At 47.1% G+C, this 1,061,022-nt stretch overlaps 2 protein-coding genes across 4 annotated transcripts in view; one reads left to right on the top strand and one right to left on the bottom strand.

The window, feature by feature from the left end:
- SUFU (SUFU negative regulator of hedgehog signaling) overlaps nt 1-244,782 on the bottom strand; it is a 988,972-nt gene extending 744,190 nt beyond the window's left edge. Inside the window, exons 1-4 of one of the 3 annotated variants that reach the window (XM_069611674.1) lie at nt 244,358-244,782; nt 174,081-174,215; nt 55,928-56,064; nt 23,209-23,351 (exon numbers count right to left, since the gene is read on the bottom strand). In XM_069611674.1, the coding sequence (XP_069467775.1) occupies nt 23,209-23,351; nt 55,928-56,064; nt 174,081-174,215; nt 244,358-244,512 (570 nt within the window). In that variant the 5' untranslated portion in view covers nt 244,513-244,782. Of the gene's footprint in view, nt 1-23,208; nt 23,352-46,086; nt 46,250-55,927; nt 56,065-174,080; nt 174,216-244,357 lie in introns of those variants that run through there. The other 2 variants (XM_069611675.1, XM_069611676.1) reach the window with 2 other exon arrangements.
- An 85,941-nt stretch (nt 244,783-330,723) lies between these two features.
- ACTR1A (actin related protein 1A) lies at nt 330,724-900,491 on the top strand. Its single transcript, XM_069611673.1, has 11 exons — nt 330,724-330,872; nt 382,098-382,162; nt 455,888-455,963; nt 457,474-457,599; nt 487,246-487,370; nt 541,069-541,285; nt 634,211-634,303; nt 697,355-697,529; nt 712,428-712,489; nt 821,869-821,909; nt 897,707-900,491. The coding sequence occupies exons 1-11, from the start codon at nt 330,825-330,827 to the stop codon at nt 897,807-897,809; spliced, it is 1,131 nt and encodes a 376-aa protein (XP_069467774.1). The 5' UTR covers nt 330,724-330,824; the 3' UTR covers nt 897,810-900,491.
- The last annotated feature ends 160,531 nt before the right edge of the window (nt 900,492-1,061,022 follow it).

The following is a 1,061,022-nucleotide window of genomic DNA, read 5'->3' as shown; positions in this document are numbered from 1 at the left end:
AGGGGAGACAAGAATTACACGTTCTGTGCTAGTCTTTCCACGGGTATCTGACCATACACTTAGGGCAGAACCTAAATGAAGTCCTTTCCATGGCGAAAGGACTAAACAAAGATGACCAGACCTAGAGGTCAAAGAGGGGGAAAGAGGAAAGACATAACGAAAGATATGGCCACCCCGACCCCACTCTCCCTACTGTGTAGGCCGGCCAGAGGGTCCCGCCACGTGGATGCCTCAGCCGTCGGATCTTAGTTGCCGAAATCCACCGCCGTAGAAACTTCCCGCAGTCTTCGAAGTTCTTAATCGCTGAAAGTGACTTATAAGGGATAAACCGACAAAGTCGGTATAAAGAAACAATGTCTCTTATGTAAGAGCTCTGCTATAGGGTGACCAGTTATCTGGGCGGAAAAAACAATCGGAGGGACCTCGGCGCGTGAGGGATTTTGGGTATACTACACGTCACGATAGGGATAGTCTTACAGACATGCCTATGCCGACGTCCCCTTTCGGTTCCCGAAAGACAAGATGCAATACTCCGCGGTTACCACTGGATGTCGGACCATATGCACAGCATGTCAACCTAAGCAGATTAACAAGCATCAGAAGTTTTTTCATCCACTACTCTGAGTGTTGGGGAAGAAACAAGTTAGTTCAATTGATTGGTTGATGTAGAATTTAGATATGTACTTAAGTAAAAAATAGTGGATGTGTTCATGATACTACCTAATGTTTGTGAATGGAAATAAACGGCTCTGTAAACGATAGTTCGGTTACTCTTCTAATGGATAGTACAGCGATTAGGAAAGCCACCTTATAAGTAAGGTCTCTTAGGAAAGCCTTAGTCATAGGTTCAAAAGCGCGCCAATATGTTTAAGAACTGTATTAAGGTCCCATCCTGGCGGTGGAGGAGCTAGCTCTGCCAGATGAACCTTGGTAGAGTTGTAGACAAACCCTGAACCCAATAAATAGGTATATTATAATATCCGTGGGCATGATGGGGTCAATCTGCTCTGATTTACACCAAATGACAAATCAATTCCATTTGTTGGAGTAGCAATGCTGTGTGTTTGGTTTTCTTGCCTCCTTTAGTACTTCCACAAATCTATTTGTGAGTCTTAAGTGCCCAAACTATCATTTTATTAAGACGCACGACTTCTGCAACTCTTATTTATTATTCGTTAAGAGGTATGCGTGTAAACAGGCCACTAGATGCTCCATCTCCCTGCTATCCTTAGTCTCTCCAACTGCTCACCTTCAAACACCAACACCTAACTACCCCACATTCTTTTGTAGATCATTCAAACCTAGAATGTTACAGGTTAAACTATGAATAAGATGCATTGCCGTAAACTCAAAATGTAAATAAGCAATGCCCAATATAACATTTCCCCCTTTGCACTTCTCAAATGAAACAATGAAACAACTGTTTTGACTTAATAAGGACTACCCCTTACTCCCCCTCACCCCCCTCTTGGCCACACTGCCCTTATTCCATACCTTACCATCTTCCAACACAACAGCAACACCCACCACTCTGCTGATTTGTTGCAGTCTCCCAAATCTATTATCACCTTTTGGCACAAACCCCGTTTTTCTTACTTTCGCTCTCTCTCAGAAATTCCACAACTCACCCTTTTTTACTGATCATATCCCCTCTTTCTTTTTTTCCTTTTGTTTGTATGCCCAACGTCTGTTCATCCCACTCTACAAAACATGCCCTTTCCAACCATGGTGGACAAAGAGTGTGCAGTTACAGACTTCAAACTGAACAAAACCTGTAGTAGCGTGCAGAGTCAACCTGTATGCACAAACTCGCTGCTCAACCATCTCCTCCCAACCACACCCTGGTTCCAGCGACATCCTAGCACCATGCATAAGTGTGCTGTTGAATCATTCAACCACCCCACTGGTCTCCGGAATGGTACAAGCATGTCTTGTGATGTGCTACTCCAATAACCTCCATCGTTTCCATTAATCATTAATCGGGAGGTAAGCTGTACCGTATAGTCAGTCAAGACTTTACACTGTTACCTCCTCCCTCTGAAACACTTTGTCCAAAAAGTGTATCATAGCTTGTGTGTCAGCATCTAACAAAACCTCCATCGAAGTTCATTTAGAATTAAGAACCATGATGAAAATTACATATTTTTTCATAACCCCTCTTACCAATAATTGGCCCCAAAACATCAAGAGCAATGAACTTCAAGGGCATGCTAGGTACCTCCAACGGACTAAGTGGTTGCGTATAATTCGAAGGTCTTGTCGGCCTCTCGACACCAATTGAAACTTAACAGATTCTCTACTTCCAGGTCTAAATCCGGCTACCGATATTCAACCCTAAACCCCCTTTGTTTTTATTCATTCCCAGAGTACCTTGATGCCCTGCTTCAGTAGGTTTGTACAGCAGTCCCAGTGTAAGCACTATCCGGCCTACTTTGCACAGCAAATGTCCTTATATACTCAACTCATCTCTTACTCTGTGAAACACTACCAATCCTCTCTCGACTCTTCACCCATTCTGGCCCATACTAACATACTCCATGATGCAGCTCAACTCCATACCTTCCCTAGCAACCTCCTCCCATTCCTGTTCATAAACAGTGCTGCTTCAAAACAGAAAAATATCTTGCTCATCAACCTCCCCTTCCTCTAGCACTCACATATGGCATGGTTGCCTGGCCATGGATAATACATCTTCAAATGTATTGTCCCTTCTATGTACATGCTCCAAGACAAAGTCATGTCCGTGCATCGCCGTGACCCACCTCACTATCCTGCGAGACACCCCATCGAGTTCTTTTCTCATGAAGACACTAACCAATCGCTTGTGGTCACTTCAGTGAATGCCCTATCCCACATGAAAGCTTTACATTTATTGGCTACCCAGACCACAGTAAGGGCCGCTCTCTCTTTGATGGAATATCGCAGCTCTGCTCCTCTCAGAACTTGTGATGAAAACGCAATCACACTATCTACTTCGCTTTGTCTCTGCATGAGGACCGCCCGAAACCAGTGTCACTAGCATCTGTCATATCATAACAAACATCTTGCATCAAAGTTGGCTAGGGCACTGGTAATCGCACTTCAAATATCCTCAAATTCCCTCTGGCAGTCTCCACACCAAACAAATGTGACACCCTTTTTGCAAAGGTCCCTAATACTTTTGCACCCACCTGCAAAATGTCTTACAAATCTAGAGTAGTACCCAACTAGCCCTAAGAAGGACATGAACTGCTTGCTCTTTGAAGGCTCTAAATCCACTATTGATCTTACCAGTTCACCCCTACGCTCCAGACCCTTGTCGCTTACTTTGTGGCCAAGATAATCCATAGCTAATTCTGAACGTGCACTTTTACCTCTGATGCATAAGCCCCCACGTCAATATTCTTAGTACTTTGGCTAGCCCCTGATCATTTTCAGCCATCAAACACCAGCATCTAAAAACCCCACCTTCTGTTGTAGAACTAGAATGTAAGAACAGGATAAACTATGTACAATATGCACTGCAGTAAACTCAAATGTAAATAAGCATTGTCCAATAGAACACATATCAGGAGTCAAGTTACTAAATTCAACGTCAGCGGGAATGGGTGCGTCAGTTGTCAGTGTTGTGTTAACAAGTTGTGTTTGTTCTATAACTTGATCGGTGGTTGAGTTGCCATCTTTTGGATGTGTGGTTATGTTCGTCATGCCCACATTGGTTCTATAATTATCAGAGTGAGCTGTTTGTGTAATTGTTTGTAAACCATTTTCCGTAGGAGTGGAGTCGGGGAAAAGCATAAGCAAATGTCCCCGACAAGTTTATCCATATTGTGTTCCCTAGTGACCCCTTCTCTGGATACCTGGATGTGAAGGTGGAGTATTTTGTGTTCTTTGCTGTTGCGAAAAAGCCCACTGTGGGGTGTGTCCGCCCCCCCACATCTCTTCAAAATGTGTTTGGGTTGAATTCCCACTCATGATTTTGTTGCAACACTCTGCTTAGACTGTCCGCTAGGCAATTGATCTCCCAGGAAACATTCTGTGCTTTAATATAAATGCCTCTTTTGATGCACTGCCTCCATATGTTCTGTGCCAGAAGGGATAGAACAAGTGTGGATTCTCAACTGCTTCTTTATGTAGGATATTGCAGTGGTGTTGTCAGTATAGGCTAGCACACTGGTGTTGGCTAACCTTGTCTGAAAAGATAGCAATGCCATCCTGATTGCTAGGAGTTCCATTCTGTTCCAGTACTTTTATGTGGCTCTCCTCTTTCTGTGACCACACTTCCTGAGCGATAAGCACTTGGCAATGTACTCCCCATCCCAGCAGGGATGTGTCTGTAGTCAGTGTTATCTGTATTGGTGGGTATCTGAATGGTCTTCCATTTAAGAGATACTCTTGATGTCACTTCTCCAAAAGGGGGAGCTCTTTCCTGTGAGGCTACGGAGGTGCAGCCGCTACCCAATTATCCCCTTAGGGGTGGTTTAATGCGGGAGGACCTAATAGGGAGGGACTCCCTCTCTGGGGATAAGGACGACCACCTTGGGTGCAACCTGTTGTATGACAACACATCCCACATGCCTTAGCGCCCCCCCTCCATTTCAAACCACTTTATTGAAAGTAAACAGATGTATTTCTGTAGTACATAGGGTACAACTAAGATATGATATGATAGTTTATTTATATAGCGCCTATACACAATGTGTTTCAAAGCGCTTCAAGGAGGGAGGGGACATAGGAAAAATAGTTACATTCAGCAAAAGTCCTTGAAACAATAAAGAATGTGAAAAACTATCATAATAGGCCTGTCGACATTTCTGATAGTGCAAGTGCGTAGAACGAGTAAGGCAAGAGGTAATGGAAAGGAAGGAAAACAGAGCAAGCAGTAACATTACTAAGTCTGACGACAATTTACGCAGTGCAGGTGGTAACAAGAGGCGGGGTGGGAGGGGGGGCAAGTGGAAGGAGGGGGGGGAAGGAGAACAAGACACGCTACTTGAGCAAAAAGTCAGTGACAAATTGAAAAGTAGGGGAGGGGGGAGGGGGAGAACAACAGGGGGGGGGGACAGACAAGCTGCTATCGAGAGTCACGGGACAGATGATAGGAGTAAGTGCTAGGAGGCGGAGTCTAAGAAGGGGGAGAAAAAGGAGGGGGGAGTAGGAGGGAAGTTGAAGAGGATGGAAATGAGGAGGGGTGGAGCGCAGAGCAAGGGGGGCAAGCAGGGTGAGGGTACACAGATACTCACGGGGGGCAGGGGGGCACACAGATACTCACGGGTGGCGGGGGGCATACAAATACTCACGGGTGGCGGGGGGCACATACTCACGGGGGCAGGGGGGGCACATACTCACGGGGGGCAGGAGGGGCACACAGATACTCACGGGGGGCAGGGGGGCACAGACACTACGGGGGGCAGGGGGGCACAGACACTACGGGGGGCAGGGGGGGCACACAGATACTCACGGGGGGCAGGGGGGGCACACAGATACTCACGGGGGGCAGGGGGGCACACAGATACTCACGGGGGGCAGGGGGGCACACAGATACTCACGGGGGGCAGGGGGGCGCACAGATACTCACGGGGGGCAGGGGGGCACAGATACTCACGGGGGCAGGGGGGCACACATACTCACGGGGGGCAGGGGGGGAGTAGACAGATACTCACGGGGGGCAGGGGGGGAGTAGGCAGATACTCACGGGGGGCAGGGGGGCACAGATACTCACAGGGGGCAGGGGGGCACACAGATACTCACGGGGGCAGGGGGGCACACAGATACTCACGGGGGGCAGGGGGGAGTAGGCAGATACTCACGGGGGGCGGGGGGGCACACAGACACTACAGGGGGCAGGGGGGCACACATACTCACGGGGGGCAGGGGGGCACACATACTTACGGGGGGCAGGGGGGCACACAGACACTACGGGGGGCAGGGGGGAGTAGGCAGATACTCACGGGGGGCAGGGGGGCACACAGATACTCACGGGGGGCAGGGGGGGCACACAGACACTACGGGGGGCAGGGGGGAGTAGACATACTCACAGGGGGCAGGGGGCACACAGATACTCACGGGGGGGCAGGGGGGCACACAGATACTCACCGGGGCAGGGGGGGCACACAGATACTCACCGGGGCAGGGGGGGCACACAGATACTCACGGGGGTAGGGGGGCACACAGATACTCACGGGGGGCGGGGGGGCACACAGATACTCACGGGGGGCAGGGGGGAGTAGGCAGATACTCACGGGGGGCAGGGGGGGCACACAGATACTCACGGGGGGGAGGGGGGCACACAGATACTCACGGAGGGCAGGGGGGCACACAGATACTCACGGAGGGCAGGGGGGGCACACAGATACTCACGGAGGGCAGGGGGGGGCACACAGTCACTCAAGGAGGTGCCGGCTTGTGAGGAGGGCCGGCCAAGCCTGCCGGCCTCCTCATTGGCCCAGATGTAGTGGGCCAGGGCCAATCCCAGGCCACCAGCAGCAGTATGGAAGGCACTCCGGTGCCCAACAAAGAAAGAAAGAGCCATCTTGGAATGGCCGTGCCTCGAGGACCCAGTGAGGCAAAAACACACAACAACACACAAAGCATGCCAGCAATCTGCAATTTCAAGCCAAGAAAGTACATGTGGCTGATGGCAAAGTCACGTAGTCCAAATTAGCAGAGTGCTATAAGTATGCTGTGGTGCCATCATGCGCCGATGCAATAAGCCCCCCTGGGCTTACCTGCAGATGGAAAATACTAGGATAAAGAAGAGCACAGAAAACCTGAGGATTACTGTCTGTACTAGTACTGAGACAAGGTGGCTCAGGAATACCAAACAGCCATTGACAACATGTGTTGACGTTACGCTGGAGCAGAGCAAGCCCTATAAAGAGAAATAACAGTTACTCACCGTAGTGACTATCTTACTCCTAGTCCATAGTCCCCTTTCCTTTGAGACAGGACTTTCTGAAGCATCACAAATATTGTCCTTTTATTTTTATGCGGGGCCACCGCGCATGGCTGTAGCCCCACTTTCCTCAGTCCCGCCCAGCACATCGGGTCCTTCAATCCTTTTCTATCGCCAAAGTTGAAGGACAATTAAGCAATGAAAGTAAACTTTAGAGGGGAAGATGGGCGGGCTAATGGAGGAAAGGGGACTATGGACTAGGATTAAGATGGTCACTATTGTGAGTAACTCTTATACTCCTACGTCCCCTTTTCTCCATACTTTTGGAAATTCCAAAGCACGGATTCATGAAACGGTTGGATGGATAGTTAAGCACTGTTTGCCCAAACTGGGCATCAGCCCGGGAACTGACATCAAGGAAATAGTGCTTACAGAAAGCCGAAGGTGAAGCCCATGTAGCTGCTTTGGCAATGGTTCCCCAGAAAGCATATCTTTTGAAAAACAACAGCTGCTGCTTTCCGTCGTACCAAATCTGTGCGGATACCCTTTAGAGCTTGAAGGCCTACACAAAGCAATCAAACAGGAAATGGAAGCCTTGGAGACAGGAGTTCCTTTAGGATTACCAAAGGTCACGAAAAGTTGAGAAGAGCCTCTAAAGCAGAAGTCTTCAAACTGTGGGGCTCGCCAGAGCCCAACATGAAATGTAAAAAAAATCAAAAAAATGATTTTTATTTTTTTTTATTTTTTAGATTGGACGAAAAGGGAAGGGGCAGCTCACATGGTCAGACTGGGCCATACAACGGTCTTAGGCACCAATGAAAAAATGGCCAGCAGTTGCAAATGGATATTCAGTGTTTAGTCACAGACTGTTTGAATAGTACCCAAGGGGTTGTTTTTTGTTCAAATGTAAACAAATGGTGATATTTAAAGAATATTTATTCAGCAACAATGGTCAAAAAAGTGGCCCATTTTTACTGGCCTACACTAGCATTTTTGGTACGATCATCGCCCTATTGCCCTATAGGCCAGTCCAAGCCTGCCGGCTCATCCATAATGGGCGAGGGAGCGTCCACCCACTGGCCATCTCACCCATTATGGAGGAGCCGCGGAGCCAGCCCAGTGAAACACTGAGCACTCCCTCAGCTGCTTTTTCCAGCTGAGGGAGTGCTCCTGGGCTGGCTGAACTGTCAAAGGGAAACTGTTTGCCTTTGACAGTTCATTTCCCCAGCCGCACATGTTCACAGCCATGCAACGCTGGGGGTGTTTTGCTTCGCCGGCCTTGCATAGCTCATTGGACATGCTAGCTGGGGCACTGCATGTATGTATGTATGTATGTATGTATGTATGTATGTATGTATGTATGTATGTGCGAGGGAGTGCTCCTGCGCCTCCTCGCACATACGAGCTGAGCAACCTGGAGCGGGGCATTTTAGCAACCACGCGAGGAACGTTTATGGCGATTTATTTTTTATTTAAATGTGTATGGATGTGTGTATGCTTGCATTATGGGACTGTGGTGGTAGCAGGATGGGTGGCAGCACTGGGATAGTGGTGGTGGTAGTAGGGTGGAGAGAGCCCATGGTCTGTACTGGGAGTAGAGTGCGGTGACGGCACGCAAAAGTTCATAGCGATTTCTACATACTGTCCATCTGGCACTTTTTGGGGATGGGGGGGCAGCCTGCCCAAACTTTGCTCAGGGGGGCCCAAGCCAGAAAAGTTTGAAGACCACTGCTCTAAAGTCATTTGTTCTTTAAAGGTAAATCTTTAGTGCCCTCCTGACATCCAAATTATGGAGGACTCTTTCTGCATCCGATGCCGGCTCTGGAAAGAAAGCCAGCAAGGAAATCGACTAGTTAATGTGGAAATCGGACATAATCTTTGGAAGGAAAGATGGATGTGTGCAGAGCACCACCTTATCCTTATGAAAAGTCAAGAAAGGCTGCTCAATAGAAAGGGCTTGTAATTCAATTATTCTCCTGGCCAATGTGACAGCTATTAGGAAGGCCACATTCCAGGTGAGGAACTCGAGTTTCGTTGTAGCCATTGGCTGAAAAGGTTTGAGACAGAGCAGCGAGGACAACATTGAGATTCCATTTAGGGTGAGGTGGCTTGACCAGAGGGAAGACATGAAGAAGCCCAGCAAAATGCCTCTTTATGACTGGATTTGTCAGAGTGAAAGAGCAACCCTCTGTGCCAAGGTAAGCCACAATGGCAGATAAATGGGTTCTGCACGACAAAATGTGGATGCCTGTGGCCGCTAGATGGGATATGAAGGACAGGACACAGTCAATAGAAGCTGGACGAGGGTCAAGCTGTTTGGCAAGGCACCAGTGACCAAATCAAAGGCATTTGCTTTTGTGAGGAGCTCATGTTCAAGGATTGAAATATATGCATATGGTCTTCGAAGAGACTAAACTGCGCTAGAGATCTGACCTCGGGAAACATGCTGCTAAGCTGGAGGATTGTGAGGAGGGATGTCGCACACATTGACTGTTCTGGTGCAGAATATTGGGAATCTTGCAGAACATTGGGAATTTGTGGCAACCTGATCGTATTGTGTATTGACAGATGCTGATGTTCCGAGAACCAGAACCTGGCCATCAAAGAGCTATGACTAGCAGAGTGCAATTGCTTGCACTCTTGAGTTACACAAGCATCCGATCAATTAAGGGCCGGAGGGAAGGCGTACTCCTGCATGTTGTCCCACAAAATCTCGAGAGCATCCCCCAGGGAAGATGGACCGAATCCCTGCCTGGAAGCATGTCGCAGAAGCTTCTGGTTGGCTGATGTTGCAAACAGATCCACTGTCTGAGTGCCCCACTGCAAAAAAAAGGAGAGAAGAACTTTCTCGTTCATCTCCCACTGGTGGTTCGGCACAGACCGACGACTGAAAGAATCAACTGCAATATTGTGCTGCCCGGGAATGTGCACTGCCTGCAGCCAGATATTGTTCTGCAACGCCCATTCCCAAATCTGAATGGCCAGGTACAAAAGTGGCAGAACCCTGGTACCTCCCTGTTTGTTCACATAGAACATAGCCACCGAATTGTCTTTGTATACTCTCACTACCTTGCCGAAGATGGAAGCGAGAAAAGCTTTCAACGCCAGAAAGATTGCCAAGAGCTCGAGGTAATTTATAGGAGATCTCCTGTCCTGGGATGTCCATGAATCTAAAACCTCCAGATGATTCAACATAACCCCCACAGCCTAGAAGGGAGGAGTGTTATTGTGACTTGAGGTGAGGGCTCCTGAAAGGAGGCTCTCACCGAGAGATTGGAGGATCCGACCACCACTGGAGATGTGGGACCATAATGGATCGGAAGCCTGGGACCAGCTACTCCTCAGCAATAGTTGGGTGCATCTCATCTTTAGCCTAGCCAGAGGAAGCCTCTCAAACCACCAGACTGACCTGTGGGATGAATCGAGAAACAGACGGCAAGTGACTGACAAATCTGTAATCCTGTCCTCTTAGAAAATTTGTGGCTTTGATGGTATCCCAGCAAAAACCTAAGAAATTCAGGTCCTGAGAAACCATCATCGATGACTTCTGCCAGTTCACCGACAGGACGAGTCGGAACAGTAGTTGGAGGAGCTGAAGATTTTCTCTGCAGTCTGCGGACAGTGACTCCGAAGTAACCTGTCTAAATATGAATAGATGTTGATTCCCTGGAGTCTGAGGAACGCTGCCATCATTTTCACAAAGACACGCAGTGCTGAGCTGAGATCAAAGGGAAGGACTCTGGACTGAAAATGTTCAGTTCCTATTGAGAAACGAAGAAATTTGCAGTGTTAAAGCCATATCGGCATATGCATGTAAGCATCTTGGTGATCTATCACGCTAAGCCAATCGCCCTTCAGAAGAGCAGATCGGATATGGTTGGGCGCGATCATCTTGAATTTCTCTTGAGGAAGGTAAAGGTTGAACTTGGACAGATCTAGGAGAGTGCGCAGGACAGCCTGTTTGGCCACTGTGAACAGATGGGAATAAAAGCCAAAGCCGGTTGGAATGGAGGTACACGCTCCCCCGCTCTGAGGTCCAGGGGCTTCTGCACCTCGGCTCGGAGAGAGGGAGACCCTGTCTGTTGAAAAGGAGGATGAGAAGCGGGTAGCCGAAAACCTGCACGGGCGACGGACAAAACCCACTGGGTCTGTAATGGTCCTCCGCAGTGGTGGAAGAAGAGGAAGCAGACTTAGACTAAGCATAGCCGCTGCCACTACTGTAGACGAAGGAAGTGGACAGGAAACCAAGGGGGACGTCTTCATATGACTGGGGTTTGTAACAAGCATACATTTTCATGTAATGCCCCGTTTTCTCCCAAATTTGTTGGGCTTCTGCGATCACATACTTTTTGTAGAAAAATACCTGAGCGCACTTTGATTTTAGCGTGAGGGCCCCCCGAGAGAGCTCCCTCCTGTGAAGCCAGAGGTTCGGGAGTTGTCTAACAGCGCCACTAAATCCAGCAGTCTGTCATGGAACGCCCTGATAGAAAGGGGCAGGTCCTCATTGTCTTCATCCATGTGCCCCTTGTCTCTTTTGTCAGAAACTGAAAAATGTTTCAAAGCGCGAGATGGATCAAGCACTTTTTGCTCTGATGGCTGTACAACAGGAATTGATGGCACAGAGATGGAGAAGACACCGGACACAGGGAAGGCAGTAGAGGAGGCAGGTTGGTTGGGCGCAGGGGAGGCAATTCCAGCGCATTCTGAAGCAGTGGAGGAGCTGGTTGAGGCTCACAAGGCTTAGGGTACGAATACTTGAAGAGTTTCTTAAAATATGCCTTCATGGGGGCTCAGTGCATGAGGGTCTGAAATTTGCAAAAGAAAGCTCCCTCTGAGGAAGCCCCAAGATAAGTTGTGTGGGCAGAGGCTGATTCGACAGACTGCAGCCCCACAAGTTCATTGAAGTAGGCTGCCAAGATGGCCCTCCCCTTGCTGGATCAACATACTACAGAGGAGCCAATGTTGGAGGAAGCAAAATGGTTGGCAGAAGCGGAAATCTTGAGCCCCAGTCAATTGAAGGCCAAAAAGGATTTCTATTATTCAGGTCGGGCAACGAAAACCGAGGCCCAGCGACCATTCCCAGTCCTTCCGAGGAGCTCATTGAGATGGCCGATTGGAAGGGCCCGACAAAACGGGCGCCTCAGGAAGTGAAGGTTGAGCCGACATTTTGTTGCACTCTGAAGAAACCTGCGTCACCGACCTGGTCTTGGCAGGATAGCTCAGGGGCAACGTGCTCGCCTTGGAATCAAGACGACACGGAGCAACACAGGTTCGATCCCTGGGTCCGTGCTTCAAAACCTCTGGGTATTAAGTGTGTAATAAATAACCTATCATATCATACACCATATATGAAGCCATTGCTATCACAGGATTTATAGGAGCCTCCAAATCGATCTTCGCCCTTTATGTGAGGGAACCTCGCTAGAGCTGCTACTGAAAGACCTTGGACTTTTGCCCGCCGTCTTTGCTCCCTCAGCAGGACTGGCATGGAGTTAAGCCCCTGTGAAGGGTACCTCAGGCTGACGCCCAGTGTCAAGACCCTCAGGGTGGGGGGCCCTCAGTCCTGCTGGTCGTCTCTTTAGCCCCTTTCCGGGGAACCTCGGGAAAAATCACAGTACGTTTAGCCCCTGACTGGGGAACCTCAAGAGTAACCACAGTACACTTAGCCCCTTGAAGGGGAATCTCGGAGACTACTTGGTATCCAGATTAGATCCCTTTTGGGATACCGCAGTGCAAACCCTGATAAGGCTAGAGCCGTTGAAGTCCCTCCCAGCACCAGACGGCCCATGGAAGCAATTGCCTGGCTGGGGTGCCCTAAAGGGAAAAGAACTTACCAGACAATTCCTCTTCTTGTCGATGAACTACTGAAGGTGGGGCGGAGATAACCGCGGAAACACGTCCTCCCACCTGACGAGCCCGAATAGATAGTGAGTCGCAGTAAAGACAGTAATCCCACTGATGTTCCGGCCCTAACCACTGCTGACAAAGCTGAGGATTTGCCCTCGCGACATGATGCTCGCGAAGGAGAACAGGAAACGAAAACCTATCGCTCCGGCATAGACAGATGAAGATGACCGCAGAACCAGAGCAGGCAGTTTGAAGGACAAAAATGGGGAAAAGAAAAATCCCAATGGTGCAAGCGTTTCCGACCGTGCAGAGAAGAGGACTGAAGGGCAGGGCTCAGGAAGGCAGGGCTCAGGAAGGCAGGGCTCCAGTCGCACACTGTGGCCCAAGTAAAAATTGAAAAAGGACACTTTTTGATGCTTCAAAAAAAGTGCTCCGGTCCCGTCTCGAAGGACAAGCTGGACGCAGGTGAGGCAGTGGCAGGACCTCCAGGAGCAGTCGGGACGGCGCGGCCCCTGAATGGTGCAGAGACTGCAAGAAACCACACCACACGGAGCCCCCGCAGAAGCAGTGACGAAGGAGACTGCTGCAGGAAGCGGGAAGGAGACCGCCCGCAGGCCCTGGAAAGACCGGCACCATGCAAGCAAGTCCCAGAAGGTAACGGGAAGAACGGGTGGATCATTAGGGACAAGGGGTGTGGGGGAATGTCTCTGCTTTATGCCGGGGCAAGCATGAGGCTTATTGGAGGGCCAGCAAGGTTTGGGGACCCAAAACAAGGTCAAGAGTGTCTACAAGGAAATAATCCTCATCCCAGTGGCAGAGAGAAGTCCACTGACCACTAGAGAAGGGTCTGGGACCCCAACAAGAGTCAAGCATCCGAGGAAATCCTACCTGTACCAGTTTTCAGGGATAAACCCACTGACCACCAGAGAGGGATTTGGGTCCTCGATATAAGCAGGACTTGGGACTTTGCTGATAAAGTGAAAGAGTGTCAAGATAAAATCAAAGTTGGAGAAGAACTCTCAAACACCAAAAGAAGGGAGTCATTCTCCTGGTGAGAAAACCGGATCCACTGAAGAGATGCCGGGGAAGGGAGTCATTCACCCTGGCATTAGTTTACTGGAGGACATTTTGGGAAACACCACCCATATGCCAGGAGAAGGCAGTCATTCTCCTGGGGAAAGAACTTATGTTAGACTTCTACAAGCCAGGGAAAGGGAATCATTCCCCTTTGAACCTTTGTGCAAGAGAACATTTTGGAAACATCATTCGTATACCAGGAGAAGGGAGTCATTCTCCTGGAAAAGACACTTTGTTAGATTATATTAGTCTTTAGTTGTAGTGTAAGGGATAGAATTCGGCCGTGACACAGGACGGTGGATTTTCATTTGGACGGACATTCTGACAGATCCTTTAGTATTAGTTTGATGCCGGGAAACCCCTCTTCGGGATAGGGAGGATTCTTTTTTACCATCAATAAAATTCTATAACCACAAGCATGCCACCCATGTGTCAGCTTCCTTCTCCACAGACTGGACTATGTACACGCAGATGGCATATGTGCCAATGCTCAAGTGATAAAGAGAAAGCCTATGGGATTGCTCCATCCTCTCCCTGTTCCAGAACAACCATGGCAAGTATATTCCATGGACATCATAACTGATTTAACCAATGAGAAAGGGAACACTGCTATTTTAACAGTCATTGACTCCTTCACCAAAATGGCTAATTTCACTGCAGTGAAAAGGGTACCTTCCGGTACTGTATTGATATTTTATTTGTATTGCGCTCTTACACAAGTGTTACAGAGCGTGACGAGGCAAAGGAGGGGAACAAGGGAACAAAAACAACGCTCTTACTAGGCCCAGTGACATTGAGAATGTGCATTGCACGGGAGAGGGAAGGGGGAAAGTGCAAAGGAGATGGGGAGAGGTGGAAAGTGCTGAGCAAAGGAACACACAAATAAACAAATAATAAAAAGCAGCGAACAGTAGTAGTGCAGGCAGCAAGTGGCAAGTGCTAGGTTTAAGGCAACAAAGACGGCCTGTCTGATAAGTGCAGAAAAGAAAGGGGGAGTGGGGGACTGTAGGGTCACACATACAGACCCCAGTGCAAGGGATTGCCAGGAAGCAGTGCAGGTGGGTGGCAGGCTGAGCAAGTACTTGTGCCCGAAAGTCAGTTGGTAACCAGGTGCACGATGCAGAGACAGAACAGATCAGCAGGGGAGAGGATTAGCGAAGGCATAAGCAAAGAGGAAGGTCTTGAGGTGCTTCCGGAACCGGAGATGGTTCTCCACAGGTTTCCGAGTGGCGGGGAGGCTGTTCCATAGGGAGGCCCTAGCCGAAAACAGATCTACTCCCAGCTTGTTTCTTTGAAAAACGACTGATCCTGGGGGAGTTAGAGGTGGAGGAGCAAAGAGCTCGGGAGGGAAGGTATTTAGGGAGGGACAGCTGAAGGCATTTTGGACCCAGGCCCCAGAAAGCCTTATGGACAGTGCAAAGGGTCTTCTTGAATTTAATCCTTGCAGCAACAGGGAGCCAGTGGAGAGATACCATCCCAGGGCTTAAGGCCAAGGACAAGTCTTGCAGTCCTGGTCTGGAGAAGTTGCAAAGGTTGGAGAGTAGAAGCAGGTAGATTTAGAAAGAGGCTGTTGCACAATCCAGCCTAGAGAGAACCAGGGCTCGAGAGACAGTGAGCTTCTGGGGGAAGGAGAGGAAAGGCAGAATACCTCTGAGGAGGTGCAGTAGGAAGTTTGACTTTTTCGAGATATCAGAAATGTGGGCAGAGAAGGAAAGCATGGAGTCAAAGATGACCTTGAGGTTCTTAGTCTCGCAGGTGGGGGTAGGAGGAGGGCCAAGGGACGCCAGCCAGAAAGTGACAGCAAAGGAGGGCGGAGGTGTGCCGATGAGGAGGATCTCCGTCTTGCTGGTGTTCAGGCAGAGATCGTTGGCGGCACACCAATCCTCAATGCCAGATAGGCAATCAGAGATGAGAGAAGGAAAAGAGGTGGCCGAAGGGAAGCCTGAAAATGAGTTGTGTCATCTGCATAGCATTGAAAATTGGAGCAGAAAATGGTAATGCAGTGGGCGAGAGTTGCCAGGTATTGGTTGAAAAGCCAGGGTGAGCGATTAGACCCCTGGGGAACATTGCAGGTAGAAAGGGAGATAGGGAGATAGAAGAAAGTAAGGAGCGAAGTTGGACCTGGGAGGGTCGATCAGAGGGGAAAGGTCAGCCAGGCCAGAGCCTGATCCGTGATACCCAGGTTGTCACAGACGGTTGAGCAGGATGGTATTGTTGACCATGTGGATGGCAGAAGAGAGATCAAGGTAAACAACCAAGAGTAGCATGGGATAAACTAGTAGCACCGGTACACCAGGGTGGGCTAGAGGTACCCGACTTGGAAACCTATTATACCGTCATGCAAGCAGGGTATGCCCTCCATTGGTTTGGAGGTCAAAAAGAGGAGGCAAGTGGAGATAGAAAGAGCACTTGCAGCCCCCTTCCTACTATGATCCTGCATTCTCACTGCTCCCGGCAGGAGACTCGGGAGCTAGAAATATGGTGGAACTCGCATGCTCCGTCTGGGCACATATAGAGTGCAAGTCAAAGTCAGAGGTTATCTACTCCACGGAGCTGCCAATTGCATTTACTACTGGTATCCCACTTACCTCAGAGGGACTTTCACCTGCTGAGGAGACTGGCTATACATACATTTTGGGACTTGTTCGACGAGGGGAGATTCCTTTAACTAGAAGAACTAAAAACAAAGGGGAGTCTCAGCCCCCTGCATGTGTTTTCATACTTCAGGTTGAACACAATCCTCCAGAAGATGTTCCAGACCTTACCTGAGCAGCTAATACTGGCACCAATACTTAATAGGATCCTTACTGGGGGACAACATGGGAAGGTGGTGTCAGTTATGTACGCCTTATGTCAGGAGTCCAAACCGGTGGACAAGACTCCCAAGAGGAGGTGGGAGTACTCACTGGGTTGTGCAATCTCAGATAGGGAGTAGAAATACTGCTGCATTGGGACTAAACATATTGCTGTAAATGCCAGATACAAACTAATACACTGGAAATACCTGCACCCAGCCCAGACCCATAGTTTCTTCCCAGGGGCAACTTCTGATTGCATTAGCTGTAATGATCCACTAGCAGTCTTCCTTCACCTGGCATGGACATATCCTGCAGTAAACACCTTCTGGAGGGCAGTACATAAAACTGTAGGGGAAGTTATGGGCGAGGAACTTGATATGAACCCTATGATCGATCGTGCTCCTGGGATACACCCAACCCATTCCCAAGGGCAGGAGACGGCTAGCTGGGCTACTCCTGCCGTTGGCAAAAAGAAGGGTGGCAATGCACTGGAAGGGCTTGAGACCTCCCAAAGTAGAAGACTGGCTAGACAATGTGGCAAGGAGTAATGATATGGAAACAGGGTACAGGGGCTTGACGAGTTACCGATCAGCACCAACCAACATGTGGGACCTATACATACATTACCTGCTGAACCAAAGAGGTGAGCAAGCTCAGGAGCCATAGAAAGCAACTATCCCCATAATTAATGCTATGCAGAAAACTGGCATATGATGTGAGATGACCCACCCAAACTCATATTCCCACCAGACTCAGTACACTGACACCAGCCAACTAATTAATAGGATGGTGCATCGGTCACTCGTCCCAACTGGATTGTACAAGGAGGGGGAGAGACGAACAGATGAGATGTTCCCGCTGGACTTGAGACTCCATCTTGACATAACGCAAAGTGCATGTTTTGATGGTAATGCCCCTCTCCTCCCCAACCCCCCTTCCCTCCCCTCCCAACCCAGCTTCCTCTTATGTAACTGTTCTACACGTGTAAGAATGCCAAGTTTCTTTCTGATGGGCTGACCTGGCTGTGTTTGCAAAATGCCAATAAAAAGAGTTTTAAAAAAAGAAGAGAGATTGAGTAGGATGAGGACAGAGGGGATGTTAAGGTTGCAGAGCAGATCTTCAGGGATGTTCAGGAGAGCAGTTTCCGTACTTCTGGCAGCTCTAAAGCTGTTCTGTGCAGCTTACTGTATGCAGGGGAGGAGAGGTAGCCCCGATGTTTGGCGGTGCCATTCCCATTCCTGCGGTGCAGAGCAAACAAGCTCTCAAATTAGAGGAGTCCTTCAGAACGTGATCATGCAGCAAGGTCCTTTTCTCTAATGTGGAGGGCGTTGCTGTCTCGATGTCCATGAGTTCCCTATAAAAGGTAAAGAAAGCCAACACTTCGTTGTTTGTGCAACGCCTTCGAACCTGGTATCCGAGAACCTTCATTGCTTCCAAGTCATCTCAGTCCATAGGTATTTAGCAGGATGTGTAAGATCTTCATTTATCTCCATCGCCCCAGTCATTATGGAGTAGCTATTCTTGAATTACACTAAACAGTAAGAACGTTCTGCTCTGTCCAATTTTTACCTGCCCATTGTTAAAGCCAAAATCTTGTTCTTGTTCCCTCTACAGCTCTCTAGATACATTCATTCATAAACCAGGGATTGTGTCCAGAGGTAGCACTCCTGAATTTTGGGAAAGGGCCCCTTAAAGGTTTGGAGGGTATTGTCTTTAGGCTCCTGAGAGATCTGCATCCTGTTCCGGCTAAGGAGCCGACATAACTTAATTCAACACTCAATTATTGGCACAACCCCCTCCCTCAGTAACTGGTCACTACCCTTAATCGCCTTCTGTCTCAAGACTCGAATGGTCACCTTCTGGCCCAGTTGTCTGTTGGGTGGTTAGGGCTCGGGCTGCACACTGGCAAATACATTTTGTCATTACCCATTTGTTCCTAGTTCAGCTGATTCAGGTTGTTGAAGCCATCTTTAGGGGGGCCCTGGACGACATGAAGTGCCCTGCAAGGCTCATGTGGGTTGGCAGTGATAAAAGGAAGCAGATGATTGCTGGTGGGTTCAGAGGGAGGCTATTGAAAGTTCTACAAACTTATATAGATCAATTAGTTACAGGCGAGGAATAGACTGAAAAGGAATGCTTTACTTCAATTCCCAGAGGTGATCAAATGCCGACAGGAGGGCTGGAGTGATTTGTATCGCAGAGTACTCTCCCACAACATCAAAAGTGGTTGCAGGGTTTTATTGACGATTTGGTGGAACCTATGGCTGACCCTCGCTCTCCACTCTAGCGCCAAAGCTCCACCCTAATACAGGCGTCCCTGACAGTGTCAGTAGATACAGAAGCTTGAACACCAATGTATAGTTCTATCTTTTGCTAGGGGTGAGGACCTAAAGGCCCAATGCCTTATCTCAGTGTCATGTGTGGGAACCCGTTCCGTCCCATTCAGGGTAAAAACAGTACTTGAGATACCATGACGCACTAGGACTCCCCTCATATGTATTTGATGCGCTATACACTTGGAGAGCAATCTATACTGCAATGTAGTGTGTTAAACAGGAAGCGCTCTGTACACTAGCAGCCCTTTGTATTTGCTTTACATTTGCAAAGCAGCCTCTTACTGAGGTGTGCGTTTATGTTACTTTTCATTTATGAACTTAAATAATCATTTGTTATAGAAAAACACTTAGATGCTTCACTGCTTAGTCAAATATACATGCAAGTAAACACCTTTAGTTCTGCATAGTCTATATATGCACCAGCAAGCCATGCAAGCAACTTTGCTTTTATTCCCGATATAAAGCAACATACAGTAGTCTGATGAAGTCAGAGACACTGAAAAAGGCCTTGACTTTGTACCTAGAAGCAATGCTTTTGGAAGCATCTTGCTGTGCAATATTAAGACAACGTAGCTAGACACTCAGAGCACCATGCTAAGACTGATAAGATAAGGTGCTTTGAGCGCCTTGCGAACAACTCATATGACAGACTAAGGATTGTTATTGCAGCGCCACCCTGAAGTGGAGTGTCTTTGCGAAATGTTTACCTATATCAATCATATATACATACATACATGTAGGGTAGGGTTTAGTAACAGGTAACACTGGTTTGCTTTAGAAGCTGGGGAAGTGTACTGAGTGACATGTAAGTTTAATATTTAGGTGGTTCCCATAAGGGCCTTATATAAACACCATGAAAAGCCCATCTGGGTGGCTGGCAGATTAGATGGGAGAAATAAATGGGATGATGAGCTGCTGTCTGACAGACCTTTAAGATAATTCACAGGGGATGTGGGGCTTCATTTGGAAGTCTGCATCTTATAGGATTACTTTGGGAATAGCTTGAATTAATAGGATGCTATAATGCTGGGTTTTTTCAGATGATGATTAATGTATTGGATCATGTGTTTTCAATGGATAATGTGTTTTCAATGTTGCATTTCATTTTAATGATGCCACAATACATTCTTATGGTTTAGTTAGCAATTTGAGTTGAACAAGTTTCTTTGAATGTATTAGATGTAGAAGCATGGATAGGGTATTGGGCTTTTCTGAAAGACATTCGTGACTTATGCCCCATGTGGGGATTGACAATGTTTTTGGAAGAGAACATAAGTGTTAATTGATTTGAATACAGAAATATGACTTGCACCCAGTAAGAGGGTTGATTTATTGTAACATTTTAGTGAGAGAAAATGGAGGGCTTTTATACTTGTGAAATAAATGTAATCTTTTATATGTGGTTTTTGACTCTGGTACATGGAGACACTAATGTGAAAGTGTTGTACTAAAGAAATATGCCTCTTTCAATTATGCCATTCTGTGTTGCTCTCATGTCCATCTCTTCATAAATATGTGTTGCAGACCCAGTGAGTACATTATAAGAGTTGTATTAGGATGCGCTTGTGTATATGGTTTTGGGAGGTAGACACGCTTTGAGTCCCCACAACATTAAACAAACCCAATCAATTTAAACAGTTAAGCAAAGCAAAACTTGGCATTGTCATCAGAAGAGAAGACATTTTTTCTGGGCTCTGAGCCAGTGCCCAATAGCTACCCTGTCATGTGAAATGGAGCTAGATCCTACTATCAACTAAGTTGGGAGCGGGGGTGGGAGGGCTTCCTCCTTCCCATTAGGGTCAGTGCTCTTGGTCTAGACTCTGTGGTTCCTTAGAACCAGTAACACCACTAAACTCACTCAGGAACTACCTATCTTTCCCTACACTAGCCAGCTGTTACTATGCTAATGGAAACTGGGACGATACCTTGCAAACAGCAGGTTTGATTCAGGCCCCATCTAACATGCTCACCTCTACCTTTTCTACTCCTTTTCACGCCGTCTCACTCCTCCCATCAATATTCTGTCCCTTTGATGTTCTCACTCCTCCCAAGTCTTGCCTACACCCTTTGATGTTACTCACCTTTCCGCTTCCCTACAACTCCCTCCAGCTCACAACCCCTCCCCTCCACCAGACTACTCATTCCTCCACTACTCTACATCCAACCTACAAACACCTTCCCAGTCACCCATTAACATCCCCTTCACAGCAACTTTCTATGCTAACCTTTCTACACAAACACGCCCTCATACCGCAGTACCACTATCACTCTAGCCAATACCAAACACCTGCTCCACAAATTGGCTGCAAAGTCCACTGCGCCTTTATCCCTCCTGCTGGTCTCGTGGTCGTCCTCCATCACCACCTCGGACCTCACCCGAATAACGCACACTTCCTGCTTGTATCCTACTTTCTTTGCCAGGATCCTTTCCCTGGCAAACCCAGCACCGTCTTCACAACCAGAGGCTTGTGAATAAAGTAGAAAGTCATAAGTAGTTGGGCCCTGCCCACTTTTCACATGCAGGCTTGCAGCGTAATAGATATGGTGACCTGGGAAGACAAGTGTTACTGCTCATGTTCCAGGACCCTGTGCCAAGTCGTCTCGGTAAGACTCCTTTGGGGGACATCGGTATGGCTCCAGTTTTGGCCGCGGGGGTCTAGCTGCCCACACGGTTGTTGTGTGGACTTGCTGGTGTCTACGCTGTGCACAGCAGAGACTTTTCGGTGCAGCTTGCTCCCTCTCAGCAGAGGAGCAGCACAGTCTCTGCTGTGTGTTTGCATCAGCGTCTCCACTTTACTTCTCATTGACTGCTCTCTCTGCAGTCGATCAATGCAGCGGTCTGCTGACAGTTTGGGTCCCTCTTCATGGTTTTTCTTCCCTTCTGCTTTGAACACTGGAGCTCTGAAAGCAGCAGAAAGACACTGGCAAGTATCTGGCCTGGGAAGAAGGCCGGAAACAGCAGTGCTTTGCATAGAAACATACTGACACTGCGGATTGGAATTGGTGTCATCAACTGCCACCTTCCTCCAGATCCATAATGCACAAGACCAGACATCATGGCAAAATATTGTCCAAAGAAGCATTTTCTTGCATTTTCATAAATAATGTACAAAGGTTAAAAAATGAATGTCTAAATTGCTTGTGCATCTACTGGTGGCAGCCAGAGTCTCAAAAGCCTGGAATTGGAAAACGAATATAGCACTGGATATTTGAGAATGGTGGTCGAGAATATGGTTTGAGGCAGCATGGGAAAAATGGGGCCTCCCTCCAGTGCGAGATGCCAAGGTATTTGGAGATTTTTGTATTCAATTTGTCCAACTAAATGATTATCCAGGGGTACACCATAACCTCAGGATCTTTGGGCCTTCACAGTGCTGTAACTAAGACGGGGAGGTGAAGCTGGAAAATCAAAATCACGATATTCATACAGATATAGGAAATGATGAGCACTGAACAGAATTAGGTTTTTGTTAGATGGGTGCCTTGGACTTTCTTTTGAGGGTTAAGTTGCAATTTATGTTGTCATTCAATTTACTCAGATTACTGTGCATCAATACTGTATTTCAGATCTATTTCTATTACGAACAAAACAATGTTGGTTCATGTTGCCAAGAAAAATAGATCACAACCAAAAAAATTGAATTGACAAAACAAAAAAGAATGTCTACATATATGAAACATGTTTACATTTCTTCAATCTTTCATAATAGTTCTCTTTCTCCCTACCTACAATGCCAACCTTCCATTTATTACCCCACCCCTGCTTCGCAACCTCAGGATTCTCCGACAGCGACCTTAAACTCTTCCCTCGCTAACTCTCAGCCCCTCGTCTCTTCACAACCCATTTGTCCGGTGTCTCCTTCCACTTTCGCTCCTTTGCTCTACTTGCCCCACTTCACTGGAACGCTCACCCCCAGCCAAATATATTGTCTCAGTGGAACTATACAAAATGCAACTCAAACTTCAACTGCTAGCGATGAAAGGAGCAGCCCCAAAACTGTCCCCATCATATCCAAAGCTTGACATGCATCTCCTGCATTTTACCCATAGGGCCACTCTGTAATTTCTCAGGATGTTCAGGTTAAATAATATTGTTATGTTCTTCACCCGCATGCATATGTTCCCTCTGTTACCTCATCCCCACTTGATATAGGTCACTCAAGCAATGCTCTTCCATAAAGTCCCCAAGAACTGCCTCCACTCTGTTATTGCCTACTTCGTAAGTCTTTCCTATTCAAAATCACACCGAGTTCTTCAATAAATAAAGATAGTGTACCTGAAGAAATGAAACCACTCCAAAGGGTGTGCGCACTGGCTGCATTTGAGGGTCTTCAGTCAGTAGCATGTGCTGTATTCTTGACTCACTGTTATCCAATGGGCTGTGCCACGACACATGATCACCACTGCAGAAGGTATTTTCTTTAGAAAGGGAACAAAACAATTTCCAGTGATTAACATTTAATTTTAAGGCAGAATCTTTCAAATGTAGATCCATTCAGCAAATTAATACACAACAGCAAATCAATGTCTAAACATCAACTTTTTCAGACAACACATTTTAAATTAATTCTACACAGTAAAATCACTTGTTTTATCACTGTGACCTTTTCACAAGACAGAATTTTGTTGTAGAAATGTGCTCTATCAATTATCCATAGGCTTAATTGAATCGAAGTAGTGTTCATTCAGAGGTCACTGCACCTACTTTTGGATGGCAAAACACAGCAAATGTACCATCCCAAACTAAATAGAGCAGGGGTTAAATGAGAGGGGTGAGAAACACATATCTGTCCCTATCCTAACGAGAATGTTCTTACCTAGCAAACTAAAACTAAAGAAAATTGACTGAGTGTCCAAATGTATCTGGCGCCCACACCAATTACATATAACCAAACTGTACTAGGTAAATCGGTCTGATTTCAGTTCAACAAAACAGTGCTAAAGTTTAAACTTAGGATTTCCCCTAAGCACTCCTTGTAACCAGGGGTTGTTCCCTTCCCCTAGATCAATGCAGGAATTCCTTTGCAAATAGTTCGATTCAACAAAGTTCTATTCAGTTCAACACAAAATGTCTTTTCCATTCAATATGTTCTTGCTTTTGGAAAAGTAAATGTCTCTTTCACAAAATACTTGTTCCAAGATCATAACTACTGTTTCCTCCACAATGTTTTCTTCCCAGAATGTAAAGCAGATATAAGGATACCACAATATCTTTGTCAAGGCAGCACAGCAAATATCTTTTGTTATACAAACGTTTGTCAGAATGACAGAGTTAAAAGTTTCTTTCCACTCCACCTTTTTGTCACAACACTTCTTCAAAACCGTCTCTTGGTATGCTCGCCTGCAGGAAGAAACACCTCTACAACTACAATTGGTCTTTTTTGTTAGTGGCAATATCTGTTACAAGTTTCTCCACACCAGTAGCCCCTGTGAGGAGAGTTGAACAATTGCAGCCTGTCCTTATAGTCTCTTGGCAATGTGGGTTACAGTTTATACCCAAATTGTTCTCATAAAAGGAGAATTGCGCCCTTGTTGCCTCACTCTACCTGTTCGGTATTCAAAGGTGTTACTACAAAATGTCCTGCTCGGAGTGCCACAAGGTTACCTTTTTCCTTGAGCTCAACTCATCGTTCTCCATCAGCATCACCACGTCACTCCTTGCTGTTTCAGCGGACCTTCTGCGGTCTGACCATACAGTGAAAGCTCCTGTGTATTTTCAGCTGTCTGCATGGCTCTTCTTCGGAGCGCCACAGGTTCAGTTGGTCTCTGCGCCCGCCCACACACCTGTACCACTCCCATCGGGAGCACGTCTCCCACACGGCTGGGCTTCTACCCCCCCACTGCCGTCCACGACTCTGCTTCCTGATGCGCGCACCTCTGCAAAACCGCACACCACCTGTTCCCGCACCAGCTTCTGCTGGGGCGGTTCCTTCTGCGGCAACCACTTTTCACCCGTCAGCGACCTTGCCCAACTTAATCGGCCTCACTCCACATTGCTTCTGCCTCTGCTACTCCTTCCTACAGCTGGGGCTCATTTTGGCATTTAAATGTTCCGCTTAGGTGTCTTGCTTTAGAACAACTAGACAGCAAATTCTTTTCAATAGCACCCCTGATCCTTACTAACTCTTGGTCCTTCTTCCGCGTCCCAGTGCCACAGGCATTATATACATTTAGTTTTGATTGCTTAGTGAACTGAGAGTTTTCAGAGTTAGGCGTTATAAAAATGGTTTGTGACTTAACATTGGGGTTTGGACGTCTACAATGTACTCGCAAAGTACAGACCTTATTCTGTATGGATTATTTTTAAGAGAATGTTAATTTGGTTGTTTCATGGGAGGGTCTTGTCCAGGAACAGCATCCCATTAAGTATTTGGAAATCATAGGCTCCTCTTCCTCATAAGAGGACAAATACTGCATTCTTCCCAAAGGAGTCACCACAATGAGTTAAACCACAAAAAGCACTCCACGCATACCACCAACATTCCTTCGCACACAGATAATACTGGCCAACACCGACTACAACTCAACAGTCGCATCTTTAGAGAATCCACCTGCCCTCCAAAACGCCAACACAATGTCCAACCACCGTCTACCCCATCTACTCTACCTGGAATAAAAGCTGCCTTAATAAACGCCCGTTCTATGGTAGCCCATGCCACTGAAATAGCGGACACAATCCAAAACGAGAACCTAGACCTCCTGGCCATCACAGAATCGTGGCTCCACCCCGCAGCAGGACCAGCCATCATGCTTGCCATCCCAGATAATTACACTCTTATATGCATGGATCGCGCCACGTCTAGAGGCGGTGGCCTTGCTATAATTGTCAAAAATAATCTAGCATTAAGACTCTGCTCACCCCTTAATACCAACTCCTGTGAATCCCTGACAGCCAAACTTACCATTGCCAACAATCAAACCATCACCTTCCACCTGATTTACCGACCACCAGGCCCCCAAGGCACCTTTGAGGAAGACCTCACAAACCTACTATCTGACAACTTAAAAAACTCTACTCAATGTCTCATCCTAGGTGACTTCAACCTCGGATTCAATGACTCACGTGACCCCAATGCCCTACAAATCAACAGCACCCTTGAGGAACTAGGCTTTAATCAAAAGATTACTGAACCTACACATATCAAAGGAAGGCTCTTTTGATTGGATTGCCGAACATAACTGCCCAACTACTATCACCTCCATAAAGCTGCAGTTATGGTCCAACCATTATATGGTATCCTTCACACTAGAAGCCTCCACACCCAAAATCAATAGCATCCTAGCGCCCACCGCCCCTACCAGAAACAAAAAAAAATATTACCCTTGAAAATCTCATCCTCCTCATCCTCCCCACCTTAAATTCCATCTCAGATCAGTCTGATCCTGCCACCATGGTAGAAAAGTACAATGAAGTGATGCTAGCCTCTCTAGACACTATCGCACCACTGAAAATTAGGAAGAGCAAACCCTGCCAACACCTAAATACCTGGTTCACACCCCTACTGAAAGACATTAAACAAAAGAAACGCCCGAGTGAAAAAACTTGGAGATCAGATCCCTCAGACACCAACAAAATCAACTTGAAGAAACTAGCTACTCTCTACAAAAAAGAAATCATCCTTGCGAAACAAACATCCTACAATACCCGTATCACTCAAGCTAAATCTAACACCAAAGAACTGTTCGCCATCCTAAAGGAAGTAGAATCCCCCATCCAAACCCCTGATTCCTGCCTCAAGGATAAGAACTGGTGCATAGGCATACAAAATGCCCTTGCCAACAAGATAACAATGCTTCAGACAAAGATCAGTAACAAAAAAGCTACCATAACTGGCCCAAATACTGTCAACACAGGCACCCCATCCAAGGTAATGACCAATTCACCACCAACTCTGAAATGCACCCCTTCTCCACCCACACTGGACATCCCTCCCTTCTACTTTTCGTAAAGTCTCCATTGAAGAAGTCGAGAAAGTCATCCTCACTCTCAAACCTTCCAACTGCCAGGGCGACCCATGTCCAGCCCAAATCATAAAAGATGCCGCCCGTGAACTCTCACCCTTCATCACTAAACTTATAAACAGCCCTTTCACATCAGACACTATACCAAACAACCTGAAACAGTCCTGGGACCTCCCCTCTCCTAAAAAACAAACCCTGGATCCCTCCATCCCTATCAATTACCTCCCCATAACCACTGTGCCGTTCCTACTGAAAATCATAGATAAAGTAGCCTATCTACAAATTCAGCACCACCTGGAACTAAGCCACCTCCTAGGAGTTCGACAGTCAGGCTTCAGACCACAGTATGGTACCGAGACTGCACTCCTAGACCTTAAGGCACAAATAGATACACTAAGAGATAAAGGCACGACTTCACTCCTACTACTCCTTGACCTCTCTGCCGCATTCGACCTGGTAGACCATGCAATACTCTGCAAACACTTGGTCACGGCAGCCTGCTTCTCCCATGAAGCAGTCGCATGGATCCAGTCCTTCCTAAACAGGACAATGCGAGTCTTCTCACCCCTAGCAGCTGCAGACCCCGCACCTTCATGCGGCGTACCCCAAGGATCATGTGAATCGCCCACCCTTTACAATATTTTCACAAAGCCCCTTTTCGATGATCTAGACGGTCTAGGTATAACCTACACGAACTATGCAGATGATACACAGATCCTCATCCCGTTGACGGGAGATTATGAAAAGGATTTGGCCTTTGTGAACAGAATCTACCTCATCATCCAGGCATGGATGGCCTCCCATGGACTATGCCTGAATGATGACAAAACCGAACTCCTCATTCTAGGCACCTCCTCTAACATCAATAAATTAGGCCCCAACTATAACTCCTTCATAATTGACAATAACAACATTGCGGCTAAAGTAGTTAAAACACTTGGTTTCTATTTAGACTCCACGCTCACCTTTGGCAAACAAGTGAGTGCCATGGCCTCAGCCACCTCCTACACCTGCAAGTTAAATCAGAGCAGCCAAGCCCTTCCTCTCACCCAATAATTGTGTCACCCTAGCAAGGGCACTAATCCTGTCGAAGCTAGACTAATGCAACGCCCTCTACATAGGCAGCAACAAACACATCATCGCCAAAATACAGACACTCCACAATAATGCCCTGAGAGCCGCCCTAAACTTCCCTAAAAGCGCCCACATATCAGACCTTAGGAGATCCACCAACTGGCTCTCCACAAAAGACAAAATCCTCATTAAAACAGCATCCCTTACACACAAATGCCTCAACTACGCAGATCCGCAATATTTTACAGACAGATTTACCAAACAAGCAGCCTCTCGCCCCTTGAGGAAAGCCAACTCCAACCTCCTGTTAGTACCCAGGTTCAAACTCACTAAATCTGGTGGGAGCAACTTCGCTGTTAAAGCATCACAATATTGGAACGCTCAGCCCCCTGATCTAAGGGAAGATCTCCCCTACCGGCAATTCAGATCCAATCTGACTCAATGGCTAAAAGAACATGACACAACCTCCCCCCACTGACACCTGGGACTTTATGTTTATCTTCTATATCTGCTTTGCTTTCTGCTCATCTTGTATATTTGTATATTTGCTTGTACACAGGTCTACAGCCTTGCAACCACAGCTGTACCTCCATGTTTAATATGTAACCTGTAACCTAAGTTGAACAACCCTCTTTTTGCTTTCGCGCCCGAATACACCCGGGTCTGGTGCGCTATACAAATAAATAAACAACCCGCTTTGCCTTGGCAGCCATCTCATCCCATTTGATCCTCCCTCATAATAGCACCACCCAAGTTGGATTCAGGTAGTGGCTGCCTTCCCGTGGCCACATGGGAGGAGATTTTAGGCTGGGGTCCATGGATGACTCTGCAGGATTCACCACACTACTAAGTGGTCAACATAGCATAAACCCCTGTGACACAGGCAAGTATTAATCTAATCGATGTGGAGCACTTGTGCCAAGAAATGCTTTTCACTGTAAAATGTGTGAAGCCCTCAGTAAAGTGTGGCAGGCCAAGGAGCAATATGTGACAGTTCATGTGTGTATCAGTTTGATACATGCTTATAGGTTCTTAAGGAAAGCAGACAAAAAACAGGTTGTTCTAAGTTTTAATGAAAAACAGTGCAATGTTTTTAACAGCAGAAAGTGAGGTTTCCTACAGGTACAGGTTTCCCCTCCTCATAGTGGTAGAAAAACAGAAACAGGATGTCAGCTCCCCTTAGGGTGACCCTTCACCAACAGACCAGCACCAAAAGCTTCAGAGTAGAAACAGCAATAATATTTGCATTTGTATTTTATTGAATTTATATAGCCCTTTAATCCAAAATGCTTTACATGAGACCAGGTAAAATACAACAAGCATAAAATGACAATTGAATCAATTGTATAACGCCGGTCAAGTGGCACAGCGAGTAGAGCGCTCACTTTGACATCAGTGCAGAGTCTGCTATCGCAGGTTCGAATCCCATCGTGGCCAAACTCAGCCTTTCATCCTTCCGAGGTCGATAAATGAGTACCACACACCGTGGGTAATAATAAGCAGCGCTCAGATACCTGAGGGTTCGTAGCGCTATATAAATGCCAAATTATTATTATTATCATTATTATTATATTCAATGTACAACTTGAAGGTATATCTATATACCTTCAAATTTGCGCCCTGATGACCCCGGACCTGGCGGTGCGCGTTATAAATAAAATACAAATACAAAATACAACTCGAAAACAGTATAAATAACAATTTACAATATTGACGAGGTGAGGGAGTAGGGAGGGGCAGAGGTGTGCAAGGGAATGGTAGATGTTAGTGGACGTACGAGCGGGAGTAAGAGGGAATGCAGGAATGTGTGAGGAAGAAGAGGGAAAAGTAAGACTAGATGAGCGCAGGGGGTAGGGAGGCAGGAGGTAGCTAGGATGGAGAAGGTAAGGAAGAGCATGAGTAAGAGGTGAGAAGAGAGGCAGAGAGAAGGAGAGGAAACAAAGGGTTTTAGGGAGGTGAGTGAAAAATATAAGATTTTAGAGAAGAGCAAAAGGAAGGGTAGGATGGAGAAGAGCGGATGTGAAGGGGGAGGCGGTTCCAGTGGAAGGGAGCAAGGAGTTGGAAAGAGCAGGGGGGGCGCAGGGTGGTTGAGGAGGAGAGTAGGAAAGGATTAGCAGAGCGGAGAGAACGAGAAGGGGTATAAAAAAGTAAGAAGGGAGGAGAGGTAGGGGGGGCAAGACCATAGAGGGATTTGAAGACAAGTCAGAGGAACTTGAATTTGAGCTGGGAGTGAAAAGAGCCAACCTAGAGAGGTGAGAGATGATGTAACGCTCACCTGGTTCCCACAGGGGCGCTGGTCTAGTCTGGATTGCTGTGGCCTCTTCTAGCGTGATGCGCAGGACCCGGAACACCGATTGGACAGGACCTCCAAATCGTGCTTGCCTGGCCCGTAGGAATATCCTTCTGCAGATGAGAAAGGGGATTAACAGTCTGCAGAATAGTGTGCTAGCTCCCCCCTTTCCCCCTTGTTCCTCACTAACTTCCTCCAAACCCCGGTTTAAGCTCACCTTATGGTTTGGAAGGATGAACACTCCATCCTGCTTCTGGTGCAGGGGCGCGCGTTCGTCCAGTTACTTCACTGGTTTTCAGAATGGCGCTGGTAAAATCCACTTGACTTTCCTGAGCGATGCGCCGTAAGTATGAAAGTTCAAAGTTCAAGCCCCCTTTATGTTGTCTTTCTAACCTGTGATCTGTCCTTTATTTCAGGTGCAGAATGAAGGCGATGCGTCGAGGGGTTAAACTGCCGAGGTGAGTAGTGATGAGGGCGATCCCTCTAAATGTCCTTATCATTCCCCAGAAATGTCTCTTGTCCTTTGCCCATAGGGGGCAGGGGTACGGTACCTGCCAACGGGGCGGCGCCGACCCGAAATGTGGAAGAAAAGCTGGTAAGTATTATGGCTGTTAATCAGACTTTCCTTCTGTGTTCCTTCTGCTCACCCTTTTGTTTCTTGCTCTCTCCCCTAGGTGCAGAGATGTGGCGTCCGATGCTGACAGCCGCGATGGAGCCGGGAGATGTCTCGAGGACAGGTGAGTGAAGCGTGGCGCTGCAGCGAGCAACGGGATGCTTTTAAATGGAAGTCTTTCTTTAGGGATGCTGGCGAGAAGATTCCGGATGCAGGTAAGAAGTTTGAAATAGTCCTTGGTTTTCACCTTCTTCTCTTCCTTCCTTGCAGGTCTTCCAGGTTCGAGGCGGGCATGGCTGGAGTCCAGGAGCAGGAGCAGGACACGGTGAGCGTTAAGCTGCAGGAAGCAGAACAACGCGAAGCATGAGCTGCTGTCTGGGCGTGGCTTAAATAGCATCCAAAGTCGTCCGAGGTATGTATCCTTCCCCAACTAGGTATGTATCCTTCCCTGGCCACGCCCGAGTGAAAAAAATAGTCCCTATGAAAAAAATAGTCCCTTTCAGGTCTCAGGGAGGCCTGAAGCGTGCAGCATGGTCTGCATCAGGTAAGTGCACAAAACACCTCCCTTTATGAGCCTGGCGCCTATGGCACCAGGACTGATGTCCAACATGAGCCTGGCGCCAAAGGCGCCAGGACGGAGTCCAAAGAGCCCCTATAAGGGGCCGCTGGGCTTTTACCCGAGGGCATGATGCCTGCTTCCGGGGGTGCTGGGCCTGGCCTGGTGCTCCGGGGGTAGGCATCATGACAGATGAGGAGATGGAATCAAGAGGTGAGAGAAGGCATAGGGAGCGGATGGCACAGTGGTAGACAGATTTGAGAGGGGAGAGATGAGAGGAGGAGTCCAAAGAGAAGGGAGGAACAGTAGAAGAATCTGGAGAAGATGAGGGAGGTAATTAAAAGTTTAGTGGCATGAAAGGTATGGAGGGATCGAATTTTACGAAGGTTGTAGAGGTGAAAGCGACGGCAATATTGATGATGTATAAACCAAGTTGTTCCTTATACTGAGCACTGAACAATTTAAGTGTGTATGCAATTGTAGGAGTGTGGATGAAGGTAGATTGAGAGAAGTTGAGTGCATTAGAGGCACATAGATTCTGTGTATGTTGCATAGATAACATATTTTACAAATATAGACTATCGATAAATGTAATTTAATAATGTTGAATAAGATTGATTTTTTACCAATTAGTTAGAAGTGTATTCACAAGTGGGTTTGTGGTTTTTGAAAGGTCCTTCTGATAGAATTATTACCTGATGATTCTGATCAGTCCCAAGGAAGAGTTAAAGTTGCGTGCAGCATTTGGAATCATCTGGACACTCACTCCTATGCAGGGCAATACAGCTGTGTTTCTCCAGATCACCTGCGCCTTGGTGAGAGTGACACATAGGGATCCCTCCCTTAAATCCTTGTTGGGTAATGCGGAGATCCATTTTCCTCCTAGTTGCAGGAACCCCAAGGGCTCCCAGATTTTGTAATTTTGTAATTTCCAAACAATACTACCTGGAGGACCATTCCCCTGGTTGCAGGCAGCGTATTGCAAGACATCTTGGGTAATGTAATTCAGAGGGAAAACATCCCACATAAGGACCGCTGATGAGGAAGTACCATGTCTCTGGGGAAGCAGCAGGCTCTCGCAGTCTGGTCTTGACAACCCTTGGGGAGGGACAGTGTGTAGCACTTGGACCAACCAGGTTCCTAACGCTACTCTAAACAAACAAGTTAAAATGTGAAGTTCATAGAACTCCCCACAAATTCTATGATCTTCCTTAGTAGCTGCCATTACATATCAAAAGTACCTTCATAATATCACACGGTACACAGGAGCAGACAGACATTTTGCTACAGACAGAAATATTCTAACATCATTACTTTTATTAACACTTGAAGCACAACCTGAGAGGGGGAATTCCACAAATGCAAGCTTGTGTAAAGTGCTATATGACGAGAAGAGCAATGCATATGTTTGTTTATTGTGTTTATATAGCACTTTACACCAAAGCGCTTTACATTATAACAACAAGAATACAATAACAGTAGAAGCAATTACAAAATATGAGTCAAACCAGTAATACAGCAACTAGAACAATTTGCCAGTGAAGATAAATGAGGGAGGAAGGGGTGGAGAGGGGAAGGAAGTGGGGAACAGGAAGTGGGATAAGCTGAAGGCGAGAGAGAAGAGGGGACTTTAGAGTAAACGAAGCAGGGAGAGTGAGTTAAGATGAGGAGGATAAAAAAGGGGGAAGAGGGGACGGTAGAAGAGGATCAGAGTATCAGGGAGGGGAGTGGAGAAGGAGATTTTAAGGAGACAAAAGGTGTAATAGGTGGGGATGGAACGGATGGAGAGAGGAAGGGAGTTCCAGTGGAGGGAGCAAGGAGCTGAAAGGAGCGAAAACGAGGAGGCGGCACATGGGGACGGGGGAACCAGGAGAAGGAAGAGGTCTGCAGATCGCAGGGAACGGGAGGGAGTGTAAAATGAGATGAGAGAGGAGAGATATGGGGGAGCAAGATCATGAAGAGATTTAAAGACAAGACAGAGGAAGTGGAATTTGAGTTGGGAATGAAAGGAAAGCCAGCCAAGATGTGAGTGCGAGGAGGAGATGGAGTCGTGAGGAGAGAGAAGACAGAGGGTATGAATGGCAGAGTGGTAGAGGAATTTAAGGGGGGCAAGATGAGAAGCAGGGAGTCCGAAGAGGAGAGAACAGTAGAAAAGACGAGAGAAGAAAAGGGAGGAGATTAAAAGTTTAGTGGCGTCGAAGGTGAGAGAGGAGCATACTTTGCGAATATTGAAAAGGTGGTAGCGACATGCACGGGAGGTGAGAGAAATATGGTGGGTGAAGGAGAGGGAGGAGTCAAAGTAAATGCCTAGATTACGAGCATGGGCAGAGAGAGGAAGATTAGCAAGCGGAAAGTGAATAGAAGGAGGGGGAGAAGGAGGAGGAATAGTGTTGGAGGGAAAGAATAAGACTTCAGTCTTATCTGTATTGAGAGAGAAAGTGGGATGACATGCAGTTTTTGAAGACAAGAAGAGAGTTTAAGATGGAGGTCAGGAGTGAAGGAAGAAAATGAGAGGAGAAGCATATACAAGAGACATCCCTCTTTATTTTAAAGGATTAACCTGTAAGTAAAATTGCTTTAAGTTATTAGATTGTCTAAATACTGAATTCGCTTTAGAACAATTAAAAGGTATCTAAACAGTTGAATTCACATTAGTTTCCGCATATAATTCTATAATGTATTCTGGATGGAATAACTTGGCAAAAGCACAACTCGACACCCAACTACTACTTGGGTTGCCACAGGTAGATGGAAATTGATTCATTAGAGTAACAAGGTTGATCCTCACACTGCTGTTCTGGTTGACCTATGGTGAGCAACAATACTTACAAAGTCACCTAAGTTGACACAAGAGTGCTAGCACTGACTGGAGCTCAATACCCCTTAACCCCTGTGGTGGGACTCAAGGAGGGTAAAAACTGGCAGCATGTACATGGACTGCACAAAAATGCAAATATATGCCATGAATGCACACTGGGTGTGACAGAAGAGGGATCACATGAGTATCATTCTTTGTGCCAATATGTGGGATTGGTGGTATTGGCATAATCCATATACGCTTGGAAGCAATTGACAAGTGTGAATACACTTCTCAGGTACAGTTATTTTGGGACAATTCGTACATCTTGCATTTAATTGCAGGGTTGGGCGGGAGAAAGAAACTACTCTTAAAAGTTTTTGATCAATGCTCTTTTGGATGATAATATATGTCGACTTCAATGGCATTAGAGGTTTCTTTGCACTGGAAAATTTGTATTACTTTAGTAATCTCACAAGTTTACATTTTAAAGGTGTACAACTTAAATGTTAATGTTATGATAATGTTCAAGGATATTTATACCGCGCACTATCACCATCAGAGTGGTCGTCTGGTGGCTCTGAAAGTTAAAAGGGTGGGGTTGTTAGTGAGGCAAAGCGGAACAAAAGTATAGTGAGGAAGAAAGCGATGCACTGTTGGCAGCTTCATTTCGGTAAGGCACAGTTCGCTGAGCATGGATGCAGTCATGGATCAGTAGATTTCCATGTGCTGTTGTGCGAGACCATGTGTGACTTGTTTTCTTGTTACTGTGTAGGGAAGTGGGTGCGGATTACAGCGCAAGGAAGTTGTTTTTGTTTGTTTAGTGTTTGAGAGGTGTATGCAGAGCGGGCAGTTGAGGTTTGGTAGCTGGGTTAGTGAAGCGTTTTCTCATCTTGTTGCTTAGGGTGTGCAGTATTCACCTAGTCCCTCGCCGTGTTCTGCGCGAGTGGGCTCGTCTTTATGAGCCGCTGGGTGGTGCGAGGGTAGGAAAGAGGTGTGGACCCCTTCCCTCTAGGGGTGAGGTGTATGGTATTGGGTCGTTTGTGGGTTGCCAGGAGACCCAGCGATCTAGGGCTGGTACCCTCCCTCCGATTTGTAGGGGGAAGTGAAACCCACCTTCCCCGTAGTGGGTTAAGAGATGTATATTATTAGGATCGTACATTGGTCTCCATGGGATTGCCCATCGTCTCCGTGGGTTACTATGGCCGATTCCCTCCCTCCGGGTTATAGGTGGTCCCTGTATCACTGGCTTCCTTCATGGCTTAGTGCTCCCTCGCCTGCAGTTAGGGCGTCTGTTCTTAGTGTAGTATTGTTTTGAATGTAATTTGCCGTTTGTTTGGGATCCAGTGTAGCATTTTTAGCGCTCGGGTGACGTGGTCTCTTTGCGATTGTTTGAGGAGAGGTCAAGCTGCTGCGTTTTGGAAACATTGAAGGTTCTTCAGTAGATGTTCCAGCATTCCAAGGTAAAGGCTGTTGGCATAGTCTATCCAGGACATGAGTGCGACGATGGTTAATGTCAAATATCTTTTTTAGAGCGCAACTAGCCGGTAGGCCTCATTGCGCAGCATGTAAGAAGAAACAGGAAGTCTAGAAAACCAAAAGGATACAGGTAGTAGTAAGAAGCTTAGTCAGTGTTTTAGGAGTGAACGAGAGGAATGGTAGGATTCCTTTTGTCATCCGTAGGAGAAAGAAGCATTTCTTGATAATTGCATTTAGTGAAGGGTCTAGTGTCAGCGTATTGTCCATAAGGACCTTAAGGTTTTTGACTATTTTGGATGGTGTGGACATGGTTCGTAGATATCTGGCCCAGGGGATGTGCTTGTTATTTTCCTGGTTTTTGGAGACAATCATTTGTCTTGCCTAGATTGAATTTGAGATGGTTGTGTTCATTCGTTCAGTGTTCTTTAAGGTAATCTTTAAGGTAATATTCCAGTGTTGTGTTCTCTTCTTGTGTCTTTGATTTTGTAGATCTGTGCGTCATCTGCATAGTTGTAGCAGGTGAGCCTGTGTCTTTTGATGAGCTTGATTGGTGTTCTCAGGTAGATATTGAAGAACAGTAGTGATAGGGACGATCATTGTGGTACTCCACAGTCGATGACTCGTGGAGTGGATTTAAAGGGTTTTATCCAGACTGTTTCCGTTCTGTCAGTTAGGAATGATTTAATCCAGAGCAGGGCTAGGTCAGCTATTCCCATTAATCCTAGCTTTTTTAATGAGGAATTCATGGCTGACTGTGTCGAACGTTGCTGAGAGGTTGAGTAGTATGAGAGCAGAGATTGTGTCGGAGTCTGCGTTGTTGACGTCCCATATAAAGTGCCGTCTCTGTTCCTCTTGTGAGTCTAAAGCAGACTTGAGCTTGGTCCGGGTGCTGGCATTTTTCCACATGATCCTGTGCTAGTTTATAGACTTAGGTTTCTAGCAGTTTTGCTGGTTAGGGAATGTTTTGAGATTGGCCTGTAGTTAGAGGTCTTCTACGTTGCCAGTCATGTCCTTGAGGAGAGGTTTAATGTATGCCGATTTGAAGGATTGTGGTACTTCTCCTGTTGCGAGTGACAAGTTAGAGATTTCTGAAGTATTCCAATGGTGTGCCCTGTGTGAAGATTGATTTGTATATATCTGGGGGGCATGGATCCATGGGGGGGGGCCTGCTTTGTTGCTATGTTTTACCAGCTTGATGAAAGACTCTACTGATATTTCAGAGAGGATTTTGAATTTATTCTGCGATTCCACTGTTGGTGGCATGGGTTGTGCGATTTGGTTGGCTTGTCCGCTTTGTATGATCTGGTAGATGTCGCAGATTTTATTCTTGAAGTGGTCTGCAAGGTTGTTGCATTGTTTCTGTGAGGGTACTGGTGCATTATGGCAGCCCGCTGGGTTCCTCATTTCGGTTAGAACGTTGAATAGTTCATTTTGGGTGTTGGTGGCTTTGGTTATTCGTTTGTCATAGTATTTATGTTTTGATTTTTGAATTTCCTTTTTGTAGGACCCTATTTGTAGTTGGTAGTGCAATTTTTTTTACCTGGTCTTATTCTTTCCTCCATTTTTGTTCGAGTTTCTTGTAGTTGCTTTTCATTGTGCTGAGGAGGGGGTAAACCATTGCTCTTTTTTTTGAGGGGGTGAACAGCTTTTCGGGGGTGATGCGGTCTATTGTTTCGTCGATCCATCTATGCAGTAGTTCTGTTTTTCTGTTGAGGTCGGTTTCGTAATGGCCGTTGGACGGTGCTTTTGTGATTTCAAGGTTTTTCCTGTTAAGTTGCTCGCTTTTATGATTTTTCAGCTTCTTTTGATGATGGTAGGCTTTTTTTGGGGAAGTTGGGTTGCTTTAGTTGGTAGAGTGATCACGAAAGGAATGATGAGGTGGTCGCTCAGTGCAGTGGTGATAAGGTTTTTGTTGGTGAAAATTGCATAAAGCGTGTGTCCTGCTGTGTGTGTTGCTCCTTTAACCAGCTGACATAGTTTCATTGTGGTGAGTTACTCGGTTAGGGATTTTTGCAAGTTTGCATTTTCCTAGTCAAACCAGATGTTGAAGTCCCCAAGTATCATCAGGTGTTCGTGTTTGATGGCCAAGTTGGTGATTGCTTCTACAAAGCTGTCAACTAATACTGCGTCGTATGTCGGTGGCCTGTAAACAAGCATGAATTTGAGGTATGTTTTAGGATTGTGGTGAGTTACTCTGTTAGGGATTTTTGCAAGTTTGCATTTTCCTAGTCAAACCAGATGTTGAAGTCCCCAAGTATCATCAGGTGTTCGTGTTTGATGGCCAAGTTGGTGATTGCTTCTACAAAGCTGTCAACGAGTACTGCGTCGTATGTCGGTGGTCTGTAAACAAGCATGAATTTGAGGCTTGTTTTAGGATCAGGTGAAGTATTAGGGATTCACAGTTTGATGTTTAAAGGTTTGTCTGTTCTTATTTTCAGATGTTCTTTGTATGCTACTGCTAATCCCCCTCCTCTCTTTCCTGTTTATTTGTGAGCCCTTGAAGTTGTCGGTTAGGCAGCTGTGAAGTGTGATTTTGTAGTTGTCGTCTAACCATGTTTCAGTGATGAATAAGATGTTCGTACCGCTGTCGCATAACAGGTCGTAGATCTCTGTGGCATGCTTGGACATTGATCTTGCATTGATTAGGTTGCAATGCATTTTTTGGACATGGTTTTGCTTTTTTGTTAGTGTAAGGTTTGTCTTATGATGGTTGTGTTGGTCTGCTCAATGTTGTTCTCCTGGTGTGATGGTTGTTCGACAGCGTCTTTTCGTCGTTGAGTAGATCTGCTAGGTTAGGTGTTGGGTTCCCGATTTCTTCCATTTCCGCTTCTATATTCTGTTGTATTTGTATTTAATTTGTATATGGAGAAGCAAATAAAAACAGAAACAAATAAAAGACCTACTCAAACAGATTAACGAACCACAATACAACATGAACCAAACTAGAACTTCTAAAGCATGAAAGCATTCATGTTGCATGTCAAAAATATCCTTCAGTTTTTTTTAATGTATTTTTTATTTTTATTTTATTTGTTTTGGTTACACAGTAACCTTTAAAAAGAAACCCATAATCATAACGTTAAAAGAAAATACATAAACCATTACTTACACATGGTTCAGAAACATGGCACATAACATAAAAACATTAATAAAGATATTGAGTATGTGTATTATAAACATAAAACCCTTCATAAAAACATTTAATTCATAATTCCACTACTTTTGGTCCAGAATACAAATCAATCATGACCAGATAAGGTTCTTGCAAAATATCCTCATTAAAGTCCACAGTTTGTCTTTAAGAATCGAAGGACAGCAAGTTGTAGTCTAATTCGCTTCCCATATAACATGTCTAGCCATAAGGCTTTGAGATCAGCACATTCAGTATTTGGTTCAAATTCTGAAAAACATTTAATACGCTCTGACCTTAGGCAGTCACACTCAGTCAAGATGTGCTCCAATGTTTCATCCTGGGCAACAATCTTACAGAATCTACAATGATGGACTGTGGTGGAATCACCGAACCTAATGATTAATATCATTCCTGTCTCCAGCACATTAAACCGAAATCTCAGGAAATCCAGCCTCCACTATCAGGAAATTTAATTAAGTAGGGTTCAGTAGTTCCCAGTTTCTTATTTTTGGATACCAAATGACAGTTTATTTTGCAGAACTTCACTAACAGTGGCATTCCAGTCACTGTGCTGCAATAAACTCTTGACCTACATAGGGTTCGCAATCAAAAGCTCTCGAGACACTCCTATTTTTCCAAGTAGTTCCAGCACTTCCCTTTCCAAGTCCAACAGAGCACTGGATTTGGCATTTCCTTTGACTAACCCCCTGCCATTAATTCCATATAGGTTTGTCTCGTTACCCACCAGCAATTTGCTGTATACAGCAGCTCGTCGCCATTCGATTATAGACGATATGGAAAATAGCCCCAATTCATATCGTATAGCGGCCGCAGGTACATATTTTGTAAGACACTAGACGATAGATCTTAAAAGTCTGGCCTCATATTTAACTATTTCTTTCCTGCACCATAGTGGGGCAAATTCAAGCCCATAGCTAAACTGTGCCACGGTTTTGTGTCTATACATGTGAAGACAAGGTAATAGGGAAAACTTCCCATATTTGTTATCTATTTTACGCAACTGGGAGATCAGGACTGATCTTATACAAATAATCTCGGAAATGTGCCCTTTTTTTGTCTTAAAAAATGGGATAGCCCAGATATCTAAAAGCGTGACATACTGTTAGTTTCACATGGTCAAGAAACCATAAAAACCTAATGGGGCTTTTTCGATGGCTTAGACGCAATATGACAGTTTTATTGTGATCAATTACTAATGAGTTGGCCTGAGAATTGTTCTTGGAGGACAACAGGTGGGAGTGTGATCATATAGAATAACGTTTTCTGTGTATGCTGTCCAATCGACCTTAACTTCCTCCACCTTTGGTGCTGCAAAAAAAAAAACCTTCCAAGTGGGGGCCCACATCAAACAAATACAAATTGAAAACCGTTGGCGCAAAAATACAGCCCTGTCTGAGGCCATTACTGGCCTTGATTTCTTCTGACAGGGATCCATCCATGTTCAACCGCACCTTTATTATTGTTTCCAAGTGGAGGTGGTAAAGTATAGATAACAGCGGCACAGGCATGCCCATTACATACAATTTTCCCCATATTATGGTTTGATTCACTAAATCAAATGCAGACGTTAAGTCAATCAATGCCAAATAAATCAGTACTTCCCAGGGTCCGAGTCTGTTGCTGCATGATATTTATCAAAAGTCCGCCTGCGTCAGTGCCCACGTGCTTTCTAAATACAAATTGGAAGGGTGAAAGGATCCTATTGGCTCCTATCCAGTCCTGTATATGTTGCAGAATAAGGGATGCAAAAATGTTAGAATCAGCATCCAGCAAAGCAATTGGTCTGTAACTGGAGGGTGAAGACCTGTCACCCTTTTTATAGATGGGCACTACATGAAACAGATGCCAGCTCTTCGGGAATAACTTTGTAAATACAATATCTTTAAATAGGAAAAACAGGATCCTTGCCCACAAATTTGGATTACCCTTAAATACTGCATTAGCGAGCAAATTCGGACCCGGTGCCCGCGATGCCGAGCAGCGAGCGATCATTCTCTGAATATCTGTCAGGACAAAAGAAATGGTCCATTTACCATGATCTAATGTCCTTTCCGAACCTTCCATCTACTGTCTGGAGAACTATATAGAGTGCCGAAGTGCCCTTCCAAAACCTCAGAGGAGATGCATACTGTTTGTGCTCTTAATTGGACATCCTCTCTTTTGTTTATTATTGACCAAAAATTCAGTGTTAGCCTGGGAAAGAGCCTGCAGCATATTTTCAGCGTCCTTCTGATGCAGAGAGTCTCACAAGATTCAGGCTCTAGTTTTCCATTTATTTTTTACCCTCTTTAAGCCACCACCACATAGATGAATGCCAGGCATTTTTAATAAACGAATTTCATGATTCCTCTCTTTCTTGAGTTTATGCATAGATGGGTTAAGAACATGCACATGAGACTGGTGAACTGCTGTGTGTCTCTTTATACCCAACGGTCCTAAAATAACACCTTTTACGTACCTCTCAAAGTCCTCATGCGTGTAAATTATCTGTTTTTTCTCAAAGCAGTTCCTTTCAAAAAGGTCTAATTAACTTTCACGATATTATTGCAATGCCAGTTAATTCTATTACATGCTACATTCAACTCAAGCGATTGCTCAAAAGTCCTCCTACAGGAGGCTTGGGGCACTACGAGGGAAACTATAAGCAATCTATGATCACTATCAGTTGTAGTTATTTAAAAAAAGTCTGTAATTATATTGAATAGAGCCCCATTTGCAAAAACATAGTCAATAGTGGAGCATTCAGTCCCATTTGACCAAGTATTGCATTCCATATCAACCCTCAGGAGCTCATTAGCACAATAAAGGCCCCAATCGGAGAAAAAACGATACCACAATGCTCCCTGCACTTTTTTCTGAGATGAGCTGTTCTACCGGGTTATTGCGTTGTACTTCAAGTTCACCAAATTTACCTGGACCCACATTGGCGTTAAAGTCCCCTGTAATAATGATATTGAGCATTTTACATAACACTTGAAATTCCTGTATAATGCAGTCAATCTTCTCTATAAATACGCTCAACTCTAAATCAGGGCACCAATACACAATGATCAATAAATTACCCAGAGGATCGGGATATAAAAAATGTAAGAGCATAGCAATACATCCCCTATGAGCTGTGAAGAGTTTAATACATTTCAACGATAAACGTGTTTCTTACTGCAATAAGCAGGCCTCCTGAAGGCCTGCCTTTGAATTTTTTTCCAGCAAGCACTTGATGCACAAAAAATCCATCTAATGCCAGCGGGGCCAGAGCCCAGGTTTCCTGCAGGCAAAAGATGCTTACATCGTGTAAAGGTAAAGCACTGGAAGAGGTCTGATGGGGTGCACGATTACCCCTAGAGTTCCACGATATTAGGGTATGTAGGGTGACGATCTATGGCTTTGCTTTTAAAGTTTGAATTGTTTCCAGTGAGTCTCAGTGTCTGAGCGAGCCACATAAGATCTGTCTCTTGTTTGAATCTGTGGATTATCCAGCTCATTCTTCCTTTGCTGTGGAGCCGAGTAAAACTCCTTAGAGCTCCTCCCCTGAGCCTCCACCCCCAATCTAAGGAAGCTGTCATTATGAAGTCCAAGATCAAATCCAAAGCGATGCAAAGCATCAATTTCAGAAAGCACAAGTTCCATGATGGTTTGCGAATAAAATACTAGCCTAACATAATCTAGCCTGAAGGGATGGATAAAATCAACCAATGTAATATCTCCGGAGGAGATCAAAGCTAATCTTGGCACCTCACTGAATAATGACAGAATTCTCTTGCGATTTAGTGTCTCCGGACCCCCTTGAGGAAAAATTGAGCAGGACGCTAGGGAAGTCCAGAAAGTGAGGTGGTCTCCAATCCACTCTATTATGAGGTTCACTTACTCGCGGCCGGACTTCATGAGTGTGCGAGACGTTACTGCCATCAGCAGCTCGCTCTTCACGGGGGCCCTCTTCCCACTCCCTGTATTGGGAGTAATTTAAGCCCCTTTCTAGGGACCATCTCCCATTTTGTTGATCAGCTCTATTGGCTCGTGATTCTCCACAAGATTTATGCATTAAAGAACTGGATTGATGCGACATTGAGTCGGGATCTTTGGGTTGGCGCACAGTTTCCAAGTTATTGGCCGACTGAGCGTCAATCAGTCCCCCATGCCTTAATGGAATACTTGGTTTAGAATCAAGGGTAGTCGACTGGGTTACCGGTCCTGTCGCAAATGTGGAATCAATCAGATGTCTTTCTATCTCATCGGTGTTACTTGGCAGCATGATCTTGTTATGTACCCAATTTAAATGACCCGAGAACTGTGAACCATGCTTTCTTGAGTCATCTAGAAAGTCGGTGAGGGCCTGTTGGATTAGTATTTTAATATCCTCAGTTGAAGGAAATGTTTTGGCAACTTTTTTGTGATCCCCCCCCCTCCTATATGTGTATTGTGGGTTTGTTCCCCCATGGATATGTTGCTAGAACAATTTATGTGGGCATGCGTAGAGGAGATCATTTGATTTTTTTTTACGTGGCCTACCTATTATCTTCTACTAGATTAGTAGTAGTGGGTACCTTAGGTATGATTGTAAAGAACTGCTTAATGCCCGAATTGTTAGGTGAGCCCTCCGTTTTAGGATTTTCCACATTCACAGTCAACTTTTTTTTTTTTTTTAGAGATTTTTTTTGTTGGATTTTGTGTATCTCTGGAGGACTCTATGCCCTGCTGGGGCGTTTCCTCCATAGAAGCATTTTCTTTTTTTTTGTTAATCCTTTTTTTATTTTTTTGTTTTTCCTGATTAGTACTCTTATGGCTCATTGCCTCCGCCAAGGTATTAGAGGCTTCTCCATACTCTCTTCCATATTCAGTAGTGCGATCAGCAGAAGGCTGATCGCATATGTCATTTGTTCCTTCCTTCTTTTCGGTTTGAGGCACTAACTCCTTTAATTCTAGCACCTTTTTGCTTTCTTCATCCAACTGCGATAAATCAATACCACCACCTTCAGCTGATAATCCGCAAATATCTCTTATATTTGTATTGGTGTAAAGGACATTAAGAGAGGGTAAGTTCTTACTTTTTTTGCATGGATGTTTATTTATTACGCCTGAGCTAACAGCCCTGCGTTTGAGAGCCCTTGCCCTCATCTTCTTTTCTCTACGAGAAATATGCGGTATAAAAGGCAGCAGCAGATTCCAAAGAAGAGTCCTTATCCATCAGTCCACCCTTCTCTAAATGCAATCCTGCATCTTCCTCAATTACCCTCAAAGCTTGTTGGACTGTCTATGGTGGATATGTTCAACGGAATATCCATAGCTGACTCACTTACTTCCTGATTTAAGGCACCCAAATTAACAGCTAAGGGTGCCAAGACCATCCGTGACTCCATGCATTGGATGTGTTCAATATTCTTGGTAACCATAGTCTTTAATTCATCCATATTACTGAATAGGGCTGATAACATGTCCTTATTACCATTCATCAAGACCTCAGCATAGGATTTGGACCCGACCTGATTCTCCTGTTCAGTTTGCAAGATCTGGTCATGAGCGATCAATCTAGCTGGCACCGTACTGTTCCCCATCGGTATGCAGCATCTCTCTACTGCAAAAACAAAACCTTCCAATTTGCTTATCTTTTCTGAACTATCCAGAATCAAGAATCTCCGTTCTTGAATGTCCACGTGTGTTCTCTCGTGACCCCCTGTCCAGGAGATTCAATATTCTGGTCAACACAGGAAATGATGCATATGAGGAAACAATGTACTCTGTGTTTAAACCCTCAAACATGGGGCCCATGTAAGGGGCTTCATGTTCAGGGGAGGAAGGGTTAATCGGGGAGGCAAGACTGGAAAATGTTTGGGGGGTGATGGAGGGGCTACCCTGTCCTGCCCCTTCTCTACTGTCCCACCCTGCATCCCTTGGCCTATGCGTCTCATCCACATGAGACCCTAAGCGAGTTTCTTCTGTTGGGGGCATAGCGCTGACCGGGGAGAAAGCTTCATGAAGATGGACGTTGACAATGCCACCCCCTCTGGCCCTGGCTGGGGTGGATGGTCCCCTTGACAGACGCACCCTTCTATCCAACTCTGCTAAAACTACCGGCACCCTTCTATCCAACTCTGCTAAAACTACCGAAGCAAATAGGGAGATATCCCCCCCCCCAAATTTAGATTTTTCAACCTCTTCTACGTTCCCAGCCAACTGGCTACCCAGACTGTCGTAAATGCTTAATAGGTGCTTTTGGTGAGGGGCATTCACGCAGGCTAGTTTATTCGATGTATTGCGATTAGTCTCATCTTGCGGAGAGGTTGGTGTGGTGCCCACACTCTTATGAGTGCCATTTACCAGTAAAGGTTGCTCAACATGATCACTCAACATAATTAATGTTGTTACAGGAGGACTAAAAGACTAAGTGCACCCACTTTGGAGGGCAGCAGTATTATTAGCAAGAAAGGAATTGGCCAGTGAATAGGTCTTTTTCTCAACCGCACTGACCGTACTAATTTGCTGCTACGCAGCGAACCAACCATATTTTATGTACACGCTGCCTACACAAATCTCTCCGCATACTGGCTACAACAGCCTCATCTACAAAGAAGAGAATCATATAATTCACCTATTCTGAAAAAAAGAACACTATAAATGCACATTTAGAGCTCACAAATCACAGAATGTAAAAACACAAATCCCATAAATCACTTATTCCGTGAAACAAAACACTGTAGAAGCACCTTTAAAGCTCACCCATTGCGTAATGCAAAAAATATCCTATACTTCACTTGTTCTGTGAAGTAAAACACTATAGATACACCTTTACAGCTCGCACATTGCGCAATTATATATCTCTACATAGGCACTTCAATGTAACCAAATGTAACATTGGGTCATAATCTTATACTGGGGAGATGGAAACCATATAATCCACTTGTTAAGTGAAACATACCACTTCAAATGCACCTTTAAGTCTCGCACATAGCGCAATGACACGAGTGTATACGCAAGTCAATCATTGCGTATACACTTTGACCTAGAATATTAACATACAACAGCCCCAACAGTTCTGGCTGCACGGCGCGCACGCACCGGAATGATAAGGAAACACGGATGGCAACAAGGCTGCAGGGGAGGCGGGACTGTGGGCAGGCCAGAAAACAAAGCTGCAGTGAAAAAAAAACAAGGTGGAGTCAGCGTCAAAAGCGGCGATATATGTGCATGTGCACAGCACAAAGCCACAAGATAGTTTGTAAGTAAGCAAGACTAACTGGTCCAAGTCTGTGTTGCTGCTCCAACAATATGAATCAAGCTTCCTCCTGTCGACTCATGTCTCAGCACGACCGGCACAGCTTCACACAGTTCAGGTATAGCGAGGGCAGCCACAACACTTCTGGCTGCACTTCCGGATGCGTGCATGCAATGCGCGTGCACCGGAATGGTAAGGAAGCACGGATGGCAACGAGGCTGCAGGGGAGGCGGGACGGTGGGCGGGCCAGAAAACAAAGTGGTCCAAGTCCGTGTTGCTGCTCCAGCAATATGAATCAAGCTTCCTCTTGTCGACTTGCGTCTGAGCACGTCCGGCACAGCTTCACACAGTTCAGAAATAGGGAGGGCAGCCCAACAGTCACAACACTTTTGGCTGCACTTCCGGATGCGCGCTAACATCCTTCCGTTATGTTACGTTACCTGTAGTACTCAAAAGAACAGTGGGCAATATGCAAGCAGGATGAGCTAACTAGGATTCCACATTTAAAAAATAGATTAAAAAAAAAAATGTTTTATTGTATTTGGTTTACACACAATAAACCAACGTCACATTACTACATTAAAATACAGAATCATAAAAACAAAAGTACTTAAAATGACAGAAAAAAATTCAAAGAACAAACAAGACAAATAGCATATTTTGCATTCAAAAAATTAGATCCATTTTCCTTGCCCCTTTGTCCCTTCTCGACTGTTATTTGGAAACTTCCCCATCATAGAACTTATCACATAAATTCTGGATGTCCTTTCACCCATTATTTGAGAAACATCTTATTTTAAGTCATCATTAGTATTTTTACATGTTACTACCAAACCGCACACTTCTGTTAAGAAATTAACCACAGCCAATTTTAGTGCATTTAGTTTACCATGTAACATGTTCTACCAAAGAGTCTCAATGAGAATCTTAGAAGGATCGTGGACAAATCTGCCAAAGGCCGCTAAACGCTGTGGGGCTATTACTTCACACTCCAGCAATAGATGTTTTAATGACTCAGGAGTTTTACGACAATGGCAAAAATGACAAGGAATTTGCTGTTTTCCTGATCGAATTTCCAATATTTCGCCCGTCAGGAGATCATTGAATCAAAATCGTAAATATACTGCTCTCCTTGCAGGGTCTGGGAATTTAATCAGATATGATTCCGGCGTACCCAGTTTCTTCCCCTCATAAAATAGCTGGTTGTAGATCTTAGATGCACCAACAGTTTCCATAGATTACATCCAATCCATAGATTGCAACCTTTTTTTCACACTCAAGGGGTTGGAAATCAAAGTTTTGTGCGAGTGGTTAACAAATTCAAGAGAAATCACACATTTCATCTGTAATCTCAACAACCACCTCGATTCAGTAGTACCATTTCTTAATCTATTTCCCAGCTGGGCATAGAGGGAGTGTTGCTTAGAAATAAGGTTTCAATAGAGTGACATTCTTTTCCAACAAACTCTAGTATTCAGAGAAAGGAGACCCAATTCAAAACGTATTGCAGACATAGGAACACCCTTCGGTAAATAGAAGAGCAGTTTGCCATATTTTTGACTCCAACTTCTCTACCAGTCGGAATGTTTCAAAAGGTAGAATTTCAAAACCATCTGAGTTTCGGCACTACTTTAAGGTTATAAAACCCGATTAGTGGAATTACAGAGTATTTGCAATATTTAATAGATACCTTTTTCATTTGGAAAATGAATTTATCCACCTTATCCAAATAGAAATTCCAATACATATGGATTGTGGCACCCCTAAACACTGGAAAGCCCAAGTAGCAAAGAGATCTTACTTTTACTAAAGTACAGGCATTGATTATCCACTTAAAATTGGTAGTTTTCTTCCTATTAGTGAGTGAAATTACCACTGATTTCTTTTCATTTATAACCAAGGCATTTTCCTCTACATATACGGTTAGCGCCACCAATTTTCACTGCAAAACAATCGGAGTGCTATCGACCAAAAGAAGGTCATCAGCATATGCACTCCAGCATATTTTTTATTCCCTCTATTTTAGGTGAAATCAAGGAGGATGTTGTCAGAGGGACATTCACATCTCAAATATAGAGATTGAACAATGTAGGTGCAAACAAACCCCCTCGTCTTCGACCATTGCCTGTTTGAATTACAGGAAAGATCACCTGACATGTTCAATCTAGTCTGAATGGCTGATTCCTCATGTAGATTAATAAGGATGGTCAATAGTCCTGATGGTAACCCCATTAAAGCCAGCTTAGTCCATAGTCTCACCCTACCCACCTTATCAAAGGCAAGGGTGAGATCGATCGACTCAAGATAAATGGGAGTAGCCGTTTTCCTACAGGCCTTTTCCAGAAGTAGACACAGGTTTAATCCACCTATTTCCGTACCCATACCCTTTCGGAAGCCGAACTGTTGGATAGGAAGAATCTTATCAGTTTCGACCCAATCCACAATTCTCTGGAGTACCAGTCCTGCAAATATCTTCAAGCCTGCATCCATGATAGAAATTGGGCTATAATTGTGTGGACAAGTTCTATCCCCTTTTTGTAAATTGGGATGACATATGATATCCTCCAAGAATACAGGATAGAGCGGGTCAATAGGATATCAGAAAATAGAATATAGAGCACTTTTGCCCAATGTTCAGGGTTTCTCTTTCGTGTGTTGTTAGTCAGCCCATTTGGGCCCGCGGCCCTTGAGTTATTAGCCCCCTTAATCTGATTTTCAATGTCTACCATGGTAAACTCACATTTCCAATGCCCCTTTTTAGATGCCACCAATTCATTTGTCATCTCAAATTTCCCCTCATATAGGGAAGAGAAATAGTTTATCCAAACATCCTCCTGTACACTGACTGATTGTATCATCACCTGGGGGTTCTCCATCGCATTTATAAGCGACCAAAACTCTCGACCAGAAGAGTCTCTTAGGGCTTCCAGCATGGTAGTGTCTTTTTCCAGCAAAGCCATCCTATGGTTCTTCAACCAATTTTGTTTTACTTGTTTAATTAGATGGATTTGTCTCCTTTTATGTGCCTGATCTAGATAAGATTTCATTATTGCTCGAATATTACGATTTGTTCGATTTTTTTTTTTTAACCTTTCCATTGGGTCATGGTGTTGGTGTTTCGCGATCCCATATTTACTTTGTTTCACTGACCTATCTATCATATCTTTAACATACTCCGTAAAATGCAATACAGAAAAAAAGTGCAATCTAATAGACAGAGGCATGCTATGGTGTTCATGTACAAAGGCGGCATTAAATTGGTTTATATTTCCTTCATGCCAAATAATTTGATTGCCACCACAAGAGACAGTCAAGTTCATCTGGATGGCACCTTGATTAGAAGTAGCTATATTCCATACCAGTTTGACCTCAAGGAATCTGTGATCACTCATATTAGATTCATTCACCAAGAATTCCACACATGAAGCGGAAAGAGAATTTGACATAAAAATATGATCAATATAGGATTTATAAATCCTGTTCGACCATGTAAACTCATTTACAGAGGAGTTAAAGAGAACATTAATGTGGGTAAGACCCCAATAATCAAATAGCTTTCGCCAAATCTGCCCATTGGTTGTTTTACGTGCAACTGCAAAGGGAATCCCCTCAATGTTCCCAGAGTTCTTCATGAAACCCATCTTTTTTTCCATCCCTTCTCCGTATTTAATTTCTGAATTGAGATCCCCTGCGATTATTATTTCTAGTACTCTGTATTTGAGCAACATGGACGATATGCAATTGTTTAATAACAGAATAACATTGCCCAACCGTTTTAGGGGATTCCAATAAATATTCAGCACAAGAATGAGACGCGAATGATGGATATTCATGTATTCCAATACAGCACCCAAAACCCTACTCGATAATGTAAGGGATTCCAGAATTCGTGTGCCAACTGCTACTTTAACAGCAATAAAAAGGCCTCATGCTGGTCTACCACAGAGCCCCATCTTGACATACAAATGTCTACATTCAAAACCATCTAGTTGTAGGGGAACAGTAAGCCATGACTCCTGTATACATATCGGATCGAAAGATTTAAATTTGGTGCATAATGCCTTAGAGGCCAGCAAATTCGAATGTCCCCTAGAGTTCCATGATAAAAGTCGCCATTGATGTCTTTGTCTTTGGGCGACTAAAGTTTTTGATGCATATTTTGAATTTGTGAGATAGACTCTCTTAGAGATAGAGCAAGCCATCTCCATTCCTGGTCCTCTCCCCCTTTAGTTAATATATTAACTTCCTTAGGTTGGTGTACTTCCTCCCTGGCTAAGTTGGAATTAGCCTTCTGATGCATCAGGTCCCTTCCATATTCCCACCCATTGCTAAAGATGAGAATGTCATTCCCCCATCCTATTGAATTGCTCAGTCTCCTGTAAAATCAGGTTAAAGATATTTTGAGAGTTCGGGACAATTCACACATGATCAAGGAGCGTGGGGTGGGGGTCTATTAAGGGAAGATGGACCTCCAATATCGCACACGTTATATAGTAGAATACTCCGATATTCGGGAATGGAGATTTTCCGCCACATTGTGTTCCTTAAGTCACTGTCCTTAATATGAAGAGGCTTAGCTGGTTCATATGGTATCAATTTCCCCTCTTCCAGAGGTTCCTTCATTTGGGTAGATACATGTGTATGGGTAGGCTGTGTGGACAACATTCCTGCATCCCTTTCAGGTGTATCCCTATGTCCCAACTGACCCACATGCATATGCTGTCCTTGACTCCCTCCTCCCATCATCTTCACATTACTAGACCCCTCATTCTGCTCCCACATAGAGTTTCCATTTATTTCTCGGTCGCTATCCACAGACCCCTGGTTTCTAAGCAGGGCTAGATCTGGCAATAAATCCAGTATAATTTTTTTAATGGTGTTTGGGAGATCCAGTTTATTTTTAGATCAGTTTCGTCAGAGGACTGGTATGGTCCATTTAACGATGTTGGTTCCACAGCCACCACATCATCATTATCAGTCTCTCCCGATTTGGTTTGAGTTTTCCCCTCTATTCTGACTGAATCTGAGTTTAGATATCCCTGTGGAGAGAGGAGCAAGATTTACATCATGGGGTTTAGAGGAGAAGCCTAATCTATTTGATTCAGCAGATGTCGTCGGGATTTCCACCACCCGACTTGAGACTTCCTGTGGCATTATTTGTCTAGAGGTCGATTTCTCATATACATTATAGAAGTTTGACAATTGGAGTAGTTTTACTTCTTTGTTCTACCCCACCCTCCCCATCGTCTGTGTGGTCAGTGTGCCATTTTCAGTCCCTACAGCTACATTGCCGCCAACAGATATCGTACGACCATCCTGCTATATATATTTGAGTTTTTTATTTTGTCATTTTCCAAAATTGATCCTGATTTAGGAATGGTAGCATTGATATTATGAAGCTGCAAAGCCATCCTGCTTTCTTCATTAAGTCGTATTAGATCCGATGGGGCCACTCATTTGATGGAACCTTAGATTCTTTTATCTTCATTTCCATTTTGTCAGGCTTCAATCCTTTCTTTAGCATTCTCTTTTTTGCTTTTAGAGCCAAGCGTTTGACGCCTAGAAAGGAAATAGCCCTCCCCTCCCGAACTTCAGCCATCCTCCTGACTTTTAGTTATATTTTCTAGCCCCACTAGACCGGTACCACTTTCTATAATGTCAATGAAAGCGGATGGGCTATCTGGGGTCTCATGGGTATGGGTTTCCTTTTCTTTGGTCAGCATCACCGTCCACAGAGTTATTGGGGTGGTGTTCCCAGCCAAAGTTGATATAACATGTTCCAATTTGATAATTTTCAAGGAGAGCTCATTAACTGCCTCGATAATCCGAGTACTATTTCCATTTTTATCCTTACTCATATTCATCCCATTTTTTGAAGAAAATACAGTCGCAAAGCTAGGTCCCTCATTTCCAGCTACCATAGTTTGAGATCCTTGAGATTTAGTTATCAAGTAAAGTGGCGCTGGAACCTTATTCACCTGGGAATCCGTACCCTCTAGCTTACCCATTAAAAAGCCTTCCACTCTACTAAGTTTTAATTGAGAGTCCAATACAATCCTTTTTAGGTCTCTCACTTCCCAGTGGGTAAGCCCGTGCCCCTCATCCAGGAGATTCAATATCCTTGAAATCAATGGAAGCGAATCCTCAAACTGATCATTATTTTCAGCAATGGGGGAACTCGTAAGGGAGACCCCAAGACTTTGAGGGTGGATAGAATGCAGAGGTGGGGCAATAATGGCCAGTTTCTCGGACGTCATCCGCCCTCTTGTTCACCTAGAACACTCATCACCTTCCAAGGTTCTTTTTGAATCAATAAAGATAGAAGCCGATGGTAGGGGGAATTTCGCGTTAACTGAAAACACTCTGTGCAGTGTAGGAATCCCCTTTCGTGGCAGAGTGTTAAAAAGATGTACATTGTCTATTCCATTCCGTGCAGTATTTACAGGCGTCGACGGACTGCGGGATAGTCTAGTACGCTTACCCAGTTCCATCTTCACTGTTTGGGACATCATGGAAACATCTAAATGTATGTCATTTATCTCGGTGTTTGCTTCCTCATTGAGCTGTTGGTTTTGTGGCTCTCTTATACTCAAGAAACTAAACTGGATTGGAGTCTGGGATTCAAAAGAAAAGCCAGCGCGCACAAGCAAAAATTCTTCATCCCCAAAAACGGACCCTCATTGTTGTGTGCATTTGTGAGTGCATATACGAAAGCTCCACCTCCTGTTTAATTTCTGTTTTTTTATTTTTGTGTTCCTCAGTTTTCAAATCCCAAGTCCCATCTTCCTCAGCCACAATACTTTTAGTGACAGCCTTTACCTTTTGTCCGTCAGCCCCTTCCCCACTCTGATGTGGTTCATGAAATTCCTTAATGGTTTCACCTCACTCCCTCTGCTTGGGTTAGGAGGATTAGGGTCCATAATCAGAGCATCACCTGGAGTCTCCGCTAAACTGGTAGATGCGAGACATACTTTCCCATTCCTCAACACGGTTGCCATTCTTCTCAGACACTGGGGGTCCCCTGATCTGTATTTCTTTTCGTTATGCCAACCCTACTCCCCCAACCTAGAAGTATTCTGTGGGGCAGACAGGAAATAAAGAACAAAAATCAAAATCCTAAACTGGTTGGCTATATTTCAATCGGTGGATAGATTATCCAAAACATACAGATAGGGGGACAGTATTTTGTCAAAGAACTCACTTCCTCCACCCCCACTCACCCACTCACCCACTCACCATCACAGCCACAGCCCAACTGCTTACTTTGAGCTTACTTCGCGCGCAGTGCGTGAAATCCCCTGCTTTAGTAACCACCCCTCTGCGTACACTCTGCTCGTCTCGTTCCCACCATCTCTGTCTCCACACACCGTTTCTCCCTGCTCTCTTTCTATCTCTGCTCTCCTGTCTCCACCTGCCAACTCCCTCATGGTCTTCCCAACACTACTCACTCCAACCACTATACCCGCCTACTCCCTGCTACCCCTTACATGTCTCACCTCCCTCTCGCATGCACACACATGCCCAATCTGTCTCACATTTACTCTTAATTCCCATGTCTCTCTATCCTTCCTCCAGTTAATCCTTCACTCACAAACAAATCAAATTGTACCACACTCTCAGACCCAAAGCCTTACGTTCACTCTTTCATAGCACTCCAACAGTATCATTGCAATCCTTCACTTGCTACACCCTCCTTGCTGGCCTCTTGGTATACTTCTTCTGCTCCCGACCTTAACTAAAAACCTTTCACCCTTCTCTGCACCCGCTTCATTTTTATAGTCCCCCTCCAACCTTTTGTGGAGTACCTATTGGCTCCCACTGGCCCTTCACATCAGCTGTTCTCCTTGGCCAATCACTAGCTGATCTAAGCAGCCCTGGGGGCTGGGACATCCCCTGGAAGCTCTTATTAAGGCTTATGGCTTGCACCTTGTTCTGTCTCCATTCTTGTATAGGCAGCCATGTGGCTCAGGATGCTCATTTTTCCTGAAACTCTCTCCAAGCTTTGGGGAGTTTTTCTTTCAACTAAGCATAGGAAGATTTCTGGGACTCCTATTCCCCCTGCAGTCTCTTTTCATTCTAAATCCTTTAGAGGTTATCCCCCCCCCATTCCCCTGGGGTCCCTCTGAGGTTGGTGGGTTGGGTGTTGGACGCTCATTCCTTTTGCTAAGGGAAAATTACAGTACATTACAATCCTCGTCAGGACTCCATTCCCATGTTGCGCCAAGGTGCACTGTGGGAGTTGCTGTTCTGGACTCCCACTACTTGTTCTGGTGCCGTTGGCTCCAGGATTGCTCTCATGGTTCGCACGTGTCAGGCGTTCACATGAATAATATTTGTTTTTAAAAGAGACCAGGCCAGTATAGGCAATGCAGCAGGGACTGTAGTTCCAAAATCCCTTCACGTTTTCAAGCACTCTGGGAAACCAGGGACTGGGGTCCCTCAACGCCCCCAAACCACCCTAGGGTATGACTGGATCTGGCTGTACCTAGAAAGGCCGCCTACCCCAGGATGTGAGGGGCCCCATGTGGACTCCTGACAGGATCATGTATACACTACATGGAGAAACTGAACAAAACTCTTAACAGAGGCTATCCATTCTACTGTGCAAGAGAACATGTAGCATCCTTGCCTGAGAGCCCCAGCGGGTGCACTCCACTCCCCCTCCTGCCGGGTCAGATTGTGGCCTAGATCTTAAATTATAGGAACCATGATTTATAATTGTACATGTGGCTAGGGAATGTGGGGGTGTTGCACCTTGCCAGCAGCAGGGATGGATTTTGACCCCTTTGGCAGTGCAGAGGAAAACAGCAAGAGAACTTCAAGCAGTAAAGACATAGACGTAACAAGTTTGATATGCAATGTTGCATACAAGCCTAGGATCAAGCATGAGGATAAGCATTCTTCTTACTGCTTCACGGACCCGAGAACAACCCTGGAGCTTTTGGAAAGGAGGCTCTCCAGCAGCCCAGGAGCCCCAGAAGAATACGGAAGGGCACTGTCTCACGCACTAGTGAATAAAGATTTGAAGAATGTTTGATGAGCTGGCAAACTGTCGCCATGCTGTGCATGTTGGTCCTGGGGGACCCTGTGTGTAAGTGTAGGAGCCTTTTAAGGTTTGGGTGGAATTTCACAGAGCGGTTTGCTCTAGGGGTCTCATGGATGGATGGGTCCTGCTCTACTGATTTGACATTTAACACCCCAGCCCCTTAGGAATGTGTTTAAATCTGGTCTTTCTAATGGGAAGAATCTAGGTGTCCCCGATTCTCTTGTGGCTCGGGTTATCTCAGGCACACACAATTGCACAGTTAATCCCTGGCAGGAAAAACATTCGACAAAGCTTCTTGCTTCAGTATTTGACGAGGATTCAGATTGGCCAACACTAAATACTATGCAGCCATAAACGTTACACCATTGTTATTGCACTTCATTGGCCAATATCCTCGTGCTTTATTCATTTCAGCTATTAGACTATTTCACTTGCTGCATTACATGTGCCCTCTAGTAGAACACCCCAGCTTAAGTTAAGATGAGGCCAGGCTCAACGGATGTAATCACGTGTATTTATCATTTGCACTTTGTGTATTTTGTATTACCTTTGCACGTTCTACGATGTTGAAATTCACTACCTACGCTTCCTTTCTGTAACCTGAAGCACAGTAACTAATCTTTCTAGATACCTCAGGGTTTTGTGCAATATACAAATAAACAAACAAAGAGGCTCATTGGTAAAAAAGATAGAGACAGAAACCAAACACCCATTTCATGAGCTGTGGAATGCAAACGTGTCCACATGAAACAGATTCAGGATCTCTTATTGGCCAGAACACTATGTTCATACATAAGGTAGAACACGTAAACGTTACCTGACTGGAAGACATATCTGGCCAGGCCTTGCATAAGTTCAGCAGGCCATGTGGGTGGTGCAGACTCTCCCGCTTCCCTCTTTAGTCTAAACGTCAGCTCAAACCCAAAGCCACTCAGGCCATCTGCTCCTGTAAACCTGCAGAAGGAAAGAGAAAGTAAACAATTTTAACCTAGAAATGCACAATTCACATTTTAACAGAACAGTCAATGACAAATAAACAACCTTCCTGGCAGCAAACCTATTTAAACTGTTACCAACTAAGTTCAATTACTTGAGAAAACTACATGGAAAAAAACGTGAACAAGCATTGGCAAAGCTAGCAGATCTGGTTTTATTTAATGCCACTTGCAGCCTCATACATCCAGCTACTGCCATCATAATCACAGACAGCCCCACAAGTAAAAGTGATGCCATCATATGCTAGGTGTAGCCAAATTTAACTAACTGCAGCAAGCGTATTCCCAGATCCAGCCTTGGCCGAGGTATAGACCGCATCTACCCAGTTACAATCATTGCGAAACAGTCGTGCATGTTAGGTAGACCATCACCTACATTCATAGGGAACTGTTGTAGTGGGCTTCAATGCATGCACAACAAGAGTGATGTTGGTGCGATGTCATGAATGCTCCACTGAATAGAACGAGTGAATGCTGTTGAGGAGTGTTCCAGGAAAGTCAGGAAAGATCTGGCTGTCTGGAGTAATTTTAACTGTTCTTCCCACAATTCTACTTGTACGAAAGGAACAGGTCACTTACCTACACATTTCTCTTTTGTGCAGACCCAACACATTTCTCTTGTGTACCCATTCAAGGAAGGTACTTTTGGAATACAGCAGTACCCCAAAAACGTCAGAATGAATGCTCATTCAATCAGTTCAACACCACAGCAGGTCTATATTTTCCAGAATACACACACAGCCCTCTTTTTCCTCTGCACCTTCCCCTCGTGGCACTCGCTCCTCCCAAAGCTATTCAGCACCCCCCACAACCCCACCTACTCTTCTCTACGTCTTCCTCTTAGCTTGCAACCTTGCTGTAATCCGTAATCCCCTGCCTCACATTTTCCTAGGACTTCATGCTTTTGCCTGTTTATGTTGATTTCAATTTTAATACACTTGCATAATCTGCTTGTTGCTTCCCTTCCTGACCAATAAGACTCCAATTTTTCCCCAGATTGCCTCATCTTGGTTAATACTCACACGTCCTATTTGGGTCTTGCTGCCTATGGCTCTAGTCTGTACCCTCCAATAGATCTGCACCTTTGCCATTCGTCTTGGTTTTCCAACTTCCTCCTCGCTCTCGTGTCTCATCACTTGCCTCTCTTCACTGGCTTCAGTTTCCTGTCCAACTTCAATTTCATGATCTGCTTTATACATGTGTCTTTGGCTTTGCCCCTTCCCAACCTTTAACTTCATTTCACTTCTCAATCTCGATCGCAAATACCTATAGGCACTGCTCACCCCTGGTGGGCCAATCCAGCGTTTATCCCCTGCTTTCTCCCAACCTCAACTACCTCCCCATTCGGACTCTACACTTGTTACTTTGCATTCGCTACTTAAATCTTTTCTACTCTCCTTTCAGCATCCATTATAGTTACCTCTCATTCACAGGATTGTTTTTTTTTAAATCGTATTTCTCATTTACCATTTCTTATACTCATGTACATCACTGAAGGAAATAATGAGTATCAAGTAAAACAAGCACCTGTGCACATTCTGGGAGTTTTGTGCAGCTCAGAATGCACTAGGAACCGCTCAGGCTCAGCAGAAATCCTTACACAGTGGGATTCTGTCGTAGTAGAGTTGTGCTCTTAGAATTATCGGTCTCGTCTTCCTCTCTTAATAAAGAAAACATAAAACTACTTGTCCCAGAATGCACAGAGGCACACTTAAATGGCTCCAGAAGTCCATGCACACTATTATCCAGCCAGCGTCCTTCAATAATATGCCTCAACAAGATGTACTCTGCCTCATTCAGTTGAGGAATACCCACTCTAAAAAAGGACAAATCGTCAAAGAAAGCCCATTTCCCCACTCAGTGTTGTGGCCACAGGATTACAAGTCTTTCAACACTCACCAACACACAGTACAGGTGCCTCCAGGGGACTACATACCCCAGAATGCACTCAACATCTCAAAGAACTTAATACTGCACAAAACTGCAGGCCCAAAAGTACAGTCTACTCATCACAAGGACTGCATGTCCCAGTTCACATATGGTCTCTTCAGGACAGACCACAGAACTACACACCGCAAATCACCTCTTGCCTTTTCCCACAAACCGTGCTTTACGACCGGGGATGCAAGCAAACAAATTTCCAGGCGTGCGCATATACAATCTTCTGCATACACAGAAGCTGCAGACACATCGATACACTGCCAAAGGAAGGTGCACGCTGCCCATACACAAAAACACACTTACAGGCTGAACGACACGATATTCCCACACATGCGCCATCATGCATTTTACACACACAGCCAAGTACACAATTGAAGGTACGCATGCATATGTAACGTTGTGCTCACACTTGGAGTTTGTACTAATCACCATATGCGTTAAATGAATGTACTTTTTGCTAAAAGAAGAGGCCTTCTCTTTTATACGGCGGCGTGTAAGACCTGCTGACCCGGCAAGAACTTGTTTTTAACAGAAGAATTGTGTTTGGTCACTGTATGTCGAAGCATGCTGAGCCTGCTAAAACTATCTGCAGAATACGGGTGGGGGGAAGGAATGAGTAAGCATGGCCTCGAGCACAGAGATACGGGCACAAAGGGGCACTAAAGAATGTGAAGATCGGGATAACAGGAAACCACGATAGATCACGATAACAAATGTGCAATGGTTGTTCGTCAAACTCCAACTGGATACTTCAGATAAACTCCAACTGGAGATCCGCCCTGGGGTGGACGTGTGCTATGTGCAAGGCAATGTAAACAGAAAAGTATAAAAGAGCACGATGTGTAGAGGACGGCGCGGCACTTCGACGACTTGCTTTGCGAGACGTTTGAACTTGCGGCCCAATGTTTACTTGGCTCTTTTCTGTCTGAGTTATTGCAGGGTCCCTCATTGTACTGGTTATGGTGACGGCGAGAAATCGCACCCACAATTTTGGTGTCAGAAGTGGGATGCGAAGGAGTGACAGTCCGTCACTGGGTGAGGAACGCCGCGGCGGAACCGGAGAAGGAATTGATCACGGGGCCCCAACAACTTAATCCGCACCTTTGATTGCAACCAACGCGTCATCCTTGTTTTTCCGGCTCCGTCGGCGGTGGAACAGCAGCCTGTCGCCCTTCGGGTCCGGAACACTCTGGCGGGACCCTTAAGGTAAGTGGTATGGATGGATGCATGATGGAATAAGGAAATAACGATTTAGGGTTTATGAAGAGGACGGTGGTATGTCCGTCTATGTAATAATAATGATGAAACGGTGATGTATTGATATTGGTATGGCGATATATCTCAGGAGGATGTACTGTTAATGTTAGCCTATTAATGCACATTTGGGAAAGGTGAGTGTTTTTAGGCAATTGCGGTATACCAACAAATGGATCAAGCGGCTTCCAGCAAAGTGGTATAGGCAAGAGACACTATGCCCCTCTTGAAGGAACCCCTGCATTTGATATGTTGATTAAACATGGATTGAATTCAACATTGTTCTTAAGGGAGTGGTCTGAATATACAAAAGATTCGATTGAGCATAAATGGCCAGACACCGGGTCCTTTGATGTGGACCGCATATCCAAAGTAGAAATAGAATTAGTAAAAAGACGGGTCAGACCCGCACAGTTTGAGGCTATACGACTATGGAGGGTAGAAGCAATGCGCAGGCGCAATGCTCAGAACAAACAAAAGGCAAAGGGGCAGAAGAGAACAGTAAATCAAAAATTTCGTGACCTAGAGATAAAAGAGAAGGATGAGAAACTAGACCAGTTGGATAGACGTATGATGATTAAGAATAGCGGGGGTATGTATCCTGCCTTGCAGGCGCCTCGGTATGAAGATGTGATAGGACTAGAAGCAGAACAAACAACGACTGAATTGTTATTTCCAGGGGCTACGGCTCCTCCGAGAGAAGGTGAGGGGGAGAGGGCGGAATTCCCAATGAAGTATGGAGACCCAGATAGGTTGATAGACCATAGGAGAACGACTACTGTAGAAAAGAATAGAGATGGAGACTTGCAAATCCTTATGACCGGGCTGCATGGCACACCCCTCAATGACAGCCTACGGGACCAATTGGGGCGTTTGACACCTTTGGAATTTAGGACAGTGGCCACTAAACTATATACCTTTCATGAGGGTAACTGTAAATTGAGAAGACAGAGTACTGTGGATCTGCCCTCAGCATATCAGGACGCTGTCGCGTTACTACCAGTGACTGCGTCCAGTGTTCAGTTATGGGAATGTATGTCCGACATAATAGCGGAAGTCATAAGGGGCGGTGTTGAATGGGAGAAGGAAAAGAGGGCAAGGGAAAGAGAGGTGAGGGAAAGAGAGGCTAAACTCAAAGATGCAGACCAGGCGGGCCAAAACGTAGCTAATCGTATGATAGCATCCATACATTTGCAGTCCATGTCCACCCTGGTGAGTCTGATGGAGGGCCTTGGCTGGCCTATACAAGTAAACGTAATTAAATATCTTCTTATTAGGGTGGATGAAATAGAAGAGGAAAAGGAGCCTAGATATGTGTCCCAGTGGAATAGGATTAAGACGGAATTGGATAAGAAACTGCTACCTAATATAAGAGTGGATGATTCTGGGGCGGAAGAATGGAGAATGGCTAAGGTGGAGAAACTGTTAAAAGATTATAAAAAAATAAAAGAGAAAAACCTTAGTCACCAGTCCTCTGCTTCATCACCAGTGCAGGCCCTTGTAAGTGAACAAACAAACACGGAAAGGTTACTATCAATGCCAATGAGAGAGTGTCAACCCACCATAGATGCAGTTACTGGTAACATGATGCGCACCTATGTGTATGTCCCCTTATCTCGAATAGAATTGATGCATATCACCAAGTCCATCCCCGACCCCCGTATAGACCCGGCAGGATTCTACAAAGAAGTAGGAAAGCTATTCAGACCCGGGTTATTTACTGTAGAGGATGTAGATAACATATTGTTAGCTATTGTCCCAGAGGAAATATGGACCCCCTTTCGTGCCAAAGACAATGATACAATAAAATGGAAAGATGTAATGGAGGCGAGTAAAAATAGGAAACTGCATGAGGAATATCCCGAACCCCTAAGGGGGCATGGCATGGCAGTCCTGAGGGCTCTAGAAAAGGTATTACCCCCATTTGATGTGAATGTGGAGAAACTGTCTGCTGTGATACAGGGCGCAAGTGAGGAAGTAGCACAGTACTTCCTGCGTTACGAAGCAGCATTTAAAGCACACAGTGGGCTAGAGATAGGGTCTGAGACGGGCCAACGGTACTTTGCCACAAACTTTATAGAAGGGCTCCACGGGCCAATCCAGGAGAACATTAGGAAGGCAGAAAGTACGTGGAGGACTAGAAACCCCCGGGATCTCCTCGAAATGGCCAGGTATTATAAAAGAGGGGAAAGAGTAAAGGGACAACAAAAGGCACGACAAGAGAAGGATCTAAAAACCAAAGTGTTGATGCAACAGTTGCATCAAGGGCCCCAAGGCAGGTATAACTACAATAATAATGGCCCGTCACAGGGCTATAGTAGCAACATGATAGGGGGCCAAGGGACAGGTAGAGGTACAGTGCAAGGAGGTGCGCTATATGGGAGGAGGGATGGGCTACCCCAAGATGTATGTGCCTTCTGCAAGAGACCCGGACACTGGAAATCCCAGTGTCCCCAGAGTGGTGGGAGAGGAAGGGGCGTACGGCCCCCTTCACAGACATTTGCCCCAGGAAATAGGACTGGTGGGTACGGCAACCAAGACAATAGAATGTTTAAATCCCCTCAACCCAATGCCTTTGACGGACAAGCAAGAGGGGATGTTCCCTGGCCGGCCCCGCCTCCCCCCCAATCTACTGTATCAGCCACGACAAACAACACAAGTACAAGGTGTATGCCAGGGCGAAGGATGTGGGGAAGGGGTATACTATAATGACGACTTCCAGGATAACACAAGTGATATGTCCTGAGGAGGCCGAAATGAGACAGCAGGAGTGGTACAAGTACCTATAGATCAGAGGGGGCCTAATGCCTCCATTAGGATCGGCCCACACCGAAACTTGAGATGTCTGGTAGACACGGGAGCTGGAAAAAGTTCTGTGAATATCAGAGCCGTCCCCGCTGTCCCATTATCGGATAAAAGCAAGGTATCAGTTGGATTTGGGGGAAATCCAATAAAGACTCCTGTAAGTGAAATAGTAGAAGCGGAACTTCATGGTGTAAAATGGGAGAATGGGTGGCTATTGACCAATCACTGCCCAGAAAACTTGTTAGGTATTGATGCATTAAAGACACTAGGGGCCACAATATATTGCTCCCCTCAGGGGGTGAGAATGACTATAAGCAAACCTATGGGTATGATAGGAGTAACGCAAACCCTGCCCCCTGAACTCCAAGACATCCCAAATGAACTATGGGCCACTCATGGGAATGATGTAGGGGTGTTGGATATTTCCCCAGTAGTAATCAAACTAAAGCCCGGTGCCAGGTTGCCCAGGATAAAACAATATCGCATATCACACGAGGGAGAGCAGGCACTATATCAAATAGTACAGGATATGATACGGTTAGGGGTGGTAGAGCCAACAAATGATAGTCCTTGTAACTCTCCGATCCTTCCAGTACACAAGAAAGGTGATGAAGCCGTACCCTATCGTTTCATTATTGATTTGAGGGAGATAAACAAAATAGTAGAACCCAGATATCCAGTTGTCCCTAATATTGCAAGTGTACTCACTTTAATTCCCAAAACAGCTAAATGGTTTACGGTAATGGATTTGAAAAATGCCTTCTTCAGCATTCCTATTGCCGAAGAAAGCAGGTACCTGTTTAGTTTCACTCTTCGAGATAGACAGTACCAATTTACTAGAGCCCCGCAGGGATATACAGAAAGTCCCGCCATATTCAGCCAAGCACTAAAAACACAGATGGATAACCTAGCCCTACCCGCTAACACTGCTCTGATACAATATGTTGATGATTTGCTATCATGTGCAGCCACCGAAGAGGAATGCAATTATGTGACCAGATTGGTGCTAATGCACTTAGCAGAGAATAAGCACAAGGTAGCCCTAGCCAAAATGCAGTATGTAAAACAAAAGGTCCATTATTTAGGCTTTGAGTTGTCCGAAGAGGGGCGAACTCTGTCTACTGATCGCATTGGTGACTATGGAAGGGACGAAGGAGCGCGTAAAGGAAATCCAAGCAGATGCAACCATTGAAGAAAGACTATCTTGGCACAAGGATGATCAATACGAGGAGACGGTAGATGGGCCATGGGCACATACCAATACGAATACTTGGGTACTACCTGATGCATACTTACCTGTGATAGTGAGTGTGGCTCATGGTCCAACTCACGTTAACGCAAGGACTATGGAAGAAGTTTTGAGTGCTGTGTGGTACAACAAAAGATTGGGAATGTATTGTCGTCAATGGGCAAAACAATGTGAAATATGTGTTCTATACAATGTGGGGAAAGGTGTACCAGCCCCGGCGGGCCACAGTAAGTTACCCACCTGCCCTTTTGAGGTGGTGTATATGGTCTTTATACAGCTGGAGCCTGTAAATAAACATTCGTACTGTTTGGCGATGATATGGGTTCTCGGGATGGGTGGAAGCATATCCCCTGCGGGACAATAGTGCCACCTCCACAGCACAATGCATATTGAAACACTGGGTGCCCTTGTATACGGTCCCCAGATATCTATGGTCTGACAATGGGACTCATTTTACTGGTGAAGTAGTACGCAAAGTTTGCAAGGCCCTTGGTATTGATCAACGCTTCCATGTAGTTTTTCATCCTCAATCAGCTGGGATTATAGAGGGCACAAATAAGGTACTGAAGAACAAACTGGCAAAGGCTTGTGCTGAAACGGGACTGAAATGGCCGGATGCATTGGCTATTGCATTATTGAGTATGCGTACTATGCCTAAGCATACACATGGTTTATCTCCTTTCGAAATTGTTATGGGGCGTCCACCAAGTATGGGGACCCCATACCACCTAAGAGATTGTCTGAGCAAGCATGGCCTGCATTACAACAGTACTGTATTGGGTTAACTAATAGACTGATTTCTATTAATGCACAGGTGAACGCAGTAGCTCCATCTCCTCTGATAGGAGAAGGTCACGACGTGCAGCCCGGTGACTGGGTTGTTATAAAAGCCTTCGATCGCACCAGCGGACTGCAGCCCAGATGGAAGGGCCCGTTTCAAGTGCTCCTCGCGACACAATCTGCGGTAAAAGTTGATGGCAAACCGCACTGGTACCACGTGAATCACGTCAATAAGACGCTTCCACTACTGATTCCTCCAGAAAAGGGAACCAACCAACCCCAGGTTGCAACAGTACTGCCAGACGCCATTAGTAGGTGTGCCCATCGTCTCCGATCCCGTGACGTGTATGTGCCAAGCAACGTGTAAGGACACTGTTTTGAACTTTGATCATTAGGGAGATGAACATTTGGACTCTTGTTGGTTTTAGCAGGATTGTGCCTTACTGAAGACAACGGGCTTGTGGCCTGAAGGGCCTCTGGCGTTCCCCTCATGGGACAGGCACTACGAGGCGTGGGACAGATCGGATGAAGGTTTTCAGTGAGACCTACCACTATTAGAGTAATAAGGACACTGGTGCTTTAAATGGGGAATACAGCTATAACGCTAGGTTGCATCTGATACGCATACGTACCTATAATTGAGCCACATACTGAATTATGTCTGCACCCGTATATGCTGGTTTAATCCCTGAGCAGATAAATGTATGCTCCCCAAACACAGAAGGTAAGAGAAAAACACCACTTTGCACCACAAGAAACAAAATCTTATTTTTTGTATGCTCGATAGTAGTATTAATAGCGTTCGCCATATTATTCTGGTATTTGGAACATCCATCTAGATATGAATTAAAGAACTTGTTACCCGTGTCAAACGGAACAGGGAGAATAGATCGGGTCAAGAGCAGGAATCGAGATGCCTATGACCAACACGACCCGGAAGACTATGCTAAAAATGAATATGTGAAGATAATAAACACAACATATCGGGTAGTGAATAAAACTGATTGCTGGATCTGCACCCACATGCCCCGACATAGCAGTGAAGGCATCCCAGTGTACGCGTCGCCAGTTACTGAGGATGCCGGGTGTACATTAATTTACATGAGAATAGTGTCAGCACAGCAATACATGATACCGAATACCGCTTGTTATGTTAGAGGAGAGAACAAAACCCTTCTAATGGAAAAGATACGCTATAAAATCAAAACTGAGGGAATCGGGCTTGCACCTGCTATGGTACAGATAGGGGGAGGAGGTTCTCTTACTATCATCACACAAGAGTTTAGGCCAAAGAATATATGTTTTAAGAGAAGCGCAAGAGGTAATCAAAGAATGATCTCGGGGTGCAGTCAAATGGTGAATCTAAATAACTACACAAAGGGATTGTTACGGATAGAAGGACATGCCTACGTCTAACAAGAGGGCTTATTTGTGGTTAGCGAAAGATTTTGTTGGGGTATGTTACATAGCCAGAATAATGCCGGCTGTGATGGTATATGCCCCGTCTACTCTGCATAAAGAAATACACAGCAGAAATAAACGAGCAGTAAACCCAAAACTTCCTACGTATCAACCTACAGGATGGGAAACGTTTATAGATCTGATGGGGGCCCTGGTTCCTCCAGCGGGCATCTCTATGAACAGTCAAGAAATCCAAAAGCTAAGCAGGGCCCTTGAGTTCGTAATCGAAGAATCCGCAGACCTAATGGAAAACATCACTTATGAAATGAAAGCAATTCGGCTAGTGGCTCTCCAGAATAGGTATGTCTTAGACATACTCACTGCAGAAAGGGGCGGGGTCTGTTTCATGGTGGGGTCCCAATGTTGTGTTTACATACCAGAAGAAAGTACAGGAATCTTAGATGGAATAAACAAACTACATAAAATAGCGGATAGTATCCACCAGGAGGAAGGGTCAGGAGATAGCTGGTGGATGAAGCTCCTAAAAGAAATCGGGTGGCAGCTCCTTACGCCCATACTGGTTCTAGCGGCAATAGTTGTAGGAATTTGTCTCTGCATTCAATGCTTCCCGGTATGTGTGTCGTGCTGTGTTTCCATGTGTTCTTCCAGCATAACGCGCCTAAATCCAATGGATAAAAGCCATGTACAACAGGAATTTTTTGACATGGGAGGCCTGGAGAAGATTATGGTACATACATTATGTAATGATGTTGCTTTCCTGCCATCTGCTTATGCTAGGACTGCTTAGATTGATGGTCAAGTGTGAGCAAAGGATGGATTGAAGGTACGCATGCATATGTAACGTTGTGCTCACACTTGGAGTTTGTACTAATCACCATATGCGTTAAATGAATGTACTTTTTGCTAAAAGAAGAGGCCTTCTCTTTTATACGGCGGCGTGTAAGACCTGCTGACCCGCAAGAACTTGTTTTTAACAGAAGAATTGTGTTTGGTCACTGTATGTCGAAGCATGCTGAGCCTACTAAAACTATCTGCAGAATACGGGTGGGGGGAAGGAATGAGTAAGCATGGCCTCGAGCACAGAGATACGGGCACAAAGGGGCACGAAAGAATGTGAAGACCGGGATAACAGGAAACCACGATAGACCACGATAACAAATGTGCAATGGTTGTTCGTCAAACTCCAACTGGATACTTCAGATAAACTCCAACTGGAGATCCGCCCTGGGGTGGACGTGTGCTATGTGCAAGGCAATGTAAATAGAAAAGTATAAAAGAGCACGATGTGTAGAGGAAGGCGCGGCACTTCGACGACTTGCTTTGCGAGACGTTTGAACTTGCGGCCCATTCGCAAATGCTTGTGCATTAATAAAGTAATGTTTACTTGGCTCTTTTCTGTCTGAGTTATTGCAGGGTCCCTCATTGTACTGGTTATGGTGACGGCGAGAAATCGCACCCACACAATGTTATGTGCACGGAGGCACTTGCACAGTCAAACAAATACTCACGTACCCACCAGTATTCAGATATGGAAAGTTGGACCATTTCCGGTCTGAGTCACCCACTCAATGCTGCCCTCTTGCCCTTTTTCTCTGTATCCTCCTGTGTAGTTCTGCTATTCCAAATAGGAAGTGCTGGAACTGCAGGATTTAAAAGATCCATTTTTCTAAAACTGGACTGGCTAAGCTATTCATCAGCCAAGGGGAAACCTGAGAGCTAGGAACAGGGTACACTTAAAAGAGCATCATGTTAGCACACAATCTCCCTTATGTTCCTTTAAAAGGCGCCAAGACTCACACCAAAAACCCACTGTTCTATTTAAGCAACTTTTCTTCACCATTGTTAATCTGTTAAATACTCCTGCCACCACTCTTTTGTGGATTTTGCATGAATGTATGAGTAGATGAATGGGTGTCTGATTTCTGAATCCACCGAGTGAAGTGCTTCCTGGAGGTAGTCTAGGAGTAAAACGGTTCGCTTTTACAAGGAGGGAGCCAATAGCTTGTGGGGTGCCGGTGCAGCTGACGCAAATCATCCATGATCAATAAATGCAATTAGTAGCCGAGGGCATTGACTTTCGGCAACGGGTGGCCCTAGGACAAACCTACAGTATATTTTGAGAATGGTGAACACTTCCAAGGCAACTATTGGCTGATGTTCTTTTTCAGTTAACTTATTTGCTACAAGAGGATACGTACTGCTGCTGAGATTTCAGGGAGATGCTTCAGAATGTAGTCCTGAAGAGGATTAGGGGGAGTTCACAAAAAGATGCACTTTTGAGGCTACACAAAGACTCCTGGAGGATTCTGGTCTGCCTTCCTCCATGGGGTTGCACGCAAAGGAGAACTTAAGGGAAAAGCACAGTGTCTCCTTAGCAGCTGGCAGGTTCGAACCTGGGAAGACACAGTAGACATGTACAAGCCAAGGCTGAAAAGGTGTGAGGAGAGTTAAGAAAAATAAAGGCTGCCTCGATTTCAATCAAGAGGTGCTAGAAAATTACACTGCTTCTTCAAGTGGGATGTTAAATGTTAAAGGTATTTGTACCGTGCAACGTCACCAACGGAAGTGGTCCCCAGGCGCTCTGGCGGATCTGTAAATAAGGTGGGGTGGGTTAGTAAGGTGAAGAGGGAGTAGGATAGTGAGAGAAGTGGTGTTCTGTTAGCAGGGTATTGGTGCGGGTATTGGATCGGTGACAGGCCGCATGTGCTGCTAGGCCGGTTTATGTGTTGTTGCAGTGTTGTGAAGTGCGTGCGGCTTGTTGTGCGAGAGATGGTTGTGTACGTTTTTGAGTGAGATAAGTATGCAGAGTTTGAGCTTATATTGGTTAGTGGGTTACCTGACCTTTGGCAGGTTGGCATTTGCAGTTCTGTCCCAGTGTGGCACCAGCTGACCCCCACAACTCTTTCCGGATGCGGCGCGGGCCAATGTTCAGAACTCAAGCTGGGTGTGGGCAAGCCAATATTCACAGTCCCATCCAGATGCGGCGCAAGCTAGCGTCTAGAAATCTATGTGGGCATGCTAGCATTCGCAAACCTATCTGGATGCTACGCAGGCTGGTGTTCACAACTCCAAGTGTGGCACACGCCAACATTCAAGTTTCATCTAGGCGTGGGCTTGCTATCCTTCAATCAATCTCATCTAGATGTGACGCAGGCCAATGTCCACAATTCTAGGTGTGGTTTGTGCTAGTCTTCAGGTTTCGCATAGGTGCGGGCAGGCTAACGTTAGAAGTCCTATCTAGATGTGGCACAGGCTAATATTCACAAATCCATCTAGGTGTGGGCATGGTGGCATTCAGGTTTCACCTAGGTGCAGGCATGCCAACATTCATGGTCCAATCTAGATGTGATGCAGGCTAATGTTCTCAAATCTATCTAAATGTAGACATGCTAATATTCATATTTCTAAGGGCAGGCATGCTAGCATTCAAAGTCTCATCTAGATGCGCCTCAGGCCAATGTCCACAATTCCATCCAGGTGTGGCCATGCATATATTCTCAATTCTATCTAAATGCGTCTGCCGGTCTGGATATGGTGCATCCGGTACGTGTGAGTGGGTGAGTCACTTGAGGGTTTTCTTCTGGGTCTAAGTATGTGGTCAGTCTCTGGAGTCTTCCTTTTGTGGCTATTTTTCATGATATCTTATGCTCTGTCGGGTGGTTAGTTCTTTGGTTTGAGTGTTTGTCCATATTGAGAGTGGCCAGAATTTGAGTTATTTTCATCGTTGTTTTAATGTCTGCGCATTCTGGTGCGTCTCCGTTGTGGTTACCCTGTGAAGAGCCATGATTTGAGGCGTTTCCTGAATGCTAGCTGGTTTGTTGTGTTCTGTATATTCTTAGGTACGTCATTTCGGGTTTTAGGTGCCTGGTGGGAGAAAGAGGATCCTCAGAGTTTTTTTCTGTTGTAGGGTTTTGGTTCCAGGCGTATGTCGGTGCTTGATCTTAGTGTTTTTGTCGGTTGATGTAGGCGTAGTTTGTCACTTAGAATTCTGCGCCTTGTTTGTGTATTGCTCTGTGCGCGATGAACATGGACTTGAACTTTATTCGCTGTTTTAGTGGTAGCCATTGTAGTATTTTTAGCGCGGGTGTAATGTGGTCTCTTCGGGGTAGCTTGAGGAGGAGTCTGGCAGCTGCATTTTGTATGCGTTGCAGTTTTTTTTAGAAGTCGTTCGGGCATGCTCAGGTATAGGCTGTTGGCATAGTCTACTCTGGACATGATCCGAGCGATTATGTAAGTGTTTTGTTGGCGAACGACAGGATCCTTTTTGCTGCTCGCAGGAGGAATAAACATTTCTTGATTACAGAGTTTACTTGTGGCTCTAGAGTGAGATTGTTATCCATCAAGACCCCTAGGTTTTTTATAGTTGATGGTTCTGGTGTGGTGCCGAGCTCTCTTGGCCAGGGGATGTAGTTCCTGTCTCCTCCCTTTTTTGATACGATCATTATCTCCGTTTTGCCTGGGTTGATTTTGAGATGGTTGAGGTTCATCCAGTTGAATATGTCACAAAGCCAATTCTCTAGTGTGGTGTTTTCTTCTTGGGTATCTTGTATGTTGAAGATTATTTGAGTATCGTTGGCGTAGTTGTAGCATGTTAGGCCGTGTTTTTTGATGATTAGTAGGTACATGTAGATGTTGAATAGCAGCGGGGAGAAGGATGAACCTTGTGGTACTCCGCATGTGGAGTCTCTGGGTTTGGATTTAAAATGTTTCATCCATACTGTTTCTGTTCTGTTTTTTAGGAAGGATTTGATCCATAGTAGGGCAGTGTCTGTTATCCCTAGTCCTTCTAATCTCTTTATGAGGATGGTGTGGTTGACAGTGTCGAAGACAGATCAAGGAGAATCAGGGCGGTACTGTTGTCAGAGTCTGCGTTTGTTTTTAGGTCGTCCCATATTGAGAGGAGAGCCGATTCTGTTCCTCTCATAGGTCTGAAGCCAACTTGTGCCCGATCTAGTAGGCAATGCTCTTCTATGAATTCTTGGGTTATTTGGTAGACGTACGTTTCTAGCAGTTTGGCTATGTACGGTATGTTGGAGATGGGTCTATAGTTAGATAAGGCCTCTACGTTTCCTGTTGTGTCTTTGAGTAGCGGCTTGATGTAGGCTGATTTGAAGGCCTGTGGTACTTTACCTGTTGAGATTGAGTGGTTGAGGAGGTTCCTGTGGTATTTCATGGGAGTTTCTTGTTTGAGAATTGTTTTGTATATGTCCGGGGCGCAGGGGTCTTCAGGAGAGCCTGATTTGTTGCTTGGGTTTACCAGTTTGACGAAAGCCTCAACTGATATTTCTGGGAAGTGCCGTAGCTTGTTTGCATGTTCCTCGTCGGTGTCGGTGGGGTTTGCGCTGTGATCGCTTGGTCTGTTTTGAATGGTGTGTTGGATGGAGGTTATTTTGTTTTTGAAGTGGTCTCCGAGGTCCTCGCAGAGTTTCATTGATGGAATTGGCGTGTTGTTGCAGCCCGGTGGATTTTTTATTTCCTTTATGATTTTGAATAGTTCTTTCTGAGCGTTTGGTGCTCTGAAGATTCGGTTGTCGTAATGTTTCCTCTTCGCTTTTTGCATTTCCTTTTTATATGCACGGATCTGTTGTAGGAATTTCAATTTGTTTGTAGAGTAGTTTTCGTTTTTTTCTTTTCATGGCGTTGAGTAGTGGGGTGAAGCACTTTGCTGTGGTTTTCTTACGTGATGGGGTGAAGGGCTTTTCTTTGGTGATGTCGTCTAGGGTTGTTGCGATCCAGGTATGAAGTAGGGCAACTTTTTTGTCTAGATCTGCTTCTTCCATGGTTGATGCTTGTGGTTTGCTGAGTTCTAAGAGTTCGGTTGGAGTTTTTTTATGGTTCTCCAATTTCTTTCCATCGTGATGGGTCGTTCTTCTTGTTGCTTTTTTGTTGGAGCGGCCGTTGTGATTATGAATGGAATGATGAGGTGGTCGCTCCAAACTATTTGAATTGGGGGTGCCGTGGTGATGAGATCCTTGTTGGCGAATATTGCGTCAAGTGTGTGCCCTGCTGAGTGGGTTGCTCCTTTGACTTTTTGGTGTAGGTTCATGGCTGCTAGTTGGGCAGCGAGGGATTTTTGTGTGGTTGTGGTTTCTTCGTTGAACCAGATGTTGAAATCTCAGAGGATGATCAGATGATTGTACTTGATGGCTAGGGTGGTGATTGCTTCCGTGAAAGCATCTAAGAGTCGAATCGTAGGTTGGTGGTCTGTATATCAGTATGAATTTCAGGTTAGTTTTGGGGTTTACTGAAAGTCGTAGTATTAAGGATTCGCATTTCTCGATGTTTAGAGGATCTTCCATTTTGATGGCCAGTTGTTCCTTGTGGATGATCGCTAGCCCCCCCCCCCCCTCTTTTGGATTTTCTGTTTGTTTGGATGCATTTGAAGTCTTCAGGCAGGCAGGCAGTCGTTGAGGGTGATCTTGTAGTTGTCGTCTAGCCATGTTTCGGTTATAAATAGGATGTCTATGGCTCCTTCTGGGAAGAGGTTGTATAATACAGTTGAGTGTTTGGACATTGAGCTTGCATTTATTAGGCTACAGTGGATTCTCTGGGTGAGATTTTGTTTTGAGGTTGTTTGTTGTTCAGGTTTGTAGTTGTCTGTTCGTGGTGTTTCCGCGTTGATATTGGTAGGATTGAAAGGGGCCTCTAGGGGTCCCTTACGTCTATGGAAACAAGGCGAGTCACCACACACGATAGATATGCCAGACAAGTGGTTATATTCCCAAAGCTAGGGTTTATTGCAAAGCAAAAGTCAAAGTTGGCCAACTCGGTCTCACGCCCCGCGACGTGTATCTCTAGACCTCGAGGGACGCAAGAGAGTGAATTACGTACATCAGTTACATATATACAAAATGCATATCAAACAATCAGCTATGACATGTTTAACACCCCCCTTTATTGGGTTTCTTTGAACTTGGTGTGATGATGGACATTTTCGACAACTATGACACCCTCAAACATCTATTCTAGTAACAATTTGCAATTTGTGAGTGCGGAGGCATCTTTCAGTTGTTGAACAGAACACAGCGCTTCTGTTCTTGGAAGCGAGCTACATACAGGGGGGGGGGGAAGAGTTGCATTCCAGACCTTGCCATCTATGAGGTGCTATTCGTGTCCTGGGTGCCGACACGCTCCAACGGGGCTCAGCAAAGGGGGGCCGTAAGAAGATCATAATTCAAGCCTTTAGCTGCTTCAATTCTAACATATTCTACCATATAACGAGACTGGCTGGCAGCTGCGAAATGATTAAATGCCCTGCAGCTCTGCTTCAAGGCTACATTTGGGAGGGAGCCGGGCATTCTTCCTGGCGCTGCCTACGTTGTGTTTCAACAAACTTGTTATCCTCGTGGCCCTGTGGCCTTGTCCTTTTACGTGCAGACGACAATGTTTTACAGTCGAGCAGTGTAAGCAGAAAATGTACTGCGAAGCAATAAGAACAGAAAGCAATGAGCAATGGTGAGAAAACAAAATGGCGATTCTCGTTACATCAAAATGGCCGTTAATTGGCAAACTCGGAAACCTATATTCTGTCATATCGTGCATGAGACGGTTGGCCCACGGCCATCAAAATACATTTGCGGTCACACAGTAGAGGTATCCATTTTTCTAGACTGACAGGATGAAGAACGGCGACGGCTGCTTCTTCATTGAAGCGGTCCAGTAGGTTAGTAACAGGGCTGATTATACTTGGTGTTTCTGCTGTGATGCTGTTCGGATGGAGATCTTCATTGAGTCCGATTGTTGGGTGGGAGGTGGCACTGCTGTTTGTCGGTGCTTCGCCGTATTGTGCGGGATGTAGTGGAAATCGATGTTGTCTCTCTGTTCTTGTGATGTAAGGTGTGATGGGGTCGGAGCCCTCCCACTCTTGTTGAGTGCGCCCATCGTTTTTCCGCGCGTTTCAGGAAATTCTTTGCATGTTTCAAGGTTTCCATTTTGGGGTGTTGGTGTACCGTGGTTGTTGCGAGGTAAGGTGTGAGGTATAAGGATTTTTCTCTTGTAGATTTTGTTCCGGTTATGGCTGTGTTGGGCGTGTTTCCTTCCAGTGAAGCTGCTTCTTGTGGGTTCTGTTGGCGTTGTGTGTTCGCGTCTCCTGTTGCACGGTCTCGTTCTCTTTCTCAGCGTCCTTTTCTGGGTCGGGCCATTTTCCAGTTTAAATGCAATCGTAGTAAAGTAGTTGGTCCTCTATGCTATGTTGTGCAGTTGCGGTGCCCTCAGTTTTTCCTTCTCTGGATACCCTGGGGTGTTCTCTGGCTCAGTGTTGCTTTTCTGTCGGTGGGTAGGGTGTGTTTCCTAAGGGTGCACTGTCGGGGGGGGGGGGGGTTAGGGTGTTAACGGTCTGCTGGAATGGGACTTAGAGTTAGATTGTGGTGGGTTTCCGGGATTGATAGAGTACTGAGCTAAGCGCAGTTAGATTAATTGAGAGACTTGTATAGTGGGAGGGAGTCCTATTAGTGCAATTTAAACGTCACACAATGCAGTTTGGAGACGGAACCCCTGCTAGATTTGAGAGACCTGTATAGTGGGAGAGAGGCCTATTAATGCAATCTAGACATCATAAAATGCAGTTTGGGGACAGAACCCCAGCTAAATTTGAGAGACCTGTATAGTGGGAGAGAGGCCCATCAATGCAAACTTGGGGACAGGGCCCCAGCTAGATTTGAGAGACCTGTATAGTGGGAGTGGGATACATTATTCAACTGTAGGAAGAAACATTGCATCGACAAAGCAGGTGAATAAGTGACACCTTCTGTAATGAACAGCACCTAACAAGGCATGGAGACTTGTTCAAGGGACAAGCGTCAAAGAAAAAAAAAAGATCACTATGTTTCATGATTGCCGCCTCCTACTCACTACCGCAATAAGGGTGCACCTGCGGAATGTAGGTAATCAGCTGTGTGCCTAAGAGAGAGCACTCGACAAATGGGAAAAGAACCACAAAGTAGAACCATCCCAAATACCTTTGAATAGATCACACCCCAAGTCTGGATTTTTGCCAATGCCAATGAAAAGCAGAGAAAGCAAAAACACGCCAGTTTAAAATGTTACTCCCTCTAAAAGTGCAAAAGAGACTCGAACATGTAAGCAATATGATTCAGCTAACTGGAGGACACAGCTGGTGTGTCGCACTTACATGGATTGTTGGCATTGGGAAATGTGGCACACTCAGATGGATTATTGGGGTGAGGAAAGTGGTCGCACTTAGATGGACCTTTAGGAGTAGGAAATGTACTGAACTCTTATGGATTGTTGGCGTTGGGAATAGCTTTGCACTTAAATAGATCGTTGGGGCGAGGTATTTAGATGGAATTAGGGGGTAGGAAAAGTATTGGAGTTAAATGGATCTTGGGGTAGGAAATGTCACACTTAGATGGATTTGTAGGTGTAAGAAATTATATTATACTTGGAAGACTGGACATGTAGGTCAACACGTGTGTTGCACATGGTATAAGTTATCACATGCACAACACATGAATATCTGACAAACTAGCAGATATATTGCAATTAAACGTTATTTGTAGGTCACCACATTTACTGCTCTTAGAAGAACTATGAAGATCAGCTTGTGCTTACTCTTGGAGGCATTTGTGTGGGCCAACACATGCATTGCATTAAGCAGAAATGTGGGCATGTCAAGTACCTGTCTGTACCCGAAGAACTTTGAAGGCTAGCAATTTTGGGAAGCACATAAAATGTAACCGTGGTTTAGAAGCTGTAGTTCACTCGAATAAATTATGTAGTTTGACATATGCAGTTACTACATGGCCTCTGATAGCGCTTATAGAACTTGGAAGATATTACTAAAACTATAAATGAGGTGAGCAGAGTTGAGCAGTCTTTGGCAGTGGCAACAAGTCTCTCTACAGTGTCTTTGATCCTGGAGGTGGAGTTTTACTGCTAAAATCCTACTCCGAACGCAGAGATGAGCAGTCTTTGGCAGTCGTTGGCGGGAGCTGGCAGGGTCAGGCACTAGAAGCTGTGTGCCAATAGCCGTTGCTATTGACTCAACAAGCAAGATCATTCCCATGGATTCCTTGAACAATGCCGTCTCGGCGATGGAGCCAGCCCCGAGGGGTTATGCTTATGTGGGCAAGAACTGAGTAGTGGATGTTGCACGAGCTGTGCAGTGGCTGAGAACAAAGTTATCGCCAATAGCTGTGAGCGCGGGGTGCAATAAAACAGATAGGCCCTTTCAAGGAGGGTTAATTGCTAAGCCCCCATTTAACATTACAGTAAAATTGACGGCATCAACGGCCGCATACATTGACTGACTTGAAGGGCGGCAGCATTGGGAGCGGGAACCTGGTGGTGACATAAAAGAAGGTGCCCACCCCTCAACAAAATCTCACGATGGACCTGGTTAGGGCTAGCCTAGTGAAGGGGGTCGTTCCACGTGGTCCAGTTGCAACTAATTGAGAGTTTAAATGTGAATAACAAAACCCCCAGATGGTGCTACTGGGCAAAATGTCCGCTTTGCATGGACACCACAGGAAATTCTAGAATCCACAGCTGCAAGCGCGTTAGAAAAAGGGTGCTACTAAAAAGTGATGCATAGACATCGCTGCAGGTCTGGAAAAAAATGGAATGGTGCCATAGAATCCCCAGGTGTGGTGTGAAAAGAGATCTTGAACTTACCACTGGGGACAGGAAATTCCTCTAAAGGAAAACAAACTTGGTAGCCTATGACCTTGGGTTTGGACGAGGTCTTTAAAAAAAAAAAATCATCACATTTTTCTATGGCAAGACGCCCGCTGAAGCAAAGCTGGGGCCAACTCTCAAACCAAGGCAGACATTCGAACCAAGGGTAGAGGACGAGGACTTACTGGAAAGCATGTCTCGGGAGGAAAGCTCAGGGGCAACACGCTCGCCTTGGAAGCAGGACAACACAGGTTCGATCCCCGGGTCCATGCTTAGAATCCTCTGGGTATTAAGCACGTATAAATAACCAATTACAAGTCCATAGAAAGTGGTTCACCGGGTGTGTGCTCTCCTTCAACGCTCCCTATCGAGAACGCACAAAAGGAGAGAGGCTGGTAGAATTCTCTCCGACAGCAATGGAGATTGTGGTGGTGATACATTGGATCTCATTCAAATGATTAACCAAGACTTGGAGATTATCTCCAAACCTCAAACGTCCAATAGCAAAGTTAACCTGGTGAACAACGAAAGGGGGCAGGGTGCATGAAGAACCCCTGGTTTACACCACATGGCTGGAAGCCTGCAACCCACCACAGTAAGCCTTAAGCATGCGTTTAATGAAGATCATTGGATCCTCAAAATACAAATGACATTGGCATTTGTTGGACTTAAAACTGGACAGCGAAAAGAAATAACAAAAGGGCACAAATCTCTTCGGGAAGCTTCGGGCCACCATTGTTGGATGATTCGTCAGATTTAAATAAATGTACTAGATGCCCTCAAACTAACATGATACCTCCTGCTCAACCTACAGAAGCGCAGAGTCATACTCCAAACCGGCTGAGATAGATAACAATATCATGGCAGCATTAGTTGTTACAATGGCTCCTTTTACAAATCTCTAGGAGAGCCTAAATGACCAGCTGAAAGATCATACACTGCTCATAGCAATGGTGCACTCAAAGATGCTTTTTGTAGAGGGCTTCGTAACAGCAGTATAAGACAATCTGGATAAGAATTCTGCGCAAACTACGAACATTCTACGTAGCATCATCCAGGAGAAAAAAAGGAAATCCAAAAGGACCAATGTAATAATAGATGACCACAAGGCGGCGGATCTATCCCAGCATTTGAAGATATCAAGGGAGACCACATATATACAAAGCAGCCAGTCTGCAGCGACTACACAAAAAGACTACGCAGAAGCAGGTGCCGCTTTCCACACTGGCTACACAAACTAACTCACTTGACAGACGAAATAGCTGTGAAGTCCTCGAAGGTACAGGTGGAGGGTGACAAGATATTGGCTGATAGGAGATCAACAGCTATAGAGATACATGATAAAACTCCTTGCCAAAAATTGAGTGTGTGAACAACACTACCTTGGAGGGGTTGGACGTTCAGGAGTTTCTAGAGGATAATGAATTGGCTGAATGGATTCAGCAGGAATAAGGTGCGACTGCCCACCCTCAACCTATAAGAGAGTACACAATCTTTGCAAAAACGAAAACTGGGTTACGCCCCAGCCAGTTAAACTAGCAGATATGGCCAAAATAGCAACAAAAACAAACAGCAGGATAAAACATTTAAAAATCAAAAGATGGTGAATAAGCCTCTGTTTTTAAGCCGTGGATGCAGGTCCCTAGCTGTTGCCATGGCAATTTGCCTGGACGCCGCAGATACAGAGGCTGTGCTTGCCACTACAAGCCATCTGAGTTGGGCAAGAAAAAAGAAAAATGTACATGAGGAAAGCCAAGTCGCTGAACAGTGTTAGGGGGGTAAAGATACCTTTTTGTAGGAGCGGTCATTGTTTGTATAATGCCGAGTCTGTTTTTATTTGTTTTTATTGTAGAGTAATGATTGTTATTGTGAAATTTTAGTGGAAGCCATTCTGAGCAAAGTGATTGAGATGTTGTAACTGATGTGGTTTTATGTTTTTGTGAACTGCTTTTATGACTATTTTGTCGAAAATAAAGCAATAAAGTGAATAAGATGTGATCCAAGGACTCCTGACAATTTATATGGAATTTGACCTTACCGGAGCACACAAATGAGACCGTCAAACAGAAAAGTAACACTAACAAAAGGATGTTCTAAAAGAGCAGCACCAGACACGATCGATTATGATGAAGTACAAACCTTGAATCCTCAATTAAGGTCTCCTGCAACAATTTAATGAACATCTCAACATATCCCATCACTGACGAGGAAATCTCAGTGGAACAGTTTACATAATATTTTGGGCAGCAAAGCTGCCGTGAGCTGTTCTCGCAGATGGGAACATTTGGGAAGTAATATGGCTACTCAGGGAGACCATGCAGATGAGTCCAAGGAAGTCTCTAGGAGCGTTTTGTTTCAAGTCACTCTCCCAATCCCTGGAGTTCAAGAATAAAATGGTCAGTTCTCACCTCTGACCCCATCTACTTGAACCTTAGAGGAAATATAGCATGCCTTGAGATTAAAACATGGGCCAGTGAATTGCAGAAGAACCAGGTTTCCTCGCGATCATTCCAAGCCTGAAAGTAAGGGGGAACGAGCCATACCCAGGGATGTTCTGGGGCACTCGAATAGGTCTGTAGGTGCACGTTTAAATGATGGGAAGATTTTTGAAGCTCACCCAACCAGGTCGTCATTTCAGGCCTCCTGTTTGAAGTGTCACAGATCAGAAGATACCCGTCAGTCCCAGACCACCTCCCCCCACCCCATTCAAAACCTTGGATGAAAAGCAGAACTTGAAAATGCGATATAACATCAGAAGGGACGACAAGTGTGGGGATGAAAATCATCCCAAAAGGAATAATAATCAAACTAGATTTAAAGGAAATCCAGTGTAATCCAAATAGTCTGCTGCTGGAACGAATTTTGAGCATTGAGGACAGCCTCTTAACGAATCGTGAAAATGTGCTTTTAATATCCTCAATTGACTTGTTGACGATTTAATTTTTGGAAGAGGAATGGCTCGACAAGGTGGCCATTAACTTGGTATCTAATCTAGTGAAACGCTCCCTCACTGCTGAAGTGGCAAACCATCTAATACCGCTCGGCTTTGCCTTGACGCAACTGCCTAGTGCATCAAAACCTCCCATTAATGATCATCGGATGAGGTTGAGAAAACAGCATGAGGTACGGAAGATGGAAGCAAGGAATAGGTTGCCTCAAACCCTCGTTTTAGTATAGCTGGTAACCATGTGACTAAACGAAGAGTGGCAATCCGGCAGGAGTTATCACGCAACAAAAAGCGCGATAGCGGGAACTGCTCAGCAGAAGCTCTGCTTGTGAGAAAAAAAAAAAGAAAAAAAAAGAAAAAAAAAAAAGGAGCGTGACTGGTCCAGTCGGATAAGTTAAAGACTTTACCCTAGGAAGTTGGAATACTAGACGGTTTAGTTACTTGTTTGGGAAAGGTGACTTGGATTTTGATGTATTTGGCATTGTATGCCTTCAAGAGACCTGGTTGAGAAAAGCCCCAGTATTAGATGGTCATACTATCCATTTAAACCAGGCATTGAAAGGGCCTAAGGGGAGAGCGTTGTCTGCTCTACAGACAGCTGTTAAAAATGAAAGAGGATTTACTTCCATGGCAACGATTAACCCCAATGCCCATATACAAATAATAATATAATACGGGTGAATGGATCACGACCTAGTAGCCAAAGGTGGGTGGTTTTATTTAATCTGTATTGAAATAATAATGTTGAGGGAGAGTCACATTTCCAGTCAATAGTCATGGGCTTACTAGACAGGTCTTTTGAAGTATGGTCTAATCTGGTGATAATACTGTCTGGCGATTTAAATATTCATTGTTTTGATCAAAACTATGCCTCGATTGATGATATCCATGCGTCATCAACAAGATCTGAAAAGAGGGCATGCTTGGCGAGAAGTGCTGAGCCTTAAGAATATACACCTGTTGAATGGGCAGACCAAGTGAGATATAGCACTGAAAGCAACATGGAAAAGGGGTAGTGAAAGGAACGTTTTGGATTACATTTTTGTCTTGGGTAATATGTTTACGTGAAGCCTGACTTTGCAGGTTTGCCAGACAAACTATAGTGACAATGGTTTGGGGGTGTATGATCGTGGCAAACTGTTAGAAAAAAAAAAAACTGCCTGCATGCGATCACTTCTCAGATGATCAAACGCGCTCACACCAACCCACCCTGCACCCCCATCTACCTTCTCCCTTCCCTACTTAACTCTTTGCTCGTCACCTGGTCCACTTCAGCCCTGCGCGTCAGATCTGTTCCTCTAACGCAGGTCGGATCTGACATTTCAGGGTAATTATTTCCTTTTTTTTCTGTCCCACCCCCCTAGGATGGGCACTTTTTTGTGTGAATTCTTTCATTACATAAGGGTGAAGAAGGTCCAGCAGTCATGGAAGTCATCTGTGGTGGTGACTATCTTAAAGAAGGGCGTTTTTTAGGATTCGACCTATCGCTCTTGAAGTGGCTGGGAAGATCTTTGCAGCTCTGGTGCTGAAGGCCCTTTCAGGGTGGGTTATACCTCTGGAAATGACAATCCTTTGCAGTCGGATTTCGTAAAGGAGGTGAGCACCTCACTGAACGTGTGACTTATAAATGTACCTAGCCTTCATAGATCTGGCCCAAGCATTTGATACAATGATCATGGGAGTGCCCGGGTGGTATTTTAGAAGCAATGCAGGAGTTATATTCTCTAAAGGTTAGACTAGACTATAGGGACACTTTCCGATTCAATCCCAACTCGGAAAGGCCTTTAACAAGGGTGTTCACTTGCACCAGCCCTTTTTTAATGTATTTATTTCCGATTTATACAAAACATTAAAGGCTGCGAGAAGTTTCCCTCCTAATGTTGATGGTAACCCCTTAGATAGACTTGTATGCAGATGACTTGGTCCTAATTGACCAAACCCCTATCAGGTTGCCAAGGCAGTTAAATGTGTTGCAGAACTAGATTGCAGAACAGGCTAAAGATAAACGCTGCTAAATCCAGAATTGTAATCTTGCAGACGCCCAGGGATAAGAAAACTTGCAAGTACTCATGGTACTTGAGCAATGAGCGCTTGATAACTCCTTTGTATACTTGGGGATTTACCTGAAATATGACATTTAAGACCCTAGGGAACTATCCTTACATTAGCCCTACATTAAACGCGCTGCCAGACACATTAGACCCATCCACCCTAGTTAATGAATTTAACTCGGTCGCGGCCAACGCCCTGGATACTATTGCTGCGTTAAAGATGAGAAAAAGCAAACCCAGAGCACACCTAAATGCCTGGTTTACACCACACCTAAAATCCTTGAGAAAGGAAAAACGAAAGTGTGAAGCCACTTGGCAACTATTACCCTCAGAGGAGAATAAAGTAATCTTGATCAACACCTCAATAAAATACAAAACCGAATTACGGCGAGCCAAAAAGAAAACTGACAACAGAATAATGAAAGCTAAATCAGGCACCAAGGAGCTCTTCACAATACCAAAGGAATTGGAGAACCCCATCCTGGTACCGGACAACTGTGTCAAAAACAAATCTTGGTGCTCTGACATTTAGAAAGCACCAAATTACAAAACTGCCACCCTCCAAGTTAAAATTGACAAGAGAAAACTAAACATACCACCCACCGCCGGCCAGAGTAAAAAATAATCACATACCAATACCAAACCAGAACAGCTCACTGTTCTTTTCACAGAGAAGAAGTTTCCCCAAATATCAGTTTTTGTCCTGCCCAAGGCCAGTCCAGCACCGAAATGCTAGGCAATTCTCCTCTGAACAAGAGTACTAGAGCAACCCCATACACGTTTTTCAGCCTAGTTGGGCATTATCAGTGAGGTGAAGCTGTGTCTCTCTAAGAGCAGTGAGCAAGGGGTCCACGTCTGGAGTCCCCTGGTAACTTAGGGTGAGACCCAAAGTTACTTGGTATGCATTTATCTCTAAACATATAAATGCCTCATTCACTTCAGGTACCATACCGAGTAATCTTAAGGAATCCTGGGTCCCTCCTCTCCTTAAAAAGCAAATTGGTAGACTCAGCCATGCCCACAAATAATAAGCCAATCACCACGGTGCCATTTCTACTAAAGATATTAGATAGAGTGGCCTATTTACAGATACAGAATTATCTGGAGCAGCACCAACTCCTAGGCATCCGGCATCAGGTTTCAGACCACAGCACGGCACTGAAACAGCACTCATTGATCTTAAGGCCCAGGTCGACGAGCTGAGGGATCAGGGAAAAGCTGCCTTACTTCTCCTCTTGGATCTTTCAGCAGCGTTTGACCTGGTGGACCACAAAGTACTCTGTAACCATTTAAAATCAGCAGCACACTTCTCACCCCAAGCCATAGCATGGATCAATTCATTTCTAAGTGAAAGAACTATGAGGGTCTTCTCCACCACAGCAGCTGCTGACCCCGCTCCCATCACATGTGGTGTACCCCAGGGATCGTGCGTTTCCCCTACCATGTATAACATCTTTACCAAGCCCCTGTTCGATGATCTGGACCTTCTAGGTGTCACCTACACTAACTATGCAGATGACACCCAGATTCTCCTCCCACTTTCGGGGGATTATGAACAGGATTTACCTTGGTGAATAGGATATACCTCATCATCCAGGCATGGATGGCACTTCATGATCTATGCCTGAATGATGACAAAACGGAGCTCATCATCCTGGGGACGATGCATAACATCAAGAAACTTAGCCAGGACTACACAGCCTGTGTTATAGATGGACATACAATCAAAGTTGCCAAGGAGGTAAAAACACTAGGTTTTTACCTCGATTCTAGTCTTACACTGGCAGAACAAGTGACCACCATGGCATCTGCCACAGCCTACACTTGTAAGATGATTAGATCAGCAGAACCATACCTATCCACAAACAGCTGCACCAATACTGCAAGGCTCTCTACTTGGGAGCTAATAAATACATCACTAAGAAAATCCAAATACTGCAAAACAATGCCCAACGAGCAGCCCTAGTAATGTCCAATAGAGAACACATATCAACGATTAGAAGACTAACTAGCTTTCTACTATTGACAAAATCAAACTTAAAACTGCTTCCCTAACATGTAAATGCCTCAATAACTTAGCCCCTAACTACCTGACAGAGATTCACAAGAAGAGCCTCAACCAGACCTACCAGAGCAGCCTACACAAACTGTATTAGTTCCCCCCCCCTTCAAAATGACCACAATCGGAAGGAACAGCTTCCCTGTTAAAGCAGCTCAACTGTGGAATTCACTCCCGCCTACCTTAAGTCTGATCAATCTTACCCACACTTTCATTTAAACTTCATCAAGTGGCATAAAGAAAACGACCTATAGCTCCAGCATGACCGCCTACTTCTAGTACTTGACCTGTAATCTAGATTGGACCCTCTTCAGCTGTGGATCTATACCCGCAACTGAATATGTATTATATGTTGTATTGTATTGTTGTACTGACCTGCAGTCCTGTGACTACGTAACCTTGTAACATGTATGCAAGCTTAAAGTATTCTTGTCTTCGCACACTGATAACTTCAGGTCTGGTGCACGCTACACATAAAGAAACAACAAGAAAAGAAAAATGAATAATTTGGCAGCCCAAGGTCGAGTGATACTAAAGAGATACTGGAGATTTTCTCTTATCCCTGTTGTCTCTTTTTACCGTATAAAGGGGATTCCAATACAGACTTACGGTGCGAGGTCTGTTATGCACTACCAGCTAGAGTATGGGCAGTGCTTGAGGGTTTATTCTGGCAAAGGGTGCTGCGTGTACCAAAGTGTGCCGATCCAGGTTATAAGAATGGAACTGGGCCTCATCTCAATGTATGCAATGGTTGTTTGGAAAAGCTCATCATTGTACCGAAAACATTTTTAACATCTGACCCAGTGCATGGTTTTAATATGATAAAGGGTGAGCCAATACTAATAGAAGGGAATAAAATCTGCTGTGCGATATTAAAATATGTTAATTTAACTAATTTATTTTTTAGATGTGTTTTTGGAAAATGTATATGATAATGTTAAAAGGCTTTTTGTAAGCCAATTGCCAATACATACATAAATACTATAAACGTAGCCTGTCTGTGGCACCTGGAGAATCCTTTTCCTAGATTCTATGGTAGCCTGCCTGTCATGCCTAGAAGATGTACTAGGACTGCCAGTCCATCTGACTTTGCTTAAAAGACTTGAGGTTAGTCCCCCCCATAGTGTCTAGTAGAGTAAACAAGGGTTGTTTTTTTAACCCCCAGACAATTTGATGACACAGCAACATCAAAAGGTGGGCTTCATCTGAGCTCTAGGTACATATAAACGCACCACTTTCGTGGACATCTGCCGCAGGCATGGTTCTCCATCCGTACACATTAGAATGCAGCGCTACCTATGACACATTCGGTCTAGCTGGACACAAGCCTCTTACACTCGCACACACTCATGACCTCCGGCAGCACCCACCCACATGCCTGACCTCTTGGGTTGTTTACTGGAGCCTAGCCAGCCCATCTAACCTCTGATCATGGCCAAATGCGCACACGCACCCTAAGCCTTTGAGAATGTTCCGATACCTAGAGTTCGGTCCCAGAGGGCATTCCCACCAAAAGCGCACTGAAACTATAGTAATGTTAAAAGGCACATTACTACAATTACAAGAAAAAAGCTGGCAAGGAAATTGCTGTTTTCAGATGCCATACAAAGAACAAAAATATCCACGTGATCCTCTAAACTAACGTTACATGCTTTCAAATGCAACACAACTAAACAATGGATTGTATCCTGCCATGTTGTATTTCATTCAAATAATGTGAAATATTGATGAATATAAAAATAATGCAATTACAAGAAGCAACAGTTCTTCTGATTAAGATAACACTGTATTCAATTCAGTTCGAAATTGACAGCAGATGAACTCAGATTAAACTCGGAGCAAAATCCCTCCCACAAGAGACATGCTGTAACAAATCTTTGAAAACCAAATATAAAATGCACTCGGAAATGGGCCTCTTATGCAGGATGAGCGCTGGCGATCCAGTCACTCCAGTTGTGAGGTCTCCTGGGCCTAATGAGTTTCCAGCTGAACTCTGGAAGATATTTAAAGATATGGTCTCCAAAACTCTGCTCTCAATGTTTGTAGCATCTAAGGAAAGGGGCAAACTGTCCCACGACCTGTGTAGGGCTCATATTAGCTTTCTTCCTCAGGCAGATAAAACGCTTGATTGCACCTCGTTCTGACCAATCGCTTATTAACAGCAAAGCCAAAATGCTGGCCAGAACGTTGGCTCTGAGACTCATGGTAGTCCGCCCTGGGCTGATCCACCCGGATCAGTGTTTTTTTTTTTACCTGACCGGGCGACCCGTATGAACATCCATAGACTCCACTTGGCGTTAGACAAGGTGGATGTCATACGCAGTCCTCTCGCTGTGGTGGCAATGGACTTAGAAAATGTTTTTAATACCATTTATTGGGGTTATTTATGAGCAGTAACGAGAGGTGTGGGTGTGGTCCAATCTTCTTGCAGCGGATAGGGCGGTTATATATGCACCTGACAGCCAAAATCCGGGTTAACGGAGTGACCTCGAAATACTTCCCCTCTGGAGCGAGGTACACGCCAGGGCTGTCCCCCTCTCTGTTGCTCTATTTTGGCCACCGAGCCACTGGTGATATGGCAGAGAGTAGATCCACTATTGCCAGGATTCGTGTGGCCCTCAAGGCAAGGAGGGTAGAGTCTCATTGTATGTAGATCTACTACTGTATATCAGGGATCCATGTAGATCTACCACTAGGGTTATTACTATATCCTGTTCTGGAAGGTCCGGAGGCGTTCCGCCTCCTGTCCCCCCCTGCACAACTGCACCTCGTCTGTTGCAAGCGATTCTTTTAAGTACCTGGGTATTCAGGTTAGCCGAGACCCTGGGGCATTCCTGTCCAGAAATTTGTGACCAATCAAGAGGATTTCAGGCGGATGTTCACTTTTGGGCAGCTCTACCCCTCTCGCTGCTTGGAAGGGCTGCTCTTTTTAAGAGGATGGCCCTTCCGAAGGATTTGGAAGTACTTCCAAATCCTCCAGTCAAGATACTGATCAAGGAATTTTATATAATCGAACAGTCCATGAGGACGGTGTTCTGGGGTGGGTCCCAGCTTAGACTAGTGTTGGGAACACTGTGCGGCTCGGTCTGGGAGCATGGGGTTGCTCTTCCCGAGGTCAGGAAATATGACTGGGCGGTACAGCTAGCCGCCGCTATTGAATTGCTTCTCTCCTACCCACACATGAGCCTCGAACAATGCGTGAGGCGGAAGATTCTCTTTTTACTCAATATAGTGGTGGGAATGGGCGGGGATTGACTGTTGCATCGCAACAGGTTATTCATGCACACAAGATGACAAAGGCAATGGGACGGGACGGGGTGGTGACCATGGAAGCCACCCTATGGGACAAACAGAACTTGCCAGAAGTCTGGAAACTAACTTTTAGGGAGTGTTGGTGGGTTAAAGGTATCCAGCTGGTAAGAGATGTGATTCCTGGAGGTAGACTGAAAACTATTAAGGGAATTGCAGAGTGGCTACTGGCTGATAGCGCCAGACGGATAAAGAGACACCCATTTTAGACATGCAATGTTCACACAAACCCAGGAGGTTTAAGACTACCCAATCCAGATCAAACTAAGCTAATAACAAAAATAATTCTCAGGTGGCATAGCGTCATTGTATCAAGTAGTTATTAACTTCACGATGAGAAGGGTTTTGGGTTACAAAAAGGGTGAGGAATGGCAGGAGGCACCAATGGCCTACCACCCCAACCCCGGATTTATTATACTTGAGACCTGTTCAAATGTGGCTGTACCTAGATTCTGCGAGGTCGTTGTGTGGTGGGCACCTTTTTCACATACTCTGGCAACGGCCGATGATTAGGAGATTCTGGCTTGGGGTACAGAGGCGACCGTCAAGGATACTTTTGCAAACCATACCAGATGATCCAAAACTGCCCCATCTAGCTATATGGGGAGAATCAACCTTTACAAGATTCGAAAAGAATTGCTTGTGTCAACTGCATTGATTGTTACAAAACGAAATATGTCATAGGGTTGGGGGTAGGAGGGACTATGGACCCGCCAAAATATTCTGAACAGTTACTAGACATGGACCACTGTATGTCCATGGAGGAACAAGTGTATAGGGCCTAGGGGGTGCCTGGAAAAAGTCTTTACAATTTGGGACAAGTGGGAGGTGGCGGATTAAGGTTGGGTGGGTACGTCTTGACTGCATGGAACATTTCTCATGTCTTGTGGATTTGTTTTGGTTCTTTACTCTATCGATGTGCTGCTATTTCATGTCTAGATGCTAGAGTTAAGCCTTGATTTTTGTGTTACATGTTATAAAAATTCAATAGAAACTTTAAACAAAAAAGAAATGGGCATCTTGCAACGGGGCTAAACATCATTTGAGCTGAACAGATGCACAAGTGTATGTCCACCTTCAAAAGCAAATGTGTCCATTACAAATGGCCCTATTCAGCTCTCTGTAGTAACCTACCCAGCTAGATGATGGGCTATGTGTAACGGGAACAAAGGGTTCTGTTATTTTACTCATATCCATCACTGTAAAACCATCCATGAGTACCTGTACAACTGTCCTGGAGCAATGAGACAGCCCCTCCTTCAATGCATTTCTCAAAATGAGTTAAATAAGTATACATGGTAGCATGAAACCAAAATGCAAAAGCTAATATTCATAACTTTTGAATGATGAGATATAGGAACAAGAAACAAACTGTCTGAAAGATTAAAGATGCCCCTTCGATTTGATACGTCTAGGATTATTTAAAATAAGTTAAATATTCTCAGAATGATAACCAAATATGCCACAAAGACGTGCCGCAAGTGCCTGCATGCCTCTTAGAGCACAGGTTTTGATGATTGTGGTCTCATTGATTTAGCATATTGCTGTCGAAAATAAGAAACTAATTTGCTGTCCAAAAGATGCAGTGGTTTTGCTGCCACCAACTTTTCTAACCACAAATATGAAAATTAAAATCATCCGATGAAGATCGGGGATGGTTATTCAATAGGAGTGTCTGACTGTCAGGTAAACCAAGGAAAGGGTTGGGCCAATCACAATGTTAGATTATTAGGACATAGCCTGAGAAATCTGTAGACTTTAAAAACCGTGAGCACAGAAGAGGGAGTTCAGACACTGTTAAGAGCTGTAGGGAGGAGGAATAGCGGTCCCCATTAGATGAAGGCTGAATATCGATACCATGTAGAGAATTGGGCCTTGTTCATGAAGGACTAGAACCATCTCAACTGGAGGGAGTCCTACCTATAAGGAAAGGACTAAGAAGGTCATACTGACCGAGACTCCCTGGGAATACGTAAGGGTTCATGTGGGCTCCATGCAATGAACGATTAATTCAATGTGAGCATGACATCTCCACAAATAGAATTAGAGAAGTACCCTGGAATGAGTTCCCTGTTTTGGACCTGCAGTGCAAGGGAAGCACTAGGGGTGTCCTTTCCAAATAGAAGAATCATAATATTCTGTGTGAAATGCAATAGTGCTTCCATTATGTTGAAAGCTTAGTGAGACTTGCTTGTGTATAGAAGGAAAAACGGCAGCTCTACACAGAAAAAGTATAGCATTCATGGAAAGAATAGGATATTGTGGTTTGCCAAGGTGAATTACATCTGGATTTCATTGTATTGAAGGTTGAGGAAGATTATAATTACAAAAGGTTTATTCGCTGTTGTAAGCACTGTCAAATAGGGAACTTTTCTTTACGTAACTTTATAACATAAAAAGTGATATTTTAAAAGTACCCTAAGTGCCATCACCAATCTAGTCAACATTACTGTACTATGGCCGGATGAAGATCAGTTTCCTAATATATGTTCTGTGAAGGGCATAGTTAGGAGAAAGTATTTCTATTCCCAGACAAATAGCGTGAATGTAAATCCCTGGCACCTACGTATACTGAAACTGCACAGGGGGACTGGACTCTCTGTCTAGTGATAGTGTAGAGGGGGGGTTTATATTTGTTCAATACAATACAATCTAAAATATTCTTCCAGGTTGGGTTGGGAGATTGAACCTGTGTACTTTTTAAATTGAAAACATTACTTTACTAACCCAAAATCCTGCAGACTTAAGCAAATATTGTGCAAACTACACACACATGCAAGTAGCCTACAGCGCCACATTGGGACTGTATGCAAGAGGGCATTATATTGGTGTGCCCATACAACGTAGTGTTAATATATTAATCAAACTATATCTTACAAAGGGAAACATTTTAAAGAGGCTACATCCTTTAGAATTTGGATGTATTGGTTTGTACCAAGGTTTTAACATATGGTTTTGGCCACTTTAGAAGATGCACTTTCATAGTTGAGGGAGGTGGTAACATGCGATGATCTGGTGGAAGACAGTCTGCCCTAAGCATGGTAAAGCTTTGAGACAAGAAGATTAGCCGGTTAGGTGTCTGAAATATATCATACCTTGGGGGTTGAGAGCCTTCGTGTCCTTGCAAGTTAAATTTGCTGCCTATTTGCACAGAGGAGTGGTGTATGGTAAAAAATAAATGAACAAAAAATACAACAAGAAAAAAAGAAGGTAGTTTGTGTTTTAATTGTCCCAAAACAATATCAAAATACTATGAGTGTTACTATGACCACCACCACCATGTGAAATACTGATCATTGTATTTTATATGGTATGTTCTTCATTTAACAAACTTGCCCACAATTGGTCTAAGAGTTTATCCAGTTCCCCAGATCTCATAACTTTAGTTATTTGGTTTGGTGAAAGGGAAGCGCTGCGATTATAGAATATTTGACAGACCAGCAGCATCCCGGGGGAAGAGTGACCATAGCCGCCCTCAGGGAGCATGTGTCCATGAGTGGTGCTCATTTGACTTCCTATAACTTTACCGTTGTGGCAGGATATGTTAATCTCCAAATAGAACCCCTAGAAAGAGCTTTGGGACGACCAGCACCAAGCGTGGGATATCCCGCAACTGAAATCCAATCTTCCCTTTGAACACCTCCTCAGGCCATAGATTCGGCCTCCATGATTTGCAACTCAGACCTAAGAGCATGCAATGGAAGGTTTGCAATGCAATGGACCAATCAGCAAAGATGACTTTCAGGGGGACATACCTGGAGATCTCTCGACTACTACATCCTCTTTTCAGGACCCAATTGGGACCGACTGATTGACTTTGTAATGGATGACGGAACTGAAAGTGACAATTTCCGATTATGAGATTCGCTGGAGACAGCAGGTAGTCAAGTAGCCCTTGCAAGCAGACAAATTCACAGTAGGTGGAGGTTTGTGGCCAGGCCAGGAGGGCGATAAAAGGATCCAACTCCCTAAGACTGAAACCTAATCTATATACACTGCAGTCCTCGATAATCTACAAGTGATCTGCAATACAGCCACCAGTAAACCACACATTCTAAGTAAATATGAGAAATTAGTCACAAAGTTAGTCCCATTTGTCGCAGTCCCTCTTAATAAAATCAAAAAATCTGTTATACTCAGGCTAGGTTGGTATGACCAAACCGATCATAGTGCCAAAACTAAATTATTGAATGTTTAAAGTCTGTGCTGGGGATTGATAGGTCACAAACCCGGATTCTCTGTGTGAATTATAAGCGCTTGCTTGGCATCAAGGAAAAAAAAAAAAAGGAGCATGCTCAGGAGAAATGGTCCGCCCTTTTGACTGCTCTTCAAGCAAGAGATTGTGTATCTTTTTTGAAACTGGTGTCAGATAGAGACCCGAGTGGTGACCAGGGACTGCACTGTTGTGTTGGTGCAGACTAAAGGTGGTTGCATTTTTCTAATTTATACAAGGACCCTACCCCATGTTCTGCGCGGTCAGGCCAGCATTCCCCCCCCCCCCCCCGACAATAAACCATTGTGTCAGTTGCGGATGTAGTGATAGCCCTGAATTCCTTGAAGAGCGGAAAGTCTGCAGGCTCTGATCTAATTCCAATAGGCTTGTTCAAGGAGGAGGTAGTGATTTGGGCATCAGTCTTATCCAAAGTATTTAACGCCATACTAGATAAAAGGGTATACCCCCATCATGGGAAAAAGCTGTGATCCTTCGAGTTTGTAAGAATGGTGGTAGAGATTTCCTGGGAAATGAATGTCCAATCTCGGTCCTGGGCGGTATAATTTCCCCATTTGCCAAAATTATTCTAAAATATCTTCAAGACTGGGCAAATCGGGGATATATATTCCATGACTTACAGGAAGGCGTTAGAGAGGATCGAGGCACAATCAACCAATGTTTTATGTTTTTACTATTGATCCAGAAATATACGGCTCTTAAAAATATGCACTTATATATGTTTCCTTTTTAGATCCAAGGATAGTGTTCGACTCATTTTCAGAACAACCCTGTGGCAAATCCTTACTGCATGTAAAGCCCCCCCTCCCAAAACCCCCTAAATTTAATTCATATAATTCACCAGCTATTCTGAAAATGGGTCTAGCGTTCGATTTGGGTTGGGAGGCGAGCTAACACGCTCTTTTACTGTATAGAGGGTTCCAACAAGGATGTTTTGGCCCCCCTTCATTTCTTGACTTTAAAGATTGAATAAGAAGGGTTGCTTAGAGATTGCCAAGACTGTCCCAAAATGGGCCAAGAGAAGTACCCAGCTTTGTTTTAGGCAGACAACGCCGTCCTCGTATCTACCACCATGCAGGCAAAGAACAATAGAAAGTGATTTGTTTAGAAAGTGTGAGGAGGGCATTGAGCCAAATATTGACAAATCCAATACAATGGTGTTTAAACCCCCCCCCCCAACTCAAAACCTCATCAAATGAAACTGGAAGCAAGTGGTCAGGTTTTAGAGCAGGTTAAGTACTACGACTATTTAGGGTTGAGATTCCAAGAATCTGGTGGTTGGTCCAAACAAATTAACAATTCCTCCATCGTCTTGGAAAAGGTCAGAGGTGCTATACTATCTTTCCATGTGACACATGGTAGTGGGGCTATTTCCCCAGCACTAGACCTCTTTCTCAAACAGGCTCTTCCAGCTGCCACCTATATCTCAGAGCTTTAGGGCCACTGATATTTCTAAAATCAGTACTCCTGAGCACATGCTTTAAAAAAGCTTCTAATGTTACCTCCCAGTGCCCCCTTAGCTTTGGTCTATTTAGAACTTAACATATTCCCGGCCGTTTCCTCAATTCGTGCAAGACCAGCTCTCTTCTGGGCCAGGTTATGGAATCAACGTGGCTTGGAATTCTATCAGGCGGCTTTGCTGCATTTCCTCGCTCTGGGGTGAGGAAAAAGTGTAAAAATTGATCTCTAATGTTAAGACTGATCTCCAGGATCTGGATGCCACTGCTCTATGGCTACCCCAAATGGCCTCCACAACCTCTTCTACAATGATTCTGAAGCGTACTTTAAAGTCCAGGAGCAGCAAAACTCTTGGGATCGATGCCACTGGTCTGAAGACAGAAAAAGTGGGTATCACTTAATCCACATAACAGGCTGACAGGTGAATATCTGTCTCTATGGAGCCACGCAGCCACTGACTTCGACCAGTCAGTTATCAAGTCAATACTAGAATACAAAGTAACGCAAATAGATCAATAGAGGGTAGAGCGCACAGACTGATGATATTCACCAGAAACAAATATGGTCTAAAGACGGGCCTACACTATCTCAAATACAGGATGTCCCCAGGCTTCAAATCTTACCTTGACATTATGTTTCCACCATTTGAAAAATGTTTATATCTAAGATATGGATTGGGCATTTTACCTGTTGCCGCTTTTACCAAAAACCGGTGGGTATCCAACACAAGTATATGCCGCCTTTGTGGGGCTGCAAAGGTGTCAATTATACACTGGTCAAACTGGGACCTAGATATTCTACCTCCAACATTGATAATAACCCTATCACGGTTGCTAGTGAGGTGAAAACACTGGGTTATTACCTGGATTCCACCCTCTCCTTCAAGAAGCAGGTTAACGGGATGGCATCCGCCACTGCATACACTTGCAAATTGATTAGAGCAGGCAAACCCTTCCTGTCCAACAACAACTGCTTGACCCTGGCCAGAGCACTTGTTCAGGTCCAAATTGGATTATTGTAATTCTCTCTACATCGGAGCAAATATAGAGATCATCAAAAAAATCCAATCCCTCCAGAACAATGCTCTTAGAGCCACCATTGGTATTGCCAGGAGAGAACATATCTCCGAAACCAGAAGACTAAATAATTGGCTGACAACACATGATAAAATACAACTTAAAGCCGCCTCACTCACTTATAAATGCATGAACAATGCTGCTCCCCGTTATCTGACAGAGATTTACCAGCAAAGTTCCCACAAGACTCACCAGACTATCTAGCACTAATTGCCTACTAGTACCTAGATTTAAACTCTCTAGAGTAGGGGGCCGCAGCTTCATGGTCAAGGCGGCCCAACTATGGAACTCGCTACCCCCTCCTATGTGAGAGGAGCAATTTTACCTAAAATTCTGTCAGAATCTCATAAAATGGTTTAAAGACTGACAAGACAGACATTTTACTAGTAAAGCCATGATCTTCCAATCAGTCTAACCTACCTCTGGGTGACCCTGGACTACCCTCACACTCTTGTACATATTTGTGTCTGCATTATCTGTGTCCCTAGGATATTGACAGATGACATCCTCAATAATGCCACATATAAGATCTGATGTATATAGATTCTTTCATTGTATAATTAACTGTATTTGTTAATGTGATTATGCTCTGTGTAACTAAGCTGTAAGTTCTCTTCTGCAATGCGCCCCGATACCTACAGGTCTGGTGCGCAATACAAGTAAAACAAACACTTCTTGTTGATTTGGAATGTACTCACCAACCTGAGAAAAAAGTATCTAAAAAGCCGATCCCGAGAGTCAGGGAGTCGCCAGATAGCAATGGCTGAAAGATTGCTGAGCCAATGCGCCAACCTGCCTGTAATGTTTGCAACTGCACGTTTTATACAAAGGGCCTGGTAACTAAGGAGGAGCCTGCGACTGACTGCAGGTAGCGATGTTGTTAGTTGATGTTGCCGAGGCTGAGAGATTCTCTCCTCGTCCCACACTGCTTCCTATCACTTTTTGAGCAATGCTCCCCCCTTGAGATCTACTATAAACCCATTTATTACATAACGCACTCGCGGTTTTTATGAATTCTATTTCTTTCAAAATTGTTTTGATTTTAGCTTGATTGTTTTTAAAAGGTCCGATGTGCCCCTGAAACGGAAAAAAGGGGATCAAAAGCGCAATTGCGACTGTACTATATACGTTGGGGTGATGTTTTATTTTATTATATTATATGCTGTTGTATTCCCCTGTACTTTCATGGCTCTTTTGCCGAAATAAAGTTTTTACTGACTGACAATTGGTCTAATCAACATAAAATCACATCAAATCGAGTTTATTCGAAACACAATTCCATTAAACCTTCCGATACATAAAAACATCACATTATACAATCATTTGACAAAAAGATACCATAAAAGAAACGAGGCAATAAAAGTCTGCCCCATTTTACATAGACCAACAATCTAAAAATCTAACCAGCATGCTCAATGTGCATTTTTAAGAAAACGTATATCAAGGCCTTTAGTGGGCTATAGTTTTTTTTGCAATTTGGCTCCCATATTCAAAGAAATGTAAGATATCTTAGAAGTGACCATGTTAAGGAGAACTGGCTGCGAGTAAAAATAGCAGGGCTGGTCTGAATTTTTTGAAGGCTATAGCCCTAAAAACGGGATCTAAGAAGTGTTGGGGGGGGCATGGAATATGTTGGGGGGAAAAAAGGATTAAATGGAGCAAGTTTTCGATGTTAAAGATACAGATTGGGCAGATCAAATTATTTACGGGCACATACACCCACACCCACACACACCCACCCCCACCTACACACCCCCCCCCCTAGTTCAGATTGTTCTCTATCCAGCTGGTAGCTTAGTTGAATTGCTGAAATACCAGAGTCTGCCATGGTTTTGGTCATGGGTGCATTTCAGAATAAAACATCACAGTTAGCTACCAGCAGAGAATTTCTAATAAAAGCAAACCAAGTTACCTTCAAAGCATTTTGTTACTGCCCAACAGGGATTAGATGATTTCTCTAGTCAATACAGTTGTCTCATTCGGCCAAACGCATTGCCACAACTTTACAAGTTCCAGCTTCAACGCGTCTTTTATTGGAGACACATTCAATTAATTATGAAATCACATAAATTGGTGCCGGTAGTAGGAGGCCCAGGATTTGTTTAAAGTAAAAATTCTCCAAAACTGATGAGGGGGAAATTATTCCAAACCCCATATGCCAGCCTCATATAAAGCTATGGCTATTGGTTTAATTTTGTAGATCCTTAATATCATAGGGATCGGTTGTGCTTTGTATGCGTTATGACATTTTTTTATCGCCCGTGTCATCTTGGATAACTGTTTTGTTAAGTGTGCTTCCACATTTCCATTTTTTGTGTATGTGATTCCTACGTTAACATAGGATTCTGTTAAAATCAACATTACTATACGCTTAAAAATGCCTCTACTATATTTTGAATGTGGTTTTAATGAAGTTCATTGCAGACAATTTGAAAAACAGGCATCTTCAAATAACTAAGATGTGCAGGTATTTCCCAATTTTATATTTTCGCTAAGCCCCACTTGGGTAAAAAATATTGATGGCTAGACTGCTTTTATTTTCTTTTAAAACTAGTACCACCCTTCCCTTTTAAAAGATCCTTGCACTTCCATGTACATCCTCTGTGGTCCTGGGGGGGGGGGGGAGGGGCGCCTAGGGGAGGAGATGGCCGGGCAGTTAAGACTTGCCACTGTGCATCATGGAATCAACACAAAAAAAAAAGTGTATGGTGACTGCATTCGAGGATGCACACAGCACGGTTCGGAATCTAGTAAGATTGAATTAGCAGTGGCTAAAATCAGCTTTTGGGTGTTGAGCATCCCCCAGTAGGCAGGAGCTACAACTGGGGAAGGAGAGGCGAGTTCACAATGCACTGTAAATCTAACTCCCAAAGGAGTGGCACACTTTAGCTTGTTTCCAGGATTAAGTATAATCCATTATTTTTAAATGTGTCCTACTTCTTCTTTATTAACATTCTCAAGTACTCAAAAGTTAAAGTGACATATGCTTGTTGCAGGGTACCAGTTCGCCTTTGGAGCCAAAATGTAGCCCCTGGTAGCTGCTGGATTGAAGCTAAGGGCAGAAGCTAAACAGCTACCAGCAGCAACTTCGAACCCTAGCACTGGAATGGTGGCTTTGGGTTAGCCGTCAACAAGCTAACAAACATGTTTCGGGAATATTTTTTCTCCTACATTGTAACCGGCAGGTTACACGATTGGCACGGATTTGCTTAACGAAAAAAAAGCAGCTAATCATCTAGTTTTCGTTTTCTTTAGTCGAGCGCCGTCTTCCCGTATGGCACGGATTTCTAGGATTAAATTCAACTAATGAGGCAATAGAAATGTCCATAGATTGCAGCAATTTGTTCAGGTGATAAATGCAGTATTTTCCCCCAGACACTTGTAAATCCAGATACTGTTCGACTCAAACAACCGTGGTTGCATTTCCTTTACAACACAGATTCGTGCGTCTCCTCCAGATGCAAGTTCTCTGAACACACGCATACATTTGAACACAAAGCACGACTCTGTAGGTGGCCCGACCCTTCCCCTGCATCATGAATGGCGTTAACGACCTCAAACAAATGTCATTTTGAAACTGAATTCAATCACGATAAAGCTTTCCACGTGGCGAGCCTGCTTCGAGGGTGGTCTGCCCACAAAGCCGCTTCTGCTTATTTTTTTAAATAAAGAATTCCAGCCAGTGTTTGCTAGAGTTAGAACCAGACTCCTCCTCACAACGAAGGCCGACAATTCGGCTTTTCACAAAGCGCGGCATCACCCAAAACCCCTCCAGCAAGCACTGAGAAGAACGACCTGCTTCGACCATCTTCCAGGGCAAAACCTGCGCACGTTTAACAAGTGGAAAGAACGAACTCGCTGCCATCGTTTGTCAAAAGTTGGGTTTTTAAAAAGTGAACAAGTTTCCTTTTAAAATATGCTAATGTGATTATATTTTTTGATAGTAAAGTACCTACCTTTTAAGTATATTTCAAGTCACGAGTTCTGAGACAGTATACAGGCGGGCCGCGAGATGCCTAAAACTGCTGTCCAAGTGGCATTTTCGTTTTTAATAATTCATGACATCATTGCACTGGATATATTCCCTTTGTTTACCGTAGAATGGGTTCAACGTAGAACAATCTGTACTTAATAGCAAAACATACAGGTTGAATTAGCAATCTTAACAAGTTTAAAAATATCAATGTTAAAAGGGATGGTCTAGTAAAAAATGTTATTTAAAAAATAGATAGGCCACATAAAAAAAAAAATACTAGCATCCTCAGTTTTAAAACTTCCTATGTAAAATTTTGAGCTATTCAAGCTCAAAATTCGAAAAAGCAAGCACAGGGGCACAGCCATTTTGTGAAATGGAGGCCCTCCTGTGCTGGCTTTTGCGGCACTAATGAAGGAAAAGCCAGCCAGCTGTAGTAAAAGTCTACCGCTGGGTGGCTTTCCCTTCATTAGTGCCGGGACTCAGAGGACGCGGACCGGAGACCAGAGCAGGAAAGCTGCAGCTGAATCTCGGTAAGTGCTATTTATTTTTTTTACAAAAAATAAGCACTAGCTGCGTTTTTTTTTCTAAGTTTTTCGGGCTGGAGGAGCCCGGAAAACTTAGAAATAAAACCGCAGCTTTAAAAACGTTGTATTTATGTTTGCGGTCGCTTTTGAAGCGACCGCAAACATAAATACAACACAACCGCGTGTGTTTCTGCCTGCTGTGGCTATCACTTTGGGTCTCCGGTGCTCCCCGGAGACCCAAAGTGATAGCCACAGCAGGCAGAAACACAAGCGGTTATGTTTACATGTTTCTACCTGCAGCTGATTTCCCATTTGGGGCTCTCGGGAAAGCAGATTCAGGTAGACACAACACGGTTGTTTTCCGCAATGCCGCGTTGTGTCTGCCTGAATCTGCTTTTCTATTTGGGGCTCTCGGGCTCCCCGTGGGGAGCCCGAGAGCCCCAAATGGTAAAGCAGATTCAGGCAGACAACGGGGTTGTTTTCCGCAATGCCGCGTTGTGTCTGCCTGAATCTGCTTTACCATTTGGGGCTCTCTGGCTCCCCGTGGGGAGCCCGAGAGCCCCAAATGGTAAAGCAGATTCAGGCAGACAACGCGGTTGTGTTGGAAAACGCTGCGGTTTTTCTTATCAAGTTTCTCAGGCTCCTCCGAGCCGGAGGAGCCTGAGAAACTTGGAAAGAAAAACCGCAGCATTTTCCAACACAATAACGTTGTATTTATGTTTGCGGTCGCTTCAAAAGCGACTGCAAACATAAATACAACGTTTTTAAAGCTGCGGTTTTATTTCTAAGTTTTCCGGGCTAAAACCGCAGCTAGTGCTTATTTTTTGTAAAAAAAATAAATAGCACTTACCGAGATTCAGCTGCAGCTTTCCTGCTCTGGTCTCCGGTCCGCGTCCTCTGAGTCCCGGCACTAATGAAGGGAAAGCCACCCAGCGGTAGACTTTTACTACAGCTGGCTGGCTTTTCCTTCATTAGTGCCGCAAAAGCAAAAGCCAGCACAGGAGGGCCTCCATTTCACAAAATGGCTGCGCCCCTGTGCTTGCTTTTTCGAATTTTGAGCTTGAATAGCTCAAAATTTTACATAGGAAGTTTTAAAACGGAGGATGCTAGTATTTTTTTTTATGTGGCCTATCTATTTTTTAAATAAACATTTTTACTAGACCATCCCTTTAAGGCTTGTTGTGTAGTTCAATTTGGTGAAATACAGATTGATCCACACTCCATTATACTGAATTAAACTGAGGGTGCACTAAAAACACACTAGCATAAATATTTGCTTATCGGAGGAAAGAGTCCAGAAAAAGAACCTGAAGAGCTAGACCTGGGGTTCTGGCGGATGTCTGTGGTCAGAGTGTCTAAAGTACTGATTTCTTAACTGTTGAAATGTTTGATGAATGACATGTTTTGGCCGGAGTGAGTGTAGTCAGAGCGTCAGTTGAAGACAAGATTGTTGATGAATGGATGTACCAGTGGGTCTTCTACCCTATACTGATGTACATGAACACTCTACGGTTAATAAAGGATAGTCCACTATTTACCTGGAAGTCTCCAGTGCGATTCCTGGCTGATGGCCTTTCATTAATCCTAACAACGGCAACGAGAATGTAGGAAGACTTGCTGTGAGGGGAGGGGGGGGGATGGGGCAGCAGTAGGGGGAAGAAAATAAGGCATGACCCATCACACACCCCGGGAGCATCCCACTGCCAGCAACCATCTACACTAACTGTTGCCATTTGGAAGTTGTGACTGACTGTAGCGAGCACCTGGTTTGGAGCAAATAGGGAGGCCCTACTTCCTGGAGGAGCTGGCCTGCCTCTGTTGAAGATTTTGGCACTGGTAGGAGGCAGAGCGGTTTTGGCTGCCTCAGGACGATGTCGCTGGTTTGAAGAGGTAGGCATCCCGTGTTGCCCCACCGGCCAGCACCTAGTCCTGAACAAGCGCAAGAGAAAGTCTGAGCTTTGAGGCTTGCCCCGCACTAGCACAGGGTAAGCAACAAAAAGCAGTGTCTGCGAAGCTCAGAGGCGATCGGCCAGGTACTGGAAATCCTCTCCCTGCAGCCCCTATTGCACAATGACATCGGTACTGGGGAAGGAGGCACGCGCTTCAAATAAGAAAAGCAATGGCTGTGCATACTCACACAGTGATGCAATACTGAAGAAGCCATGCTACCTATGGGCACAGCTGGAGGATTTAAGCAAGTATGACATGCACCTAGATGGACAAAAAGGAGAAGTCCCAATGTGTCATATCTGCTCTGCTGAAGGGAGTAAGCCTACAAAATAATGCAAGTTAGATATCAGCCTGGAGATCAGGCATAGAAAAGTTGAGTAAGCACCAAAGTGCACACCAACATAAGCATTGCAGCAAGGACGTGCTTCTACCCAATAGTCCTTGATGCCTTTTGTGACATCTACACCCCCAGCATGTAGGCCCAAGGTACTTCACAAGGATTTTAGAGCAGTGCAATCAGTCATTCTGCCCGAGAACTGTGACCAATGGGATCGGAGGGCCCACTGAAGAGACCTCATTCTCAGATGGGCCTCTGGCACCAGAAAAATGCAGGATGCCATGAGACCGAGCAACCTCAGAAAAATTGAAGGCCGGTAGACGTTGGGCATTCTGAAACTTCATGACCATCTATTAAATGTAATGAACCCTCACCTTGGTGGTGAGGCTTCCCTGAGGAAGAGTCCTGGGCCGCTCCAATGAATTGAAGCTTTTGAGAAGGCATGTGGGACTTCTTGAAATTGAGGGGGAAGCCAAGTTTGTGGAGAGTGGCAGGTGATGCTGAAATGTTCCAGGACCTGTTCAGGAGAACGTGCCCTGGTTAGCCAATCGTCCAGGTAGGGGTAGAGGATATTCCCCCCTCCCACGCCCCTGGAGACTTACTACCACCATCAACTTGGTGAAAACCCCTCTGGCGGAGAGGAGCCCAAATGGCAGAACCTGAAACTGAAAATGGGTACTGCCAACAGCGAACCTGCAGTACTTCCTGTGCTTGCGATGGCTAGGTACATGAAAGTAAGCATCCTGAAGGTACAATGATACCATCCAATCCTTACGCGTCTGTCACAGCAACATTAATCCATTTCTCACAATATATCTCTAATTCTCTGTAGTTATTCCCAAGAACAGATTCCACAGGGTCTCATACCATCTCTCTGCACTATTCTGTAGTTTTCCAACTGAGGTGCACTCCACATAACTATCCACTAGGGGATCAGCCTTAATGTTGCCTCAAAAGAAATCCCAGATGGGATAATTCCATGGGGAGGAATTCTGGACAATGGAAACATTCTCAATTACCCCTAAACAGTCCAGGTTGGCAAGACCCAATGGTATTGAAACCTTTTCATACCAAGTCCACCAAACCCCCTTTGAGTACAAATGTTTCTGGGCACCCCACCTAAGGGTTAGCCCCCCCCCCCAATCCCACAGGGAGCCCAAAGGATGTTTCAGTGGGGTCCCAGGCTCTTTAAAAAAAAGTATTAAGGTGACTGTTTTTAATAGAAAATATAAGCAGTAGAAACTATGCTTACATTTTACAATAGTAACAGTCATCTTAATTTTTTAAAGAGTCTGCCCCCTCCCCCCGCCCCAGACCTCCTTTGGGCTCCAAAGGGGGACCAGCCCCCCTCCCAGTTGGAAGACCACTGCGCGCACGACCCCCATAGTTCAATCCCATACAGGACAACAGGCTTCGCTTGTGGTCGGTAGATTTCTAGGGTGGGGAACATAGCTTTTCCATCCAAAACATCTACCAAAATCGAGATTTGCCTCCTCCTGCACCCATCTACTCGGCACCAAGCCTCTTTGTAATTTGAATTTTCCACAAAATCCTATGGTTTAGGCTAAAACCAAAAACACTTCCTCTGCTATCTGGAAATTAAATACTGGCTTCCTATGACAATTACATGCCATGGTCTTTGTTTTCTTAAGGTTGATAGTTTGTTCCTTGCTCTTAAATATTCTTTTAATTAATGTTCTAGCCTAAAGAACTCCAGGCCTACATTAATGACCAACCACAAAATATTCACAAGGACAAGTACCTTCAAGATGTTTGCAAGCTCCACCACATGAATATTATGATCTGAGGAAACTAAATCCACATTGTGCGACTACTCCTCCACGTGCCGCATAAAAAACACAGAACTGAAGATTGGGCGCAGGGGGGGTTGGCAACAGAATCATATCCTTCATTAAGTGTAGGACCACTTTGTCACATGCACAGATGATGATGATGTAAATACACGAACTGTGTAAGCAGTACCATCAGACCCTTACATGAAAGAATAACCTGAACATTTGAGAATAACACAATCATGATGAGTGGTATCAACTTTCTGGAACACTAGATGGAACATTAACATGAAAACACATTCTGTATAAAGCTTTTCGGCATCTTGCACATACTGAAAACATTAAGATGTGGACATAAAAAATTATTGCTTCCAGACAACAGGAAGCACAAACTGGTATTGAAAATGTAGAAGAGTGCGCATGCGCGAGCCGCACATGAGGAACTAGGCGCGTCGGCTCCCGGTGGCCGCGATAAATATCCTGTAAATACTCTGCTCCGAGAATTCGCCCGACCTCCCGAAGCAACACAGCAGTGGCGGACCCATCCAGGCACTACCAGCTGCAGCCTCGAGCATAATCGGAGCGGGGGGCGCGAGAGACGCCCCTGTGCCCGCCGACGCAAGACTCGCCGCCATTGCTGGGCGGTTGACGGCGGCTCCTCCGCCCCTCCCTCCATGGGCTGCGGCGGCCATTGAGGCCCCTGGGGAGCGAGTGAGCCCGGGACGCCTGTTTGCGGCATCGCTCCGGCTCCTCCAGACTGCCGTCCGGGGCCCCTCCCCCCTGCTGAGCTCCCTACTCGAGGCGGCTGACGAGTACCCGAACCGCAGACACTGCCGCTGCTCGGCGTTGAAGCTGCAGCAACCCTGGGCACCTACAAGGCGCGGGGCATCTGGACATTGACAGCGGGGGACATCTACGCTGTGCTACCTGACCCGGAGGCGGACTGCGTCCTTTCCGCCCCCCCCTCACCCCCCATCTGCGGGACTGCAACACCTGGGGTTGAGTCGTGACACGAAAACTGGCAACGCGGTGTTGCGCTCCCCCACCAGCATCAATGGGGTAAGGGCAAACCCCCCCCCCCCCAGCCTGCGAACGACGGGATACCGACCCGCATTAAGGAGGCGCCACACCCCCGCCTAAAAATGAACCCAGAGGTCCATCTGTGGGGGGCACGGAGCTGAGAGGACTGGGGATGCTCTCCTCCCCCATCACCACTAGCACCCAGAACTGGTGACAACGCCTGCAGCACCCTCCACAAACGATCTGGGGCCCAGAGAACTGGCAACAAGTTGGCAACTGTGGGCTGCGGCCCTGGGAGGGACGGAGGCCCCTGATGTAAGGACCACAACTTCACAAGCATAAGGAGCTGGGCGGATACTCCACTGGAGGGAGATTACCCCGTGTGTGACCACGCATTGGGGTAAACCCCAAAATTTACCGGACCAACCCTGACCAGGGACCCTTGGAACTGCCAACGACTAGGGAACTATGCCACAATTAACAGCCTCCAGGGGCAGCACAAGGTGGCGCGCACAGCAGGAGGCCGCGGCTGCCGCCCTCCACACGCAACTCATAAAAAGAACATAACTCAGACCCTGGGTGGGCGTACATGCGGATGCCATCTCTGTGGGCCCACGACCCTCCAATAAACACAACGGGCCAACCATAGCAGGGGTCTGCTCCCAGCGGCCAAAGCATTCCCGACGACACTCCTGAACGGGGACACAATAGTGAAAGACCGTCGCCCGACTAACCCACCCCAATTCAGACTTCACAACAACCCCTTGGGGGGCACCAATACGACCCATCCGGACTTGCCGCCTCACACAAATATCCGACTCCGCCATGGGCAAGGACAAGGCTAAGAGGCAAACCCTACAAAGCAAAATGGACCTCTACACCGTGGAGGCCCCCCCCCCGCCTGGAAATGCAAACCCCAGCGGAAGCGGATATCGGGGAAGCAGCTCAGGACCCCCAACTCTCCCTGAGCGACTTAATGAAGGCAATTGGGGACTCGAGAACATCGCTGGAACTCAAAATCGGCGGAGTCGGCACGGAAGTATCTCTCCTACGTCAGGATCTTCGCAATTTATCGTCCAGGGTCGGAGAAGCGGAGCAAAGAGTGTCGGACACAGAAGATAACGTCCGCCAGTTGGAACAACAACTCGCTATAATTGCCCAGAAGGTTAACCAACTTGAATACCGAGCCGGAGACAGTGAGGGCAGGGCACGACGCAATAACCTCAGGATTCTTGGGATCCCGGAGAAAGAGGAAGGACCCAGTGTCGAACTCTTCCTAGAAGACTGGCTGACCCACATCTTTGCCCCCAAGAAACTGTCGAAATTCTTCTCTATCGAAAGAGCGCATAGGGTACCCACTGGGCGACCTACACCAGGAGCCCCGCCCAGAACTATAATTGCACGCCTTCTGAACTACCGAGACGCCATCCTCCAGATGCAATCACATACAACGGCTATAAAGTAGGGTTCTATCCGGACTACACTAAAGAGGTCCAGCGGGCCCGTCAGTCGTTTGACTCGGTTAAGAAAAAACTTCACTCTCTGTCAATCAAGTTCGCCCTCTTCTTCTCGGCGTTGCTCAAGGTCCACTACGAGGGAAAGACGCACCTATTTCGCAACCCCAAAGAAGCTTGGGATTGGCTCGAAACACAGATCCTTAATGGGCCGGCGGCCCGACGCTCGCCCTCCGGGCCGTCCGCTCGCAAACCCGGGCCCTGGCCGTCTCCTACTCCGATGGGCCCCGAAACAGAAACACCAAGGCGCCCCTCCAGGAATACCACTGAGAACGGATGAGGCCTGGGCATCACAATACTGAAGTCACCAAGAGACACCATGGAAACTACACCACTGCGGCCACCACCACCTTGACACCGCAGTTTCAAGCACAGTCAAGGCGACTCCACTGGAGCTACCACCCTAGGTCGGGTCAGTCCGACGAAGTTTAAGTTCACCAAGTTATAAGTTCGATGTTTGGGCGACAGGTGCTCCCAGTTGGAGGGGAAGTGCAGGGTGGGGCGAGTTTTGGGGATTCGAAGAAGCGAAATCACGAGAAAAGAAAGCTGGAAACCGACGAAGGCAGGCAAGTCAGACAAACACTATTTTGGGCCAGGATCAGAGACAAGTATCGGCCAGTCTTCAGGCACTCCGGTGCGAGGCGGCCGCCGGGGGTCCCCCCACCCCGAGAAGGATACGACATACGCCCCCGGGGGAGAAATGAAACGGCCACTAATCCTCTCAAATACCCCAACAAATAAAGTCACGCTGACAGGATGAACTCCAACAAAGTGTCGATACTGTCCTGGAACGTCAATGGCCTCGGCTCCAGCATAAAGCGCAGACTGGTGCTCCAGTATCTAAACCGACACTCGCCAGACATTGCCCTTTTAAATGAAACGCATCTGACTGGCACAAACACCATCTTTTTCAAAAGATCCAACTACTCGAAGGTCTACCATGCCGGATTCACGAAAGGGGCTAGGGGCACAATGATACTCGTTCACAAGAGAGTTCCTCTCCAGGTCAGGAAGATCAGGGCGGACCCCCGGGGCCGCTATGTGTTGATGTTGGCGGACATCTGGGGCGAGAGATGGGGCCTGGCAGCGCTCTATGCCCCCCCACACGCTGACGAAGGAACTGCTCGCCGAATTACAGAACTTGCTTCTGGAGGAGGAGGCGGATGTGTGGGTGCTCGGAGGGGACTTTAACGAAGTAATGGACATCACAATCGACAGAACCTATAGGAGAGCTGGAACACGTCCCACCTTCACGCCGCTCACCACGTTCGCGGAAACCTCAGGAATGGTGGACACCTGGCGCACACTTCATGACGACGAGGCAGGGTTCTCCTTCTATTCAGGGGTCCACAAATCATTCTCCAGGATCGACTACGCCTCCATCCCCCGCAACATAACCCACAGGCTCCTCGACGCTGTATTCCTCGCAAGAGGGATTTCGGACCACTCCCCGCTTCTTTTAACCCTCAAGAACTCCTCCTGCCGCCCGGATCGTAATTGGCGCCTAAATACATACCATCTACGTCTTCCTGAAATTGCGGAGGGGCTAGAGAAGACGACAGCGGAATATTTCGAACTCAATGAGGGCTCGGTAGATTGCCCGATTTCGATCTGGGAGGCATACAAAACAGTCCTACGAGGGGAGGTTATTTCCACAGTCTCCGCCTACCAACAACACCAAGTCCAGAAGGTCAAGGAAGCAGAAGCACGCGTCCTGGAGTGTGAGCGACAAACCCTTATACAAAACACCCAAGAATCAAAGGAGGCGATGCTCACGGCGCAAGACGCCCTCAGTAATCTGTCCCTAGACAATGCACGAACTGCTCACCAGTTAGTCCGAAGCCAAATATATGAAAGGGGCGACAAAGCTAACAAGACACTGGCCTGGTTGGAGAGATGCGTGCAGAGCAGGGGACACGTTAGGGCAATTAGATCTCCGGATGGGACATTATTGACGGAAGATTCAGATATCGTCGAGGCATTCGCCACCTATTACAAAAATCTCTATACCCCACCCACGGGGAATCCATCAGTTGAACCCTCCCGATACCTCGACCACATCGAGATTCCGACACTCCCGCAGCACCAGTCAGACCTCCTGAATGCTGACATTACTGACACCGAGGTGCAAGATGCACTGGCACAACTCCAACCCGGGAAAACTCCGGGCCCCAATGGGTTCCCAACAGAAACGTGGAAGTGCCTTGGTAGCACGCTTCCCACTCACATGCACCGCATGTTTCTACGCAGCAGGGAACTAGGAGCACTTCCCCCAGACCTCAGGAAGGCATGCATAGTGGTCATACATAAACCTGGGAAACCCCCGGAGGAATGTGCCTCCTTCCGCCCGATATCCTTGATTAATGGCGAAGCGAAGGTCCTCGCCAAAACACTCGCCAACAGACTACTGCAAGTGATTGAGACCCTAGTCCACCCGGACCAATGTGGTTTTATGCCCAATAAGTCAACTCGGATGAACTTGCGGAGGGTCCAATTGGAGCTATCCAGGGCGAAGGAAATACCGGCCCCACTCGCCCTCCTGGCGGTGGACTTCGAAAAGGCGTTTGACTCTGTGGGGTGGGATGCCTTGTGGGAGATCATGGCCAGGATGAACTTGGGGCAGACATTTATATCCTGGGTAAGACTGTTATATGCATCCCCGGAGGCCACGGTGAGGGTGAACGGCATATCCTCCAAACCATTCCCCCTGGGTCGGGGCACGAGACAGGGATGCCCGCTGTCTCCACTCCTCTTCCTCCTGGCCATCGAGCCACTAGCGATTGAACTTAGAGCTAACACCAATTGGAAAGGTTTCGTCTGGCCAGGAGGGGGAGAAGACCGCCTTTCGCTCTATGCGGACGACCTGCTCATATACCTCAGTAACCCGAGTATCTCGTGCCCGGTGGTCTCCCTCATACTCAGGGAATATCAGTACTTTGCAGGCCTAAAGGTTAATGAGACCAAAACCATTTTCTTCCCGATTCAGGGTGGCGAGTCCGCGATCCCGGTGACCTGCCCATATCACGTCTCTATCAGGGAATTCAAATACCTGGGTATACGGCTCGACCCGACGCTCGATGGGTTCCCCCGACTTAATATACAACCAGTAATAAAGCGGTTCAATAGAGACATCCCCCACTGGCAATCTCTCCCCCTGTCGCTAATGGGCCGGGCCGCACTGTTCAAAGTGATGACCCTCCCCAGACTGTTGTATGTCCTCCAGAACGCCCCATTCCCCATCCCCCGAGAAACCTTCACACTCATCGACAAGAATCTGCGCACACTGCTATGGGGAGGGAAACAATCCAGGATTGCCCTTGACACGCTCCAGAGATTGGTGTGGGAGGGAGGCATCGGGTTACCTTGCATACGCACCTATTACTTGGCCACACAGATGGGAGTAGTGAATGACTGGATGCACGCAGACCCCACACAGCCACACATCCGTATAGAGCTGGAGACTATGTCCCCACTAACACCGCTCCAAGGCCTCTACGCCACCCGCGACCAACTCCCGGTGCTGCCCAAAATGACCCACCACATCCGGCGAGCTTGGCGGGCCGCACACAAACTAATCGGCTGGGAAGACCAGCCAACACTGTCGCAACCCATATGGCACAATGCGCTCCTCCCGGAACTGGTAAAAATGGGCTCCTTCGATCACTGGCTGACCATAGGAATACACACATTAGCACAAGTAATACAAGAGGGCCGCCTCCTGAGCTTTGAGACCATACGCGAACAATTCGACCTGGCACCCATGGACCGGTTTCGGCACGCGCAACTGTCCCACGCAATCCGCGCCCAATTCCCCGACACGACGGTCATACCCCCTTGCTCTCCCATCGAGACCAATATTCTATTGCAGTACATCTCTTCTAGGGTCACTTCCACTCTCTATCAGGCCCTTAGCTCATTCGGGGCTCCACAACTCGACGGGCTAAAGGCAAAGTGGGAAAGGGATCTGGGCCCCCTGGAACCTGAAGATTGGGTAGAGGCGTTAATTTCCCCCAGAGAAATTGGGATAGAATCCAAGCTTAGACTAATACAGTTGAGGATCTTACATCGTTCATATCACTCACGCACTGCAATGGCCAGATGGGGTGGAATAGAGGACGAGACATGTGTCCGATGCAAAACCGAACCCGCCACCTTCTACCATATGATATGGGACTGTCAGGCGATACAGGCCTTCTGGGTGGAATGTGTTAAAACAATCTCAGCAGCTCTGGTGACACCAATTCCCAGGGACCCCAAGATGGTACTATTGGGCATCGGGGGGGGGAAGTAGACCTGTCCAAATATGAGAAAATGTTCTTGGCAACTGCGTTGGGGGCGGGCAAAAGACTTATAGCGGCCAATTGGGGATCGGCCGAACCACTGAGCCTGAACCAATGGTGTAATGAGCTGGACAGATGCGCAACCTTAGAGCGCCGAATCTATAGTGCAAGGGGCTGGCCCCGCAAATTCGAAAAAAATATGGGGTAAACGGCTAGATGCTCAATAAGCTCTGCGGGTGGGGGTGCACCGATAGTGCTGCTTGCCTTGTTTGCCTGCCTGGTCCTATTGTTGTCTTTTGGTCCTCGGCCCCACGGGCCCTGTTGATATGGACGATTGCCTTCAACATGTATACTGCTGATTCATGTCTTATTCTCATACGTCTCTTATGTTCTGTTGTTTAAATTCAATAAACAGAGTTATTAAAAAAAAATAAAAAAAAGAAAATGCACTCAATCTAGACCACGCCATGTCCAATTTTCTACAAAAACATTTATACCCTGTAAAAAAATAGAGCAATATACTTAAAATAAAAAAACCAAGTGTCATACAGTGGCATATATTATCCCGTCCTTTGAGGCCTACACTAATACAAATATTTGCACTATTTCCACTTTACTTGGACCCACATCATTCACTACCACTCCACACATGTATTTCACAACACATCTTTAAAGCCACAGACTGTAAATTAAGGAAAATACCAATGAAGCACATATTAATATCAGCTCAACAAGTGGGTAATTCTACCCTGGATGCGGACTGTTTTCATCACTGACAGAAACTCATATCCATTGAACTCGCACATATTTGCCCATATTTCATATTGGCTTCCGCCTCCGCCCATTCAACTTTTAGGAAGTTCAACCCCACTGGTAGCATATCACACTTTTCTAATTTCCTGCAAGCTACACCCATTATTCTAACAGTGTTCATTTCACTTAGACAGTCCATTGCCCACAGAGTGACGGACGGGTAAATTTGAATTGCGTTTAACTGCAAAGCTATCCATCACTCTGCCTCTCCCTATTCTCCCACTAACCTAACCTCTCACACAGTCCTCTTTCAGACATCCCAGAGCGCCTGGAGACCATACAAATGGCAACGGTGCATGGTACAAGCCCCAGTAACAAAATACTACAATGAATGAACGTGAAGGTGGGTTATACATATCTGGCAAATTTGAGGTATGGCTATCCCATCGCTACAAAGGCATCCCATGGATCGAAATCAAGATTGGATAAGCAGGATCTAAAAGCAACTACGGATTAACGAGGAGCTGGTACATAGCGTTCCACAAATTAACTTACACAGAGGATGCAAACATATCCCTTAGTCCATTATTTAGGCGTACTTCTACTTTAAATGTCATATAGATGCATCCTAATGTTCATTTATAGGTTTTCCCAAACGTACAGTTAAATTCACACAGGTGCGTTTGTTCAGCATCAGTTGGGCTGTATAGCCAAACAGTTGCTGGTAGCTATGAAGCCAGCAAGGATCTTCTAGGCTAAAAGCAGGAGCAAAATAGTCCTCAGCTCCCCTCAATTTCGAACCCTGAATGCCATTGACAGTTGTGAACTATACAAAGCATTAATAGTAATCACATCACATACTATGTCCTACACCATGCAAACCTTAATGTGTGCCTTTGCACCTCCTAAAATGTTACATTTATTTTCCTTAGGGAAAGTCACCTTTCTATAGGACCCAAAGAGTCACTCATGTATGAAACTGGTTTCAAAACATTAGCTTGGTCTAGTTTGAGATTGTACTCTTACGTCCCGTCCCCTCATACTGTATACGGGCGTCCCTTCCAACGGACAGGCGACAGAACCTTTTTCACCACAAAAAAACTTCTTCCCCTTTAAATTTAGAGGCGCAAGTGGGTGCGGCCCAGGGAGCATGCACTGCCCTGACTTTGCCCTCCGGCGCCACACCCCAGTCTACTTTTCCGCATCGACGGGAACGGGCCGAATTCACCAGCGGTCCTGGGTTTGGCTTCGGCCATGTAATTCCATGTGCGGATACTTTTACTCTTGGTCTTCTTTTTTTGTCTTTTTGTCATTCAGGTACACGGTCCTCATGTGTCACGCTCCACCCCGGCCCATGTCGACCTCGACAGGGTTCAGCAGGTGTTCAGCCTGCAACTGGCTCTTCTCAACTGCACACCCCCCCCACACCCTCTGCCTATGTTGCCTTGGCCCAGACCACGGTTGACAAGCTTGATCAGCGTGTGGCTCGCTGTCCTCGAAAGCGCTGAAGAACAGACTAGCCAGGTGGAGGGAGCTCTTCCAGAAGTCGCCTCCAGAGGACCTCAAGAACTTCGTGAAACATCAAAACAAATCCAAGGTAGGGCCGATATTCTCCATCGCACCCCCGCAATGGAGACTCCTTCCTTGGGACTCTCCCGCATGGGAGGGACCGGTCAGGTCCTTCTACCAACACATGCACCAAGGCTGCTGCAGCTACCGGCCTCCAGGCCGAGGGATCCTCGGATCCTCCCAGTGACAGTGTTGAGGGACCGGAAGGTTCTTTTACCGGGTGTTAACCCGAGGGCTCCACCCTTGTACCGGCACCATGGCTGAGGGCTATGCCCTAATACTGGCAATATGTCCGAGGGGGGCGCCTAAACGCAGCTCTACCGACCCCCGGGTCGAGGGTGCCACACCTACCAGGCCTAGGCCCGAGGAGCAGGGTAGGCCTCATGATCCACACGCAAGAGCCTTGGATGAGGCCGGGCCCAGCAGGCTGAGCAACTCGTCGCAGGCACGTGGCAGGCAGCTCGACAAAATGGCCGTCGCGCCAGACAGAGGCACCCGTCCGATCCCATTCCCCACCCATCCGGACACGCCATCCTCAGCCAGGGCCTTCCACGAACTTCTTGCTGAGCTGGGGGAGTATCTGGGCCTCCGCCAACCAGAGGTCAAGCAGCCGGCAGAGTCGGCTCTGGCAGAAGTCCTCACACAACGCCCTGCTGACAAATCGAGGATTCCTCTGCAGACCGATGTAGTCTCCCTGGCCAAGAAGGGCTGGCTCAAACCCCACTCAGCCCAGCCGGTCAATCGACGCCTAGTACAGGCAGATCCTGATCCTGATCCTCCTCCTGATCCTCCTCCTCCTGATCCTCCTCCTCCTGATCCTCCTCCTCCTGATCCTCCTCCTCCTCCTGATCCTCCTCCTCCTCCTGATCCTCCTCCTCCTCCTCAAAAAGAAAAATAGCTCACAAACGGCCAAGTCTTTATCCATCCTTACAGAGACCATGCCCAAATCGTACACCCAATCTCAGCAGCACTCCGATAGGGTTCGTACGTGCGAGGGTTCCAAGGCTTCCAAGAGCGTAGATCCAGGCAGCAGGACTGCACGCAGTCTCAGAGCCGGCACAAGCAACAAAGGGGGGGGAGGGGAGTAAGGGCTTTTTCCAGTCCCCCTCCTCCGCAACAGCCTCAGAGGGAAAGAAGGCATGACACGCCCCTTCGGGTCCACATGTCTCCGGTGAGGGGCAGGCTTGCTCTCCAGGCACATTCCTGGCGCCAGAATTTCACAGACCCCTGGATCCTCTCCGTAGTATCCACAGGGTACCTCCACTCCACTCCACTCCACTCCACTCCACTCCACTCCACTCCACTCCACTCCACTCCACTCCACTCCACTCCACTCCACTCCACTCCACTCCACTCCACTCCATTGGGACAGCAACTCTTTTGGCAGAGATCCGGTCGCTTGGAGAGAGCCAGGCAGTGGAGGAAGTACCAGCCTCCCAGCAAGGCTTTGGCTTTTACTCCAGGAAATTCGCCATTCAGAAAAAGAACCAGGCGGGCCAGAGAGCTGTGCTGGACCTTTCCACCCTCAACCTCTCCTTACCCCTGCAAAAATTCAAGATGGTTACGCCAGCTTTTATAGCAGAGACATTGGTAAAGAGAGAGTGGATGTGCTCCCTGGACCTGAAGGACACGTACCTGCACGTCCCGATTTGGCAGCCCCATCGTTCTTTCCTTCGTTTCAGGCTCATGGGCCACCATTTTCATTACAAGGTCCTTCCGTTTGGCCTCAACTCAGCCCCCAGGGTCTTCACAAGGCTTATGAATGCGGTGGAAGCCCTCCTCTGAGCACAGGGCCTCCACCATCTACCCATACCTCGACGACTGGCTCGTCAGGGCTACATCTCCGGAAGCAACTACTTCTCTTCCCATGTCCTTATGAACACTGCACAATCTGGGCTTTTCGCTCAATCTCAAGAAGTCACAGCTGCAACCCACACAGACTGACATTTTTGGGCCTCATCTGGGACACGTGCTCCCAGAAGGTATTTCCTTCGGAGGAAAAAATCTCAGCTAACAAGAGGGCCATCACCCACTTCCTCAAAAGAGAAGTGACCTTGGCATGGTGGTACCAACATCTCCTGGGTCTAATGGCAGCGGTCCTATTAGCCTTCCCACACACGAGACTAAGGATGAGGAGGATTCAGCTGCACTTTGCTGCCTCATGGAATCCGGAGTGGGGCTCTCAATCTGAGATGATCAACTTTCCTCCATGTCTCCACCTGGACTTAACTTGGTGGTCCAGAGAATGCAACCTACGGATGGGCAAGCCCTTCCGACCACCCACTCCGCAGGCCACCGTCACCACAGATTCCTCGCTCGAGGGCTGGGGAGCCACCCTGGACGACCTCTGTCCACGGCACCTGGACTGTACAGGAGCAGGAATACCACATCAATTGGCTAGAGCTGAACGCCATCTGGCTGGCACTCCGGGCATTCATGCCACTTCTCAGGGGCAAGGTTGTCCTCATCCAGACGGACAACTCGACCAGCATGTACTATGTCAACAAGCAGGGAGCACCAGATCCCCCTCCTCAGTGCAGACTGGCGATCAGCATGTGGGAGTGGGCCCGGGAAAAGAGGACAATTAAGAGTAGCAGTTAAACAACCTCATTATTCAGGAGATCTTCAACAGGTGGGGTCACCCCCAGGTTGATGTCTTTGCCACCTGGCACAACAATTAGTGTCCCCAGTTCGCATCCTGGCAAGGTCAGGGCCCCGGCTCTCTGGGTGATGCATTTCACCTCCAGTGGACCGGCATGAAAGCCTACGCCTTTCCACCCACACCCCTGATTCACAAAGTAATTCGCAAAATCAAGGAGTCTCGCCAACTCCTCATCATTCTAATAGCTCCATGGTGGCCGGCCAGGCCATGGCTTTCGGAGCTGCTCAGTCTCTCTAAAGTGCCTCAGATTCACCTCCCGACGGGCAAAGCACATCTTCTGGCACAGCAGGGGGGGGGGCAGAGTCATCCACCCTGCGCCAGGGAAACTAGCCCTCAGAGCATGGTACCTGAGCAGGTACCTCAGCCTCTCTCAGGCCAATCTGGAGATCATACAGGGAGCCAGGAGCAAGGCTATCAGGGCCCAGTACAAAAGCAAATGGACCAGATTCTGCCACTCCAAGGGAATCAACCACCTGCCGTGCACCTTGGACGACGTGCTCTCCTTCTCGGCACACCTCGCCCACTCGGGTGTGCAGGATGAGACCTGCCGCACATACCTCACAGCAATTGGGGCTTACAGGAACTCGGAGGAAGGCATCTTCTGCTCCTCCAATCCTGTCGCCAAGAAACATCTGACGGGACTCGCAAGGCTCTACCCCGCCCGTCAAAAGACTGCACCCGGTGTGGGACCTTAACAGTCTTGAGCGACCTGCGCACAAACCGTTCGAGCCAATGGCGTCCGTGGACATCAGGCTGGTCACCATCAAGACGGCCTTACTAGTCGGCCTCAGCTCGTAGAGTCAGCGAATCCAGGTGCCGTCACCTCGGATCAGGCTCTAGATCTGATGCAGCTTTCGGACAGGTGGTTCTCAGGAACCAATTTGGTTGAGGAGGGTCTCCTCTCCACCCTGGGGCTACAATCAGTTGTAATCGCCCATACAGTATGGAGGAAAGGGGACGGGACGTAAGTAATTATAAGTTACTCACCGTAGTGACTAACATACTCTTAGTGCATAATCCCCTATCCTCCATACGTCCCACCAAACCCCCTCCCCCCCCCCAATACTGGTATCATTAGGCAATGTTAAATCTATTGTCGACGCGTCAACGGGGACCGAGGTGTGGCGCCGGAGGGCCGAGTCAGTTCAGCGCATGCTCCCTGGGCCGCACCCTGTGCGCCTCTTAATTTAAAGGGGAAGAAGGTTTTTTCTGATGAAAAAGGTTCCGTCTCCCGTCCCTTGGAAGGGACGCCCATACAGTATGGAGGAAAGGGGACTATGGACTAAGAGTACGTTAGTCACTACGGTGAGTAACTTATAATTTTCAGAGCATTGCTGGCTGCTTTTATTGTACTTTCATTATAGTAGCTGCATCAGAATTCAACTCTAGGTCTGCCCTTTGCTCATGAGAGGGAAGGATGGCGACAGTGGCATTCAAATCAGATGTGCAGTACATCAGCATCTAATGTGACAGGGTCAGAGGATTGTTGAGGGTGGATATAGGAACCCTGCCCAACCTGGAGTAGGCGGCCTACCAAGGCGTATTCCAGAGCTGATCCGACCCGAGAGGCAGGGTGAGGGAGTTGGGGATAAGGGGGTGGCATTCTACAAGACTACTAGATTTGGGTGATTTTCATTGTGCTAATGTTGATAAATATTCAAAGCCTTGGAGATATCTCTGACCTCTTGACCAGTGACATGTGTGCCTCTTTCAAGGTCTAACCGCAGACAGACCGAAAGGAACAAGTTACTTACCTGTAACTGTTGTTCTCCAGCATGGGTCTGGCATGGATTCACACGCTCATGAATATTCCCCGTCGTCAGGCCGGGAATCCTCGGTATAGAAAAAAATCATTATCAGTTTCGTTTCTGATCTGTCTTTCTTAGTAGTAACCAATCACTGGTCTCTGGGTCATACTGCCCTAGCCAATGACTGCCCTCTCCCTAAGCCCCGCCTCCGGCAGCCATCCTCAGATTTGGTAGCACGTAAAGTGGCTGTATGACCAAGTGAAGAGCCACAGAGGGGTAGGCGGGAGGGTTCGTATGTGAATCCATGCCAGACCCATGCTGGAGAACAACAGTTACAGGTAAGTAACTTGTTCCTTCTCCAGCATGGGGTCTGGCATGGATTCACATGCTCATGAATATAAGAATACATAGCAGTATACACATGCACAACCATGGGAGGTGGCAACAGGCTCAACATTAAGCAATACAACAACTCAACATTAAGCAACTCTTACCTTCTCACCAGGCTCACCTTAGGCGAACAGGTTGTGCAGCTCTGCTTGGCCGACCCTGGACTCCCGATTGACGCAGTAGAATCTTGTGAAGGTGTGCGTCGACCTCCACGTTGCAGCCCTGCAGATGTCCAGCAGGGGCACACCAGACACGAATGCCGTGGTAGCAGCGATCGTTCGGGTCGAATGGGCTCTCGGACGGCCGGGCAGCTGTCGGTTTGCCAACCAGTGACAGTGCATGATGCAGCCGGAGAGCCATCTGGAAATGGAAGCCTTCGAGAGAGCCTTCCCTTGATTCACAGTCCCAAATTTCACAAACAGCTGTGACGTCTTCCGAAAACTCTTTGTGCGGTCCACATAGAACTTCAGCGCTCTAGCTACATCCAGGAAGTGCAAAGTCCTCTCGGCCAGCGACGAAGGCGACGGGAAGAAAACTGGCAACACCAAGGGCTTGTTGAGGTGGAAGTCCAACGGCACCTTGGGCATAAAGGATGGGTGTGTCCTCAGCACCACCCTCGTGTCATGAAAAGTAAAGTATGGAGGCTTGTAAGATAGGGCCTGGATCTCTCCCACTCGTCGTGCGGAGGTGATGGCCACGAGGAAAGCTGTCTTCCATCTTCAAAGGCGCCGAATGGGGCCCCAGTGAGCTTGGTCAGCACCACATTAAGCTCCCACGCTGGGGCAGGAGCCTTCACTGGCGGGAATGATCGGAATAGTCCCTTCATGAATTCTTTCACCAGGCGATGAGACCACAAGGACGCCCGTCCTGTCGTCCTGGTATATCGGGAGATTGCAGCCAGATGTATTTTGATGGAGGCGTAAGCCAGTCCAGCTTTGGCCAGCGACAGTAGGTACGGCAGTACTTGAGGGGCCGTAATTTGCAGAGGGTTAATCTTCTGTGCACAGCACAAGACAGAGAACCTCTTCCATTTATGTCCCTAGCACTTGAGAGTTGAGGACGCCCTGGCCTTTGCAAGAACCTCTCTGCACTCGGCCGGGATGTCGTACCCTCCAAACTCTAGTGCTGCAGGAGCCAGGCCTGCAAGTTCAACGACTGCGGGTTGAGATGAAGAATGGCGCCTCCTTCTCTGGAGAGAAGGTCTGTGTCTGTCGGCAGCTTGACTGGTGGGGACGTTGACAAGTCCAGAAGGTCCGGGAACCAGATCTGTCTCGGCCACGCCTGTGCGACAAGGATCATCCTGCATCGGGACCTCTTGAGCTGGTTGATGAGCCGGAGCAGCAACGGCAGCGGAGGGAACGCATAAAGAAATAGGCTGTCCCAGGGGAACGAGACAGCATCGCCCATGCTCCTCGGCTGGGGGAGCCTGCTGGCGAACCTCCGGCACTTGGAATTCGTCGCCGTCGCGATGAGATCGATTTGGGATTCGCCCCATCGTCGGAAGAGTCGATCCACTTGATCCTGGCGTAGTTCCTACTCGTGGCACGAGCGCAGCTCTCTGCTGAGTGAGTCGGCGATCGTGTTTTTTATTCCTGCCAGATGAAGAGGCACCAGAAACATCCCTTGGGCGATGGCCCAATGCCACAGATCCTGGGCTTCCTTGGATAGGGCCGGGGACCTGGTTCCGCCCTGCTTCCGGATGTAGAACATCGTGGTGGTGTGGTCAGTGAAGATCCTCACCACCTTGCCCTTGAGGGATGGAAGAAAGGACCCGAGGGCCCAGAACACCGCACGGAGCTCCAAGATGTTGATGTGGAGAGACTTCTCCTCCGGGAGCCAAAGGCCTTTTGCGTGAATATCTCCGACCTTCCAGGGAGGTGTCCGTCGTCACCGTCACCTGGTGAGCTGGGGTCTGAAAGTCCGTGCCCGCCGACAGATGGGAGCGGGTACCCCAACACTGGATCGCCTGACGGAACGTCTCGGAGAGGGATCCTGTCCTCGAAGCTGTCCGTCGACTGGATCCAGCGGGCGTCGAGGAACTCCTGTAAGGGTCGCATACCGAAACCTGCAAAGGCGCACCAGATAAATGCAGGAGGACATCATCCCGAGGAGGGATTTGATAGATCTTACCCTGGCCATGTCCGTGGCCAGCAGACGCTGCACCTTGCCCAGAATGGTCCTGGTCCTTTCCACCGACGGTGAGGCCAGCCACGCCACTGTGTCGAGAAACAGGGCGACCAGCGACGGAACCAGGTGGGATTTTGGAAAGTTGATGGAGAATCCCAGGTCCGTGAGCAGCTGGACGGTCTTCGCAGTGTGTTCCACGGCGAGCTCCCTTATCCTTGCCCCAAGTAGGGGTAGACGTGGATCCCCTGTAGGCGCAGCCGTGCCGCCACCGGTGCGAGGCACTTGGTGAACACCCTGGGTACTGACTTCAATCCGAACGGGAGGGCCTTGAACTGGTAGTGCCGCCCTTGGACCAAGAACCTGAGGAACTTTCGGTGTCCCTTTAGGATGGGGATATGGAAGTAGGCATCCTCCAAATCCAACGACGACAGGAAATCGCCCTCCTCCAGCTGTCCCAGCACATGCTGGAGGGTGACCATACAGAACTTCGGTGCCTTGATGTACTTGTTCAGTCGTCGTAGGTCCAGGATGGGGCGCCATCCTCCTGTCTTCTTTTTTACGAGGAAGTACCTTGAGTAAACTCGAGCCCCGAAGCCTCTTTGGGACAAGCTCGATGGCACCCTTCTTGAGCATCGCCCTTACTTCCAACAGTAGTTGAGGGACGTGATTTTCCTTCCTGGCCACGGGTGGAACGCGAGGGCACTTCTTCTGAAACTCGAGGGCGTGCCCTTGGGCCAGGGCGTCCAGCACCCAACGGTCGGTGGAGATGGACTCCCACGCGCTGACGAACCTCGCCAGCCGGCCTCCCACCGGGGTGCTTCGGCGGGGCCCGACCCCACGGTCGGTTCAATCTTATTTGGAGGCCGCCTTGCCTCCTTGACCTCCCTGCCGACGACGACGGGCACCACCTGACTTGCTGCGTCCCCTGTAGGCTTCCTGGGACGAAGATCTTGCCGCTTGACGGTACGTGGAGGAGCCACTGCCGGATCCCTTGGAGGCACCCTGTCTGCCTCCGGAGCTCCGAAAGGACGGCCGTCGTCGTTGGAGCACTCCCAGTGCCCGGGCAGTCTCTGTGTCTGTCTTGATGGCCTGAAGGGACTCCTCAACCACCTTCCCAAACAGGTTGTTCCCGTCGAAGGGCACGTCCAAAACCTTGGTTTGTACGTCCTGGCGGAAATCCATGGCCTTGAGCCATCCTCGTCGTCTCAAGCAAACGCTGTTGCCCAACTGACGGAAACTGGTGTCGGCGATGTCCGTTGCCACCGTGATGGCGTGGTCCGAAGCAATCTCCCCCTCCTGTAGGATTTCAAGGGCCTCAGCCCTTTTGGCGTCCGGAAGGAAGTCTAACAGAGGGGCGATTTTGAACTACAACTCCCTGTCGTAGCGGGCTACGATAGCCAGGGCGTTGGCCGCCGTGATGGTCGTCGCTGCGGATGAGATGATCCGTCGTCCCATCGTGTCCAACTTCCTGCCCTCGCCGTCCGGTGGGGAAGTTTATGTCGAGGACGATGCCCCCCCAGCTTTCTTCTTTGCCGCTGCCGAGACGACCGAATCCGGGATAGGTTGTGCCCGAAGGCACAAGGGGGCAGCGTCGGGGACCCGGTACTTTTTCTCGTACCGGTCCCTCTTTGCCGGCGCCGTGACAGGGTTCTTGAGGAGGGCGAGCCCCTCATCCCAGATGTCATCAAGAAGCGGTACGGCGAGGACCGTCTTCCTTTTAGCCTCGCGCCGTTGGTAAAGGAACCCTTCTTTCTTTTCTTCTGGGCAGAGCTGGAAAAGCTCGGATGCCCTGGAAATCATGGCATGAAAGGATCCAATCTCGTCGGGCGGGGACGCCCGAGCAGGGGGTGACGGGGAACACGTCCCGTTGTCGCCTCCGTCGTCATCATCATCTGTACCTGTCGTAGCCGTGTCCGTGCCTGTATCATCCCCGTGGGTAGTAGACCGGGGGGAAGGCAGAGCAGGCTGCAGAGGTGGGAGAGGTGGCGTAGGATGCGTCCTCTTATGCGGTGGACTCTCCGAAGGTCCTGGCTCCGGTTCCCCCGTCGGGTCCGTCTCAGGTACCTCCATCGAGGGAAGGGGCAACCTTGTCCTTATCTCTGAGCATAAGGACTGAATCGCTGACAAAATGGCCGCAGAGGTGTCCTGCGGCGCCGGAAAAGACGGGCGCGAGGGCTCTTGAGGAGCCTGGTCGGCGACACAGTCGCTCTCGTCGTCGCCCTCGTCGGGATCCCTCCCGATGGGCTGGGCCTCTTCCACGACTTCGATGAGCTCTTCTTCAGAGGTCGTGTCCGTATCCACGATGGCCACCAGCCCCTCTCCCACCTTTTCCAACGAGGACTTCGTGGGGGTCTTCTCAATGGGCCTGAAAGACGACTCCCTCCGCGGTGGCAGGGAAACTCTGGGTCCTGAGGGCGCCTCCACTGGTGTAGCCTCCACAGGCTGAGCCAGGGCCGCGGCAACATCCTGCATCGAGGTCTTAGCAGGGTGAATTAAGGCCATCGCCACCTTCTGGACGCCTGGGGCCTTCACCTTGGGGGGAGGGTCCGAGCCTCGCTCCCCCTCTGCCGGAATCTTCGAGATCGACAGGGGCCTCTCCAGAAGCTTCGCCGGGTTCTCAGACTTCCTCTTACCCAAGCCAGAGCGTTGGCTCGTGGTTGATGGCACCGGGAGGATGCGCCCTGCCTGGCAGCCAAGGAGCCCGACCGTTCGGCGCTCCCGGTGCCCGCGGACTCGCGGTGCTTAGCCTTTTGTTGGGCCCCCGTCGCCGGGGCGCCCCCAAAGGACTTAGAAGACCGCTCGGACTTTTTTCTTCTTCTCGCCTGACGGGCTCTTCCCTTCCAGCCAGTTGGCGAGACGGAGGTGGCGATCCTTCATGGTCCGCTCTGACATGTTCCCACAAAACGCACAGTCCTTCTCCGTGTGCGTCTTGTCCTCATGGAGACAGACATAACGAATGCTCGTCCTCCTTGAAAACATTCTGAAGCTGGCATCCAGGGCAGGTCCTGAACAGCTTCCCGGGCGCCAAGCTTCCTTTCTCCTGGGCCATGTCCAGGGTAGGCCTCGGAACTTCTGGAATCCTCCAAAAGCGTAACTCGACGAAATCTTCACCCTTGAGTGGCATAGAAAACTCAGAAACGGATCCCCGTTGATCGGATGTAGAAACGGTGGAGCTTGAGGCTCTATTTAACCGAAAAATGAGAAAAATCTCCTGAAAAAGTGCGAAAACGCAGCAAAAGCTCGAGAGCTACAGCACGAGGACTCCCAACACTTGTGCGGTAAAAATCTGAGGATGGCTGCCAGAGGCGGGGCTTAGGGAGAGGGCAGTCATTGGCTGGGGGCAGTATGACCCAGAGACCAGTGATTGGTTACTACTAAGAAAGACAGATCAGAAACGAAACGGATACTGATTTTTTTCTTTACCGAGGATTCCCAGCCTGACGACGGGGAATATTCATGAGCATGTGAATGCATGCCAGACCCCATGCTGGAGAATGAGGACTACAATATTTCTGTGCCAGTGACCGATTCACCCTTTCGTCATGGTTAAGCTTTTACCTAGCCAGAAAAGATGTCAACAACAACTAAACAAAATGGAAAGAAAAAACATTTATTGGATATTTGTAAGGCAATTATACAGCAAGATAGTGTTTCAACGCGCCAAAAGGGAACAAGGGAGCAAATAAACAATGAAAATTACAATGAATAAATAGAAAAGGGCGGACAGCGGTCCTACTAGTCCTTCTAACAGTTGGAGTGTGTAACTGCAGTGAAAAGAAGTGGGAAGGGGGGGGGATAAGTGCTACTAGGGTCCCCTAGCAACAGAAAGTGGGGAGGCAAACAGTTAAGTGCATGTGTGGACAAATCCCAGGCGACGATGAGAGAGGTCTACAGGGCAGGGCAGTGGCGAAGGGGGGCGGGTCCGAAATGCTGGGGACGATTGGGCAGAAGGTCAGGACTCTTTTGGACTCTTGAGGGACAAGGCTGCCAATCTCAGCAACACAGGAGATGGTTGACATGGGAGGGGGAGGGGGAGAGGGAAGGAGGAGGAGAGAAAGGTCTCGAGTTTGCAGAACTTAAGGTGGTCCGGTTCAAGACAGAGAGGGAGAGAGACTGTTCCATAGGAGGGAGCCAGCTGAGGAGAGAGATGTGCCTCCAGCTCTCTGCTTGGAGAAGCATTTGATCAGCAGAGAGTTGGAGCCAGAAGATCGAAGGGATCTGGAAGGAGAGTATTTATTTATTGGTCATTTGTTAGGCGCTTATACAATTAGCAACAACTGTTTCAAAGCGCCCACAGGGCAATAGGGTGAGGAAAGGGGAAGGCAGACAATGAATAACAAGATAAATTGACTTAATAGTACCAACAAATAATGGAAATAACAGGGAAGTGAGACAAACCTACTATGCCTTGTGAGGGTTCAGAATGTGCAAGTGCAGAGGGGTGGGGGGTTAAGGGATAGGTGCTGTGGTGCTCATGGATAAGTGTTTGGGGTAAAGTGCTAATAAGAGAAGAAAGTAAGCGCAACCTCCCGAGGGGAGAGTGAGCCTAAGTAACTGCAGTAAATAGACAGTATTTAGTAGGAGTTGCAGGTAGCGTGTTCCCAGGGCCCATACAGCCTTGTGGATGATACAAAGGGTCTTGAATTTGATCCTTGCAGCAACTGGGAGCCAGTGGAGAGATTAGAGCTGGAGAGGTACCGTCCCACAGCTCGAGGCCAAGGGTAAGTCTTGCAGCCCTATTCTGGATTAGCGCGGATCGCAGAAAGAAGCTGGAGGAAAAATCCCTCAGACTCCTCCCTTATAATATACAAGGAGACAGCCAAGAGCTACCAAAGAACCATTCTTAAAGCCAAAAAAGATCAATTAGAAGAATGGATCATGGGAGCAAAATCCAGCTCCATAGAGTTCATAATTTTGAATGAGCTCAAGGTCACAGTTCCGGACTCTCCTGTGACTATTGATTCTTGGTGTCAGAAAATTCACAATGGGTTCATTAAGAAAATCAACCAACGCCAGGCACCTATCTCAGTCGACCCACACAATACACTAGACTGAGGATGCAAGCCAAAAACTGTCAACACTGAGGAAGATGTTACTGTCGGCTTGTTTGCCTTTTGCTAAGTAACAGTTAGTGAATTCTCAGAAATAGTGGCCAAAATGAAACCCATGCCCTGTAAGGGAGACATCTTCCCAGCCTCCTATTGCAAAGAATATTTCTCCTCCATCGGCCCCCTCTGTCATAACATCCATCAATTGATCCTTCTAGAAAGGATCGGTCCCGGACTGCATTAAAGAGGCATGATCTGCCCCCTGTTAAAAAAGGAGAATCTGGATGCCACCAGGGGGCGCAGGCAAGATGGCTGCCTGACTGCACTGCTCCGCCCCCAGCCTTGGTAAACATATGGAGTTATTGTGTCCAGCAAACCCCTGCACTCGTGTGAAGTGGTGAATTCTGCATCGGAACACACAGCTGACCAGGAGGGCTGAGAGGAGAGTCTCACTGCGGCCCAAAAGACCCGATACCAGCTTGGTGCGTGTCGGCACCGCCTCCGCCACCTGCGCTTTCGCACTGGAAGTGCTGCGGAGGCGGCGGGTGAGACCGCCCAGAATCGGATTTCCCTACCCAGTCGATAATGGGCAGTCATCGCCCCTGTGGAGTGACAGGCCGGCGGCACGCTGTGACAGGGGTCCTCCCTCTCCCCCCCCCCCCAGTGCCGGGACCAGACAAGGCAGACGCAGTAGCGCATCTTGCTTGAAGCTCACCTCAGTGTGGAGAGGCAACCGCGGCAGCCCTTTGGACGGGCTGCCGGGTAATGGACAGCAGGTGAGGAGGCAGGAGAGGCCCCAAATACAAAGAGGGGAGGAGGAAGCAGACCCCAGACATCCGCAACACGCAGCGGAGTGCAGCCCCAGCAGACCTCAGCTGCCTAGCCCACCTCAGTGGGGAAAGAGGCTGCCAGAGACCTCAGAAGAGGCCACCCTGATACGACACCCCCCCTGCATGCACACATTGGAAGGGGGTTGGGAGGGAGGGTGACTCCTGGGATCGGCAACTCGTGGGAACACCGGGGAAAGCAGGCTCAGAACACAGAGGCTGCCAGGTGGTACTGCCACAATTGACAGGCCAAAAAGTGATATGAGACACAGGCCATAGGTAACAGATACTGGATAGATGTAGACGGCCTCGCAGAGGAGGAGGATAAAGGTGCTTTGTAGTGGGCACCCAGGTTTGAGGCCTGGGTGCACCCCCCACCTCCGGGAGCAAGAATAATGAAGGGACTGGAGGAGATCTTCAAGGGGCCCCAAGGGGGTACCCACTGAGACACATGTGCCACCCGTGAGGAGGCCCACCATCCGGCAAGCCACTTGGATAAACGCAGCAATCACCCCGGGGGCCAAGGACCCGGCTGGGGGAGATGCCCCCACTGTGGGAAATCAAGGCACAGGCCCTCTTGCGCCATGAGATACCGAAGGCGGGACCACCGCCTCCTATCCACCCTGCATACGTCAGCACACTGCCCTGGAGAGCAAGAGCCAGCACTGAGGGGGGCATATGACGACTGGTGATATCACACTTCTGCTACTGGGAGAACAAGCAAGGAAGGGGTGCAGACGCCCTATGAGTTGTAAGGGGACCCTTGCGAAATTTCAGTATCACAAGGCCACCACAATGGAGGCTGAAAGTGCACCTTCAGCACCTGCAGAGTTAGGCTCCATAAAGTCAGACATACAGAACATCCTGGAGTAGATGAGGTGGATGAGGACAGACACGGTGGCTAAACTGGCCAACCTGTCTGCTAAGGTCTCCATGCTGGAAGACAGAATGGAAGGGGTTGAGGCCAACGAAACGTCGACAGGGCTCCTGGAAACGCAGATGGATGCTCGCTTTATGGAAATGGAACGACGCGAGGAGGAGCTGCGCCTCAAGGTGGATGACATTGAAAATCAGGAGAGAAGGAACAACCTCAGGATCCTTGGACTGTTGGAGGCGGAGGGTGAAACCCCAGAGTGTCTGGGACACAAGGTGCAGGACATAATAAGGACGATCCTGGGTGCGGAGGAAGGCGAAAAGGTCAGGATAGACAGAGTGCACCAGGCGGTCGGAGGCAGAAGCGGCCCGCGGTCGGTCCTAGCACGCATGCACTACTATGGACACAAGGTGCGAGTCCTCGAGAAAACAAAACATCTCAGGGGAAATAGACTATGGTGACTCGAAAGTGGCTGTTTTCCAGGACCTCTCCGCCCACATGTTGAGGAGAAAGAAGTGTGGGGCCCTTACTAAGTGGCTTCAGGAGAAGGGGGTTAAAGATCGTTGGGGCTACCCATTCTCGCTGGCGTTTGAGTATGAGGGGGAGAGGCATCACCTGGTGGCAGAGGAAGACATCTAGAGGATCGCAGAAGACCTGGTCGGTAGCCAGGGAGGTCCGTCAAATGATCCCTGGCCAATTACAGGCCTATTACAAACGTGCCATACTATACTGGCTGAAGGTCATAGATAAGGTTGCATGTACTCAGTATGACACTTTTGTAGAACAGAGGGGGATCCTGGCCAAGGGCCAATCGGGTTTCAGGACAATACATGGGACTGAAACAGCACTGGTGGATCTTCAGTCGTGCTTAGCCAATATCATAGACAAGGGTGGTCTGGCTATGCTGTTACTGCTAGACCAGTCTGCCGCTTTCGACTTGGTGAACCATGAAATAATGGCAGATAGGCTAGTCAAGGTGGGCAAATGCTCACGATTAGCTGTGAACTGGTTTAAATCCTTCCTGGGACAAAGGAAGGCAGGTGTCGCTAAGGAGAATTTTCAATCGCAGCAGGTCCAACTCGGCTGTGTCGTCCCTCAGGGCTCATAGGACTAATCGGTTCATAGACATAATTTCGAATACAAAATATTCGAAAGTCAAAAAAAAATGTCGAAAAAAAAAATGTCGAATTTTACCTATTTTTTTTCACAGAAACTAGAGCCAAAAAAATATTTTAAAAAACTGACATTTTTTTTCGACATTTTTGATTCGACTTTTTTTACTTTCGAAATTATGTTTTCGAAATTATGACTGGACACCGGACTAATCCCTATCCTGAAGAAACCTTCTGCTAGCCCTCTCCTTGCATCCAACTTCAGACCAATCTCCCTTCTCCCCTTTATCGCAAAGCTCCTTGAGAGCATAGCCTACTCTCAACTTTCTGCATTCGTCTCATCCCACTCCCTTCTCCCCACCTCTCAATCTGGTTTCCGCCCCAAACACTCCACTGAGACTGCCCTCACCTACGTTCTCAACTCTCTCCTCACTGCCCGCTATGCTAAGCAATCGTCAATTCCCATCCTTCTTGATCTTTCAGCAGCTTTTGACACCGTGGATCACCCCTTACTTCTCAGCACTGTCTTCTCTCGGCTTCAAAGGTTCTGTTCTCTCCTCTATCTCCCCAACCGATCCTTCACTGTCTCCTGGGGCGGCTGTACCTCCTCCAGCCTCCCCCTGAACTATGGCGTCCCTCAGGGATCTGTGCTAGGACCCTTTCTTTTCTCCCTATACATCTCCTCTTTCGGCATTTCCCACCACTTCTACGCTAATGACACCCAACTCTTTCTTTCCTTCTCCTCCTTCACCACACTCTTTCCTCCTGCCTCACAGCCATACAAGACTCTGACTCTCTCTGACTCTCTCTCTCTCTACGACCTGCACCACCACCCCCTACCTTTCTTCCCTCCTCTCTTCACCCTCCCACTCTCTCCACTCAGCAGACCTCTACCTCCTCTCTGTACCCCCAACCCTATGTGCCTCCTCGCACTTCCGCTCTTTCCAACTCATGGCGCACCCCTCCCCCCCACCCAACCAACATTGGAACTCCCTCCCCCTCCACATCTGCTCCCCCCCACCGACACATCCTTCCGCTCCTCCCTAAAAGCCCTTCTTCACACCACCACCCACCCCCCACCCCCAACCAACATTGGAACTCCCTCCCCCTCCACATCTGCTCCCCCCCATCGACACATCCTTCCGCTCCTCCCTAAAAGCCCTTCTTCACACCACCACCCACCCCCCCCCCCACCTGACTCCCCTTCCCTACCCCTCTCCCCTTCTAACTCTAAACCCTCCCTCTGGACCACATTTCGTGACTGGCACCACTTGTACTTTAAGGCCACCAGACCACTCCCCCCTCCCCCTTCCTCCCACTCCCTGACTACAATACAAACTCTGGAACCCCCTTCACCTTCCCCCCACTCTCCCCCTCCTCCTTGTAAATTGTTCTACGTGTTGTTCTAATGACTTGACTCAATGTTGTAAAATGCTTCTCTTACTATTGTACCTGTTATGATGTAAAGCGCCTTGGCTTAAAGCGCTATATAAATTCAATAAACATGTCTGTCGCCACTCCTGTATAACATTTACTCTAAACCACTGTTTAGACCTCCAGGACAGTTTAGGAGTGAAGGTTGCAAATTATTATTTTTTTTTTTTTTTATATTGGTTAATCATAGGTAAACCTTTAACAAACGCCAAATAAGAGTCTGAGAAACAAGAGTCCAAAGTTCCTCAACTAAAGTATTATTTGAGTTCCAATCGGTTTAGTTATCCCTCCAATGGAAGCCTTCACCGCAACAGATACACCCAGTAGTCTTAGGGCTCCTGTCTCTCCTCCATTTCCGTTTCTTCCTGGTCCAGATTTAGGGATTCGGCAAACTTTAGTGCGTCAATAGTTCGACCCACCTTTTCCGCTGTTAGAAGGCGTTCCCAGTATTCTTCTTCTGTTTCCGTCGTGATGTTGCTTATATAGTTGCCCAAACGCGATAATCGCTTTGGTACCAGAACCGGGCACGTTAGCATCACGTGTCGCACTGATTCAAGTTGGTCCTTCATTTTGCAGAACCTGCAGAGCGCTGATGCTTTTTCAGTGAGCCGTCTTCTCAGCTTAACCTCTCGGGAATGCCAAATATTTAATCTACATCGTAATAGCAGATCTCTGTAATGTTTAAATGGAAATTTCTGAAGGTATGGTGGGAGAATATTTAATGCTTTACGTTCCCAGACGATGTTGTGAGCCCAGTTTCCTGCCAATTTAGTGACCTGGGTTTCCTCCCAGTCTTTTTCCCGCAGGATTCTTTTGGCCTTGTCAGGGTTACACTTCAGATTTTCCAGTGAGATACCTAGATGTTCCAAGGTATCCTCACATCTCTTCTTCCAGTCTTGAAAAATTATATCTTCATTGGGCAGACCAGGTCTTGCTAAAACATTAAATGGCTGCGCCGGTTTGTCCAAAATACACTTCCGAAACAATGAAAGATTTCCACACCGTAATTGAAACCATAGATTGAAGTCTAAGTCCCGATCTTATCAGAACTAAGGGCAGTGAATTCGGAAGATGTAAAATCCTTCGCCAGAAGTAGGCCTCGCACAGATTCCAGCTTTCCCATCTCAAAGACAAAAGTGCCTCTGCTCCATATGTTAATACAGCCACCACCTTTTGCTTATAAAATGTGATGATTGGCTGCAATGAAAATTTTCCATATCTGTAGTGCAGTAGGATTCCTTGATTCGTTAACGCTGTAAGTTTCTCTCGAATAAGGGTGTATTGTGCTTGTTCATTGCAATTTTTATTTATCCTAATACCCAGGTAGATGGAAGTATCCACTTCTTCGAGTTTCTCTTGATCCAGCATCCATATCTGTTGTTTCCCTGCAGGTTTTTTCCCACGACTCGATTTCATGCACAGTATCATTGATTTCTTTACATTGATTAGCATGTCGTTTTCTTTCAGGTATTTGTTGAAAGCTTCAATTCTACGTTGCAAACCAATAGGGGTCTGATCTGCAAATACTGCATCATCTGCGTATAACATCCACGGGACTTCCATACCGTTCACTTTTGGAGGGAACGCACGGATCATTTCTTGGGATGCCTTCATATCCGCCATGTAGAGAACAAATAGAAAGGGAGCCAGAGCACATCCTTGTTTAATTCCCCGAGTGGTATAGATTTTTCTAGATAACCCTCCATTAGCAGTAATTTGGACCTGGATTGAGGTATTGGTATACAGCGCTTGGATTGCTGCCAACAGGGCGTTCGGGCATCCCCAGCTTCTCAGTTTCGACCATAGTCGCTCTCTGTTGATACTATCAAATGCCTGTTGAAGATCAATAAAAGCCAGATAAGTTGTTGCATTGTCTTTCAAAGCCTTAGCTTTCAAAAGGTTTAACAAGAACAGGTTTAGAGATGTCCCCACCCCGCTTATAAAAGCGGTTTGTCTTTCATCTAGGATGTTGATTCTTATGGCCCATTTTTTTAAGTTCATTAGTAGAATGGCCGCAAAGAGTTTCCCAATAGAGTCTAACAAGGCTATTGGCCTATAATTTTTGGGGTTAGATCGATCCCCCTTTTTGAAGATGGGAACTATATACGCCTCCGTCCATGTTGTTGGAATTTGCCTTTTTTTTGCTATTTTTTTGAAAAGGACATAGATCAAATCAGTCCAATCTCCGCAGTTCTCTTTTAGCTTTTTGTTGGAAATGCCATCCGGACCAGTTGCCCTGGAACTGCTGAGCTTTTTAATAAGCATCCGTATATCTTCTCTGTCGAATTCAAAATCCCATGCTGAAGTCGTATTTCTTTTTTCTAGGGGTATACCCATGGTTTTCCCCTTAAACAATGCATTATAGTGCCGATACCAGTCCTCCTCTGAGACTTGATTTACACCAATTGCCGACTGATTCAGATCTCTATTATTAATTAAGTCCCAGGTACTTCTTGAGTTGTTGGTAGATAGTGCCGCCAACATTTTTTCAGCGTCTCTTTGAGTTCTTAAGAAGCGGGTCGAGCACAGCCAGTTTTTATAGGTTTGCCGGCATTTCCTCAGGAGAATCTCTTTCACCGGGGAATTTTCCTTTTTAATACGTTTAAGTTCCGCTCTATATTGCTTCCTTTTAGTGACCACAGAATCATCGTACGCGTGCTTTCTTTCAATTTTATTCACTTTTGCTGGTTCATACTTAACTACAAAAGCTTCCAGGAGCCATTTATATTCTACTGTCTCATCGCCTTTGTTACCCGCTTCTTTAAAGTCTTTCACCAGCTTCGGGATTACTTGATTTTTAAGTCTCAGTCGGTTTCTTCCCCAGGATACTTCTGTTGCCTTCCATTTTTTCATCGATGATGTTAATGTGATATTCCATGCTAGTTCAGTTCTCAAGAGGCTGTGATCGCTATTTGCTTGTTTGATTATTGTAAATGTTTTGATCCAGGGTAGGGTGTTGTTTCCGACAAAGCAGTAATCTAAACAGGCTCCTGTTTTACCGCTATGCCATGTATTCGCACCCAATAGATCACCTTGGGTCTGACTATTTAACATCCTCATGTCACGAGTACACATTTTCTTCGTCCAGAGACTTTCTTTACCTCGTAGATTTTCTATATCTCTTATTTTTCCCTTCTTGTCAAGGAGTTTGATATTCAGATCCCCATTTAATAAAATTAGCCGTTCTTTGTCTTCAATCATAGATTTATCTATTGCATTCATGATGGTTTTTAGATAATTTTTCTGGTTCGGCATATTTTCACTCCAATAGGTATTGATTAGAGTCATCGTCTTTTTTTTGTTGATTATTTGTCATCTTCTCAGATTTCTCCTTAATGTCTTCTTTAAGGTTGATTGTTAATATCTGCACGTAGGGATTTGGGGCCGCATGTTCCAAAACTTGTAGTGGCGAGTCCAATTTCTTTAATACCATGAGGCCTGCAGCATAAGGTCTACCTCTAGGGCCTTTCTTAGCCGGGTTAAAGTAGACTTCATAGCCTTCACACATAGGTGCTTCACGCAGCCACGACTCCTGGATCGAAATTAGGTCGTAGTCAGCCAGGAAGTCACTTTCCTTAGAGAATAAGTGTTGAAAGCCTCGGGTATTCCATGAGGCACAGGAGACCGATCTTTGCTGGGCCTCCTCACTCTATTGCTTCTTCTTAGTGGTGCTCGTATTCTTTGGTTCAGGCCGCTCATTCGCTTTCAGGCCTTTTTTGTTCAATGTAGATTTACCCTTCCTTGGGTTATCCGAGTTGTCCACCGTAAATCTCAGATTTTTCAATTTCTCATTTGAGAACTTCAGCGAGGTGGCATTTGCTTTCTGAGATTTAACGTCACTCTTTATTTCCACCTCCTTCACTTTGTCACTTAGTTTTCTGGGCCTTTTCCCCAACTCCTCCATATCTCGTCCTTTATTATTATGGTCCTTCACCATATATTTTTTATTATTGCCGTCCTCCATCCACACTTCCCTGGGTCTCCCTTTGCCCCTTGTTTCTTTTGGATTCTTCAGTTGACTACTCCAGTCTACGTCCTCCAGTCGATAGCCCTTTTGTTTAAGGCAGTCTTCAGCCTTTAGGAATTTTTGTTTTACTTCCTTTGAGACGAGATGTAATATTACTTGATCCATCCTTCCTTCTTTTGGGAATTCCACAATTCTTATATCGTCAGCTGAAATCGCTCTGAGCGCTGGAGTTTGTTTGCATTGAGACATCACGTAGCATCTATTCAAGAGGACCTTCCTCGGCCCCGTCGATGTAGTTCCCAGTTTCACAAAGTGGTCTTTGGAGGAGGTTATTTGCTTATCAGTTAACGACTTTCTACTATTCTTACTGCCCATACGATCTTTTTCTCTACTGTGACTTCTTTGTTTTAGACTAGGCTTCCTTGGTTCAAAGTGGACGGTTTTTCCCTTATGAGCCAACTCCCTCCTTTTTTCTTCTAGTGTTTTAAACCTCGAATATTCTATTTCCATGTCATAATCATTCCGAGGAGAGATCGTACTTTTTCCTGTTCCTTTCCTAGGTTTACTAGATCGATCCTTTTTCTCTGTCTGCTTGTCCTTCAGATGGCAATTCAGCTCGTCCCTATCCCAGTTGTCAATTGTTTTCCATTCTGACGGCGTGATGTTTCCCCACCCATCTTCATCGCTGTTATTTGAGAAAAGTTCGATTAAGTCACTCAAAACGGCTGATTGTTCCAAGTCCTCCATTTTTTCATCTGCTGATGGCACAGATGTTTTAGATGCAGTTTCACCCTCGGCTTCTATGCAATCCAAGACACCCATCACAAGTTCTCTTCTTGGCTTCTTGGTACACTGTGGGTTTTCCCTTCTCGGTGGTGTTCTTAAATTCCTCAGGAATGCTCTTGATCCATTCACCTTTCGTTTAAGTGTTTCGTTTTTAGTTTTTTTCCCCTTTTCTTTAAAATTGTTTGCAGGCAAGGTTTCTGGTTGATGTTCCTTGGATTTATTACCCGTACCTGCAAAGATAGCAAAGCTCAATTGCTCTTTTATGGGGGAATTGTCTTGTTTTTGGCCCTCCTTACTGCTCGGGGAGATAAGAATTACATCTCCACATAGCTGTTCTGGTTCGATGGGCTTAGTGACTTTTCCTTGTTTCAATTTCATTGGCCTCGGTTAGGCTGTTCTACAACTTGCAGGTCCAATTTACTTTGTTTGTGCTGGGATCTCATCCATTTACAGTCTTCTAATACTGCTTCCATAAGGAGTGATTTATCACTAGCGTCCCTTCTGGCCAAGTCACCCAGACGATTTTGCCAAGTCTGAGTTTGTTCTGCTTCTTTATCTACTCTTGAATTGAAATTCTGTAGAGAGAGACCCGTTTGCCGATTTGCTTCCTTAATTTGCAGAATCGTCATGGTTACCTCTTGGACTGAATCTTTAATGACTTCATATAGTTTGAGAAAAGGGGCCAGCGAAATATTCAATGAGGTCATCACCACTTTTTGAATATGTTCACTGTCCTTAGCTCGATCGATTGAACAGGCCTCACTGATTAGTTGTATTATTTGATCTTTTTGAAGGAGAGCTGGCGGTGTCATTACCTCATCTATTATCGAGGTCTGTGTCATTTTAGATGCCCTATTGTGATCGTTGACCATTGATTGTCCGTTAGGGTCTTGATATCGCTTATCTGAAAAGGAGTTGGTTTTCTCGAAGTTGGTCATTTGCAGCGGTTTGATGACTGATTGGGAGTTCAAAGTAGTCTCCGCGTCATCCGTCATGCAGGGTCTCCCTTTGGTTTGATCCCTGTCCAGGGCGGCCATCCTCTCATTTATTAGGGAAAAGCTTCTCCTTTATTCCCTTTCAATTTTCCCCGTCAGTATCATATCATACTTGATTTTATTTGCCAGGCTTAAGTTAGTCAATTTTATTGGTGATTGCATCAAATTGCTGCTAGTCCCCGGAGTACCTGGGAGGGTCATCCCTTCCGTTTCCGTTGGACCTCGCTTATCTAGACAATTCTTTGGAGGGTAGTTCTCATTACAAGCGGGCTTTTCAATCGTTAACTTTTCTAAGTGCCCGTATGTACAACCCCTCTCGATGACTTCTTTTGGTTTTGAGTCTTGTTGTGCTACCTGGTTTCCATCTTGTGTTTTCTGAATACTTTTGACCTTAGCTAAGGGAACACAGTTCTCTTCTCTATAAGGTTGAAAAATGTCAAAAGTTTCTAAATTTGACCCCCTTGGGTTCAATTGTGATGTTTTCCCCTCCTTGACAGTTATAGAATCGACCTGGGCTTTTTCCCATTGTGCCAGTTCATGGTCTTCCCAGGAGCCTCCAGAGTCCTCAAACACTTGAGGATCCTTGCTCATGTAATTGGGTGTTTCCCTCTCCACCTCCAGATTATTTGCTGGTTCTCTTGGTAATTTAGGGGAGGCACTTATACATGGCTTTTCCACTACCTCTTGTGAGCCTTCCATACTTGCCTCAAGTTCGATGCCTGTTTGATTAAATCTTTGTATCGGGTCATCACCTAGTTCACCCGAAAAGGGTGTCTCTTCGCTAGGAGGTCCCGGTACCGCCTCTCTCACCTCTAGGTTGCTTTCAGGAACCGGTCCTTCGATTATTTCCTCAAATCCCATATTGTCCAGGTTATCCAAGGTCTCCCCTGGTCGATCTTCCAGTGGGAGATGGGGCTCAGCTGGATTAATAGTATAATCATTAGGGGGAGTACCCCTCTCACAATGGTGGTTTCCTTCTGGCTTCCCACTAAGGTGCGAACATCCCTTTACATAATCTAATGACCTTTTGAGTGTTATAGGTTGTGCTTGACTTCCGATTGTCTGGGGTGTAAGCCCACCAATTGAAGGAACCGTACAGGCCATTGGTTGAGTCGGGGTATTTGGTACTAATAAGAGAATGTCTGAATTTGATCTTATAGGGGGGCTAATACTCCCCATGTCTGTAATATCGCCCACAGAACCGCTTTTTCACTTTTTACAGAAAGGTAGACGAGTCTGTTTCAGCATTTGCGATTTTTGGGGATATTCATTGCTCTCAGTCACCCCTGGGAGTGACGTCAGTCTTTGCCTTACCTGCAGCCTTGTTCTCAGCCCCGCCTCGGCTTATTTGAAGCTGCAAGGAATGATTTCATCCCAGCGACGATTTTAAGTAGGGATCAGGTGAAGAGATATACGCAATCACCACGCCACCAAACAGCCACACAACAGCCGACGCCCTTTACTCCTATCGGGCTCAGCGCCGCTCGGCAGCGCTGTCTCTGCTTTTGTGGCAGAGGATGTCACGTGAGCGGTCACGTGAGCCACAAAGCTCCGCCTCCTCCAGGAAGCGAGGAGTTGTCTGTGACTGCTTGTGGGTGCGCGAGTGATGACAACTCCCAGCGCTTACTCCAGGCACAGGCGCAGCGTCCTGAAGATCCCAATGCTCAGGTGATGCGCAGTTAAAGGTCCGTTTTCAAAATGAGAAATGCAAATTATATGCGGACGACACCCAGATCTTGGCGCTAACGGGATCCTATGATGAAGACTTACTAATAGTAAGGGAGGTCTTTGCTGCCATCAAACAATGGATGGCAGAAAACTCACTTGCACTGAATGATAAGACTGGATGCCCAATATAAAGCCTTTTTGATTGGAGGCACCAGGATACCGGTTTCCGACCAAGTGAAAACCCTGGGGGTTACCTTTGACCCCAATTTGAACTTTAAAAACATGTGCCATGATCCAGCTCCTCTGGCAAATACACCCATATTTGTCGGAGGGAAACCGGGCACTAATCGCAGCAGCCACTATCAACACAAGGCTAGACTACTGCAACGGGCTGTTGGTCAGAACCTCACAAGCTAATGTAAATAGGCTCCAGACAATCCAGAACGGAGCAGTTAGAGCCATATGCGGCATGAAACATTGAGACCACATTACACCTGCACGCAGGGAGCTGCACTGGCTCCCTGTTTGCGAGAGAATTCACGTTAAAGCATTACATTTGGTCTACAAATGCCTAACTGGTAACGCCCGCACTTACCACAGCTCACGAATCAGGACTGCCTTTTCGACGTACACTGCGATCCAATAAAGAGGCTTTACTGATGCAGCAACATTTCCTAATGGAAAGGTTTGGAGGCTCCAGTTTCAACTCGTGGGCTCCAATGGTTTGGAATGCCCTACCACAGGCACTTAATCAGCCCCCATCAGTCGCACAGTTTAAGAAAGCACTGATGACCTACCTCTTTGATGGGGAGGAAATTGAAGCAACTATAAGGAAGAGGCTGTTAAAGTAATCTAGCCTGGAGAGAACCAGAGCTCTAGAGACATTGAGCTTCTGGGGCAAGGTGAGGAAAGGGAGAATGCCTCCAAAGAGGCGAATTTGAAAGTGGGCCTTTTTGGCAAGGTGCAGGATGTGAGGAGTAAAGGCGAGAGAGGAGTCCAAGATGACCAAAAGGTTTCTGGCCTCAGTGGAAGGAGAGGAAGGTGAGCCCATTGAGGAGGGGAAACAGGGAGCAGGTGTTCCAGTAGGCAGTATCTTGCACATACTGGCATTAAAACAGATCATTGGAGGTGCACCAAGACTGAATAGCAGACAGGCAGTCAGGGATGGTAGAGAAGAGGAAGAGGGGAGCTTGAAGTAGAGTTGTGCGTCATCTGCGCAACACTGGAAATGAGGAGAGAAGGCAGGGATCAGGTGAGCAAAAGGTGCAAGGTAGATGTTGAAAAGCCCAAGCAAGAGGATAGAGCCCGGGGGAACACCACATGTAGAGAGAGAGGAGGCGAAGGAGTCCAGGAGCATCTAAGAAGGGCAGTCAGTGAGGAAGGAGGTAAACCAATCCAGTGCCTGGTTTGAGATACCAAGAGTATCTTGGTGCCGCTTTATGATAGGATGGTGGAAGAAGGGTCACGAAGATGGAGAACAGCAGGGGAGTTAGAGTCAAGATTTGCGAGCAGTTCACGGGTGTTGAGGAGAGCAGTTTCGGTGCCTCTGGATGCTCAGAATCCAGATTGATGGTCATGTAAACAACCAATGAGCTCAGTGTGTTGTGTCAGTTGGAGGGGGGTGGGGGGGAAGAGACCAACTTCTCCAGGAGTTCCCCAAGGAAGGGTGTAGTATAGATGGGGCGGTAGTTGGAGACAAGGGGTCGGCTGAAGGCTTTTTTTAGGAGGGGGTTCACAACAAGGGAGTGATTGAGAGAAGGTAAAGAGTCGGATGCTAAGGAGTGGTTGCAGAAGTCAGCAAGATCCGAGCGGTGGAAGCGATGTTGTCCTTAATGGTTCGGGAAGAACAGGGAGACACCAGTTTGGAAGAAAGACGCTCATAGAGCGGTCTACTCTAGAGATCTCATCCATTGTGATAGGTGAGGAGGAGAGAGTGGGTGGGTGGGGTGAAGGAGAGGCCAAGTGAGGCAGGAGGACGACATTAAAGTATTCATAGTCCCCCTATCTCCATCCTTGTAGGCGTCCCCCAACATGGGGACACTAACAAACTTTAGCAGCGAAAAAATTAGCATCCCTTCAAATTTAGTATAGCGTGCAGGGGCACAGTCTCAGACGTAGTACCGCCCTACCCTCCGGCACTTCACCTCAGTCCGAGAGAAGGCAGGTTGGACGTATGGAGGAAAGGGGACGGAGTACTCTAGTCACTACAGTGAGGAACTTTAATTGCTCATACGTCCCACCCCCTTTCCTCCATCCTTGTGGGAAATTCCACCGAACAAGAACATAGGGTGGAGCTGTGACAACCTGCCTCCGGCTGAAGCAAAAAGGTTCTTCAGAACCACCTGACCAAACTCTGCATCGCGCCTGGAGCTGGTGTCCGGCGAATAGTGCTTACAGAAGGCCGGAGTGGCCCAAGTAGCCACCTTGCTGATGACATCCCAAGAAGCAGGGCTCTGAAATGTGACGGCCGTGGCCTTAGCTCTGATCGCATTGGCATGAATACCCTCAGGAACAAGTTTGCCCGTGGCAGTGTACACCTCCGAAATAGCCTGAACCATCCAACGGGCGATGGATGCCCTAGAAGCCTGAGAGCTGGGGGAGGAGCCCCACAAAAGTCAAACAATGCCTCAGACTTCCTGAAGGATTTCGTCTGAGAGAGATAAGGTCAAAGGAAAGTAGGACCCTCTCTGCCTCAGACTGTGGGTTTGGGAAGAACACCAGCAGGCAGATCTGAAAACAGATGGAATGGAGAGACCACCTTCGGCAAGAGGTTTGGGCGAGTGCGCAAGATGACCTTTTTGTGAAAAGGGTTGAGGACTTGCACGAAGACAACACCTGCAGCTCACTAACCCTGCACACAGAAGTAAGAGCCACCAATAAAATCGCCTTTAACATCACCAAGTGGATGTCCACAGAGGCCATCAGCTCGAAAGGCTTGTGTTGTAAAGCTGCTAGAACCACATTGAGATCCCAGACCGGATGCCGCCTATGCACTGGAGGAAAAAGCCTAGACAACCCCTTAAGGTGGGCCTTAATCACCAGGTTGGCAGCCGAAAACACATGTGGGGAATTCTTGTAAGCCCCGATGGACACCAAAAACATGCAGCAAGTATCCACCTGAACTACAGAACGAGCCAAGTGTACTGAAAAGGCCAGTATGTCATCCAGAGGACAGGTGACAGGGTTTAGAACCTTTTCGTAAGCCCAATGGCAGGACCTAGTCCATTTGCTCTTATACTGGGAACAAGTAGAGGGCGTCCTGGCCTGATGAATGATGTCCCAGTTGTCATCTGAAAATTAAGCATGCTGAAGTCTCAGGTGATCAGGAACCAGGCCGTCAGGAGCAGTTTGGCCAAGTCCAGATGTTCCACTGCCCCGCCCTGCTGGGGATCGGAAGATGGACGGGAGCACAACTGCAGCAGATCCAAAAAACCAGGGTCTCAAAGGCCAGTGCGTGGGGGTCTAGGGAGGGGGACAAACCAGGTTGAGGCTGCAGCCAACGGAAGCCCGAAATTTGCAGAGAGTCCGTTGGAGCAGAGGGGTGGGCAGGAACGTATAACACTTGCAGCCAATACAACAGATCTGGAAGGCATCTCCCAGTGACCCCTGACCTGCCCATGAGGCAAACTGGGGGCACTTTGCATTCAGGGGGGATGAAAACGAGTCCAGGTCTGCGAACCACACCATGCTGGAACAGTGAAAACAAGGAGTCGTTTTGCAACTCCCACTCGTAGGTGTTGAATCCCACGCGACTCAGCTGATCCGCTTCTGCATTGCTGTCACCTGGCAGGTGGACTGCCGAAATCTAAATCCCCCCCCCTCCGTCAGGGCCCATTCATGAATCGAAACTGCCCCCACGCAGAGGAGGGGAGGCGGGCTAGTAGGGAGGGGGTGGAGGTGGGCGCTGCCCTGCTTGTTCGGGTAAAACATGGTAGAATTGTCCATCCTGACCAGAACCGACTTGTCCCTGATGAGGGGCAAAAAATGCCTTCAGGCCACTTACCTGAGCTCGAGCAGATTGATATGTAGGAGTGCTTCCGTCCTGGACCATGCGCCGTGAATCGCATGGCCCTCCAGAGTAACCCCCCCCAGCCTGAAAGAGAGGATTCTGTCGTCACCAACAGGGTATGCTCCGGTCAGGTGAAGGGAGCTCCCACTGAAACATTTGTCGATCAGGCACCACGAAGATCAGGCAGAAGAGTGGCAGTATAGGGAACCTGTCCGACTGAGACCCAGTCTCTTCCTGCCAATTGGCCGCCAGGTGGAGCTGGAGGCTCTTCATCTTGAGGCAGGCGTGCTGTACAGTGAACACGCTGAAGGCCATCAGGCCCAGAATGTGCTGTAACCACCATGCAGAGGTGGTCGTGCTGGCCAGAAAGTGCCCCACCACCTTGCTGAGGGACAGAAGCTACTCGGGCAACACCCTCTAAACGGTAGCGCTCCAATGTACCCCAAGACCAGTTCCTGAGATGGGCACAACTGTGACTGCCTACGGTTGATGGAAAACACCAGCAGACTAAGGATATCTGCCAGTTTCTGGCACGAGTGCACCCCCCCCCCCTTCTGGTGATTCCACCCTCACCAGCCAGTGGTCCAAGTAAGGGTATAGATGATGGCCCTCCAAGTGGAGAAGGCCTGCCTCTGTGTTCATCAATTTCATGAAGACACGAAGGGCTGAGTTCAGGCCGAAGGACAGCACCTTGTACTGAAAGTGGTATGACAATCGTGAACCGGAGACACTTCAGATGCAGTGAATATATGGGTACATGCAGTTACGCATCCTTGAGGTCCAGGGAACACATGAAGTCAGACACACACAGACACAGATACAGACACAGACACCTATGTGCATGGAGTAATCATCTTGAAACGTTCCAGCGGTAAAGACAGATTTAGAAATTACAGGTCCAGGACTACCCTCCGACCAGCCTGGTTGTTTTTGGGTATCGCAAAAATACTGGAATAGTAACCGAAGCCCCCCATCTACAAGAGGAACCGGTTCTATCGCCTGCATCTCTAAGAGCGAAAGGACCTCCTGTAAAAGGGCCGGGGAGCCGATCTGACAGAGGAGGAGAGGATGGAAGAGGCATAGGAAGAGGAAGTCTGAAGCCTGTGGAGACTACATAGAGGATCCACAGGATTTTGAAGGTATGCTTCCTGGTATCCAGGAACAGAGCCAAAAGGCCCCCCACAGGTGAGCTGTGTTCCCCAACCATGACATCATGGCTTCTTAGCAGCAGAGGGAGAGGAGGGGGAGCGGAACAACCTGTGCAACGTCCTCTGTTGCTCCCCCCTGTTGCTGCTGGGCAATGTCAGGCATCTGTGTGCCACGGTCTCAGAAACCCCCATGAAGCCGGCGAAAAGTGCAGGGTTGGAACTCGCACTCCACAGGCAGATCCAGGCTTCCATCTTGTAAATCAGACAGAAACTTTGTGGCAGGGATCCACACACTGTCGTCCTTATCTTAACCCCAAGGCATAGCCCTCTGCTTGCTGTGTCAACGTGGGAGCCCAAAGACTCCTTGAGGTCCTGCGCAATGGCCCGGTCATTTGCTAGGCTAGCCTTGAAGAAGGCTCGCTTGGCTGAAGGGATGTTGGGTAGAAATTCCCTGAGTTCCCGCCACAACTTTGGGTTAGCCGCAGCTGTAAGGAAGGCATGGTATCAAACAGTGAAGACAGACACAAGTGATCACAGTTCAAGGGTGTTCATTGATCTTCAATGGGTTGGTTGAACGCCTATCTAAGCCTATATCCAAGGATGGGAGCAAGCTACGACCATCAAATAATAATAACAGTCCTAGTGGAGTCTGTCCAAATAAAAGGGCCCAAACTAATAAACGTATTGCCAATCCCTACTTCTAAATACAAAATGGTGTGGGACAATAATGTATGCATAAAGAAAAGTGTTCAAGAAATAATAGGTCAGGATAGTTGAGCAGTTGGCATCCCTTCCCCATGTTTCCAGCACAGGGTAAGGCAGCACGTTCGAGCTTCGCACACACTCTGGCTTCTCTGCCACAAGAACACAGTTAAAAGCATAGATATCAGGGCCTTCTGCCAAAGCCTCCATCTCAATAACAGTAACTTATTGTAGAGGGCCCGACGTAACAACCACCAAAGTTCCTTCCTCATCACACAATGTTCACAATTAGTTTCCCTCTATTGGGCTCGGACCATGGATCTCCCTCGTTCGGGTTCGGACCTGCTTTATATCACAAATAAAAGACTTTCGAATGTGCAATGGGTTTTGCTTAAACCGTTGCAGAACCACTTAGATTCACTTCATTTCTTATTCTTACCAATCTTCTACTTTCGTTTCTACCACTTCTTGACTGGATACCTTACAGAGACCTTCGATTGAGCACCCTCATGGTGCCGGACCACTCGGTCACTGGTATTGCATCTTTCTCCTTCAATGTTCTAACATCCATCAGCAGTTAGGCTTTCCTCGCGTCTTCATCACACGTGTTACCAATCTTCGCTCTTGTGCTCTTTATACAATGTTGAAGCTTGCAACCTTGACTTCAAAACAGACTGGTCTTACATTGGTCTCACCGGCTGTGTTGATCTCTCTGGCGCTGCTTTGATCTTGGAGACAAGGACCATACCATGGTGGTTGCTTTGCCTCCCCGACTCGGTCAGCCATGCAGGAGGGCCCTGCTATCTCTGACACAAAATACAGGATTCTTCAGTCCAGTTTCCTGGCCTGGTTTCCTGGCCTTATGCTTTTTAATCTGAAGGGTTTTGGAAAGTCACTGTTTCTCATCGGAAAAGGTCAAGGGTATCCTCCCTCCTTGTTCACCCTTCTTGGTTTGCAGTCTTTCTTCCCTCATTCAGCTGCCATTGGGAAAATACTGTTCCTTTGTGTGCTTTGCCGAGCTCAGCGTGTGCTCTCGTGCTCCGCCTTTTATCCGTGTGTGGAAGCGTAATGGTCAGGTGTGAGTGGTTACCAGTAATTGCCTGACCATAGTAGTGGGACATATCAGGTACAATGCTCGGGTGCGAGTCTGTTTTCTCCCAGAGCGGGCTGTCTGTGTGAAAGTGTTTGTGAAGGGAAAGGGGGTGGAGGAGTAGAGTTCCTAAATATCCTACCAGATAGGATGGGGTAAAGGTGTTACAGGGAATGGGGATACTTCATCTCGCCATCAGGTGTCCCACTCCCCGAAGACCCCTCACCCAGGTGATCCTCCCGCACGGGTCCACCCCCAGGGTCTGGATCAAAAGGCGATGGGCGTGCCATGGCCACCTCAGAGAGACCACCGGGGACTAGCGGGTGAGTCAGCTTCTGTTTTCTCATACAGCCAAGAGGACATCCATGTAGGCCTGCCGCAGATGCAATCCTGAGATGGAGTAACCGTGCTTTCCTCCTTGGAGAGGCAACTGGAGGTGGCTCCCATGGAGCAAGATGACAAAGACAATGGTTTAGAATACAAAGATGCTGCAGGCACCACAGCTGCAGGTTGGATGCAAGGAGGATTGGCTCACCGTCTGTCAGCCTAAACCTGCTGTCCAACTTCTTGTTCATCTGGGTGGTGGCCCTAGGCTTCTCCCAGACCTTATGATATCCTTCTGGAGGGGGATGCCAGACCGGATCATGGTCCATTTCCCCCCCCAAGACCTCTGCTAGAACACCTGGCTCCTCGGGAAGAGGGACCCCCCCCCGCCCTCCCAAGAACTCCGCCAGGCCGTGAAAGCGGTCATGAAAGGCTTTAACGGATGCCGAGGGTTCAACGTCCTGGGCGTCATCAATAATCGCTGCCATCGCGCACCCACCCTTTTTTTTAACAGACCGAGGGGATTCTGGTCCCTGGGACACAGGGGCCAGCGAGTCCCCACCCAGGTCCGGAGCCGCAGATAGGTCCAATGGCTGTTGAGGGCGAGGCATTGGTGGTACAGGAGGTGGGGGGGATAAGAACAACCTGAGGGGCCAGAACCAGTGGAGGGACTGGCACCAGGATCACAGGAGGAACAGGAGTAGCACACAGTGGAGGGGGCTAGGGAGGCGCCACCTACAGGATGACCTCCTTCACGAGCCCCTTCATCTGAGGTGAACGCATGAGGAGAAGGAAGCGCTTGAAGGAGCAGTCCTCACAAGCCGCCGGATTCCTAGGAGCCCGGCCCAATGAGGTGCTAAACCTCCTCTCCTGGTCAAAGCGATGAGGCACCTGGCGCATGTGCCTGAATGGCTGTGATGGGTAGATGTAGCCCTGCAGGGACCAGAAACCTGCACCGTAGGATCCGATGCTGCTTCCAGAGTAAAGGGGGCTGGGATCATCCTACAAAGCCCTATCGATGAGTGAAGGCACTGACGGGCCCCAAGCCAAATCCAAGCTGGCCGCCTGCCTGGCAGGCTCTGCCACGTGCCGCTCTGCCATTTTGAATCCTTGCGCCATGCCCTGGGTGGGAGGACACGGAGGCTCTGAGTAAAACGAGACCTCAGGCACGAGAGGATACAGCTTGGGTCTTGCAAACGAAGCAGCGGCGTCAACCTCAGAGATCCCTCTGGTAGGCACTGAGCCATTAGTCAGATGGTCGGTCGTAACGCCCTGATTCATGACCTCAGAGCGAGTTCCGTTAGGCTGGGAGCCCTCAGCACCCGTGCCGGTAGCCTTGCTGGATCTAGCAGAGGACACTCTTGGAGGTGGCACTCGATACCTTACCCCCTGGGGTAGAATAAGAGGACAAGCCGGATCGTTCTTCCAAGGAAAGCCTGCTAGTGCCCCTGAGCACCTCAGCTTGGAGCCGGTAGCCTGGAAGGCCTCAGTTCTGTCCACGGATCGCCCGGAAGAGTCCCTGGGCTCCGTGCTCGGGAGCCAGTAGCCTTAGAGGCTTTGTGCGTGCCAGAACCCGAATCTGAATCTGAGGAACTCCGATACATGGGATCTGGGGAAGGAGTAGCCGCGCTGTGGAGCCATGCTGAACAGAGGCCTACCTTGTCTTGGCGAGATGTCCTGGTGACAAAGTCCTTGAGGAGGGGCAGAGAAGTGTGGAAGATCGCCCTCCATTGAGACAAACGATTCTTCAATGCCCTGTGACCTAGAGTGCGGCAGGCCGAACAGGAGTCCCAGCGGTGGTTGGGCCCCAAGCACTCAAGACAGAGCATGGGGGCCGGAGGCCAGGAACGAACAGTCACACGAGTCGCATCACCTAAAGCTGGTATCCAATTTGTATAGTAGCACACCTTTTAGATGTTCATTTTAGAACATATGTAAATGTAGTAATGCCAAACTTGGGTGCAGAGGAGGTAACACAACCCTGACAGAGTTGGAAAGAAACATGAACAAACAAGATGGTGTCCGAAGAATATTGGAGACTCCCGTCCCCTGCACACCTTATTGCTGAAAATCAGCCAATATAGTGTTAAGCAAATGTTAAGTCATTGATGCGTAAATACATAAAAATTTAATGAATGACACTGTTCAGAAAGAAATTCTTTATACAAATCTTTTAGAGTTGAAAGTAGAAAGCACAACGCGTTTCGGGATTCAAAATTCCCTTCATCAGGTGCAGTTTAAAGAGTCTAAACAATAATATGAGAAATTTCATGTCAGAACATCATTGTTCAAAGTCGGTGCGTCACAATTACAATTCATCATATGATGATACATTTGAATCCAAGAGTGCTATTGGCAACCATATGTGGAATTTAAATTGTGCTACATGGGATAGCTCAAAAATAGCTCTTATAGTCACTATCGGTGGATTTAATCATATTAATGAACAGATCATCCAAAGTGAGTGAAAGTTCCAGAGCGTGAATCGTAAGAAACATGCAGTAACAATGTGAATCCTGTATAGACATCATTCCTGTGATAGCCAATAGTAAAGATCCTGATGACAAAATGGTTCATAGAAATCATGTAAAGGGGTACCTGTAGCATAGGCTGTGCACAGCACAGTAATGGAAAAGAAGGTGAATACTGACTTACGGAACACTGCTGGGAGACCATAGAAAAAAAAGATTGTGTAAAGGGCTCAGTATGCAAGTTGGATAGGTAATGCAAAATTAGTTGTGACAGGACTCTAAAAGAAAACGAGGAGTTACCTAGTCAGAATGTATATATCCAAAAATCCAACTACATGTGTACATAGAGGACGAGTGCCATAGAATGCCTTGTCACATCTGGATCAACGCAGTAACCGACGCTCAGTAAAACATCTTTCTCGTGCCATATGGTTGACAAGCTGTCAAATGAAAACCAATACGTGTAAATTTAAATAAACGTGTATCTTGAAGAGAGTAGTATACAGCGTTAACCAATGAGGAATCAGAAGTTAAGCCAGGCACCAACAAACATCTATGTGCATTCTGAAGAGAGTGTCGTAGACACGAACGTAACTAGTTTTAAAAGTAACCATGTTAACAAATAGTAAAACTAGAAGGTTGGCTGTGAGAGGCGATAGGACAAAGAAATAGGACAGAGGTGCACTAGGTGTTGAAGGAATAATCACAGGAACAAGATAGAACTGAGTAAATAAAAACAATAATCAAAGGAACTGGTACAAATGTTCAATTAATATATACATTTCAGCAATAAACTATTGCATCTTGCCTACAGTGATGCATATAGAGTAGAAGCAAATATAGTTGCGAGTAGGTGCTCGTAAGCGTTCAACATAGTAATATTAGGTGTCACATGACTCCAATTCTTGTGGCAGGTGAGAGATCACTATGCGGTTAATATTAATATTCAATACCTGAACATGTCTTCGATATTCAATTCTTCGATGACGATACATATTATGTATACATAATCAGAAGACATGGTAACGTGCATCCGATTGCTCAATTATCAAGTTAAAAATTATAAACATAATATGGTCTGACATCAATTTGTGATTTAGACATCAAAAGATCCTGGGTAATGATCCTGGGAAATAAATTAAATCGAACAGTACAAATCCAAAATAGATAACTTCAGATATTAGTAAAACAGGCTGAACATAAATACTTAAATTAAACAAAGTAAAACAGCACAGATAAGGGGGCGCTGTTGAGTACCCAAACAAGATGGCTGCCTGAGCATGAAGCTCCGACCCCAGCTATTTATCCTGGAAATGATATCCACCGCTGCATTTATTTACTCAGATTAACATGGACTACAAGGTGCAGGAAACTGCGGTGCATCCCTCCACCGAAAGCAGAGAGAAATTGCTATCTTTCAAGCAAGATATCTCTATCAGTGGATTTGCCAGAGGTTATGCCAGTGGAACGCATGTGCGGCCTGCTGAGGAAGAGCCTGTGGCTGCCCAAGGCGCTGTACTTCTGTAGAGGCGACCAGTGGGTCGCACCGCAAAATAACAATCCTCTTGGTGTTTGCTGCGGGGCGGGAACGAATGTGAAGGACCCCCCGCCACGCCCACTGCGAGTGCACAGACCTGGAGCGATCGATGGGCTGGAGGAGCGGCTGCCTGCACGGTGAGGGGACTCGTGTGTGATCTGGGCTGCGGTCCCCAGACTGATTGCCTTACCGGTCCGGGCACACAGGTGTCTGCGGTCGGGTGACGGAGGGAGCGGTGAAGTCGCTCTGACCGCTGGCCTCCCTAGGAGTGTGCTCCGAGCCCCAAAGGTCCAGGCAGCGGAACCAGGCATGGCTCGGGGAGGTTCGTCACAGACTGTGCGCCACGGCAACCAGCGTCGCTGCAGAGCAGATACCACCGGCCATCAAGCCCGAATCCGATAAAACTCCAAACAGAGACAAGGTAGGCCGTTCAGTCTTACCAACTCTCCAGGCGTAGCACACGCGTCCTCCGACCAGAGGCACTGCAGCGCAAACCACTAGCTTGCAGCATACCCTCTCGTTACACCAGGCTGGTGAAGCACTGTCCCGGCTCCTCTTCTCCCCTGTTCCTGGGCTCTCCTCCAGTGGTGGGGGGCAGGGGGAGCAGATGGTAGGGGGAGGAAGGTCAACAGCCTCAGTTCGGTCATGCCTCACACCGTGCCGGCGCCCCGGGGTGTGCTACTCCCGTTCCATTCCCCGCCGTCCCCCACTTCACACCAGTGATGCAGCCAGGCCTTTCATCTTGCGGGCCGCCCGCCTGTTGCGGCGCTTGGGTCTCCTCCGATACGCAACCCTGGCGCTTCTCTCTCACTCCAAAGGGCTGGTGGCTCCTCTGCACCCGCACATGCAGTTCCGGAGCTACATGCTCCGCTTCAAATCCACTATATCTCAGGGCAGGGGCCGGCACTCTATCTTCAGGCCGACATCATACCAGCACCCCCTGGTGGCCTCATGACTAGACATTTTAAAGAATTCAAACACAACCTAGCCCAGATCAGGTTCATGATATTGGAAGTGGTACAGACACCTCATAGAGGAGGCAATAAATCCAGGAGGCTTGCCCAGAGAGAAATGCACTGGATCCATCTTTTGGATACAGTGCACCCAAGATGTATGAACGAAGAGTTTAATCTCCACTGTTTTGTATGATTAATAGATTGTCGACCTAGAATAATTCATGGAGTAAGATATAGAATTTTAGTTTACCAAATGTTAGTAATGGGCCAGGTACCTGAGGCTATACCTTTTTTCATCTGTGCTGTTTTACTTTGTTTAATTTCATTCAACTACAAGGTGATTGTCTTTCGGTTATCTTTATTCAAAACGTAGGTCAAGATACGCATTTATGTTCAGCTTGTTTTACTAATATCTGAAGTTATCCATTTTGGATTTGTACTGTTCGATTTAATTTCCTAGGATCTTTTGATGTTTAGATCATAAATTGATGTCAGTCCATATTATCATGTTTAACTTGATAATTGAGCAATGGGATGCACGTTAGCATGTCTTCTGATTATTTATACATAATATGTATCTTTATCCAAGGACTGAATATATAATACATGTTCAGGTATTGAATATTATTATTAACCGCATAGCAATATCTCCCACCTTCAAGAATTGGAATCATGTGACACCTAATATTACAATGTTGAACTCTTACGAGCAGCTACTCGCAACTATATTTGCTACTACTCTACATGCATCACTGTAGGCTAGATGCGATAGTTTATTGGTGAAATGTATATATTAATTGAACCTTTGTACCAATTCCTTTGCTTGCTTTTTTAATTTATTTTTTATTTACTTGTGGGTTCCATCTTGTTCCCATGATTATTCCTTCAACACCGGGTGCACCTCAGTCCTATTTCTTTGTCCCATCACCTCTCACAGACAGTCTTCTAGTTTTACTATTTGTTACCATGGTTACTTTAAAACTACAGTTACGGATGCATCCCCGATTGCGGTGGACATCACTCTTCAGTATTCACATAGGTATTTATTGGTGCCTTGCTTAACTTCCGATTTCTCATTGATTAACGCTGTATACTACTGACTTCAAGATATAGGTTTTTTTCAATTTACATGTCTTGGTTTTCATTTGACAGCTCATCAACCATACGGCACAAGAAAGATGTTTTACTGAGAGTTGGTTACCGCGTTGATCCAGATGTGACAAGGCACACTATGAGCACTCGCCCTCTATGTACACATGTACTTTGATTTTAGGATATTTACATTCTGACTAGGTAACTCCTTGTTTTCTATTCGAGTCCTCTTCACAACTAATTTCACATTGCCTATCTAATTTGCATACAGAGTCCTTAATACAATCTATTTTCTATGGTCTCCCGGCAGTGTTCCATAAGTGTCGGTATTCACCTTCTTTCCCATTGCTGTGCACAGTCTATGCTACAGGTACCTCTTTAAAAGATTTCTATGGATCATTTTGTCATCAGAATTTTTACTATTGGCTATCACAGGTGTGATGTCTACACAGGATTAACATCATTACTGCATGCTTGCATGCACACTTACCTGCTTCTTATGATCCACACTCTGGAACTTTCACTCACTTTGGATGATCTGTTCAATAATATCATTAAATCCACTTATACGGACTATAGGACCTATTTTTGAGCAAGCCCATGTAGCACGATTTAAATTCCACATACGGTTGCCAATAGCACTCTTGTTCAAGGATTCAAATTAATGATCATATGATGAATTGTTGCAATTGCGATACACCAACTTTAAACAATAATCTGACATTGAGCTCATCATATTTATTATTCTTTAGACTCTTTTAAACTGCATCTGATGAAGGGAATTTTGAATCCCGAAACGCGTTGCACTTTCTACTTTCAACCATAAAAGAAGATTTGGATAAAGAATTATTTTCTGAAAGAAGTAATTCATTAACTTGTTATATATCTACGCATCAATGACTTAACATTTGCTTAACACTATATCGGCTAATTTTGCGCAATCAGTTGTGCAGGGGACGGGAGAGTCCGATATTCTTCGGACACCATCTTGTTTGTTCACATCTCATGAAGCCTCCTGCTGTCAACATGCACCGGGGTAGATGACACCTGAAGGGAAGACAGACAAGAATTGAAACAACAACTGGGAGCAAGCAGAAAGCTAAGAAAGTCTCTGCGGTGGCGGTCCGACACCGTCCGTGCGGAAAAAGGGACTGTGGTGTGGCATCAGAGTATGGGGTCTCAGCGGGGCGAGATGTAGGAGTATGGAGGAAGGGGAAGAAGAGAGAGAGGTCAGAATGTCCTGAGTTTTACAGGTGAAATAGGTGGCCAGCGCAGAACAGAGGGCCTGAGAGGGAAGAAACAAGGTGGAGACTGCAGATGGATTGGCTAGTTCCTTGCAAATTTTGAAGAGTTCAGCCGTGTTGTTAGAGGCTCCAGAGATACGGGCCTGGATGTGGGCCCTCTTCTTGGAGCAGATAGACAAACGGTATTGCCTTTGGAGTAGGCGACAGGCCAGTGTGTCAGAGGATGAGCCTTAGGTCTGCCACTTCCCTTCAGCAATTCTGCACAGTGGCTAAATCGGAGTCATACCAGCTGTTACACTTGAAGGCAGGTTTCAGGCGGATACTCATGACAGGGGCAAGGATGTCAAGAGAGTTAGTGATAGCAAGATGAAGACTGGCAAGGACAGTCAGTAGGAGGGTCAAGAGGAGGGATGAAGGTGGAGGCAAACGGAGCAAATGACACAAATTGTTCAGATGACCGCGAAGGAGGCTGGAAGTGGTGGTGTAGGCTCGGTCTGGGGGCCGAGAGGTCCCAGATAAAAAAAAGAGGAGAAAGAGTGGTTAGACCAGGAGAGCAGAGAAGTGAGAGGGTTGGAGAACGGTAGATCAGCGGGGATGAAGCCATCAAAAGTGTGTCTGGCAGAGTGGGTAGATCCAGAGGGGAGAATAGTGAGGGAGAGAGGTGCAGAGATCATAGAAGAGTGAATTGGCAGGAACAGTGGAATCGAGGTGGATGGAAAAGTCTCCAAGGAAGAGAAGTTTAGAGGTAGAGGTCAGAAGAGAGGAGGTAAAGTCAGCCCATTCCAAAAGAAAGACAGACAGGGCCAGGGGGGCAGTAGATTGCGGCATTGGTGAGGGAGTCAGAGAGATACCAAGCTTGCAGACAAAACTTTCAAAGGAGGAGTAGGGGTGACTGGGTACGAAAAGAGGTAGGGACCCATTCAGGGAAGATCAGGGCTACTCCACCACCAGGTCAGTTGGGCCGAGGCTTGGAGACGATCTTTTAGTCGTCAGTGACTGAGCTAGCATTGAACCACGTCTCGCGAGAGCGAGGGTGTCTAGATCAAAGTCTACAAGAAGGAAGATGTCAGAAGAATGTTTGACAGCAGATTAAGCATTCAGAGCGGCTAAGTGAAACTGGTCACCACCTTTGAAGGTTTTCCGAGGAGGGATACAGGGAGGTGGTACACCCGTCGGAGGTGGTGAAGAATCTGCAGAGAGGAAGGAGGAGGAGTAGCAGAAGAAGAAGGTAGGAAGTTGATAAGGGCCACCAGGCGCCGGTCAAAGAGAAAAAGAATGGGTTGGGGACCCTGGGCCGCGACAGTGCCATTGTGATGGACATTAATGATGCACCTAGAAGATGAGAAGTGCGCCAAGAGTACTTCCCATCTAGTGCCAACATTAATGGGTAAAGCAGAAAAAGAGGTGAGGTAAAGATCAGATGGGAGGTCCATAGGTCTGGAGACGGGACATAAAAGCGGATATTGCTGATAGTCTGTCTGGAAGTAGCACCAACGTAGGTGTCAGCACTAGGCAGACCAGGATTAGAGGCCAAGAGATCTTTTAAAAACTTTTTTCTTCCAGACTTTGAGAGAGAGGCGGGATAGGAGATATAGAAATAGTTAGAATAGACTGGGGAGATTGAGTGAGTCATTGAGATGGAGGAAACGAGGGACAGTTAGAGAGGGCGCACAATGCACAGGCAAATTCACCAGGCAGCCTAGCAGCCAAGGGAGGCAAGAGGATGTACAGATATAAAGCACACCTACATTCGAATTTACCAGAAAGCACTAAACTGACGTACAAAATGGAAGATGCAGAGATGTAAAGGACACCTAAGAATGAAATTTTTTTTTCTTTCAAGCAAGGCATTGAGAAACATTAGAAAGTGCTGGGAGCTGAGAAGTGCGGTTTAAAATAGACAATGGAGCTAAAGTTACATTGGAAGCAGATAACATTTGTGTCTATTTAGTTGAATATGAATTAGAAAAATGCTGCACTTTTCAATTTGAAAGTAATGCTAAAACGTGGATGTACTGCTACAGTAACCGGGTGGCCATGGCTTGTCCTACTAACAATGCGGAAACAAGGTGGTAACCCAGCCATCACCAGATCTAATGGTGCACTGTAAGAACAAATTGGGCATGGTTTGTCACCATTCATTTGAGTTGAAATTGCAAGCAAAGCCCCTTCTGTCCATCACAATAGAGGATAAGGGGATTGTGATATTTATGTAGAAAAAAGGCCAGAGTCTTTCACAGTTCTTGCTTGATTTTAATAAATGCCTCACCCGCCTCGGTAGACCATAGGAGGGGGTTCAGGAGTCAAATCGATAGCAATGTTCTCTAAAGGTTTCATAATTGAAGCATAACCCATTATCCACTGCAGCAATAACCAGCCATTCAAAAAAAAATACTCCAATTTGTTTTCACGTGGTCTGTAGTTTGCGTGCTTGCAAAATCACATCAATTAGGGTATTAAACAAATGCCTCTTCCCCAGCTGAGATGATATGACTAAGATTATGCGCTGGTTATTATTAGACAACTGAAGTTTTTCTTTTCAGGCTTTACATCCTTTCAGAGCAAGACCTGTTAATATATCAAACTAATCTGGTTTGCAGAGGTCCAATGAAGGGGAGGCCAAGAAAATGTCATTCAAATACGGAATAAAAATGCACTACCCCTTTGAAAACCAGTGAATCGATATTTAAAATCTAAGAAAAGGATTCTGACTTTCCACATGCCCCTGTGGGAGACCAGCAAATTGGTACTGCAAGTTTTTAGAAATAACAGTAAATAATTATTGATTGGCATGATGTACAGATATAGAAGAGATTACAGAATGTGCTGAGGGTGGAGGGTGTTGCAGGATAAATTGGTTGCGGTGTGGGGCACAAAAAAGCGGGCAGGAATGCTACATTGATAGAATGGGTGTCCTGTACCAATTGATAGGTTCCGTTCCCACATTTCTTGACAGATGAAATAAAGGGTTGCAAGGAGTATGGGGAGGCACCATAATTTCTAGTTGGAGCAAGGGGTTAATAACAGGTTTTATTCCGCGTTAGGCTTCTTTTGAAATGGGATATTGGTAAATACCTTGAAGGGTTTTGGGCAGAGTTCAAAGTAACACATGTCGGGTCCACATTAAATATTCTTCCAGCTTCGTTTTTATTCGTGGGCCATAACTGCAGATGAACTTGCTCCAAAATATTCTGTTGCAACAAATGGATGTCCTCCTGCAGCTGCTCTCACAAATTAGGAGACCCTTGTAACAGTCCAAAATTCCAATTCCCTATGCAAAGCAACATCCAAATAAATGGTATCAAGGGAAAAATAAATAAAGCATTTATTAGATCCAATCCTAATAGAGTCAGTGGTATAAAAGGGCTCAATAGAAGGCCATGATGTCCAGTAATAGGACATAAAATACTAGTTATAGGTCCAATAACTGGAAGGGGTAAAGGACGAGCTCCAGAGAGATTGTCGAAATTTAGAATCTCTCAAGAGCTGAATGCAACATTCCAGTATCAACTATAAGATACACTCTTCACACCAACAGCACAATGGTGGTACGACATTACTGGCCCCTGTCTCTCCTATTGTGTATTCAACTAAGCAGGCAGACGAGGGGGTGGAAATGACTGCAACAAAAAACAAAACAAAATGAGAAACTGCATCGGCCACGCCACCTGCTGAGCAGGCCTATTCGGGCACTCAAACTTCCAGTGCCCATATTCCTTGCAACAAATACACTTATCAATGTACAGATTTAACATCTGTCTATCTTGGACTCCTACTGGTCCGGTGTTAACAGGGATTCTAATCCTCTACCCCTCCATCTTCCATGGGAGTTAAATACTGCAGCATGTCCAGCTATTCCTTATAAGTTTGGAGCTGCTGGATTTGAAAAGCCATCAGTTTAGCCGTGGTAGTCTCGGTTACTCTGCCTTCTCATGAAAATGCTGCGCAGCCATCTCCACCGCAGCCAAACATTCTTATCTTCACAATCAATAAGTACGCCTTTAATTCCCTCTTCAAATTTGGGCTATTACCTCATTACAAATTCTGAGACCAAGGCTTGCTGCACGGTTGCTGCTGTATTGGTAATCCCAGAGGATTTACCAAAACACTGTTGAAGCCTTTCAAGATGATCTGCCGGGTTGTCACTCTGTTTCTGCTTGCATAAACTTATCTTCGTCCGAGTTGTCTTTTTAGAGCAGATCTCTAATGAGGAAGAGTACTGGGTTCAGTAAACTTTATCTCTGAGGTTCATGTGATTGCCAATGAATTCTGTCGAAATAAAGAAAACTTGTTTGGACGATTAGTGGCAGGTAAAATCTGGTTAAGATCAGCATGAGAAGGAGTTTAAAAGTCTATGACGGCTTCTGAATTTCTTGCAGATTTTCTGAGTTTCACCTGATTTACGATACATCTGAATTTCTTGAAATTAAAACAGGATTCTCATGTATTGCAGGAAATCCTTGTACAATCTTAAACAAAATCGGTGGAGTTCCAATGGCACATGTAGTTACTACCTTATTACCTGACCCGAGAACCTGCCTTAACGGGTGCCCTGCAGCGTCAGTTTATGAAGATTCATTAGGAAACCCTTCAAAAGTCAAATATGTGTTCGACGTAGGTGAGCGGGGAAAAAGATTGGAAATTGAGTATCCATCGTGCAATGCAACAATAGCTGAAAGCGATCACAAATATCATGGAAGGGTAAATGGAATATATGCTCAATGAGGAATGAGTCTGAGCTCCGATATTGGACATGCCCACCTGGGCGTGATAGAGCAGTTTCAGCTGCTTGAGGTGGAGCGGGTGCCTCATTAGGTATAGATTTCAATACAGCATGATTAAACAAATCAATAATATCTCCTGGGGATTGTTTTGGTGGCGCTACCCCTTGAAGTGCTGCATCCAGTCTACTATAAAGGAAAGAGCAAGGGGTATAACCGTAGGGTAGGTGCACTCAAGCCCTTAAATCTATTGTTGCGGCCGGCTGTGTAGTCATCACAGAGTGGTAGAACCCAACCCTCACCCACCCCAAATAAGGATTTAGAAGTTGGTGTGATGCAATTCGCTCTCAGACAAATAGTCTGATGGTATTGAAATACTGTTAATTAATAATTATCCATGAAATTCATAAAAAGTCCATTAAGGTTTTGATGCATGCTTTTAATCTTATGTTCAGCCGACATGCGTTTCAACCGTAGATCATTCTCAAGGTTAATAGCAATGCTTCAAAACCCAAAATGTGGCCTTGTGATAGGAATAATGGGTTAGTTGAAATGGGTCATGTCGCTGTGTCCGTGTCTCGGATAAATAGCCAGAAAGCAAGTAAAAGTCTCTGGGTTGAATCCCTGGCACCACAAGTCTGGTAGGGTGGGATTCTTGGTTTATGAATGTCAAGGATAATTATTAGCTAATAGTATTTCAATACCATCAGACATTTTGGCGGAGCGCGAATTGCATCACATCTACTTCTAATTACAGTCCACTATAGCCTTTTCTGTTTTTAGGGACTGCCAAATTAGCTTGCTCTGCTTTCAACTCCTTCAGTTGCTCTTGGAGCTTGCCTTTGCACTTTTCAGAGCTCAGGTCTTAGATTCAGGGCATCTTTTGGTAGCCTCCATGTACCAATCAAAGAAAGCATTCCACTCTACAACTTGCGAACCTTGATCCCATGGACTCCAGAGCTCCTCTTAGATATGAATAAAGTACCTTCTTCGGAGAATGGCTGTGTGATATCACAGTGTTATAAACAGTATTATTTATACAGAAACTTGGAAGTCGAATAATTTGTGTCCATAATATTTGCTGAATTCCCCCTCGGGGGTTGGGGGGGTTAGGGGCACTTACTTCAACTGGCCAGTGTCCATTCTCACATGGGTAGGACAAGGTTTGATTCATGAGCAAGTCTGTACTGCCATTTACAATGCGCCAAGCTATAGCATCTACAGACTGCAAGACCAGACATGACGACGAATTGCCGCTCAGTTACAATGCCCAGACACTACTGCATTGTCTCACAGAAGGCTTCCATAACTCCCAAAGTCTGAAGGATAATACCAGGGTTTTTTTAATTATTGTGGTCAGGGCGCAGGCAGGGTACTCCAATGGCCTTCCCCCTCTCAAACTTCAATGGGCTCTGTGACAAATTGCATGTATTAGCAAGGCTAGGGAGGTGAGCCCGCTCCTCTACCCATCTGTAGGGGTAGAGGCAAGCAGGAACTCACTTGGAGATCCACTTTTGCACTGCGTTAACCCCACTCTCTTGTTTACTTGCCTAGTTACCTCAACAACACCATAAAGATAAAAACAACCAGCAGAGCACTCAGATCAAACAATAAGGCACTGCTAGCAATCCCACGCTATAAAAGCGCTAAAGCAGGAGGAAATAGCTCCAGAGTCCTTGCCTCCTCCCCCCCCCAAATGGAATTCCTTACCACTGGAAATCAAAAGTTAGGAATCCATTACCAGATTCAAAAATATCCCTGAAAACTTGGCTGTTCAACAAATTCTGACTGGGGAAGTCCCCCCTAGCATGCTCCCAATTTCGAACCACCCTTATCCACGTATTGTACCTTACTGAAATCCTACCTATGTGTAATGATTACTAATGAATGCTTCCTTACTCTTGATTTACCTACTGCCTGCAACATTGTCAAGATATTTTAAGTTGTCTGCAACCTCGCCGTGATGCCTTAGGGTCTAGGCGTGTAACAAATGATATAAATAAATAAGTACTGGACAGGGAAGCATGGGATGACCTGATGCGGGCTGCCAAATCCAATGATACCAAGAGGTTTTGGGACTTCATTTCCCTGGGTCCTAAACACAAAAGACTGGGCGATGGGTTTGAAGCCAATGTAGCTGATGCAGACTGGATCAAGCACTTTGCCACCCTCTATAATCTTCCCGAGGTGTTAACGGGTGTGGAAGACACGGACACTGGTGAGATACCAGAGTCTCTGGAACTAAGGAAATGCAGAGAGGAAGGGCACCCAGTGCTATTCAGCACTGAAGAAGTAGCAGATGCAATTGGCCACCAGAAACTCGGTCGCTCACCTGTTCAGAGAAGATGTAGGACTGTGGGTGCCAACACTAACAGCCCGTTTTAATGCCATGTGTACAAAAGGTGCAATTCCCAGAATCATGGGGAAAGGCAATAATCCACCCCATTTTTATAAAGGGCCCAAGAAACACTCCGGCCTCGTACAAACCGAATTCACTCCTTGATTCCCTTTTTAAGATCTTTAGAAGAGCACCGATGGGTGAAATTGAGCCTTGGGTCAACACAAGTGGCACTCTGGATGAGATGCAACTGAGCTTTCACACTGGATTAGAGACAAGCGAGCAAATCCTAAACCTCTACTTGATTCTAGCTAACTCACTTTATTTAAAATGTGAGCCCATATATCTTGCCTTTAGGGACCGAAGCACATCCTTTGATAAGGTTAACAGGAAAAATCTCTGGGCTGTGCTTGGGTCACAGGGCTGCCCGGTGGGGATAATGGATTTGTTGATTGTTCTGCATAAAAACACCTAGGCCTGCATGAGAAGCAGGTCCTTTGGTCATTGCACCTCTTATTTTCAAGTCCAAATGGGTGTACGAAAAGGATGCGCGACGGCTCCCATCTTGTTTTCTCTATACATTAATGGGCTAAGGGAGGCATTGATGCAAGTCACCATGGATGTACTGAAAATTAATGGGAGGTTATACCCGGTCCTGGCATACGCTGATGACACGGTCCTGATCACACATACAACCAAGAGCTCTGCAGGGCCATGTCCCTGTGTATACGGATTTCATGACAAAACAGGATCTGAAGGTTAATACTGCCAAGTCGGCCGTCATGTCGTGTCATGTCATCTGACTAGGAAGAACCCAGAACTGGCACCAATTTGCACTAATGGTGTGATAATCCCAAGTGTTATGTCTTTTGACTATCTGGGGATATGCCTTACGCCGACATTGAAACCTGTGGCTCAAATCGAGAAGCAGGGGGCCAGGTTTAGTCAATGCCTCGGGGAGAGAGGGGTCAGGAGATTTATGTCAGTGTCCAGCTCGAAGCCATTAACCCGATAAAGACGATGTATACAAACAAAGCAAAGGCTGTGCAAAGGCTGTCCCAAAATATGGAGCTATGACAATACACAAAGCATCCAAGTCTCAGAGAACCTCTTTCTTAAAGCCATTCTCAGCCTCCCTCAATCAGCCGCTAATTACGGTGTCCACACTGAGCTAGGGATACTGTTTTTGAGTGATAAAATGGAGCCAATCATGCACTTGGTCAGATTATGGGCAAATCCGAAAGCTGGGGTAACACTCATTGATCAAAAATCTGATAGCCAGGAGGTGGTTTTAAGAAAGTCCCATGGCTATCACAGATAAGGAAGTGGTTGGTAAAACTGAAAGCTGAACATCATTTGGCCAACACCATGTTAATTACCAAAGTTGAGGCGACCCAGCTCAAGCGCCTAGTCTTATATATCTCAAGGGCTGAACGAGAACACATAGAAATAGAGACTGGCACCAACAGAAATCTGGCAATCATTTCAATTGATGACGTACAAAATGATTTACTGTGGGCAAACAATTCAGCTGAGAGAAACCTTTTAACTCTAGCACAATTTAATTGCCTTCCCATAAGATCCACGTTGTCCCAATGGTCAAGGGGCAAGGAGGCCAATGCTTTCCCCTTTGGTTGAGAGGCAGTGGGGGATATCCTGCATTTCTGACTGGCCTTGTTGTATCTTTTGTGGGCAGAGAACCAGTTAATGAGTTGGTCCTTCCTGTCTTTTTTGAGACAAGTATTAGCCACAAGGTCATTTGTGCAATCTTCTATTTGTACTTGACTGGTGCCCGGTACCTGTCTAGCCTACATTAACAGAGGGCAGGTATATAGGATCATATTAAGGAAACAGGCTGGTGATGCAAAGATTTTAGCATATTTATGCAGTTGCTTTTATTTTATTTTTTCTATCATTCACTTTTGTATTAATATTAGATGTGTTTGTAACTCTGCTATAGTGGCATGTACAAATAGAGCTTGTAACGTAATGTGATATTTACGAGATTTGTGTTGTTGCTAAGTTTTGTATTTATGTTTTTAACATTTTATGGCAATATTGCTGAAATAAAGTGATTTGATTGGTAAATGTGTGTCAAACAACTTTTTTTTTAAAATAAGTGGTGGACTGGTACAGTGATATAATTATGTGATACGTCATTTGTGAGGCTAACTGTTTAGGGGTTTGTTGTGTTTATAGGAGTTTGTGATGGGGGGGGAAGCCCCTTAACTGATATCCATCTGGTCTCTCTTTAGTATTAATGAATTGTGCTTCCACCAGCCAGTCATACAAGCACAGATATTAGTCTATGCAATGGAAGCAGAGAAATCCGGATAGTACTGCCATATTGTAACGCTTACCTTATGACTCTGCGGGATCACCACTTCTTGGATATGACCTTCTTCTTACGGTGCGTGGACTCCACTTCCTAATGCGTGACTAAGCTCCTTCCTGCACTAGGAATCTTAATATGGTATTTGGTTAGCTCTCCGTCCTGCGTCTGTGCATGGGCGCTAGTTCTGTAGACTGGTGATGGAGTGGACAAAACATCACTGAGCAGATAGCGCTAAAGGAACTCAGGAAGGAGTTAATGTTTTTTCTGTAGCGCTAAAAGGGGAAATAATTAATCTAATAGTCTTGCAAAGGTTTGAAGAAAAGGAAAGGTCCAAATTACAGGGAACAATTGGCATAAAATTAAAGGGTTAAATGGATCCTTGTTCCCAAATAAAGGCGGCACTCCAGAGTGTATGCAACCCACGATGTGTAACTTGCAACGTAACTTAAACACAATGGAATGGAGAGAGCGTTTCTAATCATGCATGCCAACTAGGAGGTAGACACATGTATATCATGTACTTTTCTTTTTCTTTAAAACATGTGCGCAAGATGTAGTGGGCGATGCGAATGAACACAGCAACTCACTCACTAAACTGCGTGCTTAAAGGTAACACAACCAACTATACTTTGGTAAAATTTCACCGAACAACGTATGACTGAGGTGAGAAACAGTGCTTGCTTGCTCCAACACACGCTCCTCAAGAACCAAAATGAATTACAAAATATTTCCCTCAGGTTTCACTTCACAGAAAATTTGCTAAGTGATAGTGGAGAAGGAAACAAGAACCAGGACCAATTCGCTCGCACAACACACGGAACAGAAACATCAGCACCTAATGAGGTTTCATATTTTTTCTATAGCTGAGGAAAACGGAGCTGCTTAACAAAACAGAGTGCAAAGAATATACTTGCGGTGACTGAAGGTGTGCTGGATAACGTCAGTTCTAGGTTCTGAGGAAAATATTGCTGACAAGAGGGAAATGAGGGAAATGGCTCGGGCGGAAAATAAACAAGAGGGAATAAACTACAAATGAACAGGACTAGAAACTACGAATTAATTTAGGCAAGGGAATCTGTAGAATGTCTGTGGCAGAAGCTCCGAACCGCGGTAAGTGTCTCTAATATTCTCGACGCAAAGCGAGGAAAGAAAAGGGGGAGGGGCTTAAGTACGGGAGAGAGTACAGCCACTAGACTGCACATTAGTTACAGGGAATACATTGGGCGGCCATGTTGAAATACAATAATGTGGACACCCAAATAGCCAAAAGGTGCTATTTACTATTAACTTATGAATTCACCTTGTTGCATCTGCATATGTTAGAAAACCTCTTTGGGGGAAACCCAGGGATCCCGACACATTTGGGGAGTGAGAGGGAGTGTTGCTGGAGTCTGGGGTGTGGCGGGTGAGGTGCGATTGAACAAGCAGAGTTAACTTTTTGGGACCGGCTGTATCCGGCCGGTAATATCCTCCCCTTCCAGCACTACTTGAATCCAGGATATTTTGTGGACACTGCGAGGTTGGTGTATTACAAATCCTCCCACCCGCTACTAACGGAAGTAATTTGGCAAAGTGGTCTGCCCGGGGTTCGAGGAGCAAGTAGCCAACAGTAATCTGATCCAGTGCACGCAGGTGCGTGGTGGAGTCTGTGCCTATATCAAGGTACACTTCTTAATTGCCGTCAAATGCAAGTCAGTGCCTCCTCCAAGTGCAGATTTGCAGATACGCTGGAAGCAGGAAGCAGGATGAAGGATGAAGGATGAAGGAATCAAGTACTGCAAATCGGATCACTGAGGTGCGTGCTGGAGCGACTGACATCGCAGGAGTGTTAATTGCTGGTTACTTCAGAGCTTGCTGTCGAGGGCCTGTAGTTGCGGCCCCTCTTTGCATTCATTGCTCCCTCTTCCTTGATCTCCGTGAGTGCCAGCTAGTATCCATCCTTTCTTTGTAATACTTGGTATACTGTGCACATGAAAGGCAACCAACAGGCAAGATATGGCCTACGTAGTGCCGCCCTACACGGCCATTAAGACATGCACCTAGCACCACTCGTTACTTGCCTTGCACCAATGTATTTCCAAGACCTAAAAAAAGATGAGGATAAAAAGGACCTTATGGACATCTCCAACATGAAAATTACTGGCTATTTGGAACACAAGGAACTTGTCACTGTGGAATCCGGTAATACGACAGATACTTCCATCATGGAAGAAAATCTCTGTAAAAGTGGCAACAATGAACACACGAAAAGCACCCCTTTTTATTTTCCCACGATTTGCAATAACGGTTCACTCCTTAATATGTGCTTAAGCTTGCAACCCAACTCTTTGGCTCCAAACAGTACCAGTTTTAACAACATTATTGGTTCTAATCTCTCAGCAAGCCCCGACTTGGAGAAGCTAGTTTCTCCACCGGAGCAATCGTTCTTAGAAAGTGAAAGCGAAGAGGACGTTCAATCACTAAGCAATGCCTCTCATTGGGGTCAGAACAGTAAAACTACGTGCTCAGTGTCTACTCTCAACACGATAACATCTAAACTTGATGCACTGTTCCTTTTATGTACTAAAATAGCAGAGGAGCAATGTGAGCTGAGACGCATAATCGCCCTAGTTGTTGACATCATTCTTTGGTTTCGGACAAAATGACCACACCTACAAAAAGTCCTAAAACGCATACCACCAAAAGTTTGAACACCAAAAGTACGAACCTTTTGTGGTATGCATTTTAGGTAGGTAAAAATATACAGTATAGTGAGCAGGGTTCACACAAAAAATAAATAAATACATAAATAAAAAGCAGGAAGGACCCTGCGGCGCCAGATCCCAATCACGGAAGTGAAAGTGAACCAGCGTCGCAAGGACACAGCGCGTCAGAAAGAAAGGTAAGTAGCTGGCTGGGGGTGTAGGGGTGTGTTTGTATGGTGTTTTTAAAAAAAATGGATGCCCGCATGGGAAATGTACGAACATTTTTGTATTGCATACATTTCCCATGCAGACCTTTTGCATGCAGTGATTTCCGTCTCAGGAAAATGGCGTAGCTCCCATTCTTTAAGGTTCTGATTCACGTATCAATTCTAAATCTAATCTGGTGCCTCGGTTACTTCTTCTACACGCACCCAATTCCTCAAGTGATCCTTTGTGTACCTTGATAACGTGACATCCCCGAGTAGGGTCTCCGATATCAATACCTTGGTACATATTCCCGCTACACAGGTGGCAGTGCCACAAGAAGTGCTCCAAGTTACTGCTGGCACTGAGGCGCATGTTTTAGAAGCAATAAGCATTGAGCAATCTCTTCTGAATAGTCCCGCCTCGGGGCAAAAAAATATGTTGTTCTATCCAATTAGGCGGCTAAACAGCGATTTATAAAAATCTTCATCCAGCAGAATTCCTCAAAACCAAAATCTCCAAAAAGGCAAGATTCCGGCAACCGGACATTATCTTATTTCTAGTGTTTTAAGAGATGGTACCACTAGACAGGCCCTGTTAAAGGGGTCTGTTAGACAAATGGATCCTTTCTTTCAGCCAGTCACCATCTAAATCGTGCACGATTCCTGTTCAGTCCATTTTAACACAGAATGCAAATACTCCAGTGCGAGCATTAGTCAGTGGGTCTCCCTCATTTCAACCTGCAAGTGCTCCTATGGCAGACTCCAATCACATGTCTCAGTCTACTGTGGATTGCAACAGGAGGCACATGACTAATCACACGTTTCTCCAGGTCCCTACTCATGTTCTTAGCCACACCTCTGTATCCAATATTCAATTTGTACATGGGAGGCCATGGGGGCAAACGGGAGAAGTGTGGTCTGTTTCAGTGCAGGGCACGGATATCCTTAATGCTCCCAGCCATATCAGCCAGCCATCGTTACCTTATGGGGGGGATTAATTGACCATCAACTTATAAACGGACAACTTGGCCAACTCAGGTTGAAGCATTGTCTAAGTCTTCTGTTTGTAACTTGGATTACGGGATGGACTGCACTCCTATTGGTTCTAAACACATTAAAATTGTGAGATTGACCCCCACTGCAGCAAGTCCATTCCTAAATCGGTCTTGGCTAATAAGTATTATTACATCTTATTCCGAACCTGCGTATTATTTCTTCTGAAGATATCGAAAGACTTGAGTTGCCTATGATGCATAGCTATTCTAATTTGGCACTGGTCTCATTTGTATCCTCCTTAGCAGCAGAGCGAATCTGTAATCACACTTAATCCTTGTTTGAGTTGGGCTTTGAAGTATCTGTTTTTCATCCCTCTTATGACGTTAGGCAAGGTTGCAAGATTGAGGGGCGTCCTGGACCCTCTGTATTTTCTGGCCAAGCAATTAAGCGTTGTGCACTTGAAGCAAATAAGCATAAGCATGCACAGAACATGGTGCAAATAAGAGACTTGCACTTGGCTAAAAGGAGTACGAACATTTGGGCTGACCCCATGTCTTCAGATCGGCCCCATTTCATGTGCTTTCTTGGAACACAAAGTCACTTTTCTTATTAACCCAGTGGGCCGGGATGAGCTAATTTAAGTCACATCTTTTTTAACTACAGGAAACTTGGCTAATGTCTTCTTTTGACTTGGATGGCTATTCTGCGATTTCCTAGCTTTTTCCATCCCCGAAAGCAGGCCGCTCCAAAGGGGTCCTTGGTATTGGCGCCAAGTGGGACCATTCATTTACTGCCTTCACTGAAGTGAAAGAGCATGGCAACTTTCTTGCTGCTTTCCTGCCCCAGTTTCCTTTATGCTCAGGTGAGGGTAGGGCGGTGGGAGGGGGTGGTGGAACGCTGGTGGCAACTTTGTATTTTCCGCCTGGGGGACACTTCATCTGATCACACAAGGGTAATTCTAGGTGCTGTTAACACAAATTGCTCCACTGACCTACCAGATTCTACGCTGGGCGACATTGTTACTCCTATGATTAAAAGGGGCAGGGAATGGTTTGATTCAAACTGCTGAATTTGAGCTTTCCCCTTTAGCCATTAAATCCTCTGAATCTAGATTATGTAGTCGAATGAGGTTTATAGCAGCTGCATTGACTTAATTTTCGTCAACCAAATAATTCTTGATTTGCTCCCAGAGCCCCAGACTTGTTGGGTTGAAATGAGTGATCATGGTATGTTAAAAATGAGATGCAATGTGGTCTCTGGCCCAGCACACGAAACTCTGATCTACAACCCTGTGGTAAATCTACAGGGGAATAGGCTACGGTGGTCATGTGTTAATCTAAATAGCCTTAACGTCTCCTTGTTACACTGTGGTAAACCTTGTGTGGAAATTATGCAGACCTGCACTGGGACCTGAATATTTTGATGGACACCTTTTGGCATTATGATCATAGACATTTGGTAAGCGGTAAGTATGTAGGCAGAGCAGGGGCCCCTTTTGGTATCGGTATTGCGAAAAAGAAGAGCACTTAATGCACAGTTGCGCCGGATAAAGAGAAGTCAGTCCTTAACGGACATTGAAATAAAGTTAAGCGTGAGCAGAGGTAAAGCTCAATATAAACATTGGCTATGTGAATATCACTTTCACAAACTTCCATTTAGCGGAAGAGTAATTAATGTACTGAGGAGAACACAACTCGAAAACATTCTGGCACCTGTTGCATTCATATAGTGCCGGTCTGGCAGCCATAAAAGTTTGTGTTGTCTGGAAGTGGAGTGGGGAGCTTGCATTCTGGAACAGTGCTGGGACAAAAAGGAGAATCGCGCCAGGTGTGCGAAGAGATCCTGACTGGTTCCACTGTGTGAAGTTGTGTTAAAGAGACAAATTTGGTGGACATAAGTAAAGCAAAGCATTGCGATCCGTTGGTCCAGAAAGACTATGTAATGTGATATTTAAAAAAGATCACCTGTTTAGGCTGCTTAATTAAAAGAGCTATTTTTACATATCTGTGAGACCGGTCATTCCCAGTACATGGCGCAAATCCATACTGATACCAGTATTTAAGCAAGGTGCTAGCTCTCAGCCTGCCAGTAATAGGCTGTTAGCTATGCTTGATTGCAGTGCAAAAATGTTTGCCAATATATTAATAGCTATGCTATGCTATCAGCCTGGACCACCACTGCCAATCATCTACTTCCCAATAACGAGACAGGTTTTAAGAAGGGTTTTCGCACCACTCATTCCATCTGGGTTCGCTTGACATTAATATCAAATATGCATCACAGCCCTGAATAGGCTCTGAATATTTGCTTTGTGGACTACAGTGCAGCATTCAACAATATTATTCATTCTAAATCATGGGAAAAGTTGGAAATGTGGGGAATAGACCCCTCCTTGCTCTATTTCATCAAATTACTAGAGAGTGACACTAAGGTCAGAGTTAGGATGTCGCAGGAAGGCATACTAACGGAGTCCCTGGGTACTAATATTGGGTTGAAGCAGGGATGTGTTCTTGCGCCCCTGCTCTTTAATTGATTCATGGCTGACTTCAATCGGGCATTGAGGTCAGCGCGGAATCATCCGCAGCACTTAGGCAGATAACATCCTCACTACCAATTATATGCGGACGATAGTTATTTTGGACAGGACTGCAGTGGGTCTTCAGCACAATCACTATGAGAAAACCAATGGTTTGCACATAAATAACACTAAGACCAAAATGATGACCATTGGTAAGAAGGCTTATGGCGGTTCCTCTTTCAAATTGGTGCTTGGGCAACATTCGATTAGAATAAATAAATATGTATAAGTACTTTGGTATCTACAGCAAGGCCTCTCCATCCTTTACATACTTGGCGGATAGCATACCCAGACAAGCATAGAAAAAATGGCAGGCAATCAGAAAAGTAATCAACAATTGTGGTGGCCACTCGATTCAGGCCAAGATCATTGCCTATTGTAAAGGAAGGCATGGTATCAAAGTAAGACAGATACAAGGGACCAGAGATCAAGGGTGTTTATTGAACTTTAACAAGAGTGTGATAAGCGCCTTTCCAACCCTAAATCTACAGATGGGAGCAAGCTACGACCATCAAATAATAATGCAGTCCTAGTGGAGCGGAGTCAAAATAAAAAGGGCCTATACTAAAAAGAAAAAAACTAAAAAAAAAAATACTATTGCCAATCCTTGCGCCTCTAAATACATTTAGTGTGGGTTAGTGTTCATGAAAAAGAAAGAAGTGTTCACAAAATGGTGGTTCACTCTAGCATAGCAAACTCTCTGGCTTCTTCGGCACGAGGACACAGATCCATTACCAACATCTGGGCCTTCTGTGCCCAAGTCTCTTAAGTTATCAAAGTCTCTTGATTCAGAGGGCCTGATGTACCAAAACAAACGAAGTTTCTTTATAAGTACTCAAGGCTGGTGATTCACTCTTCACCTTGGATCCCCCTTTTCCAGGCTCAGATCTTCTTCTCCAATGTTCATAGAATATCTTTTCTCGGGCGATTCATGGTTCACACCGGATCCCCCTCAGCCGCGCTCAGATCCTTCCTCTTACACAATTAGTCTCCCTCAGCCATGCCAATTGCAGTTCGTATTAGCTATTAAAGTCTTTCGAATGTGCACAGGGTTTAGCTTGACCCATTGCAGGGCCACTTCGATTTCACAATTTACACTCTCAGTTGGATACCTATCAGAGACCTAAGGAGCATCCACATGGTGCCAGACCACTCTGTATATGGCATCTATCTTGGCTTCAAAAGTTCAGTCACTCCCTGGATGATCAATTATATTCACATCGCTCATCACAAACACCTCACACAGAATTCTTCATACAATGTTGCCGCTTGCAACGTTGGTTCTAACACAGATCGGTCTGTTATCTGTCTTCCCGACTCACCGGCTGTGCCGACTTCATGGCGCTGCTTTGTTGTAGGAGCCAAGGACATTACCACAGCGGCAATCGCTCCTCCCTGCCTTGGCCATCCATGTGGGAAGAGTCCCACGTACCTTCGACACACAATGCACATTTCTTCAACTTCAATTCCAAGTCTTATGTTCCTTATTCTTGAGGGCTTGTGAAAGTAGCGGTTTGCCTCCAAAAAGACCAAGGGCAATTCCCTTCTTGCAACCCTTTCTGATCTTGCCGTCTTTCTCCTCGTATTGAGCTGCCATCTCAGAACTGCTGCTTCCTCCTGTGTTTGCCTTGCTAGAGTGCGTTTTCGAGCTCCGCCTTTTATCCGTGTGGGGAAGTGTGATGACAGTCAGGTGTGTGTAATTATCAGTAATTGCCTGACCCTTGTGTTGGGACATGTCAGGTATACCGCTCAGGTGTTAATCTGTTTTCTCTCACAGCAATTCCGGTGGGGGAAAAGATGTCAGGGAAAGGGATACTGCGTCTCACCATCCGGCGTCCCAATACACTCCCTGAATACTCCTCACCCAGGTGATCCTCCCGCAAGGGTCCACCCCCACAGACTGGATCCAAAAGCGATGGCCGTGTCCTGGCAACCTGGATGAAAGATCCCTGGGGACTAGCGGATGAGACACCTTCTGGTTTCTCACACTATAAAGACTCCATTATTCCGGGAATTGTATATGCCTACCCCCCGCCCCCACCCCGAGTAAGAAATGTCATGGTTGCCCAAATTCGAACCTAAAATTCTCTGTTCTTTATTGGGCCTTCCGGGGTCAGTCAGAAATGGGCTTACAATCGTTGCTTTCTTTGTAGAAAACATTGGTTTGCAAGTTATGGGTCAATCCAACGACTCATTAATACACTCTTCCGTGGGCCATGTTAATCGCTATTCTCATAGCTCTATGTACAAGGGTATTGAAAACCTGGTCACTTCGCATTGTCGGGCTATTCATTTATTTTGTTTATCGGACCAAGAGATGCCGTTGTTTTTAAGTGAACAGGGCCCCAGAATCCGTGACCATTACCGCATCTAGTCTCTAGCGCATTTAGCTGAATTAAGCAAATATAGTGCTCATTCTCATCAGGGGACGTTTTGTGAAAATCTGCGCAAGTAGTTAGTGAAATTGTGCACACCAGCTTTGACTCACTTTATTCTGTACTTGCGCTTTGACATTCTTCCAGTACTTGTAAATACTGGAGCGTGGAAGGGCATCTCCAGGAATGAGCGGATCTGTCGCTCATGTAAGATGCAAGTGGCAACCATGCGCCACATATTAACGCAATGCATAGCTCTTAAAGAGTTCTATGGAAAAGGGCACGCCAAATTTAAGTTGTACGGATCAGATCAGTTCTGGAGTATGCTATACAGCGCAGAATCACTTGTTGTGCCATCTGCTGCTTATATATGGATTAGAGCCGAGGTATTGCTAGAAGCATCTCCTAAGTAAAAAAACCTCCTAAAAAGTTTGTGTAGTTTTCTTTTTAATGAGTGGTGACTGTTAATATAGCGTGTGAATAAGTGAACTCTGAGTGTATTTGATATTTAAATGTCATGAGGCAATTATGATGCATGATCTATTTGTTTTTATTGTGTATGCACTATATGTTATGAATGCACTTTCTTCTTTTAGTGTAAAAAGGTTGACTAGAATGCAACTATAAGCACTTAATAAATATGAATACATTTAAAAAAGCCACTGCCATCTTTTTTTTGTGAAACCTTGAGATGAAGAGTTCAGGCTGAATGGGAGTACTGTGAACTGGAAATGAGGGTCTCAAACAGAAACGCATAGATATCTTGTGTGGGCAAGCAGACTTCACTGCAACCATAAACCTTTGCCTTTTTTCTGTTATCCATCTTCGGATCCCACACAAATCGTACACCATCTCTTACAAAACCCCGAAACACTTACTTACCACCGTTACCGCCTGATGATATACACCAAACAGGTCTTCTGGAATACTCGCAACAAAACAAGATGCTCTACCAGCCTGTATCTTCACGGTTTGTGTCCTGTTATGCATGCCTGACGTAGTTCCTCGCGAGATGAGACGCTTTACCAGCCTGCCTTATCCACTGATGTTGTCCTTCCACACATGCCTGTTGTAGCTCCTCATAAGATGAGAAGCTTTTCCAGCCCTGTATTTTTCATCTAACCACTTCTTTGTAACTAGCGCCTAGATGCCGCAGGGGTTTGTGCGCTGAAATGTCTAAATAAATAAAGCCAGATGGGGATGTACAGGTGAACATCCTTCAGATCTGCCGTACAGATGTAGACTCCTGATGTAAAGCCGACCAAGTACAGGAGCGACCATCTTGAACCTTTCTACGAGTAAGTGGCGATGGAAACCAGACAAATAAGAGTATGGTGTGCAGGCTCGCCAAGTTGACTTTGGGCACCATGAAAAGGGAGAGTAGCAACACCGACCTCTCTCAAAGAGGAGGGCAAACACAATCACCGAAATCTGGAGGAGCTTCTCTACCTCCTCTCTTAGGCAAATGGAGCTAAACTGCACTAAACGAGTGTGAGGGGGGGGGTGGGAACTATAAGAGGTGGTTGGTGGACTCCTCTGCATGGCATTAATAAAAACCCAAGTGTCTAAGGTGACGGTCCTCCAAGCTTCTAAGTAGAGAGACAGATGTCATTCACAGGCATGCTGTGGGACCAGGCATGACCATCACTTGGAAGGCGTGTCAGTTGGAATGTGGGACCAGAGGATGAGTAAAAAAAACAAACAAAAAAACAATAAAAAAAATAAAATAAAAGAACAGGATTGTTAATTCTTTGCTGCTTATTTCTTTAGTGCCAATGGGACCCATCCGCCTGTTTTGTCTTCTGGTCCTGAAAGCCTCAAACTTGTGAATGAGCGGGAGCTGGACTCAGACCTTTCCCTTTCCCTTTCCCTTCCCCTCTGCTTTGAAATGGGCTTTATTAGGACGGAAATCGATTTTACAATCGTGGTATTAGCTTTTTTTTTGTTTAGTTACTCGTTCATGGAGCTGTGGAAAAGCTCTATTACATTGAATGGGAGGGCGAGTACTTTACCTGAACCTCCTAGGTAGTTTTGTGGCATACAACCACACTGGTTTGCATATGTTGGCCCCAATGGTGATGCCTCTTGCAGAAGTCTCCACATGGTGGGACGCTGCCCTTAAAAAATCTTGCGTAATCACCCAGGTATCAGCCAGTCAACCTCTGAACTGTACCAGGTGGTCCAAATGGATGAACCTTTCAAACTCAGTGAGCATTCGCCACAACTTAAGTTGCTGCTGCAAATCGGGTCCGAGCATGGGCTTGCCTAAGATGAATTGACGAACACCATTTTGCCCACAGTTTCCAGTGCTTTGTCCACAGCTGAGGACCTGCAAGTTTAAAGATGAAGAGGACGATGGTCTAGAGTACAGAATAACTGCAGCTATGAGTGAAGAGGATGGTTTCAGGCATGTATTCAGAGAAAACGGCAAGAAGGAGATAATGCACCTGAATCGGTTTGTTTGCTTGAGTTATTGAATGGGGTTTTACCCGGTGCTTTCTTGCTTCTCCCAACACATCCTTCTGGAGGCCCATCTCAAATCTCGGACGCCCTAATGGAGAAGGCAATAGCCAATACATCTGCCTCGGTCAGTGGTGTTTCTAGAAGCAGGATTTTGAGTAAACCTGGGCGGTCCATTAGCCTGTCGTGGAAGGTTTGAACCGAGGCAGGCATTTCCTCATCTCCTCCCTCCTGTGTAGAGTCCTGCTTATTTGCTGCAGGTGGATCATTAGAGTTGATCCATGGTTCTTGGGGATACTGCAGTTTTGGATCAATTCAACTGTAGAAGGCTCTTTTGGTAACAAGGGGGTTTCTTCTGGGCACCTGAGGAGCCATGTGTGATACTGAAGGGCCCACCAGTGCACATTCAGAAGGTAGTTTAGGAGGTTTTTGCAGCTGCTGTAACATTTCCCCAAAAAGGTCTTTGAAATTGTTCTTCATAGGTCAGAGTGCATAAGCAACTGGAACCTAGTTAAGAAGGATGCTCCAATGCCATATTCTCAGGTGTAGGGCAGCAAAAGGGTGCCAGTCAAGAAAACTACACTTTAACAACGTTCAAGTAGCCGTCGGAATAATTTCTTAAATATTCTACACCATTTAGTGCTGAATGACATGAAAGGTGTAGTATGTAACCTACATCGACAAGTACGATATTTGCAAAGTTTTAGTGATCCTCTCCTTTTCGGGTGAAATAGAGCACTTAGTGCATTTTACTTACTGGTTTTCTATTGGGGAACTGGGAAGCAAATGTATTTAAGGTGCAATGGTTGGACGAGCTTCTGCTGAGTGGTAGTGGAGAAGTGTAGAATTTAATAAAACCAATAAAGGACCATGGTAATGTGAAAGGTAAATGGCTTTGCAAAAAACGAAATAAGCTGCTGTACACACACAAGTTGGTTCTTTTGCCTGCAACAACTACTGGCCTTGGGATGGGGGTGGAGGGATCAAAGCAGAACTATACCCTTGAGGCAGTGGGGGTTCATCTTGCGAATTATCTATGTAAGCACTATACCCATCATAAGAGTTAGACCGATTAAAGAAAAAGAATGGTCCGTAAAAAAGTGTATACAAAAGATAAGACCTGATGGGAGTGGGGGAGAAGGTCATTACGCTACAAACTGGTGCTCCCTGCCACCAATTCAGCCAGGATTAGAGGGTCCGTCTACTCGATCATAGCGCTGACACTGTGGAAATAACTCACTATCTCCCCGCATCCGACGAAGCCAACCTCACATGGCCTTCCAGAAAGCAATCAAAACCTGGCTTTTCCGTTAAATCATACAAGGGACTGCTTTGGACCACTCGATCTACCAATGGCCAGAAAGGGATGGAACCACTTTGCGACAGGGAGGTCAGTCGGGACTCGGGAGCAGGCTCTAATGCCATATCAACGCTAGAAGAATGCTGACCATGCCTCCCCCAACCTCTATTATCTCATTGCCCACAACTCCAAACCCAAAGCATAACAACCAGATGCTCTTACGCTACAACTGGGCTCGCTCAGTGTCATCATCCATGCATACAACCAACAACATTTATGTTCTTCACGTTGACGGAGCTTCATCATTCCTCCAAGTATGCACTGAGCATCCGACCAGGAGATGTCAACCTCTGTCTATCTTACTATCTGTAAATCAATGCGCAGAAATACAAACCTAGAGCGCTATTGCACTTATGTGCTAAACAATACGATCAGGCCTGCTCTTGCTAACTTATGTCAACCTCCCTCATCTGGGAATTAATTAATGCACAGAACGTCAATTCCGGAACCTCACTTGTGTTCAAACATTACGACTGGGCCAGATCACATCATCCTCCGGCATACAAGGTGGTCTCTGATCAAGTCAGATTACTATGATCTGCCTCAGAACTGATGCAAAGAACTTTCCACCGGGGCGCAATATCAACTACGCTTGGTTAGACCTGCTCCAGTCTCTTGCAAATATGCACTACGCCCTCCAATCATGGAGCTCTTGAGCACTTGCAGCTCCTGGAAGGGACAATGATGCGATACAATTCCGCAATTCAAAACTATGACAGAAATACTCACCCACCCGCTGCAAACTATTACCTGGGACCCCCACCAGCACTTATAACCAAGCTTCGGATACAGACTAACGTTCTCCACCTCATGGGAAGACGCTCTGTAGCAGGCGAGGAATCTGACAGAGGATTTTTCTCAGAGAACCAATGTTTCTTCTAGAATAGACACGGTCAGCTCAGCGAACACTGGAAGGAATTCAGAAACCGGAATGCAGACTGCCAGATCAACGGCGTTACTGCACACATTCTACTGACCTGACACAGACACTGCACCTACCATCAGAATGCAGCCACACACTGCAATAGCTGCACACATACCAAGTGCACCCAAGCACTGTATACTATCATACTCTCTCCACTTGACTTGGACCACTTTCCTCGAGGGCGTTCAACCCACAGCGCTTTGAGATAATACCAATGGTATTTAAGGCGCAATACAAATATACAATAACCTAACAAACCACTGTCAACATGTGCCTGGTACAACTTTGCAATTGTGATCGAGAAAGAAATTCAAAGCAATAAAACATGTGGATTACTCCAATTGTCAGTCATCCGTCACACAACTTTGACAACATTTCACTTCAAGTACTGGACAAACCGCCACACTCTAAACAATTAAGTGCAGAAAGGGGTTGCAAGTCACTCAGAAAGTGAACGGAATTGGGTTCAGCTCCCGGACTTTATTGCCAAATTACTAGACTACTGAAACCAGATAGTAAAACGTTGCAAAGACACACACATCCAAGCATGAACTAATGTACCAGGCATGCAATATTTCAATCTTTACAAACCTAATTAACGGTACAATAGGCCCTCCAATACTTTTTGTATAAAAATAGTGGGCAAAAGGCTGTGTTGTGAACAAAGAAAATGTTACAATTATAGAGTGTCCCGACAGAGAAGGCTATAGTCAGCATAACCTATATATAGTAAACAGCAAAGTTATGATGGTTTAAAAAGGCTTGAAAAAACCTTTCACCTGAAATGAGAAAGTGGAATAATCCATTTGACACATGCCAAGTGACACATGCCACAGCGTCTGAGAAATGTGTCTTGAGTTGATAAAGGCTTGTATAAAGTAGCACTGCCCTAAGAAAATTGTGTAGAGCAAAAGGCTTGCATTTGGGCTAATTTGCATACTCAGAATGCCTTGCTTCCAGCAATGGTTACTAGGTGGTGCTGTGGCATGTGTGACTTGTCTCAAATATCCTATTCTACCCATAGAACACACACACACACACACACACACACACCCTCGATGGCCTATAGTTAAAGGTGGACTTTAGGAACCAATGACTTTTGAGAACATTCTATTGCTACCAACTTCACTTGCTGAACAGATCTGGCTGAAATTTTAATAAAATTATCTGCCATGGCACCCTCCAAACCGGAAAATACGGGTCAAATTCGCCAACAGTTATTAAGCGTAAGTGGGGAGAAAAAATCACTTTAAATCAAACCGATTCATTTTCCCCATAGAGAAAAAAAATGTGCTTCCTTTTAACAGGTGTCCAGTTAAAACCCCTGATGGGCTTTACAAACAACAAAGAACAAGGTGACCACAACGCATTGCAGATATTCCTTTTTAGGTTTGGTATAACTACATACAGTATTTGCAACATTTGAGAGCGCAATGGGTGCCCCCAACACGAAAACTCGTTTGCATCTCTTGTGTGATGTCATGCGTGTGACGACTTGCTAATCAACGAGGCAGCTCGGAGTTAAGGTGGTTTAGCATCAAACAATCATTCACAAGGCCTTCGAAATTCCTAATTATATAGTTGAACAGGCACCTTAGCGTCACTTAAACTAATTTCTTTTCACTGAATTTCAAGGGTTTTGTGGTGTTGACCCAATTCACCTTAAAAGTTTCTCAATTAAAGTTTATTCACTGAATACATCTACATTCACGCACATTTATATAGTCGTTCGATCGCATACCACAGAATGATTTACAGGGCATGACAAACGTTTGCGACTCTGATGGAACAGTTTTTCCACTCATAAAGATAGATATTCAATGATGGCCAAGTTCGACGACTGAAATACTTACTCATGTACTCTGTTGTCACCGTACAGATCACTAAGCCCAAAGCTCACATAATGCCAGTGTTCAGGAACGGTTGTGGCTGGATTTCCAAGACTCCTGTACATGCTAACGTAGTCCAGGGGATCCGGTCCTCCCAGCCTGAAAGACAGACAATATATTACTAAGGTGAATGGCTTTTCCTCACTACCCTTGCATCACTGAAACAAAACGTACAGTCATAACAAAAAAGATGGGTACAATACAGGAAATATATATAATGGTGAGAAGTATCAGTTTTGGGCTACTAAAAAGAAAATGGTATTCTTCATATCTTGAATTGGTACTTGCATCACAGATACAAGTCACATTTTAAAAGAAGTTCTATTTGTAAATTCCCTCAAGGTGGTCAAGAATCAGAAATATCAAAATGCAGCTTCACTCTCGCTAGAACACCTCAAGAGCTGCAAAGTAAGGTGCCAGTGCCACATCAGGGGCGAGAGCCAGTGGCGTCACTAGAAATCAGTATAAGGGGGGCAATCCAGGGGGGGCACAAATACAACAAGGGGTTAGGGGGCAGGGTGGTGACCCATCAAAAATGGGTAGGTCAACCAGACGTCCTGGTTTTGCCTGGACTGTCGTAGAATTGGGCCCTCCCCCTTACTTGTCCGAGAGGTTTTTTTTACTTCAAAAACCCGGTTCCGTTTTTTAGGGAAAAGGAAGGTGACAGTCCTGGGTTTTGGGTAAAGTGAGGGCGACAACTTCACGAATAACAATTATAAACTAAATTAACATAACACTATCAGAATTCTGACATTGCTGGATGGGCTCGAAACCCCCAAACTTTCACCAGCCACACACATTTATCGACTCTGCCAACGAGACCGGTTTAGAAACAAATGAACAACAAGGCCTGTAAAATCATTTAGAGCACATGCTCCTTTTTGATTAACATGTCGACATTCATGCATAAACAGCACAATTTACATTATATATTATATATTCTAAATTATGTATCTAGAGGGGCAGTGCTGGAAACCGTGTGGTGTTTGGGGTGGGGGGGCTGTCATGGGTGAGCAAGGGGAGGGAGTCCGTGCGAGTCCTTTTATAGTTTTGGCCATCTCGGTTTTCGTCTTGAAAATCTGGTCACCCTAAATAAGGGTCAACAGGACAATACCTATATTTTACAAAGCTGGTACAAAAATGCAACATTAAGCATGTTCAGAGCAGCTTTGAGAAAGTTTTGCGTTAAATTAATAAACATCCTAAAATGTTAACTTATTTTCAACAGATGCAAAGTTGCCCTATGCACTCAGCAAGGGACTGCATTCTTTTAACTCAAGCAGACAACACTCCAAGCACAGCTTAAAATAATGCTTCCAGCTCAGCTTTAAATATTAGCTGATCAAAAAGAGGCAGTTTCACAGAAGAGATATCACCCATACCTCTGTTTAAAATGATAGGTCACCTGTCAGACTGTCCATGACCATCACATACAGACGCTAAATACATGGTGAAAGGAGGCAACTGCTCCACATTGGATCCTTAGCAATGGTCGCAGAAGTCTCAATATACCCACATAAAATGTAGCTTCAGTTTCTGACTGCACATCCCAGTAACAGCTGGTGAATTTATTTAATTGGCGCGGTGTAAATATGCCAGAGCATAGCGAGGGAACTTGAAACAATCAAGGGGTTTGTGGCGAGTTCTTCCTCACGGATTATGTTTAAAATAAAGGCTTAAAATGGTGCATTTTACAGCAAATTTATTTTGAAGAATTGGGTAAAAAAACAAATGATTTGCAATTGGTTTTGTAGGTTAACTCCTGAAAAAAATGCAATCGAGGCAAGTCACTATCCGTGCACAGGAGCATTTCCAAAACACATTTTCAGGATGCCTTTGCCCACAATATATGACCGTATAAATACATGTTCATGCTGGCGATGCCCATACATTTCCTTGCCAGCTGCACCAATATATGCCATTACTCCCATATAAGTATATACTCCTATACTCACGTTTGCTTTGCGCATAAAGCCAGTATTGATACTATTCGACAACAAGCCTACACCTGTCCAGCTAAGATATGGCAGTACCCCTACATAAGAACAAACTGCAGTTGGTGTTACCATTAAAAACGCAAATGCCACAGTATGAAAACATGTTCAAACTGGCTGCCGCAAATGGCAATCTAGTCAGGTAATAACACTTGGCATCTATGATCAAGCAAGCATGTTAAGTAAAAAATGCCATGCCTGCCCCGCTGGGCCCACCCCAGCGCCTCACATGCACACAATGCTTCAGCCCATATTGCGTCCTGGCCCCTGTGAGAAGAGTGTCCCCCCTCTTGCTCTCTCTCTTCAGCTTTGCTCCGTTCTGCATTTTCTCTGCTTTCCCCCTTTTTTCCAGGCCTCTGCCTCCATTTTCGCTCCTTTCTGCTGTGTTTGTCTTTTTTAGCCAAACCCGAAAAATGCTTGTTTCACGTTACTTCTGTTCACTACCTAGGATTCATCCTTAGCCCAGAAGGAATTTGTATGGACCCTTCAAAAGGTAAAGGCCATACTGGCTTTGCCCGCTCCCGCATCTGTGAAACAAGTTCAATCCTTCCTGGGGCTCGCCAACTTCTACCGGAAGTTTATTTCTACCTTTTCCGAGATTGTTCAGCCAATCTTTGCTCTATTGAAGAAAGACACCCCCTTTATCTGGTCTTCGCCGCAAGATAAAGCATTCCAACGATTGAAGACAGAGTTCACGCAAGCCCCCATCCTGACCCAGCCCGACATAAATCGCCCATTCCTAGTGGAAACGGATGCCTCCAATTACGCCATAGGGGCGGTCTTGAAACAGGAACTTGAGGATGGACTGGAACACCCCATTGTTTACCTTTCACAAACCCTGACCCCCAGCGAGACACACTATTCCGTCCTGGAGAAGGAACTGTTGGCCATCCGCCAAGCCTTCACTGAATGGCGACACCTACTTCTGGGTGCTAGATATCCCGTTCAGGTCCGCACAGACCATCGGAATCTTCAAATCCTACAGTCGTTGGAGTGCAGGAACAGACTTCTTTGCCCAGTACCAGTTTCAAATCACTCATGTTCCCGGATCACAAAACATGATTGCTGACGCCTTATCTCGACGTCCTGACTACGCAGCCACTGAGGACAAGGCCTATCCCAAGATGTTTCCCCACACCATCTTTGTAGCTCAAGCAATCAACCTCCTGGAAGAAATCCGAGTGCAAACCCAGTCCTCTGACCTCTGGAAGGATATTTCAAGGAAGAATCCATGGAATCCAAGAGTCAAGGAAGAATATCTATTCAAGGACAATGCACTGGTCATTCCTACGCAGAAATTACAACACAGGATAATAAACCTCTGCCATGATACCCTTCACTCCGGTCATCGTGGTATAACTAACACCCTCCGTCTTATACAAAGACAGTTTTGGTGGTCTCGAATGAAGACCGACGTACAACAGTACGTCAAGGCTTGTACTGTCTGCAGTCAAAACAAAGAGACTGGCGGGTCTTCTACTGCAACCGTCGCTGCCAACAAGACCATGGGAGTTTATTGCTACAGACTTCATTGTGGAATTACCACCTTCCCGAGGGTACACAACCATCATGGTAACCATAGACTTGTTCACTCATATGGCTCATTTTACACCTTTGTATAAACTACCATCCTCCTCAGAACTTGCTGGAATCTTCCTGGAACATATTTTCCGCCTTCATGGACTTCCTTCCAAGATCATATTGGACCGAGGACCTCAATACGTCTCACAATTCTGGAAACATCGGTGTCGTATTCTAGGGATCCAACACGCTCTCTCATCAGGTTATCACCCACAAACCAACGGAGCCACGGAACGTGTAAATCAAACTCTGGTGCAATATCTTCATTGTTTTGTCACCAAGGTTCAGGATGACTGGTCTCTCCTCATATCCCTGGCCAAGTTTGCCTACAACAATTCCGATCACTCCGCACTCAAGGTCAGCCCTATCTATTGCAGTCAAGGTTTTCACCCGTCCGCTTTACCTTCTGTTCTTCCACATCCCACTCCAGTACCTACTCTCGACTCATGGATACAGACTCATCAACATACACAAGAAAGCCAAGGAACAATTGAAAGAGGCTCAAACACGCACTAAACTCTATGCGGATTCCAAGAGAAGATCAGCGCCTTCTTATTCTGTTGGTGATCAAGTCTGGTTGTCCTCGAAACTATTAACCGACATCTACGGCCAAACAAATTGGCCCCTCGGTACTATGGACCATTTAACATAAAGGAAGTCATCAATCCGGTCTCATTCCGACTCAAGCTACCCGATTCCTGGAAGAAAATACATCCAGTCTTTCACACTTCCCTATTGAAACCTTACATCCAATCCTCCCGAAAGTCCTGCAGACCCAGTGCTGTTGTTGTGGACGATCAGCTGGAATATGAAGTGTCCAGAATATGCGATTCCAGGTATAAACGGGGTCGACTTCAATACCTGGTTGAATGGAAAGGATATCCTCCAAGCGAGAGAACCTGGGAACCAGTTTCTAACTTAAATACCCCTCGACTGCTTAGAAGATTCCATCTCATACACCCGAGCAAACCTGGTGGAACAGGTCTTCGGAGGAGGCATGCTGTCATGACCCATAGAACTTGCCCCTTCTAGACTTCCTGGTCCTTATCGCTCCGGGGCTTGTATTCTTTGTTACTCCCAACATGGCCGCAACAAGCGACCTGCCTCGCACCAGCTTTCACGTCGCACACGGCACGTTCTATAAATTGGCCACGCCCCTTCAGCCCCACGCGTCTCAATGCTATGATTAGGTAGTGACTTGACGTGTGTGTGTGTGTGTGCGCGCTGTTTGGCGAATCCACTAGTCCTAGATCCTGGTTCCTTCTTCCTTCCTTCACCCCTTCCCTCTAATCTGCTCCTGGAATCCCCATTCTTAGTGACCGCTACCTTTTTTCCTGGACATCCTGGAACAGCGGCCTTCCCGGAACTCTGAACGCGCTCTGCAGCCGGACGAGACTCGAGCGAGCCTATACAAGACCCGATCCGTCCACAAGAGGAATCCTCCCGCGGAACAGAGCAAGAAGCGATCCCAGGTGAGACGGGGGGAGATTTACGACAATTAGTTCTTTAGGTCTCTTATTATGTTGAGGCGCAGTCAAGGCTTTTATGTATCTACATTCCCCGTTGACTGATTTGAATTTTTCAGGACCGTTTGATTTTTTTGTTTTCTTCATTTGTTTAGATCTTTCTTTTTTGTGCCCCATCTTGCGTTGGTAGAATATATCATATATTGTCCGGTGTACAGCTATGATCAATTTTGATCACACTGGGGTCATTTACAATGTACGGTGTAGATCATTCCCCCGGCTCCACAATTTCCTCTTCTACATGTAGTGATTGTGCTGTAGGTATTGAATCAACAATCATTGGTGTATCTGTCAGAGTTTGTATGTTCATCTGACTGTCAAACGAGCCTTGCCGTTTGTCAGACCTGACCCATCTGTAACCCTGGAAATTTGAGGATCGTTTTACATTGGCAAGTATTTTTTAGAGTCATTATTTCTCTAATTAGGTCTCATGTTTGACATACTTTGATGTAATTAATTTCTGAAAATATTTGGTCACAATTATCATGGAATCAACTCATTGAGTCTGTATTTTATACAACTTTCTTTTCCATGTGCCCGTAAATATTTGTGAGGGTGGAAATGCCTGTGTTCATGGCCGCGAGTAATCTCATATGCTGGGATATTATTGGGCTTAAACCCAAATGAGGGTCTGGGCGAAGGTCTGACATACGACTCCTATTCATTTGAGTTTCCGGTACTAAGATGTAATTATCTTGAGCCTCAACACTTACCATAGATGTGGGGAAAAAACACCTCAACAGACGTGGGTGTCTTTATTTACGATGTCTTACCACTCGAGGGCAAGACTCCCACATAGTCTCTTTTCTGTTTTGGGTTATCACGTTAAGTGTGTATTTCGTTAGAGGTTTGATTTATAATTAGCACTGCCAGCAACAAAATAGGATTGCCTTGTGCAGGGACAATACTCACATTCTGTTCTTTGTCACAGAGCTTTTTCATATACAGGTAAATTATTACCAACAGCATTTGTTTCAGAAACCTCTGGCTGTGGATCCAGTACCGTTTCTTGTTTAGTGGGGACAACAAATTGACAAGCCAGTACCAGTCACAGCCTGAGAGCAGAGTCTAGGGACATTCAGACTTTCATTTGCATGGATATCGGGTTGAATTGCATTACATTTCACTGGCATCACGCACTGCTTGTCACACATAGCAGAACACAGGCTTCACGACTTGGGGTTACACAGAATATAGCTCTTGCACAGATCACCAGTGGATACGAACAGCTGTCGCGAACCCCCAACCACAACCTCAACCTCCCTCACCAATGCTGAGATTACAGGCGCGCGCCACCACGCCCAGCAAACACTAGACAATTTTGCATGTTGAAAGTAAAAAAATGTCCTCATCAGATACGTACATGGGCGGCTTAGATTTCAAGCCCACAAGAGTCTCACCTTCCGTCTCTTTTAAGCCGATTGGAATAGATTTGGAGGCGCCCAACAGCGCTGATGCAAGATTTCCGGGTGGAGGCCACATTTGCCGTAGGTCAGCTCTGACCGATTTAGAATGAAATGGGCGCTTTGGCTTGATCATTTTCTTTGGTGCCTGCAAGCGTGAGGATGTGGACTTCACGTGCCCACAAAGGTTGGAAGGCAGGGACTCGTATTTCGCCCTACTTAAAAGTACCATAGGCATGTGTGTTCGCAAGGTATACATAACGAAGCAACAGCACGAGTTCCACAAGTAGTGCTCCGCTTTCATGCGTTCTAATTTATTTTGGTTTCTGACAGCAGAAGCACAATTGCCATAGTAAAACGCTTTAGCGTCTGAGTTACTGTCAACTGCAAGGGCTGCTAGGCTGCACAGGTCAACAGCTGAACAGCTGAACCGCCGAACAGTCACCAAGTGCGTGGCTTCTGGGTTATATGGAATTCTGGGTTATATGGAATTCTGGGTGGGGCTTTGCCCAAAATGTCTCCAAGTGATGAAATTAAGAAAACGTTTGCTGAATAGTAGTGTAGATCCTGCAGCCGAATAGTCACCACTCGCAGGAACCACCCTCACAGAAAGCGTCAGGTAGTGTTAGTTTGGACGGAATACATATTTACTTTGGACTTCCTGACAACTGAGGAGCACCTTTAGTTTCTTTAGCTAGATAGGGTATTCCCTTTATCAATAGGGAGAAATAGGCATGATTCTCAATTTCTATAAAGTACAAAATGTCCTAAATGTGTCCAACTTTTTCCGACCCACCACAGCTCCCTTACATTTAATTGGTTGTCGGTGGCATGTCAGACTGCAATGGGGGGACCGGATGGAGCTCAGTGAAGGGAGTGAAAGGGGGGGGGAGGGAAAGAGCAGTTTAAAAAAACAAAAAAAAAACATGTTTCACTATATCAATCTTGAAGTCTCTCGTACCACAATCTGCCCTGGACACCCTGTTGAACCTTATTTTGGGACTACATTTGTCACAATTTCTTGATCAAAATCTAAACAAGAAATATGAATGAAAAGAAGGAACAACTGCTTGCAACATCTTAAAGTTCCATATATGTGTTTTTATTAGAAAGGAATTTGATTGTGCACCATCATGCATACAACGACTGACTACAGGCTCAGATACAATGCAATTTATCACAAGGGATGCAAGCAGAGGACGGAGTTCTCCATCAAAGATTACCATCTGCCTATAGCAAGACTTCAATACCAGAGGAAGACTGAGAAATCTACAAAAAAAAGATGACGTTGTCAGGATCTAGACTACTCCGGTAGAAGCCTAGCACAACCTTAAGGCAGGGCCAAATGTATACTGCCTCTGGCATCTCTAGCAGGACTCAGGCGATGGGGGTGGGGGAGGGGTGAGAGGGACATGGTAAGGACATCGACCTCAGCATGGCATGTATAAACTGCAGCCAAATGATTGCCCAAGTCACATACCAAATCAATGCAAAGACCAGGGCCTTCTCGGGTCTGTGGGACCTCAAGGGCCTAGATCCGGTGATGCACTTATGGCCAGCCTTTGAGAAGGCATTTCCACATGGCAACTGTAGGGCATGCAAAAGATGCCGAAGTTGGCACTACTTAAATTGCTAAGAAAAATAATATCAACACTTGCGGTAAAAGCAGATATTGCAAATATCATGCCAGCCCTTCAAGCCGAGATAGACAAACAAACTCAGCCAGCAGTTTGAACAACCTAGAATAAAGGACGGATATAGTGTGACACACAAGGTGTAACTGGACATGCTGCCTCTAACTGGAGCACAATCTAAACTCCCCAAGAAAACGGAGGGGGGGGGGGGTGGGAACACGAAAAAGATGGGCTGGGGAGAGTGGCGTCACATTATGCAGATACTAAAAAGAGCATGTGCAGGCAAATGAAATGAATACCAGAACACAATAACCGAACATGCCCACACCACAGAGGAGTTGGATTTCAGTCTTGACATATGAAAAAACCTGCCATATTTGTGGTGCCTAACCATCCAAGACCATTGTTATGGGCACAGAATAAAACATATTTGATAATATGGTGCACTTGGCACATTTTGAAATACTAAAACTACTCTTGCGTATTTAAATAAAAAAAAAACAACCGTTAAGACGGAGGTCTTCTACGAACACATGGACGAAAAGAACACAAACATTCAGTCACTTTAATATTTATGAATCCTCTAAGATTACATATGTAACTGGTGAACAAGCCTCTGGTTTATTCAAATAGAACGTAACACAACTTGCGTGATAATGTGGTAAGAATTCGTCGCAAACAGTTGCTACCAACATTTAGGTTAATTTAGAAAAAAAAACGGTGTTCTTCTCACCCACCAACAGCTGAAGGGAGCAATTTCCCGGAACAACGTGGGTGGCCCACATTAAAAGACCTGTCAATATTTGAACACCATGTGTGGCTGCCGAGAGCCATACATTGTAACATAATTTGCACAGAAAAGTAAAAGGCTAGCTTGAGGGACAAGTTGCAATGAGAGCAGATAATGCTCCAAAGGCATTCATAGCATTCTATGGAAAGGAGGCCTGCAGGGCTGATGTTGCACAAAATGTCAAAAAGAGCGCGACTCCTTGACAAGAGCAGATTACTGACTTTTTACTTACCAGTATACAGAAAACGTAGTTCCAAGAAATGTATTCTGCGTCTGGTAAAAGAAAATGTAAAACACCTCGCAGCTACAAGACTGGGAACGAACTGAGGAACATATTCTGCAGAATGTAATATTTCAAGTTTTCGACAATTTACAAATTGATGCAAACCACCATACAAAACACTGTAGCAGTATATTTAACACTACGTGTCTGCAGCCCCCACAAGATAGTAAGTGTGCCATTTTGAGACTATAATTCTACAAACGGGCAATTCCTGTTTAGCCCTATTAGGACCTGAATCCGTGCTCGACTCATCAACACATTTCGAAATACACCAAGGTGCACATAAAACTCATGGAGTGCAGGGGAAAATTACTCCTACAACAACCAAATTCTCCATGTATCTAAACATACAAAAAAACGATTTGTAACGTTACACCAATGAGGCACGGGAATATGAAAAATACAGAGTTACAAAGAGCAAGGGATCTGTGGCTAATTAGCATCTAAATTATTCAAAAGAAACAAACTATGCATAATGACCGAAAAGACAAAATCACAGCATCTGACTCCACCTCTCTATAGACACTTACAAGCATTCAATTTGACTCATTCACGTAAGCAGCAACATGTGCATCAACACCCCACTCGCCACTTCCTATATCCACCCTCACACGGAAACACCCAGTCCACACCCATCTCCCGCACACAACGCACAGATCATCATCCACCTCCTATTCAGCATCACACACTTAAATAAAAGCACATGCAAAGTCATGCACTTCCACGCTAATTCCGCAATACTGCAAGCAGCAAACATTGCTGGCTTCATCACCACTCACAACCTAGATGCACTCTATAACAGAGACACGGTTCACCTCGGCCTCCACACCCATCCTGGGTGTCGTACTGCCCACAGGATACATCATCCAACCCAAGAGACGACTAGTAGAGCACTAACTATTATCCACAAGATACTATGAACATTGTTGAAGCCAGCCACATTTTATTTTTGCACGAGTTGCGGACGTCCATGAACCACAATCAGAGCAATGCTGCATCTATGATATAAGAAGGCTCGGCAACCATAGCCATGATGTGGGAGGTGGCGCAGTGAAGTCCTGTCGGGCTCTCTCCAGGTAATAATACAGGGCGCCTGGCTAGGTCCTGATATGCCCAGGAGGGTGAATGTATATTCAAACAAAAAAATCAGGATGGGAGACCCACACTTTTGAGATTCAGAATAATTTTAGTTTAATCTCTGAATTCTGGTGATGATACATGTACCATATCAATTGTTATCATAATAACAGACAGACAGTTGTACATTTGATAGGTATGTGTACCACTAGGTACCACCCTCAAGAGTGTGGAGGGTGCAAGCCTTCTGATGGTGCAAGATCTCTTGGATACACAGTTTAAGGGTTTACAACACAAGAGTGAATGCAGCCCAGGACCTCAGTTGGCCATGGGTATTGTCATAGGGGAAAAAAAAAGAAAAGGAAAAAAAAAACACAACAGGTGTGTACAAGTATGCAAGGGGTGGAGTTGTGTCATAGATCGACACTGTCGTGTTTCGGCCACAGGGTACGAAGACTGGATGTAGGTGACTGGGATGGCCTTCTTCAGGATGGAGGTGAAGGGATGAAACACTGTCCATGGGGTATCTGTGGGATTCAATAACAGATAGTTTAGGAGGAGTGGGATCTCCAGAGTTAATTGGTGATTTGCGCAACTCATTAGTGACCAATTAGTGTCAGGACAAGTGCAAAGAGTAAGCACCAGAGAACAGAAGCTTACCGTGAACCAACAAGCGGTGCGGCGGTAAGGGCTTTTGAGAGTCTTCGACCATGCGGGAAGTCAGGTGAAGGCGGTGGCCCAGTGGCCACTGTTGCTGATGGAATTAGTCCAAAGAACCGTATCTGGAACCAGGGTCTACAGATGGCGGTAGCGTCAATCAATGGCGCCAGCAACTGGAAGGAAAAGGCAAGAGCTACTAGTGGTCTTGGTCTTGTAACAGAAAAGGTTAACCGGTCAGGGGTGGTACATAACTGATCAGGGGTGAAGGAGCCAGAAGGCCGATTCAACAGAACCAGAACGTGTGTGATGTCTGGTTCGAGTGGAGGCTAAAATAGTCTATATGCGCCCAAGTTGGCTACAAGGCAGGAGCCTCCGTGAGGTGCAATGCGTAGGAGACGCATGGAGGGAGGCATACATCGTGGTCTATGGTGCCTGTGTGGTTGAGTTGTGTGGTCAAAGTGATCCAGACAAAATGACTAACTGAGGGAGTGCCAGGTGAAGGTGCCTGTAGGTCCCAGCAATTGTCATGGTCACTGTGCAGCCGAAATGAGAGAGCAGTGAAATGCCAAAAAGTGACAGGCATGAGGTTGAAGGCTGAGTGAAATAGTGTGAGGGACGTGGAGTGTCCCGGAATAGACTATGGGCCAGCGAGTAGTTGAGAAACAATTCGCAATTCTTAAAAAACGTACTTGGTTACCGGAGCTGTAGCGTCGCAGCGTGTGCGAATGAAAAAGAAACTAAAAAAACTGCAAGTCACAGGAAGTACCCGTCCCCAGATCGGGCTGTCCAATCAGCTGTCAGCACGTGGGCCAATGGGAGTGACGTGTGTTGGAGAGGGACAAGCCCCGTCAATCAACGTTGGCTCCGGGCACAGGATGCTGGGAAATAGTCCGGGGGTGTAGTCAAACTGGATGGACGTGGTGTAAATGCACCAGAATGCATGGTGTACTGCGCAATGTAATGACAGTTCATAGCAAGTCCAATAGTGACGTGACTGACTATGTTGATGCCGCGAGTGGCGGCTGTGCAGAGGTGTGTGCAGTGATTCAATGCTGAACACGAGCAAGGTTATGAAAATACAATACAGGTGCAAGTCCATAGTGACTAACATGGGTGATGGCTGGAGTGACAAATGCAAGTACGTAAATGCGGATGAGCGTGGCATACGTTTTAAAAGCCAATCGATGTTCAAAAACAGCATGTGCATATTCCTAGTTACTAATTAAAGAATTAGAGAATCACTCAGGGTTGAAAGGAGACTGTGGTGGCAGTTATGTCCAGAAATGTTTCCATTCAACGGTAATGTTGAGACCGTTTTTTTACTGTATTCAGTCTATGGACCCACTTTTGTTCAAGTCGGCTGAGGGCCAAATTGATGTCACCCCCTGGTTTCTGTGGGTTAGTGTTTCATCCCTTCACCTCCATCCTGAAGAAGGCCATCCCAGTCACCTACGTCCAGTCTTTGTACCCTGTGGCCGAAACACTACAGTGTCGATCTATGACACAATTCCACCCCTTGCATACTTGTACACACCTGTTTGGGTTTTTTTCCCCCTACGACAATACCCATGGACCAACTGAGGTCCTGGGCTGCATTCACGCTTGTGTTGTAAACCCTTGTTAACTGTGTATCCAAGAGATCTTGCACCATCAGAAGGCTTGTACCCTCCACACTCTGGAGGGTGGTACCTAGTGGTACACCTACATATCAAATGTACAACTGTCCATCTGTCTGTTATTATACTAACAATTGATATATTAGATGAATAATCACCAACATTCAGAGATTAAACTAAAATTGTCCTGAATCTCAAAAGTGTGGGTCTCCCATCCAGGCTCTGTCCAGGACATATGTACACCCACCTCTCCAGCTCAGTGACATAACTGAAGGGGGCCCATGCAGCCCGAGAAGCAGAAGGAGTGTAACACTAGCACTAGCTCCCTGAGAGAGCTTTATTACATACAATGTAAGAGACCAGCTAGAGACAATGCTCATGTCTCACGGGTAGAGAGGAATTGTGTAGGGCTCAAATAGTGCTGTAAAGCCATGCCCCCAAAACCCAGAGGATATACCATTAGTAAGTCCATTGTCAATATAACTGGCTAAATGTATCACACTGACTTTTCTTTGTCTCCCTGTGTCAAGTCATGGGGATCCTCCCGTGCTTCCTCCTCACCTGTCTCTTCCACTTTGCTGTCCTGGGCTTCTGATTCTTTCGATATGGTTTCTGAGGTTCCCTAACCTTCTTCCCCTTTTTCTGATGAAGGTAAGGGTGTGCTCCCTCAGAAGGCAACTTGGCCTGAAGATTTACCCAAGTTTAGGGGAACTCCGAGGAGCAAGCGCCAAAATACAGGGAAAAGGCCTCCTCGGCATAAAAAACCCTGGATATCAAGCAGTATAGAGTCTTCCTTAGTAGATCTTGCTTGGAGAGGCTTGGTCTGCTGTTGTCGTCGGTCTGAATTTGCAGAACAAAGTCTATGAGGAGCAGACGAGACGCTCCCTTCTTGAAAAAATGGTGTACTCCACTGAAGGCAAACGGGCAGCTGATACCTGCTACAGTTATAACCTCCTAACCAGAGGTTCCTGGACACCAATGCAGGGGTAACATAAGGCGCTCTTCTGTATGAGCAAGATCGCTTCCAAGAAATGCACAACTGAATGGGGTGGACGGACAGAATACACCTGGTGTGAGCAGATAGAAATAACAGACGTGCAGAGAAAATGCTAAATAACCTACGTAGCAAGAAAGAAGAAAAGCAGAAGGATTATAACTTAGCGAGAACACCCTAAGATAAAAAGGGTGAAAACCGTGCCGGACGCAGTGAAAAGCTAATAGAGGAGGTTCCCTAACAAAGATAAACCGAAGAACTCAGGATAGTCAGAAACCGTACTGAAATGGATACGGGCTAAAGGACAGATCAAGCGAAAAGGCAATAGTACTGGAGAGAAAGGAAACAGAACGCCGCAAGGATGCGGGTAAAGTAACAGGAAACCGCGCAGTGCGTACCAAAGGGTATAGAGAGAAAAGGACCATAGAACGGAGACAGCAGAGGTAGCGAAAGGGCTTCGGCAGAGAAACGGAGCAGGGAGGGCTGGAACTGTAAGGCAAAAAAAATGAACGCTGGAACTCCAAGAAAAACAGATGCTGAAAGCGTCTTCCCCAGAGAAACTGATACAACGCAGGGATCCGAAGGTCCGGCCCACCATTATATAGGCAGCAGCCATGTTGGTAGGAGTCTAAACCGTTAACTAAGATGGACTGAGAACAGAACTGCAGGTACCTCCATTGCTGCCAACACTTCCAAGGGCAGTGCATGACACACTGTGCAAGGCCCTCTAACCTCCGCCCTCCCGCTTCACTGCCCCCTCCCAGGTGTCTGTGCTCAGGGTACAAATTCTTTGGGACGGAACAATGCCAGTTTGTCCATTTCTGCACAGTTGTACGGAAATAAACCTGGTTGCCAGCATTGCTGCCCAGTTTCCTATTTGATTATTTAGTTATACTACATGCATTCACCATGAGCTCATCACGCATACAACCATGGCACTCCTCATTTGCCCCACCTCACTCACCCAGACTGCTTATTTCCACCTGATCTACCGACCACCCCATGCCAACGCCTTTCTTGATGAACTCACAGACCTCACCATAAATAAATACTTCACCAAAACAAAGGAAGTCTTTGTCAAAGACCTCAACCTGCCCAGGGTGTAAGACAATAACAAACACCACTATATCTACCCAAACTGCTACACACATGGGAATCAAGCAACTAGTCGCTGAAGCAACACACCGACCTTCCTTGTATGCTCGAGAAGCCAGTGGGGAGAAATCAGCGCAGACAAGCGACACGAGATCAGTGGCGCAAATGATGGAAGTAAGCCAAACTGACTTGATTGCACCTTAGGGCGTGATTCCCTGCATGCCCCCCTCGACCCCTAGGTAGGGCTGTTTGGAGTGGGCACTGAATCACAAGTCTTGAGTTATGAGGAGGCGCCTCAGTGGTCCAGCCTAGCGCTTTTGACAGTTCCGAGGTCTGCACCCCTGGTAATACCTGACAAAAATACAGACAGAAAATATTGTGTAGTTCGTTTTGACTCAGACCTTATTATAAAGCATTGCTCAAAAATATGAAGCGGACACTTGAAGGTAGCAAGTCAATATATTTATTATCACTTCAGTTCTCTACCAGCTTTGATCATCATTATGCCTTCTATAATGACAGCAATAATACTGTAGCATACCATCATGTATATGGTATGGAAAGCGTTATTGCATAAGCCAAAAACATAATTGGCGTCTAACAAAGATTAAGTACAATTCATAATTTTTAAAAACACCCGCTTAAGCAATCATAGGGTTCATGTTATGTAGTCTAAGCTATGCTATGGTATGATCAGGAGTGAAGTGACATAATAAAGCACGCCGTCAGTTTAACATATGCAACAAAGTTCAACCAACACACTCAAACTCACAATTTCCAGGTATTGCTGTTCTGCATGCAAAGTGACCACGGGGACCTGCTGCTCTGACCTGCTATCGAAGGCTCTTCCCAGCACCCCACAATCTTGTTTACTCTCTGCTCACTGCCGCAGAGTTCTCTTGTGGCCCTAGTCTGTTGTGCTTTTTATATTAAAAGCGTGACTTAATCTGCATTACCAATGTGCATCATTTCCTCGGTCTGGAGAGAAGTCTAGAGTCTGAACCTGCTTTTGTGCTTTGGTTTGCATTGCACACATGATTTACCTATGTGAAAACTCAATCGGCAGGTTCCATCTTCGCCTCTTGGATATTTCCCTTACAGTGAATGCGCTTCCTGTAGGGACAAGAGCAAAGTATGTAATTCGCTCGATGACCCCTTTGAAATCTCATTCTAGTGAATGCCTTTCTTCAAAGGGAAACAGCTACACTTGTCTTCAGCCACTCTAACCGTGTATTTCTATTTTGGTATTACGTTTCCTGCCTTTGGCTTCTTATCTGATCTGCCTGGTGCGAAACCTACCCGTTGAAGACAGGAAGCTGCTATACTGTGGTTAGAAAGAGGAATTGATCATGTCGAGTTCATTGCAAGGAATAAGCTATGCGTTTGCTCTTTGCTGAGCCCACAAGCGTTTTTCATCAACGGCAATGTATCATCTACAGCAAATGCCTACCTTTGTCTGTGGACACTAGCCCTCGCCTTGTGTGCAACCGTGTACTTTGTATTCACCGCACAATAGTGGTAATTTGCTGTTGCCATTACTGATCTGTGGCTTAACTGTTTTAGCTTGTTCGTAACATTCATAAATCATGACAAAACCATATTGATACCCAGCCCCAACATCCCAAAATAATCAGAGATAGCCAAGCACCCCTACGCCAACAGACTGGAAGAAGACTGAACCTCCACTCTGCCCCAACATAGCAAGCTGTTATAGATGCATGAAACCTGGCCCACTTGTGCCCTGAGAAACAGGAGCAGATGGAAATTGTACTTCTCCATATGTGCCTAAGCTCCCTACTCCCCGCAATACCCCACACAACCCCCCACCCATTTAGAGGGAGAATATCAAGCTGGGTGGATATGGGAAAAGAGGAAATGGCTGAACCAGAATTACCACACACATCTGTTCAAGAACACCAGACACATGGCATGTACAATGTGACAGAAACCAGAAAGCTTACTTCGATTTTTTATCTACATGGATTAAATTGCAGGCCATGAGAAACATACAATTATTTCTCTGAAGCCTTTCAGGTTCTGCTTTGTGCATATTTATTTTCCTTGCATTGTAGGATCATATAATTAATAAGATGGGAAACTTGAGTTACAACTGAGAATTCTCTTTTGTAACAAATTATGTTTTTTTCTTTAAGTGAAAGCAAACCAGTATTATTCAGAGTTCCCGTGCTGTGTTCATTTATCAGCAAGATGCATCTATATGGTGTGTTCATACACACTGTAGGAGGTTTTCCACAAATGTAATCCATAATTTGAAACTTAACCTCTTTGCTGAACTGTTGTTTCTAATGAGTCCTACTCATTTTGTTATGTTTTGGTTGCCTTTTGCATACCTTTTACACTCTTGCAAAGGCAAATAATTTGCACTGTTATAATTTTATTTACACCCTAATAATAAAAGAAACTGTAAACTGAGGAGTATGCAAGGTCTAGTTTACATCATCCATTGAACCTTAACTTGCAGTCAATGGGGTAAATTACTACAAATGGTCAGTGGCAGCATAGTCCTTGCTCAAGGGTGAGTGATTGGTGTAATAACAATCACACGAGTCAGACTGTCAAATCCTCAAGACTAAAATTAAAACATCCAAAAACTGACCTGTAAAAACGGTTACTTTTGTGATTGAAATATAAACTCATCAAAACCTGTCCCTGTAGTGATAATCCAGATAGGTATTTAACTTCTTTATTTAGTGCTTCATGCATGGTTTGTCCAACTTCTAGGCACTGTGATTATTATACCTCAGCCGGCAGTCAGTGTACCAACCTATGTAGGATGTTAGCTGGTAAGATAGCTCAGTCGGTTGAGCGCTCACTGCTGCAATGTGTGTGATATGCAGGTCGTAGGTTTGAATGCCAAAAAGGCTAACTCAACCTTTGATCCTGCTGAGCTCAATACAGGAATTCCACGTACAACGCTTTAGCAAAAGCGCAATGTGAATAACGAATCATTAACTCTATCCATCCAGAATTTGACCATGCGATTAGAAATAGAATTTAGCATGGAGTCCTTAACTCTGCACTGTTGTAGCATAACCTTGGCATACCATTAGGTAGTACTAGTTCAAGGAAACAAGGACTTTCATTAAGCATCAAAAGACAAATCTGCCATTGAACCTCAAAACACACAATACAATTCATGTTTACTTTACTGTGTAATTGGTTAGGTTTGTGTGTCTTAAAAAATAAAATGTATACAGAAGAGATCAAATGGCCAGACCTTACAGAAATAATTAAAGGCTTATTGTGTGACTTATCGATCTCTGTATTATATAAGCATCCCCTTCTGCAACATGTTTCAGGAAGTGAACCAGCCGTAGAGTGGCTGGGAATTGGTATAGATATAGTTAGTTTTTATAAGGCGGAATCCCTTCTAATCATGGTTTACTGAATTCCTACTGCTACTGAAAAGCTTTTCTGATTTGAGTAAGCATGCCCATTTTGACTGGTCGCTATCAATGTTATATTAGTTTGATCTTTGAGGATCTTGCATTGCTGAGGCAATTAACTGTTCCTGTTCTATGTGGGTGATTCTACCACTGCTGTATCGGTGAGGAGCATGCTGGGCATGTTCTTTGTGACCGAAATTTGGACTGCTGAGTCCTATGATGTTCCAGTTATATGCAAGTGTAGCTTGCACTACTGTGGTTAGGCCATTAATTTACCACTTCAGTGTGGGGGTGCTTGCACAGCTGCATCCCATGTAGTTCTTTCTCGATGCAAGTGGAACTTATGCTGTTGTGACCCACAATGGACCTCCTCCAAGTGTGGTAATCTTGTATTGTTGAGACTCCCAATCCCTGTTCTGTGTGAGGAAAGCATGATCCACTAAGATCCATGGTATACCTTTTCCGTATTAGTAGTGGAGTGTGAACTACTGAAGGCTAGGATATACCCGTTTTATACAAGAGGAGGTTCTACTGCTGAGACACATTCCAGATCTGTTCTCTGTGCGGTTATCTTCCAACCTTCCTTTAGACGTTGCACTGATTTCCATTTGTTGTACACGATTAAAGCTTGCATTGGGGGAAGCCTTCACGGTTTCTACTGACGCTGACTTGCTCTGTGTGAGCCAGCAAGAGAAGGATGAGCCAGAGCTACCAAAGCGGCTTTTGCCGACGCCACGACCGCACACCACCTTCGGCTCGCACTGTATGTTGAGCGACACAGACCACCCAGAACATAAACCCCACAAAATAGAGACTAAACATACCATATGGGTGGCCAGGACAGACCCGCCACCCCTCCTCCCCCACCCTAATGCAAACTTGGACATTGTACGACACAAACCGTCATTGTTATTCTGTGGCGGATCTGGATAGACAAAAGGGAGCAGAGTCTAATACTTTGCTGGCTGTACCACCTCCCAGGCGGGGAAGACAGGGCAATACTGACATGAGACAGTGGATAGGGAAGGGGTTAAAAGAAATCCTAGGAAGCTAGAAGTTGTGGGGTGAGGTTAGAGGAGGAGGCAGGCCAAGAGTGGGAGCAGGAGGAAGGCAGGAGCAGCAGAGTGTAGAGGCAACTGCTGGAGAAGGTCAGGTACTGGTTAATGAGTGCAAGTTGTACTTCAGTGTGAGTGGTGACAGGTAGAGTAAAGAGACTGAAGTGAATGTAATTGAGTGAAAGGAGTGGGAGCAGCAATTGGGTGGTGGGCGTTGCTTAGTGACAGAGAGAGCAGAAGGAAGAAGTGAACATCAAAGGGTGAAGCCTAGAAGGAGGAGCAAGAGACATCTGATGGATAGAGGATAAGAGGGAAGAGAACAAATGAGGGTGGGGATGGAGTGTAGTGAGTTAGGGAGAGGAAAACAAGAGCATGGTAAGAGGAGACCGATTCAAACTGGGTGTCTGAAAGGCACAATTCCCTGCCTCGGTAGAACACTAACCCCAGGCTAGAGTAGCGACAGTTAGCAAGTCCCTTGGGCAGTCTAGAGAGATAAGGCAATTTGCCTTTATGTCATCATTGCAGCTAACTTAGCTTTTAGCATAGCAAGGGAGAAACAATCAGCATCTACTAACCTGGGGTTAAGGGCACCAGAGTTAGGGAGGAGGTGCCCTCTAGACAGAGGCAAGAGGACCTGGAAGCCTAGGGACTCGTGAATTTAATAAAAACATGTTAACTGCCATCTAAGAAATTTGACAAACCTAAGAGAATCGAAGATAAATTGCGACATGAAAAATATCAAGCTACGATCTACGAACCAGGCAAAAAAAAAAAAAAATCACTCACCAAGTTCAGTGAATGCTAGCTCTCAACATGCATAGAGCTTACCACTAGCCATTGTCAAGTGTGTTGTGCATGTTTTGAGCCCTGAGAATTCCAAGAGTCTCTCAGGAATACACCAGAAATATCCTGTACTTCCTCTCCCTTGAACTGCAGAAGCAAATTCTACCCACACACAATCTTAAAATACACCGCAACTCAACAACTCTCCTTACCTACCCCCTGCTATATGCTTCCTGTTTGCACTTTCTCCAACTTATACCTCAAACCACCCTCTCATCTTCCCACCAGAAACGAAGGCAGTCATGGGCAAAATACATAGTATCCACCCTGATGAGCCTCAACGCAGGAAGAGCACGAGGGTGGAAACAGGCCCAGAAAAAATATCAAATTCATTATATTTCAGGATCTGTGGTTCCAATACCCCAAAAGCATAACACAAGGCCTATTTGAACATGTCTTGCGCCCAAAGAAATACTAAGTTCTGATGGTGAATTCTTGAAGACAGAACAAGGGAGGGGATTCAGGGGGGCAAAGATGTCAGAAATGCTATTGAAAAGTGTATGTAGCAAGTATGGAAGCAGTACATACAAGAAGTTTCCCTACTAGTTCCACTGATGAAAAAGGCCATTGGTAAAGCACCACTCTCTCCACCGCTGCCTTCTGCAAAACATTCTGTACAACTGACCTAATCACTGACTAAGCTGCTCAACTCCTTCCTGCAAACAGACATAGCCGCTATTTCAATGACTGATGCAGACATTTCCCTAATCCGACATGGATCCTGTACAATGTGCACGAAACCACCCAGATACTAGCAACTAGCATGGATAATACCATGCAGCAACTTGAGCATCCCTATCAATCTGGCTTTAATCAGGGTAAACAGACCTGATAATCTACAAGGGGTTATTGTCCCCATTGAAAACACTCGACAGAAAAAGAAAACAACCAGGTGATCTGGATATCCCTCAGCTCCAAAAACGACTTGTAACTATGTCAGCGGGTCATTCATGACCAAGGACGGAGATACATTGGGCTTCTACCATCAAAAATAGCATAAATCATAACATTCTTAGAAAGACTAAAAGGGTGCGTAGTACTGCCCTAAATTTAAAGTTAGTAAACTTGAAAAATAGAAGTGAGAGAAATTGATTATAGTAGTGCAAGTAAATAAAAGCAAGGAATTAAAAAGTGCATATGCAACTATAACATGAAATAGACGATACAAGAAAACATCTAGCACTGAATGGAAATATAAAACTAGCATGTACGTGAAATAAAAAACAAAATCCATAAACAGCCTTGCAATAAAATAAAAATAGAAATCTCTAAGTAACTATACCAGTCCCAGGGGGGCGTGGCTTGAGCCCATGGAGTGAGGTTGCCTTGAGACCGAGCTCCCGTCACGATCCGCGTAATAATCCGGCTTGGTGACATTCAGGCGAACGCTGCAACGACCCGAAAGCAGGGTACAGTAGGAGAAACATCCGTCCACTGCTGAGTGAGATTTGGGGCGAAATCGGAGCGCCGATCCAGACGAACGTCCGACGACAAGGAAGGTCCGCGAAATCCAACATGGCGGACGGAGCCGCGGCCTCGGAGTAAAGAGAGGGAGGCGCCCGTGCATCGGGAGAAATTGATCCTTCAGCGACCCCAGCGGTAGCCTCGGAGGGGAACACAGGAATCACCTGGTGTGCGACGTGCGCAGCTGCCAGGAGTGAGAAGGACGCAGGGGCCCCGAGAGGCGAGAAGCGCAACCGAGAGCAGGCGCAACACCGGGAGAGATCGAGCCAGCGGAGGAGCGGACGGAACCCACAGAAGCGAGAGGAAAACGAGGAAGGCTGGGGCACCCGCGGACTGCTGGACCTGATGTGCACGAGGCCAGGCACGCCCGGTGAGAGCGGCGGCGGCCCTGGTCCTCAGAGGTGAGCGGCACAAGCGGAGAAACCTTCAGCGCCAATAGCGCACCCCCGCAACGGAGCGGACGCGGATCGCCTCCCCAGACCTCCCACACTGGGACGGGGAGCTGGCCTGCGCCTGGAGGGCCCGGGGCCAACTACAACGGCCGAACCACCTTCACAGGGGTACACAGGCTCGAACAGGAAGCCACCGAAGTACCTGGAACACTGCAATGCAATACGGGGCGAGCGCCTGGGCCCCTGACTGACCCACGGGGTGCCCACATATAGCGTGAGGTTACGGGCAGAGAGGACAATCACGCGAACCGGTAAGGAGAGAAGCGGGAGTCGAGACACAATAACCGGAGGGACGCAGCACCGACAGCCCACACGTGGGGCGAGCACACACAGACAGAATGCCAAACAAGAAAATGGAGGGGAAAGCTAAGCAAAGCACCATGGACACTTTCACTAAGACGTCCGAGCACAAAAAGCAGGCGGATGCGGCGAAGGCCGTAGTTGATACCCCCCACCTGGCGGAAAATGCAAACGAGGGCACAATCCTGGAAGCAATAGCAGCCATGACAGCATCTCTGGAGAATAAAATGGACACAGCAATAGGGGCCCTGAAGACATCACTTGAAAACAAATTAGACACGGTGATGGTGGACGTGGGCCTCCTTCGCCAGGACACACGGAACCTGACAGAGAGGGTAGCAGAGATCGAACAACAAGTGCAACAAAACACGGCAGGGGTCACCACAAACGCAAATGTCAGAAGTATTGCAAAGAGTCAAGATCCTGGAGCGCAGAGCGGAGGATGCGGAGGGGAGGGCGAGGAGAAACAACGTCCGCATTATTGGACTTCCGGAGGGCGAGGAACGCAACGACCCCACGGAGTACATAGAGAACATGCTGCTCCAAGAGATAGGGGCAGGAGCACTGTCTCAGGGCTTTGTGGTGGAGAGGGCACACAGAGCACTAACAAAAAGGCCTCAGCCCGGGGCCCCCCCCCCCGAGAGCGATAATTGCCAGGATCATGAACTTTAAGGATAGGGACAAAATACTGGCATTTTCAAGGGGGGGAGGGACGATTACCAGACACTCCTACAAGATTACTATATATCCGGATTATACAGCCATGGTCCAAAAGCAGAGAGCACAGTTCGGCCCAACAAAGGAACGCCTCAGGTGTGCAGGGATAAGATACACGCTATTGTTCCCCGCCAAACTCAAGGTAATACACCAGGACAAAACATGCTTCTTTGATTCCACCGATGAAGCCCACAGATGGATGGACGCACGGGGCATCCCCCAGCTGAGACAAAGAAGCGCCAACAATAACGGAAACAGACCCTGACAAGGGGGGAGAAAAGGAAAAGGCAGCCAAGCACAAGATACTAAACATTCGACCAACAACTAAGCCGGAAGACATGAACGAGGGAGCGACCAACCCCACTCCAGTCACAGTAGGCTGAGAGAGGAGACGCCCCAGTAGAGAGAACAATCTACAAGTTTAGATGCCAGTTTTAAGGCATCACGCTGCTGCAAGTCGGCCCCAACCAAAGGAGCACGATGAGAGAAGCGGCGGAGCCCGAGCAGGGGGAGGGTGGCTGGGCGTTAGTTTACCAGTTACTGTTTGGGTTAAAGACGTTATGAGGTGTGAATGGACGGCATACAGCGCAGGCAACAAGAAACAGACCGCAAGAGACCATGGGAAATCACAAGCACAAGGTGACAGGTGCAACAGGAAGCGCAAAACAAGGGACAATAAACACAGTCGCATCAAGAAGGAGGGCCCTGAAAAAAGGACCGCAAGGGACTTCCATACGGTGGCGGAGGAGGGCAGAGCGCTAAGACACGGCGGTGGGACGATGAGGCCAGTTCGTAAGAAAAGGACATGGGGCAGGACGGCATGACAATAGCAACCTGGAATGTGAGAGGTCTTAATGCGTATGTCAAGAGACTCAGGATCTACGCATGGCTAAACCGGATGAAGGTTAAGATAGCAATGCTGCAGGAAACACACCTTACCAAGGAAAAACAGATCAAGATGAACAAGAAGTGGGGAGGGCAGATATACAGTGCCACGTATTCGAACTACGCGCGAGGAGTACTAACATGGATTGCCCCGGGGGTCCCATTCCAGATGCTCAAGCAAGAGACAGATCCGGAGGGGAGGCTGGTACTGGTGCATGGCATGCTGGAACACAGAAGTGTGCCTGGTTAACACCTACGCACCAAATTGCGACGCAACAGAATTCTTCAAGAGGCTGGCACCCAGGCTGGCCCAGTACAGGGAGGCGACGTTTATCTGGGCCGGAGATTTTAATTGCACCATGAACCCGCTCCTGGACAGGTCGGATGACAAGCACAGGAAGCCGGCACCCCCAGCCAAAGAACTACATAAGACCCTCGAGGGACTGCAGCTGGTCGACATCTGGAGACAGGTACATGGAGAGGGGAGAGGGTACACACATTATAGCGCACCACATGGAACATTCACACGAATAGATTATATATTCACGGGTAAGGAATCACTACAAGAGTTCACAGAAATTACCATTAAAGCACGTACACTCTCCGATCATGCCCCCATAATGGCGACATGGGCACATACCCATAGGTCAGCCCCGATACCAACCTGGCGGCTCCGAGCAGAGGCCCTGAGAGAGGGCGAACTGGAGGAACACCTCCAAGAATCGATAGAGGACTACTTTGAGCAAAACGAAGGTAGTGTCGAAAGTAGCGCCACGTTATGGGACGCGTTCAAGGTGGTGATAAGAGGGGCGGCAATAGGCAGGATGGGGGGGCTGACGGGAGCGGCCATGAAGGAGCTCAGTGAACTCGAGAGGGAGATAGAAATACGGGAGCGACGGGCAGAGATAGAGGGGGGTGAGCCCCGAGAGCTGGTGAAGCTAAGAGCAGACTGTATGGTGCTCTGGGAAAAGCTAGGGAGACTGAATTATGGGAGGTATCTACAACGACTACATGCGGAAGGGGATAAACCCAGTAGACTCCTAGCGTGGCTCACCAGACAGGAAACCAAAACAGACCCCATTACAGTGTTAGTGGACCACAAGGGAAAAGAGACCAGAAATCAAGAGCATATTAATACCTCATTTGCCCAATTCTATGAACAACTATATGCCCCAAACCCAGAGATAGACCCAGAAGATATTGCTGACGCACTGGCAGAAATAAGACTGCCTAAACTATCAGAAGAACAAGCCCAGCTGCTGGACACACCTCTCACGGTAGAAGAAATAGAGGGCGTGATTGCGGAGCTCCCCAATGGCAGGACCCAGTGCCCGGATGGACTCCCAGCCGAGTTCTATAAGGCATTTAAGAGCACCATCTCCCAGAAGCTAGCTGACACATATCAAGGTGCATATGAGAGCGGACAACTGCCGACTAGCATGTCCCAATCAATAATCGTCCCGATCCTAAAACCAGGGAAATCACCCAGGGAATGCGCCTCCTACAGGCCGATTTCCCTTATCAACCAGGACGCCAAAATACTGACAGCAGTATTAGCCAACCGCCTGAAACAGGTAGTGGCCACTCTGATTCATCCGGACCAAACAGCCTATGTCCCGGGGCGAAACACGTCATGGAACCTCCGTAGACTGCACCACGTGATTGATGAGACAAACCGGAAACAGGGCAAGAGCGCAATAGTGTCCCTGGACGCTGTCAAAGCTTTTGATTCGGTCCGCTGGGAGTGGCTGATCAGTGTGCTCGCTCACTATGGCATAGGAGAGGGGTTCCTCCGGTGGATCAAGCTGCTATACAATGATCCTAGAGCAAGGGTGAAAACAGGGCGATTTGTGTCAAAGGAGTGGAGGTTACACAGGGGAACCAAGCAGGGATGCCCACTATCGCCAATGTTATATATCCTGGCCCTGGAGCCGTTTGCGGCCTTTCTCAGATCAGAATATAGGGACACCGGGATAGACATAGACGGGGTCCTCCACCAAGTTTCGCTATACGCGGACGACATGCTGCTATTTGTGGAGAACCCAGCCGCTAACCTACCATGTCTCCTAGAGGCGATCGGGGCATACACCAGGTTATCGGGCATAGCAATAAATAAAGAGAAATCCCTGGTTTTCCCATTGGCAGGGCTAAAACAGGTCCCCCCGGGTGGCCTCCCGGACCTGGGCCTGGCGTGGGCTCCAAACTCCTTCAAATATCTGGGAATAGAGATGCATCATGATACAGCCGATACCCACAGAACCAACACATTGGTGGCGCTGGAAAAGATACAGAAGTCGATGGCCTTCTGGGGAACACTACCACTGGGGATGATGGGGAGAGCGGCCCTCCTGAAAATGGTTGTGCTGCCGCGCCTACTATATTATTTCACGAACATCCCATACACAATTCCCAAAACCTTCTTCAACAAATTAAACACAATAACACGAACCTTCCTGTGGGGGGGAGGAAGAAACAAGATCGCAATGGGGGCACTCCAGAAGGACTATGAGGAAGGTGGCATCAGAATACCGGACTTTGAGAAATATTATTTGGCAGGACAGCTACAGTTCGCAGTCAGGTGGCTGGGGGAAGACGAAACAATTGACACAATTACCTTTCAGCCAGCACTGAAAAGATACTACTTGAGAGAAATACCGTGGCTCGATAAACCTCTGCTCAAGACCCTCCCGAACATGCTTACCATCGCAGTGGGACTATGGAAGAGGGCATGGAGACTCCAGGGGGAGAAAGACCCGTATTCGACGCAGATCCCACTGGCGGGCCTCTTGGGGGCGAATTCAAACATGCTGGTGGCATATCGAGCGCACTGGGAAGCCAAAGGCGTGGCACAAATTGGAGACCTGACAAGAGGGGAAAGGTGGGCAGACTTTCAAGAAATGATGGAGGAATACGAGATACATGAAGGCCAATTCATCCTCTACAACGGCATGATACGAAACATCAAAAAAAGATGGCCAGAGCGGACAAACCAGGAGGAGGAGGATATGACAAAGCTAGACGCATGGTACGATATATAAGAAGGAACCCATACAACTTCCAGGCTATATGAACAACTGTTAAAAACAGAAAACTCACAGGAACCACACACGAGGAGGGGCTGGGAAGAGGAACTTCAGAGGCCCTTCAGTGATCAAGAATGGGCCAGGGTGCTACGATACCCAAAAAAAGTGTCAAGGAACGCACGGTTCAGGCAGGCACAGTTATACGTAACGCACCGAGCATACCTCACGCCCAAGAGAATGAACAAGATGGGGAGGGAACATCTAAACAGGTGCCCCCGCTGCCTGGCGGAGGGAGCTGACATGACACACATGTTCTGGACCTGCCCGGTGATACAAGCCTTCTGGGATAAGATCAGAACCAAAATAGCGCAAAGTGGACTTCAAATACAAGCGGAGCACCCTGAAAAATACTTGCTGGGACTCTTCCCGAGAGGAAGCAGACATGAGTCGCACCTAGCGAAAATGAAAGACCTAATACTTATACTGGCAAAAAGGAGAATAGCAATGACATGGAAGTCAAGGGAGGGCCCGAACATAGAAGCATGGTGGTCAGACCTTCAAAAGTGGGCACTGGCAGAGACCGCGGTGTGGATTAGAGCAGTGAAAAGAGGAGAGGGGGAGACAGCGCAAAAACTGGCCGCGTGGAACACCCTGATGCAGGACCTATTCGACAATAGGGAAGAAGGAGACAGCGACGATCCCATAGGGTCCAACGACCAGTGAGGAAAACAAGGAAGCCCGGTACAAGGCCCCATGATGAGACAATTCAGGCAAAAACTCTGGGATGACCCAACAAAGTGGCTGCACAAGAATGATGGAGCCGCCAGAAGACCCTGGTGCTGCGGAAGTACAATGAAATCCAAGAAATGTGCTAATGCGCCAGTTATGCCGCGTAATAACTGTCTGTATGTTTGTTTTTGTTGTTTGTTATGGTAAAAAACCAATAATGAAATTTAAAAAAAAAAAAAAACTATACCAGTCCCAGCAGAGTATGTTCTGAAAGAGAAAGTTAACATGGCCAACACTATACTGAATTGTGTGAAAAATTAAAAAAGTAAACATGTGAGGCTGCTACTGCTATCCAAGTACTGAAACATTGCCTAAACTGTACAACTTTGTTCCAATCATGCAACTATTAGAAACGCAAAGACCACCTGAAACCCAAGCATCTCTCTCTAAATTAAAGCAAACACTAGCAATTGACCTGCAGAGAAAAATCATGCATGTCCACATATGAGGCATGTCTATAAAACGAACAGACAATTAAAACTATTATATACTTGCCTGGTCAACTTTTAGATTGACTGTTGGGCATACATTTTTATTTTACTGGATGGCCGGTCCCCTATGCCCCTTTTAAGGGTGTAGAAGGAGGAAACCGACACAGGTGGCATGCTGGTAGGCATAGGCTTTTATTTAGTAACAAAGAGGAAACCCATCTCTCCCCAACTCCAAGAGGGGTTTTCCTGCCTCAACCAAGGATGCGGTCAGAATGTCCAAGTAAATGAAGAGTCCACTCTTGTGTGTCAAAATGCCTATATCTATCCCCCACACTACTAAAGAGGTAAAAGGGGTCTTCTTGGTCCAGAGGAATTACTCCCTTCCCCTGGACAATGGACTACAGTTCTAATTGCCGGCGGGAACTTCGCCTGCGAGAAGGACTCCCTTCTCCACGTTTCAGTTCCTTTCCAGGATGCAAAACAAAAGGCCCAGCTTGTGGTGTTGTAAGTTCTTAGTGTAAAACAAAAAGGTAAAAGATCAAACTCAAACATCATTCCATATTGCCCATAGTTAACTCCACTATTGGGTACCTGGAGAATTCCTCCTTTCTCCAGGTAGCTTGGCCTCTTTGCGTTCACAGTGCCCAGGGAATGACTCCTTTCCCTGGACCTTCCTTGGCTTTGCTTCACTATACACATTCAAGGGGCCTGGCTTCCTTCCCCGGACCTCTCTGGGCTTGCGATACACAACACCAGGGGGTATTGCATCATTCCCCTGGCCTCTGTCAGGCTCTTTGTCAATGTTCACAGAGGTTTGGGGATTACTCCCTTCCCTAGGCCCTCTCAAGCTTTCTGTGACAGTTCACAAGGCAAAGAGGCACGATTCCCTTCCTCTGGCCTCTCTCAAAGACTCTACTTGCTGTGAGCCTCTCCAGTGACTCGGGTAGGAAGGACCTTGTATACCTTGCTGCCAGGTACTGCCCTTAAGTTTCTCAAGTCAGTTCAACACACTAGGGGAAATGGCTCCCTTCCCGTGGCTTTTCTCCGTGACTCACATAGGTGCGAGGGTCCCAGACCTTTTCTCTTCTCCTGCGCAGGCAAGTCTGGATCACTTGCCTGCCAGGTACTACACTGAAGAAGATGGCTTAATGTGCTCTTCTCTTATGGGTGCGGTTGTAACGCTCACCTGATTCCCACGGAGGCGCAGGTCTGGCTTCGAGTGCTGATGCTTCTTCAATGGTGAAGCGCAGGACTCTGAAGATGGACAGGAAGGGCCCTCTACTCTGGCTTCTCCGGCTCGCAGGAATATTCCCCTGTGCGTGAAAAGGGAGTATCACCTACTGAGTTATGCTCAAGCCCCCCACTCTCTTCCAACCCTCCACGATACCCTTCCACGATTCCCTGTGAAGTCTCACCTTAGGGTCAGGATGGATGAGCTCTCCATCCTGCTTCTGATGCAGGGGCGCGTTGAAACCCAGTTACTTCACTGGATTGAGGATTGATGGGAGTTCAGGTAAGCTTGACTATTCAGGTAAGGCTCTGTAAAAGTTCTGTTGCAAGTTCAAAAGTCCAAGCTTAATAATAATGTTCATTGTCTTTTTGCACCAAGCGCTAATGCTTAGGTCTTTTTTCCCCTTAGGGGCCGGGGTTCGGAATGCCGGAGATATGGCACCGACCCGAAGTGAAACGTGCGGTTCCAGTTCCAGTAAATGGCAGGTTAGTTCTGGATGAGCGCTCGGGAACTGACTTTGCATACGCTCAATGTCTTTGTCTTTTTCCCCCATAGGGGCCGGGGTCCGGAAAATGCCTGGAAGCGGCAAGACCCGAAATGAAATGGGAAAGACCCAACAGGTAAGTCTTATTCCCTTCCTTCTCTCACCTCTTATTCTTGTCTTTTTCTCTAGGCTCTGGGAAGTGGCTGTGTATCCGGATGATAGCTGCTGAAGATGGAGGAACCCAGGCAAGGTGAGTGAAATGCAGCGCTGCAGCGATCGTAACGAAATGCTTTTAAAAATAATGTTTTCCCTTTCAGGATCGTCGGTGAGGTCCCCGTGGTGCAGATTTAGCTGGTAAGGTCTCTTGTCTCCCTTTGCAGGTGACCCAGGATGCTGACAGGCGTGGCTGAAGTCCAGATGCAAGAGCTGACACAGTGAGCGTCCAGCTGCGAGGAGCAGAACAACGCGAAGCGTGAGTTGCTGATCAGGTGTGGTTTAAATAGCTTTGGAAGAAGTCCCAAGTGTGTATTCTTCCTCCGATCAGCTATGTATCCTTCCCCGACCACACCCGGGTGGAAAGTAGTCCCACAGGTAAAGTAGTTCCATTCAGGCCTCAAGAGGGCCTGGATGTGGCAGCATGGACTGCATCAGGTAAGTGCACATTAAAACACTTGAACACATGTCTAGCTTTATGAGCCTGGCGCCTAAGGCGCCAGGACAGAGGTCCAACATGAGCCTGGCGCCTAAGGCACCAGGACTGCGTCCAAAGGGCCCCAGCTTGGGCCCGCTGGCACTCCCCTGGGGGAAATGATGCCTGCCTCTGGGGTCGCTGGGTCGGACCTGGCTCCTTGGAGGTAGGCATCATGACAGCGGTCCCCAGATCAGAGCTTCATTACTTCTACTTGCATTATGTTCAGGGGTTTCCTCTTTACCCCTGTTGCACAGATAAAATGTTCTCTTTGCCCCCTTCTATGGCCCGACCATCCATCTCGGTAAGCCAGGTACCTGGTGCTTCAGCGGCTAAACAGTGTGTCCTGCCATGCAGCGAACCCTCTTCCGGGCTTCTCTTGCTCCCTCGTCCCTCGGCGGCAGCAGCTTTGCAGCATATCACGATGTGTAGACTGCTCGTCCTCTCTTCGAGCCTGTTAGCCTGTTTCTTCCACAGGTTTGCCCGATTCTGTTGCGGACCAACTGTGGACGCTTCTGACTCCCGGGCAGCGTCATGTGAAGATTCTGGCAGCTTTCTTTCTTCTTGCCAACTCTGGGTCTCACGGTTCCTCCAGGGAGGGCTCAGCTCTCTCTTCCGGAGTCTTGCTTCCATTTCTACTGTGGTTTCTCCAATGAGCATTCTCATACCACTAGAAGGCTCAAAGCTCTTGTCGAAAGTGCTCTTCATGGCTCTGCACCTCCTCCCAGTATCTATCTCCGTAATCTCCCTGAGATCTATTAGGTTCTTCTTTACCCCAGTACTTTGTCCCTGCTGAATATGACAAAAGGTGCATGGGCTAACAAGGAAGGGGTATATTAGGGGCCGTATCTTGGGGTGCGGAATACTGCATTCTCCCCAGATGATATTCACATAGGGGGTGGGGGGACCTATCAGGTAGCGGCCTGACCTCCCAGGGCTCATGGGAAGGGGCTCCCCCTAGGGGAGAAGGGACGACACCCAAAGATTCATCATCACCCAATCCCCATCTTCCCTTTCCCCTACCCCAATACATTATACATACATGTCTAGGTTAGTCGAAGACCAAACGTTGACGAGTTGAGGGTGGTTGATGAAACCACAAATTACCAATGAAAACATACCATGAACACATGCTAGCCTGTACTATAATGTAAAGAACATGTATAAAAGCACACCTACACCAGCAGGGGCATCATGGCGCTGAGAGTTTCAGAATTGAAAAGAGACAACAGTTATGCTGTGAAAAGATAGGTCTTCAAGACACGGCGGGACGAAAGGTGATACCTCAAGCGCCTGCAAGCAAAAAGGGGCGGAGTTCCACAGAGCCATAGCCGCCACGGAGAAGGAGAGACCACCCACACGAGCCAGCCTCAACCAGGGAACAACTCTCAAGGATGCAACTGAACGAGGATTCCGGTTAGGAGAGTAGGGCTGGAATTTCGCCTGTAAATAACCAGGGCCATGCCGATAAAATGCTTGGTGGACCACACAAAAAGCCCTAAATTAAACCCGCTTTGCCACCGGGAGCCAATGCAATTTAACCAGGATCGGCGTGATAGAACTAAACAGAGGAGCACCTACAGCCAGTCGTGCTGCCAAGTTCTGCAACACCTGCAGCCACAGAATAAGGTACGCTGGCTGAGCAAGGTAGAGAGCATTGCAGTAGTCAAGAGAGCCCTCTGTGAGAGGATAAAACCATAGTCTGCAAATGAGTAGGAAGGTAGGGGAGCACCTTCCGAAGAACACGAAGTTTAAAATGCATAGACTGACAAGACAGCACTAACCTGGGACTGCATAGAAAGGGATTCAGAGAGCTTAACTTCCAGGTTCTTCACCACTACAGAGGGTGTGGGCAAGAGACCGAGTTTGGGGTCCAAAAAGACCAATCCACAGTAACCAGGAAGGGGCCTACTACTAAAACGTCTGTCTTCTGACCGTTAAGGGAGCGCCAATTTTGACCCATCCAGAGGTGAATAGCCACCAGACAGGAACAACAGTTTTCAGCCGAGGCAGAATGGGAGAGGTCTAGCCTCACCAGAATCTGCCAGTCATCTGCATAGGAGAAACACCGAAAACCAAAAGAGTGAATCAACTTAGCAAGTAGCGGACTAAAAAGATTGAAAAGAAGAGGTGAAAGAGCAGAACCCTGAGGGACCCCGCACAGGAGTTTAGCCATTGTAAAACGGGGCAAGAGAAAGGGACAGAGCGATCAGTTAAAGACGCAAGCCAGTCCAGGACTGAACCAGACACCCCCGCCTCCGACACACGTTCCAAGAGGATGCCGTGGTCGACCGCGTCAAAGGCATCGGATAAGTCCAGCAGGACCAGGGCGGTGGTGCCGCAGCTGGAACGAAACCCAGATTGGAAGGGGTCCAGACAGCCAGACTCCTCAAGAAAGGAACAGAGGAGAGGGGTGACTTGAGTTTCCTGTACTGTTGACTGCAAAAAGAATTGTTAAAATATACTGCAGTACAACACAAATTCACTCTTCTTCTGCATTTGCACTTTAAACATGGAGGGTGTATGGAAATGTGTCCAGTGAGGCAAGTTCCCAGACCTCTCCATTTCCACATGAGCACATAGTGGGCCACTAGGGACTGGGGTGGTCCAACCGCTAGACAATGTGCCTCCTCTGAGGGTTGGGAAAGCTGGATCCCTTTGACCCGCTACTGCCCCTTAGACAGTATTCCTTCTTCAGTAGTTCATTAGTGGAGAAAAGAACCACAAAACTAAAAGATTCAGGGTATGTTGCATCGGATACACACAATGCTGTTAAGAGCCACAGATTCAGCGACTACTGAAAGTACCGAAATCTGTGAACCCAGAGGATGCAGAGTTCAACATATTCAGTAACAAATTACCAGAGAGTAGACAAAAGGCAAGAGGCTCATGCTTGCTGCACCAAAGTTGTCACTGCATGACACCAGCCTCCAGACGTAGAGCGATAAGACAATTGTCACAGCAGCGTGCAACAGAGGAGGGGTTCCAAGATGGGCCCACCCACCAAGTGCATGCTTCGCTCCTCAGTCCATCACACTGGGATCAGTTGACTATATCGATGAATTGATACCTCACTAATAATGCATTAATGGGGAGCGTTAAGAACCCGTTAGGGAACAGGCAATTAGAAGCGAGAGTTTGAAATGGGGTGAGGCATAACCTCTTTAGGCATGGAACTAGTGGCCAAGCCTCAGCCAAAAGAGAATATAAAAATAAGCCAGAACAGTTGTCTAAGTGGGCAGGAGTGTGCTCTTCTAGTTTTACTATACTTTTTCAAAACCGTTCTGGGATGGTTTCATTTTAAAATAAGTGTAGGAAGAAGTTGAAACGTACTGTTCAGTGTACTGCACTGAAAGTTCCCTTAAGCACATGTGTTGAGGGTTTGTATTGGGCATGGCGATGGGGTTTGTGGCCAGCAGGGCAGGCCAGTAGGGAAACATAGTTCCACTACTTCTTTTTGTACTCTTTGACCACTGGGCCAGAAACACCAGAGGGCGAAAATCCTGGGTACAGTGAGGTGCCCGGTCACACACTCTGGCTGAAAAGGGAGGAAACTGGGAGAGATGCTTGAAAGAAGCAGCACTTGGAAGAAGGCCACTAACCTGTGAGACAGACTCACTCTGCCTCACGTCCACGCCTGGAGACCTTTATAGGGGTAAAGCACTCCATTAAGCCATCTGTCTGGGGTGATAAAGGTCTGGATGGTACCCATTTGATTAAAACATTCAGGAGATGGACATAAAGAGGACGCTTTGGTCCCTGAGTGTTTTAACCTGGACCGCTCCCCCTCACCCCGAGTAAGGCAAGGTACTAAATCTAAATATATTTTTAAATGTGTTGCCTGGTGTTCGTTTTTATTGGGAAGGCCTGCGGATAGCAGCATAATCCAATAGTACAAAGATTTAGTGTCTCCAGGCTTATGATGGGATTTGCAGACATACCACTTTCATTCCAACTAGAGAAGGGAATGTCAATAATCATAACTGTTGTAGACTATTTCATTAGTCCTAGATGTCCTGACATAGACCACTCCAGTCAGTATTTCGGAAGTTACTGGTGGATCCCTGATCAACAGAAACAACCAATGACATGATCCTGGATCTTAATCATCCTCTGGTGCCATGACAAAAATAGTAGACTAGACCAATAACAGCTTTCCAGAAAGATGGGGGTAGAAACAGGCATCTATTCTGCTTATCTCCCTTCACAGTATAAATAGCCCTTTTACTTTACAAAATATCTGCAGATATGGTAACATGAAAATCAGCTTGCAGAAAGAGCTCATTCTTACAGGCTAAAGTAAATTCTGGTTCCCCTGCAAATCCAATCCACCTCCCCCCTCACGCCCTCACACCGTTGAAGCCCCAGGTGGAACTGGCCTGAAGAGAGTATGTCTGATTGTGCTTGAATCCCCGCGAGGCAGAACTCTGTCCAGCACTGCTTCTGGGGGGATAGGTTGGGAGGGGGGTGTTTACCACTGAAGCACACACAAAGACCCAAACCTGGATGCATTGCTTCTAGTTCAGACCGTTTCAGGTGGGAGGAGGGGAGGGTATGTACAATCTCATTAATCAATTGAGTTATAAGGTTCCCCCACATGGACTACAAGTCTCAGAGCTATGGTTAAACAAAATGATATTCACTGCCCTACAATACTCCTTGTCAATCACTCCACCACCACGTCAATACCATATTTCTCTGCTAGGCCAGATTTGGAAGTGATCCTTCCATAGGTCCCCACAAGTAGCTAAACGTTAACATCTATGCAAACTAAAGCTTGACTCTTGGCCGAATGTCCACACTATACCAATCACTCCCTGCAGAGTAAGGCGTGTCCTTCATAGGTACTTGGACCATTCAGAATGTTTAGACCACCCATACTCTAGGGACTGAGGTTGTGGCTAGGCTGCTGCAACACCCTTTCCAGGTCCCACTTCTGACACAATCTGTCATTTGGCTGAGTGGGATCCACAAAGAAACCAAACACAATCACAGATTAAAACAGATTTAATTTAACATACAAAAGGTTCTCTGTATTAATAAACTCAGTGTCAGTCAATTTGGCCCAAACAAATGTGCCAAGGCCAAAACGTATACATCCATGTTACCATGTCTCACCAATTTTTTTAATTTGCACTTGCTTCCTCGGAGAATGTTGAACTATTATACATTACATATTTATTTCAAGACTCATTTGTTTGATAAACTGAAAATTTCTGGAGTCAACTTCGTAGCCGGGACTCTACGTCTCAAAGTCCGTACATTCAAACGGTCAGTGACATTGAACCATTCTTTTTCTGGTCGTGTGGTTAAATGTTGGAATGCGCTTACTCTGGAAATAGGTCTGATCCAAGATCAATTGCTTAAACTTCCACAATTGCCAACTGATAACGCCGAAAAGAAAAAAACTAAAACAAAAATAAAAAGCTTGAATTTGGAGTAGTGCTGGACAAAAGATAAATTATTCACCTACTAATTATATTATACAGTTGCAGCGGAGGAAAAAACATGGAACATGATTTACAATAAAGTTTCCGTGTCATAAAAAGCATTATTTTTGATGCGTTTTAGGTTGAATTTACTTCCCACTCGTAAGATTCTTAGCATTAGATCTACCAAAAATTAAATTAGGATACTTTAAGATTTTTAATATGAGTTCTTGAAATCAAATATCCAGAATGTGAAGATTTTCATTAATTTATGTATTATGGTGTGTACAAGGCTATGAATTTGGTTATATTTAATATATTGTTATAAATTGTATAAAAATGTATTCAATCGTTTTGTCAAATATTTCAATTTAAACTAAAGAAAAAAAACGTAAGTATTGGAAAGCTTTAAAAACATGGGTTATGGAATAGTGCAATTGTTTTTGGTTTTATCCGGTTCTTTGCAGTGGAGTCATTTTTGTTGTCATGATGCCTACCCCCGGGCATCCAGACCAAGTCCAGCAACCCCGGAAGCAGGCATCATGTTACCCAGAGAAAGCCCAGCAACCCTTGTTTATGGCGCCAGGCTCATATGAGGAGGGGGGGGGGGGGGGGAAACAGTCCTGGCGCCATAGGCACCAGGCTCATATGTTAAAACTTACCTGATGCAGACCATGCTGCAGGAGATCAAGCCCATGTGAGGCTTGGAAGGGACTACTTTACCTAGGGACTATTTTGTTACTCGGGTGTGGTTGTGGAGGAATACTTACCTGGGAACACTTTGGAAGCTATTTAAACCACGCCCAAAGGGCAGCACACGCTTTGCGTTATTCTGCATCCTGCAGCGTAACGCTCACCGTGCCTGCAGTCAGCATCCAGCCTCGTGCCACGCCCGCCTCGAGTCCAGAGCGCCTACAAAGAAGGGAAAGAAGAAGAAATCTTAGAACAAGAACATTATTGGGTTTCTTACCTGATTCCGGATTCATCGCACCTTTGAACGAGAAAGAGACTATTTTAAACACGGCGCAGCAGCAGCAGCGCCGCGTCATACTCCCCGTTCCTTGCAGCATCTCTACGATCCGGCGCCGTCTCCATCATTAAGTTGCCGCATTCCAGCACCGAAGGGTGACAAGAAAACAACAAGGTGAGCCGAGGGGAAACAAATAAGGGCAATCTCTTGCCACCATATACTTACCTGATTTTACCGCCGGAGGTATTATTCACCAGCAAGCCGAGTTAAACTTTGGCATCCTTTAACTGACAGTGTGGGATAGCAGAGACTCTTACCTGAACGCTTTCAGCTGCCACAGAACTATCTTCTTTTGGGTCTAAGCTGCAAGATAAACAAAGGAATTGGACAAGAGTGATTATTCAGACATTTTTGAACTCTTTAGAACTATATACTTATGGCCCTTTGCCAGGAGTTTTGGAGCCAAGATTTGTCTATAACTCTTCCAATATCCTCAAACAAGTGAAGTAACTGGCCCATCAACGCGCCCATGCTTTCCTCGCAGGATGGAGAGCTCATCATTCAAAACTATAAGGTGAGCTTTGTGAACGGGAATATCAGAGGTGATAAATGTGGACGCAGTTCGGGGCTATTACTCAACTCCACGGGTGGCTATTTCCCTTTCTCCACCTTTAGGAGACTACGTCTACAGGTCAAGCAGACGAAGCTAGGTGGGCCAGTCCAGTCAGTCATCTCTGCACTACGCATCACGTTGGTGGAGACCGTGGCTGTCCAGTTCCGCCCGACAATCAGGTGAGCCTAACATTTGTATTGTTGCCTTTAAAAATATTTTATATACGATGACTCATTTGTAATGTTTACCATGAGCTTAGTGAGTATACTTTGTATTTGTATGCGTGTCAATATTGTAAAGCGCTCAGTCGCATTATATTGCCATGTTCGCTCTATATAAAACGCATAAATAAACCCAAGGATACAGTGTTAAAATTTCACAAGTATCAAGCGAAAGAAGAACGCATTTGAGCCAAGTGACACGCCACAGAGTAGCCATCACTGGAAGTTAACGTACAGTTCAGAGCCATTGTTGGTATGCAAATTAGCCCAAATGCAAGCCTTTTGCTCCAGGAAATAAGGGCAGTGCTATTTTATACATGGCTAAATCAGCCCACGACAGACAGTTCTCAAAGTTACAGAAAACTGCATACCTAGTTTCACCCTTATTTGGGATAATAAGTACAGTATAGTCTGGCACCTTTGCGGTGGGAGCATATAGGCATGTTTAGCCAACACTAGCAACAATATGGTGGGTTAAAAAACGAATGAAGAAAAAGATTAAATTCTGATGAATGCAAGGAAATAAGAACCCCTCTGCTACAATGATAGAGCTATACTGAGGATGAAAGGCCTCTCTTAAAAGCAACATCGCCAGGAGTGAAGTTCATAATTGTTGAACTCAAGATACAAACGATCAGATATTCTTTTCACCATACAATTCCGCTACAATGAGAAGGACAGACGCCTGCTCAAGGCAATGGCTGGGGAACATGCCCAACACTCTTACCCACCCTTCCCGTGACATCACACACTCCGAGGAAAGGGGCCAACTCTGGAATAAGAGAAATTAACTCAGAGGGCAAATAGATTACCATAGGTGGGCCCAGTGCTCTTCCTAAATATCTTCCTTCTCAAGCTCTTTGCTCTTCCACCTCCAACTCCCTCACGGTCAGTCGCTTCTCCAAGCAATGAGTTGGTGCTAGATCTCTTTCTTCGGCTGTGGCCTGCCTCTGGAACAGCCTCCCTTAAACATGAGGAGAACCATCTCCAGTTCCGGAAGCACCTCAAACCCTTTCTCTTTGCCTCTGCTTTTTCTCCTACACTCCCCTGCTGACCACTTGGCTGTAACCGGAACTGCACTGGTTACCTGGACACCCTCTGATCTCGGGCCCAGGTCCCTCTCTGCCAGTGTCACACACCTGCACTGCCTGCCTGGTAACCCCGCACTTGGGCACTGTTTCTGTATCCCTACACCGTCCCCCTACCAGCCGTTACTTTACTTATTGTTACTATCTATTCCCATGTACTGCACTGTCCCAGCCCCCTTCCCACACACTTGCGTGCTCTGAATGACACATGGCCTAGTAGGATCGTTGTCTGTCCTCCCTTTGTTCCCCCTCCCTTGCCTCAACACGCCTTGAAACACTTGTGTATAGGCGCGTTATAAATGCCATATCATAAGATTTGGGAGTATTTTACTTACTTTTTTACTCCCAAAAAAAAAAAAAAAAAGGAAGTCCCATTCTCAATGGGAGCCTTTTATAAGCTAGTGAAAATATGTTTTAATTGGAAAACGGAAATATGTTTCTAATAATTATTTATTATAACCACGTTATTCATGCATGTTCAAAAATACACGTTTACCTCCTCTTTACTGTGAATCCTGAAAGCTGGGTTTAGCCAGAGTCTCAACAGAAACCACAAGCCGGAGGTCCAGAAGCAGAATGTGATGAATCCTGATTCCCCAGTGATTAGCTCCTCCCACCTGGCCAGGGGTTGGCAGCCGCTGGATGGTATTCTGAGGGTGGATCATGTGCAGGATAATGATTGTTAGGAGAGACGCAGTATTCTCCCTGTTAGGGAGAATTCTCTCTTTAGGCTGAATTTCCTAACCTAGTGAGTCCCCCAGCAGCTTTGCTGGATTTCTGGAGTTTTTTTTTTTTTTTCCTCCTGCCAAGAGTGAGACTCTTTTCCTCCCACTCTTGGACATGATTAATGGTATTCCTTTGACTGGTAATGTGTTTTATGGGCTATGGGGTCCTTTACTCCATAGGGTCTCATGTGTTTTTCCTATGTGTGTTACACAGCACCCTCCGTGCAGTAACACAGGGGTGTCATAGTGACACCCCACCATAGACTTCATACCCTGGGACGGACTACTGTCTCCCAGGGCATGTAAAGTCACCCCTGGCTTTACTAGTCCCAAATTATTAACAGAAACCAGTACAAACCATCATATTATGGACATACTGGTCGGGACAATTCGATTGCCCCGGGGTCTGTTAGTCGAGGGGGCACGTCTCCGTCCCCCCTGATAGAGTTTTGTCTGGTGGCAGTGGAAACTACTTTTTATATTCAACCGCAAATATTTTCCTATGGGATTTTCCCATTGTTCGAGGCTACCAACGTTTATTATTTAATTCTCATAGCCTCGAACATACCGCCGGTTTATTTAATTAATATTAATTCTCCGGTTGGTATTTTTTGCCAAGACTTGATTCTAAAATGGCGTTTGTGTTCTCTTCTGTGACTCCAACCCAAGTCGAGCCCTTTGTTCCACTTTTTTGGTGGGCTTCTTCACAGAAGCCTCCAAAAGTGGTGCCACTCTGTCTGGGTACCACAAGAGGTGTGGGAGGGGGTTTAGGCACCCTGGACCGAGTTACCTTGGTAACTCAGGTCACACTCTTGTGTGATTGGGCCAAGTGGTAGCATGTTTGAGTGACAGCTAGGCTGAGTGAATGGAGGTATGCTGCATAAAAGCAGGGCTTTGGGGACTGGAACTTCAGAAGTCGCCACAAGACCTGAGAATCCGACGAGGGAGAAGCTGAGCCGACCTACCACGACGACACCACCGGTGGAGCCCTGCAGAACCGACTCACCACTTCCCGACGACAGAGAAGATGTCCCCGGCTGGAGAGGCTCCTTCCCCTGACTGGTGGGCACAACCATTCTTTCTTCGCACCCCAGCCCGGTTCGTGGTCGAACTGCCCATGCCAAGCACCGCCGCAGCCGGATAGCCACTCACCACTGAACCGCGAATCACCGGACCGCTCCTTGTACCTGAGAAACTCCGCGGCTGGTTTCTTCCCTGGCAGTGCAACGGACTCCTGTCTTCCTCCACAACGAGATCCTCTCTTCCCCTGACGAAGCACCGACTTGCACCCACTGCCAGGAACAACTGCCCCCGCTGGAGCGTTCTCACCACTTTAAGGTAACGTGTCCGCCAGGCCTCCCTTTCTAAAGATTGCTACAAGGTAATAATAACCCCTTAACCTTCTGGACTGGGCTGGCCGCCTTGACCCTCTAACTGGTCCCTTTCTGTGGCCAACTCCTTTTTGAACCCTTACAAGACTTTTGTGCACTGCAACCGTGTGACCTTGAACACATTTCGTTTGGATCCTCTGAAAGTGGATCCGGCCTCTTGAACGCTAACTTCACGGTTTTACCTTGCCTTCTTCTCTTGTTGTGTTTTTGAGAAAGTGTTGGGCTCTGTTTCAATTTGTTCTCTGCTTTTCTCTCCCTTTTTAAAACGAACTATTAGAGTGCCATCTACGTTAAGCACTCACTGCTGTCTGAAAATAAGTGGGGCTTTACTTAAGACTTGTCTAATATTCTTTTAAGGGAGTGTATTTCTTTTAGTGACCGTGTTTTTGAATTGCTTACTATTAGTGCCTGTGTGTTTTTCTAGATGTGGTTTTAAATAAATAATTATATCTCTTTTACACCAAGCCCTGGTCAGTGTTTACTTGTTCTATTGTGTGCTCTTGACCTATTGTGAATACTCTGTATACTGCCTAACTCTTCTTGAGGGAAGTCTGACTGCTCAGCCACAGCTACCAAGTGAATCTGTGTGGTACAGACTGCTACCAAGTGGATTTACTGCCAAACACCTGTAGTCTTAAATCTTTTGCAGTGGTCCCAGAGGGAACTGCACAGGTTTCTGCCCAACACTCCCCCCTTATGCGGAAAACCCTATGACACCTAAACTTCCAATGGCATGTCACTCTAGGCAGAATACCATTCGTACTTCATATGCACATAACACACAACTAACATCCCCCGTCTGTCTCGGATGGTTTTGTTCTGACGAGAAATCCTAAACAAAATATTAACTGCCAGAAAGCCTAAAGTAGCAAGACGAGGAAGGAGTTCATATGGATTCAAGTTAACACCAAGCTAAACATGCCGACTAGTTGTTGCAATTAATTCCGAGTGCGCTGGACATTAAAAATGCTGTCCGCAGTGCGAGAAAGGTTGAAGGAAGCAGAACTGAGGGAAAAGGCAGCAGCACAGGAACAGACTGTGCTGGAGAAAGCAGGCGCTTCCAGACTACCACAAGCATTACCTACCTGAGCGGCGCGATGCTAAAGGACATATACAAAAAGGTGAGAAAACTGATTACCCCTCTATATGCCAACAGCAATTAGAAAGGTGATGTTTGTAAAACAGAAAACCGTTTCTATTACTGATTCAGACTGCAACACAAATGCATGATTGGACCCAACAAAAATTTCAATTAAAAAAAGGACTGATTTATTCATTACCAATGATACATAAAAGAGAAGAAAGGTCAAACAAAGACATTTGGATTTCATTTTTGTCAAGGTTGACACAGATAAAAACCTTTTCTCAAATAATGTGCAAACATGCATATGATACATTATACAAAGTACATAGTTCACAATAAGGAGTACACAAAAACAGTACATTAAATTGTATCAGGAGACCCCAGTCTTATTATTGTGGGTGTCTCAGATTGTCGACATGTTTTGGCCTTATTGACCATTAGACACTATACCTAGCGTCTTTTATAGTAAAGAGTTAAGGGCCATCTTCAGGACAACATTTCTTCAAAGTAATAGGTAATTCCTCTCTACCCCAAGTGGATATTCATGAGATGTTTTATTAGTGGTGCAAATGCACTCCAATTGTCATTCCCAGCAAATACCGTTACAGTTTGCTAAATTGGTTAGTTAGCATTTTGTAATATGCATTTCGTGACTTGAATCAAGTCTCCTATGCACAGACGTTATTTCACTAGCTTCAACCTGAGTCAGGTTACTTTTTCAATCTCATTATTAGCCAAAAAAGTGGTTCACAACAGAGTCACATCTCGTTGGACAGAGACTTCCTCCCTTTAGTATCGCCCGAGAGCGGGGGGGAGAAAACATTGTGTTGTAATGGCAGGCAAACAGCTGCTTATTTCTGGTGGCCAATCTGCATTGGAGGTGGCAAAACAGGGTAAAACCACCAAAGGGCCAAACTGTTGTAGCGGACGTCAGGTTGGTCTCCGCGGGAGGAGTACATGTTCGAGTCCTTTGTTATCAGTGACTGGAAGGCCAAAGGGCGATGCTAAAGGAGACAGCGGGCACTGTGGAAGAACCGCTGGGGAGCCAGCAGCAGAGCCATCAGGAACGCGGTTGTGCCGAGAACCAGCAGTCTTTCCTGCCAGCTCTGCGTTCATCCACCGGTGAGTTGGGAGGTCTGCAGAGGTTAAAATGCCATCCCAGAGTGAAAGCTTCACCGCAGCAACGTGCCATGGGTCAGGAAACTCTACCAGAGACCGGCGAGTCTGCCCAGACATATTGAGGATCCCGGCCGTACCAACAGGTATGTGAGCAATTAAGAACTTGTTCTGGATACCAACCAAGTATAATACAAAGACAGAATTTGCACAAGTTCACATGTATGATAGGTCAGCATGAAAAAAGTTGGAGCAAGTATTACCAAAAGCAAATGAATACTACTGAAGTTAAAAGACAGAACTTGAAGTCTCCATATAGGAGATATCAATGTGGGGGAAAGTTGGAACAAGTAGTGCCTCGGGTCAATGAAATATAGGCACAATGAAGGAATGCAACTGTGCTATACTAAAAGACAATAAACTCAAACAAGACAACCTAATGAAAGAAGCACATCAGGCAGCAAGTATTGGGGAGTGAGGTAAGGGGAAGATACCTTGCAGAGAAGCATACCAGGGGATCTGCAAGAGCCCAGAAGGGGATTCCTGGCAAGGGAGTATACCAAGCAATGCATCGAAATACACAGAGAATAAAACATTGTGGGAAGGATAGTATACCAGGGGATATGATGAACCTACTAAAGGCTTCCTTTTAGGGGAGTACACCAGGAGGTAATTCCGAAGAAGTTGGTATTTGAAAGACACTATTGCCATCCTTAAGAAGTGGTTGTTTGAAAGAGACACTTTTGCCATCCTACCTGAAGATATCCAGGGGAGGGGAACCACCCTCTGGCTCTAAGGATGTCTCCTTGGAAAATACTATTTTGTTGGAGTGATCCACTTATTTAATTCTGAACACTTGTTGCCAAACCTAAGTTAAGACATTTCCTTAACACCCTTAGTTGTTCATTTCTAATTTAAAGGTCAGATTAGTATGTTTTGGACACAAGGACAGTTTTCATAATTTTGAAGACGAGGCACAGACCGATTCTTAGTTTTAGTTTCCTAGGTAGGGAAACTCTAAGATATGGACACGAGGGCCTTTATCCAACCCTTTTATTTTGATATAGATGTCTAATGTTGAAAACATAACTTGTGTCCGCCTCTCATTTCGGACCTCTCACAAGGCCCAGTTTAAACTGAGAAGCCCGGTATTGGAGAAATGGCCTCGGAGACCCCCATAAAGTAAGTCAATGTCTAGCAGTAAACCTTACAACAAAACAATTACAAAAACCCAGTGTTGAATAGAGGATCCACTGAGAAAGCCAACCACAAAGTCCAGGCTTGAGGACTTGTTTAAATCACCTTAAGAATCATGATGCTAGAAGAAACCTGTCTAACAAGACGAAGGGCCAGAAAGACTCGTAAGGAGGCCTGGGAAATCAAAGTACCAATTGAACTCCAGGACATGCAAATAAAACCAGGAGTGCCTGGAAGGGCGAAAGCAGAGAAGACTAGAAAGAAGGTAGACTAAGTAACCACTAAGAAAATATTAGCTAAACAGAACCATTTCTCTGCTAGATTAGTGGAAGGATGGATGTGTGAATATAAGGGTAATTTGTACCATTTACTTTGGCTAAACGTAAATATGAGATTCATAAGACGCAAACCTAGCTGGGAAGCAACTCCACCTTGTACAAAGGAAAAGCAACCAGCAGTTACAACAAGTAGGATGCAGGGGTTGCAGAGGGGACTGAAACAAAAGAGGGGAACTTTCATTATTAGAGAAGGGCACAATCATAAGGACTCCTAAAGGTTAGCTTTTGTTTGCCTTTATCCACCAATTTTTAATCTTCGAATCTTCAGAGTAGGGCGTTTCAGAAAGAAAAAGGAGTAAACTAGATGGAAGCTATCGGTGGGTGCAAATGCAATCCATAATTTGATCATGTGACTGGCCCTCACATCTTTTGCAACCTAATATTTGTTGTAGTGATACCCTAGGAACTGTTAGGCGTTCATCACAACCCGTCCTATCATAACTGTATAAAGAACCATACTAACCATCAGATCTTGAGACAGGTCTCACTGCTCAACGTGCCAGAGACAAGCTAGAGGGCTCCATCCAGGGTACCCTCAGGACTGGCAATATTCAATCCAGGTTCAAGCAGGGCAGAACAGAGGAAAGTGGCATAACCTTTGCTAGACAAGAGCCTCCCATTCGACATGGAGAGATATCCAAGAAGGAGGGTAGGCAGGAATGCCTGAATGGGTCCCTAGGAAAGGTTAAGGTAACAGTTCCCTCAATCAATGCCCCCCTGTGATGCTTGAGCTAAAACATGGCGCTGGTGTGCAATGCATTCTGGGGGCACTCAGAGCCATAATGGATATTTATTCCATGCCTCAGTGAAAGCTGAACTTATTTTACTGAAAAACATGTTTTCAACATTATTCATTGCTGAGACTGGTATGCATGCCTCAGCCAAGGACACAGCGCTGGGAGAGCTAGGATCCACAGGTGCCGGCTGGTATCCGATAAGGTTTGTTATGCCCCGTGACAAGATTGAAGATGAGTTATGGAACTGTTTTCCGTGGTGCTTTAGGAGAGGGAAGCGCTTTGCTCCTTGGGGTTACCGTCGGTCGACCCGGCCGGCAACCAACGTTCACTTATCAACACGCAAGCGCCAATGCCAGAAGGTTCGAGAAATTGCCAACCCTTTTGAGGAGGGCATATAATGCAGAGCTCTGGAAAGGTCAGGCGGGAAAAGCACAAAGACCTCAGTCGGAGGGGGGACGCCTTGTTCCGACATGGCTGTTTTGCTCTCGGCCTGGCTGTTACCGGGGTCTTCCAGCCGCTTCTGGCGAGATGAGGAATTCAGTTACGCCCATGGTGATGTATTCTTGTTAGCTTATTATCTTTTTCTGTGATTTATTCTGTTACAACTTATTGCTTTATGTATGCTTAACTATGAATAAATAGCCGTATAAATGCTACTTAATTTCTAACTGTGCGTGTGGGTGTGAATCATTGCTTCTGCCTACCTGTGTTCAAAGTATCCGCTCTGCTATGCAATGTACTGGTGATAAATAACTTTCCGTGCACTCTTGGCAAGCAAGACACCCCCCCAGATCCCACACCCTCAACTACGATCAGGAGGCTCGACTCAACCAACTGAAAAAGTATAAACAAAGGGTGATAATCTGCGTCTGGGATTTTAATCAATTAAGGATCCCTGACAACCATTCATCCTACCTCTCTATCTATTCAGGGCCAGCTGCAGGTTCTAAAAGTCCATTAAAAAAGAAACTAGAGGAGGTGGGTCTACTAGGCAGTTAATACACATATTTTTTTCCAGAACAACGGTCTTCACATTGCCCTACTCCAGGATATACCGCACTTGCTCCTCACCTACCCGAACTAAGACCACCTCAGGAATAGGCCTCTGGCATTCTAGCTCTGTAATGCCATGTGCAACTAAGTAGAACACCAATGGCAGGAGGAAGGCGGGAGAAAAGGGCGATAAGAGGATTACATACAGTTAGACTGCGCTAACCGGAAAGAGATCGTGGCTCTCCTAGACAAATACCTTTTTCTAAATGACACGCAGGGGTAAAAAAAAAATTTAAAAACAATAAAAACATTTTTACAAAATATATATTTTATTGCAAGTTATTAAACAGCCATAAAAAGTCACTCTCCCTCAATTCTCCACATACACAGAGCACACCATTATTAACTTGCCAAGTCAATTATCACTAGCCACTAGCTAGTGGCGAGTGCAAATTGAGGCCTGTGGCGAGTGCCCATTTAAACACCCTGAGGCAAGGAAAAGGTGGCAGTATGAAACAGGCTGAGACGGCAACACAGAGCAGGCGGCTTGGAGTGCTTGAGGAGACCCAGCAAAGGGTAGACTTTGTATGACAAGTCAAAGGCACAGACTTGTCGGCCCTACAGATGAGGTGCATACCAGCCCCTTTCACTCCCTAATCCAGGCAAAAAACCTTCAAAAAGAAAAGAATGTACATCAAAAATACTTGCAACAGAAAAATAGGAAATACTGCTTCCAAATGCTCAACCAAAAGAGCAGTGCCACGTCAAGAACCTCCAATATTACTGCCGGACCGGACCTGAAGTGAAAACATTTAATGTGTAAAGAGGTTTGGATTATAAACAGACGGGTTCCTGTAATATCATTTTACTCCCAATTTATGGGTAGTAAAATGCACCCACTTCAACATTTTAATCAGCAGCATAGGGGGTTGCAATCAATTTAGAAAAAAGAAGCCGGGAAAAAAGAAGCCGGGGAGAGGAAACAATGTAATGCTTTATGCGCAAAGAGACTGTAAGAAGACACACAGAGTCAAGCGGTGGTTTTAGTAGCGCAGGAAAAGGGTAGGGACTATTCCTGCAAGACAAATACCAACAGAACAAAGCCTTTATCAAAACCATACAGAAGGAGACCGGCCATGGGGTCAGTGCAGAGCTCGAGAAACATACTGAATTTCAAATTGCTCTACCGGCAATATACCTCACCTTACCCAGCTCCAGAATTTCCAGAGACTTACCTACAAGGTTTCAAATGTACTCTACTCAGTATCACTGTAGCAACATTTCTGGATAGACCAATTGAATCTTAAGGAGGTACTGAAGGCAATTGGTAGACTAAGTCCAACAAAAGTCTGAAGCCAGATTGTACACAACCTAGCACTTTAAAATCTATGCACCCTAGTGTCTTCCAGCACCGACAAAACACTTCATTGCATTCAGACGACAGGGACTCCTCCTTACCAAGCCCATGAAATCTCACGTCACCATGGAACCCAATGTAGGAAAAGAAAATCCCACTTCTTGTGCTTCACATAGACCAATAGTGCTAATAAGCCTGTATACAAAAATTATATAGCAGATTAGAAACCGTTCTTCCGGAATTAACTAATGCAGAACAATCAGAATTTATCCTGAAGAAAAACATGTTATGGCAAATCAGACAGATTCTGCATTGAACAGAAAGAAAACACCCACTATAAAGCTGAAGGAGAGTTCATATACTGGGAACACCACATCATACATAGCATTTATTTGCTGACGATGATGATACCTCCTTTGACTCATGACCTCTCTTGCAATAATGATCAAGGAAGTGGATGCCTGCCCCTGGGATTAAGCTTTAAAGTCAACAGCAAGAAATCAGAGTATTAATGTACTGCTCAGGTCAAAAAACTTTTAAATTGCATTTGGTTAACAAAAAAATAAACCTTTTACAAAATAGAAGTAGGATACATTCAATACAATACACTTAATATAAAATGTCTGTTTTACAAATAGACATATAATTTCATAAACAGGAGAAAAGAAATGTACCCTTATAACAATTCAGGTTTTTCCAGGAATCTAAGTACCGCTAACACAATTGAAACTTTTACATTTTGTTTGATTTTACAATAACAAACATCCTAATATAGAATATAATTGACACTTGTTTGTCTAGCATTACGAGCTGAAAAGAAAGAAAAAAGAGTGAAGGCTAACCCTCTCTTTTACGCTTTTAGGAGGTGCAAACAGACCTACAGAATGCTAGGAATTATTGTGAACTAGCCATTTGATCACACAAACACAGTAATAATAATAATAATACAGATAAAACAAAATGTATTCATATTTAAGAAGTAAACTAAAAAGCAAAAAAGGCTAAACTATTAATCATGTACTAAGCGTACAACATACAATTCTGTACATGTTGAGGTTAGTAGCACACTGGTGATGGTTTCTGTATTGTCAAACATTAAAAAGTACATTTCTACTGTTGACACAAAAGTAGTGTTTCTGGTTTGGAAAATAAATTTGCATCAGGTTCTCCAAGTGGTACAGAATATACAATGCTCCAAACTGTCTTCAAGACACTATTGGATGATGTTGACAAGAGACTTGTAGAAGTAGGTGTGCTTATTCATCTGAAAAGATTGAGAATAAAATGTTTAAAAAAGGCTGTCGATCCAATCAACCTAGTATCTAAAGTTGAAGGAAGGGTGGAAGGTGGACATCCATCTATAATCATGTGTGGCGTCTTGAGAAAAGGTTTGTATTAGAATGCAGTCTCATGTACAGGCGGAATATCTTGAAAACTCGGTTGGTTGCTGTAGAGCAAGGAGAGAGGTTATTGTTAGGCCTTCTTTAAAGGTTAGTCATCTGGTTAGGTCAGAGTCTATTCTGATTAGCTTGATGTAGATTTACCTGGGTTCCATGAAGGTAGTGCGCGTCAGTAATTTCGAGATGACATCGCTCACACATGGGGAGGAGCCAGAGGAGACGTTTGAGATCACTAGTCCTTCAATGGTTTTTTTTCTTACCAGGGAGTATATATCCTGCCGGTAAAATGGAAAGCAAGGGAATGAAAACTACTAGATGGTGTCTGCATACGATTAGTGGCAGACAGTGTTGTGCAGTCTAATATAGTTTAACATACGAATGATTGCAAACAGTGGTCGCCTCCTAGAAAGGGGTTGTGAACTACCTCTATTATGTACCAGAACATGTCTGTGTTACAATGTTTTTTGGACTTGAAATGAGCTACCATGGCTTTATCGTCTAACTCGTTTTTGATACATGATGTGAGCTCGCATATACGTTGGTATATTTCCAGTTTGCATTTGCCTACATAGATCAGTCCACACGGGCATTTGATGCCGAATACCAACCTATTGTCGCTCTTTCCACTCCAATCGCCTAACCATCATCACCACTAGGTGCACCTAGACCACCTAGTATACCACTAGATTCCACTGCACTGTATACAATCATTTGAATGTAGACACTGTTCAGCAGCGGATATTCCTTTGTTGTCTGCCTTACCCGCAGGATATATTCCTTGATAAGAAAAATCCTTGAGGCATTAGTTAATTCAAGCATCTCCTCTTCCCCCCCACCTTTTGTTGGTGACGTCATCTCGAAATTATTGACGCGCACCAGCTTCATGAGTGTGCGCATGCAAAAGGCTATTGTGTGCATCCATCTGAAAGGATGTGAAAGGCTGAGTGTGCACATGTGTATTTCTGATGTGCATGCATGTGAAAGGCTACAATTTGTGTGCTTGAAAAGCTATGCTGCATATGAGAGGCTAGATGTGCACATGTAAGACTTGAGGTCTGTGTGCATGTGAAAGTCTGCATTGCTCATGCAAAGCTACGGTGCATTGGTATGTGTTGCTGCGGGCATTGTACATGTTACCATTTGGACACCATCATAATTCAATGGCCGCACCAATAGCTAGATTATGGTTAACCCATCTATCACCAGGTTCTGTAGTATGAACCAAGCGTGCAAACCATAGGCTAGTCTTTTTTAATTAAAGAAATGGTTCGCCCAAAAAATTATATTGCAAAAAAAGATGGGCAATAATAAAAAAAAAATAGATAGGGACTTAAAAAAAAAAAAAGTGCCAATGTAAAATCTTGAGCAATTGAAGCTGCAGTTTTATTTCTAAGTTTCCCGGGCTCCTCCAGCCCGGAAAACCTAGAAAAAAAACCAGCAGCTAGTGCTTATTTTTTAAAAAATAAATAGCACTTACCGAGATGCAGCTGCAGTTTTTCTGCCTGTAGTCTCCGGTCTGCGTCCTCCGAGTCCCGGCACCAATGAAGGAAAAAACCTCCCAGTGGTAGCTTTTGTTTACTATAGCTGGCTGGCTTTTCAGTGCCGCAAAAGCAAAAGCGAGCACAGGCGGGCATCCATTTTACAAAATGGATGCCCCCATGTGCTTGCTTTTGTAAATTTTGAGCTTCAATTGCTCAAAATGTTACATAGGGACTTCGTGGCCATCTTTTTTTACAATCAAAATTTTTGGGCAAACCATTCCTCTAATGTACATGCCATGTGATGAGAACTTGATATGCATGCTGGCATTAAACTCATGACAAACGCAAACTTTGCTTTCCATTGAAAGTTGACAGGTTCATAATTTGCGTGGCTGTGCAATACATGAAGCCCCCCCTAATTTGCATATGTATTAACATCGCTGGAAGCAATACCATAGAAAAGGAGCTCATATATAGCCTTGGATACTCGATGGTAAATTATATTACAAAACGTTTTTGTAAGACAAGAGACAAATAACTTTGCTGTGCAGGTGTGTCATTATTATATACGAAGCAGTATCTTGAGTAAGCTTTTTGTGCAGCATACACATGTCAACTGAATGGCTTGTGGGTGCTTCTGTGAGATCAAATGATTTGCCAATGTTGTGAAGCCAGGTTTTGAGACCAGTCTGCAATGTAAGGCCATGAACCAAATATCTGCCCAGCTTTAGTTGGTAAAATAGTACTTTGGTTTTAAAGAAGGACAAGAGAATGAGGAACCTTTGGGGTGGGTATTCCTCTGGTTGGACCTCAGCGCCCTTGAATCTTTTTTCATGTGAATTATTATGGTCGCATGGAATAGTAACAACGGAGTACTAGGTTCCTGTACTCGGTTAAGATGAAAGACAAAGATTTGGCAGTTACTTAAGCACATCGTTTATAACGTAAGATAAATTCAAAGCTAGAATGGGATTAGTGCACGAACAGGACACGCGTGTACTTATCACTTTTATCTATTTTCTCAAATAGCTTGGGATTTACCCCGTGACTTGAAATACAAGACGGATATTAAAACGAGAACAAGTAACAATGGGTAAGCTCTTAAACCCTAATACCATATGAATCTTTTATTATTAAAATGGTCAAGTAAATGCAAACTTAGTAAAATAAGAAAAGGGTGATTGATGAATGTCTACAATGTTCACAATACATACCTAAGTAACTAAGTTTTTTTCTTTTATCATTTTCTTTCTTTTTGATGTTTTTTTTCCTCTCATTCCTAAACACTCCTACCCTTTTACCCTCCCTCAATGGCCACTTTCTTTAAATGGATTTTTCTTGTTTGTGTAATGACTGTTTGAAAATTACAAATATATTTTTGACTTTGTGAACTTGCTAAAACAATAAGCACTGATGAGAAAGATGGAGAAACACGTGTTATCACAGAGGGCAATGTTGTAATAATAAAAACTTCTAAAAACTACATTGGGAAACAGAGAAAGGAGTCATGTGATTTTTTCACTCTCAGAAAGACGTGGGCGCATGGGCTCAATGCTTAAATAACTGCCAAATCTTTGGTTTTAAAGAACACTCTGTTTTGGAGAGATGTTTTGAAGCTTACAAAAAATCATCATCCAAGCTGAAAAATATATAAATCCATCTTGAGAACAAAAAACGGTTGCAGCTTTATTTACTAATGCTTAAATGGAAAACTACAAGAACGCAAAGTAATGTTAAGCAAAAAAAAAAAAATCCTAGGAGTTTGGGAAGTGTATGCTTAAGACTTAGACACGGTATTGTAAGATAAGGTCACCTTTATGTAGCCATTGTTTGACAGAATCATGCTTGCTCCTGCATATCATGTTAAGGGAAAGTGAACACTTGTCAGAAACAATGGTTCATCAATGAACCACCACTAATAAGGAGCTTTCCATTGAACGGCTCTGCTGATAGATGTGTTTATTTTATTTATTTTTACATTTGTATAGCGCACCAAGCCCAAGAGCATCAAGGCACTGTTGCATGACCAGTTACTCATAAATTTACAGACATTGGGATAAGCACAGTGTAATAGTTATTCAGTAAAGGTTACTGTAGTTTCGAAGTTCAGTAGTGTTTTTAGAGTTCTTCGGACAGTCCAGTATGAGAGTTCAGCATGTAGGATGGGTGGAAGGAGGTCCCAGTGTTTGACAGCTGTGGCTGGGAAACTAGAGCCTCCAGCTTTGGTCCTCTTGAATTTAGGTGGAGTGAGGAGGTTGGCGTAGGCAGCACTGGGAATGGTTTACTATTGTTGACTATTTGCGAGGCACTAGTGGGAAGCCCTGTTGAATTTGCAAGGGTAGCGGTGTCCGGTCACATGTTCAGCATTCCTAATTATAGCACCAGTGGCAAAACAAGCCAGCAAGGTCCCTAGGCACTCTGCTGTCGTACAGGGGAAACATGTCTTGCATTGGCCCCGACTGAAAACAAGGATATAGAAATGTGCTAATCATATATGTTGAATTGCTAATCAAACTATTTTTAATTTAGCAGTCTCGACTAATCAATTTTGCAAAATGTATGCTTTGCACTCCCTGGTAAGAAAAAAAACCATTGAAGGACTAGTGATCTCAAACGTCTCCTCTGGATCCTCCCCATGTGTGAGCGGCGTAATCTCGAAATTACTGACACGCACTACTTTCATGGAACCCAGGGAAATTGCCATCAAGCTAATCAGAATAGACTCTGACCTACCCAGATGAATAACCTTTAAAGTAGGCCTAACAATAGGTTGTATACTAATTGTGAAAAGCTCAATTGACCTCGGGAAAATTGACCTAATTTAGGTCAATTAGGACATCTATGCGGGGGGAAACCCTCTGCAACCCCCACCCAATCCAAAACCCCCTGCAACCCCCCACCACATCCCCTTATATTATGTAGAATCCAAAAACAACCCAAAACATATATAAAATAACTAAAATAGTATAAAGGTCATTTGTGCAGAAGGTCAATTAGGACCACTATAATTAGGTCAACTGTGCAAAAGGTCAATTGTAGAAGGTCAATTTGGGTAATACCTAATAATAGCCTCTCTCCTTGCTCTACAGCAGCCACCAGAGTTTAAGAAATTCCGCCTGTACATAAGACAGCATTCTAATACAAACCCTTTCTCAAGATGCCACCCATGATTATAGGTAGGTGCTTCCCTACAGCCTTTCCTTCAACCTTAGACACTGGGATGTTTTGATCGCAAAGCCTTTTTTAAACAACATTTTATTCTCAGTCTTTTCAGATGAATAAGCACACCTACTTCTACAAGTCTCTTGCCAACAGCATCCAATAGTGTCCTGAAGAAGTACTGCTAATATTTTGACAGTACAGAAACCATCACCAGTATGCTACTAACCTCACCGTGTACAGAATTGTATGTTGTACACTTGGTACATGATTAATAGTTTAGCCTTTTTGCTTCTTAGTGTGAATACATTTTGTTTTATCAGTATTATTCCTACCGTGTTTGTGTGATCAAATGGCTAACTCACAATAATTCCTAGCCTTCTGTAGGTATGTTTGCACGTCCTGTGCATCAAAGAGAGGGGTAGCCTTGACTCCCCGTTCTTCCTTTTCATTATTTACTTACTCTCTGGAGTCAGGCCCCCCCCTTAACAAAAAAAAGTAGGTTTATGCCATATTTTCTTTGCAGCATTATGAGCTACCAAAGAAACAAAAGCCAGGTTATTCACAAAATGTTTCAAGAGGCAATAATACACTGCATAATCAGATGCTTAAGATTTTCAATTTCAGTATAATTGTTGCAGAAACGGCAAAAGGATAGCGGCTTTGGTGATTGATTACAGACACAAAGTATTGTTTTAGTTTGAAGTAAATTAAATCTAACTCGCGTGAAATTATTTTGATACTTTGCATTAGGGCACTTATTTAAGTTAAAAGCTGGAACTCAAGTACTTTTATGTTCCATCCCCAGATAAATAAAGGGGGTGTAATTCTGAATTGCAGCGCATGGTACTATCCAAACTTGCGCCTCACCGCCAACTTCACCTTGCTAGGGTTTTTTAATAATATATATATTCATTCGATTGATCTAAAGCCAATCTCAACTCCATACATTTTGTAGTATAGACACTAACCAAATTGCCTGAATTTGCTGCAGAAATTGTCATGCAATTAGTAAAAAGATAATAAACTGGGAGGAGGGGTCTATATTTTGACTATAAAAAAGCAAATGCTTCTATACAACGCAACCTTTCAAGGATTGAAGGGCTAATTCGTGAATCATTACAGGTAGAGGAACACAATTAGGCAAAAACAATGCTTTCCTCCCTACAGGTCTCCAGATAAGTGTCATACCAGGCCTCTTTACGCATAAAAATCTTGTAAATACAACAGCGTTATTTTCCTGTGTACATTTACGCACAGGTTTAGAGCAGAGGGCAGTGAAAAGGTCAGGTTACCCGACAGAAACCAGAACACTTCTTTTGATTTTGATCTACCCAGACTTAATTGCAAGCAATGGAGAAAAGCCTCTCAAACAGCATTTTTTCTCTGAAACCTTTAAAAAAAATAAACAGCACACTGTGATAAATGGTATGGTTTCTTTCCGTTCAGCTTCTGCTATGTTGTGCTGTAGGTGCTCATGGAGCGAACAGAAACACTGTGCATATTTAATGTTACTAGAATTTTAGGGTTGTAAAATTAATAAGATGGAAAACGGGGTTACAATTGATTAATCTTTTGTAACAAATTATGTTTTCTCCCCCCACGCCCGCCCCCAACAACCCCGTGAAAGCAAACCAGTATTGCACAATTTTATTTTTCTAAGTTCCTGTATAATTATCAAGATGCATGTAGGAGAAAGTGTTCCATAAATTAATACATTGTTTGAAACCAGACCCCTTTGCTGAACAACGGCTTTGTTTCTCTCTTTTTTTTCAGATCTCTTTATTAGCATGTCGTTAAAGTAAATCACAGAATGATCAAATACAGAAAGAAATAGTTAACCAGAGAACACAAATCAAAATCTTACAATGAAATCAATAATCAAACAGCATAGTCAAATAATTCCCCCGACATACTACGAAACTTTGTAAACAATAAAAGAGCAAAATACAATTAAAGTCATCCAACATAGAACACACACACACAAACACCAACAACACAGACACCAAACAAAACCCCCCCCCAAAAAAAATAAACCTCCCCCTTTTATGTCTTCCCTTTTTTTCCCCTTTCTTACCCCATTTTTATTCTTCCTTACCCCCTACCTCTATCCCCTCTACCCACAACACACACAAATCCACAGCCAGCATAGTCAATCATACAAGGCATTGAATGGACCCCAAAAGAGACTATATACCTCTTCTTTGTCTTTCGCTCTAAAGGAGAGCTTTTCAAAATTCGATAAAGTGCGCAAATCAACTAACCAATCCTCCACTGTAGGCTTCTTCCTGGTTTTCCAAACCCGAAGGATCAGTCTCATGGCCACCAATAAAGCCTTATTTATCCAACCACCATATTTCAAAGAACGCCTACACCTACCTCAACGTAAAAATAAGATCATGTTCCCACCTGATCTCAGTAAAACTACATCTAAAATCAAATCAATCCTATCAATCACATCAACCCAGAAATCCCGAACTATAGAGCAATCCCAGAGAAGGTGTATAAGGGTACCAACTTCCTTTTCACATCCCCCCCAACATAGTTTATCAGTTTGCAGCCCTAGTTTAAACATTTTAACTGGTGTCCAGTACACCTTACCCACCACTTTCTGTCTAATCAGACAGAAGTTCAAATCCGTACCCACAATGGCACTTACCCTAAGGATATCCTTCCATTCCCTGTCTGTAAAATATATATTTAGATCATCCAACCACACCAATCAAAACGTATCCCACGCCGCAACGTGTTTATTGTCAAAATGGATAAAATTCATATATGTATGCACTGAATACTCCTGACCTGTAAGCAATTGACACAGTGCAGATTTGGTTCCTAATGAAACACCAATCATTCTTTGCCCAAGACAAAATCAGGGAGCTCAGGTCGTCCTATTTTCGTCTTTCTCGTTCATGCAACCCATATTTCTTCTGTATGTCTTCAAATGTCAAAAGATGATCACCATCTAACATATCACCCACTGTTAAAACTCCCTTCAGAACTCAAGTCTGCCAAATCAAACATCTATCGTTCAATTGTAAAAACTCATTATGCCAAAGAGAAGCATCCTCGCTAAAACCATATGACTGGCCATTCTCTCCAAACCACCCCCGCAAGGTTTGCCTGGTTGCCACTATAGACTTCAACTTCAATCTATTAACCGACATATTGCCCATAGTATAAAGGCTATTCAAACAATAAGGATTGCAAATCCCTCTCTCCATGCGTAGCCGGATAGCACCTGCGAAGTCAGTCGTATAATAATAAGTACCCTTCTTAAGTAGAAGCACCTTACAGTATTTATACAAGTCAGGATATCAAAAACCCCCTTCATCCACACTTTGCATCAACATAAATCTAGGGATCCGCTGTCTTTTACCCAGCCCCCACAAGAAACAGTGAAACAGTTTCTGAATCTGCAAATTTGTTTTTGGAAAATTAAGAATGGAATTGACGGAAATATATATATACATATATATATATAACACTTTCGATAACAAAATCATCTTTATTGCATTAGCCCATCGTCTTATTGGATACACAATTTTATCTACGGGTTTATCAATATTATATTGCATAATTTTCCTCAAATCACCAATGATATATATATATATATACACACCAAGATACTGAACACAAACAGCAGACCATTTGCAATTCCAAACCTTCAAAATATCCTTACTACATTCATTAGACAATGGGAATATCTCAGTCTTGTCCCAGTTTATTTTAGGACCCGAAATTTCACCCACTTCCTCAACCATCTGTTTCAGAACCAAACCACACTGTTCAGGATTAGACAGCAGGACCAACATATCATCAGCATAAGACAAAACCTTATCTTCCACACCCCCAACACATGAACCTCTGATTTCTCCACATGTCTAATATAAGCCGCCAACGGTTCAAGTGCTAAATCGAACCAAAAAGGTGAGAGGGCATCCTTGCCTCATGCCCTTAGACAAAGAAAAAGACTCTGATATTAAACCATTTATAGTCACCCTAACTTCATAATGAATACACCTAATCATTTTCATAAAGGTCGGTCCAAATCCCATTTTTAATAAAGTGTAATCCAAAAACCTCCAATTAACTCTATCAAATGCTTTCTCTGCGTCATAAAACCCAATCAACCCTTTGGATTTTTTATTGAGATGCATTCCAATGACATCTAACACAGTCCTGATATTATCATATCCATACCTACCCGGGATAAAAGCCACCTGAGACTCATCCACCAGATCACCCATATTAACCATAAGCCCATTCGCCCAAATTTTAGTCAATATCTTAAAATCCACATTTAACAGTGAAATGGGTCTATAATTACTGCACTTCCTGTGATCTCGATCAGGCTTAGGAATGACAGTAATCATTGCATCCGTCATTGAATCACCTATCGACCCTGACTCCAAAAATGCATTAAAAAAGACAAATAAAATAGGCAATATTTGCTCAACACATTTTTTATAAAATTCCGAAACAATCCCATCCGGCCCCGGCAATATCGCAGCAGTAACCTCAGACACATCTATGACAGACTCCAGAACCAATTTTTTGTCATCCCGAAGTCTCAAGAGGTGTACCTTATCAAAAAAAAACTGCAAGTCAGTTTCAGTAGGACGTAAATGCTCCTCATACAACCCTTCATAAAATAGTCTAAACTCCCTACAAATATCTTCACTTCAATGACAAAATACACTTGTCCAGCATCAGACCATTAGGTTTATTTGCCAGAAACCTACCATTTTTTGTCGCCAAATTCCCAAAAGCGTTGTTTCGTATAAAATAAACTCTTCCCTGCTTGTGAATGCAAAAGCATTTTCAATTCTTCTTCCAATTTATGTTTCATGCAATCCATCCCCGTTTGCGCACAATTCCTTTGCAGATCCACAATCTCCTTCTCTAACTTTTCAATTTTTCCCTTTGTTTCTCTTTTTAGCATGAGAAGTGCTACAAACCAATTAGCCACGTAAAACCGCTTTAAAGCAGTCCCAGACAATTTTAATGTCAGCCGATCCATTATTTTCTTCAAAGTATTTCTGAATAAATGTATCTAATCCCATAGTAACTAGAGGGTCATTAAGTGAATTGGCTTGCATTCTCCATCTCATTCTTTTATGAATATCATGTAAATCAATCTTCAGATCAATAAGCGCATGATCAGAATACACCTATCCTCAATACTAGAACTAAACGTCTGATCAACTATCTTATCACTAATCAAAAAAAAATTAAAAAGAAATCAATCCGAGAGTAAGAATTATGGACCGGCGAATAAAACGAATATTCCCTATCTCTTAGATGATGAACCCTCCAAATATCTACCAGATTATACTTAAAAGCAAACTGTTTTAATTCCGCACCCAAGTTCCCATTATTATATCTACAAATCAGATCTTCTGTCCAGTTCACTATCCATCACCAAGTTAAAATCACCACCTAAAATAATTGCCTCACCCTCCATCTCCCGCAAAAGATCATCCAACTTCCTGAAAAACCCATATCCGGGGCACATGGAGCATACACTGTGCCCACAGTAAGTTTCTTCCCGTTATGTAATATATCAATTAGAAGAATATGACCTTCATGATCCTTTACGGTTTTCTCAATTTTAACAGACCGTCCCTTCCTAAACAAAATACTACCTCCCCCCCCCTGGATTTAGTATCACAATAGTTCGATACCACCTGAGGGTAATTACGATTAGACAAATAATCACCAATCTGTTCACTCAAATGAGTCTCCTGAAGAAACACAATATTCCCTTTACTGCTTCATATCTGTGCCAAAACTTTCCTTCTTTTAAACATACATCCAATACCCCTGACATTCCACGAAACAACGATTAAAGGAGCAATAACTCACCACTAGAATTATCTGCATTTCACACAATCCCAATTCCACCCATTGACACAGACTCGTCTCATTAATTCCAAACGTGGATGAAAAATGACAATCTCCTACCTAAGAACAAGAAAAGTTAAAAAGGAAAAAGAAAACCTTGTGACAAAAAAAAAAAAAAAAAAAAAAAAAAACACACCCCAGAACACACAAAAGACAACAAACGACACACAACACACATATCTACTAGTACCAGAAGGCCAACCACCATCAGGCTTATAATAAGTAAAATTATATACACACTAATATCTATTCAGAACTATACTTACCAGGCCAACATCGACAACCTATGTATAAATTTCCTATCCTACTGTAAATCCTAACAAACCAAGAGTACTCCAATAGAGTTATAACTAAAGCCGCAGAACCCATGCCCATAATGTATAAGACCAAACATCCAACAACGTCTTGAACCCTGATCAACAAATCCTACAATTCCACCAACCCAAAAATCCCCCATTAAGTCAGACCAATAAATGTAAAAAAACAGAAATCCCGTTATTATCCATCAGTACCACACCTACCCTACAGAAAACACACCCACAGACTACGCATCCAACTGCACCCAAGTACTATAGAACTGGCTAACATCATCAAAATCACATCCAACCGTCCAACCCATACCTTCCCAACCCTCCACCACCAACCAATTGTAATCCATCAATAAACAGCCATTGCCCCATCCAATTTCTACTACAATTTCAAAACCATACCCCCGGGTCACATAGTATTCACTAACACCAAGACAACTAGATCAAGGCATATTACAAAAAGCAAGCATCCCACAAAAGCTTCCATCAAGCCACCACAAATACCAAGTAACACCATACATCCAAATCATTTGTTCGATGATTTGGACCATCTTGTTATCACCTACACCAACTATGCAGATGATACTCAGATCCTCCTTCCGCTTTCAGGACATTATGAAAAGGATTGCGCCTTGCTAAATAGGGTGTACATCATCATCCAGGCATGGATGGCCACGCATGGACTATGCCTGAATGATGATAAAACAGAGCTTATCATCTTAGGTACTACATTCAGCATAAAGAAACTTTACCCGGCCTATAATTCCTTCACGATTGACGGGAACAATATCAAAGTCGGACAGGAGGTCAAAACATTGGGATTCTATCTAGACTCTACTTTTTCCCTTAAAAGACAAGTGAGCTCTCTTGCATCCTCCATGGCGTACACGTGCAAATTAATCCGCGCAGCTAGACCCTTCCTGTCGAACTCTAGTTGCCTGACACTTGCCAGAGCCCTCATATTGTCTCGACTCGACTATTACAATGCCATGTACTTGGGGTTCACCAAGGCCACTACTAGCAAATTGCAAACCCTCCAGAACAACGCTCTCAGAGCAGCTCTGGGCATTTCCAGAAGAGAGCACGTTACAGGATTCAGCCAACAGAACAACTTGCTCCCCACCAGAGACAAAATTCTCTTAAAAACGGTATCATTCACCCACAAGTCCCTCAACAGCGCTGCCCCTATCTACTTGACCAACAGATTCCACAGACAACCCTCCTCAAGACCTATTAGAACTATATACAAAGACTGTTCATCTGTTCCCCACTACAAAAGGGCAACTATAGGGGGCAACAGTTTCCCGGTAAAAGCGGCCAAACTCTGGAACTCATTGCCTCCTAACCTCAGAGCAGACCTACCCTATCACAATTTCCGATCCAAGGTGGTCTCTTGGCTGAAACTAGGGTCCCACTAAGACAATAAAATGCCCTGCGTTACCTGCACACTTTGTAACCATGCGTGCCTCTTGCCTTTTTGTACATTATGGTCCTATAATATGACTGCTGATTTGTATATAACTCTTTGCACCTTATTTTGATATTATATATATTTTCTGTGTATTGTAACCAAGCTTTGAAATTTCTTGCAAATGCTGCGCCCTGATACCCCCGGGTACTTTCGCGCATTATAAATAATAAAACAAACAAGACAGCATAACAAGAAGTCAACAACCAATGCAAGGATGGCAAACAAATAAAACAAACAGTGCATCTTACTGCTAATAAACATATAGCATGACAAAAGTGGACCAGCCCAGAGCCGACCCTACATGCCAAACTGACCAAAAAGGGAAAAAAAAAAAACTGTTCAAATTTAATAATGGCCAAAAGAAACAGCTTTGTTTCTAATGGGTTATATTAATTTTCAGGTTTTGTCACATTATGGTTGCCCGTTAGATACTTTTTACACTCTTGCGGAGGCAGATCATTTTTACACTTAAAATTTAATTAACACTCCATTTATAAAAACAGTGTGTAAAAGTGACGAGTATGCGCGGGCTCGTTTACATCCATTCAACTTAACAGTCAATGGGGTACATACTATGAAATGGTCAATGGCAGCAGAGTCTTTGCTTAAGGGTGAGTGAATGTCATTACACCAATCACAGGTGTTACAGCGTCTCAAATCTTTAAGACTACAATACAAACATCCAAAACCTGACTCTCCAGGAAGGCAAGCGCTGTTCAAAACCAAACAAATGAAAGCTACATTTGTAATTGAATTAGAAATTCAGCAAAACCTGTCACTCTGATAATCCAGATAGGTATTTAACTTGTGTAGCGCGTCATGCATGGTTCGTCCAACATCTAGGCACTGTGATTATTTTACCTTCGTCCATACTCAGTTTACTGACCTTTGAAAGCTGTTAGCCAATAAAATAGCTCAGCCGGTCTAGCGCTCGTTGCTGCGATCTGTGCGTGATCTCTAGTAGGTCACTGGTTCGAATCCCGGCAAACCCAACTCAGCCTTTCCAGGTCGATAAAGGAGTACCAACTTCGGTTTGGGGATCATTGTGATAAATATGTACCATCTACAGCGCTTTGCCAAAAGCACTATATGAATATCAAGGCAAAGCTATATTGTAAATATCAATTTGACCATGAGATTAGGTATCGCATTTTGCATGGAGTCCTTGTCTCTCTGCATTGTTGTATCATAACATTGCAATACCAATAGTTCCAGGAAATAAGGAATTTCAATAAACATCAAGACACCATTTTGATAACGAACCACAAAACACGCAATACAATTCACGTTTGCTTTACCATGTAATTGGCTAGGTTTTTGTGTTTAACATTTACATTTATTTAATTAATTTATATATTTATAACGCGCCGAAGTCGCAAGTATCAAGGGAATATATACAGGGGAGATCAAATGGTTAGACCTTAGATAAATAATGAAAGGTGTATTCTGTCACAATGCAGAAAGCTGCTGGATGGTAATGATTTCCATTCAGTGTTTGCACACATCCGCTGGATGTCACATTAGTTTTCTCCTTTGCAACAGAGTAAAAATGATGTTTACTCTTGAAATCACATTTACTTTCAAAGTTTAAAAATAGGGAGTAAAATACTCTCACCTCAAAATCTCTATCTGGAGCAATGCCTCACTATAAGCGCCTCTAAATAATAAAAATTTTCTAAGATCCATTGTGGCATGAGTAAAATTAAATACTATGTGTGAAAAGTCGAACCTAATCATAGGAATTGCGGAAAATTAACACTTCTCCTATTCATGGTTTTCATTTGTGCTGCTAGCATTGTAGCTAACCTTTTTAGATAGTCCATTATATATGCTTTATTAGGACGTGCCGTTAACGGGAAGCCCAAATAAAGAGAGTTTCTATCATTTCAAGTTTTACATCATCAATCTTCCATGTAAATTTAGGATTCCTCTTCAATTTTGCAAAACATAAGATTTTGTTGGATTTATTTTTAAGTGGTTTTTACTCACGCACGTATGGAAAGCATTAAGCGCTGAAGGCCGACTTGAATGCAATCTAATAAAATAAAATCAGCAGCATAGGACAACCACTTGAATTTAAGGGGACAAAGGGAAATAAAAGCCACTCTCTCCAGACATTCCTCCATGTCTGAAACATACAAGTTAAAAAGGCACAGGACCAGAAAACACCCTGGTCTTGGACCTGTATGCGTGGGGGATGATTTTTTGAAAGTTGTTCTAGTTGGTTCTGTCCGACTTCTACATAGGTCCCGGTGTGAAGGTCGACAATGATGCTGAGAAGGCCCGCAGGAATACCCAGTTGTGATAATTTCAACCCAAGTAAATGCCTGTCTACAAGATCAAAAGCAACAGACAGATATAATGACGCCACATAGGTAGGAGTAGAATATTTGCCCCATGCCCTTTCTTGTAAATAATTATGAACCGGTTAATATATTTTTGGGGAAATAGGTTTATTGTATATAGTTGTAGCCTAATGTTCAAGTTCCTTAAAAATGTGTGTCGCAAAGATATTGCTGTCAGTGCCTAAGAGTGATCAGTCTATGTTGTTTAGGGTCAGTTTTGTTCCCTTTTTGAAAAAAAATGGGACAATGTATGAGGTTTTCCATCAAAAAGTCCTCCGTTGATTCACAATATGTTTAAACAGTGTATAAAGAATAGGGATCCAGGTCTTTTGGACTTGTTTGAATAGCCTGTTAGACAATGAATGAGGGCCCCAAGCTCTTGAGCCACTGGCTTTATTAATAACTATCTTATATACCCGGGATTTAATTTTCTCATAGGTACTTTGAAGTCGGGTCTTACGCTGTTCGGTTGTCTCACTGGCTCGAGGTAATTTTGATTTCGGATGAACTTGTCCAATGTGTTTGTTTTTTGGGAGGCATTTTTAATCCACCATACTTGATTAATAAAGCACTACAACTATGATGACTAGACTGAATACTACTAAAAATATATCAGACCGACTCATTAAGCACTACTCCAGTATACTCCACATTGAATCTCAAGCACTATTTAGATTTTTAACAGAGACTCCAATGACACTTTAGCACTATTCGTCAGAGAGTAACAGAAATGCCAGTTGCACCTCTTTACAACAATTTGAAAACTTCTGGAATGCTACCTGCTTTCACCTTAGCCTCTCAGGTTCATTCACCTCCCATACACCTGCACCTTTTGCCTCTCATATGCGTTCGCCTCCCATACGCCAATGCTCCGCCAAGCCACAAATAAACAATTTCATATTTAGAGAGAATACATCTTCAAGGTCAAAATTCACTATAAAATGTGAGGCATAATCAAACCGTAACTCAGCTCCATTCTGTTTTTTAACCCCATAAAGATCAACAACAAAAAATCCATGCAAACAAGTTCCATAATTGGGTTAATTTGTTTTGATGATGGTCCAAATATTGGATTCTGATTTACCCAAAACTATGGCTAACATGATTTCCCTGTCACGATGTAACGATGCTGTCAAGACCAGTTCTTATAATTTTGTCTCTATTAATTGCCATTTTGTATGTAATGGATCTGGTGGTTTGTCAAAAACCTGGAAATATTTTCTCGTAATTAAATGTGATCACATTCATACTGAGATTATTTTCTACAAATAGGTTAAATGAGTCAGGAGTGAAAGCATCTAATTTCCACTCTAATGTCGTACTAGAGTATGAAATGCTAATTCTTTCATTAAATCTTATAAAAATGTTTAATTCCATTTTAGACTATTCTTCCCACAATTTATTTCTAAATCAGAGGAGCCCTCATTCATGCAATTTTTCACATAAAGATTAAATATTGTCACAATTGTGCACAGCCCATAATGCTAAAATGTTAAAATGTTGACGTTGATTGTAAAATTCCCAAAAGAGACCAGCATAACCTAGGCCGAAGGATAAATCTTGTCTATGCCATGTAGATTGCATGAATATATCACCAGCTATATTAACGTTAACCTATGCATACCACGTGTGTCTAAATTGTCTGACCAATCCCATAGTGTTCCTTGTTTGTTTGTGCTATGGGCTCATTAAAAAGGTTTGTCCATCTCCCGGACGTATTGCCCAAAGGGCAGGAGAAGTTAAGATCTCTGGCCAAGATAATATTAGCCGAGTTTCCCCTAGAACACCATTCTTCAAGATATACAGATATTTTATCTAAAAGGATGGGGCGCTTGCTGTGATCTTGATACCAGTAAATCCTGAGAATAGGAGATGTTCCCAACACTCCCAGGGTTGTTAAACACTCATTAGTAGATGTCCCATGGCATCACACATGGAGTGTTTGAACATCTGGCTAAGGTTTGTATATAAAAAGAAAAAAAAAAAAGAAGATGTAAGTCTAAAGTAAAACGAAGTCTTGGACATACACAAGGATTTGGGACACAGGGCAGGTGGCGGGGGGAATTAAGTGCCTACGCTCAACTGAAATAACAATAACACTCCAAGGCATGGATGAGGCAAATGCTTATTATCAATTATAAAAACTTTCCTTCCAAGCAGGAAGTTGCAATACCAAGCTGCACTAGTTACACTTGTTTGATTAAAAACACATCCCAATGAAAATAGTTATAACAGGCTACAACATTAGCACAATTTCCAGTATAACAAGCAATACATCGCTAATGCAAATCTGGATATAGCATTACAGTAATTACATATGAGCGCAATTTACATTATGGGGATTAGCAGGCATTACATGAAGTAGTATTGTTTGTCATAGGACCATTCGTCGACCGATGCCCAGGCTGTCGAAAGGGAGCTCCAAGGCATTCCACATAAAAGTTTAAATCATAGGATGTAGTATTGAACACCGAATGCTAGCAACGGATGATTGCATTCATTCCTCAACTTCAATTGGATGCATACAGTTTTGATGAAAGAGAACCCCAACTAACAAATGATTCCAACGATAACCCAGTGAAAAAGAAAATATCATTTAATTGATAGTTCGCTTCTCCAAGACATAGGTGTTTTAAAAACGAGACATGGTGGTAGGGGGAGGGGCATATGAGAACTGTAAGAGTACCAAAGAAGGATCAGGAGAGGCAGTTTAATCCCGGCCAGGTGGGCACAACCGAACAAAGCATTAAAAGATCCAAGGTGCCATGTATAATTAGTTTCTTTTTTTTTAATTGAAAACGTTCAATTGTACATTGACATACCATCGCCTCATTGCATTCCAGTGGCTCTATTACCCATATTTGACTGTACCCAACAGTCACACACAACAAATTATACACACACACACAGAAGCCTGAACTGTTTAGTGGTGAACAAATATAAATTAAATAGTTCAACTAAATTTTTTCTTTTTACTCCATCTACCGTAATCTATTCCAAATTGGTCGTAACAGAGGCTAAAAGACACGCACCCGCTGAAGTTTCCCCCATATGCCTACTCCAGGCAACTCCTCATCCCTAAATGCTCCAGACCGAGGAACCGTTAACATCTTAAGCTCCAAAATCATCATCTTCAATTTCACACATTGCATCCAACAGAGGCACTCCTTCAACCTTACATCAGACTTACGGCAACCCCTGCAATGCAAACTAGCAAGTATTCCTAACTTTAAGACCATGGTCATAATGCAGGAAATCTCAGCACATTCCTAGGCTTTACTACCTGGCATGCTCCATATTCTCTCTCACATTGCATGCCCCATTTCAAAGTTCAACAAAATTGGTGGGGTCTAGCTAGACCAGGTAGTTTGAGAAAGCACGCGGACGCCAGGCGGAGGCTGGGACCTTCATTATAAGGAACCCGACAAGACTCATGGGAACCGGATTTGGAACTTATCCTAATTGGGAAGAACCCATCTGGGATTAAGGAGTCGTCGACGTACTCAGAAATCCATTGTTTTTTTTTTTTTACATATGCTTTCTGCAGAGGACTTTCAACCCAAACAAAGGAGTCAGCGGACTCTGAAATCCAGTGATATATATATACACAATCTTTACGTAGAGGACTCCCAACCCAGATCTAGGGATCTGATTGATCATGAAGTGATTAGGTTACTTTACGATTTCTGCCTTGAAAAAGACCACGCTGGTTGAAACACGTGTTGGCAAAATGTAGTAACCAGGAATGTGTTTAATAAAATAGGTTAAAAATACAGAACTATTTCATTGTATAGTGTGGTAATAGTATTGCACTTACTAGTTTGGAACAAGCACATTACACCATGGAACGTTTGGTTTAAATATGTCCCATTTCAAGCCTCACTTCAAGCACCTTTGCCCCCACCCTCAACATATCCCGACGATTCCCTCCTATCTGACATGCAAAAGGGGGTGGGGATCAATTAACCACATGCTCGCTGGCGATTTTTCTTTTTGTTTTATTCATAATTTTCAATCCATCAAATACAAACAGTATACAAGTGTTGACAAAATATAACACGTAAATAACAAAGAAAGGGTAACGTAAATGATCCAATGAGAGATCTTGCAACCAGCAATTTTTACTAGAACGCAACAACACTACACCAAATATCATCCCAGGTCTCCCCATGGTTCCTTTATGCAAAGGATGACACTCATTTTCAGGCTGCCCTCTGCCACCTCCTCTCCCTCTCTCATCTCCGATTGCCTAACTGCAATTCAAGATTGGTGTGCCGCCAATGATCTTTGTCTGAATGCCAGCAAGATGGAGATCCTCCTCATCAGCACACCTTCACCATCCTTTCCCGTCACTCTCTTGCCGGCCTCCCTTGGCCCTCCTCCTACCCCCACCTGCGAGGCTAAGAACCTCTGGGTCATCTTTGACGCCACCATTTCCTTCTCCGCCCACATCTCTGAGGTCTCTAAAAAGTCATATTTCCAACAGCACCTCCTCAGAGGTACTCTGCCTTTCCTCTCCTTCCCCCAGAAGCTCATGGTATCTCAAGCTCTGGTTCTCTCTAGCTTGGACTATTGTAACAGCCTCTTTCTAAATCTACCTGCCTCTACTCTCCGCCCTCTGCAACTAATCCAGAACAGGACTGCGAGACTTGTCCTTGGCTTCAAGCCCTGTGATCGTATCTCTCCAGCTCTGAAATCTCTTCACTGGCTCCCAGTGGATGCAAGGATTAAATTCAAAACCCTCTGCATTGTCCACAAGGCTTTCTGGGGCCTGGGTCCAAAATACCTTCAGCTATCCCTCCGCAAATACCTCCCCTCTCGAGCTCTTCACTCCTCTACCTCCAACTCACTCAGGGTCAGTCGTTTTTCTTAGAAACAAGCTGGGGGTAGATCTCTCTTCGGCTCGGGCCTCCCTCTGGAACAGCCTCCCTGCCACTCTAAAACTTGAGGAGAACCATCTCCGGTTCCGGAAGCACCTCAAGACCTTCCTCTTTTCTTCTGCCTTCGCTCCCCCTCTCCCCTGCTGATCTGTTCTCTATTGGCACCGTGCACCTGGCCACCCTCTGTATTTTGGGCCCAGGTACCTGCTCATCCTGTCACCCTCCCGCACGGCCTCCAGGCCACCCCTTGCACTGGGGTCTGTATCTGTACCCATACAGCCCCCCCTTTTTCTTCCTGCACTTATCGGACCTAGCCTGTCTGCTGCCTTAAACCTAGCACTTGCAAATTGCTGGCTGCATTACCACCGTTTTGTTGCCTTTATTATTTATTGTTATTTATCTGTTTCTCCTCTGCTTCGCACTTTCCACCTCTCCCCCCTTCCATGCACTTTTACCCTCTCCCATGCACTTGTGCGTTCTCAATGTCACTGGGCCTAGTAAGATCGCTGTTTTGTTCTCCCCTGTTCCCCTCTCTTGCCTTGTCGCGCTCTGAAACATTTGTATACGAGCGCGATAGAAATAAAATATCAAAGCATCCTTCATATGCCACCAGTACAAGGTATCCCTACTGTCCTCAATGCGCAATATATCATTTGTCACCATCGCACCATATTTTGAAACCTTCACCAGAATGTGTGAGAGGGTAATTTAGGTATCTTTTCAAGCATGTTAGTGCTCATGAAATACACGTCAATAAGTTTACAGAGCAGCAAAGACGGAAAAAGCTACACATGTGTATTGGCAGATCCTAAGAAGAAAAAAAAACAGATACGAAGTTGTACCAAACACTCCAAGGCGGAGAGTCAAAACTTGACAACCCAGGCATGTCTTGTGCTCTAGGTCTTCCCCACATTGGCAACTCTCCTTGCACGAGCCACCACTTGCACGTTGTGTATATGACTATTGAAACACTTGTGTTTAGGCGAGTTATAAATGCCATATCATATCATATTCCTCCCCCAAACCACATTGTGAATGTTACTGTTGCAGTGTGTCCTTTCACAAGATGATCAGAAGGCAGATGCAGAAAATTAAAGCTTCTTTGTCAGTTATATGATCAGGAATATCACAGGACACACACCTACGTAAGGGAGATCCACAGGCATACCCCCTCACACCAGCAGCCTCTCTCCAACTGCCATTCCAAGATTAATCATCGGGTCACCTCAAACACAGCATTACACACCTAGAACATTCATGACAACACCAACCAAGCATGCAAGCAAGACAGAGCAAGAAGAAATCGCAACGGTAATCCTTCACGATAAGAACCATCCGATCGTCATGCAACACCTCTCACTGACTCTTTTTCGCCGTTTGCAGGGTGACTCCAACCACCTCATCTGCCCAAATTGTGCATCCCGGCCCTTTGCCCATCTCTGTGCGGGGTGTCACTTCTCGCCATCGCCCTCTGTCTACAAGGTCCCTACTGCCTATGGTCCCCTGTCCATGCAGGATGCACGGACCACCCACATGCAAAGTTCTGTAAATCATACCCCTCCTTTGTACAGATTATCTTTTTACTACAGACCCATTCTCTCCTGCTCACCAGTATTTGACGATGGCGGTAACCTGCAGAGGGTTGGGCTGCTCGGGGTAGAGGCGGCGGCACTCCCCGTAAATGGCTTGCAGGCCTGGTGGAACCAGAGGGTTGAAGGGCAACCCAGGGGTCCCGGCAGCAGGGCTGGGCCGCACCTCTGCCATGCCTGTGCCCTGGCGGCCGTGCCTCTCAGTCACTGTCTGTAAAACCACTTCTGGAACTTCAAAGGCAGCTCCGCTACAAAAAAACTTCACCAGCTACCAGGACTACTGTGACCGCTTGTTGCTCCAAAGCAGGGAGAACAGGACGACTGCCCTGATTGGTTGGAGAGATTGCCAATCATATGCGTCGTTAGGCGGACTTTTTCACAGCTTCCCAATTCTGTGCCAGGCAACACAAGAACTGCGCCTTCAACTGAGCGACGCAGGTAGCTAGCTGCGGCCAGGTCGTGGAAACGATAAGAGGACAACATTATAGTAAACACTGAAAATGCACTAAAGCAACACCAGTGTATAAGTGGTAGAACTGAGTAAATAAAGCGGCCATCTTAGAATACTATTATTACCGCTTCGTGGGCATTCTATCTATTACATGAAAAGCAGCATAAGGATTTTTACAACTTTTGCTGTCGCTAGTATTAGTGTACAAATATAAAACATACTAGTTTTTTAAAACTAACATTTCAAATATACTCACATGAATAGCTTAAGAAAGTACAGGTTTGTCTAGTGTTACTGAACAATTTAACTGAAATCAATGACAATATTATCATATTAATTTGAATAAGGCATTTACATGCAATGAGAGAGTTTTCTAAATCTTCCACCTATTTCTTGGTGACAGTCTCAGTAATTCTCTGCAACATATTTGCATGTGGGCATTTTGGAAATGATTGGATCACCTACAGGTAATTTTCATTACTCCTAGTCCTACTCTTCTTGTCCCAGTACTTACCTTTGAGAGGCTTTGTCTGATGAAACTTCTTCTAAGCCCTTTTTCTTGTTTGCGCTCTCCCACCCCTCTTCTGTATAGCCTCCGCTTTACTCATGAGGCTCCAGGCATACATGCCAACATTCAGATGCACCTGGGAGGGAGATTTCCACAGGGCAATCGGAGACGCATATTTCCCCATAGGAATAGGAATGTATTGGAGCTAAAGTTATTTTAGGCGGGAGACCGTGAAAAATAGCAATATTTTTCACCTCAAAACCAGGAGTCTCCCGCCTAAATCGGGAGGGTTGGCATGTATGCAGGAGTGCAGTTCCTTTTTATTTAGTTTTGTCAGGGGACTGTTCCATATGTTCAGAGAACAAGGAAGAGTAGGACTAGGAGTAATCAAGATTACCAGTAAGGAATCCAATCATTACATCGAAACACGAAAGTAGCGAACTAAGCATAATGACTGAGAATGAGACAGCCTTTTCGCGCTGAAACCTAAATCACCGAAAGGAATCAAACTTTTCTAAACCATGAAGGAGACAAAAGAAAAATATGCATCTCTCCTAACAACAAGGATACTGACCCGCCCAAATACTAAAAACCTCTCCATTCCTCACACACCTCTCACACTCTAACCAAACACAACCACACCTCTTAAACTTGCAGCAACCCGCACGCACTTCACCACATCTGCAGCAACAACCACACCACACAGACCCCCAAACAACAGCACACAACGGACTCAGAACCGAATAACACACCAATATGCTCGGCAAACAGCGTTAACCGAACCAAAGCTGCCAACAGTACTTCATAGCTCCCATGCTCTTCTCCAAACTTTGTCCCACTAACACGCCTAGCCTAACCTACCCACTTTGTTTCAGATCTGCCAGAGCGCCAGACGGCCACTCTGGTGGTGATAGTGCGTGGCACAAATATCCTTTAACATTAACCTCCACTTCTCTCTTCCTTCCAGTACTACCAGTATTTATTTTAAAAAATTGTTTTATTTTAACATTAGTTTTACAAAACAACTTTTCATTATATCACTTCACAATTCCTTTTGTTACAATTAAAATATAAATCAATCCTTCTCACCCCCAACAATAACTTAAAGAACCTCTACTTCGACTGTGTGTCTTTCAGGATTGCGTCCATGTAATTAATTACTGCACATGTCAATTTAAAGTTATTACCCGCAAGCAGCAGGAAACACCAGTCATCCATATTTTCATTTCGGGGGGCAAACTTCCACAACTACGTTGCGGTGAAAGCTCACGACATTGCACCACAAGATGTTTTAACGATTCCACAATACTATCACGGAATCTACAAAGGTTGTTTGATGTCCCTTCATCACGCTTCAACAATAACATCTCTTTAGTTTTGAATAAGTTTAAAGGTAAATGCAACACAAACAAGTTCCAGTTTCACTGCGCCAAGTATAGCAAAATAAAAATCGGGAGTCCAAGTGATTTGTATGAAAGAACAGCCTTTAAAGTCCAAGGTTTAGTACAAGCAACAGCCTAACACGTTTTTCGAGCCTTCCACGGCTCTTCATCCGAGGCTATTATTAAACATAGGATACAATAACAAAAATGGAGTGTGCAACATTCAATAATATAGTGACACCATACAGTAACATAAGCAGGACAACTAAAGGCATAGCATCCAGGGGAAAAGCAGGGGATGAATGAGCCAAAATTAAATGTATACAATTTGCAATAGGGTTAATGCAAGGCAAAAACGAAAATCGAAAGCATATTTGACAAAAGAAAAAATTATAAACGTAATAAATTTAAAGCCATACCAAAAGTGGTGTAAGTCCAGTAGGAGGTGGATGTTGGAATATTCAAAATAGAGAGAAAAACAAATTTGTGCTAGGGTTACAATTTATTCGATGGAATGACTGCAGCAGCGTAATCAAAAACAATAATACCAACAAAAAAAAATAATCTAGTGTAAATTTACACTTTATAAACCAGACACCAATTAATCTGAGGCAGTATTACCTTGATAGGGATAGAGCCTGAAATTTAAGCTGAAGGGACAATGCCCAAAAAGTACTCTGCGGAGGAGAAAGAAACAAACAATCTATGGAGAAATGGCCAAATTGTTGCAAATTGAGGAAAAAAAAGGGTAATAAAAGTACCTGAAGGCTTTGTAATTGAGGTTAAAACTGCAAAATAAAGGAAAGTAAAGGAAAGAAAAGAAACAAACTGTATCAATGGATTGAAACAAATTTAAGTTAATATTTACCAGGTAGTGAAAAGCAACTGGTTAGTGCAACAAAAAGAGCACACGCAATCAAAAAGAGGTACCCATTAGTAGCACTAAACTGAGCGGGCTTAGAGAGGTTAAATCTTCCAGCTAGAATGAGCAATAAAACTGGATTACAATTCCAAAGTGAACAGGGGGCCATGTGAAACCATCTTACCTGGTCGGCTGTTTAGACAGACTGAAAAATCAAAGCGCTAGTCGCGAAGCTAGAAAGAGGACTAGATAAATGCATCAGGTCAGAAAAACATGGCAGAAGGAAGGAACCAACAGAGCCGCCATGTTTGAACTGCCTAAAAATACAAGGCAATTCAATGGGTTTGAGTTTGAGTTTGAGTTTCGTAAATGGCCCTATTATACCCACTGTCTATTTCCTTCCCAAAAGCCATAAAGAATTCTCAGATATTCCGGAAGGGAGGCCAATAGTCAGTGGGGGTGGTGGTGTGCTAGAACCTATTTCTATTTACATTAACAAATTCTTGTTACCAGCCGTTCTTAAGACCCCTACGTATATCAGAGATACAATGCACACATTACAAATTCTGGACAATTTGAATCTTCAATCTAATTGTTGGCTAGTCACCTTAGACGTGAAGGCACTTTATACTTCCATAGATCATACTAAAGCATTACAAAGTGTTGATTTTCTATTTCGTGAATTCTCTGCATCCTTTTTTGATCATATTGAAATGGTGAAAGAGCTTCTAACATTTACTTTGAAGAATAATGTTTTTGTATTTAACAATGAGTACTTCATGCAACTCATTGGGGTGGCTATGGGTGCAAGCTTTGCACCAGCACTTTCCAATGCTTTCATGCATTTCTTTGAACAAACAATTGTATTTGCTTGCCCTGTTTTTCTTCCATTCATTCACTTGTGAAAACGTTACATAGATGATGTTATTCTAATTTGGACTGGTACACAAGATTTACTTTCTGAATTCGTTGTCTTCTTGAACAATAATAACTGGGGCTTACAATTTACTTCCACTGCGAGCCAAACACATATTGATTTTTTGGATCTATCAATTGATTTAACCCCTAATGGTTTAGTCACTAAACCCTATCGCAAATCTACTTCTGTCAATTCAACATTGCATGCAGAAAGTTGTCATAAAAATCATATAAAGGCTAACATTCCGAAAGGTGAGTTCATCCGTGCTAAGAGGAATTGCTCTAATCCCAAGGATTTTGACAATGAAAGTATCACCATTAAATCACGCTTCCTTGAGAGAGGCTACCATCATAGATGTCTCGATAAAGCATTAGCTTCAGTACGGCAGCTAAAGAGAGCAAACCTGCTTGTTCCTAAAACTCATGACAAGTCTCCCGTCACTCAGAAAATTAGGTTAATCACAAGGTTCAATTCAGACAGTCACAAGATCCATAATGTGCTGAGAAAACACTGGCACCTGTTACACCTTGATTCTGACTTCGTCAACTGGTTAGATCCGACTGCTAGTATAACATTTATCAAGGCAAATCGCTCAAAAATAAACTTTGTCCTTCATTTATGAGTATGCCCTCTCCTAAATTGACTTGGCTACATTCAGCTCAGGCCACTGGGTTTCATAAATGTGGCTTTTGCAATATGTGTAAATTTACTTTGGAAACATCACAGGTCTCCTTTGGAACTAGAGGAGATCACACAATTGATTATTTTATCAACTGTAATTCTAAATTTGTTGTGTATTGTATAATCTGTACCTGTGGTCTGAAATATATTGGGAGCGCTATTTGCCCCTTGAAGATTCGCATCCGCGAGCACTTGGCTACAATTGGTAGTCAAGAGTCCAAATATCCTTTAGCCAACCACTGGCAAAAAACTCATCAACTAGACTGTAAGGATGAAATACGTTTCGTTGGCCTATGCAAAGTGTTGTTACCTTCGAGAGGGGGCAATCTAACCTTGAAATTACGACAATTGGAAGCAAGACTAATCTGTAAATACCGTACTGTCTTTAATGGATTAAATTCAGGCCATTAATTTGCTACTTTCCTGTAACAGCAGGCTGTCCCTATTTTTGTCTCTGCCAATTTGATGCCACTGCTCTCACTGTATTATGGAATTTATATTTCTTATGTGCCTAACCTCTTATTTTTTGGCACACATTTTTATTAACCTCTTTACCCATGGGGCCATTATTTTAATCATTGTAAATTGGTCTCCTTGTGCAACCTGTACATGTTCTTGCAGCAGCGCACTCACAGACAGTATCCTGTCCCTCTCAATTCATGATTGTTACTCACCACTCCGAAGTAGGCCCAAGACGTGGATGAGTGACCTTGGAGATGATGGTTGTACAAGAATCAATATTCAGCCTTCTATCCCAGCTCCCCTGAGTACAAGACTCAGGCTTCCTCAAAGATGGGCTCTTTTCTACAATGTACCTCTCTGCTGTTTCGAATGGGACAGACAGAGATGTCAATTGAATAAAGAGCTGGGAGAACACACAGCGCCAATACCAATGCTGCAAAACAATGCAAAGATATTATGCAGTGTTGAGAATAAACCAAGCAATCAGAACAGCAGTATAATACAGAAAATACCTAGGTAAGTATTGGAGTGGAGCTTCCCCGGGGTGAATCTACAAAAATATGAATAACCACAGTGAGTGGAAAGAATTCTAAAGAGACTTCCTAAAGTATTGAACCAATGACAACCAACCTGAAGTATGGGTATTTTGAGGATGGATAATAGTCCATGAAACAGGAGACAACGATAGGAGAAAACAACAAACAGGAATGTTAGTATAGGGAAATAAACCCGAGCGGCACGAGGGTCGCACTATTGCCGGGTTGGTGCAGAATCAGCAAAGCGTTTATATGCACTTGAAGACAAGTTCACAAGACAGGGTAGATCACTCACTGTCCAAAAATCCAGCAAAAGGAACATATCCAATCAAGACAGAAGGGAATTTAATTCAATAGCAGAGATGGAGTTGCCAACTACAAATAGGTACCTGAGCACACACGCATCCAGATAAGGCGTGGAAGAGTTCCGGGTGGTTGATAGCAAATCACCTGCCAGGAGGGCAAAGTCGTTCTGCGTCTGGTAACAGATAGCTGGGATGAGGTACCGCAAGAGGCAGCAGGAAGCAGGAAGAATAATCCAATAACGTTCCGTGTCAAAAGCCAGGCGAGCATGACAGGATTAAAGGAGGAGGCAAGCCAAAACAAGGCAAGTCCGGGTCAGAAACGTAGCGGTCAGTAGAAAGCCAATCCAGAAGCCAGGCAAGGGTCAGGACCAGGTAAGCAGATTAGGAATTCGTGCAGAGGAAACACGAAGGAGTAAATGGACGTAACCGCTGTAGCTTGTAACGCTAATTAGCAGCAATGAGCTCCTAGAAAGACGGTGGTTTTAAAGCCATATGGGGGCGTGTCTTGCCGTACGTCTTCCACATACAGGACGTGTCAGCTGACACGGACTCCGTCGTAGTTTGTACAGGCGCCATGGCAACCTGTATCTGCTCCACAGAGGAGCTTGTAAAGGAGTCGTATTCAGCAAGGAAGCCCGCAGTGAAGCCCGAAGTGTAATATTGATGTTCCCTCCGTTCAGTTATCCAAAATTCTCCAATTCACTTAATGGTACTCTCTTGATTTTTTACGCGATTTTTTACGCGCGCGCAATTAATTTAGTAATTACCCTTTGTTAAAAAATATATATATATATATTTTCCTTTTCATTCTTTAGTGACTTTCTATTTCGCAATTTTCTCTCGTGTGTGCACTGAGCAATATGTAGGCAATTTCATTTAATATCCCTTACTTACCCATTGAATTGCCTTGTATTTTTAGGCAGTTCAAACATGGCGGCTGTGTTGGTTCCTTCCTTCTGCCATGTTTTTCTGACCTTTTATCTAGTCCTCTTTCTAGCTTTGCGACCAGTGCATTGATTTTTCAGTCTGTCTAAACAGCCGACCAGGTAAGATGGTTTCACATGGCCCCCTGTTCACTTTGGAATTGTAATCCAGTGTTATTGCTCATTCTAGCTGGAAGATTTAACCTCTTTAAGCCCGCTCAGTTTAGTGCTACTAATGGGTACCACTTTTTGATTGCGTGCGCTCTTTTTGTTGCATTAACCAGTTGCTTTTCACTACCTGGTAAATATTAACTTAAATTCGTTTCAATCCATTGATACAGTTCGTTTTTTTTTCTTTCCTTTCCTTTCCTTTATTTTGCAGTTTTAACCGCAATTGGGAAGCCTTCAGGTACTTTTATTACCCTTTTTTTTCCCCCCTCAATTTGCAACAATTTGGCCATTTCTCCATAGATTGTTTGTTTGTTTGTTTCTCCTCTGCAGAGTACTTTTTGGGCATTGTCCCTTCAGCTTAAATTTCAGGCTCTATCCCTATCAAGGTAATACTGCCTCAGGTTAATTGGTGTCTGGTTTATAAGGTGTACATTTACACTAGATTATTTTTTTTTTTGTATTATTGTTTTTGATTGCGCTGCTGCAGTCATTCCATCGAATAAATTGTAACCCTAGCACAAATTTGTTTTTCTCTCTATTTTGAATATTCCAACATCCACCTCCTAATGGATTTACACCACTTTTGGTATGGCTTTAAATTTATTATGTTTATAATTTTTTCTTTTGTACAAATATGCTTTCGATTTTCGTTTTTTCCTTGCATTAACCCTATTGCAAATTGTATACATTACATTTTGGCTCATTCATCCCGCTTTTCCCCTGGATGCTATGCCTTTATTTGTCCTGCTTATGTTACTGTATGGTGTAACTATATTATTGAATGTTGCACATTCCATTTTTGTTATTGTATCCTACGTTTAATAATAGCCTCAGATAAAGAGCTGTGGAAGGCTCGAAACACGTGTTAGGCTGTTGCTTGTACTAAACCTTGGACTTTAATGGCTGTTTTTTCATACAAATCACTTGGACTCCCGATTTTTATTTTGCTATACTTGGCGCAGTGAAACTGGGACTTGTTTGTGTTGCGTTTGTACTTACCTCAGTGGAATCATACTGGCAGTATGTAAAGACTGGTAGGTGGTAGGGGGTGTCTGTACTTCCGCTCTCTATATGGTAGAGGAGAGGCACAGAGGACCCCAGCCAAGATTCTCTATTATTGGTACGTGGTCGAGCAATCAAGGCCTAGCTTCTCAGGAGGTGATGCAGGCTGGTTCTTAAGTACAGTGTAGTCCCCGAACCCCCACAAAGCAATGTCCACACACTGTATTACTGAAAACACAGTCTTTATATAATTAATATTCAAAGGAATGTACACGATCACAATAACGCACTTTGTACTCAGAAGTCAATAATGATAAATATATACAATTCTAAAGTGGTACCACCAATGTTATCGAATCTCATTAAAGTGCATCAACTGTACGGTTAAAATGTCACACAGATCAATAACGAGGAAACCAGCAATAGAGATAGGAAGGAACGCAAGATGGTTGAAACAGTAGGCAGAATACTGGCCCCGTAACCTAGACACAGTTCTGTGTGGAGATCCCCCCACCTGGGCAACCTGTAAATAAAGATATATCGTACAAGCCTTGTCCATATGTTCAATAGTCTCACTTCTTCCTATTAAGGTTTTACCCCCGCAATGTACCTGGTGGAGTAGAGTTCTCCGACGATGCTTCGACCAATCCTTCTTGAGTGACTCCCTTTAAGGCAGGAGCCACAGATCGTCGAGAGGTGTCAGGGAACTCGGCGTTCGGTGTCGGGGAATCGACGGCCCTTCTTGAGTGTCCTCCCTTTAAGGCAGGAGTCACGGGTCGTCGAACGTCCGACGGTGAACAGGTTGAACTACGGCTGTGAAGTGGCAGCTTCGTTCCTAGCGGTGCTCGTCGACGACAGAGCGCTGGCGTCCTGCAAGGAAGAGGCGTGCGGGGCACCTCGGTAGCAATAGTTCTGAACCGCAAAGAGATGATAAAGAACTGTGGCCCAGCAAGGGCATCGAGTCTTCGGTGTCTCTGTGGTCTTTAGATGGCGGGAAACCCACCGGTGGATGCTCCTCGGCGAGTCGACGGTAGGGCCTTCTCCAGGGGGAGACAAGCGGATGACGATGCAGACAAGAGCGTCCGATGATCAATTGAAGTTCTTAGGCAAACGGGAGCATGGCGGCTCCGGTCGGCGACGGCAGTCATCGACAGTGGCAGCGGACAACAGTCAGAGTGCTTCTCCTTGGAGTTCCACAGCAGTCCCCGTATCGGGTGGGCAGCCTGTCGAAGGTCTGTCTACCAGGGAGCGTTGGCAGAGATCAGCTGTGCACGATGGTCCCTCGTAGCTCGGGAAGAGGGTGCATTACCAGGTCCTCTCTGGGTCAGTCCTTGGAGGCATAGCAGCTTTCAGATTGTGAAGAAGAGACACAGCACTTCTTCTCGTCCAGCAGGGCTTCAAGGTCAAGCGTCAGTTACTCCAGTTACTCGTCGTAGTGGACTTCAGCTTCTGAACACGATTCCTAGCAGTGAGCGGTCCCCAGATATACTGTTGATCTCCCATTCATTCCGCTGGGTCACACTCAAGCATCCAATCACGACTACGGGCATTCATGCAGGCAGGCTGCCAATCAGACACACAAGGTATTCAGGCTATTCACTTCTCTCACAACAAGTTATGTGTATTGTACCGAGCCATTCAACACTCCAAGCTGCATTCATACCGGTTTCGGGCAGGGTTGTCTCAGTTATTGTGTCAACCACCAGATACCAGACACCCACAACACAGAATGCATATTTGTCACACACTCTATTCACCCAGGTCCCACCCACAGGAGGTACCCACAACATACATCACCGGGAAGGCTCCAGCTAGTCTGGCTGGGCCTTCACAACAACACCATATATGGCATTTCCACCCAACAGCCAGTCAGGGGGAAGGGACAGAGTCAGGGCTTCCCAGGACTTTGGGAAAACAAGGTAATGGGTAATAGAAAGCAAGAGGCCACCGGGGCCATCTTGTTTTCCATCAGGAATCAACTGATTCCAATGGCAGGGCCGGGGTATCCCAAAATGGAGGATACTCCGAGCACCTGTCAAATTCAGCATGGAGCTGCCACCAGCCCATACCCTGCTCTGCGGGCCACCCACAGGTGCCCAAAAACATACACTCGGGGCACAGGGTTGTACCCCCACCCATGGGTGCCATAAGGGTATCCCACGGGTCCGTTCACCAAACTAAAAGAAAGAGAGCTGCACCGCCAGGAGTCCCACATGAACTCCTACGCGAAAAACACGACAGAACACACGATAACAAGCAGTAAAGGACAAGGATACGGAGGCCCTGTCCCTCCGATGCATTTCCAGCATCACAGTTGCCCCCCCCAGACTGAGGTGGAGGGTGCCTAATCTCCCACGGGATAGACACCCTCATCCAGACGGTCAACATACCTTCTGGAAAGGCCATCTGCATTATCGTGACTCTTCCCTGGTCTGTGCTCTATGGTGAAGTCTAGCCCTTGCAGGCTAATGGACCACCTGAGCAGTTTCGGGTTTTCACCCTTCATCTGCATAAGCCACTTCAGGGGCTTATGATCTGTTTGGACCTTGAAGGTAGGGCCTAAAATGCCTAAGGCTCCAAACTATACCAAATCATTCCTTTTCAACAGTAGCCCACCTACATTCTCTACCCTTGAGTTGGCGACTGATGAATATGATAGGATGTTCTCTCCCTTTGTCATCTAACTGGGACAGGACAGCTCCAATTCCGGTGTCACAAGCATCCGTCTGGACGATAAAGGGTCGGCTGTAGTCAGGGGCACACAACACGGGTGCCCGACACAGACTTTCTTTCAAGCCATCAAAGGCCCTCTGACAGTCTTCAGTCCAATTGACCTTCCTAGGTTGTTTGGGTGACGTCAGAGCTGTCAGTGGTGCAGCTATGGTTCCATAGTCCGCCATGAAATTGCGATAATACCCGGTGAGGCCCAAAAAGGCTCTCACTTGGGTTTGAGTAGTGGGAGTCTCCCAGTCCTGTACATCCTGTACCTTACTGGGGAGAGGTTGGATTTGACCCCCTCCTACCTCATGACCAAGATACGTGACTTTCCCCTGAGCTGTCTGGTACTTGGTGGCCTTGATAGTGAGGTTAGCCCTTTTTAAGGCCTGCAACACTCTACCCAGATCTGTCAAGTGCTCTTCCCAAGTGGAACTTTAGACGGCAATGTCGTCTAAATAAGCCACACAAAAGGCTTCCAGCCCACTGAGAGCATGATTGACCAATCTCTGGAAGGTGGCAGGGGCATTCTTCAACCCAAAAGGCATGACCCGAAACTGGTAGAGTCCCTCTGGTGTTGAGAACGCCGTCTCTTCCTTGGCATGGTCCGTCAGAGCTATTTGCCAATAGCCTGAGGTGAGGTCAAAGGTGCTCACAAATTTGGCAGCACCTATGGTGTCCACGAGCTCATCAGCCCTGGGCAATGGGTGCGCGTCAGTTTTGGTGACGGCATTGACTCCTCGGTAGTCCACACAGAACCTCCAATCCTTGGTACCTGCCTGGGAACTTGCCTTGGGGACAAGGACCAGGGACTGGTTGAGGGTTCAATAACACCCAGATCCAACATCTTGGCGACCTCAGCCTGGATGTGGTTCTTAACCGTATCTGACATTCAGTAGCTCCTGCTGTTGACAGGCACGCTGTCACCAGTGTCAATCTCGTGCTTACACCACGGTGTTAGGCCTGGTGTCAGCGAAAACAGAGAGGCATACTGCTGGAGCAAAGTCCTGCAGGCCCTCTGTTACTCGGTTGTCAAATCTGGAGAGAGCTGCACTCCCTCCACTGAGCCATCCTGAGGGTTGCTATGCAGCAAGTCTGGAAGGGGCTCACTCTCAGCCCCTTCTTGCTCTGAAGCTAGCAAGAGACATGAGACTTCTGCTCGCCTGTGGAAAGGCTTGAGCCTATTAACATGGAATATCTGAGGGGCTACCCCTGGGATTCCCATGTCAACCAGGTAATTGACCTCGCCCATCTTGGAGATTATCCTGAAGGGTCCAGTCCACTTATCTGCCAATGCCCGAGGCTTGGTAGGCTCCATCACGAGGACCTCCTGTCCCGGAGTCCAATCCACTTGCGATGCTTTAAGGTCATGCCAGTATTTGTTCAATTCCTGGCTGGCCTTGAGATTCGCCGTTGCTTGACCCATCATCTGTGTCATCCTCTGTCTGAGGCCTAACACATAGTCCCCCACTTGCTTGGCGGGACCGGGAGGGGTGGCTTCCAAACCTTCTGTGATCAAGGCGAGGGGCCCCCTAACGGGATGTCCAAAGAGTAACTCAAAGGGGCTGAAGCCAACACCCTTTTGAGGTACCTCTCTGTAAGCAAACAGCAGGCATGGCAGGAGGAGATCCCATTTCCTCCTTAGGGGCTCTTCCAAAGCACCTAGCATGCCCTTGAGAGTTTTATTAAATCTCTCAACCAGACCATTGGTCTGGGGGTGGTAAGAAGTGGAGAACTTGTAGGTTACCCCGCACTCTTTCCACATGGTTTTCATGTAACTATACATGAAGTTGGATCCTCGGTCAGAGACAACCTCCTTGGGGAATCCAACATGGGTGAAAATGCCCAGGAGGGCCCGGGCAACCACCTTGGCAGTAATAGTCCGAAGGGGTATAGCCTCAGGGTACTTGGTGGCATGATCTACCAAAACTAGGATGAACCGATGTCCACCTGACGTGGGAGGGTCAAGGGGACCAACGATGTAGATGCGTACCCTCTCAAACGGTGTGCCAACCACTGGCAATGGCTGCAGTGGGGCGATGACACTGCCTCCAGTTTTGCCAGACAACTCCTGCAGTGGGACTCCACTTCTACTCCCATCCGAGGCCAGTAGAGATGGGCAGAGAGCCTCTGCTTAGTCTTCTTGGTACCAAGATGACCAGCCAAGGGCACCTCATGCGCCAACTGAAGTAGGAAGGGCCTGTAAACCTGGGGGACCACCAACCTCTTGAGGGCACCAGGGTCAGGCTTCGTGGGCTCACTAACAAGGAGCTCACCCTCCCAATAAATCCGGAAAGTCCTAGGCACTTCTCCGTGTGCCTGGGACAGGGCCTGTTTCCCCAGACCCTCGAGAGAGGGACACTCTCTCTGTCCTTTACAGAAGTCTGCCCGGGAGGGTCCCCCTTCAGCTAACAAGCATTGAAGATCGGGATGATCCTCCGGGTTGAGAACCTCTCCCACAGGAGAGTCTTCTGGCTCTTCTCCCACAGGAGTTGAGACGGGGTTTATCACTGGACCCAGCCCGTCCGGAGCATGGATCCCAATGGGTGCTGTAGGAACAGCAGGAAGAGAAGGAGCTCCCTCCACAGAGGTGGCCTTCTTGCTCTTCCTTCGTCGTGCCTTAGGCCGGGCCTTCAGCTCGGGTACCTGACTCAAAGCCAGACCCGGTGTCACCTGTGACCTAAAGACCCCAGCAGCAGTCATGAGAAGACCATCCGCGATCAATCCCAACTCGACTAGATCGTTACCTAACAGAATGTTAGCAGGGACGTTGTCCTGAGCCAGGACAGGAAGCTTTGCTGTCTTGTCTCCAATTACGAGTATGACTCAGGCTACAGGCGATAATTTGGGAGGCCCACCAGCTACCCTGGTGGTTCTCAGAGGAGCATCTACATAGTCCTCTGGCTTGAGCAGGGTCTTGTCCACCACTGTCATGCTTGCCCCAGTGTCTCTCAAACCAGTAGAAGGCTGGCCATACAGGAGGACACTTCTCAAAAATCTATGGGTGTTCTGTGGGATAGTCGCCAGTACTTCCGCGTACTGGTCCCAGGCCCCAAGGGACACTAAGGAAATCTCTACGGGAGCACCAAAAGTGATTCCTGTAGCGGAGGGGAGGACAGTGGCCTCCACCTCAGACATGGGGTAAGGGTAGGTCAGGCAGACAGCCTGTACTCCGAGTGCCTTACCTTTACACTTGGAGTCACCCCTTTTGTGATCCAGAGCACCACAGTCCCAACAAGTGCCAGGAGTGCGGGGTACGGTACTGGAACCACCGGGAGCCTGCTTTGCAGCAGGTGGACCACTACTCTTATTCCCACCCACAGATGACTTATCCCCACTAGATTTTTGGGTCTTAGGAGAGGAGGATTTAGGTTTATTCGACTGTGACTGCTTTTGGGACTCCTCAGCTTTCTGAGAGGCCCCCTTTTCTTTGTCCTTGTCCTTCCCACTGGAGTCCTTAGGGGACACCCGGTGGGAGACCACTTGTCAGCCAACATAGCCAGCTTAAAGGGATCCAAAATGTTCTGGTCAGCAACATACTGATGCAGCTCTGGTGAACAGGCTTCAGAAAAATGCTCAAAAAACAACAGGTGGGACAATTCAACAAAAGTTTTCACCTTGTAACCATCAATCCACCCCATCATATTCATGTGCGCAGCACTCACCCAGTCAACCCAAGACACATTCTCTCTTTTCTTAAAATCCCTGAACCTTTTAAGGTATTGGGTAGGCGTCTTGCCAAACTTGGCAATCAAAGCAGATTTCATACACTCATACTGACCCCTTTCTTCCACACTTAGCTTCAGAATACAGTCATATCCAGTTTGAGGCACTCTGCTTAGCAAACACTTAGCCCAATCTCTTTTGTCAACATCATGAATTGCACAAGCCATTTCAAACACTTCAATCCATTGGAGGATATCAGAACCCTCCTAAAACACACCAACCAAATCCTTTATAAATTTAGTTGCTGGGGACCTTACACTCTCACTGGGTTTCGCTGAAGTCTCCACTCGAGCTTTCTCTAGCTGGATTCTCTGACATTCAGTGTCCTTGTCTTTGAGTTCAAGATCCCTATTCTTGAGTTCAAGATCCCTATTCTTGAGCTCCACTTGTTGAGCCAACTCCTCCTTCTTAAACTCAGCATCTATTTCCAACTTGCGATATTCAAAGGCCAAGTTCATCCTTAATAACTCAAGCTCCAAGGAATTGCTGGGGTTTGGAACAGAGGCAGCAGGAATGGCAGCATTCCCAGAAACAGATTGAGTAGAAACCCCAGGGGTGGAGTCCTCATTGGTTGCATTCCCCCCCCTCATCAAGAGTTTCACCATCGGTCTGGTAGTCCATCAGGGCAGCTATCAGCTCAGCCCTAGACTTATCCACAAAGTCTAACTCCCTGGCTTCACAAGCACTCTGGAGAGCCTTTAAGCTCATCCAAGTCAATTTACCATTCGCAAAAGACTCCATTGCTTGTAATGCAGTTATTTTGTACACACCCAAACCTTAATCTAATAAAGTGCAGATATTTTGTAAGTGGCACGGTTATACACTGATTCTTAAAACCATAAACATCCCACCGCTGCCACCAGTGTAAAGACTGGTAGGGGGTGTCTGTACTTCCGCTCTCTATATGGTAGAGGAGAGGCACAGAGGACCCCAGCCAAGATTCTCTAGTATTGGTACGTGGTCGAGCAATCAAGGCATAGCTTCTCAGGAGGTGATGCAGGCTGGTTCTTAAGTACAGTGTAGTCCCCCAACCCCCACAAAGGTATGTCCACACACTGTATTACTGAAAACACAGTCTTTATATAATTAATATTCAAAGGAATGTACACGATCACAATAACGCACTTTGTACTCGGAAGTCAATAATGATAAATATATACAATTCTAAAGTAGTACCACCAATGTTATCGAATCTCATTAAAGTGCATCAACTGTACGGTTAAAATGTCTCACAGATCAATAACGAGGAAACCAGCAATAGAGATAGGAAGGAACGCAAGATGGTAGAAACAATAGGCAGAATACTGGCCCCGTAACCTAGACACAGTTCTGTGTGGAGATCCCCCCACCTGAGCAACCTGTAAATAAAGATATATCGCACAAACCCAGTCCATATGTTAAATAGTCTCACTTCTTCCTATTAAGGTTTTACCCCCCCAATGTACCTTGTGGAGTAAAGTTCTCCGACGATGCGTCGACCGATCCTTCTTGAGTGACTCCCTTTAAGGCAGGAGCCACGGATCGTCGAGAGGTGTCAGGGAACTCGGCGTTCGGTGTCGGGGAATCGACGGCCCTTCTTGAGTGCCCTCCCTTTAAGGCAGGAGTCACGGGTCGTCGAACGTCCGACGGTGAACAGGTTGAACTACAGCCGTGAAGTGGCAGCCTCGTTCCTAGCGGTGCTCGTCGACGACAGAGCGCTGGCGTCCTGCAAGGAAGAGGCGTGCGGGGCACCTCGGTGGCGATAGTTCTGGACCGCAAAGAGATGATGAAGAACTGTGGCCCAGCAAGGACGTCGAGTCATCGGCGTCTCTGTGGTCTTTAGGTGGCGGGAAACCCACCGGTGGATGCTCCTCGGCGCGTCGATGGTCGGGCCTACTCCAGCGGAGACAAGCGGATGACGATGCAGGCAAGAGCGTCCGATGATCAATTGAAGTTCTTAGGCAAACGGGAGCACGGCGGCTCCGGTCGGCGACGGCGGTCGTCGACAGTGTCGGACAACAGTCTGAGTTCTTCTGCTTGGAGTTCCACAGCAGTCCCCGTATCGGGTCGGCAGCCTGTTGAAGGTCTGTCTACCAGGGAGCGTTGGCAAAGATCAGCTGTGCACGATGGTCCCTCGTAGCTCGGGAAGAGGGCGCCTTACAAGGTCCTCTCTGGGTCAGTCCTTGGAGGCACAGCAGCTTTCAGATTGTGAAGAAGAGCCACAGCACTTCTTCTCGTCCAGCAGGGCTTCAAGGTCAAGCGTCAGTTACTCCAGTTACTCGTCGTAGTGGACGTCAGCTTCTGAACACGATTCCTAGCAGTGAGAGGTCCCCAGATATACTGTTGATCTCCTATTCATTCCGCTGGGTCACACTCAAGCATCCAATCACGACTACGGGCATTCATGCAGGCAGGCAGCCAATCAGACACACGAGGTATTCAGGCCATTCACTTCTCTCCAGACACTCACAACAAGTTATGTGTATTGGGACAAGGACCGAGCCATTCAACACTCCAAGCTGCATTCATACCGGTTTTGGGCAGGGTTGTCTCAGTCATTGTGTCAACCACCAGATACTAGACACCCACAACACAGAATGCATATTTGTCACACACTCTATTCACCCAGGTCCCACCCACAGGAGGTACCCACAACATACATCACCGGGAAGGCTCCAGCTAGTCTGGCCTTCACAACAGCACCATATATGGCATTTCCACCCAACAGCCAGTCAGGGGGAAGGGACAGAGTCAGGGCTTCCCAGGACTTTGGGAAAACAAGGTAATGGGTAATAGAAAGCAAGAGGCCACCGGGGCCATCTTGTTTTCCATCAGGAATCAACTGATTCCAATGGCAGGGCCGGGGTATCCCAAAATGGAGGATACTCTGCGCACCTGTCAAATTCAGCATAGAGCTGCCACCAGCCAATACCCTGCTCTGCGGGCCACCCACAGGTGCCCAAAAACATACACTAGGGGCACAGGCTTGTACGCCCACCCATGGGTGCCATAAGGGTATCCCACGGGTCCGTTCACCAAACTAAAAGAAAGAGAACTGCACCGCCAGGAGTCCCACATGAACTCCTGCGCGGAAAAGACGACAGAACACACGATAAAAAGCAGTAAAGGACAAGGATACAGAGGCCCGGTCCCTCCGATGCATTTCCAGCATCACACAGTATATCCACACTACCCATATACCTGCAGCCTTGCTGCTCTTTGTCCAATTTATACATGCAAGCGCTGTGGATCGTGACTTTTTCTGCCAATAAGTTTAAACGTAATCTTAGGAATTGGTCTCTGTGATAGCGAGATGGAAATGTAGTCAAGTAACTTGGCGTTTGGTCGATGCCTTGTACTGCTGGTCCGTTGTCAAGAGCCAACGCCAATTTATGTCTTTTTTCTGTATTTAGTATCCAATTCTACCGCCTTAATATCTTCTTGGCTGCTTGCAGATTTAACAGGACGTTTTCCATTGATACATCTGCTTCATTTAGAATTCCTTTAATCTTTGTCTTCCACATTGTTAGAAGACTGGTGTTCGCTTGCATATTTGTTTGGCATAGGATCTCATATGGTCTTGACACAGGAGTTAGACTCATTTTTCGCAAAGCCGCCACAGATTTCCATAAAACAGTCCCATATAGTGAATCAATACATAATTTGTATAGAATTGCGGTCTTTGAAACATTTGATGGCAATTTAAGAATCTTTTGCCAAAAGCGGCCTTCTAATTTGGTCCACAAATTTTAGCTGATATTCCAGCCAGCTTCACTTCCAAAGGTTATAGTCGGGACTATTTCCGGTAAATAAAATGATAGCATTGGTTTGAAAGTGAATTTGCCATTGCCACTGTGTATTTTGGCTCCCTGTAGTGCAAACAATGACATCCAAGCCAGCAAATCTTGTAACCAACACCATTCTCTGATCAACTTGATACTCCCTGATAATGTATCGTCTTAGTGGATTGAAGATTCTCGCCTGCTACTGACCATTTGACATTTCTATCGAGTTTTTTAGCTTTTGGTCCAAATGTCCCAATTTTAGATTTCTTGACATTTATTTGTAGCTCGTTTAGCTGGAAGTAGCTTTGAAGAGAAGACAGGAGCCATTGTAGCCCTATTTGGGTTAAGTCCATTAGCACAATGTCATCACCATAGATCATCCAGCTGATTTGGTGACCATTTATCTTAGGTGGAAAGGACTTTACCTCCTTCATTGCCTTTGGTAAGTCTGCAATGAAGAGTTTAAAAAGTAAAGATGCTAATGGATAACCTTGCTTCACCCCTTTTTTTGTTTGGATTTTATCAGTTACTTTGCCCTGGGCATTAAATCGAACTCTAATTGAAGTGTTAGTATATAGCGACATCAACGGCTGAAGTAGTTCAATCGGACGTGACCATCTTTGAGGTTTTTCCCATAAAAGTTGCCGGTTTTTGCTGTTGAACGCGTGCTTTAAATCAATAAAGGTGAGGAATAATTTGTTGCCTCCCCTCAATGATTCCAGCTTGAGTATATTCAGCAGGAGTAGATTCAGCTTTGTGCCAACTCCTTTTGTAAAGCCGGTTTGACGTTCATCAATAATCTTTGCATTTGAAGCCCGCCCTAGTGTCAGTTTTTCCTGAAGGAATGTTGCGAATATTTTTCCAATCGTGTCAAGGAGGGCTATCGGATGATAGTTTGTTGGGTCATCACAATTTCCTTTCTTGAACACTGGAACAATCACTGCTGTTCTCCATTTGCTTTGTGGACAGGCATGTGGAAGGATGTGGCAGGCAAACCAGCGTGGAAGCAACTTTAGGGGCTGGTTGATTGTGAGTGAGTAGTTTCACAATGATTGTAATCCATTTTTGGCCCGCTTTATGCACTCTTTTGGAGCAGTGTGAGTGGTTTTTTAAAATGATTAGAATTTCTTTTCTTCTAATTTTCTTAGTTATTTATTTATTTATTTACTTGATTATTTATGTATTTGTATTTATATTTTTGGTGAGCACTGTGTGCTAATCTGGTGTCTGCCTAGTGTTTGTTTTGGCTTCTGAGCCCGTTTTTTTCTGTGCTGGGCTGCATCCAAAGGGTGCAGTCTGTGGGGTATAGTCCTTTGTTTGTGTCTGGCATTTTCCCAGTCCCACCCTCCCCCCTCCAACCCACCCTCCTCCACTGATTGGTACATTCACCTGGCCATAACTGACATTACCAGGGCAGCCCTCTGTGGCTAAGGACCCCAAGGCAAAGGGCAGCTCTTGCATTGGCAGCTCCAAGACGTGTCAACAGGTGTCCGCAGCGGAAGCCAATGAAGCTAACAGTCAACAGACCCAACAAAATCTGTGAGTGTGGCATGGGTGGGGTGTAGAGCAATTACTCTACTCTAGAAAACCCCTGCCACTCTACCTTACCTTTCCATAACGTAGACTGCCATAGACGTAGACCATGCATACAGAGAGATTTGTGACCACCAGCATAAATCTATTCATGGCTGGACTGTAAACGTTGCATTGCATTACACACTAACTTACTTGCCAATGTTAGCTAGTCCCACACTCAGAGAGAACTGTGAAGATTGACATGCGTCGCATCTAGATTGAAATGTGAATGTTAGCATGCGCCACACTTAGATGGATACGTGATCCCTAGCCTGCCTTACATCTAGATAGGATATTAAAGATTAGCAAGTGCCACACTCGGATGGAAAAGTGAATGATAGCAAGCATCACACCTAGACATAATTGCAAGGACAGCAATGCCAATTAACCGATCCACTAACAATTTCACCTCTCTGCAAACACCTCTCAAACTCTGACCAAACACTCCGCACAAACTTCACTACACTGCAACAACAAAACAAACCACACATAGACTCGCACAACAACACAAGACGACTACCGACCGTAAAACACCCCAAGCCCAGTCAACGGACCCACCGGGCTGAGGCTGCCAACAGCACATCACTGCTCTCTTGCACTTTTCCAGCTTATTCCCACTAACGCACCCCTTCCCTTTTCAGAGCCACCACAGTGCCAGGGGACCACTCCAGTGGTGATAGTGCGCGGCGCAAATGTCCTTTGACATTAACATAACCTTACCCCAGAACTGCGAATGATAGCATGTCCCACACTTAGTCAGAATTGTAAATGGAAGCATGTCCCATAAAATTCAATTTAGAAGGCATTCCCAACATCACTGAATGTAGCGTGACTGTGCCAAAGTTTGAACTTAGAAAGTATGCCTAATAGCTTAACTGTGGTATAATTGAATTTAGAAAATGTGCCTAATAGCGTCACTGTGCTAAAGTTGAATCTAGAAAATGTGCCTAAAAGCGTCTCTGTAGTATAGTCACTGTGGTAAAGTTGAATCTAGAAAATGTGCCTAATAGCGTCACTGTGCTAAAGTCGAATCTAGAAAATGTGCCTAATAGCGTAACTAAGGTATAGTTGAATTTAGGAAATGTGCCTAATAGCGTCACTGTGCTACAGTTGTATCTCAAAAGTGTGCCTAATAGCGTAACTGTGCTAAAGTTGAATCTAGAAAGTTTGCCTAATAGCATAACTGTGGTATAGTTGAATCTAGAAAGTCGAATAGCGTCACTGTGCTAAAGTTGAATCTAAAAACGTGCCTAATAGCGTCACTGTGCTAAAGTTGAATCTAGAAAATGTGCCTAAAAGCGTCTCTGTAGTATAGTCACTGTGGTAAAGTTGAATCTAGAAAATGTGCCTAATAGCGTCACTGTGCTAAAGTCGAATCTAGAAAATGTGCCTAATAGCGTAACTAAGGTATAGTTGAATTTAGGAAATGTGCCTAATAGCGTCACTGTGCTACAGTTGTATCTCAAAAGTGTGCCTAATAGCGTAACTGTGCTAAAGTTGAATCTAGAAAGTTTGCCTAATAGCATAACTGTGGTATAGTTGAATCTAGAAAGTCGAATAGCGTCACTGTGCTAAAGTTGAATCTAAAAACGTGCCTAATAGCGTCACTGTGCTAACGTTGAATCTAGAAAGTGTGCCTAATAGCATAACTGTGGCATAGTTGAATCAGGGCTCAAGTCGAGGGTACACGTGGGGGGACGAGTCCACCCACTTTATTCAGAGGGTGGACTCAGTCCCCCCAGCTGAAATGAGAAACATTGAATGACCTCTTTCAATTTATGAATTAAATATGACCTCGGAGATCAAACTGCAGTTGTCAGGTTTGTAGACACTTCACCATTGCACTATATAACCTGATGAAAAATAACAAACAGCTAAAGGTAAAAATGTCCCATTTCGGTACTGCGAGTCCCAAGGAAAATATTTGTATTGGTTTTTGGAGTTTAAAGCATGCACACCTTTTAACGTTTTCAAAAACACTATTAGAGGAAACTATCCTCTCTTGGTTTTGTGTGTGTGTTGATTTTATGAAAACGCAAATTCCATTCATCCTGTGCAATTTGGGTGGTTATGCAAAGCCAATTTAATGAAATGTGCAGATTTCACCTTGATATGCTAATTTCTGGCGACGTTGCATCCCATTGCGTTTGTTGATGAGTTCTCCCCACTTTAATTTTTAGGACTTGACCCCTGAGTTGAATCTAGAAAGTCTAATAGCGTCACTGTGCTAAAGATGAATCTAAAGATTTGCCTAATAGCGTCACTGTGCTAAAGTTGAATCTAGAAAGTGTGCCTAACAGCGCAACTGAGGTATGGATGAATTTAGAAAATGTGCCTAATAGCGTCACTGTGCTTAAGTTGAATCTAGAAAGTGTGCCTAATAGCGTAACTGAGGTATAGTTGAATTTAGAAAATGTGCCTAATAGCATCACTGTGCTAAAGCTGAATCTAGAAAGTGTGCCTAATAGCGTAACTGTGGCATGGTTGAATCTAGAAAATCTGTCTAGTAGCCTCACTGTGCTAAAGTTTAATCTAAAAAATGTGCCTAATAGTGTCACTGTGCTAAAGTTGAATCTAGAAAGTGTGCCTAATAGCATTAACTGTGGTATAGTTATAGCAAATATTGAGAACAGCATGAGATTCTGGGTTAAGCTCCCTTTGGCCATGGTGGGGAGAGCGGCTCTGTTGAAAATGGTTGTATTACCGAGGCTGATATACTTTTTTGGAAACATACCATACATGATACCCAAGAGATTCTTCGTCAAACTCCAGAGCATATGCAGAGGCTTCATCTGGCACAACACTAGAAATAGAATAGCCCTGTGGAAACTACAGAATACATATGACAAAGGAGGCATACAACTTCCCAATTTTGAGATCTATCACTGGGCCAGCCAGCTACAATATGTAGCCAGGTAGCTATCGGAAGACTCAACAGCGGAGTCCAGACTGCTGAGGTCAGAATGTACTCCATTTATCCTGAAAGAATGGATATAGCTGCCTAAATCAGAGCTAAAAGTGTGTCCGAGAATGCTGGAATTGGGATGGCAAATGTGGCGAATGGCTTGCCAGGCCATGGAGAACCCGACCCCGTGCTCCCCGCAGGTACCACTAGTAGCACTGACCAAAGGAGATGTGCAATGGAGGAAAACTATACGCAAGCACTGGGAATCAGTGGGGATTGCAACAATAGGAGACATATGCCAAGATGGGAAGATACTGGAATTTAATACATTGGTAGAGGAAACAGGCCTACATCTAGGGCAATATATCACATATACCAGACGGGTGCGACGGGTGAAAGAAACATGGTCTGAAATAGTGTTGGAAGACCAACCAGATAGAGCCATTGAAACAATCTATGACATAGTAGAGGGAGGGCACGAGGTTTCCCGAATCTATGAACTGTTGATGACCAGGGTGGGGAAGGAAGTGACCCAGCTAAAACGGGATTGGGAAGAGGAAGTGGGAGAAAGCATGAATGATGGGCTGTGAGGGAGGGCTCAGCGGTACCATAAAAAGGTGTCCAGGAATGCAAGGTTGCAGCAAATCCAGCTATATTTAACTCATAGAGCCTACATGACCCCCAGAGGATTGCCCGATTTTAAAACGCAGAAATACAAACATGTCCCAAATGTGGGGAGGTAAATTGGTGGATGACCCATATGTTCTGGGCATGCCCGTAAATTGGTAAATTCAGGAAAGAAGTGGGCCATCGCCTGACATAGAAAGGGATCACTCTAGAGGTGGAATCGGTGTGGGCATTTATGATGGGGGGGATCCCTAGGCCACGCAAGCTGAAGCACGTGCGTAAACTTAAAGACCTGGCTTATATCCTAGCCAAGCGCAGAATTGCTATGGGCTGGAAAGCACGTAACAAACCAAAAGTAGAGGTGTGATGGAATCACCTCAAGAAGTGGGCCGAAACTGAAACGGCAGTATGGACTGAAGCCACCAACAGAGTGGGGGAGGAAGAGGCAGATACATTGACGGCCTGGCGACATTGTTTGGGTCCACCCAAGTATGCCTAAGCGGGGATGATACCTCCTGAAGCACGGAGGAAGGAACACCCCTAGAGGATATAACGGCGGAAGGAGGAATGGAATGAAGTAGGCTCAAGTTAAGGGGGGAGGGCAAAGGGTAAGAAGTAGCTATGGTTTGACATGATACGAAACACTCAAAATGTATAATATGTACCGCTAAGTTTGTGTTTATGTGTTGATTGGTTGTTGTAAAAGTTAATAAAAATTGTTTAAAAAAAAATAAATGTGGTATAGTTGAATCTAGAAAGTCTAATGGTGTCACTGTGCTAAAGTTGAATCTTAAAATGTGCCTAATAGCGTCACTGTGCTAAAGTTGAATCTAGAAAGTGTGCCTAATCGCATAACTGTGGTATAGTTGAATCTATAAAGTCTAATAGCATCACTGTGCTAAAGTTGAATCTAAAAATGTGCCTAATAGCGTCACTGTGCTAAAGTTGAATCTAGAAAGTGTGCCTAATAGCGTAACTTAGGTATAGTTGAATTTAGAAAATGTGCCTAATAGCGTCACTGTGCTAAAGTTGAATCTAGAAAGTGTTCCTGTGAGGATACGCCTCGGCTAGAGCCGCGGCGAGAGCCAACAACACCCGATCCCAAGAACCCTGAGGTCCTTAGTGACGGGACCTCCCGGCTAGTCCCGACCATTAACTTGGTTACGGAAGCAGGAAGGGGAGCCGCTGCCAACAGTCGCGGTGACACCGCACATTGCTTACCTGGTTCCCGAGCCGGCCCGGATGGGGGTGTGCCGTGCTCGCCAGAGCTCCTGGATGCAGGGAGGAAGCGACCGACCCATCACCGCCGTGCTCCTCGTGACGACCCCGGGGCTACCTGTAGTGGGAGGAAAACTCCCAGTATCCGGCCATGCCCATACTTGGCGCGGCCACGGACAAGTGACCGACGCAAGTGTCATGCATTACAACAAAGAAGGGAATGGCAGCACGCCGGGACGGCGTCCTTTAAGGGAGGCGGGATAAGGCCTCAAGAGCCAATAGAAAGGGGGCTGGGCTGGACACTCAATGATTGGTGGGGGTCTGAACCCATCTGTTATGATAAAATCGCGCCAAGCCGTTCTAATGGGTTGTTGTTCTCTTTTCAAAGGATACGGAGAAGAGAGAGGAGGGAGAATCGGAGTGGTGGGCCTATCCGGATACTAAGAGATAAAACCAAGTTGGGACTAAGGCCAACATACTCTGGGAAGCCAAGACACCGGTGAAGCAAACTGGAAGGACTTGTTTCTTTTATTTCCCTTAAAGAAAACACTGCCTTACTAAAGAAAATAAATATTCTTTCAGCATTCGCCTGTCTCCCGAGTGTAATTCCTCACAGTGCCTAATGGCGTAACTGTGGTATAGTTGAATCTAGAAAATCTTTCTAATAGCCTCACTGTGCTAAAGTTGAATCTAAAAAATGTGCCTAATAGCGTAACTGTGGTATATTTGAATTTAGAAAATGTGCCTAATAGCGTCTCTGTAGTATAGTCACTGTGGTAAAGTTGAATCTAGAAAGTGTGCCTAATAGCGTCACTGTGCTAAAGTTGAATCTAGAATATGTGCCTAATAGCGTAACTGTGGTATTGATGAACTTGGAAATTGTGCCTAAAGGAGGGCGCTAGAGGACCAACCAAGATGGCGGCTCCCCTGTAAGCTCTCGGCTACCTCCCACATGAATCCTGTTTAATCGCGGCAATCCTGAGGCGAAATCACCACATACGCAAGAATTATACTATTCCAGCGCGGCACTTCATCCCTGACGAAAATCCGGAGCAAATCGGACTCGCCTTCCGCGAGATATCTGCAGCGTGGTACAGGCCGTATAATCGCGAACCGCGTGGGTCCCTGGAACACCGGGCCGCCCAGCATCAAACCTCCGGGGATTAGTAGGAGGAGCCGCGGACCCACCCATGAGACCTGCCGAGCCCAGCAGGGAGGAGGCACCGGTGGGCAGCACTGCTGGAGTTGGCCAGCTGCGTGCGACACTCCATGGCCCCCGCCCGCACCAAGCCGCACACAGCCCGCCTTCCTGAGCATGCGGAGGAGACGCACAGGATGGCGGTGGCGTTTCCCCGACCCTGCGCAGCAGCTACAAGGCCCACACGCAGCAGTAAAATGGTGTTGGAGCGGACACCGGCAGGTGAGAGGCAGGAGGCGCGCGAAAGCACACAGAGGCTCCCCGAAGCATTCCCACGGTTTCAGCTAAGTGACGGGCCATAAAGACACTTCATGCAACCCGTTAAAGGCCTCTCCTACTGCGGCACGCGGCGGCGAAAATCTGCTTGATTAACACCAGAAACCAGCGACACCCCCGCAGGGTAAAGAACTTGGTTTAGAGACGAACAGCTACTAAATACCCGAGTCCCCCATGTGAGTTTATCCCGGTACAACTACACTGCTGCCCATCATCCGTGCACGCTTTGCCTGCGCCCCAAAAGGCACACGCAGCAACCAGATATAGCCACAAGTGCTGGCACAGCTAATTCATCCTGTCCCACGTACAAGGCATAAAACGCAAAAACTGGGCTCTCCGACCCTGCCTCCGACAGCACAGGACAAACAGCCAAACAGCTCCCACACATCCGCCAAGGCCAAGATGGGGAATATGGAGAAGTCCCAGAGAAAACTCAACTTTGATGCGGGCCCCGCACCCAAAACGGCCAGAGCGGATAACCGCCCAGAATCCCCAACTAATCCATCACAGGAATAACACCCGCAACAACCAGACATTAGGGAGATCCTATTGGAACTAAAAGCAGGGATAGGCGGCTTGGACTGCAAGATCGACTCGATCTCGTCCAAGGTGGAGCTGCTGCCACACCACCTTGATAAACACAGCGACAATTTAGACTCTGTCGAACAAAGGGTCTCTGATCTGGACGACGGCGCATCAGCACTCACCACCCGAGTCTCCATGCTTGAAGGCCAAATGAAAACTGTTCTGGCTAAAAATGAGGACTTGGAAGGTCGCTCCAGAAGAAATAATATAAGGATAGTCGGAGTCAGAGAGCAACAGCTACCAAATAAAATGGAGGAGCACATCGAGAAACTATGCACCAAGCTATTTGGGCCCACTGTTCTGTCGCAATTATTCGTGGTGGAAAGAGCCCACATGATCCCTGCAACCAGACCCATCCCGGGGACACCCCCCTGCCCGATCATCGCCAAGCTCTTAAGCTATAAGGACAGGGATGCGATTTTAAGAATGGCAAGAGAGAAGGGCAAACTCCACTACGACGGGGACGACATCCAGTTTTATCCGTACTTCTCTCCATCAGTCCAAGCCCAAAGGAGGTTGTTCATCCATGTTAAACACAGGCTGCGCGACAACGAAATCATGTATTCGATGCTCTACCCTGCGAGGCTACGCATTCAACTTGAGGGAAATACTAATTTCTTCAACTCCCCGAGGAAGCCACACTGTTCCTCGACAGGCAGGGATATAAACCCGCAAACCAGAAGGCTGGATCTGCAAGCAGAGAAAGGGCAGGGAGAATCCCACCTTGATGAACATCCGCGACACTGATCCAAAGCAATATGGAAACAAGCCATCAGGTCAATCTTCGCAACCGTGAGGTGGGGGCCTAAGTCTTGGAAAGCCACCTGCGCCCCATGCACCACACGTTTTGTGTTCTAGTTTGGGGGTTCCAAACGGACAAGTTGGGGGTTGTCCGTGTAAGGAAAGTTGTTATAATGTTGTTGTTGGGGGGGCGTGGCATGGAGCCGATGGCGTACAGAGGCTGAATAGCCGAGCTCCGGCCGAGACGCCGTTTCTCGATCCTTTTTGCCGGCATAAGAAGTGCCTACGATCACGAAAAGCTGGTGCAGAGGTGGGAGAAGCTGACCCCGACACAATCTGCTTGACCAACCGGCGAAATTGCCCTCGAATCATACTCCCTCCCCCTCTTCCATACGCATCCAAGATGGCGCCCCGCGCCACTTAGCGGAAACTCTGAGAAGGAAGCTGCCATCAAACTGAATCTGGGGATTAAGGTGGCCAGATCGAGCAGAGACAACACGACGGAGCACGATCGCATGCAGGACATCGGAAGGGAGAGCGCTCACCCTGCTTCTCATCGCTGGGTGAGGCCCGCCACAGTGGCACCTGTACACCACTCCCATGGTACACTACGTGGGCTCAGTCGTCGCTGAGGACGGCCCGCTGAGGGCGCATACGACCACTGGAGGTTCCTCCCCAGTGTCGCCCCGGGGCACAGAACAGCGAGAACCAGCAGCAAGAGCGCGACTACGGCGCCCCGTGATCTCCCTGCCCCGGCTAGTCGGACGCTCAGAGGTAAGGGCAGCGACAGCGACATCACAGATATAGCGGCAGCACCCTTAACCTGTCATGATGCCTACCTCCAAGGAGCCAGGCCCGACCCAGCAACCCCAGAGGCAGGCATCATTTCCCCCAGGGAAGTGCCAGCGGGCCCAAGCTGGGGCCCTTTGGACACAGTCCTGGCGCCTTAGGCGCCAGGCTCATGTTGGACCCCTGTCCTGGCGCCTTAGGCGCCAGGCTCATAAAGCTAGACATGTGTTCAAGTGTTTTAATGTGCACTTACCTGATGCAGACCATGCTGCTACATCCAGGCCCTCTTGAGGCCTGAATGGAACTACTTTACCTGTGGGACTACTTTCCCTGGGTGTGGTCGGGGAAGGATACATACCTGATCGGTGGAAGGATACATACCTGGAACTTCTTCCAAAGCTATTTAAACCACACCCGATCAGCAACTCACGCTTCGCGTTGTTCTGCTCCTCGCAGCTGGACGCTCACCGTGTCAGCTCCTGCTTCTGGACTTCAGCCACGCCTGTCAGCATCCTGGGTCACCTGCTAAGAGAAAATTGGAGAGAAAGAAGACCTTACCTGCTAAAGCAGCATCACAGAGACATCACACCGACAATCCTGAAAGGGAAGACATCATTTTAAAAGCATTTCGCTTCGATCGCTGCAGCGCTGCATTTCACTCACCTTTCCTGGGCACCTCCATCTTCAGCAGCGATCATCCAGATCCGCAGCCACTTCCCAGAGCCTAGAGAGAAAAAGACAAGAACACAAGGTGAGAGAAGGAAGGGAATAGGAAAAGCTCAGTTTCCTTCTAAGACTTACCTGTTGGGTAATTCCCATTTCATTTCGGGTCCTGCCGCTTCCTGGCATTCTGGACCCCGGCCCCTATGGGGAAAAAAGACAAAGACATTGAATGAGCGAATGCAAAGACATTACCCGAACGCTCATCCAGAACTTACCTGTCATTTACTGGAACTGCACGTTTCACTTCAGGTCGGCGCCATATCTCCGGCATTCCGAACCCCGGCCCCTAAGGGGAAAAAGACATAAGCGTTAGCGCTTGCTGCAATAAGACAATGAACATTATTATTAAGCTTGAACTTTTGAACTTGCTACAGAACTCTTACAGCGCCTTACCTGAATAGTCAAGCTTACTTGAACTCCCATCAAACCTCAATCCAGTGAAGTAACTGGGTTTCAACCCGCCCCTGCATCAGAAGCAGGATGGAGAGCTCATCCTTCCTGACCCTAAGGTGAGACTTCACAGGGAATCGAGGAAGGGTATCGTGGAGGGTTGGAAGGGGGTGGGAGGCTTGAGCATTATTCCGTCAGTAGGTAATACTCCCTTTTCACGCACAGGGGAATATTCCTGCGAGCCAGTGAGTCCATCTTCAGAGTCCTGCGCTTCACCATTGAAGAAGCATCAGCACTCGAAGCCAGACCTGCGCCTCTGTGGGAATCAGTTGAGCGTGACAGAACGCGAAGCCTACCCACAATTTCCCACCTGGGCGCTATGGAGACTTCCGAGACAGATCAGCTGGCCCAGATTTTGGGGGAATTACGGGCAGAAGTGCACTCAGCCCGCCAGGAGACTAACGCTCTCAAAAGAGAACTGATCCTATCCAAGGAAAGAACAGATGACCTGGCCAAAAGGTTATTGCAGGCCCAGGCAGGGCACACTCCTTTACCTAATTCCGGAGGTACTTCCACATCAATGGGTTTGAATAACCCGGTACAAATCAATCTACCTGAACACATGCCTTTGGCCCCGCCAGAACGTTTTGCGGGGGATCCCAAGAAATATGCCGTCTTTACGAACCAATGTCGTTTACACTTTCTATGCAGACCCGGGGCCTTCCCTAACGATCAGACCAAGGTAGCCTTTATACTATCTTACCTCAGTGGCAGTGCTGCCGATTGGTCTATTCCATTGGTAAATCAGGATGATCCCATTCTCCAGAATTTTCAGGGTTTCCAGGCCAGCATGGAAAGATTGTTTGCACGACACTCTCAAGGACAGGCCCTTGATAACGAACTGCTATCCTTACGACAAGGTAATCAGGATCTCCTGTCCTACGTTGCCACCTTTAATAGACTGGTTGTGGAAACTGGATGGCCAGAAAACAAAAGGATCACATTGTTTCATCGAGGCCTGTGCGGAGAGCTTAAGGATGTTCTAGCTCAGATAGTAGATCCACCCCAGGTCTGCGCAGACTACATAGACTTGGTGGTTCAACTTGATCACAGACTTCAAAACAGAAAAGCAGATCGGTTCAAGTACGAAACCCGAGTACCGATCAAAACCCACGCTAACTCCAAGAGTACCGACGTATCCGAACCTTTGCAAATCGGCGGTGTTAAAGGACCATTAACGCAGAAGGAACGAGAGAGAAGGCGGCAAAAGCAACTTTGCCTGTATTGCGGGACTTCCGGTCACTTTCTTTGAAATTGTCCGGTGGAGCCACTGATAACGATTTATTGACACCTGATTCGGGAAACGACCTAGCCCGACAAGTGTAGGGGTCCGCTTGCCGAGCTTGAAAACAAACTCTTTGACCTCGCATATTGTCATGCCAATGGTGCTCGTGGACCCAAAACAGCCTCAGCTGTTGCATGCTATAAAAGCATACATCGCTAGTGGAGCTATTGGAAATTACATAGACCGTGAATTGGCTTCCAGGATTAAGCTCCCTCTCCGCCCGAAAGTAACCCAAGATGTCATTACTACAGTAGATGGAACCGAAATAGCCTCAGGGCCTATAACGCATTCCACTGTTGAAATGACACTGGTGGGTCAGGATGGACATCGGGAAGCAATCGTGTTTGATGTGATCAAGGCCCCACAATTTCAAGTAATTCTTGGAATTCCTTGGTTAGAAACACATAATCCCAGAATTGACTGGTGAGCAAAGAAGATAAGTTTTCCTGATTGTGAACCAACTTGTTACCCAAGAAATCCAGTTATGGGTCTAGCCTCAGCAACTTCCACCCCTGTACAGCTACCGTCAGAATACCAAGAATTCCAAGACGTTTTTCAGAAGGAACAGGCTAACACGTTACCTCCCCATCGGTCTTATAATTGCCAAATCGATCTGGTACCCAATGCTCAACTACCTTGTAGTAGGATTTATGCTCTTACGGAACCTGAGAACCTACATTTGCGTCAGTATTTAGATCAGTACCTAGCCAATGGTTTTATTCGCCCGTCCAAGTCTCCTGTCTCCTCAGCTCTGTTCTTCGTGCCGAAAAAAGAGGGCGACCTTAGAACATGTATAGACTATCGCGCCCTAAATCTGTTACGGACTTGGTCTTGATGGTCGTGTAGATTAGTAAGCCTCCGTCCCCAAGTACCACACAGACAACGAGACATTCAGTGTCTGTGCAGTCTTTGAGGCCACAGGTTTTTTGTGAGCCGTCAGGTCTGGAACCGGGAACAGCCAGAAGGACCCCTGGAGCACTGCAAGGCAATAAGTGACTATCAAAACAATGTGCGTGTTGTACAATCAATACCCAGCAAGGAAAAGAGCACCGCTTACCTAGTGTATAGAAAATGACACCCTGATGGATAGTGGGGCCCTGGACGGGGCTTGGTGTGCGAGACTCTGTGGATGGGCGCACACCGAGGTTTGAGGCAATCCAGGTTATGCAGCCAGGCGAACGCCTTGCAGAGGCCGGTGGCCAAGAATACCAAAACACAACGAAATCCGTGAGGCAATCCAAATCCAAGTCCGAGGTCGTAAAAAATGCAAAGCCAAGGTTCAAAAGGTACCAGAGGAGTAGACAAATCAATCCAGTAGACAAATCCGAGGTCGTGACAGAGTTCAAGCCAAAGTTCACAAATGCCAAGGGTTAGACAAAAGCAATCCAGTAGACAAAATCCGAGGTCGTACACAGATCGTAGGAGCAAGGTTCAAAACAAGGAACAAGAGCCGTACAGTACTGAAAGAGTTCAGCTGTGAAGCAACGCTTCCGTGTTCCTGGCCGCTTTTGAATCCTTGAGAGAAATCACGTGATGCGTGTCACGTGATGCGGAAGCGTTGTCGCCACGTGACTCCTGGCGGTGCTCGCCCCCTCACGTGATGCGTGATCGTGTTGGCCCTCTCACGTGATGCGAGGATCGTTGCAAACGATGTGGATTGTTACGGGCTGCCAGTGGGAGTCTCCATTGTGCTTTCCAGCGCTGGGATGGCCGGTAAACCCCTGGTCCAAACAGTGTCCTGTTATGGCGGGTAAGATGACGCAGTCTCCGACTGCCAGAGTGCATAAACGGGATCCCCTGATGGATTTTGGCAGAGACCGGGCGTGCGGAGGGAGCAGGGAGAGGGTGTGCGGGAGAAAGCGTGACAGAGCCCCCCCTCAAAGGCCCACGACCCCGTGGGCTAGATGGGTAGTCCCTATGAAAACGGGCAACCAGGGTCGGGGCGTGCACATCTCGGGAAGGGACCCAGGAGCGGTCCTCAGGGCCATAACCCACCCAATCCACAAGATACTGAAGACGACCCCTGAGGAAACGAGAACCCAAAATGGCACTGACCTCGTACTCGTCAGGAGAGGACACAGAAACAGGAGCAGGAGGGGCACTAAGTCGGGTAGGAGCAAGACAGGGTTTGAGGAGGGAGGTGTGGAAAACAGGGTGAATCCGCCAGGTAGGCGGAACTGAAAGGCGCAAGGCCACAGGATTCAGGACCTTAGCAATTTTGTAGGGACCAACAAAGCGGGGCAGCAGCTTGCGACAGCCAGGTATATGCAAATGGCGGGTCGAGAGCCAAACCCGGTCACCCACACAATATTTAGGAGCCGCCAGCCGCCTCCTATCTGCCTTGGTTTTCATCACCGCCTGGGCCTCGCGCAGGTGGGTAAGTGTATGGGCATGGATCGCGACCAGGTCACGAGCGCAGGCGTCAGCAGCAGGAGTGGCGGAGGGGAAATCAGGAAGAGGAAGGGCACGAGGATGTTGGCCGTACAAGGAATAGAAAGGGGAGAAACCAGTAGACGAGTGCCAGGAATTGTTATAGGCAAACTCAGCTAGGTGGAGCAGGTTAAACCAGGAATCCTGGTACTGGAGGGTAAGACAGCGCAGATACTGTTCCAGGGCCTGGTTCACTCTCTCGGTCTGCCCATCACTTTCTGGATGATAGGCAGAGGAGAAGCGGGAATCGATACCCAAAAGGCCAGTGAGAGCACGCCAGAAACAAGACGTGAACTGGGACCCTCGGTCCGAAACAATGACCTGCGGGAGACCAAACAGACAGAAAACGGACTGAAAGAACAAACGGGCCAATGTGGGTGCTGAGGGTATTCCCGTACAAGGTATGAAGCGGGCCATTTTTGTGTAGGAGTCAACGATAACCCAGATCGTGTCGTAGCCTCGTCTGCGGGGTAGGTCAGTGATAAGGTCCATAGAGACCGTGTGCCAGGGCCTGGGCGGGACTGGTAGTGGTTGGAGCAGCCCCAGAGGCCGTCCCCTAGACGACTTGCACTGAGCGCATATTGAACAAGTGTTGACGTAGTTCTCTATGTCTCTCCTCATTGAAGGCCACCAGCACCACCGCTGTAGGAGTTCTAGAGTGCGTTTTTGCCCCGGGTGCCCGTTGACTGCAGCATCATGAGACCAAGCGAGTGCCTGATTGCGTGCATCGCTAGTTGGGAGAAATATTTTCCCTTGAATAAAAGGCAACCCCTCCTGTAGTTGAACATCCCACTCATTTAAGGCATGTGGGTGTTGGGAAACCCAGTATCTGATGGTGGTAAGCATAGGAGGGGATGGTGACCATACACAGATGACGTGGCCCTTTTCTAACAATGTGTCGGGAAATAGAGGTAACGATTCCCCCCCAGGAGACCGGGAAAGTGCATCCGCCTTGCCGTGGGAGAGACCCGGCCTATGTTTCACCACAAAATCAAATGCTGCAAAAAAGAGATGCCAGCGGACATGCCTGCTGTTTGTACACTTCAGCGTTGCTAGATCTTGCAGGTTCTTATGATCAGAATATACCACCGTCTGGTGTTTTGCCCCGATGAGGTGGTGTCGCCATGTCTGGAGGGCGTCCTTGATGGCTAACAGTTCCTTTTCGGTAACTGTATAGTGGGATTCGGCTGGAGTGAATTTCCGGGAATGATAGGCTACCGGATGGAGACGGCCTGTAGTTGGACAAGACTGGGAAAGAACTGCCCCTAATGCGAAAGAGGAGGCGTCTGCTTCTAGGATGAACGGGAGTTCTGGGTCTGGGTGTTGTAAGACCGGAGCCGAGGCAAACCTAGATTTAAGTGCCTCAAATGCCTTTTGGTGTTCGGGAGTCCAATTAAACGGAACAAGAGGGCTGGTCAAGGCTGTGAGGGGAGAAACAATGGCCGAGAAACCGGCGATAAAGCGTCGGTAAAAATTGGCGAAGCCAAGGAAAGACTGGAGCTGTTTAACATTGACCGGGGCAGGCCATTCCATGATGGCTCGAACTTTCGACGAATTCATGGAGAGACCCCCGGGGGTGATGTGAAAGCCCAGGAAATCCACCTCCTTCGAGTGAAACAAGCACTTCTCTGGTTTAGCAAATAAAGCATTGTTCTTGAGACGGGATAGGACTTCTCTGACATGCATGACATGTTCTTCCAAGGAGGACGAAAATATCAGTATGTCATCCAGATAGACAACAACATAGACATCAAGAATGTCAGAGAAGACTTCGTTGACGAAACGCTGGAAGGTGGCAGGGGCGTTACACAGCCCGAAAGGCATTACTGTATACTCATATAACCCTTGTCGGGAGCAGAACGCCGTCTTCCATTCGTCTCCATGGCGCATTCGGATCAAGTTGTTTGCCCCCCTTAGATCCAGCTTAGTGAAGATGGACGCACGTGTCAATCTATCAAGCAAGGTGGAGATAAGCGGGATGGGATACCTGTTCTTTATAGTGATGGCATTCAACCGTCTATAGTCTATGCATGGTCGTTGGTCACCCTCCTTTTTGGGCACAAAAAAGATAGGGCTGGCGGCTGGGGAACAAGAGGGACGAATGTGGCCTAACCGTAGGGCTTGTTGTATATAGTCCTTCAAAACGGTTTCTTCGGAATGGGATAATGAGTAAATCCTACCCTTTGGTATTGGCGCATCGGGAATCAAGTCAATGGGGCAGTCATAAGGCCTATGCGGAGGGAGACCCTCTGCCGTGGCTTTATCAAAAACCTGCAGATAATCGTGGTAGTCAGCAGGAATACCAGCTGTAACAGCCCCCACGGTATGTGTAGGTGTGGGTGGATCAACATCCTCAATTCGAGAAGAGGCCATGGCGCCAAGAATAGCGGCGGGAGAGGTGAGTCTCTCGGGTTCTGTTAAGCAGAAATGCTGACATACATCTGATTCAAACGTTACCTGCCCAGTGCCCCAATTGATCAAGGGGTTGTGTTGTCTTAACCAGGGTATGCCCAGTATGATACCAAACTGGGGCGTGGTGATAAGGTCGAAAGACATGGTTTCTTTATGGGTGTCCTGAATCACCACTTCTAGAGGGGCAGTCTGCTGTTTGATTGGACCAGACGAAAGGGAGGTGCCGTCAACCGATTGTACAGGCTCAGGATGTTTTTTCTGAACTAGGGGCAGATTGAGATGCTGGGCTAAAGTGATGTCAAGAAAACAGCCAGTGGCCCCTGAGTCAATCACGATGCGTACGGCATGCATGACCTCCCTAGAGGGTTTCAGCAGTGCCTGTACTACTATGGGTCTAATAGGGCCAAATACGGGTCCAGTGGGGGTCAATGAAGGGCTCGCCGGTACCCCCGATCTCAAGGACGAGCCTTCGGAAAACCCAGAGTTTTGTTTTTTGGCCGACGGGGACATTCTCTTACATAATGCCCACTAGTCCCACAGTAAAAACAGGCATTACTGGTTCTCCTGCGTTCCCGCTCAACTGAGGTTATAGGACTACGGATGCCACCAATTTGCATAGGTTCACCACCAGTGGCAGTTGAAGCGGGAGAGAGCTGGCCAGAAATAAACGTCTCTGCTTTACGCTCGGTTCTGCGAGCGTCCACCTGGAGAGTGAGATCAACAAGATCAGAGAAAACAGAAGGAAGGGATGGAACCACCGCAAGGGCGTCTTTCATGGGGTTGCATAACCCTCGATAATAGACAATCGCCTTTTTCTGCTCTGGCCAGGACGTTTCGGCTGCAAGCTGGTTGAAACGAGTGATGTACTCAATCAGAGAAAGCTTGCCCTGTGATAGTTCAAGGAGTTCCAGGTCTCGTGATTGGGCCTTATATCGGGTATCGAACACCTTCGCCATCTCGGACACTAGTAGTTCGAAATCATACAAAGCTGGATGGTCGTTCTCTAGTAACGGATTCGCCCAAGTAGCGGCTACACCGGATAAGTGGGACAGAAGAAAAGCGGCCTTGGTAACAGAGTCGGGGAAGGCCTGGGGTCTGCACAAAAAATGTAGTTTGCATTGGTTGATGAATGTGCGGTATTTGCGGGGATCGCCTTGGTAGCGTTCTGGAGCCGCCAGGGGAAGAGGGGTTGGGAGTAGAACAGGCATGGGAGTAGGAGGCAGAGTAGGGGCAGGCTGGAGTGGAGGGTCGGGATCCCCGAACTCAGCGTCAACAGGCAAAGGTTGGCGTGCGCTTTGTAAGGCGTCGAAGTGATGGTGAATGGCAGTGGTTGCGGCGGCCATGTCGGTCCTAAGGGCCGCGACAGCCTGCATTAGAGCGGTCACAGGGTCCCCGGCGGAGGCATCCATAATCAGCACGACCAAGCAGGCTTCACAGTCTGTTACGGAGTTGGTCTTGATGGTCGTGTAGATTAGTAAGCCTCCGTCCCCAAGTACCACACAGACAACGAGATATTCAGTGTCTGTGCAGTCTTTGAGGCCACAGGTTTTTTGTGAGCCGTCAGGTCTGGAACCGGGAACAGCCAGAAGGACCCCTGGAGCACTGCAAGGCAATAAGTGACTATCAAAACAATGTGCGTGTTGTACAATCAATACCCAGCAAGGAAAAGAGCACCGCTTACCTAGTGTATAGAAAATGACACCCTGATGGATAGTGGGGCCCTGGACGGGGCTTGGTGTGCGAGACTCTGTGGATGGGCGCACACCGAGGTTTGAGGCAATCCAGGTTATGCAGCCAGGCGAACGCCTTGCAGAGGCCGGTGGCCAAGAATACCAAAACACAACGAAATCCGTGAGGCAATCCAAATCCAAGTCTGAGGTCGTAAAAAATGCAAAGCCAAGGTTCAAAAGGTGCCAGAGGAGTAGACAAATCAATCCAGTAGACAAATCCGAGGTCGTGACAGAGTTCAAGCCAAAGTTCACAAATGCCAAGGGTTAGACAAAAGCAATCCAGTAGACAAAATCCGAGGTTGTACACAGATCGTAGGAGCAAGGTTCAAAACAAGGAACAAGAGCCGTACAGTACTGAAAGAGTTCAGCTGTGAAGCAACGCTTCCGTGTTCCTGGCCGCTTTTGAATCCTTGAGAGAAATCACGTGATGCGTGTCACGTGATGCGGAAGCGTTGTCGCCACGTGACTCCTGGCGGTGCTCGCCCCCTCACGTGATGCGTGATCGTGTTGGCCCTCTCACGTGACGCGAGGATCGTTGCAAACGATGTGGATTGTTACGGGCTGCCAGTGGGAGTCTCCATTGTGCTTTCCAGCGCTGGGATGGCCGGTAAACCCCTGGTCCAAACAGTGTCCTGTTATGGCGGGTAAGATGACGCAGTCTCCGACTGCCAGAGTGCATAAACGGGATCCCCTGATGGATTTTGGCAGAGACCGGGCGTGCGGAGGGAGCAGGGAGAGGGTGTGCGGGAGAAAGCGTGACAGAGCCCCCCCTCAAAGGCCCACGACCCCGTGGGCTAGATGGGTAGTCCCTATGAAAACGGGCAACCAGGGTCGGGGCGTGCACATCTCGGGAAGGGACCCAGGAGCGGTCCTCAGGGCCATAACCCACCCAATCCACAAGATACTGAAGACGACCCCTGAGGAAACGAGAACCCAAAATGGCACTGACCTCGTACTCGTCAGGAGAGGACACAGAAACAGGAGCAGGAGGGGCACTAAGTCGGGTAGGAGCAAGACAGGGTTTGAGGAGGGAGGTGTGGAAAACAGGGTGAATCCGCCAGGTAGGCGGAACTGAAAGGCGCAAGGCCACAGGATTCAGGACCTTAGCAATTTTGTAGGGACCAACAAAGCGGGGCAGCAGCTTGCGACAGCCAGGTATATGCAAATGGCGGGTCGAGAGCCAAACCCGGTCACCCACACAATATTTAGGAGCCGCCAGCCGCCTCCTATCTGCCTTGGTTTTCATCACCGCCTGGGCCTCGCGCAGGTGGGTAAGTGTTTGGGCATGGATCGCGACCAGGTCACGAGCGCAGGCGTCAGCAGCAGGAGTGGTGGAGGGGAAATCAGGAAGAGGAAGGGCACGAGGATGTTGGCCGTACAAGGAATAGAAAGGGGAGAAACCAGTAGACGAGTGCCAGGAATTGTTATAGGCAAACTCAGCTAGGTGGAGCAGGTTAAACCAGGAATCCTGGTACTGGAGGGTAAGACAGCGCAGATACTGTTCCAGGGCCTGGTTCACTCTCTCGGTCTGCCCATCACTTTCTGGATGATAGGCAGAGGAGAAGCGGGAATCGATACCCAAAAGGCCAGTGAGAGCACGCCAGAAACAAGACGTGAACTGGGACCCTCGGTCCGAAACAATGACCTGCGGGAGACCAAACAGACAGAAAACGGACTGAAAGAACAAACGGGCCAATGTGGGTGCTGAGGGTATTCCCGTACAAGGTATGAAGCGGGCCATTTTTGTGTAGGAGTCAACGATAACCCAGATCGTGTCGTAGCCTCGTCTGCGGGGTAGGTCAGTGATAAGGTCCATAGAGACCGTGTGCCAGGGCCTGGGCAGGACTGGTAGTGGTTGGAGCAGCCCCAGAGGCCGTCCCCTAGACGACTTGCACTGAGCGCATATTGAACAAGTGTTGACGTAGTTCTCTATGTCTCTCCTCATTGAAGGCCACCAGCACCACCGCTGTAGGAGTTCTAGAGTGCGTTTTTGCCCCGGGTGCCCGTTGACTGCAGCATCATGAGACCAAGCGAGTGCCTGATTGCGTGCATCGCTGGTTGGGAGAAATAGTTTCCCTTGAATAAAAGGCAACCCCTCCTGTAGTTGAACATCCCACTCATTTAAGGCATGTGGGTGTTGGGAAACCCAGTGTCTGATGGTGGTAAGCATAGGAGGGGATGGCGACCATACACAGATGACGTGGCCCTTTTCTAACAATGTGTCGGGAAATAGAGGTAACGATTCCCCCCCAGGAGACCGGGAAAGTGCATCCGCCTTGCCGTGGGAGAGACCCGGCCTATGTTTCACCACAAAATCAAATGCTGCAAAAAAGAGATGCCAGCGGACATGCCTGCTGTTTGTACACTTCAGCGTTGCTAGATCTTGCAGGTTCTTATGATCAGAATATACCACCGTCTGGTGTTTTGCCCCGATGAGGTGGTGTCGCCATGTCTGGAGGGCGTCCTTGATGGCTAACAGTTCCTTTTCGGTAACTGTATAGTGGGATTCGGCTGGAGTGAATTTCCGGGAATGATAGGCTACCGGATGGAGACGGCCTGTAGTTGGACAAGACTGGGAAAGAACTGCCCCTAATGCGAAAGAGGAGGCGTCTGCTTCTAGGATGAACGGGAGTTCTGGGTCTGGGTGTTGTAAGACCGGAGCCGAGGCAAACCTAGATTTAAGTGCCTCAAATGCCTTTTGGTGTTCGGGAGTCCAATTAAACGGAACAAGAGGGCTGGTCAAGGCTGTGAGGGGAGAAACAATGGCCGAGAAACCGGCGATAAAGCGTCGGTAAAAATTGGCGAAGCCAAGGAAAGACTGGAGCTGTTTAACATTGACCGGGGCAGGCCATTCCATGATGGCTCGAACTTTCGACGAATTCATGGAGAGACCCCCGGGGGTGATGTGAAAGCCCAGGAAATCCACCTCCTTCGAGTGAAACAAGCACTTCTCTGGTTTAGCAAATAAAGCATTGTTCTTGAGACGGGATAGGACTTCTCTGACATGCATGACATGTTCTTCCAAGGAGGACGAAAATATCAGTATGTCATCCAGATAGACAACAACATAGACATCAAGAATGTCAGAGAAGACTTCGTTGACGAAACGCTGGAAGGTGGCAGGGGCGTTACACAGCCCGAAAGGCATTACTGTATACTCATATAACCCTTGTCGGGAGCAGAACGCCGTCTTCCATTCGTCTCCATGGCGCATTCGGATCAAGTTGTATGCCCCCCTTAGATCCAGCTTAGTGAAGATGGACGCACGTGTCAATCTATCAAGCAAGGTGGAGATAAGCGGGATGGGATACCTGTTCTTTATAGTGATGGCATTCAACCGTCTATAGTCTATGCATGGTCGTTGGTCACCCTCCTTTTTGGGCACAAAAAAGATAGGGCTGGCGGCTGGGGAACAAGAGGGACGAATGTGGCCTAACCGTAGGGCTTGTTGTATATAGTCCTTCAAAACGGTTTCTTCGGAATGGGATAATGAGTAAATCCTACCCTTTGGTATTGGCGCATCGGGAATCAAGTCAATGGGGCAGTCATAAGGCCTATGCGGAGGGAGACCCTCTGCCGTGGCTTTATCAAAAACCTGCAGATAATCGTGGTAGTCAGCAGGAATACCAGCTGTAACAGCCCCCACGGTATGTGTAGGTGTGGGTGGATCAACATCCTCAATTCGAGAAGAGGCCATGGCGCCAAGAATAGCGGCGGGAGAGGTGAGTCTCTCGGGTTCTGTTAAGCAGAAATGCTGACATACATCTGATTCAAACGTTACCTGCCCAGTGCCCCAATTGATCAAGGGGTTGTGTTGTCTTAACCAGGGTATGCCCAGTATGATACCAAACTGGGGCGTGGTGATAAGGTCGAAAGACATGGTTTCTTTATGGGTGTCCTGAATCACCACTTCTAGAGGGGCAGTCTGCTGTTTGATTGGACCAGACGAAAGGGAGGTGCCGTCAACCGATTGTACAGGCTCAGGATGTTTTTTCTGAACTAGGGGCAGATTGAGATGCTGGGCTAAAGTGATGTCAAGAAAACAGCCAGTGGCCCCTGAGTCAATCACGATGCGTACGGCATGCATGACCTCCCTAGAGGGTTTCAGCAGTGCCTGTACTACTATGGGTCTAATAGGGCCAAATACGGGTCCAGTGGGGGTCAATGAAGGGCTCGCCGGTACCCCCGATCTCAAGGACGAGCCTTCGGAAAACCCAGAGTTTTGTTTTTTGGCCGACGGGGACATTCTCTTACATAATGCCCACTAGTCCCACAGTAAAAACAGGCATTACTGGTTCTCCTGCGTTCCCGCTCAACTGAGGTTATAGGACTACGGATGCCACCAATTTGCATAGGTTCACCACCAGTGGCAGTTGAAGCGGGAGAGAGCTGGCCAGAAATAAACGTCTCTGCTTTACGCTCGGTTCTGCGAGCGTCCACCTGGAGAGTGAGATCAACAAGATCAGAGAAAACAGAAGGAAGGGATGGAACCACCGCAAGGGCGTCTTTCATGGGGTTGCATAACCCTCGATAATAGACAATCGCCTTTTTCTGCTCTGGCCAGGACGTTTCGGCTGCAAGCTGGTTGAAACGAGTGATGTACTCAATCAGAGAAAGCTTGCCCTGTGATAGTTCAAGGAGTTCCAGGTCTCGTGATTGGGCCTTATATCGGGTATCGAACACCTTCGCCATCTCGGACACTAGTAGTTCGAAATCATACAAAGCTGGATGGTCGTTCTCTAGTAACGGATTCGCCCAAGTAGCGGCTACACCGGATAAGTGGGACAGAAGAAAAGCGGCCTTGGTAACGGAGTCGGGGAAGGCCTGGGGTCTGCACAAAAAATGTAGTTTGCATTGGTTGATGAATGTGCGGTATTTGCGGGGATCGCCTTGGTAGCGTTCTGGAGCCGCCAGGGGAAGAGGGGTTGGGAGTAGAACAGGCATGGGAGTAGGAGGCAGAGTAGGGGCAGGCTGGAGTGGAGGGTCGGGATCCCCGAACTCAGCGTCAACAGGCAAAGGTTGGCGTGCGCTTTGTAAGGCGTCGAAGCGATGGTGAATGGCAGTGGTTGCGGCGGCCATGTCGGTCCTAAGGGCCGCGACAGCCTGCATTAGAGCGGTCACAGGGTCCCCGGCGGAGGCATCCATAATCAGCACGACCAAGCAGGCTTCACAGTCTGTTACAGACTTGGTCTTGATGGTCGTGTAGATTAGTAAGCCTCCGTCCCCAAGTACCACACAGACAACGAGATATTCAGTGTCTGTGCAGTCTTTGAGGCCACAGGTTTTTTGTGAGCCGTCAGGTCTGGAACCGGGAACAGCCAGAAGGACCCCTGGAGCACTGCAAGGCAATAAGTGACTATCAAAACAATGTGCGTGTTGTACAATCAATACCCAGCAAGGAAAAGAGCACCGCTTACCTAGTGTATAGAAAATGACACCCTGATGGATAGTGGGGCCCTGGACGGGGCTTGGTGTGCGAGACTCTGTGGATGGGCGCACACCGAGGTTTGAGGCAATCCAGGTTATGCAGCCAGGCGAACGTCTTGCAGAGGCCGGTGGCCAAGAATACCAAAACACTACGAAATCCGTGAGGCAATCCAAATCCAAGTCCGAGGTCGTAAAAAATGCAAAGCCAAGGTTCAAAAGGTGCCAGAGGAGTAGACAAATCAATCCAGTAGACAAATCCGAGGTCGTGACAGAGTTCAAGCCAAAGTTCACAAATGCCAAGGGTTAGACAAAAGCAATCCAGTAGACAAAATCCGAGGTCGTACACAGATCGTAGGAGCAAGGTTCAAAACAAGGAACAAGAGCCGTACAGTACTGAAAGAGTTCAGCTGTGAAGCAACGCTTCCGTGTTCCTGGCCGCTTTTGAATCCTTGAGAGAAATCACGTGATGCGTGTCACGTGATGCGGAAGCGTTGTCGCCACGTGACTCCTGGCGGTGCTCGCCCCCTCACGTGATGCGTGATCGTGTTGGCCCTCTCACGTGATGCGAGGATCGTTGCAAACGATGTGGATTGTTACGGGCTGCCAGTGGGAGTCTCCATTGTGCTTTCCAGCGCTGGGATGGCCGGTAAACCCCTGGTCCAAACAGTGTCCTGTTATGGCGGGTAAGATGACGCAGTCTCCGACTGCCAGAGTGCATAAACGGGATCCCCTGATGGATTTTGGCAGAGACCGGGCGTGCGGAGGGAGCAGGGAGAAGGTGTGCGGGAGAAAGCGTGACAAAATCAAATAACGATTAAGAATCGTTACCCTCTGCCCCTGTTCCCTGAGCTTATCGACCAGGTGAAAGACGCTTGTGTGTACACCAAGTTAGATCTCCGAGGAGATTATCACCTGGTGCATATAAAAGAAGGCGACGAATGGAAGACTGCATTCCGCACCAAATTTGGGCTCTTTGAATATCAGGTGATGCCCTTCGGTTTGTGCAATGCACCTGCCGCCTTTCAGTACTTTATGAATGATGTTCTTCGGGAACTTATCGACGTCTGTGTCATTGTTTATATTGACGACATCCTGGTGTACTCTTCTTCAGAATCCGATCACAGAAAACATGTTAGGGCAGTTCTTGAGAAATTGCGCCAGCACAGACTATTTGCAAAGCTCGAAAAATGCGTTTTTCATACCACAGAAGTGGAGTTTCTCGGATTCATCCTGACACCTCAAGGAGTCCGAATGGACTCGTGAAAGGTGGACGCCATCCTCAAATGGCCATCTCCTAGATCGGTGAAGGGAGTTCAGAGCATGCTCGGCTTCGCCAATTTCTATCGAAGATTCATCCCGGAATTTTCCCGAACAGTCCAACCCATCACAGCTCTCCTAAAGAAAAACAAACGGACCACAGAAATTTACAGTATTTAAAGACAGCCAAAGCTCAATCTTCACGACAACTCCGATGGGCTCTATTCTTTGCAGAATTTGATTTTCTAATTACCTATCGCCCTGGCTGCAAGAATGGTAAAGCGGACGCCTTATCCCGGATTGGCATGGAAGAACCCAATTCGAGTTTAGAACCTGTGCCAATCATACCTGAACAAAGAATCTTAGGCCTAACTTCATTGCAAACTATTGAGGACATCCAAACGCAAGTAAAACAACTTCTAGACTCTTCAGCCTTACTGGAATGGAGTCAAAAGGGTCCTCATTACACCGTTAAGGATGACTTACCCTACTTCCAGGACCGGTTGTTTCTGCCTAGTAAAGAATTGCAAGAACTTGTTATTGCCCATCATCATGAATCATTAATGGAAGGACACCCTGGTATCGCTAAAACGGAGGAAAAAATCAAACGCCACTTCTGGTGGCCTTCTTGGAGAAAAGACATAAAGTGTTTTGTATTGTCTTGTGGAATTTGCGCCCAAAACAAGGGTCAAAAGAAAAGGCCAGCCGGCCTACTTCAACCCTTGGACATTCCACCGGCACCATGGCACACCTTGTCCATGGACTTTATAACTGACCTGCCTCCTTGTGCTGGTTACAACACTATCCTTGTAATTGTGGATCTATTCCCCAAAATGGCCCACTTTATCCCTTTAAAAGGTTTGCCTTCAGCTTCCACCTTGGCCAAGGAATTTCTGGAGAATATAGTTCGCATACATGGTTTCCCTTCCATACTAGTCTCGGATCGTGGAAGTCAATTTATCTCCCATTTTTGGAAGAAGTGGTGCCAACTAACACAAATAGATGTGCGGCTATCCACCAGCCACCACCCCCAGACCGACGGACAAACCGAGAGAACCAATCAGACTCTCGAGCAATATCTTCGGTGCATGTTACACCAATCCGAGTTAAATTGGAAAGACATCCTTTGGATCGCAGAATATGCATACAACAATTCAGTGCATTCTGGAACCGGACAAACTCCTTTTTATACTTTGTATGGTTACCATCCTCGGACCTCTGATCTAGATCCACCTCTGACCCTGGAAATGCACGCAGTAAATCATCTGCATTCCACAATAACCCGAGCCTTCAAAGAAGCTGCAATTCATTTACAGCAAGCCAAGAAAAAGTATAAAGAAAACGCTGATTTGCACCGAAGTAAAACTCCTCCTTACCAAGTAGGAGATCAGGTATGGCTAGCAACGAAACATTTACCCCTCAAGGGCCCGCGAACCTTCAATCCCAGATTCATAGGGCCTTATCCCATCAAGGCTATAATCAATCCCGTGGCCTTTAAACTGGATTTACCGTCTAACATGCGTATTCATCCAGTTTTTCATGCATCACTTTTGAAGCCAGTACAACCAGGGACCCGACTGTCCAAGCCTCCAGACCCAGTTCAAATTGAAGGGGAATTAGAATTCGAAGTTAAAGACATTTTAGACTCCAAGGTGTTAAAGTCCAAACTCTTCTATCTTGTTGACTGGAAGGGATATGGACCTCAGGAGAGATCGTGGGACCCTAGTAACCATGTTCACGCACCTCGATTAATACAAATGTTCCACCGGAGGTATCCGAACAAGCCAAAACCCCCGGAGGGAACAACCTTGGGAGGGGCCTTGAGGGGGGGTACTGTCATGATGCCTACCTCCAAGGAGCCAGGCCCGACCCAGCAACCCCAGAGGCAGGCATCATTTCCCCCAGGGAAGTGCCAGCGGGCCCAAGCTGGAGCCCTTTGGACACAATCCTGGCGCCTTAGGCGCCAGGCTCATGTTGGACCCCTGTCCTGGCGCCTTAGGCGCCAGGCTCATAAAGCTAGACATGTGTTCAAGTGTTTTAATGTGCACTTACCTGATGCAGACCATGCTGCTACATCCAGGCCCTCTTGAGGCCTGAATGGAACTACTTTACCTGTGGGACTACTTTCCCTGGGTGTGGTCGGGGAAGGATACATACCTGATCGGTGGAAGGATACATACCTGGAACTTCCTCCAAAGCTATTTAAACCACACCCGATCAGCAACTCACGCTTCGCGTTGTTATGCTCCTCGCAGCTGGACGCTCACCGTGTCAGCTCCTGCTTCTGGACTTCAGCCACGCCTGTCAGCATCCTGGGTCACCTGCTAAGAGAGAATTGGAGAGAAAGAAGACCTTACCTGCTAAAGCAGCATCACAGAGACATCACACCAACAATCCTGAAAGGGAAGACATCATTTTAAAAGCATTTCGCTTCGATCGCTGCAGCGCTGCATTTCACTCACCTTTCCTGGACACCTCCATCTTCAGCAGCGATCATCCAGATCCGCAGCCACTTCCCAGAGTCTAGAGAGAAAAAGACAAGAACACAAGGTGAGAGAAGGAAGGGAATAGGAAAAGCTCAGTTTCCTTCTAAGACTTACCTGTTGGGTAATTCCCATTTCATTTCGGGTCCTGCCGCTTCCTGGCATTCTGGACCCCGGCCCCTATGGGGAAAAAAGACAAAGACATTGAATGAGCGAATGCAAAGACATTACCCGAACGCTCATCCAGAACTTACCTGTCATTTACTGGAACTGCACGTTTCACTTCAGGTCGGCGCCATATCTCCGGCATTCCGAACCCCGGCCCCTAAGTGGAAAAAGACATAAGCGTTAGCGCTTGCTGCAATAAGACAATGAACATTATTATTAAGCTTGAACTTTTGAACTTGCTACAGAACTCTTACAGCGCCTTACCTGAATAGTCAAGCTTATTTGAACTCCCATCAAACCTCAATCCAGTGAAGTAACTGGGTTTCAACGCGCCCCTGCATCAGAAGCAGGATGGAGAGCTCATCCTTCCTGACCCTAAGGTGAGACTTCACAGGGAATCGAGGAAGGGTATCGTGGAGCGTTGGAAGGGAGTGGGAGGCTTGAGCATTATTCCGTCAGTAGGTAATACTCCCTTTTCACGCACAGGGGAATATTCCTGCGAGCCAGTGAGTCCATCTTCAGAGTCCTGCGCTTCACCATTGAAGAAGCATCAGCACTCGAAGCCAGACCTGCGCCTCTGTGGGAATCAGGTGAGTGTGACATAACCCCCCACAAATTCGGATTCATTGACTTTTGACACCTTAGGAACATCACTCATTACTCTATACACAGCGAAACGGCTGATACCCCCACCAGTAACTCATCTAAAGTGTCCCAGGGGCAGCATCACTTAGACTCCAACATGGCCGCCAGGAACAAAGCGAAAACAGCCACCATGGACTCATTTGTATCCGCCAAGTCAAAAACCCTTACACAGGCTCGCTCTTGTACCCCAGAGATTACCCACACGAGAGAGGGGGAAACCACAGATAACCACTCCCAAATATTGGAGACTATTGCTTCATTGAGGACACACATAGACTCTAAGATCGACAAATTTAAAATGGACATTCAACTCATGCGTCAGGACGCCCGCAAATTAACCGAGAGGGTGACAATCACCGAGACTTCAATAGAAGAAACGGCTGGGGCCACAGCATCCTTGAAGTCCAAGGTTGCAGACCTAGAGAAGAAAGTGGCTATCCTGGAGGAGAGGTCCGAGGAGGCCGAAGGTCGGGCTAGACGGGGCAAAATTAGGATCCTAGGAGTACCAAAAGGAAACGAAGGCCCAAACACTACAGCCTATGTAGAATCCTTGCTACAACAGGAGATTGGGGCCGGGAAACTGTCGCAGTGATTCGCGGTCGAAAGGGCCCACAGGTCCCTCCAGAAGGGGCCCCCACCTGGCTAATTTCCACGACCAATAATTGCTAAAATTCTAAACTTTCAAGATAGGGAAATTATCTTACGGCACTCCAGGGAAGAAGGCCCCATCGAACGTGGCGACTCTAAAATAACCATTTACCCTGATTACACTCAGAAAGTGCAGCGGGAGAGGAACTCTTTTGTCCTAGTAAAAGCAAGACTTTGACAACTAAACCTGAAATACAGGCTGCTCTACCCATCGCGCTTGAAAGTCATCTTCAACGGGCGTGCCATATTCCTAGAAAACCCAACGGCCGCCAACATGTGGCTGGAAGATAACAACCTTGCAGATGGTAAAGATGCTTCCCAGATGGAAGATTGAGGCTCTCAGACCGTCGGCATATGACACACGCTGCCATAAATGGCCAAAACAAGCACAAGCAACCGGACCTCAGAAGGTAATCCAACTAACAGTTAGCTACATAGAAACGTCCCTCATTCGGCCTCTCCGCCAGACACCAGCCCTATACCCCGCAGACAATCCGGGTCAGGCCAGCCACCTGCCCGACCCAGCTCGCGCCCGATACCCGGATGGATCTAGACGGCTCGAGAGCGCCCGAGCACCACAACGAAGATGTAGTCGCTGGGCGCACCAGTTCGAGTTTTGTTAACAGTTTTGTTAGTTATACAGTCTTCATACCACTCCGCTGAAGAAGCACGGGAGGGGTGCATGCTACAACTCGGGGGGCGAAGATTACTCCCGTCAACAGTCTCATAACCTCAGATTGGCATTAATACAGGCTTCGGAGGAGGAGCTGCCAGCCGGGCTCGAAATATTGATCCGATGGCGTCACAACTCAAAGTGATGACGTGGAATGTGAGAGGGATGAGCTCATACCTGAGCCAAAACCGAATACAGTCCTATCTCCGCAGGAAAAAGGTTTTGATTGCGATGTTGCAAGAGACGCATCTTACGGAAGACACCATGTCCAAATTAACAGATCGATGGGCTGGGATCGGGAGAGGATCCCCCTACTCTAAATACTCAAGGGGGGTGTTCACATGGGTGAACCCGAACGTGCCCTTCCAATTGCAAGGATTTGTGTCGGATAAAGAAGGAAGGTATGTAATAATGTGGGGCACTATCGAGCAGACTCCAATTTGCTTAGTCAATTCGTACTTCCCGCAACATGGAATACCATCACACCTTAGAGCAATATGCTCACGGATGGCACACCACCGAAATAGGACCTTTATATGGGGGGGGGGACTTCAACTCTGTCATTGATGGCCAGGTCAGCACCCCCCCCTCCAAGTAACCCCGCAGCATGCGCTCTGACAGAAACACTGCAACAACTCGACTTGGTGGATATTTGGAGGGAACACCATCCTGTTGAAAAGATCTATTCCTACTATTCAGCCCCGCACAAGATCCACACGAGAATCCATTATCTGTTCATCGACAGAGAACAAATACCATTGGCAGAAACCACGGCATATTTAGGAAGATCAATCTCAGACCACTCCCCACTGATCATGCAATGGCAATTAACGGGGCCTAGACCACCAATCCCCATGTGGAGGATGCCTACTGCGGCCCTCGCCGACCCTGAGTTCAGAGAGGACCGCGCTGAAAAACTAGTATAATACATTGTCATTAATAAAGGCTCAGTATCTACCTGGAGCACATTGTGGGAAGCCATGAAGGTGGTGGCTAGAGGAGAAATAATATCAAAAGCTGGAGGCACTCGCAGGCAATTGAGGACTGAACTCGAAGCACAAGAAGAAGAGATCTCCCGTCTAGAATCCACCTCAAGCATTACTCCAGAGGTCGAAATGAAGTTGAAGGAAGCCTGCGAGAAATGCCAATCTTCCTGGGACAGATTAGAGAAGTTTGACTTCGCAACACACACTACCAGGTCTCACAAGGAGTCCGACAAACCCGGCAGACTGCTGGCCTGGCTGTGTAAGCGTGAACGCCCCAGGCACCTCCCAACGGAGATACTGGACGAAAACGGGATACGTCACAAGACACAACTAGGAATTAATGAAGCGTTTGCCAAATTCTACTCCAGATTGTACTCCCATGACACACAAATAGACAGAGATGAAATTAAAGAAACACTGGATGAGATAGGCCTCCCCAAAATATCCAGCGAACAGAGAGAGGCACTGGAGATGGAAATCACAGCAGAAGACGTGACAGGAGCAATCAGATCGCTGGCCACCTGTAAGGCTCCCGGAAGTGACGGCCTCCCGCCTGAATTTTACAAAACATACGAATCCACCCTCACCCCAATCCTCCACGAGGTCTACCTACAGGCCTACGAATATGGGGTCTTAGCTAGCACTATGAAAGAGACAATAATTATTCCCATGCCCAAACCAAACAAACCACCCACTGACTGTGACTCTTATCGCCCTCTGGCCATGTTAAATTATGACAGCAAGATTCTCACCACTATACTGGCCAGCAGACTCGCTAGGGTGGTAGGGTCCCTAATCCACGAAGACCAGAATGGTGTTGTTCCAGGACGTAACACCACAGCCAACCTGAGAAGGCTTCAACACATTATGGCCGAAGCTTATGAGAATGAAGACCTAGCAGTACTATCATTCGATGCCATCAAGGCCTTTGATTCTATCTTCTGGGAGTGGATCGTCGAGGTGCTGAGAGGGTTCGGGTTTGGCGAGGGCTTTGTCAGATGGATCACAGTACTCTATAATTCTCCTGTGGCAAGAGCAAAAACCGGCAGAACAGTGTCTGAATCCTGGAAAATACAAAAGGGCACCAGACAAGGGTGCCCACTGTCGCCCATGCTATACATATTGGGCCTGGAGCCGATTGCCATATATTTTAGGAAACAGTTCTTTGACGCTGGCATCAAAGCGGGCAACGAACATAACATAATATCCCTATACGGGGACGATGTCCTTTTGTACTTGAAAGATCCCCAGGTCAACGCACCAATCACATTGGATGTACTGGACAACTATGCAAAATACTCTGGGATCAAATTCAGTAGACTGAAATCCTCTGCCTTTCCCTTGGCTAGGCTGAGAGGCCTAGAAGAAACTGACCTCGCGGACATTGGGATAAAGTGGCAACTCAACACGTTTCGGTACCTAGGAATTAATGTGAGCCACACCCCGATGCTCACACACAAGCACAACACGGAAGTAGCAATAACCAGCCTTCGCAGATCCATGAAATTTTGGTCTAGACTCCCACTTGCAATGGTAGGCAGAGCAGCAATCGTTCAGATGATAGTCCTCCCCCGATTTCTGTATTTCTTCGTCAACATATGCCACTACGTCAGACCGCCCTTCTTTAAGAAATTAGAGGCACTTATCAAGGACTTCCTATGGGGACCCACCAGGCATAAATTGACTTTGGCTACCCTATCCCTCCCATACAAGGAAGGGGGAATACAACTCAAAGACCTTCAGTTGTATTATCTTGCGGCACAGCTTAGCCACGTGACGAAGTGGCTCTCGGACGATCCATCAGCCGAGCTGGGACTATTGCGACAATCTCCCTCCAGAATATTCCCCAGGGAAACTCTTTGGAACCTTCTACGACAATCCCCAGATGCCCCCCTGATCGTCGAACTTGGTAGGCAGATTTTGACCAGAACCTGCTACATCAGGCAGGTGAAACACCCTTACTCTCCAGACAAACACATTCTGGTTGACGTGTGCAGAACAGAATTGGATCTCTCCACAGCTAGGAGGTGGGAGGGCTCCGGAATTTACACATGGGGGGATATGTTTGAGGAGGGCGAATTCAAGGATTTTGAGTCACTGCAGGCTAATGAAGGGCTATCAAGCGGCCACTTTCTCTGGTATCATCGGCTCAAACAAACCGCCAAGAAGATCTGGTGCAGCTGGCCGGAGGAACCCACCCCAGACCCACTGTTACAAGAGATGCACGACCTTATGGATGGCTGGAAACCGGTCTCTCGACTCTATAAGAGGCTCATCGACAAACTCAACCCCAAAAGTGCGACACTGAAGTCGAAATGAGAAATGGACCTTGAAGCTACGCTTACAGACAAGGAATGGGAAAGAACGTTACTATACCCCAAGAAGGTGTTGAGAAACTCCAGATTCGGTCAGATACAACTAAACGTCCTATATCGGACATATATGACCCCACAAAGGATGGCCTCCTTCAACAAACAAGCCTCCCCGGCTTGCCCATGGTGTGGGAACGACAAAGCTGATCTGATCCACATGTTCTGGACTTGCACCAGGACAATGGCGCTGTGGTCCAAAGTTAAACAGACCTGCACTGATGCCGGGATAAGCAGATATGAATGGACACCCGGGGGATGCTTATTAGGGGTCTACCCCAGACCAAGCAAATACAAACATGTTGTTAAGTTGATGGACATTGCATGTATCCTTGCAAAAAGAACTATGGCCATGGCATGGAAGATACCAGGGGGCCCTAGACATGAACGCTGGTTGAAAGAACTAGAGAGATGGACTGCAGCCGAAACCAGAGCCTGGCAAGATGGAATCATCTCTAGTGGAGACATTGCGAGTGGCACTCTAGACTCTTGGAAGGCCCTCCTGAGAGATATACACTTCAGTGCAGACCATAAACCCCCTTGATAAACCCCACTACTTTGCCATAACTGATCCCTCGCACTCGCCTAGACATGGTGATCTTCTTGACCGAGATCCCTCCCACTTCCCGTGATATCGGAACCCTATTTGCAGCCATGCCCATCTAAGTAAGAGGAACTGTTTCGCATGAAGACTGTTGTTGTTTATGTTTATTGTTTTAGTTAATTTTCTTGTATTTGTATGCATCCAATACAAATGCCAATAAAATATGTTTAAAAAAATAAATAATGTTGTTGTTGGTCAAAGTGCGCGCCATACACGACCCAACCGGCCAAAGTACCGGGACATCACTGAGGAGGAGTCTACCGCGACTCCCTCAAACGGGTTCCATATAAAACATCATCATGCCAATTCAAAGTAGCAACCTGGAACATTAGAGGAGGCAATATCCCAGCCAAGACACGTAAGATCCTGCAATTGCTCAGACGGCACAAGATAGAGGTGGCAATGATTCAAGAGACCCACCTTCTGCCTCAAAATGAACACCTCTGGGCCCGCAATGGGGGATGCCACCCCTACTTCTCTTCTTACTCATCCTACGCCAGGGGAGTCGCAATCCTCATTCACTCGTCGCTGTGTTTTCATTTGATCAAAACGGAAAGGGACAATGATGGAAGCGCACTCCTGGTCCAGGGGATTGTGGAGGGAGGGGAGGTGGTATTCGTCAATTCCTACGCCCCCAACAAGGATGGCGCAAACAACTTCGACTGGGTGCTTTCCCGCCTGGCACAAGTACGCAACGCAACCATAATCTGGGGTGGCGACCTGAATACACACCTCGACCCACAGAAAGACAAGTCACAGCCAACAACAGCGAACCCATCCAAGGCCAGCCTACAAGTGCAAGAGATCAGAGACTACACATATCACTCAAGCATCCATACAAGTTCTCGTATCGATTACCTGCTAGTCTCCGCATACAGCAATTGCCAATGGGGCAGCTGCCAAATACTCCCCAAAACATTCTCGGATCATGCCACTGTAATACTCGAATGCTGCCTGCCGGCTACTAGACCACGGCCTCCCCAATGGCGCTTTAAACCCAGATCACGGGCGGACTAAATTTTGCTACAGAACTACGCGAAATTAGCACCTTCCTTGAAATTAACCAGGGCACTGTCAACTCCGCAGGGGTGCTGTGGGAGTCACTCAAATGCTATGTAAGGGGCGTCTGTCTGGCCAAAGAAAACGGAATTCTGATAAGTATCCGACGAGAACTAGGCGCCAGCGAACCTCACCTGAAAGGCCTGGAAAATCAGCAAGCCATCAATAATTCAGACCACATCCAGGCAATGTTGAAAGAAGAACTTCTCAACTTCACAAACCTAGCGGAAAGCGAGTTAAAATTTCTGGGCCACAATCACAGAATTAGACAGTATGGCGAAGGCCAGAAACCTGGAGCCCTCCTTGCACGTCTCATAGCTGCAGATAGGAAGCCAACAAGGGTGGATAGTATACGATCACTGCAGGGAAACATACTACACAAAGAAGAAGACATAGTCGAAGTGTTCAGAGCATTCTACCAAGAGCTATACAGTGCCAGGCACCCAACAAACAACAAGGCGATTCAGAACTATCTCAATGACACAGAACTGTACTGGGTGGAGAGGGAACTCCGCGAGCCACTGAACGACCCCATTACACTAGATGAGATCCAAGAAGCAATAAAAAGGCTACCGCCATCCAAAGCCCCAGGACCCGACGGGTTAACCGGCGAGTTCTATACATTTTTCGCCCCAGCCACCATTCTCCTAAATGTCTTCGAAGAAGCGATCGAATCCGGCATCCTCCCACAAACACTAAGGGAAGCCAACGTAATTCTCCTGCACAAAAAAGACAAGCCTCCCGAAGAATGTAACTCCTACCGCCCAATATCACTAATCAATCTCGATAATAAAATCCTGGCAAAGATTCTCGCAAACAGACTACTCCCACTAATGCCCGCTTTGGTGCTTGCAGATCAGGCGAGATTCGTGCCTGGCCGCAACACAACATTTGGGATATGTAGAATGTTCGGGGTTCTTGAAGCACTGGACCCCGATCAGCAGGCAGTAGCGGTGCTGCTGGATGCTGAAAAGACGTTCGATTCTGTCGAGTGGCCCTTCTTGTTTGCTATGCTGCAGCAGCTCGGACTTGGGAAACAGTATATCAAGCTGGTCTCACTTCTCTATAATCAGCCCCATCAGCAATCACCCTCGGGTCGACTCGGTCGGCATATATAAATCTCCAACGCGGCACCAGGCAGGGATGCCCATTATCCGTCATGATATTCGCCCTCGTGATGGAGCCCCTAGCGGCTGGCCTCAGAGAACGTAAAATTTAAAGAGGGCTCAAAATAGGACCTCACCGTTTGATAATATCCGTCTATGCCAACGACATAGTCCTGTACATGCAAAACCCCAGCGAAAAACCTCAGCCCGATCATGCGTGAAATAATAAAGTTTGGGTCGGTACCAGGGTTGAAAATTAATCAAACCAAATCAATCGTATTCCCCTTAAACACTAAGACCAGAATATTTAAAGATGATTTCAACTTTCATTGGGAAAAAGCTCACCTTCGATACCTGGGAATCCTGATGTCCCTGAACCACCACGACATATTCAAAGACAACTACGAACGCACACTAAGGGAAAAGGTGAACAGGTGGAAAAACTCTCCCTTTCACCCTCTGGGGAAGAAATGAAAGAACATGTGACCTGATGTGAATCACGTGATACTATCGGCGTACAAACTGAAAACGTTGCTTCCCGGGGAGTGAACTAAACAGTCTCCATTGCGTGTAGAACGGTCTAGCCATTCTATATGCATAACTTGACTCCTGGAGGCATAGAGCCTTGGGAAGAGCCTTAACAGGAGTGGCAGGCGTGACAGTGCCATCCCCCAAAGGGACCGCCACACCCCTCCTGGTGGGGAAGCGATGCAACAAAACAGGAGCATGAATATTGGCTAAAGGTTCCCAGGACCTGTCCTCTGGACCGTATCCCTTACCATCAATTAGGTACTAAGGCCTACCAGAGCGCATTCTCATGTCCAAAATGGCCTTCACTTCATACTCATCAGAGCCTCTCACCGAAACGGCCAAAGGCCGGACAGGTAACCTAGTATTGGATAAGCATGGTTTGATGAGTGAGACATAAAAGACTGGATGCACACGCCAGTGAGTTGGCAGATCCAGTCGGATCACTGCAGGGTTTAACACATCGGTTACCTCATAAGGACCTATAAACCTTGGCAACAGCTTCTTCTTCCCGGGTATCTTCAGATTCTTTGTTGACAACCAGACTTTCATACCAGTCCAATAGAGCAGAGCCGGCGTCCATCTGGATAGAATTTTGACTGCTCTTCTGCTCTTGTTAGATGCCTGATCTTACTGGCTGCCGCAGGATTATCCATGGAAAGCTCCGGGTCTAGAGGGATAGAACAGGGATGCTGACCATGCAAGGCATAAAAGGGTGAAGTACCAATCAACAAGTGTAATGTGTTGTTATAGGCAAACTCACCCGATGGTAATATTGAAAGCCAAGTGGACTGAAACTGTAGACACAAACACCGTAGATATTGCTCCATGGTACTGTTAATCCTCTCTGTCTGTCCATCTGTCTGAGGATGGTACGAACTCGACATTCTGTCATCAATGAGTAACGCCAAGCTCAACGCCTTCCAAAAGCGTGAAGCAAATTGCGAGCCCCTGTCTGTGATAATGATGGAAGGCAGGCCAAAAAAACGGGAAACATTCTGCATAAATAAATCCGCTAAGGCAGGAGCAGTGGGCACCCCCATACATGGAACAAAAAGGACAAACTTAGTGAAGTAGTCTACCACCATCCACATGGTGTCAAAACCTTGAATCTGGGATAATTCCACTACAAAATCCATAGATATCATATGCCATGGTTTATGCGGCACCTGCAGAGGACGTAACAAACCCATTGGCTTGCCCTGGCTGTTCTTGCATTGTGTACAAATAGAGCAGGAAGAATCGTAATCAGTCACATCCTGTGACATGTAGGGCCACCAACACCATTGTTTGAGTAACTCCAGAGTTTTTTTCTGTCCTGGATGAGCTGCTACCATTGAATCATGTCCCCACTGAAGAGCTTTACTTCAGGTGTTTTCTGTTGGTAGGTACAGAACTCCTTGTATGAAAGGTAGACCGTTCTGTATGTCCAGTTCTTGTATCTCCTGTGGGTTCTGCAACACCCACTCCTGAATATCTTGTTTTAGTGACGGTTGAACTACATATCACATGGTCAGCCAGAACAGAACACTGATCCGGACGGGGCTCAATAGCGTCACTATTGATGCGAGACAGAGCATCAGCTTTGGCATGATACCTAGAAGGACGGTAGGTGATGTGGAAGTCAAATTGCGCAAAAAATAATGCCATCGGGCTTGGCGTATTGTAAGGCACTTCATGGTTTTGAATGCCTGTAAATTGCAGTGATCAGAATAAACCATCACCGGGTGCTTTGCTCCGAGATGATGATGCCTCCATGCTATAAACGCGTCCTTGACTGCAAGTAGTTCCTTTTGAGTAATGGTGTAATTTCGTTCATAAGGGGCTAATTTGCGAGAGAAAAAAGCAATGGGGTGCTCTTCCTTAGTGTCCAAGCATACCTGGGAGAGTATGGCTCTGATTGCGACACTGGAGGTGTCGGCTTCCACTATGAAAGGAATATCAGGATCTGGGTGTTGTAACGAACGCGGGAGCCGTGGTAAAAGCCTCTTTCAAAGCATCAAAGGAACCCTGCGGCTCGTTATTCCAACGAAACACTACTTTGGAGCTGGTCAAGGCCGTAAGAGGAGTCATCGTTCTAGAAAAAGACCAGATGAATCGACAGTGAAATTTGCAAACCCTAGGAAGGATTGCAGTGTTTTGATGTTATTAGGGATTGGCCAGTCTAATATGGCTTTGACCTTAGAACGACTCATCCTAACACTGTTACTGGTTATATCGTACCCCAGAAATTCCACCTCCTGCATGTGAAACACGCATTTTTCGGCCTTAACAAAGAGGTGGTTCTCCCGCAGTCTTTGTAGAACCATGGACACATGACCAACATGTTGTTGATACGAAGATGAATATATCAGTATGTCGTCCAAGTAGATGATGACAAACTGATCTAAGAAGTCACTGAAAATATTGTTCATAAAGAACTGAAAAGTGTCAGGGGCGTTACATAGGCCAAAAGGCATAACGAGATATTCAAAAAGGCCATACCGTGTCTTGAAAGCAGTCTTCCGCTCGTCGCCATCCCGGATGCAGATGACATTATACGCCCCGCGTAGATCCAACTTCGTGAAGATCGCCGAAGTACCCAGTTGATCCAACAGTACATTGATCAGCGGCAAAGGATACTTATTCTTTATGGTTACTGCGTTGAGTGCCCTATAATCTATACAGGGCCTCAGGTCCCCTTCCTTTTTAGGAACAAAAAACAATAGGGATGCAGCAGGTGACTGTGAAGGACGTATGAAGCCCATTTTTAGTGCTTTGTCAATATAGTCTTTCAGGACTACGTCTTCCTGTCATGTTAATGAGTATACACGACCTGTTGGTATCTTGGCACCGGGTAGTAATTCTATGGGACAATCATATTGCCTGTGGGGAGGCAATTGTTCTGCCATACCTTTGTCAAAGACGTCTTTGTATTCTGAGTATTTGTTAGGAAAGATTTCTTAATTATAGGTAATTTTCCTTCAATGTGGCAACCCCTAAACTTTTTGCTGTTGTTTTTCACCATGATCTAGACTTTGCCAGAGAAGCGCAGCCTTCTGCCGCACTCCTCTGTGCTTTCACTCCATTCTTACGGGGAAACTGACATGCCCTTAAAACAGTCAGTACCGGGAAACGTTGTTTTCCGTAGTTCTTTTATCATTTTGCAGCTTTCGCGCAACATGACACAAGAGGGCACTGTAAGCTAAGTTACTGCTCTCTTGGGTCTCTAGTCACTCTACAGGCCCTACTCTCTTTGGATTGTTAACAAACGGCGCAAGTGAATCACGGACGGGACTGGTGGCAGCGATTGTTTCTTTGTGTTTTGAGCTCCTTTTGGCTGTTTAAGTGTGTTTCTCGTGCTTAGCCCAAAATGGTGGCCTGGCTCCCAAAATGGCCAGACCACGAGGCTATTTGTCCTGCCTGCTGACCGTCTTGCCCCTTTCACCTTCCCCAGGTCGAGCCGACCCGGGGCCTTCCTTATTTGGGCATGTACTTTCCCGCGAAACACAGATGCTTTCGCTGGCTTCTACAGGCCTTGTGTGTGCCTCCAGGATGTGGGCTGGGATGTCTGGTCCCAATACACATCCTGGGGCCAGAGACTCTAGTGTGTCGTGAATGCCAGGGACCACCGTGGTCCGTGATAGGTCCACGTATGGTGCGAGTGTTTTGTGAGCAGATCTCCCATTGGGTCCTCTCCGTTTTGGCGCAAAGGGAACTCTGGATAAGTGGAGGCTGGAAACACCACTACCATGTCGATCTCCTGAGTTCTCACGAACGACGGATACAGGAGCCAAGTATCCTGCAACTAAGAGGCTGAACCGAGGAATCGATGGTGACCCGCTGAAGGACTGCTCCTCTGCACTACTGTCGCTCTCTGAAACCATTCTGCCTCTGATCGAACGAGAAGGCCTGTACTGGTACTTCAACCCTTTGGAATAGTGGGAACAACTATTCTCGGCATCTTCATCATCTCCTGCACGTAAGCCTTCGGAAGCGTCTCTGGGCCATTGTAAAGACTGGTAGGGAGTGTCTGTACTTCTGCTCCCTATATGGTAGAGGAGAGGCACAGAAGACCCCAGCCAAGATTCTCTATAAGGTAGCAATGGACGAGCAATCAAGGCCTAGCTTCTCAGTAGGTGATGCGGGCTGGTTCTTAAGTACAGTGTAGTCCCCGAACCCCGACAAAGGAATGTCCACACACTGTATTACTGAAAACACAGTCTTTATATAATTAATATTCAAAGGTATGTACACGATAACCATAAGGAACTTTGTACTCGGAAGTCAACAATGATAAATATATACAATTCTAAAGTGGTACCACTAATGTTATCGAATCTCATTAAAGTGCATCAACTATACGGTTAAAATGTCACACAGATTAATAACGAGGAAACCAGCAATAGAGATAGGCAGGAACGTAAGATGGTTGAAACAATAGGCAGAATGCTGGCCCCGTTACCTAGACACAGTTCTGTGTGGAGATCCCCCCACCTGGGCAACCTGTAAAATAAGATATATCGCACAAGCCCAGTCCATATGTTCAATAGTCTCACTTCTTCCTATTAAGGTTTTACCCCCCCAATGGAGTAGAGTTCTCCGACGATGCGTCGACCGATCCTTCTTGAGTGCCTCCCTTTCAGGCGGGAGCCACGGATCGTCGAGAGGTGTCGGAGAACTTGGCGTTCGGTGTCGGGGAATCGACGGCCCTTCTTCAGTGCCCTCCCTTTAAGGCAGGAGTCACGGGTCGTTGAACGTCCGACGGTGAACAGGGTGAACTATGGCAGGGAAGTGGTAGCTCCGTTCATAGCGGTGCTCGTCGACAGAGCGTTGGCGTCCTACAAGGAAGAGGCGTGCGGGGCACCTTAGTGACGATAGTTCTGGACCGCAAAGAGATGATGAAGAACTGTGGCCCAGCAAGGGCGTCGAGTCGTTGGCGTCTCTGTGGTCCTTAGGTGGCAGGAAACCCACCGGTGGATGCTCCTCGGCGCGTCAAAGGTCGGGCCTTCTCCAGCGGGAGACAAGCGGATGACGATGCAGGTGAGAGCGTCCGATGATCAATGGAAGTTCTTAGGCAAACGGGAGCACCGCGGCTCCGGTCGGCGACGGCGGTTGGCGACAGTGGCGGACAACAGTCCGAGTGCTTCTCCTTGGAGTTCCGCAGCAGTCCCCGTATCGGGTCGGCAGCCTGTCGAAGGTCTGTCTACCATGGAGCGTTGGCAAAGATCAGCTGTGCACGATGGTCCCTCGTAGCTCGGGAAGAGGGCGCCTTACCAGGTCCTCTCTGGGTTAGTCCTTGGAAACACAGCAGCTTTCAGATTGCGAAGGAGAGCAACAGCAATTCTTCTCGTCCAGCAGGGTTTCAAGGTCAAGCGTCAGTTACTCCAGTTACTCGTCGTAGTGGACTTCAGCTTCTGAACACCATTCCTAGCAGTGCGAGGTCCCCAGATATACTGTTGATCTCCCATTCATTCCGCTGGGTCACACTCAAGCATCCAATCACGACTAAGGGCATTCATGCAGGCAGGCAGCCAATCAGGCACACGAGGTATTCAGGCCATTCGCTTCTCTCCAGACACTCACAACAAGTTATGTGTATTGGGACAAGTACCGAGCCATTCAACACTCCAAGCTGCATTCATACCAGTTTCGGGCAGGGTTGTCTCAGTCATTCTGTCAACCACCAGATACTAGACACCCACAACACAGAATGCATATTCGTCACACACTCTATTCACCCAGGTCCCACCCACAGGAGGTACCCACAACATACATCACCGGGGAGGCTCCAGCTAGTCTGGCTGGGCCTTCACAACAACACCATAAATGGAATGTCCACGCAACAGAAAGTCAGGGGGAAGTGACAGAGTCAGGGATTCCCAGGACTTTGGGAAAACAAGGTAATGGGTAATAGAAAGCAAGAGGCCACAGGGGCCATCTTGTTTCCCATCAGGAATCAACTGATCCCAATGGCAGGGCCGCGGTATCCCAAAATGGAGGATACTCCGCACACCTGTCAAGTTCAGCATGGAGCTGCCACCAGCCCATACCCTGCTCTGCGGGCCACCCACATGTGCCCAAAAACATACACTAGGGGCACAGGGTTGTACCCCCACCCATGGGTTCCATAAGGGTATCCCACGGGTTCGTTCACCAAACCAAAAAGAGAGAGCTGCACCGCCAAGAGTCCCATCTGAACTCCTGCACGGAAAACACGACAGAAGACACAATAAAAAGCAGTAAAGGACAAGGATACGGAGGCCCTGTCCCTCTGATGCATTTCCAGCATCACAGCCATCCAGGGGACTGACCAGTCTACACAGGAGTCTTGCTCTGTAACCACCGTCAGGTTGTGTTGTATTCCGAGTCCTTAGCACTCTCACACGATTCGTACACTTGGCATTCCCAGGTCTGAAGTGAGAAGTGTACATTGGGCTGAAATACACACGGCCGCTCCGTTGCCCTGCTGTGGTAACAATCTGTGCGGGTTCACTGCGTTTGGGACATCCTCAACTCTAACTTCTGCTGCCGCGGAATTTACACAATGCTGAGAAGTCCCCTGCTCGTATCTGAACCTGCCAGCACTGAAACTGACGCGGAGAAGCCTGGGTCTGCCTGCATCGGGGACCTGTGAGTAGCAACGCTGGGAACTGGTCGCCCTCCTGCAGTAGCCCGTAGCTTTTCCTCGCTGTGTTAAACAGCACACCTTTTTCGCACTCGCGCTCTGCTTCTGCCTGCAAGTGGAGGCCGCGCTTGAGTAGCAGAGATCTGTTCGCCCTCCTTTGTTCACCCCTCTGAACTGCCTGACTTCCTTGAAGAGACTCCCCTTGGCCCATTGGCACCAGCGTGTGCAGGTACTTTTGAGCACAAGGCTCCACTCTTCGTAGGGTTCAAACTTCCTTCTAGTTAGGTGGCCTCTGAAGGCGAACTGGGTCTAACGATTACTTGCACTGCCTGTTTTCCTCCCCATCTAGGTGGTCTGCATATTTCGTGCTTCGAACTCTTTAGACCCTTCGGTAATTGTATATATATTGTATTTGATTGTGATGTGTTGGTTTACTTGAGTTTTATCGTGATTCTTTGCTATGGTCAATATTACAAAGGCCTTGTAATAAATGTGTCTATATTTTTATTATAACACCTGCTTGGAGTCATTTGTAAGCGTCCTTGCTTTGTGTGCTCATTGTGGGCTTTCAGTTACCCTCACCCCTCTTGAGACCTAGTCTTGACCGCCGCGATCGCTACCTTGATTGGTCTGGCTTGTCCAGAGGTTACCCTGTTCCAAGAAACGAGGCTGGCCTTCTGAACCTCTGCCCCTCCAGGACAGAATTCAGAAATCCATTTTAACAAATTGGTGGCAGCGGTGGGATACGACTGAAGGTATCCAGTGTTTTGCACGAGCGAAGGCATTTCAAGTTATTCCTACCAGGACACGTAGTGAATTGTCGTAGCAAAACTTTTAAAAGGCCATAGTCCTATCTAACAGTATGGAAACAAATACCTTGTTAACTTTAAATGCTTCTAAATCTGAAACATTGAAAAAGATGTGTGCAGAGAGAGGTGTCTCCTCTCAAGGCACCAAGTTGGATATGATCCAAAGAATCGTGGCGTGGCAAGAAGCGCAGCTTTACGCTATAACTTCTGAGGACAGTGCGAAGGAGGTGAGGCTGCTCTCACTGGCAGAACCGACGGTTCTGCCGCTGCACTGGTCCACCGCGACCACGAGGACAGGGAGGATGAGATGTCTAATGTTTCCTCTGCCAGTGTCGATGGGGAGGCCATGCTTGAATTCAAGAAGCAAGAACTGCTGTTTAGGCAGAAGGAGCTTGATTTCAGTATGGCCAAGCTAAAAATCGAACAGGCAGAAAAACAGAAAGACAGGGATCACCAGTTGGAACTGGCCAAGCTTCAGGTTGCAAATAGATCCAAGGGTCCTGGACATGGGTCTGGGGCCTCCTGGGTATCACTGGTCAGGCTCTGGCTTGGCTGACCTCTTTTCTCTCCAATCGACCCTCCCAGGTCCAACTGGGGTCCTTCCTCTCTGACATCTTTTTCTCCACCTGTGGTGTCCCCCAGGGATCTAATCTTTCCCCCTGGCTGTTCAACCAGTATCTGGCACTCCTTGCCCACCGCATCGCCGCTCTCTGCCCCAACTTTCAGTGCTATGCGGACGATACCCAGCTCATTTTCAGGCTACCCTTGGCCTCCTCCTCTCCTTCCCTCATCTCTGCTCTGACTGTCTGTCTGCTATCCAGGAATGGTGTGCCGCCAATGACCTCTGCCTTAATGCCAGTAAGACTGAGATTCTACTCATCGGCACACCCACCCCCTCCTTCCCTGCAGCTCTCTGGCCGGCCTCTCTTGGCCCCTTTCAAGCTCCTACCTGCAAGGGAAAAAACCTCGGGATTATCTTCGACTCCACACTCTCCTTCTCTCCTCATATATCTGACGTCTCTAAGAAGTCACACTACCAGCTGCACCTCCTCAGAGGTATTCTTCCCTTCCTCTCCTTCCCCCAGAAGCTCACTGTCTCCCGAGCCCTGGTTCTCTCAAAGCTGGACTACTGTAACAGCCTCTATCTTAATCTGCCTGCCTCCACTCTCCGCCCTCTGCAACTCATCCAGAACAGAACTGCGAGACTTGTCCTTGGCCTCAAGCCCAGGGACCGTATCTCTCCAGGACTGAAATCTCTACACTGGCTCCCAGTGGCTGCGAGGACAAAGTTCAAAACCCTCTGCATTGTCCACAAGGCCTTCTGGGGCCTGGGTCCTAAATACCTTCAACTCTCTCTTCCTAAATATCTTCCTTCCCGAGCCCTTCGCTCATCCATCTCCAACTCCCTCAGGGTCAGCTGCTTCTCGAAGCTACGAGCTGGGGGTAGATCTCTCTCCACGGTAGGGGCCTCCCTCTGGAACAGCCTTCCTGCCTCCCTGAAACTTGAGGAGAACCATCTCCGGTTCCGGAAGCACCTCAAACCTTCCTCTTTGCTTCTGCTTTCTCACTCCCTCTCCCCTGCTAATTCTTCGCTGAAACTGCACTGAATCTGCAACTGGGCCACTCTCACCGACCCCGGTCCTGGGCCCAGCCACTCTCCACTTGGGTTACCAGACATTTGGTCGAAAAAAATTGGTCGACCAGGCAAATGGTCGAACCAATTTGGTCGAAAACCAAATGGTCGAATTTTTTAATTTTTTTATTTTCACCTTTTTTTTTTTTTTTTGGGGGGGTCCCCCCCAACCCCCTTTTTTCTAAAAACCCATTTTTGTAAAAAACGAAAACCCGAAAAATAAATATATAATTAAAAAAAAAAATTCGACCATATGGTTTTCGACCAAATTGCGTCGACCAAATGTCATTCGACCAGTTTTAGGTCGACCAAATGTCTGGACACCCTCCACTTGCACTGCCTCCCTGGCAACCCCTGCACTGCAGGACTGTCTCTGTATCCCTACAGCCCCCCCTTCCCAGCACTTGTCTGCACTTACCTTGCACTTGCCACCAGCTGGCCCTCTTTATTTATTTATTTTATTTTATTCTACTTACCTTGTACTGCACTTCCCCCCTCCCCTTCCCCATGCACTTTCTCCCTTCGCCCTACCCCTGCACTTGCGCGATCTGAATGACACCTGGCCTATTAGGATCGTTGTCTGTCTTCCCCTTGTTCCCCCCTCCCTGCCTCGTCGCGCCTTGAAATACTTGTGTATAGGCGCGTTACAAATGCCATATCATATCATATCATATCATACCCTCTCATCCACGGTTTCCAAAAGATCTGCTCAGTGTGTATGAGGAAAAGAATGACATTATGGACTGGCTGAATACGTTTGAGTATGCATGTGAAGTTCAATAAGTTGACAATGCTGATAAGATTGCCTGGTTACTCAGCAGACTGCCCCATTGTGGCTGCAGTGCCATTATGGAAATGTCAAAGGCTGAGCGAGCGGATTTTGCAATGTTGAAGAAAACTTTAATTCTAAAGTTTGGAAAGACTCCTGCCCAATATTTAAAACGATTCCGAGAGCCTAAGAAAAAAGAAGGTGGTACTTGGGTATCTTATGTAACCGAATCCTTAAAAAACTTGACTGGCTGGGTCGAAGGTTATAAGGTTTCTACCTTTGAAGGCATGATAAGTCTTGTCATGCTGGAACATATTTTTGCATCTTCTTCCCTGGAGCTTAAGCAGCATTTGGCGGAATCTAAGGAGATAGATCCAAACAAGCTTGCCATTGCAGCAGATTTATGGGTGTCACATCGAGTGTCCCATAAGGACAAAACTCATCCTGGTAAGCAGGAGGAAGGGAAAAAGTCCAAAGATAAGGAGGGTGGAGAATCTGATAAATCTTCTTCTCAAAAGGCCCACAAAAAGAAAAATAAGGGTAAGACACAAGAGAACTCACAGGGTAGTGGAGGTCAGCCTCCGAAACAGAACTCTGGTTACAATAAGCCTCCCTATGTAAACAGACCCAATGGATCTTGTTTTGCTTGTGGAGCAACTGACCACGTGAAGGGGGATCCCCGGTGTAAGCTTAAACCTTTGGGGGTCCACTCCGCTAATCTGGCCTTCTCCTCCTACGAGGAAGAAGAGATTACAAGAGCATCCTTCTCCTCAGACTCCTTCCCCAGTGGGATACAAGCTGAGGTAGTTTTAGTTTCCCTGGGTTCCTGGGAGCCTAAAGTCGCAGAGGCTTATGCTAGGATTCCAGATAATACCAAGCACTACTTTAAAGACAGTGTGCTGATCAATGGAGTAGATACTCCAGCTCTTAGGGATAGTGGGTGCAGTCGAACTGTAGTGGATTCTACCTTGGTAGACTCAGAGGAAGTTGCCAGAGCTACTCTGGTGCCCACTAAGTTGGCTGACGGCCCACTCGCATGTTTCCAGTAATACCTGTAAATCTTACTTTAAATGGTACAGCAGTCAGGATTCCAGTGAGCATTCAGAGAAACGTCCCAGGAAAGGTCTTGTTGGGCAGCGATCTCAGAGCTTTAGGGCTCGTAGGAGACAATGCTGACAGACCCTGTACACGGTCTCAAACACAGGCAGCATTGGCCAAGACCAATACGCTGCCCCAGCCAAAGGGGAAACCTAAGGCTAAAGGAGTACGAAAATCAAAACGAGGGAAAGAAAATATTCCCCCGAACTCACCTACCACTGCGGTGGAGGAAGTTGGTCAATCGCCCGGGCCTGACGAGGAGGTCGCGATACCTGAAGTATTTGACCCCAATGACCATCCTGAACTAAAAGACTTGTTAGTAGAAGGTGGCCCTGACAGGGAAGAATTCAGTAGAGGCCAACGTGAGTGCCCATCTCTGGAAGGCCTAAGGAGACAGGCCTGCTCCCAGCTTGAGGGTGAACCTCCTGGGAAGCATCAGATTTATTGGGAAGGTGGACTCCTGTATAGTGAGCCCACAGAGTCTACAGAAGGAGACCATAGGAGGTTGGTGGTTCCCCTTGCTGTAAGACCCTTCCTCCTGCAGCTGGCGCATGAAGTGCCCCTTGCTGGTCACCTTGGTATTAAGAGGACCAAGCAAAGGTTATCCATGCACTTCTACTGGCCCAAGATGGGGGTGCAAGTAGAAAGTCACTGCAGGAGTTGTGCCTCCTGCCAGTTATCTGCCAGTTAGTGGCCAAACAATCCAAGCTCCATTGGTACCACTCCCAGTTGTGGGAATACCTGTTAAAGACTGCGTCACAAGGACGTTGCGTACCTGTTCATCCAGTTGAGGACCTTGAAGAAGATGCCAGGCTGTCAGGAATCCTGCGGAAATGTGGTTGATGACGCGGGAAACCAGCCCAGCTCCCGCCCGAGTGGAAACCGGGTTGGAGGTGAACCAGCTCCCAACGCCACGGGTGCGCTCTCCCCTGATTAGCGTGGCGTCAGGACAGTGCAAGCACTGACAGGGGGAGCCTTTCCAGAATACGGTACTGAGTCCCCAGGAAGACTGGATCCGGAAGATGGAAGTCCTAAGGATCAGGTCTCAGTAGAAGTTGTAGAAGGCTGGATCCGGCAGAGGTAGGTAGAGGTTGCCTCACAAGAAAGGAACCAAGGCAAAGGGAGGCAGAGCGGGCAGGCAGACAAGGTACTGAAGGGCGAGGGCCAACTAAAAGGAACAGGAGGGGAACCACCCCAACTCAGAAGGAAAGGAAAAGGGAGCCCCAACCACAGGACAAGGAGAAGGGAGGAAATGACAACACAACCACGGGGTGTACCAGGAGTGTACCAGGAACAAGGAAGAACAGGAATCAGGTAACAGGTAAGGAATGCACAAGGTACCGGCGAGGAACACGATCCAATTCAAACCGCGCTGAGACGCGGTTTGAATGAATGGCCGGGCTCCTTAAATAGGGCTACCAACACCTGGGAGGCTTGGAACGCAAGCCGTGCTGTCTCCCAGGCGTTGGTTAGCCTGGAGAGAGGCGTGGACTGCAAGGCTGTCCAAACCGAGTGCCCCGTGCAGTGCGCATGCGCAGATTGCGAAACGGCCGCCTGCGCATGCGCAGACCAGCATGCCCAGGGAACCCGGAAGCGCCCGAGGACCAGGACAACCCTGGAGCTCCAAGCGAAAGCGCGGGTACATCCTCCAGGATGGGGCGCGCCGCTTCAGGTAAGTGAACCCCAAGGCGGGCGGCGTGACAATACCATTCGAAAGGGTAGGGATCGACATCGTTGGTCCCCTTGACCCGCAGACATCCTCAGGCAATAGGTTTATCTTGGTGCTAGTCAATGATGCTACCAGATATCCTGAGGCCATCCCATTGAAAACTGTAACTGCCAAGTCAGTTGCAAAAGCGTTACTTGGTATCTTTACTAGGGTTGGCTTCCCTAAAGAAGTTGTGTCTTTATGTCAAAGTATAGCTATGTGGAAAGAATGTGGGGTCACCTACAAGTTCTCTTCTGCATATCACCCCCAGACCAATGGTCTGGTGGAACGTTTCAACAGAACGTTAAAGAGCATGATTGGGGCTCTGGAAGAACCTCAGAGAAGAAAATGGGATCTTCTTTTACCATACTTACTGTTTGCCTACCGAGAGGTACCACGGGAGGGTGTTGGCTTCAGCCCCTTCGAACTTCTGTTTGGTCACCCTGTGCGGGGAGCCTTAGCCATAGTCAAGGAGGGAAGGGAGATGCCCACTCCCCCTATTACTACCAACGTAGTCGACTATGTGCTAGGGCTCAGAAAACGGATGGTACTTCTGATGGGTCTGGCTAGTGACAAGTTGAAGGCAGGACAAGTGCTGGTGAAACATTGGTATGACCAGAAAGCTTCCCTCATCAACTTTACACCTGGTCAGCAAGTCCTGATCATGAATCCCATAAGGCCTAGAACTTTACAGGACAAATGGTCAGGCCCTTACACAGTGGTGGAGCCCCTGGGTGAGGTTACCTATTTAGTGGACCTTGGAAGGCCTGGACAGGCTCCAAAAGTGTTCCACGTAAATAGGCTGAAGGCTTTCGTCCCAAGAGTCGAAATCGCAGCACTGCTACTGGCTTCAGATGTTGAGGAAGAGGAGTCTGAACCTCTCCCCGACCTGTTCCAAAGCAGTCCTTCAGATAGCTCCTTTGAGGGTGTCCGAGTGGCCCCTCATGTGACTTCTGATCAGCAGGCTGAGGTGAAAAGTTTGCTTAGGCACTTTTCCCCCCTGTTTTCACAGTCCCCTGGTTTGACACCTTGGTGCAAACATAACATAGACACAGGAGACAGCGTTCCTACCAAAAGTAGAGGATACAGGATGTCAGACAAAGTACGGTCTTACATTAAGACAGAGGTCAACAAAATGTTAGATCTTGGGGTGATTGAACCCTCTAGTAGTCCTTGGTCCAGCCCTGTGGCTTGGTTCCAAAAGCAGGCACTTCTGAATTGAGGTTCTGCGTGGGTTACAGGGCTCTGAATGCTGTCACCAAGACAGATGCACACCCCTTGCCTCAAACAGATGAGCTGGTGGATACCTTTGGTGCCTCCAAGTACCTCAGCACGTTTGACCTCACTGCGGGCTATTGGCAAATAGCCTTAGCAGAACATGCCAAGGTGAAGACATCGTTTTCCACTCCAGACGGTCTTTACCAATTCAGGGTAATGCCATTCGGATTAAAGAATGCACCTGCCACTTTCCAGAGGCTTGTGAATCATGTGTTGAATGGGTTGGATGAATTCTGTCTTGCATATCTGGATGATATAGCAGGTTTCAGTGCCACCTGGGAAGACCATGTGAAACACCTCGGGATTGTGCTCCAGGCTCTTCAGAAAACACACTTGACCATAAAGGCTAGTAAATGCCAGATTGGACAAGGCTCAGTGGTTTACCTTGGACATGAAGTAGGTGGAGGGAGGATACATCCTCTTCCCAGTAAAGTACAAGCAGTACAAGACTGGCCTACCCCCACTACACAGACCCAAGTGAGAGCCTTCTTAGGACTCACGGGGTATTACCGCAACTTCATGGCAGACTATGGCACCATAGCTGCCCCTCTGATTGCCCTCACCACTCCGAAGAAACCCAAGAAGGTAACTTGGACCGACGAGTGTGAGAAGGCCTTCAACGGCTTAAAAGACTCCTTGTGCCAGGCCCCTGTTCTCAGGGCCCCTGATTATCAAAGACCTTTTATTGTGCAGACAGATGCCTCTGACACTGGGATAGGAGCTGTACTATCACAAGTAGATGAGAAGGGTAAGGAACACCCTATTGGTTTCATTAGTCGCCATCTTACGGACAGAGAGCTCAGATGGTCCACAGTGGAGAAAGAATGTTTCTCTGTTGTGTGGGCCCTACGGAAGCTGAGGCCCTACCTCTATGGGACCCACTTCACTGTGCAAACTGACCATAAGCCCTTAAAGTGGCTGATGAACATGAAGGGAGAGAATCCAAAGTTGCTTAGGTGGTCCATAAGTCTACAGGGCTTTGACTTCACTATTGAGCATAGGCCAGGTGTCCAACATAGCGATGCTGATGGGTTGTCCAGAATGTTTAACCGACCTGAACAAGAGACTCATCCAGGGGTGGATTAGTTCCCCCTGTCCATAGTCTGGGAGGGTGAGTGTTAGGAAAGATTTCTTAATTATAGGTAATTTTCCTTCCATGTGGAAACCCCTAAACTTTTTGCTGTTGTTTTTCACCATTATCTAGACTTTGCCAGAGAAGCGCGGCCTTCTGCTGCACTCCTCTGGGCTTTCGCTCCATTCTTACGGGGAAACGGACATGCCCTTAAGACAGTCAGTACCGGGAAACGTTGTTTTCCCTAGTTCTTTTATCATGTTGCAGCTTTCGCGCAACATGACACAAGAGGGCACTGTAAGCTACGTTACTGCTCTCTTGGGTCTCTAGTCACTCTACAGGCCCTAGACACTCTCTTTGGATTGTTAACGAACGGTGCAAGTGAATCACGGACAGGACTGGTGGCAGCGATCGTTTGTTTGTGTTTTGAGCTCCTTTTGGCTGTTTAAGTGTGTTTCTCGTGCTTAGCCCAAAATGGTGGCCTGGCTCCCAAAATTGCCAGACCACGAGGCTATTTGTCCTGCCCGCTGACCGTCTTGCCCCTTTCACCTTCCCCAGGTCGAGCCGACCCGGGGCCTTCCTTATTTGGGCATGTACTTTCCCGCGAAACACAGATGCTTTTGCGGGCTTCTACAGGCCTTGTGTGTGCCTCCAGGATGTGGGCTGCGATGTCTGGTCCCAATACACATCCTGGGGGCCAGAGACTCTAGTGTGTCGTGAATGCCAGGGACCACCGTGGTCCGTGATAGGTCCACGTATGGTGTGAGTGTTTTGTGAGCAGATCTCCCATTGGGTCCTCTCCGTTTTGGCGCAAAGGGAACTCTGGATAAGTGGAGGCTGGAAACACCACTACCATGTCGATCTCCTGAGTTCTCACGAACGACGGATACAGGAGCCAAGTATCCTGCAACTAAGAGGCTGAACCGAGGAATCGATGGTGACCCGCTGAAGGACTGTTCCTCTGCACTGCTGTCACTCTCTGAAACCATTCTGCCTCTGATCGAACGAGAAGGCCTGTACTGGTACTTCAACCCTTTGGAATAGTGGGAACAACTATTCTCGGCATCTTCATCATCTCCTGCACGTAAGCCTTCGGAAGCGTCTCTGGGCCATTGTAAAGACTGGTAGGGAGTGTCTGTACTTCTGCTCCCTATATGGTAGAGGAGAGGCACAGAAGACCCCAGCCAAGATTCTCTATAAGGTAGCAATGGACGAGCAATCAAGGCCTAGCTTCTCAGTAGGTGATGCGGGCTGGTTCTTAAGTACAGTGTAGTCCCCGAACCCCGACAAAGGAATGTCCACACACTGTATTACTGAAAACACAGTCTTTATATAATTAATATTCAAAGGTATGTACACGATAACCATAAGGCACTTTGTACTCGGAAGTCAACAATGATAAATATATACAATTCTAAAGTGGTACCACTAATGTTATCGAATCTCATTAAAGTGCATCAACTATACGGTTAAAATGTCACACAGATTAATAATGAGGAAACCAGCAATAGAGATAGGCAGGAACGTAAGATGGTTGAAACAATAGGCAGAATGCTGGCCCCGTTACCTAGACACAGTTCTGTGTGGAGATCCCCCCACCTGGGCAACCTGTAAAATAAGATATATCGCACAAGCCCAGTCCATATGTTCAATAGTCTCACTTCTTCCTATTAAGGTTTTACCCCCCCAATGGAGTAGAGTTCTCCGACGATGCGTAGACCGATCCTTCTTGAGTGCCTCCCTTTCAGGCGGGAGCCACGGATCGTCGAGAGGTGTCGGAGAACTTGGCGTTCGGTGTCGGGGAATCGACGGCCCTTCTTGAGTGCCCTCCCTTTAAGGCAGGAGTCACGGGCCGTTGAACGTCCGACGGTGAACAGGGTGAACTATGGCAGGGAAGTGGTAGCTTCGTTCCTAGCGGTGCTCGTCGACAGAGCGTTGGCGTCCTACAAGGAAGAGTTGTGCGGGGCACCTTAGTGACGATAGTTCTGGACCGCAAAGAGTTGATGAAGAACTGTGGCCCAGCAAGGGCGTCGAGTCGTTGGCGTCTCTGTGGTCCTTAGGTGGCAGGAAACCCACCGGTGGATGCTCCTCGGCGCGTCAAAGGTCGGGCCTTCTCCAGCGGGAGACAAGCGGATGACGATGCAGGTGAGAGCGTCCGATGATCAATGGAAGTTCTTAGGCAAACGGGAGCACCGCGGCTCCGGTCGGCGACGGCGGTTGGCGACAGTGGCGGACAACAGTCCGAGTGCTTCTCCTTGGAGTTCCGCAGCAGTCCCCGTATCGGGTCGGCAGCCTGTCGAAGGTCTGTCTACCATGGAGCGTTGGCAAAGATCAGCTGTGCACGATGGTCCCTCGTAGCTCGGGAAGAGGGCGCCTTACCAGGTCCTCTCTGGGTTAGTCCTTGGAAACACAGCAGCTTTCAGATTGCGAAGGAGAGCAACAGCAATTCTTCTCGTCCAGCAGGGTTTCAAGGTCAAGCGTCAGTTACTCCAGTTACTCGTCGTAGTGGACTTCAGCTTCTGAACACCATTCCTAGCAGTGCGAGGTCCCCAGATATACTGTTGATCTCCCATTCATTCCGCTGGGTCACACTCAAGCATCCAATCACGACTAAGGGCATTCATGCAGGCAGGCAGCCAATCAGGCACACGAGGTATTCAGGCCATTCGCTTCTCTCCAGACACTCACAACAAGTTATGTGTATTGGGACAAGTACCAAGCCATTCAACACTCCAAGCTGCATTCATACCAGTTTCGGGCAGGGTTGTCTCAGTCATTCTGTCAACCACCAGATACTAGACACCCACAACACAGAATGCATATTCGTCACACACTCTATTCACCCAGGTCCCACCCACAGGAGGTACCCACAACATACATCACCGGGGAGGCTCCAGCTAGTCTGGCTGGGCCTTCACAACAACACCATAAATGGAATGTCCACGCAACAGAAAGTCAGGGGGAAGTGACAGAGTCAGGGATTCCCAGGACTTTGGGAAAACAAGGTAATGGGTAATAGAAAGCAAGAGGCCACAGGGGCCATCTTGTTTCCCATCAGGAATCAACTGATCCCAATGGCAGGGCCGCGGTATCCCAAAATGGAGGATACTCCGCACACCTGTCAAGTTCAGCATGGAGCTGCCACCAGCCCATACCCTGCTCTGCGGGCCACCCACATGTGCCCAAAAACATACACTAGGGGCACAGGGTTGTACCCCCACCCATGGGTTCCATAAGGGTATCCCACGGGTTCGTTCACCAAACCAAAAAGAGAGAGCTGCACCGCCAAGAGTCCCATCTGAAGTCCTGCACGGAAAACACGACAGAAGACACAATAAAAAGCAGTAAAGGACAAGGATACGGAGGCCCTGTCCCTCTGATGCATTTCCAGCATCACAGCCATCCAGGGGACTGACCAGTCTACACAGGAGTCTTGCTCTGTAACCACCGTCAGGTTGTGTTGTATTCCGAGTCCTTAGCACTCTCACACGATTCGTACACTTGGCATTCCCAGGTCTGAAGTGAGAAGTGTACATTGGGCTGAAATACACACGGCCGCTCCGTTGCCCTGCTGTGGTAACAATCTGTGCGGGTTCACTGCGTTTGGGACATCCTCAACTCTAACTTCTGCTGCCGCGGAATTTACACAATGCTGAGAAGTCCCCTGCTCGTATCTGAACCTGCCAGCACTGAAACTGACGCGGAGAAGCCTGGGTCTGCCTGCATCGGGGACCTGTGAGTAGCAACGCTGGGAACTGGTCGCCCTCCTGCAGTAGCCCGTAGCTTTTCCTCGCTGTGTTAAACAGCACACCTTTTTCGCACTCGCGCTCTGCTTCTGCCCGCAAGTGGAGGCCGCGCTTGAGTAGCAGAGATCTGTTCGCCCTCCTTTGTTCACCCCTCTGAACTGCCTGACTTCCTTGAAGAGACTCCCCTTGGCCCATTGGCACCAGCGTGTGCAGGTACTTTTGAGCACAAGGCTCCACTCTTCGTAGGGTTCAAACTTCCTTCTAGTTAGGTGGCCTCTGAAGGCGAACTGGGTCTAACGATTACTTGCACTGCCTGTTTTCCTCCCCATCTAGGTGGTCTGCATATTTCGTGCTTCGAACTCTTTAGACCCTTCGGTAATTGTATATATATTGTATTTGATTGTGATGTGTTGGTTTACTTGAGTTTTATCGTGATTCTTTGCTATGGTCAATATTACAAAGGCCTTGTAATAAATGTGTCTATATTTTTATTATAACACCTGCTTGGAGTCATTTGTAAGCGTCCTTGCTTTGTGTGCTCATTGTGGGCTTTCAGTTACCCTCACCCCTCTTGAGACCTAGTCTTGACCGCCGCGATCGCTACCTTGATTGGTCTGGCTTGTCCAGAGGTTACCCTGTTCCAAGAAACGAGGCTGGCCTTCTGAACCTCTGCCCCTCCAGGACAGAATTCAGAAATCCATTTTAACAAATTGGTGGCAGCGGTGGGATACGACTGAAGGTATCCAGTGTTTTGCACGAGCGAAGGCATTTCAAGTTATTCCTACCAGGACACGTAGTGAATTGTCGTAGCAAAACTTTTAAAAGGCCATAGTCCTATCTAACAGTATGGAAACAAATACCTTGTTAACTTTAAATGCTTCTAAATCTGAAACATTGAAAAAGATGTGTGCAGAGAGAGGTGTCTCCTCTCAAGGCACCAAGTTGGATATGATCCAAAGAATCGTGGCGTGGCAAGAAGCGCAGCTTTACGCTATAACTTCTGAGGACAGTGCGAAGGAGGTGAGGCTGCTCTCACTGGCAGAACCGACGGTTCTGCCGCTGCACTGGTCCACCGCGACCACGAGGACAGGGAGGATGAGATGTCTAATGTTTCCTCTGCCAGTGTCGATGGGGAGGCCATGCTTGAATTCAAGAAGCAAGAACTGCTGTTTAGGCAGAAGGAGCTTGATTTCAGTATGGCCAAGCTAAAAATCGAACAGGCAGAAAAACAGAAAGACAGGGATCACCAGTTGGAACTGGCCAAGCTTCAGGTTGCAAATAGATCCAAGGGTCCTGGACATGGGTCTGGGGCCTCCTGGGTATCACTGGTCAGGCTCTGGCTTGGCTGACCTCTTTTCTCTCCAATCGACCCTCCCAGGTCCAACTGGGGTCCTTCCTCTCTGACATCTTTTTCTCCACCTGTGGTGTCCCCCAGGGATCTAATCTTTCCCCCTGGCTGTTCAACAAGTATCTGGCACTCCTTGCCCACCGCATCGCCGCTCTCTGCCCCAACTTTCAGTGCTATGCGGACGATACCCAGCTCATTTTCAGGCTACCCTTGGCCTCCTCCTCTCCTTCCCTCATCTCTGACTGTCTGTCTGCTATCCAGGAATGGTGTGCCGCCAATGACCTCTGCCTTAATGCCAGTAAGACTGAGATTCTACTCATCGGCACACCCACCCCCTCCTTCCCTGCAGCTCTCTGGCCGGCCTCTCTTGGCCCCTTTCAAGCTCCTACCTGCAAGGGAAAAAACCTCGGGGTTATCTTCGACTCCACACTCTCCTTCTCTCCTCATATATTTGACGTCTCTAAGAAGTCACACTACCAGCTGCACCTCCTCAGAGGTATTCTTCCCTTCCTCTCCTTCCCCCAGAAGCTCACTGTCTCCCGAGCCCTGGTTCTCTCAAAGCTGGACTACTGTAACAGCCTCTATCTTAATCTGCCTGCCTCCACTCTCCGCCCTCTGCAACTCATCCAGAACAGAACTGCGAGACTTGTCCTTGGCCTCAAGCCCAGGGACCGTATCTCTCCAGGACTGAAATCTCTACACTGGCTCCCAGTGGCTGCGAGGACAAAGTTCAAAACCCTCTGCATTGTCCACAAGGCCTTCTGGGGCCTGGGTCCTAAATACCTTCAACTCTCTCTTCCTAAATATCTTCCTTCCCGAGCCCTTCGCTCATCCATCTCCAACTCCCTCAGGGTCAGCTGCTTCTCGAAGCTACGAGCTGGGGGTAGATCTCTCTCCACGGCAGGGGCCTCCCTCTGGAACAGCCTTCCTGCCTCCCTGAAACTTGAGGAGAACCATCTCCGGTTCCGGAAGCACCTCAAACCTTCCTCTTTGCTTCTGCTTTCTCACTCCCTCTCCCCTGCTAATTCTTCGCTGAAACTGCACTGAATCTGCAACTGGGCCACTCTCACCGACCCCGGTCCTGGGCCCAGCCACTCTCCACTTGGGTTACCAGACATTTGGTCGAAAAAAATTGGTCGACCAGACAAATGGTCGAACCAATTTGGTCGAAAACCAAATGGTCGAATTTTTTAATTTTTTTATTTTCACCTTTTTTTTTTTTTTTTTTGGGGGGGTCCCCCCAACCCCCTTTTTTTCTAAAAACCCATTTTTGTAAAAAACGAAAACCCGAAAAATAAATATATAATTAAAAAAAAAAATTCGACCATATGGTTTTCGACCAAATTGCGTCGACCAAATGTCATTCGACCAGTTTTAGGTCGACCAAATGTCTGGACACCCTCCACTTGCACTGCCTCCCTGGCAACCCCTGCACTGCGGGACTGTCTCTGTATCCCTACAGCCCCCCCTTCCCAGCACTTGTCTGCACTTACCTTGCACTTGCCACCAGCTGGCCCTCTTTATTTATTTATTTTATTTTATTCTACTTACCTTGTACTGCACTTCCCCCCTCCCCTTCCCCATGCACTTTCTCCCTTCGCCCTACCCCTGCACTTGCGCGATCTGAATGACACCTGGCCTATTAGGATCGTTGTCTGTCTTCCCCTTGTTCCCCCCTCCCTGCCTCGTCGCGCCTTGAAATACTTGCGTATAGGCGCGTTACAAATGCCATATCATATCATATCATATCATACCCTCTCATCCACGGTTTCCAAAAGATCTGCTCAGTGTGTATGAGGAAAAGAATGACATTATGGACTGGCTGAATACGTTTGAGTATGCATGTGAAGTTCAATAAGTTGACAATGCTGATAAGATTGCCTGGTTACTCAGCAGACTGCCCCATTGTGGCTGCAGTGCCATTATGGAAATGTCAAAGGCTGAGCGAGCGGATTTTGCAATGTTGAAGAAAACTTTAATTCTAAAGTTTGGAAAGACTCCTGCCCAATATTTAAAACGATTCCGAGAGTCTAAGAAAAAAGAAGGTGGTACTTGGGTATCTTATGTAACCGAATCCTTAAAAAACTTGACTGGCTGGGTCGAAGGTTATAAGGTTTCTACCTTTGAAGGCATGATAAGTCTTGTCATGCTGGAACATATTTTTGCATCTTCTTCCCTGGAGCTTAAGCAGCATTTGGCGGAATCTAAGGAGATAGATCCAAACAAGCTTGCCATTGCAGCAGATTTATGGGTGTCACATCGAGTGTCCCATAAGGACAAAACTCATCCTGGTAAGCAGGAGGAAGGGAAAAAGTCCAAAGATAAGGAGGGTGGAGAATCTGATAAATCTTCTTCTCAAAAGGCCCACAAAAAGAAAAATAAGGGTAAGACACAAGAGAACTCACAGGGTAGTGGAGGTCAGCCTCCGAAACAGAACTCTGGTTACAATAAGCCTCCCTATGTAAACAGACCCAATGGATCTTGTTTTGCTTGTGGAGCAACTGACCACGTGAAGGGGGATCCCCGGTGTAAGCTTAAACCTTTTGGGGTCCACTCCGCTAATCTGGCCTTCTCCTCCTACGAGGAAGAAGAGATTACAGGAGCATCCTTCTCCTCAGACTCCTTCCCCAGTGGGATACAAGCTGAGGTAGTTTTAGTTTCCCTGGGTTCCTGGGAGCCTAAAGTCGCAGAGGCTTATGCTAGGATTCCAGATAATACCAAGCACTACTTTAAAGACAGTGTGCTGATCAATGGAGTAGATACTCCAGCTCTTAGGGATAGTGGGTGCAGTCGAACTGTAGTGGATTCTACCTTGGTAGACTCAGAGGAAGTTGCCAGAGCTACTCTGATGCCCACTAAGTTGGCTGACGGCCCACTCGCATGTTTCCAGTAATACCTGTAAATCTTACTTTAAATGGTACAGCAGTCAGGATTCCAGTGAGCATTCAGAGAACCGTCCCAGGAAAGGTCTTGTTGGGCAGCGATCTCAGAGCTTTAGGGCTCGTAGGAACACTGCTGACAGACCCTGTACACGGTCTCAAACACAGGCAGCATTGGCCAAGACCAATACGCTGCCCCAGCCAAAGGGGAAACCTAAGGCTAAAGGAGTACGAAAATCAAAACGAGGGAAAGAAAATATTCCCCCGAACTCACCTACCACTGCGGTGGAGGAAGTTGGTCAATCGCCCGGGCCTGACGAGGAGGTGGCGATACCTGAAGTATTTGACCCCAATGACCATCCTGAACTAAAAGACTTGTTAGTAGAAGGTGGCCCTGACAGGGAAGAATTCAGTAGAGGCCAACGTGAGTGCCCATCTCTGGAAGGCCTAAGGAAACAGGCCTGCTCCCAGCTTGAGGGTGAACCTCCTGGGAAGCATCAGATTTATTGGGAAGGTGGACTCCTGTATAGTGAGCCCACAGAGTCTACAGAAGGAGACCATAGGAGGTTGGTGGTTCCCCTTGCTGTAAGACCCTTCCTCCTGCAGCTGGCGCATGAAGTGCCCCTTGCTGGTCACCTTGGTATTAAGAGGACCAAGCAAAGGTTATCCATGCACTTCTACTGGCCCAAGATGGGGGTGCAAGTAGAAAGTCACTGCAGGAGTTGTGCCTCCTGCCAGTTATCTGCCAGTTAGTGGCCAAACAATCCAAGCTCCATTGGTACCACTCCCAGTTGTGGGAATACCTGTTAAAGACTGCGTCACGAGGACGTTGCGTACCTGTTCATCCAGTTGAGGACCTTGAAGAAGATGCCAGGCTGTCAGGAATCCTGCGGAGATGTGGTTGATGACGCGGGAAACCAGCCCAGCTCCCACCCGAGTGGAAACCGGGTTGGAGGTGAACCAGCTCCCAACGCCACGGGTGCGCTCTCCCCTGATTAGCGTGGCGTCAGGACAGTGCAAGCACTGACAGGGGGAGCCTTTCCAGAATACGGTACTGAGTCCCCAGGAAGACTGGATCCGGAAGATGGAAGTCCTAAGGATCAGGTCTCAGTAGAAGTTGTAGAAGGCTGGATCCGGCAGAGGTAGGTAGAGGTTGCCTCACAAGAAAGGAACCAAGGCAAAGGGAGGCAGAGCAGGCAGGCAGACAAGGTACTGAAGGGCGAGGGCCAACTAAAAGGAACAGGAGGAGGGGAACCACCCCAACTCAGAAGGAAAGGAAAAGGGAGCCCCAACCACAGGACAAGGAGAAGGGAGGAAAGGACAACACAACCACGGGGTGTACCAGGAACAAGGAAGAACGGGAATCAGGTAACAGGTAAGGAATGCACAAGGTACCGGCGAGGAACACGATCCAATTCAAACCGCGTTGAGACGCGGTTTGAATGAATGGCCGGGCTCCTTAAATAGGGCTACCAACACCTGGGAGGCTTGGAACGCAAGCTGTGCTGTCTCCCAGGCATTGGTTAGCCTGGAGAGAGGCGTGGACCGCGAGGCTGTCCAAACCGAGTGCCCCGTGCAGTGTGCATGCGCAGATTGCGAAACGGCCACCTGCGCATGCGCAGACCAGCATGCCCAAGGAACCCGGAAGCGCCCGAGGACCAGGACAACCCTGGAGCTCCAAGCGAAAGCGCGGGTACATCCTCCAGGATGGGGCGCGCCGCTTCAGGTAAGTGAACCCCAAGGCGGGCGGCGTGACAATACCATTCGAAAGGGTAGGGATCGACATCGTTGGTCCCCTTGACCCGCAGACATCCTCAGGCAATAGGTTTATCTTGGTGCTAGTCGATGATGCTACCAGATATCCTGAGGCCATCCCATTGAAAACTGTAACTGCCAAGTCAGTTGCAAAAGCGTTACTTGGCATCTTTACTAGGGTTGGCTTCCCTAAAGAAGTTGTGTCTGACAGAGGTAGCAACTTTATGTCAAAGTATAGCTACGTGGAAAGAATGTGGGGTCACCTACAAGTTCTCTTCTGCATATCACCCCCAGACCAATGGTCTGGTGGAACGTTTCAACAGAACGTTAAAGAGCATGATTGGGGCTCTGGAAGAACCTCAGAGAAGAAAATGAGATCTTCTTTTACCATACTTACTGTTTGCCTACCGAGAGGTACCACGGGAGGGTGTTGGCTTCAGCCCCTTCGAACTTCTGTTTGGTCACCCTGTGCGGGGAGCCTTAGCCATAGTCAAGGAGGGATGGGAGATGCCCACTCCCCCTATTACTACCAACGTAGTCGACTATGTGCTAGGGCTCAGAAAACGGATGGTACTTCTGATGGGTCTGGCTAGTGACAAGTTGAAGGCAGGACAAGTGCTGGTGAAACATTGGTATGACCAGAAAGCTTCCCTCATCAACTTTACACCTGGTCAGCAAGTCCTGATCATGAATCCCATAAGGCCTAGAGCTTTACAGGACAAATGGTCAGGCCCTTACACAGTGGTGGAGCCCCTGGGTGAGGTTACCTATTTAGTGGACCTTGGAAGGCCTGGACAGGCTCCAAAGGTGTTCCACGTAAATAGGCTGAAGGCTTTCGTCCCAAGAGTCGAAATCGCAGCACTGCTACTGGCTTCAGATGTTGAGGAAGAGGAGTCTGAACCTCTCCCCGACCTGTTCCAAAGCAGTCCTTCACATAGCTCCTTTAAGGGTGTCCGAGTGGCCCCTCACCTGACTTCTGATCAGCAGGCTGAGGTGAAAAGTTTGCTTAGGCACTTTTCCCCCCTGTTTTCACAGTCCCCTGGTTTGACACCTTGGTGCAAACATAACATAGACACAGGAGACAGCGTTCTTAACAAAAGTAGAGGATACAGGATGTCAGATAAAAGTACGGTCTTACATTAAGACAGAGGTCAACAAAATGTTAGATCTTGGGGTGATTGAACCCTCTAGTAGTCCTTGGTCCAGCCCTGTGGCTTGGTTCCAAAAGCAGGCACTTCTGAATTGAGGTTCTGCGTGGATTACAGGGCTCTGAATGCTGTCACCAAGACAGATGCACACCCCTTGCCTCAAACAGATGAGCTGGTGGATACCTTTGGTGCCTCCAAGTACCTCAGCACGTTTGACCTCACTGCGGGCTATTGGCAAATAGCCTTAGCAGAACATGCCAAGGTGAAGACATCGTTTTCCACTCCAGACGGTCTTTACCAATTCAGGGTAATGCCGTTCGGATTAAAGAATGCACCTGCCACTTTCCAGAGGCTTGTGAATCATGTGTTGAATGGGTTGGATGAATTCTGTCTTGCATATCTGGATGATATAGCAAGTTTCAGTGCCACCTGGGAAGACCGTGTGAAACACCTCGGGATTGTGCTCCAGGCTCTTCAGAAAACACACTTGACCATAAAGGCTAGTAAATGCCAGATTGGACAAGGCTCAGTGGTTTACCTTGGACATGAAGTAGGTGGAGGGAGGATACATCCTCTTCCCAGTAAAGTACAAGCAGTACAAGACTGGCCTACCCCCACTACACAGACCCAAGTGAGAGCCTTCTTAGGACTCACGGGGTATTACCGCAACTTCGTGGCAGACTATGGCACCATAGCTGCCCCTCTGATTGCCCTCACCACTCCCAAGAAACCCAAGAAGGTAACTTGGACCGACGAGTGTGAGAAGGCCTTCAACGGCTTAAAAGACTCCTTGTGCCAGGCCCCTGTTCTCAGGGCCCCTGATTATCAAAGACCTTTTATTGTGCAGACAGATGCCTCTGACACTGGGATAGGAGCTGTACTATCACAAGTAGATGAGAAGGGTAAGGAACACCCTATTGGTTTCATTAGTCGCCATCTTAAGGACAGAGAGCTCAGATGGTCCACATTGGAGAAAGAATGTTTCTCTGTTGTGTGGGCCCTACGGAAGCTGAGGCCCTACCTCTATGGGACCCACTTCACTGTGCAAACTGACCATAAGCCCTTAAAGTGGCTGATGAACATGAAGGGAGAGAATCCAAAGTTGCTTAGGTGGTCCATAAGTCTACAGGGCTTTGACTTCACTATTGAGCATAGGCCAGGTGTCCAACATAGCGATGCTGATGGGTTGTCCAGAATGTTTAACCGACCTGAACAAGAGACTCATCCAGGGGTGGATTAGTTCCCCCTGTCCATAGTCTGGGAGGGGTGAGTGTTAGGAAAGATTTCTTAATTATAGGTAATTTTCCTTCCATGTGGAAACCCCTAAACTTTCTGCTGTTGTTTTTCACCATGATCTAGACTTTGCCAGAGAAGCGCGGCCTTCTGCTGCACTCCTCTGGGCTTTCGCTCCATTCTTACGGGGAAACGGACATGCCCTTAAGACAGTCAGTACCGGGAAACGTTGTTTTCCCTAGTTCTTTTATCATGTTGCAGCTTTCGCGCAACATGACACAAGAGGGCACTGTAAGCTAAGTTACTGCTCTCTTGGGTCTCTAGTCACTCTACAGGCCCTAGACACTCTCTTTGGATTGTTAACGAACGGTGCAAGTGAATCACGGACAGGACTGGTGGCAGCGATCGTTTCTTTGTGTTTTGAGCTCCTTTTGGCTGTTTAAGCGCGTTTCTCGCGCTTAGCCCAAAATGGTGGCCTGGCTTCCAAAATGGCCGGACCACGAGGCTCTTTGTCCTGCCCACTGACCGTCTTGCCCCCTTCACCTTCCCCAGGTCGAGCCGACCTGGGGCCTTCCTTATTTGGGCATGTACTTTCCTGCGAAACACAGATGCTTTCGCGGGCTTCTACAGGCCTTGTGTGTGCCTCTAGGATGTGGGCTGGGATGTCTGGTCCCAATACACATCCTGGGTGCCAGAGGGTCTAGTGTGTCGTGAATGCCTGGGACCACTGTGGTCTGTGATAGGTCCACGTATGGTGTGAGTGTTTTGTGAGCAGATCTCCCATTGGGTCCTCTCCGTTTTGGCACAAAGGGAACTCTGGATAAGAGGAGGCTGGAAACACCACTACCATGTCGATCTCCTGAGTTCTCACGAACGACGGATAAAGGAGCCAAGTATCTTGCAACTAAGAGGCTGAACCGAGTTATCGCTGGTGACCCGCTGAAGGACTGCTCCTCTGCACTGCTATCGCTCTGTGAAACCATTCTGCCTCTGATCGAACGAGAAGGCCTGTCCTGGTACTTCGACCCTTTGGAATAGTGGGAACAACTATTCTCGGCATCTTCATCATCTCCTGCACGTAAGCCTTCGGAAGCGTCTCTGGGCCATCCAGTGGACTGACCAGCCTACACAGGAGTCTTGCTCTGTAACCGCCGTCAGGTTGTGTTGTATTCCGAGTCCTTAGCACTCTCACATGATTCGTACACTTGGCATTCCCAGGTCTGAAGTGAGAAGTGTACATTGGGCTGAAATAACAATCTGTGCGGGTTCACTGCGTTTGGGACATCCTCAACTCTAACTTCTGCTGCCGCGGAATCTACATGACGCCGAGACGTCCCCTGCTCGTATCTGAACCTGCCAGCACTGAAACTGACGCGGAGAAGACTGGGTCTGCCTGCATCGGGGGCCGGTGAGTAGCAACGCTAGGAACTGGTCGCCCTCCTGCAGTAGCCCGTAGCTTTTGCTCGCTGGGTTAAACAGCACACCTTTTTCGCACTTGCGCTCTGCTTCTGCCCGCAAGTGGAGGCCGCGCTTGAGTAGCGGAGATCTGTTCGCCCTCCTTTGTTCACCGCTCTGAACTGCCTTACTTCCTTGAAGAGACTCCCCTTGGCCCATTGGCACCAGCGTGTACAGGTACTTTTGAGCACAAGGCTCCACTCTTCGTAGGGCTCGGACTTCCTTCTAGTTGGGTGGCCTCTGAAGGCGAACTGGGTCTAACGATTAAATGCACTGCCTGTTTTCCTCCCCATCTAGGTGGTCTGCATATTTCATGCTTCGAACTCTTTAGACCCTTCGGTAATTGTATATATATTGTATTTGATTGTGATGTGTTGTTTACTTGAGTTTTATCGTGATTCTTTGCTATGGCCAATATTACGAAGGCCTTGTAATAAATGAGTCTATATTTTTAATATAACACCTGCTTGGAGTAATTTGTAAGCGCCCTTGCTTTGTGTGCTCATTGCGGGCTTTCAGTCACCCTCACCCTTCTCTAGAACTAGTCTTGACTGCCGCGATCGCTACCTTGATTGGTCTGGCTTGTCCAGAGGTTACCCTGTTCCAAGAAACTAGGCTGTCCTTCTGAGCCTCTGCCCCTCCAGGACAGAGTTCAGAAATCCATCTTAACAGTATTCACATGGAACCTGAGTATTAGTAGGAAGAACCGCACCAATGGTCGAGGCCCCTTCCATTAAGGCTAAGGGCCTCATTACATGGTAGGCAGAGAACCATGGCGCAATTAGCAAAGGGACCTCGTAGTAAGGCGGTAATGATTTACCGGTACCGGTAAACCCTTACCGCCTACCGTGTAATGAGGCCCTAAGACTGGTGTGGCCCTAGTTACTTCCTGATCTTGAAGGCAGTATTCATTGCAATACGTGGATGGGTACTGGATTTGTCCCGTAACCCAGTCGATGGCGGGATTATGAAGCGTGAGCCATGAAAGCCCCAGTATCAACTTCTATTAGGGTGCAGCAATCACATCAAAAACCACATCCTCAGTATGTCCGTTGGGTAGTGCTAACCGAACAGGGATGGTCTCTTCTGTCACCATACCCGAAGTCAATGCCGAATCGTCCACAGTGTTAACGGTTTCCGGTATAGATTTTGCTACAGTAGGTATAGCAGATGTCTTGGCAAACGTAACATCAATGTAGTTATTTGTAGCACAGGAATCCACCATAGCCTTGGAATGTATACTAATACTTCCAAAGCGTAAAGACACTGGGACAGCTATCGGAAATGAAGACATAAGAGGATTGGAGTCCGGTTTTGGACCCGACACAGGGACACCTGTAGTGCCGAGTTTTGGCATTTCCGAGCAGTTTTTTTAGGGCAGGAAACCAATAAATGGTCAGCGGAACCACAATACATGCATACATTGTTCTTCCGTCGATTCTCATCACAGGCAGGTCTGTCCCTCCCTCGATTTGATTGTAGCATCTACTTCCTGCTTTACCATCATTTTACCTTTTGCATGCTCATATGTTATTTGCTTTCTTTCAGCTGACTAAGGTCTCAATATCTTTGGTGAGGTTTCAGTATAACCCTCCACTAACAAGCCTAGTGTGGGGACTCGTCCTGCGAGATCTTGTAGCCACAAGATCTCACGAGATTACACACGGGAAGCGCGCACAAAGCCAGGAAAGCGCGAGACGCAGAGTGGACTACCAGGGCAACAGGTCGAGCCCCAGCGTTCCTTCTGAGGTGGGGGTGGGGCTCTAGTACACCCCCACTTAGCAGCCTTGCACCCTGGTACTGCACATTACATCTTCAGAGCGTAATTCCATGGCCATATGATGTGGCCTCCTGGGAGCTCTTGTAAATAGGTTAAGACTTGCAGATAGAAAGTGTCATGTCAGTGCAGTGAAGCCAACTGCACTGATTCACTAAGGACTCAACAGCGAGTATGCCAAGTGCTCTGCATGTTACAAGGTGCTGATAATAAACACCTTACAATCATTCCTGTGTTGATTGGGCCACCACACCTAGACGCTCTAAACCAACTGCTATACTGGTGAGGCCCAGTACAGCAGCTAACATAAAAGAATATAACAATCCTCATTATGCTAATTACGATTTTTTAAAGTGAAAAGTCCTACAAGATTTTTTTCAAAGAATGATGGCTACATAGAACAATAGTCCCGGTTCTCCTGAGTCTATACAATGAGTGATTAAGCTTTTAGGCTGCATCTTGATTTGATCTTTCTACCTAAGCCGTTTTTTCACGAATCCAACCATGCAGTTTCATTGCTTGAGGGGCACCATTACTCTTTTCATTCTCTTTGGAACAGACGATTCCAATAAGCATTGTACAACAACACATTCGGTACACTTCCTGCTCCCTTGGCCCTTGGACATTATGTCATTGCACATCTTCTACACCTGCAGCATGGCGTCCGCGGGTGTCCGGCCATGAGTCATTCATAAAGAACATGAGCACTCTAGCTCTTTGTTAAAACGGTGCTATTGACTCATCGCGGCGCTTCGTTGAATGTAGAGATCCGCGTGCATGCGCAGCAGAATACCAACTGTTCTTCCTGGCTATCACATTGCGCATGTGCGGCTGCACCCTGCCAGCTTCCACAGCCTGAGGACTCACCATGGAGTCGTATGATGTGATCGCCAACCAGCCCGTTGTAATTGATAATGTGAGTAGATATGATGGCGTAGGGCGTTATGTGCTACCGTTTTTTCACGTTATTCTCTGGCATGTTTACGGGCCCTGGCTCTGTAAGAGGTGGGGTCAGAGATTACTGACAGTTACCCAGCCCCACCACTTCACCTGTCAGAACAGACGTCAGGCACATCCTCTGACCCCAGGCAGTGATGCACCGCAGCTTGATCTCTAATCCCGGTCAACCGTTACAACTCATTGCCTTACCCTAACTTCGTAGCGCCAGTAGTTACTGTTTGGAAGTACTACATCAAGACGGCGCCCAAGCCGATTAGTTGAAACGTCCGTCACTTACTTGCATTACGGGCATGACGCATATCTCACAAGGTAGTGCAAACATATTTGTCTTTTACTCTTCTCGTCCTTCCTGTTGATGGGCTGAAAGGGTGTGGCTGACTCCTTTTCTCTCGTATGTTAGTGGCTGAATAAGGCAGATAGGGGTGGTACTTGAAAGGTGAAGATAATCTGTCCACACCGTGACTGCTCTTGTTTACGTCACGTTAGTGTTTCAATTACACACTCCACTCTAACCTGTCGTTATCAGAGGAGAGATGAGTGTTCCCAGCCTCGGGGCACTCTTTGCTGATTTTATTACCACCATCGGTGCTAGAAATGCACCCTATTTATTGGGGGGTTTGGGGAGGTAGGTAAAGGAGGTTGAATTGTGAGTGGTGTGGGAGAGACTGGGGGGGGCAGATTGTCAGTGGTGTGGGCAGAAAGTGTCAAATGATGTGCATGGCTGAATATAGGATGCTGGCTGCTTTGCATAAAAACAAAGTGCATTTTGGTAACTTAAGAATGACCACCAATTTATCAAACATGTCTGCGCTAGTAATTCAAACGTGCATACCTTCTGAGTGTGCGGATGGGACTTTCATCACCTCAATCCAAGGCGGCCCACCACTTAAGCCTGTACAGGTACGTAAAGCCAGTTTATTGTACAATCGTCTGGGGAGGGGCTAGATGACGCTGTAGAGTCAAACTAACCGGAGTCTCCTTGAACCACACAAGTTGACACATTACATACATTTTTGCAACAGAACACTCCCATATATTTTTGTGCTGTAGCACCTTGAAGCATCTCATGTGCTAGATGGAATTACCAAATAATGTTCTGGGACCCAAATAACAGGACAGACTCCAAGAATATGGCAAAGTATTACTTTATTTTTAGGTAAAGCAGTGCAATCTGGTGAAAAACAGGCAGTAAGTAATTCACGCATTTAGACCAAAGTGTGAGTATGCAAAGGTTTTATACCTCGATATGTGTCATCTATGATGTCAACCTACATGGCAAACTAAAACCTTAACCACTTAACTACTAAGAAAAATAATCAAAATGGGGAATCCCATTCACCTAGGACGAGCAATCGTGTCCTTGGCACTTTTAAAGGGAGGCATTGGTTAAGAGAACATGTACCTATAGTATGTATTAAGTGTTAATAACTTCATTGGCTGCCCCTTATCTGGTGGGCATGCCTTGAACCACCTCTAAGTACGTTTAATACAGATCATACCTGGAAAAAGGGCAGCAGGTTGATCTTTGCAACATTGTATAACATGTTGCTACATAGACCCTCTGATTGGTTGGCATGCTTTCCCAACCTTGGACTTTCGGATCGTTAGCAGCAGGTAAGCAAATCGAAACTCAGGTGCCATAAGCAACGGCTACTCACCACTTTCCCAATTAGTCCATCATCTCTCATCGGTCAGGCCCCAAGCCAAAGCTTCTTCTTTGTAGTTGACCTCAAAGCCTGTTCTCTGTTCTGGGACATTCAAGGTAGTGTAGGCACACCATTATCTTCGTTTGGACTTAGTGAATAGCCCTTGTTTGCGACTTCTGAATCACGTGTGAGGAGACCACAAATGTGTCCATCTCAACCATCTATTTACTGTTATTTGATTCAATTGAGCTGGGCGTGATTACCCTTCCTGGCCTATCCATCATACATAGGTTTTCTGCATATTTAATTGTCTAATACCTGGCTCTTGCAGGTGTTTTCTCCTTTGCTTAATCTAAGAGAAATATGTCTTACGTACATGGCTTACCATTTTGACTCCCTTTGTGCCTTCCAATTATTCCTTGAAGTAGGATCCTTGATCCCAGGACAATAAACTCCTCTTTATTCCTCAGGCAAAGCTGTTTTTCCAGCATCTCCTGACTCTGCAGACCTGGTCTGTTTCTGAGGTAGCTTGATTGGTTTTAATACGAGTCCAACATCCATCTTTCCATCATGGCCGCTCTAGCCATGTTATGTTTTCCTTTGCAGCAAGCTTCTATATGTCTCATCTACCCTGCGTTTCTGCGTATACACACTTATTAGTCAGCAGGTTACTTTTCTTTGCATACATAGATTTCTTCATATTGAATTACATGTTTCTCTTGTTACTTAAGTTACATCTTTTATTCTTTGAGTATTTGCATATCGTTTCAATGAGTCTCAGTATATTTCCTCTATGACGTCACTCTGCTCTTGTCAGATTTCACTTATAGCTCTATGATGTCCAGTGGTGTGTGCAGACATCCTTCCACCCTCTCGGTTGTCTTGAGTGCAATTGTGTCTCATACACTCGATGCAGTATTGGGATGATACCTGCTGTCCCAGATAGGGTTCTTCTACTGTTCCAGTATGACAGAGATGAGAGGCTGGGAGCTAGGGATGGCATGCCCACCCGCTCCTTTATATTTGATTACAATCCACCCCCCAGAAGTGATTGGTCAAGACCTATACAAAAGAAATCCAATCTTCATCCAGTTCCCTGGTTCTCATTGGTCACAATAATCAACTACCATCCTCGGCTAATGTGTACAAGGCACCCTCTTTTAGGATCTGTCCATGGTAGGTCATGACATCATCACATATGTAACCATTCACATACAAACGTAAATCTATTACAAGTTTCAGATGGTCTGAGACCTCCTAACCCTAAATATAATTGCACATGGTTTGCCGGAATACTTCAAACAACATGAGGGGCAGAATAAACAGGTTCCCTTTGAACTGGTGATAACCATCTCACCTTCCCTGACATGTTGGCATCTCCGGAACACTCTAATGTAAACGACTACCAATTCTACATGCATGGCACATCCTGAGAAAACAATCGAAACCCATGAGTACCGCTTACTCTGGCCTCGAGAGTCACTTCACCCCAAGTTTATTGTTGGTCAAAAGCAAGTGACCGATTCACCCTGAAAAATAAATATAAAACTCCCATGCACTTAAAAAGATTACATCTTCCTTTGCGATACTGCCAAGCCATAGAAACCTTGGCCGGTTTGTTGGCTGACCATCTGCTCACTGTTGTGGCTAATCATTACCTCTCTTTCGGCCTGCAGCCCTGCAAAGCCAGTTTTTCCTAGTCACTTAAAATTCAACTTGCAAACCCCTGACTGCAGAGTTTAATCACTTCATAAAAAGAGCACACTGTGATCAGATTTGTAAATTTGCATGTATATGAATGCATGCATGTTTAATAACTATTGTCTTCTTCACTGTGGGTTTTTCGTGACAAGCCCATTTCCCCGCATGCGCATTATGAAACTCCTTGTTGCCCACAGCTTCTAGGTACTTCGTAGCACACCATATCTAGATTGACGTTTATCTTGCTGCGAGCGTGCAAATCTAATATGGATCAACTTGAACAAAAAGTAACCCTTAAGGTAACACATATCCCATTCACATTAACTACGCCGAGTACATATAAAATTGCAACATTGCGCCAGCTTCACTGCTCCCCCGTTCACAAATATGGCACGCACAACATGAACCCCTCTTTGTCAGTGAGACCTTTCCTGACCACCCCACCATGAGCATGAACTGCTAAGATGATTTCCTCCAGAAACCTTTGGCCTGGGACCAATCTCATGTGGCCAGGGAAAGGCAGACACTTCCTGACCTTGACCCTGGGGGTGGTGTTCTGCGGGAGGATCAAATGGGGGTAGGTGGGCATGTCGGGAAGAATGGGAAAACCCTTTTTATAACTTTCCCAGGGACCCTAGCCTTCTGATGGCATACTGTAAAATTGAAGCCATGGTAGAGATTTGATTTCATTGTGGACTCCAAAGTCCCATAATTCCCAAATTACTGGGACGAAGAAGAGGGATGTGGAGGCACAAGCCTGCAAGTTGCGGCCTGTTAATGGTAATGACTCACACCTGAGGGAGACTGGGAGGCATACAAGGCCCCCTCAGGTGCAGGCCATAGAGAAGAGTAGCAGCAGGAGATGGTGTAGCTGTGGTCTCTCCACGTTGCAGCAGAAGAAGCAGAAACAGGAGAAAAGCAAAGACGCCGGGAACACTGTCATGAGTCGAGCAGTTGCCGGTCCTGAAAGGGGCTCTTCCTCTAGAAACCTTAATTGCAGAGGTTGCGCAGCAGGAAGCGTTGAAGTTGGAAGCTTTCCCACTGGAGACCGTAATTGCAGAGGTTGCGCGGCAGGAAGCGTCAACTTTGAGTGTTTCCCCCAAAGTGAGGTGGGCTCCGGTGGCACGCGAGCACCAGAGAGCCTCCAGAGCAATGAACGCTCTGTTTTCAAGTGGCACAGGCCGCAGGAAGGAGGTTGGCGGGCCACACAAAGCAGAAGACCTGGAGGCAGCATGGTGAGCGGACCCGCACGCCAAGCCCGGTGAGTCCACTATGCAATTGTGACCCCAAAGCGCTCTGTAATCACCCACTGTACAAGTCAGGGTGGCCTAATTAAAAACCCTGTTTGAAGAGAGTGAAGGAGAAAAATAAATCCATTTTGAATATCGAACTGATGTAAAGCTGAGCACTAATCTATTAAAAAACCAAGCTCATTGAAAGAGGAGGAGGTGGCAGAATTTGACAAACAGACCAGAAAAGTGTGGTTGTATGGGTCAGGAAGGATAAAGGCATGCAACAAGAGCGGGCAATATTTAAAGAAACCAATACAAACATCTATTGCCAAAAGAGATTTGTATGAAGGCAAACAAAAAGGAACCATCCTTGACAAAGTCAGGAGGAGCCAATTCATAAATCTAATGTTTGTAAAACCTATTGCCCATATGTAAAGAAGGTTATAAGAGGAACTGACTTAAACCCACATTCTCAAAACCAAAGAAGTGTAAGACTGAGAGAACACCATTATCACCAGTTGGTTGATGTGAAAGTGGGGAAACAAGAGTGGCAGGAAACCTCTCCTACTGACTGAAGATATTCAGAAGGAGTGGAGCATAATCTGCCTTGCGTGTGACAATCACAAGTGTGTAACAATCGGCACCATGTGTTGCTTGTCTTCCCTGAAGAAGTAGTCAAACTTGATGTTGGGGAAGCAAAAGAATTTGCTAACTGGTTGGTAACAAACCGTTTACCACTGAAGTACTTGTAGTAGTTGTATTTGTCCAGGCAGGAGAGTGGACCTGGTTGAAATAATTGAAGTACTGTGGTGTGGTTAAAAGTCTTGAAGTGTCAGATCTACTTGGGTGTTTTTGTGAACTGTTATAGAATCATCCTGACATTAATAGTGCTGAAGCAAGAGTTATGTGAATTTCTGAAAAATCATCTGGTATTGTTAAAACAAGTGTTTTGCAAACTGATGCAGAATTATACTGACAAAGGCCTTTTTGTTTATCCTAATGAACCATGGAAGTATTCTTGGTTTATAAGAAGAAGTTGCTTTGAATTCTTTGACGCAAGTGGAAAGAGCAAAAATCTGTTGAACATTGTGAACTGTTGGAGGAAGAATAAGTTGAAACAAAAAGAACTGCATTGGAACTTTTGTTGCAAGATGGGATTTCCTTATTATTTTGAACTATTAAATAAAATCCCGTTTGAATCTAGGGAAGGGCAATTCACCCAGATTATAAGGAGAGAAGGTTAAATGATGAACTTGACTATTATTTCTGTTATGTTGGAATTGTCATGTCACCCTGTTAAGTTTGTTATATCTATAAGTGTGAGGTACATTAACCTTTTTGTTAGTGTCTCCTTCAGTTTATTTTGATAGGCAGGGAAATCCTTGTCAGGGTAGGGAAAGTGAGGCATTTTATCCAAACTTTTGAGTTAATTAAATGGCATCTTTTGAAAAATCTTCACAAAGTTGTCCGCCTCACATTTCTGACCCCTCACAATGCATACTTGGTATTGTGCTCATTTCCTTTGTCAGAATAGACAACTTGACAGTAAAATGTGTGCAAAGCATGAGGCATATGTATGGCTTTGGACAGTTTAATTTTTGGGGCTGTTGAGCAAAGGACGACTTTCAGATGCAGTCTGAAGATGTGAGCGGCTCCGCTGCAAGTAGGGTGACCAGAGTTTGAAAATAAATAACTGGGACGTGCCACAAACATAAAGGTAGGACTAGTGCCCCAAGCCCACTGTAACCTCCACTAGTACCCCCACTCCCTGCACTTCTCCAATATAGTGCATATTCGGCTCTGACACTAAGCATGTTAAAAACAAGAGCTTTTGCTTTTATTGTTATTGCAGGTTTTGCAATGTTGGTTTCTTGTCTAGTATTCGTAATGCAATCAGTAAGTGCATGTGGCTGTGAACAGAAAGGTTGAGGGTTCGAGCCTACCCTGAGATGGCAGAGATTTATTTCCGTTTCTTACCTATAAATGTCACCTTGATTTGTTGCATCTCTGCAGTGATCACCTGCCCTTTCCTAAAACCCAGATAGGGTTTTTAAATTTAAAAGAACCTCTGTGGACGGGTGGACTGAGGGCCTAATTCCAGGACGTCCCAGCAAAATCGGGATGTCTGGTCATTTTAGCTGCAAGCATTGAGACACTGCTTACAGGAGACTTGCGGCAGTCAGGGGCAGAGGGCTTCCTCAGCTTTGGGGTGAGGGGGGAGTTTGGGCCTCGTGTCTACACGGAATGATTGAGCTGCCTTCTGTCTTGTTCTGGGCCCAATTCCTCCCCTGACCACCATACATACCACTTAAGAATGTTTGGACGATAAAGGTGTTTTTTGACAACTCAATGCTATAAATAATCAGGTGTGTTTGTGTGTGTTTCGTAGATTGGGAATCCATGAACATCTTTGACAACAGAGGATTACATTATACAGTATACAAAATAATTTTGAAATTTAGAAAACTGCAGGGAAAGTATGAGAGCAGGAGTGCTGCTTGCAAGAGTTCTGATTCCCCTGTGCTTTCTTCTGCGCATCTCGCATTTGCTGGAGTGTTTAAACTAATCTTCACCACATGCTCTTCAATCTACAACTACTGCGGCCACACTGTTGCCAGATGTGCTTCACTTATTCACTTAATAAACACTCTACATTTATGTAGGCTTGTGTTCTGTAAGGCACATAACCTCCTGAGATATATTATTCTCGTCTGCTGTAAGTGACAATACAGGTCCTGTTCTAGCAACCCAAGTCGAAGTGCTCACTTGACACACAAACCAACCCCTAACAATTGGGTTAATGTTCTTGAGGGCTAGACATGTACGCCAATATTACTGCTGGATTCTTCTCACTATGTCAAACACATTCCAGTGTAGCAGTGAAAGGTGTTAGGGGTGTGATAGGAGTGACCTGAGACTATCCTGCTGGAATGATCTGATGAGGGCTTAATGACCATTGTGCGGTGTATGGGAGAATTTGTAAGTTCATGGCAGTATTAGTGCGGAAAAGTTTGGACTGGTCTTGTCTTACGAAAGTACCCCACAATGAATCATTTCTATGGTGATGTGTCATGTAGAATTGATGATGTCCACCAACTAAGATAATAAAATAATCAAGAACTCATTTATGAGCAGACTTTAATTTTGTAGGTCTTGCTTGAAATATATATCAAAGCATAAAAAGTGGCCCTAATAACATTTAATCTGACTGAGCAGAACAGTGTCTCAAACATGTCCACAGGAAATTGCATATCAATATGAAATTTGAGTAGTTATTACTTATTTTAACCTGTGAAATGTGATTACATACTAGGACTGTAATGTTGAAACTACTAAAGTTGCTTAACTGCTGCTAGACATTGGATAGTGATAATTGGCTCTTGCAGAGTAAGGAATGGTTGGCTTTGTGCATTGCATATTGTAAACTAAGGAATCAAGTAACTTATTATGCATGGTTGTAGCTTTCAATTTGACACTTTACCCCAGCTTTAGTGGGTCACTAATTGTGATCAACATATTCACTGTCAGTCTGCTGAGTTTGGTACAATGTAATAAACATTCACACAGTTAATAGTTTCACCCACACTTGCATATGTCTGTGCAAGGTAAGTTGTTTGCTAAATATTTATACAGTGGTCTGCATTTGTTCTTCAAACATCTCAACTGAAGAATGGAGACTGACCGACATTACATTTCACAGAGAATAGTAGCCATTTCGCTGTCCTCCATGTCTAATGGGAGATGTAGTGGTTGGCTGTGATGGGTCATCTTGGTTGGTTGTCTCGCTTCATTGCAGGCAGAAAGCACTTCTTGTAGGTAGTACTTTTTTCCAGATTGTCTGTTTCTTAGAAAACATATTTCAGAAGAACTCTACAAATTGGGATGATGTTTCTGGGCTGATAAACCTGGAAAATTAATGTTTCCTATGTATCCATAAATTGTCTTCCAAGTTAATAAGTGGCAAACTGTATTTAGTTGCAGTAGTTAATGATTTCCAGTATGACATTTCACCTTTCCCTGACAAAATACATGTGCAATCTGATCCAGGCAAAGCATTAAAAGCTGGTGATGCAGAAGCCTTCAATTATCCAAGTGTGGCGACTCCAGGGAATTTGTCCCTTCTTCCTTTATCGTGAGCCATCCCTTTTGGGACTAGTGAGGTGAGCCTGTTATGCAAGTTCCTCCCTAGGGGACAGGGCAAGCGGGATCTCACTGTGGGTGACCCTCAGCCCCGTTTGGGGGCAAGAATGCCCAAGTAAAGGTTTTATTCCACCTCCAATTTCTCCCCAGTCTCAAGTATTTGTGGTTACCTGGGGATTGAATAGTACAGTAATGTACAGGGCCCTTTATGAGTGGAAATCTTGGTTTCTGATGCAAAGTTGTTGCCGCCTGTTTTTGGAGAGCGGAACCATGAACTCTCACCTTTTGGTTCCCAGGATGAACATAAGGTACCATGGACTTCAATACTGAGAGAGTAGCAGTCGGAGAGTGAGAAATGTCAGCTTGTGTGCTGACACTTAGGAGGGTGTCCCTCCCTCACAGGAAGAACGAGGAGGAGGATCGACAGCGTCAAAGTGGTGGGTTGAGAGTCGAGCAAACCCGCGGAATGCTGCCGCTGTGCAAGGTGGAGAACCCGGAGAGTCCAGTACCGCCGAACAGAAGGAAGCAAAGCCAAGCCAGGAGCAGCGGGTTGACGTCCCGCCGGAGCAAGGCCCAGAGTCTGTCAGCCTTGAATGGGAGTAACCGCACAGACCGAAGCCAGGTCTTGGCGAGGCACCGCACTGGCTAGAGACACCGAAGCCTCGGATGAGCATCACTGCTGGAACAAAGGTACGCAACCTCGTACCAAGAGTGGGTGAACTGTGGTAATGCCACAGCAGAGCCTACACCGGGCTAAGAATCTGTATACCCAACAAGGGGATGAGCAGGCTGAGAAAGGCACAAGCCCACAGAATAGCTGGAAGTCCAAATAATCTACCAAAGGGTGGATATTGATACACGCAGGAAGGCTGAATAGCCCAGCCCAGGTATAACTGAGTAAAAAAAAAACAAGAGGGGGGTAAGAAAAGCACTTTACCCAGCGGAGCTGCTGAGTCCAGGCCGGGCCAGAACAATTTAAAGTCTACAATAGGATAAGAAATCTCACAGCTTGAGTAAGAGGGAACAAGAAAGGTATGCTAATGACACCAGATATTGCCAAAAGAGGTGAGAACATTGAGTATTGTGAATACCAACCATCAGAGGTCAGGAGGAGCTAGAAGTTAAACAGAGGAGAATACATCCCGAGAGATGTCAAACTGTTTGACCTTTTTGCCACAAGGAACACTGAGAGACATTTATTTCTTTTGTTTTGAACGAGAAGGACTGGCCCAGGGTCAGGCAAGACATTGATAACTCTTTGGGTAAAGGTCAGAAACCAGCCACCAGAAGCCGAAGTATAGTGGGAGTGAAACGTACTTGGCACAACTTACATTGTTTTTAGTTTTAGTGGTAGGGCGAGCATAGGGTAGACTACGTCTTGAACAGAATTTATGTGAGGCATTCTGGCAAGAACTAAAGTATTTTCTTTGGAAGGTAGGGAACCTCCATCAAAGCTTTCTTGAGGCTTATTTTCCTTCAATAAAACTTGTTAAAATTATGTCTTCTGGTTCAGCTCCTATGTCTGACTTACCACACCTAGCGGTACGAATATGTCTGCAATTGAAAAAATGTGTTTTAAAGTAGGTACAACGTAAGACTCGTGAGAGCTATGGACATTTTCTTAAAGCAAGAATAAAAAGGCCTGTGCCCTGTTCAAGTATATAGATGTTGACTTCTTTCTGTGGCATTGAGTGTATGAAGATTTTTTTTTTTTTTGTCTGCCTCTTGTGCACTAATAAGTTGGTCAAAAGAATAATGTGAGGTGGGCACATCTATACACCACACCGCTTCATCGTTTTGTGCATGCTAAAGTATTTCTTTTAGCTCGGTAAGCAGTTAATTCACCTCTGGTGTTAATTTGTCAGAGTAGCTTCTTCATAGTAACGTTAGCTACGTTTGTGCTGTGCAACATTTTGTAGTGGGTTGGCACAATTCCCTGGTGCTTCTTTTGCTTGGTCAGTTTATTTTTGTTTATTTATTTATAAAGCGCACCTAACGCTGAGATAACTGGGTGCTGTAACTTATAGCAGGGGTTACAAAAGCATACATAAATATAATACATAGTAATGAAGAGCTTATCGACGAGAGGGTTACAGAATCGTTGACTAGCTGAATGAAACATATTTAAATGAGAAGCGGAATCGACAGTAGTTAGAATTTAGTCAACAGTGCATGAAGTACAGTAAAACAGGATACATGATGGTGTGAATAGAGTGCAGAGGTAACAGTAAGTGAGAGTAGTGAATTACTTGTGGCCTGTTAATGTTTCAGGTCAAGAAGCCAGTTTTTTACTTGGGCTCTGAAGGAAGGTTCAGCTCTGATAGTGAGGGGGAGCGAGTTCCAACTTTTGGCGGCCACAACTGGGAAGCTGGCTACACCCGCAGTCTTTAATTTAAACCTCGGGATGTTCAGAAAATGCTAGTAGAATGATCTGGTAGGTCTGGCAGGATGGTATCTTGAGAATTTGTCAGCCAGATATTTAGTGGCGGTATTTGACAAGCATTTGAGTGATGACGAGCGTGCGGAGGGAGATCCTATCACGCACCGGGAGCTAGTGGGCGTCCCGTCTAATGGATGAGATATGGTTGGATCGAGGTATTTTTAATGCTGATCTTAATTAATTATTCTGTAGGACCTGCAGTCTATTAAGATTGCACTCTGAGGATCCTAGGTAGAGAGTATTGCAGTAGTCCAGCTTCGATAGGACTAACACCCTTGCTAGTGTAATGCAACTGTTGGTGTATATGTATGATTTGCAGGCGGATATGTAAGATTTGCAGGCGTTAATCAGTTTATTGATATAAGCTGTTGTTGAGGCTGTGGCGTTCACTTGTTTCTTAAGTGAGAGTGTCGAGTCCAGATAGATGCCCAAGGTTTTAACTTCTTTGGGCGCTTTGATGGTATTCCTGTCAATATTGAAGGAGGTGTACCGTTTATTTATTTTATTTATTTATTATTTCTTTTAGGGCGCGCTTGTGAGCCAATGATCAGGAGCTCTGTCTTATCATTAAGACATAGACTATGAGCCTCCATCCACGCCTGGATTTCCAGTTAGATGTCATTCAGTTTGGAGTCATTTACATAGCAACCAGTCAATGTGATGGGAATCTTGGTGTCATCTGCATAGTTTGTGTAGGTGACACCCATGTTATCAAGACGATCAAAAAGGAGCTTTGGGAATATATTATAGAGCGTCGGGGATACGCTTGAGCCCTGGGGAACTCCACCATGGATGGGGACTGGATTGGCCGAGGCGGAAGGTGCAAATACCCTGGTTGTTCGGTTAGATAGAAAGACTCGATCCATTTAGCAGCGTTTGTAGAGAAGGCAGCGGCTGTGGACAGATGTTCTGTGAAGATCTGGTGGTCGACCAGATCAAATGCAGCCAAGAGGTCCAAGAGCAAAAGGATGGCCAATTTGACGTTATCTTTGGCTTCATCCATTTGGATTTTTAAATCCAGGAGGGCCGTTTCTGTACCGTGTCTCTGTCTGAAGCCAGATAGGTTGTTATCTTCCAAATGTTTTTGAATTTGGAGATGGGCCACTCTATCCAGAATTTTTAAGAGGAAGGGGACAGTTGTACTAGGCCTATAATTAGTTGGTATGTTAGGATCTAGGTTCGGTTTTTTCGAGGAGGGACATGACCCAGGCCTCCTTGAGGTTATTGGGGACCGAGCTAGTATTGAACGAGAAGTTGATCACCGCAGTAATGAAGGGGGTCAAGTCTTTGGCGCCTTCCTTAATGACTGTGGCAGGACAGATGTCTCCCTAGCACCTTGAAGGTTTTAGGACTTGAATGATATTTTCCACTTCTTTCAGAGTGACTGGTGAAATGGAGAACGGAAGGCAGGATGTGGGGGGGGGGATCCACTGGAGTGTTGAGATTGGAGCTATTTGCTAGGCTGTTCTTTGTTTTCTCTTTTTTTTTTGTCAGAGCCTTCTGAATTTTAGCACACCAGTCTGCATCCTTGAATCAAGCTTGTGTTGGAGGAGCTGGGGCCTCCAACTTCCTCAGGATGCTAAAGAGCTCCTTGGTGCCAAATTTAGCATTGAGTGTTCTATTGTTATGTCTCTTTTTTGGTGTTGAGGATTGCTGATTTGGAAGTGGCGGCAGCAGAGGTAAACACTGCCTTGTTGGGAGTAGTCAGCGATTTTCTCCATGTGGCTTTGGCAGCTCTTTTGCTATTGCGGAGGGTTTTTAGTTCAGCCATGAACTATTTAAGGTGAGCTGCAGGCTTGGCTTTTTTTTTCTTTGATAGGGGCGATGTTATTTAAGGCTAGTTCTAAGGTGCCACTGTAAACGTCCACCAGTTTATCAGAGTCTAGGTTGTCCTAGTTAGCGTGGTCTAGTATATCGTGGATCAGAAGTCGTAAGTTCTGAATCGTTATGTTCCGGTTGTTTCTGGAGAGAGTTTGTGGGGCAATGGCAGCGCTGATATTGGGGAGTGCGTTATCCTGAATAGAGAAAGAGATGCAATGATGGTCTGACCATGCAATGGGCTCGTTTTGGAGGATTGTGGTTGTGCAATTGAGATCTGCCAACCATTCCAGTGTTCTGCCCTTGTTATGCATGGGCCCGTTGATGAGGTGTTTGAAGCCCAGCTGGGTTACGGAATTTTCCACAGAGCGTTGATGTGATTGGGGTCCTAGAGGCCTAGGTTCAAGTCGCCGATCAGGATGATTTGAGAGCTTGGTTAGGTATTTAATGTTAAGAGATCCGTTATGTCTTCCTCGAAGGAGGAGATAGGACCTGGAGGGCGGTAGATTAGATGGGGTAAAATTGTTCGGTAAGCTGAGAGAGGGAGTTTAACACAAAGGAGTTCCGCTGAGGGAAGGCAGGTAGAGGAAGAGGCTCTAAAACCAAGGTGGCTTTTGGCTGGACTTGATGCAACCAGTTTCGGTGATTGGCCAGGAAGTCGAGATCTTTTATTGAGAAGGTCAACAATATCAAGTGCATGCGCAACCAGCGACTGAGCATTAATGAGGGCTCCTTTTGATGACAGAAGTGACTAGGTGTGATACTTTCTGGTGCGTAGGTGAAGGTGGCAGTAGGTTGGCGTTATCAATGGGCTTTGTAGTATTTGCAAGTGACGGGTCCGACACAGATGTGGGGATTCTCGTTGAGTGAGTCCGACCAGTTGGAATAAGGATGGTCTTTCTGTTTGGGAGACGGGAACCTAGTCTCTCATTTCTAAGGCTCATGGGACAGGGTATCCAAGGAGTGGGTGTTGAAGCGTAAGTGTTGGATCCATTCCGCTGAGCTTAGTGAGCCAATGTTGTTATTGCAGTGAGTCCTGGCGAGGATTTTGTGTAAAGTGTGTGAGTCATGAGAGGGTAAGAAATTGGTAGGCGCAATGGTGTGGACCAGGGGCAGGATAGTCGCCATAGTGAGTCGGTGTAAGGTGGCCATGAGGGCAGAGATGATGCTGACTTTGAAGACGCAGAATGTAAGGCAGCGTGGTGAGCAGATTGCACAGTGTGCGATACAATAGGTAAGAGGGGCACGTCACACTCCTGATTACGTTTTTGTTGTATGTGCCAAGCACCAAGTGTATTTCATTATATTGTATTTAACTGTAGTTGAATAGTGTATAATAGCTCAGTATTTCTTTTTTTTTTTAATTTGGATTTGTTGAGTGCTTAAGCCAGATCTTTGCACGTCTGCATGCTTTTTGACACGTACATGCATTGCCATCAACAATTGCAACATAGATCCTTTGATGTGGAGTATTGGTAGTTGCTGTTATTGACATTTTGGTTTGTGCTGCTAGTTTGTGGGCTTGACTTCAACGTTTCAATTAGTTTTCTCTCTTGTTGACGAAGATGCACAGTGGGATTGTACCATAATGTCTAATGTAAATCTCTTGATGCTGTGATATGCTTGCAACAAGTAGCCTGATAAATGATCTGTATGCTCTTATCTCTGTAACCGGCCCAGGCACTTTTATTTTATCCTTGAGTCATGAAGACAGATTTTCTTTCTCTTGATCATATCTCATGCATTCCTGGTACTATTATCAGGGAGGAGGCCCTGTGTTTCCAGCTCCTTACACAATCTAATACCAAAAGCATGAAGCTGACCAACCTCTTTTGTAATAATCTCACACAAATGTGACTTGTTTGAAATGTTGACAATTTTAGGTGCATCTCATGAAAATAAAGTTCTGCCTCTCATCCTTCTTCTTTCCTTTTTTAAAAAAATTACGTATTTCCGAATACAGACACACCTAAATCAGAAAGACAATTGACATACGAGGGGAGGATGATGTAGTAAACTCTACAAAAAGGGGATAGAGCAGCATTGGCCTTGATCACAATTTTCTTTTTTTTAAAAAAATATATTTTTATTAATTTCTTTCAACAAGTCAGTTTTGATACATGTTAAATTCACAGTACCATCTTGTGATTTCTCATTGTTACGATTACAAGGTTACAGTGAGACAGTAGTTAACTCAACACTTGTGCTTTAAACCCTTCCCTGTTCTCCCACCCTCCTCCCCCACTCAACTCGTTTAACGCCCAAGAACTAACGGACCAATCTTAGTGCTTTGCTGGTTACCATCAATACCCTTTGCGCTTCGGTGTGCAACATAAATATACAACTCAAGATCAACCAGTGGCATACAGTTTTGGGCTATGCCGTTAATTTGGCTCGTTGATTCCTAAAATAAGTTTATTCCGTTAGTCTGTGGTTACCCAGAATGCTGCATAATTTTCCAAGAAAGGCAACCAAATCATATCTATATTTATACGGGATTCATGCACAGCAGCTGTGAGGCTCTCCATTTCGTAGATGGTATGCGCTTTGATCAACCATTCTCTTTTTGAAGGGATGCCGGCCGACTTCCATTTAATGGTCAAGCACACTCTAGCCGCTAGCAACAAATTACGTGGCATGTGTGATAGTGACTCATACAAATCTTCCTCATCCAACTCTACCCCAAACAGCACACGCACCGGTGTTAGTTCCCTGGCAACCCCGTCTATGGCCTGGATCCACCACAGCACCTCCTTCCAGTACACCTGTACCTTACTGCATTTCCACCATTAGTGCCAGTAGCTGCAGCGTTCTCCACAGCCTCTCCAACAGTAGGGAGATGTGCCCGGGAACATTTTGGACAGCCTTAAGGGAGTGTAATGCCATCTCATCAGCAGGCGTGCATTGTGCATTTTATATTGCATAGAAATAGATGACGTCCATACTGCCTTGTACATCCCTTTCCATATCTGGCTGAGATGCTATTGCCAGCTCCGCCCCCCACTTAACTTCTGATGATGGGCGCTGAAGGTGACCCCTTGAGAGCAATGATTTGTACATTCACGATGTAAGACCTCTCGTAGTTTGGGGGATGCTCAGTAATTTTTCAAACAGCGTGAGGGTACGCTTTAGGGAATCGCCCCAACGGGTATCGTTTAGGGCACTTCTTAACTGAACGAAAAGGAAGAGGGGTACGTCCACGCCCTGCAGGTCACACTTAAAGTCTTCCAAGGTGACAAATGCACCCCTTTTCCACAACTGCCCAGCACGGGTGAGTCCTGCTTCATACCAAGGCTGAAACCGCTGAACTTCACTCAGCAAGTCTCGGATGGGGGGAGACCAGATACAGCTAAGGGGGGGAAGGCCATGATGTTACACTTTGCATAGCTCGAGATGGGCGCCAGATAGACCATAATACTTTGAGGATGGGGTGTTCCTTAACCCTTTGCGTCGTGGCCGGTAATGGGACCCAGAGCCATTCTCCCAAAGTAACTGGAGCAAAAATGTCGTTTTCTATTGCAACCCACTGTTTTTCCTGAATTTTCCCACAAGTTGTCCAGAAATATTCGAAGCTGTGTTGCTCTGTAGTACTCTCCCAGATCTGGGAAACCCATACCTCCGTCCTCTTTGGGCTGAATTAATGTGGAGTATGGAATCCTTGGCAAAACAGAGAGGTGATGGCTGGAAGGTTTTGAATTAATCATAACCACGGGCAAAGCTCTGGGTAACCCTCCAGACCGTCGTTTTTCAGCCTGCCAAGCCATTACTACAGAAGGGGGGAAAAACCATATGCAATATCAGGCTTGGTCCTACCCCAAAAGGGGCAGTCCACCCCGAACTGCTAGCTCACATCCCTTCTGCACAAGACCACAAGCATCCCCAGACATGTTTCAGCCTTTTTCGGCGTCATCCGTGAGGAGTAGCTTGGGTCTCTAGGCCCGGCAGACTCATTCTAAACCTTCCAGCCATCACCTCTCTGTTTTTGCTTTGTCACCCCGAGTGGGACGGGTATGCCCAAGACGTGGGTCCCGTGCCTGCTGGGCCTAGAGGCCCAAGCTACTCCTCACTGAGGAGCCCCAACAAGGGCGAAACATGTTTGGGGCTGCTTGTGGTCTCGTGCAGAAGGGATGTGGCCTAGCAGTTCGGGCTGGACTGCCCCTTTTGGGGTGGGGCCAAGCCTGATTTGCATATGGTTTTTCCCCCTTCTGTAATGGCTTGGCAGGCTGAAAAACGATGGTCTGGAGGGTTAACCAGAGCTTTGCTTGAGGTAATGATTGAACATCCCCCGGAGCGGGAGCGGTTACCCACAGTACGGCCTTCTTGGTGCGATGTGTGTTGCCTCCCTTGTGGAGCACTGTGGGTAGTTCTGGAGCCTGCCCCGGTGCTTGGATGGCAGCTGTTGGACCTTTTATTATTTTTATTTTATTTATTTAATATTTATATTGCGCCGGTAGCTCGCGAGCCTCGGGGCGCAGAAACAAGGACACGAGAACGGACGGAACAGATAGTGATTAGACAGAGCAGACGGGACAGTCACATAGAATTAAGCTAACTGAGGTATATGTCGTGATGGCCGTTTATTTGAAGATATGGGTTTTTACCTGTTTGCGAAAACGCGAGTAGTTGGTTTCCAGTCTAAGGTGGTCTGGTAGGTTGTTCCAAAGGTTGGCTGCAAGGGTTGGAAAGGCTCTACCTAAGCCACTTTTGAGTTTGTGAGGTGACGTAGCAATTTTAACAAGTTGGGATGATCTCAGTGTTCTATTAGGAACGTATGGTTTGATCCTAGTTTTTAAGTAGGTTGGTGCCTTTCCGTAGATGCATCTGTGAACGATGGTTAAGGTTTTGAAATGCACCCTATCTTCGATTTTCAGCCAATGAAGCTCCCTTCTGGAGTTGCTGATATGTTCTGTTTTAGTTTTGAGCTTGACAATTCTTACCGCGTTGTTCTGTACAATTTGGTAGCTTTGTAGGCATTGCTTGGAGGCACCCAGGACTAGAGCGTTGCCATAGTCAAGGCGCGATAAGATGGTGGCTCTTGCTATGGTCGCACAATTTTCCTCGGATATGAAAGGTCTGATGGCTTTTATTAGACGGAGGTGGTAGGCACAGTTTTTATTTGATGAACTGTACTTGGGCGTCCGCACCCAACGATGCTTCTAGCAGCATACCTAGGGTTTTAACCTTGCTTAGGACCGGAATGGGGGTATCTTTAATGTGGAAGGATGTGTAGGATGAGGGTAGCTTACCACGAGCAGAGGATGAGCCGAAAATCATGAGTTCTGTTTTTTTTCCGTTTAGGCACATCCAATTGGAGTCCATCCATTGCTCCACGTGGTTGTATATCGTGGTAAGTTGCTCGCTATCTTTCTGATAATTGCCACTTAGTTCGAATACAAGCTGTGTCTCGTCAGCATAGTTAGTGAAATAGGTGTTTATGTGGTCTAGAACAAGGCATAGGTATTTTAAGTAAAGATTGAACAGTAGGGGTGACATACTGGCCCCTTGGGGAACTCCACAGAGGATTTCTTTTTCGAGGGAGAACTTGTCCCCCCAGTGCACTCTGGATATTCTGTTTTTTAGAAAGGACATTATCCATCTGATGGCTTCATCAGACCAGTTGGTGGTCTTTTTTAGCGCATTCTGGAGTAGGTTATGGTCGAGGAGATCAAATGCGGCGCTGAGGTAGAGTAGAACGAGGAGGCCTGTCTTACCCTTGTCAATAATACCGAGCATTTTGGTCCGCAGATCTAACATGGCCGTCTCGGTACTGTGTGCGGGGCGAAAACCAGACTGCTGTGGGTGGAGGGAATTGGATTCCTCTACGTGTGCCTGGAGCTGCATGGTGGCGATCCTATCCATGATTTTGAGGATGAAGTTGCAGTTTGTTATGGGTCTGAGATTATTCGGATCGCGTTGGTCGAGATTGGGTTTTTTTACCAGAGGGGTTACTGTGACTTTTTTGATGGTATTAGGGACTTCCTGGTCTCTAAAAGAGGCATTAATGATCTTTGTCAGGATGGGGGCGAAAATGTCTATGTTGTCCAATATTATCTTAGGTGGAATGATATTCTCTGCACAGGTCGTGGGTTTCATGGTCGCCAGTACTTTGATCATTTCGCTGTTGTTGATCTCTGTGAACTTGAAAGTTCCAATAACTGCTGTTGCAGTCTCAGCTGGCAGAGTAACTGTCGTTTTTTTGTTGGTCAGGGAATTTATGATGGCGTCCCTGGCTTTTGAAATTTTGTTGAAGAAGGCGATCTGGGTGGCATCGCATTCTTCTTGAGAGGGTAGGAAAGGAGGGGTAATGGCTTTGGGTTTTTCTATGGATTTAAGGATATTGAATAGTTTGCTGGTGGAATTGGTGGCTGTAGAAATCTGTTCGTTATAGAAGTTTTTTTTGGCCTCGGTTATCATATGTTTATATATTATTTCGCTTTCCTTCCAGCGGGCTTTATTGGCTGATGAAGGATTTTTTAGCCATACATTTTCTCTGTTTCGTTTGTCCTTTTTTTGTTCTGCAAGTTCTTTGGAGAACCATTGTGGTTTTTTTTGGGTGGGTCTAGTTGATTTAGTTTGAAGGGGGGCAATTTGGTCCGTGAGTTTCTCGAGGTGACTAAGTAGATTTGCTAACGTTGTTTCGCAGGAGTCCTTCTCGGTTTGGTTTTCATCCACCTCAGCTAGGCATTGTATGAGGTGGTTCCTATCAATGTTTTTGTAGTTACGGTGTGTCGAGAGGGTCGGGCAGTTAGGGGTTTTCGGTTTTGGAAGAGGCAGGGTGATGTGGAAGGATACGCTATGATGGTCTGACCAAATGCAGGGTTCAGTCTTAAACCCTCGGGTTTTGAGATTGTTAGAGACGACCCAGTCAAGAAGATGGCTGTTGTCCATTGTGGGCTCTTGGTTGTTGATCTCAAAGTCAATGTTGTTTAGGGATCTTTGAAGTTTACTAGCTTCTTTGTCTTTTGTATCGCCAAACCAGCGGTTAAAGTCGCCCATGACTAGTGTGGCTGTGTTGGGTCCTTTAAGCATATTGAGTTGATGCGTTATTTCGTCGTTGAATTCTGGGGTGGACGTTGGGGGCCTGTATAGGACAATCAAGTTTAAACTACTGTTAGCCGTAGGGGTGTGTTTGAGGTGCAGTATTTCACAGCCTGTACATGCTATGCTGCTGGGAAACATATGTATAGAGTCTCTTGCGATGACTGCTACACCACCCCCCTGGCCTTCTTCTCTGTTTGAGTAGAAGATGGAGTAGCCTTCCGGGACTGCGATGTCGCAGGTGGGGCCGATAGGGTCCTTGAGCCAGGTTTCAGTTATGCAGAAGATGTCTATTTGTTCATTGACAATCCTGTCATGAACACATTGTGCGTGTTTATTGAGAGAACGCGTGTTAAGCAAGCATATTTTTAGGTCTAGCTTATTTGAGGGGTGAAACTTGGGACTGTTCCGGGGGGGAACGGTCAATTTTTCTTTCTTGGGGGGGCCTTTTGATGGCTGCTTTTTCCTTTGAGTCCTGACTGACTCGGTTAAGGGCAGTTTCTACCGCTACCTTGTAATGTCACATGTTTAAAGTAGCTGGTGGTGGGGGGCTGCCAGCGGCCTCCTGGGTTGGAGGTATGGCTGGGGGCAATTTTTCTGGTGGTAGGTATAGAATCCGGACCCTGAGCTCTTGAGACCGCACATGCGCCTTTGTGTCTCGTAGATTGTCCCTCCCCGGATACCGAGGTCGATCTCCCTCGAACCCGGCAAGAAGCTGGCGTTGTCTGGGGCCCAGGGTGTGGATCCTGAGATATGGTTGCGTGGGAGGATAGGCCCCCTACTCCTGATCAGGGGGGAGTTGCGATCCCAATGGACAAAGTGCAGACCCGCACTGGTGTTCTTAGAATTGTGCCACTCCCTGGGTGCAGATGGCCCACGCCCCGCTGCCCCAGGCTGTGGATCGGAGGAGAGGCCCGCCCCCCACACGGCTCTCCACGAGAAGGGAGCTCAGAGCGGCCCAGCACCGTAAAGCCCCAGGCGGGGCCCAGCGTAGGGCAGGAGAGGGGCTGCGTTCGCGTAGCTGCTGATAGCCTACCTCCGATGGGCCGCCTGCACCAAAACTTGTTTCTCCGGTCAGCACTCAACCCGGCAGGCGAAAGGAGGGCGGTAGCGGGCTGCAGCCGAGTCTGGGCTTTCTTGCTTCTGCTTCAGTGTGCCGCCAGGAGCTGGAGTGCTCCTGTGCTTAATGTCTGTTCTCTACTACACTCGCCACTGCAGCCGTGTGGAACCCTAAAATGCGGGATCCGCTGTGATCTCAAGAGCGCGTAGTGTGTGCTGTGGGTGCCATTTTCTCATCCCCCGGCCTTCACTCTTCACTTGTACGTCCCCGGGGGATCTCACAGCAACTCTGATTTCTTCCTTGTAGCTGTACGATTCTTAGTGCTGCTGCCTCTGCTGGTGCCCAGTCGTTTTCTGGTGCTACTAGCACTGCTTGAAAAGCTGACCTGTTTCAGGCTCAAAGAGGGAGACCGTGGTTCATGCGACCATCACGTCTGCGCCCCTTGGTGGTCTCCCCTTGATCGCAATTTTACATTCCATCAGTGCTTTTCAAAATTGAGTGCTGATGGAAGCCAGAAGAAGGACTCTGACCAGAGGAAATGTTGTCAAAGAGATTTTAATTAACTTAAAAGAAAATTATTTTATAGCCCTATTTATAAATGGGGAAGTTTCGTTCCCTTCTGATCAGACTATACTAAGGTGCTTGTCAAAACATAAAAATAGCCCTCTGTCCAAACCTATTCTCTAAACTGGCCCTACCACTTAAAGTAGGCAGCGTGTCCTGCCCTCAGAGTTGTTCAACCCGATCTCTCTCAGGGTTTCTAGGAATCCCTCCTGGTTCCGGATCCAATGGCTATTCGTAGAAAACAATTCTCCCTCGTTTAACAGTTCCTGTTCGTGATAGTCTGTCAAAGTTCCAAAAGTTTCTCAAGTGTTTGCCAAATAAGTCTCTTGTTCCTGAAAAGACCAAATGTCCAAGTTGCCTTGGGTGTAGGGATGCTTCCCTGATCCCTCTACACTTGGGTTGTTTTCTCCCCACTTGGTTCACTTCTTGGGTGACCCTGTCCTCCGGTCAAATTGTTTCTTCACTTGTGTTATTGGGCCCCTCTGGTTTCCTTGGGTCTCACTGTCCCAATGTCTCACTTGCTACCTGGAGTATTGCTCACTCCTTTTTCCTTATGCCACTCTTGGTTCTTGGGAATTTCTGTGAACCGGTGGGCTGAATACATTGTTCAGGTTTCTTTGGCTCCTCTTATTGCTACTTGGTCCTTTCTCTCTTCACAGGCCTTCATGCCCCTATTATGGGGTTAGGGTAATCCTTCCTTCTCCAGCATGGGGTCTGGCATGGATTCACATGCTCATGAATATTCCCCGTCGTCAGGCTGGGAATCCTCGGTAAAGAAAAAACCAGTATCAGTTTCGTTTCTGATCTGTCTTTCGTAGTAATAACCAATCACTGGTCTCTGCGTCATACTGACCACAGCCAATGACTGCCCTCTACCTAAGCACCGCCTCTGGCAGCCATCTTCAGATTTTTACCGCACGTTCATGTGTTGGGATCCTCGTGCTATTGCTCTCGAGCGTTAGTGCTATTTTTTCGCGCTTTTTACAAAAAACTTCGATTCTTTCGGTCAAAAGAGCCTCAAGCTCCACCGATTCTACATCCGATCAACGGGGACCCGTGTCGGATTCATCTGTGCCCCTCAAGGGTGAAGATTTCGTCGAGCTACACTTCGGAGGACTCCAAAAGCTTCTCAGGCCCGGTCTCGGAGATGGCCCAGGAGAAGGGAAGCTCGACGCCCGGAAAGCTGTTCAGGGTCTGCCCTGGATGCCAGCTGCAGAACGTCTTCAAGGAGGACGAACACTCTTTTTGTCTTTACTGCCTTCATGAGGACAAGACGCACGTGGAGAAGGACTGTGCGTTTTGCGGCAACATGTCGGAACGGATCATGAAGGACCGCCATCAACGTCTCGCCAACTGGCTGGAGGGTAAGAGCCCGTCTGGCGAGAAGAAGAAGAAATCCGGGCGGTCTTCTAAGACCTTTGAGGGCGCCCCGGCGACGGGGGCCCAACATAAGGCCAAGCACCGCGAGTCCGCTGGCACCGGGAGCGCCGAACGGTCGGGCTCTACGGGCGCCAGGCAGGGCGCACCCTCCCCGGCACCATCAACCACGAGCCAACGCTCTGGGTCCGGTAAGAGGAAGGCCGAGCACCCGGCGAAGCTCCTGGAGAGGCCCCGGTCGAGCTCTAAGGCAGAGGAGGAGCGTGGCAGTGCCCCCTCCCTCAAGGATAAGGCGGTGAGCGCACCTAAGGTGGTGAAGGCCTTGATCCATCCGACCAAGCCCTCTATCGAAACGGTCGCGGCGGCCCGGGTCAGCCTGTGGTGGCTGCACCAGTGGTGGCGACCTCAGGGCCCAGAATCTCCCTGCCTCCTCGGAGGGAGTCTTCCTTTGTGCCCATCGATAGGACCCCCGTGAAAACCTCCCGTGGGGAAGAAGAAGGGGGGGCAGGGCGTAGTCGTAGAGTCGGCCTCAACCTCAGAAGAGGAGCTGATCGAGGTCTTAAGCCACGGCCTAGGCGTGGAAGAAGGCCAGCCCGTCGGAATGGACCCCGACGCAGGTGACGACGACGACATCGTCGAGGATACCGACGGGGCCCCTGCTGCCCGTCGGATTCCCCTCTGCCAGCGCCGCAAGACAACTCGGCGGCCATTTTGTTGGCCATACAGTCCTTATGCTCCGAGATAAGGACGAGGCTACCGTTACCGACGGAGGAACCTCTCCCGTCGGGGGATCCAGAACCGGGACCTTCTGGTGTTCCCCCTACCAAGAAAAGAAGGATCCATCCACCACCTCCTTTTCAACCGTCGCGCCCCTTCCAGCCCTCCTCCCCGTCCACCCGAGGGGATGATACGGGGACTGACACGGCAGCGACGGGTACGGACGACGAGGCATACGACGAGGATTTTCCGTCGTCGCCTCCCACCAGGGCCTCTCCGCCCGACGAGATCGGATCTTTCCACTCCATGATCTCCAGGGCTTCCGAGCTTTTCCAACTCTGCCCTGAGGAGAAGAAAAAGGAAGGCTTCCTTTATCAGCGGCGCGAGGCCAAGAGGAAGACGGTCCTCGCAGTGCCTCTGTTGGACGACATTTGGGATGAGGGCCTTTCCCTCCTCAAGAACCCTTCCACGACGCCAGCTAGAAGAGACCGGTACGAGAAAAAGTACCGGGTCCCGGACACGGCCCCCCTATGCCTCCGGGCGCAGCCTACCCCGGACTCCGTCGTCTCCGCGGCAGCCAGGAAGAAAGCGGGGGGGGGTGCGGCCTCCACATCGACTTCCCCGCCGGACGGCGAGGGAAAGAAATTGGATACTATGGGGCGTAGAGTCATCTCGTCGGCAGCGACGACGATTAAAGCGGCCAACGCCTTGGCTATCGTGGCCCGCTACGACAGGGAGCTCTGGTACAAGATGGCTCCCCTGCTGGATTTTCTGCCGGACGACAAGAGGGCGGAGGCCCTTGAGATCCTGCAGGAAGGTGAGGTGGCCTCGGACCACGCCATCACCGTGGCGACGGACATCGCCGACACTGGGTTCCGCCAGCTGGGCAACGGCGTTTGCCTTCGACGTCGTGGATGGCTCAAAGCTACGGACTTCCGGCAGGACGTCCAGACCAGAGTCCTGGACATGCCCTTCGACGGGAACAACCTGTTTGGGAAGACAGTGGACGATTCCCTTCAGGCCATCAAGGCGGATACGGAGACGGCCCGGGCCCTTGGATTCCTGCAACGACGGACGCTCTTTCGGAGCGGCGGAGGCAAGGGCGCCTCCAAAGGTTCCGGCGGCGGTTTCGCTTCCTACCGTCAAGCGGCCCGCTCGTCGTCGCAAGAGGCCTACAGAGGACGAGGCAAGTCTAGCGGACCCCGCCGTCGTCGCCAAGGAGGTCAAGGCGGCAAGGCCGCGTCCAAGCAGGATTGAACCGGCCGTGGGGTCGGGCCCCCACCGAAGCACCCCGGTGGGAGGCCGGCTGGCGGGCTTCGTCAGCGTGTGGGAGTCCATCTCCACCGACCGTTGGGTGCTGGACGCCCTGGCCCGGGGCCACGCGCTCGAGTTTCAAAGAAGGTGCCCGCGCGTCCCCCCCGTGGCCAGGAAAGAACTTCACGTCCCTCAACTTCTCCTGGAGGTAAAGGCGATGCTCAGAAAGGGCGCCATCGAACTCGTCCCAAAGAGGCTTCGGGGCTCCGGAGTCTACTCGAGATACTTCCTCGTGAAGAAGAAGACGGGAGGATGGCGCCCCATCCTAGACCTGCGACGTCTGAACAAGTTCATCAAGGCGCAGAAGTTCCGGATGGTCACCCTCCAGCACGTCCTGGGTCATCTGGAGGAAGGAGACTTCCTATCGTCGTTGGATTTGGAGGATGCCTACTTCCACATTCCCATCCTAAAGGGGCACCGCAAATTCCTCAGATTCGTGGTCCAAGGGCGTCATTACCAGTTCAAAGCCCTTCCCTTCGGACTACGGTCGGCACCCAGGGTATTCACCAAGTGCCTTGCACCGGTGGCGGCGCAGCTGCGCCGCGAGGGGATTCACGTCTACCCCTACCTGGACGACTGGCTCATCCGCGCCAAGACGAGGGAGCTCGCCGTGGTCCACACGGCAAGGACCGTCCAACTCCTCACGGACCTGGGATTCTCCGTGAACTACGCCAAATCCCACCTGGTGCCCGCGCAAGTCGCACTGTTTCTGGGAGCGAGGCTCGACACAGTGTCCCTTCTGGCCTCCCCGTCGGAGGAGAGGACCAGGACCATCTTGGGCAAGGTGCAACGGATGTTGGTGGCCGACGCGGCCAAAGTGAGGTCCATCAAGTCCCTCCTCGGGATGATGTCTTCCTGCATCTACCTCATTCCCATGTGCAGGCTCCGGATGCGCCCGTTGCAAGAATTCCTGGATGCGCGCTGGATCCAGACGACGGGCAGCTTCGAGGAAAGGATCAAGCTCGACGAGAGTTTCCGACGAGCGATACGGTGGTGGGGCACCCGCGCGCATCTGACGGCGGGCATGGACTTCCAGACCCCAGCCCACCAGGAGACTGTGACCACGGATGCCTCCCTGGAAGGGTGGGGAGCGCACACCGAAAATCTGCACGCAAGGGGACTCTGGCTCCCGACTAAGAAGTCCCTACATATCAACGTCCTGGAGCTCCGTGCAGTGTTTTGGGCCCTCAGGTCCTTCCTTCCGTCCCTCAAGGGCAAGGTGGTGAGGATCTTCACCGACAACACCACCACCATGTTTTACATCAGGAAACAGGGCGGAACCAGGTCCCCAGCGCTGTCCAAGGAGGCGCAGGACCTGTGGCATTGGGCCGTCGCCCAAGGGATTTTTCTGGTGCCGTTTCATCTGGCAGGGATAAAAAACACCATCGCCGACTCACTCAGCAGGGAGCTGCGCTCGTGCCACGAGTGGGAGCTACGGCAGGATCTGGTGGATCGCCTCTTCCGACGGTGGGGCACACCCCAGATCGACCTGTTCGCGACGGCGACGAACACCAAGTGCCGGAGGTTCGCCAGCAGGTTTCCCCAGACGAGGAGCATGGGCGATGCTTTCTCGTTCCCCTGGGAGGGCCTGTTCCTCTACGCGTTCCCTCCCTTGCCTCTGCTAATCCGGCTCATCAACCAGCTCAAGAGGTCACGGTGCAGGATGATCCTCATCGCACCTGCGTGGCCGAGGCAGATATGGTTCCCGGACCTTCTGGACTTGTCAGCGTCCCCGCCGATCAAGCTGCCGGCGGACGCGGATCTACTCTCCAGGGAAGGAGGCGCCATCCTCCACCACGACCCGAAGTCGCTGAACTTGCAGGCCTGGCTCCTGCAGCGCTAGAGTTTGGAGGATACGACATACCGGCCGATTGCAGAGAGGTTCTTGCAAAGGCCAGGGCGTCCTCGACTCTTAAATGCTACGGACACAAATGGAAGAGGTTCTCTGTCTGGTGCCACGCACAGAAGATTAACCCTCTACGGATTACGGCTCCCCAAGTACTGCCGTACCTGCTGACGCTGGCCAAAGCTGGTCTGGCACACGCGTCCATCAAGATTCATCTTGCTGCGATCTCCCGATACACCAGAACCACGGGCCGGACGTCCTTGTGGTCTCATCGTCTGGTGAAAGAGTTCATGAAGGGACTGTTCAGATCGTTCCCGCCGGTGAAGGCTCCGGCCCCGGCGTGGGAGCTCAACGTGGTGCTGACCAAGCTCATGGGACCTCCGTTCGAGCCTCTGCACTCGGCCCCGTTGAAGTTTCTATCGTGGAAAACAGCTTTTCTTGTGGCCATCACCTCCGCACGACGAGTGGGAGAGATCCAGGCCCTTTCCTGCAAGGCCCCGTACTTGACTTTCCACGACACGAGGGTAGTGCTCAGGACGCACCCCTCCTTCATGCCCAAGGTACCGTCGGACTTCCATCTCAACGAACCCTTGGTGTTACCTGTGTTTTTCCCGTCGCCTTCGTCGCCGGCTGAGAGGACTTTGCACTCGCTGGATGTAGCTAGAGCGCTGAAGTTCTACGTGGACCGCACGAAGGGTTTTCGGAAGACGTCACAACTCTTTGTGAACTTTGGACCTGTCAATCAGGGGAAGGCTCTCTCGAAGGCTTCCATCTCCAGATGGCTCTCCGGCTGTATCATGTGCTGTCACCGGTTGGCAAACCGACCGCTGCCTGGCCGTCCGAGAGCCCATTCCACCAGAGCGATCGCAGCTACCACGGCGTTCCTATCTGGTGTGCCCCTGCTGGACATATGCAGGGCTGCTACGTGGAGGTCGACGCACACCTTCACGAAATTCTACTGCGTCGACCGGGATTCCAGGGAGGAGTCCAGGGTCGGCCAAGCAGTGCTGCGCAACCTGTTCGCCTGAGGTGAGCCTGGTGAGGAGGTAAGATGCTTAATGTTGAGTTTATGTGATGCTTAATGTTGAGCCTTTGCCACCTCCCGTGGTTGTGCATGTGTGTACTGCTATGTATTCTTTATTCATGAGCATGTGAATCCATGCCAGACCCCATGCTGGAGAAGGAACAAGTTACTTACCTGTAACTGTTGTTCTCCAGCATGGGTCTGGCATGGATTCACATGCGAACCCTCCCGCCTACCCCTCTGCGGCTCTTCACTTGGTCATACTGCCACTTCACGTGCTTCCAAATCTGAAGATGGCTGCCAGAGGCGGTGCTTAGGTAGAGGGCAGTCATTGGCTGTGGTCAGTATGACGCAGAGACCAGTGATTGGTTATTACTACGAAAGACAGATCAGAAACGAAACTGATACTGGTTTTTTCTTTACCGAGGATTCCCAGCCTGACGACGGGGAATATTCATGAGCATGTGAATCCATGCCAGACCCATGCTGGAGAACAACAGTTACAGGTAAGTAACTTGTTCCTTCTCCTTTCGCTCTCTTCTCTCCGGCCCCTCCACTTTGAGCAACCCGGATTCATTCTTTTTTTTTTTTTTTTTAAACTTATTTTAAACAGGCAGGTTATGGCAATACAAAGCTTAATCACTTGCGACATGTAGCATACAGTAATACCATTTGACTCTCCTCCCACCCCACCCCTCGGGCTCAAGTTCCTTGTTCACTTCCCTGTAGGGGGTCTCCATCCTGAATAGTTCTCCTGACCAGTTGGGGCTTGAAAGTCAGGGCTGGGAACCTTTGGTCAAACTCCAATACCGGACCCCAGATGTTCGAAAGCGATGCAAGGTGCCTGCTCCGGCAGCTGTCATCTTCTCGGCGATCAGGATGTCCCAGACTTTCATCCACCAGAAAGGCATGAGAGGGCCTTCCGTTGTTTTCCAGGTGCGGGCTATCACGTTCCTACCCGCAAGTAGGCATTGTGACAATAGTTTGGCCTTGGGGCCAGACCTGGGGTAGATCCCGGGGATTGGTGCTCCAAGGAGGATAGGCTCAGGGGACCAAGGCAGTCGCACCTGAGTGATGTCCGCTATCGTCGCCAGGCATTGTTTCCAAAATGCTTGGGCCTTGGGGCAGGACCACCACATGTGGAAGAAGGAGCCTATTTGGCCGCACTGCCTCCAGCATTGAGGGTTGATCGTGGAGTTCATGTGGTGGAGTCTTAGGGGAGGGTAGTGCCACCGGAGGAGGATCTTGTAGGCGCACTCTCTATTCGTGATGCATGATGAGGAGGTGTGAGCCCGGGACCAGATGTCAACCCACTGTTGGTCTTCAATCGAATGGCCCAGGTCTGCCTCCCATAGGGCCATATACCGGGTCTTGGAGGTTAGGAAGTCCGTTTGGAGGCGCTTGTACAGAGTGGAGCTTCTTCCTCGGGGCGGAAGCTCCTCAAGGGTCAATTCGATGGCTGTGGGGGATGAGTAGCCGCCTGGCGAGTCTGAGGATGGGTGCACCAGTGGCGTAGCTGGGTATATGTGAACCTATCTCGTTCCTGGATCCCAAAGAGTTGACCCAGGGTCTCTAGGCCTCCTGCAATCCAGGCCTTGAAATTCCGGGGAGACAGACCAGGAGAGAAGGTCGGGTTTATGAACACTGGGGAGAGGGGGCTGAGCCCAGTTGGGATCCTCTTCTGTTTCAGCGCGTTGTCCCACACCGAAATGGTGTGCTTGGTGGATGCCAGGAGATTCCGCCACTGTCGCTGTTCCGGAGGGGGGACATGTGGGAGAAAGCGTAGTGGGAGGGGCAGCTGCGCTTGTTCGAGGTCTACCCATCTAGGGCGGTTGGTAAAGACTTGCCATGATTGTATACAAGACAGGTGAGCCGCCATTTGGTATTTCTGCAAGTCAGGGACCCTGAGCCCACCCAATTTCGCATTGCCCAGCATCGTGGATTTAGGGATCCTGGGCTTTTTCCCCCTCCAAATAAACTGCAGCATTTTCTTCTGTAAGCGTTGAAGGGCTGGCGCCGGGGCTGGCACCGGGAGTGTGGAGCATACATACAGAAATCTCGGTAGTAAATACATCTTACAGGCTGTAATACGGCCCATCAGCGATATCTCCTGTGTCGCCCAGCGTCTCAAATCTGCCTCCAAGTTTGTAAATGATGGGGGAAAATTAGCCCGATTAAGTTTCGCTTGGACTGGCCGGGATCTGAACTCCCAAGTAGCTAAGTTCTTTGGTCGACCAGTGTATTGGGCACAGCGGAACCAGGGTTTCTCGGGTCAAGCCCACTCCCATGGCGACTGATTTCCCGTAGTTAACTGTGAAGCCTGTGTCCCTGCCATAGCTTGTTATCTCAGCCAGGGCTTGAGGGAGGGAGGGAGGGAGGAGCGGGGTTTCGTGATAGTCAGGAGGACATCATCTGCATAGAGGGCCAGTTTGTGGTGCGCCGAGCCAGATTGAAAGCCTTCGACTGCAGGATTCAACCTGATCCGCTGGGCAAACGGTTCCATAATTAAAGCGAAGAGAAGTGGCGACAGCGGACATCCCTGTCGGGTTCCGCAAGTTAGGTTGATGGGGGAGGAGAGGGTGCCGTTGACTCTAAGAAGGGTTTTGGGGGCTTTGTAATTTGCCAGCGTCATGGTGCAGAACTCCGGGCCAAATCCAAAAGCATCCAGGGTGAGCCTCATGAAAGTCCAATCCACTTTGTCAAACGCCTTGGTCGCGTCCAGGGCCAAGAGCACCAACTCCTGGGAATCTAGTTCCACCAGATCCAAGGCTCTTCAAATGTTGTCGGCCGTGGAGCGGTATCTGAGGAAGCCACTCTGATCCGCACTGATTATCTCCGGCAAGAATCGAGACAGACAAGACGCCAGGATTTTAGAGTAAATATTGGCATCGATGTTGAGCAGGGCAATGGGTCTATATGATGCAGGGTTTTTCGGGTCGCCCCCCAGGTTTAGGTAGTAAGACCGTAATTGACTCCTGCATGGACGAGGTTACAGTGCCCGTGGTCCTGAACGAGTTAAACAACTGTACCAAAGGTGCTAATAGCTGGGGTTTGAAAATCTTGTAGAACCTAGTTGTATAGCCATCAGGGCCAGGGGCACGGGATTTGAGCGCTTTTATTGCCTTGTCTACTTCTTCGTCAGTGATCGGCGCCTCCAGAGAGTCACGGGCTGTTCTTTTAGCCGGGGAAGTGCGGCACCTCGTAAGTATTCCTTCTGTTACTCCATGTCCTGGGCTGGAGCGGTCATCACCTGAGTTAGGTGGACCGGAGCGAGCCGCAGTTTATCCTGGTCAGCATAATGGACCTTGCCTCGTTGGTCCCGCAGGCCCACAATTGTATTGTTCCTCTTCGCTTTGGCAAGTTTGGCTATTAGTAGCTTATTTGCTTTGTTGTTTTTAGCATAATAAAACTGTTTTGCTTTTGCCATTTGGTGGGCAGTGTGTTCAGCGTAGTGGGCCTCAATCTTTTTCTGTGCTATCCGGATGGCTCGCTGGGTTTTAGGGGTCCAGCCCTTCTCCTTATGGGTCTTTTCTGCATTTTTAAGATCTTCCTCAAGGCTCTGGCGAGTTTGGCGCATGTGTCTATGATCAGCCGCTCCTTGTGCTATCAGTTCACCCCGCACTACTGCCTTCATTGTGTCCCAAGTGTTGGCGGTAGAGGTGTCCTCACTGGGGTTTTCCTTAAAGAAGTTGGAGATCGTGGTTGCGATTGCGTCTGAGTGGCATCTCGTTGAGAATCAGATCATATAGGGTCCGGTCCATCTGCGCTGTTGGGGGTTAGTTGGTTCCTGCACTCGGATTTCGAGGGTCACCGGTGCATGATCAGACAAGATTCTGGAGCCAATCGTCACATCGTTCGTAAACGTAAAGATTTGTGGGGACACTAGGAGAAGATCTATCCTGGAGAAGGTCCGGTGGACATAGGAAAAGTCTCTTTCGGATGGTTGGAGTACTCTCCATGAATCCACCACCCCCAAGGCTCTAAATAGTAGGAGAGCCAGGGCTATGGTGAGGTCTCCAGCGCTGGGTGAGTGTGACTTGTCTTTCGAGTGGTCCGGGACCCCATTGAAGTCCCCTCCGATCACTATCTGGCCTTCCAAAAACGGGGAGAGGGTTGTACACAGGGATTCATAGAACAGCGCCTGGCCTGAGTTGGATGCGTATACAGAGATTATAGAATAGAGTTGTCCTAGTAATAGGCATTTCACCGCCACCGCCATATATCGCCCCTCTGGGCAGCTTCTAGAGTCCAGAATCTGAGGGTTCAAGCCCCTCCCGAATAGGATAGCTGTGCCACCCCTCTTGGAGTTCCCAGATGCGAAAAGTTGCTTCGGAAAGTCTCGGGAGCGCAGGCGGCTGTGGTCTGCCGGCAGCAGATGGGTTTCTTGTAGCATAGCCACAGCTGCCCCGTCGTTCTGAAGCTTCTGTAGGATAGACTTGCGTTTGGCGGGTGAATTTAGTCCCTTGTCTTTCAGGGAGACGAACCTTAAAGTTCGATGTTCCGAGGGCAGGTCCGGGGGAGTTGACGAGTCTTTGGGGAGAGGGGGAGATGTAGAGTAATCAGCCATCATGTCGCGGAGTGTGTAGCCATTCCCCAACCTGCCTGTGGGTTTTTTTCTCGGGCCGCCAACGGGAGGACCGAGTTTTAACTGAGGGTGGCTGACCTTTTGCGGGTCTAATGCCTCCCTTGGCCAATGGGGCCATCGAACAGTGTGTAACCAACATGGCTAACCTTATGAGCAATCTTAGTGGTTTGTTCCAAGGACTCGTAGATGGATTGTGCCTTGAAACCGGGCATGGGCCGTGGAATAATGCCCGCTGCTTAAAGAATAGAGCTTATCTGTATTCCTGAGGGTGTAGATCGGATCATGGTGCCGGACTGTGAGCCGGGATCGAGGTGGAGGCTCTATCATGGGGTCGCATCTGGCTATTTCCTCTTCCGGAATCTGGGAACCCTCGACCAGGAGTTTTGTGTGGTATTAGGGGAGGCCACCAGGATTGAATCAGCCGCTGCTTCGGAGGGCGGGAGAGATGAGGGATTGGAAGCATCTGGACGTAGGATGTCGGTAGCATCTTCCAGGTGTCTAATTTTCCTGAGCCAGCCCTTGTAGGAAAATTGCAAAGCTGTGGGAAAGAGCCATCTGTAGCAGATTTTTTGAGCCTGAAGGAGGGCGGTTAGAGGGCGAAGGGTTCGCCTCTTTTGAAGAGTAAGCGGAGAAAGGTCCTGGAAGATCTGGAGAGAAGTCCCTTGAAATGTAATTTCGTCTTTGGAGCGGCTTATTGCCGAGATGGCTTCCTTCGTAGTAAAGAAGTGCATCCTAGTAATGACGTCGGGGGGGGGGCATCCGATTCCACTCCGCGTCGGGGATTCAGCCTGTGGGTGCGATCCAGGAGAAGCAGTGAATATTCGAGGTCGGGGAGAAGAGATTGGAAAAAGAGGCCCACATATTCGGCTAACGCCTTGTCTGGGATCAAGATATGAACCCCACGAATGCGGAGGTTGTTGCGCCGGGCCCTATTTTCGAGGTCGTCTTGCTTGTATTCCAGGATGTCGCACCAGTCCTGCAGTAGTCCGATTGAGCGTTGGACCTCTGTTAGCGCGGAGGCATGGTCTTGGATATGATCCTCGACAACTCCTACTCTTTGTTCAACCTCCGAGACCTTTTTGTCTGTGCTTTCCAGTTTAGTTGTGAGTTCTGCCATACAAGAGCGGAATTCTGATTTGATATCCGCCATGAATTCACGAATATCTTCTTTGGTCGCCAAAGGTCCCTTGTTATCTAGGGATTCCCGTGGGATAGAGGAGCAGGAATCTTGTTTTTTAGCTTTGTCGGAAACGGTCAGCAGAGTTGCTATGTCCGAAAACTTGGTGGTCTTTTGTTGCTTGGACATCGCGCTAGTTATTAGAGGCAGGACAATGGCCGCCGGGAGCGATGTAGTGGTGAAGAGGAGCCGGACTGTGGGCCGGGGCGCCCCAGAAAGCGCTCAAGGAGAAGCGCATGCGAGCTAGGCCTACCTTAAATCTCTCAAGGGGCTCCCGCTGAAGGCTCCCGTCGCCAACCGTTGGGGGGAGGGTCTCTCGTCTTTGTTCCAGGAATTGAATCGCTTCTTAGGGCCGATATCTGTGTCCATGAGCCGGAAGGTAGGCCCCACCGAGCATCCAGGTGGGCCACTAACGCAGCTCCGTAGATCTCCGTCCGCTGGAAGTGTGTAGGGCGGCGTGGGCCGGGGCGCCCCAGGAGGAAAAGGGAGAGGGTGCACAAAAGGGGGCTGATGTATGCGGGGCTCCCTGCCGGTTCCAGGAGGGGGGCCCTCGCCGGCCGATGGAAATAGTCCCCGTTTGTCTGGATATCCGGATGTCCGTCTGTCCCTTCCGGCTCGAGTGTTACGGGGAGGATCGCCTCCGACTCCTGACTGTGCCCGCCATCATACGTGCGCTCGTCATCTTGGATTCTCCTAGCCGCAGAGGGGGGGACCAGGTTTCAGGCGACGAGTACGGAAATAGTGCTCCCTCTCCCAGCTTTCATCTTTGAGCCGCTAGTGCCCCATTGGTTCCGATCCACATAGCTGGCGTCGGTGGATCGTATAAGCCACAGGAACCGCGCAATTTAAGATGAAGCAGCGGGCCGTCCATGGGCGGCTTTAGAGGAGCGACTGCATCGTGTCGGCTCCAAGCCACGCCCCCAACCCGGATACATTCTATGTCACAGGGTCTGCTCCAGTGAGGTGGTGTCTGCTTAGTAGCAGTGGCGTTCTCCACAGCCTTCTGGTCTTCCAGTCTGTATTCGAGTGGGGTATGTGTTCTGCTTGTTTCAGTGTTTCTTGTTTCCTGGCCTCTTCCCTTGAGAGCGAGGATCCGTTCCTCCCTCGTGTTCTGGTTTCAGGAGCGGTTCGAGTGCTCTGGGCACATCCAATCAGCCGCATGGTTGCACCTCCAGGTAAGGCGTGCAATACTTTGCCTTCTCCTCGTCGACTCTGCATGGTTTTCTGCTGGGTCGGGGTTGGCGGCGTCTTTATCTCTGCACCACAGGTGGCTTTGCTTTGTAGTATGGCTCCCCCCTCAATAATCTGCCTGCGTCGGACACTCGCCTCTGCGTAATGTTGCTTACTCTCCATTCAAGGGTGATCACGCCTTTGTTCTTGCTCCGTGACCAAAAAGGGATGCGCTGTTTATGTTCAGCTGACAAGTCCAGGGAAAGATCAGCATTGTCTTGAGCCAAACATCCAAAGACGCTTTCAATATTATTTTGAGTCCCACAACTGAATGTAACATCAGTTCCCATGTATGCAGTGTGCGGGGTCAGAAATTTGAGGCGATCAACTTTAGCTGTTTTATTAAATGAACAAGTTGGATAAACGCCTCGCTATCCCTACCCTGATGAGGATTTCCCTACCTAAAATAAACTAAAGGGAACACTCTAACCAAGGGATATCTAACCATCACACTTATACAACAAGCAAAAAGGAAATGTATGGCAATTCAACAACAATATATAACATATGACCTGATTCACAATATGATCAATGTCTCTTGTCATGGGTTGGGGGAACTTCCCTTTCCCAGATCCAAATGAGGGTTTTCTTCACAGTTTAAAGGAAAAACAAGGAAATATGGTTTAACGCAAAGTTCAAATCTAGTTCTTAAGTACTTGTACTCAAAGTTCTGTTGCTTCAATAAAGTGTCTTGAGAAAATCATAAGCTCTCACTCCTCCTGGAATAAGAACTGTCTCACGTTTGTAGTAACAACAAATCATTTGGTCAGTAGTGTTTACCACAAATTTAACTGCAGAAAGAATTGTAACCTTCCTTCAACCAGCTTTCACAATTCTTCCCCATATGTCACTACTCTTCAGCTCTTGCACTTCTATTACCTGGCTTATTATTTCACCAGGTTTCTTCTGGGCAATCTCTTCTTGCCCTACGGGTATACTCGCCTGCTCGTATTTCTTCAAGAACAGAAAGTGCTTCAATGGTAACTTCCAAATTAGAATATTAACAACTTCAGTAGTCTTCTTTGGTAATTTATTTTATTTGTTTCAAAAAACATTTATTTAACACACTGTGGGAAACAGCAAATGGATCTGCATGACCAATGCAGTTCAAGAATACTTGATGACTAAGTCTTCTGTGATAGAAATACAGTACATAGCAAGAACAGATTACAACAGAAGCCCATACGCCACATGCACCCTTTCGCCACCCCAAGATAAAATAAAACTACAAAAGCGGGAAATGCTGCATCAGAGGAGGCTTAGCAACCACTGCAGGGTAGCCCTCAGCAAAATCAATAAATGGCTTCCAAACAGTATTATAATTGCCATACCGCCCTTCACACAGTGCCATAATCTTATCAGCAACCAGTGTGTCCCACACTTCTACCCACCACATCTGGATCACTGGGCTGTCCTTGGATTTCCATTTTCAAGCAATGGCCAGTTTCGCTGCTAGAAGGAGATGCCCAATTAGAGTGGCCATTGAGCCTGTCAATGATAATGACCCAGCACTCGTGTCACCCAACACTACCACCCGTGGGTCCATGGGAAGTGATTACCATGTGATCTCCTTGATTTTGGAGAGCACCTCCTTCCAGAAGAGGTTCGCCTTCCCACACCATGTGAACGAGAGAGCCTACATCATCACAACCCCGCCAAATGGTAGATCAATAATCAGCCGACATATGGTGCAACCTCTCCCGGGTGAGATACCATCTGTACAGAATTTATAGGAGCATTCCCTATCCGTGACATACCTGGAGGACTTCAGCATTCTTCCCCATATTCTCAACCATGCCTCATCCTCTATGGGTTACCCTAAATCAATTTCCCACTTAACCATCTACGGTAGGCGCACAACTGGAACCCCTGTGTCCAGCAACTTATATCGTTTTGAAACCCGTCCCCATGACAACCCTCCTTGTAATGTCAGCTTGAGAGCATTCAATGGCCTGTTGGTCCCCTGCTTTGTGAATGGATGAGAGACCCAGTGCTGCAGTTGGGTTTAGCAAAATCGCTCCGTTTCCGGTAGAGTGAAAGTGAGCTTGCACTCACTAAAGCTCATTGGACAGTTCTCCTTGTATAGCTGGTGCAGGGTTGCCAAACCACCCGCTACCCATTTCCCAAAGTACCTGCGGTCGCATCCGGGCTGGAAACGTGGGTTATTCCAGACAGGTGTAAGATGCCCCCATATAATAAAGTTTGCACTTAGTAGTAGCTAATGGTGACAATCCCCACTGCTGCCCTAGACATCTCTTTTCTACATAAGGCAGCCGATTAGATTAACTGCTCAGTGGGCTTGTTCAAATGCTTTCCACTTCGGCAGCAGACTAGTGTTCCCTCCAACCCCACCAATTGACCACGTGGGATAGCTGCGCAGCTAGATTATAGCAAAAGATATCAGGAACCCCCAGGCCACCCACCCCCATTGGTCTCCGCAACACATTCTTGGAGATCCTAGCCCGCTTACACCCCCAGATACATTTGAAAATCTTTCCCTGGAGCGTGCAAAACTCAGTCAGGGGATCTTCACAAACAGCGCTGCGTTGAGGTAAAGATGACGCAGGAAAAAGTTCATCTTGACCGGCGCAATACGGCCGAATCATGATATCTCCTGCCGCCCCACCTAGTTTATTTAAATAAAAAAAAATGTAAAACAATTTTTATTAGTTTATTAATTCCAACTTGGTAACCATACATTGTAGCAGCAAGTATGCATTTCAATTCTCATGTACATTTTCATGTTTTCGACCCCCCTCTTGCTCCCCCCGACCAATCTACCCCACCGCCCTTTCCGAGCCTACCACACCCTCCGCCTTCCACAAACGCGTCTATGGTTATCCCTCCCTCCCTCTCCCCCTGAAGGGCTATCTCCTCTGGGCTTGCCTGGTCAGACTCAAACAGTGTAGCTACTATTTGCTTCCAGGCCATCAACGTATCCGCTTCTTCCTCCCCACCTCTGTTTGTTGCTTCATTCCACACCACTTTTTCAGCTTTTGCCCATTTCTGGAGATCGTGCCACCAGGCTTCTACTTTCGGTCTTCTGCTCGCTTTCCAACTCATTGCTATCCTACGTTTGGCAAGTATATACGCCAGGTCCTTGAGTTTACTCATGTGTTTAAGTTTGCACGGCCTGGGGAAGCCCCATAACATGCACGCCCACAGGGAGTTTACATCCAAATGTATCTCTTTCCCCGCCATGAGGTGGGCCACCTCCCTCCAGAATCTCATTATTTCAGGGCATGCCCAGAACATATGTACCATTCCTGCGTTCACCTCCCCACATTTTGAACATGTCTGTATTCCCGCACTTTTTAACTTGGCTATCTTCTCAGGGGTCATGTATCGCCCCCACCTAGTTAAGTCTTCAGATAGCTTCTGAAACAGCAGCGTAAAGTTGGACCGAAAGACCTCTGCGATATTGCTAGGAATGCACACACCCAAATGGGACTCGACTCACGAGTTCATTGTATCGGGCAAGGGCGCAAATCTTGCTCCTGTCATGTTGCCTCTAGGAAATGTCTAGGCCATGTGATTTATCATGATTTACCTTAAACCCAGAGACCCGCCCAAATCCATCAAATTCTCGCAGCACCTCCGCTAATGAGGAGCAGGAATTACTCTGGGTGAGCAACACATCATCTGCGTAAAGAGAAATCTCATAGCCCTCTCCCCTAACACGCATCTCCTCTATACCCCTATTAGCTCTGAATTGGCTGTCTAGCGGCTCCATACTCGGAGCAAAAATCAGCGTGGACAGTGGACAACCCTGCCTCGTGCCCTTAGGTATTGACCAGCTAGACGATAGCGCCCCATTGACTTGAACTGGGATTTGGAGGGAAGTATTTCTGTTCTGGTAGATTGCCATCACCCTTCTAACGAACCCTGGACCAAACCCAAACCGCTCTAAGACCTCCGCGCACATACCCCCAGTGCACACTGTAAAAAGCCTTGTGCGCGTCTAGTGCAATCATTCCTATTTCTTCCTCCAAACGTCACCCCACCTCCAACAGACTAAAAACTCGCCTCACATTATCGTGGGTACTACATCCCACAATAAATCCTGTCTGATCACTGTCTATGCGCCTGGGGAGAACCTCCATCATACGGCAGACCCACTTTTTGGAGGAATTCTTTGAGTCTGTATTAGTGAGAGTAATGGGTCTCAATAGCCCACTCCACTTCCCCTGGCACAATCGTCCCCTCTAGAGGTTCCCACTCCTCACCAGACAGGGTAGGCAGATTTACACCCTGCAAATATATTCCAGCTGGGCCCTCCTCTAAACCCAACCCTTAAAATGGGCCTAAGAAATATCCCTATTTATCAGCCTCGCCCAGCTGCTCCACCCCCTGACTATCGTGCAGGGCCAGCACTGTGTTTTGACTTTAGAGTTTACACAGATTGGCTAGCAGGAGGCGGTTGGCTCAGTTTCAATTAGCATAATAATACTGCTTAGTATTGCCTGAGCCACCCTGTCAGCAACGTGCTCCTCCAACTTTTTACATGCTGTTCTAAACTCGCACATTGCCTTGGGACCCCAGCCGGTTGTGCTCCTGTCCTGCATGTCTGACCTGGCCTTCCAACTTAATTCTGACCAATTGCTTTTCTCTGGTATAAGCTGCAGATTTGCTGATGAACTTGCCCCGAACAACCGCTTTCATAGCGTCCCACACAATTTCCCAGAAAATATAGATAACCTCACCCAGCTCTCTAGACACCACTGGGTCTCTAAGCACCAGGTCATATAGCTTCCATGGGCATCTGGGTCTCTCGAGCCTGCCCACAATTGGCAAGGACAGTCACACTGGGGCATGGTCAGACAGGTTGCGCGTTCCTATATTCACTCCTGTGAGATACAGGTACAATGCACTAGGTAAGAGTATGAGGTCCAATCTAGAGAAGCACCCGTGAACGTGCTAGTGAAACGAAAAATCCCTCTCCTCCCTGTGAGACATCCTCCAACTGTCAACCAGCCTTATTCTCGGAGAAACAACCCAAATGCGTTAGCATGCTCAAAGTCTAGATTGGTAGGAGGCAAAGAGTTGTCCACTAGGCGGTTGGGTACTAGGTTGAAATCACCCCCAATCATAACTTGACCCTCAGCGAAAGGGAGGACCTGAAGGAGGAAATTCTCCAGAAATACATCTTGGGCCACATTAGGAACATACAGGGAAACCAGTGTGACCATATGCTCCCACAACAGGCACTTAACGCAAATGTAGTGCCCCTCCGGGTCACGAAGGACCTTAACCTTAGAGATCGGGATCTGCTCTCCCAATAAAATAGCCACACCCTGCTTCTTCTCCCTCCCCAGAGGCAGAAAATTGTTGTGGGAATGCATTGGCCTTCATTCACTTCTCATCTTGCACCAGCAAGTAGGTCTATTGCAAAAACTCCATGGAGAAGGACATGTCTCTTAGTTTGCTTAGCATAGATTTCCTTTTCATTGGAGAATTCAATCCCTATACATTCTGTGTGCCTATTAACACCAGGTCCTCACACTCCCCTTCGTCTGCTACATCAGCTAACATTCCCCCACAGATCAGGTCAACATCCCCTCCCACAGCAAACATTTAGAAACCAACCCCACATCCCCCACACCCCAACTCAACCAAAAACCAGCAAACGTGAGCTAATTCCAGTCACCTGGAAACCCGTCAGGGAACCCGATTTGGTACGTGGAAAAAGCCTGCAATCCATAAACTCCCTCTCCCAGCTCACCCACAAGATCTAAGAACCAATCTCCAGGACAAAAACCTCTTAGCCCCCAAGGTCTACACAACAGACCCATCCTCCAAAGAGACATCCCCACAATCCACAAGCCACCCACGGAACCCTGTGCCGTTCAATCCTTCCTAATCTGACCCTTTACCCTCCTTCTTCCTCCCTCTAACCACTTTTAGCCATTTTTGCGAGGGCTCTGGCATACGACCCAGGCTCAGCACCTGATGACCCCCCACCCCCGCCGTGCTCCCCCGAACCATCTGAATCTAGCAGGCTCTCAGCATCCTTTACACTTCCATTGGTAAGTGAAGTGGAGCATGGTCGGAAAGCCCCACCTATAGGACACTTCCTTGGTGCGCAGTCACTCAGGTCAATGAGGCAGTGCCTTCCACTTCACCAAGGTCGTTGAAGCCAGATCCTGGTACCGGGAGAGTGAACTGCTGTGGAAAGAGATGGTCGATAAGGGTCTGGCTGCGGCCATTATGCACTTTTTTAGCTTAAAGAAGTGATGCCGGTAACGCCCCCCCCTCTCCCCCACCCCCCCAAGCCAGAACCGCAGTAGCTGGAGTATGATCAACGGTGCTTTAAAAGAAGCTGAACACCAAGTGTGATTCTCAACAGGAAAGGGTTTTACCAAGCTTAGAAACTGCACTTCTGTCTTTGTGTGGTGAAAAGTGTGCACCCCATAGAGACATATCACATGATGCTCTGCATGAAGCTGCACAGGGAGCAAGGCCAGCAAGCCTTCACTTGGTGCAAGCCTCACAAGAAAGAATCTCAATATTTCACTCCTTTAAACCCGGGTCTCATCAGATGCTATGGGCCCAATGCTGTGGAAGGGCAAGGGTGCTGCCAAAGGCTTCAATATGTAGCAGCAAAGTAGTGCAGCCAGCAAATTCATTGCACAGACAGGCAGCTCCCCACCAAACCCTGCACCACTGTGGCCAGGGTCGTGCAGAGAGGAGCCACAGCAAACAGGCCAACCCCACCGGACCAAGCTTGTATTTCATCCGTGTCTGGCACATAGAAATGAAAAGCGCTCAATTCCAACGCCCCAGGCGTTTCGCAGTAGACGTCGGCAAACTCTCAAGGGGCTGCGGCTCGCCCCCAAATCACTGCAGGCACATCTGCTTCCAATTTCACTGCTGCATTGGTCAGGCTTCACAGCTGGTAAGGAGCACACCGCTCCGGAGGCATCGCAGCAGGCACAGGTCTACCTGCGGCGGCGCACACCACTGACCTTCTCCCTCCTTCAGGTCCGGTGCCGCACATGCGGGGCCTCCTCAACGCTCCCCCACAGGATGGTGCGCATGGGGGTGACGATCGGCTGCTACTGTGTGCGGTTCCGAGCTGGGAGATGAACACGCCACACACCTTCACACCCAGCCATCAGGCCCGATCCTTGGAATGCCAGCACTCTGAGACCCCAAAAACTACCCATCTGTAGTCATGGGCCTCAGACAAGTCTTGTCCCATTATTGTTCTGAGATGGGGTGCCAGGAGAGGACAGAATGTATTCTTCGCCTTCTCGCTGTCTGAGATACTTTGGTGATGTATTAACAATGGTAGTATTTTATGAGCGTGAACAGGGTATAAGGTTGTAATTGTAACCAAAAGACAAGCTATGAAAAAAATGCAACATTGCCTGAGAGTTGGGGTGTACTTAAGGTGGCAAAACTCTTGATATTATTCCACTAGGGTCTTGAGAATCAAAGATGTGTTGCACCTTTTGTGAGTGTAATACCACACCTTGGTGCTGGGTGGCGAGCCGGCAACATCCCACCCCTTTCACCCTTTGGCAGGCTGGACCACCTAGCCCCTTGTGGCTCACTCACCTCACTTAGCACGGTGTGCGGAATTCTTGCAACTAATAACATTACCTAGGGCACACCTACTTTCTTTTTTTTTAAATTTGCTCCTTGGAACCTGCCACACACTTCTCAGCCATCTCCCCAAAATATTTTGTTACTCATTTGTCGTTCCCTCACGCCACTCCCCCTCACCCCCTCCTTGCTTTCTCATCCTACTTGAAGAACTGATTAACAAAGACCTGAAACAGTTGAGCCTTGGAAAATAAATGAAAGGTATCTTTCAAAGCTTCTGTCCAGTGTTTGGAAACTTTTGCATTCCCAAAACATAAATGGACATTACATCTTTTGACCGCATATAGGAATCTTTGAGGAAAATATATGATCGATAAAGAACTGATGTGAGCTCAAATACCTCATACTTTCCCCATTTCCCTGTTTGTTCTAACTTACCAAAACTGCTGCAAAGTCTTAGTAGGGAATTCTAGTGGAACTTTTGTTACTTTATGTTTAAAGATTTTTATTACTTTAACATGAAACAGAATGGTGTACCAAGAACAAAGAAAGAAAATAACAGTATACCATTATTGAACAATAGATATCTTGAGAAATTACAATAAAACCGGATAAAAAAACAGCTGTTTAAGGACATGTTGTTCAAGTTGGGAATACAATCTATATTGATGTGTATAATAAATGAGACAATAAACAGGGAAAGACAAAGACACAGGGACATGACGGGAGACAAAAGGAGAGGAGAGGGTAAGGTAGATCAATCATGAGAGTTAAGGTACTGAACAAATATGTTCAATTATTTGTTAAACTTCTCCATAGTATCAAAAGAAAAAGCACATTTTTCAGTTCGATGGATGGAGCAAATAGAGTTACACCAAATACTATATGATAGGTTAGCAGTATTTTTCTAATTGTAAGCAATGTTTTGAAATGCAATACTTATGAACAAGTTAAACAGAGAAGGGGAATCAATCTGACTAATCATTGGATTAACAATAGACCCAATCATTAGATTTGTGAGAGATAAGGGTTCTGATAAGTGGAAAATGGTTTGCAGCCGAGACCAAATCGAAGACCAAAAAGCATGCACATGTTTACACTTGAAAATTGGGTGAATAAAGTCTGCATTAGGTTCACCACAAGACCAGCAATTGTTAGATACATTGTCTACAGTTTTGGTATTGCGCAGACGAGTGATAAAAGCACAATGAAAAAACGGGTTTGGCTAACATTGGCGGCAATTGAGGATGAGTGACACATTTTCCAAATCTTGTTCCATTGGGATTTTCAACTCTCCCAGGACCAATCAATTTTCCATTGTCTGACTGTACTAATATTAAGATAGTTAGGAGAAGGAGGACCATTTAGAAAAGCATAGAGTTTGGAGGCATTAGTTGAAGAATTGCTGATGAAGAATTTTAAGAAAGGGGAGGGACTTTTTTTGATTAAATGTGGGTAAGAATTTAATAATGGATTTAGTAAGGGAGGTGTGAAAGGGAAGATCTGAAGGGATTTTGAATTGTGAACACATCTGTGTGAAGGGAATTCATTCGAAGTTATGATATAAATGTTTAACTAATTTGATGCCAGCTGAGTACCATTTAAAGATGGTGGCGAGATTGGACTTGGTGGAATTTTGATGATTGAACCAAAGAAGTAGGTCATCGGGATTGATCCTCGTGAAGTAATTAGATGGAAGTTTATTCCAGATAGTTTAAAGAAAATATAAGTATGGAAAGGAGGTAATGTTAGGCCAAGACAAGGTTATTAAAAAAATAGGAGATGGTAGGTGGAGAAATAAGACTAGCTTCAATATTAACCCTGGGAGGCGCACTATCTAAGTGATATTTGTACAATTTGGAAACAGTTGTTTTAGAGCAGAAGCTTTGTGATTTAATTGAAAATTAGGGAATTTGACTCCTGATGTTTTGGGGAGTCGTAATTTGTTAATGGCAATACGAAGCACGTTGTGGTTCCATAAGAATTTTAGGAGAAGGGAATTGAGGTATGAATAGCAGTAGGAATCATGGATAGTGTATATAAAACTATGGGACTGATGATCATTTTCATTTTGTCTTGGCGTCCCCAACAGGATAAGAATAGGGGACCATTTTGAAGACATGTCTGTATCGACTAGGAGATTAGTATTTTGGTTAACAGTGGAATAAATATCTTTAGTAGTTAAACGCCCTAAATAACTAATATGCAAAAGGTGCCAAGTTAATCCATAAAGAGGAGTATTGTGGAGGTTACATGAGTTAGAGGCATAATTTCAGATTTATCAAAATTCAGTTTGTAACCGGAGACTGAAGAATAATTATTTAAAGTTGTTATTAAATGTTGGATAGGAAAGATAAATTAGAATATCATCTGTAGAAAGCTTAGTTTCAATGTTATTTATACAAATGCCTTTGATGTTAATATTTTTTTTTATATTTTGAAGAAGGGGTTCTAAAGCCAGATTAAATAAAAGGGGAGATAGGGGACACCCTTGACGTTTTCCTCTTTCAACTCGAAAGGAAGAGGAAAGGAAATTATTGATAAGGATGTGAGTAGTGGGAGAAGAGTAAAGAATTTTGATAAGATTTATGAAATAAACAGGGAGGTCATGCCACAATAAGGATTGGAACATGAAGGTACAAGATACATGGTCAAAAGCTTTCTCTGCATCCAAGGCAAGTAGGGCTAACGGCTCTTGGGAATTTTGTGAGTGGGAAAGTATATTAAAAAGAAGTCTGGACTTAGAAGAGATGTAGCGATTTTTGATAAATCCATATTGATCAGGGTGTAGGAGTTTGGGAAGGTGTAATTCTAGACGTTTTGCGAGGATATTAACAAAGATTTTTAAATTGGAATTAATGAGAGAAATGGGTCTATAGTTTTAATTGAGAAAAGGGTCTTTGTCTTGTTTGGGAAATAAAACTAGAAGAGCTTCACCAAAAGAACCAGGGCTTTGTCCTATTTGTGCAAAGTAGGAATAGAGATCAAAAAGTTATGGAGCAATAGAATCCATGAATATTTTGTAAAAGTCTGAAGTAAGACCATCAGGACCTGCAGCTTTGTTAGGTTTGAGCTCTACAATGGCCTGTTTAATTTCAGTTAGAGAAATCGGAGTATCAAGAGAGGATAAATCAAACGGGTTGGAGGGATTCACTTTTTTAAATTAGTTTCAAGGAAAGAGTAAATGTCTGAATTGTTAATAGAAGAGTCAGAAGTATAGAGATTGGAGTAGAAATCTAAAAAGGCGTCGCTAATATATTTTGGTTTGGTTAGTCTGGAACCGTCGGGGGAGGTGATGTGAGTAATGAAAGACTTTTATTTTTTTAAGTAAGAAGCCAACGTTTTACCTCTTTTGTTTGACTCACAATGGGTTCTAGGTTTTGATTTCAGTAGTGAGTTAGCGGCTCTATCTGTGCTTATTTTGTTGAATTCAATGTGTTTGGCCATGAGATCTTTCATAGTGATGGGATTTGGATTGGCCTAATAGGATTGTTCAAGTTGTTTAGTAGCAGCCATTAGGTTATTATGGACGTTTTTGGATTGTCTTTTTTTAATAGCCACGTATTGTATTATAAAACCCCAAAGGGTGGCTTTGAAAGCGTCCCAGTTGTTCTTATGTGACGTATGTTCTGGGCGGTTGTTGAGAAAGAAGTATTTAATAAAGGCATTTGCTTTTTCAATAAAAATGTTGTCTTTAAGAAGGAACAAATTGAATTTCCATCTAGGAGAAAGTTTGTTAGTAGGTGTCCAATCAAGAGTAGTGTAAACGGGTGCATGGTCAGAAATGGTAATGGGGCAATTTCTAAATGTAAAATATTGGGAGTTCAAGTAGAGTTAACAAAGATATATATTAACCTGGATAACGATTGATTGGGGGGGGGGGGGAGTAAAAGGTATAGTCCTTGGTACTAGGGTGACAGAATCTCCAGGAGTCAGTTAGATTTAGATTTTGCAACAATTTTAGAAAATGAATCCTGGATTTGGAGTTAACAAAATTAGATGAGGGTTTTCGATCAAGGGTAAAATCAAGAATCTGGTTCATATCTCTGCAAAAAAGAGTTTGTCCGTGTTCTTTTGTGAAGGTTTTGTAGTGAGATTAGACCAGAAAAGGGGATTAGGAGCATTCAGACTATATACATTAACAATAGTAACAGTTAAGTTGTTGATGTTTTCATCGATGACGATCCATCTGCCTTCGGGTTCCTACACTTCTTCAATTAAGGAAAGGTTCAAATGTTTATTTACTAAGATGGAAACTCCACCCTTTTTCATGTATGTTGTGTTTATATCGAGTGCATTCGTGTAGAGTGTGTGACCAATCCAGGGCGCTCTAATCTTGAGGTTCTCTATATCTGAGCTTAAGTGAGTTTCTTGGAGGTAGATGATATCAGGTTTTTGTTTAGCATGTTGAGATAATACTTTGCTCCATTTAATCGAATGACCCAAACCTTTAACATTCCATGTTACGAATTTAATAGACATTAGTATATATAAATATGATGATGATGAAGGTAGTGCAAAAGATATGGCAGAACAACATTTCTATGAATTGCACTAGTTTTGGAATTAAAATATTTTAAGGCATGGATGGAATATCAAATACCAACCAGAGTAATAACGTTGCGATACAAAGTAAGACACAAAAGGAGGGGAAGACGACAAAAAAGGAGAACATTTGAGAAAAAAGAATGATTGGAAAAGCAACGATATAAGAAAGTAGGTAATGTGTCACGGGCCGGCAGTCCTGGCGCTTGCGGAACTCCTGGCGGTTCCGACACCATTAGAATGGCACTTCCCGTTATTCACAATGCTTTCTCTGTGCTCTAGTCTTTGGCTGCTGTGGCCGGCCCTTTCCTTTCTTAACTCCTCAAATTACTTCCTTCTGAGCGTTGCAACCCATGCCGTATGTTTTTTCCTATGGTTCCAACGCTCAGAAGTGCTTTTCTCCCGACCATCAACCTTTTCGGCTGTGTTAACCTTTACGTCTCTTTTTCCCCTGCATTTTCCTCCCTTGTCTCTGCTGCCGGTTCCGGTCTCCCCCCTTGCGGGCCCCATCCCGTTTCCATTATCTAGCTATACTGTCCTTGGCTGTGTCCTCGCTCTGCCCAGCTTTCCTCCTCTTACTTTATTTTCCATATTTGTCTTCTTTTCTTACTCCTTAACTTTCTTTTCTGCTGCACTCGTTATCTCCTCTTGGATCTGTCTCTCTGTTTACTGCACGTATCTACCATCTGGCTCCGGCACTGCAGCAGGTGCCTTCCATCTCTCTGCCTGCGCTGTCATTGTATCTGAGCGTGGGGCGGCTGATGCCCTCTGCAGCCTGCCTACTGGTTCCGGCGGTTTAGCTGGCTGTTCTTTCCATCGGACTGCTTGTACTTCCAGTATCAACGGAGTGCAAGGTGTCAGTTGCTTTCCTTATCCACTCTCTTGTGTTTTCCATGTTGTTTGTCTTTGCAGGAACGGAAGAACCCAGTCCAAGAAATGGCAAAGAACTTTCCTGGAGTCTTCATATACCCAAAGGCAAGACCCACCTACAAGAGGTTTTTTTCTGCCACTGGCTTTTTCCTCTTTTGACGTCCTCGGGAAGGGGTCCTTTGCTGTCCTCATTCACAAGGCTGCATAGTGGCTTCTACCCGAGGGAGGGCGTATCTCTTCCAGAAATAAACGGTCCACCCAGAGGAAGAAGGGCAAGAGTTGTCCATCCTCATCAGAAGAATTGGGTGAGGAGGAGGGGGACTTGTCAGAATTGAGTGAAGGACTGGAAGAGATTGTTAGTCCTGACATGGCAAATGGGTAGAGATGAAATTAGCTAGAAAGCGGTAGCAAAGGAGAGTCATAATCATGGGAGGAACCAGAGTACAGAGATTGAATGAGCATAGGTCAGAAGAAACAAAGCGCAAGAAGAGAGAACAACATAAGTTAATTAGGTATGAATACAGTGATGAAACGGAAGTTATGAAGCGTGATAAAAACTTGTGGATTAATAAAACAGTAGCTAGTAGGTTGGTAGAAGCGTTGATGATTCATAAGAGTCTCCTTTTCATCCATCAGGTCTGTAGACTTGTGAGAGAGGGGTCGGTTGATTTGATAGGAGATCTTAATTTGTCTCTTAAGATGAGTTGCAGAGGATGAAGCATCGATTGGTATGGAGGAGGATGATCTGCTGCGTTTGGGTGTGTATGTGATAGGATGATTCTTGGGTATCCTAAAAATTGGTGATTCAGGTTGGTAAATTCCTTAGTAGGACCATCTGGGGTAGTAATGATCATTCTAGCTGGGTCTAGTAGGCCTTATCTCATATTAAGTGACTTCAGAAGAGGTCTCCTGTCCAGAAATCTTTTCCTTATGGCCCATATTCTGGGGAAATTAACATTTTGTGACTTTGGAGTATGGGGGATTCTTTTTCCTGACGGCTTGGAGAACTTGATGAGCTTGCTGATGTCTAAGGAAGCAGGCAATGAAAGGTCTAGGTGAGGAGTTGGTGAAACAAGGTCTGATTCTGTGAGCACGTTGTAGCTCTAATGGGGGGGGAGAAGGTAATTCCTAATGTAGATGGAATCCAGTTGACGAGGAAGCTAATGGAGTCATCTTCAATTTTTTTGGGGGAGTCCGTAGAAACGAAGGTTGTCTCTTTGATTTCGATCTTCCAATTCATTGACTTCATTCTCCAATTGAGCAAGTCTTCCTTGTATACCTTCAAGGCCTTCTACTCTGTCCTCAATGAAGCCAATTCTTTCCTCCATCTCTTCAAGTCTGCCAGAGAATGACTTTATTTCACCTTTAAATTCTTTAATTTATTCTTGGAAGGCGGAGGAACAGGAATCCAGTGAGGAAATGGAGGATCTTATGTTGGTGAGCTCCTCTAAAATGTTCTCCTTACAGGCGTTGAAAGATGTATTCTCAGGAGGGATCGTGGTTTTGGTGAGATCAGCCATAGTAAGAAATTAAGTGAGTGCAAAAATGATAGGCTGTCAAAGGTAAGATTCAACAAACCGATAAGAGTAGCCTTGAAAATGCTGAAGCTAAGAGTAATAAAGGACCCAGGTCACAGGGGAGCAATGGTCAGTTAATTCAAGAATATCGCTTCAGTTAAAATTTCAGTACGTTGGTAATAGTGCTACACAATCCTGGGTCAATGGGATTTTTTTGATGGGTTGTAGCACGAGAATGCTGCAATTCCAATGTATAGAGTCTACTACTTGTGACAATTTATTCGTGGTGTCTATAAAAATAAGTAATAAAAACAAGTAGTTCTGGATGAATTTTTAGAAAAACGCTGGAAGTGGACTACAGCAAGGTAAGTATAAGTGTTAAATATTGTGTGTGAGGACTTAAGGTAATTTAAAGTGGAGCTGCAGCCAAATTTTAGCTGGAGCCACTTTGTAAAATATTAATTTAATTGGCCAAATCCAGAGAATGTCTGATGTAAAAAGATGTGCTTTAAATTTATTATCCGTATAGATTAATTACAAAAAAGAGAGATTTACGAACTTTGTTGTACCGTGGATGTGTTTCCCACAACAAGCGGGATCTCCAAGACGCGTAAGCCTGTCAGCTGACAGGACGCGTTGGCAATAGAAGTAACGTGAGGCCAAGGATGTAGGCCTCGCCCCCTCATACAGCCAGGCAGCCTCCTGAGGAGAAACTTCGGCAGTGTCTCTCTGCACAGACACCGGAATCCACTGAAGGACGAAACAGCACCAACCGTCAAAAATATGTATTCCAGAAGAAAATCAGGAACAAGCCCGCTTCCGACCCATAGCAACCAGTTGCAGCGCGACCGCCAGCATATTTAAGGTACGTCAGAGAACTGCGAGTCGTAGCGGAGTAGCAGTGGGCTAGGAGAGCCAGATAATAGCACAACGCTGAAAGAACAAGCCGGCACTTAATCCGATTATATAGTCTCGTAGTTTAGATAAAGATAAACACTTAATTCATTTTGTTCTATTCTCTTCAGCCCCAGAGCCCCCGAGCTACGCGGCCATCCCTGTTGCCGCTTGGCCATCCCCCCAACCTTTAGTTATTTTAAATTTCACGAGTGTTTAGTTACATCTTCAGGTCTTTTTTTATTCAATATTAATCATAAAAATATTATAATAATTATAAAACACAATCTCACTTACTGGATTGACCTCCCCCTTGTTCTTAAGGTAATCAATATGCTCCGTGTAACCGAACCAAAAAATCGTTTTTTGTAAAACCGAGCCACCTGCTCTCTTTAGTTTCACATCTTTTAACTACTTTACTGCTCAGGACGTGACCATATTGAGGTAGGTTGCCCTGTCTTGCCCTATGGCATGTGTGACCACATCCATGTCGCATCCACTAGAATTGTGTGTCACATTTCCGAGGGAGAATGTTGCAGCAGGTACATTGTTAAGACCTATTCTTCCACCATAGTTTGTTGCTGACCAGCGTATGTAAATGGGTCTTAAATGGAAGGTTGCGGTGTGCAAGTAAGGAGGAGGTACTCCCCAGATGTTTGTGTCTCACTAACCACAGGCATTATCGAGGTAAGTAACTTTCCTACCTAGACTTCCATCTGTTTTAGTGGTGCCCAGATAGTTATCTAACCTTCTAGGTAATGGTACTCGTGTTGTCAAATTATGCATGCCTTTGATCACTATAAACCCTTTACTTTTTGTTGCTGCTTTGTTGCAGGCCCTCATAGAGTTTAGTTCTCATTAGGGCACAGTTCTAACTATTGTAATGCTTTTTCTGCAGGGGTCTGGTGTTATTAAAGCTGGTTTTGCAGGGGATCAGATACCAAAGTATTGTTTTCCAAATTAGTAAGTACTCCTTTGTTCACTGATTATTATTTTATGTTTATGTATGTATTTGGATGCTGGTAACATGCTGACAACGCCTACTCGTAGCATTTAAATTGTGAACGTTTTTATGTTGTATATATTATTGTATGGCATCTTGGTAGCTCTGTATCAAAACGAAATATGTCCCATTTATATTTTATAATGTAGGAAAATTAACCCGCTATTAATACGATTTTGTTTTTTGATACAGTAACCACGTGTTTGTCAGTCACAGCATTGTCTTGTAATTTCCAGCAAAGCCTTTGTTCCATTTAAAGTTTTATCCACATTCATAGAACCTTTAACAGTGAATGCATAAGAACAGATTTATTGTAGGCTGGGGTTTCTGCAAATTGTGTTAAGCATTTATTGTTGGCGCTTCACCATTGGCTTACTAAGTTTGAGGATCTTGCCATTTTGGTTCGACCTGTAAGCTTGTTCAAGGTCATAGGTATCTTAATAGATCTACAAATAATACAATTATTGAATTAGAAAATGCTGTTTAAACTCTTCCAAGAAGGAAGCCCTTTATCTTCCGTCCTATTCCATCTCATCCCTTCCATTCCTCATCACCTTTCATCAGGTCCTCCTCACTTCATGTTAGCAGTGTTGGAGCCGTCTGACAGACTTAAATTAAGCCATTTCAAAATTGCTACTGCGGCCAGGCTCCACTTATTCAAATACCGGAAGACCTCTCCCCATCCTCACCCATCATTCTGCCATCCCACCCGGGTTCTCAGCAAGCTGGGCTATTACTCCAGCATGCTACTGGGCCTCACTGTCTATTTGTTTGCCCCCTCAACCTTGCCTCATGTACCCTCTGCAACTTCAATCTATGCTTCTGTCTCTCCTGTGCCCACCTCATTGTACTGCCTCCATGCTGGCTAGATGTCAATGGAAAAACTTTCCCTCTTCAGGTTTCCAGTTCTTGTCTTTTTGATTTACCTATGGCCTTTCCCCCACCACTAGCTAGCACATTGAATTTCACCCTATTCAAGCTCTCCACTCTTCAACTCTCAACAACCTCTGTTCCCGCCCTCCTTACACTGCCTGTGACTTCCTCTCATCTCTGCTGACCAGGCTCAAGCTCCATCTGCTAGACTGTAATGGAGCACCTACTACTGCCCTTCCCCCACAAGGCCTCATTACTGCCCTCCCTCCCAGACCAGCTGCCAACCCCGCCCTCAGACCTCACTGCCTGCCCGCTGCTAAATAACTGTACAAATGTATATTTGTTCATTGCATCCATGTAACCAGCACAGGGCCCAAATGAGCACTGTATTTGTCTCCCTGCCACCACATGTTCCTTTTGTACATGCACCCTACCCCTGAAATGTCCAGCTCTCACCTACACCAATATAATTATACAAACAGTTATATTAAGACACCATGAATAGGTACTGTCCTACTAACCAGCCAAATAAATGCAAATATGAGTTGGGCAGTCTACCTTTTTAAAAACAAATGTTTATTTATAATTTCCAAACATGTACAAAGAAAGCCACAAGACTGCCTCCTGAATCCATCGTGTATCCACCCTCCCCAATATAATACAGAATACAAGTGCATTGTGTCAATCTGCTTACCCTCCCCTTATCTGAGATCTGCTCCCTTTTGTAGCTCAACTCTTCTGTGTATCCAGAGTCCCATTCCCTGCCCCTATATCCCAATCGTTTCAAGGAATCAAGCTCTGGCTCTGTCTTGGCACCAAATAGATCTTATACGGTATCCAAATATCCTCTAGTGTTCATTTTCTAAAAAGGTCCTCCATCTCCTAGGGAACCATAACATCCTTGCCCCAGTCTATTTTGTTTTTTTATTCAGCCAAGGTTCAGGTTGAACTTGTTTCAACTCCTTTCAGGATACTGTGCAACCATTCACTTGTTTTCCTAATGCTCTACTACTCTTGAGGACCCTTTTTTGGAATCTCACTCTCATCCCTGTCCGTCAGATGATAACCAGAAGACTTGACACAATTTACCCTATTTGCAGTAGCAGTAGTAGTACCTTTTTTTTGGCTATTGTAATAGGCCCATATCTTTTAGGAGTCTAGTTTCTTCTTGGTATCACTTAGCCAGGAGGGCTAGTTGACATTGTGTACTGTCAATATCGAGTCATCCTCGTGGAGCACACTCACTTGCGGTATATCTGCCACAGCTATATCATAAGTATCAGTCTGTGCCCCAGTTGATTTATAAGATGTATTACTTAGAGCCATTTCCACCAATTTACCCAGCCCCTCCTTCAAATGGTGTTTCTCCTTAAATATGGTATTGCACATTGCACATTGTAAAATGTGCTTTTAAAATTTTTAGACTCTCAGGTTCACTCACCAAATCATCTTCAGATAAATCGGAGGATGAATGAGTAATCTACGCGGGCTGATACCTCCCCCACCATACCTGCAATAATCTCTAAATCCTGAGATTTTTCGAGGTTAGTGGCTTGAGGCGGTCCACGACCAATTGACTATCAACCCCAGGTGGAAGCTGGCATTCATCATTAATGCTTACCTCGCAAGAGACCCTCCTACTTGGATTTTGAAGGTTTAGCACCATATTCAGGAGTGAATTATTATCAATTGGGTCAATCTCAGTGGGGTCAATGTCTCTCAAGCCTTCATTTTCTGTGTTCTTTTCTACTACTGTACCTGTTTCTGTAATGGAGACACCCAGTGTATTTATTTGTTTTTAGCTACGTAGTAATTTTATCTTGGGCTAATGCAAATTCACCTCTCCTATCCGGTACCGTTTCTATCGCAGCCTAGGTCAATCCCTCAGAGTGGACACTGTTTCTCGTGGGGAGAGATTTTTTTAACGATCAAACCACCATTCCGCTTTTTCATTGTCAATTTAGCATTGCTCCTTAGCCGATACCTTTTTTTTGACAGCCGGCATAATACAGGAAGTGGCAGTTTCACACACGAAAGGCACTTACTGGGTACTCGAGCAGGGCGTGTGGGCAGCGGTTTATTCTTGGACTCTATGGTTAGGGGGCAGAGCCACCAGTCTTTCGCCTTCAAAACTCCTCTTGAAACCAAGCCGCGATATGTACCAGCAGAGCACAAGGCAGAGTAGACGGCAGGAACAACACTCACTGGGCATTCTATTGTTGGGGTTACTCCTCTGCCCCGCCTCTTAGCCATGTACCTCTTTGCCAAGAGCAACAACAACCCAATCAATCTACGCCCGCAAGCCGACAGTACCTCGGTATAACTTACTAGTGCCACTAGCAATGTTGGGCTTATTTCACTCCCCATTATCTGGCCGATTTATTAACAAAATGTTTCCCCAAAAACGTTGTATCGCCCCACGCTCCCAAGCTAAATAAAAAATCTGCCATCTCAGCCCCACACCTCTGGCATTCTCGCTTAATCTCGGGGTAGTACCTCTGCAACTGGTCCAGGAAATAATACTTTTGATGAATATATTTTAGGTGAATTGATTTGTGGCTAGCGTTAAGTGACACCTTCCTAGTTTGTTTGCAGATATACACCCATTGTTCCTCTGCGAGTTTATCCTGCAAGTCCTTAACCCATTTCATGTGGGATGACGCTGTCGGCTGAAATGCAACAGCTGAAAGGTGGCAGGTGGAACCGGAAATGTAAATAGAATGCCACTTGCATGCCACCCATTATAATGCATAAAAATATCAAGCGCTGTACGTCTCTCTCCCCCCCCCCTCCCTAGTCTTTTAAATGTTTCTAACAAGATAAACGCCCCCTAAGGGAAAGAGTCTCCCCATGTGTCTATGCCCACTTTTCTCATCGTCTGTAGAAATCCTTCCTCTGCTGTTATGGGAACTTGGGGCGTGAGTGGCAGAAATCGGGAATACAGAAAGTCCATCTTCCATATCTTACCTAATTTTGGTCCAGCTCTAATAGTACACTGCACAGCATCAATGGCTCTGCGATTCAGGGTCTTGTTGGCTAATATACATGACCACCGTAAATGCAGTGCTGCTTCGCACATTCCACCTGAACATGAACATGTGGCCAAAGGGGAAACTGGTTGTAACCAAGTACTGCGCCTGGGCCACTAAATGGGAACGCTTGAAGTCTGGCACCGCCAGCCCACACTTCTAGTTGTAAGGTAAGCTTATACCTTGCCAATCTTGCAGTCTTTCCGGCACAAAAAAAACGCAACAGGATGTTTCTCAGGCAGACCCAATAAGATTTTGGTAGTACAATAGGAACATTAGTAAATAAGTAGAAAACTACCATTTTGTCCACATCATGTTCTAGTTTTTGAAGGGCAGCTTCAAAATGCAATGCAAGCATCCGGTCCACATGTCTCGATAGTACAATGCCCAAATAGCTCATTTTGCCATTGCAAACCTTCCACATCTTGCCTAGGCCCACGTACCTCCATCAAAATAAATGGAATAGATTTAAATTGATGCGTAGTCCCGAGAACTCCCCAAAGCTTGTGATGGCTTTCTTGATGGGGGGAGGTTGGAATTTGTTTTTTGCACAAAAAGCATGATGTGTTCCACGTACTATGACACAAGCACTCGATGTGTGTATAAATTGTATGGCCCTTTTGAATATGATTCTCCCTGAGGTAGGTCACAAGCGGCTCAAGTGCCATTGCTAACAATAGTGGCAACGACCGGCATCCCTGCCTGGATCCCCTACTAAAAGGGATTGGTGACGATAACTTCTCATTAATCAGGCGTCTGGCCAGGGGTTATAGAGTAGCCTTATCAATTTAACCAAGTAGGGGGATTTACATATTACGAAGTAACTCAAAGATGATTGACAGCTCAAATGAGTCGAAAGCCTTCTCTGCATCTAGAAGGACAGCCATTGCGTGGCTATCTAGGTCTACCAAACGTATAAACCCAAATACCCTCTGTACATTGTACGAAACAGATAAACCCAGCCTGCTCCGCCTCAACACAGAGTGGCATCATAGGCAATACCCGATTTGCCTACACTCTAGCTAGGCTCTTACTGCCGACATTTATTAATGATAGCGTTTGGTATGAGGAACAAGCACAAGGGCTTTATTTATTTATTTATTCGCATTTGTTAAGCGCACAGGCAGCCCAGAGGGCATTGTGGCGCTTGTTACAGATATGAACATGACTTGTTATACATACAGAAAAGTCATTACTTAGTTGCAAGAGAAAAGTAGTAGCTACAGGAGAGCAAGAGAGGAGAGGAGGAGGAGAGGGTCAGAAGACATGACGTTGACTAGTTAGTAAGAAGAAGAATGGTTGCCTCTTTAGTAGTGTCTGGGAGCACCCCACACATCAGAGCCTCTTTACGCATTACCAACAAATGAGGCACTAGGAGGTCTGCAAAGGTCTTATAAAAGCTTGCGGTAAGGCCTTCTGGGCCTTGTGCATTATCACCAGGCAGTTTATGCCCTGTTGAATTTTCTGCTTTGACAGTGGCTGGCCTAGCGTCTCCCCATGCTCTCTTGTGAGACGAAATTGACTAATTTCGTCCAAATAGCACTGAGGTTGTCCTCTGAGGGGTTCAACTTGGACAAACAGAGGGCAGATTAAATGTTTGCAAAATCATCAATAATATGGGAATCTGGCTTCCCCAGTATCATCTCATACCATTTGTATGGTGGTAGGCGAGCGATCTGCTCACAACAGCCAAGCAAGGATTCTAAACTCTCTCCCCCTCCCCGTATTGCCTAACCTGGTATTGCCAGCCGACAAATTTAACCTCCATTAAGGCCTCTTCCCAAAATGTCTGTAGTGTGTCCCTCTAGTCTTTAAGTAGGAGCGGATCTTTGGTTTGTTGATTAGTACACTCTAATTCTTTCAGGGTTGACTCCCACTTATTAAGCTCCACTCTAATCCCTTTTATAATCCCTGCTTCTTTGGATATACAGACCTCCCCCTGCCCCCCTTAAGCTGTTTAAATGTTGCATAACTGCCTTCTTTACCGAACCTGTATTGGACTAAAAATACGGACTGATTTACGTCCGCAGTTCTTCACGGACTACACTATCAGTGGTGAGAGCTTCTGATTTTAAGCACCAGGCGCGTGGGAGTGGGACAACGAGTTGTCATTACAGGCGAGTGATCTGACAGTGTGCCAGGCAATATCACAGTCCTGGACCCAGCTTTCACTTGAGTCGAGTAGTAACATCAGACAATGCATGACGCGGTACCATGCTGATGAGAAAAAAGATGTACATTCCCTCTCTACCGGTTGTGGCAATCTCCAGACATCCACCAATTTGTATAGCTCAGAGATTTTGTTTTTATTGTTTTGGAGGATCGAGATAGCTCTTGAACTGGAATGTGGGAACGATCTACTCCTACATCCATTACCGAGTTAAAATCTCCACCCCAAATTATAACGCCCCAATAAATGTCACCAATTACGATTTTATCCAGTCCTTAAATGATATGGCATTCATAACGCGCCTATACAGAAGTGTTTCAAGGTGCGATTAGGCAAAGGAGGGGGAACAGAGGGAAGACCAAGACAGCGATCTTACTAGGCCAGGTGACATTGAGATCACGCAAGTGCAGGGGAGGGGGGAAGGGAAATGTGCGGGGGGAGGGGCAGTGCAATACATAGGATCACAGTAACATAAATAAAATGATATCAAATAAAATGGAGGCCACCAGGGGGCGCGCTGATGTAAACAGCCTCAGCGCGACTCTCCCGCCCGAGAGACCGGCAAAGTGGATTAAGCCCCCTGCTTTTGTCCCCCTCACGTCGCAGGGGCCGCACTGGGTGACTGGGTGACGGGGGTGAAAAAACTGGTAAAATCGGCTTGTGTTTTACAAGTCCCGGCATCAGAGCTGAAACTAAAAGCATTTCGGACAGGCGGCTGCGGTGGACCAGGAGAGGTGGGGAAGGGAAGTCTATGCCCCCCACATACTTGAGGATAGCTCCATGGAGGGAGTGAGACCAACTCGTCCCCCCCCCCCCCACCCACCCACCCCGACTGCCAGCTGGGCGTCCTGTGCGAGTGGAGGAGCCAGTCTGCTGGGGTGGAGGGGTGACCTATGAAAGGTACCCCTAATCATGCTCACACCAGATTAAAGTTCACTCCTCTAGGGAATTAAGGCCAAGAGACTTTATCTTGCAAGGATAACCAATTGATTCTTTAAAGAATATGAGGATAGGAGCAAAGAACTCTGCTGCCTGAACGATGTCCCTCAACCGTCCCATCTCCTCCAGACTTGTGCCAGGCAGGAGCCTTATATACTGTTAACTTGCTAGAGTGGCATCTCTAGATATGGGTATGGAGCAAAACCAGACCTCCCTTGAAATATTGGAAACACAGATGGATACGACGTTGGCTGAACTAGAGAGGGAAGGCGAGGTAGCCTTAAAGATCGATGACTTCGTAAATCGGGAGAGGAGAAATAACCTGCAATTATTTGTGATCCCAGAGAAAGAATGTGAAACGGAAGCAGACCTTCGGAGAACCATCCACGAGGTGGTGAAGACGCTATTCAGCGATGAGAACATGGATGAACCAAAACTTGAGAGGGTCCATAGAGCAGGGGTGACTGGGAGGGGCCAGCGTTTGGTGCCTGCATGTTTCCACAACTACCCAGACAAACAAAATACTTGAAAAGGCAAGGGGGCTGAGCTCTGTGACCTTGGGAAACGCCCAATCTACCAGGATCATTCGACACTAACATTGGCGAAGGGGTGAATGTGCGCCCCCCCTCATGATGTGGCTCAGTGAGGAGGGCGTGAGGTACCGTTGGGGATTCCCCTTCTCTATATCATTTCAAGTTCAGGAATACAGCTACAAACTGTTGACCGAGGAAGAGATCAGGAGTGTCATGAAGGAGCTTCTGGGAGGCGACTGACAAAAAATGGACCATGAAGACAGACGATGGCACATATAGGGTGCAAAGAGACATGAAGTCCCAGGCTCAAGAAAATTTAGGACGCTTGGGTCGCCTACAGCGGGCCCCTCCTGAGCTGTGAGATTTGTCAGTGACTGTAGCATTGAGTGGCGATGATTAAGATGATGGGCGGGGGTGAACCTATTGGTGAATTGTATGTTGTTGTGAGAGGGAACAGAGGGGGGGCTCTAATTGGTGTTTTTGGTTGAGCTGGTCCACGAAGGGAGAGGGCCACTGGTGATTCAATCTCGTCAAGGGAAATTACTCTGGGCGGGTTTGGATGCCGAGGGGGGGAGGGTGGAGGGAATGGAAATGGGGATGGGGAAGGGTGACCCATGGTCAGGGTGTGAATGTTCTAAATCAATGGTGTGGTGTAGGGATCCGGTTAAGAGGGTAAAAAAGACACAGGGTGGCGGTCTTGGTCTCAACCCGGATGATCTTTACAATAGATGCGGTACTAACCGACCCCAATGGGAGGTATGTGTTTGCAAAGGGCTCATTACAGGGGGTTAACCTAACGATTGGCTCAATATACGCCCCGAATGTGCAGCAATGTGAATTCTGGGAGAAGGTCAGAGACAAACTGATTCAATTTGGGGAAGGTCAATTGGTGGTGGGTGGGAATTTTAAAATGGTATTGGACCCACTGAGAGATCGTAAGAGGATCGTGGAGGAGCAAATGAGGAGGGTTAACCCGAGTGACTGTGAGCGGTTTAAAGGGGTAAATGAGGTTCTAGGTTTATGTGACTCCCTCCACCCGGTCCCAGAAGGGTACATGCCATTCACTTAATATTCCGCGGTCCATGACTGCTTCTCCCGCATCAGTTTGATCTTAGTGGATGTGACCCTAAATCATCAGGTCCTACAATCTCGAGTAGTGCTGATCCCATGGTCGTTCCACGAGATGGTAACAATCCAGGTTGATGGGGGAGGACCGAAAGGCCAACGGCGGAATTGGGAATGTAATGACTTACTGCTAAAAAGATAAAGCGGTGCAACAGGAACTGCTCAGGGGAATAAGAGTATTTCCTCTATAATGATACAGAGGAGGTGGGGATCCAGTCTGTTTGGGATGACTTTAAGCCAACCATACGAGGGACCCTCCTGAGAATAGGCTCTGAGAAAGAGGGAATGGGGGGGGGTGAGGAGGAGGAGGAGGAGGAGGAGGAGAACACCACCACCACATGGGCAATATATCTCACGCGCCAAAGCTATAGAGCTCAGACGGTACAAGACACAATTGAAAGCTATACTGACGCAGGATACGGAAAATAAACTCCTGTTCCTGAAACCAAAATATCATGAGCGGGGGGACCGAGCTGATTGTAATGATCACTACAAACCGTTTCCGGCAATAAATCAGTCTTCATGCATTGCAACACAGAAAGCGTAGAATCTCCTACCTGGAAATAGATGAACAACCAAATCGTATCTCCAGTGGTGTACCAGGTTTCAAAAAGAAAGGATGGAAAGATATATCCCAGTAGAACATAGGAATCCCCCTGGCAACCCCTTTGGAGCCCGGTTAAGTACTTGGCGACCGTGGGAAAACCAGGGAAACCCTCATGGGGGAGAAAACCCTATGAAGAGCTGCTGGGGAGCGTTGGTATAGGCGAGGCGGACAGGAGGAAACTGAAGGACCTCGGGTTCCGATGATAACGTTATATGTTGGTTAAATGCTGGAGAGGTATAAGGGTAAAAACACAAGGTTCAATTGAAAGATGAGAAAACAACACAATAAGGAATGATGGTGAGATTGGAAGAACAGAAATTACCATTCAAACATCTAGACAGGGAGTTTAGTAGCTGAGGAACCCAGGGAACCGAGCCCGTTCAAGAACTATTCCTTTGTATGAAACGGGAAGTTCTGGGAAGCAAGATATAAAGAATTTAAGGATCAAAGAAGGACGGATGGTAAAGATTGGAGTGTACGAGAAAGGAATCTACCTTCAGGGGGAACACGGAATAATGTCGAGATTAGCCGCGTACTGTGGGGGCGTGGCTTAATCGTTACCAATACGATACCCTCGATCCGATCGTATTCCGGATTCTAAGAACAAGCAGATGCATGAATAAGAAGAAAACAAGGTACGGATAGAATAGAAAGAAAAAAAAGGAAGCAATGAGATTAAAGGCTGAACTAGCTATACTCACTGAGCGTCCGTATACTCCTAAGAGAGTAGCAACGCGCCGGTATCCAGGACTTCCCGGCTGATATGCCGAAGAGAGATCGACTTCCGCATCCTGCATGGCTCGAGGCAGGGAAACAACTAGACCGTTGCTAGGGCTGACGCGGTCATAACCCGGTACGGCCATCTTGGAATAGGTAGAAGAGGAATGATTCGTCCTCACTAACATTACACTGATAAGAACTTGGCATGGAGATTGAGAGAGGAGAAGGAGAGAAGGAACATCGGGGCGATTAGGATGGAGGACAACCGGTGCCTATGTGACGTCCATAGTATAGGGTGGGAATATGTAGAATACTATAGGACCCTCTTTTCGTCAGAATGGGCAAAGGATGAGTCCCAAATTGACACATTTTTGGATAGGCTACCGTTTCCGGGGCTCCCCGAAGATATAGCGGAAACTCTAGAGAATCCCATAACCGTAGAAGTCACGCAGACCATTGCGGGAATGAAGTCGGGGACCGCCCTGGGGGATTCAGATCCCCGTTAGCCCTACAATTAGCAAAGGCATTCTCCCCCCCCCCACACCCTCCACGATGATGGCAGCAATTATTTTTGCGATCCCAGGAAGTGAAGGACCCCACAAGATGCTCCTCGTACAGGCCTATTTACCTCCTTAATGGTGAAGATATTAGCGAGAGTCTTAGGGACGAGACTGGAGGACGGTATGCCTCTCATAGTGCATGGGGATCAGGTGGGATTTATTGGGGGAAGGCAAGGGTCAGACAACATTAGGAAGACTATCAATCTGATTCATGGGGTGCAAGTGGAAGGGCTGAATGCATGTCTAGTGATATTGGACTCGGGAAAGGCACATCATGCGCCTCTCATGGCCTCGACGCCGCAAAGGGAAAAGTCTCATCCAATCGACATTGCCGAAGGAGTCGAGACCATCAATGTATTTTTGGCAAAGTCGAAGGTTTACAAGCCTCTGCAAAGAAGTGACTTTTTAAAATCCATGACCTCTATTTAAGAGGGGGATTTGGAGGAGGAAAGTTCAAATTATGGTTTTGGATTCCAGTATGGTACTCCTGGTGTCCCAGAGGAGTTGATCTCCCAGGAATCTAGAATGAAAGATTTGGTAGACCACTTGAAGGATTCCAATGGTCGGGATACTACTCCAGAAGTTGAATATGGCACCCCAGACCGCTCCGGACATGCTGATTCTTCTTACAGATCAATAATGGCAAAGGTTATAGATTATCTGGGCTGGGGTACTTCGACTGTGGAGTATGAAAAGGATCATCTTGCAGATACTTTGGATAAGGGACCACCTAAAGACCAAATCCTTCCTTTTCATACTTCTGTCAAGAACAAAGTCTTGGAAAACTGGGTAAGACCGGACACCACTCATGCAGTCCACAAGAACTTTTCAAATAAATGTAGGCTTTCTTCATTGGACCGTGAATTTCTTTCAAAACATCTGAGTCCACAGAGCCTTGTTGTGCAAGCAGCCACAGCTGCTTCTAAAGGAGTGGCCTATCCCGCGGTTCCTCCTGTTAGGGAAGACAAAAGGCTAGACGCTATTGGAAAGAAAGTATTCTCTACAGGAAGTGTGGCGCTGAAATCAGCCAATACAACCTTTGCATTGGCAAAGTTTACCTTCATTCTGTGGGAGGGAATTGCTATGGCATCTAAACAAATCCCAGAGGGTGAAGAAAGGGATGATTTCATGAAACTGGTTCAAGACGGGAAGAATGCTATGCGTCAATCTTTGCAGTCAAGTTTAGACATTCCAGACTGCATTAGATGATCTGTGGCTGCAGGAACTGTACTCTGGCGATTTGCTTGGCTGAGAAAATCAGGATTTGCTCCCGATGAACAAATTAGGCTATTAGATATGCCTTTTGAAGGATAATATTTGTTTGGTTCTAAGGCAGATGAAATCCTTGAGAAATTGCAAACATCTAGGTCTGCAGCGACATCAGAGTCTGGCAATTAGACAGCCTCTGCAAGGTCATACAGCTCTGTCTTTGAACCAGGGATGGAAAAACTATTCTTTTTGTTACTATTCCTCTGTGGGAAGAACAAGAGGACCGTTTTCACTGCGGGGGGGAGAGAGAGAGAAGGCAACCACGGAGGGTGGGGGGGGGGGCAATGACGTAACGGAATAGGTGCTGCCACAGCAGCTGCTTCCTTGCCTTCCTCTCCAAACGGTGCCCCAAAACTGCTTTAAAGACTTAAAGCATCCGACTACAGTAGGAACCAGATTAACCCAGCATCTGAAGCAAATTATTAGGACGGATGCTTGGGCTCTCCGAACGATCACCCATGGTTACTGCCTTCCTTCTAAAGAAACCTCCAAACTGTCCCCCGTGAAGCCAGTCATTGAAAGTAGCAGATCCGCTCCTTCTACAGGAAGTTCACACTGTTACAGAAAGGTACAATCGAACTGGTACCTGTAGCGGAAAGGAATCAAGGCTGGTACTCTCCTTATTTTCTGATCCCAAGAAAGGATGCAGGGGTGCAACCCATCTTGGATTTAAGATGCTTAAACAAGTTCCTTAGCAAGGAAAAGTTCAAGATGGTCACTCTTTGGCAGATATTGCAGGCCATTCAGCTCCTGGATTGGATGGTGTGATTGGATCTTCAGGCTGCTTACTTTCATGTGCCAATTCATCTCAAGCACAGGAAATACCTGAGATTCGCCATTGGCAGTTCTGATCATCAGTTTCAAGTACTGCCATTCGGGCTGACCTCCGGAGAGTCTTCCCCAAGTTGATTACAGTGGTGGCAGTGAATCTACGGAGGGAGGGGGATTGACATCTACCCGTATCTGGGTGATTGGCTGATCACAGTTCTTTCACCCAAACAAATTTTGGAACATCTGGACAACACTGGTCACTCTCTTCACAGACTGGTCTTCTCCCTCAACTTCAAGAAGTCCCACATGACACCTTCCCAGAAGCTGCAATCATTGGAGTGATCCTGGACTCTTCTGAGAAATGTTCGCCATCCGAAGTAAGGGCTATCCACATTTCGCAGATGGTAAGCAAATTTCAAAGTGCCCCAAGTCTCCTGGCCTTCGATTTTCTGAGGATGCTTGGCCTCATGGAATCCTGCATTTTCCTGGTGATTGAGGCTCGACTGAGAATGAGTTCCCTTGAGTGGGTTGTCTGGACTCTTGGGCACAGTTCTCCGACAGAATGACGCATCTGGTACAGATCCCGAAAAGGGTTGCACAGTAGCTCCTGTGGTGGGCCGACAAGGAGAATGTTTTGAACGGGGAACCCTTTTGGCAAACATGGTCGGAGATTACAGTGGTTACAGACTTCTCCCTCACAGGTTGGGGGTCATACAAACGGATTGACGATCAGTGGACGCTGGTCTCTGTCAGAGTTCAAACTGCATATCAACCCTTTGGAGCTAAGGGCAATCTGACTTGCGCTGTTGGCCTTTCTGCCCTCTGTACAGGGAAAAAATGTCCCGATAATGATGGACAACACAGTGCCCATGCATCAGGTCAACAAAGGAGGTGTAGGGTCGCTGCTGCTGTGCAGAGGGGAAAGGCAGCTTTGGTTTTGGGCAGTGCAGGAAGGAATCTCTTTATTGGCAGTTAATCTAGCCGGAGAAGAAAACACAGCAGTGAAAGCTCTGAGCAGGCAGAGCACAGTCTGCCATGAGTGGGAACTACCTCAAAAAGTCCTTCAAGATTTCTTCGCCCTTTGGGAAACCCCCAAGTGTATCTGTTTGCATCCAGTGACAACAGAAAGTTTGACCGGTTCTGCTCAAGGGAATTTCCTCAGAGAGGAGCTCTAGAGGACCCGTCTGTAGTGGACTGGGAATTTCTGCTTCTGTACGCGTTTCTGCCAATTCCAATCATTGCTCATGTTCTCAGGAGCCTGAGGAAGTTTCATAAATCCATGATTCTGATTGCCCCGGATTGGGCCAGGAGGGCATGGTACCCGGAACCTCTGGAAATGTCCATCTGTCTTCCAATTCGTCTTCCACAGGGAGGAATTACTCTCACAAGAGGTAGGTCACATTCTTCATCCAGAGATCAGGACCCTCAACCTTCATCCATGGTTTCTGAAAGGATGAGGTACAAAGATTGGGACCTTCAGGAAGACGTCATGGAGGTGTTGCTTTCGGACAGAAGGCCAGCAAGTAAATCTCTATACCGCTGCTGTTGCAACACATTTTGCAGCTAGTGTAGAGATAAGGGAATTGACCCATTTTCTTGTCACATCATTGGTTTTGTCTTTTCTTCTACACCTAACCCATCATAATAGATATGATATAAGTCATTTATAACGCGCCTGTACACAAGTGTTTCTAGGCATGACAAGACAAGGAAGGGAAGACAAAAGGAGGACAAAACAACAATCCTACTAGGCCTTGTGTCATTCAGATCGCACAAATGCGGAGGGGAGGGAGAAGTGCCAAAGGGGGAGGGGAGAGTGCAAAGGAATTCAGAAGTGCTACCAGAGAGGTGGCTCATAAGTGTAGATAGTCAGGGGACTGTAGGTTTGCAGATACAGTCCCTAAGCGGTTGGGAGGCCCGAAGGTAGCGCAAGGGCAACTGGTTGTGCAGGAGCCTGGTCCAACAGGTTCAGTGGGTAGCAAGGTAACCAGAATGTGCGGCTAATAAAATCTATAACATGTGCAAGCTTAAACCATCAAGAGATGCAGATCCCGATGAGCTTGCAGATATCCTCTTCGTTAGGAAAGATTTCGTAATTGTAGGTAATTTTCCTTCCATGTGGCAACCCCTAAACTTTTTGCTGTTGTTTTTCACCTTGCTCTTGACTTTGCCAGAGAAGTGCAGCCTTCTGCCGCACTCCTCTGGGCTTTCGCTCCTTTCTTACGGGGAAACTGACATGCCCTTAAAACAGTCAGTACCTGGGAATGCTGTTTCCCGTAGTTTTTTATCATGTTGTGGCTTTAGTGCAACATGACACAAGAGGGCACTGTAAGCTAAGTTACAGCTCTCTTGGGTCTCTAGCCTTCTACAGGCCCTAGATACTCGTTTAGGATTGTATTTGATCGGTGCAAGTGATTCAGGGATGGGAATGGTGGCAGCGATCGTTTCTTTGTATTTTGAGCTCCTTTTGGCGTTCTAAGCGCGTTTTCTGCGCTTAACCCAAAATGGTGGCCTGGCTCCCAAAATGGCCAGACCACGAGGCTCCTTTGTCCTGTCCGCTGACCGTCTTGCTCCCTTCACCTTCCCCAGGTCGAGCCGACCCGGGGCCTTCCTTATTTGGGCATGTAGTTTCCCGCGAAACACAGATGCTTTCGCGGGCTTCTACATGTCTTTTGTGTGCCTCCAGGATGTGGGCTGGGATATCTGGGTCCAATACACATCCTGGGTGCCAGAGAGTCTAGGGTGGTGTGAATGCCTGGGACCACCGTGGTCCGTGATTGGTCCACGAATGGTGTGAGTGTTGATGAGCGGATCTCCCATTGGGTCCCCTCCGTTTTGGCGCGAAGGGAACCGTGGATAAGAGGGGGCTGGAAACACCACTACCATGTCGATCTCCTGAGTTCTCACGAACGAAGGAATACAGGAGCCAAGTATCCTGCAACCAAGAGGCTGGACCGAGGAATCGCTGGTGACCCGCTGAAGGACTCCTCCTCTGCCCTGCTGTCGCCTTGTGAAACCCTTTTCACCTTTGATCGAACCAGAAGGCCTGTACTGGTACTTCGACCCTTTGGAATAGCGGGAACAGCTATTCTCGGCATCTTCACCATCTCCTGCCAGTAAGCCTTCGGAAGTGTCTCTGGGCCATCCAGTTCACTGACCAGTTTACACGGGAGTCTTGCTCTGTAACCGCTGCCAGGTTGTGTAGTATTTCGAGTCCTTGTCACTCTCGCACGCTTCGTACACTTGGCGTTCCCAGGTCGGAAGTGAGTAGTGTACATTTGGCTCAGATACACACGGCCGCTCCATTGCCCTGCTGTGGTGACAAAACTGTGCAGGTTTCTTCGATTGGGACGTCTTTTTACTCAACACAACGACGAGGCGTTCCCTGCTCTTCTGAACCTGCCAGCTGCTGAAACTGACGCGGAGAAGCCTGGGTCTGCTTGCATCGGGGACCGGTGAGTAGTTTAGCTAGGATCTGGTCGCCCTCCTGCAGGAGCCCATTGCTTTTCCCCGCTGTGTAAAACAGCACCCTTTTGCCGTACTCGCGCTCTGCTTCTGCCCACTGTGGAGGCTGCGCTTGAGTCGCGGAACTTCTTCTCCTTCATTTGTGCACTGAACTGAACTGCCTGATTTCCTTAGAAGAGACTCTCCTTTTGCCCGTTGGCACCAGCGTGTGCAGGTACTTTGAGCACAAGGCTCCACTCTTCGCAGGGCTCGCACTTCCATCTAGTTAGGTGCCTCTGAAGGCGAACTGAGTCTAAAGCATTATCGCCCTGCCTGTTTTCCTTCCCTTTCAGGTGGACTACACATTTCGTGCATATAACGCTTGCGACTGTCGTATTTGTATATATATTGTGTTGATATGGTATGTGTTGGTTTACTATCATTATATTGTGATTTTCTCGCTACGGTCATTGTTTTAAAGGCCTTAAAATAAATGTGTATATATTTTTTATATAACAACTGTTTGGAGTAGTTTGTAAGTGATCTTGCTTTGTGTGCTCATTGCGGGCTTTCAGTCACCCTCACCCCTCTTGAGACCTAGTCTTGACCGCCGCGATCGCTACCTTGATTGGTCTGGCTCGTCCAGAGGTTACCCTGTTCCAAGTAATTAGGTTGGCCTTCTGAACTTCTGCGCCACCAGGACAGAGTTCAGAAATCCGTCTTAACACTCTTCCACAAAATATCTTCATCTTTGCTTAATCACACTAGATCAATTATTTTCGGAAATTAGACTTAACAAGAGAATCCCAGCCACATGGAAGGAGTCCTTAATCATCCCGGTCTATAACGAGGGGGAACGCCTCAATCCTGTCAACTGTCACCTATTTACTATGTTGGATAATTCAGCTAAAGTCCTAGCTTCACTTCTCTTATGTGAGCCAACAACATGGGCTAAGCAGAATAAATGTCTTATTGTGCAATATTCTGGCTTTAGGCAAGGCCACTCAACAGCATACAGTACTCTTCTGTTGCAACTATTAGTTCACAAAAAATAAATGTGCCATAGTAAGTCTGAGTATTCTTCGAAAACCCAACTCGCTGACATTGGCTTAAAACAAGGATGTGTTTTGGCCCCATTGTAATTTAACTTGTATATTGCTTACTTACCTACTGCCCTTGACGCTGTCCATTTTCATGGCTTGTCCATCTGTCATGGCTTGGTTATGCTGATCAAGTATTAATAAAAAATCTTTTGTTTCAAAAAGCTGTACATACCAAATTGCCAACATTCCAAGCCCAACTTACCCTCACCTGGCTCTCACACGAGATCAGTCTCAGACTGCACTTTACTACTTTTTCTTTTTAAAAAAAATCTTTTTTATAGTTGTATATTTAGCAAACGGTTCCATCATCAATTGTCCTAGGTTTATGACATCTTACATTTTGTAACCTGAACAAGTTCAACCCATTAACCAAATAACAGCTTGTATTTTCTACCGCAGTTTCTCTAGGTGCCAACCGTATCAGTGTTCCTTCCCATCAGCCCTCCACCCGCTACCCATTCCACCCCAAAATCCATATTCCGTCCACCTGTCTTAAAGTTCATTAATATTCAACTTCGCTCTTTAGTCTGTCGGAGGTCTTGAGGGGCTTATCGTCTGGTGAGCTAAACCATGAATGCACCAGAGTATTCCATGCAGCCACATTCTCTGAGCTCCCTCTGTCCTGTCTGCATAGCCCTCCAGTGATTTCCAAGCTATGGCTATCCTCCGCTTAGCAAGTACCCAGGCTAATCTAACATTCTATTTTCAGGTTTCGCTGCTTTGGGTGGCGGGAACATGCCGAGCAAACAAGCCTCTGCTGATAAGCTACATCTTGTAATGTCCCCTCTCTTCAGTCTTAAGCTCCACCTCATGCCAGAACCTTCCAATCGCAGGGCACACCCAAAACATATGTAACATATCTGACACCTTCGTTCTACATCTGGGGCACCCCATGCCTGTCGAGCCGGGAAATTGTGATATCACAAGTGGCGACATATAGGCCCTGTGGAGAACATAGAACTGGGTAAGCTTAAATCTAACATTTCCCGAAACTTGCAGCAACACTATAGCCCACTCTTGTTCTGTGAATTCCCTTTCCAAGTCCATCTGCTCCTTATTTTATTTTTTTCCATACAAAATGTTCTGTATTGGGATATTTCAACAAAGCAACACTGCAAAAACATTCCATGTACCGTTCACAAGTACATCAAAATTAAATCGTGGTGCAAATGTTACATCTTTGCCTCAGCATCAGCCTGCAGCGTAGGCCCTTCTTGGCTGTATAACGCTAAAACCAAATAATACCAACATAACCTCAACAGTCATCATAACAATAAGGACAAATAAAAACACAATAAAACAATAAAAGCACATATAAGAGTGGGAATATAGTGGTTATACTGTACACAACCAATTGGCTAGTTTATCAATGAGAAAAGTAATCTCATGGGGGTTTGTAACATATCCCGGGACCATCATGCTGGTTTACATAAGTAGCGAGAGGGGCCCATTCTTGGAGATATTGCGCTGACTCCACGCTATTTGCAGCACTTATTTTGTGCATTGCCGCTACATACCAAATCCTGGCCTTGTGGGTCTTCATCCCTTAATAGGATCACCAGAGGGTCCTCCACCATGTCCAGCCCAGTAATTATTTTAATCTGAGCTGGCACCTCTTTTCAGAACACTTGTGTGACTGGGCATGACCGCCACAAGTGGAAGAAGGTGCCTGTTGCATTGGAACATCTCTAACACAAGGGGGGGAGGGGGAGGAGGGGAGGGGGTGTGGGATGCATTTTGTTCAATCACTCTGGGGTCAGGTACCATCTTAGTAGCAACTTAACGCCATTCTCCTTGAGATCAACTGATTTAGAATATTTCACTGGTCTAGTCCATATATTATACCAAGCTAGCTCATCTATTGGCCTCCCATTTGATCATGTATGTTTGGGGTGAGTTGAACCTCTTAAGAATTTTATAGATGGAAGATATCGGGCCTTTCGGGGGTCCCCTGATAAATAGATCTTTAAATTGGGAAGTGTGTCCCTTTTTACATAAGCCACTCGTTTTGTATTAGCAAGCCAATGCCAGAGTTTATGTACCCATATCTATCTGCGTCTGTCACCAGGAAGGATGTTTACATTGTTCAAATGATAAGGTTACTCATTAACAAAATGTTGGCCCGCCCTGGGGAGCCCTCCCTTTATCCATCGGATAAATTTCCTAGTGACGTGCCCGGGGGGAATTCCCAGTTATTCCACAATCCAGTAAGGGAGGGAGGGAGGGAGGGAGGAGAGGAAAGTGGCTGTTCCATATCTCCGGGCAGTCCCACCCGAATACCCAAATGTTGTGTTGGTGGTTGGGAGTCTGTTCCCTTTGTGTTTCCCGGATCTCGGGGAGCACCGAGACCATTCACGCAACGGACCACCCAAGGTTGATGGTTCTATAAATGTCTAGTGCTTAGTGTTGTGTCGCCTGGCTTTCCAGAACCGGGGCAATTTGCACAGCGTATAGGTAACTTTCCACATCCAGGACTGCAAGCCCTCCCCTCTCTGTTGCCGCCATTAGCGATTTCCTAGCAACCCTTAGGAGCTTAGATCTCCCCACAAAATTAAATATATGTGACTGAAGCTCCTTAAGAACCTCTCTAGGGATCCAGATGGTTAATGCCTGGAAGATATATAGTAACCTCAGCAACAGTGTCATTTTGACAGCTGTCATTCTACCTAACCAAGAAATCTCCACCCCCCCCCGACTTTGCCAGTTCCTGTTTGGCCGACGTTAAGAGTGTCAATATTAGCCGCGTATAGCGGAACTACCGGGCCGTCAAGAAGACCCCAGGTACTTCAGGGAACCAGTCACCCATGCAAAATCGAAGTACGCTTCAACGTTTGTAGATGGTCATCTGTTACGGAGACGTTAAGTATGGTGGATTTCATATAATCTTGAATCCAGAAACCTTCTAAAATCTTGTTAAAAGGGAGACTGTATTAGGATGTGTTTTTACTGTGTCTACCATATAGAAAAGCAAGTCGTCCGCATGAAATGCAATCTTATGCTGATACCCGGCCACCTCTAGCCCTTGTATGCTCACTGTGGAGCAAACCAGCCATGCAAGAGGTTCCATGGATAAGGCATACAGGAGGGTGGACAGCGGGCATCCCTGCTGCGTACCTCTTCTCAGCGCTACTAGCTTAGATAATACATTGTTTATTTTAATGCAGGCTGATGGTATTGTAAAATTTGCTAGCAGCCTCACCATAAAGTTGGGACCGAAACCAAACCCTGTCAGTACCTTGGATAAATATCCCCAATCAACCTGATCAACCGCTTTCTCCGTGTCAATTGATAATACCGCCATCGCTTTCTTATACCGTTTAGAGGAGGTCCCAAATGCAGCCCGCACTCCAACCCTCCATTTTGAAAGACCAGGAACGTTCACGCCGAAATATGTGACGTATGATAGCAAATAAACCAGCAGAGAGCCCCAGTGGGGCTCTGTCCAGTACCCATCAGCAGAACAATCGCTATTGAAGTACTGATACCAAGGAAACCATGGACAATAAGGTACCCATTGAGGAATCCATATCAACAAATGAAACAAAATGAAGATCGTCTAAGTGCAGTCCCTGAAGAAGCCAAAAAGGTCTTAATGGAAGATGAATGGTGACGTTACGAAAACCCGGACTGACTCACATACAGAAGAAATGACGACCAAAGAATGATGTAAAGAGACGAAACGCCATGAACAAAGGGCATTGTGAACCTAAAGTGAAAGGACGATATCAAATGTAAGAAACTTAAGCTGTAAGCATGATGAAGATATTCAACCAGTTTATGCATGTACACATGCTTGGAACCGCAAGAAAACTAAGACAATTGTGTGGCTTGCTATGCTTATTAGAAAGAGTGCGGCAAGTGCACCCATACATATCTACCTCAAACGGAGCACGTTATTTAAGTATACTTCCGCTTTGCACAAGAAGCAGAATTAACCAAAGGTTACTAAAGGCCACATGAGGAAAGCTTCATTTTTAGCAAAATCAAGAATAAGCAGCAGAAACTAAACTCAGCAGAGGCAAATTGTGCCAAGAAAGCCAAGGTTGTATCAGTAGAATCGACAATCAGTAGCTACAATTAATTGAAGCTAAGAACAGAATATCCTGCTTCAGAAAGGTCAAGATAAGAAACTGGAGGCAGGTGGTGGGTGAAACGAAAATCAAATACACGAAATACATAAAGAAGAGGCAAATTCACGGTGTCTGAATCACGTGACCAGCTGAGCAAGAAGAAGTGAGACTTTCACATCTATGCATGGCAGCAGGCCAGGCAAAGATATCAGAACTTTTCCAGACAGGAGATGCAGTCTCGAGGCCAACCACAGTGAAATAATTGACACATGGCCACTAAAGTGATGATTGATTGTAACAATAATGGGAGGAAGGCTGGGGGAGCTAAGGGGCACCCTGCACCTGGCCGACCATTCTGTGTGCTTCTAAGCAAAGTGGAAAAGTATGAGTGGGGTTGGTGCCAAGCCAATCGCAGTGGACCAAGTAATCTAGGGTCCTATAGTTAGTAGAACCAATGGGACGTCGTACTTTTAGTGACATCTACAGTAGCCATTTTGAAGGTACGGCTTAGATGTCCCATCTGACAGTGTTTATCCAATTCCCTTACTCCGTTACCATATAGTGATATACTACCTAATATTAAAGTTATCTTTCCTGAACCAATAGAATTGCATGCCAACTTTTAAGCATTAAACGTCAACGATGATGAGTTTTGAGTATAAATGTTATGTTTTTTATGAAGTTAGTTGGAGTTGTGAAGAGAGAGAGAAGATCACGCATTTGCTGATATTCATGAGAATCCCCGTGTTTTGTACTTGCCGTTAAACGGACTCCCTTTGCCAAACCGTCGAGTTGTCATTATTGATTTGGTGTTGGAGTATTAATCTGCACCCCCATCCATCTCAAGGGTGCTGCTATCTTGCTTAAAGTGCTTCTGGGCAAACCCCGACTATATGGGCCGGTTGGGGGTCCCAGAGTACACTTGGTAGCAGAGATCGGGTGGTTATCGATTAAATAAGACACCCATTGACCATTGACATAAAGTCCTCGGCAATATCACAAGTCCTTTGCCATCCGGCTGAGTAGACCGTGAAGCTCCCTGTAGACAGTGGTTAGAGTAAAAAAATAGAATCTGCAGACAAGGTCTGAAGGGACCTGTATTTTCCCATATAACCCCTTCCCACTCCTACGGGCAGCTGAGCGGACGAACGGCAGGAGAGGCGGTGACGAAGGCGGTGATCCCGAGCATCCAGAGAGGAAACATGCGTACGGTGAGTGAAAAAGACTAAACACTTTGGCAAAAAGTGCATGCCTTAGAACAAGTAAGGCAAGGTAACGGAGGGAGGCAGGAAAACAAAATATAGTCAGAAATAGAGTAGGATGGATGTGTGTGTATACCGGGGAGGACACCCAAGAAGAGAGAGGATAACGGGGGACACCCAAGAAGAGAGAGGATTCGCCTAATTCCTACGCTTTTATATAGCGTAGGAATTAGGAGTAGTAATTTAAGAAACTTGCATCCATAGTCCTGAATAAAAGAGGAACAAATATGAAAGGGATGAGTTTAAACTCCATGTCGGGGTAATATTAGAGGCAGGGGTCTGTGTAACCAGCTGGAGTTTGTCTAGTCTGTGAACGTCTGTCTTATGTGTTATTTGTTGTGACGTCATAGGACAAAAAAAAAAAATTCCTTCAAGAAACTAGCACAACAAATTACGCGATTGGATATTTGAAATATTGTAGAATACAACCTGATGGTTATTGAGTAAAATAGAAGATATACAATTTTGTGGAAAAACGGGATTGGAGCTTGCAACGATTGGCGCTCGCTCATATTGTTGGAATTGTTTAACGAAAAACATTAACCAGTATTGTATAAAGAGAAAGTGAACAGATTTAAATATGGAAGACATGACTCCATTAGTACACCTGTGCAAACAGTTGCCAAAACATGCACCTAAACTAAAAAAGTACAGTGCAGAATGGGTTAAAGGAACCGCAAACAAGATGCTTATGCCATGGCCCCAGGGTGGATCGTTATCTAAAATATTCCTACCGCACATGATGACATACTTGCACACCACATACACGGAAAAAAGTTAGACACACGCCTAGCTAGACTAGAGTTGTGGAAAATGTACCAACAGGATAAGGAGGAGGAGCTGCCAGTAGATTGGATACTTAACGTATGCACAGAGGCGGGTGAGACACCCTCCGCACCACCTGCCCCATCTGAAACGAAAATTGAAGACCATAAGGACGAAGGGTTATACCCGCTAAGAGAACTTAAACAGCCACAGGGTATAGCAACCCGGCATATGAGTCACCTACGCAAAGTAGTGACAAAAATTTTGACAAAGACACAGATGGAGATATCGCCTCCAAAGTCCTGAGGAACAAGGAGAGACACGAGAACGAGAAAAAAGACCAGGCACAAGCAAGTACATCTCTCGACACGGAGAGAGAAGGCAAAAGATGGAAATGAAATGAGGATAGAACTGATGAGATAGCATTCACACAAAACAAATTGATGGGAGAGCAGATTTGATTGAAACTCGATGGTAAAGGCATAGATGACGTGAAACAAAAAGAGACGTTAGATGACTTACAGAGAAAAGAGAAGGACAAAGAAAAAGGATTGAGAGACGAAAGAATAAGGAAAAAAGATGGGCAGAGACGAGAACAGTTATATCGCGAAGAGCAAGAAAGGCAACGCAATCGTAAACCGAGAGCAGCCAATGATCAAGACAGACAGGAGCAACGAAGGAAGAACAAAGGATACGGGACAAAAGAATAAAGAGACAAAGGAATGAGGAAATCCAAAGGGCAAATAGGGTCAGAGAGGAAGCGCAGAGAATTTGACGACGATGTAGCACGTAAGCGAAGGCAAAGAGCACACGATCTTGAATAACTGGAAAGAGAGGTTGAGCCAGTAGTAGACTGGGAAGATATAGAAGAATTCTTTCCTGAGTACGATTCATTACCTAGCACGTCTAGGGCGAATATCGAGGATGACTGCGACACCAGAAGCATCAGAGAGACGATTGATAGAATATATGATGAAATGGGGCTAGAACAAGTACCCCAAGGGGAGGGGGGAAGACGAGCGCCTGGAGAACACTCAGCTTTACGATACTGGGGATGTCTCCCGAAGTAGTGGAAATAGAGAACTGTCTCTAGATAGGTTCTAAATCTGTAGAAACAAAGAGGATGCAAGAAGTTGCGCGAGTTGGTGCAGACCATGTCTAACACCTAAAGAGAGGAGCATGAAGAAAAGGAGGAAGAGAGGAGACGTGAAAACGATTCTCAGGAGGGAAAGGGATAAGATGGTTAGATTCTAGTGGGTCTCCACCGAGGGCATCAGAATCAGCCCCACAGTCAGACCGACAAAAAGAAGTATCTCACGGTCAGAGGTGGGTGTCTTAGTGCACGATTACCATCTCATTATTCAGCACAGGCTGCAGAATTATTAGCGTTGATACTCGCGATTGAGAATCCCGCAAACCAGGAAATAACGGTGTACAGTGACTCTGCTTATGTGACATCAACAGTACACGCAGGCTTAGCGTGCTGGAAAAGGAGGGGCTACCTCCGAGCGGGTGGCACGTCAGTACAGCACGCAGCCCTATTGGATAGGCTGATTAAGGCACTACAGCTCCCAATGGGCATAGCGTTCGTGAAATGTGCCTCCCACACGAAGGAGACAGATTTGATCTCATGTGGAAATCGAGCAGCAGACACAGAAGCCAAGCGTATGGCATCCAAGAGCGAGACGATCGTGGATGTGGAAGTCGCAAATGTAAATGAAAAAATGATTGTCGCACGGAGTAAACCTGAAGAGCTACAATAATACGGGACAAACGCAGTTAATGGAACTCCAAGGGGAGGCACCACAAGAGGAGAAAAACCTCTGGAAGCGGCGAGGGTGTTCTTTAAACCCCTCCGAAAGCTTGTGGCGACAAGACAGCACTGGTAAGCCAGTAATGCCTATAGCCTTGTTAAAAATAGCACTGGAGCAGTTACACTATCCAGCACATATGACAAAAGAGAATCTAGCGGCAACACTCGCTGAAGACTGGTTCATACCGAACTTAACAGAGCACGTTGCATTTTTTATGGTGAACTGTATAATTTGCCAATGGTTCACGGCTAGGCATACACTAAGAGTAATTGGAGGAGTCATCCCAAGGCCCAATGGACCTTTTCAGCACTAGCATGTCGATTACATCGATATGATTCAAGTATGTAACGGGTACAGGTATTTAATTGTTGTGGTGTGTCCATTCTTTAGAGGGATAGAAGCAGGTCCATGTACACACCCAGACTCTACCTGTGCGGCCAAATTTCTAGTGAGAGAGGCATTTCCCAGGTGGGGAGTATGTGAAGTAATGAGATCAGATAATGGGACTCACTTTGTAAATTAAGTTTTCGAACAGATTAGCTTGTTGCTTGGTATAAAGCACAAGTTCCCGTTGGCGTATCACCCGCAAGGTAACAGAATATGTGAGAAGATCAACGGCTTATTAAAGGAGAGGATAGCCAAGTTGAAGCTTACTCTGAGAAAGGGATGGTTACACTGCCTTCCTTTGGCACTGTATGCACTCAGAAACTAACCCAGTTCTGACCATCATCGTACGCCGCATGAGATAGCCACAGGAAGAAGAATGCGCCCTCCCCTGACACCCCGAGACAGAGCTAGAGGTGATGACCAGCCACCAAGAGAAATCATAGGGTCTGAAATGCAAAATTACTTGAATTGCATGACATCTGGTCTTATTGTAATTTCAGGCCAGCTGCAGCAACGATGAAACGGGTGCAGGGGAAGCACGGAACACAGAAGGAGATACTACTTGTAACGCCCACCTGGTTCCCACGGGGGCGCTGATCTAGTCTGGATTACTGCGGCCTCTTCTAGCGTGATGCGCAGGACCCGGAACACCGATTGGACAAGACCTCCAAATCGTGCTTCCTTGGCCCGTAGGAATATCCTTCTGCAGATGAGAAAGGGGATTAACAGTCTGCAGAATGGTGTGCTAGCTCTCCCCTTCCCCCCTCCGTTCCTCTCTATTCCTCCAAACCCGGTTTAAGCTCACCTTATGGTTTGGAAGGTTGAACTCTCCATCCTGCTTCTGGTGCAGGGGCGCGTGTTCGTCCAGTTACTTCACTGGTTTTCAGAATGGCGCTGGCAAAATCCACTTGACTTTCCTGAGCGATGCGCCGTAAGTATGAAAGTTCAAGTGAGGCCCCCTTTATGCTGTCTTTCTGATCTGTGATCTGTCCTTTATTTCAGGTGCAGAATGAAGGCGATGCGTTGAGGGGTTAACCTGCCGAGGTGAGTAGTAATGAGGGCGATCCCTCTAGATGTCCTTATCATTCCTCTGAAATGTCTCTAGTCCTTTCCCCATAGGGGCCGGGGTACGGTACCTGCCAACGGGGTGGCGCCGACCCGAAATGTGGAAGAAAAGCCGGTAAGTATTATGGCTGTTAATCAGGCTTTCCTTCTGTGTGTCCTTCTGCTCACCTTTTGTTTCTTCCTCTCTCCCCTAGGTGCAGAGATGTGGCGTCCGATGCTGACAGCCGCGATGAAGCCGGGAGATGTCTCGAGGACAGGACAGGTGAGTGAAGCGTGGCGCTGCAGCAAGCAATGCAATGCTTTTAAATTGAAGTCTTCCTTCAGGGATGCTGGCGAGAAGATTCCGGATGCAGGTAAGAAGCTTGAAATAATCCTTGGTTTTCACCTTTCTCTTCTCTTCCTTCCTTGCAGGTCTTCCAGGTTCAAGACGGTCGTGGCTGTAGTCCAGGAGCAGGAGCAGACACGGTGAGCGTTAAGCTGCAGGAAGCAGAACAACGCGAAGCATGAGCTGCTGTCTGGGCGTGGCTTAAATAGCCTCCAAAGAAGTCCCAGGTATGTATCCTTCCCCAACTAGGTATGTATCCTTCCCTGGCCACGCCCGAGTGAAAAAATAGTCCCTATGAAAAAATAGTCCCTTTCAGGTCTCAGGGAGGCCTGAAGCGTGCAGCATGGTCTGCATCAGGTAAGTGCACAAAACACCTCCCTTTATGAGCCTGGCGCCTATGGCGCCAGGGCTGAGTCCAAAGAGTCCCTATAAGGGGCCGCTGGGCTTTTACCCGAGGGCATGATGCCTGCTTCCGGGGGTGCTGGGCCTGGCCTGATGCTCTGGGGGTAGGCATCATGACAGCACTCCACCCCCCCCCCCTCCCCAGGCCCCTCCAAGGTCGTTCCTTCTGGAGGTTTCGGCTTGTTTGGGAAATTCCGATGGAACCTTTTTACCAGCCGAGGTGCATGTACGTGATCACTGGGTTCCCAAGACCTTTCCTGAGGCCCGTACCTTTTCCAATCAATTAGATAGAAAAGCTTTGATTTTAAGATTTTGGAATCCAAAATGTTCTTTACTTCGAATTCTGGCTCTCCATCTATCAGGATTGGGTCTGGTGGCTTTATTAATCTGGTTCCTGGTTGTACTGGTTTCAAAAGTGACACATGAAAAACGGGGTGAATCCGCATGTTGGCTGGTAGATCGAGCTTGACTGCTACTGGGTTAATTATAGCTTTGATTGAGTAAGGGCCTAAATACCTTGGATTAAAAGTTCGAGGTCCCTTGAGCGATAAGTGTTTGGTAGCCAACCATACTTGATCCCCAATTTGGTACGGAGGCGCCTCCTTTCGATGCAGATCCGCATTCTTTTTGTATTTCTCTTTCGCATGTTACAAATGTGCAGTTGCATCCTTGAAGGCTTGAGTTATCGTAGAATGCAAATGATCCACAGCGGGCATTTCAAGGCTTGAAGGTGAGTCCAAGTCTGAAGTACGAGGGTGATGTCCATATAGGGTAAAAAAGGGGCTTTGACCCGTTCCAGAGTGTATCGAGTTATTATAAGCATATTCAGCCACCCACAGAATATCCTTCCAATTACCCTCCGATTGGTGCAACATACATCGTAGAAATTGTTCAAGCGTCTGGTTCGTTCTCTCCGTCTGACCATCGGTCTGTGGGTGGTGGCTGGTCGAGAGTCTTACGTCGATTTGTGCCAGCTGACAACACTTTTTCCAAAAATGAGAAATAAACTGGCTTCCCCGATCGGAGACTAGTATGGACGGGAAACGGATGATATTCTCGAGGAATTCCTTGGCAAGAACAAAGGCTGAAGGTAATCCTTTCAACGGAATAAAGTGGGCCATTTTGGAAAATAAATCCACCACGACCAGAATAGTATTGTAACCATTACAAGAGGGCAGGTCCGTGATAAAATCTAGTGACAGGGTGTGCCAAGGTGCTGGTGGAATGTCTAAGGGCTGAAGAAGACCGGCAGGTCTTGTCTTTTGTCCTTTGTTTTGGGCACAAACTCCACAGGACATCACGAAAGATTTAATATCCTTTCGCCAGGAAGGCCACCAGAATTGTCGTCTAACCTTTTCCTCAGTTTTGGCAATGCCAGGATGTCCTTCCATCAGGGTGTCATGATGACGGGAAATAACCAGTTCTTTCAATTCCTTTTCAGGCAAAAATAAGCGTCCTTGGAAGTAAGGTAAGCCATCCTTGACTGAAAAGTTAGACCCCTTTTTGATCCAATCCTGCAAAGCTGAAGAGTCCAGGACTTGTTTTACTCGTGCTTGAATGTCTTCAAGGGTTTGTAAAGTGGTTATTCCCAAAATTCTTTGTTCGGGAATTATCGGCACAGGTTCTGAGTTTGTGTCTATTTCTTCCATTCCAATTCGGGATAGAGCGTCCGCCTTACCATTCTTAGAACCAGGGGGGGTAGGTGATTACAAAATCGAACTAGCAAAGAACAAAGCCCATCGGAGCTGTCGAGACGATTGAGCCTTGGCAGTTTTTAAATATTGTAAATTTCGGTGATCAGTGATCACGGTGATGGTATGCCGGGCGCCCAGGAGATAATGCCGCCAAGCCTTAAAGGCGGGCTTAATGGCTAATAGTTCCTTATCGGTGATCGCATAATTTATCTCCGGCGGCGAGAACTTTCTGGACCAAAATGCTATGGGGTGCAGTTGGTTGGTTTCAGGGTCTCTCTGAGACAGGACAGCTCCCATGGCTAAGCTGGACGCGTCGGTTTCGACTATATATGGGAGATCAGGACTCGGGTGCTTCAAAATAGGTGCGGACGTGAACTTAGCTTTCAACTCCTGAAAGGCCTGTTCGGCTTCCTCGGTCCATTCAAAACGTTTATTTTTTCGCAAGAGTGCAGTGATGGGTTGCACCACACGTGAAAACTCTGGGATAAACCTGCGATAATAGTTGGCAAAACCAAGCATGCTTTGGACACCTTTCACTGAACTAGGTGATGGCCATTTGAGGATGGCATCCACTTTCCGTGAATCCATTCGGACCCCTTTAGGTGTCAGGATGAATCAGAGAAACTCAACCTCGGTGGTATGGAAAACACATTTTTTCAGCTTGGCAAACAGTTTGTGCTGGCGCAGTTTCTTTAGGACGGCCCTGACATGTTTTCTGTGATCAGATTCCGAAGAGGAGTACACAAGAATGTCATCGATATACACGATAACACAGGCACCGATGAGTTCACGAAGGACATCATTCATGAGGAATTGGAAGGCAGCAGGCGCGTTGCACAACCCGAAAGGCATCACCTGGTATTCGAATAGTCCATATTTTGTACGGAAGGCCATTTTCCATTCGTCGCCTTCTTTTACTCGTACCAGATGATAAGCCCCCCGGAGATCTAACTTGGTGTATACGCAAGCGTCCTTCACCTGGTCAAGGAGTTCAGGGATCAGAGGCAGAGGGTAACGATTTTTAACAGTTATCTGGTTCAATGCGCGGTAATCGATACAAGTTCTAAGGTCGCCCTCTTTTTTAGGCACGAAGAACAAAGCTGAAGATGCCGGGGACTTTGACGGGCGAATGAAACCATTGGCGAGGTATTGATCTAAATATTGTCTCAAATGCAGATTCTCAGGTTCAGTAAGGGCATAAATCCTGCTACAAGGGGGTTGTGCACCGGGCACCCCATCGATTTGGCAATCGTACGATCTGTGGGGAGGTAACGTGTTGGCCTGTTCCTTTTGGAAGACGTCCTGAAAGTCTTGGTACTCTGGAGGTAGTTGCACGGGGACAGAGGTTACTGAGGCTAGATTAATCTTTGGATTTTCTGGGTAGCAGGTTTGTGCACAATCCGGGAAGGTTATTCTCTTCGCTCGCCAATCAATTCGAGGATTATGTGTCTCTAACCAAGGGACTCCGAGAATAAGCTGAAACTGTGGAGCCTTGATCACATCAAACACAACTGCCTCCCGATGGCCATCCGGACCTACAAGTGTCACCTCAGCTGTGGAATGTGTTACCGGTCCAGAGGCAATTTCGGTTCCATCTACAGTGGTGATGACATCTTTGCTGGTTTTAGGACGCAGAGGGAGGTTTATCCTAGAGACCAATTCTCGATCCACATAGTTTCCTATAGCCCCGCTATCGATGTATGCCTTTATAGCATGCAACCGTTTAGGCTGTTCCGGATCTTTGAGGACCATTGGCACAATGAAATGCGAGGTCTGAGAGTTAGTTTTCAAGCTCGGCAAGCGGACCCCTACGCTTGCCGGGCGTGGTCGTTTCCCGATACAGAGTTTCCATGGATTTTATCAGCGGCTCCTACCACCTTCTTGGGCGGCTTAACCGGGCAATCTCGTAGAAAGTGTCCTGAGGACCCACAATAAAGGCATAATTGCATCTGTCGTCTTCTTTCCCGTTCTTTTTGAGTTAGGGGTCCTTTAACTCCTCCGATTTGCATAGGCTCCGAGGCATCAGCCCCCTTGGGGTTAGCGTGGGTTTTGGCCCACACCCAGGTTTCAAACTTGGACCGGTCTGCTTTTCTGTTTTGCAGCCTGTGATCCAACTGGACCACTAAGTCTATATATTCAGTGCATTCGTGGGGCAGATTTACAACTTGTGCCAGGACATCTTTAAGTTCTCCGCGTAGACCTCGATAGAATAACGTGATTCTTTTATCCTCTGGCCAACCAGTTTCCACAATTAGTCTATTGAAGGTTGCAATGTAGGATAGAAGGTCTTGATTGCCCTGTCGCAGAGATAGACGTTCGTCATCCAGAGCCTGTCCCTGGGAATGTCGAGCAAATAACCTTTCCATGCTTGTTTGAAATCCTTGAAAATCACGAAGAATCGGGTTATCTTGAGTTACCAGTGGGACTGACCAATCGGCAGCACAGCCGCTGATATATGACAACACAAAGGCTACTTTGGTCTGATCATTAGGGAAGGCCCCGGGTCTGCATAGGAAGTGCAAACGACACTGATTCATGAATACGGCGAATCGTTTGGGGTCCCCAGCAAAGCGTTCGGGTGGGGCGAGCGGCATGTTTGCAGGTAGATTAATCTGCACAGGGTTACTGGAAACCACAGGAGTGGGGTTCCCCCCGGAACCGGGTAAAGGAGTTTGTCCAGCTTGACCTTGCAAAAGCTGTCTAGCCAGGTCATCAGTCCTTTCCCTTGTTACAATCACTTATCTTCTGAGGGCATTAGTCTCTTGACGAGCGGCGTGTACCTCGGCCCGTAATTCCCCCAGTAGTTGGGCCAGTTGGTCAGTCTCAGAAGTTTCCATAGCACCTGGGTGGGAATTTGTAGGGAGTCTTCGCGTTCTGTAACGCCCACCTGGTTCCCACGGGGGCGCTGATCTAGTCTGGATTACTGCGGCCTCTTCTAGCGTGATGCGCAGGACCCGGAACACCGATTGGACAAGACCTCCAAATCGTGCTTCCTTGGCCCGTAGGAATATCCTTTTGCAGATGAGAAAGGGGATTAACAGTCTGCAGAATGGTGTGCTAACTCCCCCCTTCCCCCCTCCGTTCCTCTCTATTCCTCCAAACCCGTTTTAAGATCACCTTATGGTTTGGAAGGTTGAACTCTCCATCCTGCTTCTGGTGCAGGGGCGCGCGTTCGTCCAGTTACTTCACTGGTTTTCAGAATGGCGCTGGCAAAATCCACTTGACTTTCCTGAGCGATGCGCCGTAAGTATGAAAGTTCAAAGTTCAAGTGAGGCCCCCTTTATGCTGTCTTTCTGATCTGTGATCTGTCCTTTATTTCAGGTGCAGAATGAAGGCGATGCGTCGAGGGGTTAACCTGCCGAGGTGAGTAGTAATGAGGGCGATCCCTCTAGATGTCCTTATCATTCCTCTGAAATGTCTCTAGTCCTTTCCCCATAGGGGCCGGGGTACGGTACCTGCCAACGGGGCGGCGCCGACTCGAAATGTGGAAGAAAAGCCGGTAAGTATTATGGCTGTTAATCAGGCTTTCCTTCTGTGTGTCCTTCTGCTCACCTTTTGTTTCTTCCTCTCTCCCCTAGGTGCAGAGATGTGGCGTCCGATGCTGACAGCCGCGATGGAGCCGGGAGATGTCTCGAGGACAGGACAGGTGAGTGAAGCGTGGCGCTGCAGCGAGCAACGCGATGCTTTTAAATTGAAGTCTTCCTTCAGGGATGCTGGCGAGTAGATTCCGGATGCAGGTAAGAAGCTTGAAATAATCCTTGGTTTTCACCTTTCTCTTCTCTTCCTTCCTTGCAGGTCTTCCAGGTTCAAGACGGGCGTGGCTGTAGTCCAGGAGCAGGAGCAGACACGGTGAGCATTAAGCTGCAGGAAGCAGAACAACGCGAAGCATGAGCTGCTGTCTGGGCGTGGCTTAAATAGCCCCCAAAGAAGTTCCAGGTATGTATCCTTCCCCAACTAGGTATGTATCCTTCCCGGCCACGCCCGAGTGAAAAAATAGTCCCTATGAAAAAATAGTCCCTTTCAGGTCTCAGGGAGGCCTGAAGCGTGCAGCATGGTCTGCATCAGTTAAGTGCACAAAACACCTCCCTTTATGAGCCTGGCGCCTATGGCGCCAGGACTGATGTCCAACATGAGCCTGGCGCCAAAGGCACCAGGACTGAGTCCAAAGAGTCCCTATAAGGGGCCGCTGGGCTTTTACCCGAGGGCATGATGCCTGCTTCCGGGGGTGCTGGGCCTGGCCTGATGCTCCGGGGGTAGGCATCATGACACTACTGCAGACCTAGCTCAAGGATTACGTGTACCATCAATGTTCCCTGGAGACACCGTCCTGGTGAAGAACCACACGAGGAAAAAGTGGGACGAGCCATGGTTTAATGGCCCCTTTACAGTGGAAGACTGTACTTCCTCTGCAGTGAAGCTGCAAGGAAGAAGAGCTTGGATCTTTTTGGGTGACATCAAACCATACATCGGAAAAGGCCCTCTGCATGCACCCCACTGCAAAGAGACGACTTGGAAGAACCACAGCATGTGCAGACGAGATCCATGACGAGGAAGAAGGACGCATGACCAGCTGTCATGCCTGCTGGACATATTTCTGTACCAGGAACGACCTCTCCATACAAATTGAGTTACGCCCATAGAACCGCTAGACCATTCTATTTTAAATGGAGGTTGTTCGATGCATTGCCCGGTAAACGACGTCTGCATTTTTTTGCAGACGTCGTTAAATTCACGTGACTTAGTTCTGTCACGTGTATCACGGCAGTACGTACATAAGCAGCGTGGAAACGCTGATCGCTGCTTCTGATTAATTCATTGTTGGTGTTTTGTAGCTGAACTCCGGACCTGCGTCCTCGCATTCCCTTCAGCAACTTCTTTGGCCTTTTGGAGCGTGTTTTCCTCCACACGCTAATTCCTGAGCTGCGTATATCCTGTTCGCGTGCCAAATCTCCACGCGGACGCTGTCTGCAAGCGCGGCTGTCCTGAGCTGCGTGTATCCTGTTTGCGTGCCAAATCTCCATGCGGACGCTGTCTGCAAGCGCGGCTGTCCTGAGCTGCGTGCATCCTGTTTGCGTGCCAAATCTCCACGCGGACGCTGTCTGCAAGCGTGGCTGTCCTGAGCTGCGTGTATCCTGTTCGCGTGCCAAATCTCCACGCGGACGCTGTTTTCAAGCGCAGCTGTCCTGGGCTGCGTGTATCTTGTTTGCGTGCTAAATCTCCACGCGGAAACGCTGTCTTCAAGCGCGGCTGGCCTGGCTGCGTGTATGCTGTCGTGTGCAATCCTGCACGTGGTTTTCTGAACTACTTTGAACCTTTGGTACCTGTGACAGTTAACAGGTGAAATTCTAATTTTTGTTCTTTCGTGGGTAAGGAAGTATTTCATGAACTATTGGAAGGTGATTGTGCACAGTACTTTGGACGCTATCCTGTGGTGCACCAACCCGGTATCTAGCGTGAGCCTTGTGCCGTTCGGGATAAGTCTCCCTTACTAATCTTCCCCTCCTTTGCGTTGGTTCAACCCCTGGTTTTCTTCAAGAGACTTTCGTTGATTACTTCAGCTTTGCCATAAGGTCAGTGTTTGAATTAATGCTAATACTGTGCTATCATAGTAATTTGAGTTTGGGACAGTTTCTTATGATACTTTATCTATCCTAGGCATACTTTCGATACAATACCCACGCCCTTTCCAGTGATCCATCTCTCTCCCTGTTTCATCAGTCAGAGAGTTGTATCATTTGGAAGGTCTAATTTGACCTACCTACAATCAAGTCGTGTGAAAATAGGATCCGGAAGAGCCCTACCAATTGTATCCTTTTTTGGTTACCGTATCCTTTTCAATTGATAAATTGGTGATTTATGACACCAGCAAAGAAAAGACAAAGAACTTTTGTGCAAAAGTTGTGGCTTCATTTTGGATATTCCTCTGAGCAAAAAAGGGGGATAAGGACATAAAAACTGACATTCTGTGCATCCTAGTTGCAGGGTGAAGAAGAAAAATTGCACGTGTAAGCCACAACATAGTCTGTTGGCTTTGAACTTTTGACTGAGGCAATCTGAAGCCTTGATTAGAAAAGAATATGCCAAATTTTGACCGAGGACACATAAATTGGAAGAAAATACAGTATCCAGATTCTTTCCACACAGAGACTGTTCGAAATCACTTATGGTGTCCCACAGTAGCGACATCGCCAAAGATGTGTTAACATATTTCGATCTATTGCTAAAATCATACCCGTCACTGGTCGGGAGGCTCACCAGTATCACTGACTTTCTTCAAGATCCCGAAAACTAAAAGACTATAAGGAGGCTGCTTACTGTAATTGCTGAGCAGTTCCTCCTGCTTCTGGATTACAGCGAGGAAAAAACAAATGTCCCAAGCGGAGGAAGAAGCGAATAGGCTTATCAACGTACTGATCTTTCGCCTAATTGAAGACTGTTCAGATCTTGTCGTAAGAACTACAGACGTATAGACATTTCTTCGAGATCCAGCAAATACAGAACGTTTAAGTATAATCCTAAACGGAATTATTATTCAAGTTGCTCTTCACGCACACCGAAATTGCAGAAACTGTTCACAGTAAGTGAGGGCCAAACAGTCCCAAACCTCAACACGGGCAGGACAAATGTCCCTGTCGCCAGAAGATGGTAGGTTGGCGAGCAATGTTTTCTTTCGCCTAATAGAGGATTTCCCAGAACTTGTGGGGAGACCTGTCGGTGTTGACGTCCTCACATTCATCAGAGACCCTACGAATTCTATGCAGATGGGCATACTCTTGCATGGTAACGTGATGCAAGTCGAACTTTCTAACCATCAGCAGAACTATCTGAGGAGATTTTAAACTTTCCGCCGAGGGACAGATCGAGAGAGTAGTGCAAGAGATTTCACTTTTTGTAACACTGACAAGGACACAGCATGTCTTAGGGAATGAAGCAAATCAGAGGCACAGATTGGGAACTCTTATATTTTGAACATGCACAGTAAAGAGACTTGCTGAATTATTGCTTGATTTTGACACTTCCCATAACCCAACAAGAGAACTGTATCCAGAAATAATAGACAATCCATTGTTCAGACAAAGGGGGACAATTGTTTTAGTACCTGAAACTCCCAAACCGAGCCAGCAGAATCCAGAGATAATATTGTTTAAAAGTGTATTAAAAGTTAGCATCTTTCAACGGATGATCGAGATGGGGATCCAGAGCAGCAATCTTGTCCTCCCACAGGAGGAGAGATGTCCGTATTTTTCTGGAAGTAAATGCTGTATATCGACCTATAGGGGTATTATGTATTCATGCAATATATTAATCATTGTTTTACTGTCACTGATGATTAGAACTGCATTTTTTATTTGTGCACAAAGCGTCCCAATTCCAGGGCACCCACCTGATGATGCACGCATAAAGCCTACGAAGGCACTCAGACCTTACATAGTCATTCCAGTCCCTGGGAGATCTGATGGTGGAGTGAGTGAACTTGAGATGGATGTGATTAGCAATGACACACACACCCACTTATGGTAACAAGCAAATTGAACAGTCGGAGACATGGTCGGCAAAGTGTGAATGTAAAAAGGTTACTGACAACCACACGCATGCAAACATTGAATGCACACACGCCAGGCCTAGTGTCAATAACTACAGAATCACAGACAAAAGAAGAAAGGAAGGTTGGGCAGCCAGCAATGAGAAGCTACCCTACAAATGCAGTGACAAGACAAGTGAGGAAAAATGAACCTGTAAAGAGACAAACGGAGTTAAAGAATGAAACAACCGAGATAGCATTAATAAGCGCACATGATCCAATGAAGGGGACAAGTACAAGTGCTACAATAAAGCCGTATACTGGACCGATGACAGAGTGGATATGGACAGTTTTGACCAAGAGAAAAAGAATGCAAGAGGTGTTGGAGAAGAAACCAACAGAAATAACATGAATGAACACCCCATATGACACTGATGGAGACGAAGACAAGCGCAAATAAAATCTCTGGAGCACAGCTGATAGTAGAATCCATATGGCCGTCATTAGCCAGAGCTAGGAAGAGGCAAGCCATTGTGGCCAAAGCTTGCAAAACTACTGACATGGGTCGAAGATAGAGGACCCCTGCAGATAGTACCACTGGAGAGCTCAAAATTGTACTTTAGGAATAATGGCACAAGGAAGATGGGAGAGGATCAACACTGTGGACGAGTTTTTGATGCTGCAGGATTGGTGCATGGAACTGCAGTAATTATGGACCATTACTGGGCATGTGGATCCAAAGCATACATCAGACTGCCAAAGAACTGAGGCGGTATATGCACAATAGTGAATGTCCACGTTCCAGCATTGGTGATCCCGAAAAGTGACCTGAACATTGACAGTTTCCCGAAAGCAAATGCTCCCCTGAGGAAGAAGCGATATGTGCAACTGCTGACTCGAATGAAAAGAGAGAATTACTTTTCTGCCAAATCAGAAGAAGCTTTTCACGCAATCCCATTTGAACACAGGCTGTTCAGCCTCACCTCATCAGTGTTCACGACAATCTTCATGCCAAGATTTCAAGTTGGAGCAAATACTAAATGGTTGCAGATAACCAGAAGGGAGTTACTGCAGACCACCAACACAACCATAAAGGGATTCAACGCAATCAAAGAGGAGTTTAAGGGCAGTCAGATTGACTCTCCAGAACAGATATGTACTTGACATGATCAAAGCTATGTATGGTGGTGTTTGTGCAAAAATTGGAGAATCCTGTTGCACATTTATAGCATCTCACAATGAAGAAAATGGAACTCTAACAGAGGCCATAGGTATGCTGACGAAACAGAATCAGATGATTGATGAAACTGATGAAGTTGATGATGACATTTGGTTTGGATCACTATTCTCATAGGTTCCACAATGGATGGTAGATGCATTCAAGTTCCTAGGATCCCTTCTAGTGATGATATTGCTAGGATTCTGTGTTATCAAGATAATAATATCTCAGTGCCAGAAAACTGCATAAAAAGCTATAGGGATGAAGATCATGATTGATGCCGAGTCAGGATGGAAGCCTAAAGACCTGACCGACGAAGAAATAAGAGACTTTGTGAAGGCCAGCATTCATGCACCAGAAGGAACAAAGTTTCAATATCCAAGGAAGCATAGAAATTATGTGGGAAGATGGGTTTACTCCTGCCAAAATGGACAGTGTTAAAGGCATGGTCTAGTAAAAAAGTTTATTTAAAAAATAGATAGGCAACATAAAAAAAAAACTAGCATTCTCTTTTTTTAAAACTTCCTATGTAAAATTTTGAGCTATTCAAGCTAAAAAATTCGCAAAAGCAAACACATGGGCGCATCCATTTTGTGAAATGGATGCCCTCCTGTGCTGGCTTTTGCTTTTGCGGCACTAATGAAGGAAAAGCCAGCCAGCTGTAGTAAACAAAAGCTACCGCTGGGTGGCTTTCCCTTCATTAGTGCTGTACGCGGAGGACGGGGACCGGAGACCAGAGCAGGAAAGCTGCAGCTGAATCTCGGTAAGTGCTATTTATTTTTTTTTAAAAAATAAGCACTAGCTGCGTTTTTCTTTTCTAAGTTTTCCGGGCTGGAGGAGCCCGGAAAACTTAGAAATAAAACCGCAGCTTTAAAAACGTTGTATTTATGTTTGCGGTCGCTTTTGAATCACAGTGGACCAAGTAATCTAGGGTCCTATAGTTAGTAGAACCAATGGGACGTCGTACTTTTAGTGACGTCTACAGTAGCCATTTTGAAGATGGGGCCTAGATGCCCCACCTGACAGTGTTTACCCAATCCCCTTACTCTGTTATCATATCCAGATATAGTACCTTTATTAAAGCTACCTTTCATGAGCCAATAGAATTGCATGCCAACTTTTAAGCGTTAAACGTCAATGATGACAAGTTTTCAGTATAAATGTTATGTTTTTTATGAAGTTCGTTGGAGTTGTGAAGAGAGAGAGAGAAGATCAAGCATCTGCTGATATTCATGAGACTCCCCGTTTTTTGTACTGGTCATTGAACGGACTCCCTTTGCCAAACTGTTGAGTTTTCATTATTGGTGGGAGTATTAATCTGCACCCCCATCCATCTCAAGGGTGCTGCTATCTTGTCTTAAAGTGCTTCTGGGCAAACCCCGACTATATGGGCCGGTTGAGTGTCCGGTGTACAACCGTCTGACCAGCGCTATTACATCTATTGTTCTACAGATGTTATCATGCGTGTGCCACCCCGGTACAAACCCGTTCTGGTCTGCTCCTATCGCTACCAGGAGCACAGAAGCCAGCCAGGTGGCTAAGATCTTGGAGTAGATGCGAGCATCGCAGTTAAGAACCGCGATTGGCCTGTACGAGGAACTTTGTGTAGGATCTTTATCTGACTTACCAATTAAAATTAGGAGCGATTCTCCCATAGTAGGGTTAATGGTACCTGTATCTACAAGGGAGTTAAAAAGGAATACCATCTGAGGTGCGAGGATATCAACAAACCTTTTATAGAAAAGGGCTGTAAAGCCGTCGAGACCTGGAGCTTTATTAGCTGGGAGGCCGCAAACAGCCTGGATGATCTCTTCAATCGTGATGGGGTCCTCAAGCTGCCTCAACTCAACCTCCGCAATCTTTGGGAGGTGGGCGTCTCTGATAACATTTTCTTGCCCAGTATTATCTAATGTTTCAGTGGTGAATAGAATTTTATAATATTGTGATATAATGGGCAATTTCTTTGGTTCCTCTACAGATAATTTGCCCATCTCATACCTTAATCGTGATTGTTCTCTTGGGCCTTGAGGTTATATGCCAGGACGTGTGAGGCCTTATCAGATGTGTTAAAGTAAAAGTGTTTAAGCATTTTGTGTGAGATGTCTCCCGCCCATAGAGCTTTCACCTCTGCTCTGGCCACCTGCAGTTGTCTGTATGTCCTTCGGGTGCCCTTAGCCTTATATTTAGTTTCTCATTCCTGTACCTTCTTTTCCACCTGCTGCCTTTGACCCATCAATATACGTTTGCATGCTGAGGCTAGGCTAATAATTCCCTCCCACCCCTTTAGTGTAGGTTTAAGAGCGTCCCATAGGGTCCCTATGGTCACTGCGCTATTTAGATTGTCTTGAAAATAGAGATTCTTTCAGAAATGGCATCTCTAAGCACTGGGTCAGTTAAGAATAAGTCGTTTAGTTTTCATTGAGCAGTCTTCCTGACCCCTGGGACCAGAGGTTCCATCTGTAAGGTAATTGTGGAGTGGTCCGAGACCAGTGCCAGTTCTGTACTGGCTGAGCTAGTTGACTGAAGTAAAGGCTTTTCCACCTGCTGCCTTTGACCCATCAATATACGTTTGCATGCTGAGGCTAGGCTAATAATTCCCTCCCACCCCTTTAGTGTAGGTTTAAGAGCGTCCCATAGGGTCCCTATGGTCACTGCGCTATTTAGATTGTCTTGAAAATAGAGATTCTTTCAGAAATGGCATCTCTAAGCACTGGGTCAGTTAAGAATAAGTCGTTTAGTTTTCATTGAGCAGTCTTCCTGACCCCTGGGACCAGAGGTTCCATCTGTAAGGTAATTGTGGAGTGGTCCGAGACCAGTGCCAGTTCTGTACTGGCTGAGCTAGTTGACTGAAGTAAGGGCTCAGAGACCAACAGGTAATCTATCCTAGAATAGCTCCGATGTACTTGTGAGAAGTGTGTGCTATCTCAGAATAAGGGTGTAGTCAGCGCCATATGTTTAATAACTGCTGATTGTTCATGTCTTGTTTGAGTGAGATTACTTTCGTATCATCTGACCCTGATGCTAGGCCTAATCTATCGATCTTGAATCCAGGACTGCGTTGAAGTCCCCTCCAACCTTTAGTTCCCCTCTGAAAATGTGTTATTTGTGGGAACACCCGAGCATAAGTCATTATGTTGCTGATTTAGGCCATAGATTGAGACCAGGGTCAGGCTTTGTCACCCACCTGCACATCTACCCCCACATTGCGGCCCTGAGGGTCAGGCAGAACATTTATCTTTTCAAAGCAGATAGAACCAGGCATTAGGATTACCATCCCTGCCTTTTTCTTAGAGGCCGAAGCAAAATATTGGTGTGGGAACCATTTGGATCTCAGCCTTGGCCAGTCGTTTCTCAGTAAATGGGTCTCTTGCAATAAGAGAATATCTGCCTTTAGTTCTACCAACCTGGACAACACACCCTTCTTCGGCCATTAAGCCCTTGAACATTCATGGACACAATCATTATACCTGCCATTTCTGGGTTGATGGGCTACTGATGAACTTACTTTTCCTGATTCAGTAACTCTGTATGGGAACAGCCCTTCGTAATACCAAGGCCATTCCACAATTCTACCACTTGTGCATATACTAAATTATAAGTGACATACAAAATTAATAATAGTAACAAAACAAAAAAGTTGGATTACATTCCCATTTGGGTGAACCACAGGTTAATGATACCTGAACTGGGGCGGGCAGATCATGCTCCCAATGCCCCTATACTCAACTGCTATCGTATAAGATGTGGCCTTAAGAGTATGCTTGGAACAGTTAAAAGTAAACTTTTCGGATTCATGTTTCTTGGTTACCGGGAGGACCTTCAGGTATGGTCATCCGGTTCTCTGCTCCTCTCCCTTCTGTCCATGGATGGATGTCTACGATCTTTTTGTTTGTTCTTCCTGGAGTGCGATGTAGGCCAACCTTCCGGCGGTGCCCCCATTCCACCATTGTTAGGGATCTGTATGTCACCTGCTGGAATTCTCATGGTCTCGACCGCCGCCCAAAGAGTAGTATATTGATGTTGGTGACCATCCATTTAGAATATAATGTGAAACGGGTATCCCTATCCATATTGGATTTTTTTGTCTGCGAGCGCCCTCATCACCCTTGGTTTCTGGATAGTCGCCTGAGATAGATCCTGAAACAGGTGTGGAGCTCTACCTCTAATGTGAACTGATTCCTGGGTCCTGGCTTTTTGAAAAATAAGTTCCTTAGTCTTAAAGAAATGGACTCTTGTCAGCACGACCGGGAGGTAGTTTTGGCACTGGTGGAAGTTAGAATAAACTCTGTTTCCGATCGAGCGTAAGATCCAACTCTGCTTCCCCTAGTGTCTCCATAAACAATTCTCTGACATAACTATCTAGGTCTTTGACTTCTGCGGGGATGCCTCTAATGCTAATATTATTCTGTTGTGAACGGTTTTCGGTCTCTTCCTGCTTCTCATCCACAGAGATTCTCCGAGCCTGCAGTGCCTGCCCTTGCCTTTCCAGCTGGTTGCGAGTTTACCTGATCGCAAAAGGTGGATTCCAAATCTCCTAATCTGGTCTCCGTTTGTTGGACGCTGTGTGCTAATTCCTGAAACGAGCCCTTCAGTTCTTGTAGGGTGGAGGCCATCCCTTGGATTGAATGAAGTAGCCTCGTCATATCGCTCTTCCTGGTTGGGTGTCAGTCACAGGTAGGGGATAAGTCTGGATTGATGGGGCCGCTGGAAGGAGTCTTTGATTGCTGCTGCGTTTCTTTGATTGAGGCGGTCCCCTTCGCTCTTGTTTTTCCAGACTTAATTTTAGGTGCACCTGATCACCCTTAGACTGCAGTGTGAAGGGGAGTGGTGTTTGGTGTTGCTGGGCCACTGTAAGGGATCAACCCTCAAAGGGGGTCCAGGGGAGAAAGCTCTGGTGAGACAGCCATTCCAGCCTGCCTGCCCCTCGTTATGATGGTGCCCTCTGTTAAGGGGAGTCCTCACCCGTTCAAGTGGGGGAACTGCAGGGTTGCACCCCTGGTGGTTCACTCAATAGCTGCTCCCTCTTTAAATTTCCTGGTTGCCCAGTCAGATCAAACTTGCGTGGGCCTGTCTGCTGCACTGCCTGCTACTTGATTCGTGGTGCCAACGATCTGCTCTGGAGGGATCAAATGCGCCTCCTTCTAGTGGATGCTACTGGGTTGAAACTCCCACCACAACCCAGTGGCCGTGCCCAGCTTACTGCTCTTGCAGGCTAGCGGTTGGGAACTCGTCCCAGGCCCGGCTCTCCTCCTCTGGTCTCTCCGTTGTGGCAGGGACTCTGCTGTCCCCAAATCTGGCGCCACAGTCAAGATATGGGGAGGTGCCGAAAAGCATGCCTTGGTGCGAACACGGCTCCCGGTGTCGGTGGGGGCGTGGGCTCCCCATACGCTCCACTGCACCGTAGGCAGTGTCGAATGGCTCATCCGCTCCCGCCGATGCTGGCTCCTCGCTCTCACTCAGAGGGGGATGAGTCCGCCACTTCCATCAGTGAAAGGCTGTTAAGGGGCGGCCCGGATGCCATGTTATTTCTTTGTTGCCCGAGGCGGCCAGGCTTGTCGTCGGGATCGACATATCACCAGTTGGGCGCTGTTGGGACCATGAAAGGAACGCTTCTCCCGACTCTTGAAGGATTCCGATCCCGAAATCTATTGGTGTCCAATGCTTTAACTGCACATTTAGTGGCCGCATCTGTGGCTTTTTAATTTTGAGCTGCAGAGCTCACAGGGCTAAGCTTCCTCCAGCCATGCCACACCCCCTCTGCCACACATTTTTTACCCCATATGAGTCCGCTGGTAGTGCTGCCAGTAGCTCTTGGTACAACATCGAACCTCCATGTCCTCCTTCGTACACGTCCTATAGAAATTCCAGCGTGATATCTTCCAGTTCTGGGAACCCCTGCCAAGTTACCTTAGCCCTATGCAGGAGTCTGGAATGCTTTTTGTTGACCTGTGTGCACATCAAACCTCCACCAATACCTTGAAACTCCAGTAGCCCTTCAGCAGAAAACAAATCCCCTAACTTCACAAACCCTTTCTCTTCCCACTGAGTTTGAATCAGTGCAACGTCCCCTTCATCTTCCCCATAGTGTCGCCAAGGTTATATTAGGGGAATACGGTTCACCCACCTCCAGCAGTTTCTTGGTCTGAGTCCAGACCCTCCTACCTAACTGCAGAATGTACCGGAGGTCCCGGGTTCTAGCCTTCACCAGCCAAGGCACTTCTTTCAATAGGTGTGGTGTAATCGATTCACGTAATGGTGTGCTCTAATGTTTCCACATCTGAGAGCCACCCATCTACGTGCTGCAGTTGTCCCGCCAAGTAATACAACTCAGAATGTGGCAAAAGCATGCCTCCCCTCCACATAGTCCCTACACAGTGTATTCAGGGCCACCCTATGTCTGCCGGATCCCAGTATGAAGCCACCAATTACTGTATGAAGACCTCTGAAAAAGGACTGTGGTATAAAGTATGGAATGTTGATAGAATGATATAATAGAGTGGGAAAGGCCACCATTTTAATTAGTGCTATTCTCACCATCACTGAGAGAGGCAATCTCTTCCAAAATTCGATCAATCTTTCTAAACCGAGTTTTGCCTGTACAGTGTTTCGCTCGTGAGAGTGTCTGATGTCGTGATATATGTTGACTTGCAAATATTCGTTCGAGTTTCCCATCTGAGCCCTAGGCTTGGTAAGCAGAATTTGTTGATCCAGGCCCATCCCGCTAACGTGAATATGCATGATTTCTTCCTGTGCACCGTAATCCCAGAGTGCTGTGAAATTATCCAGTACCTCGAAGAAGTAAATCTAGTTATCCTCTGGGTCCCATACATACATGTCGTCCACATATAGATTGACGACATGGCACACGCCATCTACTTGGAGCCCGTGTTCTCTAAATTCCGTTCATAAGAACGCCGCCAGTGGCCCCAAAGCCAATATAAAAAACATGGGGGGATAGCGGGCATACCTACTTCGTGCCCCTCAGTAGATTTCATTGGCCTGATATGTATTTGCTTGATCTGACTCTTGCAGTGGGTGTCGCATATAACAGCCTGACCCACCCAAGGAACTCCTCCCCCACCCGAATCGTTCCAGCGATACATACAACCATTCCCATCGTCCCGAGTCAAATGCCTTGATCGCATCCAGTGAGATCACTGTGCATCCCTCCCTCTATGTTTGTGTCCGATCTATTACTATGTGCAGCCGCCACAGGTTCCCGTACCCGGGATATATCCCGTCCGATCAGGCTGTATTATGTCTCAATCACTGCTTTAAGTCTTTCTGCATGGATGGCTGCGAGAATTTTACTGTAATGTTTTATCAAGGAGATCGGTCGATATGATTCGCAGTTCTGCATAGGCTTTTCTGGTTTCATTATTGGAACAATTATGGATTCTCTCATACTCAGCGGTAATCTCCCCAACTCATGTGCGTCTTCGAAAGTTTCCAGCTGCCTTGGGGCCACCTCAACTATGAATTCCTTATAAAATTTGGCTGTTAGCGAATCACCGGTCATAACTCCTGTATTGTGAGCGGTGCTCCCAATGTTTCCGCTTGCCCTTGCTCTAAGATGGGTAAATCAATGTCACCCAAATTTCCTGCTGGCTCTCTGCCCCGTCTATGCTATATTGGTCCTGATAAAACCTCTGAAATGTATCAATGATTTCCCGCTGCAACCTCCAGTTTGCCTCATTCATCTACCATCTTGTTAATTCCACTAAAGACTTTCTCCTTGCGGCAGAGCCACTCTAGCATTCTACCACATTTAGCTTCCTGTCCATGTAGCCTTACCGAGTACCTTGGTAGCTATATCTACCAAGTCTCTCCCAGTGTTCTAGACGTTCCTGTCAGAGTATGATCAGATCCTTCTCTGTATCGGCATTCAGAGGATGTGTTCGCTCCATCTGCTTAATCCTTGCTTCTGAGTCTGATAACCTCCTCGCCAACTCCTTTGTACCCGTCCCAGTTCAGCTATATACTAGCTCCCTGCACCACTACCTTAAATATTTCCCATAGATTCTCCTCTCTGCTTACACTCCCCTCAATGATACAGAAGTACTCTTTGATCTGTTCAGCCATATAGTAGAGTCTCTGCTCTGAGTTGCCATTTCGGCACTGGGGCAATGTGAGCATGCACTGCCTACACAACAAATTAGGGTGAATTATCTGAAAGCTTCCTACCCTCATAGGCGGTGCCTATAAATTCCCAGAGTCGTTCAAAGCTGGTAAAGAGATGCACGTATAAATTGCATGCACACCCATGTAATATGAGAACTCCTTTGTAGTTATTGTTATTTGGCATTAATATATAATTGGTATGATCTCAAAGCGCTTGTGGGTTGAACGCCCTTTGGGACCGTAGTCCAGTTCTGTTGAGAGAGTAGGGTAGAATACAGTGCTTGGGTGCACTCCATATGTGTAGCCAGCAGTGTGATTTGCGTGATGATGGCTGTATCCTAACAATAGGTGCGGTGGTAGTGAGAGATCAGTTGAATGTGTGCAGTCCGGTTTTGGTCTCTGAGACTGCATTCTGGCGGCGTTAGCCCTGTGTAGGACGTTGTGTGCAACTAGGCCGAAATTGATCGACGGGTATAGCTGCGATCTATTGTTTGTTGGTGTAAAGTGGAGATTGAGCACAGAGGTGAATATCTGTGTGGATGGTTTACTCTTAAGGTCCCACTGTTGATGGTTACTTTCTGGGTTTGGATGAGCGGGAAGTGATCGTCTTCATGTTTCGCGGTAGTGGTATTGTGAGGTAGATTCACTGGTTGGACTGTAGTAAGTTATGATTTGCACGATCAGAAGATCATTTTTCTTAGGCTCAGCAATATGTGTCCGGGAGGCCATTTTCCGGGTCCCTGGTTGTGGTTCATGGTGGGTTACAGGGTAGGTTTTGGCAGTATACCGGCTATAGGCCAGGATATACCTCGCAGCAATGTAGTCCTACCGAGGCAGTGGTGCTAAAGGACAGGCTGGGCAGAGGCATTGCAGAGCTCGGTTGTTTTAGTGCCTTAGGATGCGTGATGAGTGGTAGGGTGTAATCTTCTCTTGTAGGTATGCTGGGCCGTTCTTGTGCACAGCCCGTTGGGTAATGCATAGGATTTTGAAAGTGGCTGTTTGTCCAACAAGGAGCCAATGAAGGGTGCAGAGAGCGGGCCAGATGTGATCCCTGTGTTCTAGTGCAAGGAGTCGTTTGGCGGCAGCATTTTGAGCTCTTTTGAGTTTTAGTTAGTATGACCGAGTACCTAGATATAAGTAGTTGGCATAGTCCAGGCTCGACATAAGAATGGACATAATAGCGGCAAGTCTCTTGGGGTAGGTGAGGTAAGGGAAAATGCGTCATAGGAGCTTGATGTGGTAGTGACAGGATTTTGAAACATTATTGATCTGATGGGAGAGGGTTAAGCCAGAGTCCATAGTGCAGCCTAGGTTTTTGACTATTTTGGAGGTAGGAGCCAATGGAGGGGGGCCATGGGAGTTGTTGCGGGAGAAGGGCAGTGTTGTCGCACACCATGATCTCAGTTTTATCTGGGTTCAGAAGGTCATCAGCCATCTCCAAATACCCCTCAACTCTAGATCCCCTAGTAACTTCACCAGCATTTTAGCCAGTGGGGCTGTCGTAAAAATACTTATCATCCGATCTATCCAAAGGGTGGGTTCAACGTGCAATTAAAATCCCCTCCCCCAGATTCATATGATCCCTCCAAAAGGAGCTAACCTAGTATATAGGGAGTGAAAGAAGGAAGACGCATCATGGTTGGGGGCATAAGTGTTGATCAGGCACACTTCTCGGGTTATCCACGTAGCCGTGCACCAGCACCATCTGCCCTTCGTTATCCATACGAACTTCCACCACCCGCAAGGGTACAATAGGTGCCACCCAGTGTTCCCGGTAAGATTTTGAAGTGGGAGTACTTTACTCCCCATTTTTGAAATTTGGGAGTAAAATGATTTTTTAGGGAGTTCGAATGGATTGTGTCCTCCCACGTATTCCTCATCTTTGATATTTGATATCCAGCTTCAGCTGCTTTGGATTTCTTTTTTCAACCGAGGGCGCTGTGCGTCGATGGCGTCGACTCGATGTCCCACGTGGGCCTCCGTCTCGAGGATGTCATCGATGATGTAAAGCATGTGCAGCGCCCGTTGGCTTCAGTTCAATTTTTCCGTGAATGCTATGGCTTCGAGAACTACGGCGCGCTTCCTCTCTTCGTGACGACTTCATTAGTTCGAGAAATCGAGAATGTCTAATTCATCAACACCGACAACCCTGAAGACCTGGTTCAAAAAGTGTTGTGATTGTAGGTCGAAAATGTCATTGACCGATCCTCATCGTATATGTTTGGTGCCTCTGGGTCGACCATAACACCTCGGACTGCTCCAAGTGCCAGTCGATGATGGGAAATGCCTTGAAGGAATGAAAGGGGGAAATTGACGGCAGGTTGAAACCCCAAATCTCCTACCCTGACGAAAAAACCTTTGACCAACAAGTCGAGAGGCGACTCTCCTCGGAGGAAGAAGGTTAAGCAGTCGAGTTCGAGGAGTGGCTCCCACCACTCCTCATTGTTGTTGACGAAGTCTAAGAGGCACCATATGTTGTCTTCTTCGACTTTATCGTCGGACGCTTCCCCTGAGAGGGTATCTTGCCCAACAAAAAAATCCACTGCGGCTGAGTGGGAGGCCTTCAGAGCAGAGATGCTCAAGATATTTGAAAAACAAAAGCCTCCAAGCCATGCTCCTACTGCGCCTTCGAAAGAAGCCAGAACCTAAATCCAGTGCACCTTAGAGCCGTTGAGGCCTCCATCCAATGAGCCGAAAACACTAGCATAAGTCGAGGTTGTCAACACCATCAACGCCTTTGATGCCAGCCAAACCCTCGACATTGACGTCGACGCTCAAGGCTGCTCCTGCTGAGCCATCATTGCCAGCTGCGCCATCGACGCTGAGCGTACCACCAAAGCCTATTGTGCCAATTAACAAAGTTTTGACAGCTCCTCCAGCGTCAAATTCATACCATACTATTTTAAGTCTCTTACTTTTATATATGAGGAGAATGAACCCTCCGATAACAAGGCTTCATTTGGCCTCCAATTTGGTACGCCAAATGTACCAGAAAGTTTCATCTTGGAGGAGTCAAGTTTGACAGACCTTTATGACAATCTGCAGACAGCTAGTGAAGTAGACACCTCACCTGAGTTGGAGTTTGGGAGGCCAGAGGCTCGGGAGCATGCTGATGCGTCTTACAGATAGCTCACGTCCAAGGTAGTGGACTACATGGGGTGGAGTAGGGCTCCATTGCCATTCTGACAGACATCCTGGATAAGGGTCCTCAGTCAGATCCTATATTACCTTTTCACATTGCTCTGCAAAAAGGGTGGCAACGAATTGGGAAACACCAGAAACCAATCCGGCTGTAAATAAAAACTTTACGAAGAAGTACCACCCTTCCAGTAGTGACCCAGACTATCTGTCAAAACGCCCCACTCCAGACAGTCTGGTGGTACAGGCAGCTACTGCAAGATCTAAGCAAGCGCTTACCCTACCATCCCTCCAGATGGGGACGACAAAAGAGTAGATGGTTGGGCAAGGACAGTATTTTCTGCAGGGAGTAGGGCACTCAAATTAGCCAACTCCACATGTGCCCTTGCAAAATGTATGTTCACTCTATGGGACTGCATTTCCAATGGCGGCAGAGCACATTCCCGAAGAGGATGAAAGAGACTGGTTCTTAGCAATAGTTAGAGACGGAAAAGAAGCCAAGTGTGAGTCTCTTCAGTCAGGTCTGGATTCTGCTGACTGCATCAGCAGAGCCATGGCTACTAGCACCGATATGAACAGATTTGCGTGGTTGAGGAAGTCGGGTTTTGCACCGGATGTGCAATCCAGACTTCTCAATATGCCCTTTCTCACCTTTTTGGCAACAAGGCTGATGAGTCTTGATAAGTTGCAGACCTCAAAAGGTGGCAGTTAAATCTTTAGGTGCTGCTATTGGGCAACCTCAGCCTTTTCGACCTAGTGGACAACCTTGGAGGGGTAGATCTTTTCCCTACTACTCCTCAGTTGGAAGGGCGAGCGGAGTGGCTGGTCAAAAGGGTCAAAGAAGATTCCCTGGTGGACGAGGGAGAGGTGCGAAGCCAGCTCAAGCAGGGGCATCTTTACCATCTGCCACTGCATCAACCACTCAAAACATCTGAGGTCTTGAGTCACAGTTCACCAATGGAGGGCCGACTGTCTCAGCATCTAGAAGAATGGCAAACAATGCTTGAGCCTTGGAAACATAGCCCACGGTTACTGCCTTCCTTTTATACAGAGACTTCGGAACAATCCACCGGGGAACCACACTTGGAGGATTCCAGATCCGCTCCTTGTGCAGGAAATTTTAACCCTGCTACAGCGGTGCCTATAGTGGAGAGAAACAAGGGTTGGTATTCCCCTTATTTCCTAATGACCAAAAAGGATGGAGGACTGAGACCCATCTTGGACTTGAGATACTTTAACAAGTTCCTCAGGAAGGACAAGTTCAAGATGGTCACACTTTTTCAGATCCTTCAGGCCCTCCCAACTCCAGCATTGGATGGTGTCATTTGACCTTCAGGATGCTTATTTTCATGTGCCAATCCATCTCGAGCACAGAAGATACCTGAGGTTCGCCGTTGGCGGGTCTCATTATCAATTTCGAGTTCTACCATTCGGGCTGACTTCTGCCTGAGGGTTTTCACCACGCTGATGGAGTTAGTGGCAGCGATTCTCAAGAGGGGGGGATTCACTTCTACCCTTACCTAGACGATTGGCTGATCAGGGTGCGTTCTCCCAAACAAGTCCTGGATCATCTCAACGTCACCTGCCACTCCCTTCACAGTTTGGACCTCTCCCTCAATTACAAGAAGTCCCCTATGACACCTCAGAAACTCCAGTTCATCAGAGCTGTTCTGGATACATCCTTGGGAAAGAGCTTGCCCCCCGAGGTGAGGGCTCAAAACATTCTTCAGGTGGTCACAACATTTGTAAGTGCCCAGTGTCTCCCGGCCACCTGGCATCCTGCATTTTTCTGTTGCCAGAAAGCCCCCCTGAGAATGAGGTCCCTTCATTGGGCTCTCAGAACTCAATGGTGCCAGTTCTCAGGAAGGATGTCGGACTTATTCCACGTTCCAAGCAGGGTCGCACCAGATCGTCTGTGGTGGGATTGCGAGGACAACATTCTGAAGGGAGAACCTTTTTGGCAACCATGGCCAGAGATAACAGTAGTGACTGATGCTTCAATCACGGGGTGGGGAGCCCACATCAACGATCTGACAGTCAGCGGCCGTTGGTCTCCATCGGAGTCCAAACTGCATATCAATCTTTTGGAGCTGAGGGCTATCAGACTACCGCTGAAGGCCTTTCTGCCCTCTGTACGGGGAAAGAATGTCCTGATAATGATGGACAATTCAGTGGCATGTCCTATAACAACAAGGGAGTAGGTGTAGGATCACTACCACTGGGCACAGAGGCAATGCAGTTCTGATACTGGGCAATTCAAAAAGGAATCTCCTTATCGGCAGTTCACCTAGCCAGAGAGGAGGCGGAGCACAGTTTCTCACGAGTGCGAACTAGCTCAGGAAGTCCTTCATGAAACTTTCACCCTCTGTGAAAGTGGATCTGTTTTTGACCAGTGTCAAACGGAAGTGTGAACTGTACTGCACCAGGGAATTTCCCCCAAGAGAGCTCTAGGAGATGCATTTGTGGTGTACTGGGAATTTCCATTCCTGCACGCGTTTCCTCCAGTCCCGGTCATTCCTCACGTGATCAGAAGATTGAGAAAGTTCGGGAAACACATGATTGATCCTAATTGTTTCGGATTGGGCCAAGAGGACGTTGGATCCCTGTCCCTTCTGGACATTTCCATCTGCCCTCCAATACACCTTCCACAAAGAGGAGGACCTTCTCTCGTGAGAGGAGGGTCGGGTTCTCCATCCGGATATCGGGACTCCCTGCCTTCACACATGGTTTCTGAGGGGCTGAGATACAAGTATTGGGACTTCCCGAACGACGTAATGGAGGTTTTGCTTTTGGCCAGAAGGCCAGCTGCCAAACCTTTATGCCACTGGAATAAATTCTGCAGCTGGTGTAGAGATAAGAATGTTGACCCTTTCTCATGTAACACACCAGGTGTTATCTTTTCTGTTACATCTAGCAAATCTGGGTCTCCAGATTGGTATCATCAAAGGATACCTGGCAGCGCTTTCTATTTTTAAGCGCACTTCAGAGGAAGTCTCATATTTTAAGATTCCTCTCGTAATACAATTCTTAAAGGGATTAACTAATGTTTACCCTCCGACACCGTTTCAAGTCCCACTGTGGGATCTCAACTTGGTTTTAAATGTTCTGATGGGTGCTCCTTTCGAGTCTCTACATTCTTGTGTATGAAGGCTTCTTACTTTGAAAACCGTGTTCTTAGTGGCCATACCATTAGTCCAAAGGATGAGTGAGCTATATGCCTTATCCTGCAAGCCTCCTCACACTGTTTCATAAAGACAGAGTGGTACTAAATGTGAAACCTACCTTGCTCCCCAAGGTTGTTTCTGAGTTTCATATTACCCAGAAGATAACATTACCATCTTTTTATCCTGTACCACATCTGGGGAAAGAGGAAGAAAGACTTCACAGACTCGACCATAGACGTGCACTGAGTTTTTACATTTCCAGATTGGCAAAACTGTGGCAGTATGGTCAATTATTTTAAGGTCACAAATTAGGTCTAGCGATCACCAAGCAAACTATCTCCAGATGGATTATTTTAACTATATCTGAATGTTAGTCTGGCCGGTGAAGACCCTCCAGAACATCTACAACCAGGGGTGTTGCAACTTCGTCTGCTTTGCAGCGGGGAGTTCGGATAAAGGATATATGTGCAGCTGCCACATGGTCGTCTGTGCACACCTTTACTAAATAGTATAGTCTAGACTCCTCCACAAGCCAAGATTCTGCTTTTGGAAAAGCAGTATTGCACTCTGTGCATTCGTGATCATATTAAATTTTACTCCAAAATGATGTAAACTACTTTGGGAGTGTATCAAAGAAAAGGAATATTCCACCGCTCCTTAAAGCTATTAAGAGGGACTTTCAAAGGTGGAGGGATCTAAGAGTGTCCTGGATAGGGCGGATAGCTGTGGTTAAAATAGTCATTCTCCCGCGGCTCTTGTATCTTTTTCAAGCTGTCCCGCAGCCAGTCTCTGCGAGTTACTTTAAGGTGTTGGGGTTGCTGACTAAGGGTTTCATTTGGGAGGGGAAGAGACCTAGGGTGGGGGGGGGGTCAGTCTTCTGATGGCCCCGAAGAGTGCGGGCAGTCTTGCTTTGCCGAATTTCCGGCAATATTATGAGGCATCAAAGCTACGTATTATCAGGGAATGGCAGAAGGGGGAGGAAGGGGCGCAGGACAAATTATGGGTGCGGATGGATAGAGCAGTAGCCCATCGCAACTTAGCTGAGGTATTGTGGCTCCCGAAACCACTTGGACTTCAACTCCTGTACGGGAGTTCCATCACTAAACTCATGGCGGATATTTGGGACAGGTTGGCGGGCTCTGAGGGGATCACCACATTTCCGTCTCCCTTCACCCCCATCTTTGGTAATGTGGATTTCTCACCGGGCTTGGAGAGGGGAGCATTCGCAAAGTGGCAGGAGGGTGGCTGTCGGAAATTATGTGATATGTTTGTTGGAGGGGAACTATTATCATTTAATGACTGTAAGAGGCTCTTTGCAGTCCAGGAAGGAGAGAGATTACAATATGCTCAGATACGCCATTGGGTGCTACATCCTGGGGTCAAGCAGGTGGCCACAAGGGACCCAACACTCTTTGAAAAATTTCTGTTCACTGATGATGGGGCGAGGGGTCTTATCTCTAATATCTACAAGATTCTAGATGGCTCCAGGGCGGGTGTCCAATGGGCCTACATGAAGGAATGGGAGCGGATTATGGGAGGTGGGATTAGTAGGTCGCACTGGGAAAGGCTGTGGAGCAGGATCCCCAAATTGGTCAAGGCCCCCTGCCTGCAAGAAGCGTGGTACAAGATTTTGTTTGGGTGGCATTATACCACGGCCCAGCTTCATAGATTTTATCCAACGGTGTCAGGGCTTTGCTGGAGGGGCTGTGGGATGGTGGGCTCGGCGGAGCACGTCTGGTGGAAATGCCAAAAGATTGTTTCGTTTTGGGGTGAGGTGCGGGAAGCCCAAGAACAGGCCTTCGGGCGGGACGATATAAGGACTCTGGCGCAAATTCTGTTGGGCTGGCGAGAGGGGTGGAGGCAGGGGAACCCAGAGGGCGGGAAAAAGCCAAAGTTATAACGACTCTTGCCGCAATGCTGTTAATAGCCCAGAGGTGGAAGGGCCCAGACGTCCCCACGATTCAAGATTGGTTCAGAAAGATGTGGGAGATAGTGGCTCTGGAATGGGCGACTTACGCCAAGGACAATCAGATTCAGCGTTTTGCAACGGACTGGGAGGAATTACTGAACGTCCTTAGGCGATTACACAGTGATGTGGTGCCCACAACGATTGAGACTGTTGGACCTGCATTGACTGTAGAATTTCTGCTCGTGTGGAGGGTGGTTGAAGGGGTTAGCTCGTTGCCGGGGGGAACTGGGGTGGGCAAGGGGGGGTGCAGGGGGGAAGGGAAGGTTTCTTTGTTGTCTTGTGAAAATCAATAAAAAGAGTTTTGAAAAAAAAAAAGATAAGGAATATGTGGGAGGGCACAATCCATTCGAAGAACAAGTTACTTACCCATGGTAACATTCTTTCGACTGGATGTTCCTCCCATGTATTCCTTATCGCCCCTCCCATCCTACCCCGCAGTAAAACTTCTCTTGCAGTAGCAGTCTACGTTCTCCCAAGCGGAGTAACCGTCGAACACAAAGCAGTGCTCCACTCGCCAAAAAGGAACTGAGGCCAACGGGCACTGCGCGTGCTACTTATACCTCCGGCGACGTCGAGACGGAGGCCTCTGAGGGACTTCGACTCGACCAGGCGTCAACGCACGGCCCCCTCTACTGAAAAAAACATTCGAGGCAGCAAGCTGGATATTGAGAAATATCAAAGATAAGGAATCTGTGGGAGGAGCATCCAGTCGAAAGAACGTTACCATGGGTAAGTAACTTGTTCTTCTAAATTTCATGTCAACCAGTCAATTGAATTACCATCCTTTTTCCCCAACCGCAAAATGAAGGAGAAAAGGTGCTCTGCATACTGATGTTTGGTGGGGGACATATTCTACCTTTGCAGAACCAGAGAACCATGGAAAACAGACCAATTCTTTGTTTCTGTGGCAACAGCCAGACTGGGTGAAGTAAACAAAACCACCATCGCAAGATGGATTGTTAGGTGTATACAGGTCTTCTATACCGTAGCAAATAATCCTCATCTGTTCACCCTAAAAGCACATTCTACATGTAGCATTGGGGAAACGTTTGATGCAGTTTGTAAGGCAGGTAATTGCAGCTCAGTACATAGTTTTACACAACATTGTATGGGCACACAGGCAAGAGCTGATCCCAGTTTGGACAAATGATTCTTAAGCATGTGTTTTGACTGTTCCATCAGCTCATCCATCCAAGTACTGTTGTATAATGTATGCAAAGCATGTGATTCTAGACAGATTCACAAGCCTCTGAAGACAAACATTAGTTACCCAGTAATCACCTTTTTGTGGCTTCTATTTTCTTAGAATCCCATGTGCCTGCCCAACCTCTGCACATGGGAGGGAAGGTTCAGTACAAAACACAGTTGCAATCATGCAGTACATCCATGCGGTCTGTTGCCTCAGGTATTGTGTGGTGCCCACAATTCCGTGGCTCTGCTCTCCCCGCTTGGAAAGCTCTGGTCCGATACAGAAGAACACTGCAAATTTGTGGTCTGTTGAACAGCTTTTAGAATCTGTCCCTGTCTCGGTTCCCCCTTTGCCATTGTTTCTTGGGGACACCTTGATTCATAAACCCTTCCAAGAGTCTTTGGTCTGATCTTTTTTTGTCTGGACTCTCATGCATTCTGGGACTCTTGGTTCACCCAATCCGACTTGGTCCCGGTGTTCCAGGATTGATGGGTAATGTCTTGTGTACAGTAGCACAAGCCTCCAACCTGCCTCATCCACTGTTGGTGAGGTACATCTGGTAACTGCCTGACCAACCCCATTCCTAGCGGCCTGCTACCCCCACATATCAGAAAGTCATCCAAATGAATTCCATCACACACTTTTACAAAGGATGTATTGAGCTGTCTTGATGTAAACCGGTGGCCAATATCCTTCAAAATGGATATATAAAAATAAATCATAAAGTTGCTCTCAATAGATCTATAAGAGTGTCTGAAAGAAAGGCAGATGGAAAATCTTATTGAAACTACTGTCTAGCAGCAATTTTGAAAGATGCTATATTCTAAACGACATTTTAAATAGAAACTGGTATACCGCCTAGTTTTCAAAGTTCACTAGCTTGGCAGGGTAAATCCTCGCAGTTTCCCTAATGTTAGATTCAACATGTGCAACTTATGCTAAAATTATTCAAAGAAGAGGAAAATGTAATTTTAAATAAGAATGAAACCCCTCAAAAGCAATGAATGATTTTAAAGAACAAACTGTGACGAATTCCCTCTCTGAAACCCTGCCTAAAGTCTCCTCCCAGGTGGCCATGCAAAGGCTGACACTTCCTGATCCTGACCTTGGGGGGTGGTGTACTGCTGGAGGATCACATGGGAGGAGACCAGGCCGTTGTGTCCTTTGAAAGGGGTTAACACAACTGTTTTGTGATAAATTGGCTTAACTGCAAGTGGGGAAAGTAAAAGATTGCTCAAAAACAAATCGTAGGCTGAATTGCGCCTCCTGTATGTAGCAACCACTGTCTACCGGTTTCAGTGGAACAAATGTAGATAAAGCCACTTTCATCAGGACAGTCTTCGTTTAAGAACTGGTACATTCATGTGTGTAATGACCAGAAAGAACTTGGGTGGCTTGTACTTTACCACTCTTCAAAATGCCATGGACTGGAAAAGCTTGTGAGGGAACCTGGAATGCAAAGAATAAACCAGGATCACCTCTCTGCTGTAGCTCCAAGTAGATTGGCTAAGAATAGGCAAATGGTTACATGCTATCTTCTAAGTACTATATTGTTGGTACAAAAAACACATCATACTGGAAAAACGAAACAGTAGTTTCAATCTGTTCAATTGGTTATGAGGTCACGTGATCATCACCTCTTTAATATTAGGTTTATTATTTAGTGAAAAAAGCTGACTGACTTTACATTGGCTCCAACAAAGTCAGTGTTCTATTAAACAGTTTCATTTACGTGTACATCTCCAGTCTTAGGGGAACAATGCCATCCACTGGTGGCACTCTATATGTGGGGGCAAGAAAGAGGGGAATGCGTTTGTTCATGGTCTCATTTTTAGTTTTTTTTGTTGTTTTTTTAGATCCACCCTTTGGATCGTGTGCATATGTTGATTTTTGGAAAACGAGCCAAGTTCTATGTGCCGTAATAGGTATCAAACTTAGCTATTGAATCCTGCATGGAGGGATGCATCGTTTGCCCACTCTTTAAGGCATTAGAAGTTCCATAGAAATGTCGAAGACCAGGACCGTACGCCCAACCGAGGTTTAAATTCACATTATGAACAGCACATTGTCCTATTATTTTCGAACTAAGCCGCTTACTCGGGGCCTCTTAGTTCATATCTATGCCGGAGTTAGAAGTACACGCAGCACTTACTTGTTAAGACAATGCATCTGCTCCAAATTGGACGTGTCCGCGTAGTGGTACAATATTAGCAGACTCTCCATTATTCGGGTCCATGTGTGTCTGTAATGGTTCCTACGTTGTCATGGTAATACAGGTCACGTGTTTGAGTCACGGGAAACGCACGAAAACGTATGATGCGTGCGGGCGCAGATGCATCAAAGAGATGCTGATTTGGTAGCCGGTCAGGTGGGTAGACGTTTCAACACGCGCCGGAAGTCAGGCTGTAAACATTTAAACTTAATGTGGTTGACACACGGCTAGGTCAGGCAATAGATACGCCCATCTGGTCTTCAATTTGGACAAATCCAGTAGTCAATTTAAAGATAGCAAATACACCCAATATTATCCTTCTTCAAGAGGGATTTTGTTATTTAATTGTGCAAGAGTATCTATGTAGCACGTGGGTGTAATAACTAACCACGTTACTATAGCACTATGGGTGCAACCTCAAAAGAAAAGGAGGGATCCACTGTGGCCTAAACTGCATGTAGTAATTCTAAATGATAGAACAAGTGGTGAATCACTAATAAGCCCCATTTAGACTGTCCCGGGGATCTAATCATGCATACCCTTGATGCTAGGTTAACATTGATTGAGACTGCCATGGTATGGTCTCATTCAGCCCATTCTGATCTGTTTTCAAACGGAATATCCATTTTGCTCACGTTTGAGGAGTATGCTAGCTATGTCTCCCCCTTGTCTAGGGCATTTTACTCTCTCAATTATGTTCCATTCGATATCCTGTGCATGATGTCTCATCTACTGAAAATGATTCACCAGCGGGGCATTGTCCCGATGTGTTCTGATGCAGGAAATGTGTTCCTGTATTAGTTTTTTCACTGGTCTGCTTGCCATGCCGATATACATGAGTTTGCAAGGGCATTGAATCGTGTAGACGACATTCGAGGTGTTACAGTTGGTTAGTGAATTTTGTTTTCAGGGGGTTCTTGGACCCAACTGTAATGTTTTTGTATGTTTGGTCAGCGGACAAACATTGCACTGGCCGCAAGGAGAGTGGCCCAGAGGGGCAGTTGTGTCCCAGAGAGTAGTTTGCTGTGCTATGTTCTCCGGAGGTTGGTATGAATGTATCAATGTATCTCAGAGATTTTGCCTCTTTTTTTTTTTTTTTTTTTTTTTTATTGCAAACCTAGGTGATGGCAAATTGACAAAGCCTACATTCAATATGGGCCACAGTTTGATAATTTCCTTTTTAATGCAGTTAATTTTGCTAGAATAACTGAATACTACTGTGCTAGTTTTGGGGCCTTCCGGGTGTTTTTTCTGTTGCAAAGTTATGTTGCGCTGGATGTTCCTGGCCCGTTTTCTAGCTTGTTTTATTGTCTTTTTTTCGATAAACTCGCTCAAGGAGCCGATCGGTCAGGACATTTGATTGTCATATTCTTGGAGACTGGAGCAGTTCCTCCTGTATCGCAGGAATTGGCTAAATGGAAGGTTGTTACAGAGTCTTTTTGGATGGAAGCTAGAATATTCCAAAAGTGAGTTGCGGTCTGTAGGTTTTCTAAAGACTGTAGTAGCCAGTTTTCCCTGCGTTGCTCTTATGTCAATATCGAGGAGATGGGTGATATGTTTTGTGGTACTATATGTACATTTTAAGTATCTGTTGCTTGAGTTGAGCCACATCATGAAGTCCCCAAAAGTAGTTTCATCGCCAGTAAATATTGCCAGGACATCATCTATATACCGGGTCCATGAAGTGACCTGCGATCGGAAGGGGTTAGAGGCTTGATAGATGTACTTTTTCTCAAACTCTGCCACATAAAGGTTAGCCAAGGAGGGGGCATCGGTCACCCCACCGCGGTGCCTTAACATTGTTGAAAAAAGTTATCCTTAAAAAGGAAAAAGTTCTTGGTGAGGGCAATTTCTGCTAGTTGTAAAATGAACTGTGGTGGTATATTCAGCTGGTGGATTACGTTATAGTGTTTCAACCTGTGGTATGTTGATATATAAAGCTTATATGTTAAGCGTGACTAGGAACTGGGTGTCTGGGTCGAATGTTACGTTGTTGAGCATATTCAAAATTCTGGTAGTATCCTTCAAATAGGATCTCATTTTGGGAATTTCTGGCCTTAAGAAAAAGTCACCAAATTCTGATAGAGGCTCTAAGATGTATTCAATACTGGTCACTATTGGTCGTCCTGGTGGGGGGGAGGGTGCCCTTGTGTACTTTGGGCAGTGCATAGAATGCAGGTATTTTGGACACAAAAAGGCAGCTTCTTTCGTGCTGATCTAACCTTCGCATGCTGTTTCTTCGACTAAGCCTGTGATGGTAGTCCAGAGCATGTCCGACGGATCACCGGGGAGAATTTGATAATGTTCTCTGTTGTCAAGGAACGAGGTCACCATTTGATCACAGTCTTCAAGATTCATGACAATGATTGCTCCGCCTTTGTCGGCCTGTTTTCTTACCACTTCGCTGTCACTCAAGTTTCATAGGGCATTACACTCTTCTTTGGAAATGTTCTGAAACGTGAATTTGTCTTCCTTTTCAATTATTTCCAATTTCTTGAGAATGGCCTTTTCAAAGGTGATGGATTCGGTGGAAATGATATGTGGATAGAATGTGGATTTTGGGTGTAGGCCAGTGACGTCTGTTTCCCTATCTAAATCCGGATTGTAATCTTGGTCGCCAAAAAATTGGCATAATCGGATGTTCCTCATGGGTTTCGAAAATTCTATTTGTGTTTGAAAAGCAGTATATTCCGCTGTGGGCAGAAAACGGAGGCCTTTCTTTCACCTCAGCGTTTGAAAGAGTAGTTCTTGAAAGGTTCATCACTAATAGTTCTGTTGTTGCTGGAGTCCTTTGCCCCTGCTCCTCGTGATCCTGGGAGAGCCCAAGTCTTGTCCTCTCCCTCGACCTTCTGGCCAGTGCAATGTTTGCCGCTGACCAAACGTACAAAAACATTACAGTTGGGGTCGAAGAACCCCCTTGAAACAAAACTCACTAACCAACTGTAACACCTCGAATGTCGTCTACATGATTCAATGCCCTTGCAAACTCATTTTTATCTGCATGACAAGCAGATCAGTGAAAAACGAATACAGGAATACATGTCCTGCATCAGAACAAATCGGGACAATTCCCCGCTAGTGGATCATTTTCAGCAGATGAGACATAAGGCACAGGATATTGAATGGAACGTAATTGAGAGAGTAAAATGCCCCAGACGAGGGGGAGACATAACTTGCATACTCCTCAAACGTGAGAAAAAATGGATATTCTGTATGAAAACAGATCAGAACGGGCTGAATGAGACCATACCATGGCAGTCTCTATGAATGTTAACCTAGCATGACGGGTATGCATGATTAGATCCCCGGGACAGTCTAAATGGGGCTTATTAGTGATTCACCACTTGTTCTATCATTTAGAATTACTACACGCAGTTCAGGCCACAGTTGATCTCTCCTTTTTTTTTTTTTTACGGTTGCACCCACAGTGCTATAGTAACGCGGTTAGTTATTACACCCACGTGCTATATAGATATTCTTGCACAATTAAATAACAAAATCCCTCTTTAAAAAGGATAATATTGGTTGTATTTGCTGTCTTTAAATTGACTACTGGATTTTTCCAAATTGAAGACCAGATGGGCGTACCTATTGCATGACCTAGTCGTGTGTCAACCCCATTAAGTTTAAATATTTACAGCCTAACTTCCGGGCGCGTGTTTAAACTTCTGACTGGCTACCAAATTAGCATCTCTTTGATGTGTCTGCGCCTGCACGCATCATACATTTTACGTGCGTTTCACATGACTCAGACATGTGACCTGTATTACCATGACAATGTAGGAACCATTACAGACACACACGGACCCGAATAACAGCGAGTCTGATAAGATTGTACCACTACGCGGACGTGTCCAATTTGGAGCAGACGCATTGTCTTAACAAGTAAGTGCTGCTTGTACTTCTAACTCCAGCATAGATGTGTGCTAAGAGGCCCCAAGTGAGCAGCTTAGTTCGAAAATAATAGGACAATGTGCCCTTCATAATGTGAATTTAAACCTCGGTTGGGTGCATGGTCCTTGTCTTCGACATTTCTATGGCACTTCTAATGCCTTAAAGATCGAACAAAAGATGCATCCCTCCATGCAGGATTCAATAGCTAAGTTTGATACCTATTACGATACATTTAACTTAGCTTGTTTTCCAAAAATCAACATATGCACACGATCCAACTGGTGGATCAAAAAACGAGACCATGAACAAATGCATTCCCTTCTTTCTTGCCCCCACATATAGAGTGCCACCAGTGGATGACATTGTTCCCCTAAGACTGGAGATGTACACGTAAATGAAACTGTTTAATAGAACACTGACTGTGTTGGAGCCAATGTAAGGTCAGTCAGCTTTTTTCACTAAATAACAGTTAACTATTAATACGCTTAATATTAAAGAGGTGATGATCCGGTGACCTCATAACCAATTGAACAGATTGAAACTACTGTTTCGTTTTTTCAGTATGATGTGTTTTTTGTACCAACAATATAGTACTTGTGAGAATAGCATGTAACCATTTGCATATTCTTAGCCAATCAACTTGGAACTACAGCAGAGAGGTTACCATGGTTTATTCTTTGCATTCCAGGTTCCCTCACAAGCTTTTCCAGTCCATGGCGTTTTGAAGAGTGGTAAAGTACAAGCCACCCAAGTTCTTTCTGGTCATTACACACATGAATGTACCAGTTTTTAAACAAATACTGTCCTGGTGAAAGTGGCTTTATCTGCATTTGTTCCACTGAAACTGGTAGACGGTGGTTGCTACATACAGGAGGCACAATTCGGCCTACCTTTTTGTTTTTGAGCAATCTTTTACTTTCCCCACTTGCTGCTAAGCCAATTTATCACAAAACTGAGAGTGAGGAATTGTTTGTCTTGTCTTTTTTTTGTTTCTTTGCTTTTTTAACGCAAGTACACCAGGGTTAATCATATACTCTATGCGTCATTAAATTACTACATACCCACAATAGATTTCTGAACAATTGCCTTAGGTGTTCTTTTTTTGACATCTTTTCTCTTCCCATATACCTATCTAAATGGGAGAGTGTGGTCAAGGAAGGACAAGGCTGCATGTTTTGCATATTGATTAAATTGATAGTAACTCTTTAATTTCCTTATACTGTCCCTTTTTAGATAAGCAGTAGACCAGCGCTACCTAGCTTTAGACATAAAATAGGCAGGAATAGAAAGAAAATTGCTCTATCCTTCTGTCTTCCTTCAAAGCTTTGCCTCCTTGGACTACTTATGAGACTGAATTGTTCTCTGTGCTGTAGTAAAAAAATCTTTTACAGATGTGTTTTTAGGGGATTGGGTCCTCCGACGTATTCCCTATTAGGGGTGTCACGGTATTAGTTTTATGACGGTACAATAACCTTCTTGCCAAATGACAGTATATCATGGTTATCGCGGTATAGCAGGTGGAGTTAACTAATCTTAACAAATATTTTCTAAAAGGTCATAAATTCAGATTTATCATCACAAACAAAACCAGGCACCCAGGGCCAGAATTGGGCTTTTCAACATACTTTCCACTGAAATGCCACCCCTTGCTTCCACCAAACACACAAACACGTGTGGAGAGGAGGAGGAGGGGTGGGTGGAGCCCTGCTGCACCTGGCAAAGCAAACTGAATAGCTTTTCTTAAGTGGTCATTTCAGCTTTTAGCCCCCCCACTGGCTACTGGTGAAGATGAACATGTTGCCATCTTGATGACCTGCATGCCACAGATCAATGGAGTCTGATGGTAGTATACGCTTGTGCGCATACGCACACACGCACTCTCTCTTTACGTTACAGCCTTTAGTTTACTTGAGGGCCAAAAGGTATTCAGTAATCACGGACATGTTACACTTTGGTATGGCAGCAGGGAATACCCACAGAGATGAGTAAATTTCGCACTGTGACTTATTATATGTAAATTCAATGATGGAACCAGGGAAATCCCCCATTGTCATATGTTTAGAAAACATTATCCATTATGAATATATAAACCCCAAACCGCCAACCCAAAGTAAACCCTTTTCCTTCTTGGCACTGTATTTATTCTTCCTATTGCTAACATATTGATTTTGTGTCAGGCATGTGTGGTTTATGGAATGGCATTAAAAACTGCTCCAACTGAAACTACTTGGCAGACGGCACATCCAACAGTGCAAGACCAAGACTGCGCAGCACTTGCTTACTGCAGCCTTTCCAAATCAGATTGAAAAGCACACTTAACGGTATGAACGGTATACCGGTATTAACAATGTGACGGTTATTATTGTTCAATTAAGTGGTTCACGGTATCTTTAACGGTATACCGTAATACTGTTACATCCCTATTCCCTATCTACGACAGTAATCACCACAGCTGTGCTGCTTCGGAAAGTCTTTCTGCGTCCTGCGTCGATGATGTTGATACGCCTCCCTCGAGGACCTCCTCCGACGGCCGACGTCACTGGATGTTATAAGTAGGACGCACGACGCCCGTAGCCTAAGTTCCGTTTTTTCCGCGAGCGTGTTCTCTTCGGAGATCTTGGCATGCCTCGACTCTTTGGAGTTTCTGTTCTTTCGGTTCTTCGAACCTGTTTGTGAAGTTTAAGTCATACTTCGAGATGTCTACCTCTACTTCCACCCCGCGTCCAGGCTTCAAGAAGTGCGGGGACTGCGGGTCCAAGATGTCGTTGACGGACTCGCACGACGCCTGCCTCTGGTGCCTCGGGGAGGCCCATGACATGCATGATTGTGTCGACTGCCAGTCACTTACGTCCAAAGCCTTGCGGGAGTGCAAGAAGAAACTGTCGGTCGGTAAGGTGTCCACGCCCTGGAAGTCAAGGTCCATGGGGTTTTCGACGGACGATTCGAGGGGCGACTCTCCGCATTGTCAGAGGTCCAGTGGGTCTCGGTCCCGGAGTGGGTCCCGCCACTCCTCTGCCTCTTCGAGGCACTCCCGGAAGCGCCGTCATCGGTTGCCTTCCCCGTCCTCATCCGAGGACTACGCCCGTCGGCGGGTCGCTTATCCCACCAAGCATTTGAAGCCGGAGGAATGGGCTTCCTTCGGTAAGAAAATGCTAGCGATTCTCGAATCGCAGGGCACTGGTCCGTCCGCGCCACCGAGTGGGGTCGTCGTGATTGGACTAGACACCGCTTGTACGCCTTCGGGCTCGGGTGGTCGGCACGATTCACGGGAGCGGTCTCGCTCAGACAAAGGGAATCGTTCTAGTCATGCCCGTTCCAGGTCCCGGTCCTCGACACGCTCGAGACCGTGTGATCCTGTGATGTCTTCGAGGAAGACGTTGACGCCTGTGGCGCTGAGGTCGTCGAGGGACTCTCTCGAGGCTCCACCTCTGAGGAAGTCATCGACGCCATTGGCGCCCAGGATATCGAGAGGCACGCTCGTGGCTCCGCACTCGAGGCCTGTGTCGACGCTGATTCACTCGACGCCTTTCGCGGCTGTTTCGACAGGGGTATCCCGGGGCACGGTGGAACCCCCTAGAAAGGCTCTGGCCAAGGTCAAGCATGGCTTTGTTCCACATTCTGTGCCCACTTTCCGCCATCTTGAGTACATTTCGGAGGAGGATGAGGGCTCTGATGATTGCATGGTTCCTGATACGGTGCCAAATGAGATTCTTTTGGGCCATAGTCAGATTGAGGACGTGTCAGTCCCTGCACGACGCCAGTGGTCTGGACACCTCTCCGGAGGTGGAGTTTTGTAGGCCTGAGCCTGGCACCCATTGAGACTCCTCGTACCGGCACCTTATGTCTAGGGTCACAGAGTACTTGGGGTGGTCTGCTCCCCCAGGGTATTTTCTTCAGGATGACCTCACGGACATCCTCGACCAAAGTCCACCAACTGACCCGGTACTGCCGTTCCATATGGCTCTACAGAGGAGGGTGGCGGCGGTTTGGACTGCTCCGGAGAGTCTCCCGGCAGTGGGCAAGCTTTGCCTCGAAAATACCGCCCAGCCAGTAGCGACCCCTGCTTCTTAACCAAGCACCCCACTCCGGAGAATTTGGTGGTGCAGGCGGCTACGGCCCCAGCAAAGCAGGCGTCGTATCCTACCATCCCTCCTGATGGGAACGACACGCGTTTTGATGGTTGGGCGAAGAAAGTGTTTTCTTCAGGGGGGTACGGCTCTTCAGGCGGCCAACTCTGTATGTGCCTTGTCAAGTTTCACACACTCTGTGGAACTGTGTTTCCTTAGCGGCTGAACATATTCCCGAAGGGGACGAACGGGATGGTTTTCTTGCTATGGTCCAGGATGGCAAGGACGCCATGTATGAGGCCGTTCAGTCGGGGTTTTGACATGGCAGATTGCGTCAGCCGGTCCATGGCGGCAAGCGCCGTAATCCGCAACCACATAAACCTGCGTAAGTCGGGGTTTGCTCCTGATGTGCAGGCCCGGCTCCTCAACATTCCCTTTGACGGTGAACATCTTTTTGGCAGCAAGGCTGACGAGCGCCTTGAGAGGTTGCAGACCTCCAAAGCTGCAGCAAAGTTGTTGGGCGCTGCAGTTCGCCAAGCTCCGCCTTTTCGTCTTAGGGGACAAAAATGGATGGGAGGTTCCTTTCGTTATTACTCATCCTTTGGTAAAGCGAGAGGAGCTGCCAGTCAAATGGGCCACCGTAGGAGTGCCAGAGGTGGAAAGCAGGGTACTCGAGGTGCCAAGGCCACTCGGGCAGTTGCCCCTTTGCCCTCAGGCAACGCCGCAGCCGCTTCAGATCAGTCATGAGGCCATGTCCCATGGTTCGCTGGTTGGGGGAAGGCTGGCACAGCATCTTGTCAAATGGCGTGACATTACTTCAGATGTGTGGGTTCTGCAGATCATAGCCCACGGCTACTGTCTTCCTTTTCAGCAGAGGCCTCATGACAATCCACTGGGGAATTTCTCGTTGCCGAGTCCGGATCCGCTCCTTGTGCAGGAGGTTCAAGCCCTGCTGGAGAAAGGCGCCATAGAACTGGTGCTTGTAGCGGGGAGTAACAAGGGATGGTATTCCCCTTATTTTTTGATTTCCAAGAAAGACGGGGGGGATTGAGACCCATCATGGACTTGCGCGGTTTGAACAAACTCCTCAGGAAGGACAAGTTCAAGATGGTTACTCTGTCTCAAGTCCTCCAGGCCCTTCAACTTCAGGACTGGTTGGTGTCTCTCGACCTCAAGGACGCTTATTTTCATGTGCAGATCCATCCAAAGCACAAGAAGTACCTGAGGTTCCTGGTTGGCGACTCGCACTTTCAGTGTCGGGTCCTGCCGTTCGGATTGACCTCTGCCCCGAGGGTTTTCACCAAGCTCATGGTAGTGGTGGCAGCGTATCTCCGGAAAGTGGGGATTCACATCTACCTCTACCTGGACAATTGGTTGATCAGGGCGCGCTCTCCCGAGCAAGTCCTGGATCATCTGTCCGTCACCTGCCACTCCCTCCGCAAGCTGGGCTTCTCCCTCAACTTAATGAAGTCCCACTTGACACCAACTCGGAGGCTCCAGTACATCGGAGCAGTGCTCGACACGTCCCTGGGGCAGTGTTTTCCTCCCCAGCTGAGGGCTCATCACAATCAGCAGATGGTACACAAATTTCAACATGCCCAGAGTCTCCCAGCGTTCGAGTTCTTGAGATTGCTCGGCCTCATGGCTTCCTGCATTCTTCTGGTGCCAGAGGCCAGGTTGCGGATGAGATCTTTGCAATGGGCACTCAAGCTCCAGTGGTCTCAGTCCTCCGGTACGATGTCAGACCCTGTTCAGGTGCCGTCCTCGGTCGCCCAGGACCTTCTGTGGTGGGCCGTCAAAGGCAATCTGATGAAGGGGGCTCCATTTTGGCTACCCTAGCCGGAGGTGACGATCATGCGGACGCATCCCTCACGGGATGGGGAGCTCATGCCAACGAGTTGACAGTCAGTGGTCATTGGTCTCCGTCGGAGTCCAGACTCCATGTCAATCTGTTGGAGCTGAGAGCCGTCAGGCTTGCCCTGAAGGCTTTTCTGCCGACTGAGCGAGGAAAGAATGTCCTGATCCTGACGGACAACACAGTGGCCATGCACTACCTCAACAAAAAGGGGGGAGCAGGGTCACTTCCACTGTGCAGGGAGTCGATGCAGCTCTGGTTCTGGGCAATCTAATAGGAAGTTTTAATCTCGGCAGTTCATCTGGCCGGAGACGAAAACGAGACGGCGGACACTCTAAGCAGGCAGAGCGCGATCTCTCATGAGTGGGAGTTGGCTCAGGAGATTCTCCTGGAGATCTTTGCCCTTTGGGGGACCCCTCAAGTGGATCTCTTTGCCTCCAGTGTCAACCGGAAGTGCGAAAGGTTCTGCTCGCGGGATTTTCCTCCAAGAGGAGCCTTAGGAGACGCATTCATGGTGGAGTGGTCATTCCCACTGCTGTACGCGCTTCCTCCAGTCCCCGTAATTCCGCAAGTGATGCAGAGGTTCGGTTCCTGGATGATCCTCATTGCTTCGGCATGGGCCCGGAGGACGTGGTACCCGGACCTTCTCGACTTGTCCATCTGCCCTCCACGTCGTCTTCCCTACCGAGACGATCTGGTCTCACGGGAGGGGGTCAGGTTCTCCATCCAGAGGTCAGATCCCTCAACCTTCACGCTTGGTTTCTGAAAGGTTGAGGTATAAGGATTTGGGACCTCCCTTCCTTTAATTGCTCAGTTTTTGAAAGGGCTCACTAATGTGTTCCCTCCGTCACCTTTCCAGGTGCCCGGTTGGGATCTGAACCTTGTTCTCAAGTTTCTAATGGGTGCTCCATTTGAGCCTTTGCATTCTTGTCCTTTGAGACTGTTAACCCTTAAAACTGTATTTTTAGTTGCGGTCACTTCCCCTCGCAGAGTGAGTGAGTTACAGGCACTTTCAGTTAAGCCACCCTTCATTGTGTTTCATAAGGACAGGGTTGTCCTTAGAGTTCGTCCTTTCTTTCAGCCGAAGGTGGTGTCAGAGTTTCATTTAGGCCAGAAGGTTATTCTTCTGGTATTTTATCTACCTCCGCATCCTGGTAGGGAAGAGGACGGGCTCCTTAGGCTCGATCCTAGGAGAGCTTTACGTTTTTATATTTCACGCATGTCCCGGGTCAGAGTGGACGATCAACTCTTCATTGGTTACGCTGGAAAGCGTTTGGGACAAGCTGTGACTAAGCAGACTTTGTCTCGCTGGATTATTCTGGCAATTTCTGAATGTTACCGCTGGCGGGTAAGGACCCGCCGTGCGGCTTACGGGCCCATTCTACCAGGGGTATGGCTGCCTCTACTGCCCTACAGAGGGGTGTTCCTATTCGTAACATCTGTGATGCAGCCACCTGGGCTTCGGTCCATACTTTTGTACGTCACTACTCCCTCGATTCGATCCGTGGCCAGGATCTGGCCTTTGGCAAGGCGGTCCTTTGCTCTGCAATTTGAATGGGCATTCTAAATTTCTGTTTTCTAAATTCTTTTCCCACCTCCTTGCATTTGTACTGCTTTGGGAGTCTGTCATAGATATGGAATACGTCGGAGGACCCAATCCCCTCGAAGAACAAGTTACTCTCTTACCTGGTAACGTTCTTTCGATGGGATGGTCTGACATCGTATTCCTTCCCCGCTACAGAATTTCTTATGCGATTGCAGCTTACTTTTCCACAAGGCTTTGTGTGGTCAGACTGGCCGAAGACTGGTGCCACACGTTCTGGTGAAAAAACTACAACTGAGGCTATGGGCGTCGTGCGTCCTACTCGTAACATCCAACGCTGTCAGCCGTCGGAGGAGGTCCTCGAGGGCGGCTTAACGACATCATCGACGCAGGACGCAGACGCCGAAAGATTTTCCGAAGCGGCACAGCTGTGGTGATTACTGTCATAGATATGGAATACGTTGTCGGACCATCCCATCGAACAAACGTTTACCAGGTACGAGCGTAACTTGTTCTTTGCCCTGTTTTTGTGTTAAACTATCGTAAAGTTAGGGCATCTCCCTTTTGACTTGAAACCCAGTGCCCTCTAGTCTTTGGTGAAGTCCTTTGAAAGGGAACATATTTCCAAATTGCCAAAACGGGTAATGGCTTATTGTTATTATGATGTCCCTGAATCACATTTAGGATCCGTGCTTCTGGGCACACGTACTATAAAACCTGAACAAACCTACCCACAGAAAGACCTCTCTGAGTATTTCAGGATAAACACCCTCCTTACTCCCAAAGGTATAAAGGAAAGGAAGCTGAAAGCATTGCCCTAAATAGACTGTCTTCCTCTGTAATTACATATTCTAATGATTCATCTTTAAATAACATTAAAGGAACTAAATCTCTTAATCTAAATTTATTTAAAAGAGCTAATTTTGTTGTGGACTACGAGTCCCATAATCTCATGAGTACTGGGACGAGGAAGAGGACTGAAGAGGCATGTTGTAGCAGTAGTCGGGCAATTAAGCCTAACATCCCACACCTGAAGGAACCTGCGAGGCATAAACGTCCACCTTAAGTGTAGGGAATCGGAGGGAGCTGGAACTGTGACTGGAGTGTGTGTGTTGTAGTAGCAGAAAGAAGAAAGCAGAACCAGAGGAATATGGGTACAGCAGATTTCACCTGCTTGTTCTGAGAGGGTCCTGTTTCCCCAAGCTCTGAACTGCAGAGACTGCACAGCAGAAGACGTGAAGAGAGACTCTTTACCCATATGAGCCTGATTGCCATGGTTGCCGCGCAAAGAATGTGTCGGAGAAAGGCTGTCAGTCGCGGGAGCCAGCGGTGCTCCTTAAACGAGTGGCTGGACCGAAGACACCTTCAACGAGGAAGGGTTTGGGTCTCTGTGAAGCCAGAAGCAGCAGAGGTTGTGGCAGAAGTCGTGGAAGTTGTGTGACCAGCAGAACAGGGATTACAGAAGCTGGTGAGTGAAACCCGGCATTCTTATTTTTTTTTTTGAGCACTGCCGGCAGCAGTATCCAGTTTCCTATTCATTCGCGTATAGTCAGAAGTGAGTTGAAGTTGTTTGTTGAAGCTATAAGGGAACAATGGAAAAGTAGCACTTGCGTGTATTGGGTGATTCCTTTTACTCACATGAAGAGCAAACGCTGCAAACAACCTTTTGTTAAACCTTTTAAAGACTGTAAACCTTGGGAAGAAATGGTTGCGTGACTCTCGTTAAGGAGAGTAAAGGTTGCAAAGCCCATTGCTGAAAATCTAACGTTGACCAGACTAATATTCAAATCTTAGAAATGGTTGCGTGTGCCTAGTTGTCCTTTTGAAAGGAAGACTGAACTTGATTCTTTGCTTTCATGCAGACATACATTTTCCATACAAGACATTAAGCAGATAGTATATCTACAATTAAATAGAAGAGCAAGCATTTCCCAAGCCAGGAGACTCCCCCATATTAAGCAAAAAGCAATCTATTACTGTGAACCCAGTAACAGTTCAACATTGCCTAAGATACAAGTGTGCAAGCATTACCTAAAGCCAAGGCAGTGGCACCAAGGCTTCTGGGTAATTACGCGGGCTAGCAGTTGGCAGAGAGGTGAATGCGAAGTTGAGGAAGGGAAACTTGCTTCTGTTGAACATTATTTGAAGTTGTTGTGGCAGACAGAGGCTAAGAGGCTTCCCCTTTTGAAGAGAGATATTCAGAGGAAGAGTTTCTTGCCTACTTGAAGGGGTTGAAGTACTTGAAAGTGAATCTTGTCAAAAACTGTCTTTAAGTCCAAAGTACTGAAACTGTGGTAGTAGTCAGTGCCTTAAGCAAAGTGGAGTACTATGAGTCAAAGGAGACTGCTCTCATGGTAAACTTGAGTAGAAGTGGCGTTGTTAAAGTAGAAGCAGTAACACTGTGAAGCCATTCTGACAAATATGCCCACTGTGAATCTTAGTCTGGAAACAAATGACATTCTAACTGTTAACCAAGAACTATGTTCAACTGACAGTCGTGGATGTTGTATTTCTGTTGAACTGTGGCAAGTCTTCTTGGATTGCTGAAAGTGGTGGCACAGCATCGTGGCTGGGAATACCATTGGTGCTGTTCTGAGGAAGTGGAAAGTCTATATTGCACCAAGGATAAAAGATTTTTTTTATTGTTGGAACTTTGGTTAACACAACTTTATTTTGACGTTGAAACTTCAAGAACCGATTTGAGTTCATCTTACATAGTTTCTTATTTGAACAGTGGAGCAGAATTCACTTTGAATCCTGGGGAAGGAAGTTCACCCAGGCTATTGAGATGTTATCAAGAAACTTTGAATATTTAATTTTTTTTGAATGACAATATATGTTCTTTGTGTATTTGTTTAGTGTGAGGGCCAGGCATCCTGTGTTAGTGTTTCCCTTTAGCTTTAGGGAAATGCTTAGCAGAGTATGGACAGTGAGGCAATTTTCTTAATTTTTTCTGTAACAAAATGGCACATGTTAATCATCAACCAGTTATCCGCCTCGCATTGTTGACCCCTCACAAAAAGCAGATTGAAGAAAGTGCTCAGGGTCTTACCCAATGTTTTATAAAGTTTGAAAGCAAGGGACGAACCGCAAACAATTAGCATACACACTACTGGCCACGTGGGCCATTGAAAACTGTTATCTTGTTGGGTGGCTGATGTCTCATAAGGACATCCTCACTTTTATGTTGCAACATCAGAGTACATACTATGCCTAAATATGTAATTGAAGGCGGCCATTTTAAGAGTGAAGGAAGAGCTAATCGTTTTACCTTCATGTTGGAGCAGTCACTTTTAATACAACCAATTTGCAGACAATTGCATGCCATTCATTAAGGATCCACTATTATTTAAACAAAGTAAAAGGCTCTGCCAATTCTTTATGGTTGGACAATGGAAGGAAAGGGTTGATCAAGGACCCACCAAAGGATTTCTTTTTCTTTAAAATGTTGGCCTAACAGGGCTTTTAAAAGTTAAAACCTCGATTGTGAATTTACATGTAGTACAAGACCACAATGGGTAGTGACCCTAGTCACGGCCAGTGTTTGAGGATGTTCAGATTCTTGTGTGTGTTTGATTTTTTCTTTTGGGTATTTGTTTGGTAAAAGCTTGGAATGTACTAGATTGCTTGGAAAGGCAAGAATATCAAAGGTAAACAGTGGAGTTTGTTATGGCCCCAAACGAAGTCTAATGGCCAATGTTTTCTGATCTTCTGATATGGCTTATTTGAATTATAAGCACTTGCGACAATTCATTTTTCTGTTTATTGTACATTTAATTTTGATGGTGTTAAAAGTGTTTCCCGTGGAGTAAACCTTGCTCTTTTGGGCGACCCCCTCCACCCCCGTTCCCTAATTCTGCAGAATAACCACTCTTAATTAGGCGAATGTCCAAATGTTGTGCCTTTTTGTTGAAAATCATTTAAAGAACTATAAGAATCTTTGCTTTAGAGGCTAGCGGCAGAGTGGAAGCCTGATGGATCCCCCGTAAACCACCTATTTGCACTGTTCAGATAATGAAATGAATGCACCGCTAATTCAGGAACAAAAATGTCATGTAAGTTACTAGCCAGTTATAAAAATGCACTCGCCCCGCAGTTATCCAAATGCGCACAGCACACAATTTCATATTCATCAAGAATTAATTTTGCCTAGCGACTGGCTAGTGTCTATTGCACAATTCAATGCTTAATAGTAATTGATTAAAGACAAATGAGATGATCTGTGCTTTCAATTGGTTGAAATCCTTCTTTATCATAGGAGTCATCTAATTTCCCTGAAATATGGATTCATTCATACATGCCAACAGTATCCATTCCATTAATTCTAGGACTTTTAGTTTATATTGGGTAAAAGCAGGACTAAAAGTCACAGAATGTAAAGTTAAAACCAGGGCTGGACTAGTGTCTCCTGGATGGAATGAATAATGTTGGCATGTATGTGCAGCATAACCTGCAGGTCTCACTCCAGCCCTACAAAGTATGGGTTTAAATCCTGTATTGCATATCTATGTGTCAATAGATCCCAAAATGTAGCAATCAGTGTGTTTGTATGCTCCCTGACACAGTGGAATAATTCTAAAGTGGTGTTCTATTTATGAGGAGGATCTCTTTTTGGAGAATTTAATGGGATTTAACTACCATAAAATGACTTGCAGAAATGTATTGAGCTTGCTGATGAGAAATTATGTATGACTAGAGCTGAAATGCATGATGGCTCTCAATTCAACCATGTGTTGAAAATGCTCTATTCCTATGTAGCTCTGTAATTATTGTTTACAAATGGGGTCAACTGATGGCAACTCATCTGCAAGCCTTCTAATGTTGTGTTGCCAAGAGCCATGACCATATTATGAAATCCTTTTCAGTGTTGGAAGGCCAAAGCATATTCGAGTGATGGCTGGCGCTCTTGAAGGGGACCTTTTTATCGGACCAAAGGCAGAGGTAATTTTAGTGACTATTTTTTATGAATATTGTGACTGTGCAGATGGGCCTCTAATCACCCTAACCCAAAGCAAGCCCACTGCTTAAGAAGCGAGTGCACGTTTCTACATAAAGCAAGTTTATTGTACAATCAGCCGGGGGGAGCTAGATGATGCTGTAGAGTCAAACTAACCCAAGTCTCCCTAAACCACACGGCCTCCAACCTTACAAACACTTCACATCATGTACATTTTGCAACAGTTAAAACACTCTGCCTATTTTATTACAGGTCATCCTCTCCCCACACATGATTGGTCAAACCTATACAAATGAATTGAAACCTTCTCTAATTCCCACGTTCTCACTGGTCACATTTATCCAAATAACATCACCAGCTCATATTCGTAGTGCGCCACTTTTAAGGAATCCTCTTTTGGTGTCTCTTGACCCCTGGTTTATTGATCTGCCAGGAACAAATGGCCAAACATATCTGAACAATCAATAACAGGCTGTCATGTACTTCAAAAGATTGTATCTCTTTCCCGCAATAATGCCAAGTTATAAAAAAGCCAGCCTGGCTGTAACTGACCATCTGATAATGTTGCTGCTACTCATTGCCTTTACTCGGCCTCCAACCTTGCAAAAACCCGTTTTCCCGGCCATGCAGAGTTCACCTCGCAAACCTTGGCTGCAGAGCCTGGCCAAACCATGAAAAAGCACACAGCATACAGATGTGTACATTTTCACCATATTCGCCAAACTGTTCTTAAACCTATATTCTCTGAGACCCCCATGTAGGTATGTCGGTGCATGCATGTTTTTAAAACTACAGCGTCCTCTTCAGTTGTTACTTCATTACAAAACTCCTTTCTCGCATGTGCATTACGAAGCTCCTCGTTGCCTAGTTTCTAGGTGCTTTGTGGCACACCTTACCTATATTGCATTTATATTTAATTGTTGTTTTTGACATTTATCTTGCTGCGCGCATGCAAATCTAAAATGTATCGATGTAACACTAAATGTACACATGACATTCTCATTAACTATGCTAAATACATGCGCATCATGAACCCCTCTTTCTCATTGGGACCTTTCCTTATCACCCCAACATCACTCTATGATCTTCTTGCTGCATGAATACTTTGTAACCTTGCGTCCCGCACGTCATTTCATTTGAAATAATAGCTGTATGTTTAAATTGATCATCTTGAACCTGGCCAGTAGAAAATGATTATTAAGCTGCTAATTTGTTATAATGTGTTTTGATTGCTTAACCAAACGTACACGAGTGAAATAAATGGCACATCATAAAAATGTAGTCTCCTCAAAAAGTGAACATCCTCTGTGCCTGAACTGCATAGCTACATTTGTGCATCTTAGTTACATGTGTTTAGATTGTGTCAAATGTAAATAGCATATTTAAGCTAGATGAGCCCTTCACATTTGCAGTTCAAGAATATAAAAAACAAATGATTATGGATGATAAAACAGATACATTGTGCAGTTCCTGAAACATTTTTCCTCCATCTAGGAACATAGAGGTTTGCTGTCAATCCGCTACCCAATGGAACATGGAATAGTAAAAGATTGGAATGATATGGAACGGATATGGCAGTATGTATATTCCAAAGACCAGCTCCAAACATTTTCTGAGGAGGTGAGTTTTTTAACATTTTTATTTAATGTTTTTAAAAAATATTACATGAGCCTTTCCTACAATGTGAAGGGTCCTCAAGCCACAACATCAACCATCTTGACTGAAAAACAGCAACATATCCATGAGCAGTCTGCTTATGAGGGGAGTCAGTGGGAATTTTAAGTTTAAGTGGGCCAAACTAAAAATGTGTAAGCTCTACATACAGCTAACATAGAAAATATTTTGAATGTTTCACAATACATTGTTAATTCACCCAACTCATATAACACTCATGAACCTTCAACGGCGCTGAGCAAAGTCCAAGTAAGGAGATGGACAAAACCTAGCCACTTCAATAGGTAGACCCCAAAAAAACATACTCTGTACAAGACATTTATCATTGGAGGGACGTGTCCAGGACAGTTCCTATTTCAGCCTCTTCAATCTTCTGCTGCCAGTTCTGTAATGTATTGAAAAGAAGAATCCTCTCCTGCTGATGCTCTAGGTTTGCTGTCTCTTTAGCCGCTTGTAGAATTCTTTCTTTAGCTCTGACATTGGATAGTTGAATGTTCAGTGTTTGCCCCACTTCTAAGACCCCTATTTTGTTGTTTCACGTTGTTTGGCTCTGTAGCAATTGTCCATGTATATTTGGTCCTCTTCCTTGTCTAGGCCCAATACCTCTGGTAGCTAAGTGGAGGTAAAGGCTACCGGGTCATCACCTTCTGCGCCTGAGGGGAGACCCAGTAATCTAATATGCTTAGCGGTAATATGGATTTCTAGAATCTGGCCTGGTGGACAGGTTTTAGGAGGCCACCCTAGTTATAATGAACAGTGAACTCAGAGAGGCTTGCCAAAACCTAATCAGGGTACATGGATGAGTAGTCAAGGTGTATTCTTACAAGAGTGTGAGTGGGGTCAGGGGCCCACAATGAGTTCGCATAGTAGGGCACACAATAATTCAGTTTATACAGTCATGTATAAAAATAGTTTTTACTATAGGCCTTCTGAACAGACTGAGAAATTAATTTAACGGGTAGTATTCTCGCACCACACTCTGATGCAAATATATACAGTCACCATGGGTTCGCAAAAGCAGGTATTTTAGATGCAGTCAATGATGGAACCAGAAGATCACAAGATAATAACCTATCTTAAGAAGTCCAAACCCTAAGATGAATGGGGCCTTGTGCCCAAAAGTCACAGGATCCATATTGTTTCTCACCAGAATGGAGTCTTGGTAGCTAAGTTCAATATACTTGTGTGTATTTTTTTTTGGATTGATATTTTATTTCTATCGCGCTCGTACACAAGTGTTTCAGAGCGGGACAAGGCAAGGGAGGGGAACGGGAGAACAAAACAGCGATCTTACTAGGCCCAGTGACATTGAGAACGCGCAAGTGCATGGGGGAGGAGGGAGGGGAAAAGTGCATGGAAGGGGGAGAGGTGGAAAGTGCGAAGCAGAGGAGAAACAGATAAATAACAATAAATAAATAATAAAGGCAACAAACAGTGGTAATGCAGCCAGCAATTTGCAAGTGCTAGTTTTAAGGCAGCAGACAGGGTAGGTCCGTTAAGTGCAGGAAGAAAAAGGGGCGGGGGGCTGTATGGGTACAGCTACAGACCCCAGTGCAAGGGGTGGCCCGGAGGTAGTGCGGGAGGTTGACAGGATGAGCAGATACCTGTGCCCAAAAGACAGAGGGTGGCCAGGTGCACGGTGCCAAGAGAGAACAGATCAGCAGTGGAGAGGGGGAGCGAAGGCAGAAGAAAAGAGGAAGGTCTTGAGGTGCTTCCGGAACCGGAGATGGTTCTCCTCAAGTTTTAGAGTGGCAGGGAGGCTGTTCCAGAGGGAGGCCCCAGCCGAAGACGGAGATCTACCCCCAGCTCGTTTCTTAGAAAAACGACTGACCCTGAGTGAGTTGGAGGTAGAGGAGCGAAGAGCTCGAGAGGGGAGGTATTTGCGGAGGGATAGCTGAAGGTATTTTGGACCCAGGCCCCAGAAAGCCTTGTGGACAATGCAGAGGGTTTTGATTTTAATCCTTGCATCCACTGGGAGCCAGTGAAGAGATCTCCGAGCTGGAGAGATACGATCCCAGGGCTTGAAGCCAAGGACAAGTCTCGCAGTCCTGTTCTGGATTAGTTGCAGATGGCGGAGAGTAGAGGCAGGTAGATTTAGAAAGAGGCTGTTACAATAGTCCAAGCTAGAGAGAACCAGAGCTTGAGATACCATGAGCTTCTGGGGGAAGGTGAGGAAAGGCAGAGTACCTCTAAGGAGGTGCAGTCGGAAATTTGACTTTTTAGAGACCTCAGAGATGTGGGCGGAGAAGGAAAGGGTGGAGTCAAAGATGACCCTGAGGTTCTTAGCCTCGAAGGTGGGGGTAGGAGGAGGGCCAAGGGAGGCCGGCCAGAGAGTGAGGGGAAAGGATGGTGAAGGTGTGCCGATGAGGAGGATCTCCGTCTTGCTGGCATTCAGACAAAGATAATTGGCGGCACACCAATCTTGAATGGCAGTTAGGCAATCAGAGATGAGAGAGGGAGAGGAGGTGGCCGAGGGCAGCCTGAAAATGAGTTGTCGTCAGCGTAGCACTGGAAATTTGAGCAGAAAATGGCAATGCAGTGGGCGAGAGTTGCCAGGATGACCCCGAGGTTCTTAGCCTCGCAAGAGGCTAAGAACCTCGGGGTCATTCTTAGCCCTGTGTATACTTGTGTTGGTGTGATTTAAAGGTTGTACAACAATTTTACCATTGGTAAGTATATGCTTTCTTTTCTTTCCGACCCCAGGCTAACCCAGGGGCAGGACACCGACCCAGGTTTGACAACTGTTAAGAAAGATTCCCATTTATGTGTACATTTCCCTCCAGTTGTGAACCCCCCCCCCAACCTTTTGCTGTTGCCTGACAAGCCTAGCCTGACTTTTGCCAGTGGAGCACAGCCTTCTGCTGCACTCCGCTGAGCTTTTGCTCACTTTATTATGGGGAAACTGACATGTCCTTTAAGACAGTCAGTACTGGGAGACTTTGCTTCCCTTAGTCCTTTCCATTGTTGCAATTTCTTTGCAACATGTTACCAGTGTACAAAGTACCTCACAGTACAGTGTACTGGGGTCTTCCTTTAGTTTCCAAAGGCCCTAGACACCCTCAAAGGATTTTTTGGTAGAAGTACAAATGTGCCTTAGACAGAGCTGGTGGCAGCTGTTATTTTTCATACATTTTAACCGTTTCTTGTGAACCATTTTGCATTTACCGCGTTTGGCCCTGGATAGTGGCTTGGCCCCAAGGTTTTTAGTTCTGTCCTTTGGCCATCTTGTCCCTTTACCTTCCTCAGTTCGAGCAGACTGGGGACGGTCATTATTTGGTCATGCATTCTCCCACGAAAAGCCAAGTTTTCGGAGGCTCCTGCATGCCTTGTGTGTGTGTGCGCCTCCAGGATGTGTGCTGGACTGTCTAGTTCCAATACACATCCTCGGTGCCAGAGATTCTGGTGTGCTGGGAATGACTGGGACCACTGTGGTCCGCGATTGGTCCCCGTCTGGTGTGCCTGTATGTGTTTTGGCGCGAAGGAGATTCTGATAAGAGAAGGCTCCAAACACCCATATCAGGTCGATCTCTTGCGTTCTCACTGAACCTATGATAGGATCCAAGCATCCTGAAACCAAGAAGCCGAGTAGAGGAACCGCTGGTGACCTGCTGGAAGGTTTGGCATCTTTGGCCTGCTGTTGTCCCTCAGGACCCCTCTGCCTCTGATCGAACTTAGGTCTGCAAAGGTGCTTCGACCCATTTGAATAGTAGGACCAACTATTTACGGCACCTCCACCTTAAGCTGCCAGTGGGCCTTCTCTGAAGTATTCCTGGGCCAACCAGTGAACTGACCAGCTTGCCCAGGACCTTTGCTCTGGAACTGCTGCCTTCTTGAGTTGACACTTGGAGATCATAAGCACTGGGTCCAAGGCACTCTCCTGCCACGTTTCGTACACCTAGGAGCCATAGGTCTAGAATTAGGAGAGTATGCCTGAACCAGAGTGCACGCGGTCACTGTGTTGCCCAGCCATGGTGACTAACTTTGAGGGTGTGCTGCTGCACCCCTCTTTGCCCTGAGAGGTGCTGCAGTGAAATCGAGTTGATCCCTTCACCAGGAGAGGACACATCGCCACTGTCCCGCCACAGTATCATCCCTGGATCTCAGCCGCTGAAAGCTGCAGACCCGCACAATTGCAGCATTTGAACCCGCAACCAAAGTGGACTCAACTGCCGAAGTTTGGTCCGGAGTGCGCCTTGGGTCGGTGAGTACTTGGAACCCTTACCGGTGGCCCCTGGCGCATCCATCCATCCATTTTTACACATGAGTGTCCCCTGAGGGCCACTCACCTTTATCGAGGTAGCCTGTGCTACTGTCTCATTCCCAACTCAGAGGCCCTGTTCTGCCCTCTTGGGGAGACCCTCCTCGATTAGTGGGAACTTATTCTTCACTGCCTCACCCACTTTGCTGAGTCGCTACAGCCCCTGCAAGAGACCCTGTTTTTCGCTCTACTGCACAATCGCATGCGTCTACACTGAACATACTTTTCAGCACTAGGCTCCACTCTTCTTAAGGACTGGACTATATCTTAGTTAAGATTTGATAGGTGAAGGACTGTCTAAAGTACATTTGCACTGTATGGTTGTGGACCCTTACTGTGTGCCATTCCTTTAGGCCAATTTTAACTGTATATAGGTTTTATAGTAGTGTTGTATGTGTTTAAGTATTGCTACTGATCTTTGCTTGTGTCTGATTTAAACAGCCTTTAATAAATGTGATTCGCAAGCCTCTGAAAAGTGGCAGGTGCATTCTTCAACCAAAAAGGCATTACCCTGAACTGGTAAAGACCGTCTGCAGTTGAGAATGCTGTCTTCGCCTTGGTATGTTCTGCCAAGGCTATTTGCCAAGAGCCTGCTTTGAGGTCAAATGTGCTGAGGTACTTGGAGGCACCCAAAGTATCCACCAGCTCATCGGTTCTGGGCAAGGGGCGTGCATCTGTCTTGGTGATAGCTTCCTGAGCCCTGTAATCCACACAGAACCTCAGCTCAGAGGAACCTGCTTTTGGAACCAAAACCACAAGGCTGGACCAAGGAATACTGGAGGGTTCAATCACCACAAGATTTAGCATCTTGTTGATTCCAGTCTTGATGTAAGATCTTACTTTGTCTGACATCCTGTATCCCCTACTTTTGGTAGGTACACTATCTCCTGTGTCAATGTCATGTTTGCACCAAGGTGTCAAACCAGGAGCTAGGGAAAACAAGAGGGAGAATTGCCTCAGCAAACCTTTCACCTCAGCTTGTTGAACAGAAGTCAGGTGAGGGGCCACTTTGACACTCTCAATGGTGCTGGCTGAAGGAGTGCCCTGGAACAGATCAGGAAGAGGTTCTGACTCTTCCTCCTCTACATCTGAAGCCAACAGCAGTGCAGTTATTTCAACTCTTGGGATGAAAGCCTTCAGCCTATTTACATGGAACACTTTTGGAGCCTGTCCAGCCCTTCCAAGTTCCACTAAATAGTTCACCCAGTGACTCCACCACTGTATAAGGGCCTGACCATTTGTCCCGCAAAGCTCTAGGCCTTCTAGGATTCCTGATCAGGACTTGCTGGCCTGGTGGGAAGTTGATCAGGGACGCTTTCTAGTCATACCAATGTTTCACCAGAGCTTGCCCAGCCTTCAACATCTCATTAGCCTGACCCATCCGGAGTACCATTCTTTTTCTGAGTCCTAGCACATAGTCTACTACATTGGTAGTGATGGGGAGGGGGGCTTGGGCATCTCCCACCCCTCCTCGAATATTGCTAAGGGTCCCCTCAGAGGGTGACAAAGAAGAAGCTCAAAGAGGCTAAAGCCAACACCCTCCTGAGGTACCTCTCTGGAGGCAAACAAACATGGTAATAGAAGATCCCATTTTCCTCCAGAGCTCCTATCATGTTTTTGACAGTTCTATTAAACCTCTCAACCAGACCATTGGTGTGGGGGTGATACACTGAGGAAAACGTGTAAGTAACCCCACACTCCTTACAGATGACCTGCATATACTCAGACATACTTGTCTCAGGAGGACAGCTTAGGGGCAACATGCTCGCCTTGGAAGCAAGATGAAACAGAGCAACATATGTTTTATCCCCAGGTCTGCGCTTAGAAACCTCTGGGTATTACGCATGTTATAAATAACCTATCAGATAGCTATAGCAGAAAAAGTTAAAACACTAGGCGTCTATCTTCAGGCATCCTTGGGAGCAGAAGCCCACATGGCCTACCCCAAAAGGAATTGTCAATATTATCAGAAACTATTGAAAAAAATTAGACCCCTGCTGAGCCCACAAAACAGTACTACAATAGCAAGAGCCACAATTCTCTCCCGGTTGGATTACGGAAATTCCTTACTCCTAGGCGCTAGCAGTAAATGTTTAAAACCATGCCAAGTGGTGCAAAATAAAGCAGTTAGAACAATCCCCAATAAACCCAAGAGAGAACACATCACAAAAGACAGAAAGGACTTACATTGGCTGGCGATCGAGGATCGCATCACATTTAAAGCCATTACCCTAGTACACCGATGCTTATATGGAAAAGCATCGATTTACCTAAAAAAAGCAATTCGTGTGGTACCAATCACATTGAAACTTGAGGTCTAACAAATCTGGCCTCCTGCGGGTTATTCCTACTAAAAAAGCTAAAGGATTAGGTAGGGCATGCACGACCAAGGCAGTCCTCATACGGAATAAACTCCCTCCTGTGCTGAGATTGGAAACTAACCATCTACTCTTCAGGAAGCAACTCAAGACACTTCTCTTTAAGTAAAGATCCCTACTTCCGCTAGCCAGCTAGCCCAACTCTGTTCCATATGTCTGTTACATGTGGCCTTTGGCCCGTCCCGTTTCTATACTCTAGTCTGTCTTTTTGTGAAGCGCTCTGATGCCTGCGGGCTGCAGCGCTATACAAATATATAAATAAAATAAATATCATAAAGTTGCTGCCCCTATCAGACACAACTTCTTTAGGGAAGCCAACCTTAGTAAATATGCCAAGTAAAGCTTTTGCCACTGACTTGGCAGTTTCAGTCTTCAATGGGATGGCCTAATAATACCTGGTGGCATGGTCGACCAGCACCAGGATAAACCAATTGCCAAGGGGACCAACAATGTCAATTCCTACCCTCTCAAATGGTACCCCCACAACTGGGAGTGGTACCAAGGAGCTTGAATTGTTGTGCCACTTTTCCCAGATAACTGGCAGATGACACAACTCCTGCACTGACTTTTTCTACTTGCACCCCCATCTTGGGCCAGTAGAAGTGCATGGATAACTTTGCTTGGTTCTCTTGATACCAAGGTGACCAGCAAGGGAGACTTCATGCGCCAACTGCAAGAGGGAGGGTCTTACAGCAAGGGGAACCACCAACCTCCTATGGTCTCCTTCACAGACTCTGTGTGCTCATCGTAGAAGAGCCCACCTTCCCAAGAAATCCTGTGCTTCCCAGGAGGTTCACCCTGAAGCTGGGAGCAGGCCTGTCCCCTTAGGCCTTCTGAAGATGGGTACTCACGTTGGCACTTACTGAACTCAACCCGATCAGGACTACCTTCCGCCAACAAACTCTGGAGTTCAGGATGGTCATGGGGGTTGATAATTTCAGGCAACACCTCTTCCTCGTCAGGTTCAGGTGTTTGACCAACTACCTCCACCTCAGTGGTAGGTGAGTTAGGGGAATGTTTTCTTTAACTCTGTCTTTCTTGACTCCTTTAGCCTTGGGTCTCCCCTTGGACTTAGCATTGGACTTGGCCAATGCAGCCCTTATCTGTGACCTTGTGCATGGTCTCTCTGCTGTGTGACCCACAAGACCCAAGTCCCTGCGATCATTCCCCAGCAGGACCTTACATAGGACCTGCCTCTGAATGCTCACTGAAATCCTGACCATAGTACCGTTGATAGTAAGATTTACAGGCATTACTGGGAACTTGAGAGGGGCACCATCAGCTAACTTGCTGCGTATCAAAGGAGCTCTGGCAAGTTCCTCTGGGTCTACCAAGGTAGAATCCACCACCGTTCTGCTGGCCCCACTATCCCTAAGGGCAGGAGTGTCAACTCCATTGATCAGTACTGTCCTTTAAAGTAGTGCTTGGTGTTATCTGGAATGCTAGCATAAGCCTCTGAGACGTTAGGCTCCCAGGAACCAAGGGAAACTAGGACTACCTCAGATTCTATCCCACTGGGGAAGGAGTCTGAGGAGAAGGATCCCACTGTGATCTCTCCCTCCTCATAGGAGGGGAAGGCCACCCCCAAGGTTTTGATCTTACATCTGGGTTCCCCTTCACATGGTCATTTGCTCCACAAGCCACACAAGATCCATTGGGTCTTGGGACATAGGGAGGCTTATTATAAGCAGAGTTCTACTTGGAAGGATAACTTCCACTACCCTCTACATTCTTTTGGGACTTGATCTTGAATATACTTTTTGTGGCCCTTTTGGGAGGACATTTTATCTAATTCCCCAACACTCTTTATCTTTGGACTTTTCCCCCCTCCTCCTGCTTGTCAGGAGTACTCTTGTCCTTATGGGACATTCTTTGTGACGCCCATAAATCTGCTGCCATGGCCAACTGCTTAGGATCTAACTCCTTTGAATTAGCCAAGTGCTGCTTAAGTTCAGGGGAACAAGATGCAAAAATATGTTCAAGCATGACTAATGAAATCATACCCTCAAAGGTGGAGACCTTTTATAGCCTTCAACTTAGCCAGTCAAGTACTTCAAGGAATCAGTAACATGGGACACCCAAGTGTTACCTTCTTTCTTATTGTACTCTCTAAACCTCTTCAAGTATTGGGCAGGATTCTTCCCAAACTTTAAGATGAGTTTGCTTTAACTTTGCAAAGTCTACTCTTTCAGCCTTTGACATTTCCATAATAGCACTGCAGCCAGAATGGGGTAGTGGACTGAGCAACCATGTAATCTTGTCAGCATCCACAACCTCTGAAACTCCACATGCATACTCAAATGCAGTTAACCAGTCCATAATGTCATTTTTCTCATCATATACACTGAGCAGATCTTTAGGAAACCTTGGATGAGAGGAGGGCCCAGACCATTTGTCCAGATCACTTGGATGAGCCATTTGAAATGTGAAGCTTGGCCAGTTCCAACTTGTGATCCCTGTCCTTCTGTTTTTCTTCCTGCTCTCCCTTCAGTATTGGCATGTTGAATTCAAGCTCCTTCGGCTTAAACAGCAGTTCTTGCTTCTTGAATTCTAACATGGCCTCAGCATCAGAGCTGGCAGAGGAAACTTGGAACATCATGTCATCTCATTCATCGTGGGTACCATGAACAAGTGCAGCGACATGACTGTCAGTTCTGTCAGTGGGAGCAGCCCCACCACCTTCTGCACTGTCATCTGAGGTAATGGCATTGAGTTGTGACTTTTGCCAATCCATGATCCTTTGAATCATTTTCCTCTTTGTACCTTGAGCAGACAAGCCTTGCTCAGTAGATAGCATTCTCAATGTTTCTGACCTAGAAGCATTTACGGTTATGTTTGTAACTGTTTCCATATTATAAGATAGGTTGTTTGACCTTTACAGTACTTTACTACTATGGTTGCTATTGGTCCTGGGTAAGTGTAATCCGAGTACCTTCACCAGTATGCAACACTGAGTATCTTTGATGCTATCCCAACCCTGCCACCATTTTTTAAAGATAGATTTCTGAACTCCCCCCTCCTGAGACCTAGTCTTGACCACCGCCAATGCTACCTTGATTGGTCTGGCTTGTCCAGAGGGTTACCCTGTTCAAAGAAACTAGGCTGGCCTTCTGAACCTCTGCCCACCAGGTCAGAGTTCAGAAATCCTTCTTCACAACGACCAAAAAGTGAGTGGAAAGGAATAAGGAGACAAGGGGACTGTTCCCAGTGTTATTCTATGGGGAACGGGGGTGGGGGACGTGCAGATACACTGCATTTACTTGTCGACCTGACTCCGATTCTCCTAGAGGACTTTGTGGATCGTCTAGGGGTTGCTGGGGGCTGGATCTTCCGCCGTTGGTTCTGTTGAGAGCTGCCCAGGGGTTGTGGTTTCGAGGATTCTTCCAGAGTCGTACAGCTTTAAGATGCAACCTCTGTCGAGGATGAAATGCAAGATCCATCGATGCAGACCTCTTCAGGACACTTCATAAGTTGGAGAAAGGCGAGTTCCAGTGACTGTCTCCACACACAGTCGACGACAGGTGTCCTTCCAGTGGTAGTCACCAAAGCTGCTCTATCGCCGTATCCCTTGATGCTGGGGTGCTGAAATTCAGGGAGAAGGTGACTTGTGGCACAAGCTGGTGACCACCGAAGTTCTGGACTCTTAACGTAGACCGGCGATGCGTCTGGTGAGGTAGCCCATGAGATAGCTGGTCAGTCCACTGGGCAGTCCAGGAACACTGCCAAACACTCCGAATGGCAGGATCCTCGAAGGCATTGTTGGTCCCACTAGTCCAAGGACTAAAGCAGTGCTCAGGGTCTTTGGAGGTCTGGGCAATGAGCAGGGCTTCATCGTGCTTGCTCCTGGAAGGGATTGAGGGCCACTTCAGGAGTCATCTTCGAATGTTGTTTAGGCAGCTCTTCAAGGAATACTTGGGTCCAACAATGATCTGAAGAAATGGCTGCAAAGGTCTGCTTCTTAACCCAAGTCTGAGCTGAAAGCAAGTCTAAGCCCACCAATGGTATGGGGACACATACGCCACCACCACTACCACCATGTGCGGTGTGCAATATTAAAAAGTACAATAATTCAAAAGAGGAACAAAGTTATCATAGTCTGAAGGACTGATCAGTTTCCCCTTAAGAATGAGCAAATGGCAGGGGGAAGTTAAGCTGAAGACTTTAATTCTCTTCAAAAAGTCAGGACAGGATAAAGCAGAAAGAATGGGGTTCCGTAGGAAACTATGGAGGGAAAGTTGCAAAAAGGGAACTCTTTCCTAAAACGTAGTCAAGAGGGTACCTAGAATGCCCCTTCTCACCCCCATGAACATGACAGCCTGCAGAGTCAAAAACGCACAAAGTCACTCACTATTCGGGTAGGCCCCAGGATAACCAGTGACTGACACGTACGCAGACAGCCATTCAAACCTTATCCAGTGACTGTCTTCATGGATACAGGTGCTTCAACATTGGTCATGGACCCAAATGCCTTGATGGATTGCATTGACTAATGCAAAGAAACCACTGTGCTGACATCATTAGTGACACCACAACATAGCTACGTTAGTCACGAAGCACACTCGCAGCCATGCACAAAATTACACAAATATACGCTTGTATACACGGAGAACATGCTTACACAGTTCTGTAGATAGAGGACAGATACATATACACACTGTCAAAAGCTTTTATTTACTTATTAGCGAAGTGCAGAAACGCTGAACGCAAGGCAACAAAGAGATGCACAGCAAGCTTGCAGATGTTTATGACAACTAATCCTATGGAACTACAGGATCACATAGGGAGCCTGGAAGGACCAAATACGACTAACCTATGGAAAACATAGCACAGCAAAGATATGTAGAAATCATAGTATAAATAAAACAAGGATCACATAAGGTGAAACACTTGTGTATAGGTGCGTTATAAATGCCACATAATATTAAGGACGCAGGACGAGAGGAGAGAAAGCAGAACCAGGCTGAACAGAACAGGAACGCTAGGATTCGCATCCAAAGTCGGAGACAAATGGCACAATCCAAACTTAAAACGACAAGGGGCCACCTGCAGAAAATCAGAATAAATCCTCATAAATAGACCAGAAGAGCTTGATTTCGTGGTCCTCGGCCACTTGACGCAGCCGTGCTAGACAATGGTTATTCACCCGCCCGCAGTGGGCAGACAAACAGTTCTCAGCAACACAGAAATGAAGTGACACATGAACGTGTCAACAACATTGCAACGTGGAGAGCACTCGCAGGCGAAGTGGTACTGCTAATAGATTCATTGGGAACACATAGTCCTTCTCATCACCTTGAAGAGGTGCAGAGAGCGCTGAGAACAGAGCTGGGTCCCAGACCTGGGGAGACCAGTTCCAGTCAATCAGGGGACAGACATCTAGGGGTGGATGGGAGAGGGCAAGGGCCAATGGTAATCCTGTGACCCTTTAACAATGTAATAGTTTCTTGGGGAAGGGGCAGGTCTTACACCTGACATGAGATGGCCAATTAACTAAGATTCATAGGGGAAATCTATATGGTATACCAGTGTGATAGGTTTTTTGGGGAAGGGCCCATGTTGTGACGTTACTTTGCAACAAAAAGGTTTGACATGGGTTTGGGAGTGGTGACTCAGGAGAATTTTGAATGTCCTGTATGATCCCTGCCAGTTTTTGTAACAGTCTAACTTGCCCCTGGCTGAGTCCTCTGTTTGTTCTGGGGGAAAGGTTGTTGGGCCTTGGGAGCTGAACTGTTAAGCTCGTAGTAACCCCCAGACCTCACCAACAGTAGAGTGCACCATGTTTTCAAGGTGCTTCACTCTTCAGTCTATGGCCTTATTCCCTGTATTCCTGCCTCCTAATTACTTTCCCGTCTGCTTTACCACTGGGATTGTCTGGATATTTTGTTTCTTTAGGTTTTCTGTTCCAAGGTCACTGTTCTAGTTGGACCACCTTTTGACTCGAGATCACGTTTACCCTCGAGTTGTGTCAGTTTGATCAATGCGCCCAAACACTGATGAGACTTTGAGTTGGTGATTAAGCTCTGGGTGCATGCTCCGAAGGTCATTGTTTACTACTCGTGGTGTGAAAAATTCTCCATCTGCTTGCTTTTTCGTTTTTCTTAATTTTCCAAGAGGCCATTATAGAATACTTCACTGTCTCTATGTAATATCCAGCACAATTGACAAGAGTATTTCTCTATAGTACTTTCATTTACCCACCCTACTCCTTCAAAGCTTATGTCTGCAGATTATTCATGTCAATAGCTATATATCGGTGGTGGTTACCTCACCAAAATCAAATGAATGTCCTTTCTATTAACATGTTTTCTTTTGACTTTGCCATGTGGTAAGTGATCTCAAACTGTTGTGTTACTTAACTTGAAACAGATTTATACAAAGTTATTTCAGAAGCTAGGGATATGCTAATATGCTTGTAAGCACTGCTCTGGCATATGTAAAATGTCCCTGTCGGCAGGCTGCCTGACTCGAACATGACCGCTATGTAGTATCTGTCAAGTCCCTTTTCTATTGCCAATGTGTTTTCTACTGTTTCCTGTAAAGGCATCATGAAGTTCGACACAGACAAGATTTCAAGTTCAAACAAAAATATATTTATTAACTTAAATGTCGGGATGGCTGAAGGCCTATCTTGCCCTATGCTAAGGTGGGATTTCAAAGTCAAAAGACATTGCGTTTAACTCGGTGTTCTGAGCTTCTTCCAGCTCACAACTTTCGTTCAGCTCCCCTTCCCCAAGCATAAGAAAGTTCCATGAAAAAGTCTAAGTTGACCTTTTCCCAGTTCAAGAACGTATGTTGAAAATAAGTCCTTTGGGTACAAGGTACAAGTTACACAATAAAAAACAAAGCAGTCTTGAGACTCTGGTCCCAAGACAACACTTGTAGTCCCTTAGGTGCCAGGATTCCCTTCCCCAAGACTTAATTTGCTTTACTTACACTTGCCTCAGCCTTTTCAGAAGTCTTTAACAAAACACCAGGTCAACCTGATGCTCTTTGTGGCTTACTTCGCCAGCTCCTTTGCAGTGGTTTTGTTAGGCTTGTTTTATGGTGTCCTTAGCTTTCACCATTCAGGGCTCTCTGGTGTAGGCGCAGTTGTCGGACCACACTGTTCACCCATCACAGGTCACACAAGCAGGACCTCGGGTTCCTCAGCCCACACACAGGTTACTTGTCACTTGTTCCTGTGCACCAAGCAACTGTTGTATGATTACTTTAATTGGGCTCTTGGAGTGGGGTGTATAATTGTGCTCATATGGCTTCTCCTTAGTCACCACATGGCTCTGCCACCATCTATCACACACACCCCTTGCCAAACTGTAGCCTTGCCACAATGCATTCACTCATTAAAGTTCACTGTTTGGCTTCCCTCAGCCTTTACTGTATTTTAATTCAAGGTTTGTCTCAATTTGTTATGGCACATATATTTAAAGTTCACCTTCACTTCAGAATTCAATGTGCTCTTGTGTTGCTTAATTAAGCTCAGTATTCAGTGTGCACTTGTTCGCTTTAATGTTACATTTCCATTTAGTTCTGTATTCAATCTCTCTGGTTTTACTTCAATGCTGAGTTTCTATTCAGTTCGGTATTCAATATGCATTGGTTTTTCAATGTTGGATTTCCATTTAGTTCAGTATTCAATATGCGCCTAATTGCTTATTCTCATGGACCGACACTCGTCTGCCTTCTCTGCATCCTCACTGTGGGTCCTGTGACTTCCTTTCTCCTGCTGAAGCCGGGAGAACCCACCGGCTGCAAGCTCTGCTCGTTCGCTGTTTGTTCCCTGCTCCACACCGGCACCTCTGACGCTCGTTTCCGGACGCGGACCGCGTCCTCGGCATTCTTGTCTCCTCAGCAGCTTACTCGCACTGAGCTTTGGAGGCTCACAGGCTTGTGTGGAATACAAAGCCCACTTATATCGGGCCCCACAAGTCCTCTGGGACTTCTTCTGGCGTTCTGGTTCTTTCTCCTGGGCCACCACGGCTGCCTCCTTACACAGGTCTTCTGCTGCTCCTCTACACTCAGGTCTCCCTGTTTATTCAACTGCTACACTCTGCCCTGCTGGGGCTGGTCTCCCTTTACACACCTGCAGCCCATTGACAGGCTGCAGGTGTTGAGGTCTGATTAGCCCTGCCTGACCACAATTAAAGGGACACAGCCTTACCCTCACGGTTCCTTGCAGGCATCATCCTCGTCCCATTACCAAAGTGGCAAAAAGGTGTAGTCTTCATCACTCTTAGTTGCTTCTTCTTTGGAACTGGCTTATAAAAGCCCATCAAGGTTGGGGGAAGGAGGAGGGTTAGGATGGTAGTCAGTAGGGAAAGGGGACTACCATGTCTTGCACAAGGGCGCCCCACTCCCAATCCTCCAGGACCCTCCACCCAGGTGATACTCCCTTGCTTCTCCACCCCCAGGGTCGGGATCCAAGAGCGATGGGCTTTCCCTGGCCACCCGCGTAGAGGACCCAACGGGAGTAGAAGTGATCATACCCTCCAGGTTCTCGCAATCCCTGTCAACTATATTCAATAAAGGTGAGCCGCCAAGAACACGTGACTCTAGCCGCCACTGCCAGTACATCTAAAGGGGTTTAGGATCCAGCAGTTCCTCAAGAGTATTCCTTCATCTGGCCACACCCTCACTCCATGGACTCACCTCAGTCTTCATCAGGGATGTGGCCCTCGCCAATCACTGACCTCAGCAAGTAAGCAGCAGCAGCCCATCGCTCACAAACTGTTCATTCACTCGGTGCGTGTGATGAGTTTGCCCATGCACAAGCTTACGCATCTGCACTGCCGAGATGCCAGAGCCCCCCCTTGGCACGTCTTGGGTTGGCCTCCTGACCACTCGGCTGTTGCTCTCTCTCAGCTGGCCTCAGATGCTCAAGCACCCCACCAGACTCCTTGCGACCTACACATTACACTCCACACAGGAGCCGGGTAGTTTTGAGGCACTCAAGTCACCCACAACATGTATCCGTCGAGCCCCTGAAGACAGACAAAACAATGTGGTCATCTTGGCGGGGCTCTCAAGGATTCAACGTTATTAATGTGCAAGTAGGTTGAAATTTGGACATCGGTTTGGTTCCTGGATTATTTTGCAGTCTGCATGGTTTGGCTAAGGAAAGGGAACTTAATTGTAATCTCAGTTCTCCATTGTGTATCTTATGTAAATTCTGAAATGCTCTCTCTGCCTATGGACAGTGTGATGAATCCTACAGATCCGTCACTGAAACCCTGCCTAAAGCCTCCTTCCTGCTGGCCAGGGAAAGGCAGACGCATCCTAATTCTGACCTTTGTGGTGGTGTACTGCATGAGGATCACCTGGGAGGAGACCAGGCCCAGGGTGGTGAGGAGATCCTTTGGTATGAGACGCTGTATTGTCCTTTGAAAGGGAAAACCTTTCACGATTGCCATTCCAGCTAATGGCTTCTTGATATTATGATGTATCTGAACCACATATAAGATCTGTGGCTCTGGGCACAAATCCCATAAAACCTGAACAAGCTTTAACAGAAAGATCCTTCAAGGTATTTCAGGATAAAAATCCTCCTTACTCCTAAAGGTATAATGTAAAGGTATCTAGAAAAAGTATTCTAAGGGAAATTTAACCTACCCTTAAAATTAGGATGTTACTGAAAAAGAACTAACTTTGTTGTTGGGGACTACACATCCCATAAGTACTGGGATGAGGAAGAGGACTGAAGAGTTATGCTGTACCAGTAGCCAGGCAATTAAGCCTAAGAGCCCATGCCTGAAGGAACCTCAGGCATATAGGGGCCCCTCAGGTGCAGGAAATTAGGAGCTGGAACTGTGACTGGAGTATGTGCAGTAGTAGCACAGGGAGAAGGAAGAAGGTACAGTGTTGGCAATCCAGACAGAAGTAGGAGAACCAGAGGGACGCCGGATCGTTGATGCAGCAGATTTTATGTTCCCCCAAACTCCAAGGTTCCTAGGTTGCGCAGCAGAAGGCGTACAGGAAGGCTACTTTTTCCCATGTGACCCTAATTGCAGAGGTTACGTGCACAGTGTCAGGAAACCGAGGCGAGGAACTGTTGTAACGCTGTTGGTCGCGGGAGCGAGAGAGGGCTCCTTAATCGAGTGGCTGGACCAGAGACACCTTCAGTGAGGAAGGGTGTGAATCCCAAGTGAAGCCAGAAGCAGTAGAAGTTGTGCAACACGTGGAGAACAAATCACCGAAGCAGGTGAGTCAAACCTGGCATTCTTATTCCTTGCGCGAGCACTGCCGGCAGCAGTATCCAGCTTAATATTCACTTGCGTATAAGCAGAAGCGACCTGAAGTTGTTCTTTGAATTCTTAACGATGGGACAATTGTAAAGTAGCACTGGCTTGAGATTGGGTATTTTCTCTTTCACTCGCGTGAAGAGCAAACGCTATGGAAAGCCATTGTTAAACATTTACACCTTGTAAAACGTATGAAGTGGTCACGTGTGCCTAATTTCACTTTTCAATGGAAGGGTGAACTTTGCATCTATTCATGTGAACAATCATTGCTCATAAAAAGAAGTTCAGTGTTTAAAAATGTTATCAGCAGTTGGAGCCAGAGCAAGCATTGCCCAAGCCTAGCGTATTTCCCTATTAAGACTGAAAGCAGCCTTTCTCAAAGCTAGAAAACGATCTAACCGATACTGTGAGCCCAATCAGAGTTTAACTTGCCTAAGATACAAGTGTGGAAGCATTACCTAAAGCCAAAAGAGTGGCACCAAGGCTTCTGGGTAATTCATTTGGCTAACGGCGGAGAGAAGAAGGCAAAGTTAGGGGAAGGAAATCTTGCGGCTTGTAAATATTATTCGAAGGGATTGTGTCCTCAAACGTATTACTTATCTTGATAAATCACTTCCAGCTTGCTGGCCTCGGAAAACATTTTCAGTAGAAGGCGCTGCACGTCGACGTCCCTCGAGTTGGTGTCACTCGACAGCCTCCGTATCGGCGCTGACGTCATCGTGCGTATAAATAGACTCGCGCAGCGTCCGTTGCTCAGTTTCATTTTTCCGTGCTTCATGGGCCTCAGAATCGTGTTGCTCAGTTCTTTCTTCAAGTATTTCTTATTATTCCTCGAAGATATCTTCTTCATTCGATGGCTTCCTCTTCCGAACCGTCAACCCCACGGTCCGGCTTCAAAAAGTGTCGAGATTGTGGGAAGAAAATGTCGTTGACGGATCCTCACAGGATCTGTTTGTGGTGCCTGGGATCGGAGCATCACTGTTCGGAATGCGAGGACTGTATGTCCATGACGGCGAAAGCCTTGAAGGAGTGTAAGGGGAAGCTAGAAAGAGGTAAGAATCTTAAAACTTCTACTTCTTCGAAAGTTTCCTCGGCAGAGTCGAGACATTTGACTCCTCGCCGTCACAGGAAACATTCTTGCTCAAGGTCTCGTAGCGGTTCCCATCAGTCTTTGAGATCTAAACACTCGAAAAAGAGGCGTCGTAGATCTCCCTCTTCTTCTTCTTCTTCTTCTTCTTCTTCTTCTACTTCCCCGGAAAGGGTCACCTGCCCCACGAAACACAGCTCTCCTGCTAAGTGGGAGGAATTCCGTAAAAAAAATGCTTAGCGTCTCCGAGAAAGCGGCTTCGAACCCTTCGGAGACTGCTAGAGGTGATACCCTGTGTGAAAGACCCGAAAAATCGAAACTCTGCGAGTTGTTGCACCCGGCGAAAGAAACTGCCCGAGAGCGTCATGAACCCTCGAGCAAAGGCAGTAAGACCGCGTCATCGAGGCCGTCGTCGAAGGTTCCTTCGACTCATAAATCTGCATCATCTATGCCTTTATCGAAGGGCCCGTCGACACAAATCGGTCGAATCGACACTGTCTTCGATGCCGCTGTCGACACCGATAAAGGACAGACCTACTGCTGTTACTACATCTCTGTCAGTAGACGTACCGAGGGCTTCGACCATTACCTCAAGGATGTCGTCGATAACCTCGACGACTCCGAGTAGGATTCCGATCCTCTCGAGTTCTTCGAGGCCTCTTCATACTTTTTCGACGCCTTTTTCCGTTTCATCGAAACTTTTGACTTCCGCGTAAACAACTTTGACATTTTCTCAACCGGTGACTACAAGTTTGGCCCCTTCTGCTTTAGAAATGGGTTTTAAACCATACCCAAGGTCCGATTTATTTCAGAGCTTTGCCCTCTATATATGAGGAAGGGGAGGATTCTGACCATGAAAGACCCTTTGGGTTACAGAGGACCACTAAACCTACACCTATACCAGAGGAATTTATCTCTGAAGAGAATAGATTGAAGGACCTTCAAGACTCTTTGCATGAGGCAAGTGGTTTAGATACTTCTCCAGGAGTAGAAATTGCTAAACCAGACCCAGGGGAACATGCTGAGATCCCTTATAGGGTCTTAATGGCAAGAATAATAGAGTTCATGGGGTGGTCTACACCTTCATCTTCTTTTCAACAGGATGATTTTACGGACATTTTACTTAAAGGCCCACATGAAGATCCTCTGGTTCCCTTTCATACTGCATTGCAGAGAAAAATATCTGTCAACTGGGAAACCCCTGAGGTTATTCCGGCAGTTAACAAAAAACTATCTGCCAAATATAGGGTATCTGCTTCTGACCCTGAATATTTGAGCAAACATCCAACCCCAGAGAGTTTGGTTGTACAACAGCAACTTCATCGAACAGTAGATCTGCATACCCTACTATTCCACAAGACAGGGATGATAAAAGGTTTGACGCTATGTCAAAAAAGTTCTTCTCGGCATCTAGCATGGCGCTTAAATCCATTAATGCTACTTGCACGCTCGCAAGATTCAGCCATACACTTTGGGAGTGTGCTTCATCTGCGGCTGACTGTCTCCCGGAAGGAGAGGAAAGGGAAGCATTTCTGAACATCATTAAAGATGGTAAAGACGCAATGTGCGAGTCCCTTCAAACTGGCATTGATTCTGCTGACAGTATCAGCAGGGCCATGGCGACAAATACTACAATCTGCAGATTTGCGTGGTTGCGAAAGTCTGGTTTTGCTCCAGATGTGTACAGGCCAGACTTTTGAATATGCCCTTTGACGGCACTTCTTTGTTTGGTAAGAAGGCTGATGACAGCCTAGAGAAGTTAAAAACATCCAAGGCAGCAGCGAAATCTCTTGGAGCTGCAATCCGTCAAACTCTGTATCGCCCCTCAGGAACCTCTTGGAGAGGTAGGTCCTTTCGCTTTTATTCCGCATTCGGAAAAGGCAGAGGACAGCCGGCTCAAAGGGGCCAAAAAACGATTCACCCGCGGTGGACGGGTTAAAAGTACAAAAGCAGCAGCAGGTGCCTCCTTGCCCTCGGTATCTGCGTCAGCCGCCTCTAAACCACTCTGAGGTCTCTCCTCACAAGACACCAGCAGGGGGCAGGTTAACTCAACATCTGACGGAATGACATCAGATGCTTGGGGATTGGAGACAGTTGCCCTATCTTACTGCCTGCATTTTCTACGCACCCCTCAGTCATCCACCGGGGAACAACTCTTTGAAGTTTCCAGATCCGCTCCTTTCGCAGGAGATTCTAGACCTGCTAGAGAAAGGTGCCATAGAACCGGTACCTGTAGCTGAGAGGAACAAGGGTTGGTATTCCCCCTGTTTTCTAGTACCGAAGAAAAGACGGAGGACTGAGACCCATCTTGGACTTATGAGAATTGAACAAATTCCTCAGGAAGGACAAGTTCAAGATGGTGACTCTCTCTCAGATCCTTCAGGCCCTCCAGCTTCAGGACTGGCTGGTATCTCTAGACCTTCAGGTTGCTTATTTCCATGTATGTGCCAATCCATCTCAAACACAGGAAATACCTGAGGTTCGCAATTGGCAACTCTCGCTATCAATTTCGAGTTCTGCCATTTGGGCTGACCTCCGCCCGAGGGTCTTCACCAAGCTAATGTCAGTAGTGGCTGCAAGAGCGAAGGGATCCACGTCTACCCCTACCTAGACGATTGGTTGATTAGAGCAGTGTCTTCGGAATAAGCTCAGATCCAACTAGATTATGTCTGCCACTTCCTTCACAAACTGGGTTTCTCCCTCAATTTAAAGAAGTCGCAGATTATACCATTACAGAGACTCCAGTTTATTGGAGCAGTCCTGGACACTTCCCTGGGGAAAGCCTCACCACCAGAGGTGAGGGCTCAAGATATTCTGCCGATGGTCACCAAGTTTCAAAATGCCCAACGTCTCCCAGCCTTCGACTTTTTGAGGTTGCTAGGCCTCATGGCATCCTGCATCTTCCTTGTGCCCGAGGCTCGCCTGAGAATGAGATATCTCCAGTGGGCACTAAGAACCCATTGGTCGCAATCCTCAAGAAGAATGACGGATCTCCTTCAGGTCCCGGACAACGTGGCTCGAGACCTTCAGTGGTGGGCCTGTCGGGAGAACATTTTGATAGAACTGTTTTGGCAACCATGGCCGGACATAACAGTAGGCACAGATGCCTCACTCACGGGGTGGGGAGCCCATGCGAACGACTTGACCATCAGCGGTCGTTGGTCTCCATCGGAGTCCAGACTACTTATCAACCTGTTGGAGCTGAGAGCTATCAGACTAGTGCTGAAGGCTTTTCTGCCATCTGTACAAGGGGAAAAATGTCCTAATAATGACGGACAACACACTGGCCGTGCACTACCTCAACAAAAGAGGAGGCGTAGGATCACTGCCACTGTGCAGAGAGGCGATGCAGCTCTGGTTTTGGGCAATACAAGAAGGAATCTCTCTATTGGCAGTTCACTTAGCCGGAGAGAAGAACTTGACAGTGGATGCTCTGAGCAGGCAGAGCACAGTCTCCCACGAGTGGGAGCTAGCTCAGGAAGTCCTTCAAGAGATCTTCACCCTTTGGGAACCCCTCAAGTGTATCTGTTTGCCACCAGTATCAACAGGAAGTGCGATCAGTTTTTGTTCAAGGGAAATTCCCCCGAGAGGAACTCTAGGGGACGCGTTCGTAGTGGACTGGGAGTTTCCACTGCTGTACGCGTTTCCTCCAGTCCCCGTCATTCCTCAGATGATCAGGAGGTTGAGAAGATTCTGGAAGACTATGATCCGAATTGCCCCAGACTGGGCCAGGAGAATGTGGTACCCGGACCTTCTGGACATGTCCATCTGCCCTCCGATTCGTCTTCCACACAGGGAGGATCTTCTCTCGCAGAAGGGATGTCAGGTTCTCCATACAGACATCAGAACCCTCAACCTTCACACTTGGTTTCTGAAAGGTTGAGATACAAGGATTGGGGCCTCCCAGATGACGTCCTGGAGGTGTTGCTTTCGGCTAGAAGGCCAGCAACAAAGACTTTATACCGCTGCCGTTGGAACAAGTTTTACAGCTGGTGTAGAGAAAAGAATATCGAACCCTTTTCATGTGGTACACCAATGATGTTATCTTTTTTTGCTTTATTTGGCGAATTCAGGTCTTCAAGTTGGTACGATCAAGGGCTACCTTGCAGCACTGTCGATCTTCAAGCGCATTGCGGAGGAGCCATCATATTTCAAACTACCCCTAGTAATCCAATTTCTGAAGGGGTTGGCTAATGTCTGTCCCCCAAAGCCGTTCCAAGTTCCCTTGTGGGACTTAAATCTAGTCTTAAATTTCCTGATGGGTACTCCCTTTGAACCACTCCATTCTTCATTAAGATTTCTCCCCCTTAAAACAGTCTTACTAGTGGCTTTGACATCTGCCAGAAGAGTGAGCGAATTACAAGCTCTATCTTGCAAACCTCCTCATACAATGTTTCGCAAAGCCAAAGTTGTCCTACAAGTGAAGCCTAATTTCCTCCCAAAGGTAGTCTCTGATTTCCACATCATTCAGAAGATAACCTTACCTTGATTCTGTCCTCCTCTCCATCCTGGGAAAGACGAAGAGAGGCTACATAGGCTGGATCCAAGGCTAGCCTTGAGTTTTTATATCAGCAGACTTGCTAGGACTAGGCAAGCAGACCAACTGTTTATAGGTTATGCAGGACACAAATTAGGATTGCCAATTACAAAACGGACCATTTCCAGATGGATTATTTTAGCCATTCTAGAATGCTACAAATTGGCAGGGAAAGAGCCTCCTCAACACCTTAGGGCTCATTCAACCAGGGGTATTGCAGCCTCTTCGGCCCTCCAAAGAGGGGTACCGATTCGAGACATATGTGCGGCTGCCACATGGTCGTCCGCACATACCTTTACAAAATTCTACAATCTGGATTCCTCCTCTAGCCAGCAGACAAGATTAGGCAACACTCTGTTCATTCTTAAAGGGAAATATTTAAATTTGACTCCAACCTCCGTTTACACACCACTGTTATGGGAGTCTATCAAGATAAGGAATACGTCGGAGGACATAATCCCTTCGAAGAACAAGTTACTTCTTACCTTGTAACGTTCTTTCGATGGGATGTTCCTCCGTCGTATTCCTTACCGCCCCTCCAATCCATCCCCTCAGTAAAACTTCCCTTGTAGTTGCAGCTTACGCTCCATCAAGGTCAATAACCAACTCATGCACAGCTACTCTTAAGCTTCAAAACGGAACTGAGCAACGGACGCTGCGCAAGTCTATTTATACGCACGATGATGATGGCGCCGATGATGGCGCCGATACGGAGGCTGTCGAGGGACACCAACTCGAGGGACGTCGACGCCCAGCGCCCTCTACTGAAATTTTTTTCCGGGGCCAGCAAACTGGAAGTGATCTATCAAGATAAGGAATACGTCGGAGGAACATCCCATCGAAAGAACGTTACAAGATAAGAAGTAACTTGTTCTTTGAAGTTGACACAGCCTATATTGCCAAAGACTGTAAGAGAACGAGAGAGGTGGGTCATACATGCAAACTTAGGTTGTTGTTGTGGCAGACAGACAAGAGTGGCAAAGAGGCTGTCCCTTTTGTAGAGGGACATTAAGAGGAAGAGTGTCTTGCCTATTTTAAGGTGTTGAAGTACCTTTAAAGTGAATCTTGTCGTAACCAAAATCTGTTTTGAGTTACAATGTACTGAAGCTGCAGTGGTATATCTGGTTGTCAGTAGATGCAATACTTCAGTAGTACAAGTGATACAAGTGAAGTGAAATTCTATGATGCAAAGGAGAATGTCCTCATGATGAGCTCTAGTAGAAGTGAAGTTAGTGAGGTAGAAGCAGCATCACTATGAAGTCCTCCTGACAAATATATCTACTATGAATCCTAGTCTTGTGAATAGAGACATAGCTGTTAACCCAGACCTGTGTTTAGCTAACATTTATAGATGTTTTACTTATTTTGCACTGTGGCAAGTCTTCTTGGATAACGAAGTGGTGGAAAAGCATTGTGGCTGGGAATAATATTGATGCTATTTTGAAGAAGTGGAAAGTCATTATTTAACCAAGAAGAAAAGCTTTGTTGTTGTAGGAACTTTGGTTAACAAAACTTTACCTTGACATTGAAACATCAAGAATTGATTTGAGACTATATTCCCTGCATGGACGTCTTTGTTTTTTTTGTTGAACTTTGGAGCTGAATTCACTTTCAATCCTGGGGAAGGGAACTCACCCAGGGTATGCAGAGGTTATCAAGAAACTGTGAATATTACTATTATTTGAATTGCCATATATTTCCTTTGAATTTGATGTTTAAGTCTATTGGCCAGACATCCTGTGTTACAGTAATTCCCTTTAGTTTTGTTAGGCAGGGAAATCCTTATCTAAGTAGGGATAGTGAGGCATTTAATATAATTTAATTAAATGGCATGTTTTGAAAAATATTCAAAAAGATTTCCACCTTGCTTTTTTGACCTAACAGGCTGAAGTGTCTCGGCTGATAAGCGCCTTGAAGGAATCTTGGGTCGGAGGCCTTGTGGGGCCCAGCAACACCACCAGTGGGGAATGGGCGGAAATGGTCCGTCCCATGCATTCCGCGTCCGTACAATCTATTGCGTGTTCAGCACCTACCAACAAATAATGTGGAGCAGAGAAAAAGGAATACACCCTCGTCTCTGTGTTCTGTTCCCTACAAATGTCTACCAGTGCCAGGTCTTTAATTATTGTATTCAGGGCCTCGGATGCCGACCGTGATCTGGGCCGTGAGGAATCAGATCTGTCAATGGCTGGGTTCCTCACACAATTGATCCCACCCCACAACAAAAGGGCCCCCCTCTGATGCGCTAGGTTAAGTCTCAAAAGTCATAGGAACAGAGGTATTGCGTGGTTTGGGCAGCAAGAATTCACAATACACACCTCCTAGTGGCTAATGTGTCCATGTACAATCACGTACCTGCCCTCTTTATCTAGTTCAGTACTGAGAAGTCGGAGGGAGACTTGTGTGTCAATCCACACGAGGAACCCCCTAGCATATTTGGAATAAGTGGCACTATATAACTCCCTCCTTCACCTCATACTCAACACTACCTTGGGGGAGTCAGTAGGTTCGCACCCTGGGCAACAGAGTTGCACCCCTGCCATAGAGCGACTGTTCCAGGAAATTTAATTATATCAGCACCTATGAATCAAACAGAACCATGCTTGACAATTTGGTAAGTGCTGTGGGTCTATCCCTTGCCATCCGGTGGGGTCTCCATGTTCTTTACTAGCATTGCTTTGTGGTCCATCCACATGTTAACCGCTTCTGGGGTTTCAAACATGTGGGCCTTCCCTTTGAGCAATACCTTGAGCCTGGCCGGATAAATGAGCATATAGTTCAGACCTTCCCGCACCATCTTTCCTTCATAGGGATGAACATGTTACATTTCCTCTGGACTAATGGAGTGTAGTCCGGGTATATTCCTATCTTGATGTTCCCCCTTTGCAGGGCACCTCTCTCTCTCGAGTGTTGTATTACTTCTCGATCCCTGAAGTTCAGGACCCTCACTATAATCAGTCTTGGGTTGGATCCTGGTGGGGGTCTTTTCTGCAGGGATCAATGTGCCCTCTCAATTGTAAACCCCTAAGACCTTCCCAGGGCCCACCTCCTGCAGTATCAAGTTTTCTATATACGATGTGGTGTCTGTACCCTCACACCCCTCTGGTACTCAAAGTACTCTGAAGTTGTTCCGTCGAGTTCATCCCTCCGCATACTCCCCACAGTCTTCCATCATAGTATTTTTAGTTTCCAAGGTTTTCATCCTTTGCGTTAATTCAGCCGTAGTATAGGTGGTTTCCTGTAACAGTGATTCTGTTGTGGTAACTCGGTCGGCAAGCAAGCGGACGTCCTGTCTTAGGAGGTGAACATCCACCTTAACTTCATCAATTTTACACACTAGGGAGGATTGCAAAGTGGCAATGGCCTCAAGAATGTTATCATGCAAGTTTGTTCTGCTCCATGGAATGTCCTCAGGGAGGAGCTCTGGGGAGCGGGTTTGTGGTGGTTTGGGACTTTTCACTCCTGTACTTGCTTGCTCCAGTCCCAGTCATCCCTTATTTCATCAGGAGGTAAAGTAAGTTGGGAAGTGCTCTGGATTGGGCCAGGCGGACGTGGTACCCAGACTATCTATGCCCTCCGATTAGTCTTCATCAAAGAGCAGACCTGCTAACTCACTCAGATGGTCGCATTCTCCACCCAGAAATAAGAACTCTGAAACTTCATACCTGGTTTCTGAGAGGTTGAGATACAGATATTGGGACTCCCTGGAGGACATAATGGAGGTATTGCCAGCAACTAAAGCTCTGTACCACTGCCGTTGAAGTTTTGAAGTTGGTGTAGAGCTAATGACATTGACCCCTTTTCTTGTGATGCACCTTTGGTGTTATCTTTCTTAATTCATTTAGTCCATCAAGGGCTGCAGGTTGCCACTGTGAAGGGATATCTGGCAGCGTTATCCATCTTTAAGAGCTCGCCGGGATATTGGTACTTATTTTAAAGTTCCTATTATCATCCAGTTTCTGAAGGGGGTTACAAACATTTTCCCACCTGTTCCATCTACTGTCCCAGTTTGGAATATTAACGTAGTTTTTAAATTCTTGATGGGAGCTCCATTTAAGTCTCTCCGTTCCTGTCCTTTAAGGATGTTGACTCTGAAGTCTGTCTTTTTGACAGCAATCACTTTGGCTTGCAGGGCAAGTGAGCCTAAGGCTTTGTCTAGTAAACCACTGTTTGCTACCTTTTTATAAGGAGAAGGTGGATTTGAGGGTTTGTCCCTCATTTCTGCAGATGGTGGTATCTGAAGTTTATCTAGCATGAAAGATCATACTACCTACCTTTCTATCCGCATCCTTCCAAGAACGAAGAGAGGTTACACCGTTTGGACCCTAAAAGGGCATTTTTACATCAACAGGGTTGCTAAGATCAGACAGGTAAATAGCTCTTCGTTGGATATACTGGTCATAGGCTCGGTCAGGCTGTTAAGAAACAGACCCTATCCTAATGGATTATTTTATGCATTACCGAATGCTACAATTTAACGGGCAAGGATGTCGCTGATGGTTTGAGAGCACACTACACTAGAGGTTTGGCTACTTATTCAGCTCTTAAGAGGGGCACCAGTGCACAACATTTGCAGTGCTGCAATTTGGTCTTCACTGCATACCTTTAGCACGTATTACTGCCTGGATTCTCTATCGGTCCAGGAGGCAAAGTTTGGAAAAGCTGTTCTACATAGCATAAATCGGAAATAAATTCTCCTTTCTAACCTCCTTCTATCTACATACTGCTATGAGAGTCTATCCAAGATGAGGAATATGTGCAAGGACACAATCAATTAGAAGAACAAATTTCGTACCCCTAGTAATGTTCTTTCTGATGGATGTTCCTCCCATGTATTCCTCATCGCCCTCCCGTCCCACCCCTCTGAATTTACATTGCTTTCAAACTTCCTCTCTTTCAACGTCTGGGTTTTCGGTGACCTTAGATGTCTGTGCATTGAGATGGGGGGAAAAACATGAACTGAGACAACGGGGGCAGTGCGTGCTATTTATACCAGTGTCGTTGTCATGGTTGTGAGCAGGATGGAATCCGCTGAGTGTCATTTATTCGACGACGCACAGCGCCCTCTACTGTGATAAGTTTCCAAAGCTGCTAGCCGGATATAGGATATATCAAAGATGAGGAATACGTGGGAGGAACATCCATCAGAAAGAACATTACCAGGGAGAAGTAATTTGTTCTTCTCTCTGCCTGCCTTGGGGGTCTGGTTTGTCCTTTTCGCCCTCATCTTAGCTCCCACGAGCGACCATGAACTTTCCATCTCTTTGTGGTGCTCTTCTGGCAGGCGTTCTCGTAGGTGGACATGTTTCCTTTCCGGCTTCTTCTTGTTCTATGTCAGACAGAACTGGCGCCCCCTTACTGCTGTCTTCCTGCTTGTCTTCGGCATTGATTCCTTGTCGCACCGCTCGTCCGCTGTTGTGGCGGTTTCCATTGCTTGTCTCCTGGGCCAAGCTTCTCCGGTTCGTGTCTCTGCACGGATGACCAGTGTACCGTGGCCTTGGCTGCTGCTGGATCCGTCACGCCAAGGGTCTGCTGGCTTTTTCCTGCCACACCTCCCAAGAGGAGGTCTCTTCCTAATTTGCATTGTGGCATAATTCTACTCTGCGGATGCTCATTCCTGACTGGTTCCTCGCCTGACGATCTCTAGGAGGTTGGTCTTTGTGACGTTCTGTTGGTTTCCTTTTGTCTGTGGTGGTGAGGAAGGGCTGGGGTGACGCGCTCAGATTTTGTAGCCACTTTCTTTAAAGAGGATGAAAGGAAGTTTGGGTCAGAAGCCAGGCCAGCCACGTCAAAATGATATATATGACACAAACCCACACACTAGGTCTTGCTTCCCCCAATAAAGGTGTAGTTTCTGGAGGGTGGCGGGGTGGTGACCTGAGACTTTCTAGGGTTCCCCTGTCTCCTTATGGGGAGTCGCCTCCAGAGGTATCCTACTAACTCTGTGCTTTAGGGGATGGCAAGCATAGCAGGCTCAGCTCCCTGGACCAAAAAGGGGTGGCCCCTCCTTGCGGAGAAGTGACAAACTCCCTGGATTAGTCATAGTGTAAGGACATATTGGGAATACGCATAGAAGGTACAGGGTAGGATATTGTCCATCTGTGTCCCGTGTGTGCTCTGATATATATTGTATGAGAAGTCTAAACTATAGATGTGCAAGAGTGTCTGGCCCGGAGCTAATACATCACAATGTTATGCGTACTGTTAATTCAGAAACTAAAATGGCTAGTTGAGAAGTGTGAGCAAGTATTGTGTCTGCCCCTCTTCACACAGCTTAAAAAACTCATGGCATATTGTCCCTAACATGTGAGAGCACCCCAAAGTGGCAACAATACAGAGAATTGCATATATAACGTGTTATGGCACATAACCTTTGTTAACCATTGTCTCAAAGTTGGTGTTAATGATCTGTAGCAGATGCTACCCTCTCCAAATCGCATCCATGACATTGTATACTTAACTTGTCCGACCGTTCCTTCACTCCTTTCATTCTTCCGCTCTAACCACTGGCTTCTTCCTAAAACCCAATTCCAGCCCCTGTCTCCTAGTTACGTTTTTCTGCCAGTACTATCTTTTCTTTGCATTTTGCAACAGGATTGTGAGATGGTTGCAGACGATGAATGGTCTGTGATGAGGGGCATATTTCTATCTATATCTGTAACTGACACCATTTTAGGTTTGGTCAAGCAATAATGATTGTCAAGAATCTGTGTATATGTGTGGATATTCATGAAAATGAGTGACACCACTTCAGACCGAACTGCTAACGAATTCAGGATTCAAAGAGATATTAAAGCAGTGAGTGAAAAGAGTTATAACTAAATTAAGGTATTTTTTTCATATATCCAAATACAAATTTGCATGTTGCAAAACATTTGTCAGTGACTAATTGAAACTGTTCATGCATAAGAACATCCAAATAGACACACTTTCGTTCTTGGCATACTGAATATTTAAAGATGATTTATTGACTAGACGAATCACACTTTTTAGAGACCATGGCCCCTGGATCTTTCAGCTAGTGTTTGAACTGTCATAAAATAAATCTGAGTTGAATGAGCTACCATATTTTTTAATTTTTTTTTTTTACATCTTAGCATCCGGTGTTGCTGACAGAGGCTCCCTTGAATCCAAGGAAAAATCGGGAAAGAGCTGCTGAGGTTTTCTTTGAGACCTTCAATGTGCCCGCACTCTTCATCTCCATGCAAGCTGTATTGAGTCTGTATGTGTTTTCTTTTTTTTTAATTGTTTTTGTCGCAACATGTTGAGCTCAAAGTAACAAGATTTAAACATTTTTATTGCGATTTTCATATCTTTTATTGTAAATAGCACTGGATACTGCATATTAAGGTTGTTTCTTCTCAAACAGCTGGCAAGGTCACTCTTGCGTGTTAACCTGCTACAGAGATGTGCAGGTGCTACGTTACAATCCAAGTGTTTTGACTCCATTATATATCATTCCAAAGACATTAAAGTTGCTAGCATCAAGTTAGAAATGATAAAGAACAAATTGTTATTGTTTTATTTTTTTTAATAGAGCAAAATGCAGCAATAGTGTGAAAACAATGTCACTATGCATCAACATGTCAACGCACCCTTTATTTGGGCTATTATTTAGAAGAATATTTTTTTAAAATCTTCACAGATTTTTGGGGATTGGGGGTCAGAGAAGGTGGGGTGGTGCCAGATACCCTGGCAAGAAATGTATGCTTTTACTACCTCGTCCCTCAGATCGCTGTCAAGTGCTGTTTGTGAATTATTGGGGATATTAACTGGGTATAATTAAAGCTTGTGTGCTCTTTCACTTGTGTCATAAGAGGCATGCCCTGTGAAGTGAAGTGCTAACAAAAGAAGTGGCAATGGGGGCTATGCTCCAAGAGGCCTTAAGTGTGAAATATGCTGAGGCTTGAGAAAGGTGTGTAAGAGACCAGACACATGCTGATCTTAGCTCGTTTTGAAGGATCCTATCTAACTTGATAAGAGAACAGGTGCAGGGTCTCGTGAGTACATATGAGGCTCACTTTCCTATGTCGGGCAAGGCAGAAACAAGTGTTGTCTTCAAATTCAAAGCCAACGTTCAGTAGATTGCAAGTAGATGACATTGACCATCTTGAAAATGTGTAATTCAGGAACTAGAACCAAAAGCAGTCTAGAGCTACCTGGCAAGTTGCTATTCTGAAACAACCAATCACAGAAAAGGGCAGGCAGTTCTGAGTGTAATTTGATGCAAAGGAATTGGACACCTCTACAAGATTTGACAAGCCATTGGGCTCAACCTGAGCTGGATTGATTCTTATCCTCTTCATCTAAACCCTGCTAAAACAGTTAGGCTTGTTCATTTTTTTTAACTGCACCAGTACAGTTCTGTCTGTCGTTTTTGGCTGTAAAGTAACCTTTCATTTTCTATTTTCATGCGTAAAACAATTGGCATTTCTTGATTCTTTACTAACACTTTGGTGTTTAACATAGGAAATGGTTAAAAAAAGGCTACTTTGCTTTTTTTTAATGACACATTTTATTGACATTTCATGTAATCAAATAATCATTGCAGTAGATTACCCAATGAGTCGAAATAGCTTATAACGCACAAGAACATTCCTACCGGACAATAAGAACAAAACAAGTACCAAACATGCATCCTTCCATTTATCCAATATTTCCCCATATTTTCTGTAGCACCCGCAGGAGTACTAAATCTTTTCCTCTAGCAACATCCAGATATCCACATCCGAAAATCATTTGCCGTAGCTGGGCGTCTTGGCACCCCCCCCCCCACTGCGCCTCCCCCAACAAAGCAATATTACCCTTTATCAACATTATTGTAGTGGATATGAAGTTTCTCATAACAGGTAAACTATGTTTCACCCCACACCCTCAACAATTGCAACTTTGTGTCATTCAGTATATCCCCACCCTCCACCATTGCCAATCTTTCAAGAGCTGGGTTCCAGAAACAACGGATCTAGGGGCATTCCCAAATTATATGAAAAAAGGTGCCTTCCGTGTTTTTACAGTGTAAACACTGTGGATGTCTTGCTCTGCTACACCTAAAGAGCATTGTGCGTGTGTAGTAAATTCGGTGTAGAATCTTTATTTGGATCAAACTAAGCTTGGAGGATATCACCACCTCGCGTGAAAACATCAGTGCCTCGGCCCATTCCTCCTAGTCAAGGGGGCACTGTCCCATTTAGCCTTAAGATTGGACAGTTCTTGAGATGTAAAAGAGGCTATGGTCTGGCATATATCAGAAGTGGCTTTCGTAATTCTTCTCTCCGGTCACACATTTATTTAGAGAGTTGGGCAAAGTGGATGTCCTGGAAGTTCAGTACATGTGCATGCAAGGCATGAGTGAATTGAACATAATGGTAAAGTTCAGTGTGGGGTAGACCATAATTATGTCGAAGCTCTTGAAACGAGAGACTGCTCCCATCTTTCACTGTGTCTTCAAGAATATTGCAACAGATCTAAACCATAACTATCCTATCTTCCTCATTTCAGTTAGTGCCTTATTTTGCCATAATGTTTGTGCCAGTGTAATTGTATCTTCTTAACTCGGACATCTCATCAAATCCTTCCATATTTTCACTATATAGTGTGACTCATTAGGTAAAGTATATTCCCTCTACAACCATATAGAACTGGCAGTGCTGTAACCCCTTTTAATCCATGCGCAGTCCGCCTTTGTGAGTTAGTTGAGATTACGATGTAGCAAGTTGTTGGCCATTAACAATTGGCTCGCCCAGTAGTATTTCCTAATGTTTGGTAGCCTGATACCTCCTTCCCACACAGAGCCTTGCAGTGTCGCTAGAGCAATACATAACTTTAGAGACTGCCTTAAGTAATCTGAGACACGATAGTACCTGGCAGGGTAGTGAACCAGATTTTTCACCAACGCGATATAAAGAGGAGAGAAGGGTCTGGGACCCGCGCCCACATAGGAATCACTTTCTCGTCGCAGCACCTGGCAAGGAAGTAAACCAGGTCTGCCAACACTGGTCTGGAACCTGCACCCAAAATAAGGATCCTGGGAAGGGCCTGAGTAAGGGAGTCCTTCTCCCCAAGCTTTTGTTAACTGTGGTAAAGAGCCTGAGAAGGGTCAGAGGAATTGAGTCATTCCCCATTCTACAGTGAAACTACAAACCAAGAGATATCTGGGAAAGGAAGCCCTACCACCTGGTGTTGTGTACCGTGAAGCCAAGAAGGATCAGAGAAAGGAAGCCATACTACCTGGTGTTGTGTACCATGAAGCCAAGAGCGACCAGGGGAAGGAAGCTATAGCCCCAAACAGAAGAAGGCTCTGGGAAGGGAGTCATTCCTCTTGCATTGTGAAGTATTGAGAACAAGATACCTGCAGAAGGGAAACTTTCTCCAGTAACCCAAAACTGACAAACTATGGGCAAGAAGGAATGATGTTTGAATTGGAACTTTACCTTTTCAGTTGGAACTCAGAAATGTACAGCATCACAAGCTGGAACATTCTCTTAGGTAAAGTTCCTACCTGCAATTGGAACTATAGTCCAGAAGAAGGGAGCCATTCTTCTGGACCAAGAAGATCCACTACCTCTTTAGTATTAGTGTGAAGGACAGAAGTAGGCTTTTAATTTTCTTGCACATTCTGACAAAATCCTTAGTTCCTTAGTTGAGACAAGGAAACCCCTTGTAGATTTAAGGACCGGTAGGGTTCCCTTTTTTTATTTTTTATTATTAAATAAAAATGTATGTTAACAGTTGTGCCACCTGCATGTCAGTCTCCTCCTTCTGCACCCTTACAGTAGATGGGGAGGGATGTCCCCTTCACCTCGACTGTGCACGCGGCGAAGCCACCCTCAACTGCTATCCTATTCCCCAGGTGGGTTGGTTGTGCACTCTTTGCTATCTTGAAGTCCACCATTACTGCGATGAGAAAACTGCACTGGAGGTGAAATGAAAGCCGGAGCTGTGGTTAGGGGCACTTTGGTTGCTGCACTGCATTTACAGTGGGAAACAGTTAACAAATTAAAAAAGGAGAAAAAAAAAGGGAAGCAAAGAAAGCTTTGCGCTTTGCCCCATGAAGAAAGGCCAATAAATCATACATACTGAATAAGGGGTTTGCAAGACACAGAATACACGGATATAAACGAAACTTGCCGGAATATAACAGCAGTAATTCTGCAATAAAGAAACATAACTGAGCTGAAACTGATATTTAATAGGGCCATCTGATGAGGGCTTGATAGCCTGATCTTTTGAGATTTTATTTATTTTTTAATGTATTTTTATTGCATTTTTTTTAAAACGCTGGGACCTCTGGTCCCAATCCCCGCCCATTCCATTCCCCCCCCACGCCCCTGCCAGAAGGTCTCACAGTTCTGCGCTACTGTGAAAAGATGCCAGCCCAAATGTTGGCTACCCACACTCAGTACAGCACTATACTGCTTTCGAATTAGGTCCGCGCTTTAAACAATAAAATAAAAAATAAATTATAGGGAGCCCTAACCAATCCAAGATGGTGAGACCCCTCTGAGGTCTGAGTCTCTCAAACTCTACCTGTTCCTCAGTCTGCCTGCTTTGAAAGGACTCCAGTAATAAGTACACTGGTGTGAGAGGGTCATTGTCATAGCAGGACATCTTTTAAGCACCAGTTCCCAGGGGACGTGTCGGGCAGGTCTCCAGTACATTGGAGGAAGGTATTGTCTCAGAGGGTTTAAAAAAGAATTCTTGGGCTGCCTCCCACATGTTTGTTGTGGGTACACCCAGGTCAGACAACTAATACATATCCAGCCCAGTCATGAATGAGTCACTGCTCATCAACCTGACAATAATATGTAATCCAATACTTGTGGCTGCATAATTGTGCACTCTCAGTAGCCACCTCACTTTAAGCAGATCTCACTTTAAGAGTTTCTGAACGAAGAAGAATGGCCAATAAATCATATATAATGAAAAAGGGGTTTGCAAGACATTTACATGTATGCATTCTGCTTTTTGGCATAAAGCATTATGAAGCAGATCTCACTTTAAGAGTTTCTTAAAGTGAGATCTGCTTCATAATGCTTTATGCCAAAAAGCAGAATGCCTACATGTACCTTGCTTGGACAGTCTCCTGATACCAACAGCAACTGCCCTGTAGTAGCAGCAGGGCAGGGCCAAAGGTCACATGTGAATCCCTGAACACAGCTACTGGAAATCTGTTCCAACAGGCGCAGGTGGCATTTTTAACCATCTAGACCTCTGGTTCAAGATATTTTAATAGTTTATCCTAGCAGGCTGGAGGCAGGTATTACAATTTAAAAATAAGTCATGTCTGGTGTTCACATGGTGGCTACTGAGAGTTATGTTATGTTGACTCATAGGGTGCACCGCTACCACCCTGAGGCAGTTTCCAGGCGCACATGGTTGTGCTATAAGGTACTTCTTATTATAAGGTATGTGTTTACAGATAGTGACTGTGCTGCTTTCACGGCCCAGTCAGGGGAGGGGAGGGAAGGGGAACCCGAACCCTGACCTTTACAGGTGCCGGCAGACCCCCCCCCGAGCCCCTCTTTGCCTGGAGAGGTCACGGAAGGAGCAAAGAGCAGAAGAGCTGTGCCGGGCCGTTGCGACAAAGCTGCATAACTATGCCGCAGCCGACACTGCACCGGCTGCTGGAGGAACCTGAAGCAACAACTCTGTAGGCAGTGAACGCTACAATGCTGCGGGATGCGGCCAACGTGACCACACTGGCTGCGGAGCCGGCAGCAGGGAAGACGCTGTGGCATGGCAGAAATCAAGTTCACCAACTGCAGCGTGGCTCCAGCCGACATGGTCTTCAGAAGTCTAACCACTAGGCCACCAGAGATCAATTTAATATTTTATGTAAAGCTCTTGTAGCCCCCCTAGCCCACCAGAGATATATGGGGCAATCTTTGGCCAACAAAAAGGCCTGAAACAGACTTCCCTGGACCTCGCCAATGCCCAGTTTTTGAAACATGGCCACACAGTGTAGAACGGGGTAGGGCTTACAAGCTCGTTATGAACCCTCTCCAAGCCTTCCCCTGTCTCAAACACACTCAAGGAAGGTAAGCGATTCACCAGGGTAAGTGACCAATCCCGGGAGGTTGTGGGGGTATTTAAGTAGATGTGTTTGAATGGTTTAGTGTGGGTTAGGTGGGTGAGGAGAGGTGGGAGAGGCATCAAGAGTAGGAGATTAGAGGAGTGTGGAGGTTATCGGAGAGAGTGGTCTACGGAGTGGTTGTTTGAGAGTGGAGACTGGAGTGGATGTAGAATAGGCATTGCAGGGGGGAGTGGTTTTGAAGGTGGTTGTAGTTGTAGGAGAAGTGTAGTAGTAATGGGTGTAGGAAGTGGTTGTTGGTAGTAGTGAACTGTCTTGAGTGTAAGTGAGACATAGTCGCAGTAGTGGAGGTGGTGGTGGTGGTAGTAGTAAGTGAGAGAGAGAGAAGTAGTAGCAGTAGTACAAGTAGCGCTGGAGAAGTAGTAGTGGTACAGAGGTACTGGTGGTAAAAGCAGAGGGGGATGTAGTGACAGAGGCAGAATAGCATGGATTTTGGAAGGCGGTAGTACCGAGATAGGATTTGGTGGGTAGTGGTAACGGGATAGAGGAGATGATGGGTGGAGGTAGGTAGGAGAATTGTGAGATCAGATGGATAGTTTAATGCAGGGAGTACATATGGAGGCCCAACATAGAGAATGGCCAGATAAGACTCCCTCAAAACACCAAGTATTGTAAGCTAGGTAGTGCTAGAATGCCCCAAGAGTTAGCCATGGTATTCAGGATTCCATCAATAGCCCAGATTAGAGAGATGACAGATGGGTGTTCCCGAGCAGTAGATACTAACATCTCCATTAAGGGTGCCTGGGCTAAGGTGGGGGGGGTAAACTGAGAGAGGTAGAGAGAGGGGGGATGGCACTAGCACCAACTTCCCTAAAGTCCCAGCAAGCCCTGAAAGACTTGTAAGAATTCACAGCCATTCTGTCTGTATGATTGTAAGAATAAACACCCTTGGACTGTCGGATGGTGTCCGGCTGGTTATTTGTGGCGGCCACCACGCCACAAGATTAGCATTGCAATGGAGCACTTTTATTGAAGATGGGCTCTTTGGGGTACATGTGGAAGGTTGTTGGTACAGAGGTGTTTTATAAAGCCCACATGCTACATTGAGGATGTACCACAGATGATATGGAAACAAAATAAGTATCACCAGAGATTGTTAGCAATAGGACTCATGTCATTTATTTTTACCCTTAATTTCAACCTTTTTAAAAATGTGCCACTTTTATAATAAAGTGGGCATAATTGGATCATGGATTGTACACACTTGAATCTATCTGATACATTGATAAAAGGCACAATTGATACGAACACATTTTAAACATTGCCAAGGAATACATCATTGCAAAAAAAGTTATGAAAAGCCCATGGTGCAAAGCACATTAATAATCTAACTACATGCACATCCATGAAAATATGTGCTTAGATGGACAATAAACCTGTTGTGCCCTTCAGTTGTCGAGTTTGACAAACATGTTTGAGCTGCAGGGGATAATAGTTTTTGCACCAGCCTTCTTCAGTATCTCTTAGTTGTATATTCCTGATGTCTATTCCTTTATTTCTATTAAAATAAAATATAACGCTTGAGTTTAGTCTCACATGAGTGGTTTGTCTTGCTTATAGTGATTGCCATTTGGGGGCGGCACTGCAATGTCTATAGATGTACTACTAAGAAAACAAAAAATCACTGATAGCTGTGCAAAATGCACACTGAAAGAACACAACATTGCTTAACAGTCATTTACTGTGTACAGTGACCATGCCACAACATCAATGAAGGCAAAACTGTAAGAGAAGGGCATTTGTGAATAAAGACATATAAATATTACATAGCTGTCTGAAATGTACAGGCACCAGTAGTGATGCATTATGTTGTGAAAAGGACATTGAGCATTGGCCTGAATGGATATTCTTTGACACTAAGACTAGTGTAGAAGCTACAGAAACCACTTAAGCAGGGATGAAACAATGTTGTATTATGTAAGGAACTCATGGTGGCAACAGTAAAGACGGACACAAGTGATCACAGTTCAAGGGTGTTTATTAAACAGTTTAAATGGGTGAGAAAAATGCCTAATCGAAATCTAAGATGGGAGCAAGCTACGACCATCAAATAATAATAAGGCAGTCCTAGTGGCATCTTGTCAAATAAAAAGGGCCTATACTAAAGAAACCTATTGCCAATCCTTGCCGCTAAATTACAAAATAGTGTGGCTAATGTTGACCAGAAAAGAAAGAAGTGTTCACAAAATAAGTCAGGATGGTATGGCTGGGGTCACCGTTCCCCCATGTTTTAAGCCTGGGACAAGGCGGGTCTCCTGAGCACAGCACACTCCTGGGCCTCTCCAGCACGAGGTTCACAATTCCAATCAACAATATTAGTCCCTTTATGGGCGGCTAACTCTTTTCTACAATGTCTCTTGCCTTAGAAGGCATGCTGGGCCAAAAACAACAAACAAACAAAAGTTCCTTCGGTGATCTTGCACATTGGGCGATTGCTCTTCGCCCCTTGAATCTCCTTCCGCCGGGCTGTGATCCTTCTTGCAACGTGGGCCTCCATCCGTCTGGTTCATTACGGCCTTTCACTCTGTATATCAACACAAATTTCTCGGGTGTATCATGCTTCACCCTGATTCGCAGGCATCCGTCAACTGGGTTCACATTTGCCAATTTTACAGTTCACTTTGCTTCATCATGATTTGGGATTTACTTCTTTTAGCTTTTCCCTTGGCATCCCTCCGTCGGGTTCACATAGCCACCTTTAACACAGTTCATGAGTTTCTAACACAGTTCATGATTTGCTTCATCTTGTCAGAAATTGTGGTTTCCCATCCCCTAGCTTTCTCCTGGCAAGGGGTCTGAGACTTTCGATTGTTCAAAGGATTTGACGTGACTCTTGTAGGACCACTCTGACACCTCACGATGCCCTTTCCTAGGGCCTTCTGATACTTGTAGTTTCAACACAAAAGAAAGGGGGCCAGCCAGAGTCCTTCGAATGAACTCTCCTGCGGTGCCTGACCACTCTGCAGCTGGCCCTTCTCTAGGCTTTCCCAAAAGTTCAAACACACACAAGTTATTAGTTCCCAAGATCCTTGCGTTTATTTATGTTCCTGATTGCAACCTTGGGCTCAGTACAGTTCAGTTTGCTATCCGCTTTCTCCGACACACCGGCTGTGCTGAACCCGTTGGCTTGTCTTGCTTCTCGAGTCAAGGACGATACCACAGTAGTCAGCGTGCCTCCCCACCTCTGCTCTCAATACGGGAGGCCCCCGTGCACCGTTGACGTCTGCTACTCCGCACGTCGGCTGAAAATCTGTTGTTATGTTTCCTTTTTCTGAGGCTTTGCGGGTCTGGGTTGAAAAGGGTAAGGGCACTTCCCTCCTTGTCGTTCTTTCAGCTTTTGCCGCCTTCTCTGTTTGGACTGCTGTCCTGGAATAGCTGCTTCCTCGTTTGTTTGGCCTTGTTTGTAGTGTGCTCTCGCGCTCTGCCTTTTATCCCTGCGGGGAAGGTAAAGGGCCGTCAGGTATGTGTGATTATTGTGAAGTGCCTGACTCTGCCTGACCCTTGTGTTGGGTCATGTCCGGTAAACGGTTCTGGTGGAAGTCAGTTGTCTGCCATGGTGTAAGAAAGTGTTCTTACACTTACACAAGTATTCAAGGAAGGGAATACTGTGACTCAACCTTCGGCGTCCCTCTTCCACTTCCCAAAGACCCCTCATCCAGGTGATCCTCCCCCACTGGTCCAGCCGCAGGAACTGGATCCAATAGCGATGGCCGTGTCCTGGCAACCTGGATGACCGATCTTTGGGGACTAGCGGGTGAGACAACCTCAGGTATCTCACAATATGAAGAATGAAAAATCACAGTAGAGAACTTAATGAGGCTGCATAATTGCCTGTACTGTCGAGCCCATCAGAACAATATACAAGGTAACCCGAGAGTACATAGAAACACTTTTGTTGTACAGTGCGCCTTATAAATACCCGATAAATAGATGAAATACATAATTCAGACCGACTGATGTGAGAACAAATGTTTGCATGTAAAGAAAAGAAAAAAGTGAGGGACACCACACTAGCAGATATTAATGTTTATGCAAAATACCAAAACCTAATGATGCTGTAATCTAAAATGTCTTATTCATTTTTGGATTCAGTAATGAAAATATGAGGATACTAACATGCTCTTCAAAAACAAGTATTTGTCATGTAGATGATACCAAACTAAATAATTCAGTCATTTTGTTCACATCTACATCTTGTTATTGTGAATTGATCTGCAGCCTAATCTATATTGTGACCCTATGAAGAGGGTATATGGACCCCTCCCAAACTGGTTTAAGAGACATACCAGGGTGTTTACCAGAGACAGTCCTGCCCCAGAGGTGGGGTGTGGGTTTTTGGAGGGCCCAAGTCTCCATCCTTTTACTTGTGCCTGGCTGAGTGAGCTGAGTATCACCTTTACTTGTCCCATACTTGTTGGGCACAATGCTGGCCAGTCTTTTTCTTTTTGTCCAATATTATATTACCCAAAAGGCTTGGTGGTGGAGGAAAGAGCAAACGCCTCAACTGAGAAAGTGCTGGCTGAGGAACAGCAAGACCGCAGAGCAATCCAGCAATCCATATCCTCGATGGGACACAGGCATGCTCTGTGCAATTGGCTGTTCCTTCAGCTGGATCATGGAGCGGTCCGCTTGTCAAACCGGCAATCCCAACTCTGTTTGGTCCTTATACAAACTTTGCAAGTGACTACAACTTCAATGAGCTGCCAAGTTGCAGATAGCGTGGTCCCAGGCCCCAGACAGCCTTATGGATGATGCTGAGGGATTTACATTTGATCCTTGCAGTAACTGGGAGCCAGCGGAGAGATTTTTAGGGCTGGCGAGATACGGTCCCTGGGCTTAAGGCCAAGGATATTACAGTCCTATTCTGAATTAGATGGAGGGGTGGAGAGAAGGAAGATTGAGGAAGAGGCTGTTACAATAGTCCAGCTTGGAGAGTACCAGAGCTCTGGAGACATTAAGCTTCTGGGGAAAAGTGAGGAAAGGGAGGATGCCTCTGAGGTGGTAGAGTTGGAAATAGGCCTTCTTGGCAAGGTACAATGAATGAAAGAGAGAGAGGAGTCGAAGATAACTCACCAGGATTCTGGTTTCCGAGGAAGGGCGGGGCATAGAGGGTGGCCAGAGTGAAGGTACCACTGCAAGACAATCGGCAATGACAGAGGGAGTTGGAAGAGGTGCAGAGGGTAGTCTGAAGAAGAGTTGGGCGTCATTTTTATAACACTGGAAGTGCAGGGAGAAAGTGGAGATAAAGTGAGCAAGTTGGGAGAGATGGATGTTAAAGAGCCAAGGTGAAAGGATAGAGCCTTCGGGAACTCCACAGGTGGAGATAGAAGTGGTTGAGGAGAAAGAACCCAAGATAACCTGGGAGGGACGGTCACTGAGGATGGAGGTCAGCCAGTCCAGTGCCCGCTCCGAGATTTTGCTTTATGCAGGCAGCATTACCAAACACTGACAGACGCATTTATGCAAAGGGGGGGGCTAAATCCTGGTGTTTGCATACCTGTAATCGAGCTCCTGGTGGCTAGGAAGTCGGTGGTTGTCACAGGGAGCCATCAGAGGGAGAGAACCAATGGAAGGTTAAGTGAGAGAATAAAATGTGAAAGGAAAATCAATGCAGTGTGGGTTGTTCGGCTGAGGTCAAGGAAAGAGGAGGAGGATCAAAAGACCAAGTGGAGGAAGGACATTAAAGGCGTGCGCAAGGTGAAGGATTGGTTGGTGGGAGAAAAGGGGTACTCGGGTGTGGGAGTGCATTGAACATGAGTGAGTGCAAGGGGAAGTAGGGGTGAATGAGAATTCATGCGAAGATGGGTCTGGGAGAAGGTGTGGTAGGAGTGTAGTAGAGCGGAAATGGAAGATTAGTAGAGAGGAGAGTAGTAAAGAGAGGGAGGCAGTAGTGAGTCCCTCCTCCAATTATTTTTTTTTAATAAACCTTGAACTGTTTAGTTGGGTGTGTTGTTGAGGCTATCTGTGGCAATATTTAGTATAGTTCCACAATCCAAGAAGTTGGCAAAACCTAGAGGACACGCAATTATGCCACTTTTAATTAAGTTGTACTCTTGTGGGTTATGAAGCTAAACACCCACCAGCATTTGCAATAGAATCACCTGGCTCTGTTATGGTGTCTTCAGTTGCGACATGGGTACCAAACAGCAACAGGGTGATAGTGTTGTTAACACGCTGGTAATCTAAGATTCATTTTTCTTATGATCTAGAACACGTGTCACAGGTGGCAGAGTTAGTGATGAGAAAGTTGAAGAGTCTTAAGTTTTTGATTTGTGAGCCCAAGGGCCGTCCCCATCTATCTTGACATGGTGCACTCTTTCCTAGCCCAGGCATCCTTATACCTGTTACTACTACTGATTGTTACACTCTCGGTAAATCTAAATACACTGTAGTGAATTACCTAAAGGCCTGAAGCCGTAACTTTCTGAACTCGCTCAGGGACTTCATAATTTTCCCAACACTAGCCCTGCTTAGTGTTCTATGCAGGCTAGGGAATTGTGCCTTGCACTTGCTCAGTTGGATCCATCTAGGTGCTGAGGTAAGTCAGATAGGAGACGGACACAAGGGGCCTCATTACACGGTAGGCGGTAGGGGCACCGGTACCGGTAAACCCCTACCGCCTTACGAGTTCCCTTTGCAGGACCCGACTTTAATGGCTGGTTTTACCAGCCGTTAAAGTAGGGTGCCGCAAAGGGACCTCAGAGCTAATTACGGTACCGCAATTTGCGGTATCGTAATTAGCACCTTCCCCATTCCCATTATGCCCTATGGGGGCAAAAATGGGAATGGGGAAGAGCCTTGGTGAATGGGGAATTACCGCCCCCGCTCACCTTGGAGTAGGGCGGTAATTCCGCCATCCACCAAGGCGGACATGGTAAAATACCGGCGGCAACTATGGCGCTAATAGCGCCATGGTTACCGCCTATCGTGTAATGAGGCCCAAGGACATGTTAAAACCGTTTTCTTCATTTTTTTTATTCAAAGAAAACCGCCTCTGATTCCAGAACACTAAATTGAATTCCGTATATCCTTGAAAATAATAAACAGGTGCGCGTCAGGATGTACAACAAATAAAGATTGGTCATCTGTCAAAGCTTTGCTATCCTTCTCTGCCCTACCACAAAAAAGAAAGAAAGACACTCTGACTTAGAGTAGGATTACTCTTCCCTTTTAGTGTATAGGTGATGGCTGGTTTTCTGACCCTCACCACAGAGTTCCAGATGTGGCCCTATTAATTCCAACAAAGAAAGGATACCTCGGCGTCACGGTGGCACAAACAGGCTCCTGCTAGTTCCTCTGAACAGTTCTTAGTTTGTCCTACACTTCAGGGATGTATTAAACATCACCAGTTCCTTTTGATCTGAATCGGTCAATGTCCCGAAAAATTGTTTCTTCTTTGAATTAATATTGCTTGGATAACTTGATTACCTGCGTCAATGGCTAAGGACCTGCCTGGCCGACTTTGGCTGTCTCTCTGCTTTTGGTTTCTCTCACTTGTCTCCACGAGTTTTCTAATGCTCTGCCTGTTTTGAAGCATGGCCTGTTTGGCCCTGTTTTTGTAGTGGTTTCTCGCACCCTCTTCTGGGGCACTCTACCAACAAGGCCTGGGCTACAGGCTTACTCAGACCTGGTTTGGTTTAGGTTTTTCTTACCCCCTTCAGGGTTCTTCTGCTCGTCAGCCCCAGGTGGGCTACAGGCTTGCCGAACCCTGCTGCTGTGACAGTTTCACTTATCAGGGCGTTTTCTGGTGTAGCCCTATGTGGGCTACTCTGTAACCTCTCTGCCCTTTACTTGTCACTCGTACAGTGCCGCATACCTTCTATTCAGTGGCTTTCCTTGACTGGAGAGGCAGTCTCTCTGGCCTTCACGGATCCACCTACTTGTCCTGGTGGAGGACTGTATGGTCAGCATCTTTGATCCGGTTCTTACATTCAGCGGCAGATGGTTTTCCGGACGTTCTTTTTGTTTTCTTTTTGGTTGCTTCATTTCTCAGTGGTCTGGATTCGTCCAGGCTTCTGCCTTTGTCAAAATGTCAGCCTTCCGCGGGTTGCCTGGAGTTCGTGCCGCACCATGCCAACTACGTAGCTGTACTGTCTGCTTCCTTTTTCAGGAGAGGGACTTTCCTTCTCTGCGCTACAGCACAAGCCGGCATCCTGTGCTCTGTTCAGGGCTTCCTCCTTCTCTGGCCTGGCAGGAATATTTGGTTTCCTCTTTGGAGCAGAGGTGAAGAGAGCGGAGGGAAAAAATCCATTGGTCCTCGGTGCCACAGATGGGCAACAACTCAGGTAGGTCATAAACCAAGCCATCCACCTTAAACTGGCCCTGTACCTGGGTGCCCTGTTGAGGTCTCATATAACCCATGAATGCTTGGGACTCTGTCAAGAGGGAAGGTGAAGGTGATACTACTTTGGGCATTCCTTGTCCCAATAGAGGATGGGCTGAGTTGCCTCAGTGGGATCCCATTTGCTCTGTCCCCTAGGGAGGATATTACAAAGCGGGTTCATGTCCTAGTCCCAAAGGGGGTCGCTCCATCTTGGGGATAAGGGACGAATTCTCTGGATTTGTCATGGTCAAAATATGTTCCCTCTTAGCTTGCCCTTCTACTCCACGGCCATGGTCTACCTGACTCCTCCCACTACTTTTCTGACCCTCCGATATTTACTTCGCCACCTCCATCCTTAGATGTTACTATTACTTCCACTCTACTCTTCCCTACCACTACTACCACTTCTCCTTTTATTACTACCATTCCACATCCTGCTACTACTCCTCTACCTCCTTCTACTATAAATCACGCCACCGCCTTTCACCCTGTACCAACCCTGTCACATACACAATTTACACAATTCTTTGTACACGCTTGTATCATGCCCATGTACATCACACTGCAGTATAACTCATCCCTTCACCAACACCTGCCTGTTACAACAAACTCTTTCACAAGCTGCTGCTCCCATCTCTTGATTGGTTCCCTTTCCCTAGCCACTCTGATTGTCTTTACCCGTCATTGGAAATGTATGTGCTCATTGAAGCTTTCAAAAGAGGCTTAACCCCTGCCCACTGGCTCCCTGGCTGTTTGCCACATAATGGCGGACCGCATAGTTCAATGGCATCATTTGTGTTTTCAGTAACTGTCTGACGGTTTTGGGAAGTATTTTCAAGTGTCCCTGGTGGTTTAGTGGGTCCTCAGCTGGAATTTGTTCTCTGGTTGCCCTCCTAGATCTGTGGCAGTTAGCCCAGATTTATCTTACTTTCTCCTCCCCCACCCCTGCCAGTTATTCTTGCTGGTATTCTGGAATAGGAAGAGAAACACTAGCAAGCAACTGATTAATGCAGCATGAGAAGAGATAAAGGTCTGCATGCTAACGTCCTGGCACAGGAAGGGGAGACTAAACTAGGGCCTTCTCTGTGCCCAACAGAGTTAAGTTGGCTTTGGATTTCCCCCTCCTTCCCCTGACATCGGCAGATACCTGACCTTATCACACACCTAATAAAATGCTGTGTCACATTTGGGATTATAAGCCTTTATATGCCTTGACTGCAGCAGTTCAAATGTAGGACGAGGGTACCAGTATTTATTGCCACCTGTTGGTTGATCTTCTTGAGCCCTCACCAGAAAACTTGTAAAACAATATTCCTAGAGTACACACGAGTACTGTTAGCACTGCGGAGGGCACTGTTCTTAACTGCTCATTGTTTCCCAATGGTTGGGTGGGACACATCCTGTGAAAACCTCTGTCAAGGCGTGGAGCACAGCAGAGTACATACGAGTGCTGTTAGCACTGCTATTGGCCTGTGGTCATTCGTGAGCGTGCCAGTGCCGATGACAAACTTCTTCTTTTTACATGTATAATCTTAGAAGCAAGTCTCTCAAAGACCGCATTAAACTCCTAAAAAAGCACTCCTGGATTTGGAAGAGCTCTTCCATTCCATTATCGCCTCGAGGTAAAAAGCCCAGCTGGCTGATAAAATCCCCACAAAAACTAAAAGCACAGAAAATAACAAATGTTTCCCTCTTGCTGTTTCAACTGACCATGTTCTGATTGGTAATCGAAGAGAGTGAGAGGAGGGGACTTCATTCTGCTCAGCGCAGGATACCCAAAGAGGGATAATTGATCATGTGCATAGCGCCAAAGATGATTTATACTTGAATACTCTGCCTATCTTTATCGGTTTCTGAAAGCAGCAGTTCCGATTTATTTTCTTTACATCTTCTCCTCTAAATCCTTACAAAAGTGATTTCACTTCTATGTTGATGCAAAATACTGATGGTGAAATAAACCGGCACTGAATTTCATGCTTTTGTCTGTTGTTAGCCTCTGCGAAAATATTAATAACACTGACGTTAAAGTGCACATTATACTTTTAAATGACTTGAAAAAGAGATTGGCCCCCATGGATCTGGAGAAAGGTCTCTGACCGATCTTTCAGGACAAAACTACGAACCACTCCATTGATGTGGCACGTTTCTGAACAAATGTGTTGATGAAGAGGGTAAAATACCAAATCCATTAGTGGCTGCACCAGTAACCGTAGACAGTAAAATGGTCTTGCAGTCCGTCATTGTCATTTGTGCCCCTGCAAATCCCACCTTGTGGGATTCCATCTCTATGCAGCTGAACATATCCCTGAAGGAGAGGAGAGAGAGGGATTTCTAAACTTTGAAGGATGGGAAAGATGCTATGTGTGAGTCTCTCCAATCAGGTCTGGACTCTGTTGATCGCATTGGCACAGCCATGGCGGTGAGCACAGTAATACGCGTATTTGCTTGGTTGCCAAAATCTGCACTCAACTATTTGGCAGTAAGGCTGACAAGAGCCTAAAGAAATTACAGACCTCAAAAGCGGCGGACAAATAGCCGCCATCAGACAACCACAACCTTCGCAACCCACTGCACAGGCTTGGAGGGGTAGGTCCTGTTACTACTCGTCATTTGGAAGAGCAAGAGTGAGGGGACAAGGCAGTCGGAGGTAAAAAAAATAATTCCCTCATGGTGTACGAGGAAGAGGTGCCAAGCCCGCCCAAGCAACAGCTTCTTTACCCTCAGCCGCCTCAAAACCACTCTGAGGCCTTAATCCACAGGACCCTATTGGGACACAGGCTCACTCAACATCTGGAAGAATGACGGGGCATTACTTACGATGCGTGGACAATGCAAACAGTAACCCAGGGTTACTGCCTCCCCTTTTTAAGAAGGCCTAGGGATCATCCACCAGGGAGCCACTCCTGCAAAACTCAGGACCTGTTTGTCTTGCAGGAAATTGCGAGCCTGCTAGAGAAAGGTGCTATAGAACCAGTACCTGTAACGGAAATGAACAAGGGGTGGTACTTCCATTACATTTGATCCCCAAGAGGGACAGAGGATTTAGACCCATTTTGGTCTTAAAGTACTTGAAGTTCTTCAGGAAGGACAAGTTCAAAATGGTCACCTTTTCTCAGACCCTTCAATCCCTTCAGCTTCAAGACTGCATGGTCTCATTGGACCTTCAGGAGGCTTGGTTTCATGTGCCTATCCATCACATGCACAGGAAGTACCTGAGGTTTGCCGTTGGCGGTTCTCACTATCCGTTTCGAGTTCTGCCATTCAGGCTGACTTCCACCCAGAGGGTTTGCACCACGTTGATGGCAGTGGTGGCAGCGAGTCTCCCGAGAGGGGGGATTCTACCCCTACCTGGTCAATTGGCTTCTCCCGACCAGGTCCTGCAACATCTCTGCCTTACCTGCCACCCTCTCCACAGATTAGGCATCTCACTCCATTTCAGGAAGTCCCACATGATACCATCCCAAAAGCTCCAGTTCATCGGTGCAGTCCTAGATGCTTCATCTGGGAAATCCTTGCCACCCGAGGTGTGTGCTTTACAAATTCAGCAGATGGTCATCTAATTCCATAATGCCCAGCATCTTCCGGCCTTCGATTTCCTAAGGTTGCTGGGCCTCATGGCATCCTGCATTTTTCTGGGGTCAGAGGCTCGTCTGAAAATGAGATCCCTCCAGCGGGCCCTTGGGTCCCAATGATCTCCGTTTACAGGCAAGATGTCGGATCTGCTTCATGGTTCCAAGCAGGGTCGCACAGGATCTCCTGTGGTGGGCCTGCAAGGACAATATTTTTTTTTTTTAAAAACTGTTTTTATTATCTTTTTGCAAAGCAATCGATACAAAAGGCAAATGCAGAACATGGCCCCAACATAGGGCAGTACCCCCCCACACCCCCAACTTCTTCCGTGTCATTTATTCAGTGAACAATTTCACATCCGTACACCACGATCATGAAAAGAATCGCAGGTTATACCGACCGCGCATCATACATAAAACATATTCGAGGGGATTGGGTCCTCCGACGTATTCCATATCTATGACATGTAATAAACACGGCTGTGCTGCTTCGGAAACTTTTCCGGCGTCTGCGTCCTGCGTCGATGACGTCGATGCGCCGACGTCGAGGACCTCCTCCGACGTCATCCGATGTGATAAGTAGGACGCACGACGCCCGTAGCCTCAGTTCCGTTTTTTCCGCGAACGTGTTGCTTCGTGTTTCTCGGTTCTAAGCCTCGACTCTTTGGAGTTCTGTTCTTTCTGGTTCTTCGAACCTGTTCGTTTGTGAATTTCCTTCGGCGATGTCTTCCACTTCGTCTTCAACCCCGCGTCCGGGCTTTAAGAAGTGCAGGGAGTGTGGGTCCAAGATGCCGGTGACTGACTCGCACGACGCCTGCCTCTGGTGCCTCGGGGAGGCCCACGATACGGATGACTGTATCGACTGCCAGTCGCTCACGTCCAAAGCCTTACGCGAACGTAAGAAGAAGTTGTCGGTAGGTCGGGTGTCCAAGCCCCGGAAGTCGAAGTCGGCGGGGCTTTCGACGGATGATTCGAGGGGTGACTCTCCGCGTCATCATCGGAAGTCTCGTCGGTCTTCTTCTAGGAGTGGGTCTCGCCGCTCCTCCGCCTCTTCGAGGCATTCTCGGAAGCGCCGTCACCGGTCGCCTTCCAGGTCCTCTTCCGAGGATTCTGCACGGCACGTCGGTTACCCCACCAGCCGTGTGACGCCGGAGGAATGGGCTTCCTTCGGGAAGAAAATGTTGGCGATTCTTGAGTCGCAGGGTACTCAGCCGTCCGCTCCCCCGAGTGGGGTCGGCCGTGAGAGGTCGAGAGACACCGCTCGCAAGAGTGGTCGGCACGAGTCACGGGAGCGGTCCCGTTCGGACAAGGAGGCTCGTTCTCGCCGTACCCGTTCTAGGTCCCGGTCCTCGACGCATTCGAGACCGTGTGCTCCTGTGAAGCCTTCGAGGAAGACATCGACGTCTGAGGCGTCGAGGGCGTCGACAGGCTTTCTCGAGGCTCCGGCTTCGAGGAAGTCGTCGAAGCCGTCGACGATCAGGTCGTCGAGGGACACGCTCGGGGCTCCGGCTTCGAGGGCTGTGTCGACGCCGCCCATACTGGAGGCGCTGCATCTGACGTCGACGCCGATTTCCTCGACGCCATCGACGCCTTTCGTGTCGGAGGTGCCCCGTGTCACGGGTGTACCCCCTAGGAAGGCTCTGGTTAAGAGCAAGCACTCTCGGGTGCCTTTTCGCCACCTGGAATATATTTCAGAGGCGGATGAGGATTCTGATGGCCTGGTTCCTAGTCAGGTGCCAGATGAAATTGTCTCGGGCCATAGTCAGTTTGACGATTTGAGGCAGTCACTGCATGATGCCAGTGGACTGGACACCTCTCCGGAGGTGGAATTTTGTAGGCCTGAGCCTGGCTCGCATGCCGATTCCTCGTACCGGCGCCTTATGGCTAGGGTGTCTGAGTATCTGGGATGGTCTGCTCCCCCAGGGGAGTTTGTGCAGGATGATCTGACGGACATCCTTGATGTTGGTCCCCCAACTGACCCGGTACTGCCGTTCCATATGGCTTTACAGAGAAGGGTGGCGGCGGCTTGGACTGCTCCGGAGAGTCTCCCGGCGGTGGGCAGATCCTTGTCGCGTAAATACCGTCCAGCCAGTAGCGACCCCTGCTACTTGACCAGGCACCCCACTCCGGAAAGTTTGGTGGTGCAGGCGGCCACGGCCCCGGCAAAGCAGGCGTCGTACCCTACCATCCCTCCTGATAGGGACGACAAACGTTTTGATGGCTGGGCGAAGAAAGTGTTTTCTTCTGGTGGTATGGCGCTTCAGGCGGCCAACTCCATTTGTGCCTTGTCACGTTTCACGCACACTCTGTGGAACTGTGTTGCGTTAGCGGCTGAACATATTCCCGAAGGGGATGAACGGGATGGTTTCCTTGCTATGGTCCAGGATGGTAAGGATGCCATGTGTGAGTCCGTTCAGTCGGGTCTGGACTTGGCTGAATGCGTCAGTAGGTCCATGGCGGCGAGCACCGTGATACGCAGGTTTGCGTGGTTGCGGAAGTCGGGGTTTGCTCCTGATGTGCAGTCCCGGCTCCTCAACATGCCCTTTGACGGTGAACACCTTTTTGGCAGCAAGGCTGACGAGAGCCTTGAGAGGTTGCAGACCTCAAAAGCTGCAGCGAAGTCGTTGGGCGCTGCAGTTCGCCAACCTCTGCCTTTTCGTCCTAGGGGACAGCAGTGGAGGGGTGGTTCCTTTCGCTATTACTCGTCCTTCAGTAAAGCGAGAGGAGCTGGCAGTCAAAGAGGCCAACGCAGGGGTACCAGAGGTGGACGACAGGGTACCCGTGGTGCCAAGGCCGCTCGGGCAGTTGCCTCTTTGCCCTCAGGTAACGCCGCAGCCGCTCCTACTCAGTCATGAGGCCAGGTCCCATGGTTCGCCGGTTGGGGGAAGGCTGGCGCAGCATCTTGTAGAGTGGCAAGCCATTACTTCAGATGTGTGGGTTCTGGAGATCATAACCCACGGCTACTGTCTTCCCTTTCGGCACAGGCCTCGCGACAATCCACCGGGGAACTTCTCTTTGAAGTGTCCGGATCCGCTCCTTGCGCAGGAAATTCAAGCCCTGCTGGAGAAGGGCGCTATAGAACTGGTGCCTGTAGCGGAGAGGAACAAGGGATGGTATTCCCCTTATTTTTTGATTTCCAAGAAAGACGGGGGATTGAGACCCATCATGGACTTGCGCGGTTTGAACAAACTCCTCAGGAAGGACAAGTTCAGGATGGTTACTCTCTCAAGTCCTCCAGGCCCTTCAGCTTCAGGACTGGTTGGTGTCACTCGACCTCAAGGATGCTTACTTCCATGTGCCGATCCATCCCAAGCACAAGAAGTACCTGAGGTTCGCGGTTGGCGACTCGCACTTTCAGTTTCGGGTCCTGCCGTTCGGATCGACCTCCGCCCCGAGGGTTTTCACCAAGCTCATGGTGGTGGTGGCAGCGCATCTCAGGCAAGGGGGGATTCACGTCTACCCCTACCTGGACGATTGGTTGATCAGGGGGTGCTCTCCCGAGCAAGTCCTGGATCATCTGTCCGTCACCTGCCACTCCCTTCACAGGCTGTGCTTCTCCCTCAATTTAAAGAAGTCCCATTTGACGCCAACACAGAGGCTCCAGTACATCGGAGCAGTGCTCGACACTTCCCTGGGGCAGTGTTTTCCTCCCCAGGTGAGGGCTCTTCACATTCAGCAGATGGTGCACAAGTTTCAGCAGGCCCAGACGCTCCCAGCGTTCGAGTTCTTGAGGTTGCTCGGCCTCATGGCATCCTGCATTCTTCTGGTGCCAGAGGCTCGCCTGCGAATGAGATCTTTGCAGTGGGCACTCAAGACGCAATGGTCGCAGTCCTCCGGCAGGATGTCGGACCCGGTTCAGGTGCCGCCCTCGGTCGCCCAGGACCTTCTGTGGTGGGCCGTCGAAGGCAACTTGATGAAGGGGGCTCCATTTTGGCTTCCCTGGCCGGAGGTGACAATCGTGACGGATGCATCCCTCACGGGATGGGGAGCTCATGCCAACGGGCTGAAAGTCAGCGGTCGTTGGTCTCCGTCGGAGTCCAGACTCCATATCAATCTGTTGGAGCTGAGGGCCGTCAGGCTAGCCCTGAAGGCTTTTCTGCCGACTGTGAGAGGAAGAGAATGTCCTGATCCTGACGGACAACACAGTGGCCATGCACTACCTCAACAAAAAGGGGGGGGGCAGGGTCACTTCCTCTGTGCAGGGAGGCGATGCAGCTCGGGTTCTGGGCCATCCAGCAGGAAGTTTCGATCTCGGCAGTTCATCTGGCCGGAGACGAAAACGTGACGGCGGATGCTCTGAGCAGGCAGAGCGCGATCTCTCACAAGTGGGAGTTGGCTCAGGAGATTCTCTTGGAGATCTTCGCCCTTTGGGGGAACCCTCAAGTGGATCTCTTCGCCTCCAGTGTCAACCGGAAGTGCGAAAGGTTTTGCGAAAGGAGCCTTGGGAGACGCGTTTGTGGTGGAGTGGTCATTCCCGCTGCTGTACGCGTTTCCTCCAGTCCCCGTCATCCCGCAAGTGCTGCGGAGGTTACGGAAGTTCGGTTCCCGGATGATCCTCATTGCTCTGGCGTGGGCTCGGAGGACGTGGTACCCGGACCTTCTCGACTTGTCCATCTGCCCTCCACGTCGCCTTCCCTACCGAGACGATCTGCTCTCACGGGAGGGGGGTCAGGTTCTCCATCCAGAGGTCGGATCCCTCAACCTTCACGCTTGGCTTCTGAACGGTTGAGGTATATGGATTGGGACCTCCCTGAAGACATGATGGAGGTGTTGCTTTCGGCCCGTAGGCCAGCAACAAAGTCTCTGTACCGTTGGCGTAAGTTCTGCGACTGGTGCAGAGTTCGGAATGTGGATCCTTTTGCATGTGACATCCCCATGGTTCTGTCCTTTTTACTTTCTCTGGCCCACAGGGGCTTGCAAGTGGGTACCATTAAAGGTTACCTGGCGGCGCTGTCCCTCTTTAAGCGCTCGTCTGAAGAGTGTTCTTACTTTAAAATCCCTTTAATTTCACAGTTTCTGAAAGGGCTCACTAATGTGTTCCCTCCGTCACCTTTCCTGGTGCCCGGTTGGGATTTAAACCTTGTTCTTAGGGTTCTTATGGGTGCTCCGTTTGAGCCTTTACATTCTTGCCCTTTGAGGCTGTTAACTCTGAAAACTAGTTGCGGTTACTTCCGCTCGCAGAGTGAGTGAGTTACAGGCACTTTCAGTTAAGCCACCCTTCACTGTTTTTCACAAGGACAGGGTTGTCCTTCGAGTTCGTCCTTCTTTTCTTCCGAAGGTAGTGACGGAATTTTATTTAGCCCAGAAGGTTGTTCTTCCAGCATTCTATCCTCCTCCGCATCCTGGTAAGGAAGAGGAGAGGCTCCATAGGCTTGATCCTAGGAGAGCTTTAAGCTTTTATGTTTCACGCATGTCCCGGGTCAGAGTGGACGATCAACTCTTTATTGGTTACGCTGGAAAGCGTTTGGGGCAAGCTGTGACGAAACAGACTTTGTCCCGCTGGATTATTTTGGCCATCTCGGAGTGTTACCGCTTGGCGGGTAAGGACCCACCGGCTGGCTTGCGGGCCCATTCTACCAGGGGTGTGGCTGCATCTACTGCCCTGCAGAGGGGTGTTCCTATTCGCAACATCTGTGATGCAGCCACCTGGGCTTCAGTACATACATTTGTACGGCATTATTCCCTCGATTCCATCAGAGGGCAGGATCTGGCCTTTGGCAAGGCGGTCCTTTGCTCGGCTATTTGATTGGCTATTCTAAAATTTTGCTTCTAAATTCTTTCCCTCCTCCTTGTTTTGGTACTGCTTTGGGAGTCTGTCATAGATATGGAATACGTCGGAGGACCCAATCCCCTCGAAGAACAAGTTACTTTCTTACCTGGTAACGTTCTTTCGATGGGATGGTCCGACGACGTATTCCATATCGCTCCCGCCCTGCCTTCCCCGCTGCAGAATTTCTTTTGCGATTGCAGCTTCCGTTCAGCAAGGCTTTGTGTCTGACTGGCAGTTGACTTATGTCACACGTTCTGGGGGGGAAAAAACTACAACTGAGGCTACGGGCGTCGTGCGTCCTACTTATCACATCGGATGACGTCGGACGTCGGAGGAGGTCCTAGACGTCGGCGCATCGACGCAGGACGCAGACGCCGGAAAAGTTTCCGAAGCAGCACAGCTGTGGTTATTACATGTCATATATATGGAATACGTCGTCGGACCATCCCATCGAAAGAACGTTACCAGGTAAGAAAGTAACTTGTTCTTCTCAACCAGGGACACATAGGGATGCTGTGCTTAGCCAGACCCAGCGAGCTGCACCCTAGGAAGCAATGCATGAGTAGTCCAGGTTGTCCTGCCCGAGGGGGTCACTCACAGCGTACGTCTCATTGGACATGCAGCTCTTGAAAGCCGCCCAGTAGTCCCTGGGCCTGCTGCTAAGAGGCAGTGTTTGGTTATACAGCATCTCCCTTCGTTCACAACTCGACATAATATTGGCCCATTGTTGTAAGGTAGGTGCCGTGGCCGACCCCACATGCGCACTATCAAAGATCTGGTGACTACAGAAGCCATACCCACCAGGCGCTTCTCAGCACGGGACTTAAAATCTACCATTGCCAACAACCATATCTCGGGAGTAAAGGGGATAGACTCCTCTCCATAACACCAGCTATAGCAGACCAATAAGATTGAATTTGAGTACAAGACCAGGCCACATTATAAAAGTCAACCAAGTGGTGTTGACATCTCTTACAATTTGGTGATCTAAGAGGAAACAGTTTATGTAGATGTAGAGGAGAGTAATACAACTGATGCAAAAATGTAAAGTGGATTAGGCAAAAATCTATTAACGGAAATAGACTTGGTCTGGGTATGGATGGAACACCACTGGACCTCTGACAGTGACTTCTCCAAATCACCCTCACGTTTGACCCTATATTGAGTTGAGGGTGGGGGCCTGAGTGACCGTGTCAAACCATATGAAGACGAAATCACTTTTCTAGAAGAAGTCGGGGCTATAATATATTCCAGCACAGGTGATATCTGAGGTGCGTTAGGGAAATTGGGCCACTTTGCTCTCAATACCTCCCGAAGACGGTAGTATAACAGCAAGGTAACTGGGGGCCGGTCTCCTCTACCCTTAAACTCCTCCCATCTTATGAATTTACCACCCGGGCCACATCCCCCCAATGTGAAGATCTGCAGATTGTGGAAATGCTGAATGAATATGTGCTCATGCGTAAGGGAAATTCTGCGGACCTTTTATATATGGCCATTGAGGGTGAATACCATTGTCCCAGCCCGGCCCACTTTGCCAACTGATCCCAGGCCCTGAGGGTGATCTCCAGGGCTTGTACCTCTGCCCTCAAGTGACAATCATGAATGGCCCACAGCAGGCCCCTGAGGTCAGCGGGCTGAGTAACAGATCTCTCAAGACGTGAATGGGGAAAATCACTCGTGGGGGACCACCACCAAATGGAGTATTAAAGTTGGGCTACAAGATAGTACAGAGAAAGATTAGGAACCTCCAGACCCCCGTGAGCATACGGGCAACACATACTACGCAGAGAGATACGGGGATGGTTCCCGGCCCATATCAACCTGGACGTCATTGATTTTATGCATTTCCAAAAGAATATGGGTGGCCATACTGGGACATTGTTGAAAATGTATAGTAATTTCGGCAGGATAACCATTTTGGATAAGGAGATACAAGCCGCTTGGGACATAGGTAGCCAAATCCATGTGTCTACTCATTGTTCCAGGTGTTGCAGGGCCGCAACGTAATTCTCCTCGAATAATTGAGAAGGGGAAGTCGAAACCTGTATACCTAGGTAGCGAATTCCCCTTGGGCAGCAAGCGAAATTCTCCCCAACATCTTGTGGGGAGACCCCCGCTGTGAGTGGGAGCGCCTCTGATTTGGACCAGTTAATTTGAAGGTCGGAGAGGGCACCAAACGCAGAGATCTCGTCCATCAGGGGGCATACATTTGTCTGAGGATTTTTTATATATTACAACATATCGTCTGCATAGAGTGAGACGATGGATGTGTGAGAATGAATAGTCACCCCGCGATGAGAATGGAATTCCCTCAAGGCGCAGGCCACCGGCTCGATGGCTAGAGCAAACGAGAGCGGAGAGAAAGGGCACCCCTGCCTGGTGCAGCGAGATGGGTGTATTGGAGTTGACTGGATCCCGTTAGTGTACACCAGGGCACGCGGGGCTGTATAGAGAAGTCTAATCCAATATAGAAATGTGGTGCCTACACCTGTACGTCGGAGGACCTCGAACAGGAAAGGCCATTCGACTGAGTCGAACGCCTTCTCTGCGTCAAAGGCTGCCACCGCAATAGGGATGTCAGTGTTCACATTGTGCATCAAAGTGAATAGCCCCCGCAAATTGTTTTGAGTGGATCGACCTGGAATAAACCCTGCCTGATCTGGAAAGATCAGGGCGGGCATGTGAGGGCGGAGCTGGTTAGCGAGTAGTGTTGCAAACATTTTATCTGTATTTATCAGCGTCAAGGGCCGATGGGAGGAGCATTTTTTGGGGTCCCTGTTAGACTTGAGCAGTACCGTCACCAGGGCCGTCCTGATGGATTCCGGAAGGACCCCAGAGGAGGTAGCCTCCTCCAACATACTGCGTAAGTGGGGGATGAGCAGGTCGGAATAGGCTTTGTATAGCTCGGCTGTGATTCCATCCGTTCCTGGCGCCTTATCGTTCGGCAGCAAATTTATCACCTTAAGGAGTTCCTCCTCCGTAGGGGGGGTCATTAAGGGGTACCCCAGACTCCGGGTCTAACCATCCCAGGGCGATCCTATCAAGGTATTGGGGGATGTCGTCATGCCCCGTGGTACTTTGGGTAGTGTACAGCCTCTCATAATATTGGCGAAATATTTCATTTATCTCCCCCATATCTGTAGTGAGCACCCCATCCGAGGATTCCACTTCCAATATAGGGTCTCAACGATGTTCCTGCCTAATAGCCCAAGCAAGGGTTCTACTCGGGGGGGGTCCCCCTCCCAATATCTTGCCGCAGCGATAGGGTCCCCTAAGTATCTCTCCTCCCCGTCCATCAGTGAGCGGATTTCCCATCTTTTCGCTGACAGGTCGGCCTGTAGCGCGGGGGAATCCATCCCAGCTTGTAGGAGTTCCAAGTCTTTCATTTCCTTTTCTTTGAGTGCAATGGCCCTATGGAAACTTTTCAGGCAATTGAAATTCCAATGAACGATGTATATAAATAGCAACGCCCTGAGAGTATGTGGAATGGGAAGACACATACCTGTGGATACCCCAGCCGGCTAAGGTAGGGATTTTGTGCTCCTTCCCGAGATGGGACTCCTGAATACATAGGACATTAACATGGTGATTTTTGACATAATTAGAAATAAGACAAGTCTTTCTCCCATTAGTGAGACCCCGTATGTTCCACATAAGCAAAGTGATGTCAGGATTTACGGGTGCATGAAGCCCCTGAGGGAGAGTCACGTTATGTTTGGAGTTATATTTATTGTATGATATGTAACTCCTGGTGGGCCACTTGATGCATCACCGAGGGGGCATATTAACAGTGCATGATGCGCATATGATACCATGAATCCGGAAGAAGAATCCCACCCGCCCTGCCCCCTAAAACTACATCAACCTGTTTAAAACAATCCTCACCCACGCCCGAAACACCAACCTACCGGCCATCGTAACCCTCCTCCCCTCCCGCATAACAACCAACAGTAACATTTTAACCCGAACAAGTGCCGCTGGCCATGGGGGGTGCCGGCGGCCGCTGTGCCTCCCGTGTCAGAACGCCAATTACCAAGCTTGACCATCCACATTTATGCTCCAGATATTTCAAGTAATCTTGAGAGCACCCAAGATAGAGCAAGTCTCCACCCCCGCCGCGAAGTGCACCCCGGCAGGAGAAATTACATGAATTCCTTCTGTACCATATCAAGGGGAGTCTCTGGGAGAAGCCCCAGAATCTGGGATTTCCACTGCAAAGCGTTCCTCCGCCTCCGAAGAGGTGAATAAAAATGTCTTTCCGTCATGTACTGCTCTGAGCTTGGCCGGATACAGTATTGCATATCGTATACCTTTCTTCCGTAGAATATTTTTGGCATCTTGAAATGGTTTCCTCTGGTCCTGAACTTGCTGGCTAAAATCCAGAAACGGGCGTATCGTCGCAGAGCCCCACCTCAGTCTTTTTCTCTCTTGCAGCACATTACAGAGTATCTTGGTCACGGTAATTAAAAATACGAGCAATAATGGCTCTCTCGGGTGCTCCTGGGATCCTGGGGAGGTCTGGTTGCTAGCGATCGGTGGGCCCGCTCCACCATGAAGTGGCTCATGACTGGCGGGGTGTCAAGGATCTCCATGAGTAGTTTCTCTACAAACAGCTCCATATTGTCTTTCGAGGTGCTTTCAGCCACCCTGGTGATCCGTATATTATTACGCCTGGATCTCCCTTCAAGATCTTCATTTTTTGCCTCAACCTTTTGCACAGTCTGTTGGAGAACAGCGATATCACGTTGCAATGTGGTGATTTTATCTTCACCAATTCCAATTCTTCTCTCCGCCTCCGACATCCTGCCGCAAGGTTTGTCTATTTGGACTGCTGATACGTCCACCTTGCAGGTTAATGCATCGATTTTCGCACCAAGACTATCCGTACTGCCTTTCAGCGCCAGTAGGGTCTGATTGAGTGCCGAAATGTCAAGTTGTGAGGGGCCCGGAGGCTCCTCCTGTGGCGAAGAGTCTCGATCCGATCTTGTGAATTGCTCCATCTTCTTCTTCTGCTTTCCCATCCCCAGTAACGTCGAATGGTTGTGAGGAGCAAGACTGCTACGGTAGTAGTTCGGACTCCCACCTCAAAGCTAGGTGCTCTTGCCAGTTGCTGAGTCAAAACTGATGCGTACCACTGTCGTTCCTCCGAGGACAAGAGGGAAGGGGCGTTCAGTTCACTGGTCGAGTAAAACGTGATGCAGTGGCACACGGGCCAGCTCGAAGGACCATATGGGCAACAGAGGGGAAGTCCCAGTCAGAAAACAGGGCACCCATTGGGGGAGGTGCACAGGTAAGGGGACCAAGAATGTTCCATTTATGCGCTGAGCTCAGCTCGCCGGGGGAGCGAGTGAGGCCCCCATAGGGACATCAGGAAGTGAAGTTAAGCTGGGGGCAGCAGAGGGCGAACACCTGGTGGGGGTTGGTCGAAGCGCGTACCCAAGTAGAGTAGTGAAGGGTCCACCATTGAAGCAAAACACACGTTACATCATCAGGCGTGTGGTGATGACACCAATCGGGCAAGTCCCCCACTCACAGTAGGGGCCCGCTCCCTCAGGATGGGCAAGAGCTCCAGGGCCCGTATGAATGCCCCACGAGCAACCCTGTGAGGTTAAAGGGGGACAAGGGGGCTGGGGGAGGAGAGGCAAGGTGATTCATAAGGATACTTCCTGCCCTCAGCCTCCCCTACAAATGCCCCGGCTCACTGTGACCTCCAGAAAAGCCGCCAAGACTGCCAAGCCAGTCCAGCTGGATAAGGGGTCCAGGGGGCAGATGCCGCTCACCAGATGAGAAGTGTGTTGGATGGCGCTTCTTCAGGATGTCACCACCAGCTGTTCTGGGCAACACCTTCCACCCGATCCCCGGCGACCCGTTCCCTAGTGGTAGGCGGGACAGCGAAGCTCCTGTGATCGGTGAATGCTCCAAATATGACACAGCAGGTCCGAAGGCAGACCCGCGGCTGCCCCGACAATGGACTCGAAGCTCTCCACCCACGGCTTTCAAGCTAGGGGTCCCAAGCAGGGGTGGGCGCACAGCAACCAGAAGGGATCCCAGTGAGTGCGCAATGCTCCTGGAGGACAAATAGATAGTCTCTATCTCCCCCCCCCCAGGGGACCAGCAGGAAGAGACCGCAATCTCCAGCGGCGGAAGGGTCCCACGCTGAAAAGACATCCGTCAAGCTGCTGCAGATAGGATGGCCGGTGGGGGGTGGGCGCCACACCGCCACGCGGTCTCACAGTTCGCCGCAGTTGTATTGAAAACAGTAAGCCCAATCGAGACCGGAGTGGCCCCGGTCGATGCAACAGGTGCTCCTCTAAGCCAGGATCGCAGAATCACCATAGACAGCTGCTCCAAACTATGGGAGATAAAACCATATATTCCGGCCTCTGACAGGACACACTCAGGCTGCTGCCATTTTGCGCGCCGCACAACAGCGCCCCCCCAAGGACAAAATTCTGAAGGGGGATCCTTTTTGGCAACCATGGCCGGAGATAACAGTAGTTATGGATGCCTCCCTCATTGGGTGGGGAGCCCAAGCCAACGATCTGTCAGTGGTCGTTGGTCTCATCAGAGTCCAAACTCCCTATCAACCTTTTGGAGCTGAGGGGGATCAGACTAGCTCTGAAAGCCTTTCTCCCCTCTGTACAGGGAAAGAATGTCCTGATAATGACGGACAACACAGTGGCCATGTACTACATCAACAAGAGAGGAGGCGTAGGGTCACTGTCACTGTGCAGAGATGTAATGCAGCTCTGGTTCTGGGGCAATTCAGGAAGGAATCTCCCTATCAGCAGTTCACCTAGCCGGAGAGGAGAACATGGTGTCAGACAATCTGAGCAGGCAGAGCAGCTCAGGAAATCCTTCAAGAGATCTTCACCCTTTGGGGAACCCATCAAGTAGATCTCTTTTGTGTCCAGTGTCAACTGGAAGTGCGAACTGTTCTGCTCCAGTGAATTTCCCCTGAGAGGAGCTCTAAGGGACGTGTTTGTAGTGGACTACGAGTGTCCACTCCTGTATGCGTTTGCTCCAGTCCCCGTCATTCCTCCCATGATCAGGAGGTTGAGAAAGATCGGGAAATTCATGATCTTAATTGCTCCGGATTGGGCCAGGAGGACGTGCAACCTGGACCTTCTGAACATGTCCATCTGCCCTCCAATTCATCTTCCCCAACAGAGGACCACCTCTCGCAAGCGGAGGGTCAGGTTCTCCATCCAGAGGTCAAGACCCTCGAACTTCATGCATGGTTTTGTGAGAGGTTAAGATAGAAGGATTGGAACCTCCCAGAAGACGATATGATTTTGCTTTCGGCCAGAAGACCAGCAACAAAGTCTCTTTACTGCTGTCATTGGAACAAGTTCTGCAGCTGGTGCAGATAGAAGAATGTGGATACTTTCCAATGCGACACACCTTTGGTGTTATCATTCCTACTGCATCTGGCTAATCTGGGGCTCCAGATTGGTACTATTGAGGGTTACTTGGTAGCGCTTTCCATTTTTAAGCGCACTTATGAACAAACATCTTATTTTAAGATGCCACTGGTTATTGAATTTTTAAAGGGGCTCACAAATGTGTTCCCTCCAGTCCCAATTGTGGTCCCTGTTTGGGATATAAATCTTGTATTAAAGTTCCTCATGTGTGCTCCTTTTGAGCCTCTCCACTCTTGCCCGTTGAGGCTTATTACACTCAAAACAATCCTGTTAACAGCTTTAAAATCTGCCCGAAGGGGGAGCGAATTACAAGCTTTATCATGTAAGCCACCATTCACCACCTTTTACAAGGACAAGGTTGTGTCGAGTTAGACCTACCTTTCTACCAAAAGCGGTTTCAGATTTTCACATTTCACAAAGAATTGTGTTGCCAACTTTTTACCCTCCTCTGCACCCTAGTAAGGAGGAAAAAAGACTGCGCAGACTAGACCCTACATTTCACGTCTCGCTAAACTAAGACAATATGACCAATTTATTGTTGGTTATACCGGGCATTAGTTTGGTCTTGAAGTTACTATCCTGGTGGATAGTTCTATGCGTTACAGAATGTTATAGGCTGGTGGGTAAAGAACCCCTGGTAGGTTTGCAAGCTCACTCCATAGGGGGCGTGGCTACTTAATCTGCCTTACAAAGAGGAGTGCCGATTCAGGACATCTGTGCAGCAACCACTTGGTCGTCTGTTCATACCTTCACAAAGTTCTATTGCCTAAACTCTGCTTCAGGCCATGAAGCAGGATTTGGAACGGCTGTCCCCCACACCATTCATGACAAACATTTAAATGTATTACTGATTTGGGAAAAAATTCGTACTCCCTCCTTCAATTTCATACTGCTTTGGGTGGCCATCTAAAGATGAGGAATACGTGATGTTACACAATCCATTAAAAAAAACAGGTTACTTGCCCCTGGTACATTCTTTCGGCTGTATGTTCGTCCCACGTATTCCTCATTGCCCCTCACTGCCTACCTTGCAGTAGATTTTCTGTGTATTACACCTTACGTTGCTTGAGCGTTTGGTCTCGTTTGACCTCACTAATGCCAACTATCCATTGGGATGAAGGCGAAAAAACAGAACTGAAGTAATGGGCGCAGTGCATGCTATTGATACTATCAATGACATCAACCTCGAAGGGAGACGGAGGCCCTCGAGGGACATCAAGTCGACTACGCATGGCACACTCGACCGAAATAAAAAGAATTCCGAAGCGGCTGACGCTGGAAGGAGAGAGATCTAAAGATGAGGAATATGTGGGAGGAACATCCAGTTGAATTAACATTACCGGGGGTAAGTAACTTGTTCTACTAACTGAGTCATCGACTCAGGGAGACATGCTTGTGGCTGCACCTTCTGGGATAAAGAAATCAAAAACAAAGAAAAAGGCTTGCATGGGTCATTTCGGCCTCCAATATCCTGGACACCAACTTGGTGTGTGGCCCTGTAACGGATGACATTCGTTTTCCTTCCTTGACACGGGGGAAACGCAATATGGTGTCAAAAGTGGAATTTAACTCAACATAGGTCGATTTATTCTTCTTTACAGGCTGAAATAGGCATGATGTGTGCCTTCAGGAGCCTGCTGTCTCTTTGCCATGCAACCCCCCCGCCCCCGGTTCAAGGTCCTTTCTACAGAATTTTGAAAGGTACAGGGTTTAAACACTATTTGAAAAATCGGAACGTTCCCTTACCATCTGCTGTAAATGTGTCGAAGAAGGAAGCTGTCACAAATGTGGCATGGTTTTGGTTATAGACTTTTATTAGTGTATAGAAAATGGTCCTCACTATCCTAATCGTTTAGGAGGGGATTCCCTGCCTCAAAACTAATACTAAAGAGTCTGTCGGAATGTCTGTCAAATTAATCTCCACCATCCTTTGTCACAACCTACTTCTATCCCTCACACAACAACTAAAGGATAATCTAACAGAACGTTCCTTCTTCAGGTGAATGGCTCCCTTCTCCTGCTCGGATAGTGTCAAAAAGAATATTTTCTTGCAACAAAAATGTCAGGGGGAATGACTCCCTTTCCCTGGCTCGCGGGTTTTTCCCAGTCTTTATACAATTTCACTTCCATGAGAATGGCTCCCTTCTCCTCGTGTAGATCTATGCAGTTTCCAATAAAACCAGGGGGAATGACTCACTTCCCCTGCTGTCTCCAGCACAGCTCTTGGCTCAGGACCAAGATAATTCCTCCCTTCTCCTGGTACTGCTTGGCCCAGTTCTTTCTCACTGCTTTCAGCTTGATGAACACTTTGCCACTCTGGTTTATTGTTGCCAAAATCCCAAATCTTATTGGGGTCCCAGACCATTCTCTGGTGGTCAGTGATTCTCCCTTTCCCACTTTGACTAGGAAGCTTTCCTCTAATGCTCTTGATATCTGCTTTCAGGTCCTATACTCTTCTCTGGTGGCCAATAGTTTTCTCTTTCCCACTGCAATGACAAAGGTTTCCTCTACTGCTCTACTGGTATCTGCTTTCGGGTCCCAGACCCTTTTCTGATTATAACCAGTAGCAGGCTTCCCACTACTAAGGCGAGAGAGAGCTTTGTGAACCAGCCTCTCTTCTACCATCTCTTGTTCTTTCCGGGTCACCCGTACCTCCCGTTACCTTGTGAAGGATCGTGGCACGTCACTGGGACTTCTTGGGACTGCGGATCTACTCTCAAGCTCTGCCGTTGCTCCGTCGGCTGCGTGGTAATTCTTTCGTCTGTTGTGTGGCTCTGCTCTCTTCTGTGGTGGTCTGCCCGGATTCACTCCTGCAGAACCTGTGGAGCACTCCCACGGGCATCCTCTTCCTTCTGGTCATTTGGCAGTGCCTGGATCTCTTGCGCTGGTCCGCCTCCATACCTGCTGCCAGACTCGGTGGTGTTTGACACTGCTGCGCTTGACCTGGCTGGGCTTGATTCATTTGATAGTACTTTATTCCTTTTTTATACATTGTATCCAGTTCCTCCCATCGGATTGTAAAAGTCCTTTCTCCAGCATGGGGTCTGGCATGGATTCACATGCTCATGAATTTTCCCCGTCGTCAGGCTGGGAATCCTTGGTAAAGAAAAAATCAGTTTTGTTTCTGAACTGTTTATCTTAGTAGTAACCAATCACTGGTCTCTGGGTCATACTGCCCGCAGCCAATGACTGCCCTCTCCCTAAGCCCCGCCCATGGCAGCCATCCTCAGATTTTTACCGCACGTTCAAGTGTTGGGAGTCCTCGTGCTGTAGCTCTCGAGCTTTGCTGCGTTTTCAGGAGATTTTTCGAATTTTTCGGTTAAATGGAGCCTCAAGCTCCACCGTTTCTACATCCGATCAACGGGGATCCGTTTCGGAGTTTCTACGCCCCTCAAGGGTGAAGATTTCGTCGAGTTACGCTTTTGGAGGATTCCAGAAGTTCCGAGGCCTACTCCGGACATGGCCCAGGAGAAAGGAAGCTCGACGCCCGGGAAGCTGTTCAGGACCTGCCCTGGATGCCAGCTTCAGAACGTTTTCAAGGAGGACGAGCATTCGTTATGCCTCTACTGTTTCCATGAGGACAAGACGCACAAGGAGAAGGACTGCGCGTTTTGTGGCAACATGTCGGAGCGGACCATGAAGGATCGCCACCTCCGTCTCGCCAACTGGCTGGAAGGTAAGAGCCCGCCAGGCGAGAAGAAGAAAAAGAAGTCTGAGCGGTCTTCTAAGTCCTGTGAGGGTGCCCCGGCGACGAGGGCCCAACAAAAGGCTAAGCACCGGGAGTCCGCGGGCACCGGGAGCGCCGAACGGTCGGGCTCCTTGGCTGCCAGGCAGGGCGCATCCTCCCCGGCGCCATCCACCACGAACCAACGCTCTGGCTCGGGTAAGAGGAAGTCCGAGAACCCGGCGAAGCTTCTGGAGAGGCCCCGGTCGATGTCGAAGATTCCGGCAGAGGGGGAGCGAGGCTCGGACCCTCCCCCCAAGTTTAAGGCCCTAGGCGTCCAGAAGGTGGTGATGGCCTTAATTCACCCTGCTAAGACCTCGATTGAGGATGTCGCCACGGCCCTGGCTCAGCCTGTGGAGGCTACACCAGTGGAGGCGCCCTCAGGACCCAGAGTCTCCCTGCCACCGCGGAGGGAGTCGTCTTTCAGGCCCATTGAGAAGACCCCCACGAAGTCCTCGTTGGAAAAGGTGGGGGAGGGGCTGGTGGCCATCGTGGATATGGATACGATGGAGGAGCTCATCGAAGTCATGGAAGAGGCCCAGCCCATCGGGAGGGATCCCGACGAGGGCGCAGACAAGGCTCCTCAAGAGCCCTCGCTCCCATCATTTCCGGTGCCGCAGGACGCCTCGGCGGCCTTTGTCAGCGATTCAGTCCTTATGCTCGGAGATAAGGACAAGGTTGCCCCTTCCCCCGACGGAGGTACCTGAGCCAGACCCGATGGGGGAACCGTAGCCAGGACCTTCAGAGAGTCCACCGCATAAGAGGAGGAGGACACATCCTACGCCACCTCTCCTGCCTCTGCGGCCTTCTCTGCCTTCCCCTCGGTCTACTACCCACGGGGATGACACAGGCATGGACACGGCTATGACAGGTACAGATGACGATGGAGGCGACGACGGGACGTGTCCCCCGTCACCCCTTGCTCGGGCGTCCCCGCCCGACGAGATTGGATCCTTCCATGCCATGATTTCCAGGGCATCCGAGCTCTGCCCCAAAGAAAAGAAGAAGGAAGGGTTCCTTTACCAACGGCGCAAGGCTAAAAGGAAGACGGTCCTCGCCGTACCGCTTCTGGATGACATCTGGGATGAGGGGCTCGCCCTCCTCAAGAACCCTGCCGCGGCGCCCGCAAAGAGGGACCGGTACGAGAAGAAGTACCGGGTCCCCGACGCTGCCCCCTTGTGCCTTAGGGCGCAACCTACCCCGGATTCGGTCGTTTCGGCGGTGGCCAAGAAGAAAGTGGGGGGGGACATCGGCCTCGACTTCAACCTCCCTGCCGGACGGCGAGGGTAGGAAGCTGGATGCGATGGGACGACGGGTCATCTCATCTGCAGCGACGACCATCAAGGTGGCCAACGCCCTGACCATCGTAGCCCGCTACGACAGGGAGTTGTGGTTCAAGATAGCCCCTCTGTTGGACTTCCTTCTGGACGCCAAGAGGGCTGAGGCCCTGGAAATCTTACAGGAAGGTGAGATTGCTTCGGACCACGCCATTACGGTGGCTACGGACATCGCCGACACCGGTTTCCGTCAGTTGGTCAACGGCGTTTGCCTGAGACGATGAGGATGGCTCAAGGCAACGGATTTCCGCCAGGACGTACAGATCAAGGTTTTGGACATGCCCTTCGATGGGAACAACCTCTTTGGGCAAGGCGGTGATGAGTCCCTTCAGGCGATCAAGACGGACACAGAGACGGCCCGTGCACTGGGTGTGCTCCAACAGCAACGGCCGTCCTTTCGGAGCTCCGGAGGCAGACGGGGTGCCTCCAAGGGAGCCGGCAGTAGCTTCTCTACGTACCGTCAAGCGGCAAGATCTTCGTCGCAGGAGGCCTACAGGGGACGCGGCAAGTCAGGTGGATCCCGCCGTCGTCGACAAGTTGGTCAAGGAGGCAAGGCGGCCTCCAAGCAAGATTGAACCGACCGTCGAGTCGGGACCCCGCCGAAGCACCCCGGTGGGAGGCCGGCTGACGAGGTTCGTCGGTGTGTGGGAGTCCATCTCCACCGACCGTTGGGTGCTGGATGCCCTGGCCCTGGGGCACGCCCTCGAGTTCCAGTAGAAGTACCCCCACATTCCTCCCGTGGCCAGGAAGGAAAATCACGTCCCTCAACTGCTGTTGGAAGTAAGGGCGATGCTCAGAAAAGGCGTCATCGAGCTCGTTGCATAGAGGCTTCGGGCCTCCGGAGTTTACTCAAGGTACGGGAACAGGTTTCCTTGTAAAGAAGAAGACAGGAGGATGGTGTCCCATCCTGGACCTGCGACGACTGAACAAGTACATCAAGGCACAGAGGTTCCGGATGGTCACCCTCCAGCACGTGCTGGGACAGCTGGAGGAGGGCGATTTCCTGTCGTCGTTGGACTTGGAGGATGCGTACTTCCACATCCCTAGTCTAAAGAGACAACGAAAGTTCCTCGGGTTCGTGGTCCAAGGGCGGCACTACCAGTTCAAGACCCCCTGTTCGGATTAAAATCGGCGCCCAGGGTGTTAACCAAGTGCCTAGCACCGGTGGCGGCGCGGCTGCGCCTATAGGGGATCCACGTCTACCCCTACCTGAACGACTGGCTCATACGGGCAAGGACAAGGGAGCTCGCCGTATAACATACTGCGAAGACCGTCCAGCTGCTCACAGACCTGGGGTTTTCCATCAACTTTCCAAAATCCCACCTGGTCCCGTCGCAAGTCGCCCTGTTTCTGGGAGCACAGCTCGACACAGTGGTGCGGCTGCCCTCACCGTCAGAGGAAAGGATCAGGACCACCCTGGGAAAGGTGCAACGTCTGCTGGCCACGGACGTGGCCAGAGTGAGGTCTATCAAGTCCCTCCTCGGAATGATGTCGTCCTGCATTTATCTGGTGCGCCACTGCAGACTTCGGATGCGGCCCTTGCAAGAATTCCTCGACGCCCACTGGATCCAGTCGACGGGCAGCTTCGAGAACAGGATCCTGCTCAACGAAGCGTTCCGTCAGGCGATACGATGGTGGGGTACCCGCTCTCATCTAACGGCGGGAACAGGTTTCCTAGCCCCGGCCCACCAGGTTACAGTGACGACGGATGCTGCCCTGGAAGGTTGGGGAGCGCACACCGGGGATCTCTACGCGAGAGGCCTTTGGCTCCCGGAGGAGAAGACACTCCACATCAACATCTTGGAGCTCCGTGCAGTGTTCTGGGCCCTCAGGTCTTTCCTTCCGTCCCTCAAGGGCAAGGTGGTGAGGATCTTCACTGACAACACCACCACGATGTTTTACATTCGGAAGCAGGGCGGAACCAGATCCCCTGCCCTATCCAAGGAAGCCCAGGATCTGTGGCATTGGGCCGTCGCCCAAGGGATGTTTCTGGTACCCTTTCATCTGGCAGGGATAAAAAAATACCATCGCCGACTCACGCAGCAGAGAGCTGCGCTCGTGCCACGAGTGGGAACTGCGCCAGAATCAAGTGGATCGACTCTTCCGACGATGGGGCGAACCCCAGATCGATCTCTTCGTGACGGCGGCGAACTCCAAGTGCCGGAGGTTCGCCAGCAGGTTTCCCCAGCCGAAGAGCATGGGCGATGCTTTCTCGTTCCCCTGGGACGGCCTATTCTTTTATGCGTTCCCGCCGTTGCCGTTGCTACTCCGGCTTGTCAACCAGCTCAAGAGGTCCCGGATCTGGTTCCCGGACCTTCTGGACTTGTCAGCGTCCACACCAATCAAGCTGCCGACGGACGCGGATCTTCTCTCCAGAGAAGGAGGCGCCATTCTTCATCACGAACCAGGGTCGCTGAACTTGCAGGCCTCCTCCTGCAGCACTAGAGTTTGGAGGATACGACATCCCGGCCGACTGCAGAGAGGTTCTTGCAAAGGCCAGGGCATCCTCAACTCTCAAGTGCTACGGACAGAAATGGAAGAGGTTCTCTGTCTGGTGCCGTGCACAGAAGATTAATCTTCTGCGGATTACGGCCCCTCAAGTATTGCCGTACCTACTGTCCTTGGCCAAGGCTGGCCTATCTCACGCTTCCATCAAGGTGCATCTGGCTGCCGTCTCACGTTACACCAGAACTACAGGACAGGCGTCCTTGTGGTCTCATCGACTGGTGAAGGAATTTATGATCTTTCCCGCCGGTGAAGGCCCCTGCCCCGGCGTGGGAGCTCAAGGTGGTGCTGACTAGGCTCATGGGGGCCCCATTCAAGCCTATGCATTCAGTGCCATTGAAGTTTCTGTCGTGGAAGACAGCATTCCTCGTGGCCATCACCTCTGCACGACGAGTGGGAGAGATCCAGGCACTATCTTGCAAGCCTCCATACTTGACTTTTCACGACATGAGGGTGGTGCTGAGGACGCACCCCTCCTTCATGCCCAAGGTGCCGTTGGACTTCCACCTCAACGAGCCCTTGGTGTTGCCAGTTTTCTTCCCGTCGCCGGCTGAGAGGTCTCTGCACTCGCTAGATGTAGCTAGAGCGCTGAAGTTCTACGTGGACCGCACAAAGAGTTTTCGGAAGACATCACTGCTGTTTGTTTGTGAACTTTGGACCTGTGAATCAAGGGAAGGCTCTCTCGAAGACTTCAATTTCCAGATGGCTCTCCGGCTGCATCATGAACTGTCACCGGTTGGCAAACCGACCGTTGACAGGCCGTCCGAGAGCCCATTCGACCAGAGCGATCGCTGCTACTACAGCGTTCCTGTCTGGTGTGCCCCTGCTGGACATCTGCAGGGCTGCTACGTGGAGGTCGACGCACACCTTCACGAGATTCTGCTGCATCGACCGGGATTCCAGGGAGGAGTCCAGAGTCGGCCAGGCAGTGCTGCGCAACCTGTTCGCCTAAGGTGAGCCTGGTGTGGAGGTAAGAGTTGCTTAATGTTGAGTTGTTGTATTGCTTGATATAGAGCCTTTTGCCACCTCCCGTGGTTGTGCATGTGTATACTGCTATGTATTCTTATATTCATGAGCATGTGAATCCATGCCAGACCCCATGCTGGAGAAGGAACAAGTTACTTACCTGTAACTGTTGTTCTCCAGCATGGGTCTGGCATGGATTCACATGCGAACCCTCCTGCCTACCCCTCTGCGGCTCTTCACTTGGTCATACTGCCACTTTACGTGCTACCAAATCTGAGGATGGCTGCCAGGGGCGGGGCTTAGGGAGAGGGCAGTCATTGGCTGGGGGCAGTATGACCCAGAGACCAGTGATTGGTTACTACTAAGAAAGACAGATCAGAAACGAAACTGATACTGATTTTTTCTATACCGAGGATTCCCGGCCTGATGACGCGAATATTCATGAGCATGTGAATCCATGCCAGACCCATGCTGGAGAACAACAGTTACAGGTAAGTAACTTGTTCCATTTACCAAACAGTTGTGCACCACACACTTAGTTCAGTTAACAAGATATGACAATTCATAGGTCCAAAAAATGTCAATAAGATCAGTTCCTTGATACAAAGATTTAAAACGTTAGAAAAGTAGAAAAACCTATGGGTTATTTTAATTAAAGTGTACAATTTTTTCAAAACATTTTTGATAAACGTAACCAAGCTTAAACCATAGCTGGTTTGTCTCACAGGCTTTGTTTAACACATTCTCAATTGTAAGACTTTTGTTTCACACATCAATTTACAAAGTCCCTTTTATTTGGGATAGTAACAGAATGAAATAATAAAGTTCTTTGGTTAAAGTCACCAATCCAAAATAGCATCAAGATTTTTCAGTGTATTGCCAACGCGTTTCGGACTTTAAAACAGTCCATCTTCATGGCCAATGATACTATTTGTTCCAAAAATATACATGTTCCTGATCTCAATTCCTAAAGCAAAAACATAGAGAATATTCCACTATTAGTGTTATTTAACTGACTCAATATTGGCAATCTCAACTCTAAGAAATTACAACTTTGAAAGTTACAACTCTAACAATTACAAACATTTCACTTTAACGCACCTCCTTTTTAGTGCCGCTAGCACCTTTATTTCTGGTCTTTGGACACACCCTGTTGGTAGAATTGACTGCGCATAACTCGCTGTGTGTGTGGTCAGTTTCACCTCCAGAAGGCTCTCACAAAAAGAACTTCCAGAGAAAAAACAGAGGGAAATGTAGAGTCAGTGCATGCTTCTTAGAGGATTCTAGGTATATTTTTATACATCCTCTATAGGGTTGGTTCCTATGGTGAACCATTTTTAGTTAGTGGGGTGAGCAGAGTCATCCCTCTCACCCTCCTTAGTTGTCAAGTTATACCTTGTTTGCTGTACCTCAGGGTAGTTCTAACCTTAGCAATATTCCAAGTAACTCCTAGATTAGCTCTATGGCAGTGTAGGGGCTTGTCCTACTGTTTGAGTATAGATCTATCTCTCACCTCTGTGCGCGATGCGCGTGTGTGTTAGGAGTCCTCAGGTATCCGGATGTCGAGTGGCTCTCTCCGGTCTGTAAGCTTATGAGTGTATACGGTTTTAAGTACTGTTTGAATACCTATGCGCATGCGTTGAGCGGGTCGGACCGCTTTCCAATTGCGCATACGCATTGTGCGTACTTTAGAAAAGATCCCATTGCGCATGCGTGGGTGGGTAGCGCAAGTCCCATGGGCCGGTCACATCCCCTTCGGCGCAGGGTGTGTCATGTGACAATCCGGTTCTCGCACACTACTCCCCCGCGCTTGCGTGTGTGTTTTCTCGACGTTCCCACAGGGGGAACCAGAGTGTATTGGATTATACAGCTTTGAGTGCCGGCGATGTCTAAGCAAACACAATGGTATGTTAGTTAGTGAACTATTTGGGGCTCCAGCTGTTCATAATAATGCAAGTCTATGTTCATGTACCACTCTTCTAGCTCTGTGCCTAACCTTCATGTAACTATAAATGAGGGCCGGTGTACCGAATTTCAATGCCTGTCCTACATTTTATCCACTTGGAATTAATGGCCAGGTTGTCTCATTAATTCTGGTTTTTATTAGTATAGAGGGCTCTAGGTCCTGGCAAGGATTCGTGTCGTTGGGCCACAGCACGGGTGAGTGGGGAGTAACGCAGACCATAAGTCTGCTTGGGTCCCCGTCTATCCCATGCTGTAGCAATCATGTGGCACAACACTGCGTCTCTCCACTGTGGCCTCTGAAGAGGTTACACCGTTCACTGTATAAATTCTGTTCTTGCATGGCTATGAGGCTTGCTAGCCCTTGTGTGGTATCGTGCCCTAATCTGGTAAGTGTCTCTCCTGTCTCGCTTTTTGCTATGCGCTACCTACTAAAGCCGGGTATTGCTGTTTGTACATTTCACATAGGTCTCTGCCGACATGTCGGCTCACATTCTAAAGTGACTACTAGTGTGCATTAGTCTCTCAGTCTATCCCACACATAGGGTTTTGGCAACATACATCAAGGGATTGTTTGTGCATTTTTAGGTCACCCTATGACTGCAGGTCAAGAGCCATCTACACCGTGAAGTCAGACATCGAGAGATAAGCTAGGATTAGTTTCAAATCAAAGTCAACTTTGCATTTTGATACATTAGACATAACACATCAGATCGAACTCTACATTCATGCCTCTAGGGCTAAGACAGTCAAGGCTATCAATCCACGTTATTTCTCTCTGGTGAAGAGTTCTTACAACATCTCCGCCTCTAGGGCCGGGTTTCACATGTTCAAGTATCGCACATTTCATTTGTGCTACAGTGTGTCTGGCTTCTGAGAAGTGTATTGCAACAGGTGATTTCTGACTTTTTGTTCTAATGTTGGATTTATGCTCTGACCATCGGATTTTAGCTTTTCTGGTGGTCATGCCTACATAAAATAGGCCACAAGGACACTTGAGTCCATAGATGACGTTTGATGCGTCAAACGTGCAGGAATGTTTAAGGGGGATGGTTTTCCCTGTATGCGGGTGACTGATAGGATTTCCTTTTAGTATGTTGCCACAGTGCTGGCAATTGTGGCATGGGACAGTGCCCTTGAATGTGGTTTTTCCGGTTCTTGTGGTGGTTATGTCTGCTGTGATCAAGCTGTTAAGTAGAGATTTGTTATTCCTGTAGGTGAATGTAGGGATATCCGGGAAGACTTGTTGTAGTTTTGGATCCATTTGTAACAAATGCCAGTGTTTCTGAAAGATCCTTTTTATTCTCTTGCTCTGGGTAGAGTATGTTACGTATACCAATTTTTGTTGATCTTGAGTAGTTCTGGGTGTCAGGAGAGTTTCTCTTTGGGTCAAGTTCACTTTCTCTTTGATTTCAGAGATTACGTTTCTGCCATATCCCCTTTCAATGAATTTCGTTTGTAAGGCTGATGGCTGCTTAGAGAATTCTGCTGTTTCCGAGATATTGCATCTGTATCGTAAGAATTGACTCAACGGTACACTATCCAGTGTTCTTTGTGGATGAAAGCTTGTGGCTAGAAGCAAGCTGTTCCTATCTGTCTCCTTTGTAAAAATACGTGTTTGCAATGTACCTTCTTCAACATCCGGAAGTGTATTTTGGACTCACTAGTAGTTGACGTAAACTTAATTCTAGGGTTCATCAGGTCCATCATGACAAAAAATTGTTCCAGCTCCTCCTTTGGGCCTGTCCAGATTCCAAGAATGTCATCGATGTACCGTGTGTAAAGTGATAGATGCCGAGACCACCTTGGAGAGGTTAAGACATTCTCATGTTCCAGATAGAACATGAATATATTGGCATAGCATGGTGCCATAGCGGCTCCCGTGCTGGTTCCTGATATTTGCAAAAAGTAGCGCTCTCCAAATTTAAAGAAAATATTCATTAGGACCAATTTTAATAAGGTCAAAACAAACACCCGGTCTGCTTTGCAGTCTGCTGTTCTTGGCAACATCCATTCCACCGCCTCTAGACCTGTTTCATGGGTAATATTAGTGTAGAGGGATGTAACGTCCATGGTGAAGAGGATGTCACGACCCTCTACGAATTCGGCATCTTGCAATTTCTGTAGAAAACTAGTGTCCTTCAAATACGTCTGTGTTCTGAATCAATGGATGTAGGATCCGGTCCAGATACTGTGCTAGAGGTTTTAAGATGCTGTTTGTGGCTGCAATGATTGGACGACCTGGTGGTTTCAATAGTCTTATGGATTTTGGGCAGTATGTATAAGACGGGCATGATTGGGTGTTTATTGTTTAGAAACTTATGTGTTTTCTCCGAGATTTTACCCATTTCTTCTGCTTCGTCGAGAGTTTCCTCGATAAGTGTCATGATCTGGTTGGTGGGGTCAAAGTTAATTTCTCTAAGTTTCTGTATCCATCAATTGCCTCTCAATTGCCTCGAAGTAGTCACTTTTGTCCATTAGGACGAGTGCGCCTCCCTTATCTGCGGGTTTGAAAATTGTCTGATGGTCCAATAGGTTCTTAAGGGTTTGTTTTTCCCATTTTGAGAAATTACCATAGCCACTGCTCTTGAATTAAAGTTTTTTGAGGTCTTGAAGTATCATTTTTTCGAAGGTAGATAGTACATGGTTCTGAACTTGAGGGTTCAAATGACTTTTCGGGTTAAACTCAAGAAACTCGGATGTTTCATTAGGGTCTTGGTCCTCTTCGAGGTCATCGAAGAATACTTTGTTTCATTTTCCTCAGAAGCCTGAAAAAGTCTATTTTTTCTTTCAGCAATGTACTCTTGCTCTGGTGGACAAAGGACAGACCTTTCTGAAGCACCCGAAGTTCCAGGCGGGTCAGAGTGTGTGATGAGATGTTAATTACTAGGTCTTCTGGAGAAGCCTCAGTCGATCCCAACGGAAACAGCCGAGGGGGAGCGAGGCGGTGACCCTCCCCCCAAGGTGATGGCCTTAAGCCCGCCTAAAGTCGTGAAGGCCTTGATTCACCCAGCTAAGGCCTCTATCGAGGGTGTCGTGGCGGCCCTGGCGAAGCCTGTGGAGGCTACCCCAGTAGAGGCGACCTCGGGGGCCCAGAGTTTCCCTGCTACCGCGCAGGGAATCCTCTTTTCAGCCCATCGATAAGACCCCCGTGAGAACCCCGGTGGAAAAAAAGGGGGGGGCGGTGGCCATCACGGACATGGATTCAGCCTCTGAAGAAGAGCTGGCTGGAGTCGTGAAGGTCCTCAACAAGAAGTTTGAGGAGGTCTGGTCCCACAGGAGGGATCCCGACGAGGCGGACGAAGAGAGCGACGGTGGTGCCGACGAGGTTCCCGTGGAGGTGGAGGATTCCACTCCCCAACCGTCGCGCCCGTTGCAGCCGGCACCCGAGCCACGGGACAACTCTGGAGCCATTTTGATGGCAATCTGGGCATAATGTACGGAGATAAGGACGATGTTGCCCTTACCCCCAGCGGACGATACAGCGGAACCTGGCCCGTCGGGGAGCCCTCCAAGCAAGCGGAGGAGAGTTCACCCCCCCCCACCTGCCCTTTCAGCCTTCGCGGCCCTCGCAGCCTTCTTCTCCTTCCCCTGATCCTAGGGAGGACACGGGAACAGAGACGGCCACGACAGGGACGGATGACGACGGTGGTGACGACGGAATGGGCCTTCCATCACCACCTTCTCGGGCCTCCCCGTCCGACGAAATTGGCTACTTTCACGCCATGATTGCCAGGGCATCCGAGCTCTTCGAGCTCTGCCCCGAAGAACAGAAGAAGGAAGGTTTCCTCTATCAACGGCGTGAGGCCAAAAGGCAGACTGTCCTCTTGGTCCCGTTACTTGACATCTGGGACGAGGGGCTGTTGCTCCTGAAGAACCCGTCCACGACCCCTGCCAAGAGAGACTGGTACGAGAAGAAGTACCGGGTCCCGGATTCCACCCCTCTGTGCCTTACGACCCTGGATTCGGTCGTCTCCGCGGCAGCCAAGAAGAAGGCGGCAGGGGCTACGGCTTCGACTTCACCCCCCCCCCCCCCCCCCCAGACGCCGAAGGGAAGAAACTGGACACCATGGGGCGACGGGTCATCTCGTAGGCGACAACGATTAAAGCGGCCAACGCCCTGGCGATTGTGGCCCGCTACGACAGAGAGCTGTGGTGTAAGATAGCTCCTCTGCTGGACTTCCTCCCGGACGACAAGAGGGCGGAGGCCCTGGAGATCCTGCAGGAAGGCGAGGTGGCATTGGACCACGCCATAACGGTGGCCACGGACATTGCTGACACGGGTTTCCACCAGTTGGGCAACAGCGTTTGTCTCGGACGGCGTGGTTGACTCAAGGCGACCGATTTCCGCCAGGACGTGCAAACCAGAGTTTTGGACATGCCCTTTTGACGGGAACAACCTGTTTTGCAAGACAGTGGACGAGTCACTGCAGGCCATCAAGGCCGACACAGAGATGGCCCGGGCCTTGGGGGTTTTACAGCAACGACGGCCGCCCTTTCGGAACTCTCGAGGCAAGCATGGTGCCTCCAAAGGATTCGGCTGCGGCTCCTCGACGTACCACCAGGCGGCCCGCTCCTCGTCGCATAAGGCCTACAGAGGATGCGGCAAGTCAGGAGGATCTTGTCGTCTTTGCCAAGGCGGCAAGGCCAAGTGGGAGGCCGGCGGGCGAAGTTCGTCAGTGCGTGGGAGTCAATCTCCACCGACCGATGGGTGCTGGATGCCCTGGCCCGCGGGCACCCTCTCGAGTTTCTAAAGAAGTGCCCCCTCATTCCACCCGTGGCCAGGAAGGAAAACCACGTCCCTCAACTGCTGTTGGAAATAAGGGCGATGCTGAAGAAAGGAGCCATCGAGCTCGTCCCAAAGAGGCTCTGGGGCTCCGGAGTGTACTTGCGATACTTCCTCGTAAGAAAGAAGACCGGCGGTTGGCGGCCCATCTTGGACCTTCTTCGTTTAAACAAGTACATCAAGACCCAGAAGTTTCGGATGGTCACCCTCCAGCACGTTCTGGGGCAGCTGGAGGCAGGCAACTTCCTATCGTCGCTGGACTTGGAGGATGCCTACTTTCACATTCCCATTCTAAAAGGACATCGAAAGTTTCTCAGATTCGTAGTCCAAGGACGGCACTACCAGTTCAAGGCCCTTCCTTTTGGATTGAAGTCGGTGCCCAGGGTATTCACCAAGTGCCTGGCACCAGTGGCGGCGCGGCTGCGCCTGCAGGGGATCCACGTCTACCCCTACCTGGACGATTGGCTCATCCAAGCAAAGACAAGAGAACTCGCCATCGGGCACACAGCAAAGACCGTCCAACTGCTCACGGATCTGGGATTCTCCATCAACTTCACCAAATCCCACCTAGTTCCGTCGCAGGTTGCACTGTTTCTGGGAGCCAAGCTCGACATAGTAGCGCGACTAGCCCCCCCGTCGGAGGAAAGGACGAAGGCCATCTTGGGCAAGGTGCAGCTGCTGATGACCATGGACGTGGCCAGGGTGAGGTCCATCAAGTCCCTTCTCGGCAAGATGTCCTTATGCATCTACCTTGTGCGCCTGTGCAGGCTGCGGATGTGTCCACTGCAAGAGTTCCTAGACACCCGTTGGATGCAATCGGCTGGCAGCTTCGAAGACAGGATCTCGCTCAACGAGACCTTTCCGCCAAGCGATCCGGTGGTGGGGCACCCGTGCGTATCTGGCGGCTGGTACGGACTTCCAGACCCCGGCACATCAGGAGACTGTGACGACGGATGCCTCCCTAGAGGGATGGGTAGCGCACACCGGAGATCTCCACGCAAGAGGCCTTTGGCTCCCGGAGGAGAGATCACTACACATCAACGTCCTGGAGCTCCGAGCCGTGTTCTGGGCCCTCAGGTCTTTACTTCCGTCCCTCAAGGGCAAGGTAGTGAGGATCTTCACCGACAACACCACCGCGATGTTCTACATCCGGAAGCAGGGAGGCACCAGATCCCCAGCCCTATCCAAGGAGGCCCAGGATCTGTGGCACTGGGCCGTTGCCCAAAGGATGTTTCTGGTACCCTTCCAGCTGGCAGGAATAAAGAACACAATCGCCGACTTACTCAGCAGAGAGCTGCGCTCGTGCCACGAGTGGGAACTGCGGCAGGATCAAGTGGATCGGCTGTTCCAATGATCGGGCAATCCCCAGATCGACCTATTCGCGACGGCAACCAACACCAAGTGCCGGCGGTTCGCCAGCAGGTTTCCCCAATTGGGGAGCATGGGCAATGCCTTCTCATTCCCCTGGGACGGCATGTTCCTGTATTCGTTCCCACAGTTGCCGTTGCTGCTGCGACTCATCAACCAACTCAAGTGGTCCCGGTGCAGGATGATCCTCGTTGCACCGGCGTGGCCGAGACAGATCTGGTTCCCGGACCTTCTGGACTTGTCAGCGTCCTCCCCCCCCCCCAGTCAAACTGCCAACGGACGCGGATCTCCTTGCCAGAGAAGGAGGCGCCACCCTCCATCACGACCCAGGGTCGCTGAACTTGCAGGCCTGGTACCTGCTGCACTAGAGTTTGGAGGGTACAATATCCCGGCGGACTGCAAGGAGGTGCTTGCAAAGGCCAGGGCGTCCTCAACTCTCAAGTGCTATGGACACAAATGGAAGAGGTTCTCTGTCTGGTGCCGTGCACAGATTAACCCTCAGCGGATTACGGCCCCTCAAGTGCTGCCGTACTTATTGTCGCTGGCCAAGGCGGGGCTGGCCCATGCCTCCATCAAGATCCACCTGGCGGCTATCTCCCGCTATACCAGAACTCTGGGGCGCTCATCCCTGTGGTCCCATCGCCTGGTGAAGGAGTTCCTGAAGGGACTGTTCCGATCGTTCCTGCCGGTGCAGGCTTCGGCCCCGGCGTGGGAGCTCAACTTGGTGCTAACCCGGCTCATGGGGCCGCCATTCAAGCCTCTGCATTCGGCGCCGTTGAAGTTCCTGTTGTGGAAGACAGCGTTTCTTGTGGCCATCACCTCCGCACGACGAGTGGGAGAGATCCAGGCCCTCTCTTGCAAGCCTCCATACCTGACTTTCCATGAGACGAGGGTGGTGCGGAGGACGCACCCCTCCTTCATGCCCAAGGTGCCGTCGGACTTCCATCTCAACGAGCCCTTGGTGTTACCTGTTTTCTTCCCGTCGCCTTTGTTGCCGGCCGAGTGGACTTTGCACTCGATGGATGTAGCTAGAGCGCTGAAGTTCTACGTGGACCGCACAAAGAGTTTTCGGAAGACATCACAGTTGTTTGTGAACTTTGGACCTGTGAACCAAGGGAAGGCCATCTCGAAGGCTTCCATTTCTAGATGGCACGCCGGCTGCATCATGCATTGTCACCGGTTGGCAAACCGATCTTTGCCCGGCCGTTCGAGAGCCCATTCGACCTGAGCCATCGCTGCTACCACGGCGTTCCTATCTGGTATGCCCCTGCTTGACACCTGCAGGGCTGCTACGTGGAGGTCTACGCATACCATCACAAGATTCTACTGCGTCGGCCGGGATTCCAGGGAGGAGTCCAGAGTCGGCCAGGCATTGCTGCGCAGCCTCTTCGCCCGAAGGTGGGCCTAGTGAGGAGGTAAGAGAAGCTTAATGTTGAGTTGTTGAAATGCTTAATGTTGAGCCTTGCCACCTCCCGTGGTTGTGCATGTGTGTACTGCTATGTATTATTGTATTCATGAGCATGTGAATCCAACGCAGACCCCATGCTGGAGAAGGAACAAGTTACTTACCTGTAACTGTTGTTCTCCAGCATGGGTCTGGCATGGATTCACATCCGAACCCTCCCTCCTTCCCCTCTGCGGCTCTTCTCTTGGTACTACTGCCACTTTACGTGCTACCAAATCTGAAGATGGCTGCCAGGTGAGGGGCTTGGCGAGAGGGCAGTCATTGGCTAGGGGCAGTATGACCTAGAGACCAGTGATTGGTTACTACTAAGACAGTTCAGAAATGAAACTGAAACTGATTTTTTCTTTACCGAGGATTCCCAGCCCGACGACGGGGAATATTCATGAGCATGTGAATCCATGCCAGACACATGCTGGAGAACAACAGTTACAGGTAAGTAACTTGTTCCTTGTCTCTGTTAACAATTTAATGCTTATGCCTCCTTCAGGCCACCTCATACCAGTACCAGCACAGTCAATGACCCTTGCGTCTCCTGTGCTCCCCCACGTCCTAGTACTTTTGGCTTTATCTCCTATGTTACAAAAATACACAGGTTTGCTTTCATTGTAGTGGTCCTGAACATTTGGGAGGGCTAGGGGATATTAGCGAGTGACAACATTCAATTAGCTGTACCCTAGGTTATCCTCCTTTTCTCCAGAGGGGGAGTCCCTCTCCATGAGGTCCTCCCACATTAAACCACCCCTAGGGGGACTATTGGGCTGCGGCCGCACTTTCCTTGCTTCATGGGAAAGGGCTCTCCCTTGGGGAGAAATAACGAATCGTCAGACTGCCCATAAGCGCGATCTTGGTCACTCTCTGGCTATAAATCAAGAAAACACTTTACTCTAAAAAAGACCGCCAAGGTTTCTACTGGAACAAATGTTCAGAGGCGATACCGCTCTAACTTTAAACTGATGGAATACCTACGTTTTTATCTCTTATCGAGATATTGCCCTTGTTGATTTTATGGATCTTTACAGGACAGACAGTTACCCTAGACATTCCATCTAAAATTGTATATGAAGTTATTAAGGAGTATACTAATTAAAATCTACTGGCACATTTATTGACAAACTCACAGAATACATTTTGGAATGGTTGGGCTCAACTACTAACAGGAACATAATCATTGCAGGTGATTTTAATTCTACCTGTTATGTCGGAAACTCCTAGGATGAACTAGATTATGTTTGTGACTCAATAGAGGCTTCCCATAAAATTTGTCATGGGCAAATGTGGGTTTCCTGTATGACCTCATTAGGGATGTTTATGTTGAATGGTAATGGCTCTGGTGACACCCCCATGCATTCGACTTGGCACAGAAGTGCTTTAGAATCCACTTTGGATTATGTTTTTGTTAGTACAGGGAAAAATTATATACTTGTGTTAAGTTAAAAGTATGTGTAACAGTAGCAAGGGATCATAATTTATTATCAAAAGGTTTTGACATGTACATTACTATGAGTTCGGTTGGTGTCCCTAAAAATGTATCTGTTGATTCCAGTAAAAATAGAATCAAATGGAGTGATAAGCAAATTATAAAATGTATTGGGGAAAAATACTGAAGTTTGACATTTGAATGGAATTTCGATACATTCAATTTAGTTTTTAATTCCCTTTTGTTAATGCTAACATTAAGGAGTCTTTCTCTAATTAGAAGTACCAGAATTACGATTTCAAACAGAATAAGCAGCACCCTCACTCATTCGATATGCAAGGTTTTGAGCGGAAAAAAAAGAATGCGAGGTGAATGATTAACAAGATCAACAAAAATGAATCTAATCCTTTGTTGTGGAATATTGAAATCAAAAAGGTGCGTTCTATATAATAATTGGGTCAACTGAAGTAAAAAGAACTTGTGGATATCTGCGCCTGTTAGTCTTTGCAAAAAATGTTTTTATTTTTATTTAGTTTTGCACATTATGCCCTTCTTTTTAACGCGTTTCGGCAATGTGCCTTTTTAAAAAAATGGGCATATACTTCATACAGATAATGTTATTACCACATGTCATATTACAGTCAGTGGATCGGTATAAGTACAAATTATATACATATGCCAGAAATATGTTGCAACAAAAGAAATATTTTTCAAAAACAAGCAGTTTTACCGTATTTCGTAAATCCATTCAAAGAGTCGGTAATTGGAGTATTTTGTACCCAAAAGTTGTAAGAATGACAGATATTGCGGGTCAGGGAAGGGGAGGACTATCTCGGTTAGAAAAAGAGAGAGAGAATAAATATTCATTAGCTTCAATAGCCGTAATTCACATCTTTTTAACAATCCTTGCGTAGGTGTAAAAATATGTTGTATTGTTTATCTTTTACCATAGTTATTTCATTCACATTATTCCTGGTTTGATCATCTTTCATGGGTCTAATCCCTGTGTTAGCGGGGGAAAGGCAAACATTATGGTGCTATTCTTCACATTTCATTTCGCATAGCGCTTGTGTATTCATTAGGATTATCAAATTGTCTACTTTAAGTGCCCGTAACATGCATCTTATTCAGTGCTGATTGAGTTAATTTAAACTATGTAGCAGGTTTTGCTATGTGGAAAAATCTCTTCTTGAGTATTAGTTTAGAGCATGTTTGAATCCTTATGTCCCGTAATGGAAACAAGAATTACAATTACAGCATATTGTAATCTAAGACATATTCTGTGTCTACATCGCGTATTCTATATACGCGTTTGCATTGTGTACTTAACGCAATAATATTATTCCAAGTGTTAAATATATGCAAGTTCTTAACTTCTTACCGCTGCCGCTCATGTTCTTGCGCGTCGGCTGCTCCCTCGTGGAAAGGCAACGCCATTTTTTACTTTGTATATAACTTGTCGTTATGGTGATCGACTAGTGTTCACATTGATTGTCATAGTAACAAAACGGTAAATTGCCCGTCGGTTCTTTCTACAGCTTACATCAGGACCGCCATCTTTAAATGTCCTAGGTTCAGTTGAAACGCGAACCAACGTTTTTCTTATTATTTTGGTGGCAAATAATTATTACTATCTTGCAAACAATCCTATGGTTGAGAGCATATTTACATTTAAGATATTCACAAATCAGTTTCTTTTAATTTCTGTAATGTAATCTTCAAACAATATCTTGGACACGCCAACTTTTCATCCTGTCTAATTTGTGTCATACGTGTCTCTTGTATATTAGATTAATGTTTTCTTTATTACATATAATCTATGAGCTATGTCCTCAAAACATCTCGGCATGCTTTCCCGCTATGCCTTATGGCATAGGGGGAAAGCATATATAAAAATATATGCAATTCAGTGCCACAAAGAAACCCTTACGATTCACATGGTTTCTAAACGATGTAAAATTGGAAACTATGAGTAATTGAATCTATTTAGGGTTTCCCATTACTTCCAAAACAAATAAGATGCAGATTTGCCAATTTTTACATCACAAAGCCATCGCTTGCGGGCCAGATGTGTAAAATATATTCAATTTTAGCTTTACGTTTTATGGAGGAAAGGTGTCTCCAAATTAATCTTGGGCATTGAGATCTTGCATCTGTGGGTTATGAACAAACTGGACTGTCTTGAGGCCATGATATGATGTAAAGCGCTGAAGCTTCCAAACTGTGTCCTGGCGGCTGTTATTCGATTTGGACTGGGTATTAAATCATTGAAAGCTAAAGTGAAATGGAAATACTTGCTGTTTTACCGGAAAATCTTAGATTCGTCCAAGGATTCTTTATTTTATGACTTGAAGATTTTTTTTAGATCTCCCGCTGAGAATTCTATTTTAAGCTATTCTCAGTTCTTATTAAATATGGTTCACGAAGCTGATACCACGAGTGTTGCACTGTTAAAGAATCCCTGCAGTGTCAAAAAAGCCATCTATCACACGGACTGGCTTGAAGTGCGTGAAACAACCCATAGCTATGAACATTATGCTCAAATAAGGAACGATATAAAAATCTTGGCGTTTTAGCACCATATTTTAGGAGATTTCCAAATAATCAGATGCGTGGACATTTTATGAGGTTCATGTTTAACCTTTTACCCACGATAAAAATTGGAACTATTCAAAATTTGCTTCCAAAATAAATTTTGTATTGTTTGTTTTGTGGAAATGATAATGAAGTAGAGAATTTGAGAGATTTGGCAATGAAATGCCCAGCTTTAAATCTGTTGCACTCTTTGCTGAAACTCTGTGGCAACACCTATTAGGTTGTAATCGTACTTCATCTGTTTTGAGGTATCTTGTCCAACTAAACATTTTTTTTATGCTGCTTGAATTACATTTGATGTGTTCGGTCTAATCCTTTGTGGTTTTTTAAGTTATACTATTCATTGTTAAGGCATTTTGCTTTTTATGTTATTAATTGTAAAAGGTTGATATTTTATCAACCAGAGAAAAAAATTGAAAAAATAGAAATACTCCAAACAGTTGCCAATGTATGTAATCTTCAATTCCTGTAGGGTTATAACGTGATAGTACCCGTTTGTTGGTAATCTGCATTAAGGGTGTACACCGCCCAATTTAGGTTACAACTTTGGTAGTAGTGCTAGCTTTGTATTTACCTTGAATAAGGTGGTGTTTGTTTTGTTTGTTCTTTGCTTTAGTTATGCCACTGGAAGAACGACTGGGGTTGTCCTGGACTCTGGGGATGGTGTTACCCATGCTGTTCCCATCTATGAAGGATTTGCCATGCCTCATTCCATTATGAGGATTGATATTGCCGGTCGTGATGTTTCACGCTTTTTGCGTCTTTACCTGCGAAAGGAGGGATATGATTTCCACACAACATCCGAGTTTGAGATTGTCAAAATGATTAAAGAGGTAAGATTAAAAAAAAAGTAATCAACTTTTTTCATTTTAGATATCAAGAAGGCATGGGCTCTTTCAATCAGAGGCAGATGGGTACGGTGCAAGAAAGAATATGGTGAACATTATGCATTTAATCAATACAAAACAAGTGCCTCCTCTGCTCCCATGACAAGTATGACCCGTGGAACATTCTATGACACACCTGGCACCCACCTAACCAGTGACCACAATAACTCCCCGCACCCTTTAAGCACTTCAGAGAGAAGTGATTTAACAATGTGTACCGAACATTAGTATAGAAATATTTCATGAGGACCAAGTCCTTAGAAAACTGGGCAGCGTCTCATTCAGTCTGATAACCTCTCCATTGCTCAGGATTCCAACCCTTCCCTCCAGCAGATGTACATCATAGGACCCTCTGGGCTCTTCCAACACTGGGCTAGGATCGATCTGCTGGATTGAGAAAATGTGTGAGGAGTGACATGTGGTCTGACATTGGGCATGATCTGTTCCTTCTCAATCAGAGGACCAGGATCAGTCGTTCTAGGGGTATCTATATGCCCCAGATTGACCAATCCTGGAGGGATTGTCAGTCAGGAAGCTTGTACCCTACTGCATGATAACCATATATATCCCAAGGTCCCAACCTCCCCAAGCCTCCAGCATAATGGTGAATAAGACTGTATCCTTTTGTTTGTCTGTGGGGAAGGTGCCATTTGAAATGAATTTCGCAAGCCGTCTCCTTTCCTTGAGGATTTCTGTGCTCTCGCTCAAATATAGGCCCAATATTCAAATCCAATATCAATGCCTAATTCCTCCTTCCACTTTGACATATATAACAATGTTTCCTCAGGATTTCCACAGATCCTGACGTCATTTGGCCCAAATGTATCTTCAGTACTGGTCACACAAAGCCTTTTGAAATGCGGTTTATCATTTCCAAGTGGGTGTCTCCTTGCCATTCAACAACCTTTGAAGCACCCACAACTTCAGGCGCTGTCCCTGACCACAGGTGTGTTGTGAAATGGAACAAAATGTGACCTAGGTCTTCTATCAATCATATAGATTTTCAGATGCTCAGCGCTCACTTTAGCAGCTGTGGCTGTGGGGGTTGAAGCCTGCCTGGTGCACCCATGATACGATTTGAGGTCCAATCTGCATCACTGCTGCTAACTTTAATATTTTAAGTAAATTGTTAATTTTGCAGCTGTGGTTTAATTTATTTGGTTTTGATGTATCCTTGGCATTTTAATATACTAATATTTTGAGGTGTGGGAAATAAGCACTAGAAATAAACAATGGAAAATGTGTGATGTGTTTATTGTTCGGTGTTTATTCTCTTTACAGTTTTGATCTCCTTTTTTCCACAACATGTTGATTACATGGGGCATATTGGTATGTGCTACAAACATACAACACAATCTGGAACCATCTACTTTACAGTACACTTCTGGATGAACTTCAAGCCCACCACCCTGTTCAAAGGTGGTGGTCAGCTCAAGCTGCCCTCGCTTCGCTTAACTCCATTATCGCAGCCTGCTCTAACAGCAGTTGGGCCCCATTTGAAAAGGTGCACTGCCTCCAGATGTTCTTACAGCAGAGCGGCATATTCACACCGGACTTGAAGCTGCTTCACTCATCAGGTTTAGTATTGTCCTATTAATGAGACCCTAGTTAGTGGACGATTGTGGGCCATGCATCGTAGACTTTGCCTCTCCCCTCTGATGCCAGCTGCTATTAGACCAGCACATTCACCTTTGTGTCCCAAGATGGGCCATGAATGCAATTTTTACACTGCTCCCAAAGATAGCAAAGTTGCTGCATTTTCCAATCCGCCCCCTAATTATTCTACTGAATGGGGTGTTGAATACAGCCGGACGCAACTCGGAGAAGACCGGCCCCAACCCAAAGGCTGCCATATTCTCCCACATAAACCTCAGTTAAGCTGATCAAATGTCTTTTTATTAGCGTTCAAAGTAAGGATCGAAAAACCTTCACCTGATCGCCTGCCCATTACGATAAGATTGATTAGTCCTGTGAACTTTATATATTATAGTCTGGTCATGCCATCATCAGGAACGGTAGAAATCGCATTAACTGAGAAGCCAACAACCTGGCATATATATGTATCTTAAGTTTAATGTTCAGCAGGGCAATCGTGAAGTGTGGTGTTTGTGTTTCTGGGAAAGCCCCATTGACTGTCGCAGAGTCGCAGCTGTATTTTTTTCTTTTGCATTGGAAGGGGGCGGATTCAACTTTACAAATAGTTCATACAGCAGAGGAGGGTGGTGAGTGTGGCGTGAGTGTTTCTTTGAAAGCAACATTGACTGTAGCAGAGTAGAGCCGGAGCAGTCTTTTTTTCCATTTGAGCAAAGGGGCAGAGGTCTACACACTCTGTAGGATATTCCTTATTTGTCCTCTTTGCGCGCATGGGTGAGGCCGACCTGGTCAATAGTTCTACTGTTTCTACCTTGCTGATAATTCTGGACCTTCGAGGGGAAGAAGGCCGAGGGTTTCTTGCTGAAAATTCTCGGCCTTGGAGTAGAAGACCGATGGTTGCTTGCTGCTGATATGAAGAGCTAAGTAAGTGTTTAGTCCCTGTATACAGATTCTATTAACTAATTGTTTAGTAACGCGTATACTGCTTAATGTTGCAGTGCCAGACTATCATATTATCAGTGTCTATAAGTCCAGGTGGCCTATATGACATTGACAGCTACTTAATGGCAACGGCTTTAAGAAGTAAACACTAGGCAGTACGGAGTTAAGCAGCTTGCAGGAGCTTTTAACAAAAAGAACTATGATGTACAAAGTTGATGGATGTCTTACCCCCTCTGCCCAACGACAATCAGCTATTAAGAAAAATCTATCACATATAAAACAATCTGAAGTTACATTTGCAGCCAAATTGACCCAAAACATGCAAGTGGCAGGGCAGACATGTACCATGTCAACTAAAGAGCCATCAAATCAATTGGATCTAGTGTTAGGCAATTCCAGCAGAGGAGATTCTCCAGAATGGACTGTCTTACTCAAGGATGGTCCGCAATGGGCAGAGGATCAAGCCCTGCCCTCGCAATTGCCCTGTGCCACTTCAACTACCATAGCCATGATCCAAGAGTGGATGATGCACATAGGGGAGACCTTAGAGCTGTGACTGCTCGAGAAGCATCCAATGTTCCGAAGACCACAAATAACTAATCCTTCTTATGCCTGTGCAGGGACAGGGGGGATCTGAATGAGAAGGACATAGCTCGACTGGAGAGTTCACCAAATAAATATGAAGCACTGAAGCAACATCGACCACAGAAGGCGGATGACAACGTAAGTTTAACAGCAAGGCTGTCTACTCATAACAGATCCAAGTCTACTGACTTTTTTTACTTTGTGGAACATCTCAAGTAGACAAGACTCAAACTTTCTACTTAACTTTGATGGTCGGGATCCATCTTCAATCTCAGTTCTTCATTTGGTGTTGGAATCGTTACTTGGGCTCTGTGACAACATCAAAGAGACAGTTCAGCAAAATCACCTCCAAATATTACAGACCGACAATGAGGTCCAGAAGTACTGATTATAGTCAGTACGAACAAGAAAAAGAAAAGGGCTAAACTTACACACTCAGAAAGTGCTGAGCTAAATAATGAAAGTCTGGTTTTAAGGATCAGCCCAGACACTTGCCGTAACTTGGAAACAGGGAGTGTGACCCCCAACAGTCCATCTCCATTAATTGACTGTCAATTGGAAAGTAGCCCTTTGTTGCCAACACGCAATGAGTCCATTGACACTATCAACGAGGAACAGAGCATAGTGGCTGTCATGGATAGTAAATCCCGGAACACAAGAGCTAAGAACAAGAACTAAGAATCTGCCAGTTAATAACAATAGAAGAAAATCCTCATTAAAGTTCTGGAGGTAGCTGTCAATGGCGGAGGAACTCTCATATGAATCCATTGATTCCTGTGAAGGCGAACAAAACAAACCAACAAAAAAGAACTTATTTTTTGTGCCCTCCCACACCGGAGGCAGTGGCATAGTTTGTAGTTCCCCACGATTAATAGATACAGAAAATTACGTCTATAATGACAACAGCCAGGGGAGCCTTTAGCGCCAAAAATGGAATTAAACTGTTATCTGACCCACTGTGACTAATATCCACTGGCTCTACATTAAATCAAGAGCAGCTGACCAAAGATCTAAGGTCATTTAACATGTTCACTTCTAAATCCTTTGGATGTGCCAATATTAGTCCTATTAATGGGAAGGTAACCATGGACAGGAATAAAGTTCTTGACCAATTTCAAGTGATAATGTCTTTGCGATTGCTGTGCTTTGATGACATAGATTACGTAGCGTTCTCTGATTTAGACAGCAATCGATTGGTATGTCACTTTTGCTGAATCTGGTTGCAAAATTGGTCTTTGAAGAGCAAGCTACCTTAAGATCTTTGGGATTTGACCTCTTTGAAATTAACAACGTGGTAGAGGCAAGGCCCTTCTTAGTGACACCTACTGCAAAGACAGCTCCATTAAATAATGTCCTACAACAATGTGCAAGTGTCCAACCAGTGATTAAAACCAGCAATTTAACTCAAGGAGCCACAACAGGCCCAAACCATGACTGGCCATGGTTGGAGGCTACACTTAAGATGTTCGCAAATTCGAGACAAGCTCAACAGCAGCTTTAACACCTCCTCCAACTTATCTTTAATTTTCTGGAATGTTTGCGTCTATAATGACCTGGACAAGGCTGCAAAGTCGACACAACTTTTTTGGGACAAACACATTGTACTTCAATGGATTGCTTTTCTCCCGCAGATTGATTCATCTCATTCCAGCTCTGCTTCTTCAGAACATTTTCGACAAGCGGCGTAGTGGACCTCGACCCGGCCGTCAACCCGTCTTGTTCGGCATCCGGTTCCTTTTTTCCACACGCTAACACGCTGCTTGGGAAGACGAGACTCTTTTGTTAGAAAGCGTTTTTCAAATTCCTCAACGCCAGATGTCGGTCGCTCGGTCTAAGGCTTCAAGCGGTGTCCCAACTGTGGCATCAAGCTCTCCATCATTGACACACACGAGTTGTCTCTGGTGTCCCGGCACGGGTCTCAGGACATACGGGTGGCCTTGCGCCAAAATGCAGCCCAAATCCATTCGAGGCCGAGCAGCAAAACTCGCTCTTGGTCGGCCGCACTCGACAAGGGGTACACCCCCGAAAAAGAACATAGGCGGTTGAAGAAACGGTGCTACTCAAGGAACCATTCTTCCTCGTCCAGAAAGAAGAAAAGGCGTCACTGTCGGGACTCCGATTCGTCGATGGAAAAAGGTAAGCTGTCGGCGGGACCTACCACCCGCCAAGAGTGGGATGATTTTGATTCCTCTATGCTTGGCATGTTCAAAAATGTAGAATACAGGAGGGGTGTCCCCTACATTGGGTAGGAACTGGGGAGGGTAACTTAAACACAAAAGGAAGTGTTCCTACCAGTGGTTGAATTCAAAATCTATTTTATATTTTCTTTAAATGAATTCAATTCATCCCGTATTGGAATCTTGTTCAAAGAACTTATTAGGTACAAAATGTTGTTAATCTTTATTTAATCAAGCATTTTTAATTAATTTGAGCATGAGCCTCAATTCCCATTGTGCATAATTTGTGCAGTTTTAAAACCTAGTTCAAAAAAGGGGGACTTGCACACCAATAGTATTCCAAACACGATTGATCAAAAAGGTAGTACGAGTGACATATATACAATGTTTCAAAACACATCACAGATAGTGACACACAATATTAATTTTGCGAATAGTCCAGGGTCGATGCAGAGTAGCTGCGTTTCGGCATGCATACATTTAGCCATTACGGACAGAACTCCTTGGTAAACAGATATTACAATTCTTTATTTTTCTAAGTAAACTAGACAGCATCTAGTGTATAGTAGTAACACCTGTTAGGCAGAGTTTGTATGCAGTACCCTTTGGGACAATTACACACAACTAGGACTACAGGTGTAAGCAAACCAACCTTTGGTAGAAGTCCGTATTACACAGTTTTGGTAGCAGAGCTGAGCAGTCAGGCTTATCTCAAGAGGGGAGGAATGTGAGCAGTAATGATGTTATACAGAGGTCTACAATCACAAGTGTTCAAGCAAACTCTTACACTCAAGGTTTCTTTGATAAATAATTATAAATTTATTTATCTGTCAGTTATAAAACCTTCATAAGAAGGAGGCTATAAAATCACACACAAATATACTTCAATACTGTTTTCAGAATACTTTTCAAGAGGAGTAAAAGGCTAAGATTATTCGAACATGAAGCGTTACAATTATTCGTAGACCGAATACAAGAAGAGTCCATTCAATTCAATAGGCTAGGCCAAAGTCAGTGGGCTAAAGCCTTGGATAGGAATCAAGCGGTTCTGGTAAGTAAATGGTAGAGTCTGGGCACAAGTTCTTGGAAGTAGTTTGTAAAAAGAATCATCATATGTTGGGTCACAAGGTGATTAGGCCTGCGAGTTGCAAAAGTTTCAAGCACTTTCACTGTGAGAGGTAAGTACTCTGTCTCGTTTCACAGTACCTTACAATGAAGAAAAAGATGCAGCTGATGACTTCTGTTCCTGCCAGTTCCTGCAGATCTCGCTGGTCCTGTGCCTCTGTCGTGGGGACAAGAGGGAGGATGTCGGTGGAGTCCTGCACTGCACAGGGACTGGTCAAAAAAGCTGGCAATTGGCAAATCTTCAATTCCAGTGGCTGTAAGTAACGCACACAAGCTGGTGTCCCTCTCCCTGGTTATACAGTTTCCTGCAGCACTCTGAGGAAGATGCAATCAGCTCTGAGATAGGTATCCAAGTGGCTTACTGTCAAGTTGATTGGTCCCACCAACGCAAAGGGAGAAGTCATCTTTGCAGGGCTTCTCTGTTGAGGTGAACTTGGTGATTCGGTCCTGCAGCAGGGCTTCACCGGGCAAACCAACGGTCCAGGAGTTGCAGCAGCCGTCCTCTTCAAGCTCGTCTTCGGTTCTTTCGTTCCAGTGGTCTACTCTGCCTTCCAAGCCAAGAGACTCGCCTTTTATTCAGTTCTCTCCCATTCATTCCAGCCTAGCTGTCATTCACTCAGCAGGGTGGCTGTCCTTGCCGGACAGTCAGCCAGCCAATCACCACAGAGTGCTTTTGGGTCTCCTAGGAAACTAAGCACAGGGCGTTTTGGGCAACTCCCTCACTTCCTGCCCACCCCAGACACTCGAGCACCAAAGGAGGTCTTCACTCCTGAAGCACGCCAAAGACGAATGAACAAAGAGACCAAACCTGGTTTGGCGCGAAGAGCAAAACTCGAAGGACCTTTCCACAAAGAAATGGCGAAAAAAGACCAGGATCTGTTTTTACAAAGGGGGCTCAGACGCCATCTTGAAAAACATGGCTCCCGCGATTTAACGTTACCGAAGCTACGAATAGTTTGTGGTCGGGAACAATTGTGGTAGTTTGTTGTAAAACCACTGCCACCAGCCATTCTGAGAGAAAAGGGTAGCATTTGACTGCTACATGAGTATCTAGACATAGGGGATAGTAAGTAACCCCTCCAGCACTCTATTGTAAGATAGGGTGTGCTGGGTGTAGGAATTTAAAAGACTAGTAAAGTCAATTTCACTTTACTTACTCTGGAAACAGTAGTTTATCCCAGAGAAGGTATTTAAACCTTGGGAAAGCCTGAAAGGTATCCCTGTGCCACTGCATTGAGGGTGCTGTGTGACACAAATGAAAAGATGATGCCTATGGGGTTGTTTAGACTCCATAATTCAAAATAAACACAGAAAACACATTGATTTGAAAGTACAAAGTCCCAAAGTTCAGCAAAAGAGCTGGGGGTCTCTAAGATAGAGAGGAATTAGCACATTTTTGAGAATTCTCCCTAACACCTAATAAAAACAGATGCATCCATAATGTTGCCACTATTGCAAAACTCACCAATTCTTTCTCACATCCAAAGAAACGATCTACAATAGGTAGAATCCTCAGCATGGGGTTGTAATAGTATTGTTTCTTGCTAGGCCATCTTCTGTAAAGAAGAACCCAAATAAACAGCATGTCATGCCAAGGAGTCGGTTCCTGCATCTTAAAGGGCACAGTCTGGGAGGCAGGAAAATAAATTGAAGTGAAACAAAAGAGGTGACATACCGCTGTTGCTGAGGTGTCCCACATGAAACATAAATGAGATTGCTGACAGGGCTGTCATAAATGGAAGAGAGATTAATCCCTCTTCGAATCTTGATTAAATCTGTAGGGAATGGGACAAGGAAAGCTACAGTTACACAGTGATGAGTGAGTTTATCTATGTTCGAAAGTAAAAATGACAGCTAGTCATATTGTGGGCTACAGGGGTACATTTAAGGCCTAAGGCAGAACCCCCCCCCACCCCTACAACAAAAACTGCATTTCAGCAGTCACCCAAAAATGGCTGTGCTTTGGTCTGCTGAGCACATGTGGGGTGAGAGTTGAACACAGCCACACCAAGAAAAGCTGCATTTTGTTTTCATTCATGTGAATCCCAAGAAAACAAATCAAATTCAGTATGGCTGTGCATTGCTGTTTTGACATTTAAACCTTCAAGGCTGCACAAGAAAATGACCTGCATTTTAAACGGCATTGCACTGGTGCCTACTTTCAAGCCAATCATCACACAGTTTTGTTCTATTAAAACACAGCCCTTGCGGTGTATTTCATTTTGAACACCATCAAATAAGGTGATCCCTCCCAGAACAGCATTGTTTCATCAGTAAAGTCCATGAAAAGCAAAAGAATTCTGCTTCAAGTCCGCACAACTTGGATTTACCTTTCTAAAATAAACTAACACACGCAAAGTACTTCAAAGGAAAGATGCTCTCTCTTGCTTTGTGTCAATTACCAAGAAACCACTTTGAAACACATCTGTTTACAAAAACTGACCAGATCTTTAAAAATCTTTTTCAGAAAGTAAATGCAGAGGAAGCTGTGTTGGGGAAAAACTGCATTTTGTGAAATGAACATGAGAACAATGAACACGTTCTGTTGTTTCAAAGCAGAAAATTACCTTGGGAAAGCTAAATGGGAAATAATACTGTAGCTTGCACAGAAACACAATTGTACGTTTGGGGAGAGGGGCTGCATTGTATAGTCTTTTTTTTTTCCTCCAGCCTGGCTGGGGTCTAGGCATTCCTGTCAAACCAGTTTGGTTTAAACGCTAATTTCGCACCTACTAGTGACTAAGGCTGCAAGGGAATGTGCCCTGCTCTCGTGATACTGGCCGCGTAATAATTAGAGGTTCTCCCAGACTGCCAGGCAGAAATGCTCCCAAGGACAAAAGATGGGGGAAGCCATAAGATTTGTCTCGTAGTTGTGATTTTCTCTGCATTCATTCCCAGTATCCACTGCAGGACTTCAAAAGGGGAGTCATGGAAACTCTTGTGCAAGCTGACCCAGGGAAGACATTTTGGGCCTGATTCATGGAACTGTTTTATAATGGTGGAACCCCATAGAAAAACGTTCCATGAATCCGGCCCTTAGTCTGGGGGTTGGAAAGACCACCCACATTTGGGGACAAATCCAGCCCATTTGATTTAAAGACCTTTTAATATTAGAGATTTTCTCAGCGATCTGAATAAGCAGTAATGTGATATTATGACAGTTTTAATGTCATTTTTGGACAAGCACGACAAGACTATATGCATCTCTCTGGCACGTGGGTAAATTAAATGGCCGGGAAAATGCATTTCTGGGGGAAGCATAAATGGCACAGATATTGAACTTGGGGGAAACTATGCCAAATACTATTATGCATATGTATAGCCATTTGCAGAATTTTAGGTAATATATTTTTCCTGAAAATGGCAAAATTGTGCCCATGGACGAGGTAACATCGCACAGAATTGGCGTTCAAACTGGCATATTCCTTGTAAAATATGGGATCTGCCCATCTGATTTTGTTATGATGGTGGCTATTGTAAATATGAGGTTTTTGTGTTTTTGTTCCATAACTTGTTTTGGTAAAAGTAACTGTGGCGAGACAAAGCAAGTCATAAAACACACACACTTAAAGTGATGTCACTTCCCTGGAACCAATCCGCCCACAGGGAGGAGGGGACACCCGTAGCCTGGCCTATCCCATGCAAGGGGTAAGTCCAGGGTGCTTCCGCCCATATTGTAAAAATACTATGATGTCACTCTGCCTATAGAAGCAGTAGACTGGGAGGCACAGGGAGATTAAAACATTTGAAATTCACCCTGCAAGATTCCAAGACTCTAGAACCAGGTCCAGAAGTACCTGACCCAGATCCAAGCAGAACCACATTCAACCCAATAATTCAGGGAGAAAGGAGGAAAGGCTGCCGATCCCTTTTGGAGAATCCAGTGATCAGACCTTTTTGCCCGGCTGTTCCCAACCAGGAGAGCCCAGCAGACCCAGTACTCGGATCTCTTGACCTGCTGCCCCTGACCAGATACTTGGCCCCGCCGCCTAGAGATTCTGCTGGCTGTCCAAATTACCAAACCCAAGTTTGCCTTGCAAGTATCCCATCATCCAGTACCCATAAACTGCATATCCCGTTATTTTACCTTGCATCCTGTTCAAACACTATTTAAATCCCATAAAAACCATAGTCATTTTCAAAATTGCCAGTATCCTCTGTTCACCCTTTTCTTAAGAGAATCTGTTTAGTCCATAGCTTTTAGCATATTTCTTATCTATTTCCTTCAGTTACCTGTGTAAGTCCTTAGTATCATTTGGAATACATTTATTAATTTCCAATTGAAAACTCACGTTCATTATTGTTGCACTTCGAAAGTAACAATTTTGTCAAGTGTTTTTACAAATTATAGATTTAAAATATAGTCTCAGTAGAACAAATCATTGTGCCAATAAAACCGATTTTTACTTTTTTAAAAATCTGACTTGCAATTACTATGATAAAACCCATAACATCCCATAAGAGTCATCCCTTCCCCTGAGTATTCTATCTATTCTGTACCTTTGTTTCCCATCCCAAAAAACGATTTCGGATTTTGTCTGCTAAGCACATTTTCTTAGCTGCTTCCCAATTTAAAGCCTGTGTGAAATAAGAAATTGCAATTCTGCCGCGTGTGATTTTGTTGCATTGTTTTCCTCCCAAAATCGATTTTCTCACCTGTGTTCATGTTGCTTTAGTACCCTGCTTAGTAGCCTATAAGATTCCTTGTCTCTTTAGTGCAACCACACGAATTTCTGGCCTATTTATCCTACCGCAAGTGTAATCTGATCTACAAGTAACAAGTGCAATCCGAGTATGGTATTTTGCTCATTTTGAAGGTCTTCATGTTTTCGTTTTTGGCCTCCCATTCGGGGGTTGTGCCTCGAATTTAAAAAAACGATGTTTCCCTCTTCTTGCTGACTCCTTTCCACTGCTTTGCACATACACAGAATTCAGTTAGCAGGTGGTTGGGGGAGTGCTGCAAGGGGAGTGCATAACAAAAGTGCCATCTATGATGGGGGGGAAAAGTGATTTTGTTCCCATTTTTATTTAAGGTTTATGTAGATGTCAGAAAGTTGAATTAATTGTATTATAACATTTTGCATTATGTTGTCACCACGCTGGTGATTGCTGCCCTAAAATGTTGTTTTGCTCTGATTTTCATTTGAATTTTTAAAATAAATATTTCTTTTTTACCCACCGGCCTGGTTCATAGTTCATTGAGACACAGAGTGTTAAGGTGGGTGTGAGACGGGTTGGGTGCCTCTTCCCCAAAAGGACCCACTGTTCAAATAATGAAAAAATAAAGGCGGGTTATTGTGTGCCACTTTCAGTGTCGGGGGAAGAAGTCTCTGGCTGGGGTGTGCCGTGCCTTAAAATCCATTACAATATGAGGTGGACCGGTTGTGCTTTCCGTGGGCCAGTCAGATAGGTGAGAGGAGCATGCAGGCGTTGCATACGCTCAAGAGGCAGAGACCGACTGCCCGAAAGTATCCAATATATATACACACAGATGTACTTGAGGACATTCATGACATCACGTCACATGAGATGGAGCTGCGGCATCATTGGTGCAAAAAATGGGCTGTCCTACACTGTGCCTGTTTTTAACATTTTTTTCTTTTTTTTTGTTGAAAACTTTATTGAATTTTGCAACAAGTTAAACAGAAAAGCAAGAACAGTTCCCCCCTCCCTCCCGCACTCTTCCACCCCTCTCCACCCCAAGACAACGAGCCTCCACCTCCCAAATCGCCATTCCGCTGGGTAGACATTTTGCGATCATTGTAGGTCCAACAGTCTTAGGCGCTGCGGGCACCACATCACCCTAAAGTCATCTTTAAGAAAATCCAACATTTCACCCCAGTCCGCCTCAAAGCTCTGTACTTTGTTGTTCATGGCATAAGTCGCCCACTCCAGAGCTACTATTTCCCACATTTTTCGGAACCAGTCATGGCACACACGAACCTCAGGGCGCTCCCATCTCTGTGCTATTAACATCCTAGCTGCCAATGTCATTTTTTTCTTTCTAACGAAGTTCATCTCTTGTTCGATTTTAAAAGCATGATCTATTGAAATTGTTGCTACAACATATTTGCTAGTAAGAAGTTGCATTAGAGATTCTTAATATTTCAGTTAAGTAATGGATGAGGCACTCACAGAGCAGTTCCCAGACAGAATGCACGTCATGCTACACTGCTCAGCAATTTAAATCACAGTTCCTGCTTTTCATTCGCTCTGTAGTGTGCTGTTTGAACAGAGTGAAAATGCAGAAGAAATAACACGCGGCCACCCTCCAGATTGTGGCTATACATAATTATTTGCAACTGGATATTAGTTTCCACACATTCTGTTTGATTTACAAGGTGCTACATTGATCACATACAGGCTTTTTTATTATATCTTTCTTTATCACAACAGCGGGTTAACTTAATTGCAGTGTGTGCGGCAGAATCTGACAAGGTTCAGGATGGCAAAATGACATTAGGGGCACTCAATTGGTTATTTAAGCACGTCATAAAGGATCTGTGCTATTATTGCAAAGTTTTTGGTTTTTATCTAATTTCCCACAGTGCATTTTGAGAAATTCAGATGTTTCATTTCTGAAGTTGGAGGGCAGTTATTACAAGAGTAGGATCTCGTTCTGCAGACATATTAAAAACGTGTCACCAGACCCTGCAAGGTACATCATCTTGTATAATATATTACGTGATTTGCAAGTCATTGAGTGATACTCCTGATTTCAGAAAACACCTTGAATATTTAAATAGGGACATGCAAGAGCAAAAGTTGATGGATTAAGGTATACTCACAATCGGTTAGAGTTAAAGGTTTAAATCCGACACTGTTCATTTAGGCCATTGATGTGAGTACCCATCCTGTGGATCCAACAAGATTCCTTTTGGAGCAGGATCTGTTCAACATTGTGCTAGCACACTTAACATGTTCTAGAACACACCACTTGAAATTTTCAGGCGAGTCTCTGAATGTTAGAAATTATTGGACCAAGGGTGCTGTAGTGGCCTTACACCTGATACGAGATCTGTGTTCTGTCACTCGAATATTGACAGATCTTGTTGTTTGACCAACGTACCTTAGATGGCAGGGACATTCAATACAGTACACTACTTGTTTGGTCCTACAGTTTGTGCATCCCAATAGTCTTCATTCCTTTGTACCCACCATTAATGATTGTTTTTGTAGTGAAGTTACAGGTGAGCATTGCCCACAGGGGCGACTATTAGGTGGCGTACGTTCCATAGTGTATTCCTAGAAGCTTCTTTTTGAAAGGCTGAGGGTTCCTGGGAATCCTTCAGGTTAGGTGCGTGTTTAAGTGCAAGCAAGGGAATTGCCTCATTCGGCAGATTCGGATTGACAATGGGCCAGTATTTTTTAATAATACTTTGGGCTCTCGGGCTCCCCCGCAGGTAAAAACAAGATGGCCATGGGCTGCTGAGGCTCCGACATTGCTGGAAAATCGCTGTCTACTTTTCCTGCTAATGAACTGTAACAAACGCACTGGCCAGTGTAATATGAAGGCGACATGCTCCTGCGACCTTTGCTGCAAGAGGTGATTCCGGAAACCCCTTAACCTCCAAGATATACTTGTCTTTGCAGTGAGGGATTCGAGACCCTGGCCCGGGCGCGGCGGCAGCACTCAAAAATTACATCCAAAATCATGGACAAATTGAGCCCTGTTCTCATACAAGGCGGCGGAACTCTTGGAGATGTCGTTTTGTTCTGTGCCGATGTAAGTTCACCGAAGACCACAAGACGTCACAGAATTTAGCTCAGACTCACAACCCGATGGCACGGAAGGGCCTGGTTCCGACCACCAGTGTGGGACGCACACCGAAGAAGTGCCCGGAGCTGGCCGGTGGTGCCTGTAGACACGGATAATACACGGTCCCGTGGACATGCCGCTGTTGATAGTGGTTCTCTGGTCCTGGCGTCACCCAGACCCTCCTCCCCAGCTGCTCTGCCGCTGGGATAGCAACGGCGCCACCGGCAAGACCCACCTTGTGAATATACGCAACGAGGAGGAAGCGGCCTCCGGGCTCCAATACGGGGTGATCGTCGAGGCCTCTCCCTGTCATTTGGGTGGCGCAGCCCTCGCGGGCAAGCACCCCATCATGACTCCACCACCAGGTTAGTGAAGGCTGGGCCGCGGTGGGGACTCTCCCTTGGATCCACACATGTGGAGACAACACAACGCTTCTCCGGGTAAACGGAAGGAGGAGCAGGCCCTACAAGCCTAGGAGAAGTGGATGACTGCAACAGCTGGCCCTGCATCCCTGAGAGACGTGGGGGATCCCAACCGTGCGGGGTGTAGGTGCTGATGGAGTATATGGTGGCGCCCAAGAGAGGGTGATACTCCATCTGCCCCACGGTGGACATGACGCTCGGGTCCTGAGGATGGGGGCCACATCACAACACTATGCCAGTTCAACTGCACAGTGGCAGACATACCAATAGCCGTGTCTGAGATATCTCTGCGCGCACGGCGGGCGCCGTCCATCGGCCACCTTTACACTCTTATTGACTCTGCTGAGCTTGGCAGTGGCCCTCCCATAGTGTGGCAGCCCGACGGCAAGAAAGCTTTCCCCCGCCATGTCCTATGACCACGCCTGATTTGCGACACGGCTACAGGCATAGGGCCCCATGAGGTTTGTTTACATAAGTGACCCCTGTGCTATGTTGCTGGCGCATCCTGACACTCCCTTAAACAGAGCACCTATATTGTCAAGCTCCATCAGCCACGCCGCTCTGCACGCTGCAAAACAACAATGGATAACCCAGTACAACTCCAGGCCATACTGGCAGAGATGAAGATTATTGGCCAACGAACCCAAGACACTAATACAACAGTCCAGGACATTAAACGGGACCTGCAGGATGTTCAGACCAGACTCCATGCACAGGTGGAGAGGACCACAGACCATGAACAGCGCATCAGCTCCCAGGAGGATAATCACAAGACCACAGCGACGGAGCTGGATGCAGTCATTGGGGAGGTGCAGCGCCTAGGCGCCAAGCTGGAGGACCAAGAAAATAGACTGTGGAGCAACAATCTTAAATTGGTCGGCCTGCCGGAGAACGCAGAGGGCCCACACCTCAAGACTTTCATGTACAACTTTTTACAAGACGTGCTCCACATCGACAACCCTCGAGGCTATATCATTGAGAGAATCCACCGGGCACCAATCCCCAAACAAGCTCCAGGAGAGCTACCTAGAGTGATAATGCTCCGACTGCTGAATTTCCAGCACAAAATGGCCATCCTGAAGGCATACAGAGTGGCTGGCCAAATAAAGATCAGGGTTGCCCTGATACGCCTCTTCAATGCTTCAATGACTACTCAGCAGAGTTCTCCCGCCGCCAGAAAGGCTTCAATCCTATCCCGCCGCCAGAAAGGCAGTACCTTAAGTTTCTGGCGGTCCGGTGTATCCAGCTCGACCACCAATGGCACTCCTTTGAAGACCCAGAAGATGCCTGGTGCTTCTTGCAGACCTTATTTACAGTACACTTCCCTCAAGAGGTGGTGCAGAGAGGTCGTGCTTCATCATCGCTGCCTAGGCCGAATCAAAGGTACTCTCGGGCTCTAGGCAGACACAAACGGACTCAGAGGGGCGTCCGGGGCCTAGACCACTTTAGGAAGGAAGCCCAAGAATTATCACGTCGTCTTCAGGTGACCAACGATCGGAAAGAACGAATCACAGGAGTTAGCACGCGGGCCCCTGATGGCAGGGCCACCGTTGGTTGGAACAGGGTGTGCGGCATGGCACCCACCAGCAACGCGCATCCTCCTCTGCCCATCCAAACCAGCGACGACTTAAGAAGAAAGACACTGAAGTACAGGTACGTCTCGACCTCCAGCTTCTGTGGCCACAATGGCTCCCCCTAGACTTGGACACCGACAATCAGTTCTAGTTTGACACTAGTGCTCGGTCAGTCGATATTACCATCCAGGCCAACAATCGACACAAGCAATATGTGCTACCCGACTACCATGAGAGTGCGTCCCTCCATAGGGGGGGGCTATGGTTTGCATGGAAATGGGTGCAGCTCCAGTAACCTACACCCATTGGGCCCGTGCACGGGCTGCACTGCCATGGATTGGGGAAGATCTGTTTGCTCCCAATGTTTAAAGGGGATGGTTACCCTCTATTGTTATGTTAGTGTTCTACCTGTTACTGGTTCCGCTTGTTACTAAAGGGATTTGGGGGAGGGGAATCTACATGGTGAAAACCGTATGTCGTACTGCAGGAAGGAGAATGATAAGGGACTTGAACCCGCAAATCCGTGCTCCTATTTTCTTAATAGATGGCTATACTCACACTAGTGACCTTTAAAATACAGGGGCTGGGCATCCTATAAAAAGACAGCGGTTCTAAAATCATATGCAAGATCTTCAGGGGGACGTGGTATACCTGCAAGAGGCCCACATCAACGACACTGAGTCTAAGAAACTTTGACACGGCTGGGTTGGTGCTGCAGTTCATGGCCCGTGCCATGGCAAATGCGGAGTATCCATACTAGTTAACAAACTGGTCCCCCTCTCAATTCTGGACACGATCTTAAACAAAGAGGGTAGATATGTCGCTATCAAGGGGCAGATCCATCACACCTTGGTCACCTTCCTTAACATCTATGCCCTTGCAACGGATAATCCATCTTTCTTCACCCATACCTTTATCGCCTGTCCATCTCTCCTGGGAAATATGACATTCGGAGGGGGGATCTAAATGTAGCTATTGACCCTATGTTAGACCACCTTAGTACAAGCACGACTGGCCTGATAAAATTGAGGAAACAGATCGCCCTAAACAAACTTGTATCGGACCTGGGTCTAAAGGATGCCTGGAGACACATACATGGATCCCACTGAGGTTGCACATACTACTCCGACAGCCACCTCAGTTCTTCCAGGATCGATTACTGGTATAATCCCACACAATGCCATGTACATGGCAGAGGACTGCACTATACTGCCTATAACCACCTCGGACCACGCTCCGGTGAGGCTCCGGATGACACTGCCAGACATTCCTCCCAAAATCATACAATAGCGCCTTAACATGAGCTCGTTGACATGTACAGACTTTGTAGATCAAATTAGGGAAGACCTGACTGGGTTCTGGGGCACCAATTTAAACCGATCGTATGACATGCAAGCGTGCTGGGATGCCTTTGAAGCCTTTGTGAGAGGCCAATGCACATTGAGATGGTCACACAAATTAAAACAATGGAAGGAAAAAGAAGTGCAACTCACCAGGGAGCTCGCTACACTGCAGAAGGCCCACAAACAAAGGCCCGATAGGCAGATTCTTACACACACATACAAACTCTCCGATCCCAAATCACTCAAATAACCACTAGAATCCAAAAATCTTACTCTGGATGGTCCCAGAAGTACTACCTGTAGAACGATAGACCATTACGCCTAATGGCGCTTGCTTTGAAACAGCGGCAAGCTACCCAGAGAATCGCCTCAGTTCGGGACAAGAATGATAACCCGCTGATGGCCGACGGTGCGATCAATGCCCGATTCACTGAATACAATGCCAATCTGTAGGCAACATGGAACACATTCCGTGCCAAAAAATGCAACAATCCCTGAGCTCCATTTCACTCCCTAGAGTACTAACCGAGGCCCACGAAGATTCATTATGCAACCCAATGTTGCCTGCAGATGTGGATCGAACTATCCACTCTGTCACCGGGGAAAGACGCGGGTCCGGACGGAATCTCGATAGTTTTACCGTTCCATGATCGAATACATAGCCCCTAGATTAGAATCAGTCTTTACTGGGGCAGCATTAAAAGGCTGGCTACCAAAGTCAATGTTAGCAGAAAATATTGTGGTCTTTCACAAGAAGGAGCGACCGCCTGATGAATGCAGCTCATATAGACCAATTTCTCTAATAAATTCAGATGTAAAAATGTTGGCGAAATGCATAGCACAAAAGATGGAGGGGGTTCTTCCGCACATAATACACCGAGACCAGACCGGTTTTATCACTAAAGGACACTCTGGTGACAACGTCCGCAGATTACTACACATTGCGGCAGATCCGGACCCGGAAGATGCGATTTTAGCCATCAACACCGTGAAGGCATTCAATAAGGTCCAGTGGCCCTTTATGTTCCTGGCTCTCACAGAATATGCTTTTCCTCCCCATCCCTAATTAGCCTGATCCGCCTACTATATACCGACCTGTTTGCAACGGTGACCACTAATGGTACGACGTCGGCATTGTTTAACCTCCACTCAGGCAAGCAACGGGGGTGTCCACTCTCCCCGTTAACTATGCCCTTTCTACAGCCAGTAGCTATTAAATTATAAACAGATCCCCAATTGGAGGGCCTACTGTGGGGACAGGAAGAACATTGATTTTCACTGTATGCTGACGATCTCTTGCTCTACATCGGGAAGAGCCTGACTTCCATCCCGCACATCCAGCAAGCGGGAATTTGGGCCAATTGCGGGATACCGGGTTAACTGGGCAAAATCCAAAATTCTCCCTCTGTCAGAATATCCCCTGGGACCAAGGAGGGGTGGCTTCCTTTTGTCTCCAATTACACTACGTTACGTATTTAGGGGTCAAAATCCGCACGCGTATAGGTGACCTAAAAGATCTTAATTACCCCCATATGGTAGAACGCATACAGGGATATGCAAAGGTGGGAAACGCTACCTCTATCCCTAACAGGCAGGATAAATGCGGTAAAAATTAATTCCATGTCAAGGCTTATATATTTGCCAACTATGCTTCCCTGCAGTCCCAACCCAAGCTCTATAGAGAACTAGACAAAGCCATTTCCAGATTTAAACGGAGAGGTAAAAAAGCTTGCATGCAGTCGATTACTTTGACGTCCAACGAAGCTGACTGGGGCCTGACCCTCCCATCGTGGGGGTGCTATTTATTATCAGTCTGCGCAGATCTGTTGGGGGAAACGATGGCTGAATGCGGGAGATAATACGAGGTGGAAACAGAGCTAACCCAGATGGCGCCGCTGACCCCCATCGAAATCCTAGCTATCCCTCCAACTCGTCTCCCAGGCCACATTAAATCCCACCCAATATTGGGCCTAACAATCGCACAATGGCATAAATTGCGCTCCCAACGGGGAGTCGATGTCAGATTGGCACCCACGTGGATGAGCGTAGGCACACTGATGGCAATTGAAGGGAAACACTGGCTGCACCCGCGACAAAACACAGTATGGTCACAAATCAAGATCATGGACCTGTGTGAAGGCCCGCTAATACCGTTTCATAACAGGCACATGCTGTTGGACCATGCATTGGTTGCAATATAGGACGGTCTGCGCTTTAATGCTACAACTTACCACTGACCTCTCCTGCCAAGCTACCCCAACCCTGTGCGAGGTGGATTTGGAGCAACAACAATGCAAGCACCCCGACTCTGCACCTTCTACAATATGAGCATCCCAAACAATGTAGTCAGGAACAGCGCACTGGGGAGCCTGGTTCACTGATCTCGGCCTCACCTTGGACACGGGGGACATCTAGGACTTCTTCTCGGCCATCCCAGGGACATCCGCGTATATTAGAAATGGGGAGATTCATTTTAAGATAATGCCACGCACCTACTACACCACTGCCAGACTTTATAGGATGGGTCCAATCTCCTCCCCCAACTGCTGGCATGGCTGTGCGGATATGGGCACCATGGGACACATACTCTGGTCCTGTCCCAAGCTAATGGGGTACTGGCACCGAATACATATAACGCATTACATCAGACTTCCCAGAATCGGAATTATCCCGATCTCCCGAGGCCATGCTGCTTGGAGCCAGACACAGGGACGGGCACTCTGATGCTCTCGTCTGCAGCGTCATAGGCACTATGCTTTTTACCGCCCGCAAATTGCTGGTCTTGCACTGGAGGCTACCCTCCCCCCCTTCCATATCACAATGGACAAGCCTATTGGCTAAGATCTGCACACTGGAACGAGCCGCAATAAGACGTCTAAATCCCGACGGTAACCCACACGCAGATAGGCTCTGGGAATTACTAGACCCACTCATACAGGGATAGGGGTTAGACCATGACTAGGTGATATCCTTCCCAATACTCTGTTAGGTGCTCAATGCCCCCCAACCTAAAAGCCGTTATGCCTATTGAATCGCTCTACTATTTTTGCACCCAGGGATGTGAGCCCACGGCCATAACGACCTTCACATATAGCCCTTTATTTTTTTATTTAGCATTTATTTCAGCGCACAAAACCCTGATGTATCTAGGCACTAGTTACAGAAAGTACATACATCAGGTTGCATACAAAGACATAGTAGGGATATACAGTCTGGGAAAGCTACGCCTCTTGTTATGGGGAGCTACATCAGATTACACAAATGGGGCAAGGTAAGAGCATGTATAAAGCTTTGGGGCTGTTCCTCAAGTTAAGGTAGTGTACAGCATACATCATGATGCATACATCAGATATGTAGGTATTGGTCTACATGTAGCAAATATGTGACAAGGATGAGAGACGAGGTACAGATAAGAGAGGCTACTCCACGCATTATGGTAGGCTGCAGTTGGTTATATAAATAGAAAGAAATGAGAGCATGTGACAGTTCGATGGAGGGAATGGGTGCATGTGCAGGGAGTAGATTCAAACTGGTCAAGGCACACTTCGTGGTGCAAATGCTGAATCCGACGTGAAGAGGGTTGTAGCGCGGGTGAGGCTATGCAAGTTCGACATGAGGCAGGATTCACAAAGTGTTCAGATGCGCGTGACTGCTAACGATACTGATAGTATCCATATTGCAAGTTGGATAGGTGGTGTAGAGCAGCTGATGGTCGTGTGGGTCAAACTCTGAGGAGACGTAATGAGGTAGAGTGCGAGAGAAGAGGGTTTGACAGGTAAACCGTGGGGCTTGTCCTGACTTTCATGCTTTTACAACAACTGACCGTACACCGGTAGATTGAGGGTGAGCGGTGCGACGGGCCCGGTTGGCCTAAGGGTAGGGGCTTAGATTTTGCCTACAATTATCATAGTGGGATAAGATTGGGTATTTCTAGCATGAATGTAATATGCATACCTCCATGAAAAGAAGAGGGGTGCCTCATAACCTCTCTTATGTCATTAGGCGTTATTGTATTTTATTCTCTCCTTGTTTTGAATTAGTCTGCTCCTTTCCCATGATATTGACACCGTGTGTATGTAGATTGTTGAAAAATCAATATACAGAATTTCAAAAATACTACTTTTTACCTTCGATGTCATTGGCGAGTGGGTGATGACACAAGTCATTACATTGTTGCTCATCCCCTTTACAAGTTTCTCCAGGAGGCATTCTCTTGGGGTGTACGCAGCTCTCTTCTTGGATTTTTTAAAAAGTTTTTTGGGGTACCCCCTTTGGGATAGTCTATCATCCAAGATTCCAGCATGTGTTTTAAAGTCGCGTAGGTCCATGAAGTTTCGTCTGATCCTAAGGTAATGTCCATACGGTAGGTTATCCTTCGGGCCTCTATGGTGACAGCTGGTATAGTGTAGAGCTGTGTTCCTTTCACTCGGTTTTCTGAATAAGTAACAGGAAAGCGTTCCCTCAGTGATTCTAAGGTTTACATCTAGGAAGTTTACACTCATACCACTTCCTTCAAGGGTGAACTTAATTTTGGGGTTATATGTATTAAGCCAGATATGAAACTATTTCAGGTCAATAATATCCCCATGCCAGATCTTAAGGACATCGTCTATGTATCTTTTCCATTTAATGATGCATTGAGAGAAAGGGTTCTGGTCTGAGAAGATAAATTGAAGCCAGATAGAGGACCGCAAGCCCCCATAGCAGTCCCCTTGTTCTGGATATGGAAGCGCCCACAAGTTTTTTTTGATTGTAGTGCAATGGTAGTAAGTTCCACAAGGAATTCCACATTGACCCTGCTGTCGATGAGATTGGATGTCAAATACTTTCTTATGGATTCAATAGCTTCCTCTTGTGGAATACTAGTGTAGAGCGCTTGAATGTCCATGGTTACAAGTAGGTGTCCTGGTGTGGGCAAATGCATCCCCTCAAACGTTGTGATTACAGATGTTGTGTCTTGGAGGAAAGATCTTGTTTTTTGGCTAATGGTTTTAAGGAAAGAATCTATAAATTTGCAAATGGGTTCAAGTACTGATCCACATCCCGAGACATTTGGTCTACCTGGTGGATTGTCTATATTTTTGTGTATTTTTGGGAGAGCGTAAAAGTTTGGAACCTTAGCAGTGGTGAGGTTCAGAAAGTTAAATTCTTTTTTAGTGAGCCAATCTCTGTAGGGCGAGTGTGGTGGATTATTCAATGAGTCTCTGTATATCTTTGGAGGGTTCTTTTTTGATGGCACTGTGTCATTTAGAAGAGTCATCACCATTTTTTCATATTGTGCAGATGTCATCACCACTACCCCTCCTCCCTTATAGGCTGGTTTTACTACCACATCATGGTTCTTGATTAATGTTTTTAGGGCACTCCTCTCAGTGTTGGAAAGATTATATCTAAGGGAGCTCTTGTTGGTCTGTAGCTGGCTGGGGTCATGTAGAACACATTATTCAAAAGTCACTAGCTCATTTGGAAGCTGATGTTCCAGGGGGGTAAAGGTGGATTTTGGGTGAAAGCATGTGTCATCCATTGTCTCTAATTCTTCATTATCATGAAAAAAATGTCTTTAGCCTGACCTTGTGTCGGAATTGGCTGGTTTAAGTTTCAATTGCTCAGCAGGGAGTGTCATGTCGGATATATTGAACATTTTCTGTCTCCACATTCTCTATCTGTGGGAGTTCCTCCTGTGGAATCATTCGGGGGTTGGTGGAGGGCGGTGGCCCCTGGTAGTAGTATTCGGGAGGATAGAAGATGGGGTAATAAGGTATGCGTCTCCCTCTCCCTTCGGCTCTGCCTAAAAAAGGCCTACCTCCTCTATATGATTGATCTCCCTTCGGGTTCTTCCCCTGAGGAGTCCCTTGTAGATGTGTCAGAGAAAGTAACCCACCTACGTCGGGGGTAGTTTTGTTGGTTGGATCTTTCTTTGTTATTGGCGTTGTGTGTGTCAAGGTAATCTGGTGCTAGATGGGGATATATGCTTTCGATTTTAAATTCTCTGATATAGTTTTTGTTTTTTTTTGTTTACTGTGGATGTTTGAAACTCCTTAATTTGTTTATTTCTTCTAATTTCTTTTGGGCATTGGTCAAGGTTGTGTTATCAAGGAACTTTCTCTCTTCTCCAGCATGGGGTCTGGCATGGATTCACATGCTCATGAATATTCCCCGTCGTCAGGCTGGGAATCCTCGGTAAAGAAAAAATCAGTATCAGTTTCGTTTCTGATCTGTCTTTCTTAGTAGTAACCAATCGCTGATCTCTGGGTCATACTGACCCCAGTCAATGACTGCCCTCTCCCTAAGCCCCGCCTCTAGCAGCCATCCTCAGATTTTTACCGCACGCTCAGGTGTTGGGAGTCCTCGTGTTTAGCTCTCGAGTTTTTCACGCTTTTTCAGGAGATTTTCTCATTTTTTCGGTTTAATCGAGCCTCAAGCTCCACCGTTTCTACTTCCGATAACGGGAACCCGTTTCGGAATTCTTCTACGCCCCTCAAGGGTGAAGTTTTCATCGAGTTTATACTTCTTGGAGGATTCCGGAAGATCTGCGGCCTACCTCAAAGGACATCGCCCAGGACAAGGGAAGCTCGATGCCCGGATCCAAGCTGTTCAGGTGCTGCCCTGGATGCGGATTACAGAACGTTTTCAAGGAGGACGAGCATTCACAATGTCTCTACTGCCTCCATGAGGACAAGACTCACGTGGAGAAAGACTGTGCGTTCTGCAAGAACCTTTCGGAACGGACCAAACAAGATCGTCGTTCCCGCCTCGCCGCCTGGCTGGAGAAGGGCACAGCAGGTGAGAAGGCGAGGAAGAAGTCTGAGCGGGCTTCTAAGTCCTGTGAGGGCGCCCCAGCAACGGGGGCCCAACAGAAGGCCAAGCACCGCAAGTCCACGGGCACCGGGAGCGCCGAAAGGTTGGGCTCTTCGGTTGCCAAGCAGGGCGCTACTTCCCCGGCACGTTCGACCACGAGCCAGCGCTCTGGTTCGGTGAAGAGGAAGTCCGAGAACCCGGGTAGGCCGCTGGAGCGGACCCGGTCGATCTCGAAGGGGGAGCAAGGCGCTGACCCTCCCCCCAAGGCGAAGGCCCAGGACGCACCTAAGGTGGTGAGGGCTTTGATCCACCCGGCAAAGGCCTCTACCGAAGTGGTCGCTGCGACCCTGACGAAGCCGGCTGAAACTACGCCTGTGGAAATGCCTGCCGGGCCCAGAGTATCCCTGCCACCGCGGAGGGATTCCTCTTTCCAGCCCAAAGCTAAGACCCCCGTGAAGCCCCGGGCTGAAAAAGAGTGGGGGGGGCGGTGGACATTCCAGACTCGGAATCCGCCTCTGAGGAGGAACTGGTGGAAACCGAGAAGGGCCTCAACGAGAGGTCCATAGGCCTCAACGAGAGGTCCATAGGCCTCAATGAGAGGGTCGAGAAGGTTCGATCCCAGGGGGCGGTCCCTGCTGACGTGATCGAAGATAGCAACGACGACGACTAACCGGGCCCAGTGGAACGGCCATCCCGTCCGTCGCAGCCATTGCCCGAGCCCCAGGATAGCTCGTCGGCCATTTTGTTGGCAATCCAATCCTTATGCACCGAGATAAGGACGAGATTACCACAGACCCCGACGGAGGATCCAGAACCAGGCCTGTCGGGAAGCCCTCCGAACAAGCGGAGGAGAGTCCACCCCGCTCCGCCCTTCGTGGCTGCGAGACCGGTGGACCCCTCATCCAATCCCCCCCCCCCTCGCCGGACCCTGGAGGGGATACGGCGACAGATACAGCGACGGGGACGGACGATGACGGTGGCGATGACACAACAGACATCCCGTTGTCACCCCCCCTCCTGGTTCCCCCCTCCGCGGGCATCTCCAGCCGGCGAAATTGGCTCTTTCCACGCCATGATAACCGGGGCATCCGAGCTCTTCCAGCTCTGCCCTGAAGAACAGAAAAAGGAGGGGTTTTTGTACCAACGACGAGAGGCCAAGAGGAAGACGGTCCTCGCGGTGCCTTTACTCAACGACATCTGGGAGGAGGGGCTTGCTGTCCTCAAGAACCCTTCCACGACACCAGCCAAGAGGGACAGGTACGAGAAGAAGTACCGAGTCCCCGATGCCGCCCCCTTGTGCCTCAGGGCCCAGCCCACGCCGGACTCTGTCGCCTCGGCAGCGGCTAAGAAGGCAGCAGGTGCGGCGGCTTCACTTCCACCTCCCTGCCGGACAGCGAGGGCAAGAAGTTGGACTCTATGGGATGACGAGTCATCTCGGCGACGACGATTAAGGCGGCCAATGCCTTAGCGATTGTGGCCCGCTACGACAGGGAGCTCTGGTTCAAGATAGCTCCCCTGCTAGACTTCCTGCCTTATGACAAAAGGACCGAGGCCCTAGAAATTCTGCAGGAAGGCGAGGTGGCGTCGGATCACGCCATAACGGCGGCAACGGACATTGCCGATACCGGATTTCGCCAACTGGGCAATGGAGTTTGCCTCCGACGACGAGGATGGCTCAAGGCGACAGACTTTCGCCAGGACGTGCAGACCAGGGTGTTGGACATGCCGTTCGACGGCAACAACTTTTTTGGTAAGGCGGTGGATGAGTCCCTACAGGCCATCAAGACCGACTCCGAGACGGCCCGGGCCCTGCGGGTGCTTCAACAGCGGCAGCCCTTTCGAAGCTCCGGAGGCAGACAGGGTGCCTCCAAAGGATCCAGCGGTGGCTCCTCCACTTACCGCCAGGTGGCCCGTTCCTCTTCCCAGGAGGCCTACAGAGGTCGCGGCAAGCAAGGGGGATCCCGCCATCGTCGCCAAGGCGGCAAGGCCGCCTCCAAGCAAGACTGACCCGGCTGTGTTGTTGGGCCCCCACCGAAACACCCCGGTGGGAGGCCGGCTGACTAAGTTCGTCAGCGTGTGGGAGTCCATCTCCACCGACAGTTGGGTGTTGGACACCCTGGCCAACGGGCACTCGCTGGAATTCCAAAAGTGCCCTCGCATTTCTCCCGTGGCCAGGAAGGAGAATCACGTCCCTCAACTACTTTTGGAGGTAAAGGCGATGCTCAAGAAAGGTGCCATTGAGCTCGTCCCCAGAGGGCTCTGGGGTTCCGGAGTGTACTCAAGGTACTTCCTCGTCAAAAAGAAGACAGGCGGTTGGTGCCCCATCCTGGACCTGCGTCGCTGAAACAAGTACATCAAGGCGCAGAAATTCAGGATGGTCACCCTCCAGCACGTGCTGGGACAGCTGGAGGAAGGCGACTTCCTATCGTCTTTGGACCTGGAGGATGCTTACTTCCACATCCCTATTCTAAAAAGGCACAGGAAGTTCCTCAGGTTCGTGGTTCAGGGACGCCACTACCAATTCAGGGCCCAACCGTTCGGATTAAAGTCGGCACCCAGGGTTTTCACCAAGTGCCTGGCACCAACGGCGGCACGGCTGTGTCTGCAGGGGATCCACGTTTACCCCTACCTGGACGACTGGCTAATCCGGTCAAGGACAAGGGAACTGGCTGTCGAACATACGGCTAGGACCGTCCGGTTGCTCTCGGAGCTGGGGTTCGCCATCAACTACCCCAAATCCCACCTGGTTCCATCGCAGATAGCACTGTTTCTGGGAGCGAAGCTCGATACAGTGGGGCAATTGGCCTCCCCTTCAGAGGAGAGGACCAGGACCATCCTGGGCAAGGTGCGGTGCCTGCTAGCCATGGACGTGGCCAGGGTCAGGTCCATCAAGTCCCTCCTCGGGATGATGTCTTCATGCATCTACCTTTTACCCCTTTGCAGACTTCGGATGCGTCCGCTACAGGAGTTTCTCGACGCCCGCTGGCTCCATCGAGGGGCTGTTTCGAGGACAGGATCCCGCTCGACGAGGAGTTCCGTCGGGCGATCTTATGGTGGGGCATTCATGCTCACCTCACGACAGGCACGGAATTTCAAATCCCGGCGTTTCAGGAGACGGTAACAACGGAGGGTTGTGGGGGCCCACACCGGAGACCTCCACGCAAGAGGCCTTTGGCTTCTGGAGGAGAGGTCTCTCCACATCAACATTCTGGAGCTCCGAGCAGTGTTCTAGGCTCTCAAGTAGTTCCTTCCGTCCCTCAAGGGCAAAGTGGTGAGGATCTTCACCGACAACACCACCATGATGTTCTATATACGGAAGCAAGGAGGCACCAGATCCCCAGCCCTATCCAAGGAGGCCCAGGATCTGTGGCACTGGGCGGTCACCCAGGGGATGTTTCTGGTTCCCTTCCACCTGGCAGGAATAAAAAACACCATTGCGGATTCACTCCGCAGGGAGCTGCGCTCGTGCCACGAGTGGGAACTGCGCCAGGACCAAGTGGTTTGACTCTTCCAACGAAGGGGCAAACCCCAGATCGACCTGTTTGCGACGGCGACGAACTCCAAGTGCCAGAGGTTCGCCAGCAGGTTCCCTCAGCCGAGGAGCATGGCCGATGCTTTCTCGTTCCCTTGGGACGGCATGTTTCTATACGCGTTCCCTCCGTTGCCGTTGCTGCTCCGCCTCATCAACCAGCTCAAGAGGTCCAGGTGCAGGATGATCCTCGTCGCACCGGCGTGGCCGAGGCAGATCTGGTTGCCGGACCTTCTGGACTTGTCAACGTCCCCACCAGTCAAGCTGCCGGCGGACGCGGATCTTCTCTCCAGAGAAGGAGGCGCCATTCTCCATCACGACCCACAGTCGCTGAACTTGCAGGCCTGGCTCCTGCAGCACTAGAGTTTGGAGGGTACGATATCCCGGCTGATTGCAGAGAGGTTCTTGCAAAGGCCAGGGCGTCCTCGACTCTCAAGTGTTACGGTCATAAGTGGAAGAGGTTCTCTGTCTGGTGCCGTGCACAGAAGATTAACCCTCTGCGGATTACGTCCCCTCAAGTGCTGCCGTACCGACTGTCGCTGGCCAAAGCTGGACTGGCTCACGCCTCCATAAAAATACATCTGGCTGCCATCTCCCTATACACCAGGACTACGGGACGGGCGTCCTTGTGGTCTCATCGCCTGGTAAAGGAATTCATGAAGGGACTATTCCGATCATTCCCGCCGCTGAAGGCCCCTGCCCCGGCATGGGAACTTAATGTGGTGCGGACCAGGCTCATGGGAGCCCCATTCGAGCCTATGCATTCGGCGCCTTTGAAGTTCCTGTCATGGAAGACAGCGTTCCTCGTGGCCATCCCCTCTGCACGACGAGTGGGAGAGATTCAGGCTCTATGTGGTAAGCCTCCATACTTGACTTTTCATGACACAAGGGTAGTGCTGAGGATGCACCCCTCCTTCATGCCCAAGGTGCCGTCGGACTTCCACCTCAACAAGCCCTTGTTGTTACCAGTTTTCTTCCCGTTGCCTTCGACGCCGGCCGAGAGGACTTTGCACTCGCTGGATGTAGCTAGAGCGCTGAAGTTCTACGTGGACTGCACGAAGAGTTTTCGGAAGAAATTACAACTGTTCGTGAACTTTGGGTCTGTGAATCAAGGGAAGGCTCTCTCGAAGACTTTCATTTCCAGATGGCTCGCCAGCTGCATCATGCACTGTCATCGGTTGGCAAACCGACCGCTGCGGCCCTCCGAGAGCCCATTCGACCAGAGCGATCGCTGCTACCACGGCGTTCCTGTCTGGTGTGCCCCTGATGGACAACTGCAGGGCTGCTACGTGGAGGTCGACGCACACCTTCACAAGATTCTACTGCGTCGATCGGGACTCCAGGGAGGAGTCCAGGGTCGGCAAGCAGTGCTGCGCAACCTGTTCGCGTAAGGTGAGCCTGGTGAGGAGGTAAGAGATGCTTAATGTTGAGTTGTTGGATTGCTTAATGTTGAGCCTGTTGCCACCTCCCGTGGTTGTGCATGTGTATACTGCTATGTATTCTTTTATTCATGAGCATGTGAATCCATGCCAGACCCCATGCTGGAGAAGGAACAAGTTACTTACCTATAACTTGTTCTCCAGCATGGGTCTGGCATGGATTCACATGCGAACCCTCCCACCTACCCCTATGCGGCTCTTCACTTGGTCATACTGCCACTTGGCGTGCTACCAAATCTGAGGATGGCTGCTAGAGGCGGGGCTTAGGGAGAGGGCAGTCATTGGCTGGGGGCAGTATGACCCAGAGATCAGTGATTGGTTACTACTAAGAAAGACAGATCAGAAACTAAACTGGTACTGAGTTTTTTCTTTACCGAGGATTCCCAGGCTGACGACGGGGAATATTCATGAGCATGTGAATCCATGCCAGACCCATGCTGGAGAACAGTTACAGGTAAGTAACTTGTTCCTTCCTAGTCTAGTTCATGCTCTATCTCCTTTACAATCCTCTGTTCAGTGGTGATGGTGAGGACCAACAGCTCTCTACTGCACTTTGTGGCAATATAGCTAAAATTGGTTTTGTATTCAGCATCCTCTAGGAAGAGGCATGGCTCATGGCACCCCTTTTTTGAATTATGTTATAAAATTGTGGAAAAATTATGAACAATGAGAGTTGACTCATGCTCAAATAAAAAAAAAAATGCTTGATTGAATCAAAATTAATAACATTTTGCCCCTAATAATTTCAAGTTCTTTGAACAAGATGCCAATATGTGATGAATTGAATTCAAAGAAAATATACAATAGATTTCAAATTCAACCACTGGTAGGAACACTTCCTTTTGTGTTTAAGTGGCCTGTTGAAAAAGCATTCTGCAGTCGGCACGGTAAACCCCGCCCCCCCCCACCGAATCGGAGCCACGAGCGTTGCTCAGCATTTCTGACCCCTCTCGTACCCCAGTACCGACAATGTCGGCTCTGATGAACCTTTCAACACCAAAAGAGGTCCAATGGAAGCCGGATCAACACTGGGCATCCAAGGATGTCGACGCTATAGCTTCTCAACACCAGTCGACGCTGACTTCCACCATATCAGTGCTGAAAGACAAACCTTTGATGGTTGTCGAGAAAACCTTTACACTGCAACCCTGGTCCAACTTTTTCTATACCATGGCAGGTATATTCAGCGCTAATGACTCCGAACGCCAGACGAATGTCGACCCCATTTACTTGGGTACAGGAGGTGTCTATTATTTTGAAGACCACAGTCGGCTTTTACAGCTAGCTCACGGTCTTCATGACGCCAGCGGTTTGCACACCTCTACAGACCTGGACTTTCAACAATCCCAGCCCTATATTCATAACTTGTCAAATGTCAGGGATTTGCGAAAAAACAAAAAGGGTCATTGAGACCCTAGGATAGCAATCCTCGGTGGCACCAATACAAGGTTACGACCTCACCGATACTTTGGATGAAGGTCTCGCTACAGAGTGTAATATGCCTTTAAACCCTGCCATTGGTGATCCTCTAACAACTCTGAGGCAGCACCCATGTTCTATTCCTCCCGTCAACTAGACCATTTCCGGGAAAAATAGGCCAGCTAGAGGATACCCTTCATTCCTCTCCTCTCACCTTTCCCTGCAGGGGCTTGTTATGCAGGCTGCCACAGTGTCATCTAGACCTTTCACTCTGCCTCCCAACAGGGAAGCAAAAAAAGTTATTCACTTCAGGCAGTATGGCTCTTAAGGTTACAAATGTGGCAAGCAGTTTTACCAACTAATCTTTTGATCTCTGGACAGCAGTTGAAAATGCTGCACAGTACGTCCCTGAAGGAGAGATGCGCGAGGGCTTCCTACAGCTGGATTGGAAAGAGGAGGCCAGGCAGTCGCTGCAAACGGACCTGGACATCGCCAAATGTGTGGGCCGATCTATGGCGTCAGCAGTAACGCTAAAGAGGCAAGGCTATTTAAAAACATCTGTATTTTTGCCTAGTGTCCAAGTTAAACTTCTGAACATGCCCTTCAAGGGCGATCTTCTGTTAGGCCAAAAAGCTGACGATTCTTTAGAGAAATTTAAAGAATCCAAAATCGCTGCAAAATTTTTAGGCCTAGCTGCGTAGCCGGCAAAACCTGCCTTCAGCTTCGCCTAGGGCCTGGGGCTACAGACGGTATGCTCCTTATGGCAGGAGAACGTAGCTCCCACTGGCCAGGCAAGGGCAGAAGTGTTTCAGGTGCTCCTGAAGGGGAGAGGGGCTTCTAAAGGCCAACAATCTGTGTATGGGGCAGGGCGACCAAGCCTCCGAAGCCGCTTTGATGTCCCCTCTCACAACGCACCGGTTGGTGGACGGTTGATAGGCATTTGCTCCAGTGGCAGAGACTTACTTCTGATACTCGGGCTCTTCAGCTCATTCAGTGGGGTTATTGTCTTCCACTTTTGAGGAAACCTCCGGACAGACCCCCCCCGAAACCCCTAATCCAACCGGGACAGGAGCTCCAGGAGGAACAGAGAGCCCGGCTGTTGAAGCATGCCGTGGAAGTGGTATCGACCGAGCAGAGAGGATCTGGTTGGTATTCCTGGTATTTCCTGGTACCCAGGAAGGAAGGAGGTCTCTGTCCCATTCTGGACCTCAGGGCCTTGAACAAGTTCCCGAGCATAGACAAATTCAGGATGGTGACATTGAGCATGATTGTTCACGCTCTCGAACTACAGGACTGGCTGGTGTCAAAAGACCTACAGGACGCTTATTTTCATGTGCCCATCCATCGAAAGCACAGGAAGTTCCTAAGGTTCACCATAGGGGATATGGGGATATGCACTATCAGTTCAAGGGGCTCCCTTTCGGTCTAACCTCCACCCCAAGGGTCTTCCCCAAGCTCATGGTGGTAGTTGTGGCTCACCTCAGGATATCCGGGGTCCACATAGTTCCATATCTGGACGACTGGCTGATCCGAGAGAAGTCTGCAGTGAAGGTCTTCTATTTAGTGGACACCTGCTTTCTTCTGCACAGACTGGGCTTCTCCCTGAATTTAAAAAGTCCCAAATGATGCCAGTCCAGAGGCTCCAGTTCATCAGAGCAGTCCTAGACACCCGGGTTGGGAAAGCCTTCCCTTCTGAAGAGTCGTCGGCTTGACACAAATGGTTGACTTGTTCGAGAACCATGCCACTCTACTAGTGGCTTCCCTCCTCCGCCTCTTGGGTCTCATGGCCTCCTACATTTTTCTAGTGCCAGAGGCCAGGTTGCGCATGAGGTCCCCGTAGTGGCTCCTGACGGCACAGTGGTCTGCGTACCTCGGCACTCTGGGCTCTCGTTCACATCAGTGGTCAATGACCTGTCCTGGAGGGCGTACTGCAACAGTCTCCTGGCGGGGGAACCCTTATGGCCTCCTCGGTCTCAGACCCGAGGGGTCACGGATTCATCTCTGAATGGTTGGGGCGTTCCCTGCGAGGATTTGCAGGAGAACTGTCTTTGGTCAGCAACTGAAGCAAGGTGGCACATCCACATTTGCTCCGTCTCTGCAGGGGAAGCATGTCCTCATTCTGATGGATAACGCAGTGGCAATGCATCTCAACAAACAAGGTGGTGTGCACAGATGCGATGATGTTTTGGTTCTGGTTACTGGAGAACAGGATCTCCGTCTCTACAGTTCATCTGGCGGGCACAGAGAACAGCTTGGCAGATTCTCTGAGCAGGCAGGGCACGTACTCGCATGAGTGGGAAGTGTTCCAGGAAGTCCTAGAGGAGGTCCTCTCTCTCTGGGATACCACAGCAGTGGATCTGTTTGCAACGAAATCCAACAGGAAGTGCAGACAGTTTTGCTTGAGGGAATTCCCCGCGAGCAGTGCACTGAGGGACGCGTTTCTGGTGGATTGGACCTTCCCTCTCCATTACGCTTTCCCTCTGATTCCCGTCATTCCATGGGTTATCTGGAGGTTGAAGAGGTTTCGAATGACCATGATCTTGATCGCCCCGGACTGGGCGAGGAGAATGTGGTACTCTGACCTCTTGGATCTGTCCATCTCACTGGTTGCCTCGGTGGCCAGATCGCCTAACACAGTCCGAATGTTTAAAGGGAGGGAAAGAAAAAGTTAGGCAGAAATTAAACCACACCAAAAGGTAAGTACTCAGGGCAATAGAGCAAGAGGGAATACAGTGATAGAATCAAGTAAAAAAGGCTTACGGCCAAAGTCAATAGAGCAAAAGTCTTTTGCTCAAGATCACACGGTTCAGGGTAGTTTGCGGTAAAGTTCGTGCCACGAGTTCCGGACGGAGTTGGTCAGCAGAAAAGTTAGTTCAAAAAGAAGAGAAGGCCAAGACCTCGGATTGGAGAAAGATTTCACACTTTACCCTGTGGCTGAACGAAATGAACAACCCGGTTTGCCCAGTACCTTTAAAACGGAGGGGGAGCTGTAGCTGAGGCGGACGTTCCTGGTAGTTCCTGCAGGCTCACGTTTCCTGAAGCGACTGTCGTACTGACAAGAAGTAGGAAGACTGGAGGGTCCTGCACTACCCAGGGACTACCCAGGGAAGAAACCTGCAGCAGAGCAAAGCAACGGATAAAAGGTGCGCTCCTTAAAACCCAAGCAGGGTCCGACCTTCCTGGCTATCCAGCCCACTGTAGCTCTGTACAGCGAATTCGACCAGAGGAGGGGTCCTGGCTTGAAGTTTGGGCCAACTGGTTTGTCCCACCAGCTCAAGGGAAGAAGATTTCTGGAGGATCTTCTGTTGTAGGATTCTGAAGATTCAGACCTGCAGCACGGCTTCACCTGGCGGTTCAGTCCTTGTAGGGGTCCTCTTCTGTCAGCTCCTCGTTGGTTCTTTCGTTCCAGTGGCGACTCTGCCTTTCCAGTCCCAGAGACGTGCTTTTTATGCAGTTTTTCCCCCCATTCATACAGCCTGGCTGTCAATTGCACAGCATGGTGGCTGTCCTGGCAATGACCGTTACCCAGCCAATCAGTGCGAATTGGGTTAGCAAGGACTCCTCCCTCACATCCTGACTACCCAGACTTTCAGGCGCCTTAAGGAGGGCTTCTGTGCAGAAGCCCACGAAAAGACGTTGAACAAAGGAATCAACCCTTGTTTGGCGCGCAGAGAAAAACACGAGAGACTTTTTACAAAAAGAAATGGGGAATAAACCCAGCCGAGCCAAGATAAAATATATTTGGTCAAGCGGGTTTATGTTTGAGGCTAATATAACCTAAAACTATACCATGGTTATATAAGATAACCGCGGTTTAAAAAATAGGGTAGTTACCACTGCCACCACCCAAGTCTTGATGAGAAACCGACAAAAAGGGATAAGAATTAACCCTTTCCAATACTCAATGTAAGATGGGGTATACTGGGTCTGTGGTTTAGAGACTACATAAAGCTAATGGCAACTTTAGATGTTTCTGGGAGACAGTAGTCAGTCCCAGAAAAATGGAGTCATTAGGAAGTCTGAAAGACAACCCTGTGTCACTGCACTGAAGGTGCTTTGTAACACATACAAAGATGATGCCCCTCAGCCGCATATCATGCTAAACTGATCAACGCAGTCAGGCCCTTTCTCTCCAAAAAGAACTGCACAAACATAGCCAGAGCCATCACTGGCTCCAGGCTAGACTACTGCAGTGTACTCTTTCTAGGAACATCCAATAAAAACCTGGAGAGGCTACAAGTCATCCAGAACAGTGCTCTCCGTGCAGCCCAAGCCATTGCTAAAAGGGAACACATCTTGGAGGCCTGAAAACTAGCCCACTGGCTCCCAATAAAGGAAAGAATAGTCTTCAAAGCTCTGACACTGACCCACAAGTGCATTCACCTCACTGCTCCTGATTACCTCTCACAAAGGATCCACCCCGTCTCCTCTACAAGATCAATCGGATCACCCTATACCAACATGATCTGTGTGCCACTAGTAAAAAGAGCCAGAGCGGGCAGATCCAGCTTCCCATATCTCACACCCATACACTGGAATGCCTTACCTCCCACAATCCGAGGAGAGGCCTCCCTCTTCGCTTTCAGTAAAGCAATGAAAACCATCCTCTTCTCACAAGGCCCCTTGTATCAGCATGAATACTATACATAGGACCCACTGCATAAGCTGTAAAGACCAATTGCATAAGCTGTAATGATAACTATGTCTGTATCAATTTGTAATGTGCCAACGACTGCTACCACGCCTGTACCTCTGTAATTAAGCTCTTGCAAGTAACAGTGCCTCAATGCCCTTGGGATGTTGCGCGCTATATAAATATAAATAAATTAAAACATAAATAGGTGAGGCTCCAGAGCCCAAGATCACACAAATAGTAAAAACACACACAGCAAAACACATGTAAGAGTGGGAAAAAGGCTTAGACTCTTACCAGGTGAAAAAATAAAATCTAGAAATCCAACAAAGCTGCTGAGGGACCCATAAGGTAAGGGAAATTAACCATTTATGAGAATTCTCCCTAACAGAGGTCAATAATGGGACAGTTTTATGCAACAATGGTGCTTTTAACTGGCTCTACCAGCAAGCTTGTTTGATGCAGGGGAGACATCATTTGGCATAGAGGCTCATCTTCTTGGATGGACTATATATAGCTCACCAACTATCTACACTGCGTGGTTGCTTGGTAATACACAATCTTGGACTTAGTGACCATTCAGCCCTACATCTTGGGTTTGACGTGGAGGTGGAAACTCACATGACCTCCCAATTTTTGGCTCCACTTTCCATCGACCGGGGAGGACTAACTGCAAAGTGGAACGTGAGTTTGTGCCGCGATTGTTTACTCATTCAGCAAAGAATCATTGATGTAGAAGAGCTAATGCACGGCAACGGCTGGAACGTATTCACCAATGTCAGCTTTAACACAACCACAATACAGAATTTAACAACCTTGTCAGACAAAGGAAAGTTTTGACAGTCCAAGACACAGCAATGCGTACAACAATAGTCTATTCGAGGGAAAAACTTTAGAGAACACGTTTGAGAAACCACCAAATTCACTGTATGACGACGGAAGCCTAAACACTTGGAAAGCGATGTGTACTACAGTTATAAGAACTCTGTTAAAAGAATCAAAGCTCAAATGCATATTAAAGATAATCAAATTATTCTAGAACAGCTGATACACTGTAATACTACAGAAGTTTTGGCAACTGTCAGATACAGGGTGGGCCCAGCTAAATCTACCCTGACCTGCTTGATCACAGAATCCACCTGGACCAACTACTAAGTTTATCACACCGAAAGGGTTTGTCCTGAAGGATCTGCGACTGATGGGTCCTTTAGAACCGGGGGTTTATCCTTCGGAGGAGGAGTATATACTATGGCCAATATCTAAGGCCAAAGCCTCCAGGGCACCTGGTCCTGATAGTTTGGCTCCTGGTTTGCTCAAAAGTGACACACAGGCTTGGGTAGGTCCTTTAGGTGCATTGTTCTCCTCCATATACGCCACATACATTTCCCCCTTCCTGGCACAAATCGATCATCATACCCATCTTTAAAAAGGGTCTGGCCAATTATCCTAATAATCGCAGGCCTATTGAACTCCTAGATGCAACCAACAAGATATTCTGTTCTCTTACAAGACCTGAATCGGTCGCTGGCGCATCTGGAATGCTAAATTGTTGCCAGCTGGGTTTTAGACCAGTAGAGTAACTGTCCTTTAACACCACAATCATGGGATACCTGCTGGAATCTGTGAAAAGGGGTGCCTTTGGCACCATCTATATGGCCTTCCTTGATATGAGCAGCGCATTCGATAGAGTAATATAGATTTCTCTGATGGAATAAGCTGCTAGGATGTTATGTTACTCCAAAACTATTGCAATTAATGGCTAGTCTTCATAGGAACCCTTCTGTTAGGATTAGGCTGACAAAAGAGGGTGCACTGTCAGGCCCAGTTCAGATCTTTGTGGGACTAAGACAAGGCTGTATCCTGGCACCCACCCTCTAAAGTTTACATCTGCGATCTAGAACGCCTCTGGTTAGAGGCAGTTACATTCCCAGTTAATCTGGGGCATGTGGAGCTAAACAGCTTAATATTTGCTGACGATTTAATCTTCTTTGATAAACCTCCATAGACCTGCATAGAAAAAGTTATTTTTCACCTACTCCATTAGGAAACATCTTAAAGTCATTGGAGAGAAATCTGAGATAATTATTTTTCCCAACAAAGTGAAACCAAAAGTAATGATATGGAAGGTGGGAGAACAGATTTTGGAGAGGGTAGCTTCGATACAATACTTGGGTTACGATCTTATGAACAACCGTTCACTGGCAGCAAGTAAGACCCACCTCAGAGAAAAATCCATGCCTTTTATCTGCCAGATGAAGATTGATGTCTAATCCCTGCAAATTCTCCCTCCTGTCAGCCATCAAGTACTTCTTGGCAAAAGTGGAGCGATCCATTCTCTACTGGCTTGATTTGACAACCCTTCACCTCTGCCCATACCTAAACACCATCCAGGGGGTGAAATGGAAAGAAACCTTAGGCCTCTCTAACTCGGTTCCAAATGGAATAATAGGGTATGAGTTGGGTTTGATTTCTCTTCAGGCGAGGACCCAGTGGAGGCAACTGTCAAACTATCTAAAAATGATCTCCCATCCTAACAACTCTCTATACGAGGATCTGGGCGAACTGTTAACAAACCAGTCCGTACAATCACATAAAGTCTTTAAAGCAAACAGCAGGGACATTCTGGAGGCTATTAATTACTTTAAAAAAAAAAAAGAAATTCACAAAGGACTAGTGTATGATAGTTGACAATATATATCTCGTCATAAGCCTTACAGCGGATATGCGAAGTTCCCTAGAAAAAGGGTGAATCTTTCCAAATTCGTGTATCTGTTTCCTATCAATAAGATACGAGCATTTTATATACGCTTTCATCTCAAACAACTCCTCACCTTAGAGCAAGTAGGCTCCTGGAAACCAGAGGTAGGGACTAGGTCACATTGTAGACTACGTGACTGTCCGTTTGTGAAACCTTGAAACACCCGTTTCTAGATTGCACTTAGGTAAAAGACACCAGAGTTAAACACTTTACCTCAGTAGTGCCTATTCCACTTGGTGACCTAGAGGGGAGACCTTTTGGGCTAGTTTGATGTGGGGTTATAGTGTATCGCTCATAAATGCCCAACATGGTTTTTAAGTACAGACATTCAGGAGAATGGAAAAAACCACTTGCGATATGTAAAGTCGCTAATTTATGAACTACAGAACGTGTATAGGACTTTTTTTACTTTTATTTTATTGTCTTTTCTTTTTTTTCTCTTGATTGTATTGTAATACGTTGAAATGTGAAAGGTTTATTTTAAAACAGTAACACAGTAAATAAATATTAAAGTGTACACCACAATCAGCAGAATTCTTAGTATGTTTTAAGGGAAGGATAGTAGTGGGTTTTTTGCTAATATGAGAATAACATTACCCGATTCACCAAAAGAGTTGAAAGTTATTTTAAGGCGTCCAGCAGCTGGGATTTAAATGTTTTGTAGATTAGCTGAGAAGCCATCTGAGACTGGCACCTTATTGGTTTTTAGGGTAGTGATTGCTCTATCAACCTCTTTTCTAGAAATGGGACTATCAAGGGACAAACGGTCCAAACGTCGTAAGTTTCGCTCAGTACATATATGCTTTCTGATGTTTTGGAGGATAAAGTACCAACCCCAGCATCAGCTGAGCAAACTACTTCTCCATCTCGCTGCATTACAGTGAGCTCTCCTTATCTGCCAGACAGGCAATGAAGTTCCTTAAGCAAATAGTTTTTTTGTTTCTAGGCCAGAAATTGCTCTTTTGGTGTGTCTTTCTCAAACTTAATCTCTTTCAATTTGAATCCTTCTATGCTCTCTGGCTTTGACATAAGCGATGACCCAAATGATAAATTCACCTTGAAGAACTGCTTAGAGGTCCTCCCAAACAAATGAAATATTGAGAGATGAGCTTCAAAATATTGTCACATATCACAGGCACCTGGGAGCCTCTGGAGGTGCTGCTAGTCAATCAACTCAGCAGCAGACTGTTCCAGGGTTGTGATGAGGAATGCCCCTCCACCGCCACCCACATACAGAGGGAGTCAATGTTGATGAGGTCCATACCATATCAGTGTGGGAATTCCCCCTGTTGTCAAATGAAAAGTGAGTGAGTGACGGCGAATGAGCTAAACATTTGACATTGTTTGGATTAACTGCTGCATTAAATTCACCTCTGGAAATTAGATAGCTGGAAGTAAATGCAGCCACCCTTGGGAGGAGATCATAGAAGAAGAAATGCTGCTCATTGTTTGGGCATAGATCGACATCAAGGTTGACAGGTGACTACATAACCCCTTAATCATCTACAATCTCCCATTTGGATCCTTTAGAACATCTTGTTTAGCTAATGGGACACCTTTAGCAAAGGAATGGCCATCCCTCTTTTCACATCCAGAGGCAAAGAACTGGATGGGGGTGGGTCTAATACACAAGTGACTTTCATCCTAAGAACACAAGTGACTCTCTTTAAGTATGTTCACTCTGACCCCTATGTTCTGTAACATATTTAGTATAAGACTGTGCTTCACAGGAGAGTTGAGTCCCTCACACAAAGGGAGGGAGGATAGCTCAGGGGCAACGTGTTTGTCTTGGAAGCAAAACAATACAGCGCAACACAGGTTTGAATCCAGATCTGGCACGTAGAAACCATTTGTTGGTATTAAGTGCATTATAAAAGAACAATTAAAATTAACATTTAGGGGCACAATATGGGTAACCTCCATAACAGATGGACATTTACATTCTGAGAAATTGCATAGATAACTCATTAGAAGCCAGGTGAACTTACCCTGAAACCCCAGTATGGTCCATGTAGCAGGAGATGAGAAATATGTTTAAGTCCAATACCCCATTGTTTTCCAGAGTCCGCAGGGCCATAAATAGTACATGACTTGTGAAGGCCAGAACCTCTCTCCCTCCCATCTCTGCCTTAGGAGCCAGTAGATTCCACAACAGCCCAGTAGAAAACAGAAAACAGTTAACAGCAGGAACTGGGCCTCAAAAGGAACTTCCAATGAGGATAGACGTTAAACTACGACTTTCGATCAGAAACCGGGAAAGGACGCAGCCTTATCATAAAGGTAGTTTCACAAGAAACGTGCAAAAACCCAAACATACACCACCTAAATTCCTCATATAGAGGGGGAGCCCAACCCTGAGGGAGATCACTCAAGACTCAAAGGAACTGGTCCAATTTCTGTACTCCATGTTGGTGAGCTGTGACAAATAGAGTTCAGGACCCTCAAGAAAGGACATCAAGTAGAGTATGGTACAGTAGATACGCATAATGAAGAATGAATCCAACAGTTACTCTTCAGCATCATGCCTAATATTGAAAACGAGCAGTTCAAAGAAATGGAGCTCTCCGATACTATTGCAAAGAGACAAAAGGAAACTGAAATGAAATTTGAATCTTATGACAGTGTTGCTGGAGTTTTCTGAACTAGGTCTACCACTGCATGCTCTTGACCATCCCTGAGGATTCCACCACATACTTGAGGCAACAGCTGCAGAAATGGATCATTCACCTGGCTTATTCTGGTAGACTGCATGGGGGAGAAGCTATGCACCCTTCAATGAGAAATGGATCAAAGATGCTCAGTGGGAGCAAAGTGTAGTGCAAATGGAAGGCCCAGCTGTATGTTATGTCACACTCTCTGAGCCATGCACTCGCCCCCGGAAGGGACTTGAGCTTGTCTAGTCTTACCGTGGTTAGATCTTGATAGTTTCATGTTCGCATTTCCGAACAGAACTTATGTTTGTTTTGGACTGCATTAAATGTCAATTTATATTCATTTACAACTTCGACAAATTAGTGAAATTATCAGTGCAGACTTCAAAAGAGATATTGCAACGCTGGAAAAAGTAACTATAAGAAAACATCAGATAGAACATGCTATTCAAGATAAAGTCACATTTTGTAAGTGTAACATCTGATCTCCAATATCAGTTTAACAATCCATGCGTCAGCCAAACGCGAATCCTAAATAGTAAACAGAAACCTACCTCTTTACTTGTTTAAATGATTGATAAGAGTTTGTTTTTAAAAAAAAGCCCATACAAAAAAGCTAATACACAATCCATATGAATGCATATAGCTCCCATAAAATACACAAATTCAATTGCAACAGTGCTTACTAAAATTCAAATACTAACACTTTTATGTTCTAGTCCAATTTCCTGATGATTCTAATCCAAAAAGCGTTTGTTTAGGACCCTCCAACTGCATGTGTACGAAGCTAATACATTAGTCATTATCACGCTGCTGAGATATATTCTTAATTTTTTCAAATGGCAAGGACACTTTTACCTATAAATAACTGCCACTACTATGGGAGTCAGAATCTGTGCATGCATTTATTTGCATCTACTATTTTGTGACCCAATACATTTTGACAGTAAGCAGTGTAAACAGTTTTTGCAGATATATTAATGTTATATTGACAATATCTTTGGTGTTTGGATAGGCAGAAAAGATTATCTTTTGCACTTCTTTGAATATCTTAATGAAGTTCATGATCACATTAAATGTACTTTCAATATGGAACAACAAGTAATAGGTTTTCTTGATACTGGTAAATAGAAAGATTTCTATACCACTTTTTACAAAATCTACAGATCTGAACAATTTCTTGCACAATAAAACTTTCCATCCACCAGCAACTTTAAAAGATGTTCTGTTTAGTCAATTACTGCAAATTAAACAAATAGTCTCCAATTTACATGACTTTGCACAACAAAATACACTTCTTAATAAGTTTAGAGAAAGGTTGTATGATTAAGTCTAGAGTTTGGCAGCTCAGAAAGCTGCTTTGATATAGAACGTACACAATTGCTTCCATTGAAAATGAGTAAAGATACTCTTAATTTAGAATGTGTAACGGCCTAGTCACGTCAGAGCTCACAAATTAGATGAATAATACATAAAGATTGGACGGTTTTACAATTTGATGCAATTGCATGTCAACTTCTCCTAGAAATTCCAGCTTCTGCATATAGAAAGCACAGCTCAATTAAAGATGAGATGGTTAAGGCAGATGTGGGAAATTGTCAATGGAACATGCATCTAGGAAGACTGGCAGCTTTCCATGTATGTCATGCCAGCATCTCCTAAAAGGAAAACCTATCAATCCATAAGCTAGCAAATCTTTTTGTCTGAGGGGTTTTGGTACATGTGATTCTTCAAAAGTTATCTATTGTTTAAAATGTCCCTGTTTAATTATTTTATATGGACCTAACAACTTGGAAAGTCAAGATTACATGGAGTGAACATGCATCTAATATTCGGAAGAAAAACTTAAAATCACCTGTGGCATCTCATTTTATTGAACAAAATCATACAATTACACATTTTCAAAGTGTAGTTTTAGAAAGAGTAAATATTCCCAGAAACGGTGAAGAGGGATATTTATAAATTGTTATAACTGTGTAAGATTTGTTAGAGTGAAACATTCTCAGCATTAATCCCAGAAGGCATGACTATAGAATTTTATTTGAATTTGTGTCTAATTATGTTCGTAATATGAACATTTGATTGAGGGTGGATTGTACATAGTTCTATATCTGGTAGCATTTGTACTCTATTAGATAATGAACATGTGATGGGAGATGACTTAAAATCTTTTGACCATTATGAATATACTTATATTGATATATAAATACATGGATTGTCATTCTAGAACAATAGGGCATTTTGAGACACAGATATATTCCTTTAGACAAGAAATGTTGGGTAATATTTGATTTACAGAATTGGCCCTATATTTGCTATATAAAAGCAGATGCAAAAATGGACGCAAGATCCTATGTAAGACTGAAAAGTTTGGGTGAATAAAACTGTTTATTGTAACTTGGAAACATGAATGCGAACAGGCATTGACACTTCTGCTTTGTAGTGTATCCTTACGATGTACATTTTAATATTTAAGCTGTTCAATTCTTTGCCGCTTTAATTATGAACTTGAAGGTATATTTTAGATAAAGGAATAGTGATGGAAATTTGATTCAGAAAATTAGTTTCACACTCATTATTCTAGGCGTTTGGAACAATTGTATGATATCCTGTTCAAGATGGCAGTAATTGTGGACAAGTTAAAAACTCGTACCTCGCTGACACGAAATTGAGCAAAAAGTGACATCATATTTATCTATTTATTGTTCACTTGTTAGTTGCTTATACAGAAAGCAAATACTGTTTCAAAGCACCCACAGGGCAACAGGGAGGGGAGAGAGGAGGATAGACAATGAAATTAAAAATGTTAAATAATTAAATACAACAATATAAGAAGAGACAGTGGGGAGGGGAAGATGAAACTGTTGGGCCTTGTGAGTGTTCAGAACTTGCAAGTGCAGAGGGGGTGAGGGGTATGGGATAGGTGCTGTGGTGCTCATGGAGAGCAGCAGGTAAAGTGCTATGCAGAAAGGTAAATGCAACCTAGAGTGGCGGAGTCATAACTCGCATCTACATTAAAACCTATCCTTATTGGGTGAAAGTGAACGTTTAAGCTGTGTGTTGCTTTGCCACTATGACTTCCAACACGAAGAAGGAAAGAAATAGCTGAGGGTATTGCATCTTTAGAAGCATGTTGTGCTAGAAGCTAAATTAAAGTAATGAATGGGTTATTTCATCTGTATGTTTTGGTGATCTTTGACCTCCAGGCACCTGTTCCCCTTTTAAGAAACAAGCGAGTCAGGATTCTTTTAACAGGACTTTTTAATCCGAATAGTTTGAATTGTGACAAAAAACAAGGATTGATTGCAGATTCACAGGGAAAGTAAGATTTTGGAAGCTTGTGAAATATTTAATGAACTGGAGTCAACCCATTGTGGTAGGTCACACAAACTTACAGATAGAATATAGAACTTTAGAGAATTATATTTGAAAGTGAACAAGTGAAAGGTTAGTTTCCTTGCTTTCAGTAGAACATATAAAATGCAGAATTAAAAGTTTAATAATTAGTGGCTGAAGAGCGGTGCTGCCACTGTGAGCCTACAAGTCGCAAAATCCTTCCAGAATCAACGCGTTCAAGGATCAGATTGTTCCATTCGGTGTCCTGTGAAGGTCTACAATATCTCGGACATCCCAACCAGAGCGGTTAGGTCATCCTGCCCTCGTGAAGCAAATAAGGCCAGCAGATCATATGACCCCCGCTAGGCTACACTTCAGACTTGCAACTTTTTTATAGTCCCAAAAATGTTTAGTTTTTATTTTATATGGTTACCATTAACCTTTTACAAATTCACAATAGTTAGACATTTTTGTACAGAAACTAACTTATGTCACTTGAAACCTAATAATAAAATCATACATAAAATCAAGCTTAAAATAAAACATCCTTTCCAAACCAAAAACAGGAGAAATCGGAATCATAGCTAAGACACAAACCCACTCACCCGCTTTATCTTATAGGTAGAACCTGACAACCACAGTGTTAACAAGACAAACTCTCCACCATTTCTCGATAGCAACTCCCCTCATCTAGAGCTGAAATAAGTAATTCTATATACATGCTCCTATATCACATCTAAACATCGATTTTACAGCTCTCTAACATTTGTATCACTGCTGTTGTCATTTCTTGTGATTGTCCACCAGTCAACCTTTCCAACAAAGATTCTTGTGTCATATAGTTCAGGGTATGTGAATTTGCTAAAGTAGATCTGTCTGGCCTTCAGTGTGCCATCGCAGGCTAGCAATAGATGTTTAATAGATTGCAGTTCTGGATTTTCACAGGTCTGGCACAAGTTTAATGTCAGATCACCCCTTCCTCTTTTTGTCAAGATTTATCCTGTTTTGGTGACATTCAGTCTTAGCCTTAAAAATGTGTTCCTGATTTTCCAGTCAGGGAACCTTACCAAATATTTACTCGGGAAGCCCAGTTTCCGATCTACTAGGGATTTAGATTGGACTGTGATCTCATTTTCTCAATTTTCTGGATCCAATACATTTCCTCCCATTTCTTTTTGGCTTTCGTCAGATCTTCTATTAATAGTTTACTTTCTATGTTGGCATTTGATAGTAATTTTACCACAAGAGAAGTTAGATTAACAAGTAGATTCAATTTACCTGATTCCATATGAGCTTTTACAACTGATTATAATGAATCTTCCTGTGCAGTGATGATTATTTGCCAGAGTTTTATCAATTTCCCCCCTGCCTGTGACTCAAGGGACCTAAGGCCCAGTTCAAACCTAAGATTGTCCATTTATAAACACAATGGCAGCCCCAGTGCACGTTTCAACAGGAGGCCTTCCCATTTTTGCCATTGTGTATTCCACAGCTGAGGTTATGCCTCCAAACCATAAAGTAAGATGGGTACCACTTTTGCTTGCTAGAATTTTATTACTGGTATGATGGAACATTTTCCATACCTACCTAGTATCTTTTTCATCTGTGCCGTCAAGGGTTTTAATTTCATAGAGATCTCGAGCTCCATTTTATATACTGCTGGGTTAGCATATATTTTGAAGCCCGAGATTAACCAGTTCTTCTACTTTTGTTATATTTTCTCCCCCTATTGCCCATTGATGAGATGTAATATGTTTATTTTTCTGCTTGAAGACTAATATTTTCGATTTGATAGGATTGAGTCAGAGCCCATTTTCACTCTCATATTGATGGAGTCCATTTAGTAGACGTTGTAATCCCATTGCTGTTCTATCTAAGACTAAAACATTGTCTGCGTAGGCCAGCCAGTGCAGTTTTACCCCATTCAATACTGGATTTGCCAACGCATAGGACTCCAGAAAGTCTCCCATATCAGCTGTATAAAGACTGAAGAAAAATGGAGCCCCCAAACAACAACCTTGCCTCACCCCCCCGTTCAACCTCACTGGTTCTGACAGATGACCCTCATCATCCAATCGGACTCTGATGTCGTTTCCATCAACATACCAAACATTCCCTCTGGAATCCCTTTTGCCCTCAATTTCTGCCAGAGCCTTCCCCTATCCACTTGATCAAAGGCCTTGGAGAAGTCCACCCATGCCCCATACAGTTGTTCTTCACCACTCTTTTGTGTTTTCTCACTTAGAAGATTTAATACTATACCGTTTAGGTTGGTGGAGAGCCCCCTCCTAAAACCTGTCTGGCATCTTGATAGTATTTTTACTTCTCTTTCCCAGGTCTCCAACTCTCCCAACAGGATCTTCATGAATATATTACTATCTATTTCCACGAGGGCAATAGGACGGTAGTTTGCTGCCACCGTCCTTTCCCCCCACCCCCATTGAACAAAGGGATTATGGTTGCGGAGCCCCAGGAAGATGGCCATTGACTTCTAGCAAGGATCTCCCTAAAGAGCCAGTTAAGACGTTTTGCCCATAGATCCAGTCTATTCCTCATTACTTGATAAGACCATTTGGTCCCGCTGCTTTTGTAGAAGAGCCTTTCATAATCAATTCTTCTACATAGGTTTCGTCAAAAGACAAGTGCCAACTTGCTTGAGTGTCACACTCGCAGATAGTTTTTATAGGTTTTCCAAAGGCTAATTTTAAGTTGCTAATCCAATCTTCTTTGACCAGATTGCATTGCTTTGGCACCGATTTACCCTCCGGCTTATGGATAACAGACCAGAATTCATTCAAATTCTTTTTCGCCAATAATTCTAGCATATATTCACCGTCTTTTTGATGTGTATCTATTTTCTTTGACATAGACTATTCTTTATACTTTTTTGTCACTAGCCTTACCTCCTTTTTTTTATAACCTCACTGTTAGTTACCCTTATTGAATTTATAAACCGTATATTCTTATTTCGTTCTTTTTTCTTTATCATTGTCTCCTCATCATATGCATGTTTGTGCTTATATTTGGGGCCATCTCCATTTACTTTTGGCGGGCAGATTGACCAGATGAATTTTATAAATCCTGTTGGTGAGCTGTTTTCATATTGAGTGGACTCAGGCAGAGCTGATAATTTTTCATTTAGTTTTTCTCCCCCTGCCTTATATTTGTGAGTTCGCACTCTTCCCTTCCTACACTCCAATTTTTGTGTCTCTCATCTGAGCTTCCAGTAGTAGTTCCGGAAAAGAGAGCTCTAGCCTTAAATGGTCACTTCCACCCCCATCTCGGATATCCAGCCTTGCCTTCTGTTCAAATAATCCACTAGATAAAAATAGGTAATCAAGTGACACCGAGGTGCCCTGAACTCGTGTTGGTTTTGCTGGCATGTCCCCTGGGAGATTGCTATTTGACATTTTCAGGTCCCACATCCTTAAGAAATCCACCAATGTGTGACCGTTCTCTGTCACCCTCTGCCCTGTTTGCTTTGTTTGCTCTTTTGATAGATGCAGGCATTGGGAGTTCAAATCTCCCCCCAATATTATTTCTGCCTCTGCAAATTGTATTTTCACCTTTTTCAAGGACTGTGATAAATTATCCAGAAAAGCATTCAGACCAGAGCACGCGGGATACCAATATACATTACAAACTATCACTTCCAGGTCCTGTTTCTCTCTTCTCAATGTTGCATTACATAATAGCAGCCCTTGCGTTTTACAATCATTTGGGTGGATATCCCTAAATTTAGCACATTTAAGAGCCGTAAGCATCCCCCCCGCTTGGCCAGCCTCTTGCTTTTTGATGTGCCATTTGTGTCTCTATAGAAAAACCCTCTACTGCCATTTGGTTTACCATCCATGTTTCCTGCAGCATTATTACATCTCCCTCCCCAAAGAGATAGGTTTTCATGGACCTGGATGTAAAGTTATTCGGACCCCGCGTGTTCCAACAAAAGATTTTTAAACCATCATTCTCAAGGCTGCTTTTGGCTTAACCCCAGTTTTTGCAAAACCTCTGAGAATGCTCGGGAGTAGAGTAAAAGCATTTCCATTAGTTATCACTTTGGGGGTTAACATTGGGCTCCCTACCGCCTGTGAGTCCAACACATCCAACCTCTGCCACCAAAGGATGTTCTATGTCTGGGAATTTCACAAATTCAATGTCATTCCTATTAATGAGATGTAAACTCAGCACTTTTTTTAACAGTGATAAAATGGTCCCTTTATTTAGTGATTTTATCTGTTTTTTATTCGCAGTTGAGGATAGCCAAATGATTGGCAAGGTGAATGGTGATGGTAATTTTACTTCTCCATCCAACTGTTCAATGGGAGACCCCCCTCACTTCTTTTGATTTCCCTACTCCATTTCCAATCTCACCAATCATCCTAAACTTTCCCTCCCCAATCTTTATTTCTTCTCCAGTAGCCGATTTTGTTGTTGTTTTTTTAGAAATATCGATGCAATCTTCAAAGTGGTTTTCACTTCTCCACTTTGCTCAGCATTCTGATTTTTTTCTTGATGTTCCTGCTTTTTGCTTCATTCTTAAGAATATTGGTGCAATTGATAGGCTCTCCTTGGTCTTCACTAGTTCTACAGATGGTGTCAGACCGGCTGTTTCGATTTCTGTTTGGCAGCCTGTTGACTTCCTTGGTGGATTCATATCTTCTGTCAAAATAACTGTATGGCCTTTGCAGATTTTCTTTTTTCCACCAAGATTTTTTTGTTTCTTCGACAGTTCTATGTTCCCACAGGGTTTTTCCTCGGGGTCTAGTTCAATAACTTCCTGTTCTCCCCGTTTGTGTTGATGATGTATTTAACATGTTCTTCAGAAAGTTGTTTCTTTCTGAATTATTGTATTTCTTCTTATTTTTTATTTTTCAATTTTTTTTCTTTTTTGTTTTGTATTTTCTTTCAATCTTTTTTGTCTCCTTGCTTCTCTTTTTCTTTCTCTTTTACCTCCCCGAGATCCTGAATAATCAGAATCTTCATCCACCCCCTTCTTGTTAGTCTCACTCTCCATTGTTACTTTTGCCATTTGGGAAGGTGGTATCTCCTCTTCTTGAAGAAAAAATGTTTTTCTTATTTGTGATCACCATGGCAATTGTGATGAATCCAGTGGAGTCCTCACGGATTGCCCGGTGGGGGATCTACTCCCATGTGGCCAGGGAAGGCAGCCGCTTCCTGATTCTGACCCTGGGAGCTGCTTTATGATGGAGGATCACATGGGAGAAGACTGCCAGGGAGATGTTACGACTCCATTGGATGAAGCACAGTATTTCCCCTGCCCCTTTTCCCTAAGGAAGACACTCTAACACCCAACACATTAATGGTATATCGTGATTTACCAGTTCCGCCTTTCAGAACTGAAATGAAATGTTGTCTTTACAGTGTTCAAGTCAGACCCCCACCTTTAACCCAAATACCCACAACTCCCACATACCACCTCCTGTTTCTAATATGCCTTATGGTAAACATCCTGAGAAAAACAATTTGAAAAGTAGCAACCCAATGACATCTATGGACTCTATTCCCCTATTCCCATAATTACCCAGGTACTGAGACTAGGAGGAGGATGAGCGTGTTTGTGCCAAGTAACAGATACCCGAAGTACAACATGCAGGTTAGTTTTCCAAAACATACAGTGCGCGGGACTTTTAAAGATGGTGTCCACACTAAGAAGTCAAGCAGTGCAGGAGAGGACGGTGAACTCCATGCAGAGGCTTGTGAACGCGAGACACACAGAGGTTACCGGGCCAGAATGAGGGACTCTGCAGACAAGCATGAAAAGACGGAGAGACACGAGGAGCTGCGCAGAAGCTCCTGGGTGTCGGGCTGCCCGTGGAAACATTGTTCGTCAATCCAGATCGAGAGAGGAAGCCGGCGTGCGACCGCAGAGCCACACAGAATGCTGCAGAGATCTCAGCTGACTCCAGAGTGAAAAGGAAAGAAGCAACTGTTCCACAACTGTGCGGGCCGAGTCGGAGACGCAGGAAGAGACAAGTGAGTTTGCCCAAAGCAGCTGGGGACCCTGGGGCATTCCAACAAGCGTGCCTGCCCAGATTTCATAAATATGAGATGAACTATGCAAAGAGCATAAGAAGAATATTTGAATGCAGACTAGACCCAGTACAAAGACAAACCCCAAGTCAATACAGGTGCACGAGATGCCAGTGTGGGGGAGAGGTTTGATCAAGTGATACCATAAGTAAATTAAGGAAATGTGAATCAATTAACAAAAGTCCTGGCAGGCAAGTACACCAGGCAATTGAAGTTATGTAAAGAAATCCTGGCAGGCTAGTATACCAGTAATCTGCAGGGTTAAAGGAAGAAGACTGTTGCAAGGCTTGTGATTGAAACAAGTACTTTGTGAGATAAGTGAAGAACCAAAGGAACTATTCATTAAAGTATAACTTTTGCCATCCTATTTAGAAAACATGGGGAGGGAATCACCCTCTAGATCCAAGGGTCTCTACCTTGGAGAACATGTTTGTTGGCGTCATTATTACATTTTGGTTTTGAACACTTTTTGCCTAAACGTCAAGAAAAAGGGCCTTTCTTTGCACCCTTTGTTTTAGTGTGAGGGTCATGGGAGGGTGTTTTTTTGACATAGACATCTTTTCAGTTACTAACTTCCTGATATCGACTGATCCTTAGTTTTGATTTTTAGGTAGTGAAATTCCTCTTGGAATAGGGCTAGTTAGGCAGTTTCCCAACCCATTCTTGCTTTAATAAATGTCTTCACTTGAGAATATGAATATCTTGTGTCTGACTCATTTCTGACCCCTCACAGAATGTTCAGCAGAGTGGTACACTGTGCCAGTTACCTCCCGAAGATAGTGGATACTGGACCCAGAAGAAGCATATGGTGGATCCACAAACCACCCCAGGTGGATTCCAGCCTTATAGGAGAGGCAGTTGTAGGAATGTTTACCACTTCACTGATGCTATAAACTTGTAGCTTCACCCAGGAAACGATAATGGGTACCTTTTCTATAAGGCCCTTACCCCTCATTCCATCAGTGTTCTACCTGAGGGAAGGGGAGGTAGTCCTGACTCTCGGAGGCCACTTCCCATAAAGAAAGCATGCCCATGGAGCTATTTCAGCACCTTGACCAGACCCAAAACTCTTCTGGAAGAAAATGTTTCCCTTTAAGAGTACAATGTTACAATTTGTAGTGTGTATGCTGAGCAAGAAAACACATTTGCCTCTCCAGTGGGGATGCTGGATTAACAATTCACATGCAGGTCCTGCAGGCCTCGCTGTTACATTGTAATGATCCTACTTAGAGGAGCTATCTTGCATGAGTAAGCAAACAAACATCATATTGTCCCAGCGGTAATAACAGTTGCAAGTTCCCCACAACGAGAGGGAGCTAGACATATTGACAAGCTTTTTTCATGCTTACCCAGGTTCTGCCCCACTAGTCTACGGATTACGGATACAGATAAATTGGGACTCTCAGGCACTGACAACGGGGCTCCCAGAAGCTGTACTCAATTTTGTAAGAGCCTTGTACCCCACCTGAACATCCTTTGGGCCACACTAGGGTGGAGAGCACCACAGATGGAAGACCACTGATGTAGAGCCACTTACCTGATGTGAGATTTGGCCAGGAGCCTACAAAGTAATGTGTGGGGGTTACACAGTGATTTGTAGGGGTTGTGTGACTAGGATTCCTTTTGGAATCCACATCCCCCGAGTTTTCCTGGGAGAATACCCGCAAAGGTGTGTGCGGTGGCCAGAATTGGTTTGCTGACAAACAAATGTTTGAATTATAGTTTGTATTTGTATGGTTGGTGATTAGGTTTAGCCTCTACGGTCCAATTCGGCATAAAAACTGACACTCCATAATAGGTACTTTAACTGCTGGGTTTTGATTCTGCAGAACTCAGACAAATGCGAGAGTCTGGAGGTTGACTGTTAAGACAGAATTCCATTTTGGAAACTCCTGTAGGTCATTTTTAGGGTCCCATTAAGTTTTTGCTTTTTCCTTTTCTTATTTGGTTCACTGTTCTATTTTTGGTGGCCCGAGGGACTTCTACTGAAGTCTCCCGTTCATTGAATCCCTTTGTCACTCATCAAACGTATATGGTCCTGGACCACCTGTAAGGCTGCCAGGCTCAGGGGTGCTTTATAAGGTAATTGTATTGCTGGTGGCATCTATAATTTAATTTTGGCTTTACCAGGGGCGCAGGCCGAATTACTTCCTTGGTAGCTGTGAGAAACCTGACTGTATTATCCCACCCACTCCCTCAGGATGTTCCATTCAGGTGGTTAGGGGACAACCATCGCTTTTGGATCTCGACCTTGGGGGTGGACAAGTGAGGGAGGGTCACCTGAGTGGAGGCTCACGTCGGGGATTGGGAGGAGGATACCCAAGGCGAGAAATAGTGTTTTCTAAATTCTGAAAACACCTTACCCTACTCTCCCTCAGTCTTTGTGTGGTGTTTACAATTTCACCTCATCTCCCCTCCCCATTTCCAATAAATACTGAGACGAGAAGGCTGCCACCAGGATCAGTAGAGATGACCCATAGGAATAACATGGGGAAAGTAAGGGCAACCTACTTTAGATAAAACTACTGTCCCACTGTCAGGCAGAGTCAGGCATTGGTAGGTAGCGATTCACACCTGACTCCACTTGGCTGTGTGTTCAGCTATAAAAGGTGTGGTCAGTCACAGACACGAACGAGATGGGGATGCAGTCCGGACCAGTGGAGCCCAGAAGCGGAGAGGAGCAGGAGCTGTAGGCAGGAGGAAGACGGCGTGCTGAGACGATGGCCCGGTGTGTGTGGGCTGCAGCGTGGTGAGGGAGCCGTGCATCCAGGGGGCCGGACCAGCGCTCCCTGCATTCCGCATGCTAGGTCCAGTAAAGTGCTTGTTCCTTTGGGGTCTATGCCGTCCCCAGGGCTACCTGTGGGGCAGGTGGTGAGACCCTGACCTCAACCGTGTATTGCCTGGAGAAACCGCCTCTCAACGCGATGCTGCTTGGTGAGTTTCAGAGAAACTCTGGAGCGTGTGTTTAAATGAGAGTGGAGCGGGAGAAAGGCACGAACAGGAAAAGCGGCACACAATCGGAAAGAAAGAAAAGTGTGAAAGTTAAAAGTGAAAGTAAAGTGAAAAGGCTGAAAACGCAGCATGGAAACGGAAAGCAAAAAAACCCTAGTAAAAGCAAATCGGAGTGAAAGGCAAGTAAGTCTGATTGAAGCTGAAAGCGAGAGAAAGTGGAAAGAAGCGGCAAGAGTGGCCCATAGTGAGAGGGGCACGAGAAAAGTAAAGAAAAGTGCCTGGGGCACGCTAAAGAAGGTGCAAGTGTGCACATAACAAGAGGGTGCAAGTGTACACGGAAAGGAAGCAGAGTGCGCAGGTGTGCACAGAAAGGAAAGCAGATGGAAAAGGGATGCAGAAAGCATCTGAAGGAAACAAAAGGGTCTGGTGTTTTCGAAAGCCTCCAATTCTACCCCTTGAAAGAATGGTTTGTGAATTCAAGACAGAACTGTGATTGATCTTGTGTTGTGTTTGGAAGCTGGAGGAAGCCTAAAGCTTGGTGGAAAGAAACTCAATCAAAGGACATCCCGATAAAGAATTGATTTTGTGTTTCAAAGGTAAAAGATGCCTGAGTGTGGGGAACGGGACCGTAAGAGGCCTAACCAAGTTAGAGACTTGTAACTTTTTGTTGAACTGGTGAGAGGATTGAAGTGTGGGGAAGGGAACCTCGAGACGCTTACAAAAGGAACTGTTATTTTCCATGGTGTTTTGAAACTTGATGAAGCTGAAGCTTGCGGAAGGGAACCCCGAAGGATTTGGTAGTGAGAATAACTACAATGGACCTGTGGAGAAGGTTTTATGATTAGGTCTGTGGATTGAATTTAGTTGTGTGACGTTGACCCAGCAGCACCTGGTAAGAAGACCACCTGAAACCAATCCTGTTTACATTTTTGATGAACCACTAGTTTTCTTATTTTTAGAAAGCCTTCCTATCACATTTTTGTATAGAGTGAGGGCAAGAATGGGTTTAGACACAGACGGACTTTTATTTCGGACTCTCAGACAAAAACGGCCATTAGAAACATCAGTTGAGACAATTATCCCTTTAGAGTTAGGGCCAGTCCAGCATTACACCAACCCAGGAACCTTCGAAAATAAAGGTGTTTTCAAACAAACACATTTGAGTAGTTGTCTTTCTTGATACCATGCCTGTCTCACATAGCCGAATGTGCCTTTTTGGTAGCCATTTGGGTCCAATTTATTTTTTTATGTCATACTTGTGCCCATTTCTGTTTTTGTAGGGGTTTCTTGAGTTCAATTGAACTACAAGCCAGGCCTTAAATGTCTGTTGTGCACACTTTGGGTCTTCCTGGGCCCAGCCAAGCACCTTCTACAGTGGTTTGAACTGGGGAATAATAGTTCCTGGCCGTGGGCATACCATATTAAATGCTATGTCGTGGTTTATGTTGAGTGGTAGATTTAAGGGCCAGCCAGACTGGCTGGCCACCTTGTCTCTAGCCATCTATATTGACTGGTGGGCTGGCTAAATTTAGCCACCTTTTTGTGTGGGTATAATCATGGGAGGCCTTGCTCCTACATTTCTCCTGGAATTATCAGAAGCAGGTTTACTTACCTGTAGGATTTCCACCTGTTTTCTCACTTGCTGCATTTTTATGACCAGTTCTGGTCATCCTGTCTGGATGCTGTTTTCTGGGCTGATCTCTGGTTTGGGTTTATGGCTTCTGGTAATCCTTCCTTGGCTGCCCCCCTCGTCCTGCTAGCTCCCCTTGTGTGCTTGGCCAGGCCTTCCATGCTGGGATTATCTGCAAGCCGTTTTACCAAATGCTTCTCATTTTACCGCTGTGGTCCTCCTACCTTGTTGCTGGTCACAGCCATCCCCTGGGATTTGCGATGGCAACACCCTGCATCATCTGTTCGTCATCTGTTCTTCAGGACAGTCCTGGATTGCCCACCCCCCAGTCTTCACTGTGGAACAGTTTTCTGTGACTGGGCATTGTATTTGTTTGTCGAGCCGCCGGAACATGCTTCACTGGGTTCTCCTGCCTTATGTGAGTGTTCCTTGCCACTGCTTTTACTTCTAGTTTAGGATTCCCAATCCTAGGAAGCCAGTTGGTTTTTTTTTCTGATGGCCCGGGATTCGACTTGGCTGGGAGTTCACATCCTGTAAACCGCACCTGGAATACAAGTGTTGTATTTACTTGATTGCTTAGCCTTCCTGGAACTGACGCTTCAGGAACCAACACCATGAGTAAGTAAATCTCGGCCCTGGCATTGTGGGCTTTTCACAATATGTCATCAGAAGTCCCTATGGGCCATGGTTGAGACTATTTTCCCGGTGGGTCCCAAGTGCATTTTCCCCTGTTGGTTTCCTGCTGTTGTGGATCTTCTCTTCTGAGGCTCTTGGTTTTGGAACCTGCATCTGGAATTCTTCATTTGGTTCTTCTCTGGTCCTCCCTGGGGGTTTTTGCTGCCAAATTCACAACTGTGGGGTAGAACTGGTGCTTACCTGTCTATTCCCCATACCCACAGATTGCTTATTGACTGCCCTGTTGAATTCTGTTGGGGACATTTTAATTCACGTTAAACTCTGCAAAGTGTCCTTAAGAGTACTTGCCTGCATGTCTTTCCTACTTCTAGCTTGTTTTCAGTGTTTTTCTACACCAAAGACTGGCATTTTAGTGATTTGTGATGCATAGTCAGTTATGTATTTCACTTCTGCTTACTTGAATACCCGATTATACTGCAACTAATCCTGATGACACTATATATATATATATATATATCTGCTTAGATCACATGCTGTGCATAGGCCGACATCTAGTGGAAGCTGCAGAGTATTACAGTTTGTTTTTCGAAACTCGAAAATGGGCGTCGACACAGGGCGTGCCAGTAATACTATTCCTAGTGCGACGTCCACTGTACCCAAGATCCTTCACGCGTCTAGGATCCTCGGATTGTTTTTTTCCGCCATACTGGTCGCAAGCATTTTGCGGAGTCCCCTGGCCTTAGCCATACTTTTGCTAAAAATTTTAAATAATAATCTATTGACATCCTTCCCCACCCCAACGTCGAACTTCGACACTCGACGCCGGCTGGAGAAGAAATCGACTGTCGGCTGCTGCACGACGGATTTGGGCCTCGGAAGTCCTCTGGCCTCGGCCCGGGCCTTGGAAGGCCTCTGGCCTCGGCCCTGCAAGTAGGGAGAGTGGGGGGTTGTACATACTCTACACTCTTGGTATATAGGTACACCTTATACGTTTCCTACACTTAACAGCCCGCTGCCTCAAGGTGCGTATGGAGGGTACCCCTTTTCAATTCTGCCCTAAGTGCAATCGCAAATACCCTTGGGTCGACAGGCACGCCACGTGCAATCTCTGCTTGCCGAGGGACCACCCGAAGCGAACTGCAGAGCGTGTAGTAGGTTTAAACCTAAGACACTTAAGGACCGTTTGAAGCGTTGGGCCCACCACGCCAGGCAGGCGGCCATGGCAGCGGAGGGCGCCTTCAGCGACGGCAGCAACGCCGTACTTTCGGACAGCGAGGGCATTACGGCGTCGAAAGACAGCCGAGCGCAGGTCCCCAACCTCGGAAGGTCGTCCGGCAGGGCGGCTATGGGGAAGACCCCATGCGACACAAGCGCTTCACACACTACACACACTAAACACACGAAGTCCAACCGAGACTCGACGACGTCGAGTTCTCGGAAAGAGGCACAAACAGAACGGTCCGATTCAGTGTCCTCTGGGCGCTCACGATCAAGATCGCCGCATGACTCCAGGCAATCATCCACTCTTGCCGAGAGTGCCTCGCTCCCTAGGCTAACAGAAGTTCGATTGTCGGGAGACGAAGACGACTTCCACCCACAGGCCGCGCTCCAGGAGTCGTAGCCCGCAGTCAAAATCAGCGAGGCCCCACTCTCGAAGGACAGGGACCCCAACCCCGATCCTCGACGCCAGGCGTCGAAAACCTCCGGAGCCACTAAAGGACAGGGAAAACCTTTTTCCACTCACGGGGAGCGGGGAAAACAGCAGAAGAAGCAGCCTTTGCACTCTTCCACACCTGTGAAACACAGCACTCGCCCTAAACAGACAGCAAAACCAGGTCTGCTGATATGTCTAAAACCAGCAAATCTACTCAAGACAAATCCCATAGACTTGCTGAGAGAGTCATTTCCAGTTCCAGAAAATGGTCGAGTGAAGACATAGATAGGGTCATGTCAAGGATGTCGTCTTTGGCTGATTTTTATGATAAAAATCCAGAACATTTCCTCTCGTATGATCCACAAGGGGCAACACCCTCAGGCTCTAATGAGCCTATCCCCCCTGAGTAAAAAGCCCCGGTTTGAAACACTGATGAGGTCAGACCCCTTCGAGGTACAACCATACTCGAGACCATACTCACTATATCAAGGAGAGGCTTCCTTTGGTGAGGACCAAGAATTTGGCATGGTAGAAGAGCAAACCGGTACGGGCTACTATGGGGATGATGAGGACCAGGAAGAGGAAGAGGAAGACCCGGAAACATACAGAGTAGATGCCCCGGTAGAGAACGAAGCCCCGGTTACCGACTCCCCGGTCGATAACCAACCCCTCCTAAACGAGGTTCTCGCACGCGCAGCAGAACATTTCCATATTGACACCCACGGTGTCCAGGAGGAGAGGGACTTCGCAGAAGAGTTAGTGGGAGAAAGGAGGCCTGTTGCCCAGACCATCCCTATCCTTAAGTCCATTCAGCGAAGAATAGACCCATCCCTGGTGAACACGAACTTCACCAGAGCAGTCAATCCCAGGGTTGAAAAACATTTCAGTGCGGCCCAGTCTGACCCTCTCTATATAAGAGGACATCTGAAGCCAGACTCCCTAGTTGTCACCAACACTCGTAAGAGGGCTGGAACACCCTTGTCATTGTCCGAAGCTCCTCCCGACAAGGCGAGCAAAATACTATACAGTTTCGGCAGGAAAGTAGCCTCAACGTCCGCCTATCAACCAAGGATTGCAAACTCCACCACCCTGTTGGCCAGCTACAACTGCCATCAGTGGGAAGACGTCGCGGCACTCATAGCCTCTGCTCCTGAACCTTTAAAGGGCCAGTTAGCTCGGATTTCCGCAGAGGGTAGAGCCATGTCTGGTTGCATTTTGAAAGCAACCTTCGACGCCGCGGACAACGCAGGCAGATTGATAGCAGAAGGCACTGTTATCAAAAGACATGCGTGGTTACGGCAGTCTGGTTTTAAGGCAGAAACCCAGGCATCATTGTTGGACAAACAGGTGGAAACCGATCTGTTGTTTGGTAAGGCGGTCGAAGAAGCACTGAAGAATGCCAAGGACGAATACGAAACACTCAAGTCCCTTGGCCAGTTAACCAATAAAACCCCTAACCAGAGAGGGAATAGTAATTTTCGTCGCCCACGCAGCCAAAATTCCCAGAGCGGATCAAACTATTCCCAGGGGCAGGGTACACAGTGGAACAACAACCAACAGTCTACCCAGGGTTACGGCAGGGGTAATAGGAGAGGTCGTGGTAAAGGCAGAGGCAGCCCCAGCAAGGGAGGCAGCATGCCAGAACCAAAGCAGTGTCGCTCAGTTCAGGGTCCCTTTTCATGCAACCCCAGTAGGGAGACACATTTCCAACTTCACCCAGGCTTGGGAAGGGATCACATCAGACAGATGGGTGCTGTCAACAGTATCAACAGGATATTGTATAGAGCTACTGCAGCGTCCCCGGAACCATCCTCCACGACAAAGAGTACACTCTTTAGAACATCAGAAGATTCTCCTCGAGGAGATCGCCATTCTGCTAGAAAAGGACGCGATAGAACTCGTCCTGGGACACCAGGTAAACCAGGGTATTTATTCAACTTACTTCCTTGTGCCAAAGAAAGATTTGACAATGCGCCCAGTATTGGACTTACGGCCTGCCAACAAGTATGTCGAGCCCCAAAAGTTTTGTATGACCACGGTACAAGAGGTAATCCCCCTCCTAAAAAAGGGGGATTACATGGCAACCTTGGATATGAAAGATGCTTATTTTCATATTTCCATGTTCCCAGCGCACAGAAAGTATTTGCGCTTCAAGGTGGACAGTCGACACTACCAATTCAAGGTACTGCCCTTCGGGATAGCTTCGGCACCAAGGGTATTCACCAAGGTACTGGCGGTGGCGGCTGCACACCTACGCAGGGAGGCAGTGTACCCTTATCTGGACGAATGGCTCATAACGGGGGAAACCCCAGGAATTTGCAGGATAAACATTCAAAGGACTATCGACCTCCTCCACGTGTTGGGCTTCTCAATCAACGAGAAAAAGTCAAGCCTGGTGCCAAGCACCTCCAAACAATTCCTAGGAGCAATCCTAGATACTCAAGAAGGGTTGACCTTTCCATCAGAAGAAAGAATTCGGAATATACTACTGCAAATTCCGCATTATCAGTCCGGTCAACAAATAACGGTACGCAAAGCAATGCGTTTACTGGGCATGATGGCGTCCTGTATTTACCTGGTCCCCCACGCGCGCCTGCGCATGCGTCCCATGCAGGAATGGTTGGCGAAACAGTGGTCTCAGGCAAGTGGTCAGTGGGACGATCTAGTGGTCGTTTCGCCAACACTGGTACAAAGCCTTCACTGGTGGACAAGAGAGAACCTCACACAGGGGAAACCCTTTTACGATCCCGAAGTACAGGCAGTAGTCACTACAGATGCATGTCTGACGGGTGGGGAGCTCACCATCTCCACCACACAGCTCAGGGTCTCTGGTCTCACTCAGTGGCCAAGAACCACATCAACCTGCTTCTGGCAGTATTCAGAGCGCTTCAGGCGTTCGAGCCCCACCTACTAAACCTGTCAGTGCAAATCCGGACGGACAGCACAACAGCCATATTCTACCTGAAAAAGCAAGGAGGGACTCGCTCGCCAAATCTGTCCAAGCTTGCCCAGAAAATCTGGATATGGGCACTCAGACGGAACATCTTCCTGTCATCACAACATGTTCCAGGGGAGCTCAATTCCCTAGCGGATGCTCTGAGCAGAGACTCCCTCCCAGAGGAACACGAATGGGTTCTACACAGAGAGGTCGTAGAATATATCTTCTCTCAGTGGGGTTTCCCCACTATAGACTTATTCGCCACAAGCAAAAACAGACAATGCCCAGGATTTGCATCCAGGTTCCCCCAACCAGACTCACAGGGGAACGCCCTGTGGATGAACTGGTCAGGGCTGTTTGCGTATGCTTTTCCACCAACTCCTCTCATCAGGAAAGTGGTGAACAAGATAAACAGAGAGTCGATGACGCTCGTCCTAGTTGCTCCCATGTGGGCAAGACAACCGTGGTTCCCACACCTACGCAGGATGGCGGTGTGCGAGCCCATCAGACTTCCAGCCTGGTACAACCTACTGTCCCAGCACCAAGGTCAAACAGTGCACCAGCAACCCAACTCAATGAACCTGGCAGCATGGCTCCTGAGGTCATAGAGTTTGGACATCTCAATTTGCCACAGAGGTGTATGGACATCCTAAAGGAATCTAGGAAACCAAACACAAGGCACTGTTACTTTGACAAGTGGAAGAGGTTCGTTATCTGGTACCAGAGTAGACAAATCAACCCGGTTGATTGCACTCCTTCCACTATTGTTACATACATGCTCCACCTGCTAGATGCAGGATTGTTTTTTAACTCACAAAGTACACCTGGCAGCCCTGTCGGCTTACACCACTTCCCATAGCAAAGTTTCGTGGTGGAAAGTACCACTAGTTAAAGCCTTCATGGAAGGAGTAAAGAGACATCACCCTCCTATTTCAAACCCACCACCAGGGTGGGACCTTAATGTGGTGCTAGCCAAGCTCATGGGCCCCCCTTTCGAACCCATGCATAAAAGCAGTCTCAAACACCTGACTTATAAAACGCCCTTCTTAGTAGCTATTACTTCTATAAGAAGGGTCAGTGAAATTCAGGCTCTGTCAGTGCAGGATCCCTTCTTTAGTGTCCATAAAGACAAACTGGTTTTACGCACACACCCTAGGTTCTCACCTAAATTTATATCAAAATTCCATGTAAACCAGTCCATCGAGCTTCCGGCTTTTTTCCAGGACCCGCAAAGCTCGCTGAGGTGAAACTACACACCCTAGATGTGCGTAGGGCGGTCCTCTACTATGTAAATAAAACCAGACCGCTAAGAAAAACAGATCAACTGTTTGTCTCCGTAGCTACAGGCAGAGAGGGGGATCGCGTCTCTAAAGGTGCCATCTCGAAGTGGATTATTAACTGTATCCAGCTGTGTTACTCACTCTCTGAAAGAACTCTGCCTTTCACGCCAAGAGCCCACTCTACTAGAGGCATTGGGGCCACTCTGGCTTTCATTGCAAATGTACCCCTTGACACCATTTGCAAAGCAGCTACTTGGAGCTCTATTCACACTTTTACTCAGCATTACTGCATTGACACCCATTCCAAGGCAGATACACAAGTGGGACAAGCGGTTCTAAGACAGTTATTTGCTCATGACCCTTCTCACATCCCACCTCCTTCTTCAGGTACTGCTCGCTAATTTATGCACAGCATGTGATCTAAGCAGATTCAAAAAGCCTCAGAAGGGATACATTACTAACCGTAATCGTATTTCTGATGCTTGTATCTGCTTAGATTCACATGCAACCCACCCTTCCTCCCCTCTGAGAGAGGGCGCATGATTGCTTGTAGTCTTACCTTTCTGTCTATCTGCTTGGATTATCTGTGCTCACGCTACTCCTCATGCTACCTCATGTCAGAAAAAATACAATCTGAGGATCCTATACGCGTGAGGGATCTTGGGTACAGTGGATGTCACACTAGGAATAGTATTACTGGCACGCCCTGTGTCGACGCCCATTTTCGAGTTTCGAAAAACAAACTAATACTCTGCAGCTTCCACTAGATGTCGGCCTATGCACAGCATGTGAATCTAAGCAGATACAAGCATCAGAAATACGATTACGGTGAGTAATGTATTATATATATATTCCCTCCCCCCCCCCGCAGGATTCTCAAACCTAAGTGGCCTCTGTACCTAATGCGCTCTCACTGTTCTGAATTGTGGTAACCAGGGTTTTTCTCCCACCGCAGGATTCTCAAACCTAGGTGGCCTCTGTACCTAATATGCACTCACTGTTCTGTAATGTGGTAAACTAGGGCTGGCCGCTCTCTTACTGCCTGCGTGCTCTCGTATCGTCTGTCCTCCTCCCCCACTCCCTCCCTCCTACTCCATGGTGCTCTCTATCTCGCCTATCTTCTCTAACTGCTTCTCTATTGACTACCCTGCTCTCCTCACTAAATCTGGTAGGAAAACGTTTAAAAAGGACATCCTGGTCTCCAACCCAGGCCTCCCTATCGCTGACACCTACACTAGTGCCTGCTCCAAGGAAACTCTCACTGACATCCTCTTTTTCGTGCCTTCGCCTGACCTATGGACCCTTCATATGGTCTCTGTGCTCTCTCCTTTCTCCTCTTCTCCCATTAATGGTGCCACCCGTTGGGATGTCCTCTTGGCCTCCTTCCACTCCTCTAAGGCCATCATTAATGTCTACGCTAACGGGACCGTCTTGGTCCAAGGCCCTCAGGCCAACCTTCACCTCTTTGATAGACGCTTCCCATGCCTCATCAACTTCCTTTCCTCTCCTGCTGTCCCCCCTCCCTCTCTTGCTCCTTCTACACCTCCACAGGGCGTACCTCTGATCTGTACCCCTCCCCGGAAGTCCTTCAAGGATGGCAACCTTCTCCACATTGCCACTCTTAACTCTCGCTCTGCAATCAAGCATTCTTCTGATATGTCACCTTCTTGAGGAAGCTGGACCTTGACGTCCTCGGTCTCACTGAGACATGGTTCACGGCCAGCTCTGTCACCAGCTTTGACACACTCCTACCCGACGGCTACAAGATCCTCTCTGTGCCCAGGCCCAACCGTGCAGGGGGGGGGCGTGTAGCCCTTATCTTCCCTGAGTGGATTCCTGCCACTGTCACTCCTACGCAGTCCTACTCCTCTTTTGAATGCCTTGTCTGCCGTCTCTCTCTCTCTCTCTCCTAGCCATTCCCTTACCATGGCTACTATCTATCGGCCACCTGGTCAAATCTCCTCCTTCCTATCTGAGTGGGCTGACCTCTCCTCCTCACTCCTGTCCTCAATCACTCAACTCCTCTTTCTTGGTGACTTCAGCATCCACTTGGATGTCTCCTGTCCCCCCACGGGACTCTTTCGTGACCTCTGCGACTCTCTCTCACTCTCTATTCTCCCATCTGGGCCTACTCATTCTGCAGGGCACACTCTTGATGCTCTCTCTTCTGACCTTCCCCTCTCCGTCCCTCTCTCCACTCCTCTCTCCTGGAGTGATCACTTTCTCCTATCCTCCCACCTCACCCTCCCTACCCCACTGACAAAGCCACCCTCATCACTGCCACCCACCTTCTTGGTCATCCGACCCATGAAGCACGTGTCAGTTGAGGCTTTCGCTGCCACCTTCGCACCCCCCCTCCCCCTCCCCCTTCGGCTGACTCCCACCCTGACACTGCCCTCTCCACTCTGCTATATCTGATACTCTTGATATCCTTGCCCCTGTCATGAGAATCCGCCTGAAGCCCAAAGCCAAATGTAACTCCTGGTATGACTCGGAGCTCGTCACCCTTAAACGCAAGTGCAGGGTGGCAGAGAGGAAATGGCGTGCTTCATGTTCATCCTCTGACAAACTGGCCTGCCCCCTGCTCCAAAGGCAATACCGTCTCTCCGTTCTCTCCAAGAAGAGAGCCCTTATCCAAGCCCGCATCTCTGCGGCATCTAACAACTCGGCCGAACTCTTTAAAATCTGCAAGGAGCTTGCCAACCTTGCTGCAGTCTCTACCTCTCCTGTCCCCTCCCAGGCCCTCTGCACTGCACTTGCCTCTCACTTCATTTCTAAAACTCAGGACATCCTGTCCTCACTCTCCTCCTATCGCCTCCCTCCCTCTCTTCCTGGCTCTTCCTCTGGCCCTTCTACAGCCACCCCTCCTTCTCTGCCTTTCCCCTTTTTTCTGCTGACGAGGTTTCCAGACAAGTCCGATCTATGAAAGTCTCGTCTAAACAGGTTCACCCCTGTTCCTCCAAAACTATCAAGGACCACATCGACGCCCTGGCTCCTGCCCTGGCTGACTTTTGCAACCACTCCTTCGCCTCTGAAGTCTTCCCATCCCCCCTTAAGCACTCCCTTGTGCACCCTCTTCTTAAGAAACCCTCTTCTGACCCCTCCTGCCCGGCTAACTATCAACCAATCTCCATCACTCCCTTCCTGGGCAAGCTCCTGGAGAAACTGGCCATCTCCCAGCTTAACCTCCATGCTGAATCTGTTGGCAGTCTTCATGACCATCAATCTGGCTTCAGAGCTGCCAGAAGCAAGGAAACTGCTCTCCTGAACATCTGTGAGGACCTACTCTTGAACCTTGACTCCAACACTCTGTGTGTTCTCATTCTGCTCGATCTCTCTTTTGCCTTTGACACTGTCAACCATGGTATCCTGCTCAACAGTCTCCGTGATAATCTGGGTATCACTGGTCAGGCTCTGGCGTGGCTGACCTCTTTCCTCTCCAATCGACCCTCCCAGGTCCAACTGGGGTCCTTCCTCTCTGACATATTTTTCTCCACCTGTGGTGTCCCCCAGGGATCAAATCTCTCCCCCTGGCTGTTCAACCAGTACCTGGCACTCCTTGCCCACCGCATCTTCGCTCTCTGCCCCAACTTTCAGTGCTATGCGGACGATACACAGCTCATTTTCAGGCTACCCTCGGCCTCCTCCTCTCCTTCCCTCATCTCTGTCTGTCTGCTATCCACGAATGGTGTGCCGCCAATGACCTCTGCCTTAATGCCAGTAAGACTGAGATTCTACTCATCGGCACACCCACTCCCTCCTTCCCTGCAGCTCTCTGGCCGGCCTCCCTTGGCCCCCTTCCTGCTCCTACCCGCACGGCAAAAAACCACAGGGTTATCTCCGACTCCACACTCTCCTTCTCTCCTCATATATCTGACGTCTCTAAGAAGTCACACTACCAGCTGCACCTCCTCAGAGGTATTCTTCCCTTCCTCTCCTTCCCCCAGAAGCTCAATGTCTCACGAGCCCTGGTTCTCTCAAAGCTGGACTATTGTAACAGCCTCTATCTTAATCTGCCTGCCTCCACTCTCCGCCCTCTGCAACTCATCCAGAACAGAACTGCGAGACTTGTCCTTGGCCTCAAGCCCAGGGACCGTATCTCTCCAGGACTGAAGTCTCTACACTGGCTCCCAGTGGCTGCGAGGATAAAGTTCAAAACCCTCTGCATTGTCCACAAGGCCTTCTGGGGCCTAAATACCTTCAACTCTCTCTTCCTAAATATCTTCCTTCCCGAGCCCTTCGCTCATCCGTCTCCAACTCCCTCAGGGTCAGCCGCTTCTCGAAACAAAAAGCTGGGGGTAGATCTCTCTCTGCGGCAGGGGCCTCCCTCTGGAACAGCCTTCCTGCCTCCCTGAAACTTGATGAGAACCATCTACGGTTCTGGAAGCACCTCAAAACCTTCCTCTTTGCTTCTGCTTTCTCTCTCCCTCTCCCCTGCTAATTCTTCGCTGAATCTGCACCGAATCTGCAACTGGGCCACTCTCGCCGACCTCGGTCCTGGACCCAGCCACTCTCCACTTGCAATGCCTCCCTGGCAACCCCTGCACTGCGGGACTGTCTCTGTATCCCTACAGCCCCCGTTCCCAGCACTTGTCTGCACTTACCTTGCACTTGCCACCAACTGGCCCTATTTATTTTATTCTACTTACCTTGTACTGCACTTCCCCCCCTCCCCTTACACTTTCTCCCTTCCCCCTACCCCTGCACTTGCGCGATCTGAATGACACCTGGCCTAGTAGGATCGTTGTCTGTCTTCCCCTGTTCCCCCCTCCCTGCCTCGTCGCGCCTTGAAACACTTGAAACCCTTGTGTATAGGCGCGTTACAAATGCCATATATCATATCATATATATATATTTATCCCTTTAGTGTCATACCTTGGCACTCTCAGCTAAATGCCACTTTTCTTTTGGTGGTCTCTGGCTGTGTTTTGGTAATGCTTTCCCCTTCTCGGCGCTTCATTTACTGTGATGGGTGCATTTGTAATTTCCAAATACTATTTTTAGAGGTTTAGCTTCACTGTGACTGTGTTGGCATTGGGATCCTGATAGACTATTACTGTGTGTTTTAATGCCTGGTCTCGTGCTATTACTACTTCTTGGCTACATATTTAACATGCCTATTACTAGGTAGTGGATCTACAATATAGCAAAGGAGCCTGTTGTGTCTTTTATGACATTTTGCTGTTTTTATAAATGCACTTACCATTATTACAGTTTTAGTCTGTGTAAAGTACCTCTTGATGTAATACCTTTTTAGATATGTGTAGTTTAATAAAGCTATATATTTTCAGTATAGCAGTGTGGTGTATTGTGTATGGACTAATAGTACATTTTGTGTCACCCAACTTTCCCTACCTTGGGGTTTGGCTTCCATTTTGGGTTGCTAGTACTTGGCCCACCTTAAGGTTAGTGGTTGTACATACATCGATATAACAATAACCATGGAACCTCTGCACCAGTACCATTTTTGAGACTGAAACGTCGACAGTGAATATCTGCCTCTCTCCTGCCCAGAAGGTGGTGTCTGGTGCTCATACCCCTTAATCCGGGCTGGGGACAGCTGGATTCTTTCTTGAGGAGGGATTTTGTCTGTGCAATTCACAGGACTCACCCGTATAGAGAGACCTGTTAAACGGAGCACCGTATCCTCTCCTGTTGTCCTAGGATGGCCAGTGTCTATGATGGGCTGTTTGTTCGGAAGTTAATCATGGTACAGTGATAAAAAGGAGTATTTGATGAGCTGGATGTAAAAGTAGATCCTGGGTATTCCGCATTATCCAGTGGCCAGGAGCCAACACTGGGGAACCAAGGGCTAGTACATAGTCTTTTGCAAATCTAACTTCTACATAAAATGCAAAGATATCACAGATATGACCTGTTGTGTATTAATTTATGTTTAATAATAGATTGTCCCAAATGCACAGATTTAAATTCACATAGATAGGTTTGTTTGGCATCAGTTGGCCTGGGTGGCCAAAAGTAGCTCCTGGTAGCTGTTGGAGTCAAGCTAACCAGGCCCTTCTAGGCAATGCCGGATAAAACACTGTCAAGGCCCCTAGGCAGTCGGAATTTTGGGGCCCCCATCGCAAATTATGTCCTAATACGTTTTCAATTTTGGATATTTTTGGGTAGAATTATTGGCAAATTGTGCCTTTTAGCACGTATTGTACGGGCTTGTTATATGCGGTCAATGCTTTAGCACTTTGATACAGTACAAATAAATTGTCAAATGCATTTTTCAACCAAATACTTTATATCACTGCCCCGATGTGTTCAACTCAATTTCAGTGGCAGTGACGAGATCATATTTTAAGACTCGCCCATTGAACACTTTGCATTCTATGGCTCTTTTCAAAACAAACATTACTATATTGGAGCTGATGCTTTTGGACTAGATTGCGATATGTTCATTATGCTACTCTTTTTTTTTTTCTATTTACACGCACAATTTACACATTTCTAATTACAATAATTTTTGCCATTTTACACTGTGCATACCAAAGATTTGCAAATAATCTTCATATTAAAAAATGTTTGCACAATGCAGCATAACATTTTGAAAATGGGGATTTGAATAAAACAAAATCTTGGGAGGGTCCGTTGACACGTTGCATTATTTAAAATACCCTTGTCATGAAGACAACTTTGCACAGCACTACAAACAAAGACACACATTATACCACCATTCTGCAATCCCAGCCACCACCTAACTGACAGGGGCCAGGGGTTTTCAGTGATGGCATTGCAGAAAACGTGTAGTAGGAGCTTAGGCCTGGCCGGGCCACTTACCAGATGAGGATCATCTGTCCGAGTACTGGTGGTCCAGTAAACCCACCCAGGCAGGCCAGACAAGGGAGTCACTTTCACTGCGGTGTCTCCACCACTGGCCCATGAGTAGGATTCCCACTGTAGGATGGCCGTGGCAGAGCCCGGCCATGGCAAAGGCTGATGCCGCCAGCGCCACCTGGGCCTCTGATGACTTGACTACTCCTGCTGGAGCTCCTGCCTGCCCGTGCGCAACAGCTTGGGTGTGTCTTCGACTCACTGAGTCTGCGCTTGGACATTGGATGGCACGCAAGTAAAAAAAAAAAAAAGACAGAAAAAACTGAAAATGCAAGTCCGACCAGGCAGTAGACAGACTGATATGATTTTGAAAAAATAAAATGCTAATGCAGCGCAGGCTGCCGGACCGGTGTGTGTTAAATCGTGGCGGACGCCGGGCCCCTTTAAAAGGAGTGGGACCTATAGGCCGGTGCCTACTTCGCCTACTGGTTAATCCAGCACTGCTTCTAGACCACAAGCAGGAGCTAAATAGCTCCCAGCTCCTCTCAAACTTAGAAACCTGGTGGTACCATCCTCTGGTGTCAAGTTCTCCTGAAATTTCTCTGAATCGATACCTGTGACCCCTGACTAGGCTCACTATTCTTGGATATTGGTTAGTCAGTTTGAGTTGCTGTTACTTGACCAGAATTTCTTTGCAATCCCTCAAACCTCAGCTGGGCTCTAAAATCTTTCTCTCAGGAGTGGGGATCCTCTGTAGTTCAGTCAGCCAGTACCATACTTGCTTTTGTTCAAGGACTCTGCTATGCAGGCTCTTTGCTAACATTAATCTGTCTTAATGCCTTCATTGGGATCCTTTGTTGTGGATATAAAGCTCCTTGAGCTAGCCCTCCCAGAACTGAGCCACAAACCTTCCTGCTGTGACAACATCACTCAACTTTGCAATTTCCCGTTTGCTGTGAACCACACCCCATCTTTTTCCTTGCATGCACAGGGCAGGAGACTAGCGAGAACAGTTGCATGTGATTTTGTTCACATGCCTGCCTTTTTTGCACATTTGTTTGTTAATCCTTCCTTATGTCTGTGACCGTGGTGTATGGCATTTAAACTTGATGCCAAGTCATTTGCGCGGGTTGAACCCAATTAATTTTTCCTGCACTCTTTAGGTTGGAAATTTTTTCTTTTGACCAACTGTGCACTCTATCAAGCACTTAAGAGTCTGGCACTTAATTGCAGGTTATGACTCTTATCAGAGGTTTTCCACGGACTCTCTCATTAAGAATTACATCAACAAGAGATGTGATGAAGTTACACAATTGGAGGAGCCTGAGAGGGAAGTGGAGGGGGATAATGTCTGGTTTAGGAATGCCCACAAGCAATATGAAATGCCACCCAAAGGTGCTATATGGAGGATCATCCCCACAATCCTTCCACACATTTTATAGTCTAGACCCTTGTGCATGATGAGACCAGAACCTCATGCCAGCTTCCTTTTAACCCACAGTCATGGGTAATAGAGGGGAACGAAAAGAGACCTCAGGTTTCTAAGGCAGTCGCAGTTTAAAGCTGGTCAACCCCTTATTAATACTCTGGTAATATGATCGCTTAATCAAAACTAGCAGGGCGCTGAAACGCACTTCTCAGGGGCAGAGTTAAATCCATTCTCTATGCTTAAAAAGACCTCTCATATGCACAACTTGTTATAGAAAACAAGCATCCCTGATCAGAAGCTCCCCTAGCAGAACAGTAGCACTTCAGATTGACTCCTATGTGGTGGGCCATGGTTTTAAGGCCTAAGTCGCTGTTAGAGTAGAGTTCATTGCATCTAACCAGAGAAGGGGAGGAAATAAATACCTGCAGCTGGGAAACCTAATAGGGGAACAAGAAGCATCTGAGAAACCCTCCTGGGAGCTGGTTCTGGGCCATTCAGAGGCACTCTGAGAACAAAGCAGGAAAGGCACCAGTCAGAAACTTTAGGAGATGATAACAATCAGGTGTACTGTAAACTAACCCAGTAATCCACAGTTTGCTTCTGTGTACACAGTAGGAGCTGAGCAAAGGCCCGGAAAAGAGGAATTGTTAAGCCTTCTAAGGGCAATATTCCACACATTGGCAGGAGCAGAGACCAAAAAGAACAACCAAGCCCTTTTAAGGGCTAGAAGCTTTGGCCCAGGTGGGTGACCCTGGGGTTATTCCCCTTTTACGTTGACTAGACAACCTCCCCTATACTTGAGTCTGCCTTTGATTCGCCATACATTTACTCAGTCATACATTTACTTCTTTTTGCCTTTACTTCACCTGCATCGTCTCATTGTGACAGTGCTAATGCATATATATAAGTTTAGTGTTGGGCTCAAGGGGCGGCAGGGGGTAGAATATGGGATAAAAAAAGGTGGGGTACAGGAAGACTCTCCCTGTAATGACAAAGTGAATGGTAGGGGATGTGAAAGAAAGGAGAAGTAAAGGAATGGAGGAGTAAATGTGACAAAGTGTATGTATGGCAAAGTGAATGCAGGGGACGTGAAGACCTACATCCACCCAGGGATGGTGGGTTAAAATAACAGCCAACTAATACAAAAAGAGACCAGGGTCAAATTAACGACACAGGGATTCAAGCCCCACAACGGGCAAATGAAACTCTGAAACTAGAGAACCCAAGTTTCTCTTCTATCTCTCCTTGTGTGTTTGGACTACTCAATCCATGTATCAAATAGGTGCTGAGTAAAAGCTTATTACAATGAATATTAATACATACAATTTTATTAAACAAAACCGATTATTCAATATATCCTAAAAACAGTATACAAAAACATCAGCATAAAACATCAACACTGCATTTCATTAATATGACATTACCCTCACATCAAACATACTTCTAAAACCAAATCATCCCTTGTGTAAACATTACAGTGTTAAAGAAAACAACTTGCTATAAGTAGAAAACTAACTATAAAGTGCAAAATACAAAGTTGAAACTAGCAATAAAGTGCAAAAAACGTTGGTTGCAGAATAAGGGGCCACTCTTAATCTATGTCACCTCTTTAACCTTCTAAATCAATATGTAATTGTGTAATCCTTCACAGTATGTATCCTTCACAGCCAACTGTCGGGTTTCCGGGAGGCACACAGTACCGAGACAGCAATGCTAGATCTCCAATCCCACATGCTAAACATAGTGGAGAATGGAAAAACAGGGCTCCTAATACTATTAGATGTCAGCGCAGCCTTTGACCCAGTGGACCACAGCCAACTCCGACTAGCATTAGAAAGAGGAGCAAACTGTTCAAAATAGGCAATCAACTGGATATCCTCCTTTCTTTCGGACAGGGAGTTAAAGGTCCACTGGGGGGATAATTTCTCTTTTGCAGAATAAATTAGTTGCGACGTACTGCAAGGAGCCAGCCCGTCGCCACTTCTTTTTAAACTGTACATTAGGTTTCTTTGTATGATTCTGGAGAAAATCGGCGTGTTTTTCACCAATTACGCTGATGATACCCAACTGGTCATAGAACTTAGCGGTCACTACACCCAATACAATGCCAATGTAAAAAAACTCTAAGTTAATTGGAAAAATGGATGACCAACAACTGGCTCTGTCTCAATGCCAAAAAGACAGAATTCATGATTTTTGGGACTAATACAGCCACAGCAAGACTAAACCATCAATACAAGTGTTTCGACATCATTGAAACCCAAATAAAAGTTGTCAACAAAGTCAAAACTCTGGGGATGCACATGGAAGCATCACTGAGTGCAGAGTCCCAAGTCCTGCAACTGACTAAGAACTGCTCATATTACTTGAGACTCCTACACAGAATACGCCCTTTCTAAGTGAGGAAAATTGCACCACAGTAGCAAGAGCCACCATATTGTCCAGGTTAGATTACAGCAATGCCCTGCTGCAAGGAGCTAACAAAAGGCACATTGCAAAATGTTAAATACAAAACAGGGCTGTGAGAATCATCAAAGGAAAAAGGAAAACGGAACACATTGGTGAAGACAGGAGAAATCTACACTGGCTTACTATCGAAGATAGAATACAGTTAAAAACCCTGACGCTAGCCCACAGGTGCGTCCATGGGAAAGCCCCAGCATATCTCGAGAAGAAACTGTTACACATGTACCGAGATGGCGTCTAAGGTCTGAAGCTCAGGGCAACCTCGTAAACAACAGTTTCAGGAAAACCAACAGACTCGGCAAAGCCTTTCACACCAAAGCTGCAACCTTATGGAACAACCTCCCGCCACAAATAAGACTGGAGCTCTCATACATTACCTTCCGAAAGAAACTCCAGTATCATGGTCATCGGGCCAAGAACGATGACCTTACAGGGTGACGCACACCGGGGGCCCGGGTGGACACAGTCTTGGCGCCTTTGGCACCAGGCTCATAAAGAACAATAAACAAGACATTATTTGGGTTTTTATGGACATGGCACTTTCATTTCGGGTGCATAGTGTATTTTCATCTTTAAAGCAGCCCCACGTGTATTCTTGGGTGGGGCTACTGCTATTGGATTGCCTGGCACATGCTGACTCACTAGGAGTTGCAGGGTGTGGCAGGCAAGCCAAGCCTAGTGGGTGTGCCCACGATCACAGCTTTAAAAGCTGCTCTGATCCCTCTGGCAGGCGCTTTGCGTTATTCTGCACTTCCATGCAGCGTAACGCTCACCGCTACCTGGGATTCAACTTACCTTTGGAAATCTTGTCTCCTGCCTCCATACTTACCACCTGGGGGATCCTGCCCTCACCTGTGCGCGTCTTCATCTTGGCACCGCGGCTCACCTCCAAATAATCCGGGATGCTGCAATCTTCATCTGGACACCGCAGCCCGACGTACTTCACCCACGACCGCAGCACCTACAAAATAAAACGAAAGGCAAGGTTAGGCACTAAACAGACATTACGTTTAAGGTTGCGCTACCCCCGAACCTCGCGCTTTCCCTTAAACCATCACTCACCTGTTGTCAGACATTGCGGTTACAGTCATCTTTCTCCTGGCCACGTTCTGCACCTCCTCAGCTGCTTTGGGCCGCATTTCCAGCTATTGGGGAAGAAAACGGAAGAGAAAAGGTTATTCAGGAATTAACAGCATCGAGAGCAATAATATTAAGACAGAAAAACAGAAAGGGGAAAAGGCAAGAGACATTGATAGACACTTACCACCAACCAGGAGAAGAATGGTCGCAGCTGGACTGGACTATTACTTACCAGGGATCAGTGAAGGAACTAGATCCCATCAACAAGCGCCCCTGCCAGAAGTAGCAGGACGGAGAGCTCATCATCCATACTTACCAGAAGCAGTGCCACCAAATGCCGCCGCCCACAGCTTATCCGCAGGGGTTAAGAGACCTGAAGGGGGAGGACTAATTCCTGGGAGGGCTGCAAAGGTGCTCCAACGCCTCCGCAGACACCACATGAGCGTAACATCAAAACCCTCTTATTTAGATAACTCCCTTAATCTAAGCCAAAACCCGACTGAAAATCTGTAGATTCATGTTGTCCCATGTTTTGTTTGTATAATGTGATTCTGCGTGTACATGTGGTGCCTTGATGCTTGTGGGCTACGGTGCAGTAGAAATAAATAAATATTGTGGACACTGCTCCACTGTTCAGTGTCATGAGACCCAACCTGTTTCGTTCTTCTTTCTCTTAAAAACAAACTATACAAGAACTTCTTCAGGGGACCAACGCACTCAAAAAAGCAGTGCACATCATCTTGTGACATCAACAGAAAAAAAGAGGGAAGGGGGGGAAGCAATTCCATAATTGATGCTTAACGTCCAAAATCTAGAAGAGAGAGCAAATAATAGTGTTTAGAATTTTTTCAAGAAATCTTACAGCTGCTTAACCTCAAGGGTACTACAATCTACCCTTCAAAGGCTTACCGTGTATTTACTCAAAAGCAAGGTCTGGTTCAGGTGTCCTCTAAGTCGACACAGGTCTGGGAAACAACGTGAAACGACAGTATAGGTAGAAATAGAAACTAAGATTCCGGGTAGTAGATCTTGAACAAAGCTATTGTTCGACCGCCTAGATAACCTGGGTGTCACATGCACAAATTATGCTGACGATACCCAGGTTCTCATCACCCTATCAGGTTGCTATGAAGAGGATTCCACATGGATTAACAACCTCTACCTGGAGATCCAAGTTTGGATGGCAGAACATGGCTTATGCCTCAATGACGAGAAAACTGAGCTCCTTCTCGTCGGCTCCAAACCACGGCTAAACAAACTGGACCCCTGTTACGCCTCTATCAACATAGATGGTAACCTAATCACAGTAGCCAAAGAAATCAAAACATTAGGGGTTTATTTGGTTTCCACACTCCCCCTCAAAAAACAAGTAAACGCCACAGCCTCCTCCATGGTTTACACAAATAAGCTCATAAACACCTGCAGAGCCTTCCTCTCGCCTTCCAGCTGCATTACCCTAGCCAGAGCTCTAGTGCCCTCAAAAATCGACTACTGCAACACGCTCTTCCTTGGCACTTCAGAACACAACTTGAACAAATTACAAGTGTTGCAGAATAATGCCCACAGAGCCACTCTGAGTATCCTGCGTCACTCTCACATCTCCAGCTTCAGACAAGATGCCCACTGGCTTCCGGTACGAGACAGAATCACCCTTAGATCACTAGTCCTAGTCCACAAATGCCTCTCTAACGACGCCCAAGTACCTGGTAGACAAGTTTAACACACACATATCAGCCAGACCAACTAGAACGCTGTATTCTCGCTGCCTATCCATCCCTTTAAAAAAAAAAAAAAAAAAAAATATTAAAAAAAAGCAGGTGGCTCCAGCTTCCCGGTCCTAGCTGCCAAACAATGGAATGCTATACGTCTGAACCTTAGAGCAGAACCATCCTTTTGGACCTTCAGGGCAAAAAAGAAGTCCTGGCTTGCCAACAAGAACACAACCCTTTTTCTGACATACTAACCTTTTGTCTCGCCACCGTATTTCTGCTGATGCCCGCCCCTTGACCACCATGTAACCTGGTCATGTGCACTTATTCTTATTATTTTGTATGTCTATAATATGTTGTAACCTGCTCTACGTCTCTGGCGCCCAGTTACCTGAGGGTTCGGCGCGCGGTATAAATAAACAAACAAACTAGCATTCATTACAAGAACATAGATGACCAAGTACGTGGCAGCCAGGCTGTAGTTTGTGCTTGTGCCTCTCTGAAAGGCATGGGGTGGTGCTATAAACCACACTCTCAATAATTTCAAAACCGCCATGCCAGTGCAGCTAACCGAGATGGAACCTGCACATGAGCTTGCGTTAAAAAGTTGACGGTGCAAATTGGTTGTGACTAAGTACAACTGGCAGTTAAAACGGTGGACTGAATAATACTGCAAAGAATATTGTACCTGCGGTCAGGTATATAGACTTCGTAAAGCAAGGTTTAGGAAAAAATAACCCATTTACCTTGCGTTTCATTGGCGTGAACATCCGTAGTACTCTATGGCATTCTGTCGCCGTAAAGGCGGCTCAGGGGCTGCCTTGCACTTTCTAAAATGTCGATCCGGTTACCTAGTAGTATGACCGAGCATGGTCGTGTGCTGAAGAGACACAAACCATATATTGTACAGTTCGTCTTATACACAAAGCTAAAGAAGGTTTAGGCGAGTAGCGATGATCCGAAATGACATCGAATCTCATCAGAGTCCAAGCCGCTTACCGGTGTAGGTATAATGTCGCTCCTTTTTGGTGTCACTTCAGCTCTATTGGACCTGTTGCCTGCTTCCTTCTACGTGTTTACTGCTTGCTACTCGAATTTGAACAACCTCACCACGACGCAGACCACGTGAAAGTAAGTCGCATGTCACGCACATACGGGCGCCACATCCCTGTGTACGCACAGCTGTCACTGCCTACCTGAGGTAGCAGTATAGCTCTCGTGCTATTTACACAAATGTAAACTTTACTAGTTGTAATAACCTGAAACTGCCTAATATAACTGGAGGCCAATCCTTCTCTGTGAACATTTTTATCATGTGCGTTGTGTAAATTTTGAAAAAAGTCTCGCCGAATCCCGAGCTGAGTGAACATCTGACATCGGAACTTCTCCTACGTCAACCAAAGTATCTGGTAAGAAAAAATGGTAAATATAATGGGTGGCAAATAAAAGGAGTGCGTATCTTTGATAGGAGGCCACACAACTTACTGTAACTATAGCTCATAGAGGCTACATAAGGTGTTAAGCTACGCCAAGTTGCAACACTGCCGCAGGCATCAACAATTATGCAACTCTTTTGTTGAGCCCTGTGTCTGACGCATTTGTAAGAAAAATCAACCATTGTTCTTTGTTGAATAATCTTTTTGTGACATCTACTCTACTGTGCATCGTGGTAATTTGCAGTAACACTGTCCACTTCAAAGTATCGCTGCCATGTTCCATAGTACGAAAGTGATTGACTAAGGGAGTTGTCACAACTGTATTTTTAATGCAGCTCCTGTGTTCACTAATCCTCTGTTTAACTTTACGTTCCGTCATGCCTATGTATAATCTTGGGACACGGGCACCAAATTGCGTAAACAACGTTCCCCGAATTGCAATTCGTCAAATGAGTCTGTCCATGGTTTAGATAAACCTATATCCACCTTGGTCGACCTGAACGTAAACCTGCAGTCGACACAATTCCCGCATGTTGAGTGCCCTGTGATGGACAGCATTCCCCAAAGTTCTGTGACACTTTTTTGTTGATCTGTTCTCAACGAGATATCGTTCTTGGTGAGTAGTTCTTTAAGGTTGGCGGCTCTTTTATATGCACATAGCAGAGCTTCCAAAGGGCACTCTCCACCTTGTAGAATGTGCCAATTTTTCCTAATGATTCTCGAGATATCATTAGATTTGGACAAAAAAGTACTGACAAACACCATCTCAGTGTTTCTTTTGGTCTTCGTTTGGTATTCTAAGAGCGCTTCTCCATTATTGTTAATCGATCTCTTCAGAGCCCTCTTAATTATTTTCTTAGGGTACCTTCTAGCTCTTAATTTAGAGGTAAGTGATTCTGCTTCTGATAAGAAGGTACTATTCTGTGTGCTGCTGTGTTTCAGCCGTAACAATTGTCTAAACAGCAAATGTTCTTGTGTATGACGCGGGTGGCAACTGTCAAAACATAGAAGCGCATTCCGATCAGTGGGTTTGTGAAATGGTTTAATCTTCAACACTTTGTCGAGGCTGTTTGCCCAAATCGTGATGTTTAAAAAGTTGACTTAACTTGTACTGTGTGTGGAGGTAAGTTTCAGGTATGGATTCGGTTGATGAATCCATTCAACAAACTTTAGAATGGATGTCGCTGAACCGCCCAAGATGATTAAAATATCGTCTATGAAGCGTCTCCATAAAGAAATCTGGTAAAAAAATGCATTGGTAGGGAGGTAGATGATCTGTGTCTCGAAAAACTTCACATATAGATTAGCAGCTGTTGGGGCTACTGGAGACCCCATCGCCGTTCCATGGATTTGATGGTATAAATTTTGATTAAATCTGAAATTTATTTATTTATTTATTTTTTATTTAAATTTAAATTGCGCGCAAGCAGCCCAGGGGCATTGAGGCGCTGTTACTTGCAATAACTTAGTTACATGGTACATATGATAGCGATTGTTGACACATTATGAGTAGTACAGGAAATCATACTGTTGTTACAAATATAGCATTTGGGCTATAATTACAAACCTAAATTATAAGTATGTGTGCTGATGTGTCGGTCCTTATGTGAAGAGGGTAGTTTTCAGTGTTTTGCGGAAGGTGGTGAGGGAGTCCTCGCCACGGATGGTGGGAGGTAGGGCATTCCAGAGGGTGGGCGCGAGGTAGGGGAAGCTGGACCCACCCGCTTTTACTCTTTTCACTAGTGGCACAGAGAGCATGTTGGTGTACGGGGATCTGGTTGGCCTAGTGGTGGAGACAGGGTGGATCCTTTGAGAAAGGTAGGCAGGAGCAGTGAAGTGAATGCACTTGTGGGTCAGTGTCAGGGCTTTGAATACGATCCTTTCCTTTATTGGGAGCCAGTGGGCTAGTTTCCTGGCTTCAGAGATGTGTTCTCTTTTAGCAATGCCTTGGGCTGCCCGGAGAGCATTGTTCTGTATTACTTGTAGTCTCGCTAAGTTTTTGTTGGAGGTTCCAAGAAAGAGTACATTGCAGTAGTCTAGCCTGGAGCCGGTGATGGCTCTGGCTATGTTGGTGCAGTTCTCTTTGGATAGAAAGGGCCTGATTGCGTTGATAACTTTAGCATGATATGCAGCTGCGGATGCTATTGCGTTGACTTGTCTATCCATGGATAGGCTGGAGTCCAGGTAGACTCCCAGGGTTTTGACAGAATCGGAGACTGGGATTTTAATGGAGTCAATGGTGAAGTGGCTAAATTGGACATCTAGGTTTTTTAGCGTGTCGGGGGAACCTACCAGGAGGAGTTCCGTCTTGTCAGAGTTGAGGCATAGTCCGTTGTCGGCCATCCAGGCTTGGATGGTGTTGTAGAGTTTGTTGAGGGTCAGGGAGTCGGTGTCATAGATACCTGTGAGAGTGAGGAGGATCTGGGTGTCGTCGGCGTAGTTGGTGTATGAGATGCCCATAGCATCGAGGATGAGGAAGAGGGGTTGAGTGAAGATGTTGTATAGGGTGGGGGAGAGACAGGAGCCTTGGGGTACACCACAAAGTATAGTAGTTGGGGATGCGGCGGCTAGGTCAGAGAATACTTGCATAGTTCTGTCTTGTAAGAAGGAGGTGATCCAAGATGTGGCCTCTGGGGAGAATTTGGCGGTGGAGGAAAGGTGGTGGCAAAGGACGCCATGATCCACGAGGTCGAATGCCGCGGATAGGTCAAGGAGTAGGAGAAGTGCTGGTTTACCCATGTCTCTAGCATTGTCCATTTGGTTCTTCAAGCCAAGTAGGGCGGTTTCGGTCCCGTGTCTAGGGCGGAAGCCAGATTGGCGGAGTCCAAGGAGTTTGTTCTCTTCAATGAAATGCTGGACCTGCAAGTAGGCTGCTTTGTCCAATATTTTGAGGAGGAATGGGACAGTGGTGATAGTTCTGTAGTTGTTGGGGGAGGTGGGATCGAGAGTTGGTTTTTTCAAGAGAGGTCGGACCCAAGCTTCCTTGAGGGAGGCGGGGACTTTCCCTGTGGTAAAGGAGGCATTAACGAAGGCTGTTAGGAAGGGCGCTAGCGCTTCCGTGCAGTCTTTGATAATGGAGGCTGGGCATGCATCACCTTTGCAGTTAGAGGGCTTGATGTTCCTCATAATGTTGATGATGTCTTTTTCTTGGATGGGTTTGAAGGAGAAGGGTAGGGGGGGATCCGTGGCGTGTGACCGGATAGGGATATGGCTACTGGGTAGGGCTTGTTTAGTGGCTAGTATTTTGCTTTTGAGGAGGCTTAATTTGGTTTGCATGGCCGTTTGTATTTTGTCACACCAGTCTTTGTCTTTGGTGAGATTCTGGGGGGCGGGAGTGGGTGTCTCAAGCTCTCTGAAAATGGCGAAGATTTCTTTGGTGCTAGATTGGGCTTCCGAGATTCTTGATTCAAAGGATTTGGCCTTTGCTTGGGTGATTGCCTTTTTGTATTTGGTGGATAGGGCTTTAAAGAACATCTTGTCTTTTTCAGAGTGGGACGTTTGCCACTGTGTGAGTGCAGCTTTTTTCTCATTGCGGAGTGTGAGGAGCTCAGGTGTGAACCAAGAGTTGGAATGGGTAGTGGGTTTGGATTTGCGTGGTTTGAGAGGGGCAATGGAGTTGATAGCTGCTTTAATGGCAGTATCATAGGTTGTTGCGAGTGTTTCTGGGTCTGATGAAAAAGGTGGTCTGAAGGCTGGGCCTTGGAGGAAGGGCAGTAGCCTTTCCTTGGTGAGCTGGCGGGAGCTTCTGGTGAGGCAAGGAGGGAGCGGTTGGGGCAAGGGGGCAGCAGGGGAGCTGGTGGTGAGGATGCTAAAGGTGATGATGTGGTGGTCGGACCACGGGGTGGGATTGTTACCTGTAATGATGAGTGGGCAGTTATGCTGTGCTATCCAGTCAAGCGTTCTGCCTTGAGTGTGAGTAGGGCTAAGGATGGTGTTCTTGTAGCCTAGAGCATTGAGGGCAGAGTCAAGGGATTTGGCTGCTATGTCCTTACTACCCCGGAGCCCTAGATTGACGTCCCTGAGGAAAATGGCTTTAGACTGTTTTTTGAGGTTGTCAGAGAGGAGGTGGATGAGAGAGGCTTGGAAGTCTCCTGTTGGGCCTGGGGGGCGGTAAATGGTGTGCACAGTAATGGTGCAATGGGGAGAGAGGGTTATTTTAACTTGGAGGTAGTCGCAGTTGTTGTTGGTCAGGGATTTCTCTATCTTTCTGTAGAGAGCGAGTCTCTGGCAATAATTGCTACACCTCCACCTTTGGAGAGGCGGTCTTGTCTAGTTATGGAATAGCCAGGGGGTAGGGCGAGGGATAGTGCCGGGCCGGAGGCATCATGTAGCCATGTTTCTGAGATCATGAGTAGATCTAGGTTGTGGGAGGTTAGGAGGTCATGTATGTCTAGGGCGTGGGCATTGATGGACCTGGCGTTAATCATGGCGCATTTCATGTGGGGTTCAGTAGTGCCCGAGAGGGGGTTCATGATGAGAGAGGGTTTGGTGGAGGGGGGGGGGTTGAGCTCTGGGTGTTAGGGGAGATGCAAATCACAGATTTTACACTGGGGGTCACATTTTCAGTGGTGGTGGACACATGTGGTATAGCATTTGGCACACTAGCATTGTGCAAATGGTTTTCTGTAAGTGCTACTTCCACACACCACAATATGAAACTATTGGGGGTGAAGCCAGTCACCCTTTTAGAGAGCAGTACTTCTTAGAGTACGTCCAGGGTATCTTTTTGCTTAATACACGTATGAGAAACTATGTCCAAACTGACATTGTTTGTTGGGGTTGAAACTCATACTTTCGATCAGATTGATCACCTCTGTTGTATCTTGAATGTAAGAAAACATTGTGGTAACAAAAGATTTCAGATATTTATCTGCGAATTTGGAGAGGGTCTCCAACAACAATCCTGTCCCTGATACTATTGGGCTTCCTGGTGGTTATCGCTGGTTTCTGAACCAACAGATACTCATGCTCTTGTTTCCAGATCCAGTTCCTCTGTTAAAATAACCAAGCTTGACTTTAAGCAAGGTGGTAACTAAAGATCGCTGGTAGGAGAATTCCAAAGGTGGTTGTTCATTAAAGCAAGCAGCAAGGAAATACTTGCATGCAGGAGATTCCGGGCAGCATTCGGAGCGCTATAATTAAGGAGCAAAAATTGAGAAGCGTCCTGGGCCTTTTATCCCCCAGTCTGTGTTGTGAACCAAGATGCGAGTGGGCACCATATTCCATAGGCTGTGCTAGATTAGCCCGACAACGATACATGGTACTTGATGGGCCCTTTTATTGAGGAACCCCCTTTTTGCGGAAGAGTTGTAGTTGTCCCTTTTAAATGTCAGTTGAAATCCATATGTCCAAATGTGGTTCAGAAGAATTGACTAACTGCTGTGGCACCGACTGCTGCACCACTTGCTCAGGCACATGGGTTACAATCAGAGACTTCCAAGACACTTTGGAAGCAATTGTATGAATGCATCAAGAGGATGGCCGAACCCACAAAGTAGCCATCAGATCCTCATGCCAAGAATGTGGCCTCAACCCCATCAACAGCAGCGGAACGGAGCCTATGACACAATGCCTAAGCATGCCTTGATTTTAAAAGGATTTTCATGTTCGGGTTTAGGAAGACAAATCCACAGTGACTCTTCAAAGTGCAAGCATGGATGAGCTGTCAAGGTTATACTCCTAAGAGGGGGGTGTTGTAGAAACAAATTGTTAGGTCAGCATATAACTGCATACAATAAGGGAATGTTCACTGTAGTGGATGAAGGATCAACAAAATACTTGCGACAGGGTAAGGGTTCACAATGGAGTTTATTAGAGTTGCAATTAACCTGACCAATGTCTGAGTACATCACGTTCTGGGCCGTTTGAAACCTGTTTATCCAACTCTTCCCTCCTAGCTTCCTCATTGGCGTAAAACAGTCTTTGGGATTTATAGAATCCCCTCTTCTTTCTTGATTTCCTTGGATTTTTCCTCTGTCTGGTGTTGGCAATATCCAGTATTAAACTCCTCTGACTCTCCTGCCAGGTGCCCACCAGGGCTGTGCGAGCCCTTAGGGTAGGGTTCCATGTGATAATGTCGCCTGAAGAAGGTCGCCTTATTTCCTGCACACCTAAAAGCATCTCCCTCCACCCCACATATTCTAGGACAGGTGTAATTGTCTATTATATACTCCAGTCATAGAATATTTGGGGAAAGGGCTTCATTTTCTTTTGAGTTCCTATTTGGGGAAATGTCACCCTCTGGCTGCCATTTACCACGCCGCTTTATCACAGGATGCAGAGTAGTAACCCAAGCCAGGCTGATAATCAGAGTAAAGGATGTAATGAACATCTCCTCTGCCACTACGTCTGTTTATTGGCTTGTCTCTTGCCTCCTCGATTCACAACCACATACCTTGTACCTCCTTCCCCCTCCTTGCACAACCTGTAAGCCTGAGGTGAGGGCCTTGCACGCTCATTTCCTTCCATTTTCCTTCCACATTCTTTCAACGTCTGTTCTTACCCTTTTCCTTTCTTCTCCACAAGTCTTGTTCTGTCCCCCAACACCTTAGCTTTATCAACCACCAGCTCTTACTCCCTCCTTCATCCTCTTGTCTCCACCCCTCCAACCTTCTCCCACTCAAATATTAGTCCCACCTCTTGATCCTTCTTGCAACACTTCCACTACCTCTTCCCCGTGTATTTCCTATTCCTCATCCTTTCACCAACATGTTCTGCTTTTTCTACACCTCCCCCCAGCTTCCTTCGCCTCCAGCCTCTTTTCTCTCCAACCATATTCAAACTTGCTCTGTCTCCAATGCCCAAACGTATGCTTTCCCTGGCTTTGTTCCATCCTTCTGTGTTGGGCATTCCAATTGGGTCTTCAGGTGTTTCTCATTGGTTTCTGTGCAGGGATTGTCTGGCTCTGTACTGCCTCTTGATTTGAAGTGCTGTTGTGAAAACACAAACTTCTCACATTGCGCCGAATGATGCTTCAAAGGCCTGGCCCGCCTTCTTGGATTTCAGTGTCAGAGGGCGCATGGTAGCATGTGCTCTGTGCTGCTATGCGAGAACACCACGGCTCGTAGGGCACCTTCCTGCAGTCTAACTCCACCCAGACTGCACTGTTTAGATTTCCAGTGACTTTCCCTTTTGTGGATATTTACTTCATTCTATACAATTGGTGTGAGAACCTTGAGGTCCGAAGTAAAAGGACTGTAAACCTAGTAGGTTTACTGTTACCCTCAGAATTGTTTGGGGCACACTTCTTTAGGGTGTCAAATGTCTGTAATATGCATATGTGGCGAGCTCCTGCCCCAGGTGTTGGGTAGGTAACGAGGGGGATTCTTCCTGTGCCAACTTCTGCCCTGATGGTTATCAGATCCCATAAATCTGCGGTCAGGCAGGGTGAGTTTGTCACATATGGTTTGCTATCAGACAGATTTGTTGGAAGAATAATTGTGCTAAACCGTGAAGTCTATACAGCAAAAATGATATTGAAAAAGAAAAGGGACCAGGGTTAAATGAATAACTGGAAGCATGACAGTCTCCTACCTAACCTTTGGAACCCACAGTGGGGTGGTTGACAGGGCTGGGTATCACCTGAGAACGAGTGGATGCTGGGTCCAGAGAAGGTACATGGGGGCTGGGGGAGTGAATCACTGCAGAGGCCAGCAATACAATGTTTTCCTCAGCTCTCCTGCCGAGGTAAACTCGGACTAAGATGTTTGAATGACGTGGAGTTTGAGAAATTGGCATGGTCGGCTTGAAGATGCTAGAAGGACCAGAGTGTACTCACAAAAACAAATCCATGCAGCGAGTGCTTGCATTGCAAGATGATTAAAAATTCAAATTCCCTGCAACCAAAGCCATGTATTCCCAAGGTACAACAATTACATGGTAGTATGCCAGAGGGAGGGAGGGAGGGAGGGAGGGGGTGGGGGTCCAGAAAGAGAGGGGGGGTGTATCCAGCCGATCAAAGGCGCTATGCAATCTACAATGGTGGTTGCACTAATGTAACCTTAGGCCATAGCTCCCTGTTCACAAGACCCTATGCACCTGCCCCAGTTACGGGCCTGCTCAGCACACAGGTGCAGGCTATGATAACAAGCACTGCTAAAGGGGAGGGGAGACCAGTGTATAAGAAGCAGCCAGTCCAGACTGGCAGTGTGGAGAGTTAGCATAGGAATTAGAGCAAGGAGTTTGGAGGAGAATGGTGAGAAAGCATACTAAGGGAACACGAGGAGGGCTCTGGAGGTTTGAGGCAGAATCTTGAGGGGTGTGGAGGAAGAGAGGGGTGTCATCTGAGGTAGGAGAGTTGGTAGATAGTTGAGAAGGCTGCCAATCGGAGGAAGAGAGAGTTGGGAGGAGGATGGAGGAAAATGTATGCCATGTCTAAACATCGAATGTGGGGAGACCAACCCAACCACCCAGGAGGATATTAACACCTTACCATTGGTGGTAGAGAGAAGGGAGCTAACGGGAGTAGATGCTGCTACTTACTATACCTGAGGCGGTCAACTAGAGATGGGTGTTCGAGTAAACCAGGTTGCTCCATGGCAGAAACTGGTGGAGGAGGTACGAGACAGTACAACTTCAACAGGGCCAAGAAGCTAGCGTGTGGGGTGCGGGATCATTACTGAAGTGTTCTGGGAATCTGGACCCTAGAGCATAGAGTTGGTCCATCCGACCCGTATAAAAGCACAGTGTTGCAGCTGCATTGAGTCATCATCGTACTCCACCAGTGAGCATTCGGGAACCAGCAAACCCTCTGACCCATGGGTAAGACCGAGTTCATGTGACGCAGTTAGTGGTGGTTGGATCCCTGGGCTGGAACGGTTGCAAGAGCCTTCCTTTACGGTTTATGACAGAAATTATTTGACTCTTCCTTTGCTATTGTGGTGATAAAAATAAACCCTCTTCTGTTGCTGAAACCTACCCTTGTGTTAAACCTTAGGCCTTCCTCCCACCTATGCTGTCACAAGATGTAATGTGAGTGGGGTAAGAAAGTCTAAAAAGAATATAGGCTAAAGAGTTCACAGTAAACAAAAATGCTGAATATGATGCGGAGGAAGACCAGTTTAAGAGTTAGTACATGAAAGACCAAGAATTTGAAGATGACATTTTAGATTTCCAAACTCATCGAAAGCACTAATTTCCCTGATATTCAATTGGATGCAATAGGTCTGAGTGGCTTTTTTCAATGTGTTCTTTTAAGTTAAGATGTTGATCAAATGAATGCCCACTTAATTCTTTGGGAAGTTCCTTACTCTATTGGAAAATAATACTTAACTGAATCACAAAAATGTTATTTCACTGGTTACTTTTTGCATGTTTAAGGTTGTATTCGTTTTTAGGATGTTTTTAATCTCTTGTGGTTGTAACTGTTCTAGTTTTGTTCTTTTGCTGCAAACGCATATTAAACACAAGATGTATGTGAAATTCAAATAAGAGAAGGGAAATTGTAATCAGGTGAGAGTACAAAAGCTGGAAAGAACGGAACCTCTTTTTTTTTTTAATCTTATTTTTATTGTTTTCACAATAGAAACTGATTACAAAATACCAACAAACCGCTCGAACAGCCCACCTCCCCCCTCCCCTGCCCATCCCCCTTCCGGAAGAAGTATCAGTGATTCATTGTCCTTGGGCTAATTTAAAAGGTGAATATGTCAGTTATTGCAATATTATGTGGGCACCATTGCGCCATGTAGTCCGATTGCAGGTATTCTAGCACCCCTCCTCCCCATTCTCTCATGAAGGAGTCCCGTGTTCCCTGAAGGTTATGCGGAATTCTTTCTATGGTCATTTGCGACCAGACCTTATGAAGCCAGGTGTACATCATTGGTGGGTCTTGCTTCTTCCAACTCTGTGCTATTGTAGCCCATGCCACAACAACCAGGCCCATGAAACTTCTTTGTTGCTCCTGTTTGTATTTCCTGGTTTGTTGATCCTGCATTCCGCACAGCCACACCTGTCCAGAAGCCCTTGACCCTATGACAGTCCCACCAGATGTGTCTCCATGTGCCTGGCACAGCGCAGCCTCTCCAGCATCGATTTAGCGAGTTCGGATACATGCTGTTGAGCCTCTCCGGCGTGTAGTGCTATTGTGAGACTATTTTTATCCACATTTCTCTGGTCTGGACAGCTCTTGTTAGTTTAGGGATGTCCGCCCAGAGCTTCTGCCATTGGTGGGTCGTAAATTCTTCCCCCAGAGTTCTTTCCCATTTTTTCATGTAGGCCCATTTCACACCTTCTTCCTGTCTGTTTATGAAGTTGTATAGAGTGGAGACCAGTTTCTTATCCCCTGAGTTGGTAAGGAGGAACTTTTCAAAAGTAGTGGGATCCCTGGTCGCCACATGGTACATCTCCGGCGTCGTCAACCAGTGTTTGAGCTGTTCATATTTATACCTGTCCATGCTCTTTAGGTTCCACATGGTCTTGCATTCTGCGTATGTTCTTATTTCCTTGTGTTGGAACATTTCCCCGATTTCCTGCACCCTGCCTCTTCCCAGTTTTCGAAAGCCCCGTGTTCTAGTCCCGGTGGCAACTGTAGGTTCCTGCAGATCGGTGTGAAAGGGGCGGTTGTCGTGGTGAGGCTTCCTTTCCTCGTTTGCTCATCCCAAGTATTCATTGTGGCCTTCATGATTTCGCTAATTCGATGGTTTGGATGTCTGTGTTGCTTGGGTTTCCATAAGAGTTCTTCTAGGGGTGTTCTCGCGACTGCCCTGTCCTTCGTCACCCAGATCGTTTTTTGGTTGTCCCCCAGCCATTCCTTCAGTACCCAGAGTTGCGCTGCATGATAATAATTTCTGAAGTGTGGGAGTGCCAGTCCCCCCTTTCTGACGTGGGTCGAGAGGACTGCTCTAGCAATTCTTGGGGGTTTCCTGTTCCAGATGAACCTTGAGACAGTCTTTGCCAACTCTTTAAAGAACGAGTTCGGGATTGTGATCGGGAGGGCCTGGAAATGATATAACAGTTTAGGAAGTGTGTTAATTTTTACTGATTGTATTCTCCCCCACCACGATACATTTAGCGGGCACCAGCGCTCCAAGTCTTTTTTTACTTTGGTAAGAAGGGGGGGGGTAATTTCGTTTGTAGAGCGCCCTACTTTTTGTGCAAGTGTTATGCCCAGGTATTTTATGCCTTCCCCCGCAATTTTCAAACCTAATGATCCCGCCCCCCTATCCAGTGGGTCTCTATCCCCTGCTAAGTGTAAAATCTCTGATTTATTCTTATTTATTTTCAGGACCAAGATGTCCCCGAATGACTCCAGAACCTGTACTGCACAGGGGAGTGTGACCGTTGGCTCCTCTAGCGCTAAAAGCATATCGTCCCCGTAAGGTGATAACCTTATGTTGTCTGCCCGCCATCTCTATTCCCTTAATTTGGGTAGATTCCCTAATTCTGATTAAGAGCGGTTCCAGAAATATTGCATACAGGAGGGGGAAAGCGGACAGCCCTGTTTCGTCCCCCTAGTAATCATTACCCTCTCTGTGACTATCCCATTAGCTGCTATTCTTATCGAGGGGGAAGCGTAGTTGGCTTTGACCATTTGTATAAAGTTGTTGCCAAATCCTATGCGTTCCAGGGTTTTAAAGAGTATGGACCATTCTACCCTATCAAATGCCTTTTCGGCGTCGAGTGATCAGAGAATCGCAGGGGTATGGGTGATGTTTATTTTCTCTATCTGGTGTATTAATCTTCTGAGGTTATCATGAGTTTGCCTCCCCGGGATAAAGCCTGATTGATCCGGGTTTATCGGAGAGGGCAGCAACGGGGAATGCCTTGCAGCTAGAATTCTCGTGTAGATCTTAGAGTCCAGATTTATTAGTACTATACGGCGGTACGAAGCGGGGAGGGAGGGGTCTTTCCCTTCTTTGTGGAATACCAGGACATTTGCTTCGTTCATGGATGGGGTTACATTTCCATTGTCTTTGAAAGAGTTAAGCAGTCGCGTGAGAAATGGGGTCAGGATGTCCGTGAATTTTCTATAGAAGGAGGCCGTGAAACCATCCAGGCATGGTGCCTTATTGAGTGAGAGTTCATTTATTGCCTTTTTTACTTCACTTATCTGGGTATCCAATGCAATTTTAGCTTCTTCTGATATTTTTGGGATGGGGAGTGGCCGCAGGAAGCTGTTTTGGTCCTCCTCATCTGGGTGTTCTGTTGCGTACAATTCCTGATAGAATGCCCTAAACATTTCCCCAATATCTTTGGTACGCGTTAGCGTCTCTCCTTGTGGATTTTTGATGTTGAGAATTGTCATGGACTTTTGTTTTGTGGAGAGTTGCCTTGTAAGAAGTCGATCCGCTTTGTTGGCTTTTATGTAGAATCTTTGATTGAGGAGCGATCTCTCTGCCTTTTTGTTACGGAGGTGTTCCAGCTGCCCCTGTGTGTGTTGTAGTGTCTTCTTCAATTTTCTGGTGGGATGGGTCAATAGTTCTTCTCGGATCTCAGTTGGTTTAGTTTCTAGCTCTCGCTCTCATCCATACCTTTGTTTGTCCCTCGAGGCTTTTAGTGCTATAAAGTGTCCCCTAGTTACCGCCTTGAACGCCTCCCACACCGTGTCCAGAGGGACGTCCCCCGTATCATTGTGTTTGAAGAATTCTAAGATTTTATCTCTAATTGCCACTCCCATCACCGGGTCAGAGAGCAGATCTTGCGGTAGTTTCCAACGCCATAGGCCTCCCTCGATCCCAGGGGTCAATAGATCTAGCCACAGTGGAGCATGATCAGACGGAGCTATGGAGCCCAGTTTCATTCCCTGAACGTTGCCCAGAATCCTATCTATTCTCGACATCGTATTGTGCACGTGCGAGTAATATGAATACCCCTTGTTGAGACCCTTTAGTTCCCGCCACGTGTCGCAGAGAGCCATGCCATCCATTTTTTGTTTAAGTTTGACGGATGGGGCGCACTGGGTGTGGGGGCCCCCCGCACTCCTGTCTAGTTGTGGTTGCCATGCCATTTAAAATCCCCCCGATAATTAGCTCTCCTTTCGCGAACCCCTCCAGTCTCCCCATCGCATCTCGCAAGAAGCCATCCTGGCCCGTATTTGGAGCATAAATGGATGCCAGGGTAAACATAGAGTTGTGCATCTTAATGTTTGCAAATGCGTATCTCCCTTCTTTGTCTGTCTGCTTGTCTCAATGTTGCTTCCAATCCCCCCATAACTGCTATCAACACACCTGCTCTTTTCCCTGGTGCATTAGATTGTGTTAGTATGTCAAATCCTCGAAGGCGTACTTTCCTCCTATCCACGAGTCTTATGTGCGTTTCCTGCAGTAGGAGCACTTCCGCCCTTTCCCTCCATATTCTCTACCTTTCTCCTTTTCACCGGGGAGTTTCGGCCCCTAACATTTAGGGTAAGTAGTCTAATCTTCCCCATTTCTACCTGCCCTTCTCAATTTTCCCCTTAGCCCGTGAGTGCTAGTCCTCAAAATCTTCTGGTTGACCACTCCCCACCCTCCACAACGCCCCAACAGTGCCCCAACTAGTAACCATATAACAACTTTGCTCCCGAGGAGGGTCCGGGTTCCTATGGTAGCTCTGGCGTTCCGCCTATCGCTCCCTGCCCTCAGTAAGCTTGAGTTTACTTTTGCGGGGAATCCTAAACCCTGCATCTTCCTCAGGCCTACATGCGAGTCGTTCCTGATCCGCTCCGGGCCTGTAAATTCCCAAGTGATTCGATTCCCTTCATCAGCTATCTCTCTGCGTACTTTGAGTATAAATTAGTCCAATTCATGCCCCTACGGCGTTAATGGATGTATTCTGTTGAGGCCGGCATGATCTTTCCCTTTCCGATCCGTTTCTTTTTTTGCCGAACCGTATCCCAACATCTCGGCCTCTTTTGTTGGTCCCCCTTTGCCCTTTCGCGCCTGGTAGGAGCCTCCTCTATCGGAATGTCCATTATATTTAGTCCCTCTTCCCAGGTGGTCACCCTTCTCTGATTTCCTTCCCACTCAAACAACAGGCCAAAGGGGAAAGTCCACTTGTATTTTATCCCTCTCGAGACCAGTTCTCTTATTAGTGGGGCCATTTCTCTTCTCTTTAGGAGTGTCACGGCCGACAGATATTGGTAAAGCTGAATGTCCATACCGTTCATCCTAATCTGATCCATCTGCCTCGCCCTCCTTAGAATGAGTTCTTTTTGCGGGTATGATGAGAGGGCGGCCAGCACATCTCTCGGTCTTTCCCCTGGCGCCCTTTGCGTTTAGGGCCCACTCTGTGGATACGGTCAATCCCAATGTTATCCGGTTCTTGTACATCAATAATATCTCCGAACACTTCCTGCACCGCTTTTTTCAAGTCTTTGTCCAGTACTGATTCTGGTAAATTTTTAATGCGGATATTCGATCTGCGGGACCTGTTTTCTAGGTCTTCGCACTGAATCTCAAGATTGTGGGTTAGGCGCACCAGTTGCTCGTGTTTCACTGTGCTGGGTTACCTCATCCTCAACGTTTTGCACAATTATTTCTAGGGTGTCTGTCCTTTCTTCGAGGTTGGCAATGTCCCATTTACAGTGATGGACTGCCTGTTTCAATTAATTTTTTATTGAGGAAAATTGATCTCGCACGGTCAACATGAGCTTATCTTGTAGCTCAACGAACCAGGCGTGCATATCGTCCTTTGTCGGGGGCTGACTGCTGCCTGTGGTGTTGGTGGAATCTGTTGCCGGCACCATTGACTCTTCGTGTTTCACCAGGGTATCTTTTACCCACATCTGAATGAGGCTCGAGTCTTGTTTGGGGGTTGAGAGGTCTGTTGGACCCCCCTTCCCTTTCACTTTAGACATGGCCCCTGCTTGATATTGTTATGCCTTCACTATGTACAGGGCCTCCGTCTCTTTTTTGGTTCGCCTCGCTCTTATGGCCCCTGCTTGATATTGTTATGCCTTTGCTATGTGCAGGGCTTCCGTCTCTTTTGGTTTGCCTGGCTATTATTGGTGGTGCCTCTGATTACCAGGGTGCGGGGTGTGAGGCTCTGCCTGTCCCGTTTCTCCCCTCCACTCTCCTTGCCCCCTCTCTTGTTTGAATTAAATTATACCGGGTGTTGGTGGAGGAGGGAATCTTCCCCCTCCTTGTCTCTGCCGTTCCCGGACCCTCTTTGGCATGACAGCAGGGTATATGGGCCTCCCTCCCCTGCGAGATGCTCGATGACTCCCGATTAATGCTGCGCGGTGGCTGGAGAGCGGGGGTGGGTGGGAGCCGCTCACCTGGTTAACTGCCGCTCCGGTAGCTGCTGCCGTTTTCTCCACCTCAGGGCCTGAGCGGTATCCATCGTCAGCGCCACCTCTCCACCCCTCCTCCCAGGCTTCCTCGTATGAGAGGGAGCGGGGGCCGATTCACCCAGTCCCCATGCACCAGGCCATCCCCCGCTGGTTCCCGGCTCCTCGGCGTTCTGCTCCTCCCCAGCTCCGTCCTCGGTGTGAGCTGCTGTGGACACCGTGGGGGAGTGAGGGGGCGACTCTGCTGCCGGCCTCCCACTGTGCTCCTCGTCGTCGGAGGGGATCCCTGTCGCTTCCCCCGCCGTGTCTCCATGACGCCGAGGGAGTGTGTCCGCTCAAGTTCCCAGCTTCCCGGCCTCGGGCTCCTTCAGTTTCCGGGCCGCGCTGGGAGTGCTGTTACCGCGGTGGGGGAGGGGGACTCCGCTCCTCTGCGCCGCCTGGATCTATTACAGGGATTTCGCTTCCTGGTTCTGCCTGCGGTCTCTGGGTGTGTGGGGCCACTCGTTACTGGTGGAGGTACCCTCGGGATCGTAGCTTATGTGGTTCTAGTGTCGGGCCTGGCTGGATCGAGACTCGCACATGTCTCCCCACGCTGGTGGCCATCTTGGAATCGTCGGAACCTCTCTTTGTTAAGGCTGTAAAAGCACAATGCCATCCAAGGTTGTGTCTATGGATAGGCCAGGAGCTTCGATATACAGAGGTTTGGCGTTAATGTAGGAACATTTAAAGAATTGAGAATAGCTGGTGTAGAAATGGGAGCGAAAAATAAAGATTTTAGTAAGAGGAATAGTTTAAAGTAATTCATAAAGGTGTTGGTATTGAAATTTAGGAACCACAAAAGTTAGGGTGGCACTGCGTGAGATTGAACGTTTTGCCAACAAACAGAAGGATGACGGCCCTATTGGAGAACCAGTGTTTTAGATAATTAAATGTTCTTATCCTGTCCACATTTTGTTGTATTTGGAAATGCAGAATTTAGCAGATTTATCTTATTAGTTTCATTACCAAGTGTATAAATATGCTGACATCCAAATAGGAACCAAATCATTAGTTACTACTCCATCTTCTTTTAGAAGACTACTTGTTTTTTAATGTTTACTGTTTAGGAATGTTAAGCAGGTATTTCATACTACATGTAAATGTAAGCTCTTATAAAGTCTTTCCAAATAACTGCAACAATGTTTTAAAAAACATACTTCATACCATTATGATCAAGCCCATGCTGAACAGTGTTTTTGAAAAGTTTTATTATGCACGTTAACATGTAAAACTGGAAAGAAAAGCCTTAGCAGTAAAAGGTAATGGTCATGATCAGTGAAACATGAACAATTAAACAAGATATCAACATACCCTATTTGTGGCACATTAACTTAGTTGTAGTGTTCTTCCAAGATAACAAACCATTTTATTATTGAAGCTCTGAAACATACATTTCAGTGGCACTGAATTGGGTACAAATCATGGAGCATTACGTACAGAATGTTAGTTTTGCTTTTTCTTGAAGACTATTTCGGTCTAATATGCATTTTATTTTTTCAGCGTGCATGTTATTTGTCAATAAACCCACAGAAAGATGAGACATTGGAAACCGAGAAGGCCCAGTACTATTTACCAGATGGAAGTACCATTGAGGTTTGTAAAAGCCAAGTGGACTATTTTCTTTTTTGTTTAATATATTTAATTCTAGTACTGTTTCCAGTGTTTCTAAGGAGGGTTTTATTGATCACTTTTGTGGAAGCAATGAAGCTGTTGTAAAATGCTAACTTTCCTTTTCAACTTGTTGGTAATTGCTTGCAGACACAAGCAGGGTCTGAAAAGCACTCTTGTCATCTTTAGAAATTAAATGGGGTCACGGTTAATTTGCGTCTTTTGTTTTATTTGGCCCCTGTGGCGAGGTGGAGCGAGAAGTCTAAGCAAGAGTTGGCATTATTAATATTTAGTTTATTAACTAATCGGCAAAAATTGTATAACTTTCCCTATCTCTACAGGGTTGTCCCTACCTATTGTAAGACAACTTGGGTGCTTTCCGTCAGGGTGTGTATCAGAAGAAAGAGTCTCTGTCCAAAACCTAATCTAATCATACCACTAAGTTACAACATAGTTCAGCATTTATAGAAAACAAAACCAGAAGAATGGCTCCCTTCTGCTGGTACACTGGTTCAGTCTTTCCCAATCGTTTGCTTCCGTTTCTGATTCAAGAAAGGTTTCTGGGGCAGGAGAAGGACTCCCTTCTCCTGAACCACCCAATAGTTCTCAAAAGTCCCTTTTAGTTCCTCCAACAGTTTTCCAGACTTGTTCCACAATCCAACGGTCCTTCTTGACCTTTCCCACACTGAAAGTTCTCTCCAAACAGTTCTGGTTATCTCTGCGCTGCAGTTAATGCAGAGCGAAGTGGTGGCAAGTGGTGTTTGCAGGTGCTGGCCTCTCTTAACTGCGTTCCTTGGAGCTACTGTGCCTTTGATTCCAAAAGCACTGCCCAGATTGTGCAGGAAATTGAAAGTGAAAAGGGTTAAAACCCGGCCCCCGCTGCGAAATGGAGGCAAGTGGTGTTTGCTGGTTTTCGCAGGGGAAGGCGGATGCCCTTCAACTAACCACTCTGTGGTTGAAACCCAGCACGGGAACATGGTCGCACCTACAAAAAGCCCTGCAGGCGCAAGAAAGCGACAACCGATACGCTACCTCCAACACCCTTATTGACACTCCCTGCGATACCTCCCCTCTCCCTCGACACCAACAGTGAATCAGGCGTGCCCCAATTCGATAAGCAGCAGTGGCAACAAGGAGGTGGGTTGCCATGGTGAGAGGGAATCGTGTGGAGCCATGCTAACAGGGGAGGAGGAGTGGGTGATATGTTCCGTATCGAGTAGTGAAACGTGCGGGTACATTAGAGGAAGTGTGGAGAGTGACAACCCCAGCCCAGGGGGGGTCGGCCAATATTGGAATTACTGAGGAAAAAACACTGCCTCAGTCCAAGGTTGTTGAGGGTGTAAATGCCCTCACCTTGGCCCAAACACTGCACAAGCTGCCACTCGCAGATGAGATATTAGGGAGGCAAAACTCCCATGACGATGGTGAAAGCGGCATCATTTACATATGGCAACTGCAGTTCTTCACGCTGAAGTTGGCACAAAATCCGCTAGGGAAGTGGATAATGGGAGGTGCCGAAGACCTATATAAATCTGCTGATTCCTTCTGGAAAGCATGAAGTGAGGGATTCAGACTTAGCTGCAGAACTAGCAAAACACATTACTGACCTTACAGAACAAATTACTCTGCAAAAGTGAAAGAGCCTCTCCACTATTAAAGACAGTCTGGCAGCTCTAAGGTATGAATACCTAGGATAGAAAGTTCTAACATCCCTGTAAGGCTGGCTACCGTGTCAGAAGCGCCAGGGCGACTAATAACTAGAACTCCCCAAATGCTGGGGACATGTGATGAAGAAAATGGCCATCCAGCTCTCCTCTCAATAGAGAATGAAGATGATCGGGGAAGTATGAATGGGGGATTGAGATTAGATGAGTGAAGTAATTAAATGATGTCCCAATGGGAGGGGGAAGACTCAATCTTCGAAAACTCCTGAGCTAGTGGCAGATCTTCATCCTCTGTGAGAAGTTCCCAAAATTCAGACCAGTAAGAAAGGGGATGTAGGAAATGGGATGAGGTTCCATTAAGAGAAGATCTGAGCCATATCCAAACACAGTGATGGCTGCACTCTCTATCTCATTGACTCCCTTCTGCAAATTATATGAATCAATCAACACATCACTACAAGACCAGGCCACCTTGATTGCGATGGTCCATATGAATATGTTAAGCCTGGAGGATTTCTCAAAGGAGGCTCAACACAGAAGCGGAAGTATCAAGTCCATAAACACCTTTTCGATATTCCAATCAACTAAAATTCAAGAATGCTTGGAGGGAAATCCCCCACAGAAGAAGTCTTCGAAATAAGGAAAACAAAATTCAAAACATAAAAACAGGCCTAAAGAGAAAATCAAATGGCTCGAGAGCCTTTCTGAGGAATTTAAAAATCACAATTCCAGATGAGCCAAGTCAAACATCTACATGGCCTAGAAGGTGAATTGGCGATGCCCAAGCAAAGTCAACCAATGGAAAGTCCCCGATCTACAGTCCCCTGCTCAAGACCATCTAGGGAACCATGGGATAGAGCTACCACCTCAGAGACTTGCCTAAGTGATCTAATTGAGATTATGGACAGAGAAGAGGAGTACAAGGATTGGAATACCCTAAGCAGATCTGACTGGGGTAGAGATTGAAAAACAAAAAACGCAAATGATCCCAAATGCTCCATTTGAAATAAGCAATAAAGAGGCGGACAGGGGTGAACAGAGTAAATTGATAAAAACATATCAGAATTTTAAAACTCTTGGAAGAAAAAAGGATAACCGTGGGAGAAAAACATTGTACTCGGAACTGTCCTAGAGCCAGAGCCCAAGGTACAGATGAAACGTCTACGTTAAGATCTCAGTCAAGAGGTAAGAACTAAGGAACAAGCAAGACCGGAACTCCCACCTAAAAACAAAGATCAGAGAGTGTGTTTGGAGAGAATAATAGCAGGCCTGAATGCTCCTATTTTAAACCAGAAAAATGTAATGAGGCTTCTGCAACACATTCTGGCTCTGAGATATATATCCTGAAGCTTCTGCAACACATTCTGGCTCTGAGATATATATCAACGGATGACATCAGGGTGGTGGAGTATGTAACTGAGAAGCGCACAGATTGGGTTATTGTCCAACTGGATTCCCAATTAATTAAAAACTTGCTATTGGAACACAGTGACAAGCTTCTACCCCTAGGCTATGAACTGAGTGATTATCAAGAAATGAACAAACGAAGTCTGAACCGTCCAGCTGATAGACTGCCCAAGTCTACTGATAAACACATTAGATCGATGAAAATAGAGGAAGGGATGGATGAAAAACCTATAAAGTGAAACAAACAATTATTCACAACCAAAAATCTTTCATCCATAAAATGTACTGTGGAGAATCAATTCCAAAATAAACGGACTGGACTTTCTCAAAAACCCCAACAACAAGGGGACATGAAATGGAACAGCTGGAATTGGCTAGCAGGAGCTTTGGTAAGACCAAAACAACAATAGATCGACGAGAACCAGATAGAGAATACATTCTGGAACACAAGGGGTTTTAAATCGCTATTCATTGAAGAATCGCAAACTTTGGGTTACTATATTTTGTGCTTCCAGGAAACCTGGATAAGGACAAAGCACTCTTGTGAAGGTTCAGTCATTTCTAAACCCTGCCTGTAAAGATGTTTTCGGCAGACCTTTCTCATGCCTGGTAACATTGATTAGGGTGGATAAGGGGTTTACTATAAATAGTCAAACTAACGCAAACCCTTATTTGCAAATCCTTAAATTGTGAAAGGGGAGCCCTCTGCAGGAAACTAAACTTCTGCTAATAAATGTATATATCGAAGTGTCATCTAAATGAGGTAAATGCAGACCTGGTGCATATGTTCGGGGCCTGCAGGGAGATTGGTAGATTCTGGGAGGAAGTAGCCCACACATTGGCAAAGGCGGAAATAACCCTAGACATCGGATGCCCCCCTGGCCTGTCTGCTAGGAGGCTTTGTAAGGCCTAAGAGAACTAAACATGTGAGTAAGTTGAAGGATCTGGCATATGTACTGGCGAAACACAGGTTTGGGATGGGATGGGATGGAAGGTGCAGACAAGGCCTTCGGTGTGGGTATGTTGGAAGGACCTTCTGCAATAGGCGAATGCAGAGGCGATGGTGTGGCAGGAAGCAGTGGGTAGGAACATAGAACGGCAGGAGGGGGGGGTAGTTGCCTGGAGGCAGTTAATTGCAGATCTGGCAGTTTCTACACAGTAAAGTAGAGATTCAAAGAACATTCTTACGCAGGAGGGAGCAGGCATTATGGGCAGTGGGAGGGGGAAAGGAAAGGATGGCGTAATGAGAAGGTGGAACATAGGCCGAAGAAGGGGAGGGAGGATTTAAGGGGGGGGACAGGGAGGCAGACACACAAGAATTGTGCTGTAGTGTAAAGTACTCATTAATGTAATGTCTGCAAACTACCATGGTTATAAAATAAAAAAAGTCATCTAGATGACGTCATTAAAAATAATGGATACGGTGGATGAAGCCCTAATCGAATTAGGAGATCCTCAGATTATCTGTGAGGACCTAAATATCCGATTATTGAATAAAAGTCTCAGAACTGGAAGAAGAGGAAAGTAAATGGGTTAAGGAAACAACGGCCTGAGAACTGTTAATGTTGAATGCACAAACTGAGGGGGATTGACCAGGCGCTTGTACATGGGAAAGCGGACCCCATAAGGCATGCTTAGATTGTTTTGCGACAGGAAATATTGTTGAGAAGTTGGACAGATTTGAAGCAGTGAAGCAAGTGCAAAGTGTTCATGACCTCTCAGCCATTACGTTATGTGAGATCACCCATATACAGGGCAGAAGAAAAATGCCCCCTTCTCCAGCACGGGTCTGGCATGGATTCACATGCTCATGAATATTCCCCGTCGTCAGGCTGGGAATCCTTGGTAAAGAAAAATCAGTATCAGTTTCGTTTCTGATCTGTCTTTCGTAGCAGTAACTAATCACTGATCTCTGCGTCATACTGACCACAGCCAATGACTGCCCTCTCCCTAAGCCCCGCCTCTGGCAGCCATCTTCAGATTTTTACCACACGTTCAAGTGTTGGGAGTCCTCGTGCTTAGCTCTCAAGCTTTTACTGCGTGTTTCGTGCTTTTTCAGGTGAATGTTCACATTTTTTCGGTTAATCGAGCCTCAAGCTCCACGGTTTCTACTCCCGTTAACGGCTATCCGTTGCAGGATTTTCCTACGCCCCTCAAGGGTGAAGATTTCGTCAAATCAACTTCTTGGAGGATTCCAGAAGATTTGCGGCCTACTTCGAGATGGCCCAGGACGCGAGTTTGTCACCCGGACCCAAGCTGTTTCACAGCTGCCCTGGATGCGGGCTGCACAATGTGTTTAAGGAGGACGAACATTCGCGATGCCTCTACTGTCTTCATGGGGACAAGACTCATGTAGAGAAGGACTGCCAGTTCTGCAAGAACTTGTCGGAGCGGACCATGAGGGACCGTCGATCCCGTCTTGCCAGCTGGTTGGAGAAGGGCTCAACGGGTGAGAAGAAGAAAGGGTCTGAGCGGGCTTCTAAGTCCTAAGCGGGCGCCCCGGCGACGGGGGCCCAACACCAGGCCAAGCGCCGCGAGTCCGCTGGCTCCGGGAGCGCCGAAAGGTCGGGCTCTTCGGTCACCAGGCAGGTCGCGCCTTCCCCGGCACCGTCAACCACGAGCCAGCGCTCCGGTTCGGGGAAGAGGAAGTCCGAGACCCCGGGTAAGCTTCGGGAGAAGCCCCGTCCGATCTCGGAAGAGGGGGAAGCGAGGCGTCGCCCCTCCCCCTAAGGAGAAGGCCCGGGACGCACCTAAGGTGGTGAAGGCCCCTACCCAGCAGGCAAAGGCCTCTATCGAGGCGATCGCGGCAACTCTGGCCAAGCCGACAGAGACCCCGCCAGCGGAGACTGCCTCCGGGACTAGAGTTTCCCTGCCGCCAAGGAGGGAATCCTCTTTTCAGCCCATCGTCATGGCCACCATGATGGAAGAAGCGAGGGGGGGCACGGTAGCCTCCTCGAGCTCGGAGTCCGCCTCGGAGGAGGGACTGACCGAGGCCGTGAGGAATCTCGAAGTCCAATTCGAGAAGGTTCGATCCCGTAAGGAAGATCCTCGGTGATAACCGAGGAAGATGGCGAGGAAGAGCAGCCTTCCCTTCCGGCGCAGCCGGAACCTAGGCCTCAGGATAGCTCGGCAGCCATTTTGTCTGCGATCCAGTCCTTATGCTCTGAGATAAGGACGAGATTACCACAGCCCAGGCTGGAGGACCCGCAACCTGGCCCGTCGGGAAGTCCTCAGAACAAACGACGGAGGACCCAACCCTCTCCTCCACTCGCCCCGTAAGGCCTACAGTTCCCTCCTCATCCTCCCACGAGTCGGGAGATGACGGTGCGATGGGCTCGACGACGGGTTCTGAGGGCGACTATGACGGAACGGGTCTCCTGTCGCACGGGCCTCGCCGCCCGACGAGATTGGCTCATTCCACGCCATGATCGCCAGGGCGTCCGAATTGTTCCAGCTGTTCCTCTATCAGCGCCGGGAGGCCAAGAGGAAGACTGTCATTGCGGTGCCTCTAATCGATGACATCTGGGAGGAGGGCCTGTCGGTTCTCAAGAACCCCTCCACGGCACCAGCCAAACGGGACCGGTACGAGAAGAAGTACCGGATCCCCGAAACCGTTCCCCTGTGCCTCAGGGCCCAGCCAACGCCAGACTCGGTCGTCTCGGCGGCGGCAAAGAAGAAAGCGGCAGGGTCAGGAGCCTCGACGTCGAATTCCCCGCCGGACGGCGAGGGAAAGAAGTTGGACGCCATGGGGCGGTGGGTCATTTCGTCGGCGGCGACGACGATCAAAGCGGCCAACGCCCTGGCGATCGTGGCCTGTTACGACAGGCAGCTCTGGTTTAAGATGGCCCCATATTGGACTTCCTACAGGACGACAAGAGGTCCGAGGCCCTGGAAATACTTCAAGAAGGCGAGGTGGCGTCGGACCACGCCATAACGGTGGCAACCGATATTGCCGATACCGGGTTCCGCCAGCTGGGCAACGGTGTTTGCCTACGACGACGGGGTTGGCTCCGGGCGACCGACTTCCGTCAAGACGTCCAGACCAGGGTGTTGGACATGCCGTTCGACGTCAGCAACTTGTTCGGGAAGGCGGTGGACGAATCCTTCCAAGCCATAAAGAAGGACACGGAGACTGCCCGCGCCCTAGGAGCCCTTCAGCAACGACGGCCCTTTCGGAGCTCCAGAGGCAGACAGGGTGCCTCCAAGGGATCCAGCGGTGGCTCGTCGTCCTACCGCCAGGTGGCACGCTCCTCGTCTCAGGAGGCCTACAGGGGTCGCGGCATGCAGGGAGCGCCTCGCCGCCGTCGGCAAGGTGGCCAGGGCGGCAAGGCCACCACCTCCAAGCAGGACTGAACCGGCCGTGGTCTCGGGCCCCCACCGAAGCACCCCGGTGGGAGGCCGGCTGACGAAGTTAGTCGGCGTGTGGAAGTCCATCTCCACCGACCGTTGGGTGCTGGATACCCTGGCAAGAGGACACTCTATCGAATTCCTGAAGAAGTGCCCTCACGTTCCACCTGTGGCCAGGAAGGAAAATCACGTCCCGCAACTGCTGTTGGAAGTACGGGCGATGCTCAGGAAAGGCGCCATCGAGCCTGTCCCGAAGAGGCTCTGGGGCGTACTCAAGGTACTTCCTCGTCAGGAAGAAGACGGGCGGCTGGCGCCCCATCCTGGACCTTCGTCGTTTGAACAAATACATCAGGTCACAAAAGTTCAGGATGGTCACCCTCCAGCACGTGCTGGGACAGCTGGAGGAAGGCGACTTTCTATCGTCGTTGGACCTGGAGGATGCATACTTCCACGTTCCCATCCTCAAAAGTCACTGAAAGTTCCTCAGGTTCGTCGTCCAGGGACGCCACTACCAATTCAGAGCACTGCCGTTCGGATTGAAGTCGGCCCCCAGGGTCTTTACCAAGTGCCTAGCACCTGTGGCGGCGCGGCTGCGCCTGCAGGGGATTCACGTCTACCCCTACCTGGACGACTGGCTCATCCGCTCAAGGACAAGGGAACTCGCCGTCGAACACACTGCGAGGACCGTCCAGCTACTCACAGACCTGGGATTCGCCATAAATTACCCAAAGTCCCACCTGGTGCCGTCGCAGGTGGCCCTGTTTCTGGGAGCGAAGCTCGATATAGTGAGGCGTCTGGTCGCACCGTCGGAAGAACGGACGAAGACCATTCTAGGCAAAGTGCAGCGCCTGCTAGCCACGGACGTGGCCAGGGCGAGGTCCATCAAGTCCCTCCTGGGGATGATGTCCTCTTGCATCTACCTGGTGCGCCTCTGCAAACTACGGATGCGCCCTCTTCAAGAATTTCTCGACGCCCGTTGGATGCAGGCGACGGGCACCTTCGAAGACATGGTCCCCCTGTACGAGGTGTTCCGGCGGGCGATTCAGTGGTGGGGCGTTCGAGCGCACCTCACGGCGGGCAAGGACTTTCAGACGCCGGCATACCAGGAGACGGTGACGACGGACGCCTCCCTGGAAGGTTGGGGCGCCCACACCGGAGATCTCCACGCAAGAGGCCTCTGGCTCCCGGAGGAGAGGCTCCTGCACATCAACGTCCTGGAACTCCGAGCCGTGTTCTGGGCTCTCAAATCGGTCCTCCCGTCGCTCAAGGGCAAGGTGGTGCGGATCTTCACAGACAACACCACGACAATGTTTTACATACGGAAGCAGGGAGGCACCATATCCCCAGCCCTATCCAAGGAGGCACAGGATCTGTGGCACTGGGCGGTCGCCCAGGGGATGTTCCTGGTTCCCTTCCACCCGGCAGGAGAAAGAAACACCATCGCCGACTCGCTCAGCAGGGAGCTGCGCACGTGTCACGAGTGGGAACTGCGCCAGGATCAGGTGGATCAACTCTTCCGACGATGGGGCAAACCCCAAATCGACCTGTTCGCAACAGCGACAAACTCGAACTGCAAGAGGTTCGCCAGCAGGTTTCCCCAGCCGAGAAGCATGGGCGATGCGTTCTCGTTCCCCTGGGACGGCCTATACCTGTATGCGTTCCCTCCGTTGCTGCTTCGACTCATCAACCAGCTCAAGAGGTCCCGGTGCAGGATGATCCTCGTCGCACCGGCGTGGCCGAGGCAGATCTGTTTCCCGGACCTTCTGGACTTGTCCACGTCCCCTCCCATCAAGCTGTCGGCGGACGCGGACCTTCTCTCCAGAGAAGGAGGCGCCATCTTCCACCACGACCCGGCGTCGCTGAACCTGCAGGCTTGGCTCCTGCAGCGCTAGAGTTTGGAGGCTACGATATACCGGCCGATTGCAGAGAGGTTCTTGCAAAAGCCAGGGCATCCTCGACTCTCAAATGCTACGGTCATAAGTGGAAGAGGTTCTCCATCTGGTGCCGAGCACAGAAGATCAACCCCCTACGGATTACGGCCCCTCAAGTGCTGCCGTACCTGCTATCGCTGGCAAAGGCTGGGCTAGCCCATGCCTCCATTAAGATTCATCTGGCGGGGATCTCCAGATATATCAGAACCACAGGACGGACGTCCCTGTGGTCCCATCGACTGGTGAAAGAGTTTATGAAAGGACTGTTCCGGTCGTTCCCGCCGGTGAAGGCCCCGGCCCCGGCGTGGCAACTTAACGTGGTGCTGATCAGGCTCATGGGGCCCCCATTTGAGCCGATGCACTCCGCACCGATGAAGTTTGTGTCGTGGAAGACTGCATTTCTGGTGGCCATTACCTCCGCACGACGAGTGGAAGAGATCCAGGCCCTATCCTGCAAAGCACTGTACTTGACTTTCCATGCCTCGAGGGTGGTGCTTAGGACGCACCCCTCCTTTATGCCCAAGGTGCCGTCGGACTTCCATCTTAACGAGCCCCTGGTGTTACCTGTTTTCTTCCCGTCTCCTTCATCGCCGGCCGAGAGGACTTTGCTGGAAGTGGCTAGAGCGCTGAAGTTCTATGTGGACCGCACGAAGAGTTTTCGGAGTACATCACAGCTATTCGTGAATTTGGACCTGTGAATCAAGGGAAGGCTCTCTCGAAGTCTTCTATTTCCAGATGGCTCTCCGGCTGCATCATGCACTGCCACCGGTTGGCTAACCGACCGCTGCCAGGCCGTCCGAGAGCCCATTCGACCAGATCGATTGCTGCTACTACGGCGTTCTTATCTGGTGTGCCCCTGCTGGACATCTGCAGGGCTGCTACATGGAGGTCGACGCACACCTTCACGAGATTCTACTGCGTCGATCGGGATTCCAGGGAGGAGTCCAGGGTCGGCCAAGCAGTGCTGCGCAACCTGTTCGCTTAAGGTGAGCCTGGTGAGGAGGTAAGAGATGCTTAATGTTGAGTTTTTTGTATTGCTTAATTTTGAGCCTTTTGCCACCCCCCGTGGTTGTGCATGTGTGTACTGCTATGTATTCTTATATTCATGAGCATGTGAATCCATGCCAGGCCCCATGCTGGAGAAGGAACAAGTTACTTACCTGTAACTGTTGTTCTCCAGCATGGGTCTGGCATGGATTCACATGCGAACCCTCCCGCCTACCCCTCTGTTGCTCTTCACTTGGTCATACTGCCACTTCACGTGCTACCAAATCTGAAGATGGCTGCCAGAGGCGGGGCTTAGGGAGAGGGCAGTCATTGGCTGTGGTCAGTATGACGCAGAGATCAGTGATTGGTTACTACTACGAAAGACAGATCAGAAACGAAACTGATACTGATTTTTCTTTACCGAGGATTCCCAGCCTGACGACGGGGAATATTCATGAGCATGTGAATCCATGCCAGACCTATGCTGGAGAACAACAGTTACAGGTAAGTAACTTGTTCCTTTTGAGGTAACCTTGGGAATAAATAGGCTAAAGATAAAACAGGAGGCTGCTAAAATCTCTAAATTATATGCAGACTCCATTTGGGGAAACCTGCATAAGGTCGCAAATGCCTGGATCCTGAAAGACTTCCAAGAAGCAAAAGACAAGGGAGGCAAAGTACTCATTACACCTATGATTAGGAATTAGTGATGGCAAGAAGAGCTTTCAGAGCTTATACTTAATGGTTAAAGAGGGAGAGAGGACCACTTATGGATGAAAAAAATAAGGCTACGGAAACAAAAATACCGACATTGGTTAAGAGCATCTAGAGCAGGTAGAACGCAAAAAGATGCAGAAAAAATGTTGAAAGCATTCTGTGCTAAAAATACCAGAAATCTATGGGACTTAATTAACAACAGGCACAATTTTAGATCGGCGCATATGATGGGTCAGGTAATAGAAGAAAGAAGGGTAATCCATTATGCTACACTTTTTGCACAAGGTGAGGAAACTAACCAAACTAATGATCAAACAGGGGGAAAAAGATGGTTGTTTGAGTTTGATGTGACAGATGTAACATCTATGATAAGCAATCTTAGGCCATCCGGACCTGCTGCCCTGGATGAGCTATCAAATTACACCTTAAAGTTGAATATTGATGCCTGGGGGGGGGCTGATGGTATATCTATTTAATCAAATTATGCTAACTAGACAAGTCCCATTGTCCTGGAGAGAGGCCATTGTAGTACCCATATTTAAGAAGGTTGATGAAGGCGATCCAAAAAACTATCGCCCTCTTGGACTCCTTGGGGAAAATGTGTCTGTCCTCCTTATGGGATCTCTTGGGCCATGAAAACAGGTAGATTGGATCCCAGGCAGACAGGATTTGTTAAAGGGGTGGGGATGTTTATTCTTAACATTCAGAAACAGAGGGCGGGGTGACAAAGACCTGTATCTACCTGGCCTTCAAGGACCTGGAAAAGGCTTTTGACGGGGTAGATAGGCAACGTCTGTGGACCAACTTTAGAAATTGGAATTGCCTGTTAGATCTGCTAGGGGCTATTCATTCCCTCTATACTGGCACATCAATTCAAATAAGGCCACAGAGTGGTCTCTGCCAAGAAAAATCGACACCCACTGTGGGTTAAGCAGGGGTGCACTTTGGCACCTCCTTCTTTTTAGTCTATATATGTCAGATCTCAAGAATTCGCAGAGGGGAATCAGTGCATTGCCACCAAAAATAAATTCATCAGAGGTCCCTTGGATTCTATATGCTGATGACCTAGTCTTTGTGAACCAAACACCTATTTGCCTCCAGCGAATAATGGAGGCATTTAAAAGCTACCTACAAATAAATGGTATGAAAATAAACGTGGGGAAATTGAAAGTGGTGGTCATGTCATCGGCGTGTAGGAAACAGATTCTTTTGTATGGAAGGTCGAAAACCAAACATTGGAGGTAGCAGTCTATCGTTTACCTAGGTATAGTGATAAATATGAACATAAATGAAAAAGGTCATTAAATGCTACTGGGGGACAAACTGAAAAATCTTACAACACATGGTGCAGCATTACATCAGAGATACAGCAGTTTCTCAATTCTCCCGCTTATCACCTTCTATAAATAGAAGGTGGTACAGGTACTAACCTATGGCGCTTAATCTCTGTCAAGCATGTCATGGAAAGTGTGGCAGATTTTGGAAGGCGTTTTTGGCGGAGAATTTTCACACTGCCAGATTCTCTCTGTGACCACCATTAGATATGAGCTTCGGCTCCAATCTATGGCATCCACAGTACTATGGAAAATAATAACACTATACAGAAAATGTGTTTTGATGGATGGCTTGATACCCTTCGTGATTTTAAAGACGGAGGAGAATAAGGAAGAAAATGGTCTGAGGCAACGGAGACTAGGAATAGAGGTGTTGCTATTAAACCATAATATCGAGAAAAGAAAAAGGTAATGACCTGTAACCCATGCAAGGTGAAAAGAAAAAAACTTGAGAAACAAGATTGGATTGCAACGGTGGAAGGTAGGGGAAAGGATAAACTGACCTTTGTTTTGAGAAAGGAGAACAGAAGTGTAAACCATCCCCCTAGGTACCTCCAGAAATTCCCCTCTGCATATCACGGAAATCTCTTGTTGAGATGTCGTCTAAATATCATGCCTACTAGAGAAGTACAATTGGCCAGGAGACAAATGGAGATGGCACATTCACACTGTAAATATAGCAAGGAAAAGGGTAAAGTGGAAACACTCTTCCACTTAGTCACCACTTGTAAAGCATTGACCTCAGAAATACCTTTTTTTGGGGGGGGGGTGCTCAAATAACCCAAATAAGTACGCTGACGGCTGAAGATTGGTGGGAGTGGGTGTTATTGGGCGAAAAGACTAGCCTGGTTTTCGCCATAAAGACATTTGTAGAATAAATTCTAAAAGGTAATGGGTAAGGGAGGGATGTGTTGATATGTACAGGATGTTTTTATTTGTAAATTGTAAACATTTTTTAATGCCAAGATGTCAAAAGGATATAAAATGTTAGGAAATATGTTATGAAGTAGGAAAGGAATGTTAAAGGTTTTTCTTTTAATATATACCGGTGAGAAACAATACATTTTAAAAAAAATGTTAATGCAATCACTGTGACAAGGGAGAGTGCACCCGAGGTACTCTGATCTTCCTTGTCACATTGGTGACAGTGAAATTAATAAAAATCAACTATTGTTGCACTCTGGACTTTGTCCGCAACTGCTGTAATAGGGGAGATTACTGCAGAGTGCTTCTTCTCTGTGACCTCTCTTAGTGTCACCACTTATTTGTTTGTTTATTGTATTTGTTGGTAGCGCTCAGACCCAGCAGTATCACAGCGCTAAAATGGCAGTACATAATGCGTTACAGGAAGCTTAGACAGTGGGGTTACATTTCTTCAGAGACAATCTTATTCATAAATTGATGATAGACTGAGGAATTAAACCGATTTGTTGGAAAGTAAGGTTTTTACTTGCTTTCAAAAGAGTGTGTAAAATGGTTTGTTTTGGAAATGCTGAGGGAGGGTATTCAAGAGTGTGGGAGCGATGGTGGTGAAGCAGGAGCCCCCAGCTCTCTTTCTGTAAAATCTAGGTATGTGAAGGGTGGATGTGGTAGAAGAACAGAGATTGCATTTGTTGTGTTTCTTGGTGATACGGTTCATGAGATAGGGGAGGGCAGTGTTGTCTAGGCAGCGGTATGTGATAGTGAAAGAGTCGATATATGCTTTGATGGGGAGCCAGTGAGCCTCTTGTCTGATTTGTGAGATGTGATTGGAGCGTTTCAAGCCCCAAACAGCTCTAACAGGGTTGTTTTGAATCAATTGGAGTTTCTTGAGATTTTTAGTAGAGGTCCCTGCTACGATGGCATTGCAGTAGTCCAGTTTTTTGCCTATGATGGCTCTAGTTGGGGTGAGGCAGTTGTCGGGGGTAAGGAATCTTCTGGAGAGGTTTATATAAGTTTGGTGGTGTAGGCTGCTGAGGAGGCAGTAACTTTGATATGTTTTTGCATGTTGAGTTCAGTTTCCAGGTAGACGCTTAGTGTTTTGACATGGGCGGAGACCAGGATGGTGTTGCAGTCCATGCAGAAAGAGAAGGAATGACTGAGGTGTTTGAGGCGGTTTGGGGATTACATAATAAAGAGCTCAGTTTTTTCGTCATTCAGGCAAAGATGGTGACTGGCCATCCAGGTCTGTATGATGCTGAAGATGCGGCTAATGTTAGCAGGGTCTAAATCGTTTTTCCCGTTGATTTTGAGTAGGATTTGTGCATCATCTGAGGCTGTCTAGGGGGTCAAAGAGGGGTTTGGTGTACATGTTACATAGGGTAGGGGAGAGGCAGGAGCCTTGTGGGACACCGTAGGAGACGGCTATGGGGTCAGTAAATTCAGGCCCTGTGAAGATCCTGGTGGATCTGCCGGATAGGAAGGATTGGATCCATAAGGTGGCTTCTGGGGCGAGGTGGAAAGTTGTGGTTAGGTGTTTGCAGAGGATTCCATGATCTACCAGGTCAAAGGCGGCAGAGAGGTCAAATACGAGGAGAATTGCAAGCTCGTCGTTATCCCTAACATGGTCATGCTGGATCTTAAGGTCAAGGAGGGCAGATTGCGTACTGTTTCGGTCTAAAGCCAGATTGGTGGGTACCTAGCAAATTGTGGTTTTCAAGGTGTCATTTGAGTTGGGTGTAGGCAGTGCGGTCCAGGATTTTGAGGAGATAGGGAACTGTGGTGATAGGGCAGTGGTTTGTGGGGATGGTGGGATCTAAGGTGGGTTTCTTCAGGAGGGGCGTGGCCCATGTTTCTTTGATGGCTGTAGGAATTGAGTTGGATTTAAATGATGCATTAATGAAGTTGGCTATGGGGTCTGCACACATTTTGACAATATGAGCTGGGCATGTGTCGCCAACACAGTTTGATGCTTTTAGGTGCTCGATGATTGTGAGGACTATGGGAAAAACAGGGGGAACACAAACTGCCTCCTACTCCTGCTAAGTGTGCCGGCAACACCAGTTATTCTGTTTTAGGGAACCATGTCATGCAAAAACACCTGTCATATTTACGGGTACTCAGACAGCTACATAAATCAAAAAAGGGGTGGCCTAGCCTATTTTTCCATCCAAGAAAGGCAAAACACTGTGAATGGTGAGAACCTACAGGTTACATACAATTATATTAGCCTGTTTGAGTTGAATTCCCATTCATCAAGAAAAGGTAAAAATAGTGACTCATTCTTCAAGGCACCATTACCACTGTTATCTCCTGCCCCCCTCCTGGGTGTCCAGCAATGCCTGTTAACTTCCGTCTTGAGGGCAAGCGTCACCGGGTCTTCCTGTGGAGTCCAGGCTGCTTCTCTCCACCGCTGGACTTCTGCGATTCGGTTGCCATGTTCTTCCTGATAGTATGCCTCTTCATTTGAGGCCTTGGCAGTTTTAGCGCCGTTGATGGCACAGCCCGTCCACACTCATTTGGTCACTCCACTACCTGGAGATGTTCTTCGGTCTGGCTTGGCAGCTTGGCAGCTTGTCTCCCTGTTATTCGTATGGTCTGGATGAGCCACTCTCTGTGCCGACTAGAGTTCTCCCGGCCCTCACTTCTGGCTTCGCTGCTTCTCTGCATTCAAATCGCCCAGGCTTCTTATACTTTGAAGGTTAGTCCTTGCTCTCTTCTATTCAGTACAGCTGGTCCCTCCCGAGCGTGAAAGCAGAGTCTTTTGTTTGTATTTGTGGATTGATCTGTACTCTTCTTTTATTCTTCTTTGTCTTAGTATGGTTGGCTGCCAACCATCAAGCACTCTTTATAGAGTTTTCATTCTTCCTCTTGTCAGTACTATTAAAAGGTGTAGGTGTGAGTGGGTCAGCATCATAGTAACGCATAGAGACTTGAGGGGCTGATACCGTAAAAGGGTGAGGGGTTGTAGGGATGTCCTTTACAAGGTTATGAGGGAGTTCTGTAGAGGAAAGCGAGTCCTTATCCTCAAGGGGGTGGTCTCGCCCCGTGAGGTCCTCCTGCTTATTACCACTCTTGGGGGGAATGTTGGGTAGTGGCCTCCCCTCCCAAGCCTCCTAGGGAAGGGCTCCCCCCTGGAGAGAAGTGATAGAATCCCATGAATCGTCACAACCCCCTACTCATGTGTTTCCATCTGCCACACCCTATTCCTGTTTTTCTGCTCATCGAATGAGTTGAAGATCAGGAATTCCATCTTCCTCTGATCTTCACCTTTATTATTGGACCGTATCTTTGTTATCGATTTTGCATGTCCTGCCTAGGGACCATTCTTCAAGCGACTTCCTGTGTATGCAGCTCTAGAATGGTACAGAGGTCCCCGAGGAACCAGCTGTAATCGAGCAGCACCTTGTTGCTTTCTACCACTGCTTTGTTATGCACAGATTGTTTTGCGGGCTGGGAGTTGAATCTCTGGAGCTCAGACTATGGAATCTGCTGAGGTGCAGAATAGAGTGCTTTCCCGACACTCTCGAGACTTAATAAATTGCAACCATGCCGCTGGTGTTACTTGAAGTTCATGGATCATGCAAGGTGTGCTGACGTTGAGCCATTAAGCCAAGAGGCAGCAGATGTCCTATGCCAGCTGGGAATAGGCCATGACACTTTTATCCATTTCATAGAACCCCAAGTAAGTTTTAAGTATCCATAATTTTTTAAAGGGCTATATTCCGATTTAGAATGTAGGCAATATGTAGGTAGCCAACTATTACTAACATGAATTCTCTTTTTGGGGGTGGGGATGCCGAGTCTCAATTATTGGGCCTGATTTGGAACCTTAATAGCCACAGTAAGCGATAGAAAAAAATGAAAACAAAGAATCGCTTACACTGTTCTAAGGAAACTAATGCAGGTTGCTGCTCCTTTCGTCAGAAGCCTGTCAAGGGAGCCCCATGATAAACCACAGAGACAGCCCCGTTTTCCTCATCTGCAGAGAGTACAGATTTTCCATACTTATTCTTCGAATGTCTTCATTCTGTTAGAGGCGATTATTATGCATTATGCAAATTGAGTATAGCAAAGAAAAAACACAATTCACTACTTTTCCCAATAAACCTAGGAATAAAGAATAGGTTGAACTAAACCAACTAGTAACAAATGCACCAATTTGTTAGAAGCTTTCCCAATCATATCATATCCTGCCCAGCTCCGGTCCTCTTTTATTGACGTGAATGGCTTCACTGAATTGGACGACCTCCTGCTTTGGCTGAAACGAATCAAATTGCTCAATGCAACTTAGAGAACAGGCGCCAGTCATCAAAAAATAATGGATTGGGCAGGTTTTGGCTCTGGTCCTGCGAGAAACAGCAGAAAAATGCCTTTTGGGTAAAAAGCGTGAGAATAGCCTTGCAGACTGCTTAGTGATCACACATTTGACAAACCCAGGATCATAACTTGAAACTCTACTAACAGGTAGTAGACTGTAAACAACCAGTAGCCAATCGAATTAGAAACCTACAGTAAAATCGGCACTGCTTTCACCACTAGAGATAACAAAGCTTCTTGTGTTGACCAACCATATATACAGATTATTAAGTGGGTGGGATAATACTTGCTTCGCTGTCTTAACTAGAGTCATGACTATCCTGCAGGATAGTCAGAAAATTCACATTTTGTGGTATGGCCGGTGCTTGTATTTTGCTACTTTTAAAGCCTTTTTACCACCAGCAACTCTTGAAAACTGAACTTCCGTTAAAATCTGCGGTCTTCAATCTTTCAGGTGTGCACCCAAAGAAAACCTCTTTGCAACCATTTGTGCCCTGCACCTGATGGATCCAAAACCCTATGTATCTATACCTTCTCCATGACTCATCAAACCCAGAATGCTAACCTAGAGGGCACCGCTTTATTTGGTCTCCTCAAGGGCAATGAACAGCAGCTACACTCCAGGAGGCCAATTCCTGACATTCGCTTCCTGGTAGGCTTTGTGTCATTTGACCAAACCCAATAACGTTTGAGCTGGGAAGGCATGGAAAAAGCCAACTTTACTCATGTCTTCGTCATCTGAGAAATGTGAACAGTTACTACTTTTGGAGAAATGCTTCAGTTGCTTATATCTAGGGCTATCTAAAACCCTCTTGCAAAATACCAGGCATATGAAGATAGGCTGTTACCCTGACAATGTCTTCAGTGATACATCCTCCTTATCTGGCCAAGCTCTGCTTAAGTTCCATAATGCAAAAAATGTTCTCGTCCGAAATCCTGGTCAACTTGATTTATTTGAGATTTTGTAATACTGGATGCTTCCCCACTGGAATGCCCACGACTTTTGACCTGTGTAAATCGCAGGCCTATGTGTGTTAACAGTCCTATAAGAGTTTCATGCCACTGCCATAGAGATTACAAAATTGAGCTCTCTGACTAAATCCGACATAGTGGGATGATGCCGCTGTTTCAACTGCCAGTTGTTCTAGCTGTTAGGGTTATAGCGTGCGATTGTACCATGTGCCTATGATTCACAAATAAGACTTCTCTACAAGACTTCAGGCTACTAGGAGAAGGGACTTTAACTGGATCAGTGATTGTAGTGTCCCCTGAGGATCCTGTAGGTTCACTACGCCTGGACCAGTCTTCTGGCGCAGTCATGCAAGCATCTTATTCCTCAAGTCGTCTTTTGGTTCCGAACCTGAGATTTCCAAATTGGAAATAATAAAATGTCTGTGATCCATTCGTTTTTCTGACTGACAGTCTTCAGCAATAAGGGGCATAACGGCTTTACTAACACGCAAACGTCTAGGGAGATAATGCTTTAAGTTGGTGTTATGCTGTTGTTCGTGATATATAGGAGTCTGTATCGGAACCCCTGCGTCAGCACGAGAGGCTAGTCCAGGAGTTTGATCTAGTTGCCTCCTTGGAATCTGCGGATTGGATGAAACTTCCTGACATTACAGAAAACTGCCCCTAAAGACTGACTTGTATTTCTTTACTCCGAGATCATCTGAGGAGAAATGCCATCAGTATCACCGAAGCCCATGTCCTTCCCTTTCTTTACAGGTTGGGGAGAGCCCTGAGAGGCTAGGCAACTCATATCACATTTGATTGTTTGTGGTCTGGGATTCTGGGGAGTCCAGCCACTCAAATCACATTTAGTTGTTTTGGAACTCTGGGACCTAACATTTTGTAAATTATTCTTTTCAGTGTCCATAGGGCAGTTCCTATTATACGATTTGTCTACCTTTTCTGGCCTAAAATATACTCCCATTTTCTCTATCACATCCAGACATCTGAGAGATTGTTAAATAGGTTCAATACCCCAATTATTCTATTCATTTGTGCCCATTGCACAGGGCTAATATAGGCCAGTTGGTAGGTAGATTCCTCTTTATGCTCAAGCATTTATGTGGAAAACTGCTGGGACGACTCTACAGTATTTGGCTGAGCACTATTCAGAGTAGATTGTCCCTAAATTGCTCCTTCACCTTTCCATTCGGTCACATTTGCTGTGGGAAGGTGTGACGTTAAAACATCCCATCCTTGATCACTGATTTCCAAAACAGTTTTTTTAAAGAGGGCATACCAGCTCACTAGTATGAACCGATGGCTGACTTCCTGATTGCACGTTGTTTAAAGGTGTAACTGGTACACAACCATGGTCGGGTATGTTTTTGCACGAGTAAAGTCTTGGGCCTTTCAGCCGCTGCCTACGTTGGGTGCTTAGTGCTAGTACTTCCTTCAAACGATTGATTTTGGGAGCGGGCGGTCATGTTCAAAGCCCCCGAAAAAGTAGGTATTTTCCTAGCTTTGGCTGTAGTAGTGGGCATATCAAATGCAACAGCAGGACAGCAAATAATCTTCCTATTCCTTTCAGAGAAGGAATATAATATCAGAATTCAAAGGACTGCTTCAACCCTGCCTCATACTTTCCTTGAGGCGGTGAACAGCCCAATCTGAAACCGGTAGTAATTTGTTTAGGATCAACATACACTTGCTGAGCTCTGCTTCAGCCTCTGGTGCCAAGCCCTACTTGCAAATCCCCAGGCGCTGCTTAGGTTCTGGACAATACACAGTCGCCGTTTGCAGCTGACTCCAAGGTAACCCCCACTCCATCCACCTAGTACACATTCATATGTTCTGCTGCCTCTCTGCAACAGAGTGCTATTTGAAAAGGCGAAACTGATGCCATGGAGCACAGCGCATGAATATATACTGTCCCTGACGTCATGTCGGAGCATAAGGATTTTGGGTGGACTCACACTCCTCTTCCTGTTCCCAGATGGATGTTCCCAGATAACCTATGCTGGAGATGGAATATCATAGATGAGGAATCCGTGGGAGGAACATCCATCAGAAAGAATGTTAGAGAGGGAAGTAATTTTTTATTCCAAGTTTAAATATTTTCAGTTGTGTGTTCTGGCATTCCGCTCTTCCTCAGAAATATAATTATTCTTTCTTATTAAAAATGAAAATAACCATGATGGACAACTGTGATTATAGGTAATACATTTCCCATATTTTTGAGTGTGAAAGATGGAAATATAGGGAAGGTGCTGTGGAGAGCAGTTTCAAAAGGTGAGCAGCTCAATCATTGCTTACTAATTGTTTTCATTTGCAGTGATCAACAGAGCATTCCACTACTGGAAGGGTTATTGTTCAGATCTGGCATCCAGCCCCTTTCTGCACCTAAAGAATAGTTTAGGGAACTGTGCAGTAGCCAAGATATTCTGTGAAAGTGGGACCACCTGGAGGGAGAAGGAATTTGGAATTGCAGTTTTTACATCTTTTTTTTGTTTGGCACCAGCAGTGAAGCTCTTGTGCCAGCATTGTATAGCCAGTCAGATAGCACAGTGAGCTAAGTGCTCGCCCCTGATATCTGTGTGCAGCCTGCTGTGGCAGGTTTGAATCCCAGCAGGGTCAACTCAGCCTTTCATTGTTCCGAGGTCTATAAAATGAGTACAACTATGTGGGATAATAATGTCTTCTGTTATTTGAGCGCTCTGAGACCTATGGGTGTGTAGCTCTATATAAGAAATACACTATTATTGTGATTTGCACTTGTTCCATCTCCTGGATATTGAAAACCACCTTTCCACGGGATTCAATGATACACCTACCACTGAAACCTATGGCCAGTTAAATTCCATGGCTGCGACAGTGCCAATCAACTTCCTTCCCCGCTTCCTGTTGATATCCTAGAGGGGACTCTGAGCTGAGGGGGCCAAGCGAGTGATCAATCTTCACATTTAATAGGTACGTTTACATCCAAAAAGTGTGTGTGTGCGCACAGAGGGTGGGTTAAAGTGTCTGGCATGTGCGTTTACACATAGGGTGCCCATGAGGGAGGGAGAAGTGCGCGGTGGCGTGAAGTGTCCTGCCTATATATGTGTGTGGGCTGTAATCTCATAGTGTAAGCACTGCAGTGTTGCGCAATGCAATCACAAGTGTTCTTACAGTGGCAAACGTACTAAGGGTACCCTACAGTAGTGTTACCCAAATGGATTTAGCAGTCCAGTGAGACTCCAGAAAGGCAAGGTTAGTCTGATAAATATGGTAACAAGAGTGTGCATATATAGACCTGGTTTTTCCTTCCATGTTGGCCTGCTCAGATCTGGCCAGATACATGAATGGATATGAGATTCATAGCTGAATACACATAGAAATTGCACTGGCTCCCATCCTAGCCAGTATGCTCTTCAAAGTTTACATCACACATAAGGCAACTAATGCCTGAACACCAGCTGCCAAGCCCCAATCATCATGGACTCAGGTGGGACATGCTCCTCTAGGAGCCAGACAGCTAAGAGGCTCATGATTAAACTGACACTGAAAGAGAAAACGATGAAACGGACCTCCTCTTGCTATGCCCCAGCCTACTGGAACACCGCCCTGAACATAATCAAGACAGCACCAACACTACTGCAGTAAAGGAAGGGACTTGTTTCAAGACGGAGACATCCTAGGAGTTGTCCTTGCAGCTGTTAGTATTGGCTTTCACCTCCTTCTCCAATACCCTGGTACGTTCCGTCAGTCTTCTGACGTCTTGTCTCAGGAGGTTCATGTCTATTTGCATTGCATCTATTTTGAATTCCAGTGACGTATTCAGTTCTGCTATGGCGACCAATATTTGTTTATCCATCTTTCCTGGCGTGTCCCCTTAGCATGTCTCATGCGATTGCGTCTTCATGCTCTCCGTCATCTGGGTAGGTTTGGCAAATACATCTAGGGATGAGTGTTTCCCTGTACCTTTATTTACTTTAGTCGTTATTGTAGTAACCCTGCACCTTGAAGCCCTATTTAATGCTGAGTACTCACAGTGCCGCCAGTTGTCTGCTACTGTGCTAAGTTGATAGTGCGCACTGTATAGTGTGCTATGATGCTTCCTGTGTTCCAACCCTACAAAGTCTTTCCATACTCTTGCACTCTTCTCTTTTGATTCCTGCAACTCCCACTTCTGTCTTTACAGGCAGCAGCTTACAGTACACTCCCAGCGCTTGTTCTTGACCCCCCTGTCGTGCTCCATGCTTTTCGGCACACCGTCCAGTTATTGTACCCCACTCTATTGTTCTGAGGCTTGCATTTCGGTGGGGGCAGCACATAAACCAATGTAACATGTCTCTACCCGGTGCCAGAAAGTGTATGTACCCCAGTGCCTCGCCTTTGCGAGCTGCTTGTAGTGGGACCCTACTCAGTTATGTGGCCCAGATCCACTTTGTATGATTCTGTCAGCACCACACTGTCGTTGCGCTGGTCCTCCAGCCTGCATCCGCCCACCAGCTTTATATTTGTACAGTGCATCTTCCTTGCGCAAGCTGGGGCTCTCAACCCCCTTTATTCACCTCGCTTAGTACCCGTCTACTTTCCTCTGGGTACGCCTACACTGCCACTGGCCCGGGGGTCCCTTGTGTGACACTGCCGTCGTCTCCGTTCACCTTTTGTCCTGCGCTCGCGGACCTCTTGCATGCGCTATGCTTAGATCTGCAGGCATCATCCACAAGAGTTCTCTCTCCTCTGTATCATATCAGTTCTGTGGAGTGCTGAATCGGCTACGCTTCCCACTGCCAAATTTGCAATTATAGGACTCGTTCTGACTGTACAACCCTGTGTCCGCCATTGTACCTGCACGTCCACAGCAGGGCTGTCTGAGTGTTCCGTTCGCATTGAATGCCCCTGCTGGGACTCCGAACTCATAACGCTGTTTTCCTTTATTCACTTGCAGGCTTTCAGAGACTCCGAGGCGTTACGCTCCTCTCTGCCACGCCGTTGTCGCGCCCTGGATTAAATCCAGCCTTCCAGCATCCACACCAGTTTCTTCGCTCATGCGGCGCAACTATGTATCTCCTGATCAGCTGTGTCTCACACTCTTGCTGTTTGTCATCTGCATGTCAGCATTCCTCCGTACTGCTGCTGTTGGTACTGCCTCTTACACACCTTTTAAGACACCGGGTCTGCTCACAATGAAGAGTGGCACCACGCTTCGGTACTGCAATCCTACACTGCTGAGCTCTTCCTTTGTTCTCAGCTGGGTGCCATTTTGCATCTTTCGTCAGCGGGATCACGCTATCTTCTTAGGCTCATAATGCACACCGACATGTGCGTTCCGCACTGAGCCTTCGACCACTGCATGCGCTTGCTATTTATACTGCCATAGCTCCAGAACTACATCTCACAGCAGGCTTAGAATGCATATTTCAGCAGGATATTTGTCTGTTCAGCAGGAGCACCCTGAAGTCGCGTCTTAATCCGTGGCCATGTAGCCACACCCCCCAACCCAAATACTTTGTTTGAAACTGTTAGGAACACATTTTCTTTTTGCAGCTCTCCTATCCACTACAATGGACCTCTGGAATAACTGCTGATTGTTTTGAGTTCCTGATGTATTTTTTGGATGTGAGGACTTTTTGAACCTCCCTCAATGGCTTAACACACTTGATTTTGGAAAATTTCAAAAAAGGTAGTAGGTGCTCCTCTCCAGAAAGAACATGGCATGATAACCTGTTCTGAGATGAGTTGGCAGCACACGCTTTTTGCTCACTGTACCTTTCACAGATGGGAAATGACAATTTGCATATCAGTCTTTGTCCCGCCCACATGGGCAGTCTAGCACCAAAATGCTATGGCAATTCCTCTCTGAACAAGAGTACCAACAACAACCCCATACACGTGTTTCAGCCTTGTTGGGCCTCATCAGTGAGGTGAAGCTGTGCCTCTGTGAGCACAGTGAGCAGGGAGTCCACGTCTGGTTGCCCCAGGTCCCCAGACAGGTAGCGTGGGGTTACCCCAGCCCATGATTTTATAGAATTGGAAAGGAACTGAAGCATTGGAGGCCTGCTTCTGCTACAACCAATACCCACAACTAAACTGGTAGACTTAACCATTTCTGGGTCCTGGATAACCACAGTTGCTGTCCTGGAGCTACTCCCTCTCTCTCTCGCCTAACTTCCCTAAAATCCATCTACCACTCCTCTATTCGTACTCTGTCTCCTCGGCCCTCGAGACTCGATTTCTTCCTCTCTCTCTCAACTCAACTGGCTTCCCTTCCTCTCACAACTGAAATTTCATTTCCTCTGCCATGTCTACAAAACTCTCCATGACCTGCCCCCCCACCTTTCTCCCCTTCTCTTTTTATTGACCCTCCCGCTCTCTCTGCTCAGTAGATCTCTACCTCCTCTCTGTACCCCCAGCCCCATGTGCCTCCTCGCGCTTCCGCTCCTTCCAACCCTTGGGCCGGCAACACTGGAACTCCTTCCCCCTCCCCATCCACTCCTCCCCCACCTACTCATCCTTCTGCTCCTCCCTAAAAGCCCTTGTTCTTCACTCCCCCCTGTTAGGCAGAAACCTGTGCAGTTCCCTTTGGGAACACTGCAAAAGATTTAGGACTACAGGTGTTAGCAGTAAACCCACTTGGTAGCAGTCTGTACCACCCAGATTTATCTGGTAGCTGTGGCTGAGCAGTCAGACTTCCCTCAAGAAGAGTTAGGCAGTATGCAAAGTATACATAATAGGCAGTCAGATACAATAGTACAAGCAAACACTGACCAGAGCTTTGGTATCAAGGTATATAATTATTTATTTAAAAACACACTTATTGAAACACTCAAGCACTATTATTGTAAATCATTCTAAACACAGTTACTATTATTATATATACATCCCTTATTCCTTATCAGACAAGTCTTAGTTAACACCACTTATTTCCAGACAGAGGTGAGCACTTAACTATAGATGGCACTCCAATAAGTTAACGAAAAAGGGAGGGGAAAAAGGCAGAATGTAGGAAGATACACCACTCTAATACTTAGGAACACTTTAGCAAGGCAGAAAAGACAAAAGTTACTGGTGAGCCGAAGTCCATCGGCCAGGCCCACTCTTAGAGAGAGCAGAGCACAAATGCGCCCAAGATCACACAATTACAATAGGCTTGGAAAGTCTTGCAGGGAGTTCAGAAAGGGTTTAGAGAGGCTCAGAAAAGTTAAGCCAGGGTGTCCCAGGCTAACCCAGGTTCGAAAGCCGGGGGCTAAATCTACCCCGTACAGTCGGTTGCAAGGGAAGCCAGGCGGAACACGGTACCTTAGGTGGAAAGGATCCTCCAGCGGGGGCAGTTGTTCCTGGCAGCGGATGCAAGTTGCAGCGTCGTCCAGAAGAAGAGAAGATCTCGACGTGGAGGAAAGATGAAGGTCGTTGCACTGCCAGGGAAGAAACCAGCCGCAGAGTTTTCCGGTTAAAGGTACTACCCTTTGATTCGCGGTAGGGGTGTAACGTGGTATCCCGGTTGCCGGGGTGCTTTGCACAGGCAAGGTGGCCACGAGATGCTCCAGGAAGCGAAAAAGGAAGCAGACTGGTTATCCCCACCAATCGAAGGAAGAAGACTCTCCGGGCTGGAGATCTCCTCTGTCGTTGGGAAAAGTGGTGAGACGGTTCAGCAGGGCTCCACCGGTGGTGTAGTCGTAGCAGGTCGGCTCAGCTTCTGCCTCGTCGGATTCTTAGGTCCTGTGGCGACTTCTAAAGTTCCAGTCCTCAAAGCCCTACTTTTATGCAGAAAACCCCCATTCACTCAGCCTAGCTGTCACTCAAACATGCTAAGTGGTGAGCCAGCCGGCTCACCACTTGGGCCAATCAGAACAGAGTGCGACTTGAGTTGCCTAGTCAACTCAGTCCAGGGTGCCTAAATCCACCTCCACCCCTCCTAAGTACCCCAGAGAGAGTGGCACCACTTTGGAGGGCTTCTGTGGAGAAGCCCGCCAAAAAGTGGAACAAAGGGCTCAACTTGGGTTGGAGTCACAGAAGCGAACACAAACGCCATTTTAGAACCGAGTTCTGGCAAAAAAATACCAACCGGAGAATTAATATTAAATAAATAAACCGGCGGTATGTTCGAGGCTATAGGAATTAAATAATTAAAGTTGGTAGCCTCGAACAATGGGACATCCCATAGAGATATATTCGCGGTCGAATATAAAAAGTAGTATCCACTGCCACCAGCCAAAACTCGATCGGGGGGGACGGAGACGTGCCCCCTCGACTAACAGACCCCGGGGCAATCGAATTGCCCCGGCCAGTACGTCCACAATATGATGGTTTGTACTGGTTCTGTTCAGAATTTGAGACTAGTAAAGTCAATGGTGACTTTACATGCCCTGGGAGACAATAGTCAGTCCCAGGGTACGGAGTCTATATTGGGGGGGTCACTATGACACCCCTGTGTTACTGCACTGAGGGTGCTGTGTAACACACATCACAAAAACACATGAAGCCCTATGGAGTAAAAGACCCCATAGCCCATTAAACACATCTAGAGTCAAAGAAATGCACTTAAATCATGCCTAAGAGTGAGGGTAAAAGAGTCTCACTCTTGGCAGGAGAAAAAAATAAACCCCAAAAATCCAGCAAAGCTGCTGGGGGACTCACTAGGTTAGGAAATTCAGCCTAAACAGAGAATTCTTCCTAACACCCCCCCCCGACTCTCCTTCCCTACTCCTCTCCCCTTCTAACCCTCCCTCCCCTCCCTCAGGACCTCAAATTCGTCACTGATACCACTTGAACTTTAAGGTCACCAGACCACTCCCCCTTCCCTTCCCCTCCCCTTCCCTCCTTCCTCCCACTCCCAGACCACAATACAAACTCTGGAACCCCCTTCACCTTCCCCCACTCTTCCCCCTCCTCTTTGTAAATTGTTCTACATGTTGTTCTAATGACTTGACTCATGTGTGTAATATGCTTTTCTTACTCTTGTACCTGTTATATTGTAAAGCGCTTTGGTTTAAAGCGCTATATTAATTCAATACACATAAACCGAAACATCTGGCATACTGCATCTGAAGTAAGGACTTATGTTGCCTGGATCCTCCCCCCCCCCCCCCCGGTAATGTGAAACTCGCAGTGCATCCTCCTGTGGGGCTGGGGGCTGGACATAGCTGCTCTATGTCAAGAAGAGGAGACATGCTGGAGCCTAAGTCCCGAGGCCTTGAGCTGTTGTGCCTGCTGACCCTGCGCAGTGTCACTCCAACTGCTCATGTTTGTGGTATCCTATATATCCTCAAACCTCATCGGATTGGAAGTAGAGCTCCATCTTCGCCTTCAGTTTGAGTCCTGCATTGTGCCCTTTTGAATTCTTAGGCCACTGATAGAGACCAGAACCAACAGACTCAGCTTTCATATTTGGCAGACCCACCACCTTCTGCTAATGTGACCTCCAGTGCCGCAACATATGGGAGAGCAGCTGTCCGCAACAGCTCTTACGTACTTGGGGTTGTTTGATTTGATCGGAGCACAAAGGACTGGTTTGTAAAATCGCCCTTGTCCTCATTAGATACACTAGGGCTTGAAGTCCTTCTATGCGGCTACCCATGCCTTGCTTTTGGTGTGTACCCAGGGCACAAGAATCCTGTATGGTTTACCAATTTTTGGATGGGAGTGGAAGCATCCTCTTTCCTTTTCCTGAAACCTACGTGAATTTTACAAATTGGTTCATTGACTTCAGAACTATTTACCAGATTGAGCTTCATAATGTGGAACTTTGAAACATTTTTGGAAACTCCTGCAGTGTAGCCTAAACCCTGGGTTGCCTACTTTTGAATTTTGTGGAACACTTGTTTTAAGGATTGTGATCATTTGTATGACCTATTTTCCCCCCACGGTGGTATGTGTTTCAGCAGTACTTAACCTTAAAGTGTGGTATGTTCCTGTTTGGGCTCCAAAATGTGATTGTGTATGTGTGCATATTGTTGTATTTACCTTTTTAGTGCTGTGATGTAATGCATCCGTTATTGATCAATAAGTGTATTGTTTTGTTTACATGTACTCTAAGCTTTAATGCACAGCTTAGTTACCAAGTGAGTTTGGTTAGACGTTTGTGATCAAATTTTGCAGATTAAAAAAAGTTGTCTTCCCCAAACCCTGAAAAACCTCATAACAGAAGTCACAGAGAAGCCATCCTGTGTTTGTTGCCTCATCTGTAATTGAACTTAATTTTTCAGCCTTTTTTTCTTTAGTTAGTGACTGGAAATCACACCAGAGTCATCCAGTATTTGTGTTACTATTTAACCCAAAAAGGGTAGGGGCTGTTGACAGTATATATTAGGTGTTGGAACACAGCTGATCAGCATCCTAAAGAAAAACCTATATAAGTCTAGTAGCTTTTGTCTGTGTTTTGAAGGCATCATGAAGTAAGACGCATCATGAAGTAAGACGCAGACAACCGATTCAACTTTCTAAGAAAAGCTTCATTTCGAAGGGATTGTGTCCTCCGACGTATTCTTTATCTTAGATATCTCCTTCCAGCTTTGCTGGCCTCAGAAAATGTTTCTCTAGAGGGCGCTGCGCGTCGATGTCGCCGAGTCGATGTCCCTCGACAGCCGCCGTATCGACGTCGACGTCATCCTGCCTATAAAGGCCGCGCGCAGCGTCCGTTGCTCAGTTCCGTTTTTCCGCGCTTACTCAGTGCCTTGGAGTATCGTTGCTCAGTTTCGTAGACAATTTATCCTATTTACCTCGAGATATTCTATCCGTACTCGATGGCTTCCTCGTCGGAACCGACGACCCCTTGGTCCGGCTTCAAAAAATGCCGAGATTGTGGGAAAAAGATGTCGCTGACTGACCCTCACAGAGTTTGTCTGTGGTGTTTGGGAGCTGAACACCATTGTTCGGAGTGCGAGGACTGTATGTCCATGACAGCTAAGACCCTGAAGGAGCGTAGGGGGAAGCTGGAGAAAGGTAAGACTTCAAAATCTTCTGCTTCCTCGACAAAGTCGAGACATTCGTCTCCTCGTCACCATTCGCGCTCCAGGTCTCGGAGTGGGTCCCATCACTCCTCGAGATCGAAGCACTCGAAGAGGAGACGTCGAAGATCCCCTTCTCCGTCCTCCTCTTCCTCTGTTTCTCCTAAGAGAATCCCTTGCCCCACGAAACATAGTTCCCGGGCTGAATGGGAGGAATTCCGCAAAAATATGATGAGCGTCTTCGAGAAAGCGGCCTCGACCCCCTCGAAGACTGCCGAGAGCGATGCTCTGGTCGAAAGACCCGAAGGTCAAAAACGCCGCGAGTCGCAGTACCCGGCGAAGGAAGCTTCTCGAGCGCATCACGAACCCTTGAGTAAAGCTATGACCTCAAAACCTTCTTCGAAGGTTCCGTCGACGCCGAGGTCGGTGTCTTCGACGCCGTTGTCGAAGGGACCTTCGACACACGGGTCTGTCGACTCCGACACCGGCGTCGACGCCAAGGAAAGTCACGGTTACAACGCACCCAGTGGCTATCCCCAGGTCCTCGATGGCGTCGAGATTGTCGACTTCCTCGAGCAGAATCCCAATTCTATCGAGGACCTCGAGGCCTCCGCCTTTGTTTTCGACGCTTCGCCCGAAGCCTTCGTCGGCATCGACGTTTTCGAGGCCGATTACGACAAGTTTGGCACCCTCTTCCTTGGAGATGGGTTTCACACCCTTTGTGAGTTCAGAACAATTGAGAACTATGTCCTCAATTATGGAAGAGGGAGAACTATCTGAACAAGAAGACACATTTGAGTTGCAGGGACCTGCAACCCCAGTTCAAGAGGAGTTATCCTCAGAAGAACGCAGGTTAAAGGATCTCCATGATTCCTTACATGAGGCAAGTGGGTTAGACACTTCCCCCTGAGGTGGAGTTCGCTAGGCCAGACCCGGGGGAGCATGCTGAAACCCCCTATGGAGCCTTAATGGCCAGGATCACAGAATTTATGGGGTGGTCAACACCTTGACAGGCTTTCCAACAAGATGACCTCACGGATATTCTTGACAAAGGTCCACAGGAGGATCCTGTAGTGCCCTTTCATAAAGCTCTTCAGAGGAAAATCATGACGAACTGGGAAACCCCAGATGTCGTCCCGGCAGTAAATAAAAAACTGTCTACTAAATACAGGGTATCTTCTGCAGACCCGGAGTTTTTGTCAAAACACCCATCCCCAGAAAGTCTGGTGGTACAGGCAGCATCTTCTACTGACGTCAAGACTGCTTACCCTACCGTCCCACAGGACAGGGACGATAAGAAATATGATGCTATGGCAAAGAAAGTTTTTTCGGCATGTAGCATGGCGTTAAAATCTGTTAATGCTACTTGCACCCTTGCTAGATTCAGCCATACACTTTGGGAGTGTGCTTCTACAGCGGCTGACTGCATCCCGGAGGGAGAAGAAAGGGAGGTGTTCCTAAATATCATACAGGACGGTAAAGACGCTATGTGCGAATCCCTCCAGACGGGCATTGATTCGGCTGACAGTATCAGCAGAGCAATGGCGGCAAGTACAACAACCAGGAGATTCGCTTGGTTGAGAAAGTCTGGTTTTGCCCCAGATGTGCAAGCCAGGCTCTTGAACATGCCATTCGATGGCTCTTCTTTGTTTGGGAAAAAGGCGGATGACAGTTTAGAAAAACTGCAAACATCAAAAGCAGCAGCAAAATCCCTAGGCGCTGCAATCCGGCAGACACCTTTTCGTCCCACAGGAACCTTTGCGAGGGGCAAGTCCTTTCGCTTCTACTCCGCATTCGGAAGAGGTAGAGGACGACCGGCTCAAAGGGGACAAAGAAGAACTACCCGAGGTGGACGGGGTAGATATTCAAAAGCCGCAGCAACTGCAGGTGTCTCTTTACCATCGGCATCTGCATCAGCCGCCCCAAAGCCACTCTGAGGACTTCCCTCACAGGACACCTGTAGGAGGCAGGTTAACTCAACATCTGGCGGAATGGCAGGCTATCACGTCAGATGCTTGGGCATTGGAAACAGTTGCCCAAGGTTACTGCCTGCCTCTCCTACGCATACCTCAGAGTCATCCACCGGGGATCAGCTCTCAGAAAGCTCCAGATCCACTCCTCTTGCAGGAAATTTTAGACCTGCTAGAGAAAGGTGCCATAGAACCGGTACCTGTAGCGGAGAGGAACAAGGGCTGGTACTCCCCTTACTTTCTCATTCCAAAGAAAGACGGAGGACTGAGACCCATCTTGGACTTGCGAGAATTTAACAAATTCCTCAGGAAAGACAAAATCAAGATGGTAACTCTTTTTCAGATCCTTCAGGCCCTTCAGTTCCAGGACTGGTTGGTATCTCTGGACCTTCAGGACTCTTATTTCCATGTGCCTATCCATCTCAAACACAGGAAATACCTGAGGTTCGCAATTGGCAACTCTCATTATCAATTTCGAGTGCTGCCATTTGGGCTGACCTCCGCCCGAGGGCCTTCACCAAGTTAATGTCGGTAGTGGCGGCAAGTCTAAGGAGGGAAGGGATTCACGTCTACCCCTACCTGGACGATTGGTTGATCAGGGCTGTATCTTCGTAACAAGCTCAGATCCAGCTAAATCACGTTTGCCACTCCCTTCACAGACGGGGCTTCTCCCTCAATTTAAAGAAGTCACAAATTATACCATCGCAGAGACTCCAGTTCATCGGAGCGATCCTGGACACTTCCCTGGGAAAAGCCTCGCCACCAGAGGTGAGGGCTCAAGATATTCTCCAGATGGTTACCAAGTTCCAAAATGCCCAACGTCTCCCAGCCTTCGACTTTTTGAGGTTGCTAGGCCTCATGGCATCCTGCATTTTCCTAGTGCCAGAGGCTCGCCTGAGAATGAGATCCCTCCAGTGGTCACTGAGGACTCAGTGGTCACAATTCTCAGGAAGAATGACAGATCTTCTTCAGGTTCTCGACAGGGTGGCTCGAGACCTTCAGTGGTGGGCCTGTCAGGAGAACATTCTGAAAGGAGAACAGTTTTGGCAACCCTGGCCGGCGATAACAGTAGTCACGGATGCCTCACTCACGGGGTGGGGAGCACACGCCAACGACTTGACCATCAGCGGTCGTTGGTCTCCATCGGAGTCCAGACTACATATCAACCTGTTAGAGCTGAGGGCCATCAGACTTGCGCTGAAGGCGTTCCTGCCAGCTGTACAAGGGAAGAATGTCCTGATAATGACGGACAACACAGTGGCCATGCATTACCTCAACAAAAGAGGAGGCGTAGGATCACTACCCCTGTGCAGAGAGGCGATGCAGCGCTGGTTTTGGGCAATCCAAGAAGGAATCTCACCTAGCCGGAGAGAAGAACTTGACAGCGGACGCTCGAGCGAGCAGGCAGAGCACAGTCTCCCACGAGTGGGAACTAGCTCAGGAAGTCCTTCAAGCGATCTTCGCCCTTTGGGGAACCCCTCAGGTGGATCTGTTCGCCACCAGTGTCAACAGGAAGTGCGATCTGTTCTGCTCAAGGGAATTTCCCCCGAGAGGAGCTCTGGGAGACGCGTTCATAGTGGACTGGGAGTTTCCGCTTCTGTACGCGTTCCCACCGGTCCCTGTCATTCCTCAAATGATCAGGAGGTTGAGAAGATTCTGGAAAACCATGATCCTAATTGCCCCGGATTGGGCCAGGAGAACGTGGTACCCGGACCTTCTAGACTTGTCCATCTGCCCTCCAATTCGACTTCCACTCAGAGAGAACCTACTCTCACAGAAGGGAGGTCAGGTTCTCCATCCAGACATCAAAACCCTCAACCTTCACGCTTGGCTTCTGAAAAGCTGAGGTACAAGGATTGGGACCTCCCTGATGATGTTATGGATGTGTTGCTTTCGGCAAGGAGGCCAGCAACAAAGTCTTTATACCGCTGCCGTTGGAACAGATTTTGCAGCTGGTGTAGAGAAAAGAATATCGACCCCTTTTCATGTGGTACACCAATGGTTTTGTCCTTCCTACTTTATTTGGCGAATTCAGGCCTTCAAGTTGGCACCATTAAGGGCTATCTCGCAGCGCTATCCATCTTTAAGCGCACTGCGGAAGTACCATCCTATTTCAAGTTACCCTTGGTAATACAGTTTCTAAAGGGGTTAAGAGGAGAATTGCCTAGCATTTTGGTGCTGGACTGCCCGAGTGGGTGGGACCAGACTGATATGCAAATAAATATTTCTCCTCTGTGAAAGGTTCAATGAGCTAAAACGTGGTTGTAGACCCTCCCGAGTGGGAACCTACCCAGAGAACAGGTTATTTTGCCGTGTTCATTCTCGGTAGATGGGCACCCAGACTGTTTGCATTTATGATAAAAGGACTGTGGGATATTTTGGTCAGAATAAAGAGTCAAGGGCTGACCATAGCCTACAAAGACAGCAGGAACATTGGATTTACCTTGTCAAGGGAAAGGGGGATACCATGTCTCACCCAAAGACGTCCTCTTCCCCACTCCCCAGGTTCCCTCTACCCAGGTTAATCCTCCCTCGCATATCCACCCGCAGGGTCGGGATCCAAAAGCGATGGCCCTTCCCATGAACCCTGAGCAGAGGATGCCGCGGGAAAAGAGGTGAGGACACGCTCAGGTTCCTCACAGTGTATGGTGCTAATCCCACTCAGATTCCTGACATGAAGTATTGTTTTGGGTCTGCCTGCAAAACTGTCTGGAAACCTAGAAAGATGGAAACGATAAATCTTGTGGCTCGGTAGTGTAACAACAATTAAGATAAACATCGTCTTCAGATTGCTTGGCACCTTCCAGGCGTCGGGACATCAAAAATAACAATCAAAAAGTGGAAGGCACTCACAAACATGCGCAAACAGGACTTTCTCTTATAGGTGATCGCCACCTAGTCAAAGCTGTGGCTGAGTTGTGCTGCCTAGAGATAACTTGTGTGATCTGGAACTCCCAAACCTAAGTTGAGGCAGCCAGTCATCAAAGTTGTAGAAGCCATCCGAGGCAATCCATCCACCATAGCTCTCAACCTTTTGTCTCCCCAGCGGGTGAATACAACAGATTTTGTTTTTTTTGGGGGTGAGAGCCCATTGAAGTGTATGGGCTTGTTGAGAGGTTTGCTATCCACCCAAAATGATTTTTCACTGTAGGGCAAATAACGCTTTCAAAACTGGACAGGGAATGCAGTGGCCTCCATCAGAGTTCTTCAAATTTCAAACAGGATGGCAAATTTATTTTCACACAGGCCTCCAGTGGAGTTACTCGTTTTCTGCGAGTCACCTTACTGTGAGGGGGCTTAGGGAACTTGTAGGGTGTTGCAAAACACTGGGCCCTAGTGCTTGCGCTGAGGGTAGGTCTAGGCCTAACTCTGTATCTCCACCCAAGGTGTCATTATAGTGGCCTTTCGCGCCCTAGGGCTGACGTACCTGACTGACTGAGGATATCAGAGACGAACCTTGGGTCACACCTGGAGGTACCCATGGGACATCTTGATAAGATTGCGTTTACTCCTTGGACTAGTGGTGCACAGCCTCCCTCACCCTCTGCCACTTTGATGGTAGGGACCCCCATATATTCTGTGCCTCTGTGTCGCACCTCATACAGGGTTTACTCTGTGGTAATTCTCCCTCTGCCATCTACTGGCACACACACACAGCAAGATGCGTCAAGATTGAGAAACTTCCAAAACTGCTAAAGGGCTCTCTCTACGTGCGATTTGGCATGGCAGATTGCTTGGAAATTGATTATAGTAGCAAGAGCTCATTCAGCCTCCTTTGCTAAGTCTCCCTCCACAGAGGCCTTTTTAGCCTTATTGCTTGATAAGCCCTTGGACTGATCCAAGGAGGTGGAGAGCATTATTGAGTCCTTCCAGTCTCCTAAAGGCCTTTCTCATACCAGAGCCTTGTTGAGAGCAGAGTCTCTCCACTTCCGCTGTTTCCAGGACAAAGCTTTGTCCTCCAGAGTGGGCTTGTCTGCTCCTCAAACCACGGGCATGCTGCTTTCCACAACCCCTTAAAAGCAAGTTCTCGCCGCTCCAGCCATGAGCTATTTCTTTAAAGAAATAATTAAAGAGGTTATGCCACCTGCTCCAGTGCACGATCTCTGGTCCCTACTGCACTCGCCACTTTTGCAGCAGGATGTGTAGCACTACCCCTACTCCAACATTAGTGCTAATTTCTCTCTCTCCCCTGCTGCCTACTTCTCGCACTGCGGTAGATCCATGAATGGGGATGCCTTCTGCTGTGGATCACCAGTGTGATGATGCAGATAATAATACATCTGTGAAGACCATTCCCAATAGAACCTTGTGAGTTATAAAATGTCTGGTTCTGGCATTCCTTTGGCCTGTGAAAGTAGAATTGGGTGTTCTTTCAGTGTTGCTTTTGGGCCAGCAGGATAGTTCCGGACTTCCCCCTCAAACACAAAGTGTTATGGTGGGACAGAGAGAGAGATTTTTGGAATTTCCCATGAGATTTCTCCAACAAATAAAGGTTAATGCCAGAATCCATGTGAAAATCTATTTCTGGGGTTGCTCCTACAGCCCAGTTGGCAGTAGTGGTAGCTGCCCTAACCTGTGACAGAGGCACATTTTCAACAGCATCCCACACCAGGCTTTGGATGCTCTCAGCAAAAAAGCATTCAGCGACAGATCTCGGTCTGTGGCTATCGAGAACGGAAACAATCCTTGTTGCTTGCTGCCTGTGCTGGTTAAGAAACATTGAGGAGTTCTCATCAGACCTCCCTAATGACAAGGGAGATTTGTTACTCCCTGATATTGCAGAAGCTAACGAAGTGTCAATGGACATTTTGGAATCTAGCGGCTGGGCATTTAGGGACTGCATCAAGGGGAATGTGCTTAGGTCTGCACTGAAATGGAGGAGCTGGGACATAAACGTATAGAACTGATCCCAGAAGCTGAGAAGACTGTGAGGGCCACGCCCTTTAATGGTCTGCACTCTTTTATTGCACGACTTAACTATGTTAATTGGTAAATCTCTCTGTACCATTTTCTCTAAAGCTTCCCACAAGCAGAATTCAACCTTAAACTGTATAGACGGAGCAAGGTCTACTCTGCCTTTATTTCGAGGGTTCAATAATGCTTGGAGGGTAGAAGGGATAAGCAAGATGCTTCCTCCTTCCCACCTTGCAACAAGCAGAGGGGCAACAAGGGGTTCTTATCCTCCGCCATGGCTTTTTTCAACAAGCAAATCAATTAACATGCCACAGCCCAGGGAGCACTCTACCATAGAGGTTGGTGGGATTTCCCTATTCATGGATGCTTGGCAATTCATCACGAACCACTGGACCATCTAGGTCCTTCCTTACCATTGTACATCCACTGTCTCCCCTTTCCGCAACCCCTCACCAACAACTTGCATCTACTCTTGTTTCATCACTTGACAATATATTTATCTTGGGGAGTCCTTGGTGGAAGTCCCTATTGATCAGAAGTCGGAAGGCTTTTAATATGGCTTTCACCCCCACTGCAGGGGGCGGACATGGCCTTTAACGACTTGAGCCCAGGTAGGCCCGAGCGAAGCAAGGGCTGTGCGCCGTTAAAGGCCATTTCCGCCCCCCACAGCAGGGGGTGCAAATGTTTTTTCCTTTCCCTCGGGAGATTGGCATCGCTTGTGCAGCCAATCTCTCAGTTGGTGGGAGGGGGCAGAAGATGGCGCCGCCTTCGGGAAAAGGTACTAAGTCCCTTTTCCATTTCTAAGGCGGCAGCCCAGGAAACTGGGTGAAGCGCCAGGACTGGCTCACAAAGCTCCAGTCCCGCAGGTAAGTGGAGAGGTAAGTGGGGGTGGAGAAAGAGCATATTGTGTGGGCAGGGAGGGTGGCGAGGGAAAGGGAGGAGGCTCCCTTTGCCTCTCCACATTAAAATAAAATGACGCTACCCAGGGAAGGCCTTTGGAAGCTGGAAGCAGCAGGTGGAGAATGTGTAGTCTTGCCCGCAGTTCCAGCCACCTGATTGGCTAAGCACCCTTCGCCTGGGTGTTGATTGTCCTTCTGCGCTATCTTGTAGAAAGACAAGGTGGGCTTGTGCACAATTCTCAATCTCTCAGACTTTCACTTTTATATTCCATAGAGATTCAAGATGCTGACTTCGGCTCGCGCCTTGGAAGGCCCTGCAGGAAGGATTTGGCTATGTGCTTCAGATCTTCAGAATGCTTACCTGCATATCCCTATCTGGTCCCCTCACGGAAAATGTGTTTGCTTTGCAACCTTGGTGGGATGTTATTAATGCAAAGTCCTAGTGTTGGGTTAGAGTTCCATTTTTGGGGTTCCGTTTGCTAAATCTGAATCCTTGAACATTTTGTTGGCTTTCTTGGTTTTTGGACTTTATTTTTCTGTCATAGAGGCTCCTACTGAAGTCCACCTGCAATTGCTAATCATTTTTGGTGTGCTGCCTTATATTTCATATGGGTAGCAGCGCAGGATAGTACTTTGAGCATCCCATTTTGATCCTGAGTGAGTCCTCTCACCCAGAAAGTGTGTTGAGCGTAGTCTGGTGGCAGTTGTACATTTTGTTTTTGGCTACACCATGCTGTTGCCTTTTTGCCACGTTGAGAGACAAATGTTCTTATTTGGAGGCTTGCTTACTAATGCATTTTCAAACTCCTGCACCCAGCCCTCCAGATAAGGGGCGTATTGGGCCCTTTTACGCATTGAATTCTTGCCAGTACGCCATATTTCACTTTTAAATGAGTACCGTTTACGCAGGATTGTCACTGTAATTCTTTATTTTAAAAAGTCCTCTTTCTGCCAGTAGATGGCACTGCAGTATGAAATTAATTTCTACTTCAGTGGGTTACAGGCAAGTAACAGAGGGGCTCAAAACTACAGCATTTTAGAGAAGTCAGCCAGTGGAGAAGTACACCTGTACTGCTGGCCTAAACCAAGCACACGAAAGGCGTTTTACAGGTCAGCTACAAGGGGATCGTGGGAAGATGTAAAACTCCTGGCAGGTGGCTCTCATTTGAATACATGCCCACTCTGTGTGTAACATCAGAGAGACATTGAAACCATGACAACTCCACTCTATGCGCGGCGGAGAGGAATAGCCAAACAGGACAATGTGAATGCATCTAGGGGTTTTCAGTCTTTACAGAATAGGCCAATGTATTGCGCTGCAGTCTGTTTTAAGCGCTCTCTATTGGGTGTTAAAGGAAGGAATGGTCCAGGATCACACATTTGTAGGTCAAATAAGGAAGCAGGTGGTAGAATGCAAACATGTGTGTTTCAAAGTCACCAAGTAGCTATTAGATGCCATCTCCGCCTTGGAGCAAAACTAATGCGGAGACAGCAAAACCCCCCTGCCCCACTTCACCCCCCCCCCCACACACACACACGATAGCACTGGTTGCACACGAAAAAGGTTGTATCACATTTGTGACACACTGGAAGAGATGTGGTAGGTTCAGCCGCAGGAGTTTTGCCAATAGAATACATTTTCAATCAAGTGCCTTTACAAATTGCATAACATCCCACACAGTTAGTTGGCATTATTACCCACAAAAACATTGTTGGTTAAAACAAACACGAAGCGCCAGCAAAATAGAGCAGTATACAGAGGTGCGTTATCAAACATTTTCAAATGGATAAGAATACACTACATAGAATTATAGTGCAGGAACTAAAAGGTGTCTTGTCGAAGCAGGGACCCTTTAGTTCCTGCACTATAATTCTTGTTCTTAGTTGGCACACAAAACCTTTTTGAACACCTGTGGTGAAAAGACTTGAACACATCTATATGAAATCCCTGCAGTGTGTAGGACCCCAAGAGCTGATGCTATTTCATTCTACTGTGCAAAGCTTGGAACCCCGTGCCTTTAATACAATCTCGTCTTTCTGTCGTATTTACTAGCAAAATCGCAATGTTGTTACCAAGTCCCAGCATTCAGGGGTTCTCTCAATGCTTGCCATCGCCTTTTTGGAGAGCTCACCCGACTCCCCTGCTCTTGAGCTTCTCTCCAGCCATTACCATATTGCCCAACATGTTTCACATGCACGTTGCTAATGCATGCAACATACACAAGGCTATCCTGTTGCCCATAAATCCTGCATTGGCTTGTTAATTTCGTGACAAAAAGACAGAACTGCTGAGGCCTGAGTGTGGAGTGGGCTTGCTACGGCAGGGACGTGCCTTCTTCGTTTCCTGAGGAGATCCTATGCTGCACTCCGTTGGGAGGCCGCCGGCAGGGAGCACCAGTCATTTATCAGTGCTTGAGGGGCCTGGTATGCTGCAGCCTGCTCCGGGCTCAGGTGATGGGATCTGAAGCCCGTGGGAGCGAGTGGCCATGCAGGTGTGATCTTGGCCAGTGATTTGCCACATGATTGGAGGTGCCCTGGGGTGAGGCTGGAGGTACAGCGTTTGGCTAAATTACTTATTTTGAGCCCAGGCCCGCAGTGGTTATTATTGAGAGGTTTTGATCTCTACCCATATATGTAGCTGAATTGCTCCTGGCATACCACTTGAGGGACAGGAATTGCTGTTTGTGGGCCAGCTACCCTTTTGCAGAGCTGAACATTACCCTTGTGGATGGAGTGGGAAAGACCATAACCTTTATATTATGGGTTTGATATACTGCTCCTGGCGGTGCAGCTCTTGGCTGTAGGTACAGGTAGTGGATTGAACTGGATCCGACAGGGATAGAGGGTGTCTGGCTGGATTTGTGTGGTGCGGTGCAGATTCTGGCCTACTGGGTGAATCTCGACATCGTAGCTGCTGGAATACTTGGTGGGGTGTTGTAATTACCTGAGTACATTGCATGTTGGAGAATGGCAAAGGGGTCTGCCAAGAAACGTGGGCTGATGGATTCCTTTGCTAGCACTCCTTGCAGGGAGGTGCCTACTGCATCTGCTGCAGAGATTGCCCGGCATGTGCAATGGCGGCGCCTGCGGGGATGGAACCCCTTACGGCAGCCATGCAGTCTGGAGTTGGTTCTGTTAACACTAAGCTGGAAAATATTGTTGCCAATATAAGCTCCTTGAAGGCTATAATGGGTAAGGAGAGGGGGCGCATTACAGAGACTGAGACGAGGATGGGGCACCTTGATGATACAGTCCTTTCTCATGATCAGCTACTGAAAGGGGTCACAAAGGAGCTTACCGCTGTTAGATCGAACTGCAAGGATATGGAGTTGTGTTCTCGCTGGAATAATATTCATATTGTGGGAGTTCCGGGGGCGCCAGTGAATGGGCCCATGTTGCAATTTGGTGAGGGTCTGCTTAAGAAATTGTTTGAGGAAGCTGACTTCTCGCCTCACTTCCTTGTGGAACGAGTGCATCCAGGTGCTGGTGCGTGTCCCCAAGCCTGGAGCGCCACCGGTCACAATTATCGCTCGGCTGTGGAATTACAGAGACAGCAAGTTTGCCACTCCTCCACCGTCTCTGAAGTTGGTGCCTCTCCCAACATTTGAAGGGTTAGCCCCCACCTACATTTTAGCCTGGGTGCGCCCCTGGGTGTGCGCACTTGCATTTTGTTAGGCAGAGAGTGGAGGGGGAAGCCTTTCCCTGAAACTGGCGATGTTAAAGTTTTACTGTGTTTGTTTAGAAAGATGTACTTGAAGACACAGTAAAACTTTAAAGCTGTTCCTTTCAAAAAACACTTCCATAACCTCTGCATATTGTGCTTTAAAATATACTAGTCAATAGTATGTGTTGGATACATTTTACTCTCTTGCAGGGGAGAAAACTAATTTTTACTCTCTTGAAATTGCATTTACTCTCTAATTTGAAAATGCATGCGTAAAATACTCCCACCTCAAAATCTTATCTGGAGCACTGCCTGCACCCTCAGACATTTTATTTGTGGTCTTTTCTTTGTGGGTTTGTGCCTTGAAGAATGGTCATTCTGCTGATGTAGGCTCTTTATTTTGTATTGCATATGGTTTAAATTGGAGCAGGATCTCCAAATCTCTCCAGTATACATCTGTGGGTGGGCTTTTCTGAGTCTATGGAGTTTGGCAGGCCAATCCTGATGGGATAATGCTGAACCTTTGAAGGTCTCCTGGTTGTGGATTGGTGTGCAGTGTAACACACCTCATCCACCTCCACAGTGTGTGTATTGCATGGAAAGCCCCTGGGCCATTCAAGAGACTAGTTTGCTCAAACCTACCTGAAAGACTGTGGATGATGTGGGCTGCTTCTGAGATACTGGCTCTGTTTTCTTGGCCGGTCTGTCCTTGTGTGGATACCGCTCTTTGCGTTAAGAATCTTTCTGCAAGATTTACTAATTCCTTCCGCCATGAGGTACTGGAATCTCTATGCAGCCGGATAGCATGTAGCACTCGCTGGACCGTATTTGAGTCTCTCACCTCCTGGCTGAACACAGTGGCTTGCTGCTGTTCCTCCCTCATCGCTGCACTGTTGTTGGACATCTTGGATTGCAGCTGCTATCTTTCCTCAAAATGTATGCTGCCTCGACTGATCCTTTGCATTTGTTCTTATGTGTAGGTGAACATTTGTTTTGTATGTTTCGTATAACTTACCCTTGGGGATCCTCCCTTTCTTCAGAATTTATTTTGAACAGGCTCCTGTTGGGAGGAATAAATAAAGGGCTATTTGCCCTATTTTTTATGATTGATCCTTTGTGCCAAACTGAGCGGTCTGTGACCTGCTTGCTAGCCCTGCCAATGATCCTATGGGCGACCGCTGTGCCTTCCTCCTCATGGGCAATTTGCATAGGGTCCTTCACTGTTGGGATCATGTCTTGGCTCTGCTATCTCATGTGACTGCTCACACTGACCTGAGACCCCTACCAATGCCTGCCCAGGCCAGATCCAGGCACCAAAAATCCCATGCTCTTCCTGGGCAGTTTCACGGCAGTAATCTTCTTGGGTCTCTGTCTTTAGATCCTCTAACCCTGATTCTGTTGTTGGCCATGGGCTCCAGGTGCATTGTCTTCTGCATCCCCTCACCATGACCGTCTTTCTTCAGTGACCTTATCTCATTTTTCAGTCATCCTTTACCAGGCTTCTGGTGGCTGATGCTGGTTTGGGAGTTATTCTTTTGGGGTCTTTCAGACTCCTCCTCTTGATGGTTTCAGGCTTCCCACAGATTACTAGCAAAAACGGACCTTTTCACTGTAACAGTGAGGGAAAAGTATCTGGTTTGTCAGATTAAACCCTATTGAGAAACTTAAACAAAAGTACCAGAGACAATTGCTTACCTATTTAACATCATTGTGTTTATTTCCCATGTGGCCATGGATTTCTAGAAAACTTGACTAGATTTTTAATGAATTTGTATGATTTTGCACAACCTGTCTGATAAATAACTGCAAATCAGCCATATTGCGCTCCAAGTACTAATTTGAACTGTTGCTGCTTACTACACTACTTGTATTAAAGGGTATTTATACTTTCAGTATATGTGGTGTTAGTGTATGTTATTGCGTGCTTATGTGGCACCAAAGGTTACTTGCTACTAGCCCTTTCCCACCTTAGTGAAGCCAGACTTCTTTGAGAGGGTTTTAGACTGTGGTGGGTCGGAAGTAGCAGTTGGACACACGATGGACATTTCTATTGGGTGTATTCAAAAAAATACAGAAAATACCTATCTTGCCTATTGCTATTGGAAGGTTCCTTACCTACCCAAACTAAGGTGCTCATCTGTTGTCCAACAAAAAAGAATGTCCTCTGTCCAAAACCTAATCTAGCTGACCCTACAGCTAAACCTAATAACTGAAGTTTGCCAAAAGAAAGTCTCTCTTGGCTGCTTCCCTTCAGCCGTCGGTCTCAAAGTTTTACTTCAGTGGTCGCTTCATATATACATAAGATGGTAAAAAGTACATCCTCTCGAAACAAGTTCATTACGATTGTCTCTTCCGGTTCTCAATGTCGGATTTATGAGCTCCTGCCAACTACTCCTAGGTTTCGTTTTTCCTGGTGATCTACTGATTATCTGTTTTATCAACACTTTTCTTAATGTTTTTCTTTAGATAGTCTCTTACAGTCCTTCCTTTGACTTTGACTATGTCACTCTTTTTCCAGTTGATGCTTCTGATCTTTGGTATATTATGGGTGAGGCACTGCTGGTATCTCTCCTCAAGCCTCCTACTCTGAGCCCTGGGGATAACCTATAACCTTGACTCACATTGCTTCTCAGCCTTTCATTAAGGGATTCCCCCACTCTTTAATATTTAACTTTGGCCACTTCTTCGATCCTTCATAGGATATTCTTTTAGGCCTTCTCAAAGCTTGCTTCATGATTAATATTGTCACTCACATTCCTTGGCTTCTTGGGATATATATCTTTCTGCTTTCTGCGAGGGGTCTGAGTAAGGAGCCCGACAGAGTTTTGCTTGTTCTGCTCATCTGTTCTCCATGCTAGCTTCGGGTTTTGTGGGGAGCACCATCTATGCTCTGGCGTCACCCCTCCGGTTTCCTCAACGACCGTTGTATGGTTTGCCTGGTGGTTTGGCCAACACCCAGAGACCGCCGTTGTATCTTCACATAGGCACACTGAACAGCCGCTTGTGTTGGTGCTGGATCTGTTTTAAAGAAACTTAAAAGTTTGCGTTTTCTCCCGCCGGGACCAAGTCCAGGTATGGGAAAATCTAAGAAAGGCTTAATGTGCATATGCGCATTTCGCCAAGACTAGAAATTAGGCTGGCTGGCCAGGCTCCAGTAATCAATCCAAGAGGTCAGGCATGTTGGAGGGGGTTGAGGGAGGTCACGACAGAGCGCTAGTGCAAGAGAAACGATGACTGGCCAGCTAGACTGAAAATTGTCATGGGTTGTCACTGTATTCTAATGGTGGAGGTGTTGAGGTAAGTCTGGTGTAATGGCAGAATAATTGTGTCCAGCTAGAACAAAGTTTTCGTAGTCGTAACTGCATTCTAAAGTGTGTGGATGGAAAGCCGTGCCTGCAGTAGATGTCCACCTAAGTGATGCGTTTATACATATCCTAAAGTTTAAATGGAGCTTATGTTTGATCTCGCGTACCTGCAGATATCATTATGAGTTACAGTGGCTGATTTATGGGTCTTCTAATTGCAATGGATAGATAACCATGATATATTTTCTAGTGCTAATGCCTGAGCAACATTATAAGGTGCTGCAAGAATGCCCACTCCCAGATCTCACCGGGTGCACAATAGAGCTTGCTCCTCAATCCGTACAACCTTAAGACATCTTCCACGATAAATAATCGTACTAGATATCGCAATCTCTTCTAGAGCTGTACCTTTGCGAGTGTTTGTATTTCTTAATGTGTAATTATCTTTAAAGTAGTTGGTGTTAACGCAGGCTTTACAGACAAACCTATTTCTATATTGGAACAGGGCATGTTGGTTTAATACATCTTGTAATTGTAATAGACCGGTTGTCGTCCATGTGCTTGTGCGTCCAAGGCCCTTCTGTGTGCTTTTTCGGCAATCCCCTTATATCTTGGGCACGGGATGGGTAACCAGAATGGATCATCAAGGTGTGCAGCCGTGTGGGGAGCAAGAACGGGAGTCCAGTGCATGTTTTGTGCCCTGTGGTGCTATCCTGATACTTTTCTTTGGTATGATACCGGCTATCCTTAAACTGTCAAGAGTTGTATACAAGTAACCTGAGAGCACCAGTCGGAGCAAAGGCGGCCCAGAAGCTGATGTGTGTTTGTGTACAGCGACTGGTCTGCGGATTGGGTGAGTAGAGTGGGCCGCTGAGACAACTGCCGGCATCCGCCTCTGTTTATGGATAAAAGGGGTTTCGGTGTTTTGATGTGGGAAGGGCAGGCCGCCGTGATGGCAGCCGGCAATTGCTGCATATGTGATGTGTTTGTGTATAGATACGAATGACGTTGCTGTATGCAAAATAGGCTGTGGTGATGGGGAGGGGAAGAGGGGATTCAGGTTGCCGTAGGGAATAGCCATGTTTCAAGGGCCTTTCTGAAAGAGAGGTGGTTATCAATGATGCGGGTGTGGAGAGGAAGCAAGTTCCAAATGGTAGGGGCTTGGATGGAGAACAAGGATCCTCCCAATCAGATAGATTTGTAGTGGGGGATGACGAGGAGAAGAGCAGAGCCAGATGCGAGGTTCCTGGTGGGGTGGTAGCCTGTGAGTTTATCCTGACGGTTTGGGTCTGATATTGTGCTGGGAGCACATAGAGCTTTTAAAGGTAGCATGACGGCCGATAGGGAGTTATAACTAGTTTGTATTCATGGAAGTTTCGGCGGAGATGGTCTGCTCCCTGCTCTCCGAGTTGAAGGCTGCCAATGGTGCGCTTTATGCTATTCCATCCTCAGTAGCCAAACGAGTAGCTTCAGACATTGGCCCATTTGTTACAAAGTTTGTAAATAAATCTTTAACATCAGACATAGTACCCCAAATTCTGAAGAAATCTGTAGTTACCCCGCTGTTAAAGGCCTTTTTTATTTTTTTTTAAACTTTTTTGAATCTTCAAAATTATAGGCCAGTGGCAGGATTGCCGTGACAGGCGAAGATTCTAGAAAAAATTGACATCCCAGCTGCAGGAACACGTGGACTGTGAACACCTACTGGACCCGTTACAATCTGGATTCCGACCAGGGTTCGGGACGGAAACTGTGTTGTGGACAGTATTGGATGACCTATTGAAGACGGCAGATCAGGGGGATATGTCCTTGTTGGTTATGTTGGACCTGTCTGCCGCATTCGATACGGTAGACCATGGGATCCTGCTGAAACGAGTGAGGGAAGTAGGAAGAGTTTCGGAACAAGCCCTTCTTTCCTTTTTAGAAGGGAACAAAGAGTCCTGCTTGGAGACTTTTTGTCGGATTTTGTCTTACAAAAGTGTTGGGTTCCTTAGGGGTCTTCACTCATACTTTTGCTCTTTAACCTATTGTGAAATTGCTTATGGACATGCTGAGGAAACATAGTATCAACTTTCATTCGTATGCAGATGATAGTCCAGTGTTCCTGAAGGTGCAGAGATCTGAGGGATACGGTTGCAATAGTGGAACAGTGCCTACAGGAGGTACAGGCCTGTATGTGTGCCAACCAATTATTGCTGAATGCCAGCAAAACGGAAGTGTAATTATTTGCTTCAAAATATCATGTACAAGAGAACAAACGGATGTAGTCACCATGCTTCCTAGGGGCGCAGCTCAATTTTTCTTTTTTTTTTTATTTACATAGTTTAATAATAAACTTTTTGTAATAGACATCCCTCTACTCCATGGCAACAGCCCTTTTCCCCCCCTTAGTTCTTATACATCGAGCACATCAATAAAGTTTATCACCGAGCACGTAAGGTGGACCGAGCTCCCACTCAGGATTCTATACCACCAGTCCTCCATGTTTTCATTTCTCGGTGCATATTTGCTCAAGTGTATGGATCTTATAGATCTAAGTTTGGGGCAAGCAACTAAGTGTCTCACAGTTTCAATTTCGTTTTGACAAAATCTGCACCAGTTGTCACGAGTCTCTGGATCCTTTCTTCTTAGTAAGATTTCCTTTGTTCTTAACGCATTCATTCGTAATCGAAGAAAGCGATCACGATGGTGTCTTGATGGGAACTGTAGGAGATATCCCGGCATCTTGTTCATTTTGTTAATTGTCGGCCCAAGTTTAGGCGCCGATACCTGGCTTTCCATAATGTCCATGTTTCGTGCCCATGCCCATTCTTTTAATTTTTTTCTTGCTATTTGTGGCCATTTTATCAGTGTTTCTTTGCTAATATTAGATGCTAACATGATTTCATGTAGCTTCGCAGACCAATTTGCGAGTATTCCCCCAGCAACTCGCTCGTCGTCCATCGCCAGGATCGTATAGGCAGGTTCTTTGGTCGTTATTAGCGTCTTTCTCAATAGTGCTAATGATTTCCAGATCACAGTTGTATGTAGGTCATCCAGAGCTAATTCATGCCTTATTACCGAGATAGAAACACAGTTTGGTAACCTTAGAACACGTCTCCAGAACTGACCTTCCAGTTTTGCCCACATTTTGTAGTCAAGATTCCAACCAGATTCGGCTCCATAGGTGATGGATGGAATTACTTTTTGTAGATAGAATAAACGGATCGGAGTTAGAGAAAATTTGCCAAAGAGATTGTGAATTCTTACTCCTTGGGTTGCCAGAATATTCATCCGGTAATCCACATCATTGGTCCAGATATTCTCACATATCGAGGCAGATATCATTATGCCCAGATATCTAATTTCCGTTACTTCTTCTATCATCGTGTTTCCAATTCTCCAAGTAAAACGATTTTTCTTTGAGCCTTTCTGCGACCCGATTTTCATGATTTTTGTTTTCGATGTATTTATAGACAAATGGTTTAACTTCATATACTGATGTAATTTGTATAGCAGACGTTGTAGGCCAATCTGCGTGGTGTCTACTAGAATTAAGTCATCCGCATATATTAGACAGTTTATTTGGGATCCGTTTAATTTAGGTGGAAAGCAACGAACATCACTCAGGGCTGCTGGAATGTCCACGATGAACAGCTTAAATAAGCAAGCTGCAATTGGGCATCCTTGCTTGACTCCTCTCTCTGAGAGTTGCCCTGCTTCGTTCAGCCTTATCTGGATGGTTGCGGCAGTGTGTAATGCTATGATAGGGAACAAGATCTCATGAAGGCACTTCCAGTTTTTTAGTTTCGCCCACAGCAGTTCCCGGTCGATGCAATCAAAGGCTTGATGAAGATCTATGAATGCTATAAACAGCTTCGTTTTTCTTGCCAAAGCATTCAGTTTTAATATGTTAAGCAAAGTCAGGTTGTTTTCAGTGCCAACGCCTTTAGTAAATCCAGTTTGTCTGCAATCTGTGATTCCACTTGTGTTGGCCCACTTGGTTAATTTTTTTTGCAAAAAATTCGCAAACACCTTGCCGATTGTATCCAGCAAGGCGATCGGGCGATAATTAGCTGGGTTTGCCCGGTCGCCTTTCTTGAAAATCGGCACTATGATCGCGGATGTCCAAGATGCTGGAATTTCTCTATACCTTGCGATCTTAGCAAATAGAATCTCGAATTTCGACCATTCCAATTTATCTTGTTTGATCATGACATTAGTAATGCCATCCGGGCCGGCTGCTCGTGAATTATTCAGTCTTTCAATTGCAAATAGCATGTCATCAGCAGATTCAGTACAGTCCCACTTTACGGACCTTAGGTCATACTGTTTAACATCAACTTCTAGATCTCCTAAGAAGACCTTGTTGAAATGTTGGTTCCACTCTGCTTCTGTCACCACGTTTGCCATTCTGATGCTTTGGTTGGCCGTGCAGTTATTAAGTATTTGCCAGATGTCTCCGCATTTGTGAGATTTCAGCAAATTCAGCATTACTTCTCCCCGTTCTTGATCACGTTGATACTTGAATGCTTTGGACCAATTGTGGTACGATTGTCTCCGTTTTTTAATCAGGCTAATGCTGTTGCTGCCGCCTTGTGCTTTCAAGTTGCATATGTCACGTTTTAGTCTCTTTTTTTCTGCATTTACTCTCGTGCTCCATTCGTGGGTGTGCACTTTCTCAGAATTTTTCTTCCACAGAGTCTGGACATTTTTCCGAGGTAAAAGCGACACATAATCTACATTACTGCCGATCATGCTATTCGCTGTATCTAGTTTCTCAGTGAGGCTATATATTTGGGCAGCAGACAGACGTAGCCTATTTTTTCCATTATTTACTTCGAGATCTTGTGGTGATATCAGCTTTTTTTGTCCCAATGTTAACTTGCATCCCAAGCGTGTTTCGATACCCAGATGTAATCTAGTACCTTTGCGTTGCCCATGTTATGCCATGTGTTTTTCGGTGGCCTGTCGCCATCAATTTGTCCATTCACCATGTCGCAGTCATAGGACTCCATAATGTTGTCCCAGACTTTCCTTCTATCCTGGATTGTAGAGCCATGAGTTCGGGTGTTGTTCATCCGGCCACCCTTCTTGTCAAACCACGTCAAGTTCATATCGCCACATATAATGATCATGGTATTAGACTTTTCTTGCATGTGTTTTTCTAGCGAGATTGCTACCGTGTCTGCGAACTTCTTAGTTGTGATCATCACCGGGTTCCAATACACGTTTAGTACTAGGAGGTGTTGCTGTGATTTCCCACCGCATCCTTTCCGCTGCAATAGCGTGCATTGCACAAACATGTTGGGATTTTCGCTTGTGAGCACCTCCCAGTCGCAGCCAATTCTCATCATGGTTATCAAACCAGAAAACGGTCGTCCGTGGGCATTTTTTCCTGCTAGATTTAACATAGTGACATAGCCATCTTTCACTGGCGGGCTCCTTAACCACGTTTCCTGCAAACATATTATAAAGGTGTCTTCCAACTCGATTGGGAAGCTTTCATAAAGATGACAAAAGCCTCTCGTATTCCAAGAGACCAATGAAAGCGCTTTTTGTTCCTTTTTAACTGTCAGCTACTGAGTAATCTCCCCATGTTTGTTAGGTTTCGAAGAGTACTGTGGATGGGGTTCTGTTCTCAATTGTTGTCTTAATTCGTATTTCCGTTGCTCTTGGTTCGGTACTCTGTGACCCACCCTGTTTGATGCTTTCCTCTCACCCAGGGATACATGTCTTGGTGGTTCATTCATAGATTCGCTTGTCTCAAAGCCAAGCTGCAATATTTCATCTTTTGCTTCCAAGATTACCTTACGCCCTGCATAAGAAGATATGTGTAAATAGACTTAATCGGCGTGCTCTTCAGACATGTATTCAATGATCGCAATATCATCAGTGGTCATGGTTCTCAGTGCCGGCACCGAGTGTAGAAGACACATTACATTTCTTCTGTTCAAATTCACATCAGGGGCGTCTTTAAGTATGTTAATGATTGCGATTCGTGGAATTCTCTCATTTCGAGGCTCACGGTCCCTTGAACTGTGATTCTTTGCCTCATTTAATCTCTGTCCAGCTGTTAATTTTGGGTTCAGACTTCTCAGGTTGTTTTTACCACCTTGTTTACCTTGTGCAGGCAGGCCATCACTTGGCAATTTGATATTTGACCGCGCGTTACTAGTAACGGTCCTGTGCGCCTTTGTAGTGCCATGATCGTGCTTTCTCTGTGGGACGGCGCCCATAGGGTCTGATTTTGCTTTTAAGATACATGGATTTTCCAGCACTGACATCTCAGATTTGAGGGACTCATTTGTGTCAGAGCTGCTCACCGTGCTGTTAAACACATTTGAATGGTTTGCTTCGCATTCATCCTCGGTTGAGTATGTAGATAGATTGCAAAGGTCAATTGATGGAGTTCCCGTTAAGCTTACCAGATCATCCGATTCCAGTCTTTCTCGTTTTTTGGGATTTCCCTTTTCTTCTGCAGTTTCTGCCACATCTTTGCCAGTTCTTTTCAACCCTTTTGAGACCTGCGGTACATTACTTTTAATAGATCTTGCAAAGAGGTTCGGTTTGACTGGGGTCGTTAAGTTGCGTATGAATTTCTTTGATTTACTAGCTTGTTGGCGAGGTTCGCAATTGTTCTTCTTTTCTTTCCGTTTTTTCGGAGTGATGTTTATTGGCTGCATGTTTTTTGATTTCGTGGTATTTGCTTTTCCTTCATTTGAGTTGGTGTCTGACCCACTAAAGTTTTTGGCTGTCCCATTAAAGATCCCAAAGGTGAGGCTTGGGTTGGCGCATTTCTTGGGTTCCGGTTTCTTTTGCTCAGTTGCCACCACTACTTGCTTAGGTTTGAGAGACACTGTTGATGATTGCTCTGCTCTAGCTTCAGTGGTCACGCCTACTGATTCTGTTGACACCTCGATCCTCGGCACTATTAACTCGGATGATGTGGTTCCAACTATTTCTTTTTCTTTTGTGAGCGACTTTCGTGAGGCCTAGAGTGTCCTTGTCTTTAGGCATTCACTGGAGGACGCCTCCAAGGGGGCTTTAGTGACCAGTGATGATCCTAAACTACTGACCTCTGTTGGTAACAGCAATCTCATTGTTGTGGATGTTTGATTTAGACAGGCCGTAATCGCTGTTATCATTTCTTTCTTATCCTGGTTCTCTTTGGCAATGCCTTCATTTATTTGCTTTTGCATTAGAATGAGGGAAGTTTTTTCGATTTCGAGATTATGTTGCAACTGTGAGATAAGTTGGTCTTGTTTGTCTAGTTTTTCCACAATATGGGAGAGCAGCCCTCCATTGGATTGAATGGCGTCATGTAGATTTTCATATAATTTGGTGAAGGGCATGAGGGCAACCGAAGACGCGGCTAGCACGTTATTGTGTATTTGTAAGGCTGCTGCTGCCGACAAGTTTGATTTAAGTGCTGCCGCCACATCTTTCGGCGATTCATTTTCATAATTTAGATTTTCCAGGTCCTTTTTCTTCTTTGCACAGGGACCCTCACTTTCAGCCCTCTTGTTGTTCGCGGTATTGAAATCTGCCTGTAACTAGGGGGTCGAGCATGTAGATGCAGTCTTCGTGTTCGAATTTTGATATTCGCTGGAAAAAGTGACCCCACTCACGGCCTCATGCCAAGGGAGTCGACTTGTAGGGGGAATTACAAATTCATTTGCCTTCTCCGACACCTCCCTTGTTTCATGATATGACATTTGCGGGTCAAGATCCACTAAAGCGCTGTGCTGCCTTGCGGGGGGTAGCTTCATGATGTGTTTGTCGATAAGCTCCAATTCGGGATTTGAAAAGCTGACCGACAACCGTTCCTTCATCCTCTCAAAGTCAGCTTTCAAGCGTTCAGCTAGTCGAGCTTCGCGCCCGGCTAAGTCCAGCACATGATTCGGGTTAGTATAGTTCGCCTGATGGAAATCCATGCTATTGGTTTCGAGTGCACTACGCGCAGAGTTGTTTAGGAGCTCTGCAGTGGCGCATCTCTCTTTCCGGATTGCCTTTGCTTTGTTAAAGCTAATCTCGATGTTGGCACTTGTTCTCGCAGCGACTTTCGGCCTTTATATAACAGCATGAGTCGGTAAACAACTTGACATTGCTTTCCCATGGTTGATTAATTCTCTGCTCCTTCTCACCCTAGTTTGTGGGGCTTCTCGCTTGTTCACAGGACTCTTAAGTTTGGACCTTATGAGTTCAATGGGTTCCAACACCGCCTCATGCTCTAGAAGTTCCAGGTCCGTCACATCACACGAGGGCTGGAGCGTTGGCGTGTTTACTTTGGTCACGGGAAGAGAAACGTTCATATGGACGGCCGTTTCTTTACTCTCAAACTCGGTGGGAACGCTGTGTTATAGGTTTGCGCATTCCTCCACATGCGGGCTTCTCCCAACGCCAGCCGCTGGTTCGTACGTTCCTCCGACTGGTTGTGCCTTCACTAGCTGTTTATACGGTGGGCTCAGCTGAAACGAGTCGTCCGCTTCCAGTTCAGACTGTCGAGATGCGGACTCACTCGCTATTAAGGAGGCAATGGCAATACCTGTGGTAAGGGGGTGTTGGGAACATTGCTCAGTGATTGGCGTAGGGGGAGTGACGCCAGGAGGGGACTGGGCGATTTTGCCAAGCATAAGTCGTCCGAAGGCGGCGTTTCGCCTTCTGTGTAATGCCCGCTCTGCTTTCCCCATTCATAACCATCTAACAATCCCTCTTTAGGCTGACAGTGCCCTTGAGTGGAGATACTGTCGATTGAATCCATAGAAGCGGTTGCTTCGGCAAGCCCTCGCTCGTCCAATCCGAGCGGCTGGGCACGTTCTAAACAAACTGTGTCCGACTTCTCTTTAGAGTGGAGCGTTTGCCTGGCCATAGCACGTGTCAGAGGCCCCGGCTCAGCCATCGGGTTGAGATTTACGAGTTAAAGTTCTAACCTTTCCCCGGGCAGTAAGCCCGGCACTCCTGGCTCAGCCTGCGTTCAGCCGCGGACTGCCGCAGGCTGAACTCTGCCCGAACTCCGCTCAATTTTGCTAAGAAAATCAAAAATGTGGGCTGTGTGTGGGAAGACAATATGGGTTGTGGAGCGCAGATTAGCACAAAGGTGCAGTCAGCATTTTACACCCTGCGTTCATTGAGACACATTTTGCCATTCAATGCAAATGAGGATAGAGCAGTGGTTGTTGTGACACTTGTTAATGTGCAACTGGATTACAGCAACACATTGCCAGCATTCCAATTGTACAGATTGCAGATGGCCCAAAATGCTGCTGTAGCCAGTGAAATTTCCGTCAGGAATTCAGCAAGGGAGAGGAGGAGAGAAAGCAGACCAAAGAGGAAGGTTTTGAGGCGTTTCCGGAACCGGAGTTGGTTCTCCTCAAGTTTCAGGGAGGCAGGAAGGCTGTTCCAGAGAGAAGCCCCTGCTGAAGAGTGATCTGCCACCAACTCGTTGCTTGGTGAAGCGACTGACCCTAAGGGAGTTGGAGGCAGATGAGCGAAGAGCTCGAGAAGCGAGATATTTAGGTAGAGAGAGTGGAAGGTATTTCGGTCCCAGACCCCAGAAGGCCTTGTGTACAATGCAGAGGGTTTTGAACTTAATCCTCGTAGCCACTGGGAGCCAGTGCAGAGATTGCAGTCCTGGAGAGATACGATCCCTGGGCTTGAGGCCAGGGACAAGTCTTGCAGTCCTGTTCTGGATAAGTTGCAGAGGGTGGAGAGTAGAGGCAGGCAGATTTAGATAGAGGCTGTTACAGTTGCAGCTGGTAGTGTGACTTCTGGGAGACGTCAGATGTGAGGGGAGAAGGAGAGTGCAGAGTCGAAGATGACCCCGAGGTTTTTAGCCTTGCAGGTGGGAGTGGGAGGAGGGCCAAGAGAGGCTGACCAGAGAGCTACAGGGAAGGAGGGAGTGGGTGTGCCTATGAGTAGAATCTCTGTCTTACTGGCATTAAGACAGAGGTCGTTGGTGGCACACCATTCCTGAATGGCAGACAGACAGTCAGAGATGAGGGAAGGAGAGGAGGAGGCTGAGGGTAGCCTGAAAATGAGCTGGGTATCATCCGCATAGCACTGAAAATTGGGACAGAGAGCAGCGATGCGGTGGGCAAGGAGTGCCAGGTATTGGTTGAACAACCAGGGAGAGAGGTTAGATCCCTGGGGGACACCACAGGTAGAGAAAAAGATGTCGGAGAGGAAGGACCCAAGTTGGACCTGGGAGGGTCGGTCGGAGAGGAAAGTCGTCGGCCACGCCAGAGCCTGACCAGTGATACCCAGGTTATCACGGAGACGGTTGAGCAGGATGGCATGGTTGACCGTGTCAAAGGCAGAAGAGAGATCAAGCAACATAAGAACGCAAGGGGTGTTAGAGTTGAGGTTGGTGAGCAGGTCTTCACGGATGTTTAGGAGAGCAGTTTCCGTGCTTCTGGCAGCTCTGAAGCCAGACTGATGGTCATGAAGACAACCAACAGATTCAGTGTGGAGGTTGAGCTGGGAGATGGCCAGTTTCTCCAGGAGCTTGCCCAGGAAGGGAGCGATGGAGGTTGGGCGATAGTTAGCTGGGCAGGAGGGGTCGGCAGAGGGTTTCTTAAGAAGAGGGTGCACAAGGGAGTGTTTCAGGGGGGAGGGGAAGACTCCAGTGGCGAAGAAGTGATTGCAGACATCTGCCAGGGCAGGCGCCAGGGAATCGATGTGATCCTTGATAGTTTTGGAGGAACAGGGGTGAACCTGTTTCGACAAGACTTTCATAGATCGGACTTGTCTTGTCTGGAGAGAAAAGGGGAAAGGCAGAGAAGGTGGGAGGAGGGGTGGCTGCAGAAGGGCCAGAGGAAGAGCAGGGAATAGCGGGAGGGGGGTGAGAGAGGGAGAGTGAGGACAGGATGTCCTGAGTTTTTTAAATGAACTGAGAAGTCAGTGCCGTGCAGAGGGCCTGGGAAGGGACAGGAGAGATGCCGTAGAGACGCGGGCTTGGAGATGGCCTCTCATCTTGGTGAGGACAGAGAGCTGGTATTGCTTTTGCAGCAGACGGCATGCCAGTTTGTCATAGGATGAACCTGAAGCACGTCATTTCCTCTCTGCAACCCTACACTTGCGTTTAAGGGTGACGAGGTCTGAGTCATACCAGGAGTTACACTTGGCTTTGGGCTTCAGGCGGATTCTCATGACCGGGGCAAGGATATCGAGAGTATCAGATAAAGAAGAGTGGAGCGTGGATAGGGCTGTGTCAGGGTGAGAGTCAGCACGGGGGAGAGGGTGGCGGCATATGTGGCAGTTACGGAGCTGGCTTGGCCTGCGGGGTAGGGAGGGTGAGGTGGGAGGATAGGAGAAAGTGGTCACTCCAGGAGAGAGGGACAGAGAGGAGAAGGTCTGAAGAGATTAGAACATCAAGAGTGTGCCCTGCAGAATGAGTCTGGCCAGAGGGGAGAATGGTTCGCGAGAGAGAGTCGCAGAGGTCACAAAAGAGTTCAGAGCGGGGACAGGAGGCATCCAGGTGGATGTTGATGTGTCCAAGAAGGAGGAGTTGAGTGGTTGAGGCCAGGAGTGAGGAGGAGAGGTCAGCCCACTCAACCTGACCAGGTGGCCGATAGATGGTAGCCACAGTGAGGGAGTGGCTAGGCGAAAGAGAGAGCCTGCAGACGAGGCATTCAAAAGAGGAGGAGGCCTGCGTAGGGATGACGGAGGCAGGAATCCACTCAGGGAAGATAAGGGCTACACCACCCCCAGAGCGATTGGGCCTGGGCGCAGAGAGGATCTTGTAGCCATCAGGTAGGAGCGTGTCAGAGCTGGTGACAGAGCTGGCCGTAAACCATGTCTCAGTGAGACTGAGGACATCGAGGTCAAGTTCTTCAAGAAGGCGGCAGATATCAGAGGAGTGTTTGACAGCGGAGCGGGAGTTAAGAGTGGTAATGTTGAGAAGGTTGCCCACCTTGAAGGACTTCCGAGGAGGGGTACAGATCAGAGGTACGTCCTGCGGAAGTGTAGAGAGCGCCCGTGAGGGGGCTGAGAGGTAGGGGGAAGGCAAGGTAGCCAAGGAAAGGGAGGAGGGGACAGCAGGAGAGGAAAGAAAGTTGATGAGACGCGAAAAGCGTCTATCAAAGAGATGAAGGTTGGCCTGAGGGCCTTGGACCGAGACGGTCCCATTAGAGTAGACATTAATGATGGCCTTAGAGGATAGGAAGGAGGCCAGGAGTGCGTCCCAATGGGTAGCACCATTAATGGGAGAAGAGGAGAAAGGAGAGAGAACAGACCATATGGGGGGTCCATAGATCTGGTGAAGGAACGACAAATAGGATGTCGGTGAGAGATTCTTTGGAGGAGGCACTGATGTAGGTGTCGGCGATAGGGAGGCCTGGGTTGGAGACCATGATGTCCTTTTTAAACTTTTTCCTACCAGACTTAGTGAGGAGAGCAGGATAGTCAATAGAGAAGCAGTTTGAAAAAATAGGGGAGACAGAGAGCACCATAGAGTAGGTTAGGGCGGAGGGGGGCCTAGGGGTTAGACAGACAAGACAGCGAGAGGCAAGTGCGCAGGAGAGTGGGACAAGACAATTGAACTAAGGAGGTTAGTGTAGAAAGGCACAGGACATTCAAGACAGGAAAGAAGACAAACCTAAATTTGAGAATCCTAGAGAGAAAGGCCTAGGTTTCAACAATGCAGTTTCAGTTGTGGTAGCAATACAAATAGTTAAGCGCCACCTAAATTTGAGAATCCTAGAGAGGGAGAAAAGGCATAGGTTTCAACAATGCGGTACTAAAGCAGGCGGATTTATGCATGAAAAACCGCAGAGGTTAACGGCTAGTGGGCGAAAGGAGGGGTAAGCAGGAGGTCGAAGGGAGAGGGCTGGCGCCTTGCGTCCCCTGCAGACACAACAGGAGCCGCAGCAGTGGGAGCTGCCCTTTGCCTAAGGGGCCCTTAGCCGAGGGGGCTGCCGGGCAGGGGGGCTGCCCAGGAGGGTCAGTTAAACCAGGAAGGCACCCAATAGGAAGGGGGGGGGGGTTTGGGCGGGCAGGTAGGCTGGAGGGAGGGCGGGAGGATCAGGAAGTGGCTGCAGAGGGGAGGGGGGAGAACAAGCGCTAGGAGCGTGGGCCCTAGATGTAAAACAAACACACACAATTCCCCCCAAAACACTCACTAGAGGCCCACGGGGGCCGTGCAGGGGTTAACGTGCAGGCTGGACACAGCAAATGGCGACTGCTCACACCGGCTCTGCTCAGCAAGAAGCGAGCAGGGAGAGCAGCCGTCGGGTAGTCCTGGAGAGACTACCGTCGGCACCAATCAGAGGGGGAGCGGGCGGGCTGTTAGGTAGGATGGAGGGAGGATCAGGAAGTAGCTGCAGGGGGAAGGGGGGAGGGGTAAGCACAAGTGCTAGGAGCGCAGGCCCTAGATGTAAAACAAACACACACAATCCCCCCCCACCAAAAAAAAGCCCATACTTGTGTTTAATGCCTTAATTGTTTATTGGTAATTGTCATTACTCCTAGCCCTATTCTTCCTCGTCCCTGTATTTGTTTGAGGCAGTACTTGTGTATGAGGCACTATGCCTCATACACAAGTACTGGGATGAGGTAGAGGTACATGGAGGTAATGCCTGACTTAGCTGCCTGTATCTTCATTACTCCTAATCCCACTCTTCCTCATACCAGCACTTACCTATGAGGCAAGGAGCCTCAAACATAAGCTCGGACAAGGAAGAGGGATGTGAATGTAATTCTGGGCCAAGGAGCTGATTTTGGAGGTTGGCGTAGGGCATGGGAGGGAGAGGGGATGTGTGGTGGGGGGCGAGATTGTGTGATAAATCATAATGATTGTCCATGTCAAGGCTAACCAGGTATATGTGTTATTAGTGGCTAGTGAGGCATGTTGGTGCAGCAAGTCTAGTTAATCCTCAGTTTGGTATGACTCTTTTTTTAACTGCCCATTTCTGATGAAGCAACCCTGCTAAGTGTAATTACCTGGCTAGACTGGCATTTGGGTGCTGCCAGTCTAGCCGTTTCTTACTGCAGCATTTTATATTTTTTTGGGCATCTGCGATAAAATGATATGATATAAGTCTAGTATAACATGCCTGTACACATGTGTTTCTAGGCGCGACAAGCAAGGGAGGGAAGATAGAGGGAGGACAAGACAAATGATCTTATTAGGCCTTCTGTCATTCAGATCATGCAAGTGCGAGAATGAGAAATGCAAGGGGAAAGGGAGGGGGTAAGTGCAAGGAAGAACGGAGAGGAAAACGGGGCTGTAATGTTCTGAATAAGTGCATCCACTTACTCAAGGGTCTGTAGGGTTACAGTTACAGCCCCTAAGTGAATGGTGGGCCGGAGGCAGTGCAAGGGTGACTGATCAAGAAAGAGCCTTGACTCAGTGAGACTCTGAGGGTAGCCAAGCAACCAGTCTGTACAGCAAACAGGTAGGTCAGTTAGTTCAGCATGGGAGGGAGAGAGCAAAAGCAGAGGAGAAGAGGACAATTTTGAGCTGCTTCGGAACTTCAGGTGGTCCAGCTCAAGTTTGAGAGGGGCAGAGAAGCCATTCCAGAGGGAGGCATCTGCAGAGGAAAGAGATCTACCCCCCACTCTCTGCCTGGAGAAGCGTCTAGCCTTTAAAGAGTTGGAGGTAGCTGGGGAAGGGCTCTGTAAAGAAGGTATTTTGGTGAGAGCGTTGGATGTACTGTGGGCCCGACCCCAGAAAGCCTTGTGGACAATGCAAAGGGTCTTGAACTTGATTCTTGCAACCACTGGGAGCCAGTGGAGAGAGTTCATAGCTGGAGAGATATGATCCCTGGGCTTGTGGCCAAGGATAAGTCTCGCAGTCCTGTTCTGGATTAGTTGCAGAGGGCGGAGAGTAGAGGAAGGCAGCTTGAGAAAGAGGCTGTTGCAGTAGTCCGGCCTAGAGAGAAACAGGGCTCTGGAGACAGTGAGCTTCTGGGGAAAGTGAGAAAGGGAAGAGTCCCTTTGAGGAGGAGCAGCTGATAGGTAGTGGACTTCTTGGCAATGTCCAAGATGTGATCAGAGAAAGAGAGAGTGGAGTCAAAGATGACATAAAAGGTTTTCTGGCTCGCAGGAAGGCAAAGGAAGAGGGCCCAAGGTGGTCGGCCTGAGTGAGAGAGGGAAAGCAGGGGCAAGGGTCCCAATGAGAAGGATCTCCATCTTAATGGCATTAAGGCAGAGATTGATGGAGGCGCACCAATCCTGAATCACGGGTAGACAGTCGGGAATGAGCGAGAGATGAGAGGAGCCTGAAGGAAAGCTGAGTGCCATCCGCATAACACTGAAAGTTAGAGGAGAAAGTAGAGATCAGGTGGGCCAAAGGGGCCAAGTAGAGGTTGAAAAACCAGGATGAGAGGATAGAGTCCTGGGGAATGTCACAGGTAGAGAGAGAGGTGGCAGAGAGAAAGGGACCAAGTTGGACCTGGGAGGGGCAGTCCAAGGGGAAGGAGGTCAGCCACTCCAGGGCCTGATCCGTGATGCCCAGGTTCTCATGTAGTCGATTGATCAGGATGGCGTGGTTAACTGTGTCGAACGTAGAGGAAAGATCAAGGAGGATTAGGACACAAGGAATGCTGGTATCAAGGTTGGAGAGCAGCTCTTCACGGGTGTTCAGGAGAGCAGTTTCCGTGCCTCTGGCAGCTCTGAAGCCAGACTGCTGATCATGGAGAGAACCAACAGATACAATGTGGAGAGTAAGCTGGGAGATGGCCAGCTTTTTTCCAAGAGTGTGCACAGGAAAGGGCTGATGGAGATTGGACGATAGTTTGCCGGAGAGGTAGGATCGGCAGGTGGATTCTTGAGGAGTGGGTGCACAAGGGAGTGCTTACGGGGAGAGGGGAACATTCCAGTGATGAAAGAGTGATTACAGAAATTGGCCAACGCTGCAGCGAGGGTGTCAATATGGTCCTTGATGGTTCTGGAGGAGCAGGGGAGAACCTGTTTGGACGACACTTCCATGGATCGGACTTGTCTAGAAACCTTGTCAGGTGTTGTCAGAAAGAAAGAGGAGAAAGGAGGAGGAGAGGTAGAGGTGGCCAAAGGGGGGGCCGAGAGAGGAAGAGGAAGAGGAAAAGGAGATAGTGGACAGGATGTCCTGAGTTTTTGCAGAGAAGTGAGAGGCCAGAGCCATACAGAAGGCCTGGGAGGGAACAGGAGAGGTGGAGACCGCAACTGGATTGACCAGTTCCGTGCAGGTTTTAAAGAGGTTGGCCATGTTGTTAGAAGCCCGGGTATCTGCGGCCTCTATGTGTTGTACAAGCGTGATAATCTATGCCGGCTCAGAGCGTAGCACGACCTGTGATTTGTAGCTGAGATTGTGGGGGCCCCCACATTTTGTGTTACGTCACTGGGGACAGGACATAAATGTTACTCAACGTAGTGACTATGGTACTCCTAGTCCATAGTCCACTTTCCTTTGTTCAGCTTATCCCTTAATAAATTGCCCGTACTGCGTGTAAATAAAAGGGCTGGTGGTAGGGGCCAGTAGCATGCACAAGGGAGGATCCCCGGGGGATCATGGTCATGCATGTGTGCCAATACACCTTCATGCAAATGAGCATCTTTTATAAATCTGGTTGTTCCATCACTGGGAACAGGATGCACTGGTCCTGTTTCCAACGATTGAAGAAACCATCATTTTCAAGTAACAGGGACTATGGACTAGGACTGTAGTAGTCACTGCAGTGAGCAACATTTATCTTTACTCTCGAAGATGCCCACGAAAGTTTCTGCATGGTGTCCAGCACTGATTGATTGGCTGCTAAATGTTTGAATGGTGTTTAGGTGGTTGTTTACTGGTTACCCCCTACTCTTCAATTTGGCATAAAGCTGACACACTGCATCAGGAACATTTTTAACTGTTGGATGTCTTCCCGAAACAAACAGAAAGAAGAATGAGCTTAGGATGGCAGAAGCTCTGCACCTATCTTGCAAACCTGATGCCGAAGCTCTGCCTCTCTCCCGATCATAAGGAACCGTGTGTGGTGCTCCTTTCCCTTGATACAGTGTGGGAGGTTGAAAACCTCAGGATCCATTCTTCAGGAAGCATTTTTGTGACTCACCCTTGTAATTTGATCTCTGGATCAGAGCAATGCATCCTCCTGATGTCCATTCATGGCTGGTGCCTCTGTTGCATCCTTTACTTGTTTTGTTCATGCAGCAGCACCCGGGTACCATTCTCCTTCCTGGCATGGGGTCTTCCAGTGGTGTGTCCTGCTATGTGTCTTCAAATTGTGACCTGTGACCCCTGGCTGGGATCAATACTGCTGAAACAACTAATGGGAGTACAGGGGAAACTGACCCACTGACCAAAGCACTCTGAGACAATTACGCCTAGCGCACACCTATAGCAAGAGGCACAGGCTTGATGCCCTGGTGTTAAAACATTGTTCCGGAAAGTGAGTTGTTTTTCTGTAATAGGAGGATTGAAGACTGAACATGTGTTGACCAAGCAACATTGCCTAATAGCCAGAAAGGTACAGCATCTGAGGTGACTAATCTAAGTGAGCCATACTTTGGAACAGGGAATACTACAAAGGAAAGGTAACGGAGAGCTTGCCAGATGTCTAGGCCCAACATTTCGTTAGGAGCCAGTCCTTAAAAGAATAAGTTGGGAATCTGGTCCAGATACTGAAGGCTGCTGCTATGCCGCCAGCCCAACTAAAAAAGCTTGCAGCATTTGAGAACCCATTTGGGGGGAGGGGAGGAGATACTACCCAGAAGTAACCAGGTAGGGTGAAACCCAAGCACAGGAGGGTTGTGATGCAGGGTTTGCCCGATAGGCTTTGAAGTGCTATAGTTTTCCAGAGGGCTGCCTGACACCGGGGTCAACTGAAGACAGACCAATAAGTGTTCTGGGTCACTTTATAAGACCCTGAGACATTGAATGTTCTGAATGATGCATTCCTAAGCATGAAAGCAGTAGGAGCTTGTGATGTAGCTTAGGTAACAGACATTGTACTTGGGACATCAAGTCTACTTAAAATAGCCCTCACTCTATTTAGTTGAAATTCCCCTCCTGGCACTTTGTCCTGTGGAGCACTTCCCTATTTGTGTTGATTAGATTGTCCACTAGGTCCTGTATGAGCATAACTCTCCCTGCCCTAAACGTAGGAGTTGTAGAAGACATGCGTGGTCCAGGGGAAATATTAAGCCTAGGATACCCAATTATCTTCAAATAGTCTTGATTGACGAAAGAAAGGTTTGGAATTTACCCTACGGAGATTAGGTATTACTCACCCCACTCTTACTCTTAACTACCTATATCTTTCAACTATAAAACGGCCTACCCTGCAGAATCAGTCCATAAATATGAGTGTGCTAGGTTGGCTGTCTTGTTTATGTTGAATCCTTTTAATTTGTCATCTGACATCTGTCAAAATGCTTTATCTGAATGGATTACAGAATGAAACTACTTGGATCTCATTCACTTTTGTATGTGTGTTCTGTTCTTTGCCTTACTATAGTCTTATGAATATTTTTGTGCATAATGATGAGGGCATGTCATTTAAGAAGCCAATGTAGCAACTTGATAAAATAATGTATTATGCTCACCAAACAAGAAAGAAACCACAAGATTATGGTCAAATATTTTGTTTGAACATTGATTCAAATAATATAAAGGAACAATAGAGGTCTAATGCGATACTGGGAGATGGGCGTTGCATGTGTATGTCTGTGTTGTTTTCAACATGAATGTCAATTCCTCTTATTGATGATCTAGATTAGTTTCTTGCTAAATATGATAAACATTTGGCTACATATGGTGAAACACTGGCATGGCATCTGTGATCAGAGATAATCTCCCCTTGCTTTATTTTGTAGATTGGCCCAGCACGGTTCCGGGCACCCGAATTGCTGTTCAGACCAGATCTGATAGGAGAGGAATGTGAGGGAATCCATGAGGTGCTGGTGTTTGCTATTCAAAAATCAGACATGGATCTCAGACGAACGTTATTTTCGAACATTGTACTCTCAGGGGGATCCACACTGTTCAAAGGTTTGATTTCCAGCTATACTTCAGATTATTGGTTCAAGTAGAAACATGCCGCTCACGCTAATTTATTTTCTCCATTCCCTGTATACTCTGTAGATTTTTATATTTTTAACTCGAAACATTTGCTCAAAATCACAATTGTTTAGATATATTTAGATAGGTTCATACTGATTGTAAACAGAAACGCTTTATATTTTATCACACTTGGATCAGTGAAAAGCTGTATTAACTGTGAATCCTAAAATGTATTTGTTTTTACTTCAATCACTGCATTACTAAACCTTTGTGTACATGGAACAATATTGGCAAAGGCAATAGCCTGGGCCTTTGCATAGTGCAAAGCTGTGAAATGGGGTAGTCCATGGCCAGGTATAAGTGGATACCAGGGGACTGTGCATTGACAATGAGTATGCATCCTGTTTGGTGAATGGTTGTCAGCTAAATACCAAATGTAGAATGACTGGATGGCCATTCTAAGTTTCAATGGTGTGTGATAGGTGAACGGCGTGAGTTTAAATCAGAACTGCACAACATTTCCTTTTCAACAGTTTGGACTGTCGTCCTACTGCTGCTGCTGGAAGAATGCATCCTGCTGGTCGACCATAACTAAGCTTCTCCAGCATGGGGTCTGGCATGGATTCACATGCTCATGAATATTCCCCGTCGTCAGGCTGGGAATCCTCGGTAAAGAAAAATCAGTATCGGTTTCGTTTCTGATCTGTCTTTCGTAGTAGTAACCAATCACTGATCTCTGCGTCATACTGACCACAGCCAATGACTGCCCTCTCCCTTAGCCCCGCCTCTGGCAGCCATCTTCAGATTTTTACCGCACGTTCAAGTGTTGGGAGTCCTCGTGCTTAGCTCTCGAGCTTTTACTGCGTGTTTCGCGCTTTTTCAGCTGAATTTTCACATTTTTTCGGTTAATCGAGCCTCAAGCTCCACGGTTTCTACTCCCTTTAACAGCTATCCGTTGCAGGATTTTCCTACGCCGCTCAAGGGTGAAGATTTCGTCGAATCAACTTCTTGGAGGATTCCAGAAGATTCGCGGCCTACTTCGAGATGGCCCAGGACGCAAGTTCGTCACCCGGACCCAAGCTGTTTCGCAGCTGCCCTGGATGCGGGCTGCAGAATGTGTTTAAGGAGGACGAACATTCGCAATGCCTCTACTGTCTTCATGGAGACAAGACTCATGTAGAAAAGGACTGCCAGTTCTGCAAGAACTTGTCGGAGCGGACCATGAGGGACCGTCGATCCCGTCTCGCCAGCTGGTTGAAGAAGGGCTCAACGGGTGAGAAGAAGAAAGGGTCCGAGCGGGCTTCTAAGTCCTGTGCGGGCGCCCCGGCGACGGGGGCCCAACACCAGGCCAAGCGCAGCGAGTCCGCTGGCTCCGGGAGCGCCGAAAGGTCGGGCTCTTCGGTCGCCAGGCAGGGCGCGCCTTCCCCGGCACCGTCAACCACGAGCCAGCGCTCCGGTTCAGGGAAGAGGAAGTCCGAGACCCCGGGTAAGCTTCGGGAGAAGCCCTGTCCGATCTCAGAAGAGGGGGAGCGAGGCGTCGCCCCTCCTCCTAAGGAGAAGGCCCGGGACGCACCTAAGGTGGTGAAGGCCCCTACCCAGCAGGCAAAGGCCTCTATCGAGGCGATCGCGGCGACTCTGGCTAAGCCGGCAGAGACCCCGCCAGCGGAGACTGCCTCCGGGACTAGAGTTTCCCTGCCGCCAAGGAGGGAATCCTCTTTTCAGCCCATCGTCATGGCCACCATGATGGAAAAAGCGAGGGGGGGCACAGTAGCCTCCTCGAGCTCTGAGTCAGCCTCGGAGGAGGAACTGACCGAGGCCGTGAGGAATCTCGAAGTCCAATTCGAGAAGGTTCGATCCCGTAAGGAAGATCCTCGGGTGATAACCGAGGAAGACGACGATGGCGAGGAAGAGCAGCCTTCCCTTCCGGCGCAGACGCAACCTAGGCCTCAGGATAGCGTGGCGGCCATTTTGTCTGCGATCCAGTTTTTATGCTCTGAGATAAGGATGAGATTACCACGGCCCAGGCCGGAGGACCCGCAACCTGGGCCGTCGGGAAGTCCTCAGAACAAACGACGGAGGACCCAACCCTCTCCTCCATTCGCCCCCGTAAGGCCTACAGTTCCCTCCTCATCCTCCCACGAGTCGGGAGATGACGGTGCGATGGGCTCGACGACGGGTTCTGAGGGCGACGACGACGGAACGGGTCTCCCGTCGCACGGGCCTCGCCGCCCGACGAGATTGGCTCATTCCACGCCATGATCGCCAGGGCGTCCGAATTGTTCCAGCTCTGCCTGGAGGAGCAGAAAAAGGAAGGCTTCCTCTATCTGCGCCGGGAGGCCAAGAGGAAGACTGTCATCGCGGTGCCTCTAATCGATGACATCTGGGAGGAGGGCCTGTCGGTTCTCAAGAACCCCTCCACGGCACCAGCCAAATGGGACAGGTACGAGAAGAAGTACCGGATCCCCGAAACCGCTCCCCTGTGCCTCAGGGCCCAGCCAACGCCAGACTCTGTCGTCTCGGCGGCGGCGAAGAAGAAAGCGGCGGGGTCAGGAGCCTCGACGTCGAATTCCCCGCCGGACGGCGAGGGAAAGAAGTTGGACGCCATGGGGCGGCGGGTCATTTCGTCGGCGGCGACGACGATCAAAGCGGCCAATGCTCTGGCAATCGTGGCCCGTTACGACAGGGAGCTCTGGTTTAAGCTGGCCCCCATATTGGACTTCCTACCGGACGACAAGAGGTCCGAGGTCCTGGAAATACTTCAAGAAGGCGAGGTGGCGTCGGACCACGCCATAACGGTGGCAACCGATATTGCCGATACCGGGTTCCCCCAGCTGGGCAACTGTTTGCCTATGACGACGGGGTTGGCTCCGGGCAACCGACTTCCGTCAGGACGTCCAGACCAGGGTGTTGGACATGCCGTTTGACGGCAGCAACTTGTTCGGGAAGGCGGTGGGCGAATCCCTCCAAGCCATAAAGAGGGACACGGAGACGGCCCGCGCCCTAGGAGCCCTTCAGCAACGACGGCCCTTTCGGAGCTCCGGAGGCAGACAGGGTGCCCCCAAGGGATCCAGCAGTGGCTCGTCGTCCTACCACCAGGCGGCACGCTCCTCGTCTCAGGAGGCCTACAGGGGTCGCGGCAAGCAGGGAGCGCCTAGCCACCGTCGGCAAGGTGGCCAGGGTGGCAAGGCCACCACCTCCAAGCAGGACTGAACCGGCCGTGGTCTCGGGCCCCCACTGAAGCACCCCGGTGGGAGGCCAGCTGACGAAGTTCGTCGGCGTGTGGAAGTCCATCTCCACCGACCGTTGGGTGCTGGATACCCTGGCAAGAGGACACTCTAATGAATTCCTGAAGAAGTGCCCTCACGTTCCACCTGTGGCCAGGAAGGAAAATCACGTCCCGCAACTGCTGTTGAAAGTACGGGCGATGCTCAGGAAAGGCGCCATCGAGCCTGTCCCGAAGAGGCTCCGGGGTGTACTCAAGGTACTTCCTCGTCAGGAAGAAGACGGGCGGCTGGCGCCCCATCCTGGACCTTCGTCGTTTGAACAAATACATCAGGTCACAAAAGTTCAGGATGGTCACCCTCCAGCACGTGCTGGGACAGCTAGAGGAAGGCGACTTTCTATCGTCGTTGGACCTGGAGGATGCATACTTCCACGTTCCCATCCTCAAAAGTCACCGAAAGTTCCTCAGGTTCGTCGTCCAGGGACGCCACTACCAATTCAGAGCACTGCCGTTCGGATTGAAGTCGGCCCCCAGGGTCTTTACCAAGTGCCTAGCACCTGTGGCGGCGCGGCTGCGCCTGCAGGGCATTCACGTCTACCCCTACCTGGACGACTGGCTCATCCGCTCAAGGACGAGGGAACTCGCCGTCGAACACACTGCGAGGACCGTCCAGCTACTCACAGACCTGGGATTCGCCATAAATTACCCAAAGTCCCACCTGGTGCCGTCGCAGGTGGCCCTGTTTCTGGGAGCAAAGCTCGATACAGTGAGGCGCCTGGCGGCACCGTCGGAAGAACGGACGAAGACCATTCTAGGCAAAGTGCAGCGCCTGCTAGCCACGGACATGGCCAGGGTGAGGTCTGTCAAGTCCTTCCTGGGGATGATGTCCTCTTGCATCTACCTGGTGCGCCTCTGCAGACTACGGATGCGCCATCTTCAAGAATTTCTCGACGCCCGTTGGATGCAGGCGACGGGCACCTTCGAAGACAGGGTCCCCCTCAACGAGGTGTTCCGGCCGGCGATTCAGTGGTGGGGCGTTCGAGCGCACCTCACGGCGGGCAAGGACTTTCAGACGCCGGCATACCAGGAGACGGTGACGACTGACGCCTCCCTGGAAGCTTGGGGCGCCCACACCGGAGATCTCCACGCAAGAGGCCTCTGGCTCCCGGAGAGGCTCCTGCACATCAACGTCCTGGAACTCCGAGCCATGTTCTGGGCTCTCAAATAGTTCCTCCCGTCGCTCAAGGGCAAGTTGGTGCGGATCTTCAAGGACAACACCATAACAATGTTTTACATACGGAAGCAGGGAGGCACCAGATCCCCAGCCCTATCCAAGGAGGCACAGGATCTGTGGCACTGGGTGGTCGCCCAGAGGATGTTCCTGGTTCCCTTCCACCTGGCAGGAGAAAGAAACACCATCGCCGACTCGCTCAGCAGGGAGCTGCGCGTGTGTCACGAGTGGGAACTGCGCCAGGATCAGGTGGATCAACTCTTCCGACGATGGGGCAAACCCCAAATCGACCTGTTTGCAACAGCGACGAACTTGAAGTGCAAGAGGTTCGCCAGCAGGTTTCCCCAGCCGAGAAGCATGGGCAATGCGTTCTCGTTCCCCTGGGACGGCCTATACCTGTATGCGTTCCCTCCGTTGCCGTTGCTGCTTCGACTCATCAACCAGCTCAAGAGGTCCCGGTGCAGGATGATCCTCGTCGCACCGGCGTGGCCGAGGCAGATCTGTTTCCCGGACCTTCTGGACTTGTCAACCTCCCCTCCCATCAAGCTGTCGGCGGACGCGGACCTTCGCTCCTAAGAAGTAGGCGCCATATTCCACCACGACTCGGCGTCGCTGAACCTGCATGCTTGGCTCCTGCAGAGCTAGAGTTTGGAGGCTACGATATATCGGCCGATTGCAGAGAGGTTCTTGCAAAGGCCAGGGCGTCCTCGACTCTCAAATGCTACGGTCATAAGTGGAAGAGGTTCTCTATCTGGTGCCGAGCACAGAAGATCAACCCCCTACGGATTACGGCCCCTCAAGTGCTGCCGTACCTGCTATCGCTGGCAAAGTCTGGGCTAGCCCATGCCTCCATTAAGATTCATCTGTTGGCGATCTCCAGATATACCAGAACCACAGGACGGACGTCCCTGTGGTCCCATCGACTGGTAAAAGAGTTTATGAAAGGACTGTTCCGGTCGTTCCCGCCAGTGAAGGCCCCGGCCCTGGCGTGGCAACTTAACGTGGTGCTGACCAGGCTCATGGGGCCCCCATTCGAGCCGATGCACTCCGCACCGATGAAGTTTGTGTCGTGGAAGACTGCATTCCTGGTGCTGGTGGCCATTACCTCCGCACGACGAGTGGGAGACATCCAGGCCCTATCCTGCAAAGCACCGTACTTTACTTTCCATGCCTCGAGGGTGGTGCTTAGGACGCACCCCTCCTTTATGCCCAAGGTGCTGTCGGACTTCCATCTTAACGAGCCCCTGGTGTTACCTGTTTTCTTCCCGTCTCCTTCGTCGCTGGCCGAGAGGACTTTGCACTCGCTGGATGTGGCTAGAGCGCTGAAGTTCTACGTGGACCGCACGAAGAGTTTTCAGAGGACATCACAGCTATTCATGAACTTTGGACCTGTGAATCAAGGGAAGGCTCTCTCGAAGTCTTCTATTTCCAGATGGCTCTCCGGCTGCATCATGCACTGCCACCGGTTGGCTAACCGACCGCTGCCAGGCCGTCAGAGCCCATTCGACCAGAGCGATCGCTGCTACTACGGCGTTCTTATCTGGTGTGCCCCTGCTGGACATCTGCAGGGCTGCTACGTGGAGGTCGACGCACACCTTCACGAGATTCTACTGCGTCGATCGGGATTCCAGGGAGGAGTCCAGGGTCGGCCAAGCAGTGCTGCGCAACCTGTTCGCTTAAGGTGAGCATGGTGAGGAGGTAAGAGATGCTTAATGTTGAGTTTTTTGTATTGCTTAATGTTGAGCCTTTTGCCACCCCCCGTGGTTGTGCATGTGTGTACTGCTATGTATTCTTATATTCATGAGCATGTGAATCCATGCCAGACCCCATGCTGGAGAAGGAACAAGTTACTTACCTGTAACTGTTGTTCTCCAGCATGGGTCTGGCATGGATTCACATGCGAACCCTCCCGCCTACCCCTCTGCGGCTCTTCACTTGGTCATACTGCCACTTCACGTGCTACCAAATCTGAAGATGGCTGCCAGAGGCGGGGTTTAGGGAGAGGGCAGTCATTGGCTGTGGTCAGTATGACGCAGAGATCAGTGATTGGTTACTACTACGAAAGTCAGATCAGAAACGAAACTGATACTGATTTTTCTTTACCGAGGATTCCCAGCCTGACAGGGAATATTCATGAGCATGCGAATCCATGCCAGACCCATGCTGGAGAACAACAGTTACAGGTAAGTAACGTGTTCCTTCGCAACCATCACTGCATCTCCTGCATCACAAAGCAAAGCTCTGTCTGCTATTCTCAGTGATGGAAGGAAAAACGCACAATGTTCTCCAACAGCCACCCGGGGTAGCCAGGTCACCATCTTCTTCAGTCAAGGCGTTGTCCATTTCTGCTATTCTGTTCACTATTCCTGGAGTGAACAAAACACCTAACACCCTGAAGACCCTGACTGGCTGCTGGAGCTTCTAGTCATCATTCCTAGCGACTGCTGCAAAGTCCTCCCAGGAGTTCCCTGCTTTCATCCTCCACGCTTGCAAAGCTTTTATAGCCACTTGGGAGGTGAATATCTCGTTTACTGATTTTTCATGGAGCTTGCTTTGACAATCTCCACATGGTCCTGGTCTGATGCCCCTTATCTTGTTGGCTCTCGCCTGAGGGGTTTTGTCCTGGCCTCAACAAATGTCTTTGTTTTTCCCTCCAACCTTATAGTGTTTGCTTCCTGTAGCCTCTGCACCACCAGGAGTCATCCAGAAAACCTTCACCAGCTTTGCACAGTGCATGTCTCATTTTCATCTTTTTTTTTTTTAAACAATTTTTATTATTTTGAACAAACACACCAAACATTACAACCATTTAGGGTGTTCATGGTCAATATCAAGGCATCACATTATACTGTTATCTTCCGTCCTCCCCCCTACCTCCCCACAAACTCGAGCCGTCTTATCCGTGCCATCTGCATGAGCATTTTCAGGTATCTCAATACTTGTCAACTCTTCTGAGTCTTCCGTTTCCTGATTGACCTGGTGGTGGTTTGCCATTGAGGTCACCAGTTGCCTCCAGGCTATCAAGGGGCCCACTTCCTCCTCTCCCCCTCTAGTGACCGCTTCATACCATACCGCAGTTTCTGCTTCTGCCCATTTCAAGAGGTCTTCCCACCACAACTCCACTCTAGGCCGCTTTCCAGCACATTGCAATTCTGCGCTTGGCCAAGATATAGGCCAGGTCCTTCTTCTTGCTGATATGTTTTGAATTACGTGGCCTGGGAAAACTCCCAAGCAGACATCCTCTAGATCGAGGTCTGTCAACAGTGTCCTCAGCGCTTTAGCTGCCGGCGCCGGCTTTTCTGACTTGTCATCTTACCTGTCTATCCCAGGGTTCAGGGTGCAATTAATGTCCCCTCCCCACACTATTGCGCCACCCAACAGGGTGCAAATTTTACTATATAGGGACCTAAAATATGCCGCTGTATCATGGTTAGGGGCATACAAATTAATAATTTTCACCTCTGTTCTCCAGGAGTCCCACCGCCATTCTACCTTCCGGGTCTGTCGTTGATCTGAGCAGCTGAAACGGCACATGCGGTGCCACCCATGTAACCGCCCCTCTTGCATATGCCGAGTATGTGGCCCCCATGACATTACCCGTCCATTTTCTCCTGACCACCTCCAACTTCTCCTTGGTCAGGTGGGTCTCCTGTAGCAGAGCTATGTCAATCATCATCCTCTTTAGGTACATCATCACTTTATTACGCTTTAGATAACTATTGAGGCCCGCACATTCCAGGTCACAACTCTGAGATTACTCGATGCCATTGTCTTGGTGTTCTCCCCCTCCCCACTCCCTCTGATGTCTTCCTCGATGGCCTGTTTTCCGACTCTTAATCCCCCCAACCTCAACAACTTCACCACACCCCTTTACCCCAGCCCTGCCCCACTGCACACAACCCCCCTGCCCCTCCCTACCCAACCCCAACAAATGCCCAGCTCCATCCCTGGATCTCAGGCCCACCCGCGTCTGGTCCTGTCTCGTGAACCGAGTGCTAGGACCCCGCGGGGCGTCACCGAACTAACAGTGACCTAACTAAGCGTAATGCTATGGGGTTGAAGGGTTGTCTCCCAGGAGCTCCCACTTATCCGATTAGGATTGTTTGCTTCTAGCGGATCTTGCAGGCATGTATTTTCTGCAACACATTCCCCACAGGCTTTATTTAGTGCTATACTCTAGTCCCAGTGTCTTGTGCTATGTCACCAGAGATGACCCAGCTGCGTGTTACTTATCTTCTGCGGCTCCTGTCTGGATACCCGGTTCTTGGGGGCGACCCTGCATATCCAGCCATTCCATAGCATCCTCCGGCGTCTCGAAAAACAGCGTTTTGTTCTTGTGGAACACTTTCAGTTTGGCCAGATAAAGCAACATATATATCTGTGGCCAGCCTCTCTCAACCTCCTTTTCACCGCCCCAAGTTCATCTTGCTGCATTGTGCGTGCAATGTGTAGTCCGGGTATGCTGTGATTTTCACCGGCCCCCTTTCATTCGTACCTCCCTTCCGGAAGAATTCGAGCATCTTCTCCCGATCCCGGTAGTTTAGAATCTTTGCAATCAGCGGCCGCGGGGGGGTTCCAGGGGCCGGTCTCCTTGTCAAAGCCCTGTGCGCGCTTTCAACTGCAAACCCCTGGGGTCAGTGCTCCGCCAGTTATTTCTTGCAGAAGCATGGATTCCACATATTCTGCTAGGTTAGGCCCTTCCATTCCTTCTGGCAATCCGAAGATACGAATGTTATTGCGTCTGGCATGCCCTTCTGCCTCCTCTGCCCTGTTCTCCAGGTTGCCCACATGCTGCACAAGGGCATGGAGTTCCGATCCGTGGGCGGCGCATGCCGCCGTGTTTGGGGGCCATCTCCTTTTCCAAGTTTCCAGTGCGCTCTGCAATCGTCCTCACGTCCTGTCTCAGCAAATTAACTTCTTCCTGGACCGCTCCTATCTTAAGGTCCAGTCCCACTTTTAGTTTGTTCATTGCCAGGCCCAGTTTGGTCTCCGAGGCAACTTTCAGGTCTGCAATCGCTGCCAGCACCTCCTGGATTGTGCCCGGTGTCTCCGCTACTACCGTGGTAGTGTTGTTTTTGCTTTTGCCCCCTTCTGCACCTGGAGGTGTCTTGGCATAGGCCTCCAGCGTGGGCTGTTTGTTCCTGGGTCTGACAATTTTATTAGACATTGTGCTGTGCCGTCCGGGTGTGAGCCAGCAGCGCCACCCCACTCGCGAAAGCCAACGTGGCGTCAGGCCATTCTCAGTGCTCAGGGGCCGCTTCAGCCGTATTTGGGTATATCCTTATTGCTCGCCGCACTCCTAGAATGGGCTGTGTCCTCCCACGTACCTGCGCCCACGCAGTGTCGCTCCACCAGCCCCTGCCGTATTTCCTTCAGTGGCTGGTGGTCAGGTGCATACACTGACCCTGTGCTCCCCCAATCCGGCACTCTGTTGGCCCCAAGGCCATCCGGCCCACAGTCTTGTCTTAGGTGCTTCCCTACGACTTCCTGGCACTTGTGAATGGTTCCAGCAGCGGGTCAGCCCCCCTTTGTCCCCAGGCTACCCTGTACAGGTCCCCCTCCACCAGCCTGTGCTGTGTTTACTGCTTCCCCTGCGTGTGTGCAGTAGGTGGTGTACTGCGCAGGGGCTCGTGCTCCCCGGCCCCCTCTTGGGCCTCGTGTACCAATTCCCAGTCACAATATGCGGCCTGGGCGCTCCAATTTTCTCACCCCGGCCCGTGCTTTGCTCAAGCATCCACTCCGGATCAGGGGCCGTTATATGATGCTGGGGGCCTGTGTCTGGCAACCCATATCCGGGCTGCTCGTCCTCTCCAGCTTCCCTAAAACAGCTTCCCCAGGCACCGCAGTCTTTGATAGGGGCCAGCTATTCGCCGCCACTCCCAAGTGAAGCAGGGACCTCTCTGGCAACTCAGTGCTTATACCGGGTACGGCCCCAGCCTTCCGGTGTTCTGGACTTCTGTGGGGGCCGTAGTGTTATGTCCCGCCCCCTCCTGGGCTCCGGTTGTGCGAGGCCTCTGCTCCACCGGGGGTCCCCCCGCATAGCGTAGAGCGCAGGGTCACCGCTCCGTCGGCCGTCCTCCAATGCCAGCAGCGCCGCCGAGATCCTGCTGTTCCGGCACTCCTCAGTGCCCGTCAGCCAGAGGCAGCGCAGTCTCCACTGTGTCCCACCTTGTCGCGGGTTACCGTGTCTGGGTCTGGCTGGGTCCTCCGACCAGGACCCCGTTTCTGCACCCCAGCAGGGCTCATGCAGTCATTTGGTGCGTTGGAAGCATCCTCCGCGGCACCAATGTGAACAGCAGCTACAGCTCGTCTTGCGGGTCCCCTCCGGCCAGCCATATCATTTCCCTCTCGGGCTAGTCTCCACAGGCGGTTCAGCAACGCGGCAGACTCAAGCCCGGCCACAGCAGCAGATTCTCCCCTCGCGGCACCGTGGTCAGTTTATGGCCCTTTGTCTGCCGCCGGCCATCTTGTCCACCTCCGAAACACGGGCACCCAGTTTACCGCAGGCCGCTGCATCTATCTTATTTAGCTACTGCTAGAACTTTTCTGATGCCCGGTACGTGCTCCAGCTATTAAAGAGTCCGTGGGTATGCTGTTGGTGTTCTCATGTTCCTGCAAACCTCATTTTTTCTCCCAGGATCGATGTCGGATTACGGGAGCTCCTCCAGAGCACGTCCTTCTACGCGGCCATCAAGCCACGCCCCTCCTCTCATTTTCATCTTTAGTCTTGTAGGCGGGCGGCGCGTCCCTTGGTCACGTTATTCACATTGGTTTCAGTTGGTGACCCACAATGTGCTAACCTCTGGAACTCTGTGTGCCTCTCTTCGCCCCGAAACAACCTCGAACTTCGCTGGTAGGTCTTCATTGGGACTCTTCTGGGGTGGCAAACTCTACATTTGGATCCCTGAGACTGCTTCCCAAACTGGTCCTCTCGACTCTGGAGGGAAAGAAAACCTCAAATGCAATTGGTCCACGTTAACCCATACGGCCATTAGTTTCTATCTGGTCACGCCTAACCCGAAACTAGGATTTCAGGATTGTTTTTTATTGACTTACCTTAACTGTTTTTTTTAAAAATTTTCTTCTGTTGCCTTAGATCGCTTTAACTTGTCTTTATGTAGAAAGTGTCCTGAGCATTTTAATGTAATTAAGTGCTTATTTAACTCGAGTGCTCCCTTGGGGTGCCCCTAAAGTCTAGTGCTAAAGTGTATTACTTTGTGATTATTTGTACAGGCTGCCTGCTGGTTCCTGTTTAACTATCCCACCTCCCTCACTTTAGGAATAAATGCGGGATATGTAGAATTTTTGGGAACCTTTAATGTGCCTGTTTTAGGCCAAGGGTTCTGTGGAAAATTCCTAAATAATGTTTACTCATCTGTGAGTGGGTATCTAGTGAGTTGTTGTCCAAACCTTGTCATTCATTTTAGGTATTTTTGTGAGGGCCATTGGAGAGACCTTTAGGATTCCGGTTTGTTGTTCAAACGGTATCAGGTCGTTCGCAGTTATTGTCTAATTTCCCACTGTTGAACTTACTAAAATGATTAGAATACCCACATCCTTCAATAAGTACTGTACTATTTTGCCTAAGTGTCTATGTACTTGGGGACCAAGTCCTCCAAGTGCTTTGTAACCCAGCTTGTGCATGCAGCTTTAACAATAGAGAGATGCCCTCATCTGTAAACCTGTTCCCCTTTATAACACTCGGTGGAATTTTGTAACATGTGGCACGGTGGAGTTTTATTTTAAATGACTTTTTCAATGAGCCACAAGACCAATCCAATGAGTTTTCAGTTTTTAGTACAAAACGTGTGTGTTTAAAAACGGGCAATTGGGGCTTGTAATCTAGATGGGTCCCTGTACACCTTTTCCTCAACGTTTTAGGGGAATACCAGCACCCTTACCTAGTCTCCCAACTCCAGCAGGTCATATTGCAGTGCCTATTTACTAAAGCGAGGCCACTCCTTCTGCCTGGTCAATCCCTATCCTGTAGAGGGCCTAAGGCCATGGCCTTATGTCACAGACTTCCTAGGGGACCTATCAGGGTAATCTGATTGCTCTGGCGCCCTTATTCTTCGGATACTGTCTCTAAACCTTTTCCTCACTCTCCTCTGTCAACGCATGTCTCCTTTCTCTCTGCACTAATTCGCCAGGCCATTTCTCTCTTTCTCTTTCTCTTTCTCTTTCTCTTTCTCTTTCTCTTTCTCTTTCTCTTCTCTCTACTCTCCAGATTCCTCCTGATCTCATCTGCTTTGCTCCAAATTTCACTCCTATTCTCAAGCCGCCTTATACTATCCCTCAATGATTCCCTCCATCCACTCACCCACTCGCATGTAATTGGTACCCCTTTCTCACTGTCAACACTTAACCGCCTTGTTCTGCAAACACTCCAAAGTCTTTCAGGTTCTCCTCCAATTGCTGCAAATTCTTCTACGGTCTTTTGGGCCTCCTTCCCCCTTCTCCAGCCTCTGCCAAACACTGCTCACTGCTATCTGAATCTTCTGGATTTTTATTAGCCTCCCCGTCATGCCTGGATGCGGCCCTCTGCCCCTATTGTTACACGACTTAGCCGTTTCCCTGGGCCAATCTTCGTCTAATCCAAACTCCTTTCCTTTTCGGCTGGAACCACACCTAGAAGTGTTCATAAGGGCATTCAACAATGCCCTTTTTCGAGCCTCCATCTTCGCCATGCGGTAACTGTGGTTGATTTGTTAGCTTTACCTCCTGTATCAAGTAAGTCCTTGTCCATGAAGGTTTTGGGGAGAGTTCCGTTGTGTCCCCTATTGTTGGGCAGCTCATTTCCGGTCCCAGCTCTGCTACCCCACTGCTCCCCAGTAAACCAATCTGGGGTTTGTTTGTTCTCCCATTCGGCTCCTGAATGTGGAAGCCTAGTCAATTTCCATTTGGGTAACCCGTCTGTTCTTCGTTTTCCAGGCAGTTGCATTGTGGTACTTGTAGTTTTTCTGTGTGGTGCTGCTTCCTGGGAAACATGCATCCTCTGAAGAGTCTGGTGCATGCTGGTCACTGTAGTTTATCAGGAACAACATGAAGGAGTAGAACAAGAGGACAAGCCAGGACAGAGGCACCAATGTGCATGTATGGTGGCAGGCAGCCTACACCAGGTTGAGAGACGCCCTTGGCCCTCTTGGCAGGGTCCTATTCAAATGTGAATCTCCTTTTGCTGAATCTCAGATGAGTATACAGTGTGTGGATATAATCATTGTGTGTTGCTGGAGTTTCTTTGTCTAAGCTTTGCTGCTCAACCTTATTACCAAGTGAGAATTTTGTGTTGAACCTTTGCATGTCCACTAAGGTTGGCCTTCAGAATCGTACGCCAGTAGTGCTTCTGATGAATCTAAAGTCCTCTGGTAAGTGCTTAGTATATCCAGTTCTGAGAGGATGCACAGGGTTTTTCACCAATTTAGTCCTGACACTCACAATGGTAATCTAGCAGAGAAGTGTGGCTTCACTCTTCGGAGAGGGAGAGGAGTGGTATTAAGGTACAATTAGTCGCACACATCAACACACAATTAACATATTTATTTATTGGGTTTTTATAATGTGCCTGTACAGCAAAAGGTGTTTCAAGGCGTGTATTTACACTAAGTTTACACAGTATATGTACAAAAAATATACCCATTGTAACAAAGTCCCGGATCAAGAAATGACTCCAGTGCAAAAAGGCTACAGAGTGGTGCTACCCTGAATTAATATATACAGCTGCAACCAGCATATGACCGAACATACCTTAGGGCGAGATAACTCGCATAGGGGCAAAATGGGGTGCTCTTGAGGCACCAACCAGATGGTCATGGTCTAATAAGGGCAGCACATGAGAATTTGATTGCATCCTTGAAGACTTCAGTAAAATGCTGTATGGCTGTTAAGTCAGGATTCCAAAAGCCCAGAAAACAGTTTAGAAGACAAAGTATGCTAAAGTTAAACCCGGATGTACTTTCTGAACTAACGGCACTCTTGGGTAACATCTCTCAAGCTGATATTTTCAAAGAGACATGTGGAAGTCAGTTTACACTTTAAGCAACAATTAGACTGGAAGCTAATGCTTGGGTCAGTGATCAAGTGGGATAAGCCATATATGCAGTCTTCCTTCCTAAACAAGAAAGTTAAATGGTGGGGAGTGGCAACATATTATTGAAAGTTTCACGTGTTATTTGGATCTTAACAAAATGATTGACCCCTAAAGAAGTCCGGTGGTAAAAGCGGTTTAGTATGTACGTGATCCAGTACTCATTCAAAGTAAGCATAAGGATATTTGGTGTGTTTGTCTCTCGAAAATAGGTGCATTTGCGCCCTGAACCTATATTGAAGAGCATTATTTTCCAATTTAGCTTCCTTCCAAATAATACTTGGATGAACTACTGTCCTTCTGTCTATTTAAAGTTGAATTTCCGTAACATTTTTGCTTTCATTTTAGGGTTTGGTGACCGCCTTTTGAGTGAAGTGAAGAAGCTAGCACCGAAAGATGTTAAAATAAGGGTCTGTATCTTACTAAAAACAGATTTTCATCTTTTTTTCCATGAAAAATAAAATGTCACTTGCATGTGTTCAGAAAGTGGTCCATTTGCTTCGGCGAGGCAAACCGTTTGAAAGCGTGTTTATACAGTTGTAGTTTGTGATAAAAAATGTAATGCGTTTTGGCGTCAGAGGGCCTACTAGGTGTTAACACAAGCTCGTCCTGTCGCTCTTCTAGTGTTTGTTGTTCCAGGAAATGACTAGGCGATTGTATTTGGGGTAGTGAAGTGTGACTAATGGTGTATCCAGCGGACTTTGTACAGTTATAGTCCCCGTGGAGTATGTGCATTAAGGAGTTGTTGAATACTCATAGAGATGCTGAGCAATGGGACTAAAACAACTGTGGGTTGTGTAGTGAAAGAGGTTGTGCATTGTAAGGCATGCACTGTGGCAGAATCTAGGCTGAATTCCTGTGCAAAGCGAAGGTGTGGGTAACCTGACCGGATATGGTGGGTTAGGACTGTTGGGTCCGAATCTACATTCCAGCTGGGCAGATGTGGGGTCAGAAGCTGTCCATGGTTGGACAGCCGTGACCACTTTGAATGGTGCAGATCCTTGCAATTGGTGGGCTAGGGCACACCCTAGCCAGATTTTGGGATTAGATGGGAGGGGCTGACGGCTAGCTGTTCATCCGATCGGTTTGGTAAAAGAAGGCTGATGCTGAGGACGACCGGCATCGCCAAAGCACCCTCCCGTTGAAGCCCTGCCTCTCTTCCAACGATCCAGGAACCCCCTCGCTGGTGCTTCGACTCTTGGGCTGGCGAGACAAACTAGTCTGGACCCCGAGACGCCTGCCATTAGAAGTGACCCAGGGCCATTTTTTGAGCTGTGCAGCTTCGCACAAGGCCTTTCCATTGCATCAATAGCCATCCTGAGTTGTAGTTTAGGACTCTACAGGTCATCTAAGGCCATCCCCCAGTTGCTCTCCACCATGTGTCTCGTCTGCTGCTCCATGATCTGGGTAAACTTCTCTGCCGTAACCTGTCTCCTCTTGTTGTGGGACCTACTATGGTTGCTGTCCTAAAGTGCCTGGGCTGTCCTGCTGTAAGAACTTTGGAACCATCCTAATCTGAGCACGGACAGCCTTCTAGCTGAAACCAATCACAATGCCGACTGCCCCCACTATACCTGCAGCAACTGGACACCCAGTAAACAAGACCAAAGGAAGAAGTAAGTGGCCCCAGCGATAGTACACTAGGTTGTTCACTGAGAAAATGAAGTTCAGGACACAAGTCTGCATACTCAATTTCTAGTCCCCGTCCTGCCATAGGGATTCTATGGTAGTGAAGTATACTCCCAAGTATCCCTAGCCTGGGCGTGGTTGGTGGAGTTCTGGTCTAGGATCCCCACAGGGTGATCACTAGGCTGGTGGCATTGGGAGACTACCCATAATTCCTTTACTTACCTACAAACTCCCGCATGCTTTGTATCTGGATCTGTACTCGCCTGTTGGCTTTGCCAGAGCTTGCCATGGGGGATATTTAAGACTTGCTACCTGCACTTACCTGGAACACGGACTGTTTTGATGCACTAGGCCTACCTTATCTGGAAGGGAAGGCCTGCTTAAGCTTTAGGGGCCTTAGATTTCTAAGGCAGAGTACATTATTTAGGATTGTGTTACATTGTCTTTTTAACTTTACTGTTCAAAATGTCACCTTATTATATCATTATTTCGAACTGCTTTTATGGTTTTAGGTGTAGGTGAACTCACATTGAGATCAACAACTGTGCATATGTAGTAACAAGGTACTGGCCTTGTTAAGAGGCAATGGGAACTCTCTCAGCTGGGGATTGGAGGCCCACCCGGGAGTAATCCAGAGCCAGCCCTTCCCCTTAGAGTGATATTGGTCCAAGTTCCTATCCCGCTATTTCACTCCTGCAGGTTGCTGTTGTGTGTCTTGCACCATACCTCCAGCAGCTAACAGTACCAGCGTTTCACCGCAGAGGGAATGAGAGCGACAAGAAAAGCAACACCTTTGCAGTGGTGAGCACAGACATACAACGTTCTCCACCGGCAAGAAAAGCTGCACAGCTCTCTCCAGTGCTGGCGAGACACACTGCAGCCCACCGTTCCTGTCCCAGACCACCAAGGACTTAAAAATAGGGCTGTGCAGTCCAAACAGACTATACTTGTCCAAGGCGAGCACAGTAACGAACCGAACAGGCCTCCTAACACAAACTGGAACATTGAGTGCCTCGTGCCACCATCAGTCTTCTGCAGAGGGCCCGTGTAGAGAAAAAGGGGCAGAGCTCAGCCCACTATTTCAGAATTCTGCTGTTTGTCACAACCCGGGTGGTAAAGATAGGAATAGATTAGACAGGGAAAGACAACCAACAGTAGAGGGTAGTGGTGATATAAAAAGGGTAAGAGTTTGTGTGATTTTCGGGTTGGTTAAGCGGGGGTGGTGGACCAAAAGACCAGCAAGAGAAAGGAAGGAGCGATGGATTGTGTAGGCGATTTCTAGAGAAGGTGAGGCATTGTTTAGTGAGTGCAAATGGTACTGCAGTGTGAGTGTTTGTGTGGCAACTGGCAAGTGTGGTCAGGTGTGTTAGTGTCAGGTGAGTTGGTGTAAAGAGTAAGTGTAAAGTGTTGGGCACAGAGTTAAAAGAGGGTGGCTGAGTAGAAGGTGGGAGGAGGGAGCAGGAATAACGAGGAGGGAGTAGTAGTGTGGAGGACAGAGGAACAGTCGAAGGCGGAGTAACATTGAAGAGTGGAGGCGAGGCCTTAAAGGCATGAGATACCGGAGGGACACGAGGGAAGAAAGTAGAGGTGGGAGAAGAGTAGTGAGCGGTGAGAAGATTGAGAGGAGAATGAATGTTGCAGATGGTAGACCGAATCAAGCAGGGTGTCTGCAAGGCACAATCTCGAACACCGTAGAACACTAACCTCTGGATAGTGTAGGGACCGTTTTGCAAGTCCCTGAAGGACGTTGGTTCTAAAAGACATCCTGCCTTTAGATCCTTGCATTCAGAATAAAGCAGAGTTTAGACAGGGGGAGGCAATATTCAGTATCTACTAACCTCTGGTGTCTGGGATGCCTGTGTTGGGGAGAAAGTTCCTATTCCCAGGAGGTGGCCTGACAGACAGCAGGCTGTGTTAGAGTATTAGAGGGGAATAGCCATGTTTTGATAGCTTTATGGAATGCGATGTGTGAGGGTACAGATCTGAGGGTGAATGGGGAGGAGCTCCATTGTCTGGCCGCAAGGAAAGGGAAACTGACCCCACCCCCTCTGGCACGCTTGACAAGAGCTACAGGAAGCAGATTAGTGTAAGAGGTTAGGGTAAGTCTGATGGAGGGAGGATGTTAACCCTTTGAGAGAGGTAAAATGGGGCTGTATGGTGAATGCACTTGTGGGTAAAGGCGAGTGTCTTTAAAAAGGATATGTTCGCAGACGAGCAGGCAGTGGACTTGTCGTCTGGCTGAGGAAATGTGGTCCCTTTTAGGAATGCCAATGCCGACACAGAGGGCATTATTTTGGATGGTTTGCATTTTGTCCAGGTTTCTTTTTGAGGGGCCTGGGAAGAGGACATTGCAGTAGTCCAATCTAGAGCCAATAATGGCTCTGGCAATAGTTCACAGTGGTGAGGAATGGCCTGGCCGCGTTAAGCAGTTTGGTGTGGAAGGCTGCGGAGGAGGCAATAGCGCTAACCTGTCTAGACATAGACAGATTGGCGTCTAGGTAGACCCCAAGCTTTATTATGGCCTGGGATTCTGAGATAGTGGAGTTGTCGATAGTGAAGGACGAGTATCGGGTGTCGAGTTTAGTCAGAGTGTCATTGGGTCCTAGCAGTAGTAACTCTTGCCTTGTCACCGTTGAGGCACAGACAATTTTCAGCCATCCAGGTCTGGATGGTGGCGTAGGTGGTGTTGAGGGTCTTGCGTCGGCCTCGTAGTCGCCTGACAAGGGGAGGAAGACTTCAGTATTGTCGGCGTAGTTATAATGCCAAGTGAGGCAAATATGTTAGAGAGGTCTAGTGAATATGTTGTAGAGAGTGGGGGGATATGCAAGAGCCCTCTGGAACTCCACATTGCATGATGGCTGGTTATGCAGATACTTTGTCGGAGAATACTCGCATGACTCTGCCTTGGAGGATTGTAGATATTCAGGTGATAGCGTTAGCAGAGAAGTGTGCTGAGGTAGAAAGATGTTGACTGAGAAGCTTATGGTCGACAGGTCGAATGCGGCCAACAAGTCTAGGTGGAGTAGTAAGGTGGGTTTCTCTGTGTCTCCGATGTCATCCATCTGTGTTTTTAGGTTGAGCAGGGCTGATTTGGTTCTGTGGCAAGGGCGCAAGCCAAATTGACGGGTGCCAAGGATGTTGTTGGATTCAAGGAAGTGTTGGACTTGTACGTAAGATGCTTTGTCCAGGATATTTAGTAGGAAGGGGACTGTGCCAATGGGTCTGTGGTTGTTGGGAGTGTTGGGGTCGAGTGAGTTTTTTTTTTAGGAGGGGGCTTACCCAGGTCTTGTCCATCGACCGAGGTGCATTATGGTACTTGTAGTTTTTCTCTGGGCGGTGCTGCTACCTGGAAACCACTGTTCATCCCAGGGATCTGAAGTCTGGTGCATGCTGGTCGCTATAGTTTCTTGAACAATATGAAAGGTAGAAAAAACAAGCGGTACGGCTATAGGGCCATTACAATTTCATTAGCACCCTGCAGGGGGGCGACCACCAATCATGAGGCTCGGAACGTGGGCTGTACTGTATGGTACAAGCCCTTGTTCTGAACTGCCTAGCAGCCAGCACCCCTGTTAGGCAGAAACCTGTGCAGTTCCCTCTGGGACCACTGCAAAAGATTTAAGACTACAGGTGTTGGCAGTAAACCCACTTGGTAGCAGTCTGCACCGCACAGATTCACTGTGGTAGCTGTGGCTGAGCAGTCAGACTTCCCTCAAGAAGAGTTAGGCAGTATACAGAGGATACATAATAGGTACAGAGGTACAATAGCACAAGCAAACACTGACCAGAACTAGGTGTCAAAGTATAGACTTATTTATTAAAGGTACACTCATAAACTACACTAGCACATTAGAAAAGATAAGAAAGTCAAACACAGTTACTATTACTCATGTGTACATCCCTAATCGTTTGTTGGACAATTCTAAGTTAACACCACTTATTTCCAACCAGAGGTGAGCGCTTAACGTTAGATGGTACTCCAACAAGTATTACCAAAAGGGAGGGAAAAGCAGGAATAAACAGAGCAGTTAGGTAAAACACTTTTCACATAAGGTTGGCAAAGACAGTCAATAGTGGAACAAGGGGAATTAATTCGGGGCCCGCGTTAGAGGGAGCCAGGCGAAAAATGTGCCCAAGATCACACAATGTCACAAGTCTTTGCCGGTGAGTAGAAAACGGTTTTACTATGGTTCTGAAAAGTTTAGTTAGGGTGTCCCAGACCTACCCAGGTTCGAGAGCCGAGGGCTAAATCTACCCCGTACAATCGGTGGCAAGGGAGGCCGGGCGGATCACAGTACCTTTAGAAGTGGAAAGATTCCTCCAGCGGTGGTAGTCGTTCCTGGTAGTGGGTGCAAGTCGCGGCGTCGTCCCGAGGAAGAGGTGATCTCGACGGGGAGGAAGGCTGCAGGTCGTTGCACTACCAGGGATGAGGCCAGCCGTGGAGTTCTCCGGTCACAAAGGATTTTTACCCCTCTTTCGCGGTTGAGGTAAAAAGTGGTATCCCGGTTGCCGGGGTGCTTGGCACAGGCAAGGCGGCCACGAAATGCTTCGGGACGGCGAAAAGAAGGCAGCAACTGGTTGTCCCCACCAGTTAAGGGAAGAAGACTCTCCGGCGGGAGATCTCCTCTGTCGTCGGGAAAAGTGGTGAGACGATTCTTCAGGGCTTCACCGGTGGTGTCGTCTTGGCAGGTCGGCTCGGCTTCTCCCTCTTCGGCTTCTTCGGTCCTGTGGCGACTTCTGAAGAACCAGTCCCAAAAACCCTGCTTTTATGCAGCAAACCCCCATTCATACAGCCTAGCTGTCACTCAAACATGCTAAGTGGTGAGCGGGGTGGCTCACCACTTGGGCCAATCACACTAGAGTGCGACCTGAGTTGGCAAGGCAACTCGGTCCAGGGTGCCTAAACCCCCTCCCACACCCTCTGTGGTACCCAGACAGAATGGCACCACTTTGGAGGGCTTCTGTGCAGAAGCCCGCCAAAAGTGGAACAAAGGCTCGACTCGGGTTCAGGGTTACTGAAGTGAACCTAGACGCCATTTTGGCAGCGAGTTCCGGCAAAAAATCCCAACCGGTGAATTTATATTAAATAAATAACCCGGCGGTATCTTTAACGTTGCCCCAAAAAGTGGTGCATCAAAAACCAATGGGAAATCCCATTGGGAAATATTCCGGGGGAATATTTCCGTGGTATCCACTGCCACCAGCCAGAACTCGGCGAGGAGGGACGGGACAGTACCCCCTCGACAACAGACCCAGGGGCAATCTAATTGCCCCTACCAGTACTTCCACAGTAAGATGGTTTGTACTGGTTAAGTTCCTAAGTTAAGACTAGTAAAGTCAATGGTAACTTTACAGACCCAGGGAGACAGTAGTCAGTCCCAGAGTGTGGAGTCTATGTTTGGGGGTCTCTAAGACACCCCTGTGCTACTGCACTGAGGGTGCTGTGTAACACACATTCAAAAACCAATGATGGCCTAGGGGGAAAATTACCCCCCCAGCCCATAAGCACATAGCAAGTCACAGAGAACACTCTCAAGTCATGTCCAAGAGTGAGGATAAAAGAGTCTCACTCTTGGCAGGAGACAAAAATAAACCCCACAAAATCCAGCAAAGCTGCTGGGGGACTCACTAGGTTAGGAAATTCAGCCTAAACAGAGAATTCTTCCTAACACTCCCCGTCCCTGCTGCCCCGCCCACCTCATCTCTTAGCACCAACATAGTTTCCTAGTGTGTTTCATATTTTTAAATAACATTTTTAAAAAGTAACTTTTGAAGCCTGGCCCACCGCCGCACTGTGCTGTCGTCCAGGAAGCCTGTTTTCAATGTTGATGTTCAGATGTATGTTTTTTTTATTTTGTAAAACACCATTAGCACCCGTGTAGTTAACTACACCGGTATTAATGGCGATATGGCCCTCTGCGGCGGACCGACCCTGTAGGTAATGGCACTGCGGCCCAAGTTGAGGGCCCAGGCGTAGCGAGGGTCCCTTAATGAGCGTGGCGGTGCCTTCACCTTCAGGGTTGGTCTGATGCTGAGGGGCATATCGCCTCAATATTAACACGTGAACTGTCTGAGGCAGGGAGTACTTCTTGTGCCTTCTGTGACATTGTGTTTATAGTGTGTTTTATTGATAGCTGCTTGACTTTTACTTGACCTGTTTAGAGGCCTAATACTTTAGTATGTTTGTACTATTTTGTTGTTTAACGTTTTTGAGTCCTTTATTTGTCATTAACTGTACTGTTATGCCACCCTTATAGTCTACCTTAATGCTCGGTGAAAGCATACCATGTTAGAGTGTAGTTAGACAGAAGTGTAAATTACTCTGTTTTATCAGCTGTGGTGGCTTCTCAGAACCCTCCCACAGAACCGGTTCTGAAAATCCATCTCAACAATGAGCAATTGATGAGGTCACCTTTGCCACTACACACGCTTGTCTGTGTTTTCTTCTGTGCTGACTTTGCTCGATGATTAAGTCATTCCTGACAGGCAATTTGCCATTTGATTATTATAATCTGTATTATGTCATAATTTGGATCATCCATTAGGAAACACAGGTGATGCTCTGGAAAGGACTTTACAAGAAGGCAGGTCTTCCAATGTATTGTGGGCAGTACATTTACATAGCAGCGATACTTGTTCTATTGTGTATTATTTCTTTTTCAGAGCCCTGTGCCTTAAAATCATATGCTCTGGTCATTCACTTATTGTCTTAGATTTGGGCCGTACACCTCCCAAACTCTTCTTTCTTGCATCAACAGTGACGAAAGTCCTGGAACAGGTATTCGACATCCTGAGAGCTAGTGATCTGTTAATTTCTTGAATTCTTTAGTCTACTCAAACCTGCCGTTATTCCGAAAAACGTGCTTCTCTGCCGGCAAAGTTAGGATGAGGTTGTTGGGCCCTTTCTTTCCTGTTCTGCTGGCCATCATGAGTGAGAGGTGAAATGTTTGTGTACAGCGTGAATGACAAGCTTAGAGAATGTCAGGTGAGTCCTCTGGAGTTTTCCATATGCATGTCAGTTGGGCCTGAACCGTGGTGGTATGTATGATGGTGACTGATGGATCTCTCCTCTGTCTTTATCTCGTCTGTCTTTATAACTTGTGAAGAGTAACTGGAACCCAATGAAAGTAACTAGAATAAAGCCCCCTTCTATTCAATGTAATGGAACTACTTGGTCTATCGGTCCATGTGGCAGTGATTCTCCAGCATGGGATCTGCCATGGATATGAATATTCCCTGTCAAGCTGGGAATCCTCAGTAAAAGAAAAAACAGATTCACTTTCACTTTTAAGTTGTATTTCTCCTCTAAACCAATCACTGTCATCTGGGTCATACTGCTCCCATCCAATAAGTCCTCTCCCTAAGTTCCACCTCTGGTGGCATCTTCAGATTTTTACTGCACGGTTCAGTTTTGCGAGTTCTCAAATAGCTTCCTGAGCTATTTTAATTTTTTTTCTTATGATTTTTATGCAAAATATTTGGAATGCTGACTGATTTTTTTTTTTTTTTTTTTTTTTGGTTTGTTTTTCTGTACTTTTTTTTTTTGTTTTATTATTTTATTTTTATGCGTAAATATCTTCGACGAAGGACAGAGGCCAGCACCGGCGAAGATCTTCATCCACCGTAGGATCATAATCGAAGTTTTGAAAAGGCATGGCCGTGGGCATACTTCACGCCTTTTCAACCATGAGTGAGGAGAAGGAAAGTCGAAGCCTCTTCAAACTCTGCGCAAAGTGTGTTTTAAGGACCGTCTTCGTGGAAGATCGCCATTGTAAATGCTTGTATTTCCTGCATCAGGATTACGAATAGGAGGGATGCGAGGTGTGCCGTGGTTTCTCAAAGAAAACAAAAAAAAAAGACTGCCACAGCAAACTGTCATTGTGGCTCAAGTTGAGCAAGGCCACTGACTCGGTCGCGGGGCAGTCAAGCCTCATCTAGGACTGGCCGGTCCACGGAGCGAACTCCCTCCGATAGGTCCACATCCTTTGAGGACACCCTGCTTGCGAAGGTCCAAGAGAAGGCCAAGCTGTCCAACACTAGCGCCGCTGGGTTTGCTGCTGATGCTGGTCCCGAGTCTGGTAAAAGGCGATTGCCATCACCAGTGACCTCTGCAGTGAGCCTAACATCAAAAGGGTCATCTTCAAAGAGGAAGTCCCCAAACCCATCAAAACTCTGCATGTCCGTGGATAAGCCGACAAAGGACCAGTCTGCAGAGGACCCGTCGAAGCTGGCAAAGATCTTGCAGCATGCTAGGTCAACAAAGTCGATGACTGCACCATCGACAAAAGCACTGACAAGCTCATTGTCATCTAAGTCACAGACAAACGCTGCAATAGCATTGAAGGAGAGTGGGGTCAAAGAAGGAGGTGGCGACCACTCCCCCAAGGCGAGATACAGACCAAGGTGGTGGCCACTCCGGGAGAGGGAGAGGGAGACTGACTAACAGCGCGAGTCGAGGAAACAAAACAATCATGTCTGTTCCCTTCCTGGACGACATCTGGAAGGAGAAGAGGTACAGGGTCCTGGATTCAGCCCCCAGCTGCTTAAGATCTCGCCCGATTAGCTGGTCTTGGCAGCAGCCAGGAAGCACTCCGCAACCCAGTCGTCTGCATTAATGGTACCTTCGGTCCAGGAAGAGAAGCTGGATGCAATGGTCAAGAGAATAATTTATACGGCAGCCTCTACCATCAAGGCATCCAACGCCCTAGCCATCTTGTCCCGAGATGACTGGGAACTATAGTTCAAGTTGGGTCCTATTCTGGACTTCAGCCCGAAGACAAAACAGTAGAGGGACTGGAGCACTTTCAGGAGGGGAGGAGGCTTCAGATCACGTGGCAGTTGACATCGCGTACACAGGTTTCCGCCAGATTGTGGAACGAGGTAACCTTGCGTCGTCAAGGTTGATTGAAAGCAGCTAACTTCCGCCCAGTCGTTCAGACTAAGGTACTGGAAATGCCATTCGACAGGGAGAACCTCTTCGGAAAGGCGTTCCACAAGTCTTTTCAAGTGATAAAGACCGACACCGAGACAGCACGCTCGTTGGGAACTTTGCAGCGACGACCGTCGTCCTTTAGTTCTTCCAGAGGTAAACCAGGAAGATCCTCCTAAGGATATAATATGCCGTACCAACCGCCTCTGTGCTCACCCTCTCAAATGTACAGGGGTCGCTCTCAAGGCAGCGGAGGACAGTGGCGGTGCCACGCGCAGGGCAGAGTTCTGACCCCCAAGCAGGCCCGAACTGGCTGTGGCCTCAGGCCCCCACCTAGGCACCCGGGTGGGAGGCCGGCTGACTAAGTTTGTCGGCACGTGAGAGAAGATCAGCATGGACAGATGGGTGCTGGGTGCTGTCGGACAGGGGCACACCTTGGAGTACCAACGCAGGTGTCCTCGTATCCTGCTGATTCAGCGACAAGAACAACACCGACGACACCTTCTGCAGGAGGTTTGGGCCACGTTAGAAGCAATAGAACCAGTCCCCCAGCATCTCCGGGCTCCGCAGTATACTACAGATCATTTCTGGAGCAAATAAAAAACAGGGGGGTGGAGGCCGATCCTAGATCTTCGTCGTCTCAACAAGTACTTCATGTCCCAAAAGTTCCAGATGGTCACGTTGCAACACCTGCTCGACAGCTGAAGCAGGGAGATTTTCTGACGTTATTGGATTTGGAGGACGCTGCAAGTTCCTCTGGTTCATAGTTCAAGGTCAGTATTACCAGTTCAGGGCTCTGCCTTTCGGTCTGAAACTGGCCCAAGGGTGTTTACGAAGTGCCTGGCCCCGGTGGCGGCACATCTTCGTCTACAAGGCATCCACATATACCCCTACCTGGACGACTGGCTAGTGCGTTGCCACTCAGGTGCTCTGGCAGGAGAACACACATCGAAGATGGTACATCTGCTGACAGAGTTGGGGTTCTCCATAAACTATCCAAAGTCTTGCTTGATGCCATCTCAGGAAGTGCTGTTTCTAGGTGCCCGACTCAACACATGACTTGTTTGGCGTCCCCCTTGGAGGAGAGGGTGAGAGCCTTACAGGGCAAGGTACAGCGCTTGTTGTCTGTGCAGAAGGATCTCACTCAACGAGGAGTTCCATCAGGCGATTTCAGTTGTGGGGTGTACAACCGCATCTCATCCAGAGAGCTCTGTTTCAGGTTACTCCTTAGCAGGATACAGTCACCACAGACGCCTATCTAGAGGGATGGGGAGCTCGCACCGGACAGTTGCCTGCCAGAGGCCTCTGGCAACTGGAGGAGAGGGACCAACACATCAACGTCCTGGAACTTCGGGCCGTATTCTGGGCCCTCAAGTCTTTTCTCCCATCTTTGAAAGGCAAGGTGGTGAGGATCTTCACAGACCATGCCACCACCATGTTGTACATCCAAAAACCAGGTGGGACCCGCTCACCAACGCTTTCCAAGGAGGCCCAGGACCTGTGACGCTGGGCCGTTCGTCAAGACATGTTCCTCGTTCCGTTTCACCTAGCAGACTCGCTCAGCAGGGAACTGTGTTCTTGCCATGTGTGGGAACTTAGCCAAGACCAGGTGGATTTTCTGTTCGGCAAATGGGGCCAGCCCCAGATCGACCTCTTTGCGATGTTGGCAAACACCAAGTGTAAGAGGATCTCCAGCAGATTCCCTTAACCGAGGAGCATGGGGGGGGGGGTGTGTCATCATTCCTCTGGGAGGGACAGTTCCTGTACGCCTTCCCACCATTCCCACTCCCCTTACGTGTGATCAACACACTCAGACAGTGCCACTGCTGAATGATACTTGTCGCCTCAGCGTGGCCGAGGCAAATCTGGTATCCGGACCTACGTTTATCAGTGGCCCCGTCCAACCCACTGCCGCTGTCTCCAGACTTTTTCTCTCCAAAGAGGGGGGGGAGGGCGCGATCCTGCATCATGACCTGGAGTGCCTGAACCTGGGGGCATGGCTTCTACAGCGTTAGAGTTTCGAGATTATGCTTTACCCGCAGAGTGTAAGGACATCCTCGCCAGGGCCAGAGCCTCGTCAACTTTGAAGTGCTACAGACATAAATGGAAACGCTTCTCCGTGTGGTGCCGAACTCAGAAGATTACCTCTCTGTGTCACAGCTCCACAACATCTACCATAGTTGCTTTCCTTGGTCAAAGCGGGACTGGCTCACGCCTCTCTCAAGGTGCATCTCGCCACCATAGCCAGGTAAACCAGGTCCCCGGGAAGACCTTCTCTGTGGTCTCACAGGCTCATCAAGGAGTTCTTCAAGGGTCTCTTCAGGACTTTGCCGCCGATTGAAGGCCCCTGGGAGCTCAATATTGTGCTGACTAAACTCATGGGAGCGCCCTTTCAACCTATGCATCAGGCCGCGCTCTAGTTTCTCTCACGGAAAACGGCTTTCCTCGTGGCTATCACCTCGGCCAGGTGGGTTGGGGGAGATTCAGGCCCTGTCTTGCAAGCAACCTTACTTGTCTTTCCATGCTTCAAAGGTGGTACTGTGTACACACCTAACCTTTGTGCCAAAGGTGCAGTTGGAATTTCACCTCAACAAACCTTTGGTGTTACCGGTCTTCCCGAATCTCTCATCGCCAGCGGAAAGGGCCTTGCATTTGCTGGACGTTGCTCGTGTCTTGAAGTTCGGTGTCCGGTCAAAGATTAGAATCCAAAAGGATTGAATTCCATAGGATCGATTCAATTTGACCTAAAACAAAAGGGTCGAATTTTTTTTTTTTTAAATATATATTTTTTTGGGTTTCCGTTTTGGAAAAAAAAGTGGTTTTTACCACAAAAAAAGGGGTTTAGCTGGGGAACCCCACAAAAAAAATGTAAAAAAAGTTTTGAAAAAATCAACCCTTTTGTTTTAGGTCCTTTTGATTCGACCCTTTTGTCATTTGATCCTTTGCATTCTAATCTTTGACTTATAACCTTGAAGTTCTACGTGGCACGTACAAAGAATTTTCGGAGGACTTCTCAGTTGTTTGTCAATTTTGTAAATTAAGAAAAAGCCTTGTCAAAGGCTTCCATCTCCAGGTGGCTCCCTGGCTGCATCATGCACTGTCATTAACTAGATAGTAGGCTGCTCCCAGGCCGGCCAAGAGCCCACTCCACCAGAGCTATGGCAGCAACGGCATTTCGAATGGATTGTGTCCTCCCACGTATTCCTCATCTTAGATATATCCTTACCTTTAGGTTTCGCCTTGGAAAATGTTTCCTCTCTCCAGCAGAGGGCACTCCACTCGAGGCGGCGAGGTCGATGTCCCTCGGCGGCCTCCATCGAGTGACGACATCATCCGTAGTATAATTGCCTCGAGCGCGCCCGTTGGATTCAGTTCCATTTTTCCGTTAGCTCTGCTTCGGATCGAAATAAAACGGCGCTTCAGTCACGGCAAATTATGTCGTCTTCTTCGAACCCGTCTACTCCGAAAACGGGGTTTACGAAATGTCTAGGGTGCGTACGAAAAATGTCGCTGACCGACCCTCACCGTAACTCTTTGGTGCCTCGGGTCCGAACATCAAATCGACGACTGCCGACCCTCACCGTAACTCTTTGGTGCCTCGGGTCCGAACATCAGATCGACGACTGCTGTTCTTGCCAATCTATGACCCATAAGGCCTTGAAAGAAAGACGAGGTAAACTGGCGGTGGTGGAGGAATCCTCAAAGTTTTCTTCGAGAGGGAAGAAAGACTCGGCTGAGTCTTTGGCAAAACGCCATAAAAAATCCAGATCGAGGAGTAGATCAAGGAAGTCCTCTTCTTCGTCCAAAAAGGCAAAGAAGAGACAACGCCGATCTCCCTCTTCTTCTTCCTCGACTTCGGAGGAATTTATTTCTTGTCCAACTAAACATGACTCCCCTAGAAAGTGGGAAGCATTTAGAGAGTCGATGATAAAAATAATTTGAGAATGCGGCCCAGACCCCCTCAAAAATGTCTGTTGAAGGTCATGCCTCTACTCACAAAAGAAGTGACAGAGGAAGGTCTAAAACTAGAAAATCCGACAAGAAATTGTCGAGGGTATATTCTAGGGACTCTTCCCAGACACCTAAAAAGACAGACCTTAAGAAAAAGACTCTAGACGTTGATGTCTCGACGAAAACATCTTCGAAGCCTCTGTCGGAGGCTGTCCAGTATAAAAGGTTGACGACCCAGCAGAAAAAAGTCACGTTGAGTGCTTTATCGAAGACCTCGAAGACTTCTTCAACGGCACCGAGTGTTTCGAAGGCTCCTTCGACTGCCTTCGAAAACATTGAAGAATACCTCGATAACATCGAAGGTAACGGCCACGACTTCGACGCCATTGACGCTTCTGTCGACGTCGACACCAATTACAGGGTTGAAACCTATTCCTGAGAAAGTATTTCACCCAGAAAGCAGACATGATTTTTTTCCAAACTATGTCAGCTGTATATGGAGAAATGTCCTCAGAAAATGAGGATGATGAAGAAGAAGATGAACCTGAAGTTTCGTCACCTGGAGTAAAATATGGTACAAGAGAAGTTCCTGAGGAATTAATCAACCCTCAATCAAAAATGCAGGATTTGTATGAATGTTTACAGTCTGCAAGTGGACTAGATACGTCCCCTGAATACGAATTTGAAAGACCAGATCCAGCAGAACATGCTGATTTGGGTTACAGAAAACTTATAAATAAAGTAAGAGTTTATGGGATAGGGTAGGAATTCAAGAACCAAAAAAGGCTAGATAACATATCTAGTCAAACAGCCGCTCTCCGTACATACCCTGTACGGGTGATATAGTTTAAACTTAGATTGAAATGTAAGTACTTTTCTTCTTATGCATAAGTTCAAAGAAGAGACACTTGATTGAAAGTAGTGGTGAGAGTAATATGTTTATCAAAAACATATATTTCGAACACTGAAGAAAAGGAAAAAGTCACTAATTCTGTCTTAGTGAGGATACAGCTGCCACTTCTCATATTTTAAATAGACTTTGTGTACCAATGCATTTCGGAGCAAATAGCTCCTTCATCAGGGTGAGTCTAATCTAATAACATAGAATAAGAATGTATATCGCATAACATATGAAATAACGTAAAAAATAGCGCAATATGCAATCATAAATCACAATAGAAAAGGTAATAAATTAGAAATCACATACCAGAAAGTAGATGAGGGTTCAGGTCAAAGTAAAACATGTAATAAAATAAAGTAGACAAAACCGAGAGTTAATAAGTGCAAGTAGCGAGGGAATTAGACCATGTGAATGGAGAGAAAAACAATGTAAATGGACTCACGAGAAGTGTTTGGCCTCGTAGAAACAAAAACTACAGTCACAGGCAGAAATGTGAACTGTTGTCGGTAACAGCAGCGTACAGAATGCAGCCAATTCGAAAAAGCTGTAAAAAGCAAAAGTGTGTTTTAGGTGGAGTCAATGAAGCGCCGTGGCGCTGTGATTAGAAAGAGGCGTCTTCAATGGTTACCTAGAAGACATACAGGGTCAATGCCGGCCAGAACGCCGTTCTGCATCGCTGTAAGCAAGCGTTGCTAATGGTAACGCTGCTATAAATACCCACGTGATCGCATCGCGTCAGGAGAGTAGCGCGATGCGGCACGTACTATTAGGAGACTGTGTATGAGATTTGTGGGCATATTTGGAGCTAAAAATACAATTATCAACCCTCGGGTGAGATAGAAAGGAAAAATGAATAAAAGAAAAACGAATATACAAAAATGATAAACATGGAAAAAATACTGTAGAAAAGTAAACAAAAGGGAAGGTAATAGAAACATGTAACTACACAGGCACCAAATCTGGTAGCCCATGTGAAAGTGAAGGATAGTGAACTAGCATCACAGCCGTAGTAGGTGGCACTAGAGGTGTCACCTTGGGTCCCAGACGGGTGTCCGGGAAAGGCTGCAAAGATGCATGGGCACAATGCGTGCAATCCATGTGTCAATTAAGGAAATTAGCAAGTTTTGACAAAACAACTCTGAAGATTTGGAGCACTCCGTAAGTGTTATCAGTGCCTAAGGATACTGGCCTAGACCTCACAATATGTTGAGGACCGCATTAAATGTCTATTAACAGTCAAACCATTACGTATGACGTGCAAAACCATCAATAACTAGTTCAAGGAACATTATGTAATGTCACATGAAATCAACATAGATACATCACATTCAAAGATAACAATGATAATTGATTTCTTCATTTAGGCCATTGGGATACAGGCTCCCCAATCTGTCAATCCAATATGTCTCTCTTTGGTTAAGCCGAAGGCTCAGATCTTCATGTGGATTGACTTTGCTTAGCACTTCAAGAATCAAAAATCTGATTTGAATCAGGTTGTGGCGTTTCTCGTTCCAATGGCGAGCCACTGCCGAGTTGGGATTAACATTACGTATACAAGAGCGGTGTTCGTTCCAACGTACTTTAGCTGCTCTCATGGATTGACCAACATAATATTTCCCACAGGGACACTTTATTCCATAAATGATATTCTCACTATCACAAGTGCCAAATGTCCTCAGCAGAATCTTGTTGCCTGTGCTGGGATGGTATATGGTATTACCTTTGATGACCAGGTTGCAATTAGTACAATGTAGACAAGGATATGTCCCTGTGCGTTGAGTACTGGGTTCTTTTAAGGGAGGTCGTGTGCGTACTAATTCATCGCGTAAATTCTTGCTTCTTTGATAGGCGAATACTGGTAATTGTTCAAACAGTTTCTGTACTCTAACATCATTCTTAAGGATATTCCAATGTTTCTTAATGGAATTCTTTATCTTGTTGCTCTGAATGGAGAATCTTGAAACATATACTGGTGTTTGTAGCTCCCTTTTGGGTTTAGTGGTACCGGTAAGAAGTGTATCACGCTCAACAGTTTGTACTCTTTGGGACGCTGAGTTCAGTTCTTCCTCTGTGTAGCCACGAGCTAGGAATTTGTCTTTCATAGCTTGCTGTTGAGTTAAGCATTCTGCAGGATCGCTCACTATTTTTTTCACTCGTAAAAGTTGGCTGTATGGTAAATTCCTCAGAAGGCTTGGTTGATGAAAACTTAGACGATGTAAAAGATTATTGCGATCGGTGGTTTTGCGATATAGAGTAGTGTTGTAACCAGTATCTTTCTTGGTAATGCTAACATCAAGAAATGTGATATGTTCTCTAGATATCTCACTCGTGAATTGAATGCGTGGATCGATACTGTTCAAATATTCAAAAAAGACCATGAACATGTCGTGAGTGCCCGTCCAAATTCCAAATATATCATCGATATATCGTAACCATAGGTAAATGTTCTGATTCCACTCTTGTTTTTTAAGTACATGCTCGGATTCAAATTTGTGCATGAAGCAGTTAGCATATGACGGTGCCATTGTGGCACCCATCGATGTCCCTGAAGTTTGTAAAAAGAACTTATTGCGATACTGAAAATATGAATTTTCGGCAATGAATTGAAGAAGAGTCAAAATAAATTCTTTCTGTGCACGGATTGGTGGCGATTCTAGTAAGAGCCATTCAACAGATTCGATGCCTAGATCATGCGGAATGGATGTGTACAAACTCTTAACATCGATTGTAAACATAAAGTGCTCTTGATTGAATATTATGTCATTGAGCTTCTGTAGAAAATGCGAAGTATCTCTGATGTAAGTGGAGGTTTTTTGTATCAGAGGTTGAAGAAAAAAATCGATATAAACTCCGAGTGGTTGGTTAATGCTGTCCATACCAGCGACAATGGGTCTTCCTGGAGGTCTGACTTGATCTTTGTGAATTTTAGGTAATGTGTAAAAGTTTGGAATCCTTGGGTGAGTAGTAATAAGAAATTTGCGGGTATGTTCATTTATCCAGTCAAGTTCGTACGCTTTATCCAGCAGAGTTTCCAAGTTTTGTTTAATGGATACAGTGGGGTCATGGTCCAAGGGTGCATAGACAGTGCGATCTTGTAGTTGTCTCATACACTCAGCATCATAATCTGTGGTATTCATGATTACCAACGCTCCCCCTTTGTCCGCTGGGCGGATAGTTATCTCTTTGTCGCAATATAGGTCCCGAATTGATTTCATTTCATGTGGTTTCATATTCTTGTATGGTGGGATTTTGTAACTAATACGTTCCAAATCCTTAGTAACCATTTTCTGAAAGATATCAATCGATGGAACTGAGATAGGTGGTATAAAGCTACTCTTAGTTCGAAACTCTTGAAAATCTGGAATATCGGTGGTACTCTCATATGGTTCAAGTTCCTCGAAGAATACCTTGAGTTTCAATTTTCTGATAAACTTATAGAGTTCGATCTTGGAGTTAAACAAGGTTGTACTATAAGTGGGCACAAAGCTTAACCCTTTCTGAAGTGTATTAACTTCAGTTTTACTCAATGCTTTCTGAGATATGTTGATAACTAGGTTTTCCTCAGTTGTAGTCGTGTTTGTGGCTTGTTTCTGAGGTTTCCTCCTCCCCCTGCGGGTTCTTTTGGGCGCGCTCCTAAAAAAGCCGAGCTTGCGGGTGTTTGGATTGAAGAACTAGCTGGGCGATTGTCGTCACCCGATGGTCGTTCCGTGTGTGCGTCAGTATCCCTTTGTGTTTCTGAATCAGAACTGGATGTGGTGTCTGTTGGATATTTATATGGTTTCTTTGAGGCTACTGGTCCGTATTTTTCCATCCACGTATATACTTCTTCGTTAATATAGTCGTAGGTATCTCGTTTGAATTTTTTCACCTTTTTCTGTTCTAACTCAGTTTTATAATCTTCAAGTTTTGTATTAATTTCTGTTAAGATAATATCATATTCTTCTTTCCCCAGTGACGTCACAAGCTCTTTCTCTATTTCTTGAATCTCGGAGTTAAGAGAAATTAAATTTTTAGATAGTTCCTGGATAGTTAAAAGAATCAAGTCTAGGGAACACTTGTTCAGAATGGCCTCCCACTTGTGTACAAATTCTTTGCTTTCTTTGCAAAGGGTAGGACGAAGTTGGATGCGTAAGCCTCTTGGTATACGTTGATTTTTGAAGTAGCGACCTAGTGTGATCGCATGAAGTTTTCGGTTGATTTCCTTGCGAATTAGGTATTCTAGTTCTTTTATGCGTTTCGCCGGATCCTTAGTAGTAGTGGCATGTGTGCCTAAAGTCGTTTCGCTAATTAGTTCGAGAATGGCAGCTGCTTCCTCAGTCGAAAACTTTCTCGGGGGCGAGGAAGAGGTGCTAAATCCACCCAGGCAGCGGCATCTGTCCCTTCAGCCGCTGCTGGAGCTGCCGCAAAACCAGTCTGAGGTTTTGACTCACAAGACCCCAGTGGGAGGCAGGATCTCACAGCATCTGAAAGAATAGCGAGGCATTACTTCAGATGCTTGGGCATTGGAAACAGTATCCCAAAGAAACCTCAGAATCACCCACCGGAATACAACCCTACCAAAAACCCAGATCCGTTCCTGTTGCAGGAAGTTTTGACCCTGCTACAGAAAGGTGCAATAGAACATGTACCTGTAGCGGAAAGGAACAAGGGTTAGTATTCTCCATACTTCCTCATTCCAAAGAAGGACGGAGGACTGAGACCCATCTTGGACTTGAGAGACTTGAACAAGTTCCTCAAAGGACAGGTTCAAGATGGTCACTCTTTCTCAGATCCTTCAGGCTCTCCAACTTCAAGACTGGTTGGTATCATTGGACCTTCAGGATGCTTACTTTCATGTGCCAATCCATCTCAAGCACAGGAAGTACCCGAGGTTCGCGATTGGCAACTCTCACTATCAGTTTCGAGTTCTGCCATTCGGGTTGACCTCCGCCCCAAGAGTTTTCACCAAGTTGATGGCGGTAGTGGCAGCGAGTCTCACAAGAGGGGGATTCACGTCTACCTCTATTTGGACGATTGGATGATCAGGGCACGTTCTCCAGAACAAGCCCAGGATCATCTATCCAAGACTTGCCACTTCCTTCACAAACTAGGGTTTTCTCTGAATTTAAAAAAAGTCAAACATGATACCATCACAGAAGCTCCAGTTTATAGGAGCAGTCTTGGATACTTGTTCGGGCAAAGACTCGCCTCCTGATGAGAGCTCACCATATTCTGCAGATGGTGACAAAATTCCAGAATGCTCAGTATCTACCGGCCTTCGATTTTCTCGGGTTGCTCGGCCTCATGGCATCCTGCATTTTTCTGGTGCCAGAAGCCAGATTGAGCATGAGATCTCTTCAACGGGCCCTCAGGACTCAATGGTCCCGATTTTCAGGGGAAATAACAGATCTTTTACAAGTTCCAACCAGGGTAGCACAGGATCTACAATGGTGGGCTTGCAAGAAACATTTCCTCAAGGGAGAATCTTTTTGGCAACCATGGCCGGAGATAACGGTAGTGTAGTGACAGACGACTCACTCACGGGGTGGGGAGCTCACACCAACGAGTTGACAATCAGCGGTTGTTGGTCTCCATCGGAGTCCAGACTACACATCAACCTTTTGGAGCTATGTGCGATCAGACTAGCGCTGAAGGCCTTCCTGCCCTCTGTACGGGGAAAGAATGTCCTGATAATGATGGACAACACAGTGGCCATGTACTACCTCAACAAGAGAGGAGGAGTAGGGTCACTGCCACTGTGCAGAGAGGCAATGCAGCTCTGGTTCTGGGCAATACAAGAAGGGATCTCTCCATCTGCCATTCACCTAGCAGGAGAGCAAAACACAGCGGCAGATGCTCTGAGCAGGCGGAGCTCAGTCTCCCACGAGTGGGAACGAGCTCAGGAAGTCCTTGAAGAGATCTTCATCTTTTGGGGAACCCCTCAAGTGGATCTGTTCACGACCATTGTCAACAGGAAGTGCGAACTGTACTGCTGAAGGGAATTTTCCCCCGAGAGGAGCTCTAGGAGACGCATTTGTAGTGGAATCGAAGTTTCCTCTTCTATATGCGTTCCCTCCAGTCCCTGTGATCGCTCAGGTTATCAGGAGGTTGAGAAAGTTCAGGAAAACCATGATCCTAATTGCCCCGGATTGGGCCAGGAGAACGTGGTACCCGGACCTTCTCAACATGTCCATCTGCCCTCCAATACGTCTTCCAAAAAGAGAGGATCTTCTCTCGCAAGAGGGAGGTCACGTTCTCCATCCAGAGGTCATCACACTCAACCTTCACGCATGGTTTCTGAGAGGTTGAGCTACAAGGATTGGGACCTTCTGGATGATCTTATGTAGATTTTGCTTTCGGCCAGAAGGCCAGCAACAAAATCCTTGAACCGGTGTCGTTGGAACAAGTTCAGTAACTGGTGCAGGCATAAGAATGTGGATCCCTTTGAATGTGATATTCCAATGGTATCTTTCCTGTTACATTTAGCTAATCTGGGGCTCTAGGTTAAGACAATAAAAGGATACGTAGCAGCGCTATCGATCTTCAAGCGCTCTTCAGAAGAAAAATCTTATTTTAAGATACCTTTTTAATAATACAATTTCTTAAAGGTTTAAACAATGTTTTTCCACCAATACCTTTAGGTTCCTGTGTGGGATTTAAATTTGGTACTTAAAGTTCTGACACGTGCACCATTTGAGCCTTTACATTCTTGTCCGTTAAGGCTTCTTACGTTAAAACCTATACTTCTAATTGCATTGACATCAGAGTAAGTGAGTTGCAGGCACTTTCCAGTGGTCCTCCTCTCACCATCTTTCATAAAGACAAAGTTGTCCTTAGAGTCAAACCCTCTTTTCTACCAAAAATAGTTTGACTTTCATCTGTCACAGAAAATAATTATACCTGTGTTCTACCCTCCTCGTCACACAAGTAAGGAAGAGGAAAGACTGCATAGGCTAGATCCCAGAAGGGCTCTTAGCTTTTACATCTCAAGATTGTCAAAAATACATCAGTGTGAACAACTATTTGTGGGATATACTGGTCGTAAATTAGGACTAGCTGTAACCAAACATTATCAAGATGGATAATCTTAGCCATATCAGAGTGTTATAGGCTAGCTGGAAAAGATCCCCCTGAGGGTTTAAGAGCTCATTCAACTAGGGGCATAGCAACTTCAACAGCACTTAAGAGGGGTGTCCCTGTACAAGACATTTGTGCAGCAGCCACATGGTCATCCATGCATACTTTCATCAAACATTATGCTTTGGACTCAACTACCTCTCAGGGAGGTCTATTTGCCAAATCTGTACTACATTCGGTACATGACTAAAAAGTCACCTGTACTCCCGCCTCCAGTAGAAAACTGCTTTGGGAGTCTATCTAAGATGAGGAATACGTGGGAGGACACAATCCATTCGAAGAACAAGTTACTTACCAACTGTAACGTTCTTTCGATTGGATGTTCCTCCCATGTATTCCTCATTACGTGGTTTACACTCTAAATTCTTTCAGGGCTTGGGTCAATAAGAGGCACGCCTTTGTTTATAATACATGGGCTCTGGTACACGAGAAAGCAGAACTGAAGCCAACGAGCGCGCTCGAGGCAATTATACTACGGATGGCGTCGTCACTCGACGGAGGCCGCCGAGGGACATCGACGTCGCCGCCTCAAGTGGAGCGCCCTCTGCTGGAGAGAGGAAGAATTTTCTGAGGCAAAACCTAAAGGTAAGGATATATCTAACATGAGAAATACGTGGGAGGAACATCCAGTCGAAAGAATGTTACAGTTGGTAAGTAACTTGTTCTTCTCTCCGGTGTGCCCTTGCTCGACATCTGCGGGGCTGCGACGTGGAGGTCCACGCACACCTTCACGAGGTTCTAATGCGTCGACAGGGATTTCAGGGAGGAGTCCCGAGTCATCCAAGTGGTGCTACACAACCTGTTTGTTTGAGCCGAGTCTGTTCCAGAGGTGAGTGTTTATTGCTTCTTTTGAGCCTTGCCGCCTCCCGTGTTTGTGTATGTGTACTGCTGTGTAATCGTTATTCATGAGCATGTGAATCCACGCCAGACCCCATACTGGAGAAGGTTTAAGTTATTTAACTGTAACTATTGTTCTCCAGCATGGGTCTGGCATGGATTCACATGCAAACCCTCACGCCGTCCCCTCTGTGGCTCTTCTTGGTTCATACTGCCACTTCACGTGCTTCCCAAATCTGAAGATGGCCACCATGTGTAACCCTTGCACAAGTAACATGTATATAATGTATGTATATATATATATATATAACTGTATGTAACACCTGCATAAGTAGCGCCCTGATGCCTCCGGACCGGATGGTGCGTGTTATAAATAAACAAAATACAAATACAAATACCAGGGGTGGAGCTTAGGGAGAGGACTGTCATTGGATGGGGCAGTATGGCCCAGAGGACAGTGATTGGTTTAGAGGAGAAATACAGTTTTAAGGTGAAACTGGTTTTTCTTTTACTGAAGATTCCCAGCCTGACGACAGGGAATATTCATGAGCATGCAAATCCATGCCAGACCCATGCTGGAGAACAATAGTTACATGTAAGTAACTTACACCTTCTCCTAGACGCAATGAAGTCATTACATTCCATCGACCGTCTGTGCCACGTCCTCAGGAGGTTGGGAGTGGGAGATTCCGGTCTTGTGGGTGCCACTGCTATACTCAGAACCTAAAGTGAGAGTCCTTACAAATATTATCGTCCTAGTTCCCCCTTGCTCAGAGCACAAGGCAGGGGTGCTCACTTTTGCCCATCCTCTTTGCCTATTGATGGGACCCCTGGCTTAGGCCCTCCAAGAGAATCCTCTGAATATGGGGCTTACAATATACTCTCATAAAATCATAACCTCCTTATAAGCAGAGGGCCTTTTGATATATATATACACAAAACCCTGACAATTACCTAGACCCTACTGTCTAGGAGGTGAACAATTTCAGTCTGATCTCCGGCTTAAAGATAAGTGGGTCCAAATAGGAGATATTTCCATTAACAAATGACACACTAAAACCAGGCCTGATTTCTGTTTGATACCTGGGCGTAAATATAGCATGTGTAACCACAAAAGTGATGGGTGGAAGGTTTTGAATGAATCTGACATTGCTCTGGGCAACCTTCCACACCACTGTTCTTTAGCCCGTCTGCACCATTGCAAAAGGGGCCCAGCCATATGCAAATCCGTCGGGTACTGCCACCAATGGCAGCAGCCCAGCCCGAACTGATAGGTCAGGTCTCCCCTGCACGGGAACACAAGCAACCCCAGACATGTTTCGGCCTTGTTGGGCCTCCTGAATGAGGTGCAGCTTGGTTCCCTATGACTCAGCGAGCAAGGGACCCACGCCTGGGCATACCCTCTCACATAGTGAGACAAACTGTAACCAGTTTGTGGTGTCGTGCAGAAGGGATGTGATCTAGCTGTTTAGGCTGGACTGCCCCTTTTGGGGTAGGACCAAGCCTGATTTGCATATCGTTATTCCCCTTCTGAAATTGCTTGGCAGGCTGGAAAACCGTGGTCTGGAGGGTTGCCCAGAGCTGTGCCAGTAGTTCTGATTAATTCAACATTTCAGCCATCACCTTTTTTTGTTCTGAAAATAGAGCACGGCAAGCCTTTGTAATCTTGCACCACAATTATGCCCCCTTATTATCCGAAGTGCCTGGTGTTGTGGTGGGGACTGTGCTCACCTGGTGCCTTGTTTCTGCCGACTCTTTGACTGCTGTCTGATGCACTCTTAAAACTGTAAGGAGGCGATTCATTGCGTGTTCTAGCTCCGCCCCTCCAACATCCCAGCATTCTCCTAATACTTTGGATGCGCGCGCGAGATGCGCATGCACCGAAGTGCCTGGAAGTGTGGTGTTGTGGTGGGGACTCTGCTCGCCCGGTGCCTTGTTTCTGCCGACTCTCCGACTGCCGTCTGATGAACTGAGGCTGTAAGGAGGAGGAGGTGAAGAGCAGTCTCCATCTAATACGCGAAACACGTTAACGGACTTAAAAAGGACTCCATTTACCAAAGTTATTATTGCGTAAACTGTTTGCTGGGATACACTTCTTTGGAAGCAGACTGGGCTGTCTCTTGTGGCTAGGGCTGCCTTTAGTGGGCTGGGCTGGGTTGGATGCTTTAGTAATTGCGATTGGACTGATTCCAATCCCAAGCCTTACGCACATTGTTTTTCTTTTTTTCTTTCCCCACCCAGATACACTGTGTGTTCTAGCTCTGCCCCCCCCCAACATCCCAGCATTCTACTAATACTTCGGTGTACGTGCATCGCACGTGCGCATCTGAAGTGCCTGGAAGTGTGGTGTTTGGGTGTGCGAGCGTGAGGGTGAGTAGGTCATGTTTTGCTTACGTCGGATAATAAATCTGACTATTGTTATTGGTGGTGAAATTGTGCTATAAACCCTTCTGTCTGCCATATTTTGATTACTTGATTAGACCGGGAAAAATAGGCAGTGGCTTGAGAAGCGGGCGGTGCACTGATATGGTAAACTCACAAAGCGCCATTCCCGACGCAGTCATTAGTCCAAACATGTCACACGAAAAGAGTTTCATCGATCTGAGCACAACCCCAAAGGGTAAGGAACGTATCAATGATGTTGAGGGGCACCAACTCCCTCCAAATATTGTTGGAACTATCGCAAAGAGTGATAAGGAGAGTGCAGTGGTGGGCAAGGAAATGCAGCCCCCCCAATATTGTTCCGGAGAGCCAATTTGGCTAAGGATCCCATCATTTTTACCAAGCCCGGCTTCCCCTTACAGGAAATAACCGACTTGGAATTGATGGACTATCCCACTGCAACGGTAGGTGGACCAGGTCGACTAAGTACATCTGGCTCGCCCACCTTCCCTGTTGCCAATCACGAGTCATCAATTGAAATAGCAGAGTTTGGTTTGAATTCTATGGCCGAATTGGACAAGCCTGTTCGCTTGTCAATTGGCCTATTAACACCATTGATTCTGCGCTCACGTGGACTTGCTGCATTTAGTCAAGGTAATATCAATATTGCCTTGGTGAAAGACCATAAAAATCCCCCGGAGGTAATGGAGGCAATTACCTCTGAGACATTGAAACAAGTGCTATCAAAATCAGTTAATTCTCAGATTCCAGACAAAGGGGCCAATAAAATGTTTTCACATGCTAGTGCTTCCAATCCAATTCCAAAGATTGGAAACCAAGATGAGATAGCAGCTATAAAAACTAAAATTACCCACAATCGGGGTTCACAATGGACTGTAGATGTCCTATTGGACTCAGGTGAATGTATTAATGCTGACGTCCATGGTGAACCAAGACATGTCAACAAATTGATTGTAAGTGACTTGCTGGTTGAACTAGCGAATGTAATTATGGCAATGAATCTGGCCATTCTTGACTTGTGTGCCAATTTAGGACACACCAATGCCAATTTAATCGTCCAATCAGTATCGCTTAGGGAAGTGCTCTTGGATAGACCCACAGCGCTTATTAACCTAATAGAACAACAAATAAATGAAGAGAAAGTGGACAAGTTAAATATGGAAAAGCCTGGATTTTTGTCGCGGCGCACTAGAAAACAGCTACCTGCAGTAAAACGGCCAAAAAAAAAGGAGATCTGCAGATGAAAAGCACAAAAAATAGTAATTCTAAAGTAGCAAATGTTAAAGTTGTGAAACCTACTAATAATGACACCCCTGACATTGATGTGGAGGACGATGCAATGGATCTTGACCAATTTACCCAAGTAAAGCCAATCACATCTTTGTAGCAATGGGGAAAAGGAGCAAATGAGTTGCCTGGTCCATAATGATCAGGTCCTCAGGAAAGGTAGCTCAGCCGAAGCTCCACAAAAGGGGGTCCCTCAGTTAGAGTTCTTGGGGAACTCTGACTCAAACGGTGCAATAAAAAGAGGACCGAAGGTTGAGCGTCTAGTGGAAGTTGGGAAAACACAAAAAATGTACTTAACTACTTTCCAAGTGAAGGAAGGAAATCCACATATAAGTTGGTACAATGTAGTGCAGAAGGTTCGAACATTGATGCTAGTAGCAATCTGATTAACCACTTAAATGAATCCAGGGGTATTAAGATCACTCAAAGTTTTTTTTTTTTTTTAAGTTTATTATTTGAACAACACACCAAAAATTACAAACAGTTCGGACTTACAAATTTAAATTTTACAACATTATATTACAGAATACTCTTCTGTCCTTCCCCCTCCTACCCTATTAACTCGAGCCCCCATGTCCATATCAACAGCCTGCTCATCTTCAGACATATCCGCTGCCTTTGACTCTTCCATATCATCATCACTATGGTCGGCCTGGGAGGGACCCGCCATCGAGGCCACCAATTGTCTCCAAGCTATTAGGGTTAACACCTCCACCCCACCCCACCCCCCCCTGCTGACTGCCTCGTACCAGGGGGCCATTTCTGCCTCTGCCCACTTCATGAGGTCGGCCCACCACATCTCAATTCTAGGCCTGTGGGCTGCTTTCCAGCACATAGCAATCCTTCTTTTGGCCAGGATGTAGGCCAGGTCCTTCATCTTGCTAGTGTGCCTCAGGTTGCGTGGTCTGGGAAAGCCCCCAAGCATGCATGCCCAAGCTGACTCTTTCTCTGCCAAGTGCATTTTCAGTTCTGTCCAAAACCTTCCCACTTCCGGGCACTTCCAAAACATATGTAGCAACCCAGCCTCCTCCTCTCCACACCTAGGGCATTTCTGTATCACCGGGCCACCAAACCTGGCAATTCTGCGACATGGTTTCTCCCACCTCTTCTTCCCAATCTCGTCTCAGTTGGACCAACTCCTTCCCCAACCTGGTTCCCAGTAGCTCATATATGCGGGATATTTCATGCCCACCCTCGAGATGTCATACATGGTCTCAATTGTAACATCAGGTTGTTCCGCTAGCACTACCGCAGGCCACCTTTCTCGCACCTGTCTGATGATTCTGGAGTAGGTAATGTGTTGGCCCTTGTGCACTCCGGTGTCCACTATTAGCCTCTGGAAGTCCAGCGCCTCCCCCTCCTGCCATATGTCCCAAAGAGTAGCCAGGCCCATCGGTTCCCAGTATTTACGGACCCCTTTGATAATTTGGGTGTCTTCTCCGCATAGTGCCACTAGCGGTACTTGCATGGAGAGCGGGGCTGGGCATCCCACAGTCCGCCATGCTCTATGCCACACCTCCCAGCCCAGCACCAGCAGCCTTGCCATTCCCAGTATCTTCGCCTTAGGCAACCACACGGTCTCTCTAAGGAAGTAAGGAGCAGGGTCCTTACATAACAGCCTAGCTTCAGCCGTTTCCTCCTCAGACAACCACCTGGCCACATATTGCAGCTGTCCCACCAAGTAATACAACTCGACATTCGGTAGGTTTATACCCCCCTTGTCACACAAGTTTTGTAGTTTCCAGAGGGCCACTCTATTCCTGGAGTTATGCCATATAAACCCCCTGCACAAGCTGTGAAGTCTGGCGAAGAAGCGCTTGGGGATCACATATGGGATGTTTACAAAGAAGTGTAACAGTCTGGGCAGGACTACCATTTTAATCAGGGCCGCGCTCCCCATCATGGTCAGGGGTAGTCTGAACCAAAATCCCATGCTATTTTTAATACCTTCTACTGCCTTTCCGTATTGTGTGTTTGTTCTTCTCCTGTTGTGTGGTAAATTTCAATACCCAGATATCGGAACTTCTCGGTTCGCCAGGGTATTGGCAATACCGGTAGGACACTTTATCTCTCCAGGGGAAACAAACTGGATTTCTTGGGGTTCACTGCTATGCCCGAGAGGGTAGCGTATTGTTCCATCACCTCCAGGACATATTGTAGGTTCTCCTCTGGGAAGCGTAGATATAGGAGTATATCATCGGCATACAAAGATATAAGATGCGAGCCTCCCGCTGTGTGGATCCCTATCTCCCCATATTGTCTGAGGCATACTGCTAGTGGCTCCAACGTTAAGATACATAGCATAGGCGACCAAAAGCAGCCTTGTTTAGTGCCCCTGCTAAGTTGCTATTTATCCAAGAAAGTAGCACCCGTTTTGACCCTTGCAATTGGGGAGCTGTATAGCATTTTAACCCACCTTAGGTACCCCGGCCCCATTCCATATTCTCTAAGAGTCGCTAGCAGCCAGGGCCATCTCACTGAGTCGAAGGCCTTAACCGCATCCAGCAAAACGATTGCCAGTTCGCCAGGTTCCTGCTCTGGTTGGTCAATAATATGGTGGAGTCTCCTATGGTTGACGGTTATATTCCTACCAGGGACGTAGCCTGTTTGGTCGGGGTGCATCAGTCTCCCGATGACTCACTTAAGCCCGTTTGCCAGCACTGCCGTGAGGATTTTGCTGTCCTGGTTAAGCATTGATAGGGGTCTATAAGACCCACAGTCTGTGCTTGGCTTACCTGGTTTTAAGAGCGGGATGATCGCCGCCTCCCATAGGGACTCCGGCAACCTACCACGCTCAAACGCCTCATTAAGCATGGCCAGCAGCGGGGGGAGCAGCTCTTGTTTATATGTTTTATAAAATTCGCCAGAGAGCCTGTCCGACCCCGGAGATTTACATGTGGGCAGGTGCTGGATCACTACCTCTAGTTCATCTAAGGTGATTGGAGCATCCAGGTCTGCCCATTGCAGGTCATCAACCGTGGGCAAGCCTATATCTTCTAGAGTGTCCTGGATCTCTTGAGCCTTATCTTCTCCTATGTCCTCATAAAGGCGCTTGTAATAGCTAAGGAACTCTTCGTTTACTCCTTCTTGGGTATCCCAAATCTGGCCTTCGTCACCCCCTAATTTCCCTGATCACTGGTTGTGATGTTTCACATTTATATAACCAGGCCAGCAATCTGCCCGGCTTGTCACCTCCCGCATGCTGTCTTTCGACATATTTCTTGTAGCTCAACTTACATAATCTATCCCAGTGCTCACTGCTGGCTTGTTGTAATAGCCTCACCCTTACCCCATCCTCCCGAGTGGTGCCTCACTTATGCATTATGTCTTCCAGCTCCCTCTCCGTTTCCTGCAACTCCCGTTCTATACCCCCTATGGGGGCCCTCTTGATTTTGATATAGCTACGCCCCGCACTACAACTTTGAATGCCTCCCATACGGTTCCCTCAGATTTGACGCTACTGGTATTAATATAGAAGTACTCTGTGATCGTCTCCCTTAGGTCCTCCCGGAATCCCAAGTCCTGCAGGGCCTCAGCTCTGAGCTTCCACGTTTGGATTTGCGCTCTAGGGGGTTGGTGTCGCCACTCCAGGATTAAGGGGGAGTGGTCCGAAAGCACTCTGGCCTTATATTCCGCGCTCATCATTTCTCCTACTAACCCAGCCGTAGCAAACACATAATCCAGCCTTGTGTACAGATCATGTGGTGCCGCGTAGTGCGAGTACTGCCTGTCCGCTGGATGCAGCTGCCTCCAAACGTCTTGTAGTCCAAAATCTCTCAACAGGCCCTGTAACGCCTTTGCGGCTGGGGTGGGTTTATATAGTTTACCATCTGATCTATCCAATTTAGGGTTCAGTGTACAGTTGAAGTCCCCTCCCCACAGGATCATGCCACCCAGCAGGGGGCTAATTTTCCCATATAGAGTCGTAAAATAGGCCGATGTATCTTGGTTAGGGGCGTAGAAGTTTATAATGCTCACCTCTCGGTTTTCCAGTATCCCTCGCACTACTATCATCCTACCTTCTGGGTCCCCCATGGATTGGATCAGTTGAAACGGTACATGTGGTGCCACCCATATGAGAACACCCCTTGCATAAGCTGAGTATGTGGCTCCCGTAACGCTCCCCCTCCTCTTTCTCCTGACCACCTCCAGTTTCTCCCTAGTAAGATGTGCTATATCAATCCTCATCCTTCTCAGGTACATAATCACTTTGTTACGCTTCAGGTAGCTATTGAGGCCCCTCACATTCCAAGTGACCACTCTAAGGTTACCCGATGCCATTTATGGAATATCCCGCCTCCTCTCCCAGTTTCCCTCCTGTCTGAAGTGACACAAAATTTGGCTCGTTCCCTTACCAATTTGCCACAAACTCCCCCCTCCCCCTTTTCCCAACTTTAAACCACTGCACACAACCCCTTCCCTCCCCCCACCCCGCCCAACCCCAACACGTGCCCAGCTCCATCACTGGATCTCAGGCTCCCCCGCGTTTGGTCCTGCCTTGGAATGCCGAGGCCAGGAACCCGGCAGGGTGTCACCGGACTACCGGTGATGTAACTAAACTTCTCGTTGTGGGGGTATGAGGGCAGGCTCTGTGAGGCTCCCGCCCTGATATCAAAGTGTCTCAGTGCCAACGGATCCTACATACATATGGCCCAAGCAACACCCGCCCGTAGGCCATGTCTCAGACTACATTCCAGTCCCATTGTCCTTGGCTGTGTCACCCTGGGTGCCCCAGACTTCTGCTACTTATCTTCTCCTTCTCCTGTCTGGATATCCGGTTCTTGGGGGCAACTCTGCATGTCCAGCCATCCCATAGCACCCTCCGGGGTCTCGAAAAACAAAGTTCTGTTCTTGTGGAACACCTTCAATTTTGCCGGGTAGATCAGCATGTACTTGTGGCCTGATTCAGGCAATCTTCTCTTCACAGTCCCAAAGTTCATGCGTCTGCGCTGCACCTGCAAGGTGTAATCCAGGTATGCGGTGATGTGTGCTGACCTCCTTTGTATTGTTCCGCCCTTCCGAAAGTGTTTGAGAATCTTTTCGCAATCCCGGTAGTTCAGGATCTTGGCGATCACCAGCCTAGGAGGGGTCCCTGGTGGCGGCCTCCTTGTCAGGGCCCTGTGTGCCCTCAACAGCAAACCCCTGGGTCAACACACCACCGGTTATCTCCTGCAGCAGCATGGATTCAATGTACTCCGTGGGGTTCGGTCTCTCAGCTCCCTCCAGCAGACCAACAATGCAGATATTATTCCTTCGGGCGTGTCCTTCTGCCTCCTCCGCCCTACTTTCCAGGTTCCCCACGCCTTGTACTAGGGCGTGAAGTTCCGATTTGTGGGTTGCACAGTATGTTCGGGGCCACCTCTTCTTCTTTTTTCTAGGTTCCCCGTGCGTTCTGCCAATGATCGGACATCTTGTCGGAGAAGATTCACCTCCTCTTGTACCGCTCCAACTTTGAACTCTAGTGCCGCTTTCAATTCAGTCATGGCCAGACCCAGTTTGGTCTCCCAGGCCACTTTGAGATCAGCAATCGCGGCAAGGATCTCCTGGTTTGTGCCCATGGTGGCTGCGCCCCTGACGGGGTGTAGGGGTTTTGTCTTTGCTCCTGGCTCCTTCAGCACCCGGTGATGATCTAGCGTATTCGTCGAGCGTGGGTTGCTTGCCCTTTGTTCTTAAAGGTTTATTGGTCATCGTGTTGTAACAAAAGTGTGCATGCAAGCCCCACAACTTGCAGCCCGCGGGCTTAGTTTTAGGCTGTTATTTATGTTGGGGCCTGGCCTGGCTGCGCCAGGGGCGTCTCCAGGCTGTATAGTACCACCCGCGGCCTCATACCACACCTCTTCGCTCTGTTTGCCCTGGCGCCTTCAACACGACTCAGCAGAGTCTCGTCCCGTCCTCAAAGGTCCTCCTTTGCTGGCACACCCACTGGGCTCGGTCTCCGCTGCGACTCACCTGCCACTTCACCCTGCGACGCAGCGGTCAATTATATGGCCCTTTTTTCACCGTCTGCCATTTTGTTCAGCCCCGAAACTCGGGCTCCCCCAATCTTCCAGCATCGTCCCACGTCCGTCACGCCGCGGATCGGGCCCTCATTGCGCTCCATTTGTGCCCCCGACGTTCATGCTTCCATAGGGTTGCAGCAGGCTCATGTGGCAAAGGTGAAGCACGTTCATATCCAAGGATCAATGTCGGATGTGCGGGAGCCATCCAGAAACACGTCCACTCATGCGGCCATGTAGCCACGCCCCCAAGATCACCCAAAGTTGCCTGTATTCAGACATGTGCCGTAATTCCAAAATTGATGCCATCGGATGTGTCGAAGCAGTGATGGTCTCTCCGGTTGTAGTCACTGTATCTGGTAAATTCAGGGAACTAAGGGAACAGCAGTTAGACACTAATACTGCACAGAGTTCGAGCCAAGGCTCAACCATAGTACTCCTTCAAAATGCATCAAATGTTGAAATCCCAAATATGAATTGTGGGGTGATTGGCGTACCCCAACAAAAAGAGCCCGTTATGATGACGATGAGAAACGGGTCTCCCTTGTTACCTTTGATTACAAGGGAGCAAACTGCGGGATACAATTTTGATGATCTGGAAAAAGCATTGAAAGAGGGACTATTAACAACAAACTTTTAACTAAATTACTGAACCCTATAATGAAGTTGACATCTCCTTTGGATACCCAAAATATAGCTAACACCGCTGTACCATGTAACAGGATAGACCTTGGGCAGCAAGGATCGTTTCCTGTAACCACTAGTTCATTCGTTGGTGGGAACCATCTTACCACCAGTCCACAAAAAGAGGGGGAGATTGGGCAGAATTCACTAACCACTAACATGATGGTCACATTGAGCAATCCCAATATAGTGGGTTGAACATGATGGGACTTGAAGACTGTTAGGGAGAATTCTCTGTTTAGGCTGAATTTCCTAACCTAGTGAGTCCCCCAGCAGCTTTGCTGGATTTTTTGGGTTTATTTTTTTCTCCTGCCAAGAGTGAGACTCTCTTACCCTCACTCTTGGACATGACTTGAGTGTGTTTCTGTGACTTGCTATGTGCTTATGGGCTATGGGGTATTTTTTCCCCATAGGCTATCATTGGTTTTTGAATGTGTGTTACACAGCACCCTCAGTGCAGTAAAACAGGGGTGTCATAGAGACCCCCAAACAAAGACTCCACACCCTGGGACTGACTACTGTCTCCCTGGGTCTGTAAAATCACCATTGACTTTACTAGTCTTAACTTAGGAACTTAACCAGTACAAACCATCATACTGCGAAAGTACTGGTAGGGGCAATTAGATTGCCCCTGGGTCTGTTGTCAAGGGGGTACTGTCCCGTCCCACCTCGCCGAGTTCTGGCTGGTGGCAGTGGATACCACGGAAATATTCCACCGGAATATTTCCCAATGGGATTTCCCATTGATTTTAATGCACCACTTTTTGGTGCAATGTTAAAGATACCGCCGGTTTATTTATTTAATATAAATTCACCGGTTGGGATTTTTTGCCAGAACTCGCCGCCAAAATGGTGCTAGGTTCACTTCAGTAACCCGGAACCCGAGTCGAGCCTTTGTTCCACTTTTGGCGGGCTTCTGCACAGAAGCCCTCCAAAGTGGTGCCATTCTGTCTGGGTACCACATGAGGTGTGGGAGGGGGTTTAGGCACCCTGGACTGAGTTGCCTTGCCAACTCATGTCGCACTCTGGTGTGATTGGCCCAAGTGGTGAGCCGCCCCGCTCACCACTTAGCATGTTTGAGTGACAGCTAGGCTGTATGAATGGGGGTTTGCTGCATAAAAGCAGGGTTTTTGGGACTGGTTCTTCAGAAGTCGCCACAGGACCTAAGAAGCCGAAGAGGGAGAAGCCGAGCCGACCAGCCAAGACGACACCACCGTCTCACCACTTTTCCCAACGACAGAGATCATCTCCAGCCGGGAGAGTCTTCTTCCCTTGACTGGTGGGGACAACCAGTTTCTGCCTTCTTTTCGCCGCCCTGAAGCATCTCGTGGCCGCCTTGCCTGTGCCAAGCACCCCAGCAACCGGGATACCACTTTTTACCTCAACCGCGAAAGAGGGGTAACATCCTTTTAACCGGAAAACTCCACGGCTGGTTTCTTCCCTGGTAGTGCAACGACCTTCAGCCTTCCTCCACGTCGAGATCTTCTCTTCCTCTGGACGACGCCGCGACTTGCACCCACTACCAGGAACAACTGCCACCGCTGGAGGATCCTTTCCATTTTAAAGGTACCGTCTTCCGCCCGGCTTCCCTTGCCACTGATTGTACGGGATAGATTTAGCCCTCGGCTCTCGAACCTGGGTAAGCCTGGGACACCCTAACTAAACTTTTCTAAACTTAGTAAAACCTTTTCTACTCACCTGTAAAGACTTGTGACATTGTGTGATCTTGGACATATTTTCGCCTGGCTCTCCCTAAAGTGGGCCTGGCAACCGAACTTCCTTGCTCCACAATAGACTGCCTTTCCAAACCTACTGTGAATCTCTGAAAAGTGTTTTACCTTGCTGTTTTCATTACTTCTGCCTTTTCCCTCCCTTTTTAACTAACTTGTTGGAGTGCCATTTAACGTTAAGCGCTCACCTCTGTTTGGAAATAAGTGATGTTAACTTAGACTTGTCCAACAAATAACTAGGGATGTACATATAAGTAACGGTGACTGTGTTTTGACTTACTTACTTTTTCTGTGCTAGTGTAATTTATGAGTGTGTCTTTTAAATAAATAGTTATATACTTTTACCCTAGCTCTGGTCAGTGTTTGCTTGTACTACTGTGCCTCTGTACCTATTATGTATGCTCTATATACTGCCTAACTCTTCTTGAGGGAAGTCTGACTGCTCAGCCACAGCTACCAGGTAAATCTGGGTGGTACAGAATGCTACCAAGTGGGTTTCCTGCCAAACACCTGTAGTCTTAAATCTTTTGCAGTGGTCCCAGAGGGAACTGCACAGGTTTCTGCCTAACAAAGGCTGACCAGATATCCTAGGGAAGGCAAGAATTAATCGCAGTTACTTGATTTATTCTACTGTATTCCATCTTTAAGAATTCTGTCTTCTAAGGACTTTGAGAGGATATCTTTGCCAATATATAATAACTATAGAATGACTTGTCATTTACGCTCCGATCATGTTCTAAAATTCATTTGGTCCTACATGAGAGAATTGTTGGACTTGGGTTTCACACTTTACACGTTCAATGATGAGAACACAGCCGCTGAATTTCTGCAATTTCACCCCAATAGTCAAGATCCCTCGGGCGGGCTATTAAGTGGTGAGTCTGATGGTACACAAGAGGAGAATTTCTGTATTTCAGATACTATCCATCGCTGGGAATAGTAAAGAGGTGTCTTGGATAGAGCCCCTTTTGAGAACCATTTTCTCTGCCAAACCAGGCAGGAGTATGACTTGGCCTCAGAAGAACACAAAGCTTGCTATAATTTCCTGGAATTCATGTGGCTATTAAAATGTATCAAGGTGCTTCTATTCTCTTCCTACTGCTACAATCCCTGCCTTTATTTTTTTACAAGAAACAATGAAACTTGATGCCTTGGTCCTTCCAGGCTTTCAAACGTATTGCTCTTATTCCATCAAGGGACGGGAAGGTCGCCCTTTTGGTGGCTTTTCCATCTCCATTAATAATATGCTTGAATGTCAGACCACGCTTTTGTATTCATCCGTTCACTTACTGGCAGTCTCTGTGATCTTAAAAGAAGGAGGTGTAAAATCTTTACTACTTATTAGCCTATATTGGAATCCCCTGAAATGACATTGACGAAATGGTTGACATAGATTCTTGCCTAGAAAATGCTTACATCTATAATCCCAACTTCGAAACTATTATAGGGGGTGATTTCAATTCATCGTGTATCGAGAGACTTGATGTGACCAACAAATGGCAGAGATGGGAACACGAGGGCAGGTATTATGGATGAAAGATGGAGGACATACTTCAATGATTGGGAAATGTCATTTGTATGCTGTAAGGATTTATCGCCCGAATATACATGGAAATGTGGGTTGGCATGTTCCATGATTGATTTCTTTTGTGTGTCACTTGCATTAGAGCCAATAACCGAACCAGTTAGTATACACGAAATTAATCATAGTGTCCATGCACCTATTCAATTATCCTTAATCCCACACAATGTTCTTAGTACTAACAAACTCATGCAGGCAATAGAGATCGATGAGCAATCTATTTCGTTTCGATGGAACCCTGGATTATGCTGGCAGTTGGCTGCCAGGGTCTCATCGGATTTGAATATCAAAAGAGGAATTCCGAACTCCCGATCTCTTTTGCCTGCAGTACTTGGATACAATTGTTTCCTCCTCGGTCGCCAATGCCCTGTCCTTTCTTTTGGCTAAGCAGAAACCTTGCGGGATACAAACTAGACATCCGTTTGATTGTGATTTGAAAATGCTAAAACGTTTTAAAAAAATAGAGATTTGAGAATGCTCCAAAAGGAACAGATGAGCATTTCACAAATCTTACCTTAAAAAAAGAATATTACTCATTAATAAAAAATAAGGTAAAAGTCATTCATATGCTGACTCACAACAAATAGAACTGCTCAATTATTAGATCCATCTGCCAACATAATACTGGGGCTATATGGTCTGCAATTTGGAATTGTGATCCAAGACGAGAGGATGATACCAAAAAAATTATTCAAGCAGAAACTTGGAAAGTTCCATCCCCCAGCTCGATTTATAACTATTAGTTACGATAAACCTCCAAGCCCACTGGTGAAATCTTTTAAGTGGTCTGTCCCGGACACTGTATGGGCAATCGGTAGGCTATCCCTTCACCAACAGCAGGTCCAGACTGTATTCCCCCTTGTGTCTAGAAGGCCGACCCAGCCTTTTGGGCAAAACTCCTGAAAATTAAATTTGTTCGAATTTTCATGTCCTTAATATTACCTGAGTCCTGGGTGACGTCTATCTTAGTCCCGATCTACAAAAAGGGGGATCCAGCAAAACCAAAACTACAGGCCCATTTCATTAAAGGATGCTGCCGCAAATGTTTTTTCAATTCTCATTTCATGAGTTGTGAAAACATATCACACTACATAATATTTACTTGAAATATCAAACGAGCTTTAGAAGATCTATGAGCACAAGGCTAAATGCTACAATAATGGCCCATCTGTTAGCAGGCACTAAAACTAAAGAACCTAGCCCAATTTATATGGCCTCCATAGACATGTCAGCAGCTTTTGATACTGTTGTCCGAAACCTGTTATGGACAAAGATGTCTAACTTTGGCATCCCTGAGAACTTGATTTATTGGATTGCCAAACTCCATTCAAATACCTCATATAAGATTACGATTACCCAAGGTCGGGCAATGACGGATTCTGTTTTGTCATACTTAGGTTTGAAGCAAGGATGCAACCTGGCAGCAATGTTGTTTAATTTATATTTGTCGGATCTAGATGATCTTTGGAAGGCTAGTAATAGGTTGTGCTGCCAGGTTGGGTTCCTTGAGGCTACATTGGTTAGCTTTCGCGAACGATAATATTTTGTTCGATCTTGCTCCGACTGGTCTTCAGAGGAAGCTGCAGTTATTTGAGAAATTTGCATTTCAACATAATTTCAGACCCAATTCTACAAAGACTAGCATTATTGTCTTTGATGCTGGCAGAAAACTAAAATATTTTACGTGGAAGATAAACAGTGAAGTCATATCTCATTCTGCTGAAATCATATATTTGGGCTACCATTTAAGTAATATATCTTCGAAGGGATTGTGTCCTCCGACGTATCCCTTATCTTTGATAATACGTTTCCAGCTTGCTAGCCTCGGAATTTTTTCTGTAGAGGGCGCTGCGCGTCGACGTCCGCCGAGTCGATGTCCCTCGACGGCCACCGTATCGGCGCCGACGTCACCATGCCCATAAATAGCCACGCGCTGCGTCCGTTGCTCAGTTCAGTCAGGTTTACTATCTATTTCGACTCGAATATTCCTTATCGTTCTCGATGGCTTCTTCATCAGAACCAACAACGCCGCGATCCGGCTTCAAGAAATGTCGAGACTGCGGTAAAAAAAATGTCAATAACGGATCCACACAGGGTCTGTTTATGGTGCTTGTGGTCCGAGCACCATTGTTCGGAGTGTGAGGACTGCATGTCCATGACGTTGAAAGCCCTGAAGGAGCGAAAGGGGAAGCTCGAGAGAGGTAAGTCAGCCAAATCCTCCTCAAAGGTTTTGTCGGCTGAGTCGAGGCATTCGTCTCCTCACTGTAGAAAACACTCGCATTCTAGATCTCGAAGCAGCTCCCACCATTCGTCGAGATCTAGACACTCGAAAAAGAGACGCTGAAGGTCCCATTCCTTGTCGTCTTTTGTGTCCCCAGAAAGAGTTTCCTGTCCCACCAAACACAGTTCTTAAGCTGAGTGGGAGGAATTCAGAAAGAAAATGTTAAGCTTCTTCGAGAACGCCGCCTCGACCCCCTCGAAGACAGCAGAGGGTGATACCCCGGGTGAAAAACCCAAAAAATCAAAACGCCGCGAGTCGCAGCACCCGTCAAAACATTCCACCCGAGAGCGCCATGAGCCATCGGGTAAGAAGGCACCGTCTTCGACACCGTCGTCTAAGGTTCCTTCGACGCACGGATCGGCGCCATTGACGCCGTTGTCGAAGGGTTCCTCGACGCCTCGGTCGATCGACTCGACGCCGACGCCGATGAAAGAGGACCAAGGCTCCACAGCCAACGGTGATTTCAAGGGCCTCCGGCACGACGCCGAGACCGTCATTGATGCCCTCGAGTAGGATCCGAGTTCTTCGAGACCCCTTCCAGTTTTTTCGACGCCATTTTCGGCGCCTTTGAAGCCTGTTACATCGGCGTCGACGACTTCGACATTTTCTCGTCCAATAACGACAAGTTTGGCTCCTTCGGCCCTAGAGATGGGCTTTACTCCATTTCAGAGATCAGAATACCCTGATCTATCTTCAATTTATGAAGAAGGGGAAGACTCTGACCAGGAAACATTTGGTTTACAGATTTCACCTCTGAAGAAAGAAGGCTGAAGGAACTACAGGAGTCACTTCATGAGGCAAGTGGACTAGACACTATCCCAGAAGTGGAATTTGTAAAGCCAGACTCGGGAACATGCCGAAACACCATATAGAACCCTGATGGCAAGAATAATTGAGTTTATGGGTTGGTCTGCGCCTTCACCTGTTTTCCAACAGGATGATCTAACAGATATGTTGGACAAAGGCCCACAGGAGGACCCGGTGGTCCCCTTCCATGCAGCCCTACAAAGAAAAAACTGCATCCAATTGGGAAACTCCCGAAGTTATCCTAGCAGTCAATAAAAGATTGTCGACAAAGTATAGGGTAGCGGCTGCTGACCCTGAATACCTGTCAAAACCACCGACCCCAGAGAGCCTGGTGGTTCAAGCGGTAACTTCATCCAGCAGTAGGACTGCTTACCCTACTGTCCCACAGGATAGGGATGACAAGAGGTACGACTCTATGGCAAAGAAGGTCTTCTCTGCCTGTAGTATGGCGTTGAAGTCCATCAACGCCACCTGTACGCTCGCCAGGTTCAGTCACACACTATGGGAGTGTGCTTCATCAGCGGCTGACTGCATACCCGATGGAGAGGAAAAGGAAGCCTTCCTTAACATCATTAAAGATGGTAAAGATGCCATGTGCGAATCACTTCAAACGGGCATCGATTCCGCTGACAGTATCAGCAGGGCCATGGCGGCAAGTACAACAATCCGCTGGCATGCGTGGTTGCGAAAGTCGGGCTTTGCCCCCGATGTACAGGCCAGACTTTTGAATATGCCCTTTGACGGCTCTTCATTATTCGGGAAAAAGACTGATGACAGTCTGGAAAAGTTACAGACTTCTAAAGCAGCAGCAAAATCCTTAGGAGCTGCTATCCGCCGAACACCTTTTCGCCCCTAAGGAACCTCTGGGAGAGGAAAGTCCTTTCGCTATTATTCCGCATTCGGGAAAGGCATAGGACAGCCGGCTCAAAGAGGCCAAAGGAGATCCACCTGAGGTGGACGGGTCAAAGGTACTAAGACCGCAGCAGCAGCAGGTGCCTCTTTACCCTCGGCATCTGCATCAGCCGCCCCCAAACCACTCTGAGGCCTTCACACACAAGACACCTGTAGGGGGCAGTTTGGTTCCGTCACGATCTGACGGAATGGCAGGCTAGAACGTCAGAAGCTTGGGTGTTGGAGACAGTTGCCCAAGGTTACTGCATACCCTTTCTACACATCCCTCAGTCATCCACCGGGGAACAGCTCTCTAAAAGTTCCAGATCCGCTCCTCTTGCAGGAAATTATGGACCTGCTAGAGAAAGGTGCCATAGAACCGGTACCTGTAGCGGACAGGAACAAGGGCTGGTACTCCCCCTACTTTCTCATACCAAAGAAGGACGGAGGACTGAGACCCATCCTGGACTTGCGAGAATTGAACAAGTTCCTCAGGAAGGACAAGTTCAAGATGGTAACTCTCTCTCAGATCCTTCAGGCCCTCCAGATCCAGGACTGGTTGGTATCTCTGGACCTTCAGGATGCTTATTTCCATGTGCCAATCCATCTCAAGCACAGGAAATACCTGAGGTTCGCAATTGGCAACTCTCATTATCAATTTCTAGTTCTGCCATTTGGGCTGACCTCCGCCCCGATGGTCTTCACCAAGCTGATGTCGGTAGTGGCGGCGAGTCTAAGGAGGGATGGATCCACTTCAATCCCTACCTGGACGATTGGCTGATCAGGGCCGTATCTTCGGAACAGGCCCAGACCCAGCTAGATTATGTCTGCCTCTTCCTTCAGACTGGGCTTCTCCCTCAATTTAAAGAAGTCACAGATGATACCATCTCAGAGACTCCAGTTCATTGGAGCGGTCCTGGACACTTCCCTGGGAAAAGCCTCGCCACCAGAGGTGAGGGCTCAAGATATTCTACAGATGGTCACCAAGTTTCAAAATGCCCAGCGTCTCCCAGCCTTCAACTTTTTGAGGTTGCTAGGCCTCATGGCATCCTGCATCTTCCTTGTGCCAGAGGCTCGCCTGAGAATGAGATCTCTTCAGTGGGCACTGAGAAGTCAGTGGTCACAATTCTCAGGGAGAATGACAGACCTCCTCCGGATTCCGGACAAGGTAGCCCACGACCTTCAATGGTGGGCCTATCCAGAGAACATCTTGAAAGGAGAACTGTTTTGGCAACCATGGCCGGAGATAACAGTAGTCACAGACGCCTCGCTCACAGGGTGGGGAGCCCATGCCAACAACCTGACCATCAGCGGTCGTTGGTCTCCATCGGAGTCCAGACTACATATCAACCTATTAGAGCTGTGAGCGATCAGACTAGCGCTGAAAGCTTTCCTGCCATCAGTACAGGGGAGAAATGTCCTGATAATGACGGACAACATGGTGGCCATGCACTACCTCAACAAAAGAGGAGGCGTAGGATCACTGCCACTGTGCAGAGAGGCAATGCAGCTCTGGTTTTGGGCAATTCAGGAAGGAATCTCTCTATCGGCAGTCCACCTAGCCGGAGAGAAGAATTTGACAGCGGACGCTCTGAGCAGGCAGAGCAGTCTCCCACGAGTGGGAGAAGTCCTTCAAGAGATCTTTGCTCTTTGGGGAACCCCTCAGGTGGATCTGTTCGCCACAAGCACCAACAGGAAGTGCGATCTGTTCTGTTCAAGGGAATTTCCCCCCGAGAGGAGCTCTAGGGGATGCGTTCGTAGTGGACTGGGAGTTTCCACTCCTTTACGCATTCCCACCAGTCCCTGTTAATCCTCAAATGATCAGGAGGTTGAGAAGATTCCAGAAAACCATGATCCTAATTGCCCCAGATTGGGCCAGGAGAACGTGGTACCCGGACCTTCTAGATATGTCCATCTGCCCTCCAATCTGTCTTGCACTCAAAGAGAATCTTCTCTCGCAGAAGGGAGGCCAGGTTCTCCATCCAGACACCAGAACCCTCAACCTTCACGCTTGGCTTCTGAAAGGTTGAGGTACAAGGATTGGGATCTCCCTGATGACGTCATGGAGGTGTTGCTTTCGGCCAGAAGACCAGCAACAAAGTCTTTATACCGCTGCCGTTGGAACAAGTTTTGCAGCTGGTGTAGGGAAGAGAATATCGACCCTTTTTCATGTGGTACACCAACGATGTTATCGTTTCTACTCTACTTGGCAAACTCAGGCCTTCAAGTTGGCACTGTAAAAGGCTATCTCGCAGCGCTTTCTATCTTCAAGCGCACTGCGGAGGAACCATCGTATTTCAAAATTCCTCTAGTGGTACAATTTCTCAAGGGTCTAACTAATGTTTACCCTCCAAAACCATTCCAGGTTCCATTATGGGACTTAAATTTAGTCTTAAACTTCTTAATGGGCACTCCATTCGAACCACTTCACTCTTGCGCATTGAGATTTCTCACACTTAAAACTGTCCTACTGGTAGCACTAACATCTGCTAGGAGGGTGAGTGAGCTACAAGCTCTCTCTTGTAAACCCCCACATACAATCTTCCACAAGGACAAGGTTGTCCTACAGGTGAAGCCTAATTTCCTCTCAAAGGTGGTTTCTGAATTCCATATTACTCAGAAAATTACCTTGCCTTCATTCTACCCTCCTCCTTATCGAGGGAAAGAGGAGGAAAGGCTACACAGGCTAGACCCTAGGCAAGCTCTCATCTTTTACATCAGCAGAATGGCTAGGATCAGGCAAGCAGACCAACTGTTTGTAGGATACTCGGGTCACAAGTTGGGACTACCCATAACAAAACAAACCATCTCCAGGTGGATTTTTTTGGCCATCCTGGAATGTTAGACTAGCAGGGAAAGAGCCACCCCAAAATCTCAGGGCTCATTCAACCACGGGTATCGCAGCCTCTTCGGCTCTCCAGGGAGGGGTACCGGTCCGGGACATATGTGCGGCTGCCACATGGTCGTCCGCACATACATTCACAACATTTTACAATCTGGATTCCTCCACTGCTCAAGAGACCAGATTTGGCAAGGCCGTATTACATTCGGTCCATCCCTAAAGGGATACATAACACTATCGCTCCCTCCTCCAATTACATACCACTGCTATGGGAATCTATCAAAGATAAGGAATACGTCGGAGGACACAATCCCTTCGAAGAACAAGTTACTTCTTACCTGGTAACTTTCTTTCGACGGGATGTTCTTCTGACGTATTCCTTATCGCCCCTCCCATCCATCCCCGCAGTGATAACTTCTCTTGTGGTTGCAGCTTTCGCTCCTTCAAGGTTACTAACCGATTCAGGCATGTCTTTTCTTATGCTACAAAACGGAACTGAGCAACGGACGCAGCGCGTGGCTATTTATGGGCATGGTGACGTCAGTGCCGATACGTGGCCGTCGAGGGACATCGACTCGGTGGACGTCGACGCGCAGCGCCCTCTACAGAAAAAATTTCCGAGGCCAACAAGCTGGAAACGTATTATCAAAGATAAGGAATACGTCGGAGGAACATCCCGTCGAAAGAATGTTACCAGGTAAGAAGTAACTTGTTCTTCCATCAAACTTTGGATCGATCTTCTCCATTCAAGGGCAAGGCCGTTTCTAAGCCAAATGAATATTATTTTCCACAAATACTGCAGATTCTCTCTGATCCCGCACATATGTGAAAAGAAAAAAAACGTTTTGAAAAAGACTGGGCCAGGACAATAGAGGAACTTAATAAGTATAGTACCTATAAAGAATACCCCAGGTACCCTCGGAAAAGGGAAGAATGTTGTTCCTATTTAGCTATCGTCCCTTGTAATATCATCCGCATGTATTTTATGCGCTTAAAAAATGAATCAATTTCATACTCAAAATCAAAAGGCAATGAAAATCCAATGACCCGTATATTTCCAAATTGTATGGAACCAGAGGAAACACTTAAATACGTAATATTGGAATGCCCTCACTTTAAAGTACTGAGAACAATTCTGTGAATAAGATTCACCAACATTGATCATGCAGGCTGTGTAGATTCATTGTGGCATAGGATGATGTTGGGGAATGAAAAGGCTTTGATCTTTTCTCTGGTAGAATTGTTGAAGAGGATTGAAGTCGAAATCTCTTCATTGTCTTTTAATTGAGTCTTATAGATGCAAAGGTTAGTGGCACTTTTATCATTTGCCGTTCTCCTTTTTCCTTTGTTTTATTGTATAGGTTTTATTCATTTTTAAATGTGTTCTTTATTATACTGTAAAGTATTAATTTGAAATATGGTGTTTTTTATGTTGGGAATATTATATGTGTAATATGTGATGCAAACCCTAATATGGTTGGGGTAGGAACGCTAGAGTTAGCTGGGATACTCTGACACTACCTATTCGCCAGGCGCGATTGTGTGTACCCAACTTTAGCCTATACTACTTAGTAGCCCAAACACATCACGCAATACACTGGTATGAGACCCCTGTACCATCACACAATGTACGACTGGAACAGATCATTGCACAACCGGAAAGCCTACAATCTACTCTCCACACCACACATTACACCCAAACTTTTGTGTACATACATAAAACGGGAAGCTAGATTTAGTGAACCTGGATGACTTGTTCCATTCAGAAGAATTTATATCGGAGAGGCACTTCAGAGCAGCAGGCGCGCACACCACAGTAAACCACACTGTGGTATAATATCACATTAAGGGTGAAATGTCAACATGATTCCTAACATTTCCAACAATCCCACAATACAGTGAAATACTAGTGCACCTCGCCCAAGCCTCCAGTCTTCTCCATCTATAAAATAGTGACACAATGGTGAAAGCCTTCAACATTGGCAGCCAAGACACTCTGGGGAAATGAGCTAGATATAACCATACAAGAGAACACATGGCAGGAAATATGCAGACAGACAGGACAAATATCCCTGAATAGCCGACGTAGTGCACTTCATCTGCTTGCATCAAACATACTGTGAGAAACCTGAAGGTGTCTGCCAAACTAGTCCGCGGGGATCTGTCATCCAGGTAGCCAGGAGACGACCATCGCTATTGGATCCAGTTCCTGACTGTGGACTAGTGAGGGAGGATCACCTGGATGGGGGGTCCTCAGGGAGTGGAAGTGGGACACTGACAGGTGCGACACGGTATCCCCCTTGTTCCGACAACTTTTCCACAACCTACCACATACGATACACAAACACTTTAACCCCGCCGCCCCCGTTTTCCGGCACAAACACTTTCGCATATTGCGAAGGACGACAAACTAACACTCTGGCAATTTACCTGACATGTCCCAACACCAGGGCCAGGGAAAGTCAGGCACTTGACGAGAATCGCACAATCTTGACGGCCCATTCCCTTCCCCACAGGAATAAGAGGTGGAGCACAAGAGCACAATGCGAGCAAGGCAGACAGCATGTCCAGAAGGCTACACCAGCACGGCAGTTCAAGAGGAGAAAGCTTGCGCATACCGAGAGGGTGACGAGGAAAGAAGGGACCTAGCCCTTCCAGACCAAGCCCTATGAAACCTCTGCAAAAGGAATCGCAAGACCGCGAACAATAGCCAACGTGTGTTGCAGCAGATGTCAATGGTACACGAGACCCTCCTCCACTGATAACCAAGCCGTAGAGAGACGCTTGTCTCTGTGGTACCAATCTTGACTCCACAGAGAAAGAAAGCCAAGCGATTCATCACAGCCGGTGAGTTGAGGGGAGAGTCGATAAGAAAGCGAACTGTATTGAACGTAAAGTAGCAAACAGCTAATTGAACTGTGAAAGCATAAAGAGTGATTGATATCAAAAGGGGGAAAACCAGCAACAGAGGAGTCCGGCACCACGTGGGTGCTCATACAGGAAACTATGGGCGATTACCAGATTGTTGAAACTACCATAACCAGAAGGCCTTGGCAAAGGCAAGAAGGGGGGGTGGGGGGTCAAAATGGTCATACAGGGGTCTTGTAAAATCCTCTGTGTAGTCCAAAGTCTTTGACCGACAGATGATTGTGAAGCCAAGGGAAATGAATCCTGCATCGTAAGAGTTGACTGGAAAAAGGCGCGATTGACAGATTGGCACCCGAACAAGGGATGCCGATAAAGAGGGGGCAAAGTCTTATGTCCCGAAATACAGTGTGTTTACAAGAGTGAATCCGGCCGAGGGATGTCCACAGTGAACTATACAAAAAGACATTACGATTTGTGAAAGTTACCAAATAAGTTGCATTGAAGGCCATAGTGAACCCGATTGAGGGAGGTGAACAATAGAGTCTGATCTGAGCCTGTAAGAGCTGGATCCAAGGGTGAAAAGCCAACCTCCACCGACCCGTGAGTGCAACGAAGTAAAGCACAAGAGGGAAAGCCTTTGAATGCATGCCATGTCAGAGTGAACCTGACAAAGTGAAGTGATATTCGAGAGGGGTCTGAGCCCGGAAGAGGGAGAACCCAGGGGTGAAGAGCTATCACCCAAATAAAGAGAATCTTTTGTTGAACTTTTGTTTTTGATGCTTTCAACCTGACAGGTCCTCGAAAGCAAGGGAACACAACTATTAGAGGTCCTGGTATCATTAAGGAACTTTCTAGGGATCTGCGCCCAGGACAGGGGGATCCAGAGGTGAAAGGCATCACCAATGCATATGTGAAAAGGAACTCTTTGTTTATTATTTGAATACATCAGGCCCATGGTGGCAAAATACTTTTTGGTAGCGAAGAGACTTGACCACTGAACGCCCTGATTGCTGAAAGCGGAACTGTTAGCTTGCGCTGGGAAAGCTCGAACGTGTGCTGTGCTCCAGTCCCACCTTGTCCTGTGCTAAAAACGTGGGGAAGGGAGAACCCCAAGTATCGCATCATGACTTATTATTTGTGAACACTTCCTTCTTTCTTAAGAACATCTTCTTTTTGTACTTAGCATAAGGATTGGCAATAGGTTTTTTGGTATAGGCCCTTTATATTTGACAAGACACCATTAGGACTGCCTTATTATTATTTGATCGAAACCTGCTCCCATCTTAGATTTAGGTTTAGATTAGGTGTTTTTCCAACCCTCCTTTGCAGTTTAATAAACACCCTTGAACTGTGATCACTTGTTACTGTTGCCACCATGAGTTCCTTACAATATTACACCCCCGTAAAATGCAGTAATTCAACACAACAACCTCTCCGGCATGCCCAAAATGCAAGACAGATGATGCAGACTTTGTCCACCCAGTGTGTTTCGGTCGACAAGTAGCTACCTGTTGGGGGCAATGTGATGCAGGAAACTTCCAAGATGGTGGGGGAGGATATAGAATTAAGAACCTGTATTATGTTTATTAGGATATTCAAGCCCACTGGCAAATCCCATATGTCGCTTTGTTAATCTAGCGTGCCCATCCAAGAGACGACTTCAGAACATTGTAAACTATCTACACAGATACTTAAACCCAAAATTTGCAGTAGTACAATTGGGCAAATAAATGTTAAAGGTGCCAAGCAATACATTGTTAAATAAAGAATATCAAGGGAGAATAACATGACCTCAACCCGTGTGCTGCTAGATCATCCTCTGCCCCATGTGGGTCTTAAAGTTCTCATGTTATTTGATAGTAGTATAGCGCTTACTGACATTATTATGGCTGCGAAGTGCTGTAGGGTGGGAGGCCCTTCGGAAGACCGTAGTCTGTGCAAATATGGAAATAGAAGAGCGGAGTAGCAAAGAGTAGCAGTCCTGCAGTGGAGGATCTTTGTATTCACGCTGCTTTTGGTCTGCTTTTCGCGTTTGTCATTGCAGGCAGAGCACCTGAATAAAACCACTTCCCTACCGCTGAGCGGCGCGGAGTAGCAGTCCTGCAGTCTGCTGCCCGCGCTCTGGGAACCTATTGGAAAACCACAGCAGAGCCAGTTTCATGTTCTACAACCCAGTAAAGTATGGATTTGAATTTGCCCACTGAGCTCACCAGGAGCCAAGCCTGGCTGATTTCAAGGACCGGCGACCTACAAATGTCCTCATCGACCAGAAACCAAGTAAGACTATTTTCTGTGTCGGAAAACATGAATGACTGTTCGGTGTCTGACCCCGAAATGAGACGTATCCTATTGACCCTTTAGTTCCTCTCATATCCACCAGTACGTCTATCACAGAGAGGAATGCCCCCTCACCGGGAATGCACACAAACACTGAAGCACACAAATCAGGCAAACGGGGCCTAACTGTGCCCCACGACCCGATAAACTAAGTCCATATTGCTGCGTCATTTCTGATGGATCCGGCAGACGCGGTAACAGAGCCACAACCTTGGTTGCCTGTAAGCTTTGAAATGTCCCATGAAGCACAAGAACTATTCATCCGTGGTGCTGCCGGGGTGCAGGGCAATTGTGTAGAAACAAATTAAGATGCACATCTTCCATCGTCTCCCTCTTGTGCTACCCAAATGCTGGAACTACCTTACCCACAATTCCTACCCTTAACACATTCTGTGCAGAGTCTTCAGGAGGTTTTGCTAAAGAATGTTATGACCAAGATAACCACTTTTAGTCCCCAACTAAATAAGATCACACAACTCCTAACTCACTGTAACTATCCAGAGTGTTCGGACAGCTAGCAATGAATCCTGGGATGATCGGGATATAATGACCACCGCAACGGCGAACTCTCCTCTTGCCTGAATGCCACAAACACCTTGAAATCTCTTAGTGCCACAGTAGAAAGTGGCCCACACTATGTGACTGAGCGTGTTATTACAATCAGTTCTGAGCACACACACAAGTCTGGATTATTATCATATGAAACCTCACCTCTAGAGTGCAAACTGAGGTTTGACACTCAGATGCCAGAGTACAAACTTGCTAAAATGTACACCAGTCTCTACCTGCCTGGGTTCTCCGCGGGAACCTGAGAAACCATACAGAACTGAGAGACAGGCTCAAAATACCCACAGTACCATACTCGTCCAATATCGCAATGAGGATCAAACCCATGCGATCACGGCACACGGTTGAAGGCTATGAAAGCCCTACCCATGCTAAAATTTCCTACCAGCAAGAACTAGCAAATCGGGTCAACTCCAGTACCTCAACGTCTTGCCAATCTCACATAAAACAGTTTGAAAAGTCAACCTGCATGTGAACTGATACAAATAGAAAGAACACATGTTCTTGTAACTCTCTGCAGCAAATGAACCAACCATCTGAACGTCGCAATCCTGATTCCGATTCTGACAGTGATTCGCTTGATGATTCATCTGAAGCTGCTCCAGAGTGGGGCTCTCATAGAAGTCAAGGGACCAAAAGGGCGACAAGGGTTAAGTCAATGAACGCTGATGACTACGATCTGAATTGTAATCTGATGTCGGCCTTGGCAATCTCCCTAGCCCCGTTCCTTAAATTGTAGTACATCAATGAGAACTATAAAGACCAAGTGACCCTGTTAGCAATGACCCACACTAAATTGATAAACATAGAAGCCCTCGTACTGAATCTTCAAAAGAAACTGGACCAAGAATCAAACTCAGAAGCGTTACTTCAGAAGTTGTTAGTAGATCATATGTCCGAAATAGGATCAAACAAAAAAGTGCAACTAGAAGCAGGGAAAGAAATACTGAAAAGACTCTGCAAAAAGAACCCATCTGAACCCCATGGTGATAATGAAAGATGCTTGCCTTTCAACAATCCAACCATCGCTACCATCAAATCCAAATATCTATCAAGGGGATGTTGAAGGAATATAAATCTCAGAGAATGAACCGACTGTAAACTCTCTTTGCAGTGAAATACAAATCCCAATTGAGTCATCGGATTTGTAAAATAGGACAATCGCAAAGATTATCCCAGAATACTGACAAAAGCTTGCAAACTTGAGCTCAGCAAGTGTAGCAGAATGCCCTGATGTACCCAGGGCTGAATGTCGCAGCACCTTACTGGACAATACTTCTGCTAATGAAACTCCTGGTCCACCGTGTGTGATAGTCCATGCAGAGGAAGTAACATCAGAGTTAATTAACGAGACACATAAACCAAAGGAGTCCTCCAACAAAAACCAATACATTTTCTATTCAAGGAAAAGAAAAAAGCAGGGCTCAACAACAGCTACAACAATAAAAAAAACGAAAAACATTAATTCAAAAACTATACCAAAAATAAATGGTTCTGGACCCTTTATAAGAAATGTAAAGGTTCATCTATCCTCCATAAAAAAATGCTAAGGCCACGTTGTCCACAAAATTGGGCAGCAAAATGTTGACACTCCAAGAAGGAACTACAGCTCCTCCTGCAGCTGAAATGGCAGAGCAGTCCCTCATGTAATCACCGAATGTAGAGACACAGGCCTCTAGTGATCTAGAAGAAATTTTGATTTATGAAGAAAAAGCAGGCAAATTGGTCCGCATATTGGTTCCATTACTATCTCCGAAAACCAAGAGGCCCACTTTCGTCACACAAGAACAGAATGCCACTACAGCTCTATCCTCAGACTCCTCAGCAGCAGACGACTTGCCTGGGATAGCCTTTTTAACATTAGAAGAAAGGCATCAACAAACTCTTCTATCCACACAGAATAGAGCTTTGATAGCTACAGATCCAACACTAAACAGACATGCAAAGATGACTGCGCTGCATGGGCTTCATTACACCGGAGAGACTCTAATATCAAGATCGACTGGCGTCTCGGTGTAAACAAATCTGTCCACAACCTGAAAATCCAACTCGTTGGTGCTGTCAATTCCGAGCAGACATCAGAAACTGTGACTCGGAGACAGGAAGATCTAAAGTCCTCGAGCCAATATTCATTCACACTTCTTGCAGAACAAAATACACAAATAAGTACCCTCCAGGCAAGCTATCAATATTGTTAGAGGGAATACGGCCAGTGGACGTGCCGCTTTCACCCAATCACCCTCCCGCTTCATAGCACTGGTTCTCAGTTCGCACCCTCTTCCCACTTTCCCCAAATCTTAGCGGCCTTGGTTGGGCACCCTTGTGCGGTATATATTCTGTGTTCACTTCAAAATCAATTTGATTGTGTATGTCTCCACCTCAACTCGAAAATCGTGTGCTCACTAATTTTGGACTCTGAGCTTTTCTGGCCCATGGGGTTTGATGTTCAAGATTTCAGTCTAGAAGAAGACTGGCTTACCTAGGGACACACCACCAGCGAACTTTAGACCTCCTGCCGTCTCAACTGAGCATGCAGAAAATCAAAAACGCTGGGTTAATGGCACAATCATCTCACCAAAGTCCATTGCTCCTTTTAAAGAGCCTGAAAGGGATTTACCAGGTAGAAATGTTAGGTTCAAATGCCAACAAGATCAGAAACCAGAATTCAAACTTCAGGACCCCAAAACACAAATTAATCATGAGGAGTTAAATTGGGGATGGCTTGCGGGGTTGCTGAACACAAAACCCAATAACAGTCAACTTGCCGGACAAAAGAGTTTATCACTCTAGGCAGTTGGAACATTCGAGGTTTCAAACATCTGTACTGTAACGAAAAATCCCTGTTAACTCAATTTGATATCTTGTGCCTGCAAGAGACCTTGTTAATGACTCTGCCCGTGATAGATGATTACTCAGTATTCCTAAACCTCCACGACAAAAGGCCTAAAAGGCATGCAGTCTTCTGGACTTATGATTCTGATTAAAATTGGAAAGGGCCTAAATATTGTAAGTAAAAAGAATCTGAATCCGCACATGCAGATCCTGACATTGGAGCTAACACAACTAACGGACATCAAACCTGTAGACATCGATGAGGGCATCACTGAGAACGATGACCTCATGATAATTCTATGTGGTGATTTTAATATAAATTGCATCAGAGAAACATTATATAATGTAAAAATCAAGATGGCATCAAATCTAAAGTTGAGAGCTCTAAAGCAAAAATTTGGAAAATGGAAATGGACGAGAGGAACCTCCACCTTATAAACGGTCATGTCAGTGGTGACACTCTAGCTGCCCTGACATGGGAGCATGGTGATCAAGTCTCAATCTTGGACTACTTTTTTTTGTCGCATAACATGTTAGCACTAGTTAAATCTTTAGTTGTCAACGAAATGCCTCACAGTGACCATGACTTGCTAGAGGTCCTTTTTTGTTTGCTTACCAAGAATATTGCTGTTGTATGGGATGATAAAGTGGTCCTTGTATAAATAGTCTGTGTTTTCCACCCCATGATATTGTCCAACTAAACGACAATTGCAAGCATGCAATAGAGGAACAGAGTCTGGGTGGCAACTATATTCCACTGTTCAGCTATTATGCCATCTCTAAACCCCTCGGTCGGAAAATGCAATTTAAGCCGAGACACACTTACGATCCCGAAGTGGTTCGCAAGAAATGTGAGTTGAACCAAGAAATCAGATATCCATGTCTGGCAGTTGGAAAAGAAATGATCAACTTGATAAAAAGGTGGCGCCAACAATATAAAAACTGGATGCAGTAGCATAAAGGCACAGTGCTTCAAAGAGACTCGGAACAAATGCTGAGGACTCTGGCATCTAACGATTCAAGAAGGTTGTGGTTACGGCTGAATGAGCTAGATGGGAAGCAGATGTCATTACAAAGCAATCCTATCCACAGAGACGTATGGGTGTGCTTCTTTAGCATATATAGCCTTCCTGCAAGTGACGGGACTCCAGTGAAACAAGATATTAATCCTCCATGGGTACTGTCATTTAACAAAGAAGAGATCGAAGATCTAATTCGGAAAATCAGAAACTCCTGGGTTCCAAGCTCGGATGGTCTTTAGAATACTATGCTCAAGAAAGCTCCTAAGGAATGGGCAAGGTTCTGCTTGACCTTTATTCAGCACAATTCTAATAAATAAACAAATCCCAGACTCATTGCAAACTACAGTCGTCATTCCCATTTACAAAAAAGGCAATAGATCGGACCTGAAGAGTTACCACCCCATTGCCTTATTAGATGTTCTTGGCAAACTTTTTGCCACTCTAATCCTGTGTCGGGTAAAAGACTGGACCAAGAGCTCAGGCCACTACGACCAGAGGCAAATGGATGCAGATAGATTTGTCAAAGGTGTTGACTGTTCCTTAAATCTGTTTATTTGAAACATCCTCAAACTAAGGGCCCTAAAGGATAAAAAAATAATCTATGTATCTACAGTAGACCTGGCTCAAGCCTTCAACAGTGTCGACGGAGCATTGTTGTGGACAAAAATGAAGAATTGAGGCTGTCAGGATGAAATCTTGGACCCATAAAAGCGCTTCATACAACAACCTCAATTCGAGTAAGGCTGAATCAATCAGGCCTACTAACTAAACAAATACCAACCTTTCGAGGGCTAAAACAAGGCTGCCCTCTTGCAGCAGAATTATTTAACCTCTTTATCTTAGATATCCAACATCTAATGTCATCTGAATGCTCTTTCCCACCAAAAAGGCAAGGGTCTCCAGTCGGGTGGATGCTGTACGCCGATTATCTTCTCATCTTAGATCAAACTCCTATCGGCTTACAGAGGAAACTCGACAAATTGGATAGATACAATGACCCAAACGCATTAAAAATCAATGCTACAAAATCAGTAGTCCTAATTCTACAAACATCAACTGGGAAGAGTAAACACCAAAGCTTTCAATGGCGAATCGGTAACAAAATTCTAACCCGGGTGACCAACATGAGATACCACAGCTTGGATTTAAATTTGAGCATGAATGATGCGCCTCTGATTAAAGTGCTAAAGTCTAAAACAAAGAACTTGGCACCATCATCCATGAATGTGGTAAGTTTTCATTGTTGCCAGTAATTAGGTTTTACAGACAAAAAGTAATTCTTATACTTAACTATGGCTCCAAAGCATCTTTATGCCTACCTCCATATTCTGGCAAAAAAATCTTAATTACCAAGATGTGTCCCTATATCCATCATACGACAGGAATGAGGCCTGCTCTCTATCTATGCGTCAGTTGTATGGAAATCTATTGCCTTGTTTAGGATTTTGGCCCTGCAAAATTGACCAAAACAATAAGACATCATTCACTTGTATAATATGGCAAACCAAGATTGGGCACTTGCTCTTTGGTCTAATCACTGCCTAGCAGTAATGGCGGAGGCCGTCATAAATTTAGACGACCTTATGAATAACACGAATGCAGCACAAAAAAAAGTTTGGGACTGGATAAAAACGGTGGAATTGGAAGCAAAGCATAATCCTTATGGTTACATAATAACTGATATCAAAACAAGGAATGGGGTCCCAAAATGCCTGACCAAATTCCCCAGTCTTCATCATCGAAAGTTGCTGGTACGCACCAGATTGATCCTTCTTAACGAACCAAGTGTTGAAATCAAGAGAAATGGGTATTGGAGACTCTGATGCTTGTAGACTGTGCAAAGCCAAGAGAGAAACACTAATGCACTTGGCTCTTATATGCCCATAATTGACACCCCAGCAAACTAAGTTTCTAGGTGCCCTGGTGATCGAGTCCCGAAATCAAGAGGCCGAAATCTGGTGGGAGCTGTTGTGTAAACGGTGAGAATGTTAGAATGACACTTTCTCTAGCGTCTTTTATGAATGAATTATCAAACAATTTTAGTGAAAAAATGGGGAAGACTTCTGTTTTGAACCTTTAGTTATATCATGACATTTGTTTACTTATTTTAATTGTTTATCTTGCAAGAATTGGCAAAGGTCTGTAACAAACCAAATGGCAATAAATAAATAAGAGCATTGGATACGAATAGTAATTTATAATTAGGTGGCTATTTAATCACTACCAGAGATGAATAGTTTAAAATATTATACAAATAATGCAGGGCTTTGTGTTCAGGCACAGAGATGATTGTCACAGACTGACAGCTGGGCTGAATTCTTTGTGGGACACTGCTGTATTCTATGGGGTGCAGAGCAAGAGGGGGAACATGTTAGTCTTTCAACCCCTAGGGCATCTGTCTACAGTTGAGGGCTCTGCTATGCTTTACTTGCAGAACACATGCACACTGAATAACATGCAGTCAAGCCACAAAAACCTGCAACCCTGCACTCGCACCACTGGCCTTTTGCATAAAGGCCCCAATTTACTAGTTCACACGACCCCGGCCAATCTCTGTCTCTCTCTCTGTCTCTCATATATATATATATCATATTTTGGAGGCCTCTGGAATCTGCTTAGATCACATGCTGTGCATAGGCTGACATCTAGTGTAAGCTGCAGAGTATTCGTTCAAAGTGGCGTCGAACCAGGGTGTGCCAGTAATACTATCCCTAGTGTGACGTCCACTGTACCCATGATCCCTCACGCATGTAGGACCCTCAGATTGTTTTTTTCCGCCATACTGTCGGACGCATATTGCGGAGTTCCATTGGCTATAGCCATTTACTAAAGATTTATTATTGCAAAACTTCCCCGTTCTTTTCCACACTACGCCGAAGTTCGACGTCTGTGAAGATCGAGGAAACCAGCCATCGAGACGCCACAACGGACTATGGGCCTCGGAAGGCCGATAGCCTCGGCCTGGGCCTTGGAAGGCCTCTGGCCTTGGCCCTGTACAAGTAGGTAGAGTCGGGGGTGGTCATACAGCTTTTTCCCACTTTATTTCCTACATATACTCGCCCACTGCCAATTAGTAACATATGGAGAGTACTCCTGCGATGGCAGCAACACCGCCATATCGGACGGCAAGGGCAGAGGGGTGACTTCAGACACCCACGCGCAAGCCCCCGACCTTGGAGGACTGGCCGGCGGTCCAGTTATGGGGACAACACCCGGCGGCATAAGCGCAACACACACCACTTCCACCAAGCACATTAGCCCCGGCCGGGACTCGAAACGCGCGCCGAACGATCGGCAAAGAAAGGCCCCGAGAGAGCGGTCCACCGAATCTGTGTCCTCTGGTCATTGCCAGTCATGATTGCCTCAAGACAAAGAACAACCTTCTGCGGTTGAAAAAGGCGCCACACTCCCAATAGTCCAAGAGGGCCGGTCGTCAGAAGACGATTCCGACCTCTATTCCCAAGTAGCACGTGTAACGTCTACTCCTGAGATTCTGCGTCCCTCTTCCAAAACCTCTGAATCTTGTACCACCTCCGAATTTCGGCACGAGGTGTCAAAGACCATCGGCAAATCCCACGGGGGCCTTTAAGGGCTCTGGAAAACATTCCTCTAGTCATGGGAAGGGGGATGAAGAACATAAAAAAACCCTCAGAACACCATGTCCAAAAAGAAAAACAAAAAGCCCCTCAATCTGTAGGAAAATCCAAGGTCCCTGACCCTGTCACCAAGAAGATTATTCCTCCCACTGCTCAGGATATGGGCATGGAGGAAGAAGAGGAAGACCCTGTAGTCATTCCTAGCTCGAAAGAATGGAATTCTGCGGACATTGATAGGGTAATGAGGAGGATGTCATTCATGGCAGACTTCTATGAAAAAGACCCTAATTATTTCCATAGCTATGCCAACACACCAGCTACCTCTGCCCCTTCGGGGTCCAAGGCCTCTCAACCCCTACTAAGAGTCTCCGCTCTGAGGATCCGGTGCAGAGCTTGATTTCAGACCCTTTGCTAATTGAACCTTACCATCCAGAGTCATATGGAGAGGAGACAGAAACGCATGTGCTGGAAGACCAGACAGGGGTTTCTTATTATGGGGATGATGAAGACCTGGAAGAGGATGAGGCGGAAGCCTACAATCTTGACTCCCCAATTCCTAAGGATCCCCCGGTGCATGACTCACCGATTTATAATCAGCCACTCCTCAATGAGGTACTGGCTAAAGCAGCAGCTCATTTTCAGATAGACACACAGGGTGTCCAAGAAGATAGGGATTTCGCGGAAGAAATCCTAGGTGACAAGAGAGCCATTACCCAGGCTATCCTGATATTTAAATCTATCCAGCGTAGAATTGATCCCTCGCTGGTAACCCCAAATCTTACTTGTGCAGTGAATCCACAAATAGAAGAATTATTCCGTGCTGTACCCTCCGATCCCATGTACATTAGGGGTCAATTAAAACCTGACTCCCTGGTAGTAACAACCACCAGAAAGAGGGCAGGTACACCACTTGCTTCTTCCAAAGCACCTCCCGATAAGGAGAGCAAAAATATATACGTTCTGAGTAGGAAAGTTGCCTCCACGTCAGCCTATCTGGCACGTATTGCTAACAGTACCACTCTTTTGGCACACTATAACTGCCATCAGTGGGAAGAAGTAGCTGCTCTGGTAGCCTCTACACCTGAACCACTAAAAGGCCTGTTGGCCCAACTTGCAGCAGACGGAAGGTCTGTATCTGGATGCATCCTTAAAACAAATTTTGATGCAGCAGATCATGCTGGAAGATTGATAGCCGAAGGCACAGTAATAAAACGCCATGCTTGGCTAAGGCAGTCAGGGTTCAAACCAGAGACCCAAGCCACGCTTGTTGACATGCCGGTAGAGCCGAATGTTCTATTCGGCAAGGCAGTGGAAGAGGCACTAAAGACAGCTAAAGATGAGTATGAGACCCTAAAATCTCTCGGACAACTCACAAATAAACCCTCAGGTCAGAGGGGAAATAACTTTCGGCGATTTCACGGCCAAGGCTCCCAGAGGGGTTCCAACTACTACCAAAATCAAGGAACCTCATGGGGCAACAATCAGTTCCAGGCATCACAGGGATTCACCAGAGGCCAGCACAAGGGCCGCACTAGGGGTAGAGGCAGTCCCGCCAGCGGTGGCGCCACCCAGTAAACAGTGACGTTCTGCTTCGGGTCCCCTCCCATCCATCCCCAGTAGGGGGGGTCCCATTTCCACCTTCACCCACGCATGGGAAGGGATCACTTCGGACAGATGGGTGCTGTCCACAGTGTCCGCAGGATACTCTATAGAACTACTAGAGCGCCCCAACGACCATCCTCCAAGACAGAAGGTACACTCATTGGAGCACCAGAAAATCCTTCTCGAGGAGATCACCATTCTACTTCCAAAGGACGCCATAGAACTTGTCCCGGGCAACCAGGTAAACAGGGGTATTTATTCAACCTACTTCCTTGTGCCAAAAACAGATCTAACAATGCACCCAGTATTAGATTTGCGCCCTGCAAACAAGTATGTCAAGCCACAAAAATTTTGCATGACTACACTCCAAGAGGTAATCCCCCTACTAAAAAAGGGGGATTACATGGCAACATTGGATATGAAAGATGCCCATTTTCATATTTCAATGTTCCCAGCGCACAGAAGATTCTTGCGTTTCAAAATAGACAACCAGCACTACCAGTTCAAGGTGCTGCCCTTCGGAATAGCCTCGGCTCCAAGGGTATTCACCAAGGTACTGGCAGTGGCGGCACACCTACGCAGGGAGGATGATCTAGTGGTCGTTTCGCCAACACTAGAACAGAGTCTTTGCTGGTGGACAAGAGAGAATCTTACGAAGGGGAAACCTTTCTACGATCCAGCGATACAGGCCGTCGTCACAACAGACACCTCCCTAACAGGGTGGGGAGCCCACTACCGGCACCATAAAGCTCAGGGTTTCTGGTCTCGCACAGTGGCTCAGAACCACATCAATCTGCTAGAACTTCTGGCAGTCTTCAGAGCGCTTCGGGCATTCGAACCCCTCCTATCCAACCTGTCAGTGCAGATCCTAACAGACAGCACAACGGCAATGTTTTACTTAAACAAACAAGGGGGCACTCGTTCGCCAAATCTGTCCAAGCTTGCCCAGAAAATTTGGAGATGGGCACTCAAATGGAAGATTTACCTGTCATCCCAACATGTTCCAGGGGGATCTCAACTAGCAGATGCCATGAGCAGGGATCCCTTCCCAGAAGAACACGAGTGGACACTACACGAATAAGTCGTAGGAGACCTCTTCTCTCAGTGGGGTTTCCCCACTATAGACCTATTCGCCACAAGCGAAAACAGGCAATGCCCAGACTTCGCATCCAGGTTCCCCCAGCCAGGCTCCAAGGAGAAAGCCCTATGGATGAATTGGTCAGGGGTTTTTACCTATGCTTTTCCACCAAACCCCTCTGATGAGGAAGGTGGTGAACAAGATCGACAGGGAACCGATGATGCTCATCCTGGTTGTTCCTATGTGAGCGAGACAACCATGGTATCCACACCTACGCAAACTGGTGGTGTGCAACCCCATCAAACTCCTGTGGCAGTACAACTTACTCTCCCAGCACGAGGGACTAACAGTGCATCCTCAGCCCAACTCAATGAACTTGGCAGCATGGCTCCTGAGGTCAGAGTTCGGACATCTCAATTTACCCCAGAGATGTATGGATATCTTGAAAGAGTCAAGAAAACCTAACACAAGGCACTGTTACTATGACAAATGGAAACAATTCGTTATTTGGTGCCAGAATAAGCAAATCAACCCAGTTGATTATAAGGAGTACAATGTTGTCACCTATATGCTCCACCTATTGGATGCAGGCTTAGTGTTTAACTCACTTAAAGTGTACCTGGCAGCTTTATCAGCTTACACCACTTCCAATAACAAGGTGTCATGGTGGAAAGTGCCAGTTGTCAAAGCATTTATGGAAGGGGTAAAGAGACTCCGCCCTCCAATTTCTAACCGACCTCCAGGTTGGGACCTTAATGTGTACTTTCTAAGCTCATGGGACCCCCCGCCCCCCTTTGAGCCCATGCACAAATCTAGTCTCAAACACCTGACTTATAAAACTGCCTTCTTAGTAGCCATCACCTCCATAAGAAGAGTCAGTGAAATTCAAGCTCTGTCAGTGCAGGATCCTTTCTTTACTATTCATAAGGATAAACTGGTTTTACGCCCTCACCCTAGGTTTGCACCTAAGTTAATTTCCAAATTCCATGTTAACCAGTCTATTGAGCTGCCGGCCTTTTTCCAAGAACCCAAAAGCTCTAATGAGGTGAAACTCCACACACTAGATGTGAGGAGGGCGGTCCTCTACTATGTAGACAAGACCAGACCGCTAAGAAAAACAGATCAGCTGTTTGTCTCCATAGCTCCAGGCAGAGAGGGAGATCGCGTCTCTAAAAATGCCATCTCAAGGTGGATAGTCAGATGTATCCAACTGTGCTATTCCCTTTCAGATAAAACACTGCCTTTTACGCCAAGGGTCCACTCTACAAGAGGTACTGGAGCCACTCTGGCTTTTATTGCAAATGTACCCCTTGACAGCATTTGCAAAGCAGCTACATGGAGCTATATTCACACCTTTACTCAGCACTACTGCATTGACACTCATTCCAAGACAGATACTCAAGTGGGACAAGCGGTTCTAAGACATGTGTTCGCTCATGACCCTTCTCACATCCCACCTCATTCTTCTAACACTGCTTGCTAATCTATGCACAGCATGTGATCTAAGCAGATTCCACAAGCCTCAGAAGGGATACATTACTGACTGTAATCGAATTTCTGATGCTTGTATCTGCTTAGATTCACATGCGCCCGCCCTTCCTCCCCTCTGAGAGAATGCGCATGGATGCTTGTAGTCTTATCTATCTTATCTGCTTGGATACTCTGTACTCCCGCTACACCTCATGCTACCTCATGTCAGAAAAAATACAATCTGAGGGTCCTACACGTGTGAGGGATCATGGGTACAGTGGATGTCACACTAGGGATAGTATTACCGGCATGCCCTAGTTCGCCCCTTTTCGAGTTTCGAAAAACACACTATAATACTCTGCAGCTTACACTAGATGTCGGCCTATGCACATCATGTGAATCTAAGCAGATACAAGCATCAGAAATACGATTACGGTGAGTAATGTATCCCATATCTATCCCGGGTCCTTTCGCCCAGAGGTCTACCTTGCTTTCTCCCTCAAACCCAAAGTCTTCTCACATAGTCCACTGTGAAAATTCCTAACCCCTTGATTCGGCAACATACCTTCGGAATCAATGATGCTGCAACCCTGCAGGGGATTCATCATGATGAAACAGAGTAGAAAAGATTAGAGGAAGGGGCAGGGATTCCTCAAAAATGTGCTGCACCTTGATGTTAAAAAGGAGAAGTGGGAAGGCTGCAGGATGGAGAAGAGCAGGGTGTTGGCAGTGACATACAGGGTTTATTGGGCTGGTGGATATAGTGGGCTTTCCAGTAAGTCTGCAATCTCAAATTTTCAGTCTCTCTGGACCCTCACTAGCTAAGTGTCTCGGGAGTGTTCCTTACTTGTGCCACAGCAAGAATTATGGGAGGAGGTCAAAGACAGCCATGCTTTATTCATCCAGATTCTAAGGGCTGTCCATTCAAGAATGGGGGCGGGGGTTGTCAGAGATTAGCTTCTGATGCTTGTTAAGCTGCTTAGAATCACATGCTATGCATATGGTCCGACATCTAGTGGTAACCGCAGAGTATTGCATCTTGTCTTTCGGGGACCGAAAGGGGACGTCGGCATAAGCGTGTCTGTAACACTATCCCTATCGTGACGTGTAGTGTACCCAAAATCCCTCACGCGCCGAGGTCCCTCAGATTGTTTTTTTTCCACCCAGATAACTGGTCGCCCTATAGCGGAGCTCTTACGAGAGACATTGTTTATCCTAACCGACTTGTCGGTTATGTCCCCCTTAAGTCATTTCGACGCACTCCCCCCACCACCACACCCGCCGAAAGTGTCCGTTGCGGATGTGATAGACCTCGAGGCGGACACTTCTAGGTCCGCCACGCCAGTCCCTGACCCTTTAAGGCCCGACTATGGTCTCGCTTCAGGGACAACACCCAGTGACAGGGGAGTACAAGCACATTACATTAAGCACACAACCCCTACACCTATTTCGACCGATACGTCGAAAAACGTGAAAGCGCCAGACAGGCTACGACAGCCCTGCAGGCTGCGGTAAGCCCAAAAATCACAACTAGGCCTCAAGGCGAAAAACCGACCGCTAGGCCCTCTAACGCCGCGGAAGGTAGTAAGTCTACTGATAGACCCTCGGACCCACTAACTCACGTCGATTCGGCAGTAATCGAACACAGCATCACGAGAATTTCTTCAGCGGTTGGGCTTATTCCTGTTCCGTCCGAAAAACATGGGGCAGGCCGCGGACAAATCTTTAGATACGCTATGGTGCCCCGATTATCACGATACCTAGGAGGACAGTCAAGAGCCTCTTTCCAACACCCTGAGAGACAATTTTTGGCACCAAAGGGCGGAAGACGACACTTTTCCACCCGTAGGCCCTTCTGGGTCCTCTAAATGGACAAGACAGAAATTCGAAGTGTGTATGGACCGTCTTGAGAGAATTATCACTTTTTCTGACCATCCTTCCCCGAAAAGATCTCGTGGAGAGCCTACTCTTCAATCTGTTTCACATTTCCAAGATCAGCCTTCTGTCCCCGTCCATCATGAAGACATTGTCCAGATGGATACTTATAGGGACATTTACAGTGAGGATGAAGAACCTTCATTCCTACAGAATTACGATGAGGACCAGGCAGATGCCACGGACAATTGGGAAGAAACCCATCAAGTGGGGATGGACGCTTCCAAATCAAGATCAGGACACTGATATATTGTGCCTGGATTCCCCTCCGTCCACCCCGGGTCGCCAGGCCTCGCCTGTAGACGACCAAATGTTAAAGCAGGCAGCTGAGCATTTTCAAATCTCTACGCAAGAGGCTGTGCTGAGCAGGACTTTGTAGAAGATATTCTTAAGGAGAAACCTCCCTCTAGTCAGGCCATTCCCTCCTTAATTCGATTAAGAGAAGATTGGCTCCCTCCCTAGTGTCACCAGCTCAAACCCGGGCACTGAACCAGAGAGTTGAAAAGTTATTGCGTCCAGCTCCTTCGGACCCTCAATACATTAAAGGGCACGCCACCCCCGATTCTCCGGTAGTGACTACCACCCGGAAACGGGCAGGAGTACCCCTTGCTACAGGGGAGGCACCTCCAGATAGAGAATCCAAGAGTTATATGCCCTAGGTAAACGGGTTACCTCGGCTGCCGCATATATACCACGCGCATAGCGAATAACACTACGCTACTGGTGAGTTATGCTGACGCTCAATGGAACCTAGTACAAGACAAGAAGGTCTCCAAGAGGTCCCACAGCCCATCAGGTCCAAGCTTCTCACTATTGTGGCCGAAGGCAGGCAAGTGAACCAGAATGCAATAAAGAACACTCTGGACACGGCTGAAACAGCAGGCAGGTCCCTGGCCCAAGGAAACCTTACTCCAAAGGCACGCTTGGCTTTGTACCTCAGGGTTTAAGCCTGAAACACAGGCCTCTCTCATCAATAAACCAATTGAAGAAGCTAATCTCGTCGGAAAGGCAGTCGATGAAGCCCTAGAAACAGCCAAAAAAAGAGCATGAGACTCTTAAGTCTCTGCAACAAATCACTCAAAGACCCCCCCCCCCCAGAGAGGAAGTAATTCTCAGCGGTTCTTTCGAGGTCAGTCCCGTGCAAGTCAGAACAACTATGGCACGGGAAACTTTAATGCTGGACAAACATCTGGAAGCCCTGCATACTACCCACCAAGGGGTCAGCGACGTGACAAAGCCAGAGGTAGAGGGCCTAATCCTAGAGGAGCCGCAGCCTCCAGTCAGAAATGATCATTAGATGCAGGTCCCCTCCCATGGCGCTTAATATCTTTCCTCACGGCATGGGAGGGGGATAACTTCAGACCAGTCTGTCATAAAGATGGTCTCCCACGGGTACTGCATGGAATTTGTCCGACCTACACAATTCAGACCACCGTGCCTTTCACCGGACCATCTGGAGATCCTGAATCAAGAGGTGGAAGTGCTGCTGGGAAAGGACGCCATAGAAGCCGTCCCTATTCTTCAGGTAAACAAGGTTATTTATTCAGTGTACTTCCTGTACCCAAAAAGAACCTCACCATGGACCCTGTTCTAGACCTGCACCCAGCGAACAAGTTCATGAAACCTCAGAAGTTTTGCATGGTAACGCTACAGGAGGTGATCCCACTGTTGAAACAGGGGGACTACATGGCAACATTGGACATGAAAGATGCATACTTTCATATTTCAATGTTGCCAGCGCACAGGAAATATCTAAGGTTCATGATAGAGGACAGGCATTACCAATTCAAGGTAGTCCCCTTTGGCATCGCCTCAGCGCCAAGGGTGTTTACAAAGTTCCTGGCAGTAGCTGCAGCACACCTGCACAGGTTATCTGTCCCGGTTTACCCTTACCTCGACGACTGGCTCATAACAGGGGACTCGTACGACACATGTTTTTTGAACACCCATAGGACTCACCCTTCTGTTCAGTCTGGGGTTCTCTATCAACGAGAAGAAATCCAGTCTAGTCACCAGTCAAATAAAACAATTTCTGGGAGCTCTAATCCGTAAAAAAGACAGCCTCGTCTTCCCCTCCAACGAGAGGGTTCAGAACATGCTTTTTCAGATACCTCAATATGTAGCCAGTAGGGAGAAAACGGTGCACAAAGCCATGGGTTTGCTAGGAATGATAGCGTTGTACATATACTTGGTTACCCACACGTGGCTGCGAATGCGTCCCATGCAAGAGTGGCTCAACAGCCAGTGGTGTCATGCCAGCGGTCAATTGGAAGATCTGGTATTTGTCTCGCCAGCCCTCGTTCTCTCTCTGCAGTGGAGCCACTCTCACGACCGATGCATCTCTCACGGGATGTGGGGCCTCATCTGCTTCAGCAGATAGCACATGGAGTGTGGTCCCCTCAAGTAGCGTCCAATCATATAAATTTGCTGGAGCTATTGGCGGTGTTCAAGGCATTAAAGGTCTTTCAGATGCAACTACAAGGGAAGACAGTTCTGATTCTAACAGACAGCACTACAGCCATGTATTACTTGAACAAACAGTGGGGCACTCACTCTCCGGGGCTATCTAAGCTGTTCCAAAACATTTGGATATGGGCTCTCAGAACTCACTCTTCTGTCAGACGTGCTCAGCAGAGATTTTCCTCTGCCCGAAGAATATGAATGGCGTCTGCACTAAGACATTGGGCCTCATTACGAGTCTGGCGGTAACCAGGCGGTTTTACCGCCTCGGTTACCGCTGGACTCATATTACCATTCTGCCTCCGTGACTCCCGGAAATACCAGGGCATTACGATCCTGGTGTCCCGAGAGTTCCGGAGGCGGAATTCGGTAAATCCCCATTCCCATTGAGTCCTGCAGGACTCAATGGGAATTGGGAAGTGGAATCACCTCCTGCCTGCAGAACTCTGGATCGGGCGGTCCAGAATTACCAGTGGGGGCGGGTTTACCGCCACTGTTCATTCCGGACCGCCCGACCTGTAATGAGGCCCAGTGTGTCCAACGTCTTCGCAGAATGGGGCTTCCCTGAGATCGACCTGTTCACGACTCAGGAGAACGCCCAATGCCAAGTATAGGCCTCCAGGTACCCCCAGAACCGCTCCAAGGGGAACGCTCTCTGGATAACATGGTCAGGGAAATTTGTCTACGCTTCCCCCCCCCCCCCCCCCCCCCGACTCCCCTTCTCAACAAGATAGTGCACTAGTTGCCATGATACTGGTGGCCCCCATGTGGGCCTGCCAACCCTGGTTCGCTCATCTCATGGAAATGTGCCTCTCCCCACAAGTAAAACTACCCTGCCCATACAACATGTTGTCTCAGGACAGGGGGGAGACCCTACACCCATGCCCAAAAACTCTGAACTTAGCAGCTTGGCTCCTGAGGTCATAGAATTTGGACGCCTACAGCTCCCTCAGAGGTGCATGGACATACTCGGGGAAGCTAGAAACCCCAACACACGTTATTGCTATGCCAGCAAATGGAAACGTTTTGTCATCTGGTATAACTCCAAAGGAGTCCATCCCATCGATTGCTCACTCACACACATTGTGCTGTACCTAACCCATCTATTAGATACTGTGTTGGTCTTCAATTCCCTAAAGGTTCATCTGGCTGCTCTTTCAGCCTACACCACATCACAACAAAAGGTGTCGTGGTGGAAGAGACCAGTGATTAAGGCCTTTATGGAAGAGGTTAAGAGGATTTATCCCCCCATTTCTCACCCAGCTCCTGGGTGGGACCTAAATGTGGTTTTGACCAGGCTCATGGGATCTCCCTTTGAGCCAATGCATAAAGCAAGTTCAAAAGACCTGACTTATAAAACGGCCTTCCTAGTGGCTATTACTCCTATTATAAGTGTTGCCGAACTACAGGCACTTTCTGTTCTAGACCCCTTTGTTACAGTCCACAGGGATAAGGTAGTTCTGCGCACTCACCCCAGATTTGCGCCTTAATTCATCTCGAAGTTCCATGTGAACCAATCGATTGAACTACCTACCCTTTTCTAGAATCCCACTAGCATGGCCGAAAGAAGCCTACACACACTAGATGTGCACAGGGCAGTCATGTTCTACCTGGAAAGAACTAAACCACTGAGGAAAACAAACCAAGTTTTCGTTTCAGTGGCAGCTGGTAGAGAAGGGGATCCTGTCTCTAAATCGGCTATCTCAAGGTGGATTGTCAAATGCATCACACTATGTTTCTCTCTTGCTAAGAGAGAACTGCCCTTCAAGCCTAGAGCACATTCTACTGGGGGTACTGGGGCATCCATAGCATTCATTGCAAATGTTCCCCTTGAGTCCATTTGTAAAGCGGCAACCTGGAGTTCTGTACACACCTTTACAAAACACTATTTCCTAGACACTCATTCTAGATCTGATTCTCAGGTGGGACAAGCGGTACTAAGACATCTTTTCTCTACTGTTCCTTCTCACAACCCACCTCCAACTCCGGGTACTGCTCGCTAGTCTATGCACAGCACGTGATTCTAAGCAGATTAACAAGCATCAGAAGACATGCATTACTTACCGTAATAGCATTTCTGATGATTGTATCTGCTTAGATTCACATGCTCCCTCCCTACCTCCCCGCTCGGGGTGGAAGGAACATAGACTTCTTACTACTTCTCTCTTCATGTACTCACTCACAATAGCCTTGGGCTCCCTCATGGCAGAAAAAATACAATCGGAGGGACCTCGGCGCGTGAGGGATTTTGGGTACAGTACACGTCACGATAGGGATAGTGTTACAGAAACGCCTATGCAGACGTCCCCTTTCGGTTCCCGAAAAACAAGATGCAATACTCTGCGGTTACCACTGGATGTCGGACCATATGCACAGCATGTGAATCAACGTAGATGCAATCATCAGAAATGCTACTACGGTAAGTAATGCATGTCATATGCGCAAGGTGTGAGCTGTTGCACACAGGGGGTCTTCCTGGAGCCAGGGAAGGTCACCTACCCCCTTAACAGATATTTACACTATAGAAGAGAGGGAAGGAGTAGAGGGGATGTCTGAATGTCCCTCTGAAGTACTTGGGGCTTTGTTGACTGAATTGTGCTCTCACATGTACAGCTTTTGCACATGTTGGTAAGATGTCTTTGAGGGGTTTAAGGGGGGGGGGGTCGGGGAAGGCAGCAGAAGTACCCAACTATCCTCCTAAACAGGGCTGCTGTGTGTGCCGTATGTGACCACAAAAGCAATGGGCCATTGCCCCCCGTCAGTCTCATGCTAAAATAGCTAAGAAATGTAAACTGGGGAACTGCAACACCGAGAAGTAAAACCTTTATCCCAAATGGGGAGCAACACATTTCCTGGATGAATTTTTCCTCATGGATGTAAATCCCATCAGTGATTTACCTTTTATTATTATGATAGTATTTATTGAGCGTGCACCTAGCTTCGAGAAGCAACAGAGTGCTTTACAGAGGTATACAACAATGCATAACAGAGCGCTCTTCAGATGTAACAGAACAAATATACTATGGGGGTAGGATGTAGGCAGAGAAGGCTTGTTTTCTGGTCCTTTCTTTTTTGCAGCAGCAGATTTAAATGTTTAAAAAAAATGTAAACTCTTTATTTCAACAAAACAATTACAATTCAGAAAAGATATTCATAGGCAAAACAATCAGAGCATAACTTTAGTACCAAATGTAGTAATTATATTAAGTCAAATATAGAAAAAAGACAGTAAGCAAAAGGACATATGTTCTCTGATTGCCAATTCACTGCTAATCTAATATCAAAAACACGAATTTCTATTTTACCAACAAAAATACAACATAGAAGACTCAACAAACATCAACCCTTCCCACCCACTACCTGAAAATAAAAACAAAATCAAAAACGGTTCTGACTGAGCATCAAGCATAAAACTCATTGAATTTACTCCATTGTTCATTATATTCTTCTCTATGCAACTTACCTAACTTCAGTTTCTCAAAACGTGAAAGAATTTGCACTTGAACTAGCCAATCTTCCACGCATGGCTTTTTCCTAGTCTTCCAGACACGCAATATTAGTCTAGCGGCAACCAAAAGAACCTTATTTCTCCAGCATGAGGTCTGGCATGGATTCACATGCTCATGAATATTCCCCGTCGTCAGGCTGGGAATCCTCGGTAAAGAAAAAACCATTATCAGTTTCGTTTCTGATCTGTCTTTCGTAGTAATAACCAATCACTGGTCTCTGCGTCATACTGACCACAGCCAATGACTGCCCTCTACCTAAGCACCGCCTCTGGCAGCCATCTTCAGATTTTTACCGCACGTTCAGGTGTTGGGATCCTCGTGCTATTGCTCTCGAGCGTTAGTGCTATTTTTTCACGTTTTTCTCAAAAACTTCGTTTTTTCGGTCAAAAGAGCCTCAAGCTCCACCGACTCTCCATCCGATCAACGGGGACCCGTTTCGGATTCGTCTGCGCCCCTCAAGGGTGAAGATTTCGTCGAGCTACGCTTTTGGAGGACTCCAGAAGTTTCTCAGGCCCGGCCATGGCCCAGGAGAAGGGAAGCTCGACGCCCGGAAAGCTGTTCAGGGTCTGCCCTGGATGCCAGCTGCAGAACGTCTTCAAGGAGGACGAACACTCTTTTTGTCTTTACTGCCTACATGAGGACAAGAAGCACGTGGAGAAGAACTGTGCGTTTTGCGGCAACATGTCGGAGCGGACCATGAAGGACCGCCATCAACGTCTCGCCAACTGGCTAGAAGGGAAGAGCCCGTCCGGCGAGAAGAAGAGGAAGAAATCCGAGCGGACTTCTAAGACCTTTGAGGACGCCCCGGCGACGGGGGTCCAACATAAGGCCAAGCACCGCGAGTCCGCTGGCACCGGGAGCGCCGAACGGTCGGGCTCTACGGGCGCCAGGCAGGGCGCACCCTCCCCGGCACCATCAACCACGAGCCAACGCTCTGGGTCGGGTAAGAGGAAGGCCGAGCACCCGGCGAAGCTCCTGGAGAGGCCCCGGTCGAGCTCGAAGGCTGAGGGGGAGCGAGGCAGTGTCCCCCCCTCAAGGATAAGGCGGTGAGCGCACCTAAGGGGGTGAAGGCCTTAATCCATCCGGCCAAGCCCTCTATCGAAACTGTCGCGGCGGCCCTGGCTCAGCCTGTGGAGGCTACACCAGTGGTGGCGATCTCGGGGCTCAGAGTCTCCCTGCCACCTCGGAGGGAGTCCTCTTTTGTGCCCATCGATAGGACCCCCGTGAAATCCCCCATGGGGAAGAAAAAGGGGGGGCAGGGCGTCGTCGTAGATTCGGCCTCAACCTCGGAGGAGGAGCTGGTCGAGGTCTTAAGCCACGGCCTCGGCGTGGAAGAAGACCGGCCCGTCGGGATGGATCCCGACGCAGGTGACGACGACATCGTCGAGGGTACCGACGGGGCCCCTGATCGCCCGTCGGATTCCCCTCTGCCAGCGCCGCGAGACAACTCGGCGGCCATTTTGTTGGCTATACAGTCCTTATGCTCTGAGATAAGGACGAGACTACCGTTGCCGACGGAACCTCTCCCGTCGGGGGACCCAGAACCGGGACCATCTGGTGTTCCCCCTACCAAGAAAAGAAGGATCCACCCTCCACCTCCTTTTCAGCCGTCGCGCCCCTTCCAGCCCTCCTCCCCGTCCACCCGAGGGGATGATACGGGGACTGACACGGCAGCGACGGGTACGGACGAGGTATACGACGAGGATGTACCGTCGTCGCCTCCCACCAGGGCTTCTCCGCCCGACGAGATTGGATCGTTCCACTCAATTATCGCCAGGGCATCCGAGCTTTTCCAACTCTGCCCTGAGGAGAAGAAAAAGGAAGGTTTCCTTTATCAGCGGCGCGAGGCCAAGAGGAAGACGGTCCTCGCGGTGCCTCTATTGGACGACATTTGGGATGAGGGCCTCACCCTCCTCAAGAACCCGTCCACGACGCCAGCTAGAAGAGACCGGTACGAGAAAAAGTACCGGGTCCCGGACACGGCCCCCCTGTGCCTCCGGGCGCAGCCTACTCCGGACTCCGTCGTCTCCGCGGCGGCCAGGAAAAAAGCAGGGGGGGGTGCGGCCTCCACATCGACTTCCCCACCGGACGGCGAGGGAAAGAAATTGGACGCTATGGGACGCAGAGTCATCTCGTCTGCAGCGACGACGATTAAAGCTGCCAACGCCTTGGCTATCGTGGCCCGATACGACAGGGAGCTCTGGTACAAGCTGGCTCCCCTGCTGGACTTCTTGCCGGACGACAAGAGGGCAGAGGCCCTGGAGATCCTGCAGGAAGGTGAGGTGGCTTCGGACCACGCCATTACCGTTGTGACGGACATCGCCGACACTGGGTTCCGCCAGTTGGGCAACGGCGTTTGCCTTAGGCGGCGTGGATGGCTCAAGGCTACGGACTTCCGTCAAGACGTTCAGACCAGAGTCCTGGACATGCCCTTCGATGGGAACAACCTGTTTGGGAAGACGGACGTTTCCCTTCAGGCCATTAAAGCGGACACCGAGCCGGCCCGGGCCCTTGGAGTTCTGCAACAGCGACGGACGCCCTTTCGGAGCAGCGGAGGCAAGGGCGCCTCCAAAGGTTCCGGCGGCGGTTTCTCCTCCTACCGTCAAGCGGCCCGCTCGTCATCTCAGGAGGCCTACAGAGGACGAGGCAAGGGACAAGGCGCTAAAGCCTCGTCGAAGCAGGATTGAACCGGCCGGGGGGTCGGGCCCCCACCGAAGCACCCCGGTGGGAGGCCGGCTGGCGAGCTTCGTCAGCGTGTGGGAGTCCATCTCCACCGACCGTTGGGTGCTGGACGCCTTGGCCCGGGGCCACGCGCTCCAGTTTCAAAGAAAGTGTCCGCGCGTCCCCCCCGTGGCCAGGAAAGAACTTCACGTCCCTCAACTTCTCCTGGAGGTGAAGGCGATGCTCAAGAAGGGCGCCATCGAACTCGTCCCAAAGAGGCTTCGGGGCTCCGGAGTCTACTCGAGATACTTCCTCGTGAAGAAGAAGACGGGGGGATGGCGCCCCATCCTGGACCTGCGACGTCTGAACAAGTTCATCAAGGCGCAAAAGTTCCGGATGGTCACCCTCCAGCACGTCCTGGGTCAGCTGGAGGAAGGAGACTTCCTGTCGTCGTTGGATTTGGAGGATGCCTACTTCCATATTCCCATCTTGAAGGGGCACCGAAAATTCCTCAGGTTTGTGGTCCAAGGGCGGCATTACCAGTTCAAAGCCCTCCCCTTCGGTCTACGGTCGGCACCCAGGGTGTTCACCAAGTGCCTCGCACCGGTGGCGGCTCAGCTGCGCCGCGAAGGGATCCACGTCTACCCCTACCTGGACGACTGGCTCATCCGAGCCAAGACAAGGGAGCTCGCCGTGGTTCACACGGCAAGGACCGTCCAACTTCTCACGGACCTGGGATTCTCCGTGAACTACGCCAAATCCCACCTGGTACCCGCGTAAGACACTCTGTTTCTGGGAGCGAGGCTCAACACCGTGTCCCTTCTGGCCTCCCCGTCGGAGGAGAGGACCAGGACCATCCTGGGCAAGGTGCAGCGGATGTTGGTGGCCGACGCGGCCAAGGTGAGGTCCATCAAGTCCCTCCTCGGAATGATGTCTTCCTGCATCTACCTCATTCCCATGTGCAGGCTCCGGATGCGCCCGTTGCAGGAGTTCCTGGACGCGCGCTGGATCCAAACGACGGGCAGCTTCGAGGAAAGGATCACACTCGACGAGAGTTTCCGACGAGCGATCCGGTGGTGGGGCACCCGCGCGCATCTGACGGCGGGCATGGACTTCCAGACCCCAGCCCACCAGGAGACAGTGACCACGGATGCCTCCCTGGAAGGGTGGGGAGCGCACACCGAAAATCTGCACGCAAGGGGCCTTTGGCTCCCGACGGAGAAATCCTTACATATCAACGTCCTGGAGCTCTGTGCAGTGTTTTGGGCCCTCAGGTCCTTCCTTCCGTCCCTCAAGGGCAAGGTGGTGAGGATCTTCACCGACAACACCACCACCATGTTTTACATCAGAAAACAGGGCGGAACCAGGTCCCCAGCACTGTCCAAGGAGGCGCAGGACCTGTGGCATTGGGCAGTCGCCCAAGGGATGTTTCTGGTGCCGTTTCATCTGGCAGGGATAAAAAACACCATCGCCGACTCACTCAGCAGGGAGCTGCGCTCGTGCCACGAGTGGGGAACTACGGCAGGATCTAGTGGGTCGCCTCTTCCGACGGTGGGGCACACCCCAGATCGACCTGTTCGCGACGGCGACGAACTCCAAGTGCCGGAGGTTCGCCAGCAGGTTTCCCCAGGCGAGGAGCATGGGCGATGCTTTCTCGTTCCCCTGGGAGGGCCTGTTCCTCTACGCGTTCCCTCCTTTGCCACTGCTAATCCGGCTCGTCAACCAGCTCAAGAGGTCCCGGTGCAGGATGATCCTCGTCGCACCTGCGTGGCCGAGGCAGATATGGTTCCCGGACCTTCTGGACTTGTCAGCGTCCCCGCCAATCAAGCTGCCGGTGGACGTGGATCTGCTCTCCAGGGAAGGAGGCGCCATCCTCCACCACGACCCGAAATCGCTGAACTTGCAGGCCTGGCTCCTGCAGCGCTAGAGTTTGGAGGATACGACATACCGGCCGACTGCAGAGAGGTTCTTGCAAAGGCCAGGGCGTCCTCGACTCTTAAATGCTACGGACACAAATGGAAGAGGTTCTCTGTCTGGTGCCACGCACAGAAGATTAACCCTCTACGGATTACGGCTCCCCAAGTTCTGCCGTACCTGCTGACGCTGGCCAAAGCTGGACTGGCACACGCGTCCATCAAGATTCATCTTGCTGCGATCTCCCGATACACCAGAACCACGGGACGGACGTCCTTGTGGTCTCATCGTCTGGTGAAAGAGTTCATGAAGGGACTGTTCAGATCGTTCCCGCCGGTGAAGGCTCCGGCCCCGGCGTGGGAGCTCAACGTGGTGCTGACCAAGCTCATGGGACCTCCGTTCGAGCCTCTGCACTCGGCCCCGTTGAAGTTTCTGTCGTGGAAAACAGCGTTTCTTGTGGCCATCACCTCCGCACGACGGGTGGGAGAGATCCAGGCCCTTTCCTGCAAGGCCCCGTACTTGACTTTTCACGACACGAGGGTAGTGCTCAGGACGCACCCCTCCTTCATGCCCAAGGTACCGTCGGACTTCCATCTCAACGAACCCTTGGTGTTGCCTGTATTCTTCCCGTCGCCTTCGTCGCCGGCTGAGAGGACTTTGCACTCGCTGGATGTGGCTAGAGCGCTGAAGTTCTACGTGGACCGCACAAAGTGTTTTCGGAAGACGTCACAACTCTTTGTGAACTTTGGACCTGTCAATCAGGGGAAGGCTCTCTCGAAGGCTTCCATTTCCAGATGGCTCTCCGGCTGTATCATGTACTGTCATCGGTTGGCAAACCGACCGCTGCCCGGCCGTCCGAGAGCCCATTCCACCAGAGCGATCGCAGCTACCACGGCGTTCCTTTCTGGTGTGCCCCTGCTGGACATATGCAGGGCTGCTACGTGGAGGTCGACGCACACCTTCACGAAGTTCTACTGCGTCGATCGGGATTCCAGGGAGGAGTCCAGGGTCGGCCAAGCAGTGCTGCGCAACCTGTTCGCCTGAGGTGAGCCTGGTGAGGAGGTAAGATGCTTAATGTTGAGTTTGATGCAATGCTTAATGTTGAGCCTTTGCCACCTCCCGTGGTTGTGCATGTGTGTACTGCTATGTATTCTTTATTCATGAGCATGTGAATCCATGCCAGACCCCATGCTGGAGAAGGAACAAGTTACTTACCTGTAACTGTTGTTCTCCAGCATGGGTCTGGCATGGATTCACATGCGAACCCTCCTGCCTACCCGTCTGCGGCTCTTCACTTGGTCATACTGCCACTTCACGTGCTTCCAAATCTGAAGATGGCTGCCAGAGGCGGTGCTTAGGTAGAGGGCAGTCATTGGCTGTGGTCAGTATGACGCAGAGACCAGTGATTGGTTATTACTACGAAAGACAGATCAGAAACGAAACTGATACTGGTTTTTTCTTTACCGAGGATTCCCAGCCTGACGACGGGGAATATTCATGAGCATGTGAATGCATGCCAGACCCATGCTGGAGAACAACAGTTACAGGTAAGTAACTTGTTCCTAATCCAACACAACATCAGGTATTCAAGGTGCCGAACACAACTCAGAAACTTCAGTATCACAGCTAATGGATTTCTAGGAAAAGCAATCTCACATACCATATCAACCCTATCCAAGACTTCATTCCAAAATCCCATTACTTTCTCACAATTCCATAACATGTGTAACATAGTACCCTTTTCCTTCAAACAACCCCAGAACTTATTATCACAAAGTCCCAATTTACACATCCTATCCGGGGTCCAAAAAAGACACCCTAAAGTCCTCGGGTGAATGAAGCGCAAATTCAAATCAGCCTTTGCCCTAATCGGAACCTTCCACATACTGTCCCACTCAGTTCTTCAGACCATGCACATCTGAACTTATCCCATAATACTAAGGAATGACTTTCAGTCGGAAAGAATTTGAAAAAAAACTATATACCCTATGTGGAGCAGTAGAAAGAAAATTACACCTCTCAGGTCTCTGCATCAGAGGCACGTCAATCATCTGACTCCTCTCCGATATTAAAGCACTCAATTATACCTTTGCTATTACCTTTTTATGTAAACCAAATGTATCCCTCAAATCCTCAAAGGACGGCATACCCCCATCACTCCAGATATCTTCTATCAACAATATGCCCCTGTTAATCCCGCTTCTCCAAGCAGCAGATTTAAAGTCTGTATGTGTCCTGGCTTCTGGTGGTGCGCTGTCCAGCGAGATGCTGAGTTTCTCTGCAAGGTAGCTGGGTGACTTGAGGGCGACTGCCTTACAAATGATGCAGCAAGACTTGAAGGAGATTTGTGCATGCAGAGAGGAGCCAGTGAAGGTCGATTAGGGCCGGGGTAATGTGGTTATATCTGCGTAGACCCCTGATGAGGTGTGCGGCTGCGTGTAGGACAATTCTGAGGGGCCTTTGTTATAGTCGATGGCCTTCCATAGTAGGCCGAACAAAGTGCAAGCTGGTGCAGTCATGGTTTTAATGTATAATAGCCCTATTTTATTTCGATGATCACATAGTCGAACCAAATTCCAGGTGAATCTCTACTGGAGTGCCATTGGTGAGACCTAGCAGTTTCCTCCACAATGCCCCTTCCAATTTGTTCAGCCAGTATCATGGTTATCGTAACTAGCCTCAAGCCAATAGAGTATACTCTGTTTTGTAAGCAAGCAAAGTTCCTTCTAGACTATAAGCTGCCGTGTTCTGTATAAATCTTTTTATCATAGCCATCAATAAAAGTGACTCATCGTTTGCATCCTATTAATTCACAATTGCAGCTATGGGCTCATATCTGATGGTCCAGGTAAGTGTATGAATTGACTTACTCGATCAACCCAATCGGAGTTTCTGTTGGTTGCAGTACTAGTTTTTTCATAGGAAAACACAAACTTGGTTTTATTTAGATTTAACTGCAATATATGCCAGATACCCTCAGAGGAAGAAGTGTTAGCAGGAGGAAGAAAAGAAGCACCATCAGGAGAGAGTTGAAGGGACGGAGCAGGTAGAGAGGGGGATAGTCGGACCATCCTAGGCCAGTGAGAAAATGTGACACCGCTCTGAGGTAGTGAGTACAGGACGTTTCTGAAGGACCACATTTAGTATTTAGTATTTATTTATATTGTTTTTATTTTTTTTTTTTATTGTATGTAATCAAGGGTAAAATGATTTTTACAAGAAGTTGTTAATTACAGTTGATGTACGGCAAAAGAAGAGTGCGCACAGGTAAGTCTCAAAGTATTAAATTCAGAGATGTTCTCAAAATTGAACAGAGAGGCAATCCTCTCTCATTAGAAAAAATGTCCATTGAACATCCAAGACCGGCCGGTCGCTTTAAGTTACGCCGCCGAGTTTGATGAAGGCTGCTTCCAATATTTTAGCCGTGACTACCGCCCATCGGGACTTTTCACCAGATATCAAATGGCACCACCACGTGTGCTCATCGATCAGGACAGAGTCAAGCCAAAGCGGAGTCAAAAATGGGGCGTGAATTTCCTTCAAAGCCGGGCAGTTTAGGAGAAGATGGCGGATGTTCTCCACAGAATCAGGGTCTTCACACAGTCTGCATGTAGTTGAACTGGCCAGCCGTCTTCTCCCTAAGATTTCTCGAGTATGGAGCAGGTTTAAACGTGCCCTTAAAATGTTGAGCGCAGTTTTTTGTCTGGGAATCTCAGACAATACGCCATAGGAAGTTTCAATTTATTGTAGTTTGGTGGAAGGTGGTTTAAGCACTTGATGGAGGCTGCTTTGTCAATGGTGGTGATCCAATCCTGCAATTTTAGTTTTTCACGTACTCTTTGCGGGTTCGTTATCAAGTCATTGAGTGAACAATGCAGGTCTGGTGCAGTTTGGTTTTTTGAAGGTGAACCCATTTTTGGACCATCTTGGTGTTAGGTGATTCCAATTCCTGCCCAATAATTTTAAAGATTGGCAAGCTGTCTTTAATTAAGGTTTTCCTGAATAGGGCGAGTGCGGCCCCACTGACGGTGGCGCTTAGCGACAGAAGGCCCAACTCTCGTCTGATCGCTTCAATAGGAATAGCATTCGGAAGGCCTAAAAGAGACTTCCAAATAAAGGCCTCTAGTTTTCGCCATATTTGGGGAGGTACGGTGAACATGGCATCCATGCCGTAGGTCAGTGTGGGCACCATTTTTCCCTTGTAGAAATTAATGGCCGGCATTAATGAGAATTTGCCAAACTTCCTATCAAGTGCTCGTAGTTGGGAAGTCAGTTGTTTAGTTTTAGCCCAGAGATGTTGCTGCATTTTGAGTTCTTGGGACGTCCCATCTATGAACACACCTAGCTATTTAAATTGTTGGACCACTTCGATTCTAGTTTCGCACACTGACCAAGACAGGGTGGTTTTCGGAGGGTGGCGAGGAGAGGACAGGACCATAATTTTGGTTTTAGTCTGATTTATTTGGAGATTGTTGGTGGTCATGTAGGTTGCCAAATTGTCCAGCTGCCTTTGGAGGCCGATCGGAGTTTGATCGAACAGGATCATATCGTCGGCGTATAAGAGGCGGGACAAGGAGGAATTGCCAAACTTCAGAGGGAAGCTGCACACCAGAACTTCCGAATCTTTGTAGTCCCCCAAAAAAGCCACGAAGAGTGCAGGAGCCAGGGGACAGCCTTGTTTAACACCTCTATGCGCTTGGATATTTCCGGACAGAGCCCCCTGTTTATTCAGTCGGACGTTAAGTGAGGTATTGGTATGCAGGGCTATTATTGGCTGTAGTACAGCGGATGGACACTTCCAGTTTTCCAGCTTTCTCCACAATCTTGGTCGATCCACTTTGTCGAAAGCCTGAGAAAGGTCGATGAAAGCCGCGTACACCGTAGGGGCACCCTGCTTTATTTTAGCTTTTAGGATTGTGAGTATGAGAATGTTCAATGCGGTGCTGCCATTTTTCTTGAAGCCTAGTTGGTAGGGATCACTGCAGGGGGCTTCTTTCTCTCAGCGGTGGAAGTGATCTAAAAGAAGAGTGGCAAACAGTTTGCCCATAATGTCCAGTAGGGCGATCGGGCGATAATTTTCCGGGGCTTCTCTGCTTCCATGTTTGAAAATTGGTATGATGGTTGCTTTGCACCACGATGATGGGATCTGTCTGGTAGTTCTGCAGTGGTCAAACAGAATGCTCATGAAGGCAGCCCATTCATCACGGTGCTTCTTTAGATCTATATTCGACAAGCCATCCGGGCCTGGGGCTCTTGATGATTTTAACTTTTGGATGGCTATGCTTATGTCTGATATTGGAGAGAGATCGATCCAAGGCGCTGCGGAGGAATCAAGGGACGAGATCGTATCCTGGGTCAGGCTAGCAAACAGGTCGGTGCAAAATGTGACCCAGACTTGTTCTGGAACTGAGTTGCTCATGTTATAAATTGTGGATCCTTGCGAAGCATTTACCAAGGACCAAAAATCAGCCGTTTTTTTCGCAGTTAGGACTTTCATCATTGATTCAGCGTCTTGTTGGTATAAAACAGCTCGACGTGCTCTGATCCATGATTTGTAGGCTTTTTTTTCCGTTCTCCAGCGATCCCATGCCGCGGCAGTGCTATCAGCCTTGGCACGTCTTCTGAGAGTTCTCAAGACGTTTTTCTTCCCAGCTGTTTCCTTGTCGTACTGGTGGTTGCATGATTTGGGGATAGGTGAGCCCGCTGCCGAATGATGCCTATATTTTAGGAGCATGGGGAGGTAGTCCGGCCTGGTCGGTGGAACAAGAGGTTGATCAGTCCCAAATTCCGCCACGTACTGATCGGTAATAGATCTAATATTGGCCAAAGTCAGTCGAAGGCGCGATTGTTGGGGATTTGTTTCAACCGATGGTAAATAATAAGTTGAATTCCTCGCAGAAGAGCTCCAGGAAGTAGTGAGCATATTGTGGTCGCTGGAAGCCGTTTTGACCAGTTGGAAGTCTTGAATTGCTGCACACAGAGCTTGTGACGCAAAAATATAGTCCAAAGTAGCTGTCGACCGGCCCCTCTCCCAGGCCGGGAGATGGGACTGCCCTTCACAGATCCAGGCAACGTTGTGTAGATTCCTGGATGCCATGAGGGTCATCCATGCTTGTCCTCTATGCTCTGCTTCTGTTACCTCGGTTGAATTTTTAGAGACTATCTTCTGCTGGACACACTTCGCGTTGAGATCACCACATACAAGTACGAAGGGAGTGTTCCATTCGATAAGGATCTCGTCAATGACCTCCGCCATGGTTTGACAAAAGAGTGGCGTTGTAGTTCTTTGCGGGTTCCAGTATGTAGTGATCAAAGCGAGTGGCAGAGGTGAGGATTGCATTGACCGTCGATTTAAAGGTTCAGAAGCGGGGTTCCATTCAATTAGGACCGCCAGTACCCCATATGATCTGGCTGTGGTCCTGATCAGTTTTAGATTTTGATCTGACCGTACTCCGATGAGAAGGCCTGCTGAGGGACGGCCTAACAGCCCATTTACAGCTGGCGAGATCACGATGTCATACCCATCCATTGAGGGTGTATCCTGGAGCCATGTTTCTTGCAAACAAAAAATATCAAAATGACCCAGGTCGAGAGTGTTGGGGCCAGTCAGATGAGCATGACCTCTGGTATTCCAGGAGGCCAACGACAAGGGTTTTTGACACAGTTGGATGTCGGCTTCTTTTGGTAATTGCTATCTAAGGCGGTGTGAAGATAGAGCCCCCTTTATCCAGTCCCAAGGGCCGGTTTGAGGAGCAGATTTTTTGAGAACTGGCGACGGTGGTAATTTGAATTGCACACCAGATCTGTGAGTTGCGTGGTCTCTTCGTGGGGATTGATCTCTCCAGCTTAGCTTTCTTTGAGCCGCGCGGGATCGCAGGTTTGGGGAGTACCGCGGGCGGTGCCTGGCTAGTTCTTGCGTGTCTTTAGACCGCTGGTAGGTTTGCGATACTACTCGAGGTGGGTCAGGAGAGCTCCCGGCAGAGCTTATGGGACGTTCAGGTGAATCTTGCCGCAGCTTCCCGGTTCTCGATGGATAGGAAAAGTGTGCCTTCAGTGTGTCTCTTCGATCGGTTTGACGTTGGGAAGGACTGTGGACACCAGTTCTTCCTTTCTTAGATTGTCGTTCCTGGGTACTGTTCTTAAGGTTCAGAGTCTTTATTTCAGACAGCAGCAGGCCTTGCGCTTTAAGTTCGTCGCTGGCTAGGCGGCATATGTCTTGAATTGCAGAAGAATAAATGTGCAGGTATGCTTTGGCTTTATTGTCTCTATGATAAGGCTCAACCCTTTTAAAGTCTTCCGAATTTAGTTTGCTTAGCGAGGGTGTAGCCGATGTAATTTTTAGCACAGTTCTTCTATTCAAGATGATGTACTTATCTTTACTGGAGATTTGCTCTATTTTAAAAAGGCGCGTAGAATTTCCCCTCATACAGAGACAGTAAGTTAGTCTGTTACGTTTCTGGCTGTCCGCGTCCCTTGCTGCGGCGACCTGGCTGATTGATTTCTTGCCCTGGGTCTGCTTTGGAAATTCGGCGAGTATCTTGATGGCTCTTCAGTGTGTTGGATCCGAGCCGGTTTATTCAGCTCAGGGGCCTCCCTCGGACATGAGAGAGGGTCCGCTCTGGAGTTCGAATTACGGCCAGAGGGGGAAGTTGTCAAGGTCTCATGAGAGATTGGTCCTTTCTCGGGAGCGGAATGCACCTTGCCAGGCGACGTTGCCGATAGTAGGCCTGAATTCAAGCAATCTTCTGTCGATCTGGGGGACTGGGTAAGGTCCGTCACAGAGCCTGATCGCGTGAAATTTTGAGCCGTACTTCCGGGAACTCTGGAGTTGGAAGGCAAGCCCTCCCGTGGGGGGCTACGTTGGTTTGGTTTATAGGCTAGTGGCATTGATTGATCAATCCCAGCTAATTTCAAGACTTTCTTTCCGTTAATCGGATGTTGGGTCGGACCCGGGCTGCTTGCCAAGGCCAGATTTAAAGTCGGTGTAGTCAGGTTAGACGTTTGAGGTAATTTTGCTTTATGCAAGAATACTGGAGCAATTTCGTTTAGCTGCTTTACCTGAGTCGTCTGTGTAGATTTATGCACTGTCGGCGGTGGTAGAGAACCTTTTGTTGTTGGCGAGGCCACGGACATGTCCGGAGCTAAGGCTACCACCTCTTTTGTTAAGTGCGGGGTTTCGTACTTCAGGTCGATGGCTGTTATATAGCCTTCCAGGAAGATTAACTTCGGCTGTATACTTGCTAAGATGGCCGTGTTGTCTTTAGAAATGTCGCTTAGCGTTTCGTACAGCTTACAGAAGGGGGGCCATGGAGATGGTGATTGCCGACATGATTTTTGTCAGATCTTTTCTGGTGTTGGGTGAGTCTTTCTGAGATGATGAGGAGAAGTCCGATCTTCCACTCGCTGTCGAGTCCCTTGCTCCTAGGGCCGCAGGGTTCGCCAGTGAATGCCTGCGCCTGTAATTACCGTCTCCAGGGTCAAGCGTGCTGAAGGGCCTTGGAGTTGGGTCCCTTGTTTGGGCCTTAGAATCATGGAGATGTAATGGATGAACCAAGGCATCTTGGTGCCTCGCAGCAGGAAACGAAGTCGTTAAGTGGTTCTTTGCCCAGAGTTGAGGAGACATTTCTCTTTGTGAGCCCACTTTGGGCTGCAACAAGTCAAAGATGTCCGAAAGGGGCTGGTATGAGGCCCTTGTGTTACTTAATGGATCGATCGTTGTGGTAACCGCTGGCGTTGGAAGCGGTGGCGACGGAGCCTTCGCCTGAAAGTACTCTGGTAGAATTAAGGAAGAGACCTCCCGCCTTGGCGTGGCTAGCGACAGTGCGTTCAGCTGGACGACTGCTGGGACTATTGGGGTCGTGGTGTCCAGATGATCGAGTCCCAGGTCAGACCGCGGGGAGGAATTTGATAGAAGTCCAAGGGACAATGTGGCTGGGGCCGGGACTTGCCCGGCTGACGTGTCCTGGGGGTTGGCGAGAATGGTAATTTTCCTGGACTTAGAAGCCAGTGGCGTCTCATCCAAAGCTTCGGGGATTTCCGCATCCGAAAGTTCCGAGTCATTGGACAGTTTCCTTTTGCCTTGCATCTGGAAGAAATTCAGCAAAGCGGTAGACAGAAGTGGAATAGGTAGAGTAGGTTTTGTGTGGTTCTTCTTCTTATGGCCTTGTTGTGGAGCAGCCTTTTTGGTCTGTCTGGAGACTTTTGAAGGAGGAGCTGACAGATACAGCTGTTTTCCTGTAGTGGCGGCCATAGATTTGGCTGTGGATAGTGTTACTAGGGACTTAGGTGCAGAATTGCCTTTTTTTTAAAAGATTGATCTTTTTTTCTTTTGGTGGGGAGTCAATTTACGGCCGCCCGTGTCCGAGGTTACAGAGCAGGGGTCAGAGTCTGCCTCGCTAAGCTCCTCTAAAAGAGGATTCAAGGAAATTGATTGATTATGCAAGACTGGGGGTGATGTGTCAAACGCCCTTGTTTCCCCGGTGTCTGAGGTGTTGCATGGAGGGGCTGACGCCACAGCCGTCCCAGATGGCATAAGAGCGTCCAATGCAGATGGCTGGATGATCTCATCCGGCGTAGCAGAGACCGCTGGATTCCCTGGGAGCCCTGCACCAACATGGTTGAGGTTGCCCGGTATACCCGCCGCAACCGGGTGAATCAAGGCCGTGATGGTCTGGGCAGCCGGAATGTTGTGTGAAATGGAGATCTGGGCCTGGGCGGGTGGGTTGATGGCCGGGTGGAGTGGACGCAGTGCATCTTGTGGCTGCTGAGACATAGCGGATTCAATTGTACTTTCTTGGAAGTTGGTTGACGGCCGGGCGTCCGGGATGGCAGCCGGAGATGAGGAGTTGAGAAGCGAATGAAGCTCCAATTGCCGCTGGGCCCACCCCCAGACCCCCTGACAGGGGCCCTCCGGCCCCCGCACAGGACTGGTCACTCGCCGAGGCGGGACGAGGGCGGGCAATAGCGGGTTCTGTTGCCAAAAACTGACGGTGGCCCGGAAGACCTCCAAGTGCTCTGTCTTTGGGATCCTGTGAAGACAGAGAAGTCCGTGATTCCCTGAGCAGGGAGAAAGGAGATACTGCAGACATAGTGTCTTGGACCACCGGGTGGGGTACTGGTGTTTGCCCGTGGTCGTTGCCTCTACTGGGCAGTGGAGATTCTTTGAAGTCCCCTGAATGTGAGTGACCCAAGTTTGATCGAGGAAGCGGGTTACTGGACGCTGGAGCTCTCGCCGGAGACAGTAGCGGGGCGGAACCAGCGGCGCTGCCGGACACCAACGAAGGCACAGTCAATAGAGTTTTCTTTGTGCGGCTCCTTAGGAGACGCTGATCCAGGTCTTCATCCATCGCGGGTAAGACAGGGGAAGGGAGAGAGAAAGGGGGGGAGAGGAGAGGAGGGGGGAGAGAGGGGGGGGAGGCAAGAAGAGGGTCAGCGATGGAAAGGGAGAAAGGGATAAGAGGGGTAAGAGATAGGAAAAAAAGAGAACGAGGGGGAGAGGGGGAGAGTGGGAGGGGGGGAGCTTGGGGGGAAAGCTTGCCGGAGGTAGGAAGGGGATGAGGGAAAGCGAGAGGCGGAACGAAGGGAAGGAAAGGGGAAAAAACAAAGTCAGTAGCTTGCCGCCGGGTAGGCTGTGTTCCGCCGACTCACAGAAACAAGAATCCGGGAGGCTTGAGCCAGGGAGGACAGAAGGGGGCGCAGAGTTGAAACTGCCTGCAGTTCGCAAGTTCACAAAAGGTGCCAATAGACACAAGGAAGCACAAGGGATCCTACCTCTTGGTCCTTGTTGCACGGGATGCCCTTAAGTCCATGAGGTCCTTGGTGGAGCCGTCAGCCCCCAGCTCCCGGGGCGAACTGGGGCAGACTGGAACTCAGCTCGGAACTCTGCACGCGCTCTGCGCGGCCACGAGATTTTTAAAGGCCAGTTGGGCTTTTTCTTTCCTTAAAGGTGTACACCGCGTACACAGTGGAAGTGGATCACTGCTACAAAATCACGTCCTCTCACAGCAGAGCTCTGGGGCAGACTGGAACTCAGCTCGGAGCTCCGCGCGGCCACAAGCTTTTTAAAGGCCAGTTGGGCTTTTTCTTTCCTTAAAGGTGTACACCGCGTACACAGTGGAAGTGGATCACTGCTACAAAATCACGTCCTCTCACAGCAGAGCTCTGGGGCAGACTGGAACACAGCTCAGAACTCCTAACCGAGAGGTAACAAGGCGCAGAGGCAACAAGAGGATTGCAAAGCTTGGTTACATACAAAGGTACGCGGTCCGGCTGTGGTTACAGTGCTGGACGCGTAAAATGGAAACAATGCATGCCGAGGAGGCATAAATTACCGGGATAAACAATATAGGCAATATTATATACAAGGTGCAGGTTGTCGCATGACAGATATCTACGCCAAACAGATGACGACCTAAATGTACATATTTACAAACATAGTGGTGTGGGGCATCAGGGCAGCAAGAGATCAGGCGGTTGTTATGTGTCGTGAGCCTTGAGCCAATGGATGGTTTTAGATCTAAATTGGCGGTAGGGAAGGTCCTCCCTACAAGTAGGAGGGAGGGAGTTCCAGAATTGTGCTGCTTTTACCGGAAAGCTGTTCCCTCCCGACATAGTACGTTTAAACCTAGGCACCAGAAGGAGATTAGAGTTGGCCATCCTGGAAGGGCGAGAGGAAGTGGGTCTGGTGTATCTAGTGATAAGGTATTGAGGGGCTGCTTGGTGGAGACATTTGTGAGTCAAGGACACCGATTTGAGGAAATTTTTGTCTTTAGTGGATTGCCAATTGACGCATCTTCTAGAGTCAGAAATGTGGGCTTTCTTCTGGATACTGAGGGCCGCTCTTAGGGCATTATTTTGAAGGATCTTTATTTTGTTAGTGATATATTTGTTGCAGCCTACATCAAGTGTGTTGCAATAGTCTAGCTTGGACAGGGTCAATGCCCTGGCTAGTGTGATGCAGTTGGAAGGAGAGAGAAAAGGTTTAGCGGCTCTGATGAGTTTGCAAGTATAAGCTGTGGCGGAGGCCATGGCGTTAACGTGTTTTTTGAAGGTGAGAGTGGAGTCTAGGTAGAAGCCGAGGGTTTTGACCTCCTTGGCTACCGTGATCTTATTGTTGTCAATTACAAAGGAGGAGTGATTTTGGTCCAATTTGCTAAGGTTATGTGGCGATCCCAGAATGAGGAGTTCCGTTTTGTCATCATTCAGGCATAGACCGTGTGAGGCCATCAATGCCTGAATGATGAGGTACACTCCATTGACGAAGGCCAAATCCTTATCATAATCCCCCGTCAGCGGGATGAGGATCTGGGTATCATCGGCATAATTGATGTAGGTGATACCCAGACCATCTAGATCATCAAAAAGGGGCTTTGTGAATATGTTGTACAGTGTCGGGGAAACGCATGATCCCTGGGGCACGCCACAGGTGATGGGCGTTGGGTCGGCTGCTGCTAGTAGTGAGAAGACTCTCATTGTGCAGTTGTTTAGACAGGATTGGATCCAGTCAGTAGCCTCTTGAGAGAAATGGGATGCTTTTTGAAGGTGATCTCATAAGATCTCGTGGTTGATCAGGTCGAAGGCAGCTGAGAGATCAAGAAGTAGCAGGAGTGCGGTCCTGCCCTGATCTCTCAGTTCATCTATCTGTGCCTTAAGGTCAATGAGTGCAGTTTCGGTACCATGTTGAGGCCTGAAGCCCGATTGTTTGACTCCTAAGAGCTGGAAGTGCTCGAGGTGGTGTTGGATTTGTTGGTATGCTACTTTATCGATGATTTTAAGAAGGAACGGTACTGTGGTGATGGGGCGGTAATTAGTGGGAGTAGAAGGGTCTAGATTTGGTTTTTTGAGTTAGGGGAGGACCCATGATTGTTTCAGATTGTTGGGTACGGTGCCTGATGTGAATGACGCATTTATTAGTTTGGTAATAAATGGTGCTAGATTACAAGCCGCATCCTTAATCAATTGTGTAGGACATAAGTCCCCATGGCAGTTCGATGGTTTGAGAGAGAGAATTACCTTTTCTACCTCTTTGGTAGATACTCTCTGGAAGTTGAATTGGGGATTATGAGCATGGGGGTGCGTCTGAGTAGGGTAAGTCTTTTTAGGGGTGAGATTACTGGGCTTAGTAGAAGAGAGAAGGTAATCTTTTTTGGTGTTTATCTTTGTTTTGAGGGAGGAGATTTTGTTGTCTAAGGCATTTTGTATACCCGTGCACCAGTTTTTGTCCTTGAGGCATGAGTCAGGCGGTTGGACGGGAGATTCAACCTCTTTTAGTATAGTAAAGAGCTCTATGGTGTTAGATTTGGCTTGTAGGATTTGGGTGCTATAGGACGTTTGTTTGGCCAGGATAATGTCTTTTTTGTATTGAGAAGCTAGTCTACTTAGGTTATTCTTGTTTTTTTCCGAGGGATGTGATCTCCAGATTTTTTGCAGCGTCGCTTTTCCTGTCTGAGCGCTTTGAGACGGGGGGGAAACCAAGAATTGATGTGCTTTCTAGGTTTGCTCTTTTTCAGTTTCAGTGGGGCTATGACATCAAGAGATGAGAGCATGACTTTGTTGTAAATGTCTACCATCATAGCGGGATCCGTATGGTCTGGGATGGCGTTCAAGGTCGGTGCGATCAATGGGATCAGATTTTCAGGGGTAATGTGCTTTTTATTTCTCGTCTGGACAGCTGGAGCTATACTATCAATTTGCGCTGGTGTCGCCTCTAGTGTAAACGAGATCAAGTAGTGATCTGTCCAAGGCTGTGGAAGTATAGAGGAGATCAGGACTGGGCAGTTGTGCACAGCTAGCCAGTCCAGAGTTCTACCTTTGGTATGAGTAGGCTCCGTGATCTTCTGGGAAAAGCCCAATTCCTCTAAGGTATTATTAATTGTTATGGCATTAGTATCTGTGGGGTCGCTAAAGCCCAGGTTAAAGTCTCCTAATAAAATGCTTTGTGAGGAGTTCTTGAGATTATTAGATAGGATATTTGTAAGGTCTTCTTCAAATGACCCTAAGGGGCCAGGTGGTTGGTAAATGAGGTTAATGGAGATGGATTGTGTGTTGGATAAGGTTAGTTTAGCAGTTAAGGATTTGCAAGATCCTGCATCGGGAGGTGTCTCAATAGTCAGGGGGAATTTAGTTTTAGCTATAATGGCGAGACCTCCGCCTCGAGAGGTGGTACGATCAAGTCTTAGTAGGGTATAGTCATCTGGAATGGCTAGCATAATTGCGGGGCCTGCTGTTGGGTGTAGCCAGGATTCAGTAACAGCTAAGAAGTCCAGGTCTTCATTGTAGAGTAGGTTGGCAATGTCAGTTGCGTGGGCTACCATGGAGCGGGCATTTATCAGTGCTCCCTTGGTCCCAGGTTGTGCTGGATTTGACAGAGGTATCGAAGATTTGTGCGTACTTTTCAGGGCATGGGTAGCCTCGCGATAGTCTGCTATTTAGTTGAAGAGGATGCTGGGAGGAGCTGAGGGGGCTGGTAGTAGCCTTGCTGTGAGCTACTTTGGTTCGAAGGTCACAAAGCCTTGCACGTAATTTGAGGTTCCTTTGGAGGACAGTGCAGGGTGTGGTGATCATGTTGGTGGGTTTGTGCAAGTTAGGTGGGGACTCGTGTGCAGGTAGATTGAGTGGCATGGCCGGGTAATGGATATTCACAGTATAGAGCAGTAGTCTTAGTGTCACAGTATAGAGCATGTGGAGATACATTGTATGCGTGGGCAGGATAGGATTAATGCAGGGTAATTGTTAGTGGTTGGCATGCAGTCGTATAACACCTCGGTCTAAGGAGGCAGCAGTTCGAATGCAGGGCAGTAGCACACCTAGATTAAATTAGATCACTAAAGTTTGACAGGCCGCAATTCAGTACATGGGCATAAGCACACCTAGATTCGATTTTACTATTAAGGTCTGACTGGCAGCAATTCAATACATGGGCGTTGGCACATCTATACTGGGCAGGTTTGGCACTAAGGTTCGGTAGGCAGCAGTTCAGTGCAGGGGTAGTGGCCCTGAGTGACTAGCAAACACGTTTAAAGTAGCAGCTAGATTCGAACGGCATACTGACACACTAATAAAATAGCTCATACGTAGAGTAGTCAGAGAGCAAATTAAGGTAGCGGCTAGGTAACTACATTGGTCCAGGGGAAGACTACAAAGGCAGGTGGAGAAATGAGACAGCACGACTATAACGGGGGATGGTGTGGGACAGACCAAGTTACACAGGGCAGCAAAGGAACCCATAGAGAGCTCAAAGGAGCAGGGTTGAATGGTGAAAGTAGGGTCATGTTTCTCAGTCGAATTCCACCAGGGTGCACAAGACTCTCCCGGAAGCTGCAAACCTGGGCCCAGCGTGGCAGGAACTCATTGCGTCCGACAAGGCGTGTACCAAATAAAATAGTAGAAGGCAGGACCACCCAGAATTTATTTTGCAACCTGAGCCCAGTGTGTCTGGAGAAAGTCTATGCCTCGGGGCACCAGTCTGACACTGGGAGGTGCAATGACATCCTCCTTAAGGGAACTATTTTATGTGACCTTTTGTAATCCGTTGTTTTGCACCTGGCTTCGATTGTTTTGATTCGCTTCTGGATCTTTGAGACTGAACATTTCTTTGACAGACTACCCCTTCCGGCCCTTTGGAGTAGGAGTCAAACCTTGTTCTGCTGACACACTCTTTGAAGAGAATGGCCATTCCCTCATATTGCAGCCTAACACTTGAAGACACCACCATTCTGACACATTCTGTTTAGTTTGTAATAAAGGGTTAATAAAAACCCCTACAAACATATTTGGGTTTGGCGTTTCAGTTCAGGGAACACTGACAGGCCGCTAGCCTGTCACACGATTTAAACACATAGCACTTATTTGAATTTCAACTGACATGTATAACTAATAAAGTTGAGATGGATTTTCAGAATCCGCCCTGTGGACAGGTTCTGAGAGACCACCTTATTCTAATGAACAGGGACAAACACTAATGTCCCTGGAGGATAGCTCAGCGGGCACGTGCTCGCCTTGTAAGCAAGACACGAAGCAACACAGGTTCGATCCCCGGGTCCGCGCTTAGAAACCTCTGGGTATTAAGCGCGTTATAAATACGCAACTAAGACATACTCCTGTAACAGTGCCTCGATGCCCCCGGGCTGTGTGAGGGTTTTAAAAATGCAAACAAATAAATGAAAATAAAATGTCTAGCTGAACTATAGGCTGACTGAACAGCAATACTTAGACTTAGGAGGGTGTGAGAGCAGTGAAGGGTTCAGGCAAGCACACAAAGGGCACTCTTATTAACACAAGTGAACGAGAATGTATACAAAGTTATTTATTTAGGCCTTCGAGAGCTTATTAATTAAAAACCACAGGTAAGTAACATAACAATATTTCCTACTAATATATACACATTCGCCTAGGTGTGCTTCGCTAGGAGCACTAAAACTTTAATCTTTAACACAGTTAAAACTTATTTCTAAGGTACTATAGTGTACTAAACTAAGTGAATAAAGTAAATTGAACCAGGGAAGTAATCAAGACTTTAGCACCAATCACAAGAGGGCTGTGGAAAAATAGCCGAACAACTGAGTAAAAAAAATAATCAATAATCAATTCTAGATTATTTCCAAAAGGACTGAAGGACTGCAACCTGTCTGGCGAACATGACCAGTAAACCCTGTGGCTCAAGCCAAATCTGACTGGATTGTTAGTCTAGTCTGGAAGGGTTCCTTGAACAAGATTGGGACACAAACATCCTAGTGATATAATCATCAAGACCAAGGAGACTTGAACCCTGTGGATTCTATTCCTTGTACATAGTATACGATGTACAATCTGATGTAATACTGATTTTGAATGCGAGATGGCTATGTGGTCAATTGCAAAACCAATAAACAAAGTTAAAAAAGAAATTAACTAAAATAAAGAAGCTACCTTTTATGCACTCCTGCCTACTTGCTTTATATATATGAAGACATTGTAACCGAGTACTATTTGAGTCCACAAAATATTTCCAGCTGGTCTTTATCATCAGGACTTTGTACAATAAGCAAAATGTCTGCAACATTTTTTTTGGACTTTATCTTCCTTTCACAAATTGCATACTGCATATATACACCACTTTGTTTGCTCTCACAAAATATTTTTCCAATTTGACCGTAAGCCCATTCTTTTCCTTTTTTTTTTTCAAATCTTAATTTAGTTACTTGTTCCATTATAAATACACAGTCAAACAAAGATCCCATAATATTACCTACGTACAAAATGTCATAAACGGGCAGAAATCCCAAATCTGTGCATTTGATCAAAACAGGATGTAAAAAAAAAATTGCATTGCTGATCCCAATCCTTCTCCTGAGGCATAGCCTAACACTATACCCTATGGGGAATTCTGGGCTATTAAATATCTACAGTTACATGCCCGGAAGTTCATTTGACGATTTATAACCGGGAGGAGAAAGCCAAATACATCTTCATTATTATTTACCCATGCTAGGTCTTTTAACCAGTGCTTCAATTCAGGTGGATTGCAATGTTTCAAAAAGTAACACGATCGCTCTCTTTGCCAAAAGAAAGGCTATATTCAGAAATGTTAGTTTTGATACTGGAATATTGCCATAACTACCTAGTAGACTCCACACAGGGTAAACTGGCACAAACATATCAATCCTTAAAGCCAATTCCCACATACATCTCCCCCCAATATTTTGCAAGAATGGGACATGGAAAAACATGTGCAGGTGCCGTAGTTCTGTGGATTTGCACCTAGGGCAATACCCATCTGCATATTGTGGAGTAGTTTTAGCAGCTTAGGTTTGTTGTATAATTTGTTCAATATATTTTAATTGAATTACTCTGAATTTGGAGTTAAATAGGACTGTCTTAATGACTGTACTCTCCTCTTCAGGTATCATAGTCCATCTCCAAACCATGCTCTTTGCCCACATATTGCTAGCAACTGCACCAGCTCCCACCATCTCGGATTGAATTGGGTTATAAAATACAGATATGAAGCAGCGAGAAGGCAATGATGTAAACCTGAATTCTATACAGTTAAGAGAATTAGGTTAATTGGGAAAAGAAAGCCATTTAGCGCCAAGTGGTATTCTTACCCGCAAGTATTGTTGTACATTAGACCCCAGTTTCGAATGAAATCTGCAGGTGATTTTAAAGCAGCTGTTTAAAAAGAGGTCACCCAAGTGTGTCAATCCAAGCCTACTAATCCTACTCATTATTAGCTTTATTGCAACACAAGGTCATAAAAGCAAAAAAAAAAATGGCTATAAAAACATTCAGCATAATATAAATCAACACTTGGCACAATTCATACACATGGATTATAAAGTACATGTAAAATATTTACACAGAACATAGATGCTTATCATTAAAATAACCACTTATGATACAATCGTAAAATGTATAAGCAAACATTTCCCATGCTCTGAATAAAAATAGCTGCAGCTAAAATATCTTAACAGAAGTTGATTTACACAAGTGCATGGCATCTTTGAGGGTTCTAACACCACATTCCCTTAAAAATTGGTTTCAAATATGCATTTCTCAGTTCTTTGTACAAAGGACAAATGAACAAGACGTGCTGGAACCTTTATACAACATTGACACAGTGGATACAACAATCGTTATATGTTGGGTTTCAGACTTTTTTCACACAGCCCAGCATTAAAATACCCAACCTACATCTGATATATAAGGACCGTGCATATTGCAGCTCAAGAACAATAAAAACGAGCAAAAAAACAAGTGTTGACACTCCCTGGTTAGACATTCTTACTTTTCATGACACTGCGATTCAACTATGTGAGTATTGATGTTACGTGTCTGAGCCACGTAATTGAGTCACCCCCATCTTGCGATTGTACTTCACTTAATGCTTCCTTGAATTTAACTAACAATGATGATCACCAAATCCGTGCCTAAAATAACACCGGATTTAGCTGTAGGTCAAACAGAATACCATGCCAATTTATCTCCAATTTGAGAGGCATGTTGGGTGTCCGCTTTGGCAAGTTTAAAAGCTTTCTTAACAAAGAGTTCCTTACTTTTATGGACTTCATTGATTCACTGTGTATCACCCTTTCTCAACTCTCATGCTGGACTTGTATCCTGGATTGCAACATTATGTATTACTACTGACGTCTGCAATTGTATTTGCTCTCGCCTCTTACTTCTCCACTATTTTTGACTGCTTACTCTCTGTTCTCTCCTCCTCACCCTTTCTCCCTTTACCTATCTCCTCCCCTTACTTCCTTCTATGCACTTACTCTATCAAAATTGTCCCTGGACCTAGTATGATGGCAACCTCGTCTCCCCTCCCCCCCCCCCCACTCCCCAGCCGCCCCAGCACTATCTGAAATTTCGTCAGGCCTAGTACGATAGTCGCTTGTTTTGTTCCTCCCCTCCCTTTCTGCACCGCTCTCCCCTCACCTTTTGTTTTTCTCCAGCTCTACCAGAAATGTCGTCAGGCCTAGTACGGTAGTCGCCTGTCTGTTTCCATTTCCTTCCCACTCTCCACCTCCCTTCCTTCTCTATGTCTTAGCTCTTGCACTGAAATGTCATCAGGCCGAGTACGATGGTTAATTTCACATCCATACTGTTCATGGCCTGTAAGAATGTCATTGTATTTTCCCTTGTTCCCTCCCTTGCCTTGAAGCGCTTTGAAACACATTGTGTATAGGCGCTATATAAATAAACTATAATATATCATATAGTTGTACGTTTATTGGCCTTAGATTATCCCTAGAGCTCCGAGCCAAATAGTGTGGCAGATTTTGCTTTGCTTGTGTGTGCAATCAAGTGGTGTACTCAAAGCCACATTATCATGCAGTTTTGCATAATTATTAATCACATTGCTAGTTCTCCCAAGAGTATGTTCGGCTTTAACAATTTGTTTAGCCCAAGTACACTTAACTCACATTTAATGCCCAAATAATCATACATAGAAACTTGCTCCAGTGGTTTGCCTTCAATGGACAATGCTAATTTAGGGACCAGGGCCCTCGCTGTGTGGAAGACCATGGCGTTGGTTTTAGCCTGGTTAATCTCAAACCCATTTTCTATACAGAAACAATAAAACACACTACAGTGTTTTTCTCTGCCAGCTAGCGTCAAGGAAATAAGAATAGCATCATCTGCAAAAAGGAGAATTGGAAGTTTATTGTTCCCAATATAGGTGCATCAAGTAGGTATTTGCATAATATCCTTGATGAGGAAGATAATAAACAAGAGCGTTGGTAGCAGGAGGCAGTCTTGGCACACTCCTTTTTGTATCAGGAAATATGATGATGTATCTCCATAAAGACTTCACTGTATGCACTGCCTCGTTGTTGTATAACGCATCAATGCTTTCACCAATCGAAGGGGACACCAACCTAGATCAATCTTTCTCACAATCTCATTCTCTGGACCCCATTGAATGACTTTCTTAGTAACACATATTGTTGCTGTCTAAAGCACTGATTTGTCTTACACAGCCCAATGCTGAAAGCCTGCTTGGCGATGGTCAATTTATCCTCCTTTCCTTCAACCAATAAGTAAGGCGATTGAGGAACATGTTGGCATAGATTTTCCCAGTGGCTTCCAACAGTGAAATTGTCCTACTTCATTCCTATCGCCCAAATTATCCCTGCATTTAACATTGGTGTGACATCTAACATGCCCCATATAGACGCCTTACGACTGCAAAGATGTTCAACCCATAGCCGAATTAGGATTGTGCTCCAGGCTTTAAGCGTGGCAGCCAGTGGGTCATATGGGCAAAAGTCTTTATATACCTTGGTAAGTGAAGCGGCTCAAAGTATCATGGGTGCTCGCTGCTCTCCTTTCAATTCTCACATGTGGCTAAGAGATCATGTTTGCAGCCCAATAGGGGATGAAAATAACTTTGGCCACTAAGTAACAAAGCTCATAGCCGGGACCTGCAGGTCTACCCTAGAATAAGGTCTGGTCATATTCTACATTTTCATTTGTGTCCCTCTGGGATCCCAGAGGGAACGAGTGGCCAGTGTGTTCAGGATTTTGAAGATGCTTCTAGCCAACACCGTAGGAACATTGAGGACGAAATACAGCAGTTTTGGTAATACAAGTATTTATAGCAATGCAATTATGCCAGTCAAACCAAGCCCATCTCAAGAATTTACTCTGGAAAGCTTGTATGTATGTGCCCATGTTATTTTTATACAGTTGCCCATGATACCTGAAGACCGAGATCCCCAGATAGGATATCGATTGGGGAGACCATTTAAGTTTTAGTTCATCCCCAAACATGTTTTGTCAACACGAGAAAAGACTTCAGACTTGACCAGTTGATGACCAATCCCGAGTATGTACTGAATTTCATCACGTCCAACATTATCACGCATATGTTCATCTCTGGTTCCATTATAAAAATCAACATATCTGCATATAGCGAGGCAATCTCGGGGATATCTTTTATCCTAATTCCCTTTCGTACAAGTTGGTGTCGCAGGCGATACGCCAACAGCTCAGCAATAGGAGGAAAGAGAAAAGGCGAAAGGAGTCATCCCTTCCTATTTCTGCTACACAGTGGGAACAATTGTGAAAAGCTTTTAGTCACTCTGACTTTGGCCATTGGTTGAGAGTACAGTAGTCGTATGCAGGAGATCATAGAAGGACCAAAAGCGTAGTGTTCTAGTACATCGAAGAGGAATTGCCAATCTATGTAATCCAAAGCCTTCTCTGCATCTAACTAAGCAGCAACCTCTGGTACATTTAGGTTAATTTGAAACATTTTATTGAAGAGTCTCTCAAGGTTTAATGATGTAGAGCGGCCAATGGCAGAATCCAGACTGGTCCAAGAGTATCAGATGTGGCATAACTGGCAGTAATCCAGTTACGAGGCTACAGGTAAGTATTTAAGCATCGACATTCAGGAGTGACGGGGGACGATAGGAGCTATGATTATCTGTGGCTGTACCTAGTTTTAGCATAAGTATAATTACTGCGTCCCTGATTATTATTGTTGGCAGGCTTGTGGGCCTCAAGAATTTCTCCCAAAACTGCAGCAGATGAGGGCTACATTCTGTGGTGAACCGAAAGATGTCATCCCTTTGTATTGTCCGTATCCCCATAAAGAAATATCAGGACCAGGAAGGAGGAGTACTGGGACGAAGAAGTCACTGAAGGAGGCTCAGAACTGCTGGCAGTGGTCTAGTGGTTGCACAAGAAGGGTGGAAATAAAATTCACAACACTGATTGTTGTAGTAGCAGTAGTAGTGGTAGTGGCAGCAGTGGACCCAAGGGTCGAAGTAGAGGTAGTCGTGGAAGTGGTGGAAATAATAGCAGTGGTGGCTGAAGAAGGAGAAACTATTGAAAGAATGAGATGGGAGCCCTTTCTGTGAAGCAAGACTTGATACGGGGCTGACTGCAAACGCCTTTTAAGCCGTAAACTCGTTCAAAGCTGGCCAAAGCATTGACCGAATCTGGGAAAACGCTGCTTATGTTTTTGGAACGGGAGCCGTCTGCAGCCCTGCAAGGACTGTGTGCATGCACAGTGCAAGTGGAGACATCACAGTGTGGAAAAGTGGTTTTGGAAGAATACATTCGCAGCAGGGAGCACCACGAGAACTGTATCCCAAAGCGGATGTGCAAAACTGACCGCAGCTTATCAGTTGGAGTCAGCAATCTCACTGCAGAAAGACACACAGAGCTCATGAGAATGGGCTGCTACTGGATGGTACTGGCAGTGCCATTCTGAAGGAGAGACCAAAAGGAGATAAGCCTATACAGCGAGCTCCAAGGAGCAGAGTTCCATCGGGATAGCAGGTACCGTTGGCAAAGACGGGGGGAGTTGACTTTCAATTCACAAAGGAGTTAACCAAGGGGATCACATAACAATTTATCCCTCACAACACTTTGAATAAATAATTAGGGATTTGGGAAGGCCAATAAGGAACCCAAAGCAGGCTTTCCACGAAACAAAAGGAGAGGCATACAAGACATTGGCAAACACGTAATCAACCTCTACTCTTCCTCGTCCCAGTATTTTAGCATAATATTGCAACACTAGGTCCTAGAACAAACCAAGTCTGCCAAAGGTCAGACAAAAGATTTTTAAGTACATTCTCACAAAAGGAAAAACCAGCTAAGAGGATTGTCCCCATGGCATGTTAAAATACACTTCACGGGGAAGAAAGTCACTTTCCAAATCGTGGGTGAATCCACAAGGGAGAGAACCTTCTTGTAACTTTGGTTTTGGATGTTTTGAGTTGCTGAGCTTGCTGATTCAAACATGGTAATCCAAGTGGAGGAAGGCTGCTAGAAAGCATTCAAGTACATTTTATTTTCCCAGGTAGTAGATTCTGAAGCGTTTAAAGTGTGAGGGCCAGAGTAGGTTTTGGACACACGGCTCTGAACGTTAATTTTGACTTTCTGACAAGGACAGTCTCGCTAGTTAGTTTTGGTGAGGCAGGGAAACCCCTGATAGAGTTAGGGCTAGTGAGGCATTTTTCCAACCCCTTTTATTATTTAAATAAAAGCATTTTTGAACAAACGCTGTGTCCGGCTCCTTACTCCGACCCCTCACAATTCCTGCTTAAATATTTTTGTTCAACTCTGAGCACAGTCCTTTTGTACCTGGAGCTTCGCTATTGGTATGTGTATCTATGGCTTCCTTCATTTCATCTAATGAGATTGGCACATCCAGCTGTGACGCAGCCCCAACTGAAAGTTTCAAAGTCGGTAAGCAGTTTTAGAACTCGCAATTCTCTGCACCATACCTTCCAGGGCGACAAGCGTCTAGTAGTTTATAATATTAGTGAAATGCCCCTCATGGCAGGGTTCTCCTGGGTCGTTCTGGACTGTCAATATACCCTCACCCACTAGTTAATTTTGCATCAACTGTGCCAGTGGACTGCCAGGTCCATTATGTCAATTAGCCTCCCTATATTGTCTAGCCATGGTTGGTACTGAAAATTGTCTGTCATCCAGTTTACAAACCATATCTAGCTCTAGCTTAATGTATGCTAAGACTGACATCTGTGCATGTGCTGATCCCAAATCATCAACCTATTATATAGGACCCAGTATTCAGTGCTCATGGCTATTCCTCTATTGTAAGCCTTGAAGGCGGACCATAGTGACCCTATAGTGGAGAAAGAATTCAGATTAGTAAAAAGATACAAGAGGTTTACACTGCCAGGGAGTAGCTTTAGTTGTCCAATTACGTAGTTCCATATCTAAAAGGAGTTGGAGTGATCAGAGAATGTATGTGGAAGAATGTGACATCCCTTTAGGTGGCCCATCAGTTCTGCTCACATGATGCAGTAGTTGATTCCAGGACATGCAATGAACCAAGGAAGAATACAAGAATCTTTTTTCATCAGGATGCTTTCACCTCCACACATCCACCCAGATTGTATCGGCCATACCCTCTACAATAACCTGTGCTGCATTTAGGCATCGTCTAGTTGAGCTTCATCATTCTGGTCGCACATCTAAATTTGTATTGAGGTCACCACCCCAAGATTGTCCTGAGAGGTGAAATAAGTGGTGAAAAAAATCAGGGTCAATATTGGGACCATATACATTTACCAGGCCGAAGTACAGCCGCATTCACCACTCCATGAACAATAACATAATTTCCATGGGGTCATGCATCGAAACGGTAAAGCATTAAGCATTAATGTCAGGACATCTCGTGCTTGAGAAGCGTAATCCATATAGAATATATGGGTAGCCCAATTGCTGACAAATGACTCGTGCAATCTTTTAGTAGCCGGTGCTTCTTGCAATAGTAAAATACAAATGTTCTGCCTCACAATAAAGAATAGAAGCTTGCATGCTTTGACAGGGTTGTTTAACCCGCTAATGTGCCAGCTCATTATTGCAATCCCATTCCTGCCTTAATTTGACGGTCACAGAGTAGTTTCTTCACTCTAAAAAGTGTCTTGGTCATTCTGGATCAGGAGGGAGAAATCTGGGTGTAGAACATTTCTGCTAGAACCATATTGTAGCTCCCGTTTCTCTCTGGCATATTTCAAGTGCAGATATCTCTCTATAATTCAGGATACATGCAATAATGGGCCTGGCTGGGGTGCCAGGTTTAGGCTTGGGCATCATTGACCAATGTGCTCGCTCCACTGTAAAACGGTGTGATAACGCAGGCGAACCCATTACCTTCTGAAGAAATTCCTCAACTAAGTACTCCATGCTGCCCTGCCTGGCACACCAACAATGCAGACATTATTGTGCCTGTAGCCCGTCTTCACGTTTGGCCCGGACAGCCTTCAGGTCTTTACTCAAAGTTAAAACTGTGGTGGGTAGCTCTTCAACTCAGTGTTCAGCATGTGCAATTCTTGATTCATCTCTTGTTATGTGTGTACTTTTCTTCTCCAGCTTCGGCTTGAGGGCACTTATACTACAGCCATTATCATCCAGCCTTTTATTAAGAGCCAATCCCCTGCTGCATGGTGCGAAGAAGCTGCTCCGTATTTGGGGCTGAGGCTGCCTCTGTTGAGCAGGTGTCGAAGTCTTCACCAGTGTCTTTGTGAAAGCATCTATATTACTCTGGATCTTGCCACCACTTCGGACCATAGTGGGATGATGATCAATTTTGCACTGCAGCACAAGGCGCCAACTGGATAATGGATGCATCGCTCCTTCACCCAGTTAAATGTCTACTGGAGCCCGGACAACTACCAACAGACATGCTAGCAATATTGTAGGTGGTAATCTCCAGAATCGCACTTCGATCCAAGCAGAGGTCCATGTGAAGCAGCTCTCAATATGAATGGTCTGCCTGCAGCGCCAGGGCACATCCAGGTTGCCAATCCATCCCAGCTGGCTGCTGCGCCTAACGGCAACAGCTCTGTGAGTGGGCCCTGCCCTGCAGGAGGAGGGGGCGGACCGCCAGCCCCACCCCCTGCCTATCCATTTTTTCCAGGTGTTTTGCTTTTCTGTCATGTGTAATGACCCTAGAACCACTTACCTTATTGCACAGACTAAATGTTCTTGGACTCAGGAGGCAATAACACACACTTAGACCAATAATTGGAATATAATCTGCTCTTTACAGGCCCTTTTAGTCATACAAGATATAAGCATACGAATAACTCTTGGAGTAAAAATAAGTGGACGGTCGGTCGGTCTCTCGCTCTCGCTCTCTCTCGCTCTCTCTGAAAGATTCATCTCGGCCACACTACCTAGGTAGGCAGAGAGATCACACGTGCTAACGGGGTCTGGAGCGGAGTGTCCTCTCAGCGAGACTTCATCACCCGGGTTTCCAATTCTCTATCTACCACCAGGGTACCTTTTCTCTTATGGGGGGGAAAAATCCCCGCCCCTCCTAGATTGCCAGCCGTCCCCGGCGGGATGGCAGACATCAAGCATGGCGAGCACAGAGCAGAAAAATCAATTTTGTCTCCTGCGCGCTCGTTCCCAGCACCGCTTATCACTGCACCTGCACAACTCTGACTCCCTTTTTGTCTCATCCTTGATCAAACCATACACCAGCTATCCTCCACAGTGAGCTCATCTGCAAAATGGAATATCGCAGCCATGCACAATTCATGCCTGCTAACTGAGCCCACAGAAACATACTTTCATTGTGGTTTGGAAGTGAATATCCAAAATGGCTACACACCGGTGCCATGTTTTTTAGCTCATTTACACACACGCTTTACACCATGGCTGAGTAATTGGGGATAAGTCTCTGAAAAGCGTCCTACATTTCCAAAAGACTGCTCTCCCGAGCTGCTCAGGAGCTGAACTGAGGTTGCAGGTACAGGCCTCTATTGCGCAGCACCCGGAGCACATCCACAGCACTGTCTGGCACCCCCGGAGCCACCAGCAGGTCACCCGCAAATATGTGCAGTGATGCCTCACTGGAGCCAGATTAAGAGTTTTGCCAGGATTCCAATGTCTTGGTGGTGTGTAGAGCTGTTTACTTATGTGACCGCCATGTTAGTGTCTCAAATTGGCACTCAGCAAAAACCAACAAAATATGTCCCCACAGGTTATAAACTGGTGATATGGTATATGTATTACCTATACCCACCTCTTTCTCTCTGACCAAACAAAAAATTGGAGTTTTTGCACAAAAATCTGTCACAAGAGGATCACTACTGACTGGGTATGCTATTCCTTAATTTCAGGTGGTGTCCTAATATTCTCTATTTGTACACACTGCCATCATACATATGTGTAATAGTGCAACTGATGTTGTCAACAATCATTTACTTTGATTTTGTCACTTAACTAGATATGAAATCTCACCATATACATCAAGGATGTTTTTCATTATTTAATAAAGAACATAAGACAATCTTTTACACATGAGCCTCTGTGCCATTTCACAAACTATTAGACACTTTTTTCTCTCTTTTTTTGTGTATCAGGCTCGAAACATATGACAATCAGATCAACGATATCTCAATAAATCATACACCATACAAAACGATAATAATCAAAAGAACATGCATCAATAGCAAAAAAGAAGCTATACATTTTGAAAAAACAAATAAGAAAAAATTAAACAAAAAAGAAGAAACTTTCCTTTCAGTAAAGACGCTGAGTGTCACAAAAAATACATTCTTCTTCTATGTAAAAGAAGTATTCTAAGGTTACTTAGTTTCCATCCTATTTCAATTGTGGAAATCCTCAACTCTATGTGAAGAGTGCCAAGGAGGGAAAAATGTCCAATTATTGTTCCTTGTAGGGTTTGAGAACAAGTGACTGGTGTCAATTTGGTTAATGTATTCACACTTGCCAATCACTTCTTACAATACTGCTCGGGTCTCACTTCTTACAATACTGCTCGGGTCTACGTATAAGGTCTGGCCTAGCAGATGCAGTCACAGATGCCACCTCTGGGGGCCGAAAAAGGTCAACCAGGTGTGGTCAAATACGTTTCGGCGTGAAGACTTTGACAGAAAACGCCTTCCTCAGGACCAAAGGTCAGATGTGTAAGACATTAACCCCAACGCATGTCTTGCAAAGAAAAGCGTTACAATGGTGTCACAATTCCCCTCTAGCCGGACATTCTTTACTTCCCCTTGATGTAGGTTTGGGTTCTCCCATGGACTTTCCTTCATTCTGTCCGCCTTTGTATTTTATTTTTAGATTTGTCCTCCACTCCCATCTTAAGGAGCTCCGACTTCAGGGATCCAATTCAAGTGGTTCTTTTTCCCCTTTTTTGTAGCAGCACCTTGACCTCTTTATGGAGCTGAAGCAGGTCAGAGTGACATGATGAAATGGATCTGCCTTGCATACGATGCACACCATCGGGAGACGATGTACCCCTTCAACGTTCAACCGGCAAAAATGTCTTGGTGGTGTGTAGAGCTGTTTACTTATGTGACCGCCATGTTAGTGTCTCAAATTGGCACTCAGCATACAAACATAAAACTGCTGTATCAGTCGCTGGAAATGTTAGAAACAAAACGTGGCAGGAGTCATCACACAGCTCCGTCTTGTGATGTGTCGAGGAGAGGTTGAGGGTAATGAAAGCACTTGTGTTTGCATTGAAGGTAGCATTTGATTTACACTGGACAGTATCTGTAGGGCTACCGTAAAGGAGGTGTTGACATCGGAGCTCTATGTATGAACATACTAATTTTGTTATTGGGTTTCCAGACTGTTGCTATTGTGCCATTCAAAGCTAAATTGTGACTGCGGCACAGTCTATTAAGTTCTTCCAGTCGTCCCCTCCTACCCACCCACCCACCCCCTCCCAACCATATGGGAGCAAGTCTTATTTTGTGAATTATCACCCAGCACCCTCTCCAGAGAACAATCAAGAGTCAGAAGCCTCTCGGCATCAGCAACTCAATTTATTGGATGAAAATATGTGGATATTTTTTGTTAAGACTCAGACCCTTTTCCTCTGCTGCTTTAGATACTGACAGTATTGGGCATTCCACTCCAGAATGGAGTTGCGTTTTGATGCAGCCTGTTCTCCCACCCCCTATTCCACGACAGCTGACCTCCTTTTCTGATACTGGCCCTCTCACAGTACCTGTGTGAGGGCCACTTTTTGCATCATGTGTCGGTGGGGCTATTTTGGTGTACACCTTGAAAGTGGTGACAAAAATGTTCCCCAATATGATTGTGTAGGGTACCCTAGAGTTGAGCATAATGTTTTCCATGCTATCCATGCTTAATATTTCACATGGTCCTTTTTCCTTGCTATTTGTGACTGCCGGCAGGTATTCCTCCTACTCTACCTGGATTCTCCTCATTCTGTTGGTGAATGCTCCCTTGCACATATGTGCAAAGTAGCACTAGTGCTGCAGCAGACCCAGTCCACCATTAATACTAGGAATTATATGTCTGTGATTTTATTTGTCCAACCCACATTGCTTGCATGTAGTGTTGGACAATTTGGTTTCGTCTTCTTCCCTTTGGTATACTCTAGAAGAAGGTGAACATATATTGCTATATGGCTTTTTTAATTGATTGCATCCTCCCACAGATTCCTCTTCTAGAGAGATATCCTTCCGTGCCACCTGTTCTCGGTGAACTTTGCCAGATGATTTGGTGTAGCTTAGCGACCATCATCTTTGACACTCAACTTTCCTCGACTCCAGACATGGCTTCGCACACTGCATAATTAGCCCACATGATTCAACATTAGCTTAGTTTCTATTTTTCCACCTGCCCTCCACACTGTTAATCAGTAATGTCTTGAATACATTTTTTGCTTGCACTATTATACCTGATTCGAAGTTCAAACGCTGTCAAGATTATACTTGCAACATTTCCCTCAACAAGACGCACAAGTCTGTGGTATCTGGGGTGGACTATGACGTAGATCAGAGTGGTTCCTGCCAATTGAACGCCCAGATCGCTTAGGAAACGGGCCGCAAAGTTGGTGCTAGGCTATCCCACCCTCGCACTCTTTTTTTCCAAAGTCTTCGGAGGTCGAGACAGAGGAACAAACTTAGGAGGGAACAGGAGAGGGAAAGCAGGAGACGCAGGAAAGCAGGAGACTCAAGAAAGCCCTTATCGAGCTTCACCACTTCCTCCTCCTATAAAAAGAAGAGGAGCAGATCTAAATTGAGGAGGGACGAGACTGCTCTACTGCTGGTCGACAATGCCCTCAACATCTTTGAAGACGGCCACCCTTACCTCCTGGTTCTAATTGACCTCTCAGCTGCTTTTGACAACCTAGTGCAAGCGCTTATGGACACCTTACATCGGCGCATGGGGATAAGCAACCTTGTCCTACGCTTGTCAAAGTCCTACCTCGCCAACCGCAAGCAGTTTGTTTAGGTGGACTCCTAGATCTCCAATGCTACCCGTCACCTGTGGAGTCCCACAGGGTTCCATCCTCTCCCCAGCGATCTTCAGTCAAAACATGGAGCTGCTGGTAGCCTTCCTAGCCTCAGACACCATCCACATCCACCAATACACTGACACACAGCTATACCTCAGGATCAACTCCATCAAAGACATCCATAGGCTCAAAACCTGCCTCTCGCTGATCTAGTCTTGGATGTCCAATGCATACTCGAAACTCAACCCCTCCAAGACCGAATGCCTACTCCTCACTGAACACCCAGGCATGCAGACCTTGCTAACAACCATGAAATCTGAGGGCTTCACACCCAAGCTCACCTCCTGCACCAAATCCCTTGGGTTCCACATCGACAAACAGCTCTCCTTTAAGACACACATAGCTAGGAAAACTCAGACAGCTTGGTATCCACTCTCCCTTCTGCGAAATAAGTTAAGCCCTTCCTCCCTGCGGACAGCTTTACATCCACTGTTCAAGCACTGGACCTATCCCAACTGATTGAGGGCAATGCACGCCTCAACAGCTTCCTGTCATCCTCCCGTGTGCCCCTGTGAAGTGTCAAACATTCGGCTGCGCGCCTCATCAAGGGTCTGCGCAGATACAGCCACATCACCCGGCCCTCATTGACCTTCACTGGCTCCCATTACATGCACGAATCACCTTCAAATCTTGCTGCATCATCTACAAGGCAGTCACTCTCAAGTCACCCAGCTACCTTGCAGAGAAACTCTGCATCTCTGGCGGACAGCACACCACCAGAAGCCAGAACATGTGCAGACTTGTAATCCACTGCTGCAAAAAGGAAAGGACCAGAAAACAAACCTTCTCTGCCTACGTCCCAAGACTATGGAACCTCCTCCCTGTCAACATTAGACTTGCGTCCACGCTCATACAATTCAGAAAAGAACTCTAGGAGTCTCTCCTCCTCAACACCTAGGCCAACACGTCGGCCCCTCGCGCACCTGACTCGCTAGACGACACCCGCCCCCTCTCTTCCCCGCCACCCGGTACAGCTGTACCTCTCCTCTGTCCCCTCTGTATCCTACCACCCCAAACCCTGCTGTTTATCTGTTCTGTTGTTACCACTGAGAAGCGCTCTTTTATGCGTCTATAACGTTGTACACCTCTGTAAAGTGATCTGTTGCTTCTCAAAGCTAGGTCAGTGGGCTCAATAAATACCATAATAACTATAATAAAATAATAAGTCCAAAAAAGGGGTATGTCCTAGTTTCCTAAAAAAAAATGCATCTAGAGAGGGCCGGGAGGAGTTAAGAGAACAAATGGTGGCTATATTTTCTAAAGCTTTGGCTGGTACATCTGTGGCCTCAACATCTGTCTGCTGCACCTGTGTTGGCCGGTAGGGACTGGGATGAATCCTGCGGAATCCTCAGAGTCCCAGCCTAAAGTCTCCTCCCATGTGGCCAGTGGTAGGCAGCCAGTACATCATCCTTACACTGACAGTGATATTAGCCGGGTGGATCATATGGAAGGAGAAGGCCATCAAGGGAATGTGAGGAGTCGGTCAGGAGAAACACAGTATTTATCCTCCTCTGAGGGTCAAGATTCCCACATGCTTAGATATCTGGTAGCTTGCTATCATAGTTAAGCTTCCTCTCCCAAATTTCTTCAAGACGTAAAGTGTGAAAAACCCTATGATAAACAGGAAACTGAAATATGTAGAGATCAGGGAATTTTCATAATTCTACAGTATATTTGAATTGTGAAAGTTAGAAACAACCATTAATTCCTTTGGAAACCTCCCCATAATATACATCTTTGAAATCCTTGAAACAGAGTAAATTGAATGATTCTAGAATTCAACAGAAAGTTTGGGACTTAAAGTCCCATAATGCTCTAGATACTGAGACTAGGAAGAGGAGCAGAACTGTAGTGCACAGTCTAGTGGTTCTAATGGCCCACACTTGAGCAGGACCTTTTAAGTTTTTAAAGCCCCTTCAGGTCCAGGCCATTAGAAGTAGTAGCAGTAGGAGAGAGAAGCCGTGGCAGCAGCAGAAGTCTGATGAAGCAGTACGAGACGGAGCTGCTGCTGTTTTTGAGGCGTGGTGCTGTATCGAAGCTGTAGCAGAAGTCTGGAGCCCTGTGGGATGCAGAGAGCATGCAGCGGGAAGCGGTACAGAAATGAACTGTTCCGTGGGGGAGAGAAGCTCTCCTAGTCCTGTGTGCTACTCCGTTGTGTGGCGTTCACCAGAGAGCGATTGGAGCAGAGGCTGCTCTAACTGCAGGAGGCGTGCGCTACGGACGCCTTACCAGAGCTGTCAGATGCCTATGTTTCCCAGACAAAAGAAGATACTGGTGCAGCGAATCCTACGGAGGCGTGTGGAAAGACTGATGAGTTGGCCTTGGTTAGGTGATCCCAGGGCGCTCCGTAACGGATGGCTGGCTCAGAAGAAATGTTTTGAATACCCAACTAATAAATTGAGGCAATTTGGGAACAACTATTGTTTTGAGAGTGTGAAAAGGAATATTGTAAACTCCATTATGAAAGCCAAAGGAGAACAATATTCAGCCTGAGTGAAAAGAAGTATTGTAACCACCATTGTAAAAGCCAAAAGGGGCAGTATTTAAGCAGAGTGTTGTGACCACCATTGCCAAAGCCAAAAGGGAGTAATAATCCAAGCAGGTGAATGTGATTCACAGAATGAAGCAGCATTTGTAAAAGATTGTAATACGCATTGCCTAAGCCAAAGAAAGGCAAGTGAAGAAACCCTGTGGTGGCAGAATAGAATCCCTCCTTGTAGAAATCATCAAGGCGGGGTGGATATAATCTGCATTGCCTGATGCAAACGGATCAGTGTAAGAGACATTGTCAAAGGGTACTTTATAGAAGGTGTAACCCTCTTGTGGTTGCAGAAAGGCAAAGAATCATCTAAGAAGCAGTTGTTCATTTTTCCTTTCCCATTTGAAGATAAGTGTGGAAAGTCTGAAGCAAACCTCACTGCAAAGTACTGTTAGTGGTAGGAGTTTTTCTCCTGGCAGGCGAGTATACCAGGACAGGGACATTAGTGATTCGTTCTGGCAGGTGAGTTGACCAGGAAGAAGAAAGTTAAGTACTACAATGTGGTGAAAAACAGTGGTATATCCATTGATGTGTATTGATGAACTGTTGTGAAAACATTCTGACAGAGTTGTGTTGCTTAAGGAGAAGAAATTAGATGTAATGAAAGATGGTTGAGAAGATAATTATATTGCATACTGACTTAATATATTAAAACAAAGTCTTTTTGGTTTGTCTAACAGCAGTTGAAGAGTGAGAAGGCTTACTTAAACCAAAGGCAGTCATACTGCCAAGTAAATGTCCTATGGAATGAACAGAACTTTGTGCTTCATTTCAAGTGGAACTTGGGCATTGAAAGAACGTTCTTGATTTCAAAATTTGGTCTGAAACATCCTGAATTGGTCCAGGGGAATGGCATTCAACCCTGGTTACAAGGATCTATGTTTATAATTTCTCTATGTGAATGTGAAGTCTTAACAGCCAGGCAACCGCTGTATTATTTTGTTGTATGTATGCGTGTAAGGGACCGAAATCTTCGCACATTAGATCATTTTCCTTTAACTTTAGTTTGATAGGTAGGGAAAGATTTGTTAGGCTAGGGAAAGATAGGCATTTGTCTCACCCTTATTGGTTAATAAAATGGCTACTTGTGAGTAAACTCTACTTGTCCGCCACGCATTTCTGACCCCTCACAGAACAATCAGCAGATGAGCTGCATGCGCTCTGCTCTGAACTCCTACTAACCCTGTATCCACTGGGACTTTGACTGCTTTGCTTAGCCAATCGTCTGGTGCTAACGTCCCAGAATCTAGAACCTGATTTAAAAAAATAAATTAATAATAATTCAATCCATGCCTTCAACGAGGAAGTCGGCGCTGTCCTTTTTTGGTTTTAGCCCCTTGTGGGAGCAAGGCAAATCCTCTTCCTGTGCCTGACATTCTGGATGAGGTGTCCGACATAATGAATTTGGCATCAGGCCTTAACAACACTAATGGCCTTGACTCCTTGCCAGATGTTGAGATGCTGCATGCATTGCTATACAATGCACAATACAGATAGGTCATTAAGAAAGTGGTAGCTGCTTTTGGCCTTGGGATGCTGGATGTCGGCCAAGTTGTCAGAATGGTATCAGCTCGTGGACATCATAGACAAAGGCTCTCTAACTGAAATGATTTTGCTGTTCATTGCAGCCATTGCTGACTGGATACTATCTTATGGCAGAATCATTGTTCTATTTGCGCTGTTGACCAAGGACATACCAAAATAATATAAACCTGTGCCGTTGCGTTTCGAGGTACCAGTCACTAGAAGGCCTTGTGATTTAGCCAACCACAGTTAACTTGAAGTATATGGCTTCTACCTTGGCTATCCCCCCTTCATGGTTTGTACTGGAGGTCCAAACAAAGCTGCTGGGCATGCTTTTCAGCATCATTTGTTCTTTTGTGCTGAACGCTGATGAGTCGCTCGAGAGATTTTAAAGACTCTAGAACTACAGCAAAGTTGTTGGGTTTAGCAGTCCAGCAGCCAGCCATGGTTTCAGAGGACATGGGTTTCACCTATTCAGCTGCAAAGAAGGCATCAAACTAGGGAGGCAGCAATGCATTCTGCTGATTAAAAAAAGAAAACTCCATAAGCACATGATATAGAATCAAAAAAACGTACTCACCCTTTTTTAAATCTCCACCCCGAACCCCAGGTTCTGCACTGCAAAGACTCACTCCAAGTGTAGCTACCCCAGTCAGTCAAGATGTCGCCACATGGCCCAGGCAGTTTAAAAGATACTCTGTTTCCTCAGTCTGGATGAAAGCAGTATTGCCGACTGAGGAAACGGAGCCTCTTTTATTTCGCATTGGGCTACAGCCTGAGCCTGCTGAGGTCTTGTGCGTAAGGGAACAATCCCTATCCCCATGGTGGCTGAGAATAACTTCAGCCTGAGCATGCTGGCAAGGAGTAAGACATTATTGCTGGTAAATCATGGTAGTACCCTGGCAAGAGAGCAAAGTACTTCTTGTATTGAAGGCATGAGCGAAGGCAGTGGGGAATCATATTTTCTTATTGGTAGATGCGTGCTACATGGAGGGGCATTGGAAGACCTCCCCCCCGCCCCCCACATGCAAGGAGTGCCAGGACCAGAGAGGAGAGAAGACAGGAGATCCAAAAGGTCTGCTAGGGCTATATGTCTTGTCTTTGAGTTTGACAAGACAACAGGGGACTAAAGCTCTGGAAGCAGAGCAGGGAATTGGACATGTAAATTAGGTCTTTTTAGAGTACGCCCATGCATGCACCTGTACTTGTTCGACCGTCAGCCTGACATTATTATATCAAGCTGTCCCTCTTGATTTTAGTTGAAACCCTTAAGCTTTCATCCCATCACACAACTTGGAAGAATCTAGAACCAGAGTACTGACTGGTAAGGTATTACCATGTGGGGGAGGAAGGGACAATTGCACCAATGATTTTTGTTGGCTGTATTAATCAAGCTGAAGTGGATTTAGGCCTCGGCTCTCCCTAGGTAGAAGAATCTGATATGAGGTCAACAAACAAATGTGTAACTTTAAATAAATGTTCATATACTAATGTTGATTTCACTCTGTAATTGTAACTCATAGGAATGGGGGTTGAGTGAGTGTGTGTTTTTTATGGGGCTGTTCATATTGATATGGGAGTAGAATTGTGTACCAGATGGATAATGGAGAATCCGCAAGTAAGCCGCATTGTTTTACCACTACAATTTGGCTCAGAATTGTAAGTTTGTCTATCAAGGAACTCCCTCATTCATAAATGTTAACATATGTATTGCAATTTATTTCAGATATCTGCTCCTCAAGAGAGATTATATTCAACATGGATTGGGTAAATATTGAGCAAAATCTTTCAGTGTTCGTAATGCAACAGTGAAATGTTAAGTCAAATTATTCTGCAGGATGCAACTGTAATCCTGTTTATGTACGTATGTATTATGTATTATGAAGTATGGACAGGCACGAGGAACTGGAGCTTTTTGCTAGTTTTCTTAATTGGATCTACGTTGAAAAACCGTATCCCAAAAACCTGAGTTACAAAATTGCAAAGCCCACTTGATTGCATTTTGTAACTCGAGCTGTTGGGATTTTGGTTGGTTGTTTGTCCCCTGCTGCGCATTCGATGTATGCAGGGGACACCCCCCGCGACCCTAGCAGCTCATAAAACCGACATAGAGGAGCGGGGGACACCCCTGTTCGGTATTATGTGCTTTGGTCATTTTTACCATGCCGAATGCACACCAAACGCGCATTCAACTTTTTTTATTCAGCCATTCATTAAAATTGGAAATGTATGGTCAGGGTTCTGTTAATTGGGGTAGTATGGGCATACCCTTTTCTCCAAACTCATGTGACTATACTACAGCATGTTGTACCGCAGCATTATGATGGAAAAAGCATTACTTAGCCCCTGCATGAAACCTCTTTGGCGCATGCACCAGGCCCCACCCACTAACCCTTATCTCTGCAGAATCAGAACAGGAGCTTTGCAAGGAAGCTGCGCCTCATGCTTAATACAAATGGAAGATTTCTTTTCACATCACACGCATATGCCCCACCCAATGCTCAGCCTTTAGACTCTGGTTTAGACTCTAGTCAAGACAACCCTTGGGGTCTCTGCACTTCGTGTGACGAGCTTCCCTTCATGCCACCTCAGTCCTACTTCATATGCTTGGAAGAGCTTTTCCAACTGCATCCTCCAGTGGGGCAGTGGTCTTTTCGTCTCCAAAGAAACTTTGCCCCTGTGATTTATTCCTGATTGTTGTTCACCAGGACTGAGCATCTTCCAGTGCTCTGAGTTGCCTGCTGGGCCTAACCCTGGTCCAAACACGAAAAGCGACCCAATATATAGAGGCTTGCCCTGAGTTAATGTACTTGATGGGGGACTGGGTGGGGCTAATACTGCCCATAATCCCAAATTGTCACTAGACAGCATTGTTTCTTTAAGGGTTATCATCTAGACCTAGAAACTGAGCATAGCGAGGGAGCCGAAAAAAGTAATGGGGCTTCAAAGGGTTCTTACCCCCTGAAAAATCATTAAAATGGGTGAAATGGTAATTTTACAGCATGCCTTTTAGATGAAAAAAAAATTCAATTTCCAATTGATTCTCTAGTGCAACACATGAAAATATGCAGCAGATGCCAGGTCACCGAACAGTATGCACAAGCATTTTCCTATATATTTCCATGATCCCAGCACCCAAAATATATGCCAGTAATGCCAATGTAAGCCTTCATGATTCCTGTGTCCACAATTACAACTACTTTCGGTTTTCCTTTTCCCCAATTGTTTTGGATGTTGTCCCTTAGAAGGGGTCATACCATGGCAGGAGCATGACACGCAGCAGCACCTAATCAACAAAAATCAACATGCAAGACTGTGGCCACACCACCGCTAGGACTTTCCCTCACCTGCTTTCTGCTCCAATCACCAGTCCATGGATTTGCTAGGGTGGACACTTTAGCTCAGCACAATGGCTGTGCATGTGCCTAAATGCCCTTTTCCTTTTTTAATTTTTTTTTAAAAAAAAAATGTTATTGGATTTTTAGCGCGAGTACACAACATCAACAATGCAGTATTCAATGATATATCAATACATGTTTAGCCACAGGCTAGTGCCAGTCCGACAGAAATGACAATGCACCAGTTTGTCCGTATCTATGCGTATTTTCCCCGCCTTAGGATACCCAGTGTACCCTAAGCCCTCCTCCTCTGCTCTTTGATTTAATAGTTCGCCCCACCTTGGAGCCATCTCGTTCGAGGAGGTCTTCTAGTGAGAGCTGGAAACTTTTCTGCATAGTCCATAAATGGTGCCCATACATTTAGGACATTGTTCAGGAGTCCTGGGCAAATTGATGTGGCCTTTTCCGCAACAGCGATCTCCCAGCATTTGGACCACCATAGTGTGACCGAGGGGCCGTCTGCCTTTTTCCAAAGTCGTGCCATTGCAATTTTCGCTGCCAGTTGGAGGTGCGTACATAGGCGAGGGATAAGACCTGAGAGCGGGAGCCCCCCTCCTCCGTCCCAGGTCTTTCTCCCATTCAAGAATATATCTTTCTTTTTTTGTGAAATCTGTTCTGTCCAGGAAGCAGTAGAGCGCTGAGATTCTTCCTCTTGGGGATGATAGGGTTCGTTCCAACGCTGTTAAGCCTCTAGTACCTTTCTCCCTAACCCCCTTGTGCGACAACCAGTGCCGGAGCTGGGCGTAATGGAACCTTTCCCGTTCCCCCACCCCAAACCTTTCTTTACATCTCTCGAACGCTATGGGAGAACCGCCCTCTAGAAAATCCATAACTTTCAGTAATCCCCCTTCCTTCCATCGAACGAAGCCAAGTGGTGGGTTCCCTGGTGAAAATCATGATTGTTCCAAATGGACGTGAGTGGGCCTAATGTACCTCGGATGCCCCATTTCCATGCTGCGGCTTTCCAGCTGCGGGCGGTTGTGCTAGTAGCCGCCAGGGGGCCCCCGTTTGCCTGAGCTTTTTTGTTCGGTAGGTGTGGGAGGTACAGCAGGGGAATCGGACACATGGCCTCCTCCAGCTGTTTCCACAGCAGTTGATCCTCTGTTTGGGCCCATGTATATGCATGGGATAGTTGCGCTGCGTGGGCGTACCTGGTCACGTCGGGTCCTCCCCTCCTCCCCCACCCTCGAGCCCTCCCGTGAACCATAACTCTCCTTGCTTTTCGTGGCTCCCCTCCTGGCCCCCCCAGACAAATTCTTGTATTTTCCTCTGCAGGGAGACCAGGTCATTACTTGGGATGTGGACCGGGAGCGCTGTGCAATGATACATCCACCTGGGGATTAGGTACATTTTTATAGCTGTAATTTGACGAAACCAGGCCATTTCCTGGTTCTTTCAGCGTTTTAGATCTCGACAGAATTCGCTAAGTAACTGCGGGAAGTTGCTTAGATACAGGCGTGATGGATCTTCGGTGATCTGTACCCCGAAGTAGCCGATTGATTCTTTGGCCCAGGGGATTGGCATCAGGGGACTGAGGCTCGCTCTTTGCTGCTTGGAGAGATTAATTGCTAGTCCTGAGTATTTCTCTGTTAACCCTGAACCCGTGAGGCCACCCCGAAATTCTCAATTTCCGCCCAAAGAGGCCCAAGCGAAGTGGCCAGGTCCGTTGCCGTCACAAGGACGTCGTCTGCATATGGAGCGATTATTTTATTTATTTTTTGGGGGGGTTTTTTGTATTCGTGGCCTCCCACGGTGAGCCCCTTTATCCTCGGATTTTGTCTGATTCTAGCCGCAAAGGGCTCCATGGATAAAGCGAAAATCGGAGGCGAGAAGGGGCACCCCTGCCAAGTTCCCCTAGTTATGCATATCGCTTCCGATCTGATACCATTGACCCATAGCTGCGTGGTGGGATTCTGGTAGTTGGCAATTACCCATCTTGTGAAGTTGGGGCCAAAGCCAAAGTGCTCCAGCACACTCCGGATATACCCCCAATCCACCTGGTCAAAGGCTTTGTGTGCGTCTAATGATATGACCGCTATGCCAACAACCCTCCGATGGGCACTTTCGATGAGGTCTATTGTGCTCCTAATGTTATGAGTCCCCCCCTCCCTGGTATGAATCCCGTTTCGTCCCGATCTATCACGTCCGGGAGAGTTGCCCTCAGCCTACACGCCAGAACCTTTGCAAAAATTTTCCCATCGTTGCTGCCTGCTTAGGGTCTTTCCCTGGCTTATGGAGTAGTACTGTGAGCGACTCTGCCATTGATTTTGTAACCGACCCAGTGACCAGGAAGGAGTTCAATAGGGCTGACAGGTGCAGTGCCAATATACTTGCATAGCTTTTATAGAATTTTGCGGATAACCCGTCCGGGCCCGGTGCAGTGTTCTTAAGGGATTTGATGGCTTTGACGGTTTCTCCCGCTGTGATAGGCTATTCTAGGGTCGCCAGTTGGACTTTGCATTGAGGTTGGGTAGGTTGTAGGTACCCAGGCAGGCAGGCAGGCAAGAGGTGTGGGCTGTCCATTCATTATTGCTTTATGGTATCTCACCAGTTCCTCGATTTTATCTGCCTCTGTATATTGGGCCTTGCCCTCAGCCCCTACCAACCTCAGGCTATTGTTCTTGCTATGTACCTTTTTTAGTTTGTGGGCCAGTACTCTCTTTGCTATAGTAAAACTGTTTTGTGAAGGCTAGCGGTTTGGCTGTACGATCAGCCCAATGCTGTTCCAATGCAATTTTGGCTTTCTTTAGGGCCCTTTCGGTTTTCCTAGAACTATGGGATTTCAGCTCTGCCTCCCAGGACTTTACCTTGTCCTCGAGTTTGGCCGCTGCAATATTCGAGACCATCTCTGTTCCGTCCCTGCGCTGATTAGGAACCCTCTAACTACTGCTTTCATGGCATCCCCATATGATATTTGTAGGTGAATCATCAGTCGTGTTTTCCCTGAAGTAGTTGGTTATCGTTTCACCAATCTCCCTTCTAATGCAGTCGTCTAACAATATGGAGTCATTCAGTTTCCAATGCCTCTGAGGAGGATGCTTTTGTCTTGTAATGCTGAGATTTTCAGACACCGGGGCATGGTTCGAGATCATACAGGTGTGTATGTCTATTTTATTTAGGCAAGGGTACAGGGCCCTTGAGACTAGTACGAGGTCTATTATTAAATATCCTCTATTGCACAGGAGTAATGGGTGTAATCCCTCGATACCCCATTGGCCAGTCTCCATGCATCGACCTTTTCAGATTCCCTAAGGAGCTTTGCCAGAGATCACGCTTGCGCAAAGTCTGAGTTAGTGGGGGGCAGGGTTTTATCAACCTGGGGATCTGGTACTAGGTTAAAATCTCCGCCCATAATAAGATATCCCATCTCAAATGCTAAGATACTCGGAATCAGGTCAGAAACAAACTTGCTCTGGGCAGAGTTAGGGCCATAAACTGTGACAATGGTGATGGGTTGCTCCACAAATAGTTCCTTTTAATGAGAGGAATTGACTCCCAGGGTCTTTCCTCACCGTGATCTTTGTTAGGGGGACCCTATCGCTCAACAGGATTGCTACTCCCTGTTTTTTCTCCCCAGACCAGGCGAAGTATGCTTTTTTTATACCTGTTAAATCGGACTGTGTTCATCTGCCTGCAGTAAGTGGGTTTCTTCTAGGAGAACTATGTCTCCTAACAATTGCCCCAATCTGTGCTCCACTGACCTGCGCTTCCTTGGTGTGTTTAAGCCCTGAACATTCCAGGTAAGGACTACGGCTTTGTTTGTCAGCCATCCCCAGGATGATCAGTGGTGAATTTGGCGAGCCCTATTCCCCTTGCCATTCCCAGACCGCTTGAGTGTGGAGTGTTGTGTTGTTTTGGTCACGTGGCACTGGCTTAAGCACGCATGTTGATGTGTTGTGTAACTAATTGAGAAGTCGGAAGAGACAAATCCGACAAATCTGCTCTCTCAGTGATTCTAACTTTCCCCCTCCCTTAACTACCCCCTGCAGTGGACGGACTTCCCTGCAGGCGGATGTTATTTCGCCGGGACCTATTTTCTGCATCCTCCTGTTTTGCCTCTAGCAGTTCGCATCTCGCCTGAAGGGCTGTTATTCTGTCCCGTCCCTGCACCACTCGAATTTTTTGTCACAGACCTCAGTCTCGATCCCGGCGGCTCGGTGCTCTACAGCCACTACCCTCTTGTCGAGGGAATTGATCTTCTTCGTGACCTCCTTTGTGCCTTTTTGGATCTCCTGCGTTAGGGCAACCAGTAGGTCTTGTAGGTCAGATTTTGTGGCTGAATGTGCTGGGTCAAGTCCCTCCGAACTAGGGTTGGAACTCATTGCTGATTCTCCGGATGGGTCTCCCCCTCCTACTTTTTTGCCGTGGTTATGCCGCTCATTAATGCTGCGATGTCTGTCACTCTGGATGCCTTCCTGCTTTTTGCCATTTCGCATGGGTGTGCAACCTTAGACCGCTCGGGTTGCAGCCCGACTCTTTGCACTCTGTGAGGTCTTTGCTGGTGCCCTCTGCCCTGAGGTAAAGGGGGCCAAGGAGCTGGAATTTGCGGGTACGTGCGGTGGTGCCGGCTTCCTGACCCTTGATTCTCCACTTGCTATATCCAGCAATTGGCAGTAGCGGAGAGGGATTGCGGCGCAGCGATCCCAGTGCTTCTCTAATTGTCGCTGGGGAATAGTGTATCGAACGCTGTAATCCCGTTCGTGGCAGGAGAACACCCCCAGGGCAGAGCAGTTCGAGTCAAAGGGGGTTCCCGCTGATAAGAGACTGAGAGCGCACAAAGATGCAGAGAGGTGCTCCGGCTCCTCGGAGGGTAGGGTGCTTTCACAGTCCGGAGTCCCACGGCCAAGCCACCATGGTATACTTCCTGCAGGGGCCCCTGCTCCCACGGCGAAGGGACCTCCTGTTCAACGTGGGCTTCTCCAGAGGACGTCCTTTAATGCAGCCCGGGGTGTGGGGTCTATCTCGGGGATGGCTTTGGCAACGTGAGGGCTCCTGGGCTCCCCTTGTCAAGGGACTGCCTCGACAGCTGCCCCTCCTCCAGCCCCCAGCCAGTTGTGGAGAGATTCATGCATCTGGTGTAGTATGGAGGCCCTGAATGTGTTTCTCCGGCTGCATGTCCGCTTCTGCTCCCTGCCGGAGGGGAGGGGTGGCTGCCACCCGTGCAAACGCCAGTTCCGTGTGCGACTCACCCCCCCCTCCCATGCCTCCCCACCTCGGGCAGCAGGTGCTCCGATTCCTTGTGTCCTGCCGACTCCCGCCGCAGCCCAGGTTAGGTGATGGTATAGCTGGGCAGAGCGTGGGAAACCCATGGCCGCAGGCGAGCGGGTCCGCGCTCCACCTGTCACCACTCTGCTTCACCTTGCCTGGAGCTGGTCAGTGCCCGCGCAGGATCCACGTTGTCTGCGGAGCGGGTGCTAGGAGGCGGCACCTGACTACAGAAGCGGGATCCTGAGGGGCCGAGGGCTCCTATAGCTGCTCCGCATGGATAGGGAGGGACAGCCGGGTCTAAAATTTCACAGCAGTCGCATGATTCAGTTGCATTTGGCGGCCAGGGCTCTTCTGTTGCGCCCACTCCTCTCCCTCATAGTTGGCATTCAGAACACTGGCTAGGGGCCACCATTTTCTTGCCGCATGGAGCCGCTCGCCAAAGTATTTTGCCTCGCATTTCTGGTGTCCGGCACTGCAGTTGGACCTTCTTCGGGCAAAGCCTGCAGCAGCTATTCCCTCATCGTCCCTTTAATTTCTGGGTTTAATCGGGGCGGAGGGCCAACTTTCTTCCACTCGGTGCAAAGCGCCAGCCAGGAGCTCTTACGGAGACATACCGCTCGCCGCAGCTCTGAGTTACGCCCCCCTTTTCCTTCTTTTTGGATCTGCCCCATTCATACCCAAGTCCTCAGGGTTTAAGAGGTGCATATCATGCAGTTAATGTTTTTCCACCTCTATCATTCATCCTCTATCAAACCATTCTGCATGCCTTCAGTTTCACAGAACAGACCATGCCTGTTGTTTTTCTGGCATGATTTCTCTTTGCAGTATCTTTTGGCCTGACTTCAACTATGGGAGGAAATCTTCCAGCATATTCCTCTGGATTCCATGATAGAGTTGGAAGAAGTTAATTTCTTTCTTCAGGGCGTACTGGCCTGATGACTTGCTCCTTACAAGTCACTTGGCTGGCAAAGATTCTTTCACTCTTTCCTAGATTTAATGGTGTCTATTGGTGCACACACCGTGGTAGTGTCTAGTCTTAGCCCTTCCAGGGTTATAGAGCAAAATACTGTGGCTCGCCCCAATGTGTGCTGCTTTGGCATACACGTACCAGCCGCAAAACAGAGGTCTTGCACTCACCTTAAGCAACCAAACCTTTGGGTGTTGAGATGGATTTTCAGAACCAGCCCTGAGGGAGGATTCTCAGAGGCCACCCTATTTTAGTGAACAGGGACAAGACCTTGGGTCTAGCCAAATTCAATCAAGTTAGGTGATGGAGCAGTCAGCTTAGACGTCAAGAGATATGTAGCTGGTAAAATGGTACAATGAGATACGCACCGATCCCTCCAATATATCAAATTAGACGGTAAATATAACAATACACTATTTATTTGGCATCAACATACCCTAAGCAATGAATATAACTGGTAAGAGGTCTACCAAATATATACGATGCACATTTGCGGTTGGTGATCTGACTAGGGATCACCGTCACTTTACTTTTAAAACAGAAATGTTTCAATTAAAAAGCATTCAAAACTGTGGTTAGTAAAGCAGGTGAAAACAGGAGAAAATAAGGTCCATAACTCTTCTAAAGTCCTTCCCTGCTATGGTAGATGGGTATAGGGCCCCTGAAGACCCAAGTCTCAAGAGGATACCTGTAACGAAATTGCTTCTGCTGGTCGGGAGTAAGTGTGAGTAGTGGCTAAACCGGCTACTCAGCCCCCACACTTCTACAAACAAACAGTGATCCCAATCATAAAGTTAAATCGGGCACAGCTAGGAGAAATGCTACCTTTGCCTTTTTTGGTAATGCGGGCCGAGGGAAAGCTATACTCTTGGAAGTGGTGTGAACATGATCCAGTAAAAACCAAAAACTGCAAAGTGAAACAGTCAAAAATAAAATGAATGCCCAATCAAGGTTCTGTCGCAATATATTTACTTTAATTAAACAAACCAATGTACAAAGAACTATAAAACATTAATAACCCATCCCTATAAAAGAGAGAAAGAGAAATGCACGATAGAATGTTGCAGCACTCTGGGTTTGCTGCAGTAAGGAAAAACAGGCAAGAAATACAATGAGGATTTTAAAAAGGATATGTTCTTGGAGGGAAAGGCTGGAAAAGGGACTTAACCAGTCTTTAGGGTTCCAAATGTGGATTGGGGGACAGGGCTTCTAAAAAGTACTTTATTTCAATGCTTTGCAGTTTTGACAGCGTCGCGCTGAGCTTCAGGCACTTGTCTGCTGGTCGATTCGGAGACTTTGAGTTGCATTAATTCAGGCAGCAATTTTGGTTCGAGCGGCTGCACGGTGCGGTTCAGAAGAGGTGTCGATCAGTGCAGGTCAAAGTGATCACCAGGAGTGGTACAATGCTGTTGTCTGCTGTAGAGATTCGAAGTCAAGCATTGCGGGTCTCCAGCCAGACAGGTGACTATACTCTGCTGGGGCACTAAAGCATGTAGCCGGTTCAATGATGTGAGCAGCGGTTCCAAGTTGAGTTAGGGCCAAAGGCAGCACTGGCAGTTCCCGTTGGCTTGACAGTAGTTTGAGGAGGGTTGACAGCAATAAATATCAGCCACCATACACCTAACTCGGGTATGGCTTTTGTTTAAAATTAATACTGCCACCTGGATGGTGATTTCCTATAATTATATAGTTTGGGAACAGAGGTGCATATTTTAAATGCACCCCCTGCGCTGAAGTGACTTGGTGCTGTCAAGTGGACACTGTGGCCTCTGAACCTGCTCTGTGCCACTGGAGAGCAAGCGCTGCAGGGCAGGATACAGCAGGGCACAGTGGTACTCTATGCTTTTGGCATGGAGTTGGCTGAAAGGGGCATCCGCTTAGCAGGCCCCCCTTTCTGAGATGGAATTACCTCTATCATTTAATTAATACAAATAACAAAAGCCAGGGCTTCATCACCCTTGCCAAATGGAAATCCTTCACACGCCCACCTGCCTGAAAGGTTGGGAGTCACTCTTCTAAGGGTCTGGCTCATCCTTCTGCAAAAATACCTACTGAGGCCATCAGCATTGGAGTGCTGCGCGTCCCAGGCTTGTGTTGGATGTCCCTCCTTCAATCCCTGTATGGAAACGGCAATAACTTCAGTGTCTTATGGTCATGCAGGGAGAGAATCCAAAGAGGTCTGTAGTCCATTTAGTCATACCTGGGAAGGCCATCTATCCCATCTGGAACAGGTGCTTCAAGCCATGCAGAAGGCTGGCTTGATTATTAATATACTTCATGTATGAAGGGAATCCCAGACACTTGAGAGGAAAAAAAAACTAGCCTTTGAAGGACCATTGTCTAACGTCTAGGATGGATTTTATCCAACTAGACGTAGAGGTGGATTTTGAAGAAGAGGAGGACTAAGACTAAGAGCCACTGGAGAAGGAGGAGGAGGAGGAGGAGGAGGAGGAGGAGGAGGAGGAGGAGGATGGGGTGGCCAAACCCTTAGAATGCCCTATTGACTCCCCAGAAGGCACTGGTTTACTGCCCCTCTCCCCATTGGAAAATCTCCTAGTGACTATCAGGGCAAATACACTCCTCTGTTAAAAATTGCCTCTTATTAAGTTTGAGATCAGGAAGAGGTCATGGAAGACACATTACAGGGGCCTAGCAGATTGACCATTGTGTTCCATTATTGAAATCAGTCGTTTAACCTGGCTCAGCAAAAACCAGACAATAGTAATGAGAAAACCTAGACCCTCTCTGGATGATCCAATTTATGTGAAAGCACAGTCCATCCTGGGTTTGTTAGTGGTTACCAGAGCAAGAAAAGGGTGTGGTACACCAGCATCAACTTCTGGAGCATCTCTGACAAGAAGAGCAAAATGCTGTACCACATGGGTTGCAAGTTGGCAACTACAGCTACATGTAGATTAAGAATTGAAAATGCAGCATGCCTACTAGCCCGTTATAGCAATGGGGCCAGCTAGACCCACTTATCAAAGACATGCCCCAAGCAATCCAAACAAAGTGACAACAGTCGTTAAATAAGGTCATTTGACATTGAACGCTGAGATAAACAGCTGCAGAGACTCAGCGGGTAATGTGGGTGTCCATGGGTTTAAACCTGAGGCACCCAGCAACATTTCTCAATAAGCATTTAGAGGATGGAAGACTGTTTGGAATACTGTCTGAACAAAGCTCCGAGCAAAGCTAAAAAGTTTGATACTCTAAAATGTTTAGGACATTTGTATATAGTTGATATTCCTGTCGAGACTCTAGGGTTCACATGGAATGGGTCACCCCAAGACTATAACAATCTATATAAAAAAAAAAAAATCCACTTGTACTCTGATTCGACATTTCATTTATATAAATGTAATACAGTGCATTATGTGCGGTAATATCTCTTAAATTCACTGAGTTGAACAATCATCTGGATTTACATAATCACAATTCTGTTTTCAATTCAAAAGTACAAACAATACATACCGAAAATTATGAAACTTACTTTAGTGTTAATTTGGACATTTGTGACAGTCATTCAGCTGCGTCACTTTTCCCCAGACCTTCTCATGAGGCAAGGGCGGTGCGGTCGCTATCCAAAAGTCCCCCTAGGGGTGGTAAAATGTGGGAAGACCTCATGGGGTGAGGGACGCTAGTTGAATACGCAGCTCCTTTAATTCCCAACCCCATAGACTAGTGGCAACGCCTAGATCTCCATTTGGAGATGCATCCAAAACTGTTATTGTATAAACTCCAATACTCTTAAGACGACAAATAACTTGAAAATGAAACAAAAAAACGAGAAAGCTGCTTGTCCAGCTGTGGCTAATCGAACTGACATTACATTAGCACCGGCACCGCTAAATGAGGTCATTAGAAACAAATGACGGAGAGCAAGAGTGAAAAAGAACAGGAGACTTTGAGCCAGAGAGAGTAACAAAGCCAGAGCAAGACGATCGGTTCTTGAGTCGTTGAAGGAAGGAGCAGTCCTTGAAGAGACGGAGGAAGAAACCTATTTTGAGAACGGTAAGCAGAGGTGGAGAGACTTGGAAGGCGAGTAGTATTCCACTAAAGAAAGAATCCGGGCATAGAGGGTATGGTGCAGGAGATTGAACAAGCTTGGCATAGAGGGTATGGTGCAGGAGAATGCACAAGGACTTCTGAATCACGACCCAGGCAAGAACCGTTCGAGAAGTAGGAGCAGAAAACGAAGTTGGTGTTCCGCACAGAGGCAGAAAGCCAAGTTATTTGAACAAAGCTTGGTGGCTGACAGGCAAGTATACAGTCGAGACCAAAACAGAACAGAGTTAGCCCTGGCCCGAGAACCTTTTATAATTGGTGAAACGCCTGGACAGTGCCTTGTCATTTGGCTGGCATTCAGAGTAATGAAGGAGGAGAGAGTGCACGGCAGTTGCGTGACTTGTATTTGGTGGACCGGCGGGCCAATAACTACGCTGGAACGGTTAACCCAGGCCTGCTACGAAGAAGCTGCAGCAAGCCTGTAGTGTATGCAGACTATTGGCGACATTTCGATACATAGGAGAAAGACTGTCAAGTTGGTTACCAGTCATTGTGAAACTGATATTGTTGCTCACGTCCCCGGCAGAACCAGTGAAGTTTTCCCGACTCCCAAGAAACAGGGAACAGGAGTCGGCAAAGTCCAGGAGGGAAATGGGCAAGGCTAACGAACTGTAAATTAAACAAGAGAAACACTCACCTTGGCAAGTGGGAGTCATTCTAGCAGATGTTCATCCAAAAAAGAAACGCCTCCCCAAAACTGTATTAACTGGGTTATCTACTCGAAGACTGAAGAAGCAGGCAAAGTTCTCGAAAGAGTCCGCTGACGAGAACAGAATGTATGTTCTCCTTTCAGGGGCAATCTTCGGCACGTGCGACTCCCTGAAAAACATTGAAGCCAAGGGAAGTTCTTTTTGCTCACGCCCTAATATTTTCTACACTGAGCACAAAAGATCAGACCTATCAAAGTATTCTTTTAAAAAAAAAAAAAGATTTGTTTATTAACACTTTGCAATATGAAATAAACGATATATGTAGCCCTTCTCTCACTCCCTCTCCCCCCCCCACCTTACACTCGGGCAAACACCTGTAGCCCACCAGCACCATAATCGTACATGCCTTTTAAAAAAGGTCCTCCCCTGCGGCGCTGAGTCCCTTTCCCATAGACCCAGCATGCACACCTCCATCCTAAGTGGTAAGTCTAGATTCATCATTTCTTTGACTCTCCGACCTGCTCCCATAAGAAAGTAGTAACACCGGGCATGACCACCAAATGTGAGCCCAATCCCCGTGCCCCATGCAGCCTCTCAAGCAGTCCGTCGATGCCCCTGGGTACATGGACCCCAGTCTCTGGGGTGTAGTGCCATTGGGTGAGCACCTTATACCACACCTCTCAATTGAATTGACCGGGTGAGTTTGGGAATGTTACCCGCAGAAAGTCCCATTCCTCCTGCACAATTAACCACCCCAGCGTCCTTTCCCATTTCCCCATGTAGGGCCATGTCGCCTTCGTTGCCACGTCAGTGATTATGGCGTATAGTGCAGAGATCAGGTGTGAATCCCTGTGTGGGATGTGATGCATCTCTTGAACGCTGTGAATTGCCTTCATGCCGCTAGTTTGCTAGAAGGGTGCATCACAGAGTGCCTGAGCTGGTAGTACCGAAGCCTATCTCCTTCGGATAGGCCAAAGGACTGTTTGCACTGTACAAAGGGTTTAATTTCTTGCCCCTGCATAGCATCTGAGCCGCGTGCAGCTCGCCGATTTCCACTTCTCGAATGCCCCTGCTTCCATTCCTGGCGTAGACTGTGGATTCCTGAACAATGGTGTGAATGGGCCCGGCAAAGTCGATATCTTAAGTCATCCCACACCTCCCCCACCAGTGCCGTAATTGGGGACGCCCGCATACCAGCTGGCTGGTCCGGTTACCCAACCACAGCACCTCTGCCAGGGGGGCCCACCCACCACTGCTCTGTCCATGCGCACCCACAGTGTGCTTTCCTCTCCTGATAACCACTGCTTCAACACCCGTAGTTGGGTGGCTTGGTAATATTGTCTAAAGTCTGGAACCGCAATTCCCCCCCTTGCTCCTTGGGCCATAAGTACCCGCAGCGATACCCACGTTTTTTTATTACTCCAGATAAAAGCAGATAGGAGTTGTAAGGACTTAAAATGGTAGAGGAAGCACAGCAGAGTCACCATTCTAATCCAGGCCATCTGCCCCATCCAAGAAATATGGAGAGGGTTCCAGCGTGTCAAGTCTCTCTTCAAAGTGCTGAGCAGGCAGGGATAGTTGGCGTCATAATGGGCATCCAGAGATTTTCTTATGTGGACCCCCCAGATATTTAATGCTTTCCTTCGCCCCCTGAAAAGGGGGCGCGCCCATGTGCTCCTCCCAGAGCCTCCCTTGGCAGCGTGAGCTTCTGCACCTCTGAATTTATGCACATTGATTTTTAACCCTGATCCCTCGCCAAAGGACCCATTCTCTGCAGAACCGCTTCGAGAGATGCCGCCAGTTCTGAAAGAGCTAGGAGCATGTCATCAGCAAATGTTATCTTGTGGACCATCCCCCCCAAAAGGGACGCCTTTCACCAGAGGTGCCTCTCGCAGGCGATGTAGGAACGGTTCTAAGAAAATTCTGTGCATTAAGGGTGAAAGGTGGACAGCCCTGCCTGGTTCCCCTCTCTAAGCGTATGGGACAGGAGTTGTCCATTTATGGATGAGCGCAAGGTTGACGCTTGATCATTTGACTGCACTCGAAGAAACCTCATCCCAAACCTCATGCGCGCCATTGTGAGAAAGCAAAACAACCACTCCACGCAGCCGAATGCTTTTTCAGCATCCAAGTCAAGCAGGGTGGCCGGAATCCCACGTTTCATGACCTTCTCCACCAGATGGCACTCCTACCTTCTGTTATCGAACGTTTGCCGGGATCTGATAAATCCTGACTGGTCGGGGTGAATAAGGTCCGGGAGTACTTGCCAGGATCGTAGTATACATTTTGGCATCGATGTTAACCACAAAGATATCGGGCCGTGTGAGCCACAACTCATCGAATCTTTGCCCGGCTTCAGGAACACCACTATCTTAGCTTGGTCCATTGACTCTGTGATGCCCCCTCCCACCTCAAGAGTTTAATAGTCGCCCTAAGCTCGGGACAAGGAAAGATCGGTACTTTTTATAAAAGGTGGCCGTGAAACTATCTGGGCCTGGGCTACGCAAATCTCCTCCTCCGTGATGTCTCCCTCTAGTGCCGCTCTATCCGCCCCTTGATAAAATTGGTAATGTTGCTGCTTTCAGATATGCATTCTGTGGGTTTTCCTGAAGCCTGTCTGAGTAGAGAGCACCATAGAAGCATTCAAAGCAACTGAGAATTCCCTCTGTGTCTACAACGTCCTCCCCTGCATCGTCCCGGATTCTCAGGATAGTCTGGGCTGCTCCCTTTTGTTGAAACTGCCTCGCCAGTAGCTTAACCCCTTTGTTCCCCCTCACATAGAATCTCTGCCTCATATTAGGGAGGCTCTGCTCCACCTTCTTGGCCCTCAGCAGGTCCAGTAGTCCCCTGATTGCCCTGTGGCTTTTCAGCGTGGCTCTCGCTGGGCAGTTCCCCATTTGAGGCATAATGCTTTTTAATTGTGCTTCCAGATCTTCTTCCAATTTCCTAGTTACTTTGCTCTCAAGACCTCCAGGGACAATCTGCTCTCCCCTGATTACCGCCTTGAAGGCATCCCACCAGTTCCCTGGGGAGGTGACCAACATGGCATTTTCCCGAAAATGGGTCTGGATTTTTTCCACCACAGTCGCTGACAGGCCAGTGTCCGCGAGTATCCATTCCGGTAGGGACCATTGCCAGAGCCTCCTCTGGCCCTGGGACAAATCAACCACCACACCCAGAGGGGCATGGTCCGACAAAGCAATCGTTCCCAGAATTATCTCCTGAGTCCGCCCCGCCAGCTGAGCCGATAGCCAGATGAGGTCTATGCGAGATATTGTCCTGTGCACATGTGAATAGTATGTATATCCGGCTTCCGAGCTCCTGCATGTACGCCAGACATCTACTTGCCCTAGCCCCTGGTACCTCTCTTTGAGCTTCTGAAATGGCGCGCCCTGGGTTGTATGTCCCGTTTTCCAGCATGGGCCCTGGCATGGATTCACATGCTCATGAATATTCCCCGTCGTCAGGCTGGGAATCCTTGGTAAAGAAAAAATCAGTATCAGTTTTGTTTCTGATCTGTCTTTCTTAGTAGTAACCAATCACTGGTCTCTGGGTCATACTATTCCCCCACCCCAGCCAATGACTGCCCTCCCCCGTAAGCCCCGCCCCTGGCAGCCATCATCAGATTTTTACCGCACGTTCAAGTGTTGGGAGTCCTCGTGCTATAGCTCTCGAGTTTAGAGTTTTATCTCATTTTTTCGGTCAATCGAGCCTCAAGCTCCACCATTTCAACTTCCAATCAACGGGGACCCGTTTCAGAATTTTCTACGCCCCTCAAGGGCAAAGTTTTCGTCGGGTTACGCTTCTTGAAAGATTCCAGAACATCTGAGGCCTACCTTGTGGACATGGCCCAGGACAAGGGAAGCTCGGCACCCGGATCCAAGCTGTTTAGGAACTGCCCTGGATGCGGATTACAGAATGTTTTCAAGGAGGATGAGCATTCGAGATGTCTCTACTGCCTTCACGAAGACAAGACGCACATGGAAAAGGACTGCGCGTTTTGCCAGAACCTGTCGGAACGGACTATGAGGGATCGTCGGACCCGCCTTTCCAGCTGGCTGGAGAAGGGCCCAGCAGGTGAGAAGAAGTCAGAGCGGTCTTCTAAGTCCTGTAAGGGTGCCCCGGCGACGGGGGCCCAACAGAAGGCAAAGTACTGTGAGTCCGCGGGCACCGGGAGCGCCGAAGGGTCAGGCTCCTCGGCTGCCAGGAAGGGCGCACTCTCACCGACGCCATCAACCACGAGCCAACGCTCTGGCTCGGGGAAGAGAAAATCCGAGAACCCGGCTAAGCTTCTGGAGAGGCCCCGGTCGATCTGGAAGGGATCAGCCGAAGGGGAGCGAGGCGGTGACCCCTCCACCAAGGTGAAGGCCTCAAGCCTGTGGAGGCTAACCCAGTGGAGGCTACCTCGGGGCCCAGAGTTTCCCTGCTGCCACGGAGGGAATCCTCTTTTCAGCCCATCGATAAGACCCCGGTGGAAAAAGAGGGGGGGGCAGTGGCCGTCACGGACACGGATACAGCCTCTGAGGAGGAGCTGGTTGAAGTCGTGAAGGGCCTCAACAAGAGGTTCGAGGAGGTCCAATCCCACTTGGGGAACCCCGAGGAGGTGGACGAAGAGAGCGACTGTGGCACCGACGAGACTCCCGTGGAGGAGGAGCAACCGTCGCAGCCAGTGCCCGAGCCTCGGGACAACTCGGTAGCCATTTTGATGGCAATCCAAACCTTCTACACGGAGATAAGGACGAGATTGCCCCTCACCCCAACGGACGACCCAACAGAACCGGGCCTGTTGGGAAGCCCTCCGAACAAGCGAAGGAGAGTTCATCCCCCCCCCTGCCTTTCCAGCCCTCGCGGCCCGCTCAGCCTTCGCCTCCTTCCCCTGAGCCTAGGGATGACGCGGGAACGGACACGGCCACGGCCACGACGGGGACGGATGACGGTGGTGACGACGGGATGGGCCTTCCATCACCACTCCCTCGGGCCTCCCCACCCGACGTAATTGGCTCCTTCCACGCCATGATTGCCAGGGCATCCAAGCTTTTTCAGCTCTACCCTGAGGAACAGAAGGAAGGTTTCCTCTATCAGCGGCGCGAGGCCAAGAGGAAGACGGTCCTCGCGGTACCATTGATTGACGACATCTGGGAGGAGGGACTTGCTCTCCTGAAGAGCCCGTTCACGACGCCTGCCAAGAGGGACCGGTACGAAAAGTACCGGGTCCCCGATTCCGCCCCTTTGTGCCTTAAGGCACAGCCGACCCCGGATTCCGTCATCTCGGCGGCAGCCAAGAAGAAGGCGGCTGGGGCGTCGTCCTCAACTTCGACCTCCCCACCTGACGGCGAGGGAAAGGAGCTAGACGCCATGGGACGACGAGTCATCTTGTCTGCGGCGACGACAATTAAGGCGGCCAATACCCTAGCGATTGTGGCCCGCTACAACGAGGGAGCTGTGGTACAAGATCGCTCCCCTGCTGGACTTCCCACCGGACGACAAGAGGTCGGAGGCCCTGGAGATCCTACAGGAAGCTGAGGTGGCGTCGGACCACGCCATAACGGTGGCCACGGATATCACTGACAACGGATTCCGCCAGTTGGGCAACAGTGTTTGCCTTCGGCGGGGATGGCTCAAGGCAACGGATTTCCGCCAGGACGTGCAAACCAGAGTTTTGGACATGCCCTTTTATGGGAACAACTTGTTTGGGAAAACAGTGGATGAGTCACTTCAGGCCATCAAGACCGACAGGGCGACGGCTCGGGCCTTAGGAGTGTTGCAGCAACGACGGCCGCCCTTTCGGAATGCCAGAGGCAGACCGGGTGCCTCCAAGGGATCCGGCGGCGGCTCCTCGACGTACCGCAAGGCGGCCTGCTCCTCGTCGCAGGAGGCCTACAGAGGACGCAGCAAGTCAGGAGGATCTCGTCGTCGCCAAGGAAGCCAAGGCGGCAAGGCCACCTCCAAGCAGGACTGAACCGGCCGTAGCGTCGGGGCTCCCACCTGAGCACCCCGGTGGGAGGCCGGCTGGCAAAGTTTGTCGGCGTGTGTGAGTCCATCTCCACCGACCGTTGGGTGCTGGATGTCCTGACCCGCGGGCACACTCTCGAATTTCTAAAGAAGTGCCCCCGCATTCCTCCCGTGGCCAGGAAGGAAAATCACGTCCCTCAACTGCTGTTAGAAGTAAGGGCGATGCTCAAGAAAGGTGCCATCAAGCTCGTCCCGAAGAGGTTCCAGGGTTCCGGAGTATACTCAAGGTAATTCCTCATCAGAAAGAAGACAGGCGGTTGGCGCCCCATCCTGGACCTGCAGCGGTTAAACAAGTACATCAAAGCGCAAAAGTTCAGGATGGTCACCCTCCAGCACGTGCTGGGACAGCTGGAGGAGGGCGACTTCCTATCGTCGCTGGACTTGGAGGATGTAAGCATTACTTCCACATCCCCATTCTAAAAGGACACCGAAAGTTTCTCAGATTTGTAGTCCAGGGGCGGCACTACCAATTCAAGGCCCTGCCATTCGGGCTTAAGTCGGCTCCCAGGGTGTTTACCAAGTGCCTCGCACCACTGGCGGCACGGTTGCGCCTGCGGGGGATCCACGTCTACCCCTACCTGGACGATTGGCACATCCGGGCAAGGACAAGCAAACTCGCCATCGAACACACTGTGAAGACTGTCTAACTTCTCACGGACCTGGGATTCTTCATCAACTACTCGAAATCCCACATGGTCCCGTCGCAGGTCACACTGTTTCTGGGAGCCAAGCTTGATACAGTGACACGATTGGCCTCGCCTTCGGAGGAAGGGACGAAGGCCATCTTGGGCAAGGTGCAGCGCCTGCTGGCCACGGACGTGGCCAGGGTGAGATCCATCAAGTCCCTGCTCGGAATGATGTCCTCATGCTTCTACCTGGTGCGCCTGTGCAGGCTACGGATACGTCCTCTGCAAGAGTTCCTCGACGCCCGTTGGATGCAAGCGACGGGCAGCTTCGAAGACAGGATCCCGCTCAACAAGGCTTTCCGCCAAGCGATCCAAGGAGGCCTCGGATCTGTGGCACTGGGCCGTCACCCATGGGATGTTTCTGGTGCCCTTCCATCTAGCAGGAATAAAGAACATCATTGACGACTCGCTCAGCAGGGAGCTACGCTCGTGCCAAGAGTGGGAGTTGAGTCAGAATCAAGTGGACCGACTTTTCCAACGATGGGGCAAACCCCAGATCGACCTGTTTGCGACGGCGACAAACTCCAAGTGCCAGAGGTTCACCAGCAGGTTTCACTTGCCGAGGAGCATGGGCGATGCTTTCTCGTTCCCATGGGACGGCCTGTTCCTGTATGAGTTCCCTCCGGTGCCGTTGCTGCTCCGACTCATCAATCAACTCAAGAGGTCCCGGTGCAGGATGATCCTCGTTGCACCGGCGTGGCCGAGACAGATCTGGCTCCCTGACCTTCTGCACTTGTCAGCGTCCCCCGATATCCCCCGCCCCAGTCATGCTGTCGACGGAAGCAGATCTTCTCTCCAGAGAAGGAGGCGCCATCCTCCATCACGACCCGGAGTCGCTGAACTTGCAGGCCTGGCTCCTGCAGCACTAGAGTTTGGAGGGTAAGATATCCCGGTGGACTGCAAGGAGGTGCTTGCAAAGGCCAGTGCGTCCTTAACTCTAAATTGCTACAGACACAAGTGGAAGAGGTTCTCTGTCTGGTGCCGTGCACAGAAGATTAACCCTCTGCGAATTACGGCCCCTCAAGTGCTGCCGTACCTGCTGTCGCTGGCCAAGGCGGGGCTAGCTCACGCTTCTATCAAGATCCATCTTGCAGCGATTTCTCGTTACACCAGAACTACGGGATGGTCATCCCTGTGGTCTCATCGCCTGGTGAATGAATTTATGAAGGAACTGTTCCGATCGTTCCCGCCGGTGAAGGCTCTGGCCCGTCGTGGGAGCTCAACGTGATGCTGACCAGGCTCATGGGGCCGCCATTAGAGTCTCTGCATTCGGCACCGTTGAAACTTTCTCATGGAAAACAGCGTTCCTTGTGGCCATCACCTCCGCACAACGAGTGGGAGAGATCCAAGCCCTATCCTGCAAGCCTCCATACTTGACAAGGGTGGTGCTGAGGACGCACCCCTCCTTCATGCCCAAGGTGCCGTCGGACTTCAACCTCAACGAGCCCTTGGTGTTGCCAGTTTTCTTCCTGTCGCCTTCGTCGCCGGCCGAGAGGACTTTGCACTCGCTGGATGTAGCTAGACCGCTGAAGTTCTACGTGGACCCACTAAGAGTTTTCGGAAGACATCACAGCTTTTTGTGTACTTTGGACCTGTGAATCAAGGGAAGGCCCTCTCGAAGGCTTCCATTTCCAGATAGCTCTCCAGCTGCATCATGCACTGTCATTGGTTGGTAAACCGACCGTTGCCTGGCCGTCCGTGAGCCCATTCGACCAGAGCGATCGCTGCTACTACGGCGTTCTTGTCTGGTGTGCCCCTGCTGGACGTCTGCAGGGTTGCCACATGGAGGTCGACGCACACCTTCACGAAGATCTACTGCGTCAACCAGGATTCCAGGGAGGAGTCCAGAGTCGGCCAAGCAGTGCTGCGCAACCTGTTCGCCTGAAGGTGGGCCTGGTGAGAAGGTAAGAGTTTCTTAAAGTTGAGTTTATCTAATGCTTAATGTTGAGCCTTGCCACCTCCCGTGGTTGTGCATGTGTGTACTGCTATGTATTCTTATATTCATGAGCATGTGAATCCATGCCAGACCCCATGCTGGAGAAGGAACAAGTTACTTACCTGTAACTGTTGTTCTCCAGCATGGGTCTGGCATGGATTCACATGCGAACCCTCCCTCCTACCCCTCTGTGGCTCTTCACTTGGTCATACTGCCACTTTACGTGCTACCAAATCTGAGGATGGCTGCCAGGGGTGGGGCTTAGGGAAAGGGCAGTCATTGGCTGGGGGCAGTATGACCCAGAGACCAGTGATTGGTTACTACTAAGAAAGGCAGCTCAGAAACGAAACTGATACTGATTTTTTTCTTTACCGAGGATTCCCAGCCTGACGACGGGGAATATTCATGAGCATGTGAATCCATGCCAGACCCATGCTGGAGAACAGTTACAGGTAAGTAACTTGTTCCTTCCACGGCGGTCTTCCCTCGGTACCATGCCACATTCAGATCTCCAGTCAGTATAACATACCCCTCAGGCATCCCTTCAAGCTCAGCCAATGTCGTTCTGAGAAACCCATCTTGTCTGCGGTTTGGCACGTAGACCGTCGCCAGGGTCAATGTGTCCGTATTAATATGAAATTTGACGAAAATAAATCGCCCCGCTTATCCCTCTGTGTCCAGAACCACTAGGCCGGAAATGTTCCTAAAGGCTATTAGAACCCCCACTATTATCAGTTGCATTAGCCTAAAAGATATGTGGATACATCTGCAGTTGGATTTATCGCTCTTTCTAATGTGGGTCTCTTGGAGGGTGAGAGAGTCTGGTTCTCCTGCCTCAAGAAGTGGTCCACCTTGCGTCGCTTTACTGGAGAATTCAGTCCCCTAATATTATACGTGGAGACTTTGAAACCGCTGAATGTTCCTCCCACTGCCCCCTCTGTCCCTTCCCCCGGACCTCCTCTTTGTCACTGCTCGAAGCCCTCCGTTCCCAGTCCTCCCAGCTTGTATATTGTGACTGGCACATTGATGCTGACCCCTGTCACCCCATTTCAATACTTTTGCACCCCCTAGAATCAATCCCAGTGTACCGCAGCTCCCCCTCCCATCCCCCCAACCCAACATCCCCCTCTAGCCCCCTGCAACAACCCAGACCGACCCATGTGTCCCGGAGACAACCTCGGAACAAACACCCAACCATGTAAAAGTAAACCGCCTGCAGAGGAATATCACTAAACCTCTCCATTAGATTCTAAAATGGCACACTCCCCACAACAAGTTCTCCGCCCATGCCCGCTAGTGGCCCCTCCACCCGAGACCCACAAGTGTTATCCCTACTGCACTCTCCCAGTAGCCTTGGGATCACTGGTCTACCATTCTCTCCTCCCTGTCTCCCCATGCCAGTCTGTTTCTGTGCTCCCAGTCAGCTGGGTTCTGATGACGCCGCTCTTCATATTCCCCCCCCTCCTGTGGTATGTCCTTGGACTTGCTACAGTGTTTTGAAGCTCAAGGTCGTTTATTGCCCCTCGCCACTGTTGACCATTCCTATTGCCGCCTCCTCTGGGTGCAGAGACCTGCCTCATCCTGGGGAAAGCGCCCTGTCGCTGCTCTCGAGCGATGCCACGCTGAGACCGTCCTCACAAGATGTCGCCTAGCATTTCCTCCCTTTCCATGTGAACAGCAAGCCGATTGGAAAGGTCCTTTTGTATTGAACCCTCTCTTGATTGAGGATTTTAACTACCGGGCCCATCAGTCTCCTCTTAAGCAGAGTGGGTGTGTACGAAGAGTTGGACCTCTGACCCGTTAAATTTCAAGGAGGTGGACGTGCGGGCGGTCTTCAGGACTTCTTCCTTTTGACCATGTGATACAAATGCGGCTAAGACATCTCTTGGGCGGGCTCTCAGTTCCCTTCTGGCAGGATTCACTCTGTGGATTCTGTCTAGACGGATCCCATCTGGGGGGACCTCGAGGAGGAGTTCCAACAAGGATTGCACTGTCATTTTGAGGTCTCAATCCGTGACCACCTACAGGAGATTCTTAAGGCAAATGTTTGATGGCCGTGACCTGTTCTCAAGATCTCTGCAGTGGAGTTCCAGCTTGTGCAACATCCGTGCTAGTTGGTCCAGTGCTTCATAATTTTTCCTGGAGTCCTCACCCAATTCTTGGCGAGCCCGTTCATTTGTGTATACACTTTCCCCCAATTTCGAAAGCTCCCCCTTGATCTCTTGCACCGCTCCCTTGAAGTCAGACTTTAAGCTTTAAGGAGGAGAACAGTTCCTGTGATCTTCGTCTGTAGGTCAGCTGAGCACTGCACCAAATCCACCTTATTGAGCGCCATGGGTCCGCATCTGAGGCTGGTGTGGGCTTTAGGACCCTCTGCTTGTCCAACTGCCAGCACTTGTTTAAAGTGCCTCCTACCCCCTGGGGATGGGAGGGTGCCGCTGGGTGGGCCGGGGTCTCATTGTTCCTTCCTCTGCCCTTGGTTTTAGACATGTGCCCTGCAGGGGGCTACCCCCCCTGCTCTTCCGAGGGACACTGGCTAGCATATTCGCTCTTCTGCCAAGCTTGCTGTCACTGGCCGATGCTCCCGTCCCTGCTATTCCAATGAAGCCTGTGTGCCCAGGTGCCCCAGCGTCTCCCCACTGGGCCTGAGGCTGACCCCCTATGCTGGGATGTGAGCCACACACTATCCAGGCCCCGAAACCCCCTCACTTCCTCCCGGTGGTCAGTCTTTCTTTCACTGCTGTCTGGCACCACATTATCCACCTGTGGGTTCCTCCCATTCCCAGCCCCACTACAAATGTTCCTCCGGGCTCCTCTTATGCTATGGGCCCTCCTCCTTGCTGGTAGGTTCAGAGAGCACTGCTGGCTCATGCAGGTCCTACTCCATCCCGCCCACCCGGGTGCCCCTTCTTTATGCTGCAACTGCTGTTATCAGGATGGGGGGGGTCCTGCCTCTGCTCACCTGTCAGTGGTGTCCCCTCTCTGCTGGTGCCTTCTCAGCTTCCCCCGGGGCTCTCCTCGATGTTCCCTGCTGCCGTTCCTCGCCCCAGCTGACTGCTCGGCTCCGGCTGCAGACGCTGGTGCCTTCTCTCCTCCCCGTTGTCCGGTCGAGCCAGGGCCCGCTTTTACATTGAGCCACAGAGGCTGCTTCTCCCTACAGGCGCTCCTTTGTGTCCCTGATGATCTATGTGGGCCCTAGACGGCTATGCGGCATGCCGCCGGTCCTCACTGTGGCCACGTCCTTCCTGCTGCTCCACCACAGGCAAGGTGGCTCCTACGACAGGGATTCCTCCGGGCACCATCCCGGGTCCTCGGTTTTTGTTTATCTTCTTTTTTTTTTTGTTTTTCCCACTGGCAGCGGGCACTGGAATCTGTGTCCCAGTCAGGCGGATAACTGCAGGGGTCACACTCTGGGATGGGCTGCATCCTGCTCTTCTAATTCGCGGCAGTACCGATGCTGCGGCACCCAGGCTCCACAGTTCGGCCTCCCGCAGTGTTGCCGACCGTTACCGGCTGCCGTGGGGAGGGTGCTTATCTTCGGGGTGGGGGGACAAGGACTACTCAACTTCCACCTTTCGTTTAGGGCCGGGGACGAGCTGCACCACGCACGTCTTCCCCCTACGGGCAGCCATCTTGGAATCCAATCAGTCTTTTGAGGAACACCTCTATATTGCTATTGGACGACACCTGACCCTGCCAAGAGTCAGTGTTACCGGGTCTGCAGTCACCGGCACAATTAAAGAAGAATCATTTCCCTTGTCATTCTTCAGGTGTCTTTACCAGATACGTCATTATTTGCACTGAACAGTAAAGAGAATAAGAAAATCATGAACCATTTGTTCCTCAAATCCCTTGCCCATTCCACAAGAGTGTGATACTGATAAATCAAAAGGAACACAGGGAACCTCATCCCAGTGGGGACCTGCTACGATAAATAAGAAAAGTAGACTGTTTGGAACCTTGTCTAAAGAAAAAAACAGCTTGGTTAAAGTCTACACTGAACTTTGGGGATACCAGCTAGGAGAACAGTCATTCTCTTATCCCCTTGGAAATCCTATAGAACTTTGTGTGCCAACACTTTGTTTGAACTTTTATGAACCATCAGTTTGTCGAGAGACTTTGCATCCAGGGGAAGGGAGTCATTCTCTTGGATTGGAAGAAGACTGTGTTGTTTTTGGACTTTGATTATTGTAGTGATAGGAATGGAGTATGGGCCCTGACCAAGACAGTGGGCCTCATTACGACCCTGCCAGTCCGGAAAGAATGGTGGTGGTAAAACCACTGCCACTGTTCTTTCCAGAACTGGCTGATTAAGAGTCCTGCAGGCGGGAGGTGAAACTTCCGCTAGGTCTGCCCTGGTGGGTTTAACACCACCCGCCTGCAGGCGGACATGGAAACACCGGCTCTGTCATAGACTGAACCGGTGTTTCCATTGTCCCCATCCCCATGGAGTCCTATGGGGCTCCATGGGAATGGAGACTTACACAATTCTGCCTCTGGAATTCCCGTGTCACTGGGGTCGTAATGCCCCGGTGATTCTAGGAATCACGGAGGCGGAATGGTAATACGAGTCCGGCAGTAACCTGCCGTTTTTTTTCCAGCTCGGTTACCGCTGGACTCGTAATGAGGCCCAGTGCCTTTTTTCTTTTACTTCCTAACACTTGCCAGAGTTTCTTTAGTTTAGCTAGGGAAACCTCTTTAGAATTAGGATTAGGTAGGTTATATTATTGTTGTATACAAAAGTTTATAGCAATCACTATGACACCACTTGGTCAGTCTCATCATTCCTTGTTGCCGCACATTCATTTGCAAATATTGCTAACCCACACCTAGACTACACAAAACACGTAATACATTTTTTTTAGATTGGCAATGAATTACTCTAGAGGCAGAAAATGTTCCTGAATCAGCTGGTGAAACAATAAATCAGTCTCCACTTCCTGCAGTGTCTATAGCTTCCCCATTGCACTGATAACTCACAGAATCTCTTTAAGCAGTCTCATAGACTATCCCAACATGTTTTGTTCCTTCTAGCACTGTTAATTACTGGAACTTGTTCAGGGGACACACAACATTGATCTACTGCTTAAAGGAATAGTGCGCTCTGAAATATTATTGCCTTAAAAGATAGGCAATAGTCTAAAACATACTTTAAATATAAGTAAACGAGGCTCAAAGCGTTTACATGGGAGCATCCTTATTGCCATTTCAGGCAGCCTCCTCCGCTCTGCCCTGGCGACACTAAACAAGCAGTAAAAGCCCCCTACTGGGAGCTTTTGCTTACTGCAGCCAGAGCAGAGCTGCATGAGCTGGGGAGGCTGCCTTCACTTTCATTTTACCTTTTCGGTGCTCCCCAAGCCCAGAGAAGAACATAAAATGTCAAATGAAGGCAAAAAGCAAAGGCGCAGCAATTACAAATACAACATTGTTGTATTTGTGATTGCCATGGTTGGAAAACCACGGAAATCATGAATACAAGAACGTTGAATTTCTGACTGCGGCGGCTTTCGCGTGGAATCTCCTGGGCTCCCTCAACCCGGGGAGCCCAGGAGACTCCAAACGAAAGCCACTGCAATCCGAATAACAACGCTGTTGTATTTGTAAATACCGCAGCATCTTTGTATTTCTCACTGCGGTGGCTTTCGCTTGGAGTCTCCTGGGCTCCCTCAGGTTTGGGGGAGCCCAGGAGACTCCACACAAAAGCCGCTGTAGTGAGAAACACTGCTGCATTTCAAAACACACCCGTGTTGTGTTTCTGCCTGCAGCGGCTTTCACTTTGAGTCTCCTGGGCTCCTCCAGCCCGGAAAACTTAGAAAGAAAACCACACCTAGTGCTTATTTCAAAAAAGAAATGAGCACTTGCCCAGATGCAGCTTTCCAGCTTGCAGTCTCTGGTCTCCGGCACCAATGAAGCAAAAGCCACCCAGTGGTAGCTTTTGTTTCTTACAGCTGGCTGGCTTTTACTTCCTTAGTGCGGCAAGGGAAACACAGGAGGCATCCATTTCACAAAATGGATGCCTCCTAGTGCTTCACATTTTTGAGTTAGAGCTTCATTTGCTCAATACTTTACATAGGGACTTTGTTTAAGAATATTTTTTAGATATATTTTTGATTATGGGCCATCTTTTAAGCCAATAATATTTAAGAGAACACTATTCCTTTAAGGGGTGGGGAAGTCTCGGGTATAGGTTTCTGTACTTTGGACTGCTCTTAAAAAAATTATATTGCCTTCTAGTTCTACCTTATTCTGTTAATCCATAGCTACACCATATCGCAAGTAACCTATCTAATGCTAGACTTTGTCTAGTTCATAGTGATTCATTACACATTGGCCACCTCTTTATTTCCTACAGCCATTTGGATAAATGCCTCATTTAAATATTCATTTCTTTATACAATCTGGTACTTGTTATGGTGTCTTAGTGCACTGTACAGCACACCTGCTGAATACAGGATACCCAATTTTATAATTCCCAAAACTACCTGGGTACGTAATAAAAGATTTTTAGCTCATAGAAATGCACTCACATGCTAAAGTCGTACTCTTTCAGCAACGTGTTCCCGGTCCATACAGTGAAACTGTTTTCTCCCTTGCACTGGAATGACGGACAAATACGAATGCACTTCCATCAGTTTTCTTCCCCATTAGTTTCTAATAATCCGTATAAGTAAAGAGACAATGTCCTCCCTAGTTCTCTCACTTAATTGTAGTGGGTTTTTAATTCATACTCGAGCCTATTCCACAGCCATCACTTCAACCGACATGTCTACGGCCTTGTCTGCTAGCTGCATTGTGGGGACTTGTGATGTTTCTACCTATTTGTAAAAGCTACGTTGTGTGGCATCATCTCTACGCATTGCCCAAATGTCCAAACATGTCTTTTCCTTTATCAGCAAACAACGCGGACATGGCTTGCTAAGAAATGACGATGGCTCCAGTGGGAAATTTCAAAATGTTAAGATGCTAAACAGTGTTGCTTCAGAACTACACTCGGCGCATGTATATGGGCCCTTAGCTACAAAACAATCCATTTGCTTATTCGCGTAAGGCAATTGCTGCACTTGGAGTTTCCTTTGTCGGTCATTTTGTATATGATTTGTGCATCCATACGATGTTGTGATCCTCATCAAAGGGGTCAGATAGATGTTGAATGAAAAGGAGCAGCAGGAGACTTGATCACTAGTGAGCTCCACAGGAAATGGGTTGTGGGTTTAAACTGAAAGGGGAAGAGAGAGTCGGGAGTGGGGGATGCCAGGTGATTCCTGTTCTGGACATTAGGAAAGTTCTCATTCAAAGTTTTTATAGTCAAATTTGTTCATGCCTTCTAATTGGTGTACTATGGTTAACCGTGTCAAAGGCTGTAGAGATGTCCAATAATCCTAGTGCCAAGGTGTTTTCAACCGCTATGATTTTGAGGTCATCCCAAATGGAAACTAATGTGGATTCAGTGCCTCTCTTAGGTCTGAAGCCAACTTGCGAATTACTGTTATTTGTCTCTATATGCTCCAAGCTTTTGCTGTGTATGTACCTCTATAGAATTGTGGCTGTTTAGGGTATGTTTGATATAGGACGATTGTTGGGTATGTTTGATATAGGACGATTGTTGAAGGGATCTTCTAGGTCTCCAGCTGTTTTTAGAAGTGGTTTTACGCAGGCAGTCTTGAAAGCCTTTGGTCCAATTCCTGTTTCAAGAGAGCAGTTAATTTGCAAAAATAGGAAGCTGCTATTTCCTTGTTAAGGATATCTTTCTAGATAATCGGGAGGAAGGAGTCAACCGGAGAACTGGCTTTGTTGCTAAATGTAACCAATTTTTGGAAGTCTGGTTCTGATATTATATATTCCGACACCAGTGCCATTGGTAGGGTGGGAAGCTTACTGTCAATCTCTTAACTATCCAAGGACGTGGATGACCCAGCAGGTCAATGTACTGGAGCTGTTGGGAAGTAAAAATCGTGCTCCACAGATTCCAGGCATTCATACAACACAAGAGTGTGCTTATAAACGCCGACAACAATAGAACTAGGTTTTACATCAACAAACCGGACAGAACACATGCTCTGATGTTGTCACGGATTGCTCAGAAAATGTGACACTGGTGCATTGGGCAAAAGTTCATATAAGGACAGCATATGCCAGGGGTTCAAAACTGCCTTAGCAGATGCCTTAAGCAGCTTAGTTGTTCAAGAGCATGGGTGGGATCTGAACACAGACACGCTCAAACTGCTTTTCACAAGTGGCCAGTTCTAAACATAGACATATTTGCAACAAATAAAAACTCAAAACACCCTGCCTTTGCGTCCTGACCCCCATGTTGAAGAGTCATGAATATTTGCGTACACCTTTCCTCTAGTTCACCCCCGCCCCCTACACAGTAGTTCACAAGCTACTTCAGGCGAGTGTAATAATGTTTCTCATTTCACCCATGTGGGCATGAAAGGTATGGTACTCTAAAATACTACACAAAGTGATAACCCCCCTTTCAAACTGATCCTAGTGCACAACTTGTTAATAAAACAGCATCAATAGATTACACATCCAGGGTTCGAAATTGAGGGGAGCTGGGAGGTATTTGGCTCCTCCTTGTGGGCTAGAAGAGCCTGGTTAACGTGACTCACAGCTACAACGAGCTACCTTTGGCTCCCCAGGCTAACTGATACCAAACCAACACACCCATGTCAATTCAGCACTGTGTGTTTGGGACTAGACGGCATTTAAAGTATGACGGGTCATAAATAATGGGAAAAGTGACATTTTTGCATCTTATGTGAAAGTTAGATTCGCCGAACACCATGTACTAACTCCTGGTTCCCCGGTGGTATCTTGTGGTCACTGAGTAATGCTGGATACCCAGGAGCTGCTTTTAGTTCCTGCTTTTCAAATCTTAATTTCGATCCTTGCACTTTCAGGTCCACAGACTATGACCTTAGCAGCCTAGTTCCTGAAGTCCTTGAATTTGAGCAATTAAACCTTCCTCAAAGTTGTATGGTCATACTTTGTGAGGCACAAAAGCCCTACACCAAAGCATGTTACTTTAACAAGTGAAGCGAATTTAGTATACAGTGCAAGACAGCAAATTAAACTCATAAATAGTTAACCTGCGGACATTGTTACTTATCTTCTATACTTTCTGGACTCAGGGTTAGGGTTCAACTCTCTGAAGTTCAACCTATCTGCACCTGCAGCATATATTTATATTTTATATACAGGGAGGGACAATGCTCCTTTGACCACAAAAGAACATGCACAAGATAAGACATCAGATTTGATGGGAAGCTTTGAGCTTCTTACAATGGGGTGAGTTTGAGGGACATTCTGGTCAGGTTGTGGAGGGGGGCAAATGGAACAGTCACTGGGGACAATACAGAAGTGGGCATACGTAGATTAAGAACAACCAACATTAGACCTTTTTAAATGCAGGTAGGCAGTAACTGCCAGCTGTGCGCTGGATGTGACCATGATGAATGCATTGCTAGAGTGGAGGAAGAGAGAGTGAGGGACAGAGGCAGGTTAGCGGCGAGGGAAACATATTAGCTTGAAGGCAGATGTAGGTTAAGAGGGTAACTCTGAGGCAAGGCGGTATGTTTTTAGTTTGGGTTTGAACAAATTTGTGTGGGCCGTTTCTCGGATGTCCGGGGAAGAGAATTCCATGCAAGTGGAGCAAGAAGAGAGAGAGCGGAAGTGAGAGAGAGCACAGGGAGGGCAAGGAACCACATGAGTAGTTGAGGAGCCAGAGCAGAGATTACGAAAAGGCTTGTAGAGTTGGATAGAGAAAGATAGATATGGTCGTGCCTTACGGTGGATGGATCTGTGAATCAGGAGAAGACATTTAAATCTGGCCCTGTTTTGCATGGTCAGCCAGCGCGCTCTGGCGGAAGTCTTGGGGAAGTCGATAGCAGTTTAGAAGGGAGCCACGTTGCTTCTTTGATTAACATATTTTGGTACGCTCTGTGAGCTGAACTCATCTGTTGCCCATATGATTATAAAAAGGACACTGCATCACGCTCTGGCGCGAGCCTTCGGGAAGTCGATTGCAGTTTGGCAGTTCAGCTGTGAGGGGGATACAAATTGGACTGCCAAACTTGCTTTTTCTTGAATTACCTTGTGTCTTGATTAATAGCTCCCAGCGTTTTGAACTCTGCTATTGCCTGCTCTGCGAAGTGCTGCAGAGTGCAAAGGCGGTTGCAGTTTAGAAGGAAGTGCCTTGTTCCAATTGACTGCCTGCCTACTTAAAGGCACTGCTAAAACAGGGTTTCTCGGATATTATAATGCCTGGAAAAGGTGGCAGAAAGGGTTATAACCTGAGGAATGGCAAAAAACTGCCGGTTGCCTCATTAAGTAACATCGTAGTGACCGTGGAAAGCAGCAATGAGCATGACAGGAAGGCTGCTGCCTCTGTTAAATTACCAGCAAATGAATAAATTACGAAATATTTTAAAGGTGCTACTGAATGCATTGTTGAAACCCTGATCTCTGGCAGCTCTGAGGCTATTGATGGTGCACAAGCGAGTACCTCTGTCGAAAAAGACAATAATGACTTGCTTTTAAATCTATGCTATTCTCTGCAGTCAGAGGTGTTGCAGCTTCAACTACCAATGGCAGTGCAGGCGGAAATGTCATCTGTAATTGCAAGAACAGCGACTGTGATACTTGAATATACCAATCCAATAGCTAGTCAGCTGTCAAATTCAACTCGCTTAACGGGTCTTGAAGATGATCTAGAACTGCCCAATATTTCTATGAACAGGCTCCCACTAATCATGAGAACTTTGATCAGACTTCTTTGGACAGTTTAAATAGTGTGGCCTCTGGTTCTATGGATGCTCACTGGGTTCGGTGCAAACAAAATGCTGTGGCTTTGGATGACCTGTTAAAGAGGAAATCTTGTGCGAAGTGTAGTAGTGGTTTGCTAAAGGATGTTGGTGAGCTTGTTACCCCCCCCCCCGCACCCCCATTAAGTAGTGTGGCTGCTGGTAATGAATACTGGATATTTTAGTTGCCCCTTGTAAGCATATCTTGGAGTCCACAAAAATGAAAGATGGTCGAGAGGTATTGGAGGAAGATGGTGAGGTTTCCATCCTCTTGGAAAAATAGGAGAGAATTAAAGAAGGCGGGGGTGCATCACCCGGCTATATTACAAGCCTCTAATAATGGCGGTAATGGTTTGGCTTCTGGGGCTGAGCTGATTGTTAAAACACAGGCTGGCCCTAAGGAAGCAAGAAAAAAGCAGCCATGCGTACTAAGAGAGCGATTAATGAAACCTAACCTGCTGGCTCTTGACAGAAAAGGAAAAGAGCATCCCTGTAAATCAACGGCGAGTGTGTAATGACAATTCTGAGTTGGATGAGTGTTTTCAGGATGCCGCTTCAACTGATACATCTGCTATTTCTGTGAAAAGTCTTGTTATTGAAAAGCACTTCTGTGTAAACTGGAAAGGTTCTGATGAATCTGATCCGATAGGGCTTGTATGCTTTGCCAGTGACCTCATTTACTATTCATAATCTTTTTGATTATGGGAAGCGCCTCAATAACCGCAGCTGCTTGTTAAATTTGTTTGTCCACCTACCGGCCTTAAGAGTGGTAAAGAGTGAAGATTTTGATTATTAAGTGTCAGACTGCTCCTCTAACTAAAAGTGTATTGTTGATTCTCTGAGGTGGTTACGTTGGTCAGGGCAGATGCTGGGTCCCTTCATAAATGAAGGTATGATCTGGATTATGCAGTGGTTGATGTAGTAGGCAGTAGTTTGGGGGTTTCTGGGTAGAGGGCTAGTCCTGTGAAGTGTGTGGAGATTAATAAAGTTACAGAAGTGAGGGACAGGGTTGGAACGATAAAGCTTGGACCCGGCCCTTCGATAAAATTGCACAGCGATGGGCTGCTCTACCTTTTACCTCCTTTTAATCCTTGATCTTGTGTCACATTTACATCTTGGAAAGCAAGGGGTCACTCCCATCTGTTGAGGGAAGATGGTTCAGTGGGACTATTGGTAGCAGCAGATATTTTCTCACTGCAAGAAACATGGCTTTTGGGAAATGCCCTATTTGATGATTATACTTGTTGATTTAAAAAAGCAAAAAAGGGAGAGAAGGGATGGCCATATGGTGAACATGTCACATTAATATCGAATGTACTTGGATCTAGAGAAATTAAGGTACATCCTGAGAATTGGAATGTCCTGATGGTGGCAGTACCAATCTCTCAAACTGTAATATCTTGGTTGTGAATATCTAGGACCTTCCAGTGGGTACTTGTACGGAGGGAGTACAATATAGTATTTCTGAAATGTGTGCCAGAACCTCTCAGCGAAACAATGACAGAATTGTGATCTGTGGAGACCTGAATGTTGGCTGTATAACTTGTACAATGAGGCATTCTGACTCAAATATTGGTGAAAGAAGGGGGCAGGGCGATGCTTATCGGTCGAATTCTTTGAGGATCTTGAGTTACAAATGCTTAATGGAGTAGTTAAGGATGATGTGCCTGCAGCGGAAACATGGAAGTGTGGTCTAGAATCTTCTTTTATTGATTACTTCTATAGTTGTGATAATTTCAAGCAAGGTGTGGTTGAGATGAGCGTTCTATTTGTTGATTTTAGCGATCCCGCTATTCTCACTGTATGCTGTGAGATGATTGGTGCTGTGAGAGGTAGCAAATATGATGAGATAGGTTAAGTGTGAGTCAATAATGGTGGAAACAGGCTGGGTTGGTCCGATAAGGATCTAGACGCGATTAACAACATTATGCATACCGTACAGGATGAATATAAAGGGTTTGGGATTTCCAATTAGATAGTTGAATTGACATTGTATAGCATTCACATTCTTACCTATGGGTAGCTGTGGTTTGGTTTCTTTAAAGAAGGGAAGTGCCCTTGCATACATTTGTGAGGTGTGTGTAAGGGACCTTTTGGTCTTTACTGTTTATGCCCTTTAAATGTAGAGCTGTTGGCAGTCGTTGAAGTGTACAAAAAGAAGTAGTGGAACTATGTTCCATGCTGAAAAGAAGGGGATTCCCAAAACAAGCTGCCTAGTGATTTCACACTTCTCGGTTGGAGATTTGAACTGACATGAGGCAACCATACATCAAAGTCTTGTGTGGGAGCATATATCACAAGATTTACACAGAAGCTAGTGTTTCAAAAATATATACTTTCAATTTTATTTATCTGATAAATGTTAAGAGGACAACAGTGAATCCAATTCTTAAAAAACACAACATATAACAACACTGTTAGAAACAAAGTATTCTAAGGGAATCACAAATGTGTCAAATGGCATTGAGCAAGATTGAAATCAAACCCATTATTCCTTTGAGGTGGTGTTAGTAAGATAAAGTGACTTCATCATAAATGTTATTTTATAATGCTTTTTTTCACAAAAACCCCAGTGAGGAGTGTGTCTTCACATAAACGCAAGTGGGGGAAGTGTCGACAGGGATGAATCTGTTTCCAGCCTTAAATAGGTGCAATCGTCGGATGTTCAATGATGACTGTTGTACCCTAGACATCTACTAGACCAAGTAAGGCTTTCATCAGGACACATGAACGACAGTTTGAACCAGATGTATTTTTCACGAGGAATGTTTGATTTTTACCAATGTATCTAAATGAAACATACAAAAAAGTGTATTAAAAACTAGCTGTTTGCCAAATGGCAATGATAGCATTGCCGCATTCATCCTAATATTCCCAGACCTTTTATACATTATTCAGTGTGCATCCTGGATATATTAATACTTGATATTATATATATCACTTTATATTATTCAAGTATGACTGATTTTGTCCTCCTCTATTTTGTATGTTTAGCTTAACTAGTGAACATTTTCATTTTACTCCACCGCTTATTTGTATGTGCCCAAAATACCAAACATTGTGTGAACAATCTGATTGATGGAGAAAGCAGTCGAATATACATATGTATGTCTGTTTACAATGGTACCTTAAGGTTTCTTTGGGGAACTCTCCGCATAATTTAGGCGGTGTCTATTTCTAGAGCATCAAAAGTGTCCGTACGGACAAAGTTGTTGGGAGCCATATCGAGCTATGAAAGAAGCGGAGAAGGGGAGAAAACATGGGCGCGAGTCCCCTTGTATATAAATAGCAGCCACCTTAATGCTGGGATCTAAAATGAAGGAGTGGATTCCTACCTTCTGCTGGTGTTATTTGCTTATGAAGCTGTGGTTTCTGGTTCAGGGGTGCATCCGAAGGATGGTTTCTTTTTCGGGACGAGTATGGCAAGTGGTACGCTACGGGTGCTTAGCAAATGGGTGTTTCTGTTAAGGAAAATGGCTGAGGTTGGCAGTGAATGATCTTGCAGCTTGTTCAATTTGGGAATGTTTGAAATGCTTCAATGATGCCAATATGCCAAGGGCTTGTGGAATCTTTTAGTTGAAGCAGTGGACATGTTTTTGTGCCCGGCTGGTTGGCTGGGGTGGTGGGGTTGTGGTTGGGGTTTGGATGTTTCCAGGTTTGTCAATAGCTCTTCTAGGTTGATGTGCTTCTGTGGTCTGATAGTTCTTGTACCTTGGTATTCGTTGGTATAAATGTAGCTGGGGTGAATATGGTAAATCGAAGAGCAAGGTGGTAGAAGGGCTTTCATTGTACTAACGTAATGGCAGAAGATTCCATTCAGAGTGCATTTAGCTTTGTGTAAGGGTCCTCCCACTAATTGCCTAAAATGGAAGCCATCCAGATGCGCTGTGAGTGTTTTGGTAAGGTTGTTGTGCTTTTCCTCCAGCTAAAGAGGTGGTGTTGGTTGTCCTTGGGGTTGGCTACTGCATCCACAAAGTTAACCCGAAAACAATGGATTGTATGAAGGGTTGTAGATCATGTGGAATTTGAGCATGATTGCAATAGTGCAATGTAGCAGGAGCGATTCACATGGTGGGAATGTGTGTGAGGGCAATATTTTAGCATCATTGGAGTTTCTAGGTAAGAGTGCAATACCATCTCCTCTGTTGGTGGTGTGTCTGGTGAATTTGATCTTAAAGTCTTATGGGATAACCTTGTGTAGAACTGAATGGTTAACCAACTTTTTGTGATGAAGAGCAAATATGTGTTCTCCTCGGAGATCAAGTGGTGGATGTCTTTGCTGTGCTTGGATATGGAATTGATGTTGATGAAGAGGCATCTGGTGCTGTGACTGTTTTCTATTTTTTTGTTTTGTGGTGTTTTTCCTGATTATTTATAGGTCGTGGCCATGGTGTTTTGCTTTCACGTGTCTTGGATTCTTCATTCTTCTTTAAAGAAGCTGGAAGATTGCTTTTAGGGTTATCTTCGTGACTCCAGTGAAGGTTGACCTGACGGCAGTATGAGAGGGATGTGTCCGCACTTGACGATTCCTGGTATCTTGTGATGCATGTTAAGATTTAAGTTGGCAGGTCTTGCTAGTGGTCCATTAGTATTGTAGCCAGTGTTTATTGTAGCCTGATTGATTGATATCTCATATGATAATTATGTTGCTTTTGTGGGAGGGTTTATTTCTCGAGCCATTCTGCTGCCCAGGTTCAGCTGTTTTAGTATCTCTTTGCCATGCTGTTTATGCTACTGCTGAGGCTGCCCTTGTAAATTGGAGTTGTTATGAAAGTAAAAAGTTAGCTTGGGTAGAGGGGCTGGATGCGCTGACAATGGTGCTTGCACTCTGCCAACGGGCAGGGGGCAGATTCCAGAGTGGTAGTTATGGCACAGACACAGAAATTGATGTGCAAATAGCATGGACCAGACAACACATTACTGGCAGCGGGGAGCAGCTATTATGTTGTGCATAGCATGGTACAAGGCACCAAGAAGCAGTGACAGGGTTAAGCAGGACATTGCAGGCCCGGCAACAGAGCAGCTACTTGAGGGCTTTTCAGATGGTTGTACCTAGGCGAATAATCACAATGGCTACATATAATAGTGGTGCATACTGCCATGTAGCAGACGTGGATCAATCATCGTGCAGACACGTCTTATTAAGGTGCCTAGTGTTTATTTAGGGTTTCTTATAACTAAAAGGCCAAAAATAATAAAATGGGTGAACAATGTGAACTTAAGAACAGTCCGGATAGTCTTATTCAGTCCTTTTTCCACGTTTTCTTCTTCTATTCCAGTTCAAGTATATGCAAAGTTCTTCATTGCTTTCCATTCAAGTAAACCAAGGAAAATTCCAATGGTAATGGTATAAGGTGTCCCCATAGACCCTTCATCTTGTTCTTCTGCAGGGGGAGCAGAAGGTGAGGCATCCTCCTGTGGTGTGGTGACTACTTGTTTCTTAATCTGTTTATAGCACTCTTTTGCTGCAAGTCCTCGCTTTTTGTATAATTCATACATTACTCTGGTTTCAATGCCATCAATTTCTTCATGTGGCACACCATCCTTTAACAAAGCCAAAAACATGTCTTTTCGGGGCATTTGGGAGTCTCTGCTATCTTGCCGCCTGCCGTCAGTTCTTCTCTCACTGCGCCCCTCTCTCTCCTGTGAGAGTGAGTGGCTTGTTATCGTTCTTGTCCCACTCTCCCAAATCTGCAAGTTGCCTAATGGCATCTGCTACCTCATCAACCTACGAGCAAAGTCATAATGATACTTTTGTATGCGGGTGGCGCAGTTCTAATCACCATGTTGCGAGTTGAAACTGAGAGCGGCACGGCTCCCATGTGATAAGGAGCATCTATGTGAATCGCCTTTTTCATAGCATGCTCTCTGACTTTTTGAATTGCTTCTCTCAATGTATACCACTTCGTTTCTTCACTAGGCCAGTCTGTGGTAATGGGGTATTTACGGTTACATGCTTGAGCTATCAGGTGCAACAAAGACACCTGCGTATCTTGACCATTTGCATCAGGGGGCGGTCCTGCTCTTAAAACCTCCTGTACATTGGTGTCAATTGACAGGGGTAAAAAACGTGGTGAATCAGTAGAATCTACCAACAACCCTGCAGCACCCTCATCTAGCAATCTCACCATCCATGTCAATAAAGCTTCCCCTGATTTTTGCCTCAAACGGGTAATAATTTCCCCAACCTCCTGTTGTGTGTAATCTTCCAAAGTGGTTAAATCCACCATACCACCACCAGGATTCTGCGGGTGTGGTCCGGCTCGCCGCCTTTTAACAGGCTTCGCCGCCACCGTTTTCTGTTTTACCTCCTTTCTAGACCGGTGGAATCAAAAATATCCCCATCCCATTTGTCTGGATCCCAGTCTGTGCCAGCGGTAGCGATTACAGTTGCCACCTTTCTTTTGTTGACCCCTCCCTGTCTTTTTCTATACTTATAACGAGCTACTCTGACTGCTGCCCTCTCGGCCACTGCCTGATATGTGTCGGCCTTATCTTTAAACAGTTTCATTTGAATCTGCTGCATTAACGCAGTCTGCCGTTCTGTAGCCAGCTCTCTCTAATTGCAAAACCTCATTTTTCATATCCATTTGTCTCTGATGTATTTTCCTATAAGCATGCAAAAGAACCCAACCTCGCTTGCCCAATGCCACACATTCTTTACCACGTTCTACTGAAACTTGTTGCAAGCATGCAGTTACACCAGCCGGATCGGGATCCCCAATCCTTGATCCCAAGTCTCACTTAGCCCGGCACCACAGGCCCATGCCTGAGCCAATTTATCATATGGACTCTTAGTCCAGCCTGGAATGACAACATCAGAGCATTCACCGCCAGCGGGAACAATCTTTTTCCTGAACAAACTCTTCATTACTGCAAAATGGTACAAAACCTCTTTATATCTATTTATTTTTTCTTTTCTCTGCAATCACTCCCACAAGCACGCACACACCAGCAGGAAAAAACAAAAAACAGCTTAACACAGTTCAACACTCACTGCCAACTTACTTTCATTTGCAAGATAACCGAAGCCTATCTACGTTCAAACAGATGCTGGAATATTTGGAACACTTCATCACTAAAGGGGGCAAAGGTAAAAATTCCAGCAAAGTTCTCAAACTGTGTGGCCCCAGCGGCTGATGATTTTATCTCCTTTTTTGAAGCTGCTCCAGGAAAAGAGAAATTTAGGGCCATACGCCTTGCATCATAAAAGATCACTTAGCACCATTTGAAGTGGTCTCAGACTCCAACCATGAAGGAGGCAGAAACCTTGTATTTGAGGCAAACTGTAGCAACAAGGAAACAAGAACCCCAGACCTTAACCTTATAGAAATCCATCCACAGATTATCAAATCGTCCTCTGTTGGTATTAAGGATACAAATGAGCAGGAAACTGTTGTCAGCTGACAGACCCCTCTCAACGACCTGCCCCGGTTACTGATACCGTGGGGTCATTACCATTTATAGCTGGACGATCAGCCTCATCTGAGATGCTCCTGTTTCATCACTTCGAGACCCTTTTTAACTGTTTCTCTCCTGTGCCTGCTGATGACCCTCGGGTAGTTTCATCTTGCAGGAGGTGGCCCGTAAGAAGCGCAATAAGGCCTGTGGGCTGCCCCTACTGGGTAAAGGAAACATGATGTGGACTCTGACATGTTATACTGCTGAGGAACGTAATGTTTGCACTAACAGTAATATTTTGTGCTCAACTTCCGAGACTTTAACAATGGTAATGGCTATAAGCTCTTTAATAGATGTAGTAGTCATCTGCAGGTATTAGTGGCTGACATTAGGGAATGCAAGGAGCAGGTGGCCCCACTGAGTAATAGGTTGAATGAGCATAGTGTTTAAGCCACCTCAAATTCTTCTATTTGCAACGATCATTCCAACCCCATTTCTGTTCCTACCCCCAAACAACAAGGCCAGAAATCAAGTGGCTTGCAAGTTGGGAGAGTAAATAGTTACTCTAGCAACGGAAAGTCGCCTTTGATATCTTCCTGAGTTGCGGGCAGTCCGAGGGGGGAGGTTTTTTGGCTCGAATGATGGTTTTTCCCCTGTCGGGCATAAACTTAACTCTAGTGGGTAGCTCCTCGAGATTTTCTGTGTCTTGTGCCCCAGATATACCCCAGATATACCCTCGAGATCTGGTGGTAATATCGCCAGCCCCTCGGTTGTGATGGTTAATGGGCCAAATCTTGCCTCTGTTTTTGAGGATCATGAAGCCTTGAAAAAACAGTGCATCTTCTGACTACGTCACACCAAAGGCTGTTTATTATTAGAGATGATATTGTACATTGTATCAGGGGGGCCATCCCCAACACTAATTTTGATTACATCTGAGTGTTCTTAGGCTCGCAAAGTCTAGTGGATGGCCTTTTATTTATTGATCTCAGATCCTACCCACCAGTGGAGGTAAATATTGGCTTAAGATCTTTTGAATTCCTGAAAACAGTTTTGGCCTGCCCTGCCCAACCAGATTTTAGGAAAGCTGCCAATTGTTCTTCCTACGGTCCAAACCCATGGAACCATCTGTGCAAAATTCTAGCATATGGCTTGGTCGACGCTTTGATGACCTCGAGGAGATGGATTGACTAGGGGGAGGGGCTGCCTGTTGTATAGAGTGGGCACAGGGCTATACATTGTTATCTTGGAATATAGCTGGGGTAAATATATTGATGGCTGATCCCGATTGGCTTGCCTTCATTCAAGGTTTCCACATTATAGTAATGCAAGAGCCTTGGGTTTCGAATAGATTACATCCTCCCACGTATTCCTCATCTTTGAAATATACGTATCTAGTCAGCTTTGCTGCTTCGGAAAACATTTTTCACACCAGAGGGCTCTGTGCTTGATGTCGTGGCGTCGATGACCCTTGAGGGTTGCCGTCGGGTGTCGACATCATCAGCAGTACAAATAGTTCGAGCTGCGCCCATTGGCTTCAGTTCTGTTTTTCCCGAAAACTTAGCTTGGAGTGTTGAACGGCGCGCTTCAGTTTTCCTCAAGAAAATGTCATCTTTCAACCCTTCGACCCCAAGGTCTGGTTTTAAAAAATGCCATGACTGCATGGCGAAGATGTGTATTACCGACCCCCCCACTGTGTCTGCCTGTGGTGCCTGGTTCCGAACACCGAACTAATGACTGTGAGTCCTGTCAGGCCATGACAGAGAAAGCTCTCAGGGAGCGCTGAGGTAAACTGGCGGTGGGGAGGGCAGATTCGAAGTCATCTACGAAGAGGGATTAAAAGTCTGGGGAGTCCAGGGACTCGTCCCCGCACAAAAAGTCAAAGAAGTCTCGGTCGAGGAGTCGGTCGAGACAATCTTCGTCGTCTTCGTCGAAGAAGGCGAAGACAAAGGTCTCCATCTTTCTCTTCTGATTCCTCTACCGAGGTTATCAGGTGCCCAACCAAATCTGATTCCCACAGAAAAATGGGATGCTTTCAAGAATGAAATGGTGCGTATATTCGAGAATGCGTCATCAACCCCCTCGTATGAATCATGCTAAAGCCATGCCCCGGTCGCTCCTTCGGACTTAGGGAGGTTAAAGACTACCATGGCAAAGCCGAGTGTCAAACCGGCGAGTCGCTCTCAGTCCGATGAGAAATCGTCGAGGGTATCGTCTCGAGAGCATAGTCCTTCTCCGATACCTCCGAAGAAGAGAACATTGTCAACACGTTCGACGAATTTCTCGACTCCCATCGGAGTCAAGCCTGTCGACACATAAGTCGAAGGCAACACCGAGCAAAACTGCATTATTGTCGAAACCTTTGCCAACGCCATTGTTGAAGGCACCATCAACGCCGTTGTCGAAGCCAGATTTCACACCTTTGTCGAAGCTAGCTTCGACACCTTCAACGGCCACTTCGACCATTTCAAAGCCTCTGCCCTTTCCGGAGAAGGTTTATAGACCTACACCGAAGGAAGACTTTTTCAAGTCTATGGCCTCAATTTATGAGGAAGTGCGCAAGCCCTTTGGTTTGCGTTATGGCACGCAAAATGTTCCAGAGGAGCTTGTTGGTGAGGAATCTAGGATAACTGATCTTTAAGATTGGCTCTTGTTAGCTAGTGGTATTGACACTTAGCCAGAGCTAGAAATTTGGCAGGCCTGATCCAACTGAGCATGCAGACTCTGCATACAGGACCCTAATGAATAGTGTCATTGAATACATGGGCTGGAGCAGGAATTCTCCTGCCTATGAACAGGACGATATGACCGATATCCTGAGTCAAGGTCCTCGGAAGGATCCAGAATTACCTTTTCACGCAGCCCTTCAAAGGAAGGTCATGGCAAACTGGGAAACTCCAGAATCTGGACATGCTGTAAACAGGAACTTTGCTAGAAAATAGACCTTCTAGCATTGATCCAGGCTATTTGACCAAGCACCCTACACCTGAGAGCTTGGTGGTTCAGGCTGCCACATTGACCAGGCAATCTGCCTACCCCTCTATTCCCCTGGATAGGAATGACTAGATGGTTAATGCCTGGGCTCGTAAGATCTTCTCATCGGGCAGTATGGCCTTGAAGTCTTCAAATGTTACCTGTGCTCTTTCAAGACTTACTTATACCCTGTGGGACTGTGTTAGCATGGTGGCTGAGCACATTCTGGAAGGCGTGGAAAGAGACAGCTTCCTGGCTATAGTGAAGGATGGAAAGGAGGCAATGGGAGAGTGTCTCTAGTCAGGACTGGATACTGCTCACAGTATCAGCAGGTCCATGGCTTCTAGCAGCGTACTACGCAAGTTTGCGTGGTTGAGAAAGTCAGGCTCTGCACCGGATGGGCAGGCCAGGCTACTCAATATGCCCTTTGATGGCTTGAGGTTGTTCGGCAGCAAGGCGGATGAGTGTTAAGAAGCTGCAGACCTCCAAGGTGTCAGCTAAATCACTTAGCGCCTCCATACGTCTTCAACTACCCTATTCAGGCTTATCTTCCTGGAGGGGTCATCCTTTTCATTACTATTCCTCATTTGGAAAGGGAAGAGGACAGGCCAGGCAAAGGGGACAAAAAAAGATTCCCTCGTGGTGGACGAGGAAGGGGTGCTAAACCAGCCTCAGCAGTGGCATCTCTACCCTCAGCCGCTGCAGCAGCCGCCTCTAAACCACTCTGAGGCCTTGACACACAAGACCCCGGTGGGAGGCAGAATCTCTCAGCATCTGAACAAATGGCGGGGCATTACTTCAGATGCTTGGGCACTGGAAACAGTAAAAAAAGATCATCCACCAGTATACAACTCTGTCAAAATTCCGGATCCGCTCCTTATGCAGGAAATTTTAACCCTGCTGGAGAAATAGAACATGTACATGTAGCGGAGAGGAACAAGGGATGGTATTACCCTTACTTTCTCATTACCAAGAAGGACGGAGGATTGAGACCCATCTTGGGCTTAAGAAACTTGAACAAGTTCCTCAGGAAGGACAAGTTCAAGATGGTAACCCTTTCTCAGATACTTCAGGCTCTCCAACTCCAAGTCTGGTTGGTATCACTGGATCTTCAGGATGCTTACTTTCATGTGCCAAGCCATCTCAAGAACAGAAAGTACCCGAGGTTTGCGGTTCTCACTATCAGTTTCGACTTCTGCCATTCGAGCTGACCTCCACTCAAGGGTTTTCACCAAGCTGATGGCGGTAGTGGCAGCGAGTCTCAGGAGATGGGGATTGTCGTCTACCCCTCCTCCCTCCTTTCCTGTCACTCTCTGGCCGGCCTCTCTTGGCCCTCTTCCTGCTCCCACCTGCAAGGCTAAAAACCTTGGGGTCATCTTCGACTCCACACACTCCTTCTCTCCTCACATCTCTGACATCTCTAAGAGGTCACACTACCAGCTGCACCTGCTCAGAGGTATTCTTCCTTTCCTCTCCTTCCCCCAGAAGCTCACTCTCACCAGAGCGCTGGTTCTCTCTAGGTCCGCCCTCTGCTACTCATCCAGAACAGGACTGCAAGACTTGTCCTTGGCCTCAAGCCCAGGGAATCATCTCCCTCCAGGACTGAAATCTCTGCACTGGCTCCCAGTGGCTGCAAGGATCAAGTTCAAAACCCTCTGCATTGTCCACAAGGCCTTCTGGGGCATGTGACCTCAATACCTTCAACTCTCTCTTCCTAAATATCTTCCTTCTCGAGCTCTTTGCTCATCCGCCTCCAACTCCCTCAGGGTCAGTCGCTTCTCCAAGCAACGAGTTGGTGGTAGATCTTACTTCAGCTGGGGCCTCCCTCTGGAACAGCCTCCCTGCCTCCCTTAAACTTGAGGAGAACCATCTCTGGTTCCGGGAGCACCTCAAAACCTTTCTCTTTGCTTCTGCTTTTTCTCCTCCCCTCCCCTGCTGACCTCCTGGCTGTAACCTGAACTGCACTGGTTACCTGGACACCCTCTGATCTCGGGCCCAGGTCATCCCCGCCAGTCTCACACACCTGCACTGCCTGTCTGGCAACCCTCGTACTTGGGGACTGTTTCTGTATCCCTGCTGTCCCCCTACCAGCAATTGACACCTGATGTCTGCACTTACCCTTGCCACTTGCTGGCCGTTACCTTACTTATTGCTATTATCTCGATCTGAAGGACACCTGGACTAGTAGGTATCGTTGTCTGTCCTGCCTTTGTCCCCCCTCTTTTGCCTGGTCGCGCCTTGAAACACTTGTGTATAGGTGCGTTATAAATGTCATATCAAACCCCTACCTGGGCGATTAGTTGATCAGGGCTCGTTCGCCGACCAGGCCCAGGAACATCTAATTATCACCTGCCACTCCCTACACAGACTGGGCTTCTCCCTCAATTACAAGAAGTCCCATATGATACAATTCCAAAGACTCCAATTCATCGGAGCAGTCCTGGATACTTCCTCGGGGAAAGCCTTGCCGCCCGAGGTGAGAGCTCAACACATTCTGCAGATGGTAACAAAGTTCCACAATGCCTAGCATCTGCCGACCTTCGATTTTCTGAGGTTGCTCGGTCTCCTGTCGTCCTGCATTATTTCTGGTGCCAGAGGCCCCATTGAGAATGAGAGCCCTTCAATGGGCCCTCGGGACTCAGTGGTCCCAATTCTCTGGGAATATGTAGGATCTTCTGCAAGTTCCGAGCAGAGTTGCTCCGAATCTTCTATGGTTGGCTTGCAAGGACAATATCCTTGAGGGAGAATCTTTTTGGCAACCATTGCCGGAGATAACGGTAGTGATGGACGCCTCACTCACTGGGTGGAGAGCCCACACCAACGAACTGACAATCGCCGGTCGTTGGTCTCCATCGGAGTTCAAACTACACATCAACCTTTTGGAGCTGAGGGCAATCAGACTAGTGTGAAGGCCTTCCTTGCCCTCTGTACGGGGAAAGAATCTCCTGATAATGACGGACAACACAGTGGCCATGTACTAACTCAACAAGAGAGGAGGTGTAGGATCACTACCACTGTGCAGAGAGGCAATGCAGCTGTGGTTCTGGGCAGTACAAGAAGGGATCCCTCTATCGGCAGTTCACCTGGCCTGAGAGCAGAACACTGCGGCGGATACTCTGAGCAGGCAGAGCACAGTCTCCCACAAGTGGGAACTTGCTCAGGAAGTCCTTCAAGAGATCTTCACCCTTCAAGTGGATCTGTTCGGGAGCGAAGTCAATTGGAAGTGTGAACTGTATTGTTCGAAGGAATTTCCTCCAAGAGGAGCTCTAGGGGATGCGTTCGTAGTGCACTGGGAATTTCCGCTTCTGTACGCGTTTCCTCCAGTCCCCATCATAACTCACGTGATCGGGAGGTTGAGAAAGTTTGGGAAATCCATGATCCTAATTGCTACGGATTGGGATAAAAGGATTTGGTACCCGGACCTTCTGGACTTGTCCATCTGCCCTCCAATACTTCTTCCACAAAGAGAGGCTCTTCTCTCACAAGAGGAAGGTCTCGTTTTCCATCCAGAGGTCAAGACATTCGGCCTTCACGCATGGTTTCTGAGAGGCTGAGATATAAGGATTGGGACCTCCCGGACGACATAATGGAGATTTTGCTTTCGTCCGGAAGGCCAGAAACCAAATACTTGTACTGATGTCGTTGGAATAAGTTCAGTAATTGGTGCAAGGATGAGAATGTGGATCCATTCCTATGTGGCACACCTATGGTGCTTTCTTTCCTGTTGCATTTAGCCAATCTGGGGCTCCAAATTGGAACAATAAAAGGATACCTGTCTGCGCTTTCCATTTTTAAGCACTCCTCTGAAGAGGTCTCTTATTTCAAGATACCCTTGATTGTGCAATTCCTAAAGGGTCTCACTAACGTGTACCCTCCAGTCCCATTTCATGTGCCTGTTTAGGATTTAAATTTGGTATTAGAATTTCTCACATGCATTCCATTTGAGCCATTACTACATTCATGTCGTGTAAAGCTCCTTACATTAAAACAGTCCTACTAGTGGTTTTAACATCAGCCCGCAGGGTAAGTGGGTTACAGGCTCTTTCTTGTAAACCTCCTTACACCGTTTTCCATAGAGTCAAACCATCATGCCTGCCTAAGGTAGTCTCTGACTTCAATTTGTCGTAGAAGATAACTCTACCAACCTTTTGTCCTCCGCCTCATGCAGGTAAGGAGGAAGAAAGGATTCACAGGCTAGACTCAAGAAGGGCTCTAAGCTTTTATATTTCAAGACTTGCTTAATTCGGACAAGATGATCAACTCCTCATTGGGTATACCGGCCACAAATTGGGCCAGGCAGTAACCAAACAGACTATATCCAGATGGATAATTTTAGCAATTGGAGAATGTTAGACTGGCAGGTAAAGAACCTACAGATGGGCTTAGAGCTCATTCCACCAGGGGCATGGCAACGTCTGCGGCTCTCCAAAGGGGGTGTCCCGGTACATATCTGTACAGCGGCCACCTGATCGTCTATGCACACATTCATAAAGCATTACTGTTTAGATTCGACCTAGTGTCAAGGAGGTCTTTTTGCAAAGGCTCTGCTTCATACGGTCCACGACTAAATTAATTGGTACTCCCTTCTCCAAATTGTCACTGCTTTGGGAGTCTATCAAAGATGAGGAATATGTGGGAGGACACAATCCATTCGAAGAACAAGTTACTTAACCCTGGTAACGTTCTTTCGATTGAATGTTCCTCCCACGTATTCCTCATCGCCCCTCCCATCCTACCCCGCCATACAATTTACGTGTTTTACACTCGGCGCTTTCTGAGAGCTTGCTGTCTTGGGGTACGCCTGGTCAATTCCTCGATCGAAAAAACAGAACTGAAGCCAACGGGCGCGGCTCGAGCTATTTGTACTGCTGATGACATCGACACCCTACGGCAACCCTTGAGGGTCATTGACGCAACGACATTGAGCACAGCGCCCTCTGGTGTGAAAAATGTTTTCCCAAGCAGCAAAGCTGACGTGATACGTATATATCAAAGATGAGGAACATCCAGTTGAATGAATGTTACCAGGGGTAAGTAACTTGTTATTCCATGTCCGTCCCACTGCAGAGTTATCAGTCCTTCCACTCTGCAGCTACAAAAGGTCATCGGGATGGGCCGAGTGGTGGCCTTTCGGTGTGGGTTGACATCACATTAAGATGGAAGGTTGAAGTTGTGAACTCTGATTTGCCAGACTTGCAATCACTATTCATTTGGCTGGCCAAGGATGATCTGCTGTGTCTTTATAATGTATATAACAGACCTTTACAGGGATTGGGGACACTTGTCCGTCTTCAAAACCTATTCAATCATATGACTTCTTCATTTTCTTGTTCCCATCATGTTGTTGTGGTTGGTGATTTCAATTGATAGCTTGAACCCCTCAATGATATGCTAGGATTGTGTGATGATCAGGACCAGGTTTGGGATATCCCACCTCTAAATGCTGCAGCTCCCCTACAAATACATTGTCTTGCCCTGGAATTAGCTTGTACCCTTTTTAACCTGAATCTAAGGGCTTGTAACAGGGTGATCTACTAACGACCAGCCCGCTAGGAAGACCTTTCATGGTCACATTGGAAGCTCATTGATTATGTGTTGATCTGTGTAAAAGATTGGGCAAGTGTCAGAGATGTTTTGATTCATGAAAGAATGAAAAATTATCACTACCCTTTATCAATTGAGGTTTCGGCCGGTCCGCTAGATGCGGGCAGAGGTAGTGAACACTACCCTAATCAATGTTTGGAGCTTACTGGCCACGCACGTAAAACTGAAAAATATATCAATTTGTTGGAACATGACTTTAAACCAGATATTATGCTTCCATTCTAAATAATCTTAGTGTTATATGTGATGAGAATTCTGGTGATGTGTCTATCCTGGAGGAGTACAAAAATCGTAACAGTAATCTCATTCCATTTATATCTGTTCCCATTGGTGACAACAAAAAGAGATCCTTGGTTTGATAGTGCCTGCCTCAAGGCTAAAAGCGACATTGAACTCTGTAAGTTTCCCATTTGGGGTAGATAAAACTGCATTACAGTTGCTCAGATCCAGATATAAAGGGCGCATCACCTCTAAAAGAGAATTAGTTAAAGGCATGGTCTAGTAAAACATTTTATTTAAAAAATAGATAGGCAACATAAAAAAAAATACTAGCATTCTCTTTTTTAAAACTTCCTATGTAAAATTTTGAGCTATTCAAGCTCAAAATTCGCAAAAGCAAGCACATGGGCGCATCCATTTTGTGAAATGGATGCCCTCCTGTGCTGGCTTTTGCGGCACTAATGAAGGAAAAGCCAGCCAGCTGTAGTAAACAAAAGCTACCGCTGGGTGGCTTTCCCTTCATTAGTGCTGTATGCGGAGGACGGGGACCGGAGACCAGAGCAGGAAAGCTGCAGCTGAATCTCGGTAAGTGCTATTTATTTTTTTTTAAAAATAAGCACTAGCTGGGGTTTTTTTTCTAAGTTTTCCGGGCTGGAGGAGCCCGGAAAACTTAGAAATAAAACCGCAGCTTTAAAAACGTTATTGTGGTGGAAAACGCTGCGGTTTTTCTTTCCGAGTTTCTCAGGCTCCTCCGTCTCGGAGGAGCCTGAGAAACTCGGAAAGAAAAACCGCAGCGTTTTCCAAAACTGCGTTGTTTCTGCCTGAATCTGCTCCGCACGGGGAGCCCGAGAGCCCCATATGGGAAAGCAGATTCAGGAAGAAACAACGCGGCATTGCGGAAAACAACCGCGTTGTTTCTGCCTGACTCTGCTTTCCCATTTGGGGAGCCCGAGAGCCCCAAATGGGAAAGCAGATTCAGGCAGAAACAACGCGGCATTGCGGAAAACAACCGCGTTGTTTCTGCCTGAAGAGCCCCAAATGGGAAAGCAGATTTAGGCAGAAACAACGCACATTTAGCATTTCCCATTTGGGGCTCTTCGGGCCCCCCGTGGGGAGCCCGACAGCCCCAAATGGGAAATCAGCTGTAGGCAGAAACACTGCGGCATGTAAACACAACCGTGTTGTGTTTCTGCCTGCTGTGGCTATCACTTTGGGTCTCAGGTGCTCCCCCAAAGTGATAGCCACAGCAGGCAGAAACACAACGCGGTTGTGTTGGAAAAAGCTGCGGTTTTTCTTTCCGAGTTTCTCAGGCTCCTCCGAGCCGGAGCAGCCTGAGAAACTTGGAAAGAAAAACCGCAGCGTTTTCCAACACAATAACGGTGTACATATGTAATACAATGTTTTTAAAGCTGTGGTTTTATTTCTAAGTTTTCCGGGCTCCTCCAGCCCGGAAAACTTAGAAAGAAAAACGCAGCTAGTGCTTATTTTTTTTTTTAAATAAATAGCACTTACCGAGATTCAGCTGCAGCTTTCCTGCTCTGGTCTCCGGTCCCCGTCCTCCGCGTACAGCACTAATGAAGGGAAAGCCACCCAGCGGTAGCTTTTGTTTACTACAGCTGGCTGGCTTTTCCTTCATTAGTGCCGCAAAAGCCAGCACAGGAGGGCATCCATTTCACAAAATGGATGCGCCCATGTGCTTGTTGCTTTTGCGAATTCTGAGCTTGAATAGCTCAAAATTTTACATAGGAAGTTTTAAAAAAGAGAATGCTAGTATTTTTTTTTTTTATGTTGCTTATCTATTTTTTAAATACATTTTTTTACTAGACCATGCCTTTAAGGAAACGTGGCATTCGTTATTTAGGGCATTGCAAACAGGAGATGTCTGCTTTTTTTGGAAATTTATTTCATATAAAGAATTGAATGGGGATAGAGATATCCATTGTATTATTGGTGCAAATGCCTGGTGGTGTCATTTTTCTAGTTTATTCCACGGTGTGGGTTCCCTCTGTGCTCAAGCCCGGTTGTTTTTAGTTCCTCCTCTTCTACTAATTTAGCTTTTTCAACTAGTGAAGGGGAAGCTGCCCTTAGTTCTCTGAAAAATGACAAGGCTGCCGGACCAGAGTTCATTTCTGGTGATCTTTTTAAAGATGAGGTGGTAATCTGGGCTCCACTGATATGCAAGTTTTTTAACGCCATTCTGAGTAGTGGCGAGATTCCTGAGTCTTGGCGTATGGCCACAATTTTGCCAGCCTATAAAAAGGGAGGCAAGGATCTTCCAGCTAACTATGGACCTATGTACCTTTTGGATTCCCTACCCACTTGCAGGAGTGGGTTGATCGTGACAATATTATTAGTCCCCTCCAGGGCTAACAGACACACAATTGATCAATATTTCATGCTATACACGCTTATTCAAAAGTATGAAGTGCTAAGGAAAATGCATTTATGTGGTCTTTCTAGACTTAAAAACTTCTTTTGACTCTGTTTCTAGAGAAATCTTGTGGAAGATTTTGTTAGCTCGCAATGCCCCTATGGAATTAATTTCCATAATAGCCTATTTATAAACTGCAAATAAATCTAGAGTTTGTTTTGGGGAATTTTATGCAGACGATACCGTCTTACTTGCCGCCGCCACCACCACGCAGGCACTGAGCAAGGCTTTCTATTTTTTCTACTAAATGCAATCCTCTCCGTCTTAATCTGAATCTTGTAAAGTCTAAAATAATGGTATTTAAACCTCCTTTAGCAAAAAGTAAGCCCTTATCCCTGAGTGTGTGTACTACGACCATTGAGCAGGTGTCTCATTTTGATTATCTTGCTGTGTGCTTCCAGGAATCTGAAGGTTGGGGGGGCACAGGTAGCTAAATCTGTTATTACGTTTGAGAAGTTTAATAGTGGCATTCTGTCTTTTATTTGTGGACGTGGCGCTATTTCACCTGTTTTGGATTTTCTCCACAAACAAGCATTGCCAGCTTCATTATATGGTTCAGAGTTATGGGGCTGTACTAATACTCGTAATTTGAGTATTGTTGTTTGGGCGTTTAAAAACAAATGTAGTACGTACTGTAAGCAATTGTAATTTTTGTTGAATAATTCTTTGAAAGCTGTCTGTAACAACGCTGTGATACCCGAGGGTTTGGGCGTTTAACAAATTAAATAAATGAACGTTTTCCTAAAGAAACTGTTGCTTCGCCTTGTAAGTACTCCCTCTGCCCTGGTTTACTTGGAACTTGACTGTGTACCAGTAGAGATTCAGCTATCTTTTAAACCCGTTTTCTATTGGATTAGAGTTTGGAATACTGAAGGTCTAGACAAACATTCGGATGCTCTAGTCCATATTATGAGCCTATATGGAGGTAAGAGTTGAAACTGGCTTGCACATGTGAAATCAATGCTTACCCACTTGGACAGGGTTTATTTATGGAATAATCCGCAAGATCTTCCGGCCCAGGAAAAAAGTGCCTAAAATCCATTGTAAGAATGAGAGCCTACGAGATCTTGATGCTGCCAAACTGAAGCAGAGTCTGGACTATTTGGAATTAAAGATAGAGCCGGGTTTTAAAGACTATTTGGATACATTCTTTCTCTCTTTTGAAAAGTCTTTATTTCGAATGGATTATGTCCACCCATGTATTCCTTATCTTTTATATATCCTAATATCCAGCTTGCTGCCTCTGAATTTTTTTTCTCAGTAGTGGGCACTGTGCGTCGATGCCTGTCGAGTCGATGTCCCTCAGAGGCCTCCGTCTTGACGTCAACGTAGTATGCGCAGCGCCCGTTGCTCAGTTTGTTTTTTCCGCGCTTCACAGCTTCGGTAATGTAACGCTTGGTTCTTTGTGATTCTTCGAATTTCTTTGTTTCCTGAGAAAATTCTTTGAGTTTTCAATCAGATGGCTTCCTCATCGGCTCCGTCGACTCCCCTGTCCGGTCCTGTTTTTAAAAATGCAGCGACTGCAGGGCTAAAATGCACAGGGTCTGCCTGTGGTGTCTAAGGGCAGAGCATCCGTGTTCGGAGTGTGCCGAATGCATGTTGATGACGGCCAAGGCCTTCAGGGAGCGCAGAGGGAAGTTGGAGAGAGGTAGGCCTCAAACATCTATTACCCTGTCCAAACGTAAATCATCTGACGAGTCGAGGCCTTCATCTCCTCGTCATAAAAAACATAAACACTCGCGTTCACGAAGTGGGTCGCATCATTCCTCGTCTTCGATGCATGGCAAAAAGAGGCACCATAGATCACTGTCCACTTCCCCATCTAGCTCACCCGAAAGGGTTGTCAGTACTTCAAAACATAGTACCCCGGCACAATGGGAGGAATTCAGAATGAGTATGATGAAGGTGTTTGAGAACGCGGCCTTGCCCCCCTCGAAAACACCTAGAGGCGATACCCTAGACAAAACACCTGTGAAGCACAGAATCTGAGAGTCCTTGACCTTGGCCGTGGAAACTCCTCGAGAGTGATCTAATCCCTCGAGTCAAGAGCAAGCCTCTGTGACGCACATAAAATCGTTGTCATCGATGCCGAAAGAAACCCATACGGCAAAGCCGAAGAGTGCATTGTCAACGCCATCGACGCCTTGAGTGTCGACCTCCTCGACGCCGTACATGACAATTCCTTCGCTGTCGTCGAAGATCTTGACATTTGTGTGGAAGCCATTGACGGCTTCGGAGAAATCGAAGCCGTCGACGTCAATAACGATTTCGACAGTCAGCTTCCATTATGACGTCTATAGCCCTGCCTTCTTCTTTTGAGAAGATTTACCCACCACAACCTTGCTCAGACTATTTTAAAGCTCTTTCTTCAATCTATGAGGATGCAGAAGAGTCATCTGACGAGGAAAGACCATTCGGTCTTGAATATGGGACACCTTCAGTTCCAGAAGAACTCATATTGGAAGATTCTCAAATAAAGAATCTGCAGGACTTACTGCATGAGGTAAGTGACATTGACACTTCCCCTGCAGTTGAATTTGGTAAAGCAGATCCAGGAGATCATGTTGAAGGCAACTATAGACAGCTCATGACTAGAGTAATGTAATACATGGGATGGTCCAGACCCACACCTCTTTTCGAACAGGATGATTTAACGGACATACTGGATAAAGGACCACAGGAAGAACCTATTGTCACATTTCATAAGGCTCTACAGAGGAGGGTAACTTCCAACTGGGAAACATCCGAGGTTGTCCCGGCGGTGAATAAGAGGCTAACAGTCAAATACAGAGCCTCAGCTTCTGACCCTCTATACCTTTCAAAGCATCCAACATCAGAAAGCCTGGTAGTTCAGGCTGCTAACTCTTCTGTCAAACAAAATGCCTATCCCACAAGATGGGGATGACAAAAAATACAATGCCATGGCCAAGAAAGTTTTCTCGGCCAGTAGTATGGCGTTAAAATCTGCTAATGCTACATGCACGCTGGCGAGGTTTACCCACACCCTTTGGGACTGTATTTCGATGGCGGCTGACCACATCCCTAAAGGGGAGGAACGAGATGGTTTCTTGAACATTATCAATGATGGAAAGGACCCTATATGCGAATCCCTCCAAACCGGTCTCAACTGTGTTGATAGCATCAGCAGAGCCATGGCGGCTAGTACGGTAATCCACAGATTTGCGTGGTTGCAGAAGTCAGGATTTGCCCCCGATGTTCAATCCAGACTGCTCAACATGGCACACATCTATTTGGGACGAAAGCTGATGAGAGTTTGGAGAAACTGCAAACTTCCAAGGCAGCAGCCAAATCCCTTGGAGCTGCAAAATGGCAAACTCCAAACCGCCCCACAGGTGTGCCCTGGAGGGGTAGGTCCTTTCGCTATTATTCTGCATTCGGAAAAGGCAGAGGACAGCCAGCTCAAAGAGGTCAAACACAATTCCCCCGTGGTGGGTGGGCTAGAGGTACTAAGAACACAACAGCAGGGGCTGCTTTACCCTCAGCCTCTGCGTCAACCGCTCCAAAACCTCTGAGGTCTTGCATCACAAGACGACAGTAGGAGGCAGGTTGTCGCAGCATCTGACAGAATTGCAGGCTATTACTTCAGATGCTTGGGCATTGGAAACAGTTGCCCAAGGTTACTGCCTTCCTTTCCTGCAAAAACCTCATTCATCCATCGGGGAAAAACTCTTTGAAGGTTCTGGATCCGCTCTTTATGCAGGAGATTTTAACCCTGCTGGAGAAAGGTGCTATAGAACCAGTACCTGTAACGGAGAGGAACGAGGGTAGTACTCCCCTTATTTTCTAATTCCAAAAAAGGACAGAGGATTGAGACCCATCATGGATTTAAGAGACTTGAACAAATTCCTCAGGAAGGACAAGTTCAAGATGGTAACCATTTCTCAGATCCCTCAGGCCCTCCAGCTTCAGGATTGGATGGCATCATTGGACCTCCAGGATGCTTACTTTCATGTGCCGATCCATCACAAGCACAGTCAGTACCTGAGGTTCGCCGTTGGCAACTCTCACTATCAGTTTCAGGTTCTGCCCTTTGGGCTAACCGCCGCCCGAGGGTTTTCACCAAGCTAATGGCAGTTGTGGCAGCGAGTCTCAGGAGGGAGTTTGGGGAGGGGGGGAATTCACGTCTACCCCTACCTGGACGATTGGCTGATCAGGGCCAGTTCCCCAGAGCAGGCCCAAGATCATCTCAGCTATACTTGCCACTCCGTGCACAGGCTGGGCTTCTCCCTCAACTTTAAGAAGTCCCACATAATACCCTCACAAAGACTCCAGTTTATCAGAGCAGTCCTGGATGCATCCCTGGGAAGAGCCTCGCCACCAGAGGTGAGGGCTCAAGACATTCTGCAGATGGTGACCAAATTCCAGAATGCCCAGCATCTACCGGCCTTCCATTTTCTGAGGTTGCTCGGCCTCATGGCATCCTGCATTTTTCTGGTGCCAGAGGCTCATCTGAGAATGAGCTCTCTCCAGTGGGCTCTCAGGACCCAGTGGTCGCAATTCTCAGGCAGGATGTCAGATCTCCTTCAAATCCCAAACGGAGTCTCCCTGGACCTTCAGTGGTGGGCCTGTCGGGAGAACATCTTGAAATGAGAACAGTTTTGGCAACCATGGCTGGATAGTACCGTAGTGACGGATGCCTCACTCACCGGGTGGGGAGCCCATACCTACAATCTGACCATCAGCGGTCGTTGGTCTCCATCGGAGTCCAGACTACATATCAACCTTTTAGAGCTGAGGGCAATCAGACTAGCGCTGAAGTCCTTCCTGCTATCTATACAGGGAAAGAAAGTGCTGATAATGACGGATAACACAGTGGCCATGTACTACCTCAACAAGAATGGAGGTGTAGGGTCACTACCACTGTGCAGAGAGGCAATGCAGCTCTGGTTCTGGGCAATAGAAGAAGGAATCTCTATCAGCAGTTCACCTAGCCAGAGAGAAGAACACAACAGCGGATGCTCTGAGCAGACAGAGTGCAGTCTCCACAAGTGGGAACTAGCTCAGGAAGTCCTTCAAGAGATCTTCAACCTTTGGGGAACCCCTCAAGTGGACCTGTTTGCGACCAGTGCCAACCGGAAGTGCGAACTGTTCTGCTCAAGGGAATTTCCCTCAAGAGGAGCTCTAGGAGACGTGTTCGTGGTGGACTGGGAATTTCCACTCCTGTATGCGTTTCCTCCAGTCCCCGTCATTCCTCACGTAATAAGAAAATCTATGATCCTAATTGCCCCGGATTGGGCCAGGAGAACGTGGTACCTGGACATTCTGGACATGTCCATCTACCCTCCGATTCGTCTTCCACGAAGAGAGGATCTTCTCTCACGAGAGGAGTGTCGGGTTCTCTATCCAGAAATCGGGACTCTCAGCCTTCACGCATGGTTTCTGAGAGGCTGAGATACAAGGATTGGGACCTCTCGGATGACGTAATGGAGGTTTTGCTTTCGGCCAGAAGGCCAGCAACCAAATCTTTATACCACTGCCATTGGAATAAGAGTTGCAGCTGGTGTAGAGATAAGAATGTTGACCCTTTCTCATGCAATACACCGATGGGGTTATCTTTTCTTTTGCAATTGGCAAATCTGGGGCTCCAGATTGGTACCATCAAAGGTTACCTAGAAGCGCTTTCCATCTTCAAGCGCACTGCAGAGGAAGTCTCCTATTTTAAGATTCCTATAGTAACTCCATTCTTAAAGGGATTAACTAATGCTTATCCCCAGACTCCCTTTCAAGTCCCCTGTGGGATCTCCATTTGGTCTTAAACTTTCCAAGACTTCTTATCTTGAAAACCTTTTTCGTGGTGGCAATAACATCTGCCCGAAGGGTGAGTGAGCTACAGGCTTTATCCTGCAAGCCTCCTCACACTGTCTTTCATAAAGATTGAGTGGTATTAAAGGTGAAGCCTATTTTTCTCCCCAAGGTTGTTTCTGAATTTCACATCACTCAGAAAATAACTTTACCATCCTTTTATCCTCCGCCACATCCAGGGAAACAGGAAGAAAGGCTTCACAGACTCGACCCTAGGCGTGCACTGAGTTTTTACATTACCAGATTGGCATAACTGAGACAGAATGATCAGTTATTTGTGGGATATACAGGAAAGAAACCTCTCTAGATGGATTATTTTAACAATTTCAGAATGCTACAGACTGGCTGGTAAGGACCCCCCAGAACATCTTGGGGCTCATTCGACCAGCGGTGTCGCAACATCATCTGCCTTACAGAGGGGAGTCCCAATTAAGGATATTTGTGCAGCTGCCACATGGTCGTCCGCACACACACCTTTACGAAATACTACAGCCTGGATTCCTCTATTAGCCAGGATTCTGCCTTTGGAAAAGTAGTTCTGCACTCTGTGCATACTTGATCACTTGAATTTTACTCCCTCCTCCAAATTATGTCGCTGCTTTGGGAGTGTATCAAAGATAAGGAATACGTGGGAGGACACAATCCATTCAAAGAACAAGTTACTTATCCATGGTAACGTTCTTTCGACTGGATGTTCCTCGCACATATTCCTTATCGCCTCTCCGATCTTACCCCGCAGTAAAGCTTCTCTTGTGGTTACAGTCTGCGCTGTCTCAAGGGGATTAACTGTCTAACTCAAGACAGTGCTTCACTCTTCAAAACGGAACAGAGCAACGGGTGCTGCTTGCGCTACTTATACCTGTGATGACGGAGGCCTCCGAGGGACATCAACTCGACAGGCAGCGACACACAGTGCCCTCTAACTGGATATTAGGAAATATCAAAGATAAGGAATACATGGGAGGAACATCCAGTCGAAAGAACGTTACCCCCGGTAAGTAATTTGTTCATCTGTGCCTTCTCCAGCATGGGGTCTGGCATGGATTCACATGCTCATGAATATTCCCTGTCGTCAGGCCGGGAATCCTCGGTATAGAAAAAATCAGTATCAGTTTCGTTTTTGATCTGTCTTTCTCAGTAGTAACCAATCACTGGTCTCTGGGTCATACTGCCCCCAGCCAATGACTGCCCTCTCCCTAAACCCCGCCCCTGGCAACCATCCTCAGATTTTTACCGCACGTTCAAGTGTTGGGAGTCCTCGTGCTGTAGCTCTCGAGCTTTTGCTGCGTTTTCGCGCTTTTTTTCAGGAGATTTTCTCATTTGTTCGGTTAAATAGAGCCTCAAGCTCCACCGTATCTACATCCGATCAACGGGGATCCGTTTCGGAGTTTCTACGCCCCTCAAGGGTGACGATTTCGTCGAGTTACGCTTTTGGAGGATTCCAGAAGTTCCGAGGCCTACCCCGGTCATGGCCCAGAAGAAAGGGAGCTCGACGCCCGGGAAGCTGTTCAGGAACTGCCCTGGATGCCAGCTTCAGAACGTTTTCAAGGAGGACGAGCATTTGTTATGCCTCTACTGTCTCCATGAGGACAAGACGCACTAGGAAAAGGACTGCGCGTTTTGTGGGAACATGTCGGAGCGGACCATGAAGGATCGCCACCTCCGCCTCGCCAACTGGCTGGAAGGGAAGAGCCCGTCAGGCTAGAAGAAGAAAAAGAAGTCTGAGCGGTCTTCTAAGTCCTGTGAGGGCGCCCCGACGACGGGGGCCTAACAAAAGGCTAAGCACCGCGAGTCCGTGGGCACTGGGAGCGCCGAACGGTCGGGCTCCTTGGCTGCCAGGCAGGGCGCATCCTCCCCGAGCCAACGCTCTGGCTCGGGTAAGAGGAAGTCCGAGAACCCGGCGAAGCTTCTGGAGAGGCCCCGGTCGATCTCGAAGATTCCGGCAGAGGGGGAGCGAGGCTCGGACCCTCCCCCCAAGGTGAAGGCCCCAGGCGTAATTCACCCTGCTAAGACCTCGATTGAGGATGTCGCCGCGGCTCTGGCTCAGTCTGTGGAGGCTACACCAGTGGAGACGCCCTCAGGAAACAGAGTCTCCCTGCCACCGCGGAGGGAGTCGTCTTTCAGGCCCATCGAGAAGACCCCCACGAAGTCCTCGTTGGAAAGGGTGGGGGAGGGGCTGGTGGCCATCGTGGATACGGACACGACCTCTGAAGAGGAGCTCATCCAAGTCGTGGAAGAGGCCCAGCCCATCGGGAGGGATCCCGACGAGGGCGACTGTGTCACAGACGAGGTTCCTCAAGAGCCCTCGCTTCCATCGTTTCTGGCGCCGCAGGACACCTCGGCGGCAATTTTGTCAGCCATCCAGTCCTTATGCTCGGAGATAAGGACTAGGTTGCCCCTTCCCCCGACGGAGGTACCTGAGCCAGACCCGACGGGGGAACCGGAGCCAGGACCTTCGGAGAGCCCACCACTTAAGAGGAGGAGGACGCATCCAAGGCCTCCTCTCCCGCCTCTGCGGCCTTCTCTGCCTTCCCCCCCAGTCCACTACCCATGGGGATGATACAGGCATGGACACGACTACGACGGGTACGGATGACGACGGAGGCGACGACGGGACGTGTCCCCCGTCGCCCCCGCCCAACGAGATTGGATCCTTCCATGCTATGATTTCCAGGGCATCCGAGCTCTTCCAGCTCTGCCCCGAAGAAAAGAAGGAAGGGTTCCTTTACCAACGGCGCGAGGCTAAAAGGAAGACGGTCCTCGCCGTACCGCTTCTTGATGACATCTGGGATGAGGGGCTCACCCTCCTCAAGAACCCTGCCACAACTCCTGCGAAGAGGTACCGGTACGAGAATAAGTACCGGGTCCCCGACGCTGCCCCCTTGTGCCTTAGGGCGCAACCTACCCCGGATTCAGTCGTTTCGGTGACAGCCAAGAAGAAAGCGGGGGGGGGCATCGGCCTCGACTTCAACCTCCCCGCTGGACGGCGAGGTTAGGAAGCTGGATACGATGGGACGACGGGTCATCTCATCTGCAGCGATGACCATCAAGGCGGCCAACGCCCTGGCCATCGTAGCCCGCTACGACAGGGAGTTGTGGTTCAAGATCGCCCATCTGTTGGACTTCCTTCCGGACGCCAAGAGGGCCGAGGCCCTGGAAATCTTACAGGAAGGTGAGATTGCCTCAGACCACGCCACTACGGTGGCTACGGACATCGCCGACACCGGTTTCCGTCAGTTGGGCAACGCCGTTTGCCTGAGACGACGAGGATGGCTCAAGGCGACGGATTTCCGCCAGGACGTACAGACCAAGGTTTTGGACATGCCCTTCGATGGGAACAACCTTTTTGGCAAGGCGGTTGATGAGTCCCTTCAGGCGATCAAGACGGACACGGAGATGGCCCGTGCACGGGCCGTGCTCCAACAGCGACGGCCGTCCTTTCGGAGCTCCGGAGGCAGACAGGGTGCCTCCAAGGGAGCCGGCAGCAGCTCCTCTACGTACCGTCAAGCAGCAAGATCTTCATCGCATGAGGCCTACAGGGGACGCAGCAAGTCAGGTGGATCCCGCCGTCGTCGCCAAGGAGGCAAAGCGGCCTCCAAGCAAGATTGAACCGACCGTCGGGTCGGGCCCCTGCCGAAGCACCCCGGTGGGAGGCCGGCTGACGAAGTTCGTCGGCGTGTGGGAGTCCATCTCCAACGACCATTGGGTGCTGGACGCCCTGGCCCTGGGGCACGCCCTCGAGTTCCAGAAGAAGTGCCCCCGCATTCCTCCCGTGGCCAGGAAGGAAAATCACGTCCCTCAACTGCTGTTGGAAGTAAGGGCGATGCTCAGGAAAGGTGCCATCGAGCACGTTCCAAAGAGGCTTCGGGGCTCCAGAGTTTACTCAAGATACTTCCTCGTAAAGAAGAAGACAGGAGGATGGCGTCCCATCCTGGACCTGCGGCAACTGAACAAATACATCAAGGCACAGAAGTTCCGGATGGTCACCCTCCAGCACGTGCTGGGACAGCTGGAGGAGGGCGATTTCCTGTCGTCATTGGACTTGGAGGATGCATACTTCTCCAGCATTGGATCTTTCATGGATTCACATGCTTAGAATATTCCCCGTCGTCAGACTGGGAACCCTCGGTACACATATATATAGTCATTTCCAATAGGAAAAAACTTCTGCCCTATCCCCGTCTGCGTCCTCTACGGGGCCGCCCACGTACACCCCGTTGGACGTGATGGTATATAAGCCCCGCCCCCGCGGGTCCCTTCAGATTTCAACCGTCTCCAAAGATAGTGGGATCTCCTCGTGTATTTTCTTCAAATACTTATCGAATTGTTTCTAACTCCTGCGAGTTTGTCTGTTTGGTCCACTTCTAACTCCTACGAGTTTTGTTTGTTGGGCTGGCAATAATGTCGGGTAAGCCTCTTTTCCGCCCGTGTGCCACGTGCGGTCTAAAGAAGGTTTATGAAGGGGATGGCCATCTTGACTGCATCTACTGCCTTCACCCCCACCACTCGGCGGACCAATGTGATATTTGCAAGGGGTTTTCCCAAAAAACCCTGAAGGACCGGAATCGGCGACTGGTCTCGTGGCTGAACGACGGCGCTGGAGCGTACCCTCAGTCGGAGGTAGGATCGGTGCGCAGTATCGCCTCAGCGAAAACATCAGAAGCCCCCCGATGCTCACATCCGTCGGAACCTCCGGCCAAAAAATCACGACCTACGGAGAAGGACGTGCCTCGAAGTCATTCCTCTAAGGCCTCATCGAAAGAATCGACGAAGAAATCATCTTCCTCTTCTTCGTCGAAGAAAGATAAGGACAGGCCAAAATCCTCCTCGAGCGATCAGAAAAGATCAGCTACGAGTAGAGAGGCGGATAAACGCAGGGAGAGCTCCGCGAAGGCGGGACCGCCTAAGCCACCTGCAGGCCCTCCGTCGACGACGGCGACGATCCAAGTGCCCACTCCGTCACAGTCCCCCGCCTTTCAAACGGGCTCATCGTCGACGACGATTCCCTCGTCGACGGAGTTCCAGGCCTGGAGGCCAGAAGTGTTCGACAGGGGGCTACCCGACACACTGCTGCAAGAACAGGCAGTTTCGATCGCCTCCAAAGAAGACGACGGCTTCAGAATAGTGAGCCCGGAAGACCTGGGGCTACGGCCCAGATTTCCTTCTGGTGCAACCTGCTCTCAAGTTTTCACCCAGCCTCCAAACGCCCAGGCTACTCTCTCCATGGAGGTACTTTCCTCCTTACACTCGCTCTTGAAGTCCCTGGACGAAAGGCTCCCACCTGTTCCGACGACTCCCCTCGTCGACGAGCCCGGACCTTCACACCGCCCGACTAGATCGGTCGTGGGCCCAACTGCTCCAACAGTCCAGGAAGAAGGTGAGCTCTCGGACTCCCTCTCTGAACAGGGGTCAGCTTCTGGTATCTCCCTCTCGCCGTCGAGAGACCCGTCATGGGTTTCGGATGTGGAGGTGGATCCTCCGAAAAGTCCCATTCACCCGTCTCCACCGGATGACATAGGGGCCTTCCATTCCATGATGGAAAAGGCCTGCAAGGAGTTCGGTTTGACCCAACAAGAAGAAAAGAAGGACTGCTTCCTCTTTGACCACATGGGCAAGAATAGGCGTTCCGTTTTTTCGATACCGATACTGGACCACGTATGGAAAGAGGGCGTCCAAACCATGCGGCATCCATTCTCGGAACCTGCGGTCAAGGGCCGCGTAGAGAAAAAATTTAAAGTTCCAGATTCGACGCCAAAATGCCTCTCTGCGCAACCCACGCCTGACTCGGTGGTATCGGCGGCGGCGACGAGAAAGGCAAAGGCCCAGCATAAATGCTCTACCCCTCCGGATTCCGAAGCTAGACGCCAAGACGCTTTCGGTAAGAAGATCCTGTCAGTGGGAGCGTCAACAGTGAAAGCAGCGAACTCCCTGGCAATCATGGCCAGGTATGACAGGGAGATGTGGCACAGACTGGCACCCATTATGAACCACCTCCCAGAAGAACACAGAAAATCAGCTATGTCCCTGGTTCGTGAAGGAGAAGAAGCCTCGAACCATGCTATCAATATAGCGGTGGACCTGGCAGATTCGGGGTTCAAACAAATTAACAACGGAGTGGTTCTACGACGCCAGGCCTGGCTCAAGTGCACCAACTTTAGACCCGAGGTGCAATATAAGGTCGTCGACATGCCTTTCGAAGGTGACCACCTGTTTGGCGAAAAGGTGGATGAGGCCTTGAAAGGAATGAAGGAGGACTCTGAGACGGCGCGCTCACTGGGCTCTCTCCAAAGCGGTAAGCCCTTTCGTTCCTTTCGCCCCTTTAGAGGAGCTACGGGAAACGCGGGATCCAGGGATAGAGCATTCGGGAGGTCCTCATATCCGTCCCAAGGCTATAGGCGCGCCTCACAGTCCTCGACCCGACGCAGAAATTTCCAGGCCTCCAAGAGACGTCCCACTTACTCGTCGTCGACGGGAAAACAAAAAGATCAACAATGACGTTCCAGGAGGGAGAGTGTCAAGTTGCGTCGAGGAATGGGAGTCAATTACGACAGATCGGTGGGTTCTGGACACGGTGAGACTGGGACATTCCCTAAGATTCAAATCCAGACCTCCAAGACGTCCACCGATACGCCTGTCTCAACCACACCTAAGCGTCTTGCGTCGAGAGGTTGCGCTCATGCTAAAAAAAGGCGCCATCGAGTTAGTCCCTGCTTCGCAGAGAGGCTTAGGGGTTTACTCACGCTGCTTCGTAGTAAAGAAACCAAACGGGAAGTGGCGCCCCATCCTCGACCTACGGGACCTCAACAAAACCCTGCTGAGTCAAAAGTTCAAGATGCTTACTCTACAGGAAGTAATCAGATCGGTCCAAAAGAACGATTTCCTGGCGTCTCTGGACCTCCAAGATGCGTATTTTCACATTCCGGTGCGCACTCACCACAGGAGGTTCCTGAGGTTCCTAGTCGGCCAAACACACTACCAATTTACTGTGCTCCCTTTCGGCCTGAAGTCCTCCCCAAGAACCTTTACAAAGTGCCTAGCACCCGTAGCAGCCTGGCTGCGGAAGGAAGGGCATCACGTTTACCCGTACCTCGACGACTGGCTCGTGAGGGGATCCTCCCCAGCGTCGACCAACGACAGCCTATTGACCACCTTGCGACTGCTACAGCGTCTGGGATTTGCAGTGAACTACGAAAAGTCTTCACTAAAGCCCTCGAAGAGCTTGAAGTTCCTAGGTGCTCAATTCGACACCCACACGGGACTAGTGAAACCATCCCTGGAAAGGTTGTTGAAGATCAAACACCTGACAAGCCAACTTCGTTTACAGAGCAGGTTGTCAGTAAGAAAATATGCGGCTCTCCTCGGCTCCATGGCATCGTGCATCCACCTAGTCGCGAACTGCCGGTTGTTCATGAGACCTCTACAGGAGTTCCTATCAGACAGATGGAAGCAGGCCACAGGCCGCTGGTCGGACAAGATAATAGTCGACGACGAACGAGTTATCAAAGCCCTCCGATGGTGGAAAGTGGCGCGCAACCTGGACAGAGGGGTCCCCCTGCAGGAGCCGGAATTTCAGAACACCATCATTACAGACGCCTCTCTGTCGGGCTGGGGAGCACACATGTCACGTCACCAAACCCAAGGCAGGTGGTCGTCGACCGAATCTCGCCTACATATCAACGTCCTGGAGCTAAGGGCGGTGAGATGGGCCCTGAAATCTTTCCTCCCACACATCAAGGGGTCAAAAGTAAGAGTGCTCACGGACAATACGACAGCTATGTTCTACCTGATAAAACAGGGTGGCACCAGATCCAGGACCCTCTCGAAGGAAGCTCAAAAGATCTGGCATTGGGCTTTAAAACACCACATCTCCCTAGTGGCATACCACCTACCGGGAGCGAAGAACGTACAGGCGGATTCCCTGAGCAGGACTATGTCACAAATACACGAGTGGGAGCTGGACTCCACTCAACTCGGGAAAATCTTCGAAAGATGGGGGACCCCGTCGATCGATCTCTTCGCCACGGAAAGAAACCGAAAATGTGTTCAGTTCGCGAGCAGATGGCCCCAAACAGGCTCCCTGGGGGAAGCGTTCTCGTTTCCGTGGACAGGCAAGTTCCTCTACGCCTTCCCTCCATTTCCCCTCATACGGAGGACGATCCAGGGGATCCACAGGTACAATTGCCGGGTCATCCTAGTGGCTCCGCGCTGGCCGAGGCAACCATGGTTCTCAGACCTCCTTCATCTGTCGCTGGATCAGCCGATACCATTCAGGAAAGTGCCAAACCTCCTGTCCAGGGACGAGGGGACCGTGTGGCACCACAATCCGGACAGCCTGAACTTAACTGCATGGCTCCTGACTTCTCGGAGTTCGGGAACCTAAAAGTCTCGACTGATTGCCGAAGGATTCTGCAGGCGGCCAGGGCCCCGTCCACTAACAAATCATATGTAAGCAAATGGAAAAGGTTCTGTATATGGTGTCAAACACAACAAAATATACAACCTTTGGAAGTAACTCCGGAGCAAATCCTCCCGTATCTTCTTCATCTTGCGGAGAGCGGACTGTCATCATCGTCAATCAAAGTGCACCTGGCGGCTGTTTCGAGATTTACAAGAAGAAGACAGTCCCCTCCACTATTCAGTGACAGGCTAGTGAAGCATTTCATGAAGGGTCTGTTTAGAACCTTCCCTCCGGAAAAACGGTTCCCACCGTCGTGGAGTCTGAACACGGTTCTAGCTGCCTTAATGAAGCCTCCCTTTGAGCCAATGTCCTCTTCATCTCTACAATTTCTATCTTGGAAACTCGCGTTCCTAGTTGCCATCACTTCGGCTAGAAGAATGTCGGAACTACAGGCACTGGTCATAGACCCTCCATATCTGAGGTTCTTTAAGGACAAAGTTATTTTATCAACTAACCCTTCATTCATCCCAAAAGTACCGTCGGTCTATCATAAGCACTCGACCCTGGTACTCCCTACTTTCTTTGCATCTCCTTCGTCGACGGCGGAGAAGGCTCTTCACACTCTGGACGTCAAAAGGGCGCTAAAATTTTACCTGCAAAAAACGCAAGATATCAGAGCCACCAGACAGCTATTCGTCGCCTACGGCCCCTCGGCTAGGGGTAAGGCTATCTCCAAACAAGGTCTGGCTCGCTGGGTCTCCTCGGCGATTACCCTGTGTCATTCCAAGGCCGGGAGACCTCTACTACATCGTCCCAGAGCCCATTCCACGAGATCGACATCTTCCTCCGTGGCTCTATGGGCAGGAATTCCGCTGACTGACATCTGCCAGGCGGCGGCATGGTCTGTTCCGCACACGTTTACGCGCCACTACTGCCTGGAAAAGCAGCACGCGGATGAGGTACAAATGGGAAGGGCAGTGCTTCGCCACCTTTTTCAATGAGGTAAGCCAAAGTTTCAAGAATAATGCTGCCTATTATTTGGCCTCAGCTGTTTTTTCAGAGTGTATACATGAATGTACATAGTTTATTGACCTAAACATAAGTGGTCGGGTAGATATATGCGCAAGGGGTGCATACTGAGTCATATGACATAGCATTGTATGGCGGAAATCCGTTTCGTATCAGTATAATAAGTTGTTGCTTACATACATGGTGTAAACGGCAGTGTTTGGGGGTGTCTCTACGAATGTAGGTTACATTGCACTCTCACCTCCTTCTTGATGTTACTGCTTTACAATCTATTCTAAGCATGTGAATCCATGAAAGATCCAATGCTGGAGAAGGGAGTAGTTTCTTACCTGTAACTCCATTTCTCCAGCATTGGTATCTTTCATGGATTCACATGCGCCCTCCGGCCTCCCCGGACTGCAATGTGGAAGATTGGTATGTAAGCAAGTTTTCCCCCGTTATCTTGGAGGGGTCGAAATCTGAAGGGACCCGCGGGGGCGGGGCTTATATACCATCACGTCCAACGGGGTGTACGTGGGCGGCCCCGTAGAGGACGCAGACGGGGATAGGGCAGAAGTTTTTTCCTATTGGAAATGACTATATATATGTGTACCGAGGGTTCCCAGTCTGACGACGGGGAATATTCTAAGCATGTGAATCCATGAAAGATACCAATGCTGGAGAAATGGAGTTACAGGTAAGAAACTACTCCCTTCCACATCCCTATTCTAAAGAGACACCGAAAGTTCTTCAGGTTCGTGGTCAAAGGGCGACACTACCAGTTCAAGGCCCTCCCGTTCGGATTAAAATCAGGGCCCAGGGTGTTCACCAAGTGCCTAGCACTGGTGGCGGCGCGGCTGCGCCTGCAGGGGATCCACGTCTACCCCTACATGGACGGCTGGCTCATACGTGCAAGGACAAGGGAGCTCGCCGTGGAACACACTGCGAAGACCGTCCAGCTGCTCACGGACCTGGGGTTCTCCATCAACTTTCCAAAATCCCACCTGGTCCCGTCACAAGTCGCCCTGTTTTTGGGAGCACAGCTCGACACAGTGGCGCGGCGGGCCTCCCCGTCGGAGGAAAGGATAAGGACCATTCTGGGAAAGGTGCACCGTCTGCTGGCCACGGACGTGGCCAGAGTGAGGTCTATCAAGTCCCTATTCAGAATGATGTCCTCCTGCATATATCTGGTGCGCCACTGCAGACTTCGGATGCGGCCCTTGCAAGAATTCCTCGACGCCCACTGGATCCAGCCGACGGGCAGCTTCGAGGACAGGATCCCGCTCGACGAAGCGTTCCATCAGGCGATACGATGGTGGGGTATCCGCTCTCATCTGACGGCGGGAACAGGTTTCCTAGCCCCGGCCCACCAGATGACGGTGACAACGGATGCCTCCCTGGAAGGTTGGGGAGCGCACACCGGGGGTCTCCACGCGAGAGGCCTTTGGCTCCCGGAGGAGAAGACACTCCACATCAACATCTTGGAGCTCCGTGCAGTGTTCTGGGCCCTCAGGTCCTTCCTTCCGTCCCTCAAGGGCAAGGTGGTGAGGATCTTCACCGACAACACCACCACGATGTTTTACATTCAGAAGCAGATCCCCTGCCCTATCCAAGGAAGCCCAGGATCTGTGGCATTGGGCCGTCGCCCAAGGGATGTTTCTGGAACCCTTGCATCTGTCAGGGATAAAAAACACCATCGCTGACTCACTCAGCAGAGAGCTGCGCTCGTGCCACGAGTGGGTACTGCGCCAGGATCAAGTGGACCGACTCTTCCGACGATGGGGCGAACCCCAGATCGATCTCTTCGCGACGGCGGCGACCTCCAAGTGCCGGAGGTTCGCCAGCAGGTTTCCCCAACCAAGGAGCATGGGCGATGCTTTCTCATTCCCCTGGGACGGTTTGTTCCTTTATGCGTTCCCGCCGTTGCCGTTGCTACTCCGGCTCGTCAACCAGCTCAAGAGGTCCCGGTGCAGGATGATCCTTGTTGCACCGGCGTGGCCGAGGCAGATCTGGTTCCCGGACCTTCTGGACTTGTCAGAGTCCACACCAGTCAAGCTGCCGACGGACGCAGATCTTCTCTCCAGAGAAGGAGGCGCCATTCTCCATCACGACCCACAGTCGCTGAACTTGCAGGCCTGGCTTCTGCAGCACTAGAGTTTGGAGGATATGACATCCCGCCCGACTGCAGCGAGGTTCTTGCGAAGGCCAGGGCATCCTCAACTCTCAAGTGCTACGGACACAAATGGAAGAGGTTCTCTGTCTGGTGCCGTGCACAGAAGATTAACCCTCTGCGGATTACGGCCCCTCAAGTATTGCCGTACCTATTGTCTTTGACCAAGGCTGGCCTATCTCACGCTTCCATCAAGGTACATCTGGCTGCCGTCTCACGTTACACCAGAATTACAGGACGGGCGTCCTTGTGGTCTCATCGACTGGTGAAGGAATTTATGTAAGGACTGTTCCGATCATTCCCGCCGGTGAAGGCCCCTGCCCCGGCGTGGGAGCTCAACGTGGTGCTAACTAGGCTCATGGGGGCCCCATTCAAGCCTATGCATTCAGTACCGTTGAAGTTTCTGTCGTGGAAGACAGCATTCCTCGTGGCCATCACCTCTGCACGACGAGTGGGAGAGATCCAGGCCCTGTCTTGCAAGCCTCCATACTTGACTTTTCACGACACGAGGGTGGTGCTGAGGACGCACCCCTCCTTCATGCCCACGGTGCCGTCGGACTTCCACCTCAACGAGCCCTTTGTGTTGCCAGTTTTCTTCCCGTCTTTTTCGTCGCCGGCTGAGAGGACTCTGCACTCGCTGGATGTAGCTAGAGCGCTGAAGTTCTACGTGGACCGCACAAAGAAGACATCACAGCTGTTTGTGAACTTTGGACCTGTGAATCAAGGGAAGGCTCTCTCGAAGACTTCCATTTCCAGATGGCTCTCCGGCTGCATCATGCACTGTCACCGGTTGGCAAACCGACCGTTGCCAGGCCGTCCGAGGGCCCATTCGACCAGAGCGATCGCTGCTACTACGGCGTTCCTGTCTGGTGTGCCCCTGCTCGACATCTGCAGGGCTGCTATGTGGAGGTCGACGCACACCTTCACGAGATTCTACTGCGTCGACCGGGATTCCAGGGAGGAGTCCAGAGTCAGCCAGGCAGTGCTGCGCAACCTGTTCGCCTAAGGTGAGCCTGGTGAGGAGGTAAGAGTTGCTTAATGTTGTGTTGTTGTATTGCTTGATGTTGAGCCTTTTGCCACCTCCCGTGTTGTGCATGTGTATACTGCTATGTATTCTTATATTCATGAGCATGTGAATCCATGCCAGACCCCATCCTGGAGAAGGAACAAGTTACTTACCTGTAACTGTTGTTCTCCAGCATGGGTCTGGCATGGATTCACATGCGAACCCTCCCGCTTACCCCTCTGCGGCTCTTCACTTGGTCATACTGCCACTTCACGTGCTACCAAATCTGAGGATGGCTGCCAGGGGCGGGGCTTAGGGAGAGGGCAGTCATTGGCTGGGGGCAGTATGACCCAGAGACCAGTGATTGGTTACTACTGAGAAAAACAGATCAGAAACAAAACCGATACTGATTTTTTTCTATACCGAGGATTCCCGGCCTGACGACGGGGAATATTCATGAGCATGTGAATCCATGCCAGACCCATGCTGGAGAACAACAGTTACAGGTAAATAACTTGTTCTTTAGACTTGGGATTTTGCCTGTAGCTTCCTTCACGTCATCATGGTGGAACTCTGACTCAGCTATATGCCCTTTATGCAAGTCTAGTAATGAAACCATGCTGCATTTTTTGTTAATCTGCAGAAATCCTCCCGTTTTAGACGCATGTATTTGAGGCCCATTTTAAAGGATGCTGGCTTCTGTCATGTTGTGCCTGCTCTGATGTATTTAAACCTGTGTTTGCGTCCTCGTGTGGTCTATGCAGTGTAACAGGGCTTTGAAACAAGGTCTTAATAGCCCTGTGGTTATTAACTTATAGGGTGCGACAGCGATTTTAGTTTTTTATAGTTTATATTCATATGATCATATATATATGTGTGTTATTACTCCATTAATTTATAGTCTAATCTTTTTCTATGAATTATATGTATTTTTACCTATTTTGCTTGTATTTTTACATGTGCTTCAAGGGCAATAACGAATAACAGCTGTTTGACTGACACATTCTTAGCATACCCCTTTTTAGGATTTGTCCGTGGCAGGTCATGACATCACACAGTTAAACATTCACATACAAGCATAATTCATTACAAGTCCGAGCTGGTTTGAGACCTCTTAATCCTAAATGTAATTGCACATGTGTTGCACGGATACTTCAAACGGCATGACGGAGAGCGCAGAATAAACAGGTTCCCTTTGAACTGTTGATAGTCATCTCATCCCCCCGGCACTACTGGCGTCATTGGAACATTCAAATTTAAATGATTACCTATTCCACTCTCATGGCCTCTGGCCAGATCCTGAAAAGCAATCGAAACACCGGGAGTATGGATCACTCTGGCCTCATGCATCACCTCACCCCACCTTTATTGTTGGTCAAAAGCAAATGGCTGGACACCTCTGCAAGCTCTCATGCACTTAAGAGATGCATCTGCTTTCTGTGAAACTAGCATGCCATAAACCCTTGGTCAGTTTGCAAGCTGCCCATCTGCTCGTTTAATCATTGCTTCGGCCTCCAACCCTGCAGAACTAGATTTTCCCAGTCACTTAAAATTCACTGCGCTACCGTCTAACTGCAGAGTTTTAATGAATTCATGAAAGCCCACTACGTATAGATGTATCAATTGCCTGGGTTTGTATCTCAGTGTGCATGCATGTTTAATAAATATGGTCTCTACTTTACAGATTGTGAAAACATAATAACACTTGAGGTAACATATCCCATTCATATTTAACTACACTGGATACATATAAAACTCTAACATCGCGCCAACTTTGCCAAACCCCCAGTCATAAATATGTCATGCCCTCTTCATCATTGGGACCTTTCCTAACCACCCCAACAGAGGCACAGACGATTCCTGAGAATCTTCATTGGGGCAATCACTATCAATTCAAGGTGCTCCCCTTTGGCTTAACCTCCACGCCAAGCGTTTTTACCAAGCTGATGGCGGTGGTGGTGGCTGCACACCTCGGGAGATCTGGTGTCCATGAATTCCCATAACCTGGATGACTGGCGGATCTGAGGAAGGACCCTGGAACAGGTATCTACTCAGCTCGTGGAAACCTGCTCTGTGCTTCACAGTTTGGGCTTCTCCCTGAATTTCCAGAAGTCCCACACCAAACCATCATTGGAGCAATCCTGAACACACAGGTAGGGGAGGCTTTTCTCGCCAAAGGTCTCATGGCTTCCTGCATTTTTCTGGTGCCCGAGGCCAGACTGTGAATGCAATCTCTGCAGTGGCTGTTGAGGGAACAGTGTGTCTAGTTTAGTGGTCTGCAACCTCTCTTGGTGGGCCATCAGAGAGAACATGATGAAGGGGGAACCCTTTTGGCCTATGTGGCCCCAAGTCCAGGTGGTCACTAATGAGTCCTTGAAGGGTTGGGGTGCTCACTGCAGGTGAGCGGCCTGTGTGGTCACCAACGGAATGCCGTGGCATATCAACAGACTGGAGTTGTGAGCGATCAGGTTGGCCCTGATAACCTTTGCACCCTGCCTTAAGGGGAAACACGTCATTCTGACGGACAACACAGTGGCCATGCGCTACCTCAACAAACGGGGGTGTTCGGTCTCTGCCCCTATGCAGGGAGGCATTTTTTTATTCGTATTTGTTAAGCGCACAACAGCCCGTGGGCATCGTGGCGCTGGTTACATACAATGAGGAGCTTAGTTACAATAGAAGCAGAAATTTCATATTACACATACATAGATTTAGGTGCAGTAGGAAAGAGGGGGTAAAGGGTTAGATGCTAGTCGAGGAGAGAGGTTAGAAGGGTTAGATGCTAGTTGAGGAGAGAGGTTTTCTGATTTCTCCGAAACGTAAAGAGGGAGATTTCCGCTCTGAGGGAGGTAGGGGGTAAGTTCCATAACTTGGGTGCTATGTACGGGAAGGCCAGCCCTCCTCCCTTGGTTATGTTGATGTGTGGAATACAGAGTTGATTGGTATAGCGTGTTCTGATGGGTCGGGCTGAGGTGGCTCTGGATAGTTTTTCTGATAGGTATGAGGGGGCCGTGGCGTTGATACATTTGTGCGCAGTAGTGAGGATTTTAAAGGTGATGCGGTCCTTGACTGGGAGCCAGTGGGCTGCCTGCCTGGCTTCAGAGATGTGATCTCTTCTAGGAATGCTTAGAGCTACTCTTAGCGCATTGTTTTGAGTGACTTGGAGTTTGTTTATGTTCTTAATAGAAATGCCTGCTAAGAGAGCGTTGCAGTAGTCTAATTTAGCACCTATGGTAGCTCTTGCTATTGAAAGGCAGTTGGACTTGGTACGGAAGGGTTTTATGGCGTTGATGAGTTTGGTGCTTAGGGCCGAGGCCGAGACTATAGCATTGACTTGCTTGTCCATGGATAGCGTGGCGTCAATGTGAACCCCTAATGATTTTACGGAAGTTGGAACAGGAATGATGGAGTTGTCAATGTTGAAGTTGGAATAGCTGCTATCTAGATTGGTTAGAGTAGACTTTTGACCGAGATGGAGAATCTGTCTTGTCTCCATTGAGGCAGAGGCCATTCTCGGGAATCCAGGATTGGATTGCATTGCAAATATGGTTCCGGTTGCTGGAGAACCAGACCTCTGCTTCAGTTGTACATCTAGCAGGAACGGAGAACGGGCTGGCGGATGCCTGAGAAGGCAGAGCACGGTCTCACACGACTGGTAAGTGTGCCAGGAAATTCTCAAGGAGATCTTCACTTAGTGGGGTTCCCCAACAGTAGATCTATTTACCACAAGGACCAACGCGAAGTGCAGACAGTTTTGCTCGAGGGAATTCCCAGCAAAGGGTGCATTCGGGGGAGAATTCCTGGCAGAGTGGGTCTTTGAACTCCACTATGCGTATCTTCCAATATCCGTAATCCTGTGGGTTCTCAGGAGGTTGCAGAGATTTTTAGCCCCCATGATATTCATCGCCCCGGATTGAATGAGGAGAACATGGTACTCTGAACTTGACCATTTGCCCATCTCTCCGGTTGCCTCGACAGCCGGACCTCCTATTCCAGTCTGAAGGTCTGGTGCTCCACTGAACCCAGAGGCCCTCAACCTACATGCGTGGCTCTTGAGAGGATGAGATATGAATGGGACCTCTCGGGAGAGGTTCTTGAGGTGCTACTACCTGCACGCAGTTCTTCTATAAGATCTTTGTACGCAGGCAGATGGAGAAGATTTGAGGTGTGGTGTAGGGAATGCAGGATAGATCCTGTTGCTTGTCTCACCACTACAATGATGGAGTTCCTTCTGTCGCTGGCCTTTGCAGGCCTTCAGCTAGGCACAGTTTTTGGCGGCTTTGTCTGTGTTCAAGAGGTCTCCGGATTAAGGATCCTTCTTCACGATCCAGTGACCTGAAAGGCTTGTAAATGGGTTTTCGCCTACTTCAACTTGGGTTTCCGTACTGGGATTAAAACTTGTTTTTGATAGTGGCTCTGTTTGAGTTCATGCATTCATGTCCTATCCGGCTATTTACCGTGAAAACAGTTTTCCTAATGGCTATCATGTCTGCAAGACGTGTAAGTATGCTGCAGGACCTATCTTGCAAGCCACTTTTCCTGCGATTCTCAAGGAGAAAACTTCACTCAAGGGGCGTCCTACATTAGTACCTAAAGTGGTTTCTGAATCCTACATGTCCCAGAGCATTGATTTGCCAGCGTTTTATCCTCCGCCACATCCTTCTAAGGATGAGGAGAAGCTACACAGGCTGGACCCTAAGAGGGCACTCTGCTTTTATGTGGCTAGGACAGCAGAATTTAGGCATGACGATCAACTCTTTGTTGCTTGCTTTGTCCAGGAAGGGTCTGGCTGTGTCCAAAAGGACAATCTTTCGCTGGATAACTTTCTGCATGGCAAAGTGTTATCAGAGAACAGGTAAAGATCTGCCACCAGGCATCAGGGCACATGCCACCAGGGGTGTGATGGGGTACATTTGACCATGGGTGTGACGGCATTATCCGCATTGCAGAGGGGTGTGCCAGTGAAGAAAATATGTCGAGCAGTGACGTGGTGGCCGCTCCACACGTTCACAAAGCATTACTGCATAGATGTGGCACCTGGTTTGGAAATTCGATTCAGTGTTGCAACGCTTCCTTGTCTGAGGGCTTTCATCCCGCCTCTGCACTCTGTACTGCTTTGGGAGTCTATCTGATGTGGAATATGCGCAAGGACGCAATCCATTGAAGGAGGAATGGCTTACCAGTAATGTTCTTTCTATGGATTCTTCTCCCGCAGAATTTTCGTCACCCTCCCATCTGGCCCTGCTATTAAAGTGGTCTGCTGTCTATTTCTAGTTGTCCACTTCTAATGGGACGAGGTTATGATGATTGGGTGTTAGACACGTTTCATGCATTGTTGTATTAGTACTGCAAGTATGTGGCTTCCAGGAAAAAAAATGTATTTTTGTGGCTGTTTTCAAGCCGAATCCTATGGATTCTCCCACTGCTGCTGCTGCTGAGCTCAGGTGGCGGGGGTGTGAAGGGATATCTGGGTTTAGTGACGTAGTATATATGCAGCTGAACTGAGCTGACGAGTGAACCTCCTTGAATTAATCGATTCAGAAATGTCTGAAGGAGAAAAAATGAGTTATTTTACTGACTCCCGCTGACATTTCTGACAACAAGCTTTCCCCACACCCCCTTACTTACCTTTGGGTGGCACCCTTCATTGTGTGCCGCTGTCTCCTGCATCTCTCTGCAACACTGGGTCCCTTCACTTCTGTGCAAGGTCATTCTTTTTTGTTTTCTTTTTCTAACTGTAATATCTGGAGTGGGGGATACCCCCTAACTCCCCCTGATGCCTTTATAGTGAACAAGGGTGCAGGGGACACCCCCACAACCCCCGCTCCCCTTGTTCACTATAAACGCACAGAACGGTAAATTTATTTGGAATCTTCGGCTGTTCGTATTTTTCGTACAGCCGAAATTCGAACAAATTTACCATTTGTTTTTTGTTTTGTTACATCTGCGGATACCTTGAAGAGTGGCACAGTCGAGTCAAGAGGAGTTGACGGTCGATATCAAATCATACTAGACCCCTTGTTGAAAAGATTTCTGAGCAGCTGATGGTGGAAGGATATCTATCGGATGATGAGGAAGGTGTGGGAGAAGAATCCATAGAAAGATCATTACTGGTAAGACATTTCTCCTTTGAGCTCCTCGCCCTCCTTATGTAGCACCCAGAACTACACCAATATCTGAGGAAGGCACCATCTTTGTTTTGGTACTCGCACATTCCCGCTCCACAGAGCAGGGCAGTAAAATGCACAAATTATGGGAGTCTGCAAATCCCAGCATTCACAAATGAACTTTACTTTGGTTGTGTATTTTCTCCCCACAGGGTGTGCTGTTCTGCAGTAGTAGTTTTGTGATCTCCCAGCTGCCCAGGCTTTTGCCTACATTTTCCCAGGTTTCTTAAAGGGGCAATTCACATTGATGAATAGCGACAAGTCCACGTCACGCTCCTAGGGAAGGATGGGGTGGACGAGGGTGTTACTCATCAATCCACTCCACAAGCCTGCCTCACTTAACTGGCCCCCTTGGTCAAATCACAATGGAACATACAACAGTAGAGTGTACTTGGGAGCAAAATCGCAACATAAGTATCTATTCAGAAACCTTGATTCTGCAAATGATAAGTGTTTGGATGTAAAGTATGCTTGACATTACAGAACAGAAGATGTACTTCATATATCCATGTGATTAGTGCACTGCATTGTGTAGGTGAAGCTGTGATCGAATTCTCGAATCTAAAAATTCTTAGGACAGTGGACTCTTAACTACAATGTTGTTTTAACCATTTTATTTGTTAAAATGTAGCGGATCCATTCTGGCTTCGTTGGACACATTCAAGAAAATGTGGGTTTCAAAGAAGGAGTATGAAGAAGATGGAGCCCGAGCCATCCACAGGAAAACCTTCTAGGCTGGCTTTTTGAAGCTCGCTTTTCAGAGTTGGTGTGCTGTATGGAAGGAGATGACTGTGTGTGTGTATGTGCGTGCACGCGCCAACATGCCAAGAAATGCCAGAAAGCCAAGTAAGAAAACGCGGCTTCACAAAGGGTTGGCTGAACTTTGGGGTAAGAGACTTGGTGGCATCATCCCTTTTTCTTTTTTTTTTTTTTAAAACAAAGTTTTTAACAAGAAAATCTGAAAGCACGTGCGGACAGAAGAGTAACACCCATGAATGAGCTGTCGGAGGAAAAAAATGAAACCACTAGAAAATATTGAACTGTCATCGAAGCAATCTGGGGCTGACCTAGGGTCCAACAAAGCTTCTTAATTGGTGCAGTTTGAGGCCAGTGGTTTAGGAAATTGTTGTGTGGTATTAGAAATGCCAACAGGGTTTTTTGCACTTAAAAACACTTTGTATCTCATCTTTGGTTTATGTGACACTAGTAAACTCACTCTTCTTACATGCAAGTGGCTTCCTTTAGCTGAAAATCTCAAGACATTAGCTACTGCAATATATTTAACATTTTTCCAAAATGAAGTATGCTATTTTTCAAAAACAAAACTATTCCATGCTTTATGCAAGCAAATTCATGCCTTAGCACTTCAGGAGTGGATGTGTGTGCTGTATTTGTTGTGGACTTTGTACTTCGTTCTACCAGTAGTTTAGCTTCAGTGAGAGTGTTATCAGGTTTAGGCTATACCTGTGATGACAATAGCAGATTTTTGTTTGCTTTCTTCAAGGCAGTATTTTTAGTTCAGTGTGAACTGAGCAATGTTAGAAGTGTGTAAATGCACTAATGGGTCCAACGAGGATGTATAAACCTAAATAAGTGGTTATTTTTAAATGTTTTTCTGAGTGACTGTGGACCTCTTGCTAACCACTCCAAGTTTAGTCGTTTGGTGAAGTGGACATAGTGAGCTGGTGGCCGTATGTTGACTTGCCCCAGACATGATATTTTTAAGTAAATTTAAGAAAAATGAATTACCTTTTAATGTTCGATTGTGGCGGAGTAAGATGTATTATTCAATGCTGTGCTGTTCAACACATTAAGTTCCATGTTTTTCTTTTGTTTTTAGTGATAGCACTATTAGTCGCACAGCACAGCACTTTGTAGGTTTGCAGCAACTCAAGCTTCACTGTGGACTGCCGAATTCATATAATCCTTTTAGGGCTGATTTGAGTTGCTCTTAGAGTAAAGTTCTGAGCTGTTTGTCTCGGTCAGAACACGCACTATAGGGCTCTGCACTTCAGTAAGTTTCCATACAACCGGTTTCACCAACACCCAAGCCATGATGCAGTTCCTCCAAGGCATTCCCGAGCTCCACAGGTCCTTTCATTCCATCGGCCAGCCTCATTTCCAGGCAGTTTATATATGTAATGGATTTCTTCATTTTCAGCTCACATACTTTGCCAATGCAATGTTTCAAGTCTGCTTGTGAGAATTAAACGTTTAACATTTCTTTTTATTTGTGTATTCATAATGGTATGAATACGCCTAACTTACAAATTAGAGCAAGTTATGAAATCCATGGTTGTTGCCAGAATATAACGTATTACATGTAAACAGGATCTGGTTCTCTTATTTCTCACTGTATTGAAATGTTGAGGTTTGACTACTCTGTAACAGTGTTATTCGTGTAATTTAAATACATTTTTGCGAAGGTCTCACTAATTTACATGCAATTACAAGAAGCAAAGTGGGTACATTTAATTAATGTTTCACTTTTTTGTACTAAGTGTTATTTATATGCCAAAACACTGTTTACAGCACACTTTGTATTTTCATCGTGTATCATTACGTTTTGAGTTTCTTTTCTGTATTGTTCATAGTGCACTAATTGACAATTACAATATCACAAAAGGATTAACCCTGAAATAAGTGACTACATTGCTACGACTGGCGGTTTTGAATCGTAACATGTTAAAATAGCCATCCTGCCGCTTTAGCTTATGTTGTGTGGCGCCTGGCCTAGTACCTGAATGGTGTCTTGGATGCAGTTTGTCAGACCGCAAAATGGGTTTTACTTCATTTGACCGTTTTGGATTGTCTGATGCTAATCTCAGTTTGTCCGCAATACGAGGCTGCGTTTCAGAACCAAAAATTTTGCATGAATTTACCAGGTTTTTTTTTATCCCATCAATGCAAAATGTTAAGTTGTAGCCTCATGGCTGCAGATATATCAGCTGTTAGAAATATGTTGGCAAAAATACAATGTTGCTTAAGTTGAACTGTACAATGGACAATGTTACAGGACGTTTCAGTGTTTTTTTCATTAAGTTCATAATTCCAGCTTGAAGAGGTTTCCTTTTGCCAACATGCAAAATCTAGATCATTCCTGTTTGCATCTAAAATGCTGTTACTGTTCCAAAAGTCTAGTAGGAAAACTGTATTGCATACCAAGGAGATGACTGCAGTTAAACACCTGGCATGTGGCTATGTTGTGTGTTGACATGTATGTATGTGAAGTGAACCTGTACAGCTTTATTTTGGGATGGTCTTCAGATTCACAATCTTTGACCGTCTCCTGCGGTTAAGACAGAGGAGTGGGACGGGGTCTCGGAACACTTTGTAAAGCATTTGAAGTACTTTGACCTCTTTCTCTTTGGTTTCTATGATGACAAACGTCCTATTAAAGAAGACCAATCAACCAGTGTCATTGTAGATTATTTTTATCTGCCATCACTGTGAATTTTCTTGACCAACAGCATTATTTTGGGCATTCCAACATTTCTGTCTTGATTTCCATTTTCAGCGTTTCTTCTATTTTGATTCATTTTTATTTTGACACTGGATATTTTTCGTTCATGCTCCTTTTAGTATTCTTTAACAATTACCCTTTACATTTTATATTTTGACATGTTTTTCTTCAATACTTATTGCTTTAATTTTACATTTATAGATCTACATTTGAGGTAACTGCTTTACATTTTTGTCTTAGATGCTTTAACAAATTTTGTTTTCAATCTTGTATGACTAGTGCATGCAAGATCTAACTGAGAACTCATTAAGGTATTGTAGTAGAAATCCTGTAATTAATAAATCACTCACCTGTTGCTCATACTCTTCATTGGGACTAGCCCTTTTTTACCCTTACTGCCTTAACGATGGACGCCACCAAAGCAGTACTAACATGCCAGCCGTTACCAGACTAGGAAGGGATAGGGTAACATGTGGTTATGATGACTAGACTGTGTGAGACGGTGAGTGCCCACTTTCAACTAGGGCAATTTCCTAGCAGTCTGCATCGTGGCCTGTCAGAAATTGACACAAGCGCTTTTTGCGCATGCCTGTGGGAGAGGCACGAAGGAAGCTGAAGCAGTGGAATAAGGAGTGGGATGCGGGTGGAGTGAGGTACAGATGTCTATGGGAAAGGGCACGGGCACAGGGACAGGGAGGACAGGATGGGGTAATGGAGTTGGCATGGCAGGAGATCAGAGGTTGCAGGGGTCCCCCACCCCCGTATATCTGAAGTGAGGTAATGTGGGGGCATGGGTCTCTGGTTGTTCACGCACAAGACTAGGGGCATGCGCAGAGTTGGACATATGAAACTTTCCCTCGATGCCAAAAGCAGATGCAGGAAAATGTGTCTCTGCAAAAGTGGCCTGCAGACAAATTTCATAGATTCATGAAGCATGATGAAAATTATGTGCATCAGATAAGCTATTTATTTACGTATTTATTGGATATTTGTAAGGCTCCTACGCAACAAGTGGTGTTACAAGGCGCCATAAGACAAAAAAAGGGGGTGGGGCACAAGGGAGAAAGATATAATTATGGTCCTATTAGGCCTTGTGACATTCGATTCGTGCAAGTGCAGAACAAGAAGTGCGAGGGAAAGGGGAGGTGGGAAGGACAGGTCAGTGCAAAGAGTGCTAAGGTGGAAAAGGACGGGTGAGGTGCGGTGCTCGCAGTCTACGGCAGTCCATCGGCATTTTCCTTTCCTGCTTGGTTCCAGTCTGTCCACAGTGGCTGTGCAGCCTGGAGGAGGAGCCACACAGACTTTAAAAACTCATTTTGGCCGCGGAGCTGCTCGCTGAGGTGCTCGCTGTCCATCGGCATTTTCCTTTCCTGCTTGGTTCCAGTCTGTCCACAGTGGCTGTGCAGCCTGGAGGAGGAGCCACACAGACTTTAAAAACTCATTTTGGCCGCGGAGCTGCTCGCTGAGGTGCTCGCAGTCCATCGGCATTTTCCTTTCCTGCTTTGTTCCAGTCTGTCCACAGTGGCTGTGCAGCCTGGAGGAGGAGCCACACAGACTTTAAAAACTCATTTTGGCCGCGGAGCTGCTCGCTGAGGTGCTCGCAGTCCATCGGCATTTTCCTTTCCTGCTTGGTTCCAGTCTGTCCACAGTGGCTGTGCAGCCTGGAGGAGGAGCCACACAGACTTTAAAAACTCATTTTGGCCGCGGAGCTGCTCGCTGAGGTGCTCGCAGTCCATCGGCATTTTCCTTTCCTGCTTGGTTCCAGTCTGTCCACAGTGGCTGTGCAGCCTGGAGGAGGAGCCACACAGACTTTAAAAACTCATTTTGGCTGTGGAGCGGCCGCGGAGCTGCTCGCTGAGGTGCTCACAGTCTACGGTAGTCCGCGGCCCTCCTGACGCCGCAATGCTCGAGGATGAGGCAAGCGGCGAGGGACAGTGGCTGCGAAGCCAGAGAACGAGAAGTGAAGACAGCGGCCTTGAGAGGCGGAGCCCCTTGAAACAGGCGAGCCGCTCAAGAAAACCCACCTCTCTGAAAGACGTTACAACACTGGCAAAACCTAAAGCACCCAGTGGCCTCTTACGAACGGCTCCACACAAAAGCAATGCTGTTACGAAAACAAAGCCACCTGGCCAGATTTGCTCTCCCCTGGAATCAGCGGCGGCGACTAGCAACCAGCCGCCAAAAGAAGCAACTGAGGTATCCTTCGTAAAACAGTCCCCTTCGAACCACAATCCATTAACACGCGTCTCACCACACTCCGCACAGACTCCAATATTGAGATCTACCAGTCTGCAAGTCCACGACGAAGAGGATCAATCCACCCGGCCTCCAAGTGGTGCCGTCGTAGAGGGACCGGCGGTTGAGCCTGCGGACGAGGACACCGGCTCCGCTCCAAGAGACATACAGTCCGCACACAGCTGCGGCCTCTCTCCTCTCGATCCAGGCGCTGTCTCGGGCTGGGAGCCCGCCGCGGAGGTGACGAGCCCTGCTGCCGAAGAGCCGCGCTGGGAGCTGAGAGAGGGGGAAAACACAGAGTGAACTAATGCCGGCAAAAAGACCACCCCACTGATCTCCCAGCTCTCGGAGCCTTTACAGAATCAGATGCCAGCAAAGTCAGAACGGGATTATGTGCAAGGCGTAGAGGTCTCTCAAAGCGCCTCGACCACAAGGAGCCCAAAATCGGGTTCCCCTGAAGGGGAGTACAATGAAACAGCCAAATCAAAGGAATCCCAGGACAGGGGGGTGACTCATTCCAAAATCACCCCCCCCTCCCCCCAAAAGTATCAAGTCTGCAAAAACCATTGACAATTACCATTTCGTCAATAAAAATAGCTGACCTAGAGAACAAGGAAACCATCAAAGCACTAATCCACTGCCCATCAAACTATGAGGATGCCACCAGCCCAGGTAAAAACAGAGCAACGAACAAAAGCACCATCGACAGCTCGCATTCTACTTTCGAATATTTGGAAGATGAGCTGGACGAGGCTATCAAATCCTCATCAATTCCATTAAGACTTAACTTTTCGGAAGCTCATTCAACGCCGATTGCAGCAGACCCTATAAAACTTCCAAACCCTATGAGCACACATCAAACTTAAACCACAACCAAGTGCAACGATTCCACCCAAATCTACTGCAGAGGCATTGTGCAGAAACCTACCGACAAAGGGAAAAATGCCTCCCCGGGCCCACAAGGAGAAAAAAATACTCACAAAGGGATCCATATCCAACTTCTTTGCAACCAAAAGCAAAGCCCCACCTGAGGAAGATTTAGCTGAAATATCAGATGCGGAACTACTGGGGGGAACCTACCTAGACCAGAATCTAGAAAATGACAAGGATTCCTTACGTAAACTGGCCTTTCTGAAAAGATGACACACAAAAGAGGAAAGACCACGCTCTGGAAAATCTTCCAAGATCACAGATCCCAATCGGACACCAAAAAACGGCTCTGCCTTTTCAGAGCAACTTCAGGGCCCACCTAACTCGATCTCCAGCAAACCTGAAGATGCCCTGGTGCCCCAAGATATGGGCAGCCACGAGAAGCATACACACCAGAAGGAACTCTTGAGCAAAGCACCTAAAAACTCTACCATCCAAGAAGTAAGGAAAGAGATTCCAACCTTTGAGAAGTCCCAACACGAGAGCCTCCCAAGCGGCTGCCTCACAATCAATGCATGTCAATATTCATCAAATGACACAATCTCAAACCAATCTTTAACCACTAAACCCATAACTGGACTCCCATCTTCATCACCAAAAAGGAAAACTGACCTCCTAGCACTTATGTCATCTCTAACAATAGCACTTGCGCCCTTCACCAAACTATATGAAGCGCTCAACGACACAACAAAAGACAAAGTAACCCTGCTGGCGCACATACAAACGAGACTCTCTTTCATCGAAGGCTACATTACAGCAAAGGATCGTAACTATCAACCGTCAGGTCAGCCTCCACTGCAGCCAGATCACCTCGTTGATCGTTCAAAGTGCTCGAGATCCACTCAAACCGAGGCACCAGTTTTCAAAACCTTTAACTTCACAGGGGACTCGGCTAAATCAACAGTGACAGACCACACTAACCAAGAGAACAAAGCACTACCTGTTCCCCAAACAAACACAACACAGGGAATTATCACAGACAAGCTCCGGGTAACGAAACAAAAAGAAAAAACAAAACTCTCAAACTCCAAATTGCAGCTAGCCCAGGCAATTAAGTCGAATAAAAGCATTCAAAAAACAAGGCCCGGTCTTCAACTAAAAAACGGGTGTGCATCTTGGTCAGCTGACCTATCCATTCAAAAAGACGACCCCACGTTGAGAGGCCCCGCAAAGAGCAAAATGAGCAAACCCTCAATCAGACTTAAAATCAACGAAAACAACCAGTTATCCTCCTTTAAACAATCCTGTCTACCTTTTGAGTCCAAATCCACCGACCACACTATCCCTCTGTCATCGAAGCCCTCACTAACACCAAGAGATGAAAAAAGGGCTGTAGAAGACACTGTGTGGTCAATCACGGAAAGTGAGCTGATGGACGCAGCTTTAAACGTAACAGAAACGTGGCAGGACCAGGAAGAAGACGACCGGACACCTACCGAAAAAAGGAAGAGAAACGGAAACAGTCAATCCCCGGTGGTTCTGGCCGAACTCCAGGACCACAAAAAAAAATTAAAATATAAAAACCAAAAAAAATAACCCGTCTGTTCCAGAGCCAACAAGTCCAATCTTCCTGACACTGGAAGAAAAAAAACTAAAACTCCTGAAAAAAAACAAATAGAGTACTTTCTCAGTACCCACCAGCTAAAAAAACGGAAAAGCCCCTAGAACGAGACAAGTCCAGTCCACCCCCACCCCCTTCTAAGAGGACTCAACCATCGAGACACGATTCTCAAAATGCATTACACGAACTACCAACAGTGCCTATCCCACGTTGGCGCTCCAGAGTGCACAAAAGCTCACGCAGAGAGGAGCGTGCACTCTCAAAAACTAGAAGTTTCAAAAGATCTCACAAATCAGATCACACGGTGAGATCTCTGTCTCCATTAAACCACCAACGAACATCAAGATCTAGAGGATGCAGAAATCAGAGGCATCAACCAGAACAGATGAGAAAAAGTAAGGACCGACAAGAAAGAAGAGATCTCATCAGTCGCCTGGCTGGGTCCACCAAGACACGTTCCTTCACTTTGAAAAGTATCTGGAAGGAAGACTCCTCATTTATCCTAAACAGGAAAACGATCTTAAAAATATTACACCTAGTCCCAGCCCTGAAAACTTTATCCACAGAAGACCTCACAATTGTGGAATTTAGGGATAAAAAGCGAGTGGGCAGCGTCTACTTACATATTCAATCTGAAACCATCAAATCTGCTTTAACTAAAGAAAAAAACAAATTGAGAGCGTTGGGTTACGACCTCACAGACTACATAAGCTCCAAAGAGCGAACTGACCACAAGGAAGACTCAGCGAACTGCCCAGAGAGACGTTCCCGGGAAAAGAAGACGAAAGCCTATGTCAAGAGCGAACGTATACAGCGGAATGACCGGGTGTCGGCAGTGAACGACAAACAGTCTCCAAGATCAATCACACAAAAGCAGACAGAGGCCCACCGGCAAAGCTCTTTAGAACTGGAAAGAGTACCTCCGGGCCCCCAAAAAAATTGGAACATCACCATTGAGCAAGATATCCCATTAAATGGAAAGGAGAAGCCAAATTGGGACAAGAAGCAACAAAGTCCAAAGGAGGAGGTCAACCGCTGGCCTGGCTGCCCAAAGCATTATCAACAAACTACAGATACTAGCAATTAAACAAAAGCCAGCTAATTAAGGAGCGCTCTGGCCAGTCATTGAGCATGGAACCAGTGACCAACATAATTCTAGGTTCCTGGAATACCCAGGGTTTCTCCCACCTGATGAACTCCTCAGACGTCAACTTAGGATCTGCAGACATCTGGTGTTTCCAAGAAACCTGGATTCAACATAAACCGTCGATAGAAGGATATGCGATCACCTTCTCACCAGCCTTGAAAGGAACATCGGGGAGACCAAGAGCGGGACTACTCACAGCAATGAGATTCGGATCTGACCTCCACTTTTGCAAAGTGTTAAAGGCGGAGCCGCACATACTGGCAACTCTGATACAAAGAACCAATAATCTACAAAATGCTAACAAACAAAAACAAACAACATACCTGCTGATCAATTTATATTGGAACCCGCCAGAATGTGTAACAGACACCTTCTTACAGAAAATCAAAAACCTTCTAAAAGCCGCCCTATCAAGTGAACTAGTAGAAAGCATAGTCATCTGCGGGGACTTGAACGTCGAGATCAAGAAGAACGGGCAGGAAAACTGTCAAACAAAATCAAACATGACACTACCGTCGGAAAACTCCCAAGACAGAGGAAAGAAATGGGCCAATTTGATGGACAATTTCGATCTACACAATGCCCACTTCTTAGGTAAAGCATCGCAGCCGAGTCTCCCGACTTGGGAACTTGCCGGAAGGAGCGCCACTTTAGACCATAGTTATTTATCCAGAAACCTTCTCCTGCTGGTCACTGGTTTTGATATCATCAAAACACTTAAAAGTGACCATAACCTGCTGAAAATGACATGGTCAGTCCCCCGCCTCAAAGCGCACGAAAGCGACACTGCGCTGAGATCAACCAATATGGAGACTTATGCAAACTCAACCCGCTTAAGGATGAACACCTCAGCAGTTACGACATTAACTCGTAAATACTGCCAAGCAAAAGCGTTGGTAAACTCAAGAGGTGGGACACCTCATGGATTACTGCCCACTACTTCAACCATATTGTATAAAAAAAGCGGGTAACTGGAAAAAAGAAAAGACTAACCATCACAACAACGAAACCCTCAGGAATAAAAGGCTGGAGATGAGAAGAGCTGTAAGAAAGGCAAGGCGCTCCCCCTCATGTGCCAACGTTGAAATGGCTTCGAAAGTCACTAAAGCCTATAAGAACTGGGTGAAATGCTTCAAATTACAACTACATCAAGAAGACTCTGAACAAATGCTGCGAGTGCTAGCTGGCAAGCAAACAAAATCATTTTGGTCACTGGTCAATTCCAACAGCTCACTAAGCAAGGACGCTTTAACATCCAGCGTACCAGAAGAAGCATGGATAACACACTTCGCTACCCTTTTCGGGCCAGTGGGCAACGAACTGAACCCAGGACAAGCCGATCCAACCGGTGGGCCATAGAACCTGACCCATCTAGCATCGAAGATAAAATCAAGAACCTCAAATCATCACAAGCTCCGGGTCCTGACGGTTTGTTGAACATGGACTTAAAATCCAACTCAAAAGCCTGGTCAATCCTTATAGCCGAAATTTTTGAATCCTGTACAAACACCACATCCATTCCGAAGTCTTGGAAAACAGCCAATGTAGTCCCTATCAATAAGTCTGGAGACAGAAGCGATCCCAACAACTATCGCCCGATAGCACTCCTCGACTGCATTGGGAAACTATTTGGATCCTTTTTACTGGACAACTTCAAAACCTGGGTAGTGTCCTCAGAAGGATGGGATAATTTTCAAACAGGCTTCCGGAAAAATTTGAACACCATGGCAAATATCTTCACCATCAACATCTTAAAAACCAGAGTTCAGGAAGCGGCCCCCACCCTTTGCATGGCCTTCATCGATTTATCCAAAGCCTTTGATAAGGTAAACAGAGAAAAACTTTGGATAAAACTTGCCAACTGGAATTGCCCTCCAGACCTGCTAGACCCAATACAAGAACTTTACTCAGAAACATCCATGAGAGTCAGACTGAATGGCACTGGGCTACTTTCCGCCGTAATAGGAACAGCCAGTGGAGTTAAGCAAGAATGCCCTCTGGCACCAGTACTTTACAATGCCTATACTGGTGATTACCAACAAGCCGAAAAGAAGGTCAAAGCCTTCCCGCCTTCCTTAGGATCCGAAAAAGTCAGTAGATTACTCTACGCGGATGATATCATACTCATTGACCAGACAAAGATAGGGCTACAACGAAAGCTAGACAACCTGAACGAATACCTTCATACGAACGACCTGGAAAGCAACGCAACAAAAACCAAAGTGATGCGACTAACAAAGGCGGCCAAACGCAAAACCACAGAGGCATGGTTCTTTAACAACACCCGCCTGGAAGAGGTGGATACCTTCAGATACCTGGGTACGATGTTCAGTAACAAACGGAATGAGCAATCCATGTTAGAGCTTCTGACCAATAAAAACAAAACTTTGTCAAACCAACTGATCATCATGGACAAAAAAAATTGGTCGCTTCTCAGTAAAGGCGGCGACGTATTTTTATAAAATGAAAGTGATTCCAGCACTTACCTACGGCACAGCGACATTCTTTGACATCCCTGACTCAACGTGGCCCAAATTGGAGGGCTCACTTTGGAAAAAAGTGCTCCGTTTACCTGCTTCGACTCCAATAGCCCTGATAAGAAGGGAACTTGGTCTCACTTCTCTACAAGGAACAGTATCCATCAATACTTTGATGTTTTACAGAGAAGTTAGATCATCTGTGGAGAATATCTATGTACTGATCCGAGAAGAAATTGAGAAGGGGTCAAATAAAACTCTCAAAACCTGGCTAGAAAAAAATCAAATGCTTCTGAAATCAATAGGCAGCTCAGAAGAGGAGCTCCTGACAAACCCGAAAAGAACGGCAAAAAAAACTGAAAGACTTAGATTGGTGTGACACTCAACAAATAGCAGCAAACTATAAATCAGTGGCTCATTTACCAGCGTTCGCCCAAAAACTGAACGAACCTACCAGCTATCTACTCCAATTTCCGAACAAGATCTTCCACGCTACCTTTCTAAGACCAAGATTGAACACCCTAAAGACCAATGAGGTACTGAAAATCCGAGGAAAATCTAAATCAGATGGCTGTAGATTTTGTCGGAACTCAGACTTAAAGGAAAGCCTGAGACACCTGATTATCCATGGCACAGGAACAACTAGCAACAGGGAAACCCACCTGGATCACCTCTACTCAAACTTTGCAAATATGGACGAGGACTACTGGTGGGCATACCTAATGAACGGGCTAAGCCGAAGAGCGGTAATCGCAGTGGTAAACTTTATACTCAGTCTGAAGCTGGACGCCATCTGTGAAGGTTCAGAGAAACCCTAAAAGACTTAGCCCGTTCTGATGAGCATCTGGGAAAATACATTTCTTCTTCTTTTGTAAAAACTGTTAACAACAGTTATACACAATAAAAAAAAAATGACTGGTGAAGGGGCGAAGTGCAGGTGTAACTGGGAGGGCCATGTGAAGTGCTATGGAAAGCAGGTAAAGCACATGAAAGGGGGGTCCCTATGGAACTCTGAAGGGAACCAGGAGCCAGTCATAGATGAGGCGGATGGAGTTAGCAGGGGACAGGGAGTGAGAAGAGGGAGGAAAAAAGGAAGGACTTGAGGAGCTTCCGAAACTTAAAAAGATCCAGCTGAAGCCTGAGGGGCAGGGAGACCATTCCAGAGGGAGGCTCCTACGGAGGAGGACAAAAGATACAAATGAATAGGTCCAAGGATGCTAGGCTCAGAACAACATCTCCACAAGTATTATCAAACTCTGCATTGCTAAGGAAGGAATCACTCTTCAATAGTATGTTGTAGAGATAAATCTCATTTTTTTATATTAAAGTTGTGTGCAAAAAGACATAAATCCAACATTTAGAGAAATTAAGACATCAAAATGGTTTGCTAAAACAGAACAATCAGACAAAAAAACAGAAAGATATTTACAACACACAGTGCCAAAAAAACATTTTTTGGGACAATCTCCTAATTGTGTGTGTGTAACAAACCCGACTCCTATTAGGATTTGCCAAGGAATTCACATATTGCAGTGTACATATTCAAGTCAACATTTGTGGAAAACACATAGAACAATGGTGGGTACAGAAAATTATTTTTCTTGCATAAACAGCATTAATGTGCTGTAGTTTTGGGGGGAGTAGTGCTCTAGTTAGTCTGATTGTTCTGTTTTAGCAAACCATTTTGATGTCTTAATTTCTCTAAATGTTGGATTTATGTCTTTTTGCACACAACTTTAATATAAAAAAATGAGATTTATCTCTACAACATACTATTGAAGAGTGATTCCTTCCTTAGCAATGCAGAGTTTGATAATACATGTGGAGGTGTTGTTCTGAGCCTAGCATCCTTGGACCTATTAATTTGTATCTTTTGTTTTCCTAGTTTACCCTCCTGGGTAGAATAGGTTCCACACCAGGAGCCCTATTTTTTGATCCTACGGAGGAGAGACATCTACCCCCCACGCTTTGCTTAGAGAAGCGACGGATTCGCATAGAGTTGGAGCAAGCCGACCGAAGGGCTCTAGCAGGGAGGTATTTAGGGAGAGAGAGTTTGATGTAGCGGGGTCCGAGGCCCCAGCAGCCTTGTGATTGCTGTAGAGGGTCTTGAATTTGATGCTAGCAGCAACTGGGAGTCAGTGGAGAGAAATTGGGATGGAGTCCCTGGGCTTGAGGCCAAGAGGAATTCTCGCAGTCATGTTCTGGATTAGTTAAAGGGGATGAAGGGAGGAGGAAGGAAGATTGAGGAAGAGGCTGTTACAGTAGTAAATCAGTAGTAAATCATAGAAAGAACCAGAGCTCTGTAAACATTGAGTTTCTGGGGGAATGTGAGGAAAGGGAGAATACCTCTGAGGCGGTTCAGATGATAGTAGGCCTTCTTGTTAAGGTCCGTGATTTGGGGAGACAAAGAGCGGATTCAAAGATGACACTAAGGTTTTTTACCTCACAGGCATTAAGGCAGAGCTCATCAGCAGTACACCAAGACTGAATGGCAGTCAGTCACGGATGGCATGATTGGCCGTGTCAAAGGCAGAGGAAAGATCCAGGAGGATAAGAACCAAAGTAGAGTTCGAGTCAAGATTAGAGCGCAAGTCTTCACAGGTGTTCAGTAAAGCAGTTTCGAAGGGATTGTGTCCTCCGACGTATTCCTCATCTTAGATATCTCCTTCCAGCTCTGCTGGCCTTGGAACATTTTTTCTCTCTAGAGGGCGCTGCGCGTCGACGTCCTCCGAGTCGATGTCCCTCAACAGCCGCCGTATCGACGTCGACGTCATCCTGCCTACAAAGGCCGCGCGCAGCGTCCGTTCAGTTCCGTTTTTACGCGCTTACTCAGTGCCTCGGAATACCGTTGCTCAGTTTTGTCAGGTTTTACCTATTTACCTCGAGTTATTCGATCCGTACTCGATGGCTTCTTCATCGGAACCGACAACTCCTCGATCCGGCTTCAAAAAATGCCGAGATTGTGGGAAAAAGATGTCGCTGACTGACCCTCACAGAGTTTGTCTGTGGTGTTTGGGAGCCGAACACCATTGTTCGGAGTGTGAGGACTGTATGTCCATGACAGCTAAGGCCCTGAAGGAGCATAGGGGGAAGCTGGAGAAAGGTAAGACTTTTAAAGCTTCTTCTTCGTCTCCTCGTCACCATTCGCGCGCCAGGTCTCGAAGTGGGTCCCATCACTCGAGATCGAAGCACTCGAAGAGGAGACGTCTAAGATCCCCTTCTCCGTCTTCCTCTGTTTCGCCAAAGAGAATCCCTTGCCCCACGAAACATAGTTCCCGGGCTGAATGGGAGGAATTCCGCAAAAATATGATGAGCATCTTCGAGAAAGCGGCCTCGACCCCCTCGAAGACTGCCGAGAGCGATGCTCTGGTCGAAAGACCCGAAGGTCAAAAAAGGCGCGAGTCGCAGTACCCGGCGAAGGAAACCTCTTGAGCGCGTCCCGAACCCTTGAGTAGGATTATGACCTCCAAACCTTCCTCGAAGGTTCCGTTGACACAGTCGACGAAGGTTCCTTCGATGCCGAGGTCGGTGTCTTCGACGCCGTTGTCGAAGGGACCTTCGACACACGGGTCTGTCGACTCGACGGCAGCTTCAACACCGTCGTCGATGCCAAGAAAAGTCACGGTTACGGCACACCCAGTGACTATCCCCAGGTCCTCGATGACGATGGCTTCGAAATTGTCGAGCAGAATCCCAATTCTGTCGAGGTCATCAAGGCCTCCGCCTTTGTTTTCGATGCCACGCTCGAAGCCTTCGACGTCTACGACATCGACGTTTTCGAGGCCGATTATGACAAGTTCGGCACCCTCTGCCTTGGAAATGGGGTTTACACCCTTTATGAGTTCAGAACAATTGAGAACTATGTCCTCAATTATGGAAGAGGGTGAATTGTCTGAACAGGAAGACACATTTGAGTTCCAGGGACCTGTAACCCCAATTAGAGAAGAAATTTCCTCTGAAGAACGCAGGTTAAAGGATCTTCATGATTCCTTACATGAGGCAAGTGGGTTAGACACTTCCCCTGAGGTGGAGTTTGCTAGGCCAGACCCGGCAGAGCATGCTGAAACCCCCTATAGAGGCTTAATGGCCAGGATCACAGAGTTTATGGGGTGGTCTGCACCTTCACAATCTTTCCAGCAAGATGACCTCACCGACATTCTTGACAAAGGCCCACAGGAGGATCCTGTGGTGCCTTTTCATAAAGCTCTTCAGAGGAAGATTATGATGAACTGGGAAACCCCAGATGTCGTCCCGGCAGTAAATAAAAAACTGTCTACAAAATACAGGGTATCCTCTACAGACCCGGAGTTTTTGTCAAAACACCCATCCCCAGAAAGTCTGGTGGTACAGGCAGCATCTTCTACCGATGTAAAGACGGCTTATCCTACCGTCCCGCAGGACAGGGACGATAAAAAATATGATGCTATGGCAAAGAAAGTGTTTTCGGCATGTAACATGGCGTTAAAATCTGTTAATGCTACTTGCACCCTTGCTAGATTCAGCCATACACTTTGGGAGTGTGCTTCTACAGCGGCTGACTGCATCCCGGAGGGAGAAGAAAGGGAGGCGTTCCTGAATATCATACAGGACGGTAAAGACGCTATGTGCGAATCCCTCCAGACGGGCATTGATTCGGCTGACAGTATCAGCAGAGCAATGGCGGCAAGTACAACAACCAGGAGATTCGCTTGGTTGAGAAAGTCTGGTTTTGCCTCAGATGTGCAGGCCAGGCTCTTGAACATGCCATTCGATGGCTCTTCTTTGTTCGGGAAAAAGGCGGATGACAGTTTAGAGAAACTGCAAACATCAAAAGCAGCAGCAAAATCCCTAGGCGCTGCAATCCGTCAGACACCTTTTCGTCCCACAGGAACCTCTGCGAGGGGTAAGTCCTTTCGCTTCTACTCCGCATTCGGAAGAGGTAGAGGACGACCGGCTCAAAGGGGACAAAGAAGAACTACCCAAGGTGGACGGGGTAGATATTCAAAAGCCGCAGCAACAGCAGGTGCCTCTTTACCATCGCCAACTGCATCAGCCGCCCCAAAACCACTCTGAGGACTTCCCTCACAGGACACCTGTAGGAGGCAGGTTGACTCAACATCTGGCGATATGGCAGGCTATCACGTCAGATGCTTGGGCATTGGAAACTGTTGCCCAAGGTTACTGCCTGCCTTTCCTACGCATTCCTCAGAGTCATCCACCGGGGATCAGCTCTCAGAAAGCTCCAGATCCGCTCCTCTTGCAGGAAATTTTGGACCTGCTAGAGAAAGGTGCCATAGAACCGGTACCTGTAGCGGAGAGGAACAAGGGCTGGTACTCCCCTTACTTTCTCATTCCAAAGAAAGACGGAGGACTGAGACCCATCTTGGACTTGCGAGAATTGAACAAATTCCTCAGGAAAGACAAATTCAAGATGGTCCCTCTTTCTCAGATCCTCCAGGCCCTTCAGTTCCAGGACTGGTTGGTATCTCTGGACCTTCAGGACGCTTATTTCCATGTGCCTATCCATCTCAAACACAGGAAATACCTGAGGTTCGCAATTGGCAACTCTCACTATCAATTTTGAGTGCTGCCATTTGGGCTGACCTCCGCCCCGAGGGTCTTCACCAAGTTAATGTCGGTAGTGGCGGCAAGTCTAAGGAGGGAAGGGATTCACGTCTACCCCTACCTGGACGATTGGTTGATCAGGGCTGTTTCTTCGGAACAAGCTCAGATCCAGCTAAATCACGTGTGCCACTTCCTTCACAAACTGGGCTTCTCCCTCAATTTAAAGAAGTCACAAATGATACCATCGCAGAGACTCCAGTTCATAGGAGCGATCCTGGACACTTCCCTGGGAAAAGCCTCGCCACCAGAGGTGAGGGCTCAAGATATTCTACAGATGGTAACCAAGTTCCAAGATGCCCAACGTCTCCCAGCCTTCGACTTTTTGAGGTTGCTAGGCCTCATGGCATCCTGCATTTTCCTAGTGCCAGAGGCTCGCCTGAGAATGAGCACCGAGTGGGCACTGAGGACTCAGTGGTCACAATTCTCAGGGAGAATGACAGATCTTCAGGTTCCCGACAGGGTGGCTCGAGACCTTCAGTGGTGGGCCTGTCAGGAGAACATTCTGAAAGGAGAACATTTTTGGCAACCCTGGCCGGAGATGACAGTAGTCACGGATGCCTCACCCACGGGGTGGGGAGCCCACGCCAACGACTTGACCATCAGCGGTCGTTGGTCTCCATCGGAGTCCAGACTACATATCAACCTGTTAGAGCTGAGAGCCATCAGACTTGCGCCGAAGGCGTTCCTGCCAGCTGTACAAGGGAAAAACGTCCTGATAATGACGGACAACACGGTGGCCATGCATTACCTCAACAAAAGAGGAGGCGTAGGATCACTACCCCTGTGCAGAGAGGCCATGCAGCTCTGGTTTTGGGCAATCCAAGAAGGAATCTCTCTATCGGCAGTTCACCTAGCCGGAGAGAAGAACTTGACAGCGGACGCTCTGAGCAGGCAGAGCACAGTCTCCCACGAGTGGGAGCTAGCTCAGGAAGTCCTTCAAGAGATCTTCGCCCTTTGGGGAACCCCTCAGGTGGATCTGTTCGCCACCAGCCTCAACAGAAAATGCGATCTGTTCTGCTCAAGGGAATTTCCCCCGAGAGGAGCTCTGGGAGACGCGTTCATAGTGGACTGGGAGTTTCCGCTTCTGTACGCGTTCCCACCGGTCCCTGTCATTCCTCAAATGATCAGGAGGTTGAGAAGATTCCGGAGAACCATGATCCTAATTGCCCCGGATTGGGCCAGGAGAATGTGGTACCCGGACCTTCTAGACTTGTCCATCTGCCCTCCAATTCGACTTCCACTCAGAGAGAACCTACTCTCACAGAAGGGAGGTCAGGTTCTCCATCCAGACATCAAAACCCTCAACCTTCACGCTTGGCTTCTGAAAGGCTGAGGTACAAGGATTGAGACCTCCCTGATGATGTTATGGAGGTGTTGCTTTCGGCAAGGAGGCCAGGAACAAAGTCTTTATACCGCTGCCGTTTGAACAGATTTTGCAGCTGGTGTAGAGAACAGAATATCGACCCTTTTTCATGTGTACACCAATGGTTTTGTCCTTCCTACTATATTTGGCGAATTCAGGCCTTCAAGTTGGCACCATTAAGGGCTATCTCGCAGCGCTATCCATCTTTAAACGCACTGCGGAAGAACCATCCTATTTCAAATTACCCTTGGTAATACAGTTTCTAAAGGGGTTAACCAATGTTTATCCCCCAAGACCATTCCAAGTTCCCCTATTGGATTTAAACTTAGTCCTAACTTTTCTGATGGGCACACCTTTCGAATCACTCCATTCTTGTTCGTTAAGATTCCTTACCCTTAAAACTGTTTTATTAATAGCACTTACATCTGCTAGAAGGGTGAGCGAATTACAAGCTCTTTCTTGTAAACCCCCTCACACAATCTTTCACAAAGACAAAGTTGTCCTGCAAGTGAAGCCTAATTTCCTCCCAAAGGTGGTTTCTGAATTCCATATCACTCAGAAGATTACCCTACCATCTTTCTATCCTCCTCCTCCTCCTCATCATCCGGGGAAAGAGGAAGAGAGGTTACACAGGCTAGACCCTAGAAGGGCTTTAAGTTTTTACATCAGTAGACTAGCCAGGATAAGACAGGCAGACCAGCTGTTTGTAGGTTACACAGGTCACAAGCTGGGTTTACCAATAACTAAGCAGACCATTTCCAGATGGATCATTCTGGCCATTCTGGAATGTTATAAACTGGCAGGGAAAGAGCCCCCTCAAAACCTTAGGGCTCATTCGACCAGAGGTATTGCAGCTTCATCGGCCCTCAAGAGGTGTGCCGGTCAAAGACATCTGTGCGGCCGCTACATGGTCGTCTGTCCATACCTTTACACGATTTTACAACTTGGATTCCTCCTCCAGTCAAGAGACTAGGTTTGGAAGGGCTGTACTGCAATCTATTAATCAGTAGACCGCGTGAAGTCAGTACTCCCTCCTCCAATAATAGAGTACTGCTATGGGAGCCTATCTAAGATGAGGAATACGTCGGAGGACACAATCCCTTCGAAGAACAAGTTACTTCTTACCTTGTAACATTTTTTCGACGGGATGTTCCTCCGACGTATTCCTCATCGACCCTCCCATCCATCCCCGCAGTTCTACTTCCCTTGTTGTTGCAGCTTAAGCTCCTTCAGGGAGATTAGTCTAGTCCAGAAAGAATTATTGTGGGCTACAAAACGGAACTGAGCAACGGACGCTGCGCGCGGCCTTTATAGGCAGGATGACGTCGATACGGCGGCTGTCGAGGGACATCGATTCGGAGGACGTCGACGCGCAGCGCCCTCTAGAGAGAGAATTTTTTCCGAGGCCAGCAGAGCTGGAAGGAGATACCTCAGATGAGGAATACATCAGAGGAACATCCGGTCGAAAGAACCTTACAAGATAAGAAGTAACTTGTTCTTCTGTGCATCTGGCAGTTATGAAGCCAGACTGATCATCATGGAGACAGCCAACAGAATCAGAGTGGAGTTTGCCAAGGAAGGGGGTAATAGATACAGGGCGATAGTTAGCAGGGTAGGAGGTGTCAGAAGAGGGATTGGATTTTGGAAAGAAAGTGGTCAGCCAGAGAGGTGCAGTGGGACAGGGATGGAAGGGGAGATGTGGGGACTGCAGACAGATTGGCAAGTTCCTTGCAGATTTTTAACAGTTTGACAGAATTGTTAGGGGCCCCGGAGATGCAGGCTTGAATGTGAGACCTCTTCTTCTCCAGCATGGGGTCTGGCATGGATTCACATGCCCATGAATGTTCCCTGTCGTCAGGCTGGGAATCCTCGGTAAAGAAAAAATCAGTTTCAGTTTCATTTCTGAACTGTCTTTCTCCTAATAACCAATCACTGGTCTCTGGGTCCTACTCCCCCCAGCCAATGACTGCCCTCTACCTAAGCGCCTCCTCTGGCCGCCATCTTCAGATTTTTACCGCACGTTCAAGTGTTGGGAGTCCTCATGCTATAGCTCTCGAGCTTTTACTGTGTTTTGCGATTTTTCAAAGAGTTGAATCTAATTTTTTCGGTCAATCGAGCCTCAAGCTCCACCGTTTCTACTTCCGATCAACGGGGACCTGTTTTGGAATTTTCTATGCCACTCAAGGGCGAAGTTCTCGAGTTTCGGTTCTTAGAGGATTCCAGAAGATCTATGAGGCCTAACCCGCGTGGACATGGCCCAGGACAAAGGTAACACAGCGCCCGGATCCAAGCTGTTCAGGAGCTGCCCTGGATGCGGATTGCAGAATGTCTTCAAGGAGGATGAGCATTCCAGATGGCTCTACTGCCTTCACGAAAACAAAACGCACGTGGAGAAGGACTGCATTTTGCATGAACATGTCGGAATAGACTATGAGGGATCGACGTATCCGTCTCACCAACTGGCTGGAAGTGAAGATACCAGCGGTAGGTGAGAAGAAGAAGTCCGAACGGTCTTCTAAGACCTTTGAGGGTGCTCTGGCGACGGGGGCCCAACAAAAGGCAAAGCACCGTGGGCACCAGGGGTGCTGATCGGTCTGGCTCCTCGGTTGCCAGGCAGGGTGCACTTTCACCGACGCCATCAACCATGAGCCAATGCTCTTGCTCTGGCTCTGGGAAGAGGAAATCGGAGAACCTGGGTAAGCTTCGGGAGAAGCCCCGGTCGATCCCGACAGAGAAAGCCGAGGGTGAGCGAGGCGGTGACCCTCCCCCCAAGGTGAAGGCCTCAAGCACGCCCAAAGTCGTGAAGGCCCTGATTCACCCGGCCAAGGCCTCTATCGAGGGAGTCATGGCAGCCCTGGCGAAGCCTGTGGAGGCTTCCCCAGTGGAGGTGACCTCGGGGCCCAGAGTTTCCCTGCCACTGCAATTCTCTTTTCAACCCACCGATAAGACCCCCGTGAAAACCCCGGTGGAAAAAGAGAGGGGGGAGCCAGTCGCCATCACGGACACAGATACAGCCTCTGAAGAGGAGCTGGCTGGAGTCGTCAAGATCCTGAACAAGAAGTTCGAGGAGGTCAAGTCCCACGGGAGGGATCCCGACGAGGCGGACGAAGAAAGCGACGGGGGTGCCAACGAGGAGGCCGTGGAGGATTCCACTCCCCAACCGTTGCGCCCGTCGCAGCCGGTACCTGGGCCACAGGACAACTCTGGAGCAATCTTGATGGCGATCCAGACCCTGTGTACGGAGATAAGGACAAGGTTGCCCTTACCCCCAATGGACAATCCAGTGGAGCCTGGACCGTTGCAAAGCCCTCTAAGCAAGCGGAAGAGAACTCATCACCCCCGCCCTTCCAGCCTTCACGGCCTTCTCAGCCTTCATCTCCTTCTCCTGATCCGAGGGATGACACGGGAACGGAGATGGCCACGACGGGGACGGATGACGATGGTGGTGACGACGGGATGGGCCTTCCATCACCACCTCCTCGGGCCTCCCCGCCCGATGAAATTGTCTCCTTCCATGCCATGATCACCAGGGCATATGAGCGCTTCCAGCTCTGCCCAGAGGAACAGAAGAATGAAGGTTTCCTCTATCAATGGCGTGAGGCCAAGAGGAAGACGGTCCTCTCGGTTCCATTACTTGACGACATCTGGGACGAGGGGCTGTCGCTCCTGAAGAACCCGTCCACGACTCCTGCCAAGAGAGACTGGTACGAGAAGAAGTACCGGTCCCAGATTCCACCCCCATGTGCCTTAGGGCGCAGCCGACCCTGGATTCGGTCGTCTCTGCGGTGGCCAAGAAGAAAGCGGCGGGGGCGACGGCTTCAACTTCGACCTCCCCGCCGGACAGCGAGGCGAAGAAACTGGACGCCATGAGACGGCGGGTCATCTCGTCGACGACGAAGATTAAAGTGGCCAACGCCCTCGCGATTGTGGCCCGCTACGACGGGGAGCTGTGGTTTAAGATCGCTCCCCTGCTGGACTTCCTCCCGGACAACAAGAGGGCTGAGGCCCTGGAGATCCTACAGGAAGGCGAGGTGGCATCGGACCACGCCATAACGGTGGCCACGGACATTGCTGACACCGGTTTTCACCAGATGGCCAACAGTTTTTGCCTTCACCGGCGTGGTTGGCTCAAGGCAACCAATTTCCGCCAAGACGTGCAGACCAGAGTTCTGGACATGCCTGTCGACGGGAACAACCTGTTTGGCAAGACAGTAGACAAGTCTCTGCAGGCCATCAAGCCCGACACGGAGACGGCTCGGGCCTTGGGGGTTTTGCAGCAACGACATCCGCTCTTTTGGAACACCGAAGGCAAGCATGGTGCCTCCAAAGGATTTGGCGGCGGCTCCTCGACGTACCGCCAGGCGGCCCGCTCCTCCTCGCAGAAGGCCTACAGAGGACGCAGCAAGTCAGGAGTATCTCGTCCTTGTTGTCGCCAAGGAGGCCAAGGTGGCAAGGCCGCTGCCAAGCAGGACTGAACCGGCCGTAGCGCCGGGCCCCCACCTGAGCACCCCGGTGGGAGGCCGGCTGGCGAAGTTCATCAGTGTGTGGAAGTCCACCTCCACCGACTGATGGGTGCTGGATGCCCTGGCCCGCGGGCACACTCTCGAGTTTCTAAAGAAGTGCCCCTGCATTCCACCGTGGCCAGGAAGGAAAACCATGTCCCTCAACTGCTGCCGGAAGTAAGGGCAATGCTGAAGAAAGGAGCCATTGAGCTCGTCTCAAAGAGGCTCCGGGGCTCCGGAGTGTACTCGCGATACTTCCTCATAAGAAAGAAGACCGGCGACTGGCGACCCATCCTGGACCTTCGTCGTTTAAACAAGTACATCAAGTCCCAGAATTTCCGGATGGTCACCCTCCAGCAGGTGCTGGGACAGTGGGAGGAAGGCGACTTCCTATCGTCACTGGACTTGGAAGATGCCTACTTTCACATCCCCATTCTAAAAGGACATTGAAAGTTCCTCAGATTCGTAGTCCAAGGGCGACACTATCAGTTCAAGTCCCTTCTCTTCGGATTGAAGTTGGCGCCCAGGGTATTCACCAAGTGCCTGCATCAGTGGTGGCGCGGCTGCACCTGCAGGGGATCCATGTCTACCCCTACCTGGACGATTGGCTCATCTGAGCAAAGACAAGGGAACTCGCCATCTGACACACTGCGAAGACCGTCCAACTGCTCACAGATCTGGGATTCTCAATCAATTTTGCAAAATCCCACTTGGTGCCGTCGCAAGTCGCCCTGTTCCTGGGACCCAGGCTCGACACAGTGGTGCAATTGGCTTCTCCGTCGGAGGAGAGGACGAAGGCCAACCTGGGCAAGGTGCAATGGCTGTCGACCATGGACGTGGCCGGGTAAGGTCCATCAAGTCCCTGCTCGGCATGATGTCCTTGTGCATCTACCTCGTGCGCCTGTGCAGGCTGCGGATGCTTCCACTGCAAGAGTTCCTCGACACCGTTGTATGCAAGCGGCGGGCAGCTTCGAAGACAGGATCTCGCTCAACGAGACCTTCCGCCAAAGCGAGCCGGCGCGCATCTGGCGGCGGGTATGGACTTCCAGACCCCGGCACATCAGGAGATGATGACGTCGGATGCCTCCCTGGAGGGATGGGGAGAGCACACCAGAGATCTCCACGCAAGAGGCCTTTGGCTCCCAGAGAGGTCACTACACATCAATGTCCTGGGGCTCCGAGCTGTGTCCTGGGCCCTCAGGTCGTTCCTCCCATCCCTCAAGGGCAGGGTGGTAAGGATCTTCACTGACAACACAACCACGATGTTCTACATCCGGAAGCAGGGAGGCACCAGATCCCCAGCCCTATCCAAGGAAGCCCAGGATCCGTGGCACTGGGTCGTCGCCCAAGGGATGTTGCTGGTACCCTTCCATCTGGCAGGAATAAAGAACACCATTGCCGACTCACTCAGCAGGGAGCTGTGCTCGTGCCACGAGTGGGAACTGCGTCAGGATCAAGTGAATCTACTTTTACAACGATGGGGCAATCCCCAGATCAACCTATTTGCGACGGCGACGAACACCAAGTGCCGGAGGTTCGCCAGCAAGTTTCCCCAGCTGGGGAGCATGGGCGATGCCTTCTCGTTCCCCTGGGACACCCTGTTCCTGTATGCGTTCCCACCATTGCCGTTGCTGCTGCGACTCATCAACCAACTCGGTCCCGGTATAGGATGATCCTCGTTGCACCGGCGTGGCCGAGGCAGATCTGGTTCCCGGACCTTCTGGACATGTCAGCGTACCCCCCCCCCCCATTCAAACTGCTGACGGACGTGCATCTCCTCGCTGAACTTGCAGGTCTGGCTCCTGCAGCACTAGAGTTTGGAGGGTACGATATCCCGGTGGACTGCAAGGAGGTGCTTGCAAAGGCCAGGGCGTCCTCCACTCTCAAGTGCCATGAACACAAATGGTAGAGGTTCTCTGATGGGGCCGTGCACAGAAGATTAGCCCTCTGCGGATTACGGCCCCTCAGGTGCTGCCGTACCTACTGTCGCTGGCCAAGGTGGGGCTAGCTCATGCCTCCATCAAGATACATCTAGCGGCGATTTCCCGCTACACCAGAACCCCGGGGCGATCGTCTCTGTGGTCTCATCGCCTGTTGAAGGAGTTTATGAAGGGACTGTTTATCGTTCCCACCGGTGAAGGCTCCGGCCCCGGCTAGGGAGCTCAACGTGGTGCTGAGCAGGCTCATGGAGCCACCATTCGAGCCTCTGCATTCGGCACCGTTGAAGTTCCTATCGTGGAAGACAGTGTTTCTTGTGGCCATCACCTCCGCACGATGAGTGGAAGAGATCCAGGTCCTCTCCTGCAAACCACCCTACCTGACATTCCACGAGACGAGGGTGGTGCTGAGGAAGCACCCCTCCTTCATGCCCAAGGTGCTGTCGGACTTCCATCTCAACGAGCCCTTGGTGTTACCTGTGTTCTTCCCGTCGCCTTCGTTGCCGGCCGAGGACTTTGCACTCACTGGATGTGGCTAGAGCGCTGAAGTTCTACGTGGACCGCACAAAGAGTTTTCAGAAGACATCACAGCTGTTTGTGATTTTGGACCTGTGAACCAAGGGAAGGCCCTCTCGAAGGCTTCCATTTCCAGATGGCTCTCCGGCTGCATCATGCACTGTCACCGGTTGGCAGCCCGACCGTCTGAGAGCCCATTCAACCAGAGCGATCGCTGCTACCACGGCGTTCCTGTCTGGTGTGCCCTTGCTGGACATCTGCAGGGCTGCTACGTGGAGGTCGACGCACACCTTCACGAGATTGTACTGCGTCGACCGGGATTCCAGGGAGGATTCCAGAGTTGGCCCGGCAGTGCTGCGCAACCTGTTCGCCTGAAGGTGGTCCTGGTGAGGGGGTAAAAGTTGCTTAATGTTGAGTTGATGTAAATGCTTAATGTTGAGTCTTGCCACCTCCCGTGGTTGTGCATGTGGGTGCTGCTATGTATTCTTGTATTCATGAGCATGTGAATCCATGCCAGACCCCATGCTGGAGAAGCAGCAAGTTACTTACCTGTAACTGTTGTTCTCCAGCATGGGTCTGGCATGGATTCACATGTGAACCCTCCCGCCTAGCCCTCTGCGGCTCTTCTCTTGGTCCTACTGCCACTTTCCGTGCTACCAAATCTGAAGATGGCTGCCAGAGGAGGGGCTTAGGTAGTGGGCAGTCATTGGCTGAGGGCAGTATGACCCAGAGTCCTGTGATTGGTTACTAGTAGAAAGACAGTTCAGAAACGAAACTGATTTTTTCTTTACTGAGGATTCCCAGCTTGTCGGGGAATATTCATGAGTATGTGAATCCATGCCAGACCCATGCTGGAGAACAACAGTTACAGGGTAAGTAACTTGTTCCTTTCATTTAATTGGAGAGCACTGATATTCTGCAGCATGAGGTTTTACATGGAATCACATGCTCATGGATATTCCTCGTCGTCAGCCTGGGAATCCTCGATAACAATGTTAAAGCAGTTTTGCTTCCAATACATTAGTCACAAGTATGACTTTATATACATTTTTAGGCAACAACAAAGCAAATTTACATAATCCAAACAAAAGTGCTTAATTAATTCCATATAAAAGTAGAGCATGATTCTAACAGAAATAACCATTAATGAAATTCATCCAAGATCTCTATCACTTTGTCATAAACATGTGTTAGGTAATAGATTAGATTTGTTGTTTCCATTCAAAATCTGTCCGAAAGGGACGTTGTGGTTAAAAAGGGCAATATCAGTTGAGTATCTGCTAAGTTTGAGGTGTGTCTGGCGTCTAGGCTTGCACATTCAACCAGGCGTTTTGCAGACTCTATGATCGCCTCAGCACAAAGTCTGCACAGTCTTTCCTCCCGAGGAATTTTGAGCCAGCCACCAACAATATCTAAGAATTCTGCTAAAATCTAGTTGCATTTTTCCACTGCTGTGTGTTTGCAATCTTATTGCTCTTACCACTGCAGTGTGTCTCTTGTGTGTATTTTTGCTTGTTGGCCTATTGTTGCATTTCGCCTGATTGTGTAGGGTAGCCTAATTTTGAATTACGCCTGATTGTGTAAGTTAGCATTCTTACTACACTAGCCTCGTACAGCAGGTGGGAGGTGGCCTAATACATAATTGAAGTACTGGGCTCGGGAAGGTGCGGCCATGTATTGCAGATAGTTGATTTCATACTAGACTTGGAGGTTCCTGACGCACCAGGCACCTATAAAGGAGAGCATAGTTAATTTGGTAGGCAGAGGAAGGCAATTAGGGAGAGGGAGGCCTCCACCTACCCCACGGATACCTGCACTTACTCCCACTATACTGACTCTCTGCTCAGCACCTAAAACATTAGAATGCAGAAGTTCCCCCTCAGAAAATTGGGCTTAGCTGCACTCATAACTATATACAACCTTGCACATCGCAACAATCTTTAGAATGCAGCTATCCCGCATGATAAATTTGGCTAGCTGCGCAAACAATCACACATGCTAGCACTACCTCCACTAGAATGCAACTACCCCCACAACAATTTGGCCTAGCTGCACACATACTACCTGACTCAAATACATTGTGCACCACTTCCAGCATTAGAATGCAGCTACCCACCACGAAAAATGTGGTCTAGTTGCCCACATACAAAGTGCACAAATGCAGTATTTGCTGCTCTATATCCACTGAACTGGACCCCCGGTCACAGAGGGAGTTCAACCTACAGTGCTTTGAGACCATACCATTGGTGAAAGGTGGTATACAAATGCCCACTAAGATAACAAAGCTAAAAACAGCTAGTCGCTTCTATAGCCTATTGCTGTCACTTTGGGTGATACTGCTCCAGCCAATAACATTGGTCGTCCTAAGCGCCACCCCTGGTGGCCGTCTTGAGATTTTTATCGTACGTTTTAGTGTTGGGACTCCTCAATAACTTTTCCTATTTTTGTGAAAAATAGTCTAAAATAAATTATCAGTCACTGTATGACTACCGGCAGTGGGGACCCGTTGCCGGGTGAGATACAGTCCATCATCGGATGTCCTGATCGTGTGAGGCCGTAGGCCCAAGCTTGGGCCTTTCTACACGCACCGTGGCAGATGCCATGGGAGAAAGCTTCATCAGGTCCTGCTCGAAATGCGGCCTGAAAAGCATCTTCTTTGAGGATCGGCATCTCAAATGCATGTACTGCTTGCATCCAGACCATGACGCAGATGGATGGTCCATCTGCCAGGCCTTCTCCTCCCAGACATGGAAAGACCCCCATCGAAGGCTAGTGGCTAAGAGTGAGAAAAATGACTGACCCCTAGGGAGTTCGAGGAGCGAAGAGCTCGAGAGGGAAGGTATTTACGGAGGGACAGCTGAAGGTATTTTGGACCCGGGGCACCAGAAAGCTGTGTGGACAATGCAAAGGGTTTTGAATGTAATCCTGGGAGCCAGTGGAGAGATTTCAGGGCTGGAGAGATACAATCCCAGGGCTTGAGGCCAAGGGCACGTCTTGTACTGGATAAATTGCAAAGGGCGGAGAGTAGAAGCAGGTAGATTTAGAAAGAGGCTGTTACAATAGCCCAACCTAGAGAGAACCAGGACTCGAGAGACAGTGAGCTTCTGGGGGAAGGAGAGGAAAGGCAGAATACCTGTAAGGTGCAGTAGGAAATTTGACTTTTTAGAGACCTCGGAGACGGAAAGCGTGGGGTCAACGATGACCCGAGGTTCTTAGCCTTACAGGTAGGGTTAAGACGTGGGACATGGGAGGCTGGCCAGAGAGTGAGAGGAAAGGAGGGTGAAAGTGTGCCAATGAGGAGGATCTCTGCCTTGCTGGCCTTAAGGCAGAGATTGTTGGCGGCACACCACTCTGTAATGGCAGATAGACAATCCGAGATGAGAGACGGAGAGAAGGTGGCTGAGGGAAGCCTGAAAATGAGTTGTGCCATCAGCATAGCACTGAAAATTGGTGCAGAAAATGGCGATGTGGTGAGCAAGAGTTGCCAGGTATTGGTTGAAAAGCCAGGGTGAGAGGTCAGACCCCTCGGGAACCCTGCAGGTAGAAAGGGAGATAGACGAAAGGAAGGACCCAAGTTGGACCTGGGAGGGTCAGTCGGTGAGGAAAGAGGTCAGCCAGGCCAGAGCCTGATCAATGATACCCAGGTTGTCACTGTCAGGTCCCTGGGTAACAGAAGGCATTAGGTTAGATTATAATGGTTTGGTTAGATTAATTGCATAAGATATTGCCTTAATCTAATCATCATTATCCAGTTAACAACTTCTGTCCCAGCTCAAGATGGTGTAGAACTTCATGATCAGCAGTGATTGGATAGTGACTACTGTGATGCAGTTTGGAACCTAAAGAAGGGTTCTAAACTTCCTTTCATTCAAGAGCTGCATGAGAGTGGTCACAGAGAACTAGAGCTCCTAAGGAAAACCCAAGAAAACTACTTAAAGAATCCTTGAAGACATTTCTAAGAATTGCCAGACAGTATTTCAGATAAGTGACAGTGAGAAGTAATTAAAAGAAAGACTGTTCAGTTTTAAAGGAACTGTATGTGCAGAATTAGTTGAAGATATACGTTGTTTTGAATTCAAAAAGAAGTTGCAAATAGATGTTAAAGCTTCAAGTTCAACATTGGATTGTTTACATGTTAAATTGGTTTGGATATTTAAACGCGCGTGTCAACAGTAAAAAGTGTTTTGTAACGTTGTGCCGGCTTGCGCATGTTATTCTTAAGCATTGCAATGCTAGGTTAGAATTGCGGCCTCTGTGCGTCTGTTTAATGCGCATCATTGAATATAGAAACGTTCATGTATGCATGCCTGCGTCGCGAGTGAAACTTTAGAGAAAAGTACCCAGAAGCGTAATGCGACATGCCTAGGAAGTGTAAACGGTCGTCGCGTAATTTGTTTCTTCAGTCTGAGGAATTTCGTTTGAAAGTGAAGACGCGCCGAGTAGCTGAGTTGTACAATACTAGCATCAGCAAGCTGTATTCTGTCTGCTGTAATTGAAATAACAGCGATCTGAGTGTGCATAATATAGCACCTGCAAGCCGCGTACTGTCAGCAGTTATTAAAGTAACAGCGAACTACGATCATCAAGAAGCACTAAAACATGGCAGAGTGACTAAAGATTAAGTAAGCAGCTTCTAAATTGGTTATAATTTATTAGCGCAACTCTGAAATCAGCACGAACTTTCAAATAGTGTGAGTCTACATTTAACAAGATTATTAACTGGATGAAGTAGTCTTATCACACAAGTTAATGAGTTTTCAAGAAGGCATTTAGAGTACAATTTATAAAACAGCAAACAAAAGAAAGTATTCAAGGTGTACAGATTTGAACTTAATGTCTGCAAGTAAACTTACCATGAAATCCATTTAATACAAAAGAGATTGAAGTAAAAGACATCCTATTGAGAAAAGAGCAAAGTATTTATGAAGATACATTTTCCACGAGTCTGTCAGTAAATTAACAGAGACTGTCAGGTATCCAGAGTTCCAAGGTGTTAAACTATAAGGACTCCAGTGTTATCCTGACCATTTGTTATTTTCTCCCATTTCTCCCTTTCCCCCATTCTGGTCAATCCAATAATTGGTAAATTGATTGTTGGGTATACTAGTTTGAGGGACTGGGCGGGCTATTAATCTGCTCCTGCAGGAGATCCTCACTGGGACCTGATAGTCACAGAGACGGTTGAGCAGGATGGTATGGCTGACCGTGTCGAAGGCAGAAGAGAGATCAAGTAGGTTGAGGACAGAGGGGATATTCATGTCAATGGTGGAGAGTAGATCTTCACGAATGTTCAGGAGAACAGTTTCTGTGCTTCTGGCAGCTCTAAAGCCAGATTGATGGTCATGGAGACAACCAACAGAATCAAAGTGAAAGTTAAGCTGCGAGATGGCCAGCTTTTCTAGGAGTTTGCCCAGAAAGGGAGTGATGGTGATTAGGCGATAGTTAGCCAGGCAAGAAGGGTCGGCTGTAGGTTTTTTGAGAAGAGGGTGCACAAGAGAATGCGTCAGGGTGAAGGAAAGGCTCCTGAGGCGAAGGAAAGGTTGCAGAAATCAGCCAGGGAAGGAGCGATGGTGTCAATGTTGTCCTTGATGGTTTTGGAAGAACAAGGAAGAACCTGTTTTGACTAGGCTTTCAGAGATCAGACTTGTCTAGAGACCTCATCAGGGAGAAAAGATGAAAGGACGAGAATGAAGGTGGGGGTGGCTGTAGGAGCACCAGAGTTCACAGAAGGAGGGGGGGGGGATGAGAGGGTGGACAGGATATCCTGGGTTTTAGAGATGATCTGAGAGGCAAGGTCCTCGGAAGCTACAGGAGGGGTAGAGACTGCAACAGGGGTGGCCAGCTTTTAAAGAGTTTGGCCAAGTTGTTAGATGCCGCAGAGACACAGGCTTGGATGTAGGCTCTCTTCTCAGTGTGGACAGAGAGTCGATATTGCCTTTGGAACAGGCGACAGGCCAGTTTGTCAGAGGATGAACAAGAGGCCCTCCATTTCCTCTCAACCACCCTACACTTATGTTAAGTGTAGCCAGGTTAGAGTCATACCAAGAATTGCATTTGGCTTTCGGCTTCAAATGGATCCACATGACCGGGGCAAGAGCCTCAGAGATAGAGGAGTAGAGCATAGACAGGGCTGTGTCAGGATATGAGTCAGCCAGAGGTGGAGGGAGGGGGGAGAAGGTGGCAGTGAAAGCTTCAACTGACACACGCTTCATGGGACAGATGTCCGAGAAGGTAGGTGGCAGTGTTGGGGTAGACCTGGCCTGGGGGAAGAGAGGGAGGGAGGGAGAGATGAGAGGAGAGGAGGGAATGGTCGCTCCAGGAGAGAGGAGTGGTCAGAGGTATGGAGAGGGGGAGGTCAGAGGAGATCAAGACATCAAGTGTGTGCCCTGCAGAGTGAGTCAGGCCACAGGGGAGGATAGAAGGGGATGGGGAATCGCAGAGGTCACGGAAGAGTACAGACGAGGAACAGGGAGAATCAAGGTGGATATTGAGATTGCAAAAGGAGGAGTTGTGTTTGAGGGCAGGAGGGAGGAGAAGAGGTCTGCCCACTCTGAGAGAAATGAGGTAATCTGACCAGGAGGCCAGTAGATAGTGGCCACGGTAAGAGTGGCTCGGAGAGGGAGAAAGCATGGAGACAAGGCATTCAAAAGAGGAGTATGTCTGTGTGGGAGTAATAGAGGCAGGAATCCACTCAGGAAAGATCAGGGCTACACCCCTATCTGGGTGCGGAGAGGATCTTGTAGCCATCAGGGAGGAGAGTGTCAAAGCTCGTGACGGAGCTGCCTGTGAACCATGTCTCGGTAAGACTGAGGACATCAAGCTCAAGTTCGTCCAGGAGGTGGCAGATGTCAGAGGAGCGTTTGACAGCAGAGAGTTGAGAGTGGCCAGATGAAGAAGGTTGCCAGCCTTAAAAGCCTTCCGGGCAGGGGTACAAATCAGAGGTACGCCCTACGGAGGTGAAGGAGCCTTTGGTGGGGCCGAAGAAGAGGGAGGAGAGGGCTAGGTAGCCGATGGGGGACAGCGGGAGAAGGAAGGAAATTGATGAGGAGAGGGAAGCACCTATTAAAGAGGAGGAGATTGGCCTGAGGGACTTGGACCATGACAGTACCATTAAAGTAGACATTAATGATGACTTTAGAGGAGTCGAAGGGAGCCATGAGAGCTTCCCACCGAGTGCCACCATTAATGTGAGAGGAGACAGGACACAGTACCGAGATCATATGAAGAGTCCATAGATCTAGCGAGGGAACGACAAAGAGGATGTCAGTGAGGGTCTGTCTGGCGGAAGCGCTGGAATAGGTATCAGCGATGGGGAGAACAGGGTTGGAGGCCAAGATCTCCTTTTTGAAATTCTTCCTACCAGACTTAGTCAGAAGGGAGGGATAGTCAATCGAAAGGCAGTTGGAGAAGATAGGAGAAACTGAAAGCACCATGGGTGGGTAGCATGAAAAGGGGAGGAGCAGTGGAAAGCACGTAGGAGTTGAACAAAGAGAACAGTGAAGTCACTCGGCCAGCAAGTTACAGGGAGCACAAAACAAGCAAAGCGCAGCAAGATTTGACTTTTAAACCAAAAGCAGAAAAACAGCAAGAATTCACATTTACAATTTGGGTGCAGATGCTAGCAAGGGGTGCGCAAATGCAAAGCTATTTGGAATGTGAGCATGGGAGAAGCAAGGACAGTGGAAGTCAGAAGAGGGTAAGAAAGTCCAGACGGAAGGAACTAACCCATAGTTAAAGAGGAGTGAGTGTCATGGTTTTCGGATTTCAATGAAGAGTGAGGTAGCAGCATCATGGAAGTTCAGCTAAAGGGCTGCAGAAAGAAACTGATGAGCGATTTGGTAGCTGACAGGGGCCTTAGAAGTGGGCCAGCTCTCGCCTCCCAGTTCCACCGATTGGTTGTTGAAGGCCAGGCAGCCAATTATGTGGGTTTGAACAAGGCTACCCAGGTAGCATCAAACGCAAGCAGCCATATTGGAAGGGGGTGAGGGCTGCAAGTAGAATGAAAAACAACTCTATTTGAGCGGATTTCGTACTACACACAGCACAATGCAGATCAGAAACGTGCACCAGCCCATGTGCTTATTTTACATGTGCGGCAGCGTTTTTACACGCAGTAATGAAAAAGTGCTTGAAATCACAACACAGTGAAATTCTGTTTGTTAAAACGATGCCGGGGGTCTGTGGCAATGAAAGGGAGCCACGAGGCGTACCTTCATTGGGTGCGCTGCTGTAGAACGTTGCAAAGATCAGGGAACAGCTGAGATGAAGGTAAGGTGCGCACAGCGAGTATGAGATCAGCTGCTTGCAGGGAACTAAGACAATGCAGGTCCTGGGGCCAGAAGTGGGCCTTTGAACCAGTGGGCCGGCTCTCGCCCCCACTTATTGGTTGTTGAAGGCCAGGCAGCCAGATGCTTACTTTCACATCCCCATTCATCACAGGCACCAGAAGTTCCCCTGTTTTGTCGTTCAGGGAAAACATTACCAGTTCAAAGCCCTGCTATTTGGCCTAAACCGGCCCCAAGAGTGTTCACCAAGTGCTTGGCCCCGGTGGCAGTGCACCTTTGCCGCAGGGGAATCTACATCTATCCCCACATGGACGATTGGCTGATCTGGTCCCCCTCTCACGCGCTAGCAGTCCAGCACACTGCTTCTCTGGGATTCTCGATAAACTATCCGAAATCCTGCTGTAGAGGAGGTCCTGAACAAAGCCTGCACTCCAGTCGCCCAGTTTGAAGTACCAGGAATGTTCACACCAAGATATGTAACGTATGATGAGCAAAGAAATCAGCAGAGAGCTGCAGTAGGGCTCTGCCCAGTACTTATCAGAAAAGCAACACCTATTGAAGTACCGATACGAAGAAAAACATGGACAGTAAGATATCCATTAAGAAAACCCTACCAGCAAATGAGACGAAATGCAGATCGCCTAAGTACAGTCCCGGAAGAAACCAAAAAGGTCTTAATGGAAGACGAATGGTGATGTCACAGGGACCCGGACAGGCGTACAGATAGAAGAAATAACGACCCGAGATAGAAGAAATAACAACCCGAGAATGACACACAGAGAAGAAACGCCATGAATAAGGATATTGTGAACCAAAGAGGAGAACTATGTTGAAATACAAAGAAACTTAAGCTGTAAACAGGATGAAGATATTCAACCAGCTAACACCTGTAAATTTCTTGTAACCGCAAGAAAGTTAAGAAAACAATGCGGCTTGCTATGCAAAGTAGATGAATAGTGCGGCAAGCGCCATTATACATAATCTACCTCAAAACGAAGCACAGTATTATAAGTGCGATTCCTCTTTGCATGAAGAGCAGAATCAACCCAGGTTACTAAAGGCCGCATGAGCAGAGATTCATATTCTAGCAAAACGAGAAGAGACGGCTGAAACGAAACTCAGCAGATGCAACTCATGCCAGGAGAGCCAAGGTCATACCAACAGAAGGAACGAACAGTAGCTACATCTAATTGATGCTTAAGAACAGAATATCCTGTCTCTGAAAGGTCGAGATAAGGAAGCGTAGGCAGGTGGCTGAGCTAAATAAGAATCAAATACACAAATTGAGAGAAACAAGAGAAATTCACGGTGTGGGAATCACGTGACCAGCCAAGCGAGAAGGAGCACGGGTTCACACCTATGCTTGGCATCCACCCAGGCAGAGATATCAGAACTTTTCCAGACAGAAGATGCAGTTTCGATGCCAACCACAGTAAAATAATTGACACATAGTTGCTGAAGTCATGATTGATTTTAACTTTAATCGGAGGAAGGCCAGGTAACTAGGGGGTGATTACGAGGGCGTGAGCACGCGCGAACCCCCATGCCGGTAATGGTAATACTGGCATGCCGCTAAAGGCCCTCCAACCCCCTGATAGCGCATCATGGGACCCGCCGATACCGGCACCGCCTCAGACCAACACCTAAATACCGGCCCGGTAATACCACCATGCTAATATCGGGTTCGCAAAACCGGACCTGGAAATTACGTCATTGCGCAGGTATGGGAAATGAGCCAGTGGCCATCTTTAAAAACACAATCCATTGCCATCCTCCCTAACCACCAGTCTTTTCGTGTCATACTGTGTTGGAAAACCCTGAGGATGTCCAAGGCCACCCAGAAGACGACCACCCGGCAGCGGAAGAAGCGTTTTTCAGACGCTGAGCTCAATATGCTTGCTGACACTCTGGCTGCACATGCAGCCATAATGAAAAGCAATGATATGAAGCGAGAAGCCCAGATGAGGAGAAAGGAAATATGGCAGGGGGATGCCTGGAAGGTGTCGGCCGTGGAGACCACCCCACGCACTGTGCGTGACTGCCGCAAGAGGTGGGACGACCTCCGCTTGAGGGTGCGAAACATCCTATCGAGCAACAGGAGGGCGGCCATGGAGACAGGTGGGGGTCCACATTCACCTGCTAAGCTGATGCCCTGGTAGGAGACTGACAGCACTTTCATTGATCCTGAGTCAATAGAGGGATTCGGAGAGATGGCGATGGGTGCGGCATCATCCACAGAAAAAGGTGAGTGACCCTGCACATCCCTGTAGGGGAAAACCTGACTTGGCAATAGTGACGTGGATGTGAGACTAGGCAAGGCAATGCATGTCCCTACACCCACATCATATCCAAGTCAAGATTGCGGCCCAAACCCTGCCACACAGAAATGCATGCTGAGTGCCAATCCCATAACCTACACACGGGCAACATACCACGACCGTGCCCATGTAACCCAACACACAAACCCCATATCAACGGCATGCCACCTGCCATGCAGTGAATGCTAACATGCCCCCTCTGAACACCCTGCGTGACACACCTGTAAGACATGAATGCATGATCAAATTAATAATGAACAGCACCATCGTATGCCTCTGCCATGTCACACCATCACTGATGCCCTGCATCTCTTCTACCCCCCCAGGCACCGATGATGTCAGATCCACACTCCTCTTGACAGGCGCAGAAGCAGCACAAACACCTCCCTCCCCATTGAGTCTTGGCACCTGGGAAATAGAAACCGCAGGCCTCCCCAACCCTCTGGGGATAGAGGGTTAGGGTACGTTGAGTGGATGGGTAGAGGGAGTTCAGGATAACCGGAAAGAGGTTCAGGGAATAACAGTGGATGGGTAAGGGGAGGTTAGGGTAACATACTCCTCGACTCCTGTGCCGATCTTGCAGGTGATCGTTTGAAGTGACTCCGCCCACTACACACATCCAAGTATCACACACTTAGAGATTATTCTTTTGGAAAGGCTTTTGTGTTGGAGCCTCTAACCAATAATCACCATATGCTCTGGTGTTGCTTTGGGTTTCACAATGCCTGCCTAATAAATCGTGAATGACACAGCACTTCTCCTTCATTCCTGCATAAAGGCAAACCCTCCCAGCATCATGTCATCTAGTGGTAACTCCCCACCGATATGCGAATCACAAGCACCCCACATTACCCCATGTGCAGGTAGCAAACAATAACATGCACCCAAAGTGCTAAATCACTTAGCTCTGGCTTCTGCGGGAGTTCGAGGTCCTTTGGCCTTTTCGTGTTGATGGGCCGTGATACGTCTCACCGAATCCGATTCAACAACAGGTTGTAAATAGCAAAACAAAGTCAGTGCACGTGCGTGTGAAAAAAGTCGTTCCCTGAGGGGTTTAAGATCGTTAAGGGGTTTCGGTTACTTCACTGCCAAGCCTACTCCAACTCTGGGTTAGTATTCATTCTCTGCATGCAACTAGCAAAACAGGTTTTCTCGTGCTTCTAATTTAGCCTAAACACTTAAGTCTTGTAGCGCGTCTCCCTCCAACGGATGAATCAGCTGTTCAAGATAAAACTTGTACTTAGCTTTTCATGTACGCGGGCCGGGGATGTAGCAGGCGGGCGGTGCCCCGCGTAGGCGTGCCTCCAGGAGCTCGGGAAGAACACGTCTTCTCTTGCCGGTGACCAGGATTGCGAGCAGTGCTTCTTGGGCGCGGCTCGCGCATGCACAGTAGCGCGCGTGTGGTCCTGTCGCTCCCAGCAGGACCGTGAAGCACACGGCCTGCTGGGAGATGTAGTTTCCGGGCGGTTCTCCATCCTTGGGCCTTCTTCCTGCAAAAAGGGTGGAGAACACGCCTGGACAAGCTGTTGGCACAACCAAGGGCCTTCCTGCCTCCCCCCAGGCCCCCCACAACACTGCCAATATCCCCAGCCCTGACAGATGAGGAAGAAGCAACCCAGGAGACCACCGCAAGGGCATACACCTCACACCCTAAGGGGAGGGCTACCACCACCACCTCCGCTGGAGGCAAGCAGGCCACTGCCAGTGTGCCTGTGCGAGCTGGGACACAGCCAGCAACACCTGCTGCCAGTGTGCCTGACACACTACTGACCCAGCAGGCCACACCCACACCTGTCGAAGGGGAGTCCCTGGAAGCACCCGCCTCCACTGGGGAAGAACTTGATGCCAGTGTGGAGCCCGAGGGAGACACCGAGGTGACATGCCCGGCCACCCCAAGCCCCGTGCCCACCCCCTCGCCCCAACACCTGCAGTCACCCACCTGCAGTGAAGCTGATCCGTGCCTCCGTGACTGTGACCTACCCACCTCTGATGAGTACAGTCCCGAAAATGCTGTCCACGTGACTGCACAACCCACCACTACAGCCCCCTCCAAAACCCTGGAGACACGATTGTCGATGGTGGAGGCCCGACAGGGGGCCATGTTAGACCTACTCTGCCAGTACATAGCGGATGGGGAGGAAACCAGGCGGGGTATTGCCACAGCAATTGCAGGGACCACAGAGGCCATCGCAGCCAACACAGCTGCTGTTAATGCATCGGCTCGGCTAATGAGGGACTGCCTGGGGGCGGTGACACAGGTGCTGACTTCAATGCTGCTCCATATGCAGCAGCCATGGCTTGCAGAAGGTGTGGAATCTGCCAGCGACTCACCTACTACCTCCACACCAGCTTCATCTGTCCCCACCAGCCCAGTGCGCCAGACACGTAGGAGTGCAAAGCACACTGAAATGCCGCCTCCGGACAGGAAGAAGTCCCGGAAGTAGTGTGGGCGGACAGTGGGAGTGGGACACAAGGTTGGGGCAAAGGGGTGCATCTTGTGGAGTCTATTGGGGGAATTGGTGTTGGTTGGGGGGGTTTGGGAGTTTGTCGGGGGGGTTTGGGAGTTTGTCGGGGGGGTCTGGGAGTTTGTCGGGGGGGTCTGGGAGTTTGTCGGGGGGAGTGGGCACATTTTTGCTGTTGTAAATAATACACACGTTGTGATAAGAAAAATCCATGGCTGGACATTGTTATTTTCGTGTGCATCCATTTAATGTGTTACGGTGTTCAGTGCCCAACTCCCAACATTCCCTCTGTGCATGTCCACATTGGCCCAGTGTCTGACTGACGCATGTCTTTCATAGTCCCTGTGGGTCAGGAGTATTTGTGAATCTGTGCTTGGCATACTGCATGGCCATCCCATGCATTATGTACTAGCAGGTGGGCTACTTCATCTCCGTCTCCATCCTCATCATCCTCACCCGGGGCATGCATGTCAATGTCAGGTGGTAGTGGTACATTTCTCCGGACGCACATGTTGTGCAGCATGACACAGGCCATGGTGATCTTTGCCACCTTCTCAGGCCTATATAGGAGTGCCCCACCAGACCTACTTAGGCAGCGGAAACGCACCTTCAACAGGCCAAAGGTCTGCTCTATCACAACACAGGTGCGGGTGTGCACACGAATGTACTCCTCTTCATGGCTGTTCTGCGGGTTCCACACGGGTAAATTGCCACGTCCTCAAGGGATATCCTACGTCACTTGCAAGCAAATACAAAGAGGTGTGTGTCACTCTGAGCTGGCACCTTCAGGAAGCACAGTCATGGCGGCAGCAATTTGGTGTGGACATGCACATGTCCCTGTACGTATGCAAAATTGTTACCTAGATGCATTCTAAACTGTTATGAGGTGTGGTAGTCTGGATGGCGTTCAATAGATGATGCAGGGTGTAATCATGCATGCTGAGGCGAATGTACTGTGGTAGTACGACAATGTTTAGCCTCCCATTCAAGCAGTTAGTTGCATGGTCACACTAGCCACATTGGCCCAGTTGCCATCCTGTACAGTCATGCATTGCTTGCCATCCCCATGGTGGCCTGGTTGTGCCTCTTATTGTCATCGATATGCATTATTTGTTTAATATGTGCCAGTGATGTCATGTTCCGTTTGTGAGGTTCAGGTCTGGAGTGTTTAGCTCTGCATGCATTCTCCAATCACCGACAATTGCCACCCAGGTGGGGTATGCATCCCCCCACCCCTTTCCCAACCAGGTGGAGTATGCATCCCTACACATCAGTACCCCAGAGCACTGCCATGGCCCAGTTGTGCAACTCACCAAGCAGCCAGGCACGTGGTCCAGCATGTAGCTCCATGTGACGGGGTAGGGTGGAGCTGCGCAGTACCATGGAATCATGTGTTGATCCGGGATATCGGGCACAGCAATGTGTGATGATCTTGCTGGAGTCACATGCCATCTGCACATTGATGGAGTGGTATTGCTTGCGATTGCCGTACACCACCTCTACGGCATGGGGGACTAACAATTCAACATGGGTGCAGTCCAGGGCACCAAAACAATTGGGCATGACTGCCAGTGCATGGAAGCCTACTTTGGTGTCGGCTATCTCCTGGCCAGTCCATGGTAGGGATATGTGGGTGCTTGCATGCTTCAAGAGGGCATCCAGCACTTGGTTCAACATGCGTGAAAAAAGTGGTTGGGAAATGCCATGCAGCTGCCCCACTGTGTGTTGATAGGTGCCTGTGGCCAGGAAGTGGAGCACGGACACCACCTTTAGTAGCGGGGGGACGGCAGTGCGTATTTCTATGAGGCTGCCTATGTCGTTGTGTATCATGTGCACTATGGTGGTGATGGTGTCCCGGTCCAACCGGTACAGGTGTGGATCTACTCAGGGGTGAGGTTGAATGGGCTGGGTCTGGTGCGAGGGATTGGTGTCTGCCTACGAGGCACTGCTGGCTGCGCTGGTGGTATTTGCTGGGCCTGTCTCATCCTCCTCCTCCTCCTGCGTCTCCTCTGTGCTGCCTGTTGTTGCTGCTGTAGTTGTTGTTGTAGTTGATGTTGTTGCTGTAGTTGTAGCAGTATTGGCATGTCCTCCAGCGCCATGATTGCAACAGCTAGTTGTGGCATTTTGGTGTTGGAAGGGGTGTGGTGTGTGGGTGTGCTAATTTTATACTGGCCCATCCTCCATTGCCTCCACCTGTGGGGGTTGTGTGCACCTGTGGCAGTTGGCTTGTTTCCTGATTGCTGTTTGTGGGTGGTCCGCAATGCCAGTATGGCCGGCATCGTGCAGCCCGTGATTACCGGCTTTTGCGATGCCAGTATTTGCATGTGCGCGTGGGTTGGGATGTCCCCCTATTACCGGCATGCCGGTATTTGCTCCCCGAAGGGGCGCGTGTACGTGCCCATGCCGCTATTAGCGGCGCCGTTATTTAGGGTGCCGCTAATACCGGGTTGCCGGGTCAGAATACACTGGAGCGGTAAACTATGCCGGTATTACCATACCGGCATCGTTTTTGCCTTACCGCCAACGTTGTAATGAGGCCCCAGGAGTTTCTGGAGGCTAGATGGAAACAAATCGTGGGCTCATGGAACGACAAGCTCAACCTCAGTCCGGCTTTCCGTTAAGCCCTACATTGGCAGTCCATTTGCCCTCATCTCTTCACTATTGACGCCTCTCTGGAAGGTCTGATCGCCCACACAGGCCATCTGTATGCCAGAGGCCTCTGGCTTCCAGAGGAGAAGGAGTTGCATATCAACTTCCTGTCACGACCCTCGCCCAAAACCCCCTCTGGCAAACCCATTGGCCAGGTGGAGTAAGGACTCGGGCCTCTAGAGCCTGGTATCCTCTTCAAAAACCCTCATGGGGCCAGTCCTGGTGCCTATGGCGCCAGGCTCATACACCATGAAAAACAATGTGCTTGGGAACTACTTTATTGTATTGTCAGCCAACATGGAGGCATCCACATAGCTTGGTTCCTAGGACTTACCTAGGAACCAAGCTATGCGGTCTAATGTTTTGGGTGTTGTAGCCTAGGGACTACTTTACCTGGACTATTTTGTTGGGGCTATTTAAACCACACCCGAGCAAGACAACACGCTTCGCGTTACTTTGCAGCTTGCAACCTGACACTCACCGTGTCCAGCTATTCCCTCGAACCTCGGAGAAGCAGAACCTGCAAGGAGACAAAAGGAACATCATTAGCAGCATCTTACCTGCAGTCTTCATCTTTAAACACTCGCAGCTACTGAGAACAGCTTCCTCGAATCTGCATGCCTCCCAGACAGAACGACCTGAAAGAGGAAGATAGAGGCAACATTAAAGAAAGCAGTAGAGACATTTACAAATTACAAACTGCTCAAAAGGCTTACCTGGGTGGTCGCCTCTTGGCTGGCACCACTCCGGACATTCCACTCGCGCTGAAGATCGACCTACAAGGAAGGAAAACACAGGTTAGCAAAGGCAAGACTTTGCAGCGCTGCGCATAGCGCTTACTTACTGCATCATAGCGCTCTTAATGCGCCATCATTTACCAGCGGGCTCAACCAAGCCAGTTCGCCGGGCTGAAGCTCTGCATACCCAAGGGAGAAAAAAGAGACATTTTAAACAAAGAATGGCATGCAGGATAGCAACAAATCTAAAGAACAGCAATAAGACCTACCTGAACAATATCAAACGGGCCGGCAAAGAAGGCAGGACGGAGAGCATGCCTAATTCTACCATAAGGCAGAACCTTCCCCGCAGACAACATCAAGGCAAAGCTGAGAAGCATACCAGCGTGTAACCCGGCTGGGTGGCATCCCTGTGGATACCAGGTGAGCGTAACAAAACGCAAAGCCTACCATAACAAATCCACCTGGGCACCATGGAGACATCAGAAATGGACCAATTGGCACAAATGCTAGGAGAGCTTTGTGCTGAGGTTCATTCTGCCCGAAAAGAAACTAATGCCCTGCAGAGAGACCTAATAGTGACCAAAGAACGCACTGAAGAGATTAGCAGGCAATACTTGCAATCACAGGCAGGACAGACTCCTCTACCTGGAAGCAATCCAACGATGCAAAACCCCACCATACCACCCACTCCGGTACAGATCCCGTTACCTGGAACAGTGCCCCTGGCACCACCAGAAAGGTTCTCAGGCGACCCACGGATGTATGCGGCATTCATCAATCAATGCCGCCTTCATTTCTTTGTAGGCCTGGAGCATTTCCAAACGACCAAACTCGGGTAGCTTTTGTCTTATCATACCCGAGTGGTAGTGCAGCAGATTGGTTGGTGCCGTTGGTAACCCATAACGATCCTCTATTACATGACTTTGGGGGGTTCCAGAGAGAAATGGAAAAACTTTTTGCTCGCCATACCCAGCAACAAGCAGTAGACCATGAACTCTTGTCCCTCCGACAGGGGAATGAGGACTTGTTAACGTGCATTGCTACCTTCAACAGACTGGATGCCGAAGCTAGGTGGCCAGAAAACAAAAGAACCACGTTATTCCATCGAGGCTTACGAGGCGAATTAAAGGACGTCTTAGCCCAGGTGGTTGATCCACCCAGAGACTGTGCAGAATTCATGAATCTGGTCGTGCAGCTAGACCACCGGTTGCAGGACCGAAAGGCAGACCGGTCTAAGATGGACCCTCGGACCGTGTATGTTCGACCAAGGGAAAACACACCCCTTGTAACTGAAAATGCTGTAGAACCCATGCAGATTGGAGGGATACGGCCTGCATTAACAAAACAAGAGCGGGACAAAAGAAGACGACAACAACTTTGTATTGTGGGAAACCAGGACATTTCCTGAAGGACTGTCCAGTAAAACCCCCAAGAAGAACAGTCGGGGCCACAGAGAAGGGTGAAGCTAAGGAATCGGAAAGCTACCAAGCTCGACAAACATAGAGGTCAGTTTGTCGAGTGAGAAGAAAGAGTTGCTGACCTCGCACTTTGCAATATCAGTGATCTTAATTAACCACCAACAGTCGTCAAGAATGCATGCCGTTGAAGCATACATCGATAGCGGAGCAGTTGGAAATTATACTGATCAAGAACTGGCAGCAGAGATGGGGCTTCCTTTGTGTTCTAAGCCAACTATGGACAAGGTAACAATCGTGGATGGGACAGAAATCGCTTCCGGACCAGTAACCCAGTGCACAGCCAGGGTAACCTTGCTGTGCCAGGATGGACATCGGGAGTCTATTTCATTCGATCTCATCAAGGCACCTCAGTTCAGGCTAATACTAGGGATGCCATGGTTGGTTGCTCACAACCCTTTGATAGACTGGCGGGCATGAAAATTAACCTTCCCCGGTGACTGCTCCTCTGCCTGCTATTACCAAGAGGAGAAACCCGATGTCTGTATCCCCAAGACTCCCGGAGCGACAGTATCAACCCTGGGAGCAACTAATACCTTGGCAAGTGAATACCATGATTTCCAGGATGTTTTCCGAAAGGACCAAGCCAATACATTGCTGCCGCACAGGCCCTATGACTGTCACATCGACCTTGTTCCTGGTGCACAAATCCCTTGCGGCAGGATCTACGCTCTCACAGAACCAGAAAACCTTAATTTGAAATCCTATTTAGACCAGTACCTTGCAAACGGATTTATCCGTCCTTCGAAGTTCCCCGCAGCCAGTCCTTTGTTCTTCGTACCGAAAAAGGAAGGAGACTTGAGACCGTGTATTGACTACCGCGCATTGAACCAGATCACCGCGAAGAACCACTACCCCTTGCTACTTATCCCTGAGATGCTAGACCAAGTTAAAGATGCCCAGATTTATACCAAATTGGACCTTCGAGGAGCGTACCACCTGGTCTGAGTCAGAAAAGGAGATGAATGGAAAACCGCCTTCCGTACTAAGTACGGCTTGTTTGAATATCAAGTCATGCCCTTCGGGTTATGCGACGCTCCTGCGGCATTCCAGTATTTCATGAATGACGTCTTAAGGGAGTTAATTGATGTGTGCGCCTTAGTGTACATAGACGACATCTTAGTATACTCAGCCTCGGAACAAGATCATGTCAGGCACGTTCGTTCAGTCCTCACCAAGCTCCGTAAACATTGCTTGTTTGCAAAGCTTGAAAAATGCAATTTTCACGTCACCGAGGTAGAATCTTGGTTTTATCCTTACTCCAGGGGCATCAGAATGGACGTGCACAAGGTAGATGCCATTCTGAAATGGCCTTCACCGACGTCTCTGAAAGGGGTACAAAGCATGCTGGGCTTTGTGAACTTCTACCGCCGGTTCATCCCAGACTTCTCTCAGGTTGTGCACCCAATCACAGTACTATTACGATAAAACAATAAAAAGTTTGCTTGGACCGAAGAAGCCTTTCAGGAACTTAAACAAAGGTTTACCTCCGCTCCACTCCTGCGACATCCTCGTCCAGACCTCCCTTATGTTGTTGAAACTGATACGTCCAGTCTCGCAATGGGGGCTGTCCTTTCACAGAGAGACCCGGAAACCGGCCAGCTACATCCTGTGGCCTTCTGGTCGAAAAAGTTCTCACCTCCAGAGATTATTATGCCATCACGGACAAGGAACTCCTGGCTATCAAATCCGCCTTTAAAGCCTGGAGGCACTACCTTCTGAGGGCCAGACACACCATTACAGTCATCAGACCACCGAAACCTGCAATATCTCAAAACAGCCAAGGCCCAGTCCTCGCGCCAATTAAGGTGGGCCCTTTTCTTCACCGAATATAATTATGTAATCACATTTCGACCAGGAGTCAGAAACGGAAAGGCGGATGCCTTATCTCGCATGGGCATAGATGAAATAGTATATACAACTCCTGACCCAGTACCTATTATATCTGAAGACAAACTCTTGGGTATCACAACAGCCTTAACACAAGCAAAACTACGAAAAGAAATCCAACGGACAATGAATCCTGATGCCTACCTCGCATGGCAAACTCAAGGGGAACAATATACCATCAAGGACCATCTACCCTTTTTTAGGGATCACCTATATGTACCCAAGAAGGAATTACAACAGCATATTATTTCAAACTATCATGATTCACTGATCGAAGGGCATCCTGGGATCGCCAAAACCCTAGCTAAGGTGAAAGAGAACTTTTGTTGCCCTACCTGGCGTAAGGACATCAATCAGTATATTCAATCCTGCGGTGTCTGCACACAAAATAAATCACAGAAACAAAAACCATCTGGTCTCCTACAACCATTGGACATTCCTGAGTTCCATGGCACACTCTTTCCCTTGACTTCATCACTGATCTACCTCCAAGCCAAGGGTTCAACACATCCTTGTAGTTGTGGACTTATTCTCGAAGATGGCCCATTTTATTCCTCTCAAAGGCCTCCCAGAAGCAGCCACTTTAGCAAAAGTGTTCCTGGAGGGCGTGGGTTAAGCTACATGGCTTCCCTTCGGTTCTGGTCTCTGGTCTCTGATCGAGGCAGCCAGTTTGTTTCAAACTTCTGGAAAAAATGTTGTGCAATGGCGCAGATTGACATTCGGCTATCTACCAGTCACCATCCCCAAAAGGACGGCCAAACCGAGAGAACTAATCAGACACTCGAGCAATATTTACAGTGCATGCTGCACCACGAACAAAGGAATTGGAAAGACCTACTATGGATAGCCGAATATGCATATAACAATTCTTTACATTCAAGCACGGGACAAACGCCATACCCTTTATGGCAGACATCCACGTACTTCTGAACTAGACCTTCCAGCCAGCTTGGAAATGCCAGCGGTAAAGACTCGACACACAACCATTACTCAGGCTTTTAAAAGGGCAAAGGAACACCTTATTCATGCCAAGGAAAAACAAAAGAGATTCGCTGACCAACACCGGAAAAAGGCCCCTGATTATCAAGTAGGAGACAAAGTTTGGTTAGCCGCTAAATTCGTACCCATCAAAGGAACCCGGACCTTTCATCCCAGATTCTTAGGACCCTATACCATAAGGCAATTATCAACCCAGCAGCCGTGAAACTGGGTTTACCACCTAATCTACACATCCACCCGGTATTCCATGTGTCCTTTCTGAAACCAATGCAACCCGGCACACAGATTGGGACACCACCTAAGCCCATACTTGTTGACGGAGAACCAGAATTCGAAGTCAAAGATATCTTGGACTCTAAATACTCTAGGATCAAGCTATATTATCTCGTCGATTGGAAAGGATTTGGACTACAAGATAGATCCTGGGAGCCCAGTGAGAATATCCACACACCACGTCTAATCAGGAAATTCCATCGGAACTTCCCAACCAAACCTGTGCCAGACAGAAGGAACACGGTGGGAGGGGCCTTAGGGGGGAGTGCTGTCACGACCCTCGCCCAAAACCCCCTCTGGTAAACCCATTGGCCAGGTGAAGTCAGGACTCGGGCCTCTAGAGCCTGGCATCCTCTTCAAAAGCCCTCATGGGGCCAGTCCTGGTGCCTATGGCGCCAGGCTCATACACCATGAAAAACAATGTGCTTGGGAACTACTTTATTGTATTGTCCGCCAACATGGAGGCATCCACATAGCTTGGTTCCTAAGAACCAAGCTATGCGGTCTAGTGTTTTGGGTGTGGTAGCCTAGGGACTACTTTACCTGGACTATTTTGTTGGGGCTATTTAAACCACACCCGAGCAAGACAACACGCTTCGCGTTACTTTGCAACTTGCAACGTGACGCTCACTGTGTCCAGCTATTCCCTCGAACCTCGGAGAAGCAGAACCTGCAAAGAGGCAAAAGGAACATCATTAGCAGCAGCATCTTACCTGCAGTTTTCATCTTTAAACACTCGCAGCTACTGAGAACAGCTTTCTCGAATCTGCATGCCTCCCGGACAGAACGACCTGAAAGAGGAAGATAGAGGCAACATTAACCCTAAGTGCCAAGGACGCGTATACTCGTCCTTTTTACATAGACTTCAATAATAGCCTGGCACTTAAGAGGTAGAAAGCCGTAGAGACATTTACAAATTACAAACTGCTCAAAAGGCTTACCTGGGTGGTCGACTCTCGGCTTTCACCACTCTGGACATTCCACTCGTGCTGAAGAACACCACGAACTACAAGGAAGGAAAACACAGGTTAGCAAAGGCAAGACTTTGCAGCGCTGCGCATAGCGCTTGCTTACCGCATCATAGCGCTCTTAATGCACCATCATTTACCAGCGGGGCTCAACCAAGCCAGTTCGCCACGCTGAAGCTCCGCATACCTAAGGGAGAAAAAAAGAGACATTTTAAACAAAGGAAGGCATGCAGGATAGCAACAAATCTAAAGAACAGCAATAAGACCTAGCTGAACAATATGAAACGGGCCGGTGTCAGTGAAGTAACTGGACCGGACTCGCCCATGAAAGACAACGCACCCCTGCAAAGAAGGCAGGACGGAGAGCATGCCTAATTCTACCACAAGGCAGAACCTTCCCCGCAGACCACATCAGGGCAAAGCTGAGAAGCATACCAGCGAGTAACCCGGCGTCCCTGTGGATACCAGGTGAGCGTAACACTTCCTAGAACTGCAGACAGTCTTTTGGGCCCTGAAGTGCTTCAAGCCTCGTCTCCTGGGGATAATGATCTGTGTCTTTACCGACAACACAACCACAATGTTTTATATCAGGAAGCAGGGTGGGGCTCAAGCTTTCTCGGGAGACGCAGAACCTGTGGCACTGGGCCATCGCTGAGCAGATGTTCCTCATTCTGTTTTTCCGGTCAGGCGTTCACAACACCATCGCAGACTCGCTCAGCAGGGTGCTACGATGCTGCCACTAGTGGGAACTCCAACAGACCTAAGTATCGCTTCTCTTCAGCAAGTTGGGCCGCCCTCAGATCGACCTGTTTGCCACTCAGTAGACACCAAATGCCAGTTGTTTTCCAGCAGCTATCCGCAGCCCAAGAGTCTAGGAGACGTCTTTTCATTCCCATCAATCTCCCTTTTGCTATGTGTGATCAATAAACTCCGATGATTCTGCTGCAAGATGATCCTCACTGCAGCGGCGTGGCCCAGGCAGACCTGGAATCCAGATCTTCTCTGTCTGTCAGTGGCTCCAGCTGTCAAACTTCTTCCTCTTCCAGACCTCCTCTCCAGGGAAGGAGGGCCAATCCTGCACCCCAAGTCACTGAACCTAGCAGCCTGGCTCCTGTGGCCCTAGAATTCGGACACTACTCAATACCTATGGAATGCAAGAACATTCTAGCTATGGCTTTTCCTGCTATAAGCACAAATGCAAACACTTTACAGTGTGGTACCGCTCATAGAGTATCTCTCCACTGCGAGTCACAGCCCTGCAGCTTCTGCCTTATCTGCTCCTGCTTGCAAAATCTGGGCTAGCCCATGCCTGTATCAAGGTGCATTCATCCGCCATATCCCGCTAAACTCTGGCTCCTGGCAAGCTCTCCCTGTGGTCTCATAGACCTGTGAAGGAGATCCTCAAGGGCCTCTTTAGACCATTCTCTTTGGTGAAAGCTTCAGCACCGGCTTGGGAGCGCAATGTAGTTTTGTCAAAGCTAATGGCTCCACCTTTTGAGCCAGTGCATCAAGCATCTTTAAGGTTTCATTCTTGGAAGACGGCCTTACTACTGTCGATCACTTCAGCCAAGCGTGTTCAGGAAATTCAAGCTCTCTCATCTAAACCTCCATATCTGTCATTCCATACTTCCAAGGTGGTTTTGTGGACTCATCTGTCCTTTACACCTAAAGTTCCATCAGACGTTCACTTGAACAACCTTTGGTCTTGCTGGTTTTCTTCGTTAACCCATCTTCACCCGCAGAGAGCATTACATTCACTGGATGTTTCACGCGTTGTTGCTTTCTGACCTATGGGACATGGGTAGGCTCTGTCTAAGGTTTCCATCTCCAGGTTCCTCTCTGGCTGTATCGCGCATTGCCATTGTCTGGCCAACAGACTGCTACCAGGCCAGCCGAGAGCCCATTCCACCATAGCAACTACAGTGTTTCTCTCTGGTGTTCCCCTGCTTGACATCTGCAGGGCTGCTACATGGCGGTCTACCCACACCGTCACAAGATTCTAATGTGTCGACGGATTCCAGGAAAGGAGTAGCCGGTTGGCCAAGCAATGCTTCGCAACCTGTTTGCATGAGGTGAGTCTGTACCAGGGGTACGTGTATTGCTTCTGTGGAGCCTTGCCACCTCCGGTGGTTGTGGAATCGTATTAATGAGCATGTGAATTCATGTAATGCTGGAGAAGGAAAAAGTTACTTATCTGTAACTCCTGTTCTCCAGCATGGGTCTTATATGGATTCCCATGCAAATCCTCCCTCCTTCTCCTCTCTGGCTCTTTGTTCTTACTGCCACTTTACGTGCGCAACCAAATCTGAAGATGGCCATCAGGGGTGGGATTTAAGAAGACAAATGTCATTGTCTGGGGGCAATATGACCCAAGTGACAGCAATAGCCTATAGAAGCAGCAAGCAGTTTTTAGTTTTAAAGTGAAATTGCTTTAATATTAGAGGATTCCCATCCTGGTGACTGGGATTATTCACGAGCATGTGAATTCATGTAAGGCCCATGCTGGAGAACAGGAGTTACAAGTAAGTAACTTGTTCCTTTAACGGTATTGGCATGTTCAATTTTATGTTGCTTCAGTTGCCCTTCCTGAAACTTACTTATTGTATCTGTCAGTTGTCCAAGCAGGGCAATGCACTGTGTCAATTTGAAACTAAATATTTCCCACTTCTAATCCTCTTGGGTGATACTTTCCCTAGCACCTAGCTACACTAATATCTGTATACAGTGGTTTGAACGATATAACAATCACCAAGAAGATAGGTTTATTATTATATTTCTAACACATATCACAGTCCTACAACAGTTCAAACAGACTTCCTCTGAATTGTATTGTATCCAAACGGAGCAAGCAGTGAAATATTACATTTCTTATTTTTTTTCATATAGAGAAATATATTTCTCCAGCATTGGATCTTTCATAGATTCAGATGCTTGAATATTCCCCGTCGTCAGACTGGGAATCCTCGGTGATAAATTTAATAATAATTTTTTTTTTTTTTTAAATATATATACATTGCTACCTAGCAGTGCATGTCCATTATGGCCTATGAGCCATTTCATTGTGTAGTCTCTCCACCTCACTTTGGTCCTTTATGGCCCCAGCCAATGAGGTGGCAGGGCCCAAGCTCCGCCCCCGGCAGCCATCTTCAGATTTTTCACCGCAGTCTAACAGACACAGGGAATCCTCAAGCTCTCTGAGCTTTTTCAAATTCTTTCTACTTTTGTGTGGAATATATTTGGAAAAATATATTCCATCTTGTTCCCCTTCTTAGGGGCTTTGTTTTCAATTACCCTTGGAGACAAAACTTGTTGTTTTCCTCTCAAAATCGTCGACTGAACTTCTCTTCAGAAATGGAGGCACCTCAGGCTGTCAGGAAGCCTTCCCTGTTCAGGGACTGCACGAGGTGTAAGAAGAAATTGGTTTACTACAAAGACCCCCACGAGCATTGCATTTATTGTCTGTACCCGCATGACATTAAAAAATGCGAGATTTGTAGAACTTTTTCCACCAAGACCCTTCATGACAGGCATAGAAGACTCCTTTCATACCTGGAATCCAGGGATCAATCTTCGGACGAAGAGTCTGTCAGAACAGCTCCTGTCCAATCCAGCACTCCATCTGAGAGACAAACTTCAAAGAGAAGGGCCTCTTCAGTGGAAAGGAGTTCCTCTCCCAAGTCCAAAAAGAGGAAGCTGGAATTCATACCCTTTCTGCCTCCAGTTGACTTACCAAGCCAGAAAAAGTCAGCAAAATCTGCCTCCAGAGGTAAGGAGGAGTTTGCAAAAAACGGGGGGGGGGGCAGTCGTCGGCGGGTAAACCGTCCACGAATGAAGGGAAAGGTAAAGGCCCGTCATCGGCCATACCGTCGACGAAACCATCATCGACGACGAAGACGCTTAAGACATCGTCGACAATTAGATCATCGTCATCGGACATGTCGACCACGAAGCAATCGTCGACGAGCAAGAAACACCACTCGTCCATGAAGCATTCATCCATGACGCAGTCGTCCACGGAACATACTCCACATTCGTCAACGAAGCCCTCGTCGACGGGAAAATGTCAGTCGTCGACGAAGCCCTCGTCGACGGGAAAATCTCAGTCGGCAGCGAAGCCCTCGTCGACGGGAAAATCTCAGTCGTCGACGAAGATAGCATCGTCCATAACACCTTCAGAGGCACCACAAATTTCGGCAGTTACGGAGGAATTACTGCCGTCCACATTTGAAACTCCTGTCATTGAAAGCAATATCATTGAGAAGAATACTGAGACTGAACCACTGGTACAGCAATTTTCACCTTTGGGGCACATGGCAGAACTTCCGGATGTAATTCTTCAGGAAGAATTCTCTGATGCGGAAGTGGTGGAAGAGTCCATCGGTCCCTTACCGAAACAATACAGCCCTCCTTGGCACCCGTCCACGGGAGAATCCGAATATCCTCATGACCCGATACTCATGTTATCCGTGCAGAGGATTGTAGAAGAATTTTACAAACGGCAAAGGGAGAAGCAAATCCCGATTAATCCCTTAGAAGCAGGAATTATTCTTAGAGAGTCATCTCCGATTCCAGGCACATCTGGTTGCTCTCCTCACAGGAGTAGACCGCAAAAACGGATGAGATCACCTGCTCGAAGACCGAGGAGCAGCACCCACAGTGCTTCACCTACAAGAGTCCCGTCACCACAGTCATCGCACAGACCGCGATCTCCGGACGTGGATCCTACGATGGTACCGTCCACCATCTCGGTATCAGACTGGCAGGAGGATCATTTTGGAGAATTCTCGGAACCAGAAGAAGGAGAAATAACACAGGAGCCAGACGCACCCAGTGAGTGGGATGACTACGTAGTCGAGAAGCCCAGGAGGAGAGACTCGCCGGGCAAGGCCTCACCGCCGGATGATCTCGTCTCTTTCCACACCATTATAGGTAAAGCCGCAGAATTTTTTAAAATTCAGGTTTCTTCGGAGGAAAGGCAATCAGTGCTCTATGAGCACAGGGACAAACGAAGGAGGACAGTGACCACAATTCCTCTCCTCGATACGATCTGGGATTCCGGATCCAAGATCCTATCCACGCCCTTATCGACTCCGGCGTTGGTGTCCAGGCCAGAAAAGAAATATAAAGCTCCGGATTCGGCACCGCTTTGTTTGAGGGGTCATACGAAACCAGACTCGGTTCTTACAGTGGCAGCCAGAAAGAAACTCGCCAACCCCTCCTCACCGTTGTCGGCACCACCGGATAAGGACGGACGTAAACTGGAAGCCATGGGCAGGAAAGTATCATCTTCTGCATCCCTTACAATCAGAGCGGGCAATGCGCTGGCCATGACCGCAAGGTTCGATCGCGAGCTTTGGCTCCGCATGTCTAACTTGGCGAAGCAATTACCACCGGAGCTCCAGGAGGAGGCAAAATTGATAATCGCGGATGGTGAAGCAACATCGGATCACATGATCGATGCAGCGGTTGATGTGGCCGAATCAGGCTTCAGGCAGATGGCGCACGGCACAGTGCTCAGAAGGCAGGCCTGGATGAAGGCTACTAACTTTAGACCTGAAGTCCAGGCGCAGATATTAGACATGCCGTTTGATGGCCAAGATCTCTTTGGAAAAAAGATAGACGACCATTTGAAGGCAATCAAGACAGACACGGACACAGCCAGAGCCATCAGTTCTTTAAAGGACAAAAGTAAGGACCATCGGTCTTTTCGTCCCTTTAGAGGTTCATCTTCCAAGTTCAGAGGATACGGTCGTTCCTCCTATGGTCAAAAAGCACAAGGCGGCACGTACCAAGACAATAAATATCAGTCATCCAACAGATACGCCCATAGAGGCAGACGTGGCTCCGCCCAAGGGAAGTCACAAGGCAAGCAAAACTGACGACCAATTTTCTCCCCCCCTTCACCACACCCCGGTGGGGGGAAGGGTGAGCCAGTTATTCCAGCGCTGGCAGTCAATTACATCGTACATATGGGTGTTGCAGGTGATCCGAAAGGGTCACACCTTAGAATTTCTGGACCAACCTCCTTCTCTGCCTCCAACATCTCGCAGAGTGCATATGCTAAGACAGGTCATGTCCGAAGTGCAAAAACTGCTCGAGAAGGCAGCAGTAGAACCAGTACCTTATTCTCAGAGGGGAAAAGGTTTCTACTCCCGATTCTTCCTCGTCAAAAAGAAAAACGATCAATGGAGACCCATCTTGGACCTGAGGGCACTCAACAAATTCATCAAGCGCATAACATTCAAGATGGTAGCTTTACAAGGGGTGCTACCTTGGTTAAACAAGCACAACTTCTTGGCCACTTTAGACTTGGAGGATGCATACTTCCATATTCCGATCCATCCAGCGCACAGACAGTTCCTCAGGTTCACAGTGGGAGAGCTCCACTTTCAGTTTCAAGTGCTCCCGTTCGGGCTAAAATCGGCTCCGAGAGTTTTCACAAAATGCTTGGCACCGGTAGCGGCAAGTCTCAGGAGGGCAGGAACAGACGTTTTTCCATACCTGGACGATTGGCTGATAAAGGCAATTTCCGCTGCAAAGGCTTGCTCGGCAGTGTCGAGGACTGTCAACCTCCTAAAAGAGTTAGGTTTCTCCATAAACCAGACGAAGTCCTGCCTCGTTCCCAGCAAGCCGGGAATGCTGGAGCCGAACTCGACACCAGCATTCCCAGAGTGAGGCCATCCACAGAAAGAATAGCAGCGATTCTACGCTCAACTTCGAACTTCCTACAGAAAGAGACAACATCCGTACGCTCTTACAAATCCCTATTGGGCATGATGTCATCATGCATATTCCTCATACCGAACTGCAGGCTTCGCATGAGACCGGTTCAGGAAGCTCTGGACCACCAATGGAAACAAGCTTTCGGATGCTGGGAAGACATTGTCCAGATTCCATCGACGTTGCACAAGGCCCTTCGATGGTGGAATGTTCCGAGGAATCTTCTGCAGGGAATGCCGTTTCAAGCACCGACATCGACCCTCCTGCTGCGGACAGACGCTTCCTTATCAGGCTGGGGCGCTCATCTGGCGGACCTCCAAACCAAGGGATCTTGGTCGGCACAAGAGTCCCAGCTCCACATCAACGTGTTAGAGCTCAGGGCCGTAAGGTTAGCGCTGAAAGCTTTCCTACCGGTTATAGCTGGTCAAGTTCTTACAGTCCAGACAGACAACACGACCTCCATGCACTATACAAACGAGCAAGGAGGCACGAGGTCTCAGATCCTGTCGCAAGAAGCCCAACAGCTATGGGCATGGGCCTTGCGCTACGGGATACAGATCAGGGCAGAGCATCTTCCAGGAGTGGACAATGTCCTAGCGGACAGACTAAGCAGAGAGTACACAGCGTCACACGAGTGGGAGCTGGACGAAAAAGAAACCCAACGGATCTTTGCCTTATGGGGCCATCCGCAGATCGACCTTTTTGCCACCAGGAACAACAAAAAATGCAAGAGATTTGCTTCAATCACTGGGAGACGCGTTCTCAGTGGATTGGTCGGGGAAGTTCCTCTACGGCTTCCCACCCATTCCCCTCATGTCGAGGGTACTTCGCAGGGTAAAAGAACAGGATTGTTCTTTGATTCTTATTGCACCGGATTGGGCACGGCAAGTCTGGTACCCAACGCTGAGGCACCTATCCTGCCGACCCCCGATTCGTCTCAAGTCACATCAATATCTACTGACACAACAGAACCGCAAGGTCCTCCACCACGACCCGAGGAGCCTGTCTCTCAAAGCATGGTTCCTGAGCAGCGCAAACTGATGCACCTAAAGTTACCATCAGAATGCTGGGATATCATCAGGGCCGCTAGAGCCCCGTCCACGCAACTTACCTACACCAGGAAATGGACCAGGTTTTCCAAATGGTGCGAGACCTCTGCGATCGATCCCCTCTCGGCCTCGGTTGATCAGATTCTGCCCTACTTGTTGCACCTGGCTAAGTCAGGGCTCTCACTGTCCTCTATCAAGGTCCATCTGTCAGCCATAGCGGCCTACACAGTAACCGCGGAGACGCAAGCCTTACTTTCCTTAACAGCGGTTAAGATCTTCCTGAAAGGACTGATGCGTACTTATCCGCCTACACCTACACCAGTTCCAGACTGGAGTCTCAACACAGTCTTAACAGCCCTCATGCAACCTCCCTTCGAACCCATACACAGATGCGATATGAAATTCTTGTCCTGGAAGACATCTTTCCTGATAGCCATCACTTCAGCCAGAAGGATCAGTGAGTTACAAGCTTTGTCTTCTGAACCCCCGTTTACTTTGTTCCAGAAGGACCGCGTCATCTTAAGGCCTCACCCGAAGTTCCTCCCCAAGGTACTTTCGGAGATGTCGTTCACTGAGCGCATTGTGTTACCAACCTTCTTCCAGAATCACGCTTCTGAAGCGGAAAGAACTTTACATTCTCTAGACGTTGCTAGAGTGTTGAAGTTTTACTTGCAAAGAACCAAGGAGTTCCGTTCCTCAAACCGGCTATTCATTTCTTTCTCTGGCCATACCAAGGGTCAGCATATATCTAAACAAAGTCTGGCACGCTGGGTATCGTCCTGCATCACCCACTGCCATCAATTGAAAGGCGACCCTTTAACTAGACCGCCGTCTGCGCACTCCACCAGAGGAAGGGCGGCGTCAACAGCATTCCACGCAGGGGTGGCCTTGAAGGACATATGCAGAGCCGCCACGTGGAGCACTCTGCATACCTTCGCGAAACACTACTGCCTGACTGAAGACACCAACAAAGAAGCTGCAGTTGGACAGGCAGTGCTCCGCCATCTTTTTGTATAAGGTAGAACCAGCCTCCTTTCCCACCTTTCCCGAAGTAGATAACCGTTGTGTTGCTGCATGGTAAAGGTTTGATCAGAAATATGTTTTTCTGTATTTATGCATATATGTATATAATGGTGGCATGTTTTAACTGCTTGGTATTCTATTCAAGCATCTGAATCTATGAAAGATCCAATGCTGGAGAAGTCTTAGTTACTTACCTGTAACTGTATTTCTCCAGCATTGGTATCTTTCATAGATTCACATGCGCCCGCCCGCCTCCCCTGAGAGGCTGCTCCTATGCTCGGCATCCATCATACTGTAATCTATACGGTTCAAAATCTGAAGATGGCTGCCGGGGGCGGAGCTTGGGCCCTGCCACCTCATTGGCTGGGGCCATAAAGGACCAAAGTGAGGTGGAGAGACTGCACAATGAAATGGCTCATAGGCCATAATGGGCTATGTACATGCACTGCTAGGTAGCAATGTATATATATTTAAAAAAAAGAAATGTATTATTAAATTTATCACCGAGGATTACCAGTCTGACGACGGGGAATATTCAAGCATCTGAATCTATGAAAGATACCAATGCTGGAGAAATACAGTTACAGGTAAGTAACTAAGACATACAAATATTTTTGCATACCTACAGCCCAGCCTGGAAATAACTGGTGTTATCGGATTCTGGGATTATCTTAAAAAAAAGGATAAAAGCACCCTTCTTCCCAGGTAATAATTTTTTCTACAACTCCTATCTTGTAAATAACTCCTATCTTGTAAATAACTGATATCCTATTTCATCTTCACTCAGATCAGTTGCTTTATAATGACCTCCTTAACAAGGCAGATTTTTTAAAAATAGAAACCTGAGTCCGAAGAGGATACCGAGTTCGTTGATATCCTCAACGAAAATAAACAAATTGCCCATTATATCCCTTTGTTACAATACATTGAAAGAAGTCTATTACCGTCCATTTCTACTCCAGCACAAACTAGGGTGGTCAATCCACATATAGAAAAGTGCTTTAGGCCAGCACCCACAGGCTCACCTTTTGTTAAGGGTAATTTAAAGACTGTGTGGGAGCGAGGGGCCATCAGGCCCCTCGCGTCCTTTAGTTCTCAGTACAAGACTCAGACCAAGTGCCTCCAGTGATGGCTTTGCCCCTCGCCCTTATGCAATCTCGACTTTGGTTAACATTTGCGTAGATGGGATCACTGTGCAGGACACAGGGCATCCGTTTTTGTACCCCCTTTCGACTCCTCCATGGTGACTAGGCTTCACTGCGATAGTACAAAACACTTTGCTTCCCTTTCTTGCAACGGCCAGACAAGCAGGACACATTGCCCCCACCATCTTTCCCACTCTAACTGGAAAGCTCTGCAGCTCGATTCTCACGCTGAAGCCGGAGGTACTTGCAACAAATAATAAATGTAACACATCACTCTTCCTCTGAGATCACTGTCCTGCATGTGAATCAGCATGAGCTAAGCACATAGCTCGTTCATCTCCACAAACGTGTCCTTGCCCCCGCACCCTCGCCAGTGGAAACTTACTGCCATTGTGACCCTGTGCCCTTGCAAGGTATTCCTTTCATGTGCCAGACCACTGACCAAGCCATGATGCCCACCCAACAGATCCCCCAACTTACATTAGACCTCTGCTGCAGTATATCATTGTCTACCACTAACAAATGTTACATACCAGAGATTCTTATGAACGTAGACCCTAACTTCAACCAGTGTTATTATGGTGGTCAAGACCCTTAACCTAAAGCCTTTATAATCCAATGTAATTGATAGTATAGGTATACGTGTGACTTTTATAGAGACATGATGAGTTATTCAAAGACTTCGAACAATTGTTATTTAGTGCATGCATTTTTGAGAATATGTTATGTTAGCTTAGCTAGTGACCACCCTGCTTCACAGCAACCTGACCTTCACCCATTCGGAGCACAGATGCCCGACGTCCATCCTCCCGCCAACCAAGCAACCAACCCGGAGGAAGAGATGCCGCCCACACCATGGGCACCATATGGACTGCCCAATCCGGGACCAACGTAGTACCCTATGTTAGTTGCGTCATTTGTTCTATAAAATGTATTGTAACATTAATTCTGGTCAGAGCGCTCTCATAGGCAACAGAGCTCTTTGAATGCCATTTACTTATATAAACCTTGCCTTGAACTCTCGCAGCCTGCTCTCTTTGCATCATTCCCCGTCTGGGGTGTGTCGGTTTTATTCTTTTGCATGAGAAAGATGGGGAGGGCACAAACATTTGGTGACCCCCGACGTGATTTGGAGAGGTGCCTTGAGGCCTGCACCGTGCGGCGAGAATTTATCATAGATTGTACAACATGTCAAACATACAATTCAGGGATGACATTGCGAGGTACTTTGCCACGACCGGCAGGGCCATTCAGGGTACTCCATATAGACTACGCAGACATGGGAGAGAGATGTAATGGGGCAAGGTATCAAATTGTGGTAGTATGTCCTTTTTCAAGGTGGGTAGAGGCGGGTCCATGCCCCCACCCAGACGCCAAGTGCGCAGAGAAGTTTCTAGTACGAGAAGTGTTTTCCTGGTGGGGAATATGTGATGTGATACGGTCAGACAATGGCACACACTTTGTGAATGACCTCTTCAAGGAAGTGACGTCACTCTTGGGGGTGAAGCACAAACTGTGTTCCATTTATCATCCGATGGCTAATGGAGTGGTGGAAAAGACGGCCTGCTCAAGAGTAAGTTAACGAAATTGTGCAATACATTGAAGAAAAACTGGGTATATTGCTTACTCCTAGCACTGTTCCAACTCAGAACGCAACCATATAAGGACCACCATTTGAGCCCCCATGAAATAGTAACTGGGAGGCGAATACACACAACACCCTCCCAGATTAGGAGAGCATCAGATGCACACAGGGCTGCCACAGTGCTAGGGGAAGAATTTAAGGGATACTTGACCCAGCTGACACGTGCAGTACGCAGCATAGCACGACAAATAGCACCGCCTTTTACTGAAAATGTGGCGTGATACTACCACTGAGTTTTGTCAGGAGATGGAATTCACCACGGTTTCATGGCCCCTATGAAGTGATTTATAGTACGCCCACTGCAGTGAAGGTAAAGGGACTGAAATATTTGGTGCACCTCTCAGATGTGAGGAGGGCACGCGATAGTACACTCCCTCAGAGCGAACAGGAATGCGCAAGTTGTACTACAAGTGAGGTTGAGCAGCAGTGACAAACTGATCAAATAAAAAGAAAGTTGTAAGGAGCAAAGAAAATTATGTGTCCTCTGATTTGCCTCACCCTGCTTCTCTATCTTTTTTCCTTTCACCCTCTTTTCATCACTATATCTTTCTCTTGCTACAAAAATGCACAATAAAAAAGAGAGGATATAAGTGAAGCGAATGACAGAAAAATGCATAATAATAAGTGCAGCAACTGTAACAAAAGCAATGAGTAAACATGAAGTGTAAATAGATAACTAATGTACATATTCTGGTGACTTAACAAATTTGTATCGTCCCTCCAGGTGACAAAATGGCCCAACGAAGTACATTTGTGGAGAACACAATGCTAGATGGCAATAGGGATGCCATTAGGGCTAATAAGTTTAGCAATGTTGAATGTGTCTTGAAATGCGTGCTATTTTGCTTTCTGTGATGTTGTTCTTCATGGCCTGGTACTACACTCTCTTGTCTCTGGTTAATGACATGCACAAGGGACAAGGGGGGAGCAGGCTAAGTTGATACGAGAAGGTTCAAGCCTAATATGGACTGGAGTAAAGACAATATGGGGAGAAACATATATCAGTAGTATTAACGATACAAATGTAACACAAACTTCAGAGTATGCTCCTGCTGATCCAACAATTGTCTCCTTGTTACATCCTGGAATAAATATGAGTGATGATTATGAATCAAATGAATATGACTATTATTGGCCGAGTAACTTAGCCAACACAAGTATGCATGCACAGACAACGGTAGAACCTACCTCATATTACGCTGCTGCTACTAACAAATATACACATGCCATATTCAACAACAATGATACTGCCTGGGCTGGAATGTTCCCAATACATTACCAAAAAGTGAGAAGCTATAAGGAAGGAGGGAAAAGGAGAGAAAAAAGGGGGGCGGGAAGGAAGAGATACGGCATTTATCATGACCTGGGGTTAGATGAAATAGAAGACCCCCCGCCACCCTGATCAATCTAACAAATGGTACTCTGACATGAGTGCTACGGCAAAGCAAGCAACAAATGAAAGCTGCTTTGTCTGTTCACTCATACCGCATGCATCAGGGACACCCAAAATGTTGGTACCACAGGAAGTGCCCTTGTCGGAGGCTCAATGTTTGATTCACTTAGTTATGTGTAGGATAAAAAGCACCTTCCAGGCACACTCCGTAACTATAGAGAGGCTGGAAAGTGAGAGAACATGCACGAGCCGGCGTCAAGGAGTAATTTGCCTCAGAGAGCCATTTCTTGCCATAAAAGGGACAAGGTATGCAGAAAACAAATGGCACGATGAAACTATCTAATGCAAAGCAAAAGCACTCCGGGGACTATCTGAGGACACGTTCCAATGGATAAAGGAAGTGTGCACCCCTATCTGGTCACAGCAAGTCACTAAGCTAACATGGATCACAGCACTGGAAAAGCCTATAAAAATACAAAAAGAAATACCGCACAAGCTATGCTTCCATGGGGAAGGAAAAGAACATGGGGGAGGCAAGGAGATGCAACAAGACAGTAATAATACCTGATATGAAGAAAGGCTACGCAGTCCTCATGGACATGTACTGGATTTGCGGCAAACAAGCCTACCTGCATCCTGGAAGGGTACTTGCGCCTTAGCCACCCTCCATACGGCCCTGATGGTAATACCTGAAAGTCATATCCAAGGAACAGCAGGAGAGTCGGCTGGCAAATTGGCAGCAGGGCAATTGGCTGAGCCATCGGCAGCGCCCCAACAAGTAAAAACAGAACCTCCACTTTACGAACTGTTGTCAGAACACGAGTTGAAAACAAAATGATCACGAAGTAAAAGATCATCCAACTTTATTTCCTCTGATTCATCAAAACTGCTTGCTGAGATCCCCCAAAAGTACAAGCTCTTCTCATCTGCATAGACATTTTTTGCATTGCTCCTAGCACCGGGGCTCCAAGCACGAGCAAATGCCAAATGGTTACAAATAGTGCGCTGGGAGCTAACCCAACTGGCCAACAACACTGAAGAAGGATTCAACGTTATAAAAATAGAGCTCTGTGCCTTGCGCCTAATGACAATGCAAAACCGATATGTTCTAGACCTCCTCACGGCAATGCACGGTGGTGTTTGCTGAAAAAACAGGGGAGCGTGTTGCACATTCGCGCCATCTGAAGATGCAGATAACGGGACACTCTCGCATGTGATAACAGCAGTTCTCAATTTAGGAGAAAGGATGAGAACAGAGGGCGGAGCAGAAGAAAGTACATGGTTCGACAACATGTTCAGCTGGATACCATCATGGGTAAATTTGATGATGAAAATACTCGTTCCCGTCATCATCTTAGTGTTACTATTCTTTTCGTTATGCCAATTAGGCCTCCGGTGCTGTGCAAAAAGTATGCCTACCTCAACTATGATGATGGTAACAATGGGCCGACCGACAACGGTAGCAACTATGATAGATGCACAAATACAAACAGGGGAACATAACACTCCAAAATACAGGATGACTGCCATCTACAGGCAATATGGGGACAGGGTTGATAATTTATACCACACCACAATCAAGGAACCAACAGAATTGCAATGGTATAAGGAGGTATGGGTAGATCTGGATGGGGATGGTGGCATACAATTAACATGCACTCCAGACGAATATGCAAAGAGAGGGAATAGCTTGAGAAGTGTATGCAGAGCATGGATGCCAATAAAGGGTACCCAAGCCTGGGATGAAGCAGTTGCTGAAGCAGAGTACTACCGAAGGGAGAATGAAACCAATAAAGTGTCAATTCGTTACTTTAGATGTAACAAAAGGGGGGAATGTGTGGGAGCGAGGGGCCATCAGGCCCCTCACATCCTTTACTTCTCAGTACAAGACTCGGACCAAGTGCCTCCAGTGATGGGTTCGCCCCTCGCCCTTATGCGATGTCGACTTTGGTTAACATTCGCGTAGATGGGATCACTGTGCAGGACACAGGGCATCCATTTTTGTACCCCCTTTCGACTCCATCTTGGTGACTGTGCCTCACTGCGATAGTACAAAACGCTTTGCTTCCCTTTCTTGCAAGGCCAGATGCGCAGGACACATGGCCCCCACCATCTTTCCCATTCTAACTGGAAAACTCTGCGGCTCCATTCTCACGCCGAAGCCGGAGGTACTTGCAACAAATAATAAATGTAACACATCATTCTTCCTCTGAGATCACTATCCTGCATGTGAACTAGCATGAGCTAAGCACATAGCTCGTTCATCTCCACAAACGTGTCCTTGCCCCCGCACCCTCGCCAGTGGAAACTTACTGTCATTGTGACCCTGTGCCCCTGGAACGTATTCCTTTCATGTGCCACACCATTGACCAAGCCATGATGCCCACCCAACAGATCCCCAACTAACATTAGACCCCTGCTGCAGTGTATCGTTGTCTACCACTAACAAATGTCACAAATCAGAGATTCTTATGAACGCAGACCCTAACTTCAACCAGTGTTATTATGGTGGTCAAGACCCTTAACCTAAAGCCTTTATAATCCAATGTAATTGATAGTATAGATATACGTGTGACTTTTATAGAGACCTGATGACTTATTCAAAGACTTCGAACAATTGTTATTTAGTTCATGCATTTTCGAGAATATGTTATGTTAGCTTAGCTAGTGACCACCCTGCTTCACAGCGACCTGACCTTCACCCATTCGGAGCACAGATGCCTCCCGCCAACCAAGCAACCAACCCGGAGGAAGAGATGCCGCCCACACCATGGGCGCCATATGGATTGTCCAATCCAGGACCAACGTAGTACCCTATGTTAGTTGCGTCATTTGTCCTATTAAATGTATTGTAACATTCATTTTGGTCAGAGCACTCTCGGAGGCAACAGAGATCTTTGAATGCCATTTACTTATATAAACCTTGCCTTGAACTCTCGCAGCCTGCTCTCTTTGCCTCATTCCCTGTCTGGGGTGTGTCGGTTTTATTCTTTTGCATGAGAAAGATGGGGAGGGCACAAACATTTGAATCCCTGGTGATAACTACCACCTGCAAAAGGGCTGGTACACCCCATGCTACTTCAGATGCCCCGTCAGATGAAGAAAGCAAGAGAGGGTTGTGACATCAGCTGCCTTTCTGATGCATATCTCTAATAATACCACTGTCATTTCCAGTTTAAATAGAGCCCAATGGGACCAAGTGGAAGACCAGGTTAGCAGAGGCCATAAGCCTCTACAGTCTGAAATCTTTAAGACCTTATCTGAAGGCAACCATACGGCAAACTCCATTATCAAAAATACTCTGGACACTGCAGATACAGATGGTGTAATAGTTGGAAAGACCACGTGTGGCCGGAAATTCAGAGTTCAAACCGGAGACTCTGGCAACGCTAATAAACATGCCAGTCAGGGATAATGTCATATTCGGCAAGGCAGTAGATGATGCCCTCCAAATAGCCAAAAAAGAACATAAAACCCTTAAAACCCTGGGGCAGATTGCATATTACAGTTGGCGAGTAGCTACAACTCGTTTATTCCTGGCCTTATTTGCTTAATTTTATTGAATTTGAATTCTCTGGGCTTTCTGCGCGTATCCCAGCTTCCCTGCTCCCCTCCCCACTTGCTTCCTGGTCTTTCCTACCATTGCCTCCCTTCCTGCTCTCTGCCCTGTGATTGGGCCTTGCAGCCCTGCTTAAACACCAACAAGGAGGGTCTAGCCCCTGTGCGCTCTCCACTGGCGCATTTTCCAGCTGCTCTTTGAGTAGCTAGGACCCTTTTATTCTTGGCCTTATTTGCTTCATTTTGATTTGAATTCTCTGTGCTTTTCTGTGCATATCTCCACTTCCCTTCTCCCCTCCCCACTTGCTTCCTGGTCTTTCCTACCATTGCCTCCCTTCCTGCTCTCTGCCCTGTGATTGGGCCTTGCAGCCCTGCCTAAACACCAACAAGGAGGGTCTAGCCCCTGTGCGCTCTCCACCGGCGCATTTTCCAGCTGCTCGTTGAGTAGCTAGGACCCTTTTATTCTTAGCCTTATTTGCCTTATTTTGATTTGAATTCTCTGTGCTTTTCTGTGCATATCTCCACTTCCCTGCTCCCTTACCCACTTGCTTCCTGGTCTTTCCTACTGCTCACCTCCCAACCAGCTGTCCGATCTGTAATTGGGCCTTGCAGCCCTTGTAAGATAATCTCCCAGGGCAGTCTCAGCCCTGGCAGCTGCTGCCTAGCACCCAAGCCGCTGAACTTAAGCGCATTTGGTAACAACCTCACACTACCTCCTGCTCACACCACCAATCCTAGTTCTCTGAAAACATGCACCAATGAATGCAGAAACTTCACACTTGGCTATCGTACCTCTCACCAAGTACAGAGGAACCCTAGACATGACACCCAAACCACCTCCTGCACAGCCTTGCATCATGACTCAAGCAACAATAGAACCAGACCCCCACCTCACAAACCCAACCACCTTGACTTCCCCGCCGCCCCCAGCTCAACACCACCAAACTCAAAGGAGCACTCATAAATGCCAGATCCCTCACGGCACATGCACTCAACATAGCCGAACTCATATCGGCCAACAACCTTGACTTCCTAGCAGTCACAGAAACCTGGCTACACCCAGCAGGAGGTCCTTCACTTATGCTCGCCTTACCTGAAAATTACACTATCCTTAGAGCTGACAGAACAACCAGCAAAGGGAGGGGGGCTGCCTTCATCGCCAAAACCCAGCTCGGCATGAGAGAATTTGTCTCCCAACCTTTCCTATCAGAAGAACTCCTCTCTGTCAAACTGCCAATATCACCCCAACGCACTATACTCCTACACCTGATCTACAGACCCTGTGGTCCCCTGTCTTCTTTTGAAGATGATATCATGAATCTACTCTCACATCACACCAAACCCAAATTCGAAACATTACTACTAGGCAATCTAAATCTAGGATTCCATGACCCACTCGAGCCCCCCACGCTAAAGCTATAGAACAATCCATTCAAGAACTAGGCTTGACACAACTCGTATCAGAACCCACTCATAACAAAGGAAGAACCCTTGACTGGGTTGGCGATCTAAACTGCAACACCAAAATAATCTCAAACTCACTGTGCGCATGGTCTGACCATCACATCATTCACTTCAAACTCGAGACCCCCCATTCAACTTCCTCTTATTGCCTCACAAGCACCTCCTGCCACTACCAGAAACAACGGGGCTGATCACCCTGGAGAACATACTCCCGCTGATCCAGCCCATCATCAACACCCCTTCGACCTCCAACTTAGATCCTACTGCATTAGTTAATTCCTTCAACAAAAACCTGCTTCTAGCACTAGACCAAATAGCCCCCCTCAAAACCAGAAAAGCCAAACAGACCAACCACCTCAAAAAATGGTTCACGTCGGACCTAAAGGCCCTGCCGTAGTCCAAAAGACTTGCTGAAGCCAATTGGAAAAAGAACCCCTCTTCTCAAAATAAAGATCTGTACAACTATGCCCAAATTACTTATAAAGAAGCCATCATAAAAACCAAAAGTGACACCTTTAACAATAAAATACTAAACGCCAACTCTAATGTCAAAGAACTCTTCACCATACTTAAAGAATTGGACTCTCCCACACCTCCACGGACAACCTGCAACAGAGATGCCCCATGGTGTGCCAATATCCAGAAGGCATTATTAGACAAAATAGCACTATAACAAGCCAAAATAGAAACCAAGAGACTCGTCCTTGCCTCCAAATGCAAAACTAATTCCAACCAACGCCTCTCAAGCTCGCCTAAGAAAGGCAAACTATTTGAATTCTCACCTGTCACCACTAAAGAGGTGGAGACCATAATATCTGGACCTAAACCCTCCAAATGCCAAGGGAATATTTGCCCAGCCTCCATCATGAAAGAAGGACCCAAAGAATGTGCACCCTTTATCACTGCATTCATTGACTCCTTCGCCTCCTGCTTTGTACCTAAGAATCTCAAAGACGCCTGGGTCAAGCCCCTTATCGAAAATCCCACCTTGGACCCAAATATTCCTACAAACTACTGGCCAATCACAAAAGTACCATTCATGCTAAAAATCTTGGATAAAGCAGCTTACATCCAAATTCAGAACCACCTCGAAACTAATATTCTGCTAGGCCTCAGTCAATCAGGTTTCAGGCCTAGACACGACACAGACGGCTCTTACTGGATCTGAAAATTTTCTGATAGACGAGGCAAAAGATAGGGGTCACCCCTCCCTACTCCTATTGCTGGATTTGTCAGCTGCCTTTGATTTGGTGGACCGCAGCATTCTGACCTCTCATTTAACCACATCAGCCTCATTCTCGCTCAATGCAGCCAAATGGATCCCATCCTTCCTCTCTGACAGATCCGTGAGGGTCTTCTCCGCCACTGCTTCTGCAGAGCCATCCCCCATCACTTGTGGAGTCCCTCAAGGCTCTTGTGTCTCGCCAACGTTGTATAATATCTTTATCAAGATGTTATTCGACCTCCTAGGTGACATGGAAGTCCCCTACACTAACTATGCGGACGATACACAAATCCTTACCACTCTCTCAGGCTCCTACAAGAAGGACGCTGCCCGCCTAAATTCTATATACAGCAAAATCCAAGACTGGATGGCCAAGCACGGTCTTTGTCTAAATGATGACAAAACCAAGCTTTTTACTCATTGGCTCCAGGCAACACCTTAACAAACTTAACCCACAATATAAATCTTTCAACATCGATGGCAATCTCATCAATTTGTACAAAGATACCAAAACGCTGGGAGTCTACCTCGACTCAACCCTCTCACTATCGAGACAGGTTAATGCCACGGCATCCTCCTCGGCTTACACTGCCAAACTAATAAATGCATGCAGACCATTGCTATCTGTATCACGCTGGCCAGAGCTCTAATACTCTCCAAATTACTGTAATGTCCTCTACCTGGGCACAGGCAAACAAAACCTTCACAAACTACAAATACTGCAAAATAACGCCCTCCGCGCAGCCCTAAATATTCCACGTTCGGACCAAATCTCCCAAGCCAGACAAAATGCTAAATGGCTCCCCATACAAGACAGAATCACTTTCAGAACACTTATGATCACCCATAAATGTCTCAACATGACCCCCAAATACCTTGCTGATAAATTCCTCAGAAAGAACTCTACTAGACACACCAGATCTAACTGGAACAAACCATCCTTTCTGGCCTTCCGCTTCAAAGTCAAATCCTGGCTATTCTCACTCATCCCATCTACTTGTAAATTATGGCTTTCACCGTTTGTATATTCTGCATAATTTGTATATAGTTACTGCCATATATGTAAACTCTGTAATTTTGTTTATTCATATCATCTGTACATTCTCTGCATCTCTATACTATGTCTGTAACATGTTTTTTAATTAAGGCAGCGCCTAGTTTCCTTTGGGTTCAGCGCGCTATACAAGCAAATAAACTAAAACTAAACTAAGGTCCAGAGGGCAGCTCCCGACTGAAGCTCCACTCCGTGTTTGCCCGTGTTCACCTGGGAAGCCTACTGCAGTCAACCAGCAGAGACTGATAAGGTAAATGTGGTCTGGGTGGGAAGTACAGCCATTACTGTACCTAATATCGTACACCTATGCATTCAGTCTAGTTTGTATAAATTAACCCTATTTTGCAGGGTGACTAATTGACTAGGGTGACAGTGCTTTGAGCTTAGCCTGATTGTGTGAGGTAGACATACTTTGCATTTAGCCTGAGTTGTACAAGGTAGCCATACCTTGCTTCTAGCCCAACTGCATTAGTCAGCAATGTTTTGTGCTCAGCCTAACTGAGTAGGGGGCTGTGCTTTGAGTTCAGCCTGAATGTGTGAAGTAGCCATATCTGTTGCATCTAGGAGTTCCTATCACAGGGCCAAATTTACAACTCGGGCTGTACATTACTGTGGCAAAGTCAAATCTGTTTGTTTTCCTTTGCTGTTGCCGAAGTTAGATCCAGGCCATTTCTGCCTCCTCTACCAAAGTTAAATCAAGGTGTTTCTATTGCAGTGCCAATGTTCAATCTAGGGGTGTTCAACTACTTCGATCAAGTTGAATCTGAGTGTCATTCCTTTACAGTCCCACATTTAAATTGTTGCCCAAGTAGAATCTAAGGGTTTTCACATTGGGCTTTCAACTGCCTCAACCTAGTTGAATCTGAGTGCCTTCTTCACTGTGCCAAATTTAAATCTAGGTGCATTCCACAGCTGTGCAAAGTTGATTCTAGACAGTTTTCTATTACTGTGCCAACGTTAAATCTGAGTGTTTCTCATTGCTCTACCAAAGTTTACACTAGGTCATTTTTCCATTGCTGTGCCACAGTTGAACCTGGAGTGTCTCTCCAGTGCCGTGCCAAAGTTGATCCTAGGTGACTCTAGCTTTCACTCCTCTCCCTGCCATGTGGGCCCGGACTTATCACACCCATAGGCTGCTGCCTCACTGCCTTCCATCCGAGCCCCTAGGACACTGAACTCACACTTCCCACTCTTTCAGCATGAGCCGCCTTGGCCAACTCAGCCCCGTCAGAAAGCCCTCCTACCCTCTTGCATACCTCTGTACCCTGCCAATTGCACAGTCTGCACTCATTGCACACCACCACTGACACATTGCTCTCCACTTCTCCACAGGGCAATCCCTGCTCCCCCTTCCCACTCGCCCCACCCGCTCCCAACCCTGTCCTAGCACTTTTCAACTCCCCTCCAAAACACCCTTCCCAGATCAATATCCCTCCAAACCTCCCAACTTCTGAACTTCCTACCATGCACTCAAACATCCCTGCTCCCCCTCCTCATGCCCAGCCCGCTACCACTCCTGATGCCAAAGAGACAGCAGAATTTGAATGGATTGTGTCCTCCCATGTATTCTTCATTTTATGATATATGTTCCAGCATCAGCTGCTTCTCAAATAATTTTCGGCAGAGGGCACTGTGCGTCCATGCGGTCGCCTCGATGTCCCTCGACTCGATGTCCCTCGAGGGCTTCCATCTCGAAGTCCACGTCATCTTTGGTATATATAGCACACACAGATATAGCACGTACAGTGCCCATTGGCTTCAGTTTTGTTTTTCCGGGATAGCTAACGCTTCAAAGAATTATGAAGAGCTTCAGTTTTTTCTGTGAGGAAATTTTGTCCGAGTACTATGGCCTAGGCTTCAGCACCTTCACCCGTGAAGACCAGGTCCAAAAAGTGTTACAACTGTGGTGCCAAGATGACCGTCACTGACCCCATCAGGTGCGTCTGTGGTGCCTTGGCATTGAACATAGAACAGCGGACGGTGAATCCTGTCAGTCGAAGACCGGTAAGACTCTGAAAGAGTGTAAAGGGAAACTAGTGGCGGGTAAGCCCCCTACTAAATCCCCGTCGATGACTCCATCGAAGAAACGATCATCTGACAAGTTGAGAGGTGACACTGCTTGAAAGAAAAGGTAAAAAAACACTCCTGCACCAGGAGGAGCGGGTCCCATCATTCCTCGTCATCTTCGAGGAAGTCAAGGAAAAGGCATTATACATTGCCCACATAGAGTTCATCGGATTCCTCACCAGAGAGAAGTATAACCTGTCCAACTAAATCCTCCACAGTAGGTGAATTTCAGGCAGGAAATGCTGAAAATCTTTGAGAGAGAGTCACCAACCTTCTCGAAGGAGAAGGTAAAAAGCCATGCTCCTGTCGAGCCATCTAAGGCAGAAAAGGGAAGGCCTAAGGCTACATTGCATGCGCCGTCGAGCAGAGGACGTAAGCTGGAGACGCATCAAGAGCCATTGAGATCTTGATACTATGAGAAATTGTCGGACTCCTTTTAAGTCAAGGGTCAAGCCCTTCGAGGGCTCAGTCCAAGATAAGGTTGACGGTAAAGTCGCCGGAGACTTTGACGCCTATATCATCAACAACGTCAACACCATCAATGTCAAAGTCATAGACTCCTTTGTCGAAGCCATTGACGCCTTTATCTTCCATTTAGAAATCTTACAACCCCCTACCAAAGAAATATTTCTTTAAGTCTTTATCCTCAATTTATGAGGAATACGAACACTCAGATCAAGATTCTCCACCATTTGGATTGTAGTTAAGCACACATAACGTCCCAGAAAGCCTTGTTTCACAAGAATCCAAGCTAAAGGATTTATATGAGAATTTTCAGTCAGCTAGTGGGGTCGACACTTAACCTGAGATGGTGTTTGGCATTTCAGTTCTGGCAGACCATGTTGATGCTTCTTATAGGCATCTGATGACTAGAGTAATTGACTTTATGGGATGGGGTAGACCTGCTCCACCATTTGAGCAAGACGGCCTAACAGACATTCTGGGTAACAGTCCACAAAAGGATCCCATACTACCTTTTCAAGTAGCTCTCCAGAAAAGGGTCCTGGCGAATTGGGAGGTTTCAGAGGCAAACCCTGCAGTGAACAAAAACCTCACCAAAAAATATTGGCCATCTAGTAGCGACCCTAGCTACCTGTCAAAACACCCAACACCCGAAAGCCCAGTTGTTCAGGCAGCAATGTCAACCTCGAAACAGACTGCATACCTTGCCATCTCACCAGATAGGGATGATGAGCGTTTCGACACCTGGGCAAGAAAGGTATTTTCTGCAGGAAGCATGGTGCTCAAGTCCGCAAATTCCACTTGTGCTTTAGCAAAATTCACATTCACCCACTGGGACTGTGTTCCCAAAGGGGACGAGAGAGACCGCTTCCTGAGCATTGTAAGAGACGGCAAGGAGGCTATGTGCAAGTCTCTGCAATCAGGATTGGGCTCAGCTGATAGCATCAGCAGAGCCATGGTGGCAGGCACGTTAATACGCAGATTTGCGTGGTTGAGGAAGTCAGGTTTTGTACCAGACGTGCAATCCAGGCTCCTCAATATTCCCCTCGACGGCACCCAGCTGTTTGGCAGCAAGACTGATGAAAGCTGAAAGCTTAGAGAAGCTGCTGACCTCAAAGGCAGCGGCCAAGTTCCTTGAGACTGCCATCAGACAGTCACAATCTTCCCATCCCAGTGGATCATCTTTGGGGGGGTAAGTCCTTTCGCTTCTATTCCTCAGTTGGAAGAGCGAAAGGACTGCCTGGTCAAAGGGGTCAGAGAAGCTTCCCTTGTGGTGGACTGGGAGAGGTGCGAAGCCTGCCCAAGCAACGGCTACTTTACCAACAGCCACTGCTTCAGTCGCCTCAAATCCTTTCTGAGGCCATAACACACAAGACCTTGTTGGGAGGCAGTCTCTCACTGAACCTGAAAGAATGGCGAGGTATTACTTTAAATCCATGGGCATTAGAAACAGTAGCCGAGGGTTACTGCCTTCCATTTCCAAAAAGGCCTCAGGACCATCCACCGGAGAGCTACTCATTCAAGGTTCCAGATCTGTTCCTTGTGCCGGAAATGTTGAGCCTGCTGGAGAATGGTGCTATATAACCAGTACCTGTGATGGAGAGGAACAAAGGGTGGTACTCCCCATATTTTCTAATACCCAAGAAGGAAGGAGTATTGAGACCCATCTTGGATTTAAGAGACTTGAACAAGTTCCTCACGAAGGACAAGTTCAAGATGGTAACCCTTTCTCGGATCCTTCAGGCCCTCCAGCTACAGGATTGGATGGTATCATTGGACCTTCACTATGCTTACTTTCATGTGCCAATCCATCACAAGCACAGACAGTACCTGAGGTTCGCCGTTGGTGGTTCTCATTATCAGTTTCGGGTTCTGACTTTTGGGCTGACCTGCGCCCGAGGGTTTTCACCAAGCTGATGGCGGTTGTGGCAGCGATTCTCAGGAGAGGGGGAATCCCATCTACCCCTACCTAGACGATTGGCTGATCAGGACCAGTTCCCCAGAACAGGCCCTGGAACATCTCAGTTCCATCTGTTACTCCCTCCACAGACTGGGCTTCTCCCACATGATACCATCACAACGACTCCAATTTATCAAACAGTCCTGGAAGCATCCCTGGGGAAAAGCTTCGCCACCAGAGTTGAGGGCTCAAGACATTCTGCAAATGGTGACCAGATTCAAGAATGCCCAGCATATACCGGACTTGGATTTTCTGAGGTTGCTCGGCCTCATGGCATCCTGCATTATCCTGAGAATGAGATCCCTCTAGTGCGCTCTCAGGACCGAGTGGTCACAATTCTCAGGGAGGATGTCAGAAATCCTACAAATTCCAAACAGTCTCTCATTGGATCTTTAGTGGTGAGCCTGTTGGGAAAACATCTTTAAAGAAGAACCGTAGATGACAGTAGTGACGGACGCCTCACTCACAGGGTGGGGAGCCCATACCAACTATTTGATCATCAGCGGTCATTGGTCTCCATCGGAGTCCAAACTACACATCAACCTTTTTAGAGCTTAGGGCAATCAGACTAGCGCTGAAGACCTTCTTGCCATTTGTACGGGGAAAGAATGTCCTGATAATGACCGACAACACAATGGCCATGTACTACCTCAACAAAAGGAGGTGTAGGGTCACTACCACTGTGCAGAGAGGCAGAATCTCTCTGTTGGCAGTTCACCTAGCCGGAGATAAGAACATGATGGCGGACGCTCTGAGCAGGCACAGCACAGTCTCCCACAAGTGGGAACTATCTCAGGAAGTCCTTCAAGAGATATTCACACTTTGGGGAACCCCAACCGGAAGTGCGAACTGTACAGCTCAAGGGAATTTCCCCCAAGAGGAGCTCTAGGAGATACATTCGTGGTGGACTGGGAATTTCCACTCCTATACGTGGTTCCTCCAGTCCTTGTAATTCCTCACCTAATCAGGAGGTTGAGAAAATTCAGGAAATACATGATCGTAGTTTCCCTGGAGTGGGCCAGCAGGACATGGTACCCGGACTTCTAGACATGTCCATCTGTGCTCCGATACGTCTTCCACTAAGGGAGGACCTTCTCTCGCTAAAGGAGGGTCGGGTACTCCATCCGGATATCTGAACGCTCAGCCTTCACACATGGTTGCTGAGATGCAAGGATTGGGATCTCATGGATGACGTAATGGAGATTTTGCTTTCGGACAGAAGGCCAGCAACCAAATCTTTATACCGTTGTTGCTGGAATAAGTTCTCTAGCTGGTGTAGAGATAAGAATGATGCTCCTTTTTAATGTAATACACTGATGGTGTTATCCTTTCTATTACATCTAGTAAATCTGGGGCTCCCGATTGGTACCATCAAGGGATATCTGGCAGCGCTTTCTATTTTTAAGCGCACTTCAGAGGTAAACCTCTTACTTTAAGATTCCTCTAATAGTACAATTCTTAAAAGGGACTGACTAATGTCTTCCCTCCAATTCTGTTTCAAGTCCAACTAGGGGATCCTAACTTGGTGTTAAACTTTTTGATGGGAGCTCCTTTCGAACCTTTACACTCTTGTCCCTTAAGACTTCTAACTCTAAAAACCATCTTTTTAGTGACAATTACATCAGCACAAAGAGTAAGTGAGCTACAGGCTTTATCCTACAAGCCTCCTCATACTGTCTTAAATAAAGACTGTGGTACTAAAAGTGAAGCCTACTTTTCTCCCCAAAATTGTCTCTGAGTTTCATCTTACTCGGAAGATAACGTTACCATATTTTTATCCACAGGCTTGACCCTAGGCGTGCACTGAGCTTTTAACATCTCCAGATTGACAATATTAAGGCAGAATGACCCAGTTATTTGTGGGGTATTCAGGTCACAAATTCAGGCTGGCTGTTACAAAGCAAACTATATCCAGATAGATTATACTAACAATATTGGAATGTTACAAACTGGCAGGTAAGTACCCTGCAGACCACCTAAGAGCTCATTCAACCAGGGGCATTGCAACTTTGTCTGCCTTGCAGAAGTGAGTTCCAATAAAAGATATATGTGCAGCTGCCACATGGTCGTCTGTGCACACCTTTACTAAACATTGCTGTTTAGACTCCTCCTCGAGCCATGATTCCTCTTTTGGAAAAGCGGTATTGCATTCAGTGCATACTCAACCATAGAATACTAAATTCTACTCCCTCCTCCAATTTAAGTAAACTGCTTTGGGAGTGTATCAAAGATGAGGAATATGTGGGAGGACACAATCCATTCGAAGAATAAGTAACTTACCCCTGGTAACGTTCTTTCGACTGAATGTTCCTCCCATGTATTCCTTATCGTCCCTCCCAACCTACCCCGCAGTAGAATTCCTTGCGGTTACAGTCTACACTCTCTCAGGGGGAGTAACTGTCAAACACAGGGTAATGCTCCACTAAAAAAAAATGGAACTGAGGCCAACGGGCGCTGCGCATCCTACATTTACCAGCGTTGAAGTCGAGACTGAGGCCTCTGAGGGACATCGACCAAACAGGCATCGACACACAGTGCCCCCTGCTGAAAGTTTTTTTTCTGAGGCAGCAAAGATGGGATATTGGAAATAACAAAGATAAGGAATATGTGGGAGAAATATACAATCGAAAGAACGTTACCAGGGGTAAGTAAATTGTTCTTCCTTCAAAAAAGTCCTAGAAATGTGGTTATTTGCCATTTATGGCGAAACCCCTCCCTAAAAACTCTTCCAATCCGAACTTAGATAAACTCAGCACCAGGCAGTGCCAGGTGCATTCGCAGCGACCCGGACCTCTCAGCACCGAGCGGCGATGGCTGCATTTGCAGCGAGCACAACCTCTCGGCACCTGGTGACGCTTGCTGCTTTTGCAGCAGCCTGGACCACACACTCTCTATCATACACCAATCATGATCCTAGCTTCCCACAAGCACCAGTAGCTGAATCTCAGCCCTCCATGAATGAAATGTCACAGGATCGATGAGTCTCTACACCTGAGATGTACGGGAAAACAGGCAAATCGCACTCACTGTGTTTGTGATAGCATCACCACCATCGGACAGATTGAAATGCACTGAGGGGAATTATCTATGGAGGACGTGTTCCATGGCCATGTCTCGCACCAATACGCCAGACGGGGGTTCCCTGTGCAATACACCAGGAGGGCAATCTAGAACCAGCCCTAAATCAGTCTGGAAAGAATGGGGAGATTTGCAGGTATTGTGAATATATATATATATAAACTATAGGATGGGCCGCCCATGGTTAATGTTGTGATGCTGGAAATGCATTGGAGGGACAGGGCCTCCGTATCCTTGTCCTTTATTGCTTTATCATGTATGTTCGGTCTTGTTTTCCGTGCAGGAGTTCATGTGGGACTCTTGGCAGTGTGCCTCTTCCTGTATTTGGTTTGGTGAACAGACCCTTGGGATACCCCTATGGCACCCATGGGTTGGAGTACGACCCTGTACTCCTAGCGTATGTTTTTGGGCACCTGTGTGTGGCCCACAGGGCAGGGTACGGGCTGGTGGCAGCTAAGTGCTGGATTGACAGGTGCCCTGAGCTTCCTCCATTTTGGGATGCCCAGGCCCTGTCATTGGAATCAGTGGATTCCTGATAGAAAACAAGATGACCCCTGTGGCCTCTTGCTTTCTTTAGCCTGTTACCTTACTTTTCCGGAAGTCCTAGGAAGCCCTGACTCTGTCCCTTCCCCCTGACTGGCTGTTGGGTGGAAGTTACAAAAATGTTGTTGTGGGGAAGTCCAGGCCAGACTGGCTGGAGCATTCCCAATGACTGTTTTGGGTACGCCCACAGGGTGGGATCTGGGCGAATGGCGTGTGTGACGAATATGCATTCCGTGCTATGGGTGTCTAGTATCTGGTGTTTCACACAATGACTGAGACAGCCCTGCCCGAAACGGTTATGATTGCAGTGTGTAGTGCTGAATGGCAGAGTGCTTGTCTGAATCCACATTCTGTGTTTTGATTTGTCTGGATGGAGAAGAATGGCCTGAATGCATGTGCGCCCGATTGGCTGCTTGACTGCCTGAATGCCCTTATGGTTGCCTGAGTGTGACCCAGCAGAGTGAATGGCAGAACAACAGTATATTTCGGGGCCTCTCACTGCTAGAAATCGTTTAGAAGCTGAAGTTGATACTTGATGCTTACTCTCAAAGCCGAGCCAGAAGAAGAAGGTGAACCGCTGTTCCCTTCATTGCAATCTGAAAGCTGCTGTGCCTTCAAGAACTGATCAAAAAGAGGACATGGGTAGGAAACCTCTTCCCGAGCTACTAGGGACCATTGTGCACCAGCTGATCTTTGCCAAAGCTCCCCGGTAGACAGACCTACGAAAGGCTGCCGTCCGGAGAAGGGGACCGTTGAGGCCAGAGCCGCAGTGCTCCCTTTGCCTAAGAACATTTTGATCCAAGGACTCCCTTGTTCACCCTTGTCGACCGCTTTTGGCCTGCCAGAGAAAGTCAAGGCCGCAGACTACCAAGGAGAATCTGCCGGTGGGTTTCCCGCCACCCGAAGACCTCAGACGCCGACAAAGCCACTGAAGCCAGCCGTGGTCATGTCCCGTTTGCTGAAACCAGATGCTGAGGACTCAACGCCCTTGCTGGGCCAAAGTTCTTCATTGACTCTTTGCGGCAACGAACACTCGTTGTGGTGCACCGCATGCCTTTTCTTCACAGGACGTTCACAAGCTTTCGTCAACGAGCACCGCGAAGATCGAAGCTGCTCCCTCAATGACATACATTCACCATTCTTCACCGAATCTCGATGAGCCACGGCTCCTGCCTTAAAGGGAGTGCGCTCAAGAAGGGTCTGTCGACAACTCACTGAAGAACTCTACGAAACCAGGTACTTTGTGGCAGTAGAACTTTTATAGAAGGAGATAAGACTCTAATAGACAATACATTGACTGGGCTTTTAGTGCATTTTTATTTACAGGTTGCCCAGGTTGGGGAAAGGGGGGGCCTCATACAGAATTGTGTCTAGGTATCAGGGCCAGTATTCTGCCAATTGTCTAACCAACTTGCCTTCCTCCTAAGTCTATGGTTGATATTGTTTTGCTGTGTTGATTCGTATGCTATTTGAACTGAGTACAGTTGATGCATTTTAATGGAATCAGAGTAATCATGGTACCACCTAGAACTGTATATATTTACCATTTTAGAATTGTCAGAGCACAAAGTGTATTATTGTAATTGTGTATATAACCTTGACCCTGACTGTGTTTTAACTAATATAGTGTGCAGACATTCCTTTGTGGGTGCTTGGGGACTAGACTGTACTTAAGAGCCAGCCCACATCACCTCCTGAGAAGCTAGGCCTTGATTGCTTGTCCATTGCTACCAACAATAGAGAATCTTGGCTGGGGTTCTCTGTGCCTCTCCTATATAGGGAGCAGGAGTACAGACACCCCCCTGCAGTCTTTACAAATGTAACAACTGAAAAGGTTCAGTAAGCACTCGATATCCGAGTAGACTCACCATGCTATACGCCTAGAAGAACTGGGAAGTACAACCCATGCTCCTCTTGTTGCAAACAGTTGATGCATAGACAGTCGTCAGCAGTTTTATCGCAGCCGCAAGATTCAACAGAAGAAGCCAATTACCTGAGGGGCATGCAAACTACAACTCGCCACTGAGCTCTGCTAGGTATGTTTAACGCACCACTCCGGTGGACAGTGGCTGCAAGCATGGCTACCCGCTCACATCAGTATACAGCAATGACTAAAACAAAATTTGTGTGTGCTGTTCGCATAATTCTCTGCCTACTTACACCAGACTATGTCTCAACACCTCTGTAATCGGAATGTAGCGCAGACCTATGACAAATTCGGGCACGCTGAACACATATTGAGTCTCTAGCACTGACACCATCTCCTGACCCTGCTCAGCACCCATCCACATGCCTGATCACATGGGTTGCTCTACCGGAGCCAGTCCAGCCCTGCTAAGCCTTATTTGGTCAAATGCACACAGGCATCCTCATCTTACTCCATTGTCTACAACACTCTGGACACGGCGTTCCTACTAACAGCCCATTGAGACTGTAATAAAAGGTGCTCTATAAATGACAAGTAGCATGCAATATAAAACCCTTCATGCAAAGAAGGTTGTATGGCAACTGCCTTACTTTTTCCGTGGACAGCCTAGTCAACCTATACATCAGGGGTGGGCTCCAGCTTTTGGTACACCAATCAGGGACAGTTAACAGCTTCACAGTCGTTTTTTCAAAGGCAATTCAGGCAAGGGCATAGTGGGGGTATAGGCCAAACCACCAGACTTTTGGCTACTCCCACCAAACAATAACCGGTCCCCCGTATAACACCCTGGTAGGGGGTCGCATATCACTATTTGCCGGCATATGGGAGTGGATCACATCAGACAAGTGGGTATTGTCAACTGTGAAAGACTGATACTGCATGGAATTCATACAACTGCCACGCGATCATGCACCAAGATAGAGAACAATGTCTCTAAAACACTAATAGATTCTCCAAGCAGAGATCCAAGCTCTACTTCAAAAAGGAGCCATAGACCTCATCCCTCCGTCAGAGGTATACAAGGTTATTTATCCTGTGTACAATCTTGTTCCAAAGAAAGACAAGACAACCTTGTTACAAAGAAAGACAAGACAAAGCGGCCAGTACTTGATCTAAGACCAGCAAACACATATGTCAAACCTCAGAAGTTCAGAATGACAACATTGCAGGAAGTCATTTATTTGCTCAAAAGGGGAGACTACACGGCAACACTGGATATGAAAGATGTATACTTTCATATTTCAATGTTGCCAGCTCACAAAGTACCTAAGATTCAAAGTGGAGTCCACACATCACTATTTCAACGTACTCCACTTCGGGATTGCATCAGCCCCTTGGGTCTTTACATAGTTACTAGCCATAATAGTGGCACACCTATGCATACAATCAATGCCAGAGTAACCTGATCAGGATTACTGGCTCATTACAGGAGACACACCACAAATATATAAACCGCATACGCAGGAGACAATAAACCTTCTGCATCAACTAGGGTTCTCTAGCAACAAGTAAAGGCCAAGCCTAGTTCCCAGTCATAGGAAACAACTTCTATGAGCAATAATTCAAACAAAATACGCTTTAGTCTTCCCCCTCCAACGAGAGGGTCCAAAACATTCTGCTACAAGTCCCATGTTATACAGTCAGTCATCACATAAATCAGGAAGGTAATGGTATAGTGGCATCATGCATCTTCATTGTGGCACATGCAAGACTACGCATGCGTCCAATACAGGAATGGCTGGCAAAACAAGGGTCGCAGGCAGAAAGGATTTGGGACGATAAAGTGGGGTTTTCGCAGACATTCGTGTCAGCATTTCAATGGTGGACAAAGGAGAACTTGTTAAAGGAAAACCCTTTGTCAACCGCTAACACAATTCCCAATCACAATAGACTCATCACTTTCAGGCTGGGGGGTGGAGGGGTGCATTGCCTCCACCATACGGCGCACAACATGTGGGCACAAACACTGGCAGGGAAACACATCAATGTTGTAGAATGGCTAGCCGTATACGATGCACTGCAAGCTTTCCAGCAGCTACTAGCAGGGAATAGTTTACTCCTTATTTCGGACAGCACATCCACCATGTTTTACATCAACAAACATTGCGGGACACGTTCTCTAAATCAATCCAGACTAGCTCAGAAGATCTCGAAATGGAGCCTAGAGAGAAAATGTTTTCCTCCTGTCACAACATGTTACAGAGGAAAATAACTGGCTAGCAAACATAATAAGCAGTAATACAGATCAACCCTCAGAACACAAGTGGGAACTGCATTCAGACATTGTAGACATTGGGCCTCATTACGAGTCTGGCGATAAAAATCTGGCGTTACCATGATGGCGGTCCTACCGGGTCCGCCACTGCGTGGTACCGGAAACAAGGTAGGTGCAACATAACTGATGCACGGAGAAGGAGGACAATCGGATCCCCCTGTTACTCAGAATTAAATTGATCCTAAGGCCAGCAAATTTTAAGAATACTGGAAAGTGGATTACAAACATTGAACAAAAGAATAATCTAAAGAACAAACTTTAAAATACAGTACTTTGACAAAAAATAGATACTCTCCTGAAGATCCCTATGAATTGAATAGGGTGAAACACATGTAGGGAGTTCTGAAATATCATTTTGAATTCTGATAGACTATTTACTAGAAAATCATCTAACTGGATTCAAGATTTATTTTCTGCTCTCACCTACTAAAAAACTTTAAATACTTGTTGAGTTGTCGCAACAGGGGGATACATTTTTGGGGGTCATTAAATTCTTTATCTCAAGCAATCAAGATAATAGTATAAACCCATTGCAGACGACTCGGTTTTATTTATTTTACCAAATACAAAGATTGGATTCGCCCAAAGAAATAAGTCCTTCTACTGATTGCTTTTTCTGTATAAAACAGAAACAAGGTAGGATTACGGCTTGTCGGCCTGGCGCATCCCTCATCAGCGGTATGGGTGACACCTTCACGGTAACACCGGTGTAGATGGATGTACCATGACCATTGTTGGCAGTGCGTCCGCCTCTGCCGTGTGCATGCCTAGCCTAGCGGCACTGCGTACACAGAGCCGGAAACACCAGGACTGGAAATAACATGATCGATCGCCGGAACAGGAAAGAGCCCAGCGGCCATTCCAAAAATCACAATCCACTGCAATCTCCCTGTTTCTGAAGCCATCCAGCCATACTAAGTGCCCACAACAAATCCAGGAACATGTCATTGAGGATTCCCCAAACCCGCCAGCAGAAGCCATGCTTCAGTGAGGCAGAGCTCACCATCCTGGTGGAGCACATGGTGGACAATGCTGGGGAGCTATTCTCCGCAGACCAGCACTGCAGCACACAGCTCTGGCACAAGGCAATCTGACCAGAAGCAGCCTGGTCGGTGACAGCTGTGGGGGTGACAGCCCAGAGCGTGAAATACTGCCACAAGCGGTAGGATGACCTGCGGCTAAGGGTGCGTAGCCTTCTGGCTGCACACCACCTCAAATGCACATCTACAGGTGGCGGACCACCCTCAGCCTTGCAGCTGCTTTGCTGGGAGGGTAAGTGCAGCAGTGTGCTGCATCTGGAGGGCATAGAGGGAGTCGTGCAGCAGAGGCAGGAGCTGGGACACCTGTCGAGGCTGGTGAGTAGAGAAACTGCACAAATATAAAGCTCACACAAGCATATCCTGCACCCCCTCTACCATCAATGCACATAAATGCCCATAGCATTGGCCACATTACACCGACCAGACCCAGCACACCCATGACCCCCTCACTGAATTTAGTGCAAAGCAAGTCACATGCCCTGCCCCCAAGCATGCACCATACACAACCACATGACAATGCACCACACATGACTGCGTGTGAACGGACACTATGGTTTCTGTAAGAAGACCGCCACACATGTGACAGGACCAGCAAACACATGACGATGCGCCATTACAGTGGCTGCCAGGGCTGCAGCACCGAACAGGCCTGTCCATGGTGGGTGTTGCGGTTCTGGCATGCTGAGTTGCCATGGAAGCACTGCCACTGTCAACAACGTCGCCACTGCTCCCGCCTACCCACTCCCATGGGGTCTTTATGGGACTCAATGTGAATCAACATCCTGCTGCCTGACTTCCTGGGCCCTGGACTTTGATTAGTCCAGTTGCACTGTGAAGTCAACATATGTACATTGTCAATGACTCCAGCAGCAAGTTGCCGGTAGCACTGGCATGGTTAATACCGAATCCATAATGAGGCAGTGTCACCTGCACACTGCAGCACACACAGCCGTCGACCACACACCCAGGCCTCCCCCCAACCCACACATGCGAACACTGATGAACAACTCTTCGCCAGGCTCAACTGACAATAGAATAAAACACAATCCACGAAGGCAACACTGTGCATCAAGGTCACGAGTAGTGCATGTGTCTGCCATGCTGCCACTGACAGCACATCCCAACACTGGTATGCCCTCACCTGCATGTACACATGGGCACACACTGAATGAGGAGTGCATGTTCCTCATGACCATGCCAGCCCTACGATGAAAACACCACACACATCCTGGCCATGCAACGATGTCACACATCGACTCCAGGCACGCACCCCCCGCCCAACAACCTTCGCAACACATCCCAAATATCTGCACATGGGCAGACACGCATGGCACTACCCACAGCCCAACGTGGGTGTAACATGTCAGCATATCCAGCACAGCTGTGTCACATGTGCCGTCTGCACAGTGCCTGCAGCTTAGTCTACGCAACACATGCATGAGTTAGACATACCATGCAGCAGTGCCTGCCCCCACAATGTAATATAGCACGATGACCATGTTGCATGTAATTGTACATTCCTCATCCAGTCAGTTCCCTAACATCATGCCTTTCATTCACCCACAGGAACATCATCCGACACAGGCGTCGGTCAAGCACACACATCAATGGACAGCAGACGTGCAAGGGCCACAGCACACCGCCCCTCAAGCACCTCGGCCATCACGGGAGTGACAACTGCAACGGTGCACCAGGCAGAGCCGGCAGACACCCATGCTGCCCCCATCATACAGGCAGCCCCTCTGCCTGCTCCACCTGCTGCACCATCACAAAGGCAGCCCCTCTGCCTACTCCACCTGCTGCCCCATCACACAGGAAATCCCCTCTGCCTGCTCCAACTGCTGCCCCCATCGCACAGCCAGCCACATGTGGATTTCCACAGGGACGTGCACCACCACCCCCCAGCAGGCTGAGTAATATGACACAGGCAGCAGTTATTGCGATTGGGCTGTCGAGGCAGGCCTAAACACGGGCGAGGACACAGAGCACACCCCGGATGTTTTCGGCACATTCAGCCCCATGAGCCCTGTGCGCTCTCCAAACCTCTCACTACAGGAGATGAATGGGCATCTCCAACGCATGGAGGAGCGACAGTACGCACTGACTGCCCTGGTGCAGCAGCACTTGGAGGAGTCACGCCTTCAGAGGGAGAGCAATCAGGTTATTGGACAGCGGGTTGCCTGTACCATTGGGTGTTTGGCGTGAGCCACTGTCCTCATGTTTCGGAGGGTCCGTGAGGGCAATAGTGTGTAGTCTAACATTGCAGAGACAATGGCACTACAGGATATCATGTCATGACTTCCGCGTGAGAACATGCCAGTGCCCTCCACCAGCACCACACCTGCAAGCTCCCAGGCAGGCAGCCACAAGAGGAGATCTATGCGCCTGTCTGGCTCCTCTCAGAAGGACAAACCTGCCGCCAAGCGTGGCCGGAGTAGTGTAGAAACATTGACACTTGCTCCACATGTGAATAGTTTGGGAAGGGGAAGGGGAGGTCCATAGTTGGGGCCTGGGAGGTGGGAGGGTATGTTTGGGAGGGGAAGGGGAGTCCATAGTTGGTATAGATAGTTGTGGCCTGGGAGGTGGGAGGGTACATTTGGGAGGGGGGAGTCCATAGTTGGGATAGAAAGTTGGGGCCTGGGAGGTGGGAGGGCACATTTAGCAGTAGAATGGGGGGGTAGGGTTCATAGTTGGGATAGATAGTTGGGGCCTGGGAGGTGGCAGGGTACATTTGGGAGGGTATTGGTGTTGCACCTGTTTTCTATTGTCTTCATTATAATACACTGGGTTATGCACATCAATCACGGCTGGACATTCTTTTTCTGCGTATTAATTATTTATTCGAAGTGTTACAAATGATGTGTCAGAAATTGGGCACCATGTGCTTGTGAGGATTGTTAACAAAATAAATGGTGAATCAGTGCATCCCGTGTATGTTGACCATCTGGTCGGACTGCCATCCCATCATCGTCGTCGTCATCCTCATCCTCCTCATCTGCAGGGTGCATGTCTGGGGGCAATGCAATGTTCCGTCGAATACACACATTGTGCAGCATGACACATGCCAGGACAATTTTGCCAACCTTGATGGTGCTATACATCAGTGCCCTCCCGGATCTGCTGAGGTAGCAGAACCTGGCCTTGAGCAGTCCAAAAGTCTGTTCTATGATGCCCTGTGTACGGATGTGTGCCGGGTTGTAGGCCTCCTCATGCCTGTTCTGTGGGCGTCTAATGAGTGTCATCAGCCATGGCGTGAGGGGGTATCCGGCATCACCTGCATGGGAGTGACAGAAAGGTGATTGAATGTTTGTGGTGTAAATTTCATGTCAGTCATGATAGCATGAACACATTTCCAGGGTTTAATTAGCACACAACATAGTACATGCCACAGATGACCCAATGGATTTTTATAATGTTGCATGTGACGACATGTCCATATTCTTATGTTTGATCACTCATTCCATCTGAGAATGTTTGGCCTGCTCTCTGTCTGCAGTCATGATATGGCCTTCGATGTTACAACATGTCTTATTCCTTTCAATGTAAACAAGGGTGGGTGTCTGCCTACTAGGAGCCTCATGTCTTGTATGTTGCTAACAATCTTTGTTCTGTACTCACAGCGCCCAAGTGGCCAGACACTGCTGTGCGCAGCGGCCCCAGTAGGCAATGTGCACAGGGGATCACCTGCTACTTTCTCACCGGTGACAATACTCCCATGTAAATGTCAACATTGAGTAGTGTGGCACTGCATGGTTAGGGGGACTTTTCATTTGCCGGTACATGGATTCCTGTGACATAGCAACCTGTCATGGACCTCATGCAGCAGTGAGCCAGGTGCATGTAAGGTGTGTGCCTATTTACCCCCCCACACACTACACAAGGGTCATGCATTGGTCAGTCTCCTCACCCAACAGCCAGGTGCGCTCTCCGATGTGACGTGCCATGTACCCTGGCAAGGTGGAGTTCCGCAAGACCATGGTCATGTGTGGATCTGGGAAAACGTGCACAACAATGGGTGATGAGATGTTCTCCATCACAGACGATTTGCACGTTGAGGGAGTGGAATTGTTTGAGGTTTCTATACACTGCCTCCAGGGGCGTTGCTAGGGGGAGGCTAAGGGGGCTATAGCCCCTGATCTTTTGGTTGTAGCCCCGGATAGAATCTCAGGAGCTACAGCCAAAAGACTAGCTAGCCCCCAGTCCCAACAGTTCTGACATCAGCTTAGCCCCGGGTCTTTTCCAGACCTAGCAACTCCCCTGACTGCCTCAATGGCATATCTGGCCACCAACTCCACATGGATGAAATCTAATGCACCTATGCAATTGGGCATGCCTGCAAGGGCATAGACGTCCACATTGGTGGCATTCACCTGGGCAGGGGTTTGAGGTAGGGCAATGTGGTCTGACACATGGTGCAGCAGTGCATCCAGTACCTGGAACAGAACCCTAGAAAAACAGGGTTGTGACAGCCCGTACAGCTCACCCACGGTGTGTTGGTATGTGCCATTTGGAAGGAAGTGCAGTACCGACACTACCTTCAGCAAAGGGGGGATTGCAGTCAGTATGTTTATCATGCTGCTGATGTCATTGATAAGGGTGACTACTGATATTATGGTCTCCCTGTAAAGCGGGTACAAAGTGTGCATTTGGCTACTGGGCATGTTCCAGGGTGAAGCCCTGATGCAGGGTATTGCTGGCTGCCTGCAGGGTGCAACCTCCAGGACATTGAGGTTAGGCATGGTCAACTGGTTCCCCATTCACCTCCTGTGCCACTGCCTCTCAGCTGCTTCGTCCTCAATGGCTCCTTGCAGATTCCCCAGACCAATTGCTGCTACAGTGACTGCCAGCATGGATGTGTTGGGAAGTGGGTTGTGTGTGGGTGTGCTCCTTTTGTGCATTTACAGTGGTCAGTGGTGTGCAGGTGGGCGGACTTGGTACACCTGTGGCTTATTTGACAGCATGGTTGTGTTGGGAGATGGGTTGGGTGTGAGCGTGGTTCTTTTCTACATTCACAGTGGTCAATGGTGTGCAGCTGTGCTGGTTTGGTACACCTAGGGCCTGTTGCTGCTCACCTGCCACTATTGAACACCTGGTCCGCAGTACCGGAATTACAGGTGCGGTGGTCACGGTGCTACCGCCATATTTATGGCAGTGTTTCCATGTAGGCGGCACTCTGAATGTGACCGTACTACAACCGTGCCGGTAATTCAGGGACGTACAGTGACTCTTGCCACTCTGTGTGTGCACAGTGCTACCGTGTGCGGTAGCACCGTGGGTTTCACTTTGCAGTGACAGTGTTCCCGCACTTGTAAATCAATGTGCCGGTCCAGTAAACGATGCCGGTACGGTGCTACCGGCACTGCTATTTCCAGACCGGCATGCTTGTAATGAGGCCCATTGTTTGCAATGGGGTCTTCCAGACATAGTTCTGTTTGCCACAGAAAAAACACACAATGCTGCACTTACACTTCCAAGTTCCTGCAGTAGGGATCCAAAGACAACGCACTGTGGATCAGTTGGTCAGGGATGTTTGCAAACACTTCTCCTACGTCCTGTCCCCTTTCCTCCATACTGCATGGGTGCTCCTTGCTAGGGACAGGTATGGATCCTTTTTTACCATACAACATGTATTTTCCACGGCGCCACGCCAAGTCCTCTTTTCCCCATCAACAGGAGCGGACCTGCCTCACCTGAGCTGTAGTTGAGGCCTTTTTTCCCCCTCCTAATTCCACGCATTCTTAGTCTTCCTCTGGGGCATTTGTCCCTCTGTTTTTGTTTTTTATTATTTATTTTTTCCTTCAATCTTCTAAATACATAGGAACTTTAATTCACACCGGCCTCCGGTGCCTTGCCCTTCCCCGGCGCATGTCGTCCGCAGCAAGCTTTAGTAGGTACACGTCCTGTGATGGATCCTTTCCGACATCGGACCCGCACACGCTCTGCCTCCGCTGCCTCAGATGTTCAGTGTGCAATGCCCTTACTCCCCGGTCACTCATGAAATGGCTTGCGAGGTGGAGGGAGCTGTTCTCCAGATCTCCGCCGAAACAAATCAAGGAGTATGTGTGTAGGAAAACAAAGGCCAAGTTAAGTGTTCTGTTCTCCAAAGCACTTCACAAAGAGAACTCCTTCCCGGGAAGCAGCCATGCGGGAGGGGCTAATTGGGCTCTTTGACCAGCCAGTGTACCGAGGCTCACCGAGCTAACGGCCTAATGGCCGAGGGATCCACGGATCCTCCCGGTACTAGTTTTGAGGGGCCAGACGGCTCTTGTACCGCCACGCATGTGACCAGGACCAGCAAACACATGACGATGCGCCATTACAGTGGCTGCCAGGGCTGCAGCGCCGAACAGGCCTGTCCATGGTGGGTGTTGCGGTTCTGGCATGCTGAGTTGCCATGGAAGCACTGCCACAGTCAACAACGTTGCCACTGCTCCCGCCTACCCACTCCCATGGGGTCTTTATGGGACTCAATGTGAATCAACATCCTGCTGCCTGACTTCCTGGGCCCTGGACTTTGATTAGTCCAGTTGCACTGTGAAGTCAACATATGTACATTGTCAATGACTCCAGCAGCAAGTTGCCGGTAGCACTGGCATGGTTAATACCGAATCCATAATGAGGCAGGGTCACCTGCACACTGCAGCACACACAGCCGTAGGCCACATACCCAGGCCTCCCCCAAACCCACACATGCGAACACTGATGAACTAACTCTTTGCCAGGCTCAACTGACAATAGAATAAAACACAATCCACAAAGACAACACTGTGCATCAAGATCACGAGTAGTGCATGCGTGTCTGCCGTGCTGCCACTGCCAGCACATCACAACACTGGTATGCCCTCACCTGCTTGTACACATGGGCACACACTGAATGGGGAGTGCATGTTCCTCATATGACCATGCCAGCCCTACGATGAAAACACCACACACATCCTGGCCATGCAACCATGTCACACATCGACTCCAGGCACGCACCCTCCCCCCCAACAACCTTCGCAACACATCCCAAATATCTGCACACGGGCAGACAAGGCTGGCACTACCCACAGCCCAATGTGGGTATACATGTCAGCATACCAAGCACAGCTGTGTCACATGTGCCATCTGCACATTTGCCTGTGGCTTAGTCTACGCAACACATGCATGAGCTAGACATACCATGCAGCAGTGCCTGTCCCCACAATGTAATATAGCACGATGACCATGTTGCATGTAATTGTACATTACTCTTCCAGTCAGTTCCCTAACATCATGCCTTTCATTCACCCACAGGAACAGCATCTGACACGGGTGGCAGTCAAGCACAAACATCAATGGACAGCGGGCGTGCAAGGGCCACAGCACACTGTCCCTCAAGCACCTCGGCCATCACGGGAGTGACAACTGCAACGGTGCACCAGGCAGAGCCGGCAGAAATCCATGCTGCGCCCATCAAACAGGCAGCCCCTGTGCCTGCTCCACCTGCTGCCCAATCACACAGGCAGCCCATCTGCCTGATCCACCTGCTTCCCCATCACACAGGCAGCCCCTCTGCCTACTCCACCTGCTGCCCCATCACACAGGAAGCCCCTCTGCCTGCTCCACCTGCTGCCCAATCACACAGGCAGCCCATCTGCCAGATCCACCTGCTTCCCCATCACACAGGCAGCCCCTCTGCCTACTCCACCTGCTGCCCCATCACACAGGAAGCCCCTCTGCCTGCTCCGCCTGCTGCCCCCATCACACATGGTGGTTTAATGAACCTTTCATTTTTCAAGAGGTCCCCTGAAGATGTTGATAGAGCTAGAAAGGTAGTCTATTGGTAAGCAGACTATCACGACCTGCTTATGAGCTTTGAATAAAGAAATGCTGGTGGGGCTTAGAACTCATTCCAAAAGGTGCCACATGACCACTTTTGCCCTGCCCAGCGGGATTGCATTGATGGAAACCTGTCAGGTGGATACATGGGGAAAACTGCATATCTTCACGAAGCACTTTGGTGTATAGCACTATACAAATTCAATTAAAGACAAATACATTAAAAAGCAAATTGAGTCTCTTGTGGAGCAGGATGTGCGAGATCGGATTCCTTTTATTCTTAGTATAGATACTACTGACGTTACTTCCAGCAGATAGAGACACAAGTGATGCCAGCTAGATTCAACGCAGAGCTGTGCAGTGCACACTGATGGGTATCACATGTTTCTGAACCAATCTGCGCCCAGAGTTGTACTTCAAGAGATGAAGATCCTATATCTATCTAAAAGAACAGTACAGAAGGTACTAACTTGTTATTCTCGTTCAGGCCTTCATGAAATCTCCTCAAAGACGAGATAGAATATCCCTGCTGCTGGAAAGGAAAGTCATCAGAATTGAGTCTCCAGCGGTTTGCCTTTTCCAGTGGTATGGAAGCTTTACAAGAACCAAAAGACCATTTAAAATACTCAAATGAAAACCTATCTTTCATTTGGTGCATTCCTTTTTAAAATCAAAATGATAACCTCACAAATGAAATCTGGTATTGTTGAAGTTGGTACAAAACGGTATTGTCATAAATACACAAGCAATGCTACCAGCCTGCAGTATTTGATGTCTGGGGTGGGCAAACTCAGGAATTAAACAAAAAGGGGGGAATGGACAGAAGGACAGAACAGATTGGGAAAAGTGGCAGAATAAAGTGCAACAGTAAATAATATGCCCTTAGAAACTAATCCGTTCCACTGGGGGTAGCACAAGAAGTGCAGCAAAAGGAAAAATAAAACTATCTTCAGAACAAAAGATGAACGAGTTTCTTTACAAGCAGCCATTCTACTATATTGGGTTGTATTTTCGTCCAAATCCTCAGATTTATTTTGTTTTGCCGCAGCCAGCTCCTGGTTCCTTACTAATGATCGGTTGAGCCTCCATGATGATGCTGTTTGTCCTGTCTTATCCTTTGCATCTAGCCTAGTCATTGTTTCAATACTCGCATGTTCGTTTGTAAGCTGTCGCAGCATGTTGTAAGAGAGATCCTCAGTGCTCCTTTGAAACATTTTTGTGAGCCATGATACCATGAGGATTTCAGGGAACCTCTTTTTCATCTTTTCTTCAGCTGTCTGGGCAGCAATTTGCCTGCTTTTCACAACATGGTCAAATCTAGTGAATCGCATTTTCGATTGGATTGTGTCCTCCCACGTATTCCTCATCTTTGATACTAAAGTCTGCTTGCAGCATGCTTTGGAATTTGTTTTCATAGTATCGGGTGCCGCGTGGCGTCGATTTGTGACCCTCGACGGCCTTCGTCCTGTCCTCAGCCATGATGTTGACACTGGACACATGGCGACCGTTGCCTCAGTTCTGTTTTTCTGCATGCTAGCAAGCTTTGTACGGTTCTTCGCCTCAGCAAAATTTCACTGCGTTACTTCGAAAAATCGGGATGATGTCAACACCCAAGACGGTGTTCAGCAGTGTTCTGATTGTGGGGTAAAAATGTCCATTACAGACCCGCATCGAGTCTGTTTGTGGTGCCTGGGAGCCGACCACAGAGTAGATGACTGCGGCTCCTAACAGTCAATTACTGTCAAGGCCTTGAGAGAAAGGAAGGGGAAACTCGTGGCAGGCAGGCCCCCTTCAAAATGCCCTTCTGTTACGCCCTGAAAAAGGTGGTCTTTGGATGGTTCAAGGGCTGTTTCCCCGATGAAAAAGCTTGCAAAACACCAAAAGCGCTCAAGGTCAAGGTCTCGACACTCGTCATCCTCTGATAAAAAGTCAAAGAAGAGACGCCAGAGGTCACCGTTGTCTTCTTCCTCCACACCTGCCAGAACCGTTACTTTCTCGAGTAGGTCGGCGTCCCTGTCTGACTGGGAAACATTTACATTAAAATTGCTGGAGGTGTTTCAAAAGTAACTCCGAGTGTCCCTCCGACAGCCCCTCCGGAAGGGCTGAAAATGTCTCCTAAAGCCACTGTGTGACAAGACCGGCAGGACGCCTGTAGCCTCTGCTTCTTGCGCACCGGAGAGCTCCGGAAGAAATTCTCCTCGACATGTGTCGAAGTAGTCTTCCTTGAGACACAGGCAGAAGTCAGGTTCTTCTTCCTCATCGATCGATAGAGGTCAGACACCTGGACCTTCGATGCCCTTTTCAAAGCATTGATTGAAACCTGCAAAGCCCTTGACGCTGCTTCTTACTCCCACACCCTGAACGCTGTCTGCGCCATTGGTGCCTTTGAAGGTTTCTAAACCTCCTATCGAGGCATCGAAGACCTTTAAGCCTCCACCAAGACCTGATTTTTTCAGATATATGGGATCTATCTTGGTGGTGGTGAAGAAGGAGGTCCAAGATGTACCGCCAATGTACCTGAGGAACTGGTCTCGGAGGAATCCAGGATAAAACATCTTGTGGAGACATTGAAAGAGGCAAGTAGTCTGGAAACTTCCCTGGAAACTGACTTCGCAAATCCAGAAGTGTCAGGGTATTCTGACCCCTCTTATAGGTCAGTGATGAGCAAAGTAACTGAGTATCTTTGATGGGGAAACTGGCTACCATAATAGAGAAGGACGACCTCACTGACATTCTGGACAGTCGAACCCCAAAAGAAGCAGTACTACCTTTTCACACTGCATTGAATACTATGATTTTGGGGAACTGGCTTAAGCCTGACTCCACGCCAGCAGTGAACAAAAATGTAACAAAAAATAAGGAGCTGCTTCTATTGACCATCAATATTTATACAGACACCCGACTCCAGAAAGTCTAGTAGTACAAGCGGCAACATCTTCTTCGAGGGCTTCTGCATAACCTTACATTCCACCAGATAAAGATGATAAAAAAGATTGATGCCCTGGGGAAAAGGGGTTTTAGTGCTGGAAGTATGGCCCTAAAATCAATCAATGTGACTTGTGCCCTGGCCAAGTACACCCTTACCTTATGGGATGTCGATGCCTTGGCAACAGAACATCCCAGAAGGTGAGGAGAGGGATGGATTCTTAAACTTGGTCGAAGATGGCAAAGAGGCAATGTGCCAATTGCTGCAATCCGGTTTAGATTCCGTGGATTCAGTTAGCAGGGCAATGGCAGCCAGCACAGTCTCAAGACGTTTTGCATGGCTCAAAGTCTGATTTCACATCCGATGTCCAAGCACGCTTAATGGACATGGCTTACGGGTGTCAGTTATTTGGAGAAAAGGCTGATGACAGCTTGGTGAAGCTTCCAGCTTCTAAAGCAGTGGCAAAATCCCTAGGTGCAGCAATTCATCAACCTAACCAACCTCAAGGGTCTTCACATGCATGGCGAGGGCATCCCTCTCGATTTTATTCACCTGTTTCAAGGAGATGGAGGCCAATTCTCTCAAAGCGGACATAGGACTCCACGTTGGTCCAGAGGTAGAGGAGGAAGAACTTCCCTCTCAGCTCTTCCTTTGCAAGACTGTGTTGGGGGACAGACTGTTTTAGCATCTGGAAAGTTGGCGGGGCATAACCTCAGATGCTTGGGCGCTGCAGACAGGATGTGCAGAGAGGCAATACAGCTCTTGTCCTGGGCACTAAGAGAAGGAATCTCTCTACTGGCATTTATTCTTGCCAGAGAAGAAAACACAAGCGGCGGACGTTCTGAGCAGGGAGAGCACGAACTCCCACAAGTGGGAGTTGGCTCAGGAAGTCTTTATTTTATTTAGTTATTGGACATTTGTATGGCGTCTATACGGCAGAAAGTGTTTCCAGGTGCCACAAGACAAGGGAGGACTAGGGGGGAGGGTTGAGCGGGAAGTTGAGGATAAAAACAATATCATCCTACTAGGTCTTGTGACATTCATATCGTGCAAGTGTAGCAAGCAGGATGTGGAGGTGGGGTCAAGGGGAACAGGAAGGAAATGGGGTGGGGGTGGAAGAAAGGAGGGGGCCCAAGGTGCTGGGTAAGTGCTAGGCTGAGCTAGGAGGGCAGCTGCACTGAGGACGGGATAAAGGTCAAGTGCTGGGGGGTGGAAGGTGGCCAGGCTCAATAGTCTAGCAGTGCAAAGGGGGGGGCGGGATGAAGGTAATAGTGCGAGGAAGGGGGGTAGACCAAATTCGGTAGTCTAGTCAGGGAATGGTGCCCGGAGCAAGTGCTGGTATGGGAGTGCCGAGGCAGACTAATCAAGGGAGGGCCTGGCTCCTATATGACTCAGAGGGGATAGGAAGCCAGTCGCAGCAGCACAGGAGCATTAGCACGGAAGGGGAGAGGGAAGGAGGAGCAGAAGAGGAAGGGCTTGAGAAGCTTCAAGAACTTAAGGAGATCCGCCTCAAGTCTGAGAGGGGCAGCGAGGCCCTTCCAGAGGGAGGCTCCTGCCGAAGAAGAAAGATCTATCCCCCGCTCTCTGCTTTCATAAACGTCTGCACTGCAGAGAGTTTGAGCTAGGGTACTTGAAGGAATCTAGCATGGAGGTATTTAGGGAGAGAAAGTTGGATGTAGCCTGGTCCCAGGACCCAGAAAACCTTGTGGATGATGCAGAGGGTCTTGATTTTGACCCTTGAAGCCACCGGAAACAAGTGGAGAGATTTTAGGGCTGGAGCAATGAGGTCCCTGCCTGGAGAGAACCAGAGCTCTAGAGACATTGAGCTTCTAGGGGAAGGTGAGGCAAGGGAGAATGTGTCTGAGGAGGTAAAGCTGAAAGTGAGCCTTCTTGGCAAGGTCAGCAATGTGAGGTGAGAAGGAGAGAGAGGAGTCGAAGATAACACCGAGATTTACTTTCCTCACAAGAAGGGGAAGGTAGGAGGCCCAACAATGGTGGCCAGAGAGTAAGGGGGAAGGAACAGGGGGGGGGTGGTTCAAAGAAAAGGATCTCAGTTTTACTGGCATTAGGACAGAGTTCATTAGCAGCACACCATGCCTGATTAGTAGTCAGACAATCTGGAATGAGAGAGGAAGGAGATGGGGTAGAGAAGGGAAGCTTAAAGGAAAGCTGAGTGTCATCCGCATAACACTGGAAATGAGGAGAGAAGGTAGAGGTGAAGTGAGCAAGAGGTGCAAGGTAGATATTTAAGAGCCACAGCGAGAGTATAGAGCCCTGAGAGACGCTGCAGGTAGAGAGTGAGGTAGAGGAGAGAGAAGGGCTCAGTTGGACCTGGGCGGACCGATTCGAAAGGAAGGAGGTCAACCAAGCCAGTGCCAGGTCTGTGATGCACATAGTATCACAAAGTCGATTTAAGAGAGTGGCGTGATTGACAGTGTCGAAGGCAGAGGCCAGATCAAGGAGGATGAGGACAGAAGGAAAGTTGGAGTTTAGGATTGAGAGCAGGTCTTCACGGGTGTTCAGGAGAGCAGTTTCCGTGTCTCTGGATGCTCTGAAGCCAAACTGGTGGTCATGGAGACAGCCAACAGATTCAGTGTGGTGGATTAGTTGGGAAATGACCAACTTCTCCAAAAGGTGGCCCAAGAAGGGAGTAGTGGAGATAGGGTGGTAGTTAGCCGGACAGGAAGGATGTGCAGATAGCTTTTTTAGGAGGAGATGCACAAGTGAGTGCTTGAGAGGTAGTGGGAAGGAGCTGGTGGCAAAGGAGTGGTTGCAGAACTCAGCCAGAGAGGGAGTGAGGGCGGCAATATTGTCCTCGGAAGTTCTGGAAGAACAGCGAAGCACCTGGTTGGAGGAGGTTTTCACAGAGCAAACAGTCTTGGAGACCTCATTAGCTGGTATGGGTGAGAAGGAGGAGAGTAGAAGGGAAGGAGAGAAAGGGGCCAAGGGAGGCCAAGTTAAGGGTGGAGGAGGGAGGACAGTGGAGGAGAGAGAGGACAGGATGTCCTGAGTTTTGGTTGTGAAGTGGAGGCCAACGCGCAGTGCAGAGGGCCTGGGAAGGAAGAGAGGAAGAGGAGACTGCAGTAGGATTGGCAAGTTCCTTGCAGATTTTAAAAAGTTCAGCCATGTTGTTGGTGGCCCCAGAGATGCGGGCTTGAATGTGGGCCTGCTTTTTGTACCGGATGGAAAGTCTGTAGTGCCTTTGGAGCAAGCAACAGGCCAGTTTGTCAGAAGATGTGCGAGAAGCCAACCACTTCCATTCTGCAACTCTACACTTGCTTTTCAACAAGGCTAAGCCGGAATCATACCAACTTTTGCACTTGGAGGCAGGCTTTATGTGGATCCTCATGGCAGGGGCAATTATGCCAAGGGTGTTGGAGATGGAGAGGTGAAGGTCATCAGGGGCTGGGTCAGAGTGAGAGTCAAGAGAAGCGGTAGGGAGAGGAATAAAGGAGTCAGCAAAGGTGAGATGAGTGCATCCTGAGTGAGTCGGGCCGGAGGAAAGAATGGTGAGGGAGACAGTCACGGAGGTTGCGGAAAAGTAGGACTGCATCAGGAGAATCAAGATGAATATTGAAGTTTCCAAGGAGGAGAAGCTTAGAGCCAGAAGTCGGGAGGGAAGAGGTGAGGTCAGCCCACTCCGATAGGAAGGGGGGTACCGGCCTTGGGATCCTATAGATGGTAGTGAGGGTGATCGATAGGGTAGGAGAGGTGCAAGGCTTGCAGACAGGACATTCAATGGAGGAGTTGGATTGAATAGGTATGATAGAGGCAGGGATCCAGTCTGGGAAGACAAGGGCCACTCCACCTGCAGGCCGGTTAGGCCTGGATTTAGAGACTATCTTGTAACCCTGAGGAAGAAGAGTGTCAAAAGCAGTGACAGAGCTGGCATTGAACACTTCTCGGTGAGCGCAAGGACGTCAAAGTCTTCAGGGAGGTGACAGTTGTCGGAAGAGTGTTTAACAGCAGAGTGAGAATTGAGGGTAGCTAAGTGAAGCTGGTTGCCACCTTTCAAGGTTTTCCAAGGGGGCTACAGGGAAGGGGTACCGCCACCAGAGAGGGGGAAGTGGGCGTGGAAGATGGAGGAGAGGAAGGAGAAAGGAGGACATTGGTGAGAGATGGAGGACGCCTGTTGAGAAGGAGGAGGTTGGGCTGTGAGCCCTGGGCCATGATAGTGCCATTCAAGTAGACATTTATGATGCACCTGGATGATGAGAAGTATGCCAAGAGCACTTCCCATCTGGTACCACCATTAATGGGTGAAGAAGAGAAAGCGGACTGAAACCATATGGGGAGTCCATAGGTCAGGAGAGGAACAACAAAGAGAATGTTGGTAACAGTCTGCCTGGAGGAAACTTTGGCATAGGGGTCTGCAATGGAGACGTTTCTTAAACGTTTTCCTTCCAGGCTTCGAAAGAGAAGGAGGATAGGTAATAAAATAGCAGTTGGAGGAGATGGGAAGCACCATAGAGATGTGCGAGGTAGGGGGACATCAATACCCAAGGGAGGCAGAGAGAATGGAGAGCTGCACAGTGCACAAAGGAACTCACCAAGTGACCTAGCAGCCAAGGAGGAAACAGATGCAGTAGGTACATTCAGCAGGATACAAGCAGGGCAACATAGTTTTTAAAAAAAACAAGATTTGAAAGTAAAAACATACACGAGGAGTGCTAGCTATTACATACACCCATAAATGGGATTCCAAGAAGCAGGGAGTGCAGCACTACAGCACAGGCAACAGATTTAGAGGCACCTAAAATTGATTTTCAGACCATCATGAAAATGCTAGCAATTCAGCAAGGTAAGAGTTTAAAAAATGCCTAAGTGTGAAATTCAGAGATACAAGAATGCATCAATTCAGAAAGGCAGCAGATTGTAAAAAAAACACCTAGATTTGATATTCAAACAGTTATAAGAATGCAAGCAATTCAGTGGGGCACTAAGGTTTAAGAAACGCCAAAGTTTGAATTTCAGACATATCAGAAAATGCATCAATTCAGTAAGGCAACAGAATGTAAAATAGAAAAACACCAAGATTTGATTTTCAAACAGTCAAGAAGATGGGAAGAGTTTCAGCACGGCAAACAGAGTTTAAAAACGCCTATGTTGAAATTAGGACATTAAGAAAATTAAAGCATTTAGAGAGCCAAGCAGAGGCAGCATAATGGGAGCACCCCACGCGGTGGTGGGGAAAATGTCTGGGAGTAATCACATAACAATGAAAGTCAATGTTCAAAGCAGCACAAAATTGTCATCAAGTGCGGCATTCAGCAATGGCGTAAAACGCCTTGGAGCACAAGGGTTTCCAGACCTTAGAGAATTTGATGCTAGCAATGTGCATATGGAGGGGGCAGGGCAAGTCATATAATTAGTTGGGGTGTAAGGTAGCAGTTTGAAAGTGTAAGTTACGGAGATGGAGTCTAGGAACAATATCACACGTGATGAGTTGGGGAAACAGAGTATAGGCAGGCTGCACTTACCAAGAGAGGCTGACTAGGGCCTAGGGATGTCAGCAGCATGGTCATAAGGGGACGCAAGCTAGGAGGGAAAGCTTGGAGAGTGTGAACGGCATTTGGGGGAGCCGGCGGGACTCAGAGGGAATGTGATTTCTGTGCTATGGGCGCGGGATGGGAGTGGAAGCAAGGTGCTTACCCCAAGAAGTGGAGATGAGGTGGAAGACGGGCCCACAAAGGGCTGAAAGTGCAGGCAGACTCAGCAGTAGATATGGAGAAGACCCGGGGGCACTGCAGCCATGGCCGCACAGGCCAGACAGGGGCCTTGGTGCTGGAGGCCGGCTAACACGTTCCGGCTCACGGTTGGCCAATATGTTGCAGCAGCAGCCAATCAAGATGCCGCTAAGGTGGGCTCAGGCATGCACAAGGCACACGTTTGCCTGTAATGGCAGCGGCCATTACACAAGCTTTAAATCTTCAATGTGGAAGCTCAGGGAGCTTACCTTGAGCACAAGGGTGGAGACACCCCTCGTTATTTGTCGTCGACCGGCAAGTAGAATGAGCATCCAGGCAGCTCAGCTGAAAGGGGAGAGGGAGTCTTTCTGGAGATATTTGCCCTTTGGGGAACCAGTCAAGTGGATCTGTTCACAACCACAGTCAACAAAACGTGCAACCTGTTCTGCTCAAGGAATTTCCTCAAAGAGGAGCTATAGGGGACGTGTTTGTGGTGAACTGGGAGTTTCCACTTCTGTGCGCGTTTCCGCCAGTTCCTGTAATTCTTCATGTTGTTAGGAGGTTAAGGAAGTTCAGGAAATCGATGATCCTCATTGCTCCGGATTGGGCCAGGAGAACATGGTACCTGGACCTTCTAGAGATGGCCATCTGTCCTCCAATTTGTCTTTTCCAAAGAGAGAACTTACTCTCACAAGATAGGGGATCTCCTGCTTCATCCAGAAATCAGTACTCTGAATCTTCACGCCTGGTTTCTGAAAGGGTAAGGTACAACGATTGGGACGTTCTGGGAGACGTGATGGAGGTATTGCTCTCGGCCAGAAGGCCAGCAACAAAATACCTGTACCACTGCCGTTGGAACAAATCTTGCAGCTGTGCAGGGAGAAGAACTTTGATCTTTTCACCTGTAATTGTTCTGCTGTATTGTCTTTTTTGCTTCATCTAGCCCATCTTGGGCTCCAAGTCTCCACGGTAAAATGATACCTAGCAGCGCTTTCTATTTTCAAGCGTTTCCCAGATGAAGGCTCCTATTTCAAGGTCCCTGTTGTTATCCAATTTTTGAAGGGATTGACAAATCTTTTTCTTGTGGTCCGTTTTATTATACCGGTTTGGGATTTAAATCTGGTATTAAATCGTCGGATGGGGATGCCCTTCAAACCTCTGTATTCTTATCCTCTCAGAATGCTGACTCTTGAAACTGTCTTCTTAACGGCAATAATATCTGCCCACAGGGTGAGTGAGTTGCAGGCCCTTTCCACCAAGACACCTTTCACTACCTTCTTCCAAGACAAGGTGATGCCGAGAGTGCCTCCTGAAGACAAATGAGGACTGGGGATAGTTTTTAAACCTGAGGCCAGGACCGTGCCCCTCACGCAAATTTGAAAATATTACCAAAGAGATCCTGCTACCTCACTCTCTCCCCTCTTAAATGAGGTAAATACTCATAGTGGACCCTCAAGGATGTGCAACATCACAGGACAACTCAATGACACGTTTAAACCCATGATATTAGAAAAAATATTATTTTATTTCATCATATCCTGCTCTTAAAAATTGTATAACCTACTTAGGTGTACAATGTTTTTTTAAAAAAGATCATCGCTCAAATTCATTACAATCATAAAGAACAGAAAAGTAACACACCAAAATTATTGAAAAAGGGAAAAAAAGAAGAGTGAAAAGAGTGAAAGAATCAGTATGTGAACTGAAACCACCTAAATGCACAAAACAATCCTATACCTTGATTGGGTCGCTAACTAATTACAAAAACAACTTTACAGAATCGGCATATAAACAAGAAAAAAATATTACACTGAGATTACATATAAACACATTAAGAAACCACTGTACAAATCAAAGAAAAGCAATTTACCCTACTAGCAGAGCTGCATTAGTATGACATTAAGCTGTCTAGTGATTTATCCCCATATTTGGCGACAGGAATACTCAATATTTTTAATAAGTACACGCTTTAAATGCACTATTTTAAACGTGTCTGTGATCACACGGTAACGTTAACCCGACATGTTTCATTCCCTAGGTATATATCATTTTTCAAGGGAAATTCTTCAGGGGTTGTTGCTTCACAATTCGGACGGCATATCATTGGCCAGACTTGTATAGTATTGATTCTCTTAAAAATGTATTTGTTTGCCGGAGTTGCAGCCCTCGAGGGATTCCTTCTTATTATGGCTTAACTTTAACCTGATAGAGAAGAGGGGGAAGAGGAATAAACACACCGTTCAAAGTCAGTTGTGTTAAGCTCAGGACGTACGCTGAGCACTCATCTCTACCTAAGTCTTTCATTAACTAGGCGAGGCTTACCACACTTCAAACTTGTAGAATTGCAAGTGTAGTAGATTGCGCTTCTGATAAATAGAGCGCTGGTTCACTAGGTGGGAGAAAAAGAAAAATGGCACAGGTTCAGTGTTCGGTACGGAAAGAACGGACACATTTGACAATGTTCTTTTATACTTAAGATTACTCTGCTTGAAGCCTATGCTGTTAAATCGGTGCGGCAGGGTCCCTATGCATATATCTGCTATATGCTACATTTGCGCCCTAATTGTGTTAACACGGTAGATTCGCAATTCGCCATAAATTGGGCTCAAAGTCTAATAATTAACTCTGCTATTCAAGAATAGTTACGCCCAGAACTGGTCCAGATATTCAACCGGGTCGCAGAAAAATGTTCAAAGGCATCCTATGTGGTGTCAAACATTATCTATTTAGATCAAGACATCTCTATGACTGCACTCATACAGGCATTTCTCATTTATTAGTGTAAATAAAAAGGGTCACTGGTCATAATGTGTAGGAAATGTATAATTGTCATACCTGGATGTTGAGAAGGGCAGAAGTAAGGACGGAGGACGGCCTTGATGGGGTCTTCCTATTGGTCCCTATTGGGCATATTGCAAATAATCGAGGTTTTAGCTGGAATCCTCTGGGCTGACTCTTATATCAGGTTTCCTGGATATGGCTGTTATACTAAAATAAACAAATAACAGTTTTGTACAGTTTCTGAAATGAACTCAATCGGTGTCGTGTCTGCTTTTTGGGGGTTCTGCCAACATACTGCAATGCAAAAAACAATGCAAAAGCCACCACTCTCTTAACCTTTAGCAAAAAGTGACACAGCTATTTCCTGACACCAGGAACTGTTGCTAGGGAGTCGTGTTTGTTGTCAAAGAGGCACTATTTCTAAAATGGCACAATATAGTATTTAAGAACTAACCACTCTCGGTGCGGGTACTACATACAATATACAAACAGACTTAAACCGGCGTATACGATGGTCAAATTAAAAGGTACTTCTGTCCTTTAATGTGTAGCCACACGCGGGTCTGTAGTGCTGACTCGCACAGTTAAAATCAATATTCTGTCACTCGGTACGGACGGAAACGCGTAAAATGCAGCTTCTTACCTTTCTAGCAAGATGCTGTTTAAACAAGCTCACAGCATTCTCTACCGTACTCCATCCCCGTGCTCATATCCATCTTGATATCGTTCTCTTAATCCCCGCCGCGAATCTACTCTAGCGGCCGGAAGTGGACCTCACATGACTGCTGTGCATATTCGAACACTAGAAAGCGTCCCAAGAAGTGTGTTTGTGTGCCTTGTGTGCCTCCATTGGAGAGTCAAAACAGACCATTCGAGTATAGGTCACATTAGTGCAGTCGAGATCAAAGAACCAACAGTCTCCAAATTAAACAATGGTATTGAATAATAGGAGACAATGTATGTGTACTTGTGTTGCATAATATTATTACGTTCTTAAAATACATAGAACATTTATGCTAATGAAATGTTAGCCACGAGTCATTCCTCAAAAAAGAAATTTGCAAATTTTTTCCTGTCTTTATAAAAGAAAACTGCAAGTGTTTATTTAATGTTTTACTAAAATTATCTAAGCCTTGCAGCATAGCCGCCTCATTTTACATTAAGAGACGCTATGAGGATGGTAGTCTGTGCGAGAAAGACTTGCTGCAGTTTTGCATAGAAAACCATAGTAATCTGTAAACTTAAAACAGTTGCTTCTACACTCCAAGGTCTAATGCCTATGCATAACCTAGCTCATAAAGATTTCCAATCTATCAGTTCGTTTAGACCAGTTTCTAACGAATTGCAAAGATAAATTAACCTTTGTTCCTGGTTTAGTAATTTACTCTTGTTGGCTGATGTGTGTTCTCCTGAATGAACCTGTATGAGTACACTCCACGTGAATGACTCAGGTGTGTGTTCCATCGATAAAAAATGGCCTACCATTGGTGCAGATATGTTACGGTTCCGTATACAGCTTTTATGTTCTATGATTCTTAGCTTGACTTTTCTTTCCGTCATGCCTATATAGATTTGCCGGCACGGACACCAAATAGCATAAATAACCATTTTTGAATTACAATTCGTAAATTGATGTTGGAGCCATGGTTTCTTCAGGCCTAAATCGACCTCGTTACTGTGTTTCGTGCTGGAACAGCAACTACAGCAACTACATGAGCCACACGGAGTGTGCCCTGTGGGTTTACTCAAACCCCATGATTCCGTGAGTGTTTTCTGTACTTGTTTAGAGGAGATGTCATTCTTAGTTACAAGATCTTTGATATTTGGGCCTCGTTTAAACGCACATAAAGGGCGTTTGAGAGGGAAATCGCCTCCACTTAGTATATGCCAGTTGCGTTTTATGATGGCATTCACTTTGTTGGAAAGGGGGTTATAAGTGCTCACAAAAAATATTTGGTCTTCGGTTTTAGCCTTTGTTCTATATTCTAGAAGGGCTTCTCTGTTATTATTCCTAGCGCGCTTCCAGGCTGTCTTAACGATTTTCTTGGGGTACCCTCTTGCTGTCAGTTTTTCACCTAGAGCTGCTGCTTCTTGTTCAAACGTGTTAGTGTGTGAACTATTATGCTTTAATCTAAAAAATTGTCCCACAGGGAGATTTTCTCTTGTGTGTCTTGGGTGACAGCTATCAAATTGGAGCAAAGAATTCCGGTCGGAGGTTTTATGATGCGGTTTAACCTTTAAGGTATTGTCTGAGGTGTCAGCCCAGATGGTTAAATCTAAAAAATTGATCTCAGTTGTGCTGCTTGTAGCTGTAAATTGCCGAAAGGTATTCTGTCCATTTAGCCAACTCAGAAATGCTTCCAATTCTGAAGCACTACCATCCCAAATTAACAGAATGTCATCTATGAACCTCCGCCAAATCTGCAGTTTGGACAAAAATGGATTGGCGGGGTCATAGATAACATTCTTCTCAAAATATTCAACAAAATAGGTTAGCTGCCGACGGGGCCACCGACGACCCCATTGCTGTCCCGTGGATTTGGTGGAACAATTCTTGATTAAAGCTAAAGAAATTCTCTTTCAAGGCCATAGAAGCGCACCAGAGGATGAAACTATTAGGATACTCTCCTTCTGTTCTTTTAGTTAAAAGCACATCTTCCAGCACATCTAAAGTCAGATCTTGTGGAATAGAGGTGTATAACGATACGATATCTAGGCCAACCAACATTTGGGTCTGGCCATTGAATGGGTAATTCTCGATCAATGTAATAACCTCTGTAGTGTCCTGGATGTAAGAGTACATTTTCCGTACATAAGGTTTTAAGTAGGCATCAGCAAATTTGACAAAGGTTCTAAAAGAGACCCTAGACCGGATACAATAGGGACCCAGGGGGGTTAGATAATGATTTATGAATTTTAGGTAAGATATAGAACTGGGGTATGGATGTTTTTCTTAGAGTAAAAATTCATGTTCCTGTTTACATATCCACGCTCTTGCAAGTGCTTTATTGATTTTTTCTTCTATAATAGACTTTTGTCGTGGAGTTGGGTCTATTTGAATTCTCTTATAGAATGTCTGATCTTCTAGCTGGCGTTTGCATTCCAAAATATAAGCATCACGGTCTAGGAGTACTTTGTCTGCTTTCCGCACTATTATTTCAGAATTATTCTTCAAATGATGTAAAGCTGCACGTTCTACACGTGTCAAGTTTTGAAAATGGTGTGCAGTGATGTGATTCTGTTCTAGGGTTTTTAATTCTGACAAAACTTTTTCCAAAAACCTGTGCTTCGGGAGTCAGACTTGTAGCGGGAGGACAAAAACTTGAGGGATTCTTGGGACCACTATTATTTTTCTCTTTATTGTAAGAATTTTCATGAAAAAATAGCTTCAAGTGGATCTTCCGGAATAGTTGATGGATTTCGACTCTTAATTTAAACCCATCATAGGGTGTAGTTGGTACAAAACCTAGGCCTTTATTCAGTAGATCTTCTTCTGCTTTGGACGGTGTATATTGGGACAGATTTGACTAATAGCCCCTGGTGCTCCTTGTTTGGCGTGGGGCATAGTCCCAATCCTCGTTCGCCGTTTCCCCCTCTAAAAAAACGCTGTCTTTGGGGTGGGGGACCGGACCCTCCTCTATTAGATCTAGTGTAATTAGGGCGTCCGCCACTGTTCCGTCTGCCCCGTCCTTGTTGTCTCATAGATCTACTGTGGCTCCTCTGTGCTCTTGGAAAAGGGGTACTTTCGTCACCTGACAAACCCGATGTATATGAAGTATTTCCAAAGTGAACCTTCTGTTGCTTTTGGAACTGGCCTCCTTGATTTTTAAACGGATCATATCCTTCTTGCGTGTATTTAAAAGCTTTTTCATGTGAGAACTCTGTAAGGTCTTTTTTCATCCTCTTAATTCTTTCTTTTGTTGCTGTCACGATGCCCGCTCCCGGGGAGCCGGCTCAGGCCCTGCGTCCCCGAAAGCGGACATCAAGTCCCCGGGGAAGGTCCCAGCAACCCCTTATAGGGGGCCCTTCGGACAGCGTCCTGGCGCCTATGGCGCCAGGCTCATAGAAAACGTCATTCCTGGCGCCATAGGCGCCAGGCTCATTATGAAAGTGTTTGGGTGCACTTACCTGATGCAGACCATGCTGCAGAACCCCGGCCTGAAAGGAACTACTTTACCTGTGGGACTCATTTACCACCCGGGCGTGGTCGGGGAAGGATACATACCTGATTGGAGGAAGGACACATTCTAGGAACTTCTTCCAAGGCTATTTAAACCACACCCGATCAGCCACACGTGCTTCGCGTTGTTCTGCATCTAGCAGCTGGACGCTCACCGTGTCTGCTCCTGCATCTTGACTTCTGCCACACCTGCCAGCATCCTGAATCACCTGCAAAGGAAGGGAACAAGAGAACAGAAGAAGGAAAAGGCCTCACCTGCTAAATCTGCATCCCAGAGACATTTCGCCGACAATCCTGAAAAGGAAGACATTTATTTTTAAAAGCACATTGCATCGATCGCTGCAGCGCCGCATTCTACTCACCTTTACAGGGCGCCTCCATGTTCAGCAGCGACCATCCGGATTCACAGTCGCGCCCCCGCGCCTAGGGAGAAAAAGACAAGAACAAAGGTGAGAGAAAGAAGGGAAAAGGGAAGCTAAAACTCCATGTCAAGACTTACCTGTTGGGTCATTCCCTTTTCATTTCGGGTCCGCACCGCATCCAGGCATTTTCGGACCCCGGCCCCTAAGGGGAAAAAGACATTAGCGTTACTGAGTGAATGAAAAAACATTACCAAAACACTCATTAAAGACTTACCTGATTTCCACAAGGATTTCACCGCTCACCTCGGGTCGGTGCCTGTTCCCCGGCATTCCGTACCCCGGCCCCTATGGGGAAAAAGGCACTAGCATTAGAACATTAATGCATGGACACAAGGGGAACCACTTATAGAAAAACTTACCTGGAAGCCAAGCAAGTTTGGTTCTCACCCATCCGAAAATCCAGTGACGTAACTGGATACCAACGCGCCCCTGCATCAGAAGCAGGATGGAGAGCTTGTCCTTCCAGACCCTAAGGTGAGACGCTACGGGGAAGCACAGAAGGGTTTTGAGGAGGGTGAGAGGGGTAAGTGGGCGGCCGATTGCATTACCCCGCAGACAGTTAACCCCCTATTCTCACCTACAGAAGGATACTTCTGCGAGTCAGACAAGCCAGATCTGGGGCCCGGTCCAGTCCGTCTTCCGAACCCTGCGCATCACCTTAGACGAGGTCACAGCAGCGCGAACCAGGCCAGCGCCCCCGTGGGAGTCAGGTAAGCGTTACAGTTGTATATTCTTTAAAGTCTGACATTTTCTTCAGAATTTCATCTAATCTACGTTTAAACGTATCTAACAGGACTAATTTCTTAATTCCAGCTTCCATAGTCAGTAATTCTGCTGTAATTTTAATAGACATTTCATTGGCGATATGTATGATAAGAATTAGCCGAGAGTGCGTCCATTTTTATTTTTAACCAATGGTTGTATCTGAATTCCATCCAACACAGAAAATAGTATTATCTACCTTCTATCCACCACCTCACCGCTCTGAGGAGGAGAGATTGCACTGTTTAGACCCAAGTAGGGCTTAAAGTATTTACATTTTAAGAATGGTAAACGTCAGGCAGGAAAAACATCTATTTATAGGCTATTCAGGACATAAATGAGGATTGGCTGTCACAAAACAGACTATTTACCGATGGATAATCTTGTGCATTTCAGAATACTATTCTTCAGCCAGCAAGGACCTGCCTGAAGGATTAAGGGCACATTCCAGCCGAGGAGTTGCTACTTCTTTGGCACTTGAAAGAGGGGCACCCTGCAGGATACTTGCAAAGTGGCTACTTGGCCGTCTTTACACACCTTCAGTAAACATTATTGCCCAAATTCTTTGTCAGGTCAGGAGGCCAAATATGGCAGAGCTGTTCTTCACAGCATCAATAAATAAAAGAAATTCTCAGCACCCACCTCCTTGCGCTGACTGCTTTGGGAGTGCATCAAAGAAGAGCAATACGTGGGAGGACACAATCCATTCGAAGAACCAATTACTTACCCCAGGTAATGTTCTTTTGACTGGATGTTCCACCCACATTCATCGCCCCTCCCATCCTTCCCCTCTTACTTGCCAAGAATTTCCATGTTGTTACACTTTCCTCTCGTTCAACGGCAGTAACGTCAGTAGCATCGGCAAAGCATGCAGAGGAAAAACTAGAATTCAGACAACGGTCGCCATGCGTGGTGCTTAAACCAGCATCGAAGTTGTGGCCGTGGACAGGACAGAGGCTGTCGAGGGCCACGACTCGACATTGCACGGGCGCCTGATACTATGAAAATAAAACTATCTGAAGCAAGCAGACATGAATATCAAAGATGAGGACTACGTGGGAGAAACATCCAGTTGAAAGTACATTACCAGGGATAAGTAATCTGTTCCCCTCCCTCAGAAGTTGTGAAATTCATGTTCTGATGAATCCTTTTTAGTTTTTCCTGTTGGAAAAAAGATCCTTGGTTTCTTTCCTACTTTAATTTTGATTTTTCCATGTCAGTCTATTTCTGTTTCAGTGACCTTTATAAGTCATACAACTTGTTCTGAGCAAGTAGTTTGTGCGTATTTATCATTCTAAAATGTCTGTGATGTTTTTTTAATAGAACTCTAGCATTCAGAAAAACAGGGAACTCTTTGGGGCTAATGTGTCTGGGAACACTAGTAAAGGTGTTTTAAAGCAAAGTCTTTCCCGCTGCAAACACAGATAGACCGACAGTTCCAAATATGAACTGCCTACGGTGTTACTGCTTTGATGAGTCTTGGTGCCAGGTCTAATGCTAATTTGTTAATATCTTCAAACGCCCATTCAGGTAACAGTCATTTGTTTGCTCTCAACTCCTTTAAGATTTATTTAGCTTTGAGCTATCTTGTGTGGCCTTAGGCAAGGACTTGCCCCTAGTAGTTATTCTGTAGAACAGGTACTGTCTGTTGATTTGCTTTTAATACTTCATGATCCAAAAGAAAAGTAACATTATAAATGTGTCCACCTCTGAGGTGCCCAAGCAATGTCTACCCCTGCTGTTAATAAAGTCCTCTTCGAACCTGCCCCTAACAGGGAATATCTTAAGAGGGGTGCTGTATAAAAATAGGCTCATGGTGGAAAACTGTTGTTACAACTAAGTTACTTTATCATATGTTGCAGTGTATACATTCCTTACTGTCATTTGTTTTTGAGAATGGAAACATTGATTTTATAGGATAGTAAATTTCAGATTAAGAAAAATAATGAAACTTAAGTGTAAGCCTTTTGCACTATGGTATTTCCATCCTATTTACGCAATGAAGTTCCCTTCCCTTCCTTACGCAACTACAACATGGCAGGGAATTCTTATTATGAACTTGGTGATCTCAGTTTATCTCTTAACTCTTCAGATTAATTTCGATGGCACATGGATTGTAAATTAATGTATGTATTTGTTATATGTGAAGCCAGGAACCAAGCAGGGGTCTTTCTGGTATTGTGTGCTTTATTCACAGGTACTGTTTATCTGATGAGTTTTAAGCCACATGTATTTAGAAGACAGGATAGACCTGCTGGCCAACTCACTCAGCTTAGTTCAGCCCCAACCGACAAATACACATACTTGGAACATTCAGTCAAAATCCACTTTCCCTACAGTTCTTGGGCTGTCATTCATCAGCATTCCCCTACATGCATGGGACTCACACAGCCACCAAAGACATGCACTCAGCTCTCTTAAACACAATATAACACACCTTTCTCGCCACACCAAATAAAAAACACAGCTGAGCACATAGGTGCACACACCAGATGGAGACCAGCAACACACAGTTTCAAACAGTGCACTTTGCAGGGAGAGTGGCCAACTGACACAACACAACACTGCCACGCAGCCACTCAGAGCACACATATTCAAGCAGATCTTCATTAGGCTTTGGTACAGATGTCTTCATGTCATAGCTTAATGTTAACTATTTCTGTGACAACACTTTGGGTACAATTTAATGGATTATATTTACAAACTATTGCATGCAAATTGCACAAAATGCCTTCTTTGCCACTGCACACAGGTCAAAATGTATTTTGGGTTGGATGAAAATTACATCTCACTTGATTATAAATGTAGTGGGAATGTACTGTACATTTCCCCATTTAATCAAGATCTTCCTTTTAACACTTTAAAACAACAGCAAATATCAGTGCACACCTCAAGTAAATAGGTGAGTAAACGTGTTAATTGACGTTCATATCAACTTGGGTCCAGGGGATGTAACACATCCTTGACACAAGGTTGTAAAGTAGACAATAAAAGAATGTTTCCAAAGTTTGGATAACCCTATTGTTAAGACTTGAATGTCGTTTAGGCAGAATAGTCCTCTGTCCCCAAATGCCACACAGAGAGAACTCAAAGTCACTCCCTGTGCGACCGTTGAGGCCACAGGTGGAGATGGTCAACTCCGGAACCGCGAACCTCTGGGACCCCAATCCGCTGCAAGAAAATACTGATTAAGTACCAAGCAAATGACAGTAAATGACAGTATCAAATAATGTGAAAAGATCTTACCAGAGGGATCAAGAGAAATGTAATGAACCTATGAGGTAGGGTTCTGGGACTCATGTGGGCAGATAGACAGTAGTCCCAAAAATGGCGTGAGCACCACCTGATGACAAGAACGTGATTTGATACCGTGAAGCTTGAAGCAAGAAGTTCCAAGGAAGGCCAGATGCAAAAGGGAAATCGGTTTTGCAGTCCAATGAACAGTCCAAGTTCGATGCACAGGATGATGCAAAGTAACCAAGTCAGCAAGATAATCCAAGCGAAGTCCAAGTAAACAGGCCGAGGTCAAAAATCCAGAAAAAGTCAAGAAATCCAAAGGAACACGTAACGCCAAACAGGTTGCAAAGAACAGCTGTGAAGCAACGAGTCCACGGAAAGCTGTGATTAAATACCCACGGTTCTGGCATTACTTCCCATCACATGACGTGCTGCCGCGTCGCGTGATTGGTGTTCCGAGTCACGTGAGTATACAGCGTTGGTCACGTAAACGCGGAAGCATAGTAGCGTTCCGCCAGTAACCTAGGCGCCAAGGAAGCTGCCAATGCAAGAAAGGACGCAACCTGGATTGTGTTTTGTTGCGACTGAGGCGTGCAAGTGCACGCGAGTCATCAGGGGGCCCACGTGAGTGCCGAGATGCGAAGGGGAAATGAGATGGGACAGAGGGAGCGGGGCGAGCTATAGTGATTCTAGAGTTTTGGGCATGGTGAGCACGGGCAGGAGTGGCAGCATTGTCAGGTGTGTATACAATAGTGTGTGTGTGTGACACCTATTCCCTGCACACCTTAATGCTGTAAATAAACTGAAAAAATAATTTTTAATGTATTTGGAGGTTCATACATGCATTCAAACAATATATTTAAGAATAAGAATTCCAGGTGAGGTTCAAAAATGAATTTCTGATGAGTGTTCAATAGTTGATCAGATTTATTTTATGATGAAATAAGAGCGCAACACGTTTCGTGGAAGACCCCTTCATCAGGAGCAAACTGTCAATAGAATATAACAACATATTAATTAAGCCAAAATAAGAAATATAGATGTGCTTCTCAAATAATGGAATAACAACAGATGCAAGAAATCCATTGTGTTAATATTTAGACCAATGGAGTGTACACTTTGTAGCAGTAAAAATGCCATTATCAATTGGTGTCAAAAGTAGAAATATCTTATAAACCTCAAGGAAAAGTAAAGAGTAAAATAATGAAAACATGTATAAAATGAAGACAAAAAGAAGATAAAAATGACCCACTACCAAGTGTGTCCGATTAGTGTGTAAAGATATCAGAAATATAGATGAAAAATACCTGGCGAACAAGGATAATACGTTGCTCAAACAACCATTGTAGATTCACAAATAGTCACAGAAATGGTAAAAATGAAAAGACACCAATCAAAAAAGCAGGTCAAACTACCCATTTAGATGGGAAAAACTCAAAGGTGTCCAAGACCACAACCAAAAGATTTACATAAGATAAATACCTGGAAACAAATGCCAAACCCACGTATTACGTGGTAAGAGAACTCAAAACAAAGTAAAAAAGATAATGAAGCCCAAGTAAAAACCCACACTGACCAGAAGAAATGCTCACAGAAGGTTGTTCTCATCAGGAAAAACACTGGTTTGTTTGGAAAGAGCAAATCGAGTAGAAAAACGCCATGTCTGTCACCACTAAATAAATATCCAAAATGGCTGCTATGTGATGTCATGACATCATCACAACAACATAGCGCTCTGGATAGAAATCAAAGAAAGCAATCACAAAAAGTAAGAAAAAAAGGTGAATCATGTAGAACCGAACAATGAAGATCTAAAGAAGCTGGATAGTGGAAAAATGTAGAAAATCTAAATGGGTCTAACGCTTTGTCCAACCAAATAGGAATGGTAATATTTGTTTACATCAATCAAAGGAGAAGTAGGTATTCATAGGCGACTGATGAAAATTCTGCAACCCACGTACATTTCTCAATTATCAAAAAGATTGTGCAGTATTTTAAATTAAGTGTACACAAATAAATTAATCTGAAATTAAAACCGAATATAGTTATACATATAGCAAAGAAAGTTGTTGCACACCTGGTTCAACTTCATGACAACTAGATAATAGAACATAAATGTGTGAAACAAGGACAGTTAAAAAATAGAGTAATAGCAAACCAAAAGAGTTCGACAAAATACCCAATCCCCAATATTCGATAACTGAAATAGAAGGTACACAACACAAAGGTCTAACATTCAGGAGTACTCCGGCCACAGTGTGAACACTCTTTGTGTTCTTAAAATAGTCAATAATCATACACATTAAATCATTAATCTAGAGGGGTAGGCACAGCTACCCCTAGATGTAAAGCTCATAGGACCTGATGTGATAAAGAAATCTATTCAGTCCAGACAAATGGTACAGGGTTTGTACAATTTATAGAAAATCATATGTCTAGAGAAAAATCTTACACAGAGCAGTGTAAACTCACCTCCTCTTTCATTCTCTTTGGATACACAGTGTCTAGACGATTAATCCAAAACATCTCCCTCTGCAGTAATCATTTAAGCTGGTCACCTCCCCTTGTAGATGTATCTGCAACTTCAAGAATCTTGTCTGGGAGATGTTATGCTGCTTGTCTTGAAAATGTCTTGCTACTGGTGATTTACATTTATGTGTACGGATGTTAGATTTGTGCTCTAACCATCTTTCATGAGCAGACAGGGTTCTTCGTTGTCTCTGCTTCCGTTTAACCTTTACCTTCAGCCTTTTGCAGAGTTAATCTTTGCATATTGGGCCTGTTTTTACATATATGCGTATGATACTCAACTGCTTTTTTTTTTCCTGAACTTGCCCGTGTCAGACCCCCTGCCCCCCATTAAAACTGAGAAATTGTCTATCTGCAATTGGCAACTGGATGCAAAAAAATGGTTGAGCCCGAATGGAGAAATGATAGAGATCATAGGGGTAGGCTCTGACACCCACAGCATGATTTGGACCTCAAATTTCTGTACAGACTCTTTGGGGACCCTTCATCAAACTCAGCGATTCAGTGAAGAGTCTGGCCATTAAATTACGGTCATCTGGTTCCATTTCCATGGAAGCTTATATTGCGTCAGTCTGCAGCTCTGGCTTTATTAAGCTTAAAATCCTGTGGAAAACCCTGCCTTTCTTCCCTCTGGAGCTGCGGCCCAGGCTGGTGACTGCATCCATCATGGGCTCCCTGTATTACTGCAACAGAATCTATCTTGGTCAACCTGATTTTTTGATCCACCGTTTGCAGTTGCTTCAAAGCGCTACAGCACGTCTGCCACTGGGAGCTACAAGAATGTCCCATTCCCCCAACCTTTTTCGACAGCTGCACTGGCTCCCTGTTATGAACTGTATTAAATTAACGGTTCTTTGTATTGTGCATTGCACATTTCATAATACTGGGCACAAATATCTGCAATCAAAGATGACTACTTATATCCCGACCAGGCAGCTACAGTCTGCCTCACACAATTTGTTGATGGTCTCCAGATTCCTTAAGGCCCGGGTCAGGGGCCGGTTCCTTTTCTGTCCTTGCACTCTTTTTTGTGGAATTCCCTCCCCCATCAGCTCTGGGAAATTGTGAACCTTTTTAGTTTTCGCAAGGCTCTAGAAACCCATTTATTCTGAGTCTTTGCAGTACCTTTTTGCTGCAGACTTTCTGCTATTCGGCTTTCTGTTATTTTGTTTTCTCTAGCACCTACATGCCTTCGGGCCTTTGTTAGCGCTTTATAAATCTCAATAATAATAATTATTATTACAAGTGCGATAAGCATATTCTGTTGCTGAACTGGGCGTGTGGGCAATAGCATGTGCGTAGGGCACCTGCCCTTATCTTCACAATGCCATAAACAGGGTCAATGTAAGAATTTCTACTCAGCCTGCCTGTAACAGATTGTGACAGTGTGGTCTCGCTTGATGCTATGGAGCAAGTACAGGAACTAGTATCGGCTGTTCAAAGCTCTTACCAGCCAAGCCCAAAAGTTGAAACTCATAAATGCATCCCTGAAACAAGATTTGAATGTAGGAGAACTGCTGGTGGTGGAGCCTCATACAGGGGTATCTCATTTTGATGCTGCTAGAATTATTGAACGCCACAGTTTAACTTCCGACCACAGTTGTATACTGCAAATCGTACTAAGTTTAGTTAAATGGTGAGCCACAAAACAGGAAGTGTGTTGGCCTGCGTATGGCATTCATTACCACCAAGGATCCAATTCTAAATAACTATGATACATTTGTACAGGCCCTCAAAAACATCTTCGGCCATCTATATGTGGAAGGACATGTTTTTAGATTTCCAACAAGGTACCAAGGACCTTTTTACCTATGAACAAAGTCCCATGTAATGGGTTGCGTTTGTACTGTGGCGGGAAGGGCCATTAAGGGCCACTAAGTCTTAAATAGTCCCCTGTGCCCTGGCGTTCGTCGAGAAATGAGTAACCCTTGTAATGGAGAGGCAGGATTACATGGGGTGTCTGGACATAGGAATAACAGAGTAATGTAATTTAACATAACAATTCGTGCAGAAAAACCTAAATTGATATTTAGAGGTCCAAATATTATTGTTGGATTATCAGTGAATCATAACGATGAGGAATGACACCTGAAATGTGTGATTCGGGGCAGTCCAAAATCTGCATAATTAATGAGGATGTGGAGTTATAAAAATATCATCTTACAACAAACAGGTCAGACAATCTATATTCCAATAGCAAATTTGATACGGAGTCCACAAATGCAAAATATAATTACCTCTCATGTCAGAGGCTGTAGTAAATCCCATACATTGCTTTTGTCTAGTATAGTGAGTCAAAAATGCTAACTGAAGGTCCAAATCTCAACGGGCGACACATTTTTTGTGTGTGCCAATTCAAGCCAAGTGTAATAATACATGGTTCAAGTTGCTATCATTTTTCTAGAAATAATCCAGACTGAAGCCATTTTCAGATTATTTGAAAATTACCAGCAATCAAATAAATCCACATAGTATTTCGCAGTTTTTGGAACTTTTTTCAAAACTGTGCAAAAATGTTTGACATTCCATTGAGAGATCATAACGAACTGCACATGTTTACATATGTGGATAACAATTTAAGTGAGGACACCACCTTTTTGCAACCCTTTCTGCCCCTTTTTATATTGCAAATAGATGCTGATGTGTGAGGTGGCTCAGGTATCATCTTGTCCAGAGAATAATTTCAGACAGTTCTTCACTATCTATGGAAGAACAGTCCCTAACATTAGATCAATCCTGCTTAAGAATCCATGCTTTTTATCAGAACTGGGGAACGCTATGCCAAGGACAGTGTTTTATGGTACACTTTGAAGATCCTTCGGCTAAAGCTTCAGGTTAATCTGATAGCAGATAAGGGCAGCCTTCACATTCCTGGTCTCTGGGGTAACAAATCTTGTTCACAATGGAACCATGTGTCCTAGTGCCATTTGCCATGGTCCAATCTTGAGCTCCTGCACAGAGCTTTCCAATGAGATCTGCCAGATATCCATACGTTGGAAGGGACCAGAGATCCTACAAATACTACACTGGTGCTGTGATGTTAACATCCTACCCGGCTCGCCCCCACCCCATAAACCTCTTTTTTCAATGCCAGCTGGTTTCTGTACACCTTCCTGCAGTCATGGCAGCATCTTTAAGTGAGGAGACTGTACATCCAGATTCTTGGCGAGCTTTGAGGAATTCTCACACTACATTTACTTTCCCAGCTACTCCTCTAATCCAGCGTCAGGAACCCCCCTGGAAGGTTTCACAATTAGTCTGAAAATTAAGTTATGGGGCCACCTCAACAGGAGGTTGGGCAGTTGCAGTGTTCATTTTTAGCTAGCGATTGTGCGTGCTGTGGGAGAGGGGTACGAGGCCTTTTCACGAAACTGAGGTAGACTTCTGGGAGGAACAACCTGGCATTCTGGCCTCTGCCACGATCATCTGAAAAATTAAGTTTGTTGCCCTGACAAAGGTCCCTGCATGGCCCACCAAGCACAGGACATTAGCAAAGTAGAGTGAGGCTTGTGGTGGCGCTAAGCCTGCCAACCAATCAACCAACCAACATACTAAGGCAAGCCATAGGGGGCTCCATCTCTCGTGCATCCTTTTTTCGGAACCTTAACTTCATGCCTTCCATGATCTTTAGCATTCTGTGCACAATTCAAGAGAGCGATTGACAGTTGCAGAGCGAGAAAAGTCAACTGGCAGCTGTCTGCATAGGGCAGAGGAGAAGTGCAGGCAGAAGACCAGATTGTTTCCCATGGTTAGGTCCTTTCTTGCTTTGCTACAGCTGCTAGGCCATGTTATGCCTTGCTATATGTGGCTTGATTGCGTGCGCCTCCCACTAAGCTGCTTACCGTTCAACTTTCTGCATTGCACTATACTGCTCACGCCCATATTCTCTCTGGTGGGATTTGCTGCATGTGCCACTACAATTTTACTCTGCATGTTGCATTATACTTTTCTCCCTTGTGTCCAACTGTGATTTTGCCACCTGGTGCCCAATGCATTTAGTGTGCTCTTGGGTTCCACTCTCTGCTGCCCAATGTAATTCACGTGGCAGCATCCTAGATATCTCATCTTGACCTGCTAGCATGCTGAGTTCATCCTAGGGACCCCACCTGGAAGTTCTCCAACATCCCCAAGAGAATATCTTGTCCACTACCTACTCAGTATCCACTGCTGCATGCTTCCTATGTTTTCAGCTTCATCCAGTGTTCCCGCACTCTCGCAAAGAACCAGTCCCTGCACACTGTCCACTACCAGAGATACCTGGCCGCTCCAGGTCACCTCAGGACATCTCACAACTTCCTCACCTGAAGGGCACCACTTCTGAGACATTGCAATGGACTTACTGGATGGATGCTCGAATTTGCTACCAGGTCCTACATTAACTGTTTCTCGACTTCTATGCACAAACACACTACACATATGCAAACTAAGTCACTTGCACACAGCAATTGAATAAGCCTTCCAACAGACAAGCAGACCATTACAGTGCTACTATCAACTTACATATCACAGGCAAAAGCATCCAAACAACAAATATTTGGTCACGGCAGCCTGCTGCATACATCATTTCAGAGCCACCGACATTTGTCTATAGGAAAAGCAGGTCACTTAAAGACAAAGGTGTTGCTAGGGGGAGCCTGAGGGGGCAATAGCCCCAGGTCTTTTGGTTTTAGCCCCGGATAGAAGCCCAAGAGCTACAACCAAAAGGTTAGCTAGTCCCGAGTCCCGACAGTCCTGACATAGCATCTTTTCCAGACCTAGCAACACCCCTAATTAAAGACAGGTTAGTTAAAGCAGAATGTGCAATAGAACCTCCTACACACCTTTTCACCAACAGGAAAGTAACTTTTCAAATTAGAAATTGGCATCATTGCAGTAACTTGTATCAATGAGAAACGATGATAGTACCCAAATTGATCATTTCTAACTGACTGTATGGTAAATCTGGCCGTACTCGGCCAGTACCATTCAATCGTTTGGAAACTATCAATTTGAGTAATCACTACCAAACATGGGGAGCGGGGGTGTCCACTGCTGCTGCAGGTTTGGAGTTGGGGGAACGGTTGAAACAAAAAAACAAAAAAAAGAACCCTGCTGAGTCAGATCCGACCCACGTATGAGGGTCGGATCCAACGCCGCAGCATTAGAAGATGAGCGTACACCAAAAAGGTAAGTAGGGGGTGGGTGGGGGAGTTTATGGGGGTGTTTTTTTTTTAGTTTGGGTGTATTTGTCCATGGCAACATTTGCTTTGCAGCTGAATTGACCACGGTCAATTCGGCCACGAACAAATTGTGCCACGGCCAAACCGTATACATCCAAAATAATACATCATCCTCACACAGGAAAGGAGATTAATTTACGTTGTTGCCCAGGTGTGTTTCAAACAATTTGATTCATGGAATGAAAAGTTAATGAGAAGCTTTTTATGCTGGTTTGAAGATTAGAAAAGTAAAGGTCTGTTGGATTGAGGATATATCTAATGTCCAGATGAGCAATATTAAATCTCCAGTTCCACAACATTTTATGGAACATGAACATACTGTTTGTCAAAACAATGTTATTCTGAACATAGTTAAAATTCCTAGCAGAGGAGGGAACATTTATTAACTGCTAGATTGTAGAGAAATCTACTGGATTGACAGACAAGTGGATATTTTCCCCAAACGATGCCAATTCATATTTGGATTTCGCTTGTATTATATGATGAAATGTAGTGATGATAATTCTACTGTACATTAAAGCACCCCTATGAAAGCCTGTACCAATGAGTTTTTCTTGGTTTGCTCTGTACGAAGAGGTCTGCATATTATAATATTATGATTTAACCTTTACGACAAACTGTATTTATAAATACATGTATGTAATAAGAAATGTTCCTCGAGGAGCTGTTTTTCTAAAATGGAAAATGAGTTATAAAGAAAAGTATTTTCCTTCCGAATCTGAAGGTTGCTGTCAATTACAATTACCTGCAGTTAAAAGTCATATAACTCTCTTGGGGTACAGTTAATTTTTTTTTTTTCTGTGACTTGTAGAGACGCTTTCTGGCATCAGTGATTAATAAATGTTCTACTATATTGAATCTTACCTTTTAACTAACATGCTTGCATTTAGCATGTTAGTGTTGGGATTTGGGTGCAGACCAAAACTTTAATATACAAACTTGCCCGAAATATTTCTCTTCATTTGAAATATTAATGGTTTTCAATAAGCTGCCACAATGAATAAACCTTTATTCAATTCAAGAGCGATTACAACTGGATACCTTCGTCACGGAACACCAAACATTTAATTCAATTAAGTATCACCAAATGACTCAACATTCAGAATCATAGTTTGCTTAGACATACACTAGAATTCTCAGACAGGAAGCGTTGGTGTTGCATCTCCTCTCCCCACCAACCTCCCCAAGCCCCCAGAACACAAAACTTTGCAAAAAAGATGAACCCGCCATATGACCCTCACCAGAGAAGTCCATCAACCCTGCTCCGCTCCCGGCGAGTTGAGGGGCTCAACCAAATCAGTGAGGGTCCGAACTCCAGAATCTGAGACCAGAAAGACTGAACCACTGTAAAAATGGAAAAAAGTAGCATTCATCGCTTTACATTTGGGGCACACATCTGAGGACAAGGGGTCAACTTTAACCTGTCATGCCAGGGACATGCAAAGCTGGTGCAGGACTTTGAATTGAATCAGTTTATGTTTGGTGCTTAGCGATACACCTCGAGTAAAGCCTCACAAAACCTTCTACATTTCAGATAGTGCAAGTGGTAAGACACAAATAGGAAGGAAACGGGAAACAAACAGGCGACTACCATACTAGGCCGGACGACATTTCTGGTAGGGCCGGAAAATTACAACAGGTGAGGAAGGGGGGAGAGGAACAAAGCAAGTGACTATCGTACTAGGCCTGACAACATTTCAGATAGTGCTGGAGGGGGAGGGGGGGAATAGCAAGTAAGGAGTGGGGAGACGAACAAAGTTACTATCATACTAGGTCCAGGAAGCATCCATATAGAGTAAGTGCAAAGAAAAAAGTAAGAGGGGGAGGAGAGGGAGAGAAGGGGAAAGGAGTGTTGAAGAGAACAGTGAATAAAACACTGAAAGGAACAGAGCAGCAGAGAGGAGAGCGAAAACAGATGCAGAGGTCAGTGAAGCACATATTGACTACAAGGGAACAGAAAAATGTAGGCAAAGATTCACGAAGACAATGGGCGCAGCAGGAGTTGGGATCCAGGGAAGGTCCAGCATGTGAGTTGAGGGGTGAGGCCCCAAGCGTCAAGGTGTCTAAAAGTCAATGCAAGCGTTGGCAAAAAGTCAGAGGAACATCAACAGGCATCACGAGGGGAACAGGGGGCAGAGGGGCATCAAGCATCACAGGGAGACGAGAGGGGCAGGGGACAACAACAGGTATCATGGGGGAACAAGAGGGGCAGGGGGGACATCAACAAACATCACGGGGGACCAGGCGGCATCAACAGGCATCACAGGGGGGGGACAGGGGCCATCAACATCACAGAGGTAACGGAGGGGCAGGGGGCAACAACAGGCATCACAGGGGGGCATCAACAAACCTGACGGGGGAACACGGGGGCAGGTGGGCATCAACAAACATCACAGGGGAACAGGGGGCAACAACAGGCATCACAGGGGGTACAGGGGGTAACAACAGGCATCACGGGGAACAGGGGGGCAACAGGCATCACGGGGGGCAGGGGGCATCAACAAACCTCACGGGGGAACAGGGGGGCAGGGGGAAACAACAACCATCACATGGGGCTCAGGGGGCAACAGCAGGCATCACGGCGGAACAGGGGGAACAAGGGGGAAGGGGGCAACAACAGGCATAACAGGCAGAACGGGAGGCAACAACAGGCATCACAGGGGGAGTAGGGGGGCAACAGGCATCAAGGGGGGGAACAGGGGGCATCAAACATCACAGGGGGAACAGGGGGCAACAGCAGGCATCACAGGGGAACAGGGGGCAACAACAGGCATCACAGGGGGAACAGGAGCCATCAACAAACATCACGGGGGGAACCGGGGGGACAGGGGGCATCAACAAACATCACAGGGGGAAGGAGGCAGTGGTCCATAAGCAGACAGGGATCAGACAGGGGCCTTGGCTGTGGGCCTTAGTCATCAAGGGCCGGCTCCCGCCTCCTGGTTACCGCGTGAAATTAGGGGCCATGTGAAATTAGGGGCCTCCCACAGGACAAGGAAAAGGTAGTAACACAAGTTCTCTGCCAGTATTTTGAGGACTTTGTCGAGAAGATTGCGGATACCATTCAGTCCCAGTTGAGCCTGATGCGGGGGGAACTTTCCCACGCCCTGCAGGAGGTCAAGGCGGAAATGTCGAAGTAGGAAGAGCGGGTGGACGCTACCGAAAATGCATTGCAGGAGGTGGTGGAGGACACCCAGAAAGTGGACAAACAAGTGGAACAGCTCGCTAGGGCCACGCAAGTACTGGAGAACCAGAGTGAGGACCTTGGAAATCACTCAAGGAGGTCCAATATAAGAGTTAAAGGCCTAGGTGAGGCGGTGGTGGACAAAGACCTACGTCTGTCTGATGGCACAACAGGTGTTTGCGGGCCTTCTTGGAGAGGATGATTGGCCTGCTATAGAACTGGACTGCATTCATAGAGTGCGGCCCAGGAGCTGAGAGCCGGGGGCCAGACCCAGGGATGTTGTGGTTGTGTTACACCAGTGTGGAAGGAAGGAGAGAGTCCTGGTGGCCGCTAAGAAGGCCAAAGTGATAAAATGAAATGGGTCAGAGACCAAATAATTCCAGAACTTGGCCCAAACCACCCTTACAAACCAAAAGCAGGATGGGGCTGGTGGTCTAGGCTCTAACTCGAGCGGAAATATTATACAAGTGGACCTTTCCCTTCAGAATGCTTTTCGAGTGGGGAAGAAAGCAGCGTCAAATTACCCCATCCGAGGAGGGTCTTCAGATCCTATGGTTGGAAGAAAAGGGACCTCCAAGGAGCAAAGAACGAGGGGCGACCCGATAAAGGAAAAACTGGGAATACACAACATTTTCAAAGAAAGGAGCCAAAAAACAAGCTCCATGAGGCCCGGGGTGCCTTCACCCAGGGAAAATGGGAGAGGAGAGTCACCCCAGCTAGAAGTTGAAAAAGGGATCCAGTCGCGCTGAGACTATGGGGGTGTTAAGGCAGCTTGGGTTCACTGCATGGGTGAGGACGGTATGCGTGGGCACTGGTGAGGGGCGCTGTTATCTTGGTTCATTCATGGGTTTAGGAGTACCCGCAGGTAGTTACTCTGGGATGTTAAAGGGGTTTGGCCCCCAGATGGGAGGACCAGGGGGGGGGCTAGAGGCTGGCTGAGCACGACCAGAGTAAAGGGGATGGGGAAGGAAGGAGGGAGTTGGTGGGGGAACGCGGTCATTTGGAGATGGGGGAACACCTGTTCAACTAGCAGTTTGTAGGTCCGCATTACCACAGACCACAAGCATGATTTTGAGATGATCACTCTTAATGTAAGGGGCCTTAATTCACTGGGGAAAGGGAAGAAGGTGGAACAATTCTTCAGAAGGGAAAATGTGGACTGGGTAGAACTCCAGGAGACACATGTTCAGAAGATGGATAGACACCAACTCAGGTTGAGAGGGTATACCAGGCCAATGATAAGGGGAAGTAGGGTGTAGTGCTCCTGGTCCTCTGTTGACAACCAGGTCTGCCTGTTACAGAGATGAACAGGGATCCGGAGGGCAGCTACGTTATGGCCAATATCAAATGGAGAGGGGTTCACACTGGCAACAATATATGCCACCAATGCCGGGCAGGAGGGGTTCCTGAGGATGGTACTGGGAGAACTTGAGAAGTTCCCAAAGGGAAGGATAGTGCTTACGAGGGATTTTAATTTGGCATGGGACCCAGACAGAGACAGGAGCACAAGAATACATCACAATCAGAAGGCCCCAACCAAGAAAAAAAAAATGGGATGTAGAGGCTGGGTCTGTTGGACACATGGAGGGAACTAAAGGAGGGGGACAGTAGATACACGTTCTACTCCCACGCTCATAGGTCCTTTTCAAGAATAGATTATGTGTGGGTGGCGCGGGCCTTATTGGGGCATGTGGGGGAGAATGATCAGGGGGCAATAGCTCTGTCCGACCATGCACCCATTGTGTTCTCACTGCAAAGGAGGAAGGGCGGCCCGGGTTTATGGAGATGGACGCTCACAGAACACCTCCTTGACGACCCAGTGGTATGCGACGAGTTGAGTGGTTCGATTAAAGATTTCTTTATGACAGTTTGCAGGAAACGAAAGTGCATACCATTTGGGATGCATTTAAAGCCACCATGAGAAAAGTGCATATATATACAAAGAAATCTGTTCCAGAAGGACCTTGAAGAACAGTTAAAAGGGGGTAGTGTCCAGAATGGAGAAAGATGCAGGTAATGCGATCAGGAATTAATATAGGGCGATTAGGGGCCAGCTGGATGTCCTCCGAACTAAGAGGGCGGAGCAATTACTCCTATACCTTCAGCAGACATTTTACATTAAGGCTAACAAGGCGGACAGGTTACTGGCCAGACAGTTAAGGAAAAAGGAGGGGTCCAGGACAATAGTAACAATCAGATCCATGCAAAAACGGTATGTCTTCTAATGAGGACATTTTAGATGCGTTTTGGGAATTTTACGCAAGCCTGTATGCATCAGATTCACTAGAGGATGAGGCCCTAAGAGAGTGGTGAGGTCCTCTTTACATAATATTTCCTGGGAGAAAAGGGAGGAGCTAGAGGGGGTAATCACTCCTGAGGAGATCCAGGCTTTGATCCGGTCACTGCCAAATGTGAAAGCCCCAGGCCCGGACGGCTATCTGGCTGGTTTTTATAAAGCATTTCAAGAGGCCCTGATACCGATTTTGGCACCCTTGTTCAATTGCTTTGGGAAGACTGGGAGAATTGCTTGCTCTAGGGAGGAGGCCAAAATGGTTCTGCTTTTGAAACCCAATAAAGACACGAAACTATGCGGGTCACACTGCCTCATTTGCCTGATCAACTTGGACTCGAAAATATATACCAAGATATTGACGACCCTACTTGAGAGGCTACTCCTGCAGTTGACCGGGGTGGATCAATCGGGATTCATTAAAAATAGGCAGGCTTTGAAAAAAATACACGCACTGTGTGTCAACTCTTAGAGAAAGCTTCCATGACCAGCTCTCATGAGGCGGTCCTAGCTTTAGCCGCAGAGAAAGCTGGCGTTTCTCTTCCACACAATGGAGGCCATGGGGCTTGGGGAAGGGTTCATAAGCATGGTGAGGACTAATTATAGGGACCCGACTCTCTGCCTTGCAATAAATGCTCAGCTCTCTGAGACTATAAGGGTATCCTGGGGCATGAAACAAGGGTGCTCCCTCTACCCCTCTCCTATACACTATCCATTTAGAACCCCTTCTTTCCCATATTAGGGACACCAGAGATGATGATGATGATGCTTTACCCAGATTGTGACGGCTCAGTAGCCACTACATAGCCATAGAGGGAGAGTTAGACATCTGTCACACACAATGGTCTGAAGGAGCTTCCATATGATCCATCATCCGTTTAACACACACGTTAAGTGCTTGGAATTTCTTTCGTCAGTGCATTTCTTAACCTTAGTTAACAATGTGACATTCTCCAATGTGTGCGCAGTTACAACACCTAACCTGCAGTTGTAGCCCTTGCTGCAAGGCGTTTGTGACACAGGCTGGTGGCTGTGTAGCACCCATTAGTTCCTCCAGTATGGTTTGTGTCTGTGAGGGCCTTGACTGAACATTCTGGGATTATCCCAGGAGCTTGAGATCAAAAGTTAGAACCATCAGACACCTCAGTACAATGGCCAGGGATAGGCCGTTGAAGCAGCCCCTCAGATCTGTTCCGGTATTAGTTCTTATATGACCATCATTTGTTAAGATGGTAGTGGTATCTCATAGTTTGGTACAGTTTTCTGGAAACCTCTGGGAGACTGGTAAGCAGTTGGGAACATGCCACGTTTCTGGGGTTCCTAATAAAACAAAGGTCATCTCATCTCACCCCTTTTGTGCTTTGGAAAAAACCTCCCGAGAGAAAAATGGTCACACAATTTGCAGTTAGGCCAAAACCTTTACAAAATGAAACAACCAACACATGCAGATACAATTCCAGTATGGCTGAACATGAAATACAGACAAACCATGAGCATAAACAGGGAGGGAGGAAAAAAAAGGTGTAAGAGTTTAGGTTGAAAATAAACATCCAGCCGGTTGCAGATACTCCTACTCTGTCCATGTGGTAAAAAGGCCCGACAGTTAGGGAAAGGAGCATATGGGAGGGCAGGAGAGCACAGCAATGCATGCGTTTAACAGTGCATTTTCTTTTATACATTTGACACTGATCTGTTTCACGCTCTTGTACAGTCCTCTATCAGGGAACAATATCCCACAAGAATTGAGGAAAGAGGACTGGACGCATGAGCCACTTGCACGTGCCAAGTGCCAACTTGGGAGCTCTGCTCTTTCCTAAAACATACTCGGCTCCCCAGTTCTTTCCATCTAAGAGCAGGAGGCCAAGTTACATAAATGAAAGAACTGCCCTTCCCTTTAATCTGCCCCATCGCCCAATTCAACTGATTTATAGATTTGGTGTACAAACTCTTCGATCACCACCCTCACAACATCTTCTTTTTAAAGAACTTATACTGACTGACAACATGTCATACCTGTCCAGCCATAGTTATGTAACCAATAGCACTTTGCAGGACACAAATGTTAGTTATGCTTTTCCCAATATAATCATGGATCTACAGGTTCCAGCTTGCAAAGAGACATTGATTAAAAAGCCTGATGACCAATCGAAAAATCAGTCAATGACATCCACTGTCTTCGGCCCTGTCTCACCTTCTTCCAAATACCTGAACACCAACTCAACGGAAACAAAGTTAATGCTCCTCATAGACAAAGCCCGCATCAGCCTCTTATACAGTAATAGCCTAACAGTAAAAGACTTCAGTCTTTAAAGTTATGAGGAAAGGGTGCAAGTAGGCACAAAGGCATTAAATTGAGTAACCTCATTTTGTTTCTCTTGCCTTTCCATGTGTAGCTCCTCATTTTCTACTGTCCTCCTTTGGCAGTCCTGGCCTCGAGACTCCTTAATCTAATCTTGTTGCTCCTGTTTCCAGTCTTTTCATTTGCTTTTCCCCCACCCTCTCCCTTGAAGGGAACTCTTCTGTGGCTTTTCCCGGTTGCCAGACATTTGGTCGAAAAAAATTGGTCGACCAGACAAATGGTCGAACCAATTTGATCGAAAACCAAATGGTCGAATTTTTTATTTTTTATTTTAACCCTTTTTTTTTGGGGGGGTCCCCCCAACCCCCTTTTTTTCTCTAAAAACCCCTTTTTATACTAAACGAAAACCCGAAAAAAAATATATAAATAAAAAAAAAAATTCGACCATTTGGTTTTCGACCAAATTGCGTCGACCAAATTGCAGTCGACCAGTTTTTTTTCGACCAGTTGACTGGACACCGCTTTTCCCTTCCCTCTCCCATTGCCTGAATGAGTTAAATAGAGTACATGACATTCAGTTATACTGGCACACTTTCTTTTACAGAGCACCAACTGCTGTATTCCTCCTTATAAACATCCCGGTACCCCATATAGGTTCTGAGCCGTAGGCTTAAATGATTGTTGGCAGACAGTTTGCTAGGCCTACTTGCTTGTTAAGATTAATCAGATACTGATACCTTAGTAGGTGTGGCTCAAGCCATCGAGGAAATACAGAAACAGTTTGGACTGAAACAGTAATTATTGGATGGGGTTACTGGGATACAAGAGGAATAGCTTGTTAAGTGGCCAGTCCAATTCAATGGAGACCAGTTTTTTGGGACCAATTTCAAACTGTTTCATCTATTACAGCTCAGCTTTTTGGGGGCAACAAACCCCAATGATTACTGGAGATCCCAGTTCCTTTAAAAACACTTTAGCACATTGTCAATTACATTTTTGGACAAGCCCCCAGTGAGTTGCAATGGCCGATTGCTAGGTAGCATTTATCTTGTCATATTTAACTAAGGACTCCATGACTTGGGTTACACCCATCAAAAAACAAAGCCTGTGGTCACACAATTATGAAATCCTCTAGAGCAGTTTAGGACTGTATTCGTGCAATGAAATTGAACACAAACGGCACACTTCGCGGCTCAAAGAGTTTGACAATATTACCACCAGTAATACAGCTAAATGAAATTACCCTTACTGTATGAAGTAGGTATACACTGATAGGAAGCGTACGCCTGATTTAAAGTCATGAATTTATAGGGATCGCAAATTACCGCATATGGTTATGATTTTACGTGGTGGAAGTTTACCCCGCATGGAACCAGGAGTTTATTTTTTTTTGCAAGTTTCAATGTGAAACTCTACATTTGGTTGCCTGGTAAATGTGTCCGTAATCCCATTGCAGCCACTTGTTTTGCGCACCGCCAAACCCCTAATGGGGTCCTTCGATTTCAGCTCATAGAAACAAGGAAAACTTGATTTATTAATGTGGCTGAATTTTAATAATTACTTGCCAAGGCCAGGTGGACTGACGAGTATGCCAGCACAGCCTTCTGAGAGGCTACCAATGGCCTTATTATTAGAAAAAAAACTGTATTGGCATCCTTATTAATTGGATGCTGAAAACAGACCAACAGCAAACAAGGAAGCCATTCTGAGAAGCCCACAGAGGCATTGCATGAACCTATTTTCAATGGTTCACTCCATCATATCTTTTTCCAGCAATTCAAGAAGTAGAAATATTAAGTCTGAAATAATAATAAATATTAAAAGCCAGAAATATTACATATTGCAAAAACATGTAGATTCCAACACAGTCCAAAGCAATTCTATCTGTAGCAATATTGCATTGGGCGGGGACAATGTCAGATTTCTTTGATGGAGTCGATGGCGGATTCAAAAATTGCGATACTTGCCTGTGCTCCACCACGCAGGTCCACAATAATCACAGCATGCGTAAAGAAGTGAGGTGTAAAACATTTTACACATGCTTTTTTCAATCTGTGAATAAGCCCAGCAATAATGAAGCCCCAAGCCCCCTTTCCCTAGCACCCTTTGACCCCTACAGAACACTGATGAGCCCCAACAAGGGGAAACATGTTTGGGGATGCTTGTGGTCTCATGCAGAAGGGATGTAACCTAGCGGTTCGGGCTGGACTGCCCCTTTTGGGGTGGGGCCAAGCCTGATTTGCATATGGTCTTTTCCCTTCTGTAATGGCTTGGCAGGCGAAGAACGGTGGTCTGGAGGGTTGCCCAGAGCAATGCTAGTGGTTAAGATTCATTCTAAACCTTACAGCCATCACCTCTTTGTTTTTGCTTTGTCACCCCGAGTGGGACGGGTATGCCCAGACGTGGGTCCCGTGCCTGCTGGGCCTAGAGACCCAAGCTACTCCTCACTGATGAGCCCCAACAAGGGCGAAACATGTTTGGGGATGCTTGTGGTCTGGAGGGTTGCCCAGAGCAATGCCAGTGGTTAAGATTCATTCTAAACCTTCCAGCCAACACCTCTTTGTTTTTGCCCTACAGAACATGAGCACAGGCATTGGGAGAATTTGTATTTGCACAATGAATAAGCAAGTAATTACATATTTATTTTTATTGTATACAGTTTATAAAAAAAACCTTTACAAAACATGAAATAAAATACGTAACAATACAAAGACATATACACTTTAACAAGTTAAGAAAACCAATTTGATAAAAATGAAGTTAACATTCCGTCACAAAAACGAAATCGTCATTATATAAAAGAAATCTACAGATTCTAAAAAGGTCCATCTGTCAGAACAAATGGTTCTAATATGTTGAAACCTGATAACATTTCATATATATATATAAACATCTTCCACATACTTGAGTACATACTTTAGACAAAAGACCACTTCATTTCACAAAACATCCCAAACAAGATATATTTTCCCCCATTCAGTAAGTCTGTTAACCTAGAGTGACAACATTCCAAAGCCTATTACACATACACTGTGTGATGATGAGTCTTGAACCAGAAAAAGAACTTGAATTCACAGTACCACTTGTCTATAAACATGAATACGATATTCATCGCATCATCAATTGTTATCACCATGTGGTTAAAGAAAAGGAGTACATGGAAAAAGCATGGTTACTTTCAACATATAGAAAATGAAGAATCAATTAGAGATTGTTTTTGTAGTTCACCAAATTCAATTAAACGGACCTCTATATGGCCAAGGAACTCGATCAGCTTCAAGATGAAGTGTTGACTGAAAGCCTCCATGCATCGTTTCCATAAAAATTCTCTTTTGATTTGACCTTCTAGCGACATCTCTAGATCAACAATGCGTGCACGAAGGACTTCAAAAAAATTGATAGGAAATTACCAAATGTTTTAAAGTTTCCTCGCATCCGGAAGTGCATGGGAAGTGCCAAGGCTGTTTGGCTGGGACCGCTGCTCTACGGCATCTGATTGCTTTTCCTCGCCTTTCGTTCCTCGTCTGATGCCACGAGTGAAGCCGTCGGCAAGAGGAAGCGCGAGGTGTGTGGAAACACCTTAACCAACATTGTTTAGATCTTTAGTAAGATCTGCTGGACTTGTGCTGGACTTGTGTGCAACTTCTGCATCTATTTCTCTGTAGATACGCGCCAACCTTTTTTTTTTTTTTTTTTTTCTTTCTCCCCCTAGCTCCGCCCTCCGACCCGCCCACTTGCTGATCGCGTCTTCCCTACATAATCTCCGGTGCCCGCGCATCTCGCGCGCGCATCCGGAAGTGCATGGGAAGTGCCAAGGCTGTTTGGCTGTTCGGGTGAGCGGGAGGGCGTCCGTGGATTGATCTTGGACTAAATATAGGTTCTTTTTTTATGTTAGTACACCTGTAGAGTCCTCTATTGTATTCTAGGTAGGATCTTGCTATTTAAAATCCATAGCTATTCTGTGATCATTATAAAAATAAAAAAAAATAAAAATAAAAAAGTGAGTTATTCTATCGGGCACTTATTTTGTCATCATATATGATGGCCAGTGGTCTGAGGAGCAGAAAATGCTCAGAAATGGCGATCCCCTCTAATCTTACCGACCAAACTAATAATGGGGCATTTTCCATTAGTACTGCCGATATGGATATTACAAGACATCCGGCTGATCTGAATATAGAATCAGAAAAGCCTGATGACTTGTCTCCAGGCACTACTAATGAATCGCAGCCTTGTAATAGTAATCTAGATCTCGAAACTCTGGCTGATTTGGACTCCCGTATTAGGCTATCGGTTTATTGACTCCACTAATAACAAAAAATCGTGACTCGCATATGAAAGCAGATAATTCTGATGTATATTTACCATCAAACTTACATCTGCCATTGTTACCTGCAAATGATATAGCTTTAGATAATGCCTCTCACTCGGAACCTCCTATAAGCCCTGATCTCCATGTTCCATACTCACAAAATATTGGGAGTGAACTTAATTCATCCCCTATTTCCAAGGACCAAGAACCATTCACTTTCCCAGTGATAATTCGGAAATTGGATCTGTTGGACAAAGGACATGATGTCACTCACCTAGAATTAAGGGATATAAACTATTCTATGAATGAGATTATGTCCAAAGTGATAAGGATGGAAGGATTTATTCTTGCTTTGGAAGGGCTTAATGTAGGGGTAAAAAATCCCAATGAGGCCAAAGATATCATTTGTCATGAACAAAGCACACAAACTGAAATCAATGACTCTTTTCTTCAAGGTTTTGCCAATCAACCCTTTAAAGGATTTGACTTGCTCCTAGGTGAACTAGGATCTATCAGCTCTACAATAATTGAACTTAAAAATAACATTGAACCTCCAACCCCTAATATATTACCAGAGATAAGTGGGAATACTGCTGATAGCCCTTCAGTCCTAATTAAACTCATAGAAGAAGGACAAGACAATGATGGTATAGTCGATAGTGACATTGACTATAAAGGCTACTCTTCTAGAAGATTTCGCAAAAATCAAAAACGGTGTGTTAAACATGCTGAAAAAAAACGGAGATCTGCCAATGAAAAAATGAAAAAATCAAAAAAAGAAATCTCTGCGTTATTAGAAAGCGGGGGGGAAGATGTGATTGATGTGGAACAGCTTTCTGTAGAATGCCAATCACACCTTGGGGCAAAGAATATGGAGGCGATAAAGACAATAGATACAATACAGCCATCTACTTCAAACAATCATGTTAAAATGGTTAATGTTGAAGTACATTCAACTTGTGTAAACTCATTAATTATACCTGATACTCCAACTGATCCCGTTAAAACAACAGTAGATGAAATAGAAGTACAGACAACTCAAAAAATACTGCCGACCTACTTTAAAAGTGTATGTAGAAAACAGACATCAAAGAGAAATGGTCAATCTCATAATTCTCCTATTGTATTGAACAAAGGTATTAAATCTTCTTTTGTTGTATTGCCTAAAATGGCCCCGTCTTTGTACTCTGAAACCTTGAAAAAACCTGTCTTTGATACAACTATGACAATGGGTAACGCACCAGTTATCCAAAAAGGCGGAGGAAAGCTTACCACTATTCATAAACAGTTGCATATTGAGAGTTTACCTCATCAGTATTTGGGAGAAGGTAATAGTGACATTTATGATACGCATGAAAAAATATTCAACTAATACCATGCATAAATAACGATGTAATCAATGTTTATGAGTCTACGATGAATATACAAAAATCTGGAACCCCATCATGTGCGATGACTGGTGATATTAATGAAAAAACTAAGCAAATTTTGCCTTGTATAAATAAGGATGTAAAGAATGCGCATGGTTTTGTGCTTAATGCCTTAAAAGCTAGTATCCCATCATTTGAAATAACTAACCAGTCTTTGAAGTCCCAAGAATGTGTTGATGAAAATATTGCCCAGCCCAATTCGTTTTGTCAATCATTTGTAAGTATCCCTTTATGCAGAGAACTTAATTCATCTGAACTTGCAGATAGGCATTATAATGAAACCCACATCAATTTGAAAAGTGTGTTGAATCTAGATGATCATACGGTAAAGTTAAATGGTTCAGAAAATGCTAATGAGGGTATGATTACTGGACATTTGCCCTGCCACACTATAGTAAATAGTAAGAAATGCATTAATATGTTGGGCCTGGAAGGTAAGCAAGAAATTCTAGGCGATGCACGTATTAATAGAAGATATTTCTTGGATCTTCTATATACAATTCCATCATTAAGGATAATTGCGTCTAGTGATATTGACTGTATTTCTTTCTCTCCAACTAATAATTACCGTATGACATGTCATTTATTTTCTGAACATGTGCTGAAACTTATTTGGTCTTTTAGAAGGGAACTACATGAAATGGGTTTCTTGCTATTCACATTTAATGATGAAAAATTGGCAGGAGAATTCTTGTTTGATAATCAAAAATCCGTACTTTCTGAGCAAAATACAAATGGAGAATTATCATCTAGCACAGGAAATCAAAAAATGTGTATTTCCCAGTTATTAACGACTGCTCGAACAAATAGGGAAATGGCGTGGATGGAACCACTATTGAAAACGTTATTTGCGGCAAGTCCTAACTTATTTACTTCATAAGTAAAGGATAAGACAGTACTTACAGTACTGTCATGGAACTCTTGTGGATTTAAAAACATTGAGACTTGGCTGCCCACTCTTGTTAAATTGCCATCAATTTTCTTGTTTCAGGAAACAATGAAAATTGAACCACTTGCTATCCCTGATTATTGTTCATATTGTTCTCCAGCTAGTAAAGGAAGGAAGACCTTTTGGTGGGTTAACAATTGCTGTCAGTAACTCCATCGCCTGCACTATAACTCTGGCATACTCATCCATACATGTTATAGCGGTCTTCTTGAATCTAAACAAACATGACAAAAGGATTATTTTAGTTGTGAATGTATATTGTAATCATTTGAAGTATAATTTGTTGGACATACTTGATGATATAGATTGTTGTTTTGACCAAGCGTCAACACTTTACCCCGAATACGACATTATTATGGGTGGTGATTTTAATTCACATTGTATTGGAACACCAGTGTTTTATAAAGACCACAAACAGGCAAATTCAAATAGCTTTAAGAGAGGAAATACATATCGGAATTATTTTGATGACTGGGGTATGTCGTTTGTGAAGTTCGCTATGGATTCTAACAATTATACTTGGAAAAGGGGCGATACTACATCAATGATTGATTTCTTCTGCGTCTCTGATTTGTTGTTACCATGCATTGAATCTGTTATAATTGGGGACATTATTTATAGTGATCATGCCCCCATTACTCTTAACACTTCTATGGTTACGAATCAATGGCATGCTAATCAGGGCTTGCAAGCCTTAGAGACGAAAAGAGAAAATATATCACTTAGATGGAATCCTACCTTATGTAAGAGATTGGTGGAGAATGTCTCAAACCATCTAAAACATGTGGTCAATCCTCTAATGCCGGAATTATACTCTATAGAATGTTTAAATCAGATGATAAATGAGTGTATCAGAGAAACTCTTATAAAACTTGGAATAAAACAAGCTTCTATTGTGACTAATCACAACCACAGATTTATTTATAAGATTAAAATTCTGAAAAGAAATAAAAATCGTGATATACGAAAGCTAGAATTAGCGAAACTACCTGTCAAACTCTACATACTAAAAAAGAAGAATATAATCCAAGAATACAAATTTAATGTAAAGGGAGTACATATAGAGCAATATAACAAAGAAAATTGTGAGATGATTAAAGCTATTTGTAGTAGAAATTCCCGAGATATCTGGGCTGCCCTAAAAAAAGGGGATAAGGCGGATTTATGCAATGAATCTTTAATCAACGCTGAAACTTGGATAGCTTATGTTAAACAAAAATATGAATTACCAGAACGCTTTGCAATAAACCAAGATGAAGTAGAGTTATTATTTACGGATATACAATTTGTATGGACTACTTTTGATATTATGTGGGCCATCAAAAAACTATCTAATTCTCGTGCCCCTGGTCCCGATGGGATTCCATCTTGCGTATATAGGTCCGATCCAACTTTTTGGAGTATGATCCTAAAAATTAAGTTTGATAGTATCTTAGTGAGTGGCACTATCCCGTCTTCATGGGTTACTTCCATTCTTATTCCATTGTATAAAAAGGGCGACCCTCGATTGCCCGAGAATTATAGACCGATATCGCTAACAGATGCGGCGGCAAAAGTGTTCGCTATACTAGTTATCTATGAGCTTGATAAACATCTAGCAACTCATAAGATATATTCGAAATGCCAAGTGGGATTTAGACGACAAATGGGAACAACACTAAATGCAACTATAATGAAACATCTGATTGCCGGAGTGAATAAGAATGAACTGAGCACAATTTACATTGCATCCATTGATATGTCTTCTGCGTTCGACACTGTTGTGCGCAATGTTTTATGGACCAAAATGCGTAAGTTTGGAATTCCTGAATATCTGATCTATTGGATCAAGAAATTCCACACCAATACATCTAGTAGAATTCGTCTAACTCAGGGCGGTTCTTTAACTGAACCAGTGCAACTTCATCTTGGTTTGAAACAGGGCTGCAATTTTGCAGCCCTGCTGTTCAATCTTTATCTTTCTGATATAGATAATCTTTGGGAATCTACACTCACAATACCAGCAAGACTTTGCTCATTAAGAATACACTGGTTAGCCTTTGCAGATGACCTCATCTTTTTCGATTTAACTCCTGCTGGTCTCCAGGCTAAGTTAAATATATTCATAGATTTTGCGTACGAACATAATCTTCGACCTAACCCATCCAAGTCATGTATAATGATTTTTAAATCAAATAAGAAACTCAAAAAGTTCAACTGGAATATCGGGGAGACTCGTCTGTGTGAACTACAAGATTCTACTTATTTAGGATATCGCCTGAGCAGTGCGAATAGCATAAACTTATGGGTGGAATATATAAAGATGAAAGCCAGACCACTATTAAGCCAGATGAAATTTATCTTTCATAAGCTGTGTAAGTTTTCAATGACTCCGCTATTAGAGTTTCTTACATTGAAGGTTGAGCCTATTCTTCTATATGCCATGGATATTTGTGTCAGTAATTTGCATAGGCAACTTGATTCCATACAGGGTACTTTAGTGAAGAGAGCCTTATGTTTATCTATATCAATCCCGAACTGTGTTATTAGACATGAGTTGGGCCTGATTTCCTTGTCCACTAGGTTTACCTGGCGGGCTCTCTCAAACTATTCCAAAATTCTTAACTATCCTGATAATTCTTTATATCAGGATCTTTTTGAATTTACAAAGGGTTGCTCATCCAGTTCATTCACCAGCTACCTTGAAACTATGGCCAAAACTTTAAATAACTTGGGCACCGATAATGATGATTTGCTTATACGTCCTAACTATGTTAAACATAAATTGTTTGCGAACGACTGGTGTAAAACTCTAGATGAAATATCAACTCGGAGTACCTATAAGGAATATGCAAAATTCCTTCACAAAAGAGATGATTGTTGTGATTATATAGCGATGTTTCCGTGTAATAAAATTAGAATGTATTACATGAGATTTAGATTAAATCAATTTCATACCCTTGAACGAACAAAATTCTGGCGAAATGTAGGAACTAATTTAGGCGTCACTAAGTGTCGCTTTTCGAGGTGTACCGAACAGAAGGAAACTCTAAAACATTTAATTTTAGAATGCCCACATTTTAGAGATATACGTACAAAGCATTTTCTACGTTTCATAAATATAAATTACGAAGACTGTATGATATCTCTTTGGACTCGATTGATGCAAGGAAATGAGAGAGCATTAATCTTTGCCTTGGTTGAGTTTTTGAAAGTAATTGAGAAAGAGATTTCGTTATTTCAGTGTTAAAATCATGTTTTTATTGGGTTGTTCTCATATAGAAATTGTGCTAATGCTTTGTGCGATTTTTATAATTTTAATGAGATGTTCTGTATTCTGTTTGGTCTTGTGAACTTTCTTTTTTTTTCTCTCTGTTTTTTTTTTGTGCGCTATTTTGTAAAGGTTCTTTGAACTATAAACAAATAAAAAAAAAAATAAAAAAAAAGTTTCCTCGCATTCGTTCCCAGTACAAAAGCAACAGAAACCTGAAACCATTTGCCGCTGACTCCTATACCAGTACTTAATTCTGTCATAAACAGGTAATTGATTAAGTCTGAATCGAAGGTACAATTTCCTTGCAGAAGGAGAAGGGAATTGATTTAGATATTTAGGGCGATTGCCCCATTTCCTGCGATATAAATTATACTCCGAGAACGAGGGGTAACCCCCAATCAGATCCAACATAATGCACCAATGATATTGCTCAAATTTCAATTTTTGACTTGGCTATCGCGCACACATAGATTCCGGAGTTTCGTTAATATCATTAAGCAATCATTTTAATTTGGACGTCAATTTGTACAAAGAAGGAATTTTTGGGTCATCTAAGATTGTATTCAGGTTCTCATAGAGAGTGTTTTTAGGAGGGTCGACCATTTTAATGAGATTAGTTATACGGCGCCAATTAAGTTTGACTGAAAGCGGTAACACATTCAGTTTGTGACACATAATGGCATTAGGAATAGATAGTGCAAGGCCTAGAACAGATTTCCAAATTCTACCCTGTAGACTGTCAAGATAGGAATCAATCTCGAAAGTACAGATGTCCAATGAATAGAGAAGAGTAGGCTCCACTTTCAGTAAGTAGAATTGAATAAGAGGGAGAAGGGAAAACATACAAACAATACTTGTGAAATATAATTTTCATCATTGAGATCAATGATTTCGCTTTGACGTTTAAAAAGTTCTTCCACATAGACAATGAGTAAGAGTCAGTCAATGGATATCCCAGATATCGAATTAGGGGGATGTGGATTATAACGGTCTCATTAAGAGACCAAGCAAAATGTGCTGTTTTACGTTTACCATCTCTAAAAGTTATGATATGTGATTTGCTTGGATTTATTAAAAGGTTATGTTCTTTGGCAAAACGGTCGAAAGTTTAGTTTCTCTTAAAGGCCAAACGGTGTTCTGTCTATAAATAAGAGATCATCGGCAAAGCAGATCCAATCCAGTCTAATAGACCCAAGTTTAGCAGGAAATATCACAGTACTATGCCATAGCTCATCAAGGCCAAGAAGATATAAATTGAAAAGTACTGCCGCTAGGGTACATCCCTGTTTCACCCCAATCTCAGTTGGAATTGGACTAGACAGGGCCCCCTCACGATTCAATCTTATACGATAAGTAGTATCACAGTGTAATAAGGCGATTAAAGCTATCAGATAGGATGGAATTCCTAATTTTAGCATTTTGGACCAGAGAACTTCTCGGATCACGCTGTCAAAAAAGCTGCAGTGAGATCGAGACTGGCCATATAAACAGGCCCCATTTTAGATGAAGTAGTTTGAGCTTGAAGGTGAGCTAAAATAGTAGCATTCAGGGGGCACCCTATGTATTTGCGAAAACCCTACCATATTTGGCGAGAGCAGATTTTTTTGGACAATATATATTTGTAATTGGTTCAGCAATAAAAGCGAAAATATCTTTGAGGAAGCGTCAGTAAGCACAACTGGGTGGTAATTAAGAGGGGATTCAGGAGGACCCTTTTTATAAATTGGAATGATATGTGCAGAGCACCAGGACAAAGGAAGAGTCCCAGTTGTTGTGATCAAATCAAATCGAAATTTAAGAATCTGAGCCCAAAAATTAGGATCAGTTTTGTACACACAGGGTGGGAGACCATCAGGCACAAGGGCCCTAGAATTATTTAGTTGCCCAATGGCAGATACAATATCTCCACAGGACCACAAAGATTGTATACCCAGAGGTAACCTAGGTTTGGAGCCTTTCAATGTTCTAAAACGGTCAGGCAGATAGTATTTATTCTTTATAAAGCTTGACCATTTCTCAGCAGAAATCACCGACTCCACTACAGTGGCAGGGGATGAGGTTAATGTACGCAAAAACGACCATACATGCCTTGTGTCATGTTTTAAGAGATGACCAATCATATTCTGGTTATCAGTAATGTATAGTTGTGTACGCAACCATTTAGTTTTGTTATTGTATGCTTGTTTAATTTTTCTTATTTGTTCTTTCAACACTTCACAATGATGGTTATTTTGCCTTTGTTTTAATAACTGCTTTATTAAAACATTTTTCTCTTTCTTGCAAGCAGCAAGACAAGAGTTATATGAGTGTACATGATTCAAATACAGATTAGTGCAGGCAGATTTTTCAAATGCAAACCTCCTTACGTGAGATTGAATACATAAGGAGTTATTAGTATCTATGTCAAGAAGAGAATAACCATTGCCACGACAGTAAGCAATCATTTCCTGGTCTAATTTGATGTTCTTAATGAGCCTACGACAGGTAGACGGGTTCCATCCCACAGACAATGACAGACGATCTGGTTCCACTAAAGGTAACAAGTGGTCATTAGAGAATCCAGCAATTGGAATTTGAAGCAACAATTCAATCATCATGTGGTCTCCCACTTCAGGATTATGTATGTTTACAGGAGCAATATATTGATATAGACCAGAAGAGATGAAAAAGAAGTCAATTAATGAGAAGCCGGTTCCCCTGGACCAAGTGCAGTTAAAAGAGTCAAAAATCATAGACGGTGATTGAATATCCCAGGTCAGAAGTAGATCAATCCATTCCTGACCATTACGCCTTGATAACACCGAAGGCTTTATGACACTCGGCTCTAATGTTCATAGCAAAAAGAATTAAAATCACGTCCAATGATTATACTTATTGCAGGGTTTTCGATGAAGGCCACTTCCAATATCGCAGTCAGTTTCTCAAGAATAGAAACTAGGGACTTCGAATACTTATTCCAATAACTACAAATCAGCAGGAAGACTATGGTTGGATCCTTGTCAGCAGTTAACTGAATTACCAAAAATGCATCAGAACTGCTGATTAATTTAGTAGAACATCTAGATGCAGTGTTGATTAAAATAGCCAGTCCTCCTGAGGGTCTTCCCAAGGAGCCAATCTTGGCTGCCTCACTGAAGGTATAATAACCCTCAACTGTAAAAGAGGTCAGACACATGGTTTCTTGTAGGAAGATAATATCTGGCGCAAGATTGTTTTTGTTCCTGCACCAGTATCTAAAGTTATTTAAACCGCAGGAATTCCAGGAAATGACAGAAAAGTTAGCAGGGCTAACAGTCGTTTACCTTATCAGATTTCGAAACAGATTGAACGGTACAAGGATCCATCCATGGCATCCCTTTTATGGCTGTAACAAAAGCCATAAATTGTTTCATAGTGTGTTCATCTAAGGTGGCAGGATTACCCTGAGACATTCCTAATGCTGACGTGACTACAGGAGGTAGTGGGGTTTCAACAAAGCGAGTAGCATCCTCAATTGTTCTGAACAAGTGTGGCATTAGACCAATAGAAATCAGATCTTCTCTATACTCCCAGATGAGTTTGAGAATAAAATGAGAAGTCCATCTGCATATCATTCTGTTGTTATTCACTGAGGCTAGTTTGATCCAGTCTAAGTCATTAGATCTTATTATGCGTAGTGCAGGAATCTCCTGCAAAGCATTTAGGAGAAACATCCAATTCAAACAGGCTTTTCCGTGACATTTCGGATCACTTTGCCAGCCCATTATTGTGGCAGAGTTGAGCTCTATAGGTGTAGGAAGAGGATCATTACATCCTACACCTTGTTCCTGATCTACAATACACCTGTAACCTGAACATCGGATTTAGCAGATAGAGGCACTTCCCCAATGAGTACTCCTCCATTACTAAGACCGTCCCCACCAATATTTGCAATACAGTCAGCAGAGGAAATTAATGCACTGTTTGCTCTGATTGGTGTATTTTGACAGATCTTTTAGCACTTTGTTCTTTTGATGCACCAATGATTACTTTTTCAGTTTTCTTGATGCCCAAAATTGGGTAGTAATTTGAGAGAACAGATTGCTTTATTTGGATATTTCAAAGGGCCAACGAGGTGGAGAGGCTCCTTTAACAGACCCTTTAGAGACAAGACTAGCCCCTTTAGATGATTTATGTAGGCCTTTGTTAGCATTAAGGCCTGAGCTCTGAATAGGTGAATCTGTTAAACCATTAGTATCTTGCAGAGGTGGATTTTATATTTTTTTTATTTTTCTTGTTTTTGAGTCAGTTACAGAATTGATCAATAACTGAGCCAGTGGCTGGGGCACCGATAGATTAAGCAATAACTTGGACTCTGCATTCAATTGATTCAGGTCAATAATTGCATCACCACCAGACAGATTACAAATATCCTTCATGTTAGTGTTATGTCTGTCGATTTTCTCTGATGGTAATTTTTTTTATTTTTTTATCTTAGATCTCTTTTCAAAAGCTCTGCGTTTCTCACCTCTAGCAATAGCTCTTTTTTGTTTACGCGTCAATACCGGTTTAGAGGTCTCATTAATACAATAGGCATTCTCAGACAGATCCGGTACTACTGTTGGGTCTATGATGTCATCGGAAAGATCAATGAGATCTGCGAGAGCCGTAGGGCTGTCCAAGTTCTCAATCTCTCGAGAGTTATTTGGCCCTAAAAGTCCCATTTCATCGGAAAAAGAGCTGGACAGCTGAATTGGACCTGGCGCAGCAAATTTCAATGACAATTCTGCAATTTTAGCTGCGTTAATTGCAATAAGTTGGGGGAGTTGCGAGTCCAAACTTTGGGCTGAAGGCAACTCATTGTGGGGATTGTACGCTGCTATTTCAGCAAATGTTTTAGTCTGAGTTGCCATAGAATGAGACTCTGGCTTTTTGTTGCGCTTCTGGGTTAGGACAGAGATTGCGTCACAGGTAAATAGCATCCCCTCAATTTTGCTGAGATTACCAATTAGTTCGGACATCTGTATTTGGAGCATCCTAACTTTACCATGTGTTTGTTCATGGCCCCTGTCCAGTAAGTTGAGTATTCGGGTGAGAACCAGAAATGCTTCAGGACTCACTCGAACCTCTTCTAGACTGGCTGTTGTTTCAGGGACAGGGTCGTTATTATAAGGTTCAGTATCAGATAGGTGATGAGCCAATGATTATTCAAAAGTGTTAGTGCTCTTAGAATGATGAAATTCAGGGTTTTCAAATATAGGGGAGCTGATTTTTTGTCCAGCTGCAGGTGGTATCAATGAAATTCTAGGAGTAAAAATACTATCAATACCGCACCCGTCACTACATGAGAGATTCCCCGATGGAGCGCTATATGAATAATTAGGCAAGTTATTATACAGGAAAACATTTTCCATGCCATATTTTCTTTGAGTAACGGGAGTCGAGGGTTCATTAGAAAGCCTGATACGCTTTCCTAGCTCTGATTCAATTGCAGGAGCAAGCCATTGAAAAATCAGCATGATGGGTAAAACGACCCTCCACTCCCATTAATCTTTTAATGGTTTCCCTCTCAGCAGTGCGGTCCAGTTTGTCATCCTCATTATCCCATTGTATAGGCGAGATTTTGTTTGCCTCTTTTAGGGATAAAGAGCCTAAAGCATGTTTGTAAACTTGAGGAATGGTACGGTACCCTGGAGTTGCATTTACTTGCGCAGAAAGAGTTCATATCGCCTCACTTGTTACTTAGGGTGACATATTTCACCAACAATAGGAACTGCACTATGGGCGTCAAGCGCAGTTATACAAACTCCCGGGGTGACACTCCTATCCAAATGAAGTGAATGCTGCAAGGGCACTTCATTCTTTACACAAGCTTCGGTATTACTATGTTCATTTTGTGCGCCCATACCTGATAAGGCCAATAAGTCACTATCAATCATTTGTTCAAACTGTATGTCCTGTGGAAGAACATTAGTATCAGAAGCAAGACAGATAGGGACTTCCATGGTGTTGCCAAGAACCTGTGAGGGCTCATCTGTCAGCATATTAGCAATAGGGCCAGTATTCCCAGACTCAGAGGGCGCGCAAAAGGTGGAAACTTCATCAGTTTGAGTCGGGACTAGCACTTTGGACATAGTAACTATAGTAGCCTCTGGAGCAATAGAATGGACACCAGACATCGCGGGCAAAGTAGTGCAAGCAAAGTTAGCGGTTGAAGTAGATTTAGGTGTAGCCGTAACAAGTTTTCGTCCGCTACGCAGACCGTTTACCATGGTAAAACAGCGTTAACCCTCAGCGCAATTAACAGCAGTGAAAGCGCTTTGTAAAATAATTTGATAGTGTTTAGAGAGTTAAACGCAGCAACATACTGCAGTAGACTGATCACAAACGAGATAATATCAATTGCATCAATACAGAATCAACAACAGCCTAGTTGGAGAGCCACAGACTCTCTGCGGTCAAAAAATGCATTAAGATGTAAAACAAACTAGGACTCACCCACATCCCAACATCCTAACAGCCCAATAGCCTTACACTTCCCGGGCACTTCCAATGCGCACGTGCCCAAGTGTAAGTAGGCTGGCTGAAGGGGTGGAGGGATAGGGGGGCGTGACCACAGCACGCACAGGATCTGCAGAAAAAATCAAAAAGGGAACCTAACGTTAGCATAATAGTACGGAATCATAAGCAAGCTAGACCAGCACAACAAGGAGGAGGAGCAAACCACCCCCACCCCAGAAGCTCCACACCCAGAGCTCCACACCAGTAATGCGCAAGTTATCTAAGCACAAAGTAAAAGTGAATATGATAAAAAAAAGATGTGATTACTCTGGGCTATGAAGTCCAATTTTGCATAAGCAGTCCAAGTCCTCACGGAAGTAATGTTTCGCCGCTGTGGAGTGTTGAAACATTCCTCTTGTCCTTACAACCTCGGTCAGAAAGCAAAAAGGCAGAGGGAAACGAAGTAGCAGCATCTCAGCCCAACAGCCTTACACTTCCCAGGCACCTCCAAGTAATTACATAAAAAACTGCCCACATCTAGTGTGGAAATCAACAGGCCCTACCATCATGACTGACCAACATTCAATCTAATTTCTTTTTACGGATTGCATGTTTGGTTCTAGGACCTCTATTGGTCGTCGACTTGCTGGATTCAGGGAACACTGGTAAAAGTAATCTTCGATATTCTCTCAACAAACATGAGATTTCAGGAGTTCCTAAATGCATGTCAGAATCTATCCGAGCAGTTGATAGAACTCATAAAATCGAGGGATATATGTTTGAAAGTAAATCTGTCATTTTAGTTACCGAGTCTGGGGACATTAAACCCCTCAGGTTTTAAGTGATTAGTTTGTCTGACTTTCCTGTGAATTTAGAGTACCTGAGAACAAGTTTTGTATGGATCTCTTCCACCGATTCCGACACTGGTTTGACCCCAATCACCGTCAATATTGGACCTTAGTTCAGCACTTGACGGCTGCGTGACATTCCACAGGGTTGAAATCACCCGCGCCTTCAGGAGTTGAACCTGTCTACAGGCGCGCTGCGAGCAGGAGGAGACTGAGACATTATTAGTAGTAGGGTATTTATTGAGCGTGGACCTAGCTTAGAGAAGCAACGGAGCACTTCTTTCAAGCGCATAGGTTTTCAGACAGACGTCGCTCTCTCCAGCAGCGGTGGCTGCAACGTTGAAAGCCTACCTGATACACCCCTGTTAGAGTGGGCACCAGTTCGAACCTCGTGTGAGATTCATCAATTGGGTGAAAGCCTCATCAATTGTTTGACCCGCCTAGTCAACTGGATCCCACGATTCAATCTGCCCCACCATTGGTACATTTAATATGTACATATATTTCACACCAGAGGCATTTGAGCAGCATTGATTCTTGTTTTAATGTATCCCCTGTTTTTCTGATGTGTCATTATATGCTCTTATATTTTGGCTTCAGGAAGTAAGCGCCAGTGTAGGTGCACAGTGCTTGTGATTACAGTACAGTGCTTGGGGAATACTTGTATGTAAAACAAACAAAAGCAATCTACTTTAAACTACGCTTCTCGATGAACCCGCACTGCACCATTCTACTCAAATATGGGGTTCAGCTCAATCTGCCTGTCTCTTGCTGACCTTCCGCTCACCCCCCCAGCCATTGATACGGCAGCAACAGGATCCCATGTGCACATTCCACCAAATAAGCCACAGTATAAAGCCACCATTCGATTATAGAAGGTAGTACTCTGATTATTATTCTTACAGCATTTCAATTGCAAGTGGACATCTAAAACGCCAATCCCAACAGCCCCAGTTGTGAAGCAGGTCTTGCATCCCATGTCAACGAGCTGGATTTGATTCCATCAGGCATTGGATGGAATCAAATCCAGCTCGTTGACATGGGATGCAAGACCTGCTTCACAACTGGGGCTGTCAAGATGAAGCCTGTAGAAACGTAAATGAGTTTCAACCCATCCCTATATATCATAAAGCACTCAGCTACAAAGTGACAATCAAAGTTCGGCGCCGGCAGGTCAGTTTCTGGTTGTGTTTATAAGGAACAAGTTACTTACCTGCAACTGTTGTTCTCCAGCATGGGTCTGGCATGGATTCACATGCTCATGAATATTCCCCGTCGTCAGGCTGGGAATCCTCGGTAAAGAAAAATCAGTATCAGTTTCGTTTCTGATCTGTCTTTCGTAGTAGTAACCAATCACTGATCTCTGCGTCATACTGACCACAGCCACTGACTACCCTCTCCCTAAGCCCCGCCTCTGGCAGCCATCTTCAGATTTGGTAGCACGTGAAGTGGCAGTATGACCAAGTGAAGAGCCGCAGAGGGGTAGGCGGGAGGGTTTGCATGTGAATCCACGCCAGACCCATGCTGGAGAACAACAGTTACAGGTAAGTAACTTGTTCCTTCTCCAGCATGGGGTCTGGCATGGATTCACATGCTTATGAATAAAAGAATACATAGCAGTACACACATGCACAACCACGGGAGGTGGCAAAGGCTCAACATTAAGCAACATTAAGCAATTCTTACCTCCTCACCAGGCTCACCTTAGGCTAACAGGTTGCGCAGCACTGCTTGGCCGACCCTGGACTCCTCCCTGGAATCCCGATCGACGCAGTAGAATTTCGTGAAGGTGTGCGTCGAGCTCCACGTAGCAGCCCTGCAGATGTCCAGCAAGGGCACACCAGATAGGAACGCCGTGGTAGCTGCGATCGCTCTGGTGGAATGGGCTCTCGGACGGCCAGGCAGCGGTCGGTTTGCCAAAACGATGACAGTACATGATACAGCCGGAGAGCCATCTGGAAATGGAGGCCTTCGAGAGAGCCTTCCCCCGATTGACAGGTCCAAAGTTCACAAAAAGTTGCGACGTCTTCCGAAAACACTTTGTGCGGTCCACGTAGAACTTCAGCGCTCTAGCCACATCCAGCGAGTGCAAAGTCCTTTCAGCCGGCGACGAAGGCGACGGGAAGAAAACAGGCAACACCAAGGATTCGTTGAGGTGGAAGTCCGACGACACCTTGCGCATGAAGGAGGGGTGCGTCCTGAGCACTACCCTCGTGTCGTGAAAAGTCAAGTACGGGGGCTTGCAGGAAAGGGCCTGGATCTCTCCCACCCGTCGTGCGGAGGTGATGGCCACAAGAAACGCTGTTTTCCATGACAAGAACTTCAACGGAGCCGAGTGCAGAGGCTCGAACGGCGGTCCCATGAGCTTGGTCAGCACCACGTTGAGCTCCCACGCCGGGGCCGGAGCCTTCACCGGCGGGAACGATCTGAACAGTCCCTTCATGAATTCTTTCACCAGACGATGAGACCACAAAGACGTCCGCCCCGTGGTTCTGGTGTATCGGGAGATCGCAGCAAGAGGAATCTTGATGGACGCGTGCGCCAGTCCAGCCTTGGCCAGCGTCAGTAGGTACGGCAGTACCTGGGGAGCCGTAATCCGTAGAGGGTTAATCTTCTGTGCGTGGCACCAGACAGAGAACCTCTTCCATTTGTGTCCATAGTATTTAAGAGTTGAGGACGCCCTGGCCTTTGCAAGAACCTCTCTGCAGTCGGCCGGTATGTCGTAGCCTCCAAACTCTAATGCTGCAGGAGCCAGGCCTGCAAGTTCAGCGACTTCGGGTCGTGATGGAAGATGGCGCCTCCGTCCCTGGAGAGAAGATCTGCGTCCACTGGCAGCTTGATTGACGGGGACGCTGACAAGTCCAGAAGGTCCGGGAACCATATCTGCCTCGGCCACGCAGGTGCGACGAGGATCATCCTGCACCGTGACCTCTTGAGCTGGTTGATGAGCCGGATCAGCAAGGGCAATGGAGGGAACGCGTATAGAAACAGGCCCTCCCAGGGGAACGAGAAAGCATCGCCCATGCTCCTCGGCTGGGGAAACCTGCTGGCGAACCTCCGGCACTTGGAGTTCGTCGCCGTCGTGAACAGATCGATCTGGGGTGTGCCCCACCGTCGGAAGAGGCGGTCCACTAGATTCCGTCGTAGTTCCCACTCGTGCCACGAGCGCAGCTCTCTGCTGAGCGAGTCGGCGATGGTGTTTTTTATTCCTGCCAGATGAAACGGCACCAGAAACATCCCTTGGGCGACGGCCCAATCCACAGATCCTGCGCCTCCTTGGACAGGGCTGGGGATCTGGTACCGCCCTGCTTCCTGATGTAGAACATGGTGGTGGTGTTGTCGGTGAAGATCCTCACCACCTTGCCCTTGAAGGACGGAAGAAAGGACCTGAGGGCCCAAAACACTCGCTCCCAGAAACAGTGCGTCTTGCGCGGGCACCAGGTGGGACTTGGCGTAGTTTATGGAGAATCCTAGGTCCGTGAGAAGTTGGACGGTCCTTGCCATGTGCTCCACGGCGAGCTCCTTCGTCTTCGCTCGGATGAGCCAGTCGTCCAGGTAGGGGTAGACGTGGATCCCCTCTAGGTGCAGCCGTGCCGCCACCGGTGCGAGGCACTTGGTGAATACCCTGGGTGCCGACCTCAATCCGTAGGGAAGGGCTCTGAACTGGTAGTGACGCCCTTGGACCACGAATCTGAGAAACTTTCGGTGTCCCTTTAGGATGGGGATATGGAAGTAGGCATCCTCCAAATCCAACGACGACAGGAAATCGCCCTCCTCCAATTGAGCCAGGACGTGTTGGAGGGTGACCATCCTGAACTTCTGTGCCTTGATGAATTTGTTCAGTCGTCGTAGGTCCAGGATGGGACGCCATCCTCCCGTCTTCTTCACGAGGAAGTATCTTGAGTAAACTCCAGAGCCCCGAAGCCTCTTTGGGACGAGCTCGATGGCGCCCTTCCTGCGCATCGCCTTTACCTCCAAGAGAAGTTGAGGGACGTGATGTTCCTTCCTGGCCACAGGGGGGACGCGCGGGCACCTCTTTAGAAACTGGAGCGCGTGACCCTGAGCCAGGGCGTCCAGCACCCAACGGTCGGTGGAGATGGACTTCCACACGCTGACGAAGCTCGCCAGCCGGCCTCCCACCGGGGTGCTTCGGTGGGGGCCCGACCCCACGGCCGGTTCAGTCCTGCTTCGACGAGGCTTTGCCGCCTTGTCCTCCTTGGCGACGACGGCGGGGTCCGCCCGACTTGCCTCGTCCCCTGTAGGCTTCCTGTGACGACGAACGGGCCGCTTGACGATAGGTGGAAAATCCACCGCTGGAACCTTTGGAGGCACCCCGTTTGCCTCCGCCGCTCCGAAAGGGTGGCCGTCGTTGCTGGAGAACACCAAGAACCCGGGCCGTCTCCGTGTCTGCCTTGATGGCCTGTAGGGAATCGTCCACTGTTTTCCCAAACAAGTTGCTCCCGTCGAACGGCATGTCCAAGACTCTGGTCTGCACGTCCTGACGGAAGTCAGTAGCCTTGAGCCATCCACGCCGCCTAAGGCACACGCCGTTGCCCAACAGGCGAAATCCAGTGTCCGCGATGTCCGTCGCTATCGTAATGGCGTGGTCCGACGCCACTTCTCCTTCCTGCAAGATCTCTAGGGCCTCCGCCCTCTTGTCGTCTGGTAGGAAGTCCAGCAGGGGGGCGAGTTTGTACCACAACTCCCTGTCGTAGCGGGCTACGATAGCCAAGGCGTTGGCAGCCTTAATCGTCGTCGCTGCCGATGAGATGACTCTGCGTCCCATCGTGTCCAATTTCTTTCCCTCGCCGTCCGGCGGGGAGGTTGACGTAGAGGCCGCGCCCCCCCCCTGCTTTCTTCCTGGCCGCCGCGGAGACGACCGAGTCCGGGGTCGGCTGTGCCCGAAGGCACAAGGGGGCCGCGTCCGGGACCCGGTACTTCTTCTCGTATCGATCCCTTCTAGCCGGCCTTGTGGATGGGTTCTTGAGGAGGGCGAGACCCTCATCCCAGATATCGTCCAGTAGAGGGACAGCGAGGACCGTCTTCCTCTTGGTCTCGCGCCGTTGATAAAGCAAATCTTCCTTCTTCTTCTCTTCCGGGCAGAGCTGGAAAAGCTCGGATGCCCTGGCGATCATGGTGTGAAACGATCCAATCTCGTCGGGCGGGGAAGCCCGGGTGGGAGGTGACGACGGGAGATCCTCGTCGTAAACCTTGTCGTCAGTACCCGTTGCGGCAGTGTCAGTCCCCGTATCATCCCCATGTGTCGTGGACGGGGAGGAGGGCTGAGCAGGGCGCGAAGGTTGAAAAGGAGGTGGTGGATGAATCCTTCTCTTAAGAGGAGGGCTTCCAGAAGGGCCTGGCTCCGGGTCCCCCGTTGGGAGCGGTTCCTCCGTTGGTGGTAACGGCAGTCTCGTCCTTATCTCTGAGCATAAGGACTGTATAGCCAACAAAATGGCCACCGAGTTGTCTTGCGGCACTGGTTGAGGGGGTTCCGACGGGCGATCAGGAGCCCCGTCGGCACCCTCGACATTCTTGTCGTCTCCCACGTCGGGGGCCCTCCCGACAGGATGGTCTTCTTCCACGCCGGCGCCGTGGCCTAGGACTTCGATCAGCTCCTCCTCAGAGGTTGAAGCCGAATCCACGACGACCTCCTGCCCCCCCCTTTTCTTCTCCATCGGAGGTTTCACGGGGGTCCTGTCGATGGGCATGAAAGAGGACTCCCTCCGCGGTGGCAGGGAGATTCTGGGCCCCGAGGTCGCCACCACTGGTGTAGCCTCCACAGGCTGAGCCAGGGCCGCCGCGACTTTCTCGATAGAGGCCTTGGCCGGATAGATCAAGACTTTCACCACCTTAGGTGCGCTCACCGCCTTCTCCTTGGGGGGAGGGTCACCACCTCGCTCCCCCTCCGATGGGGCCTTCGAGTACGACTGGGGTCTCTCCAGGAGCTTCGCCGGGTGCTCGGCCTTCCTCTTACACGAGCCAGAGCGTTGGCTCGTGATTGATGGCGCCGGGGAGGATGCGCCCTGCCTGGTGCCCGTAGAGTCCGACCGTTCGGCGCTCCCGGTGCCAGTGGACTTGCGGTGCTTGGCCTTCTGTTGGACCCCCCGTCGCCGGGGCGCCCTCAAAGGTCTTAGAAGACCGCTCGGACTTCTTCTTCTCGCCTGACGGGCTCTTTCCTTCCAGCCAGTTGGCGAGACGCTGATGGCGGTCCTTCATGGTCCGCTCCGACATATTGCCACAAAACGCACAGTCCTTCTCCACGTGCGTCTTGTCTTCATGCAGGCAGTAAAGGCAAAGGGAGTGTTCGTCCTCCTTAAAGACGTTCTGAAGTTGGCATCCAGGGCAGACCCTGAACAGCTTTCCGGGCATCGAGCTTCCCTTCTCCTGGGCCATGCTCGAGAAGGGCCCGAGAAACTTCAGGAGTCCTCCAAAAGCGTGGCTCGACGAAATCTTCACCCTTGAGGGGTGTAGAAGAATCCGACACGGGTCCCCGTTGATCGGATAAAGAAACGGTGGAGCTTGAGGCTCTTTTGACCGAAAAAGAGAACATTTTCCTAAGAAAAAGCGCGAAAAAAGCACCAACGCTCGAGAGCAATAGCACGAGGATCCCAACACTTGAACGTGCGGTAAAAATCTGAAGATGGCTGCCAGAGGCGGGGCTTAGGGAGAGGGCAGTCATTGGCTGTGGTCAGTATGACGCAGAGATCAGTGATTGGTTACTACTACGAAAGACAGATCAGAAACGAAACTGATACTGATTTTTCTTTACCGAGGATTCCCAGCCTGACGACGGGGAATATTCATGAGCATGTGAATCCATGCCAGACCCCATGCTGGAGAAGGTTAATAAAGCTATACAAAGTGCTCTGGAAAAAGCTTGCAGTTTCCACCTGAATGCACTTGCTCAACATCAAGACAAAGGGTCTTCTATCGGGGCAAAGGGGGCTTTGTGAGTGTCGTTTGAGACCACAACGCCACTGGTTTTCCAGCACTATATGTTGTGGTACAGTACACCGTACACACATCATGGTGGGACCTACCTCACATGCTCCTCCCCCCTTTCTGCCAGAAGTACATTCAGCACGATTCTTATGCATTATTACCTAATTACAGCATGGATGAGGCTTCGCCACACACGTTGTGTCTCTTGTTCTTCCACCCCACGACCACCCCATGCCATCCTGCGCTGAACACTGGACTTCTCCTGCCTTTCTACCTCTGACTGCTCCTATCGCAGAGTAGCATATTCACAGCTGACTGGGCTGCTCCATGGCCATTGACCTTAGTAATGACCCTTTAACTGGACCCTAGTTAGTGGGTGATTGTGTGCCAGGCACCACCGACGTCTGTCTTCTCCTCTGGCATCAGGTGCTATCCGTCCAGCATCTTAATTTTGGTGTCCCATGAAAACAATCAACATTGCTATGATTGGGCCTGGAAGTCATTGAAGTTGATGTAGTGTCAATAAACTCCATAATGTACATTTGGTGGTGTCTCCCCAGCACCATCTTTGCACAATGATGAAGTTGGGGGTCAGCCACGAGTTTCCACGTAGGTTCATTATAATATTAAAAATGGAACAATTGGTGGATCCACCAGGGGGCGCAGAGATGCACCGACGCATCTGCACTGGTCTCCTCCACAGGGTGCTGTTAGAGGGACTTGAGCCCCCCCCCTTGACCCCCAGGAGTGAGGCGCCGACCCCCCCTGCAGCCTGCGGACACCTCAGGGCCCCCGAGCACCCCAACTCCGGTCATCCGACACTGAGATTTCGCCGAGTTCTGGCACTTGGAGAGTAGAGGGAGAGGGAGCCCCGCCTTCTCCCGCACCGCGGCTCCGCGAGAAGTAACGGAGTGCCGCGGCTGAGCTGGGGCCCAGGGGAGCGACATCCCGCCGCATTGGCCACCACCGCGGCTGATCCTGCATTTCCTGGGAATCCACGCCGGGACACTCAAAGCCATGGGCGGTCTGCGGCTCTGTATCGGGAAGGAGAGCGAGCCCGGCCTCCCCTGACGGCGGCTGCACACCAGGCAGAGGGGAGCTGTGGCCTGCGTGAGGCCCACGTCGGTGCCGGTCGGCCCGGTGGGGGACTTCCGGGTCCATTGACGCCCGGGTGAGGTCACATAGTGTTTCGGGCTGACTTTTCTCTTCTGGGACCTTAGCCTGGGGACGCGAGCTGGGCCCTACGACTTGGACTCCCCCACGGAACACGGGAGGCCCGGGGAGCTGGCGTAAGAGCATACGCAGTGGGCGCGGAATGCGCCATTTTAACTATTGACCTCCTCTCGGCCTGCAGGGCCATTTTTCATCAGAGGACCCTGGGAGCATAGGCCCCCACGGGCAGAGCGGGAGAACGGGAGCCCCCCCCGGGAAGGGGGGCCAGCAGCGGTCTCTCTGTCCCCTCCCCATCGGGCTTCCCCTGATTCCAGCGCTGACCAGGAGAGGTGAACCGGACTCCGGGGACCCCATACGGTACGAGGGTGCCCCAAATCATACATCAACATCCAGGGCAGAGGGGTTCGTCCCGGGGCTACCTACCGCACCTGCTGCTGGGCCCCACTGCAGTGTTCACCCTCAGGAGAATATTTCAAGCAGAGGTATCCTGACGGAAAGCAGGGACAGAGAGCGATAGACCCTTGCAAGCCGCGGCCTGGAGTTTTGATTCAAGCAACCTCCCGCCTCAACAGTGAGCACAAAGTTTAGGCCCTATACAGTGAAGACCCCTGGTTGCCCCCTCCCCCCCCCCCTGGAGTTGCATGGTGGTCCAGTGACGCAGCCCACTTGGTCTGAGACGTTCAGGAGGAGACCTAGTGGAGATGGTCGGGTGAGCCTATGAACTGGAAGGAATCCCTGCAGAGATTTCGACATCGGATCCCAAGCCCGCCAACCAGCCCGGAGATGGCAGCCCCGACTCACCAGGAATTGTCAGATACTAGTACAGTCACTAAAGGTATGGCAGCCCTTTTGGAGGAAATAAGAGGCTTCAGAGCGGACATAGTGGTACGGCTGGACACCCTGGATAAAAAAGTGGACAATATAGATGACAGGGTCCAAATGTTCGAAAACAACACAGCCTCGAACAACATTTTTGAGACTCAATTTGACATGCGCTTATCAGAGCTCGAGAGGAGAGAAGAGAAATGCTCCCTAAAGCTTGATGACTTGGAGAATAGGGAACGCCGCTGTAATCTGCGCTTTTTGGGCATTCCTGAGCGGGAGGGTGAAACGCAAATGGACATTATCAAAGCTGTAAATGTGGTGGTGGGAACTCTTTTTGAAGGTGCAAATACAAATGAACCTACTATTGATAGAGCCCACAGAGCGGGTGCGGCTAACAGAGGCCCCAGATCCATTCTCGTACGATTCCATTATTTCACAGAGAAAAGCAAAATCCTGGAACTGGCACGCAAGAAGGGTCCAGTGGACTGGAAGGGGGCCCGGATTTCGGTGTATCAGGATTTGTCTGCCTTCACCCTGGCAAGACGTCAACTGTGCTCCCCGCTAACGAAGATGCTCCAGGCCAAGGGGGTTCAATACAGATGGGGATACCCTTTTTCACTTTCTTTCGAACTGGAGGGATACAAATATGCCCTGGTAGGATGATATTCGTAGGGTGTCGGGAGAGCTCCTAGATGAACCAAACATGGAGGTCGGAGAGCAAGAGAGTGTAAGAGAACCGGTTGGCCCGGGGGGGACAAAGGCTCCACGGGAGAGACGTAAAGTCCGAGGCCACAGGAAGTTCAGAAGAGTGGCTCCAACATCCCCTGGTCAACCTGACACTTGAGGAAACACAGGACGCTTCACGGTCAAGTTTGTACTTTAGTCCGAACGGGGGAGCGCTGTAAATGTTTACAATCTAAATGCAAGAGGGGGGTGGGGGGGGGCTCAAGTTGTTGGTATTTGAAGAGTTCAAGAGCCCGGAGGGGGGAGACATTGGTGGCCTGGCTCAGCGACAGGATGAAGCCGCTGGATTACCAGGCGTTCAGGGGGGAAGGGGGAGGAAAAAGTTGGGGTTTGTTCAATGGGGTTTAAGCTGGGGCAAGCCAAGTCTTCTGTCTTGTTACGTAACTACAGTTCTGTCTTTTGAATATAGCAGGGGGCGGAAATATTGCGGGAGCACTGAAATTAGTTGCTTTGTGGAGGGAGACGTGAGCTTTCACCATCGCTATAATGGATGACTCATTACAATTTTTGACAGTGGGCTCGTTAAATGTACGGGGGCTTAATTCTCCCACAAAAAGGTCGCTGCTGGTGAGGGAATTTTCAAGGCTCCGGCTCCACTTCCTATTTGTGCAAGAAACACACTGGGTTAGGGGCAAGGAACCAAAGCTGAGGGCTAAAACTATTGAACAGACATATGCAGAGTCCTTTTTGGCTAAGAAACGTGGAGTTGCACTGCTGGTCTCTCCTGGGGCCCATTTTGTACACAAAACTCAGAGGGCAGACCCGGAAGGGTGATATATCATGGTCAAGGGGGAGGTGAGGGGCCGGCTGTTTACCTTGGTTTGTGTATATGCTCCAAACGAGGGGCAAGATAGCTTCTGGGTGGGGATGAGAGAGAAGATTATAGCTTTTTCTGAGGGTACTTTATTAGTTGGTGGGGATTTTAACATGGTTCTCAGCCCTTAACGGGACAGGAGGTCGCCCATACCGTGTCCTAATCAGTGACTCCATAAAAAACTGGCTGAGGCTTTCCAAACAGTTTACGAAGAGCTGGGCTTGAGCGATACACACCACTGTAAGCAAGGCCATGACCCCGACTTTACATTTTTCTCAAAAACTCCACGCTTCGGGGAGAGGTCACAGACTCGGGGGTAGAGGTTGTCCCTTGGACGGACCATGACTTGGTTAGAATAAAAATGGGTATCCCCCCCGGCCCCGCCACCTGGCTCCCTATGGAGGTGTAACAATCTCCTACTGCATGACAAAGAAGTACGCCAATCCCTCCTAACAGATATTACAGAATACTTCTCTATAAATGATAATGGGGAGGTCGGGGTCAAGGGAGTCTGGGAGGCATTCAAGGCAACCATTAGGGACATTCTCATTGAAACAGGTTCGAGGAAAAAGAGGGAGAGGGGCCATGAGGAGAAACTATTGAAGGAAAAGATAGAGGCCATCCAAGCGGGAGGGAAATTAAAAACGCAAATGTTCCCCGGAAAGTGGGAGGAGCTTCAAAGGTTGCACTCAAAGTTGGCAGATCTCCAGGTGGGTCAAACAGAAAGAAAACTGTCCTTTCTGAAACAGAAGTATATGGAAAAAGGGGAAAAAGCGGATAAGATACTAGCTTGGAGGCTTAGCGAACTCAGAAATAGTAGAAGGGTGAATTCCATCCGCTCTCCGGGAGGGGAATCGACGGTTAGAGATAGTAAAATAGCTGAACAGTTTAGGTTGTATTATGAGCACCTGTACTGCTCGGAGTACGCAGGAGATGGAACCGAGATTGACAACTTCCTGGATTCGCTCCCGATTCCCGGTCTCTCTCCCGAAAAAGCAAGTACATTAGAACTCCCCGTAACCTCAGAGGAGATAATAGACACCATATCCTCTTTGAAAAGTGGTACAGCTCCAGGGGATGATGGGTTTACTGTCAAGTTTTACAAGACCTACCGATCAACGTTGGCCCCGTTTATGGCTAAGATGTTTATTTCGGCTCTAGATCAGGGCTCCCCTCCACCCTCGATGATGTCTGCGCTGATAGTAGTGCTCCCCAAAGAAGGGAAGGATCCCTCCCAGTGTCAATCATATCGACCTATATCCCTTCTTAACGTGGATGTTAAAATCCTGGCTAAACTTCTGGCGAACAGATTGGCGAAGCTCCTCCCCTCCTTAATACATGGAGATCAGGTAGGCGTCATTCCGGGACGCCAGGGTTCGGATAATATACGGAAGACCCTAGACCTCATGCATGAGGCTTCTAGACAGGGGGTGGAGGGCTACTTGCTGGCATTGGACTCTGAAAAGGCCTTCGACTGTGTCGAATGGCCTTATATGGGTAGAGTTCTTCAGAAAATGGGCCTGGGGGAAAATTTTTGTGGATGGGTCTCAGCACTATATAATGGTCCTATAGCAAGAGTTTTGGTCAATGGTGGCACATCGGAACCCCTGGCACTGTCCAGAGGAACCCGGCAGGGCTGCCCCCTTTCACCCCTTCTATATGCTCTGGCAATGGAGCCCCTGGCCATAGCGATTAGAGCGGACCAGGAAATCTCAGGGATACGCTGCGAGGACTGCGACTTTAAACTCTCCCTATTTGCTGACGATATCTTGGGTTACCTGACCAACCTCCAGGTTTCACTACCCAGACTGTTCGAGCTTATAAACTATTATGGGGCATTTTCGGGACTTAAGATAAACGCGTCCAAGTCTAGCATTATGCCCATGGGTCTGGGGGATCACGATATTGGGAATAGTTCCGAAATATTGGGGGTAAGAATAGAACGAGTATCCACTAGGTATCTGGGTACCTGCATTCCTAGGGACCTTTCACTACTATACCAGAGTAACTTCCCCGAAATTCTGTCCAAGATTAGCAATGATCTCAAACGATGGGCACCACTTACACTCTCTTGGTTTGGGCGTATGGTCAGGATTAAAATGAACGTCTTGCCTCGCCTACTGTATCTCTTCGCGGCCCTCCCCGTGGTGATCCCTGACGCCTTTTTTGAGGTTTTACAATCCCAAGTCCTTCAGTTTATATGGGACGGGAGGAGAGCAAGAGTCAAGTTCTCCACCTTGACCCTTCCGAAATCTCACGGTGGATTCGGCCTCCCTGACTTTCGGCTATACTATAAAGCAGCTCAGCTCCGGGTGATGATGGCACACATGCGGGAAGATATGAGGACATATTGGACATATATTGAAGATATCCACACCCATCCGAAAAAAGTCAGAAACCTGCTATGGGCCTCCCCTAAAGCCCTCCCCTCCCACCTCAGAACAAACCCTACATTAGCAGCCATATGGGGAGCCTGGAAACCGAATAAAGATAACAAAGTACGGTCATCCTGGCTGCCCCCCTTAACGTCACTGTGGGCCCCCTGGTCAATCTAGACACCAGAGGCTTCCGTGATACCCAGGCATGTTCAGACATGGGTTTGGAGAGGATTTCCCAACTATCCTGCGAAGAGGGCTTCATAGACTATGACCAACTGTGTGAGGCATTGGGCGACAAACCACCCTCGATCTTTGAGTATCTACACTTAAAGGGAATTCTGACTCACCCTCGGTGGGCTGACAACCTTAAACGCCCCCTCAGCCCCTTTGAAGATGTAATAGCTAAAAGTGTCTCTCGGAAGGGCTCTCTAAGTTTTACAGTGCACTGATAACTGCTAACCTGGAGGGCAGACAAACCTTCAAACAAATTTGGGTGGAAAGGCTGGGTATGACGTTGGATGACCACACATGGAGGGCAATATTCAAGTCTAAATTCACGGGTTCTCTGTATACCGCTGCCATGGAGCACAGCTTCAAGATTCTCCATTCCTGGCATCGCCCCCGGCTACCCTGTCCAGAATGTTTGTAGAGGTATCCCCCTTCTGTCCGAGGTTATGTCTACAAAGGGGCACGTGGTTCCATATGTGGTGGGGATGTCCGGTTATTCAGGTATACTGGTCGGAACTGCTCAGCTGGATAAAGGACATAGAGGGGTTCTGCCCATCCCTACTCCCCCTGGAAATTCCCCTGGGTACCCCCCATGCTGGAGACGGAACAGAACGCATTCCCGAGGGTCATTGGGGCCATGTTGAGAGCGGGGAGGTTAGCGCTGGCCCAAAAGTGGAAAAGTGCTCTAGCACCATCCAAGGAGGAATGGCTTTGTAAATGAAGCCCGATTTTCATCTATGAAAAGCTTACAGCAGTGAAAAATGACTCAGTATCGGAATTTACGAAGGAATGGACTGCGGTGCTCCTTCATGATGACTGTGTTTCGATGCGTCTGTAAAAAAAATTAAAAGATAAAAAAGTTGACTTGTTTGTTTGCTATATGGCAGGCGGGGATTGCCGACGCACCCTACCTTGTATGTATACTGTCAATAAAATTAAAAAAAAAATGGAACAATTATATTTTTGGTTGCTGCACATACAGCTGTGTCTATTATGCCCTCCAAATAAATTAGGGATCCTGTGCTCTTCTTGGAGATTTTATCCAATTTACTTTGAGGATGCTTCAGGGTGGGCTTGCATGAAAAGTATCTTCCTTTTAAATGGCACCCTGTTGAATCTTTCGAGGGGGTGCTACACATTCATGACGTCTCCATCCATCCAGACCTTCACAGAAGCCACCAGGTTTTTCTTGACGGCATTGCTGTTCATAGGGCTGTGTCTATGGAACACACACACACAAGGCATGGTTATAATAGGATAAACAAACACTGTCTTGGATAAGGAAGTTGCAATACATTGGTAGAGTGGGGTGAGCAGAATGGGGTCAGGAAGAACAAGGTGGGTAGAGTGGGTGAGGATGAGTGAGCTAGGGAGCTCCGGTAGAACAGGGTGTGGTCAAGTGGGTGAGCAGGGTAAGGCAGCTACAGTGGATGAGGTATAGGGGTGAGTGTGATGAGCTAGAGTACAGTACAATAACTGGCATTGCAGTCCTCCACTTCCAGCCCAGGGCCCCGCAACCACAGCAGATTATTGATTATGCCCATGCTGACATTGATCACGAGGAGTGCCTTTAGCTACAAAACTGTTCTCTCTCTTTTTTGGTTTTGTTGCAGCAGCACAGGCGTCTTCAGTCAAGGATGGAAAAAGGGGATGAATGGAATATACCTTATTAGACCCACTACGCACATTTTTAATATCTGGTCATGCTTGTTGGGCTATATAAAGACCTTGACATTTTTCACCACTTAATAAATGGTGTTTTCAAGATATATTGAATGCTTTGAAATAAAACAAGGTCATCTAGATACATTTCAGACTCATTGAAAAAGTGCTAAATCTATCTCAAATAGGTGTTTATACATTTATGACAGCATCAATTATTTTCCCCATTAGGAAAAATGCACTTTTGCGACTGGAAATGTGGTGTTTTTGGTCTTTCCCATCTCGGCATCAGCATGACTAGGAATAAGATTTAGCAAAAACAAAGAGGTGATGGCTGCAAGGTTTCGAATGAATCCTAACCTTTGGCCCTGCTCTTGGCAACCCTCCAGACCATCATTCTCCGCCTGCCAAGCCATTACAGAAGGGGAAAGACCATACGCAAATCAGGCTTGGTCCCACACCAAAAGGGGCAGTCCAGCCCAAACTGATAGGTCACATCCCTTTTGCACGAGACCGGAAGCATCCCCAGACATGTCTCAGCCTTGTTGGGCCTCATCAGCAAGGACCCACGTCATGGCATACCCGTCCCACCCACTCGGATTTAGACAAGATTTAGACAATGTTAGATGTCCTGTTGCTGATCCGTATAGGATGTGCAGATGTTTCCACACAGTTGGACATGTTTACAAGGGCATGCTATCAGTCACACAAAGAGGGAAGGTGGAGTTAGGTTTTTCAGGTGCCCGGAGCAGGCAGAAGCATTTTCATTCGTGTAAAATATCTTTGCATCTGCCTTAGTATTGCAGTATCCTCAGCTCCCACCTTATAATACAAACTGATGCCTCATCTTCTTCAGCGGAAGCTATTTTGTCACAAACATCCTGCCACTAATTTCCATCCTTTGGCATTTTTTCAAGGACGTTTTCGGCTGATGAGCAACACCACACTTGGCATGGAATTGCTGACTAACAATTAGGGTTTGGAATCACTGCACAAATCTTTGGTTTCTGGAAAGTCTGCGACTCATTAGCACATGCAATGAAAGTTTTTCTTTATCAGTTCACGGTTTACTATAGGCAAAGAAATAAACATGGTAACATTGATATGATTTTGCTATTATCCCGAGGTGATATTCCTGATGAAGAGTATGAGCACCTATGTTTTATTGGAGGTGGGTGTAGAACAAAGCCAAGATCTGCATTTCCTACAAAATTTCTAATGGTACTGAGTGAAGAGCTTCATTCAGCATGTTGACCACCAGGCAATTGAAGCAGCTCATAGACCTAGAAATCAAGGTTTCTTCTTTAAAATTGAAGGTTGCTTAATTGATGTCATCATTTAGTCACAATGTTCACTTAGCAGGGCATTGTGGAGTACACAAACATACTGGGACATTAAATTACTTGTGTGGAGTGTTTCAGAGGACTGAGTGTCTGTTGTCCCCCTCTACCACCAGTGGGGTAGTTGTTTTAACAAAAAACCCTCTCCAGACGCTGAGCGTCACGGAGAGTGTGTGGAGTATTTCCAGTGTTCCCGGTGAGCCAGCTGAGCCCTGACACATACTCCACTTGGAAACTACAAACAGTACACAATGTAAGAATCAGCGGATTCAAAGGGAAAATTATTAGAACAAGCATCAGTATGCGCCAACGTTGTGAGGCGGAGCGGGGACTTGACACAGGTGAAATAAGATTGCAAGGACGCGAGGAGCACATTTTGAGGAACAACAAATCTACAAAATAGTGAGGGAACAGTGTGATAGTAGATCTGTTGGGGTGATAAACAGATCCTAAAACAACTGATGGGAAAGGGGTTGACTTTACAAGTGGTACAACTGGAAGAATCAAAACAGAAGTGGAACAAATTGATAAAAGCAATCCCTGACCATCACTATTATTGAATTATTTGCGTGTTTCTTTTTTAGGTGACCAGTTAATTTGAAAGCAAGTGGATAGTTATGGACATTCATATATGGGCAGTGCAATGTTAAAACCATTGAGATTTCTGCCTAACGGGTTGCTATGCTCCTTACCTATGCCTGATAGATCTTAGCAGAGGATATTGAAGGATTGTATGGTGAAATAGACTTATTTGGATAACTTTACTATTCTGATTGTGGTGGTGTATTCTTTCAACCAACTGGACCACTTTGTCAAATTTCCAAAATTCTACAGAGCAGTTAATAAGGGGTTTTCTACAACAATTGTTCTATTACCTGGGTTGGCTGAAGTTGTCTGGGATTACTTTGTAATAGTTCATTTAGGCGCTATATGATGGTCAGAGATGATCAATCCGTACATTGAGCAGTTTTTCTGCAGTTTCCAAATGCAAATGTTTGGACCCGGTGAAGAAATATCGACGAGTTGGCTTATGACTATTTGCAGCACATTTCCACTTGTTTCACCCTACTTTTGCTTTTTGCTTTTAGCCCAGAGATGTCCCCAGCAGTTTTAGATTTAGATACAGAGCCTGCTGCTTTTACCTCTTAGAACAGTTTCTGAAGTACTGAAAGCAGGATAAACAAGCAAGTAAATATTTTGCAGATCAGAAAGTGTCTAGGGCCCCCTTCTTATTTATTGGGACCGTTGTATATTTATCATGTTTTCTTGACAACACTTTTCCCCACGGTTCTTGAGTCCTTTTTGGAAAGGATAAAGTAGAAGGTAAAGAGGTAGGACCTGCTGAAGAACTGTCATATACATTATTCTATGGGTACAACATTACCAGTTACTAGTCTGCTGGCCGCAGTGGTTGTGGAAGGAGTACCATAATGTGAGGTGAGGTACACGCCATACTTGATTGCCGTCTGTTTGATGGACAACTGCAGTATATGATAGATTGGAAGGGTTACGGCCCAGAGACTTGCGCTTCTGTAAACTGCAGCATTGTTTACACCACCATTTTCCTTCTAAACAAAATCCTGATGAAGGGGGAATCCAAGGGATGGTGAGGGTACAGTGTCATGGTCACAAGTGCACAGGTAGGAAGAAAAAAAGGTAGGCAGGTAAAATGGAGAAGTTTGGCGGGTATAAGTAATGTCATTCTGAGATCCAAGACTATGGGATCATTAGATGTTGAGTGGCTAGAGTAATGTAATCAACACTAATTACGCTGATGACACCCAGATACTCATCGCTATCACTAGTGACTACGTGACTGACTCAAAAGCCCTTAATGATGTTTACTTGGTCATCCAGGCCTGGATGGCCAATCATGGGCTTTGCCTTAATGATGAGAAAACTGAATTACTCATCCTAGGCTCTCATCACAGACTCAACAAATTGGACCCTGCCATAAAAACTTTTGCCATCAATGGCAACCTTATCAAGGTCTCCAACAATACAAAAACCTTAGGCATTTACCTTGACTCTACTCTTTCCCTTACAAGACAAACCAATGCAGTGGTTTCAGCATCAGCATACACGTGCAAATTGATCACCGCATGTAGGCCCTTCCTGACTACAGCCAACTGTATCATCCTGGCTAGAACACTAGTCATGGCCAAAATTGACTATTGCAATGCCCTCTATCTCTGGACCAACCAAAGGAATATCAACAAGTTACAGGTATCACAAATCAATGCGATAAGAGCTGCCCTCAACATTCCCAGAAAGGCCCACATTTCAGACAGCAGGCGCAGCTTACACTGGCTCCCTGTTACACACAGAATATCCCTTAAAACACTTGCACTGACTCATAAATGCTGATCCAACTCAGCCCCTGTCTACATAGCCAACCGCTTTACCGCCCACTCTTCATCCCGCCCACTTAGATCAGCTCATACTCACACCTTATCCACACCCAGATTTAAGCTACAAAAAGCTGGGGGGTCCAGCTTCCCGGTCCTCGCAGCTAAACTTTGGAACACACTTCCCAACGCACTCAGTGCCAAACCATCTTACCACACATTCAAAAGCATGGCCAAAACCTGGCTCTATACCCAAGACCATATTCCTACTCGAGTTTAACTCCACCTTCTCATCTTCATTGTACCCAGAGTACCTGCTTGTGAAAAACTTGTACCAATACTGTATATTATTTCCTTTGTGTATGTAATCTGCTTTATATATCTGACCAGTAGTATCCTCTGCAAACGTCTTTGTTGTGACTTGTGTCACATTTCCTGCGTTGTATTTATGCTCTGTAACCTTGTATACCTGAAGTGATGCACCCAGATGCCTCCGCGCAAGGTGCGCAATACAAATAAAATAAATACAAATACAAGGCTAGCAGGCGTCCTTATTCTGATGCAATTAGGTTTCCTATCCAAGCACCCAGCTGCTGAAGTCACTTTTGGAAGATTGTTATGAGGGATGTTGGCGTAGGTACTGCTGCATGGTGGTTCTGTATACATCTTTTAATAGTCTGTGCTTGCTCATTGCTGGGCAATGTACATTTCCGAGGACAAATTCAAAGTTTTTGTCTACTTCTGCTACATCATTTAGGTTATCTCCTTTTATCACCCATCACCTTTCACCTCCCTCTCTCTCTCTCTTTTAGCCATCCTGACATCAACCTGCTAATCTGGTTTCCCTTCCTTGTGTTAGCAGCTTTTCCCCTCCTTTACTATGTATTTTGTTCTGTGGTCTTTCCCTTCCCTGAAAGATGCTGGAGTTTGCTGGATTGTTGATATTTTGTAATACTGGTCTCTGTGGCTTTAAAGACTATCAGCAGCTGTGTGCCTCTTTTTACTACTCCTATCTCCCCTATGTGCCCTGAGCTGGAGGCTTACATTATTTTTTCTTCATAGCAATACGGTGAGGCTTCTTCTAAGTAATTTCCAACGAGCACTTCCCTACCTGACACTCAACTGTCCCACACCGCAAATACACAGGCTCTACACATTAACATTTTGTCTACCAAACACAGATTAAATGAAAACAGATTGCCCATTTCCAGGTACATTAGATGTGCATTGTGCATAGTGAGGAAAATTTTGGACGCCTACTTTCAAGAAACTGCCTATGCCCTAATACGGTTACACTTTGACAGTGGCAATGCTACATACTTAGGCTTTCCTGAATCATTCTTGGACCACACTTCTTAAAGCCAGAGAATGGCTTAGCAAAACGGCAGCAAATTCTCCCAGATCGCATCTACTCTGATTTAACAACAGAGGCCTCTTCTGCAGGTTTGCACTATTACTGAAATCTGACGTTGCACTGCATCCCCTAAAATAGCGTCACAACTCAACCACAGCCCTACCTGATTGACAAACCTACTACCCCAAGTGGCAACACAAATACACAAAACTTCAAATTGCAAGGTATACAATATTGCAGTAAGCTTTTTCATCAACCTTATATGACTTTAAAATAATAGCAGTAACACAAAGGGTGTTGTTAAAGACCAGGTGGTCTATTTGAAATTCCTACTGTCAAAAAACAAATATAGTAATACTCTAACGGTTTTAGGAGAAAACATCTGGGTAATATATGCTATATATCACCTATTATTTGTCATCTTTGTTGGTAACAAGTAAGTCTAAGAAATGGATGGTTTTTTGACTATATTCCATAGTGAATTTTAAATGAGGATTGTGTGTGTTAATCCACATATGAAAGTTTTTGAGTTCTTGTTCAGTGCCTTTAAACACTGCAAATACAACATCTATGTATCTTCTCCAAATGAGAATTTTTGAGAGAAACGGGTTGGAGTCCTTGTCAATAGAATCACATTCAAATTCGTTGACATAGAGATTTGCAAGGCTAGGGGCAAAGGTTGCACCCATCGCCGTGCCAGATATCTGTTGGTGATGGGTGTCATTCCATAGAAAGAAATTTCTGTTAAGGGCTATTTCTGCCAATTGTGTTATTAGCCCTACAGGTGTATTGTGTAATTCAATACCTGATTCCAGTAGCTGTCTAGCCATGGATAGAGTGGCTTGTTGAGGTATTTTGGTGTATAGTGACTCTATATCCATAGTCACGAGCCATTCTGTTTGACAGTGAAACTGGACTGTGTCGAGTAAATTGAGCATAGCAGTGGAGTCTTTTATGTAGCTTTCATCTTTGGAACTTCTTCCTTGATGAAGAAATCAACGAACTGTGAGAGAGGTTCCAGGATAGACTGTATTCCTGAGACTACTGGTCTACCATGTGGAGGATTTATCCCTTTATGTATTTTGGGTGTAGCATAGAAGGCTGGTGTTCTGGGGTACGGTGGAGTGAGGAAAGCAGCTTCCTTGGCGCTTAAAAAACCTGCTTCTGCAATGATGAAATTAATTTCATTTTTCAATTGATTGGTGGATTCTCCTGGGAGAATTCATTAACTGGACTGATCTTGTAACAATTTGTTCACCATACAGTTGTAATCTATGGTATTTATCAGTACCGTTGCCCTTCCCTTGTCTGCTGGTTTGATAACGATGTCTGGGTTGTCTGCCAGTGTTTTGAGTGCTCTGGGCTGTTCTTTGGAGCAATTGGAGTGTACGAATGGGATATTGGCTTCCATTTGCGTGATCTTTTTTAGTAAAGCCTGTTCAAACGTTGTGGATTCCACGGAGTTAGTGCTATAAGGCGGATGGGATTGTGATGGCTGCTTAAGTCCTGTGACATCTTGTTTCTCCGTCATACAATCTTGAAAGAATTGTTTGAGCCTAATTTTCCTCATTAATTGGCTCAATTCTCTCCTAGTTTGAAAAGGATCGTAATGGGCTGTGGGCACAAATGATAGGCCTTTTTGTAGGATTTCCTCTTCAGATCTCGATAACTTATAGGATGACAGATTTACGATCAGAGAAATATCGGTTGGGGAAGTCCTCTGCCTTTGCTGCGGGTGACTCGCAGTGATTGGCTTTGTGAGCGCTGTTTTCCTCTGTTTGTTCCTCGTTGGCCTAAAAAGGGTACATTGCCTGGAGGTGCCATTGCGAAGTTGAGATTGAATTGTACCCGTGGGTTTCCAGAACTGCTTGAGGACCCTGATGAGGATCCCGATCTTGGTCTATTCCCTCCTTTTTGCATGTTTTGATATCTGACTTGCGCGGCATCGCGTCTGCTTTGTTTAGCTTCTTCTGACTAATAGTCAATGCCAACATATGGATACATTTTTTCATGGGCAAATGATGTGATATCATTTTTGAGTTTTGTCAACTTCTTATTTAAATTGAATTTAGTTCTATGTGTATTATCAGGCCCGTGCCTAACCACCAACGCCTTGGAGTATTAAGTACCTCCTTTAAATAAGATACATG

This window comes from Ambystoma mexicanum, chromosome 8, assembly GCF_040938575.1.
Source record: "Ambystoma mexicanum isolate Mex_15411 chromosome 8, UKY_AmexF1_1, whole genome shotgun sequence".
Lineage (NCBI taxonomy): Eukaryota > Metazoa > Chordata > Amphibia > Caudata > Ambystomatidae > Ambystoma > Ambystoma mexicanum.
The sequence above is the reverse complement of the archived record's forward strand: the minus strand, read 5'-3'. Positions and strand labels throughout refer to the sequence as shown.

Excerpts from the sequence above, each read along its gene's own strand:
- ACTR1A (XM_069611673.1), top strand. The coding sequence starts at position 330,825 with ATGGAGTCGTATGATGTGATCGCCAACCAGCCCGTTGTAATTGATAAT. Across the intron at positions 382,163-455,887 it reads AAGTATTGTTTTCCAAATTA|TGTTGGAAGGCCAAAGCATA; the intron begins GTAAGTACTCCT and ends AATCCTTTTCAG. Across the intron at positions 487,371-541,068 it reads ATGCAAGCTGTATTGAGTCT|TTATGCCACTGGAAGAACGA; the intron begins GTATGTGTTTTC and ends TCTTTGCTTTAG.